At 33.3% G+C, this 1,153,433-nt stretch overlaps 3 protein-coding genes and 1 non-coding gene across 7 annotated transcripts in view; 2 read left to right on the top strand and 2 right to left on the bottom strand.

Moving 5' to 3' along the window:
* The window catches only part of Pde8 (phosphodiesterase 8), a 1,030,175-nt gene extending 568,200 nt beyond the window's left edge, over positions 1–461,975 (bottom strand). The window contains exons 1-3 of one of the 3 annotated variants that reach the window (XM_072540201.1): positions 461,752–461,975; positions 346,617–346,800; positions 212,074–212,121 (exon numbers count right to left, since the gene is read on the bottom strand). In XM_072540201.1, coding sequence (XP_072396302.1) covers positions 212,074–212,121; positions 346,617–346,749 — 181 coding nt within the window. In that variant the 5' untranslated portion in view covers positions 346,750–346,800; positions 461,752–461,975. Of the gene's footprint in view, positions 1–142,172; positions 142,389–176,839; positions 177,140–212,073; positions 212,122–344,078; positions 344,237–346,616; positions 346,801–461,751 lie in introns of those variants that run through there. The other 2 variants (XM_072540203.1, XM_072540202.1) reach the window with 2 other exon arrangements.
* Positions 389,563–409,449, top strand: LOC140448803 (uncharacterized). Its single transcript, XM_072541922.1, has 4 exons — positions 389,563–389,886; positions 391,208–392,353; positions 392,915–394,743; positions 409,191–409,449. The coding sequence occupies exons 1-4, from the start codon at positions 389,563–389,565 to the stop codon at positions 409,447–409,449; spliced, it is 3,558 nt and encodes a 1,185-aa protein (XP_072398023.1).
* Positions 461,976–495,037: 33,062 nt separating the features above from the next.
* On the bottom strand, positions 495,038–1,151,270 carry retn (retained). Of its 2 annotated transcripts, none has more exons than XM_072540199.1 (8): positions 1,053,553–1,053,635; positions 912,177–912,341; positions 905,176–905,439; positions 637,070–637,142; positions 539,560–539,743; positions 513,469–513,776; positions 512,931–513,299; positions 495,038–499,729 (listed from the first exon to the last, which is right to left on the bottom strand). In XM_072540199.1, the coding sequence occupies exons 1-8, from the start codon at positions 1,053,622–1,053,624 to the stop codon at positions 499,605–499,607; spliced, it is 1,560 nt and encodes a 519-aa protein (XP_072396300.1). In that variant the 5' UTR covers positions 1,053,625–1,053,635; the 3' UTR covers positions 495,038–499,604. The 2 variants fall into 2 exon arrangements, with proteins under 2 accessions (XP_072396300.1, XP_072396301.1); XM_072540200.1 differs by lacking the exon at positions 1,053,553–1,053,635 and adding an exon at positions 1,150,959–1,151,270 and having other exon boundaries at positions 495,039–499,729.
* On the top strand, positions 687,986–688,078 carry TRNAY-GUA (transfer RNA tyrosine (anticodon GUA)). The gene is made up of 2 exons: positions 687,986–688,022; positions 688,043–688,078. It is a non-coding gene; the product is annotated as a tRNA-Tyr (tRNA).
* Positions 1,151,271–1,153,433: the final 2,163 nt, after the last annotated feature.

Below are 1,153,433 nucleotides of genomic sequence, written 5' to 3'. Positions count from 1 at the left end.
TGTCAGGTAGGATCTTAAAAGTGAACTTATGGGATGAGGAAATATAGATTTAATTTTGGAGATAAGACCTACATGCCAAACTTTGTCGAATGCTTGAGAGACATCTAGAAATGCAGCAGTACAGTAATTTTTTTGTTCAAGCGAATTTCTGATAGTCTTTACCACCCTATGAATTTGTTCGATAGTACCATGTTGTTTCCTAAACCCAAACTGATAATTCGGTAAAACATTACTGTCATATAAAATAAGCTCCAGTCTTCTCAGAAAAAGCCGTTCAAATACTTTAGATATAGTAGGCAACAAGCTAATAGGACGGTATGAAGATACTTCCGTGTAATCCTTATTAGGTTTTGGAATCAGAACAATTTGAGCAACTTTCCATTGGAGTGGAAAATAACCTGTTTTTAATATTGAATTAAATATATAAGTAATTAAACTTACGCCTTCGTTGGGTAGATTTTTTAGTACTAAACTAGATATTAAGTCATATCCAGGTGACTTTTTAATTTCCAGATTATCAATTATTTCTTTGATTTCAGATTTCTTAACAGGTTTAATAGGTGGAGCCATTTGATATGGTGCATTTACGACTTCATGGATAGCTTGTTCTTCTTCAACTGAGACTTCCCTCTGATGCGGTTGAAATACCTCGCATAGATGATTTGCAAAAGTATATGCTTTATCTATGTCAGTTTTAGCCCAAGTGCCATTTTGTTTCCTGATTGGCATATTCATTTGTTCGTTGTGTTTAAGTTTTTTTGTTAGTTTCCACAGCGAATAGTTTGTATCATCTGCAGGTGAGAGGTTCTTTAAATATTTGTTGATTCCACTGTCTTTATGTTGGATCAGTTTTCTTTTGAGTAGTCTGCAAGCTCTATTCAGATTTGTTTTATCTTCTGGATGCCTAGTGAGCTGCCATATCTTTCGCAGTTTTCTTTTTTCCAATATGAGTGTATTTATGTGTGCAGGATAGGACTCGGAATTGTGTTTGTAATAAATTTCTGGGGTGGACGTCCAAGCAGCTTGCTGAATAACTGTAGTTAAGTGAGCAACTGCGTTTTCTATGTCACTATCACTTTTAAGAGGCAAGTTTAGATTGATGGATGTTTTTATTTCTTCTCTATATCTGTTCCAGTTTGTTCTTTTATTAGAGAGTGTTAAATGTTTAGAACAGTTATGAATTTGGCTTTGTAGATCTATGAAGAAAGGGGAATGATCTGATGAGAGGTCAAATGAAGGAGAAATTTGGAGGTAGGTATGTGATATTCCTTTTACTATAGCAAAATCAATAAGATCAGGAATTTTTTGTCTATCAGTAGGCCAATACGTAGGCTCTCCAGTAGAGAAAGGAATTAAATGATTCTCATTAATACTTTTTAATAATTCTCGTCCACGTGAGGTTACGATTCTGGAACTCCATTTATGATGTTTGGCATTATAATCTCCAGCAGAAATGAAACGGTGTCCTAGCATCTTAAAGTATTCAGTAAAATGATCAGCTTTAATTATTTTATTCGGTGGACAGTAAACAGCAGATAGAATAATCGAGCCTTGTGAATCTTCGACCGACACTGATGTGGCTTGGATGTTAACTTTACTAATTTTATTTGTTTCATGATGCTTAATGTTATTTCTTATAATAATTGCCGTACCTCCGTGGGCTTTACCTAATGGATGTTGAGTTACATAGGTTGAATATTTGGGAATATGGAAATGGCTCTTATCAGTCATGTGTGCTTCGGAAATAAACATAACATCTAGATTATGATAGTAAATAAATGCTTTAACTTCGTGGAAATGAGAGGTTAAACCATTGGCATTCCAACAGCACATCTTTAGTTTAGTGTTGAAGGTTAAGCTTAGATATCAGAGAAATTATGAGATCAAACATCTTATCCATTCTTTCCATTAACTTATGTACAAGTAGTTCTAGATTATTTTGTATATGTTGAGGAGTTGTTGTTTCTATTATATGAGAAGTCTCGTCTATGGTAGATGTATTTCTATTATCTCTTCCTGCAACAATTTTCGCATAGCTTGTAGTTGGTTGAGTGTTTGAAGGAAATTCTGCACGAGGTGGTTGACTTGCGTTTTTATCTCTAAGTGTTGGAAATTTTTTTTCTGTAGCTCTTTGTATATTGAGCATCCCTTATAGCTGGCAGGATGATTTTCTAGACAATTTACACATTGAACATCTTTTATATTTTTTGGTTTTGGGCATTGAGATGATAGGTGATCGCCCACACATTTTACACAGCGCGGACTCCTGTGGCAATAATTGTGGGTGTGGCCAACATTTTGACATCTTTGACATTGGGGTAGTTCCCTTTTCGGATGCGGTGGCTCAACTGTGACAATAGAGTTTAGTAATTTTGTAATATTATATATATCTTTATTGTTACTTTGAATAGCCAGTTCTATATTAAATAGTGGCAGATCTTTCTTTGTGCCTCTTTGCTTAATGTTGGAGATGTTCAGTGCTGTATGTCCGTGCGCTAGCAACGCTTTTTTAATGTCATCTGGATCTGTTGAAGGATGTAAATTACGTATAACAACTCGGAATCCACGGTTTTGTTTCAGTTGGTATGTATGGTACTGAGTATTTTTTTCTGCTAAAGATTTTACAATTAATGAATAGTTTTTGAATGAGTCAGCTTGAACTTTAATTTGGTTGTTAGCAAGACATTTTAAAGTATACTTACCTGGAGTTATCTGCTGTAGTAATTCCTGTAGTGGTTTGATACACTCAACATTTTGGATAAATATAGGTGGTGGCTGTTCATCTTTTTTTTCTTCCAGCATTTCATCCTCTTCATTAGATTTATCATTTTCATGTGCCTCGTATCTGTTAGATGTAAGAACAGTTTTACTTAGCCAATAATCTTTGAGTGTAGCTTGTTTGGTGTTTTTCAATTCAGGACTATCATCGTTGCGTTGACGTTTCTTGTGGTGGACTGATACTCACAAATATGCGAGAGAATGAATGGCCCACTTTTTCACAGATATTATGAAGACCGGTACCATACCACAGGAACTCAAACGCTCAAAGATTATTGCCATATTAAAACCAGGGAAGCCAAATGATAACAACCCTAAGAACTACAGACCAATAGCCCTACTATCGGCAACGTTCAAGCTACTAGACCGACTTATCTACAACAGAATTAGTCCAAAGCTACTTAAATCAATACCGGTTGATCAGGCAGGTTTCCGACCGAAAAGAAGCTGCGCAGATCAGGTTCTGTCACTTAACACATTTATCGAGGTAGGGTTCCAGAGAACCTGCAGACTTAAAACTGCAGTCGCATTCATAGATCTAACAGCGATACAGTCTGGAGAGAAGGCATGATATACAAGCTCCTCCGTACACTCTCCTGTATATCCACCGCTCGAATAATCAACAGCATGCTAGCCGACCGAACGATTCAAGTAGTCATGGGAACGGCAGACTTACACACAGTGGGAAAGTATTTCAGTAAATGGAGGCTCCAACCGAACGCTACCAAAACAGAGATTTCCAGTTTTCATCTAAATAATAAGCTTGTAGGAAGAACACTGAACATCCAATTCGAAAACACCACACTCGCTTACAATAAAACACCAAAGTACCTTGGGGTGACTCTTAACAGAACCCTATCTTTCAAGGAACATCTGTCAAAAATAGCGGAAAAACTGAAATCCAGAAACAACATCATCCAGAAGCTGTGCGGTACAACATGGGGAGCATTGGCTTCCACCTTGCGATCATCTGTCCTGGGCCTTGTTTTCTCAACCGCAGAATACTGCTCTTCAGCCTGGCTTAACAGACCACATATACACAAAGTAGATGCCCAATTGAACAGTACAATGAGAATGATTGCTGGTGTTATCAAATCCACCCCTACGCAATGGCTCCCAGTACTGAGCCACATTCCACCACCCAAACTACGGCGCATACACTCTCTCACTAGTGAGTAGAAAAAGATACTTAGTAACGAGATCCTGCCAATTCAAGATATAGATGCTGCCAACGGTAACCGTTTACGCTCCAGACGACCGTCAATAAAAACAACACAGATTGCTGTGGAAAATGAATTCAACTTAACGACAACTTGGACTAGAGAATGGATGGAACAACAAAATAGCAGCTTACCCTGCATCACACAAAAACCACCAGGTTTTGACTTACCACGCAACACATGGACTATGCTGAATCGAATCAGAACCCAACACGGAAGATGCGGTTACATGGTGCACAAATGGGGTAAACGACCATCCCCACTCTGTGACTGCGAACAACCCCAAACCATCTGTCACATTACAGAACAGTGTCCCACAAGATCCTATCAAGGCAGGTCAGAGGATTTCCTAATAGCGACTCCAGAGTCTATAGAATATATAAATAAGTTAGATGTTCGTTTGTAAACATTATATGTAATGTTTTATACAAAATATATGTAAATTTAAATGTAAATGTGTCAAGTGCCATACGATAAATAAATAAAAATAAGGGACGTAATTGCACTTAAGCAATACATCATCATCCAGCTTTCTGCGTCCAAAGTTGAACATGGGAATCCCCTAATTTCTTTCAGTTCTGTCGGTCTCGAGCTTTCTGCAGTCAATTCCTAGCGATTCATTTGACGTCGCGCGTCGTCTGTCCATCGTATAGGTAGTCTGCCTATGCTTCTTTTGTCTGCTCGTGGTCTCCGTACTATATTTTTTTGTCCACTGCCCGTCACACATATGTTGATTTTAAATAATTATCCGTCCAAAGGTCAAATTTCAAATGTGACGTTCAAAGTTCTAGAAACATCCTAGAGACAAATGATGGTTTGTCTTAACAAAAACTTACTATCTCCACTCCAGAACTGTTCACCACGCACGTGTGCAAGTGCGAACGCGCCTGCAGGTAGCTGTTAGTGGCGTTTTATTCTCTAAGCTCAGAAGTTAGCTTTTTAAAAATTGTGATATTTTGTGATATTCACCTTATTTAGTAATTGTGATGGAATCAAATAATTCAGGTAAGAATCAATATTTCTTGAAAGATTTAAAGAATGTTTACCATTATTTTATAACCCACTTTTTACAACAAACCCCGAACGAATCTATGCAGAAATCAAAAAGGAGAAATAACCAGTGATTCAAAAGGAATAAAATCAGTTTGGAAAACCTGTTTTCAAACTCTCCTAGGGACGCAAGAAAATAAAGAACATATTAACATGCATCACATTGAGGGAGACTCAAAAAATATAGAAACCCTGACGATGAAAGAGGTTAAACAAGTAATACAAGCACAGAAAAAAGGCTCCAGGTATTGACAACGTCCTTTCTAAGCTATATAAACTAGGTGGCGAACACCTAGTAAGACAAATGCATATGCTTATAAACAAGATTTGGAATAAGGAAAAGATCCCTAGCGACTGGAAAACCGGGATTATATGCCCAATCTATAAAAAATGGGATAAACTAAAATGCGAAAATTATCGCAGCATAACCCTCTTGTACACAGCGTACAAAGTTTTTACTCATATTCTAAATAAACACTCTGCATAGCTTTAACATCCCCCATACATACATCCTACTAGTAAAAGCAACAATGGACTCGTCAACAGCAACTGTCAGAGTACAAAATGAGCTCACTGAGAACTTTTCACTAGTCAAAAGATTAAAACAAGCAGACGGGCTGGCACCGACACTATTCAACCTGACTCTTGAATATGTAATAAGAAAGTTGAATATAGGAAGAGATAATCTCCTAACAAAAATGCGGCAGAAATATATTCATAATTAAAAATCTGCCCCTGTAAAAGAGACCGGACTAGAAATAAATACTCAAAAGACAAAAAAAAACTATCACAGGCAAGAGCTGGGGGAAACAGACGCACAGTTTAATTAGGGGACGATAGTGAAAGTGTAGAAAGTTTCACATTTCTGGCAGTTACATTAAACACGGATCGAACAGAAGAACCAGAAATTTAAAGAAGAATAGTAAAGGTAAACAAAGCTTACTTCTCACTCGCCCATGTGTTCCAATCCAAAAACACACACTGGAGATCGAAAATCAGGGTCTACAAAATTATTATCAGACTAATAGTATGTTATGGATGCGAGACATGGGTAATGACAGAAGACACAAAACGAAAGCTAGGAGTCTTTGAAAGAAAAGTTCTAAAAAAGATGTTTGAAGCTATTAATGAAAACGCAGTATGGAGATCCAGGTACAACCATGAACTTTACCAACTGTTCAAAGAGGCACCGATCTCAGAATACGTAAAACTTTAGAGACTTCAATAGGCTGGTCATGTAGTAAGAATGGAGACTGGAAGATTGCTAAAAAGAGCCCTAGATAGTAAAATGCAGGGCGTAAGACCAAAGGAAAGGCCACTGAGAAGGTGGGAGGATGAAGTGGCAGCGGACGCGCAAAATTTGCGAGACGTGAGAACCTGGTTAAGATCGGGGCGGTACCGGCAAAGTTGAAGGCGTAGTTTGATGGAGGTACACGCTCAATTTGGGCTGTAGAGCCATTGGAGAGAGGGATATTTTATGATATTCACCTTATTTTTTAAAATGATTGTGATAGAATCGAATAATTTCAAGGAAGAATCAATATTTCTTAAAATATTTAAAATAATGTTTACTGTTATTTTCTATTATTTTTAGATAATCAAAAGCAAGCCGTTTTATATAGACATTTATTTAATTTTTAGGTTTGTCAGACATTTAATTATGTTTTCGCCTCCCCTCGGGGAACATTGTTGATTGTATAGTATATTGCATTTCTTCTTCTTGATGTGCCTATCCGTTGCGAATGTTGGCGATCATCATGGCAATCTTTATGTTATCTGCAGCAGCGCGGAAAAGGTGCACAGATGTTGTATTGAACCAGATTCTGAGGGTCTTTAACCAAGATGTTCTTCTTCTTCCTGGACCTCGTTTTCCAAATATTTTTGCTTGCAGGATGTCTTGAAGGAGAGCATATCTCTGGATATATTTCGCATATGTCCGAAGAATTGTAAGTTTCGACATTTGATGGTGGTCAGTACCTCTCGGTTCTTATGCATTCTTCTGAGGACCTCTTCATTTGTGACTCGGTCAGTCCACGGAATCTTAAGCATTCTCCGATATAGCCACATCTCAAATGCTTCCAGTTTTCTGCACATATGTTCGTTCAAGGTCCACAATTCAACACTATAAAAAAGAACAGAGAAGAGAGAGGTTGTGACTTTTTTGAAGAAGGCCCCCATCCGATTGAAGGTGGATCTAGCTTTTCCGATGCGTGCTCTAATCTCCTGGTTGTTGGTCCATTCTTTATTTATTATGGCGCCGAGGTATTTGTATTGCGTCACTCTTTCTACAGGGGATTTGTTGACGTAGAGTTGACCTTTTGTTATTCTTTTTATAAGCTTAGTCTTCTTAAAAAGTTTATATTGAGTCCATATTGTTGACTGTAATACGTAATTTTGTTCATAAAAACTTGTAGGTCTTCTAAGTTGTCCGCAAATACTATCGTGTCATCTTCATATCTAATGTTGTTTAGCCGGTAGCCATTTAGTAGAATACCTTTTTTAGTTTCGTGTAAAGATTCGATAAATATTCTTTCAGAGTACAGATTGAAGATTATATATATATATATATATATATATATATATATATATATATATATATATATATACACCAATATTTAGGCGCCCCGCCCTTTCGGTAGGGATCTATGGAGGAGTATCACCGAGCCGCAAGCCCTTATCTCTTACCGTACTGCTTCACCATAGGCCGATCAGACACCAGCATATTCTAGTCTAAGCGGCAGATTCATCTAGAATTTTAAACTGCTGCATTAGCCTTTGTTATTTTTCTATGCTGGGGCTCGAACCGACATCCACTGAACCATTCGACAGTGAAGCGAATGAGAATCGGCCGCCTAGCACGCTTGGCTATCTGACCGACCAACCGACAAATTGAAGATTAGAGGAGACAAAATACAGCCTTGCCTCACTGCACGCATGATTTTCACATAGTCAGTGTGTTTACCTTCAACTTTGAGATTTGCTGTCTGATTCCAGTAAAAATTTCTAATTATTTTTAAAACTTGGTTATTAATTCCTGCTTCTTTTAGTATTTGCATCATCTTGGCGTGCTGTACTCGATCAAACGCTTTCTCGTAGTTAACCAGACATGCGCATACATTACAGTTGACGTCTCTGCATCTCTGGAATAAGACTTGTACTGAGAACAAAACCTCTCTAATATAAACAATATTTGTGAATTCGAACTGGTTGGGGGAAATTTGACTTTCACACAGCTTGTAGATTCTCTTATGAATTATCTTTAGGAACAATTTCAGGAGATGACTCATGAGGATTATAGCATATAGTAAATTGTATGTATTTGAGTAATTAATGACGTAGAATTTAGCTGTGGATACTCAAAATATAGGGGTTTCTTTTTCATTTTACTAAGCTGGATGACGTCACACAAAGAGAAGTACTTAATTCTTTTAATTTGAATTAGTTACTATTTTTTAGTTTTGAGCTACATCTGGTGCCTCTGGCATGAAAATAGTGACCCGTAAATATCTTTATGACCAAATGAAATAACAATATTTGCCTAATCTAGATGTCAAACTAAAATATTTGGAAAATTGTAAACCTGATAATTTAACCAGTTTAAAGCAAGCAAGCTTGCGTTTGACATTTTAAAAAGGCGATGAAAGAGAAGTGGTTATAGGTCCACTAAAATAAACAGTATTTCTACAAACAAATAAAGATTGGGTAAAGAAAATATTTAAATCTCTACATTTGTAGAAAACAAACAAATGCGACCAGGTTGACCTTCTAAATCATTTGAAGACTCCAGAGAAAAAACTAAAAGAAAAGAAAACAGAAGAAATATGTTTTTTGCATGATAGTAAAGTTATCATTTATACAGAACAGACAACATTACAGATTAATGAAAAAAAATGCTTAAAAAATACTAAAAGAGGTCACAAACTCTCCAACTTGCGCAGGGAAATAGGGAGATGCGTACAGGCAGAATTAGATAAAGAAGACTAATGCCTTTTACATCGTTGCAAGTCCTAGCAAAATCACTCCAAAATCATTTTATCCATGCTACGACTTATTGTTAAAAGAAAAAAACAATGTTAAGCACACACGGATTGTATAAAGATTATAAGTACTTGCGTAGAAAGCAGTTTATAAAGTTGAAGAATCCGCCAAGAACTTAACACGTAGTGAAGTTGTTTTGCACGGTAACACATCCATGTTTGAACATGTCTTTATGATGACCGTAATTAATGGTAAGGTCTCCAATGCTGCAATCAATAAGGTGTTATATATGCGGAGCGACATCTAAAGACTTTAACAATCTAACTAAAAAAATAAACACGAGTTTTACAGCTATTGAATTTGGTCTGTCGGTATTACATGTCAGAATCCGAATGCTTGTAAGCGTTTCACTTTTGGAGTGTATATTACCAATAAAAAAGTATGTAGAGAAGAGAACTGATAAAGAAAAGGAGTTAGTGCTCACAAAAAACCACATTCAGGACAGATTTAGGAAAGAAACTGAATTGTTAGTATACATGCCAACACTAGCCGAAGGAGAAAGGAGACATCAGGAGAAAGATGGCAACCATAATGTAGCTTCGCTTATTTTTTTTTTAAATTTTAAACTGTTTGTCGTTGTGTAGTGTAGTGTAATGTACAATTTTATGTTTATAACAGTCTGTGATTGTTGGATAGGCCAAAATTGACGAAATGCCCCTAAAGATGCTATAGGAAGCGAAAGTACTTGGGCAAGATTTAATTAATAAACTGTGCTCGATATCTGCCTTTTATTTGATCAAAGTTCATTTATTCGAGCATTCAACCTTATATCAATTTAATCCTATTTCGTTGCAGTCGACTTTTTGATTTTCGCTTGGTACCAGATTTGTTATGTATTGTGTCTTTCCAAAATTTATGTTCAAACCAACTTCATTACAGGCGGAATCTAACTCATTAAGCATAATTCCAGTCTCTTTTAAGTTATTTGTTATCAGAACAAGATCGTCCGTAAATCGTAGGTGGGAGAGGCTTATTCCTTTGGCTTCCCACTCCAATTTTTTGAAAGCAAGTTTCAGAACTGCAAACCAAAGAGTTTGGCAGATAACGTGTCTTCTTGTCTGATTCCTCTTTTGATTCTTATACAGTTTGTATCTTTGTGCAGTCTTACGGTCATGGCTGCATTATTGTATTTACTGGCGATAAGTTTGGAGTACCGATAATCTATGCGACTTTTCTCCAACGCTCTCACTACGCTATTAATTTCTATCGTATTAAATGCTTTGCGAATGTCTACGAAAGTCACGATCAATGGTCGGTTGTATTCGATGGTTGTTTCTATAATCCCCTTTATGCAGTGGAGGTGGACATTAGTGCCAAAGTTTTTTCTAAAACCTGTCTGTTCCCTAGGTTACTAAACCAGCAATACATACATTATTATTATTTAATGTTATTGATATTTTTTATGCAATCTCTATTTTAATAATGACTCAAATCTTTTGTATTATGAGCATTCAATTTCTGCTTTTTCAGAATTCAAATATTTAAAAACATTGACGCACATTTTAATATGAAAATTTTTCTTTTTTATTGTTTTGCGTATGTCTGCGTGTTTTTCATCTCCATAAACGACCCCGTCCATCATCTACAACGACTGAGCAACAATGCCTTTGAGTCACAAAGTATATCAGTGTTCCGGGTCTACTTCCTAGTAGTTTGCTTCATTATGTATCGTACAATGTCAGTAGTAGTTAAGAGTTTCTATCAGTTATAAGAAAGTCTATTTCTATTAAAATTAAAACAAACTGTAAATAACGCACTACCACGTTATAATAATATATTACTGTTGTAAGAAATTATAAATGCTAAAATATTCTTTATCAGTTGAGTTTGTTTAATATATTTGGGAGTTGATAACATTCAGATTTGATGACCCACTTTCATTTTCCATTATCATAAAAGAAAGATAATAAAAACGGCAAATTTGGCTATAACCCCACTGCTGTAACACGGTTATTAAACATGAAATATAATAAACAGTTTCAAACTTCTGAATGTAACTGAATTGTTCTTTGTAAAAATAATATATTTTTTAATGATTTCCTATAAGTAAATAGGAACAGTATTTTTCTTTCTTCATGTCTTCTAAAATAAGTGTAGAAATTGTTTGTACTTAAGCGTTGAATAAGTATACTCTCTAAGCATATATTGGGATGCCAGGGATAGTGAAGCGCAATATATAGCCTCTCCTATCCAAATTTCAACTTCACCTGCCCGTGTGATGATCTTGATTCTAATCATCCAATGCATCCTGCTAGATCAAAAACGAGAATCTGACGTCCGAGTGTTTGCCGGTATAAGCAATTCTCCATTTACTGACCAACGGCTTCGGGCGGATGAGTTGGTAAGTGGTAGGGCACTCTTTTATCCTGGAATTGAAAAATCGATTCCGAAGGCAGTGGAATTATAAATTGAAAAGTGGAAATTTCAAAGGCGCCAAGTGCCAAAATTTTTGATTTTGAGTTATTGCCATAGAAAGGTTGCATGTAACATGCTATACGTCCTTATAAAGGCGCTAGGTGCCATTCCGAATATTAAACTTTGTATAGGGACTGTAAGATGGCGCCAGCGGTATGTGCCTTGCCCTTTGCTTTACAAAGGGGTTATGTGCCAGACTGTCAAATTTATTATTATAACTTTTATTGTAATTAAAGTGTACAGTTTTTTGCAATGAATGAAGCGAAAACCCAAAGAAGTAATGGCACTGGCAGCTTTGGCAAGGAACAAACACAACTTAGGGAGGCTCCCAAAGCATATAAAACTGGAAAATGTAACGATATAGCAGCAAAACCATTGCCAACACAGGAGGTTTGTAACTCTGTCTTACTTTACATATTTTTTATTTTTAGGTAATTTGTAAGTGCAAATTAAATAATTGTACAACTATCATTTATCGCTGGAGAAAATTCTTGTTTGAAAAGTTTCATCGAGAGAACACCAAAACTGAAGTTACTTATCTGATGGGTCTTATACAGCTCCTATGGGTTAGGAGGCACTGACATTAAAGCTGCACTCTACCCAATGAAGATGGAGCCTTTGCTCGAGTGTGTAATCAAACGTTCATGAATACTTTTGCTGTAACAAGGAAAAAGCTGGAAGCTCCTGTAAATAAAAAGAAACTTGGCGAAACTCCTTTCTCATATAATAGGACGTCTCATAAAAAATCGATTTATTCTAAAGATGATCGCTGTGCAATAAAAGAGCACATTAATTTAATACCCCACGATGTTGGTCAATATACAAGTGTCCAGTGTAAGTTCAGTTAAGAATACTTAACCCCGGACTTAAATATTAATATAATGTTCAGAGCTTATCAAGAGCGGTATCCAGATATTAAAGTAACTTATAAATTCTATAGATCTGTTTTCAACCGCGAATTTTCAAATTTGTCTGTTCGACGACCTCGAATGGATACATGACACACCTGTGCATGATACTATAACTAACAAGATAAGTCAACGCGCATGTTCTTGCATCTCTCTCGCACAACTGTGACGTAAGCCCGAGACAACTTTAATGATGCCAAGTTAAATGCTCTATCTGTTGCTATTCTATGTGCTTCAAAACGTAGTGAATGAGATTTTTATTTATTCATTGACGTAGTAAAGACTTTGTATATTATATTGTTATATAAATTTTGTGGTAAAAACATTCAGTTTACTGTATTAATATCACCTAATTTATTTATCGTACGCAACTTCCTCTCGACTACCTGTAGCTACTTTATAAAGAAGACTAATTATTTGGTTGTCAGAATGTATTGTGCGGTGGTGGGTTGTTTAAACAATTATAATAAAAAAAAAGTAAAACTTTTTCGAAGTGTTGTTTTTTTGTGTTTCCTAGAGACAAATAAATGCGTAAAGTATGGGTCTTCAAGGGTTTTCAGCGAGACAAATTTAATGTAGAAACCGCGAGAATATGATCAAAACATTTTACAGAATCTGACTATTGTTTAAAAAAAACTATTGAGATTGCCTGACAAACAGTGGAATATTACTACTAATAGTATAATTAATTATGAAATTGTCACTGAAGAGATCTTTTCCTCGCTAAACCTTTCTAGTGGTGATACAGAAATCAACCCGAACATTTAATTGACAGTCATCAAGATTTTATTAATTCGAATATAAAAGACCTGGAATGGGATGGATTGGAAAATTTAGCCGGTTTTATTGCATTTAAGTTACAAAAAAAAAACTTGGATAATTATATTACGGACGGTAACGATAAATCGTTTACTTGGGTAAACCACGTTTCTGAGGGTGATTTACTCAAACCAACACTGGAATTTATAACTAAATGTAGTGAACTGGAACATATTTTTCGTAGTTATAATGGCAACACATTAAAAATAACTAAAAATTATTTAAAAAACCTAATAGAAGCTGCAAAATATGTAAATGTTAGCGAAGATGTAAAATTACTTTTTTTTATATGTAAAACGTATTTTAAAATACTAATTCTAAATAAAAATATTTAAACTCCATTCGCTTAGCTCGGACACATTTTGACAGATTCATTGTCGGAAACCTACAACACAACAATTCCTACTTCTCAGTATTAATAGCTCAAGTATGCTACTATTGCAGACTTCTTTCTTTAAAAAAAAAGAAGAATTATTCTAAATAGTGGAAGTGTATACTAAACCCATCAAATTTTGGGTAGTATATATTTAAATAATATATTTTAGTTGTTATAATTTAACATAACTATTTATTATATGGTGCAGATAAATAAATATTGATTGTCGGTAATTCGCAAAGTTCTATTTTATTAACTATTTAGTTTGTTTACTATTAATATTGGCTATGAGTACCTTTGCTTGGTTGTATAGTAATTTCCAGCCACTTTTAGTCTGTCAAAAAGTAACTAACTTCGCAAAAAAATAATTACTAAATTCACTAGACAGTTCGGATTGGGAATAGCGAACCGAGTTTATAATATATAGATCATTACCATATCCGCAAGAGAAAAATTACGAAGATTGTAAAATAAATAAAAAGGTAAAAGAAATAATAAATTAGACTTACTCACAATCAATTTAATTTAACTAATCAGACGACCGGTTTCGCTTTCTACAATATGCAAAGCATCTTCAGGTCACGATACAAAGTTTAATTAAATGCTGAAAATAACAAACCCATATTAGGGTGTTGGCTAATAAAGATAAAATAAAGATAGATGATATAAATTATTATAAATTATATAAATTACAGTAATTATGCCAATATTACATGTCTGTGGTTTTTCAAAATGAATAAGATGTTTAAGCAGACAAGGTAAGACCCACAAATTGGTAAAATAGTCTATTAAACTGTAACGAATTAATAAATAAACAAATAAATAAAACATTACTTGTAAACTAATGTAATTGTTTGTTTGATTTACATTTCACCTATCTCTACTTCATTGGATAAAATCTGTCTCCTCAAGAACTTCCCTGTTTACTGTTAAACAATTACAATAGTTGACTTGAGTTCTCCAATCAACAATACAAGATAGTTTGAACCATGTTCTTTCAACCATCAATTAATAGAGTACCGGCATGTAAGTAATGTTTTATTTATTTGTTTATTTATTAATTCATTACAGTTTAATAGACTATTTTACCAATTTGTGGGTCTTACCTTGTCTGCTTAAACATCTAATTCATTTTGAAAAACCACAGACATGTAATATTGGCATAATTACTGTAATTTATATAATTTATAATAATTTATATCATCTATCTTTATTTTATCTTTATTAGACAACACCCTAATATGGGTTTATTATTTTCAGCGTTTAATTAAACTTTGTATCGTGACCCGAAGATGCTTTGCATATTGTAGAAAGCGAAACCAGTCGTCTGATTAGTTAAATTAAGTTGATTGTGAGTAAGTCTAATTTATTATTTCTTTTACCTTTTGAAATGGACTCACACAAGCAACACATTCATGATTTGTAAAATAAATGTCTAAATCATATTCATAAAGTCTGAAGTATGACCTGCTTTTCCTTATGTTTCAAATTCTTTACATTTTACCGGCGTTTTATATTTAATTTATGTTTTGTAGCAATATCTATTTTGTTTGTAATACACACAATCAAATCGAAGATTCATATATTTCTTTAATTAATTTAAAAAATTGTTTATTAATTTTCAAACCACGTTTTAACATAAAGTAACTAGTTATGGTTTCTTAATGCAAGATATGGCATCGAGGTATACGTACCATTAACAGTTTCAGTTTCGAAGTTGTTCATTACATTACAGTAATGGAACAACGTTGCCATGTGATGCATCGTTAAAATAAGATCCACGCAAGTCCCCTGGCTTTGTCTCGCTATGACGTCATGCGTAAAGTCGATTAAAGTTAGAACGGCAAGTGAGCATACCTTGTTTGTTATAGTATGACGACACCTGTGACATGTGTCACAAAATGTAAGCTAGAACTTTATCAACGGAAAGTTGAAACGGCAGGAGAACTACTCAAGCAAGATACAACAGATTCACAACAACCTAGAAGCAGGGTTTGCTGCGTATCCACGGATCTGAAACAGGTAATGTTTGTGCCAACGTTAGTTCACTCAGATGTTCTACTTGTCACAGCTTTCCTGTTTCAACTTTGGAATACATGTAGGAAACACAGATAAGGCCTCCATTTTCCTGTGGCACAAAGGATTCTGTGCAGGATGTGGATGAAGGATGTGGTGCAAACGAATTTGCGTAATGCTTGCTACGTTTCTCACATCTCTTAAATAGTGGCATTACTAAGAAGGACATCATTATTTGAAGTGATAAGCATGGTGGGCAAAATAAAAATAAATTTATTTTCTTTGTGTTGATATTTTTTTTTTCTAATGGCGTATACGATTCTATAAGCAAAAAATTTCGGTAAGCGGCCACAGTTTCATGCTTTGTGACAGGGATTTTGTCCTAATAGAAAAACAGACAAAAACTATGAAAGTACTCGTGCCGGAGGAAGTAATCAACTTGATCAAAATACACTCCACTGTTCGATGTCATCGACATGAATAGCTGTGGTTTTTGAAACATCAAAGAAGCTGTTGAGAAAATGTTAAATACTACTAAGCTACATGTTAGTTAAGCAGTTAGGATACGTGTTGAAAAAGATAATCCTATAAACATCAAAACCACTCATTCGTTTTTAGAATTTGAATTATGAAGTGAAACTAATATTTTAAAAAAGTATAAGACGCTTAATGATTTAAAAAAATTAAATTAGTAATGATGGAATAATATATAATTATGATAAAATGGGATAATGGAACTCGAAAACAAAGTATCAGCGAACAAAAAGAAGAGACTACAACCAATGATACCATACCTAAACAATCCTCGGCACTAACAGTTCTACAAAAATTTACTAGGAATAGTTGAAACTGCACTAGAAGACTCTGCTTAAAACACTAGCATACAAAATAATGATATATTCCGTCCCGTTATTGAAGAAAAGTAGGTGAGCATTTAGCACCTTCCTAATTAAAAAAAAAAGAATTTTTTTTGTTTCGTTTCTTTATAACATTATCATATTTTTATATTAAGTTTTCCATTTTGTTATATACAGATTTTTTGTATAAATAAACAAACAAAATTAATCTTTGCGTTTTCTTAGCGTTTTTACTAAATATCTTAAAATTTTAGTTTTGGCACTTAGCTCATTTGAAACTTCCACTCTTTAATTAATTAACGGCATAAGAATGCAAAAAGCAAAGGAGAACTACTGCATTAAAGGTCTGTTGGTACTGCTAGTTTTAACTATCATGGCTATAAATAATTTGTGTCAAAACATTAATAATCATGGATTTTGGAACCCAACATCCGACAGGAGAGGACAATCTCGAGACTGCAGTGTCTCTCAGGTCATTAATATGCGAAATCCTTGCAAAATAGCCACATGGAACGTCAGAAGCATGTTTGAGCTAGGTAAAATACATAATACTATAAATAAAATGAGAAGAATGCAAATCATCATCCTTGGAATAAGTGAAGTGCGGTGACCGGTGTCAGGAGTATGTGATGTTGACGGATTTCAAGCATACTATGCCGAAAATAACGATTCTAATCACTATAATGGAGTTGCAATCGTAGTTGCAAAATATTTAGATTAATCAGTACTAAACTATATGCCCATATCTGACCGAGTAATCCTAGTGAAATTTAATTCAAAGCCGTTCATTACCAACGTAATTCAGGTCTATGTCCCAACGTCATCCAGTAATGAAGATAATTTAAAAGCATTTTACAAAGATCTTATTGATGCTGTAGCTCTTGTTGAAGTAGCTTATAATACCATAGTTCTTGGAGATTTTAACGCCAAAGTCGGCAAAGGACAATGTTTATATATTGTGGGTAATTATGACTTGGAAACAAAAATAAACGTAGAGATCGTCTTGTACAGTTCTGCCAAGAACACAATTACCTTATATCAAATAATCACTTTAAATTTCCACCGATAAGAGTCTACACCTAGAAATCAAATGCAGAAACAGAGAATAAGATTATTAGGAAGCAAATCGACTGCATTCTGATAAAAAATCGATTTAAAAACTGCATTAAATCAGCTAAAACTTATCCAGGTGATGACATTGGGTCTGATCACAATCCCATAGTAGCTGTAACTCAATTAAAGTTAAAAAAGGTGATCAAAAAGAAGTTTCGCAAAAATATTAATATAACCCAACTGCAAGTCGAGAAAATGATTTTAAAGACAACTGACCAAAAATTTAGATTTGGAAAATATTGGTGAGAATTTCAAAGAGGGCTTAAAGAAAATTATAACAGCAGTTAAAGAAATCTCTAAAAGGCATTTAAAAGGCAGCTCAAAACTAAAAAAAAGGCTTGGATGACAGAAAACATATTGGATTTAATGTAGCAACGCCGACTAGTAAAAAACAACGAAAACCGTTATAAAAGTAGACAAAAAGAAATTCGACGTAAAATACAAGAAGCAAAGGGTTAACATCAAGCCAAACAAAGTCATGTTTAACGTTGTGATACGACACGTTTAACATGATGAACATGGTCAAAAATATTTAAAGTAGAGGACACACTTAAAGAATGGGAAAATTACATTACGAACCTATTCCAAGACAATAGCCTCCGGATATTATTAACTGCGAAGGACCCCTAATAACACGCTCTGATGTAACACAAGCCATACTATCATCAAAAAATGGCAAATCGACAGGTTCTGATGAAATTCCAATATATAAGCTTATAAATGATAGCAATGTTTTAGAGGCTATAACTTCGTTTTTCAATACCATTTATACCAGCGGCTACCTACCTGATGGTTGGTTCAATTCATTGTTCATAACTCTACCTAAGAAGATAGCAGCCAAAAAATGTGGTGATTATAGAACTCTTTATTGATCGAAGTTCTAGGAGACATTGGCTTGGATGGCAGAAACGTTCGCATAATTGCAAATTTGTGTTAGAATCCAACATCAGTTTTAACAAACAATTTGGAATCGGAATCACAGGCTCTTAATATTAAAAGACGAGTAAGACAGGGATGCATCTTGTCGCCTCTGCTTTTTAACATTTTCTCCGAAAGAATTTTGAGAAATGAAAATTTTCATAGATTTTAAACAGTGAAGTCAACAACAATTTGCGATATGCGGACGACACAGTACTCTTAGCATCTATTGTAGAAGATCTGTAAATAGTACTTGACAGTGTCGCTGAGAGCTGTAAACAAGCAGGTCCGTCTAAAAAATATATGCAAAAGAAAGAAGGGGAAATACAGAAATGACTAACCACTAAAAATAGTGGAAGATCTTCCGTACAATCTACCGAGAGTACTGTTAACTGAGATGCAGCGGTAGTTTTTGCAGTCTGCCTTATTTTCTTTTTTGAATTGGTGTAATCCATCATTCTTTCCAGCTTTCAGGTATATTATCCATTTTAAGGTATCTATTAAAAAGTTCTGTCAGCATATAAAACAAGCTTCGTTGTCGCATTTTTCAAAAATTCAGCGGGGATTCCTTGTGGTCCATAGGCTCTATTATTTTTCATGGTTTTTATAAGTTTAGCAATTGGGTCGTCTTCGATGTTTATTTTTGCTCCACGGATTTGGTATATAAAAAACGATCGAAAATATCTACCAAAACAACACAATAAAATAAAAGTAGAAGAAGAACTAACTGACCCTATTGAAGCCATGTGATAATACAGGGAGATTTCCAGAGTCCTCTATTGTTCAACCTGATTATGGATGTAATAATAAAAAAAGTAAGAAATAAAAAGGGATACCAAATGGGAGAAAAACAATTTAAAATAATCTGCTATGCAGACGACGAAATACTACTCTCTCAAAATGAAGATCATTTACAACGTATGCTGCACCAATTTAATATAACCGCTAGAAAATTTAACATGTTAATTTCCTCAAAAAAGACAAAATGCATGGTTATAACAGCAAATTTACTGAGATGTAAATTGGAGCTGAAAGGTCAGATAATAGAACAAGTAAGGCATCACATTATCTAGGCATCACATTATCCAGCTAAAAAAATCTCGAAACTGATGTGAATAGAGAAAACAGAGCCGCAGGTTGCCTGCATGAAACAATATCGGGAAAGAAATGAAAGGCAGAATTTACAAAACAGACCAAAAATGATATACACGGCAGAAACACGACCTGGCACAGAGAGGGCAAAAAGGATGTTAGAAACAGTAGAGATGAAAATACTGAGAAAAATTGACGGTACGAAACTATGGAACAGAGCTAGAAGTACAGATATACGACGTAGATACAAGGTGGAGAACATAAAAAACTCATTAAGAAATAGAAGAGTAGAATGGAACGATCATATAAGCTAAATGAAAACAAATCGAGTAGTAAAGACAGCAAGAGACGGTTCTCCAGTGAAACAAGATCAGTAGGAAGACCACGAAAACGATGGAACAGACAGAGTCATAAATACATAAAAAGAAGAAGAGAAGGAAGAAGAAGAAAAAGAAGGATTTGGTATCTTCTGGGTGTTTGTTGGAGATATTCAGATATGGACTTTTGCAGTTCTTTTACGTAGTGACTTTAAATACATTGATGCTATTGGTTTGTATGTTTGTTGTGGTTATGTCCTCCCTCCTTAGATTTCGTATAACTCTCCAAGCCTCCAAAGATTTACTTCCACCTAGACATGATTCCATGTTAAAGCATTTTTGTTCCCATGTTTGGTTTTTATATCTTATAACCACTCTTTTAAAAATTTTTTGTTGATTGCGGTATTGGTTTTTATCGTCTACTTCTTAAGAGGTAAGCCATTTGTGATACACCCGCTGATTGTTTTTCCTGTTGTTTTAGTTCATCACTCCATAATATACTTTTATTTGTTCACCGGTAGGTTTACTCTGATAGTTCCAAGGCTTTATATCTAGCTCTTAATCATAATCTACTGATAACGGAAAGCATAAAACAGCTGGATCTGAATAAATATCTTTATAAGAGCATGCAGGTGGCAATCTGCAATACTCTCGACGTCCAGATAAATACGAAAATTTTTGAGAAATACTATAGCATACCATGTCACCTATGGCTCGATAAAACGGAAAATGTCCCACCAGAGCTCAATTTTATTTATAAACAAACCAGTAAAACAACTTCTATATCTCAGAAGCACAGTTTACATAAGTATATTCGTAGTAGCAATCTGTGTTTTGTTGTTTTAGTTAGACTTTATCTGCAAATATACTTCGTTGCATGAAGCTTTAAGAACAAAAGTAATTTATTTTACAAAATTTGTTGGCAGTAAAATATGAAAACGACAAAGTCTCTTATTGCTTCATATATACTGAATAAAATAATTTCAGTTCTAGGGGACTCTCATTTTCAGTCTCCATATTTCCGCCTTTTTTACGTCGTATCTAAATTGCGGACAATATATCAAACCAAATACTTTGAGAGTTGTCTCCAAGCAAAGAGACGTAATATATTTCGCTTTCGGCAAATATATTTTAAGAGTACGATGGTATAGCTCTGATTGAATTATGATATAAAAATGTTTTCTTTTGACATTCTCTTCGACGTTTGTTTGAATTCTTTGAGAGAGTTCTTTCCTAATAAATAAAGTTTTAAATATATTTAAGAAAGGTTAAAAATATAATTATTCACGTTTTGCTGTTGAAATAATATACAGTACAGTATCGGTAACCGAAATGAAAAGGGGACAGTTTTTTCGGATAACGAATTTTTCCTTAACCTATGATTGTTTAAAAATGGCCGACGTAATGGGGGATTGGAAACTAAATATATGGAAATATACTTGGAAAGTATATTTTAAAATGGTATTTTACACTCACACGTATGTACAGCTTGTCAAATTTAAGGTGATACTTGACAAATTTGTCCACTTGCGTAGAAAATTAAGTGAGAGCGCATTCGGAGGAAAAGAGATACATAATACGCTCGGTCTCTTCGCCTCATTGGTACACTCCATACTACAAGTTTACAGAGAGTGACCTTATTTATTAATGGAACTTCTATGATATGTCTATATTGAATGTTATTTTGACGTTTCAATTTTTCCTTCGGAAATTTTTCTCAAAATACAAAATATTTTGTTTTTGTTACTTAATAAAAAAATTCTTCTAATAAATATATTTTATTTGACTCATTAATATTGACCATTCAGTCATGTTTTTTCGAACACTTTTATAAATGTCTCGTTCTGTAATTTTATAAACGGAATATTGGCAGAGATGAAAGCTTTACATTTGCGTTACAGTAAACTGTATAAGAATAAAAGAACAGTAGTTCTAAATTTTAGTAAGTCATAAATATTTTAATCTGTTTATTTCTTTACAATAGAATAATACCAGCCCCGTTGGGATGGCTGTCAATATCCGGTATTTAGGTACTAAACTGTATAACTTTATTAACTTTCCCGAATATTTTATTTTTGTAAGGAGATTTTGTAGAAATATATCGTATAAAATATATCTCAAATAGTGACTGAGTTGTCAATATGAATAAGTCAGATAAAATAAAATTATTAGAAGAATTTTTTTACCAAGTAACAAAAACAAAATTTGTTTAATTTATTGGTATTTCGTATTTTGAGTTAACGATTTCCAAAGTGGAACTCGAAACTTCAAAATAAACTTATTTTAAACTAAAATTGTGGCTTATTCCCAATAAAAATAGTAAATTACAATATTATGCCATAAGAAAATAGATTAAGAATAATTTTTATTTTAAATAAAAACACACACACACACACCTATACACGTTTCGCAATATTTGTGGCATCACATACTATATCCTCAATTGTGGCAAATCGGTGTAAACATACCATGATACTGGCACCCGTCGTGCAGAGTGTTTATGGATAGGAATTGCTTTGATACACTCCATGGTTCTAATATTATCGACGAATATAATTGTGGCACCGGATTCCACAATTATTTTGTCATCAGAAACTGTGTGCAAAAGATGCCACAAATATATCCGTAACACATTTTCTGTGTTTGGGGATTCCATAAGTATTGCTGTATATACAGTGTGTTTGAAAGCCATGTTGCCATATTTGTTATAGGAATAAGTTGGTGCTTTACCTTTTCTGTGATACGGATACTCTGTTGGCTACTATTATATTTTTTTATTTAGTGTACGATAGTGTTATAATATTTTAGAATTAAATATAAGAAAACTAAAAACGTCTTCGACTATAGTTACTATAAAGATCTTCGAAATGCAGTTACTAACGCAGTCCGTCTGGAGAAGAATGGTTACTTAAATTATCGGTCTGCTTCTTTGATTAAAAAAGATCTTTGGAAAGCTATGAGGTTATTCAAAATTGTAAATAAACCAGTTATAGAGATCCCTCATGAGCTTAAAGATCCTGTATCTATAAATAATTATTTTACATCTGCCTTTAGCCCTGTAAATTGTTGTCCTGAGACAACCCAATGGTATCAGTCAAATATTTTCAACCCAGATATTGTTTTCTCGTTTAAAATGGCCACTATTGATGAAGTTAAATTCGGAAGCTGTTGGATATGGATGTGATAATATTTCTGCAAAGATGCTACAACTCTCCCTTTCTATTACTGCTCCTTATATTACGCACATTATAAATTGTTCTTTGGAGGTAGGTTATTTTCCGGACACTTGGAAATACGCTTTGGTAAAACCACTGCCCAAATCAAATAAACCTGAATCACTTAATGATCTTCGCCCAAAATAAGCATTTTACCGGGACTGTCAAAAATTTTAGAAAAGGTTATCTATAAACAGATATACGATTATATTTTTAGCAATAATGTAGTTACGTATATACAATCAGGATTTAGAAAAGAGTTTAGTACAACGACTCTGCTTCTTGACTTAACAGATAATATACTTCGATCATTTGATGCAGGAAAAGCAACCTCAGTCATCGTGCTTGATTTTTCTAAAGCCTTCGACACTATTGATCACGCTCTTCTGTGTGCTAAATTGAAATATTTTGGATTTAATGATACCTCCTTATAGTTTTTCAAATTTTGTTTGGTAAATCGTTATCAAAAGTCATAATCGATAATAATTCATCAGAATTTGCATCTGTCAATTCAGAGGTGCCTCAAGGTTCGGTTCTTGGCCCTCTTCTTTTTTAAATATATATTTCCGATCTGTATAAATCTTTAAATAATCTGAAATTGCACTCTTTTGTAGATGACACACAACTGTATTTCTCTTTTGAAGCTAACACCTATGTCACCCTTTTAGTAAAAAAATGCTATTTAGTTATGCGTCAACTGTATAGAAGTACAGGCGTTTTAAACTTTAAATTGCGTAAGTTACTTTGTGCAACTATCGTAATGTCAATTCTTAATTATGGGCTCTTGGTATTTTACCCTTGCTTAGATCAGGTTACGAAATTAAAGTTGCAAAAAATTCAAAATAATTGTTGCAGATTTGTCTTTGGCATAAGAAAATATGATCGTATAATATGCAAAATAAAAGAACTTCAATGGTTAACCATAGATAATTTATACAAATATCACCTCGCCTCATTGATATATCGAATTATTTCGTCGTCAAATCCTATCTATTTAAAGAACAAATTAGTATTTCGTGGAGACGCTCATAATCTGGATCTGAGATATCCTCATAGTCTTATGCTGCCAAGATATAGATTAGCTATTTTCCAGCGATCGTTTACTTACAACGCTGTTTTAGTGTTTAATAGTTTAACAAAAAATTTAAGAGGTAAATCTCTTGATTTCATGAAGCGGCATTATAAGAAATTTTTACCTACAATCGCAGTAACGTTATTATTATTATATAGTATATTGTTGTCGTTATTGTTACCATTAGAATTTTTTTTGTTTTTATTTATCATTCATATCATTTATCACATAACATTACAAATTATTTTCTTTATCTTATTTTTCTAGTAGCCACATGACTATTTCTATCATTTCAATATTATATTATCATTTATGTCAATTTATAAATCATTTTTTTTTTATGTTCTACTTATTTCAAACTGACTTTGTAAACTTGAGGTTAAGTGGAGTAGCTCTAGCTAGACTTTGCCTCATGTATCTCGTGTTTGTAAATTTTTACAGACTAAATAAAGGCAATTTATTATTATTATTACTATTATATATAATAAAATACAATATATGTGGACCCCCTGTATAATAGAATAGAGTTATTTCTGTCCTTTAAAAAAAAATTAAAAACGATGACACCCGTCGACTTTTAATACATATAAATGTGTGCCTTTTAAGGAAAAATTTAAATGTACAGGGTAATTCACGCATGCCTAGCATACTGCATAAGTTTTATTTTTAATAGACTTCCCTGTATATTTTTTATTTTTAAAAGCTGCTTAATAACCTGATCTCGACAAACTATATCTTGTATTATGTAGGGTCTATTATGAATAATACAGGCTGAAATTTTAAAATTATACAGTGTGTAAACCACTCATGGAATACAATTGTTTGCGTCCTTATTTTAGAAAATTATAAAAAACCGCCTCACCTGTTACTTTTAAATTCAAATGTGCTCTTTAAACATGAATTTAAATGTACAAGATGATTCATGAGGGCAGAAGATTCAAGGACACAAACAATTTTATTCCATAAGTGGTTTCCACACTGTTTAATTTCAACATATTAACTACCCTTTAATACTCATAATAGACTCTACATGACATAGTTGGTTGAGATCGGGTTATTAAGGAGCTTTTAAGAATAGTAAAATATACAGGAAGTTCCATTAAAAGTAAAGCTTTTAGACTATGGTAGGCTTGCCTGAGTCACCTTGTCCAGTATATTTAAAAAGCGCATATTTATATTCGACGTGCTTCAGCATTTTTTATAGGACCATTAAGCTTGCGGGGGCACATAAGCTAAATCCGATTTAACCTTTGCAATATTTTTTCACCGATTTTTCACTAATTTTTGACCACCAAACCACCCTTAAGTGGAGTAATTCTGCTGCCTTAAAGTTCAAGCTAGCAGAATTCAAACAAAAAACTTTTTGTTTATGACATTTTTTTTTCACTAATTAATTACTACCATCATAATTTTTCACCACCGAACCACCCTTAAGGGGAGCGATTCTCCTGGCATACGGTTCAAACTGGCAGAATTTAAAAAAATATATTTTTGCCTATGCCATATTTTTTCACCCATTTATAAATTATAACTTTTAAATAAAATAAAAAGTGTTCTGTTCTGCTCCCCTAAACTAATCTTGGAACGTCTGAGGTGAATAGGGCATGTAATGCGGATGGAACAAAATGACCCAGCTAGAAAACGCTCCTTGATAGACCCATTGGTCAGAGAAGAAGAGGAAGACCTAGAACAAGGTTCCTTGATAACATCGATAAAGACATGAAAAATATGGGAATACGTGCTTGGCGGAGAGAGAAAGGCGAGGGTTGGGGACGACTGGAGAGAAATTCTTGAGGAGGCTAGGACCCACGTAAGGTTGTAAAGACGGAATGATGATAAACCAATCTTATTTGAAAACGTTACTGCTAGCTTAATATCCGAGCCAGTGGAATTGGAAAAAAAAATTTTTGAAATGCCACAGTGTTCTGCTAGGATTTTACAAATTCATTACCACCCTAGTAATTATTCACCCCTCAATTTACTCCTATCGGAAGTCAATAATTCTGTTACGTTAAAATTTAAGGAGAAAAAATATTCTTTAAAATTTCACCGCCCTGTACTTATAACTGAAATAAAACAGTAGTGTTCTGCTGTTAAGTTTTTACTAAACTTTGACCATCCTAATCATTTTCCCCCCTAAATCAATCTTATTTAGTAAAGTTCTTACTAGCTTAATATTCGAGACAGCGAAATTTAAAAAAATAGTTTTAAAATACCATCATGTTCTGATAGGTTTTTGTGAATTTATTACCACCCTAGTAATTTTTCACCCCTTAACTAACCCATTAATACCCCAATACTCTGTTAATTTTTACCTATATCCAACTGACAATAAATATAATATCGACATAAAATTAAACAATATAAATATATTTAAATTTTTGAAATGCAGCTAATATAAATCTATTTTACTACTCAAATAATCTAAACTAGCTGTTCTGTCCAACTTGTAATTTCCGTCTTATTTGAATATTCTTAAAATATTTATCTGCTAAAATGTTTTCCAAGTAATATAAACTCTTTATGTTATACAACTAACCTAAACAGTATATTTTTAATACCCTTATTATTTAAATAATAATAAAATTTAATACCTAAGCTTTTTTCCAAATTTTCAGGTACCTATCCGGTATCTTTTAACAATAGGTGTCTCGATCCGCCTTTACAATTAGCTAATTAAAGTAATGGATGTAATAAAATTATTGGAATTTGAATATTTCTTACCTGCTAAGTATTATGTTAAATATAACAATTCCATTGTATTTACTAAAACTCAACTTGATTTCAGTTATTTTATATTCATAAAAGGGTACTCACGACGCGAATCCGAGTAACTTTTTTAAAACAGTTAAAATTTATAATTTTTGTAACAAAGTATTTTCATATTTTCAATATTTAGACTATTCTATATTTAAAATATTCAATATATTTAAACATTTAAAAAGTATATATTATTTAGCACCGAGTAACATTTGAGAATGCTTTTTAATTTAAGTAGTCGAGAAAAAAATGACTAGTCTGTTAAAAATATAGTAAAACACAAAAAATATAGTAAATGTGTGGCTGATAGAATTGGTGTGGTTGGTTAACATTTAGTAAAAACGTGTAGTTGGTTAACATTTACTAAAAACAGATCAGTTTCTTATTTTGAATAAAGTGCAGTATAATTACAAAAAAATTCTACCCCTTTAATTTTAACCTACCAGAATTATTGACTCCTCACTAGGGTTAGTCTTGGGATAAAAAATTACTAAAGTACTAATAAATTCGTAAAAACCTAGCAGAATACTGTGATATTTCAAAATTTTCTTTTTTAATTCACTGCCTCGAATATTAAGCTAGCGGAAACGTTTCCAAATAAGATTGATTTAGGGGTGGAAAATTATCAGGCTGGTCAAGGTTTAGTAAAAACTTAAAACACTTTTTCATTTCAGTTATAAGTGGAAGACGGTGAAATTGCAAAAGAAGATTTTTTCACTTTAATTTTATCCCAACAGAATTATTGACTTCCCATAAGGGGTAGTTGAGAAGTGATAAATTACTAGGGTGGCAATAAATTCATAAAAATCTAGCAGGACACTGTGGTATTTCAAAAATATATTTTTTTAATTTCGCTGGCTCGAATATTAAGTTTGCGGGAACTTTTCCGAATAAGATTGGTTTAGAGGTGGAAAATTCTCAAAGTGGTCAGAGTTTAGTAAAAACATAACATAACACTTTTTTATTTCAGTAGAAGTAGAAGATGGTGACATTGTAAAAAAGATTTTTTCACTTTAAATTTTAACCAGAGTTATTGACATTTTATAAGGTCTACTGAACATAAAATCGCTACTTTGAAAAAGACGATCTAGAAGCAGTCGAAGTTAATAATTTTTGTTTAAATTGCTTTATAACACGATAACGATTTATTTTTTTATTTATTTATTGTATGTTATTATCATTTTTTCTTTAAACGTCGATTTCGAACGTCGAAAAATTGTTTGTTGACGAACATTGACAGATCCTGAGCATTGTTTTTAAATGGAATGTTCCATACTTTATTACATAATTGGATAGGTTCTTCTGAGAGAAGAAGATTGATACAATTACTATAGCGTTACCAAATCATATTAGAAAATTGGGGAAGAAAAATCCGGCCTACAATGGGACTCGAACCCACACCTTTTTGTCTGGCATACACAGCCTGATTTTTGTCTTTGAATTTCAAAATATCATTTGATACTAATCTCCATCAGATCAGAAAGTAAACAATAAATGCTATAGTGTTTTGATAATTGGTTGTTGAGTTAAAAAACGGCATATTGTATAAAAACGCTCAAATTTGACAGCCGTCATTTTTGTGGCAACGCTTTGATTTGTGTTTTAAGTTATTATATAAACCTCTAAAAAGAGGGTATCATATAATCTCCCATTATATTTAAAAAAAGATTCAAGATTAGCATTTTAAAATACTTATTTGCAATAACTGAGGGAGATGTTTGAAAAGCATTTTATATCATTTGACTCTAAAATTATAGTTTTCTAAGATTTAAAAAAAATTCTTCAATTAAAAATAAAATAGTTTCCATATGTCCGAAAATGTATAGTGAGGACTCTACCAACAATAATTCCAAAAGTTTTTCTCCAGGCTGGTCGGAAGCAATTCTTGTGATAAGTCTTTTATTCATTGATAATGGAAAGCTCATGCAGCTGCTATTTCAACTCCAATTTTAAATTGTCTTAGACTTAATAAAAATTTTAACTTGAATAACTCACAACAGACCCTTTAATTTGATCTAAAATTTAAGGCATAGTATTTCAGTTTTCTTTATACTTAAAAGTTTATTTTTCACATAACTATTCGCAACTGGGTCATATGCACCAAATTTCAATTTAATCGGTTTCGTAGATTCGAAATACATTTTGTGTAACAGAGTCAGACGGACGAATGAATAGACGACCAATTTTATATTTTTTTATACGGGTCTACAGAACTCTTAAAGTGTAATTTTCATAAGTCAAACTTACATAATTTGCATGAAAAGTAGGTGTGAAAAGTTATACGAATGGCCACATCACATCACTGAATATCGAAAACTTTATTTTAATTAGTATCTGATACCCAATCTAACTATAATTTTTGGAGAAATAATACGCTTTTTTTTTTAAAGTTAGTATTCCTTTAATCTTTCCATAAATTAATATTCTATTATTTCTGGTCAACATCGCCATCGCGTATAAGAAAATTGTTGCACTTTTGTGGCACCTTTCACACACTTACACGTTTTATTCCCAAAATCGAAATAAAAATCATTTTATTTCAACTGAAATGGGCAACACCGCAAGGCCATCTCAGAGGGCGCCACTTTACGACCACGCCCACGATGCCACAATTACGTGTGTAAATTCAATCTGCCTCAACCTGATTTCTGGCAACATACGCAGAATCGGCGTAATACAATTTTTATTTAAGCTCTATTCGATCCTATGTATTAAAAACAATATCTATTAAAAGCACATAAGAAAAAAGAGTATTTAAAGTTATTTAGACAGTAAATACTACTAAAACAAAGAAAATGTTGGGGAATGAAATTGTGGTAACGTGTGTAAGTTACCACAATTTACGAAGTTACCATAATACAGGAATATGTTCACACACGTTACCACAAATATCGGTGCACACACACAAGCGTACTATCCAGCTCCTACAGAGATATTATGTGTGTTAACCATTCCTTCATTTCGTTTTTTCTACACCCCTTAGTGGGACATTTTTGCACTTGGACATTGTGGTATGATGCATTGTCTATAACCAATACACTACGGGCTGGTATATTAGGAATAAGTTTTTCATGAATCCATTTTTTATAATTATTATAGATCATTTCGCTATGATAATCTCCAGACCTCGTACCAGATTTAAATGTCAAACATGCGTTTTTTATGAACCGTTGTGAACAATAATCAGCCTTTGCCCTTTGGACACTGGCTTGTGCAAACCTTCGGTGGTATTGTCTCCCCAGTATCTGTCATGGGTATGAGAGGAATGAATATAAGTTTCATCCATGTAAATTATGGGCCAATTTTTTTCCTATATTGTTTAATATTTCTGAGAAACTTCCTCCAGAACACTTGTATATCGGGTTTTCCATTAGGATTTTCCTGTTATTCTTCGCTTTCTTCCATCGAAATCCCATATCTCCCATCACTTTTCTCAAAGTTTCATGCGACCCTGTATAAATATTGTCTTCATTATTTTTTTGTTATATGTCGCAATGTAGGAACTCGTTTTTCCGTGACATAATAATTTATTATTATACGCCGAAGTAAACCTTTGTCAAAATCGCCCAAGTTGGATTTTGGGGCAGATCTCATTCTTTTGTTAGGCGTCGAAAATGATGTAGAAGCACCTTCTTCTATATTTTTTATTTCACGAGAGATCCGTTTTATAGTGGCTATACTTATTCCCGTTGCTAAGGAAGCACGCTCTTGAACTTTTTTAAAATCTTTAACATGCGGATTTTGCATCGCTTCTCTCTGCATAAAAATAATTACATTTGCTATTATCTCCCTCGTTGGTCCAGACAAGACTTTGCCTTCTAATTTTGAATGAAAATCCATGTTTTTAATTTAAAATACTTAACAATAATTATTTAAAAAGTCAAATCTATTGTAATACGATATTTCTTCAACAGTTCTTCCAGTTTAAAAAAACTCCGTGATTTTTGATTATTTTTTCATTTGTGTTTTAAATCGTTTTCGAGCGCCTTTATTTTTGTTAAAAAAACATCAGCAGGTGTTGATTTTAAGGGTTAAGGGGAACCTAAAATTATAGAATCTAATGTTTCTGACTGTTATTAATAAATATAATTCAGTTTAAAATTAGTGTGGCACAAAAAAACGACTAAGTAGAGTAAGTTCTTAATTTCATCCACGTCGTTTGCACTGAAGTTTCTATTGGAAAAACCGCCTCTACAATGTCCTAGTCTGAGCGTTCTTCAGAGTCATACACAACGATCCATTTATTCACGCCATTTTTATTCAGGTCTGCACATCCAGAAATTGTATGAACCATTTCATACTTCCGTCAAGCTTTTAAAACTTTCTGTTCCTTCTTCTTCCAGTCCATCGTAAAGTTTTCTCGAGCACCTTTACAGTGTATGTTCACTGATTTTAGCGCTTCATTCGTATTACGTGTTTTACAATCAGAATAGTTCTAAAGAATAGTTCGCAACAACCTTTGATAGTGTCATTTAATGATATCTATAACGCCTTAATCGAGGGGCTAGTGACATTTGAAGGAAAGAAGCGAACAACGATATCACCACCCTTTAATTCACTGGGATGTGAGGGCCTGCTATCAAATAATAAGATAGCTTCTTTGGAAAAAGCCTTTTGAGCTAAAAAATTCTCAACTTTCGGCATAGACTGATCAAACTTCTAACCCTTCTTTAAATAGTTCACAAGACATCCACGCACTTTTTTGGACTCTGCAAAAAACTGGTAAAACATTGGACGCAATATCCTTTAATGCACGTATTTTTTATACTTGTCGACACACAATGATGACAGTCTATCGTTGCTTGAGGCATTTGCAGCAAAAAAAAACTTTTTTTTTTCATTATGTGTGATATTGTGTGACCTGGGACAGCCGTTTAAGTTGCCGTAAAAAGTGTTTTTTTAGAAAACATCGAAAAAAGTGTTTTTTTAGACAACATCTTAAAATTAACTCCTGTTTAGTCTGCATTATAAATCTGATCCTTACTGTAGCTTTTGGTAAAATCTTCAAACTCTGTTTTGAAAACATCTACCGCGTTTGAATCAGCAGATAACTTTTCTCCGCACAAGTTCCGTTATCGAATGCTGTAATGCTTTTTAAATCTGTTTAACCACCCAGAGCTAAGACAAAAATCTTTTTCGTCGTCACCTAACAACCCTAACCTAATGCTAACCTGTCTTTTTTTTTCTCTATGGTGTGAACCACAGATAAAAAGCTTCGATTGATTTTTCAAAATCTGATATCTTCAATTTTTTTTGTCATAATTTCTTAAAGCTTGCTCTGGAAATCTAGTCTTGGATTTTACCAAGTCTGAAATAGCAGAAACTCTATAATTTGTCACAGCGGTTTTAGTAAACTCCAGTTTACTTCAGTCAAAGAAGTTAAAACTTTTTAACTTCTTTGACAGCAGCTACTTGTCGGCAACAGAAATCACAACACGTTTCCGCTTGACCGCCAGACCACTTCAGAGCACTACACTAAAAAGAACACTTTGTTTCACAATAGTACTTTTACTTGAACAGCTTTGTCAAGAGTCATAAGTGAGGGGTTAGTGAAGCGCGTGCGGGGATATGTAAATAAAAGTCCACTGTAACTAAAATTCTAATCTAATAGAGGTTAATCTTTCCAGTGAGATTTTTTATTAGAAATCGGCAGGTTCTCCCCATACGATTTATGCTTTTTGTAGAAAAAGGTCAGAAATAATTAGGTTGAGGCCTTTTTGGAACATATTATCTGCCATTTGGACTGGGATAAATAGTCTATGCATTCTTGATCAATATATAAAAAATCCACTTGACCAAATGTTGGACACCTTCTGAAAAAAAAAACTATATAATTCTGATATGAAGTAATATTTCAGATAAAAATAGTCTACTAGGTTTGTCTTGCATGGCTAAGTAGTGGTTTAAATTTTTGTTTCCGTACATATGATTGTATTCCATACAATTCTTTTTTTAAACATGCACGTCTTCTGCTAAACAAAAGTAAGTCTATAGATTAGAGATATATAGATTAAGCAAAACAAAAACAAAGCTGGAAAATATTCGTGTCATCCATCAACAATTTTACTCGTCTGTCTTGGTAAAATATCGTCAACTAACTGGAAAACAGCAAAACGCCCAAATTAATTTTTTAAAACATGATGACAAATTAATTTCCTCAACAAAAAAAATCACAGAAACTTTTTCTACGGGCATAATTCTAGCACTAACAACTCCTCTCTAAGTTTTCTTCAATATAAAAGAAATAGAAAAAAGAATATAGAGATCACATAGAATACAGATAACTACATTAACTCTCCAATTTGACTAGAGTAACTGGACGATAAATTAGACTAAACCAAATGTGGATACAGTACTCAATCCTAAAGTCTCAAAAACCGAAAACAGATCCCTCATCCCATATATCGATATCTCTAACCTCGCCAACTTGTAAGTCATTCGAAAATATTATAAACCGGCGCCTTATATGGTACCTAGAAAATAGAAAAATTTTAATCACTGACAAACAATACTAGATAGTTTTTGCGATATAACAAAAGCCTACATTTGATATGATACAACAAAAAATCTTCTCCTCGGATATTAATAAAGACATTCTAAAATGTATTTAAAATTTCCTTTAACTCAGAGCATTTAAAGTACCAGCAAATGGAACACTAACATCAACTCGAATCCAGGAAAATGAAGGTCTTGAATCATCGGTGTTAAGTGTAATTTTATTTGTTGTTGCAATTAACGATATTTTGAAAGAATGTCCAGAACCAGTTAAAGGAAAACTATACGCGGACGACTTGGTTCTCCTACTAAGAGGAACAAATCTAGAATCGTCCCAAAAGAATTCTTTAAAGCACATTAAATAATCTCCAAAAATGGTCTGATAAAACAGGACTCAGCTTCTCTAACGAGAAAACAAAATGCCTCCTGTTCTCAAAAAAACGAGAAGGAAATTCCAATTTTAACGTTGAATCGTAAGAAGCTGATCTCTGTAAGAGAAATAAAATTCCTCTAACTTACATTTGACAAACATTGGTTTGGAAAAGTCACATTAAAAATAGAAATGGTACTTGCCAGTAACGCATTAATATTTTGAATACACTATTGGATACCTTCTAGGGCAGCGATACGGCAACTCTTCTTCGATCTACTCATCTTTATTTCGAACAAAAATTGACTATGGCTTAGTAGTACATAACTCAGGTAATAAATATGTTGTTAAAGAATTAGATGTTATTCAAAAGACTGGACTATTAGTCGCTTTGTGTGCCTTTCGAACAAACCCCATATTAAGTATATACTTATAGTGAGTCATTGCGAATCCCCTTAAAATTAAGAAAATATTTTTTAATATTGTCGTCCGCTTGTAAAGTTGTATCCTCTCCAGATAACTCAGTTTACCATAATAATCATTTTAGTCACTAACTCTTATCTCAGTCTCAAAGCTATCTGTCTAACTATGGACGAATTAACCGATTACTTTATAAATACAGTACAACATACTGACATTATACCACTCTACCGAAAACCCACACCTGCCAGTAATTGTAAATAAACCATGAATGATCATTAATCTATCAGAATTTAATAATATGAATGTCCACTAGCCATAATACCAAATCACTTTAAAGACATTATGGATAGATTTAACCTCTACCAACAGATCTACATAGACGCATCAAACACAACGGATGGAGTGAGAGGGGCATCAATTTTTTCTAATAACTATAATGCTAAATTTACGCTACATGACTGACAACTGACTGTACTATCTCCAATTCAAAATTGTATGCAATCCTCGAATCTCTAAAATTCATTAACAAAATGGACCAGAGAAATTAAGCAATTATACCTTTGTGATATTCAAAACATATGCTTCAGCAACCCTTCATTAAGATATTTATAAAGAACTTGAAAGCGTTTCAAAGGAAAATAACCAAGTGGTATTAATCTATGTTCCATCTCATATTGGAGTATAATATGGTAATGAGGTTGTGGACTGCCTAGGTCAAGAAGCAGCAGCAGGTGATGGTAAGCAATTCGCAAGCAACATAATATCATCTAGATATCTCAGATCTCTGACCTTACTTTCGTTGACCATGATACCGACATTAACTGTGGTAAGTGCTAGAGTTTGTATTCTTAAAATTTAGTTAAGTATTTGTCGTCTATTTCTACTCATCCAAGAATTTTCATTTGTTTTCCATGGTCAAACTTTAAAGCTCGAAAGCTATCTCATTGTGTGTGTGTGTGTGTGTTTGTTTTATTGGCACTGGTTTTGACAACCAACTGGCCAGTCAATTTGTTTTGAGTTCTCTCTTTACACAAGATATTGTTAGTATTTAAATTTAAAACTATTGTATTGACAGTTAAGACATGGAATGTTGGAAACTTACTTACTAGTTTACTCTGATTTTGCTGTTTTATTTTTTGTATCTTTTTTTTTATTTTTTTTTTATTTTTTTTTTATTTTTTTTTTTTTTTGTTTTTTTTACTTTTTTTTTACTTCTTTTTATTTTGTTTTATTTATTTTTTTTTTATTACTACGCTAAGACATAAACCCGATTCGACACCTCGGAGGTTTAGATCTTCTTAGTAATCTTTTTTTATTTTGTTCTCCATTTTTTTTATTCTTTATTATTTTTTTTATTGTCAGAGCTTTAATTTTAAGCAATTAATATGACCATATAAAATTTTATATACATCTTGATTTTTTGACTCTAAAAGATGTGTTAGATTAGAAGGTAATTGAACATTAACTTGAACTAGCTTGGTAAAAAAATTTGATATTTCAATAAAATGTAAAGGACATTCTAACAGCATATGTTGTAGATCAGCTAGCTCCCCACATATACATTCATTATTATTTGCCAGTACTATTTTTCTTTTGTATACTGGAGTCATACAATGATTGCTTCTTATTCTACAAATAGTTTTGATGAAGCCTCTGTTGGAAACTTGTTTAAACCATGTCTTGGCGGAAATTGTGGGTTGAATTCTTTTATAAAATTTGCCTTTGTCTGAATTGTTGTAGTGTTCCTGTCATTTTGTGCGTTTAAGAGACCTGATTACAGATATTAAATCACCCATAGGAAGTTGATAGGTTTGCAGAGTGGATTCTTTCATTGTTGCTTTTTTAGCCAGATCATCTACTATTTCGTTGTTTTTTATACCAATGTGTGCTTTTATCCAGCACAATATGATATTTTTGCCCGATTTAAAAGCTTCACTATTCAGAGCTATGATGTCACTGATGATATAATTTTCTTCAAAATTATGTAAATTATATTTCAGTTTATGTACAATGCTTTGGCAGTCTGTAAATATAACATAGTTTAGTTCTTTTTGATTCATACATATTTTGAAGGCTTCTTTGACTGCTACGAGTTCAGCTGTAAAAGTTGTCATTTTGTCAGGTAATCTGTTGTTTATCTTTATACTTTTTTGGGGGTAGAATATAGCATATCCAACTTTGCCGTCCATTTTTGAACCATCTGTATATAATTTTTGATAACTCCCCCAATGATGTTGTACATACTGAAGGTGATCTATTTTAGTAAGAAAATCTGTGGCAAGAATATTACTTAAATGGCAGTTAAATGGAGATAAATAATCTTCATAGTTTAATTTTCGAGATGAGGTTTGTTCCATTTGGTGTATGTCGTCAATGTAACTAGAAACGTTGAGAAAACTTTCCACAACTAAAAGCTGCTTCTTTTTTTCCCAGTAATGATGAGTTAGGTATGTAGTGGTTAGTTGTACAATTTTACTCAACAACAGTTTATTGTTAACTGCCATTTTAACTATAAATTTCTCACTTAAGAATTCTCTGCGTAATGAAAGTGGAGGTTCATTAAGCTCACATTCCATGACCAATATGGGAGTACTACGAAGATAACCAGTGCTTTATTTTTTATACTTTCGATTTTTTGGAGTACAGCGTTTGATGCTGAGCCATAAAATATAGATCCGTAATCTAGGATCGATCTCATTAAATTTCTGTATAGTAATATTGAGATGTCAGATCGTCAGGAATCTTTATGCGGCGTGACCAAATTTCATTGTATATATTCAGAAGCACAGTCTTACCAATTTTTGAAAGATTTGATAGCATCGAGTAATGGATTTCATCAGCACCTGGTGCTGAATTTGAATTTTTCTTTAACGAAAAGTAAAGTTCAGTGCTAGAAAATGGTTTGATTAAGAAGCGGATTTGTTGTGGATAGTCGTATTGCGCATTCACTTATAGGTCGGGAATTACTAATTCTGCAGACAGTGGAGTGATATTTTGGTGGAACTCTTCTATCCATGAAGCTTCCGATAGTATTATAGGGACTTTGTTCTTAGTTTTTCTATTTTTTAGTCTATTAACTTTTGACCATACATCTTTAATAGGGACCGACCTATTTAAGGACCTGACATAATCTCTCCAACTATTTCTTTTAGCTTGTTTAGTGATCTTCTTCACATGGGCATCATCTTTTTTATACTTAAGTAGGTTTTCTTGGTTTGGATGATCTTTGAATATACAAAAACTTTCCCGTCTTCTTCTGACTGCTTCCTCACATTCTAAATCCCACCAGTGTTTTCCTCTGGAAGTTGGTTTTTTTATTTTAAATTTGGGGATGCAGTAGGATGCAGTTGTATTTATATTGTGCAAAAATTTTTCATATGAATTTATATCTTCAGATTGAGAGAAGATATCTTCCGAAAATTGTTCATATACTTTCCAGTCGGCTTTCTTTAAATTCCACTTTTTTGAATACGGGTTATATATATGAGTTGGTTGATCCTCTAATTCGACCCTTATAGGTACATGGTCTGAACCGAATAGGTCTTGAAGTGTTTTCCAAGTGATCAGATGACTTAAGTCAGGAGTACAAAAGGTCAGATCCATTGCCGATTTCGAAAAGTTCTTAAAGAAAGTAGGAGAGCCATCATTTTTGTATATCAAATTGTTATCATCTATACAGTCCATTAAGATTTTGCCTTTTATATCTGTATGATTGTCCAAGCCCCAGGCAATGTGATGAGCATTGAAGTCGCCTCCTATTATGAACGGTCTCTCTATAGATGTTATGAAATTGTTCCACTGTTGTAACGATAACTTTTCTCCTGGGGGAACATACATCGATATAAATGTGACAGTGAATGATTTAAACTTAATTTTAATGGCTACTGTATTGATGTTTAATAATTTGACTTTCATGGTGACTTCCTCATAATACAGATTTGAGTTTATTAAAATTGCCGAGCCACCACCGACTGTTGCTGAAAAGCGGTCGTCTCTGACAATATTATATCCGTGAAAGTTAATATACTTTTCTGGTTTAAATCTAGTTTCTGATAATAATGCGATATCAACTTTCTGGTCTTCTAGTAGGTGGAGAAGATTTTCTCTTTTAGAGTTAGCCGATCTACAATTCCATTGACAAATTACCAAACTATTCATTATTATATGAGAGAGAACTTAAAACTGTTTGAATTAAATTTATTAAAACTGATTTTTCTGGGATTTCAAAATTTTTGTGATTCATATTAGAAATAATACTTATAACTATATTTGATATTAGTTCTGTTAATTCTTTAGGAGATTCATGTATTTTGGATCCTTGTTCTGTATTAAATGTAGATTGATAAGAAGATGAATTGAAAATGCCGCCAGGTCTGGTGGACATGGGGTTTAACTTTATTATTTTTTGATGTTCTATTGCTATTGGGTCTTGCGAGGAAGGGAGGGGTCGTTTGGATTTTGGAGGTTTTATTATTGTATATCTGTTTGAAACTGTAGGGTGGGCGAGCTGATTGGGGGGTGAAGGGGATGTGGACAATTGAGAAGAGGAATATGAAAAAGATGGAGCGTTCATAATTGGAATTTGATGTGAATTTATTGAGGAATTATTAGCTGTTATCGATGCATAGGTTACTTTAGGAAATAATTTAAGCGTTTCTTTGAAAGACAAGCTGTTCTGAGACATGTAATGTTTTATTTTTTTTGGCGGTCGAATTCTGGACATATCTCCCATTCATTAGTGAAGTGTTCACCTTCACAGGAGAGACATTTTTTATTAAATGGTGATAAAGAACAAGAATCGGAAGGGTGAGACTCATGACATTTAAGACATCTAGGGTTGCTTTTACATTGCTTACTCATGTGTCCATACCTATAACAGTTGTAGCAAATAATTACTTTTTGTTGGTATTTTTCTACATTATGTAAAACATGGTTAATTACGATATATTTTGGTATACTTTGACATTTGAATGATACAATTACCGATTTTGTAGGTTTAAAAACTACTTTATCATCTGTTACTATTTTTCTCTTTATTCTTTTCACATAATCTACCGAGAATTTACAATGGTGATCAAATTCTTTTATTTTATCTTTAAGATATTCTTCCGATATATCTGATTCTATATCTCTAACTACACCTAATTTAAATAATTGAAATTTCGGAATATATGCAATTAGATTTTTTTGAATAAGCAATTTAGAAGTAATTAAGGTATTTGCACTAGCATAGTTTTTAAATGTTATTCTAATCCGGTTGCGTCCAATTGAATCAATTTTTTTAATATAATTATCAATTTCTGGGTGTACGGTAAATAATATTTCACCTATCTTAACTGCATTTAATTTGCCTGTAAAATTTTTATCATTGTTTTCAATAAAAATGTGAAATGGCCCTAAATCAGTTTTATCATATAAATATACAGGTCTGCTTTTTTCTGGTTCACTAGAAGTTAATAAGTTAATTTGTTTACCGGTTTTTAAATGATTAATATTATTAAGACTACTTATCGAGTTTTCTAGCTGATGGGATGAAAATCCATGGGAACCATAACTGCAATCATCCATCGCATCCTGATCCCTTGGCATTTTATCGGGGGGCTCGCCCCCGTTAGAAGACTCCATAAATGGAGCCTTCGACGATCGCTTCGACGACTAAACTAGTACTAATGTATATACCTATATTAAACTATGGTAATAGAATTAACTGTGTTTAGGACTTTCTAAATCATAAAAATTCGCAGAGAACTTTAAAATGTGTAATTTAACTTGAGTTTATATGTAAAAATATCTGAAATTAAACTTTAAAATGCAGAGAACTTTTAAGTTCGTATTTACACTTTGATGTTTATTTGACAGATGAGCTATCTCATTGAAGTCTGTAAGTACATGTACACAAGAAGAAGTAAAATAGTGCCTCCCTTAGTGCCTCTTAGTGCCATAGTGCCTCTCTTATTCCAAGATTATTGCGGAAACCAAATGGCGTATCACTTATTTCTCCTGCAATTTAGGCATAAATTCTGAAAGAAAGATTTTTAAAACGTGACTTACAACTTATAAAACTTCTTGTTCTATATTCGGAGCACTTTTTGCATTTCTTTTTTTTTTTTGGAAGTATCAAAAATAGGGAGTGAAATAAATCTGTTGGTATTTTCCCGATTTAGTATAGTTTATTTGAATTTAATTTGAAATTATTTTTTTTTTATTTAAGTACTACTGTCGGTATTTCATCTTGTCCTGTAACTGTTTTGTTTTTGGCTATTTTTATTTAATATTATAACTCTTCCATTATTATTGTGGTGTGTATTTCTTTTATTTGTAATTAATTGCAAAAGAAGCAAAGAAGAAATTGTAAAAATACTCATATAGAAATTGAAGGAGGAGCATTTATGAAAGATCTATTCTGAGCAATTCTCAGCTGAACTTACAGCTGAGAATTAAGATCCTAAAATGTTATGTATATCCTGTATTACTGTATGGATGTGAAACCTGGATTATAAAGGTTAACATGATAAACAAATTATAAGCCTTTGAGATGTAGTTATATCGTAGAATGCTTAGAATATCATGGTTTCAACACATTTCAACCAGAGAAGTCTTGAACAGAGTAGGTCAAGGTGAAGGAGACTTAATAAAGATGATAAAATAGAGAAAACTCAAATATCTGGGACATAATAATGAGAGGAAGCAGATACAGAATAATGCAGTTGATACTCAACTGAAAGATCGACGGAAAAAGAAGAATTGGTAGGAAGAAATACTCATGGCTCCGAAACCTTCGTCCATGGACTGGCTTATCAGCAGATGTATTATTACATGCCGCGTAAGATCGAGAACGATATCGGCAAATCGTCATGGAAGCTATCCACGCCTAAAACTTGGGCACGGTACTCAAAGAAGAAGAAGTTATTAATTGCTGAACAGTTCTTTAATGTACTCTTTGGAACTGTTTAGTTTATTGATTGATCGATGTCATGAGTAACTTTTAATGCTATAGTTAACTTTGTTATTTGCAATTCCAAGTAAGCAGTGATCGACATATCGTTTGTAGAATTATAAGTTCTATTTAAATTAAAATTTGACAGATTTTTGCAATACTTTCATTACTAAGCCTGAAATTATTGTTCCCAAAATCAATAAATATCATTTTTTGGTTAAATAACTAACCAGTAGAATAAACAAGGTGCAGTACAGGTATATATCTTAAATGCTATTATTAAATTACTTTAATAAAATACAAGCTAAGCTATTGATTTATACTTAAACAAAGTTTAATATCCCAAACGAATGGAACAATGGAACCTGATGATTTGGTTATATATCAAGGAGGAAAAAAATGTTCTTCAAACCAAAACCAAATATATTTTATTTTCAAAAAAACGGTATTCTACAAATCCAGATCTTCAGTTATATGGAAAAAACTTAACTTATGTGGAACACTTAAAATTTTTAGGAATGATCTTTGATAAGAGACTATCTTGGCAATACCATATTATGCAAATCAAGCAATCTTGTCAATTTGGTTTCAATTTAATGCGATCACTGTGCAATCATAATTGGGGCTCAGATTTTAAAAGTCTGATTCATATTTACAAATCACTAGTAGGTCAACTAGAAGTCATACAAATTAAGAATAGCTATAGTAGCATTTTGTACTAGTCCCATTAAAAGTTTACAATGTCTAACCGGGGAACGACCTTTAAATTTTAGAAGAATGTACTTATCATTAACATACGCATTATCCATATGTGCGATAAAATCGCACTCCACTTTCCATAGTACTATTTCAAAGAAACTTATATAAATAAAAAAAGGACGAACCCTCCCTTTTACGAGAGAATCAGAAGATATATCTCTCTCCATAATATTTAATTCCCAAAATTTTTTGATCAGACAATTTAATACAGTCACACCTCCCTCTGGACCTTTTCTCCTGCAATATATTCAACTTTTTCTAAATACAATAAGCTTGAAACCCACTTGCAATAATTATTTAATCATTTTACAACATACTGGCTTTTTTCCCAGATAATTATCATATCTATACAGATTCATTCAAAACTATTGATGGTATGGAATCAGCAGTTATAACTCCGATCATGGTATTACAGTTTAAATTATCTTCCAGTTGCAGTATTTACTCTGGAGAACTACAGTCAATTCTGCAAGCCCTCATTTATATGCGTACCCAAAAAATTCTAAATTCTGTCATAATTACCGACTATCTCAGTGCATTACATACGATATAACAGTTATACAGGGTGTTTCAAAAAGGTAAATTAAATTAAGCATTCCGGGAACAAAAATAAATTGATTGAATCCAACTTACCTTATTACAAAAGTGTACACAAAAAAAGTTGAAGCCCTTTGAAGTTACAAAATAAAAATTGTTTTTTTGCAATATCTCCTAAACTACTTGATATTTTGTAATAAAAATGGACACGTTATTTTCTTGTTCTGAAAGCATTTTTCATATAAAAGAAACAAATCTAAGCGCACAGAAAAATGTTAAGGGGGTCTGCAGCCCTAAATCCCCCCAAACTTTTGAGTACGTTCAAATCAAATGAATTTTGTGGCATCATTAGTTTAACACATTATTTTTAAAAATTTTTTGCCTCATCAATTTTTTCAAAAAACAGTTTTTTTGAGTTACCTTTTCAGTTTTCCTAGTTTTCATTAACTTTTAAAAAATTACGTGAAACTAAATAAATGGCTTAAATGAATAAACAAGTACAAAAAATATCTCTAACTTCTATAAATATGATACTACAATAAATGTTCAAAATTTTCTTCAATACACATTCAGTATCGTTTTAATAAGGAAACCCGAATGCGCTGAAAAATCAAATTTTTCTGACGAAATTGATTTGCAGCTTCAATTATTCTAACTCCCAATTCTTGTTCGTCCTCTATTGTTACAGAATACACTTTCTCTTTCATAAACTCCCAAAAAAAAGTCCATGGGGTTAAGACCTGGACTTCTTTCTGGGTGGCCAAGAAATAGGTGCGTCACGACCCCTTCCAATCCACCGACCAGGATGCTGCCTGCAAAGGTATTCCCGGAGTTCATTACTGTAATACGGTGAAGCGCCATCTTGTAGAAACCACAGACTTTGCCTTCTTGCAATATTCACTTCTTCGAAATACTCTTGTAAATCGTTTGCCAAGAACTGCAAATAATTATCACCATTTAAATTGTTGGGAAGAAATACTGGGCCTATTAGATTGTTATCTACAATTTCTGCCCAAACAATAACTTTGAAAGTCGTTTGGTGATAAGTCGTTTATTTGGCGTGAGGATTTTCGTCGGCCCAAATGTGCTCGTTATGATGGTTTGTTATTCCATTTCTACTGAAGGTAGCCTCGTCGGTAAACAAAATATTTCTAATAAAACATTTCAAGTGTTTTCCATTAACAACCAATCGCAAAATTCAAACCTTTTAGGATAATCTTCAATCAATCACTCTTAAACCGTTGTTAAGTAATAGGGTTAAAGCAGCTGATCCTTCAAACGCCTCCAAACCCTTACGCGAGGAACATTTAGTTGAGCAGCTATTACCCTTGTACTTGTTCCAGTGACTTCTTCAATGATTTCTAAAATGTCTTCATCAGTTGCATCCATTATTGGACGACCACTATTGCCAGCAACTTGCGGTTGGAATGTATCCGTTCGTAAACGACGATCAATGGTCAAAAATAATCGTCTATCGGGTGTATTTCGATTGGGGTATTTTATCGCATAACGCCTTGCGGCTGCTGCACTATTTTCTTGAGATTTACCTACGATATTCCCGATAGTTTATTGAAATCATAATTTAATCTGATCCAACTTACCCAATGTTAAATGCATATCTGCCATTTCCTGAAATGTGTAGGCCATTGTAATATCAAAATTTTTAATATTAATCTTATTCACACAATAAAAGATAACTTCAAATTATTGACCATTATTGATGAAACTGTTTGTAATTATTGTATCCGTAGAAACTAATTGTAATTTTATGGCCAACTAGGAAAAAACTAGTTTTTCGAAAAAGTGATAAGAGGTAAAAAAGTTTTAAAAATAATGTGTTAAACTAATGATGCCACAAAATTCATTTGATTTGAACGTACTCAAAAATTTGGGAGGATTTAGGGCTGCGCACTTTTGTTGATTCTTTTGTATGAAAAATGCTTTCAGAACAAGAAAATAACGTGTCCATTTTGATTACAAAATGTCAAGTAGTTTAGGAGATAATGCAAAAAAATAATTTTTATGTTGTAACTTCAAAGGGCTGTAACTATTTCTGTGTACACTTTTGTACTAAGGTAAGTTAGATTCAATCAATTTATTTTTGTCCCCGGAATGCGTGATTTAATGTATGACATACCTTTTTGAAATACCCTGTATACAACTAATCTCATAGGTATTTTAATAAAAGAGCAATTACATTTGCTAAACAACGCGAGGCAGCAAGTACGCTTTATATGGGTTGCATCACACATTGGTCCTCAAAGAAACGAACGAACAAGCACAGTGTTTCTTCAGTGTTAGTAAACTTAGTGTCTGTTTCCGACTACAAATGGTTCCTTTAATTTTGAGAAAAAAAGACAGATGAATGGAAAAACGAATGAAATCTTTCACAATCAACTCTACACATCATCATAAAGCCCTCAACCGAATCTTGGTGCAAGATAAATTTAAATCAGCTGTTTATTAACCTAACCCATTTACGTATAGGTCATAGCAGACTAACTTACAGCTACCTAATCTCTACATCAAATCAATAATATAACTCATATCTTAATAGAGTATCCTAATATATTAGTAAAAGACAAAAACACTCACATTGTAAATTTACAAATATATTTAATTACTTGAAAGATATTAATGTTTTAAACAAACTGTAACTATTAATGTTTTGTAAACCGTTTTTACAAATTGTAAAATATGACATTCTTACCTAATTGTGAACCTAATGATTAATCAAAAATACTGTTTAGATTTAAGTATCTTTGTATTAAATATAGTACAGCTAATAACCCAAAGTGGTTGATGCTGTTATCAATCAAATAAAAAAAGAGTTTAATATCTCAAAATTATTGTCTTAAAATTGTATTCTATATAAAAGTTATTATTGGTTTGTTTGAAAAAGTCTTTCGAAGTTTAACTGTGTACTAAACTAACATTGTTGCACCTATGCGCTGTCGCCTTTCAAGAAAATTGGAAAGTTACCATGCCAAAAGTAAATAACCTTAGACAAAACATTTCAGTTTTTTGGAAGTGATAACTTCTTTTTGGTAAATATGCTTTAAAAATTATATTTACTCAAGGCTGTGATTTAATTTGGATATAGTGTATAAACATTTGCTTTTGTAAAAAGGTCAATGTCTACAGACTTGGGAAAACGGCAAAAATATTCAAAGTGTATAAAATGTTGGCATGACAAAATTTTTTGTATGCCCTAGTTAGTATACTAAAATAGTTTAAAGGCAATTTTTGTTCATCGAAAATAGAAACATAATTTTTATTATACAGTGTGTCCGTAAAGTATGGAATAAATTCGATATTTCCTAAGTGAAAACCCTTTTTAAAAAAATATAAAACACGTCGATTTTTAAATTTAATGTTCTACATTTTACAATAAAATTTAATTATACAAGGTGATGCACATTACAGTGATGACGTCATTGACTCTTTTTTTTAATGTAACACCCTGTATTTTAGGACATTTTTAGATCGTTAAAAATGAGCTGATTCCAAAAAAGTATAATACTGGGTATCTAACGGATATAATTTGAAAGATATGCGCTTAGAAAATTAATTTTTATTGATTTTGAATATTAATAAATAATAAATAAATTATAATAAATAACTTGAACGTAATCCAGTAATTTAAACATGACTTAATCTTAAATGTTCGAATTGTAGCCCTTGTTGTATTTGACAGTAACCCAAACGTTGTATAAATTCTTGTAGAACCTTGTTTATGTTTTCTTGAGAAATATTGTTTATTTCTTTACGAATTCTTGTTTTTAAGTCTCCAATATTTGCAGGTTTCGTCTTATGAACAACATTCTTTAAATGACGCCACATAAAATAATTAAAAGGATTGAGGTCTGGCGACCTCGCTGGCTATTCAACATGTCCACGCCTTCCAATCCACCTGTTCGGAAAAGTACGTACGAGATACCCACTTAAAAACTGAAGGTATGCTGACCCGTTTAAAATAACCTTCGAAATAGTAGGGTCCAATGATTTTATTTCTTACAATGCCAGCCCATACCTTTACCTTTTGCGGGTATTGTGTATGATGTTCCCGCATCCAGTTGGAGTTTTCTTTTGCAAAGTATCTACAATTCTGATGGTTGACCTCACCATTTAATTTGAATGTAGCCTCATCAGAAAAAATAATATTTTGAACCAAGAGAGGGTTTCGGTGTCTGTTATCTATCATTATTTCGCAAAATTGTATTCTTTTATCTGGATCATCCTCGTTTAATTCCTGTACAACTGTGCATTTTACTTACTTTACTAACTTTTACGTACTTTATGTACCGTTGTTTTGCAAACATCGAGATCACTACTAATCGTACGAATAGAAATGTGCGCATCTTCTTCAAAAGCAAGTAGAACATCTAATGTTGTAACATAATTTACAGCGGGACGACCTGATTTGCGTGCATTTTTAACCGTACCAGTTTCTCGAAATTTGTTTTCCATCTTACTTACTGTCCACTGCGTTATGGGTCTTTTTGGATATTTATTATTAAATAAATTACACACTTCCATCTGAGTCCGCGATTTGTCTCCATACCCAATCATCATGAGTATTTCAATTCTTTGCTTTACACTCAAATTAATTTCTACTTAAAATTAATTCTAAGCAATAATACAGAACATTCACGAATTAATACAATTAATGTACTATTTAATTGTTATTGAACGTTACTAAAATCAATTACAGTTTACCAAAAACTAGAAGTAGGCTACTTACTATAACTTATTTTCTAAGCGCATATCTTTCAAATTATATCCGTTAAACCCGAGTATTAAACTTTTTTGAAATCAGCTCATTTTTATCGATCTAAAAATGTCCTAACATACAGGGTGTTACATTTAAAAAAAAGAGCCGATGACGTCATCACTGTAATGTCCTTGTATAATGAAATTTTATTGTAAAATGTAGAACATTAAATTTAAAAATCGACGTGTTTTAGATTTTTTTAAAAAGGTTTTTCATTTAGGAAATATCGAATTTATTCCATACTTTACGGACACACTGTATATAAACTGTATAAATTAGATTTTACATTATTTATGAATCGTTATAAATAAATATATTACTTAATTATCGTAAGAAATCACGGAATAGCAAAAATTATTATATTTTTTAATTAATAAATAAATTATATTTTGTATATACAGTGTGTAAAAGCCAAATAGAATAAATTCATTATTTAGGTTACTGTACATATTTATAAAAAATCCCGAAACACGTCAAATTTAAATTATACCTTGACATTCTTTAACGTGAAAATGCAACCCCTACCTTCAACCCCCTTAGAATGACAGGTACAACCCCCAATTTTTAAAATAGGAAGTATAGGCTTGTGATATATAGTTTGAAAGGTCTTTTCATTCTCCATTCAAAAATGTTGTCGCTTTCAAGTTTATTAAGATTAATTAAGATAAAATAATTTAAAATCATGTGGTTACCGAAATTCGCTAAAATATACTCAAAACTTATTTTCCGTTTAGGTCTTGATAATGAGAAAGTGAAAAAAAACCATAGCAATGTGGTTTTTAGATGGTAACCATTAAAAAACTTTAAAGAATTTCCGTGGCAAAGTTATTTTAACACGCATTAGTAAATTGTTTTATTTAAGTTGTCAGTATTTTAATTTAAGTCAAAAGTTCGTTTAATTCAATTCTGAAAAATGGTTAGATTAACGGAAATGCATAAAATAACAGTTTTACAAATAATTGGTTACGGAGATAACACCCGAACACAACAGGAAGTAACTCGCCTATTTCATGAGAAATTTCCTAATTTACCGCTTATATCCCAAGGAACAGTAAGTAAAATAGAGAAGCAGTTTCGCGAGTTTGGTCATGTAAGGCAGATAAAAAAAGCAGCTGCCAGTGCACTGAGTGATGAACTCAAATTAGATGTGTTGCTTGAGTTTCAGGAAAATCCACATACATCGAGTAGACAGGCATCCACTACATTCAATGCTAGCCATACATCGATAGTAAACATATTAAAAGAAAATAAATTGCATCCCTATAAGATGATACCTACTCAGGAGCTCATGGAAGACGATTTTGATAGGAGAACTTTTTTTTGTGAGCAAATGATGGACATGTTGGATAACAATATTATCCAATTAGAAGACGTTATGTTTTCTGATGAGTGTACTTTTTCACTTAACGGTCATGCTAATCGGCAAAATTGCCGCTACTGGGCCACGGAAAATCCTCAGTGGATGAGAGAAGAACACACTCAATACCCTCAAAAGGTTAATGTTTGGGAAGTGATTGTAGGAAACAATATCATTGGTCCCTTTTTCATTGAGGGCAACTTGAATGGCAACAATTATTTGGCACTACTTCAAAATGATGTCATTCCAACGTTGGCAAATTTATATCCTGATCCAGGAAACCCTTAAGTTCCAGCGAATACGATATGGTTTCAGCAGGATGGAGCACCACCACATTACCAACTTAATGTCCGGCAGTACCTCGATACAATATTTCCCAATCGGTGGATAGGGAGGCAAGGATCGATTGAATGGCCAGCGCGATAACCTGATCTTACATTATTAGATTTCTTTTTATGGAAATATGTGAAGAGCCATGTGTACAAAACTAAACCTTCTGATTTAAATGACTTAAAAGAACGAATAGCGCTTGCGATTAGGTCGATCACGCCTGTTATGTTAAATAATGTTAGAAGACAGTTTTATTTGAGATTAGGATGTTGCCAAGACGTTCGCGGTGAACATTTTGAACATCTACTTCATTAACATTCATAGTTCTTTTTCGTGTTCTACATTTTATTACGTTTTGCATTACATTTTAGTTTTTGATTGTATTGTAGCGAATTTCGGTAACCACATGATTTTAATTTATTTTATCTTAATTAATCTGAATAAACTTGAAAGCAACAACATTTTTGAATGGGGAATGAAAAGACCTTTCAAACGATATATCACAAGCCTATACCTCCTTTTTAAAAATTGGGGGTTGTACCTGTCATTCTAAGGGAGTTAAATGTAGGGGTTGCATTTTCACGTTAAAGAATGTCAAGTTATAATTTAAATTTGACGTGTTTCGGGATTTTTTATAAATATGTACAGTAACCTAAATAATGAATTTATTCCATTTGGCTTTTACACACTGTATCTTATAATATATATTTTGTATTTTTTAAATGAAAACTTACACTAAATTAGAAACTATTATTATATCATCGGATGCGTTATATTTATGTCGTTGTACTTGTATATAAAATTTCAAGAATGTCGTGTTTTCGTTTTAAAGATATGTACTTGGTCCATACCCTGTATGTGATATTGTCATACCGGAAAATGTATTATGTTATGTTATCTATAATAAATATATTTTTAAACGAACGATGGTAAAAATGTTAACTCTAGGTATGTATAAATAATATTCTACGGAAAATACTTCCTTTCTAATGCCATCATTTTCGCATTCAAATACACTATAAAAATACTCTGATACATGATAAGAGCCACGTAACAACATAAAATTATTAATGAACCATTCCCTAAAAAGATCAAATTCGAGAACTTCTCTAGCTTTTATTGGATTAAAAAATACGGGCCACGAAGGGGAAATAAAAATTAATGGAGAAATAAAAGGGTCTGCAAAAAGGAGCTCTAACTTAAAACGTTGGTTAATAATACATATTTAATTTGTAGAATAGCTATGAGCGAGATGCTTTTATATCACGAGATCGGTGAAACAATATCAAGTGTTTAGACAATGGGCGATTATACAGGGTTGGAGCTTTTGTAATTGAACAAGCAGGCGATTCTGTTGTGTGCTTTATAGTCCAACAGCAGGCTACCTTTCTGTATGCACGAAGGCGTGGATAGTTAAAAACTATTTTATCTCATATAAAATTTTTCGCTGAATACGAATATGTAGGTCCCCATATCATAAATTTTTATAAACAATGTTTATATGAATAAATTTGAATATTTTAATTCACAACTAGTCCCATCGTAAAGTACAGCCAAAAATACATTAAAACTGCTATATATGTTAAATATATAGTATATTACTTTATGAGGTGGAGAAGCATGACTTTTCTTGACGCGCCCGATATTACGCGCCGAACGAAGTGAGGCGCGTAATAGAGGGCAAGTCAAGAAAAGTGGCTTCTTTGTCGAATAAAGTATACTATTTTTTCTTCAAACGTAGCAATTTTCAACCATAAATAGTACAATTCATATGCTATTTTTACTCGAAATTAACTGTGACAACTCTCAAAGTCGTCTAGATGTTAGAAATTTAAATAATTAAGACGTCGGTGGGATTTGCGTCTCCCTGGTTACAGTTGTTTGACAGTTATTGTCAAACAGTTATTGCAATTATTAAAGACAGCTTATTGTTGCAGGTAGCACGTTTGGGGTCGTCCAAGTCCGGAATAAAGTATCGGTTAGCGTACAAGCACTTCCAAGAGTGGTGCGATACAAGAGGAGTACGGCAAGTTACCGAAGACGTTTTAATGGCATATTTTAATATAATGGAAAATGAAAATAAATGGAAATCTTCTACAATGTGGTCACGATACTCTATGATAAAATCCGAGTTAGTTATTAGAAAAAATGTGGATATAAGCAAATTTTTAAAGTTACGTGCCTTTCTGAAAAAAAAAAACAAGCGAACGATATACTGCAAAGAAGTCTAAAGTTTTCACTAAAGACGAGTTTGATAAATTTTTGTTTGAAGCGCCAGATAAGTTGTATTTAGGATTAAAGGTAAAAAAAATTATACTGCAAAGCATGTAATAGTATACTCTACTAAATTATAAAAATATTTCAGATTGTTTTGTTAATTGGCGTTACCGGCGCCTGTCGATGCGACGAAATGGTAAAAATGAAGACTGTGGACATTGAGGATAAAGAAAATGTAATAATTATCAAAATCCCAGACAGTAAAACACGACAAATTAGATCTTTTACGATAATTGGTCAAAACTACATTAAACTGTATAAAAAGTATGCATCACTGAGGCCTGAAAATTTCACAGAAACCGATTTTTTATCAAGTACCAAAATGGAAAGTGTTACCGAAGCGTCATGGGAATACACTCGATAAGCGCAGTAGCCCAAAAAGTAGCTAGTTATTTAAATTTAAACGATGCAAGCGCATACACGGGTCACTCTTTACGACGAACTATAGCAACACTTTTAATTGATGGAGTCGGAAATCTAGACTGCCTCAAACGACATGGGGGCTGGAAATCAAGCACGGTTGCCGAAGGATATATAGAGGATTCAATAAGAAATAAGAACGATAATGCTCAAAAAATTTTAAACCCTCATGATTCGCCAACATCGGCAATGATTGCTGAAAGTTGTTCTCGACCATCAGTATCATCAACAATTACCAATGCGTATCAAGAGTCGGGAACATTTTTGCACGGTTTCAATTTTGAAAATGCCTCATTAACTAATTGTACTTTTAATATTACTATAAATAAAAATGATGTTTAATTGTTGTTAATGACATTTGTATTGTTGCTTTGTGACATGTTTTATATTGTTGCCATGACAACATTTTTCCCTCTGCCGTAAAGAAATGGGAAAAAAACTGCTGCCGGCGGAGACATCAAACTTTGACAGGATCAAGTTAGATAAGTAATGTCATCATTATTCGACGTTTGAAGAAAAAAATGTTTAAAGTTTATTAAAATATAAAATTTATTAAAATTTTTAGGTCGAGAAATCAAACAAAAACAAAAACAGCAAAAAAATTGTGCATCATACGTATCAAATGAAAGAGGATAGAGCATACAGAGTTGTAATTCGTAATCTACATCATACAGTGCCCATTAATATAATAAAAAGTAAAATTAAAAAACATGGGCATTTGGTACGCAATATTTTAAAAATAAAACACAGAGTAAATAAGGATCCTCTAATGATGTTCTACGTTGATATAGAACCTAATGAAAATAATAAAAAACTATATGAAATTCAATTTATAAACAGCGCGAAAATAGTTATTGAGCCATCATATAAAAAGAATATTATTGTACTCTAAGATATACTGTAATAGACCTTATCACTGTGTCAAATGTAGAGGCAACCATATGTCAGCCGATTGTAAAAAACTTAGGGACACACATGCCATATGCGCTTTCTGCAATGGAGCACACACCGCAAATCACAAAGGATGCATGGTTTATAAAGAGTTAATTAGCAGTAGAAATAGAGCAAAAGGAGTATCATCGCACACTCAAGCGAACAAGCAACTGCAATATAACAGAAATACAGTACAGAATAATCCGAACTTAAGCAATCAAAATCACGCGACTTACACACAAGCAACAGGTGGAACAAGCAACAGGTGGCTGTTGTCTACATTCGTTACACTGCCAAAGAAATTCAATGCAAAAGAATGTTCAGAACATCGAACAATATCTTTAATGAGCCATCTACTAAAGATATTTCTAAACGTTATCATCCATGTTTTATCGATTTCGAAAAAGTCTTTGACAGAGTACGCTATGATAAGCTAAGAGACATTCTTGAAAGAAAGAACATAGATAATAAAGATCTACGAATAATCCTCAATCTATATTGGAATTAGAAAGCTAACATCAAAATAGAAAATGAGATATCACAAGCAAGAGAAATAGGTAGAGGAGTACGACAGGAATGCATTTTGTCATCGCTGCTATTTAATGTTTATAGTGAAAGCATCTGCCAGGAAACCCTTTTGCAAGCAAACGAAGGAATCGTAATCAATAAAGAGGTTGTAAATAATATTCGATACGCAGACCACAATATACTACTTACAAGAACAGTAGAAGAATTACAACGATTAATTACAAATATAAATATTTCCTGCAACAATTATGGCATAAGTATCAATATCAAAAAAACAAGTATATGGTCTTCAGTAAGAACATGACACAACCAATATATATTAGTATAAATGGCATTCAAATTGAAAAAGTATCAAGTTACAAATACTTAGGGACTTCAATAAACGAAACTGGAGACCAAAGCAATGAAATAAAAAGACGTATCGAAATTTCCAGAGCCACCTTCATAAAGATGAGGAAATTCTTCTGCAACAGAGATATAAGCATCCCTCTACGATAAAGAATGCTAAGGGGCTACGTATTTAACACGCTATTATACGATGTAGAGGCCTGGACTCTCAAACAGAACAACATAAAAAATATTGAAAGTTTCGAGATGTGGTGCTACCGTCGAATGCTGAAAATAGGATAGGATAGGAAAAGACCCAGAAATTTTTTCAATGACCAAACGAAGAAAACTCGAATATTTGGGTCACCTGACTTACTTCAAAATATAATGCAAGGAAAAATGGAAGGAAAACGGAATCCAGGCCGTAGAAGAATATCATGGTTGCGTAATTTGAGAGAGTGGTTTGACTGTACCATTAATGAACTCTTTAGGTCAGCTGTAAACAAGGTCAGGATAGCCTTGATGATTTTCAATCTGCCATAGGAGTGGCACGAGAAAAAGAAGAACAGATGGAACAAATGTAAATAATGTCCATAATAATACAAACTCATAACGAATTCAAAGCTATGTTTTTACAACTAATAAATCAAAATAGAGTGATTTTAAACATGCTTTCCACAGTTATAAATAAAATCAGTAATGGAACTTAAGTCACTATGAATTGCACAATGGAATGACAACTACATCTCCAACCAGAAGTCAGACGAAGATTGAAGAAACAGTGGCCAACAGAGTTTATTTACTAATTTCAATTTTAATTTTAATTTTCATTTCAATTTTAGTTTCAAATTATAATCCTACAGTAATTTAATTTGTTAGTGTTAGTATTGGGAGTGTTATCAGTGGATAATTTCTCCTCTCATATTTGCAATACTCACATTTACTAATAGCTCGTAATAGCAGATTGTAAATTTGCAAATTTAATAAAAAAAAGAAGAAGGGAAATCGAAGATTGTCTGTTTTTCTCTAATTTCTGTACAAAAATAGAAAGTTTAAACCTATTTCGACAATTTACTATTATAAAAATGGAACAAACTTTCATTTTCATTAGGTTAACAGGCAATAAACAAATAGGTATTCGCCTTTCCAGAATCACAAGCACACAGCATGCGAGTGCGTACAAAAAGGTGACAAAATTATGCGCTTATATCTGTAATGTGAAAAAATGGAAAAGGTTGATTATAAAAAGCTTCTCCTACACAATACTCAACGAAGACCACGTTGCTTATGTCAGGGAGGTTCATTAGAGGTGGGTAAGGATATGGATGATAAAAAAATGCAGATCAAAAACAGATATATAAACCATGGATAATAAATAGATAACAAAGTACGATAGTTTGACAAAAAAAAAACAAGAACCGCGGAATGCAGATAAACTGTAAACAAAATGGGCGCCAAAAGTTTTAACTTGAAACTTATGAAGTATATATTCAATAAAATACGTTTGAAGAAATATTATATTATCTTCTACAACAAAATTTAAATAATTGATATCGTCTCTACTCAAAAATAAAATATAATACGTCACAATAAAAAAATATGTTTATTAAACTTTCAAACAAACCTTTCAAATAAATTATAAAAAAATAAACCATAAACATTGTTTATTAATGCTCAAAAATTTTATTAAAAAATATATAAATTAATAAAAACACATAATGACACATATTGTCATCAATAAACTTATAAACTTTGAAAAATTAAAGGCAAATATCGAGCACAATTTTAATAATAATCAAATCTTGCCCAAGTACTTTCGCTTTCTACAGCATCATCAGGGGCATCTGAAATAAGCCAAGAAACGTTTTTTTTTATTTAAATGAAGAAAATTGATTAACTTCGATAAAAAACTCGAAGTTAATGGATGATAAAAGTATTTTGTGATTAACGTTTTAGACTTACTTCGTCAAATTTGGGCTATCCAGCAAGCGCAGAATGTAATAAACATGAAAATTAAACAAAAATTGTACATAACACTACACTGAAACAAGGACAAATAGTTTAAAATTATTTAAAATTGTTCTACGCTACATTCTTGTCGGCAACAGGAGAAAGAATGGTATTTAACGGAAATGTTAAGATGACATGTGACATATGAAAGCTTTGATAGGCAGTCACAATCACGGATATGTGATCTGCACGTATTAAAATTCTGTGTAAGTAAGCTGGCATTGACGAAAGGTCCAACTAACACTACTATAGAAAACCAGCTTATGAAATATGACATAAAATATTTTAATTTAACTAGATTGCATAATCCAGATCTCACACTTACACCTGTCTGTAATAATAAGGTTGTTAGTTTGAGAGCAAATGAAGTGGACATAAAGTGTGAATGAAAGAAATAGACTAAACAATCTATTAGACAGTGGGTGGTTGACTACAATAAAATGGTCTACCAGGTACTATCAATACTGTAAAAAAGAGAAGAAATCTGACTATGAAATTGAAATACTAAAAATTACAACAAAATTGAAAGCAGTGTATAAATGGGGTATAATTCAAGTAGTTCAGTTAAAACCTCAGACCAATAAGGAATACCGCGATCGTGTCATTGTCCAAGTAACTAGAAGAGACTCAACAATTTCTCACTCGTAGCTCCAAAGGCAGATTTTGGAAGCTAGATGTGTAAGTGTTTTAATTAAGACAATAAGAAAAAACTTCGTGCCCAAGAATTATACAGTAGAAGATAGTTATGGCTTCCAAGTTGCAAAAGATTAATGATCTAAATTAGTGTCTTTAAAATCAAAACTGTAAAATTTGAAATTGATAAATTGTGATATTTTCAGACCAATCCAGGATTTGTGTAAAATGAGATAACTGAAGATAAATTCGTATACTTAGTGGGCGAGGAAGACCAGTAAGAACCGATTCCGCCATAATTGACCGCAGATATAAAGTAGGAAGTTATCATCCAACCAACTTTAACTCGCAGGTCTGTTGATTTGGTTCTAGAACCTGTCGTTAGGCTCTGGAAAGGTGCAATGGAAGAAAATTTAATTTTCATGCATATTAATACACCTTTACATACCAGCAAAGTGGCTACAGACTTCCTTAAAACGGAATATATTACTCTTCGGGAGTGGCCTGCTTGCTGACCCGATCTTAACCCTGAAGAGCATTTAGAGATATGCTTTAAAGAAGAACTACAGCTCACCGAGATAATCCACAAAATACCCACAGCTAGTACAAGCTGCTATTAAGGAATGGAATAACCTACCACCACAAAATGTTGACAATTGCTTAAGAGCATGACCACGGGAATTTAAGCTTGCTTGAATTCCCTGAATTCCCTGAGTTTTTATGTATTTGTGATTAAATTGATTTAAAATAAATATTGTTTGACTTCGTATGTTGTTTTTTTTTAAACTCGCTTGAAATAATAAGAAACAATAGATGATTCCATATAAATTTGGTTGTGTGTAACTCTTACTTTAGGGTTTAATGTTTTCTAGTAATATGATGGTTGTAGTAAACTCTGAGATTGAAAATTCAAGAATTAAAATTATTTTTATCCGGTTTTCCATTATATAAAAGTAATTCTTGTCAATCGAAAATAAAAAACATCTGGCATATACTTGGAAAGCTGATACATGGTATTCTATATAGCTAAAGATATTTTATATGGTCATTCTTAAAGAAAATTATCTAAAAATATTTATTTTATGGTGGCTAATTACTTGTAACAAATACTTGAGCGTAAAGTAACACACCTCGTATAACTATCTATTTTAATTTATGTTCTAGTCATGAAAACACTACAGTTATACTTACTTTTTCTGCCATTATCTGTCATAATATCTCTTTAGAACTCGTTATTGATAAATGCACATACCATTTATACTTCACTGCTTGTCTCATAGAATATTATAAAAGAAGGTGAACATGTACATCTGGAATGAATGTTTGATATTTAATTTATTAATATTATATTTAATATCTCCTTTTATTATTTTTAGTTGCTGAATTTTTTCTAGCATCTTATACAATGTCTATAAATATATTACTATAATACTAGGTGGTCTGATAAGTAACCTTATAAGTAATTTTACACCTTTTATATGCCGTCTGAATAATACGAGTCTAAAAGCTCTGCAAAATAGGCGTTTGTTTTGTCAATCCTTCAATTCTCTTCAAATTTGGGGACACATAATAATAGCCAACTCGGAAGAATAAGCTGGATGAAAAAGCAATTCGAAGCCCACTAACCATTTTTCTTCTGTATAGAGGCCGTTTTTCATTGAGTTTCTACTTTATAATGCACAATTATATTGGTTATTGATAGTTTTACGTTTTTCAAGATAGCCAATTAAAATTATGCCTTTACAATCCCAAAATATATTGGCTATAAGCTTTCCAAACCATTGAGCCACTATAAAAAATTGCTGAGAAGTGGTGCAATCATTATTTTTTTTGGTCAATGGTCAGCAAATACGAGACCCATCTGCAAGATAATTTTTTCATATTGTTACTTTCTATTTAACGTCACAGCTTCTTTATTTTACATTTTCCTAATTTTCGATTGATTATTTTTTTTCTTTTCGTTTTTGAATCATTTATATTAATATCTTCTTCTTAAAGTGCCTGTCCGTTCCGAGCGTTGGCGATCATTCTGACTACGATGACTTTGTTGGTTGGTATACGGAATAGCTGTGTTGAGGTCTTTCTATACCATGCTCTCAGGTTAGCAAGCCAGGATATTCTTCTTCGTCCTGGGGCCCTTTTTTCTTTAATTTTACCTTGCAAAATGCATTGCAGTAGCTCGTATCTGCCTTGATTTCTCATTATATGTCCCAAGTACTACAGCTTACGGCTCGTCACGATATTGACCAAATCCGCAGTTGTGTTCATACTCCGCAGTACTTCTTCATTGGTTACCTTTGTCTATCCATGGTATCTTCAGGATCCTTCTGTATGACCCCTGTCTCACTCCCCTTAAGATTTTGACATGATCTGTATATTCTCCATCTATTCGGAGTACCGCCGATTGATTCCAATACAGGTTAGCTATTATTTTTAAGTCTTTTTAGTCAATCCCTGTCCTCTTCAGCACTTCCATCATTTGTTCATGCCTGACTCTATCGAAAGCCTTCTTGTAGTCAATCAAGCATGCAAAAACATTACAGTTGACATCTCTACATTTCTGAAACAATACCTGCACGCTAAATGAAGCTTTTCTCGTACCAACGGCGTTCACAAATCCAAACTGATTGGGCGCAATTTGTTCCTCGCATTTCCAGTAAATTCTTTTGTCGATGACTTTTTAAAACAGCTTCAGCAGATGGCTCATTAAGCTTATGGTCCTATAATCTTCACAAACTTTTGATCCTGGTTTTTTGGTCCCGGTGCCTTTCCATCTTTCATTTGTCTCACGGCTGATGTTATTTCTTCTGGTAGGATTTCGGGACCTGAATTTTCTTCAATGGTGGGCTCTTGTGTTGTTCTAAGGTCATGGAAAACTTCTCCAAGTATTCTTCCCATACTTTCTTTTTATGTTTTTATTATTATAACGAGACTTTATTTTCTTTATTGTTTAATTTTTATTTCAAAAATCAAAATATTTGGTGCTAAAAATATACTTTTCAATCTCTGTCTTGTCTACTAACTTTTTAATGCTTGTGTTATCAAAATTTCGATCTCAAAATTTTAATATTAATACATCATTTATTTTGTTATTAATATCCCTACTTCTTAGAACTTTAAATGTTTAAATATCTCTTTCCGAAGAGAACAGACCCTTTTCGTCGTCAACTATTCAGCTATATTATATCCAGCTAATAACCAGCGAGATCTTTCCTATTTAAATGTTTGTCGTTTTACCGGTAAGTTTTTCAATATTGAATAAAAAGCTTACCTCATATCATTGAATTAATTATTGTAACTAAAAAATATACATGTAAAATGTTGTTTTATTTCTTTTTATTGATTGTTTAAATTATAATTGGCATTCCTTTATTTCATTTGAAAATCGTTTCTTATACATTTTGTATACATTTACTTTAAATTTAATAAATATGTCTCTATGAAGTCTTATTCGCTGGAATTTAGATCTTTTCATAGAGCTTGGGCATTTTTCTGTGCCGAGAACTTAACGTTGCTCTGTTTTCAGTAGTTTAATGGGGCAAAAAATACTGGGATTAGCTTTGCCATTCCACCGCTCGATTCCAAAGCATGGTACAACACTCGTCCATGTGTTAAACTATCATACCTACCATCAGCAATTTTTCATCTAGCAACCATTCAATGAAGACAGCAAGGCAAGTTAAGTACTAGAGTTATTAGCGGTAGGTTCATAATACAAATAGAGAAAATAAGGTACATTTTAAAATTCATGACAAAAAGTAAATCATAATTGATTATAGAGTTTACAGTAATTTAAAAAAGAGAGAACTTCATTGCATTTTGTAACCAGTGCTTCTTTCAGGTTATTGTGGTATCTTGAATATCGCCTTGACTGAGGTGTACTCTGGACACTCTATTATTATATGGTTGACTGTGAAAGGTATTTGGCATCTTTGGCATATTGGTAGTGCTTCTTTGGAGATTATGTAGCGGTGCGTAAGTCGTGTATGCCCAAGCTGGAGTGTGCTGATAATTACCTGGTTTTTTCGTTTTGGTGGTATAGGAAGATTTTTTGAAGATACGTCTGGTTTAATGCTTTTAAGACTTGTGTTTGTTTGATCCCATATTTCTTGCCAGCTTTTATTTAAATGATTCCTGAATAAAGTTTTAATATCTGATATACCTGTTGTAGTCGGAATGTTCATATTGTTTATTGCTTCAAACGCTGTTTTGTCTGCTAGCTCATTACCAGTTATTCCGATATGGGATGGGACCCACATAAATAATATGGTATTCCCAGAAAATTGGAGCTGTTGCAACGCGTCTGAAATTAAGAATAGATTGATGTGTGTAGGATAAACATGTTTAATAGCCTGTAAAGAACTTATTGATTCTAATAGTATTAGTATTTGTTTTTCATTTGTGGTTTTACAATGATTTAGTGAGTCAAGTATTGCCTGGAGCTCTGCAGTATAAATACTACAGCAGTCAGTTAATCTAGTGGGAGAAATTACGTTTTCTGATACAGTAGCAGCTGCTACTCCGTTGCAATTTTCGGAGGCATCAGTGAAGACCAATTAGTAAGTGGAATATTTGAGTAAATTTGCATGATACTGAAGCCTGACCTCGGCAGAAATGTGTGAATGCTTATCATGATTAAGTAAGGAGAGGTCTACTACTAGCTTTGAAGCGTAGCATAGTGTCTTCTGAGATATAGTGGCATTTCTCCTGCTAGCACTTAAAAGCTTCTTATTTGAGTAGTTCTAAATGCTGCAAAGATTAGTGGTAAAGATTTGGTTTGAATAATATCCAGTTTTTTTAGTTGATTTTTATTTGCTGTTTGATAACAGATGCATTCGTAATCGAGTTTGCTTCTTATTAATGTCTGATATAAATTTAGAAGAATTTTAGTATCTGAACCCCATCTATGATTGGATAAAACTCTTAGTAAGAAAATTCGTTGTTGACAGAATTTGATCAAATTGTTGATATGTGAAGTCCATGTGAGTTGTGAGTCAAATATTACACCCAAAAATTTGATATTGCGGACTTGTTTCAGAGAATGACCATTTAGACAAAGGCTAACGCAGCAGTTTAAAATTCTAAACCGAATCTGCGGAGAATAATATGCTGGTGTCTGATCGGCCTATGGTGGAGCAGTACGGCAAGAGATAAGGGCTTGCGTCTCAGTGATACATATATATATATATATATATATATATATATATATACACACTCTTCTTTTGTCAAACATTATTACTCTAGTCTTCTCAGTTGAAAAAGTTAAACCAGTCTCTAAAGACCACATTTCTAAGCTGTTTAATGTTCTCTGTAAAATTTTCGAAGCTAATTCTATATTTTTACTTTTAACATATATTACTAGATCATCTGCAAAAAGATTAGCTTTTACGGGAAGCTTCAGGGAATTTCATTATGGAGTGATTTACCTGGATGGACTTGTTTTAAATAAGGTTTTTGGTGAAAGCGAGAAAGTTATCTATTTTTCAGTTTTCCATAATTTTTGAGGATATAATGTTGTGTCGAAAGCTTTTTTAATGTCGAAAAATATTGCGATTTTAGTCTTTTACTTAATATTCTCTCCATTGCTTTGCAAATGTTACTGGTGAGCGTAAGTTTTTTGGCGTACTCATTTTTAAAAAAGGAATTATAATTGCTTGATGCAATATTGAAGGAAACGTTTTATTTGTGTAAATATTGTTAAAGATGTCAACTAAAATTTTCTTTACTGTTTCAGGTAGTTTCTTAATAAATATTGTTGGGATATCATCAGGTTCTGAAGAAGTTTTTTTAGCATAGCCTAGGCTTTCGTTTAACTCGTCTAGTGTAATCGGTATATTGAGAGGGCATAAAATATCTACTATTTTGATTTGTGACAAATCGGTTTTTTCTTTCTGTTTTAATATTAATCATTGCTCGAATATAATTGATAGTGATTAGTTAAGATTTCTACGATTTCTAGTTTATCTGAAGTAATTAAGTTATCTGTAGCAATGGTGTCGATATGATTCATTTTGGTTGAGCCTTTTATTTTCCTTATTTTCTGCCAAATATCACTTATTGGTGTAGATGGATTTATTGATGAGACGTAATTGGCCCAGCTTCCTTTTTTAGATTTTTTGATTAGGATCTAGCTCTTAACGCTCCAAATCTAGCTCATACAATGATGTTTATTAAACGTCATTTTATGAAATTTTATAACTACGTGGATTAAATGAACTAAACCTGTGAAGGTAAACAAATACCCTTTCACAAAATTTTATTGCAATCGGTTTAGTGGTTTTTTAATTTTAGCTTGGACAAACACCGTGACACGAGATTTTTATATATAAGGATTTATAATTTCATATAACTGAAGCCTTTCATCATCGTCAGTGGCATTACAGCTCGTTATGAGCCAAAGCCTTCTTCAGAACAATCTTCCATTCGCCCCTGTCTTTGGCAACTCTTCTCCATGCTTTAACTCCGATAGATTTTAGATCATGCTCTATGTTATCTTGATACCTAAGTTTTGGTCTTCCTCTGGCTCATCTACCCACTGGTCGAAACTTTTTTTGATCGTTGCCCAACTGATAACTGAAGCCTTTAGGACATTCAAAAGTTGAGAGAAATTACTTTAAACCCCAAAAAACAATGTTTTTCAACCTTTTTAAGCGTTTTGCGGGTTTAATCAAAATATTTGAGATCAATACAACCTGATTCAATACGTCTCCAATTCATACTTAAAAAATATATAAAAAATAATATTTTCATGCCTCAGAGTACAAATATATCCATCGTTTACACGAAAAACCGGGTTTTCAAGCGTTATTTGTTTGCTCAATTTTTTTACCTTTGTTTATTAAGTAGCATGTTTTCAAAAATTTTATAAAATAACACAAAACTATGTATTTTACATATTCAGAAAAGCTATAAATTTCTTAAAATGTGAGAAAAAACTAAGTTTTTAGGTGTTTTAGGGATTTTACTGGATGGTAAAATCCCGTCTTATGTTACTATATTAAATAGTGGGAAATCCCCCAAAACCCCTCAAAACAGTTTTTCGGGAGTGGCGGTTGAAGGTGGCTTACGGAAAATATGGAACAATTATCCATTATACAATTATACAAAACAAAATTATATTTTTTAATAAAATACACAACATAAAAAATAGACCTGCAGTTATCACCAAAAAAAAATTTATACTCTTTTTTCGAAAGAAAATGCATCTCTAGGTTACAAAAACTTAAACTAAGGGTCTAAAAATTTGACAAATTTTTTATTGCAAGTCTGCATGTGAAGATTTTGCAATGTTTAAATTGATTGTAACCCAGGAACAAAATGACGTTTTTGAGGGTTGATGGGTGGGGGTAACAAGCTAAAATTGAGTGTTATTTTTTGATTACATAAAAGGCACAAAAAAAGTTTAGATTGTATTGATCTTAAAAAAATATGAGTGATCGCAACAACTCTTGAAAACCCTAAAAATCATGCTTTCTTAAGATTAAAAGGTGTTTTGCGTTTTGCATTACATATAATTTAAAAAAAAAACTTGTTTTCAGGAGCTTGAAAGCGTAAAGGCGAACTGCAAAAATACGTTTTTAGAAAACTGAGAAAAAACATGATAGAATAGTAAGGGCGAACAAGTTTTATTTTATTAACAAAACTTAAAAGAGGATAAGTTCTGAAGCTATTTATTTGTGACATGTTTGATAAAGGATAGTTTTATGGGATTTAGCCACAATTGGCTGTAATAATAATTACATTTTTTTTTAAAGCAAAAGTTTTTTTTAAATATAATTATCATTACAACCAATTGTGGCTTAATCCCATAAAACTATACCGTTATTAAAAGAGGATTTTGCAAGATTTGCAAGATTTTAATACAATGAAAAGAAAAGGGGTTTAATATTTTTTATTCCACAAAAATAAACATAGTTTTGTTAACAAAGAATGTAGAAGCTAATAGCAGTAAAATAATTTGCAAAATTCACAAATAATGCTTCAATTAAACTCAATTTGATTTTCATCGTCTACAGTTTCTTCGATTTCAGTTGTACTAATTCCTCCACTAATAGCTTCTTGTAAAGCACGGTTGTGAGGCATGGGTACATAATGAAGAAGATCTTGTAAGTCCTTTTTCTTTTCTTCTGTAAGCTTGAGAGCACCCTGGTGTTTGAGAGGAAGTTCTTTACTATCTAAGATAAAATTTATTACATTGTGAAGTTTCTATCGTCCCTTTTGGAATATGACATTTGTAGGAATATCAGTGTTATATGCGATTTGAATTTTAAAGTTCATCTTATAATCTCTTGAAAATTAGAATATTCTGCCATCCTTGAAGTTGACTCCCAATATTTGAGATTTAGTTGCTGCTTTTTGAAGAATACTGAAATCCTTAATCATTTCTCTCGTGACATTAACAACTTGGAATTTTTTTTTAGTGTGTGTAATAAAATTAATATAGTGTTCTTTAGAAAATACCTCACAGTCCTTGATCTTTAACTTAATTGAACCAAAATCTCGATCACATCCCGTCATCGAATGACCTGACATTAAAAAAACGTGCTTAATAAAATCAAAGCAATTTGCATGAATGTGGCGAAGGTTAGACAAAACAACGTTTATGTTCTTATTTTATCCGGCACAGTTATTACTAAAAATTATAACTTTTCTCACATGCTTATTAACAAAGTTCTCCAAGTAGTGACTAAGAAAACTGGCTGTAAGTTTAGGCGTGGGTAATGCTTGTTGTAAATTAATACATACAACTTCAGTTTTTTATCCTGGTTGCTTTCGTAGCTTTTCATCATATTCTGAGCAACTTTCTGTTTTGCTAAATGAACCTTCAGTTCAGTATCCAATTCAGTAGTTCTGGGAGAATTCGGGTTGCTATTCTAAAACCCATCAAGTTCAACTTTAATCTTAAGAGCAGATATTACAATCATCAACAGAAGAAGGCTGAACACCTATATTGAAATCTTTGACACATATTTTGATAGTAGGACTCTATCACAGCCTGTTATTCAGGATGTGTGTTTCTTAGGCATTCCATACAAGCTCCATATACTCCAGTATTTGACGAACCCGGTGGCATATATTTTTGAAAAGGACTTTTCATGGCTTTTCAGGCTTTTCAGGCTCTGCTATAGTGACTGGAAACGGCAACAAGTAAATCAATGTGATCTCTGACCAACTGCTTTCTATATCCAACCATTTTATTTCCTGGACTTAGCTTCCCTCTGTTATCACCCAGCACAGTTCATGTATTGGGATGCTAATAAAAGCCTGACGACAAACACATTTTCTTTCTCTCTTTATTGAAACACTTATTCTATGGTTCGAAGCTTCCTACTAGCTCTGTCAGTAATTAAAGACTTTTTACAATCATTCCAACTTACCACTTTTGAAAGGTATTGGTTTTGATTATCGTAGTTGCCTATTTGCCAAAAGTTATTGAACATCATATTGATATTGTTCATGCCCAACTTTTCAAAACACATTTTACGACACTTACATGGCAGTCCGATTGTGCGCGCAGATACCGTTTTCTTTATATTTCTTGAAACGTACGCTTCACCACAGTTTCCTTTGATTTTACACAAGCTAATGTTCCGTTTTCTTTTGCTACCGCCTTGTCGTTTTCTCGGCATTCATTTTGAAAATAAATCAGAAAAAAAAACAAAACAACTTTAAGGGTAATGTAATGTCGGTTTTTTTCTCGAAATACGAGTAATTAAAACTACACTTGAGTGCAAAATAATCGACGTCTCCTGTTTCAATCTAAAAAAGTGTAAATTTAAAAATATTAGTGTACAATCATTAACCTCAGTATTTAGTTTTAAAAAAATGTTGTTTTTTGGTTAATTGGATGACGCATTACAAATAAATAATGCAAAACGTAGAGAGGGGGTCAGAATTTGACTCATTGAATTCGACACGCACCGACTTAACGCGTTCGGTTAACATCGTAGGCATCGATTTCCATAGCAACCCACTAATACGGTCACTAATCAGTCACTTAAATTCGCAACTGCATTACAAATGGATACCACATCCGTCAACGTAACTCAAGCAGTAGCATTATTGAGAGAAGGCCTGAGCCAGAGGACCGTGGCAAATCGACTAAATTTAAGCCAATCTGCTGTGTCTCGAGTGTATCGTCGATACCAAGATACTGCTGATTATATCCGTCGAACAGAAGAAGGCCGTAAACGAATAACAACGGAGAGAGGTGATCGATTTCTTGCATCGAAATCCCTGAGAGACATTTGAGAGGTGCTAAACTCAATGAAGAGCTTAGAGTTTCCCAAGGTGTGGTTACCAGCGTTTGGTCAGTCAGGAGACTAAAGGCAGCCAACCTGACAGTAAAAAGGGCAGCTACGGGTCCAAAGCTAAATGCAGCCCAGAAGCAAAGGCGATTAGAATTTGCTCGCGAACATCTGGATTGGGACGACTATCAATGGAGTCAGGCATTATTCTCCGATAAAAATAGGATCTGCCCACATGGCAACGACAAGAGGCGTCGAGTCTATGGAAGACCAGGAGAGCGATTTGGTCAATTTTGTATACGAGAAATTGTGTCATGGAGGCGGTTTTTGTATGTTTTGGGCAGGCAGTTCTATGGATGGGAAAACCATGTTGATTTTCGTGCCTGGTGGAGGACGTGGAGGAGGTTTAACGGCGGATCGTAACATCAGAGACATTTTGAAGGAACATGTGATTTCATACACGGAATTTATTGGTGATGCCTTTATTTTAAAGCACGATAATGCACGATGCCATATCGCACGAGTCACCACCACCTATCTATCTGAGATCGGTCTACCTACAATAAATTGGCCTGCGTTAAGTCAGGACATAAATCCAATAGAGCATGTTTGGGATGGCTAAAACGAAGTGTCCCAGACAGAAATCATGCACCAAGGAGCATAATAAAATTGAGAGCTGCGCTTAATGATGAATGGAAAGCAATGCCTCAAGAATTTATTAGAAAAGTCATCCGATCCATGCGAATCGATTGGAAAGTGTAATTAGGAGTAGGGGTGGAAATATCAAATACTAAATAATTAAGAAATTCTTTTTGTAATTGATGATTTCTGTGTTCATAACGTTGTTCTTGCGTTAGTTCCAATTATGAATATTTAGGAAACTATGTTTGTATTGCATATTTTTTTTATAATGCGTTTTCCAAATAATGCAATAGCAGTTTTTGTAAGTTTAATAATAAAGTTATTGTTTGCACATTACATTTTTTTATTATCATACTTCTTACATTGAAATAGATGGTGTAATCTCAAATATCGCTTTTGAGTCGATTATTTTACACTCAAGTGTACAACAAGCATACTATGGTACCCAAAATCTCAAGAACAACGCATATATCTGAGACTATTTTTTTTTATCTCTCACCAACTACAGAAACACTGGCGCGTTGAAACGGTTACAGAGGAGAAGGGGCGACCCTTGAACGAAAACGCAACGAAAACATGTGTTGGTTCGCCCTCGCTCTTCTAGACGATTATGTTATTATGTAGTTCAGTTTCTGCATAGATAAGAGGGTTAAGTTAGGTTAGTTTCTGACTTGAATGGATTGGTATATCATTTCTTACAGAATTTTAGGAATATGAAGGGCGAAACATGCTTTTATAATATACACAAGCATTCTTTAAAGGTTTGTGAGAAAGATGAGACTGTTTTTGAAACCTCTACTTTGCGAGTTCGCCCTTATTCTTCCAAGCTCCTGATTTGATCTATTTTAAAGTCTGTAAAATGAGGAAAATTAAAAAAAAACATAAAAATCAGTTTTTTGGTTTTGAAGGTGGCGCACCAGACGGAAAAATCTGGAAAAAATCTGAAATATAGTTTTTTATTAAATGCAAAAAATAAAGTTGTACGCTTTTTCCGAAAAAAAATGCATTTTTAGGTTATGTACACTCAACATAATGGATCTATAAAGATAGATAAGTTTTAAAAAAAAATTGTTTGAAATTTGAAAATTAATTGCAGCTTACAATAAAAAAAAAAAAAACTAAAAAATGACGTTTTTTGGGGAAGAAGGTAGGGAAGGGGTAGCGGATTCAAATCGCTTAAGAAATCGTAAAAAAAAATGAAAAAAATTGAACTCTGGGAGTGAAATCATTTTGCAGATTTAAACAGAGGTTACCATTTATGTCATATACATTATTGGTTTACATAGGTTAACTACTGTATTTTACATAATTAATAAAGCATATTATCTGCAGAGTATATATTTTTGCGTTGTCATAATACATACTTTTTAGCAAAAATAGTTTAATTTTTTATAGTACATTTTTATACATTAAATTGTCTTTGGTTGTGGTAATATTCAATACCTATATGCAATACAATTTAATCACTAACTGGCCTACAGATAACGGTGTTCATCAAGTAGATACTGACGAGAAAGAAAGTGACAGAATTTATTATACCATTATATCGAAACAATTGAAGGCAGGATAGAAACGCTGAAAAAGGCAACATCGGTTACTCAACAAAGGCTAGGTTGCCATTACCGACTTCCATAAAGGTTTTTATGTAGTTATTTTTAAATGTAAACAATAATTGGTGTAATTTTTTTGATAGGTATGTCGTAGATTTTCTGAACAGTTCAGATCAGTCGAAGAATGTTTGGAAAATGTAGTTTCTTGTAAAGACATTTATTCTATTTTAAAAATCTACTAAAGATTAAATTATTTTATAAAAACCAGTTTTATTGCCTATTCATCGTTGTTTTTTGCAGTTGTTTATCTAATGTATTTAAAGGCACATTCTTATACCAGGGATATTCTAGATATTTGTTGTGGTAGGTAGATTGGTACCGTATAAATTTCTTCTTGACATATTCCTGTATCTAATACACAGGAGACGAGCATTTTCGTTGTCTTAAATCTGTTCAAGAAATAACCGCAAATTTTTTCAATCACGTCAACTTTTTTTAAGATACAGTATACCCTCAAAAGTCATACAAATTGTTCATATTATAAAGGAAAATAATGCAAAAACTATCACTTATACTGTATACAAAAGCACTTCCTGGAAGTTAAATTGTATTAATACAAATAATTGTTTAAGTAACGAATGGTAATTAAATATTAAAAAAAATCTCTTACAGCTTTTTTTGAAGTATCGAATCTGAAGACATTCTTGCTTGATGTTCTAACAATAGTCAGCCATTGTATGTACCTACACTCCATCTACCTTAATATCGTGCCTCCATGACCTTCAAATTTTGGTGGAATCGTTCATCCTGCTCTTCACTGACTACAACAAGATTTTCCGGGAAATCAACAGTGGCTGTGTAAAAAAGGCCATCCTGATGCTCGTGTTGCAATCTAGCAGTTTGAAACTCTACAAGAAATCTTCTTCTTTTTGACTGGCTTTACAGCCAGTGAAGGGGGTGAGTCCATCCTCCACGATTTTGCGCTTCTATTTCACATTGTTGTACCCCAATTCTAAAAAAAATCAGCTTCAACATCATTACTCCATCTTTTTCTCGGTCGGCCTACTGATCTTCTACCATCTGGTTTTTCAAAAAACACTGTCTTTAATACTATGTCATCCTCTGATCGTACCACGTAACCTGCCCATCTTATTAGGTTTGCCTTGATATGTCTAACTATGTTTTCAGTTCCATACAGAGTCACCAATTCAGCATTGCAGCGTCTTCTCCAATCCCCTGTGAATTCATCTCTTTGAGGGCCAAATATTATTCTGAGAACCTTTATTTTAAATACTAGAAGCTTATTGATTTCCCGCTGGTTGAGAGTCCATGTTTCACTGCCATATGTAATAATTGGGCGAAAAATCTACTTGTACAGTGTTAATTTAAATTTTTTTTAGCAGCTTTAATCTTAATAATGTTGAAAAGAAGTATAATGCTCTATTTCCTGCAGCGTTCAAGAAAGTCTTTAAAAAGAAAGTTTTAAATTGCTAACATTGTTGCAGTAAAATAATAATCTTTAAGAAGCTGCCAAATATGTGGACTGTCAAAAACATGGGCCTTTATTTTTTTAAATGACAGGCTAGGAAATGCCAAAATGATATATTTGAAACAGTCTCCAATAATTGGCCCAAATTTTAACCAATTGTTGCAAGAGACTCAATTTTATATGCTCAGCTGGAAAAATAGTGTTGTTTCTGTCAACAAGTGGTTGATATACAATGTTTGGATCACCAGGTTTCAGGTCAGATTTTAAAAGTCAGTTTGACTATACTTAATGTTTCTTATTGAAACAAGGAGAATAAGAAGGAAACAAATAATCCATTGGTGCACGTGATATTACAAAAGATCAATTCTTCAATCAACTCTTTTTATGTCTTCATATTTTTCACTCAAACAAACTGGATGCCTATCGGATTTAAAGTTAATTTAAATCCGATTTAAAGAACATAATTCAAACCCCGCTTTGAGCTATCAATAAAGAGTTGCCAATATGTTCTTGTTCTGCAAATTGTAAAAATAAAAATTTAGTATCCGTTCAATGAACACTTGGTCCAATGAGAAAAATTGGCGTTTTTTGTAATATTAATAAGACGTTTAAAACCACTATTCAAGAATTTATTACATTGCTACAAACACATTTTGTGTTCTAGTGTGCCAGAAATTTTAGCATTCCTTAAAAATTCTTTTCTTTTTAGAATATAAAAATATCGAAAAGATGCCTGTTCAGAAACATCGCGCTCGAATGAGCGAAAAGAATGAGCAGTGTTAAAAAAATTCCAATTCACCTATCATGTTTCAAAAAAAAACAAGACCGAAAAGGTCTGTAAAAAAGTTGTTACTTCAATTTATGGGATATTAAAAGGTCGTGTAAGAAGAATTTTCAGTTTGTTTCTTAAGTCTTTGACCCCAGTCATAGGCGAAGGTAACAACCAAAATGGAATACCAAATCCATTAAAGTTCACAAACTCATTTATTATCATATTTTGTGGTTTCCAAGAAAACAGACACACGCGAATACGTGTGTCTGTACACTCCAATACTACGCGAAATATTTTTAAAGAACAGTTTTCTGTACGTTCTGGTAGACCCCAGATTGATACATTGTTATGTGCAAAGAATTATTTACAAAAATCAACAATCAGTCCCTGGGGCACATGCCAAACATACCGCAGAAGCCGAACTAGCCGTTCATAAAAGAAGATCGAAAAAAAAACTTTTGCGAGAGATATTTGTGAAAATCGAGAGAGCGCAGTCAAGCTTGGACGTAGTGAAAGCCAATAAAGGAGCTAATGAGGTTTTTTCTATGCTATCCTATTATTTGGAACTTTTTTACACGACTAAGTACAAGAAGTTTTTTTTTTTCAGTGACTACTGTCCTAGACAAAATAAGAACCATACGATGATCAGGTTTTTGGTCTTATTGACGGATACAGGCAGATTTTCCAAAATAATCCATTACTTTCCTTTGTTGTCTATATCTCCCAATTAAAGGACATGCACTTTTGCATAACGATCGAGATTTTAAGGTGCTGATATAAAAAATTAAGAAGCAGGACAGAATTTATATGCCAGAATAATATTATTCCCTTATGACTGGAACTAGGACGCATTTTTCCGTTTTTGAGATGAAGACACGTCAGATATTAGATTATCGTAATTGATGGCAAACATATTAGAAGCGAAACTGCGTCTCTAATGAAAGGCTAGTTTCAAAGGTACCAAATCAACAAAAAAGAACCTTCTCTCCATCGTCGTTTATGTCGTTTTAATAAGATAAGCATGCAAAAGGTACAGTTGTGACTCACGATTTTATTGACGGTTTTACTGATCATAGGTTTCGTCTTTTTAAAACCAAACGTCCCGTGTTGCTACCATTATCACTAGTGAACCCAAATAATGCTGTAGTCATTAATCTCAAAAAAAATCGGTTGCCTGTAAAGTCGGTTTTACGGGCGAAGATTTTACGTGACAACGTCTTTTTCTCGGTAGAATATTTATTGATATGAATATTATTAAATTGCACAATAGGAACAAGGAATTGAATGAAAATAAGAATTGCACAAATTTTAACTATAGAAATATATTTTGTTTACTAAAACATTGTACATGTAAACTTAAACTTAACTAATTTCCAACGCGCCTAATTCTCTAGTGCTGCGCGCGCAGCGGACCGATCATGTTTGAGTGGGAGAGAGACGCAAGGCATTCGACGGTCCGGCGGGCCTCTCTCGTTCGGTGACTCATCGTAACAGACGTGAGCGGGCGTTACACTTTTTCATAAGTGACTCCGAGCCACAACCTAATTTAAGACGTTGTCACGTCAAAAAATTACAAATATCAAGCAAGTTCAAAACATCATTTTGGAAGGATATAAACCATTTTACGTGGAAATTTATCAGTGGTCTACCAATGAGCAAGCTGACGATGTAGCCCCCGAGTCAGATAATGAATTTAATTTTGTTCCATAAGATTATATTTTAAGAATTACCAGTTTTTGTAGCTAATAAAACAATAGCTTAACATATAAAAGCATTAGTCCAATATTTTTAAAGTCATTTTTCACAAAACCTTTATTTTTTCCGAGACGATTTGTAGATCATTATGATTAGGAACAAAATTATAATATCACTTGGGATTTTGAGGTCATACATTTCATTAATCTTTCAACTGTTTAGTTTTCTTGCTCTCCTGTAAAATTAGGAATATGTGACTTGTGTTGTTTTTGAAATGACCGATTCAATTTCAAAGTTAATTTTAAAATATAGTAAAGCTACGGAATATCTTTAAAACTAATAAACTTATTTTAATAAAAAAAAATGTAAATATATTTATAATGACAATTTGCAGAACAGTCCTCGTAACTATTGATAATTGGTTATTCATCGTGAATGGAGTTGCTTGAAATATTTTTACTTGAAAGTTAAGTTAGAAGTTGAAACCTTATTATAAAATGTCAGTTTTTGTAAAATAGAAAATCTACCACGTACTTATAGGAATTTTGTAAATTTCTGCTGCACATAAGTCTTGTAAAGGTATGCACTTTTACATTGTTTGCATAACGAAAGTTTTTACTTACCTTCTAATTGAATTACAAGGTACGTACTTTGCATACCTAATACCAGTTAAGAGGCGATTTGCTTAAAATGCGATTAAAACCTATTTAAACATGTACGAAAGAATGTAAGTTGAGAACAGTTTTCAATTTATTTAAGAAAGTATGTATTAACTTTAAAACATGCAAAGAACATACCAGAAATTCAAATTAAATCATAAATACAATTAAATAAAATATATAACGGGAATTATAAAAGATTGTGGAGATATTCATTATTTAGTTATTGTCTGTAAGTATTTTTTCAGTTGTAGCTGTCATACATCCCTCCACGTTATTTCTTTTACCATATTGTTTTTAAACTCGTGAAGGGATTTTCACGGGTCAGTTCTTCCAGGCGCGACCGCAGGTGAATGCCCTCACTCGATTAGCTGGCAGGTAGGGAGGCAATAAAATTTTCCCCTCGACCAAAAATTGGCTAACAGAACAAATCCTGAGAGAAAATGCTGACCCTTCAGGTTGGAGGTTGTGCTATGAGCTAGCACGTTTATATGAAAAAAAGTGCTACGATTCGTATACATTGCCTCGGAATAGGACGAAAATACAAAGCAGAGCCAAGCGCTGAAATAAGGATATTCTACTAGGCACTTGGAATGTACTAAGTTGATAAGAGATCACGAAATAGGTCATCAAATAACACAGAAATATAGGATGGATGTAACAGCTATTCAGGAAATAAAGTGGATAGGGTCGGCTTGCAAATGGAAAACTCTCTGTTTTTCTGATCAGAAGAAGAAAAAAAGACATGAATATGGGTGTCGTTTTGTAATACATAGGAAACTTAATATTAATAATAGTAATAATAATATTAGGTTTCCATAATAAAATTCAAGCCAATAAACAAACATGCAGGAAGATGCTCTTTAAAACTATGTAAAAGGAAAGTGGGCAAATCTAACTTTTGTATCCGTACATGCACCAAATAAAGAATCAGATGCAGAGAATAAAGATATATTCTATAAAATTAGAGGACAGCAGTACGCAGCAGCCAAACACGACGTAAAAATCGTATTGGGCGATTTAGACACCAAACTGGGCAAGGAAGAGTAGCTAAATAAATGAACGACACCCACAGTTTACACGATACCTCACGAAAATTGTTCACGATAAGCAGAATTTGCTGTAGCTAACAATATGGTAAAATACAGTTTTAAAGGAAAGACATTCAAAAAGTAAGGTGGGTTTCAAATGACGGAATTACCCGAAACCACATACATCATAAAAAATTTTATAAAAAAAAGCTTTGATTGGGATATAGGGTTAACAGGCGATATAGAAAATTCAAAGAAATTGATAATACAACAGAAAGCAGAGAAGATAATATAGAATCCCATATTAAAACGATAGACGACATTAAAGACAATTTTATGAAGAACGAAGAAGGTAATAATAAGACATGGATGACGACAGAGATTCTGCAGCTGATGGAAAAAAGAAGAAAAAACAAGAACAATAACTCTATGTATAAAACATTAAAATGAGGTATACAGAGAAAGATCAGAGAAGCCAAACAGAAATAAACAAAAAAAATGCCAAGAAATCGAAATTCTATAAAGTAAATACGACGAGTTCAACGTGCATTAAAAGGTTAGAGAAATTACAAGCAAATGTAAAAAACAGAAGAGTAAGTAAACTTGTTATTGACAACGGAGAGGTAATCGCGGACAAAGAGAGTATTGGTAATACCTGAAAAAATTACTTACGAAATTTATTTTTTGTCCACCTATACTAGTGGCAGAAATAAGATCAGCCATAATATCACTAAATAAAGGGAGAGCTCCATGACCAGACGGAGTACAGTCTGAATTTCGTAGACTTCTTGATGATGAATCTTTAAGAATACTATGTAATATCTTCAATAATATCTATGACACATTCAATATTCCAAAAGATTGGCTAGTTTCAGAATTTATTACGTTACCAAAGAAACAGGGAGCGAAAAAATGCGAAAAATGTAGGCTAATATGTCTAATGAGCCATACACTAAAACTTTTTCTTAAAATAATACATTGCAGAATATACAAACTATGCGAAGAGAGAATACAAGACACAGAGTTTGTAACTATGTGCTGAACGTTCAACAGTTCGAACCGTGGGAGTGTCGATAATCGCGCACCCATTTCCACGACGAGACGACGAGGTGGAATTCGGAGCGGCTATTTAAGGCGAGCGATTGGCGGAATTAAATGAGTCTTGTGGCTAACGCTCTAGGCTCACTGGCTCGCTAGTGCATTAAATCTGCGAGCCGACCTGGACAGAGAGACTTCCGTATTGAGGATTATACTCTGTCCTCAATCAAGTAGAACCCGTGGGTATCGTGTCTTGAACATTACCGTCAACTCTAACTCAGAATAGAGCGTGGATCTGCACAACCGAATATTTCGATTGCGAGTGCGTTTGGCGCTTCCGCTGGATTGAGGTGGAAGCGAGTATAAGTCTGCGTGCGATTAAATTCGCGTATTTCATTTTTTTTGTTAGTAATTATAATTTTTCTTTTACAGGCGTCCGCCGGGAAATTCAAAAAATTTCAACCCGTGTTTTACTGAGTCTGTCGCTTCGAAAGAGCTACCCGTTACAAGTTTGTATTCATGAAAGGTGTAGGCACTGTTTAGTCTACAGGTATTATTAATTCCAAAAATGCATCGATATGATACACCTGCTTTGTGGACTACCAAAAAGCATTTGACACAGTTCAACAGCGAAAAATGATGAATGTTCTAACAAAAGCCCCAATAGATGATACAGACCGGCGTATAATACAAAATTTATACTGGAACCAATCAGCCACAATAAGAACAAATCTTGAAGATAAATCGGCGGAAGCGATCCAGATTCTGCGAGGCGTTAGACAAAAATATATACTTTCACCTATAATATTCAACCTATATTCAGAGGAAATATTTAGTAAAGCCTTGGAAAATTGTGAACGTGGCATCCTTTTAAATGGAGAACTCCTAAACAACATCCGCTATGCAGATGACACTGTTATTTTTGCAGACAGTTTAAATAGTTTATAGCAACTAATAAACAAAATGAATAAACTGAGTATCAAGAATACAACAGTGGACCGACTAAAACAGTTTACCTATCTTGGTACAATAGTACACGAACAATGGCATCATTCACAAGAAGTAAAACGTAGAATAGAGAAAGCTAGGAGTGCATTAAACAACATGGCCAAACTATTTAAAAGCTACAACCTTAATCTGGAGATCAAAGTAAGGCTCCTAGGATGTTATATCTTCTCGATATTATACTACGGAGTTGAATCCTGGACACTCACTGAAGCGATGTAGAAAAAAAATGGAACCTTTGAGATGTGGCTATACAGAAAAATCCTAAGAATATGATGAACGGACAATATCACCAACGAGACTGTACTACGAAGAAAGAAAGGGGAAAAAAAGATACCGTTTTCATCTCTCTCTGTTGTCCCATTCTCCATCGTTTAGGCCTCTCTTACTCATGGCGTCGTCTCCTTCGTTCCTCCGGGGCTCTATTCGGTTATTCTCTTTATTCATCTGCTGTCGCTAGTTCTTCTTACATGTTCATACCACTTTGGTCTTTTTTCTTCTATATATGTTAGTATGTCTATTTCTATTGATGTTCTTTGCTTTATTTTGTCATTACTTCTCGTATCCATTCTTGTTAATCTGCAGTATCTTGGTAGGCAATATATCTCGGTTGCTAATATCTTACTTCTGTTTTTCTTGTTTATGATCCAATTTTCAGCCCTATATGTCATAATACTTCGCACTAATGTTTTATAAATCTGTGTTTTTGTCTTCATATTTATGTGTCTATCCCACCATACTGAGATCAGTTGTCGGATTGCTGTTCTTGTTTGTCCTAATCTTTGTGTAATTTCTTTCTCCGTAGTTGCCTGTTTCGTGATTATAAACCCTAAGTATTTGAATTTATCATTTTCTTTGATTGTTACGTTGTCATCAATCTGTAGATCTTCTATGTCTTCTTCACTTGTAGATAGGTACTCTGTTTTCGCGAGGTTAATATCTAGGCCAGCCTTGGTATATTCTTCTTATAGTTTCTTCATCATGTAGCTGACGTCGTTTTGGTCTTGTGCAATCACTACTTGATCGTCTACAAAGCTTAACGTACCTATATAAGTATTCGTTCCGTACTGGCATTCCCATGCCTTCACATTTTCTTTTCCATGTAGTCAAATAGGGTTGAAGATGTGAAACAACCCTGCAGGAGCTCTTTTGTTGTGGTGAAGTCTCCTATGATTCTTGTTTCGATTTTAATGGACACTTTATTTTCTTTATACAGAGCTTTTGTAGCTTCTATGAGTTCCTTCCGTATTTCTAATTTGTACATTGCCTCCCATAGTTCTGACCTTGGTACAGAGTCATACGCCTTTCTCAGGTCCACAAATGCCAAATGTATATCTTTATTTTTTGCTTTTTTCTTTTCCAACAGTTGTTCCAGTGTGTATATGTGGTCTATGCATGATCTTCCTGCCGTGAAACCTGCCTGATTCTCCCCGATTTTGCCTTTTATCGCTTGCTCTATCTTTTCTCGCAGTATCTGCCCATATAATCTTCCTATTGATGATATTACGCTTATTCCTGTGTAGTTTTCGCATAGTTTTCTATCTCCTTTCTTAAATATAGATGCCATATATGCCTCCGTCCATTCCTTTGGAGGCTGTTCTCCATTTATGGCTTTCTGAAATATCCATTGTATCATCCGGTGTAATTTTTTTGATTCGTATTTTATAAGCTCAGGTGAGATGTCTCCAGGTCCCGGTGCTTTCTTATTTTTGATTGTTTTTATGGCCGTTCTCATTTCCCTATCTGTTATTTATATTTCTTGTTGTGGGGATCTGCTTCGTCTTCGCCTGTTTTCTTTTCCAATGAATTGTGGTCTTTGTTCTGTTAATAGTTCCTTGTAATAGTCCTTTCATTCTTTGTCCTGTACATTTCCCACAGCACTAAATACAGATTACTGAAAATAATCATTCAAGGCAAAGTATTTAGAAAGCGAGGAATTGGGAGAAGAAGAATATCACGGTTAAAAAAACTGAGGAAAGGGTTCTTCACAACAACAACTAATCTATTTAAAGCATCAGTTAATAAAATAATTATAGCCAGAATGATCACCAGTATTCGAAACGAATAGACACCAAAAGAAGAAGATCACATTTCAAATGCTTCAAGTTTCTTTAGTAATTTTTCAGTTTAGGTCCATGACTTCACCTTATAAAGAAGAACGAAGAATGTTTAATACACCTCTCATCATATTCCAGCGGTGAATGTAGTTTTCGCTTCGCTAAATGAGCCCGTATTAATTTCAAATGTAAAATTTGAATTGAGAGTTTTTATTTGAATCAACAATAATAAACAACACAACCTATAATTGCATTAAAACAGAGCATAAACACATGACAAACACACGACAGAAGTAATTATAGTAATTACATCAAGCAACTATTGACAACACTGTTCTATTTTCCCTTTTAATCTATACTGAATATAGAACGTGAGACGTACTAAAAGAAATTTTCTTCCAAAATATTCGTTAAGCTTTACCAACACTATAATATAAATATAATGTTCGACCTTTTATTATTAACAAAATTTCCATTTGCCGGGAAAGATTTTATTACTTACTTATGTCTATAAAGGCAAGTAATAAATTAGAGTTGCTGTTCGAATAAACAACAAATTTGATCTACTTATGGCGCGAGGGCAGTAAACATACGATTATGTAATTATGCCCACTACTGTTATGTTATGTTTATTCATACCAGTGAAATATCAATGTGATTATATTACAGTCTCGCCAAGGAAATTTAAACTAGAATAAAAGTCATTATAGCCAATGTTTCGTTCTATAATTTATTATATAATTTTAAGTAGGTACAGTTGACAAGGTTATCATTATCGGTAACCATTGCAAGAGAATGGTAGGTACCCATAAAACATACAGTTGTATAGATAAGTATACAAAAAACTGCATTAAACAAAATTTTCATCCATTCGTCCATTTATGTTGTGACTTTATGTTATTTGTAGATGGTAATATAACCCTTTTTAATGCTTTTTACTTCTACAAGAACTTTCATTTCACTAACTTGGAAGTGTTTATATTCTAACCCACTAAAGTGTGTTTCTGGATTCTATGTAGAAAAGAACTAAAACGCAACATACAAAAATGGAACAAGAACTTAATAGAGCGAGTCATTGAAAACAACAGAGGCTTAAAATGTCTAAGACCCGCACTGGGAGTTTAAAAAATCATCAAAATTAAAGACGCCAACAATAAGGAAGAGAAGGACAAATCTAAAATAACAAATATTGTCGAAGACTTCTACACATCCTTGTACAGATCGCAAGGCCAGCCTAATGAAACAACAAAGGAGAACGTCAAAAGAAAAATAAAAAACGTGGGATCAGAAGTACTACCAAATATAAAGGGATTCGAAATAGAAAGAGCTTTAAAAGAGCTAAAAAGTAATAAATCTACAGGACACGACGGTATAATTGCCGAGCTCTTGAAAACAAGCAAGACATTAACAATACCTGTTCTAATAGAGCTATTTAATAGATGTCTCCATAATAGCAAGATCCCTAAAGACTGGAACGAGAGAATAATACCCTTACAGAAAAAAGGGGACAAATGTGATCTACAGAATTATAGACCTATATCGTATACTTGACTGACCTTGCTCAGTCAAGTATACAAACTATTTATGAGAATTATTAACAACCGGTTAACCTACAAAATGGACAATTACCAACCGGTTGAACAGGCTGGCTTCCGCAAAGGATATAGTACATCAGACCATCTGCTGACAATGAGAACATTGATAGAGAAGGCAAATAAAAATGAATACCAACTACCCGTATTTCTTGCCTTCGTCGACTTTGAAAAGGCGTTTGATAGTATCGAGATGTGGGCCATAGAACAAGCTATTAATAATGGTAGAATAGATTCGGGATATAGGCAACTAATACATTATGAAAATGCAACTATGATAGTACAACTAGACGAAAATATAAATCCCATCCCCATTAAGAGAGAAGTGAGACAAGGAGACGTAATATCGACAAAGCTTTTCAACCTAGCCCTAGAAGACGTCTTCAAAACTACAAATTGGTCAACCTATGGCATTAACATTAATGGCAACAAGTTAAACCACCTCAGATTCGCTGACTATACAGTGATGAGTGCCTTAAGAACCGGCAAAATAACGCAAAAGATAGAAAACATAACACGTTGTGAAATAAAAAAAAAGATGAAAGTAGTAGAGGTGGGAAATTATCGATAGAAACCTCTAATTTACATTAAATTACATTAGGACTATCGATAGTTTCCCACCTTTAGACGTTACCTTATGAGCTATTTAGTTGACTCAGTCATAATATTACAAGTATGACGTCGAATATTTACATTTTTTAAATTTCGCATAAAGTAAAAACTGATTGAAGGCAATAAAGCAAATGTAAGTAAACAGTTTAATTAGTAGTAATTTGATAATTAATTCTGTGTTGACGAATACAGAATAACAAGCTATGATAATTCTGTATTAAGAAGAGTGTATGCGACGTCTCAAATCATAGTTTATTATTGATCAATACTTTAATGTTGGATAAAAAATACTCCTACTTAAACTGTTTTTACTTACATTACGTGGTACGTATTACTATGACTGAAGTCAACCAGCTCATAAGCTAACGTCTAAAGGTGGGAAATTTTCGATAATTCTAATGTAATGTAAAGTAAATTATAGGTTAATATCGATAATCTCTCACCTCTACTACTTTCATCTCTTTTTATTTCACAACGTATTATGTTTTCTATCTTTTGCGTTATTTTGCCGGTTCTTAAGGCACTCATCCCTGTATAGTGATTATAACGAGCACATTCGAGGGACTGCAAATTATGATGGGGGAACTAGCAGCCAGCTCCCAATACGTCGGCCTAAAAATGAATATGAAAAAAACAAAAATTATGACAAACACAGATGACCCCAGACGTATAACTATAAATGGCAGTGAGATAGAACAAATCCAGGAACAGATCTACCTAGGCCAAATCCTGAAACTTGACAAAGAGAACCAAAGTGCGGAAATTATCTCTCTTTTTTAAAACAATGGTTATTGTTTCTCATATTAAAAGGTTACCACCAAAATAACATAAACAGGAGCTATCTAAAATCTGTTTAAAGAAGCATTATTAAAATCAAAATGTAAATTTTGAGGAATGGGAATACATTTAAAAAAAAGAACAGTATTTAGCCTACAGTTTGCAGATGACCAAGTAGTACTAGCATGTGATAAAGAAGACCTAAAATACATGATACTGAAGCTAACAGAAATCTACGGATACTATTATATTGAAAACACTAAACATCTATGCATAGAAAGGAAAAGTTGTAATATGCATTTGGAAAACCTGAAAAAAATAAAAGCATGTGAAGGGTATAAATACCTTCTGGTGACTAAGTACTGACCAATGGTGGTGAAAAATCGTTACTTGCATGCCAACTCTCATCTAACCCTTCACCAATTAATTCAGTCATTAATAAACTTGACTCTAGATCAACACGCCTTTGCGATAATGCAAGTAGAGCCGATAAGCTCTTTAGTTTAAAACAAGCCCTCATCAAACGGTTCCCGCGTCAATAGGAGCATCCACAGACATCAAATCTTTCACTCAATCTCAACCCTGAAGGTAATACATGGTCGTATCTACAATAAATGCGAGGAATACCTGGATGACACACAGTTTGGTTTCCGTAACGGGTTTGGAACGAGAGAGGCACTGTTTGGAATGAATGTACTTGCTCAAAGATGTCGACTCTATATTGATCGAAGCTTGGCTTGGACGGCAGAGGTGTTCGAATAATTGCAAATTTATATTGGAATTAAACAACATTAGTTTTAGTAGATGGTGTGGAATCACAGGCTCTTAATATTAAAAGAGGAGTACGGCGGGGATGCCTCTTGTCACCCCTGCTTTTCAACGTTTACTCCGAAAGAATTTTCAGAAAAGCACTTTCTGAAAAACAAGAAGGAATACTTGTGAACGGTGAAGTCATCAATAATTTGCGATATGCGGACGATAAAGTACTCCTAGCTGTTAGTCATGCAAACACTACTTAATAGTCCACAAGGAAACTAAGTTCCTGTATTTGGCTGTATACCATATATTAAAAAAATTTTGAATAAAATCCTTTATAAAAAGGTATATAAAAACCCAGTTGGGCTATGTTAAATTGACAAAACGTTTTCGGAATAAGTATTCCATCATCAGTATCTAGTTAATACATGGATGTAGGCACTAAATATGTGGGTAAAAACCCTTTAAAAATTATTAAATGAAATTTGGTTTACATTATGTCTAATTTACAATTAGACCACTTTACCATCTTAATTGTAAATTAGACATAATGTAAACTAAATTTCATTTAATAATTTTTAAAGGGTTTTTACCCACATATTTAGTGGCTACATCCATGTATTAACTAGACACTGATGATGGAATACTTATTCCGAAAACGTTTTGTCAATTTAACATAGCCCAACTGGGTTTTTTATAAAGGATTTTATTCAAAAATTTTTTATTCAAAAAATACTTAATAGTGTTGTTGAGAGTTGTAGGGAGGCAGGTCTGGATCTGAACATACGAAAAACCAAAATACTTGTAATAAGTAAACAACATTATATAAAACCGTTTATATATGTAAATAATACCAACCTTGAGCAACTTGATAAAATCGTTTACCTTGGACAGCAATTAAATTGTAACGCAGAAAGTCACGGCAAAATTAGATCTAGGATAGAGCAGGCTAGAGCGGCTTTTAGAAGGATGTCCAAGGTGTTATGTAACCGAGACCTAAAATTGGCATTGAGGATCCGCCTACTTCGCTGCTACGTGTTTTTGGTCTTACTTTATGGTGTCGAGTCCTAGACTGTGAACAAAATCGATCTAAATCGCCTTGAGGCTTTCGGAATGTGGTGCTATAGAAGAATTTTAAAAGTTTCCTGAAGAAGAAGAAGAACCTCATGCTTGAAGAACTTGCAAGAATGGTATGGTGTTGATACAAGCATGCTATTTAGGGTGACAGTGAATAAAATTAAGATAGCTATGATGGTAACCAACGTTCTGAAATGACGTGGTACATGAAGAAGAAGAATCTCAACCCAAAGACTCGACCCTCATCATAGAAAAGCTTTTCTTCCTTAAATCAAAAGTGTGACTGACAAAATAGACAAACTTCTTAAATCAAGAGGAATAAAGGCAATATTTATCATCCAACAAAAATTTTCATTTCTTGTCCCATTAATCACAGACAACATTCCAAATAAACAACACGGAGTTTATGAAGTTTCTTGTGCAGACTGCCCTCGATCCTATATAGGCCAATCAGATCGTATAATCCAAAATAGGATTTATGAACATTCCATTTTTGTTTATAATTTCGACTCAATTTCAGCTTTAGGTCAACACCATCTTCATACAGATCACAAAATTGATTTTGAAAACTCCAGAACCATAGCCCCCATCCGCTTTTGTACACCAAGAATTATCCGAGAAGCCATAGAAATTAAAAATAAGCCAAATTGTCTCAATAAAAGAGATGCCAACATACGGTTACCTTCGAGTTGGAGACCTATCTTATAGAAAATATTGTCTGCTCCACTTGTCCTCCACCCAAACCACGTCACCATCGACGGTATAAATGAACCGTCCTCTATTTCTAGTACGAGTAATGCATTCGTTAGTAATCAGGGTAGTAGTGTTGTGGGGCTCAAGAGACTGAGATCTCGGAACCCTTAAGAAGACATCGAAGAGGATGTCGAAAGCTCGGCGCAATGATAATCGACGCGGTTCAACCCGGAAAACTGTCGAGTTTATAGCGACCGTAATAGATGCATTTAGAAGATTGGTTAGAATATCAAGAACAGATAGAGATAGAAATGAAAATATCAGAGGACAAGTGGATTTTCATGATACAATTATTACTAATATCGAAAGGAACCAACAAATCTACTGCGTTTAAATGTACAGACAATGAACGAAAACAGATTACCTAAAGAAGACTCAATAAAAGACATCGCGATAAAAAGAGTACGCACAAAAATAACTTGGAACGATGGAATTAGTAAAGTGTGAGGAATATAGATGATGCACAAAGGGAAGATCGAAGAAAATGGAGTCTGGATATCGGAGAACGTCGCCGCACGTTTTATACCGACTGGATATACATAAAGTATGTTTCAACAAAAATTTGACCTCCCCAGAAACTCAGAAACCAAGAGTTTCTTTAAAATTTAAGAAAGCACGTCAATTTGTATTCGGAAGGGGCGAATTTTTATGCAAAATTCATGCCCTCAAATGTAACCCCCTACTGCCCTGCATCAACCTCCAGATTTTGTTAAATAGCAAGTGTGGTCGAGTGGCACATCATTTGAAAGGTAATTTTTTCTCTACACGACACTCTATTTTTTTTTATTTACGTATGAAAAAGAACATAAAATTTCACCAAATTAACTAATTAAATGTTCTTGTGACCTCCAATGATATAATTCAACCATCCTACAAATCGATATCAACACGCCACTATGTTGAAAATTTTTTTTTTCTCTTTGTAAGAGTATCACTTTTTCATATGAGTTTTTTTAAGATAATGAATCCCACATTATCTTCTTCAGTGTTTACCAGGTTACCTTTGATTTGAGATTTTTCAACGACTAATTAATCGGAGATATTGTAAATGCTTAAATTAGATATTTTAGTGAAGAAAAAATATAATTAGTTAAACTATACTATGAAAATAATCAGTGTGCTAAAGCTATGGTTTGTTAGAACAGTGAGCGACGCATAACTCACAGTCAGTCAAATCATAATCAAAGCGCACGTTCGTCAAAATCAAAGAAATGGTTCTCTACAATAACTGTTTGTTAGGTTCTGCTTAGTTACCCGCACTGTAGAACGATAGCAGTGTACTTCGACGGTGTGCGCTGGAAACAATTGCGATTTGATTTGGACGCAAAGATTCAGCTGAGCTCACAGCGTACACATCTATACCGAAATTATAATTGTATTTTTACATAGTCATTATTATTGTAATAATTAAGTAATATCTTCTGTTGTAGGGTTTTTTTAGTAATATCGTCCCTTATAAATTGTAAGAGTTCCAAATAAATTCCCGGAAAGTCTAAAATATTCTCGAAATTTTTCCTCGTTTTGAAACAATCTTCTTTCGACTGTAAATTTAAAAGCACCTTCTGTATTAAGACATAAAACAAATTCTTTTAAATTTTTATTGCTTTTATTTATATTTGACATTATCAACTGTTCTTCTTCCTCCTCCTCTTGGAGTAAGAAAATTATTGCGTTAAGTTTGCGATAATTCATTTTTCTAATCGACAACTTTTTAGAGAACAAACGTGAAACTAATTTCTTAACTTGTTTTGACAGAATATATGTATGCGAACTAATCTAACAAACCGACTCACCCAAAACTGCCGTAAGTCGAGTACAATAGATTCTGCTGTACGTGTGCCGCGCGCTGCACACTCTTCTAACAAACCGTAGCTTTATATCGAAATTATAATTGTGTTTTTATACAGGGTGTCCCATAATTAATTGGAAATTAGCTAATGGGTGATAGCTGACATCAAAATAAAGCGTTTGAGCTCAAATTGCTTAGGCAAAATGTTGCTAGTTTTCGTTCTACAGGGTGATTCATTAATATTTTTTTATAATATTTTTAGCGATATATTGAAAACTATTCAACCGATTTAAATAAAATTTTGGTATCTTGCTATTATTTAGTATGCTTAATATGAAAATGATATTAGTTCTACCGATGATACTAGGTGGCGCCACCTACTATAACATTGGTTCATTAATGGGGCCATAATTTTTTTTCCCGCCCTGTATAAACATTCTACGAAAAAAACATGAAAAAACATTCAATTCTACACAAAAAAGGTATTCCTGTTTCAAATCAAAAAAGTACACCATTTTCGAAATAAACGTATTTTTTAGAGACGTGCATAAAATAAAAAAATTTTACAAAAACTTATGTAAATTCAAACATTATTCAAAATGTCTTAAATAAAAGTGAATATTAAATGTATTAGTAGTAGGTAATTTTTGCAAATAAAATGCATATGATTGAAACAATTATTTTTATTAAACATTTGACTCAGTAACAAATTTTAAAAAAATCAGAAATTAAATTAAACAATGAAGTGAATATAAAACAATTAACCAAGTGAATAATTCAAAATCAAACGAAAAAAAATTACAATAAGTGTTCAAAATGTGCACCATTAGATAAACTACATAATCTAAATCTTTTGTGTAAGTTTTGTCTTATTTTAAATAATGAGTTTCTTTGAGCCCTAATTACGTTAACTCCCTCTACAATTTTTTTGCCGTTACTCTTGACGGTTATTTATTTTTTTTTTATAAACAAGTAACTTTAGGTAGCCCCACAAGTGAAAGTCTAGGGGATTGAGTTCGGGACTGCGTGCTGGCCATGGGTATACACTACCTTTACCAATCCACATTTGAAGATAAATTTCATCTAGATAATTTCTAACTTCTAGACTATAATGTGGTGGTGCACCATCATGCATGTACCAAGAGTTCCGTCTCAAATTTAGAGGTATGTCTTCTAAAAGAGTTGGTAAATCTTTTCTCAAAAAATTTAGATACGTTACTCCGTCAAGCCTAGTTGGTAATTCGAATGGTCCTACAATACAATCCCCAAATATGCCACACCAGATATTTATGGAAAACTCGTGGTGAAAATGATGTTCTTGAAATGCATGAGGATTTTCTGTCGCGTAGGTATGGCTATTGCGCCAGTTAAATACACCCCTTTTAGTAAATGTGGCTTCATCGGTAAATAAAATTTTATTATAAAACATTGGATCGTCTAAATGCCGCCCCATCATAAACTGACTAAATCGGAGCCTTGCTGGAAAATCCTGTGGTAAAAGATTCTGTACTGGAGTAAAACGATACGAATACAGATTTTCTGTCCGTATTATTCTTGACACCGTAGATTTGCTTATACCAGTGGCCGCAGAAACAAGCCTTGTACTGGTTTCTGGATCTTCTGCAACACGCACAACAATTTCATCCTCCATATCCGCATCAATTACTCTCGGTCTTCCAGCATTCCTGTTTTTGGGATGAAATGACCCTGTTTCGCGTAATCTGTCCAACAATAATCTAATAGTTTTATAGTTTGGTTGCCTTCTATTGGGATAAAGTTCGAAATAGAGTTCAGCTGCTTTACGAGAACAAAAATTTTGCTGGGCATACAAACAGATCATATCGCGCATTTCTACATTAGAAAATTCACTATGACGTGGAATTTTTCCTTTATCTTAAGTGGTTTATAAAAAACTTAATAGCACTTTGACAAATAATGACTCGCACTGCATTTTGACAACTAATAATAAATAAATTCGTAGTTACCTTTGACAACTAATAATAAATAAATTCGTAGTTACGTCTTGACGTTGTCATTAAGTTCAAAGCATACTTGTTTTGCAAAAAATTAAATAGAGACATGCATCATTAACAAAATACGTTTATTTCGAAAACGGTGTACTTTTTTTATGTGAAAGAAGACTAGGTACCTTTTTTGTGTAGAATTGAATGTTAGTTCATTTTCATTTTCTCCCTAGGAAGATGAAAGACTAGTGGATCTAGTAAGGGAGCCTCCTTCTATATATATGTTCCAAGTAAATCCCTGGAAAGTCTAAAATATTTTTGAAATTTTTCCGCGTTTGGAAACAATCGTCTTTCGACTGTTAATTTAAAAGCACCTTCTGTATTATGATATGAAAAAATTTCATTGACATTTTTATTTCCTATTTAGATTTGACATTATTAACTCTTCTTCTTTCTCCTTTTTTTGAAGTAATAAAATTATTGCTTTAAGTTTGCGAGAATTCATTTTTCTAGACGTACAACCTATTTCTTAACTTGTTTTGAACGCGACAGAATATGTGTATGCGAACTAATCTCAGCAGAATCTGCTGTACGTGTATGCCGTGCGCTGCGCACTGTTCTAACAAACCGTAGCTTAAGGCTACAGCAAGTATCTTTATTACGAACCACTCAGAAAAATAAAACGTAAGTCACCAATACGTTAAACATTTAACCGAGAAGTTTGAAGCTACAGGTGACGTTAACAACACACAGTATGAAGTAGAACGTCGAGTACGAAATGAAGCAGTTGATGTGGCGTTATTGGGTCATTTACAAATGGATAATCGACAACCTGTCAGACAACTGTCTCATGCATCTGATGTATCACCATCTAGTGTTTGTCGAATTATAAAATCCCATAAATTTCACTCTAATAAAATACAATTACTTCATTAATTAAACGAAGATGATCCTGATCCTCGGCTTCAATTTTGTGAAGAATTTAGTGAAATCATAAATAATAATCAAAATCAATTGTACAATACGTGCTTTTCCGTCAAGTGTACTTTTATGTTAAATGGTGAAGTTAATAGACATAATTGTCATTATTGGAGTAACAGTCATCCATATTTATTCATAGGGAAACATACACAAACGCCTAAGAAATTAAATGTATGGGTTCGCATTTTAGATAATCACGTTTTTGGACTTATTTCTTGACGGAAATCTCAACGGAACAACTTATTTAAATTTGTTAGAAGACGTTATTATTCCGCTGATCACTGACATATTGTAATCTGATACTAATATTTAAGAGGATGAGCTGGCTTTCCAACAGGACGGGGCACCCCACATTATGATATAAGCGTGAGACAATTTTTAAATCAACGGTTTCCTGGGCACTGGATTGGCAAAAGGAGTCCAATAGAGTGGCCAGCCAGATTACCAAATCTTTCGCCTTTGGATTTTTTTTTGGAAGGATACCGAAACTCAAAAATATATACCACTCGGTCTGCAGATCTTGCAGAGTTACGACAAAGAATTGTGACAAAATGACAATTATTGACACCAGAGGTATTTGTAAATATACGAAGAGGCTTTGAAAATAGACTGTACTATTGTATAGAGGTCGCAAGAGCTCATTTCGAACATTTAATTGGTTAATTGGATGCAATTTTATTATGTTTTCTTTTATTTCTATGTTCAACCAATAAACTAGTTAAATCCAAAATTATCTTTAAAGTTATTCCGTAAATTAAAAAAAATTAGAGTGTCCTATAGAGAAAAAAAAAACCTTTCAAATGATGTGCCACTCGATCACACTTGCTATTAAAAAAACTGGGGGTTGACGCGGAGCAGTAGGGATTTACATTTGAGGGCATGAATTTTACATGAAAATTCGTTCCCCTCCCAATACAAATTGACGTGTTTTTTTTTTAATTTGAAGAAACTCTTGGTTTCTGAGTTTCTGGAGCGGTCAAATTTTAGTTGAAACATGCTGTATATGAATTTTAATAACCAGTTTTTAATTTGTTTTTTGTTTACTAATATGTTTAGAACTATTGTGGTAGTCTTGTAATTTACTTTGTTTCTTTTGTGTTCAAATTAAGACTTTGTATTTTTCACCTTCTCCCGAACTGCTTTATTTAATATTTAACAAAGTTCTTGGTTACTTTCACTTCATTATTTATTGCAATTATTATTGTCATTTATTATAGAACATTTAAACTCTTCAACTGTTTATTATATTAATTTCATTTTTCACGATCAAATTAGTTTTATAAGATAATTAAATAGTGTATATTATAAAGAAGTTTGTATCTCAAAAATATTTACAAATTCAAATAAAATCGATGTTAAAAATATTCCGTAAATTCGAGCAAAGGTTAGTTTGCGTCAATACAACATAATCATACCGTCTACTGTCTGAGAGAAAAGTGAAGTTCAATTAAAATTTTGACAAGGCTTTTTAATATAAAGTTTCAAAAACAAAAACAAGGAAAATAAGGGTAATGAATATTTTATACTATAAAGAAGTGTGTTGTTAATCTGTTGTGAGTATCAGAGAACATCATAGCTGTTTTAAATATACAGACTTGTGTATTTTTTATTTTGAAGACTACTTGAGACTAGTTGCAATTTAGACAGAAAAATATTAATGAATAAAAGAACGCTCTTTTAATAGCATATTTTTAATAATATTAGAAAACATTGCTATCAATTTTTATTAATAAGTTCTAAACGAACAATAACTTTGTGTGATTTAAAATAAAAGAAATGGCAAAAAATTAAGCTTTATTGAAAAAAAAAACACCTTAATAAGCCACCTTAAGAGAGTGATAGTTACGATCGCACAAAGGGGATATTTAAGAGCTTACCCCAGTTCACAACGTTCGAATGTCCTATTTTACGAGACGGAGCGGTCAACTCTAGCACTTACAACTTAATAGCAAAACCGCCGTTCCGCCATCTTACAAGTTACACTAATGCGCAGACTTTAAGCCCTACTTAAATTGCATTTTCCAGAGCACTATGATCTTAAGGCGGCTTGACACGATTCAATTGGTTAAAGTTTGCTTGGACGTTGCGCGCGCAACACTTGGAAGCTACTTTAATCGTGTCACCTGTTCATCCAAGTACACTTGTATTAACAGGTTCTTTTCAAGTTAAATAGGGCGCTGGTCAACTTTCTTGGATCCAAGTAGTGTGGTATTGTAAAATTAAAATGGCGTCGGTGTCAAAAACTCGAATCAAGCTTTTTGAATTTTTGGATAGATCATTTCCAATAGTTGTTCAAATTATTCAGCAGTTAAATGGTTTTTAAATGTACATTTATCTTCATTTGCTACTTCACTTAAAAAGTTGGATGAAGCTTCCAGCGCTTCACGTTTACGTATCCAATTACGAGTCCAAATTTTTTTTTTTTTCTTTTTTAATCTATTTTTTGGATTTCAAGCTCTTCTATCAACATATTAGCAACCACTAGAACGCCTTGCAGAATTACTTCCGCCATCTTTACAATGGTTTTTTGACATCCAAGTTATTGCAGATTGCAGAACACATATGTGCAGCGAGTAAGATTCGAAGCCCAGGGAACCCAATAGGGAACACAATAAGTAGAGTAGGTGCATAGAGAGTATTGCCAACTTCAGAAAGAAAGTTTGGCCGAACCAATACCCTTGCGAGTCCGCCTTCAGTAAGGGTGGCACGATAACCATATCGTTGGGTTCCACCCTCCCTGCAGTACCTGTGTTGCAGTAAGTACTGCTGCCCGTAATCCTTGGGAGGGTGAACAGTCGCACGCTGGTGGGATAACGCACCACTAAGCATGTTTGGCAGGTTGCCACCGAGAATCTCACTCTTCTCCACTTATCTCGTGCTACAGACAAGTCTTACAGGCGCACGTTTAGATTGGGAATAATCGTATAGAGGCTGCAAAATTTCCTGAAGAGGTTATGTGGAACAAAATAACCACGTGGAGGAACTTTTATTTTATTCCATAGTCCACGTGAGCTCGTCTCGGAGACTAGAAACATAACCCGTTGACCAGTGCGACTTATGGACTCATCTGCCTTCTAGTAGCCTCCATACCGACTACCGATACCTCAAACGACGGCCACGTTACTATTCCTACGTACAAGATAGAATCGATTTCAAATTACGTAGAATACCCATCGAGCAAAAAGACAAAAGAGGAAATCAAATCGTTATGAGAAGGAGACCAAAATTCATAAAAGTGGCCCCTTAATATGGCGAACATATCCGAAAATGCAAAGGCGCCAAATTTAAGACTATGTTCCAAACACTTAAAATACTTTTTTTAACACTAGAGCATAATAAAGTTTTAATAATAATAAATAACGATAATAGTCTAAAATGTGACACAATTGATAAAAAACTTAATAACAATATAAATAAGATTTCATGTGACAGTTGGGAAATACAATAACATAATCCAACTAAATTTGATTTCTTAAACAAGGAACGAGAACTCAAAATGGCACTTCCCGTCTAACTACTAACATTTTTGCCCTCACTACTTTTACATTCCCTCTTCTGCCTTTTTGCTTGATGAGAATACCTCTAGTGTAAGTGTATGGGAAAGAACAGTTGTTGTTTAAATTATTGTTCTCCGGGATAAACAAATTTAATAACTTATAAACTATTCGGTAGATCTCTTTTAAATTTAGCACACTTTAATAACTCATTAACTGTCACAATTTGAAGTAGTTATATTACATGCCATTATGCAAAAAAACAAAGTCATTAAGATTCATAAATTACTGCAAAATTAAGGTTTTTTGCCGATATCTTTGTGAATTCTTTATGTATTTTAATATGGAGACTTGCAAATTGAAGAACATTTTAACATCTACAATTTTTATTTAAACAATTTTTTCTTTAATCTACATAATAAACGTTTTATATGCAACAAACGAGTTTTTCACTCAAGATTTTTTTAAATAAAAACAGCTGTACGTCTTTACGGATTTTTCAGTAGCTACCGCTCATATACGTTTTTGAACTTTCAAATATGTATATAAGATTTTTACGTGAAATCAATGATTTTTTCCCAGATAGATTGGTGTATTTACGTACAATCGTTTTTGAACAAAATACACTAAAAAACAGAATCTTCTCTTCCTCTTCTTCTTTTTATATAGACATGACTCTGTCTGTTTTTCAATTTGCCTCCAGTAAGTTGTCGTTCCATCGTTTTCGTGGTCTTCCAACTGATCGTCTTCCTATTGGGGAACCGTCTCTTGCCGTCTTTACTACTATATTTGTTGTCATTCAGTTTATATAATCGTTCTATTCTACTCTTCATTTCTTACCTAGTTCTTAATGGTCTCTACCTTGCATCTACGTCGTATATTTGTACTTCTAGCTCTGTCCCATAGTGTTTTACCATCAATTTTTCTAAGTGTTTTCATCTGTGCTGTTTCTAACATCCTTTTTGTCCTCTCTGTGTCAGGTCTTGTGTCTGCCGTATATGTCATTGTTGGTCTAATGACTGTTTTGTAAATTCTGCCTTTCGTTTCTTTCCCGATATTTTTATTTCTCCATATTGTTTCATTTAGGTAGCCTGCGGTTCTGTTTGCTCTATTCACTTGATCTTCCACTTCAGTTTCAAGCTTTCCGTATCTAGATAATGTGATGCCTAGATATTTAAACTACATCACTTGTTCTATTATCTGACCTTCGAGCTCCAATTTATATCGTAGTAAATTTGCTGTTGTAACCATTTTGTCTTTTTGTGGGGAAATTAACATGTTAAATTTTCTGGTGGTTATATTAAATTGGTGCAGCATACGTTGTCAATCATCTTCACTTTGAGAGAGTAGTTTTGCGTTGTCTGCATAGCAGATTATTTTAAGTTGTTTTTCTCCCATTTGCTATCCTTTTTTTAGTTCTTACTTTTTTTATTATTTCGTCCATAATCAGGTTAAACAATAGAGGACTCAGGGAATCTCCCTGTCTTAACCCATTGCCAGCTTCAATAGGGTCGGTTAGTTCTTCTTCTACTTTTACTTTTATTGTATTGTTTTGGTAGATATTGTCGATCGTTTTGATTATTCCTAGAGGTATCTCTCTTGCATACAGTAAGTGGATAACGTATTTTAATTTGACCCGGTCAAATGCCTTTGTCCACGAAAAGGTCCACGAAACTTAGATATGCCGGTTTGTTGTATTCTAACGATTTCTCTTGCACTTGCCTTATTATAAATATAGCGTCAGTGCATGATCTTCCCGACCTAAAACCTAGTTGTTCTTCTGCTAGTGTTATAATTTTATTCAATTTATTTGTTATCATTTTGGTTGTTAATTTAAGTGTTGTGTTTAATAAATTAATTCCTCTGTAATTTTCCGGGTCCGATTTGTCTCCATTTTAAAGAGAGGTATTAGGATGCTTGATCTCCATTGTTGAGGAATTTTGTTTTGTTCTATTATTTTTTTTTCGATTAGTTTTAGTAGTTGTTTGGTCAGATCTGGTCCTCCGTACTTTAGGAGTTCGTTCGGTATTCTGTTCTCTCCTGGTGATTTTCTATTTTTTAATTTCCTTAATGCTTCCTTTACCTCTTCCTCCTCAATATTTATTTCTTCGTTTGTCGTCACCTCTGGTGTTGGTGGTTTATTATCGTCAGCTTTAGCAAATAGGGATCGAAAGCAGTCTACCCATGTTTCCTTCTGAATATGTTTCGTTTTTATTAGTTCGTTCATCTCTTTTCTTTGTCCTCTGATCATTCTCCACATTTCTTTTTGTGTTCCGTAGAAATCGTGTTACATCTATTTTGAGAAACTCTGCCAGTGTTCCTTTTCTATTTGTCTAACTAAAGTATTCGTTTCATTTCTGATTCGTTTTCAGGTTATATGCCTGTTGTGTTTGTTGTGTTCTGTATTGTAAAAAGGCTTTCTTCTTTTCTTCACATTTTGTCTTCACTTCCTCTCCAAACCATGGTGTTTTCTTTTTTGATATGGTAGTGTTTGTTACTTTCCTCTCTCCTAGTGATTCTGTTGCTGAGTTAATTATGTTATTTTTGAGTTTTTTCCAGCTTTCATCGATGTTATCGTTTTCTAATATTTCATTCCCAGCGATCTTCTCTGATATTCTTTTACTGTATAAGTATTCCGTGGATTCCGTAGTTAGTCCTTCGACTTTGATTTTTGTTTGTGTTGGCGCCGCTCTCTTGAGTGGGAAGTATTTCAGGATGATTCTTATTTTACATAATACTAGGCTATAGTCGCTACCTACATCTGCTGAGTTGAGGCATCTTACGTCGATTATTTTCGATGGATGTATATCTCTGTTGGTTATAACATAATCTATCAAAAACAGAATGAAAAAACAAAATAATGCAGGAAGTAAATCGGGGAAAAGTTGTAAAAAAGTAATAGAAACTGTAAATACAAGTGTTCATTAAATAATTCCTAGCAGTACGTAATAAGGTAAAAAAGTAGATTTCTTTACGTAATATTATAATAAATAATTTTTTTAATATCCTGTTATTAATAGTGTGTAATTATTTCAATGAATAAATAGCTTAATTATGTAGAGGTATCTTGCATGAAAGTAACTCATGGAAATTTTGTGTTGTTAATGTAAATAAAATTATTTGTAAATTTAAAATCAAAATAAATAAAATAAAATACATACATAAATAAAGTTCCAAATAGTATCGGAAGGTAAATAAGTATAGCCGTAGGATTGTTTGAAAAAGCCGTTTGATAGGGTTACATTAAAGGACGCTATCAAGCAAGAAAAATATCCCTAGGAATAACAAAACGTTCGAAAATATATAAACTAGGTACCAGAACATAATAAAAGTAAAAGTATAAGAAGAACTAACCGACACAATTGAGACTGACAATGGGATAAAGGTCGTGGCATATTATCGTGCACGTTGCGTTTCCAGCACATAGCGTTTAGTTTCCGAAAAATATAATTTAAATGGTTTTAAATATGAACAACGCACACTGTCCGGAACATAGCGTTTCAGACACTTAACGTTTCCGTTCAGTATATTTGAAAACAATATTTTACTGATACCTACGGCTACGTAACGAGTCGTAACCGGTTGGTAAGAAAATGTGAATTAGATGTTCGTCGTTTTCTCCTTGCTTATTTAGGTATTTGTTTGATTTTGATACAGAGTATTTAAAAAAATAATTTTCGAGGCTATTTTGTCATTTATGCCTGTGTTTTTATTGCATTGTGACAATTAATCACGGAAGTGATAAACAATTAGGACTTCTGTACAGAAGTGATACCTCTTCTTTTTAAAAATACTTTTTAGTTTGATATGTATGGCTTCGTTAAATGTAGTATTTTCTTTTTTAAATGAAGGTGAAATTAAATTTAAAACATCTTTAAACTGAATCCTATTCATTCTAAAATAATTGTTAAACCTATTAATTATTATTAAATTCCTAATTGTTTATCACTGCCGTGGGTAATTGTCACAAAGCAATAAAAACACATGCATAAATGACAAAATAGCCTCGAAAATTATTTTTTTAAATACTCTGTATCAAAATCAAACAAAGACCTAAATAAACAACAAGGGGAAAACGACGGACATCTAATTAACATTATCCTTACAAACCGGTTACGACTCGTTACGTAGCCGTCGGCATCAGTAAAATATTGTTTTCGAATATACTGAACGGAAACGTTAAGTGTCTGAAACGCTATGTTCCGGACAGTGTGCGTTGTTCATATTTAAAACCATTTAAATTATATTTTTCGGAAACGCTATGTGCTGGAAACGCAACGTGCACGATAATGTGCCACGACCTTAAGAAAGGCTTCTCTGAGTATAGTCCTACCAGAGATCTAAGAGAGTCATTAATATTTATTATCGATAAGTGTCTACCGCAAGGCATCGCCTCTGCACAGGATCGTACTTTTATTTTCGATTTGTATTACTTATTCGATTGTTAGGTGTGTTTAAAAGCCGGTCTTTATTATTGTCTGCTAAGGTTATAATAGTTGCAAAAATATTTACATATACTACATTCACAGATTTACAAAACTTTTTCATTTTTAAGTAGAGTACAAAAAAGAACAGAGGCAAAAATATTTTAGAAAATTATTTTCAAAATTGAGGTGTGTCTTAAAGCTGGTTTTATACCGTTATCGATTGAATTTAAAAATATTTACATTAATTTCGTATACATAGGAAGTTTACAATTTATAAATACAATTCAATAAGTACTTACATTTGAAAAAAATTACATGGACAAGTGAGTTTCATTATCATTGTCGTGATCTAGGTCTATAATAATTGTTTCTTTAAGCAACCTATCTGCATTTTTTAGCTGTCATTCTCCATTTCTAATTAAATTAGATGAACCACATATGAATTTAGGGTAAGCGAAACATTACTTCTCCTTACCGATGCTTTTAGCTCATGTCATATGTGTTCAATAGGATTGAACATGCAATAGTAAGGAAACTGTCGCAATAATATAGTTTCCTGGTGGAAAATGATTTTAAAGTTTCAGGTAATAGTTTTTTAGAATAATTATCTTCATAATATATATCATTTCCTAGCATATATTCCTGGATTCTAAGTTTGGTGTCATTAGAATATGGAACTTTATTCGGCCTATTCCGACTGGGATAGCTGGCATTGTCCATCACAATTACACTGTTTGGTGCTATATTTGGCAGTAATTTCGTTGAAAACCAGTTCTTAAATAATTCTGACGTAGTATCATCATGATAGTTGTCACGGAAGTCCTTAATGTTTTTGTATGACAAGGCTAAAGCATTAGATATAAAACCATTTTCTTTCCTGCATGGATTATTGTAATACGTTTTCCTTTATTTGATGCTGCCCAACCACATTTTGGGACGTCGTGGGTGTCATATCACGTCCCATCCAGATATACAATTTCTCTTTCACTTTCTGTGTATTTATGAATTTTAATTAAACATTTCGTCCTTCATATTTGTAGACAAGCAGATTCCATAACTACTTGGCGTTTATCGATTGTTTTTATTTTAAAGCCGGTTTTTAAAAGTGATTGCCTTACTGTCTCACTGCAGCACTTGATTTCTGTGTCATGTTTCTGCAACTTTTGCATGATGGTTTTTAACGTGGGGATCATCTATTATTCATACATGTTATTATTATTGATACCACATCACTTCGGTCTAGTTTCCTAAATATACCAGCGACTTTTCTTTTTCTTCTACTTACTATCGGTTGTTTTGTTATTGACCACACTGTCTTCATTGGTCTTTGTGTTAAGACTGCCGCTTCCTTCACCGCATTAAATTATTTACATGATCAGAGATTTGTATTTTTGATTAAATAGTAAGATAAAAAAATATATTGTAATACAAAATAAAAATAAATTGACTCTAGTACGAGATTCCGAGTTTGAAGTAAAATTAGACTTGAAATTAGTAGTACAATTTTTTGTATCTAAACGGGTATGTATAGTTATAGGTATAGGTATATTGTTATAAAAAAACTGACCTGTTTTTAAATTTATTTTTATGTCATACTAGTTTATTATTGTGTTTTTATTGCTTAGTTACCAACTACGTAATAGTGTACATTATGCGCGCGCGGGCATAAGTGTACTTTATGGCCCGCACTTCATTACATGACCGGTTTACATTATTTAGAATTCACATAAAACTGGCAATTCTGAAAGGATCCGGTGATGTTTGGATTACATTGAGATCTCAAAACTATCTTGCATTTTCACGGTTTTAGTTTGACACGTTTGACAGCATTTCCGTAGCGTAGCAACATAACACGGACGATAGAATGTCTACTAGTAAATATATTGTCAAAATGAAATTGAATTCTCGGATTTTTTAAAACATATTTTTTTGTTTGCAACAAAACATGCAATAACCAACTAGTATGAGATAAAAGTTTGTATGCACCACGGGTATTAATAGATGTATATGCCCCTCGGGCGACTTACAAACCCTCGGGCCAGAGACCCTCGCGCTTACATCGTCGCCCTCTGGGCATAAACATCTATTGAACACCCTTGGTACATATTAAATAACTATTATTAAACTACAATTAAGTTATTTACTTACCAAAATAAATTCTGTAATAAGTTATGCCAACTTACCTGTAAAATAAAGATATGTAAAGATAATTATTTAATTTAATTAAGATATTATTAGTGTAAAAAATGCCATTTTTTCGATTTTTTGATTACCATTAAAGAGCTTAATATTTAAGGTAATTGTAAAATTACAAAACTTTATCTTTTAAAACATAAAAAAGCTGTAAAATGGCGATTTCTAAAAGTTGTAAAATTAATTTGTTGCTTCAAAAACTGCAAAATAAGGCAAAACGTTATTTGTTTATAACTATTGTAAAAATTAACTTAGGCATTTGTTATTCTGCCCAAAGTTGGATATGGTGGTCCTTAATGAACCCTTAAAATTTCAGATCGATCCATGAATTAGTTTAAAACTTATTCTATTTGTTTATCCCAGGGACCTTTGTTTTTGCAGTAACATTGTCAGAAAATAATGAAGATTCAGTATTTCTACGAATAGCAAATGAAGTTTAAGAGTAAAAGTATCAATATACATAAAAAAACAAATCCGTTTATAAAATTACGGTTATTTTTTATTGACTCTATTCAATTAACTTTCTTATTACTAAGCGGGATAAGTCTCTTAAACACTGTTATAAAATTGATGACAAAATTATAAGGCTCGACGTGAAAAAAAAACCGGAATATATAAGGAAAAACAGGGCTTCTGACGAAATAGGTCAACGGTCGATGTGATATTCATTATCCGCTACATACTGAGAAAGGCAATTGATTACGCGTTTAACAAGGTAAGACTTGAAGACGTCCTTAAAATATAAAGATTCAGAAATATAAACCCCGGGATTTTAGAAATTATGATGGACACTAACATTTGTAAGGGCAGAAAACCTGCTAAGAAAATACCTATGCAGACAGGGGGAAGAAATGGAGACAGCCTCATTTTAATTCTCTTTAATTTGGTGATGGTTGAGAATATAAAAGAAGTTAAAATAGCATGAAGAGGTTATAAAATGAGAAAAAAGAAATTATACTGAGGATGATGTAGTACTTATATCGAAGGATTAAGATAAGTAAGCTATAAACTTTAAATATCTAGGAGTCAACTTTACCAGTAGCAGAAACCTCAAGGTAGAAGTAAAAGCACAGACTAACAGAGCAGCAATGACATCTGAATACCTACGTGACATCATCTTGAGGCAGAAGTATGAGCATAGGGAAGTAAAGTAAGAATATATTAAACCTACATAAGACCTGTGCGATTAAGATCATAGCAAAAATAGCTGCAACCAAGAAGCTCTTAAGTACTACTAAAATGAGAACGCTGATCCGTTTCTGGTTACATATTCAGGAAACCAAAAAGAATGGATTTATAAAAGAACAATGCATCGTAAGGCATATCATAAGATGGCTAAAAAGAGAGGAAGGCAGTGGAGAGACCACATTAGTAGAATATAAGATGAGAGGCTCGTAAAAATTGCAAAGTCCGAAAAACTCAATACATCGAGACCACCTAGGTGACTTCCAATATCTGTTACGAGATGTGGACATCGAAGTCTCAAAAATTAAGAGGAAAAAGAAGAATACTTTTCATAGTTAATAAACACTAAAATGTGAGTTTCCCTTTATAGATAAAAGACAGTTTCATAAGTAATATAACTAAAAAACCATTGACAAAAAAATAAAAATTACATTCATTACACAATTAAAAAAACAGTTTAAATATTAATACTCCAAACACTTTCTAATGCAGGCATTCCTAAAGTAAATATTACGTTACCATTCTAACACTGTACTCCTCTAAAATTAAATACATTAAGATATTTAAGAAAACTTTCCCGGTTTCCAGACTTGGTTTCTATGTCTAAGCATTAATCCAAGCTTGCGAAAAAATTATTATTCTTAGTTCTACTCTTACTTAAAATTTACGCTGATTACTCTACCCTTAATATTGACTTCTTTTGAATTTTAATTATCTTTATTTGGAAAACTCGCATTTGTCGGGTCGAACAAAGGCGTCATAAATCTAAATGAGAATTTGATCTTAATACTTTGAATTAACATTCAAATAACGTATTTACTTTATTTACAGTTAATGTAAATTAATTTTACATTTAATGTAAAAATAAAAAACAAAAACATTAAGGATGGACAAATCTATGAGAGATGGTAAAAACGGGATTAAGAACAATTCTCACAGGTTCAGTAAAGTTGTATTTTTCTGACATTGTCACTATATTATATTTTCTTTCTATAATAGAAACCACAGCTAGAATGTGGAGTTGGTTTTACGATGTGCAGCGATGCTGCTCATGTCGGCACAGTGGTAGGTGTGTGGTAGTTTGGCGATAGACTGCGAAATCAAGACCGTACGCGCTTCGTTTCAAAAATCTTTACTTAATTTAACTGAGTCAAATAATAGAATAAAAAAAAAACAAATTAATTCTATAAAAAATGCCTGTATACATAAAATATCTAATACCTCGTAAATACTTACGTATATACATATATACAAAAAAAATGCAGGTAGTTTACCCTATACGACACGATAAATTTATATACATAAAATACACAAGAAGACCATAACTGAAATGTACTGTACGCACAGTACTAAAAAAACAAATAAGCATTAAATCTGAGATATTTCTCGTTAGTTACTGCTAATCGCAATCCGTATCTAAATCGTCTTTATTATCTGAATCATCACCGATTCAATATTTTCCTACAAATTGTCCACCGCAAACATTTTTTTTTCTAATTTCTGGACGTGGTTTAGATAAATATGCGACTGCTCTTTAAATACGCGTCGGTAAGCTTCTTTTATCTACCGTCCTACCGTTTTTTCTTTAAAATTGACGTTATTTGACGCAATGGTAAGGCGACAGTCTCAAAATCTTAACGCCATATTTTTCCGCAATTTTTCTAATTTTGTACTTGTCGTACTCATCTCTAAATGCGACCACAGTATCCAGTAATTCACTTTTTAGGTAATCTGGTAATCTTCCTCGAAGAAAATGTTTTATTAGCCAAACCTTGATTTGCTTTTGTTCCACAATTTTTTCGGAGAAATCAAATTTGCGGGAGTGGTAAAACGCGTTATCCAAAACGACAACGTTTTCTTTGTCTTTCAACAAGTTTGGAATTAACGTGTTCTCAAACCATTCTTCATATAAATACCCGTCCATTTCGTCATGGTAATCAGCGGTTCCCTTCTTAGCCAAGACAGTTAATTCGGTCCATGCCACAAAATCAGTTTCGCTTCCAGCATGAATAAGAACAAATCGATGACCTCTTTTAGTTGGAGCTTTCAGTTCAGTAGGGAGCCCTTTTATGAAGGCATCTCGTGGATTCTTGATCGTTATGTACCTCCGTTCCTATTTGACTAAAGCATCGACGTTAGTCCAAGACTCATCGGTATAAACAAGGTTTACATTATCCTTCTTCCGCAATGTTTTTATTTGTCTGACGTACTTGTTTCTCTACGATATGATATCTTTTCTTTCCATCATTATCGAATCTCGACCTCTTTTACCATATTCAACACCCATGTTCTTTATTAGCCTACGAAATGTGGTTTTTGAAAAAGCTGGGTTCCTCATCATCCTTTACTCTGTTCATTATGCTGTCGACGGTTGGTACAATGTTTTCCAAAAAAAAAATCATGGAAAATTTTTCTTATTCGAGATTTCACGGTCTCATCGTAAATATTCTCACGTAAATTGGACTGGAAACTGTTTTTCTTCCTTTTTTGTACCGGTTTCAGTTCGTCTGCTGGGCCTCTTTGCGGATGTCATAAATTTTGCGAACACTTATACCGCACATTTTCAAAACTTTTTCCACATTATTCCACAGTACTCGAAGTGCAAGGTAGTTGATAGTCTGCGACAAAGTTTTTTTTTATTTTACTTATGTTTAAAGTTACTGTGTTGAAGAAATATCATATTACAATAGATTTGACTTTTTAAATAATTATTGTTAAGTATTTTAAATTATAAACATGAATTTTCATTCAAAATTAGAATGCAAAGTCTTGTCTGGACAAACGAGGGAGGTAATAGCAAATGTAATTATTTTTATGCAGAGAGAAGCGATGCAAAATCCGCATGTTAAAGATTTTAAAAAAGTTCAAGAGCGTGCCCTCTTAGCAACGGAAGTAAGTATAGCCACTATAAAACGGATCTCTCCTGAAATGAAAAAAATAGAAGAAGGTGCTTCTACATCATTTTCGATGCCTAACAAAAGAATGAGATCTGCCCCAAAATCCAACTTGGGCGATTTTGACGAAGGTTTACTTCGGCGTATAATAATAAATTATCATGTCACGGAAAAACGAGTTCCTACATTGCGACATATAACAAAAAAAATTAATGAAGATAATATTTATACAGGGTCGCATAAAACTTTGAGTAAAGTGATGAGAGATATGGGATTTCGATGAAAGAAAGCGAAGAATAACAGGAAAATCCTAATGGAAAAACCCGATATACAAGTGCTCCGGAGAAAGTTTCTCAGAAATATTAAACAATATAGGGAAGAAAATCGGCCCATAATTTACATGGATGAAACTTATATTCATTCCTCTCATACCCATGACAGATACTGGGGAGACAATACTACCGAAGGTTTGCACAAGCCAGTGTCCACAGGGCAAAGGCTGATTATTGTTCACGCCGGCGGCCAAATGGGTTCATAAAAAACGCATGTTTGACATTTAAATCTGATACGAAGTCTAAAGATTATCATAGCGAAATGAACTATAATAATTATAGAAAATGGATTCATGAAAAACTTATTGCTAATATACCAGCCCGTAATGTATTGGTTATAGACAATGCATCATACCACAATGTCCAAGCGCAAAAATGTCCCACTATGAGGTGTAGAAAAGACGAAATGAAGGAAAGGTTAAGACAAAAGAACATTTCCTTTTCAGACGAAATGATAAAAGCAGAATTCTTCTTCTTCTTCAGTGCCTTATCCGGTCCGGATGTTGGCGATCATCAAGGCTATCATGGTTTTGTTGACTGCTCTGCGAAACAGCTCCGCTGAGGTCATCCCAAACCATTGTCGGAGATTTTTCAACCACGAGATACGACGGCGTCCCGGTCCTCTTCTGCCAAATACTTTACCCTGCATAACAAGTTGAAGAATTCGATATTTTTCTTCGTTCCGCATCACGTGGCCGAGGTACTCAAGCTTACGTTGTTTAATTAAATTAAGCACTTCTTTTTCTTTTGTCATGCGCTGTAGGACCTCAACGTTGGTGACATGGTCCACATAAGATATTTTTAGTATCCTTCTGTATATCCACATCTCGAAGGCTTCGATTCGTTTTTCAGTGGCTTGCGTCAGTGTCCAGGCTTCAACTCCATATAGTAATACTGGAAGAACGTAGCACCTCACTATCCGCATCTTGGTTCCCAAACTGAGATCACTGCAGCACAGCAAGGATCTCAACTTAATAAATGTAGACCGTGCCATAAAAGCAGAATTATATAATCTAATAAAAATTCACAAACCCAGAAATAAAACTTATGAAATAGATCAAATTATGAACAATGCAGGTCACTCTGTCTTAAGACTACCTCCCTACCACCCGGACTTAAATCCAATTGAGTTAGTGTGGGCTGCTCTAAAACAACATGTGGCAAATAAAAATGTAGATTTTAAATTTAAAAATGTTGAAACATATTGTGATGAGTTTTTCTGCAAATTTTCCCAAGATGAGTGGAAAAAATATTGCGAGCATGCTATTTCTTATGAGCGTTATTATATCGAAAAGGAACCAGCTCTAGACTTAATTGTAGACGATTTAATAATACATTTGCAGGAAGATAGTGACACTGATAGTGTGGATTCTCTAGAAAATATTAGTTCGGAGACAGAAGACGAACTTTAATTTTAATCGTGTCTTTTGTGGTGAGTTATAAATTAAATTATCTCAAATGTCTTATGTAGTCAAGTAATTTGTATCTAAAAGTAGTATTGGACATGAGACTAATCAGTGAGTTTAAGCGCCAGCGGCACCGAAACACCTTTCTGAAGGACGCGTAAACAATTTACTGTAACGCAAATGTAAAGCTTTCATCTCTGCCAATATTCCTCTTATAAAATTAAAGAACGAGACATTTATAGAAGTGTTCGAAAAATCTGCCACTTCAACATGACTGAATGGCCAATATTAATGAGTCAAATAAAATATAATTATTAGATGAAATTTTTTACCAAGTAACAAAAACAAAATATTTTGTTTTTTGAGAAAAATTTCCGAAGGAAAAATTGAAACGTCAAAATAACATACAATATAGACATATCATAGAAGCTCAATTAATAAATAAGGTCACTCTCTGTAAACTTGTAGTATGGAGTGTACCAACGAGGCAAAGAGACCGAGCGCATTATGTATCTCTTTTCCTCCGAATGCGTTCTCACTTAATTTTCTACGCAAGTGGACAAATTTGTCAAGTATCACCTTAAATTTGACAAGCTGTCATCATTTTTTAAGTTCAGATGATAGTTTAGTATATTTAACACCATACGTTTTACTTGCACACTTCATGATGTAGGTACTTTCATCCGCTTGTGAAAATAAAATAGAACTGAGCTTTCATAGTTTTTGCCAACAAGTTTTTGGTCTAATGGCCAGTACACAAATCGACTAAGAGACATGATTTCTTTGCGTGGACAATGGGGATTAAAACTGACCTGCTTTCCTAATGACATTATAATGATCTTTATTTCCTAAAGAAATTGTTTATAATGGAAGCTATTGAAAATTGATAAATATAGATAAGCTATCGATAATGAGTTTTTGATATATTTTACTTTTTTATAGTATTTTTCTTCATATTATTATTTAGTTTGACGATGTAATCCTCTTATTTATACATCGATTCTGTATCCATCACGATTAAATCGTGCTTTAGTTAAAATAATAATGATAGTATTTTATACAACGGTAGGCAATTGTTGTGTGTGCGTATATTCTTAAATCCGGTCCTGATGCGCCGCTCGGGGCAAACCGGCAACATGGTCGGCCGTTCTCCCGTAAGAAATACATTGCCTTTCTTACCTACACTGCATTCTTACTGTGGCTTTTACTATAGATGAAGGTGCTCTTCTTAAAACTGCATAGGTCATCACGACCTCTATGATCGTTTAAAATTGTCGCACAGGTAGAGCAAAGTGAGGAGGAGCTTCATCATGTTGAATTAAAACCAAATCTTCGGAGACGTTATGATCATTGTTTACTATTGTTCTAATACCATCAACCACTTGCCTAAGTAATTCAAGATACGATGCACCATTTAAATTTCCAGTGGTAAAGAAGGGTCCGATAATGTCGTGATCACCTAGGATACCACACCATACGTTTAACCTTTGAGGATGCTGTGTGTGAAATTTACGGACAAAATGTGAATCACTCTCAGTCCAGTATCGGCAATTATATCTGTTCACCAAACCATTTAATGAAAATGAGCATTCATTCGAAAAGAAAATATTGTTTAATAATTATTGTGCATTGTTTATTGTTTAACAATTATTGTGCATTGTTAACGATGCATTGTGTCATTAATTCGCAAAATTCGAGACGATGATAAAAATTTTCTTCATTTGACTTTTGTACTAGTTTAATGATGTATGGATGAAACTTAAATTTATGGAGGAGTCAAAAGGCTGTAGAAGATAAACACCGATTGCTCTGCTTATTGTTGATAGTGACTGTGATTGCTTAGCCTCTAAGTCAGGGATCCTCACTAGGATTTCTTTGAGAGCCTAATAGTTTGAATGCAATTTTCCTCAGGGCCGCAAGTACAAGTGGTGGTATGAAATAGCTTTAAAACTAAATGACTATAACATAAGTTTATTACAATTTACGTAAAAACCATATAATTATAAATTGTATGGACTGTTTTGCGTGTAAAAAGTAGGAAAATGTCTTTTACTTGACTCCAGGGATGTCAAGTCCTGAATTTGTTAATTCTTTGAAGCCGATGGGCGAAATCTTTCACAGCTCTCTAGAATGGCATCTATGTTAGCAGGTTGGGAAGAAACTGAAATTCTCAAAATGTTTTCAACGTTCTCACTAGTTAGCCTAGATCTGTACTTGTTTTTTATGAACTTCAGCTTACTGAATGTAGATTCACAGACATATGTAGTTGCAAAAATACACAAAATTTTCTGAGCACAGTCAATTAAGTTAGGAAATTTGTCATTTTCAATTCCTTCCCAAAAATTATAGTGAGCTTTTGCCTTCTTTTTTTCTTTAAAAATACTTTTGAGCTTCTGTATCATTGTGAAGATCAATTAACTCATTTTTCAAATCCCTAGCTTCGTATCCAAAAATAGAAAGATGAGCTACATTTGCTGTTGTTATTGCCCATGGATTTTCCACCAAGCGAAATGGTTCTTGGAACTTCCTGAAGTCATTAAACCTCACAGACATTTCATCCTTTAGGTCTGCTAACAACTTCAGTAGGTCAGAAATCTCGACTTTTATCTGCATTTTCCTCAAACAGTGCTTTAACGGAAGGAAAGCTGGAATAATCTTCATTTGACAATTCTTCAATATACATATTCAGCTTTCGCTCCAGTGAAAACATAATACTCATCATTTTCGTTACAATGTTATTGTAGTCTCCTTGCAATTTGGTCAATGTTTCATTCCTAATGCTCATTGTATCAGTGAGAAACGCTACTTTAAGCCTCCAACTAAAATTATGAATATCAGGAAACTCTTTATTCTTTGTAGCCAAAAACAGAGTAATCTTATGTCGAATGCTGAAGAAACGTTCCAAAACTTTACCCTTACTCAGCCATCTCACGTCTGTGTTGTAAAGAATGTCCCCATATTGCGACATAAGTTCTTTCAAGAATTCTTGAAACTCTCTGTGGTTTATTTTCATTTGATCTTATGACATTCATAATCTTTACAAGTGTTTTCATAACACTGCTGAAATTTTGACCAAATTTAGCAGCTAAGCTTTCTTGATGAATGATACAATGGAAACTCAATAAATTATCATTTTCCAAGTGTTTTTTCAACAGCTGAACAAACCCTATATTTCGCCCCAACATTGATGGGCAACCATCAGTACACACAGAAAAATCCTTTTTCAAATCAATGCTATGCTCGTTAAAAAAATTTTCAGGCATGCTTATTTACGAGGTCCACAAAGTTTTGAAACATATTTACTGGCCGGTCAGTGCCACTGTGGTGGGAGTAAAGATGACTAATGCGAAATGCGGTACAATGCATGGCACCGCTCTACACTACTGTAATATGATTAAATACATAAATAGAAACATAATTATATTATAACTCGCAAATTTGTTTTACTGCCTAGCAGTCTGCCGCGAAAAATCGCTCAGAGGGTCGCATGCATTTCGATTCTTTCTTGCAAAATGTAAACCATTTCAGTGATTGAACTGCGCACGTACCAAAATAGTCTGTTACAAGTTTTTACAAATTGTCATTGGCCATTAACCGATTAGAATAAATGTCCAAATAATATCGAAAATCATTGATAAAACTTTAATAAAAAGTGAAGTTTTTTGTTTCTTAGTTTTTTAAGGTGCTACTAATAGTACGGTTAAATATTTAAAAAGTATAAATTATGCCACAACCTATTTTGTTTCAGTCAATTAAGATGAGAGAGATACTATCTATAAATATAATAAATAAATTTTTACACCCCAATTTTTCATCTTATTTTGCAACACCCTGTGGAATTTACTTAAAGCAAATGCTACATCTTAATCTTAATACTTTAAAAAAGTTGCATTTTTTTTTTTCAACATTTTCGTAAAAAAATCATCGATATCTTTATTATCAAAAAAGAAAAGTACGTTCAAAGCGTAACGTGACTTTATTGAATTGTAAAAATTTAACATTAAATTTCAAGAAATCTGAGCCAAGATGAATGTGTTCAGGCAATTACTTTAGCTAATGTAGTCTTAAGTTATCGTGAAATAGGCTTGGGTATTTCATACTACAATATCACGAGTCATTCAACGTTTTCGAGAAACAAACGACCATACGAAACGGCGTGGATAAGAGAAAAACTTACAACACCACGACAAGATCAGTTTATCAGGCTTCGTGCTATAAGAGAACGTTTTCTCACAATGAGACATTCACAAATACAAGTGACAAATGTTCATAATATTCAAATTAGTAGAAACACTATATAAAGGCGTCTCGCTGAACAAGATCTGCAAATAAGGATACCAGAAAGAGCTTTAAACGTAAATCATTGTAGAAGTAGATTACAATTTGCCAGAGAGCACCTTGACTGAAATGTTGATGACTGGAAGTACGTGTTCTTCACTGATGAATCGTGGTATTGCTTATATAGCTCAGTGTGAGAGTTAATCGACGGCCAAGAGAACGCTACGCACAGTGTAATATACGACCTATTACTTTATTCAATGGTGGATCTGTAATGGTTTGGGGAGGAATATCTCTTACAGCGCAAACGGACCTTGTTGCTTTACGAAGAGATTTCTTAACAGGTGAAAGGTATATTAGAGTTTTATTTTGTCTAACCATGTAGTTCCATTTGCTCCTTACATAGGAAATAATTTTCTTTTAATAAGAATTTGTGTCTCCTATCTCTCTTGACGACATAGAAATTATGGTGAGAGAAGTTTGGGATGGAATTGATCAAGACCAAATACGCTGCCTGATTTTAAGTATGCCTCGCCGCTGTGAAGAAGTAATTAGATGTAGAGGTGGAAATACTCGTTATTAAGTGTTTTTGGGAAAGGGCAATTGTTAAAAAATATTTAGGTTATATTTTCTTAGGCTTTGTTTGTATTAAATGTCAATAAAGTTTATGTAAGTAATGTTTTCTTTGCTTAAAATATTGATAAAAACTTAAGTTACATTTAAAGTTCTGTATAATCTTTGATAATAGAGATATCGAGATAATTTTTTTACGAGAATCTTAAGAAAGAACAAATTTATCTCAAAATAATAATAAGATGTAGCGTTTATTTCTAATAAAATCCACAGGGTGTTGCAAAAAATGATGAAAAAACACAACTTTATTTTTACACCCCGTATACGGGTAAAACGTTGATATTTTTTAGAAAACATTAACACCTTGATTAACTAGGAATAGACCTATAATATGAAAAAAAAACGTCAATAAAATCTAATTATTCGTTCAGAAGAAAAATAGCTTCAAACTTTTGGTACATTTAAAGGGGTGCGTTAATTTTGGGCATTACTGTATATATATATATATATATATATATATATATATATACAGTATGTATGTACTGTATATATATATATATATATATATATATATATATATATATATCTATACTAATATGCTAATAATACTAATTAATATATGCTAATTTTTCCCAAACTAAATTTTGATATATTATTTAGACTTTCCCTGTATAAGTTAATTACAGCAAGTATATACAAGAATAAAAGTTCGTGCATAAAGATCAAGACAGATGTTTCGCAAACCCGAAGGTTATGATTGAAATCGAAATTAAGACAATTCGAACAAGAGAGTTATTTACTTTTACTTTTAACGAGTTGAACGACCAAATGTTCGGCTGAATGGAAATTTCACTGTGGCCTGGAAGTTCTCAAACAAGCGCCGAATCTTAAGAAGTTCAACAATTTATGACTTCGATTCGATTTTGTTTTCGTTAAATAAACTTTAATTGCTACTTCTTCCTCGTCACTGTTCCGGAAAGATGGTTTTGGGTCGATGTGTTCTTGCAATAGTAATTAGTTGATACTGAAGTGACATGTGATGAGATATGAAAAATTAATTGGAATGAATGCCAATTACTTGGCTTCTTTATAAATACCATAATATACTTTTAATTTTACTAAACAAATTTAATTAAAAATATTATTTACTGTAGGCCCTATAATATATCCCTAAAAATAATATAAAAAAATATTAATTAATCACCCTGTAGAACGAAAAGTAGCAACATTTTGCCTAAGCAATTCGAGCTCAAACGCTTTATTTTGATGTCAGCTATTAACCATTAGCTAATGTCCAATTAATTATGGGACACCCTGTATGTGATAACAAAACACCCGAATACGCCACAAAGATAAAAGAAAGCTTACAGTATAACTTCACAAGATACCTATTCCAAAAATAAATATCCGAAAAAAGCAGAAACACATATATCACAGACAGTGATGGAGTCGAGGTCTAATATCCTAGCCTCGGCAAAGGAAGTTCTTGGTGAAAGAAATATAAATAAAAATAAATCGTTCCCAAGGCGAAGAACTCCATGGTTTTGTACAGAAGTGAAGGACAAATGTAAAGAAAAGAAAAAAGCTTACCTGAAATACATGTCAACCAAAACACAAGAGGCATACCATAATTGCAAGACAATTAGAAACGAAACACATGCACTTGTAAGAAAAACAAAAAATGATCACTGGAACACCATTCGGAAGAAATGGAATATGATTTTTACGGTCTGCAAAAGGAAATATGGTGCTTCATAAGAGGTCAAAGAATGGAGGTAAAGGAACTAATAGAATTAAAACATATAGAAAAGGATACGTGGATTGACTACCTAAAAAAGCTCTATGCAGAGAAAGAACAAACGACGCTAGAACCGGAAACACCAGAAATTACTACAAATGAAGAACTTAATATAAATATTCAGGAAGTTAGGAAAATACTTAAAAACCTGAAGAACAGAAATGCTGCAGGTAAAGACGGGATACCAAACGTATTACTGAAATATTGTGGAGCAGCAATGACAGAACAATTAACAACATTAATTAACATAATTATTAAACACAATAAAATACTGGAAGAATGGAGAACGAGCGAACTAATTCTACTATTCAAAAAAGGAGATTTGTTAAATATTACGCTAAAACTTACAACTAAAATTTTACAAGTGCTAATAAATCAGAGGATAAGTTTAGCAGATGAACAACAGGGTTTTCGTAGTGGAAGATCGTGTACAGATGCAATATTCGTTATAAAGCAAATTACTGAGAAACCACTATGATATAATAGACCAGAAAGTATAAAACATCTACCAAAACAACAAAATGGAAGTCAGAATAATGGACAACTTACAGAACCTATAGAAATAGGCAGCGGAATAAGACAAGGGGATTCATTGAGATTCATGCTCTTCAATTTCATCATGGATGAAATTATCAAAAGCGTTAACAAAGGAAGAGCATACAGAATGGGAAACAAAGAAAGACTATGTTACACAGACGACGCAATATTGATAGCCCATGATAAAGATAGTCTTCAAAGACAGATCCACAGATTTAATACAAGGGCAAAAGAATTTAATATGACAATCTCATCTCAAAAAAATAAAACAATAGTAGTCAGCAAAGAACCAACGAGATGTAAAATAGAAATTGATGCCATCAGTATTAAACAAGTAATGGAAATAAAATACCTGGGAATTACACTGTCTAGCTATGGAGACCTGAACAAATAAGTGAGAGATCGAGTACAAAAAGCAAATATATTGGCAGGATGCCTTAATAACACCATATGGCGAAACAGACACATTAACACTGTTTAGAGAATTGTCTGTCAAGAATTTATAAAGCCAGTGTAAAACAAATAATGACATATGCATGACATGATAATGAAATATGACATATCAGAAACAAGACCCGGCACAGCCACAACGCAAAGGATACTGGAAACTGCAGAGATGAGAGTACTGAGAAGAATTATAGGAAATACGCTGAGAGATCGAAAAAGAAGTGAAGACATTAGAGGAAAAATATGTAACGTACAGTGTATAAATAAATGGACGCAAAATAAAAAAAAATGGAATAACCACATAAGCAGAACGGAGAAGATCTGTGTCATCAAAATAGCAAAATATAAGTCACCAATCGGCAGAAGAAGTATCGGATGACCGCGCAAGAGATGGAATGATAACCTTCCATAGAGGTATTAATCCGCCAATGAACAAGCAGAATTGCTTATAAAGAGGAACAAGAAAAAGAAGAAAAAAATTTGGTATAACAAGGAAATTGGTAAAATAAGTCCAAGCCGCCATGACTCACACAAAAGCGCAAGTAGGAGTCCAAAAACAACAACTGACAGATCCACTGCAAATAGCTAAAGAACTAAAACAGAAATGGTCTGGTTCCGACTCTGTTATTATATTGATTATTTTATAAGAAAAACGTAAACCCAAAATATATATTGATTAATAAGTCTAAACATATTGTGATGTACAAAGACGGTATAAACTTAATAGGCCGGACCATAAGAGACATCACAGAACTTTAAGTGGAACTTGAAGAAAATGCGAATTAGCCGTCAACGTATATAAAACTAAAGCTCTAATACAAACAAGGAAACAACAAACCTTGCAAAATTGAACACTATAAGACGACACTTATAGACGACGCAACTATTGAATCTATTGAAGTTGTCAAACAGCTCACATACCTGGGAGTACAGATAACTAAGAACAACAGTGAGAAAAAGAAAATGCGGAGAAGAATGATGCTTGCTAACAGAGCATAACTATCTGCCGCAGGTGTTTCGATTCAAAGGGATTCATAGAGAAGCAAAGTTCAAAGTATATAAAACCGTCATATGATCAATATGCACTAATGGTGTACAATATGGGTCATCACAGAAAAAGAAGGATATTGTGACCTATTTGCGACAGTCGTATATGGAAAAAAAGGCTCAACCACGAGATATATCAATATTACAAAGAACTAGCAAATTATGCAAAAATACAAAGATACACTTCATAAGAATGTATAATAACAGAACACCTAATAGAACACTAAGTGGCACTATGGTGGGACGTATGCCAGTAGGAAGACCAAGAAAGAGGGGGCAGATAAAGTGAGAACCGATGCTAAAGAGATATTGAGGGTGAATAACTGGAAGAGAGCAGCCGAATAAAGGGATGCTTGTAGACGGATGCTGAAAGAGGCTAGTGCCCGACTTAGCACTATTGTAGAGAGAGGAGAATTACGTTAACAAAGCAATCCAAACAGCTTGCGACACTTTACAGATATAGCATCTTCTTCTTCTTCTCGTAGCACTACAACCCGGGGTGGGTTGTGGCTGACTGCACAACTTGCTTCCATCTTGAACGGTCGTCCATAATAGTTGGGTCAGTGGGTAGCCCCATCGTTATTAGATCTGACCATATATTGTCTCTCCATTGCATTCGTGGACGTCCTAAGGGCCTTCTTCCTGTGGGGCTTCCTCCCATATTAGCTTGGCAAGTCAGTTATTAGGGAGTCTATGGACATGGCCAGCCCATCTTAGACGTTGGGATTTAATCTCTTGGACTATATCGCTCGCTCTGTACATCTGCATGACCTCAGCATTTGTTCTCATTCGGTAATGGTTGCTATTAATGTCGTGATAAGGCCCAAAGATTCTTCTGAGGATTTTCCTCTCAAAACATCTAAGTTTTCTTTCAGTTTCTTTGGTCAGGGTCCACGTCTCACACCCATACATGAGCACCGGTCTAATCACCGTTTTATATATTCTAATTTTTGATGTTCGTGGTAGGCTTTTAGATTTAATAGTATTGTGAAGGCTGTACATACATCTATTTGCTGTCTTAATTATTCCTTTAATCTCTTCCGCGATATCGTTATCTGCAGTGATTGTTGCTCCGAGATATTTAAACTATCCACTCTTTCAAAGTTATATGGGTCTATTGTAACATTTTTCCCTATTATATCTCGTCCCTTTTGTCTGTTGATGCACATGTATTTGGTTTTCTCTTCGTTTACCCTTAGACCAGTTTTCTTTGCCTCTACCTCCAATTTATTAAAAGTCTCCTTCACATTGGTGACTGTGTTCCCCACAATGTCAATGTCATCTGCGTATGCTAGTAGTAATTTTGGTCCATTTACTGTCAGTAATTCTGTTTTAAGTTGTGCTGCTCTTACTACTTTCTCCAGGATGATATTAAAGAGGAGAGGTGACAGCGCATCTCCTTGTTTCAGGCCACTGCTTATTTCTAAAGATTTTGAGAGTTTGTTACCTATCAGTATTCTGGATCTACAGCTATTCACACATAAGTTAACAAGCTGGATAAGTTTTTTTGGAACTGAAAATTCTGCCATTACATTCCACATCTTATCCCTTTTAATGCTGTCGTACGCTTGCCGGAAATCCATGAAGAGATTATGGATAGTTCTATTGAATTCCCATCCTTTTTCAAGCAGCTGTCTTAGAGTAAAGATCTGATCTATGGTCGATCTATGTTTTCTGAAGCCGGCTTGGTATTCCTCCATGAAATTTTCTACAAACGGTGTCAGACTACTTAATAGGATATTCGCTAAGATTTTATATGTCGTATTAAGTATGGAGATGCCTCTATAATTAGAGCACTTGGTTTTGTCTTCCTTTTTATGTATGGGGATTATTACACTTTCGTGCCATTTTGTTGGTATTTTCCTTTCTTTCCATATAAGTGTTATTAGTTTGTGTATTAGTCTGTGTAGAGTTTCTCCTCCGTATTTAAGGAATTCAGCCAGTATATTGTCAGAGCCTGAAGCTGTTGCGTTCTTCAATTTGTTAATTGCTTGCTTTGTTTCATCTATTTTGGGGTCCTCTACCGGTAGGTCCCCCCCAAAATATATATTTTCCCCATGTTCTTCCTCTTGATGTATGTTTAGTAAAGTTTTGAAATATTCTTGCAATATTTGGAGCAGTTCTTTTTCATTTGTTATTAATTCACCATTTTTTCTGAGTACAGACACGCATCTAGGTCTGAAGCCTTTCTTTTCGTTTGACACTGATTTGTAAAATGCTCAACTATTTGACTGTATCCTATTCCTTTCCATTTCTTCATATTTCTGTTGTTCGTACTTCATTTTTTTCTCTCTAATAGAGAGAAAGAAAGAGAGAATTGCAGAAATAGCATGGTATGGTTTAAACACAAAATTATTATTGATTTATGTATTTGACTGCAGACACCATCGCTGTCATCGCGTTATTATTTGAATTGTTTGTGTTCTTATTTTTGACTTCAATCTGTTGGTATATAAATTATTATGTCATAATTAATTATTAAATAACTTTATCGATAAAATCAAGAAATATATGTCCTATATAAAGGTTAATTAGATTTTTATTTTTTACACGATTTAAATTTTTATAACCTATCAATTTAGATCATGATTAATATCGTTAGGCAATTGCGTGGGTTGTTAAACACCGTGAGGAGAGGCCACAGCATGGCATTTTAAAATTTTATATTCACGCTCGCATATTATGTAATATAAAAAATTGTGCATTACTATTCAATTCGCTTATCGTCGACTCCTTGAAGAGTTTATATCCATTATTTAGTAACAGTGATGGAGCCAAACTAAATATTTGAAATGATAATGGTTTCTCTTATTATTTAAGGTTCATAAATTTAGGTTCAAATGGTGTCGTTTGATAAAGAAAAGAGAACATAAATAAAAAATAATCTAAAGGTATCTTGATAAAAATTAATACAGTGAAATTTCTGCATAACCGACACCAATACGTAAGAAAATAATTGTCCGTTATGTAGAGTTGTGCATTGTGTAGAGTTATCGCTAGCAATTTAAAAAAAAACGGGTGTGGCAGTCCAGTGGAACTGCTGGTAGAAGTTACACTTCTATACACGCATTCGCCGTTACAAATTTATTTGGGAGTCAATCTGCACAATCATTACCTATGTAATGCTATAGGTAAGACATAGCAGAAAGAGAAACATAATTAATACCAACTTACTAACAATAAATAAACAACATTTGACCTGTAATAGGAGTATATTATATATAAATGAAGGGTTGAATCAATATTTTGATGAAAATGTATATTTTTATTTTCATATATGTATGAAAGGAGTTGAATGCAAAATTTTTTTTACACATACTCTGTAGTAAAATTCATTGTTTATTTTGTTATTAATATAAAAATACAATACATTACACTGCAACATAATTCAATATAATAATATAATACAAATTAAAATGCAATATTCCTAAGTATTTAAAAATGACAATAATATGCATAAAAAAATACACTACAATACAGTGCAACATAATTCAATATAATAATACAATACAAATTAAAATGCAATATGTAATAATATTAATAAAAAAGTCCTCCTTGAGTGGGAATCGAACATTTAATAAATAATACAAAACATATCACATAAATAATAATATTATTAAATATTTTATTATATATAATATTATATGTATATATATAATATATATATATATATATATATATATATATATATATATATATATATATATATATATATATATTGTGACAATTAGGGTTTATAGAAAATAATTTATAAGTTATATACTACATAATATTAGATATTTGGTTGTTTTAAATAAGTTATATACTAGAGAATTTAATAAAAATATATTTATGTGAGGGCATTTTTAATAAATTAGCATATAATAAGTGTAAAAAGTTGTATTTTAATGTTGTAAATAGATTTAAGTGAGCCATGTGACTAGGCAACCAACTATACATACTCCAAGTGTCAAATTAAGAATTATAGGGAATATAAAGTGGGGTTATAATAATATATTGTTTGAAATGTGTATTTTATTAAATTAGAGTGTTAGTTACTAATTTGAATGTTTATTCTGATCTGAAAAGCCTAAATGTCAACAAAATTATCAATGGAACATTAACGAATTCTCCAGAGTGCAGAGTGTGACCATTGTTTACGGTCGAACATTCTGGAATAATGATTATGTCGGTGGATAGAACAGATATTTTTTCGAGAACATCGATATCGAAGAAATAGAACAAATTGGAACATGATCTCTTACCAGATGGTTCTGGAATATCCAAAAGGATATAAATACCCGTGATTTGGATTCAAGATGGAAGTTTTTAGTCAGAAGTCAAGCAGTTTATTATGAAAGTTAGTAGATTAGTTAGTGAAGTCAATTGTTCACAGTTTTAGTAAGTCAGTCAAGCAGTTTAATAAGAAATATGAAAGTTAGTTGGAGATAGTCCAATTGTTTAATATAGTGAATTAAATGAAGATTAAAAATTATGCATATATTTAATGCACATTTATAATTATACACAAATAATTATTGAAGATTATAAAAGTATATTAGAAGAATATTGGATGGACATTGGAAGGAATTAAAATTATATTATGATTGGAGATTAGTATAAATCAACTTATAATAATTGGATATTGGTATATTGAAAAGAAGAATAAATATAAATGGTGTTTGCTGGTGGTGTATAAATGCTGTTGAAGAAAACTATATCTTAAATTGGTAGAAGCTGATAATTGGAAAAAGTAATTTCACAAAAACAAGGATAACCCAAGTACGAAGACATTCAGTGGTGATTAGTATCTATATAGTGGAAAACAGTTCATTTAGGCATTCAGTGAAAGAAAGGTACAAAATTTTGTTAATATAATTTAGTTAATGTCATAACAATTTCAATTTTGAAGATAGTTTGTTTAAATTTTACATTGTCTATAGAATTTAATTAGTTTTATAAGAACATCAATTTAAAGATAGTTTATTTTAAATTTACATTTTAAAACACATCATAACAATATATATATATATATATATATATATATATATATATATATATATATATATATTTATTATTAAATATATATACAAAAGGAACATTTTTATATTCGAGAGAGGAAGAGAGAGAAAATATATCTTCTGTCTATCTCTTACTCATTATCTTACATATGTAATGATTTCACAGATTCACTCCCATACAAATTTCCAACGTGGAGCGCGCGTATAGAAGTATAACTTCAAAAAGAGGTTTCGATTTGCTTGAACTTTAATTATTCATTTTCGTTTATATTTGCAAAAGCGTATACACAAATAAAACAAATAACATACTAATGTAAAAAAATGTAGGTATTACTTTTAAAAAAAATCATCAATTTTGGTTTGTTTTTTGATTTGAACATTATTTTTCACAATTTCTGACTCGACATTTAGAATTACCAGATACCATCAGATATTTTTTGACTTACTCTTGTATCACCTTTATATAACTATAAAAAATAATTTTAAGTCTCTTAATTTTAGGTAAGCATCATTTAAATTACTTACAGTTGTAGTAGGTTCTAGTTTATCGTCACTCTCATTGTCAGAAACATTGGACACCTGTTCGTTTTCTCTAAAATCACTAACACAACTAGCTAAGTTTTCTTCAGGATTTTCCGTCAATAGGGCTTCATCAATTTCTAGGTAGTTCTGAAGGTACTTCAAAAAATTTTCAACTCATGGCTTTCGCAAAAGGTTGATAATGGAAAATCATCTTTCAGGTCTTGTAGCTCCAGATTTTCCACAATTTGTTCTCGATTACTATCGTTTTTTAAAAAACCACACTTAGTGAAACACTTTTCAATTGTTTGGTTGAGATGTCTCTCCATGCTACCACAATCCAAATTAAGACGTTAGCAATCGTTCGTTTCTATACAGGGATGTTAAGTTTTTAATTATTCATTGGTTTAACGGTTGACAAAGTGCTGCAGTATAAAATAGCAAAAATATTATCGATGTGTTAGATAACTGAATATCTAGATGGGATGTTGCGTTGTCTAACAATAAGAAAATTTTTTTTACCTTGCATTTTTCTCTCAAATTTGTGCATTTGTGTATCTGTCAAGATATCTTTGGTCATTCAGGCCTTCTTGGTGTAGTACCAGTCGACTTGGAGTTTATCAACATGAAAATTTTTAAATTTTTAAATCATCGAGAATTTTTACTTTTACCGATCACCAAAGGTTTTTCTTTTTCCTAATTTAAATTTGAACACAATAATACGGTCAGCCTCTACAGGAAGAAGAACTAGAGGAAGCAATAGAAGAGATAGGCCGCAAAAACTCCTGCGAACGATGAAGTTAGTTGTAATATATAGAAGAAGGAGCAAAGAAAAGATTATTATACATTCTAAATCTAATATGGAAGAAATAAATATTGCCTAGAGAATTGTCAAATGCAATAATTGTACCAGTATACAAGAAGGAAAATGCAAGAGGCTGGTAGAATAGTAGAAGCATAACGTATGTTATGTGTAGCAGCAAAACTACACGAAATAATAATAGAAAGAAAAATAAGTATAGAATATAAACTAGAGGACAAACAAAGCAAATTCAAAAAGGACATAACACATAAGACCATATATTCACTATGTAACAGGTAATCGAGAAAGACTTGAAAAAAATTAAGAAGTATACATAAGTTTTATAGACATAAACAAAGCATTTGATTCAATCAAACACTCAACAGTCTTTGAGCCATTGAGCCGAGCTTTCGACATCCTCTTCGATACTACTACACTGATCACTTACTATTGCATTACTGGTACTGGGAATAGAGGACGGTTTATTTATACCGTCGATGGTGACGTGGTTTGGGTGGAGGTTTGCGTGGGAGTTAGCGCCGGGGATTGGCGCAAACATTTATGATGATAGGATTTTGATTGACGGGTGGAGCGAACGATATTTTCTTTATAAGAGGTCTCCATGTCGAATGTAACCGTATATCTTCATCTCTTTTATTGGAACAATTTGGCCTTATTTCAATTTCTATGGCTTCTCGGATAATTCTTGGTTTATAAAAGCGGATAGGGATCAGTAACGCATTGGTTAGTGATCAGTGTAGTAGTGTCTAAGGGCTCGGGAGGCTAAGATCTCGGAAGCCCTGAAGAGGACATCGAAGAGGATGTCGAAAGCTATTTCGACAGTTTATCTTAGCTCTAGGTTTAATATAAATATATATATATATATATATATATATATATATATATATATATATATATATATATATATATATATATATATATAGTGAGTAGTATAATATAGTAGTAATAGATGAGATACAATTTAGTGAAAGAATGTAAGGAAACCAATAAAAAATACTGTATATGATGTTGTAAAAAACTTAAGTATAATTTAGAAAAATGGAAGCAAAAAACTAAAACCTGTATACAAAGAAAGAAAAGACACAGGTAACGAAGATAATACGAAAAAAAGGCACGAAACACCTAATCGAAGTAATGATAGATCTACAAAAAAAAAGCTAACAAACATACATAAATACCTGGGAACAGTAATAAATAACAGAGAAAGCTAAGAAGAGGAAGTTAAATATTAAGAATAAATTACTATCGATTATTTCAATTAAATCAAAGGTAAAATAGAAAATCAATGAGGTGTAGGCCGAAAATAAAGGAAAAGTATTTAATATTGAAAGAAAAGATATAATACAGATTTTTCTTCCGTATTGCAAAAAAAATAGTTAACCGTTAGGTACGGTGATTGACAACGTCTGATAATTTTGCTATGGTACATAAAAAAGAAGCCTTTCTATAAAATAAACAGCTATCGTTAAAGTAAAGAAAAATAAATGTTGTCCGTTATATTTATAGCTTTTGTTTCGAAAGACCTGATCTATCCTATAAAGTGAATAAACATAAATTTTTATTTTTATAGCATTATCTGGGAAAACATCTCCCTGTGTAATAACCGATTCATACAGCGACTGCTATCTGTTCACGATAAAGTAGATCTTTTAATTCCTTTGGTGTTTAGGAAGCATTAAATGGGGATTGGTTGCGTAGTTTTTGACGGGAGTAAAATATTTACATGCGTAAGAAGAGTCTATAACGATGTTATTATCATTATGTCGTTATGTATTTACATTTAATATTAGTTGATGGATGATACAGGATGGGCTTGCTTTTACAGGGCGGCTGTATATTAACGAGTACTTACAAGAAAGTTTGATCATTTTTATTCATTGTAATATAAATATATATAAATAAAACTATTAAAGCAAAAATTTTGATTATTGTAAACGTTTACAACCTAAATTATCATATTATGATTTATTGTTAGACAGTTTGGATTCACTCTCACTGGTATCTTTTTTATCACTTAGTATTAACTCTTTTACCTCATCTTATAAATAAAAATAAAAATAAAAACCTCATCTATAATGTGCTCTATTTTTATACGAGGTCTGGTTATTAAATAACGAGACTGCGCGCGCAGAAGGCTCCTAGAGAGGAAGAGTGGGAAATGAATGCAGCATTGGATCATGGTATAATGAATACACAAGGTATGATACATAATGTTCCAAAATCGGTTCGATTTCGCGCATGACGTAGTCAAGAACGCTTATTCCCACAACATTTGAATGTAGTATAGGAAAGACTTTTAATTTTAAGTTTTTTATATAATTTGGCTAATTTAATTACAGTAATTATAAAGAGATGATAAAATTATGTTATTAAAATATTTTAATCATAAATAAAATTTTGAAGTTAATTTAAATTTATTGATTTTTGGTACAGTTATTTTGTTAACATAGATATCCTTTATAAAACAAGTTTTAATTATCTTTTATTACACGTAGGTGCAGGTTAATTAACTTATACTCCAGAGTTCGATATTTCAGGTGTTTAAAAAGATACAAAAAACTAGTAATGAAGGTACACAAAATTTGTACGTATATACCTACTGAACAAAACACAAAATCAAAATAAATAATGATAAAGTCAACTTTATTTAGATTGGATGAGCTAGCTGGCCATCGAATATTGTAGTGTAGTGAGGTCACACAATATTGCACATTTTAAATGACATCTTTTGTAATATTCAAACATAAAATTATCTTGGTACTGTTTGTAATAATGATGAACATTATATATTTTAATAATGATAACATAATTTAACAAAGAAAAATATCTTATTCTGGAAGATGCTAAATTGATTTCTTCCGAAACAGTCCTTATTGCAAATTGCATAGCAGGGTGAGGCTAGTTTCTTACTTAACAAATCGATATGAAAGAACCATTTAAGGTTGCTGTCTAAAAAAATAACAACAATTTTGCAGTTAAAAAGCTTTAAACTGATATATTCATATGAATTCTGGGTCTTCGTTAATCTATAACATGAAAGATATTATAATGGAGTTTTTTCTAGTTGCATAACTATGCACATCACTCAGTTTATCCAAATGTTTTTAAAAGCACCTATTTTTATCAGCGATGGTTCATAACGATGTTTAATATTCACTTGCGATGTGTATATATTTGTATAAAGAGACATATATAAGCATATATCTAAATTATTTTTCTATTATAAAATAGATGACTCCGTCAGTATTGAGTTACTTTAAAATATATTTATTATCTCATAACTTGCAATTTGCAGATATCCGATATTATCGTCCAACTTTTGTTTTTACACAAGCCTTCTGTCTTGCCGGTGTAAAGTCGTCTGAAGTCGATATTTATTGTGTTTTGCGATTGAACTTATTTGTGCCTTATCTTTATATTATTATATTGTTTGATAAGTAAATTTTGCATATAATAATCGGTAGGTTATAGTAATGTGTATATTTTTTATTTTACTAAATTTCATTATATCTCATCTAAAATACCATATTGAATTGTAAAATAGATTTTTCTTTATTGTAATCTATTTTGTTTTTATTTCAGTAAAACTGCTGAGAAATGAGTGACAGTGAAACAGAATACGCAAATCTACTACTATTTACCTATTCACAGTATTTCCTCTGCAGAAAATTTTTAAATTTCAAAGGATTTGCATACAGAAAAAAAGCTTATATTATTAGTATATGTATAAAAACAAAAATAAATATTTCGCCTGAATCCCTAGGAACAATAAAGGTTTTATGCTACTGAAAATATATTTTTTATTCAATTATAACCAAAACAAAACATTAAAAAAAAATTGATCATTTTTTGACCATAATTTCAAAATAGCTAGTACAAAATAGATAGTACGTTAAGCTGTAATAATGTGTTCGAGGTGGTTCGAGCGGTCTTGACTACGTCACACTCCTGGGCCAGCTATCAAATGTCATGCGCAATATCATACCTTCTGTATTCATTGTACCGTGGCATTGGATAGCTGGAAGTGTCAGTTTTTTCAGTACGAAAACACGTTTTTGTCGCTGTAGTAGTATTTTTTCTGTAGAAGTTAGAAAAGAACGTGTTTTTTTCTCGTGCCGATAACAATGTGTGACGAAAAACATGAGCAACGGATTAATGTGAAATTTTTCGTTAAATTAAAAAAAAAAACTCCGAATGAGTGCTTTAATTTGTTAAAAGAGGCCTATGGTGAGAATTCATCTATCATCAATCTATCTCGTGTGCATGCTTTCGAATGGTATAAACGGTTTTCTGAAGGCCGAGAGAGCGCCGAAGATGACCAACTTCCAGATCGACCTGTCTCTGTTTCAACTCCGCAAACAGTGACCAAAATAAATGAAATTGTGCGCGGAGATCATCGCTGAGACTGTAAACGCCAATAAATAAACTGTCAGAAAAATTTTACATGACGAATTCAACATGAAGAAAGTCTGTAAGTTGGTCCCAAAAAAATTTGACCCCTGACCAAAATCTCGTCCGTCAACAGATCTGCTCAGATCTTCTTCAGACGTTACATGAAGAACCTGAATTAATGAATATCATTATCACTTGCGATGAAACCTGGATATTCAAATACAATGTTGAAACTAAGCATCAATCCATGCACTGGAAAACTCCTGCATCGCCAAGAATAAAAAAAGCAAGGATGTCGAAATCAAAATTTAAAGCCATGCTAATCGTTTTTTTTTGACATTAACGGCATCGTGATGACTGAATGTGTTCCAAAGGGTTAAACTGTAGACCAAACTTACTATTTGAAACTTTTGGCAACGCTGCGAGAGCGAGTTCGTAAGAAACGGCCGGAGTTGTGGAAAAACAAGCCGTGGATCTTGCACCAGGACAACGCACCTGCCCATAACGCGCTGTCTGTGAAGCATTATTTAGCCGCTAGAGACATTCCAGTGCTCGAACACCTGCCGTACTCGCCTGATTTAGCACCCTGTGACTTTTTCCTGTTTCCGAAGATCAAGTCTGCCTTAAAAGGAATCAGGTTAGAAACGATGGAAGAGGTGAAGCGAAAAACGGCGGAGCTCCTAAAAGCTCTAACAAAAGAAGACTTCCAGCATTGCTTTGACCAATGGAAAAAACGAATGAAACAGTGTGTGGCGAGGGAAGGGAAATATTTAAAGGAGAGCATTCGATTGTAAAATAATTTTTGAAATAAAACTCTTTTTCATAAGCAGTCTCGTTATTTAATAGCCAGACCTCGTATATTCTTCTTTACGTGGGAGAAAATTATTTGAGAGTTTTGAGTTGTTATTTCTTGAAATTTTTCTTCTGTTAACCAATTTATATCAACTCATTTGAATGAGACATTACAGGCTGCTGGCTGCTGCTTCATTATTTAGTGGTGTTCATATTTTTCAACGGGATTCAGCTACGGTTGGTAAGGTGGAGGATGCAATATCAAAATGTTATATTCTGCTAGAAGCGTGTCAACACTATATCTTTTGTAATGTGGTTTATGCTTTTTAATTAATGTATGTAATTTGACCTTTAAAGCATTGGTTTCATATGAAATACCTCGTTGCGTTAGCCATAGCTGCATGATTGCTTTTTTTTCCTGAAACATTTGGGCTAGAATGCAGCTGTACATAGTGTACATTGTGGTAGGGGGCATTACCTACTAAGTAAAACGCATTTTTTTTAAAGCATTAAGGATAAAATTGTCTTTTAACCATTGCGTAAGAGTTGTTGAATTCATTTCATCGTGGTAGATGCCTGTTTTATTTTCCGATTTAAATAGGATTAAGTCATTAGGTCAAATCCTAATGTACTTCCAGCATGTAAAATGATGATACGTCTTCCCTTGGACACTGAAGATTTTAAATATTTATTTTTAATATCGTCATACGTCTTTGGTGCCGTATGGGAACTGTGGATGTAGGCTTTCTCGCAATATATTATGGTTCGTTCTTTCTTCTTATATTTTTTTTGTTCGTATGTACTCACACAACACTTTCTATTGTCTTTTTCTGCTTTTCTCCACTGAAATTCCATTTTTTTACTAATTTGTTAAAAGGATCAGTCTTTACTGTAAAACTAAATCCCTTTTCATTAACATCTTCAAATGTCCTTTTCATGGTAGGTTTGCTTTTATAAATAACTGTAAATGTAGAAGTAAATTTTTTTTTAATATTTCTTAATCAAATTTACCAATTGATTGCTTGGAAGTTGAGGGTTTGTTTATATTACGTTACAAGGTTGGTTTAAAAAATCACTGATCCCAAACTTGGAGCCAAATAATGTAATAGCGATTGACAACGCTATCATTTCCGACAGCTCACAAAGATACTAAATACATCTTTAATGAAAGCTGAACTACAAAGCTCTTTAATGAGAATTAATTTGTATTTCAAAGATTTTTATACAAAAAAAAACAACTTGTTAAAGTTCTACATGCAAACGAACTGTATAAATTATACGCTCTAAGTATTGCGAAAAGCATAGACACTCTCTATTGAGACTTCCTCTTTATTTTTGTGTTTTCAATCCTATAGAGTTAATTTGGGAACTAATAAAACCAAATATAAGCCGTGCAAATACATTAACTAAATTTGATAAAAAGGTTATTATTAAGGTAATTCAAAAAGGAGTATCTAATATTATCTAAAAAGAAATTCGTTAATGTGAGTAAAAATATAACATCAACTATTTTGGCAAAAGATCCCATTTTTCATCTCCCCAATACAAAAAAGGTCTCGAATTCGGTATTTATAAGACCAGTTGATAAATCTGAACTAATCCAAATATTGAACAGTATCTACTATTTTAATGGAAATAGTGAAGATGAAAACGTCAAAAACTTATTTTAACCTTCAATTGTGGCTTATTCCCATTAAAATAGTAATTACTTTAAAATGCCACAAGAAAGTAGCTTCAGTTTTATTTTTAGTCAACGGTATCAGAAGCAAATCTTCGCAGAGTTATTCAAAGCTCCAAAAAAATGTGTTGGAAGTCCTGGTCTCATTATTTATTGATTCATTTGAAAAATGTATATTTCCAGAGTGCCCAAAGACAGCCATTATTATTCCTCTTCTTAAGGTTAGTGCAAAATCTTTTTATCTAATTAATGTACCAATGATGCTATGTTTTCTGTACTATGTACATGAGGTTTACCAAGCACTAAACAATAAACTTTACAGTGCCACAGTTTTTTGTGACTATGCCAAAACTTTTAATTCTGTAAATCACGAGATTTTGATAAAAAAAAACTAAATTTCTACGGAAATCGAGGTATTTCTTTGAATTGGTTCCAATCTTACTTGGGAAATAAAAAATAACTTCTTCTTCCTCTGCCGTCTCCATTAACGGAGGTTGGCGACCACATTTCTAAAAGTTTCTCTGTTTTTTGCAACGTGGAATAATTTTATTCGTCTACAGTCATGTTTGTCCAGTCTCGAATATTTTGCAGCCAGGACTTCCTCTTTCTACCTATTCCCTTTTTTCCATCGACTCTACCCTGCATGATGACCTGCAGAAGACTATATTTATAATTCCTCAGTATGTGTCCAAGGTATGCAGTTTTGGGTACTTTTATTGAATAAGTAACTAGAAATTACAGTACTTATATGAACAAGTAACCAAAGTATTTTTATATATATTTGAATATTACATGCAGCAACTACAACTTATTATTTTGTAAGGTTTTATTATGCACTTTGCAATTTATTTAAATTTTGCAAGTGATGTTTTATTTTGTTACCTTTAATTTAGTGATATTGACAATTTATGTAATTTCAGTCAAATATTAATTATTGTTATTGATATTTTCTGCTATATATACTACGCTATATATACTACGGGAATCATCCCTAGAGAAATTTTGACATCAGCATTTGTGTGTTTACCAAAGAAAGTGAATGCCAAAGAGTGCAGTGACTACCGAACCATAAGCTTAATGTCACATACCTTTAAAATTCTGTTGAAAATTATCCACGCCAGAATTCACACTAAACTGGAGCTGGATATTAGTGACACACAATATGGGTTCCGAAATGGTATGGGTACCAGAGAGGCACTATTCTCCTTCAACGTGCTGACGCAGAGATGTTTGGATGTTAACCGTCGTCTTTACGTCTGTTTTATAGACTACAATAAAGCGTTTGATAAAGTAAAACATGACCGACTCATGGAAATTCTAAAAAATAAAAACCTAGATGAAAGAGATTTAAGGCTAATAACAAACCTTTATTACAATCAGCGAGCAATAGTACGAATTGAAAAAGAGACATCTGAAGAAATGGAAATAAAGAGAGGAGTCAAGCAAGGCTTCATACTATCACCTCTATTATTTAACGCTTATTCTGAAAAGGTAATTCGAGAAACTCTGGAAGATGAAACAGTCGGCATAAAAGTAAATGGAGTCTTGGTGAACAACATCAGATATGCCGATGATACAGTAATAATAGCCGATAGTTTACAAGACCTGGAAAGACTCATAAGTAAAATAGTAATGTGTAGTAGGGAGTACGGACTCTCGCTCAATATCAAAAAGACGAAATTTATGAAAATTTGTAAAAACAACCATAATACTAACGAAATCTTGACAGTAGAAGGCCAGCAGATCGAAAGAATAAAAAGTACACTTACCTAGGAACACTTATAACAGAAAATAATGACTACACTGCAGAAATCAAAATCAGAATCGAAAAAGCACGTTCTAATTTTATGAAAATGAAAAAGGTCCTATGTGGCAAATATTTAACATTAGCTCTTTAAGTACGTCTAACAAAATGTTACGTATACAGTGTACTATACTATGGAATGGAATCATGGACGTTAAATCTAGACACAATGAGACGACTTAACGCCTTTGAAATGTGGACCTATAGAAGAATTATGAGAGTTTCCTGGGTAGATAGAGTTACGAACAATGAAGTACTGAGAAGAATAGGTAAAGAGAAGAAAGTTGAACTTACAATTAAAGAAAGAAAGCTACAGTATCTCGGACATGTAATGCGGGGCGAGAAGTATGGCATCCTGCGACTCATAATACAAGGAAAGATAGATGGCAGAAGAAGCATCGGAAGAAGACGAATTTCATGGCTCAAGAACCTAAAGAACCTAAGAGAATGGTTTGGATGCAGCTGAAAACAACTATTTAGAGCTACTGCATCAAAAATTAAAATAGCTATGATGATTGCCAACCTCCGTAGCGGAGATGGCACCTGAAGAAGAAGAAGAAGATATTTTCTGAGTTTTTGTAAGCTTTTTATAAAATTGTATAATTTGTGAATAAAATTGTATAATTTTCAGAGACAATAAGGCATATTTCTATGCTAATCTATTCTATAAGACTGGCAGAAAAGAAGCGCCAAAGTGATTAAAGTTAAAGAATACTGTAAGAAGATTGGGCACTTTCACGTTAATGGGGCAAATAAATTTATTATTTAATTGAATGATGACAGTGATGCGAAAAAAATGAAAGAAGGAGATTGAATTAAATAGAATAATTACAGATAAATTAAAGATTAAGAACTGTTAGAAACAACATAAAAGCCACTAGAGGTATATTATAATATACCTCCTAAATCCTTGTGGCATTTACAAATTTTAATAAAAAGTAATTACATTACAAAGTAATAACATGAGAGATTAAAGCCACATCTAAAAATAAAAAATATATTAAAAAATATTAATTGTACGTTACAGTTCCTCTATCTGGAACCTTGGTCTAATTTAGTTAAAAAAATCTTTCTATTCTACTTTCGTTTTTAGATAGAGGAACCGTAACGTAAAGTTTTATTTTTATTTTTTTTTTATTTGTGAATATAATTTTAATTTCTCATTTTTATGTTTTCCTATAAACTAATTTTAGCCGTATATGTAATCCACTACCTTTATATCATTAATTAGATTTCTAGATAAAAAAGTAGATAATTTGAAATTTAAAAAATTGACTAGTTTTATAGATGTGACACACTGAAGCGACAATTACCTCGTTAATAGAGTTAAGCAAATATATTCACTACTTCAAAGTTAAACGAACCAATAATTACCTTAACAATTTTTTACTATAGAGTTGAGATAAATTTTGCTCTTAATTATCGTATTAAACTTTTATTTTTTGTCATCCACTATTAACTGAATTTACTGCCAGAGATTCTAGGATTGGTGCCACCTCAAACAGATTTATTGCAAATTTAATGCCAGATGTTCTAAAACTCTGCGAAACTTCCGGTTTTAATATTAAGTGATTTTGCCGCTTAAACCTCAATGATTTAATTCCCTGTGAAGGATTTGGCGAGAAAGCCATTGCTAAATTCAAATGGACGTACATAAATTATTTAATAACATCCATTTACTGTTATAAATCACCTTATTTACGGAATATTATGTTTATATCGGATTAAGCCACAATTGGTTGTAACAAAAATCACATGTAAAATTTATTTTTGATATTTGAACTTTCGCTCCGGAAATCGTTTTCAAAAATTTAAAAAAAAAAGCCAAAAATTCTAATAAGGAGCTTAGCACTAGCACCTGTTTGTTGTTAATTATTGGTAGGTGACCAAATTGGCAGGCAACTCATTTCACTTCGATCTTGAAAACAGATAGCCGTGGTTTGGATGGTTTTATTTATTAAGTATACAGGGTGAGTCATAACTATTAGGACATAGACTAAGGACAGGTTATTTGGACCAAAATATGGCTATTGGGCCAAATATGCCTTAATAAAATGTTGCTGAGAAAAAAGATACAAGGTGTTAAAGTTAATTTTTGTTTTTCGTTTTTTGCTAATAGTTTCCCTGTATATTTATAAATTGCTATCAAAATTGGCACAGAGGCATAATCTTAGACCAGAAATAGTATTTTATTTACAATTCCACTATCAAATACCAAACTAATAAACAAAGTTGCAACTAACGTTTCCGTTTCCGATTTAAGATTTCCGTTTTGACGATAAATCAAAACTAAACACACTTTAACTTAAAAAAACTCACAAAAACTCAAACTAAATGTTCTACATGGTCTCCTCCGATTTCTATGCCTTTTCTAATTCTTTTTATAAAGGATTTTCGGACGTTAAAAAAATATTATTCTGTCCCCTTATAAGATTAGCTGCATTTTGAATGTATCTCCAAAGTTCGTCTCGTGTATTAATCTCATTGGCATAAACTAAGGACTTCATATGTCCCCAAAAATAAAAATCTAGCGGGTTGTACTCAGGACTTCTTGGTGGCCATTGAAAATCACTGCATCTGCCAATCCATCGTTGAGGAAATACGTCATTAAGATGATTTCTAACAGCTAATGAAAAATGAGGTGGCGCTCCATCCTGCATAAACCACATTTTTCTTCTTACATCCAGTGACAGATCATCTAAAATATCACTAAGAGTATTTTCCAAAAAGAATAAATAAGAATCTCCATTTAAATTCGGAGGAAGAACATAAGGCCCTAGTAGTTGGTCGCCTGTAATGCCACACCAAATATTCAATTTAAACTCATGCTGAAAATGTCTAGCTTTAATAGCATGCGGGTTTTCTTCTTCCCAATAATGACTATTTCGCCAATTAAAAACCCCTCGTCTGGTAAAAGTTACTTCGTCGGTGAACATAATATTCTTAATAAAGTGTCTGTCATTGCGATGTTTATTCAGAATACGTTGGCAAAACTGTAACCGTCGTGGAAGATCTGTTGGAAGTAAATTTTGAACAGGAGTGAAGTGATAGGGATGGAGGTTCTCTTTTTTTTTAGAATTCTAACAATAGACGACTGACTTACTCCTGTTGCTGCTGATAGATGTCGTGAACTTATTTCAGGATTTTTATCTACTCGAACCAAAAGTTCATCTTCTTGATTAGGTGTGATTTGTTTCGGTAGACCACCCCGATTTTTAGTGTAAAATGACCCAGTTTTACCTAAACTACGATATAATCTTGCAAAAGTTTTCTGATTTGGCTGCCTTCTGTTTGCGTATAACATTCCATACCTTCTGGCTGCCGAGCGACCGCAAAAATTTTCTTGTGCGTATACGCAATTCATATCTCGCATTTCTTCATTAGTAAAATGATTGTGACGAGGCATTTCAATCAAAAAAAGTAATGATTACTTTTAAAAAATGCAACGTTACACTACACTGTCACATCAAAAATAATTTACTCTGAACAAATGACATTTACCAACAACAATTATCTGACAATCCAAAGCATGCTTTTCATAAATAAAATAATATTTGAAATCCTTTTTTAAGACTCTAAGCAGTTCGACTGCGTTTTTATCGAAAACGGTTGAAATAATCATGTTTAAACAAGAGTACCAATTTTACGTAAAAATGATGTTTACGTCATATTTTCTAATAAAAATTACTAAAAAGTTTCATCAGAAAAAGTTTAGACTCAATTTTATCATTAGGAATGATCCACGTGGCGCCCTCTATGACAAAACGTAAAATTGTAAATAAAATACTATTTCTTGTCTAAGATTATGCCTCTGTGCCAATTTTGATAGCAATTTATAAATATACAGGGAAACTATTAGCAAAAAACGAAAAACAAAAATTAACTTTAACACCCTGTATCTTTTTTCTCAGCAACATTTTATTAAGGCATATTTGGCCCAATAGCCATATTTTGGTCCAAATAACCTGTCCTTAGTCTATGTACCAATAGATATGACTCACCCTGTATATAAGGTATATTTATTAAGTAAATAAGGATCAGATTTTGTTTTTTTTTGTAGGGGCAATTATAGTAGTTTTTTTATTATATTATATTATACAACAAGAAGCAAAAGGTTTGTCGATACCGTTGATGTTCGTAGTACAGTGGAGGAAGAATGATAGTTGCACTACTTTGTACACTAAGAAAGGTAATAAGAATGTCGTTCAAAACAGTAGTAAAGTTATAGTTATACCGAGAAACAAAGTAATTATTAAAACAATTGTTTTAAGTAGATCTGTTTTGTATGAATTGTATTTTTTTCTGTAAAATTTAATATAACCCATATATCACTTCTGTACTGAAAAGTAAAAAGGTCGTAAGTCAAAAATATTGATTTTTTTAACAAACAAATTAACGTATTAAAAGTATTTTGGTACGTTAAAAAACCGATTGAATATGAAAGTTAATTTAAAAATACGAGATGAAAATCAGTCGATTTCTATTATTTTTATCAATTTTTTAACGTATTAAAATACATTATGTATACAAAATATGTATAATACAAGTAGTAGTATTCTTTTTTTACTATTATATTATACTTTTTTTAATTACTACACTTTGTTTAAGGTATTGAAATATGTATATATATATATATATATATATATATATATATATATATATATATATATATGTATATATATATATATATATATATATATATATATATATATATATATATATATACAAAAATATGTATAACAGTATAATTCTTTTTTACTATTAAATAACACGCACGAAACAACACTTCTCAAGGCGCCAACAAACTTCAGTTTTTATAGGTTGACAGATAAACTATTTAGAACATGGCGGATTCTCACAGAAATTTGGATTGCGCAAACGCCCTTCGTTTTGCATCTTGTTGAGTGGTGTATTCTGTGATTCAACTTTAAAAAACGTGCGTGTTTTAAAGTTACCATGGCAACATCAACAGTTTTAGATATTTATCTGGCCTGACAGGAGTACATAACTTGTAACGTCAAGTAAATAAAATATGAATAAAATATTACTAACAAATATTTCAAAAGCTATATTCAAATATTTGGAAATCTTAATCTTTTAAATGAATGTGAAAAGTACAGTTGGTATTGTTTGAAACATTTATACTTCCTTTTTTTAAATCAGAGGAAATACTGTTCAAATTAATACTACTAACATTCTAGGAAGCCAATGGGGTTGTACTTCCATTAATGACACTCCCAATAATGTTTTAAACATTCTTCTTATTCTTCCGTTAAGCACAACAACAATTATCTGACAATCCAAAGCATGCTTTTCATAAATAAAATAATATTTGAAATCCTTTTTTAAGACTCTAAGCAGTTCGACTGCGTTTTTATCGAAAACGGTTGAAATAATCATGTTTAAACAAGAGTACCAATTTTACGTAAAAATGATGTTTACGTCATATTTTCTAATAAAAATTACTAAAAAGTTTCATCAGAAAAAGTTTAGACTCAATTTTATCATTAGGAATGATCCACGTGGCGCCCTCTATGACAAAACGTAAAATTGTAAATAAAATACTATTTCTTGTCTAAGATTATGCCTCTGTGCCAATTTTGATAGCAATTTATAAATATACAGGGAAACTATTAGCAAAAAACGAAAAACAAAAATTAACTTTAACACCCTGTATCTTTTTTCTCAGCAACATTTTATTAAGGCATATTTGGCCCAATAGCCATATTTTGGTCCAAATAACCTGTCCTTAGTCTATGTACCAATAGATATGACTCACCCTGTATATAAGGTATATTTATTAAGTAAATAAGGATCAGATTTTGTTTTTTTTTGTAGGGGCAATTATAGTAGTTTTTTTATTATATTATATTATACAACAAGAAGCAAAAGGTTTGTCGATACCGTTGATGTTCGTAGTACAGTGGAGGAAGAATGATAGTTGCACTACTTTGTACACTAAGAAAGGTAATAAGAATGTCGTTCAAAACAGTAGTAAAGTTATAGTTATACCGAGAAACAAAGTAATTATTAAAACAATTGTTTTAAGTAGATCTGTTTTGTATGAATTGTATTTTTTTCTGTAAAATTTAATATAACCCATATATCACTTCTGTACTGAAAAGTAAAAAGGTCGTAAGTCAAAAATATTGATTTTTTTAACAAACAAATTAACGTATTAAAAGTATTTTGGTACGTTAAAAAACCGATTGAATATGAAAGTTAATTTAAAAATACGAGATGAAAATCAGTCGATTTCTATTATTTTTATCAATTTTTTAACGTATTAAAATACATTATGTATACAAAATATGTATAATACAAGTAGTAGTATTCTTTTTTTACTATTATATTATACTTTTTTTAATTACTACACTTTGTTTAAGGTATTGAAATATGTATATATATATATATATATATATATATATATATATATATATATATATATATATATATACAAAAATATGTATAACAGTATAATTCTTTTTTACTATTAAATAACACGCACGAAACAACACTTCTCAAGGCGCCAACAAACTTCAGTTTTTATAGGTTGACAGATAAACTATTTAGAACATGGCGGATTCTCACAGAAATTTGGATTGCGCAAACGCCCTTCGTTTTGCATCTTGTTGAGTGGTGTATTCTGTGATTCAACTTTAAAAAACGTGCGTGTTTTAAAGTTACCATGGCAACATCAACAGTTTTAGATATTTATCTGGCCTGACAGGAGTACATAACTTGTAACGTCAAGTAAATAAAATATGAATAAAATATTACTAACAAATATTTCAAAAGCTATATTCAAATATTTGGAAATCTTAATCTTTTAAATGAATGTGAAAAGTACAGTTGGTATTGTTTGAAACATTTATACTTCCTTTTTTTAAATCAGAGGAAATACTGTTCAAATTAATACTACCAACATTCTAGGAAGCCAATGGGGTTGTACTTCCATTAATGACACTCCCAATAATGTTTTAAACATTCTTCTTATTCTTCCGTTAAGCAATATACAACCGGTAATAAAAATTAATTTAATGTGACCGATTGCAAAATAATTTTTGTTTTTCTCATTTCTATACTCATATCTCATTTTTCTCGTTTACATTTACCGCATCATGTGCCATTAATAGCACAAACCAAAAAAAAAAAAATTTTAAATGTTTTAACTCAATTTTTGTCGTACCTGCATGGCAGCCCATATCTGATACGTACTAATAGTGTACGCGAGATATGCGGCATAGTTCTGACGGCGAGATAGGCAGCCGTGCGCAGTTTCAAATTAATTCTTGTTGAAATTGTGAACCACGTGAAACAGTGCTCGAAGTTAGAGGATATTTTTCATAGTAAAAACGTTTTTTACGGCGAGAAAAAATTGAAATTTATTGTATTGTGATGTTAGATTTCTGCTTAGGTAAGTATTAAAAATTAAGAATGTTGAAAGTCTCTCGAAAACCCCAAAAAGCGTTTGTGCTATATATGGCACACTATGAAGTTATGGACTCATTGATTGTTTTTGTAGATATGGATCCGAAACTCTTTTATGGTACAATGAATGCAGTTAGAATTCCAAATAGTACTAATAGTGAAGAAGTAGATCTCTCCGATGAAGACGGCAGGAATGAGACGATATTGTGTCAAGATAGTGACAATGAGGAGCGTCATTTCTGCCTATCCTCAAATGATGATACCCCTTTGTCTATAAGACTACGATATTAAAGAAAGAAATCTCATAATTGGGTGAAAGGAAATCTGAGAAGATCAGAAAATGATACAAAATTTACTGGTTTTGAAAATTTACCTTCTTCGATTTTATAATTAGAAACTCCGCTCCAATTTTTTAAGTTTCTCTTTCCCGATAGTCTTATAGAGCATATCACAGACCAATTAAATTTATACTCAGTGCAATAACGTCCAGATAAACCAGGTAATATAAAAAAATATGAAACAGAACAATTTATAGGAATTACTATTTACATGTCGATAATTTAACTTCAATTGGCCACCGAACAGTTAGCGATGTGATGAGCTGTAACAGATTTGAAGAAATATAACGTTTCTTGCATTTACATAACAATGATGACATGATTGAAAATGATCAGCCTGGACATGACAGATTATTCAAAATTAGACCTGTTCTGAGCCTAAGCAAAGAACGACTGCTCATGGTTCCGAAAGAAGAATTTCTAGCCGTAGACGAACAGATTATACCAACAAAAGCGCGAAGCCAGCTAAAGCAGTATAACCTAAAAAAACCACATAAGTGGGACATTCAAAAACTTTGTGATGAGTGGTATTTCTGGATTCAGCTATGACTTTAATTTGTTTGCTGGTTCCCAGAGTAATATTGTACCTCTAGGAGCACCAAATCTTAGTATGAGCAGCAACGTGGTTGTCAAATTAGCAGATTCGATACCAAAACATCAACATTACAAGTTGTTTTTTGACAATTGGTTCACCAGTATACCTCTTATGATATATATGATGAAAGAGGGCATTTTGCCTTTGGGAACACTAAGACTTAATCGTGTTCCTGGAGTTGTGATGCCAGCTGAGAAAGAAATGAAGAAGCGCGGCAGAGGTCATATGGTAGAGAAAATAGCCAATATTGACAATGTGGATGTCAGTGTAGTGTCCTGGTTTGATAATAAAATCGTTACTACAATGTCAACATATGCTGGAAGTAAACCAAAGGGAGAAAAAAAGAGATTTTTCAAACAAGAAAGTATACATAGAATGATACCTTGTCCAAACAGTGTCCTAATCTACAACAACTACATGGCAGGTATAGATCTCCTTGATTCCATGTTAGGATTTTATTGTATAAAAATCAGGTCGAAGAAATATTATTTACGAATATTTTTTCATTTCACTGTCATGACAACCGTGAACTGTTGGTTATTAGCCAAAAGAGTGAAGAAATTTGATTTACCCCTTTTGAATACCAAACTAGAAATATCCGATGCTCTATGCAAAGCCGGAAAACCAAATAAACAGAACAGAGTAGGAAGACCGTCAAGTAGTAGCATTCAGCAGATGTACGAGGACAAACGAAAAAAGGGACCCACTAAAAAAATACCCCAAGAAGACATCCGTAAAGATGGGTTTAAGCATTCTCCCTATTGGGATAAGAGCACTAGGTCAAGATGCAAATTTCCAGGCTGTACAGGGAAAACATATATAGTGTGCACAAAATGCACAATACCGTTGTGTATTAATAAAGAAAGAAACTGTTATTTGCAGTTTCATACTGTATAGTGTATACTGTAGCTTCAGAATAGGTTGACTTTAACATTACATTGTTGCATGATGTTCCATATTTGGCACCAAAAATTTCTTTTTGTCAATAAGTTTTCCTCGTAGCTAAAGTTTTTTCAGTATTTTTACGTAAAAATAGAATTAACATCCTTATCTGAGAATTTATTTTTGACAAAAAACAAAAATTCATGCGGTAAAGGGATAGCGAAAGATATACCTGTTGATTTACATCACAAATTCAACCATTTTACAGTACTAGCTCTTATTGCAATTATTTTTTGTAGTAATAATACATGATTTCAAAGTATACCAATAAAAAAAAGGGTAAAGTATTCGTGGATAACTGGTCTTTAAAGGAGTGCTCGAAAAATTGCGCGTGTTTTAAAGACCTCAATATCCACTTATACGTTATTATACTATTTTCATAGTATAGTATGTGTTTTTATCTGTTAATGTATTGTGTAATAGGTGTAGCTGTAAAATTAATTTCACAACGAGTATAAATAAAAAAATTTTTAACAAAATATGACAAGTTACTAAAACACTTTTATATAGATGTATTGAAAAAAAAATCAATTCGAAAGCTCGACAGCAACGTCAAAGAATATTTCAGCCACCTCTTAGGCTAAATATGACTTTACTCCACTCCATATACACTAACCAAAATTAAAAAGGGGCCAGTTTTAAAGATGTTTACAGTTTTTAACTAATTCTTTTTTTGATTACAGTATTTTTATTTAATTACATTTAAGGTTTTTCGCTATAAATATAGCAAAGTTTTTGTTACCGAACTGTAAATTTTCTAGTGAAAATGTGAAAAAAGTGAAATATGTGAAAAATTCGATTTATTTTTTTAATAACGGCGTTGCTAAAAATTATTTTAAAACAAACATAATAGCGTATATCTGCTCATCTAACTGGCCGAAATTCTGCACAACGACCAAGCATGCTTTCAATGACATTTCGAATAGTTTCTTGACCTAGTTTTTGTTCCTATTCTTCCACAAGACCTTCCTCGACATGTAGGTTACTGGCTGACTGATTTTGAAACGGTAAAGTAGTACTTCTTCATCAGTACAAATTACTGCATATGCAGACGATGTAGCCATCATTAGTAGGAATAAGCCACGACTAATGGAAGTGTTCAAACAAATTGATCCTGAAGCAAGAAAAAGAGGTCTCAAAATAAACGAAGCAAAAACGAAGTATATGACAGTCAAAAGAATAACTGACAATGAAAATAATATCACAATAGACAACTATACTATCGAACGAGTGGATGCCTTTACATATCTCGGCACAGAAATCAATCAGAATAACTCCGTAAGTAGCGAAATTAATGCACGTATTTCCAGCGGGAATCGTACATACTATGCTAATAAAAGATTGATGACATCGAAATTATTAGACAAAAGAACCAAAATGACTATCTACAGAACACTGATTAGACCCGTAGTAACCTATGGATGTGAAACTTGGGTAATGACGAAAAAAGATGAAGCCCAACTCAGGACATTCGAGAGAAAAATACTGAGGAAAGTATATGGCCCGTTACAAGAGGAAGATGGCTTATGGAGAATCAGGAGAAACGACGAGGTTAATGAGTTAAATGAAGGTTATGACATTGTAAAATTTGTGAAAAGTCAAAGACTGTCATGGCTGGGACATGTGCAGAGACAAAACGATGCAAAAACAACAAAGAAAATGTTACAATGGAAGCCCATAGGAAGGCGAAAAAAAGGAAGGCCCAGAACGAGATGGTTAGATGACGTGGAAGACGACCTGAAAACAATGAACATAAGACAATGGAGAAGAAGGGCACAAGAGAGATCTGAATGGAAGGACATAGCCAGACAGGCAAAGACCCATCCAGGGTTATGATGCCAAAAGAAGAAGAAGAAAAAAGTAGTACTTCTACCATCTCTGATGGCCCATAGTTATAAAAGTCGATCTTCTTTAGCTATAGCGGGCCTTGTGCGATGCGTATAAGGTTGTTTTCTAACAACTCCATATATTTCATGTCCAGGCTCTAGTTATCGCAGCACTACTAACATTTAACATTTCTGCTATACGGCGTCTTGAGTAACCTTCTTGAATTAAAGTTATTGCCCTTGCAATTTGAATCTCTGTGAGATACATTCTGCGCTTTCGGGGTCTTCCAAGCACATCAAAATCCATTACTAATTCTTAACAACTTTAACAGACAAGCAATTCTGCCAAGAGACGGATATAGTTGTAACGAATACACTTTTTAAATTACATCCAAGAAGGCTTTATACATGGAAAGTACCCGGTGATACTCCAGGGAAAATCATAAGAAACCAAATTGATTTTATCAACATAAACAAAAGTTTTAGAAATTCTATCACTTCAACAAAAACATATCCAGGCGCAGATGTCTTCTCAGATCATAGTCTATTGGTTGTAAATATCAACAAAAGACTCAAAATAATTCATAGAAAATGAGGGCCAAGATAGATATAAAACTGCTAAAAGAAAATGACATTCAGAAAAAAGTAAAAACAGAGATTAATAAGAATTTTGCAAAAATAGATGAAGACATCTATTACCACAATTTCGCATGAATATCTAAAATCAAAAAGAGAAAAGAAGGAAGAATGGATGACAGATAAAATATTGCAGATGATGGAAAAGCGAAGAAAATTTTAAGGTAGAAATGACAACGAAAACAAAAAGTTGCATAAGACTACACTACAGGATATATGAGGAGCAAAAGAAGCATGGCTGGCGAAGAAATGTACAGAAATTGACACAATACAACGCAAACATGACGATTTCCATATGCACAAAAATATTGAAGAGGTACAGAACACCAGAAAACAAAGAAATACAGGCCTAGTTGTGGATATTGAAGGTCAGATTCTGACTACTATTGAAGATAAATTACAAAGATGGAAAGAATATATGCAAAAATTATTGAAGATTGAGCACGAAGTCCGACTGAAATAAACAATCCTTACGGTCCAGGAATAACAAAGGAAGAAGGAACTAGGGCCATTAAGCGGATTAAAGATAGGAAATCACCAGGACCTGATAAGGTGCATGGTGAAATTTTAAGGCTATTAGAGGCACACCAAATCACAGCTCTTACGAAGCTATTCATTAACATCTACGAGACTGGTTACTTACCAAAAGACTGGCTACTATCAATATTCATTCCACTTCTTAAAAAAGCCAACGCTAGAAAATGTAAAGAACATAGATTAATTAGTTTGATGAGCCATGTACTTAGAGTACTCCTTACTATTATTCACTCGCGCATATACACCAAATTAGAAGAACACCTGAGTGAAGTTCAATTTGGATTCAGAGCATAACTCGAAACTGGTGGAAGCACTTTTTAGTTTGCAAGTTCTAGTACAGAGAGCCAGGGATGTCAACTGCGATGTGTATGCATGTTTCATTAATTTCGAGAAAGCATTTGATAAAGTCCCACAATGGAAACTAATCGATATCCTAAAAACATCAGGACTCGATGGTAAGGATACAAGACTGATCTCAAACTTATATCCTTCAACAAAAAGCAACAGTGCGATTAGAAAATGATCTTCACAGTCGAAAAAGAAGTTAGACAGGGTTGCATATTGTCACCGACCGTATTTAACATATACTCTGAAAACATCTTTAGAGATGCCTTTTAATGAATCAGAAGATGGGATTGGATGGGATGAATATGCAGACGCTACAGTGTTGCCGGCAGATAGAGCGCAGGAGCTCCAAAGGATGATGGATAACGTTGTAGAAACATGTAACAAATACAGCCTTAAACTAAAATGCAAGAAGACAAAAATAATAATCATTAGTAAGAACACCAATATAAACGCCCAAATTACAATAGGCGATACACCGTTAGAAAGAGTGGAGAAAATATGCTATTTGGGTTGCAATATTAAGGATACTTGGGATCACAGCTACGAAATAAAAAATAGTATTGAAAAAGCCAGAAGCTCTTTTAACAGCCTTAGGAAGATTCTCTGCAACTTATCTTATTGAAGTATCAATCTACGCATAAGAATTCTTAGATGTTACGTCTTTAGTGTCCTGCTCTATGGAGTAGAAAGCTGGAGCCTTACAAAAGATGCCATAAAACAATTAGAGGAATTTCAAATGTGGTGCTACCGACATAGGTTGATGGTCTCATATATACACCACATAACTAACGTAAATATTAAGAATTAACAAGGTATTAAAAGAAAGGTAGAAGAAATATATAGAATATTAAGAAATTATTAAGAAGGTAAAGAACAGAAAATTGGCTTACTTCGGCCACATCATAAGGGTAAGAGAGGCCCTGGACGTAGACGTATATCCTTGCTGGCCAATCTTAGAGAGTGGACTGGTCTAACGTTAACTGATATATTTCGAGCTGCTGTGAATAGAATAAGATGGTCAATGTGTTCGCTAACATCTCTAGAAGATAGGCATATTTAAAAGAAGAACAACTTTAACTTAAATATCGACAGAAATTCAATAATGAAATAAATGAAATTCCAAATTTTATTGAATACAAGAAAAACAAAGATAATAAACCTGTTTTCTTCTTTCATTTATATAAACTATATGTGTCTACTGAGTGGACGTACATATTTAAATTCCTACCTAATGCAATAAACCATTTATATTAAATTAAGTTAGTGGCTCCTTTTTCGTATTGATCAGAGTATATACATAATATTTTTTTAATCCTGTAATATAACTACCAGTTACTCACCATCTTCTGGCTCCTCTTCAATAACAGTATCGTCGATGAGAGATTCCATATCCTCGGTCGTTTTACTTTGTATAATCATCTTTCATTTTTTGACGCAATCCACAACAAAGATTAATCACTGATCACATCAGTTTTCAGCACTAACTTTCATTAAACATGTTTATTTATAGTCAGTTAGAATTTTTAATATCACAGTATTTTAAAAATGTTTTTCCACTGAAAATAAAATAGCATTTCAAAGATACATGAATATTGACGGATTACTGTGAGAAGCTTACTCATACAAGCAATTCTTGGTGCTCTTTTAAATATTTGTGAGGATCAGAACTTCAGTGTATTTTTAATATTGCAGACTTTATACAGGGTGGTGAATCGTCAAACGGGCCATAAGAAAGTCAATGGCTCTCCAAAATAGTTTAAATTAATTGAAAACAAGTTTTCAAAATTTAACTACGCTTTGTGAAGTTATTAGTGATCAACTGAACTCACTTTTGCTAGTCTGTAAGTACAGTTTTACTGTAAATTTCACCGAAAATATATAATTAGTACGTATTTAACATCAATGAAAATTTTCATATCCATATTTGCTTGACGATAAAAAAAAACATTTAATTACCATTGATTTGTATCTCCGGCCGGTTTTTTTTCTGGTGGCGGACAGGTCCGTCTTTAGGAATGTTTAAACATCAACGAATATGTCGCAAATCAATGAAATAAATTTACCAGGCAATTCTCAAATGGATAATTCTACACAAAGAAGTTACTCTACCGCACTAACACAACAAAAGTTTCCGTCAAAACGGCAAGCTATCATTTTTAATTCCATTGAAGATGCGAAAATACAATATTACCTCCTCCCCCTGGGAGAAATCATCCATCCAAAAAATATACTATTCTGCTCTAGATTATCAAACAGTAGAATATGTTTATATTTATCATCTGAAAATATCGTAGAAAAATTCATGAATGAAAATAACGGCAACATTGAAGTTAATAACCAGATTATACAATCACGACGGTATATAACTCCCTCCGAAAGAATCATTCTCTCTAATGTTTGCCCATCCATTCCTCATGATGTATTAATTAAAGAACTTGAATGCATGGGGCTTGTTATTCTATCTACAATGTCCTTTTTAAAAATTGGTGCACCGTTACCCGAATTTAATCATATAATGAGCTTTAGGAGACAAATCTTTATCAGCCCAACAGATCTCACAATTCCAGAATCGTTTTTAATTAATTACGATAATACTTCATATAGAATCTTTTTATCAAGCGGCAATCTAACGTGTTACAACTGTAAACAAAATGGGCATACGGCAACTAACTGCAAAAACCCTATCAATCCAAACCCAAATCCTACTTCTCCAACAGCAGAAGAAATCTCAACATGTAGCCCTCCAGAAATATCAACCATCACACCGACATCTACTTCAAGTCAAACAGACACCCCAACTACAGAAAATCAACTAAATATAAAACAAACTGCGAACGAAACAACTACCTTACATATGAAAATTGAATCTCCAAAGAACAGATTAAAAAGAACTATTGACGATACCTTAAGTCCTTCTCCGCCTTCCAATAATACCACTAATAAACCGAAGTTTACCATTCCAGCAGAAATACCATTTAACCCTAAGAAAAAACAAAATAAAGGTAAATCTCTAGAAGCATTCATAAACCAGCAGTCACCACCATTTATTTTAAGATATGTTCAGATAAAAGACCTATTTGACAACATAAATAATTCACCCGATCCACTTACTACCGTTGAAAATTATACAAACAACTTTACAGCTCTCATCGATATGTTAAGCAAAATATATTCCTATATTCAAGACAGATCTACAAAGACACGAAATACCAAATTAAGAAAAATTCTTCTAAAACACTTACAGATGCAAATCCCACACGACCTAGTATCCGATACAGACAGTGACTGCTCACAAACCAATCATTAAATAAATTTATTTAATAAAATAGAGTTTCAATAAATTCTTCTTCTTTCAGTGCCTATTCGTTCCGAATATTGGCAATCATTCTGGCTATAATTATTTTATTGACTGATGCTTTAAATAGATTCGTTGTTGTTGTGGAGAACCATTTCCTCAGGTTCTTCAACCATGATATTCCCCCGATTCCCAATTCCTCGCTTTCCGAATACTTTACCCTGTAGGATTACCTTCAGTAATCTGTATTTAGTGCTGTTTCTCATTATATGTCCGAGATATTCCAACTTTCTCCTTTTAATGGTATACATCACCTCTCTTTCTTTGCCCACTCTTCGTAATACGGTCTCGTTGGTTATCTTGTCTGTCCATGATATCCTTAGAATTCGCCTGTATAGCCACATCTCGAAGGCTTCAAGTTTTTTCTCCATTGCTTCAGTTAGTGTCCAGGATTCAACTCCGTAATACAATATAGAGAAGATATAACATCGTAGGAGCCTTACTTTTATCTCCAGATTAAGATTGTGGCTTTTAAAGAGTTTGGCCATGTTATTGAATGCACTCCTATCCTTCTCTATTCTACATTTTATTTCCTGTGAGTGATCCCATTGTTCATTTACTGTTGTTCCAAGATAGTTATACTGTTTTACTCGGTCCACTGGTGTATTATTGATAAGTAGTTGAGCGTCTCTAACTTTATTTTTGCTGATGATCATAAATTTAGTTTTTGTTATATTTACTTGAAGTCCAAATCTTTCACTTACTTCATTTACTTTGTTTATTAGTTGCTGTAAACTGTTCAAACTGTCTGCAAAAATAACGGTGTCGTCTGCATAACGGATGTTGTTTAGGCGTTCTCCATTTAGAAGTATTCCATGTTCGCATTTTTCCAAGGCTTCAATAAATTAATACAGTGGAATATCAACGCAGCAGTTATATCCTCTAATATGTGTCAAAAATATAAGTTGCCAATACACTATAGTACTCTTTATGCAGAATTATATGTCACTCACATATATTATATCCTCACCAAATCAGAAATATATAATTTTGACTGATTCACTAAACTCACTACAATCTATAGGAAGAATATACCCAGAGAATCATATTCTTGAAAAAATAAAACAAAATCTGATAGAAATAGAAAATTTTAATAAGGAGGTAATCTTTATTTGGATCCCATCACATAATGGTATTAGAGGTAATGAAGAAGCAGATAAGTGTGCGCGTGAAGCCGTCAATTCAGCTGACTCTATTACTGTGAAATACGTGATAGCCAGTGATGTTTCAAGTTTTATCAAATCGCGGATCCTAAGTGAGTGGCAAAACCGGTGGGAATTTTCAGTGTCCAATCTTCGGAATATTAAACCGGACATTAAACCATGGAGATGTTTCCCCACTAAAAGAAGGGATCAAGTGACAATAACTCATCTTAGATTAGGTCATACCAGTGCCACGCACAAGTTCTTAATTACTAAAGAATCCGAACCAAAATGTGAGCAGTGTAACGCTAAACTCTCGGTGAAACATGTTGTTGTAGACTGTCCAGTTTTCTCCACAGCAAAAATCAATTATGGTGTATCTCAATAAACTTAGAGAAAGCACTTGGTACAAATTGTTCATTCACAAATATGTTAAACTACTTAGAAGCTATTAAATTTGTTAATATATAAATATATTTAATATTGTAAATCCGATTCTCGCTAATAACCTTCGGGTTGATGCGAATTTGTAAAAAAAAAAAAGTCAATGGAAAATACTAAATTGTTGAATTCCTGCTTCCCCAATTATTTTACACTAAACTTCATGCAAAATTATTTGTAGAGGACTAATATCTGTATCGAAAATAAATGTTAAAATTGTTCTACAAATTAAACGTATTCCAAAATTTTGCAAAAATTTTTCAGGCCACCCCTAAAAGTCAGGCCACACTCAGTGCTAGACTGTGTATGACGTGTTGCGTTTGGTCATATTGATGATTCTGATATTTGGTAATATTTGAATTGCCAACATTTTTATTTTGTGATTTATTGTTTAAAAAACAATGAAGTTGATTAAAAAATTTACTCATTTGAGAAGAAAGTAGCAATAATAAAAATGTTTTATTCAGGCAATAGTGCGCGAAGTGTCAGTTCTTTATTTAGCGTAAGCTGTCCCAATAGATAAATTCCAACTTATTAAAAAATTTAAAGGATTTTACAAAATTTTGAAAATACTGGAACCGTGATTTCTAATTGTACCTGTACAAACAATATTGCTGAGGTACCAAGAAATTTAGAAAATCAAAATGAAATAAATGTTTTAACAGCAGTAGTAGAAAATCTTCTAGAATAATTTCTCGGACCATTGCAGACCAGTTTAATATTCATAATTCCAGGGAAGGAGATGCTGAGAGACGAGTGGAACTTTGTTATGAAATTTTAGAGAGGCTAATGCAGACAGACAAATTTTAAAAAACATTTTGATTAATGATGAATGTACATTTACATTAAATAATGAACCAAATTTTCAAAACTATAGAATTTGGTCGACAGGAAATCCTGTGGATATTATTGAAAACCATACCCAATATCATCGAAAAATAAATGTCTGGATAGTAATATTTAGACAGAATATTATTGGCCCATTTTTCTATGAGGAAAATTTAAATTCAAAAAAGGTTTTACACTTGCTACAAGAACAGATTTTACCGAGACTTGCAGAAAGAAGAAATTTGGTTTCAAATGGATGGATGTCCTGCGCACAATAACTGGGAGGTTAAGGAATTCTTTAAAAACGGCTTTAATAATTGTTTGATTGGACCTAACTGTAACATTCAGTGGCTTCCGAGATCGGGAGATCTAGGTCCAAACGATTATTTTATCTGGGGGCATCTTAAATCAAAAATTTAAAGAATTAAAAATGCGAATTATTGAAGTGTGTGCAAAAATAACGCCACGAGTTCTGGCTAATCTTAGACGAGAATTTTACTATCGATTGGGATACTGTTTAGAACAAAATGGCAGATTGTTTGAACATTTGTTTATACATAGTTTTATGTTTAGAAATTATCATAAATTATTTTTATGAATAAGGATCACAGTAAAACTATAACGAAATTCTCTAAATTTTGGATTAACCTGGAATTGAATTAAAGTGTATTAGAATATCTTACTTTAAATAAAAATCTGGCAGTGTTCGCACTGTTGTCTGAATACAACATTATTGCGTTTTTTCGTCAACTGAGTACATTTCATTAACTTCATTGCTTGGTATTATATTTTTGCAAAATTTTGAAGTCCTTTAACATTTGTTTTTAATACAAATTTCAGTCCTCTACAAATAGTTTCTTATGTCTTTTGATGAAAATAATTAGGGAAGCAACAATAGGAATTCAACAATTTAGATTTTTCCATTGAGTTTCTTATGGCCCGTTTGACGATTTACCACCCAATATGAATTTCTATACTTCAAAGTTTTTCAGAAATATTGACAATACCGCTTTAAAGTTCCCGTCCTTAAAATTTAACAAAGTAGAAGTAACACTAAAATGTAAAAAAATATCTGAATTGTCATAATAAGTAAAACAAAGATAATTTTAAGCTAATAAAAGATTTTTTTCTATTTAAGTAACAAAACCAGATAATTTTTTAACTTTTGGGAACGATTTTTGAGGTGAAAATCGAAACGTCGAATCGCACTTTAGACAATCCTTTTTTAACAGAATAAACATTCAAAACAAAAGCACATTTAGTTATTAAATATATCTTTATTTAATTAAAGTTTCTGTACAAACAATAGTCAGTGGCGGATCCAAGGGGAAGGGGGTCGCGGGGGTCATGACCTACCTCAAATAAAATTAAATATCAATCAAAAAATCTTAAAAAAAATAATTTAAAATCCATCAACCCTATATGCAGAAAGTCAAGGGTTGAAATGATTCAAACTCATTTATTCTAGGGGTACGTGTAGAATTAAGCGAAGCTTTTTTACATTGCTCTTTAAAATAATCAACAATTTTGAATACAGTAGTACCTCGACTAACGCTACCCCGACTTCCGCTAATTCAGAGTTACACGATTTTCAAATTTTATTAATTCGTCATTTGAGTGCCAGAGAATCGTTAGATTATTGATAAGATAGAATTACCGCCCACACATTATTGCTCATTCAATGCACATGACATAACTTTTCGGACGAAATCAGCACATTTTTTATTTTGTATTAGGTATTTCTTATCTTCAGTTTTGTCTACGAATTGGTTGTTTGTAATTTGAATATGTCTTATAATTGTTGAGACTGTGTGCTACATTTTATAATTTATCTATAATAAATATCAAAGTGAAAATTGTTGTTGCATTAGCTCTGTCTGATACGTTAGGGAATACAATTAAAGGAACTGGGGGCTGCTGTCCAAGGTATTTGTGAAACTCGTTGGGTTGAAAGGAATGCAGGTCATCTTCAGTTCCAGGGCGAATTAATCATCAAAATAAAAAATGCTCTTGAAATAATTTCTACGCGGAAGGACAGTAAAATGTCAGCCGATGCATTTTTATTAATGCAAACTATTAGGAGGTGCCCAGAATTTCTTATTTCAGTAGTATGTCTTAGTGATGTTTTAGGTACAACTGTATCACTTAGTCGTCTTCTTCAGTCAGCAAAATTAGATTTGAAGAAGGCTACTGAGGCCATAGAGGACACTAAATGCATTCTTAAAAATAAAAGATCAAATGCTGAATCCGTTTTTAGCAAACTTTACTATGAAGTAAAGAAAATAGCTGAAGAACTAGACATTGAATTAAAGATGCCTCATAAGTTTCTCATCAAACATATCGTCAAAACCAACCTGCTACCTTTTGCGACTAATATTTTAGCCCCTTTAGACAATATCTTAACTGATTTAGAAGAACGACTTTCACCGAAAGTTATGAATCTATTTAATCTTCGAGTTGTTTTACCTAAAACTGGTACAACTTATGGTTTCTATATGACGGCTGTCCGACCCACTTTAGCGGGAATGTAAGAGACTTTCTTGACAATAACTACGAAGACCACTGAATTGGAATAGGCTGTCCAGTTGGTTGGCCAGCACAGTCACCGGATTTTATTCCTTGCGATTACTGCGTTTATTCCGTTCTGATACAAAATCGTGCACAACTCTGGCTAAGGATACAAGATGCTTGCAACGAATTTGGAAAAACCTTTGGAATTTTTGCAAAAATTCGGCGTTCTCTAAGCAAAAGTGCAAAATTTATGCATAGAGACCAATTGTCATCAACATCGAGCATCTGTTGTAACTATCTACTTTTGATTACTTGTTCTTTTGTGTTAGTTTCGTTCCATCGTAATAAATATTGTTTTTAAAACCCTTTAAATAAAATTTTGTTTCAATTTGATTTTTTGCTTCTTTTCCCGAATTTTTTTTACGAATTGTATGTTGCATTTATTAAAACAAAATATAATTTATAAAATTAATTAAGGTAACTATTAATTTAACTTTTATGACAAAAAAACCAAAAATTTTCAAATCAATTTTTGTATAAAACTGTGCATCCTACCGACTTAAAGTAAGAGTACCTTTTTGTACTTGAATACCTGAAAATTAATTTAATAATTTAGTATAAAGATAAATACAATAAAGTTATGCGTTAATATAACCGTTGACCTACCCAAAACGGACGCCTATGACCGGTACTAGAAATTTGCAATTGATTAAATCGATTCGACTCTAGATGATACATATTCGTATCAGTATTCGTTTTCTAACTAGAAGCGTTCTTGAGGTATTAAAAAACTAATTACAAGGCGCCATCTTCAAAGAGCATCTAGATCATTTAGGAAGCATTTTCCGACTAGGTGAATTGGATTAAATTGTATTAAAATTATCAGAGGAATCTTCTGTCTTCGTTTGTCAAGAAACCCTGTATTTGCATTTTTGAATTTTTTCCCATTCTGTACATAGATCACTGGGTGTTAATGTTATTATAATTGCAAGTATGAATGAATGAGTCAAAAAGAGTTACAGGAATTAACATTATTATTTGCGTCTAATAAAAATAAGTTTGTTTTATGCTACTTATTAGTATAAAACTATTTTTACTCAATGTTACAGTACATTTTCCACAATATGTTAATGGTGTGGCTGTACAACTTTCTCCTCTCTGCTCTTCACGTTTCTCCATTAAGTGTTCTTCCCCATCGAATTTTATGTCCGTAAATCTATTAGATGTTGATGTTCCCGATCTTCCTACTGTACTTATAATAAGACTAACTACTTAAACTAAGAGTCAAGTTTAGGTCGATAAGTACTACAAATTGAAGAATATTTAATAAAGTCATGTTTGACTTATTGGCTCGTTTTTAGAGAAGCGATAAATTTATTAATGCCATATCAATCCGTCGTATCCATACGGACCAATATCACTTACCACTCTAATGTAAGTAGCATATTTTATACCAAATCAGTAGTGTTAATCCATGTTTTCTATGAACATACATTCATAGGAAATACATTCATAGGAAACATGGATCAACACTACAGAGCTAAGAAGTGATATTGGCCAATATGCATACGACTGATTGATGATTGATATAACTGATTTCTATAGACTAAAAATTAAACGAGAGTGTTTAAAGGTTGTATTCGCATACGTGTATCGCCATATTTAAGCCCTTTCAGCGCAACCCTTCGTAGTTTAAAAACTACGAAATGGTTTATATTATTTTTTTTTTTAATCCCTGTTATAAAAAAAGTTGCTCTGAAAGGCTTGAAAGGCTTGAAGACGGTGCTAAAGGCATGCGAATACAACTTTTTAACAATCATATCTTATTTAATTTTTAGTCTATAAAAATAAAAATTAAAAAACAATGTTTTTTTTGTATTCCAACATATTTTCTGTATATTTTTTAGTTATTGAGTTGCGATTGGTTTTTATCGGAATACACTGGAAATGTCAATTTGATTAATCATGTTTTGTTTACCGACGAAGTTAACTTCAACAGAAATGGCATTACAAACCATAATAATACGCACACTTCGGTCAAAGAAAAAACCCTCGCAAAAAAAGTCTTTCATCACCAAAGAACTTTTAAAGTTAATGATTGTGCAGAAATTGTGAGTAATAACCTAATAGGGCCAGTATTCTTCCAACCAATTTAAATCAGCTCATTACTATAATGAAATCAGAGAATATCTTTTCGGTCAGTATCCTGGACGTTGGCTTGGAAGGGGCCTATTTCTTGACCCCCTAGAGGTGCAGATCTTAACCCAATTGACTTTTGCTTTTGGGTTTTTATGAAAAGAGACGAATATTCCGTAGCAATTATAAACGAACGACAACTAAGGAGTAGAACCATGGAAGTTGCACGTCGATTCCGTCAAAAACTCATGATTTTCCAAAATATATTATTGTTACGAAAGATTTATCCCACATAGGAAAAGTCCATTGACAAAAAAAGAAGAAGCAGTTTGAGGTCAAAATTCTTAAAATGTCTAGTGAAGTTTGGAACGTCAGAAAATATATAATCATATAGTTGTCAGTTAGTTCAAAAGTTTTGTAATATTGTTGGTGTTGAATAAAGTTAATTTTCAAGAAGTGTAACATTGGTGATAGCGGTGGGATAAAGAAATATTTAGCAGTTGTCAATGGACTTTTCCTATGTGGGATAAATCTTTCGTAACACTTTGACAAAGAAATGGATACGTCCGAACCCCCTGCATGCTTTTTAAAAATGAAAGAAGATGAAGAGAAGCGTAGACAAGAAGAGAAAGCGGAAAATGAGAAGCGTAGCCAAGAAGAGGAAGAGGAAAAGGAAAGGCGTAAAAAAATAGAGGTAGAAATCATAGAAGGTTTATCCCAAATTCACAAAAGTTTTCAGTTAGAGATAAGTCAAATCATTTGTAAAATAGATAAATTAGAAGAAAAACAAAACAATTTTGAAAATAAAATAGAACAACAACAAAATGATTTGAAATCTAATTTATAAATACAAATAGTTGAGTTAGAAAAAAAAATTAATACCCAAGCTTCTTTATCTAATGTTTCAGTAACTAACGTCGAATCTAAACAAACAGCTTCATCACCTTCCATAATTGAACCAGGTACAATTATTAGAACTAGTAAATTTTTAAAACCACCCTCATTCGATGGTCAGACAGCATGGGAAACTTATCGTTTTCAATTTGAAGCTGCAGCTAGAGTAAATGGCTGGAATGAAAAAGAAATGGCAGCTTCTTTGGTGGTGTCGCTTCGAGGACAGGTAGTAACCGTTTTGCAATTGGTTCCCCAAGATGCACCCAGTTATACCTCTCTCGTTGAAGCTTTAAGAGACAAGATATGGCCAACAGCATCTAAAGCAGGTTTTCCAAAGTCAGCTAAAAATTCTATATCAAAAACATAACGAAAGCCTGCAAGAATTTGAAGCCGACATTAAAAGACTATTGCACTTCGCATTCCCTCAGGCACCGAAAGATTTTCTGGAACAAATTGGAATACAGGCATTCATAGATGGACTACAGGATGTTAAAATGCAACAAGCTCTCTGATTACAACATCACAAATAGCTAAATGGAGCACTGGTCTCAGCCCAGGAGTATGAAGCGGCAAAAAGCATTTCCAGATCTCGCCCAAAATTAAGAGAAATAAGATTTCAAGAAAATGAAAAAATCACAACCGCAGATAACCAACAACCTATTTTATCCCAAATTTTAAACATACTGCAAAATCTTCAACAAAAACCTCGAAATGAAAACAGAAGATGTTTTAATTGCGGGAGAATAGGTCATTTTCAAAACAATTGCAGAAGCCGATCCCAAACAAGGAGAGAACATCCAAAGAATGAGGCTAGAAGGTCGCCTAGATCGACATCCAGAAGACCATCACATAGTCCTATTAGAAATACTAGTAGAGATAGGTCTCTAAGAAATCGATCTCCCACAACTGACCACAGATACGCAAACAATAGCCAGGGAAACGAATAAACGTCGACACTAAGGGGCGGGCGTCGACTGTATCTAATAAAAGCCCCCAAATTCTCACTTATACTTTACATAAAAATGAACAGAATTTATTACTTAAGGGCTACGTTGAGAATAAAAAATGCACCTTTATTATTGATACCGGTGCAACCAGATTCTATTCGAACCGGATGTCTGAATGAGAAACTACAACCCACTAAAACAAACTTAGTTCTTGAAACAGCTTCAGGCCACACTATTCCAATTCATGGAGAGATAACGGCAACCATACAGATTGGTAACACCTTGATAAAACACATTTTCCTTGTAGCCGATATTAAAGACGAATGCGTTCTTGGGATGGATATTATGCAGAACAAATTTATCATAGATCTTCAAAATAAAATTTTGTTAATTGAAAATGAAGAAATTGTCCTAAATTTGGAAGAATCGGTACCTCAAGTAAGAGTTATAGTGAGCGAGGATACCGAAATTCCTCAAAATTCTGAAAGTATCATCCTGGCGAGACTGAGTCAAAAACCTGAAGGTCTACATTTCGGCGTTGTGGAAAGCGATGAACTAGTTAGTGATGGAATTTTGATAGCCAGATGCCTTATTAATGTAGACGAGATGATTCCAGTCAGGGTTGCTAATTTGTCTAAAAAGCCTTTTAAATTGAAGAAAGAACAACAAATAGCATTCTGTACACCAATAGAAAAAATAAGCAAGTGCGAAAAATATTTAAAAAAGAATACAGCTTCCAGTAACCCATTTGACGCTAGCCTAGTGAAACAACTAATCAAAAATGTTGACCACTTAACAACTAAAGAATTTTGACCTCGAACTACTTCGTCTTTTTTGTCAATGGACTTCGAGGTCAAAATTCTTAAAATGTCTAGTGAAGTTTGGAACGTCAGAAAATATATAATCATATAGTTGTCAGTTAGTTCAAAAGTATTGTAATATTGTTGGTGTTGAATAAAGTTAATTTTCAAAAAGTGTAACATTATAAAAATGGAGAACATTTTATACATTCGTAAAATCCACCACATATTTGTAAATAGTTAAGTAAGATTAAAGAAACCTGGTAATAATATGAAAATTTATTTATAATTTACATTTTGTTAGGTACTCAGTTTTGAAAAATTAAAAAAAAACCGCATCTCGATCAAAACTGGCTTATCGAAAACGTACTAAGAGGCAAAAAAGTTTTAAAAACATTGTGTTTAAGTAAGGGTATCACAATAATAATTTACTTGGAACATACACACACTTTGGGGGTTTAAGGGACAAAATCCACATAAAATTTTAATAGGGTGCACGTTCCTGCCATAAGAAACCCAAATGTCCATTTTGAATATTTTAAATTTTGAATTTTTTATATTTTGAATATAAACGTTTCAACAGTTTTCAATATCTTAAAAAAAAAACGATTTTCATTTTGTAACTTCTAAGGCATGTAACTTTTTTTACATTTGTACACATTTGTACAAAATTAAGTTAGGTTCAATCAAACTATTTTTGGTCCCAGAATATGTGATTTAATTTATGATCTACCTTTTTGTTACATCCTGTATATATTGCTTATTGTTTATGATTAGTCACATTAGATGTTAAAAAATGCCTAAAAACTACTAATTGAAAACAAGTTTAATTTGAACGGAAAAAATATCCTTGACTAAAATTTAATTTACAGTCAGCACCACGCAGTTTTATTTGTATAACTTATTTAGATATATTTAGAATAAGATTATCCATAATAAAAAGATGTATCTTAGCATTTTATATCTAATTTCAAGTCTAAATTCTACATCCTTTATACGTTGAATATTTTGCTTTTGTGCCCTTCTTCTTGTTACCCAATACGCCCGCGGAATTTCGGTCGCTTGTACTCAAATTACAACAAAAATATTTGCCTGATTGAACATTAAAGAGCCCTCTTAGTTTTCATCATTATCTTGGCATTATACTCTTACCTTTCAAAGGGTATTAGCTGATTCTCTCAATTATAATAAAAAATATTTTGATATAATTTTCCGGAAAATTGTATGCTGTGAATTAATATTTAATTAGGGCTATTCATAAGTAATAAGAAAATTTCAAATTAAAAGAATAAAATGTCACCGTTCTACTCTTGACATAATTTTTCTTCGTCAAACACACATTTATCCAGTAACAAACAATTACCAAAATGTCCTAGCAACTATATTTGACATTAAAGGGGTTCTTGATCTCCAGAAATGCAAATCATCATTGAAAAACTCTCCTAGTATAATTTAGATGGTAATATTATTTCATTTGTAAAAGACTTTTACAAAGTAAACTTTCTTAATCTCTACCTCAAAATCAGGGTGACCCCCAAGGATGTATATTAACTTCAACTATATTCATTTTTGCAATTAATGAACTATGAAGGTTCTTTTCTGCTTCCATAAAAGAGGTCAGAGCACTACACAAACAGCACACGGTCCTGTACTGAAGCGAAACATGGGTGATGAACAAAAATCTTGAAAATATGCTAAACATCTGGGAGCGGAGTGTTTTAAAAAAGATATTCGAGGGAGTAAAAGACTATGAAGATGTTTGGAGAAGACGAACAAATGAAGAGATCGTAGAAGACCTGTAGGGGAAACCAGAAATTAGTCAGATCGTCAGAACAAAGAGACTTAGGTGATTAGGCCATCTTATGAGAATGGCATATGGAAGGTGGGCAAAAGACTCGCTGCTGAGAGGGGAAGGAAAGCAGAGAAAAAGTAGAGAAAGCAGAGGACGATCACGACAAAAGTAGCTAGAAGCGTGAACACAGTGGAAAAATTCCCAGCCATAGGCCTCTAGAGCATGTTGAGCTGTATATATATATATATATATATATACATATTTTTTTAATATAATTTTTTAAAACAGTAAACAAACAAAGAGGCAATCAAATAAACAATTTATTTTAGAATTTCCAGTTTATTTACAAAAAGATATTTGATAAAAGACGAAAATCCACAAAAATAGTTTCTGTACGTATCTTAAAAATATTAAATTATAATGCCATGATATAATTTATGACAGTACAGATAATTCGACACAATCTAATTATAAGAGATTTAAATGTTTTTACTAAACGACCACATTGTATGTAAGTCATAAGATTTCATTACCCTAATACTATTGACGAAACGCGAACTAGTGTCAAGGTTTTTTTAACATAAAACTCTCTAATCCCTAACCTACATAAACCAGATAACAATTTTTGCTTTCAGATGATTATGATTTGGATGTTGCAATCCCCAATTTACGATAAATTTAATATTTTAAATGTAAACCAACCTATCACGTTGAAGTAATATACTATAAATAATACTTGGAGTGAGACCAATTACCTTTTGCCAATTTACTATCTAAGCTGAAGTCTTTTTTTTATAAGCTATCATAACTATCGGTAATGACATACGTGCCTACGCCTCACAGATAGGGTGTGAAAAACAGGAAAAGGCAGAATGCGTCGTCTCCACAGCTGTATGGAGAGCTGGAAACATCCGAGAGGATGAAAAGTTTATACAGCATTGCTAAAGCAAGGTATAAGTCATCAAAGGACTTGATTTACGTGTGGCAGATAAGAAGTGTGGATGGAAGAGTGTTAAGAATCGATGTTGAAATAAAGCAAAGATGGTAGGAGTACTTTAGAAAGTTGGTAAATGAAGAATACCAGAGGAAAGACAGAAGATGTGGTATCCCAAATAGGAATGTAATACCGGATATAGGAAGAGACGAAGTTGTCGAGATATTAAATAGCATGAAGAATGGTTAGGCAGTAGGACCTAATGAAATACCTGTGGAAGTTTGGAAAGCTCTAGGAGAGGAAGGGGTTGATATTTTATGGCAAATGATAAGTACGATATATGAGTTTAGAGTTTATTTAATTAAGTACTTAACAAATACAAATATTGTTTGTAGAAAGTCAAAGCCATGAGGAAGAAAGGATGCCTAATGCATTAAGAAAGAGTGTGATGGTATTACTGTTTAAACATAAAGGGATTCAGGACTGTAGGTGAGAGACGAAAAATAGTTTGGGTTTATGCCAGGAAGGAGGACAACGGATATCTTATTTGATTTGAGACAGTTGATAGATGGAGAAATACAGTGAGAAGAAAAGAGCGCTACATTTGATATTTATAGATCGTGAGAAAGCGTACGACACAGTTCCTAGACAAGAGCTATGGAGATGTATGAGAGAGAAATGGGCTCCTGAGAAGTACGTAAGGCTCGTGAACGATATGTATAAGGACTGCTGTCGGATTGACCAAAAGTTTTCCAGTGACGGTTGGTTTGCATCAAGGCTCTTTACTAAGTCTTTATCTGTTTGTGGTAATTTTATCTAAGTAAGGGTGGGCGCTCTTAGGCCAATGCTCTTTGTTGATGATATCGTGTTAGTAGGGGAAAACAAAGAAATGTTGGAGGAAAAGTTGAAGTATTGGAGGAGGGCTATTAAAGAGGGAGGACTTAAGATTAGCAGGTCGAAAACTAAGTAAATGTCGTTGAAAGGAAGAGAAAAACTAGGACGAGTAGAAAAATTTAAATACCTTGGCTCCTACGTGATGGAAAATGGAACACTTGATCAAGAACTTGCCCACAGAATACAGACTGCTTCAACTGAAAGCTAATAAACGGGATACTTTGTGATCAAAAAATCGAGAAAGGGCTAAAAGAAAAGATAGACAAGAATGTGGTGAGATCTGCGGAGGTGAAGTGTGGCTTGTAAAGAAGATTAGGAAAAAAAATGGAGGTAGCTAAAATAAAATCGTTACGGTGGAGGTTGGGAAAGACTAGAAGGAACAGGATCAGAAAACACTTAATTAGGAAAAGGGCGGGGGTGACTAGAGTCTCAACAAAGACTGCAATGGTTTGGTTATATCAGACGTAGAGAGAAAAACTAGGTGGGACGAAGAACAAAGCTATTAGAAATTAATGGAAGAAGAGGTATAGAAAAACCGAGGAGAAGATAGAAGAAATGTGTGGCAAAGGACTTGAGAGAGAAAGGTTTATGTAAAGAAGTCCCGATGGACAGAAATGACTGACGAAGAAGAGTAAGGAAGAGTGACCCCTAAAAAGGGAAAAGCTAAGGAAGAAGAAAATATGAAGTAAAGGGGCGAAAAGTTGCTACTATTACTATCCAGTAAAAATTCTTTTGAGCTATTTTTCGCTTGTAAGCCTGAATTGGAATGATGGCGGTAATTATTTTGTTACATATCTGAAATTGACGGGATACAATTATCTGCTTCATTACCAACGTTAGTTTCTTGAAATGGCATACTCTCTTTATCTGGAACCCTGATTTTTTATTGGATGGTGTCATTGTTTTGTTCCAAATGGTATTAAAAATTACCCCAAATCTCTGTTTCGTAAAAACACGATCTCTATGAATAGAATAATATCTCTAACTATAGCTTTGTCCATTTGTTGGAGCTTATGAGTAGTATTAATAGACAATTTGGGCACTAAATTCTATCAAGATCTGTCTCGTTTAGACATAAAAATAGTAGAAAATTAAATGGCCATATTAACTTACATGGCCATATTACCTGCACATACCTTATATTACATTCAATTAGTATTACAGTACCATTTTCAGTTAGTTTTTAATGAGTTTATTGTTAGGTTTAGCTTATCGGTAGTTGTTTTTAAATTTTACCTACAAGCTACTTAAAATGTATCTACTAACATCAAAACAATCATATATGGAGACAATCTATTTCTATTTTTAAATAGTTTGACTATGAAGACATGCTAATGTCGGTTATTAGGCTTATCAGAATACCTGATTATGATAAATCATTATAAATAAATCATTTCTACATAACGATTTCATCGATGAGTTTGTGTGTTCATATAATAAATATGTAAACGTGGTCATTATTAGATATAATATAATAATTTAAAATCTAGTAACTACTACATACTGTTTATAATCTTTAAATCATAACGACTTAGTAAAATTCCGTAAGACAAAAAGGTAGAAATGATTTTATGTTTTTAATTGTGTTCCATAATTTTTATTTTTTCAAATGTTCCATAAATGGACGATGTTCACTAGACTAAGCGCGATTTCTTGAAATTCAAGATAGTGGCACATTTGGATGGTGAAGAATGTAATCTGTAGTACAAAATAATGACATGTTTACAGTATACCTGAACGTGTGGAGATTTTTTTCATATTTGCCTCCCAGAACCAGCTTAAATACTTCATGAAAGGCATCCTGAGAAAAATTTCAAAAAAAAAGTCATGTGTACGTCCGCGATTTAGTTGAAAAGTTTAGAGAAACGGGATCAGTGCAAAATAAAAAAAGGGATGGCTGAAGATTACTGAATGAAGTATCTCAAATTGAGGTCCTTGGAAATTTTGCAATATAGCCTATCGCATCAACACGTCAAGTATCTGCAATGACAGAACTTTCACATGAGTCGGTTAGAAAGGTGTTGGCCATTACAAATTGGCCAAGATATTGCATCAACGTTAATGGCAACAAGTTAAACTACCTTAGATTCTCTGACAACATCCTGTTTATAGCGAGCATATTCGAGGAATTACAAATTATGATAAAGCAATTCGCAGACAGCTTCCAATACATCGGCTTTAAAACAAATATGACAAAAACAAAAACAATGACCAACACAGACGATCCCAGACTTATAAATATAAATGGCATTGAGATAGAATAAGTCCAGGAATATATCTATCTACCTAGGCCAAATTCTGAAATTTCACAAAGAGAACCAAAGTGTGGAAATCACTAGAAGAGACTAGCATAGACAGAATTTGAAAAGCTGAGTTGCATACTGAAGAACCGCAAAATACCTCAATACTTGAGAAGCAAAGTGCTCAATCAATGGATCCTTTCTATCACGACATAGGGATGTCAAACCTGGAATCTAACCAAGGCAAATATGAATAAACTAGCCACAACAGAAAGGGCAATCAAAAGAGCTATGTTAGATATATGACAGTCAGATAAAAAGAGAAACGACTGGGTAAGATTAAAAACAAAAGTTAAGGATATCACAACAAAAATTTCCAAAATCAAATTGAGCTTCGCAGGTCACACTGCTAGACAAAAAGAACAAAAAGACCAACGTTCGAACGCCACAATACAACATTGAAGATTTTACAGAGGTAGACGATCAAGAGAAAGACCACAGATGAGATAAGCAGACCACATAAAAAGAATAGCAAGAACACATTGGACCTATGTTGTTTAGGATAGAGATCGATGGAAGGAGTTGGGAGAGGCCAAGTTGGTCCAACTTAAGCGATAGGATATTTTTTATCTCCATAAATAACTTTTATTATTTTTAATTCTAAATTATTATCTGTAATTACTTTTGAAATGCACAAGTTTTCACGTCCATGTTATACAGTTTTGCTGCAATCGAGATTGTGTAATTATTTAATAGGTGGCGCTGTGTTTTAGCCTTCAATGCTTCCTTAATACCATAACTCATTCCATTTGTTCCACAAATTTAGGACATAAAAAACCTGTGTGTTCAGTTTGTTACATATTATTATTTTGGTTTTATTGTTATTGTGCCGTGTCTTATTTTATTTATTATGAGTGAGTAACTTTAATGTTACAAGTATTGATATAAAAGTTCCAATTCCAATTGTGTTTGAACTTAAGATAAATAAAGTAGGAAATCTTTTTTGTCTTAGACCGTCGTGAGACAGGTTAGTTTTACCCTACTGATGACTCGTCGTTGCGATAGTAATCCTGCTCAGTACGAGAGGAACCGCAGGTTCGGACATTTGGTTGACGCACTTACTCGAGCGGGCAATGGTGCGAAGCTACCATCCGTGGGAGTATGCCTGAACGCCTCTAAGGCCGTATCCTTTTTAGTCAAAGGTGGCAACGATATCTCTTGGAGTTCCGAGAGTCGAAAGGCTCTAAACAATGTGACTTTACTAGGCAATCGTAGTTCGCTACAATTGTCGCACGAGCCCTTATTTCCGTTGAGATTATCGGTTTACGGTGGGATCGATCCTTGCCAGTATACCAGATCTTTAGACGGACGAACATGGGTATTATAATCTTTTCGATGTTGGAACTCGGAATTGTCTGTAGACGGAAATATTTTTTGTTGATTGTGCTTTATTGCAAATATCACAATTTTTTTTATGCATGGATTTCATGATATTTACTTAACTATGTTAAATATCTAAATAAAAGTTAAATAAAAGACAAGGCATAAGCCATCTCAGACTACACAGACAATCTTTTAGTCGAAACGAATTTCTCAGAGCTATCTATGTGCATTGTTGTTGTCATAGATTTAATCTTCGATTTCTCAAGGATGTTTTGTATCAGAAATTCGCATTTATATGGGAACCGCAAAAGACACTTATAATTTTTTTAACTATCCCAAGCGGCAAAATATTTTAGAAAATCAAATTGATCAGTTAGATCATAAGTCGAAAGTTGAAAAATTAAAAAGATTGTATGCAACAAGATGAATTCAAAGACATGACTCAGATCATGCATTTATTTCTTTACTTCCTGTCATCATTAAATCATTAAATGCTATTACAAACTGAAGTGATAACAAAACTGCCGCTGATGCTCAGTTGCTGTCGGCTGCAGTTTGCAAATCTGACTTACTTTTGAGTCTCTTTCTGATCAACTCGGTGTTTGAACTCACTTTACCTCTTAGTAAGTACCTTCAAAAAGAAAATCTTGACCTTCTTTTAGCTGTTTAATCTGCAGACAAAACAAAATAATTATTAGAACAGTTAAGACAAAGCACAGATGAAACTTTCGCCAATATTTTTAGGCAAGTATCAGCTCTTTGCAATAAATTTGGTATTAATATGTCTCTTCCAAGAACAGTAACTTATCAAATAAAGAGAAATAATGTACCTGCCTCTAAGCCAGAAGAATATTACAGAAGATCCGTTGTTATTAGTTATACAATCAATATACACATTGTTTAATCCACAAAAGATTGGTTTGTGACACACAAAGAGATTTTTTAAAGTCTTAAGCTAGTAGATTTTTATGGACTTGATGAAACAAACATAAAAGGAGAAATCATACTTTGGAAACAATTTTTACAAAATATTTGAAACTTAAACTAACACTAAAAAATGTCCTTGAAGCTCTATATATATGTAACAAGAATTTTCTTCTAATAATGGCCACCTTTCCCATAACGAACTGTAGATGTGAAAGGTTATGTTCATCGCTGAAAGTAGTAAAGACTGATTTAAGAAATTCTCTTAGTGAAGAGAGACTAAATGAGTTAATGGATGAAGAAAAGGTAATAAACCACATGGCTCTAAAGTAACGCCATTTGTACATTTAATTACAAATTTAATTTAATTACAAACTATTATTTAAAATGCAGTTTAGGATATAAATTACTGTTTTTCATTATATTTAAATATAGATACCTAATATTAGGCTCATGATAAGAGTAGAGAGAACGAGTCTGTTGCGAGTAGCATGCGCCTACAAAACTCTATCTGCGGCGGGTTGTGTTGCTCTGCATGTATTAGCAGGGGAAACGAGACATCTTTATGAGAGAAGAGAGCATTTGACAACAGCCATAAAGAAATGAGAAAGGGAAAGATCAATGGAAAGATGACAAGAAAAGTGGAACAACACGGAAGATATTGCCCAGAGGACCAAGATGTTGATCCTGTTAAGGCCATTATTACATTTATTTTTATATTTTTTGATATCATATTTGTTTTTTTTTATTCGCACGCCTATAGTAGGCTAGGGCGCGGATTGAATCTTTGGCACTGCTATCTTTAGTACTTTAAATTAAACAAAAACCCAAATTTTAAGGACTTAAAATGAAGGTAGCATAAAAAAAATCGGTGCCCAACCAAACCCCCTTCAGGAAAACTCAAGTCAGTGTTATTTAGAATGTTATGCGAGATGGTAGTGAAAAAATACGATACATCAGCCGACTAACAAAGTTTTAAAACTTATTTTGTTATAATATGATAATTTTTCGGACAACCTTAACACCAAAACTGTTTTTGCTCCTCTAAAAACACTCGAATAAAACGCTAATTCAACAGGCTTAACATAAACTTCCTGTAGAATGAGGATTTTATTTTGGCATGTAATAATATTTAGGAGTTTATGTTAAACACCAATAACACATCTAATGAAAACATTTTTTAAGTTAATACGTTATTGAACCGTATATAATGAAGAAACTATTTAGTGTTTATTTACATAAGATGTAGATATTTGCATGCGAGTTAGATAAAACGGTGTTTGCTTTGATTCAAAATTTATTTTATACCAGGTGCGTTTTATATGTACACGTACGTAAAAGAAAAGACGGTTTTACGAATTTCAAAAATAACAGACTCAAATTGTTATTAGAGTAACGATTTGTATTTTAAAAATTTTCAACTAAGTTTGGATACCCTTCGTGATCTATGATTTAATCGTTTCAATAGCGAAAAGTCGTAGGTTCGAGTATATGAGTAAATAAAAAATAAAGGTTAACAAATCTAATAACAAAAAAAATGGAAACCCAAGAAGCAAGATATACCACTACTATACACGTCTACATTAAGAAAACACGATATCGTTCCATTTAAACCTCTCTGGATAGCTTTGCCGTTATTCTTCCAGTAGTCGCGTACGGTCTCACAGTCCGTGTCAAAGTTCAATTTCTAATTTTAGCGAAAGTGATAAAGCTAAAAAACTCGGGCGTATGGCGGACAGTACCTACTAAGTTAAAAACTTTTATGAAAGAGGTTATAACGGTTAGTGAGAAAGCTGCCTATGGCGCGTCGAATGCTATAGAATCAGACCATGAGGAAGTAGGTCTGGAAGGAAATGAATCTAGACAAGAAATTTCTTATAAGGATATAGACGATAATCCAATCCGGATAAACAATAGATTATCGTACATTAAAAAGAATGGGGTAACACACTGGAGAAAATGTTTATCAGTTCCTAAGACTTTAACAACCAAAACGCACATTATGAACATTTTTCCTTCTCCAAAACGACTTATCAGGCCTTTGAAAGGGATTAGAGAAGTATAGGAATACTTTATTGATGATAATTAGATTAATTTGATTGTTCAATTCACAAATTAATATATCGAGTATATTCGCCACGTTTTTTTCGACCTCGAGGCTGCACTTGAAACTGCGATTAAGATTCGCAAACCGTCGGAACCTTGAAGATGTGTGGAAAATCTATGAGTCAGGTATAGAGTTAGTTCGTCTTAGCATGTCTTTACAGCGATTTGAATTCCTGGACGACATGAATTCTCGTGAAAAAAGAAGATTACTGGATAAGCTAGCATCTACACGAAGTCTTTTTGACAATTTTGTAAATAATTATCAAGATGGTTACAGTCATTCTGAATATGTAACTATTGACGAAATGTAACCAGGATTTGGAGGTAGATGTAACTTACGTCAATATATACTAGTGACCGATTTAATGTCGTCAATCAAACTCAAATACGGGATAAAAATGTTGTTTACAGGGTGTTTCAAAAAGGTATGTCATAAATTAAATTACGCATTCTGGGGACAAAAATAAATTGATTGAATCCAACTACCTTAGTACAAAAGTGTACACAAAAAAGTTACAGCCCTTTGAATTTACAAAATAAAAATTGTTTCTTTGCATTATGTCCTAAACTAGTTGACATTTTGTAATAAAAATGGACATGTTACTTACTTGTTCTGAAAGCATTTTTTATAAAAAAGAAACAACAAAATCTAAGAGTACAGAAAAATTTTAAGGGGGGTGCAGCTCTAATTCCCCCCAAACTTTTAAGTACGTTCAAATCAAATGAATTTTGTGGTATCATTAGTTTAACACATTATTTTTAAAAGTTTTTTGCCTTCTATCACTTTTTAAAAAAATCAGTTTTTAATGAGTTACTGCCCTTTTCATTAACCTTTAAAAAATTACGTACAACTAAATAAATGGCTTAAATGAATTAACAAGTACAAAAAATGTCTATAACCTCTATAAATATGATATTACAATAGATGTTCAAAATGACCCCCATTTTCTTTAATAAACATTCGGTATCGTTTTAATAAGGAAAACCAGATGCGCTGAAAAACCATATTTTTCTGAACAAATTGATTTGCAGCTTCAATAATTCGAACCATCAATTGTTGTTCGTCCTCTATTGTTACAGAATACACTGTCTCTTTCATAAACCCCAAAAGCAAAAGTCCATGGGGTTAGGACCTGGACTTCTGAGTGGCCAAGAAATAGGTGCGTCACGACCCCTTTCAATCCACCGACCAGGATACTGCCTGCAAAGATATTCCTGGACTTCATTACTATAATGCGAAGGAGCACCATCTTGTAGAAACCACATATTTTGCGTTATTGCAATATTCACTTCTTCCAAATACTCTTGTAAATCGTTTGCCAAGAACAGCAAATAATTATCACCATTGAAATTGTTGGGAAGAAGTGCCTTTTAGATTGTTATCCACAATTCCTGCCCAAACACTAACTTTGAAAGTCCTTTGGTGATGATTCGTTTTTTTGGCGTGAGGATTTTCGTCGGCCCAAATGTGCTCATTATGATGGTTTGTTATTCCATTTCTACTGAAGGTAGTCTAGTCGGTAAACAAAATATTTCTAATAAAATTAAAATTTCGAGTACTTTCCATTAACAAACATTCGCAAAATCCAATCATTTTAGGTTAATATTCAACCAATAACTCTTGAACCGTTGTTAAGTGATAGGGTTTAAGCAGCTGATCCTTCAAACGCCTCCAAACCTTTACGTGAGGAACATTTAGTTGAGCAGCTATTACCCTTGTACTTGTTACAGGGACTTCTTCCATGATTTCTAAAATATCTTTATCAGTTGCATACATTATTGGACGACCACTATTGCCAGCAACTTGCGAGTGGAATATACCCGTTTTCCGTAAACGACGATCAATGGTCGTCTATCGGGTATATTTCGATTGGGTTATTTTACTGCATAACGCCTTGTGGCTACTGCACTATTTCCTTGACATTCACCTACGATATTCTCGATAGTTTATTGAAATCATAATTTAATCTGATCCAACTTACCCAAAGTTAAATGCATATCTGTCATTTCCTGAAATGTGTAGGCCGTTGTACATCAAAATTTTTAATGTTAATCTTATTCACACAATAAGTGATAGCTTTAAATTATTGGCTATTATTGACGGAACTGTTTGTAATTATTGTATCCGTAGAAACTAATTGTAATTTTATGGCCAACTAGAAAAAAACTAGTTTTTCTAGCAAGTGATAAGAGGCAAAAAAGTTTTAAAAATAATGTGTTAAACTAATGATACCACAAAATTCATTTAATTTGAACTTACTCAAAAGTTTGGTGGGATTTAGAGCTGCACACCCCCCTTAAAATTTTTCTGTGCGCTTAGATTTTGTTCTTTCTTTTGTATGAAAAATGCTTTCAGAACAAGAAAGTAACGTGTCTATTTTTGTTGCAAAATATAAAGTACCTAGTTTAGGAGATAATGCAAAAAAAACAATTTTTATTTTGTAACTTCAAAGGGCTGTAACTTTTTTTGTGTACACTTTTGTACTAAGGTATGGAAGTGTATGTTAGACAGCAGGCAGAAGGACCATTCAAGATTTCAACTAGTGCCAAAAATGTCTTACGGCTTACTGATAATATTTGAGCATCTAATCGTAATTTGACGATTGACAATTAAATTACGTCATTCCCTCTTTGGTTAAAGGATTGATGCAGATACCTAATAGCTGTACCTAGTGTAGTAGAAAAGATCAGAAAGAACAAATCTAAGTTTACCAAACCTACAGGACGACCAGCTAATAGTATGTTTGTCTTCACACCTAAATGCATCTTGGTACCATGTATGCCATAAAGGAAGAAAAATGTACTCTTGATTTCTAGTATGCAAGACCAAAACGATATAAATGAAAGTACTGGAAAATGGAAACCAGTAATTGTCTAAGTAATAGTCTCCGTACCAAATGTGATGTTGATGATGTAGATAAACTTTGGCTTGTTAGAATTCCTCAAGAAATGGCCGAATAGGAAAATCGAAGATTGTCAATAATTATTTTTTATGCTATATTAAGTGGAGCAGGGATTAACTGACAAGTAATATATTGATAAAATGCGTTAGGCTTTCACGACCATCGTCTAACTTGTTAAACTGTTTGTTCAGGCTGTTAGGCCGTTGTGCAACGTACAACAATCATCGCGAACAAATGAAGCCGAACAAGTTAATTTAGAACGAGAATTATATCCATCAGATTTTGATCCTTTTGATAGTGACGATTCTGTATTAGATTGTACTTTTGATCCATCGCTTTACGACAATGCGTTTTCTGACAAACAAGAACAAGCTACTGGTATACAATCAGAGACTGATGAGAGCTCGGAGTCTGATAATGAGGATGAAATTACACATGTTTCGGAGAATATTTCTAGTGTTTGAAAAAATACAACAATTACCCCTTATCCGTTTGAGATGTATATTGAGAATTGTAAAATTAATGATAACATAGATCTAACCGAAATTACAGGCCCTGCTGATATTTTTTAATATTTCATAAACAATGAAGTTCTCAACATTATTGTCACAGAAACTAATCGTTATGCCACTCAACAAATAAAGAAAGGACATGCCGAGAAGTCAAGAGTTAAAAGTTGGAGTGATACAGATATCAATGAAATTCGTAAGTTTTTCGTTATTCTTATTGTTATGGGGATTACAAAGGTGCCATTCATAAACTCTTATTAGTCAAAAGATAAAATGTTCCATAACGAGTTTATAGCCTCAACAATGAGTCGTGACAGATTCTTGCTACTTTTAAAATTCATACATTTTGCCAATAATGAGGTTGCCCCATCTGGTGATAGACTAAGAAAACATTTTAGTAAAAGAATATAATAATATTCTAAACGCTGGAAGGGTACTAACTATTGATGAAACAATGGTGCCTTTCAGGGGTAGACTACATTTTAGGTAATACATCCCTAACAAATGTCATAAATATGGAGTCAAACTATACAAACTATGTTCTCCAAATGGATATACTTTTAATGAAAATGTGTATGCTGGAAAGCGAGATGCAACTGCACCAAAAGGTCATTCGCATGCAAAAAGAACTTTTGAAACACTTTTAAACTTTTAAAAGAACTTTTGAAAATAGTTGAGCCAAAAGAGGGGAGGACCATTTATAGAGATAATTTTTACTCAAGCATACCGCTAGTCGAAGATTTTTATAGGGAAAAAATGATTTATTGTAGAACGTTGAGGAGCAATAGAAGAGGAATGCCAAAAAAATATGTCAAAAGCTAAAAAAGGGGCAGGTTATTGAACAAGAGTGTAAGGGTGTAAAAATAATAAAATGGTTTGATAAACGACTCGTCTTAATGATATCCAGTGATCCTAGTCATGATGCGACATTAACTGCTACTGATAATGTAGCATATTTTATTGATAATAGTACCTTACAATTTTTACTAGTTTAGGAAAACGTGATGAAATTTCGAAACCACAGTGCGTCATCGACTATAACAAAGCTAAAAAGGGGTAGATTTTAGTGATAAAATGTCTTCTTACCATACATCAGTTAGAAAATCTCTGAAGTGGTATAGGTAAGTTACATAGTTTGTTAAATTGTTCAGCGTTTTACATTGCTAATTGTAGAAAAGCCATGTTTGAATTAATTTTGGGTACATCATTAGTTAATGCATGGGTGGTTTACAATATGGTTGCCCAAACTAAGATTGGAATTTTGGAATTCAGGAAATAGTTAGCTGAAAATCTTGCAGTATCTGATGAAATAGTACAACGCCCTGTAGATGGTATGAGAAAAAGGGTTCATACGTTTGTAAAACCTGATGGTCCAGGTCGAAAAAAGAGGAAACCATGTAAAGGATGTTACCAAACACTACGAACAACTTTAAACAGCAGAGAAGCTGACAAAAAAGTTCGCCGTGTAGTAATAATTGTTCAAATATGCCTGGATTTTACTTATCTTGTTTTAATAAACACCATGGGTAACTTTTTCTTAGAATAGTTAGGTATATCTTAAAAAAAATCATATTTCGTTTGTTATTAATTTTCTTTTGGTACACGTTTATTTTCATATGTATTGAGCTACGAAGCAAGCAGAATAAAGTTAATTTATTTTGGTTCCATAATTTATTATGTTTGATAAAATTAGATACTTTTGCTCAGAGATGTCAAAATTTGTCACTTTACTTACATATCTCCGGGGACTTGTAACGCATAAACCTTAAATGTACTTACATATCGCCGGCGATATGTAAGGCAGAGAAGGACAAAGTACAGATTTTCCGTTACGCAGTCAAGGTGTTAATTGTTGATTCTTATTTCTATTTTTTTTTATTTATTTATATTGAAGATTAATTAGTTTTGTTGTATAATTCAGTTCTGTAATAAGTATGTATTATGTGATATATATTTGATTTAAAATGAATTCAGAAATGTTTTGTAATTTGGCAACAATGTTAACTGTTGCTGATTTATACTGCACCAACTTATAATATATAATTGTTATAAACTTTGTATAATATAAAAAAAAATATATGGAATTAAACTGTATATATAATTAACATATTACAATTTACATACCTTATTTTACTATTTTTATTTATAGCTGTACAAAGTTCATAACAATTAATTTAATTAAAACATATTTGTATTTTTAGTCAAGAAAAGTAATTGTAAAAATAAAACGCATGATTCAAGAAAATCCAATATGTATAGATTTCTAGACAAAATTTGTATAAGACACCATAGGTCACAACTTTATATTTTTTGAGTTATTCATCTTTTGTTCAAAAATTTTGACAGATAGAGACAAACTTTTCAAAATTAAAAACTCATCCATTTAAAAACATAATGTCTGTATTTTATAATTCTAATGAAAATAGAAGTCAATTGTAGTTCACATCGTATTATGGGTTCCTTCCTATAGCTGAAGTTAATACTTTTGAAGATAATTGATGTTTAATCTGAAAGGTAAGATCTTTATTGTTTTATTTAAGAAGGCTGTGTATGAAGATGTCATACTTGTCATAATTGTTATTATTTCTGGTTGTTGGCACTTTTAGGCCACATAGGCCAGTGGGAATAACCGTTTACAGCGATATAAAAGCTCCCAAAATCCCTTTCAAACGAAGGTTTAATTTCAAAAAAGCGAACTGGGCAAAATTTCCTGATAAAAAATATAGTCCCGATCCCCAAAAACTATGACGCGTTCGTCAAACTTGTAAAACGAATCTCATGTAAACACATACCCAGAGGATGTCAACAACATTACATATCTAGTCTGAACGATGAAGCAAAAGACATTATGACAAAGTACACCGAAGAATATAGTAAAGACCCATTTAGCGAAGTTACGGCAGAGATAGGGGAGAGACTGCAGCAAACACTAAGTGCCTCCAGACAACAACGGTGGAGCGAGACTTTAAGTAAAATGGATATGACGCACTGTAGTAAGCAGGCTTGGAATATGATCAAAAAACTTAATGGTGATCCCACAGCGATGTAAGAGCTATGTGCAATTACGCCAAATCAGATAACCCACCAACTGCTTCTGAATGGCAAAACAAACAATCGTTGCAAAACGCCAAAGATTATAAGAACTCAAGACCAGGAAACAACTCTCTTGCGAAACCCAGACTGTATGAAAAATGGAAAATCACCTGGAGTGGACGAAATCCTAACAGAGCAGATAAAACACCTCGGGCAAAAAGCGAGACAATGGGTGCTCGATCTATTTAACATCTGTCGCTCTACCTACCAGATTCCAAAACTGTGGCGTAAATCAAAAGTAGTAGAAGCAGGCTTCAGACCAGGTAAATCATGCACAGGCCAAGTGCTGAACCTAACAGAATAAATAGAGGAGGGATATGAGCAGAAAGAGATAGTGGGAGTAGCCTTGATAGACCTCACAGCGGCCTATGATACGATAAACCACAGAACCCTGCTAACTAAGATCTATAACACTGTGCTTGACTACGACCTGGTAAATATCATTAGATCACTGTTGTGTAGTAGACGTTTCTACGTTTTGCTAAATGGAAAGAAGAGCAGATGGAGAACCCAAAAAAATGGCCTACCTCAAGGAAGCGTTCTGGCGCCGTCCTTATTTAACATCTACACCAACGACCAACCAATGCACCCTCAGACTGAGAGTTTTGTCTACGCTGATGACTTTGGTATAGCCGTAAAGGGGAAAACACTCACACAAGTAGAGTCGACAATGGAAGAGGCTTTAAACATGATGTTAACTTACTACAAACAAAACTCATTAAAGCCAAACCCTACTAAAACCCAAGTATGTGTATTCCATCTCAACAACCAACTGGCGCATGTAAAGCTGAATGTTTCTTGGGAGGGACAACGCTTGAAACATACTGATAGGTCCAAATATCTTGGAGTAGTACTAGACCGGTCACTAACGTATAAATTCCACTGTCAGAGCACAAGACAAAAGATTTCTACGAGAAACAACCTTCTCCGGTAACTTGTAGGGAGCAAGTGGGGTGCAAACCCCCAGGTCTTGAAGACAACAGCTGAGGCCTTATGTTTCTCAACAGGGGAATATGCTTGTCCCGTCTGGGGTAGATCTAGACACGCTCAACAAGTCACTACGGCGTTAAATGAAACATGCAGAATAATTACCGGTTGTATGAAGCCTACCCCCCTTCCCCTACTGTACCGGATAGCTGGATTCTCATCACCAGATGACCGTAGATACGCATCACAATATGTGGAGAAGTTCAGGCAAATTTTCGATGAAAGGCACCAATTATACGGGTTTGACGAACCGCCAGGAATCAGCCGACTTAAATCAAGGAAAACGTTTATGAGAAATGTCAGCGTCGAACCATCCGAACTGTTCCCCCTACATCCAGAACGATCTAATGGAATGAACCTGGACTGGAGAACCTGGCGGACACTAAATCGCATACGCACAGGTGTTGCCCTGTAAAGCAAAGCCTCATTAAATGGGGCATCAAGACAGATAGCGACGCACTTTGTGAATGTGGGGAAATACAGAACGTGGAGCACCTGAGAGTATGCAGACTTTGCCCATCACAGTGCACCGTCGATGATTTATGGCTCGTAAATACAAAGGGTGTAGACGTAGCCCGATATTGGGAAGAAAACTGTAGTCGGATCCAGACACGAAAAAGTAAAAAAGTAAGTTGGCACTTTTACAAAGTAATAGAAACGATTCACGTAGAAATAAACAATGAAGATTACGTAATTTTTTTTATATACTATAACCTGTGCGTTATTTGCTACAAGATATCCACATCGACCACGACCTTTTCATAACATTGCGAAAAGATGAAGAGAATACTTTAAAAAATTTCACACATTTTGGTTGTTTTTACCAATAAGTAAAAAAAGTGAAGCAGGCAATATTTTTGTTTAATGCCACATACACACATTCAAACAACTTATAACAAGTTTTCAAATTTGGTCCTTGAACTTCCAAGCATTTGGACAACCTTTATATCACCCTTTCGTTTGTTGCACATCTAATAAGAAAAATAAATGCACTGAGAACTATAAGTCCACAATCGTCTTTTGTTGTAAGAGAATGGAAATATACTTCAATTTTTATATAGTTTCATATAAAGAAAATTTAGAGGTATTATCTAGCGGTAAAGGACCATTGTTGGCTATTCACCTATCTTAAAATGTCTAATCTAAAAATTGGTTTACCATTCGACACAATGAGGGGGAGGTCGGTCGTAATTTTTTTTTTTTTAATTCTTGCGGTTGTAAACGATCTAAATAAAAGTAAAAGTAGTTATTAGAAAACAAAAAATTATAAAATTATTTAACCGCAATTTCTAGCCATTTAATTTACCATCATAAAAGTGGAAAGCTACAACCTGGTTGTCTCTGATTGCACAAAAGACATTAAATTTCTATCGCTCCTGAAAACCACGTACTCTTGTTAAATGTTAATTTACTTCACTCCAGTAATGAAAACCGTGCCCATTATACAGTTCTGTTTTTTTTGTAAATTTTGTGTAACAAATTCTGCAAATTATATTATTTAATTATAGTCGGTTTCCTTTAAGCTTTGAACTGGGCGTAAGAATAGGGACGAAATTTACGTTTTTTAAAATTCGCTGAATAGATTAGTATACCTAAATCTCTCTTAATACGCCTCAACGTTATAACGTTTCGGGATTAGCAGCATGGTAACCAAGAACATTAATTGTATGATCATTATTATCAACAATAGTCTTCATTTTGTTAACTTTTTGTTAAAGACAACCAAAATATGTTAAATTTTTTAGAAGAGTTTAGAAGAGTTTCAAATGCGAAGAGGAGTAAGACAAGGCTACATTTTATTCTCACTAATATTTACCGTAGGTATATTCGGAATTCGTCTTCAATAATGGACTGGATAGTGTTCAATGTGGTATTAAATTTAATGGTATCAATATTCATAACTTGAAGTACACAAATGACAAGGTAGCCCAGCCTGGTTAAAAAAAAAGTCGAAAAATTTTTCGCAGATATCTCAAGCTTTTAAGACAAATGTGGGGGTTACCAGATGATGAATAGATGAAAATTTTTTTATTTTAATATTTAAACAATAATTTATTGTCACAATTTGATTTTTTGTCTATAAGTTTTTTTCCTTATATTTTACATAAACAATATTTATATCATTTTTGTATATGAAGAATATCTTTATTTTCCCGTTTTTTAAATTAAAATTAATAAATAATTTACGGAGATATTTGCCAAAGAGCAGGTTTTTTGCACTAATTTATAAATTTTATAAATTTTTTTATTAACAAAATAAAATGTTAATAATACATTTGAACATCGAGGAATTACCGTCTTTTAAATTTGTGCGAGATTTCCCCTCGATCGGTCGAATAGTTTAGTTACAAAATAGACGGTTGAAAAAGAGGTATGTTCTTTACTTATAAACAATTATAATAACTTCATATTTTTAAAGCTACAGACTTGTACGTACAACCATTGGATAGTTGGTAAAAAAACTCTAATTTAAAAAACAAAAAAACCTTCTTCTATGACCAATAGGAACAAAGTTAGGGACTATTTTTTTTTAAATCATATCTCCATTGTTTATAAATATTAAGAAGAAAAATTTGCACAAATTTTGAATGACAATCCAAACTTTATATTTAAACTTATTATAAAATTCATCTAATTTTTCGAAACTTATAGGCCTTCGAAACGAAGGTACTTTCGAAAGATCGACATAGGAAAGTGGAGGGGATAATTGTTTCAGCAGTTAAAATATTTTACTTAAAGAAGTATAAGTATATTGCTTTCTAAAGACATTACACTAAGACTGACGAAATTTTGGAGTGTGGCAGCTGCTACTCATCCCGCCGTTTTTACGCATACTAGGATATATTACGGGTTTTCTATTATATAGATGACCTTTCTCCTATTCACACTAATTCATATAAAATGTAGGGACACGAGGACGGTATACTTTATGATCTTTGAAGATATTTAGATCTAAAAACATAAATAAATGTGTTTATCATCCTCGTACTGATCATATAATATACCTATACACATAATATAAACATATAGATACATATTTCCCGGCCAGTGAAAACTATGTAGTTATTCATATTTCTACGAGTTACCCCAGATTAAAAAAAAGAGGCTTCTAGCTGCAATGGAAGCCGAGATAATGTAAATTTTTCTTACGTGTTTCAATTTAAAGTCCCGATCTCGAAAAAAAAATCGGAGCTGAAACAGTCTTGCGAAAGTACTTTCGTTTCGAAGGGCTGTAAGTTTCGAAAAATTGGATAAATTTTATAGCTATAAGTTTCAATATAAAGTTTAGATTGTCATTCAAAATGTGTGCAAATTTTACTTCTTAAGGTTTATAAACAATGGAGATATGATTGTTTAAAAAATAGTCCCTAACTTCGTTCCTATTGGTCATAGAAGGTTTTTTTTTTAAATGTGAGTTTTTTACCAGCTATCCAATGGTTGTACTTACAAGTCTATAGCTTGAAAAATATAGAAGTTATTACAATTGTTTATAAGTAAAAAACATACCCCTTTTTCAAACGTTTATTTTGTAAATAATTTCGATGAAAACGCAATATGCATTTAACTTCTGAGATAGTTTAAGTCTTAAAGTATCTTATGAAATTTGCTAAATGTGTCTAGCATCATTAATAGAGCAAGTTCAATAGTTTAAATATTTAGCCTCAGGGATAAATAAATTAAATAACTTTTAAACTTTGACCGATCGGGGGAAATTTCGCACAAATTTAAAAGACGGTAATTCCTCGATGTTCAAATGTAATATTAACATTTTATTTTGTTAATAAAAAAATTAATAAAATCTATATTAAAAAATCTATATTATCAAAAAAACTGTTATTTTGCACTTTATGCAAGATATAAGGAAAAAAACTTTTAGACAAAAAATCAAATTGTGACCATAAATTATTGTTTAAAAAAAACGTAAGGTATAAAAATACGAGTACTTTTTCATCTATTCATCATCTAGTGACTCCCACCTATGTCTTAAAAGCTTGCGATATCTGCGAAAAATTTTGCCGTGAAATCGATGGTTTTTGCATAACCAGACTGGGCTACGGTGTTAACTGCAAATAGCTACAAAGAACTTGGGAACAGGATTACCACAACGTGTGATGAATATGGACTGAAGCTCAACACCAGAAAAACAAAGGTGGCGGTTGTCAGTAAAACGCCAATACAACCAAAAGTGGTACCAGCTTATGAAAAACAACTTCAGAGAAAAAACAGTACCACTTTTCTTGGTTGTGATCCTGAGAACTCGAATATGAGCAAGGAAATTAGGAAATTAAAGAAGGCCAGATCTGCATTTTTAAAAATGAAGAAAATCTTATGTGAAAACAATATTACTTTGAGACTGAAAATTAGATTGGTTAGATTTTATGTGTTCTCTATTCTTTGATATGACATCGAAGGTTGGTCTTTAACGGATACATTTCTAAGAAAACTTGCAAGCCTTTGAAATCTGGGTGTATCGGAGAATTCTATGAATAAGTTTGGTAGATAGAATTCGTAACGAGATTCTTTTGCAGCGGATGTAAAAAGTTGCGAAAGTGGTCAAAACAGTTAAAAATTGCAAATTGAAATATTTTGGCCATGTCATGCATCACCCAGAGATATACAATACACTTCATTTAATAATACAAGGCAACATAGACGGAAGAAGAGTCATGGCTTAGCCTTGGTTTAACAGATTCTCTGCATCCCTTTTAATATCTGCGGTCAACAAAATTGGTATAGCCAATACATACAATGATAATCGAGCACGGCATATGAAAAAGAAGATAAATAAAATTAGTAGAATAAACACATAAAAAATGTATGACAGTAAAAGAATATAGTAGAAAAAATATCTATATTCCACTAACTTAATATTTGGAAAAAGATCAATGGGATAAACAGACAAATCAATCTAAATAGAATAAAGGACGAAGAAAAATATAAATAGTCTTTCTAAATTTTTTAATTAGAAGATACAGAAAAACAAATTCTTACAAAATAAGATTTGTAAATGGTAGGTGATTAACAATGGAGAAAAACCAATAATAATATAAAAAATCTTTATGGAAATATTTCCATTTAGTTAATTTGTGTACCTAATATGTAGTTTATTCTTCGTGTGTATATATTATCATCGTCAAATTAAAAAATTTTAAGTGATAAAATCATTGACATATAAACATTGGATTACTTGAAACTGAGTATTCAAACTATATCCAACACTGTTTTTCCTCGAGCGGTCACTACTTATACACAAAAACTAAGCAAACCGATAACACAAATTTTTACAACACTTAACACACTATAAAATTCAAATACACCAATACGAATCACAAGAATCCTCCTTGTTGAAAACTACGGTGAAAAAGCCGTGAAACTAATCGAAGTGCGCGTTACAAATGACGTAAACACGGCTCTAAAACAAACGAATAGGCATAGTTAACTAGATAAGATACCGTTGTTAACTGACAGCAGGTTGTTGTGAACGCCGTGGAGCTGATTCCTGATTTCGGATCGCACTCTCACTTTGACGTGGTGGAACATCGACCGACGAATACGACGTCCACGAACCGCTGTGTGAATGTTATTTCTTCGGATACTTGCAAGGGAGCAAAACGTAATGTGTGTTTTGTTTCTCCTCCACGATGCACACGCTTTTCTGTAGTTTGTATAAGCTTTTCGATTATTTATTTATACAAATGTATAATAATGAGTATTTTTGTAATAAAAATAATATTTATATATTGATTTATAAACGACAACCGTACCTTGACAGGTACACCCCTGTCCCAGTCAAAATTTACAGCGTTGCAAAAAAATTATTCTATATACCGACTCGAAACTTTGTGTATGAATGCCGTACTGAGCCAAATTACCAAAAATAGGAATCAAGTTTTTGAAAAAATAAAAATTTTCCCTGCTCCTGGTACCAATATTCTGGTAAGGCATTAGGTCGCAGATCATTATTTTTGTATTACCATTATTATAAATGCCGTACAAAAGGCTTGGCCAAAAAACTGACTTCCTTGAGTGGTAGGTTTATCTTAACTATGACTCACATATACAGATAATAAGTGACATTGTTATTACATATTGTAGTATTGGTTTATATGTGATTTATGCTAGGTCAAATGATCCGTTAAAAATATCCCATGAGCTTGTAGACTAGAAGTGAACACCAGTACCCGATTCGTGAGCTGGAGATCACAACATCAAATTTTGTTATCTAAATTTTAAGCATCCTTGCACCAACTAAATATGCAACTAAGTTTTTTTATTCGTATCATGTATAACAGTGGACAATGAACAAAAACCAAGACGCAATATGGCTACTGACTACAGGGCTCGAAATTTCTTTATGGATTATTATTATTGTTCTGAAGCTATTTTCTTGTGGCATTTTAAAGTAATTACTGTTTTCATGGGAATAAGCCACACTTAAAGGGGAAAGTAAGTTTATTGATGTTACAATTTCCACTTCGGAAATCGTTCTCAAAATACAAACAGTAAATTAAACAAATTTTGTTTTTTGTTACTTGGTGAAAAATTCTTCTAATAATTTAATTTTGTGTGACTCATTTATTTTGACAATTCAGATACACAATTCAATTTGTCTAAAACCAAACCTAACAATGAACAAGAAAGGGCAAAGAATTGTATTTATAGAATACCTTGTGAATACGATCAGTTTTATTTAGGTAAAACATCAAGGACATTAAATGTTAGAATAAGTGAACATCAATCTTATATTAAAAATAGAGAATTTAATAGATTTCAAATATGTAAACTAGCATGGGATAATGAACATATGGTTCAATGGAATGATTTAAGTATGGTCATAAAAGAAACGGATGGTAAAAAGAGAAAAATCAAAGAAGCGGCTCTAATTATGCTAAATGAGACCAATTTTGTAGCAAATTCCTCGGCAGAATGTAGTAGGATCTGGTTACCCATATTAAAAGAGGAAGTTAATAAAAGGATAATACCAGTATTAGTAAGTCAGTAACATATCGAGGATACATCATTTACGTTTTTTAAATAACAAACATATAAAATCAGAATTTGGTGTTATTGAGAGTAAACTAAATGTACGACCAATTACTTACCATGTCGGGATAGTAATATGAGTTTTTTTTCCTGGTTTTTCCCTTATAATTTACTATGGAATCACTAACCGGAGAATTTTTTTGTCATCATGGCATGTGGTTGTCTTTTTAAAGACGAATTACATGCTATGATTTTTTCTGACGGATTTCTGACGGACAGTGACGGATGACTGAATAAATCTAAGTTAAAGTTGATTTCATGTAATCGAATCAACTATCTTACAAGTAAAGTCGTCCCAGGAACGTAACTCAATAATATTGGCAATATCATTTTAAAGTCGTCTACTTTAAAATACATAATGTATGTCTGAATTGTCAATATAAATGAGTCAGATAAAATTAAATTATTAGAAGATTTTTTCTCTCTCTCTCTTGTCGTTTCCTCATTGCTGAGGATCGTGATTTCCTACAATGCGGGCTGTCAATTCTCTCCATCTCTTGCGATTTTGGGCTGCTCTCATGGACTCGGAAAACGTTTTCCGAGTCCAAGATTTTTTCACCAAGTAACAAAAAACAAAATTTGTTTATTTTACTAATGTATCTTGAGAGCGATTTCTGAAGTGGAAATTGAAACTTGAATAAACTTTCTTTAACCTTTAATTGTGGCTTATTCCATTTAAATAGTATTTACTTTAAAGTGCCACAAGAAAATAGCTTTAGAACAATATTAAGAAACCGTTATGGGCCCGGCGTTATTCAAAATTTTCGGAGATTGGAAATTCTTTACAAGAAACTGGCGCATTGTCAAAATTCAATCAAATTTTTACGAAGATGTAGAGAGAATAACCTAATAACAAAATGCGTCCAGCATATTCAAGCAGAAGGTTGGAAAACATTCTACATAGAGCCAGTTTGTCCATGATCCGCGAAAGGTTGTAATTTCATAGATCTAAGTTATTTTTTGTTGAACAAGATATTGTAAGTATTAAAGATTTGATCTTTGAGTATTTGAAATTTTGATCAAATTATTTGTATTTGCTTTTCAATGTGATTCTGATTAAATTCTGATTTTGATCAAATTATTTTTAGTTTACATATAGTATATAAAAATTCATATAAGAAACAAAGAAATATACATTTAAATAAATTTAATATTCTTTTAGAACAAAACAGTATACACACTTTAGATAACCTTAATAGATATAATGACATATTATCAAATAGACATTTAAATGCAACGGAGAGTTTAATACTGTCAAAGGGTCTAAACTTTGCTGTTACTCATCCATCTATTCCAAAATTAGACATAATAAGCTCTGTGGAAAAAACATCTCAATGTTTACCAATCCACGAAAAGGAAGAATACAGAGTATTATGTAAACTTGAATTGGAAAAGTCTATTAAAATTCAATAAAACATAAGCAAAGATAAACTAAAGGCTATAAGATTGAATATGAACAAGAAAGGACAGAAGGACAAGAAAGAATTGTATTTATAAAATACCTTGTGAATGCGATCACTTTTATTGAGGTGAAACATCAAGGCCATTAAATGTTAAAATAAGTGAATCAACCTTATATTAAAAATAGAGAATTTGATAGATGTCAAATATGTAAACACGCATGGGATAATGAACATAAGGTTCAATGGAATAATTCAAGTATAGTCATTAAAGATACGGACGGTAAAAAGAGAAAAATCAAAGACGCGGCTCTAATTATGCTAAATGAGACCAATTGTGTCGCAAATTCCTTGACAGAGTGTAGTAGGATCTGATTACCCATATTAAAAGGGGAAGTTATTAAAAGGAAAATACCAGTATAAAGTCAGTAACATATTGAGGATACATCATTATATTGGGCCCAAGTACTTGCCCAGTGGTTGTGTAGGGCAGTTGTATGCACTGACAATGGGACGTAGAGGAATATCGGGTTTGTCAATTTTGAGTAGGCCATGTAGATTGTTTTATTGCAACAGGAAGAGAGGTTTTATTGATAATGGCGTTCGTTATTTTCTCCAGATAGGTTGTTAGATTATTAGGAATTGGTCTGTACTCTGGAGTATTATTGAGATTTGAGAGTTTATTAATGTAAAAAGAAGTGTTTAGGATGACGTTGACATTGCCTTTATGGGCGGGAAGAATAACTCGATTTGAATTTGACTGAAGTTCTTTCAGGGCATTTTATAAGCACTGTTAAATATAAGCAAAAATACGCTTTTAACTGATAATGTATTTTAAGTTTATTTAGAGAAATATGCAAAAGTAGAAAAAAAATATAAATTCTATTGTTACTAAAATGAAAACATATTACCTTACAGTGTAATTAAGAATTCGATCTATACTTGTAACCACTGTCATCGGTATCTTTAATTGGATTGTAAATCATGACTGAGTTAATTGCTTTGATGCGATTTTTACGCATCCAGCGTTCTTCTATTTACTTATAACATTTCTGCACACTTGTTTCCAAATTGCAAGAGTAGCAATATTTAGTGCTTTTTGTCATGATTTCAAAACTGCTGTATCACTGTTACCGTTACGTTCAATATTGTTATCGAAGTAAGTTTTGCATATTTTCCAAATATGTTCAATGGAATTAAATTCACAATGGTAAGGGGGTACTCTGAACATATTCATTATGTCCAAAACTATGAATAATCTCGCCTACCTAATAACCTGAAGCCTGAACCTGAAAAACCTACCTGATATTTTCCTAGGAACACTTCGTTACAAGGATGCAATGTTTCATGCAGGATGTTTGACAATATTTTAAATGCAGTATTTACCAGTTATTCCGTGTTAAATATTGCATTCTAATTAAATCTCATTCTTTGTGCGGGAATATTAACCCTAGGTTTCATCATCATCATTTTGGCTCTACAACCCTGTGTGGGTCCTAGCCTCCCCAAGAATTTTTCTCCAGTCGTCATTATCCATCGCCTTCCTCCGCCAAGCACGTATTTCCATATTTCTCATATCTTGGTCTATGTTATCTAGGAATCTTGTTCTGGGTCTTCCTCTTCTTCTTTGACCAATAGGTCTATCAAGGAGAGTTTTTCTAGCTGGGTCGGTTTGCTCCATCCGCATTACATGGCCTACCCACCTCAGACGTCCTATCTTTATGTGTTTTACGATATCTGGTTCCTGGTATATCCTATAGAGTTCGAAGTTGTATCGTCTTCTCCAGACACCATTTTCATTTACCGCTCCATAGATGCGCCTTAGTATTTTTCTTTCGAAACATCCTAACATGTTTTTTGTTAAAGTCCAGGTTTCTGAACCATATGTTAGGACTGGGCGTATTATTGTTTTGTAGAGTTTTACTTTTGTATTTCTTGATATAACTGTCTAACCCTAGGTTTAGTAAGGTTTAATTAGGCCTATCCATTTTTAAGTTATTTGTTCCTCTGTGTAGAAAGTTTAATGTTGAGATGTACCTAAATGGAGTGGTTAATGTTGAGATGTATCTAAATGTAACTACAAGATCAAAGACAGGGATCACAGATGCTGTAAGAAAGTTAGCAGACACGAAATGGAACTGAGTCGTATATATGGTAAAAATGAATGTCTTTACAAAATAAAAAAAAAATCAATTGTGTTGTTTTATACGATTTGTATATCCCTTCGGGGGAAGGGAAAACTTCAACACATATAGAAAAAGTAATTGCGAATTCAGCAGTAAAATTTATGTTAGGAAAACTTTGAAATCGAAGTTGCTATTAGTGTTTTATATTGTTTTGAGTGTTTCTTTGATAACTGAATACTATACCGCGATTACTACACGTAAGAATCAATACAACTACATGGTCAGACGCATCGAAGTCGAAATTGGGAAGTATTCTTCGATATATTTATTTCCATTTTTGCGGCAGCTGCCGATGTTTATTTTTATGTATTTATCTGAATATTTTTAGGTTTGAATATACTTTGTGGCTATTTCACACATTTACTAACCGTATTATATGCACACATTCAAATTTTACAGAAACTGTTGGTTTAGGACGAGATGAATAAAAATAAATGTTTATCTTACGCGTAAACGATTAATCTTACAGTAAGAGCCTTGCGCTTCATGATGGTGTGCTTAATTTTGATACTTGAACACCACTTATTCAGCAAATACGTCAAGAAATCATTTTGGTACAACTAAGTAGGGAGTTCATGAACGATAAAACGATATACATCCGTCTAAGCATACAGATATAGGCGATTTATTCCTATGGTTGAGGTCAGTAGTGACTTAAAAATATGCATATATGAGAACTAGAGATGGGCCATCATTCCAAGTGTACTTCAATATAACAGATCTTTAATTCGATTTTTTAAATAAATTAAATAATTTTATTTTGAATAGCAGTACTTAACACTTTCACCCATGTGTGTACCAGAAGTGATACACAGTGCGCACGAGCTGTGGCTCACGTTTTTCGTTATTTTATGTTTTTGCTGTAAGTATACCAATCGAGAGCCGCTCTTTGCAATACAAGTCTTCATTCAAAAATATCTGGATCAACAGAAAGATGTTTACGAATGTTTTATCGACTATGAGAAAGCATTCGATACTATCAAACATGACAAACTCATAGAACTATTACATCTTACAGGACTTGACACTAAGGACATCCAGATTATAAAAAATCTATATTGGAATCAAACAGCCCACATGAAGAATGGACATATGGTAAGTGAAAACGTAACCACTTCGAGAGGGTTTAGACAGGGCTGTATTCTTTCGCCACTGCTTTTCAACCTGCACACGGAACAAATATTTCTAGAGGCACTGGAAGAGTACAATGAGGGCATCAAAATTAATGGCGTACCAATAAGTAATTTTCGAGATGCAGATGATACTGTTATACTGGCCGATAACATCGAAGATTTACAGATGATGCTAAATAGAGTAAATACAACTGGCAACCAATTTGGACTGAAGATCATTAGAAAGAAAACTAAATTTATGGTGATCAGTAAAAAGAACATTCAAGATATCGACCTGAATATTGAAGCCGAACGTATTGAAAGAGTACACCGATTTAAATATCTGGGATATACAGTAAATGATAAGTGGGACCCAGAGGTTGAGATTAAGATCAGAATTGAAATAGCAAGATCCAAATTTATCAAAATGAGAAAGCTCTTAAGCAACCGCCACCTAAGCGTTAACCTCCGATGGCGCGCCACGAAATGCTACGTACTCTCTACGCTACTTTCTGGAGTTAAAGGGTGGACGTTAACAGCAGCAACTATAAAGAAGTTAGCGGCTCTAGAAATGTGGCTGTATCGACGCATACTGAGAATACCTTGGACAGACAGAATGGCCAACACAGAGGTATTAAGACGAATGGGTAAATAAGTGGAATTGTTAACAACTGTTAAAAGGAGGAAAGCGTTATACCTGGGCCATATGTTCCGTAATGATAAGTACAGTCTGCTACAGCTTATCGTGGAAGGCAAGATTGAAGGTAGAAGAGGTTTGGGCAAAAAGAAGAAATCCTGGCTGAGAAACTTGAGAGAATGGTTTCAAATACCAGAAGCTGGGAACATAATACATGCGGCACAAAACAGATAAACCTATCGTTTGATGATCGCCAACCTTCGGTAGAAGACGGCACATAAAGAAGAATAAAATAAGTTCACGCTATTCAATAAAAAGTCTTTCATGCTTATTAAGTCTTCTTATGACAGCTTGAAAGCTTTTCGAAATAATTCTCGCAAATTGGAAGTAAGATCAATATGTGTTATGCAGACGGTACCTCTTAAAGGAACTTTTAGCTTGTTTTTCCGTCGCATAATATATCAGTTCCTGTGAATGCAGGAACATAATCTACTTAATAGTACATAGAACATAATGTAAAAGCAATATTAAGAGAACAACCTCCCAGTAGAGCCTCTAGCTGATTTTGTTATTTTCATTTGAATAATATATACAAATAAGTCAGTGTTCAAAGTTATTTAACCACTGGAAACACGAAAAAAAGAAGCAGCACAATATACAGTCATTTTTATCGCAAGATTTCATTTTCTGTAACGGCACTGATCACTGGCCCTTGTGAGAGTGACAAACTTAAAAAATAATTTTTAAATATATTTTTTATCCAATCTAATTTAGTTTTTTTTTGTCTCATCTATTTTTAGGATTTTTGGATTAAAATTAAAAGGTTTTATGTCGGAAAGATCATGCACCGATGCTATATTTATAATGAGACAAGGGAGGCAAGATCAATATGCAAAAAATCTGCATATCTATGTTTTGTGGACCTTAAAAAGGCATTTTACAGGGTCACGTTAGAGCACGTTTTCCACTTATTGCCATGAAGATTGCCATGATGATTACTAACACTTGAAACGACTAGGCATTACAAGAAAAAGATCCACTTATTATACTAAAGAGTCTAGGAATAGTCAAAACGATCGAAAATATCTACCAAAACAACACAATAAAAGCAAATTCTTGTCTTTCAGTTTAATTTTTTTCTTTTTACCACTAAAAAACTTTCTTCTAAGTATCTTCATATTTTCATTTTTCTTAATCCAGCAAGCAACAACTGCTGTAAATTCCATGAAAGACAATAATCAGTAAAACCCGATCTAGGAGTTGGGAAAAAGGACCCAATGTGGGTACACGTTAACTCTTCACCAATTAGCACAAATTCCCTCGTAAATAGTAAACTCATCAACGCAATAAAAGTAAGAATTTTAAAACAGACTCGAAGAAATTTGCAAATCAATCACTAGCCTAGCTACACCCGTAGCAAAATGGTTGAAAACCGCTAAGGTTCGATAATTATTTAAAAGAACAATCCAAGTCCGAATGTAAATTAAATAAGGCTTGGGGACTATTTCAGATATAACCGAAAATAGCTCATGCTTACAAATATTTTCATTAAAAAGTTCACTATTAAAAAACTATGCAGCTGAATTTTCAGAGTTTAAATCCGTTTAGATTGGCAGATACGTCTAATAAGCCACTCATCGGGAGACATCCGATATAAATATATCAGTTAAATTTTAAAGCAATTCGCTTAAAATAATTTCTGAATTTAAGAGATCAACAAAAAATGTAACAGACAACAGACCTTAAGGCAAAAATGCTGGTGATGAGTTTACACATCTGCGGTGATGAGTTTAGCGATCTCCAAAGAATGTCGATGATCAGTTTGATATATCTCTAAGGGTCTAGTAATTTTATTGGGGGCAATAAAGGGAATAGTTTGTGCACGTCCCCCGATGTTACCTTTACTTTTTAATACGGTCTTGGAACTTGTCTTTAGAATGGAAAACAAAAGTTATAGAAATTGACGGTGAATACCTAAACAACTGTCGTCAATGATATAGTCATTTAAGCTGGATTTTTATAAACAGCAAAGAAAATAATAAAGAAAAGAAGAAAAGTTGGATGAATGACAATATACTGCAACTCATGAAAGAGAGAAGAATCTCAAAGGATAAGAAAAGGATGTATAAAAATATTCTGAGACAAATAAGAACCGAAATACGAAAGGCCAAAGAAAATTGTTTAAAAAAACAGTGTGAAAAGATAGAATTGTTGAAAGAAAAACACAATACATTTATTATGCATCAAAAGATAAAACAAGCAACTGCAAGATCAACAGGGGAAGTTCATCACAGATAAATATCAAGAAATATGCGTATGGACCAAATACGTACAAGAACTCCTTGAGGTCTGAACTACCTCTGTCCTACATATGTAATGACCACTCACCAATCACATCAGATGAAGGAGAAAAAGCAGTATCACAACTAAAAGATGGCAAAGCTCCTGGACCTGACAAAGCATATGCTGAACTCATAAAGCTATTTAACATCGACAGTACTCAACGACTAACAAAAATATTCAATGAAATATATTTAAACGGAGGAATACCAAGATCATGGTTGAAGTCAACGTTTATTGCTCTACCAAAGACAACAAAATCCGTATCCTGCAATGATTTCCAGACCATCAGCTTAATAAGGCATATTTTAAAGTTATTTCTAAAAATCATACATCAAAGGATATATATAGACTATGCGAAGAAAAAATCAGCATTACAAAATTTGGTTTTCGGAACCCAGTGGGTACGAGAGAGGCTCACTTTAGCATACAAGTGCTATTTCAACGATGTAGAGATATGAATTGTGATATTTATGCATGCTTCATTGATTACCATAAAGTGTTTGATACAGTAAAACACAAGCTGTTGGAGATATTAACAAATATTGGAATAAACGCCTGTGATCTAAGAATTATTAGCAATATTTACTGGAATCAAACATCGTCTATCCGTACAGAGGCAGGAGAATCCGATGATATCAAAATCAAACATGGAATCTGACAAGGATGTATACTATCACTCTTACTGTTTAACATATACTCTGAGGAAATTTTTCAAGAAGCAGTAGAGGATTCGAGGGTTTTGAGGGGTTTTTGAGGGCCCTCGAATCCTCGATCAAAACTACGAAACAATATAGTCCTGATTGCAGACGATTTGGGATAAATAAAGAAAATGTTAGAAGAACTTAGTAGAGCCTTTCATAAAATAGGTACAAAAATGAATATAACAAAAACAAAATATATGACGAACTTAGTACCAAGTAAACACCTTGAAATAAAAATGAAGAAATAGAACTGGTAGACAAATATATATCTGGGTCACGAAATTAGGATAAGTAAGGACAATCAAACAACCGAAGTATCCAGAAGAATAATACAAGGATGGGCAGCATATGGAGCTCTTAGGAACGTTTTTAAAAGTGACATCCCAACTAATATGAAGAAAAAAGTTTTCAACCAATGATGCTACCTGTTATGACCTATGGTGCAAAAACATTATCGCTCACAAAGAAAAACGCACAAAAACTAAGAGTAGCGCAGAGAAGAATGGAGCGATCAATGATAGGGGCCACTCTGCGAGACAGGATTAGAAACGAAGATCTACGAGCTAAGACCAAAGTCATAGACGTAATAAAAGAAGATGTAACTTAAAATGAAAATGGGCTGGACACGTTGCCAGAATGAAGGACGGAAGATGGCAAGACGACTTACGAAAGACAACAAAAAACTGGATACAGCAAGCACAGGATAGAACACTTTGGAGACAAACAGGGGAGGCAGCAGTGGATTAAGAGAGGCTGATGATAATGATGAGTAGAGAATGATATAACCGGAATTCGAATTAACGGAGAATGTATCAATAACATCACATATGACCCGGTGGTTTTTGCTGACAGCTATGAAGCTTACCAGGAGTTAATAAATAGAATCATAGAAGAGAGTCAGAGATATGAACTTTCACTAAACATTCTTCTTCTTCGCGTGCCATATTATAATTATCCGACGTTGGCGATCACCATTGCGAAGGCTTCTCGATCTTCTGCAATATGGAATAATTGTCCTGCATTTGATATCTGTGTCCATTCACGAATGTTTTTTAACCAAGAAACTTGATTTCTTCCTACACCTCTACGGCCCTCTATTTTGCCTTTAAGGATCAGTTGTATTATTTTATATCGACTTCCCCTCACTATATCTACCCGATAAGACATTTTTCGATGTTTAACAGTCTTTAGCAGTTCTCTATCTTTGTTGACGCTCCTTAGTATTTCTTCATTAGTTTTCTTTGCAGTCCAAGGTATGTTTAGCATTCGTCTATGGACCCACATTTCCCATATTTTAATTTTGTTCATGATCGCTACTTTTAGCGTCCACACTTCTGCACTATACAAAAGTATGGACCAAGCACTTAACCATTATTTGCCTTAGTTTTAAACTGAGATGATTATTGCAAAGAAATGACTTCATTTTTATAAAAGTAGTTTTAGTCATTGCTATTCTACGTTTTATTTCTATGTCTGGTACTAGTTGGTCCATTATCACAGTTCCCAAATATGTCATTTTGTGAACTTTCTCAACTTTGACTCCGTTTAATTGAAGCTTTGCATCGGCATGTGGGTCACGACTAAACACTAAAAATTTGGTTTTGTTTGAGTTTATTTTAATGCCCATTTCCTCTACTACCTCATGAATACGATCAAGCAGAATTTGGAGACTTTCAATATTATCCGACAGAATTACTGTATCGTCTGCATATCTAATCACATTAAGTGAACATTAAGAAAACCAAATGTACGACGATCTCTAAGAAGGAACAGCAAATTAAAAGAATTAGTGTTAATGGTCAACCAATAGAAGGAGTAAAAACACACCTACCTTAGTACAAACATCGATGAAAATTGGGACCATTCACTAGAAATACAATGTAGGATAGAGACAGCAAGATCCACATTTTAAAAAATGCCTAAGCTACTCAACGGTAACGATTTATCAGTACCCATAAAAATCATGTTACTACGATGTTATATCTTTTCTATACTATTGTACGCGGTTGAGTCGTGGACTCTTACCGACGCTACCTGCAAGAAAAATGAGGCTTTCGAAATGTGGCTTTATCGTCGAATCCTGAAGATATCCTATACCGACCACGTTACTAATCAGGACGTTTAATTAAGAACGCAAAAAGGTAGCTAGCTATTAACCACAATAAAAATAGCCAAGATCGAATACCTCGGTCACATTATGAGGAATAGCGAAAGATATGGATTGCTGCAATTAATTCTACAAAAAAAGTAGAGGAAAAACAATGACCAGGAAGGCGAAGAATTTCCTAGCTGAAAAATCTACGTACGTGGTTCAACACAGTAACCACAAATCTTTTCAGAGCAGCAGTTTGCAAAATACATATTGCCATGATGGTCGCCAACATCCAAAACTGATAGGCACTACAAGAAGAAGAAGAAAGAAAATAATACATGAACTCATCGAGATAACCAAAAAAATTGGTTTAAATGTAAAAGTGTCTAAGATTAAAATAATGACAAATTTAGTATCCAACCAATACATTTACATCAACCGAAAAAAACAGAACTGGTAGATACATATAAATATCTGAACATGAGATTAGGATTTGCAGAGATAACCAAACACAATAATTAAAATAACGAACATGTTTTGGATGAAAAACTACAATAATCATTTGAACTACAAAAAAAACTCAAAAAATATCTGAAAAGAAAAGTATATGATCCATTTTCAACATACGAAGTAGAAACACCCGAATAAAAGCTTCAGCTGAGAATGATACATTGGAAAATTAAACGATCTATGCTGGAAATAAAAAGACAAAACTAAAACGAGGAGATAGGAATAAAGATTAAGGTGACTGACATCATTAAACGAATAGACACACTAAAATTGAGATGAGCGGGAGACAAAGCGAGAATGGCAAATGGACTAAAGGCTCTTAGAACGGAGAACACATGACGACAAACGCAGTGGGCGACCACCAGCACGATAAGCTGACGACTTAAAGACAATAAATGGGAGCGACCCAGGATATATGGGGATTGAAACAAGGGGACGAGGCTTATTTATTTTCAGCAGTGTACCTTCAAAGCTAGATGATGATGAACGTCATGTTATAATATTATAAGTAAAGTATCTTTTTCTACAAAAGTCTACAAAAGTTCTTTATTAAGCAAGTCATTAAAAAACGAGAATTGTATTTTAATATGCATAATATACAAATAAGAGTTAAATAATCAATATGCCTAATGATTAAAAAAAAGATAAGATATAATAAGTAGGTTACCATCGCATATACATATAAACTAAGTGTAATTACCTACAAAATGGATATCTAGATTTTTTATAGTTAATCTAGCATTACAGGAATTATTTTTTCTGTAAAGCTTTCCAGGCATTTGACGTTTCGATTTCCACTTCGGAAATAGTTCGGAAATCGCTCGCAAAATACAAAATATTAATAAATTAAACAAATTTTGGTGATGTTGCTTTTTAAAAAAGTTTTTTATTTAATCTAAAAACGACAAACGTAAACAAACATATACAATCTGTCAAAAGTGTCAAAACAATATGGCCGAAGTGAGGTCGTTTTTAGTCACGTGATGCCCTCTCCATAGATTCTAACTCGATGATATAGATGAGTCTACTGGAGATAAAAATAAACCTGCAGTCGTGACTTTTTATAATATGACCAAAGTTAACCAGCTTTATCATCACAATAATGTTGCACTCAACACTAGACGTTGGCCGATGGTACTGTTCTACAATATGGTAAACATTTCAGCAATAAATGCTCTTTGGATTTACAAATATCACAATCATATTAATGAGAAGATATCACATGTTCGGTTCTTGGAAAACCTGAGTTGGGAGTTGATCAAACCTCAAATCGAACGAAGATATCAAAATTCAAACATTTTAAGGCAGGTACGATAACGTGCAAAGCTGCTGCTTGGTATTAAGGAAGATGAAGAGCCAGCCGAAGCTAGAACCTGATCCCGAGGAAGATGTTATGTATGAAAAAGGGTTCGGGATAAAACCATCAGAAAATTTTGTTAAAAAAAAACGAAGGGTTAAATGTGTATTGTTATTGTATTCATATTCATCATTCGTATTTATATTCATAAATTTGACTCCTCTTCTTTTCATGTGTCTCCCATTATTATATACTTGGTTTTCTCTTGGCTTTTTCTTAGTTTCATTGTTTTACTTTATTTGTTATATTTATATATTTTTTTGTAAGTGATCCGCCTGACAACCTAGTTTTACTACAAACATTTTTTTTCTATCGTACTTCATCCTGGGTTTGTTCTAAACTCAGTGTCACGCGCCGTTTTTTTTTCTTTAAGCTCTTGCTTATCCCTTAAAAAATTCATTGACGATTCTAGGAGATAGTTAGATAATCTTTTATGAATTCCTTTCATTTTTTCTGAAATCCTGAATTGTTCTGAGTATCAGAGGTGAAAACTGATACAAAAAAATCAAGTCTCAAGCTATATTTGGCAGGTAGTAAATGAAATAATCAATTTCGTTATCCATTTATCAATATTAGTAATCGCTAAGGAGCTGTCTTGTGGCTTTGTTGGAATTGAAGTAACACTTGAAAATATTACTTTTTTAAGATGTGAGTTTACATTATCCCTTCAATATTTTCGTTTCGCATATCAGCAACAAGGTCTTTACGAATAAAACTTTTAAAATAATTGTTTCTTATATTTGATTCTATCGATTCGGAGTTCCGATCTATATTTATTGTGATTACTTATAATCTTTTTATTTGTTTGGCGTCTAGATTAAATAATATTCTGAATAAATTCCTTAAAGTAAACGTTCTTAAAACTTGTATTCAACTGAACCTACTTACTCTACAGATATTAGATTCACATCTCTACTAACAGCTATTGAAAGTAATGCCTAAACCACTCAGTTAGAAGTAATCATCGATAATTGAATTAGATGTGCTACCTCTCATTATATTTAAGAATTATAAGTATAAATAGTTCATTAGAATCTATTGATTGCAGTTGAATGCAATTATTTAAAAAACAGCTACAGCTGTATTACACACACACATTATATATATATATATATATATATATATATATATATATATATATATATATATATATATATATAAGTAAAAAGTAATGGCATGTCTCGCAAAACAGAAAACCAAATATGGTATATCGATGGAAGGCAACCGTATATACGTATTTCTGACTATTGGTCGTCTTCAGTACGGTGCAGCCAAGGAGCATATTAACTTGGGAAAGGATCACTACAGGAGCAATGAACTGTATGAATGAATGAAGCTGCACCGTACTGAAGACGACCAATAGTCAGAAATACGTATATACGGTTGCCTTCCATCGATATACCATATTTGGTTTTCTGTTATATATATATATATATATATATATATATATCTTTACTTATGTACTTAATGCAGTTAAATAGATACAAATAATCAAAGTTATGTGTATGAAGACATGATACTTAAGAATAAAACACTAAAAACTTTTATTTTCAACACTTCGACCAAATTTATTATAATTGATTATCACTACATTTGTTTCATCAGAGTGCCTTTCTTAAGTGATGTAATAATTTTAAATATGCGTCTTCACTTTATAGTGAATATAAAGCCACGTCTTTAGACGCTTAAGCGTAGAAAAACTACGCTCTGCTGTTGCTGCACTGGCAGTGTAATTAATATTTGCAGAAATATTCTGATATTTGGATACATATGAATATCGCAGTTTTCTAATACTTCTAAAATAGAATAAGGAAGTTTTCCATTATTGTACACGACTTTTTTCTACTTTTGAATCCACAGTGAAAACTCTAATTCTACTGTGGAATATGCAGTAGACGGTCCGATTTTTTTAATGCAACTTTATCTTCTGCAACTCAAATAATCGAATAAGCCGTAATTAAAGGTTAAAGTACGTTTATTGACGTTTCAATTTCCACTTCGGAAATCGTTCTCAAAATACAAACATTAGTAAATTAAAATCCACAAGGAAAATAATTCCTGCAGCTGGCTGTATACCACGTATCACAAAAAAGAGGTTAAATCTTTGTAAATGGGTATATTTAAAAGTTACCAGTTTCCAGCTGAAGTCCGTTTGAAGAGGTTTACTCTCCGGACGCTGGAACTCACTTAAAGCATGGGTGTATGTTACCTAAAGTAAAATTTAATTAAAATATTAAACATCAAATAATAATAATAACATTATGTACAATCTTTGGTACCTTTATATATTTAAAAGGGTTTTTACCCTAATATTTTGGTGGCTCAAGCATGTTAACCTGTATTTTTAACCTGATGATGGAACTGTTGTTCCGAAAACGTTCGTGTTTTTGATGTAGCCCTTTTAAGGGTTTTTTAAATATACCCATTTACACAGATTTAACCTCTTTTTTTTATTAGTAAATTAGAATTTATTTTAGCAGCATGGATGAGCGCTGATCTATTCAAAGAATGGTTTGAGCGTGAATTTGTTCCGAGAGTAGCACGCCATCTTCCCACTAAAGCAGTCCTACTCCAGCTCCTGGATACCTAACATGTGTGTAACCTACCTGTGAGAAAGATGACATAAAAATTATCTTTCTTCCTCCTAATGTGACAAGCTTGGTGCAACCGATGGATCAAGGGGTGATTAAATGTTTGAAAAGACGATACAGACGTAAATTACTGTCCGAAATGTTACAATGCGCAGAAAGTGAAAATCTCAATCTTATTGATATCATCAAAAAAATTAACTTAAAGGACGTAATTTACATGTTAGCTTCCGCCTTCCAAAAAATTCCTGCTTCTACTTTCGTTAAGTCTTGACGAAAACTTTGGGCCAACACTGAGGAACTTGCTGAGTGTCAACAGTCACACGAAGAAGATAATTCTACCACCATTCTTCAATATCTCCAAACGTTATCCGAAAATGTCCAATTACAGACCGAAGATATTGAAGAATGGATGAACTGTGACGAGGAACTTGAAAACGAATTTTTGACAGACGACGAAATAATTACGGCCACAGCGAAGCGAGGGCTGCAATGGAGGTGGCATTGAAGTATATTGAACAACAACCTGGGCTATCATCAATAGACGTCTTGGTTTTTAAAAAATGAAGATATATAGCTTTTAAAAATTCACTTAAGAAATAGAAGAAAGTTACCGATTTTTTTAAAACAAGTTTGTACCGGCCAGGCTCTGGTCCCGAGGTGGCCGGTTAAGAGGGAGTCTACTGCATATATATATATATATATATATATATATATATATATATATATATATATATATAACAAATGGCAAGCTCATTGGAACACAACTGCGAGCTACTTACATGAGTTATAGCTAGTTATACATTTCTTAGAGCTACTACCTATGCTCAGAAGATACAAAGATATTCTAATAAGATTAAGAATCGGACACACTTGACTTACACATGACTTTCTTATGGCATCTACCGATCCACCTGCATGCGGTCATTGCAGCAGCCCCTTAACCGTCAAGCATTTCCTTTAACTTTAAAAATATTAACATCTTTCTACAAAAAGAAAACAACACCAGTTAGGAGATAATATACAAGAAATGTTGAATGGAACTGATAAATACGCAAGTCTGTTTAAACATTTAAGTGACATTCAAAAGCTTTATAATCCCTGAAGTGTAATAATGTATAATGTAATAAGTCAAATCTGTAAATAATAAATATATATATATATATATATATATATATATATATATATATATATATATATATATATATATATATATATATATATATATATATATATAACGAGTTTATTACAGCTGCCGCCGTTTCTCGCAACCTAGCTTCCAACGCTTGCGATCGTTCCAGTCATCTACTTGTAGACCCCTATCTTCCATTGCACCTTTTACTTCTTGTCTCCACGATCTTCTTGGTCTTCCCTTTTTCCTGCGGTTGGTGGGGATCCACTGTAACATTTGCTTTGGCCATCGTTGATCATTCATCGTTTCTACATGGCCATACCATTTCAGCCTTTTGCATTCTATAGTTTCCAGGACGTCAATGTCTATGCCCATACGCTCTCTGATTTCAGTATTCCTTACTCTATCTCTTCTGGTGAGTTGGCAACATCTTCTCCAATAATTCATTTCCATTGCTTTTATTTTGGATGCGTCATTTTTATTTATTACCCAAAGCTCTGAACCATATGTAGCAATGCTTTCTATGATACTTTTGTATATCCTAATTTTTGTGTTTCGGGTGATGTGGATATACTATTCAGTTGAGGTATTGCTGAATTTCCTTGACCAATTCTAGTAGCTATTTCTTTTGTATTCCGACCATTGTTTGTAATGTTTACACCGAGATATTTATAGCTATCAGTATTTTGAATTTGTTTGCTTCCTAGTTCTAAGTGCTTTCCTTCACCTCCCACTACTACGTACTCTGTTTTTGATGGATTAATTGATAAGCCCCACTAAGTATAATAATATATATTATATTATATAAATAATAAATATTATGTATTATTTAAAATGTATTTGTAAGGCTCTTATATTGTACTATACCATCATCGTGTCAATAACCTCGTCGTTGAAATACGTTAATTCGAATAAAAAATACAGATACTTCTAGGCTATAAAATATGTATAGCAATTATTTGAGTTTAGACAACGCTGCTAATGTAATTCGACGCTTTAGAGATTATTCTCCACAACCATAAAGCAATCGTAATACCTCCCTTATCTTATTAAATATTTTACGGCTTAATAACGTCTTATACAACCTTTTTATGACGAATTTCTGACGCTGCTTTTCTTTTTTTATTAAAAAAGTCTAAAAACTTTGAACACATTCCACAACCTAACAAAAAATTTGGACCTATAAAATTCACTCTACAATAAAACTTTTTTGCAAAGGAATGGACAACTTTCTGTTGTTTATTACTTTTTCTTTCGGTTTTCAATACGTAAATAAATAATTAAAGTAAAGTTTGTAAAGAAGTTTTCTGCAGAGTCGAATTTTGAGTGTAGCGGTTAAATGTTTTATTTTTCAAATGATGTGGCCATAAGGAACGACACAGATGAAAATATGTTTACTCACTATCGGTTAACAACTTAATAGTCCCGGCGGGAGCTGTTTTGAATTGGACATTTTCCATAGGAGTCTATTTTTTGCTTGAATTACTTCAGGATGTACCTTGTGTCAATAATCACGATATACGCCAATCACAAACCGTGTCCTTAATTTTTTTTTATTTAGAAATTACAGCCGCATCCACCATAATGGTTATCAACGGCGGCTACAGAATTACAAAATTAGAGTTTATAAAATATTATTATAGATTTTAAAAAATATTACAATATTATTAGCTGAAAAATTAGTGTCCAATGCATTAATTATACTGTTGGGTATGTTAAATGTGACACGAAAATATGAATGAGTAAGTCTTATGTGTCCAACTCGTAATCTAGTTATCAACAACTGTTCTCTTGTGTTCCTGGTTGAGGGTTCTCAAGCTGTAACGTTATTTTTATTTTGCTTCAGTGATGTTTGAGAAGATTGCCAATCGTTTTTCCACTTGCATAAAACTCAATTCTTTATAAAAGCTTTAGCAATTTCACTCGCGCACTGGTCCACTCTTTCGTTGCCTGCAATGCCAATGTGGGATGGAATCTATATAAATCTAATACTCCTAGAATTTTCTTAATCCTGCATGAGTTTTAGCTTTCTCAAGGGGACCTTTGGGATAGATGTGTCTAATGGTTTGCAGGGCGCTTAGTGAGTCACTTAAGACAACAGAGTTAGGAATGTTATTAGAATTTATATGCATGATAGCTTTGAGCACTGCATAGAGTTCAGCGGAGAAAATCGTAAAGAAGGTTAAAAGACGAAATTGATGTGTATCGCTTGGAGTAAGATGCATCTGTAAAGATTTTATAACAATATTCGTAATGCTGTCTTAGAATTAAATATAGATTATTCTTGATCTCTGTATTTATATTTATATATATGGAGTATTTATATTTGAAGTATTGAAATTTAAAGGATTGAAATCTGGTGACCTCGCTGGCCATTCAATATGTCCACGTCTACCAATCCACCTGTTCGGAAAAATTTCATCTAGGTACCTTCTAACATGTACAGCATAATGTAGAGGTGGACCATCCTGTTGAAACCATAAACTTTCATCAAAACCTCCAGGATTACGTATTTTTGTCCACCCTGTACCAATTTGAATCAACATGTGATAAATTTTTGGAATCAGCTCAGCTAGAGTAATCTGAAAATTCTATTCGTTATATTTAAAAAAAATGACGGTGACGTCATTACTCGAACACAACACCAAAACCGTATTTATTCTTACTGCTTCAAGATCTATTAAACTTAAAGTAACAAATTTACATCGCGTCCCTCATTTCCTTCGGAGTTTTCCATTATTTCCATAAGTTAACACGCTTCAGACTTTTAGTAGAATATTTCGGAGATTTTATTTCCAAGCAAATTTACTGCTTTCTAAAGCGCACAAAAGTTTTCCTTGGGATCTCAAGATGCTATTATCAAAATATAAAATATAGATACGATATTGCCATATTTTAGATCATGAATTTAAACTTTTTCGCTTTATCGGTTCTGTGATTATTCTGTGTTTTAGAACTTATACTGAATAGTAGCTAAATTAAACGTTTAGTTAATATTTTCATACTATTTAGTAAATAAGTTTAAATTTTTTGATATTGTGTTTAATTTACATGCAACGTCAGAACATTTTTTACGCAATAGTGATACAAATGCGTGAGATATTAGGATTCTCTCGATAATAATTAACGTTTTTTTGTTCCAATCATTCCTGAGTACTGCTGGCAATAACGTGAAATGTTGTTAATATCATTAACCGAGCATTTTCGGCATTCACAGCTTCTCCCCGAACGCGACCAGAATTGGATTTTCCAACTTCCCAAGTGATGCACAAAAAAAACTTCAATAACAAATTTCCCTTTTTTCTTATGTTTTATCTAATTTGCTTTTATTTTAATGTCCAATAATAATATCCATCTTTACACTGAGTATGGATGCGACAAATAATTTTAATTATCTGGTATATTTCCGAGGTTTTTCACAAAATATTATTCTGCAACATCCGAAAATCATTTCTATTAATTGAATATATATTTGATACTATTTTTGACTCCAAAACTGCCATGTAGCTATAGACTATGATACTACCTTGGGCACTATATATATATATATATATATATATATAATATATATATATATATATATATATATATATATATATATATATATATATATATATGTCACCTCGGAGGAACAATTAAGGGTCTAACCACCTTCTGATATCCCCGGGTACTCTATAGAGGGCTTCGAATATACTGTCGAGAGCTCCTCTACTTAAGTCCATTTTCGGGTTATGGACTTGGAAAATATTTATCTTCGGTGTCTTGCCTTGAAAAAGGCAAGATATTTCTTACATGACAATTTCTTCGTCGAAATAAAACACCAAGTTAAGTTGAAACAATTCTCAGCCACAGAGTATGGAAAATAAATGCAGGAAGCAGAGCCCCGAGAGCACTAAGCTCTCGGAGAGCCCGTGAGGGACTGCCTTGGCTGACCTGAAAATCGCCAATATTTATATGCGCTGTTCGAGCGATAAATAGGGATTTACAGGTCAAGAGCCAATGGGAAAATTCGAGGCGGGGCGATGCGCATCGAAATGCGTACTAGTCCACAGACTATCGCATTCGATGACATATATATATATATATATATATATATATATATATATATATATATATATATATATATATATATATATATATATATATATATATATATATATTGTGACGATTGGGGTTTATAGAAAATAATTTATAAGTTATATACTACATAATATTAGATATAAAAAAGTATTTGATTATTTTAAATAAGTTATATACTAGAGAATTTAATAAAAATATATTTATGTGAGGGCATTTTTAATAAATTAGCATATAATAATTGTAAAAAAGTTGTATTTTAGTAATTTTAATGTTGTAAATAGATTTAAGTGAGCCATGTGCTTAGGCAACCAACTATACAGTGGATTGACAGATAGAAATTAATCATAATACGAATATAAGTGGGGTTATAATAATAATGTTGGTTTGAGGTGTTTAATTTATATATATTTGATGATTTAAATGTTTATTCTGATCTGAAAAGCCTAAATGTCAACAAAATTATCAATGGAACATTAACGAATTCTTCAGACTGCAGAGTGTGACCATTGTTTACAGTCGAACATTCTCGAAATAATGATTATGGCGGTGGATCGAACAGATATTTTTTTCGAGAACATCTATATAGAAGTGATAGAACAAATTGGAACATGATTTCTTACCAGATGGTTCTGGAAGATTGAAAAGATATAAATACCTGTGATTTGGATTCAAGATGGCAGTTTTTAGTCTGAAGTCAAGCAGTTTTTGGAAGTTTTTAGTCAGAAGTCAGGCCAGTTTATTATGAAAGTTAGTAGAGTGAAGTAAATTGTTCAGAATTTTCAAGACAGTCAGTGAATCAGTTACAAATAGTCAAATTGTTTAATATAATAAAAAAGGTATATTGGAAGAAATTAAATTATATTATGGTTGGAGATTAGTATAAATCAACTTATAATAATTGGATATTGGTATATTGAAAAGAAGAATAAATATAAATGCTGTTTGCTGGTTTGGTTGGTGGTGTATAAATGCTGGTGAAGAAAAATATATCTTAAATTGGTAGAAGCTGATAATTGGAAAAAGTAATTTCACAAAAAACAAGGATAACTGAAGTACGAAGACATTCAGTGGTGATTAGAATCTATATACTTAGTGGAAAACAGTTCATTTAGGCATTCAGTGAAAGAAAGGTACAAAATTTTGTTAATATAATTTAGTTAGTATCATAACAATTTCAATTTTGAAGATAGTTTGTTTAAATTTTAGATTGTCTATAGAATTTATTTAGTTTTATAAGAGTATCAATTTAAAGATAGTTTATTTTAAATTTACATTGGCTAGGTTAGATATATATGTGTGTTTCATAATAGTTATAATAAAGATAATTTAAAAAAGTACTTACAAGCTAATTCTTTGAGAACCGCGATAAAAACCCTATATATTATATTATTAAAAATACTCATTGCTCATAATTCAAACAAAACAACACATCATAACAATATATATATATATATATATATATATATATATATATATATATATATATATATATATATATATATATATATATATATATTGTTATGATGTGTTGTTTGTTTGAATTATGAGCAATGAGTATTTTTAATAATATAATATATAGGGTTTTTATCGCGGTTCTCAAAGAATTAGCTTGTAAGTACTTTTTTAAATTATCTTTATTATAACTATTATGAAACACACATATATATCTAACCTAGCCAATGTAAATTTAAAATAAACTATCTTTAAATTGATACTCTTATAAAACTAAATAAATTCTATAGACAATCTAAAATTTAAACAAACTATCTTCAAAATTGAAATTGTTATGATACTAACTAAATTATATTAACAAAATTTTGTACCTTTCTTTCACTGAATGCCTAAATGAACTGTTTTCCACTAAGTATATAGATTCTAATCACCACTGAATGTCTTCGTACTTCAGTTATCCTTGTTTTTTGTGAAATTACTTTTTCCAATTATCAGCTTCTACCAATTTAAGATATATTTTTCTTCACCAGCATTTATACACCACCAACCAAACCAGCAAACAGCATTTATATTTATTCTTCTTTTCAATATACCAATATCCAATTATTATAAGTTGATTTATACTAATCTCCAACCATAATATAATTTAATTTCTTCCAATATACCTTTTTTATTATATTAAACAATTTGACTATTTGTAACTGATTCACTGACTGTCTTGAAAATTCTGAACAATTTACTTCACTCTACTAACTTTCATAATAAACTGGCCTGACTTCTGACTAAAAACTTCCAAAAACTGCTTGACTTCAGACTAAAAACTGCCATCTTGAATCCAAATCACAGGTATTTATATCTTTTCAATCTTCCAGAACCATCTGGTAAGAAATCATGTTCCAATTTGTTCTATCACTTCTATATAGATGTTCTCGAAAAAAATATCTGTTCGATCCACCGCCATAATCATTATTTCGAGAATGTTCGACTGTAAACAATGGTCACACTCTGCAGTCTGAAGAATTCGTTAATGTTCCATTGATAATTTTGTTGACATTTAGGCTTTTCAGATCAGAATAAACATTTAAATCATCAAATATATATAAATTAAACACCTCAAACCAACATTATTATTATAACCCCACTTATATTCGTATTATGATTAATTTCTATCTGTCAATCCACTGTATAGTTGGTTGCCTAAGCACATGGCTCACTTAAATCTATTTACAACATTAAAATTACTAAAATACAACTTTTTTACAATTATTATATGCTAATTTATTAAAAATGCCCTCACATAAATATATTTTTATTAAATTCTCTAGTATATAACTTATTTAAAATAATCAAATACTTTTTTATATCTAATATTATGTAGTATATAACTTATAAATTATTTTCTATAAACCCCAAATCGTCACATATATATATATATATATATATATATATATATATATATATATATATATATATATATATATATATATATATATATATATATATATATATGTCATCGAATGCGATAGTCTGTGGACTAGTACGCATTTCGATGCGCATCGCCCCGCCTCGAATTTTCCCATTGGCTCTTGACCTGTAAATCCCTATTTATCGCTCGAACAGCGCATATAAATATTGGCGATTTTCAGGTCAGCCAAGGCAGTCCCTCACGGGCTCTCCGAGAGCTTAGTGCTCTCGGGGCTCTGCTTCCTGCATTTATTTTCCATACTCTGTGGCTGAGAATTGTTTCAACTTAACTTGGTGTTTTATTTCGACGAAGAAATTGTCATGTAAGAAATATCTTGCCTTTTTCAAGGCAAGACACCGAAGATAAATATTTTCCAAGTCCATAACCCGAAAATGGACTTAAGTAGAGGAGCTCTCGACAGTATATTCGAAGCCCTCTATAGAGTACCCGGGGATATCAGAAGGTGGTTAGACCCTTAATTGTTCCTCCGAGGTGACATATATATATATATATATATATATATATATATATATATATATATATATATATATATATATATATAGTGCCCAAGGTAGTATCATAGTCTATAGCTACATGGCAGTTTTGGAGTCAAAAATAGTATCAAATATATATTCAATTAATAGAAATGATTTTCGGATGTTGCAGAATAATATTTTGTGAAAAACCTCGGAAATATACCAGATAATTAAAATTATTTGTCGCATCCATACTCAGTGTAAAGATGGATATTATTATTGGACATTAAAATAAAAGCAAATTAGATAAAACATAAGAAAAAAGGGAAATTTGTTATTGAAGTTTTTTTTGTGCATCACTTGGGAAGTTGGAAAATCCAATTCTGGTCGCGTTCGGGGAGAAGCTGTGAATGCCGAAAATGCTCGGTTAATGATATTAACAACATTTCACGTTATTGCCAGCAGTACTCAGGAATGATTGGAACAAAAAAACGTTAATTATTATCGAGAGAATCCTAATATCTCACGCATTTGTATCACTATTGCGTAAAAAATGTTCTGACGTTGCATGTAAATTAAACACAATATCAAAAAATTTAAACTTATTTACTAAATAGTATGAAAATATTAACTAAACGTTTAATTTAGCTACTATTCAGTATAAGTTCTAAAACACAGAATAATCACAGAACCGATAAAGCGAAAAAGTTTAAATTCATGTAGTTATACATGGTATATATATATATATATCATATATACTTCATAGTTATAATAAAGATAATTTAAAAAAGTACTTACAAGCTAATTCTTTGAGAACCGCGATAAAAACCCTATATATTATATTATTAAAAATACTCATTGCTCATAATTCAAACAAAACAACACATCATAACAATATATATATATATATATATATATATATATATATATATATATATATATATATATATATATATATTGTTATGATGTGTTGTTTGTTTGAATGATGAGCAATGAGTATTTTTTAATAATATAGGGTTTTTATCGCGGTTCTCAAAGAATCAGTTTGTAAGTACTTTTTTAAATTATCTTTATTATAACTATTATGAAACACACATATATATCTAACCTAGCCAATGTAAATTTAAAATAAACTATCTTTAAATTGATATTCTTATAAAACTAATTAAATTCTATAGACAATGTAAAATTTAAACAAACTATCTTCAAAATTGAAATTGTTATGACACTAACTAAATTATATTAACAAAATTTTGTACCTTTCTTTCACTGAATGCCTAAATGTACTGTTTTCCACTATATAGATTCTAATCATCACTGAATGTCTTCGTACTTCGGTTATCCTTGTTTTTGTGAAATTACTTTTTCCAATTATCAGCTTCTACCAATTTAAGATATAGTTTTCTTCACCAGCATTTATAAACCACCAAGCAAACCAGCAAACACCATTTATATTTATTCTTCTTTTCAATATACCAATATCCAATTATTATAAGTTGATTTATACTAGTCTCCAATCATAATATAATTTTAATTCCTTCCAATGTCCATCCAATATTCTTCTAATATACTTTTATAATCTTCAATAATTATTTGTGTATAATTATAAATGTGCATTAAATATATGCATAATTTTTAATCTTCATTTAACTCACTATCTTAAACAATTGGACTATTTGTAACTGATTCACTGACTCCAACTAACTTTCATATTTCTTACTAAATTTTTCTGACTGACTTCTTGAAAATTCTGAACAATTTACTTTACTAACCAAATGTGTCTACTAACTTTCATAATAAACTGGCTTGACTTCTGACTAAAAACTGCCATCTTGAATCCAAATCAGGGGTATTTATATCTTTTTGGATATTCTAGAATCATCTGGTAAGAGATCATGTTCCAATTTGTTCTATTACTTCTATATAGATGTTCTCGAAAAAAATATCTGTTCGATCCACCGCCATAATCATTATTTCGAGAATGTTCGACCGTAAACAATGGTCAAATTCTGCATTCTGGAGAATTCGTTCATTTTTTATTGATAATTTTGTTTACATTTAGGCTTTTCAGATCAGAATATATAATTAAATTAGTAACTTAACATTCTAATTTAATAAACTACACATTTTAAACAACTATAACCCCACTTATATTCGTAAAATTCTTAAAATGACACTTGGAATGGAGGGTATAGTGTGTTGCCTAGTCACATGGCTCACTTAAATATATCTACAAAATCATAACTACTAAAATGCAACTTTTTACAATTATTATATGCTAATTTCTTAAAATGCCCTCACATAAATATATTTTTATTAAATTCTCTAGTATATAACTTATTTAAAATAATCAAATACTTTTTTATATCTAATATTATGTAGTATATAACTTATAAATTATTTTCTATAAACCCCAATCGTATCAATATATATATATATATATATATATATATATATATATATATATATATATATATATATATATATATATATATATATATATATATATATATATAATATTTATAAGAAAACGAATATATACAGGGTGGTCCTTAAGTAATTGTACAAACAGAAACCGTAGATTCTGCACTTTAAAATAGTACGATTTAAGCTAACTGGCTTTAATAAAATGTTAATATTAAGAAAGATACAGGGTGTTAAAGTGGAAATTTAAAATTTTATTTTTTGCTATAACCTTTACGTTTGTAAATATTTTTGGACAAAAATTTACAGTTGGATGCTTTTGAATAGGATAAATTATAATTTTATACATACTTTAATGTAACTAATAGAGGGCGCCACGTATGCTCCATGTGTGGCATAAAGTGGCGCTTAACTTTTTTGCTCTTTAAGTTAGCTTTATTTTTGTTAGAAAATATAAAAGATACATTATTTTTACAAAGAAAAGGTATACTTGTTAGTAACCTGAAAATTCAAGCGTCGAGATAATCGCATTTTATAAGTCAGTTGCATAATAATTCTTAGTTTGATATTTGTGCGGTAAAGCACTGAATACCTTTAGATAAGCATAATTTATAGTTTATTCTTATTAAAATAACTCAAAGATGATAATGTAACATCACAAAATGTCTTACTGGAGAAAAGATTATTCATCTTCTTCTTTAGGTGCCGTGTTCAGACGTTGGCCGTCATCATGTTTATAATTTCTCTCTTCTATCGCTTCTTTTGTTATGTGTTGTATTAAGTTTTCTCTATTGTAAAATGCTGAAAACCCAAAATATGTGGTTTATGCAAGACGGTATAGAGAGAGTAAGTTCTAGAGAGAAGGTAGTTAGAATACACTTAAATACAACTTTTCTGAACGTTGGATTGGTTGTGGTAGTCATATTCCTTGGCAATGTGGTGAGATATTGATATAATTATTTAATTCATAAAAAATCTGAAAAGAATACTTATTATTCATTACGTTGATTGTTTACTTATTTTTATTACGACAAATACAAACTAGAGCACAGGTATTGAATAACACATATGTGTCTTGTTTTATAATACTTTTGCTACAAATCTAACCTTTAAGACTCAGCATTTTTACAAAAACATCATTGTTGGCCTAATAATTGATAGTGTTATAAATATAGTAAACACACAGACAATTTACTTCAGCAAAATATTAGTTTGTTAGTAAATCATAATAGTCCATTTGTTCGAGATGTAATTATAGTTACTCGTAAGCTGTAACGTAATCATATAAATAAGTAATGTCATCGATAGGTTATTCCGTGTGTATAGAAGTAACCAATGAACGAGATACATTACCGTTTAATACATTATTTAACCTCTACGATAAATAAGATGTAGTTCCATAATATACCATAAGATTTGGATATGTATCCAAAAGAATATATTCATCCATTATACATTATAGCCACCACGTAGCCCAGAATTTAATCCGCTTGATTTTGGTGTATGGAGCGCATTAAAACAACGTGTCTATAAGAATCTCATAAACATTCGCAACCAACTATGGGAAGAAATAAATACTGCAGCAGTTTCTTTAGGACCAATGATGCTATTTAATATGAGACGATCTTTTATGGAGTATATTGACAAATGAATTAAAGAAAATGGTGGACATATCGAACACTTACTTTGACAAAAAGTTATGTTATTTAGTTTAACTATTTCTTTATTTGGTTTGTAAACAAAATGTTTTGATTGTGACTTTAATTTAACATAAAACGTAAAATGTTTGATATAAAATCCTATTATTAACTATCCTGCTGATATATTTATTTTATTTAATATTTCGTTAATTTAGAAGTATTAATGTTTTTGTCTATTTTTTCTTCGTTGTTTGGAGTAATTGCCTTAATAAGAATTATGCAGCTGGTTTGTAAAATGCGATTATCTCGAAAACTGTTGAGTTTTGAAGTTATTATCGGGTATACCTTTTTTTTTGTTAAAATAATGTATCTTTAATATTTTTTGTCCCAAATACAGGTATCTTAAAGAGCAAAAAAGTTAAGTGCAAATTTATACCACATATGTGGTATATGTGGCGCCCTCCATCAGTTACATCAAAGTGTGCATCAAATTATAATTTCTCATATTTAAAAGTACCTAGTTGTAAAGTTTTATAGATAAATGTTTATAAACATGAAAGTTAGAGCGAAAAATAAAATTTTAAATTGGCAATTTAACACCCTGTATCTTTCTTAATTTTAACATTTTATTAAAGCAATTTGGCTTTAAGCGTAATATTTTAAAGTGTAGAATCTACTGTTTCTTTTTGTACAATTACTTAACGGCCACCTTGTATATATATATATATATATATATATATATATATATATATATATATATATATATATATATATATATATATATATACAGATTTGGAAAAATTTTTACGGAGCATAGGATTTTTAATACAATAACCCAGATCCTCTGATTTGCAATTAACCAGTGTATATTTTAATACAACGTCGCGATGTTTTATAATTAATTCATTTGTTCGACTGGAGTCTCAATTCATGCCGCGATGCTGTCAGTGTAAGTGTAAAAACGGAACACAGCTAGAGTGCATGTCAATTTGCCGAAAACGTACGTATTTATAAATGTAGATATGGAATTAAAAATACTATTTAAATAAAAAAAATTATTATGTTTTATTGCCAAAATAGCTTGAAAAAAAAGTAGATTTCTAAAAATAAAAATAAAAAGAAATTTCAAAAATAAAATATTAATAATACACTCTTTTTAATTTGAAATTATAAACAATATTTGGAATAATAAATGTATTTAAGTATAAATTTAATAATTCAAATAATACCCAATTAACACAAATAAAATTGATGTTAATAAAACATTATTTATTATCTGCACAGAGAAGAGGCAATCCAGTGGAACAAATAAATTAGTTATAAAACATAGCGACGTTATATAGAAATATATATATGTAAAAGATTTAATCAGCTAGCAAAAGCCGTTATCGTTTTATTGAATTAAGTGGCCAAATATATGGCCTAGGAAGACAAATTCATTAAACTTTCCATGCTCAAATCGGTACCAATAGAGTGTTATGTTTCATTTCAGTACCCTTGCTTTATCAGATACTCGGGCTGATATAAATTCAAACTCGGAAAGTCCAACGAATGTCTCCTAAGTCGTTTTCGTTCATGGCCACCAAAGTAGATGGCACCTCTGTACGCTAACTACTGTAGTGGTAATTCGATGAGGATCAATTTTCTCATTGATTTTTAAATAAACCTCGCTGAGTATAAGGTTTTCCAAAAATATTTTATAGCAATTGGTATGCCAACTGATAAGTTCGTAGTTTTGTTTTCACTCATTTTACAACATTAAAATGTAAAAACCTTAAATTATCCATATCTGTCTCTCCGTCCCTAGACACAACTCTGCCGTTATTGGTTCAGATAGAATGAGGTATCGACTGAAATCTTATTAACCAAAGACGGTATTAAAAATAAGAAATTTGACGTTGGACTTTCGGTTCCAGAATTGCAACCATAACTAATGTTTGAAAGCCTCCGAAATAGTAAGACCAATATATTATTCGACGCGGCTTAGCAAGACTAAAACAAATATTTCAGTTTCTTGTCTGTTTGGAAGGTGGGAAATTTTACCTTGGACTTCCCGTTTCAGAGTACTATTTTAAAGTCGTCAAAATAATATAAGCGATATATTATTAGACGCATCTTAGCAAGCCAAGAACAAATATACTTTTGGTTTTTATATCACGTCTGGTTAAAATGTTATAACTGGAGGTGCCACTTTATAGTCGCAGAAATAGTACATTTGATATATCAATCGATGCGTTTTGAAGTCGAGCTCGAATATTTCAAAGTTTGAAGTTTTGGTTTTGATTTTGACATTTGTTAAAATTACTCAGAATTAGTGAAATCGTACATCTATCGACACAAAGATACACGAAGAGTTCATATCGACTTACGGTTACACTTTTGGTTACGTTGGGGCAAAACCTAAGATTTAAGAAGTCCAAGTTCTTTTATTTCTAAAATTAATGAATAGTTCACGTTTTTTAATTCTTTTTGCGTTATAAACGAAATTTTCATCGCCGAGCGGGTTGGGAAATTTAAGTTTGGTTGCTCATTAAATAAAGCTATAAAAATTCTCTAGACAAGTAAACTTTTTATCCTGGATTCTTGATAATCACATTGATGTGTGAGATAAACCTTTTTTAAAACGAAAATATGGAGTATATTTCTCGGAAGTATGTAGTGGTCATCTGGTGACTGCAACTTATGGTATTAGAATCGTAATTTCAATAAAAAAGTATAAGAGAAAAAAGTAAATTGCCAACTGGCTAATTTAATTATCAGTGAAATAATATTAAAGCATAAAAGAAAGTTGTGAAACAAATTATTGAGGATTTACAAATCCATAGAAATTTGTAAATCTAAAAGAAATCTACAGTCTAAAAGAAATCTTTATATGAAACGTGTGTTTGCTTCGAAGAAAGCATATAAAGCAAGGCATATTCGCTTCGGTACATTCGATCTTGTGTTGACAGCACTTACCTTTAGTACAAAAAAAGTAATGACTGCATATCTCCCAAAATAACCATGATAATTTCGAAGTCCATTATATTCTTTAGATAACGCCAGTATTTTCTCAAAAATTTTCTTTCTCAAACGATCCCTTATCTATATTGTTCATGAATTTTTTTTCTCGGAAAATTAACTTTACTGTATCTTTGGAAATTGAACTTCTTCTTCTTAAAGTTCCATCTCCTATCGGAGGTTGGATATCATAACGGCTATGGTCACTTTGTTGGCTGCTGCTCTGAAAAGTTGTAGTGAACTAGAGTTAAACCATTCTCTAAGGTTCCTTCCTTGCATAATAATTCTCAGCAGCTCATATTTTTCTCCTCTGATTATGTGACCCAAATATTCTAGTTTTCTTCTTTTTATTTAGACGTCGTAGTACCTCAGCATTGGTAATCCTTTGAACCCACTGAATTTTTAATATTCTTCTGTAATACCACATTTCGAACGCTTCTATTTTTCTTATGTGTTGTTTCTTCAATGTCCAAGCTTCCATTCCGTATAGTAAGATAGAAAATATGTAACATCTTAGAGCCCTCAATCTGAGATGCAACTGAAGGTCTCTGTTGGTAAGCATTGTCTTCATTTTCACAAATGCTTGCCTTGCAGTTTTAATTCGGACTTTGATTTCTCTGCTTTGGTCATTTTTCTCATCAACCCAGGTTCCCAGATATTTATATGTCTCTACTTTTTCTATTTGGGTTTGCTCTATCATTAATCTTTCATTTCCATGTTGCGTTTTTGAGACAATCATAAATTTAGTTTTTCTCTTATTTATTTTTAGTCCGTATCTAATGCAATAATCGTTAATTCTATTTACCAATTCTTGTAGCGATTCCAGGGTGTCTGCCATTATAACGGTGTCATCAGCGAATCTTTGTTATTTACTATTCTTCCGTTTACAGAGATTCCATCACCCAGATCTGCTATCACTTCCTGGAATATGGCTTCACTGTACACGTTAAACAGTAATGGTGATAGAACACAGCCCTGTCTTACTCCTCTCTTTATATCTATATTTTCGGACTTTTGTTCTTCTATCTTTATATTGGCCTTTTGATTCCAATATAGATTGATAATGATTCGTAAGTCTCGTCTGTCTATATCTTTGTTTCTCAATACTTCTATTATTTTTTCATGTCGGACCCTGTCGAATGCCTTCTCGAAGTCGATGAAACAGGAATAAATATCTAGGTTCATATCTACGCATCTTTGAGAGAGGACATTAAAAGCAAACAATGCCTCTCTCGTTCCCAGTCCCTTGCGGAATCCAAACTGAGTATCATCCATATCATCTTTTAGTTTTCTATATAATCTTCCATGAATCACCTTTAGAAATATTTTGGGGTTATGGCTTATTAGTGATATTGTCCTATAGTCTGAACAATCTTTGGCATATACTGTTTTTGGTATTGCTACAAAGGTGGACACCAACCATTCCTGTGGGATTTTTCCAGTTTTATATACTTCATTAAATAGGTCCAGAAGTACAAGTAGCGTTTCATCGTCTAGACATTTCAGTAGTTCCGCAGGTATTTCGTCTGGACCTACAGTTTTTGAAAATTGAACAAAAAACAGTTAAACATCATCTTCAAAACCTAAAAATAATCTCTCTCTTGGTCTGCTTACTTTACTTTTTTGAGTCTAAATCCGACTACAATACGCATACTGCCTTTGTTCTTGTTAGCCGTAAATCATGGAGACTGCACTGTGATGAACAAAATCTGCATACTCTCAGATGTTCCTCCTTCTATACTTCCCCACAATCTCCACTGGGTGACGCATAACACGGCCAAAATATTCCATCGTCTAGGTAGACCGACAGCTGTTAAATAGGTCAACCACCCATTGTCTCGCTTTTGGCCTTAGGTGCTTTGTCTTTTCTGTTAGGATTTAATCCACCCCGTGTGATTTTTCGTTTTCCGTTCAGCAGCAGTTGGCTTGCTATGTGATTTGGCGTTACTTCGCATAGCTGTTTTACCTCTGTGAAATCACCATTAAGTTTTTTGATCATATTTTTTTATTTTGATTATATTAAATCAAGTCTGTTTACGGCTGTGTGTTATGTATATTTTACTTAGTGTCTCACTTTATCGTTTTTGTCTTATGCGCTCAGTATTTCTTGTAATTGCTCAACTCTCGCTTTCCTGACCTAGACTTAATTTCTACTTTATTTTTAAAGAAATATACACAATATACACATTTTGCCTTCTATATAGAAAACTGCGTAATATAGATTTTTCATCAAGATGATTGCTATAAATTTAATAAAACCAGTATGGTTTTATCAAAGGATATTCTGCAATAGCCAATCTTCATTGGTATGACATGTTAACATTAACAGTCAAAAATAATAACATACATAATATTTACCTAGATTTTGCTAAAGAAATTGATTAAGTTCTAAATCAAAGACTATTATAACTTGGAACAGTTTGGTATTCGTGGTGAACTAATGGAATGTAATACTTACACCGAAAGTATTTTGTGGAAGTTCGGGACCCTTTCTTACTCAAGAGCACAGTTTTATTTATAGCAAATATCAGTAGTGATCTTAAAGGTGAACAAAATATTTTTATTAAACTATTTACATTATTAGTAACGATTACATACTACACTTAACTTTTTTTTTCTGTGACTAAGTGATCTTCATGATGACTTTCCTGGAAAAAGTTAAATTATGTTTCTTATAGATAATTACGTGTGACTTTTAATACTAATGGTATTAAACAAGAAGTTAATAACACATTGTGAACGTTCAATGTTGAAATGAAATATTAAAGCGACCATCTGCTTACCCTTAAATGGGAAAAATGGCATACTCGACTTCTTTCCACGCTTTGGTTCTGAAATAGAAAAATATAATTTTATTTATTCTGTTTTATAAAGCCTTCAAAAATTATTGTATATATATTGGATGTCGATTGGAATTTGATTATTAACGATTCTCCAACGGTCAAAATTTAAATGTCATCATATATCATCCAATTAATAACAATATTAAATTCTCTGTTTAATTTTTTATTCTAGACACCCCCCGTTTTAAAATAATTTAAATACAATGCATATAAATGTATATATATCGAGAATATCCAAATTGCTTTATCCATCAACCCCAATAAGTTTTGTTCGTACGTAAATTTGAAAAATAATAGTTCAAGAATTCCTGGTGTGATGAAATATAATGGCATTACTACCACCGACCCACAAAATATTGTGGATGTGTTTGCAGAATTTTTTAAGAGTGTTTTTCTGTCATCAGATATTAATTTCAAGGCTAACTCTTCCTCAGTTGACGCAGATTACTTAAATTTTTATCCTATTTTAGAGTCTGAGATAATTTTGGCTAGTAAGAAATTGAAAGACAAAATGACGTGTGGACCTGATAATATTCCATCCTTTTTGGTTAAGGATTGTATAGGTGCCTTAACTGTGCCACTATTAAAAATTTTTAATTTATGTCTTCTTAACAAGGAATATCCGAGTCTCTGGAAGGAGTCAAAAGTGTGCCCAATATTCAAAACTGGTGAAAAGGGTCAGGTAGAAAACTACAGACCAATTTCCATTATTTGCAATCTATCGAAAGTCTTTGAAATAGTTTTGTATAATCGTATTTACTCACGCACTCGTAATCAGCTGTCTCAATATCAACATACTTTTGTCTCCAATCGGTCCACTGTAACAAACTTATTAATGGTCACACAATATATCTCAGCGGCCCAAGATAATACAGGTCAAGTTGACGTCATATACACTGACTTTACGAAGGCGTTCGACAGAATTCACCACGGCGTATTACTTTCTAAATTGTGTCTCTTTGGTCTTTCTGAGGATGCCGTGACTTTTATGAGGTCTTACTTTTCAAATAGAACGCAGTTTGTTGCTTATAATGGTTACAAATCGGAAAAGTACCTAGCTTCTTCAGGGGTTCCGCAAGGTTTTAATCTAGGTCCATTATTGTTTTTGTTATTTAATAATGATCTGTGTGAATCCATTTTTGTATTATGTTTATGTTATGCCGATGATTTAAAGATTTATTCATTGATAAGCGATCTTAATGATTGTCATTTTCTGCAGAGTGAACTGAATCGAGTACACGAATGGTGTAATGCAAATCATTTGAATCTTAATGCCAATAAGTGCAAAGTAGTTAGTTATTCTAGGAAACAGTCTAATATATACCATCCTTATATTATCGAAGTCAATGAACTTGAACGTTTGAATAAAATTAAAGACCTTGGAGTTACATTTGATTATAAACTCACCTTTGTTGGACATGTTAATTTAAAAGTTAAAGAAGCACTTAAATCTTATGGATTCATAACTAGAAATAGTCGAAATCTCACTAAAACTAAGGCAATTAAATTACTTTATTACACTTTTGTACGCTGTAAACTGGAACATGCCTCTGTCATTTGGTCACATTTTTAAGATGTACATATCCAAATTATAGAGCAGGTGCAGCGTAAATTTTTTAAATTTTTGTCTTTCAAAATTAACGGCATATATCCCAAGAGGGGCATCAGCAATAGTGAGTTGTGTAGCGGTTTGGACGTAGTATCATTAGAATCTAGACGAATTAATGCCTCCCTAATATTCCTGTACAAGCTACTACATAATCTCATTGACTGCCCTGATATTCTTCGACAAATAAATTTTAACGTTCCATCTTATCCAGTGAGAAGTTCGATTACGTTCAGAAATACACAAGCTAGAACTAATCTTATGTTAAATTCTCCTCTATTTCTCATGTGCAACTATTATAATTCCTTAAGTGCTTACTGCGATATATTTCACTGCAGTTTAAAGCAGCTTACTAGGATGGCTCAGATCTACCTAGGTGATTGAGTAGTTTCCTTATGTTAAGGTAAAATACTCGAAAAATGTGTTACTTAGTTAGTACCTATGAATTATTAATATTTCATTTAACTTTATTATTGTATTTTGTCCTATAAATGGATTCTGTTGGACAATAAACGCTAGTATTATTATTATTATTATTATTATTATATAAATACAATGCCAAATTTTACTAGTTACTAGTAAAACATTTTAAGTTAAATTTTCACATCTACACTTTGAAAGAGATTTCTAAATCAGCACATATTAAATATGGCTTGTTTACGAAATAGCAGTCACAATAAACAGTGGAAAGAGTCCATTCAGGCGATATAACATATAAACATATAAATTTTATTAAAATCTATAAAAAATCTATAAAAATAGTAAATTAACAATAAAATTGGATACTTTATTTAATTTTAAAATATTTAAATGTTAAAAATACAATAGTATGAATCTTTGGGTTAGTCTACGGTAGCGCCTACTGTACCACTTTTTTTTAATTCACTCAGTTGTGATTTATTGATTAAGTTTTTTTCTCGTAATGTAATTCTAAATTCGATTAATTAGAAAATTTTGCAATGCAATAAATTTAAACACTTTGAACGTCATGAATAATATTTGATTAATTATATTATGTATTAATTATAAATTAATATATTATTTTTATCCGTCACGCATCTTAATCCAATAGATTTGTCAGTTCGTTCAATAATAAACAAGTGGGGAACCTTGATTATTTTATAATTGCCTTGATAAGCAAATATGTAAATACAACCTTAAGACAGTATATTTGGCTTATTGGTTAATTTTTAGAGTATAGGTAGGTACCCTAGAACCTAATACTTGGAAAACAAATTTGTACAATTTCTTATTTTTTCTTATTATATGCCCACAATATAGTTAACAGATAAAGTCGATTATTATTCCGATTTTATGCAAGTCGTAATTAAGGGGCCGTTACCAATCGTTAGCCTTACGTTTGTTTTCTTTAAAGAAAATTGATTTTTCCTGCTCCAGGTTTATATCCTAAAAAATCTCATGGATTTTCCTATCTTAGCGAACTTTGCCTATCTAGAGCCCTGGTTTCTTTTTCTGATGTCTCTAATGAAACTTTGTGGTATTTCACTAAATAGTTTGCTCCTGTTTTAAAGGCTCGATGGTACAAGCTTGGTCAGATCCTTTGTGTCCCATTTTGTTTGAACATCTACGAACTTATGACTTTATAGCCTCCATCAAATTATTAGACCCTCCGAGATAATATAGCAAACTGATCACTGGCATCTTTTGAAGACCCATAAACTGATCACCTCATGTAAACTCATCATCAATATTTTTGCCCCAATTCGCTAGTTTCTAATGCAGAAAATTGCCTCTTACCTGTTACACTTGTTGTTTGCGTATCTATTAAATTCAGAAGTTATTTTAAGCAAATTGCTTTAAAACTTAACTGATAAATTTATATAAGCTGTATCACGGTAAGTGGCCTATTAGACATATCTGCCAATCTAAATGGACCTTAGCTCTGAAAATTCAGCTGCATTCTTTTCGATAGTGAACTTTTTAATAAAAATGTTTTCGAGCATGAAACATGGAGCATGGAACATTTAATCGGAAATATTCCCGAACTTCGTCATTCGATATGCGTTGCATTTTTCAATTTCTCGTTGAATTCTAGGTGTACTTTGTTAAACACACATTCAATTTAAGTTGTACCGTTTTGACTGATTTAGGAATAATAGGCACTTTTAGACAGTTGGTAAATTTAAATTATCTGAAAAACAAGTAAAGCTAAAAATTTGGGTGGGCATAGAAGACGAAAAAAAATTAATTTTTTACATCATTGGCGAGATTTTTTTAATTTGAGCTAATTAGCAATTAATTTCTTATGACAAAATGCATCAAAATGCTCAAATGCGGGTTTCTGGCTTTCAGAACCGGTCAAAGCTTAGTTCTAGGTCAAACACCTTGCTGGGGAAACAGCAAAAAAATTAAAAACTTTAAATATCTTAAAAACTTTAAACTTAGTAAATTAAATTGTTTGAAATAAAGAAAACTACGAAAATTTGGAAAATCGGAAAATCTATGTGGGTAGGCAAAAGAAAATACACAGTGTATGTATATACAGGGTCCTTAAGTAAATGTTCAAAAAGAAACAGTAGATTTTACACTTTAAAATATTACGATTTAAGACAACTTGCTTTAATAAAATGTTGATATTAAGAAAGATACAGCGTGTTAAAGTTAAAATTTAAAATTCTATTTTTCGCTATAACTTTCATGTTTGTAAACATTTATGCATACAAATTTACAACTGGGTACTTTTAAATATGAGAAATTATAATTTGATGCATACTTTGATGTAAATGTGGCATATAGTTGCGATTAACTTTCTTGCTCTTCAAGTTAGCGCTATTTGTGTCAAAAAATATTAAAGATACACTATTTTAACACAAAAAAAGATATACTTATTATTAACTTCAAAACTCAATAGATTTCGAGATAATCGCATTTTAAAAATTAGCTGCATAATTCTGATTTAACGCAATTACTCCAGGCAAAGAATGAAAAATTAACAAAAGCATCAATACTTTTGAATTGTGGTATGAAATACCGTTAACTAGGATGAATAATTTCAGAAATATTAAAGAAAATAAATATATCATAAAAGAAAATAAATAATTAATAATAGGATTTAACAAAATAATTGGATAATAGGATTTGATATCAAATATTTTACGTTTTATGTTAAATTGAAGTCATATTCAAAACATTTTATTTACAAATCAAATTAAAAAATAGTAAACTAAATAATATTAAACTTTTTGTCAATACGTTTCAAAAAGATCGTCTCATATTAAATAGCTACATTGGTCCAAAAGAAACTGCTGCAGTATTTATTTCTTTTAAAAATAAATACTCGATAAAATAAAATAAACTCTATATTACAAAAATTGCTGATTAATCGAAATAAGACTTATTTTTAGTTGTCAAAAGCATTCCAGACATCAGTCTACTATGTTAAAATGTCCCGTAATGTATTGGAGTTGTCTAATGATAATTAAATAAATTACTATGTTTGCTAGTAGGGCCACCTGCTAACGTATCAACAAAGCATACGTTGTTTACTCTTTGACAGACCCGTCTGTCATAATTAGATCCGTAAATATTAAATTATTATTAAACTACAAATTTGATATTTCATCAGTTTTTGATAGTCAATTTCATTATTAAATAAAATAAATAAAATGTTTAAAAATTAAATTTGATTACAGCTTGAAAGGAATTTATTAACAACTAACAATAAAAAATATATGATGACTAAAAACGAATTAATGGAGACTAGTAAATCGATGTGAAGAGTTATTTCGTGACGCTCGCCTTATAATTTTACTATGAAGAAAAAGTAATACAACGCTAGATTAGAAGCGATAGAGAAAGGTTTAAAAAAAATTGTAAACATGATGACGGCCAACATCTGAATACGGAAACGGTACCTAAAGGAGAAGACATTTAGCAACCATAATGAGGAATTTTGTAATATTAAATAACCATCTTTGAGCTGTTTTTATAAGAATAAACTATTAATTATGTATATTTACAAGTATTCAGTGCTTTACCGCACAAATATTATAACTAAGAATTATTATGCAGCTGATTTGTAAAATGCGATTATCTCGAAAACTGTTTAGTTTTGAAGTTATTAACGGGTATACCTTTTTTTTTGTTAAACTAATGTATCTTTAATATTGTTTAACACAAATAGCGCTAACTTCAAAAGCAAAAAAGTTGGGCGCAAATTAATTAAATTTTAAATTTCCACTTTGGAGTCTTATAAGAACAGCCAACGAGTAAAGACGTTAAATTCTAATTATTCGTTTACCTGTTTTTGCAAAGTTAAAAACGCGTTTTGTGAAAGTGTTTTATTTTAATGATAAACATTGGTAAGATACCTTTATTTCAAATAATATCGACAACTATATAAATAGGCCAGTATTTTATGGCTCCAAATAATTAATATTTTGGCAAACAAAATACTAATTTTTACATCATGGCATCATCATCTACGTCAACTCAACCTAGTTCTGTACCAGACCAACAACCTGTGCAACCTAAAAGTTACTCTTCCGTTACCAGACGACCAACTACTAGTGTTTTTCCGTCAAGAAATCAAGCAATCGTATTTGATGCAATAGACAACACTCACATTGAAGATTACCTTCACAGTTTAAGCCTAATAATTCGACCAATCAATATTGTTTTCTGTTCAAGGCTGTCCAACAACAGAATATGCATTTACTTAGCAAACGAAAAATTCGTCGATGATTTTATTACCAACCACGGAAAAATCAACATTAATCAACAATTCTTGCAAGCACTTCGACTAATCACCCCCAGCCAACGACTAGTACTTTCTAACGTATGTCCGTCCATTCCACACTTTATTGGAATCTGAATTGCAAGCACTTGGTGTCAAACTTTTGTCACCCCTATCATTTCTACGGATAGGGACTTCAAGTCATGAATTCCAGCATATATTAAGCTTCAGGCGGCAAACCTACATATCCCCTTTAACCAACCATACCTTACCCGATTCTTTTGTTATTACTCATTAGGAAACATCATATAGAATATACTTATATTTAGATAACCAGACATGCCAAATATGCAAAAATACCAAGCACTTAGCAAAAGACTGTCCAGCAAAGGTATCTGTATCAGGCGACACAACTTCTGTACCTCACAATATAGAAGTCGGTCAGACTAAAGACTAGTCAGGTGACTAAAGAAGTAACTAGTACCATCCAACAAAATCAAACCCAACTTAAGGAACAAACTGTGCAACATAAAACACCAAGTACAAAACTCCTAACTAATCACATAGAAACAGATCCAGTACCACAAAAACGCACAGTTTCTGAGCGTTCTACACCGTCCCCAACTCCTTCATCAGAACACCTCTTTGAATTACCAAAAACTAATAGAAAAAGACTAAATTAAACCAAGAAAAGAAACCAACAAAGACGCTAGAGGAAATGCTGAAACCAACAGAAGAATTATTTAACGACCAAAATTCCAATTATCCCTTAAACTATGAACAACTAATAGATTTCTTCGAAAACTGTACAGGATCTTCGGACCCACTAAGTATCGCAAAAATATATACCAATGAAATTTCTGAAGTCACAGATCTACTGACAAAAATTTACTCTAAACTAAATGACAGCAAAATTAAAAGTAGATGCACCCGAATTAGAAATAAAATTCTTCGACAAATTGATCCAAACTTCCATATCGAGGCAGACAGCGATACCTCTGTAGACACATACTAACATAATAATAGTATTCAGCAGTTTAATTCAATGGAATATAAATGGGTATTACACCCATTTAGAAATGTTGCAAATATTTATCTCAAAATACAGACCAATGATTCTATGTTTACAAGAAACTAATTTTAAAAGCAACACTGTACATAAACTAAAAAACTTTGTTTCTTTAAAAAACGACAACATGCTAAAATAGCCAGCGGAGGAGTAGCGATATACATAAAGAACGACATTGATAGTATAGAAATACCATTAAAAACAAACCTCGAGGCAATTGCAGTCAGAATTACATTACTACATATCTACAAGGCTGTTTGCTCCTGTCACCCTTTTTTGTTAGAGGACTGTAAAAAGCCAAAAGGTGTTTAAGCACTTTCTGTGATGTCCTATCTTTTTTGACGATTGGATCGGCTGTAGGAAATTCACATTAAAAATGACGATTTGAAAGTTATTTATTTAGTTGCGAAAAACAACTTGTATCAGCACCCAATAGCACTAAGCGAACTTAAAATTCGTAAAATGTGTTTTTTATCGGCTGGAGTGGCTGGCTCGAACTCTTTTGGCTAACTCGTTGCGTCAATGTGATATTTTCGTTTCAAAACTACTCTTTACCGCGTGAAAGAAAAACTGACATAATAATGACATAATTTATGACATAATAAATAGTATCTTCTAACGAGGGAAGAGAATATTGAGTGCAGGGAAATTAATATTGATAACGAAGAATGTTTTCTACAAATTAGGATCGAACTAAGGCTTTAGTACGATCCAAACTGGAGTACGGTTTAATTGTTTACAACTCCTCCAAAAAATCGTACTTAAAAACAATAGATGTTATTCAAAATACAGGCCTCCGAATTTACTTAGGAGCACACTACACAAGTCCAATACAAACTCTATACTGGGAAACTGGAGAGATTCCACTCGCATTTAGAAGACAATACCTAAGTCTTCTTATGCCGCAGCAGTATCGTCTAATCAAAATAATCCTGTTATACACAACGTATTCGCTGACCGCTCCAAAAGTTGTTTCCAAACTTCAAATCGAACTGATCACCCTTTCTATTATCGCCTACATACCTACTTGTTAACAATGGGTATCCATTTTTCAGACACCTACGATATCTCCTCAATTCAAACCCCTCCTCCTTGGACAATTCGACTTCCCTCTACTGACACCAGCTTATTGCGCCTAAACAAATCAGAAACGCCAGCAAGTCAAATTAATCAAGAATTTCTAAAAATATTAAGCAAATATGGTAGCTGTTTCAAAGTTTACACCGATGCCTCCAAAAACGAAGAAGAAACTGGGGCAGCAATCTACTCATCAGATTATACAGAAGCTTACAAATTACCTTTATATATAATAACGTTCTTAGCTGAACTGCATGCGATACTAAAAGCACTAGTTCTGATAGTTAACAAAAATAAAAAGAGAAATATCATTATTACAGATTCTCTCAGCTCAATAATGGCATTAAACCAAGTCTACTGTAATCATCCACTACCCCTTCTCATTAAAAAGGAACTAAAACATGCAGAAAATATGAACATGAAAGTTAATTTTATGTGGGTACCGTCACATACTGGAATCGAAGGAAACGAGGTTGTAGATAAAATAGCAAAAAATGCACCTACTAACCCAAACGCAAAAGAGAATACGAAAGTTTTTCACTCCGATCTGAAAGCATTCTTTAAAGAAAGGATTAATTCAATATGGCAGGATACATGGAAGAACTCCTCAACCAAGCTGTACGAAGTTGATAAGAATCATAGGAAATTCCCAAAATTTAACAATAGAAGACAACAAGTAACCTTCACTCGCCTCCGGATTGGCCATACTCGGTTAACACACGACTACCTACTAAAACGTACTGATAAACCTGTGTGTGACATAATTGTATAAAAGTGTCTTAACGGTAAAACATTGTTTATTGCAGTGCTCCAAGTACGATGTGCAACGCAAAATGTATAACATACCATCAATATTAAACAGTGCTCTTGGAAAAGACAGTAATACTAAAAATATTTTCGCCTTTCTCAAAGACTGCAAGCTGATATCAAAAATCTAATATTTTACTGTGGATCTAGGTTTATTTCTATTTATGTACTGCTATAGTTAATATTCTATTGTTAAGTTCTAACTCTGTAGCACAATCCATACACGCTAATAACCCTGCGTGGTTGATGCGTCATATAAGGAAAAAAAATTCCACTTTAACACCCTGTATCTTTCTTAATATTAACATTTTATTAAAGGAAGTTGGCTTAAATCGTAATATTTTGTATTGTATTGACAGTGTAGAATCTACTGTTTTTTTTGTACAATTACTGAAGGACCACCCTGTATATACTAAGAATCGCCAAAAAGCATTTAACATAGTTATTTAGTTTTAGTGGACTTACTTTAAATCATTTACCTTTTTATTTTTTAAGGTGTGAAATTAAAAAAAGAGAGGGGATATAAAACGGAAAGTATTTTGAATATTTACTTTTATGAATGGAACAGAGGTTTTATTTCGTTAAAGCTTATCATGAGTTCGCTCTGAGGACGAAAAGATGCAGAAATATACATATCAGTGATTGGTGGTACACTGTAACGAAATCAAACTTTAACTGTTTAATTTATTTTATTTTATATTTTACTCGAGTATGGAGTATTATGGAGGATTATTATTGTATTAATGGAGGAAGAGGTACGATTTCGGTCAATTTGTCTTCTTAGTTCGATACCTAAATTGTACGAACAGCTTGTAAAAGTCCGCCTTGAGCAAGAGCTAGAAGAAAAGCATGCGCTGAGCGACCGCCAATATGGTTTTAGGGCCAAAAGGTCTACCATAGATGCGGTCACAGAAGTAACCTTTTTAGTTACGCAGGATACAAACAGATGGGTGGCTCTTATCCAGCTTGACGTCAAGAATGCCTTTAATACGGCATCATGGGAAAAAATCATGTCCAGGCTGAGAGAATTGGGCGTTAAAAATTTTTTATTTACACACATTAGCGTTTTAGTGAGTACCTGGTCAATTTAATTGACAGATACTTTACTGGTAGGTCCAGAAGAGAAAAATATACCAGCATCAGTTTGTTGCAGGGTGTTCCGCAGGCTTCAGTACTAGGTCCCATTCTCTAGAATGTCCTGTACGACGGGGTGTTGAGGCTATAAATGGCAAAGGTATGCACTCTTGTAGCTTATGGCGATGATCTCGCACTGGTTGCGGAAGTAAGTCAGAAAACGGACATGGCTAATGCGGCTAACACAGCCCTGCGTTGCACTAGTAGGTGGATCAGAAAAAACGATCTACAGCTAGCACCTCAGAAAACTGAAGTGTTAGTTCTCAAAGGGAGCCGGGAAAAATTCTCTCTTCGCTTTATAGTGGAAGGTGTGGAGGTTGCACCGGTTAAATCGATTAAGTATCTGGGAGTCTGGTTGTCGGAAGGACTAAGGTTGGGAGTACACATCCAAAAGACAGTAGAGAAGGCGAACCGAAATCTGGAGGCGTTGATACGGCTGATGCCAAACATTGGAGGCCCAGGAAGCACTAAAAGAAAGATGTTAAATGGAGTTTTCCAGTCGGTGGTAATCTATGCTGCCCCCGTGTGGTGTAGCGTACTGAACACTGCGAAATACGATAAGCTGATGGAGACTTCGCAAAGGCGAATGCTCCTCAGGGTATCTAGCGCATATAGGACAGTTTCAAATGAGGCTCTATATGTCATTAGAGCGGTGATACCGATCGTTTTCTTGTGCAAAGAGCGAGTGAGGGTGTATACGAGGAGGATGGATGTAAATATAGATAAAAATAAGAGAGAAAGAACGACAGTAGAGTGGCAGAGAGAATGGGCGAATGATAGCGGAAAGCCAAGGTGGACGAAGGAGCTTATTCCTGATCTGAGGCCATGGTGGGAATGTAAGTTCAGGAAACTAGACTACTTCCTGACGCAGTTTCTGACCGGACATGGTAGTTTTGGCACCTTCACAAATAGAATAGGTAAATCTGCCTCGGCAGACTGTACTACGAGTATATACCGGACGCTCCGCCCGCATTTTTAACTGCCAGAGATGGGCAAATGAGAGGGGAGATTTCGAGAGGCAAATGGGTTTCGGGCTGGATGAGGCTGTAAACATAATGTTTAGAGAATAGAAGGAATGGAGAGAAGTACACTGTCTGATTTCTGGGGCAATGAAGAAAAAGGAGCAGGAGGACAGAGGAGGAAATTCAGCCAGGGATCTGAAATTTAAGGTTAATATTATTTATTAGTTTATGGCCTAACGTCTAAAACATTTTCTGATTTACGGTAGGTAATAGGTATGGCTATTTATAAATTTCTGGCCTAGTATCCTACTTGGCCGAAAGATGCTAGGGTGTCTTGTTCCGTGACGTAGATGTCCCCCACCGTTGGCTGTCAGAATTCAATGGATACCTTCTTAGGCTCTTACTGGAATCTGACAATATGGCAATTAAAAAAAAGTATGGAGTATTAGTAAATCGTTTTCAGGAAGGGTATTTCGACTAGACGAATTGATATGACGTGGATACAAATTATATATGCTCATGCCAGTGCATTTCGAAGCATTCAAAGTCGTTTGTTTGTTTTGCAACTTTTAGAAAACACGCGTCTGTCGGTAAATATTTTAATATTTCCTTTTGTGGATGGAAAATGTTTTACTTCGTTCGAGCTTACCATGAGTTTGCTCTGGAGACGCCAAGAGGCATAAACGTGCATATCAGGTATGTTGTAGCGATATCGAACCTTCACTGTCTATTTTTATTTTTATTTTAAATTTTACTCTAGTAGGGAGTATTACGAAACTGTTTTCACGAAGGGATTTCTGCCTAAACGAATTGGTATGACGTGGATACAAATTATAAATCCCCATGCCAGTGTATTTCGGTGCATTCGTCGTCTGTTTGTTTTGCGACGTTTGGAAAACAAAGATATGAGCCGAATCCTAAATTCGATATCCGATTTATGTTCTCGTTAGTAGATGTGGCTGGTAGCGTCTGTCGGTAAATATTTTAAATATTTACTTTTATGAATCAAAAAGTTTTTATTTCGTTAGAGCTTATCATGTGTTTGATCCGAAGATGCCAAGCGGCAGAAATATACATGTCAGCGAATAGTAGTACGCTGTAATGAAATCAAACCTTAACTGTCTATTTCATTTTTATTTTTATAAAAAACTGGTTTTTGTTCATAATGTAAATCAATTCAATGAGTGTAGGAGTTTAAAAAGGAACGTTCTTTGCAGACAAGCCACAAGTCGAAATTCCTAATAAAATTACATTACTAGTGTTGGGGCCATAAGGTATGCTTTATTACTAGCTAGTTCTGTTCTGTAGAAATATATATAAAATTTTGCAATTATGTGATATGGTTTTCTTAATCGAAAACTTATTTGGGTAAGAACGTCGATATCTCTTATCTTATTCCGTGCCTGAAATAAACAGTTTCTTTTTATTTTTACCGTTATTGTGCACTTCCTTTACTCACATAAGATTTCCCTTTTTATATCCACTCACCCGGAAGCACATGTGTTTTCCTACCTCATCAAAAACAATATCTACAGTCTCTTTTGTATATAGCGTTTTATCTATCAACAGGTGCCCTATTTATCTTTAGTTTCCATCGACCTCCTTTATATCTCCACATCGAAATGCGCAGTGCCGGTTTTAGGACGGGCATTCAACTCGTGTGATAAAGGCAGAAAAGCGAAGTTGTGAAAGTAATCGATATAATTTGTGCCCCGATTACATAATTGGTTAATGTTTTATGGCTTTAACTTTCCCTAAATGTTAAAACCTGAGAGTCAGTTATTATAAAAATATATAGTTTACTAAAGTCATAGAACATGCCTATAATTTTTAGTTATGTACTGTAATAATTTTAATTTTCATTCACTTTAAATTCTAAGTAAAAATTATCAAATAATTTGATAATTGAAATATAATATTGCTCTAAATTCCATGTATCTTATTTTGCGTAAAAAATATAACATAGATCGCTTATAACACTGCATAAAGCACCGTTTTCTAGCCTGAAAGTAGTTCGGACTCATCCGAGTACATATGAACAATATGTATAATGAAATTTAAGACCCACTGTGCTAATGCCGATCATTACATTTTATTGCTATAATTAAAAAATATGTACAAAGTTCCATTAAACTTTTTCAGGGAAATCTTTATTAAAATTCTGAAATAAAGCGTAAAGTAGCTAATTTCTTTGAGATAAGATTGATCTATTTATACAAGCTAGCCAGATGTAAATGAAACAGAGGCATTATCGGGAACTACAACAACAATTATTTTACTTTGACCCCTAAGTCAAGGTAACGAATCATCACAACATTTTTTAATGCTTACGGAAACCAAATAAGATATCAAATTAAAGCCCTTGCAAGTTCCTATACATTACTTTTTAAATTTTTAAATTTGGTCCAATACTTTATTTGATTTATTTAAAAAATATTAATTTTAAAATTAATGAAACAAAAAGTAGAAAATCCGAAGATTTCTAGGTGATGTAACCAAAATTTAGATTTTTGCCTAAATTTGTGCCTTCTACCATTTTCAAAGCAAGCAGACGATGAATGGTCGACATACAGAATCTAAAATTTCATTCCACGACATTCTAGGTCTCTAAAATTAATGTTTTTATCAGGTTTTATATTGTTTCGTTGAAACTGTTCACTGTATCACAATTCGTAGACTGGGGCGGGGAGAGTTAAATGCTTGATTTACATCACCAGAGTACACAAGAATACAAGCCCATTTATTATCACAGTTTGTTTGTGGTAATGATCTTTGAGTTTATTATTTGCTTTAATATTTATCGTTTCTTAAACATCTTAGTTTACTTTATATTTTTGTATTTGAAATTTTGGTGTTGTTTCCTGTAAAAACTTATTTTGAATTATCGAAGAAAATTTATTGAAGTTAAAATTCTATACGCGCGTTCGACGTTGGAAATTTGTACGGGAGTGAATCAGCAAAATCATTACATATGTAAGATATAGGTAAGAGAGAGACAGAAGATAATATATAGTTTCTCTCTCGAGAATAAAAATGTACCTTTTGTAAATATATTTAATATTTACTAATATTATTATTATTTTATATTAATTCGGTAGATATACACATTTGGCCAAAGTCTTTGACAAATAAATATTGTTCCTGGAACTTCTATGATTCGTAATAACCTTTCCATTTTTGGAATACAATAAATAAATAAACACAAACACAAAATAAAACCAGAAAACTGACATCTTAATAATGTTCTTTTCAAATAATGACATTGATTAGCCACCGTATTATTTAAGGTTACTGGTCGAATGAGTTGAAGCGCGGTATTTAGAACTAGAAGTCGCGAGTTTGATCCCAATGAGGGAATATATTTTTTTAATTATTATGTTCTGATTTTTGTCACTTTGGTTTTAAAAATCAAAGAATGGAAAAATCATAATATTTTTTTTAATATTGTTTCGATAATTTTATACATTATTTAATTTTCCATCATTATTCCAATAAATCTCAAAAAAGCTCGACTTTATTTTTAAATTAGGATTTTTTTGGCATATATATGATACTAGTGACGTTAAACATCTGGGAAAAATGAGTTATTCTTTCACCGAGAATTAATTTAATAAGATTTTCACAATTTAGTGGGGATTTTGAAACAGTGCCACAAAGAATAAAAAAAAATCCAAAAACCTAATGATTTATACAAGTGCTTTCAAATAATATATTAATTTCTCCATGGTCCCATTTAAAAGTATCTTACAAAATGGCGCCAAAACGCTATTAATAAAACTGAGGCTTAGTTCAGTTACCTAAAAATTTACTAATTCAAGTTTTAAGGTTCAGAAAAGAGTTGTTTGGGTAGGACTTAGTTCGTTTTTTTTCCACGTTAGCATATTGAATAAATTCATTTATTTTCGCTAGAATATAATAAGTTTAATATGTTTTAATTATCTCCACAATTTGTGAGAACAAACTATATACTAAAATTTTTGACCCTTTTAATATTTATTATTAAGGACTCAATAGTTATTGTCTGTCTGTTTTTCTACCTTTATGTGCTATAACTATAAAGGAAAAATCCTAAAAAATTAATACTTGAAACATAGCTAGGTCCAAGGTCGAACCCTATTGAATTTCTTCTTCTTATTCTTATTCTTTATAAGCAATTCTGCTTGTTCATTGGCGAACTAATACATCTATGGAAGGTTGTCAATCCGTCTTTTGCCCGGCCGTCCGATACTTCTGGTGACCTACCTCTTGCTATTTTGACGACACGGGTCTCCCCCATTCTGCTTTATGGGGTTATTTCATTTTAATTTTTTCTATTTATTGTCTATTAGCTTATACACTGTACGGTACATTTTCTTCGCTTCTCTTTCGATCTCTCAGCGTATTTCTTGTAACTCTTCTCAGTACTATCACTCTCGTCTCTGCCGTTTCCAGTAGCCTTTGTATTGTGGCTGTGTCGGGTCTTGTTTCTGAGGCATATGTCATTATTGGTCTTACACTAACTTTATAAATTCTTGATTTCATCTTAGTGTTAATGTGTCTGTTTCGCCATATAGTGTTATTAATTCATCCTGTCGGTCTATTTACTTTTTGTACTTGATTTCTCACTTATTTGTCCAAGACTTCATAGCTGGTCAATGTAGCTGCAAATTAGTAATAACGGTATTTTATTTCCATTACTTTTCATCAAAATATTGATTCAATCCTTCATTTACTATACTCCTATTACAGGTCAAATGTTGTTTATATACAGCAAACGATGTACCATATACCTATATACCTAATTCTGTTTCTCTTTCTGCTCTCTCTTACCTATAGCATTACATATGTAATGATTGTGCAGATTGACTCCCATATAAATTTGTAACGGCTAACGCATCTATAGAAGTATAACTTCTACCGGCAGTCCCACTGGACTGCCACACCCGTTTTTATTGTAGTTGTACATCGAGTACCTTACATAAGAATATCTTTCAGTAAGGTAGGTTAAAACTTTAAAATTCATATGTATTAACGTAATAATTATGTTAATGAAATTTTAGAATGCCAGGCACAGGTTGAGGTGTCGTCGTTTGTAAAAATATATTTTATAAAAACAAGAAGTTTGCCGATTGTGATCAACAAATAATATTTTTCACGTTTCCCAAAAATACAAAATTAGAAAAATATGGGTTATGCGCTGTTGCAGAAAAGATAAAATAAATATAAAAACTGCTAGAGTATGTACTAATTAATCATTTCAAGAAGGATGATTTTGTGGATGACATGTATGCTCGAATAATGGAAACTATTCCTAAGAGAGATAAGTGTTGTTGACTTACGTTAAGTATACGTTAAATGTAATTCTGTTTATTACCATCACGTTTTTGTAGCAATTCCAAGTAAAAACTTAAAATCTCAAGATGTTTCAAAACATACAGAATGTGAACCTACAGCAAGAAGAGAAAAAAGAGTAACAATGAAAACACGAACAGCTATCATTGAAGACTTATTAGAGGTGCACTCACATAAAAGGGAAAAACTAATCTTATAACCATTGATTTGGCTGATGTATCCAGTACAAGTAAAGAATCGGAGGAAGATATTTTAAAACGAAAATACGAGGAGTTGCTTAAAGAAAACAAAAAATTAAAAGAGACATTAGAAGAAAATGAACAAGATTTGTGTACTACCAGAACGTGGATCGTAGAATTAAATGAAATCTTTCTTCTTTCAGTACCTTGTACGATTATGGAACGTTGGCGATCATATTGGCAATAATGACTTTGTTTACGGCGGCTCTAAATAAATTAGCGGTGGTCTCTTAATATAATTCTCGGAGATTTCGGAGCCAGGATGTTCTTCGTCGGCCTGGGCCTCTCCTTCCGACGATCTTACCCTGTATTATGAGGTGTAGAAGGTTTTACCTCTCTGGATGTCTCATTACATGAACGAAATATTGTAACTTTCGAATTTTTATCGTTTTTGTTATTTCTGTGCTCTTTTTCATTCGATGTAAAACTATTTCATTTCTCACTAAATGAAATAATCAAAGAAAAAGACATTAATAGTAAGCAAAAGATTTTGAAACACTTTGGTCATATGTTTAGTAAAAACGAAATTGAAATTATTGTGAAAAAAAAGAGAGCATGTTGGACGACAAAAGAAATTTGAAAAGCTTCCACAATACGATATTTTAGTAAAAGATGTTACCTATATCTAAGAAATACCCTTAAACACCCATTACCTGGAATATCAACTTTACAAAAATGGGCTGAATACATTAATCTGATCTGGTCTCCTACAAGATGTACTTCAGGTGATGTATATTGCTAGAAAATTAAAAACTGAACTACAAAGAGTAGTTTTGTCTTGTCATATGATAACATGAAAGTCTGTGCCCAGTATGATTGACCAAAAAGAGGATGAAGTGGTTGGCCCTCATAGGTACCTGCAAGTAATGATGGCAAGAGGATTTTTTTCGAGAAATGGGAGCAAACAGTCTACATTGGCTTTGATTTAAATATAGCTGACAATATTTTGTCTACCATAATTACTGAGTTGCGCAATGTAAAATATAATGTAGTTGCATGCGTGTCTGATTGCGAGGGAGGCAATTAAGGACTTTGAAAAAAATTTAATATTTCAGTTGACAAATTTTACACATCCACTCACAAAAGCTAATATTTACATGTTTGCTAATGCTACGCATTTCTTTATGTTTTCATTTCTTACACAATTTAATCATAATATATTCATCATCATCATTTAACCCGGATCTATCCACTGCTAGATATAGGTCTCCCTCAATCTTTTCCATGTATTTTTGTTTTGTGCTGTTTGCATCCAATTTTTGTCGATCCGTTTTATGTCATCAGACCATCTTGTTGGTGGACGGCCTCTACTTCGATGTGCTTCTTGTCTCGGTCTCCACTGTATTATTCGCTGTGTCCATCTGTTATCCGACATTCTAGCTATGTGCCCCGCCCAGTTCCACTTAAGGGTCATAATTCTTTCTATGGCATCGGTCACTCCTGTTCTCCGTCTTATATCCTTGTTCGTGATCCGATCCCTACGAGAAATGCCTAACATCGATCGTTCCATGGCTCTTTGGGTAACACAAATTTTATTTCTTACTTTCTTGGTTAGTGTTAATGTCTCTGCACCATATGTAAGTACTGGCAACACGCACTGAATAAAGACTTTTCTTTTAAGACACATAGGCAGTTCTGATTTAAGAACATAGCTTAGCTTGCCGAATGCCACCCAAGTGAGTCCTATGCGGCGGCTTAGTTCGTACGTTTGATTATCTCTTCCTATGCGTATCTCATGTCCTAAGTACTTATATGAGGTGGTTTCTTCAATATACATGCCATTTACTGAAATCTTTTCGCTTAACACAAGATTTGTCATGATTTGTGTTTTTGTGTGGTTGATTTTTAATCCTACTTGTAGGGAGGCTAGGTATAGTTTCTCCACTTGCGATACTGCATCATCGATTCTGTCAGCAAAAAGGACAATATCGTCAGCAAACCTCAAATGACTAAGCATTTCTCCATTGACATTAATTCCTTTTTCACTCAGATTTGCGTTCTTAAACATATGCTCTAATAATGTTGTAAACAATTTTGGCGAAATTGTGTCTCCCTGTCGCACTCCCCGTTTTATTTTAAATACGTTGGTCTTTTTATCTGCCAGTTTCACACTTGCTGTCCCATTTTGATAGATGTATTTTATCATGTTTAAATAGCGATGATCTATACGGCACTCTGTTAAGGCTTTTAACATCTTTTGATGACTTATTGTGTCGAAAGCTTTTTCGTAGTCAACAAATATCATGACTAATGGCTTGTTATATTCAACACTCTTTTCTATTAAGTTCTTAATTACTTGTAAATGATCATTCGTGCCATAACCTGCTCTAAAACCTGCTTGCTCTCTTGGCTGACAGAAATCCAACTTACTTCCTAGCCTGTTGGTAATAACTCTTGTAAATAGCTTATATACTTGTGACAACAAGCTAATGGGGAGGTAGTTTTTAAGGTCGCTGATATCTCCCTTCTTATGAAGTAAGATGATTTCCGCGTTGTTCCACTGCGTCGGTGTTATCGCTTCGCACAGACATTTATTGAACAGTTTAGCAAGTGTCAGTAAGAGCTTATTTCCTCCTAGTTTTAGGCTTTCGGTCATTACCCTGTCTTCACCTGGGGATTTATTGTTCTTCATCACCCGAAGTGCATTTTTAATTTCGTCAACAGTTATGTTCGGCATTAATTCTGAGCCTTGATTCTCTATCTTTGGTAAGGGGCGTCTTTCATCGGATTCACTTGTTTCATAGAGTTGTCTGTAGAAGTATTATATATTAATAAATTTTATTTATAAATATATATTAAATTTAGATTAATAGCTTTAAAAACTAATTATTGTAATTGTGCTATGCCAAAACAACTAAATCGTCTGTAGAAAGCTAATAAGTTTTCATATAAGATATATTATTTTGAGCAAGAAATAATGGCGGGACATTTTTATTATTAATGCTCTAAAAGAGGTTAGTTTAAAATTTATAATATATAATTTTGTCATAAAATGTTTTCTTATGTATTTTAGTGTGTTGCAGTAGTCTTAAAACTAGAGTGTATTTACTGTTAATATAGCAGTTTGACAAATAGTTGACATTTTAAAAATTCCTCACTTACTAACTATTTTGATGTTTTGGCAACGCTGTGGGGTTCTGAAGGCGTAGATCTTGAATGACGTGCAATAATTTTTATATGAAAAATTCTATAGACTTAGTTTTAGATATTAGTAATAAACTTACTAGGAGTTAATAGATATTGGACTAAAACTCTTGCTTACATATTATGTTCGTTTAACAAAAATGCTTAGTTTTACTTGTTTGCATGTAACAATGATTTTTACCTAACTTGAAACCGCGACCCCCCGAGTAAGGCGTCGTGATCCCTTGGGAGTCGCTACTCAAACGTTGAGAAACAAATATCTAGAGGAATTACTTCTGCTTTGGGTGTAATGTCTCACGTTTAAACCATGGTTGACCCACTTTTCTATTTTAATATTTAAATATTTTATTAGTAGTATTTAAAATAAATTGATGACTTTAAAAATAGTCTTGAAATTAATTATAAATAATAATTGATAAAAACCATTCAGCATCCAATTAAATAATTAAGTTTTAAATACTATAGATGGTATTATGTCATAGCTAGTTTATAAAAGGTTTCATTATTTATTGTGACTCAATTTGTATCTTAATTAAGTCGTTTACATGCAAAATCAAAATGTGGATTCCGATTTTTATAAGATTTATTACCCTGTTTCTCATTTGGTCGAAATATTAAGTGATTTTTATTATACAAGTTTGGAATCAGCTGTATTACACTTATAGAAATAGTATAATAAAATTAATTGATTTCTATGGTGACCTACTATTCCAATAAACACTTGTTCAGCTTCCTTTTTTCGTGATCTATTAATCTCCTTTTTTTAGGAAAATAATAGATTACGAATCACGAAATGTTTAGTAAATTGTTGGAAAAATAATATTTGGTAGAATGTTTAAAGATAACTCTCAAAACATTGGATAAAGTTGTAGTTGTTATTTTGCTTTAAACTTATATTTCATTTCAATTTCTTTTAATTTTATTTATTTTTTAACTTTCTCTTTTGTTTTGTAGCAAGTGATAAAATATGATTATATGTATTTGTACGTGTTAGTCCTGAAATTTTAAAGCAAGCAGTGATTTAAGGTCGTTTACGATACGATGTTAAAGCATGTTTGAAAAGATTCCGGTTCGCTAGTCCCTTCTTACTGATGGGGGGTAAGGGAAAAAGGGAAACGGTAGAAACCGAGTGTAGATATCGAGGTCAGAGTGAATTCAAGTTTCAGGTTTGAAAGATTGGCCTTTGAAAGCAGACGTGGTTAGTTTAGTGATGAGAAGGTCACGAAAGATCCGTTCACAAAGATCTGACCTTTTTGAAAGACCCGTGATTGATACAATCATATTCTGTGACCCTATCCTTCGAATGACCCTATGAATGACACTGTCTAGTGTTTACGAAATGAACTGTGTGATCGCGACACGTTGCTCGATCAAATTAATGCATGAACCGCGAACCACAAAGGATCGTTCAAACGCTGATTTCATTTTCCCAGAACGGCGAAACCCTTACGCTGCAAAACTGTAAAATTATATACATTCGAATTGTCAAGTCAATAGTCCCGTAGTGTGTTCTATTTATTACCTTAACGGAAATAAAATCCATTTTAAATGTTGCATTACGCATTTATGAACATAACAATATGGAATTTGTAATTTTACTTAACTTTTTGAAGTATGTTTTTTATATTTTAATGATTTCTGAAGATGATTTGAGAAATAAAAATCTTAAATGTCAGCCTTAAACTATACTTCATTCTTAAATTTATAGTAACAATATAGAATTCTACACGTAAACAACAAAATAATTAAAGTCGTTCTAATGAACGGGTCCTGCATTATCATTAATTTATAATACTCTCAGAAAGATTCGTAAACATATCAATATTAAACTCTTCACACTTGACCTTTACACAACAAATTTAATTAGTCATTCATATGAACGGATCATTTTAATGAATGACCTGGAAGACCCGGATCACCGAAACGAACCAGGTCTTCCCATCACTAGTTTAGTTTGGTCGGAAAAAACCGGCAAATTTGTTGAAAAAAAGTGATTTATACTCAAAGTAATGTGTCACTTCAGATAAAAATAATTACTGTTTTTTTATTTGTATGCCGTCTCTCATCTGAGATATTTGTAAAATGGAGTTTAGATCAATTTTGAAAGATATCCACATATTGCTATTGTGCTCAGTTATACCTGTTCCAGTTTTTTAAGAAGCCGAGTCCAAAGTTATCGTTCCAGTGCCCCAACTTTCAACCTCAATTTGTTTTGTCCTATCGCAGTTTGGAGATGAATTTGTTCCTGTGACAGAGAGTTTAATTTCAGTTCCTAATCCCAGAAAATTTAAAGTAACAGCTAGTGAAACCCAGTTAATTTTTTTTGTTTAAACTTTTAAGTAAAAATAGACATTTTTTTTTAATAATTATTGCTTTCATACAGGTTAAGAAATTGTAATAATTCAAATTATAAATGTAGGGTGTGGCCATAGCTGTCATATTATTTGTTCTGTTTTAAAATTTAATATTGACATAATGGAATTGGAACCCACACTAAAAAAAACCTTTCCACGCCTATGTCTATCAAAATAGATAAATTATGGATTAATTCCACGCAAAAAATAGTCAGCTCTAAAGAAGTCCCCTTTTTGCACCGACTCCAATAATAAGGCAACTGACTGTTCATTAAGCTTCTTTTACGAGTAACAGAGCAGTGAAACGATATTTATATTGATTAAAAATAAATGTAGGTATATATATTATTATAATTTTGATATATATTTGAAAGTTAAATAAAATTTATACTTTAATGAATTTTTATAGAATTAAAACAAACAAAAACTATTGAATTTGATAATTAAGATATCTGGTTTATTTTAATTGCATATGCCAAATTACTAATTAGATTTTTATTATATTTGAGGATTCTTATTTCCCTTTGTATTTGTCTAGCGTTTAATAGCAACAGGAGTATAAGGAAATAAATAAAATTGATATTTGTTTATTAAGGTTAAATGTAATACTAAAATTTCTTGGAAAATTATTACACGTAAAAGCAAATCAACAATACATATCAATGTTTCTAAGCTAAGAAATTAGCTTTTAAAGGCAGATACTACTACACAGAACATTAAAAAACCAAAACAACACAAAATAATTTTATTTTATTGTTTCGTTTCAAAACTTTATTTGACTATGAGTTTGTATGAGTATGAGTACCAATATGAGACAAAAAAGAGACCGTTTATCGCATAAGGTACATTTTGTTTATTAACAGGTAAATGGTTTTTCCCGTGATATTTGCTAACAAACTAATTTTTTATTATACATTTCTTAAATTTAAGACGATCCTAAATTTTGCATTTCATTCATATCATTAATGTCAAAAATGTTTGCAAAGTATAATATCAATGTTGGACACAAATCATCAAAAACATCTGGAAAATTTTTTTCAAAATTTAAACCTAAAGTTAATAAAGACCATCAATAAAACGTTATTTATAAAATAAATTGTTAAGACTGTAATTCAACATATATTGGACAAACACACCAAGACTTACATAGAAGAATTGTTGCACACAAACATAATGTACAAACCAATGTATTAAACACAACAGTCCTAGCCAAACATTCTCTAGAAAATAGCCATTCTTTTAATTTTGAAAATGTACAGATTTTGGAAAAAGAACAAAATTAGAACAAAAGATGCATATTGGAGATGATTTACATAAAAAAAGATCCAAATTCCATCAATAATAAGACTGACATCAAATATCTTTCCAATATGTATCATAATTTAATAAATTGAGTTGTTTTTGAAATGCACTATGGCAGATATTTAAGATACGACCCTGAACCACTCTCCTATTTTAAAATACCTGCCAGATGTCATCTGTCAATGTCAGATACCAATTTTTTAATCCATGTTAAACTTTTTAAAAAACTGTAAACATGAAATTTATTTGTAAAATGTAATGTTTATAAAATAAAATAAAGTGCTTATTGAAAATAGCAAATTTGCCGAAACGTTTAAGCAAAAGTTAAATAGTTTTATTTACATCAGACCGACAAACCCAGGAAATAAAAGAGTTTCTACTTCATTATTACATTCATTATTTAGGTTACTGTACATATTTATAAAAAATCCCGAAACACGTCAAATTTAAATTTTAACTTGACATTATTTAACGTGAAAATGCAACCCCTACCTTCAACCCCCTTAGAATGACAGGTACAACCCCCAATTTTTAAAATAGGAAGTATAGGCTTGTGATATATCGTATGAAAGGTCTTTTCATTCTCCATTCAAAAATGTTGTCGCTTTCAAGTTTATTAAGAATAATTAAGATAAAATAAATTAAAATCATGTTGTTACCGAAATTCGCTACAATACAATCAAAAACTAAAATGTAATGCAAAACGTAATAAAATGTAGAACACGAAAAAGAACTATGAATGTTAATGAAGTAGATGTTCAAAATGTTCACCGCGAACGTCTTGGCAACATCCTAATCTCAAATAAAACTGTCTTCTAACATTATTTAACATAACAGGCGTAATCGACCTAATCGCAAGCGTTATTCGTTCTTTTAAGTCATTTAAATCAGAAGGTTTAGTTTTGTACACATGGCTCTTCACATATCCCCATAAAAAGAAATCTAATAATGTAAGATCAGGTGATCGCGCTGGCCATTCAATCGATCCTCGCCTCCCTATCCACCGATTGGGAAATATTGTATCGAGGTACTGCCGGACATTAAGTTGGTAATGTGGTGGTGCTCCATCCTGCTGAAACCATATCGTATTCGCTGGAACTTGAGGGTTTCCTGGATCAGGATATAAATTTGCCAACGTTGGAAAGACATCATTTTGAAGTAGTGCCAAATAATTGTTGCCATTCAAGTTGCCCTCAATGAAAAAGGGACCAATGATATTGTTTTCTACAATCCCTGCCCAAACATTAACCTTTTGAGGGTATTGAGTGTGTTCTTCTCTCATCCAGTGAGGATTTTCCGTGGCCCAGTAGCGGCAATTTTGCCGATTAGCATGACCGTTAAGTGAAAAACTACACTCATCAGAAAACATAACGTCTTCTAATTGGATAATATTGTTATCCAACATGTCCATCATTTGCTCACAAAAAAAAGTTCTCCTATCAAAATCGTCTTCCATGAGCTCCTGAGTAGGTATCATCTTATAGGAATGTAATTTATTTTCTTTTAATATGTTTACTATCGATGTATGGCTAGCATTGAATGTAGTGGATGCCTGTCTACTCGATGTATGTGGATTTTCCTGAAACTCAAGCAACACATCTAATTTGAGTTCATCACTCAGTGCATTGGCAGCTGCTTTTTTTTATCTGCCTTACATGACCAAACTCGCGAAACTGCTTCTCTATTTTACTTATTGTTCCTTGGGATATAGGCGGTAAATTAGGAAATTTCTTATGAAATAGGCGAGTTACTTCCTGTTGTGTTCGGGTGTTATCTCCGTAACCAATCATTTGTAAAACTGTTATTTTATGCATTTCCGTTAATCTAACCATTTTTCAGAATTAAATTGAACGAACTTTTTACTTAAATTAAAATACTGACAACTTAAATAAAACAATTTACTAATGCGTGTTCAAATAACGTTGCCACGGAAATTCTTTACAGTTTTTTAATGGTCACCATTTAAAAACCACATTGCTATGGTTTTTGTTCACTTTCTCATTATCAAGACCTAAACGGGAAATAAGTTTTAATTTTAATTTTAAGTTTTAATAAGCGAATTTCGGTAATCACATGATTTTAATTTATTTTATCTTAATTACTCTTAATAAACTTGAAAGCGACAACATTTTTGAATGGAGAATGAAAAGACCTTTCAAACGATATGTCACAATTTTAATAGACTTTTCCAATTCAAGTTTACATATTACTCTGTATTCTTCCTTTTCATGGGTTGGTAAACATTGAGATATTTTTTCCACTGAGCATATTATGTATAATTTTGGAATTGGTGGCTGAGTAACAGCAAAGTTTAGACCCTTTGACAGCATTATTCTCCGTTGCATTTAAATGTCTATTTGATAGATTGACAACTGTCGCTAAAATGTAATTTACTAATGATATATCACAAGCCTATACTTCCTATTTTAAAAATTGGGGGTTGTACCTCTCATTCTAAGAGGGTTGAATGTAGGGATTTTCGTTTAGGTGTTTCGGGATTTTTTATAAATATGTACAGTAACCTAAATAATGAATTTATTTCATTTGGCTTTTACACACTGTATATATATATATATATAATATATTCTGTTATATATACTTATTTTTATGTATGCTTGCAATTTTTTAAATACGATTCTGCTTCTATGTCATCAACAAGCACCCACTATGTTGTTCGCGGTTAGCCGCCAAAAGCCCAGTATCGATTTTCCTTTTAACTACCTGTTAGAATTATTTTTGCTTTCGCTACCGCGACATCACAGGCGGCATTGAAATTAGATGACATCGTTTTGTCCCGTTTGATGTAGGTGGGCAACCCTTCTTGACCTCATCCTTATTGCTGATGTAGGCGACTGATAAAAACCGATTTTTCTTTAATAAAATAAGTTTTCTATATTGAAAGTTACTCTTTCTTAATTTAATACTATTTTGCTTATTTACAATACATTTATATAGTTTTATATAATATATAATAAAATAACAAAGTTTGATCTGACTTAAGACCTTTGGATCAAAGAATAAAACACAAATAAGCCACAAAAGTCGTTTTAACCAGATATTTAATTTATATTAAATACACAAGTTTGCATTTTATTAACAGTAATATTTAATTTTTATATTATAATACATCAAGATATTAATCATCAGAAACGAACTTCACTAAATCTGGGTCTATATCGTTTACACTTTTAGTTGGCAGTTCTTGATAAAAAATTTTGTATACCTCTGGTATGAGCGGTAAGGTATCTAGAAGAAGTTGCTTTTTTTTAAGAGCTATAAGTATTAACGCATCATATTTTTTCTCAAGTTCTATTTATTGAACTTTGTAGACGTCGTCTAGTGAAATTAATTTCCTTAAACTTTTCTGACTTTTCCAGAACTTATATAAAATATTGTAAAATATTTTTTGTGAATTGCAGCCAACGACATTTCTGCAATTTCAACAACTATCCATCAACATTTTCTTCTGCTTTTTCACAAATACTATCTTTATAAAGCAGCAAAATTGTAGAAGTCATCTGAAGTTAATTCAATGACAATAAATTGACATTTTTTGTTTGTGCATCTAATGAAAGTTGCTCATTCATGAGGATGAGTAATTTTTATTCCCGATTTTCTTTTCTATTTTTCGATATGGGAATAGTCAACATCGTCTTTTATGTGAGAATGGCGAGACACTATAGTTTATTCTTTGTAAATTATCAGAGTTTATTTAGTGTTCGAAACACAAAAAATGTCATACTTATTATCTTTAAAAAATGCATTTAATTCATCTACCTTATTAGTAATACTTTGTACATATAAGTGAAACACAGAGCACGTTTCTTTAGTAATACTATAGTTATTGTAGTTATTGTTAATGCATGAAGGAACGAAACAATTCATTAATATATAATACCTCACAATTTGAAAGTCTTTGAACTATGCCTCAGGAACTGCAATTTTAAATGAAGCATACCTTTGTCGCCCAGCCTGCTGAATTGTGATTGGTCAAATGGCAAGAGTAATTGCAGCCAATCATAATTCAGGAGTCTGTTGCTCATTTTCTGTATTATCGTTGGTCGAAAGGCACCTGAGCTGCAGCCAATGATAATACTGAAAATTTGGCATTGGTCGTCGTGCAGGTCCAATCGTAAAAAGGCCAAAACGACCGTTACAGATTGACCTACTTTTTTTGGCATAAAAGAAGTGCATGACGGCCAGGACATCAGACCGGGTCAGGATATGTTCGCTGGTCCAGAATTTTTGGCAAGTTAGATCCTCTGATTGATTCAGTTCTCAGAGCTTCTGTTTTATTTCCACATCTTTCACCTTTAAACCCAGAACCTAACGTTTTCATCTTTAACGTCGGTTTGTTTTCAAACCAAACAGCGGCCATTTTTGAGGAATTTATCTCTGCTTTTCGACTTAGTCGAATTTGCCAATATTTTCCTCAAAAGCGTCGCAAAGTGTCATCGATTTAATCTGTGCTTTTGGACTTAGTCCAAAATCTGATTATATCGGTAGTCTTACAGGTCATGTAAGAAAATTTCTCTTTCAGGATTCTGCTAAGTCTCTACTTCACGGGACTTAGCCACCGGACGGTGCTTATATCCTTAAAGAATTGAGATTTAATAAAGACTCCTATATTGCGTTTTATTTTTCTCACTGCAAAATAACTTGTAAGTTCATTCACATTTGATTTTGGTATTTACATTATTTTTTTCAGGTACACTGTTAAAACATATATTTCAAATTTTTTTTGTTCCTCTCTCTTTCAGGTACACTGTAAAAACTTGACATTTAATTTTGACTTTAACATTTGCTATTTATTTCATTTATAGGTATTAAAATAAACTTGCAATATTTATGCGTATTTTACAATATATAAATAACTTGTAATTTTTCCCACAGGTCTCAGCGACTTATTGAAAATATTTCGAATTTTGGTTATAACTATTTTATTTGTGTACTTCTTTTACTTTTTATTGTTGATTCGACCGAATGGCACTATAACAAACATCCCTGTCTTTATCCCAAGTCCCTAGCTCAACTCCTTCACACTTCTGGTATTTTTGACAAGTGACATTTTCCCTATTTACTACTACTACTATTTACTACTTACTTACTTGTATTTTGCTTATATTTTGATTATTAGTTATAAATAATATATTTTCCCTTTCAGATTCTTAACTTAAGAATAATTAATATAATTATATTCCCGATTCCCGGATCAGGAGATAATTATTAATTTCTTTCAGATTCTTAGCATAAGTTCTAACATATCTGTTTAATTACTATAATTATTATCTCAATAAACATTATTTATTGTGTTATCTTATTAAAAAGGCATTTAATCCTAGCTAAGTGTCCATAGCCCGTGTCTATGGTAACTGACCAAGAACCCTACCCTCTTAGGTCCCAGAAAGCGATGGATAGAGCGTGTAACGAGCCTTCTCTCTCTCCTGAGGAAGCTGAGAGTTCCATAAGTTACCGACACCTTCTTGGATATCTTGAGTTTAAGGTTAACTTCAATATTTTTATCAATGTGTCGGGAGACCCATTTATCTCACCAGGGCTATTGCAGGAAATATAGTTGATATTAAATGGTTTGTTTAATTCGCCACACTTAGTCATACCATTATCTACGGTTAAATAAATGTTATTTGAAATCCGCAATAAAAAATAACTTGACGTTTATGCATTTTATGCAATTTTTTGTATTAATATGCAAATTCCCCAGATATTTCCATAAAATATGCAATAAATGCATTTTGCATATTTTCACAAGTTTAGTAATAAGAATTTTCATCAATACTTGCCAAGATTCAAATGGCCAAAATTAGTTGGGCTTTGATGTATATTTTTAATTCTTCCACCTATTCTATTTTTATATATTTTCGAATGGTCGCATCACAAGTTAACTTTATGCTTATAAAATAAATACACAGCTGCATACATTTTACGACCAATATAGTGTAACAATTTAAACGCTATACAATTAACTAAAAACATTATAAAGCCTTATTGAAGTTCTCTTTTATGTGTACATAAAATCACTCGGTATTTTATTGCTCTTAAAATGCAACTAATTGAGGCTCGTTAGTACTTACCTACATCAAATTGTATTAGAGATGCTTGCAGCTTAATTGAATTTTCTTATCAAGAGTCTGGAAGTTCACGGTAATTATATTATGATTCGGGATGCTGTGTTGAAACTTTTATAAAAGCTCGTGTATATTTTCTTAATAGATTGTTTTAATTTTTCCTCAACTAGTAGGTAAATTAGAAAAAAAGACGCCAGTTATATTAAGTATATGTTGAAGTTGATTAAAAATTATCATGAGAACGTTTTAACCAAAAAAATCTCTTTATTTGTTACACGAAAAATATAGAGGAAAAATTAATGGATAAACATCGTTTTTTATTGGCATTCGCTTGTACAAATTAGTTAGATGCTCATCGAAGCAGAATGTGTGAATAGTTAATGGTGACCGATTCAATAGAGTTGCTTTTAAGTATGTAGTAGTTGGCCTATATATGTCTCCTGTTTTCATAATATCTTACAGTTTTAGATAAAATAAATATTAAAATATTTATAAGTAGTTTCAGTTGCTATTATAATCATCATACGGGCTTTAAAATACTGTGTGGGTCCTAGCCTGCTTAAGAATTTCTCTTCAGTCGTCCCTACCCATCACCTTCCTCCACCAAGCACGTATTCCCATATTTCTCATGTCTTCATCGAACTTATCAGCGAACCTTGTTCTGGGGCTTTCTCTTCTTCTTTGTTCCTATTTTGTTCCATTCACATTACATGCCATACCCACTTCAAACGTCCTTATGTTAATACATTTTACGATTTCTGGTTCCTGAAATATTCTAAAAAGTTCAAAGTTGTATCGTCTTCTCCACTCTGCATTGTTATTCACCACTCCATAAATTCGACTTAGTACTTTTCTTTCGAAACATTCTACCATGTTTTCATTATTTTCTATTAGAATATTATTGTTTTTTGTTTTATTGTATTTGTATTCTCGATATAATTAAGGATTTAAGAATTAGAGTCTACAAAACAGCACCTATTGACTGTAAAAATTCTTCGCAGCCTAAATGAATGGACTGAATATTGGACAGACAAGCCAATGGTTAGAACAACGTATTACCTAGCACAAAAGTGACTGCAATAAAGGTAAAATCACATGCGCTGTTGTCGAACACTTTATCAACACAGGTCACAAGTTTGACTATACCAATACTGGGATCCTAAAAACAGTAACTTATTATAAAAACAGGCTGTTTCTCGAAATGTGTTATATTACCAACACAAAAAATGTAAGAAATTACAAAATAAACACGAATCAGTTAAGCGGCATCTACAGCAAAATTCTGCAATCCATTTAATCCAAAATTAATTTACCATGTACCTGTTACTTTATTTTATATATTCAAATAAAAAGAAACTCGTCTAGCCAACAATACACTTTTTGTTGTTTTATGTGTAATTTAACTATTTCAAAATTGTCAGTCTAATTGTAAAAGTGTACTACAAATGTTTTGTTTTGTCTTGATTTTTTTGTGAACAGTTCTACCTCTGTGAGTAAATATTCATGTAATTTTATGTTAATGTTGCTTACCCCTTTGTTTTAATAGATTTGTAGTGCACTGCTTGTGAAGCAAACAATCAATTATTGAGGAAATATTAATTGACGAAAAAATAAAATTGTTTTAATTCCAGACCGACAGACCCTGAATTATACCAAAGAAAATTTTTTAAAGAACATTCGGTGAATACCAAAAAGAAATTATATATATATAGCAAAAAATACGACCGTTGATTAAATTTAAAATATATTCAATGGTTGAATAGCAGAGGTTTTATCGGTCAATAATTGGCAAAAGAAAATCGTCAACTACTTTATTGATTTATTCGAATACGTTTCGCTTTTATTTTTAAAAGCGTCATCAGTTCACTACAAATAAAAAAGATTTTAGAATATAAGTAAACAACCAACAGGGTTCATACTTACAAAAACAATTTGTAGGTTTTTTTAGATGTTATGAAAACTCTACGATAACTTAACATAAAAGATTAACAACTAAACGAGGGAAACGAAACAAAAAAATACAAGAAAAACTGTAAGAACACTATTGTTCATTTAATTTTAAACGATGACTTCATTTAAATATTGGTTTAAGCTCTTTCGAGGGTCAAACCACACTAATCTTTTCGATTGTTTTCTATCAGCTCTAGGATGTCATAATTTTCACATGTGGCTTATTGTAGTACATGTGTTTCTTTAAAATGCAGGGAAGAGGTAAGATTATTGAGGGAATTAGCGAGCGGAACGGGGACAGACCTTTTTTTTTAAAAAGGATTCTTTTTTTCTTTTTCTTTAAAAAACAAACAAACCAAAAAAATGGAAAGAAGAATGGGAATAAAGTTACTGTCTTGTAAGGGTTTTTTTTTATTTGTTTTGTATGATGAGAGAGATTCCCATTCTTTACTTACTGTGTTTACTTATATTCTAAAATCTTTTTTAGTTGTAGTGAACTGATAATGATTTTAAAAATAAAAGAGAAACGTATTCGAATAAATCAATAAAGTAGTTGACGACTTTCATTTGCCAATTAATGACCGATAATACCTCTGCTATTCAACCATTGAATATATTTTAAATATATATATATATATATATATATATATATATATATATATATATATATATATATATATATATATATATAGGGGAAGGGGAGGCACATGTGGACAGAGGCACAAGTGGACAGTTTGATTTTTTCCGTCTAGATTTCTTTTCAAGTGGTTCTAACTCACTCTTCTAGGTGGCACTGATGATAGTTCTAGGCTAAGAAATAAATTTAATGTCAGTTGCCATTTGTTTGTGTCACGAGCTTGTGTTACTTTTGCCGCATAAAAGTAAATAAACAGTTTTTAGAGATTGTAATATTATTTAGTGACATTCTGTGTTTCCTTGTAAAGTGCATTGTATTTTTAATATTGTCATATTTGATATCAGGTAAATTTCTACCGTTTTGTTCTATTCATAACCTAAAAACAGATATCCAGTACTTTTGAAAAACTATGCATACGGGACTGTGGACACCATACAGGGAAGCAAGTGGACAGTGTCCACTTATACCCTATCGGTTCTTTCAAAACAAAACAACCTAAAATATCTTTGTTTTTTACCTTACAGTTCGAAATAATAGTGAGAACCTACATCAGAAAAACTGATAGAAGTAATATTTCTAAAAACGTAGCAGTTCAGGCCATTTGCGATATAAAAAATGGTAACGGATCAATCAGAAACATAGCTGAGAGATATGGATTAATGTTACATAAAAGATTAAAAAATCTGAATCAATTAAATATAAATGACACAGAAATATCCGAAATAAAGTTTTCATCACAATATACAACACAGCAGATTTTTTTAAATGAAAAAGAGGACAGTCTAGAAAATTATATTCTTCAATCTTCGAAGTTACAGTGTGGATAAACCAAATTTTAAATTCGAAAATTTGCATATGAGTATGCTCTGAAGCTGGAAAAAAATATGCCAAAGTCATGGTCGGAAAATTATTTTGCTGGAATTGGGTGGATGAAAGGTTTTATGAAGCGTCACAATAATTTATCTTTTGAAAACCGGAGTTTACGAGTCTAGCCAGAAACATCAGTTTTAATAAAGTTAACGTAGATGTTTTTTGATAACCTAGAGACTGTTTACAAAACCTACAAATTTACTAGTGATAGAATCGTGAACGTAGATAAAAGCAGAGTGAACACTGTTCTGCAAATGATAAAAGTGGTCGCAAATAAGGGCTGTAAGCAAGTGAGACAAGTAGTTGGAGCAAAGAGAGGTGAGCAAGTGACGTTTGTTGGAATAATCATTGCCAATGGAAATGCTATTCCACCTGTTTATATCTTCACACAAGTGCGATTTAAAGAGTCATTCCTAACTGGAGCTCCAGAAAGCAGTATTGGTATTGCTTCTCCAAGTGGCTGCATGACCAACGAGGGATTTCTCGAAGTTGTAAAGCATATTAAAAAAAACATGCATGCTTTTAAGGAAAACCCTGCGTTAATACTTTTGGATAACCATAATACATATGCAACGTTAGATGTTATATTATATTCCAGAGAAAATGGTTTAGTACTCTTAACGTTTAATCCATACACAACACATCGTTTGCAGCCTCTAGATGTGTGCGTATTTGGCACTTTTAAGGGTCATTGTCTGACTGCTACACCAAAAAAAAATAAATTGGAAAATAAAATAAGAGCAAAGGAGAAAAAAGAAAAACGGGCTCAGGAAAGACAGGCAAGCAATATACAAAAGAAAAAATCCAAATTCCATATTCGCAGTTTTTATGAGGAGACATCAGAAAGCGAAATTGAGGATTATTGCGAAGAATCAATTGATAGTCTTATGGAAGTTGAGACAAAAGATGATAAAGATTTTGGATTTGATCTTACGAATATCCAAATAGGGGATTTTTTTCTCATTAAATTTGCTACAAAAAAAAAACACTCAAATTCTGTGTTGGTCAGATCGAAAAGGAACAGAAGTAAATTTTTTAAAAATGACGCCGCGACAAGATTTTGTATATCCAGATCAGAAGAATAAGAGTCATATTTCTGCAAACGATATTATGAGAAAATTGGCAGAACCTGAAAAAAATGGGACAGCAAGATCCAGCTCCTTTTTTAGGTTTTCCGTTAATTTTCATGGGTATAATATGGGACAGTTCAATGTATTATGTTAAATAAATATTAAAAATTGCGCTTATAAAAAAATGTTATTATTTTATTTCCATCAAAATCTGTGTCTATATGTGCCCCGTAGAAAGAAAACATTGTCTTGTCCACATGTGCCTCCCTTAGGGGCACATGTGGACTAATTACATCTACTTGGAATTTAATACACGTGCTCTAAATAATTTAATTACTGCCAAATTTAAATGTACACAAAAACTCACAAATATGTGAATCATACATTGAAGAAGCCGATACTTTATAATGAATCCCATTTAGCGGTAAAAATTTTTTTTTTGAAATTTGTCCACACACATATATATATATATATATATATATATATATATATATATATATATATATATATATATATATATATATATATATATATATGTGTGTGTGTGTGTGGACAATGCGGCAGATTTACATATGTAATAATAGGGACATAATAATAAAAGGACATAATAAGAACAAAAACTGTTCTAAAAAATCAACTGAACGTGTTTCGGTATATTCTCTAAATATAAAATTGATGTTGTACAAGTTATTTGGATCTGTTTTACCCTAGCAATGACTTTCTGTCTTGTTTTTGATTATAAGCAGATTGAGAAGCGTGAAAATACGAGTTCTAAAAACCCACAGTACTATAAGGATGACTTTATATTCCACCCTCGTATAGTGAAAGGTTATCTTTTTGACCTGTTGGCCCCAAGATTAAGGTCAAGTAATAAATGAAGTTGTATCTATCTGAAAGTCTAAATGAAAACAACAAAGAGTGATTAAAATGGAGGAAAAATTATAAATTTTATTTAACCCACATTCCAGTGATGCATCCGAAAATATTGTATTCAACTGTTAAATATAAGGAAGGCAGCTGTATAACATCAAACTATATTAAAAATTAAAAAAAAAACTATTAAAAAGCGTATTTCGCGCAATATATTGAAGTTCATAAAATGTTTAAATGTAATTTTTAATACGTGTTCAACAAATTATACTATATCTATAATCTGCTACAAGGTATTTTAACGGATAAGCATTTTCCTAAGATTTATTCTTCTTTTTCTTTTGGTGTCTATCCTCTGTGGATGTTGGCAATCACGTTGGTCCATACAACTTTGTTGACAGCAGCTCTAAATAGATGTATGGTAGTCATTCCTGCCCACTCTATAATGTTCTTTAACCACGATGTCCTTCTGCACCCTTGAGATCTTTTGCTTTCAATCTTGCCTTTTAAAATTAGTTTTATAGTTGATATTTCTCATTGCGCATCACATGCTCTAAATATATCATCTTTCTGATTTTCACGATATGTTTAATTTATAGATCTTTAGTCATACGTTGGATCACGGTGCTGTTTGTAACGTGATGGATATAGGAAATTCTCAGCATGCGGCGGTAGCACCACATTTCGAAGGCTTATAATCGTTTCGATGTTGCCTCCGTCAAAGTCCAGGCTTCGACTCCATATAAAAGGGTAGAAAATACATAGCATCGCAAGACTTGTGTTCTTATATCAATGTTCAGGTGCATATTACATAAAATCTTCCTGAGGCGATTGAAGACAGCTCTCGCCTTTTCTATACGACATCTTATTTCCTGTGAGTGGTCCCATTCCTTATTTAGGCTGTATCCAAGGTATGTAATTTTGTCGATTATTTTCAAGGTTTCATTATTAGCTGTGAATTGGTGTTGTACTACGTCGTTTTTACGTACTACAAGAATTTTGAAATGCAGCCCTGACGTACTCCCCGTTTTATCATAAATTCTTGTGAGGTTTCGTTGTCTACTCGTACAGTTGCCCTTTGCTGTAAGTATAATTTTTTAATTAGGCGTAAATCTTTGTCATCAATACTAGATTCTTTCAGTATCTGAAATCATTTTTGATGTTGCACCTTGTCAAATGCTTTTTCAAAGTCTGTAAAGCATACGTAGACTTCACAATTTACGTCTCGAGCTCTTTGTATCAATACTTGTATGAAAAATAGCACCTCTCGCGTTCCTAGTCCGCTTCTAAACCCAAACTGAACACTGCTAATATTTTTTTCGAGTTTTATATATATGCTAGAATGAATAAAGAAAGAAGGATTTTGAGTGCATGGCTCATTAAGCTTATGATTCTGTAATCAGAGCATCTGGTGGCATTTTCCTTTTTGGGAAGATGGATGAACGTGGAAACTAGCCAATCTGTAGGAAATTCTGCAGTTTCATAGATTTTGTCCGGTAGACTCGTTCAGGAGTTTGAGTTGGTTGTTTTCAAATAGTTTCAATATTTCAGCTTGTATGTTATCAGGTCCAAGTGCTTTGTTAGTTTTTAGTCTTTTTATTGCATATGTTACTTCACTGAGCGTTATTTCTGGTCCTGAACATCCAGAAACACTGACTTCTGTCTCTTGCTCTTCCTTGAATAATTCTTCCATGTAGTGCCTCCATCTCTCAAGTATTCTCTCATTTTTGTAGAGCAAATTGTTGTGCTCGTCTAGTATTAAGTTATGACTTCGTGATCCGTTTCCTCCCGTTAAGTTTTTGATCTTTTTATGTAGGTTAAAAGTGTCATGCTTCTGTTCTAGATATTCTATTTCATTGCATTGATCTTGTAGCCTTGATTTTTTTGCTTCTTTAATCTTTTTCTTAATGGTTTTATTTATTTCTTTGTACCTTTCCTCATTCTTATTTCTGTGTTTTCTTTGTTCTTCCATTAGCTCTAATATTTCTTGTGCCATCCATGGCTGTTTCTTTATATTGTTTTCTGGTTTCAGTTTATTATCTAAACACTGAATTACAGATATTTTTGATCTTATTCCACATATCATCCACACTTATGTTTTCTTAATTAATATCTGAGATTACCATGCTGTTTATTTTGTTGTTGATCTCCTCTTTGACTTCTTCTCGTGTGGTTTTATCTTTCAACTTTTGGATGTCCAGATCTGGATGTATGGAAGGTTTATTATCTACTAATATTTTTATGTGGATTTGTCTGTCCCAACAACAACCGGGACCATTATTCCAAGCCGGTCCTTAACTATGTTTGGTAATCTTTCTATTCCTTCTTTTCTACTTATTTGTTTTAGTTCTATGTTTTATTCGCCTTCATTTGATAATCCTTTTATTACTTCTTATCCACTTATTTGCTCTAGTTTTATGTTTTATTCGCCTTCATTTATTACATTGTCTTCCTTTATTACTTCGGTATCATATTTTTTTATAATATTCTTTCCAAACCCTAGCTATTTGTTCTGGGTTTATTTGGATTTGCTTGATGTATGTCAAAGTTTCTATATAAAAGTTTCTATTATTTGTTACATGTCCTTTTTGTAGTTCTTTTTCAAATTTTTTCCTTGATTTTGCTTTTGCTTGGTTGGCTGTCGTTTTTACCAATCGTCTCTGCCTATAATATTTTTTTATCTACTACTAATCTCGTTTCGATGTATTTTTCCATGCCATTTTCTTCTTTTTTATTTTAGCCTTTACTTCTTTATTCCACCATCTTGTCCTTTTCAACTGTTTATTACATTTTTTAAATCCACGCACTGCAGTTGCTGTTGCAGATGCACTTTAAGTATTCCATCTTTCTTCCATTGCCCATGTTTCTTTTTAGCCCTCTATTTGTAAAGTTCTCGCACACTTTTTATCTTGAGTTTTTTTTTACCTTTACTTTCTTGTATTCTTTTCTTTCCACCTCCTCCATTTTTACATCCTTCAGTTTTACAGTGACCATACTGTGTTGTGTGGACAGTTCCGGTTCCTTTTCCGTTAAGATGTTTTGTTTGTTTTGTTCCAGTTTTCTCGTATATACACCATATAGTCGATTATGCTTTTCGCATTTCTCTCTTCAGGCACAAATGTATATTTATCTTCTATGGTTTGTTCTCTGAATGTGTTTCCTATTATCAGCTCATTCTTTTGGTAAAAATTTAGCATTTTAGTTCCATTCCTATTTAATGTTTCTTCCCCTTATTTGCCAATACATCCTAAAACCCCATTAACTTCCTTAACTACTCTTGAACTCCAATATCCCAAGATTATTATTTTTTCTCTTATCTCTTTTTTCTTTCTCTTTTATTTTCCCCCAAATCCTTGATGTCATATCTTGTTATTTATTTCTGGCATCGTATTAGGTTTTTCTTAAAACTAAAGTCTGCTAGTAGAGGATTGTAGTTTCAGACGATGTCCGCTCCAGGATATGTGGGGAACCGTGTATACTCATTATAAAATAACCAATTTGATTTCTCTCTATCTAATGATGAGTATCTTTAAGAGATCTTCATGTATAGAGAAGACTTGCATGCAAATTGTAATAGGTGTTCTTTCATACAAAACTATTCTATACATCTTAGATAATGAGCTCTAAGATTTTATGTACTTTTCATCTTAATTGTAAACAATATTGTGATTGCAAGAATGTCCCTTTACACTGCTTCCTTTGTGGGTTCTGCATATAATAAAGCTGATTTATGAAGACTTAAACTGCAAACTCTATAGTAGAGAATCTGAAAAAGCTAACCCAACACTTTTTGAATACCACCAACTGACTCCAAAAACATATAGTGTTAATACACTTTACCTGTATAAGCTGCTGTAGGTTACCATTATTCTGGAATTTATATTACAAATAAGTGGAGGACCTACAATAAGCAAGATGGATTCCAAAAATAGTTTAATCAGATTAAGAACTATGATAATAGATGGATGTCGAGCAACAATTATAAGAGAACTCATCAAAAAATAATCAACATGAAAAATTTCAATATAAAAATGTGTCACGTCCAGTAAATGAGTAAAAATAAAATTTATTTGTCAATAAAATAAACAAGTCATAAAGTAATTAATTGTTTTCACACTTTATAAACGGATTACATGATAATTCCGTATATGTGTGTAATCTATTAAATGTTTCCAATTCTAAATAAACCTGTCACAGCATTGGATTTCATTTACTGTGCTTGAACCAAAAAAGTAAGTTTACCTATTACGTGGAAAGAGTGGAAATCAATGTACCACTTATACTATGATTGGATTCTTGACATCGCCACTTGAGGGGGAACAATCTTTAGGTTCGGTATTTTCAAAGGCAAATTGAATTCTAATATATAAAAGATGAATTTTTTACACAAAGGCAAAGTTAGTATTTTGAGTAGGTAGAAAATTGAGGAAAAAAATTATCACTATTGTTAAAAGTATTTGTTATTGTTAAAAGTTATTGTATAAGTTATTGTTAAAAAGTATAGCTTTGTGTATTTAGAATTAAATTTATTGTCGGATGTAGTGAAAAGAAAACAGTATACAGTGATGAGTGCCTTAAGAACCGGCAAAATAACGCAAAAGATAGAATACATAATACGTTGTAAAATAAAAAGAGATGAAAGTAGTAGAGGTGGGAAATTATCGACAGAAACCTCTATTACATTACATTAGGACTATCGATAGTTTCCCACCTTTAGACGTTAGCTTATGAGCTAGTTGACTTCAGTCATAATATTACAAGTATGACGTCGAACATTAACATTTTTTAAATTTCGCATACAGTAAAAACTGATTGAAGACAATAAAGCAAATGTAAGTAAACAGTTTAATTAGTAGCAATTTGATAATTAATTCTGTGTTGACGAATACAGAATAACAAGCTATGATAATTCTGTATTGAGAAGAGTGTATTCGACGTCTCAAATAACAGTTTATTATTGATCAATACTTTAATTTTGGATAAAAACATACTCGTACTTAAACTGTTTTTACTTACATTACGTGATACGTATTACTATGACTGAAGTCAACCAGCTCATAAGCTAACGTCTAAAGGTGGGAAACTTTCGATAGATCTAATGTAATGTAAAGTAAATTATAGGTTTATATCGATAATTTCTCACCTCTACTACTTTCATCTCTTTTTATTTCATAACGTATTATGTTTTCTATCTTTTGCGTTATTTTGCCGGTTCTTAAGGCACTCATCCCTGTATACCTTCGCTAGAGAGGTCATACTTTTAAGCACATTATGTGACATGCTGGCTTACTGATATAATCTCTTTTTTCGTAGGGAAGAGTGGCACAGATTGGCACATAGTACACAATATAACACTGTTATTAACTAATTCAAATTTGCCGCCACATTGTCACTAGCGCTGCAACGGATACTCCATAATACATTACGTCCGCCGCATCGAGCAAAAAGACAAAAGAGGGAATCTAATCGTTATGAAAAGAAGACCAAAAAAGTGGCCTCTGATGGCGGACATATCCGGAAATGCGAATGCGCCAAATTTAAATTTCATGATACTTCACAATAATCATACAGTGGTGGGGTTCTAATTTATCTATTTATTTGTTATATTAGATAATACTAATATTACATAATATTAATACATAATACACTTAAAATACTTTTTTTTTAAACTAGGACACAATAAAGTTTTAACTAAATAATAACAATAATAGTCTAAAATGTGAAGCAATTGTTAAAAAACTTCAATAGAAAATACAAATAATCTTTCATGCGACAGTTGGGACAAACAATAACATCAGAAATAACATAACCTAACTAAATTTGATTTCTTAAACAAGGAAAGAGTATCTCTTTTCTTGTTTAATGTGGCCTCTGAAGATGGCACTTCCTGTCTAACAATATTTTTGGCCCCACTACCTTTACCTTCCCTCTTTTGTCTTTTTGCTCGATGGTCCGCCGACAGTAGTTTGTTTTGATATACGGAGTAGTAGACATTATAAGAGTGTTTTATTGTTCTTTGTGCCTGAGATTTAAAAACTGGAGCCTTTATAAAAGGGTATGTTGCCTATAAATACATGGTTTTAGTTTTCGTATATAATTATATCGTTATAATACATGTGATGGATGCCTTTCAACCAATAAATATCGTTTCCAATAATTACCGGCTTTTACGTATACATCCAACTGAAACTTTAAACCTGTGGTAGTACACATTGAAACATATAGTGGTGGTACACAATGACGCATGTTTCATTGTGTACCATACTGAATCATTCTATACCAATGGCATACTATTGCAGGTGTACCATGGTAAGGAGGAAGAAAAAAAGACCACGAGCCAAATTTACAAGTGAACAAATGGCCGCAGCAATCACAGAGGTTAAAAAAATGGAATTGCACTTCGGGTTGCGGCAGATATGATTGGCATAATTTTTAGCACATTAAGGTGATATGTTCTAAAAGAAAAAAATGATTCAAATGCAACAATGAAGCCAAGTTATGCTGTTAGATTAGCATTTAACACAGAGCATGAGACGCCGAAGTGTGATTATGTTAAAAACTGTAGCAAAATGGCTTTGGGTTGAATACTCTAAAAATCAGAGAATTGCATATGAAATGGCTGCTAAAACAATATCACTATGCCAGAATCTTGGAAATAGCACAACAAATGAAAGTCAAATTAAAAAAGGAGTTAGACAAGGATGTGTACTGTCACCAATGCTATTTAATCTGTATTCGGAAGAAATTATGAAGAAAGCATTGGAGGAAGAAGAGATTGGGATAAAAGATAAAGTCAATTAATAATATTAGATACGCAGATGATACGGTTTTGATGGCGGAGACAGTAGAAGACCTGGAAGCCATTTTAAACAGGGTAGTCACAGCTAGTGAAGAGAAAGAGTTAACAATGAACGTCAAAAAGACAAAATTCATGATTATTTCAAAAAAACAAAGATTGAATGCAAACCTGTACATTCACAATAACGAAATCTAACGGGTGCACAAATATAAATATTTGGAAACAAGCGTTAATAACAACAATGACATCACAGAAGAAATAAAAACTAGAATTGGAAAGGCTCGAGCTGCTTTTTGTAATATGAAGGAAATTTTGGGAAGTCATGACATTAACTTAAACCTGAAAATGAGATTGGTTAGATGCTACATCTTCTCGATACTGCTGTACGGAGTAGAGACTTGAACTTTAAACAAGAGCAATATTGATAAACTAGAAGCCTTCGAAATGTGGATATACAGAAGAATTTTGAAAATACCTTGGATAGACAAAATAACAAATAGTGTAGTTCTTCGAAGAATGAACAAAGAACGGGAGCTGTTGACCACCATCAAGAGAAGAAAGTTGGAATATTTTGGTCATGTGATGAGAGGGGAAAAATACCGATTGCTCCAGTTTTTTATTCAAGGAAAGGTTCAGGGCTAACGAAGCGTGGGGAGACGACGTATATCTTGGCTGCGCAATTTAAGAGACTGGTTCCAGTGCATATCTAACCAATTATTTAGAGCAACAGCTTTAAACATACGAATAGCAATGATGATTGCCAAAGTCCGTAGCGGAGAGGGCACTTGAAGAAGAAAAAGAATCTTGGAAGGCTAACAAATGTGCAAGCAAAGATTGGTTAAGGGCGTTTATAAAAACAAATTCATCATTAAGCATCAGAAGACCAGAAGGATATTTACGATCAAAGCTTACTTCATTTATAAAACCAAAAGTGGACCGATTTTTCTTAAATCTGGAGTAAATGTACGTAAAATTTGCATAAATTGTTAAAGATATTCGAAATCTACAATTTAGACGAAACTGTTACTATAACTGTCCAACGACCACATAAAGTTGTGGCACGAAAAGGTGTTAAACAGCTGAACAGTGCACAAGTGCCGAAAGAGGATTACTCGCTACTACTTGTGCAATAATTCGAGTAAATAGAACATTTTTACTTTCTGTGATTGTTTTTCCTAGTAAAAAGTTTAATACGATTATATTAAATGGTGCTCCGCCAGAAAAGTTAAGACTAACTAATCTAAATAGATGGATGACCACCGAACTGTTCACGCAAGTATTAGATCATTTTATTAAGCAAACTGGTGCTAAAAAAAAAAGAAAACCCGTGTTTTATAACCAGAGTTCCTATGACACTGTACCAAATAACAAAATGTGCTGGTATTGCCAATCAAATTCAATTACATCTTTAAGTATTATGAACGGCTTAAAATCTTCAGGTATCTATTCTTTAAATAAACATAGTTTTAGTAAAACTGATTTTCTATTATTGTCGGTTACTGATAGACAGGTTGATAATTTTAAACACTATGGTTGTACTAAGAGATTCTACCAATCACGAAGAAAATGCATCTGTATCTTCATCTTCAGTTAATATAGCTTCTACTTTATCTAATACAACCCAACAACATAAATTGAATTCAACTCTTGAAATACCTTCGCAATCAAAAAGTCCTTTTATTACCCCATTCGACATACCGGGTTTTTCTAAGACCGCACCCAGAAAAAATTCAAATCGTAGACGGAAATCAACGAAAAGTGTCATTTTAACTAGCACACCAGAAATGAAAGAAATTTCTTATAAAACGGAAGGTAAGAAAAACACAACAGCAGAAGTCAAGAAAGTGAAACGAAATATTTGTGAAGCTTTAAGCACAAAAGGCTGTAAAAAGAACCCTCCCAGAGGGTAAAAACGTAAACGTAAAAAAAACCCAAGTTTAGAGTTAGCATAACAAAACTCTAAATGGAGATGGAGATTGTGTACCAGTCTCCCGAAAATTAATGAAGAAGGGTTGTTAATGACAAGAGAATATTGTTATATTTGTCGAATATAATAAACTCACATGTTGAGAGTTAAAACGCAAAATAATTCTAACTAATTACGAGCCCCTTCCCTTATCAGTAAGCCCAACATTAGATTGATAAGGAAATTAAATTTTAGAGAACCAAAATAAAAGCGCGAAGCGTAAATTTTAGAAGTTTTAATGCATTAAACATTTTTGAATTTTCTAATTGTAGAAAATATTTTATAACCTATTGAAAACTATTGATTAAAGAGAATAAAACTAAATTAAAAAAAAACGCATAGAATAAGTAATGTTAATAAAAAAAATGTCAAAGTTTACCACTGAGTTACATCCGCTTTATTTTTAATGACATCCACAACTCTTCGAGGCCTAGTTTTACCAAGTTCTGACAAAAATTTAATGTAAACGAATCTCATATTTCTTGCAATTTTCCTTAAATTCGTTGACGGACCTGGCAGGATGTTTCCTCAAAGCTTTTTTCATTTCGTGCCACAAAGTCTCTATCGGAGACAAGTCAAGACTGTTAGAATCCTATTCCAGAAGTAGTAAACCATGCTCTTCAATCCATTTTAAACTCTTTTTTGAAGTTTGACAACCTGCGCCGTCCTGTTTAAAGACAAAATCTTTCGCTGGTGTTAAATGGTGTTCCATAATCGGTACAAGAAATTCTTCTAAAATATTCAAATATTTGTCCGTGTTTACAATCCCATCGATAAAATGTAACTTTCCAACACTTTTAGATGACATGCTGCCCCAGATAATGACAGATGCAGGAAATTTTACTTTTCGCATCAGACACTCGGGATGGAAAGCTTCATTTTTCCTGCGAATGACGCGAGTCCTACTGTCTCCAACACACACTTTAATAAATCTGGACTTATCACTCCATTGTATTGAATCCCATTGCGACTTAGTCCAATCTTTATGCTCTTTTGATCTTAGTCTATTGTTTCTTGTTGTAATGTTAAAAGTGGCTTTTCCTTAGCCTAAAATAAAACGAAATTTGTTAAAATCAATCCGTACTAATTTTTTCAACTATTAAACTTACTTTGTTAGATTTAAATCTTAATTTGTGGGCCTCTCGGTGACATGTTGATCTAGAAATGTGTCTTCCAATAACGTCACTCCATAAAACGCTTAACTTCATATAATTTGCTCGTCGATTTTTCACTATAATGTGTCTCAATGCCCTTCGACATGCTCAGTTATTTTACTCTGTCGTACATTTCTAGGTTTTGTGACGACTGAACCTGTAGTTTTGTATATTCTGACTATATTTTTTACACTATAGCGTGACCATTGCAAAATATTCGCGATTTCCGAATTGGATTTTCGGGAATTAAAAAATCTAATAATGACTGAACAAATTTTCTCATCGATAACTTTACCTCGACCCATTGTACAATCCACAAAAGGTAAAAAGCTTTACAATACTACAAAATACAACTACAGAATACTCCATCCCGTTGGGATGGAGTATTCTGTGATACAACTGACAATATTATTGTTTTGATGTCATTTTTCCATAGCTCCCTCTGGATTTAACGTAATTATGAAAAAATCAACGTATGTTGACATAAGTGAATGCATAGCCAGGATTTAGTGAATTTTTTTTTATTGTTGAAAATAAATAAAAAAAAACCATAAGGTTAATGTTTTTAATAAAAATAGTATATTAATTAATATGGGAACTTATAAAAACATGCAGTGTATAATTTGTTTATGGTAATCGTCTTAAACTGCAAATTCCATAGGTGGGCCAACTGATATGGGAAGGAGCTCGTATACCTAGATCGTAAGTAAAGTTCAAAAATCGAATAAAATTAATAGCGAAATACGCAATAAAAGCAGTGCAAAAACTTGGCTAAGGTAAGGTTATACTGATAACATAAGATTTTTACCGGTTTTAGTAGTTATCAATAAAAATGCACTTTGAATAAAGAGAATCACTCTAAGATACGTCAAAAGCTACACGCGCGCGGTTTTGCTTTTCTAGTAAATTATTAAAACTTGTTTTAAGATTGGTTTTCAGTTTGTGCAAGTGCAGTTATTAGTGAACGTTGCTTGTTAATCATTGTATTTTGTTACATTTATTTCCAAATTTGGTTCTTAGTTTTTAAATAACTAAGAAATTATTTTAAATAAGTGTGAAATATAAGAAAATCCTACTCTAACAATAGATTGGGTCGGTCATAAGAGTTATACTAAGTCAGGTGTGTGCAGCCGACGTATTTATAATATATGTACTCAGAAAATATAAAAATACACATTTTCAGACCCAAATCGATCAATAATCAATATGGTAGACAGATCTGATTGTAAGGCCATAAGAAAAAAGGTGTATGAATTATACGATTAACCCAACTTATCCGCAATATTCTTATTATATTTCTTGTATTCTTGATTTATTGTTTCTGGAACTGTTATTTAAAGGGGAATAAATCTTTTAGTTTTATTATTTTATGTTATGCGGTTTCTTCGTACATAATATATTATGGCAAAAAACGGTTTATTGTTGAAAGAAATAATTCACTGTATTAAAGAGTGTTCAAGTTCGTTCATCATCATCCAGCCCCATTTTCACATCCATTGTTGGATATAGGCCTCCTCCAAACGTCTCCAGTTCTCTCTATCTGTAGCTGCTGCAATCCAGTTTGTTTCTATTCTCCTTAGGTCGTCGGTCCATCGGGTAGGTGGTCTGCCTCGATTTCGCTTGTCGGCTCTTGGTCTCCACTCCAATAATCTCTTCGTCCATCTTTCGTCTTCCATTCTAGCAACATGTCCAGCCCACCTCCACTTTTGTTTATTGATTCGCAGTGTAATATCGTCTACGCCAGTTCGTCGACGTATCTCCTCATTTCTCACGCGATCTTTCAAGGTCAGGCCCAGCATTGATCTCTCCATTCGCCTTTGTGTTATCCTCAGTTTTTCGGCAGTAGCTTTCGTTAAAGTTAGGGTCTCTGCTCCGTAGGTCAATACTGGTAAGATGCATTGGTTAAATGTCTTCCTTTTCAGGTAAATTGGGGTATTTGTTTTAAAAATATCTTTCATCCTTCCATATGCCGCCCATCCCAACGTGATTCGTCTATTTAGCTCGCAGGTTTGGTTGTCCAAGTATGTGTATTTATCGATTAATTCTACCTTGTTTTTATTGATCTGTATCTCTTCGCTGGAAACCATATTGGTCATCATCAGATTCGTCAGTCATCAGTTCGTTACAGCCGTAAAAAACCTTGAATTTGACTGCTCTGCTTTTTTTCTATAAATTATTGGATTGGAGCGTCATTTCAGTATTCCTTTATCGTGTCCCATGTGGAACAGTCATCCTAGAATTTTAGCATTCTATAATCGCATCTCGCAGTACTGTAGAACAGGAATTTCGTGACAAGGCACAGTTTCGAGTGCGCAGAGAGAGACAGTATTTGGCCAGAAAAGTATGGAAATACCGTTTGACAGACACTCGCTGGATCTTAAAAATTTTACAATGTTGTCAATATGTGGATGATCACAGTAATATTGGATATTTTTAGAATAACAATTTAATGACTAAAAAGATAAGGGAATTATTTTTAGTGAGGTATGATATACAGTGTGTCCCACAACATTTTATACAAATCAAGAAAAAGTTTATCTTACATTTTACAAAAATAGCTATTCTTGAAAAAAAGCTCAGCATAAAAGGAAAACAAAAATAATGATTTGATTAAAATATAATATTTACCAAACAATAGATAATTATGATGTCATTACAATACGATTCAGAGACTTTTATTTTCAAAGATCATACTTGAAAAACATACAAACACACAAACAAGTCATTGTTTGACTGGTAAGTGTTTAAAGTTTCAAAATAAATATTTAAATAAGGCATTAATTATATGATTCTTATTATCATTTTAATATTTTAAATTCTTTTTAATTTAACAGTACCACATTCGAAGAAACACAGAAAAAAGGAATTGAATACAAACAGTCGATACTAAATATTTCGTATAACAACGATAAGTTATGCACTGAGATTGCAAAAACTGTTCGCATGTTTTAAATAATTTTTGCCAATTGACCATTAACCTAAAAAATTTAATTCCCACTAAGATATTAAATCACCAGATGATTTAATTTTTAAATATCAACAAAAATGTAATATTTGATGACAAGTATGAATTTGATGGTAAGACAATCTAAGGCTAACACATTAGTAATTATTTCTCGACTTTGACTATTAACAGCTCTCCATATAATTTGGACATTTAAACTTCATGCTATAATACTAAATAACACTAATTTAAGTATATCTATTTTTTTATATCACAATTATTTCCTTTCCTTTACAGTTTTTAATTTTAAATGACTAAAACTAAAATAATTTAAACATAATATACAAATACAAAACGTAAAATCACAACAAAATCAAATTTAAATAATACAAGAGTGTAAAAATATCCAGCACCTCACTGTATAACGTTTACTGCATGAATGGCTTTGTTGGACTCCCAAATTCAAATTTGTTTCTGAGCGGTGACTTTTTAATTTCACGAGATACCTGTTTGACTGTACGCCCCAAAAATTATTGTATAATCGCATTGCAACCAGGGCACTCTCTCGCCTACACCACACTGTAATTTCAATCTTTTCAGCACTTATACCTAAAATTCTCTTCGTACATAGCAGAAAAATAAGAACAAAGTTAATTTTAGTTATATACGTTTTGTACTAAAGTATTTTTGTATTAGTGAAACATAAAATAAAGTGCTTTTAAACTCATCAAACATTTCTTATTACCAATTCGACTTAAAAAATTGTTTCGACGAAGGATTATGTAATAGAAGTCTTCATACTTAGCCAGTTCCAACGTTTGGTTCTCTACTTATGTTGTACAAAGAAGACAAATTACAACATGCATGTTTCACATTCATAACTTACTATGGATCTGATTATTATTCTATAGACTCGGAGTTTTGTTTTCCGGTGTATATCTCGAGGTTTGAATACATGGCCTATATGGCCCAGTTTGGTTATGCAAAAATCATCGATATCACGGCAAAATTTTTCGCAGATATCTGAAGCTTTTAAGACATAGGTGGTGGTTACTAGATGACGAATAGATGAAAAAGTACTCGTATTTTTAACTTGCTTTTTTTTAACAATAATTTATGGTCATAATTTGATTTTTTGTCCATAAGTTTTTTCCCTCATATTTTACACAAACAATATTTATATCATTTTTTATATCAAGAATATCTTTATTTTCCCGTTTTTTAAATTAAAATTGATAAATAATTTACGGAGATATTTGCAAAAAAGCAGTTTTTTTGCACTAAGTTATAAATTTTATTAATTTTTTTATTAACAAAATGAAATGTTATTAAGAGACTTGAACATCGAGGAATTGCCGTCCTTTAAATATGTACGAAATTTCCCCCCGATCAGTCAAATAGTTTAATTTATTTATACCTGAAGCTAAATATTTAAACTATTGAACTTGCTCTATTAATGATGCTAGATCCATTTAGCAAATTTCCTAGGATTCTTTAAGACTTAAACTATCTCAGAAGTTAAATGCATATTGCGTGTTCATCGAAATTATTTACAAAATAAACGTTTGAAAAAGAGATATGTTTTTTATTTATAAACAATTGTAATAACTTCTATATTTTTCAAGCTACAGACTTGTACGTACAACCATTGAATAGCTGGTAAAAAAACTGACATTAAAAAAAACTTCTATGACCGATAGGAACGAAGTTAGGGACTATTTAAAAAAACATATCTCCATTGTCTATAAACATTAAGAAGTAAAATTTGCACAAATCTAAACTTTATATTGAAACTTATAGCTATAAAATTAATTTAATTTTTCGAAACTTACAGCCCTCCGAAATGAAGGTACTTTCGAAAGATCGACATAGGAAAGTGGAGGGGATAACTGTTTCAGCTCCGTTTTTTTTTTCGAGATCGGAACTTTAAATTGAAACACGTAGGAAAAATTTACCTTATCTCGGCTTCCATTGCAGCTAGAAGCCTCTTTTTTTTTAATCTGGGTAGCTCGTTGAAATATGAATAACTACATAGTTTTCACAGACCGAAAAATATGGAAAACCTCGGAAAAATGGAGTCTATTTAAATTTACTTTTTTTTTTAAATTTGGCTGGAATCGTCTGTCGCAGTATTAATATTGATGACTTAATTTCCCCTCGGAAATCTTCTCGGAAAATCAACATATATTTTTTTCATTTTATATCAATGATGTAATAATACTTATATATTTTATAAATTAAATTTTAGGTAATTTTTTACACATTGTAATATTATATTCCTTATATTAATTATAATTATGTTTTCCGGGATTTCCGGAGATTTCCGGATGAGGGGGTGAAAATGATGTCATCATTATTAATACTGCGATAGACTATTCCAGCCAAATTAAAAAAATGTAAGTGTTTACGGTGAATTTATAATAGACTCGATTTTTCCGAGGTGTCCGATATTTCCCGGCTAGTGAAAACTATGTAGGTATTCATATTTCCACGAGCTACCCCAGATTAAAAAAAGAGGCTTCTAGCTGCAATGGAAGTCGAGATAAGGTAAATTTTTCCTACGTGTTTCAATTTAAAGTTCAGGTCTCGAAAAAAAAACCGAGCTGAAACAGTTATCCGCTCCACTTTCCTATGTCGATCTTTCGAAAGTACCTTCGTTTCGAAGATCTGTAAGTTTCGACAAATTGGATGAATTTTATAGCTTTAAGTTTCAATATAAAATTTAGATTTTCATTCAAAATTTGTGCAAATTTTACTTCTTAATGTTTATAAACAATGGAGATATGATTTTTTTAAAAATAGTCCCTAACTTCGTTCCTATTGGTCGTAGAAGGTTTTTTTTTTAGTTTTTTTACCAGCTATCCAATGGTTGTACGTACAAGTCTGTAATTTAAAAAATATAGAAGTGATTACAATTGTTTATAAGTAAAAAACACACTCCTTTTTTAAACGTGTATTTTGTAAATAATTTCGATGAAAACGCAATATGCATTTAACTTCTAAGATAGTTTAAGTTTTAAAGAATCCTATAAAATTTGCTAAATGTGTCTAGCATCATTAATAGAGCAAGTTCAATAGTTTAAATATTTAGCCTCAGGGATAATAAATTAAATAACTTTTAAACTATTTGACAGATCGAGGGGAAATTTCGCACTAATTTAAATGACGGTAGTTCCTCGGTGTTCAAATGTAATAATAACATTGTATTTTGTTAATAAAAAAATTAATAAAATTTATAAATTAGTGCAAAACAAATGCTTTTTTGCAAATATCTCCGTAAATTGTTTTTATCAATTTTAATTTAAAAAACAGAAAAATAAAGATATTTTTGATATAAAAAAAATGATATAAATGTTGTTTATTTAAAATATAAGGGAAAAAAACTTATAGACAAAAAATCAAATTGTGACCATAAATTATTGTTTAAAAAAAACTCAAGGTAAAAATAAGAGTACTTTTTTATCTATTCGTCATCCAGTAACCCCCACCTATGTCTTAAAAGCTTCAGATATGTGCGAAAAATTTTTCGACCTTTTTTTTAACCAGACTGGCTAATAGCGAAATATGCTTTATTGGACAGCACAAGCTTTCTATTTATTTCAGGTTCTTCTTAATTACTTGCAACCAGGTCTATTTCTAATTACGGGAATCTGTTCACGTATTCTATATCATCTATAAAGCGTTTCTGTTGCGCTTGTCTTTTTGATCAGGTTTGTATGAGTAATTTCCTTTTGTTTATGTTTATTGCGATCCTTTTAACTTCTGCACTTTTTTTCTATTCAACGTGTGTCTACCCGCATGCATTTATCCATTCCAGAAACAGATATTGGGCTATATATTCTAATTATATATTAAATATTTAAAGTTGGCCATTTCAGTAATACTGCGAAGATTTCCAAAATAATAAAAAGATACATACAGAAAAAATTACTCTATAAATCTTAATAGTCCACGCCATTATACCAAACAGAATGTAATAGAACGACACTCGAGTGTGCCATAAATGTAGTTGAAATAATACGGTAAAGGGCCATAAGAGCACTTTTAAAATGGAAAAATAAAACATCAGAGCTTCTCTGAAATACAAAGCAAAAGAAAAAATAATTTACAGCTAACTGACATGTACCAGTTATTTTCAAAACGTTATTTTTATAACTGTAAAATGTATAAACACCAAATTACATACTGGATTTAATCTTAAAAAAGCAAAAAAGAAAGCAAGTTTAACTATTTCATTTATAAGTGGAGAGTCACACATTTGAACTTATATAGGAAACACACGCAAAATTAGATTTGCCATTTCTTGATATTTCTGATTTTTTTTTTATTTAAAATATACAAAGGCATCTACCATAACGGCTATAAGCGGCAGCTGCAAAACACAAAATTTTATTTTATACAATATGTCTAGAGACTTTATCCGTATATGTTTTACATATTATAGGTTAATCACTTTTAGAGAATTAATATGAGTGTCTCAATGAAGTCTCATGTATCCAATTAGTAATCTAGTTCTCACAAACTCACCAACTATTCTCTTCTGTTGCGTAAGCTGTAACTCAATTTTTAATTTTTTCCAATAAGGCTTGAGATGATTGCCATTCGTTTTTCCTTCTGCACAAAAGATGATTCTTCGTAATAAACTATTAGATCTAAACTACAGTCTAAACTTTTCTGACTGGGTAAAATACCTTGGTATTGCCCTTGACAATAAGGTAACATTTAAGTCCCACTAAGATGGTAGAGCTAAAAGATCATATATTGCCTGTGAGCAGTGTCGAGGAACGATCGGACGCACCTGGGGCCTTTCACCCAGGGTGATCGCCTGGATCTACACTGCTGTCATGAGGCCAATGCTATTTTACGGAGCTGTTGCTTGGGTATCAAAAGTGCTACAGGCAATAGCGATTAACAAACTAAACCATATTCAGCAGATGGTTTGCCTAAATATAACAGGTGCCATGAAAACAACACTAACAGCTGCCATAAACTTGCTTAGCCACTGTGTTAAGCGGATGCAAACCTTGATCTGGAAATAAGACAATTGAGAATTTGATTTAGGTGGGGAAAGCTGGATGCGCTACCCCTGCTACAGGCAGGCTGTAACTCAATTAAACCAAAGTTTGTTTTTGACAAACTCTACAAAATCGAAATAAGACAGTATAATGAGCCAAATGTGGCAAATTCCTATTGTATATACACCGATGGCTTCAAAACGAAAAGAGACTCAGGCTCAACGAAGTGGGGTATGGACAAAAATGCCAGCGTAGTTCAGACAGAACTGGCTGGTATCTCCATAGCCGCAAAAGAGATAAGTCAAAAAAGGTATAGCCCGGAAAACAAGCACTACTAACTTTGAATAGACCACGTCTCACATCAGACTTAGTATTAGAGTGTCACGGGTCACTAACTTAAGGTTCGGATCATAATAATAGCATCCTAAGGTGGGTTAAAGGACACAATAAAAATAAAGGCAACTGCATTGCTGACCAATTAGCTAGGAAGGCGACAGGTCTAAGATTCTTAGGACCTGTGGATCTATTTGGTTGGGCCACTACAACAATCGCGTAATTTATCAAATGTTACTCCCACATGAAAACCGTGAAAAGATAAGAAGAAGGGCAAGGATGTAGACTTGCCAAGGTAACACTAAGTAAGCTTTAAACGTTAGCATCAAAAAAGTACTTGGGAATCAATATAAAAAACCTACGCTTGACAGTTAGTTTTTTAACTGGTCATTATCAACCAAGCAAACACCTCCACATACTGAGGCTAGTAGACACACATCTATGCAGGAAGTGTAATCAAGAAGACGAAACCGTAGAGTATGTCCCATGCGATGTCCTCTGGTGACTTATCCACCTTCCTAGAAATGGCAGGATGGGTAATAGGCTAAGAAGGACAACTCCCTGGGGTGATGAAGAATGGCGTAATTGTGGCCTCTCTACTCTACAGATACAGAGAAGCTTGTAGATCGCTGGCGTTAATTCGATACTCGGCTTTTTCTATTGTGCAGACTACATTATATAAGTACGTAGGAAATAAAATTCGGTTGGGCAGAGATAACCAGACATGTGAGCTCCCACGTCATATAGGATTAGCCTGGGCAGCGTTTGGCAAATTAAACTTTGTATTTAAATCGGATCTCAAAAGTGTATTACCTGTACTCACTTATGGAGCGGAAACATTAACACTCACAAAAAAGGTAGTTAATAAGATTCTCGTGACTCAGAAAAAAGAAATACGTCATAGAACAAAACCAACAGACGCTATAAAAAAAACTAGTCGTTAAAATGAAATTGGGCAGGACACCGTCGCCAGATTATCAGACAATCGATGGACAAAACATATTTTAGAGTGGAGACCAAGGCAACACAGGACGCCCACCAACTAGATGGACTGATGACCTGAGGTGTGTGAGCAATATCTGGATGCAAGCCGCACAAGACAGAGACAGATGAAAAGAGCTGAGAGAGACCTATGTCCAGCAGTGGACGCATACAGGTTGATGATAATGATGATGACATATAGCAATTTCACCTGCGCATTGTTCAGCTCTCTCGTTGCCTTCAATGCCAATGTGGGATGATATTTGATAAATCTGATTCGTCCAGAGATTTTTGAGCATGCATGAGTTTGAATTTTATAAGTTTCTAGAAAGGGCCTTTGCGATAGATTTGTTTAAGGGTTTGAAGGACATTTAGTGAGTCACTTAGGATAAACTAATTAGGAACGTCATTAGAAATGATGTGCTAAAAAGCTTAAAGCATTCAAAACAGCCGAGAAAATCGTGAAATATTTCGGACAACAAAATTAATATGTATCGCTTGGTGTAGAGAATGCAGTACCAACTCCTATGCTATACTTTTATGTATCTGTAAAGTCCGAATATATCACAAACTGGACATAGACAAAATTTGGTTTTCGCAAAGGCCTAGGAACGCGTGAAGCTCTTTTTTCACTTAATATACTGATACAAAGATGCCTGGACGTCAATCAAGATATATACGCATGTTTTATTAACTATAATAAAACATTTGATAAAGTTCGACATAAACAAAATGAATGACCTGCAATCAAAGAAGAATGACTACAACGACCTCAGGATCATATCAAATTTATACTATAAACAGCGAGCAAAAGTACATGTTAACGAACAGCTGTTAGAAGAAATTGAAATTAGACGTGGAGTGAGACAGGGATGCGTATTGTCGCCAATTCTTTTTAATGCCTACTCCGAAGAGATCCTGAAACTTTTGAGGGTGAAATAGCTGGAATAAAGGTAACTGGAGTTCCCAATAACAACATTAGATATGCGGACGACACTATGATCTTAGTCGAAAATATTGAAGATCTTTAGAGATTGGTAAGTAACCAGAATAGCGGAGTATGGAAAAGAATACGGTCTAACAATGAACGTCTACGAAATTTATGAGAATATCGAAAACTCAAAGAAATAACGAGAATCTTCTAATAAACCGAATCAACGTCAAACAAGTGGACAAATATGCATATCTGGGAACAATGATCAACACAAATGATTATATTAAGAAGATCAAAATCAGAATAGAAAAGGCTATAGCAAATTTAAAAAGGGATTTAAAATTGGAACTAAAAGTTAGCTTGGCGAGGTGCTATGTTTTTTCGACTTTGTTTTATGGAACGGAATCTTGGACGTTGCGATCAATGAGAAAACTAGAATCATTTGAGCTGTCAGTGCATAGAAGAATTCTGAAAATATCTTGGACAGAACACGTCACAAACAAAGACATTCTGAGAAGGATGAATAAAGAAATAGAAATTTTAAATACAATTCAAACAAAACCGTGGAAAGTAATACACCATACTCCAACTGATTATCCAGGGAAAGATCTAAGGAAAGAGAAGCATAGGGAGGCGTAGAATGTCATGGCTACGCAACCTGAGAGAGTGGTACAAATGTACATCAAATGAACTTTTCAGAGCAGCTGTCTGAAAAGTTCGAATAGCTATGATGATTGCCGACCTCCGGCGCGGTGATCGCACCTGAAGAAGAAAAAAGTAGTTGTAACAATTCTCGTAATGCTGACTAAAAATTAAATATAGATTATACTGAATCTCTATATGACTATTGTAATGTATGCCTCTTTAGGACTGTGGGATATAATATAACATAAAGCTACTTACGATAGGTTTTATTAACCTTTATAAGGATATATAAATTAACATTATTATTCTTGTTCACATGGAGTCCATAACCTAAGTGTGTTGTCAATGTCTGGTTGTCATATCACAGCTGTCACTTGTGGTTCCGTTTACCAAGTGCAACGTTGCCAAGTATATGCGTACATGAGAACCATACATAACACGTCCCCTTTAATAAAAACAAAATAAACTAAAAATAATTCACATAATATATCATAGGTACATAAATAACAATAATTCATAAATATATCAATAGGTAAATCGATCAGAAGGGCGAATGACTCTACCATTTCTGGAGGTTTTCAAACCAGGTGAAGTACTGTATGATGTAGAAGGTACATTAATGCCATTGATGGGTGATGTTCTATTAGATGTTGAAGGTACATCAATATCTTTGATAGTCTTATTTGTTTTACAGTCTCTTGTATCATCGGGTATATCTGGAGAAAGAACTGTTCTCGTATTTCCCATACTTGTCCTTCCAGTAGTCACAATATCATTTTCATGACTAGCTTTCACATATGCTTGCTCACAATTTGCATAAGGATGTTGCTGTGCTTCTGATTGTACAGGTCTAAGATAGTGTCTATCACGTCTATAATCAGTATCATTTACTTTAACCACATAATCCCTTGATCCTTTCTTTGCCACAACCACTCCAGGGTTCCATTCCCTTTTCTTTTCTTGAAGTAAAATTTGTTGTCCAGATTTTAATTCTGGTAACCTATTTGTTTCTTTGTCATAATAGTGTTTTTGTTTTCTTTGATTTTCTCTTAATTTGTTTAAAATATCTTTTATTAGAATGTCTGGGCTTTAGAAATTCCATACTGACTGGTAAGTTGGTTCTGAAATTTCTTCCAGTTAGAAACACACAAGGAGCAGGTAAATTTTGTTTTGCAGTTGTATTATAATCGAATACAGCTAAAAATGAATCTTTCTTAGTTTGTACAGTTTTAAGAACAAGTTTTTTATTGTTTGTATTGTTCTTTTCACCATGCCATTGCTACGAGGATATTGTGGACTTGATGTTGTTACCTTAATATTATACATACGGACAAATTTTAAAAATTCATGAGAACTGAATGGAAAACTATTATCAGAAAATATTTCACAAGGCAGTTCGTTAATAGCAAACATATTTTTTAATTGTGTTACAACACTGCTACTAGTTTTGTTTATTAGTTTGTTAACAATTGCAAACTTTGAAAAATAATCAACCACAACTAAAAAGTCTTGTAAGGCTACTGTCATAAAATCACTACCAATTTTTTGCCAAGGTATTTTAGGTATATCATGGGATTTTAATGGCTCCCTGCTGTTGCTCTTATAGCTCATTTAACAAGTCAGACAGTTCAGAAGAATGTTTTCTATATCCTTCATCAATCCCGGATAATAAATTGCTTCTTAAGCCTTCTCCTTACATAATACTACACCCTGATGAGACTGATGTATGACATCAAGAAATTCACCCTTCAATTCTTCAGATATTGTTTTGCATAAAACTTAAGAGGTCGCTGGTTAAATGATATTAGATAAATAATAAAGAAAAAATGGAATATTTTGTTTGTAAATAAATTAGCGAAAAATAGCAAATACAACTGTAAATAAATTAAGAAATTAACTGGTCTTACTTATTATTGTTGTCTGTATAAAGAATATAGACTTACCTTTTGAAATATTCGTAACAGGCTGAAGATTTGGTAGCAGTGCATCACGACGCCCGGGACGCCGAGGCTAATAACACGAGACCGATCAAACTAGATGTGTTTGGTTCGCTGTCTTGGGATGAAGTGTAAGTGTCGTCTTGAAATCGTCAGAAACCACCCTCTGATCACGCTTCTAGGTGGTCGGTAGCAAGAGGGTAACCCATAAATCACTCTATTGTATTGCGATTTTGAGTGGCGATAATTTAAGTTAATTGTGACCGTAATACGAAACCGTACACTTGTGTGTATTGGCGACACAAAAATAACAAAAGAAGTCAAATTCCCCGTACTTAAAACATAATAAATGAGATAGCCACTTTAACAATTTTACGAAATAACCGGAAGCAATATATTTTAACAGAGTCGTTAGAATACAGGATTGAATTAGATCACATTATAGTACACTAAAAGAAAAATATTAATAGTAAAAATATGAAAAGAAATAGTACATACTTTCCCAAACAGATATAATTAACCTTTTTTTATAAAACAATACATTCTTTAATAAATATATATCATGTCTATTAGACCAGAATGTTTTCACCTCAGAAGGTACAGAGCTTTTATGCTCAGGCCACCCAACTAAAACATAATATTGATTTTGAATATAATATGGCACTTAACAAAAGTGCCATCGACTCTGATGACCACAAACGAAAACGATTTAAAAATGTCGTTTTCTGTCTTTTGAGCCATACGCACTTTGCAAAAGTTTACGATTTCAGCAAAAGCTTTGCTACCGCTTTGATGAATTGAAAGACCAAAATATATAACGCAAGAGCACAATTCGTCGAACCTTCCGTATATAAATCGGTAATAATAGAGTCTTATAACGTTATTTCTGAATAACCCTTGCGCCGTCAGAGACTCGAACCGATACAGATTTACACATATAACTGTTGGTGTTGGCGACTGTCTCTATGTAATATTTATTACATAGTTCCAGTGGATAGCTACTTGTTTCTACAAAACAAAGTTCCTAAAAAATTTTTTTGGCCTTGTTAAGAGGACTACGTAATCTGCGTATGCGATACATTGCTGTTTACAGTGAAAAATAATGTCAGTGCTTTGGGTTTTACGTTTTGTTATTATTGCCTCCAAGATAAAGTTAAACGAATCAGTAGAGAGCAGATCCATTTGTATTAGTCTTCCTTTAACCGAAAACAGATTTGATATACTTCTTTCTATGACCAATTTATTATTTGAATTTTAAAGTAACATCTTTATTCGCCTGTTTAAAGTCACTAGAGAGCACATGAAGTCCTAGGTTTCGTTCATATCTGTTATCCTGTATCAATTTTAAAGGAGATACTTGATTCACCGTTGATTTTCCTACTCCAAACCCTCCTTAAGATTCACCTACTATGTCATTCTCCTACTTTTTCAATATATTATGTATGATTTTTGCTAATATTTTCTATAAAACATTCAGTAGTGCTATCCCTCTGTAATTTTCGCAAAATTTAAGCCCTTAATTGTGTTTTAAACAAATTACAGCATAACTAGCATTTCTTTTTTCTCTCCACATACTTAGTATTAAATTACACAGATTTTTTATACTGTATTTCCTTTCAATTTTAAAATGTCTGGTGGGATTCCATTTTCCCTGCGTTTTCACGATTTTTAACCATTATATTGCTTATTTTAATTGATGTTCTGTTGGTTCTTCTTCATGTTCCTCTTTATTATCTTCTCATTGAACTATTATCCTATTTGGTTAAATGATTTTTTCATTTTTTAACAGTTTTTCAAAATATCGTGCTCTTCCATTTGCTCACTCTTGTCAAAAAGTTCTCCTCGCGTTATTCTTTATCTGGGTTTTCTCATTCTTAATAGACGTTTTTTATTTATTTGTCAATGAAGTGCTCTTTTTCTATTGTTTTCAATTGTCTTTTTAGATATTTTTTTCTTTTTTAGCATGCAAATTATTTTAATTTCTCTTTTGTTCGTCTCGTGATTTTTAATTGTTGTCTTGTGTTTTATCATTGTCTCCTATATTGTCTCTATAAATATAAATAACTAAAACATGAAATTATGATTGGCAGGGATAATCAGACCCATGAACCTAAGAGAAGAATCGCTCTTGGGTGGGCAGCATATGAAAAACTGAGGGAAACTTTTAAAAGTGAGCTGGCCATATGCCTAAAAAGAAAAGTATTTGATCAATGCGTCCTCCCAGTGTTGACATACGAAGCACAAACACTTACTCTAACAAATGCCTCGGCTACCAAACTGAGAGAATCACAGAGAAGAATGGAGCGATCCATGTTAGGAGTAACTCGGCGAGACAAAATAAAAAAACGAAGAGGTCTGGAGAAGAACCAAAGTAACTGACATTATCGAAAGGATAGCCAGACTAAAATAGAGATAGGCAGGACACAAAGCTAGAGTGACAGATGGGCGATGGATAAAGAGGTTATTGGAATAGAGACCAAGGGAAGACAGGAGAAGCGTCGGTCGATCACCTACACTATGGGCTGACAATTTAAGATGAAAAAATAAAACTGGATGAGAGTGGCGCAAGATAAACGGTGTTGGAAATACGAGAAAAACGCCTATCTTCAGCAGTTGACTGAGACCGGATGATGATGATGATGATTATTGCCTTCTTCCAGATTTGCTTTATTTCTTAACTATTGCTCTAGAGCTTGTACTTTAAGTAACTTAAATTATAATTAAAAAATTGAATAGATGTTAGATATGCAAACATGTGTGGCATAATAAACAGATATCGAATCAAAAAAGTTCTGAAAACTTCGTTAAATAAAAATAATAAAAAACGAAAAATCAAAGAAGCTGCTCGCTTTTATTAATTGAAGAAAATCGCATATAAAACTCCCCAGTATATTGTATCGATCGTATCAATCCTAAAATGAAGGTATATGAAGAAGAATAATGACAATAAAGTGGAGGTCTTAAGGTCTTGGGTGTGCCTTTTATCGAGATAGATGGTGAGCAGAAATGGGCAGATGACTAATGACATATTTATATGCTTAGTTAATAAACAAAAAAAGAATTGGGAATATGTTACTTATAATTTCTTTATTTAGATTAATTAGGATAATTGTTACTTATATTTTTTATTGATTGTGTCTTAACCGCAGAGGTTATTGACACTGCAACAATTCTGTTAAAATAAATATTACCACTTAAAATAAATTAGAATAAATGTTATAATAAATGTTTTGTATAAATTAATTTACTTCGCGTTTTAGATATATTCTTATATCTATCCAATTATTTACAATGTAAAAAAAATGCGTTTTTTTCCAAAGATTTCGTATATAAATCAATTATATTCGTGCCTTCCGAATTTAACGGCGTATTAGGGGAATTAAAACCATTCATTCGTTTCAAAAAAGAAAACTCATTAAAAGATAAAAGACGAAACAATAGCGATTAACACGAGAGACAAATACGGTATCATTTCACTGATTTTCAGTAAGAGATATAGTCAGTTAATGGAAAAAAGAACCAAAAAGATTAGTTTTTATAAGCATCCGAATATATTGGGTGCTGGTCTGAACACCTCACAGTTCTAATGATTCTTTTGAGACTAAAAAAGCAATTTTAAATTGGGATTAAGAAGGGGAATTAAAAATGAAAAGAGCGAATATAATTTAAAAACGGGCGTTTGGAAAATCTTTGTAATTTTTTTGTAATACTTTATTTCTTTAGCATATTCCAACAATAACGGAGCAAATAAATCTGTTGTACAGAAAATATAAAAACAATTCATTTGCAGTTATATTTAAGAAAAGAAAAATAACGTGTCGAAGATGTACATTACGTAGAAGATGTTACAGGAACTAACAGGCAACTTGACCAATTCTTATCTAATATTAATTCACTCCATAGTCATATTCAATTTACAATAGAAACAGAACAAAATAAATACATGAATTTTCTAAAACGTGATGAATAAATACATGAATTTTCTAGATTTAAAAATTATTCGACGTATTTCATAAACCTACCCTTACTGACACGACTATACACAATTCATCATCCCATCGTACACAACATAAATTGGCCGCCTACTATAGCATGTTACATAGATCAATAGAAATTACCATGTCAAAAAACCAATTCGAGATATAATTGAATATCATTAAGCAAATATCAGTAAACAATGCGTACAAACGAACAAACGATAAACAAAATTTTAAAACAAAAACTACAAAAGAAAGCACTGAAATTATTATTTCCGTCAGCAGGGAAAAACTCAGTACCCAGACTACACTAAAAAAGAAAGGAATAACACCATCTTTCAAAACAAACAACAACTGAAGCAAATATATTAAGAACAAAAAGAGTAAAAAGAAAAAGCACTTATACAGTGGTGTATACAAACTTAAATGTGGCCACTATCTACAAAACTTACAAAAATAACATATTTAACGCAGCAACAAAATAACTTGGGGAGAGGAAAGTAACGAACACTAAAATATTGTAACCTTATGAACGTCACATCTTTATTAATTTATATTTAAGTAGCTATTTTATTTTAATTTTTTTATTAATTGATTAATTCCTTAACCTTCAGTTTCTTTTTTTACTATTTTTTCTTCAAAAAATAGTTGGCGCCCTGTCTGTCTTTCTTTTTTTTTTCAAAAAATAGCTGTCTTCCTTTACTCTCTCTTTTTCTCCCGTAGAATAAATATTCGCTCTCTCTCTTTCTGTCCGGTAGACTAAATATTCTGTTCTATGTTGACAGAAGTGCTAATTCCATCATAGGAATACGTCCTATGTCATCTGTACTAACTTCATTTTAGTCTCCCTACTTTCTGTTAATCTAATGTAGTGGGAATATAATTTGTTGCCTGTTTCTGAAATTTATAAAAGGAGGCAAAGATTATCATAAGCTTCATTTTTATGGTCTGCAAAATTCTCTTGAGTTTATTGAAGATTTTATTGGCTGTATTGGAGAATTTATGGAATAACTGCAGCTAAGGAGGACCTAACCATCTAATTGGGAGGCCACGAAATTATCCATCGATGTCATAAGCATCGCCAAATTTATTTATTGTAAAGCATTGGCAGGGTTGATTTTTTTTATTTTTTTGTAATAAATATGATTAGTTAAATAACTGTTTAATTCACACCTATGATACTGAGCTAGGCGAAGCATAGACGATAAGCTCCCATGGTTGATTCAGGTATTATTTTTATAATATTATTTCAATTCTCTTTGGTAGTCTAATCGTTATAATATCAAAAAAGAAAACTCCACAGTTTAGAGAGAACGTGAAGACAAAATGTGAAGAAAAGAAGAAAGTCTTTTTACAATGACAAACACAACAAAGACAACAAGTATATAACTACTAGAAACGAATTAAAAATAAAACAAATATTTTAGTTAGACAAATAAACACGGAACACTGGCAGAACTTCTCAAAGCAGATGGAACACTACTTTCACGGAATATGAAAAAACATATGGAGAATGATCAGAGGACAAAGAAAAGAGACAAACGAACTAATAAAAATAAAACACATTCAGAAGGAAACATTAGTAGACTACTTTTGATCATTATTTGCTGCTTTAGATCCGTATTTGCTAAAAGTGACGAACCACCAAGACCAGAGATGACGACAAACGAAGAATTAAATATTGAGGAGAAAGAGGTAAAGGAAACATTAAGGAAATTAAAAAATAGAATACCGAACGAATTCCTAACGTACGGAGGACCAGATCTAACCAAACAACTATTAAAATGAATTCAAAAAGCATCAAGCATCCTAATGGCTCTCTTCAAAAAGAAAGACAATTTGGAACCTTAAAATTACAGAGGAATTTATTTGTTAAACACAACACTAAAATTAGCAACCAAAGTGATAACAAATAAACTGAATGAAATTATAATGAATGAAATTATAACGCTAGCGAAAGAATAACAAGGTTTTGAGTCGGAAAGATCATGCACCGATGCTCTATTTATAATGAGGCAAGTGCAAGAGAAATCACTAAAATACAACAAACTGGCATATCTATATTTCGTGGACCATAAAAAGGCATTTGACCGGCTCAAATTAAAGGATAATATACACTTATTATACACAAGAGAGATACCTCTAGGAATAATCAAAACGATCGAATATATATACCAAAACAGCAAAATATTGTGATCAGAGAAAGGTTATGTACATTGTTTACTATTAGTGTTCTAAAATTTTAATATTTGTCGTAACTGTCAAATAAACGTTAAATCAAAAGGCGGATATTTCGAAGCTCTTACAGAAAAATATCTATTTTAAAAGTTTTTTCTTCACTTTTACGGTATCACTTGTAGTGTTAAAGACACATTAAACTAGTGGTCTGTAAGAAAGTGTATATTTCGCGTGTAGGAAGTGAAATTTCTAAAAAATGATAAGGAAACAAACGAAAACAGCCAAACAACTAGAACTAACAAGGTAGGTAACCAATTTGATTTTAATAACGATGCAACTTTGACCCAATTTGATAAAATAGATAGATCAGGTAATTTAACTTTAAATAAAATTATAAATTTACGATTAAATAATAGATATAAATTAGGAGATAATGCACCATATATAGTACATACAGAAAATAAAAATTGTAATATCGGCAAATTACACAGTATAGGCACGTCCCGATTAATTTTACGTTCAGTAGGTACCTGAAATTGAAAATAATATCACACAAATTACGGTAGTTGGTAGGAATAAAATTAAAGTAGAACTCAATAATTTTGTTAGTGCTTATAAATTAATTAAATCTGAAAATTTAAAAAGCAAACAGTACGAGGCATATATTCCAACGTTTTTTACTCAAAGAAAAGGAGTTATAAAATCTGTAGATAAAGAGATAGAAGAGGATTATTTGTTATTATTCCTAATTCACATTTACATTCAAACTAGGTTTGGAATGAGGTTTGAAGTCTTTCATGTAAAAAGAACAATGCGGAAAGTGCTACAAGAAAATGGATCTACTATCTACATAAAAACAAGAACTGTAATAGTAACTTTTAAAGGTCAGTATATACCTACAAACGTAGTAATAGAAAAAATTATATACGAGGTTGAAAATTACACACCCAGAATGTTACAATGTTTAATGTGCTTGAGATTTGGGCATATACGTGCTCAACGTAGGGGAAAAGATAGGTGTGAAAGATGCGGTGAAGAACACAATAAATCAAATTGTTCCAATTGAACGATAATCAAAGTAATATAGGAGAAATTACAGTAAACTTTATTTCAACAACTTTAAATCAGATTAATCACAATTTAGATAAAAAAACGTTGGAATTACTGAAAATATATAGAGTAAGTATTTCTTTGTAATTTGTTAGAATGTAAATATATATATATATATATATATATATATATATATATATATATATATATATATATATATATATATATATATTATATATATATATATATATATATATATATATATATATATATATATATATAATAAAAATAGCAAAAAAGAAAATAAAAAAAAAATAAATAAAAAAAATATAAGAAATAAATAATAAATTAAAACAAAATAAAAGAAAATAAAAATAAAAAAAAGAGAGAAAATGAGGAACTTGGACAGTCCATAGTAAAGTAGCTATTGAAATAAGTAGATAGCTGCAGAAGAGTTTGCTGTGGAACTCTGAGGACCTCATCACCTATTATATATATAAATAACTAAAAAAGCACCTAATAGAAAAAAAATAGATAAGTTTAATGGATAGAAACAAATGACCAAAAAAGGACTATATATTAAAGATTAATAATAGTAATAGATTTAGGATAAGATTGTGTACGACACAATGACTAATGAAAAAATTAGTAAAAATTGTAAGATTGGTGACTGAATTTAGTGTCCGCAGTCGTATAAACACAAACAAACAACAACAATATTTTTCGTAAATTTTTGTTTAAATATTGTTTGTTCTATATTATTATATCCTTATTATTGCAAATTTGCTAATAATTAAAAAAATTTGTGTATATTTTCACATTTTCTGGTAAATTGGAAAACATCTAAAACTAACCTCAAACTGCAATCCAAATGTTTTAAGTGTTCTGTAAACTGCATTTCTAAGTAATATGCAGAAGCTGTACTGGAATTAATTCAACGGAGTTATTATGTTTATTGTTAGCTACCAGAATGATGCCTTACTTGTATAAGGATTGTGTATCTGGAATTATAAATACCTTAAACCCAAACAATCATGTCAATGCACTTTCAATGCACAAACACTTTAAGTGAAATCCACAAGGAAACTAAGTTCCTGTATTTGGCTGTATACCATATATTAAAAAAAAAATTTTGAATAAAATTCTTTAAAAGAGGTATATAAAAAACCCAGTTGGGCTATGTTAAATTGACAAAACGTTTTCGGAATAAGTATTCCATCATCAGTGTCTAGTTAATACATGGATGTAGCCACTAAATATGTGGGCAAAAACCCTTTAAAAATTATTAAATGAAATTTAGTTTACATTATGTCTAATTTACAATTAAGATGGTAAAGTTACCGTTGGATTGGTAACATGGCGACATATGACTCTACATTGAAGAATAGAGTTGAATGTAGAGTCATATGTCGCCATGTTACCAATCCAACGGTAACTTTACCATCTTAATTGTAAATTAGTCATAATTTAAACTAAATTTCATTTAATAATTTTTAAAAGGTTTTTACCCACATATTTAGTGGCTACATCCATGTATTAACTAGACACTGATGATGGAATACTTATTCCGAAAACGTTATGTCAATTTAACATAGCCCAACTGGGTTTTTTATATACCTTTTATAAAGGATTTTATTCAAAATTTTTTTTTACTTTAAGTGAAGTGAAAATTGTCATCATTAAATCATTTGTTTTGGTGAAGTTCTGGCAATGTGATTGATGTTATGTTATATTTTTAACTGTAAGTTTAGGTATACGAAAATGGTTGCGTTTCGATTTAATTTGAGTCTCTTACCACTTCCTAACACGTGTTTCTCGGTCTACCCGTCATCAGAGAGAGTTTGTAAGAAGACTCAAACCACATCAAAATGCACCGACTACTCTGGCAATTATAGAAAAAATAATTACCAGAGTACGCTACTAGAGACATCTAGTGAGGAAAGATGAAGTTAAATGTGTTGATAGCAATTAAAGTAAATTGTATACTCACGCTTAATCAAGCCATTAAGAGCGATGCTGGGAATATTTATATTCCACTATGCATCAACAATTTACCCATATAAATTACCATCATTCTTGTACTCATTGCGTTTAGGTATGTTTAAGCGTAAGTTTAGGTGTATTCTTAAGAAGTTTCGTGAGAGTTTTTTTGTATAAACATTCGAATTGCGTCTGGGAGATTAGAATGCCTTGGTCTGCTGTCGCTATTTCATGTTCGAGATACTAAATTATTTTTAGATCTGTGGAGTCCAAACCTTTCCTTTCCAATATATTCAACATGGCATAGTCAAATGCTTTGGCATATTGCATGATACATAAATAACCTATTTCTTTTCGCTAGTGTCTACACTTCTGCAATAAAACTGATCGTGTAAACAAAGCATCTCTAGTTCTCAATTCTTCTCGAAAACTCATCTATACTTCACTCAGATCTTGTTCAATTTTTTTATGGATTCGATTACGTAGAATCTTTAAAAATAACTTTATTTTCTGACTCATTAAAGTGGTCAATTGAAACTCATCACATCTTTTAATACTTGGTTTTCTAGGAATAGGTATAACTGTCCAGCCAATCTTGATGAATAGATCCACTATAATAAATGGCGTTAAATAGTTTGACTAGACTTTTTAAGTTTTATTCGTTTACAAGATTCAAGAAATCGGGACAAATGTTATCTACTGAACTATTTGCTGCAACATCGTTAGCGTGTCCTAGACAGTAAAAGTCTTTTGTGGACAGATTTTTGATAAGATCTTTTACCAAGGTTGCCCAAAGTAAAGGTGATAGCACTTCTCCTTGTGGGCAGACTTTACTTGCTCTTGCTTTGATGGTTACTTTATGCAAAGTGAATATTACTATCCTATATTCAAGAAATGCCCTTATCCATCTGCATCTTAACGCATGTGTGCCTTGTCTACTCATTACTTTAACCAAGGAATTTAAATGTGGTAACATTATTAAATGCCCCTTTAGTATCTAAAAAATCTGCCATTGCTATCTATTTGTCTTCTATTGACTTTAAGATAAGCCTATTTAGGTCATCCAACACTTAGTCCGTAGATTTACCAGTAGATTTGGTCTGCATTTTGACGATTGCTTAGATTATCTTTTAGCACTTTTTTATTTTATGTTCCTATCCCTATGTTCTTAATCGAAAAAACGATAGGCTTATTGGTCTATATGACTTTGGTCATATAGACCAATTGGTAGGTTTTACCTACCTAGGGCAAGTATATGACTTTAACCTTTTGCTATATTTTCGGTATGACACCCCATACTAAACTGGCTTTAAGGATCTTGCATATGTGTAGTATCAATACCTCTAATCCCACATGCAATAGTATTGGATATATGCCATCTGTCCCTGGAGACTTATACAGGGTGGTCCTTAAATAATTGTACAAACAGAAACCGTAGATTCTGCACTTTAAAATATTACGATTCAAGCCAACTTGCTTTAATAAAATGTTGATATTAAGAAAGATACAGGGTGTTAAAGTGGAAATTTAAAATTTTATTTTTCGCTATAACTTGTACGTTTGTAAATATTTTTGGACAAAAATTTACAGTTCGATGCTTTTAAGTAGGATAAATTATAATTTTATACTTACTTTAATGTAACTAATAGAGGGCGCCACATATGCTGCATGTTTGGCATAAATTAGCGCTTCACTTTTTTGCTCTTTAAGTTAGCTCTATTTGTGTTAAAAAATACTAAAGACACATTATTTTTACAAAGAAAAGGTATACCTGTTAGTACAGCTAACAGGTATACCTTTTCACACAAAAAGTCAGCTGCACAATAATTATTAGTTTGATATTTGTGCGATAAAGCACTGAATACCTGTAGATAAACATAATTCATAGTTTATTCTTATTAAAACAACTCAAAGATGATAATGTAACATCACAAAATGCTTTGTTATGGGTGCTAAATGTCTTATTGGAGAAAAGATATTTCATCTTCTTCTTTAGGTACCGTGCCCGTATTCAGACGTTGGCCGTCATCATGTTTACAATTTCCCTTTGCTGTCGCTTCTTAAGTTTAAAAACCCAAAGTCTAAAAACCCAAAATATGTGGTTTATGCAAGATGGTACACCACCACATTCTAGAGAGAAGGCAGTTAGAACATACTTAAATACAACTTTTCTGAACGTTGGATTGGTCGTGGTAGTCATATTCTTTGGCAATGTGGTGAGATATTGATATAATTATTTAATTCATGAAAAATCCGAAAAGAATACTTATTGTTCATTACGTAAATTATTTACCCATTTTTATTAGGACAAATAGAAACTAGAGCACAGGTATTATATAACACATATGTGTCCTGTTTCATAATACTTTTGCTACAAATCTAACTCAAAAGATTCAGCATTTTTACAAAAACATCATCGTTGTCCTAATAACCGATATTGTCATAAATATAGTAAACACACAGGCAATTTAGTTCAGCATAATATTAGTTCGTTAGTAAATCATAATAGTCCATTTGTTCGAGATGTAATTATAGTTACTCATAAGCTGTAACGTAATCATATAAATAATAATGTCATCGATAGGTTATTCCGTGTGTATATAAGTAACCAATGAACTAGATACATCACAGTTTAACACATTATTTAACTTCTGCGACAAATAAGATGTAGTTCCATAATATGGCATAAGATTTGGATATGTATCCATAATAATATATTCATCCATTATACTTTATAGCCACCACGTAGCCCCGAATTTAATCCGCTTGATTTTGGTGTATGAGGCGCATTAAAACAAAGTGTCTAAAAGAATCCCATAAACATTCGCAACCAACTATGGGAAGAAATAAATACTGCAGCAGTTTCTTTAGAACCAATGATGCTATTTAATATGAGACGATCTTTTATGGAATATATTGACAAATGAGTTAAAGAAAATGGTGGACATACCGAACACTTACTTTGACAAAAAGTTGTGTTATTTAGTTTAGCTATTTCTTAATTTGGTTTGTAAACAAAATGTTTTAATTAAATGTTTTAATTTAATTTAACATAAAACGTAAAATGTTTGACGTAAAATCCTATTATTCTGTTATTTTGTCAAATCCTATTATTAATTATCCTGCTGATATATTTACTTTATTTAATATTTTCTTAACTATTAACTTTAGTTAAAGGTATTTTATACCAAAATTCAGAAGTATTAATGTTTTTTTCTATCTTTTCTTCGTTGCCTGGAGTAGTTGCCTTAGATCAGAATTATGCAGCTGATTTTAAAATGCGATTATCTCGAAAACTGTTGAGTTTTGGAGTTATTAAGAAGTATACCTTCTTTTTGTTAAAATAATGTATCTTTAATATTTTTTATCCCAAATACAGGTAACTTAAAGAGAAAAAAAGTTAAGTGCAAATTTATAACACATATGTGGCATAAGTGGCGCCCCTATCAGTATCAAAGTGTGCATCAAATTATTATTTCTCATATTTAAAAGTACCTAGTTGTAAATTTTTATATATAAATGTTTACAAACATGAAAGTTATAGCGAAAAATAAAATTTTAAATTTCCACTTTAACACCCTGTATCTTTCTTAATATCAACATTTTATTAAAGCAAGCAAAGCAAGTGTAGAATCTACTGTTTCTTTTTGTACAATTACTCAAGGACCACCCTGTATAACTGTTTATTTATCGCCCATTATATCTGCTTAGTCTTTGTGTGCTGTAGCTATTTCCCAGTCTACAGAACTTGGCCTAGTTGGCCCTTGGTTTATGTTGGTTCGCCTATCTGCATCATTCAGAAATGCTGAGGCCAGAAGTGCATGTTTATGAGTTGTGTAAGACTCTACTCTTTCTATAGGAAACCTACTTGTTTATTGGTAGTACCATCTTTTGCCAGGACTTCCGGCATTTAGTAATACATACTTCACTATACATTGTAGTACTATACTATATATAAGTAAACTTCTGTTTATTATTAACGCTTTGCGATTCCGTTTAAAATTATCTTAAGAAACGGTTGTCAATCTACCTGTGTAAGATATATTTCACGGAAAGGTTTCCGATATAATTATTAATTTTTTAGTTCAGTTAGTCGTGTTGAATATGTAGCCCTTGTATAAATTATATACATTATTTTAGTAGCACAGAAAAATAAAACTTTATGTTATGATAAAAATTTTCTGTGGACATTTCCTAAACGTTAATCGATATCCAGCATACTCCTTACGAATAAATTATCTGCAATATACTTCGGAAGGTCACTGTTATATCACGTCTGAAATTTATCTAGTTTTGCGATGTTCCAACTTTTACGATTTAGGCTTCCAGAAGAGTTTGTCACATCTAAAATAATGCCCGGAACGCTCAAAAGCTCAGACAGAGAGATTTGGGTCTCGCCAGATCAGTTAAGATACAGTATCACAATGCGAACATAAAAAGGAGGCATAAGATAAAAATGGGGATGGTGTTTTAAAAAGATTAAGAGATTTTGGGGATTGAATACAACAGAAAGGATTGCTGATCTTAAAACTCAAAAACAAAGGGTTGTTAGTAAAAGAATCTTATTTATATTCGTCCAAATCACTATTTGCTTATACTGACAAAAGAGTATTATTCTAAAATGTATTGCATATACAGTGTGTCTCTATAATATAAATTCATATAGCAAATAGTTTTATTTTTATTTAATCACTTAATATATTAACAGAACTTATATGAGTTTTCATGTACGATGTTTTATTATTATACCCATACATAAAAAGGGAGATAAAGAACAATTTCGAAACTATAGAGGCATATCGCTTATTAACACAGCGTATAAAGTTCTATCAATTATCTTGCAAAAGAGGCTCACTCCGTATTCGGAAGATATTCTAGGCGACTACCAATGCGGCTTTCGTGCTGGAAGGTCAACAATAGATAAAATATGTATTTACGATCCGACAAATCGACAGAAAAAAACTGGGAATGCAACCGAGATGTACAGAAAATTTTCGTAGATTTTCAAAATAGTAATATTTGAATAAATAATTTCAATGTTTTTCAACCACTTAAGTAAATTAATTTAGTACCTTTTAATTCGTCTAGAGAGTCTTTATAACATAATAAAACAGTTCACTAAATTTTATTAAAATCGATTGAACAGATTTAGCATAATAATTTTGCAATAATTTTTTTTTGCTTCCCATCACTTTTTCGAAAAACTAGTTTTTTTCTAGTTGGTCTTAAAATTACAAGCAGTTTCTACGGATACAATAATTACAAACAGTTTCATCAATAACTATTAGTCAATAATTTGAAGCTATCATTTATTGTGTAAATAAGATTAATATTAAAAATTTTGATATTACAGTGGCCTACACATTTCAGGAAATTGCAAATATGCGCATTTAACTTTGGGTAAGTTGGATCAGATTAAATTATGATTCCAATAAACTATTGGCAATATGGTAGGTGAATGTCAAGGAAATAGTGCAGCAGCCGCAAGGCATTATGCAGTAAAATACCCCAATCGAAATACACCCAATAGACGATTATTTCTGACCACTGATCGTCGTTTACAGGAAACGGGTACATTCCAACCGTAAGTTGCTGGCAATAGTGGTCGTCCAATAATGGATGCAACTGATGAAGACATTTTAGAAATCATTGAAGAAGTCCCTGGAATAAGTACAAGGGTAATAGCTGCTCAACTAAATGTTCCTCACGTAAAGGTTTGGAGGCATTTGAAGGATCAGCTGCTTAAACCGTATCACTTAACAACGGTTCCATAGTTATTCGTTGAAGATTATCCTAAAAGGATTGGATTTTGCGATTCGTTGTTAATGGAAAACACTCGAAATGTTAATTTTATTAGAAATATTTTTGTTTACCGACGAGGCTACCTTCAGTAGAAATGGAATAACAAACCATCATAACGAGCACATTTGGGCCGAAGAAAATCCTCACGTCAAAAAAACGACTCATCACCAAAGGACTTTCAAAGTTTGGGCAGGAATTGTGGATAACAATCTAATAGGCCCAGTATCTCTTCCCAACAATTTAAATGGTGATAATTATTTGCAGTTCTTGGCAAACGATTTACAAGAGTATTTGGAAGAAGTAAATATTGCAATAAGGCAAAATATGTGGTTTCTACAAGATGGCGCTCCACCGCATTACAGTAATGAAGTCCGGGAATATCTTTGCAGGAAGTATCCTGGTCGGTGGATTGGAATGGGTCGTGACGCACCTATTTCTTCAGAAAGCATATTCTGTAACAATAGAGGACGAACAACAATTGAGGGTTAGAATAATTGAAGCTGCCAATCAATTTCGTCAGAAAAATATGATTTTTCAGCGCATTCGGTTTTCCTTATTAAAACGATACCGAATATGTATTGAAGTAAATGGGGGTCATTTTGAACATTTATTGTAATATTATATTTATAGAAGTTATAGACATTTTTTGTACATGTTAATTCATTTAACCCATTTATTTAGTTGCACATAATTTTTTTAAAGGATAATGAAAAGGGCCGTAACTCAATAAAAACTGTTTTTTGAAAAAAATGATAGGGGGCAAAAAATTAAAAAAAAATTTGTTAAACTGATGATGCCACAAAATTCATTTGATTTGGGATGTAGGGCTGCACACCCTCCTTAAAATTTTTCTGTGCGCTTAGATTTTGTTGTTTCTTTTTTATAAAAAATTCTTTCAGAACAAGAAAGTAACGTGTCCATTTTTATTACAAAATGTCAAGTAGTTTAGGAGATAATGCAAAAAAACAATTTTTATTTTGTAACTTCAAAGGGCAACTTTTTTTGTGTACAATTTGTACTAAAGTAAGTTGGATTCAATCAATTTTTTTTGGTCCCTGGAATGCGTGATTTAACTTATGACATACCTTTTTGAAACACCCTGTATATTAGGAACCGGTGTTCGTAATTAAACCTTTTCTTCTTTTCAAAGGAGTATAATATGGTCCAGTTGTTGTTTTTTTATAAGATTTTAAAGAATTTAAGTTTTGTTTTTAAAAAATTTAAATTGCAAAATTATCGTCAGAAATCTATTAAATCGATTTTAATGAAATTTGGTGAACTGCTGTATTATAGTGGATGGTGAACGTCAAATTATGAAAAACCCAAGTGGTTGAAAAACATTGAATAAGAAAAAGCTTTTTTCTTTAAACGTCAAATAATGATGACATTACTTATCTAACTTGATCATGTCAAAGTTTGATGTCTCCGCCGGCAGCAGTTTTTTTCCCATTTCTTTACGGCGGAGGGAAAAATGTTGTCATGGCAACAATATGAAACATGTCACAAAGCAACAATACAAATGTCATTAACAACAATTAAACATCATTTTTATTTATAGTAATATTAAAAGTAATGAGGCATTTTTAAAATTGAAACCGTGCAAAAATGTTCCCGACTCTTGATACATTGGTAATTGTTGATGATACTGATGGTCGAGAACAACTTTCAGCAATCATTCCCGATGTTGGCGAATCATGAGGGTTTAAAATTTTTTTAGCATTATCGTTCTTATCGGACTTGGAGGGCCCCAAACGTGCTACTGCATCATTAGCCGCGGACTCAATTTCGTTTAGGTTTTCCATTTTCGCACTAAATTTGCGCTTGCGGTTGCAACAACAATAAGCTGTCTTTAATAATTGCAAACAACTGTCAAACAACTGTAACCAGGGAGACGCAAATCACACCGACGACTTAATTATTTTAATTTCTAACATCTAGACGACTTTGATAGTTGTCACAGTTAATTTCGAGTAAAAATATCGTATGAATTGTACTATTTATGGTTGAAAATTGCTACGTTTGAAGAAAAAATAGTATACTTTATTCGGCAAAGAAGCGACTTTTCTTGACTTGCCCTCTATTATCGGGCGCGTCAAGGAAAGTCATGCTTCTCCGCCTCATAAAGTAATATACTATTTCTACACTTTTTTGTATTATTGCTATTTTGCAGCAAGGGTAAATAAATTAAAAGATTTTTAACCAGTCTTATCTTATTTAAAATTTAATCATCGATATTTTATTACGACTGCTCCAAAATGTATCGTTTTAAAGTTATAAGCAAAGTTTTTAGTAATTTTTAAATATTTTAATTTTTTATTAATATTTCCGACCCATTTGAGAGTTTGAGACGGAAGGTAAGTCAGTTATTATTACTGAAGTTACCACATAACTTTTTATTCAAAAATCAGAATGCCATCTCTCACATCCACCTCAAAACTAATCCGCCCTGGTCTAAAAACCTTTGAAATACTTTTAAATGTAGTGAAAGTTAAAAATGTAGCGACATAATGTCGATGAATTTTGACACCTTTTAAAACTAAAATTTGTAAATGTATATTTTGCTTTTTAATAATTTTATTATTTGAGTAATTCTATAAATTTACCAATTACACCAGAAGGGTTTACCCTCATTGTAAATAATTTTTATTAATTATTTAAGATAAAATATGAATTAATAGAAACATATTTTGGCACACCGTGTACCACAATAAAACCATCGATGAGATTACCTAACGAGTTGCTGACCAAATACGGCCTCGAGGACCGGATCTCTTTGATTAAATGTGTAAAATAGGTTAATTAACCAGTTGTAGAATGCTCATTTACACCGTTTATCTGTATTTGGTAGAAACTTTCTGTAATTGCTCCGTAATTACTTGCCTCTGTGAGAGTATTTTTGACGATTTGTTTGGATTTTTTTTGCGTCAGATTTCACCCGATCAAAGAAATTAAGTACTACATACCAGCTACATTTTTTCAGTATCGTTAGTGTGTTTTACAACGAGAACATTTACTATGAAGGTATAAAAAGATTTTTACTGGTTAGCTAACTAGAAGTGAACTGGTTAGAATGGAACTAGATTAAGTCTACCATTAGATGAAACGGGATCAGTTCTTATTCTTTTTTTGATGTTTTTAATAAGCAAGTACCGGAATTTAAAACATACAATTTACCCTACGATGATATTATTATGACTGAAGACCTTCTTTAGTGTAAAAGCATCACAAAAACTTAAGGCCACACAGAATATTTTATGTATGGGAATAAACCAAGATTAACTGTAGTAAATTTATTTTTTTTTTGTTTATGATGCTTCAGTTTCCAAGTAAAAAATCGTTTTCGACAAATACCCCCTAAAAAAGCACAACTCATGTTAACACTTTAAGTTACGTTAGTTAAGCATAACGTTATAAGATCCTATTGATACCGATTTATACACGACATATTCGACGAATTGTTCCCTTGCGCCATTGAGAAAACGCTTAATTAATTATTAATGAAAATAATCCTAGATAGTATGACTGAAGAAGTAGAATCGATAATTATAAAAACGAAAAGCGGTAAAGCAGCTGAAATAGATGGCATAACAGTGGAATTGCTTATATACGCTGACTAAAATAAAAAAAAAAACCTGAAGAATCTTAGCAAGCATTTTTGCGAACTGTCTAAGATCAAGACGCATACCAAAGCACTGGAATACAGCAAACAGAACTCTCATTCATAAGACTGATAACCAGGATTATATAAAAAACTACAGACCTATAAGTCTACTACCAATCATATACAAGATATTCACAAATATCATCGATAACAAATACCCCTGAAAATGCTCTAGGAAGCGAAAGTACTTGGACAAGATTTAATCAATAAACTATGCTCGATATCTGCCTTTTATTTGATCAAAGTTCATTTATTCGAGCATTCAACATTATATCAATAAGCTTTTGAGGCTGCATAGCTAACAGAGCAAGCTGGCTTTAGAAGTGGATTCAGTGTCTTGTATCATATTCATACGCTTCGAGAACTATTGAGTGGAGTTAAAAAGTATAAAATACCGCTAGCATTAACCTTCATAGATTTTGAGAATATTTTAACCAACCAAGACATCGAAAAACCTTACTAGATACTTTAACAAATATACACAGACAAGCAAAAGCTACGGTAAGAATTTATGAAAAAACTCCAAAATTTTCCCTACCAGAGGCGTCCGACAAGGCAACACAATATCACCAAAGCTCTTTACTGCAACTCTAGAAAATATATTTAGCAAAATGAACCATCAGAACAAAAGTCTATCCATTGATGAAGTATACCCCAGCCATCTAAGATTTGCAGAAGACATCGTTTTAGTTGCTAATAATCCTGCAGCACCTAAATTCAGCTAGCAATGAAGTTGGCCTAAAAATGAACTTGATCAAAAACAAAAACCATGTACGAGCTAAGATGTAATAATAAACAACACTGCAGCTGAAACAGTAGAGTATGTATATATGTAGTCAGTGTATATCAGTGAATACTACAAATTCTGACATACGGCTGCGAAACTTGGACACTAGAGAAAGAGATAATAGCGAACCGCAAAGTCACTCAAAGGTCAATGGAGCGATGCATGCTAGGTATACCAAAGAGAGATCGAAAAAAAGTAAAATGGGTCAGACAGAAAACCAAGGTCACTGATGTAATCCACAGAATAAAATCTTTAAAATGGCAGTAGGTGAGACATTTAGCGAAAAAAACTGATGATAGATAGTCCACTAGAATTATACTGTGGTACCCAAGAGGCATCAAGACACCAAAAAGATGTACAAATTTAAGATGGGACTATGATATAACGAAACAAGCCGCAACAACATGGCACTGAAAAGCGAATATTAGACAATCGAGGGCAGAAATGAAGAATGACTATGTAAGGGGGCTACACCATAATCTATAGAATGCGCTGAGAATGATGATGATCATAAGAAAATCAGGCCCAAGATAGATATAGACTACTAAAAGAAAATGACATCCAGAGAAAAGTAAAAACAGAATAATAAAAATTTTGCGAAAATAGTTGAAGACACTACTAGAGGCATAGACGAACAGTGGAACGAAAAGACATCTATTACCACAGTTTTGCATGAATATCCAAAATCAAAAAGAGAAAAAAAGCAAGAATGGGTGACAGATAAAATATTGCAGATGATGGGAGAGCAAAGAAAATTAAAAGGTAGAAATGACAATGAATAAAAAAGTTGCATAAGACTATACTAAAGAAGATAAAAGGAGCAAAAGAAGAATGGTTGAAGACAATGCAAACATGATGAGTAGAGATTGAAGGCCAGATTTTGACTACGATTGAGGATAAATTACAAAGATGGAAAGAATATATGCAAGAATTATTTGAAGATGCAGCACGAAGTCCGACTTAAATAAACAATCTCTACGACCCAGAAATAACAAACGAAGAAGTAACTATGACCATTAAGCGGATTAAAGATGGAAAAACACCAGGACCTGATGAGGTGCATGGTGAAATTTTAATATACCGTGCGGTCCATATGTATGGAATAAATTCATTTTTAGCGTTATTATGTACTATCTGAAAAAAACCTGAAACAGGTCGATTTTTATTCTTAAATTGACAATTTACAGTATGAAAATATTATCTCCTTCCAGCACCCCCTTTAAATTATAAGCACTCCCTTTAAATTATAAGCATTCTCTCGAAAATTTTAAATAACAAAGGAGGTCGTGTGGCACCTTGTTAGAAATGGATTTTAGTCCTCTGTTCAGCAATATATAAAGTTTTTTGAGTTTGTGCAATCATAAACAATTAAATTAAATATTCAACTTGACCACCATTATTCACTTCTTGACAATAAATGAGGCGATTTTGGAATTCTCGTACAACTTTTTGTATGACCTCGGGGGTTATTTTGTTAGTTTTTATCGTTATCCTAACTGTTAAATCAGCAATACTGGTTGGTCTATTAAAATATAATTTTCATACTCATACTAATCAGGTATTTTCAAATCTGTTCTGCTAAACATTAGGGAAAAAACTTTGAAGATAATAAAATATTAGTAAAAAAGCCAAATAAACAATTGATATGAATCTAGTAGGCTGCTGTCATTTAGGTATTTAAAGTTACTAAAAGACGTCAGTATAATATTTGTGCGCGTATTAAATTTAATTATGGCTCCTTTGTCCGAGACTCAAAGAATAGACATTTTAATTATGATTGGTTTTGATAAGAAAACAAGAACTCAAAAGGAGGATTGTGAAATGTTTAATAATAAATACCCTGGTCAACAAGTTTCGCAGTCTACAGTTAGAAAAATTGAACAGAAGTTTCGTTATACTGGACATATAAAAAATATTGAAAAACCAGGTAGAAATGTTAAATTTACTGATGAAAAAAAGTTAGATATACTTTTAGAGATCGAGGAAAATCCGCATAAGACAACTCGAGAACTTGCCGCCGTCAATGATGTAAGTAAATTATCTATTTTGAGAGTTTTGCATAAAGAAAAATACCACCCTTACAAAGTTCAGTTGGTTCAGGAGTTAAATGAAGATGATCGCGATAGAAGGCAAGAATTCTGTGAAATGATGATGGACAGAATGAACGCAGATTTGCAGTTCATAAACAAAATAGTTTTTTCTGATGAAGCGACGTTTCATTTGAACGGAACGGTTAACAAACTCAGAGAAAATCCTCACTCGGTTTGTGAGCCTCACGCAATATCCTAAAAACAATTAACATTTGCTCTGGTATCATTAACAATAAAATTATTGGTCCTTATTTTTTTGAGGGCACAGTTGTTGGTGAGGTTTATCTAGATTTTTTGATTAACTTTTTAGTGCCTACATTACAAAGATTTTTTCCTGATGTCAATCATACAAATGAGATATATCGATCTATTTACTACCAAAAAGACAGAGCTCTTACGCATTTTGCACGTATAGTTAGAAATTATTTAAACGAGGTTTTTCCCAATAGGTGGATTGGAAGACGTATTACGATCGAATGGCCGGAATCAGATCTCAGATTTGACTCCTCTCGATTACTTCTTATGGGGTATTATTTAAAATCTAAAGTATATTTTAATAGATCAAACAGTATTGCTGATTTAATAGTTAGGATAACGGAAGAAATTAACAAAGTAATCCCCGAGGTCGTACAAAATGTTGTGCAAGAATTCCAAAATCGTCTCGGCTATTGTCAAGAGGTGAATGGTGGCCATTTTGAACATTTAATTTAATTGAAAATTACATTAAAAAATACATTCTAAATATTATGTGACATTATTATCTTCATTCGACCTAAAGTTTTGTGATAAATAAATAAATAAATAAATAAATAATAAATAAATAATAGCTTTATTACCCAACAGTTTCCCATTTCTAGGGTAAAAATTTAAGATACATTTTTAATTAGTATACAATCATTAGTAGGTGATACAAAAATATCAAGTAAAAAAATAAGTGCAAAACGTAAGTAGGTAAAAAACAAAATAAAGAGTGAGAACAATATAATTAAACAAATCCCTACGTATATAAGAAATAAAAAAAAAATATACAAAAAAAATTAACAATCTAATGTACTCCATAAACCAGTGCGGTATCAACCAGATGATTAATTGAGCATGAGAAAATATCACAATGGTTGCATATTTTGTTATAATTATTGCACATAATATAAATGGGTGACTTCAGTAACATATTTGTTCTCGCACGTGGACAAGTAAACACTATAGTCGACCTGGAAGTAATTCTTGGCACATTAAATCTAATTTGACCTAATATATCACTGCAGTCAATACAGTTGTGTAACAACTTATATAAAAATGAAACCGAAAATATAATTCTTCTTAACTCTAAACTTACAATAGAGACATGTGATAGAGACATTATCAAAATTTTACATCTTAAAAATCAATTTTCTTAGTTATAATTGCACCAAACTTAAAAAACTTTATATTTCTGAACAGAGGACTAAAATCCCTTTCTAACAAGGTACCACACGACCCCCTTTGTTATTTAAATGTTTCGAGGGGGTGCTTATAATTCAAAGGAGGTGCTGGAAGGGGATCATATTTTCATACTGTAAATTGTCAATTTAAGAATAAAAATTGACCTGTTTCAAGTTTTTTTCAGACAGTACATCGTCGGTATACTGCGAAAACCAGGTAAATGTCGGAATACCGAAATCGAGAAAAAACGTTTTTAAAGTTTAGTTTTTTATTGTGAATTAAGCAGTCAGCCTGTTTTTGATATTAGGTATTCTAGTGAAAGATGCATATATCTGAAATGATATTCTATCATTAGTTTGAAAAAGTTAAGGCACCTATCTGACTAATCCTAAATTTAAGTTGGAAATGCTATCATTTACCTGGTTTTACCTGTAAATCTAAATAAATCAATTACTCTTCAAATAACATATTTAACACAAATATAATAAACCAAGTATAATATTTTCCAGTTATGTGATCGAGATATGAGGCTTTTACTAGGTAATAGCAATGTTTTAAGGTATTAGTCGATATTTATGACATTTAACTGGTTTTCCCTGAAAATTTTGTTAACATCTGTGTGTAGTTATAGTTATTATTTATATGAATGATAGGCAGTTTTATAGAAAAAATCAAATTTATTTCGAATATAATAATAACAATATTATTATTATGAGGCTTGCTCGTCCGATTCGTCACTGAAAGCAGGCTATGGCAAGATGTCTGTTACATCATTTCCCGTTTTCAAATTACGATATCACCCGTGATATTCCTCTGGTATCACTCCCTTATCCCATAGCTGTACCAAATCTCTCTTTTTAATATGCTAATTGGCAAATGTGCATCATAAAGTCGTTTAAGTTCTTCAAGATTGCTTGTATTAGTTGATAACTTGGCGTGCTTTTTTCTTTTTGACTGCCGTGCAGTATCAGTAAGAAAATAATTGAAGCTTGTTGACATGTCATAATTAAAATAGATTCTGTTTGTCTCTCCTTTCACGGATCTCATTATTTTTATCTTCAACCACATTATTTTTTCTCTGTTTTGGTCTTTTGTCCGGTTTTTAATCAAAGTGTGTGACAAATTTTTTAAATCATAAAAGTCGTAGTATTTAACTTCTTTACATTTGTATGGTTCTATACATACTTTTTTATCATCAACCTTGATATTTTTAGTTCCTCTTGCATTTTGAAAAACAGACAAGTAATCTGGCATCGCATAGATAGATCTGTGTTTTTTAGCGGTTTCGATATTACTCTACATAGAGTCAACTTCCATATAGGAATGTCCAGACTCTAAAAATTTGTGTTCAATAATATTTAAATGGTCTATGTTTTGAACATCCCATAATAGTAAGGCTGCAATATGCTGATTACGATTCTGTCTTCTGCAGGTATCAGAAAATAAACTTATTTCACTTACATATTCTGGAACACATTTTGATAAGTAGTGGAGTATAATGCTTCTTATTTCAGAACTTCCTTGTCTACCGTTAATTTCTGACCAGTCAAAACAGTAAGCTGCATTTGGTAATGCGGCTTCATATACACACAAATTGTAGACACATAATTTTCGAGAATAATATAGTTTTCCAGTCAATCCACTTGGAATCTGTAGTACGGCCTGTAGATCGAAAGTAATTGAAACAAAATCCCGTTATTCATTAGATCTTTTCTTATCATTTTGTTTTTTAAGATTACATACTTCTTTTCTTCTCTGATGTTCTCTGTAACTGTCTTCTAAATCCGATTTGTCAGTTGGATTAGCCCTATCATATTTATTACAAACTAAACATTGATTTTTTTTAGCAACAAAAAAGCTTAAATTATAGTCGTTAGAAAATATTCTTTGATATGTAATTTCGCTAACACCTTCCAGTTTCTTCTGCTCACAGTCATTTATAAAAAGTTGGTACATTTTTCTTATACTTAAATTTTTGTCCAAATATCTACGCTTTGAACTTTGGCGAATATAATGTGGGCCCATGGTTGGAAAAGACTCAATATGAGCCTTCACGATTTTTCGGGTTTTACTGCTTGTTTTATTTGGCGGTGTATGCTTGCCTCTTTTATCCGTATCTGCATAACAGCCTAGAATATCAGTTTTTCTTACAACATCCTGTATTAACGACGCTGATATATAAAGTGTCTTACACAAAAATTTCTCACATACCTGTATGTCTTAACCATTCAAAGAAAAGTAACACTTTTTGGAAAATGCACGTGGTTTTTTAAACTTCAACGAACTGCAACGACTCTCTTTGGTGGCTCCGTTTTAATACGTGCAATAAGAAAATGTTTCAGGCCTACATATTCTAACTTTCAATAATCACGACATAGTCTTTGTCTGTAATCTTCGCTGAAATAACTGGCACATTTGTAAAAGCACTCTGAACAATTAACTGGTTTTGGCAATTTTGCTGGTCTATGGTCTTTTTTTTATCTCATAACGCAAACCCTCAGCACGCCTCCTTTTTGCGACATTTATTACCCAATCTTTGGGGTTAACTTTTCTCTAACGTTTTAGTGGACGTACATCTTTCCATACTTTGTCAAGAAGTAGATTTAATATCCAACTAGCTATTTCAGTTGACACTAAATTGTTCGTGGGTACACCTATTTCAGTATCTTTTTTCTCATCATTTAGGCTATCAAAGACAGCTGTGTGTAAATCATATAGACTTCCTAGAGAGAGCGATCCCTCTTCACTTGGCTGATATGTGGGGTCTACATCTGAAAAGTCACTATCAAAAATGGATTCCATCATTGAAACTATATTGTTCTCAGAATCATCAAGAATTGAACTGCTGTCTTCAGTTATTCTATCTGTGTATGTGTTATAAAGATCATTTATGGGTTTAGCTTAGTAACCATTTCTAAATTTTAACTCAACCCGTTTTCAGGTAGAATGAAGTAAGTGTACTTAAAGGTTTTTACTAGTCGATATGAAAGAGAAATTTTAATAAATCATACACGTAAAATGTATTAAAGACACTTATCACCTTTTTACTGAATATGGTTTGCAGTAGTAGAAATATATTGTTGTCCGGCATAATAATATATGTGGGCTTACTTTGTTTTACATGCAACAGAACTTTAATTTTATGGAAGTAAGTAGCGATATATTGTTTTATTTAAAAATGAAAAGTTGATTAGGTGTACTTATTTGTTTATTACACAAATTATCTGCTGAATGGTAAGTCGTATCATTTATTGGGTTTTACCTGTATGTAGAGCGGAAAAAGCTGAGAATTTTGGTATACTTAACTCAATATTTTAAAATTTGTCATTTATCTGGTTTTCGCAGTATACCGACGACATAATAACGCCAAAAATGAATTTATTCCATTTATATGGACCGCATGGTATATATATATATATATATATATATATATATATATATATATATATATATATATATATATATATATATATATATATATATATATATATATATTATAATATATATATATATATATATATATATAAATGTATATATATACATGTGTATAATATATATATATATATATATATATATATATATATATATATATATAATATAATAAACATATTATAACTTTTTTGTATTTATTCTAATCTATTCAATTGAAATGGTACCTATGCGTGCCCTAAAACATAACCATCTAATATAAACAAATGTTTCGTGTAAATAATTTACTCTTGGGAGAGTTAAAGATAATAGTCCAGTACAACAGAAGATTAATTAGAGAACAACTCAGAGGTTTTATGTCTTGTGAATTTAAGAAAATATATTTATTTACTTATTCGTAGGAACTTTTGTTGTTCCTTTGAGTATCGTTTCGGGCGGACCGAATTAGGCAATATATATATATATATATATATATATATATATATATATATATATATATATATATATATATATATATATACTCGTATATAAATATGGAAAAGAAAAGAAATTTAATCTTTGCAGATAAGTTAAATAGTAAACTCTTAAATATTGGGGAAATCTGCAAGAAAGACTCTAATGAGTATCAATTGTTTCGTCGAACGTTTTCGCCAAAGAGAATTAATTTGGCTTCTTCAGGGCTGAGACAGAATAAATTATAATTAGCTACCATATATTATCTATTAAAAACATTATTGATCTTACCGTAACTTAGAATTGTAGAGTTAGAATGTTAAAAAACTTTGCTAGTAACATAGTGGTGTTTTTTGTTACTATGTGCAAAAAAAGTTTTTTTTAACGTTGGAAATGTATGGCAGCTTTGAACTTTAAACGCAAAGGTTTACCCAAGGTTAATCGAAAAACCCAATGTAACTACATTTAAAAGGAGGTAATTCTTTGAATTGTCGGCAATAACTAAATTTTTGATTGTTGAAAAGTTTAAATGTGAGGTTCTGTTTTAACCAGAACGCATGTGCTGACAATTCAAGTAGTTCTTTTGAATCTTTATGTCGTTAAGGTTCATTGGTAAAACCGAATGAAATTAAATCCCAGTATAGGGAAATATTATTTTAGATTTTCTTTTTTAATTATATTATATTATTCATGTATTATTATAATATCTTATTGAGATGTATCTAAGAAAAGCAAGGGAATGTTATCTTTTTTAGTTAATGAAAATTAATTATTAAAGTAGGTTAGTTGTTAATGGATATATCAGTCAAGTTAGTTATCTGTGATGTTGTATTGTTCTTGGTATCTGATTTAAGTAAGAAGTGGTATATATCGCTTAGATTCTTAATGTCACTCTTAACATTGATGGAGAAATCGTTAAGGAAAATATAAGACATTTCAATGAACTCTCTTTTAGATTTATTGTTCTCACGGTGGAGAATTGTAGTGTGAGTATAGTGCATGAGATGACCAGTGGAATGGACATGTTTGGCTAATGCACAGCGGTCAGGGTGAAGTCGAGAATCACTTTTGTGTAGTGTAATACGTGATTTCAATAATTGAGATGTTTGGCCGATGTAGGAATTGCTGCAAGAGAGGCATGGAATGTTGTAGACAATGTTACTAAGCCTATCTATGGGAGTCTTATCTTTTATCTTAGAATAAAGATTATTAATTGTTAGGGCTGATCTACTAGCCACATTAAGTTTGATGTTGTTATTATTATTACCAAAGCTATTTTCAACACTTTTCAGACTCCCTGTTAACCCCGGAGTGATATCTCTGAAATATGGTAATGAAAAATATTTGTTGATAGGAGTATCCGAGACTGGGTTCCCACTTAAGACATCAGGATCAGCATTGTTAGTCTCGAAGGAAGGTGAAGTATCTTCGTTATGGATAGTATTAAACAAAATCTTATTCACTAATGGTGTTGGATAAGCGTTTGAAATAAAAAGTTTCTGTAGGATTTGTAGGTTTTTTGTATGAAATGAAGAATCTGATAGTTTTATTACTCTATTTTTCATCTGTTTGATTAAGTTGACTTTGGTAGAATTATTATGGTAAGAGTGGTAGTTAAGGTATCTACCAGAATGGGTCGGTTTTTGATACCAATCTATTTTAATGTTGTTGTTTTCCCTGATCATCCTTATGTCGACAAAGGGGACGGACCAATTACCATCTTCCCTCTCTATAGTGAACTGGATGTAAGGGTCATAACCATTGAAAGTATCTAATAGTTCATCTACCTTGTCATTGGGTATAGCCAAAATGATATCATCAACATATTTTTTAATAAATGGAATTTGAAAGGATAGTAAAGGAATGACTGAGTCTAATACATAATCCATAACCTAAGTTGCAATGATAGGAGAAATCTTTGCTCCCATAGGGGTACCGAAAGTTTGTTGATAGAATTTACCATTAAATGAGAAGTAAGTGTTGTTAAAGAGAAATTCGACGATGCTGATGAATCTGTCATAAGACATGGAACAACAACCTCTAATACGGTCCCAGTTGATATCTATTGATGTCAAACATATTTCTAGATGAACGTATGTATATATATATATATATAAATACGTTCAAATAATAATCACTTCTAATATATATATATATGTATATCTATAATGTATTTTATTTAGGCTTTAATATCTAAGCAGAAGTTAGAGTGTTTTAAAAATAGTATTAGTGATTATTTTTGTTTAATTGTTAAAGTCCTGTGATGTGCTGGCTTGCATTTTAATGATTCCACTCTGTGAGTTTTTTATTTGTTTGTAAGTATGTTGTATGTATTAATTATTTTTAACCCTGAACTACTATCGTGTAGTTCACTTAACACTCACATAACTACTATCGTGGGTCATAGATGACCCGAATTTTAAAAACCCAATAAATTTATTATTTTTATTGTATTTTTAATAAATGCATGTGTATATAAAAAAGAGATTTCTTGTAAACTTAAATTTTATTTCAAGATAATTATGATCCTATAATAAAAATGATAGGACTTTTAAAAGAAATTTTGATCAAAAACATTAATTATTATAACAAAAAAAAATATCTTAAATTGAAATTATCGGTTCATTTTCTGAAAAGTAGTTTATAATAGTAATGTCTTAACCTAATACAAAAGAAGATTATAATAAAGTAACCATATAAAAAAATAACAGTTACGTTTTTTCGCAATGTTAGAATAAACAACTTGTAGGTGTTTACCTATTGTTTGCACAGAATACAGGTAACTCTCTGAAGTGAATGTTTGTTATCCTTACCTCTTGGACACAAGTAGCATCTACGTCTTGTAACTGGTCTTTCTGGTCTAGTCTGATCTTGATGAGTAATTTTATTTTCGAGCTTAATTCTGTAGTAAAATTTGGCATTGCAAATCTTACTTCTAAATATTCATTCATAAGACCAATATATCCAGCTCTTGAATAACATCGGATCGATTTTTTTCAAACCCCAAGATTAGCTGCGTGAAAAATAACCTAACCGTTTACTATAGCAATATCCATTATGGAATACCAAATTACTAAAGGCCATTGCTGGCATCTTCGATCTGAACGATAAAGTGCACATTTTTGATCAAGTGCATTAACGCCCCTTTTCGACGAATTGTAGAAAACTATTATATCGGATGTTTTACTTTCCTGGTCAACAGACTTGTCGTGATACATGGACGACAACATAATTAGACTTTTATTTATTTTTTAGAGATATATGATGCAATTGTATTGTCTCCTGTAAAACCAAATAAACACTTATCAACTTCGTAATTTTTATTTGGTTGAAATTGTGGGGAAATTTCTCTCTTATTTTTACGCATTGTGCCTATTAAGGTAAGTCGAAGTTTTTTTTTGTTCATCAACTACCTCTATTGAGGTGAACCAATTATCCCCAGTGACATTTTGGCTACTATTGATAATTGGTTATACTAAAGCAAGTATAATCTTGTAGGTAGGAATAAGTGATCTTGTAAGTATAGATAGCTTTTGGGGTTTACGGGATTAGGATCATTTGTTCTAACTATGTTCTAATGTGTTTTTGCGTCACATAAACACATGATCTTGATGCCGTACTGAGCTGGTTTGGCTTTCATGTTTATTCTGAAAGGACATCTACCTCTAAGTCCAACCAGCATCTCGTCCACTGTAACATATTCGGAACAGGTGTAATTTGCTATATTGTTAGATACGAAACAGTTAAATAAATAGGACACTGCTGCAAGTTAACCTCCATTGGCCTTCTTTTGCTCTCTTATTTCATGATAGTCAAATCCTATAGCTGTGAGAAGAAATAAGAAGCATTATTTTGACATTGTAGCACGAAAACATTTGCCTTTTTTACCTACCTACAACATTTGTCGAAAATCATAATTCAACAATCTCATAATTAGGCTTTAGTACACCTGAGAGGTATAAAAGATCCAAAGAAACCTTAAGTTTACCTTCGTTTAGATGATCGACAAATGTACAGGTATCCCCATAATTTACACTGAATTTTTGTACTCTTAAATAGAGACCAACATGTCAGGAGTTATAAGAAGTGACCAGGATTCCAGTGGACTGGATGGTTTTGTTTCTAAAGTAGGTCCACGAAGACCAGAAAGGTGTGTAAAGCACACATGCGCATGACAGAACATGCATTAAAGTTAAAACATGAATTTAATTTCGAGGATTCCTGTATTTTGGCAAAGAAAAAAAACCATTCAAAAGGTGTTTTCTTGGAAATGTGTTTCATAAAATCCAATACGTCTTGTATGAAATAAAAGTCTGACATAGATAAACTAAGTAACATTTATTGTTATTTACTGACAAAACATCAAAAATCAAATAAAGATTTACTTTTACATATTCACACCATAATACACCTGCATGCAAAATATGTTGCATACCATCAAGACAGGTTTAATATACTAATTCCAATAATAAAACATGAAGAACACTTAATTACATTTTAATCATACTATTTTTGTTTTTTTTTTCTGTTCTCGATGGATCAGGTAAAATACACCATTAAAAGATGTCACAAACGAAGTTTTACTATCAATAACTAAATTTTAAAATGTATTTTGTTCATTATTTTATATGTTATGTTTTATATGTGTGTTATTAATGTTGAGTGTCATAGCTTTATATAAATAATCTCGACGACTAGTAAGTTGCACTGACAATTTGTGATATATTGTAAATATTTACACATTCTTCTAATTGCAGTGTCTTGAAGAAGGAATAAAAACAATTCCGAAAGCTAGGCCAAAAGTCAAAAGAGTGTTTTTGTAACATCCCGGCCAAACTTTCTGACTGCAGCCCTAATAAACTGTTTTGTTTGTTTATATTGACAGTCAATAATATCCATTATTTCTTATATATTTATATATATATATATATATATATATATATATATATATATATATATATATATATAATATATTTTGTTTGTTTATATTGACAGTCAATAATATCCATTATTTCTTATATATATTTATATATATATATATATATATATATATATATATATATATATATATATATATATATATATATATTAAAACGTACACGACTTGGAATATATAATTAGATTTATTCAAACGATATTTTAATCTTTTATCTTCCCTTGCATATTTTTAATATGGTTTGTCCATTCATGAGGAAGTAACTCAAGTTAAAGTTAATTTAAGATTGACAAATTAAAAGCTCATTATATTCTGTGTAATCTTCCGAAGAAAATAATTTTACGTCAAACAAATTCATTTCAGTTTTCTCCCAGAAACGCAGTTCAGTTGTAAACAACTCAGGACCGGTTTTCTTATTTAGCTCTTGAGAGTTTTGTTTAAAAATATGAATATGAATAAATTATGACAATTGGACTACTGATATTGAAAAATCGATATCGTCAGAATAACTAATATCGACATCTAGTTTGTTGAAAAATTACTCAAGCAAATTTCAAATTTGGTGTACTTTTCATTATAATCTGAAATTTACTCGTGTAGTACAGTTAAAATTTTTACCAATATTGGTCTTTTAACTAACTAAATCAAAGACGTTTAATAACGTTACCCATCAAAAGATAATCGAAACGCTAAGATTAATCAAGATTTACTAACCAGACTAATGCATTATCATAGAACTTTACTAGCACCAGATCACAGCAGTCGAAATAGAACAAAAATCATCGGAAGATATAAGGATTAGACGAGAAGTAAGACATGGCTGTGTTATTTACTCACTTCTTTACTCTGTACTCCAAATTTATATTTAGCCAAGTATTGGACGAGACCCAAAGTGAAATCAAGATACATTAGCGGTACTGTGAAAAACAACATCAGGTTCGCGAATAACACAGACCATATAGCCAATAACATACACACCTACATGCCAATGCATAAAAATAGAATAAATTACCTCTGTGATACTCCACAGATGCGAAAGAAGACTCGCAAACATAAAATATAATAGAGGCCTTCGAAAAATATATATAAAAAGGAGAAAATTTTATGGATACAAAAGATCACAAAGCCCGAGGTTCTCCGGCGAGTAAGCAAACGAAAAACTATTAACCACCATCAACGAAAGAAAAAAGTAGTACGTAAATTATATGGTGAAAGAGGTGAAAGACATGTGTTAATTCGATTTATATAAAAGGACAAAATAGTTTGTAAAAGAGCAGTAGGAATTCATGGTTAGTCTCTTCGGGAACCCTAAAAACCACATAGACCTATTATTCTGTATGTTATAGACCAAACCTAGGTTTGTTTATTATTTGGAACATGCCGATATACGATTTAGATTGCCAGCTACCTCCACGTTTTGAGTAGTCGTACTCCCGAATAATGGTCGATGGTTAGTGAGTTTATCTTCAAGTATTTCTCTCTTATGCCCAGACAAGATATTAAAATTATTATAGGTGACGCCAATGCAAAGGTAGGAAGAGAAGATATATATAAAAACATAACAGGGGATGAAAGTAAACATTTGAATACAAATGATAATGGCCAAAGATTGATTACATTCGTAATTGAAAACAGGATGAAAATAATAAGTACGCATTTTAAAGAAAAAATATATATAAAGAAACGTGGAAAATTCCGGGATCAAATGAAACTAATCAAATAGACCTCATCTTAATACAAGAGAAGTTCGCCAATTTAATTACAAAATGTGAAAACTTGCAGATGGGCTGATGTAGACTCAGATCATTTATTGGTTAGAATTAATATGAAAGAAGCGATAATAAAAAAATATAAACGGAAAAAGAAAGTGCAACGTAAATTTAATTTTGAAAAACCGTGAAAATTTGAGGTAGCGCAGGATTATCAAAAGGATATACAAGAAACCTACGCCAAACAAGATAGTACTACTGTAAGTAAGATACAACAAAAGTTCTTGAAAATGACAAACACTATAAAGGAACCAACGTCGAAGAACATACCAAGAACAAAAAGATTTAGAAGAAACCACTAGTTCGATGACGAATGTAGAACAGAGTTAAAAAAAGATCAGATTTGAGATTAAAAAGAGAAAATTACAAAAAAATAAAATTTTTTTTAAAAAGAGATAAGATAATTAAAACTGGGTATCAGGGAAGAACGATGAATATAAAAGATAAGCAAGGAAACCTGATAGTGGACAAAGACCAAATATGTGAAAGGTAGAAAGAATATTTCAAAGAGATGCTAAATGACGGAGTGACTACTGAAGAAAATTATACTGTTCCTAAACCTCAAATAGTAATAGAAGAAATACCAAAGCCCACAAGAGAAGAAATTGAGGAAATAATAAAAGATATGAAAAATCAAAAAAGCCCCGGGGAGAGCGGCGTTGTGACAGAGAACATAAAATATGGAGGAGAGGCCTTAATAAACCAACTCGTTGAGCTAATACTAGAAGTATGGGATGCCGAAGAAATTCCTCAAGAATGGAATAAGTCGATTATAATTCCTATACAGAAAAAGGGAGATAGAACTGAATGCGCAAACTACAGAGGAATATCCTTATTAGAGGTAATATATAAAGTGCTTGCCATACTAATTAAAAAACGATTAGAAATATATATAGAGAAGAATCTAGGAGAATACCAGGGAGGATTTCGGAAAGGAAGATCAACAACCGATCAAATTTTTATGCTAAAACAAATCCTGATCAATTGCTATGAATACAACATTTCAGCACACGTACTTTTCATTAATTACAAAGCCGCCTACGTTACAATAAACAGAAACAAAAAGTGCCAGAAAAAATAGTAAGATTGGTAAAAATGACAATTAGACAAACCATTTGTGCTGCGAAATGCAATGGTAAAGTCTCAAGAGAGTTCGAAGTAAAAAAAAGTGTTCGCCAAGGAGACTCGTTGTCTACATTGCTATTCAGTATAGTTCTAGAAAAAATTGTAAGGGTTAGTGGGATAAATAGGTCCGGCACTATTTTATACAAGGAGCACCGATGCTCAGCATACGCTGATGATGTGGTTCTCATTGCAAGAAATTGAAAAAAACTATCAAATATAGCAAAAAGACCAATTCGTGAAAGCTCTAAAATGGGACTGAAAGTTAATATTAATAAATCGAAGTACATCGAGCAAAAAAGGAATAAACACCAGGGGATCCTTTAAATTGGTGGTGGAGGATCAGTTGTAGAATTAGAGAAGGTGGATGATTATATTGTACTTAGGTACTCTTGTTGATCAGGCATGTAAGAAAGAAACTGAAATCAATCTGAAACTGACCAAGAGCAACAGGTGTGCTGGAGCCATGAGCAAAATAATTAACGCCAAAGATATATCTCGTAATACAAAAATAAGAGTATACAAAACTATAATTAGCCCCACAATGCTATACGCTACCGAGACATGGACTATGAACAAAACCACATAGAATACATTGGAAGCATAGGAAAGAAAGATACTTCGCAGAATGTTTGGTGGAAAAGCAGTAGAGGGAGAATTGAGAAGACGAACTAATGCAGAAGTGTACCATTTGTATGCTAACCCTACAACAACAAAAGTGGAGAAAAACCGTAGACTAGAATGGCACGGACATCTAGAAAGAATGCAAGGTAATAGACAAGTCAAGAATATTGCTTGGAGAGTACCTAAGGGCAAAAAAAAATAGGAAGGCCAAGAAAGAAATGGAGAGATATAGTGATGGAAGATGTCAGAGAGATGGGAATCAGAGATGGAAAGCTGATAGCTAAGAACAGAAAACGATGGAAATTATCCATCCAGCAATAGGCCTAAAAGGCCTATTAACGCTGTACATACATACATACATTACTCTCTTTAACCGCGTATTTAACCGAGTAGTGCACCAAAATCTTGTATGAACTGAACATAAATTAAATATCAGTGGATCTTTAAACATCCAAAAACACACATCCAAGAAAAGTTTACTGTAGACACATGTAACGTTTTACATTACTTTAACAAGAAATTACTAAAATACAAAATGGTGTTTTGAGGTCCTGATCATAGCAAAGAAAAAATATCTAAAATATAAGTGATCTAATAAACATTTGATTTGTTCTTTCTCACCATAAGATGAATGCTTATTTTAATAAGAAGAAAATCAGTTACTGTCGGTCAAAAGCGAGAGGAAAATAATGTTCCTCTACCTTCTCAGAAACGTTTCATTATTTTCTGCAGGGCCAGAAATTGCAAATATGCAAGCAATTATTTAAAGAGAATGGCGCGAACAGCCAGACAGTCGAACGGTCTATACTCTATAGAATAGCTCTGTGATGTTTTGTTTTTTATTTGAAATATTGGAGAACTACGACAGTGAATAATAATTGCTTAGTTTTCGCGTCTGCAGTAATTACTGTTTATAAATAATGTGTAATAATTTATAGAATCGATATGAAGCTTATTTATGTTGTCCTAATATGATGTCTAAATAGCCCTGGAATTAGTTCAATGAAATTTTGTTTTAAAGTTCTTTTTTATCCTTTCAAAATATTCTACTCATGATAGGTATAATATATTGATACTATTTGATTGATTTGATGTATGATACCATTTACCCGCGTTAACCATTCGGGTACTTCCGTGGTTAATATTAGTCGTTATGGTCTTCTAGGATTCATACCACAAAATGGATGCGTTGTTCTTGAAGTGATCCTTTCCCATGTAATTTTTACTTATTCCATCTTGGCTGTACTAGGGGGCTGTATAATGCAAGCGAATAATAAAAGTAAAATGTAATGGCATGTCTCGCAAAAAAGGAAAACAAAAAACAAAATAGATATATCGATAGACGAACAAATAGGTATATACGCATTTCTGACTATTTTAGTACGGTGCATCCAAGTTAGGAAAGGAGCATGTTAACTTGGGAAAGGATCACTACAGTAGCAATGCGACCAATTTGTGGCATTAGAGTTAGAAGACCCTGATGGTTACCAAGGAAATAACTAACAATAACCATATAGGAGGCTACAGCTACGTGATAGAAATATTTGTTTTAAACGTTTTAACGATTGGCATTTCTTTTCTCAGGTAGCTGTAGCTTCCTCCGTGATTATTGTTAGTTATCTCCCTGGAAACCATCAGGGTCTTCTAACTCTAATGCCACAAATTGGTCGCATTGCTCCTGTTAACATGCTCCTTTTCTAACTTGGCTGAACCGTACTGAAGACGACCGATAGTCAGAAATATGTATATACGGTTGTCTTCCATCAACCTTCCAACTACCATCCAACTTTTTTTTTTGTTTTGTTCTACTTTTATTATTCACATGCCAAGAAGGTATGTGAATGTGAATACATATTGGCAAGATCTTTGGTAACAGTCTTATTATTGATTAAATTTTGATCTTTTTTATGTGAATCATCTTCAACATGCATCTTTTCTTGTAGTTTTGTTCTTTTTTCAAAATCTGTAAATTGTCAAAATCAAAATAATGGCTTCTTCTTCTTCTTCGCGTGAAATATCAGAATTATCCGATTTTGGCGATCACCATTGCGAAGGCTTCTCGATTTTCTGCAATATGGAATAATTGTCCTGCATTTGATATCTGAGTCCATTCACGAATGTTTTTTAACCAAGAAACTTGTTTTCTTCCTACAACTCTACAACCCTCTATTCTTCCTTTAAGGATCAGTTGTAATATTTTATATCGACTTCTCCTTACTATATGTCCCAGGTAAGAAATTTTTCGATGTTTAACAGTCTTTAGCAGTTCTCTATCTTTGTTGACGATCCATAGTACTTCTTCATTAGTTTTCCTTGCTGTCCAAGGTATCTTCAGCATTCGTCTATGAACCCACATTTCCAATGCTTCAATCTTGCTCATGATCGATACTTTTAGCGTCCACACTTGTCCACTATACAAAAGTACGGACCAAACATAGCACTTAACCATTCTTTGTCTTAGTTCTAACCTGAGATGATTATTGCAAAGAAATGACTTCATTTTCATAAAAGTAGTTTTAGTCATTGGTATTCTACGTTTTATTTCTATGTCAGGATCTAGTTGGTCCGTTATCACAGTTCCCAAATATGTCATTTTGTTAATTTTCTCAACTTTAACTCCGTTTAATTCAAGCTTTGCATCGGGATGTGGGTCACGACTAAACACTAAAAATTTGGTTTTGTTTGAGTTTATTTTAATGCCCATTTCCTCTCCTAACTCGTGAATACGATCAAGCAGAATTTGGAGACCTTCAATATTATCTGACAGAATTACTGTATCGTCTGCATATCTAATCACGTTAAGTAGTTCCCCGTTGATTTTTATTCCATATGGTTGTCTCTCAAGTGCCTTTTTAAATCAAACTGGTCCGAGTAAACATTGAACAATGTTGGCGACAAAATGCAACCTTGTCTGACTGCTCGTTGTATGGAGATTTCATCGGTGTAGTTATCTCCAATTTTTACGATAGCAGTTTGATTCCAGTACAAATTTTTAATGACACGAATATCCTTGTCATCTATTTCGATGTTCTTTAGTATTTGCATTAATTTTACATGCTGTACTTTATCGAATGCCTTTTCGAAGTCCACGAAACATGCAAATACATATTTTCTTTGGTCACGGCATTTTTGTAATAGGATGTTAAGCGCAAAAAGTGCCTCCGTGGTTCGCATAGCATTTTTAAAACCAAATTGGGTATCTTCGAAATCTTCTTCGCATTTTCGTCTAATTCTGTTGTGAAGTAATCTTATGAAAATTTTAAGAGTGTGGCTCATTAGGCTAATCGATATTCTGAGCATTTTCTCGCATTGTGTTTTTTAGGTATTGCGACAAGACGGATTTGACCAATCTGTGGGAATTACTCCTGTGTTATATATTGAATTAAAAAGTTAAGTTTTAAAAAAAAACTTACTACTACTTTTATGTTATCATTAGTTTCAGCAACTCAGTTGGTGTATCGTTTGGATCACAAGCATTCTACCTAGCGTTCTACCTCGCATTTCATAATTTCTGGGCTGTCAGTACAGTTTTGGTAGAATTCGGCAATATTATTCCTGGCATCTTCAAACAACTCTGATATATACAGCTGCCATTTTTTTATTATTATGTGGTCATTTACAATAATTTTGTTATTACTATCAACAAGTACAGATGGAACTCGTTTTTTAAATATGTTACTCATTTCTTTTTTTGTTTTTTTTTTGTGCACATTAAATAAGTCGGTTTAGATATTACATCCTCCATTTCGTCGCACCTTTCTCTCATCTATTTTTCTTTGGCTAATTTGATCTCCTGTTTTATTCTTCTCTGCAGGTTTCTATATTTTGTTACATTAGATTTTATCAGTCGAAGTTTTTCCATTAATTTCAAGATGTCATCTGTCATCCATTTATTTTTCTTGATTAAGTTTTGTCTATAATCATTGTTTGTGGAGATTTCGTTAACTTGGTTTTTAAATTCACTCCATAGTTCTTCTGGATCTTCTAGTATTTCTCCGATGTTTTTATTATATTGTTAAATTCTTTTTTAATGTTATGTTTTATGTTTATATCGTCCAAGTTAAGTACATTGGTTTTTGGTTTTTGTCGCTGAATTCGTTCTAACCTCAGTTTAATATATACTACAAGTGGTTGATGATCAGATTCAATATCTGCCCCAGGAAATGTAGTGACTTTTTTGACGGCATTTCGGAAACGCTCATTTACAAGTATATAGTCTATTTGGTTTCTTGAGGACTCAGGGTTATTGCCATCATCCAATAGGGCTTTCCAAGTGTATAGTCGTCGCTTGGATAGTTTATACCAGTTGTTTACAATGATCATATCGTTTTCTTTACAAAATTCATACAATCTCTGTCCTCGATCGTTGGGTTGTCCTAGACCACAAGGATCTACAGTCTGACCTCGTCGATCTTTCCCAATTTTTGCATTGAAGTCGCCTATAATATATAAAATTTTGTGTTTATTTATTTATAAAAGTTTCTGTAAGATGTCTTGGATCTGATCATACACCTTCTCGACTTCATCGTCATATTTTCTAGCTGCAGTGGGGACATAGATTTAAAGTATGTTAGTTTTAAATGGTTAAGTAATAGTAAGGAGTAATATTATTCTATCCGAGACTGGTACGGAATTGGTCACATATTTACTCAGTTTTAATGTTACTAATATACCTACAAAATTTTTGTGATGCAGGTCTTCTGTGCTGTTACCGGAATAATATAATACACTTCCGTCCTTTTTACATGATCCTGACTCTGGCTATCTCATTTCGCTGATTCCCAGTAGGTCTATTTTCATTTTTTTCATTTCTTGAATTGCGTTGTCAAGTTTCTCAGCCGCAAATAGACTTCTAACATTCCATGTGCACATTCTAAAATTAGATTTCTTTATTTTTAGGATTTGTTCACGAGGTTTTCGCATGTTTATGACCTGAAAGGCCTTGTGGTATAAATATGTTTCTCCTCTCCTGCCGAATCTTGGCCTCCGCTTTCCATGATTAGTAACGGTTTGCAATTGCGTCAATGTTGATTTTCCTGGGGGTGCTCTATAAGCCGTTAATGCAGTGGTTCCCCTTTTCCTTCTGCATTCTTATGCCGTTGACCATTATTTGTTAATTCATCCGCCTTCGGAGCCGATTTCTCAACCCCAGGACAAAAGAAAGCCTTACCACTCACCAACTCATCCGCCCTAAGCCGTTGGTCAATAAGTGGGGGATTGCTTATACCGGCAATCACTCGGACGTCAGAGCCTCATTTGTTATCTAGCAGGATACACCGGATGACCATACTCAAGATCATCACGCAGTCAGGTGAGGTTGACATTTAGACAGGAGAGGCTATACGTTGCGCATCGCTGCATGATGATGAAAAGAATGGCTATTTTCTAGAAAATGCTTGGCTAAGGCTGTAGTGTTGAATTTGTTGGGAAGTACACTGTGTTTGTGTGCAACAACCCTTCTATGTAGATATTGGTGTGTTTGCCAAATATATGTTAAATTGCATTCCTTGCAATTTATTTTATAAATAACATCCTGATGATCTTTATTAACACATTGTTGACGATTTATGTCAAACGTTGATATTATATTTTGCCAACATTTTAGACATTTGTTCAGAGAATTGATTAATGTAGGGTCATGATATAGTGTTTGTTTGATTTAGTGACATTACGATTATTATTGCTAGGTATGCTATGAATTGGATTGGTATGGGACTTAGATTGATTTCTGATAACGCAACTTCTTTTTTTTTTAATTAGATGTTTGTAAACAAATCTGGTGAATAATTATTTTTTTCTAAGATATCCTTAACTTTTTTCAGATTTTTGGAATGGTATTGTGTTCTAGATAGCTTAATTGCTCTATCAGTAAGATTGAATATTACACTTTTTTATGCGTAATAGGTGCGTTGGAAAACGCATTTTAAAAAAATAAATATATACCAGAATTTTACAACCATCAAATAAAAAGAATATTCCAATTCCATAATTATTTTGGCTTTTAGATTTCGTAGCTCCATTATTAAAGTTATATTTTTACTCATTGAATAAATATTGGTAAAGGTTTAAGTTATTTCCCTGGTTTCTCTGATTCCTCGGTGTCTTTGCTTAGAACCTCAAATTTATTAAAAGTAGATGTTAACGAGTTCAGCCAGTAATCGTTGATTTTTAACTGTTCCGTGACTCTTTTGTCTGGACTGGTTCGATGTCTTTTATTCGGATTTTCAACGATTTTTCGAGTGTGTTGGGTTTTGTGGGCTTGAATATGAATTATAATATTGCGGTTGTTGCAATGGTTGAGAATATGCTGTGGTTAATGGTTGAGAAATATGAATATTATCTTGCAATTTTTGATCATTGTACACTTGATAATGATTTATTTCAGTAGGTGTAAGATCAATTTTCGTTTGCTGGCTTTCATTCAGAACTCATTGTTTGGATGGCATAACATAATGATTTATCACCGTAGAAGCTGCGGAGTCCATTTTTATCTTTTGGGTCCCATTAACAAAATTTTATATTACACTGACTGGCCTAAGGTACGTTTACTAATTATCACCAAATTATCGTTGTTAATTAATATCAACACATGATATTGTTTTGCTAACTTTTATTTCACTTATAAAAAACTAGTTTCCGTATCACCACTACCTTTTGAATGATTTTTAGATTTTTGTAATTTTCTGCTGTAATTGAAATGTCACGTATTCGTTTTATACATTGCGAGACTGTTTTAGACAAGGCAAAGAGCTCGGGTTCGTTCGGAAAAACATTCCCCTCAGATTTTTTTGCATAATTACTTTTATGCGTAGGAGCTCAGGCGAAAAGTTTTTTCGCCATTGTTTTAAACAATTTTTTTTAACAAATTGTAACAATCAATTTTTTCGGCCAGGGCAAATGTTTTTTAATTTTTTTAGATCAGTTGGAACAAAATAGCTTGCAATTATTCTGTAAACTTGATTTTTTTTGAGTTATAAATAATATAAAACTGAGAAAAACGCAAAATTACGATTTTCAAGGCTCAAAATCACAAGTCATCCAAATTTAAGTTCAAACCTTGTTCTATCATTTCCCTATAAGTATTTTGGGCGTATTTTATTTTAAAATATTGTTTTTAATTGTTAATGAAGCGCGTATAACAGGATGGGCGCTCGGGCTGCGAAAGAAACAGGATCTAAGACACACATTTTTGCTGTTTTAAATTTTCATTGTACAAATGAGCACCCGCTCTGCCATTCGCGCTTCTATATCAATTAAAAAACAATGGTTTAATAGGTTTTTATGCACCAAGAGTGTTATTGGGATGACTATGCTCGGAGAACAACATAATCCAGCCAGAGGTCCTCTTGCCCAAGGGATCGATCGTGCTCGATGGGCATAATCATCCGATAACACCAGTGGTACATACAAGATCTTATTTTTCGCTTTACATATTATAAAATCTAAACTTGAGATATTTTTTTACTTTTGATTTTACTGCACCTATACAATATTTATGCATATTTTATATGTACCACTAGTGTCACCGGATGATATTGCCTTTCAAGCAACATTCAGTTCTCAGGCCAGATGCTCTCTGGCTAGATGCTCTTTGGCTAGATTAGGTGGCTCTTCGGGCGTAATCATATTAATAACATCCTTGGTGAATAAATAACTAATAAAACATTATTTTTTAATTGACAATGAAGCGCGTATAGCAAGCTGGGTGCTCATTTGTACAATGAGAAACTAAATAGTACAAATTTATCTTGATCTTGTTTCCCGCTCGAATATATGCCACAGCCCGAGCGCCCGTTCTGTCATAAGGGCGTCATTACCATTAAACCATTAAAAAACAATGTTTGAAAATTAAACATTTCTAAAATAGTTATGTTTTGAGTTTAATCTAATTTAGCGTTTTCATTTCAATTTTAAATAATTCATACGTAGAAAACGATCAACAGAAAAACTACAAGAGACCTATTTTGTTTAAAATGATCCAAAAAATTCAAAAAGAGAGGTAAAAGAAATAAATTAGACTTACTCACAATCAATTTAATTTTACTGCCCAAGTCGACCGGTTTCGCTTTCTAAAATTTGCAAAGCATCATCAGGTCAGTGGTACAAAGTAAATTAAATGCTGAAATTATAAAAAGCCGATATTAGGATGCTGTCTTATAAAGATATAGATCAGAAAAGTTTTAGTAATTATGCCAATATTACATGTCTGTGTTTATTAATATGCATAAAATTGCTTTAGCAGGCAAAGTAACAACCCACAAATTGGTAAGAGAAAAAATCTGTTGAATTGTAATAAATTAGAAATAAACAAAATACTACTTACATTCCGGTACAAGAGTTTTTATATGATTGATGATACATAGTTCAAACTATCCCGTATTGTTGATAATGGGTGATCTTCGGTCAATATTGTAACTGTCTGACAATTAAGGAGAAAGTTTCTTGAGGGGAGGGATGTTAACAGATGATATAGGAGTAAGGTATATGTTATTGTTTGTTGAATGAAAGAGTGATGTTTTATATTATTTAAATTATTAAAGTTATTTATATTTATTAAAGAGATATATTTTTGAAATGTGTGTTAAATTATTGAAAAAATTTTTAATACAGAAAGAGGACAGTTATATGACAATGAATGAAAGTACTTGTACTATTTTGTGGGTGTGCAATTTCTTTTGACTTGTTATTATCAACTTTTGGATAAAAGCATTTAATTTCTGTTAGGCGAAGAATTGTGTTGTCAAATGTTAAAATTATAAAACTAAAACACAATTAGGGACAAACAGAACATAATTAAAAGAACAAAACAGACATAAAACTTTAAAAAAAAAAAGGGGGCTTATAGGCACTACATTACTTGGTAGAAGAGGAATTGAGTTATTTTGTTGTCTAGTAGTATTTTAAGAGGTAAATTTGACAAGCTAATGTAGGTTAAAGTGTGACAGTTCTTCTTCTATTTCTAAAGATAACTAGTTTTTGAAGCCAACAGACCTTAGTAGTTAAACAATTTAATAAAAATGAAAATGATAATGATAATGGTGATAATGATGATGATGATGAAAATGTAAGCTAATATGTATAATATTGGCATACTTTTGAAAATCACTAGATGAATTAAATTTAACTTTAAAATTTAAGTGTGACAGTCAAAATAATTGAAATAATTTTTATATGACAAATTTAAAATTTTTTTTAAAAAACCAGAATTACAAAACCACTTTAAGATGAGCATTTGGTAACAAATAATAATCCAAATGTGTAATAAATATACAAATTTTTGAAAAGGATTTTTTTTTTGAAAAAACTTGTCGGTGTGGACGAGCGTTCTGCAATGGTATGTTTAAACTTCTTCATTTTAGTTTTATTATATTAATGTGTAAACAAAAGAAATGGATAAAATTGTTTATAGCAACACATTCCAGAAATTAATTAGAGTTATTAATTAATTAATAATGAGGTTGGTAACTCTGGTATATGAGAATTGAGCACCGGATATAGGCATGATGTATAAATGCCGGTAACTGATGTGCTATTTAAACGGTGTAACAGTAAATTTTAGTCTTATTTTGAGTTTATAATGTACCAAAGCAAGATGTAACGTCCACGTCGGCATTGGTAAGTCTGTACAATAAATTTCTGCAACCCTTTAACAAAATCAAATTTACAGTCATTTATAGTTATAAGTTTAGTATCTCTATTTTACAATGTGAATTATATGTGATTTAAGATTAAAATAAGTTGATTTAATTAGTAATACTATTTTCATTTAATTGTTTAACTACTAAGGTCTATTGGCTTCAAAAACTAGTTAATTTTAGAAATAGAAGAAGAACTGTCACACTTTACCCTACATTAGCTTGTCAAATTTACCTCTTAAAATACTAGTAGACAACAAAAAAACTCAATTCCTCTCCTACCAAGTAATATAGTGCCTATAAGCCAATTTTTTTTTAAGTTTTATGTCTGTTTTGTCCTCTTAATTGTGTTCTGTTTGTCCCTAATTGTGTTTTAGTTTTATAATTTTAACATTTGAAATCACAATTCTTTGCCTAACAGAAATGACAGTTACAACATTGACCGAAGATCACCCATTATCAACAATACGGGATAGTTTGAACTATGTATCACCAATCATTATATAAAAACTCTTGTACCGGAATGTAAGTAGTATTTTGTTTATTTCTAATTTATTACAATTCAACAGATTTTTTCTCTTACCAATTTGTGGGTTGTTACTTTGTCTGTTAAAGCAATTTTATGCATATTAATAAACACAGACATGTATTGGCATAATTACTATAACTTTTCTGATCTATATCTTTATAAGACAGCACCCTAATATGGGCTTTTTATAATTTCAGCATTTAATTTACTTTTTACCACTGACCTGATGATGCTTTGCAAATTTTAGAATGCGAAACCGGTCGTCTTGGGCAGTAAAATTAAATTGATTGTGAGTAAGTCTAATATATTTCTTTTACCTCTTTTTTAAAATGGACTCACACAAGCAACACATTCATAATTCAAAAAGAATTTGTCCGGGCCAAAAAAACTTATAACAACTTGTTTAAAAAAAATAAAAAAAAATTTGAACAACTTGTCGCCTAGGCGACCTCTTGAACTTTATTTTGGGGTATCTCATAAAAGTGATTATGCAAAAAAAATCTCATGGGAATATTTTTCCGAACGAACCCGTTTTTTCGCTTTGTCGATTTTTAAAACACTTTGGTATTAAATTTTTTACTTTTACTTTAACGGCCAAACACGAAGAAAAAAATAAATAAATAAAATTTTATTTATCTACTTAAACTCTATTAAAAGTCGACTTACCTAAAAGTTAATAGAGCGAAAATGACACATTTCACTCAAGCTTCACCTTTACATTCTTTGTTTCATTTATCAAAAAAAAAAAATTATTTGTCATTTTTATTAGAGGATTAATAGGTTTTTACTCATAAACAGTAGATCATATTGCGTTGGCCAAGGTCAAAAGTATCTATCTATATAAAGGGCTATGATGACAAGTCACACCGTTTGTCCAGTCAACTAACGACGCCATCTAGGAAAGAAATCTGAACTACCACCATTTTGCATTTCGATCAAATTTTGTTCTTGAATCGATACGTTTAATTAATAATACTGTATTAATTATATATTAATATAATTGATAATTAATTTTAATAATATTTTTAAGGTAGAATTTAATACAAAATAATTTAAATCTTTATGTTAATTTAGATTTAAAATCCTAACGCCATCGGAACAAAGAAATCTAAACTACTAACATTTCAACCTATGAGTCAATCATATTTTATTTTTAATATTTAATATTATTAATTTATTATAATTTTAATATTTATATTATTAATATTTTAAAGGTATGATTTAATACAAAATAATTTAAAATTTTATGTTAGTTTAGATTTAAAATTCTAGCGTCACCTAGGAAACAAATCTGAACAGATTGACTGACAGATAAAATAGTTTTAAATTATCTGCCATAAAAATATAAAATATTTATTTGCCAAATAAAGTACTGAATAAAAAGTTCAAAAGGTACAAAAAAAAGGAAATAAATTGTTTTTATTGTACTTCGATATTATCTTGTAGGTTATCGCGAAATCAAAAATATAACCTAAATATTGTTATTTAGTATAGGTTAGAGACATGGATATTAAAAGATTTAATGAAATCGGAGAGTATGATCAGTATGATGTTTAATGTTAATAAGCTTATTGTGCGAGAATATCATATTTTGATGCAAAATTTAACATTTTAATGTTTGTAATAATAAAGGCTTTCTTAAAGTAAACCGACAGTGATCTTTATTCTGAGAAAATATTGTAAATAGTTGTGAATAAATGATTATAAAAGTAGGTGTATACATATTTTCATTTACTTAGTTTAGGGATTCAATATTTTCATAATCTTGATACTTAAAATAATATAATACTAACATGGATTAATTAACCTTTTTCAAGATATTTTGGTGCTATTGTATTCTTCTTCTATTTAATATAATGGAATATTGATTTTAAATTTTGACAATTTCGTGATACTTCTTGGATATGTTTTTCTAGGTACCTACCAGGTAGGAATAAATAATTCCGTATTCTTAATAAGAAGTTTAAATGGAGATAATAGAAACGGTTTCTTATAAGGAGATTCTGATTATAAAGTAAAGCCATTTTTAAGAGGTGCACTAAACAATCCAATTCCTATAATAAATTTCATATTAGAACCAGATATGCAACATAACTTTTTATGTATGGAAGAGAAGGTTTAGGTACTATTTCATCTAGTGGAAGGGACTGTAAGGTTGAAAAGATTGAACCGTTCTAATCTACAGCAACATTCTACGAGTATAACCTAGCGAGAGATCAAAATTAAGATATGTTTGAAGATGAATTGCTAAATTAAGACTTTACTGAACATTTTGAAGTTAAAGATGTTTGAGCTAACTTTATATAATATTTTGGTATTATGGAAAAACCTGAGAAGAATATTAAACATGTATTTTTTTAGTGGTTATTAAATGTTTCTCTACATAATTTAATTTATTCCTGCCACCACAAATTGTATAATCAAAATAGATATTAAAACATTATTGGGATTTCTTTGAGAATTAATTAAATATTGGTGTGTTCCCAAATTAAATTTTACATTTATCTTACATATAAGTAACCACAACATAATTTGACGTAAAAAGACGGGTACATTTTATTTTTTAAATAAATGTCTATCATTCAGATAACTATCTGTCAGATAGGACAATATTTATCTGGACAATATTTAGGTGAAAAGACTGGCATTTTCATGAAAGAAGTTTATTATTTTAAAAATTTTATTTTTAATTCTTTTGACAATTTTGTTAATTCTAAAAAATGGCTGCGAATTTGGTGATCGGTAAACAATATAATACAAAACTCGATCTTTCCCAACAAATAAATTGCTAAACTAGAATTACGCTGGTTTTATACGTAGGTGGATTTCATAAGACGACTTTACGCAAAAAGTTCAGCGACTCTAGAAAAGTGACTTATTTGTTATGAAAATTATTACTTATTAATACAAGTAAAATATTATTTTGTTATCTTCCTAGCCTTAAATAGGAGGAAGACAAAAATAATTAAGCGGAGTGAATATAGATAGAATTGATTGAATCCTCCGTTACATGGGGACGGGCAAAATCACTAGTTTAACATAACTGTATAATAATTTACAGATATGTGTTTTTGTTATTCGGGCAACAAATGCGAGATATTCAACAAACACGTTTTACACTCAATGTTGATATAAAATTTTATTGTTGCCATTGATATAATTCTAATTTTAATAATTGCCAGATAACTTATCATATTATAGTTTAAACTGCACTATACACATTTAATTGCCATGCAATAGTCATTATTTATTGAAGGACAGTTATTACCAAAAGCGACGCCGAAATTTGCGCGATAATGATCGTGTATTAGGGCTCATTTGAAATCATAAAAAGGCATTGCTGAAAGTGCCAAAGGGCACTTTGCGGCAATCGCATGATATCGACCAATTCGTCCACAACACGCAAAATACAAAAATTCACCCCAGAGTCTGTCATAAATTTTTAAAATTAATATTTCACATTTTAGGATGATTGACAATTCAATAAGCCGGGGCAATAAGGGACCTAAGAATTTGAGTATTTGCTATCGAACAGAAAGCAGCCTATGTCTATAAAGTTTAGTGGTTGTTTCTTGGTAGTAAATGTATTTTTTGTTATAGTTATGTCATCGAAACTATAAAAATCTTAGGTAAAAAGAAATAAAAATAAGACTTACTCATAATCAATTTAATTTTACCACCAAAACGATCGGTTTCGCTTACTACAGTTGACTAAGCATCTTCAGGTCTAACGTTACCAGGTAAATTAAATGCTGAAATTACAAAGCCCACATTAGGGTGCTATCTTATAGACATAACAATTACAGTAATTATGCCAATATTACATGTCTGTGATTATTAATATGAATAAAATTGATGAAGCAGATAAAGTAAAAACCCACAAATTGGTATATAAGATAATCTATTGAATTGAAATAAATTAGTAAATAACCAAAATACTACTTATATGGCGGTACAAGAATTATTAATTAATGATTCGTGAAACATAGTTCAAACTATCCTGGATTGCTGGTGATGGGTGATCATCTGTTATATTGTAACTGTTTGATAATTAGCGGGGAAGTTCTTGAGGGAGGAGATATTAACAAATGAAATAGGAATAAGGTATTACGTAATTGTTTGTTAAATGAAAGTGATGTTTTATATTATTAAATTATTAAAAGTTATTTACATTTATTCAATAGATATATTTTAGAAATGTGTGTTAATTTATTGGATTTTTTAATTAAAAGGATAGTTATATGACAATGAATGAAGTTAGATGTACAATTTTGTGGGTGTGCAACTGCTTTAACTTGTAATTATCAAATTTTGATAAATTGAATGTGGTTTCTGTTTTGGCAGAAAATTGTGATGTCAGATATATTAAAATTTCTAAAATTAAAACACTTAAGCATAATCAAAGACAATCAGGGAAAAACAAAACACCATTAAAAGACAAAACAGACATTAAATTAAAAAGGGGGCACTTATTAGGATAGGAACTGGTAAAAACTTAGTTTTTTGTTATCTACTAGAATTTAGAGGTATTAAGAGGTAAATTTGACAAGCTATTGTAGGTTAAAGTGTGACAGTTCTTCTTCTATTTCTTAGTATTGTAACTAAAGTTAACTAGTTTTGAAGGAAATAGATATTACTAAAATAGTAATTAAATATTTAAATGGAAAGTTGTAAGCTAATATGTATAATATTAGCATACGTTTAACAATGACTAAATGATTTAAATTTAACAATCGAAATAATTGAAATAATTTCTTATATATAAGAAACTTGGAAAGTCAGAATTACAAAACAAGTCAGTATTTGGTAATAAAATATTAATCCAAATATATAACAAATATGAGGAGCAGACTTTATATATGCATTTTGTCCATTTTTTCAAATTTTCAACCAAAGATCGCGTCGCAAACTATATGTATAGAGCCACCATTTTGTGTCACGAAAGACGTTCTAAATGCATTCTGTTGTCTGCAAATTAAATGAAAAAAATACCTTGGACTTTCTATGTGCTGTTTGTCCATTGACGGTAGACGAACTAAACATAGCGCACGAACAAACACGAAGTTTGTTCGTGCGCTATGGACTAATTGTGATTTGTTTGTCGTTGGCGGTCGTTGTCATTGTATAGTTGATGTCTATACTGTTAAGTTTGTTTTATGTGCGTTTGTTTTTCAGATTTTCAACAAAACAATATAAAATAATGGATGTAGTTGCGACAGGAGATCATGTAGTTGGTGATACGGACCGCGGTAGTAGAAAAAGAAAAAGGCATCTAACTTCTAAAGAGCGTAAAAGCAATGTTAGGTAAGCCTTAATGACTTATATTATTGATAGTATTTTGGTTACTTTTGTATTTTGGTATTGTTTACACAATATCATCTTAAGTTCTTATGTGTTGTCGTTAATATTTTAATATCATTCTCTTTTCAAGGCATTCAAATCATTATGCTAATTTGGAACATTTTGTTGATTTTTCCTGTAATCACCCTAATCGAAAAGATTATGAAGTATCCGAAGACGATATTAGGACAATTTGAAGTATGTTTTATGAAACAATAAACAAAAATGTACAGGATAATAATTTGGGGCATTTTACGGATTTTGAAAAGCCAGATAGAAGTCGGAACCGAAAAATAGAAAGAAAATCCCACAATTTCTTTATAACATATCATGTAAGTTTTACTTACAATAAAATCTTATTTACCATTAAAAGGTTTTGTTTAAATATTTTAAAAACACGGTGAAAAACACAATATGAAGGTAATATTCTTTATTTTAGGTTTGGAAGAATGGAAAAAAAATTACATTTGCCAGAAATAATCTTATCCATATTTAGTGTCAGTCAGAGACGCGTAAATACTATTGCTCGAAAAATGCAATCTGGCAGTGGTATTGTTGAGAACCGTGGAGGGGACAGACGGTCTTTCAAGAATGTTGAAAAATTTGAAGCTGCTAAAAAATTTATAGCCAGTTTGAAAGGACATGAAAGTCATTACGGGCGTGCTAAATCTAGGCGCATTTATCTATCATCTAAAAATAATATTACTATTTTATGGAATCTGTACAATCAAAGTACTGCTGAGAATTTGAAAGTAAATTACAAGTATTTTAGTAGGATCTTTATTAGTCATTTTAATATTGAATTTGGAAGCCCTGCTACTGACGTATGTGGCTTTTGTGTCAGGACCCAAACTTCTATTAGCCTTTGTAAAGACAAAACTGAAATAGAGAAACTAAGAACTTCTCTACGTGCACATAAAATAGGGGCAAAACAATTTTTTAATCTAATGAAACAAAAACCGGAACACACTGTTTCCTACTGTTTTGACCTTCAGCAGGTTCAAGTCTTACCGAAAGTGCCCATTCAAGATGCATTTTACGCCCAGCAGTTGTCTTTTTATTGTTTTTGTGTAACCGACGTGAATATTAAAAAGCAAGTTTTCTACACCTGGATGGAACATCAAGCAAAAAGGGGATCTGCAGAAACAAGTTCTGCTCTACGTGATTTTCTTAATAAATCTGAATTTGGATCAGGTATAAAACAGTTAAGACTATTCGCAGATGGTTGTGCGGGGCAGAATAAAAAGGCACACATGATGCATATGCTCATGCTATGGTTATACAAAGATGTCCCACAAAATATTAAATCTGTGGTACTTATTTTTCCGGTACGCGGACATTCATATTTGCCAGCGGACCGTGTTTTCGGGCAAATAGAAAAAGTTACACGATCCTACAGTACAATAAAAACCCCTACACAATATTATGACATTTACTCCAAGAAGGGAGAAGTTAAACAACTTGGTAGAGACTGGACTGTTTATGATATAAAAACTGCGTTAACCTGTTTAAAAAAAATTGAAAGAATCAGTGCAGCCAAACGAATTAATATTCCGAGATCACAAAACAACAACAATATTTTGCTTAAGACCGAACTGTTCTACAGAAATGATGATCCATCCAAACATTATTGAAACGTGGAAAGAAGCTTTCGACTTTACACTTACCTGCTGTAGAACTCCAAAACGAAATTAAACCAAAAAAACTCCAGAGCCTCTCGAAACTATTAGTGGAACTGTCAGGGGTGAATTGGGTCAACGATCCTGAGCTAACATGGTTACAATCAATTCTTTCTGACACTGGTGAGCAAAATGACAATCAAGTTAACCTTGGTGAAACTGAGGATGATGACTTTATTGAAGGAGCTGAGTGCTGTGATTGCAATGGTGATGACCATGGGGCCTTTATGATATGTAAAATGCCATTATTGTTCCATTCATTTTTAAACTTTATTTTGTATTTAAAAATAAAATACTATTTTTATGAAGCTACTTGAGTTTTTTTACATCGTTACTACCAAAAGTCTGTCATACCGCTTGGTGTAGACAATCAAAATGCGTTTTGTCCAAGGATGACAATCTAAATGCAGTTTGTCCAACAGTTTTTTCAAGTTTTTTAGGATATTATCAATACTAGATTTTTAGCATATACATAGGTATAATATTTGAATGATTTTTCATCCATATTTTAGGTATATCAGTTTTTCGTTCAATTTCTTGCCAAACGCATAGCAGTTTTTCTCTATTTGCCAAAATTACAAAAAAATGGACAAAATGCATATAGAAAGTCTGCTCCTCATATACAAATTGAAAACTGTTGTCGGCGTGAATGAGCCATCTGTAATGGTATGTGTAAAAATTTTTTAGTTTTTATATATTAATGTGGAAAAATAGAGAAAAGTAGATAATTGCTGATAGCAAATTAATTAACAAATTCTAGAAATTAACTGAATTATTATAAAATAATGAGGTTGGTAATTCTGGTACATGACAGTTGAATACCGGATATGGATTTGACTTCAGGAAACAGATGACTATTTAAACGGTGCAACAGTAAATTTTTAATCTTATTTTGAGTTTGTAATGTACCATGACAAGATATAACGTCCACGATGACAAGAACATTGGTAAGTCTTTTTAATAAATTTCTGTAACACTTTAACAAGTTCAAATTTATAGTTAATTATGGTTATAAGTTTAATATCTCTATTTGACAACGTGAAATTTGTATTTGAGTTAAGATTAAAATAAATTGATTTAAGTAATGATACTAGTCTGAACGATTCTTCAAATTCTATATAATGAGTATATATATATATATATATATATATATATATATATATATATATATATATATATATATATTATTAAAAAACCAGGTGGACTATATTAGAAAATTTGTGGTAAATAAATTGAGGTACCATACCAGTCAAATACTAATATTTAATTTAGTTTTAGGAAAAAAGAAAGTTAATAGAAAATTACCACAAATTTTCTAATATATTCCACCTGGTTTTTTAATAATATATATACTTATTATATACCTATACTCAAGTTTTTACCAGTTCCTTTCCTAATAAGTGATGTAGTACCAATGTGCCCCCTTTTTAATTTAATGTCTGTTTTGTCTTTTAATGGTGTTTTGTCTGTCCCTGATTGTCTTTGATTGTCTTTAAGTGTTTTAATTTTAGTAAGTTTAATATATCTGACATCACAATTTTCTGCCAAACCAGAAACCAAATTCAATTTATCAAAATTTAATAATTACAAGTTAAAGCAGTTGCACGCCCACAAAATTGTACATCTAACTTCATTCATTGTCATATAACTATCCTTTTAATTAAAAAATCTAATAAATTAACACACATTTCCAAAATATATCTATGGAATAAATGTAAATAAGTTTTAATAATTTAATAATATAAAACATCACTTTCTATTAACAAACAATTACATAATACCTTATTCCTATTTCATTTGTTAATATCTCCCCCCTCAAGAACTTTCCCGCTAATTATCAAACAGTTACAATAAAACAGATGATCACCCATCACCAGCAATCCAGGATAGTTTGAACTATGTTTCACGAATCATTAATTAATAATTCTTGTACCAGCATGTTAGTAATATTTTGGTTATTTACTAATTTATTTTAATTCAATAGATTATCTTATACCAATTTGTGGGTTTTTACTTTGTCTGCTTCATCAATTTTATTCATATTAATAATCACAGACATGTAATATTGGCATAATTACTGTAATTGTTATCTTCATAGGACAGCACCCTAATGTGGGCTTTGTAATTTTAGCATTTAATTTACCTGGTACCGTTAGACCTGAAGATTCTTAGCAAAGTGTAGTAAGCGAAACCGGTCGTTTTGGTGGTAAAATTAAATTGATTGTGAGTAAGTCTTATTTTATTTCTTTTTACCTGTTTGAAATGGACTCACACACGCAACACATTCATGATTTTATTATAAAAATCTTCTTGAGATATTTCAACTACTGCAAATGGATTTTTTCTGTTTTATTTTCTCACAATTTTAAAATATTCTTCTGGAGAAAATTCTTAATATATTTTTTACGTTATTCTATTAAAGCAAAATATCGATCTGAATTCAAATGCGTGTGTCAAGATTCGAGAAAACGATGTTCTATAGTTTTGTAAAGTTTTTTCCTAACTAATTGCAACCATAACGCCATTATTTGCCAATTATTGTTTTGGCCCTCGCAGTTATCATTAAAGAGCACAAGGTTACCAGAACTTGTTGGTTTACTAGGTATATTCTTTAGATGTACACTATCAACTTTGGAACTGCCGCATTTTGCAATTTACTCTTTCATGTAATCATGTATTCCAAGATTATAGGTGCATGCTTTTCTAAGGTAAAATGCTGCGCCAACAGTCAATGAAGGCTTAAGTGGGGTATATTACAAGTCAAATGAAATTATGTCGGTGTTGTAAATTTTTTTACACCGACACCGTTTTTTAAATTTCGTTTTTAAGATTTTGCTGCATTATCTGTGCGCGAGTTTTATGTAAAGCGTAATTTTCCTTGGAGATTCTTAGCCTCAGATTCATTATCCTTATTTGAACTTATCGTAGATTTAGTAAATCACAGATTGAACAAGAATCGATTTTGTGCATCTTAAACCCTGTGTTGGACTCTAAGTTAAAGATTCTTCGATGCCGATTCTCTTTAACTAGAATAATATTGCACACTTTAAGCCATGTAATGTAGTGATCCTTATAAAAGTTTGAAACAATGAGAACATGATTTATATATACTCTGTTAGGATTAAAGATTCTACTATAATGTCTATCACATTTAGGGACACTTTTAATGTAGTAGTGAACTGATTGTACCATTTCTGAGATAACTTTGTCCGGTCTATCGTGATATCTACCTCTTTGATCGTTTTTTTATTTGAGATTAGCTTTTCCTTTAGAAATTGATAAATTTTCTTGTTGTCTTTTGGTTTTGTTCTTGCAGCTTCTCCTTTTCTTTATAACTTTTATTATAGTTAGAGATATATAATTCGGTACACCGGAGCAGTTCCCTGCACTTTTTTTGTATGTACACGAATCTTCGCGTACATACAGTACATACAGAACTACAGTTCTTTTGCTGCCCCTCTAAAATTGATATATTAGTGTCCTATGTTTCGACGGTTTTTTGCTTTTATTTTCTTCTAATGTTAACTTTTGTCCAGTTTCTTAGCGGAAGTATTTCTAGTATGAAAATATTTGCACTTCTATTACCTTCTACGTAACCTTGATTAATATCTGCAGTTATTATATATTGTTGACTCCTCTAAAAGAAATTAAGTATTTTAGTCAAAAAGTAGCTGGTGACTTAAGACCATTCTTACAAAACACGTTTTACTGATATCTTTAAATTTCAAAAATTGTGGCTTAGCTTCCTTATTGCCTCGAGCTCTTCAATTAACATAAATATTTTGTTTTTAATCCCGTTATAACACATAGTAATACAAAAATTCCCAAAAAAAAAAACGTATTTACCTTCAGTAGTAAATGTTTTTAGGATAAACCAACACTACTTCGTTAAAGTAAGTTTCCATTTCCTTTTCTTTTATTTTTGCTTTTCATTAAAGAGAAAACGACCGAAAAAATTACACAATTCAGAAGTTTAATTCAAGTAGATTGAGATTTTCATTGGCTCGATAAAATTTCATGAACAAATTGTCTAAGAAAAAGAAGTATTAAAGGAAATCAATCGGATAGCGAGAATTAAGTAATTGTTTCCGATTTTATTTTTCTTTATTGGAATAAATATCGAGCAACAAGTTAAAATTTAAAGAGGCAAAATTTATTGGGTGAAAATGTAATTGATTAAGAAATAAGTAGAAATATCCAGTAATATCGTTTAGTAATAATTAAATTACATAAAAGATTTGCGTTTGATTACGTTAAATGGCTACCAAACATATGTAATATGTTATGAAAAATGTATACCAAAAATAAGCTAAAATAGGAAAATAAAACTTTTGCTCTAAATTACAAGGATTACATTAAATCGCTTTTAACTTTTGCTATTAAATACTTCTGTTCTACCAACAATAATCTAAACGATCATACCTGGAATCTGTATTTTCCATCAATAAAGTACTTTCCTCTTCCTATTTTCAGCTTTTTTAAGAACATTGCTACAGTACATTAACTATTCTTTACCTGAAGTGAAATAATAATAATAATAAGTATGCCCTGTGGGAGTTTTTATTAGTTCTTCAATCAGGCGCGGCGCCCTGAGAATGGTGGATACTCTCTGGGTATTTTTAGCATTGATACCCAAAGGGTACCAGGGATACTTGCCGTAGAACAAAAACTAATACCTGGCAATAAGTCATGCCCACCCATGAAAATGGAGATTAATAATTTATGTTTAGGGTCGTTGTCGTAGGGTTCTATCAGACAGACTTTTTCCTACCGTTCATTCCAACTGGAAAGGTGGATCTTGATTCAAAAACTGTCCACTTGGAATCAACGTCGTATCTAAGTGGACAAAATGTCAGCTGGAAAAATTGGAATAGACACAAAAAAACATAAAATAACAAACCATTCTCGTCGATCTTCAGCTGTGTCAGCCTTGTTCAAGCAAGGTGTTTCTAAGCAGGAGTTAATTAAATTAAAGGCAAGCTCTTTAAAACCATAGCTGCAGCTAGATTCCAGTCACCACCAGAAGTTGATCGAAAATCTCAGAACAACAAATGAACCTTCGAGTTCCCAAATTCTACAGGTCAATATTACACAAAATCATGCTTTGGTAGAAAAGAATGGGCAAACTACTACAGCTTATAATAATTGTACATTTAATATTGTTAACAAATAAATAAAGATTATGTTTCGTTGATATGGTGCATTAACTGTCTCGTGAAATAGTCTTGTCTAATATCATTCGAGAGAAAATTATTTACCTACAAAATTTTCTTCTGGATTTATTTAAGTTTGTTGCCTTTTGGCAATTTTCGCTTATGAAATTTTGACAAAATTACTCGACTAACGTCTCGTAATTTAACTATCAAAATTTAATTCGCGAAAATTGCCAGGCAACAAACTTTCATACCAGTCGAAAATATTGCTTTATAGCAAAATTTTCTCTCTTATGATATTATATACGATAATTTAATCAGCAAGTTGGATTTTGTCACAATTATTACGTTTTACTGTCTTACCTATTTTTTATTAACCGTGCGCCATATAAACTTCTGCTTTTGCTGTATAGTATTCTTATATTCTAAACTATTTTGAAAGAAACTCTTTTTTGCTTCGTCGATTAGTGTGACATATTGCTTATTTTTTTTCCTTATATTTTAAATGTATGTTTATATTTTTAAAATTATAATAATAATATTTTAAAATGATCCAGCTCGTCTCCTTGGTGACGACGTTACTTTCCATTTTATTCTCTAAGGTCCAAAAAAAATTTTTGTTCGTTAACGACCATAACATTATAAATAAATATCCATTTGATTATAACAATGAAATGAAATTACGGATTATTTAAAAGTAAGGAGTCATATAGATACTGAGATTGTCAATTATTTTCTGTGACTAATGATTTGATGTTATCTAAATCAATTTGTTGATTAAGAGAAATAGAATGCTAACTAGCATTCTATCGCGAGAGATCTTATATCATCTAATATGAAGGGTACAAGGAAAAAATCATATATATCATTTCTTTTCACAACTGAGTAAATTAAATTTTAATGTTCAAAACCAATTATTTTTATTTCAAAAAGGGATTATAAACAGTAGTTTACATAAAACATGAGTTAACATTATTATAAAGTATTATAACTACAGTTTTTTGATTTACAAAAACTAAAGTCGGCTTTATTGCAAAAAAATCTGCATCACTAACGGTTTTGCAGGAACAAGAGCAGCAATGTCACCTAATAGCGGCTTCCCACGATAGGCGATTCTACAGATCATCGCGCACAGCAGATGAGCACGGACGGCAACGCACCGCAGACAGAGCTCTTCCTACGGTCCGTGACAGTCTGTGTAGGTCTCTATTTTTGTTTTTTGCCTTCTGTATATCGACATTAAATTGTCTCTCTTCATTTTTAAGTCTTTAATCGAAATAGTACTATTCTTCAATTGATTTTTTATTCGGTTCCATGCATCGTATATATCGTTTCGGTTCTTACGCTCTAGCGCTATAGAATTCCATAAACTTGTTTCATTTTGATACAAATTTAAAAAATCAAAAATTAATTTGTTTGTCCATTCCATTTTTTAGCAAAAAAGTGCAAAAAAACTGACAACACTACAGACAACTACTCGTGTCAGCGAATATACAACTTCTGACTTGCACTTGTCTGTTAAAACAAGGACGCGCTCGGATTGCGTCGCACGGACATATACCGCACCTTTGATGTTACCGACTCTTGATGGATAGGACGCACCCATGATACAAACCAGCACAGACGTGCCTATGCTACCACGGACGAGACATTTCCCACGGTGCGTCGGTCCGAGCTAGTCCGCGTCCGTCCGTAATATCGCCGATCGTGGGAAGCCGCTTTAAAACGGACAAAAAGCAGCCGTTTTTATTTTTGAACTAAAAAAGAAAATTAATGTATTTTTTAATGTTTATTTATTTATCAACATATAAATAATTTAAATTACAGTTACAGACGAGCCAGGTTCTGGAAAATTGTAACTGCTTTTGGACTGCAAAACCGCATAAAACTCATAGGTCGGTAAACTTAGCCTTTGGAATTGGTAAGGTACCTGTAGCAAAAATTTAAAAAAATGAATAAATCTCATTTTAATTTAAAAGTTTCTTATAACTTATCATAGTATACCGGAACAGGCAGCAAAAATTCTCCACATCTTAAAGCTGAGTTTTGGTCAACCTGTTTTCGTATTAGTCCAGAGAGTACTGGTCCATTGTATGTTTAACGGTAATAGATAAGGCGGCCATGATCAGATGATATCACTATTTCCTTCAAACTCTGAGTTAATCCAGTAACATGATACTGGATTACCTCTGAGTTAATCCAGTATCATGTTTTGTGATACACTTACTACAACAAACAGCGATGGTTTGGTACGTGAATCCCTAATGACTTCTTCAAACTCTTTCGGGACCTCAAAGTGGCTCTTCAAATCCCACAATCCTACAATTTTATCACACTCAAAATGAAAATTTCCTCTTACAGGGAATGTGATATATATTTCTTTTATATTATGAATTTTTTTGTTTACTACAAAATTAATAATTTGAAAAAATAGTATAGTTTGTATTTTGTCTTCCGGCAGAAGAAGATTTGCAGTTCTTCTACATGGTCTGGTAAGTTTTTATTGATAAAATGGAGAAGAAAATATGCAACTTCGTTTGATCCTTTTTTAGCCTTTCCTGAATTATCGGTATAAAAAATAGACTGACCAGAAGAGAGGACATATACACTAAAGGCATACATAGACAATTGGCGTTTATAGTACACATCGTTAGTGGAAATTTTCGGAATTGAAACATTTTTTTGAAAAATCAATGCAGATGGCTTCCTTTTTGTTGTTTTTTTTTCCAGATTTTTTGGCTTGCCTTTTCCATGAATAGAACGCTTCAGCTTTTCTTTTATGCAAATTGTTCATAGCAGTTAATTAATTTCACCAGTATCAGTCAAACTTTTAAGCGTAATTTAAAATTAATCACGCGTTACGCATGTGTTACTTCTGGGGCATCCAAAAGCAAAATATTAAATTTCTTATTAAAAATTGTTATGTATTGTTAAACTTTATGTTTTATATTAACATGAGCCTTTATCATTAAGATGCTTTTCCTTAAAGAGGTTAAACATTTTTTTGACTGTAAGCTCTTCTGGTAAATAAGTCTTTTTTGTATCTTTCAGACTATAGTGGCTCTGACGACCCTTAAAACTTTTGCTGTGATCACATACCAAACCTTTTGTTAAGTCGTCCAGCTTTCTATGTATTGCACTATGCTTTTCACGTCTGCCCTTAGGAGCTCCAACACTTCATTTGATGCTTTCCCTTATATAATTTATTTTATTTTTTTTTAATCCCATGAATGAAACAAAAAGCTTTGGCACACACAGGAATATAACAATCGCAAACTTTAACTCAATACGCATAACTTGCATCATGAAAACTAGCAGTATTCTCGTTTCGACGAGGTCTTCTATGTATGCTGGACAAGTAAGACCGTAATTAAACCAGCCAAATAATAATTTTGCTCATCGTGAGAGTGCTGAGCATTAAAATTTCTCAATATGTCTTTTCTTTGCGCCTCATTAATTACCTTAAGCAGTTATAAGGCTGTCCAGCTTCACTAGTCGATAACTTCAACATTTTAGAGAGCTCAGACATCCGGCTAGTAGTCTTCCTTTTTTTGGTTTGAAGGCATAATTTTGTTCTCGATGGACCCCTCCGAATCACCATTGGCCATAATGGTTTATTAATAATTACACAAACAAACAAGAACTTACACAATCTTCTTAAACATCACTGAAGCAAATTAAAAATGACGTTACAGCTTGGCAACCCTCAACCAGGAACAGGAGAGAACAGTTGGTGATAACTAGATTACGAATTGGACACAAGAGACTTACTCACTCATATTTACTGTCCAAAAGTGATCCACCTATTTGTGAAACATGTAATGTACAAATAACCGTTAACCATTTATTAATTGAATGTCATAGATTTGCCCATTTTCGTCTTACATTTAACATATCTAACAGTTTAAGTAATTTATTAGGCGCTAATTTTTCTGTTAATAATATCGTAAATTTCTTAACATCTATAGGAATATTTTATAAACTCTAATTTTGTAATTCTGTAGCCGCCGCTAATAACCATTATGGTTGATGCGGCTGTAATTTCTAAATAATAAAAAAAAGGACTTACACTTTTGCGGTTACAATAATACTGGCACGTTTCTTAAAAATGAATATTGCATCAGCAGGTTTGATTACATGGCATTGCTGGTTTTTCCCCTGGACGTTTGGACTAAGCTGGTTTTTATTCGGTACGCTATATTTGAGACATTGTTACACGCCATACTACGGTAGTTTTTCCCAGTTTTAGTACTCTAAATTCGAAGCATTTAATGGCGCCTCTACCGAGATCTTCAATAAAAAGTGACATATCTGATATTTTCCCTGTACCCTTCATATCTGTTTGATGTAATGTCGAATAACCTTTCAGGTTTCTTTTTGTTTGACAACGTTTACTTCAAACGTTGAAATGTATATTTAAATTTAAACAGTCGTACTTCTCAAATATCAATTAAGTATATTGCAGATTATAATGTTATGCCGCCCTATTAATTATTAAACAACATAAGGTAATTAAGTCAACATTTATATTTTTTAATAAATATAAATTATTTTTAGGATGACCTTTAGCTCAGTAGTATGCAGTATGATAAAATATAATTTTTAGTATTGATGTTTATAACAGCAACTTTGCAAATTTGTAGTTGTATTATTAAACTTACGACCCAAAATATTGCATATAATAATCAAAAACCATTCAGATAACAAAAGCTTGTGTTTATGTACATTTTGCGTCTTGGTAATGTATAACTATAAATAAATGATAATGGAAAACAAACACAATCGCCACTAAATAAGGCATCGATTAATCACTATAGTTTGAAACACAATTAGTTTTGAATTTGGTATATGGTAGACCGTTCAAACACAGACCAATTATTGAAGCAAATTACGTCTGATGAACGCAATTAATTTTGAACGGTTCCGTTGCACCATACGTCATATTGATAATAAATTGAGCAGAATAAACGTTAGATCACTGCTTCTTTCACTTTTTAAGAGATATATACTGAAACAAACGCTGCAGTGTATTGTAAAATTTTCACGATATGATGATTATGACGTTCTAGGATGTAAGGTAGATGACGCGACGTCTCTTACAATCTAGTGTAGGTTATTAGCATAGACGTGGCCAGGATTTTTTAGTGTTGGGTCCAATACTGAAAATCACGTCCTCCCCCCACATATATATTTTTTTAAAAAACCAACAATATATACAGTTTACAATTTTTTGAAATATTTTTTTAAAGTCGAAATATATTTGTTCGAACAGTAAATTTTTAAAACGTGGTACGTTTGTTTTTATTTCAGAAATAATTCTCAGAAAAAAAACTTAATTGTTAAGCATATTGTAGTACGTGTGCTTTTCGTACAACGTTAATATTTTAGCTTATTTTACGTTGGGTTTGACTATTTAAATAGAAAGTTTTCCACGTAAAAGGGACTATCGTAAAATTTAGTTACCTGCTATTGTTAGAATAGTAGGCTAGGGATTATTCAGCTGGTCATAGACGTACTTTAAGGGAATTTCATTATTTGTTTCGGTTTATTAGATATTTAAACCATTTTCAAAGCATATTATATTTGTATAAATCTGTTTATTTTAGTAACTTTATTTATGGTTATTTTTTTCGTTTTGATAATGACCCATTAAATAACAAGAAATAAAGAAACTCTTAAAATAGATAGGTATTTAGTTAATGGTCTTTCAATAGTTTAGATAGAAAAAGTTGATTAGCGAAAGAGGGTTTCCGATAAATGTGAACGCTATTTTACATAGTAAAAATTTTGATTTTGAAGAGAAGAGATCTGACACAGTTGTTATTTGCAAGAGTGAATAGTGAGTTTATAGAATATGGAATTAACGTGTGATTATACACCAGTTTAAAAATTAAAGTTGAATCATTTATCACTTAACGAAAAGAGTGTTATCCTCAATGTCTACAATTATTTTAAGCAACACAATCCTTCCAATACTGTTGGTAGTATAGTTGAAATTTCGTCTAAAGTAATGGGATATTCAAAATCAACTATATATAATATTTTAAAAAGGAAAAATCAGCTGGTATAACCCCACCCAAACCGAAAACAGGAAGACCAAAATTGTCGAAAGTGAATGTGGATGAATTTGTCAAAAATGCAATTCGTAGAATGGTTCACTCATTTTTTTAACAAACAAATACCAACTTTAGATAAAGTTTTACAAGCTATAACCGATGATCCCGATTTACCCACAATAAGTAGAGACAAACTTTGGAAAGTTTTGCATGAGTTAAACTTTAAGTATGAAAAAGTTGGCAGACAGTCAATGCTTATCGATTCCAAAGAAATTGTGTGATGGAGACGAGACTACCTCAGAAAAATAAAAAAATGAGGTCAGAAAATAAGAACATTTATTATTTAGACGAAACGTGGGTTAATGAACGGCATACTGAAGGAAGAGTTTGGAAAGACAAAACTATAAAAACATGTCGACAAGCATTTCTGGAAGGATATTCAACTGGTTTCAAGGAACCAACAGGTAAAGGCCCACTATTAATTGTTACCCATATAGGTAGTATAAATGGATTTCTTAAGGAGGGTTTACTTTTGCTTGAATCAAAAAAGACCTGTGATTATCACGAATAGATAAACGGAGACGTGTTTGAAGAATATTTCGAACAGATGATTGAATTCATACCTAGAAATTCAGTTATTGTGACGGACAATGCAAGTTACCACTCTAGATTAGTTGAACGTTTGCCAACTACTCAATGGAGGAAAGATGAAATTGCAATGTGGTTAACTTCTAAGAATTTAATCTTTGACGATACAATGACAAAAGCAGAATTATTAGAGCTTGCTAAAATTAATAAACAAAATTATAAAAAATATGTAATTGAGGAGATAGCCAAAAAACGAGGAATTAAAATACTTCGCCTACCACCGTATCATTGCGAGCTAAATCTGATTGAATTAGTATGGGCCGAAGTTAAAGGTAAGGTTGCTCGAAATAATATAACTTTTAAATTGTCAGATGTTACTAATCTTTTTCATATATCAATATCCGAAGTAAGGACTGAAAAATGGCAAAAATTTATTATTCACGCTATAGGTATTGAGAAAAATATGATTTAATAATAATAGATAGCAGTATAGAAACTATAATAATTCATCACCGATCGGATAACACTTCGTCTGAAACAGCATATGAGGAAGTTTAACTTTAAACTGGAGCTCAGAAGTTTATTTTACATTTGAACTAATTACCGTCAACTTCATTGTTTATTTTTATTTATTTATTTTTTTATTTATTTTTATTTATTTATTTTTTTATTGCTAATATAATTTTCATTCTTATTTCCAATATTATTCGTAATAAGAATATTATAAATTATTAATAGGAATGTATAAAAACTTACAGTTTTACATTTCAGTATAATTTATTGTATTTTATTATTTTATATTAACTGTCTGTTTCACAGTTAATAGAATTTTTATTCTTTTTATGTCTATCTTTTTATTTTAAACTAGTATTGGATTTGATTAATTTCTTTGTTCTAAATATCCAAATAAATTTAATGCAAACTTTTCTTTTAAGATTACGTTTTAGTTAGAAGATGTGCATGCCTATGTATTTCGAGGTTCGAAGATTAGTATTCTGAGAATTTACTCCAGCTTATTCTTCAAATATACCATAGAAGTTTTACACCCCGAAGGAATAATTTCTTGAACTTAATTTTTTTAGGTACAGAATGACTATATTTAAAACATACTATGATAACAATACCAATGTTTTATCCTTTCTAATTTTTGTAAAAATAAAGTTTTATCTTTAAATTTTTTTGAGAAGAGACCGATTTGTGTACCTGTTCATATAGAATTTTTTACTTATTATTCCTTAGTCTAATTGTATTCACTGTAAGAAAATGCCTCGAGTTCAAAGACACAAAAATTACCACCATGTTAGTGATTTTGATAGGGGTGGAATTATTGCGTATAGAGATATGGGTTTCTCGTATCGCGCAATTGGCCGTTCTGTAATTGTACGGCAATGAAGGTTATGCGTATCTGTCATGTGGATACAAACGAAGGTAGAGGAACACGAAGAAAACTAACTGCTCAACCGAGGCGTACCACAGAGCGGCAGATAGGCGCTTTAGATTACTGGCTCTGCCAGACCGCTTTGCTACTACTTGTTAAATTGCTTACCAATAGTTTGGGGTAGTAGGTAGACCTGTCAGTATGCGTACACTATACCGTTGCAATCGAGCCTAGGACTGGTTTTATTCCGCCCACGACTAGTGCTTCCTTTGACTGCGGACCACTGTCATCAACGTTTGAATTGCTGCAGAGAACGGCAGCATTGGGTGGAAGAATAACGTAATGTAGCATTCAGCGATTAATCACGATTCTGTTTAGGAATGCATGATAGTCGTAGGATCTAGGACAGTTGGAGTAATGGTTTGGGGGGCTATTGCCTATGGTAGCTGATCACCACTTATAGCTAAGGTAATATGACAGCTGCGCGTTATGTTGATGACATCTTTCAAACCACTTTACTACCTTATCTCGACGGCCATCGAGACGTTCTTTTTCAGCAAGACAATGCGCGTCCCGATATTGCTCTTTAAACTATGGACCTTCTCCAAGAAGCTGGCGTTAATGTTTTGCCGTTGCCGTCTTGTGGTCCAGATTTAAATCCTATCGAACATGTATGGGATATGATGGAAAGGAGACTGTCCAATTTGCACCATCCTCCACAGACTCTGGCACAGCTTATACATGAAGTTCAAGTTGCTTGCAACGAAGTGCCATAAGCAGACATCGATCATCTCATTCTGTCAATGCCTAGACGTATACAGGATGACAGGATATACAAGACAGTGTATTCAGCTACGGGTCGCCAAACACATTATTACTTGTTAATAAAAATTCTTGACAACGTTATTGTTTCATTTCTTATGTAAATCTACCATATTGTCAAATAATTAAGTTCAAGAATTTATTCCTTCTAGGTGTAACACTTCTAATATCACTGAGTATATAAAAAATACAAACCCAGAATAACAACATGTAAAGACAGAGATGGTTCCATAATTAGTGACAAAGAACAGATACTAAACAGGTGGGCGAATCATTTAAAGAACTGCTTAGCGATAGTCGTGAAGAAGACCAAATAGAAATTACTTTGCCTGAAATGGATGAAAACGCTCAAGAGCCGCCCCCCACCGAAGAATAAATTAGAGAAGCTATTTCAAAACTGAAAAATAACAAAGCCCTCGGTTTGTACAATCTTCCTGCCGATAAAAATATTGGTGACACCCTTTTTAAACACATGCATAAATTAGTAACCAAAATCTGGCAACGGAAGGAAACGCCCGCGGACTGGAAATTAGGTGTAATGCACCTTCTTCACAAAAAGGAAGATATGATAGTGTGTGATAATTATAGAGGCATCACTCTACTTAATGTGGCTTATAAAGTATTGTCCAACGTATTGTACAGAATATTGATCCCCTATGCTAAACAAATAGTTAGGAACTACCAGTGCGGTTTCCGACCCAATAAATCGACAATGGATCAAATCTTCACGGTCAGGAAGATTCTTGAGAAAACGCTTGAGTTCGGAGTCGACACCGACCACATATTCGTGGATTTCAAAGCCGCATACGACTCAGTCAACAGACAAAAGCTTCTACAGGCTATGGTGGAATTTCAAATGCCGCTTCATATTGTTCAACTAATGGAACTTATACTCACAGGCGTAAAGAGTGTAGTCAGAATCCAAAACGACTTTTCAAGACCCTTTCATTGTAAAAATGGATTGAGACAGGGAGATAGACCGTCGCGTCTCTTATTTAACCTTGCACTAGAAAAAGTAATTCGAGAGTGCCATATTAATACGAATGGCACCATCTTTAATAAATCTGTACAAGTGGTCGGATATGCAGATGACATATATATTATTGCTAGTATAACTTCGTGTACCTGGGCTCGCTGCTGACCAAAGACAATAATCTCAGCGAAGAAATTAAAAGAACAATAGTGCTTGCCAATAAGTGCTATTATGGCTCGAGGAAACAGATGGCCCCAAAACTACCCAGAAAAATTAAAGCTACCAAATATAAAACACTAATAAGGCATACGAGACATATAAGTCAGAACCGTGGTCACTTATACAGAACGACCAAGAATTTCTTAAACGTTTCGAGAGAAAAATTCTAAGGAAAATATATGGAGGAGTCCAATAACAGGGTTTGTGGCGTAGGTGCTACAACTTTGAGTTATACAGAAGCTTTGGGGAACCTGACGTTATAAGATGTATTAAATTAGCACGACTTCGATGGATAGGACACGTAATTAAGCGAGATGAAGATGCAACGATCAGAAAAATTTTCGACCGAAGAGGACCAGTGAGAAGACGAGCCAGACGAAGACCAAAACTTAGGTATCAAGATAACATAGAGAATGATCCAAAATCCATCGATATTAAAACATGTAGAAGAGTTGCCAGAGACAGGGGCGAATGAAAAATTGTTCTGAAGAAGACTTTGGCTCATAAAGAGCTGTAATGCTACCGATGATGACACGATAAATACAGCTAACGGACACTTTTGTTAAACTGCTACAAAATGTCGACCGCTTGGATAACATTTGATGCCATTTTTCTGCTGACAATTCCTTCATATCGTATTCCTCTTCTGATGTCAACATTTTCCGTCTCTTTTGCGGCTTTTTATTTTTTAAATTAAAATCAGAATTTTTCCATCGTCTCTTGAAACAACCCAGTTGTTCGTCCATTTTATTTCAATAATCACAGAATATAACTAAAAATTTACTATAAAAGGACAAACTCCAAGAACACTCGGTTCATCACCACAAACTTCAGACGTACAAAATATAATCACAAAATGCAACATAAGCACTCCCGGTAGCACCGCCTATGGAAATGAACGTTTTTTACTTCGGCACGTGTGATGGTGTTACCACCACACTATGCTTTGTTACGATGCTTTACAAATTCCCAAGTTGCCAAGTCTTTGAAACGGAATGGTAATGAAATGTATATATAATATCGATTTTTATTTTATAAACTTATATATGTAACGAACCTAAACATAAATGTAATAATGTAAATAAAATTTATTTCATTACAATTTTTTTCTCAATTTTTACTATTGAAAAAACTATTTTTTTTTTGGTATTTTTATGACAGTAGTAATCGCTGCTCGTGATCGATGCTGCTCGATGATCAAGAGCCTCGGAATAAGGACGGAAACAAAAGACGACGACTGCTACGAAAAAGGACTATGAGATTGGCCACATGGAGTGTACAAGGTATAAGAACCAAGGAAACTGAAGTTTTAAGAATTAGAACGACAACAAATAGACATATGCGTTCTTACAGAAACAAAAAAGAAAGGAAAGGGAAATGAAATCGAGAACAACTATATTCATTTATACAGTGGAGTTGAAAAATCATTAAGAGCAAAAAGAGGTGTGTCTATAACAATATCAAGAGTTGGGAAGAGATAGACGAGCAGATCATTATGATGGATCTTGAGAAATATGGGGAGACGATAGTTATAATAGGAGTATATGCTCCTAATGACGATTCTGATACAAAAGTTAAGGATGAATTCTATGACAAATTGCTTGACGTGTTGACCCATGTAAACCGATCCAAAGAAATATGCCTATTAGGAGATTTCAATGCTCGGGTAGGCAAAAAATTACAAGACAATGTGGTAGGAAGATATGGTGAAGACAAAATAAACACAACCGAGAGCGACTCATTGATCTTTGTGAAACATTATATACATAAATTTACCTGGGAACAACCAAAGAAAAAGATAAAATCTATAATCGAGTATCTCATCCAACCAGAAAACAAAAGGCTCCAAACAAATGATGTAAGGGTGTATCGTGGTGCCGAATGCGGATCTGACCACTATATGGTGGTCGCAAAAATAACCATACACTACAGGAAAGTAAACAAGAACAAAATTGAACAGGAGAAGATAGCAGCTTCCACAAAGATAAGATATAATATTGATAGCCTCAAACAAGAATCAGTACAATTCCTCTACAAACTTAGACTAGCCTCAAAACTAACTCACTTAACTCGAAGAGAAACAGCCGAAAAAGAATACCAAGATCTAAAAAGTTGCATTCATCAGGCGGCCAAAGAGGCATTGGGGTACGAAAAAGCTGACAAAAGAAAAAATCCAGAGTGGTGGAACGAAGAAGTAGGACTTGATAATGAATTAAAGACAAAAAAAAAGCTTATCAAACATGGCTATCCACGAAAGACTCAGAAGACCGCAGAATTTACAGCAGACTCAACAGGGAAGCAAAGAAGGAAGTCACTAAAAGAAAAAACGAAATGTGGGAAGAGAAATGCGAAGAGATGGACCGATGCTTAGGAGGAACCAAAGTAACACAAGCTTGGAAATTCATAAAAAGTATTAGAAAAGAAAGAAAAGATGAGGGAAATATAAACCTGATTCAAAATAAAAAGTGGGAAAAATATTACGAAACGCTATTAACAGAAAGTAGGCACGAATTTATGGAAAGACCTGACCATATCTCAATGACAGAAAACTCAGAGGTGCATAAGATAAACAAAGAAGAACTGAAAATAGAATTGAAACAAATGAAAAATGGAAAAACACCCGGGCCTGGAGACATTCCCATCGAGTTGGTGAAACATGAACCGGATGCTCTTTTGGAAAGCTTAGTGAATATTTTTAATAAATACTTAATTGAAGGCCAAACGATTCCAGACGATTGGAATTTGGCTCACATTAGGCCCATTTTTAAAAAGGGAGACAGAAAAGAATGCGGAAATTATAGAAGCATTAGCGTAACTAGCTCGCTGGGAAGGTTATATGATCGTATATTGAAAAGAAGAATAGAAGAGGAGTATAAAGAAATTGAAGAACAAAGCGGCTTCAGAGCAGGAGGATCGTGCGTGGACAACACATTTACCCTTCAACAAGTAATTGAAAAACGAACAGCTCGAAACCTCCCTACGCATCTGGTATTTATAGATCTGGAGAAGGCTTATGATACAGTTCCTTTAAAACTCTTATTTAGTGTCTTGACAAAAACAGACCTTAGTAAAACATATCTAAAAGCAATACTGAACATCTATAAATGTCCTCAAAGCACTGTAAAAACAGGAAATACTTTCTCAAGGGTATTTACAGTAACGAAAGGCTTGAGACAAGGATGTTGTCTTTCTTCCACCCTATTCAAAATATATATCCAAGAAGCACTACACCAGTAGAGAAAAAAATGTGCGGGAATGGGGTTGAAGCTTAACAACCATTATCTGACAACGCTGTTCTTTGCAGATGATCAAGTACTAATTGCAAGCTGTGAAGAAGATGCAGATTATATGCTTAGAAAGCTCAAAGATGAATACGAAAAATGGGGGATGAGTATGAATATGTCTAAAACAGAATATATGCGAATAGGCAGTGAAGACGAAGACCCGGATTTGGAAATTAGACAAATGAAAAGGTGCTACAAATACAAATATTTGGGGAGTATTATCTGCAGTAAAGGAACAACAGATCGAGATATAGACTATAGAGTGAAACAAGGCAGGAAAAGTGTTCAAATTCTGAATTCGATACTTTGGTCCAACAAAGCTACTATGAGAACTAAAATGACTATCTACAAAGTAATTGTAGAGCCCATTCTTACATATGGAGCAGAATGTTGGCAAATGACAGTAAAAGGAAAGAAAAAAGTTGACACAGTTGAAATGGACTACCTGAGAAGAGCTTGCCGTATATCAAGAGTAGAACGTATACCTTATTCTAAAATTAGAAGAAAAACAGATAGAGTACATACAACTTCTGAAAGAATAGAAACTAGACAGTTAATATGGTATGGACACGTACAGAGGATGAACGGCAACAGATGGCCAAAAAGAGCTATGGAATACAATCCAAGTAATAGAAGGAAACGAGGAAGACCAGCCAAGTCTTGGATACAAGGTGTTATGAAAACCATGAAAGACAGAGCCATTGATGAAGACACCTGGAGAGATAGAAAAAGATGGCGATCGAAATACGGGAAGCGGCAGAAGCTGTAGGATCTCCGCTTATATATATATATATATATATATATATATATATATATATATATATATATAGTAATCGCTGCGTCAAAGAATTCAGGTTTGCATAACCATAACTGCTACTTGTGAACAATAATCGGCTACACTGTACAACAGTTCCTGATCAAGTCTGCTATAGAGAAGCACAACTAAATGTACTAATTATACATTCTGTGAGCAAATTAAACAGGTAGTTTTCAAGGGCCGCTGTGTACATTACATTTAAATTTGAGGATATTCGCCGTTTAAACGATAAAATGACTCTTCCAAATAGCGGAATTCTACTTTAGTTCTAAACTTAAGTTATCGAAAGTTTCACGCGTTTTTTTTTAAGTAAGGTCAAATCCACAATCTTCTTTCTTTAAATTTTCTTCTAACGCAACATAGGCCGTTGCGACAAGTATGATTTTGTTATATCCGATTGTATTGCCTATTTACAAACAAATTTAGTGTTTGAATGAAACATTGAATGTTGTTAGAAATCACTGGGTGATCCGTTTTGGAGCTGTATATTGTAGTAAAAGTATTGCTCGTTTAAAAGCAACTTAAGATATTTCAATTTACCCACATTGGGAAACATATTTAACTTTTATCTAAGTTTAATATTCTGTTCTTCTGACATAGCTTTCAAAGAGGTCCAAATCCATACGGATCTTAAAATATTAATAAAACAAAAAATCCTCAGCTCATGGGCGGACCTGTGGAGTAAAACAAAAACTAAGCTGCATGACGTTCAACCCAACTTATCTCGCGTCAATATCTCCTCTATGAACAGGAAAGAAAAATCAGTTATTCACCGACTACGAATAGGGCATACACGTCTCACCCATGGATACCTTATGGCATCAGAAAACCCTCCAGTATGCCACTACTGTAACAGCCTCCTTTCCATCAAACACGTGATAGTAGACTGCTGCCAGTATGATTCTTCCAGAAACAAGCACAGCCTCAAAGGAAATCTAAAAGACATTCTCAGTGTTCCAAATCGTTTTGACAGTGTTCTTAGATTTTTAAAAGAAACAAGTTTAATTCAGCTAATATAAACAGTGCACAGTGATAAGCTTTATCGTTTTAACCTTTAAAAAAAATGTTCATATCAAATTCTTGTACCTATATAAAATATGTATTATGTTGTAAACTGTACCCGTGTTAATGACCATAAGCTGTCGAGACACGTAAATTTTAAATAAAAAAACATATTCGGTGGTTTTATATCCCTATATGAATATAATATCATCATTTTGGCTTTACAACTCTGTGTGGGTCCTACCCTCCCCAAGAATTTTTTTCCAGTCGTCCCTATCCATCGCCTTCCTCCGCCAAGCACGTATTTCCATATTTCTCATATCTTGATCTATGTTATCTAGGAATCTTGTTCTGAGTCTTCCTCTTGTTCTTTGACCAATAGGTCTATCAAGGAGCGATTTTCTAGCTGGGTCGGTTTGCTCCATCCGCGTTACATGGCCTACCCATCTCAGACGTCGTATCTTAATGTATTACGATATCTGGTTCCTGGTATATTCTATAGAGTTCGAAGTTGTATCGTCTTCTCCAGACACTATTTTCATTTACTGCTCCATAGATTCGCCTTAGTATTTTTCTTTCGAAACATCCTAACATGTTTTCATTGCTTTTTGATAAACTCCAAGTTTCTGAACCATGAATATCAATATTTATTTAGCGTATGGACTTTCACAGTACGATAAATATACAAATACAATAATATATACATATATATTAAATATATTATTTAAACACTAAAGATAGAGTGAATGACACTCAATATTAATGTCCAATTTACATAGCCATTCAATTGCTTCCGGGGAACATTCCGCAAAGACCTGGAGGTTTCTACGGTAGGCACGATTCAAGCAGTCTGAAACACAATGGCTTATGGTCTGTCTAGGTTGTCCGCAATCGCACTGTGTACTTTCTGCACGACCCCACCTGAACAGCGAATCAGCACATTTACCATATCCGATACGTATACGATTAAGCCTTGCCCAAGTGGACCGGGGCAGATTTGATCCGATGAAACCCTGAGTTGGGGTGGATATCTTAATATAGTCCGATTCTACTGTTGGCATCCATCTTGTTGTCCATTGCCTATGTATATCATAGGAATTACCAATTTTTCGGGCAGCATAATATGAATATAATATACGGATATGAAAAATTATGTTTAATAGATTTGGTTTTTGTCAGCAAACATTGCTGAATTATTCATACTCGAATTAATTTTATTACTGATATTCTATATTTGAACTTATAAGCCTTTTTTTTAAATAAACAATGCACAGTTACCTTTTTCTCTGCGTTCTGCCATATTTGAAATACAAACACAAATTTACATAATGTTCAACACAACACTAATGTAGTTATTTCACTGACAAGCACTCACTAATGGTTATCCACTCGAATGTCTTCTAGTTGACTAACGACTAAATCGTCTTGCAACAATCGCTTCGGAATTAATACTAATTGTTTAAGAAAATATAGCTATAAAAAATTATAACGCAGGTAGGTATCTTATCGATACGCTTACAAAACAGAGATCATAAATAAATGACAAGAAAGTGCCTAACTTATCGTACGAGATAATACATAATAGAATATTTGTAGGAGATTAAAGCTGTCCTGACACTTAAATGTGGCTTTTTTATGATACCTGCATTTTACCTTTAGTATCTGCTACTATTTAGTTACGTAATATATGTAAATACACGTTAAATAGTATATATAAGTAATAAAAATAGAATATAAACAATACAAAAAATATTGACTGCATTAACAAATCTTATAATGTTTGTCAAGGTTTCTAAAACATCTTCTCCATAATAATGAAACATACGCTTTTAGACATTTTTAATCTGTTTCCTAAATTTTTAACTTTTTATCTATTTTTAATCCATTTTAAATCTATTTCCTTTTTAGTCTATTTCTCAAATATAACAAAATATGGCAGTGGCGTTATAAAAACTATTCGTCCACTTTATAAAGCTTTTACAAACATTCATCACATTCGCTAATGCAGTACGCAGTGTATATAGAAAGATTTTAATTATTATCATCAAAAACTATTTTCAGAAGTGAAAGATCAATATAGATTCTTCTTCTTTAAGTGCCGTCTCCCGATCGGAAGTTGGATATCATCATCACTATCTTTATTCTATCTACTGCTGCTCTGAATGGTTATATAGAACTGCATTTAAACCAGTCCTTTAAATTCTTCAACCATGGCATTCTTCTTCTTCCTATACTCCTTACTCCTCTTATATTTGCCTGTATTATCAGCTTTAGCAGTTCATATCGCTGTACCCTCATTACGTGTCCCAGATATTGTAACTTTCTTATTTTATTGTGTCTATTATTTCGCATTCTTTGCCCATTTCTTGCAATACTTTCGTGTTAGTTTTTATCTGTGTCCATGCTATTCTAAGCATCCTCCTGTAACATCCCATTTCAAAGGACTTTAACTTATTTATGTGTTCTTGCTTTAATGTACAGCTTTCAAGTCCATATTGCAGTATAGAAAACACGTAGCAGCTCAGTGCTCTTCTCTTAGTTTTAATCTAAGGTCTTAGTTGCAGCGAATTGTTTTCATTTTACCAAACGCATTTCTTGTTATTTCCATTCTGGCTCTTATTTCGGTTGTTTGATCATTATTATGTGTTTTATACCTTATAGAACGAATATTAATCGGAACCATGCTAAAATTGTCATCACTATAATAATTTGAGGTTTCTAGTCTAACAGAACACGTCATAATATTTAAAAATTTCATTTTGGAGAGGCAACGAAATAGTAGCTTCGGTGATTTTCACTTGATTTTTTTAGGTGAATAATTCTTTCCGAAATGAGAAAGGACCTAAAAGCAGCAAGATCAGCTTCCACCTCAATTTTACCAATTCCATAACCATAGATCTTCTTAGTTCGTTCTTTGTTCCAGTCGCCCATTTCGCCAGATGTCCCCTGGTCGCTGCGATACCAGTATATCGTCCATGTATCTCCACCAATATAAAAACTGTGTGAATACGGGATGTTTTTAAATCTTTATTTGTAGATAATCCATAAAACTATCTGATAGCAATGGACCTAGAGGATTACCCATGATAAGTCCTGCAGTATTATTTGTATATATGTATTTGAATTGCAATTAGAATAAATGATTGGATTTTTCATTATTATGGTCTAAGTTGTTAGATAATCGAAAATGTTGTATTTTATAAACTAGTTCTATTGTTGTATTACGATAAATTCAGTAAAAATTTAGTGTTAAAATAATATCTAACAAATTTTATTTTAAAATTTTATATGACGGAACTTATACAAAGAAACTACAAGTCTTATTCGGTGGTCAGATGTAATTCAATAAAAAAGTATAATTTATGGTGCTGTGGGTTTCTAACATTGAGTTATTTCTGTTCTATTAAATTTAATATTTATTTTGAATTTTCTAATGCCAGTTTAATTTATTTTTAATACTTTTCTGTCGGATCTTCTGATTATGGTTATAATATTTTGATTATTTAAAAATTCTATTATTTTGTTACTATAATCTATTTTATATACAGCAATAGTAGTGTAACCTTTGTCTGCTTTTCTAAATACTAAACACTAAATACTTTTTAATTAAAATGGCTGTTTGGTTCACTTTACAGAAATATGATATTACCTTTGTCTGCTGCTTTACATAATTATTTTTAAAATCAGTCAATAATGTTAAAATATGCAAAGATCAAAAACATATACGTACGTACAATTTTTCATTTGAAAATTTTTTTTATCGATAAAAATATGAATATACGAAGATATTCAAATATGAAATAAATGAGAACTGACCTTTGACGGCCGCTTGGGTGGATGTCGGCGTCGGTCCAGTGGCGTTCTTGGAGACGTGAACCTTTTCGTGATGATGATTCTGGGAAGGGTCCCTGTGGATATGCTCCAACAAGGCACTCGGGGAGCAGCCCATTCCACCCGACACGCGCGGCTCCCTCACCCCCCTTTACAGCGCCGCGAATCCCTGAAAAAAAAAAGATATATTATAATATTTACAATTTGTATGTGATGATTAAAGGGACTTAAATGTATTTGAAAAAATAATAAGAGCACTATATTTTACTTTGTGTAGAAATTATAATTATAGATAATAAATTATATCTAACATCTTTTATATTCAGTTTTTATAATTATATACAAAGAAAAAGAAAAATTACAACTCACTTCCATTTCTGTATACATTAATCTTAAATCATGATACGAGATAATATGTAACCCAAGCACGCAAAAAAACAGACACCAATAAATATTTAAATTACCATCTAAATCATAACATTAAAACTAAAAAATTTATCATCAATTCATTATACATGACAGCCAAAAATAGTTGCACAAACGAAAATGCTTCGTCGGAAAAAAAATTTATTAAAATACATCCTAGTAAAAAATAGATATCCACTGCCACTTATAAATAAGAAATTTCATAAAATTAAAGAAATTAAACAACACAACATTAAAAAAGATACAGAAACACTGAACAAAAGCGTGAAAACATATCCTGAAACGCTTATCGAAACCATCCTGAAACGAGGATGAATTTTACATTAACAGGTTGACTGCCATATAAAAATCATAAAAAATAGCTCTATTGCCAGTAGAAAATACTTACTGCTATTAAGTGATAAATGGGTTTCACTTTATATGTTTTTCAAATTATTGAAAACAGTTAAGATTTTTGCAAAAAACAGCTGGGGGTCGTATACCACCGCCCGGACAATAGCGATATATTTATAAGACTGTCAGCGGTCGTCTAGATAAAATCCTAAATCAAACACATAATATCCTAGCTGAAGATGATCAGGTACCAAAAATGGGTTGGAAGTTATCTACCAAACTGTTGTAGATTATACTATAACAAGAAGCAGGATTTTATTATCAGATGTCGCTACATTGCGTCTATACGAAGCCATGTTAGAGTTGCTTCCTAAGACAGAAAAGATTTATTTCACGTTCAGAGCGTTTGCGAAAGCCGTTCTGATGAGGCCTATTGGGTCGAAATACGTATAAGCGGATGCTCAAGCGCCCTGTACGTGAAATCAAATCTTAACTGTCTTTTCCTTTTTATTTCGATATACTCTGTACGAGTACTAGAAACCAATTCGCTAAGAATTTTGCTTAGTTGAGGAGTATTTTGCTTAGAGAGGATATGTTGTGGAATGCAATTTTTAGATTCCCCATGTCCCTCTTAACATCTTTATCAACGTCTGTTTTGCCTTGCAATTCTTAGAAGGCACAGATTAAAACGGAATTCTTGAATTTGGTTTCGAAAATTAGTCTACGATTTTATACTATAACAATTTTTTAATTGAAGGTTTACAAATTGAACTGAGAGCTAACGGCAACAATGTTAAATATCAGAAGTAAATTCTTACCGGTACTTACTAGGGTAATTTTTATTGTGTATGCTTTGTCAATGTGGATGAGTGAAAAGTAAGATGGTTTCATTAAATTTGCCCCCATAACAACGTAAATTTGTTTTGTATTTATTAAATAGACTTCATTATATTTATTAAATTTAAAATAGTTTTGAAGTAAATAAACAACAAGCAAATAGCAGAATAATATGATTTATGTTTATTCTTCTTATGGCATTAAGATAGATATTAGTTACAAGTAATGTACAAAAAGGTGGAAGTTTATGTCGATAGACAAAAGCAAATACAGCGGAAGCTGTAGCTCAGTGTTTATTTTTAACGGTATTATCCGTGTGGTAAAAATTGAATTGGACGAATGCCAGAAAAATTGTGTACGAACTACTATCCATTCTTTCTTTTTTGAGAATAAAGCGCCAACCCTCGAATCCATTAGGACAAAGGTAATGGAGAAAGATCTCATTCCAAAAATGAGTAAAGAGACGATAAGAATTACAATAAAAGAAGATTTAAAATTTATAAATACCAAACGTTGGCTTCACTAAATAGTCTAAAGTTGAGATTCACAACTTCTGCGATGCTTCAGAGTTAGGATACGCCAGTGTTGTTGTAACGAGTATGTGCTAATTACAAATAGACCACAAAATGTACTTCTTCTTCTTAACATGCCATACACCAAAGTGCGTAGGCGACTATCTCATTACTAGAATTCTGTTCTTGGCGGCGTGACACAGCTCGCCTGTATTGTGTATTCCTGTCCATTCTTTAATATTCCTTAACCAGGATAATTGTTTGCGGCCGGCTCCTCTCCTACCTTCGATCTTCCCTTGTAGGATTAACTGTGGTATTTCATATTTTGCTGCTCTCAATATGTGCCCAAGGTAACCAATCTTGCGTCATGTGATGTACAAAATGTACATCACATGAAAAATATCAGTACTTGGGAACTTTTATCTATGAAACCAATCATCATACTGCAGAAATTAATAGGCAAATAGAGATTGCCAGATCAGCATTTATACGAATGAAGCCATTCCAAACGTGCAGAAATCTTAATTTGGAAATCAGACTACGTACCATTAGATGCTATATATTTTTATTATTATTATAAGAAGCTGAGACTTGGATATTTAAAAAATTTAATTTAAAAAGAATCGATGCTTTCGAACTCTAGTTATACAGCCGATTATTAAAAATATTATGGACTAATAGAATTACCGACCACGTTACTAACCAGTACGTTGTATTAAGAATGCAAAAAGTAAAAGAATTGTTAACCACAGTAAAAACAGCCAAAATGGAATACCTCGGTCACATCATGAGGAATAGCGAAAGATATGGGTTGCTGCAATTAATTCTACAAAAAAAGTAGAGGAAAATCGATGACCAGGAAAGCGAAGGATTTCCTGGCTGAAAACTTTACGTACGTAGTTCAACACAACAACCACAAATCTATTTAGAGCCGCAGTTTGCAAAATACAGATTGCCATGATGATTGCCAACATCCGAAACGGATCGCCACTACAAGAAGGAGCAAAATAAAATTACAAATAAGGACAGGAGAGGGTTGGTAAAGAAACAGAAGAAGACCATTATAAACCAGAAAACTGGAATACCTATGCCACGTAATGAGAGGACCAAAATGGATAAGATACCGCTGAGGACTTGTAAATGGAAACCAAACAGAAAGAAGAAAAGAGGATATCCTAGATAACAGTGAGAGGAACAAATGAAAACAATAATGGAAAAAAGAGACCTTACTAAAGAAGATATATATGGCAAGAAATGTAATGTGTTAAACAGAATATGTTGTGTAAAGCCACGGATATGTGAGTAAGTAATTGATATATATCCATATCGTCATTAATTATGCAAGACATGTGCAGAGCCCATGATGGGCCTTGACTAAGATGGAGGGAATACAATATCCAAATCTGATCAAACATTACAACAGATATATGAGCTAACTGAACACAAGATCCTCAGTCAAAGATACAAAATCTCCGTACAAAGAAGTGGTACTTACCAATTTTAGAATTAAAATAGTTGACAAAGAAGACCAACTCCAAGTTCTACTGAACAAGAAATACAGTCAACGAAAAAGAATATTTGATCTATCCGTGATCCGAGAAGCCATAGAGATCGGAAAACGACCAAATTTGTTTAATAAAAGAGATGACGGCACTCGCCTGCCCACGACATGTATACCTCTACTAAAGAAAAGATCGTCCGCTCCATCTACCAATCCAATTCCCGTCGTTAAAAATCTTCGCGCCAACTACCATCCAAATGGGACGTCAGTGAACCTCGCCAGCATCGATATTAATGGACCCACGAAGCAGTAGTACAGTAACTATTAGTGATCTGGGACTCAAGAGACTAAAACCCCGGAAGTCGTGATGAAGCCTTCAGAGAGGAAGTCGAGGGACTGGTGGTTTCCTTCATATATATGTGTATGGTGGTATATATATATATATATATATATATATATATATATATATATATATATATATATATATACATATATATATATATACTTTCTCGATAACGAATTGGTTAAAGCAAAAATCCTCTCAAGGAAAGGATCGAGAATAACGTTAATTTGTACTTCTACTAAGTAGTAATAAGTAAGTTTAAGAGCTATAATAACGAAATAAAAAGTGAATAAACATAATGATAATGAAAAGAATAATGTTTCTAATGGTTTTATAGTAAAGTAGATAATAAAAAGAAAACTTTATTCCAATTATAATAAAAGATATTAGTTTTTTATTATTAAGTCACTAAAATCATTTCCTGCTCAAAAACCATTAAATCGGAATAAATTTTGCTCGATGAAATTGTTTGAGAGATCATTAAATTTTTATTTAATCTCGAGGGTAGACATCTAAATGAAAATTTATTTTTAATCTAAGGAAGATTGATGTCTGACTTCCGAGTCACAGAAAAACGAACTCTAGAAAGAAGGTCGAGGCTTAAAATGCTATAAAATAAATGTACCTCTGGCAATTTCACACTTAACTGATTAAAAGTTTATTTAACATTTATTCCGAGTAAAATATAAGGCAATTTTTTGGTGTTTAAAGTCTACGTCGCGGGAAAAATACTTTTTTAGGGGTATTAAACATAAATATTGGTTTAAAAACATTGAAAGCTAAAAGTGTAGTAAAGTGTAAATTATTGACAATAATTATTTATTGTCGATACTTTTGGACATTAACTGTAAGTAATTTAATTTATTTAATTACATCGAGTTATTATCAATGATTTCGTATTGGTGCGAGGACCGTCCTCAGGTTCCGTAGATCAACATGAACCAAGCTTCATCATCAAATGTTTTTTCACAACAAGAAATCCCCAAAAATGATACTACTGCACCAAAGTTATATTCAACAGTTTTAAATGAACCTACCAACATATTTCCTTCCAAAAAACAAGCAATTGTAGTAAATACAGTTCCAAATTCAAAAATCGAGGATTACCTGAATGCTGTAGCCAACTTAGTTGACCCCAAAAATATACTTGCAATATCCAGAATTGTTAATGATCGTATATGCATCTACTTCACTTCGGAAAATATTGTTCAAAAATTTTTGGAAACAGACAATGGGATAATAATAGTAAACCAACATCGTATACAAGCTAGAAAACTAATTACTCCAAACGAAAAACTAATTATTTCTAATGTATCTCCTTCTATGCCACATAACGTAATAGAAAATGAACTCAAAAAGATAGGAATCTATCAAATAACACCAATAGATTTTTTACGGATCGGAACATCAAATCCTAGTTTTAGACATATCATTAGTTTTCGACGTTTTACTTATATAGCCCCTACAAATCTTGAAAATATCCCCGATTCAATACTAATTTACCATGATCAATCGAACTATCGAATATTTCTCTCACTAGAAAAACAAACGTGCTTTATTTGTAAACAAACTGATCATTTAGCATCTCGATGCCCAAATCATAATAATCAATCCACCGATGACAATACAACACACATTTCTCAATCACAATGTGACCAGACTGTTAGTTCACAACAAAATACAACTCAAACAACAGTACATCCTCCCGTACTTACCAAACAAATCAGTAATCCACAACCTACTGAAAGCACCACTTCACCCACACCAAAAACTCTACCTCTTTCGATAACTCCCAAACAATGGAGACGGTACCGGGTAAAATAAATGAAACTAAAATAGAAACTCAAACAAAAGTACAAACACCTAAAAGTAATGCTTCTGAACCTGGTAAAATAAATAAAACTATAAATGAATCTCAAACAGAAGCTCAAACACCTAAAAGAAATGCTTCTGATATAACAAATTCTCCTGAACCGGAGGGTGGAAATCCTTTTAAAGAACCCAATAAAAAACACAAAAGAACAAAAACAGACGTCCAAACCCACCATAACTTAGCTGAAGATCTTACTAACTGTACAGTTGATTTTTTCCAAAACAAGTCAAACAGTAGCTGCTTAAGTCAAGAAGAGATAATAGATTTACTTGAAAACACCCATGGAGCTGCAGATCCGCTTAGTATTGCTAAAACATACACGGAAGATATCGAAGGGTTAATAGATCTCCTAAAAAAACTTCACCCAGTGCTATCACAAGGATACTTGAAAACACGATGTACAAGACTAAGGAAGAAACTTTGTAAACTACAGGATAACTATTCCTCTACAGATTGCAGTGATACACCTATTAATTAAAAATTCCACTCCATAATTCAGTGGAATCTGAACGGGTTTTACACCCGTCTAGAAGAATTTAAATTACTAATGTCCAAATTCATACCGTCCATAATATGTCTACAAGAGACACACTTTAAACAGCAGAAATTTTACAAACTAAAAAACTACAAACCATATATTAAAAATCGACTTAATGCAAACCAGGCTAGTGGAGGGACAGCTATTTATGTACATAACCAATATGATTCAGAAATAATTGATTTAAATACACAATTAGAGGCTACAGCAATAACTTTGAAAGGACCTCAAAAAATAAACATCTGCAATATATACATTCCTCCTGGTACTGATCCTTCAGCTCGCGAACTATTAGACCTTTTTAATCAAATTCCTCAACCACGAATTATTTTAGGTGACTTCAATGCACATCATGTTCTATGGGGATCAAATAAATCCGATAGTTTAGGGCGTGAAATCGAACAAATTATAACTAACCTTAATCTCAACTTACTTAATGATGGTAGTTTTACAAGATTTAATGACTCTACAGGTGGTGGTTCAGCAATTGATTTAACTTTATGTGACCCAGTTTTACAACCTGGACTGTCTTGGCGCATCTCATCTACATCTCATCATCACAAGTCACATCTCATCTACATGGAAGTGACCACTTCCCAATATTAATAACGAATAACAATACAGCTCCCTCTTTCGCTCCGTCTAATAAATGGCATCTAAAGAATGCCGACTGGTCTTTATATTCTTCTTTAATATCTCGATCCATATCAGAGCTAACTCCTCCTAGTGATGACCGTGCAAACATTAATTCTATAGTTTCCAGTTTTGTTCAGCTTATAACAACAGCTGCAGAATTGTCCGTAGGTTTTATAAATTTCCCAAAAAAACATCCTCCAGTCCCTTGGTGGAACCAGGAATGTAAGATGGCAATCAGAGAGTCAAAAAGAACTTTTTACAAAAATTTAAAAAATTCCCCACACTCCAAAACCAACTCGAATTTAAGCAAAAGCGAGCCTACTGTAGATATATATTGAAGAAAAGCAGAAAAGAAGCATGGAAAGCGTATGTCTCGTCCTTAAATTCATCTACTCCTATTTCCGAAGTTTGGCAAATGATTGAATGGAAAAAAATCCTTCAATACAATCCATTATCTAGAACATAACAATCTTACTTGCTCGACGAAAGAACAAATAACTGCTATACTTGCTGATACGTATCTAAGACACTCCAGCAATGACATTATCTCTACAAATTCCATAATACACAAACAAAATTTAGAGAACACTTATATAGATTTAGAAGATCATACAAATTCTCCTCTTAACGTCGAACTCTCAATGGACGAGTTACTATATTCATTAAACTGTACAAAAGATACCAGTCCTGGACCTGATAACATTCCAGTTGTTTCCTGATAGTTGGCACCAGTCAATTATTATTCCAGTCCTTAAGCAGGGAAGAAGAAAATCAGACCCGGAGTCTTATCGACCGATCTCCTACATGTGGTAATGGTATGCTATATAAAGGAAATGACACACAAATGCACCAATCAGAATTGCCAATCAAAGAGTATGAATGCTCTGTCTAAAAGTTGGTGCTTCGGCCATGCTGTGACATATATTTTACCTATATTGAAGCTCATAATAGTTAAAAAAAATTGTTAACCAAATTTTCCATTATGGAGTCAATAACAAACAATTTAACTTATTTTAAATTAGATGAAAGACATATAAATAAAACTTACAATCAATTTATTTTAGCACCAACGATCGGTTTCGTTTATTATAATTCCCTATACATCTTTAGGTCAACAATACATGATAAACTAAATGATGCCGATACAGGGATTATTATTAACCCAAGAAGGCCAAGGGTGGGTAAAAAGTATCCACAACATTACATTACATACGATTTTAGAATAAAGATTTCGGTCTGACTTTAGTTGGCACTCTCCAACAAAATCTCAGGCATATACCGGAAGTATTTAAAAAAACGGAAGGAAGACAATTGTATTCAAATATGTTTGCATTTTCAGATCCAAAGTCCGGAAACTCACCAGTTACTCTTCGTTATTCTGTAACAATCCTACAAAGATGCTTCTCTTTTTATCAACCCAGCATTCTGATGATGTAAGAGACGAATACAAAAATAAATCAGATATCAATATTTTTTTATAATGAGACTAAGGGAGGTGTTGATACTTTAGACCAGATGGCGAGAAAATATACGTCGAAGCGATCGACTAGAAGATGGCCACTCTCAGTTTTTTTGCAGCCATCAATACGTATTCCCTATTTATTCTCAATTTTCCAAATTGGAACGAAAATAAGAGCAGTTGTCGTCGTTTGTTTCTGCAAGAATTAACTTTGTCTTGCCTTAAGGCTACCGCTTAGTGAAAGAAAAGCTGCAAATTTAACTGGACTTCGTCATTTTGTAGTGCATGCCATCGAAAATATAGTCGAATGCAAACTTTTTCTAGTTGTACCTTCAACATCATTCCAACGTGGAAAGGGACGATGCCATTCATGTCGCAATTTAGCAAAATCTAGAAGAGAAAAGAAATATAAATTGGCAACAACAACCATAGTTTGTTCAAAATGCCAGAAGTATGTATGCGGTAAGCACAGCCAGAAGTCAGAGAATACTCCGGGTAAATTATAAATTCTTATCTTTTTAACTGTTCCATTAACATCTAGGAATACTTTTTTATTTGTAAAACTGTTATTTTTAAATTAATTTTAATAAATAAGTACGTTTTTGATTAATATATATGTGGACATTGATTAACCCAACGTTGGTCCTCGCAGTTGCTAATAAAAGGTTGATCCTGCAAGAGTTAATCGACATTTCTGTATTGGCATCATTTAGTTTACCATGTATCGTTGACCTAAAGATTCATAGCAACTTATAGTACGCGAAACCGGTCTTTGGTAGTAAAATAAATTGTATGTGAGTAAGTCTTATTCTTATTTCTTTTACCTAATTTGAAATTGACTCACTCAGGCAACATTTTCAAGATTTTAACTTATTTTATTTTAATTAGGTCAAGATGGAAATTAGCCATCAATTGCAAAACGTACCCTGGGGCAGAATATGGAAGTAATCTTTAACTTATGATTCCGAACATCAATTTTCGACTTGAAGTCCTACACGAGACACACTTACAGATAACCATCATCCTAGATACTTTAAATATGACAAATTTTTACTAGATCAATTAGGTAGGAAAATGCAGGAACCTAAATATAGCTGTCAGAAATTTACAGACGGCACTGGATACAATATAAGAATGAAGTATCCAATGGGAAATCGTAAGACGCAACCGGTTATCTTTAAAAAAAGGGTAATCCAGAAAAACACTGCAAAACAGATTCATCAAACGGCAAAACGAAGCTAAATACCTAGGGGTCATCTAGACCAAGATCCAATATTTACACTACATGTTAACGGGACAGTCCAGAAAACAGCAACGGCCAGAGCAGCAATAACAGGACTCACAGGAGAAAGATGCAAATTAGCTATGAAAAAATAAGACTGATAAACAGCATCATACTACACAAAATTACATATTTTATGTATATCTTGCATGAGGAAACGTTAGTCATAGTAATAAAAAGAATATACAAGCAGCACACAAAAACTGTCTTGGAGAAGCTGTAAATGTCACCAGGTTCGTGGATTACCGTTTCCTGTTCAGAGACCTAAAACAAATAAGAGTACTGGATATGATGAAACAAAAAACTAGAACAAAATAAGCTAAGCTAAAAGAATACCCCAACCGGATCCTGCGAGAAATATTAAGGTATGATGTATACCTTAATTGGAAGACCAGAACACCCAAACAGCAAATATTAGCAAACATATAAGTCTAGATAATCATAGCGCTACCAAAAGAAGACAACACGCTCACGTTTGGCATCTTAGTGTATTTACTAATTTTGATTTTGTACGTTTCAGGCAGCCTTAAAAAAATGCACAAAAATACAAAAAAAACGGCTTTGGCTACCAAAAAATAATAATTAAGACACTAACAAAAGGCGCAAGCCACAAACAATACTAACAAAAAAAATGGGTAAGAAGAGATCACACCCTCGAGCGCCGAGTTGCCAAACTGGGCCTAGCTTGGAGCGAAAAATTTCACCCGAGTAAGTAATACAGTTCGATGATACGTCATTAGAGATAGCAGGACTAAAGTTCCTCACGTGTATAGTTCGGGGTAGGTTATTATGTGGGAGCTCTTGTACCCAGGGCTTCCACAGGACAAATATTCTGCTGATGTTTGTAGCCTCTATAGCGCATCAGCATTCTATCGGGGTGAAAGATGGTCTGGAGCATTGGGGCTAAGTGGAGTGATTCTTGATTACACGAACCAATCCCTCTCGCCTCAATGAATCGTAGTACCCGAATATCATTCTTAGTGGTGTTCAAGTCTCATAGGCTTAATTCAATACTATTGCTTGCTTGCTGGGTTCTAGAAGTATTTGAGTTGTAGGATTATTTGCAAGATATGGTTATGTGTTGTTTGACTCCCAGATATTATATAGATTTGTATCGTCGTGAGTTTGGGATGGGACTGAGATCACTAGCCTCAAAGCGCAAAACATTTAATTTGGCTCATAGTTTTATATCATCTGACGCGCATCAAACGTTAGTTCAGTGTCCGCGCTCAATACTTATTCATTACCTTCAAAGTCAGTTTTTTATGGATAAAATCTTTTAAATTTTATTAAAATCTATTGCATACATTTTTGTATTGAAAATAAAGTTCTGTGAGGAAAATCGAGCGTATGTAATTCAAACAGTATTTGTTTTCTTTTTTAGTGTAACTAGTGTTTTATCATAGAAAACAATTGGAGAACACAGTAAATCAAAGGAAAACAAATGTTAAGCTAAAACAGTCAGTCAAAGATCCCCAATGGGAAGCCCATATACAGAAGATAAACTGGTGAAAATAACAAAGGCAACCAATACTTAAAAAAACTAATTAAGAATACAGCAACTGGCAAAAAGAAGGTAGTAAAGAGTGCAAGAAAAAACAAAAAAATCGAAATAAAAGAAAAACTAACAGGATACGAATAGGAACATGGAATATTAAGACTCTATTAAGTGCCGGTAAAATGGAAAAGCTGGTGAGGAGATGGAACAGTACAAGATCAAAATTTTAGCATTACAAGAGATTCGATGGAAATATCAGGGGTAATAGTAAAAAAGAAATACACAATGTTTTATTCCAGAGATACCAAACAAGGTCATAATGGTACAGCTTTCCGAATTAGCAGTAAACGAAGAGACAATGTGATATATTTTAAAGCAATATGTGGAAAAATATGCATTATTATAAATAATTAATTAAAATACATTAATAAAATATTCCCAAGAATAACATTTTTTACTATAGAGCGTTTCACGTTAAGAAAATAACATTGCGAAGATAGGGCCATGTATTTCTTATGGACGATAGAAGCGCAGCGATGCCACGATGAACACAAGCGCGATTCAGGGTTGTATAATTTGTATTTTCGTTTTCACAGACATGAATTAAATTAATGTTTTTTAACGTAATTGACCAAAAGTGCCCATTCGAAACAAGAGATGAAAAGTAGGGAAAATGATTTTAATTAAATAAATAGTATTTACAAAAGATAATTTTACTTTATCTTATTTTAATTATAGTAACGATAGTTTATTTGTTTTTCGGTAAGAATATCATATACCATGAATCATAGAAATCAGTAGAAAATATTGCTTAGTTAAATCATGCACTTTGCCGGCTATTAAAGATTTAAAAGCAAATAAACGGACCGCTTGGAATGCATATATCTAATTACTAATTGCAACTTAAAATAATACGGTGTACGTATGTCAGCGATTTTATGTCGTTCTCTGAGACTACATAATGATAATAAGGTTTTGTGGTTCTTCAGTTGTTATTCTGACTTTACAGTTAAATGTTAATTGAAAATGGAAATTCGAAAAATATATCGACAATCTAGTAAACCGCATGCCTGAGAGTTTTGGCAACACTGATCTCCATAAGCCTAATGTTATTTTCCTAACGTGGAACGTTGTGTAGGCGATTTCAACACAATGATAGGAAAGAGGCAGCTGGAAAGAAATTTCTCCACACAATTACGAACATTAACGGGAGAATGCTTTGTAACCTAGCCGCAGCAACAGATACATTTATGATGAGCACACACTTCAAACACAAAAAAGAGCATAAGGTAGCATGGCTTATACCAGGGTCAACTGGGGATAATCAAATAGATCATATTTTGATTTCAAAAAAGTGGAGAAGAACAATTCAACATTCCAGGTCATGTCGGGGTGCAAATGCAGATTCTGACCACTTCCTGGTAATAGGAGACATGGTATTGAAAATAATTAAAGACACAAAGCAATACACAAAGCAATACACAAAGAGAAAAAAGTGGAATGTAGAGAATGTAGAGTCAGATAATATTCAAAAAGATTATTCTAAAGAGTTGGAAGCAAATTTAAAAGTCTCAAACCCTAACAATGTAACAATAGAAGAAACGTGGAAAGAAATAAAAGGCCACATTTCAATACCAGCAGAAAAAGTAATAGGATATAACGAAATAAAAAGGAAAAAAGAATAATACGACGAAGACTATGAAACAGCCACTAGGGAAAAATCCTAGCACGAAAGAATGGCTGAAAACAGGTAGAACAGAAAATTTGAAGAGTATATGAGAAGAAAGAAAGACTTAAACAAATGCTGTACAAATAGAAAAAAGAGATGAATTCATGAACTTACAGAAGAGTTGGAAGTTAATAGCAAGAATAATGTAAAGCTATATAAATATATAAAATCCCAAACCAGGAAAAAACCAACAGTTAAGATTAATGTCAAAATATGGGAGAAATATTACGAAGAGTTATTTAAAGTTACAGAAAGCACTCACGAATGTATGGAAGAAATATACCTTATTGATAAAAACGATATCAAAAATCCGTCATATTTTTTCCGAGGATTATCACATGTAAAAAATCCGAGGATGTTTTACGTGTGATAAGAAATCTAAAGCAAAATAAAGTAGCAGGCACAGACGAAGTCTCCAATGAGCTAAAAAAACAAGGAAGAGAAGAATTGCAACGAAAAATGTACGACCCAATAATAAGGATTTCGGAAGAAGAAAGAGTGTCCAAAGAATGGAGAACAGGGTGGATATTTTATATTTTAAAGCAAGGAGACACCACAACATGTAACAACCATAGAGGAATAACATTTTTAAATAGCTGCTATAAAATATTCACATTATTCTTCAGAGAAAGACTCAAAATACATTAAAACTAAAATAGGAGAATACCAGCAGGGAGTTAAAGAGGGAAGGCCAACTATAGACGCAATACACATAAGCACATAGTCAATTGAGGAGTGTTACGAATATGAAATTGACTTACACATCCTTTTGATAAATTTCAAGCAAGCATTTGACAGCCTAATAAGACCCGACCTACAAGAAGTGTTGAAAAACCTAAATATCCCAATAAAACTCATAAAGCTTATGAAAATGACAATGCAGAGATCGACGGCAAAAGTGGTCTAACCAACATGTTGTTGATAATTGAGTTATAGATCGCAATCAGTTTTAACGACCTAAAGTTTTAAAGCAAGACTGGCCTAACCAACATTTCTGTATATTACAGCATATATCGCTCTAGCAGGTTAATTGCACAACATCGAAAATGACAAAAATTTGAAAACACGAATGGGCTAACCCACGAAGTTGTGGATTACACCAAAATTGTTCAGTATATAAATACGTAAAAGAATGTCATCCTTTTTGTAGGATAGACCCGTAGAAATTCAAATATGTAAACCTTTTGTGTAGAAAACCTTTCAGATTTCTAATAGATAGAGTAGATATACTTCTACAAAAAAAATCACAAACTGACTTGCACCTCAGGATAAAAGAGGACAAAGTAGGTGACGACAAAACTACTAAAGTAAAAAAAAAGGTAAAATTTTAATTTTTTTTTTTTTAATATACTGCACGATCTTAGAGTTTTTTTACTAGTAGTTAATGATTTAAAAACATTTTAAAACCTTTTGACAACATATTTTTATTTTATAAAATTTAAAAAAACGCATATAGTCTTGGTTTATGCAAATCCATTATATAATATTTGGGGTTAGACCACTTTTGCTCTCATAGCCTCAATTATAACATCGAAGACGCAACTTGTGGCGTACGTTGACGACATAGCACTGATTAGTAGAAACCTAAACAGTTAAAATGAAGAATTTGCGAAGTTGTGCAAGGAAGTATCCAAGAGGAGTTTGGCAATAAATCAAAATAAAACAAGACACCTAATGTGCTTAATAAAAAGTACAGTTAATGTGACAAGGTAGGTAAATATTGTGTAAAATAGGTTTGAAAAGGTAGACGACTTTAAAATCTGGCAGGAAACAGAACTTACTGGAAATACAACAACTTCCTCAAAGATAAGAATCTTACTCAGAATAATAAACTGATAATCTACAGAGTAGCAATTAGACCAGTAATCACATATGGTGCTGAAGTATTCTGCCTAAGACATAAAGAGGAAGAAAGATTGGAGATACTAGAGAGAAAAATAATTCGGACAATAGCAGACCCACTTAAGTTAGGTGATAATGAATTTAGAAAACTAATGAACTACAAAGTAAGAGAACTTTTGAAAGGAGAAGACATCGTCCTATTTATCAAGGTACAGAGACTTATATGGATGGGACATCTAGAAAGAAGAAACTCAAAAGCAGTTATTAAGAAAATCGCCTAATGGATTATGCATTATGCATTATGATTGCCATCCTCCGTAGGGAGACAGCACTCTAAGAAGAAGATCAGGCAGACCACTAGGAAGACCAGAGACGAGATGTAAGGATCAGATAATTGCGGACCTTAAGAAGTTAGAGATTGGAACACTATAAGCAAAAACAGCAAAGAACGAAGAAATGTTGTAGAAGACGCTAAGTCATACAACCAATTGTAAAACCAAAATGTTAATGCGGACTGATTACCTACTACAAACGAATCGGAAGAGCCCAAAAAGGGTGACATTCTCTCCGCTAGGAGTGTAAATGTCATGATGATGGAGTGATTTATCATCAGCATGTCTTAGTTATTATACAAGTATATAAATTATTTTTAATTTACTTTACAAACTTCTTTGGCATGTAGTTCGATAATTAATAAAAAACTACAAAGTTAAAAATATATTGGGTGGTTTTCCCGTTTAAACACTCTTTGTTCCGCCTAAGTTGAACGAAAGGGGATGAAAAATGTATATTTGAGATGAAATAGAGTTTAATATAGCTTAGAGTGGCAGGACAGCAGTAAATTGCCATTTGATTAAAAAGAAATTGCTTTCTAAAGTGTTACCTTGTGCAAGTAAATATTTTTTTTACAATAAAAATATATTTCTGCTAGCTATGACTTTTATTAATTTTTATTATTTGGCTTTGTATGTCAGTTTTAAATTTTTGTTATCTACATAAATTTCTTTTGATAAGAACAGTATTAATATATAATTATTTATCAGCAATAATGGCAATCTTCTTCTTAAGGGTCCGTCTTCTTTCGAAGGTTGTCGACCATCATAATTATGATTAGACACAATAAAGAATATTCACGTGCCATATACAGTGTGGTTAATAACCAAATAAGAAAATTACAAAATAGATAAAACATCCAGTATCTTCGTAACTGATGAAGTAAGAACCATTAGGTATGGGGTTTTTGAGATTACCTAAATGTCCCCTTTTATATATATAAATATATTGTAATAAACGTTACAGGTTTGTAAGTTTTCTTTAAATTATTATTTTATTTTAATTTTCTTTGATTTTATTTATTTGTTAAGTTTCTCTCTTGTTTTATTATTTTTCTCCTAAAACTAGTTGGGGATCAACTAAATATCCTATTTAATCTTTCATTTAATATATTCTATCCCCTTGTTTATCCCCAATTCTATTCTATGCCATAGACATATATAAAATGGCTCTGGTCTCCAGGCGATAAAATATATTTGTCAGTTGGCAACCCCGTTCTGTCCTGTCAGTCTTCACTTCTAAAACTTTTAATAATAAAGTGGCAATGTTTTTCTGCATCCTTTATCTTCTGTTGTTCCCCCTTGTTGGATGGAAGTTCCTGAAACATTATGGTGCACCACACATAGGACAAAAATTGCAGCAGAATAGACGATACCATACAAAACTCAATAGCTAATTGAAACTTCAACGGGTTTGATCCCCGACATCTCTACCAACTTGAATCTGCTCATTTAGCTACAATCCATTCAACCAGCATGTAAAGCTATCAACAAGTTATCCTGTCAACGATATGAAGCCATAACTATCCTATCAATTTCAAATCTTTTGTTCTAGGCAGAATTTGCTTTGTTGATATTAAAATTTCATTTTATTTATTTACAATATATGTACAATAAATACGATTAGTTAATGTCCTGTTTTATTTGTTAAGATCGGATGTTCTCACACGTGAGAGACTAAGCTCAAACAATTGGCTCTCAAGGAAAGTTGGAGTTGAGTTTTATTGTTACACATAGGCTCTCAAATTTCTGAAGGTAGTATTATTGTTACAATATGTTGCACTGAATATTCAAATTTGGCCATTGACCGAAATTTATAGCCACAACGCGTTGTGAATTTCGTTTTTTTTCTCACATTACGTTTCGGTTATTTTTGACGTGCACAGAACGCGTTGTGGATAAATTACAATTACCCACAATACAAAACTACGAAGGCTGTCGGAAACGTACGACGAATTTTGCTTTATGGCCAATATAAATACCCACAAAGGGAAAATACAGAAATCGCATATCGAATCTTATCGGTAACACGAGTTTTATTCAGTGTAATTTCTGATAATTTCTAATACAGTGGGTGAATCAATCAAAAACCTTACAAAAGAATTCGAGGATGGTTTGAATAAACTTATACAACCCAATATACAACCAATATGCAATCCAAAGATAAATTTAGAAATTAAATTTTTTTAAATAAAATTAGAAGTTTCGTTATGTGGGTATTTGTATTTTTATTTACATCATTTAGCATCATTTACAATTTTTATAGCCATCTTTTTTTTTAAATCTATTTTTATTTACATGTTTTAAATAAAATTAGAAGTTTCGCTTTGTGGGTATTTATATTGTCCACAACGCGAAAAATCGTCGTGTGTGTCCGACGGTCTTCGTAGTTTCGCATTGTGGATCTTCGCATTATATCCACAACGTGTTCTGTCCTCGTTAAAAATACCAGAAACGCGATGTGAGAAATACACAAAATTCACAACGCGTTGTGGGTATTAATTTCGGGCAATGGTCGAATTCGTTTATTGAGTAATAATTTATTCGGTTGGGTTGGTGTCAATAAAAAGAGCTGTTAGAACATTATTTTTTAATCACAAATCACAATCAAAAATAAGTAACTTAGCAGATAAAATTAGATTGGTTAACGAAACTGTCGCCAAACAGATTTAAATTAATATCATAATTAAAAATATTTTTAGCTAACAAATGTTTTTTTTTTAATTAAATGAAAAAATTTTATTAAAAAAATTGTAATAAGTAATAAACAAGTTAAAATAGCAACCAATAGAAAGTACAAATAACCGTTAACGTTGTCATGCCGAATGCCAACCTTGAGAGAGAATTAGTTTATAATTTATATAGTTTATATATAGTAGAATTTGTTTTTGTGGAAATATATATATATATATATATATATATATATATATATATATATATATATATATATATATATATATATTTAACGTGATTATTTCGACCAAAAAACAATTTATAAATATGTTGGAAATATCGGGTATGTGGTCTATATTAAATAAAAATCTTTGTTTTTTCTAAAGCTCAATATTTCGCCATTTATTTAATAGCTTCATCGGGAGTAACTGTAAAAAACAAACATTTCAAAACACTGACGTACACTTAGATTTACAATACTTACAGAAATTAAAAGATTATAAACATAAATAAAATTGAATTTTAAAATAACATTATTGTTGATGAAACTGTACATTTAATAAAATGCATGTTAAAATTTAATTAAATTATTAATTATTATTTAATTAATTAAATAAATGGCGAAATATTGAGCTTTAGAAAAAACAAAGATTTTTATTTAATATAGACCACATACCCGATATTTCCAACATATTTTTATATATATATATATATATATATATATATATATATATATATACCGCTCTACAGGTATGGAAAAACTAACTATAGGACATTAATACAACGCAATGAACTGAGAAAAAATATTATATAGTATGATATGTTCGAGAGAATAACAAGTAACCTTGATTAATGAAACTAGGATTAATGAGTTTCATTAATCTAAGCATGTAACCACATATCTGTGATAGACCCTTAAGCACTATGGGTAGTCTTGTCAGTACATTGTTCTGTACAATGTCTGTACACTGCCGAAAGAAAGTTTATTTTTTAGATGGTCTGGGGAAATATTTCAAAGATGTGATTACAAGATATAAAAGCAAGATTATATCTTAGATTAAATCAACAGCTTCGTTAATCTCAACTCATAAAAAACAACTAAATAAATTCCATAAATTAAAAGAATTTATTCTAAAAAATAACAATTTTATAATTTTAATTAAAAATATTTTAAATTAAATATTTAAAAAAAACACCACGTTCAGCCAAGCAGTGCCCCAATCTTTTGTATATTTGGCTTCAGGTACTCGACAACATTTCGGGTGTTATGCTTTGAAAGACCTGAATGATTTTTTGACGTAATTTGTCTAAATTTCCGGCACGTTTATGCTCATGTCGGTAAATTTGTTGCTTCACATAACCCCACAAGAAAAAGTCCAAAGGTGCAAGATCAGGAGAGCGAGGTGACAGTTTTATGGTACCTTTTGTTCACCTACCGTGCATTGTGAGCTGCACAGCCGTCTTCTGCAACCAAATTTCATCCATATTAATAGAAAATGCTCGAACTGCTGGAACTATGTGATTTCTCTGGATATCTAGCTATTTACGACGACACAAAGTGTTCACAATGAAAAACAGGGCCAAAAACGTTATCACCTAAAATACCAGATCAGAGGTTGACTTTTTGACGGTACTGTTTTTTGTAAGGAACACGTATGTGCCTATTTTCTGCTCAGTACCCTACCGTAATAGAAGGGATTGTCATGGCCAGTTAAAGAAAAAGAAGATTCATCTGTAAACGATATTTTTCATGAAATCTTCGTGACGATTAGTCTGTTTCATCATGTCCTCACAAAACACCATCCGTTATTTATATACAGCAAGGAAAATTTCCCGAGTTTTTTGCAATATGTAGAAATGGTACTTATTTCATTTTAAAATATGTCGTACAGTTCTAGCACTAGATTAGATTAAGAGAGGTGGCTTTTCGGCCTATTCCACTGCGACCTTTACAGATCTATTGTAGTCCTCTAGTCCTAGATATCATTCTCTAGCCTGACCCTTTTTATAAAGTCTACTAGCTTCGAGACTGTACCTTCCATGTAGATATTTGCCTGTGGATTTTCTTCTCCTAATGCAAAGAACCGCACATTTGCCAGACTGTGACACTGACATAAAATGTGCTCTGCTGTTTCTTCTTCGAGGTGACAGAATCTGCACAGGTCATCATCTGATAATCCCATCAGCTTCAAGTGCCTATTCAGCTTACAGTGCCCTGTTAGAAGACCCACTATGGCTTTGACTGTTTTCATGTCTTTGCTTATTAGGCCTGCCGTAAATTTTGGCAAATGTTCTGTAATGAACTGATTCGACTGTCTTTGTCCTGGTGAATTCCTCCACCATTCCAGAGATTTGGGAGCTACCTACTTCCTTGTAGCCGTTTTTGTTACTGACTATGCAACGCCACAGAAGGGTCCCGGTCCAATGAATAATATTTATGAGCCTTGTTTGGCCATTTCATCTGCTTTTTCATTGCCCTTATGACCCTCGTGTCCCGGTACCCAGGCTACCGTAATCTTGCTACGGTCTCCTAGTTTATTGACGACACACGCAATTCCATACTAGCTTAGAATTGATCTCTACAGAATTAGGTGTCTTAAGCGCTGCCTGACTATCTGTGAAGATGGCAACTGAAGAGAACGTTCTTTCCTGCCTTTCTATTTCTTCAACGCAGTGATGGATTGCAGTTATTTCCGCCTGGAAAACCATCACATCCTTAGATAGACTTACCGGGAAATGTATCCCTTGATTGGTCCCTACTATGTCGGCTCCCACACCCTTCGATGTTTTTGAGCCATCCGTGTACCAGGTAGCAGTAGCTTGTATGGGTACACCTTTATTCCAGTCTTCCCTGCCTGGTATTTTCTTCTAGCACTAATACCAGTTTGTCTTGAAATTAGAGTGTTGTTACAAGGAAAATTGAGTTCAGCTAGACTACATACGGCAGTTTTACGCTGTTCCGTTCTTTATCAACTGCACGAGCTAGTTGATTTTCATCTTCATCACTATCCGTGCATTTTTTTACAATTCTTGACACAAACAACAAAACCTACGGATTAGATCTTCAGCACTACTTCCAGAATATTGCTATTTAATAATTTGAATTTTATGTTTAGTTGTAAAGGTTACCATTTTCCCAACTTGAACTATCAATCCTTTTTTTCCTGTTGTTTTTTGCAAATAAACCAGAATTATTACTAATGAAAAAATAAACGTACATTTGACGTTTCCGTTATCAAAACTGAATGTCACTTTGACAAAACTAGAATTCAATCTAATGGGTAATTACTATTTAAATGGGAATAAGCCACAATTAAAGATTAAAATACGTTTATTGACGTTTCAATTTCCACTTCAGAAATCGTTCTCAAAAAACAAACATTAGTAAATTAAACAAATTTTGTTTTTTTTGTTACTTGGTGAAAAATTCTTCTAATAATTTAATTTTATCTGACTCATTTATATTGACAATTCAGATATACATTATACATTTTAAAGTAGACGACTTTAAAATGATATTGCCAATATTGTTGAGTTGCGTTCCTGGGACGACTTTATTTGTAAGATAGTTCATTCGATTACATGAAATCAACTTTAACTTGAGAATATCCGTCAGAAAAAATCGTAGCATATAAATCGTCTTTAAAAAGACAAATACATGCCATGATGACAGTAAAAATCTCCTGTTAGTGATTCCATAGTAAATTATATTAATTCCCATTTAAATAGTAATTACTTTAATATGCCACAAGAAAATAGCTTCAGAACAAAATCTAATGGTTGTTAAAAACAAGCTCGTATGTCGGTACTAAGTTCATACTATATTAGGTCTCTCTCTGTTAGCAGAACAGCCTCATACTGTTCTTTTCGCACTAATTGTGCATGCTATATGCAGTTTTCAGATTACTTCAACTGTATCTAAGGAAGGTGAAAATAAAGCTTACTGCAGAGTGTGATCGGTTAAGAAGAAAGAATACCCAATGTATTATTTGGTCTCCTCGATCGAGATACTAATTGCAATGAGTTTATAAAAATGTTAATCCAAACTAACAATATCAACTTCGTAATTATTTCTATATAGTAATATATGAAACATGTGTATTAGTATAAACAACTTTTTTTATATAACTCTAATTAAAATTGTTTTTCATTGTTTTTAAGTTTAATTTTAAATCATTCCGCTACAGAATTACTTGACAGACCAACCTCAATTCTGGCCAAAGTTTGACATATTAAATTAAAAAACTAATTTGTTTCCCATGTATTTTTAAATATGTAATTCGAGTGAATCCGCGTTTCGAGTTATTTTCGTAATCAGAATGAGTTTATTTTTGTGCTATGCAACACCGTCGAATTAAATATTTCTGCAAACTTTTGTTCCGACTATAAAATATTTTGCTATAAAATATTAAAAATAAAAAGTATTTATAATTCACGGAATAGTGACCGGAGGAAAATTTTATGAATATTGAGTTTAAAAGTTGGGAAAGAGTAGATATTTCTAAATTCTACGTTATTTGTAAACTTTTAAAATAATGTATTTGCAAGTTTGAACTGATACACCAGGGCGGATCTGGTTTGAGGTGGATTAAAATATTTTAAAATTGTTAAAAACATCGTTTTTTTTTCAATTTCCTTGCTTATAACTTTAAAACAATTAATTTTGGAAGAAAGTCGCGTGGAAATAAAATAGCGATACTTAATTAAATTTTCTATAAGATATAAAATAAGAATAGAAAAGGCTAGAGCAAATTTCAACAAAATGAGAAGAGTGCTATGTACCAGGGATTTAAAATTGGAACTAAGAGTTAGGTTGGCGAGGTGATATATTTTTTCGACTTTATTTTATGGAATGGAATCCTGGTCCTTGAATGCGACATCAATGAAAAAACAGGAATAATTCGAGCTGTGGGTGTACAGAAGAATTCTGAAAATATCATGGACAGAACACGTCACAAACAAAAAGGTTCTGGGAAGGATAAACAAAGAAATGGAAATTTTAAATACAATAGAAACAAGAAAATTATCTTGGACATATTACACGTGGAGAAAAATACACCTTGCTCCAACTGATTATGCAGGGAAAGATCCAAGGAAAGAGAAGCATAGGGAGGCGTAGAATGTCATGGTTGCGCAACCTGAGAGAGTGGTACGGATGTACATCAAATGAACTTTTCAGAGCAGCCGTCTCTTCAGCTTCAGAGCATGATGATTGCCGACCTCCGCCGCGGAGATGGCACTTGAAGAAGAAGAAGAAGATAAGATATATTTGGCTAAAAATGTTTTAATTTATTATCCTTGCTGCAAAATAGCAATAAATATAAAAAAAGGGGGGAAAACAAGCCTTTTCTTATTCAATGCTTTTCAACCATTTATATTGTACTTAGGACATTCATAATTGACCAGGAAAATCTTTATAACCTTTAAGATAATCTTTTATATTCTTTTAATCTTTATATTAAAATAGATTTCGCATACTAATTTTGCAATCTAATTTTTTTAAAGTTAAATTCTTTGCACAATGCACAATAAAAACTAGAACTTATAGAAGTTTGCCAATTTCAAAAAATGTATTTTCTTAGCTTCCAATGGAGCAATTTTCTTCTTTTTTAATCCGATGTAACTCGACTAGAGACGCCTAAAAACGGATTACCAAATCCTAAAGATGCTTTAGTTTTGTTGTAAATAAATTAATTTATTTATACTACAGTCGTCCGAGACGAAAATGCCACAGAACCTCTCAAAATCATACGAACAAGCTGAATTTCGCTGAAAATGTTAATGTTGGGAACCCAAAAAATGTACAAAAACGTTTACTACTACTACTACTACTACTACTACTACTTCGTGGTGGGTGGGGCGGAAAAACTCGATTTACCAAAAATCTGTACGCCGTAAAAAAAATGTTTCAAAAATAGTATATTACTTTATGAGGCGGAGAATCATGACTTTTCTTGACGCGCCCGATATTACGCGCCGAACGAAGTGAGTTTGGGGCCCTCCAAGTCCGGAATAAAGTATCGGTTAGCGTACAAGCACTTCCAAGAGTGGTGCGATACAAGAGGAGTACGGCAAGTTATCGAAGACGTTTTACTGGCATATTTTAATATAATGGAAAATGAAAATAAATGGAAATCTTCTACAATGTGGTCACGATACTCTATGATAAAATCCGAGTTAGTTATTAGAAAAAATGTGGATATAAGCAAATTTCTAAAGTTACGTGCCTTTCTGAAAAAAACAAGCGAAGGATATACTGCAAAGAAGTCTAAAGTTTTCACTAAAGACGAGTTTGATAAATTTTTGTTTGAAGCGCCAGATAAGTTGTATTTAGGATTAAAGGTAAAAAAAATTATATTGCAAAGCATGTAGTATACTCTACTAAATTATAAAAATATTTCAGATTGTTTTGTTAATTATGGTTACCGGCGCCTGTCGATGCGACGAAATGGTAAAAATGAAGACTGTGAACATTGAGGATAAAGAAAATGTAATAATTATCAAAATCCCAGACAGTAAAACACGACAAATTAGATCTTTTACGATAATTGGTCAAAACTACATTAAACTGTATAAAAAGTATGCATCACTGCGGCCTGAAAATTTCACAGAAAACCGATTTTTTATCAAGTACCAAAATGGAAAGTGTTACCGAAGCGTTATGGGAATACATTTGATCAGCGCAGTAGCCCAAAAAGTAGCTAGTTATTTAAATTTAAACGATGCAAGCGCATACACGGGTCACTCTTTACGACGAACTTCAGCAACACTTTTAATTGATGGGGGTGGAAATCTAGAATGCCTCAAACGACATGGTAGCTGGAAATCAAGCACGGTTGCCGAAGGATATATAGAGGATTCAATAAGAAATAAGAACGATAATGCTCAAAAAATTTTAAACCCTCATGATTCGCCAACATCGGGAATGATTGCTGAAAGTTGTTCTCGACCATCAGTATCATCAACAATTACCAATGCGTATCAAGAGTCGGGAAGATTTTTGCACGGTTTCAATTTTGAAAATGCCTCATTAACTAATTGTACTTTTAATATTACTATAAATAAAAATGATGTTTAATTGTTGTTAATGACATTTGTATTGTTGCTTTGTGACATGTTTCATATTGTTGCCATGACAACATTTTTCCCTCCGCCGTAAAGAAATGGGAAAAAAAACTGCTGCCGGCGGAGACATCAAACTTTGACAGGATCAAGTTAGATAAGTAATGTCATCATTATTTGACGTTTGAAGAAAAAAATATTTAAAAAAAATGTAGCTGGAATAATTTGACCGAAAATATTTATTAGCACTCAAATGAACCGTTCCCTCAGAAACAACCGGCGTTTTTAAATGTCAGCTACACCCTCGATAGCTTTAAATAAAACTTGTTCAACTCTTCTTCTTCTTCTTCTTCTTCTTCTTCTTCTTCTTCTTCTTCTTCTTCTTTTTATTATTTTTATACAGACATGACTGTCTGTTTTTTAATGTGTCTCCAGTAAGTTGTCGTTCCATCGTTTTCGTGGTCTCCCTACTGATCGTCTTCCTATTGGCACTGTCTCTTGTCGTCTTTATTACTCTATTTGTTGTTATTCGGCTTATATGATCGTTTCATTCTACTCTTCTATTTCTTACCCAATCCTTGATGTTCTCCACCTTGCATCTACGTCGTATATCGGTAGTTCTAACTCTGTCCCATAGTGTCTTACCATCAATTTTTCTTGTGTTTTCATCTGGTCTATTTCTAACATCCTTTTTGCCCTCTCTGTGTCAGGTCTTGTTTCTACCGCGTATGTCATTATTGGTCTAATGACTGTTTTATAAATTCCGCCTTTCACTTCTTTTCCGATATTTTTATTTCCCCATATTGTTTCATTTAGGCAACCTGCGGCTCCGTTTGCTCTATTCACTTGATCTTCCCCTTCAGTTTCGAGCTTTCCGTAGCTAGATAATATAATGCCTAGATATTTAAACTCCAACAGTACTTCTATTATCTGACCTTCCACCTCCAATTTACATCTTAGTAAATTTGCTGTTGTAACCATGCATTTTGTCTTTCTTTGTACAACTCGAAAGTAAAAATTAGATATTTTTTGGTCAGTGTCCTATCTACAAAAATCAAAAAGCTTTTGAAAGGTGAAGAGTGTAGTTTTCTTATGCAATTTTGCATTTTGCTGCAATTGAAGTCAGTTTCTATAAAAGTGGTAAATAAATAAACCGGTCACTACGGAATTTCCATTGTTAAATCTGATCTTCAAAATCTATGGCATAAATTTTGGTTTTGATTTTTGGCAAGAAATGCGAGGCATTTAAAATATGACTAAAAAACGCTGAATTTAAACTTTCACATTACAAAATATCTAAAACGTTTAAAGCTTCTTTTCGATTACACAGTGGTCAGGATTTGCCTAGAGAATATCCAATTCGTATGCTTGCCTCCAAACTTCTCGCACCTAACACAACCACTTGATGTGGCCTATTTTAGACTTCTAAAAAGTAAGTGACAGATTATTACCATTCTATTAACAGTCTAATAGTGGTAAAACTGCTGCTACATTACGAAAACATATTTTTTCAAGATTGTTGAAAAAATCTTTGGATGATTTCGAGCTTCATCAAAAGAAAAACTTAAAGTCTGGTTTTAAAAAGGCCAGCATACATCCCTTAGACAACGAAGAAGTTTTGAAGCGCTTGCCTTTCAATGATGTGACTATTAATTTGAAATTCCTAGGATAAACATTTATCCCCCATTTGGAACAGAAAAGGCAAACAGTTGTTAAACTCCGATTATTGAAACGAAAAAAAAAATGGACGTTGTTGCTGATAAAGGCATAACAGCTAACGATATTATGCAGTACCAAGAAAGTCAAAAAAAAGGTCAAAAGAAGAATAGAAGATGGAAAAGGAAAAGAAAAAACTGAAAAAGGAAGGGAAAACTTGAAAAAAAGAGACTTAAGAAACGAATTTAGACGAATTTAGAAAATAACGAAGAAGTTAAGATACAAAAAAGATACATAAAAAAAAACATGAAACTTTCGTCATGAAAACATGAAAAAAATCCAAACTCCAAAGCTGTTAAAAAAAGGACTATTTTCCGTCACCAATTTGTAAAAAACATGAAATGTTTGCTAAAGCTTTATTTTTGTTTTCTTTTTCTTAATCGTTGTACCTTCTCTAAAAAAACTTAATTTGAAATATATTGTTCTGACATATAAATATACTGTTAATAATAATCCAATGTCATTCTTTGACTCTTGCTATTTATACAATGCTTTAAAGTAGGTAAAATCCTATTGGGTTAAAGTAACCCTAACATAAGAATGACATTAGCCCAGCTACAAAATTTAAAAAAATAATATATTTTTTTAAATACTAAAACGCTTTATGCATATTATTTAAGATAGTTTACTTACGTAAAATAGATGACCACAGCTTAATAGTAGAAAAATGCTAAGATTTATTGAGATTTGATTTAAAATGTTTTAAGAAATGGGCCAAAGTAGCCTGGGTTTACGCTATAAATTTGAAAAAATTTAATTATTTCATTTTTATATCTAATAAAATATTTATTATAAAAAATAATTGTGTTAAAATTACATAATCATAGATTACCATAGATTACCATATATTACGTGAAATTATATTGTGGTAAGTCACGCATTTAATTTTAAATCTTATAACTTAATAACCAGGTTTATCTAATGGATCTTTTTAACATAAAATTATGAATACATATATACCAGTAGAGGCCCATTAAACAATCTTGTACTTACTCATTAGAAAAAACGATATAAAGTTTTACATGTCACACATAAACGAACATAAGAGTCCAAATACCACGACAAAACCATGAACATATAACTAGTAAAGTATACCAACCTATCGTTGATACAAATGACCAATTATTTGAATAAATAATTAGCGGGCACCTAAAAACATTTACTTAAAACAGCGTGTGTGCATCTACAGCAAACAAATTGTATGAGTATGACGTATAAATATCAACAACAAACTTTTAATAGCACTTTAGTACAACACAATACTTTTTGTTAGTCGCTGAACTTTTATACGTACATTATACAATTGAAATATATACAAGTTCCATTGCAAACTATTAAGATTTTTTTTTCTATTAAAAAATATTTAAATATGTTTTACCGATGGTTTACTTATTAACAAATTGACTGTTGTAGTGTATTATACATGGCAGCTTGCAACTCAGAACTGAATAATCTCAACGTTAGCGGAAAGGTTCCTTTTCGAAGACACCCAACAGATCAGAGACCAGATGGACGATAAAGCAAAAACAAAATTCGCCGAACGAGTAGACCATCCCAACCACATTCTACGAGAGATCAAAAGGTATGATGTCTTCCACCGTTGGAAACACAGAAAACCCAAACAGCAACTGCTTGGCAATGATTAAGAAGACATAGCATGTAAGTAGCTATGGAACGCTCGACTAACTCCCACCCTTAGTCAATCCTCATTTCAAACTCCCTCAAAAAAAACAATAAAAAAGCACAAATATGGCACATGCCAACCAAAACAATAATGGGCTAAAGTATAATTTCACTATTTGAGAGAGTGAGTCATCGTTTAAAGACCCAGAAATGCGGACAGCCGTTTGGAAATCCAGTGACGTACACTTACTTTTATTTTAACGTTAATTATATTTTATTTTTCAAATATTAATGTTCGAAATAGGCCACAATATATTTATTTACAAGTTTTTACTGACGTTTCGATCTCTATATCCAAAGACCGCTTTCAAAGATATAAATGATAGTAATATTTTTTTTATTTGTTTATTATTATATATTTTTATAATCCTATATTGTTTATTTTCTTTTTTTTTTCTATCTTTAAAAACGGAATAGAGATCGAAACGTCAATGTATTAAACATGTAAATAGATATATTGTGGCTTATGTCTAACCTTCTCCCTAAAAATACAGAATGCCACAAACAAGCAGCTATAGAAAAATAAATATATCTGTCATTTGTATGTTTGAAAACGGTCTCTTTATAGAGATCGAAACGTCCGTAAATTAAACATTTGAATAAATATATTGTGGCTTATTCCCAACATTATTTCTAAAAATACAGAACGACAAGCGAAAAGCCATAGAAAATAAATAGTACTATCATTTGTATAATTGAAAACGGTCTCTGGATATAGAGATCGAAACGTCAATAAATAAACATATGAATAAATATTTTGTGGCTCATTCCCTACATTCCCCTAAAAATACAGAATGCCACAAACAAAAAGCTATAAAAAAGAATTATTTTGCAGAAAGTTTACTGATACCAACCGGCTGTCGCGGAAGTTACGCTAAAACGTCTTTTGACGTGACCCGTCCTTAAAGAGTTACACAATGAAATTTTTTTAAAACAAATTTTAAGACAGTTTCCACGCCACCCCAGAGGTATGTCTTGTGGCGCGATACTTTTTTTAAATGGGTAATCGCCAAGAGCCATATTGTCTTATTAAATAAAATGAACAAAACACTTAAACAGTATAAAACAAAACAAAATAAAATCCTATAAAACAAAATAAAATTCTATAAAAACAAAATAAAAATAATGTTTGATGTGTTTAAATACAAACACTATACACACTTACTATGTTCTTCTCGTTTTTTTTTTGTTTTTGGTTTTTTTTATGCTGATGTTCTTATTAAACTATTAGAAAATATTATTCGCTGTATAAACCTGAAGATGCAGTGCTGCTATCGCTGTCATTATCTTCACCACCTGGTGTAATTATAATTGGCTCTAGTAAAACTTTGATATGAGTGTCAAGTTCCCACATACGATGTTCTTCTTTAATTATGTGGCCTATACATTTAGCCCACTTCTCTGGAGTTACATGGAAGATTGCTTGAATCAAAAGTTTCTTAATTTTGTTTAATTTGAACGTTTTGTTATTGCGTGCTACTTCTCCTTTCACTTGCTCCCAGATAAGTTCAATGGGATTAAGTTCGCAATGATAAGGCGGTAGACGCAGAACTTTGACACCATAATCTTTTGCAGTTTCATCTACAGCATATTTAAGATATTCAATTTTCCTTAACCGTGCAATGTCAAGTAGTTGAATTTTGAGCATTGATTCTTCGTATGCAATCCCCTTTTCTGTAAGCCATTCTTGAATTCTCCCTTTCCGCCATGCCGTCGTCGGTAATTGTTCTAGTCTGCGGCTATGATATGGCGCATTGTACATAACAACCACAGACCCAGATTCCAATTTTGGTAAGATTCTCTTAAACCAGCGCTCAAATACTTCAGAAGTCATTTCTTCATGATAATCACCTGTTTTTTTCGACTCAAATTGAAGCAAACCATCATCAAGGAACCCTGTATCACTTCCTATATGGGTGATGATTAAACGCCGTCCCTTTCCTGATGGAGCCTTTAATCCTGTAGACCAGCCTTCTATAAATGCTTCGCGTTTACTTTTTACATTTAAATCTTGCCAAACTTTTCCAACTGTATGACCTTCGTTAATCCAGGTTTCATCCAAATAATATATTTTGCATCCAGTGCTGCGAATTTTTCGTATTTCTTCTAAATATTTTCTTCTCCACAGAATAATTTAATTTTTTTCTAATAGCATACTTTTTATGTTGCGTTTTACGTATCGAAAGTTCATTTCGTGCATGGTCCTGATTAAGACTCTACGAGATATCTTGGGTAAAGAGTCATCATTTTCGAGCTCTTGAGAAATTTTTTTCAGTGTTGGAATTTCACTCCGAAAATAAAATGAATGAATTTTTCGACGTATAATATTCCTTGTCTCGTCATCCAAAACAATGCTTTTCCTACCTCTAGTTTTACCTTTTTCTTGCTTTTTATTTTCCGATGTATTTTTAAGTACACGATAAATACAGCTAACGGATACTTTTGTTAAACTGCTACAAATGTCGACCGCTTGGCTAACGTTTAATGCCATTTTTCTGCCGACAATTCCTTCATAAACGTTTCGTATCATTACCTTCTCTTCGGACGTTAACATTTTCCGTCTCTTTTGAGGCTTTTCATTCTTGGAATCAACATCAGAATTTCTCTTGGAACAACTCGGTTTTTCGTCCATTGTATTTCAATAATCTGGATATATACTATATATACATAAATTTCAAAGAATATAACTAAATATTTACTATAAAACGACAAAATGTAACACTCTTATTATCTATAACACGTTTTATCAATACTACAATACAGTATTGATAAAACAGTATTGACAACAATAAGTTTACAAACTTATCACATAAAATATACTCACAAAAACACATGCACTATTTACCCATAGAAACACCAATGTTTTCTTCGTTCATTTCTTGGGCAAAAAATAATAAAAACTAGTTTTACTGCATGTCTGGATCCGAATTGTAAAACCGAGTTCCCTCGCTAATTCCAACATTGCCAAACGATTGAAAAATAATGTTTTAAAATATCGATTTTTATTTTATAAATTTAAATACGTAACGAAACGGAACATATAAATAAAATTTATTTTATTACAATTTTGTGCTTAATTTTTACTATTGAAAATATCATGTTTTTTGGTATTTTTATGACGGTAATAATCGCTGCGTGGAAGAATACAGGTTTTGTATGACCATAATTACTACTTGTGAACAAGATTTGGCTACACTGTTCGACAACTTCTGGTCAAGTCTACTATAGAGAAGCACAAATAAATATACTACTTTATATATTCTGTAATTTCTTATGAGGAAACGCAAATTGCAATCGAGAAAACAGGCAGTTTTCGAGGGCCGCTGTGTACATTTAAATTTGAGGATATTCCGCGTTTAAACTATGATATCACTCTTCTGAATTGAGGGTTTCTACTATAGGAGGGCTAATTTTCCCATCTGAGTTTTGAGACTCTGGAGTCAGCTTAGCCGAAAGACTGTGGTAGACTTATGAAAGCTCGATGCTCGGACACAAAAAACACATAAAGCACAACAATAAAAAGAAGACTGCGGAACTAGAGCGCCCACGTCGTCCTGTACTTTACGCGAAGAAGACGTCAAGTGATCGTCTCGTTTCTCAAGACTCTCACGGGACAAGCGCAGTATATATACGTCTATATATACGTAAAATAAGCGCACTATATATACGTCTACTATGGCATAAGAGTTTTCTCTTATGTTACAGTCACTTTTGTGTTGTGTGACACGTTGTTTAAGCCACTGTTGACCTTGACCAATATAAAAACTTTGAAATTGACTGCAATTTATTCGGTAAATTATGTTACTCATTAGTGAATTTCGAGTTATAACTTTTATTTTTGAGGATAATATTGAATTTAGAAGTGGATTGTATGTAATTAACTTAATATTCGAAAATGTTTTGAAAAGTGGAAGTGTATCTTCTTCTTATGGTGCCCTATCCAATTAGTAGATGTTTAGAGCCACAAAAGACTTCTCTGTCTTGTGTGGCTCTAAAGAGTGCATGGGCATCGAGGTTCGTCCGTTTTTAAGCCATTAGTATTTCTTTCTTTCGATGCCCCGTTTTCCTTCCAACTTCCCTTCCATAATAAGCTTTAAGAACTGGTACTTGGAAATATATGACCCAGATAAGCAGTTTTTCTTCCTTTTATTATTGGCAGCAATTCTCGTTCTCTACATATTCGATTTAATACTTCGACATTTGTTGTGTGATCTGTCCAGGGAATTTTAAGTAGTCTTCTAAATACCCACATTTCAAAGGCCTCCAATCGGTTCATCACATTGGCCTTTATGGTCCAGGTTTCTACACCATATAGCAGTATAGAGTAAATATAACATTTACCAAAGCGATATCTAAGCTTGCTTAGCAAGGTTCTCATATTAGTAAGGAGTAGCAGGGAGTGTATTAAGAAAATGTATTAAGCAGAGTTTTTTTATGAATAATACAATGTGAAATTTTGATATTACCTATGTATAATTTTTGTCAAGAAATTTTATACAAAATCTAACTATTGATACTTAGTTTAGAAAACTGATTTCTGTGTTTAGCAAATTTAATTAAATTAAAAATTAAACGATTTAATGTGAGGACGAAATTTATAGTTAGTTTTATTATTTAATTCCACCTTGTATTATTTATAAGAAAGCATAGCTAATATAGTTCGTTAAGATAAGGTTATTTAAGAGATTCTAAAAACATAAAAATATACAGGGTGTTCCATTAAAAATAAAAATTATGGACAATGCCAGACTTGCGTGAATTACCCTGTACATTTAATTTGATGTTTAAAAAGCGCACATTTATATCTAAAATTTGACAGGTCTCACCGTTTTTTATAATTTTTTAAAATAAGGACACAAACAATTTTATTCCATAAGTGGCTTCCACAAATTCAAAATTTCACCCTGCATTATTTGTAATGAACACCACATGATATATTTCGTTGAGACCAGGCTGTTAAGGAGCTTTTAAAGACATAAAAAGATAGTTTTATTAAAAATAAAGATGATGGACTTTGCTAGACTTGCGTGAATCACCCTGTACATTTAAATTTATGTTTTAAAAAGTGTACATTTAAATTTAAAAGTTGACGGGTCCCAGCGTTGTTTTATAATTTTCTAAATTTTTTTTAACAATTTTATTACTGGTTTCCACACTGTATATTCTATTTTATTTACGTTCATTGTGTTTTTGAAGATTTTAATTTAGAGATTTTATAATTGAACCGATCTATGAAACTATCTCACCTTTGTTCCAATATTTTTAACATGTTTTTGGCATTGTGACGTAACATAATTGGTGGATCAAAGCCAGTTTCTGACGACACATTGACGTCATAAAGCAATCGTCAATGTCGAACTTGCCTAGGTTCGGAACCGCTTGTCGAACAGCCGCTACAAACACACTCCCGCTAGTTAAGATAATATGATGCGTGCGTTGGTTATACTTGCACATAAACACGCGTTAAAGAACTAAAATCCTAAATCAAAAATAGCTGGAGTTGCCAGATATAAATCTAGTTTTTCCGGGATGCTTTTAATTCGCATACACGTTTACACTTAGTAGAAACATGTTTTTTATTTTTAATATAAACCTTTGATCAATTTAGTTGAAATTCGCGGAAATTATAATTGATGATTTAAGATTAAAGGAAGTATTTATACACAAGTTCAACTTTGGTGCATAAAAATTAATTTATAAATCACCAATAATTCATCAGTGTTTGTTTATCTTTAACTTCATTTAACTAGGGGGATTAGAAATTATTATGGCTAGTGTCATTTTATTTACATATGTCTTGAATAGACTGGTGTTCACAATAAACCACCTTGAATTTATACGGTAAGAAAATCTTCTTCCATGAAGAAGAAATCTCTATATATTATTTAAAATAAAATAAAGTAATTTTATTATTTATTTACTTTTTATATTTTAAACAAATTTAATAAATTATTATGTTTGCTTCTAATGCCATCCGTTAACGCATTAACAAAGCATACATTGGTTACTTATGACAAACCTATCAAAGGCTATAGCGGGATAAGATGGTCAAAAGTGCTCCAGCGCCGATCAGCATCGCGACTTGTGTTTTTAGTAAAGCATATAAAAGCATGACTTCATACAAATTTTTAGCTTCCCAGCGCCCATAGAATTCTTAAATCTAAAAAAGAAGCTTTTTTCGACTTTATTTTTTTCTGGACGCAATTTTGCTTTAAAAAATCTGAAAAAATTCATGAAGATGTATCTTTCAAATACAAAATAGCCTGATTTTTTTCAAATTTTTATATTGAAAATTGAGCTCAGGAAAAAATATTGAAATGTTCAATAATTTTCTAGGTTATGTTAATAATTTTTGGCTAACTTTTAAATAGTATTTTTCTATGTATTTGTTTTTTTCATTCTTTTAAATGGCCAAGGCAGAATTTTCAGTTTCTGAGCGGAAAGCATCGAAAAATAAAAAAAAAACGTTTTTTATTCATTTAGTTGCACATAACCTCAAAATTCAGTTGGTAATTCAATATTTTTTCTCCCACATTATCAAAATTCATTGTAAAAGTCCCCATTTAACTCTTTCATAAAGATAAAATTCGAAAATACCACGTTTTTTTATCCGTTTCGCACTTTTTTTTACCTTACCTCAAAATCAGATAGTCAGATGTATGCTTTTCCATCTATTTTCTTGCTATGAATCATCATTGTAAAACGAATTTTAATATTTAAAAATAATAGAGCATGCCTATGAGGTATATCATCCCTTTGTCCTAAAATTCGTTGCGAGTTAATATCGAAAATCTCGAGTCGTATTGAAATTCTCGAAGTAGTTGGAAAAATCGAAGTTTAGAGTTGAATATTATAATTGCCATATATCCTATAGGTGCGCGTATCATACTCTATGGGCTAAAGGTCGTGGCATATTATCTTGCACGTTGCGTTTCCAGCACATAGCGTTTAGTTTCCGAAAAATATAATTTAAATGGTTTTAAATATGAACAACGCACACTGTCCGGAATATAGGTTGGTAAGGATAATGTGAATTAGATGTCCATCGTTTTCCCCCGTTGTTTATTTAGGTATTTGTTTGATTTTGATACAGAGTATTTAAAAAAATAATTTTCGAGGCTATTTTGTCATTTATGCATGTGTTTTTATTGCTTTGTGACAATTAATCACGGAAGTGATAAACAATTAGGACTTTTGTACGGAAGTGATACCTCTAATTTTTAAAAATTCTTTTTGGTTTGATATGTATGGCTTCGTTAAATGTAGTATTTTGTTTTTTAACTGAAGGTGAAATTAAATTTAAAACATATTTAAACTGAATCCTATTCATTCTAAAATATCCATAATATTTTTCATCGTCATTAACTAATTCTCTGTATAAAGTCCAGTATTCACATTCCTTCTTCCTTTCTTTTAGCATTGGATGTACTTCAAACCTTCTTTTTAACACAGTTTTTCATTCTTCACCGTTAAAAAGAAGAGCAATTGCACATAATTTTTGTCGAGAAAAGCGAGATCATATCTTCACCGAACCAAACTGAAACGTTCTATGTATGAAAATGTGAACGCGCAGCCCAATTGTTGGAGTGGAAACGCTACGTGCCGGAAACTATACGTGCACGATAAAGGTCGATTCTCACTATACGTTCTGTTTACTTTCCATATCCGTGGCTTTCCATTTACATAAAATATTATTAAACACAAATCATATAGTATATGCCCACTTTCCGTTCCGTTTACCTACCATTCCCGAAGCCTCGCGTTCAAGATTACCGGCCACGTATTTTTTCTGCGACAAGCTGCGACGTGTCGGGTACGGTATGGATAGTGAGAATATTATTACATCGCGGTTCAGTCTAAGTTGTTAAGATAAATATGAATGACGAAAAATTGATAGAACTTGTGCTGTACTGTCCGGCAAAATATTGCCTTATATGATTTTGAAAATAAAAAATATAGCGATAATTCATTTAAAGACAATATTTGGTCAGCTATTACTATTGGTAAGTAAATTTTAAATTATTTGTTTGTTTATGTGTATAATGCAAAATCTTAGCAACTGTGATACTGGATGACCCAGAAAAAGTAATTTTTGACTACACAACTGAATGTGGAAGTTGTTTCCACTCTAATTTAAAGTTCATTGAGAAAACCCAGACTTATTGTAAGTAAACGCGACGTCTACTGAGAATTGTGGTTAAAATAATGGGAGGTATATGGAACGGGTATGGAAAGTAAACGGAACGTATAGTGAGAATCGACCTTAACACAGTCAAAGCGATACGAAGGCGATGGCGACACGAAGACGATACGACACTAAAACGAAAGCAGTGGCGACAACAGCAATGTCTGCTACTTGCATGATCCGTAACCATTCCAAAAAAATGTGTTTTTTTAATATTTACCCACTTTATTAGCTCATAACCTTAAAATCTAGTAGCTAAATGATCTAATTTCCGCGTATTTTTGATCGCACCCATCAATTTTGTTATACCACTTGTTCTTTTTTTTTTTTTCTTAAATAGTCAAAACTTAAAAAAACTGTTTCTAAGCATTATATCTATTTTTGACTCATTGATTGCATAATGTGATATATATCTAGGATCACCTCGGTAGGACAAGAATATTATTATTTTTTTTTAATATTTTTTTAACATAGTTAAAATTGTTTTATAAATTCATTTGGATATAAGCGAGGACATATATTATATAAAATATTTGGTTACAAAAATATTTATTATTATGAAATTGTTATAAAATAGGTTATTTAAATTAACAGTTTAAACATTCAATTACCTTTTAGTCCTTATCATTATTCTCATCTATGACTGATTCAACAACAGATGTAAAAATTTCTAATAGAACTTTTGCTGGTCTTATGATTCTCGATTTATATCTTGAATTACTGAGATAATATATGACTGCGGCTATATGAGAACACGAACCCACAGTGCGTAACCCATTTGCACAGTCACATGCGTGGCACAAAATACCACCATATCCAATTGAATCAGGTTTATACTAAATGTAGCATTTATGGTCTTACTGGTTTCATTGTAATATACTTCAAATTGATGTTATTACTATCATCCATAAACTCAGCCAAATAGATATGCAGATGACACTATAGTTTTTGCCGATAATCTGAATGACTTACAGATATTAACAAATCGCATAACAGAAGTCAGCAACAGATACGGACTAGCTCTAAACATAAAGAAAACCAAAATTATGACAATTAGTAAAAAACCAATACTAAACGCTCAACTTACAATCAACCAACAGAATATCGAAAGAGTCGAGCAATATACATATCTATGCACCAATTTAAATAGCCAATGGGACCACTCAACAGAAATTAAACAGCGAATAATCAAAGCAAAAGCAACATTCGTTAGAATGAGAACCATTTTCAACAGTCGAGACATATCATTACAAACAAAATGCCGTCCATTGAACTGCTACATATTCACAGTTCTGCTCTACGGAATGGAAGCGTGGACACTGACTGTTGCATCTATGAATCGGCTCGAAGCTTTCGAAATGTGGTGTTATAGGCGCATCTTACGTATATCCTGGGTTGACAGAGTTACTAATGTGGAGGTCCTGCGTAGAATGGGGAAAGAATGTGAAATTCTCATGACCGTCAAAACTAAAAAGTTGGAATATCTAGGACATGTAATGAGAAATCAAGAACGTTACGGCCTTCTCCAGCTGATTCTCTAAGGGTAGGTAAATGGTAAGAGAGGACCGGGAAGGAGACGCATTTCCTGGCTTCAAAATTTACGAAAGTGGTATAACACGACTACCACTGAACTGTTCCGCGCTGCAATAAACAAAGTAAAGATAGCCGTGATGATCGCCAACATCCGGAACGGATAGGCACTTTAAGAAGATTTTTAGTTTAATTTATTAAGTTTAATTAAATATTGTTTTGATTTAACTAAGTTTAAAACAAGTCTCCCACCAATTCGGCACATATTATAATTTTGTACGAGGAAGAATATACACAAAAAGGTATCGCACGACGTCTCAGCAGAACTGAATCTATGGTTTCAAATACTCTTAAAAGGTACCACGAAACAGGAAATTAGGTACGAAGTCCTGGTCAAGGACGTCCAAGGTGCATAACCGCAATTGATGACCGTTTTTTGGTTCTTAATTCTACACGAAATCGTTCATTGACATCGATGCACCTTAGAAATGAGCTATTAAATGTTAGACAAGTTAATGTGAGTTCACAAACAGTTAGACGAAGATCAAAAGAAGCAAACTTTAAGACCAGACGCTCCGCCAAAGTTCCACGTCTTCTTCAAAATCATAAAGCTCGTCGTTTGGAATTTTCAAGAACACATATTTAGTGGAATATCGACAACTGGAAAAACGTTCTTTTCACTGATGAGACCAGAATCCTATTATGGAAGCCAGATGGTCAAAACTACGTCTACAGAAGAGCTGGAGAACGATTCGCCAGCTGCAGTCTCGCCCAGACCGTTAATTTTGGAGTTGATGGCATAATTCTTTGGGAAGGTATTAGTTGGGAGGTACGTACCGCACTTGTGGAAGTGATTGGACGGATGACTGGGGATTCTTACGTTTAAAACATCCTGCAAGATCATGTTTTGTCATATGTTGGTTACATTGGTTATAAAAGATTCACGTTAATGCACGATAATGCTCGACCACATGCCGCTGCCATAGTGAGTAATTATCTTGACGAGGTCCAAATTCGAAGATTGGATTGGCCACCGTCTAGTTCAGATTTAAATCCAATAGAGCACATGTGGGATCACCTAAAACGCAGCATACGACAAAGAAATCCCGTTCCAAATACGATAGAGCAGCTTCGGCTTGCTGCACAGGATGGAATGCAATTTACCAAGGACATATCCAAAATTTACTTGCAAGCATGCTGAGAAAGATGCAAGCAGTAATAAGAGCTAGAGGGGGGAATACTCGTTACTGACCATGTACTTCTTTCAGTTTAAACCAGTTATTTAAGCAATTTAAATTATCATTTAAGTTTATAGTCAAATAACCTTATTTACTTAATATTAAACATTTATTTTTTTCACAATTGTCTCCGCATAAAAACTTAAAATTGTTCATTAACTACTACTACTACTACTTGTCGGTTTATAACGTTCTCCGCCGTTTTCCGACTTCCAATCGCCACTTAGACCGGTTGTTCCATAGATCTTCTTCTATGGCCCTCTCTCTCAGTTCTTTATTTATTCCTTCGCTCCAACTTTTTCTCGGTCTACCCCGTTTTCTCTTTCCTTCTGGTTGCCACTTTAGTATTTCTTTTGGCATTCGTTGTTCGTCCATTCTTTGTATGTGTCCGAACCAGATAAGTTGTTTTGTTGTTAGGTCATCTGTGATTGTTCGTTTGATTCCCATTATTTCTCTAATGCGTTCGTTGGTAATCCTTTCTCTTCTAGATCTTCCTGCGGCTCTTCTCCAAAAATCCATTTCCGTTGCTTTCAGCGTTGACAGTGTTCTTTCTTTCAGTGGCCATACCTCACAGCTGTATAAAGTGATACTTTTTACTATAGTCTCATATATTTTCTTTGCTGATGGATTGATCCCATAAAATGGTGTTTAACATTGTGATGGCTTTTCTCCCTGACGTATTTCTCTCTCTTATGGCTTTGTCTAATGTTCCATCTTGTGAAATAGTGATACCTAGATATTTGTAGTCACAGCAATGCTTTATCGTAGTGTTATCGTCTAATATGAGATCTTTTTGTTCTGCTCCAATGCACAGGTATTCGGTTTTCTTTTTATTTACTTCTAGACCCCATATATCATACTCTTCAATTAATTTTCGTGCCATATAGTTTAAATCGTCATATTCTTGAGCCATTATTACTTGATCGTCTGCAAATTTAAGAGTATATACCATAGTATTGGTGAGCGGTATCCCCATTGTCCTGCATTTTTGTTTCCATCTTTTTAAAGCACTTTCGAGGTATATTTTAAATAAAGTGGGAGACAAGCAACATCCTTGCTTTAATCCTTTTAATGTTATAAATTCTGTTGTTATTTGTGTCCCTGCTTTTATCTTTGTTATTGGTTGGTTGTATAGCACTTTGACGGCTTTTATTAATTCTATATTAATATTCGTGCTTTCCATTAATTGCCACAGCTTCTTCAGTGGAATGCTGTCGTAGGCTTTCCGTAGGTCGACGAACAACATATGAATCTCTTGATTCCTTGCCATCTTTTTTTCTATTATCTGGGTTAAGGAGAAAATGTGGTCAACAGTGGATCGACCCGTACGAAATCCTGCTTGTTCTTCTGCTTCATAATCTAAGTATTCTCTCTCGATTCGGTTCTTTAACACCTTTCCATATATTCGACTCATAGATCCGGTTACAGCTATTCCTCGGTAATTTTTACAATTATTTTTATCACCCTTTTTATGTATAGTGCTGAGGTATGATATCTTCCATTCCGTAGGGATTTCGCTTGTGTTTATGCATTCTTGAAAAATTTGTCGAATACATTCGTACAATTTGTTCGTTCCGTACTTAAACAATTCTCCGGGTATATCTCCTGGTCTGGATATTAAACATTGTTAAAATAAACTCTATTTTACAATAAACGACTTGCTTGACCAGAATTTATTTTGAAAAAATAAAAATTTGAAAATTCCAAAATATTCGATATTTTTATCCATGAGTGTATATACGAGTATATATATATATATATATATATATATATATATATATATATATATATATATATATATATATATATACATATATATATATATATATATATACATATATATATATATATATATATATATATATATATATATATATATATATTACATATATTCATTATGTATAGATATATCTATACATAATCTAATAGATAATAATGTAAGTTTATTATTTTTTTAAGATTTTTTTAAGACTCATGTTAATTTTGATATTTTGGTTTATGTAAGAATTTGGTACAGTTTATAATGTAATTTGAGTCCTTTATAAATCGCTGGTTAAGATTTATTGGCGCTCATTTATCTTTGCAGTTTTATGACATTCAGTATTTCTTTGTTTTTTTGGTGAAACTGATATCTTTCCATTATTTATATTTATACCACCTCAGATGATCGCGAAATTGAGCACCGACCTTCGTGTTGTCCTTGTGTTACGGCTGGTAATTATCACGTCAAAAAAACATTTTTTGGCTGTTTCACTTCATGTAGTTAATACTGGCATGTATTGACTATCGTAACTCTTCCCTTTAAGGGAGTTGTACTCATATTTTAATCATTCATGTACCTAATGAATAAAATTTGATAGATTTAACTAAAAGCTACCTCGATTTGAGTGGTTTTTTTATTGACAATTAAAAAATTTAGAATCAGCTTCAATAATGAGTTTTAAGTAAACATATTAAAGGTTAAAAACATACAACAGAAACAACGTGGCAAGTTTGGTGTAGCCTAAGAATTTTACTTAAAATAGGGCTATGTTTGCTCACAAGCCCATATATAAACATTTACACATTAAATTTAATAATATTGTTGTAAAAACAACCTGTATAATGTTGTGATCGTATAGTTATTTTATCAAATTGTGCGCTCAGGTCGTCAGCTATCGTGTTAACGTGTGTGCAACTGATGCCCTACATAAGGGACCCGTCCTCCCCTCGTTATATAACTTAAGACAGACAGTGCCAATTTGCCTCTCGGCAAGTGAAGGCCGGGTGTGTGTGATCCCGAAAAGTACGTAAGCCGCGTATGCGCTATCGTGAGCCGGTGTTTTCAGTGTTTTGTGTTAAAACGTATATAGTTGGTCTCTCTCAATTTTATCATTTCATGTATATCTGTTACTGCCTCCCCGCACTCACTGTAAAGCTAATATTTGTATAACTCTTTATGTAACTATCAGAATTGCGATAATTGTCAATGTTTGAACCAGCCCTTAAGTCTATTGTGTAAATAAATCGAAGGAAAAATACATTTTAATTGTTTTATTGCTTCAGTGGTCCTTAATAAATATTTTGAAGCAATTAGGTGTTCAAATACGCCTCTCTTAAATGTGGATAGTTTGGCAACAAAGTTTACCCTTTCCACCATTTGTCCATTTGTGGTCCTTCGAGCCGGATATATTGTTTATCGCAATTCCCGCTCTGATTTATCTTCATAAATCAAATTAATTTTCTCTTATTTTAATTCTTTTCCCACAAAAATTAAAATAAAACTCATTACTAAGTGCTCTTCACAAAATAGAACTTTGCATAAGATAAACAATCTCACGGCACATGGAACATTACGTCAGCACGCAAGTGTTTGAAGTGTTCATCTCAACGATTTATCGCTCTTCGCCGCATCTCAAGTGAAATTGCTGACAAGAAACATGTGATGTGCTATGGATTTTTTACGATTCATTTCTATTTGGTGAGTTCGTTCCAAGATATATTTTTATAATCACGTACAGGGACATTCAAAAGTTCGAACGCATATTATTAGTATACAGGACTAGTTTATATTTCGCAGGATTAGTAAAGACATGATTTTCTGAGACTCTTGTTTATTATACGGGGTGGACTAAGCAGTGTTTTAGACTCTAAAATTTTTTATTTCTCGTGTATCTCTCATAGATAAATATCTCGCAAAGCTTTCGATACATCTCTAACCGCAATGGATCAATTAAAGAAACAATGCAAACAGTTGAAATCAAAAATCTCTCGTATCTCTAATTGGTTAAGGGATAACTCTGCTCAAGAAACGGATCCCTTGCAGTTCCAACTCCGTCGTACTGAATTAACGAATTGTTACGCCAAATATGATGACCTCATGGATCAGATTGAGGAACTGGACGAAGCAAACACTGAAGAACGCGATAGGGAAGAAATTGAAGAAAAGTACTTCTCAACTCTGGCAGGTCTTCAACATAGAATGGAGATGCTCCAACCTCTTTCACACCAGTCCAGGTCCACTTCTCCACGTTTAGCTAGTGCTAAAGTGACTCTTCCCGAAATTAAAATTCAAACTTTCTCAGGATGCTTCTCAGAATGGAGTGCATTCTATCAGCTCTTCGAGACGTTAATTATTAATAACCCGGAACTCAACAACGTCCAGCGTTTTGTTTATCTCAAATCTTTTCTACGCAACGAACCTCTCCAGTTGGTAGAAAACATCCAAGTTTTAGAAGAAAACTTCCAAATCGCGTTAGAGACTCTTCGAAATCGTTACGAAAACAAATCGCGCGTAATTAGTTTGCACATACAGCGTCTTTTGAAAGTTCCATCCTTAGTCAAAACTAATGCAAAGGCCTTACGTGAATTTTTGGTCACCGCAAAACAGACCTTACTCGCGCTAAAAAATATGAATGTACCCATCGAGCATTGGGATCTCTTATTAATAGAAATATTTTTGCAAAAAGTGGACTTTACCACTCACCGGTCTTTCGAATACGAGTTAGGGTCAAAAGATATTCCCACGCTAAATCAATTCTTTGATTTTTTAGAAAAAAGTGTGACATTATGGAAAAGTTAAACTACTCAGATAATAACGATAAAAAAGTTATTAAAACTCACGCTAAAACGGTTCTCTTCTCTTCGGCAAGTAATAAAAATAACTCTTACTCCAAAACATGCGTATTTTGTAATAATGCTACACACACTATTTATGCATGCACAAAATTTGCTAATCTTTTCTTACAGGATAAGTATAAATTTGTTAATGAAAACAAACTATGTCGCAACTGTTTAGGAACTAACCACTTTTCTCAAAATTGTTCGTCTCAACGTTCATGTAGTATATGCAAGAAAAGGCATCACACACTCTTGCACAATGACCATGAAAATAGCTCTTCTTCTAGTAGATCTTTTCAACGACACAATCACGACACAATCACGCAACCTCTCGCAATGTACAAAACACTTGGTCTGATGGTGAAGCCAGCCCAAGTAATTCTGTCTCTCTCTCTGAATCTCAAACCTCTCAGGTCTCAAATGTGATGACTTCTCTCTCTGCTCTGTCAATAAAGCAGGATGTTCTGCTGGCAACCGCTCTAGTCACTATTTATTCAAAACATGGCGTACCCATACACGCTAGATGTATTTTAGATAGTGGATCTCAGTCGTCATTTGTCTCTTAAGATTTGGTTCAAAAATTAAATCTCTCTCCTTATAGCAAAAGGTTACAAATCTCTACCATCTCTGAACATAGTTCATTCTCGAACAAAATGGTCGATCTAGAAATTTTTCCATACAAAAGAAATGGTAATGGTTTCAAAATCTCCTGTGCTATTTTAGACAACATAACTTGTAGACTCCCCCAGGTATCCATAAACAGAAGTAAATTTAATATTCCCTCTACAGTCACTCTCGCAGATCCCACCTACTCTGTTCCTGGAAATATAGATCTTCTTCTTGCCAGTGACATATATAGCGAGTTGTTATCGGATGGTTTAATACGTTTAGGTAAAGGACTCCCTGTTCTCCAGAACACACGCTTGAGGTACATTATGTTTGGTGCTTTACCTCCTTACGCATTTCACAAAGGAATTTATCGGTCACAGTTGTCCCCTACACAGTCAAATGTCTCTTTATTTGTCCAGTCCACATCTGAGGAAGATAAGCTCGATAATATAATTCGACAATTCTTCGAATTCGAAGAAGTGACCCCCTCTGTTAAAATCTCCTCCTCTGAGGATCTGGCTGAACAAATATTCACTGAAACAACTCAAATTCTACCTTCTGGTCGGTTTCAGGTAAAGCTTCCTCTCATTTCTGAAACAGCACATAAAATGCTGGGCAATTCTTACAACATGGCTAGAAAAAGGTTTATTAGTTTAGAAAATAAACTCTTAAAACACGAAAATGTATACTCTCAATATAAAGCATTCATCAAAGAATATGTTTCTCTTGGACATGCCAAAAAGGTTCCTCTTTCTCTCACAAATGTGCACTTAGAAAATAAATACTTTTTACCTCATCACTCTGTCATAAAAGAAGAATCATTAACTACCAAATTACGGGTGGTTTTTGATGGCTCCATGAAAAGTTCCAGTGGCTATTCTCTTAATGACATCCTGTTGAAAGGAAAAACTCTTCAGCCTGAACTTTTCGACATTCTCCTTCGGTTTAGATTGTATACCTATGTCTTCACTTCCGACATACAAAAAATGTACAGGCAGGTACAAATTCATCCTGATCACACATTCCTGCAGAATATCCTCTGGCGGGATTCTCCAGAACAGGACATCGAATGTCTTGAGCTTCAAACCGTTACTTATGGAACAAAAAGCGCGAGCTTTCAAAGTACTCGTTGTTTGATGGAATTAGCTAAAACTCATCAAAACAACTCCCCATTGGCCTCCGATGCTCTCTTAACAGGCTGCTATGTAGATGACATTCTATATGGGGCCAATGACACGCAAACTCTTCTTAAGGCTCATAATGAGATAACTGACCTACTCAACAAGGCATGCATTTCTCTTCATAAATGGTCCTCTAATTCAAAAATGTTTTTGGAAAATGTTTCTACTCTCTCTACAAACTCTGCCTATGTTATTTCACCAGAGAATGCTTCTAATAAGGTTTTAGGTCTCTGTTGGAACCCCAGTACTGGTACATTTTCAATTTCTGTACCTCAATTATCAATAAAGGATAATTACACAAAAAGGGAAGTACTCTCTATTATCGCTCAAATTTTTGATCCACAAGGGCTCATTAATCCCGTAACTGTTCTTGCTAAAATTATTTTGCAAAAAATTTGGATTTCTAAAATTAATTGGAATGACTACGTGCATTCAAATATTTTAAATGAATGGTTGAAGTTTATAACTAATCTCGCTGCTGTCAAAGACATAAGCATACCTAGATGTCTTTTCTCATGTCATGAAATTTCTTCTATTGAAATTCACTCTTTTCCTGACGCAAGTTTGAAAGCATATGCTGCTTGTTGTTATATACGGGTTATCTACAAATCAAAAAATGTCTCATGTTCTCTCATTGCTTCGAAAAGTCGTATTACTCCTTTAAAGACCATAACGCTTCCAAGGCTGGAACTTATGGGTGCTTTATTGGCTAGCAAGCTCACCACAAAGGTGGTTGATATCATAAAGGATAAATTGCCCTCTATTACCTCTATAAACATGTGGAGTGATTCTGAGATAGTTTTGGCGTGGCTCAGATCACATCACTCCAGATGGAATCAATTTGTCGCCAACAGGGTAGCTCAAATTCAAGAAAATTCTTCTCACTCTCATTGGAGACACGTAAAGTCTAAAGACAACCCTGCTGACATCCTCTCCAGAGGAATGATGTCCTCTAACATACTCAACTCCACTCTTTGGTTTCACGGTCCTCAGTTTTTGCAAACATTTGACCTAAATTTGTCTGAATATAGTCCGAAGTTTAATTCTAATAAATTACCTGAAGAAAGAAAAGTTGTTCTTCACACTCGAAGTGCTCAATTTGATTTCTTTGTCATGCTTTCTGAAAGGTTCTCCAGTTTCACGAAATATGTAAGGACTATTGCTTATGTACTCAGATTTGGTAATAACGCAAAGTCTGGCACTCAAAAATTATCCGGTGCACTTGAAGTATCTGAACTTCAAAATGCCGAAATGAAAATTATAAAATTATTGCAAAACTCAAGTTTCTCCTCAGAAATTGCTGATCTCAAATGCAATAAGATTATTTCTAATAAGTCTCTCCTACAATTTGCTCCTTTTCTTGACAAAAATGAAATGCTCCGTGTAGGTGGACGTCTTAGGTATTCCGAAGTTACCTTTGATCAAAAATATCCTCTCCTTCTCCCCTCGAAAAATCATGTTGTTCGTCTAATTCTCAAAAAAGAACATCTTAGGCTCCATCATGCAGGTCCTCAGAATACTCTCTCTCAAGTTCGCCTTAGATATTGGCCCTTGAATGGTCTACGGGAGATTAAGAGGATAGTCCACGAATGTCATGTTTGTTTCAAGTTTAATGCCAAACCCTTAGCTCAAATCATGTCTCATTTACCTAAAGAACGCTTATGCTCTGCTCAAGTTTTTGCTCATGTAGGTTTGGATTTTGGCGGTCCCTTTCTAATAAAGGCCTCTAAACTTCGTAAAAGTCCCTTGATAAAGTCATACATAGCTCTATTTGTCTGTATGTCCACACGTGCGGTTCATATAGAATTAGTCAGTGGGCTCACAACAGAAGCGTTTCTTCTTACTCTTAAGCGCTTTATCAGTCGAAGAGGTCTCCCTCAGACTATGTTCTCTGATAATGCGAGAAACTTTCTTGGGGCTAAAAATCAGTTATTCGAACCCTATAATTTCTTGAAAAATAAGGAAACTAACTCTTCTATTCATGCATTTTTAGCCTCCTCTCAAATTCGGTGGAAAACAATACCACCTCGATCTCCTCATCATGGAGGACTCTGGGAGAGCGCTATAAAGAGCACTAAACATCATATCTATAGATTGTTGGGCAATCTCAAAATTACATTCGAGGAATTCAGTACCGTGCTTACCCAAATTGAAGCCGTACTTAATTCTCGGCCCATTTGTGCCCTCTCTAATGATCCCTCCGATTTCACATATCTTACCCCTGGTCACTTCCTAATTGGAAGGTCTCTCACCTCGCTACCCGACCAGGAGTATACATCTATCCCGGAAAATAGACTTAGCATCTGGCAAAATCTCTCTAAGCTCCAGCAACTTTTTTGGAAAAAGTGGTCGACTGATTATCTGAATCGACTTCAAAATCGTCCGAAATGGTTTCTCCCATTCAAAAATTTAGAACCCAATGACCTTGTGTTAGTTAAAGAAGATTCTACCTCCTCTCTACTGGTCATTGGCACGAGTGATGGATGTCTTTCCGGGTAAAGATGGCCGAGTGAGAATTGCATCTGTTAAAACTAAGGATGGGATTTTCAAACGCACGATAACAAAATTGTGTCCCCTTCCTAGTGAAGGATTATGTTAATGTTATTCGGTTTAGTACTTTTACTCATATGTTGTTTGTATACTATTACTCATATTGTTTTTTTTTATGTACTCTTTTCTTTTTAATGCTTTTTATAATGTTAAAGCTAGTGCTTCAACTGGGGGCAGTATGTTGTAAAAACAACCTGTATAATGTTGTGATCGTATAGTTATTTTATCAAATTGTGCGCTCAGGTCGTCAGCTATCGTGTTAACGTGTGTGCGACTGATGCCCTACATAAGGGACCCGTCCTCCCCTCGTTATATAACTTAAGACAGACAGTGCCAATTTGCCTCTCGGCAAGTGAAGGCCGGGTGTGTGTGATCCCGAAAAGTACGTAAGCCGCGTATGCGCTATCGTGAGCCGGTGTTTTCAGTGTTTTGTGTTAAAACGTATATAGTTGGTCTCTCTCAATTTTATCATTTCATGTATATCTGTTACTGCCTCCCCGCACTCACTGTAAAGCTAATATTTGTATAACTCTTTATGTAACTATCAGAATTGCGATAATTGTCAATGTTTGAACCAGCCCTTAAGTCTATTGTGTAAATAAATCGAAGGAAAAATACATTTTAATTGTTTTATTGCTTCAGTGGTCCTTAATAAATATTTTGAAGCGATTAGGTATTCACATACGCCTCTCTTAAATGTGGATAGTTTGGCAACAAAGTTTACCCATTTCCACCAAATATCTTAATTTAAAGTTTTTCTTAAAAACGATTTTCGAATTGGATATCGAAACGTCAAAACAAATGTAAAATGTAATTCTAATTACAATCAATTGTGATCTAATTAATGGTATTAAATAATATTTAACTGTTGCAAAGGATAAACAAAAATTTTCAGTTTCAAAATTTAATTTACAGTACCATCTATTCAAGTTTTTTCTTATATCGTCATTAACTTTTAGTTTCGTTCGTCAGATTAAACCGAAGATTTTCACACGTTCTTCAAAACTGTGTCATAAAACACCTTTTTAATTAATTTGACTGGTTAGTTTTATTTTTGTTTTGAGCAAAGGCTATCTTAAATTATTTTTAAACGGTCTAATCGCTTCTGATAAAAATTTTTAGAAGCGTCATTTGTTTACATATACACAGCTTATCAACTTCTCGTCACATCTGTGCTAGATGTATTTCTAGTATTTTGAACTTTGAACATTGTGTATTTTTTTGGAAATAAGACACAATAATTATTGTAATTAAAATTGCATATTTTACATTGAATATTCTCTTAGAGAAGAACAACAATATTATGTATACAGAAAGAACATATAGGAAAAAGTTTAAAATGGTAAAGTTCCCAGTGTTTGGCTGTATACCATAGTAGGTAAAAGACATTACAGTGAAGTAAAAACTTCTCATGCTGTTGGTGTAATTTGTTTAATAAATCACTAAAATTTAAAATCCAAACGGATTACAATTGTTCAAAATAATTTCAGTCCTATCAGAAAATCATCAGAGAACCTAAATGCAGTCACTAATACCCCATTCTACATATTCTATTGTCCACTATTATACTTTGATATATACCTTTATAGATCTACATATCTACGCATAACACAATCCCAATGTTTTCCTATAACCTCAATTTTTACCCTTCTTCTTCTTCTAATGGCGCTACAACTCTTTGTGAGTCTTGGCCTGCTTAACATTGTTCTTCCATTCTGCCCTGTCGGATACTTTCCTTCGCCACTGCCTGATGTTCATGGTTTTAAGATCCCTCTCTACGTCGTCTATCCATCCTTCCTCTTGTTCTATTTCCTTGGGGCTATCATCTCTGGACTACTTTTACAGCTCGATTATCTGGCATTATTTCTAGGTGACCAAGCGAGTTTAGTCTTTGTGACTTTACAAATTTAACACTATCTGCGCTCTGCATTAGTTCATCCAGCTCGTGGTTCATTTTAATTCTCCACGAACCATCGCTGCATTGGATTGGTCCAAATATCTTCCTTAAGATTTTGCGCTCAAATATTCTCAGTTAATTTTCATCAGTGGTTGAGAGGGTCTACGTTTCACATCCATATGTGACCACTGGTCCAATTACGGTTTTGCAGATTCTAAGCTTAGACTCGAGATTCAGTAACTTACTTTTCATTAAGTCTTTGTATGGATAAAAGCACTTATTACCGCTAAGAATTCATACTTCTAGATAGGGAAAAGTGGAGGCATATTTGTAGGTATGATTGTTTACCTTCAGATTCTCATGTTGATTCGATTTTGTGCACTTCATATATTTTGTTTTGCTTTTAATTATATATAGACCAAACGTAGTAACTTCTCGTTTTAGTTCTATAACTTTTTCGCTTAATACCCTTTTGTTGCGGCTCATTATGGCAACATTATCCGCATATGCGCATATTTGCATTGATCTTGTATTAATACAGCTGTTTATATCCAGTTTTCTAACAACAGCTTCTAAAGTTAAATTAGAAGGTGTTGTTGATAAGGCATCACCTTGTCTAACTCCAGTTTCAATATCAAAGGCCTGCGTCATATCTCTACCTATTCTCACTATAGCTTTGGAACCGTCCAGAGTCATTCGTATAAGTTTAACCAACTTATTGGGTATTCCTAACATAGATAGTTGCTTTAACATCTTTTGTCGATCTACTCCATCAAACTCCTGTTTGAAATCTATATACAAGTTCTAAATAGGTATGTTATATTCAACATATTTTTCATGTATACCTCTTAACATATGTAGGTCTATAGTTGACCTCTTTGGTCTGAAGCCACATTGGTATTTACCAATCATCTCCTCCGAAAACGATTCCAGGCGGCTGTATATAATTCCTGATAATATCTTGTAGACGACATTTAAAACTGTTATGCCCCTATAATTTTGCAGAGTCGTTTATCTCCCCCTTTGTACATAGGAAGTATGATTCCTACTTTCCAATCTTCTGGGATGACTTCTAGTGTTCATATGAGGTCGATTAGTTTATGGATACGTCTCCATAGCGCATGGCCACCATTCTTTATCAGTTCTGCAATTATTCCATCTGTGTCAGGTGCTTTGTTATTTTTTAGATGTTTTATGACGTTTATCGTTTCTTTCAATGTTGGTTGCTCAACTAGTTGTTCTGCTGTGTGGTGAATTATTTCTTCATCTTCGTTTTGTTCTTTTTCTGGGTTTACAGCTTTTGAAAATGCTCCTTCCACCTTTTCATTATTTCCTCTTTTTCGCTGATAATTGCCCCATTTTTGTCCTTGCAAACTGTTGATCTTGTCATGTATCCTTAGGTGTATTGCTTGGTTTCCTTGTAAAATTTTCTAGTCTCTCTTCGGTTATTATAATCTGTAATTTGTTGTATTTTTCTATTTAACATTTCTCTCTTTTTCCTTCTACATATTTTCTTTGCATCTTTTCTGAGTTCTTCATATGCCCTTCCTTTCAATCGGGAATCCCTTTTTAGACATTTCTGTCTAGCTATATTTTTGCTATTTATTACTTGTTGGCAATCTTGGTCAAACCATTCCTCGTTTCTTTTGCTTGAGGTTTCACCTAATGTTTCCTTTGCCATATTTGTAATTGTCGTTTGGATGACATTCCATTCTTCTTCAATGTTGTTTTGTTCTCCTCTTTCATTTAATATTACTTTTATTTTCTGCTGGTACTCGTTCTTCTTTTTGGGATTTTTAAATATATAATGTGTTCCATTTTCTTTGTTTGGCGCCTTTCTCTTTTCTTACCATTGATATTCTTTGTTTTATCTTCAATTTTTACCCTACGTTTCCAAAAATTTGAGCTAGGAGTCGATCTAGAGCTCATACAGAGGCATCGCCTCATAGTCAACAACCCCATTGGAAGTCTTACGTTGCCATGCGGAGTATCTGTTAAAAACTTTTACATCACACACACTTTTTAACAAAGATGTAATAAATAACAAATTTTGTACTATCAATTCTTCTTCTCTTCGGGCAGCTGTCATATCAATTTATCTTCTTTTTTGCGTCGGTCGACTGTCAAACTATCCAATTATCAAACGAGATAGGGCACTATGGGTGATAATAATAATAAATGTACAATATTTGAAGAAGAAGGCCTTACAACATAAAACATCAAATGAAACGACGCGGGCACATGATACAAGCACACAAGCATGACAGACATATTTTGCTGTTTAACGATTTGAGACTGTGACACTTGCGGAAACTGTAACGAGCTGCATACTATATTTTATCTACGACGAACACGACTAAAAAAGCTAACATTGTATATAGCTCACTGGTAAGAATATATGTTGATCATAGACGGTTTTTCGATAGCCATCAGGCAACAATTTCCCTTGATCATGATTATAAAAATGTAAGGAGTGCACTGTATATACGATTTCATTGACATAGTTCTTTTCGACGTAAACTAAACCTGTAAAGTTTCATATAAAACGTAAAGTACATATAATTTAAATAAAGAAACGTCAAAGGCTATAAACAAGAACCAGAGATACAGTTAATAATTTTTCGAATGTGGCATATTAAAACTTTAAAGTATGTATGTTCCTTCAAATTATGCTAATTAGACCTCTTAATTGTTATAAACAAGGCTGCCTTCAATTTTATAAAAAAAAGGGACTAACTTCGTCCCAAATATTATTATCTTAGGACATCTTTTTCTTTTTTTAAATTCGTAGAAAAATGCAAGCTTTACAAATATAAAAAAACTTTCCTGCGGGTAATAGATAAAAAGTTATTTATTCTAATTTTTCTTCAACTTTCTTTATCAGTGTTGATAGAATAATCCCTATTTTATAAGCTATCCGTAGAATTATTGTAACTTAATCATTTCCTGACTTATATTGTTGCAAAAATAATTAATTTGGGATAAACAAAAAAAATTACTTTTAAACAATTTGGCCGATTGCTTTAAAATTTTCCATTTCCAAAAGATCCAACGTGTCGTGTAAAAAAAAGGGTTTTAGTTCATTTGTAAAAAAAGAGGATTAAAATGTATAAAAAAAACGAAATTTCTGACTTATTTTGCAACTTCCCAAGCAACAAATATGGATAAAAACATTTAAAAAACGACATTTTGAAGGTTTTTATATGATTTATAAGTTTATTACTCTTAGATTTGTTTCAAATGCTTTACTTTTTGCTGATAAACGAAAACAGTGAAAATTTTCCCGTTTTTACCTTAATTTGTTAATACCTAATTAAGTTCAAAAATTGGACTGCAGGAAACATACATAGGGTCTTGATTTAGAGGCCCATAATACTCGAAACAACTGTCGTTTGCCTGGCAAGGTCAGTGTCACGAAAAAAATCATACAATAAGACAATTTTCATTCATGTTACATAACATGACGCCGCAACCGCTGTACACACTTACAGCGGTAGACTGATCGAAAGGCATATTAGAAATATTTGGTTCAATGTTTTGAGCAAGATAGAATCCATTTATCCTTGTCAAACTATTCTTACTTGTACTCAAAGGCTTAAATATTATAAATCTTTTTGTAAAATTACAATTCATTTAGTAGATTTTTAGAAAATACAAAAATCACTAATTAATTTATTAAAAAAAATTGCAAATAACTCGAAAAAAAGCATTTTTCGAAAAATTAATAATGAAGTGTTTATTTCAATAAGATACGTCTTAAAAAAAATCCGAAAGATTCCATAGTAATTCGGTGAAATTATTTTTGTATACAGTGAATGGGTAAATTATGGAATATTATCATTATTTCGAGAACCGTCGAGTTTTGAAAGAAATCCCGAAACAGGTCGATTTTTGTAAATACCCATCTTATAACGTACATGGAGTAGGGATAACGTCACCGGTGTGGGTGGAGTGACATAACCGTTAATTTTTTTAAATAGAAATTGGTATAATGCGACACCTCATTTGAAGGAGAATTTAATTCCCTATTTAACTACATTACATTTTTAACAAAAATATTTTTTTAGAGGTACAAAAACAATTTTTTTTAATTTAAATTTAACTAAATTACAACTAATGATTTAATTCATAATGTACTTTAAAGTAACCAAATTATGCATAACAATTATTTTAAATAAAATGTTCGAAATGTCATCCATCGGTTCCTGCCATGACTTTCTAAAGTAAATACTTAGAAAAGCAAAAATAAGTAAAAATAATAATGGACACAAAAAGTTATCTAATAAACACTGACATTTTTTGTCAAATGTTAATTCAAGCAAGGGATAGTGGCATAGTTACTGTAATATTTATTGACATAAATGTTTCGAGTTTGTGAATTGTCATCAGTTGTCAATTGTAATTTTTACTTTTGTATACTAAACTATGGCTCACGTAAATAAAACACAACGCATAGAAATATTAATTCTTAGCGGATGCGGAAATAAAAAAGAACACAGAACGAGATATGCCATTTATTCAACGCAAAATATCCAGACAGACCCATCAGCCAATCAACAGTAAGTAAAATAGTCCGAAAATTTGGAGAAACTGGGCACGTTAAGCATATTCCAAACGCTGGGCGTCCTAAAATTGAAGACAATAGTTCACAGTAGTTCAACACAAATGCTGGAGTTTCCCAACGATCGGTATTACGTATTTAAAAAAAAATACCATCCCTACAAAATTCAACTACATCAGGAATTAAACGACGACGATCCCTATCGCCGGCTTTAATTTTCTGAAATTATGCAGGATTTAAAACCATTTTTTTTCGATGAAGCCACATTTTTTATACATGGTACCGTGAATCGTCAAAATTGCAGATATTGGAGTCAAGAAAACCCACATTGGATGACTGAGTCACACACGCAATATCCTCAGAAAGTAAATGTATGGGCAGGGATCATTAATGACAGAATCATTGGCCCTTTTTTCTTTAAAGAAAATCTAACAGAAGAACGTTATTTTACTTTTTTGAGAAATCAACTTATACCTGTCCTTGCTAACTTGTATCCAAATGCCAATAATCCAAATTTACTTAGTGAAAATATCTGGTTTCAACAAGATAAAGCCCCTTCGCATTATGCACGTGAAGTACGTCAATTTTTAAATCATTGCTTTCCCAGGAGGTGAATCGGAAGACGAGGTTTTATAGAGTGGCCAGCAAGGTCACCAGATCTAACACCTCTAGACTTTTTTCTGTGGGGTTACATAAAATCAAAAGTTTATGTTAATAGACCCCAAAACTTACAGGGTTTGAAAGATAGAAGTAGGCATGAAATGAGTCTAATTACTCCAGAAGTCATCCGCAAGGTACTTGATGAATGTGTCAACCATAATTTGGTTACTTTAAAGTACATTATTAATTAAATCATTAGTTGTAATTTAGTTGAATTGGAAGGTGAATCGGAAGACGAGGTTTTATAGAGTGGCCAGCAAGGTCACCAGATCTAACACCTCTAGACTTTTTTCTGTGGGGTTACATAAAATCAAAAGTTTATGTTAATAGACCCCAAAACTTACAGGGTTTGAAAGATAGAAGTAGGCATGAAATGAGTCTAATTACTCCAGAAGTCATCCGCAAGGTACTTGATGAATGTGTCAACCATAATTTGGTTACTTTAAAGTACATTATTAATTAAATCATTAGTTGTCATTTAGTTGAATTTAAATTAAAAAAAATTGTTTTTGTACCCTAAAAAAATATTTTAGTTAAGAATGTAATGTCGTTAAATAGAGAATTAAATTCTCGTTTAAATGAGGTATCGCATTATACCGATTTCTATTTAAAAAAATTAACGATTACGTCACTACACCTACACCGGTGACATCATTCCTACTCCATATACGTTATAACATGGATATTTTATAACAAAAGTCGACCTGTTTCGGGATTTCCCTCAAAACTCGACGGTTCTAGAAATAATGATAATATTCCATAATTTAGCCGTTCACTGTATAAATTATTTGTTAACAACAATTCCCGGTCCACTTGGAAAATTAAAAAATATACATATAAACTTAGAAAAAAGAATCGTGTAAAAAAGTACCAAACGTTTTAATGGGTCGGTATATTTAGTTTCTAAGCGTATTTTTAGGGGTAAATTGCTCGCCGAGAATTAAAACTATAACAGATATCAGATCTCCCACATGCTTTTTCATCAGATCATATTAAAATAAAAATAGTCATATTCGGTACTAGTCTTCAAGTTGCTATTTAGCTTTCATGAATTGGTTTTATCTATTTCTTTTATCTATGATTTCTTTTATTTTTTCCAATTAATTTACCTGTTAGAATAAAATTAAAATAGGATTAATTGTAAAATAAAACAGGAATTTTAATTTCATTTTCTGTTATATAATTTCTAATCACAAGAAACAGTAATAATCAAGATTCGGAAATCGCGGAAATTACATAAACCTGGCAACACTAACAACAACACAACATCGGTTATCGCAACATGTTGATTATTTATCAGGTGTTGGATTCTTTTTCTAAATTTGTTTTGATCAGAGAGCCGCAGGCAAGTCATCATACACACCTACGACAGCTGCTGTTACAAAAATAAACCTATCCATCATTTCTTTTTCTTGGCATCTAAGCGGACACTTGATTCGATAAACTGAATAATAAATATCCACGTAAACTAAAATAGACCAGTCGGTGGTACACGGTTTTAGAGTTTGCTAATGTTATACACAATGTTTCTTGTTTTACGTGCTTCTTCCAAGCGATAAACTCCAGCAACACCTTTTAGTCTAGGAGCAAAGGAGGGTCTAGGTGACAACTGATTTTGATGTATTTTGACCCGCTGAATCCGAATCTTCAACTTTGAAATTCTCCAAACTTTGAAAAATTAAAATCGGTTGAGTACAAGCTGAGATATTACAAATTTATTATTAAAAATTATCAAATTATCCACTATTTTAGACATTTTTGCTTATAACTTTTTGGGGGCTTTTGGTCGCCGTATAAATATTTAAAGCACTTCAAATTAAAGGTATATTTATTATAAGCTTTAAAATGAATTTGAAAAAATTCAATTTTATCGATTTTTGACGATGTTATATAAGTTTAAATTATACAGTATAGGTGTAAAAAAATAATGAATTTTTTATAACGATTTTTCGGTGGTATGAGTTCAAAAATTTAGTATCATATTAACCCACGAAAGCCTGAATTAATTTTTTGTTAAACTGGTGGTTTTTACCAAGTTTTGTTTAGAAAAAATACAAATAAGCAGAAAAACCTATAAAATTTTATTTGTTTATCGAATATATAACATTAAAAACTGTGACCATATGGTAACACTACGTCAAATTACTATAAAAATATTATAAGATTTACACATTATGAAATATGGCAAAGCATTCAATGCAGAGTCCAGTATCGCATTTCTCACACTGCGTACGTCCTACTGAGCAGCACCCTTCTCCTATTCACCGCCTTCGTTTTTTGTTAGGAACAGGTATAAGATGGTTAATACCATCGTACCTAATGTTGTCAGAGGTTCTGTTAAAAGATAGACTATTTCTACTTGTTGTTGGTCTACCAGGTCTAATGGAAAAGTTTCTAAATTTGGTAAGGTAAGTAGTCGCGATCTAACGTCGAAAATTCAGTTGTCGGTTTTTCAGGAACACTCAAAAAGTATCCACAAATTTTGCACTGCAGCATCAATTAACCATGTAAGTATAGACCAATACCATTTCTTACTACAAATACTTATACAGTATTTTGTTAAATCCTTATCCATTCTATTAGTGCCTTCCATAAATTTGTTATACATTCCAACAACATGTGGGCGAGAAACTTGGACAACTTTTTTTTTTAAATGTGAATAACGTTTTACTTGTTGAATAGGATGCACACCATATGAAGTTGATGTCATTGTTACGGCGGCGTTATCCATCCAGCTTGTCAACATAATATCATCTTCCTTGCACAATTTTTGAAACCAAATAACCTCGAGTTTGTTTTGACATTGTTTTTTATCGACAAGTGGAACATCTTGTGGTATTCTGTTCTCTTATTGTTCCTGTGACACTATATCCCTTTTCTTTTAAAAACACCATTAAATTCAATCCAGTAAAAAGGTTATCTAGATAGATTTGGTAAGGTAGCTTTTGTTGTGGCAAAGTGTCCAACATCGAGACAAGGGGAGGGCTTGTGCTCCAAATGCAAGTTTGTAAAAATTGTTCAAATTTGTACTTTTCCCTCGATAGATCTCAAAATTTACAAGGTAACTAGTTTCGGAGATAAGGGCACCATACTTCATAACCGAATCTTATCGGTTTTCCCCTAATGAATTGTTTACAATTATGGCGACCATAATATTTTACCATCGACTCATCATAATTCATATTTTCAGTTGGTTGATAATATTTGAGAAAAGAACCCTGTAATTTTTTAAATACAGGTCTCAACTTTCACATTTTATCATTTAAATCCATTTGCGTATTATCAGCACAGTGCATGTGAAACGCATTATTTGGATAAATCTGTCGCGACGCATTGCATCCTTCACCATTTTATTGAAAATGTCTGCTCTATTGTCTCAATAAAACCTTTTTCCAGGAAGACAGTTGTATCCAGACACAATCAAAATACCCAAAAAATATTTGAGCTCGTCCAAGATAATTTTCGGATCAGGAAAATTCACAAAAAAACGTATTTTCTGGTTTCGCCTAAAATATTCCCTAGCATTTCGTTATCGAAAAACAACTCAAATAAATTGTATTATATATTTTTAAATATTATATTTTTAAATTGTGAGTAGTCTGCTTTGGGAAAGTCGAATGTTTTTACAAAATCTCCATCGATCCAAGTTCTGTTAGTAGGTACACTTTTTTCCCTTTAGTGATTTCAAAAAACTAGTATTAGGTTCTGTATCAAGTGATGACATATGACATGTTTGCTCGTCTTCCATCTCATTAAAAACGCTATTGTCTTCTGGTGTACCATCAAAATAACCCTGCTCGGCTTCTGCTAATTACTGTCTTCGGGACAGGTTATCTACAAATCCCGCATTATCCTCGTCAGCCGAATCTTCATCAGTCAAAACATTTGGGTCAGGTGGACTTAGCCTAGTGAGCCCATTTGGTAACAGTGTGATTCAGTCTCATGTAAATTTTATGTTAATGGGTGAGGTTGCCTGTAATCTTTTTTATGTTATAACCTACTTCCTTAACTATATCAATAATTATTTAAATTGCCGGAAAGTCTTAATAGTAAACCAATAAAACTACTTACTCAAATCTAGGTTCCATAATTTGCACATTCGTTAATACGGATGAATTCACAAAGCTATACTATTCTTTCCTTCCAAACTGTTGAATGTAATACAGTAACAAATTGAATACACTGACATCTAGTAACGAAAAATTTAACTGCGGATAGATTTCTAGCGTTAAGTTGAGCTACAATCAACATTAATTGATGGCGTTTTTTCGTAACCAAGTGGTCACACAAGGCGTTGATGGGTTATTGAAAACTATAGTAATATTTGTAATATTAAAAGTAAGACTTTGTAATATTAATATTTAATGATACAATATTAGACAGCCTTATCCACGAGATAAGATCTCTTCGGCACTTCAGAATTTAATGCTGGCACCAATCCTCAAGAAACGTCGTCTTCTACCAGAATTGCTTCATTTGCAAAGGAGCAACATTTAACTCATAAAGAAATGCATACACATGCATTTCTTGTACATGCAGTAACTGTAAAGTTTGGTACCAATTCATACAATGCGGTAAAAGCATCTCACCTTCCCTTTCTTGGGTATTAAATTCACCTACAACACCCACCCAAAATCTTCAGTATTCAAAATACTGAGAAATGTATCTAAGCAATTTATGTGAGTATGTATAATATAAATTACTCGTAAAATGAGTTAGCTTTTTGAAATTCAAAGTCTATTGCTGCTCTTGACACATTTAAAAGAGGTCATATATATGGGATATATGCACTAGAAGACTGCAAACCTGACAGCGATAAAGAAGAATTTTATGATGAGCTACAAACATTAGTGGAAAGAGAAGTGAAGCAAAATGAATTACTTATATTATTGGGAGATTTCAATGCCAGAATAGGAGACGAAATAATACCAGGAATAAAACAAAGGTTTAATGAAAGAGTTATTAATGAAAACGGAAAAAGAATGGTGGAATTCTGCACATCAAACGAACTAAGGATAACCAACACATTTTTTGATCATAAATTCAACACAAATACACGTTTGAAAATACAAGAGGACATAGATCAATGATAGATTATGTTGATTGACATCACCCAATGTGAGAAGCGATCACTATTTGGTACTTGGTAAAATTAGATTCAATGAAAGATGGAAAGAGAAGCTTAAACACACCAATGCAGAGGAAATAATAAAAATGGAAAATTTAAGAGATGACTCCATAAAATCATAATATCAAAAAAGGCTAGAACAAAAAATACAAATGGAGAATATCGAAAATGAAAGCAATGTAGAGACTAGCTGGAGATTAAGAAAAATATTCTTGATGCTGCCCGAGAAGCCCTTGGAACGAAAATAATAAACAAAAAGTGGTCAACGAAAACACCATGGTTTACACTAGAGGTTAAACAAAAATGTCACCAAAAAGAGAAAGCTTTTCTAAAATATAAGTCAGAAAAGACGAATGAATCATATGAAGAATATAAAAGAATAAGAACTGAAACTCATCAATTGGTAAGAAAAACAAAAACAGATTACTGGGAAAGATTCACAAAAGGACTAGAGACGGATTTCTATGGACAACAGAAACAAGTATGGCGTTTCATAAGACAACAAAGAAGCGAAATGAAAGAACTAGTTGAAATAGAATACATACAAGAGGATACATGGGTGGCCTTCCTGACAGAAATGTTTAAAAAAAAAACGAAGAACCTTTACCAGAAACGCCAAATATAATAACTGAGGAAAAGACCGAAATCTCCCAAAACGATGTGAAAGAAGGAATAAAAAAATTAAAAAACAGAAAGTCACCAGGAGAAGATCAAATACCAAATGAACTCTTAAAAGATGGAGGTGATCACCTTGTACAACAACTGCAACTTCTTATTAATAAAATAATCCTCACGAACAGAATACCAGATGAATGGAGGAGAGCGATCATGGTGATGTTCTTCAAAAAAGGAGATAAGAAAGACCCCAATAATTATCGAGCAATAAATCTATTAAATACAACACTCAAATTGACAACAAGAATAATAGCGACAAAAATAAACGAACGAATATCTCTGCAAGAGGAACAGCAAGGATTTCGGACAGGAAGATCATGTACGGATGCAGTTTTTGTAATAAGACAAATAAAAGAAAAGTCGCTGGAATACAACAAACCAGCATATTTGTGTCTGATAGATTTTAAGAAAGAGTTTGATAGAGTGAGAATTCGGGACGCGATACATTTATTATATGAAAAGGGAATATCACTGGATTTAGTAAAAACCATTGAGAATATATATAAAGAGAACATAGCTATGGTAAGATGTAAAGGAAAACTATCGCAACCTATCAAATATGAAACTGGCATTAGACAAGGAGATTCGCTGAGCCCATTAATATTTAATCTGATAATGTATGAAATCATAAAGAAAGTTAAAAAAGAAGAGGATATAGAATGAGAGAAAAGGAAAGAAGGATAATATGCTACGCCGACGACGCCATAATAAGACCGATAATGACGTACACAGCGGAAACAAGAGCAGATACAGCGAAAACACAAAGACTACTGGAAACAACAGAAATGAAAGTCTTACGAAAAATAACAAACCAAACTCTAAGAGACAGAGTAAGAAGTGAGGAAATATGAGCGAGATGTGGTATAGAGGAAATAAACGCGTGGACCAAAAGAAGAAAAGTGGAATGGAATCAACACATCGAAAGAATGACAGAAAATAGAATAGTACGAATAGCAAGAGACAAATCGCCAAATGGAAGAAGATCATTGGGACGACCGAGGAAAAGATGGTCAGACAACGTCAATTGAGGCTAAAAACCGAAGTAAAACAGGCATTAAGCCTATTTATAAAGTAGGAAGAAGAAGAAGAAGACATTGCAATGAAGAATATTTTGTTCCCATCTTACTATTATAATCTCCTCTCCGAATCAGACACATACTTAACGAATGTTCTTTTTATGTCAAAATACCCCAATAGCTTGGTATCAGTCATGTCTTCATAGAGGTCCTTTCACTAAGGTAGATTGAGTCATTTACTTGTAAGTCAAAGTTGGTTTGAGACCGTTAGCAATACCTGAAGAAGCCGACGGAACTGCGGAACATTAATAAATTGTTAATTATTTTAATGTAAGGTTTAGGAAAGGAAACAGCAAAAGTGAAAGTTAAAAATGAACTGACGGAGGTAATTTAGATTTGCCGTGGGGTGCGCCAACGTAATACACCTTATCCCAATTGGTGTTTAATTTATACAGTGAAGCCATCTCAGAATTAGCATTGGTCGAAGTCAATAAGATCCTAAAGATAAACGGTGAGCCACTTATTAACATAAGATATGCTGACAATACTGTCCTTCTAGCGGGAACACCAGAAGAACTGCAACACCTTGCTCAACAACTAAATATACACGTCAACGATTATGGACTGAAAAACAAGTTCGTGGTATTTACAAAAGCGCAAAACATCAAAGTTAAGCTAAGACTAAATAATACAGAAATAAAGCAAATATCTTAGTACAAATACCTTGGAGCATGGGAGCATCATTTAACAGAATGAGATAACTTTTCTGTAATCGCAATATCAATATAATGCTCCCAATAAGAACGCTTCGATATACACTAGTAACCAACATAACTTTCTAGTTATAGAAGACGCATTTAATATAGCACTACCAAATTATTTTTATGATGGAGCAGCATCAAAAAGGATATCCGCAACCGTATGCTAAAACAGTTAAGAGGTGTCCACAGGGAAAGAACTTTCTCTCCTCCTCTGGTCACTCCCGGTGGACGTCTTGATTTCGCTTCTTATCGCACAGGAGGTAAAAGTGTAAGCCTATGCGGATAATCTAATAGTTATGGTAAGAATAAAATATGGTAGCGTGCTATCCAGCACATTCCAAAGAACATTAAATATCCTTACTAGGTGGTGCGATAGGGAAAAACTCACTGTCAATCCTAGTAAAATTGTACTATTAATAAGTTTCACAAGGATATAGAACCTAAATAACATCTACATGCCCGGTCCGTATGAAGAAACTGTCAAACAGGCGAGTGAGGTCAAACATCTAGGAGTAATACTAGATAAGTGGCTTACACGGAACATCCATTTGGAAAGAATAATCAACAAATCAAAGGTTTCTCTTAGAACAAAGTATTAAAAGAGTTAACCGATCGAGAGAGAGGGAGAGAAACAAATAGGAAAAGGTTAAAAACAGTATACGAATATTATAATATTTTATTTTTGGACTATTCCCTATAAAATGTTGACAGTTAAAACATCTTAAACAGTTTCAGATATTCACAAGGTCCGTTTTTTATCATGAAGCTATTTTAATAAATATAAAATTTGATGTATTTCATTATTGAACTGTGTTTTGATTTCACAATATTTACCTGAATCGTCAGGAAAATATTAGTTTAAAATTTACATATATTAATCCGATACAAAACCAAGATTAAAATTATATACCAAGTCCCTCCCATTTAAAATATCAATTTCCACCTCGAATTTTGGAGTTCTGGATAAACAATACATCCAACCTTTTATGAATTGATAACATGTTATTTCCACTTCAGGATGTGTCTTTCCTGCCTAAGATGACATAACGAAATATTCAATTTGTTTAGATGCGAATGCGAATGTGAAAGAAAAGATTTTAAAATCTTTGATTGCTTATTTCCTGGTATAAATCCTACTGGGTTCAAAATCGAGAGATTTTGAAAGAACTAACAGAAAGCCAGAGTTGACTTTAATTTAAATATTTGATGTACTCCTTGTTGTTTTTGACAATAATTTTATGTCATTTTATGACAATTTAATGAATTCATCAATATATTCTGGTTTTGTTTTGTAATGGACAGCCGGAGTGTGACGTCACGGCGGCCATATTGTTATTATTACTTTCCAAACAAAAGTTGAAATGCCAGGGCTTGCCCAATCTCAAGACTTTTTAATTTCTATAAAGTTAAAATGTTGCTTCCTCTGCTGCTTTTTCTTCTTAAGTATAGTGAATTGAGATCAAGCATCCTAATGCCTCTCTTCACAACTCGGACCCGGAAAATTAGAGAGGAATTAATTTATTAAACACAACACTAAAGTTAACAACCGAAATGATAACAAATAAACTGAATGAAATTATAACACTAACAGAAGAACAACAAGATTTTACAAGGTCGGGAAGATCCTGCACCGACGCTATCTTTATAATGAGGCAAGTGCCAGAGAAATCATTAGAATACAGAAAACCGGCATATCTTTTTTTTGTGGACCTTAAGAAGACATTTGATTGGGTCAAATTAAAGGACGAGATACCTCTAGGAATAATTAAAACGATCCAACCAAAATCTACCAAAACAATATAATAAAAGTAAAAGTAGAAGAAGAACCAACCGACCCTATTGAAGCTGGCGGGGAGGTGAGATAGGGAGATTCCCCGAGTCCTCTATTGTTCAACCTGATTATGGATGAAATAATAAAAAAAGTAAGAACTAGAAAAGGATACCAAATGGGAGAAAAACAACTTAAAATAATTTGCTATGCAGACTACGCAATACTACTCTCTCAAATTGAAGATGATTTACAATGTATGCTGCACCAATTTAATATAACCGCCAGAAAATTTAACATGTTAATTTCCCCAAAAAAGACAAAATGCAAATTTACTAAGATGAAAATTGGAGTTAAAAGGTCAGATAATAGAACAGGTGATGGAGTTTAAATATCTAGGCATCACATTATCTAGCTACGGAAAGCTCGAAACTGAAGTGGAAGATCAAGTGAATAGAGCAAACACAGCCGCAGGCTGCCTAAATGAAACAATATGGAGAAATAAAAATATCGAGAAAGAAACGAAAGACAGTTAGAAAACAGTCATCAGACCAATAATGACATACGCGGCAGAAGTAAGACCTGACATAGAGAGGACAAAAAGGATGTTAGAAACAGCAGAGATGAAAACACTTAGAAAAATTGATGGTAAGACACTATGGGACAGAGCTAGAAGTACAGATATACGACGTAGATGTAAGGTGGAGACGATCAAGAACTGAGTAAGAAATAGAAGAGTAGAATGGAACGATCATATAAGCCGAATGACAACAAATAGAGTAGTAAAGACTGCAAGAGACGGTTCCCCAATAGAAAGATGATCAGTAGGAAGACCAAGAAACGATGGAACGACCGGAGGCACATTGAAAATCAGACAGTCGTGTCTATATAAAAAAAGAAGAAGAAGAAGAAGATTTTCTAACTTTAATAAGAAGTTATCCATTTTTGTTTCTCTTTCGGCCTGTGCGAGGCATAAAATGATTGGTAACTAAGCAATAACAACACAATAAATCCTGCACATACAGGCACCTGCCCATAATGCCGAATTCGTTGCAAATTATTTAAATAAAAAATTTCATAATTGGTGAAACGGAATGTGTGGTCCTCGTTCACCAATATTCAGACAATATTTTTATAAAACTAACGTTACCTCTAAGGAAAAGTATTACAAAGTATTCATCAAACAGTTAGAAAAATAAAGCCAATGCATATACTCAAGTGTGCAAGATCTATAAGAAAAAGGTGTCAATATTATAACAAAACGGGGGCATTTTGAACATTTATTATAATTTTTATATGTTTCTAAAATTAATTCTAGTTGATACGTTGTGTATTATTGTTGTTTGTAGGTATGTTTATTATAATTTTATTATTTTTTAAAATTAATTCTAGTTGTTAATTAATTGTTTGTTGTTGGTAATTTTGTTATTACTATTTTTTAAGTTGATTAATCTTATTTCTGGTTAATAAAACTGTGAAGGATTGTTATTCTCAAAATACAATGTTAGAATGTGTTATTAAGTGTTTGTTTTTCTTAAAGTCTTTAACGTTATCTCAAATAAGCAATTTATTTACAGAGTAGCTTCAACAACTTAAAATAATTATATAGTCATATCTGTCAAATTTGGTCAAAGGTAATTAAGAATTTCAACAAAAAATGTCAAAAAGGTGTTCCGAATAAAAAACAAAGTTGGTATTATATTTCCTTAGTGAGACACTCTTAAAAAATTTATCATGCCGTCTCACTGAACTACCATAATATATCTATCAAAAGTTCCAATTAAGTACAGTAAAACCTCGATATAACGGACCTCTATTTAACGGACTTCGGATATAACGGACAAAAAATTCGGTCAAATATTGCATAAAAAAGCAAACTTTCGCTTTTAAAAGCGAAATAAATAAATTTGCATTCATGTGTGATGTAGGAGAGCATATAAATCTTGGAAAACGAATAAAATTGGCTCGTGAAACTTCACTGAAAGAAGCAATCTTAAAATGGTATGGGTAACAACGTTCTAGTGGGATGCTGGTCCGAGCAGTCGAATTGAAGTTTGCTGCAATTAAATTAGCAAATCATATGGACATACCATTCCGAGCAAGTGATGGATGACTCTGGCGCTTTCGTAAAAGGCACGGAATTATGAATAAAAGAATTTACGGCGAAGCTTCAACTGCACCAAAAGAAGAAACAGAACCTTTAAGGTAAAAATTAGTAGCAAATATAGCAAGTAAGTAACGAAATGCTATAAGAATTTCAGATTTACAATGTTGACGAAACTGGTTTGTTATGGCGTACTTTGCCTGAACGCGCACAAGCTCCAAATATGAAAAATCGGATTCTGGAAGAAAAATCAGCAAGGACAGGATCTTGGCACTGTTTTTGGCTAACGCTGATGGATCGCATAGATTGACACCTGTAGTGGTTGGCAAATCTCGCAAACCAAAATTTTTAAAATATGCATCATATGCCCCTTTCATACTATAGCTCTAAAAAGGCATGATTCACCTCAGATATTTTTAAAAATTAGTTTTTCAAAGAAATTGTACCTTCAGTGAGAAAATTTCAAGAGAAGAAATTGGGAATACCGTCAGAAGAGGTGAAATGTTTATGCTTTTAGACAACGTTCCTCACCCCTCTGAAAATATTCTACGTTCAGAAGATGGAAACTTCAGGTGTATGTTTTTGCTAAAAAATACAACATCGCTTATTTAACTCATTGTTATGGAATAACGATGGTTATGGAATGTATTGCAGAAAGTTTTTAGACGAAGTAGTTGTTGTATTGTACGATGGAGATAATGCATAAGATACAAGAGCGCAACGTACCTTGCAAAACTTAAGGTCTTACAATTTCAAATCAACAATTTTTAATTTTGCTGCAGCATGGGAGGAGGTGGAAGAGCAAACATTAAAAAATGGTTGGAAGAATTTGTTTGATGGCCAAGATGCAGACATAGATTTAGAAGGGTTGAAAGTTACTAATTTCTGTAGGACAATACATAATAATGCCGGAAAACATGTAGCTGAGGAAGATGTTTTACAATCGCTAGAAGTAGATGAAGTTGACCCTGGGTATAACATCATGACTGGAAATGAAATAGCAGATGAAGTTATGAACCTTAAAAATGAGGACGGAAGTAAATATAGCAAACAAGACGACAAAACAAGACTGTTAAAAATGAAGTTATCAGAGGTAAGATCGCATCTCGACGATCTAACAACATTTATTGATTATTCATCCAATAGTTAAACTGTTTTTAGGGAGTTGATCATAGAAAAACAGCAAACATGGAAAGTGCAAACCAAACTTGTTCAAACCAGGATTACCAACAGCAAGCGCGTCAATATCCACAGCAACGTCACTTCACGACGAATGTCCGAAGACAATTACTTAAATAGAATTTTGTTTGTATGTTGTATTTTGTATATATATATATATATATATATATATATATATATATTTACAGTGTACATATATATTTTCAAAAAAAAAGTATTTTGATTTATTTTAACCATATATTTATATAACGGACTTTCGGCTTTAACGGACACCCCCTCCCCCCAAGTAGTCCGTTATATCGAGGTTTTACTGTATTTTAAAATTTTTCTTAATAAAGAAGACACAGTGTGGAAACCACTTATGGAATAAAATTGTTTGTGTCCTTATTGTAGAAAATAATAAAAAACATTGAGATACCTTAACTTCTAAACTTAAATGTGAGCTTTTTAAACATAAATTTGAATATACAGGGTGATCCACGCAAGTCTAGCATAGTCCATAATCTGTATTTTAAATGGAACACCCTGTATATTTTTATGTTTTTAAAAGCTTCTTAACAACCTGATCTCAACGAACTATAGAATGTAGGGTTTATTATGAATAATACATTAAAATAAATGCTCAAAATGTTCTCCATCTTGTTGTTGGCAATAACAAGTCTCTTATAAAACTCGTCCCGAACTTTGTTTAAAGTTTGAGGTGAAATATTCCGTATTTCTGTAGTTATCCTTTCTTTGAGGTCTTCAATGCTAGTTGGTTGTGTTGCATATACTTTGTTCTTTAGATAACCCCACAGAAAAAATCCAATGGAGTGTTGCACCGTCCTGCTGGAACCAGACAGTTTCATGCGGTAGGGTCGGATCTATTGGATTGGGAAATAAGTTAGCCAACTGAGAAAGAACATCGTATCTTAGCATGCTTAAATATTTTTCCGCTGTCAAATTACCATCTACAAATATGGGACCAATAATATGATCTCCTATAATACCTACCCAAATATTCAACTTTTGAGGATACTGAGTGTGTTTCACGCATCTAATGAGGATTCTCCGCTGACCAATATCTACAGTTTTGTCGGTTGACCTCTCCGTTCAATGTAAATGTTGATTCATCAGAAAAAATAATTGTGACAAGAGCTATTTCATTTATGTTAATTTTATCCATCATTTTTTCGCAGAAATCCATTCTACGATCTGGATCGTCTTCTGTTATCTCCTGCACAAAAGTCAATTTATATAGATTTTTCTTCATGGAGACACCTTAGGACAGTTGTGTGACTCACATTATTTTGACGTGCAATTTGATGTGAACTTGACGTTGGATTCTCTGCGAGACTTAACAAAATATCCACTTTCACCTCATCTTCAATGAAGTTCGGTTTTCTTTTTAATAGTATGACATGTTCAAGTTCTCTGAATTGTGCATAAATTTTTGACACAGTACCTTGTGCCATATTAGGCAACTGAGTATTCCTCTGATTAAATAAGTTTGCTACTTTAACTTGACTTTTACAATTCTCCCCATAGTCGATCATCATTAAAATATCAATTCGGTCGGTCTCAGTTAAATATTTCATTCTTATTTCTGCAAGAAATTAGCTTTTAATTAGGAATTTATTATTTTAATGTAAAATGTCAACACACCAACAACTGATTGATAACAATCCGCATTATTTGCCGATTTAGTTTAATTAGCACACTATCTAGACAGTTTTTACCTATTCATGACAAAAAATGTTAACACGGTCACTACACAGAAATTTTCCCCAATATATTGACACTTAGAATAGAAGTGTATTGCCTGTATTTAACTAATTTAAAATAATACCATAACACGTGATAAATTATTAATTTCAAAATTTTATCTTGCATTTTTCATTATAGACCCTACATGATATAGTTCGTTGAAATCAGGTTGTTAGGAATCTTTTGAAAACATAACAATATACAGGGTGTTTCATTAAAGCTATGGATTATGGACTATGCCAGACTTCCGTGGATCACTCTGTACATTTAAATTTATGTTTAAAAGTGTACATTTAAATTTAAAAGTTAAAAGTGTCCCAGAGTTTTTTATTATTTTCTATAATAAGGACACAAACAATTGTATTCCATAAGTGGTTTCCACACTGTATATAACCCTGCCGCTTTCGACATTTTTCAATAATCGTCCTGTATCTCGCTAATGTGATGAGATATTGATGATTTTATTGAGCAATCGTACTTTAACGAAAAAAAGAAGTCATGACATCTTAACTACTTTTTTTCTATCTCTACTAGTTAACGGTACAGCAAAACATACCAATTTGGGACACCTTGTACATAAGATATGTTTAGAATATTCTGGAGAATTCAAAAATTTAATAATATACAGGGTGTTGTATTTGAATTAAGAAAGTTGGCATTGGACACTGTTACATGACATACTCTGCATGCAAATTTTTATTGCAAAAAATTCAATACTGCAATTAGTGCAACTAACAATACCAATCGACATGTCCAAGCGTTTTTTTGAACAAGTCCCCATTTATGTATTATCGAATTTATTCCATTTAGCTGTTCCACTCTGTATGAGTATAGATGACTAATGATATGAGTCTATCTAATATAAATGTCTATAATTACATTAAGACAGAGACAACTCAAATAAATTGTTATCGATGATTACTACAAAGATATTTACGCGATAGAATTTTTATATTAAGTCATCTATAAAAAATTGTCATTTTCATTAAAATGTTCTAGATACACTTCACGTAATTTTTACCAAAAAAGTCAAAACTGCACTTTAAAATATCAAATATAATTTTAGCTACTGCGCTGTAAATACATTTTAATTTTATGACCCATAATTTAATTATTACCGCTAGTTTTACGTTATTAGATTTTAATAAAAATGTGTGGAGTGAAATACATGAAAACTGTTTTTATAAAGCAAATTAGTTTTTTATTTGACAGCAGCGAATTTTATATAAACAAAATAATGAAACATCCTATTATTTAAATTGTTAAATTGATAAATTGTCAAAAAAATATTTTATTGTAACATATTGTTAAAATATCGAAATTGGCACTAATGTAATATATATGTAATATTCTATAAATTTTACCGCTTTATGTCAGTATATTTGTGTCAGCAAGATTATCAAAAGCGCTGTGCAAACGGCCAGAGTTGTCATTTGCAAGAAGACTAATCTCTAACGGAATTAGGACAAATTCTGCTCAACAAAATTTAGAAGTCTTCAACGTTGTCCTACATATCGATACCTTTTTGCCATAACATCGTAAGTCTCGTTTAGTAAATTTTACAGTACGGCAGTTTTTTCAATAAACGTATTTAGAAATGTCCGATTAAAGTGAAAATTGGCATCCGGACGTATTATGATGAGTGTTTGAAGTAAAGTAATGATTTTTCTTCAAAATAGTTTCAGTTTTTTTGTAGTTGGACTTACGTTACTTTGGAAGCATTAAAAATAATTTTGCTACTGTAGTTTTATATAAGTCCAACACTTACGATAATTTTGGTAAATTCAGAAATAATTTCACATTATGATTGTTATCGTAAGCTCAGCACTTACGATAAAAAGTATGTTTAGACACAGCCTCATAAAGTAACATAAATATATATAAAAACATACCAAAAATCATTTATTTAAGGTAATTTATTTGTGAAAAGTAAAAAGTACAATAGGCATTTAACTGAACAACAAATCGCTTTAGTCATAAACTTACAAATAGTCATAATATCTAATGTTATTGCATGTGGTATAATAAATGTGAATCATAGCTAATCAGCAGAAATCTAATCTTGGGGCCCTTCATCGCTTTCGTCTTCCTCATCGGATTCTGTTAGCTTATCTGGCGTAGCTGACGTTTTCATTAGCCTATATTCTTTATTCTTTTGAAACCTGAGAGGAATTATATTGTAGTCGCAGAGATCAATTAAGTCTTTTTTCTTTGCAACGGAAATAGACAATTTTTGAGACTAAAGCCGTTTTGGTTTTTTTTTCCTTTTAATTCCATCGTGAAATTGATGCAGTTCTGGCCATTATTAAAATATTCAACCTCTATAATAATATCTGGGTTACCTTTCTCAAATTTTACATTTTTAATTTTACTGATTTTTATAGGTTTTCCGTTCTTACATTTGAATTTACTCGGTTTTAGTACATCATCAGATATTTTTTTCCATTCTAAGAAGTCGCTGAAATCAATTTTTATTGTTTCAAATGGTTTAGGTTTGGTACGAGAGTTGGATATCAATGTACACCATTCTGATGGAGCCCATACTACGCGTTTTTTGATAAACCGCTCAATTGTTGCGAAACTGAGTCGACAGTCATATAAGTATGGCCTGGTAGTAAGTATCGCACACTGATTGATGTTATATTAACAGAATCCCTAAGAAAAGTCGGGATCATTAGATGCAACTTCTTGCAAATATTTGTAGATTATTGTAGACATTTCGTTACTGCCATGTCCTCCGTCACATTCTCCCCACAAATAACAAAACCCATTTTGGGTTCCACTTTCGTAAACTATAAGATTGTAATAAGCATACTTTCTGGTGTAGTACAAAAGCAAATTGTCTCCATGTGGTGTGTTAACACCTTCTGTACGTCGAAACTAGCACATAAAAATTTTGAATCTAAGATAGTTTTTTTTTGATGAGCTAGAAATGAGTCTTTGCATTTTTCTTTGTTTTCCAAATGTTTTTCATACAATTGCTTTGTTTCTTCTGTTTCCTCAAAATCTTTGTCTTTTGTCACTTCACATACTTTGCACTTATCTTTTTTCGGCAAGTGAAATCCGATATTAAATTCTGCCTTAAAAATCTTTCAGAACACTTACAGGGAAACGATATCGTTCTTAGTTATGCCATTTTCTAACTGTTTCTTCTTAAAAAGTTCGTATAAGAAGGATACATTACGAAATTCAGTGGGTAAGTGTCTTCTCGATGTTTTATTTCTGCAATAATGAGGTGGAACAGCGGGTAGCAACGTGATAAAATCTAAAACATTCTGCTTCTGCTCTTTCCCAGTCTTGTTATGTGGAACATGCTTACCTCTCGGATCTATTTTGGAAAATGAGGCTGACGTAGAGTTTTCTTTCGTATATCTCAAAGTCATCTGTGAAATATCCGAGGTTTTCAATAAAAATTGTTGGCACACCTCGTGTTCATCATTCCACCTAATTATATACTTGTACGAACATTGTCTTCTGCTTCTTCCAGCCTCTTGTTTTCGACGTTTTATTATCTTTTATGCCTAAAGCAAAAGTAAAAACCATAAATAATTACCGAAAAAATTATTTTGTGGTACTTACGTTCTGATTCTGCGGCTATACACAGTGCACTAATAGATCGTAACGCACTTCGCTGCATCGTAAGTAGCAATTTTTGTACCACGTGACTTGCACCTTACGATGTTTTGGTGACCATGCGATGTTTTCGCAACTACAAAATAGATTTGTTCACATTTTTATGTGACTTACGTTACAGCAAATTCGGTTTTTTCTCCAAGACTATGCTATTATACCTTACGATAATTTTGTTGGGAGGTGCCTGGCGGCTTGATAGATACGATTCTTCAATAAAACTGTTTTCCCTAATTTTGTCACTTACGATGTTATGGCAAAAAGGTATCGATATTTAGTATATTGATACTAACTCTGCAGTATTCGACAGTGGAGAGCACTACTCAGTACGTTGAGAAAATCGCGATAACTTTAATTTGACAACACTATATACATATCTGTTTAGCTGGACTTCTTCTCAAGCCGTGTTTAACGAGTAAGTTTTCAGAGGTAGCTATACATTCTAACTGTTTGAACTGCCACATGTCAAATATTAAATGTGCAGCTGATCCGCGGGCAATCCAGTATTTGAAATATTTGAAATATGGTAATAACAAAAATAGTAATTTTAAGAGATAACATAGCTTTCTGATTCCTTTTACTTGTATGTCGAGTTATAGCGCGCAATGGTCGAGAGCTTATTTATAGCCAATGTCGAAGACATGTGAAGACATGTGAAATAGTCAATACGGGATGATAGAACAGATTGCAGCAATTCCAAGGCTCCATAAAGTTCTCTTAGGACACTCAGATAAGATAAGTACTCCTTCACTCTAAAAGAAGTCTGGTGAATCTACTCAGAATGAAGAGACCCTGAAAAAACTTTTTATGGGCCTCTTTCCTGAGTATAAAACAAAACTAATACCACTAGACACATGTCAGCAGACTGGACAGGATACCCTGACTTTTAGTTTTAGGGAAAACTAGTGTATGGCACAAGAAGTGGTAAACCAGAGCAAACTCAAATGGGTAATAAATTTATTTGATCCACATAAATCATTAGATCTGGATGAGATTTATCCAATACTTCTACAGGAGGGAAATGACCTTCTGTACAAGAAATTATGTACCTATAATACTCCAAGCTAACTTAGGACTGGGGTACATACCAAAAACATCGAGATGATAAGCGTGGAGTCTTTTATTATACCATACTAACCTATCAAAACTGGATAAAAAAGGCCCTAAAGTTGATAAGTCTGATGCCATTCGTACTTACTGAAGACTCTAGAAAAACTGGTGAATATGTATATTAGAGATGGTGTATTGGTTGAAAGTCCCATTCATTAAGGATAGTATGCGTATCGAGCAGGTTTCTCTACGAACACAGTATTACACTATCTTGAACAGAGGGTGACATATGTTCTGGAACACCAAGAGATAAATTGGGCGTATTTCTCGATCTATAGGCAGCATTAGTCAACATCTCATACGAAGCAATCATAAGAGAAATTAGTGTAAAATTAATAGACAAACCAAGTTGCTAGATGGATATATTACGTACTGAGGAGCCGTGTGATATACCCAACGTTACTGTCAGATACAATGTCAGAACAAGTAGCCAAAAGCTGTAATACAGAGGAGAGTCTTACCTCCTTATGTGGGTTCTGGTCATGGATGGGCTAATAGCTAGACTTAACAATGATAAGCATTTTGTCCTGGGCTACGAGGATGACCAGATGACCTGATGACCCTAGAATGTAACAGGCTCTGACTGCAGTTACTCCCCAGAAGTAAAAAATCTGTGTCAAGTTTCAGTCAAAAAAAGGTCAAAAAAGATGGATTAAGTCCACTAAGTGAATAATATACCAAACGCACTCATGGCAAAATGTGGGGTTTAAAACCAGACATGTTATATTGTATTTGATACCATAATAAGCAAGGTGCAAAGACTCACTTGCCTTGGAATCATAGATGCCTAGCGGGGCACACCAACCGCAACTACTGAGGCCCTACTGGACCTCCATCCTTTGCACGTTATAATAGATATTATAGACCACTAGAAAACCTGAGCAACGTAACGGGCAAAAATGAAATCAGGGATACCGAATGAATATATTTCTGATATATGGTACCTAGATACATGCCCGATGTACCTTTTCAAGTGAGAGCAATGGGCCAGAGGAAACACTGGACCCAGACTAAAGGGTTATACTTGGTACATAGACGGGTTTAAGACTGCAAAAGGGTAGGTGAATTCTAGGCTAGTGTGGGAATGCCAATAGGAACTCGACAAACTGGCAAAACATAACAGTGTCCACTGGTATTGGTCCTAGGTCACTGGAACTACACGGCGATAAAAGACCCGATGAACTTTGTAGAAAAGCATCAAATATTTCGGTCCAGAGCAGAACTTTGAGAGTGCCAAAAAGCATCGTCAGCAATAAAAAAAAACTTGATCCGAATGCAACATAACCCTCACTGGGAAAGAGTTTCATGGACACCTAAGCTGCAGACTCTGTAGCAGAAGATCTGAAACAGTCAATCATATCTTGCATGACTGCTAGTCATTAGATCAAAGGCGGCTAACACTATTCGCAAACTACCGAGTGACTCCAAAAACATACAGGTTTCCAGAATCCTGGAATGAGTATCACGGGTGAATGGAAGATGTACAATAAACAGTTCGACCGGTTTACAACTGACAACTTCAATGGAAAAAAATATTTTCTTCTTATATTTGTGTTATATGTATATTAAAAACTTTATTGGCTAAACTAATTGGATATTATTTTTTAAAAGAATTTTTATTTGCAATAAAACATGCTATAACTATATATACTAGATGGAGCTATTAATGTAAAAGATTTATAGTTGCGCTAGTATTTTTACAAGGATGATTAGACAAAAAGTTCCATAATCTTCCTGAAATAGCGGGTTTACTATACCCATTTGTAAACAATTTTCAATTTGATTGTCTTTTAATTATAATTAACACATCTTAAAACAAAATTTGTTTGTCATTTAGTTTATTAATAGTTTTAAAAATGAAGTAGAATATATAGAACATTAATATTTGTAGTTTTATTAAATGTAGTTTAAATAGTTTTTTAAATGTTTGTGAATGTAATGAAAAAGACAGTCAAGATTTGATTTCACGTACAAAGCATCTATGTATCTGTTTATACGTATTTCGCTTTAATTAAGCTCATCAGAACAGATATTATAAACGGACGCAATAGCGACATCTGATATTAAATCCGTGAAATAGTTTCGAAACACAATTCAGATTTCTGCCTTAATCTGAGCCTTCTAAAAATTGCAAGGCATAGCAGACGTTGATAAAGATGTTAATGGAATGTTTGTGAATGTGTATCAGTAGTACTATATTCCATGCTTATTCTGCCCCCTGTCATGATTTTTTCAAGGAAATATTATAAGAAGAATATGACACACGGAGCTCCACTTGGCACACTGGGTTTAGCAAGTCCAAGTGGATGGATGAATAGCGAGCTGCTTGTCGACGTTATGAAACATTATCAAGTTTAACAACAGTTTAAGTGAAAACCCTTTAATACTGATCTACGAAAATCACAAGAAACGTAACATATCACGTTGTTCAACTGGCAAAATGGTGTTATCATACTGACTGTGCCTTTCTTATTGTAGTAACAAACTGAAACCTCTTGATGTTAGACTTATGAATGGTTGCTGAGTCATCCTGGTAAACCTATTTTAATATACCAAATAACACAATGTGTAGAAGAGACACATATGAAAGGATTAACATTTACTAATTATTTGTTTTAATAAAACGGGAATATACCCCTTAATAGAGTTATTTTTTCTGATGCTGACTTCATTGGAAGTTATGTGACTGATAGACCAAATTAATCTTAAAAATCAAATCCACAACCAGAGTCGACAGAAATGTCTATTGTGGTTATCAATCAAGTTATATCATCTTCATCGAAGACACCTGAAAATCAAGTAGTATCCCCACCAAGGGCACCTGAACAAAAATCTAACCGTCTAAGAAAAAAGGTGTGAAGAAGGAAGGAATGAAGGAGTGAAGGAAAACTAAAAAGGGTGCAATTTTAACTAACACATCTGACTTAATTCAGTTAGAACTACAAGCAGCAACCAAAAAATGACTCCTCAGAATAATAAACGAATTAAGGTCAATGTTTTTTTATTTATTTATGTTTTTTTTTAATTACGAGTAAAATTACACATTGAAGGCCAAGAGCAGACAAACGTAGTAGAGGAAGACCACCTACATGTTGGGCTGGCGACATCAGGCGTATCACGAAAAATTGGCAACAAAGAGCACAAAATCGCAAAGAATAGAGGAGTTTAAGGGAGGCCTATGTCCAGCAGTGAACGTGATAAATGATCAAAGATACGTGATCAAAGGCTGGATGATGATGATGATGATAAGGTCAATGTAAATAAGGTGAGCAGCTCAGCACGAAAACTTAAAAAAAAAAATAATGATTCTTCTGGCGATAAATCTGAAAATTTACAGTTGGAAGACGATTATGGCAATGATACTAGTACAGAAATTTCCACTGATAGTTTTATATTGGTGAAATTTGAAAACAATATATTTTATGTTGCCAAAGTTCTCAAGACTTTAGACGATAATGAATTACTAGTGCCATTTTTAAGAAATAGTGGTAAGCTTCAAGACTACTTAATTTTTTCTTTAGTTAAATACACTGCTACAGTAGCAAGGTCATACGTTGTATCAATTTTACCAAAACTAAAAAACGTAGATCAACAAAATAAGCGCTTTCCATATGATTTCAAATTTGATGTAAAGTTTGAGAGTATTGAGATCCGTTAAAAGTTTCTTTCATTTTAGTTTTGTTATTTTACCTGTAAAATTGCTATTTTTAGTAATAAAATTTACACTCTATGTATTATCTTGATATAAACACTTTAATACAAACAATATATATATATATATATATATATATATATTCAGGGATTCTACAGTATTCACTGCCTTCCCTCGCTCAACCGTTTCCATCTCTCTCTGTTGTCCCATTCTCCATCGTTTAGACCTCTCTTACTCATGGCGTCGTCTACTTTGTTCCTCCAGGATTTTCGGGGTCGTCCTCTTTTCCTCCTTCCTATGGTGCTCCGTTCGGTTATTCTTTTTATCCATCTGCTGTCACTAGTTCTTCTCACATGTCCATACCACTTTAGTCTTTTTTTTGTTCTATGTATGTTAGTATATCTGTTTCTATTGATGTTCTTTGCTTTATTTCGTCATTACTTCTCCTATCCATTCTTGTTACTCTGCAGCATCTTCGCCATCATTCCATCTCTGTTGCTACTATTTTACTGCTGTTTTTCTTGTTTATGATCCAATTTTCAGCCCCATATGTCATAATACTTCGCACTAATGTTTTATAAATCTGTGGTTTTGTCTTCATATTTAGGTGTCTATCCCACCATACTGAGTTAAGTTGTCGGATTGTTGTTATTGTTTGTCCTAATCTTTGTGTAATTTCTTCCTCTGTTGTTGCCTTTTTCGTGATTATAAACCCCAAGTATTTGAATTTATCCTTTCCTTTGATTGTTACGTTGTCATCAATCTGTAGATCTTCTATGTCTTCTTCACTTGTAGATAGGTACTTTGTTTTCGAGAGGTTAATATCTAGATCAGGCTTGGTATATTCTTCTTGTAATTTCTTCATCATGTAGCTGAGGTCGTCTTGGTCTTGTGCAATCACTACTTGATCGTCTGCAAAGCTTAACGTATATAGGTATTCGTTCCGTACCGGTACTCCCATGCCTTCCCATTTTCTTTTCCATGTAGTCAAGGCTTTCTCTAAGTATATTTTGAATAGGGTTGGAGATGTGGAACAACTCTGCAGGAGCCGTTTTGTTGTGGTGAAGTCTCCTATGATTCTTGTTCCCATTTTAATGGACACTTTATTTTCTTTATACAGAGCTTTTGTAGCTTCTATGAGTTCCGTCTGTATTTCTAATTTGTACATTACCTCCCATAGTTCTGACCTTGGTACAGAGTCATACGCCTTTCTCAAGTCCACAAATGCCAAATGTATATCTCTAGTTTTTGCTTTTTTCTCTTCCAACAGTTGTTCCAGTGTGTATATATGGTCTATGCATGATCTTCCTGCCGTGAAGCCTGCCTGATCCTCCCCGATTTTGCCTTTTATCGCTTGCTCTATCTTTTCTCGCAGTATCTTTCCATATAATCTTCCTATTGATGATATTACGCTTATTCCTCTGTAGTTTTCGCATCATTTTCTATCTCCTGTCTTATAAATAGATGTCATATATGCCTCCGTCCATTCCTTTGGGAGCTGTTCTCCATTTATGGCTTTCTGAAATATCCATTGTATCATCCGGTGTAATTTTTTTATTGGTATTTTATAAGCTCAGGTGAGATGCCTCCAGGTCCCGGTGCTTTCTTATTTTTGATTGCTTTTATGGCCGTTCTCATTTCCCTATCTGGTATCTCTATTTCTTGTTGTGGGGATCTGCTTCGTCTTCGCCTGTTTTCTTTTCCAAAGAATTGTGGTCTTTGCTCTGTAATAGTCCTTCCATTTTTTGTCCCGTATATTTCCCAATTTAATTTTTTCTTTTGAGTATTGTTTCAATCCTCTCAGTACTTTCCATGACTCCGAAGTTCTTGAACCTCCTATGTATGTTTCAATATTTAAGCAGGTTCTTTCCCATTCTTCATTCTTTTGTTGTGTTATTTGTTTTTTCACTTCTCTATCTTTTTCTCTATATTCTTTATAAATTTCTTCGTTGTTTGTAGTCAGCCATTTTCTGTATAGTTGCTTTTTTCTTCAATTATTCTTTTTGTTGGTTCATTTATTTCATAATAGTGCTGTTTATTTGTTATATGTTCTTTTTCTCCAAGGGCTTCGAATGCTGCTTGTTTTATACTCGCCTTTATATGCTCTTATATTTCTTCGATGTTGCCGTATCTAAATTCTATTAATTTTTGGTCTAGACGTTGTTGGTATAGTTCTCTTATTGATTGTTCTTGGAGTAGTTCTATATTGTATTGTTTTTCTCTTATAGTGTTCAACGGTTCTTCTGTATAGGGGGTCTTGTTATGTTTCCAATTAATGCCCATTTTTGCTGTCAGTAGTTTATGGTCCGTTCCACATTCTGTTCGACTTCTGACTCGCACATCTTTCAGCTTTATTGTGGTATCTTGTTTGATTATTATGTAGTCTATTATGATTTCAGCTTTCGTGTTTCTTGCGTCCATGTATATTTATGAATATTTTTATATCTGAAGAATCCGTTGGTGATTTTTAGGTTGTTTAGTTCGCATAATTCAATCAGACTTTCTCCGTTATCGTTTTGTTCATCCTCTCCAAATCTCTTCATTACTTTATCGTTTTCTTTCCTTCCGGTTCTGACGTTAAGGTCGCCTGTTATAATTATCTCCACGTTCTTCTTAATTAGCTCTATTTGATGTTGAAGTTGTTCCGTGAAATGTTCTTTTTCTAGTCTCGGGGAATCGTCTGTTGGTGCATATACTCCGAGTATCACTGTCTCTTTACCGTATATGTCTATATGTATTTTAATTATTCTCTCGTTGATTGGTTCTTATGTTCTAACCCTGTTCTTCCACTTATTTTTGATTAGTATTCCCACTCCTGACTTTGCTCTACATTCTTTATTAACTCCGCTCCAGCAGTGGATATGGTCTTCTATTGTTTCCGTTCCATTTCCTTTCTTTTTGGTTTCTGTTGTTACTAGTATGTCGATGTTCCTTTTTTTTTTTGTTCCATCCTTGTATATTCCATGTTGCACATATGAATGTTCTATCTTTTCTTCGTTTTGATTTTTGGTTGAGCTTTGATAAGACTGGGTCTTCCGAACTCTTCGCAACATTGCCCCCCACCCCCATATCCGATGGGGCTCCCTCTATCATAGTTGTGGATTTCCACCTGGGGATGTGTTTCCGTATTTGGCTTTTTCATCTTGCGATTTTCGTTCTTCTTACCCTTATGTTTTTCTATGTGTTAGGTTGCTAATTCCTAACGCCACAACCCCCGTTTGGAGGACCTATTCTTTAGCCGCCCATTCTGGATCAGACGCTCTTGGTTCTTCCGCCCTCTCGACCATTGTGACTTTTCCAGCCATCCTCTGCTCTCGAGACCGTTGACCGGTTTTCATCTGTACCCCAGGCAGGGACCCTCACAAGGTGCTATCAACCGGGTCAGCTGAACCCTGGTTTTTTTTTAGAGGTGTTACTCCTCTATCCCTCCTTTTTTATCCGAGCTTGGGACCGGCTGCATCGGTTATAGAGCTACTCAATTCACCCCATACCAATCCAGGCAGAGTTTGATACAAACAAAATATTGAAATAACACCACTTTACGCATTGTTTACCACCAATGGTACTTAATGAGATAGATGTAGATGGTTACAAAAATAATCATAGATTTTGTTTCTTCATACTTTCTTCACATGAGGGAATATTATTTCAGATTATATTAGGTAAAAATCATATTGATGATTGGTTAACTCAGTTTATAGACAAATTCAAAAATGCTAATTTTAGAAATAAAAATGCATTTTTTATTTTTTGTCTCATTGTGTACTACCCTCCCCTATGTATAATTTTGAGTTATTTTTTATTTCCCATTTTATGTATTCTGTGTTACAGCAATAGCATAAAATAAAATTAAATTTATCGAAATTTTCGTGAGCTTTTGAACTGTGGATTAATTAATGCACAACATTAATTAAATGGGTTTATTAGTGAACAATCGTAGTGTAAATTGTTTGATATCAAAATAATTAGTAGACCTAGTAACAGTGCCAAAGTCCATTACTCATTAAATGGGATCTTATTTTTAAAACTTTTAAACAAAGCTTTGTATTAGAATCTTAAGCGAAAGTACAGAGTAAACTTTAAATAATACATCAAAGACTGCTAGGACTCGGACTCCAAATTGCCTTTTTGTCGTTTAAAAATCATTCCCTTATTTCCCTACGTAAACAACCATTATACAAAAATCGCAAATTCGCATCACAGCAGTCAACTCTTTATCTTCGTCGTTCTGCTGTTTTATGAACGTAGTTTATGGTGTTTTGCTTAAAATACGGTAGATATGAACGCTGTTATTTCTACCACGGTGAATAATTTTGTGACATAGCTAAAAATAATGTATACTGTGTCCTGGTATTTAATGTATTTTGGAAATTATCAAAGCTAATATTGTATCCCACGTTTCAAAGAATTAATGCATCAATAAAATATACAGTGCGGTCGTGTTTTATAGAGTAGAATTATTATTAGATTTATTATTACTGTCCAGATTAAATTCATACTTTTCACACTCCTTCTAAGGATACCTACGATAGATACCTACGATATCAAAAGGATTGAGATCTGTTGGGATTTTTTCGTGTTATTGAGCCCTAGGTGACATAATATGCTGGAAATTCTTCCAAAAATTTTCGTACACATCTCTACGTCGAGAGTAGTACAGCTTTCTACATAGTCTTGTATAGATGTTCATCCAGGTATCTTTTGTTTTCTAGGTGGTGATTTGAAATGATTCTAGGAATAGACAGAAAAACGGATATCGTCTGCGTACGTTCTATTCCCTATTGTCTTCTTATTTAATATTCCAGCTCTCTATACTTGGCGATCTTTTCATCGTATTTAACAGGCAGATTATTGTTAGTTATCTCCACATCAATTAGTGTTGTTTGTATCTTAATTTATTAACTACGCTGAGATCTGGTCTATTATGTGTCACTGTTTGGTCTGTGAGCACAGTACGGTCCCAGTATAGCTTGCAGTTCTTTCCTACTGAGTCATGTAGTTTCTTTTATTCAGTTGCAGTAAATCTCTGATAGTCCATGGTAAGATGTTAGATCTTTTCTTGGGCTTGAGATCCATATCAGAATTTGTCGTTTCAGGGAACATCTTTTCTAATGTCAACCAATAGTTAGACGCTATATTGTCCATGTAGTCATATAGTCTTCACTGACTTCTTTAGGATGTCGCCTATGCAGAGGTTTACCTCTGCAGGTGTACATATTCATGCGCATGTCGGGTTGCCCTAGTTTAATTGGTTTTGTGTTATTTACTGCGCAAATTGCGCAACGTTCAGTAGTTGTTTCAGCCTATATCCGAAAAGTTCTTAAGTTAGCAATCTGTTTTTCTAATTGCTCACTAATAGTGTGTGATTTTAGCTTGTTGCTAACAAACACTAGTACACCACCACCACTCAACTTTGCACTGGTTCTCTGGTATCTATCATATCAGTAGATACTAAAACCATCACATTTAATTTTACAATCAGTTATGTTATCATTCAAGTTACTCTCTACTAAAATAATTAGATTGTACAAGCAGCAGGAACTACTTTTCAGGATCTGGGAAATCTTTGTACGAATGCCTCCAACATTTTGATAAAAAACTGTTAATGGGAAGGATACTAATTTTTTTTGTAGTTTAACTTCACAAACTGTAGGAACACCACTGCGATATCTAATGCATGAATTTTCATCGCCAGCAGATTTTCTTTCCTCTAGTTTCTTTTTAGCTACCTTGTAAGAGTCTTATTCCATCTTAGTTTGATCCTTTGAGATTCTATAAACCAAGAATTATCTGAAAATCTATAGAGATGGAAAACTTCCGAATTGCCGTATAGTGTCTGAGGGCTCCGATTACGTTATAATTATTTGTTGAAGATAAAAAAAATGTGAAGATAAAAATAATATATATATAATATATATATATATATATATATATATATATATATATATATATATATATATTCAGGGATTCTACGGTATTCACTGCCTTCCCTCGCTCAACCGTTTCCATCTCTCTCTGTTGTCCCATTCTTCATCGTTTAGGCCTCTCTTACTCATGGCGTCGTCTACTTCGTTCCTCCAGGATTTTCGGGGTCGTCCTCTTTTCTCTGTTTCTATTGATGTTCTTTGCTTTATTTCGTCATTACTTCTCCTATCCATTCTTGTTACTCTGCAGCATCTTCACAGGCATTCCATCTCTGTTGCTACTATCTTACTGCGGTTTTTCTTGTTTATGATCCAATTTTCAGCCCCATATGTCATAATACTTCGCACTAATGTTTTATAAATCTGTGTTTTTGTCTTCATATTTAGGTGTCTATCCCACCATACAAATCAAAATATTAATTACTTTGATAAAACTATCACACACATGAATTTGTTAAGAAAGGTAAGAGATACAACATTCTGAAAATAACTAGAGAGTTTCATAAAGACGTCTACACCAGTCAAAGACTACAAGACAATTTCCCGAAGCGAGTTAGTACTCTCATAAATATGGAATCTGAAGTACTTTTAACAAACTCAGTGTCAAAAAAAGAGCAGATTTAAAGGAAATAAAAAACCATCAGTTACTGGAGGCGTGCATCTCCGATATAAATTGACAATCAAAAAGTTAATAGAATATGAGGAGGAATTCAATGCTGTATCACAAATACCCAATAGCAGAAGTAAAATAGAACGACAGTAAACGAGAAACAATAAAAAAGTAATCATACACGTACCAAAAAGTCATTAATGCAATCATATAAACTGAAAATAGAAGAAATTTTTAATTATCCTTAAAAGTAACCAATAATTACAAAATCGTATCAAAAACAAAGATTACTTCTTGGCAGAAAAGTGTCCGACATGTTCTTCGGTATTATTGATTTGAGAAAAGTTTATGACATCAGGATTAGAATAGCATGAGTGTGAAGAATATGAAGGATACAGAAAAACAAAAGCGTCATTAGGTAGAGTGCGTTAGAGTTGTTATTCGGAAATAATCATGAGAGAAAACGTAATATATAACATATAAAGTGAAAGAGCAGTGAAGGATGAATGTAACGACGTGGCAAAAATAAAAATGATATCCTGCCAAGAAGAAGCTACAGAGGAGGTTTGGTATTACAACGATAACGGAGGGACCAGGAAACCAGGAAACATAAAATATCTATATCGAAAAATGAAAGATGTATGGACCTATATTTGGAAAAGCTATATTAGAAAGGGAGACGGGATGACTAAATAACACAAAAAAGCATTCCTCACGAGTGGACCGTAAGATTAAAAAAATAGCCCTCTTCTAATTAAAAACTCCGTCTAGATGAAATATGCTTCACAATTAGAGGTACCGCCATTTCCATGGCACCCAACCATAAACCCTTACACCAATCACCATCCTCCAGGTCACAGCCTGGACAATTTCAGTGCGGACACCCCGCAAATCACAGAGTATTACCACAACTGCAAATTTTACACACACACATACACGTTACACCGGAAGCCATTCAAAATACGACATCGAACACATGACACAATACATAAACAACTTTATGTTACAAAACCCACATCTCAGTTTAGAGCCCATACAAATATTTACAGTCGTTGAACAGGAAGTTGATAATCAGTCGGTATGCATACGCTCATCCCGTTTGTCCCGAGTGTCCAGTACTATATATAGATGCCCGATTCAAACAAGTGAGATTCAAACACAAAAAATACATGATAAACCACATTTCAACCAAATTCTGCAGCCAAACACCACTCATCCTAATCATTCCGGTGACGAAAACTATTTCTTTGCAGTCTACGTGAACAAATCGGAAGAAATAGCCTTCCTTTATACAACAAACCTGATCAATGCCATGCATACATATTGTAGTATTGATTTGTATGTGATTAATGCTGGGTCAAATGACCCATTAAAAATATCCCATGGTATCTATTAGTATGACAAATATGACAAAAAAAAAGCTAAACGAAGAAAGAAATTAAATTTTAAACCATTGGCTAAGTTAATTAACTAAGTAAGCAGATAAATACAATTTAAAGTTTAAAAGTCTTTTTGAATCATCATCATCATTAATGCTACAGCCCTATAAAAGAGCCTCGACCTTCCCAAGTCTATGACGCCAGTCAGTTCTATCCATTGCCAACTGTTGCCAGTTTTCTGCGCCTATTTGTCTACCATCCTCATCTACACCATCCCTCTATCTGAGTTTTGGCATACCCCTACTTCTACTTTGCCACAGGTTGCGACATAAGGATTCTTCTAGGAGGGTTGTTCTGCTGTGATCTTGCCAGATGTCCTGCCCATCTTAGTCTTCTTATTTTTATAAAGGATACTACGTCTTTACCACCAAATATATGTTTATATCTGTGATATATCTCGTAGTTGTACCTCCTTCTCCAAACACCATTTTCACAGATGCCACCGAATATTCTTCTCAGGATCCTTCGTTCAAATATAAGCAGGAGATTTTCATCTGCCTTGGAAATGGTCCATGTCTCCGACCCATATGTCAACACTGGTTGTATAAGGGTTTTGTATATGGTTATTTTTGTTTTCTGGCTTAAGTTTCTGCTTCTCATATCTCTACTTAGTCCAAAATAGCATTTGTTTGCTAGGATTATTCTTCGCTTGATTTCTTCCGTCATGACGTTCTCCTTGGTGATCAGGGAGCCTAAGTATGTGAATTTGTCCACCACTTCAAAGGTAGAATTATCAACCGGGTCAATGAATTGGTGGCCGATGTTTCTGGCTCTATTGTTGGGTGTTGATGCCATTATCTTAGTTTTATCTTCATTTACTTGCAGGCCCATATTTTTTCAGGCGTTTGACAAGGTGGTATACATTTCTTCTAGCTTGCGTGTTGTGCGGGCAACTAGATCGACATCATCTGCATATGCGTGAATTTGTAATGATTTATTAAAAATGTTTCCTCTGTTGTCTATTTGGGCACCCCTGACCGCCTTTTCCAGAGCTATGTTGAAAAAGAGACACGCCAGCGCGTCTCCCTGTCGCAGCCCAACATGCGTTTCAAATGCCTGTGATTGTTCGCCCTGTATATCGACTTTGCAAACAACTTTACGTATTGTAACCTTAACCAATATTATCAGTTTATCGGGGATGTGAAATTCATCCATGGCTTTATACAATTTATTTCTTAGGACACTATCCTAGCCGATTTGAAGTCTACGAAAAGATGGTATGTGTCGATATTGAATTCATTGGTTATTTCCAGTATTTGCCTTAGCACAAAGATCTGGTCTGTTGTTGATCGACCAGGCCTAAAACCACTTTGATATTCGCCAAGAAGCTCCTCTGAATATGCACTCAGGCGACCATATAAAATACTCGAAAATATTTTGTATGCTGTATTAAGAAGGGTTATTTCCCTACAGTTTCTGCATTCTAATTCATCGCCCTTTTTGTGTAGCGGGCAAACGATCCCAATACACCACTCTTCTGGGATTTTTTCCTCATTCCAGACTCTCAGTATGATTTTATATATATGATTAGTCAGAGTAGCACCTCCACATTTAATAAGTTCCGCGGGTATACCATCACTTCCTGGAGATTTATTATTTTTTAGGTGTTTTATTGCATCCCGTACTTCCTGAGTTGATGGAGGCTCCAATGGTGTATTGTTGTTTGCTCCTGGGGGTGGTTGATTTGGATCTTCTACTTCGATAGTAAGTAGTTCTTTATAGTGTCCAAACCACCTTTTCAATACTTCTTCTTTTGTATTGAGTATATGCCCCTCCTTATCCTTACATAGTCCGATTCTTGGTTTAAATTCTTTTCTTGCTTTATTTAGATTTGTATAGAATTTTCTTGTTTAATTTTCCTTTTTTTAATGCCTCAAGTTCTTCTAATATTCTATTTTCATAAGTTTGCTTTTTTCTTCGATGGATGTACTTCTCTTCTCTTCTGAGATCTTTATATTTTTGTTCTTTTTCTCGGGTTCTTCTTTGCTGCATCAGTTTATATGCATTGTTCTTTCTTCTTGTAATGTCCTCGCACTCAGCATCGAACCACTCATTGCGTGGTGGTTGTCTTTGCGGCCCTAGAATGTTATTTGCTGAGTCTTTAATGTAATTTTTACGCACTTCCCATTGTTCACTAATTGTTAGTTTCTCTTTAGTTATGTATTTAGTTTCGATATAGTTTTAAAACCTTTCTACCGTTTGCGGGTTTTTGAGGAGTTCAATATTAAGGCGCATTGTTTTGGTACTTCTCTCCTTCTTCGCATTTGTCATTCTAGCCCGAATTCTTGTGCCAATTAGAAAATGATCTGAATCAATATTGGCGCCTTGATAGGTGCGGACATCCATAAGGTTGGAGAAGTGTCTAGCATCTATGATCACATGATCAATTTGGTTGTTTGTTAATCCATCAGGCGAGGTCCAAGTCCCCATATGTATTTTTTTGTGTAGAAAACATGTGCTTCCTACGATCATGTTCTTTGAGGCTGCGAAGTGACTGCTCGGTGTCCATTTGAATTAGTATTATTATGGAGACTATATTTACCAATGTGCGGTAGATATATTTCTTCTCTTCCGATTTTTGCGTTCAGATCACCGATTACTATTTTAGGGTCATTTCTTGGACAATTGTCATATGTTCTTTCTAATTCATCATAGAAATTGTCTCTTTCTTCGTCTTCCTTGTCCTCTGTTGGGGCATGTACATTAATAAGGCTAATATTTAAAAACTTGCCCCTGATCCTTAAGCAGCTCATTCGCGGATTTATCGGCTTAAAATCTATAATCAAGTGCTTGACTTTATTATTGACTATAAAGGCTGTTCCAAATTCATGTCTGGTTCTATGGCAACTATAGTATATATTGTAGTTTTCTTTTTGGATTATGCCATGGCCTGTCTATCGTACTTCTTGTATTGCAGTAATATCAGCATTATATTGTGCTAATATGTCACATAGTTTGCGGATGTTTCCAGGTCTTTTTGAATTAATAAAATTAAATATTAAACCGACTTTAAAAATTTAAAAACTATGTATAGAGAATTTCAAAAGCTTTCAAACGATATCTTATTTGACCCCGTTTCCATCAAAAACTGTTGGGGTATTTCTTACCCTGACTTAGGGTTCAAAGTAAAATAATCCAAAATACCGGAAAATTTGTCCTCCTTTAACCATCAACTGGTGACGTGATATAATTTTGACATAAACGGTGACTTGGAGTTTAATCGTACCCCAACTTTTAAAATCATAAAAAATTAATGAAAACATTAATTTTGTCATACGAACATAAAAACAGTTTTAATAGGTTGTTATGAAAAAAATTAAAACATATGTTTTGGAATAATTTTAATTATACGTAAGAATAAGAGTGTTTTTAGTTATAGGTGAAAATGCTCAATAAATTTAAATTCAATAGAATATTTATGAAAAATTAGGCAAACAAACAAAAATGTGAACAACATTCGTTTAGAAATTAACTTAGATATGTACGCCTTAGTCATATTATCATTAAAATATAAAATATAACGGTAAACAAATAGGTACCATACAAAACTTGTAAGTCATAGAAGTTTTATCCTTGGTCCTAGGACACTTTCCACATCATCTTCTTTTATTATCTGCAACAAAAATTGTCACTGCTGGGATTGGTTCTTTTAAAATTGCACTAATTATTGATCTCAACTCTCTCTACAAATGATAGTTGGTCAATCGTCGTCTTATATGCGGTGTTATTAGAACAGTACCTAATTCTTTAATGAATTGAAATATTGTACGGTTATTCTGGTTTGTACGCGTGTATAAAATATGAATTTACGAGAGATATATTTAGCAACTGATAAAAAATAGCCATAGGCCATCTTCTTGTTCTTCGAGAAGTAAAAAAGGTCTCACATTTTTTATCCAAATCACTCACTCCCCCTTGTGTGTTGTAAAATTGGATCATCTCAGGTTTTCTAGTTTTACTATCAATTGTTTAAGATTTATGAATATATGAAATCATTATCATAGCTTTATTTGGTTTAGGTACATATAAAAGAAGTGTATGTTTCTTTTAAATCCATAGGTCGATGATTGTTTTACACGAGTTTCATTTGGCAAAAAATGGTTAGGAATTTATCGTTTATTCTTTTGGTGTTTCCATATAATATGTAATTGTTCTTGCAAATAATTCTTCAACAATCTAGATAGAGCTGAACCAATTACTCGCAGTAATATTTCTACCGCTTCCAAAAATTGGCTTTGAGAAGCGAAGTACTGATTGGGTAAGAATTAAAAAAAAAATTCTTGATCTGATAATCCTTCTTCATCACTATACATCTGCCAGTGTTTATATACGTATTTTATAAATAAGGCTTGAGCATCACAAAGGACCATTACTTTTACACCATATTTATTGGGTTTGTTGGTATATATATTTTAAATTTGTACTTTCTTCTAAATCCGATTAACATTTCGTCAATACATGCAAGATCTTTAATGCAGTAATTTGTTTGCGAGTTCTCGATTATTCTATTAAGAACGCAAGACATGGCTGCCGATCTTATAGTTTCCCTTTCCCTTCTGGATTGTCGGTCTTCAAATCTTAGACAAGTTAATGGGGTGAGTATACGTTTTAGAGACATTTATGCACTTAAAAGTTGGTGTGCCCATTCCATCTGTTAGATAGTCTTCATTATTTGATTTAAAACTTGTTAGAAAAAGCAGACAAAATAATGTATAACGTTCTGTTTTGTTGATTTCTTTTAATTATATTTTATCTTAATTTTTATATTTCTGCCTTGTTAAAGCCAGTTTTTATTTGTCCTCTTTATTATTTCTTCTATCACATTATCAGTGAAAATACATCGTTAAACACTTGTTGGATTTTGATCTGTAAACAAATTTACAAGGCCTCTAAAACCCGGTAAATTCGTTACCAAATCAATTGCTTAGGTTTTTTTGCGCAGGCTGCATTGACCATTTGTAGCGATGTCTCCCATAAAACGCCCTTCCTACATTACCTGCAGAATCCAATTCTTGATTACTATGTTCACCATCAGTACTATTTTGTTCTTTCTCAATAACAGAGTCTTATGTATTTTGTTCAGACTTTGAAAAATTTCGTTCACTATCTGTCGTATCATCATCAACTTACTATCATCGTGATCATTGTCGACTATGACGTCTTTCGAATCAGCATTCAGTTCAACATACCATTTCATTACAGTCTGCTCCTATTTTTCATGACAAAATTTAATTTTTTTTACTTGTACTGGATATTTCTCTGGAAAAACGAATTTATGAAAATATTGCATTCCCAATATGCGTCCCCAGCGTATGTTAGGTTTTTATCATCATTGGCTCCACAACCCATGGTGGGTCTTGGCCTGCTCAAGGATAAGTCTCCATTCTCTCCTATTCTTCGCCTTGGCTTTCCAGTTTCGTACTCTCAACATTCTTAGTCTTCCTCCACCTGATCCTTAAATCGTGCTCTAGGTCTGCCTCTCCTTCTCACTTCATCTATTTTTTGGTTATAAATATGTTTGGAGCGGCTCCATCTCATTCATTCAATCTATGTGACCTAACCTCCGCAGCCGGTTTATTTTGATGGACCTAATAATATCCGGTTTGTCATACAGGCGGTAAAGTTCGAAATTATAGCGTCTACGCCATAATCCGCCCTCCCATACTCCTCCATAGATATGCCGGAGGATTTTACCTTCAAAGCATCTTAAACGTTCTTCATCGCTCTTTGTCATCGTCCATGTTTCCGACGCGTAGGTGAGGATGGGCTTGATAAGAGTTCTGTATATCACTAGTTTCGTTCTTTTTGTAACTAGGCTTGTTGTTAAAAAAATTTTTAATCCATAATAGGCTCTATTTGCCAGATATATCCGTCTGTTAATTTTTGCACTTACTGCATTATTCTGATTAATTTGTGAGCCTAGGTATATAGATTCTCTTACTCCTTCGAAAGTATATGTTCCGATCGTTAGACCTTTTTCTCTATTTTTTTTCCAGAGCTTACCTTAGAAGGAATATTTGATCGGTCGTTGATCTTTCTTTACGAAACCCACACTGATATTTACCTATTATGTCTTAACAATATCCCGATAGTTGGTCATAAAGAATATATGCCAATATTTTGTATGTTTAGGAGGGTTATTCCTCTGTAGTTGACACATTTTGTTTGATCTCCTTTCTTGTGGCTATGTTACGTTTTTAGTAGCGAGAATATAAGAGCATACCTGTACTTGACGTTTGTACTGTTCACAGAAGACTGACAAAGTAATACATATCTCGAAGTCCGTTCGTTTTGTTAAATGCGCAAACTTAACTTGTACCTCTCTGGGATACTGAGTGGTACCACGTCACCAGTTGAGGGTTAATACTCTTTAAAGATGTAAAAAAAAGTTGAGGGTTAATAAAAAATTGACCTGTTGCTGGGTTTTTTAAAAATATTGTAGTAATTCCCGATAATGCCTCTGTTATATAGTTTTCTGTTTGGGGTCTATTAGTTCCTTTATGTCATACTAGTTTATTATTCTGTTTTTATTGCTTAGTTACCAACTACGTAATAGTGTACTTTATGCCCGCGCGGGCATAAGGTCTACTTTATGGCCCACATGGGCATAAAGATACAATCAAAAAGATAAGATTTCCGTAGTGTAGCAACATAACACGGACGATAGAATGTCTACTAGTAAATATATTGTCAAAATGAAATCGAATTTTCGGATTTTTTAGAACATATTTATTTGTAGATGCAATAACGAACTATTAAATATGACATAAAAGTTTGTATGCACCGCGGGTATTAATAGATGTATATGCCCTCGGGCGACTTACAAACCCTCGGGCCAGAGGCCCTCGGATTTGTAACATCGTCGCCCTCTAGGCATAAACATCTATTTAATACCCTTGCTACATAAATAACTATTACAACCATTCCTTGCCATCATACAAAGCTACCTACTTCCCAGAAATTGTATAGCGATAAATCAGTATCAACAAATCAAAAGACCTTAAACAAGAAAAATATGATTTGTGTAGATGGTCACGTTTATAACCAAATTCAATGTTAAAATATTACCCATATCTGTCTAATTCATATTCAAAAATCTCAATTAAAACAGATTTCCGAAATCACATTATGATAAGGTTTTATAGGTCTAAAACATAAACTGGACCAATAAATTCCGTCACAGCAATTAGTGAGTGATTGTTTGTAAACAAAACTAGATTAACTATGTAGAGTAACGGAAATTTTACTAAACATTAATTATTTATAAGGTCGTTAAATTATATAAAAGGTAGAAGACGTGTAATAAAAAACCAAAATAGCCTGTAATAACCAACACTTAAGTCTTATTAACGAGATATAAAAAAGAGTGAGTTCTAATGGAAGCAGCCAGCACCAAATGGAGGAAATGTAAAAACAGCAATATTAGTTAAAGTTAATGCATGTACACAAAACATAATAATAATAATAATAGATATTAATTTTTATTTACTTTTTTTAATGGGTATATTCTAATTACGATGTACTTGGTTATCTTGAAATGACCTTATATTTTGCATGTTTTATAAAGAGTTAAAGTAAGTTTATACTGTGCGTTAATTATATTATTATAGCATACTATTAACTTATATAGCATAGGTCACTGTATGAAAATAGTCAATGCGGGCAACGGTGTCATGAATGAGGAGGTCAAAAAAATTCTATTTCTATATTTGTTGTTAATATTTCTATAATGCACAAGAAAAATCTACAAAATGTAGAAAAAGTCAGGACAGGGCTTTGTAACCTTGGGCTTAAGGCGGTTTTTCACCAAACGTAAGAAAGTCAAAGTACAGTTTGGTCTTCAAAAACCAGCCATTCTTAGTTGTGTCTGGTCGATACTGAATTTCTTGAAAAACGTGTTTATTTCTGTCATGCATGTGCTGCGCCAGATTTCTTCATTTTGTTTTAGTTCTTTCTTAAACGTCGATATTGCAAAATGATGTTTTTAATTTTCCTTTCAATTTCTATCCAGTTGGTGTCAAACAATTGGGCAATTTCTTTGTAGGAATCAATTTTTTTATTCTATTTATATACACTGCGCGTCACGAAAAAGAAGCCTTCTTGTAAGAATTTTTCAATAACTTTAAGTTTATACAATTTATTCTATTGTAACTAAATTCCCACAATGCAGAAACACTTTTAGCGTCTTTTAGGCATCGACAAACGGTGCCGACAGGTCAATTAAGAGTAATAAGTTTGCAAAATTGATACCAGTTTTTTTTTTTATTTCAAATTAACGTGTCTCGACAGCTTATGGTCATTGACACGGGTACAGTAGTTTACAACATTATACATATTTTATATAGGTATAGGTACAAGAATTTAATATGAACATTTTTTTTATAGAAAGGTTAGAACAATAAAGCTTATCACTATGCACTGTTTATATTAGCTGAAATAAACTTGTTTCTTTTAAAAATCTAAGAACACTGTCAAAACGGTTTGGAACACTGAGAATGTCTTTTAGATTTCCTTTTAGGCTGTGCTTGTTTCTGGAAGAGTCATACTGGCAGCAGTCCACTATCACGTGTTTGATGGTAAGGACGTTATTACAGTAGTGGCATACTGGAGGGTTTTCTGATGCCATAAGGTATCCATGTGTGAGACGTGTATGCCCTATTCGTAGTCGGTGAATAACTGATTTTTCTTTCCTGTTCATAGAGGAGATATTGACGCGAGATAAGTTGGGCTGAACTTCATGCAGCTTAGTTTTTGTTTTACTCCACAGGTCCGCCCATGAGCTGAGGATTTTTTGTTTTACCAATATTTTAAGATCCGTATGGATTTGGACCTCTTGGAAGGCTATGTCAGAAGAACATGCTGCTTTAGCGGCTTGGTCTGCTTTTTCGTTTCCCAATATACCAACATGAGATGGAGTCCAGATCATTATGACTTTTATGTTAGCAGAATATAGTTGGTTACAGATAGTGTGGATTTCCTGGACTAGTGGGTTTTTCGAGAAAATGCATCTTATTGAATAAATCGAGGAAAGAGAATCAGTGCAAATGGCGATTTTTATGCTTTCATTTGAAGTAGGACGGATTGAAGTCTTTAATGCTTGGAGTATTCCATATAATTCTGCGGTAAAGATACTACAACTTTTAGGCAATCGCACAGAGCTTATTGTCGTCGTCAGTGTGGACACAGCGGAGCCACAACAGTCTTTATTCTTGGACGCATCGGTGTATAAAATTTCATCAAATTGTGTTAAGTTGAGGATGTTTTGGAAGGATTTTCTAAGGATTAAGTTTGGGGTTTCTGTTTTGTCGAATCTGCATAAATCAGTATTGAAAATTGGAAGATTGTGCATCCATGGAGCTGTCTTGGGGGTATAAATAGAAGTAGTATTGGAGAGGTTGATGGAATCTAATAAAGGAGATAATATTTGTGGTAATGTGAGAGACTGATTGGAAGCGTTTACTGGGGGAGGTTCTATGGGATTGATTAGATTTATAACCGGGTTACTTGGGTTTGCTGATATTCTTACAAAGTATGAAAGTAGAAGCTGCTGCCTTCTTAGATGGAGTGGTGGCTCTGAAGATTCAACGCACAGACTTTCAGCGGGGCTTGATTTGAAAACACCGAGGCATAGTCGTAGGGATGTATTTTGAATCGTGTTTAGAGATTTTAGTAGGGAGCTACTAGATGTCATATAAAGAATACTGCCATAATCTAGCTTAGAGCGAATTAACGCTCTATATATTTTAAGAAGAGATTCTTCGTCAGCTCCCCAAGAGAAGCTAGCAAGAGATTTAAGTAAATTGATTCTTTGGGTACAGTTTCCTTTAAGTTTCTGAATATGCTGTCTCCAGATAAGCTTTTTATCAAAGGTGATACCAAGAAGTGTCAAATAATTAACTGTTTGTAAACGAAGTCCGTTTAGAGTTATAGAAGGTGGATTAGGTCTATGCTTTTTGGTAAAGTGAATTACTTTGGATTTAGGAGCTGAAAACACAAATCCAGCACGCGTAGACCAGGTGTCTATACTGCCTCGGCAGTATAATATAATATCATCAGCATATATCGAGTACATGACTGGTGGTTCTATATATGAGGAAAAGTCATTCATGCTAAGTAAAAATAAGGTAGTGCTTAAGACTGAGCCCTGAGGCAAACCGTTGTCCAAAGCGTGTGGTTTTGATATTTTTCCATTTGTTAATACTCTAAAATATCGACTTGTTAAAAAAAATTTTAAAAATAAATAAATGTTACCAGTTAAATTATATTCCGTTAGTTTTCTTAGAATTAGAGGTCTTTGTACAGTGTCGAAGGCACTTTGGATATCTAAAGTTACTGCTATGACTTCGCTTCTATTCGAAAATGCATTAACAATGTCAGTATGAAGTGTGACCAGGTTATCCATTGTACTTCGATTTGATCTGAAACCTGTTTGGAATGGGTCAAGAATATTATTTCTTTCTAGATACCATAGTAAGCGTTTATTGACCATCTTTTCTAACAGTTTACATAGTGAACAAGTGAGAGAAATTGGTCTATATATTTTAGAAGATTTGGAGGTGAGTCATTCTTTTTAATAGGAATTGTAGTTGCTTGTCGCCATAACGTTGGGAACTGGTTTTGAGACCAGATCTTATTATACAACTCTAGCAGTTTGAGATGTGTGTCTGGATGGAGATTTTTTAAGAATATTGATGGGATATCGTCAGGACCGGCTGCTGAGTTTTTCAATGAAGATATGGCTTCGTTTAATTCTAGGAGATTAAAAGGAAGATTCATAGAGCTGGTGTTAGAAAATATTTTGGGGCTGGAAATGTTGGTATCTGAGTTATTGGGAAGATTCGGAATATTTGACTTATCTGAAAAGTGAGAGGCAAAGATATCTGCAATATGTTGATCATCGGTAACTGTATGATCCTGCAGGGAGATGGCGGCTATTTTGCTGGATGTATTATGACCTTTCATACGTCTTATCTTTGACCACATTTGCGCGGGAGAAGTATCTTTTGTAATTGAACTAACGTATTGATTCCATGAGGCTTTCTTACTTTCTTTTAAAATACGCCTAGAATTCGCCCTAAGTTTTTTAAAATTTATTAAATCCGTGGTGGTACGGGTCTTCCGGAATTTATTTAATGCTTTTTTGCATTGTTTGACAGCTATTTTGCACGACTCATTCCACCACGGAACAGGTTTCTTGGAAGGATCAATCGCGCATTTACCAATACATTCCTCAGCAGATTCAGTTAAACAGTTATTTAATAGTTTTACATCTATATCTATATCATTGTTAAAAAGTAATTCATCGGTTTTTCCCTTAACAGTGGTTCTGAAAAGATCCCAGTTTGCTTGAGTAATTTTCCATTTTGTTATAATTCTTGAGGGCATTTTTGACTGGTCAGAGATAAGAATAGGAAAATGATTACTATCATAGAGACTGTTTAATGTGTACCATGAAAGTAAAGGAAATATTCCGGGATTACAGAAAGATAAATCTATGGAAGAGAAACTACCTGATTGGATGTGAAAGTATGTACTACTTCCTGAATTTAGTAAGTTTATATTTACGTTATTTAGGAAATTTTCGATTGTTTTACCTCTTCCAAATGTGTTTTCGGATCCCCACATAGTATTATGTGCATTAAAGTCACCTACTAAGATAAAAGGTGTAGGAAGCTGAGAAGTTAAATCTTCAAGATCGGAACTTATTAAACAGTAGTTTGGAGGGATGTATATGCAACAAATTGTAATTTTGTAGGGACACCAAGCTGTAACGGCTATAGCTTCGAGGTTTGTGTTTAGCGGAAATTCTTTATGGAAAATATCAGTGGAAACAAAAATTGATGCTCCACCACTGGCACGAAGTTGGGTAGTTCGAATATAGTGGTAACCTGTAAAATTTTTAAGTTGTCCGGAATATTTATCAGTAAAGTTTGTTTCTTGTAGGCATAGAAAGTCAGGAGAAGACTCAGATATGAGCTGTTCAAGGCGTGGACGACGGGGATAAAATTCACACTTCCATTGTATCAGTGTGAAGGTTGAAATTAATATGTAGAGTGTTTGGATGTTTGCGAGGTTTGTGAACTATCAGACAGGTATTCTTTATCACAAGCATCCTGGGAATTATCAAGACTGTTTATATTTTCAGAATCATCTGTTGCAGAATGTATTTTAGTTTTAATTTTTTTAATTAAGCGTGTAATTCTGATTTTTGTAGACCTATCTTTAAAATTAGGGTTTATTGATTGCAAAGTTAGAATGAGTGATTTATTATCTGTTGTGAATTTAAATGCTTCTGAGACAGGGTCACAGCTGCCGTAAGCGTTCTCGATAAAGGCAATTATATTATCAGGAGGAACTGCAAAAGCTTCTGGGTTTTGTTTATAGGCTTCGTGTATTGCTTGCTTGGAGTCAGTGGATAGACTGGGGTCGAGAGAAGAACTACGTTTTCGTTTCTTTTTTGTGTTGGAGGTGCTAGAGGAGCTAGGAACTGTTTGTTTGGGAGGAAACATAGTTTGTTCTGTTGCAGGGTTTTCCCCAGATTGAAGGTTCTTATCGCTTATAGATGATACAGATGAGCGTGGCCTTTTCTGTGAAAGATGAGAACTTAAACATAGTTTATCTGACTTTTCAGATATTGTATCATTTTCGCAATTCTCTGGGGAAGAAGACAAATAAAATAGATTTGTTTGGGAGGGAGATGATTCAGAATGAGATGGAAATTGTGTATTCTGTTGCTGTGACGTTGATTCGGTGGGGGGATTTGGGAGGACATGGGAAACAGTAGGATTTTCAGATGATAAGTTTTCAGATGAAGTATTGGGACAATTAGAAGCAACATGTCCTGATTGTTTGCATAAGAAACATTCCATTTTGTCCGTAGACAGAAAAATTCTAATATCATTACCTTCAAAAGGAATTAACAAGGAGGTGTGAAGCTCAAAATTATCAGAGGGAGGAAAAATATATACTTGACGGCGGAAGCTAAGGATGTGGGAGTATTCATTCATTCATTCAGAGATGTTCGAAATTAATATTCTTTTTGTTGGGGAGACAAGTTTACGAATACTTAAAATAAGGCGTCCGATTTGAACAGTTGGATGGGATTTCAAAAGTTGATCAACGAGATTTGAGTTCACTAGATATATGCAGATCCTATTGTTAAATATTCTGGATGCAAAGGAAATATTTTTTTGTCCGATGATGTCACCAATGGCTTTAACGTAGTCTAGAAGTTTAAGGTTTTCTTCTGCGTGAAGAACTATCGCCTGTTCTTTTTTTTGGGAAAGATGGTTTCGGTGTAGATTTTGCAGCGGTTACGTATGAAAGAGATGTAGTTGCTGGAATGTTGTTTGTAGCAGTTTGAAGGGCCATTGTTAAGGTAGAAACTGTAGGAGTATTGTTTATATTTGTACTGTTCATGTAAATACAGACAGTAACCTCGTTTTATTTCTCTTCTTTAACTAATTTTGCTATCCAAATTTGTATTAAAATCCATTGAATTGGATGGCCAGCAAGAACCAGCGTCTCTGGTATGCACTTTGTATAAATTAAATATAATTTATATGATTTATTAATATAACAAAAGCAATACGTACAAAACTTGTCCAGAAATCACTTTTCGAAATTACACTATTAAATCTAAATTAAACACTAATTACTACCGATAAGGCAAACCGGATTTTAATTGTACTTGGCACACGTCTTACTCGTTCGAGTGCTAGAACAGGAATGATACCAGTTTTACTTCTTCGGATAATGCACGTGTTGTTTGTACCTTATTTTTCTTGGAATATGGCTATTCTGTTTCTTAAAAACCTTTCACTAGTGAACAGTTATCCAAAGAGTAAACTTGTGCAATTTTTAAATTTAAAGCTATGGCTGAGAGATTTGTTAGATCTGTTTAAATTGTTACTGTGATTAATAATGGAATGAGTCAAAGAGAAGTGACCAGACAGCTTGGAGCCAGTCGTTAAATGGTCCAAAAAATTTACCAACGATTAGTAGAGACTGGATCTCATGAACTCCGAGATCAGGCCCGAGAAGAATCACGACGACCAGAGAAGACCGTTCTTTACAACGCACTTCTTTGCAAAATCGGTTCTTTACGGCTAGATCAATCCAAAACCGTTTTAAAAATGCTCAAGGGTGGACTTTAAGTACTTCTACCGTGAGAAGAAGGTAGAGGGAATCTGGTCTAAGGGCTTGCTGTCCAGCAACAGGACCTTTGTTAACAGCAGCACATCGACAACGCCGACTACAGTTTGCTAGAGACCACGAGCATTGGACGATAGAAGATTGGAAAAATGTTTTGTTTAGTGATGAGTCCAGGATGGTTCTTTATGGCTCAGATAATCGCATCAAAACATACAGAAGACGTGGGAAACGATATGCTACTTGTGTTCGACGAGTACGTGTTGCTTTTGAAGGAGGTTTGGTAATGTTTTGGGCAGGCATTTCATTCGAGGGCCATACTGATCTCATATTTATTGATAGAGGAGCGTTGAATGCACACCGATATATTACCGAAATTCTAGATGAACATGTAATGCCTTTTGCTGGGTTTAGTTGTTGTCCTTTGGGTACCACCACGGACGGACTAAGGCCTAGGCAACCTAAGTACGTGCCTAGGGCCCGTAATGTTAAGACCCGAAAATTAGGATTTTAATTTTGCAATTTTTATAATTAATTTTTAATTTTATTTAACAGAAAAACGTAATATTCATAATTATTGCTAAAACGTATTAAAATTATGCCAAATCGTTGAAGGATAAAGTCGACATGTGCGGCCGAGCGTTTGCGTGCTTATGCATCCACACCTGCGAGTGTCGATCCGATCGAGCCTCGCGTCTATTGAGCCTTACTATGCACGGGTTTAAAAAGTCAAACGTAGCTATTTAATTGATTTGTATTGAAAATTGTGCCTAGATTTGATTGCAAACATATATTGTTTTAAATTTATAGTTATTCTTCTTCTTCATGTACCATGTCAACTATGAGGTTCTTCTTCGTCCTGGACTGCGTTTGCCTGCTATTTTTCCTTGCATGATATTTTGTAGCAACCTATATTTGGGACCTCTCATTACATGTCCGAAATACTCCAGTTTTCTCTGCTTGTTGCTTTTTATGATCTTAGTAGTCTTGCTGAGACGTTCTAGTATTGTGGAGTTTCGAATCTTCTCGACCCAGAAAACTTTTAAAATTCTTCTATAGCACCACATTTCGAAAGCCTCAAGGCGATTTAGATCGATTTTATTTACAGTCTAGGACTCGACACCATAAAGGAAGACGAGAACACGTAGCAGCGAAGTAGGCGGATCCTCAGTGCCAATTTTAGGTCTCTGTTACATAACACCTTGGACATCCTTCTAAAAGCCGTTCTAGCCTGCTCTATCCTAGATCTAATTTCGCCGTGACTTTCTGCATTACAATTTAATTGCTGTCCAAGGTAAACGATTTTATCAACTGTAGTTATTAATTTCTGAAATGGCCTGGGTATCATTATGGATATTGAGGGTGCCTTTAGTTGTGTGCTCTACTTTTGATCCCATGTGTGATACTGCGGAAAGGCATGGGGTTGGCTGCAGCCTGGTCAGGTGGATCCGGGCGCTGCTTTCTCAGAGACAGATAGCTGAGTACCGAAACGGTTGTTGCGTTCAGGTGTCGGCATCTCGTGGTTGCCCTCAGGAAAGAGTTTTGTCCCCCTTTAGCGACTGCCCGAACAAGGTACGCCAAGATACGCAAGCCTAGATGACGTAGTTATACTGATTGAGGGCCTCTTCCCGGAAATGGTGCACGAGGTCGTCCAGGTGAGCCTCAGGCTCGTTGAGGAATGGTGCCGGGAGCAGGCACTCGGGGTTAATCCTGAGACGACTGCTGTGGTTCTGTTTACTCCGTGAAGGGCCATCCGGTTACCAAGTCAGTGAAATACCTAGAAGTGATCCTGGATTCTAAACTTTCATGACACGAACATCTCGACGTCAAGGTGAAGAAGTCCGCGGCAGCTTTCTGTGCGTGCAGAAGAGCTTTTTTATGCACTCGACTCTTATGCATTAATCTGTCAGGACGAGATCTTTGCGATACTGGTATGTGCTCAGGAGATAATAGGTAGGGCTTGCTTAGGTAAGACCGTCTCTATCTGCTCTGACAGTCAAGCAGCGCGAAGGGCTTTGGAAGCGCCTAAAGTCAGCTCTAAGCTGGTGCAAGAGAGCACTTGCTGATGTTGCGTTAATCAATAGTGTTAACTTGGTATGCGTACCGGGACACATAAGCGTGGAAAGAAACGAACGGGCTGACATCCTGGCACGACAGGGCTTATTTATTCTGCCGGTGGGACCCGAAACTGTGATTGGAGTGCCCTTCAGTACTGGTCGGGATAGTCTCAAAGAGCTTCTGTGGAGGTTCCAGGTCTCCTGGTCGAGTTCTGGAGGTCTAAGACAGCACATAGTGGGGCCATCCAAAAGTTTTACAGCCCAACTTCTCCTTCTAGACTTTAGAAGGTGCTCTTTGGTGATCAATATGTTTACCGGCCACTGTAGACTCAGGCGGTACATTCATCTGCTTGGATTGGCGGATAGCCCACGGTGCCGTCTTTATAATGAGGAGAAGGAAACCTTCTCACATGTCTTCTGGAAATGCCCGGCACTGGACTACCAGAGGTGGCAGATCCTGGGTTCGATCTTTATGCAACCGAGCTAAGTGAGGGATTTAGACTTAAAGAGACTTGTGGCTTTCTGTGAGGCCACAAGATTAGTAAAGGATTCGACGTTCAGACCGACAGGAAGGGCTTGAGAATAATTACAAAAAACGCCATTATTTTCACAAATTTCATCTGTTTAAACTCCAGATACAGCAAACGTGTCCGAAACTATTCTGCAAAAAACCAGCAAATAACCAATCAATTCTGATTGTGAAGATAAAACAAAAGGAGAAAATATAAATTTAAAATCTTGTCACAGTAATGATGAAACTAAAATAAGAGTTTTGTAAACTATATTGCATTATGGCCAGAATACTTGTCATAGGCCATACGAGAGTATTATATAAAAAATCCACCAAAATCAATAAATGGATCTTTCCAATCATCTTCTATTCATTTCCTGTAAGGTCAAATAAATCACAATAAAATTAACTATTGACTTCTTCTTCACAACAATTAATCGCGGGAAAAAATTAAAACAATTGGTTGGCTTAATACTTATTGTACTGTTCCGTCTGTAAATTATTTTCCAAGCAAACAACGCTAATGACAAAAGGGATGATTGACATCCATTGAACTAGAAAAACAAAAAATAAATCAAAAAATATTAAAGGGACGTACTTAAACGTCTGGTAGCCACTGGCGGATCCAAGGGGGTCATGACCCCTCCCAAACAAAAATAAATATCACTCAAATAATCCTAAAACCCATCAACTCTATAAGCAGGAAGTCAAGAGTTGAAATGATTTAAATTTAATATTTATTAATAGTATTATTATTTTTTTTATTAATATTTTTATCATGGTAAATTAAACATATGCGTAAGTAAGTTATGAATATTGCATTTTAATTTGTACTTTTCGCAAGAAAATCAGGACATTTTTATTTTGTATTAGGTATTTCTTATCTTCAGTTTTGTCTACGAATTGGTTGTTTGTAATTTGAATATGTATTATATTTGTTGAGACTATTGTGGTACATTTTATACTTTATCTATAATAAATATCAAAGTGAATATTGTTGTTGCATTAGCTCTGTCTGATATGTTAGTGAATACAAATAAAATAGTGATCTAGTGATAGCAATTTAACAATACATATTGAGAACTCTGTAAAATTACTTAATTCATTATTTAAAAATAAAAAGACGTAGAATTCAGGACTATTTTACGCCAAGATCAGGTAAAACAATAAACAATACTAATATTGATGATATGAGACCTAATACTTCTTCTTCAAATATTAATGATCCTACACATGACCCTCTGGAGAATACAATTAAGGTAATTATATATATCCTTTCTATGTTTTACGTATTATAGTCATTTTAAAATTGGATTGAATATGTATAAAAACATTCAATAATAATTCATATCTATATTAAATAAATCATAGCTTTTTGTGAGTATATATGTATAAAATGAATAAATAATTTGGACTTTTTAAGAGTCGTCAATATCACGATAGAGATGCCATTAACATGAAGTAAAGGAAATAGCTGAACACCTAGACATTGAATTGAAGATGCCTCGTATAGTTTCTCGTCAAACCTGTCGTCAAAACCAACCTGCTAACTCTTGCGAAGAATATTTCTGAAGATCTATTTATTTGCCCCTTTTAGACAATATCTTAACCTTGATTTAGAAGAACGACTTTCACCGGAAGTTTTGAATCTATTTAATCTTAGAGTTGTTTTACATAAACATGATAACACACCAGAAGATAAAGATGCATTAAAAAAAATTGTTGACACCTTCCAGTATATTATTGGACCATATTCCACTAGAACAAGAGTTTTCACTATGGATTCAAGAGTGGAATAGAGTCGTGCAAAATAATGGAAAACTTCCTAATTCTATTTTCAAAGTATTAAAAAACTGCGATATTCATAAGTATCCAAATATCAGAATATTTCTGCAAATATTAATTACACTGCCAGTCAGTGCAGCAACAGCAGAGTGCAGTTTTTCTACGTCTGAAGCGTCTACAGACTTGGCTTAGAAATAGAACTTCGGAAAAAAGGTTAACTGGTTTAGTGTTCATCAATGTGCATCCTGAAATGTCTCTATATGTTGATGCAATCATAGAGCGATTTGCTAAATCGGATAGACGAAAACAATACATTTTATAAAATTATATACTTAATCACGAATGTGTTGCTTGTGTGAGTCCATTTCCAAAGGTAAAAGAAATAATAAATTAGACTTACAATCAATTTAATTTAACTATCCAGACGACCGGTTTCGCTTTCTACAATATACACAGCATCTTCAGGTCTCGATACAAAGTTAAATAAATGCTGAAATAATAAACCCATATTAGGGTGTTGTCTAATAAAGATAAACAAAGATAGATGATATAAATTATATAAATTACAGTAATTATGCCAATATTACATGTCTGTAGTTTTTCAAAATGAATAAAATGTTTAAGCAGACAAGGTAAGACCCACAAATTGGTAAAATAGTCTATTAAACTGTAATAAATTAATAAATGAACAAATAAACAAAACATTACTTACATGCCGGTACTCTATTAATTGATGGTTGAAAGAACATGGTTCAAACTATCCTGTATTGTTGATTGGAGAACTCAAGTCTGCTATTGTAATTGTTTGACAGTAAACGGGGAAGTTCTTGAGGAGACAGATTTTATCCAATGAAGTAGAGATAGGTGTAATGTAATTGTTTGTTTGATGAAAGTAATGTTCTATACCATTGAGTTATTTAAAAGTTATTTATATTTATTCTAGAGATATATTTATGAAATGTGTGTTATTTATTGAGATTTTTATTTTTTTTTTTCATTCATTGTCTCATTCATTGTCTCACAACTGTCACCTTCAAAAATAAAAATCTCAATAAATAACACACATTTCATAAATATATCTCTAGAATAAATATAAATAACTCAATGGTATAGAACATTACTTTCATCAAACAAACAATTACATTACACCTATCTCTACTTCATTGGATAAAATCTGTCTCCTCAAGACCTTCCCCGTTTACTGTCAAACAATTACAATAGCAGACTTGAGTTCTCCAATCAACAATACAGGATAGTTTGAACCATGTTCTTTCAACCATCAATTAATAGAGTACCGGCATGTAAGTAATGTTTTGTTTATTTGTTCATTTATTAATTTATTACAGTTTAATAGACTATTTTACCAATTTGTTGGTCTTACCTTGTCTGCTTATAGATTTTATTCATTTTGAAAAACCACAGACGTGTAATATTGGCATAATTACTGTAATTTATATAATTTATATCATCTATCTTTGTTTATCTTTATTAGACAACACCCTAATATGGGTTTATTATTTCAGCATTTATTTAACTTTGTATCGAGACCTGAAGATGCTTTGCATATTGTAGAAAGCGAAACCGATCGTCTGGATAGTTAAATTAAATTGATTGTGAGTAAGTCTAATTTATTAATTCTTTTACCTTTATATACTTAATATTTGCTTATCTTATTCTTATAGTATTTTTAATCATTGAACTTTTATTTACTACTCGTTGCCGGCTGTTGCTGACAATTCGTGAGAAAAATTTCAATACCGAGCAAAAAAATATTTCACTCACTTGTAGCCTAATATGCCTTATTATAGAAATAACTATTCTTATATTTTATTATGTTTTTTGTTCAATAAATTAATTTAAATAAAATGCTGTTTACACTTCTTCTTAAGGTTCCTTCTTCATTACGGAAGGGTGGCTATAACTACAGCAAATTGCTCTCTATTTTGAGCTGTTCTTAGTATCGAATGTTTGTCCATGCCTGTCCAGTCTCTTACATTCTTCAGCCAGGAGCATTTTCTTCTTCTCAGACCTCTTTTTCCTTCTACTTTCCCTTCCATTATGAGTCGTAGAAAGTTATATTTTTCTCCTCTGTAAATATGTCCTAGATAACTCGTTTTCTGTTGTTTACAATATATAGGAGTTCTCTCTCAGTCCTTATTTTTCTCAGCATCTCGTTGTTGGTCACGTGCTCTGTCCACGAAATCTTTAGCATCATTCGAAAAACACACATTTTAAAGGCATCTATACGCCTCATACAGAGTCCATGTTTTTACTCCATATAGCAATAAGGAATAAATGAATGTTTTCACCAATTAATATCGGATATCCAACGATAAGATAGAGTTTATTAGGAATGTTTAATACATTCATTAATGTTTACACTTACATTGAGTTAGGTATTACATTTAAATTACTTAACTTTGATTTATACTTATTTATCCTTGGTTTTTTCTTGATTTTGTAGCCATAGGATAGGTGAGTTTAAATTAATTATCTTTAAAATACCTAGTTTAAATTGACAGTCCTTGGTTTTTCAGTATTTATATTTTAATCACTTTCCTTTGATTTAATAGTCTTGTACACTTGATTTTACTCTCATAGAGTATGTGGGTTTAAAGTATTTTTTTTTGTTTAAGTTTAAGACCCCTTAATGTTGTACCCTTCTTTGCACCCGTGGGGTATTTGGGTTTTAATAACTTCTCATGGGTTTAGTATATCGCTTAAAATAATTATTTTACAACAAATCATATCAATCGTAAAGGTGCAAAAATCTAAAATCAAAATCACTCTCAAGGCCCATGACCCCCCTCCGCCCGCGACAAAAATTTCTGGGGATCAGCCGCAGAAAGGTGCAAAAATCTAAATACTATATCAAAATCACCCTCAAGACCCATGAAGTGGATCCGCCACTAGTGGTAGAGACAACCAAAGTTATTTCTTCATGCTGTTTATCGTTTCTGGTGAAAAATAAGAGTTTTTAGTAAAAATAATGGAAAATATATAGGTGCTTTGGAATATTTATAGGAGTTCGGTCCATTTTTGCTGGAACACTTGAAAAAATATGCACTGCAGCAAAAACTGCGGAAGCGGTACTATAAAATATTTTTATCGTCTACAATATATCGATACACCAAAGCAACAGTTGGATATCGTAATTTTCGATGTACTAAGAAAACGCGCAAAATGTATTTTGCTAAAGGAATAACTATTCATAACTTTCTTATCATACAGCATTTATTTTTTTAAATATAACTTATAAAGTGAGTACTATACTCTGTCAAATAATAAGTGAAATGACTCATAATCGTGATCAGTTGGGTTTTTCGAATCTTTTAGCTATCGGCAATAAATGTTAAAAGGACGTTTTAGATTAGTTACCAGTACTTTTGTGAAAAATTGTAGGTACTAAAATTTTTAACAAAATCACTCACTGTTGCACAGAAATGCTGCTGAAAATATATTGCAATAAAAGTAGATATCTCACTGTTAAACAATATATTTAGAAACAATTTTAACAATATCTGATGAATAATCGGTAGAACTCAATCTAATGGGTGTTAAAAACAAGCTTGTATGTCGGTACTAATCTCATACTATATTCGGTCTCTTTCTGTTAGCAGAACAACCTCATACTGTTCTTTTCGCACTAATTATGCGTGCTATATGGAGTTTTCAGATTACCACAACTGTATATATATATATAAATATATATATATATATATATATATATATATATATATATATATATATATCCCTAAACCACTTTCCATCCAAAAACCCAACATCTTTCTACCTTCTATCAAAAGTGTCACTGACAAGATCAATAGAACTCTTAACCCCCTAAACATCAAAACCATCTTCACTACTCTTTCCAAATTGTCCCATCTTGTCGGATCCGTAAAAGACCGAATCCACAATGAGTACCATGGTATCTACGAGATACCTGGACAAACTGACAAATCCATAACCGTATTTACAAACATTCTATATCTGCCAAACATTTCGATACTACTTCAGCCATAGCCCAACATCATATTCAGACAGACCACAAAACAGATTTCGAAAAAGCAAAAACCATCGCTCCCATCCGCTCCTTAAAATCGAGAATCATTTGTGAAGCCATCGAAAGTGAAAAACGGCCTAACAGCTTAAACACACGCGATGACTCTAAACGACTGCCGGCAACATGGCGACCGCTGAACGGTGTCCAAATAACAAAGCATTAGAAAATACCCATACTGATTAAAAACAAAACGTTGTCAACGCGGTACTGGTAAACATAGCTTCGGCGGTTAACCGGGCGTGACAATCCTCCATATTTGGTTCTTTTCGCGGCAGTTTATGTCGAAATGAGTTCAAGTCAAGAGTATTTGTGTGAGGATCTATTAAAAAAAACCAAAAAACAAAAGAAAATTGGCCAAACTGCAGATGTAATAAAAAAGTTGAGGTTGCAGCCTTACTAGTTAGGAGATGATTGTAAGTGTAGAAGATTTAAGTTTTTTGAAAACACTACTGCTTAAGAAAGGCAAAATATACTTAACGCATTCAATCAACTAAGATCAATAGATGCTCAAAACATTTATTTAGCTGGCTTGATTGCTGTATTGTCTGTTGTAAGACGAAGAAAACGACAAATTTACGCTATAGAGTACGAGTAAAGAGGAAAACATAATAGAAGACATATATGTGTGCAGTAGTGCCTTTACTGCAATGCATGGTGTCACTAGATCCAAGTTGTTCCACATTCGAACCTCACTAAAAACTTTCGGAATTGCTCCTGTCGACAAAAGAGGAAAGCATTATTCGAAACATCATCAATTAACTTCTGATTTGAGTACCCAGATTCAGCAACATATTGCTTTATTTCGGGGCAGGTTGAATCATTATAGCATTTACTTCAAAAAAGTATATTTAACTGAAGAGTTGAATATTATGAAAATATCAAATGTTTAAAGAGAAATGTTCTGCTGCATCTGTTTCATATGACACCCACCGAAATATTTTTAATAGCAAGTTTATTATTTCATTTGGATACCTTAGGGCAGATACCTGTAGCAAGTGTGATGAGTGTCATGCAAAAATCAAAAAAACTCGTGCCCAAGTTTTCTATGATAAAAAATGAGCTACCCGAATAAAAGCTAGGAGAACTTTTGAATATAAATCAATTGTCATGGACTAGCAGAAAAACATGTCGCTACCCAACATCAGCATTAACGATGTTTATTGTAGGAGACAACTTTCTATGTTTTCGTTCAACATTCACGTACCGTCTTCAGGAAAATCCTGTTTTTTTTAGATCAGGAATATGTGTCAAGGAAAGGATCCGAAGAGGTATCATCGTTTCTGTTCTTCTTTATTTTCAATGAACTACCAACAGAAGTCCGTCATCTTCACATTTTCTGCGACTCAGCTGGAGAACAAAATAAAAATTTCACAGTTGTTCGGCCACTTCATTATATTGTCCACGATATAAAGCGTCTAGATAATATTCAAGTCACATTCCCCATCAGAGGACATTCTTGTCTAAAATGTGATGAAAACATGGGATAAAAAAAATTGAAGACTAGGATGGAACTACCCGTAGATTGGATAAATGTGTTACAAGATGCAAGAAAAAAGCCTAAACCGTTTAAAGTTAAAGACGTGGTCCAGAAATTAACGAAACATTTGAGTACTTTCGTGAAAGAAAAATTCATTCGTAAGTGTCCAATAGCTCCGCAGCAAGTAAGAGAACTTCGAGTGATGAAAGAAAAAAGCGGATTGGTTTTTTATCAAACCACTTATAATGGCATTTGGGAAAGTAAGCAAATAACTAGATCTTGAAAGCCATTAAACTACATCTTGCTTTTCTACATGACCAACCTGCTTCAGTATGTTATGATGGATTCACCAACACAAGCGTTAAACTCTTTTTGGCTTCCGAAGGACTTCCAACTAAGACTAAAGATCTACAAACAATCCTATAATTTAACGATGCCTATGGAATTGGTCCAATGTGGAAGCTGATCTTGCTTCTTTTAGGTTGGAAAAGAATTATTCACCTACAAAAATCAAGGGAAAGTCACCGAAACTACTATTCCGTTAACTCTCCAAAACGAAATTTTTAAATAATAGGACGTGTTCTGTGGGACTAGAAACCTCAAATTATTATAGTGATGACAACTTTAGCATGGTTCTGATTAATATTCGCTCTATAAGATATAAAGCAGATGAATTATTGTTTCTAAAGGAATTAGGATTTCCCCCGATAGTTGCGATCGTCCCAGTTTAGCTCATGGTGGCAACCTAATTCTTTCTACAAATAATGATTTCTCTCCTATAATAAAAGATGACTTTCTGTTGAATGAATTCTTTTTAAGTTCTTATTGGTTTATAACAAGAATCTTAATCTATACAATCTTTGCATTTATAGATCACCTGATTCTTCCATGGAACCATTTTTTCAGAACCTGTTAAAATTGTTAGACGACTTGCCCAATAAAAGCAGAAAGATTCTATACGGTGACTTGAATATTAAATACGTTGTTGCTTGTGCTACCCAATTATTCTTGGTCAATATATTCGAATCGTATGGTTTCACAATGCACGTTAATTCTCCTACAAGAATTACTAAAACAACATCTACCATAATTAATTATATTGTATCAGATTTCTCACCCCTTGATGTACGTTCTACAATTATTATTGCAGGACTCTCTGACCATGAAGCGGTATATACCAAGTTTAACACTCTTAACAAACAATCCTCAAAAACCCAACATTTAGGTAAGATGTTTTCCACTCAGAACTTTCGTAAATTTCAAAATTTGTGCTTGACTTCTGCGTGGCACTTTCCCTGTGTGGACGTGGACTATAATTTCGTCTGGGACGTCTGGAAAGCTCTAAAAATGTTGGAAGGAAAACTTGGTCCATAATAAAGGATCTTCGAAATAAAACTAACACAGCTCAAAAATGTCTCTTCCAAACCCTGAAAATCTAAATGAATACTTCGTTAATGTAAGTAAAAATATAACATTAGCCATTTTGCCACAACAAGATCCTATTTCCTATCTCCCCAATTCAAAACAGGTCTCGAATTCATTCTTAAGTCCAGTTGATAAAACTGAACCGATCCAAATAATCAGTAGTATCAAAAGCAACTATTTCTGTAGTACTGATCTGATATCCATAAAAAATTTCTTAAATCTCCCAAATAATGTGTTGGAAATCCTGGTCTCACTAATTAACGATTCCTTTGAAAAAGGTATATTTCCAGAGGGCCTAAATACAGCGATTATTATTCCTCTTCATAAGGGTGGTGAAAAATCTAATGTCTGAAACTATAGACCTATTACCTTACTACCGGTAATATCCAAAATTATTGAAAGACTTATAAAAGCCCGACTTATATCCTTTCTCGTTGAAAACAACAAACAATTTTATAACAAAGTCAGTTCGGCTTTTTATCTAATAAATGTACCAGCGATGCTATGTTTTCTGAATTGGTTCCAATCTTACTTGAGGAATAGGAAACAACTAGTCACAAAAGCATTGTATGTGTAGTACCACAAGGTTCAGTACTGGGTCCTCTATTTTTTCTTATCTTTATAAATGACATCACTAACTTAAAAATCGATGGAAAAAATTTTCTTTTTGCTGATGAAACCAGTATTACCTGGAGGAACTCTAATATTGTAACTCTTCATGCAATTATAACTTCTGATCTACTTAAAATAAAAACCTGATCCGACTCTAATTTACTCTCTTTTAACGTGGATAATACAGTAGCGTTATCCTATAAAGGAGCTCTTCAACCCGTGCTTCTTAATAACAGCCAGATTAGTATCGTTGATTAAACTATAGTCGTGAAGAAACTAGCCTCAGCCTGCTATGCAATAAGATCTGTTTCGAAAAAAATCAATTTAGCATCTTCCAAAATAACATACTTTTCTCTGTACGAGTCTCATCTTCGATATGGTCTTCCTTTTTGGGGTTCTAGTGCAGCTGCCCATTCTGATGTTATTTTCAAATTACAAAAAAGAGTAATACGGTATCTTTTTGGCCTCAGTAGAGTAACACATTGCAGAAGCTACTTCAAAAATTACGGGATTTTAACTCTTCCCTTTTTATATATTCTAGAAACTGTTTGCTTAATTCGTAAACATCTACATGTTTTTTCAGCAAGACCTAATCATGACTACTCCACCAGAAATTCAAGATTTGATGTGTGTTTGCCGATCCCGTCCACTGAGTCAGTAAAGAAATCTATATTATATTCGGCAAAAAAATTAGACAACCATCTCCCTTTGCAACTTAAAGTTACAACTTCTTTCCTTAAGTTCCGTAAATTGAAAAAAGCCTATCTATCTGAAAGACCATATTATTCAGTGGCAGAGTTTCTTAACGAATAACTAAGAAATTACAGTACGTTTAAGTAAAAGCAACTAAAGTATTTTTATATATATTTGGGTATCACATGCAGCAGCTTAAACTTATTCGTAAACTAGTTCGTAAGGTTGTATTATGCAATTTTCAATTTAATGAAATTTTGTGGATTGTATATTTTATTATGTTTTATTTTGTGATATTGACGATTTATGTAGTTTTAGTAAATTTTAATTGTTATTGTTATTTTTTTGACTTTTATAAGCTTTGTCCATAAAATTGTACAATTTTCAGTGACAAGAAAACACATTTCTATTCTAGATCAATAAAATCTGTTGTTCCTACCAAAATGAAAGACGGCGAATTTAAGCTACCAAGTCAAGCATGCCATGCACCATTAACAGTTTCCCAAGCTAAGTATAACGATTAACGATAAGTGTTAAAACGATTTTGTCTTCCAAATGCTAATGAATTTTATGAAACTGCTATACAAATGAAGCGTCTCTATGCAAGCTTGTGTCGAAAATGGACATCGTTGGTTTTTAACAAGTTATTTGCAACGTTAACGTGTTTTTATTTTTTATCAACTAGAATCTAATAATCCTAAGTTCAAATTCTTTTGTTTGGATATTAACAAAATAGTAATAAAATACTTAAAAATATTATCATGTAGTTTTATGTATGTCTAAGATTGTAACAAGTGGTTTGGTAACGTTAATTAGCTTTTTTCTGTAAGTTACTTTTGTGACATCGTTTGTTTTTCCCCTTACCTTTCATATGTATGTAAATATTAAGTGTCCCTTACATCCCAGTCAATACAGGTGATAGGGTGTTGCCATTTTAATGGGAGATAATAAAAATCAATAAAGACAAACAGATAGTGAAAATAAAAAGACGAACAAAATTGGCACGTGCTTCCTTTAGTAGACTCAGCTGTATATTGAAAAATAAAAAGTATTTGAAACCGAATCTGTTCAACCAATATATTCTTCTCATCCTTGCATACGGATGTCAAACATAGATATTCATGAGAGTTAATATTTGGACAAAATTGAGAAGACCAAGCAGTGATGGGAGAATAAAGGATCATTATTATACTGCCAGATAACAGGAAGAATACTGTTTAAGAAATTTCATAAAAGTTAAAAATAACACTATTAGACTAAAATTAGAGAGATGAAATAATGTTGCAGAGTGGAGGCTTATGTACAACATTAGATTCTCAAGGCCAAAAATTGTTTTGAACTTTTAATTTTCTTCTGAAAAGGTTGAATTTGTTATATCGTTTAATTGTAATAAGGTATTTAATTAATAACATACATTTTTTTGTTTCTGTCCTGAATACTTTTATGGAATACTAAATTAATAATTCTATTTCATACAGTTTTAAGTAAAGTGACGTATTTTCTTTGGTAATGTAGCTAAATATGTAAAGAATTTCCGCATTCTACAGGTGTTAGAAAATTTAAAAACCGATACAGAAAAGCTATTTAATCGTATTTACTTTTAGATCTTTATTTAGAGTAAAAAAACATTTGATAGAAAAGAATACTACAATAAAACTAGTAAATAGTTAAGCAATATATGAACGAGAAATTTTTTTAACGAGTTATACTTAAATTTACAACTAAAGTCGTGAAAAACATTATTATACCTAAATAATCCATAAACAAAATAAATGGCACCAAAATTTTTAATTTAACCTTGTCACTCCAAAAAACTATTTACTTTTGTATTTTTAAGTTATCGTCCTTGTTAGTTTTCTTATTATTTTCTAAATAATTAAACACATTTTTATTGTGATGTATTTGTTTATAAAAATATCGCAATCAACATCATCAATTACTACTTCCTCTCAAAACAGTAACAACGTTCAATATTTGTTATTTATAATAATAATTAAGATAGATGTTACAAAACACACAAGTATAAATCAAGTCTAATTAACAAAATGCTCGAGGTATGTATCTTGTCTTCCAAAAATTTAAATTATTTTTGACCGGGCTAAAATTTAAAGTAAACTAAAAATATTTTGAACTTAGTAAAAATCAAGTCCAGCGCAATCTCCCGAATTATCTTTATTATAGAATTGAAATACGTAAAAAGAGCAATAAATCATAATTTAGAAAGATTATACTTGCTTGATACTACTCGTAGAATGTAAATAATCGTGTTTTAAAAACAACTTATGAGATGAGATTCACATAAAAGTTATCATAACCTACCTCTTTTTCGGAGTTTAGGTATATTTGCAACACTGATGCATTTTTATAACACGCACAAATCACTTCTATAATTTTATTAGAGTTCAAATAGATCAATTAATTGCCATTTTATTAGTACCTACTCTTAATTCAAATACGAGCGCATGTGACAAACACAGCACATAAAAACATCACAGATCGTGTGTCTCGGTTTTAAAGATTCAAACACACTGGCTTTAGTTGCGCCTGATCGTCTACAACCAGAAGAACACGTGCGATTGCGTCAGCAACTTCGTTAAAGGTCGGAAGGTGGCGGTATGTGTAGCGAGAACTCTGAATGTTTGAAAGATAAATAGTATGGCAATGCTTGTAGTGGAGTAGAGGCTATGTTGAATAGATGGCGTTGATAAGATACATAAAAAACAATAATATTTAAATAATTTATCAAAATACAGGAGCGCTATGATAATTTCAAATTTTTAATAACTACCTATTTTATTAAAGACAAATTATTTATACTTATGTAGGCATAAATTATTCAAATGATTACAATCAAGTTAATATAAAAATATGTGTACCTACCTAAGAAATTAGGAAAAATGAATATTGATATAAAATAAATTTCATAATGAAACTTATAATTTTAGTACAATGTGTATGTACTTGTTTTATGTAAACGCCCTTCAACCCATTGCCTTATAAATAAATTTGAAAATTTTTAAGAGCTAGACCAAGGACCTATCTGCTAAAAGTGTATTTTGAGAAACAAGCATTCAAAGAATTAACATCCATACCTAAGGCGAACCAACATTTGCATTGTTTAACTGTTTTAGTTTTAAGAACAGTTTGAACACCTTTGGTGGAAATGGAATCAAAAAACAAGCCGGATAGAAAAAATAACATACAATACAGAACCAACTGGTTCAAAAAACTAGCTGAAGAAAACACAATGACGGACCGAGAAATAAAACAGGCACAAAACAGGGACATGAGCAGATCTAAAGATAATAACACAAACGGAAGTAAAAACAAATTGAAGTACAACTTAAACACAGAAAAGAACAAAACAATTTGGAAAATGGCATCATGGAATGTGAGAGGTATAAATGGGAAGGAAATAGAACTGGCTGAAGAAATTAGAGATAAGAACATTGAAATAGTAGCTATAACAGAGACAAAAGAAAAAGGAAAAGGATCAATAATATTAGAAAACGGAATGTTACTAATATACAGTGGAGTGGAAGAAACGAAGAGAGCTCAGGCAGGAGTAGCGTGCATGATAAAGAAGGAGAGTATCGACAAAATAAAAAATTGGATATATTACAACGAAGGTATACTAAGAGTAGACATAGATATGGATACAGAGGAAACCAATACAAACCTAATCATATGCTATGGACCAGATGAAGACGCAACAAAAAGCGAAAAGAATGAATTCTGGGACAAATTACAAGAAGTGATAAATGATTGTACAGAGAAAATTGTGATCACAGGAGACATGAACAGTAGAGTGGGGAAAGAAACAGAAAAATGGAACAATGTCATCGGACCTTATGGGGAGGAAAACTAAACAAAAATGGAAAATTACTACTCGAATTCTGTCTAGACAATAACCTGGTGATTATGAACACACACTTCCAACATAAAAGGATACACAAGATCACAAGAGAAGTCAAATCAAGAGACGAACAATCAATTATAGACTATACTATAGTGCAAAAAACAGAGAAGAACTGGATAAGAGACGTAAGGGTAAAAAGGAGTTACGAAATTTTTAGTGACCACTATCTACTAGAAACCACATTCAAAAGCAAAAGAAAAGAAATAAAAAGAAATGAGAACAAAAACAGAAAACACAAAGAAATAATATAAATTTATAAACTAAGGGAAGAAACAACGAGAATGAGATACTCAGAAGGAGTAGATAAAGAGATGGACAATGAACATGAAATAACAGAAACAATAGAAGAAGAATGGGGAAAATTTAAAAATGCGATGATAAAAACAGCTAAATCAATATGTGGAACCACAAGAAATAACAACAGAGGGAAACGAACATCTTGGTGGAACGATGAAGTGAAAAGAAAAATAAAAGAAAAGAAGAAATTATGGAAAGACTACATACAAGACAAAACACAACAAAAATATGAAAATTATAAGAGACAAAGAACAAAAGTTAAAGAAATAGTTAAGAAAGAGAAAAAGACAAGTTGGGAAAAATTCGTGGAAAAAATGGAAGAAAACGTAAAATTATTTTACAGAACACTGAAAAACCTAAGAAGCAACAAAGAACCGAAACTGAAACAAATAATGAATAAGGAAGGAACAATAATAAACGACGATAAGACAATAATGAAAAGATGGAGGAAACATTTTAAGCTGATACTGAATGGAAATCAAGCGAATACAATGGAGAAGGAAAGCCATAACAAGAGAGTATCCATGAGAAACACGGAAAATCCAGAAACTATAGAAAAAGAAGAACTGGAAGAAGCAATAAGAAAGATAAAGATTGGAAAAGCACCAGGAAGCGATGAAGTAGCACCAGAAATGATGAAATACATAGGAGTAAAAGCAAAAGAAAAATTGTTATACATATATAACCTAATATGGAAGAGAAAAGTAATACCCAGAGAATGGACAAATGCAGTAATTATACCTATATATAAGAAAGGAAACAGAAGGGACTGTAGGAACTATAGAGGTATATCACTACTATGTGTAGCAGCAAAAGTATACGAAACCATAATAGAAAGGAAAATTAGAAAAGAAATAGAACATAAATTAGAGGATGTACAAAGTGGATTCAGGAAAGGACACAACACACAAGACCATATATTCACCATGCAACAAGTAATAGAAAAAGCCTTAAAGAAAAATAAAGAAATATAATCTTAGCTTTATAAACATGGAAAAAGCATTCGACTCAGTCAAAAGAAAAGATATATGGGAAAGCCTAAAGAATAAACAAGTAAGTGAAGAACTGATAGAAGCAACAAAGAGTATATACATGAAAACAACAAATACAGTAAGAATGTTAAATATACAGTCAGAGCCATTTGAAACAACTCAAGGAGTTAGACAAGGGGGAAGTCTCATCCCAGTGCTATTCATAAATGTAATAGATGAGATAGTGAAAGAATGTAAGAAAACATTCAAGAAATACTGCATCGGTTGGAACAGAATGCAAATGAGAAATGCTGAGATGTGTATATTTGCAGACGACATAGTATTTATTGCGGAAACTGCAGAAAAACTGAAATACAACTTAGAGAAATGGGACCTAGAAGCAAGCAAATACAACTTAAACGTAAACAAAGAGAAGACTCGGATAATGAAAATATCAAGGAAACAAGGGACGGAAGATCAAATAGAAGTAATGATAGACCAACAAAAAATAATACAGACAAATTCATACAAATACTTAGGAACAGTAATCAACAACAAAGGAGACATCGAGGACGATCTTAACAATAATTCCTTAATTCCTTCCTTAATAACAAAGAAATATCAACAAGACCAAGATGACAATATACAAAACAATATATAGACCTACAGTGACATATGGAGCAGAAAATTGGATATTAAACAAAAGATATCTGAGCAGAATTCAGGCAACAGAGATGAAATACCTCAGAAGAACGACAGTAGTAAAAAGAACTGATAGAATCAGAAATGAAGAAATAAGTGAAAGACTCAAAATCAAACCGATACTCGAGTCAATCAAGGAGAAAAAATTGGAATGGTTCGGACATCTAACCCGGATAGACAATAATAGACAAGTAAAAAGAGTGTGGGACGCCAAACCAATAGGGAAGAACAGAAGAGGAAGACCCATTAAAGAATGGAACAGTGACATCTCGCAGATACTGCAGAGTAAGGGTAAGACTTGACAGGAAGCAACACAGATGGCATCCAATAGGAAGGAATGGAGAAAGTTCGTTAAGAGCTAGGACACCTCAGAAGACTGTCAAATATTGTTATTTAATGAATTGTATTTTAAACGGCCCAACACCGAAAGGTACAAATGGGTCTACTGATTAAGTAAAGTAAAGTAAAGTTGAACACCTTTATAAAATATGTCTTTTTTGTCTTTTCAAATAAAGAGTATTAAAACAAGTTTACATAAGCCTTTTTCTGGAAAACACATTTGGCAGATTAAAACGTCTTCTGCAGAAGAAACTGTTGTATAGTATACTACTGTTATATATTACAGTATACAAAGGTTTAAAATAATAATCAAGGTGTTTGTAAAACTAGAAAACTTTTATTTTTTTTTACACAACATTATATTTAATATAATTTTATGCTAAATTTCCTCACCATCTGAGTCATCAGCACCACTCTCATTGTCCTTTTCAGCCGGTGCGCTCTCTTAAAATAAAAGTTTGGAGAAGTTTCTACTTTCTTCTCTTAAGTAGTCTCTCACGTCTTTTATTTTAGACTGATTAAAAAAACCCGAGGCAAAGGTGTAAGAGTAAGGTCAAATGGCAACGTTTTTGCGGATTTAAAAGGAGTATACATTTCAAAGTAGGTTTTAGAAGCAGCCAGTCTCCCACAAGGTTTATACTTCAGCACGCGATAATGTTGTATTTTAAACTCACAATCTTTATTCACGGGCTTCTTCAAAAATAAGGAAGAAGTGCTGCATCCCGATTCATACATTATAGAGGAGTCATGTTTAAGGTAGAAAGGAGGAGTTTGACTCAACTGTACAATTTTTTCTAGGTAAACTTTGGGTTCATCGACATCTTTTTAAGGCCGGTCTTATAACCCCAAAATTTCTGTCGCACTGACTAAAAGAGAGTCCACGAACAGGATAAATATGTGTCACTTCGACCCTGTATAGTTCTTATATTCAAGAATAAAACCGTAACAAAGTCTGATTTTTATTTTGGCCTTCAGCTGCATCTGATAGAAGGACAATATGCTTGGTATTAGGATAATCTGCTAATTTATTGTGAATGCAGTCAAAGATGAATGGAGGAACACTACTTGCTTCTTTTTTACATTGACATTCTATGAAGGAATATACATATGATGATCCATCATTATGCGCGTGTATATTGAATACGTACATCCATAAAAGTCTTTTATAGAACTGTTTTGCTATGCTGAGCTTTGGCAATGGTAGATATTGTGCGCAATCAAATTCTAGGACAAAAATGCCACTATCATATGTTGCCTTTCTCAAGTAATCATTTTTAGCTTGGAATTTGCCTCGACTCTCTTTTTATGGAGATTGTAATCAACACGGCATTCATCATTACGGTTCTTTTCTAGTTTGATTTCACACTCACGACAATAATCACATATGTCAGTCTTCGGTTTTTTGAACGTAAAATTAGTTTCTCTAAAAAACTTGAAATAGGTCTTATGTTTCATGGTAAGATTATTCCCAGTAGTGTCTTTAAACAACTATTGAAATTGCTCAAAAATATTCTTAATCGTTAGGTCTGGGTTGTCTCAGTAGAATATGTTTGTTTTTCCAGGTGTGTAATGACTTGGTGTATGTAGAATATTATAGATCTTAAATGTTCTAAAGCCATAGAATAAACATCATCTGAAATTTTTCTTAGTCTTCCGTCTTTTCCACGTTTCTCATCAAGTGGAGTTTTCTCAACAATTCTTACACGGTTCACTTCTACTTGATATAATTCAACAAACAAAGAACAGCACACGGGCACATCACAACTAGAAGTTTTAAGCTTGTATTTCCAGTGATACTGTCTGCTAATTTTGGGATTTTTCTATCTTTCTATACCAATGGCGTGCCGTGACATTTGAAGAAAGGGATGCAAATTAAAGGAAATTATAAAAGGACTTACTAACCTTTTTACTTCTAGTGCAGCTCGATTCTTCTGTCATACTTGGCAAACTCGTTTATGACAGACTCATAAAAACTGGGATTTTCAGACATTTCTTTAATAAGTTCTTTTTCAATTGATAATATCGCTAAGTTAGTTAGCCTCTCCTCACTTGTGGAATTTCTGACAAAGTTTTTAATCCACTTTAGTACAGAAAAACTTCGTTCTACAGACGCACTTGTAGCAGATATTGTCATCACTAAGTCACATAATTTTAAAACCTCCGCAGAAATGTCCGCATTTTAGAACTAGTATCAGTTTTTACAGAGTGTTGAGAAGCATACAAAACGCACAGTTGGGAATGCAGGAAAAGAATGTCAAAAAAGACTGCGTAATGTTTTTTTAGACATTTAAAAGCCTCTTCCTGGAAACTACAGTTGGCATATTTATTTAAGTTAAATAACTCCACAAATCTTAACTCACAAAGGTTTTTAAATCTTTCTTTAAGCTGCTGAGAAATATCTATTATTTCACAAAAAAGTCGATTATAAAATATTTTTGTGTCGCCTACATTTTCAATTCTAATGCGTTTTCTCTTGGGTTCCATCTCTTCGTGGTCGCAAGTTTTTTGCCACATGATATCAAATTGATCCCTCTGTCTGTTGATTTTAACTTCGAATTCGTTAATTTTTTTAATACAAAATTCAATATCATTCGATTTAGTCTGCTTAGTATTTCTTATAAAATATTAAGATGTAATATATAAGAAATAATGTAAACCAAATGTAACTAATTATTTTTTAACGGGTTTTTACCCATATATTTAGTGGCTACATTCATGTACTCCTAGACACTGATGATGAAATATGGATTCCGAAAACGTTTTGTCTAACATAGCCCGTTTGGGTTTTTAAATATATACCTTTTACAAAGGATTTTAATAATTTTTTTAATATATGGTATACAGCCAACTACAGGAACGTAGATTCCTTATGGAAATTAGTATATAGTCTTATACACAAAGTAAAGCCCGGTTTTCAAGTAGTATAATTGTTGTACAATACCTAGTACGCTAGTACTAATTGACTGTAGCAAAATCTTTGACTTATAATGCTATAGAGGATAAAACGTTTTTACTACCAGAAATTGCAAAAGAACAAGGACGTTTTGTACCAGGACGGAGCACTAGACAACAAATATTAGGTGTTTGAAAGATTATGCCAAAAGCAAGCGAATTTTTGATTATAATAAAGCCTTTAACCTAGTAAACTAGAGAAAATGTGGTAGATTATATCTGACATAGGATTGTCATAGCACCTGATACTACTCATACAAAATATATGCAATGGTAACTATGCCAGTGTTAGGATGTAAGACAAGGCTGTATACTGAATTCCATTTTATTTATTTTATTATAATAGTGGAAAGGGGGCATAGAGGATATAGCGGGCAAAGCGGAAAATCGCTATCTCATGGATATTTAATAGATTGGAAATTGGAAATGCATTTAGCTTTCTGTAGATGGTTATGGTTAGGGTAGATTGAGGCAGGACCCATTTATGAGCCCTTTAGATATTTATACCTCCGAAGACGGGTCCGTAGATTCCTTTAGATAGTCTAATGGATGTTATATATCATCTACAACAGAGAATTGTCCCACATGGTCATTACCCACGTGCAAAACTATTTTTCACTATTTTTCCAAAATATAAACACGAAATTCTCTTCAAAAACTTGCGTTCCAGCTCGCCGTGAAAAATAATGTAATACATCTATTTAAGAACAACCATGCATGAAGAGCGTGGATTGACGGGTTTATGAATCGACCAGTATGAACCTGAATGGTTATACTGGTTCAAGTACAGCAAGATGTGCAGACTTCAATAGACGAAAAGATAGAGAGTTTTTTGGAAATCTGTTGGTTTGTATGAAAAACACAATTTTTTACAAAACCCAACCATCATATATTACTAAGCCACCAAGGTCCATTTCAGTAAAAGGAAAAAACAAGTAATGAGTAATGAGTTCTGGTGAGAGAATTGCATCAATGGCGCTGAAAGTTTTATTCCGCCAGCCTTTATTTTCGGAAAGAGGAAGAAAATAGGAGAGAGAATGTTGGACTCTGGACCAGTTGATGATCTGGAAAAGTGATGATCATCGATAGAATCAGAAACAACCAGGCAGAGATAAGAATCATGGCAGGTTACGAAGTGGTCAGACAATTTAATTACCTACTTAGGCTCCGTTATTACTAACAGTGGAGGATGCCAAGACGAGATCCGTCGACGCATCACAATAGCCAGATCGGCAACAGACAAACTCACAAAAATTTGGAAGCACACTGACATCACAAAACACACAAAATTACGCATTGTTCGAGCATTTATACTTCCTATCACCACCTATGCTTCAGAAACTTGGACAATAAAAAAAGCCGATTCAAAGCGTACAATGGCATTTGAAGTGTGGAACTACCGTATAATGTTGCGCATACCATGGACCGCCCATCGCACAAATAAATCAATTGTAGCAGAACTTAATATAAAAATTAGACTCATCATAAATATCAACCAAAATATACTGAGATATTTTGGACATATAACTAGAAAAAGAGAAGGCATAGAGCGAATGATAGTTAAAGGTAACGTAGCCGGTAAAAGATCCAGAGAAAGATCTCCAGTACGATGGTCGGACCAAATAAAGGAGATGACTGGTTACTCATTCTCCGAAGCAAAACAACACGCATAGGAGAGAACTAATTGGACAGAAATAGTCAAACATATTACATGACGCCACTACATTCTTACGAAGCAGAAAATATTGAGGAGATGGCTAAAATCGACATATTAACACTGCGATGAAGTCAAGAATTTTTATAAAACCAGTGTAAGTTCAATAATAATATATGCGGCCGAAACAAGACCAGATACAGTCACAACACCAAGACTACTGGAAACGGCGGAGATAAACAGAAACAAAGAAAGGAATTACCATATTGCAAGGTCAAAATATCAAGAGATAAATCACCAAAAGTTAAAAGAATTATCGAACGACAGTGCAAAAAATGGAGTGACAACGTTCCATAGATGTATCAATCCACCAATCAGCAGACACAACTATTTATAAATAGTTAGAAGAGAAAGGAGACATTTCAATATAAACAAAAGTTTGTGTTTGAACTATTTATTCATTTAACAACTCTCTGATTGGTAATTAGTTCGATCCACGGACCTGAGAATTTGTGTTTATACCCTATTCATTTACAAATTCGAAATTGTCAATATAAGCACGTGACAGTCAAACAGGGTCGTACTGATGTGTATCATATGATTTTTAAAAATATTTACTTTTGAAACTGTTAGTGTAAGAATTTCTTGAAATTTAATCATTATATCACAATTAAACTAAACTCTAAAAAATAACACGACCAGTAAATAACTTAACAATAACTAATAACACAAATATAACACAATATATTAACTTAAAAATCAACACGATACAATTTGAATTTAAAATGCTGCCAAGTTTGGATCTGTAACATGAGAATCTGTCTGGCTTAAGGTAATAAATTATATTTAATAGCCTCTTGACGAATGAGACGGCGAATATCAAAACGTGCTCATATTTACTGATGGGAATTTGCTAAATGAATGTACTTTATATCCAGAGTTCAAAGGCTTATATAAGCTTCTCCATAGCATCTGATAAGATCTACTTCTCATTACCGCATATCAAATCAAAATAAAGAGTACATGATACTAGTTATTTTTAAGTTGTAAGTTTACACATTTAATACAATATATTAGTACTTCATCTTTTAGAAAACTTTTCTTGCTGTTTCGATTCTACATATTATTTCCTGTAAAAGATTTTCCTTGTTATATTCAACATCAATTGAAGACAACCTACTGGACTCAACTAGACCAAATAAATGGAAATCTACCGTACAACATATTGATTTCTCCCGTTCGAGTCGGCATGGGTACTAATTCGCAAACTAGGCTAAGCAAGCAGAGCACAAGACTCGAACGTATTAACAATTGAGCCAAATAAGTTAGCCAACAGAATAATTGAGAAATCCCGAGCTTCACCTAAGAAAACTCATACATCCACTATAAAAAGAGCTCTTAAACAACCTAAAGCAAATCCAGCAACATTAAAATACTCACGTACCTTCTCATTGGATGAAATAAATGAAACACTTAACCAAACCAAAAGGGGAAAAGCTAATTCGATGGGATGTATTCTGAATTTATAGTCCAAATTGGTACAAAAACAAGTTAGTGGCTTAAGAAATTCTTTAGCGACATTGTGACTACGGCTGTTCTATCTTCATAATTCAAAAGAACAAAAATTATCGCAATCCAGAAGCCTAACAAAGACAACAAGCTGCCTGAGAGTTATCGGCCTATTGCCTCACTCAGTTGTTATTAATGGAGAAAGAGATTACTAAAACGACTCTTTAATAACAGAATATTGTAACACTATTGAGGTCGCTGTACCAATTGAGCAAACCGGTTTTAGGAGAGGACGAAGCTGCTGTGACTAAGTGCTGTCCCAACTACATTTATCGCAGCTGGCTTTAAGAGACGCGCATAATCTGCCACATCATTCATAGGCCATAAGTTGATGAAAATCATACCCTGTCTCAAAACTTGTCAGCTAATAAACAATCTAATAACTAACAGACTGTTTCAGATGTATGTGAATGATACACGGAGTAAAACTAAACACCGGCTTACCTCAAGGCTCGGTGCTAGCTCCATTATTATGTAACCTTTATACGACAGACATGCGTAAAACAAAATCGAGAAAATTCGCTTATGCTGACGACCTGGCCATTGATAAAAGTAAAGAAGCAGGAGAACGAGCTCCAAAAGAAGATATCCGAGCACCGTCTATAAGCTATCGGTTCGTCCCATAGTAGCTTCCATTGGAACACCCACTGAAAATATTTCAGCTTTTGTTACAGACATACTTACTAATGCATATAATTATGAAAGTCCATATTACATTAAAGATTCCTTTGAGATGGTAAATAAATATAATGGCTACATACTACCATCAAATTATGTCCTCGTTAGCCTTGATGTTGTATCCTTATTCAGCAACGTTCATCTAGGAATATGTTTGACATCAATAGAGATCAACTGGGACCGTATTAGAGGTTGTTGTTCCATGTCTTACGACAGATTCATCAGCATCGTCGAATTTCTCTTTAACAACACTTATTTCTCATTTAATGGTAAATTCTATCAACAAACTTTTGGTACCCCTATGGGAGCAAAGATTTCTCCTATCATTGCAACTTACGTTATGGATTATGTATTAGACTCAGTCATTCCTTTACTATCCTTTAAAATTCCATTTATTAAAAAATATGTTGATGATATCATTTTGGCTATACCCAATGACAAGGTAGATGAACTATTAGATACTTTTAATGGTTATAACCCCTACATCCAGTTCACTATAGAGAGGGAAGATGGTAAATGGTCCGTCCCCTTTCTCGACATAAGGATGATTAGGGAAAACAACAACATCAAAATAGATTGGTATCAAAAACCGACCCATTCTGGTAGATAGCTTAACTACCACTCATACCATAATAATTCTACCAAAGTCAACTTAATCAAACAGATGAAAAATAGAGTAATAAAACTATCATATCCTTCATTTCATACAAAAAACCTACAAATCCTACAGAAACTTTTTATTTCAAACGCTTATCCAACACCATTAGTGAATAAGATTTTGTTTAATACTATCCATAACGAAGATATTTCACCTTCCTTCGCGACTAACAATGCTGATCCTGATGTCTTAAGTGGGAACCCAGTCTCGGATACTCCTATCAACAAATATTTTTCATTACCATATTTCAGAGATATCACTCCGGGGTTAACAAAGATTCTGAAAAGTGTTGAAAATAGCTTTGGTAATAATAATAACAACATTAAACTTAATGTGGCTTGTAGATCAGCCCTAACAATTAATAATCTTTATTCTAAGATAAAAGATAAGACTCCCATAGATAGGCTTAGTACCATTGTCTACAACATTCCATGTCTCTCTTGCAACAATTCCTACAGCGGTCAAACATCTCAATTATTGAAATCACGTATTACACTACACAAAAGTGATTCTCGACTTCACCCTGACCGCTGTGCATTAGCCAAACATGTCCATTCCACTGGTCATCTCATGGACTATACGAACACTACAATTCTCCACCGTGAGAACAATAAATCTAAAAGAGAGTTCATCGAAATGCCATATTTTCCTTAACGATTTCTCCATTAATGTTAAGAGTGACATTAAGAATCTAAGCGATATATACCACTTCTTACTTAAATCAGATACCAAGAACAATACAACATCACAGATAACTAACTTGACTGATATATCCATTAACAACTAACCTACCTTTATAATTAATTTTCATTAACTAAAAAAGATAACTTTCCCTTGCTTTTCTTAGATACATCTCAATAAGATATAATAATGCATGAACAATAGAATATAATTAAATAAAGAAAATCAAAATAATATTTCCCTATAATGGGATTTAATTTCATTCGTTTTTTACCAATGAACCTTAACGACATAAAGATTCATAAGAACTACTGAATTTGTCAGCGCTTGCGTTCTGGCTAAAACAGAACCTCACTTTTAAACTTTCTAAAAATCAAAAATTTAGTTATTGCCGACAATTCAAAGAATTACCCCCTTTTAAATGTAGTTACATTGGGTTTTTCGATTAACCTTGGGTATACCTTTGCGTGTTAAGTTCAAAATGATTTCAATATGTTAAAAAGGATACAACTTAAATGGATTTTTATATGAGTTTGTTGTTCATGAATTTCATAAAGCCATCACAATGTGGGTTCGACTCTGAAATAAAAGAGAGAAAAAGATTAGTAAATTGTTAAATAAATTAATTTTGACTTACCTGGTATAGTGTTAATAATTTCTGAATAGTATAGTTGTCTAGTGTATAGGTGAATCGTCTAAACCTTAAAAAGAACAAAAAAAGAAGAATTATTAAAAAAATATTTAAACATAGAAATTTAAAAAAAAAACGTCAGAAAATAAACTGTCAAGCAAGTCTGTGGGAGCTAAATTAATAGTGGTTTTGTTAAATAAGAAATTACAATGATGTGGAGATGAAAAGAATAAATTGTATTAGCATTGTAATAGAATAAGTTTTATATCTGAACATTTTTTTTTTATAAATTCCCAAATTAGATGTGATTAAAGTGATTATGAGAAATTAATGTGGATTGACAAATGTGTCAGAACAGGACAGTTTGATGGTTTAAAAAAAATAGAAGACGAAAAGAAAAAGAACGTTGGTTGCTGTTAGCAACGAAGGGGAGCCCTGAAACTGTGGAATAGGTCGGGAGTGTTTTTTTTAACTCGTCTAATTAGAATTTTAGTTTTTCCACAGTTTCCACAGCAGAGATATCCAGAATTTGTTCCAGAGATTAAGAGAAACAATTTGACTTATAAATTATTATTGGAGTACAGAAATGTCATTTATATTGAGAAAATTAAAATTCATGAATTAACATAATTGCGATAGGCCTTAAAAAAATTGAAAATATTAATGATCATTAAATTAAAAATAGAATAGTACGTACCTTAACTTCCGAAGAGGATTGATATTCCAGTTTCACCGATTATTTGCGAGTAGTTAGTTTTCTTTAAATAAATCAGAACTGTTTTAAAGTTAGGTTGGATAATAATTTTGGGGATCATTTTAAATTTTGATTATATTTGAATGCAAGTTAAAAGTCAGCGGAATAAAGTGTTCATTTTCTTTTTTTTTATAGTTCATTTAAACACTTTATAAAGTTGCAATATTTATTTAGTTTTTAGGTACTTGTAGAGAGTCTCCACATTTTGTAATAAATTTTTTATTGTCACAACACTAAACCACATTAAGATTTATACGATTCCTATTTTTGTTAATTTTTTTAAAGCAACCCAAGTTGCAGACGAATTTTATTGTTTATATTAAATTTGTTCAATATTAATAAATAACGTGCTTCATTTGGGTTAATTTATCAAAAGTCTAAAGTAAATTTTGGTTTAATTTCTTTTTGAACTCTACCAGGAGACTACAGAGTCGACGTCACACAGTGACAGATTGCTTAGAACACATAATTGAGCTAGACGAGGTATATATTAAATTAAACAACGAACCACATATTTTAAAAATTACAACATTTATTATAAAAAAAAAAATTAAATTAATAAAATACAACTTTTTCAATATATATATATATATACAGGGTGTCCCAGAATAAATTACCCACGCTATATCTCTTAAACGAATAGAGATTTTCGAATGGGACAAATAGTGATCTATTCTACTTTTAATACACTTTAATACGACGTAGAAAAAATCATCCCCTAAATATTCATCCCTTAGTTACAACCCCTAACTTTAATTTTTTTAATAGTACCCTGTATATTTTTTTATAGTTTTGGATGTGGTCTTCTATCGTCTATTCAACAGATTTATTAAAAATAAAATCGGTTTGTAAATAATCAAGAAATCAATTTTTTTTTAATTTTGGTAATTAAGTGTCCCAGACTAATTTATCCAGGCTATATTTATTAACAAAATAGAGATTTTTAAAGGGACAAAAACTGGTCTATTCCATTTGTAATACACTTTAATATGGCGAAGAAAACATCATCCCCTAAATATTCATCTCTTAGTTACAACCCCTAACTTAAATTTTTTAATGGCACCCTGTACATTTTTTATAGTTTTGGATGTGGTCTTCTATCGTATATTCAATCGATTTTTTAAAAATAAAATGGTTTTGTAAAGTATCAAGAAAATATCAGTTTATTTTTTATTTTTGTTAAATTAATCAAGATAGCCCTAAAAAAAGAATAGAAAAGAAATATTATGCTTTAGTATCATTGAAAATTTTACTATTTTAACTACGTAGTATAACTTCTTACGTGCGTACGAAGTACACAGTCTTTTTATTTAAACATTATTTTTAATTTTTCAAAATTTGGTCTTTGTAGGAGCATACGTTATCTTCCAGTGTGCAAAATTAAGTGTGCAAAAATTAACAAAATACAATATTTGAAAAACTTTTGCGGTTATTTTACGTCTTGGATATTACCCTTAATTCAGGTTGCCATGATTTGATCTGTCAAATCAACAATTATTATTTTTGACGTTTGGTATTAGACAAGTAATAATTATATTTGTTGTAATTATGTATCTATAACATTTCAATATGCCTTATTTATTTTCGCCTATCGAGTACGTTGATATCATTTTGATTTATGGAGAATGCCTAAAAAATAGGAGAATTTTCCGACAATTATATCAAGTAAGGTTTCCAAATCGAAACATTCCAAGTGAAAAAACATTTAAGAATTTGGAACGCTCACTTAGACAGGGACATTTTCCTAATAATAAAAGAGGTACAATTGAACGCACAGTAAGATGTAACCAAAACCTTATTAATGTACTAACATATGTTAATTTTAATCCCAAGGTGTCTGTTAGAACCCTCGCGAGTGAATGTGGCATTCCAAAAAGTTCTGTGCATAGAATTCTCAAATATTTTAAGTACCATCCTTTTAAAGTGCACCTAGTTCAAGGATTACAGCCTGGTGATGACCAAAGACGTCCTGAGTTTATTGAAAAAATTATGTTAAAAATCAGTGATGATCCACTTTTTTTATCAAAAATATTGTGAAGTGATGAGGCTAGATTTTACAATAATGGTGTTGTCAACCATCACAATTCCAATTATTGGTCTCCCGTGAACCCACATTGGATGATAGAAACAAGATTTCAGAATATTTGGGGTATAAATATGTGGTGCGGTTTATTTAATGGCCGTGTTATAGGTCCTTACTTTTTTAACGGCACTCTAACAGGTGTTCGATATTTAGACTTTTTAGAAAACATTCTACCCGATTTGCTAGAAGATATTCCTCTTCATGAGCGTCAAGAAATGTGGTGGCAACAAGACGGAGCTCTTCCACATAATGCGAGAATCGTTAGCGACCACCTACAAAACCGTTTTGATAACCACTGGATAGCAAACAACTCTCCAGAAATTATGTAGGCCGCACGTTCATGTGATTTGTCACCTCTTGACTCTTTCTTTTGGGGAGCGATAAAAGATATTGTTTGTCAATCAAAACCGCAAAATTTAGAGGAATTAAAAGAAAAAATAAGACAAGCATGTCGCCAAATTACTCCAGAAATGATTCGAGCCACATGTACCAGAAATCTTCTGGAACGATTCGAAATGTGTGTTGCAGCAGGTGGGTTACAATTCGAACATTTAATGTAAATAATATTAGTTAGTTAAATTTTGAAAAATTAAAAATAACGTTTAAATAAAAAGACTGTGTACTTCGTACGCACGTAAGAAGTTATACGACGTAGTTAAAATCGTAAAATTTTCAATGATAATAAAGCATAACATTTCTTTTCTATTCTATTTTTTAAGGCTATCTTGATTAATTTAACAAAAATAAAAAATAAACTGATATTTTCTCGATACTTAACAAACCCATTTTATTTTTAAAAAATCGATTGAATAGACGATAGAAGACCACATCCAAAACTATAAAAAATATACAGGGTACCATTAAAAAATTTAAGTTAGGGGTTGTAACTAAGAGATGAATATTTAGGGGATGATGTTTTCTTCCCATATTAAAGTGTATTACAAATGGAATAGACCAGTTTTTGTCCCTTTAAAAAAATCTCTATTTTGTTAATAAATATAGCCTGGATAAATTAATCTGGGACACTTCATTAACAAAAATAAAAAATAAATTGATTTCTTGATTATTTACAAACCGATTTTATTTTTAATAAATCTGTTGAATAGACGATAGAAGACCACATATTAATCTGGGACACTTCATTAACAAAAATAAAAAATAAATTGATTTCTTGATTATTTACAAACCGATTTTATTTTTAATAAATCTGTTGAATAGACGATAGAAGACCACATCCAAAACTATAAAAAAATATACAGGGTGCCATTAAAAAAATTAAAGTTAGGGGTTGTAACTAAGGGATTAATATTTAGGGGATGATTTTTTCTACGCCATATTAAAGTGTATTAAAAGTAGAATAGATCACTATTTGTCCCATTCGAAAATCTCTATTCGTTTAAGAGATATAGCGTGGGTAATTTAGTCTGGGACACCCTGTATATATATATATATATATATATATATATATATATATATATATATATATATATATATATATATGTGTGTTTATTGGATTTGAAATTTCCGCGGGAGCTATATGTTGTTTCAGTTGTTTTCCGGGTTTGACTCCGCGTTAAATAGTTTTGTTGTTAGAAAAACCATTGTTTTGGCGACGTTTCGGCAAGGTCACACTTGCCATTGTCAAGTCAGATTAGTTCTGCTTCTTCTTGAAGTTCGCCTGGAAGTTTGAAGAGTGGCTTCTGGAGCAAATAAAATAAACACCAACAACTACCACAGGAAGAAAAAGAATCTGCGCTGGTGCGGAAGTAATCACTTTAGAAAATGCTGTTGCTAAACTGGAACAAATCAAAACCATCAAAGGGCGGCTTGAAAAACCCATTAAAATAAAAAAAGATTTAAAAAAATATCTGAGGATAAATAGTAGCGAAGATAACGAGTTAGAAAAAAATAATATTCGAATCAAAAATAAAAATAAGCAGGAAAAAGTCGACAAAAAACAGATCCTTATTTGAAGAAGACAGTAGTGATGGCGACCGTATTGAAGATAAACAAAGCATTTCAAGCAATTCTACCATAGAAGAAATTAATGATGAAATTAAGTTCCTTAATAAAATGCAGCTACACTTGACAAAAATAAACGTTGGTGATTGTGGTTAAATTCAATCAGAATATATAGGTTAAAATGTATATAGATCAATTAACAGAAAAAGAACAGAGAAGAAGAAAGAAAAGAAGAAACATTTTGTAGTAGAAGCGTTCTGTTGTAGAAGGTAAAAGCGTAATCAATAAAGATGAGATTTTTATGCATTTACCCTCTTCCACAGTAGATAACTACGTCTTCTCTGTCCTTTTTTATGGAGATGAATCGTGGACCTTGAACGAAGATATGTACAGAAAACTGGAAGCATTTGAGATGTGGCTATATCGGAGAACGCTTAAGATCCCGTGGACTGACCGAGTCACAAATGAGGAGGTCCTCAGAAGAATAAATAAGAACCGAGAGGTACTGACCACCATCAAATCTCGAAAGTTACAGTTTTTCGAACATATTATGCGAAATGAATTCAGATATGCTCTCTTTCAAGCCATCCTGCAAAGAAAAATATTTGGAAAACGAGGATCAGGAAGAAGAACATCTTGGTAAAAGAACCTCAGAATCTGGTTCAATACAACATCTGTGTAGCTTTTCCGCGCTGTTGCAGATAAGATAAAGATTGCCATGATGATCGCCAACATTCGTAACGGATATTCACATCAAGAAGAAGAAGAAGGACAGTAGATAAAAGAGAAAAATAGTATTTAACGTTAGGTACATTGACCGCAAAAATAAAAAAAGTAACAAAATAAAATTGGAAGGCGTAATTCGCTCATATTTTTGTGTAGCAGTTAATCAATGTCTCTTCAGTAAACTTGCCAAAAATAAGTCAGATCTAGAGACATATATTTTTTGATCAATGCATTTCAAACTACTGAGACTCACGGTTTCACTTATCCCGGTGTACCTTATTAGAGTAATGATGATTTAGCAACACAAAACTAGAGAAATTATTCAATATCTTAGAATTTTTGTAAGCAAAAACGCTTAAATTCTATTTTTAACATGGTTTAAACGTATCATTGTGTGACATAATATACAAAGTTTATTTATTCAACACCAATTAAAATAAGAGTGTGAATATGACAACAAATTCCTAGAAATGTTGCACAAAGGTCTATTTTTTTTTGTTAAGAAGAGAATAGATATGTTTATCCCTAAGTAGACAATATTTATAACAAATTTTGAAATTTTATGTAGTTTTTAAATTTTGAACAATATTGTTTCTTTGTATTATTTTTGTATTATTTTTGGATTATATAGCCTTTATAACCAAAATATGATTCAGCCTTACAAGCTATTACAAAAGTTGTAGCTGTCAACATTCTTCAACAATTACGTGTCAGGATAGTAAAAGCATGTAAAAGTAAAATACACAGATATTAATTTACGTACCTAATGCACCAATGTACTTAATTTAAAAATGGGGAAAACGTTTGATTTAGTGTTGTGTTACTTACCTATTGTTCGTTCGATAACAGTCTTACAGGTTTGATGTAAATTAAAATCTGAAAAAAAAATATTAAGTGTGATGAATCTTTAAACACGATACTTTATATATCCCTATAATTTTATTCATAAAAACTACCTTACAAAAATAGATGTAAATGGATAGGTATGTTTGTTATTACCAAAGAATATAGAGTTATTACTTACCTTTTTTATATATTTCTTTTCGTTTGATTTCTTTGAGATACATAATAAATATAAAATTTTCTGTTTGTTGTTGGTTCTCAAAATGCATTTTCTAGTACTGTCTTCTTCAAAATCACAGTTTTGTTATTTTTATTAAAAAATTAAACAAAAAATAAAACTAACGGTTACTATCTCTTCCCTCTACCAACAGTATTACGAAACCTTATGGCGGCTAGGAAGTTTTCGGTGCGGTGGCAGAAAACGTATAAAAATATCTGGTCAAGAGATGGCAGTAGGTTGTTTAATAAAAAAAACTTTACAACTACTATAGGAAAAATAAGGAATTATAGAAAAGTATAGAACTTTTATAGAAAGATATTGTTGGATACTTTTGTTATTATAATTTTAGATTTTTATTATGGATTTAGTAAAAAGTTTAGTAGTACCTACCACTACAAGACAAAATTTTAGTTGTAATAAAAAATAAAAACAAATTAAATCTGTAACATAAAGTAAGGAATGTTAATTGAAAGAATTTTAGAATTTTATTTTTGTTTTATTAATAATTTGTTGTAATAATTATTTGTTTTTAAATTGTACCAATGTTATTTTATAATACTTCACACAAATGAAATAATTTAAGAATAACCTATTCACTAAACGTAATCTTGATCTGTCCCTTGCTTTGTTTTCCAGTAATCTTTACCTACCACTACACTACCAGCATCTGCCTCCAAGCATCCCTTTCCTTGGCTCATCAGCATTATCACCCAGCCCTTTTCGTCCACTGCTGGACATGGGCCTCCCTAATTTTTGTCCATTATGCTCTATCTTGTGCAGTTTTCATCCAATTTTCTTGAGATCGTTAGTCCAACGAGTAGGGGTCTTCCTCTAGTTCTTTTGTCTAACCTCGGCCTCCACTCAAGCAATTACTTCGTCCACCTTTCATCACTGATTCGGGCGACATGTCCGATTAAGTTCCAGTTCATTGTGGCAATTCGGGAAATTACATCAGTAACTCCTATTCTTCGGCTTAAGTCATCATTTCCAACTCGGTCACGAAGCGATATACTCAGCATTGACTTTTCCATTTTCCTCTGAGCAATTTGCAGCGTTTTAGAAGTTTTAGCTGTCAATGTCAAAGTTTCGGCACCATAGGTCATTACAGGCAACACACATTGGTCAAATGTTTTACGTTTTAAAGAAATTGGTATATCGCTTTTAAAGATGTCTTTGAGTTTTCCATATCCACCCTTATTATCTCTTTAGCATCGATTTTACTTCGTTTATCCACCTCTTTCTTGGTCTTTCTACTGGCCGACGTCCCAACATAGTTCCAATAAGCAATTTTTGAAGTTTTGCATAATATGCTCTTTGTAATATTAATATAACTCGTTGTTGAACCTTATTCTTTACATACCATTCTCGCGGATGGATCCCAATATCCTTCTCAATACCTTTGTTTCAAAAGTATTAGTAAGGTTCATTGTTTTTTCTATCATGACCCGTATATCATATTCTACATGTTCTTATTAAAAAAAAAACAAAATCGCATCAACCAAATTGGCTATTAGCGAAACAATAGTAGCGAACAATAATTTGTATTATATTTAGAAGAGCGTTTAGAATGTTGTGAAGTTACGAAACTTTTTATGTTTGACATATTGCACTGTAGAGCTACAATATCACTTTTAGTTTGTTGGGTATATTGTACAACATGCGCTTTGGCGTTAATGCTGAACATTTCTCTAATATATATTTGATTGTTAACTTTTCTTCACAGTAATATCCATCTTGGTTCTTGTTTGTTGGAAAACACATGGCTGTTAGTTAATCGCGTATGACCCAGCTGAAGTCGCGTTAATATTACCTGGTCTCTCCGACTTGTTGATAATATGGGCCAGGGTTTTATCGATTTTTTACTATCGCGTAGATTGGACGATGATACTTTCCACTTTTCTTCCCACATATTCCTCACTTTACATCTGACCGCAGCTTTCACGTCCGCACTCGTACACTCCGCACTATTTTATAGTTTCAGCTTCTTTTGCAGCGTTGTCTGCCTCTTCATTTCCTTGAATTCCAACATGGGATGGTATCCAGAAGAATATAATATTTTTTCCATTCAGTTGAGCGGTATGAACTTCTTGTTTTATCTTGATGACCAAAGGATTAGTTGGGTAGACATATTGGATTGACTGTACGGAACTCAGAGAGTCCGTGAATACAATATAATTGGTATTATGGAATGCGTTGACAGCAACTGTGGTATGGTATAGAGCGCACAGTTTAGCAGACTAAAGGACGTACTCTGAAGGGAGTTTGTATCTATTTGTCGATGTTGGGATTATGACTGCAGCACCAGTACCTTCATTTGATTTAGATGCATCCGTGTATATACATATATATACATATATAATTTATATATATATATATATGTGTGTGTGTGTGTGTGTGTGTGTGTGTGTGTGTGTGTGTGTGTGTGTGTGTGTGTGTGTGTGTGTGTGTGTGTGTGTGTGTGTGTGTGTGTGTGTGTGTGTGTGTGTGTGTGTGTGTGTGTGTGTGTGTGTGTGTGTGTGTGTGTGTGTGTGTGTGTGTGTGTGTGTGTGTGTGTGTGTGTGTGTGTGTGTGTGTGTGTGTGTGTGTGTGTGTGTGTGTGTGTGTGTGTGTGTGTGTGTGTGTGTGTGTGTGTGTGTGTGTGTGTGTGTGTGTGTGTGTGTGTGTGTGTGTGTGTGTGTGTGTGTGTGTGTGTGTGTGTGTGTGTGTGTGTGTGTGTGTGTGTGTGTGTGTGTGTGTGTGTGTGTGTGTGTGTGTGTGTGTGTGTGTGTGTGTGTGTGTGTGTGTGTGTGTGTGTGTGTGTGTGTGTGTGTGTGTGTGTGTGTGTGTGTGTGTGTGTGTGTGTGTGTGTGTGTGTGTGTGTGTGTGTGTGTGTGTGTGTGTGTGTGTGTGTGTGTGTGTGTGTGTGTGTGTGTGTGTGTGTGTGTGTGTGTGTGTGTGTGTGTGTGTGTGTGTGTGTGTGTGTGTGTGTGTGTGTGTGTGTGTGTGTGTGTGTGTGTGTGTGTGTGTGTGTGTGTGTGTGTGTGTGTGTGTGTGTGTGTGTGTGTGTGTGTGTGTGTGTGTGTGTGTGTGTGTGTGTGTGTGTGTGTGTGTGTGTGTGTGTGTGTGTGTGTGTGTGTGTGTGTGTGTGTGTGTGTGTGTGTGTGTGTGTGTGTGTGTGTGTGTGTGTGTGTGTGTGTGTGTGTGTGTGTGTGTGTGTGTGTGTGTGTGTGTGTGTGTGTGTGTGTGTGTGTGTGTGTGTGTGTGTGTGTGTGTGTGTGTGTGTGTGTGTGTGTGTGTGTGTGTGTGTGTGTGTGTGTGTGTGTGTGTGTGTGTGTGTGTGTGTGTGTGTGTGTGTGTGTGTGTGTGTGTGTGTGTGTGTGTGTGTGTGTGTGTGTGTGTGTGTGTGTGTGTGTGTGTGTGTGTGTGTGTGTGTGTGTGTGTGTGTGTGTGTGTGTGTGTGTGTGTGTGTGTGTGTGTGTGTGTGTGTGTGTGTGTGTGTGTGTGTGTGTGTGTGTGTGTGTGTGTGTGTGTGTGTGTGTGTGTGTGTGTGTGTGTGTGTGTGTGTGTGTGTGTGTGTGTGTGTGTGTGTGTGTGTGTGTGTGACAAAATATATTTTGCATATTTTTGCCTTTGTAAAAAACTACAAGATCATCGGCGGAAACTCGTGCCTTCATAGGCGATTTAAGATTTTTGAGAATATCATTGATTGCCACTGTGAAGAGGGTGGGGCTTATAACCAAGCCTTGAGGAATGCCATTTTCTGGATACATTATAAATACCTATCTGATGTTATGTTGTTTGTCCTAACTCTGAAAGCTCTATTTTGAAGGAAGTTTTTAATAATGAAGAGACAGTGACCTTGAATGTTCCAACTATATAATTTTTTATTATATAATCGTGCCAGTCTGTATCGAAAGCTCTGGTATGTCAAAGAAAACCACTAGATATTATCTCCTTAGTGTGATTGCTTTAGAAATGTCACTTTCCAAATCTATGATATTATCTATGGTTGACCTTTGCTCTCTAAAACCACTTTTCAACTTGGTCTCCATTTAATTGTCTATGAATGTGGTTTACTACTAAAGACTAATAATTTGGTTTTGTTTGAGATTATTTTAATGCTCATTTCTTCTCCTACTTTGTGAATACAATCAAACAGAATTTAGAAACCTTCAACATTTTATGACAGAATCGTTTTCCTATCTAAATGCATCAAGTAGTTCCCGTTGATTTTTATTCCAAATGGCTATCTCTGAAGTGCCTTTTTAAATAACTGGTCCGAGTAAGCATTCAACAATGTTGGGGACAAAACGCAACCTTATCTGACTCCTTGTTGTATAGAGATTCTGTTGTTGTTATTGAATGCCTTTTCGATGTCCACGAAGCTTATAAAGCTGTCTTACTATGCTGTAGGTTCTGCAGGACTCTGTTTAGAACTTTGAACCATCTGATCTAATAAAAGTTACCTTTTTAAGATCAGCTTTATGATTTATTTTATGTATAATTATAATTATAGATTTATTTCATGTGAGACAAATTGAAATTTCCTTAATTATTTGATTAATAGACAAAGGGGTTACTGATGACCTTCCTTGCATTTTGACCAGGCGTTTGACAATTTTGAATATTTTTCAACCCTTTGTTATTTATCATCAAGTTTGTATACAGTTAATAAAAGTCTATTTCAGTATAAAGATTCGATAATAGCTAAATAAAACCAAATATTCACTTAGTATGTTTACTGATAAAAATCATATATACACAAATAAAAGAACATTTTCAGAAAAAAACACCGAATATATAACACAAAATCTACTTCTGGAATTTACATAAATCAAACATTTTGAATCAAATAATTAAATGGGGTCAAATTTTCTGAGTCCATCATTTAATTCTAAAATTCATGAATTTTTCAAAAAGTGACAGTACCAGATTTTTTTGGTTTGACTAAACTTCTAATCATCGGAACAATAATAATTATTTTACATACTGAGTTATAGTCCAATAGAGATTTTCTTGTTCTAAAACAAAATCTTATACTAGCGATATGATACCATATAGCAAACAGACATTTACGCTGACACAAAGATCTGCAAATAAGATTCATCGTCTTCTAATAAAGGTACAGCTAAAATCGAGCCTTGGCTTTCCGTTATTTCTGCCTTCAATATAGCTGGTTCCGCCCATTGACTTTCATTGACAATTCTCAGTATGTGATCAGCCTAATGAAGTCTAGTCTAGCGAATTCTGAGACAAATGTTTTTTTAACAGTTGGTTAGGTTTCTCATTTTATTCAGATCTAATACCAGTATCGGAGATGGGTCAAAAAATGATCTTGAGAAAGCATATGATACGAATCCTTGAGAGATTATGTGGTAGGCGCTAAATAAGAAAGGACTCCCCGAAGAATATATGTGAAGATTGTGAGAGACGTGTGTGAGGGATTAACAACTAGTGTAAGGACAGGTATTGGAAAAATACGAGATTGCATGAAAGAATGATTGCATCAGGGCTTGGAGCATAGTCCTTATTTATTTTCATTAGTCGTGGATCAGATAACATGGAAACTAGAACGCAACATTCCCTGGTGCTTAGAGTATGGTGATAATGTGGTGTTAGTAGGAACTGCTGAAAGAGATTTAGAACAAAAACTAGAACAGTGGAAACAAGCTCTTGATGAAAAACGTAAAAAATGTTACAGAAAAAGGGGAAAATATTAGGGCGGATACTGAAAGAAAAATTCAACTACCCTAAATGTTGGATAGTTAAAAAGAAAGAGGAATAACGAATTCATGTCGCGGAAATGAGAATGTTTATATGGCTAGTGGAGTGACAAAAAAGGGTAAAATTAAAAAATGGGTAATTAGGGGAAATCTATGAGCAATTGATGTCAAAATGGGAGGCATGGCAATGGAAGTAAGAGCAAGACCAAAAAAGACCTGAGAGGAGAAGCTTAGGCAGAACATGTAAATAAAGGCGATTAATTTCGGTATGACCCAATACAGACACTTATGGAGAAATGTAATATTAGGGAAACCAACTTCGCATAGGGATAAGGGCAAAGGGAATCATTATGAAAGTGTTTTCCTGTAATTGCTTATATTTCAACTAACTCTATAAAAAGCCATAGAATCAAAATAAAAACAAATGAATGAGGTGAACATACCTTATGACGTAACCTTAATAAGCCAATTAGAACAGATATGCAAATAATGGGAGCACGTTTCGTGAATTACTGAACACGCAGAGCTACAACACAAAACATAAAACTATAGAGAATTATGTAAGGAATAAGCCATAAAACCATAAAGATAAACAATAAATAATTAAGAAATGAGTAAAGAAAAAGACACGAGGACAAAACCAGAGAAAAAGGAGGAAGCTTAAAGCAAAAACGGTATCATAAACTCCTATTAAAATCTGGAAAGAAGAAGTAATGTCAGCTGAGTAGTTAAAGGTCATGCTATGTTCCATACGTACAAAACGTGTGTGAAAATTACATAAGCTTTATTGAATATATACTGGAAAATATGCACTGAAATATTTGTGGATAACTTGTGAAGATAAATCTTCACCCATTTTCATCTATTTGCAAAACGAATAATATTGGTCGCAATAACCCTAACCTACACTACTACTAAAGTTCGTTGAAACCAGTTAGCTCAAAGACATGTCAACATTCTCTCTCTCTCTCTCTCTCTCTCTCTCTCTCTCTCTCTCTCTCTCTCTCTCTCTCTCTCTCTCTGTCTGTCTCTCTCTCTCTCTATCAGTCTCTCTTCCTCCCCCTCTCTCTTCCTCTATAGTCACACTTCCAGTCACTACTAATAGCGTATTAAAGGCGTTCCTAAAAATAATAAATAAACGAGTTTATAACAAATCAGAAGAAAAACCAGGAAACACTCAATTTGGTTTCAAAAATCGCTTGGGAACAAGAGAGGCACTTTTTACATGAAGTTGCTGGTGCAGAAATGCTATGACCAAAGAAAAAATGTTTTCATTTGCTACATTAATAACCAAAAGACCTTTGACAACGTCAGACCTGAACTACTGATGTTTAACGAAATTGGGCGTGATGACAAAGACATGAGAATGATTCAGCAACTATATTGGAATCCAAAAACTGAACTACGGATGGCCAACGGCTTATATACAGAAGCAATAAAGATAAGGAAAAGCGTAAGACATGGTTGTATTCTCTCCCCATTACTGTTCTTGATTTATGATTTATTTAGTGGTATTCCTATTAATAACCTAAGATAAGCTGACTATACGGCCATAATCGAACAATATAGAGGAGCTGCAAGATTGAGTGAATATCATAAATGGAGTGTAGAAAGAGTATGGGCTTTACATCAACTTAGCAAAAATCAAATATATGATAATCAGCAGGCAACCCATATGGAAGCTCTATTGAATATAAATAATACAGCTATTGAACGAGTTAAAATATTTACAACACCTTGGGGCTACATTCTTATATAACAACAAGTGGGGCTGTGAACTGGAAGTAAAGATATGAGTAGCAATGGCAAGAAATGCTTTAGTTAAATTTGACAAATACATCTTTGCCGCGAATTTCCTTTAATCCCTAGAATCCAGGCCTTGGAGTGCTATCTATGGCCCATCCCAATGTACATAAGTGAGACCTGGTCACTTTAAGTGAGATCTCTGAATCGTGTAGAGGCTTTCGAAATGTATTGTCTCAGAGGGCTGCTTAAAATTGCATGGGTGGACCATGTAACAAATGAGGAGGTTATAAGAAGAACCAGTAAGAGAATTGTTAGATCTCGTCAAATAGCGAAATATTTCATAGTTGGTCCATACTATATGAAAAAACAAATATAATCGCCTAAATGTCATCTTGATGGGTAGAGTTATAGGTCGAAAAGGCCTAGGTAAAAGCAACAGTCATGGTTCAGAGACATAAGAAACCGGTGCGGCATACCTGATGTTAGTACGATAATAAGATTAGCGGAAGAAGGATCTCTATACATTCGACAACCAGCATGAACGCCTACACGCTACATAGCGTACGGCACCCAAAAAACAAGTAAAGTTATGAGTTTTAATGGTTAATTATCATCTTGGTATAAATTTCCTGTCATCCAAAGTAGATGATACTACGTACCGTGTTCACTCTTGTATTGTAGTACATTTGGTCAGGAATACTGACTTTGTCACGAGTCTGTCTTCGATTTCGAAGCATAATCTGGTATCTGGTATGATCAAGTCAAAAAGGACAAGCAACAATTATAATATATATATATATATATATATATATATATATATATATATATATATATATATATATATATATATATATATATATATATATATATATATATATATATATATATAACAATACATATCCATTTCTCCATTGTACTATACAGTTATATATCCTTATAAACTAATATTGCTACACAATTACTTCTCAAATTTTAAATTTTTAAATAACATATACAATCAACAAGGTATTTTACAGAGTTGATTGTATTTGCTGTCATTTTATTAATATACTAATCTGCGATAAATACATTACTTCCTGAAGTGTTCCAATAAACACACTTTTTTGGGTATTTTTAAATAGTTTAGGTAAGACGGGTCAATTATATCTTAGGTAACTTATAACTTACTTGTATAAGATAAATTCACTGAATGAGATCAAAATGCCAAATGAATTAAATAAAACACCAATATTGTGTCACATTTCCCACTACAAATTTGAAAATAATAACTAATCGATAATTAAAACACTTTTAAAAGTAACTGGAAATTTGTTCTACACTACTTGTCAATTTCACATCATTATAAGATTAGCATCAGAAGGTTATCATCAGAAATTTAATTGCGAACAAATAAACCATTACTTTTTAAATAAAGTCTAACCAAACATACCAAAATGTATTAATATAATTGATAATCTCTCGTGTCATACAGGGATGTCGATATATGTTGCCCAAACTTAAAGCTGAAAAAAAGTACTTATTCGGTAAATTCTTTGAAGCAGTTTGGAATATTGATATGTGTTCATGTGCAGATATAATTTTGACTTCGATTACACAAATCTCAGATAACAATGAAACCAATTGACGTTATAGCTCATGAGGGATAGAGCTCAAACTTAAAAATCAGGTTTGGAAGGACCAATGCGCCTAACTGGACGAAGAAGTTACACATTTTGATAACAATTTTCAAAAGTTTGGGAGCCTTCAGGAAACCGATTATAAAATAAATTTACAGTATTAGAAAAAAGGGTAAGGAATTATAAGACTGCGTATAGCAGTAGTAGTACATTATCATTTAATTTAAGAAATAAAGCCTTGCAGACAAATAAGACGGAAAAGGTAATTGTGAAAGAAACAAGCAACTGTTGTATAAAACTGTCGACTTATATCTTCAAAAAGCTTCAGACAAATTTATCGAGAAGATGGAACAGAAACAACTGTATTGATAGATGAAAAAAAAGAAGAACGATCCTGTGACAAGTTCACAGCGACTATGACGTCATCGGTTTTGATCCTGGCTCACTGGTTCTGAACCCTGCTATTTCGGCAGGTAATGCAGATCCAATGCTTATCAACATTGGCGACAGCGATGTCGAATTGGACTTTGACCGCCTAACCCAACCATCCCACCTTGTCAAAATACATAACAATAAAGAATTCTTTAAAGTGATAGACTTCTTTTTAGAGTTCTTAAATAGAGAAATTCCAATTATTAAAGATATTTACATCTACTATAAATACTAGAGGTATTTGGATCAATTGATGGATCAATTGTTAAACTTAAGTTAAATTGGGCAAAAAAAAATAATTAATTGAACAATTAATGTAAATCGTGCAAAGAGGAATTGAACAGCGAAAGTCTGTCTGAATAACAGCTAATTCTAAAACACTTTGCACCAGATATACAATGAGTCAATTAGCTTACAATAGACGGCTTCCGAAAAAAAAAAACACTTAGCAACAAAAAACTCTTCGCAAACACATAACTAAATGCAAAATGATTCATTCTTATCGGGTCGTTAGTTACAAAAGTTGGGTAACTGGAACTCGAGGCGAAAATGCGTTGTTTCGCTCATCTCACAGAACGTCATTGTAATTGGCGTTGGCTGTAAAAGCAAACGTGGTGTATGAAAATACTCTCCGCCTATAAGGAAAAATAAAAAAAAATCTTTTAATTCGTGCTGATTTCCCTATTTTACATCGTTAAATGGTAGTTTTACATGTATGTCCCTTATTTTCCGGATAACTTACGATTTTTCTCCCATTATGCTTCGGCATCGACTTGAAATTTTAATTTTGCTTGAAATACGTTATTTTCCGTATTTTAATTATGTCTTGCTTCTCTCTCTCTCTCTCTTCAGTCTGACCCCCCGGAGGGAGTGTAGTAGTCATCGTGATGTCGTGTATGGTCTGTCACTAAAGATCTCTATATATATATATATATATATATATATATATATATATATATATATATATATATATATATATATATATATATATATATATATATAATAACGGATTTATTACGGCTGTCGCCGCTTCTCCGCCCCCAATTTCCATCTTTTTCTGTCATATGCAGTTGCCTCTTCTAAGTCTCTTGCCGCCATTGCTTCGTCAATATCGTTGCGCCAACTTCTCCGTGGTCGTCCTCTCTTTTTTCTTTCAGGAGGGATCCATTCCAGTACTCTCCTAGGCCATACTAAAGATCTCTACCCTGGTCATTTCTTTTAACTCAAGTAGGGAAGGGTGCAAGTATATCTGATTAGCAGATTATACAAACACTTTTAGATAATACACCGAATAAATATGGAGCGTCGGATAGGTTCACCAGAAAGAGGAGTTCGGTAATTGGTGGCGAAAATACATCATTTCGCGTACCTCACGAAAAGTATTGTTTAACGGTAGTTAGGCAGCGCAAAGGCATTTTACGAGAACGTACATTCCTTTAAATTCAGTAGAAGAGATTCTTGTTATGAAAATCAACAAGTCATCTTCAGGCATCTAGAGACGTATTCCAAAAGTAGATTGAACAAATTGGGCCACAAAAAATGTATGTTGGTTATTAATTAATTGTTATAACACACATTGTATTAACATGACGTTGCAAACATATAGTAGGGATAAGTCGGGTAAAATGGTCCCCTAATATATTTCTTATAATTTTCATAAAACCGACGTGAAGTTTCTTTATTATATTAGTAGATACTACTAGCGTTAGCTATGTGCAAAGCTGTGAAGACATTCGAAGCATACTAAGCTAATTTTATTATAACCTATAAAAACACATGTAATATTGCTAATTTTGTGCTCACAAAAGTTGTGTTTTTAGGCGTTTTAGTATTTTTCTGTTTAATATCTGTTGTACTTTATCAGAAGTCACTAATTATTAGAAGTCACTTATGTAAATTCGTTTTTATATTTGATTAGATTTTGAGGTAAAATGTTGTGGCAAAATTACTCCGTGAACCATTTTACCCTTAGTAGCGTTCCAAAATTTTAAGTTGTACCAGAATATTTTTTATAAAAATCAAATGTAGTAAGTATATCATGTTTACAGAAATACTGGTAATTGGAAATCAAAATGTATTGGTAAGTGAACTAAAAGTACACTGTTTATTCAAAAGGGAGATGTTAGAAAATTATCGGTAATTTCTTTTAGACAATAGGTTATTATTAAAAGCCTTGGTCGATTTACTACAACATAGCCCAAAGAATTGGAGACGTACTTAAAGGAGTATGTTTTCAAACTGTAAGACCGATTATTTGGCGGAGATTTCTTTCAGAACTCCTGAGGCGACCTCAACTGCCAGAGCAAGAGGCTGTAATAAAGAGACAGTTGCAAAGAGACAAAAAAGCTTTTTCCCTTTTAGATACCATACAAAATATAAATAACATCAATCCTATGAGAATATATAATATGGATGAGTCTGGTATCCAAACGGTTGCCCAAAATTTTAGCACAAAAGTGTGGAAACGGGTTAGTTCCTTAACCCTTTCAGTGACTGTGTCGTCAATTGACGACACAAGAATTTTAACTTCGTTTAAGTTAATATTACAGTTAGTCACAATTTTGTCAATTAACAACATCAAAAACGGGCCCTATTTTATTAAAAAAAATGCTAATATTCCTACCAAAAGACATTACCTTACAAAAGAGTACCATAACTGGGAATAATTTGGAATTATTAACAAAATATATTTCATTACACTAAAAAAAAGCGTGACCGAAAGGGTTTTAACGCTAAAATGTTACCGTTGTTCTCTGTGTAAATGCTGCGGGTCAACTCATTCCTTCAGCAATAAAATTCCTTCGCAAAAAAAGTAATAAATGATTATTTCAGGGCACCCCATACGGAACACTTTCTGTTTGCAACGAATCTGCATACATAAAATATATGACACATTCAGTCTGTTCTTAAAACATTTTAACCAACCATACATATTCTCAGTTTAAAATAAGGTCCTTTTATTGGTTGATGGTCATTTAAGTCATTATAATGCTGTCTCCTCCATATATTTTCTATGGGGCTATAGCTTAAGTTGGGCCTTAGCCTCCTCCTGGATCTGACTTCAAGCATCCCTTTCCTTGGCTGCTCTCCTCCTGCTGCTTATAATGCTGTCGTTTCCTCCATATTCCACGCACAGGATGCAGCCGTATTTTCCTCCGTATTCCACGTACGAGATACAGTCATTGGATGTGTCAGTATTGGATGAGAAAGTTATTTTATGGCTTATACTAAACCCTGGAAAAGGATTTAAAGGTCATAACTCTGTATAACATAGCTAGTTGTTTGGAAAAGCATATAGAAGAGCTGCCACACTTAAGAACGGACCCGGTGGATTCGAGACAACAGGCATATGTCATTTTGACCCCATCCATGAACAAAGAACTCCTCCACAAAGAGATACTTCTTCGCTTCCAAGTATTTTACCAATAAGTAAAAGAAAACTTTGTAATATATCTTCATCAGTTGAGTCAAAGGAATGAGAACCAAGTGAGCTATCTTCACATGATATCAGCCTTTTTGGAAACAGTCCGAGGAGGTTATCGCAAATTTAAACTTTATTTATTGCAACTTCAAATCGGGAAGGTGTTGTTTCAAACCATAAAGTTGACACTCAATGTTTAAAGTGTTAAAAGTTGAAACTCTTCAGTTGGTTATTCAATCCCAATTTCCGAAGTTAGCACAGAACAGAAAGGAGGCGGTAAAAGGAATGAAATTTCATCATCACTGGTGGATACTTTTTTAACTCCAACCGATATATCTCCACTACCTCAGGCACCTCCTCAGACAAAAGTTTCCGACCTTTGCAAGGATCAACTGTTTTCCCTTCCAGGCCAAATTACCTTTTGATGAAAGCTATGAGCAGAAAATTGTTTAGAAAAAAGAAAGAAAATGATAAGATAATGAAGATAATGCCACAGGCAAAGGAGGTTTGAATTAAGTACAATTTGTGCAATAAATAGTCTTATTTATTGTGTGCAAGTGTAACTTGAAAACAGAAATTGTATATTTGCGATTTTTGTAACTAGAAGTGTTTTATTACTTTTTCTGTACACATAAACTGTATGGGTCATTATAACCCATTGGCGGGGTCATTTTACCCTAACTATAGTGTAAAACGGTCCGTTTAGAGCTTTTTAAAAATAATGTTATTTTTCTTTTAACTGCATTCTTAGATATAATTTTTTTAAAGAAATATTCCCCTCTTATCGTTTGAATAAACTGTACTTTTGGTCTTATTTTTTATTTGTAGCCTAAAAAAATGTTACAGGGACCATTTTGTCCCACTTTCCCCTAATTTGTTTTTATTTTTTAACAATGATATACTTAAAAATCTGTTGCTTTTTAATAATTTCACTAGGAATAAATTTGACATATTTATTATTAATTAAATAAAAATTATGCATTAAAAAGTTAATATGAGGAGACATACTAGGAGAAATTTCAAAAGATTGAATAGATCTATTTAAAAAATAATGTGTTCTGTTCATTTCCGCTTTTTTGGCGAATCAATCATAGATCGCAATTATCTTTGTTTTTATTGGGACAAAATAAAAATGTGTAAATTCCATTATTAAAAATGATTTTTATTGTTACACTCCATAAGTGAGAATTACATAATAAAGTAACAGTCTTTTGGCGAATATACAAAAAATCATAAAAATCATACACACTCTATTCTAAAATACTGTTTTACTAAGTATTTATATATACTATTTACAACAAATTCGTTGAGAATAAATTTAATGTTAATATAATGGTAGAATAACAAAAATTGTGTCAAAACATTTTTGATATTCCTGGATTTAAAGACATTTTTGACAGTCAGTAAAAATACTGGATACGAATATCAAAAATTTCATTTTTAAATTTGATATTTCATGATTACTGAAAAAATCAGGAATTATATTACCCATTGTATTCTTATTGGGTTGCAGAAAGGAGTTGGTTCTTTGTTCCTTGCATTGCACATTACTCGTATTTAAAAAATAAGTATATAAATCTAGGTATATAAGCACATACCCAAAGGATGTCGACAACATTAGATATCTGGTCTTAACGACGAAGCAAAAGACATAATGGCAAAATATACCGAAAACTATAGGAAAGATCCATTTAGTGAAATTATGGCGAAGATAGGTGGGAGATTAGAGCAGATACTTAGCGTCTTAAGACAAAAACTATGGAGTGAGACACTAGGTAACATGTATATGATGCACAGCAGTAAGCAGGCTTGGAATATGATCAAAAAGCTTAACACCAAATCAGATAGCACATGAACTGCTGCTGAATAGTAAAGCAAACCACCCATGAAAAGCACCGAATATTAAAAGAATGTAAGAACAGGAAACAAAAAATGTTTTGTTTCATTTCATTTCTTCGTTTCAAATTTTTGTTGCAAAACGCATTTATCACCGAGAACCTCAAAAAGGGCATGGACGTCATAGAAAATGGAAAATCGCATGGGGTGGATAATATCGTGAATAAGCACTTCGGGCCAAAAGTGAGACAATTGGTGTTTGACCTATCAAAAACTGAAATCCAGGAATGCCCCCGAACTACCAAGGAGTAGTAACCGGCCGATATCCCTGCAAGTTATCTGTATAAACTATGTGAAGCCCTTATTTTTAATCGCATCTAGGAACAGTGGTGCGAAAATAATTCCGCAGCAAGCAGGTTTCAGGTCAGGCAATTCCTGCACAGGCCAAGTACTGAACCTACTAGAGTACATAGAGAACTGCCAGAAACTAGTCGGTATAAATCAAGAAAAATGTTCATAAGAAGTGTGAGCGTCGAACGGATAGACGTGGACTTATCGACGTACTCTGTGAATATGGGTAAATATAGAATGTCCATCAGCAGTGCACCCTCGATGATTTATGACTCGCAAATACAAAGGCAGTATACTGGTTAAAAAAAACTGTAGTTAGTTGGATCCAAAGTAAGTACTTAAAAAAATGTAGAAAATAAAATATAAATAAAATTAAGAGGGCATGCATTATACAGGGGTATCTGCAAAAACCGACAGATCCCGGGCAGCACACTACGGTTACAAATAACGCAGACACTAGTGGAAGATCATCAGTGGTTGACGAGGACGAAACAAGGTCAGTCTATATCTGCTTCCTCATCGACATTGATAACGCTTGCCGCAATTGAAGACGAAACGTCAAGAACAAACAATTTCAGACTGTGATTTAAAAACACGAATAACAATGTTTATTTACAAATATGTAAAATCATACCAAAAGTCCTGGAAGTAAAAAAGTGCCAAAATATATAATAAAGATGTACAGCACCAGGAAAAAAGTCCCTAATAGGAAACGAAAGGAATAGAAACAGGTCAAGAAAAAAAATAAACAAAGAAAGAAAAACTGTTACATTAGATAAGGCTGAAAATTAACTGTATAATAATATTATTGTAGTAAAAATATTTTATTCGATGCAAAATATAAGTGACAAATAAAGTACAATGAAAGGTTTTGTGGAAAAGTGTTTTATTATCAGTTGAATCAGATAAAAGCTTGGCATCTAATACCAGTGGCCATACGAATTACGGAAAAAAAAATTGGAGAAAAAAGAATGGAGATGGGAGATGCATCAAAGTTTGGTAATACCTACAAACAATAGAAAAAATGGACACAGTATAGATTTTTGTAGAGAAAAATGATATTGAGCTAACAAGCCATGAAGCAATGTAATTGGTTAAGTAGAAAGGGCAAACAAATGATTACTAATGACGTTATTAATTGCCAAATTGTTTATTCACTAATATCGCACCTACTAATGACGTTAATAATTGCCCATTTGTTTATTCACTAATATCGCACCGAATATTTATTCGAATGCAGATTCGAAAGACAGATAAAAGAAAATGGAGAAAAAGGAATGGAGATGGGAGATGCAACAAAGGTTGGTAATACCTACAACACGTAAAAATGAAATACGAAAATGGACACGGAAGAGATTTTTGTAGAGGAAAATGATATTGAGCTCACAAGACATGAAGCAATGTAATTGGTACTGTGGAAAGGGTGAACAAATTATTACTGATGATCGAATATTTATTCGAATGCAAATTCGAAAAATATATAAATGTCTTAGTGTTCAAATGGGTTCTTTGATCGTCACATATTTGATTTAATATTTCTCCTAAAGTGTTTCGTATCTACTCAGATAACGAAGATCGCGCATGTTCGGTCATTTCACTATAACTTTTTGAGATTTTATTGTTACTTGAGATTTACATTGTTTGTTATAAAAATATAAATCAGGGATTGATATAATCCTCCAAAATAAATTATATTTTATTAGGTAATACAAAGAATAAAGAACAACATATCGGTAAATATTTAAAGATCAAAATTTATTGCAGTTATGTATTTTAACCATTTACTATAAGAAACAATATTTGCTAACAACACGAATGATTCCTAGCATCAATTGAAATAAATATGTACCCATTACTGCCAATCTACTTGTTTTTTGTCCAATAACTAAGTATCTAACGTATGACACAATGGCATAATATATTAAAAATGCTTCAAATGCATTTTAAACTGGCCATTTTTAGTTATCATAAGGAATCAAAATGTACACTATAGCAATCATACACTTACTTAAAAAAATTAAAAATCACATCATCATCCTTTAAACAGACTTATAGGTTATTGTTTTAATGAAAACTTTTGGATTGATTCATATTTTTTTATAACTTTCATTCCACATCCTAGTCAACCCGTCGGTCATATAACTAGAAGAACCCATTAGTTTTGTTAAAACTATTATATTGCCGTACTTTTCTATCTAACATAGCAAAAAAATATAGCATCAAAATCTTAAACTTTTTATTTAACTTATTATTACTCTGTAAATTTTTTAGCAACCTAATGTATGAGTAGATTATAGACTCGAGGAGGCAAATGCATAATGACTAAACGTTAAGATTAAAATACACTTATAACATTTGAATTGCAGCAATATACTCCGAGAACACATAAGGAGACTTTTGTTCAGTGGATGAAAACGGGCTGAAGAAGAATAATATACTTTGACGAATTTACCAAATATTCTGGACTTACAATGATGTCGAAATTTTGATCTACTAACTGGGAAAACAGTATAAATTTAAAACTTGGATATATTAGTCATATCAGAAATATCTAAAGATACAACGTACTTGCAAGCTATCGTTTAACTTCGAGATATCAAGAATTTTGTCAGAAAATCCTCAAAAATAAAACGCAACGCAAAAAAACCTTGCCAGAAAAAATTGTTGAACGTAAATTCACATCAATAAAGTCGCCATTACCTTCGCAAACAAAAATAGTATTTCGTATTATTTCTAAGGCGATAAGATTCTTGTCAAAACATCGTTCTGAATAAGGTGATGTAGCCTGATCCAACCTGAACATGATTTTTAGTTATTGCCATTTTCAATTACCATTCTAATCTAAATTTAAGTAGACTTCTTATCATTAAAAAACAATATTCTATTTTAATTTTTCGCTTTGTAACTTCAAGAAAATATAATTTCCATTATTTTAAATTTCTATATCCCCCTTAATAATTGGCAAATATGTAAGATATTATCAGCATACAACCGAAGAGTTGATAAATGTGTAACGAAAGTTATAGAAAATATCGTAACATCAATTTTAAACGGGGTGAGTGACTTCCAGGTTTAACATAATTTATATCATCTTTCTGAACAGTATCGTAATACTTTCAAAAGGAAATAATGCATTATAAATATAGGTATTATTATTAATATTACAAAGGTCGCTGCAAAGAAAAAATAGTGAATGTTACGTTAAAAAATTATTTACATCTGTAATTCTGCCTTTTAATAAAACGTTTTTCCCCTCACCCCGTGTAAAAGTCCTATTTACTCCACACGTTAATCGCTACATTTGTGCACGTATTGTCTGTGAAGCTCACGAAAATAAAAATCTATAAAAATAAATACAAAAAAATTAAGTTCCGACGCGCACTAACGTTTGAACACTTGGTAAACGACGAACCGTGGTAGTGATAGCATTTAAGACGCCAACGCTGTTCTTCCTCGAGATGACGTTGGGTTTTGGGCGAAGAGAACGCCCTGGTAGGTGATTCCGTTTAACTCCATGCTCACTACTAAAGAATTGTCCCCGTTTCGAGCGTCTCCTGAAAAAAAAAAGATTACTTGTTAAGGATATAATTAATATACTATTTATTTATATTATTATTTATATATTTTATACAACATAACATATCAAAAAACTGCAAAAATACGGTCAATGGCTTATACTTTAGCTTAACAGGTAAAAATCAAACATAATTTCAATAACAACACAACTGGAAGGCATCGATTGGTTACATTTATTTTTAAATCGCAATTCTAAGCTTTCAATAAAAAATCCGAGAGTACTAAAAATATGAACAAGGAAAATGTCACAAAGTACTTTGATTTGCTTCAAGATATTTTAGTAAAAAATAATTTGCTTAATAAACCTGGTCATATTTATAATATTGACTAGGCTGGATGGATTCCTGAACATGGCTCCAAAGGACTCTAAACGTGTTTCTAATGTTACATCAGGAAAAAAAGGAGAGAAAATATCCGTTATTGCTTGTTGCCATGGAGATGTTGCAATGTTTCTTCCATCTGCATGTATTTTCAAAGGTAAGAATAAAAAACCTGAGTACAAAGGCGGTATGTCCCCTATGTCTATAGTCTATATGTAGTATATGTCAGCTTATGTGACGGGTAAAATCTTCTTTTTTTGGTTAAGAAATAATTTTTTTCCCAGAAAACCACCAGAGACAGTACTACTCATTACATCACATACCGCGGCAACGATATTATACCATTTAACCCTCATATCATTCCAGATTATGCGTTATTCATAGATGTTCAGTCGCAAGCGGATAATCCTCAACCAGGCTCGTCTCATCAGGTACCTACCAGAACGGTTGCAAATATCTCCCAACCAGTCCCTTCTCATCAGACATCTACCAGAAAGGTTGCAAATAATTCACAATAAGCCTCTTATCATTAGGAACTTACTAAAAATGTTTTTCCTGAACCTGGGCCATCAAATATCCCTTCATCTTACTCACTACAATCGCATAGATAGAGAAACTAGACTTGCAGTGCTAGTTTCAAATAACCCAAATGATGACATTACACCGGGAAAAATATTGGATAACATTTCTCCAGTACCCAACATCCCTCGGGTTAAAGCGGTTCGCAAAAGGTCAAGAAATTTAGCTTCGGTTCTGAATAGTAAGAGCAATATAAAAAATCTAAAGGAAAAGGTTCAACAGAAACGCAAGAAGATAGAAAAAGCAAACAGTAAGCAATCAAGAAAGTAGACAAAACAACATAACTAGTTATGATATGATGTCTGACACATTAGATGGGGAAAGTGAACCACAAATGGATGATGACGATGTTGATGAAGTTAGAGAGATTGAAGTTGAAGAGAAGACGATAGTGACTACTGTATAGGATGTGGTGGGTAATATAATAATACTAAAAAAGTTGTTGACTGTATAAAGTGTGCTCAGAGTCAGCGTTGGTGTGGTTACACGAAGACTGTACGAGATACGGAAAGAATTGTGATATGTGTGGAAAATTCTTACTTTAACACAAAAAAAAAGATAACGCCGTCCATATTTTCTCTATAATTAACCCACAGTAGTATGGGTAAGATGGTGAATCATAAAATAATTTTGTTGTGAGATATAATTTTTTAGGAATCAAATATTTAGAATTTTGTTCACCATCTCTCCCCAAGTTACCTTACAGATCGCGGCTGGATTCTGATTAATTATTTTGCACACAATTTATTTTTGACAAAATCCTGAATTAGGTCGATTTTTAATTTTAATTGCCGGTTTTTTAATAATGTGCGAAAATGATGACGTCAGCAGTTTTGAAACGGTGAAGTAATCGTTGATTTTTTTAAATTGAAATGTGGTTCTTGTAATACCTCTTTTAATAATGCATTCAGCGGTATCATACTTAAGTGACTAATGCTTATAAAGAGAAAATAAAAAGTAATTAAATTTAATGCGAGAATAATTTTACAATAAACGAACTGCAATATTAAATTAATTATTACATAATACTTTCCAGCTAAACTATATATATATATATATATAAGCGGGGATCCTACAGCTTCTGCCGCTTCCCGCATTTCGATCGCCATCTTTTTCTATCTCTCCAGGTGTCTTCATCAATGGCTCTATCTTTCATGGTTTCCATAACACCTTGTATCCAAGACTTGGCTGGTCTTCCTCGTTTCCTTCTATTACTTGGATTGTATTCCATAGCTCTTTTTGGCCATCTGTTGTCGTCCATCCTCTGTACGTGTCCATACCATATTAACTGTCTAGTTTCTATTCTTTCAGAAGTTGTATGTACTCTATCTGTTTTTCTTCTAATTTCAGAATTAGGTATACGTTCTACTCTTGATATACGGCAAGCTCTTCTTAGGTAGTCCATTTCAACCGTGTCAACTTTTTTCTTTCCTTTTACTGTCATTTGCCAACATTCTGCTCCATATGTAAGAATGGGCTCTACAATTACTTTGTAGATAGTCATTTTAGTTCTCATAGTAGCTTTGTTGGACCAAAGTATCGAATTCAGAATTTGAACACTCTTCCTGCCTTGTTGCACTCTATAGTCTATATCTCGTTCCGTTGTTCCTTTACTGCATATAATACTTCCCAAATATTTGTATTCGTAGCACCTTTTCATTTGTCTAATTTCCAAATCCGGGTCTTCGTCTTCATTGCCTATTCGCATATATTCTGTTTTAGACATATTCATACTCATCCCCCATTTTTCGTATTCATCTTTGAGCTTTCTAAGCATATAATCTGCATCTTCTTCACAGCTTGCAATTAGTACTTGATCATCTGCAAAGAACAGCGTTGTCAGATAATGGTTGTTAAGCTTCAACCCCATTCCCGCACATTTTTGTCTCCACTGGTGCAGTGCTTCTTGGATATATATTTTGAATAGGGTGGGGGAAAGACAACATCCTTGTCTCAAGCCTTTCGTTACTGTAAATACCCTTGAGAAAGTATTTCCTGTTTTTACAGTGCTTTGAGGACATTTATAGATGTTCAGTATTGCTTTTAGATATGTTTTACTAAGGTCCGTTTTCGTCAAGACACTAAATAAGAGTTTTAAAGGAACTGTATCATAAGCCTTCTCCAGATCTATAAATACCAGATGCGTAGGGAGGTTTCGAGCTGTTCGTTTTTCAATTACTTGTTGAAGGGTAAATGTGTTGTCCACGCACGATCTTCCTGCTCTGAAGCCGCTTTGTTCTTCAATTTCTTTATACTCCTCTTCTATTCTTCTTTTCAATATACGACCATATAACCTTCCCAGCGAGCTAGTTACGCTAATGCCTCTATAATTTCCGCATTCTTTTCTGTCTCCCTTTTTATAAATGGGGCTAATGTGGGCCAAATTCCAATCGTCTGGAATCGTTTGGCCTTCAATTAAGCATTTATTAAAAATATTCACTATGCTTTCCAAAAGAGCATCCGGTCCATGTTTCACCAACTCGATGGGAATGTCTCCAGGCCCGGGTGCTTTTCCATTTTTCATTTGTTTCAATTCTTTTTTCAGTTCTTCTTTGTTTATCTTATGCACCTCTGAGTTTTCTGTCATTGAGATATGGTCAGGTCTTTCCATAAATTCGTGCCTACTTTCTGTTAATAGCGTTTCGTAATATTTTTCCCACTTTTTATTTTGAATCAGGTTTATATTTCCCTCATCTTTTCTTTCTTTTCTAATACTTTTTATGAATTTCCAAGCTTGTGTCACTTTGGTTCCTCCTAAGCATCGGTCCATCTCTTCGCATTTCTCTTCCCACATTTCGTTTTTTCTTTTAGTGACTTCCTTCTTTGCTTCCCTGTTGAGTCTGCTGTAAATTCTGCGGTCTTCTGAGTCTTTCGTGGATAGCCATGTCTGATAAGCTTTTTTTTTGTCTTTAATTAATTTTCCTACTTCTTCGTTCCACCACTCAGGATTTTTTCTTTTGTCAGCTTCTTCGTACCCCAATGCCTCTTTGGCCGCCTGATGAATGCAATTTTTTATATCTTGATATTCTTTTTCGGCTGTTTCTCTTCGAGTTAAGTGAGTTAGTTTTGAGGCTAGTCTAAGTTTGTAGAGGAATTGTACTGATTCTTGTTTGAGGCTATCAATATTATATCTTATCTTTGTCGAAGCTGCTACCTTCTCCTTTTCAATTTTGTTCATGTTTACTTTCCTGTAGTGTATGGTTATTTTTGCGACCACCATATAGTGGTCAGATCCGCATTCGGCACCACGATACACCCTTACGTCATTTGTTTGGAGCCTTTTGTTTTCTGGTTGGATGAGATAGTCGATTATAGATTTTATCTTTTTCTTTGGTTGTTCCCAGGTAAATTTATGTATATCTTTGTGCTGATAAAATCCATTCATTATTTTAAGCTGTAATGTTTCACAAAGATCAATGAGTCGCTCTCCGTTGTTGTTTATTTTGTCTTCACCATATCTTCCTACCACATTGTCTTGTAATTTTTTGCCTACCCGAGCATTGAAATCTCCTAATAGGCATATTTCTTTGGATCGGTTTACATGGGTCAACACGTCAAGCAATTTGTCATAGAATTCATCCTTAACTTTTGTATCAGAATCGTCACTAGGAGCATATACTCCTATTATAACTATCGTCTCCCCATGTTTCTCAAGATCCATCATAATGATCTGCTCGTCTATCTCTTCCCAACTCTTGATATTGTTTTTGAGTTTTGTATGCACGGCTATAGACACACCTCTTTTTGCTCTTAATGATTTTTCAACTCCACTGTATAAATGAATATAGTCGTTTTTGATTTCATTTCCCTTTCCTTTCTTTTTTGTTTCTGTGAGAACGCATATGTCTATTTGTTGTCGTTCTAATTCTTGGAAAACTTCAGTTTCCTTGGTTCTTAGACCTTGTACATTCCATGTGGCCAATCTCATAGTCCTTTTTCGTAGCAGTCGTCGTCTTTTGTTTCCGTCCTTATTCCGAGGCTCTTGATCGAAATTTTTAGCAAATAACTTTTTTCTAGAAGAAGGGGTGCTGGCCCATCGTTCAAACCCCCAGACTTGGAGGACCAGGATTTGTGAAGAGTATGTAGTAGGAGTAAATGTAGTGACCCGTCTGCCCTCGGAAACCTAATAGCCATTCGGGGTCGGAAAAAAACGAGAGTTAGCCAAGAGAGGCTGATAGGAAAGATTAAAGTCATTTTACTCAAGACAAGTTGAAACAGAGTAAAATGTGAAGGCCCTTATGATCCGCCAGGTGCGTTTCATAAGCGTATGAGTATTGATACAATTTGTGTTCCCGCTCAGACCTCGGGGTGTTGACTACAGACTGTATGGCTCGTCCAGCATGCCATAGCATGGAGGATAGGGTACACGTCATTTATACAATGTAGATACCCCAGCTCCATGGCCTGACCCTTAGCTAAACTAACTACTCAAAATGCCATCCACCGGTGCCTTGGCAATAAGCAAATCGACAAGATAAACTCACTCTTCTTGCACAATATGAGTAAGTAATTCGTATTAATTCTATTAAGGGACTATTACCGTCCAGAATGTTAAAAAATGTCACATTTTCAATAATTTTTTTTTGTATCTTAGCTATTATATATGACAATCAAACATTTTTTATATTATTATACTATTAACTATTAAACATTACAAATTTTTTTTCTTTTTTTTTATTTTTCCTGTATTTTAAAGATGGCGCCAAAAAGTTTTCGTTAAAAAAATACAAAAAAGGCTTTAAAAAATTAGTACCCTTACAAGATAGTTTTGTAAGGACATTTGAAAAAACTATTGGACGTTTTTTTCGACTTTTTTGAGTCACAAAAATTTTATTATTTTTTTTATCCGGACTAGATCCGGAGATAACTGTCCTTCTTCTTCTCATTGCGCCGTCTCCTTTCGAAGGTTGGCGATCCAAATGGCAATTGTAGTTTTGGAAACTGCTGCGCGAAAGATCTCTGCGGATGAGCGGTCGAACCATCTCCTCAGGTCTTTCAGCCACAAGTTCTGGCGTCTTCCTACTGATCTTTTGCCCTGTACTTTTCCTTCCAGTGTAACTTGAAGTAATTCATATCTTTCGCCTCTCAACACATGACCCAAGTGTTGCATTTTCCTCTCTTTTATTATTCTTAGTAATTCTTTTTGTTTACACATGCGACGAAGTACCTCAACATTAGTAACTCTTTGTACCCATGGAATCCTCAACATTCGTCTGTATATATACATCTCAAAGGCATCTATTCTTTTTTCTATTTCAGAGTCCATTGTCCAACTTTCACAGCCATACAGTAAGACAGAAAAAACGTAACATCTGATCATTCGGATTCTAAGCTGTAGACTAAGGTCTGATCTTGTAAAAAAAATGATAACTATCCGCCAGTTTTAAAAACGTAGTTTTCCTTAAAATCTATAATCTCCGGATGTAGTCGGTTAATTTTAATAAACCTTGATGAATTTTGTTTGTTTTGTTTTTCTCTATGATACTTTACCACAATTTGACCAAAAAAGAAATAATAAAATTTTGTGACTGAAAAAAGTTGAACAAAAGGTCAATTTTTGAACATTTTTTCAAATATCAGCCATTTTGTTTTATTTTTTTTTTAACAATTTTAGTTTTTCTGGTAAACTGTCATGTAAGGGCACTTCTGTTTTAAAATCCTTTTCTAATTTTATGTTTCTGATTTACCGTTTCAGAGATTAACTGTCCGCCATGGAGTAGTAATTTTGATGTAACATGGAGATCTTGGGGGCCACTCTATTGGTCTCTCCCAATCCACCTCCCAGGATAACACTGTTTTAAAAACTCGCTAACATTATGTGCGTAATGCGGGGGTGCACCAACATTTTGTAACCAGAGACTATCATCTGGTGAGTTAGGATTGTTGGCGTTGGAAACATATTAATAAGCACTGGTATAACGCCAGTCTGCAGAAATTGCAGATAACATTCCACTGTAAGATTTTCTTCAAGAAAATAAAGACCTATAGTTGTGTCATTAATTATTCCCGGCCAGACATTGATTTTCTGATAGTGTTGAGCCTGGTATGAATTTCAGGTATCCATTGCAGATTATGCTAAGCCAGACTCTACAATTCTAACGATTGACTGAATCATTTAGACAAAATGTAGCCTCATCAGAAAACATAATGTGTTTAATAAAACGTGGATTGCTGTTACATAAATCCTGCAAAATGTTACAAAATTGAATACGGCGATCGAGATCATCTTCGCTGAATTCTTGTGATAACTGAATTTTGTACGGATGGCACTTTTCGTCATTTAGAGTACTTAGTACCAACCGTTGAGATATGCCTGTGTCCGCTGCAATTTGGCGTGAAGTATTATGCGGATTATCTACAACACTTAATACAACATCAAGTTTCATGTTTTTTATATCATAGGACGTGTCCAAGATTTTAAATATTTTTACCATGATCAATTTCTCTAAATTTTTTCTCAATTTTACTGAATTTTTCTTTTAATAGGTCTGTCTGGATAATTTGCATTAAACAAATCACATACATGTTGCTGAATTCTCGTTTTATCTCTACATCCTATAAAAATTAAAAATTATATGCGTTGGGTTTCACTTAAAGTAGTCATAATTTACTTCTAAAACTTTTTTACTTGAAAGTTAGTATCTGACAAAACTTCAACTGATGTTTTAATTGACATTAACAGGCAACTTGATTTTTATCGATTAATATCAATTTGATTTGTGACAATTAATTACTGTTGTGTTTTTGTGCATTTCTTTAGCTTTGTCCTTTTTTTACAAATAAAGTTTATTAAATACTGTGTCACTTAAAACATTGTACTACAAAGTCTGTTATTAAACATTTTTGACAGTAAAAGCAAATTCTCAAACTGAAAAATATAATAAATTTTAGTTCACTCCGTAGATAATATCAATAATATTCCGATTTAATAATAATTGACCATCTATGCCATTACTGAATACAGCGTTAAAAGACCTTTCAAATGAGATATTACAAAACCAAAATTTCAATTAAAAAAATTAGCAATTATGTCACTACGTCAAAACTGATGACGTCACTATGCTTACATCATCATTCAATCTTCGCTTATCCACTGCTGGACATAGATCTCCCTCATAATTTTCCATCTATTTCGATCTTGTGCCTCTTGCATCCAATTCCTATGACAACGTTTTAGATCGTCAGTCCAACGTGTTGGTGGACGACCTCTGCTTCGGTAGGCATCATCTCTTGGTCTCCATTCCAGTATCCGCTTTGTCCATCTATTATCTGTCATTCGAGCCACGTGACCTGCCCAGTTCCATTTCAGTGTTGCTACTCTCTCTACTGCATCAGCCACTCCTGTTCTTTGTCGTAGCTGGCGATTTGGGATCTTGTCTCGTAGTGAAACGCCCAACATAGCACGCTCCATCGCCCTTTGACACACACGGATCTTTTGAACTGTTCTCCTTGTCATGGTCAACGTTTCGGCACCGTAAGTTAACACTGGCAAAACACACTGATTAAACGTTTTTCTTTTAAGGCATATTGGTATATCAGACGATTTGAAAATATGGTTCAGCTTGCCGAAGGCTGCCCAAGTCAGTCTTATACGACGGAGAAGCTCAACGGTTTGGTTATCTTTTCCTATGCGAATCTCATGACCTAGGTATTTATAGGCCATTACCTGGTCTATGGATCTTGTTCCTACGCATATATCTTCGCTGACTACAAGATTTGTCATCATCTGGGTTTTAGATATATTTATTTTCAATCCCCCTTCTAGCGAGGAAAGGTAGAGCTGATTTAAAAGTTCTTTGGTCTCATCTATCCTATCAGCTATTAGTACAATATCATCTGCAAACCTTAGATGGCTAAGCTTTTCTCCGTTTATGTTTATGCAGTTGTCGGTCAGTTTTGCCCTTTTACATATATATTCCAAAAGCGTAGTGAACAGTTTCGGCGATATGGTGTCCCCCTGGCGTACTCCACGTTGTATCGGGAATTTCTGGGTTTGACGATCACCCACTCTAACACTGGCTGTTGCGTTTTGGTATATATGTTTAATTATATTTATATACCGATAGTCAATTCGGCATTCTGTCAAGGCTTCCAACATTTTTTGTTGATTTACGGTGTCGAATGCCTTTTCATAGTCGACAAATATTAAAGCTAGTGGTTTATTATATTTAGTGCATTTTTCTATAAGATTTTTTATTACCAGTAGGTGATCGTTTGTTCCATAGCCTTTTCTAAAACCCGCCTGTTCTATGGGCTGATAAAATTCCAATTTATTTTCTAGTCGTTTCGTAATTATTTTTGTAAATAGTTTATAAATATGTGAAAGTAGACTTATGGGCCTGTAATTCCTGAGGTCGGTAGCATCCCCTTTTTTATGAAGTATGATAATTTCTGCGTTATACCACTGGGTTGGTGTTATTGCTTCCTGCAAACATCTAGTGAATAGTTTGGCAAGGACCTGCCATAATCTTTTTCCAGCCACCTTCAAGGCATCTGCCACTATTTCATCGCCTCCGGGGGACTTATTGTTTTTCATTTCTTGCACTGACCTTCGAACTTCATTGGGTGTTACGTCCGGTAAAATTTCAGATCCCTGATTGATTATCTTTGGTAATGATCCACTCCGGTTACATTGCTGTTCTTTGTATAGTTGTCTATAAAAACTACATATTATTTACAAAATCGTTATTTAAAATTAACAATCAACCTATTTCAGGATTTTTGTAAAATGTAAAAACTTTCTAGATCCTACTTCTTATATTATTTAGTCCATTTTGCTTATTTTGTGGCCTGGTAATCTCCCTCCATTTCTACATCTTTCTCATCTTTAGTTATGTCCTTCCATTCTCTGACTCCTGCCTTGTGTAAGTCTTCTAGAACTTCTTGATACCATTGTGATTTCGATCTTTTCATTTTCTTGCTTTCGATAAGTACGATAAGAAAGGATAAAAAAATATATACTGCGTGTGTATTATTAACTGACTTTTATACAAAATGCTTTTGTGCGGGCAGATCCTGTATAGACAGCAGCTATCTAAAGCAGGATATTGAGAAAAGATTAACCCACAACCTTTCAAATCATATAGTCTTTACGATAGTGCAACACACTCAATGCTCTGGATAGCTATGGAATAACAAGGAATAAACAAAAAATATATAAAAGTCCTAAATTATAGTAAAGGTCTAAAGCAAGGCTGCTGCATACCACCTACTCTCTTCAAAATACTTTTGAATGAGACGCTCTCCATGTGAAGAAGAAAGTGCTGCAATATTGGCATCCCAATCGAAGACGAGAGATTGTACACGATACACTTTCCTGGCGACCAGCTATTCTAGCTGAAGACGGAAGTGATATAGACTATATGCCTAAAAAACTGGAAGATGAGAGTGAAGTCTTACAATCAACATACAAAAACAGAGTACTTAGTTGCAGAAAAAAACCAGAAAGCCTACAAATTTAAAGGGAAACTATAAAATCAACTGAAACCTTCAAATACTTGGAAGTCCAAATAACATCAAAAGCAGGAAGTAACAAAGAAACTCATTCCAGGATTGGCAAAGGAAGATCAGCCACTAGACAGTGACACGGATTGTTGTGGCAAAATAAAATAACAAAAGAAAATAAAAAAAGAATTTATACAATAATAATAGGGTGGTTACAGCGTAAATAAATAATAAAAAAAAATGATTGACTTGTAAGGCGAAGAATTCTGAGAAGATAAATCAAAGAAACCAATCAAAAATTAAGACCATGGAAATGAACTATTGAAGGAGATTTGGAATGGAAGGTGATCTAGACATAATAGATACAATGGAAGCCAAAAGACTAAATTCATAAGGATACCTGCAGAGAATGCCTGAAAATAAATGGCCAAAAAGTATAGAAAAATGAGCTCCGCCCACTAAAAAAAAATGAGGTAGAGCAAGACGGTCCTGGAGAAAAGATGTCGAAGATGCAATGACTGCCAGAGATTTAAGAACTGAAGATTGCTTCGACAGAAAATGCTGGAAATTATTATTTTGTTTTTTTTTGTGATTATTTTAAATGTATAACCAACAAGTTGATTGATCAACTTGTTGGTTAGATTTCGTAGAATTAAAAAAAAAAATTTTGAAAACGATTTCCGGACTGAAAATCGAAACGTCAAAAATAAGTTAGTTAAAAATGTAATTTTCGTTAAAATCAATCATTAAAAGCACCGATTCTAAATTAAAAAATTAACTAAATACAATAGCCAATAGTGCAATAGAACAATAAAAGTAGCCGCCACAACAAAATAAAATTCTAGAAATTGATACAGATTGTATAAATTGATCAATAGTTCTGTCAGTAGCTACATCGTCTCTTCAATGTCTGACAAAATTTGTCTAATATAAATTGAAAATTGCGCGCCGGAGGTCAAAATGTCATCGTTCCGTTGAAAATTCGAAATGTGAAATGAGTTTCCACGTGAAATTAATGATCGCCTCTGCTTCCCGAACTCGAATTTCAATAAACTCTGTTCGGGTTGTGTCACTTCACAGCGAAATTAACCACTTTAATGATGAGGAAGATTAATGGATTTCTTTCTCTTTGGCACGTCGAACGTTCAAACGTTTCTGCTTTTGTTTGCCTTCGGACTCACTTTGGAATGAGAGGAAGTTTAAAGAGGGGAATTTAGAATAGTAAAAAAACAGTTGAAGGGACATGTATGGCTATAAGAATTTTAATGATCTCTAGTTGACAATAATAGAGAGACAATTAATTTGGTCCAGTTGTCTATTTAGTTAAAATAAGAAACGTTTATATTTAGTATAGACTGATAACAAAAATCAACGTTATATATATATATATATATATATATATATATATATATATATATATATATACCAATACAAAACGTTGTTTTGCCATATAAATTACAACCAGTGAATATTTGCCGGATTATTGTGAACACTTTGTTTCTCCAAACGTTGTCATTTAAGCGAATTTAAGCGAATGACAATACGAACATTCCTTACCCATAGAACCAATCGACACTTTCGAATGAGCGTAATATTCACTATCCAACTGTTCAATATTTGTTTGACATGAAGCCTAACCCTCTTCCAATGGCAAAATGCAATAATAACCACCAATTTCAGACCTAAATAATTACGGACGTCTTAGTTTGCTCTCCCATACATACGAACTGTTCATGAAGATAATAACAAAACGGCTTATGAACAAGATGGATGATCACCAACCTTGCGAACAAGCTGGGTTCCAGAGCTAAAGGATAAAAGAAGCTAAAGATATAAGGAAGTGGAAAATTTTACAGGAAGCCTACGTTCAACTGTGGACAAATATAGGCTAGTTGATGAACTTATACTCGAATGCTAGACGAAGAAATGAATCGGTTGTAAATACTCGATGCACTTGTTGGTGTTTGTCGGTCATTTGCTCTGCGTGTGTTACCTACAAACCAGCGCGCTTGTCTTTGTTCCAATCGTCGTTGTTGACTTCATTTAACTCGTACCTCTTGTGATTGTGATTCACGCAATTGCGTGAATAAAAAATAGGTTACGATCTATTCTCATACCTACCAAATATACTGTAAAAGTTTCATAAAAATCGGTCAAGCCGTTTGGGAGGAGTTCGATAATAAACATTGTGACACGAGATCGCTGTGACACTTTTTGTAATTATTACTTGGATCTTAACGTATTCTTTGTTTTGTGTGGTTTTCAACAGTACACGGACATAATCAGCATCAATCTCGAGAGTTTCATATATATACTCGGTTCGCTATTCCCAGTCCAAACTGTCTAGTGAATTTAGTTATTATTTTTTTGCGAAGTTAGTTACTTTTCGACAGACTAAAAGTGGCTGGAAATTACTATACAACCAAGCTTACGTACTCATAGTCAATATTAATAGTCAACAAACTAAATAGTAAATAAAATAGAACTTTGCGAATTACCGACAATCAATATTTATTTATCTGCACAATATAATAAATAGTTATGTTAAATTATAACAACTAAAATATATTTTTTAAATATATACTACCCAAAATTTGATGGGTTTAGTATACACTTCCACTATTTAAAATAATTCTTCTTTTTTTAAAGAACGAAGTCTGCAATAGTAGGATACTTGAGCTATTAATACTGAGAAGTAGGAATTGTTGTGTTGTAGGTTTCCGACAATGAATCTGTCAAAATATGCCCGAGCTAAGCGAATGGAGTATACTTAAATACATGAAAACATAAACTAATAAAATAACTATTAACAAATATATTTTGATTAAGTACTCACCTCTACTGTTAATTTTAATATGTGTAGAAGGCGAATGCATGGCTTTTGAAGGTTCTGGTTCTTCTTCCTCCTTAACTGGCCTCTTGGGCGGTGGAGGCGATTCTCTGCATTCGGGTTCCCTTTTCAACACACCAGAAGAGGGTTCTGATAGATTAATTGGTTCCTTTTGAGGTTCGATGTTGGGCTGGTTATTATTGTAAAGGTTCCAAAGAGTCATACGGGACATTTCGAGGTGGTTGAGTGGAGAAGTAGCGTTAGGTGGCGATATTTCACCTTGTCGAGGAGGTGTAACGGTGGAGCCACGAATTTCCTTGTTAAGAAGTTTTACATACTCCATCATTCGCGCTTCGAATTCGTTAGGGGCTAATCCTGAAAAAAAAAAAAGAAAAAATTTGCAATACACAATGATAATAGGCGGAAGTGGTTTGTCTAATACGGATTTTATTGATTATGTAATCTTCTGGAAATAAAGGTTAGGCATATGTATCTACTAACATTTAAAATACATGTACTCGATAGAGAGTAAGTATTGCCTTACCTGGTAGAGGTCCTCCATTGATAGGTTGTCCCAAAGGTTGCGGATGACTAGGATGATGCGCTCCATTATGCAGAGTCATACCACCTCCCATCATACGTGCGGCAGCCAACTGCTGTTGTTGTTGAGAAACTAGTGACAAAGGTGATACATGCATACTTGGGTTCGGAGATCTTTGTTGCATTGAATCGTATTGACCGTAACTGCTTCTTCGCCCTTCTCTTCTATTACCATCTATAGCTGCTTGTAACTCTGCAGGAGTGCTCAGTCGTCGTTTTTCACATTCATATGGGTAGAGGTACTTCATGTATCTGTAATAATAGGTAGTGTTATATTTACCATTTTATAAAGATATAGACCAAAAGCTTCAAAAATGATAACCGGAAAAGATCAATCACTGTAGAATCAAAAAATAAATTGAATATTCCCGACGAATTCTTCCAGCTTGATACATGGGTAAACGTGGTTACAGCAATCTTTAAATCCAAAGTCAGTTATTACGGATTACAACATATTACTCTTTATTTTTAAGCGTCCCTTCATCACTAACATCCATTTCCAAATTATCATTCAGAATTCTCAAAACACAAGTTTTCCGAATTTCAAGATCGCTTTCTAGTTCATGCGTAGTCAAACGACGATCTTCTTCAATTGTAGGTTACAAGTTCGATATTTTCCGATGTTGTTGTGCTGGAAGGTCGGCCAGAGCGCGGGCCACTGAAGTCGTTTGAGCCAATTTTATCAGCAAAAACATGGTGTAATGAACTAGACACTTCCTGTTAGATAAACTTCCTGTACTAGTTAGCCACAATAGCACATTTATGTTTGCCATTAAATTAAATTTCGTTGTTTGACGAAATAAATACATTCAAACTAACTAAACTATACTGTTGCTTCTGCATATGTTCAGTCTATTTATCTATCCGCCTTATACCATTCATCTTCGGACACAGGTATCTCTTTGTTCCATACATTAGTCTCTATCCAATGCTGTTTTCTTGATTCAGCCATCTTGCTCCAGCATATTTCTAAAGATCTTCGCATGTCATTTGGGGACTTCATCTTCTTTTGTAACATTCCATACTTTGGTTACTTCTCTTATGGAGCTATTTGTTTTCGATCTTTAAGTTTTGTATGTAACATTTGCCTTTAATAGAAGAGTATGCTTATCTAAGGTACGACTAACATAAAATTAGGTTTTCCTCACAATTTGATGATTGTGTTGATGAACCGAGAAAAGTAAACTTTATTTAAAAATTTGACGTTTCGATTTCCACATCATCGTTCTTGAGTTTTACGCGTGACAGCAGGAAGCGGAACAGGCTTTTGTCCCTCCCTGTGTCTCGCACTTTTCCATCTGTTCTGGGTCCCCTTCCGCAGCTATTGTCGCTGCCCCGGGCCGCTTCCCGTCCCGTGTCCAGCAAGACGTCCCGCTGTCCCGCTGTCCCGCAAAGCTAACTTAAATTATATTTTTTAAATAAGTAAATATATTTTTATAATAATGGTATATAAAGACAAATTTTATGTTTATATTTTTTCTAAGAATATTTAGTGGCACTTTTTCATGTACAATGTATTGTGTAAAAAGTTCTACTTGTTTTGAGTTTTGGTTTATCTTCATAAAATTCATATTTTTTGACAAAGTGCGTATACGACTAAAAAAAATAATATCTGATATAGAAACCTTTAACAATTTTATTTATTAAAAGTAATTCCTTATCACGTTCACGGTTAGATTCAAAGGTATCATCATCTGGTGGTGTCGCCACAATGTCAGGTGGCGGTTTATTAGAAGAGGCTAAACCAATATATCGCATAATATACACACAGCGCAAAAGTCTAAAGATATTTTAATAATTTGACAATACAAATGACAGAAATTTCATGACCATATAAATTTGTTGTACTATAATTGTTGATACGGACAAACACTTCTTTTCAAAAAAAAATTGTAAAACTAATAGCAATGCGTGTTTTAGGATGTTTTTTTACAAGGCACAAAAAAATCGACATTTTTATGTTTTGTGTATTTTTAATTTTAGTCACTTTATACCATTCTTGCCTTAATAGGTGAGTTAAAGATATTGTCTTTTTACCATACAACGACAACATTTAACGTTGGCCGAGATGAATAGAGCCGTGGGTCTCCTTCAAGCTGGTATGCGACAAACTCAAGTTGCTGATCAGCTGGGTGTCTCCCAAAGCGTCGTAAGTCATTTGTTACGTCGGTTTAGAGACACTGGGAGTCCAGCCGAGCAACATCCAGGACGTGGTCGCTCTACAACCGTCACTCAAGAGCGATATTTAATTTTAAATGCCAGAAGGCAGCCAACAATCACAGCACCCGAGCTGGTTAATGAATTACAGCTTGCACATAATGTAACAATTAGCAGCAGTACTTTGAGAAATCGTCTCCATGAAGCCAATCTTCGTAGTCGGCGACCACTGAGATGTCCACCTCTATCTAGAGGCAATCGCGCTGCAAGATTAACCTGGTGTCAAGAGTTTCAGAATTGAACTGACAATTACTAGGCCACAGTTTTGTTTAGTGACGAGTTTAGATATGGATTTCATCCAGATTCTTGTCGGACAAGAGTTTGGAGACGACCCGGAAATGGAGAACGATTACGACATCTTCAAGAAGTGTATGCATACAGAAGTGGTTCATTAATGGTATGGGGCGGAATCATGATTGACGGAAGAACTGACCTCATTTTCCCACGTGGCTTTATCACAAGTCAGCAATATTTGGACACTATTCTTGAACCTGTTGTGCGCCCGTTTGCTGCTGCTCTTGGAGAAAATTGAGCATGTATGGGACATGCTCCAACGTAGAATTACTCCACATATGGGCAATATCTACAATGAGTTTCAATTAAAAGAGCTTCTGAGAGAACAATGGACACAACTACCTCAAGCAGACATTAACAATGTGATTCGGAGCGTGAACAGTAGATGTAGAGCTGTGATAATCCAACGTGGTGGCCATACTTTATTTTAGGTTTATATTTCGTATTTTTGACATTTTATGGTGGTATGTGAAACATGGGTGATTTGCAATATATTTTTTTTTGCTCCAATTTTCTGTTTTTACATATTAAACAACAATTTAAAATACAAATTTTGTGTTACTTTTTTAAGTTGATTACAGATAAGCAAAATACGTCTATTTATAAAAATATCCCTAGACTTTTGCGTTGTGTATATATATATATATATATATATATATATATATATATATATATATATATATATATATATATATATATATATATACAGGGTGTCCCAGACTAATTTACCCACGCTATATCTCTTAAACAAATAGAGATTTTCGAATGGGACAAAAAGTGATCTATTCTACTTGTAATACACTTTAATATGGCATAGAAAAAATCATCCCCTAAATATTCGTCCCTTAGTTACAACCCCTAACTTTAATTTTTTTAATAGCACCCTGTATATTTTTTTATAGTTTTGTATGTGGTCTTCTATCGTCTATTCCACGGATTTATTAAAAGTAAAATCGGTTTGTAAATAATCAAGAAATCAATTTATTTTTTATTTTTGTTAATTAAGTGTCCCAGACTAATTTATCCAGGCTATATTTATTAACAAAATAGAGATTTTTTAAAGAGACAAAACTGGTCTATTCCATTTGTAATACACTTTAATATAGCGAAGAAAACATCATCCCCTAAATATTCATCTCTTAGTTACAACCCCTAACTTAAATTTTTTAATGGCACCCTGTACATTTTTTATAGTTTTAGATGTGGTCTTCTATCGTCTATTCAATCGATTTTTTAAAAATAAAATGGGTTTGTAAGGTATCAAAAAAATATCAGTTTATTTTTTAGTTTTGTTAAATTAATCAAGATAGCCTTAAAAAATAGAATAGAAAAGAAATATTATGCTTTATTATCACTGAAAATTTTACTATTTTAACTACGTAGTATAACTTCTTACGTGCGTACGAAGTACACACTCTTTTTATTTAAACATTATTTTTAATTTTTCAAAATTTGGTCTTTGTAGGAGCATACGTTATCTTCCAGTGTGCAAAAATTAACAAAAAATTCTCTTATAATAAAGTCACAATATTTGAAAAACTTTTGCGGTTATTTTACGTCTTGGATATTACCCTTAATTCTGGTTGCCATGATTTGATCTGTCAAATCAACAATTATTATTTTTGACCTTTCGTATTAGACCAGTAATAATTATATTTGTTGTAATTGTGTATTTATAACATTTCGATATGCCTTATTTATTTTCGCCTGACGAGTACGTTGATATCCTTTTGATTTAAGGAGAATTTCCCGACAATTATATCAAGAAAAGTTTCCAAATCGAAACATTCCTAGCGAAAAAACCTTTAAGAATTTGGAACGCTTACTTAGACAGGGACATTTTCCTAATAATAAAAGAGGTACAATTGAACGCACAGTAAGATGTAACCAAAACCTTATTAATGTACTAGCATATGTTAATTTTAATCCCAAGGTGTCTGTTAGAACCCTCGCCAGTGAATGTGGCATGCCAAAAAGTTGTGTGCATAGAATTCTCAAAGATTTTAAGTACCATCCTTTTAAAGTGCACCTAGTTTAAGGATTACAGCCTGGTGATGACCAAAGACGTCTTGAGTTTATTGCAAAAATGATGTTAAAAATCAGTGATGATCCACTTTTTTTATCAAAAATATTGTGAAGTGATGAGGCTAGATTTCACAATATGATGGTGTTGTCAACCGTCACAATTCCAATTATTGGTCTCCCGTGAACCCACATTGGATGATGGAAACAAGATTTCAGAATATTTGGGGTATAAATGTGTGGTGCGGTTTATTTAATGGCCGTGTTATAGGTCCTTACTTTTTTAACGGTACTCTAACAGGTGTTCGATATTTAGACATTTTAGAAAACATTCTACCCGATTTGCTAGAAGATATTCCTCATGAGCGTCAAGAAATGTGGTGGCAACAAGACGGAGCTACTCCACATAATGCGCGAATCGTTAGCGACCACCTACAAAACCGTTTTGATAACCACTGGATAGCAAACAACTCTCCAGAAATTATGTGGGCCGCACGTTCATGGGATTTGTCACCTCTTGATACTTTCTTTTGGGGAGCGATAAAAGATATTGTTTATCAATCAAAACCGCAAAATTTAGAGGAATTAAAAGAAAAGATAAGACAAACATATCGCCAAATTACTCCCGAAATGATTCGAGCCACATGTACTGGAATGGACACGAATCTTCTGGAACGATTCGAAATTTGTGTTGCAGCAGGTGGATTACAATTCGAACGTTTAGTGTAAATAATACTAGTTGGTGTTTTGATTTATTTTTTCATGTAATTTTTATTGCATTTATTTTTATTGTTCCTTTAAGTTTTATTGTTCCTAAGGTTGTATTTTACTTATATATAAAGTATGTATAATAGTATGTTCAATTTGCAATTTATTTAAAGTTTGCAAAAAATTGTTTTTGTTTTACTTTCATTCTTTTCTTTTGTAATATTGACGATTTATCTAATTTCAGTGACAATAAAGCATATTTCTTTTGTATTCTATGTTTTAAGGCTATCTTGATTAATTTAACAAAAATAAAAAATAAACTGATATTTTCTCGATACCTTACAAACCCATTTTATTTAAAAAAAATCGGTTAAATAGACAATAAAAGACCACATCAAAAACTATAAAAAAATGTACAGGGTGCTATTAAAAAATTTAAGTTAGGGGTTGTAACTAAGGGATGAATATTTAGGGGATGATTTTTTCTTCGGTATATTAAAGTGCATTACAAATGGAATAGACCAGTTTTTGTCCATTTAAAAAATCTTCATTTTGTTAATAAATATAGCCTGGATAAATTAGTCTGGAATTAACAAAAATAAAAAATAAATTGATTTCTTGATTATTTACAAACCGATTTTATTTTTAATAAATCTGTTGAATAGACGATAGGAGCCAACATCCAAAACTATAAAAAAATATACAGGGTGCTATTAAAAAAATTTAAGTTAGGGGTTGTAACTAAGGGATGAATATTTAGGGGATGATTTTTTTTACGCCATATTAAAGTGTATTACAAGTAGAATAGATCACTTTTTGTCCCATTCGAAAATCTCTATTCGTTTAAGAGATATAGCGTGGGTAAATTAGTCTGGGACACCCTGTATATACCAGTGCATCGCAATAAATCAAAAATAATTGTCAAAAACATTTTGTTAAGAACCTTGTTCAAGGTCTTCCTTTTCTTCTCTGGCCAATGGGTCTATCTTAAAATTTTCTGTTATTCTAATTGTATTTTATGTTTCATCAATAGGAATTATTAAAACAGAAAACTTTTGAATTTCTATAAATATTTTTACGTTGCAAACATAATACATATTTGTATAACTTTAATTACCAAATCATTTCGATAATAATAAAAGTGCAGTTTATGCGGGGATGCGGGACGTACTCCGGGACAAAGCGCCAATTCCGTCCGGCAGAAAAATCGCTGTCCCTTCTCGCAGTAAAAACTTCCTTCCCGTTCCGTCCCGCGGGACACAGTGCGGGACCGGATATCCCGAGAGCATCCCTATTATTAAGTAATTAATTACAAGAACGCCACAAGAAAATTTGTTCGACCATTATTAATTTACCTGTGTTTTTATATTTATTGATCATTAAACCTCTCAAATATTTTTAGCAACCACAGGAGTTACTGAAGACAGAATCATTTACCTCGCCCCTTTACTCATTGGTCACTACTATCAGAGCTATGGTAGTCTATTTTTACTCATTTAGACAATATATAAAGCCTTTTTTTAAGAATAAATCTTAATAAAAAAAGTTAATGGCGTTCATGTTGTAATATCAAATAATAGATTAGTAGTATCGACGTGCCCGTGTTTTATTGCCGTTTTTTCTGCAGTTTCAGTGTTAAGTAGGCCACACTAAATGGAAAGAAGACAATTTCTCGAATCGTTATTGGCTTTATGGCTTTGTGCTCCATTCACTTGTTTTAGCGGTTGCTTTTTCAGAGACGGAAGTTAGTACTCAACAGGCGATAAACTCGAAACGTTGTACTTATTACGGTTCGTTTTTAAGTACTGCTTTTATTTCAGTTTATAATGATAATTTAAGGGGCACAGTTGTTTATTTTGCTCTGGCCGTAGGGTATGTGCAAAAATGTGTGAATCTTTGTGAGAAAGCACATCTAGTAAACATTCCATAGACTAATCAATTTGTACAGATAAATTAAGAATGGTGTAAAAATAAAATTGAACTAAAAACTTAAAAGCTAATGAATTGACGAAGTATTGCACTTATCAAGAATCTGAATATGTTCAACATTGGTCAGAGTCTAACAGATGATATGCTGATACAGCGGTGAGTCATATTGTATGTTTGCTCTAATTCTGTACAATATATATTCAGAGCAAATTTTCCAAAGAGTTGTAGAGGATGAAAAATTGAAGTCAACAGAACATTTGTAGAATACTTAAAAGTACGCAGACGACGAGGTTAGTATGCCTAAAAGTGTTGCAAGCCTTACAAGTTCTTCATCAAGACAACAGATTTGCTTTAAAGAAGACAAGAACTTAAATAAATCACAGAAAACAAAAGCAATGGCCGCCAAACATAATTTTAATGACAAGAATAGCATTTTTTGTATATAAACTGTAATGGTGTTCTTTTGTCTTCGTCTTAATATATTTCTTTAAATACAGTGGTACCTCGATATAAGAGCGCCCAAATATATGAGTGGTTTGAGATACGAGGCGATATGATACGATACGGAGGGAGCGATATTTTGCTTTAAGATAAGAGCAAGATTTAAGATACGAGCAATCGGTTTTATTCAAATTCATACCACTTATTTGACTACTTCTAATTTGCTTTGTAAATAAAAGGTAGTTTTACTGGTAATAGATCTTTATGGCCTCGCGATAAAGATCATTTTACGGGTCTGTGACTACTACTTGGACCGACAAATTAAATGGTCATTGGAAGTTAAATCCGACAAAAATTCGGATTCTAATACTAATTGATGGATTCGACCGTTACTTGATGTAAATTCATTTTATGTGACAATAAAACACCGAAAACTTTGTTTTCAAAACTTCCACAAAATTTATTTTAAACTCTTATTACTATAGCTGTTTCGGCTGATTGCCTTTCTCAAGTGATCTATTTTTGGCATGCGTTTACACTTTATAGTCTCTATACTCTAATGAAATAGGTTGAGGAGGGGAGAACTGTTTGTCTCAAGTTAGTCATTCAGAATTATATCTGTGTTTTGATAGCTTAAGGCATGTTGATAGCTTAAGGCCTTTATTTTGAATGTGAAGAATTTTAAATTGGTCATTAAAAGAATGATTATGATCTAAAAGGTGTTCGAAGGATCTGTTCGTTGTATCCATTGTTTACTGCTATTTGCTTAATGATATTTAATTCTGTCTCAAAATTGTATTTTGACATCGGAATTTCTGTTAATCTATGTAACATACTATGATACAGGCTGCCAGTTTATGTTGTGTGGGATGGAATGAATGGTTTCTAATACTAACCATATTATACTCTCGATATCGGTGTAATTTACAGTGTGTAAATTTTTACTTTAGACCTCAGTCTGTCTGCTTTGCTTGTTTCCCTCATTTCGAAGTATTGTTAATAACTTGGATTTGCGTTGTACATTAAAATATTACATTTATTTTTACAACCATGGGTTCGAAGAAGAAAATGATGCATATTGAACTAAAACGTGAAATCATTGAAAAACATGAGCAAGGTGTACGAGTAACTGACTTGGCGAGGATGTACGGGCGTACCACATCAATGATATGTACTGTACTTAAACGGAAGGAGGTGATATGAGGTATAATGCCAGCTAAGGGCGTTACAATAATTTCTAAGCTCCGGACTTCTCTCCATGAAAAGATGGAGAAACTACTAATGGTGTGGGTGACAGAGAAGCAGCTTCAAGGAGGAACTTTAACACAAAGCATCATATGTGAGAAGGCACAAGTGATTTACGAAGATTTGCTGAAGCAGATCCCACACACTTCCACAAATGATGAATCAGATGACTCGGTTAAAGTCAGTCGGGGCTGGTTTGACAACTTTAGAAAAAGGACCGGTATTCACTCCGTCGTCAGGCATCGTGAGGCAGCAAGTTCGGATGTAAAAGCAGCTGAGGTTTACTGAGGTTTACATCAAAACGTTTTCCGAACTGATAGAAGCCAAAGGATACATCCCCCAGCAAGTCTTCATTGAAAGATAGATTAACTCTACTACTTTGCGCCAATGCGAGTGAAGACTGAAAAATCAAACCTCTTCTAGTGTACCATTCAGAAAATCCCAGTGCCTTTAAGTAACATAAGATTTTAAAAGAAAAACGACCAGTTATAGGGAAGGGCAAATTAAAAGGCGTGGATCACCAGGAAATTCTTTGTGGAGTAGATAAACCTGGTGTTTGTCAATCCTGTTAAAAAATATCTACAGCAAAACAACCTACCCATGTAATCCTTCTTGTCCTCGGAAATGCCCCTTCTCACCCACCAAATCTCGAAGATGATTTACTCCAAGAGTTCAAGTTTATAAAGATTCTCTACCTACCAGCCAACACCACTCCTATCTCCCATGGATCAGCAAGTGATTTCTAATTTTAAGAAGTTGTATACCAAGTACATTTTTCGGCTCTGCTTTGAGGTGACGGAGAACACAAACCTTTCCCTTCGAGAGTTCTGGAAGGACCACTTTAACATGTTAATGTGCCTAAGAATTATTGAGCAGGCCTGGCTGGGTGTTACAACAAGGACCTTAACCTCTGCATGGAAGAAGCTGTGGCCTGAGGCTGTAGATGAAAGGGCCTGCGAAGGACTGGAACCCGAAGTGTTAGTGGAAGATGAGATTGTTTCTCTTGAAAAATCCATGGGTCTGGAGGTTGATGAAAGAGATATGAACGAATTTGTCGAGGAACAGTCTCAGGAGCTGACAACTGAGGAGTTAGACGAACTACATTCGCAGCAGCATACGGTGGTTCAACGAAAAATTAGTTTTGAAGAGGAGCCAAAATTGGAAGATGTTGTCTCTACAAGAGATATAAAGGAGATCCTGGGGATGTGGGGGAAAGTTGCAGAGTTCGTGGATAAAAATCACCCCGAAAAGTTACAACTCGTCGTGCATCGGTGTTGTTCAACGAAACTTACCTAACACATTTCCGCAATATTCTGGAAGGGAGGAAGAAACAAACCTCCTTGGACAGTTTTTTTAAACGATCTGCAGATGAAAATGAGCAAAGTGTGACGAAAAAAGCGAAGACCACTGACGAAAATTAAGTGCTTCCGTAAGCACGTCACTTTTTCTTATGTTTTTAAAGAATATTTATGTATTTTTTGCTACTTATAAATAAATGTTTCTTGTTTTAAGTACATTTTTATTATGTAAAATCACAACAAAAACAACTAAAGTGTTTTTTGGGACTGGAATGGATTAATGACATTTCAGTTAATTTCAATGGGAAAAATTGCTTTGACATACGACCAATTTGACATACGAGCAAGATTACGGAATGAATTACACTCGTATGTCGAGGTACCACTGTATATAAATTTGTTCTTTTCGCCTATTTGGTAGGAAATCGAACACACAGCAGTGTGCATATGTGATTATCTATATTAGGTTCTAATATATTAGTGAAATTCGTCTATAAGGAAATCGATAATTCCACACGTCGATAATTTGATATCTAATGGATTTTAATTCTTAACCTTAAAATTGTTCCATGTCCTGTGAAGTATTCCAGCCTGAAAGAAACTTGCTCTCTTTTTGTCGATTCTTTTTATTTCCTTACCATACAAAAATCTTTTTTAAGTGACGAAAGAACAATAGAGTCAATAAATTTGTTTTTTTTATGTAGGTATGGCAGGTAGGGGGCTCATTTGTACAATGATAATATAAACTAGTAAAAGTTTGTGCCATAGATCTTGTTTCTCTCTCTTATACACGCCGCAGCCCGAGCTCTCGCCTTGTCATAAGCGCTGCATTAACGATTAAAAAACAATGTTTTAAATTTAAATAAGCCCAAAATTCTTTATCAGAAAATGATAAAACAAAGTTTGAACTTGAATTTAAATCCTTGGTGAATTCAAAAATAATGTTTTAGTTGTGTTTTTGAGCCTTGAAAATGGTAATTTTGCGTTTTTTTTTCAGTTTTAAATTGTATATAACTCGAAAACGATCAAGTTTACAGAAAAATTAGAAGAGGTTTATTTTGTTTGGAATGATCCAAAAAATAAAAAAAAATCCGGGCCGAAAAAATTGATTGTTACATTTTGATTAAAACAATGGTTTAAAAAAACTTTTTGCCTGGGCGGCCCGTTGAACCTATTTTGCGGTATCTCATGAAAGTCATTATATATAAAAATCTCATGGGAATATTTTTCCAAAGAACCCCAAGCCTTTCGCCTTGTCTAATTTGATAGGCTTGAAATATTATGACAACAGAAGTCGTGTACAAAAAAATAAATTTTTTTTTGAGCAGTGTTATTGAAAACGTATTTATTAGGCTATCGGTGTCGTAAATATTTTTTTCTTCAAACGTCAAATAATGATGACATTACTTATCTAACTTGATCCTGTCAAAGTTTGATGTCTCCGCCGGCAGCAGTTTTTTTTTTCCCATTTCTTTACGGCGGAGGGAAAAATGTTGTCATAGCAACAATATGAAACATGTCACAAAGCAACAATACAAATGTCATTAACAACAATTAAACATCATTTTTATTTATAGTAATATTAAAAGTACAATTAGTTAATGAGGCATTTTCAAAATTGAAACCGTGCAAAAATGTTCCCGACTCTTGATACGCATTGGTAATTGTTGATGATACTGATGGTCGAGAACAACTTTCAGCAATCATTCCCGATGTTGGCGAATCATGAGGGTTTAAAATTTTTTGAGCATTATCGTTCTTATCGGACTTGGAGGGCCCCAAACGTGCTACTGCATCATTAGCCGCGGACTCAATTTCGTTTAGGTTTTCCATTTTCGCACTAAATTTGCGCTTGCGGTTGCAACAACAATAAGCTGTCTTTAATAATTGCAAACGACTGTCAAACAACTGTAACCAGGGAGACGCAAATCCCACCGACCACTTAATTATTTTAATTTCTAACATCTAGACGACTTTGATAGTTGTCACAGTTAATTTCGAGTAAAAATAGCGTATGAATTGTACTATTTATGGTTGAAAAAATTGCTACGTTTGAGAAAAAATAGTATACTTTATTCGGCAAAGAAGCGACTTTTCTTGACTTGCCCTCTATTACGCGCCTCACTTCGTTCGGCGCGTAATATCGGGAGCGTCAAGAAAAGTCATGCTTCTCCGCCTCATAAAGTAATATACTATTTATCAGTTTCAAATAAGCGTATTGTTTCTATCTTCGATAAATTTAGACGTTCGTATGCCTGTGGATACCTTGTGTTCTCCTCATTAAATTAGTATAATTTGTCACTCAACGAGATTTTGTTTTTTCTTGACAGAAATACAGGAGAATTTTGATTCTAAATATATTTACTTATCCGCTCCAGCAGTGTCTCTGGCGTAGGTTGGATGTAATAATACGTTACAAATGATGAATCACAAAAATAAGTGATAATGGACAGGTATGTGGTCGGGATTTTTATTTAATTCGAACATCTCGCCCACTGTCCGAATTGCGCTAATCAGTTGAGCGGAGAAAAAACAGATGATCGGTGATTTTTGTAGATGAAAATATTTTTAACAGGTCAATTTTTAATATTTAAATTTATATAGAAGGCAAATTGTTTTGGTAGTTTGTGTAGTCTGTGATGTTACATGTTTGACTTGTCTCTGTATACCTACTGATGACACTGTTATTGTATATTTATTTACATCTGTATAAATTGTAATTAGTTTTACTTCCCTTATTTTTATATTCCAACTAAGGTGTTACTTCTTTACTATATTATTATGTATTACCACAAATATTTCAGAAACATTTTATGAAATTAGATTTATGAATGGCGGCCAAGCACGCACCCAGAAGATCTGAATGACTTATATCTGCCTAAAAAAATTATTCTTCGGTTAACGAAAGGGTAATACCGTTAAGATAGGTAAAATGCCCTCACCATCAGAATTCAATTCTTTTTATTTTTGTACGTTTTATGTGATTAAAAAATAAGACTCAACGCAATTTCATCCCGCATCCTCCCTCCCACTCCTACTATCCCAAAAAACGTCATTTTTTCGATTTAATTTTTTGTTCGGTGGATTGTAATTAATTTATAATAAACTTATACAACAACTAATATTGCACTGCAAGATACCAGACGCATGGAGAAACAGCTAATGATACCAATGTTCAAGAAAGGAGATAAAGAAGACCCAAATCTACTGAACGCCGGACTTAAGCTTACCACAAAAGTCTAACCAACAAAATCAATAAACTAACAACTTTATCAGATTAACAACAAGGATTCAGATCCGGAAGATCCTGCGTAGACGCCATATTTGTTCCAAGACAAATCACAGAAAAGGCCATCGAGTACAATAAACCAGCATATCTATGTTTTATAGACCTGACAAAGGCTTTCGATCGCATCCAAGTCGAAGACGTCTTACACCTACTGTATAAAAGAAACATGCCAATCAATATTATACAAACCATCGAAAACATCTACTTCCATAATCGAATACAGGCAAAGATAAATGGAAAACTAACAGTGTATATTAGTACAAAGAGTCAGACAGGGTGAGTCGTTAAGCCCACTTCTCTTTAATATAATAATGGACGAAATAATACAAGCAGTAGGTAAAGGTCATGTTTACAGAATGGAGAACAAAGAAATCCAAATATTATGTTATGCAGACGACGCCGCATTAATCGCCGAGACAGAAGACGAGCTCCAAAGATTAACACACATCTTCAACACAACAGCCAAGAAATACAATATGATAATATCAGCAGAAAAAACCAAATGTATGACAACATCTAAATACCCACTACGATGTAAAATCGGAATTGATGGGAAAATAATAAAGCAGGAAGCAAGGTTTAGATATCTGGGAATAGATCTAGTTGCCGAGATGTTGAAGAAGTACGACAACAAAGCTTAAAAGCAAGTAAAGCGGCGGGATGTCTTAATGACACGATCTGGAAGAACAAACACCTAAGACAAGACACAAAAACAAGAATCTATAAAGCAGCAATTAGACCTATATTAACATACATGGCGGAGACAAGACCTGGCACATCTAAAACGAGACGACTACTAGAAACAACAGAGATAAAACACTCCGACGAATATCAGGGGAAAGTCTGTTGGATAGGGAGAGAAGCGAAAACAATATAGAAGACATAAATGGATGTGTGACAACATGGAAACAGGAGTGGAACGAACACATTAGTAGAATGGCAGAGGATAGGATAGTACGAGTAGCACGAGATAAGTCACCAAATGGACGAAGAAATATTGGCAGACCAAGAAAAAGATGATGCGAGAATTTAAACAATTTAGGAGGCTAATATTAAAGAAGAAACAGGTTTTAAGGCCTACATACAAGAAGGAAGATGAAGAAGTAATCAATTTAAAAATTTCAAAAAATATACACGCATAGTTGAAGCTTTTAAAAAACTTTTCTATTTTTTATAGACCCATATGTTGAGTGTACATAACCTTATATAGCATGTTTTTTTTGAAAAATGCGTACCTACAACTTTTTTTTGATATGGGTGCAGATATTTATTTTGTGTATTTTATCAAAAAATATATTTTTGATTTTTTATAGATTTTTCCGTAAGGTGCGCCACCTTCAAAAACTCGAAAAACTGGTTTTTAGGGGTTCTTGGGAATTTTCCATTTTATAGATTTAAAAATTTATCAAATTAAGGTTTTTTTATTGGTTTTATATGATATGAAATAACTTATATGAAATAACTCCTTTAGGATATTGAAAAATTGGGCGAAACACCTTTAAGCCCTCAAAAAATTATGTTTTTTCAAGGTTTTTAAGTTTTTTTGCGGGATTAAACATATTTTTTATGTCGATTTTTTCACTTTTTATTTGTTTTATGAGATTAAAGAATAAGACTCAGCGCAATGTTAACTTACCACCCCCTTTCCCTAACCCCAAAAATATCATTTTTTCTTTGGGTTGCAATCAATCAAAAAATTTCAAAAAATTCACACAATAAAGTGAAGAGTGTGCATGACTTAAAACTACATTTTTTAAATCCAGTATAATACCCAAAAACACTTATTTACACTTACGTCTTATTTTATTTTATATAATGTTTTGAAAACATGCTGTTTGGTAATGTAGAAAGGTAAAAAAGTTGGGTAAATCCAGAAAAATCCCTGGAATATCCCTTGAAAACATGGTATTTCGCATAAGCGATGGTTGCATTTGTTTCTTGGAGGCCTGAAGTGATTAACCTTCTCTAATTTCAAGTGTAATTACGATTGCATCATGGCTGCTTTACCTTTACTAGTTGTTGTTAGTGGTGTTAACCTAATAGCCCGAATGGCGGTAAGTTTCCGAGGGGAGACGGGCCACTATATTTTCTTCTTCTATATACTCTTCACATAAAAACCACAACAGTAATAAAGGCGATAAGAAAATTCGAAACGAAGAATTTGGCAACCCGGCTTTTAGGCGTAGTATAGAAGCATAGAGACCGAGTGACTGTCGGTATAAGTAACTTCCTTCTACTGAGCAAGGACGAGCTGGTAGGAGTAATGGCAACCCCTTGTCATAGAGGCATGAAATTACCTGTAAAGGCGGATGAATCAAGAATGATTTATGGCGTGAAAATGCGGAAAGTAACGTGAAACTACGGCATTAAAGATCAGTGAGATATACCTAGAACAGTCATTATGGCAATGAAAACAAGAAACGTGAACAGTACTGATCACGGTAAACAGGATAAACGACGAGGATCACAGGGCCTCTCAGGCAGTCAGAAAGTGAAAACCCTGTGATATGCTGAAGAAAACACCTATACAATCTGCAATTCAACTTATAAAAGAATACATGGAATATACGAAGTATATACCAACAAGGAAAAGCTTATAACCTGATACAAGAAATGAAACGTTTAAAGATAGAAATCTTTGGATGTAGTGAAATTCGATGGCCTAACAGCGGCAGTAGTGTAATAGACAACTACGTGTTTTATTACTATGGAGATAGCACCCCACAAAATCGCAATGGAGTAGATTTTGTCATCAACAAAGAAACCGAAAATGTCTGTACAATCAAAGCATACCAAAATAATGACCTTATAAGGTAAAAAGCATAAGGTAGGGGCCGTTTCTTCTGCAGAAAGAGGATTACTAGTGACTGTGGTTACCTGTATGAATGCGACTGGTGGTTTTGTGCCTCCTATGGTCATATTTCCCCGAAAAAATATGAAGGCAGAATTGCTCAATGGCGCTCCACCAGGGACAATAGCTGCTTGCCATGTGTCTGGCTGGATTCAGTCACATTTTCACCAATTGGTTACAATTTATTAGCCACGCTAAACCAAGTGAAGCTGATCCAGTTGTATTAATATTGGATGATCACTACTCGCACACGCGGAACATTGACCCGACAAATTTGGCGCGCCAAAAGCATGTGGTTATTCTTAGTCTGCCGCCGCATTCTACTCACAAAATAGTAGTCAGTAGTCACCTACTATCAAGTTTGCGAATTGCTTGGAAGAGCTTATGTAAGATGTGCTACAGCTGAAATCGCTATAAATGGTTTTCGAAAGAGCGGAATCTGCCCATTTAATAAACACATTTTTCGAGAACACCACTTTGCCATTCACCATCAAGCGGAAGGTGACCAAGTTCCAGTTCCAAATCTACCATAGGCTGAACAAGAAAACCAAGTAACTCCTCCGAAGCATATAACTCCTCCAAGATGTATTGATGCGACCAAATGTGTGGAAGATTTATCATGTAAGAACATTTCTAATAATAGAGATTCAACAGTGCGGCCACAAGATATTAGCCCTTTACCCACCACTTCATTTTAAAGTCTAGTATTAAAGAAAGGAAGTCCAGAAAAGGATCTACTGCCTTGATTACGGGTACACCATACAAAGATGCCTTAGAAAGTAGTTTGTCAGAACAGAAGAGAAATAAAAGTATTTCAAAGGGAATTTCAAAATTAAAAATAGACAAATGTGAGCTCTTTTAATAAAACAAATAAAAATAAAGGAAAATCTATTGCTAAGAAGACAATGACAACCAAGCTTAAAAAGAAAAGTGCTAAGAAAGAGGAACCTTTTAGTTCATCTGAAAAGGATGAAGAATTCATTAGATGTTGATTCTGACATGGAGTGTGACATTGGGGAAGAGGAAGCAGAATGTATGTTTTGTATTGGACTCTTCTGCGACGATACCTTGGGAGAATAATGGATTCAGTGCTATAAAGGGTTTTAAGTGGGCTCACACCGACTGCACTAATGTAGACAAAAAAGACAGATATATTTGTGATTTTTGCTTCGATGGCTAATTTTATCGCGTTATCCGAATATCCGGTATTAGGAACATTTTTTTGTCGGTCTAAATTTACCGTTTTTTATAAAAATTTAAATTTTATTTTTCACTTCGTAGAAATGATTTATTTTCGTTCAATAAATGATTCTCTATTGTCTACTACTTGTTTTGCTCTAAAATATTCATAAATTAATTGACGTATTAAAACTAATATTCTTCTTCTTCTTCTTCGGCTTTTCCCATTATGAGTTCGCGTTTTTGTCCTCCACAGCACTCTATTCTCCCAGTCACCTTCTCTGAGGTCTCTATCTATCATAGCATTTCCGACGTATGTTTTCCATCTTGTAGCAAGTCTTCCTCTCCGTCTTCTTCCCGGCGGGTCCCAGTTTAATATTCTTTTCGGCCACCTATGCTCTGGCATTCTTTGTACATGCCCGTACCACTGCAGGGCTCTGTTTTCCAACTTTTTTGTAATTGGGCATTTTACTTCCATTCTGTTCCATATTTCCTCCGTTCTTATTCTATCCGCTCTTGTGATTTGTAGACATCTTCTCATAAAGTCCAGTTCAACTGTTCTTATTTTATTTCGTATTGTTGTTGTCATTGGCCATACTTCCGCTCCATATAGGGTAATATTCATCACTATGCTTTGAAAGATCCTCTTTTTGTTTTCTTTGGTTAGAGTGTTGTTCCATATCGCTCCATGAAGTGCTCTTGTGGCTTGTTTTCTCCGTGCTATTTTCATTTCTATATCTTTCATACAAGTACCATCTCGGCTAATCATTGACCCTAAATACTTAAAAGCCTTACAACTCTTAATAGTCTCTTCTTCTAAACTTAAGTTCAAATCTAACCTCGGGTCCAATACATAAGTATTCGGTCTTGCACATATTTATCTTGAGTCCCCAAAGTTCATGTTCTTCCTTTAATTTCCTTATCATATATTCCATATCCTCCCTGTCTTGTGCAAAAATGACTTGATCATCTGCGAAAAGTAGTGAATGTAATATATTCTCTTGTACTGGTATGCCCATTGTTCCGCATTTTCTATACCATCTTTTCAAAGCCTGATCTATATATATGTTAAAAAGTGTAGGTGAGAGACTACATCCCTGTTTGAGGCCTTTTGTTGCGGTGATTGTTTTTGTTATTTCATTACCTAACTTTATTTGCACTTGTGTTTCTTTAGTCTTTGTGTTATATTCACCCATTTCTCTCTAACGCGCATTCTTCTCATTGCTTCCCAGTTGTTTCCTGGGCACGCTATCGTATGCTTTCTCTAAGTCGATATAGGTCATATGTGTTTCAATATTTTTTTCTTTGTTCTTTTCAATCACCTGTCTCATAATGAATATATTATCTAAACATGATCTGGCTTTTCGGAATCCGGCTTGTTCTTCGCTATAATGGTCCATGTGTTGTTCTAGTTTTTCTTTTATAACTGATGAAAAGATTCTTGCTATTGAAGGCATTACACTGATCCCTCTGTAGTTATTTGGTGACCTTTTGTCACCTTTTTTGAAAATGGAGGACATGTATGATAAATTCCACTCATCGGGAATCTTCTCTCCTGCTTCGATTTTATCAAACAACATTCGTATAAAGGATACTATCCTTGCGCCTCCATATTTCAGCAGTTCCATTTTTATGTTCCCTGGTCCTGGTGCTTTATTGTTTTTGGATTTCTTTAGTGCTTTATTTATATCTTCCTCTGTGATTTCTGCTTCCTCAGTTATTATCGTCACAGGGTCGTATGAGATATACTCCGGCCTATTCTCCTGCAATAATTTTGTGTAATGCTTTGTCCACTCTTTTGGACACTCTAAAACTAATATTAGGGTTCAAAAATAGTATCCGATATTAGGGCACTTTACTCTACCTTTAATATATTAAATATTAAATTAATTCATAATCTAGACTCTTATATTGCGTTACAAATTTTAAACATCTATGTCATATAGTTTTTAATTGAGTAACATTTTATTACCAAACATGTATTATTTACTATCTTATGTATTGTTAAATATACCTATAAAAATTTCTTTGTCTACAAACAATTCCCAAATTTACATTTTTACAACTTACAAGGAAGATTTTGAACCCGATTCGATTCATATGAAAATAGCTAGAGGTTATTTTCTTAGCTTTAATGTACTACTCTCCATTGCTTAACTGATATCGATTTAGTTTTATTTGTCAAAAGCTATTAGTTTCTATTCTCTAGGACCATTAAAAATTGATTAGTTTAATTATTTAAATATAACTATACGGCAATAAAAATGAGATTTCATAGAAAATGGTGTGTAAAAATATATTATAGGTAGATATTTTATTCCTACTGAACAGGACAGGACTGACTAAATTGTGGTAAATTATTCAGAAATTCTAGATTTGAAAATATACACAATAAAGCATTATATTTATTTAAAATATAATATAAAACATTAAATTTGTTAATAATTTACATTAATAAGTATAATAACAAGTCAAAATAAGCGAAATAATATCCAAAGTCATAAGTCATCTAACAAGTGGTTCTATAAAGCACTTCATATTGGAACCTATCTATGTAGGAACTAACAACAGGGTTAGTTGCAGGACTATATTTCCTAATTTAACTACATTTCATTATTCGTGACGTGGAAGTCATCACAATGATGAACTCCACATCATAAATAAATAAATAGAATGACAAATATATGAAGACCAGCGAGAATGTCTGTGTTATCCAGAGGATATCGCGATCATCGACTTCAGTGGGCACAAGAACATGCAAATTGGGTGAGTGGGCCTCTACTTTGTTCACAGATGAGTCCCGTTTAGATATGCACCAGATACAAGACGGACAAGAATTTGAAGATGATCTGGCAATGCTGAACGATTGGCCACCATGCAGGAGGTTCATATACAGAAAGGCGGCTGTATAGTAGTATGGGGTGGCATCACTCTTGATGACAGAACCAATCTCGTTTGTCTGGAACGGTTTTTAAATGCAACACACAGCCGCGATATTATTCTTGAACCTTCTTCTTCTTCTTCATGTGCCTTGTCCGTTCCGAACGTTGGCAATCAACATGGCTATTCTGACTTTGTTTACGGCAGATCTGAATAGTTCAGCAGATGATAATCCGAACCATTGCCGCAAGTTTTGGAGCCACGAGTGTCTTCTCCTCCCTGGACCCCTTCTGCTGTCTATTTTCCCTTGAACGATCAGTTGTAGTACTCTATATTTATTATGTCTCATAACGTGACCCAAGTATTCCAACTTTCTTTTCTTTATACTTATTCCTACCTCTCTCTCTTTACCTATCCGGCGTAGTACCTCTTCGTTGGTCACGTGCTCAGTCCAGGATATACGTAATATACGTCGGTAAGCCCACATTTCGAAGGCCTCTACTTTTTTCATCAATGTTGCGGTCATTGTCCACGCCTCCATTCCATATAACAAAACCGGGAATACATAACATTTCAGAAGTCGAATTTTGAGAGGTAGGGTGAGGCTTTTAGAGGTGAAAATTTGCTTCATGCTAGTGAACGATGCTCTTGCCTTTTCTACTCTTATACGTATTTCCTTCGCTTGATCCCAATTTGAGTTAACTGTTGTTCCCAAGTAGATGTACGAATCCACGTGTTCAATTCTTTCATTGTCTAATATCAGTTGCTGTGGTGGTTGTTGGGTTTTGCTTACTAACATCCATTTGGTTTTTGTGATATTTAGTCTGAGTCCGTATTGTGCACTTGTTTTTTGTATCTTACTCATTAGGCAACTCAGTTCCTCCATGCTACTTGCTAGAATCACAGTGTCATCAGCATACCTTATGTTATTAATTATTTCTCCATTTATCTTTATGCCTTCTGTGCTTTCCTCCAGCGCTGTCTTAAATACTTCTTCTGAGTATATATTAAAGACAATAGGAGACAAGATACAGCCCTGTCGTACCCCTTTCTTGATCTCAATTTTATTGGTCAATGTAGATCCTACTTTTACTTTAGCTGTTTGGCCCCAATAGAGACTCGCTATTGTTCGAATGTCTCTGTAGTCGACTCCGATCTTATGGAGAACTATTCTTGAACCTACTGCTACTTAAACCCAATTGAGCAGACGCATTTTGCAACGAAATATTGCGTTCAATACAAGACAGCAACTGTTTGAGGGACTTTCAATGGAGTGGAACAGAATATCGTAGCAAGACATTAACCATCTGATCATGAGTTTGCGTTACAGATGTAGGACAGTAATCAACAACTGTGGCGGTCTTTACTATATAACTCTATACTCTACTATACTAACTTAACCTAAACACTACTTTGTTGGAAGTTGAGGGGCAACAAATTAGTTTTTATTTTTTTTTGTTACCATTTTTTGACTTATGGAATTTTCTTTTAATTTTCTCAAGATCTTAAGATCTGTTGCGATAATTCTAAGAAAAATGTTTATTTTATATTCAAGACACTTTTTATTAAAAATATTTGAAATAAATTATTTGAAATCCTTCTTTAATCTCGCATTTTGTTTTTGTCCCCTAGATTATTTTGATGTGTGTAATTCTATTCTTGCTCTATAGATCAGTACGCGTAAAAAACATTTCTGATTTAATCCCTCTTTGGTACTTCGAAGTGAATGTGATTTGACATTTCTTCAAATTTTTTAGAAATTTACCATTGATCCCAGAACTTATCTAGGTAAACTGATGTATAATTATGTAATAAATTGTTCCATACTATTAAAAAACAAGAATCCGGATGCAGATGTTAATAATATTGTGATGAGTATAATATATATATATATATATATATATATATATATATATTTATTGTTTATAAAATATAATCAATAATACAAATTTTATATTATGTGTATCGTTGTGAGCGAGTTCATTTCTGTTTACAAAAATGTCCATCGGTGATTTATTACCTACCGAGCGTTAATAAAAATTCAAATAATACGCTATAAACTGATACGTCAGAAAAGCAATCATAAAACGGACCAACAAAAAATGAGGTATGAGGTACACCTCAAAGCTCGGAATGAACCATTTTAATGCAAATTTAATTACTGACGGCTCGATGCGTGACGGGTTTTATTTTTTAATATCCCATTAATGTTTCGATTACCAGTGTATTAAAAAAACCGTTTTCTACAAATCAATAGTAGGAGATCCCCCCCAAGAGGCCATTAAAATCATCAACTCGGGGCTCTCAAAATACACCTAGAGTAGTAAATGAACCAGAATTGCTTCTAGTGCTGTTTGCGATACAGATATCAACAATATAACATACATGAAATGTACATTTTCGCTTTAATGGTTTAAAAAAAGGAATAATTTATTAAGCTATCCAATTTGCAAAACCCATGGCTCAAAAGCTACCTACAAAGTTAAATCATATAATACCAATGCCACGACACAATTTCTAAATTCAAAATACCATTTATTTTTAATGCCGAACAATAGCTCTAGGTTTAAAACATAAATAAATCATTACATAAAAATCAAAGTGTCCATTTAAGTAAACTCAAGCAAAAAAGTAAATCGTAAACTCATATTTTTCTGAGATCTTGTAAGCTATCACAGCATATTTGTATTGGTCCTCAGAACCTTCTGTTTTTATGACTTAAAAATCACCAACCAGACACAAGAAATACAAAGAAGAATTGGTTTAGGTTAAGTTGCATAAGGCAAATTGAAGGACGCATTTAATAGTGAAATCCCTATAACCCTAGGAGAAAAGTATACGATCAATGTGCGTGCTTCCAGTTATAACATATGTACCTATCCGAAATGCTGATGCTCACTAAAAATAATGCTAATAAACTGAGAATCGCACACAGGAAAATGTAGAAACCAATATTAGGAATTAAATTTACGGACCGCGTTAAAAACGAAGAGATTCGTAGAAGAACAGGAATAGAAGATATTATATAGAAGAAAGAAAAAATATCAAGGCTAAAATGGAGATTTGAAGGACATGTATGGTGCATAACTGGAGGCCACTTGCGCAAATACGTCTGCAGGCGTATAGAGGAGGCTTATGTCCAGCAGAGGATGCAAGAAGCAGGATAATGATAATATTGATACCTTCTTAATCATATTATACACTCTTTTTTGGAAGCTCTTTACTCACATTTTTTATCAGTTCTGCTGCTATTTCTCTCGACCTCTTATTATTGTTAAAACTCTTTATTATATTCCTGATCCATCCTTTACTAGGTACATACTTTATTATTACGCCATCTTGTATAAGAAGATTTTTATTATCCTGTGTAATTTTTCCATGCAATAGTTCCCTAAAATATCTATCCCCTACGATTTTCCATTTTCTGCTATTGTTTTTTGGTTGTTCCCATAAACTTCCCACCCTAATTATTCGAATGCGAATATTTCGTAGATGGTGGTATCTTTTATAGGTAACTTTATGCATTTAGTCTTAATTTTTGAGATTCTTTGAGATATAGCATTTGTGCATATCTGTATTAAAAAGAAATGGCTTGCTCTGACCTTGGCGGATGTCCGGCGTTGTCGGAAAATGATGCGTTGCGGTAATGTTGGTTCATGTTATCATTGTTCTTTGTGTTCAAATCTTTTCTGAATTTTATATATTCTTTGGGCATATATAAGTCTTCTAAGATCTTTATTTCCCCTATTAGTTTCCATTTCTTAGGTCCACGAAGTAAAGATCTTCTTATTCGTGTAGTGCCTATCCGTTTCGGATTTTGGCGACCATCATGGCAATCTGTATTTGCACACTGCTACTCTGAAGAGATTTGTGGTTGTTTTGTTGAACTACGTACGTAGATTTAGCTAGGAAATCCTTCGCCTTCCTGGTCCCCGTTTTCCTTCTACTTTTCCCTGTAGAATTAATTTCATCAACCCATATCTTTCGCTGTTCCTAATGATGTGATCGAGTTATTCGGTTTTGGCTGTTTTTATTGTGGTTAACAGCACTTCTTCTTTTTGTATTCTTGTCGTGAAGTAAACGTAAGTAGGTATTTTAAAATAAAAAAATTTTTAAATTATTTACCTTATCATAAATAAGATTTTGTTAGTTATTTGAATATTTACTTACCAATATTTACCAAATATACCAATATTTTTAATAGTAGAAATCTATTCACTCTGTTTACTGAAAATTTCAGAGACGGATTGGCATAAATGAACTATAAAAATAAATTTCGCGAGTCTCTGGTAAATATACATCTAGATGAAAGGACGATAGCTCTAAAAATTCACGTGAGGCTAGCACGGGATGAGTACCTAAGACCCGACGACCGAATTGGAGATTTTAAGGGTTGGAATCATGCAATCCATGAAGACGCCTACAAACATTATGCCAGTAACACAAATATTACGCCTATGAACTACCGCAATGTATTTACATTATGTATTATAATGTATTATATAAAGGAGTGTGACTTAATAGAACACACAATCGCTTGAATCGCAAAAGGTGCTCTCACGTATTATTTTGATGATCAAAAACAGATTAAGCAGTAGGAATAAGGTTTACTCCTTCTAATACCAGATTATCAATAACCATCGGAAATATTTCTACAGTATTTCAAACAGAATATCTAATGATAGATTTGTCACAAAAGAGCCTAACAAAGCTCTTCAATTCGTCCAAACCATTTACTACCCCAGACTGCTAAACTGTATGGAATATTCTAAAATCTACAGTTTATAATTCAGTAAGAGCAACGAACAGTCCCTTTAGCAATTGACGCGACAACTGCTATACTTTCGTCATGGCTGCCAGAGCATAAAAGAATTGCTTAAAAAAATCTATATTCTGCAAAAATGTAAATAGAACCGCCAAACATATTGACTAGAACTACAAGGAGATTGATCTCCAGCGCCATAAGTACGAGGAAGAGGTCTTTCTAAAACTTAAATAAAACCTATTTCCGAAACGGATAGTAGGCTTTGTTAGAAGCCTAGATTTGTTGGACTTAACATAGGTCTTAACAAAAGATCTCTCAAGTAGAAGGATCTCTCAATATGTAAGATAGTTAAGTTAAAAAATTAAACATAATCATGAAAAAACTAATATAGAATCTATTTTCACCAGCAAACTGCAAATGCAGAAAGTATTAAGGGAATAATAGGATAGCCAAGCGGGCTGGGCGGCTGGCTTCTCCTTCGCTTCAATGCGAGAGATGTCAGTTCAATCCCCAGCTCGGTGTACAGAAAACAAAAAGGCTAACGCAGCAGTTTAAAATTCTAAATGAATCTGCGGCTTAGTCTAGAATATGCTGGTATCTGATCGGCCTATGGTGGAGCAGTACGGCAAGAGATAAGGGCTTGCGGCTCGGTGATACTCCTCCATAGATCCCTACCGGAAGGGCGTGTGCCGCCTAAATACCGGGTATATATATATATATATATATATATATATATATATATATATATATATATATATATATATATATATATATTAAGGGAATAAACCTAATCAACGAGACTCCCAATTAAAATATTTAAAATAAAATTAAACATAACAGTAATTTACAATATTTATGTAGTGAAACTACATAAAGTCTTTACAGTTTATCACCACTTCTTAAACAAGGGTACTTACTGTGTCCTAAGTGTAAATGCTGCCGATGTGATTGACGATGGTAAATGCAATCCCTTAATTATTTCCTGCCATAACTTCTTATTAATAACATCTACTAAACCACCACGGGCTATCACCAAATTGTACAATTCATAGAGATCAAGAACAGACTTTGCCATTATTGGCAATCGGTTTATCGGAGTCCCTGTAACAAAGAAAATGATTATTAATCTAATATATTTAACAAAGTCAATATTTAACATTTGACTGGGTGACAACCAAAAATTCTTTCATTGGACCAGTTTTTCGCAATATCTGAGGAGTATAGTAATCTGAAGAGAGCTAATATCAAAGTAATGTATGGTATATCTTTTTATTAAAATTAACCATTTTTTATTTAGCCTATGAAGCTTGAAGATTATAACTTTTCGAGAAAAACAAACTAGAACATTTTAAATACCTACGTAAGAATCGCAAAACAAATAAAAACTTTATTCAACAATCTCTTTTTTTCAATATGCACATTTATGTAAATGTACTTATTCTTTGCAGTTTTATACCTTTCGTGAATTGGTTTCTTATACTCAAAATAAACGAGTAAATCACTGTCTTTTCTAGATTACTTTTTTACTCAATTATATAAATTAGCCTCGTATGTTTCTCCAATGCGTTTATATTTTGAAAACTGCATTTAACATGAGAAAATAATTTATTTATTAATATAAATACATGAAATGAAACACAGTTTGTTCTCAATACAATGCGGAAATATATCTAGGTACAAAAATATACTCAATAATAAAAGAAAATGGTGATGTCTAAAATCGAAGATTGGAACCATTTGTGTTGCCCGAAACGCATTCAGTATATAATTACGGACCACAGAAATAGATTTGGAAATCACACTATCTACCAAGAGTCGACTAGATTTAAATAAATCATCAAACGCCAGACAGAAAAACAAAAATTATGAACAAGAGGTGTCGGTGATTAGCTATTAAGAGATTTTTTTTTGACAGTAATGGGGAATAAGAGCCGAATCTCAATGCGTGAAATGATCAATCATTAATGAAATTTGGCACTAAAAATTTTCTTTGCATTTTAAGTTTAATTTTGAGAAAACAAACGTGTGTTTGATTAACATTTGACAAACAAAAAATTAAATAACAAAATTATTCAAACATTTGGTATGCCAAAATTAATAAGTAATGTTCAATATTAAACATTTACTGTATGAAAGAAACATTATGGAACAGTGGCACAAAAGTAGAAAGTAGAAAAAAAGAAATCCGGCTCAAAGAATAGCATAAACGATATACAGTCCCTGCTCAATTTATTACTCACCATAAAAATTTCCGTTTTTTATAGTTCAATCGCACTGAAAGTCTGTTCATTTGGATACTAAGGAGTTGAATGGATTACACAACTATTGGGTACATAGTTACGTTGAAAATGTATAAATTTTTCTTAGAATTGTCAAAAATTTACAGATGACAGTAGAATGTGCTCAAAGTATGGAGTAACTAATTGTTTTACATTTTGAGATTTTTACTTAAGACATAGATTTGTGGTCAGTTTATTTAAAATTTGCACTAGTATAAGTATAAGTATAATATAAGTATTGACATTATTACATAATACTAGTGCTACTTTTGATTTTAGTTTGGAATTTTTAGATGGGTAAATCTAAAGATTTTGGTGTTGAGAAAATCTTGTCCATTACTGCTCTATTAGAGAATACAGCACTTAGTCAGAGAGAGATACCACGAAAATGTGCTGTATCCCAGTCGTCAGTGTGAAGATTGAGGCAAAAACCCAAAGAGAAGCGACCTGTGACATCAGTTCGAAAGGGCCGGTGTGACAAAAATCCTTCAGTGACCCCCAGGACGTAACGAAGTTTAAAAAATTTGACCGTAACACACAGAAGGGCCACCCATAGAGATTTAAGAAATAAATTGGAAAAAGCAGGATGCTCAGTATCGGTGGCCCCCGTACCCCGAAATTTGTATGGCATGGGCATCAAATGTCACAGGCCTGTTAAGAAGCCAAAACTAACACCACAAATGCTCAAAAAACGCTTAGCTTGGGCCAAGATTCATAAGGACTGGCCTATTGATGATTGGCGTAAGTTAAATTATTACAAATCATTTTATTTTCGCACTTTCTAATTGTTATTCACATTCACTGGTTTGCTTCAGCGATGAAGCTACATTTCAAATTATGGATGACAAGGTTCAGTTTGTCCGAAGACGTCCAGGGTAAAAATGTGAACAGGGGTATGTAACTAATACAATTAAACCTCCCACCTATAATATGGTCGGTGACTAGTGGCAAAGATATAAGACGTTTGTATATCGTAGAAAAAACCATGCGACAAGACCAATATAAAAGGGTTTTGCAGACAAGATTGGTTCCACAAGTGAACGAATGGTTTGGTAACAGTCATAAGATATTTATGCAGGATGGAGCACCTTGCCATACGGCTAAAAGTATTAAAAATTCTTTTGTTACAACAAGAAATTCCACTCTTACCATGGCTCGGCAACTCACCAGACATGAACCCCATTGAAAATGTCTGGGAGTGCCTAAAACAAGAGTTAGCCAAGGAAATAATTACCAACAACGTTCAGTTGGTAGAAAGAATCATTTTCCATTGGAATCACACCAAAAATTAAAAAAAAAATCGCAGGAAAATGCATAAGCAGCATGCCTAGGAGAGTAGCTGCACTGCGTAAAGCCAAGGGTGGCTTAACAAAATATTAATATTATAGTAAAATATTTTAATAATTTACGTGGTTTTTTTTCAATAAATATGCAAAAAGGGTACTATTATCATTTGTGTTTCTTACTTATAGCTAACAAAGTTATAATTATAATTGATTATAAAACACAGAAAACTAGAATTTGCTAAGTGAATCTAATAAATTGAGTAGGGACTGTATACGGTTTAAACCCTAAGAAATGAATATACTTATATACATTGTAACAGTACAAGTTTAGACCTACTCATTGTTTTAACAAGGTTTTAACTGAGGGTCCCAAAACATTGGTAATTGTCATGAGCATATGAACATAATTATCAAATTGAGCATAAATTTGTTTATCAATTTATTCCCACAGAAAAAAATTATTTGGGATTTGGAACAATGATGTGAATACTCATTCATCTTGTGCGGCGATATTCCGCTGAAGAATAGTTTCATTATTAATAGTAGTAGTCCCTACACGTAAAATTAAAACAAGAAACTAACTACTTAAAATCAAGAATTTCACTGATACTATGTGTGGGAAAGCACGATCTTATGGAACGAATTTACTGGAATTACCTCTAATACACCGATTTTTAACCCTAACAAAACTCAAATGTCTGTGTAATCGTCAAGCAAACGTATATTTTTCTACGCTTTGAATTTGAATGTAGACACAAAGTGTGAAATTCAGTATTAAATTGAAATTAGAGTGACATATTATTGTACAAAACTTAGCTCAAAGTAGCAAAACTAATCATTGATACAGCAATATATCTGTGATGGTAAATGATCACACCATTAATTGTAATTGTGGTGTTATAATCCAATCGTCAGAGACGAAAATGTCACTCAACCTCTAAAAACCATACGAACAAGCTGAATTTTGCCGAGAATATTAATTTTGGGACCCCAAAAAGATGCAAAAATTTTACCATTTTTATCCCCGGGCTTCTCCCTAAAACTACACAATAAATATTATTTTTAATATTGTTCGGAAGTTGTTTTCTTATACATATTATTTATTATCTATAATGGCAATTAATCACAATTGCTGTTGGAAATACGTTTATTCTGACGTTTCGATTTCAACCTTCAAAATCATTGTCAAAATTCTCAAAAATAAAGAACGATTTTTGAAGTGGAAATTGTGGTTTTTTTAGCGTTTATAATAATTCCCACCTCAGCACTATATATACTTAAGCTTTCGATTATATGTTGTGGGTCTGTAGTGCTGTAGGTCTTCTATGCTCGTTACAATGATCACAGTGTCATCTGCATATCGTAATTTGTTAAATAGTTTTTCGTTAATGGTACCTCCCTCTTTGATATTATTGAGCGAGTTTTTAAAAATTTCATCAGAATATACGTTAAAAAAGTGGCGATAAAACTCATCGCTGTCTAACTCCTTTACAGATCTTCTTTCTTCTGACTATTGCCCATGAATTTGAGCTATGATATTTTGGTTTCAATATAATGTTTGTATTATTTTAATGAATTTATTGTCAATGCGCTTATTCATAAGTATTGATATTAGTTTTCTTTGCCTTACTCTATCAAAGCTTTTTCGTAGTCAACAAAGCACAAGTGTAGGTCAACGTTTACACCACGACATCGCTGAATCAGTATGCTGATTGCAAATAGTCCTTCTCGAGTACCCATTTCATTTCTTTCAGACTTCCGAACTGAGTCTCACTAATCTCCTCCTTTAACTTTTCATAGACCCTCGTATGTACTACTTTAAGCAGTACTTTTAAAGTATGACTCATGAGGCTCATTGTCAAAGCAGTTTTTTACTGCTTGTTTCTAGGGATCGTACACCGTGTTGAACTAATCTGTCAATACTTCCAAGTTATCCTTTTCCACTAGTTTTAACAGTTCTACAAGTATTTCGTCTAATTCAGCTGCCTTCTTATCTTTTAGTTTTTTATGGCATATTTGATTTCATCTATTGTGATCTTCTGTCCCTCTAAAGGCTATAATTCTTTTAAATCCTGCATATCATCTCTTGTATCTTAAAAAAGATCTTTACAGTACTCCTCCCATCTTCTTAATTTCTTGGGCTACTGCTAGTAGTAATTTCTACTGCTGTATTAGCAGTGTGTACTCCTTTTTGTCTTTTATGTGTCCTTGTTGACTTTTTGGACCCATTCCGGTTATTTTTTTGTGCATTTTTTACATTAACAATATCAAACCATAAATGGCACGTCGTTCAGCATGGTGAGTACAGGGATATCGATTCCATGGTCTTTTTAAATGACGATTGTTTTATGGCTCTATTTAATAACTAATTTATTATTACATTATTATATTATGTAGGTACACAGTGTCATTTCATGCGAATATGTGAACAGAAATATAATGTTAGAAATATATAGATTTTTTTTAAATAAATCATTATTACTTAATAAACTCCCGTACGCTACGACACTGTCGAGCTTAGGATAATATGATTCATATTTATTTTATAAAAGAGTAGACAAGAAAGTGCCAAAATTAATAGATTGTTTGTATTATATTTTATTTGACGCGTAGATATCAAAGGCCTGAAAAATTAGTTATTGGAGCATACTTCTTAATCGAATGTCTGGCAGATGTCACCAGCATCATAAATATTACGAACTATTAAAAAATACTAAAGTTGTCACTGAGCTTTCTTTGATTTGTTTTGCTGAACGAAAAATAAAAATAAATTTATGTGTTCAATGGAATAAACGCTTGTTAGAGGCTAATGCACTCATATAACGGCACCATTATATCTATAACATCGAAAAATTTGTGATTTGAAAAAAATGAAGTGATTAAAATGTATTTGAAGAAGCCATTTTATACTGGACCAAATCATTACAACAAACTGGACCAGCCATTACAGAGTCAAAAATTTAAAATACGATACATTTAATTAAAGATGGGAAAGCACCAGAATCTAGTAATTTCCAGGTTATCTGAAGTATGGAAGTTCATCACAGAAAATATCAGAAAGGAAAAGGGAGATTAAACTCCATAAATATGTTATAGTGGGAAGAATATTACAAATCAATATTGCGGAAGAAAGGCTACATTGCGAAATAAATTGCAGAGACTTCAGAAGAAATCTGTAATACTGATCGTACAGAGATCCAATATATAAAGAATAATCAATGAGTGTAAACGAGATATGACGAACCTTAAAGGAAATAAAAAATAGGAAAGCCAGAGGACCTGGAAACACGAACATTGAATTTATAAAACTCAGATCTTTAATAAATGTTAATACATGTGTCAAACGATAAAATATTCCAGAAGATTGGAGCTTGGCGTGTATAAGCTCTATCCAGAAAAAGGATGACTAAAATGTAAAAATTACAGAGGAAAAAGAAAGTGTAAAATGAATCTAAAAATTACAGTAAAAGCCGTAAATAGGGGAGGTTGTAGGTCGATAGATAAAAGAACGAATCGGAATCAATATGAGGAAACAAAAGATCCGAGTGGATTCCGTGCTGGCAGATCTTGTGTATACTATTTCTACTTAAACAAATTATGCAGAAATGAGCGGAGCATTCGTTACATCGCAAAGCTTTAGGAATTTCTTGAAGTACAGTGTTTGATGCAATACAAAGATTTCGGGAAACAGGACAATACACCAGGAGGCTAGGTCAAGGTAGACGAAGAACCACAAGTCAAGTTGAAGATCGCTTTCTTAGGTTACAAGCGTTACGTGATCGTACATTATCAGCACCAGTACTTGTTCAACGATTAAATGATGTCCAAACAAACAGAGTTTCCGTTTATACCGTTTCAGACGCTTAAATGAATATAGATTGAGAGCCAGAATACCTGTCACGTGACCGCTACTAACAGCAAATCATCAGAGGCAACGTTTCCACTTCGCTCGCGAACATCTTAATTGGGGTGTTGACGATTGGAGTGCTATGCTTTTCACGGATAAATCAAGATTTAACAGATATTAACCAGATGGGCGGCCTAGGATATGGAGAAGAGCTGGTGAACGTTATCAGCAATGTTGTTTTACTCCGAGAGTTCAATTTGGTAGAGGTGGTGTAATGGTGTAGGCAGGCATTTCCCTAGAGGCTCATACAGAACTTGTTATAAGTCAAGGGGGCAATTTGAACGCTCAACGGTATATTCAGCAATGTTTGAAAGATCATGTAGTGCCATTTGCCCCATTTGTTTAAGAAAACTTTCGTCTGATGTAAGATAATGCTCATCCGCACATCGCAAGAATAACACGGAATTACTTGGATGAAGTTGAGATTCATTTGTTACCATGGCCCCCAAGGAGTGCAGACTTGAATCCAATAGTTCATGCATGGGATATTCTGGGATGAAGTATTCGACGTTATAACGTAACCATGGTGAGTTTGAAACCATGAATGATTTGGAGCAAGCAGTTCATGACGAATAGGAGCAAATCAGTCAAGCAGACTTTGCTACCTTAATCCGAAGTATGCCTTATCGAATGAGAGCCGTAATTAGGGCTCGTGGAGTACACTCTACTAAATATCATTTTCTATATAAAAAAGGTTTATATTTAAAAAAAAAATTGTTTCTTTGCAGATTTTCAAATTTTTTGAATTGTTTATTGTTTTTTCTGTGTAACATTCTTGAGTTGTAATAAATTTGACTTTTAAACTTTGTTTATAACTAAATATTTAATTGGGAACATCTTAAACTTCTTTAAACGCCAGTTTTTAGGAAAAATCTGAGTGTCCGGTTAATTTTGCACCCCAGTGTAGAATTGTTAGCAGAGATCTTTAATAAATGTCTAATCAAACAAGAAAATATTCCAGAAGATTGGAGCTTGGCGTGTATAAGCTGTATCTAGAAAAAAGGGGACAAGAACACGTCTTCAAGGATTTGTCATCCCTCATATAACTTTTAAAAACCTGGATAAGATTAATTTTTCAGTTTTTCTGCCTTTACTGACCTAAATGAACATTTCGTGTATATATCCTCTCTTGGGTTGTATGTTATTTTGCGTATTATAAATTTTTTTTAATTAAGGTAACGTTCTGTTGCTTTTCTCAAGTTCAAACGATTTCTACTGAGGTCTGACAACGTTAGTGTGAAATTACTCTAATAATGTAAAACGTTCTTGACCCAATCTTATTATTAAATAAAACAAAATATTCATTGTTTTAAGGCAAGCTGCGAACAATACATTGAAGATTTTCCCATTTAGAACAACTCAAACATGTCAAATAAATCAAAAAACAAATCAACTTTATATAGCTAACACTTATTCGCACAACAAAGTATCAAATTAATAAAAGATTGCGAGGTTGATTCGCCAAAGCCGTTATCATGTCACATAACTCAGAATATCGCACTCTCTCAGGATGCTGCGGATGATGATGGTAAAAGTGGTAGGAGGAGAACGAGGACCAAAACAAAACAATGTTTTAAAATGTTTTTTATTGAAAATTAATACCGCACTCAGCAGTCCCGGCCTTAAATTTTAATTTGCACCGAATATTTGAATCTAGGTTAATTTGAAGAAAATATAAAAAGAAAATTTCAATGTTGAAATATGAAACAATATAAATAAAAAACATTTTGTATAAAACATAAAATAAACATTTTTTTTTTAATTTCCATAGAGTGTCGTTCAAACAAAGTATAATTAAATATATGCAAATTAAATGGAAACAAAATGTTGAAAGTTTTGGTGAAGTAACATTTTGCATGTAGTCGCCCATTGGTTCTTTGCCCACATATGGCATTATTCAGAAATTATTTTATATTACATTTTTTTTACTCATGAAATCAAAGCTCTGAAATTAAGCCGCATGTTTCTATACAACACAATAGATCAAACAAAGATAACACAATGACAAAAGACGGTAATTAATTCACCTATTGCAAACTTCGAATTTTGTTTCCGATAAGAGACAGCGTATTTGTAGATGATTGTATTATGTAAATTCTTATCAATTTTCGTGCCTCATATTCATTTTTTAAGACCTGTTATAACGGCAAACTATTTCCTGGGTGCTCGTTTGTATGTGGTAAGTAAATATTTTAAAATATTTTAAGAATTTGTGCTAGTATGAATGATTGCGCCTGTGCAGAGATTCAGCGTGCTAACTCTATACATTCACACTCCTAGACATTTGTAAAAGTTCACCGTTTAAGGCAGACGAAAGTTTGTCTAGAACTGCAAGTAGTTATATGACGTATCATGGTCATCTTAGCAATTACAATTGTACCTTACGTTACTTTTAATTTTAAATTAACTCAGGCTTAAAGCACAAATTTGTAAAGATAGTAACAAATGTAAGGGTAAATTATGGTTAATTATAGTAAGTTTAACTTGGTATGGGTACCGGGACAAACAGGCGTGGAAGGGAACGAGGTATGGGTACCGGGACACACAGGCGTGGAAGGGAATGAACGGGCTCTGGTACGACAGGGCTCATTCACTCTGCCGGTGGGCCTCGAACCTGTGAATGAACTACCCTGCAGTACTGGTCGGGGTAGTCTCAGAGAGCTTCTTCTGCGGAAGTTTCAGGGTGCCAGTTGTGGAGGTATCCAAAAGTCTTACAGCCCAACTCCTAAACTGTAGAAGGTGCTGTCTGGTGGTCAGTATGCTTACCGGCCACTGTAGACTCAGGCGGCACCTTGGATTGGCGGATAGCTCACGGTGTCGTTTGCAATGAGGAGGAGTAAAGCTCCTCACATGTCCTTTGGAAGTGCCTGGCACTGGCCTACCAGGGGTGGCACATCCTGGGTTCGATCTTTATGCAACCCAGTCAAATAAGGGAGTTATCCTTAAATAGACTTGTGGTTTTCTGTGAGGCCACAGGGTTACTGAAGGATTAGATGTTCAGAACGGCTGAGACTTGGAGTCCCTGCTGATTACTGTAGATATGGGAGCCCGGAATAGCCTTGGCCCCAGAAACGCCGAAGAATAGGTCCTTATACGACTATTCCGTATGATAGGGGTGATATAATGGACCCGTCTTAGGAGGTCTAGGTGTATGAAGGGCTCAAATGGGTCCTGCTCGATCTACCATAACCATAACCAAACGGTAAATTATTAATTTACTGATTTATTAATTGCCATCATTTAACTTTTTTAGATTATTGTTCTCCAAGTCCTATATTTGGCTTCTTGTGGTGCCTTATTCGCTTTGTTGCACCACCAGAGGATGTATGTCGCTCTTCCTCATTAGGTGCACACATATATGTGGGACAACGTCTATTTCGAACTGAATGCAGAAGAGCTGTGCTACGCAAATTACGTCTCGGTGATTTGCAATTACATTCCAAGAGATGGCATTAGCAACACATTTTGGTTTTATCTGATTTAGGATCGCGAGGAGGTCAACCTTAGCTAAAATATCTCATCTTCAGGACCACAAAGACAATCATGGACTTCCCTACCCTGACTAGCTCTTCTTAGAGAGAGTTTGGCTAATCCCTAAGACAAACAATGGTAGCAAGAATTATCATAATTATCATAAAAGAGATCACAACAAAACACAAGTCCTTTACAAGATAACTGAAAACTGAAAGTCTAAAAAATTACTGAAGGTCCAAACAAAAATTAAATTACTGAAGGCTGAACGGTAAAAAGGTGGCTGAAGATCTTAATATTAAAGAAAAATCATTTCATTTAACACTTAACTCAAATGATGTTTTCGATGTAGATCTGCAGGATGAAAAGTTGACGATATTGTCGGTGTCACTTTATATCAGGTCTCCTAATTATTCATTGCATGGAGCAGAAGCCTGGTGACTATATAAAACCATTGTTTTTATAGTCCATTGGATGTGAAATGGAGCCTGGTGGTAGATTAATTACCAGCACGTGGATTCATTACCAGTCCTTGGATTTCTAGTACGAATGGAATCGTAGTGGAATTGAGCCTGATGGTGAATTAATTATTATCAGTCTATGTATTTCTTGTAAAGCACGTAGATTAAAAGACCTTGTTGCTGGGGTGATGTTTAGTGATAATATTTAAAAATTAGTAGTTCGAAGATTTCAGTTCGAAATAACAGAAGTCGAAAAGTTCAGACAAAACTGAAATTAAAAAGTAGATGTTGAACACCAATTATTTTATTTTTTACTATATTTTATCGCAATATGAAAAAACATGGCAAAAAGACTGGTTGACCAAATGATTGATTGATCCCCGCTATACAGAATAATGTTGTACGGGGCGGAGGCATGGACGCTTACAGACACCACTATTAAAAAACTTGAAGCATTTGAGATGTGGCTTTATAGAAGAATGCTGAGAATATCATGGACAGCAAGGATCACGAACAACGAAGTTCTAGAAAAAATGAAGAAGGAACCAGAGATTGTGTTTACGATCAAACGCATAAAATTGCAATATCTGGGACACGTTATGAGAAATCAGCACCGTTACTCCCTGCTGCAGTCTATATTGCAAGGTAAAGTCAAAGGTAAGCGAGGACCCGGTAGAAGGAGAATATCATGGCTGCGGAATTTAAGAACATGGTTTAAGAAAACCTCAACGGAGCTGTTTCGAGCCGCAGCGAGCAAGGTCATGATTGCCAATATGATTTCCAACATCCGAAACGGATAGGAACCAGAAGAAGAAGATACAGAATAATAATTACAGCTTAGATATATCTTCTTATTTTTTAAATGTCATAAAACAGTATCAGTACATTGGCAATATTAATTTTAAGTTGATTTTTCTAGCACAATGCATAGCATGCCACAGGTATTGTTTCTTTAAACGTGTGTAATTGTGAAATAAATTAAAACGCAGATACATTGTATTAGTCTTCATAAAATTGGCTTTATCTGGAAGACAACTGTTTGACATTTTTATTCATTTTTTTATTATAGTTTCTGACAAAGATCCGTCGTATACAATAAATCGATTATGTCATGCGCTGTGTAATATAATAGTGTCATCTTGCTGAAAGCTTAACTCCCACTTCATTGACTGTAACGATCTGGCATCGTTTTTGAAAAAGAAAGCAGCAATGTCTCCTCCAATCTTAAAAGCACACCAAATTTCTTTAGATCTTTACTCCAAATGCCGTTGTTTTACTTACTGACATTCGACTAAAAATCACTGTCAATTAACTATTATGCGAGTCCTCAGGACTTCGGCAAATTTTCTATATAAAAAGATTTCCGCCCTGAATCAATGGACCTTCTATGCCTTCTCTGCTAAAGGTTCGCCTGTATAACCGTAATTGGAATCATCGAGACCAATTTAGGAGAGAGGGAGAGTCCGGCACGGGGATCGACTCACCGCTAGTTCCTTTTACATTTTTATTTGTGGGCTCCAAGAGTCACTCGTTTATGAGTCCTCATCTGGATCATTTATTTTTGTCTGGTATCCGAAAAGTCGGCACGAAATTCTGTTAGGCATGGTATACCGTTCCATGGCCATAATCCCTCAGAGTTCGCAAGCTCTCTGAGGTATCTCTTAGACATCATTCTTCCTCCTGTACCATACATCCCATAGGCACTTATGGATTGGAGCTCGCGGTGATCGCAGTATTATGAGTCAACACAATTTAGAGGTAGCCTATGGTGTAGATGTGGTGGGATTTGGTTCATAGTCTTAGATGGACATGGGTGCTCGGTAGTCATGAGGTTTCAATTCTTCCACGAGATAAATTTTGTAAGCAAATAAACCCAACTCCTTCAAAAAGGCGACATAGATCCAATTTTTGTGCGCAAGGATGGATGGACTAATTCAAGGCTTCCTGAAGACTACGTTCTATAGCAGGAACATCTTCTTTCATAGATACTGTATGAGGTTCCCGAGGATGTGTTGTATCACATAGAGTAAACGTTGCGCAAAAATGTTTCATTGTTAATCGAGTAAATACTCTGATGGACGATTCTGTCGATCAGCAAATAGCCGTAATGTGAACTGTTTTTCAAAGAAAATCTGCAATTTTGTAAGGTTGTTCAGGCGTTACTCAGGCCATGATAAAGTGGCTAATATAACTGACCACATCGGCTATGATTTATTCGTCACTAGAAGTAGTGCCTTTTATATTTCGCTATTATAACAATTGTTAATAACCAGGAAAAAAATTTTTATATCTTTTATCCTTAATTTTCTCATTTATTCTGGTCACAACGATACCGTTGCTATAATTTTACTATTTTTTTGTTTCTTTAAGTATACTTTGAATCTATTGGTGAGTGATTTGGAGATAATATTGTCTAGTACTTAATCTTAGCCGAGTACGATTCATATTTGAAATGCGTTGTTGAGATTTGGTTGGTTCAAACACTGATTTTCAAACCATGGACTAGAAAATTACATATTAGTGGAGTTTACATTACTTTGAGAAAGTATTTTGCGGTCAAATCTTTTGATCTTAAAGCTTAAACCGATTTATTACCAATTAAATTTAAAGCTTTTGGTGTTACCTACTTAAAAATCGGTCCTGTTTTCAGCCCGGGCTCTGACTTAGTCCGATTTATTTGATTTTTTAACGATGGCATCGATCAAAGGGACCGACATTTTATTAATTTCATTTGTTTTCTCGGAATGGCATATACATATGAGTTGAAGGAGTGTTCGAACGATGCGTTTCGAGCTTTTACGCGTTTTCTAGGAACCGGAGACGTTTTTGGGGGCCTCGCTTAGACGGTCTGTCTCGTTTTTATGAACGATTGACATGTGTATGAATGGAACTTTAAAACAATGTTGCCGTATTGTATAAAAAGATAAATTGCTACGGGCTTTTAAAAAATTATTATTCGTATGACTAATTATTCATATTATACAATACATAATATTACTGAGAAACCAGGTGTAGCGAACTAAACGTAGCGACGAAGGTAACCCAGAGGTACACAAATTAATTGTTTTTCAAATGCATTTCTAAAGTTAGCGTAGAGAGATAACTTATCACAAAATAATTAACTTTTTTCCCATTAGAATATTCTGTTTTCTACAGTAAACAAGAAAAGAAGATATTGTTGTAAGGTAAAAGGAATGTTTTGTGACTTTTGTGAGTGTCAAATTTTAGTTTCAGTTCATAATATTTACTGATTTTTACTCTTTCAATATGACCTTGAGTAGGAAAAAATAAAATTAAAGGATAGAGATGGAAATATTATCACCAACAGAGAAAAATTTCTAAGGGCAGTAAAGATTTCTATATACATAATTATACAGAAGTCAACAAACCCATGATGAGCAACTAACAGAAGAGTTAGAAAACTAGGAAAAAGATTAGTCAATCAAGGATTGGAATTGATGATTAATATATCATCAGACGAAATAAGGAACGCGCTGAAGAAAATGAAAAGAAATATAGCGCCGGGAGAAGATAATATCGTTATAAAAGCCGTAAAGATTGGAATAGACAGATATAGACAGAATATAAAGAAATTCTTCAACTTGTCTGTACCAAAGTGAAATACCTACAAGATGACACAGTGCACTTACCATTTTATTACATAAAAAGATCTACAGACACTTTTAGATAATGTCGTAAATGCTAGTGAGGAAAGCGAACTAACGCTTAATGCGAATAAAACAAAATTTATGACAATTTCCAAAACACAACAACAAGACATTATAAACATAAGAGGGGTTCCAATAGAAAAAGTAAAAAAATATAGATATCTTGGTACAATTATTAATGAAAATAACGAGTATACAGAAGAAATAAAAATGAGAATTGGACAAGCTAGAGCAACATTTAATAAGATGAGAAAAGTATTATGCAGTAGAGACCTTAGTTTGCAACTCAAAATAAGAATATTACGTTCATATGTGTTTTCGGTGCTGCTGTATGGGGTGGAGGCCTGGACCTAAAAGAAAGAGGTGAGCCATCGACTTGAAGCATTCGAGATGTGGACCTACCGAAGAATATTAAAAATAAATTGGGTAGACCGAATAACAAATGTTGAGGTCCTCAGAAAGATGAGAAAGGAAATGGAAATCATGAATACGATTAAGATAAGAAAGTTACAATATCTCGGCCACGTTATGAGAGGGGATAAATATGTGTTGCTGCAAACCATAATGCAGGGAAAAATACAGGGAAAACGAAGTATTGGAAGAAGACGCATCTCCTAGCTCAACAATCTGAGAAAGTGGTATAAATGCAGTTCCGTCGAAAATAGCTGTGATTTTTACCAACCTCCTTAGAGGAGACGGTACCTAAAGAAGAAGAAGAAGACACAAAAAAAGTGATCCAACAGACCTCGGGAATTACTTACCTATAAGCTTGTTAAACCACTTCTACAAGTTATTCACAAGAATAATAAGAAATAGACAGTAAACAAAATTAGATTTTTACCAACCTAGGTAACAGGCGGGTTTTAGGAAAAACTTTGGCACCAACGGTCACCTAGACTGCATAAAAGGGATTATAGAAAAATCCATCTAATACAAGCGACCATTGGTCCTAACTTTCGTAGACCAAAGCATTTGATACGATAAAAATTACTTCGGTACTCCAAACTGAATGCGAATTTCTACAATAATACAACCATGGCTGTAAGAATACACAAAGATACAAAATGTATAAAAGTCAAAACAGGAATCCGGCAAGGAGACACGTTATCTTCGATACTTTTTACAGCAGTTTTGGAACATTTTTTTAAAAAATTGGAGTAAGAAGACAAAGAAATCAATGTCGATGGCGAAATGCTCTTCCACTTAAGATTTACGAACGACATTGTTCTGATAAGAGATGACCTAAGAGATTGGAACTATGCGTACTGAGTCAGATGCCGCCTGTAACGAAGTTGGTTTGAACATAAATTTTGGAAAGATACAATAAAGGACAATACAAAAGGGTCTTTTTTTCTTTGTGTATAACTTCGATACCGTTTTCACATTCTTAGTTGTAATTTTTAAGCCATTAACATTTTTGAAAATGTTCATTAGCTTAGGTGTCAGAACTGGAATGTAGGGTAAGGAACCATAAGTTATTTTAGATGATATTACTGATGTGTTGTTTGTCAATGTCAATTGTCGGACCTCATTGTTATGAAAATTTTGGTTGTTAGAAAATTGCGAAGGAAAAAGAGAAACGAAAATGAGTTTATTTAAAAGCCCTATGGGGTAGGAGTTCTCTAGTAGTATAGATCTCAACTTTTTTAGTCCCTTGTCTCTAAAAATCGATGTGTGACATGGACAATCGATGGTTAGTAACAATAGTTTTTAAGGACAAAACCAAATTTGTTTTCATCTTGGATGGATATTGAGAATGAAAATTTATGAAACGGTTACTAAAACAAGGTTTACGATACCACTCCGTTCTTAGCATGCCATCACTGCCACGATGGATAAGCATGTCTAAAAAAGGAATCATACCATCTGCCTCTCTCTCAACCGTAAACTTTAGGTGTTCACATTGGGAGTTAAATGTGTTTAAAACATCAGATACTTTTTTAATATAACGAAACGTGAAACCAGGAGAAAAAGTAACTTGTTTTAATTAGAGCTTAAGTACACAATTTAAAAATAAGTCATGTAAGTTAACTTTATTATTAGAGACACCAAAGAAATTAAAAAAGCAACTTTTGACAGATAGGGACAACAAAAATTAATATGGCTTTCTATATATCGAAATCAGATTTTGTATGAAAAATCAACTGGATAAAAAAGAATGTTGAAAATATATATAGGTACAGATGACCATTGACCACGAATTTGTGCTGGGGAACTATGAGGTTCCTTTTGGAACAAATTTTACATCGGATGTCATGTGTGGAGATGACTGAAGTTCTTGTTTAAAAAAATGATTCGTTTAAGAAAATGATCTCCATTTCCAACCAAATGATCATCATTTCGTTTCCAACAAAACCAAAGTTCGTGGAAAAGTACTAAACACAACTGCTTCTGAGATTCGAAGTTTTGTAGGAATTACTTTAATTATGAGTACATTAAGGTATCCATGAATAAATATGTATTGGGCTACCCATTACCGTGTTCCTTTAATAGCGGATTGTATGACAAGATGCATTTTTTTATTGCGCACAATTCACTTTGTCGACAATAATTCATTTTCTGAAAATGACGAGAAAGAAAATAGATTATGGAAAGGAATGCCCGTAATCCAACGATTTCAGCAAACAGTTTTAAATCTACAAGACAAAAACATGTTTGTATAGATGAGCAAATTAGTGATTTCGCTGCTCATGTTGGAATTGGATTTAGAATTAGGAATTAGGCCTAGAAAACCCAATCCAACTGGACTTAAACAACTCTATGTGTTATAATCTCCAAAGGGACTCATTTTAGATTCGTACAAGAGGTCGAGCTGTCTTAAAATTAATAGAAACATGCCCAGCAGGTACAAATGTTAACTTTGACAGGTATTTTACTGGAGTTGCACTCTTAGAAATTCTTCACGAAAAAGGGATTTTTGCAACAGGAACAATAATCATAAATCGATTTCCAAAAATCGGATAAAAATCAGATGCCGAAATGAAAAAGATGAGAAGAGGGTGTATAGATTAAAGAGCTAGAGAGGACGGCAAAATATGCATTGTCAAATGGATGGATAACCGATCTGTACTACTGGCGTCAACAATACATAGTGATCGACCTTTGGATGAGGCGAAAAAATATTCTAAAGACGACAAAGATATTACATTTATGTTCAAAGACTCAATATTGTTAAAAATTACAATACCAATATGGGTGGTGTGGAGTTGGTAAATCGGATGATATCAACCTATCATTCCTATCATAGGACAAAGAAATAGACAGTCCGGCTCTTGGAACACTTCATGGATATGAGTGTAGTAAACTCCTGGATAAAATACAGAAATGAGTGCAGTAATCATCAGGTTCCTCCTCGAAATGTGGACTTATTGAAAATTAAAGAAATGCCGTGGTAGACCTGGATTTATTGCTATTCCTCTTCAACAAATGCGACGTAATGAAGCTAAGCATTTACCTGTACCAAAAGATCTGATAAATGCCCAAAGATACCGAAAAGAAGGTTGTAAGAGTCGATCTCGAATAAAGTGCACCAAATATAATGTATATTTGTGTATTCTTAAAGATAGAAATTGTTTTAAAGACTGATTGTTCAAAATAAAAAAAATATTTTAATTTATTTTTATAACTTTCATTTACTGTTTGGTCCCTGTATACACATATGTGTACAAATTAGTTGAGAGAATATTCTATGTACAATACTAGAGTGCACATTTGTGTACAAATTGATAACGGCGACTGTTATCAATTAGAGCTTTGTTAACACAATCATAGTCTTATTTAGGCCTAAAACGTTCAATTGCAACTAAGAATGTGAAAACGGTATCGAAGTTGTACACAAAGACAAAGGATCCTTTCACAATATGGGAGTCATCGAATGTTGTTTATTCTATACCGTGTGCCAATTGTAAAAACGTGTATATCGGAGAATCATCTCGTAATTTTCACAATAGAGTAATATCACATCGCAGCGACATAAAAACCAAAAATATAAACGCATGTGCGCTCACAGAACATGCATTAACTTTAAAACATGAATTTAATTTCGAAGATTCCTGTATTTTGGCAAAGGAAAAAAACCATTCAAAACGTGTTTTCTTGTAAATGTGTTTCATTATATCTAATACGTCTTGTATAAATAAAAAGTCAGACATAGATAAATTGAGCAAGATTTATTGTTACTTACTGACAAAACATCAAAAATAAAATAAAGATTTACTTTTACATATACACACCATAATACACCTGCATACAAAACATGTTGCATACTATCAAGACAGGTTTAATATACTACTTCCATTAATATAATAGCAAGAACTCCTAATTACCTTTTAATCACACTATCTTTGTTTTTTTTCTGTTCTCTATGGATCAGTCAAAACACACCATTAAAAGATGTCACTAACAAAATTTTAACTTTCCAACTAAAATTTAAAATGTATTTTGTCCATTATTTTACATGTTATATTTTATATGTGTGTTTTTAATGTTGAGTGCTTTACACAAATAATCTCAACGACTAGTAAGTTGTAATGACAATTTGAGATATGTTGTAAATATTTACACTTTCTTCTAATTACAGTGTCTTGAAGAAGGAATAAAAGAATTTCGAAAGCTCGACCAAAAGTCAAAAGAGTGTTTCTATAACATCCCGGCCAAACCTACTGACTGCAACCCTAATAAACTGTGTTGTTTGTGTATATATATATATATATATATATATATATATATATATATATATATATATAATACTATTCATACTATTCTACTGTTTTTGTAGATGTGATCAAAGTACTTTAAATTGTATGACATTTTAATTTTGGTGTATTGAAAAATATGATTGACTTTCATTGGCTACCAACTGGTAATCTACTGTATGGTAATCCACGAATTGATATTAAATATCAGTGGTCAGAAAAAATAAATTCCTGTGTAACTTATAATTTTTCACGCAAACCAAAATGTTTAAAATGGTGAAACTAATTTCCTGTGACATGATGACAGATATTTCAATGGGATAAAAACACAACTAATTGTATTAAATATTTTATTTTGATCTGACGTTTAATTAAATTTTGCATTTTTTACAAAAGTTACTTCTATAGGTATAGACTCACTTTGTCGTCATTTTGTTTTTTTATAACTTTTTTATAACAACTCGAGAACGTCCGTATCGATTTGGATTGATTTTGAAATATTTGTAATACAATAAAATAAAATAAAATAAAATAAAATAACATAAAATAAAAGAAGATAAATTAAATTAAATGAAAAACCATCGCTTCGTACGTAAACGATAAGAAGGCTATGCTCCTCTCTTCGGTCACTCACATCTCGTTTTTGTTTGTTTTTTCAATCCGTTACGATAAAATATAATGATAATCAAAATGAAGTAATTAAACATAAATACAAGATAATTATGAAAAAGTAAATAAGGAATTAATTCTACATTATATTAAATCATATTTTTAAAATTACTAAAATTATTAAACAAAATTTTTAAAGAAAAAATTAAGATTTTTACATTTTAAAGAACTTAAGTGCGGTTTTACTATATAAAAATTATTAACAATTCAATAATAAGCAGACATAAAATTTCATTAACCCACAAATATTATTAACGGGCTATAAGGAGTATTCATTAGTCGGCTCTCTCCAAGTGTCACACGCCATTTTTTTGATAAAAAGAAAGAAGTCGCGTCTGAAAGGAATAGGCATATTATGTTTAAATTCCTGAAAAGAACAACGTCCATAGATACCTTTATATACATCCATGGCTGTTACTTTTATTTTTATTTGATTCGTACGCAAATTAAATGGGATATAACTCATGATTCTATTTATACGATCTGTTAAAATACATTTTTGATTTTAAATTTAAAACTCTGATTTTTACAAGTAGGCTTAGCATACCATTAAGACAGCTGTATATATTTTTATGTCATCCGCACACTGCCACACATTAATTTGTTTTGTTACTAATTAATTTAGATATATAGGAATTCTTTGCAGCTATAAACTAGATCTTCGAATCTTCTAACAGTCGTTTTGTTCTTAATGTGAAATTTATAGTCGTAAAAATTCTGAAGTGCTGTTTTGTTATAGCCAGAAAAACATCAACTGCACAAACAATTTGCTACGAAATTTTTTGGTGTTTAAAAGAACTACTTACTTCACGAGTTTTATCTGCTCTGATGTCTTCTTTCACGTATTTTCTTCGAATGGTTTGAGAACGCGAAGACGTCAATATCAGTGGATATAAAAAAATGCCGAAGGCAACTAATTTTATGCAAGGGAAAAGTGCAATGAAGTTAATGCATCTTATACTTAATACACACACTGTTTACAACGTGGTTACGGAAACTAATATTTAGTCTCACCTTTTTAAAGCCTTTTTTAAATTTAGATCTCTCAAATCGACAGTCCTTGGAAGATGAATGAATATTAAAATAAAGCTAAATAAAATACAATTTAATGTTGAAAGAGGAACTAATAATAACGTACCTTTCTTGGACACTAAAGTAATCCGCACGGAAGACAATCATATAATTCTAGATTGGTACCAAAAACCTACCGCATCAGGCAGATTTCTAAACTTTGCTTCCAACTACCCAAAAAACCATAAATACAGTACAGTCCTTGCTATGAAAAACAGAATACTCAATATATGCGACGAACAGTTTCTAACAGTCAGAGCAAATTACCTGAGATATTTATTAACAACGGTTATCCGAAGACACTACTTAAACAATTAATTTACAACTCCCGCTATTATGATGGACCATTGTATAGAGATGCTTCACGAAACTTTAAATATAAAAGATTGCGCTTCGTTGATAATCTAACAAATAAGATTACAGCCCTCTTCAAACCATACACTAACATCAGAATTGGTAGGTACAGAGGTTGTAATAACAAAAGTTTTCCGGTGTTAAAGATAAGACACCAGTATTGTACACTACCAATACAAACTACAAATTACCGTGTTTAGGCTGCGAAAGTTGCTATATTGGACAGACAAGCCAATGGTTAAAACAACGTATTACCCAGCACAAAAGTGACTGCCATAAAGGTAACTGCCACTTCGTTAACACAGGTCACAAGTTTAACTATACTAATGTTGAAATCCTACAAACAGTAACTAATTATAAAAACAGGCTGTTTCTGTAAATGTGTTATATCCAATACAAAAAATATAATAAATTACAAAGCAGATACGAATCAGTTAAGCAGCATCTACAGCAATATTCTGTAATCCATTTAATTCAAAAATAATTTACCATGGACCTGCTACCTTATTTTAAAATTGTCAGTCTAATTGTAAAAAGTGGAAAACAAATGTTTTGTGAACAGTTCTACCTCTGTGTGTAAATATTTATGTAATTTTATCTTAATGTTGCTTATTTCTTTGTTCTAATAAATTTGTAGTGCACTTCTAATGAAGCCAACAATCAGGTGGCGAAATATTAAGTGACAAAAAAATAGAATTGTTTTAATTCCAGATAATTAAGCATTATTTTGTATCGTGGTAGACTGTCTCAAAAATCATTTATCAATGCATGTGACACCGTGTTGTTAAACATGTGGAAATCGAAACACTCCTCTATAAACTATATTTATAGATATGTGCGATTCGGAGTATTAGGGATATTTTTATTTGTCAACCGCAACAGCCACCATTTTACCGCTGTTTTTTCATCAGAGATATTCTCGAAAGGTTAATACTATGGAGCCATCGAAAAAAATCATTATTGAGATCATGGAATCACGTAAATATAAGGTCGTTAGTAACCTAGGTACCATGCTGTAATATAGTTTGACATTGTCAATATACAATTTTCTAACTAGATGATGTGTAAATTAGAAATACGTTAATTTTAACGACTGTCTTATTCTTCAGTAGTGAATTTGTTTAGCTTGTTTTTATTAAAGCTCCTTTCACGGAGTTAACAATATGCAATCCAAGTAAATTAATTCTCTTTCCAGTTCTTCAGACTGTCAAATAAGATTTGACCTCGAATGACCTTGTTTATTAATTTTATTACATTACTGACAAATAACTGTCCTATATATGTTACAAAAGTAACAAAAAACGTATTTTAAGCGTGTTTTAACTATTTTATTTTATTTAAAATTGTCTTAAGAAATCAGATCATCAGTTATATACAAGTTAGGTTATGTAATAGATATCTTGAATTTCTTGTTTGGGAGTGAGTAGTCGCCCAAAAAAGGGGAAGGCTTATTCCAAGATCTGCTTTAATTACATTTTTTTAGATGGCTCTATATAAATGTCGAGTAAGTTTAATTTTAATATGGCTATAATTAAAGAATATACTTCAGTACTATAACAAATATTTATTTTCGTTTTAAATATTTATACCAAGGTTTTTTAAAGGTTTTTAAAAACCTTTAAAAACACCTTTTTTTAAGGTTTTTTAAAACCTTTTCAAATACGTTGACACAAACGTTTGTTATGCACAAACGACGTAACCATTACACTGAAAAACCAGATGATAAGATGACACTAGAAAGATGAAAATAATGGTTAAAAAAAGAAAAATGAAAGGTCATCAAAAAATCATGAAAAAATTAGGAAGATAGGTATCTGTAAAATATATATGCACGAAAGCAAAACTGAATGCGCTGTAGGAGCACTTAATATCGTGGCTGAAATCAACAGTTCCGCATTCATATGTAGAGTCACCTGACGTAGAGAATGCCCTTCAGCAGCTTGGTGTCGAACCCAATTACATCAGGATTGTAAGGAGATAATGTAGGAGCCAAGAGACCTATAAATGACTGTAGTGCTAAAGGTAAACTAAGGTCAGGATATCTGGAAAAGATACTACGACCATTGAGAAAGGCAAAGATCGTCTATGAAGGAGTACCTAAAGGTGGCAGCGATTGTGTAACATTTATTAAAACATCTTGACTTTTTCAAACCACCACGTGGAGCTTTCGCTTGATTATCAAAGTTCCTACAATTTGAGGACACTTCGTAAATGTTTTAAAAATCCAGATGTCTATGGTGACTGGTGCAATTCAGGATATAGTATATTTTATGATTGACAGTAACTAAATAATAAAAAGTCCCTTGCAAATAAATTGTAGTCACACCTCTGGTGACGCTATGTTCGGCTGTTAATACGATCATGTGACCGTAATCATTCATAGTCTGTCATTCGTGTCAGTCTGCTATTTTAATATCGCCAGACGCTTTATTATGCGGAGTTTGTTTCAGGTATACTACCACACAACATTGTGTCTAATTCAGAATCTAAATTTACGCCTTTTGAATCGGAATCAGGACTTTTATAGTGCGCTTCTGTAAATTGCTTTCCCGATGGGTATTTTTATAACTTTTTAAATAGGCCGCCTCTTTCTTGATTGTCATCTAAAGCGAATTCGGTAGTTCTGTAAAAACATATGGGGGAGATAGACGTTAATGATAATTCATAAAGAGATCTCCAGTAAAATCCTTTTTCTAAATTTACTAAGAGTTGATCAATTCAGTAACCACATAATATGAGTAGCTTTTCTACTTGCTTGTATAAAAATTTAACGAATAACAAATTCAGTTCGGTTTAGAACCAGAAATAATGAATATTAAATTTAAATAATTCAGGCTCCTTTTTGTTACATTTCTTATATTGTCTATAGTTCCTATATAACGAGCATTTTCAACAATGTTTTCCTAGTTTTATCACATTTGTTGGTTGCATTTCATGCTACGATAGTTTTCATTGCAACTCAGCTTGTCTAAATGATACGAAAATTGCTTAAAACATAGCCGAAAAGGAAGAGAATGTTCTTTATCAAAATATGGAAGTAAATAGGTGTTTAGCGAGACAACTAGTGTAGATTTCTAGTACTATATTCATGGCAGAAAACGAACAATGAAAAAAAGAGAAAAATTACCGAAAATATAATCGTCACTATAGAAGAGAAACGAAGCACTAGAGAAACAAATCGAAAGTATCCAGGTCCGGACAAAATTATCTGAAAAGATAATAATTCAATAGCACAATTAGACCATATATAAGAAAAATCTTCCTCTCGATGGTCTCCTCTGGGGTGGTTCTCGCAAGGGGAAACATCCTATTAAGTCACTGACTTGTGAGTTATATCCATTATATCAAATATTACATAGCTTTAACATCCCCCAAAAATACATCCGACTAGTAAAAGCAACAATGGAATCGTCAACAGCAACTGTCAGAGTACAAAATGAGCTCACTGAGAACTTTGCAATAGTCAAAGGATTAAAACAAGGAGACGGACTGGCACCAACACTATTTAACCTGACTTTTGAATATGTGATAAGACAGCTGAATATAGGAAGAGGTAATATCCCAACAAATAAATCAATACAGATTGCCGCCAAGGCCGATGACATTAGCATTATCTGTCTCGCAGAACGAGGCGGCAGAAATATATTCACAATTCGAGCAGAAGGAAAAACGACCGGACTAAAAATATCCAAAACACAAAAAAGCTAACACATGCAAGAGTTAGGGGAAACGGACGCACAGTTGAATTAAAGTACCATATTGAAACAGTAGAAAGTGTCACATATCTGGGAGTTGCATTAAACAGAACCAGAAATTCAAAGAATAATAGTAAAGGGAAACAAAGCTTACTTTTCACTCACCCATGTGTTCTACTCCAAAAACACACACTGGAGATCAAAAATCAGGGTCTACAAAACTATTATAAGACCAATAGTATATTAGGTATACGAGACATGGGTGATGACAGAAGACACAAAACGAAACTGGAAGTGTTCGAAAGAAAAGTCCTAAGGAAGATATTTGAACCTATTAACGAAAACGGAGTATGGAGATCCAGGTACAACCATGAACTCTATCAAGTGTTCAAAGTTATCAGAATTCGATAAACTTCAGAGACTTCGATAAGATGTAGTGAGAATTAAGACCAAAAGATTGCCAAAAAGAGCCCTAGATAGTAAAATGCGGGGCGCAAGACCAAAAGGAATGCCACTGAGAAGATGGGAGGATGAAGTGGCAGCGGGCGCGCAAAATTTGCCAAATGTGAGAACCTGGAGAATATCGGCGCGGGACCGGCAAGGTTGGAGGCATAGTTTGGAAGAGGCCAAGGTTTGATTGAGCTGTAGCGCCATTCGAGAGGGAGAGCAATTAGCTAACTCTATTAAGTCCGAGAATATTTGACTAGTACATTCATTTGGGCAGGATTAGCTATTGTTTGCGGCAGATGAGTATGTTTCTCTTTATGGAAGGTAAGTTGGATCGATTTAAAAAAAAACTGTATGATTAGGATATGACCAGCATCTGTTGTTGATGCATACAGCTTTGTTTGATATGTCGGTGTATAAAGCCTAAAACAAGCAGATTTTAAAAACAGCAGCTTATATCTTTTTAAATTTTATTTCGTCTGATAACAGAATCTACCAATAGTGGATAATATACTTGATAACCACATTTTTTGTTCAGTGTTTACTCAAATTAAGTTTACTTACTTTTTTTATTCTTACAAATGGGTATTCTTATATGGGTAAATTGTTGAAGCACAGAGACGAAAGAAAAATGAGGGATATCTTCGTAAACAATATAAAGAAGCCAAGAAGAATACTCACTGGACTTATTCGTGAAGCTGGGATGCCAGTTTCTGACATGACAGTCCGCAGAAGGCTTGTTGAGCAAGGTTTCAGATCATGTTGCCCTGCCAAAAAACCAAAGTTGACCATCGAAATGATGAAAAAGAGACTGGAATGGGCCAAAAAACACCAAAATTGGACAATTGAGGATTGGAATAAGGTAAATTACGTCACTACTAAAGTTCAAATCCTTATAACCACTGTTTTTATCCTAAAAAAATATCTTATAGTTTTTTTTATTCACAGGTTTGTTTCTCCGATGAGTCTACAGTAGAGATACTCATGAATAAGTCGGCCTTCGTCCGAAGGCAAGTGGGAGAAAAAACTCACAAGGATTGCATAGTGGAGCGAGTAAAGCATCCACTCAAGATCATGGTATGGTCTGTGATAAGCAGTAAGGTCACAGGGAGGCTGTACATTGTGAATGGAATTATAAATCAACATCAGTATATTGAAATTCTGGTTTGGCAAATCGAAGGATTTTACCTTTATGCACAATTCAGCACCGTGCCATAAGGCAAAGACAGTAACATCATACCTGGAAAAAAAGAAAATTAAAGTACTGAAGTGTCCAGGTAATTCTCCAGACCTCAATCTGATCGAAAATCTATGGGAGCTTATGAAGAGGGGGATTACCAGAAAACTGTCACAAATAAGCAGTAGTTAATTGAGAGACTCATTGCCACGTGGCACAGAAACGATAAAATAAAAGACTGCCTAAGAAACATTCAAAGCACGCCAAGGAGGATCAAACCTGTCATCGAAGTTAAAAGAGGTCACACAAAATATTAAAAAAAATTGTTATTTAAGGTCAAAGAAAAAAAAGTTTTAAAGTTTTGTAAAAAAACGTGTTTATGATCTATTTTTATATTATATTCACATCATTAGACGCTTATATGGAGTTTTATTCTGTATTAAATAGCAAAATACAAAGTTTTTTGAAGTGATCATAATAATTTGATCATCCACTGTAAGTATTTACGAGGTATTAGATATTTTATTTATACAGACATTTTTTATATAATTAGTTTGTTATTTTTTTATTTATTCTCTTATTTAACTCAGTTAAATGAATGAGTAAAGATTTTTGAAACGACTCGCTTGCGGTCCTAATTTTTCAGTCCATCGCCAAACTACCACACACCTACCATTGTGCCAATATGAGCGACATAGCTGCACGCCGTAAGACCAACACTGCATTCTAACTGTGGCTTCTAGTATAGGACTGAGCAACGGTGCGTTTGAGAATAGTGTATCGGTATTCTAAGTTCAATTCTTCATAAGCTAGTTCACTTCACTAACAGTATGGTATACTGTTACATAAGAAAGTAATCAGAATAAAACAAAAAGTTTAATGAATCATAAGAAATTTAGGTGCACTTGATAGTTGACAAAGAGAATTTCATCACCGTTCTCTTTTCGTTTCTTATTCAGTGCCCACCATAGAACCTCCTGAGGTATTACGTCTACCATACTGCATTGTATCCAAAAAGCGGGAATATGTAAATTTAATTTTGATAATGATGCTGTTAATTATAAAAATCAGCAGAATCTACGTTTGTCATAATGATATCTGCGGTGTACGCACGCTACAATCCTACAATCCTAAGAAATTTAAATATATTCTTACACAATTGATATTTGGTTGTCACCTACAATTGATGGATATTAAAAATAATTACGATGTCAATTAACATTTGACGAAAGACTTTTAGCACTACTTTATAAAATATCATACTTTTATCAACTATCTACTTCTCGTGTTTCATTTGTTCATTTAAATATCAGCATCAATTCGAATGATCCTTAAGCTACAAAACAATTTACAATTACTATTTGTAGATCACGAAATAATTTTAATATTATGGTAGTTTCTTCCAAAGACGTTTATTACAGGTTACACATATCAGCAGCAATTTGTAAAGATACTTGGTTTCCATGCGGCTGTCTACATGCCGGGATAAACAATAAAAAATTACTAACACAATGGGATATTACTTGTTTTCTTGATTTAGTGGAATTGCTACTCAAGCAATTAATATAATTATGGTTCGCATCGTCGAGACAGTCGATGGCGTATTCATCAATATTTTCCAATTTTGTCTATTTTATGCTTGTAATCACCTTCTCGTTCTTTTACGTAGTCTGTCAGTTTGGTCAGTGTTCGTCCCTAATTTGCTTTTAGAATACATTCGATTGTATATCAATTCTCTAGTCCGCGGTCAACCTTGTTGACCTGGTTAGTTCGATACAGTATTTAGTAGGTCTAATGGTATTTATAAGGTCTAATATTTAATGTTCATTTGTTCCAGTGCTATTGTCCATTGTATGATGTTTGTTTTAGTCTTAGTCTTCTAGTCCTTTTAGTGTGTATAGATAAAATACATTATTATTAAACGTTTTATTAAAATAACGCAAAACAAACACCGTGTAACGTTATAAACGTCACATGTTGGTTATTTTTCTTTACATCTTCTTCTTCTTAAAGTGCCTATCCGTTCAGGATGTTGGCGATCATCACGGCTATCTTTACTTTGTTTATTGCAGCGCGGAACAGTTCAGTGGTAGTCGTGTTATACTACTTTCGTAAATTTTGAAGCCAGGAAATGCGTCTTCTTCCCGGTCCTCGCTTACCATTTACCTTCCCTTGGAGAATCAGCTGGAGAAGGCCATAACGTTCTTGATTTCTCATTACATGTCCTAAATATTTCAACTTTTTAGTTTTGACGGTCATGAGAATTTCACATCTTTCCCCATTCTACGCAGGACCTCCACATTAGTAACTCTGTCAACCCAGGATATACGTAAGATGCGCCTATAACACCACATTTCGAAAGCTTCGAGCCGATTCTTTTATTTCTTTACATAATTATTGTAGTTCAATTTCTTTTGATTATATTCATTTGTTAACTTTCTATTTTTCTTCTAAAAATAGTTGGCCCTCAACTCTTCTACCAACTAAAATATTCTGTTTAATCTTTCACTTATTTCGATTCTATTCCTCTTATTCAGACGTTCTGTCATGTCAGTCTTCTCTTCAATATAGAAGGGGAATCCTTTTTTTTATATTTTTCATCTACTCAAAGCGAATTTCTACTAATAAATTTAGTTATATCGTCAAATCTTCTCTGAGGTATTTTTAGTTGACACGCTTTATTTACAACTTTTAAATACGTATATGCATGAAGGATATTGATATAAATCATTTTAAATCATTTATTTTAATAATAATTATATTCATTTAATCATCCTTGCCATCAGCTACCCCCTTTCAAAAAAATGTTTTTTTCTATAGAAAAGGAAATCTTTAAAACGTATACAGTCGCTAACACAAGGCTCTCATTTCAATTTTTCGACATAAATAAATTTTTCTTGTTCTTCCTTGTTGGGTGGAACTTCCTGAAGCCTCGTGGTGCACCGCACATGTGATGACAACAGCAGTATAGCACATACCATGTAGAACTCAATAGCTGCTTGAAAGTACAACAAGTACTATCACCTCGTATCTCCATTAACTTGAAATCTACTCATTCAGCTACAATCCATCCAACCAGCACCTAAAGCCATCAACAAGTTATCTTTAATCTTTTAACTACATGAAGCCATAGGTATCAATTTAAAATTTGTGTGAAGGTATAGGTAGGTTTTGCTTTATTTTTATTTAATATTAAAACTTCATTTAATTTTTTTTAATGTACAATAAATATAATTAGTTGATATGACCTTTTATTTGTCCCAGCCAAACTCATTTTGCAGAGCTACAGTTAAGATAAGACGTTCTCACACCTAAGAGACTGAGCTACATGAAGCCTTAACAATTGGCTCCCAAAGAAAGTTGTGAGTTTTATTATTACACATTGGCTTCCAACTTTCAGAGGGTAGTTATATTATTACAACCGTTTTTAATTTTCACAAAATACAGTCAACTCGACATATTTTGCTGAACCATTAGCTTCCTCGAAAGAAAATTTTTATTTTTCTGTAGCAGATTCATAGTAGTACTATGAATCAGTAGTACTATGAATCTGCTACAGATACAAAAGTAATGGCGAGCTTACAATATCTATTTAATCTTAAGTTTAATGTAACTTTCAGAAGTAGATATGGTCTGAGCATCAATCCGAATAAGACCAAAGTTATTATAATAGGTGTGGCTAACGCCTATCATTGATTTCAAAGGGGTTGATTGGCCTCATAGATCTTTCACCACTGTGACCTGAAAAATCTGTCGTGTACACTGTACATCTATATTTATTCCAACAGATTTAGGCTTCTAAGAAAACATATTATCCACTTAGGAGAGATAATTGTTACCTGGATAAGTACTAAAAAGACCTGTTACAGATACTTATGGTCTTGGCGAACAATTTCCCTGCAGTTGCAGACAATATTTATATTCGGCTATTCCACTTGTGCTTTCGCAGAATTTGCAGTTGCTCTGTCCACTTTACCCATTTTATAGAGATATGTTAATGAACAGTGTCAAGGGACAACACCCATAATGACTCTGAATTCCGTCATCTGAAGCTCCGAGGGTGTTTTTTCAAAGTCAGCAGAAGGTTGTAACAACTTTTGTTTGCCTTTATAACTTCAAAAAAATATTAAGTAAATTGAAGCAGAATACCATGGATCAGCAACACACCAAGACAGCCATAAGACTGCAAGAAATAGAAAATTGGCACAAAATATTGAATCTCGATAAAAAAAGTATCGCTTCTTTATAGCAGAAAAATCTTGTATGTATAAATTAAACAGTCTGACTTTATAGCAACAAATACGAGCAACTTGTCCATAAACACCCTGTATCTCCATAAATATCGACCTTTTTCTCGAATTTGTCCATACATCGAAATTAACAGCCGAACGTGACGACTGACAACCGATATTAAAAACATATGGAAGTCATTCTGTCATCATTAAATTAGAGTTGCGTGTTTTAGTATCGAGCCGATTTTAAATGAAACTTATATTTTTACAAGACAAATATAGTTTTATATACGGATTTAATTGAAAATCTGATTTATGTGCAACAGCGGAATTCTTCAGTTTATATAAGTTCCAATTCAAGATCATTGACATTCACTCAGAATAAACAGCTGACAATATGTTCTTCTTTTAACATGTAAATTCTTACAGGATTGGAATTCCTTTTTTCACTTAATAAAAATAGATAACCTAAGAGACCACGTGATATATAGTCAATATTCAATAATTTAATAAAAAAAATATCCTCAATATAAACAATACAAAGAATTATAGGCAAAATATTTATGAAGTGTTTAAATATTTAATTCCTACATGCGATCTTTTTACCATAACTCATTATCGGTGCCCGATTAATATTTTTAAAACATAGAATTTGGCTATAGTCCTTTGGGTTTTTGATTTATTGAATGGTCTTCTTCAAGGACAAAGTTACTTTAGGTAGTCACAGTAGAAACCTTAAGAAAAAAGTAAAAAACTAAAATATATTGAATTAGCACAAACTGGAAAAGCTAGATACATGAATCACAAACTTAGAAAAACGCGCACAAGGAGCGTGTCCTAAAATCTAAGAATCTCAGATTGGAATTCTGAAACACCAACAAAAGTTGCAAACTGTTTTTGATATAGAGAACAGAGCATACAACAACAGAAGAAATGCAAGCCAAGGCTGTGAAAATGAAAAGTAAGACCTATAACCTAGTAGTCTCAGCTGCATATTGCCAGCTAAAACATAAAATAAAATCAGATTTGTACACAATATTTTTGAACTCCCAAATAATTCATCATCGGAGGTGATAAAAATGCGAGACATAATAAATGGGGATCAAGATTAACCGCTACTAAAGTAGAGAGCTCGCCAAAGACTGCCTACAATTGAACTGTGAAGTAGTATCGACTGGAAAGCCAACCTATTGGCCAACGGATCAGAATGAAATCCCTAACCTGATTGACTTGTTCATAATTAAAAGTATTGCATCTAATTTCTTGAGTGTTAAGAAGACCTGGGATATAAATTCGGATCATACTCCGTTCTTCTCACACTTAGTGACGAAATAATACTGAAAAAGATCTCCCTAGACTGGTAAATGCAAGGACAGATTGGCAGAACTTCAGAAATGAACTAAAAGACTCAGTTAATCTTTCGGTAACTTTAAAAACTAAAAATCAGTTAGACGCAGAAGTTGAATTACTAAGAAACATATTCAGCAAGCAGCATGGAACAGTACTCCAATCATCCCTAATAGGACAGAAGGAAAAACTTATCCGAAAGACATCAGAACTCTCATTTCTGAAAAAAGAACATTACGTCGTAAATGGCAACAAATGGCAAAAAATGCTCAAAAGGCCAGCCGGATTGCACAGCATCTCAAAAATACTTTCCAACCAGATCTCCTGGAAATTAAACGTAGTAATACCAAAGTAATTGCGAAAGAGATAAAAGAAAATATCGATCCCAAAAAAGCTCCAGAGTTCGATCAAATAACATGCGAAATATTAAAACAATTAGTAAAGAAAGCCATCACTAAGCTTAAATGAATATTTAATGCATCATTTAGACTAAAGTATGTTCCCAAAGTCTGGAAAGTGGAAGAAGTCATAATGATTGAAAAAACAGGAAAGAGATGAGAACCAAATGAGAGTTCTACAAAAGACTAAATAAAGATCATCATCGAAGAAAATAGATTAATTCCATGACAGCAGTTATCTTTAGAGAGAGTCATTCAACGATAGATCACGTACCTACAATCACCAACATCATTGAAAAGCCGCTCGAGGGAAAACAAATCTGTTCAGCTATCTTCCTGGATATGGACGAAGCTTTCGATAAGGTATGACATGAAGGCTTTAGCCATAAATTGAATAAACTACTACCAAGTCAGTATTCACAATTATTAGATTCGAACTTAATTGAAAGGCACTTCAGAATAAAGCAGGATGATACCTACACCGAGTTGAAGGAAATCAAGGAGGGCGTGCCGCAGGGAAGTGTGCTCGGCGCAGTTCTGTACTTGTTTTACACTATCGTTATCCCCGATGTGAACTATCTACAATCTCCAGTGAACAAGATCGATGATTGGATCAAAAAATGGAGGATAAAATTGAATAAGACCAAATTAGTGCATGTGAATTTCAATAATAAGAAAAAGCAATATATGCCAATTAAATAAATGACACTCATATCCCTGTTGCAGATACTGCGAAGTACCTAGGTATGTCTTGATGCAAGACTTTATTGCATATAAAGAAAAAACGAGAGGAACTTGAACTGAAATGGAAAAAATTGTACTGGTTGCTTGGAAGAAACTGAAAGCTCTTCAAAGAACAAATACTCAGACCAGTATGGTCATACGGTGCTCACCTCTGACGTTTTATCAACAAGAACCAATATTTTAAAGATACAATGATTTCAGAACAAAGTAAGTAAGAAAGACCCTGTAGAAACATCCTTGAATGTAACTAGTTTTAATGTTTATTAGTATTAATTTAGGAAAAACATAACTGTTCATTGACCTTTCTGCTCCGAGATTGCAGTGTAAAAGGCAACTATAATTAATAAATAAAAAAATTAATAAAAACACAAAAATAAATACAAAATTATATTATTTGTTATGATATATAGGAAAGCAGTTCCTTTCCTTGAAGATACAAAGATTAACACTTTTGGAACATAGTAAAAGATTTTTTGGGGCATTTTTCCATCTTCCATCTACTAGCATATTTCTTACTATCAAAAATAGGCAAATACATATTCACCATACCTAGTTTCCGTGGAAGGATCTGATTCACGTCGAGTTTTGACAAATTGAACGCTTCATTCATTTTCGATTGGGGGACGTCCTTTTTTTGGTGGTTCTCTTTGCTGTATCTGATATTCTGCAGCAGTGCAGATATTCTTCCGAGACATTTGGTTAGTGTTTTTTGGATTTTCATTTGACAGTGTATTTCCCATTTAAGATTTCAAAGTTATCCCCCACCTCGCTTTAGGGGGTGTGGCTGGGAGGTCGTATTTGGTGTCATTTGATAGATTTTTAAAAAATATTGAACGTGTTTTTCAGTTTTTCTATCCGATATTCATTCCGCGAAATATTCGACAGTCCCGCTTCTTTTGACACACCCTGTATATACTTGGTATAGTAATAAGGATAAGTAGTATAATAAGGACTTAGTATAAATTATTTAAAATGAAATAAAATAACAGTTAAAAATCACGAAACATATAAATAGCGGTCTTGTTTACATTTACTCGTACTGGATAAGTGGTCTGTTTGTATAAAGGCTCAAACATTTTAAAATATTTAAAGCCCTTCCAGGTACAAACAAGCTTGCAAACAGGAGGGAAATGAAGTCAATATGAATATGTACATTATCTTGTCGACGGTTCGGATCAAGCCAACTAAAAAAAAAGTACGAACTTACAAAAATCTGGTCCTAGAGTTCTAAAATTTTATTGATCGGTAGGTAAAATAACAAATATATGGAAAAACAATGCGGTATCATACCATACGAAGTAAATAAACATATACTTCATTCACAATTATAAGAACTGACTTATGCAGAATTTAAAAGTATCCCGCTGATGTCAAAAGTCGAAGCCATAAAGGGATTTGCCTATTCAGGTAAATAGTAAAAATGGCCGGCTTAACGAATTTTATATTTTATTTGTCATTTACAATACATATTTAATTTAAATAAATATCTAGACAATTAAGGGAAAAAATACATAAACTGATGGAGTATTAGAATTAATTAATTATTATATTTTCTGTCTCGATTCTTTATTAAATATATCCAAATTTTGAAAGTCATAAACAATTTTTGTTTTGTTAAAAAAATTGCAAGTGAAATAATAAAATGGTGAAGTGAAAATTAAAATGAATTAATGTAGATATATACATATAGCTAAATATGATTATATTTTATACTTCATGTAAGGAAAGAAGTGTTTTAATTGTTAGTAAGGTATAAAGTATGTCTGAAAAAGTTGGCAACAAATGGGAAATTTCTTTATTATTAATTTCATGAAAAAAACTATTCTTTATAAACATTTCTGCATTTCATAGAAATCAATAATCAATAATCAAATTTATAAAAGTTTAAGTGGTATACACCGAAAATCAAAAATATTGATTTATGCTTAAAAGTGAAGTGCTTTTAAATTTAGGTGCAGCATAAAATGTTATTTTAATTTGGTCGTAGAATTTAAAAATTATTTTTAAATTTAGATTCATGGCCTTTTAATGATGTATCGGTAGGTGCATTAATTTTTAATTTTATTTCTAATTTACCTTATTCAATATACAAAATCAACAAATGTAAAAGTATTTTTTTATTTACTTTTTACTTTAAATGTATTATTTAATTATTAGAAGGCCATGAATCTAAACTTGGACATAATTTTTAATAGCTACAAACATTTTAAAATTACATTTTCTTGCATATCTAAATTTCAAATCACTTTCCTCTTCAGTATTAATTAATAATTTTGATTTTTCCTATCTACCACTTAATATTTTCGTGACTCTCAGTTTGGTAGCTGCTGCTACCAAACTGAGAGTCACGCAGAGAAGAATGGAGTGGTCCATGTTAGGAATAATTCTGCGAGACAGAATAACCAACGAAAACATCAGGAGAAGAACCGGAGTGACTGACATCATCGAGAATATAGCCAGACTAAAATGGAGATGGGCAGGACACATAGCCAGAATGACAGATGGGCGATGGACAAAGAGGTTATTGGAATGGAGGCCAAGGGAAGACAAGAGAAGCGTCGGTCGACCACCTACAAGATGGACTGACGATTTAAGAAGACTCAATAAAAACTGGATGAGAGCGGCGCAAGATAGACGGGGTTGGAAACATGAGGAAGAGGCCTATGTTCAGCAGTGGACTCTTGAGGCTGGATGATGATGACTTAATATTTTATAAGATTATCTGTTAATGATTTCTATGTGATGCATAACCTTTAATGAAGAATAATTTTTTTTCGTAAAATTATTAATAAAGAATATTTCCCATTTTTTGCCAACTTTTTCAGACATGAAACGGAAAACTTAAACATAACAAGTCAACATGAATAAATATGAACCTTTTAAAACGAGTAAATCGGTACTCACCGAAGGGACCTCAGACGTTAAGATACAATTAGCGTCTCTTTGTAAAGACAATGAAGTCGACTTTATTAAAGTAACAAGACATTTACTTAACACAGACACTACACAGTACTCCCCTGAGTTAGTGATAAGTTATAGTCTAAAAAAATCATTATGAAATTGACTGGCCAGTGTGGAAACTAGTGCCAATAAAACACAAAACACACACAAAACATTTTCTTCGTTGAGACTTAAAATAATGATTAATAACAATAATTATGGGAAATATGTATGTTTATAAAAAGAGTTTTTTGACATTATGCTTCAATGATAATATTTGATCTGATTATATATACCTATATACAGTTGTGCTATGCTTGGCTATTATGCCGGTCCTGGCAGCTTTGGTAGCTGTGATAATTATACAACAATAGAGTATTTACAAGGGCTTATTCAGTTTTACAGCTGTTATTAAAATAACTTTTATAATGAGACACTAAATTTCTGGATACAGTATACTTTTTTATCAGTAGGGATGCTGAATAAATCATAAGTTCGAAATTAACTAAAAAATCACTCCTGGTATATGAGATGTCACCCTTTAAAAGCTATCTATAACAAATACGTTAAAATATTCAATAAAAGCTCCGTAAAATATATTAAAATCTTTTTTTTTTACTTTTAAGTGAAGTTCTTCAGATCCAAACAACAATTTCTACAAAATACAATTATATTTTTAAGATTTTAAATAAAAATTCTCTTCACTCTAAATACTTCACTGTATACTGACTTTCTTGAGCTATTAGAAATAAAACATCTCATTTATTTTCACCACATCTTATTTTCATCGTTAATGTGATTTGAAAATTAATGAAATGGCTCTCAGAAATGATTTATTAACTCAGCCGTTCTATTTTTGATAAAATGCAAAAGCCGTAATATGAAATAAAAAACAAGATCATCTCGAGATATTGTTAATTCGAATTGTCACTGGATTATTTAGGTTATGTGTAAGATTAAGAATCAGGCGGGAGTATCTGACAGTATAAAAGATTCTCGACATGAAGTGGGCAATTTTCCACTCGCTTTTTCATAGACAAAACAAATTCTCAAAAACCTGGAAGAATGATTATTTTACAGTTGTTTTATCTCGAGACATAAACTTGCATTTCTTATTGGGTGTTGAATTTTTATGAGGACTAATGAAGTATAATGTTTAAAAGAATGACTATAATACAAAACTCAATGGAATAATTGACAAATTTCACTATTAAAACTGGCTACATCAAACCTTAATGAGGTTTTTTTGGGTAGATTTTAAGAGTATAATATATATCTTTCGCACCTAGTGGCAAAACATTGTCATTCTTTGTAATAAGCCCACACGCCCGCTTTAGAAAAAATAGTTCATGTTGCACATATTTAACTGGTAACAAAAGTGTTTATCGCTTTACTAAATAGTTTTTTAACCATAAAAATAAATCATCTAAAAATAGTACACTTGTCGTGTCTAGTGGTCACTCGCCAGTTTCCGATTGCCAGTTTCCGATTTTGGTTCCGTCAAATTTTTGGTGCCCACAGTATACAAGGCGCTCCTTTAAATATATTGATATCGATGAAAGAGAGGTCGATTAAATGAGATCCACAATTCTTGCTTTCATTTTTAGTTCATAATAAAAGTCATCAGTTCAAATTCACCATCAGCATTGACTCCATAACTCAGGTTGGGCCTTGGCATGTATAATTTAATTAATTCTCACCATTCATTTATATTTCTAGCCTTTGTTCTTTATTTTATTTTGCCTTTTATTTTGAGTATAATAGACCAGCATTTCTGTGTCTGATTGACCTACAGAAAACGTTTGATAGAGTAAGACTCAAAGATATAATCCATCTTCTGTATAATAGAGAAGTTCCCCTAAATATTATAAAAATTATCGAAAACATCTACCAAAAGTCAGAATAGACAAGTTACAGAACCTATAGAAATAGGCAGCGGAATAAGACAAGGGAATTCATTGAGCCCCACGCTTCTCAATTTGATCATGGATGAAATCATCAAAACCGTTAACAAAGGAAGAGGATGCAGAATCGGAAACAGAGAAATCAAAATACTCTGTTACGCAGACGACGCAATATTGATAGCCCAAGATGAAAATAGTCTGCAAAGACTGGTCCACAAATTTAACATAAGAGCAAAAGAATTTAATATGACAATCTTATCTCAGAAAACTAAAACAATAGTAGTCAGCAAAGAACCAACCAAATGTAAAATAGAAACTGATGGCATCAGTATTGAACAAGTAATGAAATAAAATACCTGGGAATTACACTGTCTAGCTATGGAAACCTGGACAAGGAAGTGAGAGATCAAGTATAAAAAGCAAATAGACTGTCAGGATGCCTTAATAACACTATATGGCGAAACAGACACATTAACACTGAGATGAAATCAAAAATTTATAAAGCCAGTGTAAGACCAATAATGACATATGCCTCAGAAACAAGACCCGACACAGCCACAACGCAAAGGCTACTGGAAACGGCAGAGATTAGAGTACTGAGAAGAGTTACAGGAAATACGCTGAGAGATCGAAAGAGAAGTGAAGACATTAGAAGAAAATGTAACGTACAGTGTATAAATGAATGGACACAAAATAGAAAAAAAGAATGGAACAACCACATAAGCAGAATGGAGGAGACCCGTGTCGTCAATATAGCAAGAGATAAGTCACCAATCGGCAGAAGAAGTATCGGACGACCGCGCAAAAGATGGAGTGACAACCTTCCATAGAAGTATTAATCCGCCAATGAACAAGCAGAATTGCTTATAAAGAGGAAAAACAAGAAGAAGTTCTTTATTTTCTAGTTTCTTGTTGTCTCATGTCCTGTACTTAGTCTACATCATATTTTGGGTCACCCCTTGGATCGCTTTCGCACCACGTGTTGTTGGGTTGATTCTTTCTGACCAAGACCATCACCCATCCATCTTAGTCTTCCAAGCTTAAGCAGCTTTGCCACATTTTAATCTCAGTAAGCCTGTTACAACTCAAAATTGTATCGTTTTCTTTAAATGTCATTTCCGCAAACACCGCCGTATACCTACTTAGGTATATAGGTCTCTTTAAAATATTACAAATTGCATTTCGTTAGACTTTTTAGGAAAAGTCATATACAGTATCTTGAGAAACTGAACGTTTGAGCTGGTATTCTTGGGAATACTATTATTTGACGTTTATTTATTGAGGAAAATCTAACTGGTGAGCTCTACTTAAATCTGCTTGAAGAAATAATAGACCCGTTAATAAAAACAACTTTGGAAAATCAAATTTATGAGGCGGGTAACACGATTTTGAAAGAAGATCTCATTCGCTTTCAATAAGATTTAGCTCCACTACATTACTTTATTCCAGTAAAAAGAGGCTAAATGATAGATTTCCTGGCACATGTGCTGGGATTCAGCTAGCACCTCTAGACTTCTTTCTATGGAGATATATAAAGATTTTTTTTGAAACTATTCTCTATCCTTCCATTGTTGGATGTAGGTCTCCCCCAGTTCTCTCCATCTTTCCCTATCTTGAGCTGTTCTCTGCCATGTGGGACCTCCTTGTTTCCTGATGTCATCTTTCCACCTCATCTGTGGTCCGCCTCTTGATCTCTTTGCATTGTATGGACGCCACTTTCCGACGGCATTGTTCCATCGTCCGTCTTGGAGACGTTCATTGTGTCCAGCCCATTTCCATTTCAGTTTTGCTGCTTGTTCTATCGCGTCTACTGTGGTCTGCCTCTTGATCTCTTTACATTGTATGGACGCCACTTTCCGATGGCATTGTTCCATCGTCCGTCTTGGAGACGTTCATTGTGTCCAGCCCATTTCCATTTCAGTTTTGCTGCTTGTTCTATCGCGTCTACTGTCTTTATTCTGGTTCTGATCCACTGGTTACGTTTTCTATCTTTAAGTGATATACCCAACATTTGTCTCTCCATCGCTCTTTGTGCCTTCCTTATCCTATCCAAATTGGCCTGTGTAAATGTCCATGTCTGTGCTCCGTAGGTGAGCACCGGTATTATACAGGAGTTATATACCTTGCTTCGTAAGTATAGAGGGATTGTTTGATTTTTTAGAACGTAAGAAAGTTTGCCGAACGCTGCCCATCCCATTCTTACTCGTCTCGATATTTCGGCTGTTTGATTTTCTCTGTTAGCTCTGATTGCTTGTCCTAGATAGATATACTCATTTACCTGTTCTATTTTTTCTGTTTGTATTTTTATTGCCTCTTGGTCCTCCGTGTTTGTCATTACTTTTGTTTTGTTGAAGTTAATTTTTAGGCCTTTTTGCAGTGATTTTTCATGAAGTTCATTCAGCATTAATTCTAGTTCTTGTCGTTCCGAGGAGATCAGGAGTATATCATCCGCATATCTAAGGTGATTTAGGTACTTTCCGTTAATACATATTCCTCTGTTTTCCCAATCTGTTGATTTTATTATATCTTCGAGGGTCAAGGTAAACAGTTTAGGTGAAATTATATCGCCTTGTCGGACTCCTCGTTTAACTTTTATATTATCCGTTATTAATTTGTCGTCCAGAATTACGGTCATGGTTGCGTTTTGGTAAATATCATGTATCAATTGTCGGTATCTTGAATCTATGCTACTATTGACCAGAGCTTCTTCCACCGCCCAGTGTTCAATGCTGTCGATAAAGCTAATTATCTATAAAACATAACCTCGTGATTTGGAATATTTAAACGGAAGAATAAAAGCTGCGTGTAGGGAACTATAGCTATTCAGGCTTTTTCACGCTAGAAAGTTGAAATCATTTAGTTGAAAACTGGTATATAAAATGTCCTCCTCACAAATGAATTTGACGTTTTTAACACGACTGTAATAAACAGCCAATTTTGTATCATTTCAAGGGTTTTATCGAAATATTTAGTGGCTTGGCTCATGTACACCCGGTAAATGCACTGATGATGGGCTTTCTAGTCCGAAAACATTCTGTTGTGATGTAGCTCGAAAGGTTCTTTCTAATCCCATACTTGTGTAATACGGATACTAGATAAAGGATCCTGGAGAACCTGGCACACACATTACAAAAACACATACACGTCTTGTACTGACAAATATCAGACAACCGGTATAAAAGAAATTCGATATGGCAACAATGTTTTATTAATCAGGTTGGAAAAATAATAGAGATATTCTGTATGTGAATCAAAAGTGACGTGTTGTTGTGGGCGTGTTTTTCATTTTGATCGATTTCAATTTGTGTGCGAAGATATTTATGATTTGTGTTGTCGGTAGACAGTTTTAAATTAGTCACACCGTAAGCATTCTATCTTGTGACTGCTTTTTTTACGGTTGAATTCATGTGCGTGTTACGTACTATTAATATTAGTGGGAAATATATACAAGAAACAGTTTTTAATTGTAACTTAATTTAATAATGTCTTCATTTGTATACGTAGATACATACATAAAAGTATAATTCTTACCGTGTAGAAGAATAGTGAGAAAATCGAACAGAATCGAAACTCAGTCGTCTATATTTATTTTATATTCTTATCCTCATATTCATGGACTTTCAGCATATCTGCCTATCAAGACAAACTATTCTAAATTTCGATCTAGGTTTTTCTTTCTTATTTTACTAGTAGTTTTATGTTTTGATTTTACTTCTATTATTGTTGTTATCATGGTGTCCTACAATTGACTGTTGTTACTTAGACTTCATCGAATGTAGTACGATCTTAACTCATTCTACTCTATCAGTTACTGTTGCTTCTATTGGAACTGCTTTCGTACTATTCTTAATACTCTACTAATTTCTATATTCATATACTTCAGGCGCAACCGATCTGCTAGGCACACACTGCTCTTTGTCTCACCACGTTTCACCAAAGACTCTACCTACTCTACTCTACTAGTAGCATTGTAACGCGGCAAGAAGATACGAAATTGTTCTTTTCAAGAGAAGGTTCAACTTTACTAAAGCAAAATTCTCTGAAGCATTGGATCAAGAAGTTTCTCAGTTAGAACCGTGTTCTAATTCATACGATAAATTTGTACAAATCGTAAAACAAATATCACAAAAACATATCCCTAGATATTGTCGAATCAAATACATAGTATGGCCCAATAAAGAATCTTAACCCCTACTTAAAATATATTTTCCGGAAGCAACAATACTGGCTGGAAGTAAGTGGTACATACGATATCCGCCAACAGAACGGACAAGTGGTGCAAGCTGTCACGACTCTGGACATGAAACAAAATAGCAGACGAGCCTGTAAGCTCATTCGGAATCTTGGCAAAGATACCCCTGCACTGGCGCCCAACCTGACAGCAGTCACACCTGATCAGATAGCCCATCGTCTCCTGTAGACCTGTAAGACGACATCAAGGTTGAACAAGGTGAGAGTACAACGAAATATCGATTAAGAAAATGATGTTATAGGTACTTCCTTTTGTCTGGAGGAGACGGGAGACGCTATCGACCAAATGAAAGATAATAAAGCGGTTGGCCTGGACTATATACGAACAGAACAAGTAACGAACTTTGGAGCAAAAACCGTAGGACTGTAGATAAAAGAAATAAGTGTAGTATTGGCAAAAGATGATGGTGACATTGATGACAGAAAAATTATCACAATAAAAACTGGAATCGTATTATTTAACGACAAATGGAACTCAGTACAGAGCCACAAGACAATATTTCTGGAAGAAAAACAAAAAGTTGTTTCTGTAGATTAAGTACCTCACTTAATAAATAAAATAAAATAGTTTGTTTGCAAAATTCTAAATTTTTGTGAATGGTAGAACAAAAAAGAAAAATATCTTAACGTCGACGTTAAAATCGTTAACGTCTTTTTCTTTTATTTTGAATATGTTTTTATGTTTCATTTAATTTTGAGTACTTTTTTTTATTTTAGAACTAAAACGGTGATTAATATTAGAGACCCCTGTACGAGTTCTAAATTTGAACGGCAGACGAAGACTGATTTCCAGATACACGTCACATCAACGGAAAATAAAATCTAATTAATATTTCGTCCTCATCATCATCTGGCTGACAATCGTCCGCGATATATACCGAAAATTCGACTCTTCGAATGTCAGATGCGCCGTGATTGATGAGAACACATTTATAATTAGCGGACACTTCCGGTGTGTTTGTGTTGGCACCACTGCAATGAATGCTGCCCGCGCATACTCGTCACTCAATTCAAATGTCTTATTGCCAACTGGTTGCTCCGTTATTTAATTATCACTGTTTTGAATCAAGGTATTATTTTGAAATACGATGATAGATAATTAATTTAACATGATTTGTTCTATAACAGTTCAATCGATGGCAACACAAAGAGAGAATACATTCTTCATACCGATCATTTGAAAGGCAAAAGTCGTTGTTGTTATTGTGTAGAGAGACTGAGAGAGAGAGAGGGGAAGAGAGAGCACTGGAAAAATCAGAATATAAAATTAAAAATTGAAAACAGAAAATATTGGAATTGAAGGACTGAATGGACGGAAGGAAGGAGCAAATTAGCCATCACAATACCTTTATCAATTGATGCACAATGTATTTTGCATACACGAAGAAACTAGATTCATATAAATGAAAATATATTACATAAAGAAAATGTATATCTAAAAATACCAATGAAAATAAAGAAAAATGTACCGTGAAACCTTAAGTTAAAGACATTAATACTGTTCGAAAATACCCCATTCAATACAAGCTCCCCCTTAAGATTTCTATAAATCAAGCAGAGTCGATTAGGTTGTCCGAGCGTACTCAATACAGTACGAGCGAATGAATTAAGAGAGTACCGCAAAAAGTAAAAAATAATTCGAGTCCGTATTCGCGTTGCTTGGAGCCACGATTGCCTCATAAATTAATATATTTAAAGTTGTTGCATAAATCTCGGTTACATTAAGTCACATTTTCATAATTGCATTTGGTGGTACCGAGGCAGGGACCTTCTTTTTCTGCGACTGTTCTTTACAGATGTTTTGTCAGTTTTACAAGGTTTGTTTATAGCAGTGTCGGGATCATTTTTTAAGCGTCTTGATTTATTTAAAGTAATATTTACGTGAATTTCCTTAAATATTACGGCTAATACACATTACATAACAAAAGAGCAATAAAGAATGAAGGCAAACAACTGATAAATAAAGTAGAGAAACCTATTTTACCTATGTCTACATAATTAAGAAATCCATGAAAAATGGAATAACGCCAAGATGAAAATCATTCGTCAATAAGGAGATCCAACTGACCTTGATAATTATCGATCCCTTAGCCTGTTAAATCATTACACAAATTATATACATGCAACTGACACCTCACACACTCACCAACAGAATTCAAAGAAAACTCGATTTCTATTAACCCAGAGAACAGGCTGGATTTCGCTCATGGTATAGTACAAATTTATTGATCACCAGCAATGTCTCAAAACCTTAATTGAAAAAAGGATCGAATGTATAAGAGAACCTTGGTTCTGATTTTTTAGACTTTCTGACACAGTGGATATTGGCGCTATTTTCAAGTCACTAAAGCAATGCAGAATATACTATCGCACTTTTTGCACCATACCGGATGAAAAATTTTCTTTTTTGAATTACAATATGTAATTTTATGTGAATGTCGTCGAAACCGGTCGCCCTATGGTAAATTAAATACATTCTGAGTAAGTCTGTAATTGATTTCTACAATTTGTTTATTAGAATATACTTTTAAAACAGTGAACTGAGAGGGCAAAGGAATCAACATTGATGGGGAATACATTATCTTAGCTTTGCGTATGACATAGTGTTAATAGTGGCTTACTTGAAAAAAGCCAAAGAGATGCTGGAAGAACTTATTGCAGCAACAGGTAAAGTGGAATTGAAAACTAATGAACGCAAATCCAAAATGATGACCAACCTAGTACCCATCGACAACATCAAGACTGGGCAAAAAGAAATTGAACTCAGTGAGTTACAAAGAAGAATATTCATGAGCTGGGTCGCCTATGGCAAATTAAGATTTATTTTTAAATCATAAGTTCCCACAGCAGCAAAAGAAGGGCTTTCAACCAGTGTGCCTTGCACTGAAAAAAAAGGGTACGTAGAAAGTCAAAGATGGATTATGTTCTCGAATGCACTACAAGGCTTAAATGGAGATGGGTAGAACATTTAGCGCGACTGCGGGATGGGAGATAGACAAGGAAGATTTTGGAATGGAGAAGGAGTGATATATGCAGCCAAGGCAGACCTCCTATCCCCTGGTCAGAGGATATCAAGAGAATTTCGACGAATTGGGTTGCAACAGCACAAGATGCAAATAAATGGGAAAACCTTAAGGAGGCCTATGATGATGACATATTATATTGGAAGGAGTTAATCCGGCTACATAAATCCTATTTTCTTTTTATTTTCTATTGGCTTGTATAGTAATTTCCTTGGAGCTATATTATTAACTTGTAAACTCAACGATAAGCTATGTGGGGATTTAACAAATAATGCACTATTACGAATTAATAGTAATTAAATTAACAGGAACTATTCCTTCGATAGCTCTGGTAAGATAAATGAACTTTTACTTATAGGTGCAAATAATTATCAAAATTTAAATGGTTGCAATAAACAATCAAAAACAATTTATAGGTTTAGGTAAAACTAGGTAAAACTTACCGCTGGGTCTAATTACCATGGTTTGCACTACTTTAAGAAACAACGAACAAAACGAATTCAATATGAGTTCACTGTCGGGTTGCGTCTTTCCCTCTTCACGACTTAAGCTCTTGTGTTTTAGCGGGACGCATTCCACGAGCCCGATGGCAGTACTTATAGGGATCGTAGGAATACAGGGAGGACAAATGTATCGATTAATTCACACAACCATATTTGAATTTGAACAAGCTATATTTTTAGAAAACATTTCCAGAAAGGTTATCGTTTTCAGAACAATGACTTGGTCTATAATAATTCTATATGATATTAATTTTAATAATCCGTTTGGCTGACTTATGAAGCGGAGTAAAAATGACTCACAACAAAGGTAGTGAATAAGATTCGCGGGATTCGAGCTATGGAGCGCCAGATGTTGGGTGTCTGTCTAACAGACCAAATCTAAAAAGAAGAAATACGTCGTAACAAAAACAACAGACGCTATAGAAAAGAATGCGGCGCTAAAATGGAATTGGGCAGAACACGATGATTAAAACGTATTGTCGAGTGGTGACCAAGAAAAGAAGCAGTACGAAACAGAGGACGCCCACCAACCAGATGAATTGATGACCTGAAGCGTGTTAGCGTGCTTTTGCTTCCTGTAATGTTAATATTTACATTCCAAAAAAGTTTTGACTAATCAAGTATTTTCTCTAGAATCACTTAAAACACAAAGCGTTTTTTGCTTGCCAATGAAAATGAAAAGTTGACGTTAATTAGAGACTCACTTTACTACTCGCTGGTAACTATTATTAAAACATTTCAATGGACAGATTTAAAACTTGCGGAAGAATTAATACTCCAGACGTGAAAATGATGACGTCAGAGATGAAAATACCATTGAACCTCTAAAAACCATAAGAATAGGCGGAATTTTGCAAAGAATGTTAATTTTTAGACCCCAAAAAACATTACCAGTTTTACCCCCTTGGCTTACCCCTAAAACGCTCTCTCGTAGGGGAGAACATGGAAAAACTCAACGGTAAAAATTCGATGTCTTTTAATACGAGTGTCCCATTGAAAAAACTTAAAATGCGATTTAAAGGTAAGAGTTTAGCTTTCTTATGCAATTTTTTTTATTTTGTGGTCAATAAATAAACGTTTCTTTTTTTGCTTTTTTAATAATTCTCACAGGATCAATAAAATGTATCACTTTTATTTACCGGTCCCTAGGGAATTAGGAATTCGGATTTGTGTTTTGGCAACAAATATGAGGCATTTGAAATATGCCTAAAAAACCTGAATTGAAACGTTTACATTACCAACGGTATAAAACGGTTAAAACTGCTTATTTTTGATGGCACAAGTACATTTTTTCATCGGCTATAATTTCCACCTAATACTGCCTTCGAGGAGGCCTTTCCCGTGACATGTGATCGTTTGTAATGTGAAAGTTTTTAGGCATATTTCAAATGTCTCTAGATTAGGCTCTAGCAAATGGAAACTCCACTACGACCGCTCAATGAAAGTGATAAAAATTTATCGATCTCATGGCAATCGTAAAAAATGACAAAAATCGCGCGTTTATATATTTAACTGCTTCATAAAAACTTACTTTATTTGCGGCAAAATACAAAAATTGCATAAAAAGGTTGTACTCTTTTTTGTCATTTAAAACGCATTTTGACTTTTTTTCGTAGGACACTCTGACCAAAGATATCGATTTTTTACCGTCGAGATGACAAATTTTATTTAAAATTTCGCGCGCGTACCTGACATTCAAAATCACCGAGTGTTGTTTCTGACAGAATAGTTCCTTTTACACAAAAATTGCTACTAAACGTTTTTGCTCAAAATTATGTCAGCTACATTTTTCCCCCTTCTACGAGTAGGCGTTTTCATGGGGAAGGCAGAGGATAAAAGTGGTAAACATTTTTGCTTTTTTGGGTTCTAAAATTGACAGTCTCGATAAAAATTCCGCTTGTTCGTATGATTTTTAGAGGCCAAATCTCTGACGACTGGACTATAAATATTCAAGATTGAAAGTAGAGACAGTGACATATCTAATACACCTTCTGATAAAAGTATCACCACGACTGCATCTATCTAAAGAGGAACAGGATCTAAATTTCATCGATACACGAAACTAACTCCAGTCACATCCAGTAACCTCTCCAGTACATCTAATATTCGAACACCGATTCGAATTAACCTAAAAAATCTGAACATGAATGTTGTAAATTGTGCAGATTTTCGGGAGTTAGCGGAAGATAGTTATGACAGTTGGGCAACGTCTTTGATAACCCGCAGTTGCAGAAGAAAGATATAAGAAACAGTTCCAGCACACAGCGTATAAACTCTGAACACACTGCATCATTACAAAAATTAATGTTTTTGTATTTTCTTTTTTAATATTTATGGGATTGTAGCACTGGCTTTGTAACAAAAAAATACAAATTCAGTCTGAAGTAGTAACTTATTGTCTAATGCAGTCGAACGTAACGTCTGTGAAGTGAAAACGACAAAATTCTTTTTTTTTTTTGATCAACGAATGGTAAAAACTTGAGTTTTCGCCAAAACTTTGCTATAATATACATAAAAACCAAGATCATAGGATTCATCGTCATTCCTTGACAAATTGGTTGACGGCAATCTTCTAAAGATGCAGGTAGTGTTCTATAGATTTTACTTTTTAGATGTCCATACAAAAAAAAATCCAGCAGAGACAAATCTAGTGACCTAGAAGGCCAGTCGATGCTGCCTCTTCTCCCATTCCAATGCCGTGAAAAATGTTGGACTAAATATTGACGAACAAGTAGAGCATAATACGGAGGAGTACCGTCATGTTAAACAGTCAAATGATCTTTATCATATTGTTGATTATTTTCAATAATATCGGTCAAGGCAGGATTAATCACATCTTTCAGTAATAGTAAATACATTTTGCCAGTCAAATTGCTAGGTAAAAAAATGGTCCCAGTTTCTGATAATGCCTGTTTGGTTTGTCGCAGTTCCTGATAATTTTATCAAGAAATGGAGAAAACATTGTTCAAAGTTCAAAAAATGATAGAATTAAAACACAAATTAAACGACCAACAAAATATAGTAATAACAGCTGGGACAAGTTGTTAACTGATATAGGATCGAAAGAACAACGACACAAAAAGTTGAGCGACAAATTGTACAGCAAAAAAAAATTTTGTATAAATAATTAAAAATCTTAAGTAGATGAGTCTTGTGTAAGTGTATTTGATAGAAAATAACACGGTATGAAGATTTCCAGGATTTTAGAATAAATATTTTAATTTATCGACTATCCGACGCTTAGTAAAACTTCTCACGCATGTTTACGTCTCTTGTCGCTAAACACCATTTTGTATCAGTTGTACATAAAACAAAAAGCTGCAGTGCCGATTTCCTGCAATTTTCCTCGCCACTCCTAATTAATCGTATAGGCAAATTCTTTTTGTTACACGATGTTTTTATAAGTCATTCCATTGGCTGTTAATTAGCTGTCAGAGAACTAGAATTTTAAACGATAAACAGTAAGAAAGTGTATAACGGAACTGATATCATAAAATGAAGCTTACGAACCAACTAAAAGAGTTGTACAAGAATGGGAATTTTACAAAGAAAAGATGCATGTTCTTTTTACAAAGTTAACAAGACTTGTTAGTAAATAGCAAAGGGATGGAAAATTTTAAGTACATGATAGGTACTGGTTATATTTTTTTTGTTGTAATGATATTGATGAAAATTATAAAATATTTATCATCATTCAACCTGCAGTTTTACCAACCAAACTAAAGTCCCTTCCAGTTTTTTTTTACCTTTGTAGCGATATAATTTGCATCAACATTTGGTATCACTTGTAGGGGGTTGAAAGTGGGGACTGAGCAATTACTGGGCTGGAGATAATGGGCTGGAGGGTAAGCAAACAAACCGAAACGTTTGCCAAAGGCCGCTCATGTTTTGGTTGGAGAGCTGGGTCGTAAGTAAGTGAATAAGGGAGAGACTGGATGGGGTAACTACAAAGAAAGAAATCAAAAAATACTTGGATAGATTTCCTGGGTAACACACACAAGAAGGTTTCTAAACTATTTGAATTTGGACAACCTTTAAAAGAATCCCCTTGCTGGATAAAAAGAAAGGCTTTTGTTTACTAAAAAATAATAAAGAGTAAAAATCTTTTTAAAGGAAACGTCAAATAAATTTAATTTCTAACTAATATTCAGGCTTATTTCCAATTAAATTAGTAAATTTGCATAAGATGCCACAAGGAAAAAGAACAATATAAAGAAACAGTTACTTCTAATTTCAGTACAAAAGTGATTTAATTTTCCTTAAAAAAAACACAGAAGTTAAAACACTTCACACTTGTATTGTGGTATAAAAACATATAGTTAAAACTTTATAAAAGTGTCGTCAAAAATTTTAAATACTGGCATAACGTTTTCGATCTGAACAGATCATCCTCAGTGCCTTATGTAATTGTAGCTAACAATAAAGTTAAATGTGTGACCTCCTATATGGGTTTACATCATTCCGAATGTTACATTTGGTTTATGTTGTGACTCTAGGTCGATGACAATGGATAAACTTTTAAATTACTTTAGGGACTACATGTCTCCCTGCTCGATTTTGAAGTGTTTTAACTTCTGTGTTTTTTTTAAACGATGGTATACAGCCAACTACGGGGTTTTTCCCATTAATTTTAATTTTCCTTGTTTGTGGATAATTCTTCTGTAGCCAATCCGGAGTGTTGGAGATTGTACCTGTGTGGGAGTGTCCAAAATAGATCTACAGAAAGGAAAATGATTTGCTATAACAAAAAGTAGATGATGCTGAAGAATCGTGTATTTTAATAGGAGTAATTTTCGTGCAATTGAAAGTTTATTTTCTATTAAATATTTGCGAACTAGGGATATTTGTTGATACGTAACCGGTGCCGAAGGTCAACTGACCAAGGAAATTTTCGATTCGACCTTTGATCCGACTTCCAACTTCACCATTCGCGCTCCCACTTCGTCGCCAGAAGTCGTCCATCTAGATGTTTCGACTCGAACCACTAGTTGTCCAACTAATCCAACCAGCCCGCTCACGATCCGATTTCAGATCCAACTACGGAAGTTGGACCACTAGTCGGACTAAAAATCGGAACGTGAATGGCTTGTTTAAGTATTTGGCTGTAGTATCACAGTTCAGACATTCGGCCACATTTCATAAATTGTGGAACTGACTATTTAAACAAAGTGCAAATACGGATTTAACATTATATTAAACATTTCTTGGCATCCTAAACAGAAGCTAAGGTTTAGAATTACTTTAAATAATGATCGATAAAGTTATCAGAAGTTTGACAAGAAGGATTGTTGAAACAGCTTATCAACACACTGGAATATTAGAAGTCCCAATTTACGTACTTCTTTAACGTTATTAAATGTAATCGATTATTTTGGTTGTAACATTGCCGCTTGTGCTATGTGTTACACTCTGTATAATATATTAAATATACGTATAACTGCTAAATCCTACGAATTAGAAGAGAAAAACGAGACCGGAATAGCCTAAAGAATTGTGGATCGGAAAATTCGTGTCTATTTAAACACCGCCATATTTACATATTGAATCTTTAAATTCCTATGAGACATTTCTATTTGCTTTCTCTACAAATGTTAATATTTTAGCAATCACCGCAAAAGACGTGGTTTCATCATTTTTTTCAACGTTTCCACCTTTTATACTCGTTGGAATATTTACACAATTGAACATAAATTGGAAAATAATGTTATAATGTTTGCATTGAAACGGAACAAATACAAGATAATTATTAATTTTAAGTATTATTTATTTTATTGTCAATTAAGGATTGTTTAAGACTTTATTTGTCTTATTTTTATGATGCGGCATTGAAAGAGCAGCTTGTAATAAAATATAAAAATAAAATTGAACTTGTGGGAGAGAATATCCGTCGATATATTGACTTGGTAAATATAAAGGAGGATTTTAAAGTTTTTTAGCCAAATTAATTGCAGTTGATTTAATATTTGCATATTAATTAATACATAATGTAAATAGATTGAACAAAGGCAATGACGTCCCATCCATAAAACAGGTAGTATTATTTGTCTGTTTTTGTGAGTTGACAAATCAATTGGATCAAGAACATCTAGGGAAAAGAAGAACAAGCCTATCAGTTTTATCTCAGCGATTGTATGTCATAGATTAATCCACTATTATCCTTCTTTAATGCTAACGGCCAAGGGATTTTTTCGAGGAATTATAATTGCAAAATGATTAAAAGTTAAAGCCATAAAACTCTACTTGACTCGCACTGTAGCAGTATTTGCTTTGATATAAGTTACTAGTGTAGATACTGGTTATAAGAAACTATTTTTGAATTAAATTTCACAATATAACTTAACATTTTACTATTAAGGCAAAACTGTATACGATATTTGATTTGTAATGTCAATTTAATGTAGAGAACTAACCAAACTTCTCCAATATAAACTATTTACCACCAATTATGAAATATTTGCTACTTTAAAATATTAATTCACGAAAAGCATGTTAAAAAGAGATGGAAAAAGTACTTTGACAGTTTATTAAATGAATAATTTGACAGAAAACCAGTTGAGTTAACATAGACAGTGACAGCAATAGTTATCAAAATAACAAACAAGGAACTGGTTCAAGCACTACAAAAAATAAAGAAAGGAAAAGCAGTTAACTAGATGATATTCCTGGAAAAGTGTGTAGAGCATTAGGAGAAACAGGAACAAGTTGGCTAACAGGTTTATTTATTAGAATTATGGAAGTTCAACAAACGTCAGACGAATGAAGAAGTAGTATATTTACAAAATTTATATTTACAAAAATAAGGAAGGAATGTAAAAACTACAGGGCTATAAAAATACCTAGTCAAATCATAAAAATATGGGAGAGTTATTGATGGACAAATACGTGAAGGAACCTAAATATTCGATATTAAGTTTGGTTTATGTAAGGCAGATCAACAAAAGATGCAATTTTCATAATAAGGCAGTTGATGAAAAAATACAGGAATAAAAAAAAGCTTATATGGTATTCATTGAGCTCGATTCGATTTAGCCTTAGAGTCCTGGATATAGACGGAACGCGACTCTCACGGGGCATCCCGCATGTCACGCAAAAACTGAACTTTTATTATTACCGGAATGATTTGGTAATTAAAGTTATAAAAATCATTCCGATGTCAGATGTCAGAAGAACAGTTACAGCAGATTTTGATAAAAACACGCAGACAGATCAGAAGAAACAGTGTTAAACCAATTGTTTCACTTTCTACGATTAGGAGGCTCATTCATCAATTTTATTTGAGTATTTCATAGAAGACCGGCCCAACATTCGAGGTTAACAATGCAACATAAAGTTTAAAAACGAAAGTGGCAAGAGAACAGTTACAATGGTTTCTAGGATTTGCGAAATTGCTTAATTACTGATGAGTAGAGTGCCTTACCTTTTCCACGCAAATGGACGAATTCGTGTATGGTGAGAGTCAGGCCAACGACATTTAGAATAAAACATGGATCCTACTGAATATTTTAATATAAAGGTAATATTTGATAACATTTTGAAGGTCGTTTAAACGATTTTAATATATACGCAGACGCATCGAAAATCACCTTCAAAGAATAAAAAAACGGATAGCACTGTGCTTCACACCTGCCGCAAGTGATACAAAAATTTGGAGACTGTAGACAAACGTGTAAAATTAAAAAAAAAGCTAATAGTCATTAATACTCATTTTAACAGTTTTACAAAGCTAATAATAAGGATAAACATTTATCATGAGTAAAAAAATATGGCCTGATAATAAGAATAGTATATCGTCTTTTTCCTCAAGTATTAGATTTTCTGTTTGTTTTAACATTGATCTTTTTTCACAGAGTATTGTCGAACCGATTACTGCAGAGCAAGAAAGATGTTACGAGTATGAGGTGCGTCCTAATAAAAATTGATGTACGGTACAAGAGCCCAAGTGCCCGTGTATGTTTCTTCGATAACCTGATGTTCTGCTTCGCGTCTCGGTCTCTCCTCGGAGATTATTGCAATCTCGGTTCTTTCTTCACCCAATTAACATTTATAATGATCACCAGGGACGGTACTCATGAAGATTGAAATATAAATGAGATATCCTGAGATATAAATCAAAACACAAATTAGTGTATTAGAATGTACCAGCTGATAATTGAGGTAGAAAAGAAATATCTTACGAGAAGTTACCAGAACAGTTCTTGCTATTAATACGATAATATTTATAAGAACAGTTGTGAATATTAAATTTATTTCTTAACAAATACAAAATCATAATGTACAAAAATATACCACATAAAAAACATAATTGTAATCATCATTACAATCAATTGTGGTTTAATCAGCACCCAAAGTCGATACATTTCTTGAAAATGTTAGATAATAAAATTTTAGATACATAGCAACTAAGTTGCTATTAACAAGTCCTCACAGACTTCGTCCTAGGGCTAGTGGAGTCCTACGCTTGTAATGTAACTAATTCCCTTTATAACTTAAACATCCCAGTTTTTTAACATCAAAAATGTAGAGTATTTCCCCGTCTAGTTCATATTACTCCTTGCATTCTTCTCGGCATACTTGCAAGTATATTTTGAACATATTCTTGAGGAATTGCATTCCATTCATCCTGTGCAGCAAACCGAAGCTGCTCTTTCGTATTTGGAACGGAATTTCTTTGTTATATGCAGCATTTTAGCTGATCCCACATTTGCTCTATTGGATTTAAATCCGGTCTAAATGGTGGCCAATCTAATCTTCGAATTTGGACCTCATTAAGATAATTACTCACAAAAAACTACTAGACTAGAATTAAAGACTACAAAAAAAATTGGAAAATTCCAAAATACTCGATATTTTTGTCCATGAGTGTATATTCCACCTAATTCTTCGAAACGCTTCCAGAACGCAATGGAATTCTCTCGGAGATGTTAGAACAGCTGCGGATCAAATCGTCGATCGAACGCGTAGTATGTTTGATCAGGGACATAGCAAAGGCTTGGAGTAACACTTTGTAAACTATCCCTTTGGATTCCGGAGTCAATCTGATGTGTTTACTCGTAATACACTTAATCATCTAAATGCTATAAAACAGTTTCTAATGCGCGTATTCGCACCTTTTTTTCTTTCTAATGAGACTGAATACTGAATTACAAACTCGTTTAAAATGCAGTGGTTAGAAATTTTCGAAAATAATTCATATCAGTTCTATGTAGAAGTGGGTAATACAATATTTTGCGGTTTTAGATACAAAATACTCTTCTCAAACTTAAATTGTTTAATATTGCAACGCTACTGCATAGCAGTTTCAATTTACAAGTTGAATCAACGAAAACAAACAAACAAAATAACAAAGTAAAATCAGAAGGCGACATACAGTTGGTTCTTGGTTCACAGTACGAGATGTTTCGGTCTATCTTGAGCCTAATCAGATAGATAGTGGACAAAAATTAGCGTAGTGGGATTGAAAAAGAGACGTTTAGAGAGAAAAGAAAGGCATTCGTGTTTTCTGGTACATAATGCGCCACCCGCTATAAAACGAATTAAAAACGGTATTTCTCGAATATAGAGACATATATTTTAGCGGTTTCCGCGTAGTCCAAATTAAACGCAGTGGTATCTATTTTCTATCATCCAAACTACGTATCTCCGTCCAAAAAAGCCAATACAATGGACCAATATAATGTAAGTATGAAATCGCGCAACTGTAGTATTTGGAAGGTAATTTACTTGGCCTCGATCTTGTAAGCAAATAGCCCTGTTTTGATTTGAAATTTTGAGGATGATTTCGTACCCTCGGATTAATAATCAATTGTAGATGATGTGTCCCTGACCTTCTATTAATCCATTAATGTTTATTTATCCTTGTTGGAGACCTCTTCTTTTAGTAATTGGTAACCACATAATGTTACATTCTGTTGATGGGTTTGCTACACATTTGATTTTCATTAAGTAAGATGAGGACTTCTTCTTTGATTTTTCTCTGTTTGTTGTCTGTTTCTTTCGTGTTTGCATATCTAGTATCCATTTTGATGATTTATGATGATTCATGCTTGTTTATATTATCCTATTATAAGACTTAGTGGTCTTGAAGTTTCACCCACATAAAAATTGTTTTATAATATTATAGTTGCAGTTCGTTCGTTCGTTCATTTACTGCTGTGTATTGTTTGACTTGGTTTTAGACAGAATAGATCTGGTTGTTGGTTGTTTTGAATGTTGTCGTGACGTAGAATTTATTTCCCATCGATCGTTTTTAATTTTTCTGATTAGATCTTTACATTTATGGTATTGTTGTCAACTTCAAATCCCTTCTTTTAGACATTTCTTGATTGCTTTTGGTATTATGTTGTTTCCTTTCTTTAATCATGTGAAATTTGTTTATAAACAACAATGGGTAATCATTTTTTGGTGGGTTGGTTTTCTCTAAACTTTGGGAGCATATCCTGTGTCTTGTTTTGTAGTTAACATATCCAGAAAAGGTAGTAAGTTGTTGTTTTCTTTTTCCATGATAAACTTGATGGATTCTTCTATACTGTTGATTCCCATTATAAATGTATTCAGTGCTTCTGGTTAATCTACATGTATCTGAATCAAGTTTTATTTGGTCCTCATATCTATTAATTTGTTGTTTATTTCGTTTTTCTTCTACTTATAAAGCGTAATATTATAAAATGCATATGAGCATCCTGAAACTTTGCTATCTTAAATATCTAGTTTTAATTTTTAATAGGCTTATTTAAACGTTCCATATCTAAATTTATGTTCTCAAGTGTATTAAAAGATAATCACTTTATAAAACATTTTACTATCTTTCGAAAATCGTTTATAAATAAAACTCAATAATCTCAGTAATCAAATGGTATTTACAAAACACGCCTTGATATAAAAAGGCATTTTATTGCCATGTTTATTCAACATGAATCAGAACGCTTAGCTCTCATTACTGGGATGTGAGATGTGAGTAATCAGAAATCCTCAATTTGTGTTTCTCACCAATTTTTATTTGTGGTGTCAACATAGAGATAGACGGAAATAACTTTTTTATGTGAAATAGAATCGTACGGATTATTCAAAATGATTTATCAAAATCTAAATATATTTTTTTAGTTGAAAACTAAATTAGCGTTGCGAGACGTTCATCACAGGTAATCCTTAAATCATTAGAGTTTTACGCAACACTAATGGAAAAATACTGTGCTTATAAAAATACTGTGCCTTCGCGGGCATGCCGTTTTTGGTTTTCAGAACAATATAAAATTTTCGACTTTTTCTGATTATTCAGTAGTACGTTGAAATCATTAATTTTTTAACTTTCTGGTGCAAAGCTTTTTTTAATTCTTTGTCCTCTATCGATTACTATTTTATATATCTTCTATCCACGTCGTTTAGGTGGCAACGTAGCAGTGAAAGCAAAAGCAATCGTTTTATGTTCCTCTATAAGAAACCCTATTATCGAGTTACAAAGACAAATAATTCAATTGGACTACGTTCACAAGTTAAATAATGGATAAGAGTGAATATTAAAAACTCATTTTCAGAAAAAAAAAAACAGTTAAAAGAACAAATTATAACAAAAACATAAGGTAAGGAAGGCTATCTGATAAAGCTAAAATTGTTCTTCTTCAAGTGCCATCTCCGCGGCGGAGGTCGCGGGGGAGATCATCATAGCTATTCGGACTTTTGAGACGTCTGCTCGGAAAAGTTCATTTGATGTACATCCGTACCACTCTCTCAGGTTGCGCAGCCATGATATTCTACGCCTCCTTATGCTTCTCCTTCCTTGGATCTTTCCTTGCATAATCAGTTGGAGCAAGATGTATTTCTTTCCACTTGTAATATGTCCGAGATATTTCAATTTTCTTGTTTTAATTATATTTAAAATTTCTATTTCTTTATTCATCCTTCTCAGAACCTCTTTGTTTGTGACGTGTTCTGTCCACGATATTTTCAGAATTCTTCTATAAACCCACAGCTCTAATGATTCCAGTTTTTTCATTGATGTCGCATTTAAGGTCCAAGATTCTATTCCATAAAATAAAGTCGAAAAAACATAGCACCTCGCCAACCTAACTCTTAGTTCCAATTTTAAATCCCTTGTACATAGCACTCTTCTCGTTTTGTTGAAATTTGCTCTAGCCTTTTCTATTCTGATTTTGATCTGAATGTAATCATTTGTGGAGTTAATCATTGTTCCCAGATGTGCATATTTGTCCACTTGTTCGACGTTGGTTCCGTTTATTAGAACATTCTCGTTATTTCTTTAAGTTTTCGATATTCTCATAAATTTCGTCTTCTTGACATTCATTGTTAGACCATACTCTTTTCCATACTCCGCTATTCTGATCACTAATCTCTGAAGATCTTCAATATTTTCGGCTAAGATCATAGTGTCGTCCGCATATCTGATGTTGTTAATGGGAACTCCATTTAGCTTTATTCCAGCAGTTTCACCCTCAAGGGCGTTTTTCAGGATCTCTTCGGAGTAGGCATTAAAAAGAATGTTTATAGTATAAATTTGATATGATCCTGAGGTTGTTGTAGTCAATCTTTGATTTCAGGACATTAATTAATTGTTTATGTCGTACTTTATCGAATGCTTTATTATAGTCAATAAAAGATACGTATATATCTTGATTGACGTCCAGGCATCAAATAGGCGGCCCTATTTCTATAGTTTCTAATGTCAATAAGACAAGGAGATTCATTGAGCCCCACGCTCTTCAATTTGATCATGGATGAAATCATCAAAAGCGTTAACAAAGGAAGAGGATACAGAATGGGAAACAAAGAAATAAAAATAGTCTGTTACGACGCAATATTGATAGCCCAACATGAAGATAGTCTACAAAGACAGGTCCACAGATTTAACATAAGAGTATAAGAATTTAATATGACAATCTCATCTCAGAAAACTAAAACAATAGTAGTCAGAAAAGAACCAACCAGATGTAAATTAGAAATTGATGGCATCAGTATTGAACAAGTAATGGAAATAAAATACCTGGGAATTACACTGTCTAGCTATGAAGACCTGGACCAAGACGTGAGAGATCAAGTACAAAAGGCAAATAGACTGGCAGGATGCCTTAATAACACTATATGGTGAAACAGACACATTAACACTGAGATGAAGTCAAGAATTTATAGAGCCAGTGTAAGACCAATAATGACATCTGCCTCAGAAACAAGACCCGACACAGCGACAACGAAAAGGCTACTTGATGAGAGATCGAACGAGAAGTGAAGACATTAGAAGAAAATGTAACGTACAGTGTATAAATGAATGGACACAAAAAAGAAACAAAAAAGAATGGAATAACCACATAAGCAGAATGGAGACGACCCGTGTCGTCAAAATAACAAGAGATAAGTCATCAATCGTCAAAAGAAGTATCGGACGACCTCGCAAAAGATGAAGTGACAACCTTCCATAGAGGTATTAATCCGCCAATGAACAAGCAAAATTGCTTATAAAGAGGAAGAAGAAGAAGATATTTGGGTTACTTAAAAGTTATCTTTTGAAATTATATTTCAAAGCGTCGTTGGACATTAGTTATATCAACTAATTTTATAATAACTTTTTGGTATTCTAATCTCAATATATTTAATTTTATTTTTATATTCTCGCCTCTGAATCAAATATAACTTGATAGCTAATTGCCTATCATCTTATTTTAATACGTGTTACTGTGTTTTTTTTTTCATCCTGTTCTTTTACCTTTATATGTTTATACATAAAAGTTAAAATATTCATATTTCTGTGATTTGTTTCTTTTAGGTAGTGCCGATTTTATTACCAGCTCTTCGTGCTTACATTCTGCTTGGGTTATAGGCAACTTATAAGTACCAACATCATAGGTGGCTTCGGACAGCACAGGTGGCCGTGGTCAGGTGAGAACCGGTGCTCACGTTCAACTTTTATTTCGATATTAACAGTTTTTATTGTCGTTTCAACCATTATATTAACATTATTACTTATTATAGGCAAACATTTTATTTTCATATCGCCACGTTTAACAACCCGCATTTATTGGTTCATTAGACTATATACAGGTTTATGAAGATATAGGTAACTATCAATTTGTAAATCTGCGATGGCTTTGTTATTTCTCTTAAAAGAAGTTGAAGATTTGCATATTGCACAAAATTATCGTATTTTTTCTTCGATTAAAAATATTTGTAATTCATATCATGGATTGTAGGTCGATGTTTATAGGAGCAAACAGTTTCGAAACACCTGTCTCTAAGCCTCGGTAAAAATATAAATTGTAAATCTATAAAACGAGATAGGTATTTTGATTTATGTTCAGATATTAACAACCTATCAAATCAGGCAACCAAAATGAGTGACGACACGAAACTAATCGAACGTGTCTATGAACACATCTAGGATAAAAGACCAAAAGGGGAGACAAAAAGATATTGGAAGCATATTGAACCGCAAATGCTATAAAGACAACAAACAAAACGAACATTATAGTAAAAATTAAATCATAGAGAATGTGCATTAAGCACTTCTATAGTGTATTTTTATGTATGAGAGAGTAATAAAACAATAAATTATGTATGCAAATCCCTAAACTGTTGATACGGGTGACTCAATGAAAAACAGATATTTGTCAACAAGTTTACAGAAGTATATAGGAAAACAATTTTAAATTGAGTATGACCACCAGGTATAAAGGTTGGAGCAGAATAGAATAAAATAGTTGTGAGGCTTACTAATCCCTAAATAAGGTTGCCAGTGTCGGAGTGATGGAGGTTAACAGGTACTAATGAATTTGCAAGAAATGTAAGATGTTTATTTTATTGGTTATATATAACCAATAAAAGTTTAATAAGTACCTACCTATTTGCAAAATAAAGTTTAATTCTTTAGATAAAATAAAACGTTTTATTTTATCTATTTGCAAAATAAAGTTTAATTCTTTGCCTATTTGCAAAATAAAGTTTAATTCTTTAGATAAAATAAAACGTTTTATTTTATCTGAAATGAGTGCATTCCACGAAGTAAGGGTTTCAACAATCAAACATTTAATTCTTTAATTTCAGGAATCTACGACAGTAATTGACTAGATAATTACCTTCTAAACTTATTCCACAGAAAATGTGATAGTGGGTTTTTCCATTTTGTATATAGGAAGGTCCAAGTGGCGTATTCAAAATTCTTAACAGTTCACTAAAAGTAGGTACTTCAGTTGCAAGGTGCAGTTTATTGTGTATACTAGTGTTATGGAAAATTTGGAAGTGCCGTGTAAACGCCGAAAAATTGGTCCTCTAACAGTTAATGAAAAAACATTAATATTTAATTGTTTTAAATCATTTACAGACAAACGTTTATGTGAAAGTGTTGATGAGACCGTTGAGTTAGTTAGCAGTACACTTGGTGTTGGGAAATCTACGATTTACAGAGTTATTAAAGAAGAGAAATGTGGTAGTTTTCAAATGCCACGTAATGCTCCAGGGAAACCAAAATTTCAAATAGAATATCATTTTAAAGAAGGACTTCGACGGAAAGTGCATGAATTCTTCTTTAGACAAGAATTTCCAACATTGGATAAAGTTCTTGTCTCAGTTCGAGATGATAAGGATTACCCAGAAATGAGTCGAAGTACGTTATGGAAACTTTTAAAAGAAATAGGCTTCCGCTGGAAAAGGAATCCCAGAAAGTCTATTTTATTAGAAAGAAGCGATATTGTCATATGGAGAAGACATTTTCTAAGAACCATAAAGGAAATGAGAAACCAAAAAAGAAAAATATTTTATCTTGATGAAACATGGATCAACGAGGGTCATACACCAAATAAATTTTGGCAGGATGAAACTGTTACAAGTCAAAGGCACGCTTTTGTAAATAACTTATCTACTGGTTTAAACCCACCATCAGGAAAGGGACGCAGGCTGATAATAGTACACATTGGCAGTTCAGACGGTTTTGTTGAAGGTGGTTTATTAACTTTTGAATCACTCGTACCGGTGACTACCATGAAGACATGAACGCTGATGTCTTTCAAGAATGGTTCGAACAAATGATAGATCTTCTTCCTAAGAACTGTGTAATAGTAATGGATAATGCAAGTTATCACTCCGGACTTATAGAAGGACTGCCCACAACCCAGTGGTTAAAAAAAGACTTGCAGAATTGGCTGAGTTCAAAAAATATTACGTACCATCCCGGATCTATAAGAAAGGAACTTTATTCGTTGTGTGCCCTTCATAAAGAAAAATTAAAAAAATACGAAATTGATGAAATTGCCAAAAATCGTGGAATGACAGTATTTAGATCCCCACCATATCATTGTGAATTAAACCCGATTGAACTGGTATGGGCACAGATAAAGAGTGAAGTTTCAAGAAAAAATACCACTTTTAAAATTCATGATGGTAAACAGTTGTTTTTGGAGGCCGTAAATAATGTAAAACCTGAAAACTGGGAAAAGGCAGTAAATCACACTATTAAAGAAGAGGAAAAAATGTGGAAGCTGGACAATATTACTGATAAAATGATCGAGCCAGTTATTATAAATCTTGGTTCTGAAAGTTCATCTTCTGAATCTGATTTGGATTTGTAACAAGTAGCTGTAAGTTTTATATTAATATTTTTATTCATCTATTTAACATACCTTAGACGGTTTTAAAAACTCTTTTTCTATTTTGTAATTTTTAAAAATTAAAAAAAATGTGAATTTTTTAAAACCCTTTTTAATGTAGGCCAGTCAGTTCTAATATAGTGTGTGATAAAAGAGGTCACTTTTGTTTACATACACATAACACTTTATAACACTGAAATAATTCATTTATTTTTTACAATTATTCAAAGTAATGTTTCAATTAATCTTGAGCACGCCCATGGAGTGGTCGGAGCTACCAGTTAAAATTATGCTAATTACTCTCTCGTTCATAAAAATAAACTATAGAGATTATTGGTAGAGAATACAGATACATTTCTGCTAACAAACGAAGAGATGGGGTCACAGAAAGAATAGCCCAATTAGAATTAGAAGAAGCAGTTAGAAAAATTCTCCAGACGGAGAATATAGCTGATTAGATATGGATTGCTGAAACTACTTAAAATGATTGGAAGATTATTAATTAAAAAGTGTTTGAATAGAGAAATTACTCCACAAGAATGGAAACGATTACATCTCTCCAATATACAGGGTGAGTCATAAGGAACTGTACATACTCGTACCTCGTATGAAGGCCCCTGCGAGAAATAACAAATGACCATTAAAAAGAGTCTTCTTCTCTTCTTTAATATACAAGGTGAGTGGTAAGTTGTAAATTTTGACTAAAATTTCTATTCGTGATCTTATATACTAAAAGGCTAAGCCCTTTTCTTGTGCGCAATACTCCTCCTAAACGGTGATAGATAAGAGAATAATTTTTTCGAATAATTAAACAGATTGTTGAGTAGATTCCCCCTAAGGTTTAAAATTTAAAAAATTCGAACCGGTTTAAAAATGGCGGCCATAAAATGAATTTTTCCTATAGTAAAGTATAGAATTCAATAATATACACAATGCAACAGCGCGTCAATTCTCGAATGCTGGGATGCACCAACAAGTGTTTCCACTTAAGGAATAACGATAATGACCACTCAAAATTCGGGATCCTCCTGTCTCCGATTTTGATTTATGGGGTCTGTTTTACACTATCTGATGAGTTGGTATTTTTTTATTTTTATGTTTAGTTAGAAAGTATTCTGTTTCCAACAAGTGCAGCGTGTGTGAGGTGTTGAGATTAATATTTAGAGATTTAGACTACGTTTTGAGTTTAATACTTGAAGAATTAAATAATGAGGTAAGCATTACTTTGTTTTTAATTTATTAGTTAGAAATATATTATTAATTTTGTTGGGAATAAGCCACAATTTTACTTTAAATTAGGTTTATTTTAAATAAATAAATAAAAAATAAACTTATTATAAAGTAAAATTGTGGCGTATTCTCAAAAAAGTGGAACAGTAGGCGGTAGTGTAGACTAGCGCGGAGCATCATACTGTTTTCTGTATTTTTTAAATTTAAATAATATTTAAATATAAATTTAGTTAGTTAGTTAGTTAGAGTTCTCAAACCGACTTCTTTTTCTTAAACGTGGCATTTTACAATCTAAAATATACAAAAAAAAGTTACTTCCGGTTTTACTTCCGTTTTTTATTTAAGAGGGGCGGAGTCTAACAATCATATTGTTTCCGTTTCCTAATGTAAATCTTCCTGAAAATCCTAAAAAACTACTGTATCGATTTTGAATTTAAAAAAATTGGCGTCGATACAGTTTATTTTTAGGATTTTTGGAACATTTACACCAGGCGACGAAAACGATGGATCGTTAGACACCGCTTCTCTTAAATATCAGCAAAACTTACATCAAAACTCGATGTCGAGTTGGTCCGCTAGTAACTTTTAAACGGTAAGTTCGATGTGTCTCATATTTTGGTCCAACGTTACACTATTACCACATAAGCAACTGATTTATTCAAACTAAAAAAAAAGTAGAACAGTAGGCGATTCTGTAGACTAGCGCGAAGATACTTACTATGTTTTTTGTATTTTTAAAATTTAAATATGTTCAAAATTTAATAAAGTAATTTTATTATTTTATTATTATTTATATTTTGAACAAATTCAGTATGTTATTATGTTTGCTCTTAACGCCACTTGTATTAACGTATTAACAAAGCATACCTATGTTGTTTACTTATGACAAACCTGGCAGATTCAGACCAAATATTATTAATAAATAAAATATATTATTTCTGTATTATACATAATTTTTAAATTATAATTGCCTATTTGTTTAAATTTCTTATTGTAGTTTTAAAAAACTGTATATAGACTGAATTTCTTATGACAAAACGAACTAATTTTTTAAAACCGGACCTGATTTTTTTCCAGTTTGAATCAGGTCCGCTATCTTTGATAAATCTTACATGAAATGTTTGTTCCAAAAAAACAATTTTTGCAAGAAAATTACATCTTTTACATCGATGTTTACTTTGTTAAACTTTCAGTCCTGAAAGAAAAAAAAGCAAACTAATAAAATGTTAAATGTTAAGTAATTCTGCTAATTTAATAGTACAATCCTCACAAGGTATGTTTTGAGAAAGAGTTAAATAAACTCGAAAGCTTAACAAACCTTAAAGAGTTTTATTTAAAGGCCAGTATTTGAATACAAAACCCAAAATATCCAGATATATATATATATATATATATATATATATATATATATATATATATATATTAATACTCACCTAGTCACTAAAGCCCTTTCCAAGAAAAAGAATATATATATATATATATATATATATATATATATATATATATTATAGATTAGTAGATTTTCTTGGGCTTAGGTTCATAAAAAAGATCACAGATTCACATTAGAAGTTGAAAAAAATTGTCAATTAATTTTCTAGACCTGACTTTACATATAGAAAACAGAAAAAAGATAACTACTTCATGGTACACTAAAAAACCTGGTCGTCGAGATATCTGAATTTCAACTCTCATCATCCCTTATCTCAAAAGAAATCTGTAATTAACGGACTCGCCGATAGAGGTATCAGCTATCAAACAAGTTATCAGATTATCCGATCCTATCAATAGACCTCAGGCCATTAAAAAAGCAAAAACAGCACCAACACTTAGTTCATACATACACCACCTTATCGACAACACTTTCAAATCGCGACTGCATATATTTTACAATAACAATAATAACAATAAAACCAACACGGTAAAGAAAAACTATGTCTCTCCCCTATACACTCCCATTTTTATGAACAAAACGAACTAATTTTTTAAAACCGGACCTGATTTTTCCAGTTTGAATATATATATATATATATATATATATATATATATATATATATATATATATATATATATATATGTATATATATATGCTTACCAAGCATGTAAAAGTTCTTAACTACAATTCTCATCATCCATTTTCCCATAAGAAGTCTGTAATTATAAGTCTTGCAGATAAATCTATACAACTAACAGATCCAAAATACAGACCAACTGCAATAAAAATAGCACAAAATATCCTTCTAAAGAATGCATATCCCGAACATTTAATCGAAACTATTTTCAAATCAAGACTTAATAAATTTTATAACAACACAAATAACAACAAACCCAACAGTATAAAAACTTATTACACAACTCTTCCATATATAACAGGTTTATCCGAACAATTAACAAATCTTTTAGCCAAACATAATATAACAGTGGCTTACAAAGGCAACAACCTTTTAAATAAATATTTCACAAAACTAAAAACACAAACTCCAAAACTTACAAAATCACATGTTGTTTACGAGATACCATGTATTAAGTGTGAAGGTGTCTATATCGGTCAAACTAGTCAACTGCTTCAATCCAGAATTCGTTCTAACAAATATGACAAGAACAACGTCACTGCGCTCACAAAACATGAAAGTGAGAAGAGGCATAAATTTGATTTTGAAAACATTAAAATTTTAAAAACAGAACAAAACCAAAGGAAGAGGGAGATATACGAATCAATAGAAATAAAAAGAAATACCAACGCAATAAATGACAAAAAAGATACAGAAAACCTAAATAAAATATTATATTTCAATCTGATTTAAATAATAATAAATATAACGCCATAAAAAGCTCTTAAAGTCATAACATATCTCCACTTTACCTTTTTCGAAAACATCAATGATACGTTCATATAAAAATAATTATATACTAATGACAGTAAACCATGAGATATCAGATATCAACTTTTATTTGTCATTAATGTCTGTGTCCTGTTTTACGTTTTGGCAAGTCATATATATACATATTTTACAATAACTGTTTGTTCCTATACATGTACATTTTAGAATCTTGACAAAGGCAAGGGTTTCCTGCCGAAACGTTGATTGCTATAGAAAATAAAATCTAGTTCCACATGTAATATATATTTTATTGAACCTAAACCCAAGAAATACTAATTTTATATTAAATATAGTACGGTTCAAGAAACTCAAATCTAATATATATATATATATATATATATATATATATATATATATATATATATATATATATATATATATATATATATATATATATATATATATAATAATTAGTAAATTGATTAACAGCAATAAATTTTGACAGTGCTTTGATTTTTTTTTAATAATAGATGTCTTTTAACTGGCAATATCTTGCCCATAAATTTAATCAGAAAGAAAAAAAGGCATGTTAAAAGAAAACACGTGTTTCCTCTAATTACATTAGAATCGCTTTTTATATCAAAAGGAAAAGACGACGTTTTGTAGTGAACAGATGAAGGCAACCACTCTGAATAAATATTTATAGAAGACGATTACCAACTCTTAATTAACCAGAACTTTATCTTTTCGGTGATTAAATTTTTCATGACAATAAAATTATAATTACTATATATATATCAAAACTACATACAGCTATAAATACACATTTGTTAGTCGATGGAAACGACATTGATACATGAAAAGTAAAAACTGATTTTTCTCGAAATTAGTGCGTCATACGGACTTCAGATACGAGCATTTTTGTAAAAATGTGTCCAAATGATAAAATTTTGAAAGACAAAAAAGTTATGCATAAAAATATCCAATACATCTCTTTAACGAGTCGCTTATGACTGTAATTAATACAACGTATTCACGCCGAACCATTGGGTACATTCCACTAAATAAATATATTACTATTAATTAAAAGACAACCGTTTTGAAGAAATTTCACTTAAACCAATGAAAGCATTTTTGAATAACGTGATTTAGAGTTTTTTTTTGTGAAGAGCGTTTGTGCGTTTGTTTGTATACACCCTGTATAGTTTAAAATATATTTTATATATTAATTTTGTTTATACATATTTCTCCCTCTTTGCATGCAATTTATTCTGTTTTTAGGTTAGTGTAGAAAATACCGAGTGGTATCTTCGATCAGTTTGTAAAGAGTGGCGGTTATATTTATTTTATCTATAAGTATAGCATCATTTTTACAAAGTTTTTTTAGTTTACGTAACACCTATTTCGCAGGTATATAACACTTATGTTTTGATACAATAAAAACAAAGCCACGTCAAGTAAACTTCAACAATACTGTTGCACATAGCAATTAATAGTGATCTGTACATTAAAGTAATAGCCATGATCTTAGAGAGGATACACATGGCAAGAACAACTTGGTGGGTTCCGTTTTTTTAATTTTTATGTTACCCCTAAAGGCATGAAAAAGAAAGAAGCTGGCGTACTGTTGATCAGGAAACATAACCTGAAAGCTATTGCAAATTACACGAGTGTATAAAACTAGCGTCCGTACGTTTGATAATGTATTCGTGGTAAGATAGATGTCATTATTTTCTTTATTATACTAAGAAAATGGAAACGTATAAAGGTAATATTAAAAGACATCTTTCATTACACTTAATGTTAAGAAATAATTATGAGAATGGTATTGTGTATGTATGCAGTATCTGCATTACTAATTTTTGTATTTGAGACAGCCTGTGTTTTAGTGTCAGCAAAAAGTTTATTATTCATTAGGTAAATTATGAAATTTAAGTATTTTTGTGTGTTTAAAATTAACATTTACCGTTGTTTAATATAAAATACTAGAAAGTTTAAATAAAAAGCATATCGTATAATAAACTATTATCGATTATGATAATATAATTTGAATATATGTACAATAATTATACAAGATAGCTAAATAATAAGATTGAAACAAATTACAAAAAAAAAACATCATCATCATATAACGGGGGTCCTACGGCGATTGCCGCTTCCCGCATTTCAGCCTCCAACTTTTCCTATTCTCCAATCTCCCTCTTCTAAGCCTCTAGATTGCATTGTTTTTGTAATTTCTCTTCTCCAGGAATTTGGTGGTCTTCCCCTTTTCCTTCTTTCTGGCGGAACATACATTAAGGCTTTCTTTGGCCACCGCTCCTCCTCCATTCTCATCACGTGACCATACCATTGTAATTGCCTTCCTTGTATTCTATCTGAAAGAGTATCTCTAATTCCTGTACGGTTTCGTATTTCCTCATTCCTGATTCTTTCCATTCTCGATACTCGACATGACCTTCTAAGATAATCCATTTCCACAGCGTCTACTTTATCTCGTTCATTCTTTGTCATCGTCCAACATTCGGCACCATATGTGGTAATTGGTTCTACAATTGCTCTGTATACGCGAAGTTTGGTATGCATCTTTATTTTATTAGACCACAGTAATGAATTCAGTATTCGTATGCATTTTTTCCCTTGGGTTATTCGGTTTTGTACATCTATCTTAACTCTGCCATCTGCTGATATTATGCTTCCTAGATATTTATACTGGTTGCAGCCTTTTATGACTGCGTTTTCAAGCCTCAGATCTGTGGTATTTCCTCCAATTTTTAAATATTCTGTTTTGCTTATGTTTACAGTAAGCCCCCATTTGGCATATTCCTCAAATAATTTTCGATTCATATAATTTATATCTTCCTCATCGGTTGCAACCACCACGTGATCATCTGCAAACAACAATGTATACAGAGTTTCTTGTCCCACTTCGATGCCCATAAATCTACATTTATTTCTCCAATTCCTCAATGCTTCTTGGACGTATATTTTAAAGAGTGTCGGTGACAAACAGCATCCTTGCTTTAGGCCTTTAGTGACTTTAAATTCATTTGAGGTTCTGGTTCCAATTTTTACGCAACTAACTGCATTTTCGTACAATTTATATATCGCTCGGATATACGTCGAATCCAATCCGGACCTTTCGAGGACCTCAAACATTTTCTTTAACGGGACACTATCATATGCTTTCTCAAGGTCTATAAATACCAAATGGGTCTCTCTACTTCTTTCGACACGCTTTTCAATTATTTGTCGTAGGATAAATATATTATCAAGGCAGGACCTCCCGGTACGAAAGCCGCTTTGTTCTTCAATATCTTGTATCTGTCTTTCAACTCTCTTCTTTAATATTCTGCCGTACAACCGGCCCACAGAGCTCGTCACACTAATACCTCTATAATTGGAACAGTCTCTTTTATTCCCTCTCTTATATATGGAGCTTATATAAGATTTATTCCAATCTTTAGGAATTTCCTGGTCTCCACACATACATTTATTGAAAAGGTCTACTATTAATTCTAAAAGTGCAGTCGGCCCATATTTAACCAGCTCTATGGGAATGTCTCCAGGCCCTGCGGCTTTTCCGTTTTTAAACTCTTTTAAGGTTTCCGTCAATTCAGATAATGTTATTATAGGGATTTCCTGTCTTTCGTCTCTGTTGTCTATTAATTCTCTTATCTTTTCCCATCTGTACTCTACTCTATCCTCTTTCAGCAGTTTCGTATAATATTCTTCCCATTCATTTAACTTTATGAGAGAAATGTTGTCTTCATTTTTCTCATTTTTCCTAAACTGCTTTAATGTTTTCCAAGCTTGTGCCACTTTTGTTCCACCCATAAATCTGTCCAGTTCATCACACTTAGCCTACCAGTTTATATTTTTCGCCTTATTCACGTCTTTTTTAACTTCTCTATTCCATTTAGCGTATATTTCTCTGTCTTGAGGATCAAAGACAAAAAAAAACACATTTATTAATATGTCGATGCACCTCGGTGGCTAATACACTCTTGGATGCGCCTGTGGTCACTACTGATTACGTGCTCAATATCCTCCTGGGGTATCTCGTTCGATGTCCTAATTAACTCCTCCAAAATTTGATGAAGGTGCTCTAAATTAAAAAGTTTCCCACCCATCATGTCCCACACGTGTTCAATTGGGGATAAATCTGTAGATCTCGGGAACTAGGGCAAAAGATTGACTCCATCCGGTTGCAAGAAGTTCATAGTGATCCTAGCAATATGTAGCTTTGCGTTATCCGGCTGAAAAATTGGATGTTAGAGCATCTGACCGTAGGATATGAAGTGAGATACTAAAATTTCCTCTACATATCGTTGAGCTGTCATGTTCCCTCTGACCAAGATAAGAGGTGACCTTGAACCATAAGCGACGACACCCCACACCATAACTCCAACAGTTCGGTGTACGTGACGTCCGACAAAAACCTGTGGATTTCGCCTTTCACCATGTCGTCTTCTGACCTTGGCTCGGCCATCATGAATCCCTAAACAGAATCCAGATTCATCGCTAAAGATAACCTCATTCCATTCCTGGTCCCAAACCAATCATTCTTTGCATTAGTTAAGACGATTACGTTAATGTTCATAGGTACGTGGTAGCACCCAATGTGGCCGAAATGAAATGACCAAAACTGCTAATTCGACGATAAATTATTCGCATAACAATTGGTCTTCTATGTTCTAGAAACCATTGATTTACAATAGACCTGGTAATAGAGAAGCGGTCTCTTAGAGTCACCAACTTGTTACTTGCTCTTCGACGCCACTCAAAGAGCTTCTTCTGAACCCCTCGATTTTTGGGATAGTCCTTCTTCACGCCATGACCTATAACATCTTAAAACAATACCACTGGAATTCTGGAATTTCCCAACTGTTGACAGCTTTAAAATCAGTTCTTACCAATGAATCACCGTCAACAATAAATTGTTGGACTTTGGAATTTCCCTCCACCACAACAAGTATCTAAACTTCTGTGGACCCTATTCGCAATTTCCCAAAATTGCGAATATAAAGTCCGGCTTCTCTTAGGACAACTATTCTTTTGGGTCTCTTCTTCCAGTTTCAAAACCTAGTTTTCATCGTAGATACTTGAATCTTTGCTATGGATATCACTACACTAAATAGTTAATTAGAACTACGATTAAATCGATCTCTTAAATTTTACAACGATGACGTTTTTCTTCTTCCTATATTTTTTTTTCTAATAAATGGTATTATTCCCCTGGTAGTTGATATTTATTTTCTCATAATATTGCTGCCTTTTGTGAGTTTTGACGATTAATGCCATTATCATACTCATATTATTTAAAAACCGAGAAACTTAATGGAAATATCGAAACAAATACAAAAAAAATCAATATTATGTATTTAGGAATAAAAAAAATAATCTCTTTAAAAATAAGTTGGTATCCAAATTTTTACTCTTTGATAATGGTTTTAAAACTATGCGAATACTCTTCTTTTTTCTTTTTTAAAACGTATATCTTTTGGATTAATCCTTGATTTCAAGGGTTGTCCGACCATCGTTTTCTTCCCTTCCTGTTGATCTCGATCCAGTAGGGATTGGCTTTTCGCCGTTTATACTGTTTTCTGCAGTGCAGGTTAAGTGCCGATGTCACCATTTTTTTCTATCCCTGCTCCATTTGTTAATTCTTTCAGTTTTATAAATGTGTCTTATACCTTCATTTTATAAGTAGGTATTACGTTTTTTTTGTGATTCGGTCGGGCTTTTATTTGACTTCAGATGGCGAATTAGATACCATTGTTGGTCCCAAGCTGAATAAGGCAGAAGGAATGATTGGTGATATTTGCAACCAAATGGCCAAAACTTTTAATACTCATAGAATAGGTAAAAACTCTTTAACAGGCTCAAAATTATTTCCCTCCAATGACTAAGAATCGAAAAAGAAGCATCTTCCCAACTTTCATCTCATTTCTTCTTGGAAAATTTAAACATTTTTGTATTTTACGCAATTTTATTTGTAAGTATGGTTAAGAAATTTAGAAAAATATATTAAAAGCTTTCCTCTGTTGGTATTTTATAAAAGCCAATTTTTAATCTTAATGTACGTTCAAGTATTTAAATATTTCAATGTGATTGGTTTATAGGAAATTATAGAAAACCGTAAAAGTAAAATAGCAACAAGAACGTTAAGGAAATATTAATAAGTAAAATATAATTCCAACTAGAAGAATTATTTACGATAATACAGAGCCGTGCAAAGGAGCCTTTCACATATGCTTAACAATAACCGGATACACACATAGCCATATGCACTGATTCACTTTGATCTATAGGTACGCTCCGTTAATATTACATCCACTAATGAGACTCTCGTACAAGATATTCATGAGGTATATCAGCTGCTTATACCCAAAATATACAACAATTCTCTCTAATATGGGTACCATCCCATGTCAGAATTAGTGGTAACGAAACAGCCGATTACCTTATCCATGGACACCATTATCAATATACAAATCTGCAACGATCTTGCAGAATATACAATCTTGGTCAACAGATATTCTTCCTTAAATGTTTCACTGCATTATAAGTCTCAAAATTTCATATTTTAGTTCATGTGGCCTAGGTAAAAGTCCAGTTTTCTTGTTTGTATAGGTGATAGTTCTGTTTCTTTACCAACCCTTTCCAATACTTCCAAAGTTTTCCAGGCGCTGATACACACTTCTTACATTCCAGGTAGCTATCTTTATCTGAGTAGGTTGAGTATTTTGTGCTTTTGTGTGTCAGAGTTTTGCCTGTTGACGACCGAGGAGAGGATGCCTTGCATTCTGATGGTTGTCCTGTCCTGCCGAATTTTGGTCTGCGATTCCCATAATCAATAGTGTCTCCTGCGTAACTAGTGCTAGCCATTATAATTTGTACTAGAGATGTCATCATGGACCTTTAATGTAGGTCAAAATGACCAAAATAACAAACAAGAAAGTTGTTTAAGTATTACAAAAAATAAACAGAGTTGAAGCAGCTAAAACAGGTGATACTACTGGGGATTTTAGAAGTATGAACAACCTTAGGAGGATTGGGAAAACTTTTGTTCAATGAAATGTGTGTTTAATGACATTATGGAAGTGGGACAAATTCCAGCTTACTAAAAGATCTTATAAAAAAAGTTTAAATCTGAGTAGGACAACGAAGAGTATAATATTTATTTCAAGATGGAGCTGTACTACAAATAAGATGGTAATTTTGAACGGCGAAGTGATTATAAAGAGTAATCGTTAAAGTATCTCTGATCGGTATTACGGAGCAATGGAAGAAAAGACGAATATGTCTTTAGTAGAGCAATGGATGCATGAAACAGAGGGAGGTGAGTGGTGTGTTTTTAATAAAAAAATTCCATCGAAACCAAAAGAAAAATTTTATAAAACTGCCGCAAGAGAAGCTATGGTGTATGAAACTGAATATTGGACAGTTAAAAAAAGAACACGATGATTATATATTACAAACATGAGAATGCTTAGATGGATTAGTGGAGCTAAAAAATAGTGAATGAGTTGTGAAAGTCTAGGTGGTGGGGACTAGGGGTACGTTAACGAAATGATAATGATCCAGTATAAAGAAATGCTGAGTTTCAAGTTCCTGGAATCCGTAGGGAAGGAAAACTAAAGGACGGGAGAACTAAACTAGGTGAGAGAACTTTGGCCATAGTTAGTCCAAGAGGTCAAATCCCCATATAGTAATAAAGTCAAATAAAAACCGGATAATTAAAGTCGCAAAATATGTAAATTCCCACAGCTGAGAATTTAAACAGGGGGTTGGCAATAGCATCGATACTTGAAATCACTAGTAAATATAATTGTGTAAATTGAAGTACTACTTCGTTAAAAACAGCAAAAAAAATTTCAGTGACTAATCATTCAAGGCTTATCCCGGTCCTGTAAACCCAAAGCATTCCACAATATTGTGTACAATCATGAATAAAATACACTGAATTTCTTTGTAGCAGATTTCACACTAAACGCTATTACGAGTTGGCCATTACGGTGCTTTCAATTGTTCAATTGAGCGAGGCAGCCATAGTCGAGAAGAAACGGCGAAAGAAATGGACGGTCATACGGGAGAGAGTGAAAGAGAGTCGAATTGCGCCGTAACCAAAGCGGTTGGTGTATTAAAATCACGTATTCCAACATGTAATGAGAATCAAAGGGGGCGGCGGATTAGATTTTTGATATGGCGATTGCGATTGCGTAAAAGAAGTAGTTTGGAGTATTTTTGCTTCCAAAGATAATCAAAAATAACTTTTTGAGTAAATCTAAAAAGTTTGTCGTTCAAGCGCCAGGGACAAATATTTAACATAAATAAAAACTTCAGAAGACTATATAACAGTAATGAGATGCATAATCACCAAATTATTAAATAAAATCCTAGATTTGTGTTAGTGTAGAGGGATTACTTAATATATGAACTTTGTGTGTCTAATATATCCTTTTAATTTCCCTGATTTAATTCTAAGAGATTATTTGATCCGTAGTCAATATAAAGGTCTGAAACAAGGATGCCGTGTACCCCCAACATTGTACAAAATTAATAACAGTCTCTAAATGTATTGAAAGGACGAATTCAGAAAGTTACGTGAACTTTTTCAGATAGAGAACATAATACTGATTACTTAAAAAAAATTCAAGTTTAGAGATAAACATTGGAATACAAAAGTAGGTACATAAAGAGCCAAGAAGAACCACTTTAACAAGACGTATCAAAATAAACAGCTAGCCATATAACATAGAGCTACAGAAGTAACTCTGGAACTCTACCTATGGCACTCGTGGATGGTCACTGCCGATCACAAGTACAGGTAAAGGGCGAGGGTTAGGCAATGCGCCATTCACCTATTCAGGTAAAAACACACATAAGACAATTAGACCTATATACAACAATATATACAAGCCTGTGACAGGGCAGTCTTATCGTCGACGACTCAGGCAAAGAAATATCATAAAAACAATTTTTTAACATCTCAAGTATTAATAACCAAAGCACGAAGGGAAGAACATGATATAGCAATAAAGGAGGAATTATGCAGTTAGAAATGACAACATTATGACAATTCTCCAAGAAATGACATCAAGATTATACGAAGAGACATGAATGCACAAATAGGCAAACAAAAATAATTCTCGGGAACAATCGGCAAACACTCACACCATCAAAGACTATAATACACTAAGCAACAAGGATCATGCCGAGGAAGCAGCCGGCAATCAAACCGATCACGTATTACCTACTCGTAACATCGTACACATACGACAAAAAGGATCTCCACAAACATCCTAAATGTAAAAAGCTAAAGAGAAACCATCTGGATGACTTATTCACACATGAGATGCAGGATCTCGAAAAAAAAAACAGTTAAGTACGAACAAACAACATAAAAGTGCAAGAGAAAACTGAAGCAAGAGAAATAACAGAACTACGAGATAGAAATGTCTATCTCGTAGTAAACACTGATAAACTTACTACTCTTCACAGTAATGATATAAGAGAAGCATATATCTTCGAAATCTAAAAGAAGAATATAAACCCCGAGCCAGTTTGTGTAGAAACCAAAAAAGATAATTAACGAGCCAATAGAAGTAAAATATATTTGGAAAACTTATTTCCAAGCTCTGCCAGGAACACAAGAAAATTACTATTCTTTAAATTTACAAACGACAATACATGATATATGTGTTGCTTCTCTGGCACTCATTTTATTTTTATGAAAATATTGCAATAAACAAATTATTTTATATCTAGAACAACCGACATGAAAGAATTGGTTCAATAGCCAATCCTTTTTGTGGTATAATTTAAAAATTAAATTATTTCTAATAATTTTTTAAAATCTTTCGGGTAAATCGCATAAAACTACATGCCATAGAATACTGTTTTAAAAGAGAAAACATTAATAAAAGATACATTTTCATACTTCTTTTCTAAACTGTTAGGTAGAACGGATGCACATATTTCTAGATATCACAGTTTTTTATAAAACCGTCACAAATACCCAAATCTCAAGGGTTATTATGACTTATTTACCCTCAAACACCCACCTGGCATCCAAAATGCTAACTCCTATCCCTTTTTCCAAACATTTCACCACAAAATTGAAATAGTGCCGCTTCAGTCACGTGCTATCTTGTAAAGTATGTAAAGACATCGCCCTTTTGCTACTTCGCCCTTCTCGAATCGAGTTTTCTAAAGCCCTATCTTAATGCACCAAAGGCGCGTGCTCGTTCACCTGTCAACTGCAATCATCCAGTTACCTATGGTCGACATGACATGCGGCTTGTTGAGATTTTTTAAAGATATATTTATGTCTTGACGGGGATAGATTTTTTACACGGAATGTTGGTGTGGCGGCATTATATACGTTTAACAGGAGCTTATCTTAATGAGACAGATGATTATTATGGAAAAATAAGATAATCTGGAGGATTTGCTAAAAAACATTAAAAGTATATGTAATAAAAATACGGTGGAAATCAGTTTAATTTACACACAAATGTTTCATCTGCAAACAACATCAATATTTTTTTAATAGATCATTGGGAAATTGTCTGCTTACTGAAATAAGTCTGAATAAACAGTTAAAAGAATATTACTTTCTAGCTTAAGAAATATATACAAAAATATATATGTTGGTTAGAAAAGTTTTGAAATTGTTTTTTTTTGTGGCATATTCAAGTTTAATACTATTTGATATGAGATTAAACATCAATTGATTGTAATGAGAATTACATTTTACATTCGTTTTGACATTTTCAGAAATTCTAAAATAAAATTATGATTGCCTCTTATCCAACCTGCTTATCCCAAGTTGTCGTTCCTACTGATTTCATAATTAAATTTGCTATTACCGTATTGTTTTAGGTTTTATATGTTTTAGGTTAATGACACAGACATGGATCTCTTTTCCTTTCCTCAATAACTTTTCTCTGGTCTGTCTCAGTATAAAAATAAATTCTTGGGTACTCCTTTATTTTCTAAATCCAGGCTATCGTACAACTCGTTGTCCTATTGCATAATAATAGATTGAGTTTCTCGTATGTTTTCAGTTCAGGTATTTGAATCTCAGAGTTCTTCCTGCAAAATTTGACATTTGATCTTTTCGATATATTTAAAACACACACATTATTGTTGTTGTTAGATATCGTCACAGTGTTGTTTGTCTAGTAAGTTTATTAAGTAGTACGAGTATAACGTTAAGTAGTGAGGTCTATTGTCCCAGTATAGCTTGAAGTTGTCATGCTCGAGCATACTGTCAGAGACGTACTGACAATAAGTAAGGTGGTTGGTTTGGAGAAGTCCCAGTTTCTTAGCTTTCTCTGGATAAAAATATTTCCTACTAAATCATGCCGCTCTTTATATTCAGTTGCTTGGCAGCTCCCGGGAAATTTTGGATGGTTGCCTGAGCTTGACTTTTAAATCAGCATTTGTAGTTTGCACCTGAGGATCTTTATTTGTCCAGATTTCTGGAAACTTACAAACGAAGAAAACTTAAAAGTCCTAGCCAAACTATTTAACATCATCTATAATAGTGAATATATTCTTTGGCTAAAATATGCATGTGTCCCTATTCCAAAGAAACCAGGCACAAAAATATTGACTGTGTCAATACATAGTGCGATGTTGAATATTTTTGAAAGAAAATGTTTGGACGCCAAAGATCTGAAAATTATGCAGCATCTCTTTGATCATTAAATAGCGATAGAACAGCTCGAAAATAGCCAAACAAAAGCTGAACCAATTAAACGTGGAGTCGGACAAGGCTGTGTACCGAGCCCCATGCTTTTTAACATATACTTTGAGAAAGTATTCCAAGGCTTGCAATTTTAACAAAATATGAGCTGAGTGAGATCCATTGGGCTTAAAAATTAACACTGAAAAAACAGAGATATTGGTTCGAAGTCCAAACCAACCAGTACACGTACATGGAACAGAAATATCCAAATTTTCCCAAGTTCAAGTACATGAGTAACTGGATCAATGAGAATCTTATTTCTATTACATTATATCTACAAAAATGAGCACAAAAAGGTAAAGATTTCGTTTACATAGAAAACTAGATTACCAGCCCTCAACTCAATTTATGTCACTAAGCTTGATAAATAATTTGGTGATCTTGTTTTCATCTATTTGACTGACTTGACATAGGCCTCTCCGTGCCTTTTCTATTGGTCTCTAATAATTGCTGTTGATATTCGTGTAGTTTCCGATTTTTCTTGGACTGCCACCTCATAAGTTCCATATGCAAAATTTGCTTTTGTTAAAATAGGCTTAATATTTTTTATCTTGTTCGTAAATTCTTCAAAAATAAACATGTATACCAACAATCTATAAAAAAATATTTCTTCTCGCCCAGGAAGCTAGATATTTTTAAAAGGTATGAAGCTACATACATAAGTAAACTCGCCGGAAATGTTTTAAACATATTTGACCAAAAACAACAGAATTCTCGGTTAATATTACAATTGCACATTACACTGTTTGCCAAGTAGATAAAAATAAATTTCTGGTTGTATTTCCTTCGTTCGTTTCTTCATTTCGCCGGTTGTATATAACAGAGAGATAAGTTCAGTGCGCCCAAGGGTTTTACTGTTAAAAGCTACGAATCCTTGTAAACACGCAAGCTTGAAAATCGAATTGTAAAAGTCACTCACGAAAGCACTGCCACTTTTAACAATTTAATTACATTTTAAAATATTATACTATTAGACCAGTTACTAAACCTATTTGGAAACACGTGAAATAACGGAAAACTACATATTGTAATACTACATACCATCCATAAATGGATGGTAAAGGACCATCATTTATCCTATGGTCCAATGGATGATAAAGGAATGTAACATGAGATAACTTTGTGTGTAGAGGACCGGGTTTATATCTTTCATTCAAATATAAACTATATTATAAAACTACAAAATAAAAATTGGTGTAGATTATTTAAATCAGCTGCATTGTTCGTATGCGTTAATATTGTTATTCTTCGAGAATAGTAGTTATATTAACAAAATTTATCTTCACTAAAAATATAGCTACAATAATAATAAATGATGGAGTATTCATTCTCAGATGATTGTAAAATTTCTTTTACATTTTAACTAGGACTGTTTACGTCAAATTAGAAATATGGTATAAATATGTATTAACAAGTCTTCGCAAACGTAAGATACGCAGATGATTTGAATATGCTGCCCATATATCACGTAATTAAAAGAAGTGTTTGCTACTTTTTACTGCCTGGCAAAATTTAAGCCTGTGCAAATAAATTAGGAAGAAACAAAAGCGATGTTATCTAACCCAAGAAGAGCCAGAGATATTAGTTGTAATTGCATTGTCCACCTTTAGGGTAATATATAAATTTAAGTATGTAGGTTCCCTTCTAGCTAATAAGTATTCGATCACAGAAGAAATCAAAGGAGGATAACTATACCAAATAAGTACCACTTTGGGCTAAGTAGTGGAAGATAGCAAAACAGTATCACCTTGGACTGAGTAAAACAACCAAAAAGCGGAAACTTCACCCAGAAAATAAAAATAACAAAGTACAAAACCCATATATAAAATGTGACCCAAAGCAGATGAAAATATTTTACTCTTTGAATGAAGCATCCTGAAGTGAATATTAGTCAGTTGGCATTTGAAAGAGCAAGTACTATGAAATATATAACAAATACCATAACACATCAGATGGAAAAGAAGTGAAGTCTCTTATAAAAATCTAATGACTGAGAAGGGCACGAAATCTAACACGATTACAACTGAACAACCCTCCTATAACAATCATTCCGGGAGAAATATAAGTAGAGATAGACCAAAACTTAGATGGGAACATGGTGTGGATGAAGGAGCTAGAAAAAATGGTTCGAACCATTGGCAATGGATAGCATTAAAACTGAACACTAAAAATTGTAATAAGCTCTTTATCATTCAGTTTTAAGTTAGTTATAGATTAAGAAGACACAGTGTCATGAACATGTTATGTATCCACGAAGACAGTAAAATTTTTTCAAAAATATAATTTGAATTACCAAATATTAAACTTATCGGACGAAAGAATAACACATAAAAACAAAGACAAACAAAAGATATACAGTAACAAATCCGCTTAAAAATAGTACAGGGTAAACATGATAGCTTTAATGCACATAGAAAAATTAAAGAATTGACGAAGAGACAAAGTAATAGACACAACCTATTAATGGACGAAACTGGAAACATTATTATGGACACAGAAAAATTAGCGAATCGGGTAATACTACATAGAACAGCTGTTTAACGATCAACGCGATAATGTAGATAAGGAATATATAAACAGTAAGACCTGATCAGAAATAACAAAAAGAGGATGTAGAGCATACAATTAAAGAAATGGGTACTGGGAAAGTTAGAGACCTAGATAAATCAACCTTAGAAATAAACTGATAAAAAATGAGAACTTAACAAAGATTGTGGAGACATTAAACAACGTTTTAATTAGCATTTACAAATCTAGTATAATATCGAAAGAATGGATATTAACAACAATAAAAACCATACCAAAAAACCAAACGGGAAAGTCTCGTTGCTAAAAAGATTAGAAACCGACTTCGGACACAAATAATTTTGCTTTAGAAACGGATTGGGAACCAGAAACGCGTCCATTGAGAAACCTCAGAAAATTCGCCCGGTTGATAATCAGTGGAGATGCGTGGTGGTGAGTTGTCTACGAACTATATTAAATCTAAAAGACGCATCAACAGTTTTCAAATTTTCCGACGTGCGATGAGTTGTTTATAAAATTGGATATAATAAATATAAAAGTTGATCATAAAATGAAGGAAAACGATGAAATATGATGTTTGACATTTTACAGATTTTTAAATGTTGCATTCTTTTAGCTTTATTGTAGTTCATAGAAAACTCACCAAGCACCGACACTGATCGTTAACAGGACGAATTATTCGCTTGCAGTTTTATTCAACTATTCCGAGTAGCAGCCTGTAGAGTCAGAGTTGTCATGATGATAGCCAACGATCGTAGCGGAGGTCGCACTTGAAGATGAAGAATTAAACATTATTAAATTTTGTAAATAGTTTTTAATACAGCCCATCTGATTTTTCCCAGAAGGTATTTTCAAAAATTAAGATAGCTTCCGAACAATATTTATTTGCTGACAAGTTTTGGTTTGGATGTAACTCCAGTGACTGGCCTATTAAAGCAAAAATCTGATGTGATTCATAATGGTAATAATGATGATAATGGTAGAAATAATAGGCTCGCAATTATTTTGCTTGAAGGAAATATGTAACTGAAACCGATTTGTGTATTTTCATTATTTATGAATTCGATCCTGTGTGGGAAATTACTTTAAATTGTTGATTTCATTTACATTGTATTTGGAAAAAGGTAGTTGCACATCGTGTTAGTAGCCTAGAGCGGAGGCTGTGAACTTCCCGCGGTGAATAAAATAAAAAGTTAAACAAAGCTATTCTATGCATTAAAAATATTTTGTTGTAATTTTCAAAAAAAAAAACTGGAGAACTGTAGAGAAAGCCTATAACTAATCATAGCTTTAGAAAAAACTAAAATCAATTATACCTCTAGAAAAAATAGTCAATATTGGCCCAGAGGACTAAAGAATAAATGTATTAAGATCCATTTTACAGCTATCAACAAAAATTATTCAGTATTACAAACATAGTCGTAACATAAGGTCAAGGTAACTGTCAAATGATAGCTGCTAATTGGATGATGTATTTCACCGTATTCTCCTATTAAGCCATATTCAAGGTACCCATCAAATGAAAGTCATGGACCCATCAAAGGGTACCCATCAAAGGAAATCAATTTTGACCGTATCCACTAATTTTCAAAGTAATCAATGTTTCCAAAAAAGCACAAGTACTTCAATAATCTCTGTCTTTCTATTGCTCTTCATGGGTCTTTGCTGCCTGTACAACTTGCCTGTGCCCACTTTGGATTTTTTAGAATGTTATTCCTTCATCCAGATACGAGCTACTCAAATGCATTTTGCAAGATAAAATTGAAGGAAAAAAGGCCCCAAGACGAAGAAGAATATCCTGGCTTGCTAACCTGAGAGCATGGTATAGAAAGACCTCAACGTAGCTATTTCGTATAGCAACCAATAAAGTCATCATAGCCAGAATGATCGCCAACGTTCGGAACGGACAGGCACCCTAAGAAGAAGACATTCCTTCATCGGAGTCTAGGTCTGCCGATGGGATTTTTATATTCCCATATTTAATTGAATGACAAACAGAAACCACAGTTCAGCAAAATATGAAATAACAGAATATAATCAGGTGGAAAAAAAGAAGACGAATGGATAGGAAAGATCAAGTTGATATCATATCTACGGATCGATTCGCAAAAATCATAAAACTGAAGAACGAAATATATCTTTACTACCTAAGAGGTCACTAAATCAGTGCCAAAGTAGAACACTATGATCCCTAGAATCGTATTAGCAGTTGATATCTCCAGGAATAAACAGTATGTTATTTTAAATAATAGGGACGTAGAAAGTAGACGGAATTAAAAAACATACAGAAAAAAAAAAAAAAAAAATATATATATATATATATATATATATATATATATATATATATATATATATATATATATATATATAGAATAGCCAACATGATAAGTAACTATTGGTCTTCCGGATCCGGTCTTTTTTGAACGACCCCGACATTGGTTGTTTTAACATTTCACTATTTTTGTATGAAGCTTCTCTAGGAACAGAGTAAGGCTGTTGGTTAAAAAAACACGATTCAAACTCTTAAGATCATTAATTAATTTTAGCTCTTAATTTCTAGCTCTGAAAATCTCCGATGTCATCAAATAGATCAAAAAAGTAATGACGCAACCAAAAATATGCTCACAAACTCAAGAAATATTTAACCCTTTGGTCACGTTGATGGGGAATACCAGACAGAAAGCAATGAATCAAACGTAATACCTGATTTCCAAACTGATTTCAAATCATAAGTAAATGACTCTGCTAAAGAAATAAGAACACACACTTGAACCAAATCTGCATGGAAATAGAAGGACATAAATCCAAAACTGAGATAAGAGGCAGGTTTAAAAAATAAAGCCGATAACACGTTCCTTTTCTTACTTACTTAACCACTTTGGTTTTTTGACAAAAAAGTCATAAAGCTGCTGGTCCAGATAGCATACCTATTGAAATGATTTAAGGCCTAGATGACGTTGTAGTTTATATAATAAATCAAATTTTCCAAAGAGTATGGAAGACAGGAAAATGGCCTGAAGATTAGACAAAATCATTATATACCCCCATACATAAAAATGGAGCGAAAGTTGTATGTAGCAACTATCACTGCAATATCTCGCACTGCAGTAAGATACTTTTACACATAATTCTAGAGAAGATAAAGCCCTTGATACTTCCTTAAATTGCAGAGGAACAAGCAGGTTCCAGTAAGCAGTAAATGGTGAGTCTGGAGTCCCGAATCATCTGATACTGCTAATTAAAAGCCTATACAATAACTATGCCAGAGTTAGAATAAATGGTTAACCGAAAGTTTCAGGGTCACTAAGGGTGTGAGGCAAGACTGCATACTAAGCTCAATTTTATTCAACATATGTATATGGTGAATGAATAATGCGGAAAGGTACTGAGTGCTGGAACGGTGGTATTACTATCGAGAAGAAGATTTGCAACTTGACTTATGCAGATGATACAACCATCCTTACTAGTTCCGAAGTTGAACTGATTCACCTGCTACAACGGATTAAAGAATGTAAGCATAACGATGGGTATTAACTTATGATAATTGACAAAGTCAACAACAATCAGAACCATCTAGCCATGATAAACAATATCGCTATTATTGATAAATAAAAGATATATGTGTATATCGGGGTTCTTTAATAACTAACAAGGAGGGCTGTACTGAAGAAATAAAGCGCTGGTGAGCAATCCCAAAAAGCGTTATGGCAAAATTAATAAAAATTTGGAAAAGCCATGAAATAACTTCCGATACAACAATAAAACTAGTAAGAAGTCAATTTTTTTCCAGTTTTCACTTTTAGGAGAAAGATAAAAAGAATATAGATGTATTTCAAATGTATTGCTGAAGACGAATGCTGAGAATACCATAGGTGGCCCTAAGAACAAAGGTTATTTTGGACACGTGCTTCGAAGAAATGGATTTGAAAGACTTACCATCTAGGGAAAGGTAGAAGGCAATAGAAGTCGAGGTAGATACACGGGCCATATTGCTGCTACTATTGGCGCTCCATTATCAGAAAGTGCTAATATGGCAGAAGATAGAAAGACGTGGAAGAACATTGGAAAAATCAGCTTATAGCTTCAAGCATCATGTTAACCACTAAGAAAAAGTACTAAAGTTTATAAACATTTTGGAGCAATATTAAAAATGGCTTTGCATTCATGTTTTGTGTTTTGATCCATTAAGTAGACTGTGTTTTCAGTCTTAATTAGACTTACTGGTCTTCCAGATTGATCTGGTATTTCATGATTTTGTTTTAAATTCATCATCATTATCAATGGTGTTACAACTTCATGAGTCTTTCCCGCGTTTACTATTGCATTCCATGTTTGTCGGTCCTGTGCCACTATTTCCCTTTGTATCACTCCCATTTTCTCTAAATTCTCCCTGACAGCATGTTTCTAACTCTTCCTAGGCCGTCCTATAGATCTTCTCCCATTTGTTTTTTCTCAAAATACATTGTTTAGATGACGATTGTCATTACCGCTTATCACATATCCTGCCTGCGTTGTTGTGTTTGCGCCTCCATTCGTTTGTCACGCTATCTCTGCAAGGGCCATATATTACTCGAAGGTTTTTCGTTTTTTTTTTTTTTCGTTCCCACGTCAGCAATTTATTTTTGTGTTAGCGTCCATGTTTCGCTTTCATACGTATTATGGTTTTGTATATCTGGATTTTTGCACCTCTTGAGAGAAGTTTTGACTTCATTAGAGTTGCATTGCAAAGAAAGATTTGTTTCCGGCCGGTATTCTTGTTTTAACTTCTTGTTCTACTTTGTTTTCATTGATGATTGTCGCTCCTAGATATTTAAATTCTTTAACCACCTCGAACTTTCTTTAACCATCTTTATAATTTTATCTTGGATCCTAATTCCTAGGTTTGGGTTTTGTGTTTTCTGTTATTGTTCTAATGAGTCGCACTGCATTTGTTTCTTACTATCTTCTGGTTATACTAGTTTTGGGTTTTGCTTCTGCGATGTACGTCATGATGGAAGGGTTTCTTGATTTACATATGTACGTTTTTGTTTCTATTTTTTCCATTTGCCAATTCAATATTTTAATGTAAAATTTCTGGATGATTTAATCATATTCAGTGATCTACATTACGATTTTGTTATCGATATATTATTACAAATTCCTATTACTATTTATAATTTGAATAGACCTTTTCTTTCTATTAAATTGATATAATTTCATAGTGTGGGATCGAGATTTTTTTACATCCATTATAAAAATCCATATTCTTTTTGGTCGAAATCCCTTTATTATATCCCCCTGTTTCTAAGAAAATAAACTAAACCCATTGTCGTTTTGGCTAATAACAGTGACATTATTTTTGAAAATGCAGTCGATCCTCTTTAAAATGCAATAAATCAAGGCGCCAAACTAAGATCGACGATAAAATAACACACCGCATCAACAGGTAACCTCAAAATTACCAGCCAAATTACTGCAATTTTTTAGTAAATGGTTCGTATCAAATACACACGGGGTCTATCATTAAATCATTATGGAATTAGGAGGGTCTACTGCTACCGTTTAATTCGCTCGAAATTCGACGAATCATCCTCAGTGTGTGACCGGTAGTAAACATAGTGATTCAGCGGTATTTTTATTGGATCCTAATTTGATTTAAAGATTGATGCCGCGATACAGTCAATGGGCTTCGAAGGAAGGACTTTTGGTAGCTACCGAAACAATGACTTTATGAAGGAGCCACCGTATTTTTTTGTGTTATCCTAGATTCCATTATGTGATTAGGCTTTCATAGAACGACATTTTTTGTCTAATATATCTATTTCCAAGTGTGTATTTAATTTAAAAAAATATTATCTCTTTCTCGTTTGGTTAGTATTAGTTTCAAATGTTTGTCTAATACCACATGAAAATTATAATTTGCACTTCATCTGGCTTTCCGTAAGGACCCCAGCGCCACGCTGTGTCGCATATGTCATTAGTTTATTATAAAGAAATGTTTATTAAATAAATACTTTTTATTTAATAAAGATATAACGTTGTTTATAAAGAAACAACGGCTTTTGAAATTTTGTCTTTAAATGATTTAGAGCTTGTATCACTTTTACATACTACATAACGACATCGCTTCGTTGTTTCTCTTCGTACAGCTATCATAATAATAATCGAATAAAAAAATTGATTTGCTAATGAGGCACTTTTTCTCTCTTTTCTTATTTCTTTTTTTTTAATAATTAGACTCTTATTTATAATTTAATTATAATTTTCTTATTCTGTCTGTTCGTAACGAAAACCCCAACGCTGGCATTATATTATATATCCGTTGTTCTTGGTTCAACGGAGCGTGTGATGCGTTAAAGGAAAGGGGAGGGGATAAGGATTATATTAAGATAGAAAAAAAAAACGAACAAGGCGACTATCAAAACCCAAAAGGGCACTACACCTTATCTTCGTTAGTAATGAACGTCTAGTGACATACAAGATATCACATGACAGTATGGGTGATAATAGACACATTATAAGATCAATTTACTTTATTGATCTAAAAAAGGCCTTTACTAAGATCTAAAAAGAGTAAAAATTAAACAATTTAGGATTTATTGATTGATTGATGCACGTTAGGATCGAATCCTAACATGCAATATAGCACATGAAAGTGTAGAATATAATAAATATATTAAAGATAAAAAAAAGGCAACTACCAAAAGGACAGCACACAGCATATTCATTGTTAATCAACGTAAAGCGACATAGCCATGATATAACTAATGAAAATGAAAGCCTACTAATAGACTTTACTGCTGGTAAGGAAATGATTACAAGCTCAACCTTTTTCCTTAAACAAGACATCCTTAAGGCCACATCACCAAACATACCATAATATTATGTTAATAGACAGAAGAGCAGCAACAAACGTAATGTATGTGAGAGCTAGGAGGGGGGCAGTATGCGGTTTGGATCACTTTCTATTACAAATAGAATTTAGACAGAAGAACAAACGTCCAAAGACCGAAAAATTATACCTGGATAACCTGGATAATCCAGAAATGAAAAGGAACTGAGGAACGAATTGGATAAAGAACTCCTAGAACTGTAGAAGAAGAATGGATTGATTAATAGGTTAACATGGGAAACGAGTAAAAGGGTGATTAAAAAAGCGAGAAATTAAAAAAACATTAAAGAAAACAGCTTTAGTTTGTTGAAGAATGTAAAGAAGCAACGGACAAAACAAATACGTGCGATATACACAAAAGGTATACACGAGAAAGACAGACAAAATATACAGAAGGAGGAATGGAAGGTACGAAAACGACCAACCACTAAAAATGGAGAATATAAATTCCTGAAACAACTCGGAGAGATATATATCACGCACCAATCTTTATAGGAACAGCGAAGGACAAATTATCAGTGACGATGCAACAATAAAAACAGTCTGGAAAAACTATTTGAAGGGTCTGCTAGCAGCGTAAATACAAACATCACAGCCAATGCCAAGCTATCAACTTACATAAAACTAAAAAATACCCTAATACCAACAAGGAAACGATAAAATTTTGACAATAGACGATGCAAATATTGAAGTTGTAAAACAGATCACATACCTGGGAGCACAAATAATTAAGGATGACATTGAGGAGGAGGAAATACGGAGAAGGATAATGCTATGAAGTTAATGCTAATCATCAAGCTAACAAAGCATATTTCTTTTTGCCGCAGGTGTCTGGATCCAAAGACATAAAGACAATAAACCATAGTAGTAATTTTGAAAGAAAGATATTGAGAAGAATATTGGGTCTCATTTGTGACAATGATATGTGGAGAATAGGGTTCAACCACGAATTATATCAATATTAAAAAGAACCCCCTACAGCAAGTTATGCAAAATAAATAAAGGTTGCGCTGGACAGGTCACCTTATAAGAATAGTTAATAACAGAACACCTAAGAAAAAAATGTATAAATGAGGTAAAATTCTAATAGAAGTTTACCACCATACTATAGAAAAAATAATGCACGATGGAATAAGAAAATAATATATTTATGACATAGAAAGACAAGAGAGGAAAGAAAAGAGTTCAGATAAGATGGATGAAAACATAACTAACTAGAACCAGTGGAAGATAAGGTTATGAAATTAATATAGTCCAAAATAGATCAAATAAGCCACCTAATTTTTTATTATCTAAAGTTATTATCATAAAAATATTATATAAGACCACTTGATTAAACTTAACTTGACTGTTTCTGCTATCATTGAGTTGTTCTGCCAAAAAGTGTTCAGGTACCATTACAAAACTTAATGAACTATCAAAGTCAACATGGTTTTATATAGCCACTGCCAGGTTGTTGTACCACCTTATTTATAGGTTATATCGAAATTTAAAATGTTTTGTGATCCTTCATTAAAAAAATATTATCACGTGATGGAGCAAGAAGTATTTTATACGATTTCGTTCTCAAAATTCCGTAATTACCTACTCATACGAAATTTGCAAAGCTTGAAAATTGTCCTAATTATATCGTGACCAGAGAGAAATCGTGCTGTTATTAAATTTATTAAATTGCTAGCAGTTGTTTTCAATTCTTGGAGAGATTACCACGAGTCGCAATAACGCAATGCAGATCCCGCGTCTAAAAGACCACAGGTCTGTAATCATAGGATTTTGATATTCATTTTAATAAAATCGGTGTAATATCATTGTATAGATGTAAGAAAATTCAAGGTACAAAGAAAATTTATAATCAAACAAATTGTATACCGTACAAAAATATTGCCAGCAATTTGTACACTACATTTGTGGGTGTTAATTTTATTGGGTTAATTATCTTTAATGAATTAAAATAAAACTATCACCAAAAAGAGAGTATCTATATATAAAATAATAAGCGAGTGAAGTTGCAAAGGCATCTCAACAGTTCTTGGTTAATTGAATGTACTGCTGAATTAAACTTCTTAAAGAATACCTGAAGAAGAAAATGAGGGTGCTCTTTTGCAATTAATAACATTCAAACTAAATATAAATTCTAGAGCTGAGTGTAGATCTACACGTGCTGTCAACCAAGCTTGAAAATAAATAAACACAAAAAAGTTTCACAGATCTTTCTTCAGAATGGTATATAAATTACGTTATATTGTATGCTATTTTAATATCATTATTATATTTTTATGTTTTTCTTCGTACAACAAATAAAACGAGGGTTTTCTTTAATCTTTTTCTGTAGCCACAGTCCTTAACTCGACTGCATTTAAGGATAACAATAAAGCATTCGACAGAGTCTGGCACGAAGGGCTCATTCCCAAAATGAGACTTTTTTGATGCAGCGAGGCCATGGCATGGCTCGTACAACAGAAAGTTCAGGATGATGATAGAACTAGTCCTATCTGAGCTCGGAACAATGGAGGCCAGAGTACCACAGAGGAAGGTATGGTTACCTTTCATGTACACAATCTATACTGCGAACACTCCAACTTCACCGCAAACCATGTTCAGTTTTTATAAAGACAATATAGCAATAGCAGCGAGAATTCAGAAGGTAGAAAAACCTAAATAACATTATCGAAAGCATTAAAAAGCGAACTAAGATCTCTCATACGAAGAAAGACCAACGTAGGTTGAAAAACTAAGAATGGCCAACAGTTAACATTCCTAACAAGGTGTCAAGAAGATTTATTCTCAGGGACACAAAACAAAAAATCAAATTGAAACAAATGGATGAAAAGGCGTACGAAATGTTCAGGAAGCTACAAACTGCAGAATACGGCCAGAAAAAGATCAACAGATAGCTGACATATTCACATAGTAGTAAAGTAGTTCCAAATAAAACTAGTAAATTAATTAAGATCACAATAAAAATATTCAAAGAACAAAAAAAAACAAAAAAATAAACACTAGACACATAACAGCTCTATACACTTGGAAATGCACGGCTCACCCCATTAGTTTCCTTTTCCAGACCAGCACTACAGGGATCTCGATTCCTAAAAGCAAAATTTATTTTGCTAAATCGGCAATCGATCGGCCGCCACAAACAACCCTGGACAAAAAACCAACGATCACGATCATTAGATTGCTGACTGGGCACATATACGGAGAAGAGGCAGATCAACAGGTTTTAAAATCTTCTTCTTGGTGTACCGTGCTTGTTTTCAAACTTTCAAAGCTTTTTGTTTTTGTTGGGGTAGCTATCAAGGGACGATTATTTAATACTATCTCAAAAACTGGTTCAGTGTAGGTATTAAAAAACATCGGTGACATAACACATTCCTGTTTCACACATTGTAGTAAAGATTTTTTATCAATCTAATGTTATAGGTATCCAGACCGATTGAGTCTAAGCAATGAAATAGTAGTGTATATGGGATTCTATCAAAGGCTTTTTCGAAATCTATAAAACATACGTAAATATTTTTCCTAAACTCAACTCAATGATCGTTTGTAAGAGCATTCGCATGCCAAAAAGAGCCTCCTGAGTACCCATACCGTTTCGGAAACCAAACCGCTCACCATCACCAGTTATCCCCTCACAAAGTTTATATATGCGACAATGCAATACATTTATAAATTTTTTGACCGTGTGACTCATGAAACTGATAAGTCGGTAATCGCTACACTGTCTGGCATTCCTTTTATTAAGAATAGTTATAAATATTAATTCTAACCAGTTATCTGGTAATTTACCACTGCCGTATATCTTGTTAAAGAAGGAGGTGATAATCGCAACGCTCTCATCATCTAATAGTTGTAACAATTCGGCAGGTATTTCGTTGGGGTTTTAAAGAAAATTTTTTACGAACAAAAGGGACAAATGCTTAACTCTCCCCCTAAAATTAAACGGCTTCATCACCCATTTACCAGAGCATCCAAGACCAAACTAATCAGTCTCCCCAACAATATGTCGGGTTAGCATTGGGCGCAGTCCTTGTTTAACTTAAAGGTCGGGTGATATCGTCTCCAATAGGATGTGTGCAGTTCTTAGCTGCCAATACTTCTACAGCCCAATATTTTGGACTATATGAATAAAACTTCTTATAGAATGTTTCACTTATATAATATCTTTATTATATATTTATTATTATCATTATATTTTCATGAAAAAATTTTAGTTTAGATATAGAAAATTTATAGTTTATTTATCCACATGGGCTTGGAGAACTGCACAAAATTACTGTTGGAAATGGAAAGGTGTTTCGTTATAATTATGTTTTATCTTCCACACAAGTAACAACATCGACAATGTATTCAAAACCGGCCTATTGTAAAGCGCAACTCTCAGGCTATACGAAAATTGCTTAAACATGTTTCTACTATATGTTCTAAAGAATTATTTGAAAATGTATAACCACTCTGTAAGACGCTCCCTGGCCGATTAAGGGTTAATCAAATAAGTACAATAATGTTTAGAAATATTATTTTAAATACACAATCCCAGTTATCATTTATAATCCTCAACTATTGTCACATCTTGGTATTACTTTTCAATGTTAAAATTTATGACGGTATTTACTCAATGACAAAAAAGTGCATCAGACGTCTGCCTGATCCGTCTTTATTTCAAATAAATGCTTTTTTGGAAATCACAACCATAAAATAATTTGTATTGAAACCGGTATCTATCAGCCGCCCTTCCCAGAAATCCGATTTCACTATTCGAATAATAGAAAATCGGATGGGTACTTAACAAGTACCTGCTGCACAGTATGACATCACTTGTAGGGAAACATTAATCAATTTAAAATAAAGTTTTGGGTGTTCATAGTGTTGTAAAGTCCATATTTTTAGAAAGAATTTGAATATTAGAAATTATAATGTGGTATAGTTAGTATACTGGAATTTTCCCTTTTATTATTTTATTAGAAATGTGTTTTACACCGGATGCAAATAAAAAAAAATCTTGAAAGGAATTAAAATACAAATGATCTTTGAGGTATTTCTATTTGAAACTATGAGAACAATAGTAACAAATTCAACAGTAAACATATCATTCAACATATAAAAAACTAGAACAGAAATAACTGTAATAGTAATTAATAAAATATAATTTGCGCATGATAAAAAAGTAGATAGCCACCATCAATAAAAACTAAAAATTTAGTCTTAATACCTTTGATATATTTGAGAACAGAGGAAAGAATTCTGAAAGATAAAAAAACATGGAATGAATAGAAATATGCTGACATGCAAGTAAAAGAACATATATTAAACCTTAATGAGACCTGTTGTTACATATGGAATGGAAACAACAACAATTAACAAGACATAGGAAGATAGCCAACTGAAATTTGAAAGAAAAATAATGATAACGATACTGGGCCCCAATGTAACACGAGGAGGAGAAAGAAGAATGAAAACAAATGCCGGAATCGAAGAAGAATAATTAAAGGGAGAAAACACAGTCAGATACACAAAATCTCTTCGCTTAGAATGGATAGGATATATACAGAGATGCTCACACTTAGATATGCTAAAATGGATAACTAACTGGACACCACAATGGCCCAGGTGTAGAAGAAGATGTCTGGATGATGTAGAAGATGATACAACAACAATGAATGTTAAAGACTGGAAAGTTCAATGCAAGGACAGGAAGAAATGGAAAATAGTCACGACAGCAGCAAAGACACACATCAAGCTATAAATGACATAGACGAATAATCCACCTCGTCCAAGGATAGGATATTGAACGTCATGACGTTAGCTATAATCCCTAGAGATTGTAACGCGTAATGAATAATTTTTTTTAAACATCCCATTTAATCTGCAATCTGTAAAATTTTACAATAGGCAAATGTTAATGGCAGTGACAAAACATTTAGGAAAACTGTCCAGTGACAGTTTCCCTTTAACTTATATAAGGTTGGGTTTGGGAAAATAAACTACGACACAACACTACACTATAGAACAGTACTAAAAGGTTCGAAAAATCTGACAGGCAGATAACATGGAAGAGCCTTCTTAAGTTAATCGTGCGTTCAGATGGATTTCCAAATATTTTGTATTTTCTTTTTGTTGTAAGAACTGAATATTTAATGACACATTTGGACACCTCTTCATACGATGTAGGTGACATCCAAGTGGATATCATTAAGAGAAAATAACATTCAAGTGAGTCTGCAAGATTTGAGAAGTAATGACAGGATCTTTGTGAGATGCCATAACAAGGGCATCATCTGCATATGTTGCAATGGATATATTTTTAATAGTGGGAAGATCAGTTGTGTAGATGATATAGAGGATCGGACTAAGTACACTCCACTGAGGCACGCCAGACCTTATTGGGTGTAGATTTGTGATTTTGTCTTGATACCTTACTGGAAAATGTCTATTTTGAAGGTAGTATTTGAGGATAAGGAAAATGTTTGATTAGCTTTTTTTGATTTTGTATAATAGCCTATCGTGTCAAACTTTGTCGAAAGCTTGGGCGATGTCTACAAAAGCAGCAGAGTAGTATTAGATTCAAATGATTTATATAATTTTTTTTATAATTCGGTGGACTTCGATTGGGGGCATGTTTGGCTCTAAATCCAAATTAATGATTAGGAATTCATTGATTTGCTTTCAGAATTGGTTATATCTTCTCTACAATTTTTCTAGTACGTGAATAAATGAAAGAATGAATATCTTTGATAGTGATGCTGGTTTCTTAAGAATTTGTCATAGTCGAACATAATATGCGAAAATATACTATTAGATAAATTAAACCTTTAGCTGAACCAATTGACTGCTAAGTATTCATCGAAAAAAATGCATGGCCCTATCGCTACTGTCCTTGCAATTTCTTTGAGGAATATGCTTCATATAATTGGGCTTGAATTTTTAAGAGTTTGTGCAATCACCCTATTATACTGGGCGCTGTTCTGTGGTTACTTTCCGTGAGGGAATGCTATATAACAGTATCGAAAAATGAAATAACAGATAGCATATTTATATGAGACCTGCTATGTTACTTGTGACACTTTAAAAAAAATTGGACAAATAATAATAAAAATGTTTACCTCCTGTATATTTTAATAAACTACAGTAGAATATTATTATTTTACATTGCGGCTTAGAAAATGGATTGATTAACAATGGATTATTTACATCTGCTAAAACAATTAAAGGCGCACCTTCAGATTACCATGAGCATATGGAATTTCTGAGTCATGGTTCGAAAAAACTCTTCTCCCAAAATAGCTTAATTGTCATGGACAACAATTCAGATTATTCTGGATTACTTAGATTTGTATTTTAAAGATTAATCTAGTAAAAACCAGAGGTTGACTGTCAACAATACCAAAACGTATGGTAAACAGTATCAAAATGGATTTTAAAAATAAATCACATAAAAATGAGATGTGACATACAAATGATCAGGAAATAGACAGATACATTGGAGAAAGAAGTTGCACAGGAGCATGGTGATTCAGTAAAAGAGTTAGATCAACGGGTAGTAAAAAACTATCATTTCAAAACATATCAAAGGAACAGTGGTTACAACACTACAAAAACCCATTAAGTGAAACAAGACCACAACATATTCGGGAAGAAACATCGCCTACTATTGAAAGAAAACATGTGCATGAAGACCAGAGTGAGTGTATCCCGAATTATTACCACAAATCTTTAACAAATAACTGTAAGTTTAGGAAGTTTCTAACTAATGGAAAGTAGCATGTATATCGTCCATCTAAAGAAAGGCAACAAGGAATACTGACAGAATTATAAGGGTATATCAGTCACAAGCACAATTAGCAGATTGTATGGACGGATATGGCAATAAGTTAAACCACCTCAGAGTCGCTGACGACATTGTGATTATAGCGAGCACATTCAAGGAATTACAAGGAAGAACTCACAGACGGCCCCAATACGTCGGTCTAAAAAATGATCATGACAAAAACAAAAACAATGACAAATACAGATGACTCCATACGTATAAATATAAATGTCAGTCAAATAGAACAAGTCCAGGAATAGATCTACCTATAGATACGAAGCCAATTCGGCCTGCACTGACATGAGACATTCAGTATTCGTGCAACCAACGTAAGAGTGACTTTTCAGTTTTTTGTAATTATCCAACCCCAGTGTGATTTGAAGCAGTCAAATCACGAGATTCCAGAGCCCAGCGCAGTGGAAAAGAAAAGAGAAGAAGCGTTCATCATTAAAGGTAGCATAAAATCATAATTTACATACACATACAATATTCAAATAATTGATAAATTTGCATATAACTTATTTCGTCATAAAACAACACCAGCACCTTTAAGTAAATATTTGACATATGTAAACTTTCATAGTTGCTTTAATCTTTAATACATTTGTACATATTCATTGATTTCTCAAAAGCCTATGACAATATACCAACTATCAATCTATGGGAGGTATTACAAAACACATCCATTAGACTCATAAATGATCTCAAAGACTTTTTTATAAAAAAAAAATAAAAATGGAAAATAAACTGCCCAGGGATAAATAAACTACCCAAATCTATATTAAAAAAGCAATACTAAAATGAAAACGTGAATGTTCAGGAATAAGAATAGTACAGGCAGTACTGACAGGCGATAAAGGACCTGGAATATAAAACACGGAATCTAAAAGAAACATTCGAAGATTTGGGACTGACTATAATTATAAAAAAGTCCAAATATCTATGCATAGGAAGGAAAGTTGAGACTTATATTTGGAAAACATAGAAAAAATAGAAGAATCAAGAGTATAAATATCTAAGGGTTACAATGGTTACAATACAATATACATAACACTCTAATTAAAAGTAGTCTCTTAGACTATTCGGAAACGGAGAGAGTTAGAAATGAAAATATCAGAAAACCAATAAGATTTCATGACACAATCGTTTCTGGCATCGAAGGGAAACAACTTATCTGGTACGGACATGAACAGGGAATAAACCAGAGCAGATTACCTAAACTAACTTTTTTCGTCTTCACTATTGTTTCGTACTATTGCCTGGTGTTCCCAATATAGTTTTGAAACTATTTTCTTATAGCATGTGTTTCATTTGCTACACAAATCTACATAAAAGTAAAGGAGTCGAAGTTTGCAGGTACCTTAGTATTTTTTAATGTTGTCCCAAATTCACAAACAAAAAAATCCACAGCTGAGACTTTTTTTACATGTTAACATGTTAAAAGCAATGCCTAATAATTAAACTTCCTATTTCGTCCGTGTTTAGTTTATAATTTGAAACTTTCGGATTTCAAGTCACTTTGCTTAGCATCACTGCCAGTTTATTAGACTATTTTGTATACCATATATTGTCTTTATATATAATCTTTATGGTCTTTTCCTAATTAACTCTATATTAGGTTTTATATTCGGTATGATCTTTGGAAGAAAGATAAGATCAAATGTTTGACAGTCAGCCAGGTAAACTACAAGCATCTTAACAAACTTCCTTCATGTAAAGCAAATTTGATGAAAAATCTTTATAATCATATAAAAATCCGACAAAATTTTCGGTGTAATCGACTTATTATGACGGCCTGACTTTTATTTCGTAATAAAAATGAATATTTGTACGCATTTTATAGCAGCAATCTTATTAAATTTGTTAATACGTAAATTGTGCATGAGATAAATTATGTTTTACGATATAAATATTTACTGAGGACGTTAATTGAACATCATAAGTACTTTTCCTTGATATATCAATGACGTGGATAAAAATAGGTCAATTTGAATATAAAGAATTTTAGATCGAACTTCTAGTGCCTTATAAACAAAAATTTTATTCCTAAGAAATTTAATAGCAGTTCATTACAAAGCTGCAAGGATTCTTAACATAAAATATTTTTTATCCAGTAACACAACATAGATTAGAAATAGAAAAACATTTGAATACATTTGAACAGTGTCTGGTTTATGCAAAAAAATGTGCACTTCTTTTGAGTAGAACCGAAATATCTGTTTTTTCGTTTTTTGCAATTAAGTGAAAAATCTGGACCAACAAAATATTTTTGGCGGTATTTTGAGCGATCAATAAATAAATTAAAAACTTACCCCTTTTCTGCATAAACGAGAAAAGCTCGTCTAGGAATTCCTTTCTTTTTGGGTCGTCGTTAATTTCGTATAACTGCAAATAAAAATGAATAATATAAAAATTCGTATAGAAGTCAGAAATGGATGTTATAAATATTAAAAATTCCATTTTTAAGTATTGAAAGGTTGGCTACAATCAGTGAAAGTCGGAACATCTACTGCTGTGAAAAATGCTATTTTTTAGCTAATGCTATATGAATGCAAAAAGTAAGTTTTAACACCTAGGAATCGTAGGATCAGGATTACAGAGATTAATACATATAGTATTAATGCACCCAGCAGAATTAGGGCAGAATAGATGAAATAAATATTATTGGATAATAAAACAACAAGAAACATAATGAGGAAGTAATAAAAATGGTCAACAAAGATATGTAATATACAATATGCACAGATATGTAATATACATATGAAATGTCTTATTTGCGACATATAGTGGGGGGAAATCGATATAGAATACTACAACTGATCCTTAAAGGCAAAATAGGCCGTAGAAGTGTAGGCAGAAAACAGGTTTTTTGGTTAAAAACATTCGTGAATCGACTTAGATATCAAATGCAGGACAATTATTCCATATGGCAAGAAGCCTTTGCAATGGTGATCGCCAAAGTTAGATAATTCTGATATGGTACGTGAAAAGAAGAATCCAGAATCCAGAGCTAGGAGATCAAGTCTCGATCAATCATATTTTTACTATATAGTGCGTTGGTGAATTATCTTAAGGCCAGACGTCTATCTTTAGCTCGCCAGTGTTATTTATGGCTTTCCAGTCCTTTATATTCCGTAGCCACATTTGCTTGCGACCTACTCTCATCTTGCCCCCAATAGTTCCTTGGATAATTAGTTGAGGGATTGCATATCTTTTCTCTCTCAAAATATGGCCTGGTATCCAATTTTTCGTACGTTAAATATGTTGAAGTTGAACAATTCCCTGTCAGTGTTTGCCCTTTGTATGAGAAACATTTTTCGTAGGGTCCACATTTCGAATTCCTCTAACTATTAACAGTATCTATTTGCAAAAGTGCTCTTATAAGTGCATTTTTTCTTATTGCCATGCATTTAGTTTTTCCTGTATCTATCTTTAAGCTTTTTGTTTTTCCTACAGTATTTATTTTATTTGGTAGCAACGGCTTATTTATAATGCTCGTTATTTCTGATTATTCCGGTGTCGTCAGCGTAAGGAATGTATTTATCAGGCACTCGTTGACCTTTATATCCCACTGGGAGTGTTCAAGTGCCTCTGCAAAAACATTCTCCATAGCACAAGATAACGGTTGAACAGCACAGGAGACAAAATACACCCCTGCCGTACCCCTATTAAGAATTCCAGTTTCTATGTTAGTCGACCTATTCAGCCTCTCTCATGCTTTTTGGTGCCAATAGAGATTTTATATATCTCATATCTATTTTGGACACAGTGCGAGTAAAAAAACTATGGCAAATCCTAGAAAATTCTCCAATAAATACTACGATTATTGCAGTAGTAAAACAACTGTACAAACAAGTCACATAAAAAATTAAAGTACGAAATACCCAATCAGAAAAATTCCTCGTAACTAAAGGATTGCGACAGGGATGCCGTCTTTCTCCGGTTCTGATTAAAATATATCTAAACGAAGACCTGAGAAGGTATGTAAGATCCTCCTCTGGAATGGACGTATAATTCAATGAGGACTATACTTTATATTTATAACCTTCAGTTCGCTGATAATCAAGTGGTTATATCCCAGGACAAAGATGACCTAGAATTTATAAAAGATTATTTAAAGGGATATATACGTGAAATGGTCAAAAACACATTACCCGTGCATTGGGAACCCAACAGGAAACTTGATCATAGATGAGAATACTCATAAATGCTTATGATTTCATCCATATTATAAATGCAGTTATTATACCATATCTCCGGCGCCTAAAAAATCCAATTTTCCAACAAGATAATGCCAGGCATCAAACAGCAGTAGTAACTACCAGGTTCCTTCGTAACTTTCAGATTACGTTTTCGCAATAACCATCTAGGTCTAATAATCTTTCACACACTGCAAATGTATCGAGACATGATACGACAGAAGAAAGAAGTCAACTTGTTTTCAACAATTACTCTTATTTTATATGAAGAATGGCTCGGCGAGTTTGGGAATGTATTAAATTAAGAAGAGGGCTCGTCTTATTGAATTTTCAGGAAAATAGTAAATATATTGTTTTGAAACTTCGACTATCAATCTTCAAAATTAAGGCAGTACCTTAAATGTATCATATGTTTTAACATAGTTTTCTCCTGAACGGGTGATTGAATTTCGATAATTTTTATTTCATATTATAGGTCTATTTTCAAGGAATTACTATACTAATGTACCTGTTTTCTAAGGAATGTCAACGTTTTACCCATACCAAGATTATTTAGGTTATTTTCTTATGCGTTACATGTTTTAAATGTCATTAAAGTTTAAGTAAGGTAGTTGGGAGAACGGAAGATGCTGTATGAGCAGCGTATGTAGCATTAAAAGAATTAGCTACAAATCCTACGACCACTTGTTACAGAAAACGACGTCATCGAAGCAGTGAACGAATTTGTGTACCTGGGAGCGCTCCTAGACACTGAAAATAATACTACCGCAGAATTTGTACGGCCAACAGATGCTGTTTTGGGTTCAATCTCCTCCGTAAATCCACAATTATATCGAGAAATACAAAACAATAATACGCCCAGTCCTATCATATGGTTCAGAGACCTGGATTCTAACAAAAAGTAATGAAAACATGTTAGGATGTTTCGAAAGAAAAGTACTAAGACGAATATATGGAGCAGTAATGACAATGGAGTGTGGAGAAGACGATACAACTTCAAACTTTATAGAATACACCAGGATATCAGATATCATAAAACATATTAAGATAGGACATCTGAGGTGGATAGGGCATGTAATGGTGATGAAACAAAATAGAAAAACGCTCCTTGATAGACCCATTGGTCAGAGAAGAAGAGGAAGACCCAGAACAAGGTTCCTTAATAACAACGATGAAGACATGAGAAATATGGAAATACGTGCTTGGCGGAGACAGGCGATGGATAGCGGCGATTGGAGTTGAGGAGGGTAGGACCCACGCAGGGTTGTGAAGCCAGAATGATGATGAAAGTTTATATAAGTAGTATTTTATATATTAAGTTGTGTATAGTCTTCGATAATAGAGATATCAAGATGATTTTTTATAATAAAATGTAGCATTTGTTTCGAATAAATTCCACAGGAAGTTGCAAAATAAGATAAGAAAAAACAACTTTCCTTTGAAAAAATAGACCTATAATGTGAAAGAATCATCGAAATCCAAACGAAGGTATAGAAAAAAAAATTTTTCAACATAATATGGTACATTTAAGATGGTGCGATTTTGGAGAGGATCGTATATAAAAATATTTTAAAGTTTAATTGGTGTTGTAAAGTTTCAATGTCACACGGTATATAAAAAAGTATTTTTTAGTTGGCTACTTCATTAAAGATACATTAATTTACAGTTATATAAAAATTCATTGAAACAACATTTAAAATCTAAACATCATCTTAAATCTATTAATTCATTTAAGTATGAGTATTTACATGAGAAGTAACACTTCAGTTAATTAAAAACTAGAAAATTGCCGCCCAAATTAATTTCTAAATCTAATAGCGCCATGAAAAAATCAGCTTTTCTCTTCTAGAATTAATTGATTTTTTTGGTACATAATAAAGCATCAATTTATAGAAACAGTGTGACCCAATGAAACCAAAAATATATGATTCGGTATTATTGATATAATATATAAAGAGCTCTCAATATATATATATATATATATATATATATATATATATATATATATATATATATATATATATATATATATATATATATATATATATATGTGTATATATATATATATATATATATATATATATATATATAAAGAAGTAAACGTTAAATAAACGTATATATATATATATATATATATATATATATATATATATATATATATATATATTAAAAATATTATTAATTTAGAAATTAAAATCGCTTTTGCTGATATAAACTTTTTTGAAAGAAAATTACATGAGTTACGTACCAAGGCTTACAATATCTTAAATTTCCACACATTTAATGAATTTAATCGTAGACAAAGAATTAAATACAACACAGAATTTCATAAAATCAAAAAAATACAAATTAATAAGTTCAATAAATTAAAAATAGAAGCTTTTGATAAAATAAAATTTCAGGAAAAATGGTTTAAAAATCTAACATCTATTCAATTTCCTTTTGAAATTAAAAAATTTTTAGCATTAGGACCTAAATTTTCTTTATGTCCTTCCAAATCTGATATTAGAGTTCCTAATTTACTTTCTGATATTGAATCAATAATCAGACCACTTAATGATAGTCAAAAGGATGTTGTTAGATCTAAATGTACAAACGTTATTACAAACTTTTTGCATAAAGAAGTCAAAGATCATTTTTTAAATAAATACTATATGCAAACTAAACTTTTTCTTAAAAACCATCCTGAAATTTATATTGTTAAAAGCGATAAAGGTAACGTAACTGTTGTAATGTACAAAGAGGATTATCTACAAAAAACTGGAGAACTCTTAAATGATACTAAGTATTACACTACACTTAGAAGGAGTCCTGTTTGTACTTTGCAACAAAAAGCAAATTGTCTAGTATCTAAATTAAACATAAAGAAATTTATTGATAATAAAAAAGCAAAAGAGCTCAAAATTTATAATTCTATTGCTCCACGGTTTTATGCTCTGCCAAAAATACATAAACCAACTTTATCTATGAGACCAATTGTTTCATCTTTATGCCCTCCTAATGGACCAATAGCACAGCTCCTCACTGACATCTTAACTAATGCTTATAATTTAAACAACAATTTTTACATTAAAGATTCATTTGATTTTAGTTCTTTCATTAATAATTTCCAATTACCACAAAATTAGGTTTTAGTTAGTTTTGATGTAACATCTCTTTTTACTAATTTGCCTTTAGATTTAATCATAAGTAGTGTTAAAAAACATTGGAATGAGATTTCACAACACACTAATATTGACTTATTACATTTCAAAACACTTATCAACTTTGTTTTTGATTCTAATATTTTTATATTTAATGGTGTATTTTATAAACAAATTTTTGGTAGTCCTATGGGATCTAGTCTTTCACCCATTCTAAGTAGCTATGTCATGGATGATGTTATCAGTGATTGTATCAGTAATTGCACTTTTTTCATTCCTTTTATTAAGAGATATGTAGATGATTTAGTTTTGGCACTTCCTAAACACAAAATTCATGAAACAGTCAACATTTTCAACAGTCATAATCAACATATACAATTTACAGTTGAGGAAGAGGTAGAGGTAGATAATTCTCTACCATTCCTTGACATGAGAATTGTAAGAAATACAGACAATATGTTGAAAACCAGATGGTTCAGAAAACCCATATGTAGTAATAGATTTATAAGCTATTACTCTCACCATCCAAATAAGATGAAAATGAACCTTATAACAGGATTAAAAGAACGTGTTTTAAAACTTTCTCATCCAGATTATCAACAGGAAGATCTTCAATTATTAAAAAATATTCTAATTGAAAACTCTTATCCTCCAGATATGCTACATAGGATGTTTTTTTCTAATATTGGTAATATAAATAATTTAACACCATTTTTTGCCCAATCTCAATCATATTATTGACTCCAACCCATCCAAAACAGTTATGCAATTAAAACAGCATGGATGATATTTAATCTCCAACAGGAGAGGAACATAAAGAAGAAGACGAACAGAAAACCTAAATGAACTAAACAGCAGTTGCGCGGTTATAACAGTATGACAATTTTGATATAGAATTTAATGCAATATGTTTGAAAGCATTGAAATATGTTAAGGACTAATGTAAAATTATGGTAAATTCTGGTTTTTTTGACGTGATAAAATGGAGCACCGGGCTCGCTCCTTAGCATCCACAAAAATATTAAAAATTGCTTAAGACCCAATAGCAAAGCCTCGGAATGTGACATGAACTAGAAGACGACGACTATAGAAAAGGCAAATGGATATTGGTTGGAATATTAAGTTTTAAACACGAAAGAAACATATCTTTGTTTTGTCTGTTAATCTTTACAGGTAATTACAAAAATAGATATCACAGTACGAAACCAAACCAAAAAAAGGGGTCATGGTAATCAAATAAAAGACGACTATATTCTATTTTATAGCCAAACCGAGCCAAACAAATACTTAAAACTCCTTGCCATTGCCGAGGGCAAATACTAACCAGGATTCCTAAAAGAAAAGTTCCGTTTTCTCCAGCAAAACTTCTTCACAACACTGGAAACGAACTTTCTGATGAGTATTTTGATATATTAGAATCAATCCCCATAAAATATCGCAGCTAACACATGCATATCAACCTTACGTTTACCACATCCCCTGGCTCCACAAAAAAGAAGAATCCTTTACTTGAAGAGGCAAAAGCCTAAACAAGGTAAAAACAAGGTAGTAAGTAAGTAAGTATTTTATAGCGAAGTAGATATAACTAGATGAGCAAAAGCAGGAGTAGCATTGCAATATATAAAAAATATATTGACAGCAGTCAATGAAAGAAATAATTACTCTAGAAGTTACATGTTTAAATCAAGTCACAGTTGTGGTAGATGTATACGCACTGAATAATGATAAACGTGTAGGAGATGAAAATGAGTTCTTGGAAACTTTACCATCTGTGCTGGATAGTGAACCGTAAGAAATAAATTAAGACTTTAATGGACGTGTGGTTAGAAACCCTAAAAGCACTATTGTAGGACCGTTTGGAGATGAAACAACAATGATAGTGGAAATCGACTTATAGAATTCTGCCAAGAACATTCTCCAAAAATTTTAAAAGGCCTATTCCAGCTCAGAGACATACACAAACATGGACGCAACCTACGCCGAGCCTTAAATCAATCATTGACTATGTTGCGATTAAACAACAGAGTATAATAAGACCTTTTGTTGTTAAAATGAACCGGGAAGCAGTGTACATAACAGACCCTTTTTTAGATATACAAATCAAATATAGCCATGCACCAAAAATAAAGTACGAAACGCAAACCAAAACCCAAATAAATCTACAAGATTCTTATTCAAAATGATAATACCAAACGAACTAGTGAAAACACCAGAGGGACCACCGAGGAAAAATACACAAAACTTAAAGAGTATCTACACGCTGCTGCTATGGAAGCATTAGGGGAAGAGGAGAAAACAAATAGTAAGGGAAGGGAATTCAAAACCGTCTTGGTGGATATGTGAGGTAGAAAACATAATTAGAAAGAAAAGACAAAATTATGAAAATTGGCTTAGTACAGGAATACCAAACAATAGAAAAATATATGCCAGAAACAATTATGAAATAAATTGATAGTAAAGGAGACTAAAAACGAATTCTGGGATAAAAAGAGTAGTGAGATTGGAAATAACTGCCTGGAAAACTATTAATACATTAAAATCAGACAAAAAAGATATTTTGATAATTGACCTGATTGAGCTATTAAACTGAAAGAAATATTACTAAGATTTTCTTATTGAGAATAGGGCGAATTTTCTCGATGTGAGACATGAAAGAGACATAACGGATGCAGTAGTGGGTATGGAAATTAATGCTAAGAAAACTGAATATCTCACAATAGATATCTCACACATGATGAAAATTACATAAAAATCGATGCAGGTACATTAAAAGAACACAGTGTTGGGGATACTTGGGACGTCAGTTAAATAAATGAAAAGGATAAAGCAGATATACAAAAAAAATAGAAATCGGTAAAGGTATAACAAAAAAGTCATATTCCCTACTATGGAATAAAAGTTTGTCAAATCAAACGATAAAAAAGTTGTTCCGATTGTTGATAGAAAGGTTTGTAATCTACGGAGCAGAAGTGAGGATATTATTAATTATTAGAACAGAATAAAAGAAAAATTAATAAGATTCAAACAGGGTTTTATAGATGTTGTCAAGTTACATTATTAGATCTTGTAAAAAATGATAAAATTCGGAATATAACGGATATATTCTAGCTATTAAACTGAAAGAAATATTACGAAGATTTTCTTATTGAGAATAGGGCGAATTTTCTCGATGTGAGACATGAAAGAGACATAACGGATGCAGTAGTGGGTATGGAAATTAATGCTAAGAAAACTGAATATCTCACAATAGATATCTCACACATGATGAAAATTATATAAAAATCGATGCAGGTACATTAAAAGAACACAGTGTTGGGGATACTTGGGACGTCAGTTAAATAAATGAAAAGGATAAAGCAGATATACAAAAAAAATAGAAATCGGTAAAGGTATAACAAAAAAGTCATATTCCCTACTATGGAATAAAAGTTTGTCAAATCAAACGATAAAAAAGTTGTTCTGATTGTTGATAGAAAGGTTTGTAATCTACGGAGCAGAAGTGAGGATATTATTAATTATTAGAACAGAATAAAAGAAAAATTAATAAGATTCAAACAGGGTTTTATAGATGTTGTCAAGTTACATTATTAGATCTTGTAAAAAATGATAAAATTCGGAATATAACGGATATATTCTAGTTATGATGTGGCTAGAAAAGAGATAACTGACGCTAGCCATTCAGAAGACGAAGGGCATAATCTTCAAAGGTCCAAGAACGAGAGAGCATATCTCCTTCACTCTGGCAGGAGAAAATATCCTACCTGTCAAGAAAGTCAAAGATCTGGGCGTAATACTGGACACCAAACAAAGTTTCGGTTAATACATAATATATGCTGCGAAAAAAGCCGATCATAGAACAGCGGCACAAACAAAAATACAGAATTCTCGAGAAAGCTCAGAGGAAGGACCTGCTGAGGGTCGTCTGCGCATATAAGACGACTTCGACAGTTACCTTACAAGTGACAGCAGTTGTGCCACCAATTCACCTACTAGTGAGAGCAAAAGGGCAATCACGTACGGCATGAGTGAAAACGACAAAGCAGACGAGAGAGGGGCGACGAACACAGGGCTGAATGGACAGGAACACTCATACCGGACGTGAGAGACTGGGTAGGACAAGGCCATAGAGAGACTAACTACTTCACACAGTTCCTTATGGGACACGACTCTTTCAGAGCCTACCTGGTAATAATAAGGAAGCAAGAAGACGGCAACTGCGTTGACTGCAGGGTTAGAGACACGGCGGAACACTGTTCGATTGCAAAAGGTTCACGAACGAGAGGACGGAGCTATACGAAATGGGAGGAGAAGTTAGGGCGAATAACATAATTAAAGTGGCGAGAACAGAAGAAAATGAATACAAAGAAAACCTGGGAGCAATAACTGGAATAATAAAAAGGAAAGATGTTGACTAGAAAGGAAACGACAGCAAGCATAAACGGTAAAGGGAAAAAACAGAAGAGAAGGAAGCCGCGCAAGCATGTTAAGACGGTCTAAACAAGACTAGCCGCGCGTGTGTAGCTGAGGGTGGTTTTAGTTGGTAGGCAGGGCATCATGGACGCAACCAAGGGCACAACTTCCAAGAGGGGAAATGCACTCGGGCGTATCCTTTTAATCTGAATCCAACACATGTTTTAAGATTTTTATACCCTCAACAAGAAAAAATGGATATAGAAACGACGTTAGTAGACATGGTTGAAGCAAAACAATTGTCCTGGTACGACCACATGAGGAAAATGCCACACGAAAAATTTATAATTGGGTCTTACAAAGAAGAAGAGGCAGGGGAGGCCGTCCAGTAAAAAACGGAAAGAGGATATCAAAGAGGCGATGAGAAAAAGGAATTGGGTAATGATAAAAAAGAATTACGTAAAGTGTATGAGAAACGGCCAAGTTAGCTGTATCGCAACAGCGAATCGCTAGAATATATTTGATAAAATTTTACATATTTTTTAAGAACGTGGGTAATATCAGTTCATTTTAGATGATAAATATTTTTATTAAAATCCGAAATACATATTTCAATGAAATCAAACTAAATTTAGCACTACAGTTCGTTTTTACACAGAAAATGATTTTTTTTTATAATATTACCGGCATGAACCTGTCGTATGTCAGCCAATTGTCGTATTGTACATTGTGTATGTTGTAGTGTGTGTATTGAGTAATTGCCTTGTTAACAAGTAAAGTATTCTCTTTACAAAAAATCGCTTATTATAATCGAACGACTGCGGTACCTTGGGTGAACAGAAAACGATTAGCATGTAAAAGAAACAGAAAAAGTGCCTTTAAGTGATCCGAACTAAGTTCGTAAATTAAAAAGATACAAAAGAATATAAAAAAAGATAATATATTCAAAATACATAGTCGGTTTTATACGTGACCATATTTTGCCCTTATAAAGGGATATTAAAAATAGAATAGATCAACAATACTAAAATCTTGTTTAATTTGATCGATCCACACTGTACTAACAGCAATAAAACAGATGAAATATGTGTATTTTAATATTTTTTATAGCAGCACAATCTTTCGTCTTTGCTTATAACGATTTTAATCTGGTGATGGTAATCAAGACGGTCGTGATTTATATCGAGTTGATGCAAATTACCTTAAATTGGATTCGAACAATCGAATAACTCTAATCGACACCTTCCAAAAGCTACCACATGGGCGTACCTCCAGCGATGCTTTACAGAGATACATGTATATCTTGATCTGGGATCTTTAATTTTGGTGTTGATAGAATTATTTATATTATATATACGATGGTTTAATAATAGCTTCGAGAATGACCTGACTAAGCTGATATCAACTTGAATGTGGTGTAATATATTAAAATAAGGTAGTTTTCGTCTACTAAAAGCAGCAGGCTCAGGCATTATACCGACATTCAGGCTCTCCAATGTAGGTATAATGCCTGAAAGTACGGACTGGTACTACTCCTATATTTGTAGGACTACAATGGACTAAATCAATAATAAAAATAAATAAACGAAGTACTTCAAGAAAAATAAAAAAACTAACAAAACTACTTTCAAAAAGTCTCCACAAACATTACGCATATTTACTAACACCAAAGGATCATTTCCGTACTCTAAAAAGAAACACCCAGAAACTTAAGGAATCTCTACAATGGTTATTTAGCTCAGAAGGAGGTCAGTAACATGAGGGACACTGCTAAAGTCAGATGTTGTGGTGACCGTAGCTCAGTGGTTATGGTACTAACTTACCAAGTCGGACAGCCTGAGTTCGATTCGTGACACCAGAAATTGTTCAATTTCTAATTTAACTTATCTGCCACCGTGCTTTGGAAAGCAAGTAAAGTCATTGGTCCCGACTACGTAATTAGTCTGTAACACTACAACCTGAGCCACAAATAGAAGATGTAAGCTAATTGGCTGGAAAAGAACCGTTTCTGAGAAAAAAAATCAGATGTTGACACTAATAAGGTCATCATTCTACAGGAACTTCGAATTCCTTTTAGAAGAAGGACTGGTTATCAATTCTTGTGTAAGTGTGCATCCACCAGAAGTACTACCAAGGAGAAAATTAAAAAACCAGAATGATATCTCCAAAGCATAAAAAAAAGTGTGACTTACTCCCCAAAACATTGTGGTGGATGGAAGTTACAAAACTACTCGAATGAGAATTAAGACAGCAGTGATCCTCAAGAACTGCCTGGACAAAATGGAGTCCGACAATCAAATTAGCTTTGTAGATTCCAAGATATCCTAATAAAATTTATCGATTAATGGGTTCATATGTGATAAAGAAGATTCCTTTCTTCTTTAAAGTAGAAACGACTTTCTTTGTGATTAAGTTCCGTCATTAAATGCATAAAACTGCTAGTAGGACCATAATTTGTCGCCATGTTATTTGGATGTATGCTCAGTAATGGTTGCTCAATAAATATAAATACTTAGGTCATAAAATTGATATTGCTAAGGACAACCAAACTGCTGGACTGCAAAGAAGAATCACTTTAGCATGGGCCGCATACAAAGCTGTAATCAGACATCTTCAAGAGTAGCATGCCAAATTATTTGAAAAAGAAGACGTTTGACCAATGTGTGTTTCCAGTCATGACTTACGGCCCCGAAACGCTTTCCTTAACTACAGCACAAACTCAGAGTAGCCCAAACAAGAATGGAACGCTAACTTGGAGTGACTCTCAGAGACAGGGTTAGAAACGAAAAAATAAGAAGAATGGCTGAAGTAGAACTATTCTCCACACTGTAACAAAAGTTACAGTATGGAGACCACGAGCTGACAGAAGAAGCAGAGGTGGAAAACCTACACGATGGACAGACAACGTTAAAATAATCGCTGGTAAATGGCTGCAGGAAGCTCAAGACCAACAGAATTGAGGAAGATTAGGGGAGGCCCAGTTCAACTTTGGACGTAGAAGTGTGCATGATAAATGGATATAGTGTAGTGTTGAACGTCTCGTTCTCGTCTAGAGGAAAAGTTATCGACAGGGCTAGCCAAAAAATATAAATTTATGTAGCGCGTAACAGTGACAAGTTTCAGTCATATCATTAATTTCTTGATGTTATACCCGGTTGTCAAATGTTGCAATTTTTTCTTAAAAATTCCGATATTTTTTGGATGTACAAAAATGTAGATATATCAGATCTATACCTATGTAATTAAACAATTTATTGGCATGTTCTTTTTTGTTCTGTGGACAGAGGTATTAAGTTACACATTTTGTTCAGTTTTTATTAATCTTGTGGGAATGAATTTTACTGCAAGTTACAACGAAATATTGAATTTTCGTTTAAAGCTACAAAGATAAGAATTATTTAAGTTTTAAGTAAGAACAATATGTATTGTTTTTGTTTTGAGTTTTCTTTAACTTTCCAATAAAACTGTGTAAACTTTTTTGATGATGGATAGAATAAATTCAGTGAAAATGGGATTAAAACTATCCGGTCATCTAGAAAATGGATGGTACCCAAAAAAAACATCTGACTTTGTATTTCAAGTGGATGGATCGTTGAATAAATGTATGAGTGGAAGGTCCGTTGGACATATGGATGGTTGAATGGATATGAGTGGGTGAATTGTTGAAGGGATGGATGGTATGTTTCAAAAGATGGATAGTACCTCAAAAACTATCTAACTTGCCAGTCCAAATGGATGGATTGTTGAGCAGATCGATGGGTGGCTGATCGGTTGGACAAATGGATGATTGAATGGATATAACGCGGTGGATAGTTGAACGAATGAATAATATGTTCCAAAAATAAATGGTACCTCAAAAAACTATCAAACGTACCACTCCACGTGGATGGATCGTTGAACAGATGGATGGGTGGGGGGCTGGAAGGACAGATGGATAGTTGAATCTAGATAACTGGGTGAATGATTGAACGAAACGATTTTATGTATCAAAAAATGGATGGTACCTCAAAAAACTATCCAACTTGCCACTACAAGTAGATTGATCGTTAAAGAGATGGACAGGTGAGTGGACGGTTAGACAAATTGATCGTTAAAGAGATGGACAGGTGAGTGGACGGTTAGACAGATGGATCGTTGAACGGATATAACTGGGTGGATGGTTGAAGGATGGATGGGATGTATCTAAAAATGATATCCTAAAAAATCATCCATCTTGCCACTCTACTATGTTTGCGTGATAAGCCTCGTCGCTATCCTCAAAGCTCATCACTGCAATATGTTTTACATATTGTAAACTTGGGCCAAGATCTTAAGACGATTTGCTGGAATAACAAAATAGAATACCGATAAATTAAGTTATTAATTCGTTCCACCTTTAAGACAACTATAGAGTTAAGCCATTCGGAAAAATAAAAAAAAAATATTACCGTTTAGTGAAGGTTATAAAATCGATCAGGCAACCAGATACCTAGACTATTAATTGATGATCTTTAACTGGAATGTGTGGACACCTTCGTCTACCTGGGCTCGCTGCTGACCAAAGACAACAATGTCAGCGAAGAAATTAAAAGAAGAATAGTGCTTGCCAATAAGTGCTATTATCGCTTGAGGAAACATATGGCCCCAAAACTACCCAGACAAAATAAAAGTTACCATATATAAAACACTAATAAGGCCAGTGTTAACATACGGGTCTGAAACGTGGTCACTTACACAGAACGACCAAGAATTGCTTAAACGTTTCGAGAGAAAAATTCTAAGAAAAATATATGGAGGAATCCAAGAACAGGGTTTGTGGCGTAGGCGCTACAACTTTGAGTTATATAGAAGTTTTGGGGAACCTGACGTTGTAAAATATATTAAATTAGCACGCCTTCGATGGGTAGGACATGTAATTAGGCGAGATGAAGATGCAACGATCAGAAACATTTTCGACCGAAGAGGACCAGCGGGAAGACGAGCCAGAGGAAGACCAAAACTTAGGTATCAAGATAACATAGAGGATGATCTAAAATCCATCGGAGTTAAAGCGTGGAGAAGAGTTGCCACAGACAGGAGCGAATGGAAGATTGTTCTGAAGAAGGCTTTGGCTCATAACGAGCTGTAATGCTGATGATGATGATGATGATGATGATGATGGTTATAAAGATTGATGTCAAAGAAGTTGCGAAAAAGCTAGAGCAAAAAGGTAAAAAATATTTGATTTATACTGCATTTAACCCAAGAATATATCTGATAATTGTTTATAAAAGTTGGGAAGAAACCACAGCACAAACGTGTCTCGACTAATATCTAATATTAACTATGTTAATTAAAAGCTAAAGCAATTTAGGAAGAAAAATGATAATATGCACACGATATGAATATTATTGCACAGATAGTTAAATTTTTTAGTTTTAGAAAAACAACAGTAATTATAAACTGCGGACACCACTGTTCGCTAAAAGGCAAATCGAATCATATATCGCCCTTTGAATCTTGCAACAATGCCTCAAGGAAGTTGTTATAAACTTCTCTTTTGTACGAGCACACACGTTGCCACACCACCAACACCTTTAATTTTTCTATAGTGATAGTCCTCATATCCAATAACTCATAATTCTGATACGAGCTTGCAACGCTCGCATCCAATAAGTCATACCATTAATATCGAACACCTACGTTTATAACAAATCGATTAAAACAAGATAGAAATTAATCAGAAACGAGTATCGAAGATGACGTGGAAGTGTAACACTCCTCGAAAAACAATTAATTCCTCCCCCTCCTTTCCTTCGTTAATGTGTATATTCGAGATTTTACACGACCTACACCGATCATCTATCACATGCATCGATGACATTTTCCAAATTAAAAATGCTCCGTGAGGTTGGAGAGTTTCATTACGTGTAATGAAAGCAGCACAAATTAAAACGTAACTCTAACTTTCAACAAACGAAAACTTGCAATAATGCTAACGATATACCCAGAATCTTTCCTTCTGCTTCTCTGTTTAAGTAGATATAATAAGGAAAAGATATATTTATACAAAAGGTCCTAAATATTGAAACTAATGGAATTAAATTGGTAAAAATGGATACTGTGAAATGGAGAGAATAAAAGGAAATGAAAATGCAGGATCATATACCGGGGTCAAACTAAAGAACAAAGAATGGAACGAAAAAGCATGTGATTCAATTAAAGTAAAAAAACTGTACTGGAATGAAATGGACAAACTAAAAGAATGAAGAACAGAAAGTATTACGAAAAACAAGAAATAAAGTAATGATGTAAGTATAGAACACAAACTACGATACGAAGGAGACGTACTATATTAATAAGCACATAAGGTAATAGAAAAATTATTGACACAAAGCCAGATCCCAGAAGAGTGAAATGTAGGAATTATGGCCCCAATACATAGGTACGAACGTCCTTACGAAAACTGTAAATATAACTATAACTAATAACATAATTTTGAATTATTAAACAACGCTCTTTAGTTTGATAAACTTATACCACGGAAAAGCTGGTATAAACAATATAAGAATTGGATAAATATGCGAAAAAGATACAGCAGGTAAAGAAAGAGAAAACGACACAATTATTTAATAGTACATAATTAAGAATAATAAACATTACAAACAACTTTGTTGAACAATCACTTTGTTACAGCTCACGGCAAAGAATCCAAGCGTCCAAGTCTGGCCATCCTTCATCTGCTTATAGATACCTATCTATCTTCCAACGCGCCGTTTACTTCTTCTCACCACGATCTTCTTGGTCTACTCTTTTACTTGTGGTTAGTGGGGAGTCTATTTTTGAATGATATAAATTATCATAAGAATTTTTCACAAAGTTGTACACCTTATCCATAGAGATCAAGGTGGATATCCTTATGATTCAGTTCGGGGCTAGCAAATAGATACAGGTGAAATTTAGTCCTTCCTGTTAAAGACCGGCCACTCACTATCAGTGTTCAGGCGTACCTGACGGGTACGCCTGAACAGTTACGCCTATCAGGTGTGAGGAGCACACACTCTTCATATATACCTGTCAAGTTTGTCAGTTCACCATGGATTCTCCAAAAGATGATCTGCTCTTCCTCTCCTTATTTATTGTAATTTTTCCGAATCATAAAAACAAACAGAAATAACGCAAACAATGTATAAGAAATGATTGCATAAAAGAAATAAATTTACTCTTAATGAATTAAGACATGAACCATCTGAATATCACAATTTTATGCGCATAAACAAATCAGTGTACAATTTTATCACCTTTTCTATAGATTGGGCATATAATTTCGATTTTCCATTCGCTAGGGACCTTTTCATCATTCCAAATCTTCTCCAAATACAAATCCCATTTATATAGCTCAGAGGGGACGTTGTCAATACCTGAAGCCTTGTAATTGTTTTGTGCTCGTATTGCTTGTTTTTCAAGGAAGGTAATATAGAATAGCAAGAGATACTAAGTAGATGGACAGAACATTTTACGGAAAAGTTTAAAGGTCGGAGAGAGACGAACCCTGACATACCATTAGACCAAGCAGACAACAGCGAAAAGACTCCACCAACAATAGCCGAGATTAGAGCAGCAGTAGACAAATTAAAGAACCATAAAGCACCAGGATCGGATCAAATAGCATCGGAGTTACTGAAGGAAGGAGGAGACGCACTACAAAAAACAATACATGAATTGATAACAAAGATATGGTCGAATAAACAGCTACCAACGGAGTGGAATAGCGGTATAATTGTACCATTTCATAAAAAAGAAAATCAGTTAGAATGTAGAAACTACTCTGGAATCACGCTGCTGAATGCAGCATACAAAATAATGTCCAACGTCATTTATGAAAGACTTAGACCACACGCTGAAAAAATAGTTGGTAAATACCAAAGTGGCTTCTGTAGACAGAAGTCAACAATAGACCAGATATTTGTTCTGCGACAGATCCTCGAAAAAACAAGTGAATATAAAATCGACACACATCATCTCTTCATAGCTTCATGCGCTTTCATCTTTGAAAGCGCATATGACAATATAAACCGAGAATTCTTAATAAAAGCAATGAAAGAATTTAATATACAACACAACTAATAGAACTGATAAAAGAATCTCTAAAACTAGAAAGTAGAATCCGGATACAAAATGAATTAACGGAAACAATGAATGTGAAAAAGGGACTACGCCAGGGAGACGTATCATGCATCTTGTTCAACATCGTACTCGAGAAAATACTGAGGGACACAACAGTCAATACACGAGGAACAATCATTAATAAAAGCGTGCAAATACTAGCATTTGCAGATGATGTTGACATAATCGCAAGATCAAGAAAAGAAATGATAGAGGCATACAACCAAATAGAACGAGCTGCACAAAATAGTGGTCTTAAAATCAATCAGACCAAAACAAAATATATGTAGGTAAGTAAAAACGCAGAAATAAGGTAGCCACAAAATATAACAATAGGAGAATACAACATAGAGGGGGTAAAAACTTTATATACTTGGGATCCCTAGTCACGTCTGATAATAACATTACGGAGGAAGTGAAGAGGTGAATATTTATTGCAAATAAATGTTACCATGGCTTAATTAGGCAACTAAGATCAGATAACGTCGCAAGAAAAACAAAATGCCAAATATATAAAACCCGGTATACAAAATAAGACGGCTTAGAAACCTGGACACTCACTAAAAGAGAGGAAACGTTGTTAGTCACATTTGAAAGAAAAATCTTGCGACACATATATAAGGGCACAAAAGAAAACGGAATATGGCGAAGAAGATACAACTCTGAACTATACAAAATATACCAGGATCCGGATATTATAACATTCATTAAAATAGGACGGCTGCGTTGGATAGGACATGTAGAAAGAATGGAAGAAGGCTAAATACCAAACAAAATATTCAAACAGATGCCAGTAGGAAAAAGAACAAGAGGAAGACCGAAACTGAGATACTTAGAACAAATAGAAAATGATACAACAACTTTAAAAATAAAAAACTGGAGAAAAAAAGCACGAAACAGATCAGAAGGGAGAAGAATCCTGGAACAGGCTAAGATCCAAAAAGGGTTGTCGAGCCAGTGATGATAATGATGATTGCTTGTTTTACCTCTTTCATCGTCGAGGGTTCTATATTTTCGATGGCTCCTACAACAATGTAATGCATGTCCATATGCTCTTCATTTTCTTGCCTCCCTAGGAGAGTTTGGAAATAAGTTTTCCACACATATTTTATTTCTTTTGGATCACTGGTTATTTGCCCGTCTAAATTTGTTCGGGGTGTGTATCCTTCTCTTAAATTGTAGATATCTACACTCTACACGTTTTCCTTATACCGTTGATTTGGAGATTTTCTTACATTTTCTGTTTATTACCGTTTTCGTATTTTCATTTCTCTGTTCGGCATATTTTATCGGATCTCCGTGTTGCATCTTCGCAGATTGCTCTTCTTTTTCTGAATCTTCTTTCTATATATTTTTGTACTCTTCATATCTTTTCTGTATGTCCTTTTTACACTCGTCATTAAACCATTCTCTTTTTGTTTGTTTTTTTTTTGCCTACGATTTTTCTTGCTGCGAGGTTCAGTGAGGTTAGGTTTATATATATATATATATATATATATATATATATATATATATATATATACAAGCTATACGCTCCCGAAGAAGCTGAAGCTGTTTTAACTTGAAGATCCTCTTTGGTCCTAGTATTTTTCTGACAATCATCCTCTCAAAAACTTTCAATTGCTCTTCATATCTTGCTGTTAATGTAAATTTTTCTGCAGCATATACTACTATTGGTCTTATGGTCGTTTTGTAAATTTTCCTTTTTGGGTTTCGGCTTATCTTCTTATCTCTAAACATTTTTTTATTTCTATAAAACGCTGTATTTCCCGCTTCAATTCTTCTTTTCATACCTGCACTTTCATTTTGACTGGTACTGGTCATTTTCTATTGACTGGTACTCCCAAATATTTGAATGTTTCAACCTCTCCGAAACTGAGTGTAGGTTTAATTACATTAGATTACATTTGGTTAGGTTAAGTAAGGTTCGGCTATAAAAAGAAATCCATCCGATCGCACTTATTTTAACCCAGCTTGTTTTTGAATTTTATGTTCCCCAACACAATCATATCTGATTTGTGATTCTCGATATCTCGGTATTTGGAAGTCGAATCACAAAAATTCTTGCAGATGTGTAATCAGCGTCATCAAATTGACAAAACTTATCAACAATAATTAATAGTTTTTCTAAAAATTAGCCATTTTTTACACTTTTACAAAAAAATTTGATTTTGATTTCTAAAATGAATGTTTTAATAAAGTTTTGGCCAACAACAGTCGAATGAACTCAAAACATCCTGCAAAATTGAAGACATATCCGTACACCGATCTAAAAAACCTGGTTAAAATTCACTGTATTAATACTTGGTAAAATTATTGGGAAAAATTAGGTACTAAATTAAATGTAATTTGCCCAAAAATAACTGATGTCCTGGAGACTCCTTTAAACAGAAGAAACCAAGTCATTATTAATCGTTTAAAAATTGGCCATACTGCCTTAACACACAAATACCTAATAACAAAAAAACCACTATCTATCTGCTCCAGCCGCTCTAACCCACTGACTGTGAAACACATCCTGCTTGATTGTCCTGAATTCAAGGAAAAAAGGAGATCCCACGGATTCATAGGTGATAATCTCAAGACAGTTCTCACCAAAACAATTTCGACAGTGTTAAGCTATTTAAAAGACATCAAGTTATTCAATTTTATTTAATGTAATATTTCATGTATTTGTTATATCCACTAATAACCCTGCGCGGTTGATGTGGTTTTGTGTTTAAATAAAAAAAAAGCTTTGGCTTTTTTTAATTTTTATAACGAAATTTTTTATGTGGTAAAATTTGACATAAAACAGATATAATTGTGTTAATTTATTTCAAAATAAAAAATTGTTTCCTATACATATTTGAAAATTGATTTTATTAAAGGTTTTTCACATTATCCCCAACTTTTGACAAGCAATTTATAAAGTTGTATTTTTGTAGCACTTTTTATAATTTCGTTTGAAGTAAATACCACATTATTGCTCCAGATTTTATATACATATTCTTAATTCATAATTTTTGTAAATAGGCCTTCTGGCCTAGAGACTATAGTATCCGAACGATGAAGAAGTGTTGATCACAGATCGGTTAAGGGGTATTGAAAAATGAGCACTCCCTTAATATTGTGATATCTCTGAGCCCGGGAGGAGGATAATAAAGTACATTTGTAGTTAATAAACAGTGCCGAGAAGAAATTAGTTGTTAGTTTGATAAATGTTTAATCTCGATTCTTCTTTGTTTTGTTTCGGTAGTAATAGCTGCTATCAGATGCCTTCTTTCTTTTGTATCACGTGAGTTTCTTTTAATAGCTTCGAGGAATTTGATCAGATAAAACGGTTGATTGATCAAAACGTGTGGATTTGTAGAATCGAAGTTCAGGTGGGTTCCGATACGAGTATTATTATTAATTGATTTTTTTACCTGCAGCCTAAAAAACAGATTTAGAAGGAACTAATTGAATGACCGCGAAGATTTAAATGTTTCGTAATTTTGGTAAATCATTTATTTAGACAAATGAAAATACGTATAAGCAGTATGAGAATAACATTAAAAAAAGGTGTCATAAGCAATAAGTATAAGATTATTGCTGAATCCTACCAATAAATATCCTATTTAATTTAAATAAAAATATACATTACTTAATAGTTTTATTATAAAAATTTTATTTGAAACTTTATTTTAAAGAGTAACCCTCAAAAAAAGTATACTACAATAGATTACATTTAGATTAAGTGATTTTCAGTATGCTACAGTGCAGTTTCCAACTGTAATGCAGAACGAGCCTACAAACCTAATACATCCGTATGATCAAGTAAGTCAAATAAATACTCAAGGTCCACTATCGTGCTTAAATCAACCAACAGTAAACCAAATGATACCGTTTGATAATTATCAACGACAATATCAGGTAAAACCAACAGTTGCAGAACAAACCAACTTTTCTCAGTCGACATCAAACTCTCAAGCTAACTTTAACTTAAAAAACAATCCAGAAACACAAAATGAAGATGATTCGATGTCAGATGAAGAACATGGAGGCTGACCAAGAAAAAGGATTAAACGTCAAGATTCAAAAGAAAAAGAACCTCCGTAAAGTCCACCGATCTGAACACCCCCTCAAATTTTTTTTATATCTAGCGTAAATGATAGATAAGATATATTCTACAAAAAACTAATACATCACGTACGAGAGGAAAACATCGTCCACTATACCAACGCAAGGAAGAGAGAGCATACAGAGCAGTTATTCGAGACTTTTGTGAGAGATTTTTTGTGAAACTCGAGCCTCAAACGAACAACAAAGACATATTTGAGCTACAGTATATACAACATTGTAAAATAAGGGTAAAATCACTGAAAATTTAAAGAAATATACCACGTACATAACGTACCATAATATACCACGTACATATAACCGTACACAATGTCAAGAATATGGTCACATTAAAACGTACTGTGTAAAACCATATAATTGCGTCAGTGTGCAAGAAAACCATAATATCCCCTCCATTTAAGAGAACTTGTAGCATAAAAAAGAAGAGCTCGACGCATATGGCAACAAACGAGAAATCTACTAAATAAAACGTACCCTAACAAGATAAGTCATAGACTAAATAGAGCACAACATGTAGAAAAAAACTACTCTTTCCAGTTTTATGTTTCAAACCTCTCACATGAAGACCACTCTATATAGAAAGCGACAAAAAAATTTTAAACGAATGACAATAACAAATTCACCTTTAAGAGAAACATATATGACCTAAGCCAGCACAAACGCAGAAAAAACCACAGTATTCGCAGACCATTCAACTATATTCTTAGCGCCAGATACTAATAACGATGAAGATGATGATATAAGAATGTACCTTTAAACTCCATGTCAACTATCTCTTCCTCTGATAACATTTACTCCGACAGAGGTTCGACAACAAATAAAAATGCTAAATCCTAAGAAAGCTCCTGGCTATGATTTGATAATGTGAGAATTACTTCAGAAGCTACCGAAAAAAGCAGTGGTTTTATTAACAATATTATACAAAAACACCATACTACGTCTTCGATACTTTCCAATACAATGGAAATTTGCTCAAGTTACTATGATTCCGAAACCTGGTAAGCCTGCAATGCAAGAAAATTCATATCGCCGTATAAGCCTACTCCCAATAATGTCGAAAGTATTAGAAAGGCTACTTACTATTACCTAAATCGAGGAAGTTGTTCCCATAAACGAAATTATACTACAACACCAATTCGGATTTAGAAATGAACACTTAACCATCCAACAATTCCACAGAATGGTAAATATAATTAAAATAACTCTCGAAGAGAAAAAGTTGTGCTTTGTATTTTTTCTCGATATAAAGTAGGCATTTGATAGAGTATGGCATAAAGGTCTCCTCTACAAACTAAAATTACACTCAACAGACCAACTATACTTTATTCTAAACTCATATCTTACTGACCTACTTCCAAGTAAAAATTGAAGACAGCTACTCAAATTACCACATCATACAATCTGGCGTACTTCAAGGTAGGATTTACAGCAGATGTTCCAATCAGTAATGATACCTTCTTAGCTACTTTTGCCGATGACACGACTGATAGTTTCTGCCCTTCAGGGACGATTTTTAAAAAATAATTATTTAATTTACAAATGCGAGAGAACTTTATTACGTTCTTAAAAGTTACAATATTAAAATCAGACTTCACTGTACAAGGTTTCAAATCAGACTGAATAATAATTAATTAAAATGAAATACATTACACATTGGAAAATAAAACAATAATTCGCAAGTTGCACTTTTATATTCAGGTCGATCATAGTTCAGGTGCTGACGCATCGGATTTAGGGTCACCCTTAGTTTCTGGAATTTTTCATGGAATTGAAAAATGACCTAGGTTGGGCTTGTGGTAGGTTTTCTTCAGGATCATCTTGGATGTGAACACTCTCCATGGGACTATCATCTTTTCTTTGCGAATTCGTTCTTCTTATACATTTAATACCAAAATATGCAAAAATTATTATAATCAAAAATATTATTGATAGGTTCCAAAGGTTAAAAGGACTAGTAGCTTTTGAATTTTTAAGTATCAATGTTTTAATTTCTTCTTGTTTCTTCTTAACTAAATGAATCTGGTCCAGTTGGACATCTTCGATATGAACTTTAGGAATCTCTTCTTGATGAGGATGAGGAATAACTATATTCGGAAGTAATAGTGGCTGACTTTCAGAAATGAGGCGATTATTACTAAATGTTTGGTCTTCTGTGCTAAACTGGCATTGAAAGGGAACTGTGATGAGATAATTTCCAGAAATTAATTGAAGGTCTGTGTTGGTACAGTTCATTTGGATTTTGGTTTTGGTTACCAAAATAGCGATGTAGTGGGACTCATCTACTTGTTGGATTATATTTTTTGAAATGTGAACTTCTATTCTTTGGCATCTCGTAGGATTAGATTTCAGTTTAAGGAGTTGGAATAGACAGTCTTCTTCATTTTTATTTTTCAGATGATTCTCGGGACAAAAGAATTTTGGCTTCAGATTGGAGCATGGTACAGATGTGTATTGGTAAAAATTTTCATTCATTATCAGATAGGTGTTAGGAGGTACTATCGTAGTTCGATTTACAGTAGAAATCGAGTATAAATGATAGTAGGAGTATTCGTCGGGATAAGCTATTGGAACATGGACAATGAAAACAATTGTCAAGTTAGAGTAGTACGCTTCTGTTTCTAAGATATTATAATATTTATTTATGTCTGATGTAATATTCGGATAAATTAATTCGTTTCTTGAATGATATTTCATAATTTGAGTTAATATTGACTTTAGTTCATTAATCTTCACTATACTACTATTCAAAATACCTAGTCTCGCAAATGTTATAGAGTTTTCTATTTCTGTTAGCAACTGTAATATAATATTTATACTTATACTTAATTGATCTAAAATATTTCTAGTTATAAGGAAATCTTCAAAATTAAAAATAAATTTATTAAGGTTTGAACGAATAGATTCTAAACCACAGAAAATTACTTTTTGGTTACTCTTTATGAGAGAAATGATATTATTAAAATTCTCTACAATATCTGTCGATAATAAAATTTGTTTATTAAGTCTTTAGTCTCGGCTTGTTGAAGGCCCAGGACCATCATCGTTGTCATTAGGAACCTGCAAGAGTTTTTTCCGGTTAGTTTTTGGTCGTCTTAAGTTTTGTTTGTGTAAAAGTCTTTTTTGAGTAGCAACTTTAATTTTTGCATCTTTAACAACTTTATCTTTCATAAATTTAGGGTTAAGTTTATTTCGTACAAGTGTAGTGTTTTTCCTGTAAACATCACTGTCTTCTTCGTATGTGAGTGGTTCGTGTCGATCCTTATTGTGATATTCAATACTTTTTTCTTTTTGTTCGATCAATTTTTTATTAAGTTCTTTATAGATCTCTTTGGTCATATCTCTATGTATTTGAATATAATTATTAATCAGTTTTTGGTCTATGTTCATATCAAATATTTCTTTAGTGTTAATGTGTCCATTAATAATATCTATAGGCTTTTGTTGAGTTACGGAATGTATTGAGTTATTATATCCTAAAATAGCATAAGGCATTTGATTTAAGATATCAATTTTTCCATCTGATTTGCTTCTTATTATTCGTAGGTGTTCTATTAGAGTAGAATGAAATCTCTCTATAGATCCTTTAGATTGGGTACTATTTGTAGTAACATAATGAGTTTTTACTTTATGTATGTCGAAGAATTCTTGTACAACAGAGTTTTTTAATTCTGTGCCTCGGTCCATAGTTACGAGATCAGGAATTCCATGATGTGTCATGAAAGTTAGAAAAGCTCTTACAATTTCAAAGCTGAAAGTGGGTATGCTTGACCGTATTTAGAAAATGTGTCTATTATAGTAAGAAATTTTTGGCCTTGACTTTGAAAAGTGTCTGCAAATATTATTTCAAACGGTTTTGTAGCTGTGGGTGTAATCAATAATTTTTGATTTGGCGGATTACGATCATATTTATTTACTTGGCAAATATTACAATTATTTATAAAATCTGTTACATCTTGTTTTATTCCTGGCCAATAGTAGGTACGTTTAATTCTAGTTTCTGTTTCTAGAATACCTCGGTGATTGGTTTTTCCTTCATGAAATAACCTTATTTTTTCATGCTGTTCATCTTTGTCTACTAAATCTTTTAAGATGCTGTTACATTTTATTAACTTGTAGGCAGAATTTTTAAATGTGTTTTTTAACGTTTCTAATATTTCTGGTATAAAGGTGTCTTCTTTGAAGTACACAGCATATTTGTATTTTGGGTCAATGTAATTTTTAAATATATTAATAGTTTCTTGTACAATATTATTTTTTGAAATTTGGATATAAAGTCTTTTTCTGTTGGGAAATATTTTTTCAATTTTTGGTTTGGCAGCTGAGTGTAAAACAAAATCAATTACAATTTGGTGATCAAAAACATTGAGATGTTTATCAGAAATGAGCATTCCTAGTATTGGATCTTCTATACTAGTATGTACAGTTTCTCCATCATCTTCGTTATCTTCAATGTCGTTATCTTGGTTATTTCCTTGTTCTAGGTTTTCTTCGTTAATGTCGTCGTCGATATTTACAGCCATCGAAACGCTATCATCATCGTTTCTTGGAGTCTTATTTTGTTCTTCCATGTATTTTAAAAATTCATTACAATTAATCTCTATTCTAGATAGGGAGTCTGCATTTGAATTGCAACTTCCTTTCTTGTATTCGATTATGTAATCAAATTCCTCTAATTTTAAACGCCATCTCACTAATCGTGAATTTGGTTCTTTTAGAGACATAAGCCACTGTAAAGGTTTATGGTCTGTCATAATTTTAAATTGTCTTCCAAATAGATAAGGTCTAAAATATTTAGTTGCCCATACTATCGCAAGAAGTTCTTTTTCTATAACACTGTAATTTTGTTCGGACTCGTTTAATGTTCTCGAGGCATAAGCTACTGGTTTGTCTTGACCATTTACCAGTTGAGATAATACGGCTCCTACTGCTACATTACTTGCATCAGTAGTTAATATAAAATCTTTATTAAAATCTGAATACTGAAGTATAGGTTCATTAATTAATAAATTTTTGCAATCTTCGAAACATTTTACAAATTCTGGAGTGTGTTCTATCTTAGCATCCTTTTTTAAACATTTCGTTAATGGTTTAGTTAGTCTGGCAAAATCTTTTATAAATCTCCTGTAATATCCTAACAATCCTAAAAATCCTTTTATTTCGCGTGCTGTTTTAGGAATTGGATATTTGACAATTGCATTAATTTTATCTGGGTTTGGTTTTACACCTTCTGTAGTTACAATATGACCAAGATAGGCTACTTCTTTTCTTAGAAATTCACACTTATCTAATTGTATTTTAAAATTATTGGCTTGTAAACGTTTAAAAACTTTTTCTAAATTTACAATATGCTCTTGTAGTGAAGTAGAAAAAATAATTATATCGTCTAAGTAAACAAGACAGATGTCATCTTGAAGACCTCGCAGAATATCGTCCATAACTCTCTGAAAAGTTGCAGGAGCATTCTTGAGTCCAAATGGCATACGAACATATTCATAATGTCCATTCTCAACATTGAAAGCTGTCTTGGGAATATCGTCTGGGTGCATCTCAATCTGATGAAAACCACTAGCCAGATCAAGTGTACTAAAATAGTTGCATCTGCCTAATTTATCAAGTGTATCGATAATATTTGGTAATGGGTATTTGTCTGGAATTGTTTTCTCGTTCAGTTTCCTATAATCTACGACAATTCTCCATTTCTTTTTTCCTGATGCATCTGGTTTTTTGGGTACTACCCAGATAGGCGAGGACCAAGGTGAGTTGCTTGGTCTAATAATTCCTTGTTCTAACATTTTGTTTATTTGACTATTTACTTCTGGTTTATGAACAAAGGGGTATCTATACGATTTACTATAAATAGGTAGTTCATCCTTAGTTTTTATAAAATGCTTAACTCTATTTGTAAATGTAAGAGGTTTATCCTCGCTATGAAAAAGATTAGAATATTTATTACAAATTTTTAGAATATTTTGTTTTTCTTCAGAGTTCATATGAGATGTACGGATTAAATTTTCAATATTAAATTTTTCGATTTCATCTGCAGGTACTATGTCTGCATGGAATAATTCATGACAATTTTCGTCAAAGGGAACAGTATCAATTGGAGCATCTAAGGTGACAAAAATTTCATCTTGGGTTCGGTTATAGATTTCGACTAGAGCAAAACCGTCTATTGCGTTCGAGAGACATGCAGGGATTTCACATTTTTGAATAGTTTGGTCAGGGATAAATATACATCCTGATTTTTGAGAAACTGGAATTTTGGCTACACTACAAGATAAGGGGTCCAATTTTTGTTTGAACATTATTTTTAGGTCAGATTTATAGTATGTTATAGGTATACTAGAATATGGAGTAGTTAAATGAGAATTTACGAAATCTAACTGGGCATTAAGATATTTTATGTTATCTAGTCCTAAAAGACCATCGAAACTTCTATGAAAATCAAAAAGATGGAACTTAATCTTACCTTCTTGATTAAATTCTGAAAAAATGGGGATTTCTGCACAAAAGTCCTTCTTTGTACTTTGAAATACTGCGGAAACAACAAAGGGTTCATAAAAGATATAATTTTTGTAGAAAAGGTTAGCTTTTTCGGGGTTTAAAAAAGATTTAGAGGAACCTGTATCTACCAGTAACTTTAATGGAGGATCATGAATCTGAATATATGCCAGTTCTCTTTTATTTGTGGAAAAATTTAATTCTATTAAGTCGGTTGGTTTTGAAAGATGCTGTCTTGAAAATTTTGATGATGCTCTTCGTTAAAAATATCATAAGTTTGTTGATGAGAAGTCTGAGGAGTATTTTGGTAATCACTATTATTAATCGATTCGTATTCAGTATTATATAGTTCTTCGAATGTAAAATTTTGATAAGGATTTCTAGGGTTGTGGAAATTATTCCTAAATTGGGGAGTACTATTTCTAGTAGTTGTACTCATAGGAGTAGATGTGTTTGGAGCAAAATTGGGATTTGATCGCCAAACATTTTGAGTTGGCCTATTAGAATATTGGACATTATACTGATAGTTTTGGGGAGTGTTTCTTTGATACTGATGTGATTGTGAAGGTTGAAAATGTCTATCATTGCGAGAATTTATTTGGGAATTTAAATGAAAGTTATAGTTTGGTTTTCTAGAATATTTGTTACTATTATTATTATCCAGATTTAGCCATACGGCTCACACTCCCTCTAAGGGGAAAATTCACTCATCCCAGATACCTACGGTATCAAAAGGATTGAGCTCTGGTGGGACTCTTTCCGTGTTATCGAGCCCTAGGTGACTTGGTATGCTGGAGTATCTCCCAGAAATTTTCGTACACATCTGGACGTTGAGAGTAGTACAGCTTTCTGGATGGTCTTGTAGAGATGTTCATTCAGACCTAGCTTTTTTATGTTTTCTAGGAGGTTTTTTGGAATGACTCCAGTAGTAGAGAGAATAATAGGTATTGTCTGGGTACTTTCCATTCTCCACTGTCTTCGTATTTGAATTTCCAGATCCCTGTATTTGGCGATTTTTTCGTTCTGTTTAACACGAAGATTATTGTTGTTGGGTATCGCCACATCAATTAATGTTGTTTGTCTCTTTAGTTTATTAACAAGTATGAGATCCGGTCTATTATGTGCCACTGTTTGATCTGTGAGCACAGTGCGGTCCCAGTATAGCTTGTAGTTGTCATTCTCAAGTATACTCTCAGGAACGTATTGATAATATGGAAGATGGTTTGTTTGAAGAAGTCCCAGTTTGATAGCTATCTCTTGATGAATGATCTTTCCTACTGAGTCGTGCCGTTCCTTATATTCAGTTGCAGCAAATGCCTGACAGCCCCCAGTAAGATGTTGGATGGTTTCCTGAGCTTGACACCCATATCGGCATTTGTCATTTTTGACCTGAGGGTCTTTGACGATATATTTTAGGTAATTTTTGGTTGGTATAACCTGATCCTGAATGGCCAGTAGTGAACCTTCTGTTTCAGGGAACATCTTTCCTGATGTCAGCCAATAGTTCGACGCTATATTGTCGACATGGTCTTGACTGACCTCATTGGGATGTCGCCCGTGCAGAGGTTTACCCATCCAGATGCGCATTTTTTCGTCCTTATTAAGATGGTTTATGCGCATTTCTGGTTCCCTCAGTTTGATCGGTGTTGTATCATCTACTGCGCAAATCGCGCGATGTAGAGTAGATGTCTCAGCCTGCACCTGAAAATAAGTTCTTAAATTAGTAATTTGTTTTTCTAGTTGCTCACTTATATCCATAAGCCCTCGTCCTCCTAAATGCCGCGGTAATGTCGTTCTTTCTACTGCACTTCGAGGATGGTGTTTTTGTGCCTTTGTGAGGTGTGTTCGTACTTTTCGCTGAAGATTTTCTATATCGGTTTTTGTCCACTTAACAATACCAAATGAGTAGCTAAGCGCGGAACATGCGTAGGTGTTTAGTGCCTTAAACAAATTTTTACTGTTAAGGTGTGAACGAAGCAGCTGTTTTACCCTTCGTATAAACTCAGTAGTTATCTCAGTTTTCATTTGCTTATGGTCAATCTTCCGCGCTTGCTTTATTCCGAGGTATTTATACATATCATTTTCACCCATGGCCTCGATGTTCTGGCCGTTTTGCATATCGAATCCGCCGGGCTGAACCTTTCCTTTGATTATATTTAAGACACGGCACTTGTCAAGACCGAAGTGCATACTAATATCATTAGAGAAATTTTCTACTGTTTTTAGCATCTGATCCAGGTGACTTCGAGTGGAAGCTAGTAGTTTTAAATCATCCATATACAATAGATGATTAAGCTTTGCAACAACAGTGGTGTTATTTTTGATGCTAAAACCTGTGTCAGTTGAGTTCAGTATCTGGGATAGGGGGTTCATCGCTAGACAAAACCACAGTGGGCTCAACGAATCTCCTTGAAATAGGCCCCGGTTGATTGCAATATTTTCAGTTTCGATATTGTTTTCACCAGGTATTTTGAGGTGAATTTTTGTTTTCCAATCTGACATTATATGTTTTAAAAAGGTCACTATGTTATCATCGACTTTATATATTTTTAATATATCTATAAGCCATTCATGTGGCACTGAATCAAACGCTTTCTTGTAGTCGATGAAAGCAGTAAAGAGATTCCGTTTTTTGCTATATGCTTGGTTAGAAATGACAGAGTCGATGATAAGTTGTTCTTTGCAGCCCATGGAACCCTTAGCACATCCTTTCTGTTGTGGCTCTATGATATTGTTTAAAGCACAGTGTTGGTTGATACGCCGGGCTACACAGGATGTGACCAATTTATACAGAGTTGGAAGACAAGTAATTGGGCGGTACTTGGTTGGATCTTGGGTGTTATTTTGATCTTTGGGAATTAAATAAGTTGTTCCCTGGGTTAGGAAAGATGGTATTTCCTGCGGATTAGAAATAGTGTTATTAATTACTGCTGATAGGCACTCATGAATACTCCAGAACTTTTTAAGCCAGAAGTTCTGAACGCCATCTGGTCCAGGAGATTTCCAGTTATGAAGCTCTTTGATAATATTTGAAACTTCTTCAGTGGTGAAGGGTTCGTAGGGAGCAGTAACGTAGTGTTGGCAGTTGTGCGCCGTATCTTCGATCCATCCAGCATTGGTGTTAAGAGCGGCTGGTGTGGAAAGTTGATTTCCCCAAAACTCATGGATTTCTTCTCGGCTTGGGTAAGATTTATTGGCACTTTCTGCAGTAGAATTGAGTTTCCGATAGAACGCCTTCTCGGCATTTTCAAAAAGCGTATTGTCAGATTTTCGTTTGTTACTAATTTTGTATCTCCTTAGTCGGCCTGAGTAAACGGAAAGCTTTTGTTTTAATGTATCCAGGCACTGTTGTGCTGTGTTGTTTTCTGGGTTATATTGTGAGTGTCTTGCGGTGGTTAGCATTATTTCTTCAGCTCTTCTGATTACTTTTCTACTTGTTGTTCCTCGAACATATTCCGTGATTTGACCAATGTCCCTACGTAATGATTCAATTTTCGTTAGCAGCCGTTTTTCCCAAGGTGCAACTCTGTTATCTGTCCCTCCGATATTAGTACCCCGTCGTGTTCTGGTCTTAATGCCCATAACATTAGCAATTGCTGTTGCTGCACAGTAAATCAGCGTGTGCATATATTCCAATGTATGGGCTTCTACGACATAATTGGGCAGAACTTCAGTGTTCACAATTTGTAACAGCACTCCTAGTTTCTTACAAGAGTTTACTCTTGGTAGCGGTGGTCTGCTAAGTGGGTTTGTTTCATTAAACTCTTGTACGGCGCGTGCCATTTCGTTAACTAGGCTATCGCGCAACTCGTTCTCCTGCTGTGTATTGTCAGGTTGTGTTTCTTGTTCTTGTATGACAACCTCAGGAATTGGCTCTTGTATTTCGTTAAGGGCTTGATTTCCAACTACCTCTTGATTATGAATCTCCCGTTCGACTTTGCTTCTGATGGTATTGCGTCTAGTCTCTGGGATGAGATTATTTCTGATAATTACCCGGTATTGATCTGCTACTCGTTGTTCAGATACTTGGATTTCTGGGTACTCTCTGCAAAATTCGGCATACAGATTTTCTCGATAGCCGATCGTTTCTTGACCGAGGTTTGTCACCTTATAATAAAAGCGCAAAATATTTTCATTCATGGACACAGTCCATTTCATGCGCTGCCTCGGTCGTCCCGCTTGAGTGAGCGCCGGCTGATGTTCCAGCGCAGCACCTTCAGCGAGCAGAGCTCTTGTTGTTGTTTGGCTCGCTTGTGGTTGTTGTTCTTGTTGGGCTGTAGCTGATTGTATGACAGGGGCCCGCCTCCTCAACACCCTGCCACCGACGTCCCGCATGCTGTCACGTCCAGCGCCGGCTCCAGACGTGCCCTGGCGATCCCCAGGCAGCGACCCTAAACATAAATTATTATACTCCATTATCATGGGTGTGCATTTTATACCTACTGCCAGGTGTCAGTTTTTGTTCCACGGCAGGTATCCCTGCTACCCTCTGGGTATCTGCGCTACGAATACCCAGAGAGTATCCCCCATTCGCAGGGGGCCGCGCCTGATAGAAGAACTGACAAAAAACTCCCACAGGGAGTTATTATTATTATTATTATTATTATTATTTTTACTTATTATTATTACCAGATTTAGCCATACGGCTCACACTCCCTCTAAGGGGAAAATTCACTCATCCCAGATACCTACGGTATCAAAAGGATTGAGCTCTGGTGGGACTCTTTCCGTGTTATCGAGCCATAGGTGACTTGGTATGCTGGAGTATCTCCCAGAAATTTTCGTACACACCTGGACGTTGAGAGTAGTACAGCTTTCTGGATGGTCTTGTAGAGATGTTCATTCAGACCTATCTTTTTTATGTTTTCTAGGAGGTTCTTCGGAATAACTCCAGTAGTAGAGAGAATAATAGGTATTGTCTGGGTACTTTCCATTCTCCACTGTCTTCGTATTTGAATTTCCAGATCCCTGTATTTGGCGATTTTTTCGTTCTGTTTAACACGAAGATTATTGTTGTTGGGTATCGCCACATCAATTAATGTTGTTTGTCTCTTTAGTTTATTAACAAGTATGAGATCCGGTCTATTATGTGCCACTGTTTGATCTGTGAGCACAGTGCGGTCCCAGTATAGCTTGTAGTTGTCATTCTCAAGTATACTCTCAGGAACGTATTGATAATATGGAAGATGGTTTGTTTGAAGAAGTCCCAGTTTGATAGCTATCTCTTGATGAATGATCTTTCCTACTGAGTCGTGCCGTTCCTTATATTCAGTTGCAGCAAATGCCTGACAGCCCCCGGTAAGATGTTGGATGGTTTCCTGAGCTTGACACCCATATCGGCATTTGTCATTTTTGACCTGAGGGTCTTTGACGATATATTTTAGGTAATTTTTGGTTGGTATAACCTGATCCTGAATGGCCAGTAGTGAACCTTCTGTTTCAGGGAACATCTTTCCTGATGTCAGCCAATAGTTCGACGCTATATTGTCGACATGGTCTTGACTGACCTCATTGGGATGTCGCCCGTGCAGAGGTTTACCCATCCAGGTGCGCATTTTTTCGTCCTTAGTAAGATGGCTTATGCGCATTTCTGGTTCCCTCAGTTTGATCGGTGTTGTATCATCTACTGCGCAAATCGCGCGATGTAGAGTAGATGTCTCAGCCTGCACCTGAAAATAAGTTCTTAAATTAGTAATTTGTTTTTCTAGTTGCTCACTTATATCCATAAGTCCTCGTCCTCCTAAATACCGCGGTAATGTCATTCTTTCTACTGCACTTCGAGGATGGTGTTTTTGTGCCTTTGTGAGGTGTGTTCGTACTTTTCGCTGAAGATTTTCTATATCGGTTTTTGTCCACTTAACAATACCAAATGAGTAGCTAAGCGCGGAATATGCGTAGGTGTTTAGTGCCTTAAACAAATTTTTACTGTTAAGGTGTGAACGAAGCAGCTGTTTTACCCTTCGTTTAAACTCAGTAGTTATCTCAGTTTTCATTTGCTTATGGTCAATCTTCCGCGCTTGCTTTATTCCGAGGTATTTATACATATCATTTTCACCCATGGCCTCGATGTTCTGGCCGTTTTGCATATCGAATCCGCCGGGCTGAACCTTTCCTTTGATTATATTTAAGACACGGCACTTGTCAAGACCGAAGTGCATACTAATATCATTAGAGAAATTTTCTACTGTTTTTAGCATCTGATCCAGGTGGCTTCGAGTGGAAGCTAGTAGTTTTAAATCATCCATATACAATAGATGATTAAGCTTTGCAACAACAGTGGTGTTATTTTTGATGCTAAAGCCTGTGTCAGTTGAGTTCAGTATCTGGGATAGGGGGTTCATCGCTAGACAAAACCACAGTGGGCTCAACGAATCTCCTTGAAATAGGCCTCGGTTGATTGCAATATTTTCAGTTTCGATATTGTTTTCACCAGGTATTTTGAGGTGAATTTTTGTCTTCCAATCTGACATTATATGTTTTAAAAAGGTCACTATGTTATCATCGACTTTATATATTTTTAATATATCTATAAGCCATTCATGTGGCACTGAATCAAACGCTTTCTTGTAGTCGATGAAAGCAGTAAAGAGATTCCGTTTTTTGCTATATGCTTGGTTAGAAATGACAGAGTCGATGATAAGTTGTTCTTTGCAGCCCATGGAACCCTTAGCGCATCCTTTCTGTTGTGGCTCTATGATATTGTTTAGAGCACAGTGTTGGTTGATACGCCGGGCTACACAGGATGTGACCAATTTATACAGGGTTGGAAGACAAGTAATTGGGCGGTACTTGGTTGGATCTTGGGTGTTATTTTGATCTTTGGGAATTAAATAAGTTGTTCCCTGGGTTAGGAAAGATGGTATTTCCTGCGGATTAGAAATAGTGTTATTAATTACTGCTGATAGGCACTCATGAATACTCCAGAACTTTTTAAGCCAGAAGTTCTGAACGCCATCTGGTCCAGGAGATTTCCAGTTATGAAGCTCTTTAATAATATTTGAAACTTCTTGAGTGGTGAAGGGTTCGTAGGGAGCAGTAACGTAGTGTTGGCAGTTGTGCGCCGTATCTTCGATCCATCCAGCATTGGTGTTAAGAGCGGCTGGTGTGGAAAGTTGATTTCCCCAAAACTCATGGATTTCTTCTCGGCTTGGGTAAGATTTATTGGCACTTTCTGCAGTAGAATTGAGTTTCCGATAGAACGCCTTCTCGGCATTTTCAAAAAGCGTATTGTCAGATTTTCGTTTGTTACTAATTTTGTATCTCCTTAGTCGGCCTGAGTAAACGGAAAGCTTTTGTTTTAATGTATCCAGGCACTGTTGTGCTGTGTTGTTTTCTGGATTATATTGTGAGTGTCTTGCGGTGGTTAGCATTATTTCTTCAGCTCTTCTGATTACTTTTCTACTTGTTGTTCCTCGAACATATTCCGTGATTTGACCAATGTCCCTACGTAATGATTCAATTTTCGTTAGCAGCCGTTTTTCCCAAGGTGCAACTCTGTTATCTGTCCCTCCGATATTAGTACCCCGTCGTGTTCTGGTCTTAATGCCCATAACATTAGCAATTGCTGTTGCTGCACAGTAAATCAGCGTGTGCATATATTCCAATGTATGGGCTTCTACGACATAATTGGGCAGAACTTCAGTGTTCACAATTTGTAACAGCACTCCTAGTTTCTTACAAGAGTTTACTCTTGGTAGCGGTGGTCTGCTAAGTGGGTTTGTTCCATTAAACTCTTGTACGGCTAGTGCCATTTCGTTAACTAGGCTATCGCGCAACTCCTTCTCCTGCTGTGTATTATCAGGTTGAGTTTCTTGTTCTTGTATGACAACCTCAGGAATTGGCTCTTGTATTTCGTTAAGGGCTTGATTTCCAACTACCTCTTGATTATGAATCTCCCGTTCGACTTCGCTTCTGATGGTATTGCGTCTAGTCTCTGGGATGAGATTATTTCTGATAATTACCCGGTATTGATCTGCTACTCGTTGTTCAGATACTTGGATTTCTGGGTACTCTCTGCAAAATTCGGCATACAGATTTTGTCGATAGCCGATCGTTTCTTGACCGAGGTTTGTCACCTTATAATAAAAGCGCAAAATATTTTCATTCATGGACACAGTCCATTTCATGCGCTGCCTCGGTCGTCCCGCTTGAGTGAGCGCCGGCTGATGTTCCAGCGCAGCACCTTCAGCGAGCGGAGCTCTTGTTGTTGTTTGGCTCGCTTGTGGTTGTTGTTCTTGTTGTTGTTGGGCTGTAGCTGATTGTATGACAGGGGCCCGCCTCCTCAACACCCTGCCACCGACGTCCCGCATGCTGTCACGTCCAGCGCCGGCTCCAGACGTGCCCTGGCGATCCCCAGGCAGCGGCCCTAAACATAAATTATTATACTCCATTATCATGGGTGTGCATTTTATACCTACTGCCAGGTGTCAGTTTTTGTTCCACGGCAGGTATCCCTGCTACCCTCTGGGTATCTGCGCTACGAATACCCAGAGAGCATCCCCCATTCGCAGGGGGCCGCGCCTGATAGAAGCGCCTTATTATTACTATTATTATTATTATTATTATTATTATTATTATTATTAGTATTAAAATTTTGACTTTTTTGATAGTATTTAATATTATCTTCTTCTTTAATGAATTGTATAGCTTGCTCGATAGATTGTGGTCTCATTGCCCGAATTATGGGTCCTAAAGGTTCTCTTAAACCTGCTAAAAATGTTTTTAATGCTTGTTTGTTAAAGAAATCTCGTTTATATGTACGTTCCTGACCAAGATGGTGTAAATCTATATAGTTACAAATAGAATTTAATAAATCTAGCACCTTTTCATGAAATTGATAAGGTGTTTAGTTTGGCTTTTACACATTGGAAAATAAAACAATAATTCGCAAGTTGCACTTTTATATTCAGGTCGATCATAGTTCAGGTGCTGACGCATCGGATTTAGGGTATTGGCTTATGGGGTCAACGACTATAACTCACGTGAATCTTGGCAGTGAATATCGACTCTAATTTATTATCAAAAAATGTACAAAATCAGTAAGACGAATTACAAACCTGGCTTAAGACACGGAAGATCAATGTTAATGTCAGCAAATCAGTGCAAATTACTTTTACAACAAGAAAATCTGCATGTCCACAAGTTTCTATTAATAATACTTGGGATTGCATCTGAATGAAAAACGCGCAATAAAACTAAACGGAAACAACGAGATCTTAACCTAAAAAATATGAACTGGCTACTTTAACAAAAGATCTTTTATCTCTTAAAAATAAACTACTTCTGCACAAAGCTATACTCATGCCAATTTGGGCATACGGAATAGAACTATGGGGCTGCAGTAAACCTTCAAATCAGAAGATACTTCAAAGATTCCAATCCAAAATACTCAGTATGATAAGTAAAGATCCATGGTATGTATCTAACCAAACAATTCACAATTATCTGGACATCCCACTAATCAAGGACATAATAAAGAATCATTTAATAAAATATAAAAATCGCACCATTCACCACAACAACAAATTGATAAATAATTTATTACCACTTGCCGAAAGAAGACTGAAGAGAGTATGTCCAGAAGGTCTACTGCAATATTACTTAGAGAACCGTCAGTGGACGGTACCTAACTCAACTTAATTTACTTACAGACTATTTACTTATTTTTCTGTGTATAGCAAAATATGCTCATATTCTAATACACCAGAGGATTGCGAGAAAATGAACATACACATGGACAGATACATAAAATAAGTATTTTATCAGCAACAGCGCTATGCTACGTCACGTATGAGAACAGAGATTATTCCGTCGAAAGATCAAGAGCTTGGAAATTGCAGGTACAATTGGCTCTCACAAGAGATGATTAGCATTCTTTTTCATCCAAATTTGATGGTATTATCATATCTTTACTTTTGGCGGATCTATAAGATATCAGATATCTTCTAGAAGGTTTTTTCAACAGAACTTTTTTTTTGTTATCACTTTTATCTCAAATCGTACAGCCTGAATGTTCTTCCATCATTTATCAATAAAGATGTATATTATTTACATTATATTTTGGCTTCATTTTTTTGTTGGCGTTCTTTGCACTCTATGAATCTGCTATTCCTGAATCCCTGTCGCTCTTCCTTGAATTCTATTAGTTGTTTTAGTATTCTAGTTTATCTTTGCATATTCCCAGGAATAACTTCATGATTGTATTTGCAATATGCATCTGTAGTTTTAAGCCTCTTTTTTAGAATTATGAAGTCCGGATCAAAAATAAAATTGCGAAGAATGTTACATACATCACATAAAAAAGATTTTAATACTTATTTTTTGGACTTGGCAATAGACGAATAAAAGTTAAATAATATAAGCTATTATTGAATGTTAACATTATAAAATATAGAAACAAGTGACATTTAATATAAGAGGACAATTATTATCATGAGGCAATTGTATTTGCAAAGATACTCGAATTCAAGAAACTACAGCTTTTAGTAAAGCATAGTTTTTCATAACCTTTTCTAAAGAGTCTCTAGGAATATAAATACATTCCAAATGTCGCCAAAAGGGTGGACATGGCGATCCTGTAAACCATGTAGCACATCACATTACAAATTGAAAATCAAAACTGTACAAAGATGTAACAAAAAAGTCCACAAGGTTAAAATACGGAACGAATCGAGATTTTTAACTAAATATTAGGATAAAACATGGCAATCGTGTAATATAATGTAAAATTATTGAACGTTAATAATGAAGATATTATCGATATTCATAGTATTTAATATTCATAGTAATTGCCTACGTAATTAGTAGAAATGTTGTTTCTTAATGTCATTTTAATTTATTTTATTTACGTGAAAGATAATTTACATAAACCATCATTTCTCCTAGTATACAGAGCAATAAACAAAAACTTATTGTAGTCGTGATATTTCTAAATGTACCTTTGCAATATTTCTCTTATTCTGTTTGACATTATTATATTTTAGAAATGCCTATGCATGTGAAATTCATATTTTTCAGATTCTTCTTAGATCAGTATTTATATTAGTATAGTAAATTTATAACAAGAAAAAGGTAAGTATAAGATGAGATGAAACAGTACAGCCCATACAGACAATTTAAAATGATAAATGGATAAAATATTTTGTGAAACGAGAAAAAATTTGATGCTTTTTATTGTAAACCATATATGGCAAGAAGGATCGGATGGGAATGAATACTTTCCAATCTCTATACTAGATGGCAGTGCAACAACACTTTTGTTTTTTGGTATTTTAAATCTGCTCCAAAAGCAAAGTGGACTAACCTCACTTAGTCCACTTTGCCGCCAAATGGTACATGGCAAATGGTGCGCATTTTTAAGACATGCCTTTTTTCTGTAAGATTTAGTTACCATAATAATGATTGTTTCTTTCAACAGACAGTTAATAATTATATGCAATTGAAATATGTGTCTCGATTGCTAGTGGCTAGTGCTAGTGTCGACAGTCAAGAAGTACGTGTTTTACGAAAGTCGTGGTGTTGTAGTACTGGCACAAAGCCTTATTGCTGGAATTCATTAGGTTTTCATGTGTAAGGCGTGTGTGTCCTATATTAATCTCCGAATAATAGATTTGTCCTTTCTTTTCATTTGTGGGAGCTGGTGGTAGAAAATATTTGGGTTAGAGAACCCTTAACTTGGTATTGCTTCTTTTCCAATGATCATTCCAAAGGCCCATTATTTTTTGTTCTTTTTAGATCTGATAATGTTTGAATCTTTGTTGTTAAGTTTAGAGAACAGGCTTGTTTTGTTACTTGATTGGCTTTTTCATTACCTGGAATACCAATGTGTGATGGTTGCCACAAAATTGTTACTGTAATTCCATTAGTTTAAAGACGATTACATATACCCTGAATTTCTTGGCATAGATTTTAGTTTGTTGACTATGAATAGCTTCTTCAGTTATGCTAGTTCTGTCGCTAGGAGAAGAAAGTTCTGAGTATGTTCGTTTATAGTGTGTTTGTGTATCTGTCACATATTGACTTGTTTGTTCTAACGAGGAGTTGTTATTTGAGGATCTAAGTGGTACATTATTGACTTGAGGTGATATCTCTCTTGGTGTAAAAGGTACAGTGTTTTTTCTTGTATTTTTTCAATAGACGTGGATTCAGCTCTTAAAGGAGGAAAAAGAGTTGCGTGGGTGGAATAAGTACTTTCTGGTGGATTTGTGCAATTTGAAGCGACGTACCCTGATTTGAAAACATTTCATTTCATCTGTGGAAAGGAAGATACAGTTTTCATTTTTTTCGAAAGAGATCACAAGAGAGGTTTGAAGCTCAAAAGTTTCGGAGGGGATTTATTTATTTATCGTATGGCAATTACAACACATTTAGAACAAATACACAAACACTAGTAATATAGGTTATAGGTAATTCGGAGGGGAGAAACACATAAACTTGTCTTCTAAAACTAAGAATATGTGAGAATTCCTCCCCAGGAATGCCTGCTTTAAGAAATGGTACTGGCGAAGTATCTATTTTTAGACCTAGGCTTTTAACTGCATTTTCGATAATTTCGTGCGGGATAAACGGGGATACATTGGATATTAAGATTATTTTTGTAGGAGAAACGAGAAAAGGATAACAGTCAATATGTTTACCCTAGGAGAATCAGTCAATTATAATTATTAGTACAGAAAACATTTACCCTTATTGCGTCGAACATTGTTTATGTGCTAACCAAACCTACAAATATCTAGCAGTACTATTCAGCCTGATCAATATTAGTAACAGTGTTCTTGGCTGTATGGACTCGTCATGCCAAAAAATAAAAAAAATCATAAAACGAATTTTTAATTGAAGACTTACGAGTTCATTTGCAAAACAGTCGTGTCAACTTTGTAAATGTGGCTTTCTTTACTTTTGACTATTGTAGCTTTCATCAATGATAGTTCCTACATGGTTATGTTTTGGGAAGCACAAAATAAACCAAAGCTACGTCAACATATATTTAATAAAATTTCAGTAAAATAACCAACAGCATATGATACTAAGTCGACTAAAATGCACACAATTAAAAAATATAGAATAGTATCAATTTCGTAGCATAGTTTTTAGGTGGCGCCAAGACGTGAAATTAACTGTGTGTAAAGATTTCAATAAACTTTCCTTATTTTGCTGATTAATCATGTAAAATTGTTTTCCTATTTATCCGAGTATTCAGCACTAGCAGCCCTGATCGTAATCGTTTGTAATGTGGTGTTAAAACACTACGGCCATTGTTGGCGAGGTGGGGTTGTGGAGGTTAAACACGGTCATTAATAACCTTGCTTAACTAATCTGTCCGTCGAAGTCATCTATCTTTACAAGTTACTCGGCACCAGCCCTCTAGCCATCGAGAGTATATATCGATATTAACCGTCAAGCGGGGATGGCGGGGTAAATTGTTTCGCGTTTAGTAGTTTAGTACGGAATATAATAGGTCATATACTATTACAAATAATAATGAGCTTTGGGCTGTTATTATTTCCGAGGATAATACACGCTGATTCCATTATGTAAAACCAAGTCACACCCCAACATTTTATAAAACAGACTAAAACGAACAAATCAGATATACTCGTATTATGGTTTGCTGAGAACAGATAAAAAATAATAAAATAGAATTATATACTAAATAGAAAAGCGGTAACAATAATTGGAATTGTTTTAATCCGAAATCATTAAAGCGGGTACACAAAACAAACAAAACAAGACTAAAAATTATAAAAATTAATATCATAATTAGAAAGTTCTCAAAAAACAAAATCTGACAAAGAATTTTTTTATACGTAAAAATTAAAAAATCTCTATATTAATTTAGATATTAGCCAAGCGAAATAAGCTTTTTTTCGTAGCCGGACACTCGTCCGGCCAAGCTAACGACAGTTGTTTTGAGTAGTATGAACCACTATAACAAGAACCTATATGTTTCTTGTAGTCGATTTTGTGGACTTAATTAATTATTAACAAATTAAGATCAAAAATCAGTAAATTTTCGTTTTTATCGTCTTCAGCAAAAAGTACTTAAAACATGTGAAACAGATTTAACTAGGAAACTTATAAGTCATATAAAACCCTTCAAAATGTCGTTTTTTAAATGTTAATGTTCATATCCGTATTTGTTGCTTAGAAAGTTGCAAAAGAAGTCAAAAATTTTGGTTTTTTTATAAATGTAAAAAACTGTTTTAAAAATAAACATATTACTTTTATATTACACATGTTGGGTCTTCTAGTGCTTAAAGTATGAATAAAATTTCCAATCGATCGGTTAAATAGTTTAAGAAGTTATTTAATTTGTTTATTCCAAATTAAATTTTTTTTGCAACAATATAAGTCAGAAAATTATGTAGTTTCTGAAAAAAGATCTATTCTATTATTATTATTATTAAAAAAAAAAAATTGTAAATATTGTAAAATAATTTTGCAAAATTATAGATTTTCAATTATAGTTGTCAATTTTTGCTTATAAACACTTAGAATAGCTTTTTAAGCATTGCCTGCAATAAAATTATTTTTTGGTATTTAGAAAGACTGCATTTTTTTTACAAATTTAGAAGAAAAAAAAAAGTTGACCTAGGACATTTTAGGACGAAGTGAGCCCCTTTTTTTAATTGATAGCAGCTTTGTTTATAACAACTAAGAGATCGTATTATGGTCATCTGAAAGAACATGCTTTAAAGTTTTAATGTGCAAAATTCGACAAAAATTGAATTTTAATGGAACTGCTCATAAAACTTCATAAATGTGGTCCTCAAAATCGACCGGCTTTGAAAATCGCGTGAGCGGCGGAGAGGGAAGGAGCTGTTAACTGTATCTCTGGTTTTTGTTTATGGATTTCGACGTTTCTTTCTGTAATTTGTATATAATTTTTGTGTGCATTAGGAAGATCTATTATTTAAATAATTAAATTGTTAAATAAACCATCTATTTGTTTAAAAAAAAATTTTTCAGTTTTTTTAGTAATATTTGAGGTAATTTTTATTGTAAAACATAAATATTTATGATTAATATATACTTGTTTATAAGCGAAAAATCAACAGGTTTTTGGAAAATTATTTTGCAATAATTAAAATCCTTTTTCGTTATTTTTTTAATACTGAGGAAGAAGTTGATACTGATAGAATAATTCTTCTTCTTTTATTAACTATCCTTATAATTACTGTGACTTTACCATTTTCTGGCTTATATTGTTGCAAAAAAATTTAATTTGGGATAAACAAACAAAATAACTTTTAAACAATTTTACTGATTGTTTCGAAATTTCGGTCACACTTTAAATACTACAAGATCCAACATTTCGTGAAATATGACGATTGTAAGTTTATTTTTAAAAAAGTCATAAAACATTTATAAAAAACCGAAATTTCTAACTTATTTTGTAACTTTTTAAGCAACAAATAAGGATAAAAACATTTGATGAACGCCATTTTTAAGGTGTTTATATGACTTATAAGCTTATTACTCTTAAATTTGTTTCAAATGCTTTACTTTTTGCTGATACATGAAAAAATTAAAAATTTACTGTTTTTGAGCACACAAACGGCATAAGTCTAAAAGTGAAGTGGAGGGTAAGTAGAACCTAAATCCAAATTTTCATGCAATTCGGTGGTGACACGGAAAATTACACGGTATCCCGTATTTCACGTTCATTTACTGGCTTACTACTGTTTACTAGATCATACATCATTTTATACAGGGTTGGCTACTTAAAAGAGTCCACCCGGATATTCAGCAATATTTATTGGCTTTTGTGAAAATGTTGAAACAGGTAGATTTTTGTTCCAAAGAAATCATTCTTTAACGATATAGATATCTGTGATTTGTCAAATCCCTCCCTTTCAGTACCACGAACCCTTAATTTTATATACGGAATAAACCATGTGTGGTAAGGTGTGGTAACGTAAGGCGTATCGTCTTAATGAACGGTTTCCTAGGCAATGATTGGACGAAGAGGTTTTATTAAATGGCTAGCAAGATCCCCTGATTTAACTTCCTGGACTTCTTCTGGGGTTATTTGACAAGCAAGATTTATAATACTATTCCTGCTTTATTTGAAGACACGAATAGTGCATGAATGATTCTAGTAACCCCTGAAAATTTTTAAAATGTTCGTCGTAATTTCGAAAAGCGACTTATATTTGTTTGGACGTTGGTGAATATCATTTTAAACATTTAATTAAATAATTATAGCTGATATGTAATCTGTTTTGAATTATGAATTTATTAATGTAAGAGTTGTAACACTTTCGATAAACTGATACTTTTTCACAAGAATAGAGTTAATATGGAAAAAATTGATGCCTGAATTCTCCAGCCAGATACCCGTCTAATGATGTACATGATAAACACATGGTTTATTTTCTATTTCAAATTAAAGGTTTGTGGTTCTTGAAGGGAAAGTTGACAGATGACAGATGTCTATATCATTAAAATATGTCCCATTTGGAATAAAAATCGACCTGTTTTAGTTCACAAAATTCAATGCCAATTGCCAAATAAACATCAGGGTGGACAATTTTTTGGACCTGTATACTAATAAAAAAATAATGAAGGCGAATAGACTCAACTCCTTAGACTTTTAGACCGATTCTGCTGATTATTAAACCCAGTTAATCTAATATATTTAAATTAACACTAAGATGTTTTCTTATTGGGTAGAATTTTGCAATCAATTTTAAACCAACTTCCCAACGAGCTAGAGACTTGAAATTTTAAGTCTTTTTTATTTAAATTAACTACAATCAATTTTACAACCATCTGTATAGGATAATGAATCTATCTATTGCCCAATAACAACAGAACCGATTGTTAACGTTTTTTGTCTTTTGCTTGTGTTATACTTTCGATATTAACCTCGCGAAATACTTATTTAATTATGATTATGATGGATAATTGAAGCTTCTCTATTTGTAATTTTTTTGACGTTAGACTGCACCAAACTGACAGTTGTGTATTTTTTAAATACTACCATTTAAGACAAAGAAACTTTATATTTAGCTGTGATTGCATTGCAAATAGCAATTATCTGATTAATAGGTACCTCGTGTTTATATAAAATTTTTTTCCGATAATTAGCCAAGTGTTATTTAATCATTAATTGACGCCGATTTAACAATAAAAATAAAACCCGCAGTGTTTTATGACAAATCTTATAATTAATTACACTTTTATTAAAACATTTGTTACGAATATAACTTTTTATTGTTAACATGTGGGTGTTGCTAGAAATAACCCATAAAAGCTTTAAATCAATACTGTAAAGTGTAAAGGACACTTCTGTCTTTGTTTTCCACTTTATGTTGTTTTTAGATTGAATGGATTCTTTGTCACGCAGAAGTTTCGCGAACAATGCAAGTACCAAATGATCACAGATGATCATCAGAAAGGAGTCATGTGTACTGTAGATCCGAGAATTTTTTCTTATAATTTGTTATTGAAAAAAAAAAGACGAAAGTAAATCTTGACAAAGCTATAAAGATTAGGAATTAAACTGGTCAATCAGATGAAAAATCTTCCTTTTGTCCTGAAAATCATATTATCCTTTGCATTGCCCTTTTATCCATGTTTTTCTGGTTTTAAACAGTTCCTGACTCCTCTTACGATTTTTTTTACTTGTGTAAGTCCTCTAAATTAAGCTGTGAAGGTCAAATAGGCGTCATCAAGAGGGTCACGATAGAGGTGGATGGTCAGTCTATCGATGATTCTCGTACTGTTCCTTTCATAACAGATTTATTTGGTCTATCACAACAAAAGAAGTGGTAATAGAAGATGCAATGACAGATTGAGCTACAGCAAGAAATATGACATTCCAAAATATCATCCTGATCCTGGTATGAACCGTATTGAATTGATATGTGCAGTCTTTAACATCAAGTGGGATGATGTCAATTTGAACGATATCGGTATTAAATTGAAAGCTGTTAAGTAACTTTGCGATGAATTTCCGAAACTTATTCTGTCGAAGAATAGAAAATACTATCAAATAAAATAATAGCAGTTGAGGATCATTTTACATCCAAGGTATAATATAGTTGGTCAAATAATTATAAATTTAAAAACGATGAACTTTTACAAGGTGAAATATCGAATTCCAGAATGGAATATTTTGATTTGAAAAATTAGACATAAGTGAGCAAAAATTAACAACTGGCAACACTGTCTAGTAGAGTGAAAGTAACATGACCATCTCTACTTCATAGTGATTCAAAGTCACGGTGCAATTCGTTTAGTACTTGTTCACATGTCATTTTTACATATCTTTATCAGTTTTTAATATTTATTTTATCAATATCTTATTCATTAGAATAATCTTTTATATTTCTTATTTGGTGCCACTTTGTCTTGCTCTTGTAAACTATCTTTTGTTTGGTAGTACAGTTTTCCAGCTGTTACATTAAACGCTTTTATATTTAAACTTACGTATAGATAATACCATATTTAAACCTAAGATTTTTATTTAAATTTGATATAAAAAATTGACTACCACACAATACTGAAATTCAACAAAAAATTGTTTTACCAGACGTATTAGATACATATTTTAGCATTAAATAAATCAGTTTAAAAAAGTGAATGTCATGGAAATTGAAGGGCGACCTTCCGTGTCTTAGAGTAATTTTTCACCCCGTTCTAACCCATTCCATTTAATCGACAAAAACCGAAGGTCCGAAACAATTTCCTTCGCCAAAACGACTATAAAAAAGAACCAACGAACATCAATTCATCGTACAGGTGATTACTCTTATCTTTAGATTATTTATGGTAGTTTTCAGTACAATTTAGGCCCAATATCGTTCGTTTATATTGGAGATTGATTACTGTCGATTTACAAGCTCGAATGCGAGTGGTGGAAATAGGAATACTGCCTGGCTAGCGATGATCCTTCGCTCCGTTCTCTTCAAACTGCTTGATGAGCGCTAACAGCCGTTTGATTGATGCAAGTTAACGCCCCCGTGAATTCATCGAGCCAGTGGTGGAGACTTCTTTAAAAAACTATAACATAGGTATTAAATTTTGTCAAATTGATTAGGAGTGTGTATCAGTGGTACTAAAAATTCTCTGAAGAAATCGAAAGGGAAGCAAAAATTATATGACTGAAAATAAATGAAGAAAATACATATAAAGAAAAATTAAGAATTCTAGAATGAAATATTTTCAGAAAACCAAGAAATTCAAAACTTTCAGGAAAATTAAAATACGGATGGGAAGATAGGGTCAAGGATAATTTTAAAATGGTGAATATACAATTAAAAATCGAGCATTACAAAATAATGTGTTTTGTCTTTGATAATATATGATCCTAAAGCATATTATCTACAATATTCCGTTTAATTTCCTTCTTCCCCTTTTCTTATATTAAGTACGTTCTTGTCGATCTAAGGTTCATATTTGTCACGTTTACTGATCTCGCCATTTTTGAAAAGATCTTTATTTTGATTTTAAATTCCTTGCTGTTCTGGTCAGCTCTCACTATCCATGCGTGTAACATACTGATATGTAATTGTTATTCCTCAATATGACATCTCTTAGATATTCGTATACATAAGATGTTTTATTTCGTTTTCTTGCACTCTTTTAGTAGCTGGATAGTTGTATGATACAGCAGTCTCGAAACATGTTTTATTATATCATAGTTAATCATTATTTTGCATCGTTTGAGATCCCTTGCCATCACTACAAATTTGGTCTTAGATGTTCATATTACATATTATCTCCTGAACGTTGTTCTGTTGTTGGAGTTGTTGTTGTTCTGGTTTGTAGCATTCACTAGAGTCCAGAATTGAGTCATATGCGCAACAGAGCATTTTTATCCAGCTCATATTTTTTGCCTTGTCTTTATAGTTTCTTCTATTATTTGGTCCAATACTAAATTGAAAAAGTATTGGATTTAAGCTATCTCCTTGTCGGAGCCTCAAGTTGATATGTACCTAGGATGTTAGTTAACTATTCACTATCGACACTTTTAGTTTTGTTTTTATGTTAATATCTTTAAATGCCTTTACCATTCTGCTGGGCTATCTTTTGTTTTAAAAATTTTAAGACATGTTCCAGTCTAACGCAATCAATACTACTTTACTTCGTATAGTTACAACCCTTCGAGGGTTATACCTCTGTAGCTTTGTCTTGAGCAATTTCCATACAATTCTCCACGCCCACAGCTTTAAGGTATCCTGTTATTTTATCTCGCCACCGAGATCGAGATCGCGCATATGGTCTTCTTTCAGTTGGAGCTTCTTTCCATAGCAGCCATACCTTTCGTCAGAATGCCTTCGGAGGTGTCCTGCTCATTCTGACGAAGGAGTCTTCTGGACTATTTGTTTTATTATGTTAGCGTCTGGATATAGTTCTTTGAGCTCTTTGTTAGGTCTTATCCTATATTGCTGCTCCAGCAAGCACAGGCTTAACGATTTTCCTTAAAATCCCAAACACGTAGTCACTCCTCGTTCTGTCTATTGCTTATTTGTTGTGATCCGTTATTGTTTTAGTTAAAGTTGTTCCAAGGGACTTAAATTCTCTGACGCTTTTATTTCTCAGACATGTTTAAAGTTGAAGTCATCGATGGTAATGTTCTGTCCGATGCTATCTCTGTTTCGGTTATTGCGGCTCATATGTATATATTTAGTTTTGTTTTCATTGATTAGGAGCCCCATCTTCTCAACTTCCTTATCGAACCGGACGAAAGTCTCCTTCTTCCTTAATCTGGTGTTTCCTATTAGGAAAACGAACGCAATAGGAACGCAATCGATGGTTGCAGTTAAATTTACAAGGCACATATTTATAGTTTTTGTTATTTGCAGTTTAATTTCCTATTTTCTGAAATATACCTCTGGAATTGTTTCTTAAATTGCTCATTTGCAACGTGTTTGCGTTACTCTTTACTTGAGCTCCGTCGGACTTTATAGCTGGATGGATCTACTGTAGATAAAATTTAGAAAGCTATTTCATCATTTTGTTAGTTTTCCTGACCTGTTCATCAAAGTAACCTTTGACTCCACAGTGTTTTTATAAATTTTAAATAATTTTACAGATTTTAAGATTTCCTATTACTAGTTTGTATAGTACATGTATTAAGCTTTCCGAAAAGTTAAAAAATTGTTACTTGTAATCTTTTCTTTTTTTTTGCAAATTTTATCGATAATCGACAGTACAGGTCTATACAGGTTATAAACAGACTAAACATCGAATTAGTGCTTTTGATATTTATCGTGAGTTCTGAGATATTTTAGCGGAAGCTTTGTTACCAAAATATTTATTGTTTCCATTTCTTACAAAAAATAGGGTTATGCAACAATTATCTTATTAGTAATATTAAACAAGTCTAGCACGCCTTGCTGGAAAAGGCATTTCAAGACATAATATGGCTTGTTTCCACGTTCTTCTGCTAAAGTGGAAATATGGTACTATCGTCTAAGGAATTTTCAGTAAATAACCATATACCATGATCTATCCTTGTTTAATATTTTAATGATGTAATTTGTACTCGTCCTCACATTTTCTCACAAGATCAATATCGAAACAAATAGAAAATCAAGCAGCTTTCGAAAAATCTTCAGCATCATGTGAAATGAAAAATATTAATAATCATAAAATAAATTGTCTATAAGGACGCCACTGCAGACGCATTAAAAGACTTAATAACTTATATATCGCCATTAATTATTCTTTGTTATATGTATTTAATGCAAATTTATGTTCGTCAGTTCGGATTTTTATTTTTCCTTCTACTCACTTTAATATAATATTAATAACTCTTCAAACAAAGGTGGCTCGATAATGAGCGCTTGTTTTGGCTGCCTTGTTGGGATATACTGATATTTGCCATCATCGTCAGTTTGTATTGACAATCTCCATCCGAGAAATGATAATTACAAATCGATATGTGTTAATTTTTGTTTAAATTAAATTAATCACATATTTACCGTTAATATTTATAGTTTTTCCTGTTATGGTCAACAAGAAGTATACAATGTCAACTAATATACACATATAGGTAGAACAATGGAAAGCAGAACTGAGAAATATTCCTAAAGCATTGGTGAATTATTCTCTAAAAGGCAGTAAGACGACAATATATCAGAAAAGCGACAAATTATCCGAAAAACTTACTGTACACAGCTACTATTCACCTTGTATTCGTTGATTTTGTAAAGGTATAGAATAGTGCTTGATTAAAGAAATTATTTGAGGTATTCAGCCAATTAAATTAGATTTTTCATGTATTAGAGCAATATATATAACCTATATGAAGATTTGTGTAAAAAATATTTCACATTTATTTAACGTTAACAAAAGTTTAAACCATTGTTTAAAATTTGTTTACAAGAAACATCCAAAAATTGTGAGGAAAAAATGTAAAAACATGTAAAAACTCGACTAAATCTACTACTACTAAACTAGTCGCCCTTTTTGTGATATTATTTTTTCATAAAATGTGTTCTGATTGTCTTAACACATACTCCTAATAGACCCCACTTTTCCCTAATACATTAGTCGTAATTTTTAATTTGATCATTTTCCATCAGTGGATTTGTTTATCGATATATTCTCACTTTTGTGATATGTTTTTTATTTACCGAATCATCTCAAACGTGTGTGTTTATCTGAAAACATTTTCACATAAAAATTTAATTTATAAAACGCGTCGTACATATTTACTAAGCCGGTTCTGTGTTTGATATGAATAGGTGAATGTATATACCTAATTCCGATTTTTAATTAACTAAAAAATTTATAACCTTCGATAGCTCAGTTGGTAGAGCGGTGGACTGTAGTGGAATTGTCGAAATTAGTAATCCATAGGTCGCTGGTTCAAATCCGGCTCGAAGGAAATTTTTATCATATTTTAGAAAGATTTATATTATGACAGTATATTTTCTAATAAATTATATCAAAAACTATGTCCGAAAATCACTTGAATAATCCTTTTTTGTCGTTTTGTTTTTATTTTTAATTAGTTTTATATGGATGTTACACGACTTCTAAGGACAAAATATATAAGACAAAAGTAATGCATAAAATATATTATGGTATGTTATATTGTACTAAAATCGATGTTTTAAGTACCTATTGCTGACATAAACAGACTTAAGATTTGTGGAATAAAAAAAGAGGTGAAGCAGATCAGTTTTGGAAAAATCTACGAAGACAACTGAAACTCTTCAGAACGTACGAAATACTCGTCTAGGGTTTCGAAAATTAGTTAACAAATTTGTTCAACGAAGAATAATAAAATTGTGCCCACAAACTGTTCGCATGTCACTGAAAAGACAAGGAAATAATCAAAAATCCTGCAATGAGACATCCTCAAAGGCATCAAAGAATTGATTTTTGAAAACGTTTTTTAGAAGTTAAGATATTTTTAGTTTTGACGAAAGTTGTTTTCGGCTTGTTCCAAATCAGCTCAAAATTCTATCCGGAGAAATCGTTACTGTTCAAATTTCCCAATTTATCACTGTAATAATGGTTTGGTAAGCAATATTTTAACTTGAGGATAAACTTTTTTGTAAAGTTAGTGGCACCATTAATAGCGCAAAGTATTCTGACATTCTAAGTGTTTTTTCTTGAAACGGCACTTGCCCAGAGGGTTGCCAGATTTTCTTCTTCTTCTTAAGGTGCCATGCATTTCTGCGTAGGCGTCCACCGTACATCGTCTTGTCAGGTGAGATGTTAAATAATTCTGTTTTTAGCAGCATTGCGAAGCATTTCATAGCTGTGGATTCCTGTCCATTGTCGAATATTGCGCAGCCATGACATTTTTTTACGTCCGAGACCTCTCCTACCCTCTATTTTCCCTTCGAGTATCAGTTGCTGAAAAGTGTATCGTTCTCCTCGTATAATGTGCCCCAAGTATGCAGTCTTCTTACTTTTTACATAATTAAAAAGTTCCCTATCCTGTAAGCCCGCTCTTCTGAGTACTTCCTCATTTCTGACCCTGTCCGTCCATGATATTCTGAGCATTCGACGCAGGCACCACATTTCGAACACTTCAAGTTTGTTAATGGAACTGGCCTTTAACGTCCATGCTTCCATTCCGTACAGGAGAACAGGCCACACGTAACACTTAAGCACACAGATTTTAGTCCATATAAATATAAACCATATCGGCACTATTAAAAATTTCCTTTTCATTTTGATCATCCTCAGATTTTTTATCAAAAATAGATGTCACCAATCCACTAGACCTGTACAAGCTCGTCCAAAGTTCCACCATTCTGGAATAATTTTGTGAATGATATTCTACATTTCATTTGTATCATTCCGATTGTTTCTCTTTTCTCTGTACGAGATTTTTGTAAATAGCATTACATAGAGATGTTTGCGAATGCCGATGATACAAAAAAAAGCAATTACAGTTTTTTAAACCGATATCCAAGAAATAACTTTGAGGACTATAAGAAATATAAGATATAGATATAGTAGGAATGGAATATAGCAATCATAAAAATAGGTATATATATATGAACAGGGCACCTGTTAAGAGCGAATTAAAGTTATTCTCCCAAATTGAGTATAGTGGATAATATGGTCGTTTAGACCAATACATCTTTCCACAGACCTGATAAATTTTTTGTGTATACCCTTCATCTGTGTTTTACTCCACAGGATCTAGACTTGCTAACTGATCAGATTTTGAAAAGACCTGTTCCAGGCATTTATGGCGAGAGCTAATAATTACTCTGCAGTTGAGGAGCATACATGCAAAAACCGATAAATCCACTTTTTCCAATTTCGAGATGAATGCCAAAAACTTATACAGCAAAATCCCATAATAATTTAAAGAAACATCATATTGGAATTAAATAGTAGTAGTAAGTCATGTAATAAAATCCTAGAATTTTAATATATTATCTTTTTTTACTGTTTTTATTTGTCATTTTTTTTTTAATTTATCGGGTTTTGTTTCAAAACCGAAATTTATCGGTTTTTGCCTGAAAGATATTTGCAAGAGCACCATATTTTTGTTGTTAATAAAAGAAAATAAACGAACTAGAATGTAGAAAATTATTTTTATTATTTAACAAGTTGAAAAAAGTAAAAAAGTCAAGTTAAATCTGAAGTGTTGGTTCCTCTTCCAGGCAGTCACATGTCTCCTCTTCCTCTTTCTCCTCATCCTTTTCATTTGAACTTTTGCCATTAAGCAATTTCCGGTACCAGTCAAGTTCTTGTAATTTCTCACAATCTTTATCGAACTGTTGATTTAGTAAGTGTTTAAGGGATTTTTTTTTCTTTTCGGGGATACCCCGAGTCAATTCTTTTTCTGAGATGGTTAACTCAATATCGGAAAATTTTGGTTTCAAAAGTTTTTCAAAATTTTCCAACCTACTAGTAAAATAATAGTTTTGGAATGAACGTATTTTTATGAATTTGCCATTATTAAATTTTTTTATTACAATTTTCTTTGTATCGGCTAGCGCTTTTACTTTTTTCAAGCCAACTTGAAGCTCTTTCATATTAAATAATCTTCAATCAGTGCCTATCTTTTTAACAACTCCAATTTGTTTGTAAATTTCTTCATATTTCTATCTAGAGAGAATTGTGGCTTTTTTTTTTCTTAGAAGCTTTTATACTCTCCTAAATAGCCTGTCTGCTGGCAAATACGAATAGCCCCTGACTGGAAATACAAGTAATATTTCTGTTACTTGAACTGGAGCTTTAAATCTAAGCCAGAAGTACAGCGAATGAATAATATGGGAGTTTTTGTTTTTTCCACCGCACCCGTTGCAAAAGAGGCGAAGTGTCGTAATATTATCGTACTCTAAAGAATCCAAGTAATTTACAAGTGCAGAACCTATTTCAATTGATCCTCTACCTGCCTGATCTTCAGTCCACGTAAAAAAGTTGGATGTTTGGACTGGCTATCAACGAAGCAAAAAACATACATGCTAATCTGCTGTGCATAAAACGGATCATTAATAGGTGTTTTGGGCAAAGGCTGCACCTGCTGCATATCAAAGCAGAATATAATTTTCAGGAGTTTCTTTTAGCAGACTATAAAACGCATTAGCACTCTTTTGGTGGATACTTAACTCAGTTCGAAACTCTCTTTTCTTTACCTCGTTAATTTCCATTCTAATTTTGAATTTAAGTCTGGTACATTGTGAGCACACATCTGATGCTGGAGTAGAAAACCCAATGTTAAAATCATTAACAAATATCCTTCTAAACATCGAAAAGTTTACATTATGTTCAGGGTCGCATTGAGTGAGGTACATGCCATGTAATTTCTTTATGCTTAGATCAGCGGTCAAATAAATTCGTCTTATTTTCTTTCTATTATAATGACTTTCTCTTCCTTGTAGTTTACCAATAAACTCTCTTATTTTATTCTTTTTGACAACAGATTTTGTGGACACGTGATCTCCACCCCGATTTTCTTTTGGAATATTTCCGTCTGACAATGTTTTAGCAACGTAGTTTATGCGATCTTTTTTAATATTCACACATTTCAAGAAAAATGCCTGACATACCTGAACTTTTTTCTTGCTGACTCTTTTCGACAAGAAGTAGTGTACGGAAAAGTTACGCCCCTTGATTGCTCGTTCTGTTGTCGATCTTTTCCTTTTAATTGGAACTACTGACATGTAATGACACAATTTGATATCCTGTTCTGACTTCACATTATTTTCAAAAATTTTATTTCGAATGGCTCGAATGTCACTTTCAGCAATGCTATTGCAGTGATAAGTAGGGCCATTATGTTTGCAAACTATTGTAAAGTTTTCCAAATGAGGATCGCTATCACGATATCTAAAACAAAAAATGGATTAGGTAACGAACGTCTTAATTTATTCTTTACCTGTTACCGTTGCTTTTGCAATTTCTGCCTCTTGGTCTCACTTTTCTGTTTTTTCCTATTTCCTATACTAATTTCCAACACACTTGCTTCCATTGTTAAAATTTAATAAAATTATGTTAAACAACTGCTTAATACGTAATTCATAAACAACATAACATAACCTTTTAATCCTTGTCCCCTTAATTCCGACAACGTGATTATGGTAACATAGTCCTCTCGTTTTTAATTTACAAACTACTACCATAGGAAAAGAAGTATACTTCTTTGTTTATGCTACTACTATAAAACGAAGCCCAAAACAACATAAACAAACCTGCTATAAGTATGCACCATATTATGGATTTACATCATAGATGGCGAATTAATTATTTAAAGATATATCGGGTTTTGCTTGAAATTTGGATTTATCGGCATTTGCTCGAACTGGTGAACTTTGTTCATCATTTTAAAAAAAAACATATTGGTTTTTGTTGGAATTTTATATTCTAGAAACATAGAGGGCTACTTAATTGATATTAATCCATATTCAGGTTAAAAAATTCAAAAAATGGATTTATCGGTTTTTGCATGTATGCTCCTCAGTTGTAGAGTTATATTCGGATATTTCCTGGACATTTCCACAGAATCTACATGTTTGCTGTGTATGCTCTGCCATTTTACAAAGCTCATATTTAAGTATAGCCAAGAAGAGCCTCAGACAATAAAATACAGGGTAGATGACCAAAAGTGAGGGCAGGGAAAAGATGGGAGGGTGAAGTGGCAGCAGACGCATACGATTTGATGAACATTAGAACTTGTAGGCGAGACCACTTGTGTGGCAGGCAGAAATTATAAGGATCAATTTGGGATGTTGTGCCACTGCAAGAAGATATCTGTGGCCATTGTCCAGTGGTGAAAATACTTATGATTAGTCTGAGTTCACGGTTCTGGAGCCCTAAGAGTATTTTTGTGTAGCAAGCAGTAAGCTGCATTAAGTTTCTTTTCCCATTTTCGGATATATTCCATGATGCAGCTTTTTCAGACACCGCATAACAGTTCTGGTTCGATACAAGAGTACTAGCTCCTTCCTTAGCAAGTCTATTAGCAATTTCGACATCAATATTACCCTTATGCTCTGTCATTCATAAAAAAATTGCTTTGTAGTGTTATAGCTATTTAATGTTGACTCAAAAGATGCTATTGTCTGATGATACTTTCATTGACAATGATCAGTTACGCACCGGAAAGTGATTTTAACAGTGGTTTTGTTATGATATTGGGTTATTTTGAGAATGTCGTCAACGGAATCTTGCTTTCAATCCAGTATTCGCAGAAGGTGGATACTTAACTGCAGAAAGTGTTATTTATAGCACTTATGTTGATTCAAAAATCATCATCAGCTGCTATTATCTGACACTTCCGTTGATAATAATCAGTTACGCATCGGAAAGTGTTTACAACACTGGTTTGGTTATGATATTGGGTTATTTCTCGCCAAAAGCATATAATACAATATAGAGCTTGATCGTTGCAATACCAGCCTGTTCTCCCAGTGCGATGGAGAAAACTGACGCAAAGCAGTCAGTGCAACTCTTTCTAATGGGCCGGGTTTATCGACCACGTGACCTTCTCATTGGTCACTTAGGTCACGTGGTCGATAAACTTGGCAAATTAGAAAGAGATGCAGGTACTACTTTGCGTCAATTTTCTCTGTCGTACTTAGGAAACGCCACTGTATTGCAACAATCAGTCTTTCAGTATTATATGTCTAAGTTTCTGGGTTATTTTGAGAATTTCATCAACGCAATCTTGCTTTCAATCCAGTTTTCGCAGAAGGTGGACACTTGACTGCTGTAAGTGTTATGTAGTTCTTTAATGTTAATTTCAAAGATGATATTATCTAATAATAGATATTTTCGTACGTTTTTTATAAATATTTTTTTTTATTCTCCAAGTTATTTTCCGCCTTAATTTTTAGCTTTTCATTGCAATAGACATTTGATATAATATATCTAGATATACCACCGTATAATTATATTCTAGGTTAGACGGATATATTCCAGTTCTTTTTGTTATGATAGCTATTTAATCTTGTATACTATTAATCTCTAATCTTTAATGTACTTCTCTAAAATAAATGATGCTTAGAAACTGTCCAAACTTCGAGGCGTAAGCGTACACGTATAAGGATAATTAAAGAACCCTAAATGATGAGTAATTAATATCTGTTGTAAATAAAAAAGTTAATTTGAAAAATGTTAATTAAACATGGCACAGAGTCGAGAAAATAAAGTTTGAAGAACTTTTCAGTGGCGGGTTGTCAATGAATTGGTTGAATAATTTATAGTGTACGAGAAAAATTTCAAAATCAAGTATTCTTGTTGATTTGAATCAACAACTTAAGTATAATGTATTATTATCTAAGAATCATTTTTATAATTTGCTACTTTTATTGTAAATGTTTTAATGTCCACACACTCTTTTAACGGAATCAGACAGGGTGACTCGTTAAGCCCACTTCTGTTTTATACAATAATGGACGAAATAATATAAGCAATATGTAAAGGCCATGGTTACAGAATGAGGAAGAAAAAATCCAAATATTGTGTTATACAGACGACACCGCATTAATCGCTGAGCCAGAAGACGAGCTCCAAAGATTAACACACATCTTCAATACAACATCCAAGAAATACAATATCATAATCAGCAGCAGAAAAAACCAAATGAATAACAACATCTAAATACCCACTACGATGTGAAACCGAAATTGATGGAAAAATAATAAAGCAGGAAGCAAGGTTTAGATATCTGGGAATAGACACAACTAGTTACAGAGATGATGAAGAAGAAGTATGACAACAAAGCTTAAAAGCAAGTAAAGCGGCGGGATGTCTTAATGACACAATCTGGAAGAACAAACCCCTAGGACAAGACACAAAAACAAGAATCTATAAAGCAGCAATTAGACCTATATTATAATACACGACGGAGACACGACCTGACACATATCTAAAACGAGACGACTACTAGAAACAACAGAGATAAAAATACTTCGACGAATATCAGGGAAAAGTCTTTTGGATAGGGAGAGAAGCGAAAACATAAGAAGAGCATGCAATATAGAAGACATAAATGGATGGATGACCAAACGCAAACAGGAGTGGAACGAACACATTAGTAGAATGGCAAAGGATAGGATAAGATGGTAAGAAAAAGATGGTGCGATAATTTAAACAGTTTAGGAGGCTAATATTGAAGAAGAAACAGGCTTTAAAGCCTACATACAAGAAGGAAGAAGGAAGATGAAGACACTCTTTTAACTAGTGATGAAAATCATAATGTAAAAAATTATTAAATCTTCTACATAATTTAGATTGTTGTGAAGGATATGCTCTTTTTGATCAATATATGATCAATGTAATAGTTGCACTCTGTAATTTAATTATTGAGATAATCCCCCAAAAAGTGTATGAGAACAGGAGACGCTTTTTAATTTTATGACCCAACTTAAAGGCAATAGAGTATGCCTTTAAGATGGTCAATTGGGACCACAGAGGAGTAACAACAGACGGCGAAAAGCTTAACCATATTTTTTGTTTCGCAGATGACATTTTCCTTATCACAGATAATTTAGGAGAAGCCACAGATATGTTAAATGAATTGGACTTTGTATGTTCGAAGGTGGGCCTCAGAATGAACTTGACTAAGACTAAGTTTCTGACAAATACGGTCCCCAATAACCATTTAACTATTCAAGACAAAGTGGTACAACTGGTGGAGAAATATACATATTTGGTTCATGAAATAAGAATCAGCAGGGATAACCAAATATGCGAAATCCAAAGACGAATTACTTTAGCGTGGACAGCCTTGGGAAAACTGCGAGACACACTTAGGACCAACATACCAATTAGCCTCAAAAGAAAAGTATTTGAAGTATTTGACCAATGCGTATTACCGGTCATGACCTATGGGGCGGAAACTGTGACTCTAACTAAGACTACGGCTTCGAAATTGAGAATGGCACAGAGACGAATGGAACGGTCTATGCTGTGAGTGACATTGCGGGACCGAATAAGAAATTTGCGAAGAAAGACGAGTATTGCTGATGTTGTGGAACGCGTAGCGGAACTGAAATGGAACTGGGCAGGCCATGTAGCGAGAATACACGACTCACGATGGACAAGCAAAATTACAAATTGCAGGCCAAGAGCAGACAAATATAGTAGAGTAAGACCACCTACACGTTGGACTGACTACACCAGACGTATCACCAAAAATTGGGAACAAAGAGCACAAAATCGTAAAGAATGAAGGAGTTTAAATGAGGCATATGTCCAGCAGTGGACGTGATAAATGAAGGCTGGATGATAATGATGATGACCCAGAGACGTCAAGATATGGACCAAGCCATTGTTTTATAAATTTTTGTCGATTTTGTAGATAAACCAAAATTATTATTATAGAAATTATTTCTTATCAATATTGGAATCAAACTGCCAATTAAGAGTTATAACAGCAATAATCGACACATTAAAATTCAGACGAAAGTAATTTAGTTTTAGTTGATAAAACCTTTGTGCATTCTTCTTCTGCAAGTTCCGCTCCTATCGGAAATAGGAAATCATTTTGGCAATTATAATATTGTTGGTTACGCGCCTAAATAGTTCAATAGAACTGCACTCAAACCACTCAATTTTTTATGGAATTTAAAACCTCTCAATGTTTTTCTAGTTGTTCGAGAACTTATGCGTTCGTTTTGCGTCTATCCATGATATTTTCGGAATACGACGGTAACACCATATTTAGTAAAACATTATTGTTAGGTTAGGAAGCCATTTTTAATTGGTATCTTTTAATAAAATGGATCCGCGTCAAGAAACATGGAACCATTTGAGATGAAATTTGAGAAATAGATCTAAAATCTAATAAATGTGCCTCTTATGCTAAAAGGAAGAACCGAAAAACTCATGACAAAGTACTGAGAGCTAAATTATGGAAACCCTATTTGTAAGGAACTCACGGTTTCACTTACACTCACAAAGAAATTTTTTTGTAATTCCTGTTGGGAAATAGAGGAGGAAGAATCTGTGTTTTCATCTTTAGTTAAGTTTATTAGCTTCAAAACGATTTATTTGTACATTCATTATCTTCTTTGTTTATTATCTGAATTATATTGGATTTATAATGGTTTATCACTTTGTTTTCTTAAATTAATAAATATATTTTGGTTTATAAGACTTTCTATTATTTATGTGAGTATAAACCATTGTAATTTTATACATGCAGACATTCATTCTTCCTCGAAATAAGTGGAATTGACGTAGGTGTGGATGTCGCTCATACGCGTGCAATTACGTTACAATAGAAGATGCGTGTAACGCCAGGATAAAAGGGCAAAAGTTTCAAATTAAAAAAAAAATGATCACCGTTAGCGGTTTTTTCGACTTTTCGTTGTGAAAAATATTTGCCTTGCTTTTTTGGTTCCACATAAAAGTGTCCATTGACAGTATTGCAATTAAATTACTATATATATATATATATATATATATATATATATATATATATATATATATATATATACATCAAAATTTTTTACTCTAAATGGAAAAAATCACGATTTTTTACATAGAATTCGGGGAAAAGCTAGTTTGTATACTGATTTTTGTTTTCCATGTTCTACGAACTACCTTCCAAATGATAATATGAGTTGGTTTGCTGTTAACTTGGAAAGGCCAATACAGGTTAAATTTCGCTTTATAAACTGGGCTATTGACCAGATGCCTGTTTCCTCATTATACAATTTACGATTTCTATTATATTATATACCTATCTCTTTTTCATTTTCCCTAGTCTCTTAGTCGATCAATTTAACTGCGTGGAAGGTAACCCCATAATAGTGTAAAGAAGTTAATTAAACTAAAATAATTTCAAACTATTCGCTGATCGTATTTATACGTTAGCAAGATAAACGTATATAAGGACTATTTGTCAAAGTATCTTAAAAATTTTACTACTAATGAATTTACTTTATCACATCACGTACGATAAGTACAAGTACATATTTAAAAAGTACTTTAGCACTTATTAGATACTCCCTATTTATGTTTTGTAAAAATTGTGATAAACTTGCATCGTCTAAGCGACGTCTGATAATTTAAGTGATTAGAAAAACTTAAATACTTAAATATTTAAGACTATTTTTTTAAATGTAAATTACTCATTAACATCATTGATAGGTCAAAAAACTTTAAAACGTTATATGAAAAATATAGCAATACGTATAATGGTACTTGATTTGGCTTTTAGGTGGTACCAAAAATCATTAGTTAAATCATTAGTTAAATATACATCCAATTGGACGTGTACTCTATTTCTAGACAAGCCTGTTCTGTCAAACTAAAAAGTACTTCTTATTTGTAGTACATTTAACAATAATAGTTTGCATGTTTTAATCAGTTCATACTTTAATTCACCCTGTATCCACGCCTTCAGAATCGTATATAAGCAGTATAAATATCCATTCTTGTGTGTAAAATCCCATCAGCATGTAAGAGAATGAAAAATTAATAAAAATGACCACGCCCACAATTCCTCTTTAATAACTCAAGAAGATTTTTTGGTCTCAGGTTATAATTTCCAACCATTAGATCCTTACCTCGTTGCGTACCATCAGTGGGTAGAAGATCCATATTGTGTAATTGAGGGGTAATAAAAGTGAGTTTAAAACGTTAATATGAATGTGTCATGATTTTTCTGCATATATAATTGCTTGCTTGTTGTTATTGATGGATTTATTAGAAAAGTATGTACGCTGGGATATGCACACAGATAATTAGAATAAAGCTTTTTGTAGGATTCTTATTACAGTGGTTGAATATTATTATCATCGCTTTGTAATGCGAAAGAAACATTGCCAAATGCTTAGGAAATAAACGCATTCCTTTCTTTAACTCTCGTTGTATACAAATATACTGATGGCCTAAAAAATGCAACACCTAGGACAAATATTTATTAATGGAAGTATCCATTATAATACTATACTATTTGATAACATTATAGACAAATTTGCAACATCATTTTCGTCAAAAAATTAATGAGTGGCTCGTTCTTGATTTTCTATATACTCGAAGGGAAATTGATCGAATTAAGTGATCTATATTATATTGCGGAATACTCATCCAGATTCTTCTTATGGCATGCCACAGGTCTTTTTACTTTACTGGAGGACGTGACAATCGATTTAATTTTCGACCTACCATATCCCATACATGTTCCTCCTCCTCTTAAGTGCCTTCTCTGTTGAGGTTGGCGATCAATATGACAAATTTCTCGCTGTTCTGGGCTTGATGAATTAATTCATTTCCTCTTGTGTGGGCCAATCTCTGATGTTTCGTAGCGAAGATTGTTTCTTTCGTCCTATGCCCCTTTTACCTTCGATCTTGCCTTCTAATATTACCTGGAGCTGCTCAAATTCCCTATGGCGCATTATGTGTCCTAAATTTGACATCTTTCTAATTTTGATAGTATTGACCAGATGAGGGCGTGTGTTCGTTGCTCTCAGTACTTCATCATTCGTAGTTTTGCTGGTCCAGCTTATTCTTAGCATTCGGCGGTAAACACATCCACATTTTAAATGAATTTAATTTGTTGACGTCATACTATTTCAATGTCCAGGTCTCACGTCCATACAGTAATAGAGACCACATGTAACATTTTAGTGTTCTCAATCTCAATCACACATGTTCAATGAGCGATAAATCAGCTTATCTTTATAAGGTAACTGAATACAATATGCCCATGTTAAGGGAATTTTGAATTTATTGCTACAAAAATATATTTTTCATATATTTTTTAACACTATACCAATGTTTAGGTGTTTAAACATCGCTAGTTTTTTTATTGTTTGGCAATTATTTTTTTTTCATATCGAATTTTTTTTTTTTAAACCCCTCAATCTGTGCATATTGCCAACCCCTGAAGGTAATATGCCCAGTCGAGTGAAGGTAATATGCGCTTACCTAAAACACTAAATGATGTGGAAATAAATATTAAAAAACATCATATACTTACAAAATCTTATATTTATTGACACTATAAAAAACATTTAACCAAACAAAGATATTAAACAATCCTTTTTGTAAAAACTAAAATGTCAAAATAAAGAATTTTTAACTAAAATAACTTAAAATTAAGGAACATTATTGTGGGGTACAATCAGGACAGGTAAAGGATTCCTTATCGAATTTTGTCAGCCCTACACATTCTTCATGAACGTACTGTACACATATAAAGCATAGTCGCATGTCTTTTATTTCAGCTTTGTCGCAAATTTTGCAAAACCATTTTGCTACGTCTTCTGATTTTTTGTTTTTCTTTACCAAATAACCTGGTAGAGTTTGTTTCGTGCCTTTATTTATATCTGTTCGTGAACCTGTGCTAGTGGTAGAAAATACATTTTTTTTTACCACTATAGCTCTGCTATTTATTGCCTTCTTTCTATTTTGTGTATTTTTTTCTCAATTTTTGCCGGAGTCTCAAGCATTTCCGTAAACGATGTGTCCAAAGTTTTGCCCTGGCAAGTTTTTATTTCTTCAGTATTACTTTTTTCTTCTCGAAGATTGTTATTTTCTTTGTTATAAACCTCCAAATCATTTTTTTCAGAATTCATAAGGAAAGTTTCCTTTTTTTTATGAAACTGATTTATTGCCAATTCAACTTCTTCGCCGCTGTCTTCTGATTCCGAAGTATAACTGCCAGAACTCTCACTTGATGAAGTTTGTGTTTTAGACTTCTTTTTCATGTGAATTGGCGTCTTTTGGTATTGTGGCAAACAGTTTTGTTGGGAAGAGCTTTTTGAATAGCCTGCAGTTGGTGGTGGAGTTTTCTGGCGCAGATTAATGGGTCCGCTATCACTATCACTTGATGATGATTCAGTTCTAGGTTTCTTTTTTTTGTAATCTTGGGTCTTTTGATATTTTGGTACACTTTTTTGTTGAGAGGAATTATATGAACAGCCTGGAGTAGGAGATGGTGTTTTCTGGCGTACATTAATGGGTCCGCTATCACTATCACTTGATGATGTTTCAGTTCTAGATTTCTTTTTTTTGTAATCTTGGGTCTTTTGATAGTTTGGTACCCTTTTTTGTTGAGAGGAGTTATATGAACAGCCTGGAGTAGGAGATGGTGTTTTCTGGCGTACATTAATGGGAGTGGGATCAATGTTCTCAATTTCTGATAAAATACTTGGGGCAAAAGCAACTTCAGGTATAGCATCGGGGTTATAAGGAAATATTCCTGTTGCAGCAAGGCCTGATTTAATGTTAGAAGGTGTCAATGCCTTGTCCCACACTATCGAAAATATTTCCCCAAATCGCTGCTTTGTTAAAGCACGTTCTTTGTATTTGGTCCAATACAACAACACTTGTTCGTCCCAGTGGTGTTCAAAGGAACGAAACACAGCTTTGTCCATCGGCTGGAGTTCATGAGTTGTTTTGCTAGGCAAACACAGAAGGGTTATTTGATATTTCTCGGCAGCTTCGACAATTGAAATGTCTAAGTGACATGAGGCTCCATCAAATATTAAAAGACACTTTCCCTCCAATTTATATTTTGCTAAATGCTCCAACCAAATAATGAAGGTTTCCACATTCATACTGCCTTTAGGGGTCATCAACGCCAACGTGCCATGAGGCAAATTATCTTTCCATTTGGGCTTCATGCGCCGTCCTTTAAACAAAACGGCAGGAGGAATAGCGGTACCATTGGCGTTAGCACAGCTAACAATAGTTACATTTTCCCCATGTTCCGGAGCAACCAAATGTACGCGTTTCGCGCCTTTCTTTGCTAGAACGGTCTGTTGATGATGCAGACTGAGTCTGCAGCCTTTCTCGTCCACATTGTAAATTCTTTTAGGTTTGTCGATTAAATCTAATTCTTGAAGTACACCCCTTAATTTGTCAAAATAGTCTTTTACTATGAACTTGTTCAATTTTTGAGCCCGAGCAGGATTCATGTTTTGTGCTTTCCTTATCGATATTTCAGGGTGTCTTTGCAAAAATCCTTTTAACCAATAACGTCCAGCCATTTTGGTTCCTTGTGAAAAAAAGTGTGGCAAATTGTTTTGTTCACAATAAGTAAACACACATTTTTTTAAAGTTTTATTGCTGAGGGGATACCCAACTTCTGCCAATCTAACAATTCGTCGAGACAATTCGTTTTCTTGATCTATATTCAAAATAGTCTTTCTCCCCATTTTTGCCTTTTTGGTACAATTTTTTTCTACATAGCGTTTCAAAGTGCGTCTAGAAATATTATACCTTTGACTTGCCGCATTGTATGACATTCCATTCATTACTGCTGCAACTGCGGATTCTAGCTGTTGATTGCTCCATTGCGACCGTATTTCCTTATTTCTGACACGAGGCATGTTATCTAAAACAAAAAAAAATCAATAAATTATCTGTTATAATTAGCTGGCAATATGCCCAATTGAGCAAATTGTCAGCATACACTATGGGCATATTGTTGACACATGATGATTAATACATTTTCTTAAATTATAAAAACATTTTGAATAATAATATATTTTATTTTTACTTACATTTTAAGTACTCTATGGCAGACTAAAATCACTTAATGTCGTAGACAAATTAAAACGTTTAAGTGCAAAACAGAGGTGAAAACTGACGTCAATTTTTATAAACACGCTCTTAAAAACCACGTACAACTTGACTGCACCACGGCAAGCTCACAACTAACCTTGAAGTCGGTCACGGGCTTAGTTATATTAGGCGTTCAGTGTGTCCAGCGCCTCCTTCCCCGAATATCAAATATTAAAGCAAAACATGGAAATGGGCATATTACCAACATGGGCATATTGTATTCAGGTACCTTAGCCACTCCAAAGTCCCTATACCAGATGCTGATGTATGAACTCAATGGTTTTACGGGCAATATGAGGTCTTGCATTATCCTGTTGAAAGATTGCATTTGGAATGGTTCGTAGGTAGGGACGGTTGCAGTACTTACTAATAGACCGTCGAGCTGTAAAAGTGCCGTTAATAAAAACTGGAGCTGATCTGCTTCCCAAGCATATAGCAGCCCATACAATAATGCTTGTTATCTTGCTGTATGACGTTCAATAGCCAAGTTTATAGTTCCTCTCTCAGCTCGAAAACGTAATACCTTGGGAGACCCCCAAAAAACCTAGATTAATCAATGAAGTAGACTATATCAGAATATTTTCAGAAGAAATGATGAAATACCTATATAGTATAATAAAAATTCACAAACACAGATATAAAAAATATTAGATAGATCAGATTATGAATGATAAAGGTCACGCAAAGTAGTGAAAAGCATAGTTTGTTATGTGAAAAGGTAAATCGAACAATCTTTTAGATCTGGTATTCAAACTGAGAAGATGTAATCCGATTTCTGAAGTGAACCAGGACAATCAACTTTAATATTAAGAATTTTGTAAGTACACATCAAATCCCTATGGTGATGTCGAGTTTCCAGGAAAACTACATTAAGAAAGATCTCAATCTTCAGAATATAATGAATAAATTTATAGCAGTTCTGAAACTGTTTTCGTGAGGCATTCAGCTAAATATTATTTTATTTAGGCTCCCATAATAAATGATGACATGATCAGTAGTATTCCAGAATTGGTCTGATCAATGTACAATACAGGAATTTAATAGAATGGATATTTTGGCAAGCATTTGTGATTTTCCCAACAAAACTTAACAATTTTAAATCTGACTCCCAAATCTTATTTAGATTTTAAAATTTCCTCACCAAGTTGATAATCGAAGAGGATATTACCTGGTTTAACCAGGTTTGGGGATAAGCTATCCCCAAGGATATTCCCTGGATTAGCTACTTCACCTTTCTTTATTTTTGAAGTGTTTCAGAAACTTTCCAGTGTGTTATTTTGGTGACCATTGCTGTTACTGTCTTCAGTAGCTCTGTTCTTCTGTCAACTGTCAAAGTACTTTTTCCATCGCTTTTTGACATCCTTTCGTGAACTAGTATTTTATTTTTGTCCCGGATACACGTAATCTGATAAAAGTCTTTATTCTTTCTTTACTCTATGTTTGGCTATTTTATATATGTATATTTGCTTCAGCGTGCCTGGTATTAATTAATTAGATAGATTTGGATAATGCTTTGCTTTAGCTTGTACTATTTTATTTTTCGATTTTCGAATTTTGGGCAATCTCACAGTTTTAAGACCTACGCTGGACCTATTTTCTTGCCACTCTATATAGTTTTTTCTTCTCCTTCATTTATTCTTGAGCTTGGTTTGACCACCACGTGGTCTCAAACTTCTTTCCAGAGGTTTTTGCAAGTAGCAGTGTCTCTAATAGTATTAGGCTATATTTCCCCAAATTGTATTAGGACTTTTTTCATATTACAGCCCATTTTTTCTATTTTTTCTTCGACTAAACCTTCTTTCTTATCTTTTAACATCCACTATTTGTTTGTTGTGGCCCTTTTCGATATGTTGGTTTCGTTTCTCTTCTTATTTTAAAGTTCAGCACAAGCAACAACAATATCTGTATGTTCTACCTAACTATTCACTGGTTACTTTTGTTGTAAGCTTCTTGAAGTTTTGCTGAAATCTTTCTGATGTTTCGGCTACCAGACTACCAGAATTGCTGTATCGTCTAAGAAAGTGACACATTTTCACATATTTTTCTTAAGGTGTTTCAAAAATGAATGTCGCAAATAAAGTCTTCGTCCCAGAACACTACCTTGTGCTATGTATGCATTAATCTTTTTCATTTCTAAAAATTCTTCTTGTTGGACTTTAAATGTCTTGTCAGTTAGATATGACTTACTAATATCAAGAAATAGTTTCGAAATCACTTTAGATAGTTAATGTATTAATATAATATACCAGTCTTTGTTAAATTCATCTGAAATATCAATGAAAATGGCTGAACATATTAATTTGTCTGAAAGTTTTTCGATAAAATCAATGATCCTATTGACTTAGACTGATCGTGTAGTGATTGGTCCTGAAACTGTACTGATCTGGCCGAATTAGATTTGTCTTTTGAACAACAGGTTTTATTTTCTTTAACAGTAGTTTTTTTTAACAATTTTGATATTATTGGTATTAGTGGGTGAAAAATTAGTCCATTTACTCGCGGTCGACTATATAAACAAAGAAATAAATATATTACGGTGCTTAACAAAAAGTGTATCATTTAAACTTGTCACCCATATAAACCATAAAGGTGAATGGAAGATAATGCTTGTACCATATTCCATCCGAAGCTATCTTTTTCTGATATTAGAATATTCGAAAGCATTAATGCTATGACGGTGATAATTTTACATAATTATAATAAAACAGTTGGCAATTGATTATCAGAATTTGCAACCAACCAACCCAGAACAACAGGACCGGCGCAACAAGATAGCCAAATAGAAAAAAAGGAATAATTTTACTGGACAGTAACAATAATTTAAAAGACAAAAGTCAAAAGAAGATTCTGAAGGGCATATTTCATAAATATAAAGAAAAGAGAAAACTACGAATTCCATTTAAAAGACAGATACAACGTATTAAAACAAATCTTTTGTTATAACTCTCTTAAAAATGGATGAAAAATGAGTGTCATGTTTCCGTACATGTACAGAACATGTATTTTCAATCATACGGGCAGACGACTTTTACCAAAAAAGAAAATCTTTATGCAAACAATTACAAAAATTTTACCGAGGACAAGACACAAGTATACATCGATGATGAAAACAAATCAGAATCATTATTTGTTAGGTCCGGTATGATGTTCAGTTTGATATCATAAAATAGTTGTTGGGAGCTAGCCGTTTAAATAAAACCATTTATTTTACACATTTTATTCATCATCACCATGGCATCTACACTCCTGACGGAGCGATGGGAGCCATGGGAGCACTCCTTGGTTTTTTAACAATATTTCTCCATTTTTTTCTCTTTTTGCATTTGGATTTCCATTCTCTAACACCTATCTTCCTAAGGTCCTCCATTTAATCTAATTCTACCATCTCGTCTTGGGTCTTTCTCGTGGTCTACTTGTTACTAGTCTTCAGTTAGTGATTTTATTGATAACTGCTTCTGGATCTCTCCTTTCTAGATGGCCCATCCATCTGAGTCTTTGTGTCCTGATGAATCTGACGATGTCTTCTCCTTTCAAAAGTTCTCTGATTTCGTAGTTCATAAATTTTCTAAACTCACCATTATCTAAATTTAGTGGGCCTGCTATGCGAATTATTTTTCTCTCTAGAATAGTAATGAATTGTAGAATGTAGTTCTCCTCAGTAATAAAATACGCCGGACTCGAGAAATGCTTCTTTTAAATCACTTTCTATCTATATCAGCTTTATTCACTCAATATTGGATATAAGTCTTCTCTAATTTTTTCCGATAAAACCGATAAAAAAGAAGAATTATTTGAAATGATGAAAGAGCTGGACGTAGAAGCTGGAAAGATAGACCTTAATACGAAGTACAGCAAGACCAAAATCATAACAAATACAGATGCAGACATCACAATGAGGATCGGACAAGATGAAATAGAACAAGTTCAGGATTATATTATATATCTGGGTCAAACTATAAAACTTAACAAAGAAAACCAAACAGCAGAGATAAAAAGACGAGTTAGACTGGCATGGGCGGCATTTGGCAAACTAAGCTACATCCTTAAAAACAAAAGATATCCACAGCATCTTAAGACCAAAGTATACAATCAATGCGTACTCCCTGGTTCCCAAACGTGGACATTTACAAAAACAAACATGGACAAAATCATAAAAACCCAAAGAGCAATGGAACGACAAATGTTGCACATAAGACTAATGGATAAAGAGAAACGAGTGGATAAGAGAGAAAACAAAAGTGAGGGATGTTAGACAAGAAGTTGCAAAATTGAAATGGAGATTTGCCGGACACAATATAAGACAAAAAGAAGACCGATGGAACAAAATTCTTATAAGTTGGAGACCGTGGGAGTATAAACGAAGCAGAGGAAGGCCCCAAATGAGATGGGCAGATGATATCATGAAGCACGTGGGCTCTAAGTGGATGACTGTAGCGACAGACAGAGAAGAATGGAAAAGGATTGGGGAGGCCTAAAGATGGACCGAAGAAGGCTAATTAGATAGATATAATTTTTTCCATTCTTCTCTGTTTCTTGGTATAATCGTAAACATCAAGCCTGCGAATTTTTGGAATTTGACTGCTCATCGCATTATTTGTGGTCATCCTTGTCGTCTTCTAATTTCCAAAGGTCTTGACTTTACGATGACATTCTACCACCTTTCATTTTAAGATCTGATATATTATGTGCTGTAAATTATCATTTTCGTTTAACTATTTCTCTTTCAACATCATTCCCGACATAAAACCATGCAACTTCTTCGTGTTTAAAAAAATGCCGCATAAAGGGCAACACGTTTCGACGACGTAGAGACGTCGATATTCAAACGAGAGCGATGATGACACTGAAGACCATTACAAAAACTGAATTTAAGAACTACTTAAGTGACTTAAGCAGCCGACGGGAACATGTTTTATGACTATGTCTGAAGTTCAATGAAGAATAAATACTTCGAACAATCCATTGTCTTCGATAAAGCATTGGCAAGTTGGGAAAAAAGTACAGATACTTTTGGAATAGACCTCGTATCATTATTATACCAAACAACAAACAAAGCTCTACGCTGGAAGCTTCTATATAATAACCCAATGCAATACAAGTCATATAAAAACATAGAATGGAAACAAAAATTGAAAATAAAAAAAACAAATATTTCAACCGACTCTGTACGTAAAAAGTACTACAATTGTTGCAACAGTTATTAGCATTGTCATTAAAAGGTAATAATTTTATTGGGAACACGGCTTTTCCGCCCGCATTGAAAACACAATTAAATTGATAACAATACTTATCAATTTAAATAAAAACGAAAAAAATTAAAACCTACTGGAAGGTAATAACTAAAAGCTGCTAAACGTGCTTCCTTTCAATAGTAACGCTTCCAGTGGCGTCAAATGGGAGGGTTAGTCATCCGACTTATGTAGCTAATGCAGAGAGCTAAATTTGTACTTACGATAAAAATTATTATAATAACTGCAATGAAAATAAATATTGAGGAAACGATCATTTAAAAGTATAGAAACTTGTTACTCAATTTACTTTTCGGTTTTATATTCCATTTTAGAATATTATGAAGACAGCAAACAATGGCAAAAATAGGCTTCAATTACTCGGCACAAAGGGTACACAAAAAAATATCGATTATCCTTAAAATAAATAAAGTGGATTAGTTAATATTTAAAGAAAGAAGCATAATGAAGCTTATTGTGTCATTTTAAAGACTAATCGACGGGTCGACATGGGAAGACAGAATTTCGAATGCAACCATCAGAGAAAAGCTCCAGTACACACCACTGATGGAGGAGGACAACTTACTTTTACGAAGCCACAAGAAAACTCCTTATGACCAGAGACATCGTAGCTAGAAATCGCATACAAGAAATGTACACAAATAAACACAGACTGATCGACCATTTGATCAGGGTCTAGCCAGGTGGTTTCTAAAGATGACCAATCAGGAAAGTAAGTACGATGTCAAAAATAAGTACCTGAAAAAATGCCAAGGAGTCAAGGATAGGAACAATCAGACACCCGAAGATGGGGTGCGGTTCCGATAGTAGATGGTGCAGAAGCGGCATCAAGAAAGAAGACTAAAATATCCTAGGTTTGAAATATCTTAAGTGTGAAATGTAAATTTTATTAAGGCAACAAATGTTTTTAAATGTTTTTTTATTTATACCGTGAAAGGTATAAATGAGTCTTAAGAACAGAAGTACAGATGATTCCACTAAATAGCAAAGGGAATGTCCCCGAATTCACCAAATCTATGCTGTCACGTAGTTCCGTACTATTCGGTAATCGGAATAACTAAAATGTTTGCACTGGTGCAATAGTGCTAGTTTGATGTAGTTGGATGAAAATAAATCTATGCAGGCTGGATGCACTAATGAAACACAGGGCACTCACTTCTACGTAGAAGACCAAAGAAGAATGGGCAATGAGCCGAGTGTCCAAAAGATCAGGGGACATAATTTTTGAGATTTTTGAGAGTTATGTGTTATACCAGGCACTGATGTTGAAACCTGCTTTTTTGCAGATTTGACATATGTAGCTAAGAGAAATCCTTATGAAAGTTATGTGTTATTAGAGCACGGGAATTCTTGGTTGTGTGACAAGGAGAGACCTCCTTACTTATAGGTACAATCTAATACTGTATTGGTGTGGGTACTCATTTACCTATAACAAGACAAACATCTTAACTATTATAAATGATACACGGTTTATAAGAAAAACTTGTATCGATAATATAAAACTTAAATTATGATATTTATAACACTGAATTTACTGTTATCATTTAATTATATGTAGTATATATTGCACGCCACTGAAGAAGATAAAAAATTACACCATACCCTTGAAAATGGTAACATTTATGCTAATTTGACTTATCAAAAAATAAAGGAAGCGGTATTCAAGAAAAATATTGTTTGTATTGTGTTATATCACAATAATTACCTTTACTATCGTTTATCACGTCTGTCTTTTCATTCTATTATGTCTACTAAAATGTGAAAGAGCGCTTTTGGGAATGTTTATCGCCTACAGTCGTCTTTAAAATTTTCAATTTTGCAAGGTAGGGAATCAACTGATCAATACTTTCTATCAAACGGATAAAGGGACATTATTTACTTTTATGAATTAAAGTTGGACCGAAAAAAAAACAGCTAGATTTTTGAACAAAAATTTTCCTCATCGGAAGTAAACAAGTTTAAAAAATCACTTCGGAATATTATTTTTTTAATTTTTAAACATTCCTTTGGAACTTATTTAATAGAACCAGCTTAAAGTTTCTAAATTTGTTTCCACTGAACAACAGTAGTATTTAAAAATTATATTGGAAAATAATTCAATTCTGGATTACGACAGAAACCTTAAAAACGAGAGAAATATAAATGTTTTATTTAAAATCCTTTATAAAAGGTATATAATTAAAAAGACCCTTTCGGGCTACATCATAACTGAAAGTTTTCAGAATTACTAGTCCATCATTAGTGCATTTACCTGAAAGAAGTATTACCACTTAGTGAATACAAACGTAAAGAATAAATTTAGACTAAAGTTTAAAAAAAATATGGTTAAATACTCACCAGGTGTACATGGGACAAGCCGATAAATATGTAGGTAAAAACCCTTAAAATGGTACAAAATTTGTTATTTATTATATCTTTTTTTTAAGTTAGTGTGATGTTACAATCCACAAGGAAACTGAAATTCCTGTAGTTGGCTATATACAATGAATCATAAAAACTTTTATTAAAAAATCCTTTATAAAAGGTTATATTCTAAAAATGCTCTTTCGGGTTACAGCACAGAAAGTTTTTGGACTAATAAGTCCATCATCAGTGCAGTTACCAGGTAAATAGGTGTGAAGCCACTAACTATGTGGGTAAAAACCCTTTAAATGTTGTTGTCCTTCTTCTTTTTATGTAGACATAACTCTGTCTGTTTTTCAATGTGCCTCCAGTAAGTTGTCGTTCCATCGTTAACGTCGTCTTTCTCCTGATCGTCTTCCTATTGGGGAACCGTCTCTTGTCGTCTTTACTTACTCTATTTGATGTCACTCAGCTTAAATGATCGTTCCATTCTACTCTTCTATTTCTTATTCAGTCCTTGATGTTCTCCACCTTGTATCGACGTCGTATATCTATACTTCTAGCCCTGTCCCATGGTGTTTTACTATCAATTTTTCTAATTGTTTTCATGTCTGCTGTTTCTAACATCCTTTTTGTCCTCTCTGTGCCAGATCGTGTTTCTATCGCGTGTGTCATTATTGGTCTGATGACTGTTTTACAAATTCTGCCTTTTATTTCTATTTCAATATTTTAATTTCTCTATATTGTCTCATTCAGGTAATCTGCAATTTGCTCTATTATTATCTGACCTTCCAGCTTCAATTTACATCTTAGTAAATTTGCTGTTATAACCATGCATTTCACGCTATCAAATGCTTTCTTAAGGTACACAAAACATAGATATGCCGTTTTATTGTATTCTTATGATATCTCTTCCACTTGCCTCATTATAAATATAGCGTTGGCGTATGATCTTCTCACTGTTACGATAAATGATGACGTGTCATATGACTCAAAACTGTAAACATATTTATTACTAATATCTTTTCTGTTCTAGTTATTTCGGCGCTCAGTTGAAAGACCTGTTTACCCGAATTATGATGAGTCACCCACGATTCGAAATTTCCAGGCCGAATAAAACCAGTCTGAGAGACTTTCTGGGGTCTTCGATGGGAAATCGCGGCAATTCTCGAACAACGGGATTTTATATTTAAAGAGGAATTTTGTTGTAAACAGTTAGTTTTTGAAGATCGCGCCGCGTTTTAAAATGTAAAGCACGTATCATAATAAATTATATAATTATTGGTGTAAAATAAATTAGTAATAAAGACTTTAATAAATTTGTAAGTGTTATAAGTAGAACCTTTAATAATAAATAAAACAACAATAAATTAGAATAATAATAACATAACAATTGGTGTCAAAAGTGGAACAGTAAATAAATTGTGAAAATGACGATTTATGAGCTCACAGTTACGAATTTAAGAAGACATCTCGAGGACAGAGAATTAGCTTCTACCGGAAAAAAGGCTGAGTTAGTCCAACGACTAAAGAACGCTTTTCAGGAAGAAGGGTTGGACCCAGAAACTTATATATTTGAAGATGCTGTCCTCTCGTCGATTTCGAAAGTTTCTGTTGATGTAGCCAAAGTTTCCGGCGACATCGCATCATTAGAGAACAAAGTTTCCGGTGACATAGCATCATTAGAGAACAAAGTTTCTGGCGATATTTCGAAAGTTTCTTCTGATGTGGCCAAAGTTTCTGGTGACATCGCATCATTAGACAACAAAGTCTCCGGCGACATCGCTTCTTTAGAAGACAAAGTTTCTAACTAGATTTCTTCTCTGGAAAGCAAAGTTTCTGCTAACATCTCTTCAGAAATCTCTAAAGTCACTTCTGAGATGTCTGCCCTGGACGATAGAATATCATCGTTAAAAAACCAAGTTGCTGCCGATAAGTTTATATTTAAAGAGGAATTTTGTTGTAAACAGTTAGTTAGTTTTTGAAGATCGCGCCGCGTTTTAAAATGTAACGCACGTATTATAATAAATTATATAATTATTGGTGTAAAATAAATTAGTAATAAAGATTTTAATAAATTTGTAAGTGTTATAATAATACAACATCACCTGAAACCTTGTTGTTCTTCTGCTAGTTTTATAAATTCATTCAATTTATTTGTTATTACTTTGGTTGTTAATGCTAGTGCTGTTTTTAGTAAATTAATTCCTCTGTAATTTTCCGGGTTCGATTTGTTTCCCTTTTTGAAGAGAGGTACTAGGATGCTTGATTTACATTATTGAGGAATTCTGTTTTATTCTATTATTTTTTGGATTAGTTTTCATAGTTGTTGTTGTTAACTTTGTTAATACATATATCTGTTGATACATTTAAATGAAACAGATTTAAATCATAGCAACGCAAGACTCCCAGAGGTTGCCAACCCAAGACAAGGTGTCACTATGGTTCCTCGATATCAACTAATGTTAATGTTAAATTAAGTTATTAACAGATACCCTGCATGGCAACGTAAGACTCCCAATGGGATTGCTGAGCCTGAGACGATGTATCTGTATGGGCTCAAGATGGCAACTATTTTATATAACATTTTTATTATTGACTAAGACATACTAGACTAAGATTAAAGACTAAGACTAAGAAAAACTAAACAACTAAGAAATATACATGGTTAAATTATTTTATTAGACGATGTATTTTTTTTAATTTCCCGGAACCGGGAGTAAAACTACCGGAATAAACACAAAGATGCATTTTTCACCATAAAAACTAAAATTATTTGCGGTTCACCGTCAGATCCCCGATTAAGGAAAAACTTAGTAGTTAAGGAATCCTTAATCGAGACCTGACGATGGGCTGTAAATTGTGGAGCCCGAAATCAGTCGTAGAAGTTACAATAAAACCAATTAATTGTGAGTCTTTCTTTTCTTACCTATTTAGTTTTACTTAATGTTTTTCCACGTAAAAATATAATTAGATGTTTGCATTCCTCCACATTAACTTCAGTCGTACCGATTAATAAAAATGAATTTAGTATTCGGTGATACAGTCAAGTTAAAAACTGCGTAGAAAAAAAAAGGTTTATAATTAATAACTAAATGTTGGCCTTTACACCTTTGCGAGCTCCCGAGAAAACAACAAAAGGAAGGCAGAAATTGCGTAAGCTTATAAATGCAACTCACTTATATGTTTGCTTAGATTGAAATAGCTATAGGAGGCAGAAAAATAGCAACCTGCGATACGCAGTTGACTCACTTATACTAGGAGGAAATGAAGTCGAAATGATTACCATCACTGAACGACTAAGACGGATAAGCGAAGAATTGGGACTTTAGATCAACACCGGAAAAACAAAAATAATGATCGTAGACATAGCAAATAATAATCTACCGCCCATACACCAAGTGGGGAATTTCGAAGTGGTAGACAGATTTGTATACTTGGGCTTCCTGGTAACCAACAATGGCGACTGCTCCTCGGAAATCAAGTGAAGGCTAGAAATGGCCCGAACCGCCACAGCTAAATTGATTAAAATATGGAAAGGCCGAACATGAACAAGGACTATTAAGCTCAGCTTGGTCAATGCCCTTATTTTTCCCATTGCTACATAAGCAGCTGCAACATTGAGTCTCAAAAAAATCGATAGGACTAAGATCGAAGCCTTCAAAATGTGGGTCTATAAAAACGCTATTAAAAAAAGTAAACCGAGCATACCTATTTTACTTCGGCCGCATAGCTAGAAGAACGGAGACCATGGAACTATTGGTGGTAGAAGAAAAGGTAGAAGGCCGAAGATCAAGAGGAAGATCTCCAACACGATGGGCAGACCAAATGAAAACTTTGGTGGGAAAATCCCTACATAAAGCCGTCCATATAGGACAGGATCGCTGCCAATGAAGACAGCAAGCTAATAATATTTATTGTCGCCACGGCCTGACAAGGGCACAAGGAATGAGGAGGAGGAAAACAGACAAATAGAAAGCAAGCGTGGTTTCTCCAGAAGTAAAGAAATGAAGAGAGTAATGACAAAAAAAGATGCAACTCAAGACATTCAAGAGAAAGAGAGAAAAGTAACAAGACTATATCTATACAACTCGGTGCAAGAAGAGGACGGCAGATTTGTCAAAAGTCAAAGATTGTCTGTGACTGTGCTTCGATCAAATACTTTTAGCGGCAGACTTCTAGTGATATCGAATGAAATGCAAGATTATTGATGAATATATAAGATATAAGATATGGAATTATGAAGTAAACATGCAAAACACGAATTCTGTGTTTACAGGAAAAAGGAATAGCAGTTATAAACCGGACAATATACATTCATTCAGACGGAAGAACAGTATACGTTGAGACTGTCTCAGACTGTGTTTCGCAGATCAAATACTTTTAGCGGCAGACTTCTGGCGATATCCAATGAAATGCAAGATTATTGATGAATATATAATAAGATATGAAGGTATAAAATAAACATGCAAAACCTGATATCAGTTTTTACAGACAACACAACATGTCAGTTTAGAACCAGACAATATTATATGAACAATATAAGTTGAGGCTAAAATATTTTAAACGGGAAAAACACAATAAATATCAAAATTATTAGTATTCTTCTAAAGGTGCCTATCTTCCAGTGATGTTGCCGACCACATTGACCCATCTTATTCTATTCTCAGCAGCTCGAAATAAGTCAGTTGACGTTACACCAGTCATTTCCTAAATTTGGCCAGCCACGATATTCGTCTTTATCAACGGCCTCTCTTGCCCCCAGTCTTGCCTTGCAGAATCAATTGTAGAAGTCGGTATTTATTATTACACATAATGTGGCCGAAGTATGTCAGTTTTCTGTTCTTCAGGGTGTTAATAATTTCTTTGTCTTTTCTTATCCTCTAGAGAATTGTTCTGTTAGTTGTGTTGTGTCTCAACACATGACCCAAGTATTGAAAATGCAATACTTGGGTCATGTGTTGAGGCGAAAGATATGAATTACTTCAAGTTATACTGGAAGGAAAAGTACAGGGCAAAAGATCAGTAGGAAGACGCCAGAACTCGTGGCTGAAAGACCTGAGGAGATGGTTCGACCGCTCATCCGCAGAAATCTTTCGCAAGCAGCAGCAGTTTCCAGAACTACAATTGCCATTTGGATCGCCAACCTTCGAAAGGAGACGGCGTCATGAGAAGAAGTTGTGTTGTGTATATATAAGACTCTTAACAGATATCGGTAGCACAACATTACAAATGCATCTAACCGTTTTATGGCATCTTCTCTAAGACTCCAGCATTATCCATCATTATTTGAAGTCACTGTGCACTGTCTGTCAATAATACGGTATCGTCTGCATATCTAATATTGTTTATAAGTTGGCCATTTAAAGTAAACCACCTTCTGATTCGTTCAGGGCTTCTCTAAAAATTTTTAGAGTATTTGATAAATAATGCTGGTGACAGTATGCAACCCTGTTGAACTCCTTCTCCGACTGTGAAAATCTCGGAATGTTCATTTTAGAATCGCACTGTTGCTTTTTGTTGGAGATATAGAAGATAAGAATAGGTCAGAAATAAATAAACAAATAGCACCAACACGTAAGAGGACAAAAACTGTCATCCGGAAATTATGGAATTGGATTACATTGATACGTATTTCATCAAGCGCTAAAACCTTTTCGAAAGCCACTAATATGACATAGGTTACAATAGGGCAGCCCTAGGACGAAACATCTTTCAGGTAGCAGTGAGGAAAGATCTAGAATACCAGACGGACCTCTTTTCTATAATCTACAATCGTTCTGTTAAATGATATTGAGACGATAAATGATATTGAGTGTTCTCTTGCAAATGAAATGAAATAACCAAAAGTCGAAAAAAACTTACAATAAAATCGAAAATATCCAAGAACTAACCACAAAAGAAACGAAACCTGAATAGTTTTAATATTAAATGACAAATACAACAGAAAGAAAGGTTAAAAAATAATTTTAAGCTGCCAAATATCTTGTAAACCAATTTTGCTGCAACTGAAAGGTCAGTTGCAGCAAGATACAACATCAGTTGTACGTAAGCTTTGAATATTTTTGATGAAAGGAGCGGCGTATTTAAAAAAAGAAAATGTTAAACATGGCTGTTGACTTAATACGGCCTAGTCATAAAAACGAATTATCATTTAAATTTAGCGTCAGTTATAAAATAAGCTTTCTAAATTAATTAGTAGCCGCCCACCTCTATAAATATGAACTAATATACTAATGAATATTAAAAGTCACACCTCAACTTTGTACACACAATATCTTCGAATGGTTCTAAGTATTGCAGTAAATCATATTTTATGCTCGAAATAATACTTTCCATTATTCTAGACTTTTAATGTTTATTGAACAGTCACATTCGTACTATAGTGTTATTAATCAGTATACACTACACGCAACATTCTAAATATTAACTTGGTGGATTCGATGCATATAAAAAGCGATAAAAGCTCAAATAACGATTCCGGGCGTGACAATGCACATATGCAGTTATTAAATTTTAAGTAAGATATGTATTGAGGGCAACTTAATTAGACTTCCTTGACAAACACTGAGCAAACGGCTATTAAGAGAAGGTAATTCGTTTTCTCTCAGTTCCTTTTCATCACTAGTATACCTTCAAATAACTCAAAAATACCTCAAGAAATAAGTTAATACCTCAGAATAACATCAGAAACGACAATAAATACCAGATACAACAAACAATCGAACAAAAAAAAGCATGCTGAGAACGAATACGCCAGTAAATGACTTTTTTGGAGTATAATTTTCCTGCTCACGACGGATTTGCTGGAAAATTTCGAATTAGGTTCCTCTTACATTCTACTTCCTTTTGGACTTGAGCTCAGGGTTGCTTTTAATTGGGGGGTGAAAGAAACCTCTTCTCAGAGTGAAAAAACACACGTTTAAAATAAGTCCGGAAATGGATAAATTGACCAATTTTAAGCAACTTTTGTTCTATAGAGATTAAGAAGTCAATACTTTTATTTGCTAGTGAAAATGTTTATTTTTCAAAAAAAGTACCTTTTTCACAAAATAACTCAAAAAGTAAGTATTTTATCGAAAAAAATATTACTAGCAAATATGTAGTTTATAAAAAAAACAAAAAAACATGGTGTATTTATGAAGTCTGTAGACCCAGAAGAAGCAGAGTTGTAGAAAATGAAAAGTAGGTTCTTATTTGTCAAATTCAAATTCGAATATTTCAACGTGAAATAACGAAAAAATGGAGCCATTTTCGGGGAAAACTCATCAAAAATTGTTTAAAAGTGTTTAAAAAAAAACTTTATTTTTGTTTTTTAAGAACCTAGCATCAAAATTAAGCAACTCAAAATAAAGTTGGTCCTTTTTTTGGTAAAAAAAACGTGAAAATCATCCCTTAATTATCACCCCAAATGAAATTAATCCACACGGAAAATGAATTTCCTGTGTTTGGCTGTATACCATATATCACAAATAAAAGTTTATTTAAAAAATATTTTATAAAAAGTATAATATAATAATATAAAAAACCCTTTCGGGCATCACAGACCGTTTTCGGAATGCCTATTCCATCATCAGTGGTTTTTCTAGGTTAACATGGTTAAAGCTACTAAATATACCGGTAAAAACCCTTTAAATTTAAATAAATTAATTTAAAGTTACGTTGTAGCTGATAATATTTTAAAATGTTTAAGTTTTAGACGGAATTTACTTCATGGCAACGTAAGGCTCCAGCACTGGGTTGCTGGCCCTGAAACAAAGTATCTACAATTGAGACACAAGAAAGAAAAGAAGAATTGGTTTAGGTTGGGCTGCATACGGCATGTTGAACGACGAATTCAATAGTGTAATTCCTACGACCCTTAAGAAAATGGTATATAAACAATGCGTGCTCCCAATTATAACATATGGATCCAAAACACTAACGCTTACTAAAAATATTGCCACGTCCCAAAGCTCACCGTTGAGTCCTTCAAAATATCCGAGCGCCGATTTTGGCGAAACATACTTGCACATGAATTTCCTATTTCTCATTTAATCCCCCACTTTCCATTAAGACAAGTAACGCTACAAGATTATTGGAATGGAGACCTTGTCTGAAGGGAAGCCGGGGAAGACCACCGATGCGATGGAGAGATGATATACGAATAACAGAGCATAACTGGATGCAACTTTCCCAAAATAGAATTTTCTGGAGGCGATTGGAGGAGTCTTATACCCAGCAGAGGACCCGAGAAGCTGGATTAAAAAAAAGTAAATACTGAAGATCAGATTTGTGTAATATCTATATCATCATTAATTGTTTCAACAATGGTCGTTCCTTTAGAAGATCTGGAGTATCTCAATCAAATATACTTGTAGAAAGAACAAGTAAAAATTACAAAATTAACTTAATACTGAGAATCAGAATCATTACAGCTTTCGCTGAAGATAAGTCAAGGACATATGCTGTCACCCAAGCTGTGGTATTTGGTTGCCGATGACCTGACTAAGCTACACGAGTGGCTTTATGATTTCAGTTTTATGTAGATAATTTGGTTGCTACTATTAGGGACAAGCATTATAATGATACGGCTTATCCAGCGAGCATTATCCAACTAAAGTATTTTTTTTTATTATCTAATAAGATAATATGACAAAATAAGATATGTCAAATTTAAATCAGCTCAGTGACAAACCTTGATTAAATGATAACAAAAAATGATGAATTTACAAATTTAATTGTGAACTTGTTCCAAATTTTATATAGGGAAAAGGTTAAGATATTTTCAAATTAGAATTGACGAACATAAAAGAATCGTATTTAGAACAGATTGTACGTAACGCAAAAGTCTAATACGTAAATTACATTTTTCTTTCAAATTATTTTTCCTGATCTTTTGTCGTTTCCCCATTTGATTTCCTCCAATACTCCTAACAAATTTTCTCCATTGGTACTAGTTACTTTAAGAGTTTTGCAGAATAAGTGGCTCGCTGACAGCCTTTTTCTAATCTAGTAAAGTTAATTAAAAATGGACACGTTTGTCCGATTAGCAGTCCAAGGTATGCGCTGCATTCTTCTCAACACCATATCTCAAAGGCATAAATTCTTTGACGTTCTTCTTGTTGCTACCTAGGGCCCATAGAGAGACGCTGACTCAGGATCAGCAACCCCTTTTAGTCCTGTGTTGCCATGCAGTAAATCTACTTAAAACTTCACATAAGTTGAATTTATCTACAAATATGTCATAATTAACACATTTAATATCATTTAAAGGGTTTTTGCCCACATATTTAATGGCTTCATTAATGTATACCTGGCATCTGCACTGATGATGGAATTATTAATCCGAAAACGTTCTGTGATGTAACCCGAAAGAGCTCTTTTAGAATAAATATATATATATTTATATATATATATATATATATATATATATATATATATATATAGCTTTTATAAAGGATTTTTTAAATGATGTAGCCCGAAAGGTAGTAAACAAAGCGTATTATTATAGATGTATCTATGATAATACGGTGGGTAAAGAAGAAGGAATAGAAATTTTAAATACAATTAGTACAAGAAAATTGGAATATCTCGGACATATTACACGTGGAGAGAAATACACCTTGCTCCAACTGATTAGAAAAAGAAGCATAGGGAGGTGTAGAATGTCATGGCTGTGCAACCTGAGAGAGTGGTACGGATGTACATCAAATGAACTTTTCAGAGCAGCCGTCGCAAGTCCGAATAGCTATGATTGCCGACCTCCGCCACGGAGATGGCACTTGAAGAAGAAGATTATCATAGATATTTGAACTTCTCTTGACGTTTTAATGAGTTGTCACAGGTTCAAGGTTTGTTTACGTGTAGTCGGAGGGCCATAGATTTTCTGCTGGATGTCGCGACATTTTCTAATATTTCGTAGACTACATTCCTTATTTATCACAGACCGTTTAGCTCAAACCACGTTTGAGGTTTACATTCTCTGGATCTCTGGTAAGGAATTTGACTTTTTGCAATAAATCGCTCGGTTCATTTCGACAACCCTGTTTTTCTATTTCTCTGTATATCTATTTATTTTTTTTTTCTGCGTTGAATCATCAGATATTCATCATTGCTTACGGTTTGTGGAAACTGATGTATAGTCTTTGGTCTCGATTATTTTGTCTTCGAGATAAATTCTTTTAAAATTTTTAAAAACTAAAGTTTTTTCAGAATCACAATCTACTTGATCTAACAAAAGGTTTTCTTCTAGGCCTTGTTAGAATTCATTGATTTTTGAGCAGTTTAGAGACATGGTTCTTGATAGGTGTCTCCTTTTACAGGGTAAAAGGAGACAAAAGGAGGATAGGTTTGAACACAGTCGGACGTTTAATACTAGGAGTTTATGGCCTCTCCCACAATTTACACCTGGGTATGTTTTACAATTGATTTTCCCATATTTATATATAAAAGGAAATATAAAAATGTGTATAAAAGTGTGTCCGTATTTACATCTTCATTGACAACTGTTCTAAGAATAAAATTACAATAAATGCTTACTTCTTAGTTTTGCAGTCCTTCTATGGTATTGAAAAATACTATTATATCATCTGCATACCACAGGTTATTGAGCTTAACTCCATTTATTGAGATGCCTTCATCAATATCTTTTAGAGCCTCTTCAAAAATGTGCTCCGAGTACAGATTGAATATCAGTGGTGAAATTATGTACCCCTGTCTCACTCCCCTTAAGATTTTGACCTAATCTGTATATTCTCCATCTATTCTGAGCACCGCTGATTGATTCCAATACAGGTTAGCTATTATTTTCAGGTCTCTTCCGTCAATCCTTGTCCTCTTCAGCACTTCCATCATTTGTTCATGCCTGACTCTATCAAACGCCTTCTTGTAGTCAATCAGGCATGCAAAAATATCACAGCTGACATCTCTACATTTCTGAAACAATACCTGCACGCTAAATAAAGCTTCCCTCGTACCAACGGCGTTCACAAATCCAAACTAATTGGGCGCAATTTGTTCCTCACATTTACGGTAAATTTTTTTATGGATGACTTTTAAAAACAGCATCAGCAGATGGCTGATTAGGCTTATGGTCCTATAGTCTTCACAAACTTTTGCCCCTGGTTTCTTGGACAATGGTACGAACTCCGATTTGAGCCACTCTACTGGTATTTTTCCTGCCTTGTATATTTCATTAAATATTTCAGTTATTATTTTTGTTCCCGGTTCCTTTACATCCTTCATTTGTCTGATGGCTGCCGTTATTTCGTCATTGACATCTGTTCTAAGAATAACATTACAATAAATGCTTATTTCGTTTTAAGTGCATTGCACTGAACATCTAAAGAAACTACAAAGAAATTCAGTGAAAAATGCCAATATAAGTAACAACTGCATAGATTTTTTAACAATATAATTTGAAGTGAATAGAACAAAATGGGTCAACATGACCGCCAACATCATAAAAAGTCCCTTTAGAAGATGAATAGTTGAAATAACACTAAATGTTTATCAAGTAATCAAGTATATGTCTTTACAGCTTTATTTTTTTATTAATATATATGTTATATTAAATTCACGTATACAAGCTGAATAATTTAGAGAGTTACTAAAATATATTTAATAAATGTCCGCGCGCATCTCTATACACAAGATCCATCTGACTGATTATTACCCACTTAAATGGAAACCTATCATCTAAAATAACTTCCGGCGATTTACCAACTAAATAAAAACTAATCTATTCGATGAAACATCAAGAGACAACATAATAAGAATAGAATGAAAGAAAGCTGATCGGACCTATCCCAAAAATGCGATAAACATCTCACCAACGAAAACACAAACACAAGACATACATACCAGATCCGAATCTTGTTTGAAAAGACAGTGATTTGTTTGAATAATAAATGGAGGTTGATATATGGTTGATATGGATATTTTATTGATATATTATTAATATACAATCGAATAAGGTATCTGCTTATATATTTGGACATCAACCTTTTAGATCTTCAATATGAACAAGCCGATGTATATAAAAAAACAATGGAATCTTCAGTCGTTATATTCTCCTGTTATGACAGGATCACTAAATTATTGGTTCTTCTATTCAGAATTTTATAGACAAAATATTCAATTGGAATATTGATCTGACGCTATATTCTTGTAGCATCTTAATGCAATTTACTATTTTAATTGGGAATAAGCTACAATGTTACTTTAAAATATGTTTATTTTGACGTTTCGATTTCCACTTCGGAAATCGTTCTCCAAATGCAAAATATTCATTATTAGTTGTGCATCTAACACGACTCCTTTCATTAATTTTATTAGCATGTGGGGGTCGCTTTTTCTTCAGTTCCTACAAGGATCTTGTTGGTGGAGAATTGTTTTTTTTTCAATATTCTTTTTGTAATTTCTGACTGTTATTTCCTTGCCTTCGTGTTTTTGCTGTAGTGGTTGGCATCTCTTTGCCACCAGCCATTGCTCTTTTACTTCTCTATCCTTTCTACGAATAGTTTTATTGAGTTCCCTGTACACATCATCATTTTTTGTTACCTCCGTTCTTTTATTAAATGTTAAATTTCGTCGGTTATCCAAGGTTTTTTTTATCTGTATTTGGATACCAATGTCCTGCTCTTGCGTTTCAATGAGTGCTACTCGCATGACCTTCTATTTAACGTCATAAACGGAATTTATGGTATTCTTCAAAACAAGATGAAATTGTCTATAGTTAACCTTATTAAATATTCTGTTAATTGATCGAAAATTTCTTACTTTCAGAAATTTTCCTTTAATTAAAACGTTATTAATTTGATAGTTTATGATTCTTAGACTTTCCAAGATTTGCTAAAACTATCATTATAAATATCTTTCTCCTTTCCGATTTCATTAACAATTCTGCAAAGTTTAAAAAAATTCAAATCATAGTCTATTTAGAATTTGTATACAGAATAATTAGTAATAAGGCTTACTTGTACAGGTGAAATAGTACTCCAAACACCCAATTAAATGAAACTAAATTGGATTCAGGCTTACCTGCAAAAGAAAAAACATGTAAGTAAAGTTATCATCAGTTATTCTATATTTATATATGAAAAAATAAAATGTAAATATATAAAAATTTCAATAGTATATGAAATCAAGAAAATAGACAAATAAATAGACTGGTTGTAGTAAGAGCATGGTATGGAAGTTGGACCCTCAAGGAACAATGCTGGCTCTAATTCACTTCAATTTGTACATATCTGACGTTCCTCATCGATGTCAAGAAATATACTAATGAGCTAGGACTACCCTCCCGCCATAACATAGTAGAAGGAGCAAGCAACATACTCACAGAAGATTTGGCAGTTCTAGGTAAATACTACAGTGACTGGAAGCTTATCCCAACTACGATTAAAAGGCAGGTTGCCTACTGTCATTTGGATAACATGCAAGCAAATACTAAGGCTGATGTACTCGTATATGTTAATATCAACCTACTACGTTTTAAACCATACCTGAATATTCTAGACGCTGTCCTTTAACACACACCTAGAAAACACTGACACAAAAATAAACGTTTGAAATAACATCTCCCACAAATTATGCAGAACATCCTGGTGAATAAAAATTAGACCTCAGGCTGGTCTATTAGTCTATTCGGCGGCTTTCTACACTGCTCTCCAGTATAGTTGAACAGCAGCCATGTAACGAAGATCGACACCAGACACAATCAAACCACGAGAATCCAGTGGATGTACAATATGTAGTCCTATTCGCTGACTCTCTCTCCGATATCATAATTATACCTCTTCAAATACGTAGATAAGGTAGCATCCTAAAAGAATTCAGAAATATAACTGTGAACCATCAACTACCGACACATACAGATATCTAGACATCACACTAAAAAGGCTTAAATCTAGATCGTCCCTACTTCTCATGGTAAGCCAACTAGACGTGAAAGATTTCAGTGCCCTTGTAAAATGGGAGAAATGCTGGGAAGTCGCAGCCCATCTACCTCGCTTAGCAATGAACCCTAATTATCCTGAATGTATATTTTGTATTCGGGCGTGTGTTTCTGAGTGAGTGATCATATTCAATCAACAAATCTACAATAAATGATCTAGCTGCAGACCTTATGTTATGTTCTCAATTCATCTGCGGATGATTATTTGGTTATACATTATTCGCACCTGTCCTATGGTCCTGTATAGCCACAGGACGTTCCGTATTAGCCACCATAGGATGATAATTTTCCCCCCAGTCTATACTGCCTAGAGTATTTAAGAGGTCATATTCACAGTCTCAAACCGTCACGGTAAATGTAGCTCTACAGAAGAATGCAGTCCAATGCAAGTCAATAAATCCTATACTTCTTTCTTCTTTCTTTTTCTTTCTTTCTTTCTTCTTTCTTTCTTTTCTTTCTTTCGCAACTAAGTGAGTCTTGACCGTATTTACTATTTTCTTCCACTCTTCCCGGTCTTATGCAGCACTATCCCATTGTTGCACCCCTATCTTACGTAGATCACTCGTTACTGCATCCTTCTATCTTTTTCTTGGCCGACCAACTGACCTTCTGCCATCGGGCCTTTCTCAGAACGTTGTATTTAGTATGTTTATATCATTCGATCTCAGTACATGTCCTGCCCATCTGATACGATGTTCATTGATTGATCGTACTATGTTCTGGTCTCTATAGAGAGCTTGAAGTTCCTGGTAATGTCTTCGTCTCCATTCTTCTGTTATTTCGTCTCTACGTCCCTAAAGATCGTTTAGAGAATCTTCCGTTCTAAGACTAATAATTGTGCTTTCACGTTGGTTCAAGCCGGTTCAGTGTCACGTCTCACTTCTATACATTATTATGGGACGAATTATAGTTTTATATTCCTTTGTTTTAGCTGTCTGGAAGTAATTTTAATTTAAGTAGCGCCGCTAGGGAATAATATGCCCTATTTCCTGACATGATTCTAACTGTCTTGAGCTAGTCTTGAACTTTTGGTAACTACCATGTACTTGGTCTTATCTTCGTTGACCTTAACACCAATTTCCCTGGTCCCGCTTTCAAAAAAGGTAAAAACTTCTTCCGCATTTCTGGTGGATTGTGCAATTGTATCGACATCATTGTGTCAGCAAAAACTAACAGTATTTTCTCTTCCTGTGCAGCGAAGCCATTTGTTAATTTTGAATGTGCTTTCCTAACTGCGTGTTCTAAAACGAAGTTACACAACAAAGGTGAAAGTGGATCGCCTTGTCTTAGACTCGTTTTGATTTGAAACTCATTTGATGTACTGTTGTCAATTTTGATACGGGCACATAAATCCTGCATACACATCTGGGCTAATCCTACCAGCTTTCTGATAACTACCATTTCCATCATTTATGGTATCCACAAATGATGGAAATGTCCACCTTCTACTGTGTATTCCTATTTTCAGAGTCATATGCTTGTAACAAATCTACAAACATTTTATGTAAATCTTGTACTCTTAACTCTTTTCTAAAATTTGGCACAAGATAAAGATCTGGTCTATTGTTGACTTTACCGGTCGGAAGCCACACAGGTAGTCCCCTATTCATTTCTTCTGCATACGAAATTAATCTTTTTTAGTAGAATAATAGACATTAATTTTGTAGGTTGTATGAATTAATGATATTCCTCTACAGTTCTTACATACATGTTGATGTCCATTTTTGTAGACAGTACTATGTTTATTTTACGTCATTCTATTGGCATTTCCTCTCTTTGCCATATTTTATTTATAAAATGATGTATTTTAACACAAAGTTGTTCTCCCCCTTTCTTAATATAAATACTATAGGTATATTTATAATACTGAAATGAACACCTAGCAGAATAAAAATATTTTACTCAAAAATTATCTATGAAAATCAGTTCAAATTGTCCACACATCCTCGTATATTTATATTTGGAAAAGTTAATGTGTCTAAAATCTTGCCAAGAAGATTAATTCTTTTTATTTGGAGATTGATACGTACGAGCCCCTTCCCAGATCAGTTGGCCCACCTATGAAATTTGCAGTTTAAGTCGATTATCAGCAACAAAAAATATACTCTGAATGTTTTTATAAGTTCCCATATTAATTAATATGGCATTATTATTAATATTTATTAAAAACATAACCCTTATGGTTTTTTATTTATTTTCAACAATAAAAAAAATTTCACTAAACCCTGGCTATGCATTCACTTATGTCAACATACTACTTGATTTTTTCATAATTACGTTAAATCCAGAGGTAGCTATGGAAAAATGACATCAAAACAATAATATTGTCAATTAATGTCAAATGTATCTTGTAGTATTGTAAAGCTTTTTGCCGTTTGTGGATTGTACAATGGGTCAGGTAAAGTTATCGATGAGAAAATTTGTTCAGTCATTAATAAATTTTTTAATTCTGGAAAATCCAATTCGGAAATCGCGAATATGTTGCAATTGTCAAGCTATACTGTAAGAAATATAGTCAGAAGATACAAAACTACATGTTCGGTAGTCACGAAACCTAGAATTGTACGAAAAAGTAAAATAACCCAGGAAGATCGAAGGGCATTAAGACGCATTATAGTGAAAAGTCGACGAGCAAATTATATGGAGTTAGCATTTTATGGACTGACATTATTGAAAGACACGTTTCTAGATCAATATGTCACCGAGAGGCCCACAAATTAGGATTTGGTACTTACAAAGAAAGTTTTATAGTTGAAAAAATTAGTACGAATTGTTTTTAATAAATTTCATTTTAATTTTAAACTAAGGAAAAGCCACTTTTAACATTAGAACAAAAGAAAAATAGACTAAGATGGTCAAAAGAGCAAAAAGATTGGACTCAAGTCGCAATGAGATTCATTACAATGGAGTGATGAGTCCACATTTGAAGTGTGTTGGAGACAGTAGAAGTCGCGTCATTTGCAGGTAAAAGAAAGCTTTCCATCTCGACTGTCTGAAGAGAAAAGTCAAATTTCCTGTATCTGTCATGATCTGGGGCAGCATGCCGTCTAAAGATGTGGGAAAGTTACATTTTATCAATGAGATTGTAAACACGGACAAATATTTGAATATTTTAGAAGAATCTCTTTTACCGATTATGGAGCACTGTTTAACATCAGCGGAAGATTTTGTCTTCCAACAGGACGGCGCAGGTTGTTATACCTCAAAAAGGAGTTTAAAATGGATTGAAGACCATGGCATACCACTTCTGGAATGTGTTTCTAACAGTCCCGACTTATCGCCGATACAGACTTTGTGGCGCGAAATGAAAAAACCTTTGAAAAAACGTCCTGCCAGGTACGTCAACAATATTAAAGAAAAAATTGCAAGAAATATGGGATTCGTTTACATTAGAATTTTGTCAGAACTTGGTAAAAACTATGCCTCGGAGAATTGTGGATGTCATTAAACATAAAGGGGATGTAACTCAGTGGTGAACTTTCACATTTTTTTTAGTTAATATTTCATATTCTATGCGTTTTTTTTTTAATTTATTATTATTCTGTTTAATCAATAGTTTTCATCACATTATAAAATATTTTCTATAATTAGGGAATTCAAAAATGTTGTTCGATGCATTAAAACTTCTAAAATTTACGCTGCGCTTTTATTTGTGTTCTCTAAAATTTAATTTTCTTATCAATCTAACGTTGGGCCAACTGATATAAGAAGGGTCTCGTATATATTTTGGAATCGTGTCTGCCTGCTACCACAATCCAGCAAGAAATAAATTAATCTAGAAAAAGTCATCGTTTCTAAGAATATCAAAGAAAGTACTTCGTAGTAAAGTCTGCATCCAGCTTTTGGAGTGAAATAACCCGTACCTAAAAGCGTTAATATATTCAAGCCACCATGTTCGAAACGCGACCAAACAATGATTCAACCGTTTCCTCATAAAATGCATAATTCATAAAATAACGTCCATGTACTTATATAAACCGATAACAACGAGTACGAGCAAATGCAACACCCCATAATGACCATTGAGGCATAAAATCAGGACCGCATTTTATTTTCATCCTTGCAAAATACCAAAAATGTGCATATTTTAGTCAATGGTTAACATCCTAAATATCCGACTACGCTATGTATTAAATATTAAAATGCATGTGTTAATTAAATACCTAAGTAAAAGTTTTTCATATGTGATCCTTTTCTATAATTTCCTATAATTCAATTTGTCTCACGCTATATTCTCAAGCCCATGGCCCATCCAGCGCAGACGTCCGATCTTTATGGATGTTATGACCTCGGGTTCATTGTATGCTGTGTATAGTTGAAAATTATATCTTGTGCGCCATATGTCATTTTATTTCACCCCCTTATATATGTGTCTAAGAATTTTTCGTTCAAACGTACCTAATAGGTTCTCATCATTCTTAGATGTTTAATTAGTCCATTATATGTTTTATCAGCGATATGTATTCTTCTCTTAACTTCTTCACTGACATTGTTATCTGCGGTAACTAGTGAACTTAGATATGTAAAATTGTTCACGCTGTCGATGTTATAGTCTCCTATTGTCAGATTCTGTAGGTTTCTTTGGCCTGTTGATTTGCTGGCCTTTATGTATTTGGTTTTTATTTCGTTAATGTTTAGGCCACTGTTTTGTGCCGCTCTTTCTATCGCACTAAATGCTTCTATCATCTCTCTTTCGCTTCTAGCTATGATATCAACATCATCTGCAAATGCCAATATTTGTACACTTTTTGTTATTATTGTTCCTCTGGAGTTGACTTTTGACTCTCTAATTATTTTCTCTAATGTGATGTTGAATAGACTACAGGATAAAGCATCTCCCTTTCGTAGACCCGTTCTCACATGGATTGTATCTGTTAGTGCGTTTTGAATTCGAATTTTGCTTTGTACTTTAAGTGTTTCTTTTACTATATCAATGAGTTGAGTTGGAATATTAAACTCTTTCAGTGCATGATCAGAAATTCTGGATAGAAGCTATCATACTCTCACTCTCAAAATTAATAAAAAGATGATGTGTGTTTATATTAAATTCACTAGTCTTTTCAAAGATTTGCCTCAAGACGAAGATCTGATCTATTGTGGACTTCTGCCTGCAGAAACCACATAAATATCTCCCAACTATTTGTTGAGAATAATAACATGATCGATCATATTTACTGTAACCCCATCTGGAGATCTCCACATTCCCTTATGAATATTTTTTCGCTGGAAGAATGTGCTGGCAATGACCATGTTAAGGGAAGTTGCTAGATTTATTAGTCTGATGCCATTGTCATTGAATACCTCATGAAGGCTGTGCTTACCTATGGTTGGTAGGTATTGTTGCACTTTTCCTATTTTTGCGTTGAGATCACCATAAATAATTTTGATGTCATACTTTGGTAAATATAAAAGTAGGTAATCCTCAAAACCATCGGAGATCATTTCTTCGTGGTAATCTTTAGTGGATTTTGAAACGAACTCAAATAAACCATTCTCCACAAAACCATGTCCGCTACCAATGTACGTAATTATTAATCTTCGACCCTTTTCTGCGGGAGCATTTAAACCAGTAGAATATACTTCCTGAAAGTCTTGTCGACAATTTGTAATATTTTTATCTATTTGAAACGGTATGATTTTCGTTTATCCAGGTTTATCATCTAAATGGAAAATGCATCTTCCCTCTAATCTAAATCTTGTTATCGTTCTCAAATATTGCCTTTGTCAACAATCAATCGCTTCCGCATTGTTCAATATAGGTTCTTTTCTTTGATTTTCCTAGCAAAAACAGAGTTCTTTAAGTAATATAACTAATCTCGGAAAAGTTAGGAAAATTATTATCTCTTATTGCCTTTAATATTGTATCCAATGTACGAATCTCCTTGTTTAAATAGAATGAATAAAATTTTCTCCAAAGGACGTTTCTATAAAAGTCATTAATTTCCATTGGTTATTTTCCTTTATGACTTTTTAGCTCAGTAATGTTTCCTGGTTTTTTTTTTCATAAAAATCTGTAAATGGTTGTTTCACTAACACTTTTCATACCGGAGCATATACACACTACATTATTAACTGTTGTTAATAAACATTTATTATAACACAATAGTTTTTTCTCTCAGAGAATACGCGTCGTTTTTAAGTTTAGCCAGTTTTTAGTTTTTAAGATGATGATGCTATTTTAACGCATGAACTGAACTGCTAACTGATAACACGGACGGTATCAAATTCGTCACAACTTTCCGTTATTCGGTTGGCAGGTAGGCCGGTACTCCACGAATTTATCAAATTTGTCAGTCATTAATAAAGGATTATCGTCTAATGAGACAAAGTATTCTATGGATGTAACTTCTTCCTCTTCAAGTGCCATCTCCGCGGCGGAGGTCGGCAATCATCATAGCTATTCGGACTTTTGAGACGGCAGCTCTGAAAAGTTCATTCTCATTGCGCAGCCATAACATTCTACGCCTCCCTATGCTTCTCTTTCCTTGGATCTTTCCCTGCATAATCAGTTGGAGTAAGGTGTATTTCTCTCCACGTGTAATATGTCCGAGATATTCCAATTTTCTTGTTTTAATTATATTGAAAATTTCTATTTCTTTATTCATCTTTCTCAAAACCTCTTTGTTTGTGGCGTGTTCTGCCCACGATATTTGTCTACGATGTGTATGGATGTATAGATATGCCTTATAAATAAAAAAAAAGTACTACTATAATATTAAAAGAGAAAACTTACTTCGTGAAAACATTAAACAGCGGAAAGAAAATACAGGCCTAGGATAGAACTTTTACAAAATTCGTGCTTTGTATTTTCTTATTATTATTAGTGTCTTTCAAAAATTAGTGTTAGTTTAAAAAAAAAAAAAAACCTTATTGGTTTCAACTAAATCCGTACAGTAATTGTTTATGGCCTCGACGGCAAGCTTTAAACTCTATTTGAAGATTGGTATTTGTAATAAGCTGCCAGTTGCAAACAAATAGAGTTTAGCAAGGACCTCTAATGTTTTATAATTGCCAATCTTTGTTGAAGAATGTCCGAATATAGTAAGAAACATATTTCCATGTTCTATTAACTAATGCAAGTAAATTAAGTACTAATACCATATAACCGTTGTTTCTGACTATAAGAAAAGAAATGATTTATTTGCGTTTTCTTCTTCCGTTTATAATTAACAATAATTAAGTTATTTACATTTCTTATTAATTCTAACAGCAATCTTTTTAGGATACACAATTACGCAATGAGATGGAAATTATATTGATCATCTTCCTAGAACTTATTATAAACAAATTCAAAATAATGAATATTTTACTGTTATCGATTAAGAATCTCATCAAAGTAACTATAAAATAACAGAGATTTGTTATTTTAATGTTCTACGAATATACTATTTAAAAATAAAATCTTCGTAACATCATGCACAATGAAATAAAATATTAATAGGTAGTTATTTCTTAATATTAAAATGGAAAATATTACATTTGGCCTAGAAACCAAAATTTATTATCGTTGTCCATCAATAAAGAAGAATTATTATACAAATAATACCTGTAAATGTGGGTTGAGTACGAACATTAGTCATAATTTAGATGTACAACATACAAATAGAATAAAATTCGACGAAATAGTTAAGTTTGGAGTTAGATATTACGGTATTCTAAGAACTCAACATCTACACAAAAGATATAGAAATAAATCACAGACAATAATTCATAAAAATTTATACTTTATTCCATGCTTTGGTTTTTTGGATCATGTATATTGTGACATAACTGTGCCGACATTTATATAATTCAGTTGGGCAGGGGACGATTGCGCCGATGGTCCCTGCTATAATCCGGTCTTGATAAAGAGTCCTGAAGCTATGGGCACGATTGGTCCGGCAGACGGTTTAATTCTCAAAACATGTTATTGGAATAAAATATATTGAATGGAAGGCATGGAGAGGTTGCTGGTTGAAGGCAAGGTAGATGGTAAAAGAACCTGTGGAAGATCGCCACTCCGATGGTCAGACCAAATAAAGTGCGCTACCGGTTACTCTCTGTCTGAGGCAGCACACCGCGTCCAGGAGAGAAGAATGAATGCAATCATTCGACAAATACCATAACGTCACCACATCCTTACGAAGGATAAAGGATAGAGGAGGAGGACACTACTAAAACTGCAATTACTATTTAAATGGGAATAAGCCACTATTTTGAGAACGATTTCCGAAGTGGAAATTGAAACGTCAATAAACATACTTTAACTTTTAATTGCGGCTTATTCCCATGTAAATAGTAAATACTTTAAAATGCCACGAGAAAATAGCTTCAGAACAATACTAAAATTGCGTTAAGAATATATGAAGATGATAGGAATCCAAATTCTAATATAGGGCATTTCTGAAAATGGTTTTTGGTCTAACATTTTTAGTGTCCCACAATGTAGGAAATTGCTTTGTGTTTGACTTTTTATCAGAGGAATTAGAAGATAACCGACTCACAGCATTCGTGGACGATCTTAAAGAAAAGTATATAAAAGTTGTTGCTCGTTATCTACCACATACGTGCGCTTGTGCTTCAGCGTCTTCTGAAAGAACAACGAATTGCATTGAGTCGTTTCCAATACAACAAGAGTTTTTGTTACTCCCACCTTATTATTTTGCACTTTTTACATGTTTTAATACAAAATCAAAACAATGTAGACACTGCCAAAAGCTCGAGTTCGTTCGGAAAAATATTCCCATAAGATTTTTTTGCATAATTACTTTCATAAGATACCGCAAAATTAGGTTCAAGAGGTCGCTTAGGCATTTTTTTTAAACAAGATTTAAGGCACAAATTAAATTCTCCTGTACAAATGAGCGCCCGCCCTACTATACTCGCTTCAATCAATTAAAAACCAATGGTTTAATAGTTATTCATGCACCAAGGATGTTATTAAGATGATTACACCCGGAGAGTAACATAATCTAGCCAGAGGACCTGTGGCCCGAGGGATGGATGTTGCTCGATTGGCATAATCATCTAGTAACACCAGTGGACGAGGAAAAACGAACACGATTAATTAGCAAAAAAAACAAAACTTAATTTGAGTTTTGCATCGTTTTAAAAAATAGGCCAGTAAATGAACGTGAAATACGGCGATACCGTGTAATTTTCAGTGTCACAAACCTACTTACCCACTTCAAAAGTTGTGCCCTTGGTATCTTATTATTTTTTAGGCGTGAAAACGAACCCTATTAGAAAAAAATCGGATTGTAAATTCAAACAATTTGGAAATATTTAATTATACAGTGACATTAAATTTAGATTTCTGTACTGTTTTAATTGTTTAGCACATAATTTCTGCCCTTATAAAAACCACCCCTTGCAAAGAAATTCGAATAGTTGTAGTACTTTTTTGTCATTGAAACTATAAATAAAATAATTTTTTAATCAAAATTTTATGAATTTATTTTTATTCAACTTATGTCACCATATTATATGAACAAGTCACTAATCGCGAGTGTATGCAAACTTTGAACAGCAATATCTTAACCAATTTTTGTCTTACAGAAAAACAAAAAAAAACTAAAACATTTAGAAAAGCAAAACCAATATTATGTTACTCTTCAAGATTTTTCGTATCACTAAAACTTTTTAAGATATTTTGAAAAAAGGTAATTTTCCAAAATTTCAAAGAACAATAATTTTTTAATTTAAAACCAAATTTTTTCAAAAATAAGCTCTTTGAACCAGTTAAATTTACACATCATATAAACAATACATAAATAAAGTAAATTGTAAAGCGGTAACGATTAATTTCATTTGGGATGCTAATTAGGGGGTGATTTTCTCGATTTGTTTACCAAAAAAAAAAGGACAAACTTTATTTTAACCGCAACTCGCTTAATTTTAATGCTATAAGCTTTAAAAAAAAACAAAAATAACGCTTTTTCTAAACACTTTCAAAAAGTGTTGATGAGTTTCCTCAAAAATCGCTTTATCTTTTTGGTATTTCATGTTGAAATATTCGATATCGAATTTGATAAATAAGAACCTACTTTTAATGAGCTACAACTCTGCTTTTCACTGGGTCTGCAGATTTCATAAGTACACCATTTATTTTGCTTTTTATAAGCAAATTGTTGCTAAGAATTTTTTTTTTTTTTCGATAAAATACTTATTTTTTGAGTTATTTTTAAGATACCGTCTAAAAACGTGCTTTTTATTTTGAAAAATGAACATTTACTGGACTTACTTTAAACGCATGTGTTTCGCCCCCGAGAAATGTGGCTTTCGGCCCCCCCAAGTAAGAGCAGCCCTGCGCTTCAGTCCAAAAGTGAAGAAGAGAGAAACCTAAATCCAAATTTTTAAGCAAATCCGTCGTGACGAGGAAAATTACACTCCAGAACCGTCATTTACTGGCGCAAAAAGAAAACTAATCTACAATACTATAGAAGAGGGACATACATTTTTCTAAGCACATTTCAATAGCCACGTATTTGAGTTTTTTCGATAATATATACCTACAGTTATAACAATGGCCTGGATTGAAGCGGCAATAAATTTTCTGTTGCCGTTATTGCACTTTCTCGAATATTTTCTGGAAAATTCATAGCTGACTACAAATCCAACTGACAACTACATAATATAGTCAACAAACGTCAAAATATTCTGTCATAGGCTGCTTCAAACACTTTAGTTGTCGTAGACTACTAAAAATATGCATACATATTTTGTAGGTGCAGTACAATTTTAGTTTTTTTATTATATGAGTATTATTTTGTACGTACCACTGTTGTTACCGGCCGTAATCACCTTAATAACACGCTTGGTGCATAAATAAATAATATTGTTACGATAAATATACTGGCCTAACTTTTATGACTAATTATTCTGTTTTATTGTAGAAATTTCGGTGGAAGTCTAGATTCAAATTATGGTGAATTCTCCAACTTGATGTTCTCGACTATTCCAGTATATCAGGATTTCGTATATAAATACAACATTTTTATATGGAGAGTTAGTTAATTCTGAACACCCGCGCTCGCGAATTTGTTACGTACGGATATTAATAAATTATTGTTAGATAAGTTAATATAAATAAAGAAATAAATTAAATCCGTAAGTGTTATAAATATTGAACCTTTTAATAAATTCACAACAAATGGTGCCAGAAGTGAGATCGAACATAAATTAGACTTATAATAATAAAACAAGTGAATATAAAATAAATTGTGAAAATGACGACGATTTATGAGCTGACAGTGACTAATTTAAGAAGACATCTAGAAGACAGAGAATTAGCTTCTACCGGAAAAAAGGAGTTAGTCCAACGACTAAAGAACGCTTTGCTAGAAGAAGGACTAGATCCAGAAACTTATATATTTGAAGACAAGCATGATGCTGTCCTCTCGTCGATTTCGAAAGTTTCTTCTGATGTAGCCAAAGTTTCCGGCGACATCGCATCATTGGAGAACAAAGTATCCGGCGACATCGCTTCTTTAGAAAGCAAAGTTTCTAACGAGATTTCTTCTCTGGAAAGCAAAGTTTCTGCTAACATCTCTAAAGTCACTTCAGAGATATCTGCTCTTGACGATAGAGTGTCTTCGTTAAAAAACCAAGTTGCTGCCGATATGTTGGCCTTCGAAGAAAAGATATGGAAAGAGATGGAAAGGAAGATGGAGGAAACAGGGACAGCAGAGAGAGGTAACAATCCGATTACAGTGGAGATAAAAGAAGACGAGACGAAATGTAAGTTGGAGACACGGCCGAAATTTGAAGGAAGTGGAGGTTCTATTCATGTTAAAGTCCCAACTTTCGATGGAAAATCGTCATGGAACAACTACATGAAACAGTTCGAATCAGCCGCAAGAGCAAATGGATGGTCTGAAAAAGAAAAGGCGGTAAACCTGACTATCGCTCTTCGAGGAGATGCCTTAGATGTGCTTCAGACCATAGCCGTAGAGGAGACCGATGATTTCGAACAACTGAAGAAGAGGTTAAATATGCGATATGGCCACGAACATTTGGAGCATGTATATCAGTCGCAGCTTAAAAATCGTAGACAGAAGAAAGATGAGGCTCTTCAAGAATATGAGGTAGATATTGCCAGATTAGTACGATATGCTTATCCAACAGCTCCCGAAGACATGATGGAAAAGTTGGCCGTTCAAACGTTTATTGATGGTCTTCGTGATCATGAAATGCAGAGAACACTACGATTAGCTCGTGACAAGACGCTGGTTGATGTCTTATCCGCCGCCCTCGAATACGAGTCAGCTACGCAGGCCTCTGGAGGGTACAGTAAAGTTAGGACTGTAAAAGAGGAAGAAGATGAAGATAAACTTGACCAGCTCGTTAATATGATTAAGAGTATGACATACAAGAAAACGAAGACCATCAGATGCTGGAATTGTGGCGAAATAGGACACGTGCGAAGCTCCTGTAAGCACCCTAGGTACGACGCAAATCAAGAAACTCACCATCAGGAAAACTAGAACGGGTCAGCCTTAGGGGGGCAGCTTCGACCCAAAACTTTTCCAAAGACCCTCTCATACTAATAGCTTCTTTGAAATGTCGTGAAGATAGTGTATATGTAGATGGAGACATAAATGGTAAAAGACATACGTTGTTGGTGGATACCGGAGCGACCAGAACCATTATACGCCCGACAGTTATAAACAGCCGAAAGAAACTGTTACCAACGAGGTTGCGACTTCGGACCGCTACAGGTGAAAATGCTAACATTCATGGAGAAATCCAGGTACAATTGGGAATTGGAGCAGAAAAGTTCGTCCATACTGTTATAGTTGCTGACATCGAAGAGGATGTTATATTAGGAATGGACGTAATGAATATGCATGGATTCCAATTGGATTTTAAGAATAAGGTAATCAAAGTTGGCAACGAGGAGGTATTTCTCCATCCACATAATGACAACACTGTGCAAGCAGCCATTACAGAAGATACAGTCGTGCCTGCGAGAAGCGAAACGATCATAGTAGCGCGGCTACAGGGATTTGTGGACGAAGGGAGACCTGTTATGATGGAGCCTTGGAACCACGACGATGAGGTTGGCCGTGGAATCATAATTGGAAAGGAATTGGTGACTTCGGCTAAGGAAATTCCTGTGAGACTTATCAATGTCAACGACTACCCAGTGACCATAAAGAAAGAGACAAAAGTAGGAACTTGTGTACCTGTGACATCCATAATCCGTCAGGCGACAACATCTGATAATTCCAACGACAAATTCGACCAAATGGTTGCAGTTGCAGGACAGTCTCTAAATCAGATAGAAAAAAGGAAATTAAGGGAATTTCTTCGGCAGTATCGTGATATTTTCGTACCGAAAGGAGGAAAGACGGGAAGAACTACCGTTGTTAAGCATAAAATTGATACTGGTAATGCTAAGCCAATTCGTCAAACAGCTCGACGATTACCACAGGCGAAAAGAGAGGAAGCTGAAACGATTGTTCAGGAAATGAAGAAAGACGGGGTGATAGAACCTTCTACGAGCCCATGGGTCTCTCCGGTGGTCCTGGTTAAGAAGAAAGACGGAACGACGAGGTTCTGTGTGGATTACCGTTTGCTGAACAACGTTACCAAGAAAGATAGTTATCCTCTGCCTCGGATCGATGACACATTGGACACATTGGCTGGAAGTAAATTGTTTTCTACTTTAGATTTGAAGTCTGGATACTGGCAGGTAGAAATGGACCCAGTCGATAAAGAAAAGACAGCCTTCACCACAGGATCTGGATTGTGGCAATTCAACGTTATGCCATTTGGACTTTGTAATGCTCCTGCGACATTTGAGAGGCTTATGGAAAATGTGTTGAGAGGGTTATCTTGGAAAACATGCCTGGTTTATTTAGATGACATAATCGTCTTGGGGGAGACATTCGAAGATCATTTGAGGAATTTAGAAAACGTTTTTAATCGACTTAAAGCTGCCCAATTGATGCTAAACCCCAAGAAGTGCCAGCTATTTCAAGGTAAAGTCAATTATCTGGGTCATATAGTCAGTAAAGAAGGAGTGGCCGTGGATAAGGGAAAAATCGATTCCATTAAGGAATGGCCAAAACCAACTGACAAACATCAAGTGAGAAGTTTTCTTGGACTATGTACTTACTACCGGAGGTTTATTAAGAAGTTTGCAGATATCGCTAAGCCATTAACGCGACTTACAGAGGAAGCAAGAGAATACCGCTGGGATATAGACTGCCAAAATGCCTTTGAAACGTTGAAAAAGCATTTAATAACAGCACCAATTTTGGGGTATCCACTGCCAGAAGGAGAGTTCATCTTAGATACGGATGCAAGTAATGTGGGAATGGGAGGAGTGCTGTCTCAGATTCAAGGAGGACAGGAACGAGTCCTCGGATATTTTAGTAAAGTTCTTTCAAAACCTGAGCGGAATTATTGCGTCACGAGAAGAGAATTCTGGCAGTAGTGAAATCAGTAGAGCACTTCTATCAATACCTCTATGGAAGGAAGTTTTTAATCCGAACCGACCATGCCGCCCTTAAGTGGTTGATGCAGTTTAAGAATCCAGAGGGTCAGATAGCCAGGTGGATCGAACGACTCCAAGAATACGATTTTAAGATTGAGCACCGAGCCGGAGTTAGCCACAGAAACGCTATTCTCTTTCCAGACGGCCATGCCCAGCAGAGTGTCCCCACTGCAACAAAACGGAATCCAAGGAAGCAGCAGTGCTAAGAACGACGATTGTCAACGACGACTGGACGCCTACTAAGATAAGGGAAGAACAAGAGAGAGATCCAGTTATAGAGAAAATCCGAAAATGGAAAGAGGAAAACCGTCGACCACCTTGGCAGGAAATATCAAACCTATGCTCAGTAGTTAAGACGTATTGGGCCCAGTGGGACTCATTTATCATCGAAGATGGCTTGCTCAAACGAGTCCTGGAAAATGATGACGGTTCAGAGAAAAGAAGACAGTTGGTGATTCCAAAGAGCAGAATAGCCGAAGTACTTCGTCAGTTACACGACAGTCCATCGGGAGGGCATTTTGGTGTAAGGAAAACCCTTCAGCGAATTCGGGAACGGTTTTATTGGATGAACAGTTCCGACGACGTAAAAGACTGGTGTAAGAAATGTACTATTTGTGCTACGAGTAACGGGCCTCACCGGAAAAGGAGAGCTCCTATGAGACAATATAATGTTGGAAGCCCGTTTGAAAGAATAGCTTTGGACATTGCAGGGCCATTTCCAGAAAGTGAAAATGGAGGCAAGTACATGCTGGTAGTAATGGATTACTTCACTAAGTGGGTCGAGATTTACGCACTTCCAGACCAGAAGGCCGCCACCGTTGCAGATAAGTTGATCCAAGAATATATCAGCCGATTTGGAGTGCCTTTGGAGATCCATAGTGACCAAGGCAGGAACTTCGAAAGTGATCTATTCCAAGGAATATGTGATAGACTAGGCATGAAGAAAACAAGAACTACCGCGTATCATCCGCAATCGGATGGTATGGTAGAACGAATGAATAGGACAGTTGGCAAGTATTTGACAAAGATGGTGTCCGATCATCAGCGAGACTGGGACCAATACCTTCCGTTCTTCACAATGGCCTACAGATCTGCTGTTAACGAATCAACGGGCCAGACACCAGCCAGAGTCCTATTCGGACGCGAAATGCGACTACCTTGTGATCTAGAATTTGGGTGTCGACCTGGAGAAGATGTAGCAGGTGAAGATTATGTGATCGAATTACGAAGAAGAATGGACGATGTACATGAGTTGGTCCGTTCCCACCTTCAGATCGCTAGCGACCGAATGAAGAAACGGTACGATACACAAGCCGAAAAGGGTTGCTTTAAGAAGAACGACAAAGTATGGCTGTATAATCCCAAGAAGCGAAAAGGTTGTTCTCCCAAATTGCAGCAGTTTTGGGAAGGTCCATACCTCATCATGGAGAAGATCAACGATGTCATCTACCGAATAAGCAAGATTCCGAGGGGAAAGCCGATGATAGTACACCATAACCGGTTGGCATCTTTCGAAGGTGACCACGACGTAGATGAAGAAGTGGAAGTAAACCAAGTCCAAGATGTGTCTGACCTCACGTTTGAGGAATTCATGGGTGCCTATGGAGGTACCGGTAAAGCGAGACATGGTGTTACCACTGAAGAAAAGCAAGATCTACTCGCGCTCCCCGATGACTACTCGCTGGCCCTTACCATCCCGGCCAGTATCAAAGACGCACCAGGGTTGGCATCCGTCTTTCGAAGGAAGTTTGGTCGAGTTGCAGAACTTCAATGCCAAGTGCCAGCTCCCGGTAAAACCTTGAAACTCCAAGATGCATCACGTTACCTTTTCTACCTGGTAACAAAAGACACTGCCCGTGACCAACCTACCTACCGAGATGTATGGGAAGCCTTACTTCAATTGAGAGGGCACGTACTAGAGTCCGACGTGCAAAAGTTAGCCATGCCAAAGTTGGAGTGCCGCCAATTAGATTGGAGGGTTATCCGAAATATGGTGGAGGAGATCTTTAAAGACACCGAAGTCCAGGTGTTAGTCTGTTGCAATCCGCATAGTTACTGGTGCGGAGAGAAAACCGTCCCTTGTCATTTTTATACAACTGGAAGTTGTAAAAGAGGGTCCAGTTGCCGATACCAGCATACAGTTCCGGTTCCAGTCCCGACAAGGTTCCAGGAGGAACCATCTTTTAAGAGGGGGGCAATGTTACGATAAATATACTGGCCTAACTTTTATGACTAATTATTCTGTTTTATTGTAGAAATTTCGGTGGAAGTCTAGATTCAAATTATGGTGAATTCTCCAACTTGATGTTCTCGACTATTCCAGTATATCAGGATTTCGTATATAAATACAACATTTTTATATGGAGAGTTAGTTAATTCTGAACACCCGCGCTCGCGAATTTGTTACGTACGGATATTAATAAATTATTGTTAGATAAGTTAATATAAATAAAGAAATAAATTAAATCCGTAAGTGTTATAAATATTGAACCTTTTAATAAATTCACAACAATATATCTGTCGACGCATGCTTTAAAAACTCACATATACATTATAATCCCTTGTCAAACCAGTGTCGTTGCGCGCTAACTTTATTTTACTTCATCTTTGATACGTCGCATTTTTAACAGCTAAACTAAGTTGATGATGATGATATAAAATATAGGGCATATATGATTCATTTAAAACTACTGAGTAAATAACCAATTTGTGTTTTGACATACCCTGTATTAGTAATTTATATTAATAATTTAGCATTATTTAGATAGTATTCTTCTTCTTCTTAACGTGCCCCATCCCTAAGGACATTGGCGATCATCATGGCCTATTTAACTCTATCTGCAGCCGTTCTGAAAAGTTCTATTGACGTTTTCTCACTCCATTCTTCTCACTCCCACAGATTCTTCTCCCCGGTCCTCTTTTGCCTTCCACCTTCCCTTTTTCTTTATAGTGTTGAGTATTTCTTTATCTTTTTTCATTCTTCATAGCGTTTCCGCATTTGTTATGTATTGTGTCCAAGATATTTTCCACATTCTTCGATAACACCACATTTTAAAGTTAATGAGTTTTTTCTCTGTCGTCTCTGTAATTGTCCATCTTAACTCCATTCAACAGGACAGAGAACACGTAGCATCTCAATACTCTAGTTCTAATTTCGATGTTGAGTTTTCCATTGCATAATATTGCTTCCATCTTATTAAAAGCACTTCTAGCTATCTCAATACGCCGTTTTATTTCCGTACTTCTATCCCATTCTTCATTTAGTTCGCAACCTAAGTACTGATATCTGTGCACCCTGCCTAAAAGTTTTCCTTTAGCATAAACACTGTCTTCCTCAATCTTGTTCTTGCTTACCACCATGATTTTTGTTTTATTTGTATTCAGTGCCATTCCATACCTTTCGCAGTATTGGGTAATGCGATCAACCAAGATCTGTAGTCCTCCTCTGCTGTCCGCAAGGAGTATTGTGTCATCTGCGTATCTAAGATTATTCAGAAGTTCTCCGTTAATAAATATGCCTTCATTTACGTCTTCTAATCCCTCTTTAAACAATTCTTCTGAATACATATTAAAAAGTAAAGGGGAAAGCACACACCATTGTCTTATTCGATTTTTGTTGGTCTATTCGTTTCGGGCTTTCTGATATCGGTATAGATTGGCAATGATTCTCACGTCTTCGTCATCTAATTCTGTGTTCTGCAGTATTTTTGTCGTTCTTCGGAGTTGTACTTTGTCGAAAGCTTTTTCGAAGTCGACTAGACATATGAATACGTGTCGCATTAGTGTTTGTACAGTAAATAATGCTTCTCTGGTGCCAAAGCCTTTTCTGAATCCCAATTGGTTTTCAGCTATTCTATCATCTAGCTTTTTATAGATACGTTCGTGTATCACTGGTAAGAACACTTTTAGAATATGGTTCATCAAGCTAATTGTCCTGTGCTCTTCACACGTTATTGCGTTTGATTTTTTGGGTATTGAAATAAATATTGATATTAACCATTCTTTCGGAATCTCTCCCGTATAATAACTGTCAATAAATAATTATATTAGTGCGCCCATATGATTTTTTGTTAATATTCTTAAGATTTCTGTAGGTATTTGATCTGGTCCCATGGCCTTCTAATTTTTTATACGTTTTAGCGCTTTCTCAATTTCGTCTTTGGTGATTGGTGGCCCTTTTCTTCCTCTTGATTCAATGACCTCAATTTTCTCTTCGTCTTCGAAAAACTCTTTTATGTATTCTTCCCATCTGTTTATTTTAACTGTACATTCCGTTCTTATCTTATTATTTTTATCCATGATATTTCCGATACCCTTCTTCTTGTATATGCCAACTGTTTCTTTGATTTTCCGGTGTATGTTAAAACTGTCTATATTCCCTGTATAGTGTATAACATAAAACAACTGTATTTTTATAACGAGGAAATGAAACAAATTTTAAATTTAAAAAAAATACGGGGTGTTTCATCAAAAAAAACATCTTTGATGCGGTACAGCGTTACGGAAGACCCTGTATTTAAAATGTGAACCTTACAGCTACCTCCTATTTGTATAGATAACTTTTATTGGTATCTCCAATAATATCATATATCACGGCAAAAGTCACATTGTCACAAAAGTTGATCAACCAGTATTAAGTCGTTCTGACGATGAAAATTAATAAAAATTAAGCTTATTTAGTAAATACATTTCTGAAAGCTCAGCTTCCAAAGCTTTCCTGTGAATTATACCAACATGTGGCTTTTAAATCCCAGTTCTATAAATTTAGCACCAATCTTGATGTATTTCTACAGAGATCAAGATATTTAAGCGACTAAATATATTTTAAATCCATCCCTGTGAAATATCGATGTGAAAATTATTCGAATTGAATCACAAGAGGCGTCCAAGCATTATAATCTGCCTAATTATCAACGTTTCGAGGCATTGTACCGCCATTTTGTGCTATTGTGATATCTACAATGCATGAAAACATCCTATTCACACACATAGATACACAAACAAAAAGGGGGTTACACAATGGTGCTCCGTACGAGGGCTTTTTTCTTGGTGTGTTCAGGCACGGGGTCATTCTCAGGTTAGGTGTGTAGCTATTGTTCGAAGTCAAGTGATCCGATATAGAGGATGTTTTTATTTGTTGAGATTTGTATCGGTAGCTGTGTTTGGGTTCGGTTTGCGTAGTCTACCGTGTTATCTCGGGTGTCATCGCTGAATAATTTTTGGTTTAATGGTTTCCTATTGATTGTTGGTCATATTTATTAAAATAGATTTTATTTTAAGAAACGATAAACCCATCTTTTATTCAGTGTATTATATAACAAAGCTGAATAAATAAATAAAATAAGCAAAACACGATTAAATCGACTTCTATGATCTTTATCATCTCAATAGGAAATCGAAGTGAATAAAAATATATTTTGATAGCAATTTGATTTATTTCCAGTAGAATGAACAGATGTGGTAATTATATTTATTTCGTCAAGTGCGATCAACATTAGAATATACAGAAACAAAAGTATTTGGTATAATTACATATTATCCACTATCTACCTGAAAATAATTATTCTTGCCAATTCATTATCAAATTGGCACGTGTTTATGTAGCTGTGTATAATTCACGTAAAAAGAGTGGTTTTCTTTCAGTTAAAATTAATTTTAAAATATTCAAAAGTGATAAATGATAAAAAAGCATATTATAGTTAAAGGATAAGTTCATCCAACGTATGTTTCTTGTGATTTTTCAATTATTTACGACGATTTAAGTAGGTAACAAGTGATATAAAATTAGTCTGCTATTAGTCGTACTTGTAGCTATAGCTTATAGAACCGGAATTTGAGAAGTCATTAGCAGCAATAAAATATTAGGCCAGTCAAGTTTCAGCAACCCAATAAAATATGAACAAATATCCAAATTGTAAATTGCCGATTACTGATAATACTTAATTGTACGTAGTAAAATTTACCGATTCATATTCAATGTCTAGATACTGTACAAGAAGAGGTTATAAGATTAACTAAGGCGGAAAGTTTTTATTATACATATATTGTAGTATTGATTTATATGCGATTTATATTGAGTCAAATGACCCATTAAAAATGCCCCATGGGCTTTTAGTCTAAAGTTATCAGATATCGCATCGAATGAGTATCGTCTCGAGGCATTGGAACAATCTTCTCAATCCAACTCAATGGAGTTCGAGGACTGTGTACAGAAGCAAATATTTGTTATCAGAAATCAGTTACAACCTTATTTTGTATAATTTACCGAAATCAGAAAGTGAAATAAAGAGTCAGAGGATGTATCCAGGGTTTCCACTATTGTAGATACAATAAAACATCGCAATCACTCATTTACGTCCGTTTTTCGTATTGAAAAGGTTAAAAATGGTAATAAAATATGATATTATTTTTAGTTTAGTACCTATAGATGGCTCAAACCACCAAAAATAAAGAAGAAATCGTGGATGACAAATGAGATTCTAGATATGATGGAAGAGAGGCGAAAGTGCAAAGATCAAGACATGTCATTATACAAAAGAATCGATAAAAAGACCAAAAAAGCTATTAGAATAGCTAAGGATACACATCTAAGAAAACAGTGTGAGGAAATACAGCAATTGCATCATAAACACGATTCATTTAATATGCACAAAAAAGTTAAAGAAGCCGCAGGCTTATACAAACCTAGAAGAGTTGGGCGTTTGGCAGATAACCAAGGCAAACCACTGTTAACTGCGGAAGAAAAACTAGACACTTGGAAGAATTATGTGGAAGTAACTTTTGCAGATGAAAGGCAGAATACCATTGAAGACACTGAGTGCCAAACAGGACCCCCGATTACCATTGAAGAAGTCACGTCAAATATTAAAAGAACTAAAGATGGTAAAGCGGTAGGGCCTGATGAGTTTTGTGCAGAATTCCTAAAACTTATGGATGAACAGGGAATAAAATGGATAACAACTGTATTCAACAACATATACGTAACTGGAAAAATACCCCAAAGCTGGTTAAAGTCGACCTTCGTAACCATACCAAAAAAAGTAAATGCCAAGACATGCGAAGACTATAGAACAATAATTAGCCTAATGAGCCACTTACTTAAAACGTTCTTGAAAGTGATACATAGCAGAATATATAAAAAATGCGAAGAACAAGTATCATGGACGCAGTTTGGATTCCGCGATTCCTTAGGCACCCGAAAGGCTCTATTCGCTGTCCAAGTGCTTATGCAAACACTGTCCCCGGTGTTATTTAATATATACTCTGAATATATTTTCGAGCAAGCGCTAGGCGAACTACAAGAAGGCGTATTAGTCAACGGAATACGTCTATACAACATTAGATATGCCGACGACGCAGTAGTTTTTGCAGATAGTCTGGACGGTTTGCAAAGAATAATGCCGCGTATATCAGATATAAGTAGAGAACTCGGACTTGATCTTAATACGAAGAAAACAAAGTACATGGTAGTCAGTAAGCGCGAAATATTAAATACACAGCTTTTGGTTAACCAACATCCAATTGACAGAGTGGACAGCTACACATACCTTGGTACCAACATTCACAGCCAATGGGATCACTCCAGTGAAATAACACAACGCATAGGAAAAGCGAAATCGGCGTTCATAATGATGAAGTCTCTTTTCAGAAGTCACGATTTACCACTTGCTACCAAAATCTCTCTCGTTAGATGCTATGTATTTTCTACGTTATTATACGGAGTAGAGGCCTGGACACTTTCCGAAGCTTCTTTAAGAAAACTCGAGGCATTCGAGATGTGGTGTTACAGACGTATTTTAAGAATTTCATGAGTGGATCGTGTGACTAATGTTGATGTCCTACGTAGAATAGGCAAGGAATGCGAGATTATTAACACCATCAAAGAGCGCAAACTAGAATATCTTGGCCATGTTATGAGGAATGAACAGAGATACGGCTTGTTGCAACTCATTCTTCAGGGCAAGGTATTTGGAAAGAGAGGATCAGGGAGAAGAAGAATATCTTGGCTTCAAAAGCTGAGAAAGTGGTTTAATACATCGACAACCGGACTATTTAGAATAGCAGCAAGCAAGGTTAGGATAGCCATGTTGATCGCCAACATCCGGAACGGATAGGCATCGTAAGAAGAAGAAGACCTATAGATATTTTGTACTTTGGGTCACTAAGCTCTGCTTTGGCTCAAAAAAAAACAACTTTTGCAGCTATTAATGGAAAAATGTTATTTAGATGATCAAAACTGCTCTTTTCACCATGGGTGACTGTAATATGAAAAACGAAAAATAATACTTTCAGATTAATTAAAAAAAAGAAAACGACGTTTAATTAATAGAAATTAATTAATGTGGCTTTTCTATTAGTACTTTTTTCTAGAAGGTTAATATTGCGATCAAGGTTAACAAAAGTAAGTATTTTTAGTATCTATCTGTAATTGTTTTTGGTAAAATATCACAAAATTCAAAATAATATGAATTACGCGCAGGAAAGACAAGTTCTTTTAGTGCAGTGTGGTTGCTATTTACTCTCTTTAATAGTAGGAGAGCTGGTGCACCCTCCGAGTGACGATCTCTGTAACACCCCGTATCTTGGAACTGAAGTATTTGGGGACATACGTTTGATTGTTGTACTGATTTACTAATACCCTGTATTATGACACAGCTTGCTGTTCAGTTGTTAGATACTTGTGCTCATCGAAAACGTCTGCCAATTTTTTAAACTTCACGATGAATAAACAAAATCGTATAAATATTTCAAGCTTAGAACAACAAGTTTTTTTTTCAAATTTTATCTACACTTTCAAAAATATAAGAGTTGGTCAAGTGCAGGGCTGATGCGTGCCAAGTGATGGTTTGCTCCTATAAAGGTTTCTAGCCTAAGGTACCGTTACTCGGAGGGTGCACTGGCCCTTCGTCTATAATATAAATTAACCACAATTTCAGTTGAAAATATGTTTATTTTGATGTTTCAATTTCCACTTCGAAAATCGTTTTTTTAAGAAAGTTAATATGTATTTTGGAAACGGCGCCCGAAGTGAAAAACGAAACGTCAAAATAAACGTTATTTAAGCTGAAGTTGTGGTTAAGTCACATTAATGATAGTAAATAACATAAAAATGCCACAAGCAAACTTCTTTAGGATCACATTGCAGTATGGTTGTATAGATAAATAATTTCCAATTAAATTTTAAACGGATAAAAATTAATTCCTTGCGAAATTAAAAAATGATTTATAAAAATATCAATATTTTGTGTCATGCTCAGTTCTGCATTGCAGATCTATTCAACAGGGAGGTCGACATCCTGAGAAATCGGATGCTCGATTATATCGAGGAAGTGGAGGAAAATAAGGAAGGAGGGGCACCAAGGACGTCTGTGTGCATGACATCCAGAGGAGTTCAGATCAACATGGTACCCTCGAAAGTTAAGAAGATATCGACAATGGGTTTTCAAGTGGACCTAGAGAACCCAGAAGCCATTAAAAGAAGAGTCGACGCTATCGCGGACAAGATGGCAACATGCAAGGACGAGAAGGAAACAATAGAGTTTCTAAATGAACACTGGCCGGACGAGGTCCAGGTTCACAAGGACCATAGTAAAAGAAGGAGACATCTCGTAAATAACAGGAGAAATGGCAGTCTTTGTCACCAAGAACGACGAGGACAACAAAGCCATGGAAAGGGCCAAAGCTATGTTTCCGCATCTACCAAGTGCTCCAGCGGAGATGGACGAAAAGGGCGGCCTGGGAACTATGAGAGTCACGATGTCTGCTCATAAAGATGTGACGAGGATCTACAAGGAGAAGTATGGATTCAAACTTCTTCCAAACAAAAAGGAAGAACCTGTGCCGGTGAAGTTCCTGAAAACGTGCAGGAAACTGGTACAGAAGATGGAGGAGCTGGGAAAAGAAAACGTGGGAATCCACACTCACTGGGAATGCACAAACGGCAGCACTGGGAGTTGAGACATCGAAGAGAATTATGGACTGGGCTGCAAGATTAGGGGATGTAACGATCCCGCTCCTAGGTAAAAAAACGACAAAAAGGTGGGCCAACATTAACACCAAGCCCAAATAACAAAATGGAGTCATAATCATTAGCAAAATCAAAGAAAAATCCTTTGTGGATCTAATGACAAGTAAAAAACAAACTGACAGGAAGAAAGGACATTGACTAAAAAGGATCAGACAGACTAGAGACCAAGGAATATCACTGAAGTTGGGCGGAGGACGGGAAATGGCGGAGGACGGGAAATGGCGGAGGTAGTGAAGAAACTCCTCTTTGATAATACATGCGTGTCGAGAGCGGTAGCAAAAGGGGGCATCGTGAAGAGAAGAATCTTGGTACAGGAAATCCCACCCAATACAACGGAGGAGTAGATCCAAAAGGCCACAGAGGAAGCAGCTGGAAAAGAGCGGGCCTGTGACATCATAAAAATATGGACCGAGACACGAGGCGAAGTAAGAGGGATGATGAGTGCTGATGACTACACATCCTGCCGAGTAATAGAATCAAGGGTAGAAATACCAAGATGCCTAAGATGTCCCGCCTTTGGACACAAACAATGGCACTGCAAGGGGCAGAACAGAAGAGGATGTTGCTTCCGATGTGGCAAAGAGGGTTACATAGCTCTGGAATGCAAGAAAGAAACAACCAGATGCCTCAACTGCGACGTGACCGGGCATGTGGTGAATTCAACAATATGCATAAAGTTCAACCAACTGGTTGAAAATATGTATCACCGAGGACTAGTCCCAAGAACAGTAAGCGAGAGGAAACAGTACGGAAGAGAGCTCGAAAGATGTCCAAGGCTTAGAAATGGCAAACACAGGAAACAAGACTCGAGAGCTGAGGTTGCTCCAAACTACCGTGAGAACAGCAAGATTAGCACATGATCTTGTCGAGGCTGCCGCAAGTAGAAAAGAACATCGATGTGCTGTGCATCGAAATCCAACAGCGGTGAGGAGAAGAGGATGGTTTGTAGATACGACCGGGAGGGCTGCTGTACGAATCTACAATAGGAAGCTGCGACTGTACGAAATTAAGCCGAAAGAAGGATATGTGATTGTTCTGATGGAGGGGGTGTGGCTGGTCTGGCTGGGAGATTTGAACGCAAGAGCAGCGGAGTGGGGATCTCCCATCACCGATACTCGCGGCAGCATACTGGCAAGATCTATTTAACAAATGACGGTGTTTCAACAGCTTCTTAAAATTTGAATCGCAATTATTTGGGAAAATATTAAAAAGACTATTTTTGATGTAAAAACATCTAATGCGACAAGTTGGATTGGCGGGTGATAACGCTTCGCAAGACATGCACATACTTCGGCCACCCTTTCCATTTTCATCTCAATACTCGCCAATAATCTTCCATATCCTAATAAGTCTAGATTTATTGAAATTATATACATACAAATTATTTTCAGAAAACCAATGCACTTTGTAGTCATTACTAATTGGTATCTTGTGGATTAATTACATATGCCCGATTCTTTTGTTTGTCTCAGGTTAAATAATTTAAATACGAAATTAGCCCGATTTCCTATTTTTTTATAATTTCCTGCCACTGTTTATTGATATTTCAGTAGTGAATGAATGGCTATTTGAAAAATCCTAAATGTATTTTAAATAATCCTTTGTCCTTATGTATTTGTTTTTCTATATCGTACAAGAATGTTCAACCGGCTCAACTCCAAGCTCGGTGTTGGTTGGTTGGACTGTTTATCGCCCTTCTGAACGCGACATCTAATTGCTGTGAGTTCTTTAGCCAAGAAGTTCGGCGGCAGGCTGTCATTTACCATTAGTTTCACCCTGTCTAATAAGATGAAATACATATTTGATAGGTCTACATTTCGAAAACTTTCTTTTCTTATAACTTTTCTTATATACGTTTTATACTATATATTACGTTTATATTTTTATATGTGTTTATGTTTTGGCTCTGTATATCATTACACTAAGGAGAATCCATCTGAGAATTGATAGCGCGGCTGCATAGTAGTCCTCATTTTTATAAAAATGGCTTTGTACTGCTGAATGCGTTCTATGGTTTTTCCGTTTTCCGTCACATTCCACTAGCAACTTGGTCTTTTTGAGGTTCTAGTTAGGCCCTACCTCTTCTTCTGACAAGTTTTACAGTATGGTCTGTAGAAGTACATCAACCTAACCTAACCAAACTTAACCTAATATGATTTAGAACTGCCTCATTAAAAGTAATACGTTATTTTCTTTACCTCTCATCTAACACTTTGTTTTAATTCGCGGATAAAGACTTTAAAAGCATTTAAACATTATTGTCTTCAGTATTATTTCCCATATAAATCCAGTTTGTATGTGTATTGTTTATAGACGTTGACATAAATATGATTAAACTATTGTAGATTTTCAAATAACTTTTATTCTTAACTATAGTGTATTTTTATGTATGAGAGAGTAATAAAACAATAAATTATGTATGCAAATCCCTAAACTGTTGATACGGGTGACTCAATGAAAAACAGATATTTGTCAACAAGTTTACAGAAGTATATAGGAAAACAATTTTAAATTGAGTATGACCACCAGGTATAAAGGTTGGAGCAGAATAGAATACAATAGTTGTGAGGGTTAGTAATCCCTAAATAAGGTTGCCAGTGTCGGAGTGATGGAGGTTAACAGGTACTAATGAATTTGCAAGAAATGTAAGATGTTTATTTTATTGGTAATATATAACCAATAAAAGTTTAATAAGTACCTACCTATTTGCAAAATAAAGTTTAATTCTTTAGATAAAATAAAACGTTTTATTTTATCTATTTGCAAAATAAAGTTTAATTCTTTGCCTATTTGCAAAATAAAGTTTAATTCTTTAGATAAAATAAAACGTTTTATTTTATCTGAAATGAGTGCATTCCACGAAGTAAGGGTTTCAACAATCAAACATTTAATTCTTTAATTCCAGGAATCTACGACAGTAATTGACTAGATAATTACCTTCTAAACTTATTCCACAGAAAATGTGATAGTGGGTTTTTCCATTTTGTATATAGGAAGGTCCAAGTGGCGTATTCAAAATTCTTAACAGTTCACTAAAAGTAGGTACTTCAGTTGCAAGGTGCAGTGTATTGTGTATACTAGTGTTATGGAAAATTTGGAAGTGCCGTGTAAACGCCGAAAAATTGGTCCTCTAACAGTTAATGAAAAAACATTAATATTTAATTGTTTTAAATCATTTACAGACAAACGTTTATGTGAAAGTGTTGATGAGACCGTTGAGTTAGTTAGCAGTACACTTGGTGTTGGGAAATCTACGATTTACAGAGTTATTAAAGAAGAGAAATGTGGTAGTTTTCAAATGCCACGTAATGCTCCAGGGAAACCAAAATTTCAAATAGAATATCATTTTAAAGAAGGACTTCGACGGAAAGTGCATGAATTCTTCTTTAGACAAGAATTTCCAACATTAGATAAAGTTCTTGTCTCAGTTCGAGATGATAAGGATTACCCAGAAATGAGTCGAAGTACGTTATGGAAAATTTTAAAAGAAATAGGCTTCCGCTGGAAAAAGAATCCCAGAAAGTCTATTTTATTAGAAAGAAGCGATATTGTCATATGGAGAAGACATTTTCTAAGAACCATAAAGGAAATGAGAAACCAAAAAAGAAAAATATTTTATCTTGATGAAACATGGATCAACGAGGGTCATACACCAAATAAATTTTGGCAGGATGAAACTGTTACAAGTCAAAGGCACGCTTTTGTAAATAACTTATCTACTGGTTTAAACCCACCATCAGGAAAGGGACGCAGGCTGATAATAGTACACATTGGCAGTTCAGACGGTTTTGTTGAAGGTGGTTTATTAACTTTTGAATCAACTCGTACCGGTGACTACCATGAAGACATGAACGCTGATGACTTTCAAGAATGGTTCGAACAAATGATAGATCTTCTTCCTAAGAACTGTGTAATAGTAATGGATAATGCAAGTTATCACTCCAGACTTATAGAAGGACTGCCCACAACCAAGTGGTTAAAAAAAGACTTGCAGAATTGGCTGAGTTCAAAAAATATTACGTACCATCCCGGATCTATAAGAAAGGAACTTTATTCGTTGTGTGCCCTTCATAAAGAAAAATTTTAAAAATACGAAATTGATGAAATTGCCAAAAATCGTGGAATGACAGTACTTAGATCCCCACCATATCACTGTGAATTAAACCCGATTGAACTGGTATGGGCACAGATAAAGAGTGAAGTTTCAAGAAAAAATACCACTTTTAAAATTCATGATGTTAAACAGTTGTTTTTGGAGGCCGTAAATAATGTAAAACCTGAAAACTGGGAAAAGGCAGTAAATCACACTATTAAAGAAGAGGAAAAAATGTGGAAGCTGGACAATATTACTGATAAAATGATCGAGCCAGTTATTATAAATCTTGGTTCTGAAAGTTCATCTTCTGAATCTGATTTGGATTTGTAACAAGTAGCTGTAAGTTTTATATTAATAGTTTTATTCATCTATTTAACATACCTTAGACGGTTTTAAAAACTCTTTTTCTCTTTTGTAATTTTTAAAAATTAAAAAAAATGTGAATTTTTTAAAACCGTTTTTAATGTAGGCCAGTCAGTTCTAATATAGTGTGTGATAAAAGAGGTCACTTTTGTTTACATACACATAACACTTTATAACACTGAAATAATTCATTTATTTTTTACAATTATTCAAAGTAATTTTTCAATTAATCTTGAGCACGCCCATGGAGTGGTCGGAGCTACCAGTTAAAATTATGGTAATTACTCTCTCGTTCATAAAAATGAACTATAGAAAGGCTACACAATCTGCAAAAGAAAGAATAGTTATGTCCCTGCCGCTTACAATGATATCCCTACAACTTTTAAAGTTTTTGTTGTTTTAGCATTAATAAAAAATGAATAAAAATAAGTGGACCTGAAGAAGTCTGCCTGTGACATGAGATTCACTTCTTGGTACCGGTCAATTTATATTTGTCACGTACTGTAAAAGTTGTGTTAAAAGCATCGATAAATTTTATAATCAGCTATTTTGCCTTCGAATAAAAAAAAATGATAAATATCTTGGGTTTATAGCTCTCTATCCTAGAAAATTATTTGTATTGCTTCCACAAACCACGTGCTACAAAATAGATGCCATCGTCCCTTTCAAATAAACAGTTACATTACACAATGACTTTAATATTACCCTCTTCCGATTTCTTTTACATTGTTGGGTGTCTATCTCAATGTCGATACAAATAAATGACATTTGCCAGCACCATTTTATTGCCATCTCGATATAAATTGATTTATGGGAAACCTGTAGATCCACCAAAGAGCATTCTATTACAATGTATAAAGCAGGTATAAGGCCTTATTGTTGGGATCCCAAGGGATCAAAAGCTAATATATCACAGGGCGTGTATAAATGGAAAAATATTTTATGGCCTGATATAAATATAGGTTTTATAATTCGTTTATATCTTTGAAATGGTTTAATCTTTAACTGAATCAAAGCAAACAACTTTCTTATTCCCAGACTTGGATTAATTTGTTGTAAAAAGTGCTTTTGATCTTGACGTACCGACAAACGATTTATGGGTTTGATTACATTTTATATTTAGGTTATGACTCTAAATGATGAAATTAATAACCAGGTGATTTACGTTTTGTCACAGTTTTTAAAAGTAACGGTATGTTGACATAATAAATTCTGTTTCAAAAATATAAGTGGGCTCAAAACCAAAATTATTATTCAGAATGTGAACAAATTACGTATTATCAATAATTTACCACAATGTGTATTATTTAATCAGCAATTTATCATTCCGTGATCAATTAATTATCATTTTTTAAGCGAATATAGTTTAAAATCACCCCTATACTTGTGAGTTCTTATAGCCGCTGTCACAACATGATTTTTAGGATTGAAAATAAAAGTCACAACAAACTTTTTTCTATTAAATTTAATTGCTATAAAAATAGAACAGTATCAACACTTACAAAGGGAACAGACCATTCTAGGAAATAAAAATATGCACAAAGGAAAAGAGCAGAACGGAACTAGGATTAACCACGTAACCAAAAAATCCATGAAATTTTAAATGCCAATAAGTATGGCACGAAAAAGAAAGTTCGGTTAGGTGGACGATTTTACTCTCACTACAAGATAAAGTACATTTAAGATGTGTGAGGACGCTCTAATAGCAGATCAAGGGATGTTTTTTTTTCGGAAGCCGCATCATAATAATAATCTAATACCATGCCTTGTATATTCAGTTAAAAGCAGTGGCATTTTCTATAGCTAATGCCTCTCTATGGATGCTACAACGCACCCAAACACATTCGGGTGCTACGGCTTTGATCCTCGGAAAAAGCCCAGTACGAGCGCCTGCCATTGCCGTGCTCTATCGCTACTTAGTCCCACACATTTATTCCATTCAATTCCATTGTCATTAATGTAGCTATCAATCAGATTAAATATTTATATACACATAACATATAATTATATGTATGTACTTTTATCAATTTGCAAGCAAAAATAGTTACAGTCTTTTAAGTGACCTATAATAGTTTCTTCAATATTATCTGTCATCTCCACAATCCTACACTTCACTGTGTTATTTGATAGAGCCAGCGATTCACTTGGTTTTCCTGCTTTTTATCACATATCCAAGATGCTACTATTTTCATTGCTGGAACCTTTTATTTCTCGGCAATTGTGTGAGGATAACCGGTTTCAGCAATTAATTTTGATATTTCATAAGAAGCCAGTACAAGGTTTTCAAATTGAACGTCCTGAGAAAAATTCAAAAATATAGACTTTTTGGTAGCTATTATTTCTCTTTTTATTTACAAAAAAATGTATTGGCTTACCACTGTCTTCTTGGTGCTTCAATTCCAAGTGCCGCTTCAATTTTGAAGGTTTCATGGAATCATTTAAAAGTGCAGCGTAACAAGTAACACATAATGGTTTGTCATCAGTACCCTTTACAAAACCGAACTGTAAGTAACGTTAAGAATACTGTCTGGTCCAGGACTTCTTCTTCTTTTTTGTGACAGTTGTAGACTGTGCATCGAGCGGCCTTTTGTAATTACCACTCGTACCTGCCTCTGGATGGACGTTACTCGACTGTCTATTATTATTGTCTCTCTTATCTGCACGAAAAATACGCGTTCTCTGGCTTGACACTAAGATTGAGCTGAATGGAATAAAAGCAGATTAAATAAAAGCGGTGGCGTTAGTCAGAGCACTGCCTTAAACAGCAAGATGTAAATCGGAGAGGTGAGGCGACACGGCATTTTGCTTTTGTGGCCCGGTACCGGGTCGCGACCCACCATTTGGGAAACGCTGGTCTAGACGCTTAATAGGGTCTGAACTTGACATGGTAGATATAACTGTGTAGAGAAAGAAAAATTTGTTGAAGAGTGTTCCATAAAATCTTATAATGGCAGTCCTGAAGATTTTCTACTGATACCGTTAAAGCCAATAGAACTTCGTAGTAATAGACGGAGTAATTGAAAAATGTCAAAATTTTGATAAAAAAGAAATAAATAGAACGACGGGACGGCATGTACACAATGGATGATAATAGAGGCTCATCAACAAATATGCTTTTTTAGTTGTAATCGTCTGGTCTGTCTGGTATGGCGAGACATAATGGTCGACGTGGGAATTAGGCTATATTAAATTAATACGGTTAGAACATGAATTAAAAGTTCTAATATTATTTTCAGCTTACAGCTGTTATTAGCTTACAAATATGTAAGCAGTTATTGAATAGTTTACACCGTTAAAGATCTAGTAGCCGATTTTTTAAATGAGTTTTTACTTCGTGTGAACGTACATTTTACGTCAAAGTGACAATTACCAGTGGCGGAACCAGAATAGGTTGAATAAAATTGAAAAATTTAAATAATGGAAAAAATGGAAATTACAGAAAGAAGTTTTTTTAATAAAATTGATTATGATCTTAATAACGAAAGTAAGGAAGTCTGGGTTAAAAATATCTCCACATGCTATATTCAACAAACTCCTCCTATGCCTTCTCAATTGCTTCCCATAGTTCAATTCTAGTTCGTGGCGTAAGGTTTCTTTCATTTAATTTCTTTGTCAACTCTGCTCACACATTTTCAATGAGGTTAAGGTCTGGACTTCGGAAAGGCCACGGAAGAACATTAACATGAGTTTCTTCCAACTATTCTCGAACAGTTCTACTCGTATGCACCGGGCAATTGTCATGTTGGAAGATGAAGTTGTTATTGGGGAATTTTTGGATCCTATTCATTTTTCTTCACGGTTGATAAATTTATTACAAAATGCAACTCGTCTCCTCTTGTGATCCTCAATCAAAAAAGGTTTCCTTGCAGCTGCTACTTGCTTTAATCGTTCTACGTGCAGTGCGAATGCTGCCCGGTAACGATGTTTCATCGCTAGCTTGTCGAGCGCGGCAAAAGGAGCTTCTTTCAGATAATCTACTAAAACAAGATGAGGTATTGTTATTCTGTCAAGACCTTCTTAAACCACCCAACCATACTATAGAGTCAAAAGGATCCCATCTTTGTTTGATTTTCCATAATTATGTACATATGGCTCACGTTCAAATCTGTAGCAATTTCGCTTAGTGACCAGTCTTCTACGAGGTTTGCTCTTGTTTTTTGCGCATCATTCACATGCATTCTAGGACGCGTTTATGGTTTATGGAAGCGTTTAATAGATTTTTGTTTTATTTTTTAATACGCGCGAAATTTTTGACAAGCACTTTTGACATTTAGCAAATTCGTATGACACTGCGCTTTAAAAGTATTAGAATGTAAAAAATGAAGGTGTAAACTATTTAGTGACCAGGACATCGAACGCTATAGAACAGAATATAGTCGTTATAATTCTTTTGAAAAAAAATATAACTTCAAGGCATTAAAATGAATTTAAAATTTAAGTAATACACAATTTAAGAAATTCACAGCGTCATTCATCGTTCTTCATCATATTGTTATCATTATTTAATATATTGCATTATGGACCGACATGAGAGAGAGAGTCATATAAAGAGAAAAGAAAATAATCGTTTAATAGTGTAAACTTCCATTTTTTAAAGTACAACATCTTTATTATACATGTACCAGATGAATAAAACTTTCTATGAAAACCTCAATACCAAGAATCACATACTAAGAAAGAAATAACACTACTTATAACACACATCTCCATACACAATACATCTTCTGTGGTAAAGAACAAAGCAATAACTCAGTGTATAAACTTTTATTGTTAATCGGCAACAAAAGAAAATGAGTGCTTCGTCTTACCGCAAGGTGGCGACATTCCGAAGTGAATTATTTGTCAGGTAGAAGTGTGGCTGATAAAATATTAACTTCTTTTTAATTACTTTCTCAGATTAATGGGTCGATTTAAGAATTGAAAATAAGGAACGGTTACAACCGTCGCGTAGATAGTGTAAGGGTGGTCCAAGTTGGATATCAACAGTCGACGTAAGTAAATTATCAATTATTTATATACCTATTGAGATATAAGTTTGCAGAGACAAAACAATGAATAGTCGAGAGCTCCGGCTAACAAAAAAATGACGGCGACTTTATTGTTACATAATAAGAAGTTAGCTTGCTATCGGAGGCATCTGTAAAGAAGCTGGAGGCTGTGCTGCTACAGACGTATAGTGTGGATGTCATGGATTGATTGAGTAATTAAAGAAGAACTCTAGTTAAGGAATCTAATTGGACATATCATTTAAGGAAAAGTGTTTCCTGGCTCAATAACCTAAAACTTGGTTTAATATGACAAGTAATTTTACTCACGTATTTCTCATTATCTTTTCCGATATTATAAGTTATGTATTTAAGGAATATCATGCAATATCATTACTCAATATGTCTTAGAAATTCCTAATAAACGTTCTCACTAACAGGTTGACAACAAAATTAGACGGAATAATAAACACGAGAACAATCAGAATTCAGAAAGTGATTTAGCACCATTGACCACTTGTTAACTGTGAAAATCTTAATCGAAAAAGAAAATGAATACAACATCCCGAAAGCAATAAAAAGACGAATGTTGGGAATAGGCTTGAACAGAAAACGTAAAGACTGGAGACGGAAGGTTACGAAGGTGAAAGATGTGATAGAAAAAGCAACAGACGACAAAGTGGAAATCTGCAAGCCATAATAAAAGGCAGATGGATGATAGATGGAAAGAACAAGTATTGCCTTAGAGCCCTGGCAATCAAAACGACCCAAAAAAACAAGACAGATGAGGTGGGCAGATGATTTAAAGACACATGCTGATCTAAGCTAGATGAAAATCGCAATGAACAAAGAAAAATGGAAGTCCGAGGGGGAGGCCTATATCCGAACTTGGATATATAAAGCTATAGCTAAACCGTGTTCATCCCAACTTGCGTTGAGGAAGAGTTCTGCATTAAGTACGGGCTCTTCTGTACTTCACGTTAAACACACGGACAGCGAGGTCTTCAAAACCGAGACGGCGCGATAGGGAAATGTCATACAGGTATTTAGGATAGGTGTGAATAAGGTATTACCAAATAAGCACCCGTGGACCAACTAAGGGCATGGCATAGGGCAGAAGCTATGTCATTACTGAATCAAGGCTGCAGTGGAATGATTTCTGCTGTTGGCTTCATAACAGATACTCACGGGCAAATATCATATAATGATTCAACCGACCGTAACACTGCGATCAGGCAGGTAAGGGAAACAACCTGATTATTTTTCCTAGAGTACGAGCTAAGCCACACACAGAAGCTTCAATATAGAAAATCGATGAATATGGGCACATAAAACGTCCGAGGGTCTTCTCAAAACTGGAAAACTTCACATAGTAAATAAAGAGCTAATAAGGCAAAATATAAACATAAGTGGTCTAGCAGAAACACACTGGAGAGAACTGAATACCGACATAGAGAGCCCGAACCACAACAGCTAAATTAATTAAAATATGGAAAGACCGAACAATAACAAGGAATACCTACTAAGCTCAGGTTGGCCAATGCTCTTACTTCTTTCAGTGCTACATACGCAGCTGAAACATTGACTTTCAAAAAAATCGATAGGAGTAAGATCCAAGCCTTCAAAATATGGGTCTATAGAAGAATTCTACACGTGTCCTAGACAAAACATACAACCAACCTGCCAATTCTGGAAGAGCTCCATATAGAAGACAGGCTATTAAAAAAAGTAAACCCAGAATACCTAAATTACTTCGGCCACATAGCTAGAAGAACGGGGACCATGGAACTATTGGTAGTAAAAGGAAAGGAAGGTAAAAGGTCGAAGACCAAGAGGAAGATCTCGAACACAATGGACAGACCAGACGAAGACTCTGGTGGAAAATCCCTACATGAAGCCGTCCACATGGCACAGGATCGCAGCCAATGAGCACAGCAAACTAATAATATTTAGAGTGTCACCACACTCTGACAAGGGATCAAAGAATGAGGAGGAGGAGACATATTTAAGTAAGGTAGATTATGATTAAATACAAATAGTACCAGATGATCAGAAGTCGATCATAAAATCTGGGTATTTCGACTAAGACGAAATTTTGTGAATGAAACATGAATAAAAAGGAATTTTAATGATTGACAGTGACAGAAAAAACGAAAAGACTATAGAAAAACACAAAATAGCTGTCTAAGCTATATTACGAATTATTTACATATTTTAACAAAAGGTTAGATTTACCGAAAAGAGTGTCTACTACCGAAAAAAATATATTCGCTTTAAACAATAGGAAGTAAAGATATTCATAAATAAGGTAATAAAAGGAATGGACAGAGAACAATATGTGCTTTACAAATAATATCGTTCTAGTTTTTATCAATACAAATATGATCATAAATCAGGAAAAAGAATAGATTTTTTTAAAAAGATTGTGTTTGAATGGTCCACAATGGATAGACGAATACTAAAACAACCGTAAAAGACGTTCTGTTAATGTCGTCGGCTTTAAAAAAGAACCGATATTTTGTTTAAATGTAAAATAACTTCCTTAGAAACACCATCCAAGGAGCAAATAAACTCCTAGTTAAACACATATGGAAATTAGACGACTTATTTTATATTCAAATAAAAAATTAATTGCTGTGGAAACGTACCTACGGGACCTTTGAACAGAACGAGCCGACGAAATATCATTAACACAATAGAATTGATATAAAATTCCAAATAAAAAACCCACTATAAAATTTTTATGTTTGTAAAGCTCATAACTCATATTAATATTTATATTTTAATGTGATTTTTAACATCAACCCTGCTGTCCGATTTCGGTGACTAATCTTCAGAAGTATACTTTTTATGATTCTCGATTAATATATAACTGTATAATAAAATATCTTGAAAGAGGAGATTATGTGTTGTATAAAGTAAGCTTTCAACTTATAAGGGTGCTTAGGAGTCAAGGTCGTGATTTTATGATATAGTTTGAATATTATAATCCGTGGAAAGAAAGATGTTTTGTAAGAAGTGACTATTTTGTTGAACTGGAGCTTCGTTTTTGTTTACGAAAGAGCCACTTAAATTGATGAAAAATGGGTAATAAAAATTAATAAATGCTTCGAGAAAAAAAACTTTCTTACATTTCTTGTAATAGTTGAGCTGGGTGTTATAAAACACAAAGAAAAATCTTATAAGTAAAACAAAAACAGAGTTTTTGGAATGTTTAATTAAAGATGCGAGTTACTTTACTACTAAGTTCTAGTATCTACGATCGGTGTTACAGAGTAATGGGGAAATAAATGGAAGAAGGTGAATGGTGTGCTGTGTGAAAAAAGATTCAAATGAAACTGAAAAAAAAATTCTATAAAACTACCATAACACCAGCTACGACGTACGAACCTGATCGTTGACACTTTAAAAGAAAGAGGAACAACAATGCATACAGACCGAAAAAAGGATAAAATTAAGATTGCATGTATATATTAGGGGAAGTCTAGATAAGGCATCAATAAATGCGTATAAAAGAGCATATATTAAGATGGGTAGGACATCTTCAACCATGTTTCATTTGTGAGGAACAACAACTGTATCCAATATAAATATGTTAGCTAAGTTTTCATCAAATCATAATCATAGGGCTTAATTTTACCTCTGACCATCAAACCCTCCATCTTGGAACTCTATTTTATTATCCTTCTTGTCGATCTACTGCCGCTCACTCTCTCCGAATTTCCTTTTTCGTCCCGTTTGAGTACGTTGGAGTAAACTATTCATCATATGAATCGTTGGATTAACAATATGAAGGTGTTATTTTCTGACTGTCAAACTTACTTCACCTTTTCGTATCCGGAAAACTATAATTTCTGAGCCCAGTATTGGGCTGTGTCCAATATTAGTTGGTTGCCTGTCCAAAAGTCATCAAGCAGTTTGGTCAGGCTAGTAGATGTTCCATGTTCTGTATTGCTCCACAGTCACACTTGTCGTCATTCCGTTCAGCAGACTTAGCAGCAAGTTGCTTGAAATCCCGCTTTGTGGAGTTTGTTTTAGTGGATAATAGGATAGTGGTTCATCTAGCAGGGCGCTAAGGAAACGCTTTTTTGATTTTGTCTGCCAGGATACGGTTCGTGACCAAAAATGAGGTGGCGGCTGTCGAAGGTTTATTTGGATCTTTCAGTGAATTCGTGGCCCCTATGGGAGTTTCATTCGGACTAACATTTACATTCTTGGCGTGCGAGATCTCTTCCATACCGAGCATGCGTATTCCGCCGTTGAAAAGCATAGTGTCTGCGCTATTGATCTTAGTACTATAGGCTTGGCGCCCCATTTAACATTGTTAAGTTTCCTTAAGAGGCTTCTAGTAAAAGCTGGCGTTGGTTAATGATTGTTGTATAGGTTGAAAAGTATAGGTGCTAGTACGCTACCATGAGCCAAGCCGCTTATTTTGATTCCCCAGCGAGTTTTTTCCCTCAAGACTCACGTAGAATCGTGTATTTTGCAGTAGTGATTCCACTAATTTGACGAGTTGGTAGTCCATAAGAATGGCGTAGAGTTCCTGCAGCAGATTCATGTAGTTGACGGTGTGGTACGCAGAGCTAAGCCTGTCTTCTTTTTTTCTTCAAATCCGTTCTCGGTGCGTTCCGTCAGAGCTAGAACTTGGTTGGTGCAGGTCCTCCTAGGTTTGAAACCAGCTTGCTGTGGTATGGTTTTTGAGTCAACCGCTTTCTCTATGCAGTGCAGGATAAGTCTTTCATACAGCTTATATAAGTGGCAGTCTGACTGTTAAAATAATATATTATCTGCGTTGGAGTTTCTACACGAATATTGCGCAGCTACGAATGTTGTATTCTTTCATGTTCGTAATTATCTTTTATTTTATCTTGCCATGTGCTGGTGGTCTCTCACCCAACTAATCCAACCGATTATCCATATTGCACTTCAAAAAATAAAGATTGTACTTTTTCTTTCTTTATTCATAACTCAACATTACATCGTAACCGGGGTAAGTTCGGCAGTGTAAACAAGAGAAAGTGTCTAAACTCTCCTACTAATAATCAATGAACGTGAACATCTTCAACGTAGTTCGATTATGACGCATTTCTTTGTTTTTTCAGATTTGAAAGTTGTCCCTTTACCTTTGTGTATGGTCTTTTCAATATTTTTTTGTTGAAAACATGCTCAGCCCACGAAATTTTAACTAATATATGGATGATTCACAATCCGGATACTATGGATGCTGAGTCCGATATTCAGACAGCCTTTCGCCCACTACTCTTCATCGTCGCAATGTACTTAATCTTCTTCTTCTTCTTCAGCCGTAAGTAATCCAACTTTGGCCATAGGCCTCCCCCAAATCAATCCAGTGTCTTCTATTTTGCGCCATTTGCTTCCAGTTGTTTCCTCCGATCTTCTTAATGTCATCAGCCCATCTCATTTGTGGTCTTCCTCTGCTTCTCTTTCCTAACCATGGCCTCCACTGTTGTATTTCGTGGTCCCATCTCTTATCCTTCAGTCGGGCATTGTGTCCTACGAAGCTCCATTTTAATTTGGCAGCATGTACTTAATCAATGCCACCAAAAAGATTCTTTTAAAACTACTTCAATGAAATTTCACCCTAATTAAAATTTGTTTTAGAGGAAGACAAAGAAGAAAAGAGCAGATTTAAATATTTTTCTATATTTTTCGTCCATCCTATGTAAGTGCCACAGTCAAAAAAAGCAAGGTGCAAATGGGCTATAAGATGGGCTATAAGGTGCACACGAACCGCAGCTATGGACTTCCCTCTAAAAGGTCTAAAGTACCTTTCCAAGTGGGTATTTGCCCACTAGAGGGCAGAAAAAACACAGACATAGGCTGCAGGGTTATACCTTTTACACAGACAGGTCTAAAACTGCAGAAGGATCTAAAACAGTAGAAAGGTACGGTGCAGGAATATTCAGTAATGATGTAAATTTAAACATGTCAATTCAACTACTAGAACATATCTCTGTATTTCAGGTAGAGGTTTTTGGGATCTGGCACCGTCCAAGAGAAATTAACATGAGGGCTTGCAAACTGAAGCGGATCAATATATGGACATATAGATCGTCAAGTAGACATAGGGCTCTTTTAAGTCTGAAGGTAGACTCTAGGCTAATGTGGAATGCTGAGAGGAACTCCACAGACTGGCGGAACATAGCCATGTAAACTAGTGTGGGTTCCAAAATACTTCGGTCCAGACTTCGTAGTCCAGGTGCCAAAAGGCATTGTCCGCGACCGAAAAAATGTCAGAATCCGATGGCAATATTACTCTCACTAGTAAAATACTTGGCAAATTCTATATTGGACAGACAGGTGCTAATTGGGCTGAAGTACTGGACTTCTGGTCTTCTTTACTGGACGTTGGTGTGTATAACTTTTTGCTAGATGAAGTAAAAAGTCTTCACTTATTATAGTTTAAACTTAAAATCAAACCACAATTTTTAAAACATTGTTTCTATTCAAAAACAGAGTACCTAATTGCAGTTTTTTCACAATAGTACTAGTTTGGTCAGGGTATTTGCCTATTATGACAATATTTAATGTTTTTATATTTTTGTTTAGTGTGTTTGTTGTTTCGTAAGTTTTTAGTGATAAATATTGACTTTGAACTCCGAATGACTCCAAAAATATTTGGTACTCATACTCTGGACCTGTAAAAGCTGGTACAGGGTTCCAGAATCCTAGGTAAATGGAAGGTGTCCAACTTGCTACAGTACGTCCGGTTTACAACAGACGGCTTCCATGGAAATAACCACCTCTTGTATTACCAGAGAAATTCTATTTAAAGACTCAGGTAATAGGACGACTTAGAGAAAAAATTACAACTTACAAAGCACAATAATATTCCACAAATAACTTTCATCATTATTTAAATAATCATCTCCAATATCAATTAGCGTTTTTTCTCAAGCACCGTTAATTATTCTCCCTTGTTATGTATTGCTGTACAGTTAAATGTTAATACAGATTGCGCTAGAATATCATCAGATTCTGGACCACTACCACCTACCTTAACGAGTCGACAGTGTACCCTGAGACCAAAATATTAAAACCACTTATGGCTCACATACTGTTAATAAAGTGTGCATAAGCAAAAATTGAATCCTTTGTTAGTATGTTTGTATTAATTATTAGAAGTACCTCACTAACAAGTATCTAGTTTTAAATGGTAAACCGTTCACACAGTGCTAATAACTGTGTGGAAGACAAGAGTGCGTAGACGTCGACCAGATTTATATGGACGGCAAGAACTATTGAAAGAAACAGGTTAGGGACGGCAGACAATGATTTTCAGGGACGGTGCAACAAGGTAGCAAGTGTTTGATTCTTTTACAATATATTTCACCCTGCAAAGTATAATACAAAACAAACATTTCGTCTAATATGTCTTATTTAGGTAAATCAGCTTTTCTCAGTAAGTTTTAGCTTTAATAACTACAATTTTTTAGATAATTGAAATGAGGGCAATTTTAAAACCAAAGTTCTATAAAGAAAATACAATATTTTATATAACAGTGCATAAATGATGTCTGTCTGAGGATTGATAAAATAAGAAAGGCGGGGACACATTCTAGTCCAAAATGTTGTCCATAGGTGAATATTGTTCACCCACTCGCTATTTTCCTATTCAAAGTCGTAGATCCAATATTTATACTATTGCATTTGAAAAGTCTCCGAACCAAAACCCACTAGACAATAGCTACATATACATGCAACCAAAATAAATTTGGATATTTAAGTAGCAAACCATATTAGATTTTGCAACTGATACTATAGGGAGGACTATAATAGTTTGTCAGAGTGATATTTTTACTATTTATTATATTCTAAAAATAGTTGGGACACAACTTTTCTATCAACTAAATATTCTGTTTGTTCGTATTAAAGTTTCACTTACTTCGATTCTTTACTCTTTGTATACGCCCGTATCAACTCCCAAGTCTGTTGGCAACTTTGATTTCCAATGTCATGTCAAGTTTTGCTTTATGGGAATGGAAGTAGGGAGGTTTTTTTCTGTCTTTCATCTATTTAAAGTGGTGTTTTAGTTCATAAACCTATTTCTGTTCTATAATCTCTCTTGGGATGAGCATAACAAAAATATTAAGTTGTTATCTGGAGTTGATAATTCTTTATAATCATTTATTTAATTCATTTAACTTTCATAATTTTTTTAAATAAGTTAATTCATCGCAGGGCCTGCGTAGCGCAAGCGGTAGGATGCTTGCCTCGCATGCCGGTGGTCCGGAGTTCGAATCCTACCGCCGGCAAGAACAACTAGATATTTTTAAAAATGTCTATAGGCCCCAGGTCGACTCAGCCTGAATAAAATGAGTACCTTGGGTAAAACCAGGGGTAATAATAGGCGGTTGAAGCGTAGCACTGGCCATGTTACCTTCCTTGTATACCGTAGGCCCTAGATATAGCAGACTACCCTGCTATACTCCCAAAGCCGCGAGCGGTATAAAACGGGAGACTATTATATTATTAAGTTAATTCATACATATTTGTATAAATTATATCCATTTAATTATCCTTGCCAAGTGCTATTTTCTTTTTAAAAAATTGTTTGTCTAAAACATCGTGGCAAGGCAATATTTAAATTTATACTGTCACTAACAGAATAGGTGGTGCACCACACATCTAGCAAGCTACATCTCCAACACCATAGCTGCGTAGCTGCTACCACAATGAAGCCAATATCGCCATGTGAAACCTCCGTGTGAAGGTACCATCTCCATGTGAATATAAAAACTACAGCTACTAGTACAGCTTCAGCTACATCCAGTAATATTTTAACGTTTTTATTTATTTTTGTACAGCTTTAGACAAGATTTGCTTTTTATAAATATTAAATTTAAAAATGAATTTAGAAAATTAATGAACTACTAAGTAAGAGAACTTTTGAAAGGAGAAGACATCGTCAGATTTATCCAGGCACAAAGACTTGTATGGATGGGACATCTAGAAAGGAGAAATCCAGAAGCAGTTATCAAGAAAATCACCAAATGGAGACCAGTATCAGAGACAGACCATGAGAAAGACCGAAGACGAGATGCGAGAATCAGATAATTACGGACCTTAAGAAACTGGGCGTTAGAGATTGGAAAACCATAAACAAAAACAGGAAAGAATGGAGAAATATTGTAGAAGACGCCAACTCACACAATCAATTATAAAAAAAATGTTGATGCGGACTGATTCTCCGCGACAAATGAATCGAAAGAGTCCAGAGAGGGAGGCAATCACTCCGTCATGAGTGTAAATGGCATGATGATAATATTAAATTTAATTTTCTGTATGTATGTATAATAAATATAATTAGTTAATATATTATTTTATTTGTCTCAGCCATTTCTCTTTGTTCAGATTTGCATTTAAAATAAGACGTACGTACACCTGAGACAGCGCTAGTCGAAGCCCCAACAAAAAAATTAAAAAACAAAATAAAAAATAAACGAACTCAAAATAAAGTATGGAAGTGAATACTTCAAAGATCGTAACAAAAATTCAAATAGATCAAACAAACATAATTATGTGAATTTTGGTGTAATGTTTATTAGTAAAAATATTTCATAAAAGAGTAAAAATTTAAAATGCTCATCGCAATTCAGCAAATTATCCAATTTAAAAATAAATCGGCCAGTTAATAAAAAATTTAGGAAACTAAGAACAATTAGGATCTAACCTTAAAAATTTTACAATCAAGGAAGTCAAATTATAGAAATTTAGAAAACGTGTATATAGTTAAATAGTATAAAAAATTATAAGAGAAATAAGTACAAGAAATTAATAGATCAATTCACCCGAAACAAAGTACATATTAAAAAATAAAAATCTTCTTCTTAAGGTGCCCTCTCTATTACTGAAAGTTGGCTATAACTACAGCAAATTGCTCTCTATCCTGAGCTGTTCTTAGTATCGAATGTGTGTCCATGCCTCCCCAGTCTCTTACATTTTTCAGCCAGGAGCATTTTCTTCTTCCTTCCACTTTCCCTTCCATTATCAGTCGTAGGAAGTTGTATTTTTCTCCTCTGTAAATATGTCCTAGATAACTCATTTTTCTGGTTTTAACAATATTTAGGAGTTCTCTCTCAGTCCCCTTTCTTCTTAGCACCTCGTTGTTGGTCACGTGCCCTGTCCAAGAGATCTTCAGCATCCTTCGAAAAACCCACATCTCAAAGGCTTCTAGACGTCTCATTATTGTGATTTCGAGAGATGTTTCCACTACGTATAGCAATATGGAATACATGAATGTTTTTACAAATTGGTATCGGATATCCAATGATAAGGTAGAGTTTATTAGGAATTTTTTATCTCTATCATCTTTATCATCAACTAGCCTCTAACGTCCACTGCTGAACATAGGCCTCTCGCATTATTTTCCACTTAGTCCGATTTTGCGCCATCTGAATCCAATTTGTAGTCACTCTTTTTATGTCATTTGTCCATCTCGTTGGGGGTCGACCTCTATTTCTGTTAGCTTGTATTCGGGGTCTCCATTCCAAAATTCTTTTTGTCCACCGGTCCTCAACTGATCTTGCTACATACAAGCATACTCTATAGCAGCATACTCTATACGAGCACGTATTTCAAATTGGTAGTCAAGATCGTTTGTTATCCAGCAACCAAGATATTGGAATTTTGAAAATAACAATAATATAATAAAATGGCACACATTTTTTTGAAAACATAAAAACGTTATTAAAGTTTTTTTGGTGCTATTTTCCTACAAGATTGGGGCCAAGTAAGTCAACTATCAAATTGGTTGCCACAAAGCGACAATTGGTAAATATTTACAAGTTAACATAAAATTCTTTATTTATAAATTTTTTGAAAACGATTTCCATTTCCTTTTGTCCAAACAAATGTCAAATGTAATTCTCATTACAATAAGTTGTGGTTTAATTCCATATAACTACAATATTTAAATATTTTATTCATTTACCACAAGTTTATCTCTGAATCACCTACGAAAATTTTTTTTGAGTCAATAGTAAGGTGGTGTCTATGAGACGAAATACAAAAAAAAATTTACAGCTTAAGGCCTTGCCGATAATTAGCACGCAATCATAACATAAATAGTGACGTACCATCTAGGAGACTACGTCAAATTTAAAAAATTAGCCACCTCTTTATTTCAAAGGTCCGATAAGTAAAACCATTTCAAAATCCATGGCCAGGTAAAACGCAATAGTGGGTAGATTCATGGATCTATGATTAGATGCAAAGCATTTAAAAATTCACTCACCCAAGTTACTAAAGATCTTATAAACAAAAATAAAAGAATTCAAAGACAAATACAAAGATAATTTTGTAATACTTAGACAGTTAAACAAAGATATCTCAAAATCAATTCGGGAAGATGTCAGAAATTTCAACACTAAACACATAACTGTGTACTTGTAAATAAAAAGGGGGGAACTAAAAGAATACGGAAGATATTTTAAAAATTACTCAAGATTTTTACTCAGAATTGTATCAACAGGAGGAACTTCCAGATTCTAATCAAAGTAAGTACCAAAAGTCCAAAAATATAGGGTCAGAAGATATCCCAGATATCACAACAGAGGAAATAAAAAGAGCTCTCTCAGAGATAAAAAACAATAAATCACCTGGAGAAGATGGGATAGTCATTAAACAAATCAAAGAAGGAGGAGAAACGTTAATAAATGTGTTTGACAAGAGGTGTAAAGGTGATATTTCAGACCTAAAGAACTACAGACCTATTCGTTTGCTCTCCCATACATACAAACTATTCATGAAGATCATGCTTGTAACCCAACTGGATAGTTACCAACCTTGCAAATAGGCTGGGTTCCGCTCTAGATACGGAACAAATAATCATCTACAAGTTATTAAAACGCTAATAGAAAAGTGAGCAGAATATAACAAGAATATTTTTCTTATATTCGTAGACTATGAAAAGGCGTTTGATACTCTAGATCATCATAAAATACTTCGAGCATTGGCTAACTGCCGCATCGACTACCGACATGTTGCCTTGATTAAGAGTATCTAAAAAACTGGTACAGTTTGTGTCTGACTTCATGAAGATACCAAAAAGTTCTGAATAGAACGTGGAATTAGACAGGGTGATACTATCTTCCCAAAGTTGTTTACGGCTGTACTCGAATATATGTTCGAGCAAATGCTAAAACAGGATAATATGGGAATTAATATAAATGGAAAGGATCTAAACCATCCAAGACATTGTTATAAAATGTTGGAAACGCTCTATGAAGCATCAAAAACAATTGGTCTTAAAATTAACACCTCAAAGACAAAATTTATGACCAATCTTGTAGTCAGCGAGAAAATTCAGATTGAAAGCCATAGCATCGACCCAGTAATAGCTTACAAATATCTAAGGCATGAGATTCGCTTAGATAATCGCCGAGATAATCAGACAACTGAGCTACAAAGAAGGATAGGTCTCACATGGGCTGCCTTTGGTGGATTGAACAACATTTTCAAGTCTAATATTCCAGGTTATTTAAAAAAAAAAAGGTTTCTAACCAAAGTGTTTTACCGGTCCTTACATATGGTACAAAAACGCTAACTCTGACAAAACGAACAATAAATAAAAAGAATATAGCTTCAGAACAATATTAAATAAAATAAGGGTTACTCCACACGATATGGAAAGATCAGTGTTGGGTATTACCATTAGAGATAAAGTACCAAACCTAGAAATAAGAAGAACAGGAGTCACGGATGCAGTTGAAAAAAGAGCCATGGCTAAATGGTCTTGGGCCAGACATGTTGCTAGATTGATGGATGATAGATAGGCCAGAAAGAGTCTTTAATGGCGATCAAGACAAGTGGCATATCGAAACAAAAGACGACCACCAACTAGATGGGAGGATAATATAAAGCGAATCACCACAAATTGGAATCAAGAAGCTCCAGATAGAAATCGCTGGAAAATTTCATGGTGGACAAATATAGGCTAGTTGATGATTGATTTAAAACTTTGCCCGTCTCACAAACGACAGAATCTAGATGTGGAAACCTAAGTAATAAGCATCACATAAAACGAGAACAATGATGACTATTAGGTATTTTAATTATTGTTAATAAAAGAAAAAAAATGGGTACGCCACTGTCGAATCATTTAACCGCACTTTTATTTGGTGGCGTTTCTAGCAATTTATTCATTCCAATCCTTTGTTTATTTGAATGTTTTCTACGTGTGTGGGATTTGTTTTAGTGTTCGCTTTTATTAAGTGATGAATCTTACACACTTTTAATATCTTCTTTTTATTTTCCGAATTAATAAACACTCAACACCTCTTGACGTGTAATTGGGTTTATCAGGATCTATTAGGATGAGTCAAGACATTAGTCAGCTCGAAGAATTATTTTTGTATTTTATGAGTTTATATAGAACTGTTTAATTAAACGTAAGTTTTATTATCGGGATTTTGCATTGCATTTAGCAGAAAATGTGAGTACCTGGAAAACTATGCGTAAATTAAATTGTTATATCACAATTATTTAGAGCTCATAACGTTCATGATACTTGGGGCAAACACAGATGTACGCAGTGTTGTTCTTTCTTTTTAATTGTTATATGGGATCCTAACCTCACCTAACCTAAATCCTCATATTTTAAATTCTTGCTGTTTCTTCTTATTTTTTAACGTCAGCACTTAACATGTGGGCAGTTTAAATATTTTTTCGCATCTGTTTTAATTTCTCTGGACAACAATATGGACTTAGTAGTATTATCTATGATTATCTATCTCAGATCTACATCATTGATTGACGCATATACATTGACGCATATACAGTATATACATTGATACTGTCGTAATATTTCTTCCGTTCATACAGAGAACCTTCTTTGTAGTACACTAGAACAGAAGATTCTATAATATCATCCAAAACTTAGTCAGGATCGGATATATCCTCCGATCACAATCCGGTTGTTTTGTCGATGAGAGTGAAAATAAAGTAAAGCTTCAAGAAGATCATGAATAAAAGGCGGCTCAAACAAGACAACACATATGCGGAAACGAAGTTTAAAATAAACGAGAACTTAAGAAAGTCAAAGAAAATGAAGAAGATAAAACTATTGGCCAAAAATATTCAATATGTCTTGTGTTAGTTGGAAAAGAAGCCCTCAAACCAATTGGAGAAAAGAGAAAGACTCGAGAGGCAAAAAGGAGGTGGCTCTCTGACAGATGCAGGGGATAGAAGATCTGGATAAAATGTATGATAGCTTTATACAAAAAATCCAAGAAATGACGGGTTCTAGAAACACCACACGAACGAATATACTTTAAAATGATAAAGGGAATATTATTACTGATGTGAAGGAGCGATTGTGTCACTGGACCAATTAGATCTAAAAGCTATTTAATGATGAAACAAACAGAAGAACTACCATTAGAAACCACAGAGAATACCGGACCACCAATATTTGCGGGAAGAAGTCATCTATGGCATCAAAAATACAAAAGAGAGTAAAGCTACTGACCAGATGATGTGCCCATATAGTTATTAAAACTCATTGATAAAGATGCTATTGATGTAATGGTTGAACTCTTTAATCTAATATATCAGACTGCCATAATCCCCAGACAATGGCTGCAATCTGTAACAATACAGAAAAAGTCAAATGCAACAACCTGCTCAAATCACAGAACAATATCTCACATACTTATAACATTTTTGAAAATAATACAGAAAATAACAGAATTATTATAATTCTTAAATATGAAATAAGTGAAACACGATTTAGCTTCAGAAATGGTATGGGTACAAGAGATCCTTTTTTAAGAGGGTGTGTTAAAATAAAATAATATTTTATCATGTACAATGTTTTAGTTCTGAAAAGATAAGACCAGTGGCAGTTATGTACTATTTCGGTATAAATGCACATATTTCATGTGATGATTTAGATCTCAGCGTAGTAACTCCAATGATGACACTTTAATGAAGCCAAAACCAGATATGTGCAGTTGTCTGTAAAATAAAATATTATTTTATCATTTAGAATGTTCTTGTTCTGCAAACTCTTGAACTTATGGAAGAACGAAGAAAACATAAAGCAAAAGACCTGAATCAATACAAAGAATTTCAGAAAAACTAAAATAGAAAAATCTAAATTAGATTCTATCTAGAATAATCTAGAAAATCTAAAATAGAAAATTAGCAGAATCCGTTAATCCGTTCACGAGAAAATCAACTATGAAAATCAGCACATTTTTGGTGGTGCAAATTTTTTGCGGCTAAGATTAAAACATATATGAGAATAAACAATCTGTAAATAAAAAGTCAAAGAACCTCCAAGGTATGATAGTGTGAAAGACAATTGCGTTGTCAAAGACAATAGGCAATTTTCATAAATTTAATTACGATTTCTTGTGCGGAATGTTAGATAATATAATATTTTAAAACCTGTATAACTGTAAGATAATGATAATAAAATTACTGAATAAAGATAAAATGTATAAATGTATTAAATGATGTATTGACTATGTATAAATATAAATAATTGATGGATTCTACCGTTACTTGATGGAAATTCATTTTATGTAACAATAAAACACTGAAAACTTTGATTTCAAAACATCCCATATTCAAACAGTTTTTATATTGGTGGAGATACGTAGACGACGTACTGGTATGTTTCACAGGAACTAACAGGCAACTCGACCAATTTTTATCGTATATTAATTCTCTTCATAGTCATATTGAATTTACAATAGAAACAGAACAAAATCAATCCATAAACTTTTTAGATTTAAAAATTACCAGACTTAAAAACAAACATGACTTCTCCATATTTCATAAACCTACCCATACCGACACGACTATTCACAATTCATCATCCATAGATTCAGTTACATAGATTAACAGCAATTCCTATGTCAAAATACAATTTTGAGACAGAATTAAATATCATTAAGCAAATAGCAGTAAACAATGGATACAACGAACAAACAATTAATAACATGTTAAATCAAAAACTACACAAGAAAGCCCTGAACTTAGTATTTCCACCACCAGAGAAAAAACCCAGTACCTTCTGCTCGATTACATATACAGGCAAAATATCAACAAAAATAGCCAAACACATAAAAAAGAAAGGAATAACACCAGCTTTCAGAACAAATAACAACCTAGGCAAATATATTAAAAACAACAAGAGCCAACATAAAAAACACTTACACAGTGGTGTGTACAAACTTAAATGTGGCGACTGCCCAAAAACTTACATTGGTCAAACAGGTAGAAATTTTAATAAACGAATAGCAGAACATAAAAGGGCTTTCAATAATAGAAAAACAGATTCTACATACGCACTTCACCTTCTAGATCATAATCATTCTTTTAATGACGAATTTAAAATTTTACACATTCAAAATAAAGGCCTTAAGCTATCTTTGTTAGAATCTATGGAAATCAACAAATTAAAAAACACAGATATAATTCTGAATGACCAGCTTGAGACAAACAGTTCTCCCCTCCTCAACCTATTTCATTAGAGACTATAAAGTGCAAACCCATGCCAAAAACAGATCACTTGAGAAAGGCAATTAGCCGAAACAGCTGTAGTGATAAGAATTTAAAATAAATTTTGTGGAAGTTTTGAAAACAAAGTTTTCAGTGTTTTATTGTTATATAAATATAAAGTAAGATTATTAAGCTCGATCTCTCTTTCTCTCTCTATCACTCCCTCTTTTGTTGACTTTTGTAGATAAATAAAAATATGGACAGATCAAAATATGAAAATGAACCACGACGAAAAAAATACATTATTTAGCTTTCATTCGTGTACCTTCTGGCTCAGGTTTTACTGATAATAACTATTTACGTAGCCGGGATCGATGACTTTATATGTAACCTCCGAAGCACGGTTGCAGTTTGGGCTAAACAACAGAAATTTAAGCAAAAAAACCAAAATTACAATATATAGAAGCTTCCTTCTACCAGCATTAACACATAGGTCAGAAACATATACCATTTCCAAACCAGTCGCAAATTGTCTGCTCGTCTTCGAAGGTAGAGAGTATAAGTATCTGCTTATTTAATGCTACTACAATCGTACACAATCACTAATTGTTTCTTCATTGATGTAACTTATAATACAACTTCACCACAAATAACCTTGAGTAGTCAATCTGGATACCTTTTTAACTAATCTCTTCTTTGATCTGCTACTGTTACCGTACCTACAAACCATTGTGATTTGTTTTTTAACTAAATTACTCGTTTTATCGTAGCCCTCGTAGATAGTCCAAACTCATCACCGCAATAAAAGCAGTGATTTTAAAATAGACCCCGAGAGATTTGCAAACTGATCACTGGTCTACCTGCACCCCGTGGCACGTAAATGGTTGCAAACCGCTAAGTTTTGATAATTTGAAAGAATAATCTAAGTCCGAATGCAAATAAAATAACGAATTTGAAGGTGAAATAGCACAAGCTCACAAATATTTTCATTAAAAAATTCACTATTAAAAACCTATTCAGTTAAATTTTCAAATTACAAACCCCTTAGATTGACAGATACGTCTAATAGGCCACTCACCGAGAGACACCCAGTATAAATAGATCATTTAAATTTTAAAACAATTCACTTAAAACAATTATCTCTAAATTTAATAAATTACCAAGTAAACAAAAAATGTAACAGGCAATCTTCCGCATCAGAAACCAGCGCCTTGGGGACAAATGCTGGTGATGATTTTACCAATATGCGGTGATGAGTTTACCGATCTCCAAAGGATGCCGGTAATCAGTTTACTATATCTCGGAGGGTCTAATAATTCTATGGGGGGCTATAAAGTGATAAAGGGGAGTTCGTACACGTCCGTTTTATCACAAAAGAATAATGAAAATCCACAAGGAAACTAAGTTCCTGTAGCTGGCTGTATACCATGTATCACAAACAATTTAAGTAAAAATCCTTTATAAAAGGTATATAAATTAAAAAACCCAAACAGGCTATGTCATGAAGACAAAACGTTTTCGGAAACCATGTTCCATCATCAGTGTCTAGGTGTACATGTTTTTAGCCACTAAGTATCAGGGTAAAAACCCGTTAAAATTTATCTGTTACAATTTGGTTTACATTATTTGGTAAATTGTAACAGATAAATTTTAACGGGTTTTTACCCTGATATTTAGTGGCTCAAAACATGTACACCTAGACACTGATGATGGAACATGGTTCCCGAAAACGTTTTGTCTTCATGACATAGCCCGTTTGGGTTTTTTTTAATTTATATACCTTTTATAAAGCATTTTTACTTAATTTTTTAGTTTTTTTTTTTTTAATTTTTTAGCAAGTCCTAAAAAGTATTTAGAGGAGAAGGGCAGTGACCAACACAGAGGCTGGCAACATTGTTTTCTTTGTATTTTGGAGTTTTAGGTATTTGGGTCTTATATTTTGGATACTAAATTTCTTTAGGCGCCTACTTTAATATTTTGATGCCCATTACTGGACGTAATATCAACTTACTGAAGTTAAATTTAGTGTGAGTAGATGACAGAAAGCTCTGCAATATACTTAATAAACTCAACATCTTGATTTTGTTAAAAAATTAAATATCCGTTTATTGAATTAAAGTCTAAAACGATGTATAACCAATATGTCTTCGTATTGAGTTACTTTTCAAACTGCTGTTAAAAATCAAAGCATTTATATTCAAAGCATGTGTGTTAAATTTTTATTTGACACCAGTTCAAATCTTTATACAATTTAACGAATTTTATTTTAATTTTATCAATAATTTCATGTGACAACCTGTATAAGTCCTTTTATTATTATGTTACGTTCCAAATTTAAAGTAGAAAGTCCCACCTCTATTTTATCAAAATTTAAATAATTCAGGACGTGTAAGAGCGGTTGCCTATAATATATTATAAGCAAGGTGGCGAAAATAAAATTAGTAATTTTTAAATAGGGGTAATGTCTGGCAAATTGTGCTGAAGTTAAGGGAACACGTCCTCTTTTTTGTGAAGAAACTAATTTAGATCGTTCTTTCTAGAGTTATCTTGGAAGAATTGGGATCATAAAATTGAAATTTTTGAATCTCGGTACTATTCGGTGACCTCCGTGTGTCAAGTTGTCAAGTGTTCGGAAAGACGACGGAAAGAAAGTGATTCCAGGTTTGAGAGTGTTACTGAAAGGTTGGGCTAGATTAAAAACGGCATTTTTGTTTTTTTGCTTTTGCTGCTGTTCCATGTGGGATCTGGACTAGTCCGAACCGTGTGGATATTCAAGGGGATTTGCTGCCTTCGTGGAAGGGTTTTTTTTGGAATATCCACAATTTCGCTAAAAAAAAGCGGATCTACAGTACACGTGAATACCGGGAGTCGTATTTAGATCAAGAAATTAGCCTTAATCACGAGTCCAAATAGCCGGCTACGCTTCGGTCCAATTTGGGATATTTCAAACCCCTAATCTGGCTAAGAAGGGTGAGTGTTAGAACATTTCGTTTTTAATTAATTAAAAAGTTGTAGTTATTTTTTTATCCCATCTCTAAAAAGCTATTCACATTTTTATCAGTTTTCATACATTCAAGTTCGGAGACAAGTTTTTTTTTGTATTGCTCCATTATCGCCAAAAGGCAGATAAACAAAGTGTTAAAATCAATATATTTATTTCCAAATAATTATTTTAGACACAGATGGTAATTAATGTTTTCTTGCTTCAGGGTTGGTTGGTTGGTTTGTTTGTTTTTTTTCTGCTTCTTCTTCTTCGTATTTTTCCATCTGGCTGTAATTTTCAACTTTTCAACATTGTCACACAAGTCTATGTACATCGGCAATCGTATGGGATTTTGGATTGAAGACACGCTGAACTATAACTGGAATTCCACGCGGTGAAGTATATGAATATTCGAGGTATGGATCGATAATTAATTTTCAACGGAAGATTTAAGCACCGTCTAATTTGGTTTGCGGAATACAATAGTTTTTTTTTAAAGATTATTTGCTGTTAGTTTTTATTTTCATATTTACAAATACTTTACAGATTTTTTTTAAAGATAATTTGCGGTTTATTTTATTAATTCAATATTTACACATACCTATTTTAATTTTGTAAACTGCGTCTAAGGGGGGGTTATATATTTGAGATTTATTTTTTTTATATTATTTTCTGCGCACGCACTTGAGCTCACGTGGTGTCCTATTTGCGTTAATTATTTTTTTTTGGTTGGTATTGAACCGCACACCCCTTAGCGTCCGGTACTTTTGACACGTCTTACCTTTCATTTTGTTCTGTTAAGTAGAAATAACTTATGAATTTTTGTTAGGCAAGCAGAAGCCGCATTTTTATATTATTTTTTTATTAAGCCTATGGTAAAGTTAAATAATATTGTAATATGTAATATGTATGTATTTATTTTCAACTATCTTGGGAATCTATTTATTAAAATTGACTAAATTCTAATCTGACAATTTCATTTATTTTTTTATTTATTCAGGTTGTATACTGTTACTTAGTATTTTAGTAGTAAACCTATTGGTAAGTTGGTGGTTTATTGAATAGCAACGTAGGGAAGGCTGTGGGCCAATTTACCTGGCGCCCCTGATATAACTTCGGATTTTTTTGTTTTGTGGACCGCACGACCATCTCCACTGTTTTGTCTAGCCGCGAGCCATTCCCAGACTGTCACCGTATAGTACTTTTCTTTCCGGGTGTACGTCTGATTTATATTTGGTACAATTTGTAATTTTTTTATATAGATTCGGTTTTGTACGCCACATATTTTGGCGCCCAACGTGGGGCCCTTAATTAATTAACCTTTTTTTTGTCAACCCCTTGTGTAGATTCCTTTTAATTAGTTAACCTAACGTGTTTGGGCTTTAATTGACTAACTTTGATTTATTTACTTTACCACTGGTTTTGCACTTAGTAGTAGTCTTAGAACTTCGTGTTTAGTGGAAGTGTATGCCAAGAAGTGCTTACTAGTTTTTTTTTTGTGTGACGTGAAGTTGGAAGAAGCCAAAAATGGAACTTAAAAGAAGATACTTTGAAGTGGTGTTGTGGAACTTAGAAGAATTATGGATATATTAGGACTTTGAAATATTTCTATTTCAGTTGGAGTTCAAATTTATTTTTTTGAGAAGTTGGACTTCGAAATTCTACATTGTGGTTTAACTTACTTATGTTAGGGAATGTAAAATCTTTTTTTTTGAGATTATGTTGTGACTTGTAATTTGTTCTGAAACAATGAAATTTTGAAAATCTTTTGTGAAATTTTATAGATTGAATAAAGCGACTATTACTTTTATTTTGCTTTTGGTTTGCTCCCATTAATAAAGTAAACTGTACCTGTGTGTTAATATTTTTACTTATATCTTGATTTTGTTTGAATATTTGCTCCTTTCGGTTGATACATTTTTTTTTAAATTTTGAACTTTGGCAAGATGGTGCGAAAACTTGTACCCAACTACTTAAGGAAAGAGGAACTGGAATATGAACTCAAAATTCGTGGAGTGTCTACTGGCACTGTTGAGTCTATGAGGTCTAGTCTGTCTGATGCACTTAGTCGTGAGGCAGCAAATGAAAGCTTTAGATATCCTGAGCACCCATTCACCTTTTCACAGGATAAAACTGCAATCGAGACTAAACTTGCGGAGCTGAATACGGCTGTTGGAAAGTTTGCCGGAACTCCTACTTGTGCTGAGTCCTTGAGATTGCGGACACAGATTAACCATGTCTTGGGGAGAATTGATCTTATGGCATTGCCAACAGGTGATGATGCAGACGCAGCCCAGGTTGTTAAGTCAGACTTTCTTGCTGAGATTTTGAAGTTGTCACAGGATTTACATGATAAGCAGCATCCAATCGGATCTGGTTCGGTACCAGTAGCGCTCGATGTGATTTCGGTTTTAAATCAGTCTTTTCAGGCAGGGGTAGGACAAGTTCATGCTTCTTCTCCTGGAGCGATGTCACAAGCTGGTAATAATGTTTTTTCAGGGTCTGTCTCTAGTTTTTCTTCTGGGATGATACTTCCTCATAAATGGGGAATAGAAAAGTTTTCAGGTTCTGCTAGGGGTATGTCTATTTCTGCATTTTTTGAGATGGTGAATGAATTGAGTCTCGCTCGTCATGTACCAGATAGTATACTTTTGGAATCAGGTATAGATTTATTTTCGGATAAAGCCTATCAGTTTTATAAAGATGTTCGTCTACGTGTAGGGAGTTGGGCTGAATTAGTTGAAGAGTTTCGTAGGGAGTACCTGTCAGCTCACCATGGGGAAGCGCTTTTTGAAGAGCTTCGGAGGAGAACTCAGCATTCGTCTGAGACTATTGGAGTTTACTTGGCAATAATGAATAGTTACTTTAATCGCTTGCGTTGTCATGTTCCAGAGGAAGTTAAATTGTCTATAGTTATTAGGAATTTGCATCCGTTCTATCAAGATAGATTACGTGATCCTTTGCCAGCTACCTTGGAGGAACTTCGTGTTCTATGTCGCAGTATGGAGGAAAGACGTGATTGTATTAGGAACTATGTTGAACCGAATAGTAGGAAAATGAATACTTTGGAAAAGGACCTAGCTTATATCAGTGTGGATGCTGAAAGTTGTAGTAGTGTTAGTGAGGGTCCTGTTGCTTCATCCGAATCGGAGTCAGCTAGAGGAAAGTTTAGGACTTTAGTCTGTTATCGTTGTAATCAGTCAGGCCATAAGGCAGTAGGGTGTTTAATGAAGAAGGAGGCTGTTCACTGTTTTAAGTGTAAGAAAGAAGGGTTTACAGTCAGAACTTGTCCTTCGTGTAATTCGGGAAACGGAAGGAAGCGCACCTAACTGGTCGAAGAGGTGTTGCCGACGTTGACTCGACCAACCTACGTCCTATTTTAGACTTTATTTTACATCATTCCGAAGGAGATGAACGTCCATATTTGAAAGTTAAAGTCTTAGGAAAGGAAATTTTGGGATTATTGGATTCTGGTGCTTCAAAGACCATTGTAGGAAGAACTGGTTGGAAATTTTTACAAAACTTGGGTTTAGAGTTGGATACTTCGAAGAAGACCGTTTGTAGAGTGGCGAATGGTCAGATGTGTGAATCGTTGGGGGAATGTTTAGTACCTTTCATGGTTAGGGATCGCTTGCGTGTCTTGCCAGTATTAGTTATTTTGGACGTACCGCACATTCTGATTTTAGGATCTGATTTTTGGCGTGTTATGGGTATCGTTCCAGATTTGAGGCATAACGAATGGTATTTTTCGGACGCTCCAGCAATGGTAGGTTCAGTGGATCATCTCCGAGGTCAAACTATTTTGACCGATGCAGAGAAGTCGCAATTGGAGGAAGTTATTAATAGAAGTCGTGAACTAATGGGCACTTCTCTTGGTTGTACTGATGTCACTGAGCATGTGATTGTTTGTAAATCTGCACCCATAAAACAACGTTACTATCCTGTATCCCCAGTAATCCAAAGCCATATTGATAAAGAGCTAGAAGATATGTTGGCGAAAGGAGTAGTGGAGCGATCGAATAGTGCTTGGTCGTCCCCGATTCTCTTGGTGAAGAAAAAGGTTCCAGAAGGTGAAGAACCAAAATGGAGGTTCTGCGTAGACTATCGAAAGCTTAATGCCGCAACAGAGAGGGATGGCTACCCATTACCGTACATCTCTAATATTTTAAATAAATTGAAGAACGCGCATTATCTTTCCACCATAGACATTAAGTCGGCGTATTGGCAGGTACCTGTTGCTAAGGCTTCCAGGCCTTATACTGCTTTTACGGTTCCTGGTCGAGGTCTTTTTCAGTTTTGCAGAATGCCTTTTGGATTACATAATGCCCCGGCTACATGGCAGAGGTTGATAGATCGTGTCCTCGGTCCGGAGTTGGAACCCTATGTTTTTACTTACTTGGATGACGTGGTCATCGTGACAAAGTCTATTGAAGAACATGTAAGGATCTTAGAGGAAGTCTTTAGACGCTTGAGAGAAGCTAAGTTAACCGTTAGCTGGGATAAATGTCAATTTTGTAGACCGGAACTAAAGTATTTGGGTCATGTGGTTGATAGGAATGGACTACATGTTGATGGTGATAAGGTCAAGGCTATGCTACGTATCCCAACACCCACATCCGTCAAGGAAGTTCGTAGCATCATAGGCACATTTTCCTGGTATCGAAGATTTATTCCTTCCTTTGCGACACTACTAGCTCCAATTACAGCGATATTGAAGAAAGGAAGAAAATTCAATTGGACCCCGAGTTGTGAAGAATCTTTTCAGAAAATAAAAGAATGTCTAGTTTCTGCTCCGATACTTAATTGTCCTGACTACAATTTGCCTTTTGTTGTCCAATGTGATGCCTCAGGATATGGAGTGGGCGCCGTGTTATTGCAGCCAGGCCCGGATGGTGACGAAGTAATTAGTTTCCTGAGCAGATCACTAACGCGTCAAGAAAGGAATTTTTCCACGACGGAACGGGAATGTTTAGCTGTGTTATGGGCAGTCGAAAAACTGCGTCCTTATTTGGAGGGTGTTCCGTTTACGGTCGTGACTGATCACGCATCCCTCGTATGGCTTCAAAATTTGAAGGATCCTACTGGAAGATTAGCTCGATGGGCGGTAAGATTGCAACAATATGACTTTAAGATTGTGCATCGGAAAGGAAAAGAACATGTTGTCCCCGATTTGTTATCTCGGTCAGTTCCCGTGCTTGATATGGTTGAAGAGGTTGTACCGCTTCCTAGTGGTGATAGTTGGTATGATAAACTTTGTAGAAAAATCGAGTCTAATCCCTTGAAGTATCCTCAGTGGAGAATGTCTGGTGGCAAACTTTATAAATACATCCGTCCCAGTCATGGATTTTTGGTCGAGGAAGCGGACAATTGGAAGGAAGTCGTTCCTAAGGGTCAACGATTGGAAGTGCTGAAGTTGTGTCATGATAGTCCTTTAGCAGGTCATATGGGGATCCTGAAAACTTATAAGCGTATTAACGAGAAGTATTTTTGGCCGAAACTGCGGAGTGATGTGTCTCGTTACGTTGGACGTTGCTCACTGTGTGCCATGCATAAGGTGGAACAAGGTAAGCCCAAAGGCTTTATGACTCCTCAACCTAAAGCTACTCAACCATGGGAGATAGTAGCAACCGATCTTATGGGACCTTTCCCAAGATCAACTCAAGGCTATAAGTTTATCTTAGTGGTAATGGATGTGTTTAGTAAATTTTCTTTGGTATTTCCGTTGCGATCCTCAAAAGCCGTGCATGTCGTTAAGAAAATAGAAGAAGAAGTTTTCCTCGTATTTGGAGTTCCACGTCTGTTACTATGTGATAATGGTGTCCAGTATACTTCGGGTATTTTCAAGAAAATGATGGAAACCTATGGTGTCTCAGTTCGTTATAATGCGTTGTATCATCCACAGTGCAATCCATCTGAACGCTATAACCGAACCCTTAAAACAATGATGGCAACTTATATAGCTGACAACCATAAGAAGTGGGATGAAAATTTGGCCAAACTAGCATGTGCTACGCGCACTGCATACCACGAGTCGACTGGTCAAGATCCCTACTTCATAAATTTCGGTCGGAAGATGGTAGTGGATGGACGAGATTTTTCCCGAAAGGACAAACTCGGAGACCCGGAGGACGAAGTAGCTAAAATGGGATATAATCGATCGCGTGGACTCCAGGAATTATTTGTTGATGTTAGAAAACGTTTAGATAAAGCTTCGGCTAAGTGTGAGAAGACCTATAATCTACGGAGACGTCCAGAGGAATTTCAGCCCCATCAGTCAGTATGGCGGAGAAATTTTGTGTTGTCAGATGCCGCTAAATATTTCACGAAAAAGTTAGCTCCTAGATGGATAGGACCCTACTTCGTGAAGAAGAAAGTTTCCCCCTGGACATATAGTTTAGAGGATGAAAATGGCAAGGATCAAGGTATTTGGAATATTAAGGATTTAAGGATTAGTAACCCGACTGGTGATCCCGATAGGATTTAGGTCGGAGTAGAACGGACTAGCAAAGTTTTGTCTAGTCTAAGTAAATTCTTCTGAAATTGGTTGTATTTATTTTTTTTTGTTGTGTCCGTGAAGGATGACTGAGTGTTGGCTATGATCGGTTCTTAGGATGTATTTGGTGGTCAACCGATTCGTTTTTTTTTGTGTTAGGTAGCCAATACGAAGTCGTAGGGTTGCGGTAGCCTTAATTTCTTTTGATTTATGGAATTGAATGTCACTTAGGTTTGGTCAGAAATATGTTGTCTTCGATGATATGGCGTTGGGATTTGTTTTGATGTTAGTAAGCCATTCTATTTAATTGGGATTTTTTCGAAGCCACATAATTATGTTTTGGTGAATCTTGTTGGATAATAGCTTAGTTTTGGATGATTCACTAAATTTCGTTGTATACGGATTTAAATTCTGGAAGACCTATCTCATTTTTATTTTAATGAACAATTGGAATTACACTACTGTTTCGGTAGATGTTTCTCGCAGTATCAGTAAGAGTGGAATGGTGGAGAGTTTCTTATGGACTCATGTTATGCGAGGTATAGTGAAGTACTAGCGATGCCCCAGAGCTGGGAGGTCGCGAATAAGGGCAACATCCAGTAACCGACCTAATCAGTGTTGTCAGATTGACGTTGGAATTTGAAACTATTCTACTTGATCTCATACGATGAGAGATGACTGTTGTGTGGAAGTGGAGTAAGTGTTGTAAGTAAGTTGTTGCTTTGTGCGTGTGGTTTGAGATTGGTATGTCTTTCGTTGTCCAAGTACTTGCGCACGGTGAAGACGGTGTGGATGATGATTGTGTTGTGGACTTCGCTCAGAGTTTAGGTAGTGTGTCGCTAGCGCGAGGGAAAATTTTCTTCGTCTAGTTTTTCCTCGTAAATTTTCCTCTGGGAAAGGGAGGTGTTGTTACGTTCCAAATTTAAAGTAGAAAGTCCCACCTCTATTTTATCAAAATTTAAATAATTCAGGACGTGTAAGAGCGGTTGCCTATAATATATTATAAGCAAGGTGGCGAAAATAAAATTAGTAATTTTTAAATAGGGGTAATGTCTGGCAAATTGTGCTGAAGTTAAGGGAACACGTCCTCTTTTTTGTGAAGAAACTAATTTAGATCGTTCTTTCTAGAGTTATCTTGGAAGAATTGGGATCATAAAATTGAAATTTTTGAATCTCGGTACTATTCGGTGACCTCCGTGTGTCAAGTTGTCAAGTGTTCGGAAAGACGACGGAAAGAAAGTGATTCCAGGTTTGAGAGTGTTACTGAAAGGTTGGGCTAGATTAAAAACGGCATTTTTGTTTTTTTGCTTTTGCTGCTGTTCCATGTGGGATCTGGACTAGTCCGAACCGTGTGGATATTCAAGGGGATTTGCTGCCTTCGTGGAAGGGTTTTTTTTGGAATATCCACAATTTCGCTAAAAAAAAGCGGATCTACAGTACACGTGAATACCGGGAGTCGTATTTAGATCAAGAAATTAGCCTTAATCACGAGTCCAAATAGCCGGCTACGCTTCGGTCCAATTTGGGATATTTCAAACCCCTAATCTGGCTAAGAAGGGTGAGTGTTAGAACATTTCGTTTTTAATTAATTAAAAAGTTGTAGTTATTTTTTTATCCCATCTCTAAAAAGCTATTCACATTTTTATCAGTTTTCATACATTCAAGTTCGGAGACAAGTTTTTTTTTGTATTGCTCCATTATCGCCAAAAGGCAGATAAACAAAGTGTTAAAATCAATATATTTATTTCCAAATAATTATTTTAGACACAGATGGTAATTAATGTTTTCTTGCTTCAGGGTTGGTTGGTTGGTTTGTTTGTTTTTTTTCTGCTTCTTCTTCTTCGTATTTTTCCATCTGGCTGTAATTTTCAACTTTTCAACATTGTCACACAAGTCTATGTACATCGGCAATCGTATGGGATTTTGGATTGAAGACACGCTGAACTATAACTGGAATTCCACGCGGTGAAGTATATGAATATTCGAGGTATGGATCGATAATTAATTTTCAACGGAAGATTTAAGCACCGTCTAATTTGGTTTGCGGAATACAATAGTTTTTTTTTAAAGATTATTTGCTGTTAGTTTTTATTTTCATATTTACAAATACTTTACAGATTTTTTTTAAAGATAATTTGCGGTTTATTTTATTAATTCAATATTTACACATACCTATTTTAATTTTGTAAACTGCGTCTAAGGGGGGGTTATATATTTGAGATTTATTTTTTTTATATTATTTTCTGCGCACGCACTTGAGCTCACGTGGTGTCCTATTTGCGTTAATTATTTTTTTTTGGTTGGTATTGAACCGCACACCCCTTAGCGTCCGGTACTTTTGACACGTCTTACCTTTCATTTTGTTCTGTTAAGTAGAAATAACTTATGAATTTTTGTTAGGCAAGCAGAAGCCGCATTTTTATATTATTTTTTTATTAAGCCTATGGTAAAGTTAAATAATATTGTAATATGTAATATGTATGTATTTATTTTCAACTATCTTGGGAATCTATTTATTAAAATTGACTAAATTCTAATCTGACAATTTCATTTATTTTTTTATTTATTCAGGTTGTATACTGTTACTTAGTATTTTAGTAGTAAACCTATTGGTAAGTTGGTGGTTTATTGAATAGCAACGTAGGGAAGGCTGTGGGCCAATTTACCTGGCGCCCCTGATATAACTTCGGATTTTTTTGTTTTGTGGACCGCACGACCATCTCCACTGTTTTGTCTAGCCGCGAGCCATTCCCAGACTGTCACCGTATAGTACTTTTCTTTCCGGGTGTACGTCTGATTTATATTTGGTACAATTTGTAATTTTTTTATATAGATTCGGTTTTGTACGCCACAATTAGATATTTTAATAAATATACGATATAGTAAACAGATTAAAATTAGAATTTGATAAGTTTTTACCATTATTATGGTTGTTTTTGTAACGCGTCGGACCGAATTTAAATAAATTTTTTGCTGGTGCCATTATTCAGTGAACGGAAATTTTATAGGGATCGATTCTATGAAAATGATGGTTAAAGCTAATTTTTGAACATTTATACGGAACAATTACCGACTTTTTAGTTATTTTACTTGAAAATACCTAAATGTTTTTAATTGAAACACGTATAATGAAAAATTTAAGCAATAGTAATTTGCGTGCAATGCAAAATATTTTATAGTCTAGGAGCCAGGGGGGGAGTATGCACTTTTATGTCCCCTCGGTACCTCGACGTTTTTATGTTTTTTGTATCGTAGATTCGATTTTTCAAGTGTACCAGGCTGAAAACCCGTCAGATAATTTGTTATTAACAATTTAATTGTTTAAATGATTGTATCTCCTAAACTATTAGAGATACCTATTTAATTTTACCAAAATGAAAATTCTTTCTTTTGAAGAAACTAACGAAACGACGTTTGGTAAACTTAGATCTAATTGTAAGAATCAAAGTTATAACAAATTTCGTGAAAAATAATTGCAAAATAGGTCTTCGATGGTGCATTTCCAGGTAAAACTCAGCTTTAATACAAGCGGTTAACTTGAAAAACTCCCTTATTTTGAAGGTAATTGTTTAAGCTTTAAAATAAGCTTAAAAATGGAAAAGTAATAACTATTAAACATTAACAATTTCAGTAAAAAGTTGCAGACTAATTAGTTTATAAAAGATTAAATAAAATTAGGCTATAATCTCTAAAGGAAAAGGCTAATGGAAGTTATAGAACAACTCAAAACGAACATTTTAAGCGTGGGTAAATGGTTCTTTATTAATTTTTGACAAAGATATGAAACTTTTAATAACACGCTCTGAGGCGCACGGCCAGCTCGCAGCGAATAAAAACCAATACATACGTAAAATCCATGTAGATTCAGAGATGTCACTTCATCATTTTAAATAAAAAAGTTATAACAGTTTATAGTTATATAAATTTTCGTTAAAATGTGGTGAATTAATCTATTTATAAGAGTTTGAAACAAAATTGAGCCATAAACTTTGGCATTTTGGTTAATGGACATTATAGAACAATCCAAAACGAACATTTTAAGCCTTGGTAAATGTTTCCATGTTAATTTTTGGCCAAGATATTGAAAATTGATTTACGCGCGCCCGCATTCAGCTGACCGTGGCCTAAGAGCGCGTTATTAAAAGTTCCATATCTTGATCAAAAATTAACATAGAAACATTTACCAAATTTTAAACGATTCATTTTGAGCTGTTCTATAACTTCCATTAGCCAGATTTTCAAAGTTTATATAAACAAATTAGTTCGGTATTTTTAGGGGAATTTTTATTTTTCAATAGTTATAACTTTTTTATTGATAAAGTATTTTGCAAAGTTTTGGAAGTTATTCGCACGTATTGAAGCTGAGTTATACTTGTAAAGCCTCATCGAATGCTTATTTAGCAATTGATTTTTTGGTATAATTGCGGTTCTAACAACCGAATCTAAGTTTACCAAACGCCACTTTGTTCATTTTTTCAAAAGGAACAATTTTCATTTTGGTAAAATTATATATCCCTAATTCTTTAGGAGATACAATCATTAAAACAATTAAATTATTAATAACAAATTATCTGTCGGGCTTTCAACCTAATACCCTCGAACAATCGAATCTGCCCACCAAAAAACATAAATAAACGTCAAGGTACCGACGAGGACATAAAAGTGCATACTCAACCCCCCACCCTGGCTCCTAGACTATTACTGAGGAACTATGAAGAACAAAATTAATTGACTACTAAAAAAACAATCCTGATACTTAATATATCTATCCCTTTGGACTTGCTAGGAATTTTATCAATCAAGATCAAGAAATCAATCAAGTAGATCAAGAACTACTAGTCGCGTGGTCAAAAAGAGAATACTTCATTTTTTGCTTTATTAGTATTTAAAATTTACAATTTATACTGGGAATTAACCACAGTTTTAGTTTAAAATATGTTTATTTCGAAGTTTCGATCTCCACTTTGGGAATCTAAATGTCAAAATAAACATATTATAAACTGAAGCTGCGATAAAGTCCCAGTAAAAACGTAAGTTGTATTAAGGTAACAAACAATAATGGTTAACTATTTGTTTTCACTTTTAAAGTTAAATATAACAATAAGGAATGGTATTATTCCAAAAGAACCTTAAATTCGATGAGCTTGGTTAATTAAGTCTTGATTAGGAGATTAGAATTACTCTTCGGAAACTCATCAACATCATCATCATTCTCTTTGCCTTTATCTCTATGTGGGGTCAGGTTCCCTAATTCCCTTTCTCCATAAGTTTTTATCTTGGGTAATATCAATATTAATCCCCTTTACCAACATGTTCTTCCTAAGTGTCTTCTCAAAGATCTTCTTTGGTCTTTCTCCCCTATTCCTCCCAGAAACATGCAATTCTTCGTATTGATTGGATGATAAAAGTCTCGACGTTGAACATTCCCGAACCATCTTAACCATTTTGGCATCAATCCATGCCACCTCTTGACTTCCCTAATATACTTACTCATAATGTTATCTCTTTTTGTCGCTCCACTCATCCATCTAAGCATTCCAACTCACGCCACATGCATTCGTGGTTGCTCATTCTTTTAACTGCCCGACTTTGAGTTCCGTACATCATAACTGGTTTTATGGCGGTTTTCTAATAGTTTCTTTGAAATTGTTCACAATACACCACTCGCATCTTTTCACTGCATTCATCCCAACCAATTCTATTGCACGCATCTTCCTCTATTTCCCCATTACTCTGGGCAATCCCTAGGGCATTTGTCCCATTTCCATCATTTTATTAGACAAAAGTATAGAGAAAGTGCCGATGAAGTTAGCTACAAATGATCCGTCAAATTTGTGTTTGCGGTATTCCCATGTCCTTATTATGTATAATGTTTTATGACTCAAATATGCTTTGAAACAGTACATTTTTATTATGTTATTTTATGAAATCGGGTATTTTTTAAAATTTTTTAAATTTATATAAAACACGAACGAATGAATATTTGTTTCTTTTGTTATTAGTTGCAGTTAGTTATTAGAAAAAAAAATTTATAATTGCCTTTGGTAGATTAGCAAATAAACTTGGCAATATTGTCAAAATTTTGAAAACACTAGTTGCCAGATTGCAACAGATGTTCAGCAGATTTCAATTTTATGCCTATTTTCTTATAATTTTGAGATGAAATGGTACCTGAATACCTTAAAAACTTAAGAATTTAAAAGCTTAAAAAGTTATAGTTAATTTAAATTATAATACATTAAATTTAAATTAATTAAACTTCTTTTAAAAACTTAAATATAATGTTGAGTAACATTAATTAATATTATATCGCATGCTCTTTCGTGATTTATTTGGGATATGGCAACACTGCCAAATACAAATATGTCCCTCATATGTAGCTAACTTCATCGGCACTTTCTCTATACTTTTGCCTTTTATTAAATAAACACATGTTAGCCAACTTATTCCTGTCTCTCCTAAAGATGTCCACACTTCCTCAGGACAAGCATCTGGTCCAACTGCTTTACCTTTCTTTATTTTTTGAATTGCTTGAAAAACTTCCACGTTTGTTATTTTGGTGACAATTGCTGTTACTGTCTCCGTTAGCTGAACTGGTTTTCTGCCAAATTCTTCATTTAATAAACTCTCGAATAACTCTTTCCATCGGTTTTTTAAACTCTTTTCGTGAACTAGTACTTCATTATTTTGCATTCTTTGCTCTCTTCACATTCGAAGAAAGGGATCCTGATCCTGAATTGGATGTGAATTTCGAGAAACGATTTATACAGGCAGGTTGCACAGTGGAAAAGGTCCCAAAAGTGGTGTTTCTACTAGGACAGTATGGTGATTAATTCAAGCCATAACATAATTCAGAACATATTATAATTATTGTGGTTTCTTTAACAACGAGTAGATACCTTGTACTTTCCAAATAGTCCACACATGTTGTCTACATAGAAACCTGTAGTAATTGTGGAAGAATACTTGTCTTCCATTACGATTCACAAAATAAAGTTTCTTTTAGATTATTGTGAGCTATTTGTTTGCGACGATGTAGTGTTTCCAGTCGTTAGCCATCATACATATAGAATGGAATATGTTTAACAATTATTGACAAAAAAAACAAGGACATTGTAGTTATCCTAAACATAGTTTGGAGTCCATCATCGTTGCACCTCGTCATTGCTGACTGCAGTTCTAAAAAGCTGTAAGCGAACCATGATCGAGCATTTTTTACGAAAGTTAAAATAGTTTTATTCTGTTATTATACTGTTGTTTCTGTTTGTCATAAAAAGGTTAAGTATACAAGATAAAAAGTTTTATTATTTCGCTATAAATAATTGATTTTTATGAAGCGGTTAAGAAATAAAAGAGTCTATGAAACACTACTGAGGGAAGAATACTCAAATATTTTAAACAAAAAACCGAATATTAGTATGGTATTAAAATGGGTGATGCCATATTGCGAAGGAGACAAATCAATAATTATGTAGAATATATATAAACACAAACAGACGAAATAAAAAGTGAAACATTGCAAAGACAACACTAAGAGAGGCAGAACACAAAATAACCGCCCAAGAGAACCAGAAGTAAAAATTTACGAATACAAAAACAATTTTTATCGAAGACGAATAAATAAAACTGATAATTATGCAAATATGCGAGTGCTGTATGTATATGGGAATTACCAAATAGAAATAGGAAAACTAATATTACTTCCTCTTCTCATATTCTGTTTAGTCTGCTATCTACTATCTATACGACCTTTCATCAGGTCGATAAAAGTAAACAAAATTTGCGGGAATCTCTCTAGTTTGTTGATATTAAATGTTAAGTATTTGTAAGGGTTAAAATATTGTTTGAACGTTTTTCCCAAAAGTTTTATTTTAAAAAAGTATTTAACAATTCAATAGAATTTATAAATAAAAAACACCAATTGTAATTTAATTATATAAAAACAATTTATTTAAAAAATAACTGACCTGTTTTAATTCCGTCTTATCTGCCTCAGCATCGAACGCCATCATTCTTATAAACAAAATTCTAAAAAACGCACTTAACTAAACCTCACTTTTTCACGAGGAATGTTCTGATTTTATTGAAACCCCAACACCTACCTAAACAATATACGTAACCATCAATAAGCCAGAAAAAGAAAGACGCAGAGATGCCACCCGATAGTTGGCGACATCGAGCACCCGAAGCCTCTTTGCTATGAGATATCAACGGAAACTAAATTAGAAGTGATTTCGATATATTGTATTGGCCCATCTATAGTTGGGTATAAAAAGGCGGTAGGTGCGTAGTTGGCAATTTTTGAATTAGTAATCTTGACAGTTCTTAGTACTGGGGTGGTGCAGGTACTAACAGAGTCGGGTTAGCTACTGTAATGGCAATTTTTAGGCTTCAGAAAAACAAAAATAATGTGTAACAGTTTTTTATTTCAATCGTTTATTTCATTATTACTTACGAAAAATTTTTTTATCTAAATGAGTATTTAGACAATGCGCATATCTCGTATAAATCTGAAATTTATATAAATGAATTGTGCTTTGCTTATTTATCAACTTACAATTTGCAACTTTTAGGGATTAAATTAATTTTTTCTGTTCATCTCGTTTAAAAAATACAATTTCGCAGAAATTTAAAAATATACTTGTCCATGAATGACAGCTTCGTCAAGGATGTGCGTATATTATGTATTACACATTTATTTCAGCAATGCTGCCACATTTAAAAAATATTGAATTTCTTATGGAAATATAGAATTTGTTAAAGTAGTTAGATTTGTGTTCTTTTTGCAAGGTAATTGTTTATTTTTTTTTATTGTTATGCATAGTATGTTAATTATGTATGTGAAGTACTTATAAGGTAGTAATTAATATACATGATTGTTAATTTTTATGATGTATTTATGCTCTTTTAGTTAATAAAAAACAATGTCATTTTGTTTTACGGGAATAATAGAAAATAGGATCAAATGTATTTTTGAGTCTGCTGATTTTTGGGAGAATTTAGAAGGCTCAAACAGAAATGATCCTTGCACAAGTATATCCGAGGATGAACCAGATAAAAAAGCTGTGTTGGAGGAACTTGAAATATTATCAGAAGAGATTGGATGAGTATGCTGAGGACATTGAAATATTTAGTGACCACTAAATAAGAACAGTAATCTGAATTTTGGTTTCGATGACAAAGAAGAAAAAAAACCTTAAATGAACAGGACATCTAGCGAGATCCTAGACGAATTATTATGTCACAGCTGGTGGGAAGTAGACGGAGAGGTAGGCCAAATCTCAGACGGAAAGATGGTGTAGACTGTAAACAAACATGCTAAAAAATGTAGCAAACTGTCAACGGTTGGCAACATATAGTGCTGGCTCGCTAAATAGACTAGGAAAGAAGGGGGTTCTATTTTTATTAAAGAATATTACTTTATGGAGTCGAGAGGTAAGTGCTTGATACTGTGAGCTTAAATAAACTAGAAGGCTCCTATATGTTTTTTTATCGTCGAATCTTGAAAACACCTTTGACAGCAAGAAAACCAAACAAACAGGCTCTACAACGAATAGATAAAAAGAGAGAACTCTTAATAGTGAAAAAACAACAAGAAAAACGATTTATCTGGGTCATCTGTTGAGACATGAAACACACTAGTTTCCCAACCAATAATTATAAAGGGTAAAATAGAAGAAAATCTTCCAACATTGGAAGAAAAAGCTGTCCTGGGTGAGAAACATCGAACAACCGCGCTAGGCTTCAAAACTAACGACCATTAATTGAGACAGCTCTCAAAGATATGTATGGATAACTAATATTTTATACCAGTTGCAGGGACTTTTCCTTTCCTGCTTTATTTAATTCATTAGAGCATAAAGTGTTTCCTTTATATTACGTATTTCAACTTAGCGAATTTCTCGCTGAATCTCAGAATTTATGTAATGTTTTAATATCTTCCTTTGGTATTTGTGTACCAGCTTCACATTTGATTTTTGTCGGTACCTTCATGGTATAAAAAAGCTTTATAAATACTTATGTGTTTGATGATTTGGATAATGATTAACAGTGTTGTTGGTATGGACATTAAAAAGGAATCAAAGCAGAGACTAAATTAGTGAAGATAACTGAATGTAAACTGTAGTAGCAACTCAAAATTAGTAGAAAAAATGGTTGAGTTTACCGAAAGTACAAGCTGATTATAGCCGCAAATGTCAAACATGGAACAAAAAATTTTGGTATAGCAGTGTTGGCATGTTTTTATAATGTAGATGCTTTATGCTTCAAATATAAAAAGATAAAGCTTTAGAAAAGTACATTTTGTTTATATTATGTTATGAATTCTGCAATTTTTGAATTATATAAAACAACAATGAGTAAATATTTGTTTCGTTGTAGATCAATTGCAGTTCATTATTAGAAATTTTTTTAGGAATTACCCTTTGATAGATTAGGGGATAGATTTGGCAATCGTCAAATCAGCAGTTGCCAGATTACAACAGATGTTTACAATTAATCTCGAAAGTGACAAATATTTACTCGTTATTGCTTCATATAAATTGAAAATTGCAGAATTCATAAAATAGTATAATCAAAATGTACCTTTTAAAAGCTTTATCTTTTTATATTTGAAGCATACAACATATGCATTATAAAACATGCCAACACTGCCAAACCGAAATATTTTTGACATTTGCAGCTATATTCAGCTTGTACTTTCGGTAAAATCAACCGAAAAAATTTATAATATTTGCTGCATAATGTTGCTATCTTTAAGAAGATAATAATTTCAACGGATTTTCCTAGTGTATATCAAACATGTAGTTAAAGTATTCTGGAAGATAAAAAATATGTACGAATATGACACTATGCAAATAAAGCTGGACAAAAGCACAAAAACGAATCCCATAAAACTATAACGGAGAGTGAGGCAAGGATACACCATTTCTCCCAAACTATTCACCCTTACGCTAGAAGACATTTTTAAGAAATTAGAATGGAACAACAAGAGTATATACATCGACGGATCATACTTGAATCATTTTTGATATTTAGATGACATAGTTTTAATAGAGATAGTATGGAAGAACTAAATGAATTGTTACAACAATTAAATGAAGTTTCCGGAGAATCCTAAAGTGGAGAGCAAGGAGAACGACAAGAAACAGTGGATTAGAGTAGCGAAAGATAGAGAAATGGGCGACAAGAAACAGTGGATCAGATTGGCGAAAGATAGAGAAAGATGGAAGCAATTGGGAGAGACCTACATTCCGGAGTGGATGGAAAATCGTTGACGAAGAAGAAGATTCTGGAAGTTATTTGATCTGATAAAATATTATTAACCACAATGAATATAGGTTTAGCAATAAATTAAGGAACCTGTATGTCCATCAACTTTCACAATTTTAATAAAACTACAAACAGGCTAAGTAACACCAGAATTAACTCATTATATTTTCTTGTATCGCTGCACACTTAAGACTTGGTTAAGAATTAGACATTTATTTTTCGTTTTTAGATGTTTTTAGCAGTGTGCAAACAAAATACCAAGTGCCATGATGGTCACCAACATCCGAAACGGATAGGCACTACAAGAAGAAGTTTTTAAATGCCAATTTTCTATGTGGGTGGACATTTTTTTATTTTATTTAAAATGTAATCCTTTTTGCTAAAATTACTTGATTTTTTATTTTTTATTGGTTTACAGAGGGGTATAAATTGATTATTACACTTAATTTCGCCCATTAAAATTATTGTAAACATCTACAGTTAATGATTACTCAATCTTAATATTTTTATGCTGTTTGTTAAATTAATAGGAAGTGTAGATAACTTTATTTGTAATCTAGAAATAATGTGTTTATTACAAAGATATTCCAGCTGTTGTAGGAGAGCCGTCCCTGTCCAATAACGATAATAGGGGGATAAAGTTAGACCCTCAAGGTTGATACTGAGGTTTGTATTTTTGCTGTTATCTGCATGGGCAGTAATACTTATTGTTTACATACCCAATAATTTATAAGGGAGATTTGAATTGGTAAAAGAATTTGAAAGTTTTTATTCTGAAAGGATTGGCGCAGCAGGGCACTTTTAAAAAGGGTGGAAATAGGGTTGGGCCAAATTAAAACTGAAACGGCTGTAAATCTGTAGGGTAATCTCTAAAATGGTTTCCCCTTTTTCGTGTTGCTGAAAATCCAGTTATTATTTATTTATAATAAAAACAAAGATTAAGTATTAGCACATTAAATCGTGGCGGCTTTAGCTCAGTATCTATCCAAACCGGGCAGCCTTGTTTCGATCCCCACAGCCACGGGCACCAGAAATTTTTTAATTTCTAATTTAATTGAGCCGCCACCGCTCTTCGGAGGATCCGTAAAGCCGTCGGTCACGGCTATTCAGGTTACACGAGTGGAAGATGTACAATCAGCTAATTGGCTGCAGTACAATCGGTTATAATAACAAACGTATCAAGCTTTTTTGAGAAAAAAAAGAAGACTAAATCAATGACTATTATTCTGTTTTTGGCATATTTAACATATATAACAAAAATATTAAATAGACATGGATTACTAATATGAAATATTAAAACCCATCAATATGTCATCAATTTCGATAATATAATAACCAATAGGTATACTATTACGATTTTGAAATCTATTAAAAAATCAAATAAAATTTCTATTTTAATGAATTTCAGTAAAATTAACAAACCAACAAACAAATATTTATTGAGTTTTATAATTCATATATCTGGATAATTTTAATTACAGACGCCAAATTATTAAATAGAATTTTATTAACTCCTGGGTTCCTGAGTTCTAAAATAGCTTTGTCTTTGTCTAGTGTTCAATATAAACACAAGTAGAAGGAAATACGCAAAATTCAAATTTGTTAAATAGAATTAAATATAATGTTAAAATACCTTGGAAAATTATTACACGTATAAACAACTCAATGTTATCCTATCCTGACAAATTGAAATGTAATGGCATATATCAATTACAGTGTTTAGGTTGCCAGGGATGTTATATTGGACAAACCGGTCAGTGGTTGAAACAGCGGATCACACAACACAAAAGTGACTGCAACAGTAGAAATAACACATGCGCTGTTGTCGAACACTTTATAAGAACATGCGACCAGTTTAATTATGATAACGTGAAAAGATTGCAATCATTAACCAATTACAAAAAAGATTGTTTTTCGAGATGTATCATATCAACCGAACTAAGAATGCCATTAAAAATAAAACTGACATTAATAATCTTAGTAATATTTATTGTAATAATAATTATTTTAATACTTTATAGTAACATCAACCATAACATACGGTTAACCCTCTATATAATTTTATTTAAGCTATTATATAGAAGCAAAAAAAACGTTAATGTATTTTAAAAATCGTATTAGTAATTATTTTAGTGTAATTTTTAAAGTTCTGTGATGCGCTGGTTTGCATTTTAACGATTCTACTCTTTGAGTTTTTATTTGTTTGTAAGTACAGTCAACTCCTGTTTATCCGCGAGCGGATTATCCGTGGAGCGTATTATCCGCGACTCTGTAGAAGCTTTTTTTAAAAGTAATGAAAACCTATTAGTTTATAAACTAGATCTAGTATTATCAAATCATATAAAAAATCTACAATTTTAAAGAAAATTGTAGATTGTTTCCAAACATAGTAATTTATTATTACAAGCTGAAATATAATATTCTAATGTTGTATGTCTGTTTTAGTGGTAATGTTGTATGAAACTTTTAGAAATGTAGTTGCCAACCTCCGTTAATGGAGACGGCATAGGAAGAAGAAGAATGTTGTATGTAATTTCTTTTTAAAAAAAAAATAACAAATCGTGTTTGTTATACTAGACGATAGAGTTGTTTGTCTGCTGTGTGGTGAAACAAAGACCTTACTATAACTGTAGGACACTGGTAGAATGGGGCTGTTAACTTACTTGTGTTAGTTCGCAGTTCGTTAAGTTGATCATTGTTGTGAGGTAGTGTTTTATTTTGAGCGACAGTGCATTTTTTATTGTTTTGTGACCATGTCCGAGACAATTATAAAAGTTCTGCTGACGTTTAATGAAAAGTTAGAACTCATAAGAGGAAACAAGGGACGGAAGATCAAATAGAAGTAATGATAGACCAACAAAAAATAATACAGACAAATTCATACAAATACTTAGGAACAGTAATCAACAACAAAGGAGACATCGAGGATGACCTTAACAACAGAATGGAAAACACAGGAAAACTATTCCAAGCACTAAATAGAGGATTCCTTAATAACAAAGAAATATCAACAAAGACCAAGATGACAATATACAAAACAATATATAGACCTACAGTGACATATGGAGCAGAAAATTGGATATTAAACAAAAGACATCAGAGCAGAATTCAGGCAGCAGAGATGAAATACCTCAGAAGAACGATAGGAGTAAAAAGAACTGATAGAATCAGAAATGAAGAAATAAGAGAAGGACTGAAAATCAAACCGATACTCGAGTCAATCAAAGAGAAAAAATTGGCATGGTTCGGACATCTAACCCGGATGGACAATAATAGACAAGTTAAAAGAGTGTGGGACGCCAAACCAATAGGGAAGAACAGAAGAGGAAGACCCATTAAAGAATGGAACAGTGACATCTCGCAGATACTACAGAGTAAGGGTAAGACTTGGCAGGAAGCAACAAAGATGGCATCCAATAGGAAGGAATGGAGAAAGTTCGTTAAGAGCTAGGACAAACGGCCAAACACCGAAAGGTACAAATGGGTCTACTGATTAAGTAAAGTAAAGTAGAACTCATAAGTAAAATTGAAAACGGTGATTCCCGTAAACTTATGTACCTTCAGTACGGTATCGGCGAGACATTTTAAAACAAAAAGACAAACTTCTTTCATTTGCATCAATGTCAGACAGCTTTTCTGCTATGAAGAAAAGAAAAACGATGAGAACCTCGTTTTACTTAGAATTAGAGACGGCGTTGTTAGAATGGATAGCCCAATTTCGTAACATGGGTACATCCGGTCCAATAATTTCTGAAAAGCAAAACAGTTTTTTGACATGTTATGCTTAGAAGAGGATTTTAAAGCATATTCTGGTTGGTTAACACGCTTTAAGCAACGCCATGGGATAAAGAGGATAGGTCTTCATGGAGAGAAGCTCAGCTGTAACCAACAGGGAGCTGAGGAATTTAAAAGTGAGTTCGAAGAGTTCCTTTCTTCAAATGATCTGAGCTACAAAATTTATAACACAGACGAATCGGGCCTTTGTGGAAATGCTTTGCAACTCGGACGCTAGTTTTTGCAAGTGAAGGTAAAGCAGAGGACCATAAATCCAGCAAAGAACGGATCACGATTATGTCTTGTAGCATCGCTAAGTCACAAACTGAAGTTGACGGTGATGGGCAAGGCAAACAAACCTAGATCTTTTAAGCGGATAAACGGGAGTTACTGTATGTTCTATGTATTAATTGTTTTTTTTTTTTTAATAATAATTTTACTCTTGATGAAGCTAATAAACATTAGCGAAATATTGAGTTTAACGAAATAATAAATTCGTTTTATTTTTTGACCGAAAAACCTGATATCCCTCTCTAGTTTATATATATTATACATAACTTTATGCTTTATAAGAATATCGTTATTCTTCCTTGTTTCCCACTTCTTATTTTAATTCTTCGTCAATTAAAGACCTTCGCTGTTTCATTTTGGTTGTTTCTTAGTTTACAAAACTTTTTTGAATCCCATCTTATATTTCCTGTCATAACTACTTGGATCTTTAAGTATTCTTTGTTTTGAATGGTTCTAAGTTCTAAAGTTCTCGGAAAGAACTGCGTTGAACAACGAATTTTTTTCTTTTTTTCTTTTCTTATCGAGAACTTTTAGTAATTTTCATTTACCCGACGGAAATTTATCCGAACATATTGGTATATATATATATATATATATATATATATATATATATATATATATATATATATATATATATATATCGTTTTTTTTTAAATTTTAAATAAAAACTAATAAATTATGTTTAAAACTAGGCATAGAAAATTTTTTGAATTATACAATATAAAATTATCAAGTTATCACTACAACCAATCCCTAAATTACATCAAACTTTATATCTCGCCTTCCAGCTAACTTTCTTTTTTTTTTGTTTAATTGTTCGAACGAAATATTTGTTTAATGACGAATTATATTTACGGAATTTATTTAATAGTGATTTTATCTACATTTCAATTGTTTTCATTATCGGTTTTCAAGAAATCAACAATTTGTTAAGTGAAATTCGACAAGGTTCATTAATAGCTTATAAATAACCATTAAATCGATTCTACTGTAATCTGTAAAATAACTATAAAATTAAACAGAAAAACCGGAGATTTGGTGGAGAAATTTGAATAGTACCTGAAGGTGTGGCATTGGTATTATTTAAAAACTATTTTTAAAATCATTTATATGGATTTTTAAAACAAGGAAAACGTTTTCACATAAATGTTTGATACTTGATACCTCAAAAACCATTACTAAGTACACTTAGTACATTAATTATGATTAGTAGATTAAAAGTAGAGAATTTTTATGTTAAATTGTCAGTTTAAAGTTTAAGTTTAAGCTTATTTAAGTTTGAGTTTAAGAATATTTCTTAGAATTTCGTTTATTTTTATAAAAATCAGTATTTACTTTCGATCTATATATATATATATATATATATATATATATATATATATATATATATATTGATCAATTATTATTTATTAACTGCTGTTCTATAACGACGACAACAGTTTAGAGGTATATTTGTATACATACATGTATGTATTCATAATGTGAATTAATCAAGCTTTCGAAAGAACTGTATTGTACTGGTTTTCTTCAAAGCTGCTGCTCAGACTGCTCAATAATTTTTTTTTTTTTTTTTAGAGAAAACGTGCCTGAAATGCTTTTTCATTACTTTCGTTTTGTAGACAGATGGTTTGCAACGTATCGAATGAGCATCTTGCTTCCTTAACTGACACCTCTGATAAAGGTTCTGATGTATCTTACTCATCTTCATCGTTACTTTTTTCATTCGTATCTGTCGCAGATAAAATTTCGCCATCGGTTAGTGAACCTGAGACAGCAACATCTTCATCCACTTATACAAAGTCAGAAAAACTCACAGCGCTGATGTCAACTAATGGTTCTATTGCTGGTTCTTCATCATCCAAAAATATTATACGATTTTCCTGATCTTATTTTAAGAAACCGGATTTTTTGAAGCAGTTATGAATTGTAAGGGGTGTTACACCTCTCCGTGCCTTGTCAATCAGTAAAATAGCTGTCAGAACCGTGATATTAGCAGTTAGCTGCTTGTCGAGAGGTTCTAAAAAATAATCTACATAATCTTAAAATTATGGATGATCCCTTGGTCCAATGGTTGCAATTTAGAAGTTGTATTTGGCGGAAAGAAGTAGAGTTGGACAATGTAGAAGGACTGTTGTGGACACTGCAATTGTCTAAAAATAGTAAAATTTTCCATTTTTGTCGTTTTATGTCCATCCATTGAAGCTGTTTTGTTAGCACGATAAACCGTAGAAAACGATATTACACCTTTGAAACATCGCGGTTTCATCTTTTCCTATCACTAAGAGTTTAAGTTTTTCCGATCCGTCCATATTAACTGCAAGTAAAACTGTCAACCTGTCTTTACTATGTTTCCCCTCATGACATTTTTCATCTTTAAAAGTAAGTGTCTTGTCCAGTAAACATATGAAAAATAGGCCAGTTTCATCAGTAATAAAAATGTCTCGAACATCATAGTTTTTAATCAAGGTCTTCAATTTACCGGGCCAATCCAAGCAAACTGCATCATTAACACTTCCACTTTCCCCACAAACTTTTTTAAACACAACTCCATTTCTCTTTTTGATATTTGTAAGCCACCCTTAACTTGGTGCAAAGTTTTTGATGCTTAGAGTAGACGAGAACTTTTTTTGCTTTTTCCTTCAACAAGTTTCCGCTAATAGACACTTTTTGTCCTCTATGCTGGCGGAGCCAAATGACCAGACTTTCTTCCAGACGAGGAAATTCACCTTTAGTTCTTTTCCGTACTCCAGCAGTTTGACCAGCATTAATTTTCTTCTTGTGTTATGGTTCAGAGAAATCTTAAATTATTTTGTAACATCACTTTTCTTCTCACCTTCCTCTACTAACAAAATTTTAATCTTTATACCAACGAAAGAGTAACAATAACTAATAACTAAACAAACCAATCCGTGAGAAGTGTGTAGTGAAATTAATCATAACCAAAACAAAGGACGTCTACGTCTGCGCCCCAAATATTGAGCCAAAAGGTGTCCCAAGAGGAAAAGGCTGAGTAAATTATTAATAATAAACGTTTACAGGGAGTTCTGATGTAGAAGACTAAGAAACAGGCCAAATAACTGCTGGAAAGTGGACCAAAATAAACCACACAAAGCCATAGTAGCGAAACTGGTAAAATGCGACGGTAAAAAGAAAATATCTGGAGAAAATATCATAACCCTCCATCCCCGCAACAAAGATTCGCTACGATACCTAAGAAGTCTAAAGGGCAGACTAAGTTGTCACTTAGCAATGTGAAAAGAGCAATCAAGATGGTGATAGTACACCATTCTGATACTCAATTAGATCAGGCTCAAGCAGACCTGATCGTTAACAAGATGGAACAACTAGTGGATGAGGCTCCTATCAGAAGTTCACACTTCCTTATAAGAACAATTAGAGCAGGGATCCTGTGGCCTAACTGTGTTCACGAATATATCAAGAAATATACTGTTTATGTAGTGAGGGCTATGAAGGTCCTACGGGAGAAAGCAGAAACACAATCAAGACGTTAAAACGGAAGACTCATTATTGAAAAATCGAAAGATCGAGTAGGTCATTGAGAGCATTTCAAGACATATTACAGACTTAGAAAGATATTCTTTAAGCCGATCAGAGTCTTCGATGGCTTCAATCAGAGTTCTGCTGACGAAACTCCAGCATAGTAAGACAGCTTCGACCGAACCTATTGATGCTAGGGAAAGTTCGATGTACCTTTAATAAAAGAGCTCTAGGTTTACCAGGACTAAATAAGAGGTCTATCGGGGATTGGTGTAGAGCTTATTTTTAATCGATCTATCAAAGATACGAGGATTTGCATAATAGTCAAACGACATATTAAAATACTTCTTCTTCTTCTTCTTTGTGTGCCCTGATTGTTTTCAAGCATTGGCTATCGTCGAATTGATGTTTCTCGATAGACAGCTAGATGAAACAATTCCTCGACCGTTCGACCTGTCCATTGTCTAATGTTACGCAGCCAGGACAGTTGCTTTCTTCTGACCCTGCGTTTTCCTTCGATTTTCCCTGAATGAGCAACCGGAGTAAGCGATATTTAGGTCCTCTCATTATATGGCAGAAGTATTGGACCTTCCTTATTTTGATGATGCTAATCAGTTCTCGCTCTGTGTGCATGGTCTCTAGCACACGTTCGTTAGATACGTGTGCTGTCACGGGTTCTGAGCATGCGACGGTAACACCAAAACATGAACGCTTCTAATTTATTAAGATTTTTTATTTTTTTGGTCCAGGTTTCAGATCCGTAGAACAAAGCGGACCAGACGTAGCACTTCAATACTCTTAGACGTATTATTAATGATAGACTTCCACTGCACAATACAGAACGCTAGTTAATAAAGCTTTTTCGTGCAAGTTCTATTCGGGTCGAAATTTCCTCGTCACTTTCATCCCTGCAGTCAATCCAATTACCCAGATATCTAAAGGGTTCCACCCTTTCTAGAATTTTGTTATCTAATTTTAGTATTGAGTCTGAATATTGATTATGATATTAATTTTTACGACCACCATCCATTTTGTTTTCTTTGCGTTGATTGTTAAGCTCTTTTCAGTGCATTCGTTGTTTACAGCATTGAAAAGGGGTTTGAAGGTCTTCTAGGCTCTCTGCCATTATGGCGATGTAATATGCGTATCTGATGTTATTATTAATTGCACCACCGAACACCTTCGCAACGATTATTTAACGCTATCTCAAAAACTGGTTCAGTGTAGGCATTAAACAACATCGGTAACATAACACATCCCTGTCTGACACCACGCTTAATAGAAACTTTAGCTGAAACCTCTTGGTCCACCTTAATACAAGCGGTCTGAGTGTAGTAAAGATTTTTAAGCAATCTGTCATACGTGTCCAGACCAACTAACCAAGCATTGAAATAGTAGTGTATGTGGTACTCTATCACAGGCTTTTTCAAAATCTATAAATCATATTAAAATAATGTCGTTAATAAATTTCTCTTCCAGGGGTTTAACTACGGTAAAGGTGAACATCACAAAGACAGGGAGTATTAAGGAGATAATAATTGTCGAACCAGAATATTATCCAAAGGTTCTAAAGCGTAGTCCTCTAAGTATTGCAGCATAGCCCGTTTAAGATTGACCTAAACATTTAACATTCAATAATGTTTCTATCAAGTACAAATTTCATTGACAATATCCTATCACTTATTCTTGCTGCTTTTATGATATTATCTTTCATTTCTCTACCAACAATAATATCAACTCAATTCTTAGTATTATTTTCCCTGCAAATTTATAATGTCCTTATATTATAGTCCTTAAACGAGTATTCGAATGTTTGCTCTATTGGCTTCTGGATCATTTAAAACTTAGCGGCTACTGCGGCCTAGGTAGCTCAGAGGCGAGTGTATCCGCCTTTGTTGCTGAACGAAGTGATTAGTGGTTAGAACCCTGTTACAAAAATTAAAAAGTATTGCTATTGTCGCTTCGAAGGTCCTGAAAAAACCACGAAATCGTAATTTGTCTAGATATATACTCGGTACTTAGTTGTTCAGATTCGACTTTAACCTGGAAGTTACTTATGTGTAGGTACACTATAATAATAATATCTTATGGCATTTTTTCGGATTGTTCCAGCGCCAACAAGTATCGATGCATGCTAACCCAGGAAGACAGAAGGCTTTACGTGTCCTCAGTGACATCTCGTTATCGTTTATAGAAATGATAATGCCGTTGTTGGGGCTGAGAATCGAACTCGGGCACTCTGGCTTAGTAGACCAGTGTATTGGCCGCTAAGCTACGGCCGCCACACCGTATACGTACACTGAATGATAAACAGATATAACGTATGGTCCTAAAGTTTTGGGAAAAATTTCACCTGGTCTGATTGAGAATATTTTGGTTTGTGCTCTCCAAAATGTCTTATAAAATTGATATTCGTCGAGGTGTTAATAATATGGTTGGGCGAATGTCGAAACGAGATATTGTTAATATTTATCGAGATCAAAACATAAGCAAATCAACAATTTATCGCACAATCAGAGAATGTGAAGAAGGGATACCATGTGTTAACTTGCGTAAAAGTGGCCGACCGCGGATTTTGAACCATATAAGAGAGGAAAGACTGATTGAAGCAGCTAAGAACAAAATTGGGGTCTCACAGCGCAAACAAAAGATTTCATGTTGGAAATACTACAGTATACAGGACCCTATCGAGTAACAATATTATCTACCGGAAAAGAAGGAAAGCTCCAAAATACACAGAGGATTAATTAGAGAGAATTCTGAGATGTTGCCGTGCGTTAAGGCGAGTGCATTTCGTCAACAAGTTAATCGTGATGGACGATGAAAAATATTTTACTTTGTCCAACTCTGAGATGAAGGGTAACGATGGGTTTTACACGAACGATTACGAAAATGTACCTGATGAAATAAAATTCAAAAGTAAGTAAAAATTAGGGGACTAAATTTTGGTATGGTGTGCAATTTCTGAGGATGGCTTTATCTCACAGCCCTACATTGGTGTTGTTCGAGGCGAAGCCTTAAACGCAAATATTTATATTCAAAGATGTCTCTCTAAATTGCTTCAGTTTGTGAACACACATCATGCAAATGATCAAATAGTCTTTTGGCCAGATCTTGCTTCATGTCATTACGCGAGGATCACAAAGGACTGGTACGAAACTAACAACATTACCTTTGTACCGAAAGCAGACAATCCCCCCAACCTACCTCAGGCTCGTCCAATTGAAGAGTTCTGGGCAATATTAAGTCGGAAAGTCTATAATAACGGATGGGAAGCACAAAATCAGGAACAGTTAAGACGCCGCATATATACAAAAATTAGAGAAATTGACGCCGAGGTCGTCCAAAGGATGATGCAACGTGTCAGGGGAATTATTAGGCAAATCGAAAATAATGGTCCCTTGTCTGTCATTTGAATTTTGATTTATAATAAGGATAGTTAAGTTAAATTGTTGAATAATTTAATAAAAATATAAGATTATTGTAGTCAGAGTTATATGCTTTTGAAGTTTTTCCCAAAAACTTTAGGACCATACGTTATGCAGAGGAGTTGTCCACGATCAAATTTGTATATGTCACATTAAGAAGATGTCTAAATGGCTTTTTTGTGAACACGATATTGCCCATGCTCTATAGATGCAAACAAAGTGAAGTATTTCCAGCAAACGCTTAGATTTATCTGTGCTGGCTAGGATCCCTATTTTATGAATGGCCTTGTTGGCTAGTATAATATAGTCCCTATTCTGCCTCTAGGACTCAATTGCCGTGAAACGTAATATTCTAGCATGACGGAGCTTAGCTTCACTTTGTGAAGCCACAAAATAATTATCTCCATCTCCCATCTTTAATTATTTCATTTATATCTAAGTATTAAATATATAGAATAACGATCCCTAAGCAGTATCAAAATAAAACAAAAAGAAGAAAAAAGTGTTTACTAAATAGTTTCGTTCGAATCTATTATTTTATTGGTTTTCATTAAAGTTTTTATTTAAATAAAAGTACATTAAGTAGTTAATAAGTTTTAATAATTTACAGACCAAAATCCACAAATAATCTAAATAAAATGCAGTTTAACGCGCTCTGTATATTATGTACTAAATCGAAGGAAAATTCCTTATATCGCCCTATAGCTCGTAAAACAGAACTATTTCTCTCAATAGGTTTATTTTATCGTCGATGTTTCCTTTTTATCTTATTTCTCGACTTACAACAAGAACATAGTGTAAACATACTAGTTCTTCGAGCTTTAAGATGAACGCTAATGGACCTCTTTTATTATCGCCATTTGGAATTACTCTTTACTCTTTGATTTTATTTTATTAGCTGTTACTATTTTATTTACACACCGTCTTGCACTTGAAGTGGCGACTGATTGAAAGAGAAAACTTATCAAAATGATTTAATTCTACAAATGCGCTAGCTAAGATTTTAAAATAGAGAATAATTATCATTTTTTTTTGTGAGAGCAGACAGTGTGGCAACAAAAAGTGTTACAATACAAAAAATTCTGCGCTACAGAGGCGGGCCTTTTCGATTCTTAGAAAAAGTTATTGACTATATTTTTAAAATTGCAAAAAAGCATAAAGTGGTCATAGACGAACAAGCTGAATTTTGCCGAGAATTTCAATTTTAGGACGCCAAAAAAGACGCAAAAAGTTTACCGCTTTTACCTACAAGCTTTCTCCTAAAACGGAAAACGGAAAAAAAATCGATTTTAGGCCATAGAAAAAAATGTATATAGCTAAGATAATTTTGAACAAAAATGTTTATTAGCATTTTTTGTGTAGAATAAACCGTTTTCTCAGAAACAACGCTTGAAGCCATCGCCAATTTTTATTGTCAGTTACGCGCGCGAAATCAATGTTCAATAAAACCGATTGTCCCATCGACAAAAATCAAGATGCGTTTTAAAGATAAAGAGTGTAGCTTTTGTAAGCAATTTTTGTATTTTGCCGCAAATAAACTGTGTTTTTATAAAGGCGTTAAATAAATAAACGTGGCGCGATGTTTGTCAATTTTTTGAAATATGCTTAAAAAAACGCTGAATTTAAACTTTTACATTACAAACGATCTAAATAATTTAAAACTACCCTTTTTCAATTACAGTAGTACGTTTTTCAAAACTACTTATCTTCTGCTACAAATTGCACTCAAAACCATCTTCTTTGAAGAATTTTCCGTGAAAATTGATCGTTTGTAGTGTAAAAGTTTAAATTCTGCGATTTTTAGTCATACTTCAAATGCCTCATATTTGTTGCCACAACTCAAAATTCAAATTTCATGATATAAGTTTTGAAGATTGGTCTCTAAGAATCGAAATCTCACTATAATCGGTCAATTAGAGTAATTCATTTTATTGATCTCACGAGAATTGTAAAAAATGGCAAAATTGCACAACGTTTATTTATTGAACAGATTTATAGAAACGGACCTCACTTGCGGCAAAATAAAAAAATTGCACTGGAAAGCTACACTCTTCAAATTTAAAACGAATTTTGATTTTTGTTGATAGCGCACTCTAATCAAAAGATATCCAATTTTTACCGCCGACTTGATAAACATTTTATTTAGCATACAGAAAAAGTGCTAATTAACATTTTTGTTCAAAATTATCTTAGCTACATTTTTTGTTTAAAACATTTTTTTCTACGGCGTTTTTGGGGTCCCAAAATTGATATTCTCGACAAAATTCGGCTTGTTTGTATGACTTTGAGGGGTCAAATCTCTGACGACTGGACTAAATCTGTGAATGTTAGATTTCCTGGCGCATCCTCATAATCGAACGCCATAACTTCAGACGGGGTAATTCTGCGTCAACCATCCAAAGTTGGTCAGACAATCACACCTGATTTGGCTTACATGTTACAGGCATATTATCTTCTATAAAATATGATGATTTACCAAATTTCAGCCTTCTAGGTCCAAATTAGGTCGGTCTATATGGTTAATTTAATTTTTAACCAGCTAAAATTTTTTTTATACTTTCTCACTTTTTCTTGCTTTGGATGCTCAAAAAAATATCCAAAAATAAATTTTCAATGTAAAAGTTTTCGCTGAACATGATCTCGGTGATGAAATTACTATGAATGAGTATGAGTATGATTACTCTGACTAAAATTATAATGAACTATCAAGAAAAATTTGGAAATTTAGAAAAAACCTCTATTTCTTAAAAAAAAATCATCTCAAAAACATATTTTTTATAAGGAAAATGAATTTGCTGTATTTGTCTGTATACCATAAATTACAAAAAAATTTTTTTATTTATAATCCTTTATAAAAGGGTATATTTATTTAAAAATAACCTAAAATAAATAAATTTTTGCTGGTCATCTCAAGATTGACGTAGACTGATACTGTACAAGCATTTTATTTGTGAAGTCAATATGAGTCTATTTCAATCAATTAATTAACCATTTCCTTTTCCAGATGGCAATTTAGTTTTTTGATTAAGATTTCTACAGAGTCGATCATGCCATGATAGTTGGATCGTCAGCTAAAGTGGCTATAGTGCTGTACAATATTTTTTTTTTAATTTCATGTTGGTTGGACTATAATATCAAATTTAAAACTGGTCCCAAAATACTTTCTTGTGGTAGCCCAGCTCAATTTGCTTCAGGTCCGAGTACGAATTTTTATGTTTTATGCGAAAATGTCTGTTAACCAAATGAGATTTTAGTTCATAGAAATAAGCAGGAAGTAATATTATAGTGGAACAGTGGGTCTACTAAATCTGGAAAAGGCATTCTGCTCTAATAGCCATTTTTCTGCTATCTAAGGATCTTATCTCTGGGGTGCGCAGTGTCAGAATATACGTATAACTTGTTTCTTACATATTTATTAATAACACACTAATAAAAAACTTTATAATTAATGTTTTGTATAGTACTTACTTGAAGCTGTAATGTGATTTACTTGGATCTGATTCCTGCCTATTTACCTTTTTTAACATCAAGGTTCTATTACACATCATCTCGTTACTAGGCCAAGTATGTTGATAAAAAACTACTGAATCCACAAGGTTAACTTAAAGTGTAGCGAAAATGTTATGAAACAATATACACGTGCTATCCAATAGGCGTGCTCTAGTTTTCTATTGAAAACAAATATTTATTTCAATATAATATTTTTGATACTTTTAATATTTTTGAATTACTGTATTTATCTCAGTATTTGTATGATATGTCTTTTACTTTTACAATCTTACTACAATATGATCTTAATTTATGGAATTTATATCTTCATGCCACTCGATCACATGCATCTTTGTCTTATAATGTTTTTCAGTGACATATGTCGATGCACTTGGTCAATGGTCGAGTGCATAGGTAAAAGTGAAATAGCTTGATGACCCACTCTACTTGCTTAAGTTTTTACCAGGTTCTCGCAACATTATAACATCGTATGTTTCCATACATCTGGTACATAGTGAAGCCGAATAGAAGCACTGACCAAAGTTGTTAATTTGTTTAAACCTTCCTTTAAAACCACCTCAAAATCTCATTCGTTATTACGTCAAATTTTGGTGCTTTTTTTTGGATTAGATTTGTTTTTTTGACAAGTTTCTTAGGGATGGACAGTGAGATTCTTTTAGAGTACTTATTTGAAAAAAAACCTCCAAAACTAGAAAAAAATGTTTTGTTCCTTCACTGCAAGCCCCAAACCTCCATTACTCGAAATCTCAACCCTCTATTAGTCGAAATAATTAGTGAGTCTGCTGTGGAGTTTTGACTACTGGGACATTATCTGATGACGAAATTATCGATCCAATAGCTCAGAAAACAGATACTAATGATTTAGATAACATAGAAGAATTGAATAATACTATATGTGGTGCATAGACCGCATCAAAGAGACAAGAACAGCATTGAATACTTTACGGAATTTTATAGATCAAACCAGAAACTCTGAAAAATAAGAATGTTATGCCCTTTATACCTTAGACACTGTTATAGACAGAAAACAACTGAATTATTTAAAGCAATAATACTGACCTTTAACTTTTATTTTTATTTTCAGGATGGTTTGAAATAATCTTGATTTATAATAAATAAAAATATGTCTGTTACCTTTATAACTTGAATTTCTATTTAGTTCATCCCACTAACTCAAAATTAGTAAGAAAGAATCTCAACCTCTTTATGTCGAATCAAAATCCGCCTCCAAAGCCGAAAACTCTATAACTAGAATTTTTTGGCGTATCTATGTAAAGCATAATTTGGCGTAATATATGTATATATATATATATATATATATATATATATATATATATATATATATATATATATATATATATATATATCTTAACTATATTTTAGTTATGTATAATCTGAGATAAACTGAATATTACCAAAAAAATTGCAAAACTCACCAGTAAGTGCACGCTTCAGTCTGATTGAAGGGGACGGTGCACCAGTCGATTTTTATTCAAGAGTAAACTAAACGTGTGAAATATTACGAATGGTAAAGTTTATTTAGCATAATTGTTGCATTTCTCAAAGGTTATAGCACATGTAAACGGCTATTATGAAGTTCATTAGAGAAGGAAGTCAAAGTGAGCCGGTGTATAATTATAAAGTATTTACAGAGGAAGACGGTGCGGAGGAGTAGTTCCCTGTAATTCATCACATACGACAGGTCCTGTGAATTATCATATCTGAATTCATCACAAATGAATGCCAAGACACTCTCACGTGCACAGGTCGATCTAGTCTTGTTTTTATACATCTGATTTAGTCATCTGCAAGTTTTATCATTGTTCCATTTAAAAACAAGTATTCTTAGTTCCAGATGAATTTTAGTATATGTAGTGTATATATATATATATATATATATATATATATATATATATATATATATATATTGTTATGATTTATTGTTTGTGAATGATGAGCAATGAGTGTTTTTTAATAATATAGGGTTTTTATCGCGGTTCTCAAAGAATTAGTTTGTAAGTACTTTTTTAAATTATCTTTATTATATCTATTATGAAACACATATATATCTAACCTAGCCAATGTAAAAATTAAAATAAACTATCTTTAAATTGAAATTCTTATGAAACTAATTAAATTCTATAGACAATGTAAAATTTAAACAAACTATCTTCAAAATTGAAATTGTTATGACACTAACTAAATTATATTAACTAAATTTTGTACCTTTCTGTCACTGAATGCCTAAATGAACTGTTTTCCACTATATAGATTCTAATCACTACTCAATGTCTTCCTGCTTCGGTTATCCTTGTTTTTGTGAAATTACTTTTTCCAATTATCAGCTTCCACCAATTTAAAATATATTTCTTCTTAAGTATTTATAAACCACCAAGCAAACCAGCAAACAGCATTTATATTTATTCTTGTTTTCAGTATACCAGTATCCAATCACCAAATATATTATATAATTTTAATTTTCAATTAATACTTCTTGCATTATACAATCACCATTTATACATAATATAATTTTTAATCTTCAATAATATTTTCTTTATACTGCTTTTTAATCTTTATTTAACTCACTATATTGAACAATTGTAACTGATTGACTGACTCTAACTAACTTTCATACTAAAACTGGCCATATAGTAACTGTAACTCATAACTGATTGACTAACTGAATGGACTTTCTTACTAAACTGCCTTCTTGAATCCAAATCACGGGTATTTATATCTTTTTAATCTTCCAGAACCATCTGGTAAGAAATCATGTTCGATTTAGTTCTATTTCTTCTATATGGATGTTCTCGAAAAAAGTATATGTTCGATCCACAGACATAACCATTATTTCGAGAATGTTCCACCGTAAACAAAGGTCAAATTCTCTATTCTGGAGAATTCTTTAATTTTCTATTGATAATTTTGTTGACATTTAGGCTTTTCAGATCAGAATATACACTTAAATTAATAACTTAACATTCTAATTTAATAAACTACACATTTTAAACAACTATAACCCCACTTATATTCGTAAAAATTATTAATTTCTGTCTGTCACTTACTGTATAGTTGGTTGCCTATGCACATGGCTCACTTAAATATATTTACAACATTAAAATACAACTTTTTACAATTATTATATGCTAATTTCTTGAAAATGCCCTCACATAAATATATTTTTATAAAATTCTCTAGTATATAACTTATAAATTATTTTCTTTAAACACCAATCATCTCAATATATATATATATATATATATATATATATATATATATATATATATATATATATATATACATATATAGTACTATATGGTAGGATTTACATAGCTGTCAGATTTTTTGCTTTTTTGGAAATATAAAGAACATTCTCCTACGTCTTCCGATATGTGGTCGCCATCTATATCGGCCCGTCCAAATATATTCTTCGAGATTTTGTTTTCTTATTTAGAAAATAATTGAGAGAGATGGAATTTGGATGCGCATTCTATAAGCATGCTAGATATTTTAATCTAATACAATATCTATATTAATAAAAATGAATCGCCGAAATGCTTGTACTTCAGATCACTTCAGATCGACTGCACCAATATAGATAACTCTTCTTTTGTTGCGTTTGTTATTATCAGAAGAAGGTAGTGTAAGAGGTAGTTTTCAAAAAAATATATGGAAAGACTTTATAAACAGTTTTTCCCTCATTTTAAATCGCAATATAACTAATAGATGACTCCATCTATGACACAAAGGAAGCTAGGATTAGCAAAATAAATGTCAGTATTGATAGATTGCTTGGGAACACCGCATGTTGTTGCCATGTAAAACCTTCCTTCTCCGAAACGGCTGGACCGATTTTTATGGAATTTTACATGTGTATTTTGTAGGTCTGAAAATAGTTTTATATTTATTTTTTATACCCCTAAGGGGTAAGGGTGATAACCCAATTAGTTTTTTTCCTTTTTAAAACAAACTTTTTTATTTTTATGTCTTTATGATGTGGCTTTAAGAAATATAGAGTCCTTAATTTTCACCCCTCTATTACTTACCCTTTTTTATTAGCCATATTCGGGTCACAGAGTTAGTTGCCATACTTCTCCGAAATGGCTAAACTGACTTTTATAAAAATTTTACACGTGTATTAAGTAGGTCTGAAAATAGTTTGTTATTTATTTTTCATAAACCTAAGGGGTAAGGATGGTTCACCCCAAGCGATTTTTTTTATTTTATAAATAAAATTTTGTATTTTTATGTTTTTATGACGTGGCATTAAACAATACATATAACCCTTAATTTTAACCCTTCTATCACGAACTCCTGTTTTTAATAGAGAAATTAGTGCGACAGAGTTATTGGTGTCACAGAGTTAGTTGCCACACTCCTTCGAAACGGCTTGACCGATTTTTATGAAATTTTATGTGTATATTCTTCCAGGAAAGTTGTTTGCATTCAAATCAGTTGACACAGTTATAAATCAGAATAACGTAGTCAATTCTACAGAATTTTTGAATTCATTGGATTTGTCTAGACTCCCATCTAATAATTGACAATTAAAAGTAGGATCAGTCATTATGCTGCGTAACATTAATCAATCTCGACTGTGCAATGGAATGAGGTTGACTGTAAAAAGCCCTAATGAATAATGTGATTGCGACAACGATCATAAGAAAAATTCAAAGGGGAGGAAGCCTAGATCCCGCGTCTTGATGATTTTAAAGAACGTACCATTTAATTTTAAACGTTTACAATTTCCCGTGCTTTTGGCTTTAATAATAACAATAAACAAATCCCAACGCCAACCGTTGGAAGTTTGCGGAATTAATTTAAAGCTTCCGTGGTTCGCGCATGCGCAATTATTCGCGTTTCGGAAAACCGTTATTGTTGTATATTTATTTAACGCAAAAAAAAAACATATTTTTATCAACAAGCATTAAATTGATTTAAATTGTTTCATGCATAAAATGTTTGAGTGCTTTTTTTTGGTTTTATTTTCTGTTAATTTTTTAGACACATTACTTAATTCTAAGGCGGTACGAAGTTCGCCTTGTCAACTATTTTAATATATTGCTAATTATAATTGTAATTGAAAATTAAGTAATTGCTTCCTTACTTTTAGAATAAAACAAAAATTAACGAGTACATTACATTTCTTTTGTTTAAGACAACCTTTATAAACCCTAAGAATCACAAAGAAATCCTCTACATTTAAAGAACTGCCAGTAATGATCTTTGTTTGCTCAAAATAGAAAAAAAATCTACAAAATAGGAAAAGGAAATCCAAAATGAGCTTGGCTAATTGTTATGACCTAAAAAAACACATTGGTTGTTTTTTGTCAGGTTAATAGTTGTAGCTACTTAATGAAGACAATAATTTATGTTGAGCGGGGGAAGTGTTTATAGCAACCAAATGATGTTTTTTTTATAAACGTTTGAATTTTCTTAACACAGTCATTTAAATATTTTTTATATAATTTGGTTATTTAGAAACGTAAAAAAGTTTATTAAAAAACTATATTTTTGACTTATGTCATATTCCAAAAACAGTTTTAGGGTGAGCCGTAGAATAAATGTATTTCATGCCAATGATTTGGACTCTTTGCTTTACGCACCATATAACAACGGTATTCTATAGAGTTTTGATAGGCAAACCATAGACTTCTAGATTTATAACTTTTGTACAGAAAAATCAAAAAGAGGGAAAATACAGAATACTTTTAAAGAAATTTATCAAAAACATTTTTCCATTAGAAATCGCAAATTTTTTTTCACCGGTGAAGTATTATGTAGGAGGCATGTTTTGAATATTGTGATAATTTCGTTTTTAAAGTTGCTCTAGCTTTTATAGTTTACGAGTAAATGCCTTATTAGAACCGTTTGTAAGCTTCCAGTTGGGTAATTTTCTATGAAAAGCGCTATGAATGGATTAAATCATTCAAAATTTAAGGCGAATACTGCGATTCAGCGCAGCAGAATCATTCCAAATTCAACACCATTTAACACCAAAATTCAAAGGAAAAAAATTATTTATATGCACTTGTTTTAGTGTCCATGCTTCCAAGCTATAAAGAAGAGTAGAGAACACGTAACACCGAAATCCTTATTGCCCTATCCTTATATCCCGTTAGTATAGAAACTTTAAAGTTTAGTTAAAGTTCATTAAAGTTTAATGAATGATTCACGTGCTATTTCTTGATTTTTTTGGCTTGGTCTACATTTGATGTTATCCATGTTCCCAAGTATCTGTGGATATCCACACTCTCAATTACAGTATCTTCAATAATCAATTGAATGTTTACATCTGTTAATTTAGTCATGATCGTGCATTTAGTTTTCTTAAAATTCATCTTCAATCCGTATTCAAGACAACATTCGTTAATGCTTTGTATGATGTTCTGTAAATTATTGTTGTTATCCGTCATTATTTATGAATCGTCTGAAAAAGTAGATTATTCAAAATTTCTTCATTGATAAATATACCCTCTATTGAATCTGAGGGCGTTTCTTGATACCGCTTCATTGTAGAAATTGAAGAGCAGTGTGGACAGCACGCAACTGTGGCAGACTCCTCTCTATATTTCAATACTTTGGGTGTTTTGGTTGTCAAGTCTTACCTTGACAGTTTGATTCCAATCTAGATTAGATATAATTTTCATATCGCAATTTTCAATACTTTTGCTTTTTTATATTTAAACAGTTCAAACTGAAGATTTCAACCATTACATCAATAACGTCTTCATGATGAGTTTTATTAATTCGATGGGTATATCATCTGGTCTAGTACATTTACAATGTTTTGCGTTTTTAATGGCATAGATGACTTCTCGTAATATTGGTGGTCCGGTATCTCCGTGGTTTTTAATGACAATTTTTCTCTTTTATTATTAAATAGCTGTTGGATGTAATTAGTTCAGTGATATAATCTCTCCTTCACAATGGTATATATCATCCTTATTATTTTTAACACGTTGGCTGCCACAAGGATCACCGGCTATCCTAACTAACGACAATTGAGAATAAGGCGTTTTAGAAACAATTAGTGGCATTCTACGGAAATAGCAGTTTTTTTGGTGAATTTGAAATTATGTGAACGTTGGCCCATACTTAAAATTAATTGCCGTATTTCATTTTGGTCTATTTCTCTCCAAATCTGGATTAGCCTCTCTCCCACTTCCTGTAAGTTGTTTGGTTGGATCGTATCGCTCTTAATCGCCTACCAAGGATATCCCAGAGATTTTTAATCGGATTTAAATCCGGACTATGTGCTGGCCATTCCATAGTGTTAATTTCTACCTCTTCTAGATAATTTCTGACGAGCTGTGCAGCGTGAGGTCTGGCATTATCTTGCATTAGTAAGAAATTTTCACCGATATTAGGAGCGAATGGTACTACATGTTGCTCCAGGATCTCCAATATGTACCTTTCAGCTATAACAGTTCCATTTTGTATGACTATTAGGTTCGTACATGCGGTCAAAGAAATACCACCCCACACCATAACGGATCCTCCACCAAAACATTTGGTGCGTGAGAAGTTACACCGAGTATATCGTTCGTTGGGTCGTCGCAACACACGAACACGTCTGTCGTTATTGTACGGACAAAATCGGGATTCATCAGTAAATAGGACTCGTTCCCAGTCAGCCTCTAACCAATTAACTTGTTCTCTGGCAAAATGTAGTCTCCCCCTTCGATACTCTGCAGTTAATAGAGGACCTCGGGCGGCAATCCTAGGTGTTAAGTCGCTGGCGAACAGTTTCAGTACTAGTTTGTATAGCATGCACGTCTCGAAGCTGAATTTGTAGACTTCGATGTGTTACAAAACGTTGTCGAAGAGCAGAAATTCTTAAAAATCGATCTTGAATAGGGGTAGTTACCTGGTTTCATCCCTACCCTGGTCTGCGAGTATGATCCTCTGTTTCGAGGAATATTTCTAACACCCGTGAGACGGATGTGTGGGACACATTAAAGCGACGACCAATTATTCGGTAACTCCAACCTTCTTCCGACAGTATCACTGCTTGGACACATTAATCTCGGGTTAAATTACGTGATTGACGCTCTATAATAAACACAATTAACAATAATCAACAATTAAACAGTAGTCGAATAAAATTCGTAAACACTTGGACATTAACGTGAACATTAGTATATTTATAGAATTAGTACATTTCTTGCTCCTTTTTGTTTTGTTGCAAAAAGACTATAGCGATAAAACACAGTCAATAAATATAGAGTGTACGAATAGCATATACAAGGGGCTTGCAAAATATAACATTACAATGGAAATTTTTATTAACGCTAATAAAATATTTTAATATTTCAAAGTGGTGCGTTAATTTCTTGGAGAAGTGTATATAGGTAGTGTACAGTATCCAATACTATAAACTATCAAAGATCAAAATGTAAATCGATATTACCACTTGCCTTGTTAACGGCGATTCAATTCGTACAATATCCATTAAATCAAACTGCCGAAATCGGTGTATGTCATGTAATGTTGCCATAATTGCAGTCTATAATCAAAAGAAAGCCATAGTAGAAAAAAAAAAATACAAAAAATCTAGCCCAAAAATACAAAAAAATGATTTAACGCAGAAAGATTTAATAACTCACAAATAAAAATATATTTTCTTTGAGAGATACAACAGTTCTGATTGACGTAAAATAAGTACTATACGCTACGACTTGGTAATCAGTAGACATACATTTTCATACATTCTAAAATCGCTTGTATTAAATCTGAAATGTGAAATGACACAACTGGCTTCTAAAGTAAGATCTATTTATAAGTTCGTAAACAAAAATTTATTCCATTTTAAAAGGTTAATTATCGAACCCACATGTCCCCTAACTATTTCCAATACGAACTTCGTCTTCCTGTTATCCACACCATCTCGGTTTAGACGTCAATAAGGGCTAAAAGGGCACATCGATTTCGCGCATTTTGTTCCTACAATATCAGGGCCCTACTAGGTCACTGAGCCAGTTAGAGCTATCTTCAAATTTTAATATTTTTCGAAATAGTTTACCGAGTTGCACGTTTTATCATTGACTTAGTGTATATTGCCTAAGCACCTTATTATTCTACAATATTTGGACAATTTACCATTTGCTAATCGATCCTGCTTTTCTCACTAGGTCTATACGCGTTCACTTTTTTCTTCTAGCGTTTTTTATAATCCCTTCAATAGATTCATGTCTACGCTTTGTTCCACTCTTTCATAGCTACATAATTTCATTGTTCAATGGTCTACGGTTGTTATCAGTTATTGTTTTGTTATTATCCTCTTGTTTAATCGTCTTTCTCTTAAATAATCACATTCGTACTCATATTGTATTAGTTTTTTTTACAGCCAATCGCGTCCGTCCACTGCTGGACATAGACATCTCTCAGTCTCTTTAATATAGGGAGCCTCTACTTCCTTCCCAACGATTGAATTAACATGAATCAACATGAAGAACATCGGTTTTTACTTTCCTTGCCCACCTACATATTATTTAGTTCTGTTAGTGCTTTCGTATCATGATGGATCCACGTAAACACATGACTTTGACTATCGAGCAAAATACCAAAATTCTTAAGGTGATACAGCAAGGAACTAGCTACAGTTTCATTTCAAAACAGTTCGGTATTGGCAAATCTACCATTACGGACATTAAGAACAACAAAGAAAAGATCGAAAAGTTCGTCACGAAACGGAAAGCGGTCCAGGGAAGAGGAAAACCATCAATACCCCCGAATATTCATAGGTAGAAAGTGCTTTGTTCATGTGGTTCCTACAACAGCGGAGAAAGCATGTTCCGGTGAGTGGTGCATGTAAGAGTTGGTTGGTTGGACAACTACAAACGACGTCATGGAAGATATCTCAAAATTACTAGTGAGAAACTTTCGGGTAATGTCGACGGTATCGAACCCTTCTGAACTGCATTCAGCAAAATGCTTCAAGGACTCACAAACTTCGTTTGTTTGTTGTGGAGACGGCTAACAAGCCTCGTGCATTCAAATCTGTTGATATTCCGTATGGTATCGAGGGCAAAAACGTGTATGGGTGACAAGAGATTTGTTCTTGAATTGGTTCAAAACTGAATTCGTCCCTGATGTTCGTCGTCATCTCGCACGTGTGAATATCCCTCAGAAGGCAGTGTTGCTGTTGGACAACTACCCTGATCATCCATCCCCTGAGGAACTTCGTAATGAAGATAGTAAAATTTTTGTCATCTTCTCACTGCCCAACACGACAGCTATGATTCAACCAATGGACCAAAATGTCCTCCAAAACACAAAAGTGCGCTATCGAATAGCTCTACTCTCCAACATTCTTGCTAACAAGCAAAGTGGAACGGATCTAGTAGTAGCTTTGAAGAAAGTTAACCTCAAGGATGTCGTTTACAATTTGGCAAATTGTTGGTCGTCCAATTCACAACGTTTAATTTAACTTTCTTGGAAAAACTTGAGCCCAAAATTAGTTGGTGTTGACGACTCTTCATCCAACAAAAAAGACATCGTTTTAAACCCCTTGTCGCTCAGCTGGCTCAAGACAACATTACAATAATTACTAAATCTGAAGTTCGAGAATAAGCATCAGGTGGTTGTGACAAAGAAATTGACACTCAAGAAATGCTCACGGATGAAGAAATTGTAAGGGCCATTCAAAATGAAGAAACGGAAGAGGGGGATGTGGATGATGAACCACCTGCTTCAAAAACTTCTGCTACTAAAGCTGTTAAAGCCATCGCTGAACACGGCCATCAGTTGGGCAGAAGAAAACCTGAACAGCAGCGAGGATATTATGATGCTGAGGCGTATAATACACAGATACAGTCTATATACCACACACACATATATATATATATATATATATATATATATATATATATATATATATATATATATATATATGTATATATATATATATACTTTGAAATATATATATATATATATATATATAAACAATCAGGTACAAAATATAAAAACGGACAAAAAGTAACATTCCCTAAATATAACCCAGAAAGCTTAAAAGAAGATTCAACGAAATTTCTTTACAAATTACAAAATTACTACGACTGGCCACAAAATTACAAAATATGGATTGAGAAAATACATTAGGGGAAGAATTATACTAGCAACTTAAAAAATGAGGCTGCAAGTGAAGCTTTGGGATATAAAGACAAACATGAAACAAAAAATCAAGAATGGTGTTCGGAGAATATGCAAACATTAGTAAACAAGAAGAAAACTGCTTATCAGAAATGGATGTTAACGAGAAAGAAGGAAGATTACAATATAAATAAAAAATTAAATCGAGAAATCGATGTAAAAAGAGAAGTAGTGAAAAGTGAGAAAAATGAGATGTGGGATCAAAGTTGTGCAGAGGTGGATAAGTATATCGGTGGAACAAGAGTTGGGCAAGCGTGGAAGGTGATAAAGTCTCTCCGGAAGGAAGGAAAGGAAAGATCTAACTTACAGTTAATAGATCTGAAACAGTGGAAACACTATTATGAGATCTTACTGACAGAGGAGAAATGTAAATTCCAAGAGATCGAAGTGGAAGAAATATCCGAACATACACAAATAATTGAGATAACAGAGAGTTAAGTGATACCCTCAAAAGATCGAAAAACGGTAAAGCAGCAGGACCTGGAGGCATTCCAATTGAGTTGGTAAAATATGGACCAAAAATATTACATGAGATGTTGGTTTAACTATTTAACAAATGCATAAAAGGACAAAATATCCTGATGATTGGAATGTTGTATACATCAGCTCAATATTCAAGAAAGGGGATAAACGCAAATGCTCTAATTATAGGGGAATAACTATTATCAGCTCAGTGATTGTACGGTCGAATAATAAAAGAAAAAATAGAATCAGAATACGAAGACATAGAAGAACAAAATGGATTTCATGCAGAAAGATCGTGCACTGATGGTACATTCGTTCTGCAGCAGGTAATCGAAAAACGGAGGACAAGGAATCTATCTACATTGTTTGTAGATTTAGAGACGGCATACGATACGGTACCTTTGAAAAAACTGTTTCAAACATTAACGAAAGTAGGTCTCAGTAGAGAATATGTGGATGCTATGGCAAATATATCCAAAAATGCTAGAAGTGTCGTTAAAGAAGGAAACTTTATATCTGAATCATTTCCAATAACAAAGCGGCTTAAACAAGGATATTGTCTATCTCCGACCTTATTTAAAATATATATTGAATCATCGCTAGAGCAGTGGAGGAAACAAGTATCTGGAATGGGAATAGACATAGGTGGTGGTAAATGTCTAACAACTTTATTTTTCGCAGATGATCAGGTAGTCGTAGCAAATGATGAGGAAGACATGGACTACATGTTTAGAAAACTAAAGAGAGAATATGAAAAATGGGGCCTCAATATGAATATGTCAAAGACAGAAACTTAAAATAGGAGATGATGAAGAAGATCTAGAGTTAGAAATTAGAAACACAAAAACATGCAATGAATATAAATATCTCGGATCTATAATATCTAAAGAAGGCACTACCAAAAGAGACATCGAAAACAGAATGCAGCAGGGAAAAAAAGCGGTAAACATTTTAATCTCTCTACTATGGTCTAAAGATATAAGACAAGAAACGAAATTAACAATCTACCGAACCTTGAGAGAGCCTATTATGACTTATGGGGCAGAAGTTTGGCAGATCACGTAAAAAGATAGAAAAAGAATAGAAGTAGTAGAAATCGATTTTCTAAGGAGAGCGTGTGGTGTATCCAAAAAAGATCATATTATCAGGAATGAAGATATTAGAAGGAAGACAAATACTGTATATTCCAGTTTAGACAGAATTAAAACGAGACAACTAGTGTGGTATGATCTCGTGAAGCGAATGAATGAAAATAGATGGCCAAAGAAAGCTTTAAATTACATACCACAACAAAGAAGGGAAACGCCTTATATATATCCTTATATATCGCCTTGAAATGGTAACAATCTTTAGAATATATATATATATATATATATATATTCTAAAGATTGTTACCATTTCAATATTTATTAAGTTACCACCAACTTAGGATTTCATTTAATGTGATTTTTGTTCTCTCTATTCTAGAAATCATTAAGTTCGTCTCTGCTTAATTCGGATATTTCCAAAAATAAGCGGATTCAAAATGTGTATCTTCAGGCTTTTGACATTTGTGATCAATTTACAAGGGGTATTTCCGAAGGGAGACGTCTTTTAATATGTTTTCATATATCGGGGTGCGTGCTATTTTAGGAAAAACGAATTTATGGAATTTTTCGGCGTCTGCCTATGTTAAAAGGGTTGATTTGTCTCCATCTGGTAAATAATTTCTAATTTATGCATCCCTATAATTGATATACAAGACTGCTTATGTAACGAATTTTGGAGCGAAAAGATGTGTTTGACTTTGTTTATTAGTTATATGTATTCATAAATATACGTGAAAATATTTGTAACTTAGTAATGGTTAGAAGAACTTAAGAAAACAAATTATGTAAGTATAGTTTCGACTATATTTTTTAAAACGCTCTTTCGATGATGAAAAGACACCTTTATAAGTCTTTCCAAGGAAACTATGGTCAACGATATTTTTGTATTTCTTGTTTCTTGTTATATGTAAAACTGGAAGCAAATGAAATAAAAATTCGCTATTAAGTCTTTCTTTAGTGTCCAAGTTTCGCAGCCCTAGTCATGATTGGTAGTATACACTGATCGCAAGCTTTTTTTCTTCAGGTAGAGTGGCATCCTGTACTTGAATATAAATGCATTGTTACCAAAAGATGCCCAAGCCTGTTCATTCTTTTGTTGATTTCTCGGAGTAGGGAGCCAGATTTATGTATTAGTTGTTCCAGGTATACATACTCGTGTATTGCCTCAAGTACAGTGTGTTTATTATTACATCTTGGACATCCACTAGCTCATTGTACACGGTTTTTGTTTTTGTTAAGTTCATTTTTAGGCCAACTTCATTGCTAGCTGCATTTAGGTCACTTATAAGGTCTTGTAGTTCTTCAGGGTTATTAGCTATCCGAATAATGTCATTTTGAGGACGACGTTTTAGATGGCTGAGGTATTCTCCAGCAATGGCAGGCGTTTTATTCTGCCAGTTCATTTTAATGAATATATTTTCTAGTGTTTCGCTGAAGAGGTTTGGGGATATTGCTCTCCTTGTCAGGCGTCTCTGGTAGTCCAAAAGTCAACACGACAGATCAAACAGAGGTGTACTCAACAAACAACCAACGAACGGTGTACCACTCTATACCATTTATTCCAGGCTTAAGAAACATATTTTTAAATACGTTTAGAGAAGTACCGCATATTAAAATTGGAACCAGAAACATAAAAACGGTACCTAAGTTAAACACTAAACTAAAAACACCCTTAAACAAAAAAAGTTTCAATGTTATGTACTCTCTACCCTGTAATATTTGAAACATAGTATAATATATTGGAGAAACATCCAGAAACATGTCGGAAAGATTAATACCACACAAAAGTGACATTAATCTGAACAAAGTACAAGCCTATACATTAAGTGAACATTCATTCGCGATAAGGCACACGCCAAACTATGACCAAGTAAAAATATTGGCAAGGATAAAAAAATCACAACAAAAAATTGTTTTTAGAAATGTGTTTAATTAAAACCACACAAAACACATTTAATTTGAATAAAAGACCGGACATTGAGAATCTAAGTGTTATATATAGTAATCTACTACGAATGAAAGAAACATCACATATTATATAAGAGCCATAATATAAAAAGTACACACAAGATGGAGGGGTTATTCCAAGTTCAAATGAAATCAAGTGTTGTTTTTTGTGTTTTGTTTTTGCCTTCTTCATTAATAGAAAAAACTATGTTGCTTTTTTAATAAATACTAAGAGAGGGTAAACAGAAAAGCTCTCTAGATTCTATGCCTAAGCTTGCGATGAAGGTTGCATAAATATAGGAGCCTGTCCACGCTCCTATATCTGCTCCACAGGTCAAAGTAGAGAGCTGTTTTGTTTCCTTTTAGTTTTAATATGAGTTCTCTTCTTTTGTCTTATGTTAAACTAACCCATAATTACATCTAATAAAAACAGAAGAGACATGGACAGTGTAGATATTGTTTTATAAATAAAAAAAAAGTTGATAAAGTTATAAGTAGAAAAAAGAAAATTATGTACTTAAATTAAATTCGTTATGTTAGCTTACGTTGGTAGTTTTAGAATAGCATCCTCACAAAGGTAAGACTACCCAGTCCAAAAAGGAATGTTTTCAACCAGTCCTCACATACGGAGCAGAAACCTTAATTCTCACAAAAACATCTGCGGAAAAGTTGAAAAAAAACGCAACGTAAATTGGAGAGATCAATACTTGGAATAGGCTTAAGAAATAGACTGGTAAGAAGTTCGCAGACGAACAGAAGTGAAAGACATTATTGAACGTATTACAAAGCAAAAATGGAGATGGGCAGAACATGTTGCAAGAACGAAAGACAACAGGTAGACAAAAATATTGCTTGAGTGGAGAAAATGCACACATAAGCCAAGACGAGGAAGACCCCCAACGCGATGAACCGATGACCTCAAAAGAATTGTGACCAATTGGATAGCAGAGATGCAGAAGAGAAATACATGGAAATATCTAGAGGAAGATTATGTTCAACAATGGACAGATCAGGGCTAATTAATGATGACGATGTCTTTCTGTCTCAGCAAATTTACATTTAATTTTTTTGAGTTATTTGCTTCATATTTTTATATGTTATCATTAGTAAACGTCCATGTTAGAGGGTTGTTTGTGATAATCGGTAGTAGAGAATGACTGGAGAGCCTTGTTTCTAGATATTTGCAACAAATAAGTGAATCACATATTAAGCAATACCGAAAGCTTTTTCAGATGAAAACACACCTGAAATTGTGTCTGCTTTTAAGAAAACACTTACGAAAAGTCTTCCAGGTTTAAAGGATTATTGGGATTAATGTTTTTTTTTTAAGTTATGTTTAACATCTTGTAAAGATGGTCAGTGGCACCAGAAAATACAACTCAGCATCTGACGGTATTCATTATCTTACACTTGTTTTGTTCAATTCGGTTGACGTTATTTTAATGACCCATTCAAGTTATTTTTGGTTTAGCGAGCGTTCTATTATTTTGAAATGTATGTACACTTCCGATTTCATGAATGGGTAAGTGCTAACTTGTAAAATCTAAAAATACTTCCATATAATTATCCCAATACTTTCTAAGTTCAAATATTTCTCCGTCGTACGGCGTTGTCTTTGCGCTGTTTCTCGCTCACTCTTTCATAAACACATCAAAATATTATTGAAGTGAATGAAATCGTGTGGACATGTCCCAACTGTATCCTGTGTAGTTAAGTCTTAATTCTTCGATGATAGTTCCTTTGATATTTGAATTAACGATGTTGGCACTTTGATCTCTACCGTATTTGATAAACAAACTTGCCGCCTTGCTAAACATAACGCGGCTAAACTTGAAAAAACAAAAGATTTCGTTTCACATATTTATCATCCTCCGTCTTATGCGACATTTTTCGGTAGTATTTTTAATCCAGACTACGAGGTGTATCTTTATAATTATTGCCCCAAATTTTTAAATGCATCATTTTTACATCGATTGCCGGTTATTTATGGGAAATAATAAACAAATCTAATATTAATCAATGGATATAATTTAATTGAATCTAATAGTCACCAATTAATATAGATTATTTTTTTTTAATTTCATACTGAAAGAGTTCATACCCAGACTAAGGTATATGAAGAAATAAAGACCGAATAATAATAAATGACCAACAAATCCTGAAGAGATAAGAAGAAAATTTTAAAGAACGAATAAACTGAACTCCGTTCACAAATTGTTGAGAGCACGAAATGTGCCTCAAAGTCATAAAACGGTCGTAAAATTTGTATCATCATAGGCGTTCCTGAGGTGTTTATTCATTAAAATTAATATTAATAATGTTTTAATACTAATATATTTATTTAGCAAAAAACAATTAAAACTTTCACGGCTAATGTTGGTTATTATATTATATTAATAAAAATAAGAATTTAACCATTAACAATTTTGTAAATAAGAATACCTTATCTCTTTGGATATTTCAATACTAATCTTCGCGTTTAATCACTTTACTAGAAAACCTGGAATTCATATCCGAAGGTACTATTCGTTGCAAGATAATTAGGATGGAATTCCCCAGATTTTTAATAATATAATGGGTATAAAGATGCCGGCTTTGGCCACGTGCCTCGTCTGTTCAGTTTATATTCGAAACTTAACTTGAAAGGGTGAAGTTATTACGAACGAAAACAATTTTTTTGTTTAGTACGTTTTTGATCGCGTGTAATTTACGGCTCGTCGGTGTTTCCGCGTCTACGGCAGTAATTAGCGTCTCGAATATTTCTTTTGCGAATTATATGCAGTGCGTGAGTGATTTTTTATTCCATATACCTACGAACATATACGTACCTTTCGCTCATGTTCGTTTTGTTGGATTGTTTGTGATGGCTTCATCATCAACATCAAGTTTTACACCGGTACTGTTGCGTACAGTCAGTAAGTCTGTCTATTCACCAAGAGAGAAGACTATTGTCCTGAATGTTCACGATGCTCTGGTTTCTCAGAATCCCACAAACACTGTTCGCAACATAGTCGAAAGTTGTGCCAACATGACTGGCGTAGTGGTGTCAACTATATATAGGTTCCTATCAGAAAGAAAAAAACACGGTATAGCTAACCCAAGCACAAACGAACACTTAAAGAGAGGAAAAAGCCTATTGAAATTGATGAATTTGCCAAAAATAGTATTCGAAGGAAAATTCATGGATTTTTTTTCAAAAAAGAAATACCAAACCTAAACAAAATTTTACAAGAGGTTAGAGACGATCCGGATTTGCCCCATATCGGACGAACTAAATTGTGGCAAGTTTTAAAAGAATTAAATTTCCGGTGGGAGAAATCAGACCGAAAATCACTTTTGATTGACCGGGAGGAGATAATATGTTGGAGAAGAAATGATCCAAGATCCATACGAAAATTCCGGGCTGAAGGAATGCCAATCTTCTACCAGGATGAAACGTGGGTAAACTCAGGTCATACTCTAAAAAAAAATTGGTCAGATAAAAATATATTAAGCTCCAGGCAAGCCTTTATGGAAGGTTGGTCTACTGGTATCTCCCCACCTTCTGGTAAAGGCAGTAGATTAACAATTTCTCACATTGGCAGTGAAAAAGGATTTGTTAGGCATGGTTTGTTGGAATTTCAGTCCAAAAGCACAAAAGACTATCACTCGGCGAAGTTGTAACAGCACGAAGACTTGTCTCTCCAGCAGAAAGACTAGTCTTGTCTGGAGTCTGCCCGTCAATTCCTCATCAAGTATTAGTTGAAGAATTACAGAATATCGGTTTAAAGCTTATTTCCCCAATAACATTTCTAAAAATTAGCTCGACTCTTCCCGAATATAGTCACATATTGAGCTTTCGGAGGCAAGTTTATATAAGCCCTATAACATCACCAATTCCAGATTCTATTCTAATAAATTTCGACCAAACACCTTACCGCATATTTTTGTCACAAGGTACACTCACCTGCTTTATTTGCAAAAATACAGGACACATATCATCCCAATGCAAAAACAGTTCAGTAACGGAATCAACTCATATCGAGTCAAACAATGAAGTACCAAATCAAACAGCTTCAACAAGTATACTACACAAGGTACCAAACACCCAGCAGTCATCAAGTTATCCATTATCAAATCCGAGCATATCACCTACACCTACAAATCTCCACGACAAAGAAACTACTAATACTCCTACTCATAGCAACACTTTTATTCAACCTCATTCAGCGGCAATACCGTTTTCACAAACTTCGGAAGCAATATTTTCCAATCTATCAGCTCTTTTTCCATTAGATACAACTGCAGAAAGTTCTAATAAAACTGATACATCACCACAATTTTTTGAAACAACCATTTCAACCAATCTTACAAATAAAACTACAAGCTTGACTTCTGTCACTACCAATGAGTTTGCTCCAGTACTTCCAAATGTAATAAAGCCACATCATCTAAGTGAAAACTCTAATAACAATTGCGAAAACGCTAGTTCTTCCATAAAACGCAGTATTGGTGAGATCGACACGCCTCCTTCAGATTCAGCAATTTCATCAGAAAATCTGTTTGCAAAACCCAAACTCTCTAAACCAAAAAAACCGCGCTCATTTAAAGTCCAATCTACACGGGAAACTCTTGAAAATTTCATTGATAATCATACCCCACCATTCGTTTTAAATTTCCACCAATTGTCCTTACTGATTGATAATGTCCAAGGCTCCCCCGACACTATTAGCGTCGTTAAAGAATTTACAACTGATATGGCTGGTTTACTCCATCTTTTACAAAGCAGCTATCAATATGCAAATGATAGATCTACAAAAAGCAAGTTTACAAAACTTCAAAAGAAACTACACAACCACTTAGAGAAAGAGATTTATGACTTAGATAGTGACTCTTCTGTAGACAATCGTTCAATATCATCTAACTCTGAATCTGTTAACAACATTCAACTCGATACTTCAATGGAACATTGATGGATTCTTCCATCGTCTCCCTATGCTACAGCTTCTTTTATCTGTCAAAATTCATTAAAACACATTTCTCCGAACCATCTTTTTGAAAAGTTGCTAAAATACTAGCTTTGCCAAGCTCATGAACATGGAAGAAGCGTCCAATTTTTATGGGTTCCCTCACACGTCGGAATAACAGGAAATGAAGAAGCTGACATGATTGCACGAGAGGCAATTTTAAGTGATTTGTCGGAGCCGATGGACAAGTGTGTCTCCAGTGACTTAAAAGCTTATTTTAAAAATAAAGTGTTGTGTTTATGGCGAAATGAAGGGTCTCAAACTAATTCCAATTTAAATAAAATCAAAAATAATGTGTCTCAGTGGTTTCCATCGTCGCGCAATAGACGAGAACAAATTGCGGTTGCGCGTTTACGTCTAGGACATACCAGATTAACGCACTCCTACCTTTTCACAAAGAAAAATCCACCTATATGAGATCAGTGTAACGTCCGATTAACAGTCGAACACTTTTTAACAATTTGTAGTAAATATGACCAAGAAAGACAGCGCTACAAGATCCCAAACGCTCTACCACAGGTTCTAGGTCAAAACTGTTCCTGTGACAATATAGTGAATTATCTCAGATCCATAAACATTTTGTATAATCTGTAGCTGTTTAACTTTGTTATTTATATTTTGTTCCGTCGCTAATAACCTTTTGGTGGATGCGACATCTTTTTCTAATAAAAAAAAAAAAAAAACTATCACGAGGAGATTACAGCTGATGTTTTCAAAGAGTATTTTGAGCAGATGATTGAACACATACCACCAAATTCAATTATATTATTAGATAATGCACCTTATCATTCACGACTAGTAGAAAGACTTCCAACGACTGCGTGGATGAAACAGGATATTCTTGACTGGTTGCGGAATAAGTATAGAATAAGGTCTATAAAACTCTGATCAGACCAGTGCTCACTTATTGACCAGAAACCTGACGAATCTAACAAAAGTGAACGAATCGCAACTGGCAATATAGAAAAGAACTTCGACATATATACGATGGTGTATGCGACAATGGTATTTGGAGGAGATGATACAACTTAGAATTGTATCAAGACTAATAAAGCTTTGCAAACTGAGATGGGTGGGTCATGTGGAGTGCATAAAACTAAGAGAACTCGAAACTAGGAGTAGGAGTCGATAGGAGTGAATGTGAATAGAGGATTAATTGAACAGGACAAGGCCCAATATGGGCTGCGGAGCCGATGATGATGATAATCTTTTATGCTCTTTCGCTTCACTTTTAAAGGGCCGCATATCTTACATTACCAGTGTTGGGCTCATAAAGTTAATCTTGTTGGTGATGTTTTTGTAGGAGAGTTCAAGGATTTAAACATGTTTACAGCAAAAGTCAAGTCAGCCTTTTGTTTTTTAAGAAAAATGAAGAGCTCTTACTTGAATTATTTGAAAGAAAACGTGCCAAATCTCCCAGCAAAACTTTATCCAGCACCAATTGTAACTAGATGGAACTCTTGGTTATCAGCAGTGTCGTATCTAAGTGAATATCTTAATCACATACTCAATTTTTTTGATGTGTGGAAGAATGAAAATTCCGGTATTCAATTTCTCAAAGACAATTACGCCGATGAAACTTTCAGACGTAAACTAGAAATTCAAGTGACCTTCACCACTGAGTTCTGTCCAAAATTAATGAAATTAATAGACGATTTGGAAGGAGCCAGTTATCCATTCGCCCATCTTTTATGGAACAAAGTATAGGACTTAAAATCGTCACTTGAAGACCATCGCCAAGGTTCTTTTGATGTAAAAACATTTCGATTGCTCACTGAAAACGAAGAAATTGACGCTACACTGAAGGAAATGCTTATGAAATCAAACGACAAAGCCTTTAATAAAATAACTCTCCATATGACTTTAAAAGACACAAACGAGGCTTTCTTACACATTGGACAGTTATTTAACCCATGTATAGCTGCAAGTTTTACTGTGAACCCGAGTGTACTCTCAGAAAGCTTTTCTAAAATTCCTTTTTTTAGAACAATGACACAATTGGAGTATATAGATGGATATACTCACTTTCATAGATTAATCCATCAATCGATACGAAGGAACGAAGATCCCAATGTGAAGGATATTTTGCTTGCTACACAGTGCAGTTTTCTGTCATTTGCTAAAGCAAAGCAGCATTACAGAGCATCTGGAGTCCAACGAACAGCGTAGACGCAGAACGATTCTTCAGCTAATATAATATTGTACTAACAGATCGAAGAACAGCTCTGAAAGAGTTGAATGTCGAAATTACAACGATGTTAGCTTTTAATGAATGTTTTTTGTTGTTTACTCGTAGTTTAAAATAAATGCGAAATAATGCGAAATTTTGTAATTATAAAAAAAGTAAATGCGAAATTCATGTTTTTTATTTGCGAAAATTCCGTACTCCTGAAGTATGTTAGTTCAATCTTCTTCGCAATCATTTAACAACTTTTTGCAGTTTTCTCCCCACTCTTATCGTTCTGGCGAAGCTATATTACAGCCATTGGCAAATCTAAACATTTGCCTTGGAGGGGGGGGGGGACTTCCAATAAAATACCATCCAAAAGACATAAAAAAGATAAACCTAAACTACATACACTACACAAAAGACTTATATAATAACTAATATGCATTAAGTTCCCTTAATTTTTCTAACTAGCGAGTTTATTGGGCTGAATTTGTCTGTCTCTGGTTTAAATTTCATATCAGCTAATATATTTTTATGTTTTAACAATTTTTTTCTTTAATTTTGGATCTTGTTAGGAGAAGTGAAATTTTCCTATTGCCCCCCATGCATCCACCACTGCTTACGGCGCTAAAGAATTGTATGTAGTACTCTGATTGAGTACAATCTATAAGAATTCTCTTCTGAACGATCGCTTTCTCCCTTTGTCTCCATGTCCAGTTCATTTTCATGAGTTGAGACGAAATGCTGTCAGAAAACTGTTTCTTGATCCAAAAACTTACGAAAAGTTTCCACGCGTTGACCTGCATACGATCGAATCTGGTTTAGATTTCAGTTTTTATTTTAAATAAAATTTAAGAGCGCAATTTAACAAAATCCGCATAACCATGATGATTTCCAACCTTCGATAGAGAATGGAGCTTGAAGAACAAGATGAAAAAGGGAAGAAAGTAGGAAATAGTTGTCTCCAATCTTGGGCGAATGAAACTGATTTAGATGTAGCCAATCTACAAATGTTTAAAAATACTGTTGGTACAACCAGAATTCATATTTTCTTAAGCTTACAAAATGCCTGAGATGAAATACTTTTGAAAGCCAACTCTGGAAAGCAGAAAAGCAAACAAGAACAGTGATAATGGCTGGCTCTTATATTTCTACTAAGTTTGTATTCAAAACAAGATGAAAATTTCTTAACGCACAGTGATTAATTAAATACTATATTTCTAATTTTCTATTTAATAGTAGTTCTTGTTGTATAATAAATTTTATTACATACGAAATAAAACAAAACAGCAGTTTGGAACGGCGCCAAAGATATCGTTACCTTTTCCTGAACAATGATCAACAACGAAATTCACCACTATGTCTTCTATTAATAAAGTTGTTCCACATTTGTTTCCACAAAGATAATTAATGACAGACAATCGGGTTAATTAGTTTGTAATTACCTCATTCTGTAGAAAAAAAGTATTTGGAGCGGTTGGTTCAGACAAAGTATCCAGATGAAAATAAATTTGGTTTTGTTGGTTTTATCGTATTATTTTTTAAAAGAATTTGAAAAACGACTGCTAAGGGATCGTTATTTAATGTCAATAATATAATGGTTGTAACATGAAGTAGGATATAAATTTGAAGATTGATTGAAGTAACTAAATATAACTACGAGGCATAAGTAATATTAAATAAACAATAATACAAAAATTATGCGCTGTATAAATCAATTAAGTCACTTATCTAAGTAATGCAAAGAAGAAAAACAAGCAGAGAAATACAAAAAACAACTAACAGACTTGAGAAAAAAAACAAATACAATGAAGAAATTACAATAAGCTAAAGAAGAACAGCTACAAAAAGTAACAAACAAAACTTTGCTGCTGCAATAAGAACAACGAAAAGGAACAGAACTCAAAATGCAACACAGGCATGACAAGGAAATACATTTAGAATGCCTTTGTCTATTATGAAGCCGCACAACAACGAAAAAAGCTAAAAATAAGGCAGGGCAGGAGAAGACACATATTGGCAGAATACTTACCAAAAACAAGATTATCTCCACAAAACCAAATCATATTGCAAGAATTAAAACATATAATTATGCAAAACCATCACGTGAAAACATAAGATGAACAAACTGATATTATCAACAATCCAACAATACAATAATAAAACAAACAGTACAGCTAAAGCGATTACAAAAATTCCAACAGGTAAAGAATATGGAGAAAATTTGGCAATCTATAAGATCTGGCAACGTGGCAAAACATCCATACAATCTTATGTGTCCAACTCGTAAAATTAAATTCACAACCTAATCTTAATTATTATTATTCTTAGAAACAAGTTTACTTACCATAATTCTCGTTATTTGCCATATTAAACACAATCATTTGTACCGCCTTTTCCCTCTGGAATTCATGATATGATTCACTAACAATCAATACAAAAAAAACCATAAAACCCACTAAAACAACTCCTCTAAGCCACGTTGAGACTACACTATGTCCAGATAGTATAAAGGAAATGCGACAACCTTAATAATAAAACAACACCAAGTACTGTTGGTGATATATACCTTTATAGAAGTTAATAAATAGTGTAATATACCCTTCAGAATAATGCTTTTATTAGAGCTAGGACATAGTGGATTATACCGTTAGAAACAGAATGTTAAATGCGTAACACTATTCTCTTCTTCTTAAAGTGCCTATCCGTTCCGGATGTTGGCGATCATCACGGCTATCTTTACTTTATTTATTGCAGCGCGGAACAGTTCAGTGGTAGTCGTGTTATACTACTTTCGTAAATTTTGAAGCCAGGAAATGTGTCTTCTTCCCGGTCCTCTCTTACCATTTACTTTCCTTTGCAGAATCAGCTGGAGAAGGCCGTAACGTTCTTGATTTCTCATTACATGTCCTAGATATTCCAACTTTTTAGTTTTGTCGGTCATGCGAATTTCACATTCTTTCCCCATTCTACGCAGGACCTCCACATTAGTAACTCTGTCAACCCAGGATATACGTAAGATGCGCCTATAACACCACATTTCGAAAGCTTCGAGCCGATTCATAGATGCAACAGTCAGTGTCCATGCTTCCATTCCGTAGAGCAGAACTGTAAATATGTAGCAGTTCAATAGACGGCATTTTATTAGTATTCCTTTCGCACAACCGTCTAAAGCTTCCTTAAATACCCATTCAGAATAAATGTTGAACAACAATGGAGACAAAATACAGCCCTGTCGTACTCCACGTTCTATTGCAATTTTATGAGTTAACTGGTCTTCTATTTTGTCTTCAACGTCTTTAACACTATTCAAGCTCTCAATATTACACTAAAACGACATAATGTAGTTTACCTCCGACACACAGATTAATCACAAGACAATTTTTAAATACTAACTTTGTTTTGTTCGTCAATTGTGTTTTTAGTTTTGCTAAAAAGGGACTTAATGTTGTGTTTGGTTTTAAATTAGATGTTTAAGTTACTGATTTTACGACAAAGTACTGTTGATATATATTTTCGAAATTTGTCCTGAATAAGATAAAGATCTATAAATGGATGTAGTGTTGGGTTTATTTTCCACATTAAAAGCTTGGTTAAGTCTCTTTTTGAGTATTGACCTTATCTACAGTAGAAGAAGGAAAACCATTTTTTGCTATTTATTTAATAATTGTGATTTCTTTATTATAGTTTTTTTGTGACAGACCAAACCTTTGTTTGGAACAAAAATTGCAATTGGTAGTTAAAATGCCGTCGAAGAGCAGAAGAAGGAGGAGAAAACTAGGCGTGCGTATGCTACAAAGAGTGTGACCGATATCGAAGATAGGATTCCGACTTTAGCAGTTGATAAAATTTCTTTTGTACACACAAAAGCAAATAAGAGACAGACATGTTTTTATCAGATATAATCACGAATATTTATCACCTATAAATAAAAATTATAAAAATAGTTGGCTTTTCAGCTAACTTATTATTTTCACAATACGCTATTTCATAATTAAACTAGCTGACCCGGCGAACTTCGTACCTCCTTAGAATTAAACATTGTGTCTAAAAAATTAATGGAAAATAAAATAAAAAAAAACATTCAAACATATTATGCATGAAAAAAGTTGAATAAATTTAATACTTTCTGATATACATACTACGCGAATAATTGTCCATGCGCGAAACATAAAAACTCTTTAATTCCGCAAACTTTCAACGGTTGACTTTGTGATTTGTTTATTGTCATTGCAAAAGCCAAAAGCACGGGAAATTTTAAACGTTTAAAATCAAATGGTAAGTACGTTCGTTTTAATCATCGGTATGAGCGGGATCAAGACATCCTCTCCTTTGTAGTTTTCCTTGATGATCGTTGCGCCAATATTATTTACTAGCCTTTTCATAGTCAGTCTCGTTGTATTGCATAATCGTCAATTCAAAAACTCTGTACGATAGTTGACTACGTCATCCTGATTTATAACTGTATCAACGGATTTGAACGAAAACAACTTTCCTTCAGAGTAGTATATTAAACCGATTATACATATAAAATTTCATAAAAATCGGTCAAGCCGTTTCGAAAGCGACTAACTCTGTGTCCCTAATACGGTTATTAAAAATAGGGGTTGGTATTAGAAGGGTAAAAATTAAGGGGTGTATTTATTGTTTAATGCCACATAAAAAAATAAAAACAAACATTTTTATCCAAATAATAAAAAAAAAATTTTGTGATCGATCACCCTTACCCCTTAGATGTACGAAAAATAGATTGCGACTGACTCTCAGACCTACCGAATATACATATAAAATTTCTTAAAAATCGGTAAAGCGGTTTCGGAGAAGTACGGCAACTAACCCTGTGGCACTAATACGGCAAAAAAAAGTCGGGGTTAGTAATACAGGGGTAAAAATTAAGGTCTGTATGTATTTTTTAATGTCACATCATAAAAAATTTTGTTCACAAAATAACAGAGTACTTACAGGAGTATAAAAAATAGATTATGACCTATTCTCAGATCTACCGAATACACGAATAAGGTTTTAAAAAACTCGGTCAAGCCATTTCGAAACACCATAAAAAAAACTTTTTGTCCAAAAAATAAAAAAAATATGTTTGGGGTTAACCACTCTTACCCGTTAAGGATATGAAAAATAGATGATAATTTATTTTTAGATCTAAAAAATATGTGTAAAATTTCATAAAAATCAGTTCAGCCATTTCTGAGGAGTAAGACAACTAACTCGGTGACACTAATATGACTATTAAGAAAAAGCGGTTAGTAATTTAGGGGTAAAAATTAAGGGCTGTCTGTATTTTTCAAAGTCACATCATAAAAACATAAAAATAAATGATTTTGTATAAAAAAATAAAAAAAAAATGTTTGGGCTGAACCACCCTTAGAGATATAAAAATAGATAAAAACGTATTCTCAGACCTACTGCACATCATCATCATTGGTGCTACAGTCCTATAAAAGAGCCTCGACCTTCCCAAGTCTATTACGCCAGTCAGTTCTATCCATTGCCAACTGTTGCCAGTTTGCTGCGCCTATTTGTCTACCATCCTCATCTACACCATCCCTCCATCTGAGTTTTGGTCTACCCCTACTTCTACTTCCCACAGGTTGTGACATAAGGATTCTTCTAGGAGGATTGTTCTGCTGTGATCTTGCCAGATGTCCTGCCCATCTTAGTCTTCCTATTTTTATAAACGATACTACGTCTTTACCACCAAATATATGTTTATATCTGTGATATATCTCGTAGTTGTACCTCCTTCTCCAAACACCATTTTCACAGATGCCACCAAATATTCTTCTCAGGATCCTTCGTTCAAATATAAGCAGGAGATTTTCATCTGCCTTGGAAATGGTCCATGTCTCCGACCCATATTTCAACACTGGTTGTATAAGGGTTTTGTATATGGTTATTTTTGTTTTTTGGCTTAAGTTTCTGCTTCTCATATGTCTACTCAGTCCAAAATAGCATTTGTTTGCTAGGATTATTCTTCGCTTGATTTCTTCCGTCATGACGTTCTCCTTGGTGATCAGGGAGCCTAAGTATGTGAATTTGTCCACCACTTCAAAGGTAGAATTATCCACCGTGAATTGGTGGTCGATGTTTCTGGCTCTATTGTTGGGTGTTGATGCCATTATCTTAGTTTTATTTTCATTTACTTGCAGGCCCATATTTTTTGAGGCGTTTGACAAGGTGGTATACATTTCTTCTAGCTTGCGTGTTGTGCGGGCAAGTAGATCAACATCATCTCATATGCCAAAATTTGGGATGATTTATTAAAAATGTTTCCTCTGCTGTCTATTTGGGCATCCCTGACCGCCTTTTCCAAAGCTATGTTGAAAAGGAGACACGCCAGCGCATCTCCCTGTCGCAGCCCAACATGCGTTTCAAATGCCTGTTGTTTACCCTGTATTTCGACTTTGCAAACAACTTTACGCATTGTAGCCATAACCAATCTTATGAGTTTATCGGGGATGTGGAATTCATCCATGGCTTCATACAATTTATTTCTTAGGACACTATCATAGGCCGATTTAAAATCTACGAAAAGATGGTATGTGTCGATATTGAATTCATTGGTTTTTTCCAGTATTACCTACATTATTCTCCAGACCTACTGCACACACATGTAAAATTTCATAAAAATTGGTCCAGCCCTTTCGGAAGAGTATGGCGACTAACACTGTAACACGAGAATATTATACATAATAGATGAATTCGTCAAAAAATGACAATTAATTATTATTTTTTCTATACACAGGACATATTCTATTGAATTTAAGTATACGATTAGTTACTGTGTTAAATATGCTTAATTTATTTAGCATATAATGCGTGCCATAACGTATATACAGTAATTAACTGTAATGGCCCATTTAATTTAAACTCAATTATAATCTGACTTCAGGAATTAATTCGTAATTACCAATTATACAGTCAGGACGTGATTCAAACCTGATGATTAAAACAGATGATCATACAAAAATATACGACTATATTTTGGCAACACTAGCAGACAAATACTCCCAATCCAAATATATATTTCTATTGTTGGTAGCAAGGAAGGCTACCGATTTCGGCATTTACAATATTTATCCCATTATCAGGCTCAGGAGTAAAAACTACTGGTTAAAATGATACTCTAGCATGTCGTTAGTGTCAATGGTGTAGCATATTCTGACGTAAACTGTGTTAGAATAATTACAAAAATAAATCATTAAAATAAAAAATTAATTTTTAACTTACATATTACTACAAGAACCCATAGGATTGCCCAAGGCTCCAGATAAAGCAACTCTACTTTTAATTTTATTTTATCAACAAATATTGACATACGAAGAACAACACATTTACAACACATACGTCAATTTCAAATACGTCAAATATAAAGTTTTTTATTTTAAACTCAGAAAGAAAAGAGAGCAGATAAAAAATCTAGCAGGAGAGTGCAGAATAAGAAAATATGGAAGAATATTCGCGCTTCACGTGAAGAAAATAGTATTCAATTTTGCAAATTTATAACTTAAAACCTTCTTGAATACCAACAAAAATTACATATTTGAAAATTGTCTTTAACATGTGTCTACTTCAATAGAATACCTAATACTCTATGGACTAAGAACCTAATCCACCAAATCGTAACAAACTAGCCAAAGTTTTTCACTCTCCAGTCTTTGATTGCAGCATAGAATTAGAAGTTAAACAGATCCTAAAGTTACAGTATTAATTGGACCAGCATATTAAAATCAGCAATTCGACAAAGAGTAATTAACATAGATGTTTAATTAATGCTTTAAATTCAAAAATCTATTGAAGATTTTCACTTTTATAAACCCATCAGCCTCTTCCTGATTATATCCAAAAAATTCAAAAAGTTAGCATCGTTAAAGCTTGAGCTAATTCTTAAGATTAAGCTAAATTTTAAGAATAGGACAGAATTTAATATATCAACTTACAATTAGAAAATACTCTACCAACATAGCATCCAAAGTAAATGGCGAAATACCATACGCATGTTTAAAAAAGGAGATAAGTAGAGCAGCTTCCCTGGAATTATGAGGAATAAACTTACTAAGCAAAATATTAAAACTTACGACAAAGGTTAAAACAGACAAGATTAAGGGCCTTATATCCCTAGAGGACAAACAAAAAGGATTCTGATCAGGCAGATCTTTCACAGATGCCGTTTTTGTCCTATACAGATAAAAGAAAAATCAATAGAATATAACAGCTTGCATATATATGTTGCATTGATCTAGTGAAGGCATTATTTAACTTTCCAACCCAAAACCAGCATGACGCAGCATTGGTTGCCGAAAACGAGGACGACCTAAAACAATTAATACATAAATTTAACCTCACAGACAAATCATTTAATATGGTGATATCAGCCGCTAATACAAAATATATTATGGCAATATAAAAGACACCTGTAAGATGTAAACTCGAGGTGACTGGATTAATTTTCCAGCAAGAGATGAAGTTTAAATACTTAGTAGGCATAGTAAGTAGAAGTAAGAGAACAAACAGTCAAAGCAACAAAAATAGCTGCGTTGAGGCTAAATCGGGATTATACAAAGCCGCTATAAGGCCTATCATGATATACACCGCAGAAACTAAACCAGCAACAAAAAAAACTAAACGATTGCTTGAAACAATAGACATGAAAATACTTCGTGGCATAACTTCAAAGACTTTTCTAGAGAGAGAAACAAGTGAAACCATAAGAAATACATGTAAGGTAGACGATATTAATGGTTGCATAAACAGGGAGAAATAATGGTGAAGGAGAAGTATAGGCCGATCCTGAAAAAAGTGGTGTGAAAAAAATTTAACGTTGCTGCAGGTGGATGAAGTCAAAACTGTCGACTCGTCTAGAAAAAAGAAGGAAGAAGAAGAAGATGGCAAACCAATATAGAGCAAATACATGACGCCATCAAAGAAAAAAGTCACAAGTGCTGCTCAGCAGTTTTTAGAACAAAAAATTGCTCCCATTTCAATATCTCAGCTTTACCTTCACACACACTACTAAGACTGCTTCTTAACAAGTAAATAAACATAGATGTAATTTTCGTTTGATTTAAACTCCAGTGAATCAAGATGAATAAAAACAAAGTCGTGCATATTACATTTATTTCGTCTAGAACATACTGTACAAGCCTTTTACTCATCATCCACTACAAAAGCAGCAGCATTCTAAATATTGAGAATATGTTTCGATTAAAGACTAATTTTCCGTATGGTGTTGTCTGTTTCCCATCGGACGCGTCCCCATGTGGTGGATAGGAGAACGCGCTAACCGGTCATAGGACCGGTGGGTAGGTTTCCACCTACTAATAAATATACCAACCACGAACCAAAACAGACTAAGGTATGACAACCCTAACAGAATAGCCCTGGCCCTCCAGGTTGGGGGTTGGGCTAGAGACCGGCAACCTCTTTCTTTCAAAAAGCATATGTTACGGAACCTCAGCACCTATTACCTGGACGGACTCACTACAACGACTCTGCAAACGAAAAATGGAATTGAGATTAGGAACATGGAATACCCGAACACTAGATCGAACTGGAGCACTCATATCTTTACTAGACATCGTGAACACGTACAAAGTAAATATTTAAGCACTGCAGGAAATGCAGTGGACGGGCACTGGCACTCTTGACAAGAGAACCCATTCCATATATTGTATCTGCAGTGAAAGCATATATGGGGTGGGATTTATTGTAAACCAAAGAACAAGAGGCCTTATTATTGACTTTAAAACCTACAGTCAAATAATGTGCTATTTGCTATTTGCGCTTAAAAGGGAAATTCTTTAATTACAGTTAGATTAATGCACATGCCCCAACTGATGACAAGCTAAAGGAAACAACAGAACAGTTCTTCGAAGACCTGGAGCAAGCTTACAGAATATGTCCCAGAAATTAAACTTTCTGTACAGAAACGTCCAAGCCCCATATGAAGAGTGGCCAGTACCATTTCTTAGACATTATGCTTGTTCTCTAATATGAGACATTTTGATCCATCCTTTCAGTGCCTCCCATGTTCTCGTTATATTTTTTTAATCAAATAAGGCTGCGGAATTTTCATTTTCTTACTTTCTGCAAAAAAATACCTTGTATCTTGACCAATCGGACTGATACCTTGACAATTTAAAGGAACAGTGACCACACTGTTGTCATTCCATATATACAAAAATGATTCATAATTTATATATATATATATATATATATATATATATATATATATATATATATATATATATATATATATATATATATATATATATATATATATATCATCATCATCATCATCATGTGCAGCTTTATCAACCGTTTCCAATTACGGTGCAGCCTCCCTTATTTCAATGTTATTTTATGTTCTTATTATTATTCGACGATGTCTTAGTTATACGTTGTTCTAATAATTTGCGCTCATTTGCGCCCATATTTTTCTATCTTGTGCTATTCGAGACCACGTTGTTCCTGTTAATTTTCTAATATCATAATCCCATCTGAGATTTGGGCGCCCCTTTGGTCTCTTAGCGTTCCTGGGGTACCACATAGTTGTTCTAGTGGTCCATCTGTTATCTGTTCTTCTTGCCATATGTCCTGCCCATTGCCATTTCAGGGATTTTATTCTTTGGATTACATCAGTCACCTGGGTTTGCCTCCGTATCCATTCAATTCTTTTACGATCCCTCTTTGTTATCCCTAGCATACATCTTTCCATTGCTCTTTGAGTTACTTGGAGTTTCGACGTTATTTCTCTCTTTAATATCCAAGTTTCACATCCATATGTCAAGACGGGTAATATGCATTGATCAAATACTCTCTTCTTGAGGTATAGTGGCATTTTGGACTTGAAGACTATGGAATTTCGTCCGAATGCTGACCGCGCTTGTTTTATTCGTCTGTTGATTTCCGGAAGTAGTGATCCCGATTTATGTATGAGCTGTCCCAGGTATATGTATTCATCTACTACTTCTAGCGAGGTTTCATTAATTTTTATTTCCACGTTGGCGATCAGATCATTGCACATTATTTTAGTCTTTGCTAGGTTCATTTTTAGGCCTACCTCATTGCTGGCTGTATTAAGGTCATTAATTTGCAGTTGTAATTCTTCAGGACTTCTAGCAATTAGAATGATGTCATCAGCGAATCTAAGATGGTTTAGGTATTCTCCATCTATACATAGACCTTGGTTGTTCCAGTCTAATTTCCGGAAGATATTTTCTAAGGTTGCAGTGAAGAGCTTAGGGGATATGGTGTCTCCTTGTCGGACTCCTTTCTGAGTGGGAAATTATATATATATATATAAATAATAAGGTTTCGTCATAATATGCTTCGTGATGACCGCGTAGAGATCTTTTCATTTCGCTGAATGGGTATTTTTCAACTCTATTTGATCTAATGGTACCAACGTAACGTATTTCACCTTTCTTCATGTAATCCATCAACTTATGGGAAGTGAAATAATTATCTGCAAAATTAACACGGGTCATTACTTTGCCACATTCAAATGATGACAAATTCTCTGAAAATTGGAGGATTCTACCACTTTCTAAACCAAATTCTTTTTTATAATCATTTTGTTTTCCTTTTGCTCCTTGATACGCCTGAAAGTAAATGAAAGTAAATCAAATAACCAGATCCAAGATTACAATAAGACTTGTATCCAAAGCGAATTGGTTCTCCTTGTATGTTCTGCTTTATTCCGTGTCGCCCATAATATGGAATGATTTCTTCGACTATGCTTGATTTTGTTTCCCCAATGGTGAATTCGACAAAAGATTTTTTCAACATTTGAATATATGGAGATATTTTGTAGGTTCGATCTGTTGGATCAATAGCTAAATTATCATTGAAGTGAAGAAATTTATAATAGTTTCAAATAATGTATGTGTAGTGTTTCAAACATTGTATGAATGTGATAAGAGTGTTGCGAAAACGCAACGCTGTGCATGAACGGGTTAATATGGTAACCATGTCCTACTGCATTCTGCCGAGGAATTTGTTTTTTTAATTGTTATTAAATTCTCTATTTTTGATAGAAAAATAATGTTCACTTATTGTAACATTTAATGGTCTTGATTTTTCACCTAAATAAAAATGTTCGCATTCACAAGGTATTTTATAAATTGAATTCTTTGTTCTTTCTTGTTAGGTTTAGTTTTAGATAAAATAGATCTCTATGTGTTTTTTGTTTTGAATGTTGTTGAAATCTTGAATTTATTTCCTATCGTATGAAAAACTATACTAAGGAAAGAAAAAAGTTGAAATGGACTACCTGAGAAGAGCTTGCCGTATATCAAGAGTAGAACGTATACCTAATTCTGAAATTAGAAGAAAAACAGATAGAGTACATACAACTTCTGAAAGAATAGAAACTAGACAGTTCATATGGTATGGACACGTACAGAGGATGGACGACAACAGATGGCCAAAAAGAGCAATGGAATACAATCCAAGTAATAGAAGGAAACGAGGAAGACCAGCCAAGTCTTGGATACAAGGTGTTATGGAAACCATGAAAGACAGAGCCATTGATGAAGACACCTGGAGAGATAGAAAAAGATGGCGATCGAAATGCGGGAAGCGGCAGAAGCTGTAGGATCCCCGCTTTATATATATATATATATATATATATATATATATATATATATATATTGCAGCGGTGAAATAAGTGTACTCTTTTAACTAAGTTTCAAGCTTTCGAAAATGTTTATTTTCATCATCAGGAAAAACTGAAATAAAGTGCTACTGTTAGTAAAGCATCCTCGAAACCTATTAAGAATATAAAAGGTTATAAAAACTTACGTTAATGAGATTTGTCTTTCGTGGATGTTCTACTCACATGTGACAATATCACGCACCACTCATTGATTGAGACAATAATTAAATAATCTATAAATTGCATGGTGTAAAAGACAAAAAAGTAACTTGACAATTATATTTACTTTTAACACATAAGATAAAGACGATTACAACGATTTAAAACGGCCACGTGTGCCGGCCAACAGTGGAGTGTTAGGTTAAGAGTAGCTGTCATTCCTGGACATGGCAAATGACAGAACTTCTTCTTGTTTTCTTTGTCTTATGTAGTACTACTATATTACACATCAAAATTTAACAAAGATTGTATTTAGGTTGAAAGAACAATTTTTATTTATATTAAGAGGAGAAAATACTAAATGAAGAAACCTGGAAACTTTACAATGATTCAGATGTTGAAACATCATTGACATGTGAATGTGTATCCAAATATAATAGGTAGGAGTAAATGGAGCTTAACTAATTAATGTCACTCCTTTTGTTCATTGCGTTTGAATTCTGAGCAATGAATGCCATTTCTAAGAAGATTCTTTTTTTGTAATTGGTTTCAGTAGCTAAAACTTTGACTGATTCATAATTCATTATGTGATGTTCTTTATTTACATGTTCTGCAAGGGCAGATCTTTCCGGATATAGTCTGCTGTCGCTTCGATGACTGATTAAGCGACTACCTAGGCTACGCGTGGTTTGTCCCACATATACCAAATTACAATTGTTACAAGGAATCTGGTACACTTTGGAACAATCTTTGATGTCACTTTTATCTTTGACTTTGGAATATATTGATCTCGCAGTCAATGAAGTTTTAAAGGCTATTTTTAAATTAGTGAAATCTTTAAAAAGTCTTGTCAGTCTGGGTGTTATGCCTTTTATGTATTTTAATGAAGTATATGAGCAATTGGCATTTTGTTCTCCACTTGTGACAATAATTTGCACCTCATCATTATGGCGTGCTATGTTCGGGGTCAAACTAAATAGGATCTTGGTGACTAGGTGTTGAATTGTCGATGAAAAGGTTAGAAAGGATTTTCAGGTTCTTCTGATGAAAAGAAGGATCACTCATTGCTATGATTCTAGATTTCATTTGCTTAAGCAAATTGATTGTAATTGAATGTCTATGATATGACCAATAGTTGAGGAAGCGTCCAGAACTATGAGGTTTTCTATGCCAGTCGATAATCAGGATGCTTTACTAACAGTAGCACTTTATTTCAGTTTTTCCTGATGATGAAAATAAACATTTTCGAAAGCTTGAAACTTAGTTAAAAGAGTACACTTATTTCACCGCTGCAAAATCCCAATAAACCTCAAAGCTCCGTTTTCTAACGTTGTCAGCAAAGACTTCAGACTTCTTTTCCTTTATATATATATATATATATATATATATATATATATATATATATTGTTATGATATGTAAAATCGAGAAAAATATTGGGTTGATTAAAATATTTCAAAGTTCAAAAAACAGTAAAATATTTCAGATAAGTAGGATAATAAACAACAAACATTTCGAAGAAGGAAAGTTATTAAATTCTTGGATTTCCTGTACTAAACAAAATGTAAGCTTTGCATAAATTATTTCTTTGTTATACTTGAGTGACCCGCATAATTATAAGTGAAAACAAAAAGACAATTGAACGGGGTTTTCCAAAATACATTAATGCAGTGATTAGAGACAAATAGAAGAGATTTTAGAAAGAGGTTTTTTGTTAGTTTTTAAGAATTATAGAAAATATTATTTGTAAATAAGTTTTAGGAAATTTTATAATTATAGGTAAAAATTTGTTTGTTATTGAAATGAAAAAATGGGGGAATTGTGACGAGTTTTGATTGGCGGAGATTGAAAAAGGTGGGATAAGTATGTAGGAAAAAGTTTAGCGAGATTTGAGGAGAGAGAAAAGATAGGGAGTTGGTTTTCCAAATCTGTAAGAGGAACAGTGATTGTTCTCTGGCGGTTCCTGAAATGTAGCAAGCAGTAGTGTTGAATGTTGGTGAGTTTTTGTGGAGTTAGTGTATCTGACAGAAGCTGAAGCAGCAAAATATTGTAAGTCATATTTCTCTACTTATATTCCAAGAGTCACTGTTCAGGCCAACGAGAGATTCAGTTTATCGTAAAGAGAAGATATTCCAAGAGTCATTTTTCACTCGGGCCAACGAGAGATTCAGTTTATCGAGAGGAGAAAGGCTATCATAATTTGAATGATTTGTGATTTTGAAGGAGATCATTAAGGACGATATACTTGCAACAATCTGTGTAAGATTGCTGATTACATAGGGAGCGGTTGAGAGGAGATAATATAGTCTACAAGGAACAAGGATTTGGACCACTCATCATCAGAGAGAGATATTTTGTTTTCTGCAGTTTTTTTCTTTTATTGATAACACAATTTTTACACTTAATTTAGAAAGGATATAAATATTTTGATTAGGAGAGTTAGAATAGTTCGGAACTTTGAGATTTCAATTAATATTGTTTGTACCATTAATTTTGATTGTTCACGTACGTAGAACAAAATTTTTGAGAATCATTATATGAGATTTGTTTATTGAAAACTTTTGAGTGTGAATTATTTCATTATTTTTATTTCAATATATAGTGTTAGATCATATGTGTTTTTTATTATTCCGGTATTCTCTGGACCTTACCTTTCACATGTAATAGCATAGATATTGAAGCACGAATTTAACCCTGAGATAAAAGAATTAAAAATTGTGATAGAGTCATAATCATATCATCTAGATAATTTTAATTAATCAAAAAAAAAAAAAATTTAATTAGCTAATTATTGCTTGGCGCACCAAGACTTTGAATATCACAATAATATATATATATATATATATATATATATATATATATATATATATATATATATATATATATATATATATATATATATATATATATATATATATATATATATATATGAAAAACTAAAACACACATTATAATATAATATGATTTCTAGTAAACTTTTACATTAATTTTAAAATTCTATAAGAGGCACTTATTTAAAATGTAGGTATCAAAATGAAAGAACAAAGAAGCTTTCAAATATTTTAAAGATTAGGATGTGCAATTGTGTGCAAGATTTGTATCTTGGTCTGTACAACTCAAAACGATACGCTTAGCTTTTAACTTCTTGATTTACTATCATATAAAATCCGTTTAAACAATATTCAGAGTAAAATTATTTCAGTTTTGAAGATGATTTATACATTTTGTAAACGTTACTTACATTGAAGCGTTAATTTGCGTTCCTTGCGCCTAAAAATAGACGACTGTCAATTATTGTAAACGATTTTAGAGATAGATGTTGGTTTGTTTTTAGTGGGAATTAAATATATGATGCGTTTGACGTTTCGATGGTTATTCTTTTTTATAACATATATATGGGGTATTAAAACCCAGTCATTACTTTATTTTTTTTAGCGCACATGGCAAATATTTTTGTTAGTTGCATAAAGTTGACGTCTTTGGAAAAATTATGTGCAAGGAGAAAAACGATTTTCGATCTGTCAGTAAACATTATGATATAAGAAATAAAACGACAAAGGGAACAAAATAAAAGCTGGATAAATATTATTGTAGTAATGCTATTTCAGATCACACTGTCAAATTTTGGTATAAATCATGAATTTCGTGGGTTGTATACCCACATTAGATGAACCACATACTGGACAGCTTTTTGATCTATTTACACCAGAAAATGTGACGAAAGTCCAGTATGGTTTATGTTAAACCACCAATGGTTTTAGTAAATCGTAAAAGTGAAGGTGCGTGAATTGGCCATTGTGCTGGGCCACAAAAAATTAGTAAAGTGCGCACTAGTCATGTTTTAATAATAAAAAATGATCCTGCCGATGGATGTTGCGTTTACTAACCATTGATCAAAAATGTGATCGTATGACCACTTCTCAGCACTGTTTGGACTTTTGCGCAATCAGTCGGACTTTTGGTGTCGATTGGTAACCGTTGGTGACATATGAATGAACTGCCACACACCAAAGAACAGAATGAACATTTGACAGTCGACTAAAGCCGGCAGAGTGGCTCAATGGGTTGGAAAGGTTATGCCGACTATATTTTAAGATTACAAAGGCATAATTTTAATTGTCTGTCTTAAAAATTGGGCAATATTATTTTGCATTATTGGACAAACTGAAGTAGGAACTCAGTGAGAATATGAAGATATGCAGAAGAACATAGTGTTGTTTCTTCAAGACCACCGGCTCACAAGAGCCTTATCACTTTATCACAATAACAAAAATTCATGACTTCGAATTGCTTTTCATTCGGCTTAGTCTCCTGACGTGGACCCCTCAAATTATTATGTGTTCCCAAATCTGAAGAGATGCCTCGCAAATAAAAAAATCAACTCCAACGGAGAGATAATTGCTACCAGTCTAAACTAACCAACTCTGCTTGGCTGGTAAAACTCTTGTTTTAAAGTTTTTTTAAACGATGGTATACAGCCAATCACTGGTATTTTCTCCTTTATGAACTAATAATTAACTTATACTAGAATAGATGCTCATTCTCGGTATGCTGTTTTGATTTTATTAAGATGCTTGAAAATGGATCATTACTTACTATAATATGTTACGAGAAGTTTACGAACCAAATTACTGCTTACCTGCAAAGAAGAAAATACATCTTTAATTATATTTGTTTTAAATTATACACACAAAGCAAAATATATAGGTATATAAAAAAAATCATATATATTTTTGTTGTAAATATACTTTGTTTTGCAATTAATTCATTTCTTTCAGTTTAGACAAATATTAGATATTGGAAAAAGAGTTTAAATTTTTTAAGCTTAAAATGAAGTTTTTGTTACAGTTAAAAAGCCTCTACAAAAATGTATTAGTTCTCAATCCTCCACAAATTATATCTTTATAAGTCGTTTGTGAGCAGTCACATCGTGTGGGGAAGATCATTTGTACAAGGTAATTATGATTTTTCCATACCAGTAAAATTGTCCGTTTTAGTTTTCTAAACCAACAAAGATATACATCCATCAAAATAATCGACGTAAGATGCTTCAAATCAGCAGATGTACACTACAGCAGATGTATAGTAAGACATAGGGCGATATGGAGTAAATGGAAGAAAGCAAGTAGTGTGCTGTGTCACTAAAAAATCGAATAAAACTAAAAGGAAAATCCTATAAAACCGTCATAAGATCGGCTATGATGTACGCAACTGAATGTTTGGCAATTAAAGAGAAAAAGGAACAGCAAATGCATACGATGGAAATGAGAATGCTTACATAGATAAGTGGTGTGATAAAAATGAATAAAATTAAGAATGAGTATATAAGGGAAATTCTATGAGTGACACAAATTGATACCAAGCTAAGCGAGCTTAAGCTAAGATTGTTCGGGCCTGTTCAACGTTCAGACGCGATCAGCCAATAAGAATTGCTGATTGACAAGTTCCGAGAAGGAGTAGGTAAGGAAAGCTAAAGAAGACCTGATGGAGACGCTTAGACAGGACATGTCGGTAAAGGGGATTATTTTCTTGTACATTGTGGATGTTTCCATTGTATATGTGATGGTGAATCTTGTAAATTTTAATTTTTATACTCATCTTCGGATTTTTGTTTTTGATAGGGTCTTCTTGGTTCTTTCCGGATGCTTGGTTTAGCCTGATCATTATTTATTTCACTCGATCTTTAACTGTTCATTGCTTAATCGTCAATTGTAAATGTCAAAAAGTTATTGCTCGAATTTGCCATTTTGTACTGTTAGATAATTTTCTCCTTTATCCCTTCTTTTCTCATCCTAGGAGTCATATCCTTTTAAATTGATTTCTGTTTTAGACGTGATGAATTAAAGTAATTCCGTCTTTCTTGATTCATTATTAACTATTTCTGCCAAGCCACGATTTCGTTTTTCTATTTCCGCCTCTTCTCCCATCCACCTGTCCTTCACTTTTATGATAGTGCTGCTCATATTTTCCATACCTCATTATATTATTATTACAAATGTTACAAATGTTCAAGTGACAAATATCACTTGAAATGAGCAGTTCACGAGTTTCCAGGACATTGCATCCCCAGGGCCTCCCCGCTTATCATTTCTTCTCTTTTCCACAAGGCTAATCATCTTTTCAACAATACTTTTTAGAATTAAACGACACTCTACACGGACTCCAAATTTTATTTCGTCGATTGACATATTACTATTTTGTAAACGACCACAAGTCGGAATTTAAAAGAAAATTCCACTGTGCAAACTTAAAAATAAAACTGGCGTGCCAAAATATTCTGTTCTATTAAATCTAGTATAGACCTTCAGTGGCGTGCAAACAGAACTGGCGTATCTACATCTAGTGGTTACTTTAAAGGCTATACACGAAACGAAAACATTCGATCTACAACCTATTATGAGCTGAAATTAAATCTTGCACTGCACTAAATACATTGTACATAATGTTTATCCAGGAATTGATGGTTGTTGCACAACGCCATTTACGTCTTGTTAACCATCGATTTATGAAAGTATTGAAAATAAAACAGTCAAAATATGAAACTATATCCCAGTGTGAAATGCCTTGCCCTTGAAATACAACGACTGTGTCATGAAGGTGAGAAACGATCAGTATAAAACATCAACACGTCAATTTACAATCGGCCATAACGTGCACATTCCTTTCCTAACGCCCAATAATTTGTATCACATTGTATCTTGGTAAGAAAATTAGCTTGTCTAACGATGTATTATAGTTCGTCGAATAAGTAGAATCATCAGCATGAAATTCAGAGTAATAATAATATACGATCGTTTTACATTAAGCTTTTTTTGTAGATTATAAAATCGACCGATTCAAGCTGAAAATTCATTTTTTAAATAAACATTTTAGTCTATTGGGTTTTTAAAATTATCAGCGTCAAATGGTTTCGAAATTGTAAGAAAATGTGTTACTATAGTAGTATAATATCCGCTATATATCATACTTTACGTGATAAATAATATCTTTACCACATCAGAGTCTAATACATATACAGAATAGGAAACTTAAAACTACAAAACTGTAACATGATAATAAAAAAAGAGGCCTATAAAGCACTTAACATTAAGTTAAACCGACATTGTAAAAAAATCTTAACTAAATCAAGCACGCAAAGAATTAGAAGAATATAAGGAGAAAACTGAAAATATGAACAATCTTGTAACCTTATAAACGCCACATGTTAGTTATTGTTCTTTTAAAATTATTTGATTTCAATTTTCTTTTAAATCCAAAACAAGAAGAAAAAAAAACAAGAACTTATAGCATGGTAGCAGCTGGTAAAAGTAACGAAGAAAACTATAGTAGTCAAAAAGATCTGAAAATAGAACAAACACTACAGAAAATATTAGAGAGATTAACTAACCTGGACGAGCGTATAACCAGAATAGAATATAGCACCAAAGAAGCTATACCTATACACCAAGAACATGCAGGAAATGGGGCATACGACCAGATAGAAATAAGCCTGGCAGAAGTTAAGAGAGCAATCAAGACATTGAAGAACAAAAAAGCCAAAGGACCCGGAGGAATACCAAACGAACTAATTAAAAACGGAACGGAAAAGTTATTCCGCATGCTACATAGAATGTTCGAAAGAGGACTAAATGGAGAAGAAATACCTGCGGAATGGACACAAGCATACATCACATCCATACATAAGAAAGGAAACAGGAAAAAATGTGAAAACTATAGAGGAATTAGTATAATATCGTCGGTAGGTAGACTTTACGGGAAAATTATTAAAGAAAAACTAGAAACTGAAATAATAGGAAAAATTGGAGAAGACCAAGCAGGGTTCACAGTAGGAAAATCATGCCTAGATCATACGTACACATTAGAACAACTGATAGAGAAGAAAATGGCAAAAGGTAGACCGGTCCATCTGGCCTTTGTTGATCTAAAGAAAGCATATGACTCAATACCTAGAGTCAAATTATGGGAAGCAATGAATGATCTCGGAATCCGACAAACACTAATAAAAGCAGTTAAAGCACTATACAAAGAAAACAAAGTAGCTATTAAATGTGGAAATAAAACCTACAATCCATTTAAGACGACAAAAGGACTTCTACAAGGCTGTGCTACGTCCCCTACTCTGTTTAAAATATTCTTGGGAAAAGACACTCAAGCCATGGAGGAGAAAGTGCCAAGGAATGGGCATACCAGTAAGAGACGAATACCTATACACCTTAAGTTTTGCCGACGATCAAGTAGTCATCGCACAAGATGAAGAAGATCTCAGCTTTATGCTCAGAAAACTAGAAGGGGAATATAAAAAATACGGAATGGAAATAAACTTAGAGAAAACCGAATACCTAACAACAGAAAACAAGGATATGAGAAACCTAGAGATAGACGAGGGAAGACAAATAAATGGAACAGATAAATTCAAGTATTTAGGAACCATAATATCGAACCAGGGAACAACAGAAGAAGATATAAACAACAGACTGAGACAAACAAGAAACTGTATAAGACAACTAAACTCAGTGTTGTGGGATAAGAACATTACGATAAAGACAAAAAAGAGAATATATAACACCCTGACAAGAAGTATCCTGACATATGGGTCCGAAAACTGGACAATAAACAAGAGAAATAGAGGTAGAATAAGAGCAGTAGAAATGGAGTTCCTGAGGAGAAGCTGTAGACTTACAAAAAGAGACAGAATTGAAAACGCAGAGATTAAGCGGAGAATGGGAGTGCAATCAGACATAATCGGCTATATAGAGGAGAAGAGACTATCCTGGTACGGCCACGTCAGAAGAGCGGACAGAGGACGCTGGATAAACAAAATCACAGAATGGAGCCCGATTGGAAGAAGAAAGAGAGGAAGACCCCGAAGGTCATTCAGAGATGAAATCGACGAGGCTATGGAGAAAAGAACCCTGCGAGATGGAGACTGGAACGACAGGGAAAATTGGAGAAAACGGTTGAGTGAAGGAAGACAGTGAAAACTGTGGAAATCCTTAGTAGTAGTAGTAGAAGCTATACCTAAAAGACTTGGTAATGGAAGGTAGTTTACGAATAGTAGAATGGAATGCAAATGGCATCTTAAAACATCAGCAAGAACTACAAGGTATACTAGATATAGAAAAAATAGACATATGCCTCACTTTTGAAACTTATTTTACGAATGTGTCATATATTAGATTTAGGGGTTATAAAACTTATCATACTACTCACCCTGATAATGCAGCCAAAGGGGGTAGTGCAGTAATAATCAAAGAAAATATTATGCACTATCAGGAAATGGGATACAGAACTAAAGAATTTCAGGCCTCATCAGTAAAAATTAAATGTAAAAACTATGAGGTAATCGTCACAGCGGTTTACAGTCCGCCAAGACATGCCATCAAGAAAAATCAATATGTAGATTTTTTGACCAGTCAAGGACATAGATTTATCCTTGGAGGAGACTTCAATGCAAAACATACGCATTGGGGGTCACGACCGACTACCACCAAAGGGAAAGAATTTTTAGAAGCAATGAAATATATAAAATGCGACCCAATATCAACGGGAAAGCCAACATACTGGCCTAGTGACACAAATAAAATCCCAGACCTTATCGACTTCTTTGTAGTCAGAAATATTTCAACAAATTACATAGAGATAGAAGAGACATTCTCCAATAATTATTCTCACACTCAGTGACACTGTTATCAAAAAATAAAGCCCCCTAGACTTGTTAACAAAAATACTGACTGGAAAAGTTTTCAAATAGACCTTAAAGGGAAGATTAACCTCTCAGTTCCATTAAAAACCGTTGATCAACTAGAGGCAGAAGTAGAATTACTCAATAAAAATGTACAACAAGCTGCTTGGAACAACAGCACGAAAAGTGTCGAAAGAACAAAACGAAATAACTACCCGAAAGAAATCAGAGAAATGATAACCGAAAAAAGAAAACTGAGACGCAAGTGGCATCAGTCTAGAGCACCAGTTGATAAAACTAGATAATATAATGCCACACAAAAATTAAAAAGAGACATTCAAAAAATTAAAAACGAATCGGTTAGCCTCTACCTAAGTGAACTATCAAATGATAGCGCTACTGATTACTCATTGTGGAAGGCTACCAAACGATTAAAAAGGCCAATCTTACAGAATCCACCAATTAGAAATACTAATGGTAGCTGGGCAAGAAGCAATATACAAAAGGCCAACAGGTTTGCTGACCACCTAGAAAATACTTTTCAACCAAATGAAGAACAAAAAATAATTAACTGGGAGCTCCCTGATCAAGATGAAATGGAGATTAGCCCTGTAACTCCAAAAGAAGTATATTTGGAAATAAAAGAAAATATAAATCCAAAGAAAGCTTCTGGATTTGATCTAATTACTGGGGAAGTGTTAAAGCAACTTCCAAGGAAAGCTATAATAAAATTAACACATCTTATAAACGCTTCCTTTAGGCTGAGGTACGTACCAAAGTTATGGAAGGTGGCAGAAATTATAATGACACTAAAACCAGGAAAACCTCCACAAGAAGCTTCTTCATATAGGCCTATTTCACTGTTACCTGTCATGTCTAAATTATACGAAAAATTACTCTTGAAGAGACTAAAACTGATTATAGAGGAAAAAAATCTAATTCGTAATCACCAGTTTGGGTTTAGAGCAAGCCACTCAACGAAAGATCAGGTGCATAGAATAACAGATATAGTGGAAAAAGCTCTAGAAGAAGGAAACGTCTGTTCCGCAATTTTCCTCGATGTAGCGCAAGCTTTTGACAAAGTGTGGCATGACGGATATCATAAAATGAGATGCTACTTACCAAAACAATATTCTGAACTACTAGAATCATACATCTCTGATAGATACTTTCGAGTTAAATATGAGGAAGCATATTCAGAATTAAGAGAAGTTAAAGCTGGAGTTCCACAAGGAAGTGTCCTGGGGCCAGTGCTATACCTGCTCTATACCAGCGTTATTTCATCATTAGAACCTAACACAATTGCGACATTTGCAGACGACACATGCATTTTAGCAGTCAGAAAAAACCGATTGCTAAGGATGCAGCAACCATGCTACAGAACTCTGTTGAGCATATCAGCATCTGGACCAGGCGATGGCGTATAAAATTGAATGAAACAAAATCTGTTCGTGACAATTTTACTAACAAAAGAGAACAACATATCCCAGTTAGTATAAAGAGAAACCAAATACCTTATGCAAATACTGCAAAATATTTGGGTATGACATTAGATTCCAACTACGTTGGAAAGTACATATTAAGAAAAAAAAAAGAAGAATTAGAAATTAAGTTCAGAAAGATGTACTGGTTGATGTGAAAAAAATCCACTCTGTCGACTTATAAGAAATTGTTATTGTATAAGCAAGTCCTTAAACCGATATGGACATATGGAATACAGCTATGGGCCTGTACAAAAGAAAGTAACATCCAAATTATACAACCATATCAGAATTAATTATTAAGGAACATCGTTAACGCTCCATGGTACTTCAGAAACTGTGATCTTCATCGAGACCTCCAGATGGATACGGTTATCCAGACAATAAGTAAGTTTGCCGAGAGTCATGAACAAAGGCTCTCCAACCACGTGAATTTCGAGGCCATCAAACTCCTAGACAACGCCAACCAGATCAGAAGACTTAAGAGAACGAAGCCGTTTGAGTTAGTGCTATAAGTGAGTGAAAGTGAAAAAGCAGAGCAAAGTGCGGCTAAAGTGTACACGTTAGCTAGTAGTATATTATACTAACTATAGTAACTATAGTAGTACTATAATGTATTAGAGCCTAAGGAATATTGCTGGATGTAACCTTAGATAAGTTGTTTGTAATATTTGTATATAGAACTAGCTTGCTTATTGATCAGAGTGAATGATCAGATAGCAATAATCATAAGATTCCTGTTAGAGTTTTATTAAATAAACAAAAAATTTTGAATTTTTTTTTTTGATTGTATTCATTTATTAATTTTATCTGTCATTCTACTATTTTTATTCTAAGCTAAATTTTCATTTAAATCCTCAATCAACTAAATATATCTAGTCCAGTCGTCAGAGAGTTGACAAAAAAGAGACGCAAAAAGAAATGACTCAAAAAAGATGCAAAAAAGTTTACCACTTTTACCCCCCGGCTTCCCCCTAAAACCCCTTCGAAGGGGGGTAAAAACGTAAAAAAATCGATTTACACAGAATCTGTACACCGTAAAAAAAATGTTTTAAATAAAAACAAATGTAGCTGAAATAATTTTAAACAAAAATGTTATAAGCATTTTTTGTGTAGAATTAACCGTTCTCTCAGAAACAATGCTTAAAGCAACCGTCGATTTTGCATGTCAATTACGCGCGCGAAATCAATGTTCAATAAAATTTGTATTAGTTGGACGGTAAAAATTCGATATCGTCTGATCCAAATGTCCTACCGACAAAATAAACATGCGTTTTGAAGGCAAAGAGTGCAGCTTTCGTATGCAGTTTTTGTATTTTGCCGAAAATAAACCATTTTTGCCATTTTTTCATCAATAAAATTGATCACTTTCATTGACCAGCTGTAGTAAACTTTTCATTTTTAGAGATCAACCTTTAAAACCTATGACATGAAATTTGAATTTTGAGTTGTGGTAACAAATATGAGGCATATGAAATATGAATACAAAACGCAAAAGTTAATGTTTTACATTACAACCGATCACATGTCACGAACAATGCATATAAGAAGACTGTTTTGGGTGTAGATTATTGCAGTAGTTTTGTTCTTTTGATAAACGTACTAGAATGGTACTAGTGTAATTGAAAAAAAAAGTTTTAAATGTTTTAGAACGTTTGTTGTGTGAAAGTTTAAATCCAACGTTTTTAAACATATTTCAAATGCCTCACATTTGTTGTTAAAACGCAAAACTAAAATTTCATGCTATAGCTTTTAAATGTTAGGCTCTAGTTATCAAAACTTCGTAGTGGCCAGTCAACGAAAGGGATAGATTGTATTGATCTCGTGAGAATTATAAAAAATAGGCCAGTTAAATCAAAAGATATCGAATTTTTACCGTCGAACTGATACAAATTGTATTGAACATTGATTTTGCAAACCAATTGGTAAAACACTATGGTTTTATGATATAACTCTTAAAGAGTTAAAACACACCATTAAAAGATGTCACAAACGAAGTTTTACTATCATTAACTAAATTTTAAAATGTACAGTATTGCCCAAAATAAACAGTACTGAAACTGAAACATAGATGTTTCTTTGTGCGCGCTGTTATATTGAAATTAACTAGTATAGACCTGTCAAATAATCCTTAAACAATTAATTATTAAGGCCTAATTGTTAAAAATCGTGTTAAGTACAGAGGAGAAAGTGTTTCTTGTGGAGCATTATTTTCGCTCATATGGAATCGGCCGACCGGTAATAGTGCAAGTCTGCAATACGTGTGTGATCAATTCACACAACGGTTTAATAAACGTTCTCCAAGTAATGCTGTAATTTTGAAGGTTCTTGAAAGTTTAGAAATACGGGTAATGTATTGTGCCGATGAAAAGGAAACTCAGGGCGTCCCAGTACAGTTAACAACAACGATAACCATGAACGTGTTTTTGAGCGAATCTTGGAAAATCCGAAAGCCAGCCAGACAAGAACAGTGTTGCATGCTGGCTTAAAACGAACTTCTTTGCAAAGAATTCTGAAGGAGCTGGGTGCATTTTCGTATATGATTCAGGTACATTAACAATTACATCCCAGGAATTATCACAATAGAGTGGAATATTGTGCCAGAATTCTTGCATTACAGTATGAAAATCCTTAATTTTTCAAAAATGTATGGTTTTCAAACGAAGCACATTTTCATTTATCAGGCCATGTAAATCGTCGCACAAATCGATTTCTGGGCTTTGCCAGACCAGATGAAGTTCCTTTACATAGCGCAAAGATGAGTGTCATACTTAATTAACAGAGGTACATACAAATTTTAACACGCTTTATCCCTGTTCTACGTAAATTTTGTCGTGCATGTAATTTGGCATTTCGAGACCAATTTTCCAACAGGATGGAGCAACTTGCCATACTGCTGTCGCAATTCGTCAATTTCTTCAAGAAAAATTTTCAAACTAATTCATTTCACGAATAACTGACTTTCCCTATTCTGCACATTCTCCAGACTTAACATCTCCAGACGCATACATTTGGGACAACCTTTATTCCATAATATTCCGAGAAATCTGGAATATCGGTATGTAGTCTCTCTTGAGAGAGGAGGAGCTCATTTAGAACATGTTATAAAGTGTCAATAATACGTATTTTTTAAAACAATAAAATAATTACAAGTTCAGTACTGTTTATTTCGGGCTATACTGTATTTTGTTCATTATTTTATATGTCATATTTTATATGTGTGTTATTAATGTTGAGTGTCATAGCTTTCTATAAATAATCTCAACGACTATGTCTTGAAGAAGGAATAAAACAATTCCGAAAGCTGGACCAAAAGTCAAAAGAGTGTTTCTGTAACATCCCGGCCAAACTTTCTGACTGCAGCCCTAATAAACTGTGTTGTTTGTATATATATATAGGTACGTTTACTTCTTACTAAAATAAATAAACTATTATGTTGTAATTTACTTTTAATTAATATTTGACAAATCGTTAAAGACCATTTGAATGATATAGCAACTTTAATTTAAAAATGTTGAACAAAATATATAGTGTTCCACTTCAATTGGCGCGTACAGTGACAATGTTTGAATAAAAGAAAAACAATACGACTGAAAATTTAAACCAATCTTTATTTAGACATAACACGATATCAGCTCACATAAATTCTGTAGTCGATTTTGTTTTGAAATATCGCGAGACAGGTTACCGTGACTTTATCACGAATTGTCAAAGTGTATAAATATTTTCAGACAGCCAATCCGCCCGATTGAAATTGTGATATTTTCATAACTTAATATGTTACACCAGACCAATAAAATATATTTTATAGGATTCCAAACTTTACAGAGACTTCAGAAGTTATTTAACTAACGTAAAGGCAGATGGTAGATCTTAAAGATCAATGGAACAATTATGATATCTACATTATCTAGCAATGATCCACAAAATTAGCGAAACGCTATTTTGCGAGCTATAACTTTGTTGAAAAATACGCTACATAAACAACTTAAAACAATTTTAATAGACATATACTTCGACTAAAGAAATTAACAATTATATTTATTGGCTTTTAATATCTTAAATTATCAACTAAAAACTAAAAAATGGAATAAGTATTAACTATGTGGATCTTAAAAAAAAAACAAAAGACTCTAATCCTTAACATGACCATTATGCCGATTTTCTAGTGTGTTAACACCTTACGGATAGAATCAGTGAATGAGCATAATCAAGCCAGCGTTTGGATCGAACCATGAACCCGATAAACATAGAATTGAGTGTGCTAGCCCGCTAAACCATCGAGGTGATCTCAAAAGGTTTAAAAAGAATGAACATACATACATAGCATTTTTCATATATAAATGCTTGCACGTCACAATTTATATAAAGTGATTTCACTTATAGCATTTTTCATATAAAAATGCTTGCAAGTCATTCAAGATTTACGACGTCAGAACCCCACAGAGTTACCAAAACATCAGAATAGTTAGTAAGTGAGGAATTTTTAAAATGTCAACTATTTTTCAAACTATTATATTAACAGTAAATACACTTAGTTTTAAGACTTCTTCAACACACTAAAATACATAAAAAAACATTTGAATACAAAATTATATATTCTAAATTTTAAACTTATCTCTTTTAGGTCTTTAATAGTAAAAACGTCCCGCCATTGTTTCTTGTTCAAAATAATCTATCTTATATGAAAGCTTATCAGCTTTCTACAGACTATTTATTTGTTTTGGCATAGCACAATCACAATACACAACAATAATTAGTATTTAAAGCTATTAATCTGAATTTAATATGTATTTATAAATACAATTTATTAATATATATTATATTATGATCACATTGTGTAAGAAATCAAAACATAAACAAAATTCATACTCCAAAAAGCGGCAACATTTTATACACTTTTGCCACACGCTGAACTGCTAATAAAATTTGAAGTATTCCTGTATCAGTTGCGTACAATTGTCTAATTTATTAATTAAAATTATTATTTTGTGGAATATTAGACTTACAGAGTTATTTCATAAAATTTATTTTATTAATAATAACAAATGTTTTTGGTTATTTAATCAATATAATTCTAAAATTTTCAATATAATGATGATTACATTTTTCTGATTATTATACCATGTTGACGCCTATGAAAGATCGAGCAGTTCCGTATGGGTTTCGTATTATTAGCTGTGTTAGGAAAATTTGAACTCTAAGGTTGACGTTCTGGAAATTTTAAATATATAGTATTTTTCATATAAAAATGCGTGCATGTCACAACTTATATAAAGTGACGTCACTTATATTTAAAATTTCCAGAACGTCAACCTTAGAGTTCAAATTTTCCTAACACAGCTAATAATACGAAACCCATACGGAACTGCTCGATCTTTCATAGGCGTCAACATGGTATAATAATCAGAAAAATGTAATCATCATTATATTGGGAATTTTAGAATTATATTGATTAAATAACCAAAAACATTTGTTATTATTAATAATATAAATTTTATGAAATAACTCTTTAAGTCTAATATTCCACAAAATAATAATTTTAATTAAATATATTAGACAAGTGTACGCAACTGATACAGGAATACTTTATTATATACTATAATTACTATAATTTTATTAGCAGTTCAGCGTGTGGCAAAAGTGTATAAAGTGTTGCCGCTTTTTTAGAGTAAGAATTTTGTTTATGTTTTGATTTCTTACACAATTTGATTATAATATATTATATATTAATAAATTGTATTTATAAATTCATATTAAATTTAGATTAATAGCTTTAAAAACCAATTATTGTTGTGTATTGTGATTGTACTATGCCAAAACAAATAAACAGTCTGTAGAAAGCTGATAAGCTTTCACATAAGATAGATTATTTTGAACAAGAAATAATGTCGGGACGTTTTTACTATTAAAGCCCTAAGAGGTAAGTTTAAAATTTAGAATATATAATTTTGTATTAAAATGTTTTCTTATGTATTTTAGTGTGTTGCAGTAGTCTTAAAACTGAGTGTATTTACTGTTATATAATAGTTTGACAAATAGTTGATATTTTAAAAATTCCTCACTTACTAACTATTCTGATGTTTTGGCAACACTGTGGGGTTCTGACGTCGTAAATCTTGAATGACGTGCACGCATTTTTATATGAAAAATACTATATCCATATATCTGGGAGTTGAATAAAGTATAAAGACTATTGCATGGACGTTTGCTAGTTTTCTGTGTTTTCACCTTAGTTTGATCGTCGTTTGCGCTATCTTTCATTCGTGAGTGTGAAGGGATTCAAATCAGATTTAAGTTTTCTGTATCATACTACGTAAAAGGAAATTGTTTACTTAATAAGTATATAAGAATAAGGAATAATAACTAAAATTATCGTTTAAACTAGATAATGAAAAAAAATCAATATAAAAATATTAAAAATTGGTACTAAATATCCGTCTTTCGTTTTGGTAGTTTATTGGGGCTTTAATTAATCAATTCGTAAATGATATCCAATCCAAAATTTCCGATACTCGATTTATCAAATCTATGAGGGTTCTGGCACACGCTACGCATTACTTCCGGTGCACTCGGGATGTTATTTGGCATGTGTTAGCCAGTTGTGCGTTTCTCTGAGGAGGTGATTGAGATATTCAACTTGGATTTTGTGGTCAATGGAACTTTTAATAGCCGAATTTACCGGACGCCCTCATTTTGTGCTTCAAACGGCTCACTAAAATGCCGTTGATTATATAAAAGTGTAGTGCAAAGAGGATTACAATTAATCTTTTAACTTTCAAGAACAACAAATGTTAAGTCAACGTTATAAAATTGTAAAATGTTGTAAGTACAATCATCAATATGGTTTAAGTACGTTTAAGAAAAATTAGTTTTGGACTTCCTATTTAATGTATCAAAATGCGATTTGACCTAAAACAGTTCTCAAGCTTTTGAAAAAAAGTTAACTATCTATAAGGCTAACATTTAACAAAACATATGAACAAAAAATAACACGCTTTTTGTAAATTCTACTGTATTTGTCAGCTTAAGGCCCCTAATATGTTCTAGATAAACATTTATAAACGTAGGAAATATTTTTTCACATTTATGCAAAAAAAAACTATTGAACTTTTTGAAAATAGTAGTTATGATACAAATAACTTGCAATAACATTTTTTTTACAGTCATCTTCATTGTACTACAGCGTTTTGTGATCGTTACTTAAAATTAGCAATTACCAGTTATTGGTAGTGGATGAGAATTGCAAAAGATAGGGAAGCGTGGAAACAATTGGAGGAGGCCTATGTCCAACAATGGATGAATGAAGGCTGAAGAAGAAGAAGAAGAAGTTATTTATCTACTTTACAAATTATGATTGAACTAGCTATATTTAAGTAACTTGCTGTTTATTTCACCAATATGCTTCCTTGGTGATAAATGTTTGATAAAATGGACAAATTTATAAACTTCATAATTGAACTACTTAACACAAAACAAAAAACATTAAAATTCTGAATTAGTACTAAGCTTTCTGTACATTTTTTATATTAATTGTAAAATATACATTTTCATGACTACTCGCAATATGAATATAGGTTAAAATACTATGATTTCTGACAATATTTAATAAATACATTATTCACAAGTCTGAGATTATCTAATACTTCATTAGTAGGCATCTATGAATTGGGTGACTCAAGTGTTTTTATTAAAATAAAATTGTTTAGGATTAAAAATTACCGTGTGATCATATACCATCAGCGAGAGATTTCTGTGTCAAGAACACTACTATAGGACACTGAGATTTTGCTAGTTTAAAGTCAGTTTTGTACTTCAAACTTTGTATCCACATCCAAATTCAAAAGATAGAAAGATATGTGCTCGTTTTGCTAAGAATTACCAGACAAAGAAAAGAGAAGAAAAGAGGATACACAAAAGAAAAAACGAAACCACTTAAATAAGGAACTTAAATATATAGAAAACCTCAACAAAGTGAAAGAATTCAAACCATTCTATAAGAAAGTTAGCATCAACAGAAAATCATTTTAGGTAACCACAAGACAGTGCAGAAGTCAAAATGGCCACCTATTAACAACAAGGAATATATGGGTGGAATACTACAACCATGCATGTATTGAATAAATGGGTTGAATACTATAACCAGGCACTTAATATAGAGGAAGAAGAAGAAAACCCGGAAGACGAAAGAGTTGTGGTAAGGGGAACAGACGAGAGGGAAGAGGAACCACCAAAGATTCTTGAAGTTAAAGATGCAGTTAAAAAACTAGCCAGAAACAAATCACCCAGAATAGATAATCTCCCAGATGAACTATATAAAGAAGGTGGTCACGATACCATAATGGCATTACAGCAGCTTATAAAAAAAAATCGGTTGCCTGTAAAGTCGGTTTTACGGGCGAAGATTTTACGTGACAACGTCTTTTTCTCGGTAGAATATTTATTGATATGAATATTATTAAATTGCACAATAGGAACAAGGAATTGAATGAAAATAAGAATTGCACAAATTTTAACTATAGAAATATATTTTGTTTACTAAAACATTGTACATGTAAACTTAAACTTTCTACTTTCTGCTTTCTGGAAGTGTTTCTGCTGTAATGTGTCTTGCGAAAGTCAAGTCGATGGTTGTTCCTTTTAACGTAGTTGACTTAGAAACGTTTGATACGCAATCAAGATTATACGTACATTTCATGAAATTTAGAAACGAGTTGTCTGACTTTACGTTTTTGTTAAAATCACCACACAGAAGAATAGGTATACTAGAATCTACTTGCACGAACGATGGCACGTACTGGCTGTTGTGAACGTACGGACCGAGTCCTTGCCATAGTAACATTCCAATGTCTTGCATACTAGCTCCTGGATGATTTATTTTATATTATATTATTAATCAATTAGTTGCGGAGATATCGATCATTGAAGTTATTGTTTGCTACCAGTATTTTATATATTTATTTTTTTCAGTTATAAAAAATTACTATTTCCAATTGTGTCTACCAAGTATGGTCACATGTATTTGCCTACATATTAAATAATAATAAGTACAGATAATGTTATGTGACGTTCACTTCTGATTATATATATTTTAATATTTTTAATTTTAAAGAATCAATTTGAAAATCAAAACACTTATTCAGATCGAAGGTTCAAATTTTTGCTAAATAAATTTGAAATTAATTAAAATTTGTAAATGTAAATGGTAAAGTTGAAAATTAAAACATTTACTAAAATTGGAATTTGAAATTCTTGCTAAACACAGTTAAATTCTAACTCCGCGCGTGGTGATTGGTCGGTTTAGTTCGTTTGTTTGGTCGCCCTGTTTTGACAGGTTAGAAGTTATAATTTGTTATTTTAAACGTTTGACTAGAAATACGCGCTTTTTCTTCTCAATTGACTGAATTACGATTGATTGCAGAGTGATTTAAACTAATAATTTACTTAACACTATCAACATTTGTCAATAGTATGACATAACCTATAAACTCAGTTTCTCAACTTTTGTGTCAATCTAACAATTAATCAATCAATCATAGTTTACGATAATGAAATATTAGTGTACAATTATTTACCTTTATTGTTGTAGTTGTTGTAAATGACGAATCTAAGCACTCCACATTTTCACTACAGACACAGCTGACGATACTTTCAACGATTTTCAACTTTAGCGATTCAACGCGCCTAATTCTCTAGTGCCGCGCGCAGCGGACCGATCATGTTTGAGTGGGAGAGAGACGCAAGGCATTCGCCGGTCCGGCGGGCCTCTCTCTCGTTCGGCGACTCACTGTAACAGACGTGAGCGGGCGTTACACTTTTTCTTAAATGACTCCGAGCCACAACTTAATTTAAGACGTTGTCACGTCAATAAATATGGACACAGAAATCCCTACCAATGATTGGAATATTGGAATACTTTGCACCATATACAAAAAAGGAGATGTCTTTGCATGCTCTAACCACAGAGAAATTAACGGTTGTAAATGCAGCGTATAAAATATTTTCCACATTACTATGTCACCGTATGGCACCATATGAAAAACAAATAGTAGAAAAATACCAGGCTGGTTTCAGAGGTGGTAAATTGACAATTTATCAGATTGCAACCCTGAAAAAAATTTTAGAAAAAACACTGGAATATGGCATTGATACTTATCATATATTTATAGACTACAAAGTAGCCTACGACTCTGTGAATAGAAGAGAAATGTTCAAAGTAATGAAAGAGCTAGGAATAAATTTAACAAAACTAACTCTTGAAAAAGTTGAATGTAGAGTATGAATTCAGGGGGAACTGTCTGAAAATTTTAAAACAAATAACGGGCTGCACCAGGGAGACCCCTCTCCCGTACACTGTTTAATCTGGCTCTGGAAAAAGTAATACGTATGTCACAACCATTGGTTCAATATACAATAAATCAGTGCAGATTCTTGCCTATGCTGATGATATCAACATTGTTGGGAGAACGCAAAACGCTGTACAAGAGGTGTATGTATCATTAAAAGAATCAGCTACAAAAATGGGTTCAATAATAAACACCAACAAAACGCAGTATATGAAAATAAGCACGCAACCACAAATCCTACCACTTGTTATAGAAAACGACGTCATCGAAGCGGTGAACAAATTTGTATACCTGGGAGCGCAATCGCCTCCTTAAATCCACAACTATATCGAGAAATACAAAAATAAAACTCTACAAAACAATAATATGCCCAGTCCTAACATATGGTTCAGAGACCTGGACTCTATCAAAAAGTAATGAAAATATGGTAGGATATTTCGAAAGAAAAGTACTAAGGCGAATCTATGGAGCAGTGAATTACAATGGAGTGTGGAGAAGACGATACAACTTCGAACTTTATAGAATATACCAGGAACCTGATATCGTAAAACATATTAAGATAGGACGTCTGAGACACTCCTTGATAGACCCATTGGTCAACAAGGTTCCTTGATAACATCGATGAATACATGAGAAATATGGGAATACGTGCTTGGTGGAGAAAGGCGATGGATAGGGATGACTGGAGAGAAATTCTTGAGTAGACTAGGACCCCCGCAATGTTGTAAAGTCAGAATGATATGATGATATGTGCCTGTTTGACGATTACTGATCTAATATGGTTATTTCCAATTGTGTGTTGTCAGTTAACTTCAGAAAATTTATTTGGTATATGAAATAAATACTTATTTACATACAGATTTGTCATTTTTATTACTTCTGCCATCAATAAAGTTTTGGTAGGAAAATCATAAAACATTTGTGTGCCCCTTCTACATTCATTTTACTATCTTATACCTTTTGCGATTAGTAAATGTGTTCAGTTTCTTCCTATATATGCTGCTATATGTAAATTTCCCAATTTTGTTGGGTTTAAAATTTGATCCAACTGTATTGAAATAAATTTTAAAAATTCATGATCTAACTAGTGCTTCACTGCTTCACCACAAACACCAATGGCATCACTGAAATTATCGATTCTAAAGTAGTGAGTTTCTTGATAGCATTTTAGTTATTTTTTAGCATTCGAGTTTACCATTAAATGACCTTGTTTATAAATTTTATTACAGTACTGACCAATAACTCTCCGATCCTATAAGATATTTAATTTTTACTGTCGATTTGATATAAATTTTATTAAAAATTGATTTTGTCAGCGTAACTGACATTCAAAATCGAGGGTCCATTCAAGCGTTGTTTCTGAGCGAACGAATCATTCGACACAAAAAGTGCATTTGTTGTTCAAAATAAACTTGTTTCAGTTACAGTTTTTATTTGAAATATTACAGATTCTTGGTAAATTGAGGGATTAAGGTCAATTAAGGGAAAGAAAGCGGGGGGTAAAAGTAGTAAATCTTTTTTGGGATCCCCAAATGAGAACTTTTTTTGTTCGTATGATTTTTAGAGGTTCAGTGGCATTTTCGTCGCTGACTACTGGAGTATTACAAGAAAGTAGGATTTTGGTAAAAAAAGTCAAAAATCTTAAACAGAGACTTTTATAATATTTCTAAAAGAATCTCCGGAATCTCAGTATTTAATTAAAAAGTCGATAATTTTTCAGTCTTTTTTTATGACGTCGTCATATCATCTTTTTTATATTTTGCAGCAATTCATAGTAACAAAGACTTGCTTTCTCCCATCAGAGGCACACAACAGGAAAGAGTTATATAAATATTTCTATATTCTACGCTATTTACGACATTGTCATTTTAGTGCAGTTTTTCAATTAATCAACCTTTGCTACGTTAATAATATTCTCTTAGTTCATAATGAAAGAACCATTCTCTTTTCAGATATTTAAAGTTAAACAAAAAGCACAATTGTTTTGTCCAATATGTATTTTTCCTGTCGCTGGTTGAGGGTTATTTTGTTGATTTAGAAGCTATTTTCATAAATATACAGATGATATAATATTTAATTATAAAAACAGTAATTACCAAAACATTTTTAAGGTTAGACACGTATCTAATCAAGATATAACAAAAAACAAATAAATACCTATGCAATCAAATTTCAATTACAAATAAAAAAAAAAGTGTAGACAACTCAATTGACGCATATTCATCATCCCAGAATATCCAAACAAAAAACATTTCGTGTTTGAAAAGATAATAAACAAATGTAAAATCAAGAAAGTACGCTAAACACCGGCACTGCAATGGGGCTACTCCAAATTTGAGGTATGGCTCTAATTTTAACCTCTCACCCTTGTGTCGAATATATTTCAATGTTGAGTTGGAAGCAGCTGAAAAGGAACTGAAATAATTACGAAGTTGATACGAATTGAATCTATTCTTAATACAATGTTAAAATATTAATAGCTAATGCTTTATATATTTTTATTTTATAATAATAAAAAATATAGATTATGTAAGTACATATAAATATAAATATATAAGGAAATTTAAAAATCTGAGAATGACGTTAAAAGTAAAGTTGGTAAATTATTAATACATTCGGAAAACTGTGGTGTTAAAAAATCTGCAGATACACGAAATAATAAAAAACATTAATCTTTTTTGCTCTATTTTCGTTGGTGTCTTCCATCTTGATTGCGATCTGGTTTAAGAATTTGTTAGTCTTCTTTTATATTTTCTGTTTTATCTAAAGATTTCCATTTTTTTCTCCAACCTACATACCCCCCATACATAATCTTCCTCAAATGCCATACGTCCGTTACGGAGTCTGAAAATCATCATGGTCACTCTAAGAATTGAAGAAATAGAATTAAATTTAAGAGAGTTGTTTTTGGCTACAACCATACCATTCTTCAGCTAAAATAACCGATTGTCTTTTTCTGACATTTCCTCTACCCATTATTTCGCTTTGTATTATGAGCCGCAAGAACCTGTATTTTCCAACACGCATATATTTCTGAGATATTGCAGTTTTTTGTGTATTATTGACCTTTTAACTTTTTTATTTTCTCATTTTTCTTAATATTTCAACGTTCTCATGATAAAGACTGCCCTGGTGTCTCTTTGATTTTATTAATTTTTGTTCTTGTTCGACTACTTTTAATAGAACCAGGCTCTGTTTAATACTTTATGTTAAGCCTGCTTCTTAGCTCTTCGTTCGACATTGAAGTCCAACTCTCGTAACATCTTTTTGGTGGTATGATACTGGTAAATGAAATGACAGTATCCTCCTGTTTTAATATTTTCTCTATAAAGACGGATACCTTTTCGATCTAAATTCATTTTTTGCTAAGCAGTATGTAGTAAAGTTCGACTGGGTGTTTTTTGAGACCCCTGTCAAAGGGTAAGATTTCATATTTCTTTATATTTTTATCTTTTGTTTTCTTCGCCCATTTTACTTTGTTATTTTCTAATTAGGGTCCACAATTAATTCAACGATTGCCCAGAGTAAATTCATAAGTTAGAGCTAAGTAATTTCAGAGTTTAATTCCAAACGTGGTCCAACGGTAATCTCAAGTTAGTTCCAAACGTAGTCCCAGTCTCCCACCTGAAGTTTCATCACCTGAGGTTCCACCTGAAAATAATTTTTACTAACGATTCAAAAGTCTAATAAAGCAGAAAGTTTTCTGGGATCACCAAGTTTATGACTTTTGTTTTTACTTCTTTTACTCATAAAATAAATTTTTTGTTATTTCATACCTTATTCCCCTCTAGTTGATTATTACTGCTTCTGTATGTTCCAAATGTGTTTCACTTACTTCTAAATATTCCTCTTTTCGTGTTGCCAATGTTGCGATTCCAGTCATTCAAAGTTCCTTCAAAAACCGTGGTTTTTTTTAATAAATTTTCTTTATAGTACAAAAGATTTTTGAAAATCAAACTTTTTACAGGTGAAAATACATACATTAACCTACTTAAGTTTTTTTCAAAATAGCGGCTCTGAAAATAGCTGCCCAAAATCGTCAAATTTGTTTGTGGATGTCATCAATTCTTGGAAACGAATTATCCGAAAACAAAAACAAAATGTATCAAATTGACTATGGTCGGTATTACAATGAAACATTTTCACAAAAAAAAATAGCGGACTTTTGAATTTTTCGACTTTTTTGCACTTGTAATTGTTTATAACTTTTTTAAATAACAATGAATTTTTTTGGTTGTAGTACCCACCATAGATAGACATCTGAAGGGTAAAATGTCGTTTAGTTCACTAAAGTGACACCCAGTTGAAAAACGTGGTTTCGAGAAAGGTCCATTAAAGTAAAGTAAAGAATGCGCAGGCCTTCGGGACTAAATATATACTATTCCTAAGAGTATTTTTTATTAGTTGTTGAAAAAATTTTTTTTAATTTTTTTAAACTTGTTTGGAGAAACCTGGCCTTAATACAAACTGAATGGCTGTTACATTTCGCAATCTTATGATCAGGTTTTTGCTTTTTTTTGCTGTAAATAACAATATTCTTAGAAACTTTTTTCATATTTTGCAAATTCTAATTCGTTTCAATGTGATTCTTCTTATTTAGATATCTCCTGAACCTTTTATATGCTTTTATTTACTTAAATAATTCTCTAGTTCTTCTCTAAAAACTGCATGGTGTAAACTATGATAAAAAACAATTGTTCCATCCTTTCTTCTGTTATTCTTCTTAATAAAATATAATTTCTGTTTTTTTACTTAATTTTATATGCTGCAACGACTCAAGTGATTTCTTAATACCGACGGTTTATTGATACGAAATTTTCGCTCACAAGATATACTATTAGAGGTAAAACCATAAAAATAATTTACCTTCCGATAAATTATTTCCATATGTAGCTGCTCGATCTCCATGTCTCCATCTCTATACAGAATTATGAGATCTAGACAGCTGTGGTACACATTTGCTCGGCCGTCATGATTAAGAGCTGTGCGGTTCGAATTAGTCGAGGCCTGCTTGATTATTTTGTTAATTCATTAATTTACCCCACTACTATTTGGCAATTTCCGTCTTCAGTCACGTGCGGAATATCTACAACTATAAAGGCATGATTTTGATTCTATTTGCGTAAGTAAGAGTAAAATAAACAAAATTTAATGAAAGTTAATAAAAGTTGTTGTTTTGAGTTACTGTGTAGAAGAATTTGTACACATATTACAGTTGGGAACTGTGACTTGTTGACATGATTGACATGATTCTCATGAATATTTATTAAAATCCAAATATAAGAAGATCGCCGAAGACAAAGAGTAGATTTCAGTAAGGTACAGCAGGCTTACAAATGAATACAATAATAATTGTAGAAATATATTAATAAACCACGGAAGAAACTATGTATTTGAAAAGCTAAGGGACGATATATTCTTCTTATTTAGGTGACATATCAAAATTATCCGACGTTGGTAATCACCACTGCAAAGGCTTCTTAATCTTCTGGCACATAGAATGATTGTCCTGCATTTGATATCTGAGTCCATTCACGATTTTTTTTAACCAAGAATATATATTATCAGGCCAAAATTACGGTTAATTAAACCATGAACATTTCTGCGCATTTTTTTTTATAAATTTCCAGGGCCATTACAAAATTAATAATGCAATTAACCATCACATCAGTCACGAATTTCTCGTTGATATGGAGAATTCAAACGTGAACGGATTAGACTTAACGACGATTCAAGAACAGATGTACGAAAAGTGCGCAAACTCATCTACTCAGATCGACATGCGACACATCAAGAAATATAGGCTGTGGATTTCAAAGACCAATTCAAAAAGTATTGTGCCAATGAAAAACTCAAAGAAACTAGAGCGAATTGGCGTCAAAAATACTCTAAGACCACTTCAACGTATAAAACTCCAAGACAGTTTGCAACGTCATAAGTGGTGAAAAATGAAGTTACTCATTTGAACTAGAAAGTAAATGCCCCTCGTCTGTTTGGGTGTTTTAAAGTAAAGAAAGCTGATAAAAGTCATCCGTTCGCGAGGTGTCTCCAAAAAGAAGTTCGTAACAATTTTTTCAAAAACAGGTTATCTAAAATAATTCTTTAAGAAAATCAAAGTACTGTTACTGTAGTTTGTATACAAACATTCGTTGGTCGCAAGTCAACTAAGCTCTAGAAAACAAGTAAGTTAACAAACTATCCTCCACCACGATATTGTTAGTTCATACATAGCATATATAGCTCGCGAGATAATCGAGTATTTTACGCAGCAAAACATCGAACTATTGTATCAACCGATCCACAGTCTGTCAGTGACAAACTAATTTCAATACTTGATAATATCAATAAATAAGCACATTGACAGAAAAATCATATTCCTAAGATTATAAAGGACCCGTACTTCAAAATGATGGGCAACAGTTAGAAGAAATGAAGATCTGTAGAGGAGTTAAACTGGGATGCGTTTTATCGACATTCATCAACTTACATTCTGAAGAAATTTTCAAAAACACGCTCAACAATGGGGGCTATGATGTATCATTTACGTAAACAATTACATACTAGTGTAAAATTCAGAAAACGTACATCAGATTACAGTTCTCAAAACATAATATGTAAAAACGGTATGATGTATCATGCCCTGCGTTGCTATGCGTAAAATGACCAAGCCACAGCAGAAAATTACATAAAACGTTATTTTCGGTTCTGTCATATCCTGAAGATCTGTCAGATAATTCAAATTAACCTAACTTTTGGCTTCTTGTTTGTTTTTGAAAAAATGGATTTTGTAAATTTATTACTCAATGAATTGAATGATGTGGCAGAAAGAAATTATGTAAATGTAGAGCAACGTCAGTTACGGGACACCAGTAACCCATTTGAAATAGATAACCAGCCTAACTAAATTGCAATAGAATTAAAGGTTCTCTCCCTACTTAATTTTGTAGGAAATGGAAGTTACCAAAAATGTACTGGTAACAACCTGTTATTTTCAATGGAACAAAGTACATTTAGTAAAGTATTAACAGAAATAGCTGCAGGGATAGTGGAACACTTGGTGCCAAAATGGTGAAAAAGATGAAGTACAGACTGTAGTTCTCATGGAAATGATTCCAAAGAAGGCAAATCAAAACAATGGTTGGGTGTTGGAAGCACAGAGAATAAGAAGTGTTATTGCTGCAAACTTTGTGTAGTGAAACAAAAACTTATTAATATTTTCATAATTTATTTATTTCACAATGATAAATAGTGATATAGTTTTGTAATCAAATATAGTTTAGTAATATAATTTTACAATTTAGTGATATTTCATCATTTTATAATATATATGATAGAGTTTTATAATCTAGTATAGTTTAGTGATATAAATGTTAATATTTCAACTAATTACAAAAAGCTCAAAACAAACAATCTAAAACATATTACTAAGTGGCTCAATTTTTTTTTAAATGTTTAGATAACACAAAGATATTATATTGCTGCAAACTGTATTATAACATATTAAATTAAAAATGTTTATATATTGTTAAAAACAAAAACATAAATCATGTATGTTACATTTAATTACAAAAATGACACAACACTAACAAAATAAAAATATATTACAACCTGGCTCAAAGGTTTTGAAAACCCTTAGAGAATATAAAGAAGTGTTATCGCTGCAAATGTTATGTTATAAAATATTTAAATAAAAATGTTTATCCTTAGTTTATTTTATAATTATATGATTTATATTTATACAAACTTTGTGTTATAAAATTGTTAAATAAAAATCTTTAAAAACATAAAACCTGTATGTTACAATTAATTGCAAAAAAGTTTAAAACAAACAAATTTAAAATATATTACAAAGTAGTCCAAAATTTGTTAAAACCCTTGGAAAATTAAAACATACAAGTAAAGAATACAATTTCAAAAATTAACACAAACCTAAAATATACCACAAAGTAAACCTACAAATACACCTAAAATATACTACTACAAAGAACAAGGTTTGTAGCACAGGCATTACAACTTTGGGTTGTATAGAACCTTTGTGGAACCTGACATAAAATTCATTAAGGTAGCATACATTACATGGATAGAGCATTTCATCAGGCAAGAGGTAGGTGCAACAGTCGGAAAGGTTTTTAACAGAAGAGGGCTGATGGGACAATAAAGCTGAAGAAGACCAAGACTTAGGTATCAAGACAATTTAGAGGATGATTTAAAATCTATTGGAGTTAGAATGTAGAGAAGAGTTGGTAGACACAGGGGTGAATGGAGGATTGTCCTAAAGAATTATTTGTACAAGCACAGGGTTTTACATTACAGCTCTGTTAAAGCTGGAAACATATACTCCTGTGTTGCATTGATGTTGACTAATGATAATGGTAAAACAAACTAAAATATATTATAAAATGGTCCAAATGTGCTCATAACCCTTAGAGAATATGAAAGTATTATTCCGTGTTGTAAAATAAAAAAAAATAAAAACAAATTGTTAAATAAAAGTGTTTATAATTAGTATATTTCATAATATGTAGGTACATATTTATGTTACAATTAGTTACAAAATCAAAAACAATAACACAAAGATCAAGACAAAACAAAAGATCTGAAACATATTACAAAGTGGCTAAACAATTTTGAGTTATAAAATTGTTAAATAAAAATGTTTATATTCAGTTTATTCCATAATTGAAATATAATTTTATAAAGGATATGTTTATAGAATTTTAAATAAAACTATTGCATTTTTAATTTTTACAGGTCGACTTCCTTTTCCTTCTGAAAAATATTATACACCATAATAAACATAATACATCAATAATTAATCTTTACTTTTAAACTTCAATGTATTTATAATCTGGGGCTCCCCAAGATGAATCTTTGAAATGAGTTGCAAAATCTTCCACTCATTGAACACCTAAAAAATTTAGCATTTATTAAATTTGATAGTAACAGAAATTAATCTTCTTACATGTCTTCATTGTTCTCCTGTTTTTTAGGGCCACCATCTACTGTATTTACCATGATAGCAAATTCCTCTCACAATTGGGCTACTTTTTTTAGCCTTCCTTGACTATTTTGCCAGTAAGCACTATTTATTTTTATGAAGTCTAACATCACTTACAATTGTTTCCTGGTTGTTTTCTTTTTAATTGAAGCCATTAGTTTATTTTATTATAATTATAAAAAAATAGTAACTTGTTTCCACAAATTACATACAATAACATAACCTAACTAAGAGCAAACGGCACCTAATTTTAGACAGCTTAAAAATTACATTTACATATAGATAAATTACATATCAAGGTAGGCAACCCGTTATACATAGTTCTTACATCATACCGATTTGAAAATTTTTACATAAATGTGTTAAAATCGGAGTTTACAGCATGTAATTATTTCACATAAACGATACATCATAGCCCTCATTATCTAAGCGGGAGTTACCGTTAACGTAAAATTAATTAAGAACTTACGATATGCAGATGACACTGTGATCATTGCAACGAGCATAGAAGACTTACAATATCTAATCGAAATTAAGTATGAATAGTGCTGAGACTTGGACATTAAAAAAATGCAATTTAAAAAGAATCAAGACTTTCAAGCTCTGGTTATACCGCAGAGTATTAAAAATGTCATGGACTGATAGAATTACAAATCAAGAAGTACTGGAGAGGGTTGGTAAAAAAACATAACTAATCACCACTATACAAACAAGAAGACTAAAATACCTAGGCCATGTGATGAGAGGACCTAAATATGAAATTTTAAGACTCATAATACAGGAAAAGATTCAAGGAAAATCTGTTAGCCGAAGGAAGAATTCTTGGTTAAAAAATCTACGTGATTGGTATCAGTGCATATCGATTGATTTGTTTAGAGCAGCAAATATATATATAACATTTGATATAAGTAAGAAGAAGTAGTAGTCCAAGTAGATCCACAGTTAAATCCCAAAGATCTTTTTATTTTCCGAATATCAAAAATTTATTACGTAGTCGTAGGTTCTAGGAGAGGATGTCGTGATCCCGATGATTCCAACGAACGTACCATTTGATTTTAAACCTTTACAGTTATTCGCACCGACAGTTATTCGCACGTCAGAAAACCGTCATCGTTGTATATATATGCAACGCAAAAATAAACAAAAATATTTTTTTATTAGAAAGCATTAATTTGATTTAACTTTTACCTACTACTTTAACATACATAATATGTTTAGAGTATTTTTTTTTGTTTTTTTTTTCTGTTAATTTTTTAGACACATTACTTAATTCTGACGAGGTTCGCCGACGAAGTATTTATATATAACTAAAACAAGAAAAACAAACTAAAACACATAGTATTATGGAAAGACAAATATGCCTAAAAGTGCATATGTAAAAAGAACAATGAGTGTTCATAAGGAAGAAATAAGGAAAACTTTTTGTTGTGAAAGTTTTAATGTTTTTTTGTTAAATATTCTGTCTTGAAATAAATTACCTTTTGAAATTTGTTTTTATAAGTAACATTGGATATTTTCCAAGAATTTTTACTGTTTTTGTTTAAAACAGATTTTAAAAAGCTATTTTCCTTGTGTTCTTCAACAGTGTATGTGCAACTTTTTTATGTATTGCACTGCAATTATTTTATCCAATAAAACAGACATTACCTAAACGGCAATAAAAGAAACAAGCAGAAACCTTAAAATAAATGAACAGCGAATTTTCTCGAAGACCATAGCTGGCAACTGAGCCATCCGCAATAAATCAACATTTTCGGTAATTCAAGCTAGTCCCGCCACCGCTTTCAGCCAAAAGTAATTTCGGCGTTAGATTTTCTATTTGTGAGGCAGTTTATGGCCGTGAGAACGAAACATCCTTTTCGATTGTAAAATCCTGACGAAATGGAACCAAATAGAATGATCCTTTCGAAAGTTTCCGCTTTGGGAATACCAATGGCCGAGTGCAAGTCTGGAATACGTTTTGACGATAAGATTACACTCTAGAGCGAAAACATGTACGTACAACATAATCTAACATCAGTCTATACATTCACATTGACAATATTTATAATTTAAAATGAAATAGGACGACACGAAAAGGTTTACACATAGACAAAATGTTTATTGCTGTTGTCCAGGTATTGTTCTTATTGCCTTCTAGTTAATTATACAAAAAGAATGGGCGAGAAAGGAATTCTACAGACACATATTTTTGTATTGATAGAAAGGCAACCAAATTGGACAGTTAATACTAAAAAAATAATAAAAACGTTAAGAGTCTCATTTTGATCCTGTACTGGAGGATAGATTTATGGACCACTGACACATTTTACACCTCGTGAATTGCACAAACACATGACGATTATTTAATATGCAGATAGTTGCGACCAACGCGAAGTTACTTCTTTTCTAAATAAATTCTACTAACACCTTTATCATTATAGACTCGTCATAAACATGAAACATTCCTCAAATCAACAATTTAATATTAAAATAGTAATGCCTTAGTTGATATATCAATGGGTTTGCTTAGCATGTTATTACATAGTTATTGTTGGTTTTTTTCTTATTTTACCTAATATCTATTAGAAGCTCCGAACAGTTTCAATTATGTTATGCAGTACATTTTATTATCCAATTTTTGAAAGCATAGCTTTGTTATCGAGGGGTACGGACGGAGAGGTGCACCGCCGTGGATCGCACAGCGGTGTGAAAATAATATAACCTACAGTAAGGACTGTAGCGACTGTAACGACTGTGGAGCAGTCCCATGTGTGAGTATTAATAAAATAAAATAAAATGCAATAAAATGAAGTAAAATAAATTAAAATAAATTAAAATAAATATAAAATAAAATAAAACAAAATAAAATAAAATAAAATAAAATAAAATAAAATAAAATAAAATAAAATAAAATAAAATAAAATAAAATAAAATCGAATAAATTGGAATCAAATCGAATCGATTTGAATTGAATTGAATCGATCGGAATATGATTAAATCGAATGAATTAAAATCGAATCGATTAAAATCGAATTGAATCGAATAAAATCGATTGGAATGAAATCAAATCGATTGGGATTGAATCGAAGCGATTGGATTTGACTCGCAACTAATCAATTGGAATCGAATAGAATCGATCGGAGTCGAATCGGATTGAATCGATTGGAATCGAATTCAATTGAATCGAATCGAATTGAATCGATTGGAATCGAATTCAATTGAATCGAATCAAATGGAATCGATTGAAATCTTATTCGAATCGAATAAGATCGAAACGAATCGATTGAGATAGAATCAAATCGATTGGGATCGAATCGAATCGATTAGAATCGATCCGAATCGAATTGGAATCGAATCGAACTAGATCAAATCAAATCAAATTAAGTAAAATCAAATCAAATCAAATACCATCGCTTCGTGCGTAGACGATAAGAAAGCTATGGTCTCTCCCTCTTATTGGTCACTCCCGGAGTGCCACATCCCGTTTTTATTATCAACTAATGGCCATCCATAGGTTTGTGGTAAACGGGTTTATAATGGGACTCTTACTTTCTGTTTAACTTAGTTTATGAATTCTTATTTTCCGAAATGTGAAGAATGTCGTCTTTTTATATTCAAGTAATCGTTTAAAAGTAATTTTTTTATTTATAAATCAAAAAATGCATATGGATAAACTATTTATCGCTAAAGGAAGAATTCTTTTACAAGAATTCGGCTTCAGTTAAAGTCGTACTCAAAAAGCTTGCAATATAAGAAAAAAAGAGTACTGTCGATCATTTGGATATTAGCCAAGATTTGGATAAGCTTAATTCCAAAACGACTTCAATTGTCCTTTTACCGAATAACTACATTATACATTCTCTAGTTTAAAGCAAAACTAGATTTTGGAATCTTGACAATGGGAATTTTACAATTAAATCCTACAAAAAAGGAATGTATATCTTATATGTACTTTTTGTTATAGCCTGGAGCTCTTCTACCGTATCAAACCTCCGCCATTTCATTTTTTTTTTTAGTTTTGGGATCAGAAAAAAGTCACAGGTAGAAAAATCCGGTGAATACGGTGGCTGAGGCACAACGACCAAAAAACAAACACAATTATTGAAGTGTGAGCTTGTGCATTATTGTAGTGTATTATCTGTGTTCTACAATTCGAACAAAACAATCTTTGAATTGCTTTCGTAAACATCACATAGCTTCAAGGTACACTATACGACCTTTTTTTATTCACTTCTTCAAAGATTTCATCGGTTGTTAACCTGTTGGCGGTCAAAGGTGGTCATTGTTATTCTGCATAGCCTTCTGTGAACAGCTTGTAACATTTATATACATTTTTGTTTAAAGCAGACCCGTCAAATGCTACAGTCAACATCTGAAGTCGGAGCATTTTTCTTTATAACACAAAATTATACATTATTACATACAAATACAGTTTTATTAATCCGTTTTTTGGATAGCATACTAAAGTCACTAAACACACCAAAAACGTCTAACCTTTATTTCTGTCAAAAACAAACTAATAACGCAAAATTCCTTTATTTCTTTTTTGCTCGAGATTTCCATGTAGTTGGATTTATTAATATTAACTTTCAGTCCTATTTTAGAGCTTTCCCGAAACAGTCTTTTTGCTATACTTCCCAGTTCTTTTCCACTTCTTACAATAAGAACCACATCATCAGCGTATGCTAAGCATTGATGCTCTTTGTATAAAATAGTGTCGGACCTATTTATCCCACTCACCCTTACAATTTTTTCTAGAATTATATTGAATAGCAATGTAGACAACGGGTCTCCTGGTGTTCGCCAACCTTTTTTCACTTCGAATTCTTCTGAGACTACCGTTGCATTTCACAGCATAAATAGTTTGTCTAATTGTCATTTTTACCAATCTTACTATTTTTTCTGGCACTTTCTCTAATCTCTTTTCTCTAATCAATGAAAAGTACTTGTGCCAAAATGTTGTATTCATAACAATTGATCAGGATTTGTTTTAGGATAAAAATTTGATCGGTTGTTAATCTTCCCTTGCGAATTCCTCCCTGGTATTCTCCTACATTCTTCTCTACATATATTTCTAATCGTTTTTTAAAATTAGTATAGTGAGCACTTTATATATTACCTCTAACAAAGATATTCCTCTATAGTTTGAGCATTCAGTTCTATCTCCCTTTTTGTGTCTAGGAATTATAATAGACTTGTTCCATTCTTAAGGCATTTCTTCGGCATCCCACACTTCTAGTATTAGCTCACTAAGTTGGTTTATTAAAGCCTCTCCTCCATATTTTAAGTTCTCTGCCACAATGCAGCTCTCCACGAGGTTTTTTGATTTTTCATCTTTTATTATTTGTTCTATTACTATTTGAGGTTTAGGAACATTATAATTTTATTCAATAGTCACTTCGTCATTTAGCATGTCTTCGAAATATTCTTTCTACCTTTCACATATTTGGTATTCGTCCATCCACTATCACTTTTCCTTGCTTATCTTAGATTTATCGTTCTTCCCTAATACCCAGTTTTAATTTATTTTATTTCTTTGTAAACATTTTTTATTTAATTTTTCTTGTAATTTTCTTCAATACGCTTTACTTTATCATCCATATACTTTGTTTTAAGCGCCCTTAGGATTTTCTCTACTTTTTTTCGTTGTTCGGCATACCTTTCTAGGTCGTCTTGTTTTTGCGATAGCAAACTTTTTAATCTCAAATCTGATCTTTTTTAACTCTGTTCTACATTCGTCATCGAAACAGCGGTTTTTTCTAAATCTTTTTGTTCTTGGTATGGGTTCGACGTTGCTTCCTTACTAGTGTATGTCATTTTCAAGAACTTTTGTTGTATGTTACTCACAGTAGCACTATCTTGTTTGGCGTAGGGTTCTTCCTTTTGATAATCCTGTACTACCTCAAATTTTAATAAAACATCACAAAAAAAAATTAAAATCGAATATGTGTTGCCCACGAAATTTGAAATTGATTTTTTTAATAAATCTCTATATTATCTGTATCCCTATATTAACAATACAGTATTTCCTACCAAAAATTCCTCTAACTGCTTTATGCAATTCAATCCAAACTTATTTAAAGAGTATACATAACCAAGAATAAGATAAAAAAAAAACAAATCGACTTAAAAATGCATTAACTGTACTAATTATTAATTACCAATTATGGAATAGAACTTTGAGCATGTGCAAAACAATTTAACTAAGCTAACTCTACTGCTACTGTACCTGTAGCTACTGTAGCATATTTTTCTTGTAGCATCTCAAATATAGTTCCTGTTTTTCCTGTGTTGTGAACTTTTATTAATAATTGTTATTTGGTTAAACTTCATTTCGTAAAAAAAATTGTGTTATTTATTATGTTACTATGAAAACCATCTTTATTACGACTATTTATTATTTCTTATGTTTTATACTTAATAACAAAAGAACGACGAAGCTTTTGTTGTCACTGTTTTTTCAAAACATTGCTAATAAAATTCTCTCGTAAAAAATATTAAATTAACTGAATGGTTTCAAAAAGAACATATAATTATCCCATTTTCGTTCTTCCACGCCTATGAAGACGCGGAATATATGAAACATTGTCTGCACCACCTAAATATAAGTCATTTAGTGCGAGTTTACGATGCATAATTTCATCAAGACACAGGAATTACACCACATTTTCGTTAAGTTATATCCCAATAAAAGTCGAATCTACCTTTGTCCCTTTCTTTCTGCATCGCTTACCAATTTTCTAGAGGTGGAAGATATAATTATAGAGTTATTATTTTCATAACAAGGCTATCGACAAGTTCACTGTTCGAAGAAAAAATATAAATATTTTTATAGAGGATTTTACTTTGAAATTATTAGCAATTTTCGTTTTTTTTCAGATAATCTGTCGGCATCCTGATATTCGGAAGCTTTAATTGTTTATTGTATAGTGCTTAACCTATGGAAAGTTGAGTAAACTATTTAAAGATACGTAATGCACCATTGATGATTCAAGGAGAATAGAAATGAACCATAAGTTATAGAACCAATCACAATAAGCTATTGATTATGTACTTTAGACAGGAACTACAACGTTAAAAGGGTTTTATGGTTTCATATGGTCAATGGACCCCCAAATATGAACAAACCGCGGAGTGCTACCATTTAAAGGAGTGCCTTTTTGAAAAAGGGGTCAATTAGTTTTTGTACATATACATCTGCAAAAAAGTTGTTCAAAATTAAATCCTCTCGAAGTGTCACCTTTTAAAGTCTGTTTATTAGTTTTTTTGACAAAAATATATTCAAAAATCGAAGCAAAAAAACACGAAAAACCGCGATTTTTCTTTTTTGGCCAATAACTTGTTTCAAGGGGGGTATAGGTACAGATATTGCTTCGCAGAAAAAAAACCTCTATCCTTCCTCTACAAAACAGCGTTTGGTAGAAGTGTTTAGGATTCACAGTATCCAAGATAAGATTTTTCAAAGTTGGCCATTCACACCATTTTCGCTTAATTTTCCCTATTTTTTCTCAAACATTGTTCTATAACTTTTTTCTACAGCGTTTTAACAGGTTGACTGCCATGTGCACCGATATGGTGCACACTATCATATCCATAAGCTTGTTTGGGGAAATCAATATATCGGCCCTGGGCGCCACACCGTATTGTTTGTTAAATCTGCTTTTTATTTAAATATTTGATTATCCATATATATTATTTTGGGTCTTCTTTCTAATATAATAATATGACAATATACATCAAATATAGTATGTGCACCAATGTGGTACTCATGATCTCAGACCTGATTAATTTAATTTGACCTTGTCCTTCCCGATCCCGAAGAGTTGGTGAAAAGTATTAGATAGCAGAAAGTTCTAAAATTTACAGACGATAAACAAAAGAGGAAGATGCCAACATTGTTATAAGGAAGTGGCGAAGAAAGAGGGTCGAAAAGAAGCACAACAAACTCTAAAAAAGTGTGGAAACGTCCGATTTGTTGTAAATACTTTTGAACTGATTATTTCTTTAAATTGCATTAATCTGTGTTTTTATGAGTTTTATTTGATAAACAAACTTTTTTTCTTTTAAATTTAAATAATGTTTTATTTTGAAATATCCTTGCCAAAAATAATAGGCTATATGTCCAAAATTGGTTTAGGAGGCCAACTGAGGAGGCCAACTGAAATTTTCATATAAAATAATAAGCTCATGCATCTGTAGAGATACACAACAATAATTGACTACATCAGCATGCTGTGTACCACATAGGTACACAGTTTACCGTTGGCAAATAGTGTTGTGTACCAATATGGTTCACAAATACATAATGGCAAATAATACTAAATCAGCTTGGCAGCCAACCTGTTAAGTACATGCAGTGTACTTAAAATGCTGTTTACTATTATTTATACATTTAATTATTTTAAATACATTTAATAGAAAGAAAAATCAATTACTTTTAAAATGGTGTATTGTAGAAGTATCTAAAACTATTTTTAAGTAAGATATGGTTCTTTAAAGTTTTCTACTTTTAACGATTTTTGCTATTACAGCTATTTTTCAAATTTCTCATTAAAAATATTTTTAAAAATTTAAGATAACACTCAAAAATTTCCCACTAGTAGAGGCGTCCGATAAGGAGACGCAATATCAACAAAGCTCTTCACTGCACCTCTAGAAAATATATTCAGCAAAATTAACTGTCAGAGCACAGGCCCATCCATTGATGGAGAATAATATCTCAGCCACCTAATATTTGCAGACGACATCGATCATTCTGATCGCTAATAATTCTGCAGAACTACAAGAACTTATAAGCGACCAAGATGTAATAATAAATACTGCACTTGAGACAGCAGATGAGTATGTACACCTGTGACAATTTATACATAAATTTGGCTCCTTATTCCCAGAAATCAACAAAAGAATGAAACTGGCTTGGATATATTTTGGTAAAAATGCAATTATATTCAAATCCAGGATACCACTTCACTTGCAGAAAAAATCATTCGATCAGTGTATCCGCTTATACGTATTTAGCCATAATAGGGCTCTTCAGAGACAAATATTCACAGTCGCTCTAAACCTGAAAATAAATATTTTCTGTCTTAGGAAGCAACTCTAACATGGCTTCGTATAAACGCAAATAGCGACATCTAATATTAAAATCCGTAAACTAACGAATTTGGTTTCGAAAATTAGTTTACGGATTTTAATAATATATATATATATATATATATATATATATATATATATATATATATACAATAAGTTGACCAAAACAAAAAAATCTACATATGTATATACTGTTAAAGATATTTTTAGTAAGCTCATTGTAACAGATACACCAATCTCTACATTTTTACATTTCGCGCACAGAAAAAAGAAAAAAACAATATTGTTAATTTGTATTATAATGTTCGAAATGTTCCGTGGTTTTCTTTTTCAAAAATTCGTGGTAGTCTGAAATTATGACAAATTATAGTTATTGGTCTTTAGTTAGACTTGAGAATTACTGGAAACAATTATACATTTGAAACTTTTGTATTTTATTTAACTGTTTCTTTTGATTGCTGTAAGTGCTGCAGTCATCCATATAAAATTATATGGTTCTTGAAAATGTTAATAAAGTTATAAAAATGTATGTGAATTATGATATAAATATATAACATATTTTGATAATATTCATCGTTGGTTGGTTGTATATTGTTTTAATGTTTCTTCGTATTATTTATGGAAGAATAAGAATATATCATTGAGAAAGAGACCTATATGAAATCCAGTTTGGATTTAGGAATGCACTGGGAACTTGTAAGACACTTTTTGGCTTAAATATACTTTTCCAAAAAATTCCGCGACCAACGTAAAGATAATGATCCGGCTTTCATTGATTACGAAAAGTCTTTTGATTGGGTACAGCATGGAGTTTTGAACATATTAAGAACCAAAAGCTTGATGGTAGAGACCTACATATCCTAGAAAACTTGAATTGACAGATATTAACCGACGAATGTTATACATACACTCGCGATCATAAAATCCGGGTCACCTTGAAAATCGCCGTTATTTCATTTTTAACGAACTTTATCGTAAATAATAATAACACAAATACAAACTAATGCATGTTTCTAAAAATTGTTGTCGGCTTAGCGGTTTCCTTTGTAATAAAGAATTCCAATAATGCCGATTTCGCGGAAAACTATACACTTCCCAAAATGAACGGTACCTGTAACTGCTGCTTGTTTTAAATGTCTTATTTGTGCTTCGACTTTCTTTTCAAATGCAACAAACAAACGTTTATTATTGCCACCGTTAGTGTTTATTAGTGTCATTATTAAGGTTTATTATTGTTTATTTTTTGCCAAAAATGCCTTGACTGTTGTTAAAACAGCACGCACTGTTGCGTTTGTGGAAGACGGTCACACTCAACGGCAAGTCCCAAGAACTGTTGGCGTAAGCCTTTCTGCGGTTCAACGAGTGCTTCAACGCTTTCAGAAGACGAGTTTGCTAACCAGACGACCTGGCTCTGGACGAAGAAGAACGACCACTGCACGAGATGACCGTTTCCTTGTGTTTCAGGCTTTACGAAACCGGACCTCAACTGCGGTTATGCATCGAAATTGCATACAGGAAGTACGAAATTGCAATGTTTGCGTTGCAACAGTCAGGAGAAGACTTAGTTCTTCTGGACTATCTTCTCGGGTAATGGTTACAGGACCGCCACTTGGCCGTGCGCATCAACTTGCACAACTAGCTTTTGCTCGACAATACGCGCATTGAGGAATTATTGATTGGAGCAAAGTGTTATTCTCAGATGAATCCCGTTTAAGCCTAACTGGATCCAATGGACGTGTAAGAGTTTGGAGGAGAAACGGTGAACGATTTTCACAAGCTTGCATTGCTCCAAGAATGCCATTTGGTGGAGGCTGTCATGGCTTGGGGAGGTGTATCTTCCGACTTCCGCACAGAATTACCCTTAATCGAAAATGGGTCCTTAACTGCACGAAGGTACATAACAGAGATTCTGGAAGAACATGTTATGCCCACCATGACAGGGCTTGGAGAAGACGCAGTTTTTATGCAGGGCAACGTGCGACCGCAGGTTGCCAGGATCAGTATGCAATACTTGGACAATGTTGGAATTACTAGGTTACCCTGGCTAGCTAGATCTCCGGATCTGAATCCCATCAAACATCTCTGGGACGATTTGAAAAAACGTATTTAAACCCATACACCTCCTCCTAACAACGCACAGGAGCTTAAGGATCTGTTAGTGAGAGAGTGGAATAACATACCAGAACATGTAATCCGGAGAACAATTGAGAATATGCCCCGTCGTCTGCAAGAGGTTATTAGAGCAAGAGGAGGCAATACACGATATTAGTCATTGAAATTTCACCGATGTTTTACCAGCTTCTGTATTTTTCATTTTTTCTTTCGTATGTCTGTTTCAACAATTTGGTTTGTTTTCTGCTTTTTCAATAAAAACAATAAAAAAAACCGTTTTTTCTTTCTTTCAAAACAAACATTGATGACAAATAAAAAATACATTAGCCTAAAAAAGGTTATTACTGCACCAGATGCAAAAATATTCAAGAAACTTGAAATTTTCAAGGTGACCCGGATTTTATGATCGCGAGTGTATTTAAAGAATGTTATTTATTGAGGAACCGTCTCTTGCTGTCTTTACTACTCTATTTGTTGGAATTCGGCTTGTATGATTGTTGTTTTCAACTTTTCTATTTCTTACTCAGTGCTTACCATCTTACATAGTGTCTTACCGTCAATTTGTCCAAGTATTTTCATCTCTGATGTTTCTAATATCCTTTTTGTCCTCTCTGTATCAGGTCGTATTTCTGCCACGTATGTCATTATTGGTCTGATGACTGTTTTGTAAATCCTACCTTTCATTTCTTTTCCGATATTTTTATTTCCCCATATTGTTTCATTTAGGCAACCTGCGGCTCTGGTTGCTCTATTCACTTCATCTTCCACTTCTGTTTAGCTACATAATGTGATGCCTAGATATTTAAAATCTAGCTGACCTTCCATTTCCAATTTGCATCTCAGTAAATTTGCTGTTGCAACCATGCATTTTGTCTTTTTTGTGGAAATTAACACGTTAAATTTTCTGGCAATTATATTAAATTGGTGCAGCATACGTTGTAAATTATCTTTACTTTGAGAGAGTAGTATTGCGTCGTCTGCATACCAGATTATTTTAAGTTGTTTTTCTCGCACTTGGTATCCTCTTTTAGTTCTTACTAATAGGGTCAGCTAGTTCTTCTTCTACTTTTACTTTTATTGTGTTGTTTTGGTAGATATTTTCGATCGTTTTGATTATTCATAGAGGTATTTCTCTTGCGTTCCTTTAATTTGATGCGGTCAAATGCCTTCTTAAGGACTACGAAACATAGATACGCCAAGATAAGATAAGATATGTACTTTGGAGTGAAAATCAATGGTGAATTGGGTAATAATCTTAGATACACTGAAGACACTGTTATGGTATGTAAAAGTCTCCAGCGCCTTCAAGAGTTGATCTAATAAAGATCTAAAAATGAGGCGAAATGAAAAATAAAATCCTTCAAATTAGTCGAATCTTCTGATCTGAAGAGAAAAATAGAAATGATCAACACAAGCTGGAAATGGAGGCAAAAATGGACATGTAGCCGAATTTTGGAGAATGCAATCGTCACCGGATGGACTGAAAAGTGAAAAGACACAAGTGCTCGTGTGTAAGTAAGAATCTTATTTATTTTTATTAAAAACTTTCTTTTCAAATTTTTATTATTTAATGTTTTATTATTTTTTGAATATTTCTATTATTATCAATGTGATATTATGGATTTTGGTATGGAATTAAAGGTACAAAAAGAATTTATAAAAGCTTCGAAGCTTACAGATTTCCCATTCTGTCTTTTGAAGTTAACTGAATCTGGTTTAGATATAAACACCGTAATATTAACGAAATAAAGTAACTTAGGAATTGAATTATATTGCATTATGAGTTTTTATTTTCATTTTCATAATGACCAAGAAGGGTACGTTGTCTAAATTAATATCACACCGTGTTAACAACACAGGATAGCAGTGCAGACGAAGCTTCTTCTTATAGTACCGTGCACCTATAGTACGTTGGCGAATCTTAAGGTCAGACGTCTGTGCCGCAAAAGATCGGCAGTGATATTTATGCCAGTCCAGTTCTTTATGTTCCGTAGCCACGACATTTGTGTGCGACATACTCCTCTCTTGCCTTCAATCTTTCCCTGGATGATTAGTTGAGTGATTGCGTATTTTTTCCTCTCAGAATATGGCCGAGGTATCCAATTTTTCGTACCTTGATCAAATTGAGTAGTTCTCTCTTAGTATTTGCCTTTCTTAAGACTTGCTCGTTTCTCACGATGTGTCACTAATTTTCAAAAAAAAAAACATAAAAAATTGTTTGGTTATATTAGGCAAGTCAAAAAACCAACCTAACAGCCTCAAAAAAATTAAGAATATTCAGTAACATTGTCAGTTTTTCATAATTATACTATAGTTGATTTATCTTTAGGCTGAAATCTAAAGTTTAGCCTCGAACAAACATTTTGAACTTGTATTATTACAGTTGTAGCACACTGGTATTATTCGGATAATATTGTCAACAAATATAATGTCATTTCAACTTATTGTACGCAACAGAAGGTGTAGGATCCGAGACGAGCAGACAGGTCGTGTAATTTCCATCACCGCCACACTTATGATTATTATTGTGTGTTATTCACGGGCGCTGAATTAAATCGCAATAATTTATATATTCAAATGCATCCGGTACGACTGCGGCCCAACGATTATGAGACGGTTGATATTAAAATATAATAACACCTACGAGAAGGTAATTTATAGCTCTCATTCTTAAATGAACAACTTAAGCTTTCTTTTACTAAAGCTGACCATATACGTAATTATTTAGTAGTTGTCTATATGCAGAACATTTATTATTTTCATCTTTGAAGTACGGAATGATCTATCCTCCTACTTGTCTACATTAATTTATCGTATTAAATAAAAATTTTTAGATCAATAATGAAACGCAACTTTTGAAAATATTCAGGGGGAAGTGGGGACGAAGTATTAGTTAAAATACATAAAACCAGAAAATAACTGTCTATTTTCTTGTGAGCTTCCACAAATCTACTTTTACCGTCTCCAATAACGGCTTCAGAAGATATCTGAAAAAACTTTTACATACAGAGCATTTTCATTCACCCTAGAAGCGGGAGTTCCGCAATATTCCATATTTATCAATCACCGGAAATCATCACATAAATGAACTTTTAAATTCGTTTATAACACTAATCCATTTTGCTGGTGAAAGACATATAGGTAAAACACAAACTCTACATAAAAGAAATTCATTACCATGGTGGAACGCAGAGTGTACCGATATACTTAATAAAAAAATATAAAAAATCCATTATAATTGGTTTCAAATGAGTGTAGAGTAATAAATCATGAAGTGTCATAAAATTTGCCTGAATTTCGGTGTCGTCATGGGAGTAGGCAAATGGACGGATGTCAACTTCGTCGTCAAAAATTGATGTACCTCAAAATATCATATTTTGGATATTTTGTGATAACCAATTTTATTTAATTTTTCGATTAACTTATTCTTCAAACTCGTATTCCATTATATGGCCATTAAAGCTAATTACATTTTTATTTATAAAAACAAATTCACTTCCTTACTGAACGAATAAAAGCATTAGAAGAAACTGATAAGGGTATGACGCACCTCCTAATATTACTAAGAACTAAAATAAATCAACATGAAGACTAATAACGCGTAATGAGGTTTTACTTACACTTTCATTATAATCCCTCTTTTATTTTATTATTATCATTCGACATTCGACATTCGAGTTAGTAATTGTTACTACACCAATTAAACGTACAGTAATATTGTGATATAGAAATAGTGAAAAAGTTATAAAATGGCGACATTTACTCCAAAGAAAAGAGGTGTAAAAAATTTTCCGCTATCTGTTAGTGAAAAAGTTATAATTTTAAATGTATATGATTGCATAAAACACGATCACCCTAGTTTGTCTGTGCAAGAAAGTGTTGAGCGATGTGCCCGAATGACTGGAATTGGACAGTCCACGATTTTTAAATTATTGCGAGAAAGAAAGATATCAGGCCAGTTAAGTCCATGCAAGAGGAAATCAGGAAGACCAATAAAAATCTTAGGTGAAGACACCAAACGTGACATTCGAAGAAAAGTTCATTCGTTTTATTTTAAAAAGGAAATACCCACCCTTGACAAAATACTAATGGAGATAAGCCAAGATGACGATATTCCTTTGATATCCAGAAAACTTTTATGGAAAACTTTAAAAAGTATGAATTTTTCCTGGGAAAAGCACAATCGAAAGGCACTATTACTGGAAAGTGATGAAATCATTTGCTGGAGACGAAAATATTTGAGAACTATAAAACAGTACCGCAGAGAGCACAAGAAAATTTTTTATCTTGATGAGACGTGGATAAACGAAGGTTATATAGTCCAAAAAATGTGGCAAGATAAAAATGTAACAAGTGCTCGCCAAGCTTTCATAGAAGGCCTTTCGACGGGTATTAAAGTGCCTTCGGGAAAAGGGAAGAGGCTTATAATTGCTCACATTCGAAGCGAAGAAGGATTTTTAAAAGAAGGTTTGTTAAGCTTTGAGTCGTGTCGGACGGGAGATTATCATGAGGACATGAATTCGGATGTCTTCGAAGACTACTTCGGGAAAATGTTAAAATTTCTTCCAGCTGATTCGGTCGTGGTTATGGATAATGCAAGCTACCATTCAAGGCGCATAGAGAAGGTACCAACTTCAGCTTGGAGAAAGCAAGAAATTATTAACTGGCTGTCAAATAAAGGTATTCAGTTTGAGACGAATTCAATAAAGAAGGAACTACTAGCCGTAGTAAAACAACATAAATCTCGCTTCATAAAATATGCCGTAGAAGATGTAGCAGAAAAGTATAAAGTAACTGTGCTACGCCTACCGCCATATCATTGCGAATTAAATCCCATAGAACTTATATGGGCACAAGTTAAAGGATATGTTGCAAGGCACAATACCACATTTAAAATGAAAGATGTCAATGTATTGTTTGATCAAGCCATTATGGAAATCACATCAGAAAATTGGCAAAAAGCAATCCAGCATGTTTTAAAAGAGGAAGATAAAATGTGGGAACTGGACAACTTGGTCGATCAGGTGGTTGACCCTATAATTATAACACCAGGGGATGATGACAGTTCTTCGGATGAAGACTATAGTGATGTAGAATTGTAATAACGTATCCAGTAAAGTTTTTGTAGTTTTTGTGAATAAATTGATTTAAACTCCCCACAAGTGTTTCAATATGTAAAGTTCATTCGTGTGTGTTTGTGAGTATTTCCCGATTTCGGTTCGTATATATTTTATTGTTACATTTTATATTTTTTTAATAACACTGTTCTGCTGTATTACATTTTTATTTCCTTTAATATGATTTTTAAGAATGCATATTCTTTTGTCAATTAACCCACTAGCGCGCCTCTGGCTCAGTGTTTATCTGTCGATAACAATGGACTAATCCCTTAAAACAGGGTGATACCTACCTGCTCTTTATGAAACGACAGAATTTTGCAATGCGGACGGAATTTATTGACGGATTATTGACGGATTACCCTGTAGCGCTGTTGAATACTTCATGAGATTTTATTACTCTACACTCATTAGAAATAGATTATAACAAATAAAAACGTTACAAAACACCTGAAAATATCATAGAATATAAGAGAATACGGGCTCAAGTTAGATATATAACTAAAAACAACAGAAAACAATGTTGGCAAGAATTTATGTCTTCTATTAATACCAATATGCCTATAAACACCATATGGGAAAATGTTAGAAAAATATCTGAAAGCAATACCCATACAAACAGATAGTAACATCTAATAACGACATAGCAGAACTACTAGCAAAACAATTTGAAATGAACTCCAGCAATGACAACTTTTCTAAAGAGTTTATCAATACTAAGATGATGGATTTTGATTGCATTGAAGATAATCCTCTTAATATAACATTTACCATGGAAGAGCTTAATCATTTTTTAAGTACCAGCAAAAAATAGGCGCCAGGACCAAACGATATTCCTGTTAGTTTCTTACAAAATCTACCAGATAATGGAAAAAAATATCTTCTTAACCTATACAACAAAATCGACGCAAGCGATAATAATTCCATTACTAAAACCAAATAAATCACGAACTGATTCATGAATACAATGTGAAAAATCTGGAAACAATGGTGAATTATAGACTAAGATGGTTTTTGGAAAATAATAAATTAACAATCAATATACAAAGCGGCTTTCGCTGGAACAGATCCACCATAGATAATTTAATAGACCTGGAGTCCGAAATACATTAATCATTTGCAATTGGACAGGAATGTCTTGCTGTCTTTTTCGATATAACAAAAGTGTTTGACATGGCTTGGAAATACGACATTCTTAACACACTTAGCCATTGGGATGTCAAAGGTAACATGTTATATTTTATTCATAATTTTCTTAACAAGAGACAATTTAAAGTTAAGATAAATACAATATCCAGCACTAAGGACCAAACAAATGGAACACGTCAAGGATCCGTTGTTAGTTCAACACTATTCTTAGTAGCGATAAACAAAATCTTAGAAAACTTTCCAAAACTTGTTAAGGCGATATTATACGCTGATGATTTGGTTATATATTCAAGAGGAAAAAATATTCTTTCTATACAGAAGTAATTACAATGTGCAATAAATCACCTTGAAAACTGGTTAAAAGCTGTGGGATTGCAATTGTCTACAACCGAAACCAATTTTATTTTCAAAAAAATGGCACTCTATAAATCCAAATCTTCAGTTATATGAAAACAACTTCATTTATGTGGAACACTTAAAATTTTTAGGAATGATCTTTGATAAGAAACTATCTTGGAAAAACCATATTATGTAAATCAAGCAATCTTGTCAATTTAGTCTCAATTTAATGCGAACACTGTGCAATCGTAACTGGGGCTCATATTTTAAAAGTCTGATTCATATTTACAAATCACTACCATCAAAACTCGATTATGGATCAGTTGTATTCTTGTCTGCAAAGAAGACTTTTCTTGCTCAACTAGCATAGTCATACAAAATAAAGCACCAAGAATAGCTACAGGAGCATTTTGTACTAGTCCCATTAAAAGTTTACAATGTTTAACCAAAGAACCACCTTTAAATTTTAGAAATCGCATCCCACTTTCCACATACTATCGCTGAACGCTTCAAAGAAACTTATATAAATAAAAAAAGGACGAACCCTCTCTTTTACGGGAGAATCAGAAGATATCTCTCTCTCTCTCTCTCTCTCTCTCTCTCTCCATAATACTCAATTCCGAAAATTTTTTGATCAAACAAATACAGTTACACTTCCCCACTGGACCTTCCCTCCTGCAATATGTGATCTAACTCTGTCTAAATACAACAAGCTTAATAACCCCATTCAACAATAATTCAATCATTTTACAACCTACTTGCTTCTTTCCCAGATCATTGTTATATCTATACAGATGAATCCAAAACTATTAATGGTGAGGGATCAGCAGTTATAACTCCGAACATTGTATTACATTTTAAATTATCTTCCAGTTGCAGTATCTACTCTGAAGAACTATACTCAATTCTGCAAGCTCTCATTTACGTTCTTAAAAAAAACCCTCATACGTAACCGGAAAATTCCAAATTCTGTCATAATTACCGACTCTATTAGCGCATTACATACGATAGAACAGTTATATACAAGTAATCCCATAGATATTTTAATAAAAGAATAATTACATTTGCTAAACAACGCAAGGCAGCACGCACGCTTTATACGGGTTCCATCACACATTGGACTTCAAGGCAACGAACAAGCAGATTTTCATGCCAGGGAAGCAATACAGTATTTCTTCAGTGTTGGTGAACTTAGTGTCTGTTTCCAACTACAAATCGTTCCCCAAGAAAAAGTGACAAATGAATGGAAAAGCGAAGGGAATCTTTCACAATCAACTCTACACATCATAAAATCCTCAACCGAATCTTGGTGCGAGATAAATTTAAGTCGCCAGCTGTTTATTAACCTAATCCGTTTACGTATAGGTCATAGCAGACTAACTCACAGCTACCTAATCTCCAAATCAAATCGCCCTATTTGTGACTTATGTAACTGCGACATTAATGTAACACATATCTTCATAGAGGGTCCTAAATATATTAGTGAAAGACAAAAACACTCACTACCTAACAATATAAAAGCAGTAATAGCAGTATTACTTGAAAGATATTAATGTTTTAAACAAACTGTAACTGTTAATGTTTTGTAAACCCTATTTACAAATTGTAAAACATGATATTCTTACCTAATTGTGAACCTAATAATTAATAAAAAATACTGTTTAGATTTAAGTATCTAATTATAGCTAATAACCCAAAATGGCTGATGCTGTTATCTGTAGTAATATCCCTAGGACATTAATAACAGACGAGATAATTTCATGACAATCGAAAGCTCGTTCCTTGGTAACAGCACGAAGCCGAAGGCTGAGTGCTGTTACCAAGCAACGAGCTTGAGAAATTTGTCATGAAATTATGAGGCATTCATCAATGTCCGAGGGATATTCGGCGGATAATTTTTCGGAAAAAAAAAAATCATAACTCAACATATAGAAACATTTATTTATTAAAAGTACAGTTAGTGAAAGTACAATTATTAAAATTTAAGTTAACATTAGATTCGTTGCTGTTCTCTACTATAGAAGATCTATTACCACGTATAATACACAACCGAGCATAAAATTAGGGTCACCCCGTAATTTGAATTTATGTTAGAAATTATTATTCTGTTTTAACTATTTTCGGTTGTAACATAGTTTACTAACGGATTGCTTAAAGAAAACAACGTTTTTGTCGTTTAAAGTTTATTAAAAATAATGGAAATGAAGAATTTTTCTTTGATATACTAAATATTGAAAAGGGACAATTTTAATTTGATGTGCTTTTGTTGAAAAAAAAGAAATTTTAAGAACTTCAGTAGCGAGTATTCCCCCTCTGGCAGTGATAACAGCATGCAAATGACGAGGCATGCTTTGGATTAGATTTTGAATCACATTCTGCGGAAGATTATTCCATTCTTGCACCAATATGTCGCGAAGCTCTCTCGAATTTCTGGGGGCCGGCACATGACTCTGTAAACGTCTCTTCATCTCATCCCAAACATGTTCTATGGGATTGATATCTGGACTGAGAGCAGGCCAAACAAATCGTGTGATTTAAACCTCGTCAAGATACTCAGTAACTATCCCAGCAGTTTGGGGCCGTGCATTATCATGCATAAATGTTGCGTCATCTCCAAGAATAACCATAAACGGTAAAACATGGTCTTCCAGAATCTGTGTCAGGTACCAATGCGCTGTCAATGTCCCATTCTCAATAAAGACTAACTCCGTGCAAGCATCAAACGATATGCCTCCCCATGCCATAACTGACCCTCCACCAAATGGAAGACGCTCGGCAACACATGCTTGATCGTATCTCTCGCCTAGACGTCGCCACACGCTTACACGTATGTCTGAGCCCGTAAGACAGAATCTCGATTCATCGGAAAACAATACACGACTCCAATTCTGCATTGTCCAAGCCAAGTGTTCTCGTGCAAAATTCAATCTGGCAATTTGGTGTTCACGGGAAAGCAGCGGTCCAGTTACTCTAGTTCGAGAAGATAAACCAGCAGCATGAAGTCGTCTCCTAACTGTCCATTCACTTATGTTTACATTTCTCACTTCTTGCAGATGATTTCGAAGAGAAACTGCTGTAACTGTTCGGTTTCTCAAAGCACTAGAAAAGACAAAGCGGTCATCTCTAGCTGTTGTAATCCTGCCTCGACCTGAACCAGATCTTCGAGTAAGCAGACCGGTCTTATCGTACCGTTGCCATACTCGTTGCACACTCGAGAGACTTACATCAACGTTTCTCTCAGTTTCGCGCTGACCGTGGCCATCATCTAACGCCGCCACAATGCTTGCCGCCACAACAGAATTTTTGCTCATTGCAATACACTGACAGTGATAACAATGCACAAACAATTTAGAATTGACGTTAAAACCATAGAAACAAAAACTGTGCTGATAACGGTTTTTAGGAATTAGGCTAAGGGGCCCTTTTTATCTCAAACGCTTGTCGAAACAACAACGACAACATTTTTTTTTTTTAACAAATCCATTAGTAAACTATGTTACAACCGAAAATAGTTAAAACAGAACAATAATTTCTAAAATAAATTCAAATTACGGGGTGACCCTAATTTTATGCTCGGTAGTGTATTTATAATCTTGTTGTGGTGTTCTTGATCGAGATTCAAGTATGGTTTTATAGAATTAATTATTTTGAAATATTAAATTATTTTAGAAACGTGACATTTTGAAATTTATTTGGATGAAGTTGTCAAACTCGATCGGGTTGTCATAGGGATTGAAAATTGCACTGAATGCAATTATCAGTCTAATGTTGACATGATTGGGTGAAATTGTTCCACATGACACAAAATGACGAAATTTGAATGGTTGTTAGAACAGTCGAAAAATTATCAATAAAATAAAAAAAAATATTTATCAATGAGCAAAAATGTTGCCAAATATATACTAATAATTTTTAATACGTTGTATCTATTTTGTATCTTCAACAATTTTACCTATTGTAAATCGTTTTAGAACGCCACTGTTAGGTTGAGCATGACTATTTTGAGAAACGCCCGCCACTGCATTTGAAGCTAGTTATTATACTTTTAATTCCTATAATTAAAAATGTATTTAAGTCTTCCTGAATGCACAATAATAACTAAAGTCGCATTATAGAACTTGTAATTTTAAAATTTGGTAAAGATGTGGAAATGCAAAAAATCTCTTTAAATAAACTACTCTTTTTTTTAAGATATAGAAATGCAAATACTATCTTAAAATAAACTACTCTTTTTTTTATTTGAAGGTAATTTTATTTAGTTTTAAAATTTCTTTCAACGCAACATATATCTGATATCTTTTCGGAATCACAAAATGGATTTATCAAAATATATTTAACACGGTTGGATTGGGGTCTCGTGCCGTCAACATCCTAAACAATAAATCCAAATATCTCATTATAATCCCCTTTTAATTGCGTGAAGGACATCACAGAGAATTTCGCAGGATGAAATATCCGACAAACTGAACACATGGAATTAATCTCATGAAGGGGAAGCAAATGACTCAATCAACGATATAATGAAGTGGTTTTCTGGGTCCGAGCGGCTTATAGGCCAGTTGTTGATTTTTAAAACCGATTTAAGAAGTATCTTTTATCCCAAAAATTCTATTAGGCTATTAGCGAAAAAAGAAAATTATTAACAATAATTGAATAGCGTGACAATTAAATTGTGTATAAATAATTTATTGCTTTTAGATATGGGATAATCACTTTGGCACCGCACTTTAAGAATCTTCTTCTTCTTTGGTTGCCGTGTCCGTATTCAGACGTTGGCCGTCATCATGTTTGCAATTTTCTGAAACCTTTCTAGAGGCGTAGAAGCATAGGGAGGCGTAGAATGTCATGGCTACGCAACCCGAGAGAGCGGTGCAGATGTACATCAAATGAACTTTTCAGAGCAGCCGTCTCAAAAGTCCGAATAGCTATGATGATTGCCGACCTCCGCCGCGGAGATGGCACTTGAAGAAGAAGAAGAAACCTTTCTCTGTCGGCTGCTGCGCGAAATAATTCTTCTACTGTGAAACCACACCATTGTCTGATATTGCGCAGCCATGAAAGTTTCTTTCGACCAATCCATCTCTTTAATCCCACTTTTCCTTGTATTATAAGGCGAAGTAGATGGTATTTAGGTCCTCTAATTATATGGCCGAAGTATTCTGTTTTGCTCCTCTTTATGGTGTTTATGAGCAGACGTTCTGAATTGATCATTTGAAGAACATCTTCATTGGAAGTGTGCGAAACCCACGATATCTTTAGGATTCGTCTATAGTACCACAATTCGAATGCTTCTAACTTGTTTAGCATTGTGGTTTTTTAACGTCCATGTCTCACAACCATACAATAGGATGGACCACACATAACATTTCAGGACCTTCTTACGAATATTAATCGACAGGTTTCTGTTGCATAAAACTGATTTCCAGGTCATAAAAGCCTTAAGTGATATTTCGATCCTGGTTATTATCTCTTCATCAGAGTCACAATTTACATTTAACCAGCTGCCAAGATATTTGAAACGATTTACCCTTTCGATCTCCTCTCCATTAAGAGAAATCAGACCTTGATCTATATTGATCTTTCCAACTGCCATCCACTTTGTCTTTGAAATGTTGATTTTAAGGCCTCTCCGATAATTTGCTTCACTGAAATGTTTAGAGATCTTGTAAATTTTCTGCAAGAATGGCTGTATCGTCAGCGTATCGAATATTGTTGATTACTTCTCCACCTAGTCTTACTCCCTCTTGTCTGTCATCCAAAGCCTCCCTAAAGATTTCTTCAGAGTACAGATTAAAAAGAGTGGGTAACAAAACACAACCCTGCCGTACTCCATGTTTGATGGATATTTTTTCAGTCGGACTGTCTTCAATTTGGATAGAGGCTACTTGATTATAATATAAGTGTTTCAGCAGTCTTATATCATGGTGGTCAAGTCCTGCTGCCCGTAGGCAATCGAAAAGTGTATCGTGTTGTACTCTGTCGAACGCCTTCTCGAAGTCGATGAAACAAACATAAACATTCTTTCGGAGTTCACAACTTTTTTGTAATAGAACGCGCATACAGAATAGTGCCTCTCTAGTTCCTAGACCGTTTCTAAATCCAAATTGCTTATTACCCATCCTACTTTCGCATAGAAGGAATACTCGGTTTTGTATAATTCGTAAGAGTATCTTCAGTGTGTGACTCATCAAACTGATTAGTCTACAATCGCTGCATTTGGTGGGCTGCTTTTCTTTGGCAATGTTATAAACAGTCACTCTAACCAATCATCTGGTATTTTTCCTTCGTTGTAAATTTTGTTGAAGGAAGTGGTTAAGTAGGCAATGCTTTCCTCATCCAAAAGTTTTAGTAGCTCATCAGGGATTTGATCTGGTCCAGGTGCTTTATTGTTTTTGGCTTGCTGTATTGCCTTTTGGACTTCCGAATTCAGTATACTGGGACCTCTGTCTATCTGTCTAACTGGTTGTCACAGGCAGTATTTGGAGAATTGTCTCTAGAAGCATCGTCAAAAAGGTCAGTGATGTATCTCTCCCATTCTTTGCACTGTTGTTCGTGATCACAAATTTTTCCGTCCGCTCTTTTAAGTATGTGAGCATTTTTCTGTTTTCTAATTCCGGCAGTATATTTAAGTTTCTTGTGGAGGTTGAAACTGTCATGCTTTTTTTGGAGGTCTTCTATTTCTTTACATAAATTCTCAAGCCAGGATTCTTTGACTTGCTTAATTTTTCTTTTTATGCGTTTATTGATTTCACGGTATTCGATAATATTTCTATTTTTGTGTTGCCGTCGAACTTCTATCAGGTCTAGAATTTCTTGTGTCATCCACTCATTTTTTGCCAACATGGTAGGTGTTTTCAAAGACTCTTGCACGTTCTCTAAAATCGAGTTTTGAATATCAAACCAGCATACTTTAAGAATAGTTCTCTCAAATTCTCCGGGGTTCCGAATTTACATCTTTCCGCACTGTGTAACGGGCACTCCAGAAGATGTTTTACTGTTAGCGGGGTCTCGCATGTATAACACTCCGGTTGGGGATCCCTTGTCATCAGATGTCCATGCGTAAGGCGACTATACTATAACCAAGCCGCAGTCGTGTGATGATAACCTGAGAAAAACGATTGGTGGAATGTCTCTGTCGCTGGAGGATTTGGATAGAACTCAATAGTTGTATCCTCTAAGGCTTCTCGTGCATATTTATCCGCCAGATCGTTTCCCGTAATTCCAATATGAGATGGCACCCATAGAAAAGCAATGTATCTGTGATTTAGGTTGTGCAATTTCTGTCTAATGAGTTTGGCCACAGGATGGGAAGAACAGATTTTTGAGATAATTTCTAGATAACTTAGTGAGTCAGTAATTATTAAGAAGTTAGTTTCAGGACATTTTGTAACGTGACATATGGCTTTATATATTGCAAAGAATTCTCCTGTTAAAATAGTATTAGTCTCCGCTAGTTTATATTTCTTTATTTCATCCTTTGTTACAAAGGCAGATGCTACACAACGTTCTGTTCTGGATCCATCTATGAATTTGTAATTAATTAATTAAATAAATATTTTTGTTTTTGTTTTGTAGTAAAAACCGATCATATAGTATCTGAAATACGATCAATTTTTAAATTAGGTCAATTTCACAATCCCACAACAACGTTAGTTTTATTAAGAGTCCAATGGATATTTTATAAGAACTATTAACATAATATAGAGATTTAACGGAAAGAAAATTTAAGAAAGTTAAGCAGAAAATTAAAAAATTTTAGAAAACTTTATTTAAAATTTCGCGCGTTTAACAATTAACTTCACGTTTGAGAGTTGCCAAGATGAAAATGTCGTCTAACAGCTGTATTGGTCGGTCAAATTTATTGAGTTCTTAGTGCACAGTTCATTTAATCGAAACGTTTATCCCGTTTTAAGTTTATGCAGTGAGTGTTTTGAAAATGGTTTGTTAAAAAATAAATTATAAACAAGAGTTAATAAGGATCGCAGTTGGTTCATCGCAAACAGGCCCTATATTCAAAATTTTATTTACTATCGATTTTTCAGTTTGCAGAACCAGTGATCGAAAAACGCCTACTAAGAACAAATGCTCCTAGGGACCGTATTAGCACGACTTGATTAACTGGCAATCAATGACTGTCTGCTATAACAACTCGTTATAAAATCAATTTATCGGAGAATAAGGTCTTTTCGTCTTTAATTCTACACATAACGCCTTATATTGAAATTAACCGAAAGACATAAGGAAGAAAGACTTCAGTGGTTTCAAAAACGGACCAGTAGGATTAGAAATGGAACCGGGCGTATTTAGCAACGAATCTCAACTCTGTTTGTGATTTAACGACGAACAAAGACAGATTTGCAAAAACTCCAAGAAAGGTAAGGACTTCACTTTTTCGTGGATCGAGAGACGGTACTTACCAGAATACTTATGGTTTGGGGTGCCATAACATTTAGAAGTAGGTTCCTTCGAGTACTTCCGGAAAGAAACACGAATGCCCAGGGTTACATTCATAATGTCTTGAAACACTCTATCTGCAAAAACTAGAAAACCTCATTTTTAAGCACGATATCGCCAGAACCACAGTGCTGCTGTCAATTTCATGTTTCATCGTCAAGATAACATTACCGTTTTTCCATGACCAGCAAGATCAATAGACCTTTCGCCAATTGAACATGTATGATGACCAGCAAGATCACCAGACCTTTCGCCAATTGAACATGTATGGCTTAAGATGATCAGAAGGTTGAGTAGATTGTCTGCTTGGACTTCTATACCGCCGGAAGATTTGTAGCACGAACAACATGAGGTATTTGAGATATGCCTAAAAAACGCTGAATTTGCTTTCGAAATACTTCGTCGAAATGCTTCGACGAAGACAGTTTTAGATCGTTTTTAATGTAAAAGTTTAAATTCGGCGTTTTTTAGACATATTTCAAATGCCTTATATCTATTTATTGTCAAAACTCAAAATCGAAATTTCAAATCGTAAAAAGAGGCAAAAATTGCGCAAACTTTGTTTAATTAAAAACTTTGTATAAACTGACTTTATTTGCGGCAAAATGGAAAAATTGCATACGAAGGCTGCATGGTTTACCTTTAAAACGCAGTTTGATTTGTGTCGATAGGTTATCCTGATCAAAAGATATCGAATTTTTACCGTCGAGTTGATATAACTTTTATTTAAAAAAATACTTTCGCGCGCGCAACTAACATTTAAAATCGCCTAACGCTTCAAGCGTTGTTTCTGAGAGAACAGTTCATTCTACAGTTCTACAGAAAAAGTGCTAATAAACATTTTTATTCAAAATTATTCCAGCTACATGTCTTGTTTGAAACATTATTTTCTACGGCGTACAGTTGGTAAATCGATGTTTTCCGTCACCGAAGGGAGTTTTAGGGGGAAGCCCGGGAGTAAGAGTGGCAAACTTTTTTGCACCGTTCTTGGGGTCCCAAAATTGACATTTTCAGCAAAATTCAGTATGTTCGTAGTATGATTTTTAGAGGTTTAGAGTGGCATTTTCGTCTCTGAAGACTGAGGTATGCCTCGTTTTCAATATATTGCATTATTCTACTCAAAACCATCCGCATTTATATCTTTGAGGTAATCACTGTTGAGAATTGACAGAAATGTTAGTAAACCACCATTCAAAAAGCCGATATGGTTAATAAAATTAGTATTTTTCCTTCACCAGAGGAAGCTTGCATTCGCGTAGATGGTCCATTCAAAAACGCTTGGTCAGAAATATAACCTTCGTTCAATCACGTTCTATTCAAATAGTTTAACTTTTTATTTTGATTACGAAAATCTTTTTTTTCGTAAATAATTTTGCCTAACACATATAACTGCATTTTTTCGATTAATTGAGATTTTTGTTTATGTTTTCCCACCAATTTTAATTCATGTAAAGTTTTCCAAAGTCTTTCTATTCTTTTCTTTTTGTTTTATTTTTTTTGCATTTTTGATAGATTTTCTAAACCTTTCTGAGAATTGTTTTGGTTGTTTTACAATCCCACCATTTCCTTTAGTATGATACTAAATGGTCAAATTTCCAATTTCGATCATTTTCGAACATACTTCTACTGTATAAGCCATCGTGTGTCGTCTCTTCGACTCGTATGAAAGAGAATTTATCGCCGATAAAAATATTCGATACCAAGCGGAAATTGAGAAATAATCGGATGTTGTTAGGAATAGAGAAATTCTGTTACAGGAAGAGGAAGACGAGTGATGCCGGAACAGACAAAAATGCTTAAATTTTTGAATCCAGAAGATTTATAACTTCTTCTCTTTCTTTTTCTTTTTATGTAGACATGACTCTCTCTGTTTTTCAATGTACCTCCAGGATCAACGTTGTCGTTCCATCGTTTTCGTGGTCTTCCTACTGATTGTCTTCCTATTGGCGAACCGTCCCTTGCCGTCTTTACTACTCTATTTGTTGTCATCCTTTTTGTCCCCTGTGTCAGGTCGTGTTGTTTCTGCTGCGTATGTCATTATTAGTCTGATGACTGTTTTGTAAATTCTGCCTTTCATTTCTTTCCCGATATTTTTGTTTCTCCATATTGTTCTATTCAGAGTGTTAGATAATAGAACAAGTGATTCCATCAATTGTTTTATTATGTAACCTTCCAACTCCAATTTACATATTAGTAAATTTGCTGTCATAACCATGGATTTTGTTTTTTTTTTCTTTTTTTCGGGGAAATTAACATGTTAAATTTGCTGGCGGTTATATTAAATCGGTGCAGATTTATAACTTATAATGACCAATTATAATGAATAAGAAGAATAAGAGTGAATGAGTTTTATAATTAAAAGTCTCTTCTCTGTCAACGTTAGATGATATGAACTGGCCTATAGCGTCCGTTGACCAAACTGATTTCCCATATACGGAAACCGATTGAAAATAATGGCTCAATCGGTTGGATCGTTCAAATCGCCCATATACGGAACTCCAATACTTCTTATCTGTCTCGGATTTGTAGGACAAAATAGTACGCGAGATTTAAGAAAAGATGAAGGTGATTCAGTTTTTTTATTACACTTTCTTTAAAGCCATAATGAATTGGAGTTAGCGAAATACACTTAGCTAAAAAGAAAAATAAGCTGATATTTTACTAAATATGTAGTACAGAAAGGATTTGAGTGAATAATTGTTTTTTTCGTAGCTCTCTGACAAATGATTGCGTTGGATGATCTACCGTATTAATGGGCCTAATATAATTTTTGCCTGGGAACTGTAAAAATCAGTTGTTTTGCATTTTGTCTCGGTTGCAATGTTTGTATTTATTATTTTTGTAAAACGTGTACTTATTTTATAATTATTTATTATTTTTTATTAATTTTCAAGTAAAACTTCAGTATGTAACTCCATTTTTGTCCAATCTCACGATTTTTTTAATCCGGGGACAATTTCTTTGCTCTGGACCTCTCTTTCCTTTAATTTTTCCTCTATTCTAAGACCTAGAAAGTTGTAGTTTGCTCTTCAAAAATTTAACATTTTTAGCATTATCAGGAATAAGTTAAATATTGTGTTTATATGGTATTGTATTTCCAATACTGAAATAAGTCAGCAACAAGATTATACCAACAATAGCGGATTAAGAAATTGAGAGACTCGTTTTTAATCATACACGATGCATATGCAACACTCTCTGATTTGGCACGTGAAGAAGAAGATCCACTCTCCCATGCCTATAGAAAAGTAGCCAGCTACCGGACTATAACTATACAACTTATAGATATTGTCTATAATGAATTCAAGTTTAAATCGACTAACTTTAAAAGTCCTACCAACTGTTTTTTTGTGTAATTTTCTTCAAAAAATATATTATTCTCTATGGATCAAGAATTAAGTAGAACTACTATTTGATTTTTTTTTTTCATTATAAAACTATTACGCTATTACTATCGGTTTTGGTATTAATGTACTTTCAAAACACTTTTCAAAAAGAATACTTTATGTATCCTAATAGTACTCTAAACTACTGTCCCATACAAAACCTAACTTACAACTTAAAAGCAACTGATAAGCTGGAAATGAAAAAGATAAGGGAAAGACAAAATTAGGTATAGTAAAAAACCGTATAATAATAATAACTAATGTCAAATTAAAATGAAAATGGGATAAAAATATTAAAATGGAAGAGTATTGAAAGAAATTATATACCCAAAAGCAGTACAGTACAATAATCAGAGAAAGAGAACCATTGAATAAATGGAGAGATCTGAGAAATTCCTCATAGGGCATGCTTAAATAATACAATCATAAAACTTCAATGCATACCGATTTATGTAATAAAATCTAAAGCGAAACATACCTGACGCACCTGTTTGAATTGCTCCTCGAAGGACCAGGTGTGTTGGGACGAAGCACTTCCTTCTGAAGAATGTGAACTACCAGAAGACGGAGCTGTAGCCTGAGGTGCCATTGGCGGTAAAAAAGCTGCAGCTGGATGAGGAAAAGGAAACGGAACTGGCAATTGGAAGCCATCTGGTCCGCTTCCGTTTGAGGACATCACACGATTGCTCAAAGGGAAGTTTAGGTTAAGGCTTCGGCCGCCACCTCCGCTGTCGTAATCGTCCTGAAACAAAAAATAAGGTTTTTTCTTTAGATATTGTATATGTATAGTGTAAAGTGAACAACTGAAAAAATATACACATTTTACGAGTCAATTCATAAAATTAAGAAATTGGTTTAATTATAATAATTGAGAATTACGTAATGATGCGGTTGTTTAATATCAAAATATTAACCAGATATTTGTAAAGGGCCTCGTGTCTTTAGTAGTATATTTGTTTATAATAATTTAATGTTTGGCCTACTATAAGACACGAAATTATTTATTAGATATTAGCGTTGCAATACATATCAACGCGTGGAGGATGATCTCAAAAGGAAAGACATAAATTTAGCAGCGGAAAGTTGAGAAAGAGGGGTGTAAATAAATTATGTACTTTTGAACGTAATCTAGTCCAGGTAGTGTCAATATCTGGTCTTCGGGATGTGGTGAGTTTTATTCTTTTTCTCTTTCTTTTGGTGCCTATTCGTTTCGAATATTGGCGATCATTCTGGCTATAATTATTTTATTAACAGATGCTTTAAATAGATTAGTTGTTGTTGTGGAAAACCATTTCCTCTGGTTTTTAACCATGATATTCTTCTCCCAATTCCTCGCTTTCCGAATACTTTGCCTTGAAGGATTATTTTCAGTAATCTGTATTTAGTGCCGTTTGTCATTATGTGTCCGAGATATTCTAACTTTCTCCTTTTAATCATATACATCACTTTTTTTTCTTTCCCCATTCTTCGTAGTACAGTCTCGTTGGTTATCTTATTCGTCCATGATATCCTTAGGATTCTTCTATATAGCCACACCTCGAAAGCTTCAAGTTTTTTCTCCATCGCTTCAATGAGTGTCCAGGATGCAATTCCGTAGTATAATATCAAGATAACATCGTTGGAGCCTTACTTTTATCTCCAGATTAAGGTTTTGGCTTTTAAAGAGTATGGCCATGTTGTTGAATACACTCCTAGCCTTCTTTATTCTACATTTTACTTCTTGTGAGTGATCCATTGTTCGTTTACTATTGTTCCAAGATAGGTTAACTGTTTTACTCGGTCCACTGGTGTATTCTTGATAAGCAGTTAGACGTCTCTAATTTTATTTTTGCTGATGACCATAAATGACGTCAACGAAAGAACCACGACGCTTAAATGGAACTGGGCAGGGCACTTATCCAGAACACAAGATGGACGGTGGACAAGACGTATTATGGAATGGAGGCCCAGAAACTATAAAAGAAGCCGAGGACGACCACCGACTAGATGGACCGATAATATAAAACGTGTAGCGGGAAATTGGCTACAAGCGGCCCAGTGTAGAGAACACTGGAAAGAACTGAGTGGACGCGATTGGCTGATTGATGATGAAGCGGGATATATGTTTGAAACTATATAAACTTTATATATTTTTTTAAATTATGGGGGGGTTTTAATGCAAAGCCCCCTCTTTGGATCTGTCCTTGGGTGCGGCTTTAGTGCGAGGAAATCCAATTACTCATTTCGTAATAAGATAAAGATAATTTTTAAACCTTAGATAAAGATGTTTTTCTATTAATTTCGTAGTAAAATTAACACGCCGTAGATTTGTAAAGATTTGATATCAAAAAATATATTTATTTTTAAAAGATTGGTTAGGATATAAGGTTGGTCCAAACTTGGAATGAGTATATTCTTATATTATAATATAAAAAAACGTAATTATTTTTTAAATTATCTTATATAAACTGCCAAATCTTATATGAAAAAAAGAAGAACATTGAGTAGAGCAAAAAAATGTAAAAATATGCAGGGTGTTACATTAAAAAAAGATTTGTTTCACCCCGTCAATATGGATGACCCTGTATATTTGAAAATATTTTAAAATATTTTAGAGTATGGTCCTTCTATGCTCCAAATCTCTTACAACAAATGAGTAATTGGACTTCCTTGCACTAATGCCTTCTTCTTATGGTGCCTATCCGTTACGGATGTTGAACACTAACATGGCTATTCTGACTTTGTTGACTGCTGCCCTGAAAAGTCCGGTAGTGGTTAAAGTTAAACCATTTTCGCAGGTTATGCAGCCGAAGTAGGTCATATCGTTGTTCATTGCGCATTATATGGCCCAGGTATTCTAGTTTGCGACGTTCGCGCTCTTTACCCATTCTATGTAGTACTTCTTCGTTGGTAACTCTATCTATCCAGGAAATCCTTAACATGCGTCTATAGCACCACATCTCAAATGCTTCGAGTCTCTTCACTGATGGTTCAGTTAAGGTCCATGACTCCACGCCAAATAAAAGGATGGAGAATACGTAGCATTTTAGTAAACGAACTTTTATTTAGAATTTTATCTCGTGACTGTTTCGTGATTTTTTTTTATTTTGACGAAAGCTGAGCTTGCTTTCTCGATCCTTATCTTAATTTCCGTCGATTGGTCCCACTGTTCATTTAAGGTTGCACCTAGATAACAAAAGTTGGTGATTTGTGTTATAGGTTCTTGGTTAACTAGTAATTGACCAGGTGGTATCCTATTTTTGCTTATAACCATGTATTTGGTTTTTTTGTTGTTAAAATCAAGCCCAAACCTGCTACTTACTTCTGACACCCTGGAGACAAGTGTCTGCAGACCTTCAAGACTGTTTGCAAAAATGACAGTATCAACAGCGTATCGTATGTTCTTCAATCATTCTTCTTTATAAGTACTAGATTTATTTAACTAGATAACTAGATAGACTTATTCAACTAGATAATATACAGGGTGCGGCAGTAATGCCGCACCCTGTATATTATCTAGTTAAAATTAAGGTATTGGAATAAGGAACTGAAATGATAAAGAGGTTGACAACTGACAGATGTCGTTATCGTTATAATATACCACATCTGGAATAAAAAGTGTTTCAGCATTTCTACAAAATTTAATGAATATTGAGGAAATATGGAGGGTTGCCGTTTTTAGTGGCCCACTCTGTATAATATTTAATATGTCATGATTATTGGACCATGAACCCAGTATTGAATTTTATGCAATGAAATATCGCTAACGATTAATATTTTTACCGAACAGACGAGTTAATTCTTCTAATACTATCACTATTGATAATGAACATACACTGTCAATACGCTAATGATTATGACAAATAGTAAACAGACATAACAATAAAGCAAGTAAGAGTAAAGCCTTTTTGAATAAACAGCAGATACTACAGACATTACCATAAACAAATTCACCAGAGACTTTATACATTATGATTATGAGCGTGGGCGAACAGTACGAGTACATGCTTACATTGGGGGATAAAATTAAACCCAACATATAAATCTTTAAAATTGCGGTAAAGTATCTACAAAAAATAAGAGAAAACAAATTTAATACCACATAAAAAGTAGTAGCCAGCGATAACAATCGAATTTTGCCAAAAGAATAATTTTGTTACAGCAAATACGGTGTTGCCAAAGAGAAGACTACACACGTGGAAGTCACCAGCAGGTCAAGAAGAGAGAACTGTAAGAAACCGCAACATTATTGTGTTGACGAAGCTGGTCAACCAGGTCGACGCCAACTTTGATCATATTATAAAAAGTCACGACCTCAGGTTTATTTTTATCTCCAGTAGACTCATCTATATCAACGGTGGAATGGAATATGAATAAAACTAGTACAGCCTTGTTCTTTTTCGAACAATTGGACACCAAATGGCAGCATTCGTGAAAGCCGAATACGGAGGAGTTCTCCACTCTATTTCGTATAGGAAGGAATTCCTTTGGTGTTTCCCGTTTATTTTTTCTCATCGTTCCTACATAGGTTAGTTTTTTTTCTGTTAAAAGCCTTTTCGCCAAATTAATACTGGCGAATCAGTTATCGCCTGTGATATTTCGATTAGATCCAGATACTGGTTCAACTAAACGCAACACAACTTCTTCTCGCGAATTGCTTACTTGGTAAAGACCTGCTGGCTGCCTATATACGTAGCTTTCCAAATTTAACGTGTAAGCTGTCTTGGTGTCAGTTAAAGCAAATACTTTCAGGCCGTACTTAGCCGGCTTACTCGGTATGTACTGCTTAAAGCTGCATTTACCTCTAAACGCTAGAAGTTGTTCGTCGACTGTGAGGTACTCACTCGGTGAAAAGTAAGCTTGAAAATTGTTCAAAAGTAATTCTAGCACATCTTATTGGTGTCAATTTGTCAATGGCTTTTCGCTTATCTCTATCAATAACACTGTCAAACCGTAAGCATCGTATCAAGAAGCAAAATCTGGATTCACTCATAGATAAGTAGCAAGATTTCAGACAATTTCCCTTTCAATTATCCCAGAAACTGTTTTTCCTGAATGATCGCCAAGAACCTGTGAGGAACAATAAACCAATCAATGCTCGAATTTCCGTTGAATCTGTATGTAGTGCATTTCGATCTCGTTGGAAATAGTTACGGATTCTATCTATATAAATATTCGAAAAAGAGTCTCCAGATGTCAACTTCAGTATTTTTTCTCAAGTAATACCTTTTGGCATTTATAAAGCATTTTATTATGTAATGTGCACGAGTTCGTACGTTTTTATAGGGCCTATTTTCCTCCATTTTGTCCCTCCATCTTTTCCCATGTAATACTCTTCCGCTCGATTGTCAATTTTGTCGGAAGCCGTATTATATTCACTTTTAGTCACGTAGTCTTCTTCTCCAAAATTACTTTTGTTGCCAGTATTAGGTCCATCGTCGTTATTCGTTATCACTCAACTCCTCGAACCATTTCAACCTAACGTCAGGATCGTTACTTCTTTCAACTTTACGCTTCTTCGAATTCTCCATTTTGTTCTAAAAAAGACGTATGTCACCCACGCCACTAGAGGAAGGGTTAAAGAAGTCTACTACCTACAGAATCCCGACAGTTTGGAGGTAGAAATAATTTTTTCTTTTTTCATTACATTTAATCGGCATACTGCCGTCTAACTTATTACCTTCAAGTACGGTTTCATCAACGTAAATACATGGGTTTTGCGGTTATTTACGCAAGTACTAAAAGTTAGAATAGATGGACAACTTACAGAACCTATAGAAATAGGCAGCGGAATAAGCCAAGGGGATTCATTGAGTCCCATGCTCTTCAATTTAATCATGGATGAAATCATCAAAACCGTTAACAAAGGAAGAGGATACAGCATAGGAAACAAACAAATCAAAATACTCTGTTACGCAGACGACGCAATATTGATAGCACAAGATGAAGGTAGTCTGCAAAGACTGGTCCACAGATTTAACATAAGAGCAAAAGAATTTAATATGACAATCTCATCTCAGAAAACTAAAACAATAGTAGTTAGCAAAGCACCAACCAGATGTAAAACAGAAATTGATGGCATTAGTATTGAACAAGTAATGGAAATAAAATACCTGGGAATTACACTGTCTAGCTATGGAGATCTGGACAAAGAAGTGAGAGATCAAGTACAAAAAGCAAATAGACTGGCAGGATGCCTTAATAACACTATGGCGAAACAGACACATTGACACTGAGATAAAGTCAAGAATTTATAAAGCCAGTGTAAGACCAATAATGACATACGCCTCAGAAACAAGACCTGACACAGCCACAACTGAGAAGAATTACAGTAAATACGCTGAGAGATCGAAAGAGAAGTGAATACATTAGACGAAAATGTAACGTACAGTGTAAAAATAAATGGACACAAAATAGAAATAAAGAATGGAATAACCACATAAGCAGAATGGAGGAGACCCGTGTCGTCAAAATAACAAGAGATAAGTCACCAATCGGCAGAAGAAGTATCAGATGACCGCGCAAAAGATGTGAGTGACAACTTTCCATAGAGGTATTAATCCGCCAATGAACAAGCAGAATTGCTTATAAAGAGGAAAAAGTAGAAGAAGACTAAAAGTTCATTGAAGTTGGACTGATTGGTGCAAAAACGTTCCGAACTTTTAATCCCTTAGATAGATTTTTTTCGAAAGCCGTTTGTTGTTATAACCAGGTTTTTAGTGTTAATGACTACTTACGTAGCAGGGAACGACGGCTTTACGTGCCCTCCGAATCACGGTGGCGGCTCCGTTAAATTAGAAATAAAACATAATGATTATCGTTAGTTACACTAGCCGAAGATAGCGAAAAGCCGCGAGGTGCGTAGATGATAGGAAAAAAATTAAAATTCGAAGAGGTTCGTCTTTAGCAAATCCAGAATATTGTTGTTAAGTCTTTTCCTACAGTTTGTTATAACTATCTTATTCACAAATATTCTTTGCTATCGACTTTTAGCTTGCAATTAACAAAGTACGTTGAAGAAAAGGATAGAGTCAAAGACAATCGGAAAATGAAAAAACTTTCTCGGACCGAATTGTCTTTTATTATAATATTTTTTTAACTTACTGCTTTTCTGATATAAATATCTTTTAAATTTACATTAAACAAAGTACCTGACCCACCAAATTCCACAACGAATACAAATATTAAATTTTATTAAGTAATATAATGTGTTTAATTTTTTAACCGGTTTTGTCCTTTTGTCTAGATAAATTGTAGGTACTCCTTAATCGCACAATTAAGATACAATAATAGTTTTATAGAAGCTTGTTTTCGCATATTTTCTATCACAACGTTACAACACTGCACAAAAATATGAGGCAAATTATGTGCTTGTAAATGTAAATTCAGAGAAAATGAAGCTTTTCATATTTTCTTTTCGAATTATGCCACTGCGCATCCAGAACTCGCATCTCTCCACTAACTTGGGCTAATGTACATAATTACAAATAAACTGCTTACCCCTACCTTGATGTCCCGCACCTGCATTTTAAGCTTTGCGAGGACATCGCCGTGTTCTGCTAGAAGTCCTCCGTGTCGCCGCATTTCATCACAACTATCTAAATCATCGTGTTCGCCTCCCGAATGGCCACCCTCTCCGTCGCTCACGTCTTCGTCATTGTGTGACTGAAAAAGAGGAAAATTGTTATTACCTTGGTATAGTCAATTAGTTAAAGTGATATTATGAATATTATAATAAAAAATTTACATAGATTTTAGTCGTAAACTTTATATTTAAAAAAGGACAATCAAGATCTGGAAATATACATCGATTACGTAAGTCTAACAACAATTTCAAAATAGCTGTCAATTTCACACTAAAATTGACATCAATATATTTAATATATTAATTAAAATGTCAGTTCGGTACTATAAATTAGGAACACGACAAAAACAAAACAAAATTAAGTGGACATTAATTTTATCGTTCAATTAACTGTCTTTAAACATTGCAATCGTAAAGAAAAATGAGTTTTCAATAAAAAAAAAAAAAATATTAATAAATAAAAAATTATCTGGCTAATAATTGGTCTTTAGCAAAACCATCTAATAAAGTAAAAGAAATTAACTGTCAAATTAAGCAATAGAAAAATTACCCGTTAGTGTGTAAAAGTCAAAATATAATACAGGCAAACAAAAAGTTTCCCGGCTGGAGAAGATTCGAAACTCCACAATACTAGAACGTCTCAGCAGGACTACTGAGATCATAAAAAGCATCAAGCAGAGAAAGCTGGAATATTTCGGACATGTAATGAGAGGTCCCAAATATAGGTTCGTACAAAATATCATGCAAGGAAAAATAGCACGCAAACGCATCCAGAAAGAACCTCATGGTTGAAGAACTTGCGAGATTAGTATAGTATTGATACAAGCATGCTATTTAGGATGGCAGTGAATAAAATTAAGATAGCTATGATGGTAACCAACGTTCTGAAAGGACATGGTACATGAAGAAGAAGAAACAAAAAGTTATTTGTCAGATGCGCATGGCTCGCTTGTGAGCCATAAGCTCGTTCAAAATAAACACGTCAGTATTTCAACAGCATTAGAGGTACGTGTTTGTGAATCTGTGAGAGTGTTGTTTAGAACATAACCTACCTGTAATTTTAAGTTTTCTTTTTTTTGGTACTAAATATGGATAATGATGTGGCAGATCCATCAAAACCAAAAAAACGTAAACTACCTTTAACAGAAGAAGAACTTTTAACTATATTGCAAAATTCCGGTGATGATGATGATTATGGGGAATGCGGTTGGGGTGAATCGAATTCGGAAGAGCATACAGATGATGAGGAAGGTAATATAGGTAATTGATTTTTATGGTACTTTGTTACAAAAAACCTGTTATAGATGCAATTGATGATATATCCATTCAAGAGTCGGAGGTTATAAATGATGTTATTGATGGTATTTTGCAGTGGTCCCATATACCGGGGGAAATGAAAAAGTTCTAGTTGACTAAAAAAAAGCAACTTCTACAAACAATTCCAGGCAATAAGGAACCTATCTATTTGTTTAGATTTATTGTTGATGATAAACTAGTAAGTTTATTTGTTGAGGAAACTAATCTTTATGCTGAAGAGCTTTTTTGTTCGGAAATAATTACTGAGAAGTCCAGAGCTAAACGATGGACACCTGTTATATTCGAAGTAATGTTGACTTTCTTAGCACTAGTGTTGCACACAGGAACAATAAAGTTGGATAGATTACAAGATTACTGGAAAGTTCACTATCTGTTTAATATAAAATGCTTCGCTGAGCACATGCGTCGTAACAGATTTCTATTAATCATTTGATGTCTACATTTTACCAATAATGACCAACAAAATTCTACAGATCGATGATAAAAATTAAACTAATCATCAATTTTTCCAACAGAAAGTTGAAATACAAAGTACACACTGAAATCATAGAGAAGTAATAACACAAAAATTAAAGAAAGGTGAAACAGTTGCGGCCTACTGTAATAACATATTGTTATGAAAATGGAAAGTCAAAAGGGACGTTTTGTATATATACAACGAATTTAGAAACGACAGGATAGAGTATACAAGCAAAAGACAACAAACGAAGAGCAAACCTGCTCCCATATATCGTTACAATAAGCATATGGGAGGAGTTGACCAACAAGATCCACTGAGTTCCTACTACCCCTCTGACCGAAAGACGTGGTATAAAAAATTATTAATACACTTCCTTTAACTAATGCTATTAAATTCACATTTATTATACAATAAATACTCTATAATTTTAGATTATCGATTCTTCGAAACAACAAAGCACCACATAGAAACACAATACAAAGAAAACGTTGTAGACAATGTTCAAAAAATAACTTACGAAAACAAACAATATCTCATGTGAAAACTGTCCGGAAAAACCTGGACTTTGTGTTGGCCAGTGCTTCACTGATTTTCATACTTAGAGTCAAGTTTTTTTATTTTTTTGTTATGCAATTGTTATAATTTAGTTAGTTTGACGTTATGAATTTTTAGTTTTTTGAATTATAAAATAGTATATTACTTTATGAGGCGGAGAAGCATGACTTTTTTGACGCGCCCGATATTAGAGGGCGTAATAGAGGGCAAGTCAAGAAAAGTCGCTTCTTTGCCGAATAAAGTATACTATTTTTTCTTCAAACGTAGCAATTTTCAACCATAAATAGTACAATTCATACGCTATTTTTACTCGAAATTAACTGTGACAACTATCAAAGTCGTCTAGATGTTAGAAATTAAAATAATTAAGTCGTCGGTGGGATTTGCGTCTCCCTGGTTACAGTTGTTTGACAGTTGTTTGCAATTATTAAAGACAGCTTATTGTTGTTGCAACCGCAAGCGCAAATTTAGTGCGAAAATGGAAAACCTAAACGAAATTGAGTCCGCGGCTAATGATGCAGTAGCACGTTGGAATGATTGCTGAAAGTTGTTCTCGACCATCAGTATCATCAACAATTACCAATGCGTATCAAGAGTCGGGAACATTTTTGCACGGTTTCAATTTTGAAAATGCCTCATTAACTAATTGTACTTTTAATATTACTATAAATAAAAATGATGTTTAATTGTTGTTAATGACATTTGTATTGTTGCTTTGTGACATGTTTCATATTGTTGCCATGACAACATTTTTCCCTCCGCCGTAAAGAAATGGGAAAAAAAACTGCTGCCGGCGGAGACATCAAACTTTGACAGGATCAAGTTAGATAAGTAATGTCATCATTATTTGACGTTTGAAGAAAAAATATTTTAAAACTATTTTGACTGGAAAACCGTAGTGTTTTTTGTGCAATATCCTTATTTTAGTTGACTTTTATTTATTTGTTGACAAAAATAGAAACCAAATTAGTAAGACTCACATGAGCGACAGTCAGCACATAGCAAGAAAATTTTACCAGGGTGCGCATGGCGCACATGTAAGTCGCAAGTCAAAAATTAGTTAACACCCTGTATATATTATTTTAAATATTAACATTGTCCTCCTAACAACAAATACATAAGCATTTTTATAAAGATACTCTTTCGCACCAGGCATACATTATCCCTAAAAAGTGTGCAGTCAAAGTGTTAACTGTCTTTTCTATATTTTATTTACTCGTATTTTGAGTATTAGAAGCCAGTTGACGAAAGGCACATATACTTCATCTAGTTTACTTACCGTTGCACGTCATCCGCGGCATAGCCCGTGAAGTCACATGATACCAACACGAAATATTTAGGCGGTAGGTGTGTTCTTTTTAGAATCACTTTGCTGAGTACACTGGCATTACAGCCACTAGACATATTTTATTATATACGCGTAGAAATAATATTTAAAGATTTCTATTAATGTTAACTTAAAGAAATACACAACAATATGTTTCATTTAATTTGTATAAATGCATTATAAAGCGTTTTTATGAAGAACATTTGTTCGGAACACATTGTAACTGTAATCGAACGAAAGTGATATTTTGGCATAAATTGGTAACACTTATTTGACAGTTGCGGTGTTGACACTTTTTATTGTACATTTTACATAAAATAAAATAAATATCTATTTATTCCATTTTACATCTTTATACGACGCATACAAGCGGCTTAAATTGTTTTTAACAAGATTATTTTTTAGCTCTTGTTTTGTTTCTATTTATTTACATTAAATATTAATTTGTTTTATTGTATAATCCACTTTTGCAATAATTATGTGACCTATTTGATTTAAAATGGATTTAGGATTTGTTTTTATACTTTGGCAACTATGTCAACTTCGATCTCTGTCAATGATAATGACGTGCAACGGTAAGTAAATTAGATGGACTGTATTTAGGTGAAAATCTGAATTTTGGTTTTAAACAAGTAGAAATCTTCGGATTTTTACTTTTTACTCTAACGAGAATTTTCATAGAGAAATAAATTAACAGTTAAACTATAAAGATAGAAGTAACCTTATAAATAGATAAATATTTTAGTGAATATTTTTGTGACAATAACGCAAATATCACATACCGTCAACAATATTTGTTTTACTTTTACTTATTACTTACCTTCTTCCATTCTTTAAAAAAAATTGTATATAAACTAAAGTATTCATTAAAAAATTATTCCATTTAGATCTTAAAGCTCTGATTTCCCTTTACCAAAATTGTACATTATTGATTAATCACACATTGAAAAGAAAGTTATGTTGAAAGTGTGTAATATACACCCTACTCCCTAATCTTTATCGAAGATTACGGAGGGTGTATTTTTCTTCTATTAAACCAAAACCGATAGGACTTCTCTTGATCGTATTACGTAGTAATCGAATCCTTGAAGAGATAATTAATCCAAAGAATCTAGTTATTTGATATCAGAACACTTCCTCACGTCTTTAGAAATTCGATTTAAATTTGTAGATGTTAAGGTAAAAGTTGGTAAAAAAATAATTTTAATGTTAGATATTAATAGATATAAAATAAATTAGTATAAAAAAGTATTGTTCGAGGTGAACTTAATACGTGTACGGCATATGAAAGGAAAAATGCTTGCAGAACCGCATGCTTGTTATTACAGAAGATACATTATTATCAATGTATTAAAAAACAATATTAGATTATTTTTTGCAACTTTTTTTGAAACAACACGTATTACAATAAATCATTGAAAAATATTGTTTTATCTTGAAAGTCGTTATTACCTATAACACGGTATTGCGCACGCAGTACGTATTTATAATTAAGCTTTTCTGTCATTACCTGTCATATTAACAATGTTCTATTATTAAAACCGTCGTGCAAATGGTTCCAACAATTCAGGAGAAAGTGTTTATAGTAGAGCATTATTTCCGCTCATACGGAAATGGACGGAATAATATACTACAAGTTTGAAACAAGTGTTTAACAAGACGAAACAGCACTCTCATCCAGCCCGAAACTATGAAACTGGATCTCGTTACAGGCCATATTTCTAAAGAGAAAGAAAACGTACTGAAAAATAATTAGCAAAACCATGACAAATTAGAGGCGCAGTGAGTAAAAGGCTTAAGTACCTGAAAAACCAAGTTCTCAACCCAAAAGAGCCTGGAAAGCAGATGTTAAACCTATCCGAAAGCCACAAACGTAGATGTAGGGTACACAAAAGAGTAAAGTATACAAAACAGAGAAGGTTAAAGCATGTTAAGGTCGACGAGGCCGAATGAACTCGTTGACTTTGAGAGTTAATGTCAAAATTATTAAAGATCTAGATGATGCGGAGACAATAAAAAAGGATATTAAACTAACTCACAAAAAAAATTAAGTGATACTACAAATCTCTTTTTAATACTCAATATGTTTGACTGCAAAATATTGTAAAGCAATATAAATTTCGGTTATAATTTTAGATATTTAGACATTTATTGCCAAATTATATAAATCATATTATTATTATAATATTACAAATTTTGTCAATTATAGTTTGATTTAGCTGATAGTTTGTATGATTTAGTAGCAATTATTTAAAAATAGATATCACCAAGGTCAAAATATTGAAAAACGACCTTACAGAATTGCTGCAATTAAGCATTGTATCCAAAGTTAAAAATAGTGTCATAATCTAGAATGAAAGAAAATTAGGTTGATAAACTTTCAATAAAGGCTAAAAAATAAGGGAATAGAAGTAAACTAGTTCTCTTTAGAGGTTTATGTTTAAATATAGCGAGGTTGTTTTTCTAAGGACTTCGGTAAACAGATTATAGACTAATTAGCCAAATAAACCAACTAAAAATAATATATTGACTGGACCTGAAAATTTCCATAAAAACTTGCTGTTAAAATTCTAATGTTTGAAACATTCTTTTTCTTCTTCCTATGCCGTCCCCATTAACGGAGGTTGGCGACCACATTTTTAAAAGTTTCGCAGCCATGACTTGACATGCAGAAGACTATATTTATCATTTCTTAGTATGCGTCCAAGGTATGCAGTCTTGCGTACTTTTATTGGTCTCAATTTTTTTTCTCGACCAATCCTTCTCAGCACTTCCTCATTGGTGACCCTGGCAGTCCATGGAATTCTCAACATTCTCCTGTATATCCAAAGTTCAAAGGCTTCAAGCTTCTTAATTATTTGCGCTTTTAATGTCCATGTTTCTACCCCGTACAATAGTTGCGACCAGACGTAACATTCAACAAACCTCAGTCTCAGCGCAGTATTCAGATTTTTGTCACAAAACAATTGCTTGAATTTTAAGAACGCTGCCCTTGCCATTTCTATTCGTACCCTGATCTCTTGGTCTGGATCTAATTCTGTGTTGATGTAAGCTCCCAGATATTTAAATTTTGTCACTCTCTCTATTTGCTGTCAACCAAGAGTTCATTGTTCATTATTTATTTATTTGAAACATTAAAAAAAACATGTTAATTTAAATCTCCCACTGAGGTGTTATTACACTGACAAGGGGGATTCTATATATATATCGGTACATATTTTGATAGTGAAAAGATGAGAAGTAGACCAGGGCAGATCTGTGAAAAAACGACTAAATTTGGTTGTGAGAGGGTGGCATTATTATGGACAAAGGTTTAACGTTTAGTAAACACGTAGACGCTACAATACAAAAAGCCAACATGGCAAAAGCACCAATAAGAGGCCTAGCAGAAAGAAAAAGCAAACTTAGAATGAAAACTAAAATCTCTCGCATGGGACACATAACAGCAGCCTAACAGAAGCAGTCAACATATTGAGATATGTTGCAGAAAGATTCCTCTTCAGAGAATTACAACAAATTAGAGTGACTGATATAATGAAGGAAAAGGCAAGGACAAAGTTTGCGGAGATAGAGAACCATCCAAGTCACATATTGCGAAAGATCATGAGGTACGACGCTTTCCACAGATGTAAGCACAAAAGATCCAAACAACAAATAGTAGAATAAAATCAAACGTACTAGAGAGAAAATCAATAAACACACCAGAAAGAAAACACTACAAAAAACAACAATAACAACGCACGAAGAAGATAATTCGTAGCTCAAAAAAACTCGACAATCGCAAAGTACAGCGTAGGCCCAGATGCCTTAAGTGGGCAAACTCTATATTTTCATATTGTCAAATATTTGCATATATTTTTTAGTATTCCCACAAAAAATATCAAAAAAAATACACAAAAAACGGCCTTGATCACCAAAAAAATTAAAAAACACTAACAAAAACCGGCGCAAGCCAACAAAAAAAAACTAACAAAAACCCCAAAATACGGGAACGTAGAGCTCAACCCCTTGAGCACCAAGTCTCCAAACAGTGCCTAGCTCAGAGCGGACACTTAAGGCCCAAGTAAGCAATTTTTAGTTCGCGGATAAGCCACAATAAGATAACAGGATTATAGCGACAATGCGCTGTCCTGAGTTTGATTTCGTTTAGGAAACCATGTTGGAGTTCTATTACCCAGGACTCCCACATGAAGAGCATTTGGCTGACAGTTGTGCCCCTATCGCGCATCAGAGTGCTATAGGGGGGAAAGGGATGGTCTGGAGCATTGGAGCGCGGTGGAGTGACTCCTGTTTTTACTCGAGTTAATACACCTCGTTCCAATGAATTGTTACACCCGAACGTAATTCTTAGTGGTGAACATGTCTCACAGGCTGGGTTTAATTAAATTGCTTGCTTGGGTGGCATTCTGATTTTTGCAGAAATAGTTAGGTGAAAACTTCAGTACCTAATAATAACTGACTTATCCTCCCTCTCTAATAGGTCGGGAACCTTAATAAAAGAAAATTAAAATATTTAAAAATTAAAAAAGCGTCTATTTTTTCTACTTTACTTGCTTATAACTTTAAAACAATTCATTTTGGAGCAAAGTCATCCTGAAATAAAATAGCGACCATTACATTTTCTATAAGATACGGCTGGTTAATAATGTTTTAATTTATTGCCCTTGCTGAAAAATAGTAATAAATATAAAAAGAGGGGGAAACAAGTCTTTTCTTATTCAGTGTTTTTTACCGCTTAGATTGCACATAGAACCTGCTTAATTCATCTGGGAAATATTTAATTTTTTTTTAATGAATAATTTAAAATCTTGCACAATAGCTAGATATTGTATTTTTGTATTTTTTCTCAGCTTTCAATAAAGCAATTTTCTTCATTTTTTAATCCGACGTAAATCGAATAGAGCCATCTAAAAAACGAATTACCAAATGCCAGAGATGCTTTAGTTTTGTTAAAAATAAATTAATTTCCTTATACTCCAGTTGTCAGAGACTAAAAATGGCACCGAACCTCTAAAAACTAACATTCTCAGAAATATTCAGCTTGTTTGTATCATTTTTAGAGTCTCGATGGCATTTTCGTCTTAGACGACTGGAGTAGGTATAAATAAATAAATTTATTAAAATTAATAAAGAAAATTGCTTTATTGGAAGCCGAGAAATACATTTTTTTACGTGTACCGATTTTGATATTTGAAACTCAATTATCTTTAACCTAATTTTTTTAGTATTTTTCACTGATGAAATAACTAATAATAATTTCCTAAAAATCATCTAAAATTATTTTTTGCCAGGAATATTAGATTTTATAGAAATAAATTATTATCTATTATGTAGGATTATAAAACAGCTGAATTTTGATAATAAATCGATGTTGTAAGTATTGCCTCTTCGAAGCAATTGAATTCGTCTAGAAATTCATTCAAATCAAAGGAAACACAAAACGAGGTATCGGCTTATGGCGCCTGGATTCGCCAAGGATGAAGAGGAAACGACTTCTTTTATTCTAAACAAAATCAGAGGCGTACCCAGAGTACACCGAATGAATAAATTAATTATGGTTTATATATATATATATATATATATATATATATATATATATATATATATATATATATATAAACACATAAACAAATTTCCCAGAGACGTGGGACATTACAACCGTTTAAAAAGCGAGAAACAGTACCTGAGCTCCGATCTCAATATAAATAGACTTTACTTGGCGGTTAAGTAAGCTCATCCTGATTCAGCAGTAAGCCTAGAACGGATACCTGCGCTACCTGTGATTTACTGCACATGCAAACAAAAGATCACAGACAGAAAGATGCTCAATTTAAGTTAGAACTTCACCACCGAAAAGCTGAAGCAGCTGTAGCAATGAGAAAACACCATCAGAATTGTCAGCAACCCAAGAGTGACACCATGACAGTTTCTATGGATCTACAGCAGGTCTTATCATTGCCAACTCTAACTCATAGTCAAATATACTATATGCGACAGCTTTCCAACTACAACCTTTTTGTTCACCTAGGGAACAATAACACTGGCTTTATGTTTTTGTGGAATGAGGGTATAACAGGACGTGGAGGAAATGAAACTAATATACGGACACAGAAACGAAAAGTAACAATTTGGAGCGACAACTGTGCCGGACAAAATAAAAATAAAATGTTATTGTTTTTATGGATTTATTTAGTTTCCAAGGGGTATTTCGATAAGATAAAACACAAGTATCTAGTATCGGGTCATTCATTTATGAGTTGCAACAGGGATTTCGCCCAAATTGAAAAGCGAAAAAAGCAAGAGAAATGTGAGGTACCTATGGATTTGGTAAGAATGATGACAACAGCTGTAAAGAAAACACTATTTCTTCTTAAATTCAATCAGTACATTAAGCGACAAAATCCGGGATTAGTTTAAATTCGAGAAGCTCTGAACGTATTGGAAACTTGGAAAACAACAAAGGTTTTAAAGAGAAATTTTACAATTAAAACTATTGCAGAAATAACTCTTCCTAACTTGACCTGGCAGAGTAGAATTTCTGAAGAAAAAAAAAACAAAACTTGTTGGCAATGCTTCACCATTTGAAGAAAGAAAATGGAAAATTTTATGAAGACCTATTTAATCCCAATACTCCTTAGAACCTACATGTTTTGTGTTTTTTATTATTACCCCAATATTTGATACTTTTGTGATGGCATTTAGCACATTCTAAGATTTTATAGCTGTTTTATTTTTTTTAAATTATTTTACAAAAAGTTCGCAAAATGATTTAATGCACAAAAACATAATTCACTTGAATAAACCTATGTTTAATTTTGAGAAAATTATTTCTAATACATTCATTGTGGAAGAAAAAAAATCGATACTTTCGAAATAATGATTTTGGCACTTACCACATTATTTATTTCAAGTCTTCATATTTCATATTATGATTTTGAAGATTTTTAATTATATCTAAAAATGAAATGTTTCAAGAATAATTCATTCTCTCTCCTGCTGTAACCCAATATGTCCTTCTTCAATTTTATAATAATTTTAAACTGTTGGTCCTTTGTCTCGTGTTGTGTAAATGTATTAGTTAATGTTTATGACATTCACCAATTTGTTGGATAGCCTAATTTTGACGAAATGCCACTTAAGATGCTCTAGGTGCGAAAGTACTTGGGCAAGATTTAATAAAAACTTTTCTCGATATCTGCCTTTCATTTGATTAAAAAAGATATATGTATGACCCTAGAAAGAGCCTATGGTGAATCGACATAAAGGAAGCTTACCCCATGTAGTGGGAAAGAGAAGTAGGATGATAATGATAAGCATATTTTATTCTTATTGTGCATCCATTCTTATTGTCCCAATCTCAGTTTTATTATTTTGTCCAGAGAAAGTGATTATCAGTGGCAGTTGGTATTCCATTATTGTAGATATTCTTAGCGAAGACTTATTCTTAGCGAATGACAGGGCCATCTATGTGGCCAACCATTAGAAACACAAAATTTAAAGCTGTTGGTGTTCCGGACACGGAAAGTAAGTAAGTAAGGGAAAAATTCATTCATCCCAGATACCTACGGTATCAAAAGGATTGAGCTCTGGTGGGACTTTTTCCGTGTTATCGAGCCCTAGGTAACTTGAATCGTCGGAGGATCTCCCAATGTTGAGAGTAGTACTGCTTTCTGTATGGTTTTATAAAGATGTTCATTAAGACGCAGTTGTTCTATGTTCTCTAAGAGGCTCTTTGGAATAACTCCACTAGTAGAGAGAATAACGGTATATGGTAGCCTGGGTACCGTGGTACGAGGGTCATAAAGGCAATGAAAAAGCAGATGAAATGAAGAAGAAACAGCAGAGCACTTTTTATGTCAGTGTGATAGTCTGGCAAATGTGCGGTTCTTTGCATTAGGAGAAGAAAATCCACCGGCAAATAGCTACATGAAAGGTACAGTCTCGAAGCTACTAGACTTTATAAAAAGGGTCAGGCTAGAGAATCTTATCTAGGATTAGAGGACCACAATAGATCTGAAAAGGTCGCAGTGGAATAGGCCGAAAGGCCATCTCTCTTAATCTAATCTAAAGAGAGAATAACAGATATCGTCTGGGTACTTTCTTTCCATTCTTAATAACAATAACGTACTTTCAATTATATTATTATTTAACTATATCCATTACCTTTTTTTAAAGAAATTCTTTAAAATCAAAAATCACAAGCCTACGCCTATGTAGTATAATTCTTTTTATCATGACATGGTTTACTAGTGTATAAAAGTTAAAGTGAGATAGATAGTGAACCACCGGTATCAATGAAAATAAATGCCTAACATTCTGTAAAATGCCGATATCCTTCATTTCTTAGAAATAGGGTTAAAGATAAAATACTAATCGTTCCAGAAATAGGAGTTAACTTTAAATTCTGAACAATTATTTTTTTGTGGAAACAAAATAATTTTTAGTATTGTATCATATTTTAAGATTTCGTACATCTTTTTTTTTTTTAATTTTTAATTTTCATACTTTGTAGAAGGTTCTTAAGGAAAGAAAAATTCAGGCGTTTCACAATTTAAGAAATGACAGTAATGACAATCGTTTCATACCCAACCGAGATAATTCTTGACAGCGTTGCCATAGTTATACAAAATACGGTGTATTATGAAAAATTAAAATTAAAATATTTTTAAAGACACCGCCTATTTTAACATTTCATTGGTGCCTACTTTTAACAAAAAATTACTGCTTTGTTACTAGAATAATGTTAATAGAATATTTCAGCAAAATTACAGAGAATGAGATTATACTTTAAGTCACACAAGCAAATATCCTAGGAAGAGTTTTATATAAGGTTATTTTGTGTATAGACAAAATATATTTCTGAATTAAGTTAATATACCACTATTGCTGGCTAATAAAAGTAGCCATTATGATTCTCTTGCTTCATAGAGAGACGACAGTCTAAGACGAAAGCTACTACTACCTTCGCTGATGACACCGCAGTCCTTGCAGTTGGCAATAATCACGAAGAATCAGTATAGAAAGTAACGATGAAAAATCAAATTAAATGAATCAAGTCCATTTATATTGACTTGACTAATAAAAGAAATTATTACATCTCAGTTAGAGAAAATAAATTTTAGCGCCCCAAATGAAAGCACCGCAAAACATTTAAGGAATGTGTGAAAAAGACAAGACAATAAATTAAAATTATGCACAAAAAAATATATTGGTTGTTCCAACACAAGTCGTAACTATCCACTTCCAACATGTTACTCCTATACCAGGGGTCACCAAATGGCGGACCGCGGCTTGACCATGAGCTTGTTTTTTGCGGACCGCCGTTAAATTCAAAATATAGTAATAAAATTATAGTGTAAAATTATAATCAAATCTAAATATATAAATATCTTTACATTTTTAAAATGCACAGTACTAATACTATATAGAAATACTCTATAGAAACATATAGTAATCTAAACCAGCGGTTCTCAACCACCGTGTCGCGACACACTGGTGTGTCGAAAGAACCTATCAGGTGTGTCGCGAGATTTACGAATACGATATTTTTATTTATATTTTTTTACTTGTTATAATATACCAATCATGCATTCAACCATTTTGTTTAACTATTAGGTATATACCACGTTATACCAATCAATAAAGTGCCAATCCGTAATTGTTTGACGAAAAGACATTTGAAACAAAATCATCAAACCATTTCCCAAAAACCGCGCGAGTATTTTCAACGTCTACGTTGTTCCATTCAATCATCCTCAGTTATAATGGAAAAACGAATAAACCTCCCAGATAAGGCACTTTTAGCATCATATAAAGTTTCTGAAGTGATTGCCAAAAAACAGAAAGCCCATACTATTGGTGAAGAGCTTATTTTACCGGCATGTAAAGAATTAGTTGCTACAATGTTAGGCCCGGAAGCTGTTGAACAAATATCAAAGGTACCTTTATCAAATGACACAGTCTATCGACGTATATTAGATATGTCATTCGATATTCAAAGTAATGTTAGGGAGGTATTGACAAATACACAATTTGCTTTACAACTGGACGAAAGCACGGACATTTCGGGAAAGGCCCAATTGATATCTTTTGTAAGATTTGTGTACGGACCGCGGAAATTATTGAACAGTTCCTATTCTGTCGTGAATTGGAAATAACAACCACTGGAACTGATATATTTTCTACTGTTGACACCTTCTTTCAGAATCACGGACTTAAGTGGACGGATTGTATTGCGATATGTACAGATGGTGCTGCTGCAGTGACGGGAAATGTCAAAAGATTTTTAAATTTCGTACTAAAGAAAAACCAGTTAATAATAATTACTCATTGCTTTTTACATCGAGAAGCTCTGGTAGTAAAAACTACGGATGGAAGCCAACTGGGTGAAGTTATTCATACTGTTGTTTCTATGATCAACTATATCAAAACTCGTCCGGTGAAATCAAGGGTGTTTGAGAAACTTTGTAAGACATGGGCGCAGATCATAAAGTCTTGTTATTTCATAATAAAATTCGTTGGCTTTCGAAAGGAAAAATACTAAACAGAGTTTTAGAACTTAAAGACGAACTACTCGAATTTTTTAAAACAGAAGATGGCCAAAGTGGTTTTTCTAAAAACCTTCTTTGGTGTGCTAAGTTGGCTTACCTTTCTGACATTTTTAATAAGCTAAATTCTTTGAATGCAACTATGCAAGGACGAAAGGAAACCAAAATATCATCAAGTGATAAAATAATTGCGTTCTCCAAAAAACTTACATTCTGGAACTCGGTTATATAAAAAAAACGATTTGACTGCTTTTCCCGAAACCTCTATCACTTTAATTAATTTGAAATCTGACGAACAAACTCTACTAAAGGAGAGGATGAAAGAGCACTTATGTAAGTTGCAAGAAGGGATAACTAAATACCTTCCCTCTGTCTTGAGTGCTAACTGTGAATGGTTAATTGCATTTGACGAGAACAACGTAAGAAAGGCAGAATTAATCAGTTCTGAAAAGGAACAACTTATTGAAGTGTATTCTGACACAGTTTTAAAAACAAAATTTAGAGAAGTAGCTCCGGATGTTATTTGGATTTCAGTTAAGAATGAATACCCAGAATTAGCAAAGAAAGAGTATCCCTTTTACTGCCGTTTTCGACCTCGTACTTATGTGAATCTGCTTTTTCTGCGATGAAAAATATAAAATCTAGCTAACCGGTCTGGACTACTTGATGTGGACAGCGAGATGAGAGTGTGTCTGTCTACAATTCGTCCTCGGATAGATAAACTTTGCAAAAGTCATCAGGGTCAAATTTCACACTAATTTTATGTATTCTTTCTGTTTTGTTTTTTGCTTGTTATGTTCTTACGAAATAAAAAATAATATTTTTAATATATTCATCTGTACTTACCTACCACTAGCAAAAATTTGTACATATAAGGGTGTCGCGAATCTGTAAGGAGTACCTTAGTGCGTCGCTGAGTAAAAAAGGTTGAGAACCGCTGATCTAAACAATATGTTTCGACTAAAGGGTTTTTCGAAATTTCAGGAAATACCTACCTAAAAATAATCTTTTAGCAAACTATAAAGGGAAGCTGCCTGAACACTAAAATTATTTTAATTTGCATATTTATGACGTACCTAGTAACCAGTCTATAATAAAACTAAAATGTTTTTTCCAAATTTTCAGGTAATAGAACCATAATAAAATGAATTTCTTTTGTATTTTATAATAACATTATTTCAATTTGCATATTTCTGACATAGTAACCATTCTGTGGAAGTTTATAATAATTCTATTGTATTTAATAAAACTAAAGATTACTGGGGTTGATATTGGATATTTTCATTTAACATCGATGTTACCGAATACCTAAATATCGATGGCAAATCATCGACCATTGAGCCAAGGAGTACGATGTTTATCAATCATCGATGAATATCCCGCATCCCTAGGCTCAGTCTCAGGTTTGCTTGTCGCATCGCAGTCTTCGATCAGTCGTCATTCTGAGTGTTGTTTACGTTTTTATTCTTTTTATCGTGTTTCTAGTTAATACTTTCAAGTGTTGTTTTCTATAAAATTCTAGCATTGTTTATATTTTACACTGATATTAATATTGATAAGAAAAGAAAAATTGAATCAGAAAACATGCAGTTTCAACCTGAATGGACAGCTTTATATTATTTCACTTTGCCAAACCGAGTTGGAGCAGTACCTGTTTGTTTGGTTTGCCATCAGACTGTGGCAATAATTAAAAGTTCGAATGTTAAACGGCATTACGAAACAAAACATCAAATATTTGACGAAAAATACAGAATAGGAACTCTAATTTGTAGAAGTAAACTTGAGAATTTACTTTAAATTATGCTACATCTACGGAAATTATTAAGCGATCAATGACCGATCAAGAAAAATGTTCCAAGGCTTCTTTACGCATATCCTGGGCGCTTGCCAAACATCGCGGCTATCGTTAAAGAGTATTTTCTGGAATCAGGAAATTCATTATTTGAAAATAAAAAGGATGTTGTCGATACTATTCAGCGTATTCCAATATGTGCTACTTCAAGCACAAGGAATACACAGGTATTGGCAGATGAAACATACAAAACGTTAAAACAAATCTTGGCTGTCACTAAATATTTTTGCTTTGGCATTGGATGAGTCATGCGACATTACAGATATAGCACAGCTTGTAATTTTGTGGGGGGTACCTGGACAGAACCAGTGAAGAATTTATTGAAGAACTTTTGGCTATTTTGCCAATATCAGGAACTACTACAGGAGAGGATTTACACAAAGCTGTGGTGCATTATTTTGGCAAGGATGGTTTTGATTTAATTTGGATTTAAAAAAAGTTATTTCGATCACTACGGACTGCGCTGCAGCGATGGTTGGGTGTAGAAAAGTCTTGGTTCAGCAACTAAGTAGCGATTCTATGTGCAATAAAAATTTAATATCGTATCATTGTATTATTCATCAAAGTATGTTGTGTTGCAGTTTAAATCCAATTCTTCACAGTAAAATGCAAACCGTCATGAAGATAGTGAACTTTGTACGTGCAAAATCATCTTTGAGGCATCGTCAATTCAAGGTTTAGTGCTTGAAAGATGCTTTGCAATACTTGATAACATAAAAGAATTTCTGTCCACTATTAACAATGAAGGTGCAAATGACCATTTAGGCTTTCTCTTGGACACAGAAAACTTTGCAACTATTGCATTTTTGGCGGATATCTTCAGACATCTGAACTTCTTTAATTTAAAACTACAATGCAAGGGAAAACTTGTTTGTTAACTTTTGTCAGATATTATAAGATTTTCTAAAAGGATTGAACTTTTTTCTGAGGATATTAAGGCAGAACTTTTGAACTTTCCTCTTAATCCGTTTGTGATAGTAATAAAGATATGTATAATGTTACTTAGTTCCCACGTTTTATTAATGAACTTGATTTGGAATGTAAAAAACGATATGCTGATTTTCACAAAATTGAAAATGTTGTGCAACTGTTAAGCAACAGTTTTTCACTCAAGCCTAATGGTGTACGGACCAGCGAAGCTGGTAAAGTAAAGTAAACAAACGCTATTTAAGGTAAGCTGGTAAGCTGTAAATGTTTAAATAGGTTTACATGTTCCATAAAATTGTTGAACACTATAGATGTAGAAAGAAAGCAACCAGAAAAAGTATCATTAAACGATTAAATTAAGTTCAGTTCAATTAAGATACAAATATTTCAAATTACGCCGCAAAAATTTATTAAGCAAAGACGGGAGAAAAAACAATATAATAGCTTCTTTATAATCATCTTTTTCCCTGAGTTTATTTTATACCCCTCCCTAAACGAGGTAGCCTAGTTGCCTGGTTTTAACTACGTTTATACGGACCCTCAGGGAATATAAATGGTGACCCCTGTCCTATACAATCAAAGCGAACCTGTTTGGGTCATCGTACAAAACTATGTGATTATTCCGCTGAAATAATATTTAGTTAATATAACGAATTTCCAATTAAAATGCACAGGAACAAGTTTTAATTTATCGTTAGACACTCAACAACCAACGCCAACGCTCCACTCTACTTTACGAACCATTTAAGTCAAACCTTTCATCCCTAAGCTAAAAAATGCACAAATTCGTTAAAAATACTGTATACATACATGGGTTTTTATAATTGTGGTTTATTCCCAATGATATATTGTCATTTATGGCTACGTTCTTGATTTATCGATCTTATGTGGTAAGTTGACTATTCTTTTATGTTGGTTTAAAACCTATTTTAATTGACAATTAGTAAAAAAGAAGAAGATTAACAAGTAAAAATATAATTAAGCACTAATTCTACAATACTAGACAATTATTACAAACCAGAAAAGGTGTTAGATAGAAAGTTCTACTGATGCTTTTTTGAATTAAATATTGTATAACTGTAAAAGTTTAAGTAACTTCACCTTGTATTACTTAGTATTATATACCCGAAATAATTCGTGATCCTTCCAGTAATCGGAAAGTTTGAATAAGGTATGTATATAGGTAGGTATCCTTTTGAGGGTTTCGGTAATTACTTTTTACCTGCTTATAAATGCACAGAGACATTAATCTCCTGGCATAACGGTACTTGTGAACTAATCTTTCAAGAATAAAGAAGGTTGGCATTTGAAACACTAAAGAAAATAACAACAAGGAGGTTATTTATGATTTTTAACACTATTTTAACAGTTTGTTTGAGAAATTTTAAAATATTTAAGGTTTCTAGAAAATAAAAATACAGGTATTTAAAACACGTTTGTTGTGAAATCGATTCATATAAAAATAAATACAAAAAGGCGTAAAGTAAACTCAAATTGAAATTTAATTTGTATTAAATCATGCTACTATGAAAATATACCATATTGTATATGACTAGTATATATAGTTCGTAGATGATTTTCGATACACTTTAAATTTAACTGCTCTCAAGAAATCGAACACAACTATAAAATAAATTTGAAAGGTCCATAAAAACAGCTGCACACATTAAAATGGGAATGAAAATCTGGCAATGTATCGCAATAAATTAAAAAAAAAATGAAATTCTACCATCTGAAATAAAAGACGCATTAAAACATGAAAATGAAATGAAATCTGGATATACACCTGGACTGAAAAACATCCGTAACCAGATTATTAAAAAGGAAAGAAGAGGATTTACTCGTAGATTTAGTATTGTAAAATCTTCAACGATGTATAAGAAAACACAGAACTTTTAAAAAAATGTGAAGAAGATATGAGCCCGAAAAAGTTTGCACAAACGATATTCGAACACGAGCTTTGTTTACTTCCCTCTCTCTCTCTCTCCGATCCTGACCCATCGGAGGAAAGGAAGTATAGTCGTCATCGTGATGTGGTGTATTGTCCCTCTCCAAAGCATAGACGTATATATTAACCCTTTCATTACTGTGGGGACATGTATGTCCCAGCGGATTTCAAAAAATCTGCTAGCATTGGTTTGTCCCCAAAGCCCATGTTATTTGAACGAATCCGTATTTTTAGACATTACTTACTCATTACTTAGTAGTATGCAACCTACATATCACCTCTGTAACCTATCAGCTGATGTTAACTAAACACGTGCATCAACAACTCGTAAATAATACAATTTTAGTAAAGAAAAAGTGGCTGCTCTGTTTTTTTAACCGATTATATTATAATTAAGTTACTGAATAACACAGGTTGATATATATTGTTTATTTTTGATATTGTTTTCACCGATTTTACCATAATTTCTAAACGGGACTCTAGTGTCCTAGTAGTAGTTTATACCGGGCCGTATTTATCCCGTTCGTATTGTTTGATTGCAGACTTAGTACAGCAGTAGATATTTTCTAACACAAAAACAGCTCCAAGAGGGAATTGAAAACCTGTCATATTTCTGAAAATTAATCCGAGGAAGAACCTTACGCTGCCTTAGAGTCTGATTAAGTACCTGGTGACGATTCTGCCTCAGATTCTGATGAAGTACCTTGGAATACTCCTGACCATCGAATGAAGATTGTTGTGATAACGCAGAAATATCTGAAGATGAGTTTGAAAGAAATGAATTGACTGCTCAATGGAATATAATATACCAAATACATATACAAACTTTTGTCCGAAAAAAGAAATTCCTACTCAGACAAATGGGATAACAATACTAAATATTGATAAAGGTTCTCGTCCTATTGATATTTTTCTAAAATTATTTCCGCTTATTTACTTATGCATATTGCTTTTTGTACAAATCAAAGAATAGCAGCACTTCCAAAAAAACAGAAATATAAAATTAAACACGAAAAAAACAGATACGTACGAAATGATGCCAGTAATTGGTTGTACTATGGTATGTGTTATAATAAAGTACCACATATCTCACTCTACTGGTCACAAAACGAATCACTTTCGAATTCCCCTATAAAAAAAAGCTATTTCAAGAGATCGTTGTTTATTTCTGCTATCTATGTCCTATAATAATCCTAAAAGAAATGATAATACATCAAAAACATACTACATCGATGAAGTGGTTTCTTGTTTGAAACAAACTTTTGTAAAGGCGAGGACTGAGAGTTTCCATCAGTCCATCGATGAATCGATGACTAAGTTCAAAGGAAGATCTGCCCTGAAGCAGTAAAGGAAAAAGAATCCACACCAACTACTGGAACTCTAGAAGAACGAGTTGTTGAAATTCTAGCCAACACCATACGGTCACCAGATATGTGTATGCTTTGATAAATTTTTCACTTCGTTCAACCTACTAAACACCCTAAATTTTCCATGTTTAGTAACATATATGGCCAATCATGTAAACGTAGCCAAATTTGAAAATAACAAAATGTTAATGGGTGATAAGTGTTTTTGTTGAGTTTTTAGTTTCATCCGAAGGAATTTTAGCGACTAAATGGAAAGATACGATAGAAGGGATGCTGATCCAATTGTCACACTACAAATGTTGGAATTATCAACAGAAAGATGAAAACTGGAGAAAAAGCTGAGTTCACTTGTCCCGAAGCAATTACTTTTTACATACAGTAATTTTATGGGAGGAGTACGATCCAAACGTTAGCACATATGATATGGACCGAAAATCTGCGAAGTGGTAGAGAAAAGTTTTTATAGATTAGTTATGTACATTATTGTAAATTCTTGGATTATTTACAAGGATTTGCATAAAAGAAGTGTACAACAAGATAATACAAAATTTTCACTTTTGAATTTTCTGGTGCCACTACCAGAACAGCTAATTGAATTAGGAAGATCGAAATCAAATGTAAAAAGAAGAATAAGTGGCCGTTCTGGAAGAATATCTAAACTACAGAAACAGATGATCAACGTTGGAGACCATTTGCCACAACAAATACCTACTATAAGAAGGTGCTTCAGATGTTAACAAAATAAATCAGAAACTCCTACTATCAGGAACTACTACTATTTGTACAGCGTGCAATGTGCCTTTATGCAAAATTTTTTTTTACCAGATCATTCATAAGTAATGTATTTTTTTGTGTAATGTACTTTTTTTATTTTGTATATAAGTTTGTTTCTTTACTGAAGGGATTTATTTATTCCACCATTCAACACTAATGGGACACATATGTCCCATATCCTTTCTAAGGATACAAGGACAGGCAACAATGTAAAAAAAATCAGCTTTGTTAGGTCTGTAGGTATCAACGAATATCATTAAAGCCATTTTAAACAGTTTTATTTAGCTACAGTGAAATCAGTAATGAAAGGGTTGACATATATGTTAGTACATATGTCTATATATGTTAATATATACGTCTATGCTCTAAAGATCTCTGATTCTATTCATTTCTCTTAACTCGTCCTTCTAGTTTTCCTTGGATAATAAGTCTGTCCATATTTTCTGTGTCTTTTCTCATAACATATCCAAAGTATTTTAATTGTTGGTGATGGACTTTGCTGAAGAGCCGTTTGTTGCCCTTCAGCTCATTTAAAATTTAATTATTTGTCCTGTGGTCGGTCCACGAAATACATTCTTCTCCAACAGAATATTTCAGTGGCGTCTATCTTTCTTCTTTTCACTTATCTTAGGGTCCAAAATTCATATCCGTATGTCAGTATTGGGAATATTAGTTCCTAACGCACATGCAAAAAGGGCCAGGAGGCTTGATATTCAGGATTATTATTCAATCTGTTTTCAGAAGAAATTTTTGCACAGATGAATGAGACATGGACAATCCTTAATTTAAATAACATGTCGTTTCCAGTTTCTAGTTTTTTTCTTTCTTTTTTTTACAACCTTTAATTTCTTCCTCTAACAAAGTCCTCCTAATAAAACTCACAGTCACCACGAAGTCTTCCTGATGTTATTAAACATTGAAACACGTGTAGGAGAATAATAGGAGACTGGAATTAAACCGGAATGCAACCATTTATATTTATTTTACCTTTAACCTCCTTTGCAACCTTTAACTACCGAGGGTTAGATCTCCAAACGATAATAGGAAAATACAAAATATGTCAGAATTTAAAGGATTCATCGTCAGTCAACCTCCCATAAAGAGAAGCCCCTCATGAAGAAGAAAATATTTAAGCAGAGTTAGTGTCCCCGTCTAACTTTGCTTGCACGTTGCGCTACGCAGAAGTTCAGATACTTTTAGCTAGTGACTACTGGAATGTTGAATCCAAGATTATTCTAGAATATAGTACAAATATTTGGGACCAAAATATTTTAAAGAAGATCAATTTTCGGAAACATTTATAGAAGGATCTCTTGAGAAGAAGGTAAGAAATGGGGGGATATATGAACTAATAAAGGTGAAAAGGGGGGTATTCTATTGTGTGTAGTAAAATTAGTTTTAATGAAAGCACAGACTTATTGAATTTACACAGAAACATACGGAAGTTATCAATATTTTATCCCCATTGCATGCCGCTGTTGGTAAAGACTTTCATTTCTTGACGATAAGGAATTTGCATATTGGTTTAACTAGTTAAAGCTCGACAAAATCAAGTTGTTCCCCAATTGAGTTTATCCTATAAGGTCTCCAATCTCAACTATATTGAGCATGATATCATACCCTGAAACTCTTCAGCTGTTAAGGAACTAGCTAAGTTTGGATGTGAATTATCCAAAGTATTCTTAAAAATTTTGGAAAAACCAGTTTATTTTAGAAACTCAACAATATGTAATTTGAATAGTTCTTGTGTTTCTTCTTATTAGAGTTCAATTTCTAGTATATTTTTACATGAATGTATAAGTCGACTCGACATTGTGCAAATGGTGAGTCATTAACTGTTACGAGGTGACATTTGGATGTTTATAACGCCTTCCTTTTCATTTCAAGAGCCTAAGATTACCACCTAGCAGTTACTAAGCAGTTACTGAAAATAACACTACCGCAGAGATAAACCGCAGCATTTACAAGGCCAACAGATGCTATTTTGCACTCAACCTCCCTCTTAAATCCTAAATTATATCGAGAAGTATAAAGGTCAAGTACAAAATACAAAATATTCTACATACCAATAATACGCCCTGTCCTAACATTTGGTTCAGACACCTGGATTCTGAATCTGAGGTGGGTAGGGCATGTAATGCGGATAAAACAAATTGACCCAGCTAGAAAAACGCTCCTTGATAAACCCATTGATCAGAGAAGAAGAGGAAGACTCAGAACAAAGTTACTTGATAATATCGATGAAGACATGACAAATATGGGAATACGTGCTTGGCGGAGGAAGGTGAGGGATATGGATGATGGAGAGAAATTCTTGAGTACATTGAGTACTTATGTAAAGTCTAAGACCTTTTAATAAACCTGCAACTCCATGGTACCAGATGTGAGAATATCACTCATTTTAGATAAATTTAGCAAATAGATAACTTGTTTCCTTAATCTAACATACTAGTAATAACAAGTATTTGTTAATTATGTCGTCTCAATGTTCTTATTAATTTTTAAAGCAGAATTAGAATGGTTTCTCCATATTGACTAGTTTATATTGAATAATAATATTATTAAAGAAAAAACCATAATGCAATTTGATCAAATTGGATTACGCGGACGGAAATCACGCAGTATAAGATTTCTTACAATTATCGATTAAAATGAATCCCTACGATATCGTTACTTAACGGCATAAGCAGAGATTCTTTATACATCGTGATTTCCTCATTATTTTCTACATGTTACAACGGTAATAAAATACTCCAGTTCTCCAAGCCGAAAAAGCTCAAAATTGTTTAATGAGAATCTATTAAAAAATATTTCAAGCTGTATGCAATTATTATATGTAGTAAAAAAAATTATGAACAAAATAATTAAATTCGCAGTGGAAACTCGCAGAAAATTATGTCCTATTATTTCGCTTACTATCCCTGTTTCCATTCTATTAGAAAGATTACATATTACCTTCATCGTTTTTGCGTTTACCTCGTATCGTTTACACTTATACAGGGTCGCGTTCGCGTTACAGTTAGCCACATACGTTTATCTAGGTCAGACCAATATTAATCCCCTTGTAAAGCCGTGTCTTATCCTACACTCTGTCCAAACTTACTTATTTATTTACTCACACTTTTAATTGTGGAATATTTAGTGCCGTATATTATACTTTGCGTTACAGTGGTATTATAAAATTTATCTTTCAGGTTCAGTGAAATGTTTCTGTCACCCAACACATCTGTCATTTACTTTCATTTCATCTATCCTATTTTAACTCTACCAGGTGCATTTTCATCTATATTCCCCTTACTATGTAATACCAAAGAATTTCCCTTTTTCTTCTTCTTCTCTTGCTCACCATGCACTTTTAGGTGTCGAAGTGTGATTCCGGTTTGTCATTCATACATTTTTCACTTTCCCTTCCATATTCATCTATTTGGTCCAGCCACTTCTTTCTTTGTTACCTCTTCGTTTTTTCGTTGACTTTCCCATTTCCATTACTCTCTTTTATCAGTAAAATTTGATCCATTTTTAACACGTAAACCAATTATTGGTTTGTTTTTGGTTTTTGCAACCAATGGTTCTTGACCAATGCTATTTCTTATATCTTTACTTCTCACTCTGTCCCACTTATCTTGCCTGCTATTTTCCTAATACGCTTCATTTCTGTTGCGTTTATCATTCTTTTCCGTTTGTTGTTAAATATCAATTTTTCTTATAGTTTGTATCATAATTGGTGTTGTAGTATTGTGAATTTTCTTTTTTACGTCTACTTGAATTTCTTTACATCCTAGTATTGCTTCGTTTAGTGCTTAATATATTTTAGTTGTTCTGTATCCCCTGTTTGCTATTTTGTCATTAATTTTGCCGCCATTTGTTAACACTGTACCTAAGTATTCGGATGTGGTTACCTTTTTTAAAGCTATTCATTTGCATTCAATTTTGTTTATGTCTCGGTCACTTGGCAACTATCATTAGTTTTGTTTTTTTTTGTATGTATTTCCATTTTTATCTTTTTATCTTTCCATATGGTTTCTAACCATATGTTAAGTAATTTTTGCACTTATTTTTTTGAATTTGCCACAAGAACCACATCGTCTGCATAAAGAAGATCGCAACCTTTTACCATATGTAGGTCCCTATATTTTATGATTGTGCCAAGCTTGGCTTCCTTTTCTCATATTCCCTTTAATATTTTGTTTTGTCTATATCTCTGTTTTATCTCTTTTCTCATCTCAAATTCCTCTGATATCTTTCCTGATATCTTTTCCCGTCTTATAGGTGGATTTAATTATTGCCATTAGTTTTCCTGGTACTTGTATCTCCTTTAAATAACTGCATATTTCCTACCTATTAACCGTGTCAAAAGCTGCTCTTAGGTTCATAAGTTCTTAATCATTCTATTCCTTTGTCGCCTAGCCATTTTATCATTTGTAATACGTCGTCTCTGCAAGCTTTTCCTACTTTAATGGTTCGTACTGCTTATTTTGGTCCTATCTCTAGATTGTCATCTATATATTCCTCTTGAATGTTTTACACTTCATTTTGTGTTTCATAAATTTTTTCTAATACCTATCCGAGATACTTAAACTGTACCGTCTAAAGTTACTTTTATCATTTGAAGCAGTAATTCCATCTTAAAATGACCACTTTGGATACTGTTGTTGTACTAAGCTTTAAGTCTAGTTTAGTTTCTCTACTGTTATAGTGTTTGTCCTAATTTCTTGTCATGTCACAGGTCCGAATAACCTTTTACTCCGACATGCATCTACAGTTCACCCTTGAAGCATATTCCTAGCATCGTTCAATAGCCTCCAGTAAGAAAATTTGAATTTGCGGTTCGCCTAATTCGCTATCGAAGAGAGGTCTCCCGACTTCTTGTCGCTTCGTATTAATGTTGCTGCTAGCATACTCAGGCCGTTATTGTTACTATAAAGGCCAAATACTATATACTAGACTGCATTTCATTTCAGTTTAAACTTCCACCAATGTACCTGATGAGTTTTGAATAAATCGAAACACGCGTAAAACAATAGTGGAATTTGAATTGAAATTAAATGCAATTTTTTAGTTTTATTGTAACGTCTTTTCTCTACGGAAATAGTGAAGAAAATAGTGTTTTTGGAGGGTGAATAGCCTCCACTAAGAAGCTCTGAATTTATGGTTCACCTAATTCGCTATCGAAAAGAGGTCTCCCGACTTCTTGTTAATTAAAACATATTATATTATTGCGCGGGATTTGTTCAAAAACATTGAGATTCAAAATCAAAACGTTTATTCCGCTACGTCTTCCGCTAAATATAACAACGTTTTCCAAGAACGTCAATGAGATACATATGTATATGTGATACCGCCACCTTCAAATAATTTACCTCTAATGCCGTAATGTTCTTTTATTTAGCACTCATTTAGTCTGGAATATTCCTCTAACTTCCAAAGGCTTCAAGAGTCTTGTTACTATTCCTAAATTCTGTGGTATGGTTCTTCCAACGTTCCAGTTGTCGCTGTCACATCGATATCAAATGTTCAACACCTGTCAGGAAATGTCACGGTTTAGGTTAGTTCGATTACACTCGTTACAATATTATTTGTATATTACTAAAAGCATTATAAAATTTACAAAATATATGGAATTTATATCGAAAAGTCAGTTATTTATTTATGTTTTCTAATCGTAGCTTTTAGTTGTTTACATTCGGGGTGAGATATTAGCCATTAAGATTAGAGAATACCCACCGATATGTCTGACTACGCATCTACAACTGCTACTTACTAGTGTCAGAATCGCCGTATAATGACTTTGAGGAATTTTTATTGGAAATTGATATTTTGAAAGAAATGCTTTTATGACATTAATTACATACCTATCTTCCATTAAAGACATAAATTAGGTGATAGTTTAATGTGAGGTATAAAAACAGGTAAAACGAAGACCTTTTATCTATCGTATACCGAATTCTATCTCTAAGAGGTAAATGAGTGTAGTGTAAACAGTGGCAATTCTGCCTACGGTTTAACGTTTATAGTTTCTGAACAAATTTTGAGATACCGGTTAACAAGCTAATTTTATAGTAGTCATTTGGTATTCTCGTTTTATATGTTTCGTGAGTCTTTAGTACATTTTAAAAAAGAGAAAATACAGGGTTGGTACTACAAGAAATGAATATACAATCAATAAATTTTGTAAAACTGCAAACTCAATCTAACTCATAAGTTTGAGAAGAATACCATTGCTTTGTTTAGTGAAATGTTCCTTCCGAAATGTTAAACAAACCGACAATTTCATATAACCCTGTGCCTTATTTTATAATAAGAAATTTTCATTATAATAGCATAATATTCAAAGTGGCAAAATATTCTTCTTCTTCTCTTCTTCTACGGCACTACAGCCCAAAATGAGCCTTGGCCTCCTTTATTTTTTGCCTCCACCCTTGTCTGTCTGTGGCTGCTCTTCTCCATACACGGACTCCTAAAAGTGCTTGTACGGCAAAATATTACATCGCTTTAATTTTCCAAATATTTTTTGGTGTTAACTTTTAATTTTCATGCTGGTTTTAAGGCAAAGGTCCAAATACTTACAGGACAGTAAATTACGCACAATACATAACAGGAGAAGAATGGGAAAACTACTAAAAAAAACTATTCACAGAGAACCGCCCTAATTTATAAAAACGGACATAGAAAAGCATCAACAACAAAACCAGGATGAAGAGAGATTGAACTAACTTTGAGCCAAGTAAAGAAAAACATTTAATTTGGTATGGACACGTAATAAGAGCAGATCAATCGAGATGGATATTAAAAATCTCGAAATGGAGTCCAATAGAAAGAAAAGAAAAAGGTAGATCACGAAGATCATCAACAAAGTAAACGAGGTGATGGAAGCACGGGATCTCAAGGAAGAAGAGTGACAAAATAGTGACGAGTGGAGGCATATAGGAGAAAATAACTTTCAAAGTGTGAATGAATTTCATATATCTGGTTTCCCTAGTCACATCAGAAAACAACATTAAGGAAGAAGTTAACATTAGAATATACATTTTACAAATGGAGCATATAATGATCTAATTGAAAATCCGAGATCTATTAAAAAAACAAAGTATCAAATATATAAACCTATTTTAAAGACAGTCAGATTTAGTGTTATGAATCCTCGTTTATGCATCTTCAAGGTATGACTTCCCCTTGAGAATAGGGTTGGGTTCCGTAAGTCCTATTGTGCATATCTTTGTTGTGCGTTGTTGTTCGGTGAGGAGCCGAATCTGCATACAAACCACAAGCTCCTTGTGTAACAAACGATTTCTTCTAGAATTGTTGAGCTTTTTTTAGTAAACGCGTGAAAGTTAGCTGTGGCTAGTTCCTCACCTAGAACAGGTATCTTTGTGCAAAGACATTACGAATCCACAGAAAAGTAATTGCCCCTTGTCCTTTGTCCATTGAATCAGCCACTCTTAAAGTGTATATCGAGGGCATTCACTTTTCAGCGTACAGATTGGTATTGTGTGTTTGGATTGTGGATAGTGGCTGACGAGTGAGTGCCCTGAGTGTGTTGGAAGTGTGTAATGGGAATTAGTTTCGGATTTGGGTAAATGTTTAGATACAGATACATGGAACATTTGGAATATAGGAACGCAGATTTGTCAGCTAGGGTTTGTACCTTTTTTGTTTAATTTCTGTTTCAACCTTTTTACGATTTTAATTCTTTAAAACTACCGTCAATGTACTTGATTGTCTATCACACTTATTACATAATCGGAAATAGAACTCGACTAACTGCATTTAGTTTGCTACAAAGAGAAATGCAAGAGAAACTATTAGAATATAACAAACCGGCAGATCTATGTTTCATGTACCTTAAGAAGGCATTTGACCGGGTCAAATTAAAGGACGTTTTCCACTTATTGGTAATAATATATCTACCAAAATATCTACCAAAACGACACAATAAAAGTAAAAGTAGAAGAAGAACTAACTGACCCTATTGAAGCTGGCATTGGGATAAGACAGGGAGATTCCCTGATTCCTCTATTGCTTAACCTGATTATGGATGATATAATAAACGAAGTAAAAATTAAAAAAAAAGGATATCAAATGGGAGAAAAACAACTTAAAATAATCTTCTATGGAGACATCGCAATACTACTCTCTTAAAGTGAAGATGATTTATTACGTATGCTGCACCAATTTAATATAACCGCCAGAAAATTTAACATGTTAATTTCACCAAAAAAGACAAAATGCATGGTTATAACAGCAAATAATTTACAAAGAAGTAAATTGGAGCTGGAAGGTCAGATAATAGAACAAGTGATGGAGAGTTTAAATATCTAGGCATCACATTATGTAGCTACGGAAAGGTCAAAACAGAAGTGGAAGATCAAGTACGACAAGCGGAAAGAAGAAAGATAGACGCTACTGAAATGTTCTGTTGGAGAAGAATGTTACTAATTTCGTGGACCGACCACAGGACAAATATTTTAATTTTAAATGCGCTAAAAGTCAGCAAAATCTTATGTTCAACAACTAAATTACTTTCGACATGTTAAGAAAGTAGACACAAAAACATGGAAAGACTCATTATCCAAGGAAAGGTAGAACACCGAAGATCACGAGGAAGATCCTTAACAAGATGGATCGACCAAATTATAGACATATGCAAAGGACCTATGCATGAATTAAAAGTAATGACCAGAGACAGAGATCTTTGGAGGCGGAAAATATACGACATCACGATGGAGGTTAGGACTAAAGAGAGAGAGAGAGAGAGAGAGAGAGAGAGAGAGAGAGAGAGAGAGAGAGAGAGAGAGAGAGAGAGAGAGAGAGAGAGTGCAGCATTGAATGTACTTATACCATCCTACAAATTGACATTATTGCTTTAGATCGTATTGCTCCTATTTACTTAGATCATATTTCATAGAGCTGATATTTGCTTGCAAAAGATTAAAATTATCAGGTGTTTTTTATTTGTAGTTTAATGTTGATAGATATAAATACTGGTAATCAAATTCTAAATTGAAGAAAAAATTGATTCATTGAGTTTTCCTAGTTGATCAAATATATATTCTAAACACAAGAAGCGATATCGATATCGTTAACTCTTTAATTAAAATTGAAACCAAACCATCGCTACCTAAAAGACGTGTTGTTATATAAAAGAAAGAGAGAAAAAAGAATAAAACACAAGACCAAGAAATAAAAATAATTGACGGACCATTGTGGATGCCGGAAATAATTTACTTTTAGTGGTTATTAAAATGGAGAATAAAATCGAAAATTAGCATTTTTAAATTACGAACCTCAATTGTTTCGGCGTTTCGCCGACCTGAACTCAAGATATAAAAAACTTATTTCATGCCTTTAAAAACAAAATGGCGTGGATTTAAATGTGAGAAAGAGGTGCTCGCAGTGATATCTTAAGTAGATTTTCTTTTTTAATTGCTCAGGAATCGGCCTGAACATTTTTGCATTCATATTGTTTTTAACTTCATTCACAACCATTAAAATACTTTCTGTAACGGTAAAAAATTAACTACTACTTCTTTTTAAAATTCAAAGTAATCGCAATCTAGAGTGCTTTCTTTTCTTTTAAGCAACAAAGCAAAAACTATTGAATCTCATACAAATGACCACTAAAATATTGTGGTCTTGACCTAGTAATTTTTCTAAAATCTCTTGGTAAATGCATTTTACAAAAATCATTTTATTTTCGCCTTATTTTCTACGAGGAATATCGTAGATAATAAGCAAAAACTTGCGTGACGGCTCTGTGATCTGAAGCATATGGTGCAATATAGTGTTGAAGAGGCTTCCCTTACATCGATCAAATATTTTATTTAAATTAACACCTCATATAATATAATTCATTATTTTAATTTAAAAAGGTACACAATATAATGTTTTTATCCTTGAGTTCATGTAAACTGGCAAGAATAAATGGATTTATAATATATGCTTTAAATGCATATTTGCAATCTATTCACATAAACAGTACATTGAGTAATTAGTAAATGTGATGACAATATTGACTTGATTTGGGTACCGTCCAGCGACAGTTCTCAATTTTCATCTATGTAACCAAATCTTCTGGCAAAGTCCTCTTCAGTCTTCGTTCCTCCATTGGCGGCTGATATAATTTACTGATAATTAGGCTTTGGTGCGTTGAATTAAGAATTTTAGCCTTGTTGGCATGACGTGATATGACATCTTTTACGGTTGGTGCTCCTAGGTCATTGCTAGGTCATTGATAGGTATCATACGCAGTGTTTTTGATTGGAAGGTCTGCAAAATTTTTGTGTTTGAAGGCTTGCTAAAGCCCCAGAGTTCTACGCCGTAAGTCCATATTGGTTTAAGTATGACTTTGTAAAGCAGTATTTGTTCTCCGATGACAGTTCTGACTTTCTGCCAAGTAATAAATTCATTTGTTTTAATTTTATAGTTGCTTTTAGAGAGCTGAGTTTTTTTGGCGTTAATGTGTTGCTTTCAGGTGAGCTTTCGATCCAAATGCAACCCTAGATATTTCACAACGTCTCTAACAGGACTAGGAGCATTGTTTAGACTAACTTGTGGATAAGTGCGCCTTCTTGTTGTAAATGTGATTTGGGCTCATTTTTCGTTATTGACTTTAATTTTCCATTTTGTCAACCAATTCTCTAATGTATGCAAGTAATTTTGCAGCTTTTCAGATGCTATGTATGGGTCTTTGAAACTAAAACGGCTGTATTATCCGCAAAAAGTGCCATTGTAACGTCATCTGTAATAGGTATGTCAGCAGTAAAGATTAGGTCCAGGAAAGGACCGAGGAGACTTGGGCCTCACAGGTTGAGAAATTATTACTGATTTTTACTTGGAATTTTTACTTACTACGAACGTTCTTTAATATAGGACTTCAGGATAAGGTACATATCGCTAAGTAGTAAAGATTTTAATTTATATAGCAAACTGTTGTGCCAGACTTTATCAAAAGAATGCTGAATATCGAGAAATACTGAGGCACACATAGTCTGCCCTTCCAACCTTTTCTTGATTTTATTTACTGTTCTATGACTTGGAAGATTGTTGATTATTTTTGACAGAAACCAAACTAATGTACGGGTATTATGTTCTCAAGTGGTACAGTTCTTCTATTTAGCAGGAGTCTTTCCAATATCTTGGACATCAAGGGTAACAAGCTTATCGGACGATAGGAAGAAGGTTCTGTAGGCAATTTGTCTGGCTTACGAATCATTATAATATGAGCATATTTCCACTGGATTGGAAAATGGCTTAACTGCAGCATTCTATTTTAGATAATAGTAAGCATGAGAACTGCTTTCCTAGGTAGATGTTTTAGCATTCTCCCATCGATTAAATCGTATCCTGGGGCTTTGTGAGAGTTGGTACTATTTTCGTTTCTATTCTGATTGAGGTGCTCTGAATTTTAGGTGTGGAATAACTTTGTAAAATTTTATGTAAAACAGATGATCCGACTATGACTGACGATCCTGCATGGGCTATTCCGTCGGGATGGTAGGTAAAATATGTTGTGTAAAATGGAATTTTGACAACTGTTCTATCAGTTGAATGACTCTCTGAAACTAATAATATATTTCTTTGAATAAATTCATTTTGACGCTGCATTTCTATGAAGGAATGTTACCAAGCCGCAAGCCCTTATCTCTTGTCATACTTGCTCCACCATAGGGCGATCAGATACAAGCGTATTCTAGTCTAAGTAGCAGATTCATTTTTAATTTTAAACTACTACGTTCTCCTTTTTTTTTTCTCTATACCGAGCCAGGATCCGAACCCACTTCAACTTAGACACCACCATCAACAGAGCATTTCACTTTAGCGAATTACGAGTCGACCGCCGGTCCCTGTACTATTAAAATAGTATAAAAGACGTATAAAGTAATATAAAAATATTGAGATAAATACAGTGATTCAAAAATATTAGAAGCATCAAAAATATTCTATTAAAATAAATAATTGTTTTTCAGTAGAAAACTAGGGTACAGGTATTGGATAATATGTGTGTCTTGTTTCAAAACATTTTCGCTACACTTTAAGTTAACCTTGTAGATTCAGCAGTTTTATAAACATATTTGGCCTAGTAACGAGAAGTAAAGAGTAACTTAATAATTGTAATGTAGTTTACTCGGTGGTAGTACTTTGTAATTAAATAGATGTAATCTTACTTACGCGTAGTCAGTGATATGACCATGCGGATCCAAGTAAATCGCGTTACATCATCAATTGGATGTAGATATAGAACAGGGAACCAAGCACCATCAAGTAACAGCTGAGAAAATCAACAAAATTGTTTGTCATCAGTTAGAATCGATTATTTTGAACAACGGTTATTTTAAGATATTGTAGGTCACGTCCAATATTAGTATAGGTAATTTATACTTCTGTTGTCTGAAAGTTGTTTAAAAAATATCATTCATAAAATAAATATGCTACTTGGTTCCTTTTTAAAAAATTAAATTTCAATATTTTTATACAATTTTAAAAAGAACCAGTCACTTGGTTCCATGTATAAATAGGAATATTTTTTTTATAAAGAAACACAAAATATTTTTATTGATAAAGTAACAACGAGTGGGTTTCAGGAAACACAAGAAAATGTCAAGTCACCAAATAAAACACGTTTATTTTCCAACAAAGTAATGTGGTTCCTTGTACAAAAACGTAAAAACAATATTTAATGCTACAAACAGGTATCAATAAAGGTAAAAGAAAAGAAAAAAATGGTAATTAGTATTTTTGATAGAACTTTTTAACAAAATCTGCTTCATTATTCACTTTCAGTTTCAAACTCAAAATCAACGTCACCATCATAACCATCTACATCATCTATAATAGCGTCATTAGCAAGCAATGATGTAAAAAAGTTTTGCTCGTTTTCAGGAATCAAATGCATAATAGATTTAATATCATTTAACTTGGGCGTAGAAATAGGTTTTCCAGTCGGCCATGATAGCTCCAAGTCAGTTGTTAATGACAGCTGTGGTTTACCTTTAACTTTTGGTTTTAAATCAACTTCCGTAAACTGTTCATCATCATTATGTGAGAATTTAAAAAATAAACTAAATGGACGTTCCTTCTCGATTTTAATTTTTCGAACCAACAACCAGTTTACTTTTTGTCCTATAATATCGGTTTTTCTGTTGACAATCATTTTTTCTAGAGTACTTGAACTTAAGAAGTCATTGGTAGTCATGGTGTTCACTGTTATTGCATTTTTTTTCCTGCAGCTTCTCATGACATTTGCATAATCTTCTGGCCCATACAATCTTTGCTGAAATTTTATGGCTTTTTCTATATCGCTAAAATCAGCGTCATTGGGCAAAAAACTGTGGCCCGATTCCAAAAAATTTATTGTTATCTTGTTTAATGTACGGTGATTATGTAAGGCATGCTTCAGTAACAAACATATTTTAATGTTGCGGTTTTGGCCGCCGCATGAATCGCACCAAAAACGAATTTCTTTGATCTCGGGGCCTAGATAGAGATCTATAAACTTTTTTAAACAAGATCCAACCTCCTGCGATCCTCGTCCAGCGACACCTTCTGGCCAAATAAAACAGTGGACTTTGTTGGTGGTGGCTGTATGTATCCCGAGGTTGTACAACCAAATCTGTCGCTTGTAGAAAATAATGTTGGTTGGAATTTTTGGCATTGGTAACGTTTTCTCAAGATCAAATGTTATAGTTTCCACAAGTTGATTAGATTTTGCTTCATTAAAATCTTCTTTCATTTGCTTTCTAGCTTTTTCGGCTGCTTCCAAGTGTTCATAATGTTGTTGGTTAAAATTTTCTACATCACTAACGATATTTGAAGCCGCTGATTTTGCAGAAAAAGTATCACATTTATTACATGTATCCTTTTTTAAAGGTTTACGTGTAATGTTAAACTCTGTGTAGAAAATACGCCTATAATATGAGAAGCTTACAGGACTATTGTTTTCTGATTTATATAAGTTATACATTTTTTCAAGTGTCATATCAGTAGGTAAATATTCTCTATCTGTTTGAGTTCGTCGGTAATGAGATTTATACCTTGGAATTTTGTTAATATGTGCCTTAACCTCTTCCTTTTTCATTTCAGACAACCTTTTATGATGTTGATGCTTACCGCGGTTATCTTTTAAGTCTAATACTCTTGATTTTTTAAGTGCTGTATTTACGCGTTTCGTGGATATTCCTAGGGTTTTTACAAACATATCGCGGCACACCGTAAACCTATTCATCGTGTATGTTCTTGAATGCAATCTTAAATGACTACCTTGAATATGATTTCTTCGTCTTTTAACTGAATTTTCTTGAACCAAGGCGGTAATAAATGATGTTTGAAGATCATAACTACCAACATTCCAGTATTTCTCAAAAATTTCTCTGCGGATGTCACTATTAATTTTTGTGTAACATTTTTCTTTACAGTTACATTTATAGTCAATAAACTGTTTAGAATCTATGTGTAATCCTCTTTTAGAAATATATGGTTTATTGGTGTTTTTTAAAGTTTTCCGAATTGCTTCTGTTTGTCCAATGTACTTCCGTTTTCTTCCTTTTCTTGGTCTTCCTTTCCTATGCTCTTCTTGGTTTACTTGTTGAGGATCATTTTCGTTGTTAGAATAGTGTCCCGTATTGGCACTGCTGTCTGAAGAATCATCGGTACTTTCTGGATATGGGGCTTCATCATTTTGAAAATCAGGATCTGCAATATTGTCGTCAAAGTCACTCTCCTCAGATAAATCGGTGTTCCGGCCTTCCACAGTTGTATTATGTGCTGTACTAGCTGCACTATTGTCCTCACTTGCACCATGTTGCTTACCATTTGGATAACTATCTTTGTCGTTATCTAAGCTATTATTATCCTGAAACAAAGTTATAATAGATAAGTGAGGTATTTACACAGTAACCAGTATTTTTTTCAAACTGACTGTAAAAAAATGGTATATATCTAAATATATTTTGATTTATTACAAAACACCAAAGTAATTATGTCTGACTACCAAATTTGTGTGCATCGAAAAGATGATTAGGAATATTATCGAGCAAATCCTACTTCAAAAAACATCTTAGCAAAATACGAAAACATCTAGGTACCTATGTGCACATCACGTCAGATTCCTTAAATATCACATTTCTGAACAAAGAACCAATAAGAAGAGAATCCATATTATTCCTACTAGACATTTTAGAACATGGAACCAAACAACAATAAAAAGTACCAAACCCCCATATTTCACTTAACTTCATTATTGAAAAAGGAACCACGTAACATATTTGAGGTTATAAAATCCATATAAATAGTAATCTTACCTGCTGTTTATTATGTGCATTGGATGGTTCTGGCAATACTTCAGAGGCTTTTAAAAGATTTAATATTTGTTTTCCACGCGACATTCTTATAACCTTTCAGACTATTTCGAAATCACTAAAACGTGGTCCAAAAACTGTGGATCTTTGTTCTAAAATTATTATTTCGCGAAACTGTACAAGAACATGGACCTTTTGTCAATAGATGGCGCTAGGGGTATTATTTAAGATTTATATTCTGGAGCTGGGTGCAGGAGTATTTTGTAAATCTATTTAACGACAGAACTGAATATTTCAAAATTTGGCGGTTGGTTCCCTGTTCTATATCTACATCCAATTAAGTACTGTATAAATTATTAGCTATGAATTGAAAATATTGTGTCATCAATAAAGATGTAAGAAACGAGTTGCAGGTATATTCTGACTCTCCGTACCCCAAAGATGAGATTCTGAGATAGCGAGAACGGCTAATAGGGCAAAATGCCTACCCCAAATTTAGTCGATCCACTGTTCCAACATACCCCGCTTGGCTATCTGATCGACGATAACCACATATTTAATGTATTAATAAATACTTAAATGTTGTACATACATTATTATTGTATACTCCCCATTTGGCTTCGATAGCCTCCTTCCGATGGATGGTCTACACTGATTTTTTTAAGCCAATGCGAATACGTGGCCACCTTCGGCTAGATCAGCTATGGAAAAATTTATTAAAATACGAAAAGATACTAACATCATAAAAAACACAACACTACGCCTTTTCCGAGCATTAGTTTTCTCGCATTGTTACTTACACTATGAAAGAGTATATATATATATATATATATATATATATATATATATATATATATATATATATATATATATATATATATACAGATTGAACGAATTTAAAACGGAACATACGAAATCAATGTATTTCGGCTCAACTCCGCTCTAGGTGGTTGGCCAACAAAAGGTTGTCAAATAATTATATTATAAAAATCCAATACTTCAGCGGGCTACTGGATTCGGAACTCATTCAAGAACAAGTCAAAACTCCACCCAAATAGGTTGCCTAGAATCACTGAAAAACTAGACTTAAAAAGCAGTTATTATGCTGTCAATCCACTTATCGCTTCCTTATAGTCCAAGAGATAGGGCCGAATTTATAATGTTAACTATTAAATATTTTTGGTATAACAAATAGTAATTTTACTTATTTTTTATTACAATAAAAAGGTTTTTAAATTTACATTGCATAAATAATGATTGTTCAGATATAAGAAAAATTTGATTTATTATTACATTAATAATCAAATACAAAATATATTATTTCTATTTATCAATAGGTAAAATTCAAATTGTAGAATTCCTTTAACATTTTATAAATAATTATTAATAAAAATCAATTTAATAGTGGAATTATCAATTTTTTAAGTTTTGAAATTTACTTTGTAGATATTTTCAATATTTTTTTGACGTGACAACGTCTTAAATTAGGTTGTGGCTCGGAGTCATTCATGAAAAAGTGTAACGCCCGCTCACGTCTGTTACAGTGAGTCACCGAACGAGAGAGAGGCCCGCCGGACCGGCGAATGCCTTGCGTCTCTCTCCCACTCAAACATGATTGGTCCGCTGCGCGCGCAGCACTAGAGAATTAGGCGCGTTGAATCGGTGCGTGCTTCCGTGCTTGTGTCTCTGTCTTTCTCGAGCGTTCTTGGCGTTCAAGACACATTACAGCAGAAACACTTCCTTTCATTTCATATTTCTCCTATCATCGTCCTATCCTCAACAAAATCACTCAAATAGAAATTAGTTAAGTTTAAGTTTACATGTACAATGTTTTAGTAAACAAAATATATTTCTATAGTTAAAATTTGTGCAATTCTTATTTTCATTCAATTCCTTGTTCCTATTGTGCAATTTAATAATATTCATATCAATAAATATTCTACCGAGAAAAAGACGTTGTCACGTAAAATCTTCGCCCGTAAAACCGACTTTACAGGCAACCGATTTTTTTTTAACTTTCAAGTTGATTGAATTTTTTTTCATTAGTTAATTATAATTTTACAAATTCTGTTTGGACATTAATTTTGCATCATTATTATTTTAAAATATTAAAATAATAATGATGCGCGTTCATTTAGATCAGTAATTCTAGACGCATGCGCTAAATGTAATAAGTATCAAGATGCTTTTATTCAACTTCGATTTGACTGACTTCGATTGTAATGAAGTTTTTGAAACCTTAGTCACTTATATGGAACAGGACTGACGAGAACAATTCCAAAAAGAAAAGTAAACGATGTCAGATTTTTACTATTTAACCGGCAGTATAAGTTGCATGATGTGAACGAGCCTTAAAAAAAACTAAAAAATTTCGATGCTTCAAGCTTACCACCATGTCAAGATGAATTACACCAACATCTACTGCGAGCTCATTATATTTCAAATATTTGGACAAATGCTCATAAAAAAGTACCAACAGAATTGATTGTTGAAGAACATGGTTGGGAGTTTGAAGATGAAACATATAAATTCAAATGGTTTAGTGGACCTCAGATGCCAGAATCAGTTCGAGAAGTAGTGATTGAAAATGAAGCAGATAATGAATGTGATATTATTGAAAGTAAAAGTGACGAAGATTATGAATGTGATAACATCAATGAGAGTGAGAAAAATGACGAAGTTTTTCTAAATTTTTTTTTTCTTATCGGAAAAATCGTTTGAAAATTTTTGGAAAAAAATCATGGTATAACTTACAGAAAATTGAAAGGATTCTACAAATTAGATTTTACCTCAAAAAGTTACGAAAATTTTCATTTACGGAAATTTTTTTGGAAAATTTTGAGGAAAACTCTACTTGACGCTTCTCAGAATAGTAACAGCAGTGAGCATACAAATTTTCAAATCAATCGGTATAAAAATATCATAATAAAATCAGTTTGAAAATTGTTACCGAGACCTAAAATGCGCAGGCAAGTGGTACATTTGACCCCGTTTTGTGGCTCTCTGTACCAACCCAGCTGTCCGCCCTTTTGGATTTAGAGTTTTTAGGGGCTAAATAATAAGCCATGAAAATGGCGGACATATTACTTATCGTTAATTTTTCCCCAAAAAATTGCAACTTCACCCCTGTCCGCCACCCCTTATGTATCCACTCTCGCGTCCGCCCTTTGGGATTTCGTCTAGTTATACCAAGATCTTACTCTGGGCAAATTTTCAGCCATATTATCGATCGTTAATTTTTCCGAAAAAAATTTCAACTTCATCCCTGTATAGCCACCCCCTGTACCACGAGGGACGTCCGCCTGTAAGGCAAAGTCTTAACCCAGATACAATGAATATATTCCAATAGAGAAATGTCATATTACTGATCAGTTCAAAATTTCGGCTCTATCTCTCCGACTATTAGGCAAACTCCTCTTTCCTTTAAAGGAGACAGATAGTTGAACGATATTTTATACAATGTCTATCACCGGGTATGTATTTATTTTTGTCCAAGTTTTATATTGGTCCACTATTTCAAATGCAGTTCAAACAGACATATATTAAATTGTATGTTCCGTTTTAAATTGGTTCAATCTGTATATATATATATATATATATATATATATATATATATATATATATATATATATATATATACATATATATTCAGGGATTCTACAGTATTCACTGCCTTCTCTGGCTCAACCGTTTCCATCCCTCTCTGTTGTCCCATTCTCCATCGTCTAGGCCTCTCTTACTCATGGCGTCGTCTACTTCGTTTCTCCAAGATTTTCGGGGTCGTCCTATTTTCCTCCTTCCTATGGGGCTCTATTCGGTTATTCTCTTTATCCATCTGCTGTAGCTAGTTCTTCTTACATGTCCATACCACTTTAGTCTTTTTTTGTTCTATATGTATATGTTAGTATGTCTGTTTCTATTGATGTTCTTTGCTTTATTTCGTCATTACTTCTCCTATCCATTCTTGTTACTCTGCAGCATCTTCACAGGCATTTCATCTTTGTTGCTACTATCTTACTGCTGTTTTTCTTGTTTATGATCCAATTTTCAGCCCCATATGTTTTAATACTTCTCACTAATGTTTTATAAATATGTGTTTTTGTCTTCATATTTAGGTGTCTATCCCATCATACTAAGTTAAGTTGTCGGATTGCTGTTCTTGTTTGTCCTAATCTTTGTATAATTTCTTCCTCTGATGTTGCCTTTTTCGTTATTTTTTTTTTTTAAATAAAGACACTATGGAAAAGTAAAACACTAAAAAATCTATTCGAATATCTATCGAATCTATATATTCGACAACACACTATATCAACAACTCAATATTATTGGAACTGAACATTACTAATAGACTCTACAAATATCAATTAAAGTATACCGATATACCTACTTTGGATACATTAGTAGAAAAGCAGGTATGAAAAGAACGATAGTTGAAGGCAATGTAGCTGGTAAAAGATGTAAAGGAATATCTCCGACAAAATAAAGGTACATGACTGGTTACTCATCATTCTGGAAAACAAAACAACATGAACAAAGTAGAGATGAATAGACAGCAGTGGTCGACCGAATACCATAACTTCGGTGCATCCTTATGAAGAATCAACGATTGAGAAAAATGATAAAACTTCGAAATTACTGAACTAATATGACTACATTAAAACAATGAAAATGGAGAGATTCTTATGGCAATTTTGGCTACAGAATCATATCAGCTACATATCAAGACGAAGGAGAGGTAGACGTAGTAGAAATGTATAGCTAAAATAAATACTATATGAAAAGAAAGGAAAATCACTAGAGGAAATTAAAGACAAACGACGAAAAAATGAAAGAACTGGGTAAAAGAAGACCCAGTACTTCAAACCGATGATTGCAAAGGCATAAGAGTATGACATGGAAATCCATCTCAAATGCTTTTAAGGTGGAATGCATTTTATAACAGATAAGTTTCATTACGTATTTTCTTATACTCTTGATCGAATTCGTTTTTTGTTATATTATCTTTACCGTCGATATTACAATGTAACAAAAAGTATTCTTTTAAGATACAGGAAGAAACTCATATCAAAGGTACCTGCAAGAAAGTTGGAAAGTTCTTTGTTAACGTTTCGGAATCCATTTGTCTTATAGACGCATTACATTTAATGTAGGTATGTATCAATAAGTCTCGCAGCTCCCCGTAAATCATCGTTCCTTGACGGCTGCATGGCCGTTTCTTCCATAACCTCACCCATAAGAGCTATAAACAAGATGGGCAATAAAAGACGGGTATTGTTTTTTACCAATTTCGTTCTCTGATTTAATTTTAATCTTTCATTCTACTGGTATTGCAAATTACTGAGTGCAGGGGTGGATCTGGTTTAACAATTAAGGATATAAACTATAAAAAATATGGAGTAAGTATATTCTTTTTGGATTTTGAAAGATGCTCTGGGGCTAAAATAATTTTTATTTATTGGCAATAGATTATTTCTTAATTACTTCATATCGAATGTAAAATTTACAGCAGCAAAATATCAAAATATTTAGAAAGTCATTCTTACTATAATAAATCTGTTTACCTAACCTATCTAATGTTTTCTTTCAAATTAATTTGCTAGTTTACAACTTAGATTAGGCACAGTATTGCAGAGAATACTATGCTACGGTCTTGACTGGATGGGCATTTTCAGAAGAGTAATAGTCAACCTTTTTAATAATCTAAAATGATGTCCACTAATTGAGTATAAGGTAAATATTAACTCTTTACTCAGTTCATCACAACTACTAATTCTAATTAGGTTGAAATCCAAAATCCTTGACGAAGAGCCATGAGTTCCACTATACGAACAATTCGTTGCTAAAACATTAGAGCTCAAAAATCGTAAAAACTACCTGCTCATCCTTCGAAAGTATATTTTATCATCAGCATACTGGCTTTACAATCCTGTGTGCCTTACCCTCCTCAAGAATTTAGTCGTCGCCAAACACGTATTCCCATATTTCTCATGTCTTCATCGATATTATCAAAGAAATGTATTTAGACTGCAAATTAAGAAACAATCTTCTTACGATATCTAACTTCTAACCTCGGTCAACAAAGAATTTTGTTTTTATTGGAAGCCGTTTTGTTGGTATAACCGGTAGGTACACGTAAACCCATCACCAATTAGCATAAATTCAATGGTAGTTAGTACAAATTCATCACCGCAATAAAACCAGGGATTTAAAAATAGACCCAGAGAGATTTGCAAACTGATCACTGGCCTACCTACACCCCGTGGCAGAAAATCAAACAAAGATGGGGTTATTTTTACTGTATAGAACGGTTGGGTGTAAAGAAAAGACAGGTAGAAAGCGTGTAAGAAATAGAAATAAGTGACTCGATGTTAAGGCTAAGAAAGACCTCAACTTATGAAATCGAAAACAAAATCCGTAAGGGTAAACTTATTCCTGAATTCTAGATAAAGTATCCCTCCAAAGAAGACTGCAGGAATAGATGTCGTGAGAAGATAGAGAAAAATAGATATATATTATTTGATGAACTTGAAAAATAGGTGATCATACTAGATAATGGGATTACATGGCAAGGTACGCTAAGAAAGTGGATAAAAAACAAATGAAACAAACAGGCGGCAAATCAACAATACTCTGAACAATAACGACATACAGGTTTGCAAAGCTATGTTTGTTTCTAAATATTCATGGGATATGAAAATAGTGTATAATGACCTCTTTAAGCAAAATTGAAAAAAAAAGCACAATACAAGACCAAGTTAAATTGAAGAATTGAAGAGATTGAGAAAGCATCTAAAACAGCATAATATATCACATTCAACGTTTTCCTCTGGTGTCTACGTACTACGTCGGACAAAAGTCAACTAAAATGTACTTAGTGGAGGGGCTTAATGCTGGAATAATGTATCGATTGTACTTAAAATACATGCAAGAGTGAAGTGTAGAAATAGGTACCAGGGAAATTATCAATTCCAAGTTCAATCTTGCATTGTAAAAATCAAAAAATGACCAATGCCGTTTCTATATAACCTGTCTACTAGCCAGTCTAGCAGATAAAATTAAAATAAAAGAAACACATTTATTTTGAAATTCACCGAATCCTAGAAACAGGTCACACACAAAACGAAGGAGACTGCATGCATGTTGTTATTGAAAATGCCAAAAATTCAATCGGCAATTTATACTCTTGACCAATCGATGAAGTATCTGTAAAACCATAAATTGTGAAAGAGATGGTACAAAACGATTTTTCAGTTTTAAACTAATGGTAAAATTTGAAAATCAGGATCAGGATGATTGTGGAGAGACGCTAAAAATAAGTAAGACAAAAAGGAACACTTTTCGTCAAATATACCTCATGAAATTACTTTAAGGAATGAGTATGCTGATGAGCTGAAAACAATAACATTAAAAAAATCCCAAAGAAATAAAATAAATCTTACTTCTACTGTATAAATCAAAGCTTTCTTCTAATCTATGCCAAAAAATGAATGATTTACTTGACTTGTGTATTGCGTAATCCTTGAGCAAACAGTAGACTAGTGCGAAGCGTTATGCTATGTTTCCTGTATTTTAAAAATTTAAATAATATTTTTAAGATTAAATAAAGTAACTTTAATATTTATTTTATTATTTATATTTTAAACAAATTATATTATATTAAAATATTTATTCGCCAACTTGTATATCTGCGATTTTCATCGAAGAATGGAAAAATAAAAAAAACCTGCTGAAGTATACCTGTTACAGTCGCCACCGAATTATTGTTGAATTCATCATCTTTTAAGTCATTATAACGTCGTTTCTATCTGATGAGATTACTAACAAAACCAAGTAGCAGATATAACCATAAATAAATAGTCATTTGTTTTTGTCGATTTGTTTATGGCAGATACCTCTCGAAACTTAACAACACCACTCAAATTCAAATGACTTTGTAATAAGCTTAACATAAAGTTTTCTGCAAACTTTACATGCTGTTGATACTGCCATCCAAAACTCTCTTTTTTGAACGGACAAGATTTGATTTGACAATGTTAAGAATGAGGATCCTTTAATGTTATGTCTTCCCTGTCCGCCCGAAAACCCTTGAAACCTTGTCGTGGTGGAGTTGCTCTTCATATTAGGTCATTGTCGCTAATTCGGCTTAGTTAGCTCTACTGAGTAGAAGCAAAGTAAGGATCAACTCCGGGTATCATCTATCTGTTTCCTAGCTTCTCATGAAACAAACATGGGATCAGGAATAAACAAAGCGGAACAACGCAGACTCAGTCATCCAGGCATCTCTGGATTAATACATTGAATGTAAAGAGATCTTCGCGTGTACTATTCCTTTACAGGATTCAAAGTGCGTTTTCTTTATATCTATGCTGAGTTTCTATCTAGATGCGTGTCGAAAAGATATTCTAAAATTAGTCCAGAACTCATTTTTTCTTTTCAAGAAGAATATTTTTAAAAAATAGGAAACCAAATAGAAGTTAAAAAGTAACACGAAAGAAAAAAACCGAAATTATCTTCAAATTTTTCTTTTATTGGGTGGTAAATATTGCTACCAATGGGCGTTTGATCATTTATTATAGCCTACAAATCATTGGTAAAGATTTTTACTGCTATATATAAAAATCTAAAACAAAAGTTGTAAAGTTGTAAAAGAAAAAAACATTTATTTCAAACTTCATTACTGATAATATATAGAAAAACATTCTTTGCATATTGCTATATCATATTTTTGGCAAATGAGATTGATTCTCTTATGTTTTTTATTTGAACTGCAGTTAGCACATTTACGTTAAGTGCCTTAGATTTTGGATCAGTTTTTGTGGACCACTTGAATTCCGATTTTTTGGAAGATGAAACATGGTCCTTGATATTATTTACTTCTTCCATCGTCAGAATCTTCACCACCGCTACCTGGGAAATGGCAAGTTAAATGAGTTTGTTGATGATATTTAGGTTCTTTGGATGTTAAAGCATTATTTGAGCTTGAAATAGAAGTAATATTTGTACTTAAGGTAGATGCACCTAGTCAAAGAGCGTACAAGTGAAATATTGTCTTCTGCATCAGAATTACCTTCAGAGATCGACATACAACAATTATCATCAAAGGTATCATCCATGCCTTTATTTGTAAACTTTCAGTCATCGTCTTTTCGAATTTTCGCTCCCTGGAAAAAAACCCATTAGCCCAGAACATCTTTTCACAATCAATATCTTACATAATATATCTCATTTTTATATGAAACATTAGAAGGCACTCTAACATTCCTACAACATACAATTCTTCAATTTGTTTTTGTATATATGGAAAATAATTGTCAATTTTTTTTTCAATTAGGTTATATATGTTGACAATGTTAAATAGATTAAAATAACTTAATCAATAATATTTATTCTTTATTATGGCAAAATGATTTTCACGCTACACTACACTTTTTATTATCCCATGTTTCCATGAATAAACCAATCAAAAACTAGAATAAATTACTACAACAATACCGGTCCAGTACCTGACACGAATGCTCACTGACAAAAATTACCACTCAACGACAATCGGATTGGTCCATACGCGAGTAGTGTGGTGAGAAATTTCACCAAAGATGCTTTGCAACACTATGTGCTTATGGTCTAGTAGTCATTTGGTTCGAAAAATAACATTTAACAACATTGGTAAATATAGCTACCACTGATAATTAAAGGGCTGAATAGCTCTTCTATAATAAAAAACTTTTATCATTTTGTCACATTTCAACTTCTATTGATACCAAAAATACAAAGGGTTTCAGTTTTAGTTGACACAATACCAAATACAAAGGGATCTCCCCACCACTAGAGAATTATCGTGCAATGTCTGTAGGCTTTTTTGTTTATTTGAAATAAATACCACTGTAATTACATTAAACACAGCGGTCAGTTAGTCTGTGTATATATAAAAATATTTTTTATCGAGATCAAAATTTCTAAAGTTAATAGTTATGATTATAGGGTACCTCCGACCGATCATGCAAAAAATTTCTGACACGCAATTTGCAATGCAGTAGCAATGTGCATCACGAATTTCTTAAATTCAAGGTGATGTGAAGAACCAGCGCCAGCGTGTGTGTTGTCAAGAGAGACAGACCAGTTTCTGAGAGAGTATTTTTTGCAGATGGATAATCTCGTTGATATCTATAGCATGGACATTAAATGAGATGCAAATTGTCTAATTTTTATTAATTATAAAATATTTACTTCCATACATAAAATATCTTTGCGTATGTATATTTGAATCACGTAGATATTCCATTATATTTCAAAAAATAATTTTTATAAAATGTTTGAGAATCGTAAATTATAATCAGATATAACGTTTCATAGATTCCAGTGCAGACATATCTGTCTACCTAAAAAATTAATAATTTTTTAATAAAGTTATTCTGAATGCTAAATGGCCTACTTTCGATTGTGTTAATTGAGGCATTGACAATGACAAGGAGGTCGGTGCCAAAAACAAAATTTTACATTTAAAGCAAAAATCTATTCTGCAGAGAAATAACATATTTTAATCATCAAATTTACAAATATTGCAATGGGTTAACTTAATTTTTTTATCCACAAATATTGTTACAAAATTTATGATATTTAGTATCCACGAAGTTCAGCATGTTGAGGAGGTCCTTTTTTCTTTTTTTCATTAATGATTGGTGTTTTTGTTTTACTCTCAAACCTGTCTCGGAATTTGAAATCAATGTACTTAATTTATTTAAGTATATTTTTTTCCAATTCTTTAAACTCACTGCAACTGGTTTTTATCTTTATTTGTAGATTTTTGCAGAAGATATCAAGCATACTTGATGTATTCTTCAGCTTCTGTTCAGCTTTCGTTTGACCGTCCTTTCAAGTTTGTTTCTTTGGGAATTTGGTGTTTGAATTTATCGATAGCACGTTTATAAATTTGCTCTTTAGGTTATAATTGAGTTATAATATAAGGTCTTATTATAATAAGATTTGTTTTAGTATTAGTGACTACCGATGGTGTTCTGGTTTTCTTATTTTTGGTAAGTTTATGAAGAGAATAGAGTGTATTTATTGTTGCATGAAGTATAATAAGAGAACAAGAGAATGAGATTGTTTTCAGTATTATTTTTGTTGAAGCGAAGCTTCTATACTGGCGTTGTATTGCTTTCTTCTCTATAGTAAAATGCTGAGACGAGCGTCACACAACTGGGGCCACGAAGAGAAGGCGTCACGGGGAGCGTCACAAAATAGCGGCTCTTCACATCGATTCACTAGTCTTAATCAATTATTCGTTTCTAGTCATTGTATAGTTGTTCTAAATTTTGAAAAAAAAACTATTAGTTGAAAAAACTATTAGGTGGATAGCGTCCACCTTGCGCTTGTTAAAACAACATATTCTAAATAAACATTATCCAATGCATTAGCTTTTTAACTTTAAACGATCCCAAGTTATGATTTTTTTTAAATGGTCGATTTTAGTGGTTTTTTCGACTTTTCTCTGAGAAAAATGTACCGATAATTGAGAGTATTGCCATTAAATTACTGTTGCAAAGATTTTTCACTTTAAACGACAAATTACGATTTTTTTAGATGTGTTCTGTCAGAGTGTCGTTAGTAAGAACTAGTAGTGATCTGCTTCCCAAACCCCATACCATAATACTTGGTTGTCTTGCTGTATGCCGTTCAACATTCAAGTCTATATTTCGTATCTTACCTCGAAAACATCTTATCCTTATTCGCCCATCTGAGCCACCCAAACAAAACCTGGATTCATCACCGAAGCAGACAAAATTCCATTGGCCATTTCAGTTTTACCGAGCTCTGCACCATTCTAAGCGTCGAGCGTTATGCTCTGCTTACTATTTAAATGGGAATAAGTCACAATTAAAGGTTAAAGTTCGTTTATTGACGTTTCAATTTCCACTTCGGAAATCGTTTTTAAAATACAAACATTAGTAAAAATTGTTTAATTTACTAATGTTTGTATTTTGAGAACGATTTCCGAAGTGGAAATTGAAACGTCAATAAACGTACTTTAACCTTTAATTGTGGCTTATTCCCATTTAAATAGTAATTACTTTAAAATGCCACAAGAAAATAGCTTCAGAACAATATTATGCTCTGCTGTCAAAGGTAACACCAAAAGCGGACGGTAAGCTCTCATTCCCATTCCAAGTAATCTTTGATTAACTGCTATTGAGTCTAGCCTTCCTATAGCTGCACCTAAATCATCTCTTACTTCATGTACACTGTCCCGTCTATTTCTGAGAGCAAGAAGTCTAAGATGGCGCAATATTCAGGTTATGGAGTGGCCAGCGAGGAGTCCAGATTTAAATCCCATTGAAAACATTAAGGATATACTATGTCGAGGAAGTTCTCGTGGAAGAATGGGAACAACATCTAGATCAAGAAACTATTCGAAATGTGATTGAAAGTATGAATGGACTTTGTGCAGAAGTTCGGTAAGTTAGAGGAGCCCACACACGCTATTAGTTTTGTTTTAAAATAATTTTTAGCAACGCTGTTATTAAAAGAAATTTTTCACATTTATCACTTTTAATTTTTTTTAATGAACAGGAAAATTTACAGTTCAGTAACAAAAACTTTGCTACATTTATAGCGAAAAGCCTTAAATGTAATTAAATAAAAATAATAGAATCATAAAAAGAATTAGTTCAAAATTACAAACATCTTTAAAGTGGCTTCTTTTTCGTTTTGATCAATGTATAAAGTTGAGAATAACCCCAATATCAAAATAAATTCTACATTTGAATTTAATTAAATATATTTAATTATTTTTCAACACAAAAATACATATACAATTTTATTACAAACACTGATTGTATAAAAGCCTACACACTCTTAGAATTCTCCTGTATGCTAAATATAAACAATAAAATTACTTTATTGATAAAACATTGTGCCCTCTCCAATATCAATTGTCATCTTGATGAAAAAATAACTATTACTAACACCAACCCAATTTTTTTCAACCTTATCCTCATCTAGTATGTATAGGTCGGGTTATGATGGATTGGCTTTTGTTTGGATGCGTGGGTCTCAACTTCTGATGACGTCACTTCCGACCTGCCTCAATAGCACGTGACAAACTAAAAATAAAAACATCGTCTTCACGGCGGTGTTGTCATGTTGAAGAAAAATGAAATGATTTTGGATACCTCTGGTTTTCATTATTTTGCCATCTTTGAACTCTTTTATGGTTTGTAAATTGGTATTGATGTTTATTCTACAAATTCTCTTGTATTTGTTGGACAATGTCAGGAAAACAAAAAGAAAACATTTCAAATAAAACATATACCAGATAAAATATTATAGGTAAATATCAAATATACAACAAAACATAAAGGCCAAATAATATTATAACAAAATTCAACTTACATTAACACAAAAATTACTGAAAGAAATTACGAAAAAACATGCGGGTAACACGTTCAAATTGCAGAGTACCAAAAATTTCTGCTCTAATCTTGGCAGCGTACACAGATAATACAGAAACATTAGCACAGTTTTAGACATTTAAAGTTGAATAAAAATGAAAAGCTTGAGGATAATAGATAATTAGAGGGAATATAGAGAAAAGAACAAAAATCGGTACCAAATTTATTCTTTACTGGGTGGTAGAAAAACTGTACTTACTATTTCTCTAGACGATTCTACTAAATAATTGAAATCGGAGTTGTGTGCGATCCAAGTAAAATCAGTAAAATATGAAAAGAGAATAGAACTAGAAATATCAATTAACAAATATATTTTATTGCAAGGCGATTTTCTTATTATAAAGATCTGAAATTAGGTGACTCCTAAATTAATGAATTGGTGCTTGTAGATAAAAAAATTTCAGCTATAAGTAAAGTAAAAATATTAAACCAAAACGAAAAACTACTAAAATAACTAAAGCATTCAGTTCTCTTACTTACATTCCGTGTTCCTTTCAGTTGTACAGTTCTAGTCTAATTGCGCGCTTAGAGGGCTCTTTCGTTGGCTTGATTTAGGTCTTCTTGGGTACAGGTTTGTTGTAGCTGTTCGCACAGCAACAGATGGACATGGGTCTGTACAGCGCCATAGTCATTATCTTTACAGTAGTCTTCGTCACAGATCTTCACAGACATGTTCAGCGTAGGCTTACTTTTTTAGATTTTACTTCCAGCTGGTCACTGAACTCAGAAGCCGGTTTAGAAATTTCCACATGGAGAACGGTAAGTTTGATCTTCTTCTTTAGGTGCCGTCTTCTTAGCGAAGGTTGGCGATGACCTCTGCCAAGTCTTCCCTATTTTGGGCTTTCCTTATTAAACTTTGAAAGTCTAATCCTGTCCAATCTTGGATGTTGCACAGGTCATTTGTCGTCTACCCGGGCCGCGTCTGTCTTCTATTTTCCCTTCTTTAATAAGCTGAAGGAAGTTATACCTGTCGTGTCTCAATATGTGTCCAAGATAAGACGTTTTACGCTTCTTGACAATTTCTGTGAGTTCACGTTCTCTAACGCGGTCGGTCCATGGAATTTTCAGCATACGACGAAATACCCACATCTCAAAGCTCTCTAAACGTCGTAACGAGCTGACTGTTAACGTCCAAGCTTCCACACCGTGTAATAGTACACTATCATAACACTTTATCATGCGGTATCGTAGGGACAAATCAAGATTACGGGTAGTGAGTAACTGTCGCATCTTTAAGAAGGTGTTTCTTGCCTGTTCTATTCTACATTTAACCTCTTGTTATTGGTCTAAGGTTTCATGTATCCAACAGCCTAGATAACTTTTTCACTTGTTCAACTAGATTGTTGTTGACTAGTATGTTTATAACTGGTGTGTCTTTTTTTGAAATTACCATTGTTTTGGTTTTTTTTACATTCACCTTAAGACCGTATAGTTCTCCTTCTCGCACTACTTTGGTTAACAGAATTTGTAGTTCTTCTTCACTGCCAGCAATCAGTACTGTATCATCGGCATACCTGATATTGTTCACGATTTTTCCATTGACTTTTATTCCTTCTTGCGCTTCATCTAGAGCATGTGCAAAGATGTCCTCTGAGTACAAGTTGAATAATAATGGTGATAGTATACAACCTTGTCTAACTCATCTTTGGATGTTTATGGTTTCAGTATCACTCAATTCACTTCTGACAGAGGCGTTTTGGTTCCAGTAGAGTTCACATATTGTATTAATGTCGTTTGGATACAGATTCCTTTTTTGCAAGCATTCTATTAGCTGATCGTGTTTGACTTTGTCAAAAGCCTTTTCATAATCTATAAAGCACAAGTAGACATCTTTTTGTTGATCCCGACACTTTTGCATGAGAACAATGAAACTGAACAAAGCTTCTCGAGTTCCCATAGTGTTTCCCATACTGTTCCCATACTTACCCATACCGGTAAGTTTGATGAGGCAGGTTATTCCTCTTTATGGTCGAATACAAATTTTTGGGTCGTGAGGGCTCAAAAGGCTCCCTCACATTCGCTTAGTGAAGTCTCCCAATGTTTTTGAGTGCCAAAAAACAAGGCATTACTTGAGTCGAATGAGTTGTTTGGCGTGATAATGCAGTGGGTGACGGTGGTCTTTGACTTATTTGTCTTTCTAGGCTTTTGCGGCTACAGCTCTTCTGTTCTTAGGTGGAGCTATTGAGGTGTGGGTTGAGAGTCTCCAAACTGGAGCCTCGTACTCGGCTGCTGAGAAATTTGGTAAAAATCTCAGCAAGCGCTGAGATACGGAGGACATGTGGAAGAGCACTTTAAGTTGTACCTGTTAGGGCTGCAAAACTTAATGAACAAAATAACGGAAACAAGTAGAACATATGGACTGGATATAAACACCAACAAAACCAAGCTAACGATCATCAGCAAGGAAAACATAACTGGAGCAAATATGTATGTAAACCAAATGAGAATTGAACGTGTCTCACAGTACAACTACTTTGGAACTATAATCAATGAGTCATGGGACAATACCCAACAGATTAAATGTCGCATCGGAAAGGCAAAAAGTGCATTTTTGACTATAAGCTCTGTGTTCAAGAGCCATGACCTCAGCCTAGAAACAAAAATAAGGCTCCTTAAATGTTACGTGTACTCAGTGCTTTGTACGGAGTAGAAACGTAAACATTGAAGGCGGAAACTCTATCAAAATTTCAGGCTTTTGAGCTATCGTTATACAGAAGGATCCTGAAGACTACGTGGGCAGACAAAGTCACCAATGAAGAAGTACTACGGAGGATGAACACAACTGCGGATTTGGTCAACATCGTGACGGGCCGTAAGCTGCAGTAATTGTGACATATAATGAGAAATCAAGGCAGATATGAGCTACTCCAATGCACTTTGCAAGGTAAAATTGAAGGAAAAAGGGCCCCAGGAGGAATGGATGGAGAATATCCTGGCTTGCTAACCTAAGAGAAAGGTATAGAAAGACCTCAACACAGCTATTCCGTATAGCAACCAACAAAGTCATCATAGCCAGAATGATCGTCAACGTTCGGAACGGACAGGCACCCTAAGAAGAAGGCGCTGCAGAAAAGTCCACGAATGCCATGTCCGTTATCTACTTTCTTTAAAAGCCATCTTCAATATGTTGGGTAAGCTTGAGGATCTGGCCACAGCAGTATCGGCCTGGACGGAAACCTGTTTGTTCCCTGATCAAAGTTTCACTTATTCCGATCTCTTATATAAACCTAACAAAGAGAAATAACAAAAACTGCATCAATAGGATTTTATACAAAAGTAATTTATTTTATTTACTTCTTTCTTTCTCCTTTTTAAGTAGATATGACTCTGCTTGTTTTTAATGTGCCTCCAGTAAGTTGTCGTTCCATGAATACTTCTACAAAGAAGTATCCTAATTTTTATGGCTAATATGCCAATGACGGAAGATAATACAACTAGATCCTTACCGTATGATGTAACTGCATTAGTTATTAATAAAAGTCTAGCAACTGCTTCCGAAAATCGACAGACAGAGCCATAAGTAACACGACCTTTACTTTTTAACCTAACAAAAAGGTAGAGTTACGTTTAAGACTCATACGGATATTTGTTCAGAGCATGCCCATGCAGTACCAGACCGGTAGGGCAACATACCTTTTATTAGGGAAGGAATCCAGCGGACATTTACGAAATATAAAAATCGAACAACTGAATTATAAAAATGCATTACTAAGTAGACAGGTCAATATGCAGACTATCAGCTACAAGGTCTAGCTAATCTTAGCTGGAGGATCTCTTACATTATTGAATAAACTTTTTATAAGGAGAAACATCGAGAATTTATTCCCTTGCTTGAAGATGCTTAACCTTTAATATAAAAAAGGTACTGAAATTTCAAACCAATTACTGTTTCCCAGATGGGCAGAAGACATATATATATATATATATATATATATATATATATATATATATATATATATATATATATATATATATATATATATATATATTAAAAGTTTGATAGATTTCATAGGACAATAAGAATCACATCAACAGTTTACAAATAATACTTGGTAAAAAACTTAGTTGTTAATGAAACACGTGTAATTTAAAACGATATCGTCTGCATTTAAATCTCATATTTATTAAATTACTAGATTAGTGCTTGTAATATTTAATATTTTTTTCATTAAATGTTGGTAATGTTTTATTAATTATTGATTAAGATCAAATCCGTCAAATCAAAGATGTCAAAATCAAATAAAAATATTATCTCAAGGGAGGGCACGTTTAAAACAACTGGTACACCTGGCAACATCGCACATAAATTCTGTGGCTCTGTTTATATCAAGTTGACAGAAATATGGACCCTTATCTCCAGCTAAACGATTTTTTTATATTTGTGAAAGAGGTGTTTCTGTAAAGTATACTAATGTGACATTATTAGTGTGTCGAGCTGTTTAAAAGTTTTATTTGTTTATTGAGGCATACTTAGTTCATTCGATTACATACCACTGTTATTTATTTATGAGTAGATAGTTTATTATACATTTTTATTCATGTTTTAAGGTATATACATATTAGTCTATACATATAAAAATAGCAAATATATATACAGAGAATATTCGAGAAATAAAAAAATATCTGTACAAGAAGCTTGAAAAATTATCGAAATAACTAGTTGAATTTTTTGTCGTATTAATTGGAATTGGCAACAACGTAAAACTTACTCTATTCTTCTTCTTCTTCTTTAAGTGTCATCTAAGAGACGAAGGTTGGCAATCATCATGGCTATTCTGACCTTCGAGGCAGCTGCTCTGAACAATTGCTTTGAGCTGCAACCAAATCACTCTCTCAGCTTCTTCAACCAGAAAACGCGTCTTCTTCCTACGCTTCTCCTACCCTCTACTTTTCCTTGAATTATGAGTCTCAAGATGTTGTATCTTTCGCCTCTCATTACATGTTCGAGATATTGCAATTTCCTTTCTTTTATTGTATTTTCCATTTCCCTCTCTCTGCCTATTCTCCTTAACACTTCTGTATTCGTGACTCTACCTAATGTTGTTAATTAAACTTCCGTTCTTTTATGCCGACTGTCTCGTTTACCAAAGCTTCTTGTATGATTTCTTCAGAATAAGCGTTAAACAATATCTCGCCTTATCTCCACTTCTTCTGACACTTCTCTTCCAATTTTCACATTTGATCGTTGGCTGTAGTATAAATTTGGTATCAATGTTACATCCCTCACATCCAGATTATTATTTTTGAGTACTTCTATAAGTCGGTCTTACTCTTACTCTTACTCTATTAATAAATAATAATAAATACGCTCTAAGATATTTAAGTAATTGAAAAAAATAAATAAATAAAAACAAAAAAGTACCAACAACTGGACAACGTATAATATGATGTTCGGGAAATGAGATAGAATCAGACAGACAAGACTTTTAATTTATTGCTTGATTTTAAAAAGTATGTTTTGGGTTAATCCGTAACTGACGAGGTCCAATTTTTGTAGTATATGGTGAGGTGGGATCGTAGTGGCCCCAATTTTTTTGCGAAATTAAACAATGATATTTGTTTCATTTAAAAAAAATTGCACCAATAACTTAAAAACCTTTATTTTGTTATAAGTTAAACACAAAAACCCTTTGTTTATGTACTTGAATCAAACATAAAAATGAAACTAACAAATAACCTCAAAAATTTAAGTACTTTGTAATTAGCCTATTAATTCCCTTGTAAATTCCCTTGTAATAAAGCTACATAAACATTTTCCCCAAATAGTAAACACATACGGTTATGGTTATGGAGCCTATTATGAGACCCGTTCCTAATATGAGACCCTGTCTCTAGAGTCTTGTACCTAAGTGTTGCAGCCTGATCTGCGTTTAAGAATGCATAAAAAATTATATTTGAACTTGAAATAATATATAAAATCGAATAAAAAGTGTTTGTTGTGGTAGACATGCAAAAAAACAAATTAGTCGGTATATTCCGTTTCTAAGCGTCCTTTTAGGGGTAAACCTCTCGCCTATAAACAGTTGCCTTTTATTTCATCGATTTGACGACGCCAAGTGAGTTTGTTATCGACAATTAGTCCTAAAAAACGAATTGTATTGTAAAACGACACAAAACAAAAATAAACAGAAATAAAACAAATTTACTTTTACAAATATATGCTGTGGCCATAATTTTTCCATATTGCACGTCTCATCAATTTTAATTCAGCTATGAAATCATCTATTTATACTATAAATATAATAGCAGTCGTTATCCCCCTCCGGATCATTCCAAAAATCAAATAAAGGGTGTAAACCAGACGCCACTGGTATTACAATAGCAGACAACATCGCACACACACGCACACTCAAATTTAGGGTGTGTTTATTGAAAAAAAACTTGAATGGGACCACCCCTGGTCTATTGGCCTCCTCTGATGTCCCTTGAAACAAGTCCGGCCGATGAAAAAAGAATAATAAGTGCCGGTGAAAGAATAACAGGAACCTAAATGTATTTACACAAGGAGGCTAGTTTCGATTTGGTTATGACAAGTGATTTGACTATTGACTCCTGAGAAAGAAGTTGTGTGGCGGGTTTTTTCGTTTGTTTTTAACAAGACTTTATAGTAGACGATGGAAATTTGGATTTATTTTATCAGCATTATGAAAGTAAAATCTACATCCTCAAAAATATATTTTGGCATTAATTGTTTAATATTATTCACCATTCATTTCATAAGTTATAGTCATTTGTATTATCTAAAATTATATACAAAAATATTAAATAAAACACCGGGTGAAATGCAGTCAATCGTTCCATTATCATTCATTTCTGAGTTTTCTTCTTTGCCATCTATTTTTTCTTATGCCTCTGTGTCCATTTTATTCTCAAGAGTTGGGATGAAATTCTGCCAGTCTCAGGCAGTGCGCTCATATCGTCCCAAGGCTATAATCCTCCAGGGTGCGCCAACTTGCCTAGGTTCGCATAGAGCCCTTTTACATCACGGGATTAGGGAGCGCACTAGTCGCAGCATAAATCATATCGTATGATGAGCCAATTGAGGTGTGACTGTCTGATGATATCTGTCGTTTGAATCCGTCATGTCGGAATGGAAACTTGCCTGCCCATATTGTTCTGCGCGTTGTATTCAAAAAATCATACTCGTAATCTCAGACCAGAGCTAGAAGTGAAAAGATGCAGAGATGAAAACACTACGAAAAATTGATGCTAAGACACTATGGGACAGAGCTAGAAGTACAGATATACGACGTAGATGCAAGGTGGAGAACAACAAGAACTGGGTAAGAAATAGAAAAATAGAATGCAACGATCATATAAGCCGAATGACAACAAATAGAGTAGTAAAGACGATCAGTAGGATGATCACGAAAACGATGGAACGACAACTTACTAGAGGCACATTGAAAAACAGACAGAGTCATGTCTATATAAAAAGAAGAAGAAGAAGAAGAAGAAATTCTTTTGCTCGTATGTTAGATCTGTGTAATTGCGTCGTCTGCGTAACAGAGTATTTTTACTTCTTCGTGTCCCATTCGGTATCCTCTTCCTTTGTTAACGCTTTTGACGATTTAATTCATGATTAAATTAAAGAGCATAGGGCTCAATGAGCCCCCTTGTCTTATTCTGCTGCCTATTTCTATAGGTTCTGTAAGTTGTCCATCTATTCTGACTTCCATTTTGTTGTTTTGGTAGATGTTTTCAACAGTTTTTATATTATTTAGGGGAACTTCTCTATTATACAGAAGATGGATTAGATCTTTCAGTCTTACTCTGTCAAATGCTTTCTTTAAGTCAATCAGACTCAGTAATACTCAATAAGTGATTTTTCAGTAATTTGCTTTATTACGAATATTGCATCTATACACGATTTTCCAGTACGAAAACCCTGTTGTTCATCTGCTAAACTTCTTCTGATTTATTAGTTCTTGTGAAACTTTAGTTGTAAGTTTTAGGAAAGTATTTAACAAGTCTTCTGTAGTTTTCTGGCTGTTTTTTCTGTCTCTGTTTTTGAATAGTAGAATTAGTTTCCTAGTTCTCCATGATTCCGGTATTTTATTTTGTTTTATAATTTTATTAATTAATGTTGTTAATTGTTCTGTCATTGCTGCTCAACAATATTTCAGTAATTCGTTTGGTATCCCGTTTTTATCTTACTGCTTTTTAGTCTCAGACCGGCACAGGTTATTAGTATATGTGCTGAGTTCATACAAGTAAAACAATGAGTTGTTTTAAATAGTGAGAACGTATTTATTAAGCATAAAAGAATACAGAAGATCAAGAAAAAGACAGAACATAATATGCCCTTGCGGATACATTATCTTGAATCGAGGTAAGATATATGAAGTGAGTAGTTATGGGTGGACGTAAGCAGCTATATAATCTGTTACCGAAACATTTTAACCTTAGCATAACAATAAATTTGTTAAAATTGTGCGAATATTATCATCATCAGTGGGTTCTACAACTGAGTCTCGATTTTCCTCAGTATATTTCGCCAGTCGTTGCCAGTTTGATGAGCCGTTACCCCGCATATGTTTCAAAGGCTTGTGGCAGATGGCCTTGTATTTGCACTCTGCAGATCACTTTACTCATAGTTGTTTTTACAAGTCTTATTAATTTATGAATAATGATAAGTTTATTCATGGCTTCATATAATTTACATCTTACGATGCTATCGTACGCTGACTTTGAGCCCACAAAGAGATGAAACGTATCAATGTTAATGTATTCATAGGTTTTCCAACATTTGACGTAGCACAAAAATGTGGTCAATTGTTGACATATCTGGCCTAAAGCCGCTTTGATATTCACCAAGGAGTTCTTCCACGTACTTAACCAGCTGTACAGGGTGTTGGAGAATATTTTGTATATTGTGTTCAGAAGAGTTATACCCCTATAATTTTTATATTCCAACAAATCTCACTTTTTGTGCAGTGGACATATGATTCCAGTGCACCATTCCTCTGGTATTTGTTCTTCTTCCCAGACTTTTACTATTATGCTGTGAATTTGGTGCATGATGCTACCTCCATGTTTGATGAGCTTTGCATGGATAAAGTCCACTTCTGGGGACTTGTTATTTGTGAGGCATGTGACTGCGTCTCTCACTTCCAATATTGAAGGAGGTTCTACATGGGTGTTATTTTTTGGCCTTTGGCGTAACGCATCATTTTCCACTTCGGTACCAAGTAGTTCTTTGAAGTGCTCAACTCTCTGCTTTGTACTGCGTCAGTGGTACTAAAGTACTAACTATATGTCCATTTTGGTCTCAGTCTGATCTTCAGCCGTGGTTTGAATTCTTTTCTTGTCTTATTTAGGATGTTATAGAACTTTCTAGTTTCATTTTTTCCCAGTAGTAATTTTTTGTCGATGCACGCATTTTTCCTCCTTCCTGAGTTCCTTGTACATTTGCTTCTCGTCATGTGTTCTTCGTTGTTGCATATGTTTATACAAAATTTTTTTTTTCTTAGTGATATCTTTACATTCATCATCGAACCAACCGTTGCGCGGAGTGGGGTTTTCTGGTCCTAGGACGTTCTGCCGATTCCTTAATTATTGTTCTTCTATATATATATATATATATATATATATATATATATATATACATATATATATATATATATATATATATATATATACATATATATATACATATATATATATACATATATATATATATATATATATATATATATATATATATATATACATATCACATTGCTAGCTAGCTATTAAGTTCTCATCTATTGTGTTTTCATTTTCAAGGTAATTTTGATACCTTTCTAGTGTAAGGGACTCATTCAAGAGTTTTAAATTATAGCGAGTAATTTTCTTGCCCTATTCTTCTTTGTGTCTGAAATTCTTGCTCTCATTTTTCGCATAGCAAGAAGTAGCCTGAATCTATTATCTATTATCCCCACGATAAATACGTACATCTATTAAATAAGAGAAGTGCTAGGTTTCTATTAGGATGTGATCTATTTGATTTTTTGTTGTTCAATTAGGCGAAGTGAATGTTAATTTATTATATTACATTTATTATGTGCGAATATTACATTACATTTAATATTATTTCAAAAATTGCTATAAAAATTGTACTCAGCCTGAATAATCTTTATCATTTTAGGCAGACCAACTACTCAAAGAAGACTAATATTGATACAGAATGTTCCCCACAGGGGGCATTCTGTCCCGCTGGTTTCCCATGGATGTCGTTTCCTACTCGTGACTCCATTTTAAGCTGACAAATGAGTTCTCGTTGGATATCGACACCGAGTTTTTTGTTTTTCGGATCTAACATGCCAATTTTGAGTGTTGTAATTCAGAGAAATCAACTTTATTAATAAGTTAGCTAAGAGATGATTGTTATGTCAAGAAAATTATTAAAAGTAAAACAACATTATTATATAAAAAAGTTGGTGGTTTGAATACTACACTTAATATAAAAATAAGGCAATGTAACATTGATTGCATAGATATATTTGTAAAAAAAAGACAATTATGGAATCATAAAAACTTTATGAAGGACAAAAATTGATACAAAACTTAAAAAGAGGGCAAAAAATGACAAAATAAATAAATAAAATGGTTTATAGTATTCGATCATAGTACATCTTTACACTAAAAATTGCTATGGGAGGTGGCACGGAAAGAGATTTTAAAAAACAAGAAAATGTCCGGAAATCCTAAATTCTCTCCATATTGTATGTAGGCAAATAACTCAATATTAAGCTAGATATAGGAGAGTATCTTAAAAAGACATAGTCTAAAGGGAAAGAGACTTTTGAAGTGTTCGCTTGGTATTTTGCTGGTAATATAAACTAAATTCTCCTTTACTTAGACTTAGACTATAAACAACGTGGTCAAATTTTGACCACATTAAATTTGATCCTAGAGTTAAATTTAAAACTTGGTTTACCAATAAACAGAAACAGAACAGACAAATTCAAAAACAGAATAAGTCATCTACGGACACAGGACGAACAGCATCTTTCCCAGTCCTTCTCACCTAACTCCGATACACTTAACCTTCCGTTTACTGTAGACGAACTCTACGATATTGGTAACTTTCTTAACACTCATTTTGGACGGATCAACAGTTTTCCGGGCTATGGAGGAAATCCATTATGATAATAATTATCACGAAGGATTGGCGATCTTCCTTGGTTTCTTTTGTCTGCGCAGTATCCGGTTTAATATTCGTAAACCTGCCGTCTTTGAATCTTGCAACATGTTTCTTTAAGCGACCTGTAATTTATGGTACATATACGAATTCATCACTGTATAGCCACCCATAAAATTATTAGACGCTCCGAGATATAGCAATCTATACTATAACAATTTTCAATTGAAGGTGACTCATTTACAAATTGAACTGATAGCTAACGGCAACAACGTTAAATGTCAGAAGCAAATTCTTACCGACACTTACCGGGATCATCTTTATTGTGTATGCTTCGCCAATATGGATAAGTGAAAAGTAAGATGGTTTCATAAAACCCTTCCAAGTAACAAAAAACAAATATTATTTGAGTTAAGTAAACAACAGACAAATAGCAGAATAATATGATTGACGTTTATTCTTTTTATAGCATTAAGATAGATGCCGTAGCGAAACGAAGTAATGTATGAAAAAAGCGGAAGCTTATATCGGTAGAAAAAAAAAACAGATTGTCTGTATAATGTATGAAAATTTAAAAACTACACTTCGTACAGTGGAAGCTGTAGCGCAGTGTTCATTTTTAACGGGAGTATCCGTGTCGACAATTGAACGGATTTTACGTGAAAAAAGGTGACTGGGATTGTGCAAGCTCCAAAAGTACATTGTCGTGGTATAAAAGAATCCCTTCTTTCGCGAGTCGAGTCAAATTTGGTAATAGTGATGGGTTTTTATCACAGCCGATTAGTGGAACATCTGCCAGCTATGGCCACCAGAAAAGTAGACATACAGAGTTGGTTAGGACAAAAAAATATTCCATTTTCCGAGGACATGGTTAAGACTGAGCTTATAAGTGTCATTAGATAGCATTGTGACAGATATCGCCAGCATGTGCTAGATACAAAGACTCGTGCTAAAGGCATCACCATCTTGAGACTTCCCGCTTACCATTGCCAGTTAAACCCGATAGAATTAATCTTGTCTCAAGTAAAGGGTAACGCAGCTTGTGAAAACGTGACATAATTTTTGATGTCCAACGTTTATTAGAACTCACCACAGAACGTATACTGAAAGAAGATTGGTCTAATGCCGTAGCCCATGTGATCAAGAAAGAACAGAAAATGTGGAGATTGGGCGGGGCGGTAGACACTGTTTTTTGACAAAATAATAATAGACTTAAGTGTGACTGGGGATTCCCCTTCGGACGAGTCGCTGGATTCTGAAACTTCATAAACATAACTGAAATGGAATATAATAAGTATTTTACAAAGTTTTCTGTTTTTTGAAGCAATGTATTAGGCACTCTATAATAACAATAAAATTTTATTTTATTTTGCTAGCTATCACTAGAATTTAATGTAATTCCAAAATAATAGCCAATGCATTGTATTTGTATTTAATCGAACCGAATTTGATCTTTTAAATTATCAAACCTTAGCGGTTTGCATTTGCAAGCATTTTATGGTCCTTAACTTAGGCCAGTGATTAAACTTCAAGTCTATTTTAAAATCTCTGGTATTATTGTGTTGATGCGTTTGTACGATCTACCAGTGCATTTATGCTAATTGGTGATGAGCTTACGTGTACCCAATTTTTGTACAGTGTTCTTTATCAGTGTAAGCATTTCGCTACTATAAGTCATTACTGGCCATATGAGTTGCTCCTGTACTTTTGGTTTCTAGGTTAATTGGCAATATTTATTAAGTTCCTTTTTCTTTCAAATTAAGACGATGCTGGTGTTATGATTCTCACTTTAGGTTTGGGAGATCCTGGATTCAAATTCTAGTTGAACAAAAATATGACTAAGATGATAATTATGGGAATACTCAGGTCTTTACAATTTTAAATCCGCGAGTTCCAAATGTTACTCGAATGAGTCTTAAATTTAAATAATAAAAAGTATTTATGTACTTTTTGTTTGTAAACAACATCAAGTAAGCAAATTAATGTCGGGAACTTCAGTTGTAATTTATTAATAATGCCATAAATTATGGCGTTAAATGATTTTGAATAATCGGCATCTAAAGTTAAATTAGAAAATTGATAACTTAAAATTTGCAAAAATCAGGAGACCTTTAAAATAAATTGGCAATATAATAAATTGATGAAATATTCATAAATAAAAGTTTATTACTACTCCTAGAGACTGCAATATATCAAAAGTTAAGGCATGAGCCAGAATATCATCGGGCCAACATGTGGTGCAGAAAGAAATTCCCTTAGGGTAGATGAAATTAAATCCTAAATATTCTCGAGACCTTGAGAAAAAACAACTAAGATGTATTTATACATTCATTCAGATTGTAGCATTTCATTAATGCAGTTGACATTTCCGGCGTGCACGATCCAATAGCGGGGGTCGAAGGGGGTTGCAACCAATCTGGAGTTTATAATTGATAATCGAGGCAGATGTGGCTTTCTTGGCCCTTTCCCGATGATACAAAGGTTGTCTAGTTTTAATTGCAACGCGAAGTAAATGAAAGGGAATTTATTGTATAAAAAAAATGTTAAAACTTTTAAAACATACAGCTCATGAGACTTGAAATTATTTGTCAGGTTTTTATACGGAAACACTTAAATTTATACACTGTAAAGTTAATACAAAAAAGTTTATTATATGTTTGTACTAAATCTACAAAACAAAGCTTAACTTCTAAAAGTTCTTTTTATTCGAAATTTAAAATTAAAGAAGCCAGTTCAACGTTGTGTCCCTCTTCTTTACGTGTCATTATTATATCCGACGTTGGCCATCACTATTGCGAAGGCTTCACGATAAATATATATATATATATATATATATATATATATATATATATATATATATATATATATATATATATATATATATAAGATTAATACTGTTAAAAGAATTAATATTAAACTCAACAGGCTTCCGGGACAAATTTTTATAAATAGAGTCGTGAGACAGGGTGACACAATATCACCGAAACTTTTCAATCAGGCTCTGGAAGATATTTTTAAAAGATTAGAATGGGAAGAAAAAGGTATAAAAATTTGTGGACAACGCTTGAACCATCTAAGGTACGCTGATGACATCGCATTGATAACCGATAAAAAAGAAGAATTATTTGAAATGATGAAGGAACTGGACGTAGAAGCTGGAAAGATAGGCCTTAATATGAATTACGGCAAAACCAAAATCATAACAAATACAGATGAAGACATCACAATGAGGATCGGACAAGATGAAATAGAACAAGTTCAGGATTATATATATCTGGGTCAAACTATAAAACTAAAAAAAAACCAAACAGCACAGATAAAAAGACGAGTTAGACTGGGCGGCATTTGGCAAACTAAGCTACATTCTTAAAAACAAAAGATATCCACAGCATCTTAAGACCAAAGTATACAATCAATGCGTACTCCCTGTTCTCACTTATGGTTCGCAAACGTGGACATTTACAAAAGCAAACATGGACAAAATCATAAAAACCCAAAGAGCAATGAAAAGACAAATGTTGCACATAAGACTAATGGATAAAAAGAGAAACTAGTGGATAAGAGAGAAAACAAAAGTGAGAGATGTTAGACAAGAAGTTGCAAAATTGAAATGGAGATTTGCCGAACACAATATAAGACAAAAAGAAGACTGATGGAACAAAATTCTTATAAGTTGGAGACCGTGGGAATATAAACGAAGAAGAGGAAGGCCCCAAATGAGATGGGCAGATGATATCAAGAAGCACGTGGGCTCTAGGTGGATGACTATAGCGACAGACAGAAAAGAATGGAAAAGGATTGGGGAGGCTTATGTCCAAAGATGGACCGAAGAAGGTTAATTAGATAGATAGATAAAATTTTTATAGGCGGATCTAATGTCTCCACTTGAATTGCTTTAACTGGAGTAGATTTCATCGATCCATTACAAATTATTAGAACTCTGTTTTTAATGAGATCTATTATTTGTAGTAAGTATGTGAGCTTTATAGAATAACAGGGCTATCTCTGCACTAACTTCCCACCATGTTTTAGTTACCTTTTTCTAGAAGATGTATTGCTTTCGAGCACTTTGTCAGTATTTTTATCTACTATTACACCTTGTAATACTTCTTGTTTGGTACTGTAATGTTACCTAATTTGATATGTTGAGGTTTGGATGTGTTGTCTCTGGTAAAAATATTAATGTTGAATTTATCTGGAGCAAGATTAAAACCTATGTTCTGCATAGCAGTAACCAACAGAACAAATGAAATACATACTTAGCTTTTGTAAACATCGTTCATATTTCTTCTCCTGGGAGAAGAACACTGACAAGTTTATATTTCTTCTCCTGAGAGTATATGATGAATATATTCGTCTGCGTATTGGATTACTTCTGTTTCTCTTTTAACTGAATGTAAAGAACCAGTAACTAAATTGAACAATAGCAACGATAACGTCTATCCTTCAGGTAGTCCTAAGGATGTGTATCTTGGTCCAATTAATTTATTTTTGTGTCTAATTGAAACCTTCGTGTTGCATATTAAGTTACATATTCGCTCTGGTATTTTAATTTGCTCCATTTTTTGGATATTTACGGTGTCTTAGGCCGTTTTGACATCTAGAAATGCTGCCGCTAAATAATTATTATTCGACAGGGTGTTGAATATCCATCCATATTTAAATCCATATTGAAATATTGGTAGGATGTGGTTTTGCTTAATCCACCACTCTAATCGAATTTTTTCAAAAGTCTTGTGAACGCTGATAATAGCGATATTCCCCTATTATGTATAAATAAAAAAATATATATCGGTAATTAACATTATAAAGCTCTGGACAATAACACTAAAAAGCTTGGATTGACTTTTGTGGGATGCTCCAAATGCTTTTATCTTTCAGCAAAATAATGTTATTTCTAATTTCTTGAATTATTACTCGAATCTAATTATTTATGTCGCAACTACAGTAAAATATGATTATTTTAATTCCATAACCCAGAACTGGCGAATCAGATTTATATATCCTTTATTTAATTTAAGAGGTAATTTCCGTTGCCAAAACATGTCATTTGTTTTATTGATATCATAAATTATGCGTGCGTTATAGTTTCAGATTCATTTCCACGTAATATTATTTTAAGTGCAATAAAATTTATGATATATAAGTTAAATATGCGTTTTGATCACGATTCTAGAGTAAAGAGCACGTAGGTGTTGTTTTGTTTTATTGTCCTGAATAAAATTAGATTATGTTCGATCTATGACTTTGACTGAAGTTTTGAAATGGAACTCCCTATATGGGCTTAATAAAACGACCACAAAAGGCCTCTTGGACCAAAAATTTTCCCAACTAAGATTCTTTTGTACATTGTGTGATTCGACAAGCTTAAAATATTTAAATAAAAAAATTACCAATTTATCAAAAAATCAAATACTTTTAGAGAACTTTGAAGCCATAATTCAAACTGGACTATCTTTCAAAAAAAATTGACGAGATTCATAAAATAAATAACCTGCTAAATCCTGACAATGTTTTAAAATCTATAAGGCAGATGGAACAAGATATTTTTAATATATCGTCAGTTTTTTTCGGCTGTTCTGATAACACTATCAAGGTTCAATCCAAGACTCAAATTCAATTGAGATTAAGATGGGGATAAAAAAAGGCTCTCTTTAAACATCAATGAAATATCTAATTGAATGGGTATTTTTACCAACAAATTGTCTACTAGACAAACGAAAAAATAAGTATTGAAGAAAAATACATTTTATGCCACCTCAGGTACCCAAACTGAAGTCCCTAAATATTTCGAATCAACAGAGAAAAATCCAAAAAGTACAGAAGATACTTAAATGCCATTATGTAGTTATTACCAACTTAACCCCTATTTACACCCCTATACAAGCTGTTCACTTTATTAAAGACAAGCTGGGTATCAAGGAATATATATGATGTTATCCCCTCCTTAAAGATGCCGACACAGCGAGTGGTTCCTCATTCAAAATAGGCGTAAAATCTAAAACCTTCATTGACCTATTATTTAATAAGGAAATTTGGCCACCTGGTGTAAATATTAAATGGTCTATAGAATCTTCATATTTCGAACCAACTTCATCTGAGGCAAATACGAGTCCGAAGAACATCAGCAGCCCCGTTAGTTTGCAAAATCAAACTATCATTTTAAGCAACAACAAAAGTGAAGCGGAAGCAGGCCATCGAAATTTGTAAATCTAAGAGTGCTTTCCATTCTCATATTAACTTCGTTAAGAAGGATACTTTGGAACTATCGATAAATCTGGATCCTTTGACCCCACCAAGAATTAGATTAAAAAATAACTCGAACAGTCGATATCTTCTAGCTAGATTAAGGGAACCGGATATCTTGAAAGCCATTAAACTACGTCTTGCTTTTCAACACGACCAACCTGCTTCAGTATGTACGAAGGATTCACCAGCACAAACGTTAACTCTTTTTAGCTTCCGAAGGACTTCGCACTAAGACTGAAGATCTACGAAAAATCCTTCTACAATTTAACGATGCCTATGGAATTGGTCCAACTGAGGTGGAAGCTGATCTTGCTGCTTTTAGGTCCTTTCTCACTTCGGAAAGAATTATTCACCTGCAAAATTCAATGGAAGGTCACCAAAACTACTATTCCGTTGCCTCTCCAAAACGACGTTTTCTGTGGGACTAGAAACCTCAAATTATTTTTGTGATGAGAAATTTAGCATGGTTCTGATTAATATTCGTTCTATAAGATATAAAAGAGATGAATTATTTTTGTTTCTAGAAAAATTCGGATTTCCCCCGATAGTTGCAGTTACCGAGCACTGGCTGGAAGCCTTCTTTTGTAGAAAAATATACCACAATTGCTAGGTATGATCGTCCAAGTTCAGCTCATGGTGGCACCCTAATTCTTTCTACAAATAATGATTTCTCTCCTATAACAAAATATGACTTCTGTTGAATGAATCGTTTTTTGAGTTTTCATTGGTTTATAACGAGAATCTTAATCTATACATTCTTTACATTTACAGATCAAGTGATTCTTCCACGGAACTATTTTTTCAAAACCTGTTAAATTTATTAGACGACCTGCCCAATAAACGCAGAAAGATTGTATGCGGTGATTTGAATATTAATTACGCTGTTGCTTGTGCTACCCAATTATCCTTGGTCAATATATTCGAAGCGTATGATTTCACAATGCACGTTAATTCTCCTACAAGAATTGCTAAAACAACATCTACCATAATTGATTATATTGTCTCAGATTTCTCACCCCTTGATGTACGCTCTAAAATCATTAATGCAGGACTATCTGATCATGAAGCCGTATATACCAAGTTTAACATTCTTAACAAACTGTCCTCAAAAACCCATCGTTTAGGTAGGATTTTTTCTGCTCAGAACTTTCCTAAATTCCAAAATGTGTGCTTGACTTCTGGGTAGCACTTTCACTCTGTGGACGTGGACTATAATTTCAGTGATTTTTTAAATAGGCTTGTCTGTATTTTCAATAAGGCATTTCCTTTAATTACAATTAAGTTATATCAGCCAAGAATATGCGTTCACTACTGTACATCAAGAACTTTACTACCGATGTCTTTGTCACTAAATATATCTCCAAGTACAGAGGAACCTATCTAAAACTGATAAAAACAGCTAAAAAAATGTACTATCAGAATCGTCTAGGAAGCTCTAAAAATGTTGCAAGAGAAACTTGGTCCGTAATAAACGATCTTCGAAATAAAACTAACACAGCTCAATCACTTTCTCTTCCAAACCCTGAAAATCTAAATGAATACTTCGTTAATGTGAGTAAAAATATAACATCAACTATTTTGCCACAACAAGATCCTATTTCCTATCTCCCCAATTCAAAAAAGGTCTCAACTTCATTCTTTATGAGACCACTAAACAATCAGCAGTATAAAAAGCAAATCTTCCTGTAGTATTGATGGACTATCCATAAAAATTTTCTTTAATCTCCCAAAAAATGTGTTGGAAGTCTTGGTCTCACTAATTAACGATTCCTTTGAAAAATGTATATTTCCAGAGTGCCTAAAGACAGTCATTAATATTCCTCTTCAAAAGGGTGGTGAAAAATCGAATGTCTGCAACTATAGACCTATTGCCTTACTACTGGTCCTTTCCAAAATTATTGAGAGACTTATAAAAGCCCGACTTAAGTCCTTCCTCGTTGAAAACAACATTTTATCACAAAGTCAGTTCAGCTTTTTATCTAATAAATGTACCAGTGATGCTACGTTTTCTGTACTACATGAGGTCTATCAAGCACTGAACAATAATCTTTACACTGCCACTGTTTTTTGTGACTATGCCAAAGTTTTTGATTGTGTAAATCACGACATTTTGATAAAAAAACTAAATTTCTATGGAATTCGAGGTATTTCTTTGATCCAATCTTGCTTGAGGAATAGGAATCAACTAGTTAGAGCAAATGATACTGACTATAGTCACAAAAGCATTGTATGTAAAGTACCACAGGGTTCAGTATTAGATCCTCTACTTTTCCTTATCTTTATAAATGACATTACTAACTCAAGAATCGATGGAAAAATTTTTCATTTTGCTGATGATACCAGCATTACCTGAAGGAACTCTTCATGCAACTATAACTTCTGATCTACTTAAAATAAAAACCTAATCCGACTCTAATTTACTCTCTTTTAACGTGGATAAGACAGTAGCATTATCCTATAAAGGAGCTCTTCTACCCTTGCTTCTTAATAACAGCCAGATCAGTATAAGCGAGAAGTGAGTAGTGACTTGTTCCAAAGTCCCCTACGCCCATAAACAAACTCAGTCATCAAGTGTTCTTCTCATGCGTAAATACGCAGCAAAACCCTACATTTTGTTAAATCTTATTCCGAATTCGGCATGAATATTTTTTAAAATCTCTGTAAGCGGAACAAGGAAAGACCCGATTAAAAACAGAGTGAATAGTTCTCCCCTTTAAAAACAATTTTCGGCTAAAGTAAACAAAACCTCGTAGTGGTTTAAACTACTATTTTAAAACGCAACATTGTATTAACCATATTGATTTTTGTGATCTACTTTCTGAAAAAGTAAATGCTACACATTAAATAAAATTATATGAATATTTATTTTTTGCATTTAAATAGTTTCAAAAACAAAAAAGAAAATGCTACAGTATTTCGACAAATGTCTACAACAGAAGACCAAGGCAGAATTTTTTGCAATTCTCTTCCGAGTTCTGAGATAAAACTTAGGCAATAAGATTTAATTATTATCTGTTTGTAGTGAAAATCGAATTCACATTTTCGCACCAGAAACGAATACACTCACGTGTGATTTATCGAGGTCGTGAATCATATTACGCCTCCTAAATCAAAACTATTAAGAGAAAACAATGTTGATAATAGCTGACCCAATTCTCAAACCCGATATTAGATATTTGCATAAAACAAGGAAGTCGAACTTTACTTCTAAATCTCGATAAATTTACCACATACTCATAATTTTCGATAACCAGTTCATTTATTTCATAGAGCGTTTTGCAATGGTGATTCATTCGCCGAACACATGCGTCTTCCATAGAGACGGGCTAATCTGCGAATATTCTGTAGCTGTGATAATATTCAATAATTTAATTGTCAGTGAAATTTAAGTACAATTTAGATGGACCTTAACTGCTTATTTGTAAATAAAATAAAAAATTCTGTCCCCGTTTTCTATTCAAATAATCACACTCGTATGGTCACAAAACCTCTTAAATTATGCTTTTCTATTTCTAATCACATTTCTATTCTATTCTTAGTTTGATTTTTAATTCATATTATTTCATCAATTAAGGTATTTTTCCATCATAAATGAATGGATAGTAGTGAGATCTGTGACATTCACGATCGCATTAACACTAAAATATCCCTAAAACGCTAAAATACAAAAAATCAGGCAGTTTGGACCTTCCGCGGTGTGCCAATATGAGAGATGAAGCAGTGACAATGTAACGATCTGCTAAATTGCAACGCACCTCTACTTAATGCAATAGACAAGAACGAACATTTGCTGTCGTAGAAAATATATTAATAAAACCCAAAATAACTTACGTATACCGTTTGCCCCAGCTTTGTCGAGAAGACAGACACTTTTTATATTTGTCATTAATCAAAAATACACCTACGTGCCTTCAACTGTTCATATTACTCGTCTTTCGCGAAGATTGCGATAGTTATAGTGCTGGAAAATTCATTGGGAAAGATCACAAAATCAAATATCTGCGTTTGTTTTTTATCTATATATAAATATTATATTTCTGGTTATTCTTGTTTTTACAGCAGTTGTTTACATTATTAAGGTATCTTGGTCTTCGTTGTCTGTCTGCTTCTTGAAAGAAAAATCCTAGCTAGAGTCTTCAAACTTGGTATAGTACTTACGATGTCAGTTGGACAAGTATAAAAACAAAATTCGACACTCAAGTGTCGGCGCCTTTTGTAAAACATAGGCGGCGCAATAGAAATTAAATAATAAACTTTTATTTTTAGATTAAGGTCTAATATTTTGTTAAACAGTAATAATATTGTTAATTATTCACATTTCTTTATGAACTTGACACCAAAGATGATTAAAAGTTAATACACATAGTCCATTCACCAACGGTAAAATATTGTAAAAACCTCTAAATTTTAAAGAACCACTGGGATTGACATGAAATTTAGCATACACACATAGCTAACGTGTCAAAGAAAAAAAGTGATATTGTGCCGATGTGTATTTTTGCCCTGGGGGTGGGTACCGCTCCTTCTCGGGGGTGAAAAGATATACATCCAAAATAAGTCCGGAAGTGGATAAACTGACTAATTCTAGGCAACTTTTGTTCTATAGAGGTCTTTACTAAATCAATACTTTTCGAGTTATTTGCGAGTGAATATATTCATTTTTCAACAAAAACACCACGTTTTTGGACGGTTTCTCGCAAATAACTCAAAAGGTAAGTATTTTATGGAAAAAATGTTCGTAGCAAAAATACAGTTTATAAAAAAGTGAAAACAATGGTATATGTATGAAGTCTGTATACCCAGCAGAAGCAGAGTTATAGCTAATGAAAAATAGATTCTTACCTATTCGTCAAATTCCATATCGAATAATTCAACGTGAAATAATCAAAAAAATGTTTTTTTAACTTTTTTTTAAATTGTTTAAAGGAATCTTTATTTTTGATTTTTAAAAAGTTTCTAGCATCAAATGTAAGCAAGTTACGCTCAAAACAAAGTTGATCCCTTTTTTTGGTAAAAAATAATCATGAATATGATCTGTAAGTTTCGTCGGTTTAAAGAGCTTATTTTTGAAAGATACTTACATCAAATCGGCCAATTCGTCTTCCAGTCGAATTGTCTCTTAGGTTATAGATTAATGGAGAGATCACATTTACTACGGTACACAAAACATATTTTTGACAAGTTGTGGAAGTCTTTGTGGAAATATTCACACAATTAAACACTATCACTATCCGTGTGTCCAGAACTTGAGTCGTCGTTTGTGTTTATAACTACCGGTTCAATTGGTGGTAAAGTAGGATATTCTTTTTCTTTTACTTGAACATGAGCTACACAATTTTTCCAAATGTCAGTTTTGTTAAGTTCTTCGATCACTGTTCTTATATTTTGGACAACAACGTCACTTAATTGGGGAGATTGACTTATTTTCCGCAATTCCTTTTTTACTTCGGCCCATATCATTTCAATTGGGTTGAAAACACAATGATATGGAGGGAGCCGTAAAACCGTATGCCCGTGGCGTTCAAAGAGTTTATCTATTACATATTCTTTTTGAAAATTTTGTTGCTTAATTAATTGCAACAATTCCTTTTTGGTACATTTACTAGGTGTTGCTATGCCTTTGTTTTCCATAAATTCTATGATATCTCCCTTCTTGGAGCTAGTATTTGGAATTTTGGTGTAGAGTCTAAAATGGTATGACGCATTGTCCATTACTATCACGGAATTTGTCTTAATATTCGGTAAAAGCTGTTCCGTTGCCCATTTTTCGAAAAGTTCAGCCGTCATATCCTCATGATAATCAGCTGATGACTGTTTAATGTTTTTGGCCGATAATAACAAGGCATTAGGTACAAACTCTTAGTTCCAGCATGTAGAATTATAATTCTTTTTCCTCTCGAACAAGGAGTACTCAAGCAGCACTTTTTGCTATCATCCATCCAGCCATATTGAACTACATCATGGGTATCAAACCACGTTTCATCAAGATACACAATGTCTCTGTTGTCATCTCGATATTCCTTTATTTTACGTAAATAATGTTGCCTCTGTATCACAATCCTTGTAGATTCCATAATTACCATTCTCTTGTCTAATTTTTTATAACTAAATCCGCATTCTATTAAAACACGCCTCAATGTATCAAGGGATTTATATGCATAATCGGGATATATTTTCAACTTGTCCTGAAGCATTTCCAACGTTGGAACTTTGTTGTCCTGATAAAATTCGTAGACATAGCGACAAATAACGTCTTTAGTGGCCTTATCAATTTTTTTAAGGTTTTGTCCAACTCTTTGACGTTTAACAGAATGATCACTTACCTCCCCAGCTGCAATAACACGTAAAACTGTCGTACGCGCAAGTTTGGTAAGTTCACATATCCTTAACACAATATTATTTTCCGAAAGTGTACTATTTTCGCCTCTTAAACAGGAATATATATTTAGAATAATCCTTTGCGCTTGAATATGTAAGTCCTTATTTACAAATTCCCAATTCATTGGTGTTGGATCTAAAAGAAACATTTTTACTTTTAATTGTTAATAAAAAGTAGATTAAGGGTGAATATTATGACCGAGCATCCCTATACAACTAATTATTAAACTTGTTTTAAATAAGAATTTACATACCTAAATCGTCCGTTGGATTGTCGCTAGTATTCTCGTTGGTATCACATTCAAATGGTCGCCAAAAAGCCATCTTTAATGTATTTACAACTTATTTCTACTGTCTTAACTCAAACTTAACTAAAACACAACACTACTGTTTGCACAAAAATATTAAAAATATACGTGAACTTGCTGTCGTACACGACGATATATTGACGACTGAATATATCCTTTAGTATGAGAAACCTGACATGACAAGGCATTTTTGACCAGATAACGATAAAGTTTGAGCGTAATAACTTCCGAAGAATTTGACTAATTACACTTCAGTAGTGCCCGATAAGATACGTAGAAAATAATAAGCCACAGCTGCATTGTGGACAATACCGTTAGTGATCAATTACAAATAATGTTTATATTTCTGAATTATTCGGGACTGGACCCGAAAAATTCCTTAACTTTTATTGAAATTTAAAATTGATGATTAAACGTAATACATACATAATGCAAATGAAATGTAATGTGCTTATTAATTTTATTATACAAATAAAATAATTATAAGTTTATCACGACGACACTGTTATTGTGTTTATTATATGCTTGCCGCCTTTGAAACATGAGAAGCAATTTTTGCCAGATAACGGCAAAGCCAGATTTGGTTTCAGTGTATGCACTTCCGAAAAATTTGACCAATTACATTGCAGTATTACCCAATAAGATACGTTAAAAAGTAATAAGCCACGCCAATATCCATGTGGACTAATACCAGGAGTAATCAATAATTACAGAATTACAAAGGTTTATCTTTATTTCTATGTTCGCCGTAGAATTACTGACCGAACCCCAAAAATTGTTCTTTCCCAATTCATATCGTTTCTACTATACATGGGTTCCTGTTGTTCCAAGGAAGAACAATATTGAATTTAAGATAAATAGTTCAGATTGAACTATTGTATTGACGCTTGCCGGTCCCTTTCGAAAGCTAAATTTTTCCATACTTTCTTCCATCTTCCATTCTTAATTATTTTTTGTAAAGTATTATCTCTACTATAGATTTAAGACATGTCAACATGTCCTTCTTAAAATCGTGTCTTCTGCCAGTCGATAGCTATTGGTCCAAGAAGGAATCTTAGTGCATTTGATGATTAAGGATACCTAAAGTAACGAATAACTGCAGATAAAGATGATGCGGTATGTCCAAACTTGGTATTTGGCTGTAATATGACATAAATATAATGTTCGTCAAATATCCATAAGCATATTCATATTCAAGTGAAATATTCACATTAAAGCTATATAAGAGAATCGGAATAAGGGGCAAACTCTCTATTATAATAACATAAAAAAATGATATGGGGGTATGAGACAAAAGTAATAAGTAATCAAAATGTTAATAAAAGCCAGGAAAAAGATGATTTTACGTGATTCAATTAAGAAATAGTAAGAGAACGCTGCTTTGTCGGTCAAATATTGTGTGTGGGGGAAGGAGCTCTAAATTGAGTAGGACTTCGCACAGGACAGACTTAGTGGGAAAGTCTCATCCCGACACGGAGTGCATGGCAACGTCCTATAGATACATAGGTATAAAACATGTGTGAATCAGATATTACGAAGTAAACATCCGCGAATCAATTGAACGTGATATAGAAGCTGCAGCTGTCATTAACTTTGGATTTGTTGACAAAACATGACACACATACTCACACACACAAAATTCACACACTTGCACATCTACACCATTGACACCAACAAGTTGCATCACAGCTGGCGTATTATTTGACAAGATTTGTGCTGTGACTACTCCATCGTGTAACATCATCGTGCTCATGGGATACATAAGTGTTGCCTAAACGATGTATTAGAGAACTGATTTTATTATAGTTTTAACTTAAGATTATAGTCACGGTATGGGCGCACTCTTGTGCCTGACAGGATTTCGTCCAAACTCGTGGGAATACGAAACAAAGAGATAGTCCACAGAGAAATTAAAACAATAAACACTGCAATTTTGTAATTTTTATCACATTCGTCAACTCACAACAGATGTTTCAGTCAAAAGACTTTGAAGTTTTCTTAACTAACTAATTCAATTTCTTATTAAAAATTGTTCATTTAAAATATATTGGATCACATGGAATTAGGTAACGTTAGCGTAAGGAAAAATATCATCAACTCACAATAAATGTTTCAGTCAAAAGATTTCTGACTTTTCTGAATTGTACTAACCACCTCAATTTGTTATTAAAAATTGTTTATTTAAAATATATTGGATCACATGAAATTTGGTAACGTTAGCGTAAGGAAAAATATTAGCAGAAAGTTTAGCCCCGGTGCGTTATAAATAAAATATGTAACTATAAGACCCCTTCACAACTGTATGAACTAAAAATTGGGATTGTCCAGTAAAATTGTTAAAACTTTAAAAGATTACTAAGGAAATAGGTACATGAAGTTGCTTGGAAAGATCACAAATCAAAACATTTTGAAACAAAAGTAGGACTGCTCAGGGTACCAAATTATTAACTATGTTGTTCAATCTGGAACTGAAAGTAATAACCCCAGGAAACAATTTTGGGCAAATAGGCAAAATGAGCCTTTGCAGATGATGTAACACTAGTAGCGACAAGTAAAAAAGAATGAAGCATAAAATCAATGACGCATAAAATAAAAGAGGCAAAAACATTCGGGCTCATAATAAATGAAGATAAGACAAATTATCTATCTATATAAAAGACTAGGACGACAGGTTACACTATTTGTCCGGTAGGATAACTACGCCATCTAGGGAAGAAATCTGAACTACCAACTGAGTCCACTTAGACAATTTTTATAATGAATTCCATATTAAAACCAGATAAGTAAAAGAACTTATTATATATGAAAGAGAAGGCTTAGGTACTATTTTATTCAATAGCAGTGCCTGTAAAATTGAAAAGACTCAACCGTTCTAATCTACAACAACATTCTATAACTTAGCGAGAGATCAAAATGAACACAATTTTAAAGATGAATTGCTAAATGTAGACATTTTTGAACTTTCCGAAGTTCAAGATATTTAAGCTAACTTTATAATATTTTAGTGTTATGGAAAAACCTCAAAAAAAAAATCATTAATATACATGTACAATTTTTTTATTCGCTATTACTTTTCTTTGCCTAATTTAATTTATTCCTGCTAAAACAAATTGTATAATTAGCAAAGATGTTAAAATATTAGTGTGATTTCTTTGACAACTATGTAATTAAATATTGCTTTGTTTCGAAATAAATTTTACGTTTACCTAATGCTCGCCACTCACGTTCCAACAAATGCCCTTTATGCACGAAGTTTATTATTTTGAAAATTTAATTTTGAATTCTTTTGAAAGTGTGTCAATCCTAAAATATTGGCTTAGAATTTGGTAATCGGTAAAAAAATAATACAAAACTCGAGCTTTTCCAAAAAATGAATAACAAACTAGAATTACGCTGCTTTTTGTACGTAGATCGATTTCCTAAGACGACTTTACGCGAAAGTTCCGCGATTCTCCAAATTGACTTATTTAATATGAAAGTTGTACAACAGACTAAAATATCGTTTTATTTACGTCCTAGCCTTAAATAGGAGGAAGTCAGAAAACATTGAGTGGAGTGACTGTAGATGGTAATTAATTTGATCCCCCGTCGCATTATGACGGAAAAAATCACTAGTAAAATGATAACGGGGAAACAGAAAACGAAAGTGAAGGAAACTTTACCGTTCAAATGGAAGAGAAGTGACTTACAGTTTCCAAAGGATAAAAGAGTTCATATATTAAAGGGTGAGAATAAATGAAAAATGCGAAAACAGCAAATTAAATCGAGAGTACCAAAAGGAAACAAAAAGTATAAAAAGAAAGGTAAAAATAAGAATATACAAGACAGTTAGAAGACTAACAGTTACATATGGAAGCCAAACATGTGTGATAAAAACATTGGAAACTGATCTTTTAGAGAGATGAGAAAAAATCCATAGAGCAGTATATGGAGATGTAAAAACAGAAGGACTGTGGAGAAGAAAAACTAATAACGAACTGGAAAACCTGAAAAACAAGCCGAACATAACAACAATAGTTAAAACTCAAAGAATGTTTTTTGGGACATATTGAAAGACTATTAAAAGATAACGAAAGTGGTGCAGACAACGAAAAAGATGAAAAGTTAGTGTTTTTAAAGATCTGCAAAAATTACGTCCATAATTGGAAAGAAAATACGGTGGATGAAAAGAAATGGAAGAAAGTTGTAAAAGAATGCATACAAACACTATAGAAATGTAAGAATTTATAAAATAAAATTATGGTAGTGTAATTTTTGGTTAAGCCTTAAGACTGATGAGTGGTGAGCTTAACAAATAAAAATAAAACCCCTTCTCGAAAAGCAAATCCGTTCCGAATAGCTCTTGACTACTGTAAAACCTTTATAAGCATAACAGTAAAGTAAAAAACATCAAAAGTTTATCGCGACATAATAATTGGGTATACAGGAAATAACTGTTTGCATTTTAATTTAATTTATACGCTTTCACACTGCTCTCTCTCTCTCTCTCTCTCTCTCTCTCTCGCTTATACATATATATATATATATATATATATATATATATATATATATATATATATATATATATACATATATTATATATACTGTTCCATCCAAAACTATTGCCCAAATATTTTAAATTGATACGATATACGAAGTATGGAAAATTACTCTACACTTTTAAAAGGCTTGTACGAAATATCGAAAATTACTGCATTTTTTTAGAAATCCTGTTTTAAGAAATTTACTCTTAATTGGGCAAATTAGATGTAGAATCTCCGTAATATAAATAAAAAAACGAATACTGGATAACAATTTAGCCCAAAGCCGTCGGCTCACACATGTCATGGCGTGCTGAAAATTACAAGAGCAATATTTCGATATTTGATAACAGCCGGCAGCGCACGTCATGTTTAATGTCATGAGTATTGCAATAACAAATTCAATATGGCGCTTTCTTCCAGATGCAAATTTGGCAAAAAATTGCAGTGCCGATATAGTCCGTTCGATGGTAGTTTTAATAATATTGTTGGTACACATTATTCTATGGATTGGACCGTTGCGTTGGTCATACAATCAATAACATATATAATATATTTGATATACAAGGTAAATTAAATTATGAGCGGAATTTCTTTTTTTTTTTTAATAGAAAAATTATTTTAGTACAAAACACACATAAAAATATGGCTCTATGTATAAAATAGTACATAAATATATATTCTTCTATGTTACTCTTTTCTACCTCTTTTAATCAACTCTTACCGCCTAATTCTTGCATTTTTGTAAAATATTTTTTGTTAATTTTAATCGCCTACTTAATTATTTTGTGGCCATCCAATAGTCTTCATATTTAATCTTCTCCTTCTTACTGCGACCTCTCCCCTTGAAGGTTGCACACCTCGGTCGATGTTTTGTCGAGCCAACGTGCAGGTCCTTGAGCCAAGAATTTTGTCTTCTTCCTATTGACCATTTTTCCTGAAATTTCCCTTCAATGATCAACTCACCTCATTACATGCCCAATGTACGTAAGTTTACGGTCTTTAATCGTGACCATCAGCTTCTAGTTCTTCTATAAAGAACTTCGGTGTTTGTTATTCTTTTGGTCCAGGCAATAAGTAGTATTCTTCTATAACCTCCTGAGATCTGATGTTCAATTAAATGGACATTTACGTATTATATATTTTTTTTTACTATTCTATTTAAATGGGAATAAGCCACAATTAAAGGTTAAAGTACGTTTATTGACGTTTCAATTTCAACTTCGAAAATCATTCTCAAAATACAAAATACAACAAAATTAAACAAATTTTGTTTTTTTGTTACTTGGTGAAAAATTCTTCTAATAATTTAATTTTATCTGACTCATTTATATTGACAATTCAGACATACATTATACATTTTAAAGTATAGGACTTTAAAATGATATTGCCAATATTGTTGAGTTGCGTTCCTGTTGAGGATTCCGAATAGGCCGATTGTGATTCCAATTCTTGCAACTTATAGTTCCTAGGTCATAAGCAACTTGGTGATGATAATAAAACCGTTTTGAAGTTTCTGGAGTTTAAAATAGCTGTTTTTGAGTTGCTTCTTAAAGATAACATTTCTGAAAATTCTGATTTTGGGAACATTTCAACACTGGTAACTAGAAACAGTTACAAACCTAGAACATCACTTTAAACGCGTACATACTAAAAGAAAGATACAACATATTTCTGCAATGGCATCCAAGTTAAAAAAATCTGTTAGATGTAAGCTTCCAGGTTGTAAGGGTAAAACAAAAGTTTATTGTAAATCATGTGACATATTTTATGTTTAACGGGAAATAACAATAATTGCTTTAAACAATTTCATTTAGAATAATTTTGTATTTGTACGATCCTGATGTCCTTTGGAATGGACATGTTTTTTTTCACATTTGGCAAAAAAATAAAAATTTAGAAAAATTTACATGTGTTTTTATGCTAAAAATCATACGAATTCTATTATTTAATGAAAAAAAAAACAAGTCAGGTCTGAGGATGATAAAGGTATATCTCAAAAGCTTCGCGTTTGTCTAGTGAGGAGTTAAGAGTCTAGCTCCCACAGTAGTAGAGAAGAATTGGGAATACATAACAGAGCAACATTCGGATTCGAAGTTTTTCATTCCGATAAACGTCTTCCTAGCCTGTTCAATTCTTGATACGATCCTGTAGTGTATTCGGAAGACAGCTGTGTTTGTAATTTGGAGAAAACCATTTTCGTTTTGGTGATGTTGACATATAGACCATAACCTACTACATTCTACAATGTCGTCTAAAAGTTTCTGTATTTCGGGCAGGCTGCTGGCAAGAACTACTGTATCATCGGCACATCTTATCAATTGTTTTATCATTGATTATGATTATTGCGCTATTACATTTTATTAAAGATAAGTAGGGACAATACACATCCCTGTCGTATACGTTTTCTTTTGGCTATCGCATCCGGAAATAAACCAATGAATTAAAAATCAAAAAGAAACTAAAGAGAGGGTGTTGACCACGACAAAAAAAAATCAGGATAAAATCGCGTGAGTTTAAAGAGTTAAATCAAATGTAATTATACAAACAACAAAGTAGTAGTTACAACATAACATAAACAAAATATATGATAAATATTTAAAAAGCAATACTAAATATGGTTTAGATTGTTGATTATTGGTTAATTAACAGAAATATATACAGAAATAATTAGAGTTATCTATACCAGATGGATTATTTTTTATCGTCTAGTACTTATCTCGAATAGTATTAATGCTCTTTTCGATTTTATTTTAAGTTTTCCAACGTTTTCCAATTAAGGTCAATTATTCAGAATTACTACTCATCCATCGGCCGCATCGATCCAATCTTGAATTCTAATTCAAAGCTGCAGATTCATTTCTTTTTTTTTGGAAATTGTGTAACTTATAGATGGATCCAATAATCTAACAGCGAAGTGAGTGTGCTAGCCAGCTAAGTCTAGATGGAAACTAATTAGAGTTTTATAGGTCCTTACTTTTATTTATCTTATTTCATCTACTCCTAACATTCTGACATCTGCCGGTTTGTCATCAAACGTTATATTCTGTTATTGCTATTAAATGTGTTATACTCGGTCAAATGTTGGAGAATAAAAAAAAGGATGCTACTTCATCCTTTTATTGAAGACGTTTCGTGTATCATTTCATAAACATTATCAGTTCATCTACAAATTAGTCAAATAAGCAAACATCCATAAAGACAAAAAAATGCACATGGTTTACTTTACAAACGATAAGCAGCTTATTAAGTTAGAAGTGAAGAAGTAGCTTAATTTATGAACCATACAGATTAAAATACAAAACGTTAAGTTTTAATTTAGAAAATACGGAACTAAGTCAGTTTTGTAAAATATATAAAATGTTACAACAGCAGTATTATAAAAAAAAAACTTTGGTGTAAGTAACAGAAAAAACTAATATTTTTGATAGACTCCTTTCTGGAGTGGCCATGGGTTCGCCTATTCAGCACCAATAGCAATCTTAGTAATGAAAATATTAGAGACAACAGTAATTTCTAAATTGAAGTATAACATACATTTATACAAACGATATGTTAATGACTGTTTACTCTGCAGTCCGGATCACAAAATCGATTATACTCAAATGTTTAACTACAAATGTTCAATAATATCCATAATAACATTCAATTTAGTTATGAACTAGAAGAAAACAACAAAATTTCTTTTCTTAATTTAAGTTTAGAGTATTACAACCATAAACGACTAATATCAACTAACTGATTTACAAAAGATGTTTGGTCAGGAATATATTTAAACTTTAATACCAACGCACCTATAACCCATAAAAAAGTGTTGTATTCAGTCTTATTGACAGAGCACGTAAGCTATCTAGCCTACAATGCTATTCCCAAAATCTGAAAAAAGGTAAAGATATCTTAGAAAAGAATAATTATTATCCACCATAACTTTACAACCATATAATTAAAAAAAAAGAGTTGCATTATCAGAAATCAATCTAATTCCGATACTAATTCAAAACAAACCCAAACCATACCTAGCAATAATAGTAGTCTTTTTCTTCTTCTTCCTTTTTGTATGTAGGTTTTAAAGAATATTAGCCTAATAAATTGTTTAAATTATAGCACCATCTTTTTCTTGGTCTGCCAATACTTATTCGTCCATTTGGTGACTTATCTCGTGCTATTTGTACTATCCTATCCTCTGCCATCCTACTAATGTGCTTGTTCCACTCCTGTTTCCGTTTTGTCACCCATCCATTTATGTCTTCTATATTGCATGCTCTTCTTATGTTTTCCCTTCTCTCTCTATCCGACAGACTTTTCCCTGATATTCGTCAAAGTATTTTCATCTCTGTTGTTTCTAGTAGTCGTCCCGTTTTAGATGTGTCAAGCTAATTGCTGCTTTATAGATAGATTCTTATTTTTGTGTCTTGTCTTAGGTGTTTCTTCTTCCAGATTGTGTCATTAAGAGATCCAGCCGCTCTACTTGCCTTTAAACTTTGCTATCCTACTTCTTCTGCAGCATCTCCCGAACTAGTTATATCTATTCCGAGATATCTAAACCTTGCTTGCTGCTTTATTATTTTCCCATCAATTTTGATTTTACATCGTAGTGGGTATTTAGATGCTGTCATACATTAATTTTTTTTGCTGATATTATCATATTGTATTTTTTGGCTGTTGTATTGAAGAAGTTTGTTAACCTTTGGAGATCGTCTTCTATCTCGGCGATTCATACGGCCTCGTCTGCATAACATAATATTTGGATATCTTTGTTCCCCATTCTATAACCATGACCTTTACAATAACAAACTCTGTCTGGGGGTTATGAGTGCGAGGACTGGGAGGATTGAGTAGCTCAGAAGCCGCGTTCATGCCCACAGCCGGTCTCAAGCCCGGATAAAAGAGGAGGTTTGATAGGCCAGGTTAGCATCCTCCCATTGTAAAAAAAACAATGCTCAAAGAACCGATATAAAGCCTTGAAACCAATAATAATGGTAATGTCACTAAATCAAACCATCGCTATATATCCTTATCATACATTAATTGATTCTCCAAAAAAATGTCAAAAATTTTTAAGTTAATAAAGATCATCAGTAGGATGTTATTTATAAAACAATTTGTAAGGACTGCAATTCAACATATATTGGGCAAACCACCAATATCTACATACAAGGGTTGTTGCACAAAAACATAGTGTACAAACCAACAAACTAAACACTACAGCCTTAGCCAAGCATTCTCTACAAAATAGCCAATCTGTTGATTTTGAATATGTAGAGGTTTTGAAAAAAGAACAAAACTACAACAAATGATGCATGTTGGAGGTGATTCACATAAAAAAGATAAACATTCTATCCATAATAAGACTGGTATCAAAGATCTTTCAAGTACGAATCATAATTGAATTAATTGATTTGTTTATAAAATGGACAATTGGCATGGACAGTACATAAAATGAAAGAATGGTTAACGAATGAAAATATTTCATTTCCTCAGGATTCTTTCAAGCCGGAATTACTACATTTCGCCAAAAGAAATAAAAAACCAAAAATATTTATAGTAGACATACATATAGTTGTTTTACATATAATGTGTTAAGACTGCCACTTTACTATTTTGAATTCAATCCCAATGAACATATTTGGAGAATATGCAAAACTTACTACAATAACTAGAGTGGACCTAACGGTTACAATGAAGCAGCAGCAGGAAATAATGACAAGAAGCATTGAATACTGCTAGTCCTGCAATTATAGAAAAAAGTGTGCGTAAATGTGAAAAGTTAATAGAAGAATGTTGGATGCGTGAAAATTGCATCAATGGAATTAACCCAGTTGTTTAAATTCAAATATGGTTGTGTAAATTAATCAATACATTTGTCTTCCCCGTATCCCTACGATTTCTACAGCACCGATCGGTGAATGGATCTCGCGATCCAGAGCGTGATCATCTCATTAAGAAACATTTTGAGTGTCATTTTTATTATTTGATCAGTAAATACTTACTACTACCATTTAAAAACAATAGAATTTGTGACTTTCTTCTCTTTTATAGTTGTATTTGTGTTCTTGTGTTGTTAATTAATAGTTGTATATTTCTCTAAATGAATGTGAAATACATTGTCTGTTAAAATTGTATTTTTGCTTGTCTTTGACAGTGCTTCAAATATTGGGAGAATTTGATGTTAACTTTCTCAGCACGTTTAAATCAAAGCTTTTATTCCTAATCCAAAATAATTGCAAATTCGTGAAACGCTCTATATTTTATCTGTAGATCCTGAATAGCCGATTCGTGTTTCATACTTTTAATTACGATATATTTATTTGATAACATCGTATTGACTGACTTTTAAGAAAACCAGGAAGACAGAATAAGAAAAAGTGGTACTTCGTGACAAACTGATTGCCACGACATGGTGTTTACGTCTTAATACGAACATAAAACCGTCCAGACAAATTAAGAAATTTTAGCAATCAATACAGACATGCTTCAAAAGTAATCTTGTTATACAAAACTGCGTCACAGTGCATTTTACTGTGAAAGATCTGACATAAAAATGTCAATGGATTTCGTTTCAAAACATATCTCAAATTTCATAATGTACAAATATTGGAACAAAAACGACCTCCAATTCAATAATCGCCTTACAAGCCATAAAAACCAATACATCAAAACATCTACTTTTAGGTTTGCTCCTGAGAAGGAATTAAATCAACGGCACGTACGAACAGAGTTGGGTTTAACTGACCATTTGTTACTTTTGTATATGTACAAAAAATCAATAATCATCAATTTTCTTAACTCCAATTATAACTTATTCCAGTAAAGAATCTGCTTTCGTTATTTGGCAACTACTTTGCTTAGTTATAGCGTGTCATTAAACTACTAGTAAAATCTGAAAATGCAAAGGATTTTATTCAAACATTTATAAATCTGCCCATAAGGTCTCTAGAGACGACATACTCCTCCGACGTTACACGTCAAAGCTTCTTCTTTTAACGCTTCTTCTTTTCGATTTGCCATTCTATGTGCCTTATTCTTTTCTGTCATTTGTTTTATGAAAATTTTGTTTTTCGTCTGTCAAATTTTATTTGGCAACCATTCATAGATTTTATTTTTCTCTCTCTTTCCAATGGCGCTACTGCCCAAATCGAGATTGGCCCCCTCCAAACTATGCCTCCAACCTTGCCGGTTCCGCACCAATCTTCTCCGGGTTCTCACTATCAAATTTAGCGCATCCGCTGCTAATTCATCCTATTACCTTTTTCGTGGTCTTCCTTTCGTGGAGTTTTTGGAATGTCAAGATTAATCATCAGAGGAAAAGTTAAGACATATCAAATAAAAGAACAGACAATAGAAGGGCATAGCAAAAAATAGTCTATGAGGACAGAAGGATATTAAGTCGGATCTGTGATGACGGATCGTAACGTTATAGTAAGCGGTGCTTCGTAACTCCAAAGAAAAAATTGGTTTAAGCATTGTCTTGCAGAGAAGCAGTTTAGTATCCAATATTACTTTGCGATCATCTAGTGCTTTGTCTAGATTGAATACCACGATGTTTATCTGGAACCTTTCTACAGCCACAACACTGTTTTCAAACTTCACTCTGTTAAAGAACTATTAAAAGCAATGTCTTTTATAAGGAACCGATAAGTATTTTGTGTCGTTTGTCTTCTTTAATTTATTGCCATCGAGAGTGACTGGTGCGCATCCATCTCATTTCATTTTGAAGGTTCCATATGTTGACTTAAGTTCTCAAATAATTGAGAATATTTTCAAGAGATTATCTTCTGATTCGAAACTTTAATATTACTTTAATATGTTTTATTCAAAGTCTAATCTCATATAATAATCTAAAGCTGCGATCTCACGGAACGTGGAAAGGTTCTCTTCGCTGGTTCACGTCGGCAAAGAGAAACAGAAAATAGATATTAGTGAAATGAAAAAAAAAACACGGTTGGCACCCTATGTCAGTGTGAAATTAATAAATATTTACTTTTTGGTAACTATACCAATGGAGCTTGTCCCTTCGAGATCGAGGGTTAAGTTTAGTTTTGTCCACCAGTGTTGCCGGTAAAAATTTAAAGAAGTTGGGTAAATTATACAATGATAAAAATTCCAACACACCTTCGTTAAAACACGTCATAGTAAAATTATCACTGATCTTACTGTACCTAGTTACGTCGGAAGAGTTTGAGAGGTAAGTACGTGCTATACATTAGCTTCCAACTTCTTTTAAATCGTGTTAATTTACCGACAAACGCCGTGACTGGACGCGCTGGCCATAAATAGACAGTTTGTCCCTATCCCAAGTTGTTTCTCAGTTTGTCCCTATTATTCTACGTATTTTCTAGTTCGATGAAGAATGCCGCTCCACGTTCTGTCAGATCGCAGCTTAAGACTTCCAAGTTAAAAATTTTACCCCTTATATTTACATTGCCTGCTCCTGGTAACACTAAAGTAGTCTGCGATCGTGAACATCACTGGTAGTTTTCCAGTGATTTCAATTCAAGGGGAGAATTACAGATTTTCGCCTTACATTGGTACACATGTTATTAGACGAAGGATGAAGTAGTTGGGGTGCTTTCTATGGTTGCAGTATTTGAGATATTAGTGGTATTGAAAACAGAAAAAACGAGTATCATGGAGTACTAAAATTGTTCACAAAAAAACTTTTAACGCCGACCGAAATTGATTTACAGATTTATAAATACATATATGTAATGATGACTCTTCACCTCTATTTTCCACGAGTTTAAATGTGGCCGAGAAAGTCTCCAAGATGATTGAGATGAAGAATCTTCAAAAACTGTAATAACATCGGAATAATCAGCAAACTGCAGTATATGGGAAGATAGACGTACAAAGATTAGTGAAATTGCTAATTTTCCAAGGATACCAAAGAAACATGTTCGTCACGACTTATACTAGGAACTGGCAAGGAGAAACTGCGCAATTTGTGATCGCCGAAAATATGTTCAAATTTTTAACAGCATCCAGCTTCTCTATATAGTATCCATATAATTAAATAGAGAACATATAATCTTAAGGCACTAGATTAAAGTGTCGTAGACATCGGTGTAAATTTTTGCTACTGGCAGTCCCCATACTGTACAATATTTCAAAAATATCAAAAGCTTAAAATATTTTTGTTGTACACGACTATATATTTATGTATCAATATATTATACATTTACAAAACTATACAAATCGATCATATATTATATAATTGTTATTTTTATCAAACGATTTAATTATTTTGTACATTTCCTATTACACAGTACATTAAGTTCTTGAGTAATATACTTACATACAATGGTTCTCAATTCGGTCCTGTTAAAAAACGGATGGAATAATTACCTGAACAATATTTATTGTTATTATTTCCCAGAAGAGTATAACAACCTGCACACCAAAGAGGTACGAAATAAAGAGCAAGTATTATAACAAACCAGTCAAAATAATGTATGAAAATTATTGTTTGCTTTATTGTTTAGAAATATAACGTCCATGGTGACATTGTACATATAATGTATTATAATGGCCAACTATAAGGACGTGTCAATAAGTTATGTATAGTGGAGATAATATTGAAGATATGAATTTAAAAAAGAGATGGTTAAACGGGGTTGAAATTGTAATTGAGTTGAATTTTCAGCGAGATTTCTTTTGTGAGGTAAAGGGCTCTAAGGAATAAGATCTGTGTTGAAATGTTTCATTCAACTGTTTTCGTCTTACGACTACAAGAAATTTATATCTTCTAATTTGAGTATCGTAACTTCTTCTTTGTTTGCCTTTTCTTTAACAATAATTGATATAACTAATAATTAATAAACACCGGGAGGAATTGGACAAGTTTAAGCCCCTTCTTGTTTAACCTACTCATGGGCAAAATTATAAACAAAGTAACATCTCTCAATCTCGGATACAGAATGGGCAACAAAAGAATTGGTATGGTGTGTTACGCAGATGATGCAGCAATTATTGCCGAATCAGAAGATGATCTTCAGAGACAGCTCTTTTAGTTCTTTCAAATAAGCCGCCAACTAAATATGACCATTTCTACCAACAAAACTAAATGTATGACAATATCAAAAGATCCGCTCAGATGTAAGTTAGTGGTTGAGAACAACTTCATAGAACAGGTGATGCAATTCAGATATCTGGGCATAGATATATCAAGCAGACACGACCCAGTAAAGAACCTACGGAGTCAGATCAACAAAGCATCCGCATTGTCGGGATGTCTGCGGGAGATAGTCTGGTCAAATCCGTATATGCGCGCAGGTAGTAAAATTAGAATCTACAAGACTTGCATACGACCGATCATGACATATGACATAGAAGTGCGCGAAGATACCAACAAAACGAAACAGGGTTGCCGAGATGAAAACCCTAAGAACAATAGTGGGCAAAACAAGAAGAGACAGGGTGAGAAATACAAACGTTAGAGAGTAGTGCAAAATTCAAGATATTGTAAGATGGGGAAGGCAGCGTAAAAGGATGTGGTACAGTCATGTAAGACGAATGGATGAGAACAGACTCCCAAAAATTGCCCTAGAAAATAACCCGCCCGGTTCAAGACCTCCAGGAAGACCACCTAAAAGATGGAGGGATGGTTGGCAATCTACCTCCCAGGAAATTAACCATAGGCAGCTTCAGAATTAAACAGATCGAAAGATCTCCAAGAAGTAGAAGAAGAAAAAGAAGAAGAAGAAGAAGAAGAATTAATAATATTAATTTTAATAAAATTGTATATTTTCTAAAATATTAATAATGACAATGAGTGTAAGTATTTAAAGGTCTTATTAACTGCTGACTGAAGAGACGAGACGAAGCCGATATTCAAAATAAAGTATAAAAAAGCAATGATCTGATGGCGACATACAATTATATTGTATGGGATAATATATTTAAAAAAAGACAAAGCACAAGGGAACGAATTCAGGCAACGATATAATGTATTGGAAAAGGTAATTATGTTATTACGGAAAAAATCAAAATGTAAGGAAAAAAAGAATGTCTGGTAAACCATTACATTCAAGTATTAAAACCCAACAATTACTTTTGCAATTTTTTCTAAAAGTATATTAACATTTAGAGGTAACATATTTAAATCTGTTTATTCAAATTAAGCCGAGGCAAAGTAAACTTCGTACTAATAGCAAGACAACTGGAGTAATCTAAACTAGTAGTACGAATAAATTGCACAATATATGTATCAACAAAGGTGCTACCAAATCCGTCAATTTGAATTTGATAGTAAACAAATTTTAATTGAGTACTTTAAAAGTATAGGTATGGCTAAATATATTGACTGTAGAGGATGTCAATTTATGTCGTGAAGGAAAAAGTTTTAAAATGAAAAAGACAGCAAAGATTTGATTTCACCTACAAAGCGTCTATGTATCTGTTGATACGTATTTCGACTTAATAAGTCTCATCAGAACAGTTATAATAGATACATAGACGCTTTGTACGTGAAATCAAATCTTTGCTGTCTTTTTCATTTTATTCGGATCTACTCTGTATGAGTACAAGAAACAAATTCGTTAAGGATTTCTGCTTAGTTGATAGACATGTCGTGGAATGCAAATTTTAGATTTCCCATGACTCTATTAACATCTTTATCAACGTCTGTTATACCTTGCATTTTTAGAAGGTTCAGATTAAAACAGAAATCTGAATTTGTTTCGAAACTATCTTACCGAAAAAGTTTTAATTTTATAGTAAATATATGAACTGGTATTGGATGAATTTTCTGTTTGACCTAATTCATTTGACAAATAAAATAAAACATAAATACTTCGCAAAATAAAATATTTTTTGTTTGTCTTTATTAGTCAACTCACTGGATTTATTCTGCATGTTTAATGTATCTATTCGCAAAACATCTTTAAGTATTTTGTAGTAAGAAATAGGATTTGCATATAAAAATGATTAAGATACATTTCTTTTAAATTTGTTTGCGATAAAAAATCGATTCTCTCAAAAGAAAATAAAACATATTCTAGGCAACGCAACAGTGCTAAAATTGTAGGTTAACCAAAACTGGTGATTCTAAAAGCTTTATAATTATCCACGCTGGCTTTCCCAAGCAACGCAAGTTTCTAATTTTGTAAAAATTAACAGTTCACTTCCATGTAGAAATAAATAACGAAATTTGTACTACTGATAAATACCCAATTAATTAGAAATTAGAAGAGCTATCACTGATTGAGATAGCTAATGCTTCAAACCAAGAAATTTTTACCTAATGGAGAGTAAACAGCATCAAGTATGACAAAAAATTAAATTACTTTGCTATATATGTCGTTTTTAAAAACCTTCAGAAAATTGCAATGTTGCCAGATTTATCGTTTTTATGATATCATTAGTCACTTTGGTTTGTTAAATATAATAATCTGTATACTGTATTATTATTACAACTGTCACTACAATACTAGTTCAACCATATGTAACACTTGATATTTTATCTAGTCGCGAAAGTTTTAAATAAAACTTCTTAGTGCCAAACAGTTTTAAAGCAATTCAGTAAATATAGAATGAGGTAATTTTGTTATTAATTTATAAAACCAACAAAAGCTTGACGTTTATTGAAAAGTTTTGTAAAATAAACTGTAATAATAAGTAAAGTTGGCAGTTATTTTATGAGTTTTTAAAAATTCTACAATAAATATGGTTTGTAATAAAAAATAGCGAATTACTCTTCTAAATAAAGGTCTAAGGCGATAAAAAAAGATCTTATCGAGAAGCAGCCAACTTGTTCAATGATCTATCCATAGGCGACGATGACGCAAAAAATTGTACAGCGGTTTGAGAAAACTGGACGAGTAAATGATGGCATTCTAACAGGTAGACCAAAAACTGTTGTAAATTACAATAAAACTTTAGAGTTATTGCAAAGTTTTGTTGAAGATCCACATATATCCTCACGCAGAACTTCACAAGTACGTGATGTAGGTCATTCTTTAGTGTTGTGTGTATTGTGTGTGTGTGTGTGTGTGATAAGAAGTGATTTAAACCTTACAAAATCTAGTTATTTTAAAAACTAAAGAAGATGACTACGACTGTAGATTACAGTTTAGTGAGATAATGATGAATAAAATTGTAACTAACTAAAACTTTGTTAACAAAATATTTTTTTCCGACGAATATTTACACTTTGTGGGAATGTCCATCGCCAAAGTTTAAGGTATTGAAGTGAGGCAAATCCACACTGGATACGAGAAAACAATACTCAAAGACCACTAAAACTGAATGTATAGTCGGGAATAGCGGGTACTCAATTAATTGGGTCGTTTTATATAGAAATAAATTTAACAAGCGATAACTATGAAATGCTAGTCAGAAATAAAATTGTACCTGCCCTGAAACACAAGTTAGGAGCCAATTATAATGAGATATGGTTTCACCAAGACGAAACGCTAGCTCAGTTTGGTGTCAATGTACAGCGTTATGTAGATCAGACATTTCCCGGATAATGGATTGGTAGATTACGTAGTATTGAATCGCCTCCTCATTCACCACATTTTAATCCTAAAAATTATTTTTATTGAGGATACTTGAAAAGTAGAAGTTATAAAACTAAACCAGCAAGTGTTGCAGAGCTAAGACAATGATGTATCGATGAGTCTATATTAATTTCTAGAGAAACATGGAGAAATGTAATAGACGCATTCTACCATCGTTTAGGATACTGTCAAATTAACAACGAAGGACATTTTAAATACTTGATTAGGTAGAATTTAGCAATGTAGTAAACTTTTAATCATTATGTTCAAATTTAGTTATAAATAGTTTGAATAAACAAAATTATTGATACGATTAGGCATTTGTAGGCTTGTGTTTTATCTTTTTAAGATGGTCCTAAAATAGAAAGTATTGTATACGGTTGAACTGGAATTAAAGAGGAGATTTCAATAAAGGTACAATACATAGGGTATTTAAAAAACCAAAATTACGAATGATATAAGAAAAATGGTAAATCTGGTTTCCTGTTTTAGTATTAATCTGCATCTACAAAACTTTTCCTTTAATCTCACCAGCCGATCGTCAGTTCTGACATTCGAGCTTTCAAATACTTCATTTTGCATGATATGGTCATAACAGTCAAGAACCCTAGCCGTGCCGTTGTTAATATAACATTTCAAAATTGTCAAGTACATTTTTTGATATATTTTATAATCAATCAATGTTGTCAAAAGTTAAATTAAAAAATTAATATAAAATTACGTAAATTGGGAATCTTCCGGCGTTCTGTGCTTCTGTGTTTTTTTTTTGCTGATGTATTTATTAGATTAATTTTTGATGTTTGCCTTTTTGATGTTTCTTCACATTAATACCATTTTAACGCTACATATCTTTTAAAGGTAAGATCATTTACTTAATTGTTTCTCATATTAATGTATCGCTAATAACACTATTTTAGATGAACTGATGATGCTCATTAAACAGTGGGCGAAACCACTTCATTAAATAGATTAAGTAGCACAACTTTTGTCTTTTTTATCTCCAAATTGACCGAAAACATCCCATTCACTTACGAGTGCACTTTTATATATATATATATATATATATATATATATATACATGTGTGTGTTTGTGTTACTGTGAATTTAGAAATTATCTTCGGCTATTAAAAATATCGACGCTTCCTCGTACAGTATATCACGGATAGAGTCAGAAGTTAAGAAGGAACGAAGTGTAGCTAAAGAGCAATAAACGGTCTTTGTAACGTGAGATTTGCAGTAAAAACAACTTTAATAAAGTCACACAGTGGTGTTGGTGATTGGTAATTTCTCGACTATGTGTGAGTAATAATCTGTACGCTTTATTTACTTCCTTTCTTAGTTCGTGTATTGAGAACTGCAAGAATGTTGCATGGCAGTAACTACGTTAGTTTGTTATACGTAAGTTAGGGTTAAAAATATAGAATAATTTTTACAACTAATAGTTAAATTTTATATATAGGTAAAATAACAGAAATCAAAGTTATTTAGTAAATATACAAAGCACTTCATTATCATCTTTATCAGCAAATTTTTAGTTCACTGCAGGACATAGGCCTCCCCTTTTTGTATACAGATTACACGGTCTTGTGCAGTATGGATCCAATTTTCCGTCATTTTTCATAGATCATCTTGCCATTGTATGGGTGCTCTTCCTCTGTTTCGTTGATCTGTTCTTGATCTCCATTCTCCATTCGATGCATTTATCATGCATCCGTGCCACGTAGCCATCCTATTTCCATAACATCTGTAATTCTGGTTCTGTTTCGTTGGTCTTCGTTTGTGATCTTGTCTTTTATTGTTACGCCTATCGTTGAACGCTCCATCCTTCTTGGGGCTATTCTTAGTTTTGAAGCATTGTTTTTTGTTAGGGACAGTGTTTCCTCACTGTAAGTTATTACTGGTAGAACACACTGATCGAAGACTTTCCGCTTCATGTTAATCGCTATGGGGCCGTCTTTTAATACGTTTTCAAGAGCTGCATATGTTGCCTATCCATATACTATTCTTCTTGATACATTACCTGTTTGGTTGTACTTGCTAAAAAAACTGAAAAAAAACACGAGCAGAGACCAAAGCCATGTGAATGCTGAAAAAATCCAATTTCTTGACAGCACTGGAATGGAAAGGAAATTAGAAGGGACAAAAACTTTGAGTTGGTTTAGGTATGTAGAATAAAACCAAACTGTAGTGAGATCTAGAGTCGAACGTTAGGTAAATGTTTTGTTAGTGCATTATGTATTAAACATAATAAGAGGATAACATAGGATGGGCATTTTGACACACGCAAAAATTTTAATTTGAGTTATTACAATTGGCTCCTCATCTCTCTACCAATTTCAATACTGAAATAAGTCGTAATTCCTCTTTTAGTTCGTAGATGGCACAATCAATTTATGTAATGACTTCAAATTTATAAATGTTTTAGTTCAATAATGCAACAACTTCACTTGTTACACGATAAAACAATTAACAAATTAATCAAGAAATCAACGAAAATGCAGTGATAAGAAAATTTTCATGCATCATAATTAAACTGCCTTGTTTTGTTATAAACTATTATTCAAACACTAATATATAATAAATCTGCACTGAAAAATATTTAAAATTGAAGAAAGAATCATCAAGACTACTTCTGAATACTGATGGTAATGTAATAATCGAAAAAATGACTAAAAATACTAGAAAAAACTAAAAATAATGAAAAGCAAGACTGTTTTATTAACAGACCAACGGAGAAGAGATGGGAAACAAAAGGGATCAAAGAAGAAGTACTTCAAAGAATAAAAGATTACATCAATTCATTTTCGAGGAAGAAATCACATTACTGCCGACATCGAACAAACAAAGAATATCTAGATGAAAGACTGAATATTTCTACTAAGTACCTATCACCTTTACGTGGGAAGCTGCACGGTAAATAATAAACAGGTTGCCAAAATTTTCACGTATTCAAAAACAATATTGAATACAAAGATTAATGCAGCTTATGTACTAGTTACACAAATAGAAATGATGAACAGAAAAATGAACTGAGAAGCGGATATAAAGCGCATTAAAAGAGAAAGATTTAAGCCGACAAGAAAAGATTAAAGATCTACAATCAGATGAAAACATTTAAGTGTTGATCTTCAAGCTGTTCTCACTACTCCTTGTGGTAAAACTAGCAGTTTCTATTATAAACTGAGACTGTCTAATTACAACTTTATCATGTTTGACATAAAACCAAAAATGGGATACTACTTTTTCTGGCATGAAGGAATTGCAAGGAGAGGGACCAATAAAAAAGGGTAGCTGTATCTATAATTTTTTGAAAATTGCAGCATGCAAAGCAAAATAAAATTAAATTTTTGATTTGTTTGTACCTGCTCTATGTAATGCATGTCAACAAAATCAAGACAATTACACATAAATTTTTAGAGAAAGGTCGCACACAAAATGACGGTGATAGCCTGCATGCCACCGTAAAAAAGAGAAAACGCGTGCTATTAAAAGTGGTTCAATATACGTCCCTGCACAATGGGTACGTATACTCAAATCAGCAAAAAAAAACTGGGAGTCCATACAGTCTGATTAAAATTTGAACTCAAGATATTTAAATAGATTTAAAGTCACTAAGTTACAAAATGGGTAAAAATTTCAGTAAAACCACAGAAAAATAAACAGTTATTTGGAATGACTTAAAAATTATTAGAATAGAAAAACCAGTGGCTAATCTAGACATTTGCCTGGAGGCAAAGTTCCAATGAAACCAAAAGACATAAAAAGATAAACCCAAACTACACAGAAGACATAAATAATTTTGGACCTTCTTCGAACAAACTTTAGGAATCAAGGTCAAAATAAGGAAATCCAGCTAAAACCAGCCTTTAATCGATATAAACAAAGAGAAAGATCTACTGGAACTTTGTAAGGACAACACCATTAGACAGGTTTATTGGGCATCAAGACATCATAGGCATCAGACTATGATAGTTAAAATATTAATTGGGCGTGTTTGAAAATAAAATGATACTTTATCAATGAGACAGGTACTGAGGCAGAGCGATCTACTAACCACAAAATGTTAACTATCCTAGAAGTGCTTATGTAATTTATGTTTATCTTTGATTATTTCCTTTCTTTTCTATTTTAGGTACTTTTTACCCATATCATAGGATTAATTCTTAATAATGTCTTTATTGATTACAAAAATATAACCCTAAGTCAAATTATTAATAAAATGGGAAACACATATCAAAAAATAATTATTTGAGATATTTATTATCACCAATTAGAAAATATAAGTTACGTTGTAAAAATCTATGAATAGGTAGGCTTGAAAAATCATGTATCGACTACACACAGACACACCAACATTCATCAGCCACTCACTCACGCTACCACCATCTGAAATAATAGAATAAAAAAATGTTGACTTAATTTGTTATTTGAAAGGAAAAGAAGAAATTTGTTTTAATAAAAGTACCTGTCGCGCCGACCCGAACAACTTTTATTAACTTAGGACAAGTAGTTTTTCGAAATCGATCACGTGATCAAATATTTGCACCGTTCCTATTTATTTTATTACGCCCAAAAATGCGTCCTTAAGCCTGTAACGGAGAATGCGGCTTTGATGAAGAATTGGGCGGTGTTGTTAAACCTAGAAAAATTCTTAAGCATAAACATGAACTACTAGAAAAAAGACATTAATAGATATACATATAGAATAAAGCCTAATTTATAAAATAAAAATATCGAACAAAAATTACAAGAAAAGACAAAAATCTCAAACTTTTAGTATGTATGAAGAAAATAAAATTTTTTATTAAAATAATCTTGAAGAACTCTCCTTAAATTAAAGATATTTTTTCAATAAATCATCAAATAATCTAAAAAACGATTTTTAATAAAAAAACCAAATATTTTGGCGGGTTTATCTTGAGTAAGCTATATCTGATAAGGCCAAAAGTCTAAAATACGTATGTAAAATACATGTGCACAAAATATATCCTGTTGTTATATTCTTGGCATATATATACGAGCACTTTCTTGTAATTTGTGCGATTTCATTAGTGTACATTCATGTTTGTTTATGATATGATAATACTTGGTTTGAGTTCGAAATCTTGTTCTGCAGATATAATGTCTGTAGATATCTTCATAGATTGCATTGTTCCAACCCTTAAAATCTCTAGATGTCAGGTCAGACAGCTTGAAATCATAATGACAACTGATTACTGACATGACTTTCTTGTTAACAGGGAATTGTTCAATAAATATGTCACTTACCACATTCGATGAATTCATTAGATATAACCGTTTAAGAACACTTACCTAAAATAAAATAAGTATTATTAATATATTAATAGTAACAGTATACCAACAAATAAAAAATTAATACTACTAATAGCTAATGAAATTAATAGCTCCCACACAAAACCATCTAGATCAGATGCTAAAAACTGTAGAAACTTTCTCAAATGATATCAGTATGCATTTTGGACTAGACAAGTGCCGGATATTAAATATAGTCGAGGCATTGGGAAAATGATATGTACAAATATCTCAGAATAAAGCAAGCGCGGAAAATCGACCATAAACAAATAAAAATCGAACTAACTTCCGAGTTCGTATGAAAAGTAAGACAACTAAATCTACTACTTTACATAGAGATAAAGATCTCTACTTTACATCGAGCAATTTGCTCAGTAGACGGTACAATGCGGCTTAAACTGAGGGAACCAGAAATGCCCACCTAAAGAAGCAAGAAAAATACGCACCTGGATGAGGAAACCTCTGCATGGGAGGCATCTCAATGGAATCAGCCAAGAATATGTCGACAATACACCGTCGAACTATTGGTTGACATCAGGAAAGACGTTTCACGAGACTGAGGGTTTCCTACTTTCTATTCACGATCAGGTTATTCCAACTAAAAATTACCTGAAATATATCGCTAAAGATCCTCAAGTCCGAAATGACAAATGCCGATATGGATGCCAAGCCCAAGAAACCATCCAAGATCTTACCGTGAGCTGCCAGGCGTTTGTTGGTACTGATTATAAAGAACGCAATAACTCAGTAGGAAAGATTATCCACCAAGAACTAGCTGACAAACTGGGACTTCTCCAAACCGACCATCTTCCTTATTATCAATACGTCCCTGAAAGAATGCTTGAAAGTGACAACTACAAGCTATACTGCGACCGCACTATGCTCACAGACCAACCAGTGGTAAATAATAGACCGGATCTCATACTAGTTAATAAACTTACTAGGCAAACTACACTTATTGATAAGGGGATACCTAACACCAATAATTTGCGTGTTAAATACAACGAAAAGATCGCCCAGTACAGAGATCTAAAAATACTAATCAGGAGACAATGGAGAATGGAAAGTACCCAGACAGTACCTATTATTCTATCTACTAGTGGCGTTATTCCTAACAACCTCTTAGAAAACATAAAATAGCTAGGTCTAAATGAACATCTCTATAAGGCCATGCAGAAAGCTGTACTCCACGCGACATCCAGATGTGTACGAAAATTTTTGGGAGATACTCCAGCATACGAAGTCACCTAGCAGGGCTCGATAACATGGAAAGAGTCCCACCAGAGCTCAATCCTTTTGATACCGTAGGTATCTGCGATGAGTGAATGTTCCCCTTAGAGGGAGTGTGAGCCATAATATGGCTAAATCTGGATAATACATGTATTTTAAAGTATGTATGATGTGGAAAGGTGACATAGTCGCATCAACATCTAGATTATTAGTGACATATGGTGACATATATGCATACACATGGGATAATTTACCTATAAATATTAAATGTTGTTTAATAGATTAATGTCTTTAAGGACTTGTAGATCCAACGATGTGGTTGGACTGTCTTTCCAATCGGTATCTTATATATTCTACAAGGATATGCAATCTCAGAGAGTGGTTTAATTGCTTGTCTAATCAGCTTGGTGTAATTAGTGAACCTTCAGTCACGAATAACTCTAAAAATACTGACTTTTCGAAAAAACTCTAAGGAACATTTTTGTCTTAAAATTCACTATTCTAGCAACCACCATGGTTTTTTGATAAACTTTTCTACCTTCGAGTTGGGGTAGTAACCATCCCCAGAGGAAAAGCACATACTGGCATAGGGTAGATTTTGATCTTTGTGCTATTTTTTAACTACTGTCAAGATTTTAAGAAAATCGTTGAATATAAAAAAAATTCAGAGGTTTTCGACTATTTTTCCGATATATCCTGGGCATGAGTGAATTAGCAGATTGTGAAGGGAAACTATTTATAGTGAATATGTTATTCTATGAGTCTAATATATGGAAAGATGGAAGAACTGAATCGAGAGAGAATACTTAGATTATGAAGCAGAAGAACAAGCAGGATTTCGTACGGGTCGATCCACTATTGACCACATTTTCTCCTTAACCCAGATAATAGAAAAAAAGATGGCAAGGAATCAAGAGATTTATATGTTGTTCGTCGACCTGCGGAAAGCCTACGACAGCGTTCCACTGTAGAAGCTGTGGCAATCAATGGAAAGCACGAATATTAATATAGAATTAATAAAAGCCGTCAAAGTGCTATACAACCAACCAATAACAAAGATAAAAGCAGGGACACAAATCACAACAGGATTTATAACATCAAAAGGATTAAAGCAAGGATGTTGCTTGTCTCCCACTTTATTTAAAATATACCTCGAAAGTGCTTTAAAAAGATGGAAACAAAAATGCAGGGCAATGGGGATACCGCTCACCAATACTATGGTATATACGCTTAACTTTGCAGACGATCAAGTAATAATGGCTCAAGATTATGACGATTTAAACTATATGGCACGAAAATTAATTGAAGAGTATGATATATGGGGTCTAGAAGTAAATAAAAAGAAAACCGAATACCTGTGCATTGGAGCAGAACAAAAAGATCTCATATTAGACGATAACACTACGATAAAGCACTGCTGTGACTACAAGTACCTAGGTATCACTATTTCACAAGATGGAACATTAGACAAAACCATAAGAGAGAGAAATACGTCAGGGAGAAAAGCCGTCACAATGTTAAACACCATTTTATGGGACCAATCCATCAGCAAAGAAAATAAAAAGAGGATATATATATGAGACTATAGTAAAAAGTATCACTTTATACAGCTGTGAGGTATGGCCACTGAAAGAAAGAACACTGTCAACGCTGAAAGCGACGGAAATGGATTTTTGGAGAAGAGCCGCAGGAAGATCTAGAAGAGAAAGGATTACCAACGAACGCATTAGAGAAATAATGGGAATCAAACGAACAATCACAGATGACCTAACAACAAAACAACTTATCTGGTTCGGACACATATAAAGAATGGACGAACAACGAATGCCAAAAGAAATACTAAAGTGGCAACCAGAAGGAAAGAGAAAACGAGGTAGACCGAGAAAAAGTTGGAGCGAAGGAATAAATAAAGAACTGAGAGAGAGGGCCGTAGAAGAAGATCTATGGAACAACCGGTCTAAGTGGCGATTGGAAGTCGGAAAACGGCGGAGAACGTTATAAACCGACAAGTAGTAGTAGTATCTTATTCTATATTGTATATTAGTTCTAGGTCTACTTGTATTGTAGATAATTTTAAATAATAATTCAGAAAATATTATGTTGCTCGTGCTCATCCTCATGTTACAACTTCCGATATGTAATATGTCTTGACATATTACGTTTATTTCATTATTACATTTATTTCTATAAATTACTTATAAGAAGACAACACAAATATGTTTACGGAAAAAAGGTGTTTTTACTTTGATAAATGCAGTTATAAATATACACACCATTATTATTTATATTAAATTACATCATTAAACTATATATAGACACTTTTAATAACATAATTAGTACTGGGTCGGTAACTTTACCCACCGAAACAATTTTCCTCCTGCGAATTTTCTTAATAAAATTATAATTTCAGTGCAGTGAACTGTATGACCGATAAATTATTAAATTAACCAAATAATAGTTCAGCAGGTGTGCTGCGGGTTAAAGGCATCGTTCCTTTTGACGAATGCGACAGTTTAATCGCCCAAATCGTTATATTAAACATAATATTTGGATCATCTGCATTACATGCTTTGCATATATTGATGGATTTGGACGCGGTTAACACGAAACAGGTCGATGGTCTGTTAAAATTATTTAATAAAGGGAATTTTTTATATGAGTTTAAGCTGCACAAACATAATAGAGTGGCTAGTAATTACCTATGTATGCAGTTAGACTATTAGGGCTAAATAAGCTAAAAATTATTTTTTTATTTATAATATGTAGACAGAGCCATCCAAAAAAATCGTCATGGAGTCATATATTTACACGGATCTGTACTAGACTAGTGACTACTAGTAGTGACCCATAGTGCCAATTAGAAATACAATACATATTATGTAGACAAATTATGTGTAATTTTTTAGATTTTCAGAGGTGAGAACACTGCTTAAAAAATAAATCAACTTAATAATTATAAATTGCAAAATGGGTATTACTAGTTATGGTTTAACAGCACACAACAACAGAAACGATTCAATATCTTTGGAATTTTTTATGTCATAATAATAAACATAAACAGTTAAATACAATCTCCAACTAGATATTAATTTAACACTTACGCTACGCGGTCAAAAAGACCGCTCGTATTACAAATTAATAATATTTCGGCAAAAACTTACGTTCTCAAAATACAAACTAATGTTTGTATTTTGAGAACGATTTCCGAAGTGGAAATTGAAACGTCAATAAACGTACTTTAACCTATAATTGTGGCTTATTCCCATTTAAATAGTAATTACTTTAAAATGCCACAAGAAAATAGCTTCAGAACAATATAAAATATGGGATGTGGGAGAAATCCGTTTTGGATCCAACATTGTTCTATACGTCAACTTCTTCTTCTTTTGGTGCCTATCCTCTATGGATGTTGGTAATCACGTTAGTCCATACAACTTTGTTGACAGCTGCTCTATGTTTTCTTGATTAATATCTGAGATTACCATGCTGTTTATTTTGCTGTTGATCTCCTCTTTGACTTCTTCTCTTGTGGTTTTATCTTTCAATTTCTGGATGTCCGGAGGTTTCTGCGCTTTTCTTTTATGGACCTTTTTTCATGTGGAGTTTGAAACGTCCTAGTAAAAGATTATGGTCTGATGGAACATCTGCTCCCGGATATGTTTTTGCGGATTTTACGGAATTCTGAAATCGTTTGTTGATGATGATGTAGTCAATCTGGTTTTTAATCATTTTTTTTTTTTGGACAGTCAGCTGGAGATTTCCAGGTATAGAGTCTTCGAGGTGGTAGCTCCTAGCAGGATATTCACTTCTTGTTTTTTGGTATGTTTTAGGGATTCTTTATCTATCGTGTAAACCATAATAAAATGTTAAATTCCTTGCAGAGCATCAACTTGGATAGCAAAGATCTCCGATTAATTAAGAACTTATATTGGAGGCAGAGTGCCAAGATTAGGATCGACGATCATACATCTAGAAATATTAGTATAAATAAAGGAGTAAGGCAAGGATGCATACTATCCCCTATGCTGTTCAATCTTTACTCGGAACTACTATTCAAGCAAGCCTTGGAAAACCTTTCCACAGGAATAAAAATTAATGGAGAACCAATATCTAGCATAAGATATGCAGATGACACTGTCCTACTGGCTGATACAGACACAAACTTACAGAGGGTTATAGACCACCTTAAGGATGCTTGTCGAGAGTTTGGAATGAAGATCAACGAAAAAAAAAACAAAAGTAATGGTGATCCAAAGAAAACAGAATATCCCCTTACCTATAAAAATAAATGGGAATATTTTAGAACAGGTAAACCAATACAAATACCTTGGCTGTTGGATTAATTGCAAGCTGGACCCAGAACAAGAAATTAAAGCGAGAATTGCTCAAGCTAGGGATAGTTTCTTTAAGATGCGCGTTCTATTCTGCGATACACATATAAATATTAAATTGAGATTAATAATAATAGTATCCCGTTTTATACCGCTGTCGCGGCTTTGGGAGTATAGCAGGGTAGTCTGCTATATCTAGGGCCTACGGTATACAAGGAAGGTAACATGGCCAGTGCTACGCTTCAACCGTCTATTATTACCCCTGGTTTTACCCAAGGTACTCATTTTTATTCAGGCTGAGTCGACCTGGGGCCTATAGACATTTTTAAAATGTCTAGATGTTCTTGCCGGCGGTGGGATTCGAACCCCGGACCACCTGCTTGCGAGGCAAACATCCTACCGCTTGCGCTACGCCGGCCCAATTGAGATTAAAACTTGTAAAATGTTTTATCTGGTCTGTTCTTCTCTACGGAGTCGAAACATGGACTTTAAAAATAAAGAGCCTGAATAGAATCGAGGCATTTGAAATGTGGGTGTACCGTAGAATTTTAAAAATTCCTTGGACAGCACGAAAAACAAATGAAGAAGTACTAGCGAGACTCAATTTAGAAAAAGAACTATTGAGAACAGTCAAAAGAAGAAAAACCAGTTATTTAGGGCATTTGTTGCGCAACGAGAAATACTACATCCCTCAGTTGATAATAAAAGGCAAAATAAAAGGAAAGCGAGGAATTGGAAGAAAAAAATTGTCCTGGTTACGTAATATCAGAAACTGGACAGGACTTGGATTTGAGGAACTCTTAAGAACAGCTGAAGATAGACAAACGTTTGCCACCATAACCGCTAACCTCCATTGATGGAGACGGCACTTGAAGAAGAAGGGATTCTTTCAATTGTTCATAGAATATTTCTATTTCCTGCTCTGAGCTTTCCGAAGTTGGTGCATATGCTTGAATAATGTTCACGTTAACTGATTTAGCATTAATTTTGAGTACTGCAACTCTATCTGATATTCCTATAAAACTAAGTACACATTTGTTAACTTCTCTATTTACTATTATAGTCACTCCGTTTTTGTTTCTTGTTGTAGTATCTTCACAGTAGTATATTGTGTGGTTTTCTATTTCGCACTGGCCTAAACTTCACTGCATCCAAGTATGTCCATGTTGAGTCTTCGCATTTCTTTAATTACGTTATTCAGTTTTCCGGACTGGAATAAACTTCGTACATTCCATGTACCAATCTTCTTATCATGCTTAAATCTAAATATTTGTGGCAACCGGGGGATTCTTAGCACCCTCTCCCCACTTAAGGGATGCCCGGGATGAGGGGCCGTTTCTATATTGACGTCAACTTCCCCATTGCATATATTTTCATTTTTGCATATTTTTTAATGTTTAAGTTGTACGTTGTAAACAGTACTGAGTAATTTTACTAAAATGTCAATTTCTGTTGAAATGGACAACTCCTATCGTGCTCCCGCCATACACTTCTGATTATAATGAGAAACTCAACATATTTGACATAAAAATGATTCAAGTTGTTTGAAATTATTATTACGGATATTAAATGTGCAAAAAAGCTGGAAGAGCAGCTCTATTAGATTAGATGGATAAATGTTAACTTTTTATACCTGGAAATGTTTTAGAACAATGATCTTGTAAATTTACACCATTTTTCTTTTGACTTCATAAAACCGATTGAAAATCACGAGTCGCCACTGCGATCAGCATACGAATTAATAACCAGTAACAAATTGTTTTTAAATCTTCAAAGAAATAATTACAACCTGAATAAACTTTCTAATTTTCATTAAACAAGACAAAATTCATTTACGATCCAAGGATTTCTACTGATTATAGACTACGGAATTTCTCTTCAACGAGTAGAAAAGCTTATGTTTTTCCATTAATCAATAATAATTATTTCAACGGCAGTGATTAAGATTTTTAGCTGCGTTGTCAAATGTCAAGGATTTACAGGAAAAATACTAAACATGAACCACAATTCGCATATTTGAAATTTTCATCTAGAAGATTTAGATCTGGAAGATAATGCAACCGATGATATTTTTAAAACCAGATAATCCAAATAATAAGTCCTAAGATATAATAAACCAGCTTATTTTAAGAGCTTGTTTAAGAGCGATACAAACGTTTTAAGAAAGGGAGGGAGGAGGTTAATGAAGACGGACGTCCCGTCCCGAGCAGCCGGTGATTTAAAAACGTTCAAAAAAAAAATGACAGAAATAGTTCGAAAAGACTGTCCATTAAGTATTAGGGATATGTGGACATTAATAAACTGCGAGGCAAATTTTGCATGAGAAAAGTGTGTTCTAAGTTTATGCCCAGACTCGTTAAGGCGCGGTGGAACAGAAGATGCATCGTACAGACAACTTGGAATACGTTACTCGGACTTCTTGCCAAAGATTATAGCTTGTGACTCAATATGATTCTGAAACCAAGCAGCAATCCATGCAGTGGAAAACTCTTCGCAAGTCAAAAAACAAAGAGGAGCAAGTCCAATTTTAAACTATTTAATGATACAAAGTATTTTTGAGTGATTATGTTTATTTCATACTGATAAACTGTTTACATATAACTGTTTGAACGGAAGATGTATAAACTGTTTACGGACTGGTAAGAACTTAGAAAACTGAGGAGGTAATTCTCAAAGGGAGTCGGGACAAATCCTCTCTTCGCACTATAGTTGAAGTGGTGGAGGTTGCACCGGTTAAATCGGTTAAGTAGCTCGGAGGCTGACTGTTGGAATGACTGAGGTTCGGAGTACACGTCCAAAAGACGGTGAAGAAGGCGAACTGAAGTCTGGATGGGCTGGTAAGGCTAATGCCGAACATTGGAGGTGGTATCAAAAGAAGGTGCTAAATGGAATTTTCCAGTCGGTGGTGACCTGTGCTTTCCCCGTGTGGTGTGGCGTGCTCAACACTGCGAAATACGCTAAGCTGATGGACACTTCGCAAGGGCGAATGCTCCTCAGGGTATCTAGCGCCTACAGGATAGTCAGGAGGCTCTGTATGCCGTGATTCCGATCGTTTTGTGCAAAGAACGAGCGGGGTGTATGCGAGGAGGATGGATGGAAATATAGATGAGGAAGAGAAAATGATAGTGAAAAGGCAAGGTGGACGAAGGAGCTTATTCCCGATCTGAGCCCGTGGTGGGAATTGTAAATTCAGGAAACTGAACTACTTTCTGAGGCAGTTTCTGACCGGACATGATAGTTTTGACACCTTCATAAATAGGATAAGCAAATTTGCCTCGGCGTACCGTACTGTTGGCGGGGTACCGGACGCTCCCTCCCACCTTTGTAACTGCCAGAGGTTGGCAAATGCGAGGGAAGACTTCGAGAGGTGAATGGTTTTAGGCTGGATGAAAGTGACATGGTAAACATAATTAGAGGAGAGAGAAAATGGGGAAAAGTATACCTGATCACGACCGGAACACGATTAATCCGGCACTAGTCAGGAGTCTTCTACATCTTGACTTTTTTGAGGATATTAAATATATTAAACTGTGATGTATCTCTTTTATTGCTTACTTATATACATACCGAAAATCGTATCGATGACATTACTGATTTATTTATCGATTACGTTACATTTTACGAGTAATTATAATTACATCTCGGATAAATGAACTATTATGATTGACTAATGAACTAACATTATTTTGAACTCAATTGCCTGTTTTAGTGTGTTTACTATATTTCTATCAATATAGGCTAACGATTATGTTATTGTAAAAATTCTGAATTTTTAAGGCTAGATTTGTAGCAAAAGTATTATGAAACAAGAAACACATGTGTTATTCAATCCCTGTGCTCTAGTTTCTAATTTTCCTACTAAAAATGGGTAAACAATTTAAATAATTTATAATAAGTATTCTTTCGGGATTTTGTATGAATCTTTAATATTTTATTAATCCCAAGATCGCATCACACACTTCTGTTACCTATATTTTTATTTCTGCCACAGAGATTTTGACTGTTTTTGACGTCGAGAAAATTTTAAGAAAAAATTCGCACAAATAGACCCAAAATCTGGAAGGAGCCCAGCCTGGATGCCCAGCCACTACAATGAACGAACTTACAATGTGCACTCTATTAAGGAATATTTAGACATCAATACTATGCTTACCACAATCAACAACCAAAATATATTGAGGTATTTTGGACACATTACCAGACGAATGGAAGGCATGGAGAGGTTGGTGGTTGAAGGCAAGATAGATGGTAAAAGAACTAGGAAGATCGCCACTCCGATGGTCAGACCAAATAAAGTGCGCTACCGGTTACTTTCTGTCTGAGGCAGCATACCGCGCCCAGGAGGGAGAAGAACGTCACTACATCCTTACGAAAGATAAAGGATAGAGGAGGAGGAGACAAAAACCAGTTCAGTCAGGGATCAGAGTTAAAAAGCTTCAATGTGGTGTACTCTCTACCCTGTAAAAATTGCAACAAAGTATATATTGGAGAAACGTCCATGAACATGTCGGGAAGATTAAGATCGCACAAGAGTGACATTAATCTGAATAAAGTTCAAGCCTCTGCATTAAGTAAACATTTAGTCACGATGGGTCACACTCCAAACTATGACCAAGTAAAAATATCAGCAAGGAAAAGAAATCACAACAAAAGACTGTTTTAGAAATATGTTTAATTAAAACTACACAGAAAACCTTGGTGACAGACCGGTCAAATTAGGGTGCTATTCTGTTTTCTTTTTTTTTGGTATTAGTTCTCTTCTTCTGTCCCATGTTTAACTAACCTAAACTGCATCTAATAAAAATAGAAGAGACATAGAAAATATTCATATTGTTTATAAACAAAAGTTTATAAAGTTACGAAAAAAAAAAAAAGAAAATTACATAAAATAAATTCGTTATGTTATTGTAGTTGTGTTAGTGTATTTCATAATGTAGTTTTTATTTTCATTTATTCAAGAAATCTTGTAGTATAAATCTTGTAGTAGTGTATAAGTATTATAGCATTAAATCTTTAATTTTAAATGTTAATATAATATGACAACGTTGCTTCTAGTAATTAGTAGCTATCTCAGGTACACAATGAAAGAAAGTTGATCGTAAACCATCAACGAATGTCATAACTGTATTTAATTACGATTCTGTCCAATGATTTAGCAAGCAGATGTTTGAAGTCCAATGATAATTTTTTCTTCATTTTATAGTCATAATATTGTAGATGTCATAATTGTCAATAAAATTACAACAAACTCGCCTTGAAATTCAAATTTTACCTTATATGCCAAATTAAGAAATATGTTGTCAGTAATTTTCAATTGTAATTTAGTTCTAGAACGCCTCTTCAGAATATTCAGTTTGTTTCAGAATATTCACAGTTATTAATTCCCGATTTCGTTTCGTAGCTACCAATATTATTATCTATACATCCCATAAATATGAATTCTTCCTTAGACATCTTGGTTTTTTTCTCTACCTTCTATCTTACTTCTCTTCTTAGATTTTATGACCTATTTGTATAATTATCTTGTTGCATATACGAGTATCGCAATTGGTAAATTGTGCATTTATGAAAAAAAAAAAAAACTTCAAACATAGTAATAAAACTCTAAGTACAATTTATTGAATTTTTCATATAAACTAGATTTAAAAAAAAAAGCACAGAGTATGTGCACCATTTCAAATCTTCGAAATTGATTACAGCTCAAACCACTTTCTTGGAGATTACAGTAAATGAATAAATAGACGTTGTTCAAAACATTCGCACGACTCTATGTACAAGGAGTGCAGCAGAAATAAAAAAAAAGATGGTAAAGAGCAATTGCCTTTAAATTTATTTAAAAAAATACTTTTAATGAACACAAAAAAAAATGATAAAAATGACTTCTTTGTAGTCCAGTTGCTCCATACAACAATATGACTAATATATAGCAGCATACTACTTTGATTTTTAGTTTCTTCATTATGGAGAATTCTCTTTATTTTGAATATTAGCCAGTACATCAGAATTATATAATAGTGAAACTAAGAAATCTTTGATCGATTTGAAACATCTCAACGATATCAAGAGCAAAAGAGCGAAATTTGCCATTGTCATAGTCGAACTCAAAATCGATTTATTTGTATGAATGATGATGGACTCTTCATTGAATGTCGAGATAAGTATCAGATTCATGGCGTGCCGCGATCATCCGATTCTCTTTTCAGATTAACTGTAAACCATAATCGACAGTATATAACAAAGGCGTGCATGTGGGGTGTTGCTTTTAGACTAGAAATTGATGATTAATAGAAATGACTAGACACAGAAAAATTAAATATTTAGCTCTAAACTAAATTATATCAATTACTAAGGATAATTTAACAATAAAACACTGAAAACTTTTGTTTTCAAAACTTCCACAAAATTTATTATAGTTTATTATCACTACAACTGTTTAGGAAGAGTACTTTTCTCAAGTGATCTATTTTTTCATGCCTTAACAATTTATAGTATTCAACTGAATATGTGAATAAATTGAGGAGAAGAGAACTGTTTGTCTCAAGTTGGTCATTTAGAATTGTGTCTAGTTTTTAATTTGTCAATTTTCATAGATTCTAATAAAGGTAGCTTAAGGTAGCTTTATTTTGAATGTGAAGAATTTGAAATTTGTCATTAAAAGAATGATTATGATCTAGAACGTGAAGTGCGTACGTGGGATCTGCTTTTCTATTATTGAAAGCCCTTTTGTACTCTGTTATCCATTTGTTAAAGATTCTACCAGTTTGACCGATGTAAGTTTATTGGGCAGTCGCCACATTTAAGTTTGTATACATGTGCTAGTGCTTTTTCTTTTGGCTCTTCTTGTTAGTAATATATTTCTCTACGTTGTTGTTTGTTTTTCTTTCTTTTTTATATGTTTGGCTATTTTTGTTGATATCTTGTCTGTATAATATGTTAACGAGTAGAAGATACTGAGTTTTTCTCTGGTGGTGAAAATTGACTAAGTATAATATAAATAAAAATTCAAGCAAGAAAGATGAATAAAGCAGTCTTAGACATCCGAAAATTACATAACTACATCCCATTTGACTTAACATTATAAAAAACGATTCACTGAAGAAAACCGACGTAAAGTTCAGCAAAGACTGAAAAAGTCCAGCGCGCCAAGCTGCGCTACGGAGAAAATGTTTACAGGAGTACAAATGACTTAACAAAAGGCACTAAAGACTATCTTTTAAGTTGCAATGCCTAGGGTAGAAAATTATTTATTTATATTTATAATATAAAATCTGAAGGTGATAGCAATCTTTGCACCACAGAACAACTGAGATACCACCACAAGGGAAAACTTCTACGAACACCTTCAGACTGTAATAAACGAGACCCGAAATGATGAATATATAATCATTATGGGTGATTTCAACGTCCGTGTGGGCAATGAGATAGTTCCAGGAAAAAAACAGCGATATAATGAAAATATCAAAAATGAAAACGGAGACCTTCTGACGGACCTCTGCAGCATAAACGAAAAACGTATTAATAAAACATTTTCCCTCCCAAAGAACAATACAAATATACACTTTTGAAAACAGTAGAGGACAAAGATCTATGATAGACTATGTTCTGTCGAATAGAGAGTTAGACCCCTCTCAAATCTTGGATGTAAGAGCACTAACATCAGCAGAAATAGGAAGCGATCATAAATTGGTATTGTGCAAAATCCGAATAAAAACACATATATGTGATAACAAAATACCAGAATACACCACAAAGATAAAAGTCGAAAGCTTACAGGATGACTCCACAATATACTTATTCCAAAAAAGAATAACCGAAAAAAGTAGAAACAGATAGGTATATCACAAAAAGTGATGGAATCGAAGAAAGCTGGACAAAAATTAAGTCTAATATCTTAACCGCGGCCAAGGAAGTTCTTGGTGAAAGAAATATAAATAAAAATAAATCGTTCCCAAGGGGAAGAACTCTATGGTTTGTACAGAAGTGCCAAAAAAAAATGTAAAGAAAAGAAAAAAGCTTACCTCAAATACATGTCAACCCAACACAAGAGGCATACCATAATTACAACACAATTAGAAACAAACCACATGCATTTGTAAGAAAAATAAAAAATGATCACTGGGAACGCTTTTCGAAAGAAATGGAACATGATTTTTACGGTCTGCAAAAGGAAATATGTCGCTTCATAAGAGGTCAAAGAACGGAGGTAAAGGAACTAATAGAATCAAAACATATAGAAAATGATACGTTCATTGACCACCTAAAAAAACTCTATTTAGAGGAAGAACAAACGACGCTAGAACCGGAAACACCAGAAATTACCACAAATGAAGAACTTAATATAAATGTACAGGAAGTTTGTAAAATACTTAAAAATCTGAAGAACGAAAAAAAAGTAGCAGATAAAGATATTATACCAAACGATTTACTGAAATATTGTAGAGCAGCAATGACAGAACAATTAACAACATCAATTAATAAATTTTTTAAAATACAATAAAATACCGGAAGAATGGAGAACGAGCGAACTAATTCTACTATTCAAAAACGGAGATAAAAAAACAGCCAGAAAACTACAGAGGTATAAACTTGTTAAATACTACGCTAAAACTTACAACTAAAATTTTACAAGTGCTAATAAATCAGAGGATAAGTTTAGCAGATGAACAACAGGGTTTTCGTAGTAAAAGATCGCGTACATTTGCAATATCAATCCGTTATAAAGCAAATCTGAGCAAAATACTGAGAAATCACGAGAGTATAATAGACCAGCATTTCTGTCTGATTGACCTACCTAAAGAAAGCGTTTGACAGTACGAGTAAGTACGATAAGATCTTAGTAAGACTCACAGATGGAATCCATCTTCGGTATAATAGAGAAGTTCTCCTAAATATTATAAAAACTATCGAAAACATCTACCAAAACAACAAAATGGAAGTCAAAATAGATGGACAACCTACAGAACCTATAGAAATAGGCAGCGTAATAAGACAAGAAATAAGACAAGGGAATTCAATTTGATCATGGATGAAATCATCAACAGCGTTAACAAAGGAAGAGGATGCAGAATGGGAAACAAAGAAATAAAAATACTCTGTTACGCAGACGACGCAATATTGATAGCCCAAAATGAAGATAGTCTGCAAAGACTGGTCCACAGATTTAACATAAGAGCAAAAGAATTTAATATGACAATCTCATCTCAGAAAACTAAACCAATAGTAGTCAGCAAAGAACCAGCCAGATGTAAAATAGAAATTGATGGCATCAGTATTGAACAAGTGGTGGAAACAAAATACCTGGGAATTAGACTGTCCAGCTATTTAGACCTAGACAAAGAAGTGAGAGATCAAGTACAAAAAGCAAATAGATTGTCAGGATGCCTTTCTAATAACACTATATGGCGAAACACACACATTAACACTGAGACGAAGTCAAGAATTTATAAAGCCAGTGTAAGACCAATAATGACATATGCCTCAGAAGCAAGACCCGACACAGCCACAACGCAAAGGCTACTGGAAACGGCGGAGATGAGAGTACTGAGAAGAATTACAGAAAATACGCTGAGATCGAAAGAGTAAAGACATTAGAAGAAAATGTAACGTACAGTGTATAAATAAATGGACAAAAAATAGAATAACCACATAACCAGAATGGAGGAGACCCGTATCCTCAAGATAGCAAGAGATAAGTCGCCAATCGGCAGAAGAAGTATCGGAGGACCGCGCAAAAGATGGAGGGACAATCTTCCTAGAGGTGTTAATCCGCCAATAAACAAGCAGAATATAAAATCTCAAGTCTGAGATTGAAATTAGAACAATAAATTATCAAATACTTCAAAAATTATTCAAAGCAATAGTCGGGACCACGAGTAAATAATCATATTTTTTAAAGTATTCCAAAATGGTTACAGCTGTAATTGAAAGAGGAAGGAATATTTTCTTCAATGGTGGCACCGTTTAACAACGAAAGATTTCATAAAATTTCACGTATTAAAACTTTTTATATTAGATAGTGTTGATGTCAAGTTATTTCCTTCTTTCCTTAAATTGTCGACCTACGCCATTGTTCGTAGATAAATTTTACGTGACAGGTGATTGATTTCTCTCTTTGGTATTATTAAAAGATAAAGACATAATAAAAGATGTTGAGCATCGATCATGTGACATATTCGAATTGATCAATCTATGTGAGTTATTATGTTCGATATAAGGTAGATACAGTGTTCAATGTTAATAAAAGACTGTACGATTTGAATATGATGTTTAAGTACTTCAGGTAAGATACGAAGAAAGTACTTAATATTAATCGCTTTAAATTTGAAAAGAAGGCCATGAAATTTTTTGGTACCTGCCGATTAGAAGAATTGTGCGACGTTGCCAAATTATAGATAACACAAAAATACACGAATGTAAAGTGATTGAAATATAATGATTTGAAGAGTAAATTTGTAGTACAAATAAATCTTTTTACATGTATAAGTAAAAGAGTCCAAAAGGATGTATTTTCCGATGTAAACAGTCAATTTTTTGCCATACTATTTTACTTTACTTGCTCCAACCAGTGGAGGGAAATTTGCTAATTTGGGATCACGCATACAAAACACATGTAAGCGTCATTTAAGTTCTCTCTTTAGTTACTAATTAATTGTCCTTAAATGGTTCATTAACAAGTTAATTCGTTCATTATTCTTCTTACTTCTTCCGTATAATTATATTTGCCTATTTGTCCTCCGGATTAATCATCGATTTTATAGATTATCTGACTGTCATTTTCTTGGTCTTTTCATTGATTTTAAATGTTCTGTTTAGATGGGATTAAGCCACAATTGATTGTACTGGCAATTACATTTTTAACTAAAAAAATGTGAAGTTACGATTTTGCACTCCTGAATAAAAAGATTATTTAAGAAATTTGTTAAAAAAGAGTATAACCGTCAAAGTTGTTGACGAGGTTATGCCATTTCACAAAATTAAAAATTGACCTACTTGAGCGCGATATTATAGCCAACAACCATGCTTTGTCTGAAAAGATATGAGGTTGAAGTGGTTTTCACTGGTGAAAAGGTGGTAGTGATGTTTGGCAACATTATGAACGAGTTCCGTTACTTAAAGAAGAAAAATAAAAACCTCTTTGGACGAAGAAGAATTGTAGACCGTCCCCTGAAAAGATCGTTTGAAGTTTCATGCTAATAATCACTAGAGTTAACAAGGAGAAGTATATATTAAAAACTAATAACTGTTGCCCCTACTAACATTAAATTAACTAACCTATGTATCCACTAATTAAATTGTAAACTGCAATGTATGGTAATGAAACTTTTAACATTAAAATAAACATTCTCTTTTACTAAATTCGTACTGAATTCTATTTTCAAAATTGTCCCTTTTGATTAAATCATTATGTTTCTGATATAAAGATGATTAAAGGTAATGGCAAGAAGCGAAGTAAGTTAAGAGTTAAACATACTTGACATCAACAGACAAAACACAACACGACAAAAAGGTGTGTAGCTATACTAAATCACTTTTTCGAATTACAATCTGTCTACCTGCCTTATTGGCACGCTCGCTTGCCTTTTACAAAACCACGAGCGGGCGTTTATACACCGCAGAGCGTCCGTCAAATATTGTCGACAGGATCTAACAAGAGTTCCGAAATAATTATAAATTTCATCTCTAATCAATAAATATTAAGTAACTTTACACCATAGTAAAATATTTATTTTTTCTTAAATCACTTTTTATGAAACAGGAAATTTGGTTAGAAATATAATTACATACTAATAGAATTTCCTGACTGAGATTTAACAGAAAATTCCCAATCCATTTGACAATACAACCTCTAATTGCACAGTATCTCATTTCATCTGATGACAGATTAGAATTATGAAACCGGTAGTATTTACTCAGAAAACTGGAAAAAATACACTAGTAAACTATAATAGCTAAATATTGTGTCTTATAAACCATCTTACATTAAGATGAAGTGTCCGGGTGATTAGAGGGAAGGACGTGAAATCCATTAGGCCCTGGCCGCACAGGTTTGAAAAAATAAACTACGACAGCGAAAGTAATTTTGATAACAGATTGATCTACATGAAAAGATGCGTCTGAATGTTTTACTTCTAATAGAGCTATATTAGGCGAGCTATACTAGCGGTAACGTATATAGTAGGACGACTGGATGCCGTATTAGTAGGATGAGCGTTTTACTTGGAAAGCAGTTCGTTAGTAGAGTGTAGAGTGTTGTTTGCTGTAATATGCTGAAAACAACTTTTGGTACAAGCAACTACTGATTTAACAAAAATTCTACTCACAAAATAGTTAAAAATTACCAGTGTCATCGTAAGAACCGATGTGCCTACAAATTGTCAAGACCTATAGGTGCTTCACTTATAAAACTATTGAAAACCACAATATAATATTGCTATAGATGCAATGAAATGCCTACAACAGAAATATTAAGAAAGAAATGGGAAACAACCAGTCGGAACATGCACTGCTGTGAGAAAACTCTTCAAAATTGGATAAAGGAAATGGACTTTAAATCTAAAACAATAAATTATCGTCAATCAGTTATGAAAAGCTAAAGAACAGTCAACAGACGTAATATATATCTAGAACAAATAACTAAATATGCATAGGCAAGAAAATAGGCGAATTTACTATTTAGACGAAACTTGGTATAAAGGTAATTAAGATAATTAAAAAATAAGTATCTAATATTACCAAAGAAGACTAGGAGAAAAGAATAAAAAGAGATAAGAGTTGAATGATACTATAAGAAGATTGGGCACTTCCACATTAATGGTGGAAATAAATTTATTATTCAATGAAATGATGATATTAACGCAAAAAATATGGAAGAATTAGAAAATGAATTAAGTGTATAAGTATTTTAAGTGAATCCCTGTTAATTGTTGTTGTGTAAGTAATATTACGACAAGTTACAAGTGTAATAATGAAAAGACTCGCTTTAAAAAAGATTTTATCAGTTATCAATGCAAGAATGCGGTAAGAGAGAGGGTCACCAAGGAGAAAGGTAAATAAAAAATTGTCAAAATTAATTTTAGCACATACGTTATGTATGTGCTATGTGATATGCTTTAACGGTATATACCTAAGTAAAAAAATATTACATATTTAATTACCAGAGCAACCAGCCGCCGCTATATATCTCAAAGCAGAACTATCAAAACCTCCAAATCTGAGCATTCTAACTCATCAAAGTTAACAATTCTCCCTATTAGGAAAACGCCCTGTATAAAAATGGAGCTTGGAAAATCGTCATAGAATAACTCCCATTCTTACAGAATCCAAGAAGTAGAACTAGAATTCTACTATAAGTAAAAAAAGATGTTAGACGAGAAGGTGGAGGAAGATTGATGCGATATTTACCATTTAAGATATCAATTCTTATGCAGAATATAAAGTAAAAATATGAAACCTTAATAGATCTTAATATTTTTTTTAATTCGATTCTTAAATTTTTAAACATCTGTCTGCTCGTCTGTCCGAGAGGGTATAACTCTGGACAGTCTCTGAAAAAATATCGCTTCAATATACATAATTGTTATATCTGTAGCCGATAATGAATACATGATAATATTATTATTATTAGTAGAACAAAACACATTCACAAGTTAGTAAAAACATTATTATCCAACATGACGACCTAAAAATAACAATTTTTTATATTTGAAATATTGAAAACTAATGACTGACTTGTAATATAAACAAAATAAAGAAATTATTTTACTAGTAGTAATAATACAACTTACATAAAAAGGATCTTCATCATCACCATCATCAATGTCGTTACAACATTTTCTGAGCCTTTTCCACTATTGCCTATAATATAACTATTGCCATATGTAACTATTGCCTTTCATTCTTGTCAGTCCTGTGCCACTATTTCCCATCGTCTCACTCACATTTTATCTAGATCCTTTCTTACTGCATCTTTCCACCTTTTTCTAGGCTGTCCTACAGATCTTCCATCTTATAAAGCGCTTGTCATTAATGTGTATCCTTTGTCCTACCCATCTTAGTCTATTGACTCTGGTTGCCAGTCAGTATTCGTATTTCAAGAAGTACTTCTCGTTCTACTTTGTTGTCATTGGTGACCGTTGCGCCTAGATATTTAAATTCTTTAACCACCTCGAAGTTATGATCATTTATAGTAATATTTTGCCATTTTTGCCGCCGTTCTTGTTTTGAAACGACCATGCATTTCGTTTAATTTTCATTTACTTTTAGCGCAAGGTCTTCATCACAAAGATATCCTTCACTACATCACCGGCAAAGGCGAGAACGAACTTTAGTCTGAGAGCAGCTATGTCTGGTTTGATTTTAGGATAAATTTTTCGCATGCCATATTCTAATGCCAGGTTAAACAACAATGGAGATAGCGGATCTTTCTGTCACAGTTCAGAATTTACGCAGAAAGCATTTGAAGTTTTCCCTCATATTCTAACTTGTGCAATTGAATTACTGAGTTATGATCTTCACAAAAGTATATTTTAAATTGTGTGAAATTAACATGAGCAAAGATTACTTGCCAATGCTGTTACCTTCCTACTTAAATTTAACTAAATTTAATTAAAATTAAAAAAATTTTTTCTTATATTCTATACAATTTACTTATGAAATATATCTGGTAAAAGTCTAAGGTTTATAAGTTTATAAGGTCTTATACCTAAGTCTAAGGGTTTGTCTCTCTTAAGTCTTCTCACTTCCCTGCTGTTGTCCAGTAGGTTTACCGCACTATGACCTTCGGTTGGTACCTCTGCAGGATTTCAATATTCGCTTGCACATCCCCACAGTTGAGTGCCATAGGTCCAGATTGGTTTTAGAATTAATTTATACACTAATAATTTATTTTCTAGTGATAGTTTAAATCTTCTTTCAAGTAGACAGTTAAGTTGTCTTAATTTTAATTAAAGTTGTTTTCGTTTATTAAAGATGTGGTTTCTCCAAGTAAGCCGTCTATCAAAATGAATCTCGAGGTATTTTGCAATATCTCATTGCGATATATCTTGATTGTTTATTTGTACAGGTGGACATGTCAGACGTTTAGTTGTAAAAGTTACATGGTGTTGTAAAAGTTACAACGACATGAGAATGGTGTTTAAGCGAACTTGTAACCTTCTAGATGCTTCGATCGTAATTTGTATGCGACGTAAGGATGAAGGTACCGTACCGTATTTTATCTGGAAATATCTGTCTGCTATGGTAGTTGTTTAATTTTATACAGCAAGCCTGTATGCCACACTTTATCAAAAGCTTGTGTGATGTCCAAGAAGGCTGCAGAACAATAGCTTTTCCTCCAAATCCTGGTTTATGATATTTACAACTCTATGCACTTGGTCAATAGACAAAAAAACAAACAAATGGATTAGAAGCAAAACCAAAGTAAAAGACGCAGGAGAACATGCTGCCAAATTAAAATGGAGCTTCGCAGGACACAATGCCCGACTAAAGGATAAGAGATGGAACCACAAAATACAACAATGAAGACCATGGTTAGAAAAGGGAAGCAGAGGAAGATCACAAATGAGATGGGCTGAGACATTAAGAAGATCGGAGGACACAATTGGAAGCAAGTGGCGCAAAATAGAAGACACTGGATTGATTTGGGGGAGGCCTATGTCCAAAGTTGGATTACTTAAGGCTGAAGAAGAATGCGCTTGGTCAACTACAGAGTGTTTTTGCCGAAAATAAATTGGTAGTCAGGAACTAAGCAGTTTTCTTCTAGGAAAGAACTCAATTTCTTTATTAACTCAAGAATTTTATCAAGAATTGATAATAAATTAATGGGTTTATGTGAAGTTACGGATTCTAAAGGTTTTCCTATTTTATAGATTAAAATAACTTGAGCCACTTTACATTGTAAAGGAAAATATCCTTTGTAGAACGAATACATATATTTTCAATTGTTTTACTTGTACCGGCACACTGAGGCCAAATCCAATACTTACAACAGTACTTATAATTTGTTTCTCATTACAAAATTTACGAAAAAACTTTAGATCGCCTTAACTGTTTACCAATGTTGGGAATATATGTCACAACAGTCACGTGAAACTATCTAGTTTAAAAAAAATATTAAAACATTTTGGCTATATTAGGTACTTTATAATGGTTTGATACACTCCAAAAAGTAGTCTATATCCCTATTATATATATATATACAAGGATTTCCACAGTTTTCACTGTATTCCTTCACTCAACCGTTTTCTCCAATTTTTCCTGTTTATGATGCTTTAAAGAGTATTAAGAATAGGAGGAAGATGAGAAAATATTGCAACATAATCAAATACAGAAATTAACTTTATATACAGAACCTCGACACCTACTCGAAATTACATGAAGTTCACTGCATCATTGCCCTGCATGGATAATTTAAAATCGAATTAGTTGATAATTTGGTACGGAATGCAACTTGGATATACAACACAAAAAATAATATAAAATGAGAAATGCACACGGTACATTACCATCACGATAATAATAAAGACTATACGAAGAAAACATTAATTTCAGCTATAACCCATTTTATTACGTTTCTTGCTACATTTAACATATCTTTCTTCCTAGTTAAATCCACATAGAATTTATCATCGGCCGCAGACCGCAGTAGTGCGTGGGTCGTGTGAGATTTATAAATTTCTTCATAAATAAAAAGGGGGTCTCCACAGGGTTTCGAGGACACTATTAGTACGGCGTTGTAGGAAATTGATTTATCATTTCGAGCTGCAGGAGTCCACACAACATTACAAATATATTAATATACGGTTCCATTCTAATATTGTCACCAAGTATTTATAGGGCCTTCTCGTTGTTTGTTTTGTGGCTATACAGAGTGTTCAATTTGATTACTCTTTACAGTATGTAGCATTATCATCATCATTATCTGCTTTAACACGGTACAACTTCTTAGAATTATGGCGCACTATTAATGTGTTTTTATATAAATCTTAAGTGTTACAACTCTCCTAGTTTACCTTAATCTTTTCCTGCATTAATTTATTAACTTGACACTAATTCAATATTACGATAATTAACGATTTTTTTAACACCGAGTGACCCAATCGTGCATTAGACCTATGAGTGACAAACACATCGAGAAGCAAAAATGATCGATTATTTTTTATCTCCATTGTAAACTTTCTATTTCATCATCCAGCCTTCATTTATCACATCCACTACTGAACATATAACTCCCTTAAACTCCTCCATTCTTTACGATTTTGTGCTCTTTGTTGCCAATTTTTGGAGATAAGACTGATGTCGTCTGCCCAACGTGTACGTGGTCTTCCTCTGCTACGTTTGTCTGCTCTTGGCCTCCAATTTGTAATTTTGCTCGTCCATCGTACGCGTGAGTCGTGCATTCTCGCTACATGGCCTGCCCAGTTCCATTTGAGTTCCGCTATGTGTGCGTTCCACAATATCACCAATACTCGTCCTTCTTCGCATATCTTCGTTTCTTATTCGGTCCCGCAATGTCACCCCCAGCATAGACCGTTCCATTCGTCTCTTCGCCACTCTCAATTTCGGAGCCGTAGTCTTGGTTATAGTCAGTTTCCGTCCCATAGGTCATGGTCGGTAATACGCATTGGCCAAATACTTTTCTTTTGAGGCTAATTGGTATGTTGGCCCTAAGTTTGTCTCGCAGTTTTCCAAAGGCTGCCCACGCTAAAGAAATTTGTCTTTGCATTTCGCATGTTTTTTTATCTCTGCTGATTCTTATTTCATGACCCAAATACGTATATTTCTACACCAGTTCTACCACTTTGTCTTGAATAGTTAAACGGTTATTGGGAACCATATTTGTCATAAACTTAGTTTTAAGTGGTTTAGCTGGTTAGGCTTTTCCGTTAAGCCTTATATCTATAATTTGCGTATTAAGATAATCTAGAAAAGAAGGAAGTGTGGCCAGAACCATGTGGTCAAATGATAAAAGTATCAACATATGAGTGTTTTAGATGATATTATTCCAGAACTGAGGAATCTATACTCTAACGCGTCCATAATGTTTTTCTGAAGAAATTGCCTCTAAAAGAAATATATGTAGAAAAACAATGGGATGATCCGAAATCAAAGAATTGTCATTTATCAGATGATTTCTCATAATAGAGAGAGACTCTTAGAAAATGGAAATATTAGTAAATACAAAGGACAAATACATTAAAATACAAAAGAATTTCCTGGTGTTCAATAGAAATATATTTTCCTATATAGGAAATCAGTCGACCACTTTAGGAGCAATAAAAGATTGTCCTCAAGGAGGAGTCTTATCACATCTACTGTAATCTATAGTATCTTGCTCCTCCTCCAGATTACCTGCTTTTCGCTAGAAAGATGTCCTATTTATAGTGATTATTGGTGCATGACAGTATTATTGCTGATCACAAAATGACACTTGTTTAATTCACAAATAGGAGGAAGCTAAGTTAATAGGAGAAAGTTCCATCCATAGTCCTTCGACCCTTATTCTAGGATCAGGTTAAGGTGCAGCCTTAAAGTTATTGCTGGACCTTTCCCCTCTGCATATGCATGTAAGGAGAATCGCTCTAGAAAGTGCCTTTAGACTAAAGTCCTCACGTTTTATACCGATGAGTCTAAAACACAAAAACGAGTAGGAGTAAAAGTTAGTGATCCTAACATTAGACTGTCACTAGCCCTCGCAAACGCTGTTACCATATTTCAATCAAATCTATTGCTAGCAATCGATTTTTGTGCCCAAAAGTAAATGAAAACGTCCCAATTTAGCCAAAATATATATTGCCTCAGGCAATTAAGCTAGACTGAACACTCTAAAGTCTGCTTCTTCTTTAAGTGCCGTCTCGCAATAGGAGGTTGGATATTATCATCACTATATTTACTCTATCGATCACTGATCTGAAGAGTTTTATTAAACTGCATCTAAACCAGCCCCTTGAATTTTTCAACCGTGACACTAAAGTCTACAACTTATGAATCGATAATAGCTTGAAACTGCGAACATTGCTATGGGTGCCAGGCCATAAAGGAATTATTGGTAATGAGATCGTTGATAGTGGCGCTACAGGAGGAGTAAACACTCCTTTCATCTAACCAGGAGCATTCTATAGTGTACCAAAAACATGCATAGTGGAGGCTGTCTGAAAATAGTAAAAGGAACTTAGTGTAGCCCACTGAGAAAATATTTCACGTCACGGGTAAGCAAAAAAGTTATAAAAACTCTCTGCTTGCTGTGCAAGAATACTTTGGGAGCTTCAGTACATCAAGGCCAGAGTAAGCAGACGTATTTTCTCATTGGATATTGCCCACTTAGATACATCTGTGTAAAATGGGCAAAGCGAATAAAGCAACAAGTAGATTCTGCGATAATAAAGAGGAAATGACCGAATACACTGTTTGCATTTGCGGGGCAATTGTTAGTCAACGCCTTAAGTTCCTGGACCAGGCCTTCTGAAAGCCTGACCCAGATCTATCTGATAGACAAAAATCTGTTGGATTGATTGTAGGATATACACAAAGGGTCGTACAATTCGCATTATAAAAAGGTGTACGAGGCCAATTAGTTGACCATTAGGAAAGGAGTCAATCATATGAAATGTAAAATTTCGGATTTAGGAAAATGTACCAGAAGCATAAGTGTTCAATCACAAATTAGTCCATTAATTTGTAATCTCACATTAATCTTAATTTCCTGAATTTGTATAGTTTCACCGTGTATAATTGTGAAACATATCGATTAGTAACTCAATTACATTTTGTTCAACTTCCTGCAAACTATTGCCTAATATTCAATTCAGATATTAGGTTCAAATTATATTTTCTTTTCTATATTTGATTTAAACCCAAGACTCGGCGAGGACTCAAGGGATACATACAGAATAAGTGCGTACACCTAAATGTATTTTTACTTTTTCCATTAAACATATTGTAGAATTTGTGTATTTAGTTACAAAAATACAAGAATAAAAGGATTATGTAATATATATATATATATATATATATATATATATATATATATATATATATATATATATATATATGAGTGAACAAGGAATAGGAAAAATTCAAAGATGGTGGAGTAAAGTTACTAAAGAATTACTTTTAGTACATACTCATACTACATTCAAACAGAAACACCCTGTATGTTGTACTAAATGATACACTGCTCATGCTCCTTTTTTGAATAATTGAATGTATAAAATGAGGTGCGGTATTTTATCGCCAGGGGGAGTCTCACGCGCCTGCAGCGTTTCTGTGTCCGATAAAAATGCTTGCGTCGGATTCGGTTATTTATTTTTTATTGTTTTGACTCTTTAAGTGGGACTTTGTTGATAAACCTAATGTGTTTTGATACACTGTAAGGTGACATAATTTATGGGATTTCCGGTGCAGTTCGCAGTAAGAAAAAGGAGCATAATATAAACATTGTAAAAAAAGACGATATTTAGCAGCCTCCAGAAGGCGAAAAAATCGATTTTTGCTATTATAGATAAACACATGCTTTTTTCCTAGGACACGTTTGCTGTTTCAATTTAAATTCTCTAGATTTTCTTATTCGTACAAGTCAACACCAATCTGAAAATCGCACAAACTGTGTTTTTCATCTTATTGAAGTCAAACAGTTCATTATGTTCTAGAACATCTGAATATGTTTGCAAGAAAATTACAACTTCGCTTCGAAGTAAATTTTAATATTTTTTAGTCATCAACTTTGCTTAAAAAAAACTGACCTTTAACTGAAAAATTACAATATTGCTAATGGTATCTACCCAAACATTTACCTTCTGACGATAGGGGGTACAAGTTTCACACCTCTAGTCAGGATTATATTCTAAACAATATCAAACCTTACAAAAATGCAGTCTACAGTCTAAATGGTGCTCTGTTAGTTCCTGGACGACTAAAAAGGAATTCGCTCCACTGGAATTTTGTACTGGGTGTTAAATTTAGTTATCTGATCCAACACTAATTGGAATAAATAAAGACTAAATGAGTACAGCTGGTTTCAAATACAGTGGCGAGCAGTTTCACAATAGAAGACAATAGAAACAACTATCCAGTGGCGTTGCAATATTAAAAAATTTCACAAGAAAATTTTATATTTGAAACCACAAAATATTGTATTACTCACTTAAACAATAAATGAAATTTGCTTTTACAAATTTTGTTTTATCTTTAAAACCGTAATTATACAGTCATTAGGAACATACATAGAATCGATAAGAATTATTTTCGGGAATTTCTAACCACTGGATGTAAAGCGAGTTTGTAATTCAGTCTCATTTTATTTTCCAATCTCACAAAGAAAGGTGTGAAATCGCGACTTAGAAATTGTTTGATAGAATAGAGGGTTAAGTAAAATATTAGTAAACAGATCAGATTAATACCGGAATCCAAAAGGGGTAGACTAAATAGTTTTTAAATATATCCAAACACTGATTCTTGAAGAAAGAAATATGAAGAATGATCAGAGGACAAAAAAAGAGATGATCAAACTAATAAAAACGAAACACGTTCAGAAGGAAAGATGGATAGTCTACTTTCGATCCCTATTTGCTAAAGATGACGATAATGAACCACCAACACCAGAGTAACGACAAACGAAGAAATAAATATTGAAGAGGAAGAGGTAAAGAAAGCATTAAGTACATTAAAAAATTGAAAGTCACCAGGAGAGAACACAATACCAAACGAACTCCTAAAGTACAGAGGACCAGATCTGACCAAACAACTATTATAAAACCAATCTAAAAAATAATAGATCACAACCATTCCTCAAGAATGGAGATCAAGCATCCTAATACCACTCTTTAAAAACGGAGACAAATCGGATCGCGAGGAATTAATTTATTAAACACAGCACTAAAATTAAGAAAAAAGTAATAACAAATAAATTGAATGAAATTATAACACTAGCAGACAAACAACAAGGTTTTAGGTCGGGAAGATCATGCACAGACGCTATATTTATAATAAGGCAAGTGCAAGAGAAATCATTAGTATACAACAAACCGGCATATCTATGTTCCGTGGACCTTAAGAAGGCATTTGACTGGGTCAAATTAAAGGACTTTATCCACTTATTGTACGCAAGAGAGATACCTCTAGGAATAATCACAACGATTGAAAATATCTACCAAAACAACACAATAAAAGTAACAGTAGAAGAAGAACTAATCGACCCTATTGAAGCTGGCAATGGGATAAGACAGGAAGATTCCCTGAGTCCTCTATTGCTCAACCTTATTATGGATGAAATAATAGAAAAAGTAAGAACTAAAAAAGGATACCAAATGGAAGAAAAACAACTTAAAATAAACTTCTATGCAGACGACGCAATACTGCTGTCTCAAAGTGAAGATGATTTACAGCGCATGCTGCACCAATTTAATATAATCGCCAGAAAATTTAACATGTTAATTTCTCCAAAAAAGACAAAATGCATGGTTTTACAGCAAATTTACCAGGAGGTAAATTGGATCTGGAAGGTCAGATAATAGAACAATTGACGGCTATTAAATATGAGCAAACAGAGCCGCTGGTTGCCTGAATGAAACAATATGGAGAAATCAAAATATCGCGAAAGAAATGAAAGGCAGAATTTATAAAACAGTTATCACCAATAATGACATATGCGGCAGAAACACGACCTGAAACAGAGAGGACAAGGATGTTAGAAACAGCAGAGATGAAAACACTTGGAAAAATTGATGGTAAGACACTATGGGGCAGAGCTAGAAGTACAGATATATGACATAAATGCAAGGTGGAGAACATCAGGAACTGGATAAGATATAGAAGAATAGAATGGAACGATCATATAAGCAGAATGAAAACAAATAGAGTAGTAAAGAAGGCAAGAGACGGTTCCCAAATAGAAAGACGATCAGTAGGAAGACCACGAAAACGATGGAACAGCAACTTACTGGAGGTACATTTAAAAAACAGACAGAGTTCATGTCTACATAAAAAGAAGAAGATTATTGAAGATAATCGAATCAATATTAAACAACGTGTCAGCGAAGCTATAGAGCATCTTTACACACAGTAGAAAGGACAATTCCATAAACGAATATGTTAACACACGCAGATTTAAATCATTCACAAGAATTTCCTGCCACAACACCTGCTAACCGGAAAGCAACTGTGACAGACAACAAACAGGATCGCAGCCAATGGAGGCAGCAAGCCAATAATATATAGAGTGTCACCACGCCCTGACAAGGACTTAAGGAATGAGGAAGGGGTAAAAATTTTAGTTGTCAACACTTTAAATATTGGTCAAATATCTATGTGTGATCATTAAGTCAGACAAAATGGTAAAGCTAGAAAACCGTTAAACATTTAAAACATACATTGCCTAACAACTAACAAATACTTTGTAATTATGATAGTAGAAAACTGAGTTCTTTTCCAAACATTCAACATTAACACTGCTTTAAATGTTCTTCGTATGTCTCATCGTTTAAGGCCATTGGCGATCATCACGATCCATTTTACTCTGTCTGCAGCAGGTCTGAAGCGTTCTATTGTTGCTTTTCCACTCTACTGCTTTGAATTGTTAAACCAGGATGTGCGTCGTCTTCCCGGTCCTCTTTTTTCTTCCACTTTCCTTGTATAACCAATCGCACAACTCATATTTTTCATTTCTTAGTATGAGTGACTTTTTTTCATTTCTTAGTTACCAAAGTAGCTCATTTTTCTTGAATTTATAGTATTGAATATTTCTTTTTCTTTTTTCATCTTTCTTAATGTTTCCATTTTTTTACGTGTTGTGTACATAATATTTTCCACATTCTTCGATAATACCACATCTCAAAGCAGGCAAGTCTTTCTTCAGTTGCGTCCGTAATTGTCCAGGCTTCAACTCTATATAAAAGAGCAGAGAATACGTACTATCTCAATACTCTAATTCTAATTTCTATTTCCAGTTTTCCATTGCATAATACTTCTTTCATCTTATTGAAAGCACTTTTGGCCATCTCAATTCATCTAAAGCTTTTTCTTTAACGTAGATTGTTTCGTCTTCCAGCATATTTTTACTGACAATCATGATTTTTGATTTTTTTTGTGTTCAGATCCATTCCATACCTCTCACAATACTGCGTAGTGCGATCAACCGTGCAGCTCTTCTCTGCTGTCCACAAGAAGTATTGTATCATCAGCATATCTGAGATTATTCACTTGTGTTCCGTTAATTGATATGCCTTCATTGGTGTCTCTTTAAACATCTCTTCTGAACACATATTAAATCCCTTAACTCCCTATAGGTATCTCTTTAGATTTTTGTTGGTCTACTCGTATTTGGCTTTCTGATATCGGTATAAATTTATACTGCTTTAATTCCAGCCCAAAATGTATTTAAGTTATCTGAATAAGAAAAAAAATTAATGTCACAAAATCCAAATGTGCGCCCGATAATGTTTACGCCGGAAAAAAGAGAACGAATAAAATATGTGTTTCTATTCTTAGCCATCGAATGATGGATTATCTACGCTTTATTCAAACCGTAGAAACCTATTATTAAATCCGTCTTGTCCATTAGTTCATTATTAGATATAAGCAGATACATATTCTTAGAACGCGAATAAATATAATTGCAACTTTATATCTTTGTCGTCGTTTCAAGTCGTCAGTTCAAGTCTTTGCGATTTATTTTCTATGTGAATGACATTTATTGAGATTTCCACATTGGTGTGCTGGATATTCCTTTATAAGGGAGCGCTATTTATGTGTGTTTAATAATAAACAGAGTTTAATAGTAAATAACATTCATTTTTTATTCTCATCTTCATAATTTAATTCACTACCCCTAAAATCATTAAATATAATTTGTTTGTACTGAATTTTCAATTTGACTTAAAATAGTGTGTATATAATTTCCTTGCTACAAGTTCTTGTGAAGAAGTCTCATAGGAGTAACTCACGATAAAACAATTACTTAATTTTTAGAGTGCACAAAAAATAAGAAAAGTTGGAAAATTAATGAAAACGAAAGAAACTGGTAAAGTTAACGAGTTGAAAGGAGAGGCGATACAAATACTCCTGTCGTTAGAGACGAAAAAGCCACTGAACCTCTAAAAATCGAACAAATAAGCTAAATTTTGTTGAGAATGTCAATTTTGGGACCCAAAAAAAGTTTGCTACCCCTACTCCCGGGCTTTCTCCTAAAACTACCATCGTAGAGTGAGGGGGGAACCAAAAACATCGATTTACCAAGAATCTGTACACCGTAAAAAAATGGTTCAAACAAAAAATGTATAGCGATAATTTTAAACAAAAATGTATATTAGCATCTTTTCTGTAGAATGTACAGTTCTCTCAGAAACAACGCCTGAAGCCACCGGCGATTTTAAATTTCACGCTGTCAGTTACACGCGCGAAATCAATTTTTTAAATAGAATGTTTATCAACTCGACGGTAAAAATTCAGCTTGTTCGTATGATCTGTAGAGGTCAAATAACTAACGACTAGGTAAAAGACAATATTAAATAGAAATAGAGAAATTGAGATAGTCTTACAGAGAAGACCGTAAAGGAAAGATAGCAACACTGCCTCACTTATTTATTAACAAAGCATGCAGGTTTTTGCTTCCCATTTCAATGTCAGCAAAGCTCCTCTTTTATATCTTCTGAATAACTTATAAAGACTTGCGTTCGTTGTTACTATGATATTTTCAGTATTTAGATCTTTGCTAAAAAAAATGTTAAGAGTATAGTAAGAGTACAAAAGTTTTATAAAAGAGCGTTTCGTTTGTTGTATTGGATATAATCTTGTTTCCCTAATATCTAGTAGTTTGTGCCTATTGGAGTACTAGAAGGCCTTTTAAAACATATAAAGATAAAATATGCGTTTCATTTTAGGTTAAATTCTCTTCGTTTTTCGGTAATTTGTTTTACAATAAAAATATCGTCTTTAGTAAACCTGCCTTTTCGAAAACCGTATTGTTCTTCTCGTTTAATAGCTTCTTTTATATGATTTAATCTATTATTAATAAGTTTGGAGTATATTATATAGATTTCATTCATTAGTTTATGTATCGCTTTTTTACAAAGTGCTAGGGTTATATCTCAAATTATCATAGTGTTCCATTTTTCTTCTTAAGTGCCTTATTCATTCACTGAATGTTGGCGATCATTCGATCTTGTGTGGCTCTGAAAAGTGCGTGTAAGTCGAGGTTTGTCCATTCCCTTATATCCTTCCTATATATTCTTTAGTCACGAGTAATTATTTCTTTCGATACCTCTTTTTCCTTCAATGTTCCCCTCCATAATCATGACTCGTTATTTATATGATTTGTCCAGAGAATTTGAAGGATTCTCCTGAACACCCACATTTTGAAGGAGCCAAGGCAAATTATGACGTTAACTTTTATTGTCCAAATTTCCACTCCATACAGTAGCATTCTTTAAGAAGAAGATACAGTAGCATGGAGTAAATCTAGCATTTTACAAAACGGTACAATACGATTAAATTAAGACTTCTGTTGCTAAACTGAGTTCTCATATTTATAAATGTTGTTCTTTCCTGTTCAATTCTGTTACGGATCTCTGTGTCTGGGCCAAGCTCCTCGGTTATCCAGCCCCCGAGATATCTGAACTTGTACAGTTGACATCGGTATAGCGAAGGTTATTAACAACTTGCCCATTGATCTTTATACTATCTTCAGTATCTTAATGTTGAATTAACTGGACTTTATTAATGACATAATTGACGGTATGCTTGAAACCCTTTTTGCTTCGTTTCCAGCTTCCCAATATATTTCTTTGTTTTACTTCTCTCTTCTTTTGCCAGGACTATTTTAATTACTGCATTCTTCGTGTCATATCGCTTATCAATTGGTAATTCTCATCCTTCTTAAGTAGACACAAGAAGAGGTGAGTCGAAACAAGTTATGACGACCTCTTTTAGGCAGGAGTCTGCATAGAGGGGGTATAGAGAGTAAGTAGATGTGTGAGCTGTCGTGTACTTGTTGGTAAAAGCAAGGATGGTAAGGTAGTTGATCTGCATTTCATTCATTACTACTAAGCGCTATAAGCTTGTTTGCCTTATAAAGGCTATTGCTTGCGATATTCGAGGGTCAAGAGGGTTGATTCAAGTGTGTCAAAGCAGTCATCAGAAAGTTCGTTGCCTACTAAGTTTAGAAGCTTAGCTGATAGGAATAGAAAAAAGGATTTCCTTTGCTCTGATATTCGACCTTTCAATAGTTCTCAAAACGCACATTTTACTGAGGGTTTCGATATGATTTTGGATTTTAAAGATTTTGACTACTTGGTAGATTATTGCTCACGGATAATCCCGATCTTTACCCATAATGATCCTTAGGATTTTGCTCTCCGTTACCATGACTTGCTTTAATTGTTTTTTATTTATTGAGGAGTAGATTATTGCTCTTTACTCGACAATACAGAGCTGGAGACAGCAGAGCTGGTAAATGATTTATATTAGTAGTCTCTTAAGTAGTAACAAGGATTGTGAAGTCGGTGATATATTCTCTGGTCGATATCCTATCGGAATCGTTCATCAACATTTGAGTTTTCTGGAGTTTAGAATGTGGCTTAGAGTATATTTTGAAACTTTCAACCTTGTCTTGGGAATTGTTTATGTTACTGATTTTTGGGTGAAAGTGATCTTGTTCTTTTTGCCTTGTATTGAAACTTTTCAGATAGATTTTTGCTAGAATTTTTCATCACCACGTTAGTCCGGGCATTTTTCACTTGTTAATTTCATTGTAATCCTTTCTTGCTCATTATTTTCTTCTTTTTGTAATGATGAGTTTACCTGTAAATATTCCGTCTTTCTTAAGTGAACATAAGGAATAGGCGGGAAAACGTAAAATATATAGATATACTACAACCAATAATGTATAAATTACTCTAAAATGGAATTGAACTTGAATAAATACATACAAATATGAAATTAAATGTTTATTTGCAAAAACCTTAAAAACCGTTAGTTAACTGTTAGTATTTTAAAATTTAAAAGCCGAGTAACTACTAAATATTTTACTCACCCAAAACAATTAAGTTGTAAATTTAATCAACTTACCTGAAAAAAAAATAAAAAATATATTATAAAAATTTTTAAAAAATATTTTTTGACTAATATTACCGACTTTAATGTTATAAGTCGTTGTCGTCGTCTATTGGTATTGCTAGTTTCAAATCCAGTGACGGTAATTTCTCACCTAACGAAACAAATAGGATTTTGTGGCTAGTTCCAATTACTTTATAGACTTAAGTATTAAGAACATTTTCAATTTAACAGTTAAAATGTTGCCCCTTTGTTCTCATTTTTAACTGGTAATACTTATTTCTAGGTTTTTCACTAATGATGATTCTATGGAATTGAAAGCTCCTTATTAAGTTGTTTATTATAACATTTATATCATTACATAATTTAATAAAAATTATAATGTACCATCATTAATGAATTTTTTAAGATTCTTGCTGAGACGCTTTTGGTTGTTTAGATATTTTTGCGTATAAATAGAACCGATCAACATCAACTGAAATTCGGAATAAATGAAAATATAATTTTATTTAGACTTTAACACAAGGATGGACTTAATTTCGTAAATTTTGATTAGTATAATATAATTAGCTAATAGATGATTTAGCATAATAAAAAGTCTTTGATTAAAATTTTGTTTCGCTGTCGTAAGTGTGAGCAGTGTTAGCAACTATACTATAGTTTAGTTATAGTAGACATCTTCTTCTTTAGGTGCCGTCTTCTTAGCGAAGGTTGGCGATGACCTCTGCGAAGTCTTCCCTATTTTGGGCTTTCCTTATTAAACTTTGAAAGTCTAATCCTGTCCAATCTTTGATGTTGCGCAGCCAGGTTATTTGTCGTCTACCCGGGCCGCGTCTGCCTTCTATTATTATAGTAGACATACTATAATTAAACTCCTTTTTATTAGGTACTATCATCATGCCTATATAATATCCCTTAAGTCTACTATAATTCTCATAAACCTTATTTTTACGATGGAATTAGTTTCTAATAAAAATTAAATCATAAAAAAATAAAATAATGATGTCGCTGAAATTGTGGAATTCAACAGTTCACGGTATCAGATTTACTTTGTACGAGTGACTCATCCTCTTTAAGATATTGATGGATTAGACTCAGCACACCGATAAAACTAAAGTATATGAACCTCGATTGTGATGATGTGATGTAAACTACTAAACTATATACTTTATATTCTGGGTTTATATTACTTCTGAACCGGTAAAAACTCAAGACACACTTGTTTCCAGTTGTGTTCTCCGATCTTCTTAATGTCATCAGTCCATCTCATTTGTGGTCTTCTTCTGCTTCTCTTTCCTAACCATGGTCTCCATTGTTGTATTTCGTGATTCCATCTTTTATCCTTCAGTCGGACATTGTGTCCTGCGAAGCTCCTTTTTAATTTGGCACCAATTAAAGTGAATCAATAATCTATTGATTTCAAATTAAACTTTCAATTCAACAGTTTCATAAAACCAATTATTAACCATTATCAATTGAAGTAACATGGACTGCTCTAAAAACAAAGATACAAGAAGAAGACATCGGGTTCATAAAACAGAACAAAAAATAAGAATGGATAACGCAAGAGATCATGGACCTCATGGACGTAAGACGAAAACATAAAACAAGCCCAATAGAATACAAGCGAATCAACAAAATCATTAGAAAAAAGTGCAGGGAGGCGAAAGAAAACTGGATGTCAACAAAATGCCTAGAAATCGAACAACTTCTGGAAAAATACGACACCTTTAATATTCATAAAAAAGTAAAAGAAATGACAGGTAGACACAAAAAGAGACAAGCAACAATATTAAAAAATGAGAATAACGAACTAATTATGGGTACAGAAGACAAACTAGAGGGATGGAAAGAATACATACAAACTCGTTTTGACGACGATAGACCTTGTTCTCCACCATCCACAGATAATCGAATAAATGAAAAAGGCCCAGAAATAACCAAAGAAGAAGTGATTCACGCAGTAAAATCTCAGAAAGATGGAAAAGCCACCGGACCAGACAATATCAATGTCGAAATACTTAAACTAATTGCAGATAACGAAAGTAAACGCATATATTTAATAACAGCTCTATTCAATAAGATATATGACACAGGTAAAATACCAACAGACTGGCTAAAATCAACATTCGTAGCATTACCAAAAAAATCGAATTCCTCACAATGCGATGATTATCGAATATTAATCTTGATATATCATGTCCTTAAAACTTTTTTCAGAATTATCCATACACGAATTTACAAGAAGTGCTAGTTCCAGATGAGTGACACTCAATTCGGATTTCGAAACGGATTGGGAACACGAGAGGCTCTTTTTGCTTTAAATGTGTTAACGCAACGATGCAGAGACATGAATGTAGATGTATATGCATGTTTCATTGACTATCGAAAAGCATTTGACTGCGTTAACCATCAAAAGATGATCGAAATTTTGAGAACAACTGGAGTTGACGAACAAGACTTGCGAATTATCTCAGAACTATACTGGCACCAAACTGCAACAATTGAAATAGAGTACACAACATCCGAAGACATACAAATCCGACGAGGAGTGAGACAGGGTTGCGTCTTATCACCGCTACTCTTTAATTTGTATTCGGAGTCTATATTCAGAAAAGCATTGGACGAGGTCCAAGGCGAAATTAAGATTAACGGAATCAGCATAGACAACATCAGATATGCTGATGATACCGTCTTAATAGCAAGCAACGCACAAGAACTACAAAATATAATAAATGCGGTAGTTCACCACAGCGAAATGTTTGGTCTACATCTAAACGTTTCCAAAACTAAAACTTTAGTATTTTCAAAGACACCAATAAACGTACAGGTGTATGCCAAGGGTCAAATAATATAACAGGTAAATTCCATAAAATATTTGGGAACAAATATCAATAGTCAGTGTAATCCAAAAAAAGAAATCCTATCAAAAATCGAACAAGCAAGGAAAACATTCATGAGCATGAAAACATTTTTTACAAGATCAGACCTTAGTCTACAGCTTATAATCCGAATGATCATATGTTACGTTTTTCTGTCATACTGTATGGCTGTGAAAGTTGGACAATGGACTCTGAAATAGAAAAAAGAATAGATGCCTTTGAGATGTATATATACAAACGAATGTTGAGGATTCCATGGTTACAAAGAGTTACTAATGTTGAGGTGCTTCGTCGCATGTGTAAACAAAAAGAATTACTAAGAATAATCAAAGAGAGGAAAATGCAATACTTGGGTCATGTGTTGAGAGGCGAAAGATATTAATTACTTCAAGTTATACTGGAAGGAAAAGTACAGGGCAAAAGATCAGTAGGAAGACGCCAGAACTCGTGGCTGAAAGACCTGAGGAGATGGTTCGACCGCTCATTCGTAGAGATCTTTCGCGCAGCAGTTTCCAAAACTACAATTGCCATTTGGATCACCAACCTTCGAAAGGAGACGGCGCAATGAGAACAAGATCCATTATTTAATGGCGACAAAATTGAATTTGATGATTATTTTTTCTCATCTACTACAATTTTTCTCCAATTTACTATAATTTTATGGCCCAGGCACAATAATCCTAACTACAAATTTTTAACAAAGTATTCGTCCATATCGGTAACCCCTTTACGCGCGCTTATGAATTTTCGGTTTGCCAGCGGATGCTGAATGCTGAATTTAATAAGAGTAATTCCAAGAAATTAATCCAACAAAGTCTAGTTTTAATTTTAGATGGATCTTTTGATGTACGTGTCTCCGTCCTCTCTCCCCCTCGTTACCAACTCTTTGAGTGCGACTTTTCTTAGAGCCGTGATGGCATTTTGATTCGGTTTTCATTTTCAGGTTGACGAGCGCCGCCACGTGTTATGACTCATTAAAACAAATTATTTTACTTAAATGGACCGCAGCCTCAATTGAACTTTTTTTCATGGTCGAACAATTTGTAGATCAGTGAACGCCTGCGTAGGTATAGTCGAAAATAAACCTGAGGTCCGACTATTTTCGTGTTCCAACAATTTGATATATTATCTTAATAAAGAAATGTGACGAAACCTCGATATTGTGAATAAATACATCGTTCAACATAAATCATGTTGGTATAATATCGATAACTTAAATATTGAGAGGCCTTCTATATACGCTTGTCGAGCACTGGTGATTGACACATCAGTCCAGACTTTGTCAACAGTATGACGAGCGTTTACCCAAGTTCATCCAAATAGTAAATAGTGCGGTCTTGCTGCATAAATTGTGTTATGGCAAGTATCGCAAGTATCATCACTTCCACGATATAATTTTCTTTTTTTTTCTTTTAAATTATTTGTGTGAGATTAAAAATTGATTTATTTCAATACTACCTAGCTTCAAAGTAAATAGTTTTCTTTAGATTTCATATTTCAGCGTTTTCTGAAAATTTCTGTAAAATTTTTTGAACTCTCGGAAGCACATTACTAAAAAAAACTGTAAAAAATTCGTCGAATCATGTTCTTATGTTCATCAGTGATTTCATGGTACACTTTTTCACCTTTGATAAGATTTTGGTAGTCTAAATTCACTATTCTTTTGGCGATGTTCTTTTAAAATATTATAGACAGATGATTTGTTAAAACCTAAAATTATTTTTATCCAGATTTAGCTATACGACTCTCAATTTCTCTAAGAGGAAAATTCACTACTTTTGTGTTATAGAGGCCTATAAGTGGAGCCAATATAGGTGACTTGGTATGCTGGAGTATCTCCCAAAAATTTTCGTACACATCTGGCCGTTGAGTTAGTATTAATAATATAATACTATTACTAGTGTACCTGTAGCTACAGCAGTAAATTTAAGGACACTCTCACAACTCTTCTCTCCCTTATAACTCCTCGGAAGCTTTTTTATATATATTAAATCTTACACATTTTTTCTCAACAGGAGATTTTGTTTTTTTTTTCTTGTAGGCTAAAGAGCATTTGCATCCATACTTAAAACAATTTAACAGACAGCAAATGGCATGCAAACTGACGAGTAGTGACGAGGCGAAATTCTAACATAAACTGATTTTATTTAAATACACGGTGGTTTACACGGCTTCTCCGGTTCAGTTTTGAAAGCAGCGAACCTTGTGGACAGCCAATGATGACATTGCCATATGGACATAGGCAAAAAACCAATAAAATACACCAATAGCTGTAAATATTTTATTATAAGAACGAATCGTATAAATATTCCATATATTTGCTTAATAATTTTGAAAATGCATACTATTAGATTCTTTAAAATAAATTGTTAAATAAATAAATGAATATATATTAAATAAATAATTAAATAATTAATAATAAATATATACATTATAAACTTTAAATACGTAGCCCCCACAGGAAGAAGACCCTTAGGACGTCCACGAATGCGATGGAGAGATAATATATGGTCAGATCTAAGAACAATGGGGCTGCCCACTGACCCAACTATTATGGAAGACCGTTCAAGATGGAAGCAAGTTGTGCAGTCAGCCAAAACCCACCTCGGATTGTAGTGCTACGAGAAGAAGAAGAATACGTAGTCCTTGATTTGATTGGTGTAGTGAACCTCAGATTAATTAATATGGTTTATTTTCTTCGAATCGCTTGTGTTTCATGTCAGCACAAATAGTGGTCTTACCTGTTATTGTTATGTTGATATCTACATTGATGATAGATGTGTTTAAAGCCTTGCATACTTCATTCATGATGTCAACTGTCACTACTATGTAGAAGTAGTAACCCAGTATAAAAAGTAAAAGGGGAAAATCACAGTGGTTGATAGTATACTATAGTTTATAAAAACCTACAGACAAGTAAAGACTTTTGGTGTATAATGGTATATTTTATTAAAAAAATATTTAAAATAACCACCTCATCCGATAGTGGCACCTGTGCCAGAAGAGACCGTCAGGCAGATGTGTAACTTAGGTAAAAACAATTCTGGCCCTGATGGCATTCACAGAAGATGCCTACAAAAAACTCTCAGAGATGCTGCTTACAAACATAATCAATGCATGCCACTTGTTGAACTACTTTCGTACTTCTTGGAAAGTAGCCAACACGGTCATGATTCCCAAACCAGGGAAATTTCGCAACCGGCACTGAATCCTACAGACCTATCTCACTACCACCAGCACCATAGGTGTTTACGAGAAGATCCTAAAGGAGAGACTCATAAAATTCTTAGACGCACATCTTCTCATCTCCAAAATGCATTCATTGAAGCAGCAACCTTCATATCACAAGCCCTCAACGAAACAAATAGATACGCCTTAGGCATCTTCCTTGATGTCCAGAAGGCCTTCGATCAGGTTTGGTACACTCCGCCGTACTGGGCTGCCTATCCCCTTCGTAAAAATAATCCACTTCTATCTTTCCAATCGGGCAATCTGTCTCAAAGTCGCTAAAACGCTATTAACACCATTCACTCCCCAAGCTGGAGTCCTCCAGGGCTCAATTCTTGCATCAATATTATACACAGTCTACAACAGTGACATCGCCCACCCGTTGACTAAATCAGAGTTCATATTATTATTTGCTGACAATAATGCACTCCTCTCTGCAGGAACACACAGTGGGACGCTGAGGCAGGCGTCTGTGTTCGACAGAGCACAGGACCAGTTAAACGGAATTGTCAGGTGGTGCAACAAATGGAGTGACACACTCAATCCCTCCAAAAATCAATTAATTTTAACAAAACCAGATAACCCTCCAAGAAGAAACTTTTGATTACAGAAACTCGGTGTCGTACTTGGGAGTTCATTTTAGCAGGACACTCAACTGGGACATTGACATCAAAGACACCTTAGAGAAGGTAAGAAAAACAGAAAAAAAGCTAGACTCCGCGGCGTACTGTCTGGAAAACTCAGAAATACCTCTAATAAAACTCTCTTGCACAATTACAAGACTTTCATTAGACTTATCATCGAATACAAGGCGTGTGTCTACGCGTCACTAAATTCTCGCCAAACCAACGCCATTATGCGTATATGCGCCAAATTGCGAATATAACATCAATAAAGGATAGAGTCCGATCTCTCAGCAAAACATACGGCCTCCGTACAATAGCTGGCTCCAACAACAGAGCTAAGGCTAAACTCTAACGTCTTCCGGCCCCCGCCGAGGGCACATATTCACCACGCACATATATATACTCAGCATATATATATATATATATATATATATATATATATAAATCAAATATTATAGGCTATATCCATATATTCGCTTCCTGTTTTAAATTATAAACCGTTTTGTATTCATATATTAGTTTGGTTTCGTATTTAAATGTTTATTAATAGCAAGATGTTAATTTTTTATTTTCGAGTTTATTGCCTTAGGAATGACATAACGCGGTCTCCATGATATTTATATTTAGAAATTTTTTGTTCAATTAATTTACCGATTTAACATATCAAGCTCAATTAGTGCTTATTAATTTTTAATTCATACACCTCAGGCTCTGCATGACCTTTCTGGTCGTTTCTAGAAGACATGGTGGCTATTTTGAGCGACGTAATACGATTTCATCGAGTAGGTCTATAATTTAATTTTAATTACCATTTATATATTTCTTTTTAATTTCATCTATTATGACACTCATATTTTTATAGCATCAATTAAGACGATGCCTACGTGATACATCTGGAAATTCCGTTTCTGCTATTAAAATTGGTTTGATAAAAGGATATATTTCCTTTCGTATTCTTAAGTTGTTAACTTTATTACAATGTAGTATTTATCAAGATCAATCTAAATACAAAATATTATCATTCATGATTGATAGATTCCAAACGCTTACATAGGAGAACATGGGATCAGGTTTATACGAAATTATAGGAGAAGATAGAAAAAGAAGCTGAATTAACTACTATATTTAATGAGAATAAACAACATGTACATATTTTCAGAACCATATTAAGAAGTTGAATTGTCAGACACTTAGGAAGAGTAAGGCTATACGTAATTTAAAATTAAATATGAGAAAAAGCAGTTGATTTTAAATGTGAAGGAGCATCTATTAGGTTAGTCAATATTTTAGGGCAAGTGAAAAAAATATATAAAGGGGTCTTAAATTTGTGGCATTTGACGAAAATCCATATAAAAAACACGTGCATAAAAAAGTTTTAAGACGTACCTATATTATAACGCTAGTATAATACAATATCGTAAATAAATACGATTTGTTGATATATTTGCCCATAACTTTTAAATAAAAAATACAGGGTGTTCAATTTAAAATCTCTGACCTCGGTTCGGCACTGTGTTTTGGAGGACAGTGTATAAATGTGACTAATTTTAAAAAATAAGTAATATATATATATATATATATATATATATATATATATATATATATATATATATATATATATTTGTGCTTTTTTAGATAAGACCATAATCTGTTTAAATACTGATAACCGGCGAATTTGTGTTGAGCTGCACTACTAGCACATTTCCGTCCCATACATCCATTCGCGAATTCGCTGGTGGCAGTGTTATGTTTTGGGTAGGTATTATGGCAGCTGGACGCTGTGTCTGGAGCACACAAGATATTCGCCGTTTGTATATTGCCGATATTCGTATTCGCAGAGCTCCGAAGGAATCATCCTACAACCCATCATGAACTTACAATTGACTGTAGAGAAGAATGGGAAAATCTGCTACAGGAAATGATTGATCGACTTGTTAGCAATATTAGAGCTAGAATCCAGGTTTGCATCGATGCCCGTGGTGAAAATACAGGATATTAAAATTGTTAAATGCATTTTAATTACTAATATTTTTTTTAGTATTTATGTTTATGTAATAGTTTCACCCATCACCCAACGTTATGGGTGATGCATAACTTCGCTTTAATTACTCTTTATGATATATTTTGAAATCAATCTGCAATAGGTAGATTACCTTCAGCATCACATGTTTCTGTTTCTTGTGATACAGCATTCATTATAGGCCATAGCGTTTTCCATGATGATTGGATTAAGCCAGGTGAAACAGAGCTCCATACGTGAACGAGAACGAATATAACAACCGTCAAAATAAATTTTCTAAAGTTCTGGGTTATGTCACCATCCTGAGAAATAACATGGATGAGCAATTTGTTTTTATACAAAGACTTTTTTTTGGATAAAATTTTGATCTATCAGCTGCGATAAAGCTGAGGTGAGCAGTTTGGTGGTAACAAGATGGTTTAGACATTACCCTCACTTGATCTAACTTCTTGTTCATTTGGGTGACATTGTCAAGTAAGAGTTAAGCTTTTGTGGGCAAGATGGATCTTTTCATAAACTTCTTCACTTCTGTTACAAAGTCTTTATGCAACTATTTACTAAATTTATCTCTCGTGACTCAACTTTTAAATTGGTTCTTGAAGCATATTGACAGAAAAATGTTTTTGAATGCGTTGTGATTTTTAGCTTTACCAATCACTTGCGAATCCAATTTTTATATTCCAGTGACATTTGAATAGCAAATATCTGTGATTTCATCTTTACTCACTTTACAACCTGATGCGCACGCCTCTTTAGAGAATATGAATATTTTGTTTGGCAATAGTCTCCAAAACAGACAATTTTCGTCTGCGTTATAGATTTGGCCAGAAAGATCCAGTTCTTCTACTTTATCTTTAAATTACTGGATCTGTATTTATAAAACATATACTTTTTCACCCGTTATAGTTAACAGACAAATAGCAAATCGCTTCTTAAATTTATCCAGCCACCCAATACTGGCAGGAAAATTATCTATATTTTTGGGAAAATTATCTATATTATTTAACATGGAAAAATTACAATGACGAAATCTTATAGCTATCCGGCTCAATTAGGATTGATTGAATACTGATTTGAGTACTCAATATTGAATGCTTAAAATTATATTTTGTAGGGAGGGAATAAATCATCATCTTTGACGGTTACAAATTATAAACAGTCCATAAAAGATAAACAAAAACCAATCTCCTAGAAAGTTGTATCCAAGAAAGATAATTGCTGAAATACTACTGACAAAAAGTCTTATATGATAAAATTACGGAATTTCGAGGCCAGAAATAGTAAATACGAATGTTTAATTTATTTTCTTAAAATATTGGTGTATATACAGTGTGTGACACTAAATTAGACTATTTAATTTTATATTTCATTTCATTTAGAATTTGGAATACCAAAAGGATTGATAGAATTGGTAATTTCGAACTCGAAATTTTTGGTGATGCAGGTATCGTCAAAAAAACAATCAAAACCATCAAAATAAACCGTCTAAGATGGGTGGCCCACGTTATGCACATGGATGAAAATGGTCCTTCTAAAATAGCCATGCTAAATAAGCCGCTAGAAGACAGGAGTTCCCAGGAAAGTATGGAATAATGTTTTGAGGCAGACCTGGCTCACAAACGGCTGCAAGGCCAACTGATGATAGATAATTTTATATTTACTTAATACGAAATGATATAATGAGCACTATACACAACAAGATCAAATTAAAAAACTTAATATATACCTGCAATAGTTCTAATAATCGTGCCTTCTTTAAACCAGGGCTGTAGTATTTTAAAATTTGGTTATGAAACATCCTAACTCTAACAAAATTATTGTTACTGTAGTACTAGAATACTTTTGTGTGTTTGTGCTTTATCTTGAAAAGATTATTATTCCTGGTTTTAGTCACGAATTATTACACTTAATTAATATTTAAAACAGCGGCAGCGAAGAGGATTGCAATAAAGAAACTACAATTAATTCTTCAATTCAATTAACACTTCTCAGTTATGATCCAATACTAACAAGAGAGAACAGATGTGAGGCTAGATAATCACAAAAACAATGAAGACTCAGTATTTAAAATAGAAGACTGAGAAGTATATGGTCCGGTACAAGTACAAGAGGAGCACATTGTACCATTAATAAAAAGTAAGAAGCTGGTAAGGCTGGTTCGTGTAAAGAGAGTAGAAGACTCTTCTTCTTGTTCGGTGTTTTCCCATTATAAGTTTGCAGTTTTAACTCTCCACAGCTTTTGATCTTCCCAATCACCTCTGAGATCGCCCTCCTTAATTACATTCTCTATACAGTGGAAATCGCTTATAAAATCATCAGTTACAAAGAAACATCGCCTAAAGCGTCCTTGTATTAGGACCCCCTAGAAGAAAAATTATCGGTTACAACGGCAGCTACGTGCCAAACGTCAGCATTCGTCCTCTTCTCGCCTATAACTTGAGCAGATTCTCTTTTTTCGAAATCCATTGTCAGGCTTAAAAAGTGTCTGCTTATGAACGTTAGTAACTCTTTTTGGTGTACAACAGTGAAACTGATTTGAGACTTTCGTATTTGAGTCTTAGCTGAAAAGCTAAGCTGATTGTAATCAGTTTTCTATCAAAGAAAATGCTCACATCTTCCTCTGCGGAGGTTTCAAGACTCCTGGGCCAGTTGTGGAGGTATGAGACAGGCTGGGCTCCACATGGTGGGGTAGTGAGTGCCCTAACGTTAAAAAATACATTGCAAATAATTCTCGAAAGGTTTAATTATTCGAACTGTTGTTAGTATTATTGAACAGCGATATTAAATAGGAGAGTTTTTTTAATTTGTTAAAAATGGTCTATTCTATTGTAGAAGGTTGAAATTATTTTCATATTTTTTATAAATGGAAAGTATTTACCAACTTCATCACTCAAACGTATTAAAACTAGTGAAACGGGATCGTTTTACAAATATGCATAATACTGTTTCTTTTTAGTCTCGTAAGGTAAACTTCCTCAACTGATGCAATGGGCGAGGGAGCGTCCAATCGCGAATTAACTAGAGCCACGCTCACACTCCATTGCTCATATTCACTCGGTCACGTTCACGTCCGAAAAGGTTACTCACGCTCACGAAGGGTCACATCGTTAATCCCCCTATTTCACGTAATGCTCATCACACTAATCTAAATCAGAGAGATAGATAGCATCAAAATATCATCACTGTAAGGCAACATTAGAAGAACTAGCTCCTGGTCACGATGAATCATGGATTCTCTGGAAATCCCTTAACAGACTATGAAACGGGACTACAGATATAAATATATATACCAAAAAATGCAGCTTCGAAGACCTAATGGATACAACGTACTGGAATTGACGTCATTATCTACTGGTCCAAGCGTACCTAACTTTATAGCTGTTATAGAGGTACATATTTAATGTCCATATATTTTATTTATGTTTGTAATTTGAAGTAATTTCAAGCTTTGAAATGGAATGGAAAAATACTAGAGACCATAATTACTAATATCAATACCATAATAAAGTAGAGAGTAGACTCGGACCTGAACCTGGATAGTTCTATTATGAACCGGGTTTAGTTGAAATATTTAATGAACCAAATGAATTGAAGTTCCAAAATAAAGAATTTATCAAAATTGCTGCTTATCTTTGATAAAAGGGAGAATTCTATTGAAAAATAAGTAATAATAATAATAATCAATAATCAATTTGAAAATAATCATTGCTGTTGATAATTTGGAAGGAAAACAGATCCACGGGATAACAAGACAAACACTGCAATGTTGGTCATGTAATACGAGGTCCAATATAAAGTTTTTTTAAGTTGTAATCCGGAAAACTATTTTAAATAGTGAGATGTACTGCTCGTGTAAAGCGAAAACCAAGTTTAGGCAACAATAAATGAGATAAAAGTATGACAGGATGACAGCAAACGTCAGATAGAAGTAATAGAACATGAGAACTAACAGGAAAAAGGTTTAAAACAAAATTTATTGTGCTGTTTTTGTATTTTATTTTTTTATTTTACCCTTTAAAATATTGGGTAGTACGTTTATAGATTAAATATTATCCTAGAAGTAAAACTAATGGTCCCCTCCTAGAATAAAAACCCCCTTTTTAAATATCACGTTCTCGTATGTATAGCGATACAGAGTGTAATTTGAATATTTATATTAATTGGTTATTTACATTAATTTATGGAAGTTTCTACTTGATAAAAATTTATTAATATGCGCAATATTCTTAATGAACAATAATAAATGGCGTCACTTGATGATAAAACTTCAGCATTAGCATTAATTTTCTTACTTTGCACAAATTATATGAATATTTAGAATTTACGACTTGACTATGCCGAATGGGCTGAATATTAAAATTATTATTTTTGTTATAGAACGAAGTCGAGTATTATAAAACGGTCATGAATTTATGCAAAAGTGTTGCGATTACGTTTTACGATTATTTGTCGGGTTTTCGAATTTATAAGTAAATATTTTTTCTGAGAATTTACTTGTCTATTTATTACAACGATAATAATAATACATGGCTAGTCAACATTCAAATAGTAAGTATGCCATAATGCTTATAATAAATAAATGCACGTTCAGAATTCCTAAAACAAAGTGATAAATATACTCAAGATGCGTTCAAAATCCTTACAATAAAGATCTGCAGATATTATGTAGGAAGGTGTAACTTGTAGAACCGATCGTTATAACGTCCACTGTTAATCACAGCATTAGAAGTAAAGGCCAACGTAAAGTACCATAGTTCGGCAACTACCTGTTGCAAAAAGAATAAAAGATATAATTGTTGCGTTAGGCATTTTTAGTATTTTAATCACTGCTGTAGTATTAAAGTACTATAAAAAACTGAGACAAAAATACAGTGATCCAAAAATATTAGAAGTATCAAAAATATTACATTGCAATAAATAATTGCTTTCAATAGAAAACTAGGGCACACGTATTGGATAACATGCGTGTCTTGTTTCAAAACAATTTTGCCACACTTTAAGTTAACTTTGTAGATTCAGCTGTTTTATCAACATACTTGGCTTAGTAACGATTTGATGTGTAATAGAATTCTGATGTTATAAAAAGGTAACCAGAAAGGACTCGGGTCACTTAATAATCGTAATTCATTCATAGTCGTTATTCGTAATTTAAGACGTAAGTACGTAATTAATTAAGTAATGTCATGCAGTATGAGTTATCCCGCTGTAAATAGTAGTGAGTAAATATGATACATCACAAGTTAATATATATTTACCAATCCTCTCGCAAGTAGTCATGATGTAGTTGCGTACAAAAGTATCGGCTATCGATTTATACATTGGTATATTGTAATAGCAAGCAACGAACAAGAACTACAAAATATAATAAATGCGGTAGTTCGTCATAGCGAAATGTTCGGTTTACATCTAAATGTTTCCAAAACTAAAATTCTAGTATTTTCAAAGATACCAACAAACGTACATATGTACGGGAAGGGACAAATAATGGAACAGGTAACTTCCATAAAATATTTGGGAGCAAATATCATCAGCCAATATGTAAAATTATTGCAAATACTGAAAAATATCGGAATAGATGACAAGGATATTCGTGTCATTAAAAATTTGTACTGGAATCAAACTGCTATCGTAAAAATTGGAGATAACTACACCGATGAAATCTCCATACAACGAGGAGTCAGACAAGGTTGCATTTTGTCGCCAACATTGTTCAATGTTTACTCGGACCAGTTATATAAAAAGGCACTTGAGGGACAACCATATGGAACAAAAATCAACAGGGAACTACTTAATGTGATTAGATATGCAGACGATACAGTAATTCTTTCAGATAATATTGAAGGTCTCCAAATTCTCCTTGATCGTATTCACGAGGTAGGAGAGGAAATGGGCATAAAAATAAAGTCAAACAAAACCAAATTTTTAGTGTTTAGTCGTGACCCACATCCCGATGCAAAGCTTCAATTAAACGAAGTCCAAGTTGAGAAAGTCCACAAAATGACATATTTGGGAACTGTGATAACGGACCAACTAGATCCAGACATAGAAATAAAACGTAGAATAGCAATGACTAAAACTACTTTTATGAAAATGAAGTCATTTCTTTGCAATAATCATGTCAGTTTAGAACTAAGACAAAGAATGGTTCATTGTTATGTTTGGTCCGTACTTTTGTATAGTAAAGAAGTGTGGACGCTAAAAGTATCGATCATGAGCAAAATTGAAGCATTGGAAATGTGGGTTCATAGACGAATGCTGCAGATACCTTGGACAGCAAGGAAAACTAATGAAGAAGTACTAAGGAGCGTCAACAAAGATAGAGAACTGCTAAAAACCGTTAAACATCGAAAAATGTCTTATCTGTGACATATAGTAGGAAGTCGATATAAAATATTACAACTGATCCTTAAAGGCAAAATAGAGGGCCGTAGAGGTGTAGGAAGAAAACAAGTTTCTTGGTTAAAAAACATTCGTGAAGGGACACAGATAACAAATGCAGGACAATTATTCCATATTGCAGAAGATTGAGAAGCCTTCGCAATGGTGATCGCCAACGTCGGATAATTCTGATATGGCACGCGAAGAAGAGAAGAAGAATCAACAGCCAGTGTAACCCAAAAAAACTCCTATCAAGAATCAAACAAGCGAGGCAAACACTCATGAACAAGAAAACATTTTTTACAAGATCAGACTTTAGTTTAGAGCTCAGAATTCGAATGATCAGATGTAACGTTTTCTCTGTTTTGCTGTATGGCTGTGAAAGTTGGACAATGGACTCTGAAACGGAAAAAAATAGATGCTTTTGAAATGTATATACATATACAGACGGATGTTGAGAATTCCATGGATAAAAAAAGTTACTAATGGTAAGATACTACGGCGCATGAGAAAAAAAGCATTACTCAGCATAATCAAAGAGAGAAAAATACAATACTTGGGTCATGTGTTGAGAGGTGAAAGATATGAATTACTTCAAATCATATTGGAAGGTAAAGTGCAGGGCAAAAGATCAGTTGGAAGACGCTAGAACTCGTGGATGAAAGACCTGAGGAGATGTTTTGACCGCTCATCCACAGAAATGTTTCGTGCAGCAGTTTCCAAAGCTACAATTATTGTCATTTGGCCAAGTATGGTCCAATGATTCCACCAGATCATAAAGCACACCAAACAGTCAGTTTTTCTGAATGTAATGGTTTCTCAACATACATTTGAGGATTATCCTAACTCCAAATAAGGCAGTTTTGTTTGTTCATGTAGCCATTCAACCAAAAGTGAGCTTCATCGCTAAACAAAATTCGCTTATGAAAATCGGAATCAACGGCAATCTCGTTTTGGACCTACTCACCGAATCTACGAATCTATGCCTTGATAGGTGATGATGTACCTTTAATTCTTGCATGAGTTGGATTTTGTAAGCACGCAAAGCAAGATCTTTCCGAAAAATCTGCAATAAAGTCGATGGACACGTATCCAACCGCTGTGCATGATGGCAGATAGACTGATTCGGGTCTTCCTGTATGCTACGCTCTACAGCAGCAACAACTTCTTCTGTACACACTGTACGACGTATCTGTGGATGCATATTATCATTTAGAGTAAACGTGGTGCAAAAACGTTCCATGGTTACTCGAATTACATGCTCTGATGGACTATGATGTTGACCACCATTTGGAAGTGTTGTTCAGGCGTCCAGTCTATTCATACTGAAATGCCAAACCAAACTTAACATAAATCACTTGACAGCTGTCAAAATGGTCAACAGTTTAAAAAGTGTTTCCCACTTACATTTCTATATCTCTAAAAAAACACCCTTTACTAGGACCAAAGAGGGAAAACGAAGAGGATGCAAGACAATGGATGAATCACGAAATACAAGAATGGACGGATCAGGAGAAGATAATTAGAGCAACAAAAGCACAAAGAATTAGATGGTATAGACACATAATGAGAAGAGAGAAGAGCAACCCATTAAGAGTTATAAAGGAATGGGTACCACCAGGTAAAAGAACCAAAGGCAGACCTAAACTGAGATGGAGACAACAAGTGAAAGAAGACTTAAGAGGTATGGAAATTAGAAATATAAAAAGGACGATCAAAGAGAGAGAAGAATGGAGAAAAGTAGTGGAAACAGCGAAGTCACTCCAGAAACTGTAAAACCAAACCCAGAATGAGATGATCCCCCACACAAAAAGGATCTTTAAGTATAAACAGCTTTAGCTTCTTCGGAAGCATATAGCTTGTATATATATATATATATATATATATATATATATATATATATATATATATATATATATATATATATATACGTGAGCCTACCTTTTAGTAAGCAACAGCAGCTAAAGACTGTTCCATCTGGATGTGATAGAGATAATTTAATAAAAATTGTTTAATAGTTTTATTAACTTTGTAAAGAGCTCTTAGGGACTTAACTTAAACCTTTCAAGGTTAATTTTTTTATATATTTTTTCTCTTGTATAAAACTACTTTTCATTTATCAGTAATTAAAATTCGTATTAATTTTGTTACCGTATGGATTTTGCTAATTTTGTTTAACAATTATGTTTTGTTTTTAATTGAATGAATTATTTATAACTCAGCATATTTTGCACAGCGCCAATATTCACATTCCTTAATCTACTGAGAATAACTCATCCTAGGTCAGACTAGTTTGAGTATTCCTTATGCGTTCTTACCTATCCTCAGAGAAGTCTCTAGTCTCTATATAGTCTGATTTTGTTCAATATTTGTTTGGTATGCTTATAACCACAATATTTATTATAAGGCACATAGAACTGCTCACTCTACTTAACTAAAGAGCCAATATCCAGTGACCATTGGATTTTGGCCTTTTTATTCTTAAGTCATTGAAGATTGGCCTTTACAAAAACATAACCTTAAAAAAATTGTTGTTGTTGTAATGACCGGTGAAGCTCTTCTGTGTTTTATTTTAAGTGAGTTTACTGAAAGTAAAGAAAAAAATGTATTCAAGCCGAACTAAAAGGCTCTTTTCTTTAATTAAAGACTCCGGACAAGTTGGTGATAGAAATAGAAACGAAATTGGTAAGTACTAAAATAAAATATGTATGCAAATTGCTTTATTTTATAAGTATTAAAAATGGGTTTAGGTCATTCTACTACAGAATCCATATCAAGTTCTTTTACCCTGCCTGGTTGTAGTAATGCTGCTATTATTGTAGAAATGATCCCACAAGATGTAGACATGCAATTTCAGGCATCTGACAATATGGCGATGGACTCGGAGATGGATCAGTCAAAAAACTGATGGTAGTACTGGTTTAATAATAAAGTAATAAGTTTTATTACCTTGCTGTTGTATATTTGGTACCTATGTATAACGCTTAAAGTTATAAGCTAAGTTTTAAAGTGTCGATTCATTTCTTTTAGAATATTCCGCCGTTAAATTCAATGAGTTTGCTTGAAGAACAACTTAAGGAAACGCATGAAAGCAATCAACAGAATGAAAAAGAAAAAATCATGAACTTACTTTAAACGTAAGTGCTCCCAACATACTTTACATGTGTCTTTAACATTCTTAAAAGCTTAAAAAACTTTTTTTCCACTTATGTACATAGTTCGTCACAGACTTTACCTCAACTTCTATAGTTTCCATTTAATTTAGGCTGAGTAATTGTAATCTTTAGAAGCTTTGAAAAAAATTGGATATTTTCGCAAGAATCGAATTCGGTTTTTTCAATCGGTACTATTTTCCAATCCGACGTACTACCATTTGAGATACCAGCCTAAAACTTTTCGAAGTTGAATATTTATATGAATTTATCCTAGAATAAACGTATATAAACAACAGAATACTTCAACGATGACTAATCGAAACCGTCAATTGTAAGACCTTCAAAAATGGAAATCGACCGAATCTAATTAAGATACATTATTCCAGAAAGAATATCCATTGTAAGATTGTATGTATAAGACAGGAATCCAACCAATTTGGCTCTTCGCCAGATAATTAAATGTTCTTAAATAAATTGCCGCAAATGATATAAAAACGCAGACATGGCACTCCGCCAAAATATTCAGCTTTTTGTCATGATTCTACCATAATTCTCAAAGGCACTTGCTACATAAATTATGAATTATTTGATCTGAACATATGGTGTACGACGGCCGTATGCTTTGCCACTAAAATCGTTACATTATATCACTATTGAGCTTTTATACCTGTAATAAAATTAAATGGATGTACTTGCTTCGGCGGGTGTTGACCATTTGTGAGTCGCTGTGAAAATCTCCCAAAATTTATGTCTCTTATACGCAACCAACATGTTAGGATAATGGCTTGGTTTAATGGGAAAATAAACTATTTTTTACAGCATCAAAGTAATTGATTTGGGCAAGTTTGCAACAAAATAAACCTAGAATGTAGTCACACACATTTTTCACCCGAAGAAACACTCCTACTCTCTATAAAAACAAGAGCTAATACAAGTTTCTCTTACTTTGCTTATACCCAAATTTATTTTACGCAAAGGTCAATAAAATCAAGTATGTAATCAAATTTTTAAATTATAAAACATTTATTAAGCACACTTTAATAAAAAACTGATTTTAATTATAAGTTATTGTGTATCGAATAAATCGATGATTGAATCGTTTGACGCTTTTCAGTCCGTTTTTCAATTAAAAAATAATTAAATATAAAAAATTAAGAAATAACAGCAATCTTATAAACCAGCGGTACTACTAATTTCCCACGGATAATTTTTTGTTATATTACGTTACTCCTTATAAAATCTGGTCCTTGATCTTACAGAACCTGTGCCATATGCTTCCACTCGTCTTGATTCATGATATACCTTCTGTCACCAAGTCTCTGGCACCAAGTTAAATCAGATCTTTCTTCAAGTCATCGAGCAGATTTACCACTATTTTCTTTAGCATCATTATATCAGATGTACTTTCAAGGTGTCCGATGTAGCAGAGTTTTGCTCATTTTTATCTCCCTGGGCCCTTCTGATCTAAAAGATATCCTGGAGCTGAAGCTTATTGTGTTTGCTGTCTATTGTTCTGTACACCCAGTCTAGAATTTTTGTATCCTTTTGGTACCTTTGCTACCTTTTGTAGCAGTTGGTATAGGTCATTTGCTTGGTGTGTCGTAAATATACCCATGGTTGCCCATAGAGCTTTTGTCTTTTGCGGTCCAGCGCCTCGCAATCGCATAATACATGTTTCACAGTTCTGCTTCCTTATCACAGAGTCTGCAGTTACGATCTAAATTGTAAAAGGCCATTTTATTCACGAATTCTTTTACTGGTGCATACCCCGTCAACATTCCTGTTACTGTTTTTAGTTTGTTCCTGCCTATATGGAGCAGTTCCTCAGATCTTTTTGTACATGGTCCATCCATGAAGATTTTTCCATCTGTTTTTTTAGGATTCTCTCCCAATATCTCATGACTCTCTATGATCCAGTCCTCTACATTCCTACGTATCGCAGCTTTTGGTAGTCTCAGAGTCACAGCCAGTCCGTTTTATTCGTTTGATCCTCTTTTTATAAGTTGATCTACTTTTTCGTTGTTTTTGTTGCCCTGATGATCTAGTACCCAGACAAGCCTAACCTTGTTCCGGTCTCCCAGTTCATTCAGTTCTTTGATGCAGTCCCGCACCAGCCTGGATGTCACTTCCTGACACGCCAGTGCCTTCAGTGCCGCTTGCATGTCAGACAATATATGGATCTGCTCTTTTTCAAGATTCGAGAAAGAAATGAAAGGTAGAATTTATAAAACAGTCGACAGACCAATACTGACATACGCGGCAGAAACAAGATCTGACACAGAGAGGACAAAAAGGATGGTAGAAACAGCAGAGATGAAAACACTTAGAAACATTGATGGTAAGGCACTATCGGACAGAGTTAGAAGTACAGATATACGATGTAGATGAAGGTAGAGAACATCAAGAACTGGGTAAGAAATAAAAGAGTAGAATGGAACGATCATATAAGCCGAATGACAACAAATAGAGTAGTAAAGACGGGAAGAGACGGTTCCCCAATAGGAAGACGATCAGTATGAAGACCACGAAAACGATGAAATGACAACTTACTGGAGGCACATTGAAAAACAGACAGTCATTTGTAAATAAAAAAAAGAAAAAAAAGAAGAGCTCTTTTTTAAGGCGCCTCTCATTATTTCTCTTTGCTCATTGCTATAAGAATTATGTAAAATTCTTGCCAACTTGTTAAGACCTATACGACAAAACACAAAATTTTTAAGACTATATGGAATCAAGAGAAATTAGCAGACTTATGCTATATTATGTCCAATTTTTAAAAAGGTGGTAAAAGTGTATGCCACAATGCGCGAACAAACACTGTGAACAAACTCATAAAAAAAAATTAAGCAATCCGAAGAACGTTGGTCCGACAATTCCTTTAAAAAAATGGAAAATCTTTAACAAACATACAACAAAAATTAATGGGAAAATCCCAGTAGTTTCATACAACATACAACAGTTTCAATCTCCACAGGAAACTTAACTATATCGCCGAAGTTAGAAAACCAAAAAGTGCTCACTTACTTAATAATACTTATTTACTCTGTAGCTCTACAAACCATCGTGGGTCTTGGTTGACTGTATTATCTGCCTCCATTTCCTCCGGTCCATCATAAGGTCTTTGTCCATCTCATAGTATTGAGGTCTTTAGCAATGTTGTCTATCTGGTGGTTTCTGATCGTGGTCATACTGGGAGTCTTCTTCTTTCTGGGTTAGACTGTTATGTTAGTTTCGGCCATCGGTAATCTAGTACTCTTTGGATGTGACCTGCCTATCTTAATCTCTGTGTATTAGGGTCTCTTACAATGTTTGGGTGCATGCATAGTTCCATAAGTACTATATTTGTTCTTATACGGTGTATTTGTGTGACTTCACCAATTATCTTCTTCTTCTTCGGCTTTTTCCCATTACAAGTTCGCTATTTTCGTCCTCCACGGCACTCTATTCTAATCACCTTCTCTGAGATTCCTATTTATCATAGCATTTCCTGTGTATGTTTTTCATCTTGTAGGAGGTTTTCCTCCCTGTCTTCTTCCGGCGAATCCCAGTCCAATATTCTTTTCGGCCACCTGTGTTGTGGCATTCTCTGTATATGGCCGAACCACTGTAGGGCTCTGCTTTCTAACTTTTTTGTAACTGAAGATTCTACTTCCATTCTGTTCCATATTTCCTCTATTCCAGTCCAGTTCAGCTGTTATTATTTTATTTCGTGTTGATGTTGTCATTGGCCATACTTCCGTGCACTATGCTCTGAAAGATCCTTTTTTTGTTTTCTTTGGTTAGAATGTTGTACCATGTCACTCCATGGAGTGCTTTCGTGGTTTGTTTTTCCCGTGCTATTTTTATTTCTTTCATACAAGTACCATACCGGCTTATCATTGACCCTAAATACTTAAAAGTCTTACAATTCTTAATAGATTCTTCTTCTAAAATTAAGTTCAAACATGCAACCGCGGATCCAATACATGTGTCTTACACATATACATTATTATATACATTACACATATTTATCTTAAGTCCCCAAAGCTCATATCCTTTCTTTAATATCCTTAATCATATATCCCAAATTCTCCCTGTCATATGTAAAAATAACTTGGTCATCTGCGAAAAGTAGTGAATGTAATATTTTCCCTTGTACTGGTATGCCCATTGGTGCGCATTTTCAATACCATCTCTTCAAAGCCTGATCTATATAAGATGTTAAAAAATGTAGGTGATAGACCACATTCCTGTTTGAGGCCTTTTGCTGCGGTGTATTTTTCTTATTATTCTTCCCATAGTTGTTTCCTGGGCACGCTATTATATGTTTTCTCCAAGTCGATAAAGGTCATATCTTCATCAATTATTGGGCCATATATTTTTTCTTAACACTTTCCATTCGAAACACCGTAAGTTTTTCTAGAAATGTGTTTCGATCTAAGGATGTTTATTACAGAATACATGCACTTATTGCCTGCGGTTATTGTAGGTTTTATTTCTTCTTGCATGTCGTTACCGTCATTTTTTGGTCTCTTGTTGTAATTTTAGGAGTTGTTCTTTAACTGATATTATGGTTTTAGCGACTATACCAATATCATCTGCGAAGGCTACCAATAATCGTGGACCATCGGCCGAGAACATTTTGTATCGCAGTTTTCGCTAGTCTCACTATTTTGTCTAGTGTTATTTTAAACCGCTTGTTATCTGGAACGGTTTTGATGTTGCTGAGCCTACTCGAACATAACTCTTGGGGTTTTCAACACAGATCTCACTTAAAGACGCTGACGGAAATATCTGTAATCACGAACAACAATGATGGGGAAAAACAGATACATCAGTGACTTTTTGATGATTCTACTCGAGAAAACGCTACTGATTCACATACTATTTGTGAAAATGAGATTAACAAGGGTCCCAGTATATTGAAGTCAGAAGGCAATACAGCAAGCTAAAGATAACAAGGCAACTGGACCAGATTAAATGCCTGCTAAGCTGCTTCAGCAGAACAGCTACACATATTATTAGACTTGATCAACGAATTAAGTTGCCGAAAGGATCTCAAGGTTAATATTTCAAAAGCAATGTGGATGACGCGAATGAGGCGAATAAAGATCAGTCTGTGAGATTCTGTGTGCTCTTTTCTATTATAAGGTTGAGAGACATTAAATACCACAGTACTAAACAAATAGAGAGAATTTAAATTGTGGTGCTATCTCAGGATCCTAAATCTCCAATGAAGATTAAAACATCTAAAAAGTTTTAAAGTATAAGTTGTTTTATCCATTTCGTAACTTTATGGAACTATGCTTTGTTTTAATGTTATACAAATGATAATAAATATTCAACAAACTGGTAATAAATTTAAATCGACACACTATTTTAAAATATTATTAAGTACGGTACCCTCAATTTAGCTTCTGTGCTCTGTAATTTCTATAATAACAGCAGCATTAAGTGATAATCGCAGATATCACCTTGCTGGTATCATTAACAATTATAGGGGACCCGTACGTTCGTGGATACTAAATTTCCGTTCTTTGCATTTTGGCAAATATCTCGATATGTCTATATTTATATTAGTTTAATAAATGACTGGTATAATTAATTTGAACGTTTGTTAATTGAATACCCATTTATCATTACGTTTAATATACATGTGAATTACTTAGAATAAATATTACAAAAACAGGAACGATTGGGAAAATCTGATTAACCATACTATCTGGAAAATAGGGTAAAATTTTATCATGTATATAATTCAAAGCATGTGGTGTTCGTGTGTATCAAGGTATATACCTTGATACACACGAACACCACATGCTTTGTATTCAACAGGTATACTAGCCAATCCTGGATATCTCCACTTCATGTGGTTTTATTCCAGTTTCACTTTTAATGTATATAATTATTATATTCATCCGAAAACAAAACTGTCTTGAATAAGTAAAAAATTGAGCACAACCTACTGGCCCAGCAACCAAAAAAAAACCCAAAGGTCACGTAATGTAAATGACCAACGCCAGTACAACAAATGCGATTATTACGTTGCTATGTCTTTAGTATTCTGCTATATAAACTGGGCGCATGGGCTCTCACTGAAACAACGCGTAAAAGAATTAAGGCTTTCGAGATGTGCGCTTACCGCAGAATGTTGAGGATATCCTGGATAAACAGAGTGACGAATGAAGCAGTTTTACAGCGCCTAAATAAAGAAAAAGAGGTTCTGAATACCATAAAAAGTAGAACATTTGTGTAGTTTGCCTACGTGATGAAAAATCCTGAATATGAATTTCTACATTTAATTCATTACCATTATATTTGGCCCGACAATCCTCTGTGGATCCTAGCCTACTCTTCCCAAAAGCCATTCATCCTTCGTTGTAGCCCATGTTTCCGCCCCATATGTGAGGACCACTTTTAGCGGTGTTTTGTATATAATAACTTTAGTTTCTCTTTCGATATTTCTTGAGTGGAATTGGTTTTTGCAGTCCATAGTATGCCCTATTTGTAAGGTTTATTTGTCTTTTAATGTTTTCGCTTGTTTTGTGTCCATCCCCTCGTCGCTTCCCCTTGTCTAAGTCCATCCTTTATCTAAAAGGATCGACAATAATTGTCTTCCTGTATCCTAACACTATAATTGAAGTTTAAGAAGACATTCTCGTTATTCGGATAAGTTTCTCTGGTATAACAAACTCACGCATTTACTGTTCTCTTGAAACTGTCGTATGCGGCCTTGAAGTCGACGAATAAGTGATGGGTTTAATGTTAAATTCTAATGTTTTCTCGAGGATCTGTCTTATTAAATGAATCTGGTCAATTGTTAATTTTTCTGGAGTGAATACGGCATAGCATTTTCCAACTATGCCCACTGCATAAACTTGTAGCCTTCCGTAGAGAATATTTGCTAGTATTTTGTAAGCAGTTGTTAACAGGGTTATACCGCTGGTTATACACTGGAGCTTATCGCCCCTTTTTTGTAACGGGCATATCACGCCTTGAGACCATTTACTGGGATAGTCTCATTTTGCCAGACTAGATAAGTAGAAGTTTATGCAGTGTCTGTAACGTCGCCATCATTCTTGTAGAGCTTATTGCAATTTTTATCAGTTCCTGGTGATTTATTATTTTTAAGCTTTTTAATGACTTGGACAACCTTCAATGGTAGGTGATCTTTAGTTTGGGTTGAATAGATTCCAATCATTTCGATTTCGTAGGGTGTTATCTGCTTCTTCGATATGATTAGCATTCGCCAAATTTTGCGTCGAAAAATTCAATCTATTTGTTCAAGATTGAGACTGTATCACTTAGGATATTTCCTCCTCCATCCTTACAGCTCCCTATTCTTGGTTTAAACTCTGCTCATTTTGTTTAGATTTCTGTAGAACTTTCGATTTTCGTCTTGATTTCTTAGCCATTGTATGCTTTCTAACTGCTTTTCCTCAAGTTGCCTTTTTTTCTTCTATGTAATCTTTTTTCTTCTTTTCTTAGGTTCCTCCTTTGCCATTCTTTTGCATCCAGCCTGATTTGTCTTTAGGTATGCTCTATTTTTGTTATCTGTTGCTTCTTGGCACTACTTGTCAAACCATTCGTTTTGTTGGTTTAGTTTTCCCCAATATTTTTGTTGCCTTCTCAGTTATTATGTTTCTACAGTTTGTCCACAATTCCTTCACATTTTCCTGCGCCTCCGGACTCTCCATTTGCTTATCCATTTGTCTCGTATACTCTCTCGCAACAGTTTCAATGCGCAGATTATCAACATTAATTCTGTCTTGTTTCATATGCTTATCCTTCTTTAGGTTTGATATTCTACTTCTGATTTTTGCCATTACAAGAGTGTGGTCTATCTGGTTAACGGTTTCGTTGCCAGAGAACTTCCATGTTGCTTTGGGTATCATTGTATGGGGTAATGTTGTTCCTCCTACTGTAATGTTTTTGATGCTTGCAAAAATTATAAGTCTCAACCCGTTATCATTTGACTGTTCATGTAAGCTCTCAGATCCTATAGTTGGCTGGAAAAAATGCTCTTTGTCAATTACATATTACCCAGCAGTTATTTTCACGCCATGACGTAGACATCGATCATATTCTGTGTCTAAGGTGTAGTAGAATTTATCTTTTTCGTCGTCTTCCTTTTCTTCCGTAGGTGCGTGTACACTAAATAAGTTGTAGTTAAAGAATTTTCCTTTAAGACGTAAATAACATGTTCTGTTATTTATGGATTTAGGACTAATTGCTTTGCTTTTTTACTGACTAGAAAACCATTGCCACACCCGTGTCGGGTGTTATGTCCATCTACATGTAATTATTCGGGGAAAATAAAAAGGAAACGTGGTCTCCTGCATGACAAAGAACATTCTGACTCAAGTACCTCCACCAGTAGTATGTTGTCAGCACCACGACACTATTTAGGTCCGCTGAGGACAAAGTAAAGGTCATGCGCCAATGTTATTTACGGATTAGACATTTAAAGAAAAAGGAAAAAGTAAAAATTTAAAGCTGCTCCAAGTCTCTAGGACCATTAAATTATAAATCATCATCAATTATAATATCACAAGAATACCATGGAAAGCGGTTACCTACATGACAGTACATGCATCGTCCAACTCATGTACAGACCAAATATGAATAGATAGAATCGTATAAAAGCAAAGCTAACAATTTAACCGATTATTTGGCAGGAGTTTTTAAAAACGAACATGGACACATTAACAACGAAGTTAAGATATTAACTATCCCACTATTAAGTGAGGTTCTTCTTCTTAGGGTGCCTGTCCGTTCCGAACTTTGGCGATTATTCTGTCTATGATGACTTTGTTGGTTGCTATACGAAATAACTGTGTTGAGGTCTTTCTATACCATGCTCTCAGGTTAGCAAGTCAGGATATTCTTCTTCGTCCTGGGGCCCTTTTTCCTTCAATTTTACCTTGCAAAATGCATTGAAGTAGCTCGTATCTGCCTTGATTTCTCATTATATGTCCCGATTACTGCAGCTTACGGCTCTTCACGATGTTGACCAAATCCGCAGTTGTGTTCATCCTCCACAGTACTTTTTCAAGTGAAGTACTAAAATGATATCTTTGGAAAAACGCTGTCTATGATCACAGACATGATAATTATCCAATGCGAAGAATAGCTGAGTATATAGTCCCTGGGGAGTAGGAGAGGAAGGCTAAAGAAAAAGACATAGTGGGACATAGAGAAGACATGTCTGTGAAATAATTTAATATTAGTATATAATTACAGAAGCGAGCCGGCATAATGACAAAGGCAAAAAATGATTATGATGATCAATATATAGTATAAGTACTTTACTTCTAATCGTCTTAAGACAATATTTACAACGATATTAATTTATTGTGTATATAGATGTACCAAAAGTATTAATGATAAGAAATGTTTAAAAATAGATGTATTAATTATTTATGATTTCATTAAACAAAACCATCTCATTAATCGCATTATTTACGATAAAATTTTAATCATTGTTTGGTTTTTACAAGGGTTTCTGTATAGGTGTTTTGGTATTTTCCTTCAATAAATTCTTAATGGTTTAGGATTATTTGGGAATCTGAAAATAGTTAATTTGTCGTATTTAAATATTCATTGAATTTTTGAGTATCACATACTTGTTCATTATATGATAATATTGATTTGACGGTAAATTGAAATCTACACTTATTAACAAACTGGATTTAGTGTAAAAAATCGTAGAGCTATCATTTTCAGCGTTGAGTTTTCCAATTGCTTTTCCTCGTATGCCTCAACCGTCCCTTGGCTGATCCCTGATCTGCTGTTTTCTTGTTGATTATTTTATCCACAGTTTCAGCGTGTATGTCCCGGGTCGCGATGACATATGAAACAACTTAAAACATTACATTTAAACTAATTCTGACTCCCTTTAAGAACCATTGTTATTTTGTTACAGACATTGTTATTGTTAAGACTGTAGCACATCAACCGTTGGAGTGTGTTTGAGACATACAAAATGAACGAGACTACGTTGCTCAGAGTCGGAATAGATGTGAGAGTGGTTCTTAGGGCAGTTCCATTAGTATACAAACTAAAGTCGAACTCGGAGAAAATAAAGAACAGAATACAAGATAATAGCTACTATAGCTAAACCAGAAATATTAAGAGAAGAGAACCAGGAAAAAAATGATAATCAAATTGCCCAAAAAGGGCAATTTTTTTCGATTTTTTCTTTATATCTTATACCAGGGAATATATTTATATAATTATATACCAGGCAATGGTTTAACAGATCCTCTGCATGACTTTTCCGAGATGCTGTCAACAAAATTAGTGTAGTCAATTTGATAGCCAACCCACGATGATCGAGCAGGGCACAAGTAAAAGAAGACCTAAATATACCTACCTAAATAATAAAATAATGATAAACTGTAAGAAAGTAGATGAAGTATATAACTTCAAATATTTGGAATCAATTACAGTAAGGTAGGGGGAGGGGAGTGTAACAAGGATATACGGTTAAATAGACGAGAATAAAAATGGCTTAATATGCATTCAACGTTTAAACAAAGTTTGGTAGACGAATGAAATATCGGAAACAAACAAAATTCAAATCTTTAATAACTGGATCAAAAGTGTACTAATAGAGAAAAAAATTATTGAAACATAAAAAGTTAATAAAACTGTGACTAAAAGAAAAGACGAAAAGAGGGACAAAAAATATCTTCTTCTTCCTTCTTTTATGTAGGCTTTAAAGCCTGTTTCTTCTTCAATATTAGTTTAAAATTATCCTAAAATGTTTAAATTATCGTACCATATTTTTCTTGGTATGCAAATACTTCTTCATCTATTTGGTGACTTATCTCGTGCTATTCGTACTATCTCATCGTCTGCCATTCTACTAATGTGTTCGTTCCACTCTTGTTTTCGTTTTGTCACCCATCCATTTATGTCTTCTATATTGCATGCTATGCTATTATGTTTTCGCTTCTCTCCCTATCCAACAGACTTTTCCCTGAAATTCGTCGGAGTATTTTCATCCCTGCTGTTTCTAGTAGTCGTCTCGTTTTAGATGTGGCAGGTCTTGTCTCCGCCGTGTATGTTAATACAGATCTAATTGCTGCTTTATAGATTCTTGTTTTTGTGTCTTAGGTATTTGTTCTTCCAGATTGTGTCATTAAGAGATCCCGCAGCTTTACTTTCTTTTAAGCTTTGTTGTCGTACTTCTTCTTCAACATCTCCGTAACTAGTTATATCTATTCCCAGATATCTAAACCTTGCTTCCTGCTTTATTATCTTCCCATCAATTTTGATTTTACATCGTAGTGGGTATTTAGATGTTGTCATACATTTGATTTTTTCAACTGATATAAGCAAATCCTATCTTTTGGCTGTTTTATTGAAGATGTGTGTTAATCTTTGGAGCTCGTCTTCTGTCTCGGCGATTCATGCGGCGTCTTCTGCATAACATAATATTTGAATTTCTTTGTTCCCCATTCTGTAACCATGACCTTTACGTACTGCTTGTATTATTTCGTCCATTATTATATTAAAGAGAAATGGGCTTAACGAGTCATCCTGTCTAACTCTGTTTGGTACTGGTATACACTGTATTAGTTTTCCATTTATTTTTGCCTGTATTCGATTATGGAAGTAGTTAGATGTTTTCGATGGTTTGTATAATATTGATTGGTATGTTTCTTTTATACAGTAGGTGTAAGATGTGTTCGACTTGGATGCGATCGAAAGCCTTTGTCAGGTCTATAAAATATACCTGACAAAGGCTTATTTTATAAGCCTTTGTCAGGTATATTTTATAGACCTGACAAATACCTGACCTGACCATAATGTGCTGGTTTATTGTACTCGATAGGCTTTTCTGTGATTTGTCTGAGAGCTGATTCTGAGCTGTTAAGTCTTGAACCAAAAGTAAAGAACTATGAAAAATTTGTAGAGGTACTCAAAAATGTGTCTAGAAAAGCTATCCCCAGAGGATGTAGACAACAATATGTTCCCGGGATGTCCAGCGAGTCCAAAGAACTAATGAGAACATACGAAACCCTCTATTCCACTGACCCTTTTAGCCAAGAAACGGTTGACTGCGGAGCAGTACTACTACAACAGCTAAGTCAAGCCAGACAGGAAAAGTGGATTGAGACCCTGGAAAAAATGGACATGACACATAGTAGCAAATTAGCATGGAACCATGTAAAAAAACTTAGCGGTGATCCAAAAGAACATAAACCACCTTGCAAGGTTACAGCAAACCAAGTTGCTGCTCAACTCCTTATGAATGGAAGAACTACGAACTGATGAACTATGAACTGATATATGCAGTGAACAAATAAAACATTTAGGCCAAGGAGCAAAAAACTGGATCTTGCAATTTTATAACACGTGCTGCAAAACCTGCGAAATTCCAAAATCATGGAGGAAATCTAAAGTAATAGCCTTGTTAAAACCAGGAAAGGACCCAGAAAACCCCAGTAGCTACAGACCTATCTCGCTGTTGTGTCACTTTTTTAAACTATACGAGAGACTCATACTCGCCAGAATAGAAAAAAATGTCGACAAGCACCTCATACCACAACAAGGAGGATTCAGACCCGGCAAATCTTGCACCGGCCAAGTCCTCGCACTAACAGAACACATTGAAGAGGGCTTTGAAGAAAAACTTATAACAGGGGCTGCTTTCGTAGATTTGACAGCAGCCTATGACACAGTAAGGCACAAAACATTGCTCCACAAATTATACGACACTCTAAATGACCACCATCTGGGTAAGTTCGTATATTCCTTACTGCAAAACAGACGTTTTTTCGTTATGCTGGAGTGTAAAGTAAGTAGGTGGAGAGTTCAAAAAAATGGCCTTCCACAGGGAAGTGTTTTAGCACCGATGCTCTTCAATATATATACAAACGACCAACCTACGCCGACCGAAACCAAGCACTTCCTCTATGCTGACGATCTTGCAATATGTGCTCAAGGAAATAGTTTTGAAGAAGTGGAGAAGAAACTCGAAACTGCATTAAAAACAATGACAGCAGCGTACTACCTGCAGAATTCCCTGAGACCCAATCCCTCTAAAACCCAAGTCTGCGCTTTCCACCTTCGCGCAAAGGAAGCCAAGCGAAAACTCCAAATTATGTGGAATGGTAATACATTTGAACAGACAAGCCAACCTATATATCTTGGAGTAACTCTGGACCGGTCCCTCACCTACAGACAACATTGCATAAAAACGAAAGGGAAAGTAACAACTAGGAACAGCAAACACAGCAGGCACTGTGTTTCTCAACTACTGAATATGCGTGCCCCGTTTGGGGAAGATCTGCCCACACCAAACAAGTTGATACTGCGCTAAATGAGACATGCAGGATAGTAACGGGGTGCATGAAACCGACGCCACTCTCAAATCTATATAAAGCAGCGGGTTTTGCATAACCCTCAACACGCAGAGGCGTTGCAGAGCACATAGAGAAAATTAAACAGATCGCGGACGAGCGGCATGCCCTATACAAAGCTGGAACACCACGAAAGCGACTAAAATCTAGGAAAAGCTTCCTTGTAAAAGTGCAGGATGAACCGCCTGAGTATTTTCCTCTTCCCCAGGTTCAATGGACCGGCCAGTCCCTAGACTTTAAAACGTGGAAAACTATGAATCGGATAAGAACGGGGGTCGCTCCAGTAAAATCAAACATGGCAAAATGGGGAAAAATCGACCAAGATGATGTGAACTGTGACTGTGGAGAAACACAGAATATGGAACATCTTCTTACATGCAGAAACTGTCCTCATCGATGTACCCTCGAAGATTTGTGGCTCGCCAACAAAGATGGAACCGACGTAGCCCGATACTGGGCCGAAATTTTATGAATGACATGTCCGGACACGATAAAGTAAAGTAAGTCTATTTTTGAGTGAATTTATGGCTATTTCTACTTCCTGAAAACTGATTTCTATTTCGTGTTTTAATTCAGGTACGTTATTGTGTTGTTTTATTATTTTCCTTTCCTTTAAACAGTTCCGCCAGGTATATTTCCCATTCGTTTGCTGGTATGTTATTGTATTTCTTCAATTCTGCCAATTCTTTCAGTTGGTTTCTTATGAATCTCCATATTTGTTTTTGTGTACCGTAGAAGTCGTTTTCCATCCTTTTTGTAAACTGTTCCCAGTGTTCATTTTTTGTTCGTAACAACTGCATTGTTTCATTTCGTATTCTTATATAGGTGTCTCGGGATTCTGGAGTATTTTATGTTTTGTACCTCGTGTAGGCATCCCGTTTCTCTTTATATTTTTCTTTTATTTCTTTTCTGAACCATGGTGTATTGTTGTTGTTTCTTTTGTTCAGCATGACTTTGCTTTTTCCTAGAGCTTCTGTTGCTGCTTCTTCAATGTTATTTATAATTTTCTCTCAGCTCGCGTTTATATCTTCGATATCGTATATTTGTTTCAGCTGTATCTTCTGTGCTAACCTCCTTTGATACATTTCTCTTGTTCCACAGTGATCCTATATTGAATTTTTCCTCGGTGATCTCCTGTAGAAAATGTTTTGGTGTTATTTTCATTCTTATTTTTGCTAGTACTAGTTTGTGTTCACTCAATGCGTCTGCTGAGTTAAAAATTCTAAGATGATATTTAGAATCTGCTTTGGGTGATTTTTTCAATTATTGACTATAAAATCAATCATAGATTGCTGCCACCTGGAGTTTTTAAATGTATATTTATACTAGAGCGTATGGTCGAAAAATGTATTATTGCAGACAAAAATATGAAGAAATAAACAGATATATGGGTGGGTGGAACTGGAGTATCTGAAGCTTGTAGGTTTATAGAAAACCTTAGAGAAGATCACAAAGGAACCAGTGGCGGATAGACCGGGAGGGAAAATTCCTCTCTCACCAACAAGGTCCAAAATTAAAGAAAAAAATTGTTGAAGCATAAATTTATTAGCTGACATGAAACTTAAACCACAGACAGAGAAATTCAACCCAATAAACCCGCTAGTTAGAAAAATAAAGGGAACTTAATGCATATAAGTTATTATTTATGTCTTTATAGTAGTTTGGGTTTATATTTTTTATGCCTTTTGGTTGCGGTTTCATTAGAAGTCTACCCCCAAGAGAAATGTTTAGATCCGCCACTGACTTTATAATAAAAAAAATGTTATTACCATACCCACACTAAAAAGTAATATTATCCTGCTTCATGTTAGTTGTCATTTTTTGACTTATGCTGTAAGTAATCCAGAAGTTTATTTATTACTTAAAAAACTTTTCGATAAAACCGTCAGACGCAATAAAAAAAAATGGAGTCAAACTAATTTAAGTGTAAAATCATAAAAAAAATATTGCTTTAAATTTTCAATTAACATTTTATCGACGTTTTCAAACTACTAGTGCTACTGGTATATCATATTCGAAAATAAAAATACATTGTCCCTAAATTTCTTACTAATATCTTGAATTTCAATAATGTAAAAGCTTCCAAGAAATTCCTAATATCAGACCAGAAGGCGAAATACTGGAGGGTATTGTTAAATAAGTAATAAAAGTCCGAGTGCGTTACTAATTCCAATCGTAAAATTTAACCTTGTGCGAGAAATCGGATGCCTTCTTCTCTACATTTTTGAGTTCACTATTCTAATTTGAACGTGGCATTGATGCAAGTTGTTACTGAATGTAGGTAAAACTTACAAAAAATACAAACTATTGAAGACAATGATAATAAAATTTCTAGACTCTAGGGCAATCAATGAAAAAGAAACCTATTTAAACGTGACTTTATTATTGTTCTCGCAATGTTTTCCGCGGTATTTTTTATTAGATATCTCATTAGGGTTAGACTACAACAAGAAAATAAGCTCAAGTTTTGATTTCCAGGTCGAAAGAAGTTTTCAAAATAAAATTTTTTAATTGATACTTGTAACTTGTAAATATACTTTTTGAAATCATCTTCTGAAATTGTATCTAATATCTGATAAGATACTAAACATTATATTATCATCATCATCATCATCATTAGACCCATAGTGGGTCTTGGGCGCTGGTCTAAAAAAGAGAAAACTGGAATACTTTGGCCACCTGATGAGAGGACAAAAGTACACATTCCTACAAAATATAATGCAAGAAAAAATCCAAGAACGCAGAAATCCAGGCCGTAGAAGAATCTCCCGGATGAGAAATTTAAGAGAGTGGTTTGGCTGTACCACTAACGAATTATTCAAAACAGCAGTAAAAAAAATTAGAATCGCCCTAATGATATCCAATCTCCGATAGGAGAGGCACTCAAAGAAGAAGAAGGGTCTTGGCCTGTTCTGGGATCAGCTGCCATTCCTGTCTCTCCTGCGCCTTGGTTTTCCAATTTTGTACTCTTAACACTCGTAAGTCGCCTTTCACCTGGTCCTTAAATCGTGTTCTGGGCCTGCCTCTTTTTCTCACTCTATCAGGTCATTGGTTATAAATCTGTTTCGACAGCTTCATCTCGTTCATTCTCTCTAAGTGACCTAGCCACGAAGGCCTGTATATTTTAATGTACCTCAGGGCTGCTTTATCGATTAGGCAATATAGGTAGTTGCCTACGGCGGCAAATTATGAGAGGGCGGCAAAAATACTCCACAAAAAATATTTGTATATAAAAATTAAAATCGAATAACATTTAAGTACATCCATCAATGGAATAGAAGTGAGCATTCATTTCTAGAAAACGAATCCTCTACAACAGGACCTGAATATTGACTTTTCATGTTCCGCCATTAGAAAGCATTCGACTGGAATAAACAGATCCCTAACAAGGAATAATTTTTTCAGAAAAATGTTAAACGGTGAAATGAAGTTCAGGAATTGGCTACTTTATTCTACATCGAATAATAGTGTATTTTCTATTTCTTGTCGTCTATTTCAAGCGCAACCGACTTCTTTCACTACAGGTTTTAATGACTGGAAGAATGCTGGTGTCAGATTCCAACAACTTGAAGAATCAAAGGACCACATAGCAAATGTCTTGAGTATATTCAATCGAGGTAAATTAAAAAACAGAATAGACTGTTTCATAATAAATACCTTCAGAAGCGAAGAACAATACTGGTGCAATGTTTTGCAACGTGTTGTTCCAACAATAATTACCCTGACCACAAGGGTACTTGCCATTAGAGGAGATAATTCAGTTATAGGCTCTGTTAAAAACGGCAACTTTTTTGGTTGTTTAGAACTCATAGCAGAATTTGATACTTTTTTACGCGAGCACCTTACTAAATTTAGAAATATTGGTCAAGGGAACTGTAATTATCTGTCAAACACTATATGCGAGGAACTAATAATTTTGATGGGAAGAAAAGTAAGAAGAACGATTGTTGGTGAATTAAAGCAAGAAAAATACTATTCTATAGTTTATTCGACACCAGACGTGTCTCATGTTGATCTGCTAGCATTTTAATTTCTATATGTTTCTGGTGATGGTATGCCGACTGAAATATTTATTCAATATATTCCATCTGAAGGTCACAAATCTGCTGCTTTGGTATCAACAGTGATTTCGCCTTTGGAGGAATGTACCATTGATTTAATTGATTGTCGCGGCCAGTCGTACGATAATGCATCCAATATGTCTGGCAAATATTCAGAGCTGCAGGCCAGAATAAAAAATCACAACAAACTTGCTGAGTACGTACGTTGATCTGGACATTCTCTTAATTTGGTAGGATCTTTAGCAGCAGAAGCCTGTCTGAACTCTACTTCCTTTTCCTTTTTTTTTGACAAGAATTATATACATTTTTCTCGGCTTCCACATATAGATGGAAAATTTTGACTGACAACTTAAAATCACCAGTTGTGAAATCTCTTAGTGAAACTTGGTGGTCCGCAAGGGCGAATATTTCTAACGACGAATGTCAAACTGCAGCTATGATCAAACACTTGCAGCTATGTATCAAACACTTTCTATATTTGAAAAAATGAACACTTTTAAAATGGCTTTCTTAGCTGGCAACATATTTTAGAAAGAGTGAAAATATCCAATAAGTATGTCCAGACTCCTGCAATGGATCTGGGTTCTGTCTAAAGAGTATAAAGATCTTTCAAATTACTTTACCTTAATTAAAAATAATTTTGCCATTTATAAAGAGGAAGGCAAAAAATTGTGCCCAAATAAAACATATAAAGAAATAAGAAAGAGAAAAAGAAAAATTCAATTTGACGAGGGGGCCGATGATGAAAGAAACTTTTCAGCTAGTGATGAGATGAAAATCCAGACATTCTATATTATAATTGACACTCTGATAAGAGACCTGAATAGACGTCTGGAATCTTATCGACTTATTTATCAACGTTTTCGTGTTATATAACAGATTTTCCAAAATTAAACAATGAAGAAATTATTAAAGAAGCTGAAAATCTGATACAAATTTATAAAGACGAACTAAATACATCATTCATACATGAATGCATTCACTTAAAGGGTCATTTGGACACCACAATGACCAACTTAAGCAACCGCCACCTAAGCGTTAACCTCCGATGGCGCGCCACGAAATGCTACGTACTCTCTACGCTACTTTACGGAGTTGAAGGGTGAACGTTAGCAGCAACAACTATAAAGAAGTTAGCGGCTCTAGAAATGTGGCTGTATCGACACATACTGAGAATACCTTGGACAGACAGAGTGACCAACACAGAGGTATTAAGACGAATGGGTAAAGAGGTGGAATTGTTAACTGTTAAAAGGAGGAAAGCGTCATACTGGGGCCATGTGTTCCGTAATGATAAGTACAGTCTGCTACAGCTTATCGTGGAAGGCAAGATTGAAGGTAGAAGAGGTTTGGACAGAAAGAAGAAATCCTGGCTGAGAAACTTGAGAGAATGGTTTCAAATACCAGAAGCTGCGAACATAATACATGCGGCACAAAACAGAGAAACCTATCGTTTGATGGTCGCCAACCTTCGGTAGAAGACGGCACATAAAGAAGAATGACCAATTGACATATCTAAATATTTAAAGAGGGGTGGATTGAAAGATATTTTCCCCAATTTATGCATCCCAGTTGCCAACATGTACGGTGAAAGGTCATTTTCGAAAATGTCAAGAATTAAAAATAATTTCCGATTAAGTATGACGCAAGAACGTGCTAACAATTTGTCGATTTTGTCCATAGAAAGTGACGTAACAAAAGCGATAAATTATGATGACATTATAGATGATTTTACCAAAGAAAAATCAAGGAAGAAATCTCTGATGTGATCGAACTGGAATGACAATTTTTTTTGTTATATGTATATAAACATCGTAGTTTAAATCCATTTTTAATGTATTCTAAAAATGGTAGATGTTTGAAGGGCGGCTACTAGAGAATTGCCTAGGGCGTCAATTGACCTAAATGCGGCCCTGATGTACCTACCAATACTAGGTTCACTATAAAGGCGTTAAAGCTCAAAATTATAGCGCATATACCATAATCCGTTTTCCTGCACGCCTTTATAATAAAAATGTCTAAGGATTTTATGTTCAAAACAGTCTAAAAGTTCTTCATAACTTTTTGTCATCGTCCACGTTTCTGACGCGTAAGAGAGGACTGATTTCTTATTCGCTCACGGACCGCTGTTCAGGATACACACAAAATCACGCTTGTTTTATAAAGTCCAAATAAAGATTTATTATTGTGCATTTTTACCTCTCGTGTTTATTAATTTGCTAGCTGTTTTCCCAATAGGAGAAAAAACATTTCAAACCATCTTATGTGTGTGTGAGATTAGAACAAGGATAGGATCATCTCATATACGACTGTTAATTTCTGCAGTTACTGTACTACTTTGGTAGATATATTAACTCTCTTACTCCTTCAAAAGTATTCCAACAATTAGATCTTCGAGTTTTGCTACACGCTTATTATTTGTCACCTTCATATACCTAGATGTCACCTTCATATACCTAGATTTACTAAAATTAATGCGTAGCCCCATTCTTTTTGCTGCTGCTTTCAATGCCCTGAACGAATTGACCTGTTCAACCTGTCTTCTTGCTATGATATCGATGTCATTCTCATACGCTAGTATTTCTACAATCCTATTAATAATGGTTCCTCTAGTTGTTATTCCAGATTCTTTAATAGCTTTATCTAGGGCAATGTTAAATATGAGGCACGATAGGCTATATACCCTGTCGAAGTCCTATCTGTGTCTGGAAAATTCTTGATACTCCGTACTGCACTCTTAACTTACACTCGAGACTAAACATCTACAACATTAAATTTTCTGAAACAGAGAATGCGACGATCTCCGCATAAAAATTACTAAAGACTAAAATTAAGATCACGCTCACAAGTCGAAACTCCAACTTGCATAACTATCTTCTTCTTTCTCCTCTAGCGCCACAAACCTATGTGAGTTTTGACCTGTTCAACAATTGCATTTCATTTCCTTCTGTCAATGGCGACTCTTCTCCAATTCCGACCTCCCATAATCCTTAGATCGTTCTCGACACTCTCTTGCCAACATTTTCTGGAGCGGCCTCCCGGTCTATTTTCGAAAGGTCTCCAGTCGGTGATATTTTTTGTACTTCTTTCTTTGCTCTTTCGAAGCAAGTGGCCAAGACCCTATGAGATTTAAAAAACTGTACTATATCGGCGTGTTTAATTAACTCATCGAGCTCAAAGTTATGCGGATTCTGTAGCCCTATACTGCTCCAGGACATGTCCTTAAATTTTCCTTTTTTCAAAACTTTCATTCAGACCATCTTCGTCAGGGTTCATGTTTTACAACCAGTTTTTTATTTGTGTAACACGCCCTGCTTTCTTTGGTTATTATGTTCTTTATTTCTGCAACTTCTTTTAGAAGTCTTCTATATTTTCAAACCTTGGGAGACCTGTTTGGAAGAAGTTTCTATTGTTTCGTCTTGTTCCTGACCTAAACATATATTTGATTTTATCCTAATTTATCTTCTCTTTCATTCTACCTCTCGGGTCTAGCGTCGCTTTCTCAAGATCTTCGGAAACCTCCTTTAATGCTGTGTCATTACGACTAAGTATTCTGACGTCATCAGCATATGCAGCTATTTGGTTAGAAGGTCCCGCAGATGTCAATCTTAGATATTGCTGCACGCAGTAAGAGGTTAAATAGCGCTGAGAGGGTGTTTCCTTGTCTTTCACCGTTATTGATCTCAAAGTTTTCAGTCTTCATATTTTGTATTACTACAGCTGCTTTAGTGTCAGTGGGAGTAAGCTGTACTAATCTGACTAGTTTTTTTTGGTATACCCATAGGCACTAGGCTTTCACAAAGTTTTTTCCTGTTTATAGTGTCAAAGGCTTGTTTGAAATCAATAAATAGATTGTTTATGTTGATGTTGTATTGTATGATGTAGACCCACACCTAGAAATACGTATAAGGATAGAAATGGCAAAAGTAACTCAAGATGCAGACCTTAGTAATCGACTCAGAATAACCACCAGGCTCAGATCTGTCAAATGTTACGTATACTATGTCTTGTATGTAGTAGAGGCTTGGACCATGAAAGTGAACCTCCTTGAGGCCTTCGAAATGTGGATATACCGACGCTTAGAATATCTTGAATATTATAATATTAATAAAATGTTAATATTTTGCTTAAACGTGCCACAAGACAACAGTTTCAACAGTTTTATATATCTTGGGTGGATTACGTCACAAATGACGGTGTTTTAAACATATGTGATTGGACAGGACTCAATTCACGTACACACCTGAAAATGGCAGAAAGACGCCACAGTTTGCCGAAATATTTGTCAAACTCTACTGAAGGGGACGGCACTTAATGAAATAGAAGAAGACTGTACTTCGGTTTAATGAATAAAAATGGAAAAACCATATGAATATATCGCAGGAAATTGTAAGTGTAAGTAAAGTGAAGTAAACATCAGCAAAACCAAGCTAATGATCATCAGCAAGGAAAACATAACTGGAGCAAATCTGTATGAACTAAATGAGAATTGAACGTGTCCCACAATACAACTACTTGGAAACTATAATCTGTTCTGTGTTCAAGAGCCATGACCTCACCCTAGAAATAAAAATAAGGCTCCTTAAATGTTATATGTACTCAGTGCTTCTGTACGGAGTAGAAACGTGGACATTGAATTCGGAAACTCTATCAAAACTTCAGGCTTTTGAGTTAGGTCATACAAAAGGATCTTAAAGATACCATGGACAGACAAAGTTACCAATGAAGAAGTACTGCGGAGGATAAACACAACTGCGGATTTGGTCAACATTGTGAAGAGCCGTAAGCTGCAGTACTTGGAAAATATAATGAGAAATTAAGGCATATACGAGCTACTTCAATGCATTTTGCAAGGTAAAATTGAAGGAAAAAGGGCCCCAGGACGAAGAAGAATATCCTGGCTTGATATAGAAAGACCTCAACACAGCTATTTCCTATAGCAACCAACAAAGTCATCATAGCCAGAATGATCGCCAACGTTCGGAACGGACAGGCACCCTAAGAAGAAGAAGAAGAAGTAAAGTGAAAAAAAATCATTTGAAATGTAAGGAAAGATCTAGAAATACTCAAGACGTGTGGTATGAAAAGACAAAGCCAACAGAAAGATATCATCATTCATCATACCTCTGTCAAATCCTTTATGAACTGCAAATCCTACTTTCTGCAATTGATATCTTATCAAAGTAAAAATACTGGGAAAGTTATTGGTAGAAATACCTTTCCTGCTTACGGAATATTTCGATATTAAAGAGGCCAGAATTTTTAAACGATAATAAGAATGGTTGAAAAATTAGACAATATGGTCAACAACTAATAAATGGAAAAGACACTGAAAGAAACACCATATGTTTGCTTCATAGGGCATCCAAATGGCTTTGATCAAATATTTTTGACTACATCAGTAAAAGATCTGAAAATATCGAATTATATGCCAAACATGTGGAATTGCATAAATAAAATATTCGAACTTTGGAAGCAGCCTAAAGATAATATTGGAAGAAGACCGTCATACTTCAAAAAAGGTGAAAAATGGACTAAATTAGTGAATAGATTTTAAATATTCTATATTTTTTGTGTGTTAACGTTATAAAGTTAGTTTATGCCTATTGGCATCAGATGGTAGAAGAGACGTTATTGTTAATCGAAAAGTTGGTTCGACAGTTTGCACAATATTGCCATAAAATATTTTGGGATATGCCATTCTTTCTCAAAAACAAAATATGATAATACAATACTTTCTGTGAAGAATAATGCATTATTTTGTGTTGTGTCAGTCTTGTAAAGAAGTTGAGGTGATGTTTAAAATGAGTTGTAGTCATAGACAGTATTATATTATATGCCTATGCTTGTAGTAGTCTTTTTAGTTATGTCAGTATTTTAGAAAATTATTAGAACTTTTTGAATTTTTGAACCTAACTATCTACAAATTATTTCGACTTGCGACTTTCTTAAAAAAAAAAATGAATCCAGTTGGAATTATTTTAGATTATAAAAATGTATCAAAGATTTTGGGGTAGACTCATCTAAAGTTGACTTGTGTCAAAGACAACGATGAGAGTGTATTATGGAAAGGTAAAGAATGAATTTTCAAATGAAGACAAGTATTTATCAACTATAATTTATTGCAGAATTCCATTATTTTTTAGTTTTTACACTACAGCGTCTTTGTTATTATTTTTATTTGACAAATATACAATTGTAAAAAAACACATAAAACAATTTTAATACAGAAGGGAATTATCTTCAAATATCGAACGCGTTTTTATTTTAAAAACGCCACAACTCAAAAATGTTATGACCTAAGATGAGATTAAGGAAATATGGGATTGACTATAGCTTTTTAAATACTAGCAGGTACACACCAAAGACAAAATATTAACATGATCGCAGTTATGGGGAACGCTTTACAATACATTTAAATTCATCGATTTTTTAAATGGATATTTCCGAAAATTGTTACATTTTGACATGACGGTCTTCTTTCAAGGTAGCGATATAATAAGTGTGGACTAAAAGAAAATTATTACCAATTACTAATTTGTTTACAAAAAAAATACAGTCTTGCAGTGCAGAGTAAATGGCAATAAGAAAACAAACAGACAGGAAAAACCATTATTGAAAAATTCTGAGACTGGATAAAATACAGACGTGAGAAATTATTTCACGCTATTAAAACTGAACTAGAAATAAAATTGGTCATTAAACTCCAGTAAAGAAAAATATATAAAAAGGAAACCGGACCAGATTTAATATTTCGGCGTCAGTTTTATTGGTTAACCACTCTGTACAATTCTTCGATCATAAACTGGTCGATTGTTCATGTATTGGCCCAGCGTTATATCCACCCATCATCCATCGGTGGCGCGCGGTCATAAAACTCGGTAATGAGCGGTCACAGTCTGATTGTCAGTCCGTGTTTTATAATTAAATTTGGCGGTTTAATTCCGGTCTTCGATCGTAAAAACTATGGGCGGGAACAGTGGCGTCGACCAAGAACGAAACCAATAATTATCGACGCAAAATAAGAAGGCACTTTAAAATTATGCATGGCTTTATTTCTTCTTCTTTTCGGAAAACGATCAACACAATCATTAAACATTCAAGAACAGAGAGCTATTCTCATGCATTCTTAAAGCGTGAAGATTGTATGACAGGCAAATTTATTTATTTACTAAATAGGTAAATAATATAAAAAATTTTACATGTGAAAATAATTAATACGGTCAAAAAATTCTATATTTGCAAAACCACAAAAAAGAAAATTGTTTTGAAATAACTGTGATTTATTTGTAATTATAAAACCCATGAAAATCTTAGTATTGTGTTCGCAGAACAATATTGCAGTCAACATTTTCCTTTTTACTAGATACGTAACGTTTTAGAATCAAAAATTCGAAAAATGTGACTAAAGAGAAAATAATTTGAAAGGATTTCTTTTTCTAAGGAAATATGTTGTGACAATTCCAAGCTTATCTGTCACAGTTAAAAGACTGGAGCCATTTTGATATCTAAGAGTACTTAGAAGCTTAGTACCGATGAAGATTCAATTTGTTTTTGTAAATATTATGGTATGATTAATATTCCTCGCTGATGTACGGCACTGGTAGAGGGGTTCGGTTGGTTACCGGAGGCGGGTACTCGCCTGGTCCCCCCCGTCGCTCCGCCTCACGGCTTCGTTTTTATTGCCTTTTCGGTATGAAAATAATGGAGAGCCGGCCCCACGATATGTATTGCCGTAAACATTTTATTGATTACCGCCGAAGAAAACGTGAAAAGGAATACGAAATGAAAAAAAAGCAAAAAGTGGAATAATCACAGTAGTAGGTATTTTGCGGAATGCAATTACAGGGTGGTTTAGGCTAGTGGTGCACGAGATATTTAAATAAAGTGTTTAATATAATAGTTTATTAAGCACAATAGAAGGTTTATTCATGGCAAATGTATTTCTATTCAAGTTTTTATTAAATTTTCTTAATAAATCTCAAAAATATTGTTTGTGATAATGTAGATGTCTTTATTTTTGGAGATTTTAATATAGGTACCCAATTGTATTAGGCAGATGTGATAAAAGCTTGAGAATGAACCAGTTTTTAAGTATTTGTGATCTATACAAAATGAATTCAGTAGTAAATTATATGGGTAGAAAGTTGAATTTAGTCCTATCTAATGAAGTGATGCTAGAATTCTAGCATTACAATACACACAAAACTAAGGCTGGTAAACTAAGGGCGCTCATTTTTCCCATAGCGACATATGCATCCGAAACGTGGACCTTAAAGAAAGCAGATAAAAATAAACTGGACGCTTTTGAAATGTGGGTATACCGCCGCATGTTGAGAATATCCTGAATGGATCATCGCACTAACGTATCGATATTAGAACAAATTAAAGTAAAGGATAGATTGCTTAAACAAATACAACAGAGATATTTGCAGTATTTTGGACACATTGCTAGAAGAACAGGTACGATGGAAAAAGTGATAGTCGAGGGTAGAGTTGAAGGAAAGAGACCTAGGGGAAGATCTCCAAGCCGTTGGGTAGATCAAACAAAAATACTGATTAACCAAGGGTTACATGAAGCCGAACAACTAGCCCAGGACAGAGAAGGATGGAGAGAAATCGTGCAAAAACTGTAAAGGCCTGATGGTGTCACAACATCCCAAAAGGGATTAGGACTGAGGAGGAGGAGAATGAAGTGATGATCTGTTTGTTCAAAAAGATAGCTATCTTCCTTCTCCTAACTTGGCAGTACAGCTCAAAGGCTTTACTAGAAATACACATAATATTTATTCTTCCTTTAAATATTATTATTCTAGGGGCAATTTTCTCTTACTGTATAATCTAATTAGATCAATAAATTGAGGTGAATTAAAACATATCAATGATTTAAATTATGCTGTACACACTTTCTAACCTAACATAACACTAACATAACCTAAAAGACAAAAGTCTAACAATAGTCATGTTAAATGCAGTTTTCCTAAATATTTCTCTCAAGATTTAGTTAGTAAAATCAAAAAGGAAAACAAGCTACATAGGCAAGTACAGAAGGGAAATGTTAATATCCAAATTAAGAATAAGTACGAATCTCTTAGAAAGTCCATTAAAATACAAACAAAACCTGAATAACAAAATATCACAACACTGTAGAGAGAAATATCAACATGGACACACCTAGTTTTTGGTCATTTCTGAAATCTAAATGTAGTTCCAGGGGTTTATTATCTGAAATTAAGTTTGACAACAATATTTACACTGTCTCTGATGGAGTCGCTAATGCTTTTAATGCACTATACTTCAAGCCAGTTTATAACATATCATCTAATATGAAGATACATCAGTTTCACGGTATTTTAGAGTTTGATAAGATAACTGAAGAAGCTATTAGAGCAAGTGTAATGAGGTTAAAACCCAAAAAATGCACAGGAAAAGATAATCTGCCTGCTTATATCTCTATAAAGGGTGTATCGACTATCTTGTGGAACTCTGAAATGTTATATTTAATATAGATTTAAAAACAAATACCTTTCCTACAAAATTAAAAGATACCATTACAGTTCCTATTTTTAAATCTGGTAATATAAATGATGTAAAAAATTACAGACCTATTAGTATTTTAAATTTTCTTGCAAAAGGATTTGAATCTATCTTATATAACAACAACTTATTACAACATTTTATCAATTCTTTCAATCAATATCAACATGGATTTCTACCAGATAGATCAACAATTACAAACTTATGTATATTCACACAATCTGCTGCAGATGCCATAAACACTAAAAGGGAAATGGATGTAATCTTCCTTGATTGAGCAATAGCATTTGATAGATTTGATCATGGTTTGTTATTAGAAAAACTTGGCACCTTTGGTCTTTCAATTAATGCAGTAATATTTCTGAATACATACCTTACAGATAGAAGCCAGCAAGCTAGAGTTGGTAATTCTTTCTCAGAGGAATATTTGGTAACTTCAGGAGTTCTTTATGGCAGCAAGCTATTTGCTCTCTTTATAAATGATCTTTCTAGATGTCTCAAATTTTCGTCAACAAATAAGGAAAAATAAAGCAGTTGGATGATATGATATCAGTGGTAAATAGGCAGAGTTATGAGGAACAGAAACAAGTTGGATACCGGGTGTGTTTACTATAATTATGGAAATTGGACACATGCCAGATGAATGGACTAGCAGTATCTTAATACCTGTATACAAAAACATCATAAAAACGTCGGAGAGAGTAACTGATAGACATACATGTCCGAAAATGCTCAATATAAGAAAGTGGTTCCTGTTAATTACGTGAAGATTGTGAGAAGTATGTGACAGGTCTATCGCCTCACCTCCATCCAGATGGTAGGGTACCATAAACAAAATTTTTAAAGTGTTTTTGGTCGAGTCTTTAATATGCTGTCTTTTAGATGTTTGTTTGAGAACCTTTTGAAACATTTTAAATTTTGGAGAAAAACTATTGTATTTTTTCACCAATGGGATCCCTCTTTTGTACTCTTGTGGTACTTTTTAAATTTTGACCATAGATCTGAAGATGACTTTGAAAGCCGAACGCGCTCAGCTAGGAATTAAGTATTTTACACACTTATAAAATAAAAGGATAAAGACAGTTAAGATTTGATTTCACGCATAGTGCGTCTGTATATCCACTTATACGTATTTCACCCTAAAAGGGTTCTTCAGAACGGCTATTCACAGACGCTCTGAACGTGAAAATAAATCTTTCCTGTCTTGGTAGAAGCAACTCTAACATGGCTTCGTATGGACGCAAATAGCGACATCTGATAATAAATCCGTTAACTAATTTTTCGAAACCAATTCAGATTTATGCTTTAATCTGTGCCTTCTAAGAATTGCAAGGCAAAACAGACGTTGATAAAGATGTTATTAGAGACATGGGGAATCTAAAATTGCATTCCACAATATATCTCCTCAACTAAGCAAAAATCCTTAGCGATATACAGACGCACTATGCGTGAAATCAAATCTTAACTGTCTTTTTCCTTTTATTCCGGTATACTTTTTATGAGTACTAGAAACCAATTCGTTAATGATTTTTGCTTAGTTGAGGAGATATGTTGTGGAATGCAATCTTAGATTCCCTATGTCTCTAATAACATCTTTATCAACGTTTGTTTTGCCTTGCAATTCTTAGAAGGCACATATTAAAGCAGAAATCTGAATTGGATTCGAAAAATTAGTTTACGGATTTATTTATAAAATACTTTTCTTTTCCATTCATTCATTTGTCATAAGTGTGTACAAAACATATCAGTCTTTTTCAAATAATAATACAGAAAAACAAGATTCCAGAAAGAACATGAATTGACAGAATGAAGTCCTTTTGGCATAAACTAGCTAAATTCATAAAATAATAGAATATTTCATGAGTGATATGTCCAAAATGAATAGGATTAACTCAAAATGAAGAAGAGTAATTTTCAGCGTATTAATAAACCATTTAATAAATCACAAACAACAAATGCGGGACAATGCACTGATTAAATTGTCATTGTTTGTGAAATCTCTGCGTTTGTCGAAATTAAGTGAAATCAATAAACTTATTAAACCAAAGGGACGGAATTCTGATAGGGGTACTTTTATTACAGTGTATAATGAATCTAGACAAAACTCAAGATGACAACATGGCTAAATTGAAATAAATTGCTCCCAAGGATCTTCCTTGATAGTTATTTATAATATTGAAAAGGGTAATAAAACTGAGTCAGGAAATTTTAAGTTTATTAAATCTGCAGAAAATAAGATAAAAAATTATGAATTAAAAAAAATAGACGCCAAAAAATCGGAGAATGTTAAAACGTAACCAAAACTATCTATAGATAATCGAAAATAGGCTTCGACGGATCATTCACACGGTCGAGACGGTGCTGCCTCACTATTTTGATAAAAAGTACCACATGTAGCATATTAGTTCAAAGTTAATTGTGAAAAGTTAATCAACCACAAAGTTCCTTTTAACTTTAAAAAGTGTTAATGAAGGCGCTTGCTCATGTTGACTTATATGGCCAGCCATTGTATATGATACAAAAACCCTAAGTGAGTTTTTAATGAGTACCTATTTATTATTTAAAATATAATATTTAATTAACATCTCAGTTTCATGGGCCGGAAAGTATCAATTTTGGTACCACTGCTTAAAACAATGTTGTCACTGTTTTTGTAATTTTACACCCAATAAAGGCTTTACTTAGGGACATAAAAATTATTTATTTTACTCCCCTTAAGGTTATTCAGTTATCAGTCAAAAGTTTCTCTACTAGAGTAGCTTCCTTCATCATCCAGCCTTGATTTATCACGTCCACTGCTGGATATAGGCCACTTAAAATCCTCCATTCTTTGCAATTTTGTGCTCTTTGTTGCCAATAGTAACTTCCTTAACCTTAAAACTTAGTGAAAGCTATACTTTAAAACTGACACAAGTATAGGTATGCCCCAACAAATGTAAATGCGGACTATGAAATAGAAGAATTCTACGATGACATTACTTCAGCCCTAAACGATATCATGACACACTATACAATAATATGTGGTGACTGCAAGGCTAAAACAGGAAGAAAGGCAGATGAGACAGAAACATAACTGGGAAAATTTTGAACGGGCGTGGTGAACCACTTCTTAGTTTCTTACTGGAAACAATCTATTCCAAATAAACAGCTTGTTCTACAAAAAATACCATCGGAGATGGACGTGGCAGAGCCCGAATGGAAAAACTAGGAACAAAATCGATTTTATGATCACTCACAAGGGGCAAATCTTTAGAAATGTTACAGTCATAAACAGGTTTTCAACAGGTAGCGACTACAGTCTAATGGTAAAACTCTACATAGAAGAAGACTTTGGAAAAGAGAGATATACTATGATCAAAAAGAAGTCCAGACCTACCTGGACAGAGTGTAATAATATAAAAGTATTTGAAGTTGTTGAATCAACATTCTCGAAAGCAATAAGAACACAGACCTAAATGACATCACTCTGAATGACATTGTAATAGAACCTATAGAGGGGAGCCAGAGGATATACTGTCAGAAAAAGCCATACAACGATAGAATAAGTCCCCAAACTCAAGTAATAATGAAAGAAAGGACAAAATCATGCAAAATATTAGAAGTAAACACCACGAACTTAGAGCTCTTAGTTCTTTTAAAATGGTACCTATAAAAGAACTATTGGACTTTTGGTCCTTGTAACAACCATTATTAAAATGGTTTAAAATAGTAATTGTGTAGAACAGAAAGACGGTATTCGATTTAATTTCGATGCAGGGCATCCGCCAGCCACTTCTACGTATTTCAACCTCATTAGGTCTCATCAGAGCGACATATGTGGCTGCTCTTTAGCGGCTGGCGGATGCTCTACATCGAAATTAAATCTAATACCGTTTTTCTGTTTTAATTTTAACAGAAACTAAATTCACTAAGAATTTTTACCGTTATGAACGGCATATGGAATGCAAATTATTGATTCCCTTGTCGATAAACTTATCAATCTGTCTACTTTGCAAGTTTTAGAAAGCACAGTAATAAAAATTTGAATTTAGTTTTACCAAGTAGGAAATTTTAGGATTCCCAGTGTTAGTAATTGTGTAGTTTGAGATGTTCCCTATGGCGTTGGCAACCCAGTTACTTTTCCACTCGTCTTTAAATTAGACTACTTGTGTATTTTTACGCATTTCAGGTTTAGTTTCTCGTGTTTTATAAAGCTGATGATGACAGTGATGTCGAAACGAGTCCTCGATTTTTATTAAATAAACCTTGTTTTTACAATTTGTGGTTTAAGTTAGATTAGTAATCCTTATTCACTCACAAACCACATTAGAGAGATACTTTTCATTACAAATAAATATTAAAATTGTTTTATTGTTTTCTTCTTAAACTTACAAAACATTAACTTTTTATCCGGGATGAATCTTCGTGATGATGGCCGTAGCAAATCGCACTGTGTCTGATACGCTAACACACCAAGTAAAGGCAATCTTACAGTAGACAAGGACGTAGCACGTATAACAGTAAGATGGATTATACTCCTTTCCATTTTTATAGGTTGGTATACCATATCCAACATTGTGACACAAAGATTAAGAAATGTGTACGGTATTAATGTTAATTAATTTAAAAATTAAATAGAAAAGCAAAACGAATAGTTACAAAAAGATCAAGACTGTAAATAGAAGATTACAACATTAATTTTAACAATATTAATATTATTAAAAAGTTACAAGCATACACTGTTTATATCAAAACGTTCGGTATATTTTGCTACTATGAAGTAAGTTTTGTACTAATTAAAAGGGAAAATGCCCACCGGGGCTTGTTACACCCGGTGGGCAAAGAAGTCCCATTTTTCGATTAGAGAAAAAGTATAATTATCTTTAGGTAAAATAATATCATCAACAAGGTGGATAACATCAACCTTGTGTCATCACCTTAACCCCTTCCCCTCCATCGTATCCACGTATGGATATTTTTAGGTATTGCGAACTTTACCACGATATCCACATACGGATGTTCATATAGGGGATATTAATGTACTCTGTAAAAGTGGTGTAGGGCTCTGTAGATTAATTTGGATCGTAGTAGGACATGGATATCCATACGGCGATATCATAGTTAGCCATTTAAAAAAAAATCCCAGAATAATGTAAACAGCTCAAGGTCGACGTTCAGTCTGGTGGCAACCCAAAGCAGCGGCAAAATATTAATTTATTTAGTGCACTATTAGCGTTTAGAGTTTGCTGAAAGAGCACGTGTTCTTTTTCTTGCCTATTAGGTACGTAATAAATTGTGTTTAATATTAGTAAAAATGGATTCGAATCTCAAGAGTGAAAGTGATTTGAGTTATGAAATGTCTAATAGTGACTTCGAGAGCGATTCAGACAGCAATTATTCATCAACGGATGAGGAAGAAGTCATTGATGGGGTACAAATGAGCGGCTGGATAGCCGTTACGGATCCGTTTGATAATAAGCTTCCACGAGATATACCCGAATATTGCTTTGACTATAACTTTCACCCAGCTATTGACTTTCAAGATTGTATGGAAATTGTAAACTATTTTGAGTTATTTGTAAGTAGCATATTGTTAAAAAAACTATGCGAATGGACCGATCAAAGAGCTGATAAATATTTTAATGATAATCCACATACCGCAATGAAAGTTTTTGGTCTTACTTATAAACCAGTAACAATAGAAGAAATAATGTATGTATTTATAGCGCTATACTTCCTCAGATACTATATGCACTGGTCCTCCAGTTTTTCATATATCTTTTATGAGCCGAAATCGCTTTTTGGCAATTCTTAAATTCCTTAGATTTTCACCACCAGAACTTGTCAAAAGTAATGCACCGCTTAGCACACTAGGCATTTTTATGGCTCTTATTAGAGATATTTGTCAAAACTTGGTGGACCCAGGACCAGCTTTCGCAATAGATGAGCAACTTATGTTGTATAAAGGTCGACTCCGTTTTTGACAGTACATAAAAAGCAAAAGAAGTTGATTTGGTATTAAAATATTTTCCTTATGTCCCAGCGCGTCTGAACTTTGATTATACACCTGGAATTTTTGTATATATATTGGCAAGGATATATATGATATACAGTACAGTCCTTTACGGAAATCCTACACGTGGTTCACCAAAATAGGTTTGCACTTTTTACATCTTATGCTATTGAACTCCAGAGTATTTTACAGCCAAGCCCATCAAAAACAAGTTTCAATGTATAAATATACAAAACTCTGCTGCAGGGAGATACTTCTGAAAGATAGTAAAGGATATCAAGAAATGAATGATAAAAAAATCAACCTACTACATCTGGTAAACCGTTGCATGCAATCGTCGATTTTCCAAGAGAAATTAGAAAAAAGAGGGCTCTACGAAAAGTCTGTGTAATTTGTAAAAGACGTTGGAGTGCGTAAACTAACGAGAAAATGTTACATTGCTTGCCCGGACAAACCTGGACTTTGCTCAGCGGAACATTTTGAAAGTTTTCATAAGTAATAAAAATAATTTTCTTTTATTTTTTGCTTTGTTCTGAATATAATTAAATTATTCACTGTCTTTTTATATATCGACAGCCTAATGCTGACAGATCGTAACCCACAAAAAATTGAAAATTCATATTTTTGTGTCAAAGGCAACCAACCGTGCATCCCTATATGCTGTTAAATTTTCGTAACCTAAATAAAATAGTAAGGTGGCCACTCCCGCGATTTCTAACAAGTCCTAACCCGCTCGCGTTGTTTGTTTACTTCCAACTCATCTTATCCCACAGTGTAAAATAGCTTGAATGGCAAAGCGTGTTGGTAGTAATTCCTTTGACGTTTTGGGATAAAAACAAGACAAAACAGTCAAGAATGTTAGGAAGGGAATATACTGGTTATAGAAGGCTACAAAACATTGTGAAACATGATATTCTACGCCCTGAACGTAAAATGAAGCCAGCCTGTGTCTCGAAGTTTTGCGCTACCGCGCCGACTCGCTTTTGCCAAACAATATCAGAAAACTTAAGAAAAGAAATATTTTTAAAATTTTGGGAAATGTCCTGGGAACAAAAAAGGATTTTCTTCGCTCATATGGTTACATACAAGGAGAAAAAAATATGTTATGTAAATGGACCTTCCAGGCGAAGTGGTACCTACGAATACTTTCTGACAGTAAAAGGCGATAAATTACAAGTCTGCAAATTGATGTTTCTTAACACACTAGGAGTAGGAGAAAAGATTGTACAGAACTGGGTAAGTTCGGCACAAAAAGATGGATTTCTATAAAGTTGTGACATGATGCAAACAAGGATCAAAGAAAAAAGAGAGTCTACACCAAAAGCAAAACAGGACATTTTGCGAGTACAGAATTTACGAGAGTTTCTGAACAGCCTGCCTAAAATAGAGAGCCACTATTGCCGCAAGTCTACTGGAAAGTTATACCTGGAACATAATTTTAAATCGAAAACTGAAGTATATAATCTTTATAAAGACCAATGTAAAGACAGGGAGGTACCATTATCAAATTGGAAATTCTCTACAGAATTTGACGAAATGAATTTAGCCTTGTTTAAACCACGCAAGGACCAATGTGATATATGTTCATCTTACAAGATGAAACAGGTTACAGATGAACAATACGCATCCCACATTAGAGCAAAAGACCTAGTACGCGTCGAAAAAGAAACCGATAAAACCAGAGCCATCCATAAAGAAATTTACTGGTTTGTCGTTGATGTGCAGGCAGTCAAATTGTGTCCAGTGTTACAGGCTAGTTCTTTGTACTATAAAACAAAGCTACAAGTACATAACTTTACAGTATATAACTTGTAAAACCATCGCAGCATGAATTTCGTTTGGAATGAGACTGAGGCAGACCTTGATTCATCTGTATTCACTACGTGTTTAGTAAAACATCTAGAACAATATTTGACCTTTGAAAAGAAAAATGTTATAATATTCTCGACGGCTGTGGTTATCAGAATAGGAATGTCGTCCTTGCGAATGGTTTATCTAGAATTTCTAGAAAGAGGCCACACTCAGATGGAGTGTGACTCTACCCACAGTCTAATTGAACGAAGACTAAAAAATCGGCAAATATTCCTACCCTCAGACTATATTTCGGTAATATCAGAAGCCAGGAAGAATCCTGCACCTTTGGAAGTATCCTATCTCACCCACACTTTTTTTCTAAACTAGAATGACTCTAAAAACTTTCGCTACAGCTCAATTCGTCCAGGTAAATCAAAAGGAGATTTGAAGGTAACAGATCTTAGAGGCTTAAAATACCTACCAAATGGGGATATATTATACAAAGTAGCCCATGATAAAAAATATGAACTCCTTCCTCAGAGAAAGAACACCGTCAATCACGATTTGGTTTACGATCAACTTTATTCGAATAGATTAAAAATAACCACAAAAAAATGGAAGGACCTTCAAGATCTAAAGTCTGTATTACCTGCAGATGTGCACTACTTCTATGATACGCTGCCTCACGAAGACTTAATCACCAAAGACAATAACAAAAATCGAAAAAAGAAAGTCAAGATTTAAACTTATTATTTAGTTATTTTATTTTAATTATTCCTAAAATTGTTAACTGTAACGTTGTTTAAATGGTATTCGCTTAGTTTGCTACATTTTATTTAAAGTAAACACACATTTGTATCTGTTTTTATTTGAAATTAATAAAAATAAAAAAATAAGGATTATGATTTAAAATGACGTAAACCACACTTTTATGAGAACACCTTGAGTTATAATAACTTACTACATTTTCTAAGAGTTCGATATACTCGTAAGCCGCCATGACGTTGGTTACAATATGTCGTATCCCTTAGTACCCTGATCAAAATTAAACAAATTTATATTTTTACAATAAACTCACTTAGTAGCCATTACATAATTATTTATTTAAGAAAACATTACACAAGCAATATTTTATAATTATGCTATACAGTTTTTTGTGCCTCTTGTAAAATTTTCTAAAATTGGGTTACGACCTATCAGCATTAGGGTATCGATATGTTTTATTTTTTAATATTTGGCGTGACTTTATAAATTAAATACATAAGTAGATACATTTTAATGATATCCAGATGTCGATATTTTGGTAGTACAATTGATATCCAACGGTGAATATACACAAATATCCTTATGTGGATATTCTGAATTGAAATTCGGAATTGTCATATAAATTCAAATTGCAAAAAAAACAATTTTTTGGCCCCCATAGATGAATATCTCTTCTATTATACATCATAACTATCGTAAAATGTATTTTCATCAAAAAAATTTTGCTGGTATACAGCTCCCTAGGTCAAAAAACGGTTTCAACTTAAAATGACTATGACCAAATAGTGAAATCATAGTTTCAACTACTTTTTAAAATGTTTCACTGATGATAGTCCGACTAGACCGAAAACGTTTTGGAATAATTGTAATATTTATGGATAAATTTTAATTATTTTTTAATAAAATAATATACCATTATACATCAAGATTATTTTACTTCTTTCTGAGTTTTTTTGTACTAATATGTCACTCTAATTTGAATTTAACACTGAAATTGTGTCTTCATACTTTTTATCCATATCCAAATCTACTCCAATATTACTCTAGTATTATTATTTAAAATTGTTTGTTGTTAGTATGTGAACTTTCATGCACCTTAAAGCACAAACGTTAATACATAAACACTTTTGGGTGGAAATGAAAATTATATAAAAATGCGTACAAGGTTTAGTCATATATGTAATTCGAATGTTGACCTTTACTGTTTTTCGGAGTTTTTTCTACCAAAACTTGACCGTTATACAACAATGTAGCTAAGCTAGTCTGTAAGTTGTAAGAATATTAACGGAACAATAATTAAGAATGTATATGCTGATATAAATAAAAAGCAATATATCTAAATACGTAATTAGCGTTCAAAAAAGTCTACCATTCCGTCATTAGGAATGTTGAGAAAAACTTATAGGTATGAGTATCAGTGTTGGGAAGACATTGAGGTAATGGAAATGAGATTTTTAAGATAATTAGCTTGAAATAATGTATGAAGATCGGGTAATAATCCCATGATAAAAAAAATATTAACTTCACGCTCAGAAAATTAATTTAAAAGAAAAAAATATATAAAATATGGCGAAATTAAGAAAATACTAGCAAAATAAACCTAAAGTAATTTCGTGGGAATTAAATGCTGCGAATAATACTACCAATAAGAAAGAACCAACAAAATTACAATTAGTAAAAACCAACAATTGCCATAAAAAAAAGCTGCAATAAAATTATCCACCGAAGAAAATTTCACTTTTCCTTTGAGACAGCGTGTGATCGACCTGATATCACATTTTAAATGTTCACCATATAAAACAATAAAACCAAAATTTTATAAAATTTGTTTAAATAAAAAAACATGAATATAAAAATCTGTGCTAGAAAAGCAGATAAAAATACACAAAATAACATATGCAAAAGAGTATCTAGGTAAGAAACGCATGTAGACATGAAAAAACCATCAAGTATAAATACATTTTACGGAAGATGTATAGCAGTAATAGTCTAAGATCCCACTGCAAGATCACTATGTTCATCAAACTCACATTTTTACATACCATTAAAATTAGGAGAATACATTGATACTAGCTGTCAGTCAAAAAGTGGCCGCAAATATTTTTAATTCAATTAATAGTAATTAATTTTTTAACAAAAATTTTATTTCGTTCATTTATTTTTTAAATAAAATACACTGCCTGAGGCCTCCTGAGAAAAAATGAGTCACAAAGTAGGCTTGCCAGTCGTTAAAAACGAAAGGTATCAAATCAAAGATAAAGTAAAATAGATCTAGCGCGCAATGTCACTGGTTTGAAGTGTCAGTTGTGTGAGTCGCATGTCGTGTGAAAGCACGTCGATAGATAGTGTTATAATATACCTATTATCCCTTGTCAATATTGCTGTTCGATTTTCTGCCATTTAGTCTATCCATTCTCATTTTTTTTCATTGTTTTCTATTGATTATTACACTCTTAAAGCCCAAACTACCGATTCTGTTACTAATTCTGTTTAATGTGAATTTTATTTGTCTTCCAAACTTTCGCTTCGTATAGTAGAAATTCCATTTGTCATTTGATATTGAAGTGAGTCAGAAATTACAAGAAACGATTTTTATACTCCTACAGAAAGTCCTAAATATTGTATTGTATTATAATTTAGTTTAAGAGGGGTTGTCTATTGACCATCGATAAATGCACATCTATTTGTCCATCGTTATAATTTTCTTGTAAAACTCGAAAATTCCTGAGAATTGACTAAGTAAATGCTAAATTTACTAATTAACTATGCTAAGATACTTTAATTTAAATCTGAGATAGTTAAGATTGTCTTTGATTTTCTATTATTGACGTGATTAATACATGTCGGTAAGATGTTTATTAATTGTTTTTGTGTTATATTCCCAGTCCTATATCAATCAAATGATTTAATTTACGTGTGGCCCACTGACTAGCTCCAGTGACAGTCAGCAAGTGCCAACTAAATCAATATTATTAACATGGCTTGACGAGGGTCCAGAAATAGTTTAACTTATTACTGAAGGAGTGAAATTGAAGCGATAGCCTTAATTTGACGGGATGATAGGGGTTAAACCAACGTCATTAGTCGTGTCATAATGTTTGCTTTAGTACATTGGAGTGTTCGGTCGAAATATATTAAACGTTATTGACATATTAATATCCGTTAGTAAAACTAAAAATTTTGAATAAATAATTTAGTTTTTTGTACCAATCAGAAACGAGCAACGTATAACCAACTTGCAAATTGTTTAATACATTGTCTAAAAAAAAAATTACAAATAATGAAGGGTCGTTGTATTATGTGATTTTGCGAAGAACTTTCGATAGCTTATTATTAATCATACGTAAATATCAAAAAGGGAATTACCAAATCATTATAAGGATAGAGCCCAAAACACCAGCTCCAACAAAAATGCATTACAGGAAGAAGAAAACTTGCTAAGGTTTGATTACCCATCGTCATTCATAAACAAGGAATTACAAGAGATAGAAGAAAGGAAATAACATAACACTAAAAGCAATTCAGAAACGCCCACAAGAAGGGATTTAAACATGACTACAATACCATATGCAAAAGGCTTGTCAGAAAAATTAAAAAGGATAGAAAATAAACATAATATCAACAACTTTTAAAACAACCAATACACTGAGATCTATTTTGTTCGAAATCAGCACAAAAACAACACAGGAGAGATAAAAGAATTGCATCTATAAAATACTTTGTATTGTAAATGTACTAATTTTTATGTTGGAGAAACCTCAAGACCACTAAGTGTTAGTAAAAATTAGCATAAATCATACATAAAAAACACAACAGACTTTAGGGATTCCAGATATGCAAACATGCCTGTTGTCGCAGAGTACAAAAGAAAGATGCATCAGTAGTTATGAGAGAAACAGACATACATATATGTAACGGGCAAAACTATCATAGGTATGTCATTTTATTCACTTTTGTGTTATACGTAGGTATGTATTTTTTCGGATACCAAAATGCCAAGCGATTATAAACGTATGACTGATTGGCAATTTTGGAGTATTGAGTCAATGAAGGAAGCAACCAAGGCAATTCGAGATAAGAAAATACGCTGGTTATTGGCCTCAAAAACATTTGGTGTTCCTCAAGCAACTCTTCGCAATTATGTTTTAGGCACGAATAAAATTTTGGAGAAAAATTCGAAAGGCCTTGTTTATTGGAAAGCTTCCTTTCCATCTGATGTGGAAAGGCGATAAGTTGAGCATATAAAATTCCTTAAAAAACGTTTGTTCGGATTGACACGCTCGGTACAAAAATTAGCTTTTCAGATGGCTGATACAAATGGTCTCGCTCATAAATTTAACATCCAAAAGCAAAAGGCAGGACAAGGCTGATTTGGTGGATTTCTAATAAAGATATATCTTTGCGCAAACTAGAAGCCACTTCCGCATCTCGCGCACAAGCTTTTAATCCGTCGCAAGTCCAAACGTTTTATCAGTTGTACGGAAGATTGCTAGAATCTGTTGGCTATAAACGGCACCGTATTTATACTGCTGATGAATCTGAGCTATATTCAGTACAAAAACCTAAAAAGTTTTTGATTACTACTGAAAGGAAACAAGTCGGAGGTATAACTAGTGAGTAGCGTGGAGCAAACTCCACTGTTTTTTGTTCTGTTAATGCTCTTGGAACTCCCTCCCACCTGATGATGATATTTCCCAAAAAATAATGACAAATGAACTAATAGATGAAGCTCCTCCTGACACTTTAGGTATAGCTCAACAATCAGGCTGGATGACTAAGTAAATATTTATAAAATGGATAAAGCAAGTCCAAAGTTTTGTAAAAGCAAGCATTGACGATACAGAAATTCTAATTGTCGAAGGACATACAAGTCATAAAAGCATTGCAACTTTGGAATATGCAAAAAACGGTATTCATTCTGCCTCAACATGGTAGTCATCGTATCCAACCTCTTGACGTCTCCTTTTTAGGGCTTTTGAAGACGTACTATAACCAAGAAATGTTATAGTAGCTGCGGTCCAAAATGCATGTCACGGATTTAAAAGCAATGCCATCTGACCGCTGATTTCTGACATATTTCCGTATTATATGTACGAGCAAAGTCCATCTCCAACAATTAAAATACTTTCTGACACGTCATAAGAGCAGACATAGAAAACATGAAAAGATTTATTATTCAAGGAAAGGTAGAAGTCCGAAGATCACAAGGAAGATCCCCAACAAAAAGGAGTGACAAATTTACAGGAATATGCACAAGACCTATGCATGAGTTACAAGAAATGACCAGAGACAGAGATCTTTGGAGACAGACAACACACGACATCACGATGACCACTACACTTTCTTTGGGGGGTCAGGACGGAAGAGAGAAAGAGATGTACGAGCCCGCTGAAACCACAAACATACCTTTGGAAGAGAACTCCAATAAAAAGCTTCCTCAGCATGCAATAGTAGTGAGCTATGTCGAATCTCAACAAGTTTTGACACAACCTTTACAACAAGCAGATGATTCAGTTTCTGTGACAAATGCATCTCAGGTCGCTGTGGCTGCTGTGTTACCTTTTGTTCAGCCATGGTTCAATGATACGATATCTGAAGAAAATTAGGCCGCCGAAATAGCGACCACAATATTCTGCAAAAGTAAACAAGCTGAAAATCCATCTTAGGTTCCAATAACAAACTCCATTTGTTACGGTCAGTCTAAAACGGTCTAGAAGTGGTTTTAACTGCTGCTGCAACCAATGGACGTCGATTGTCTTCTGCTCTTGCTGTTCATATTAAGCTAATTTTTCTTCGGTGCCAAAAAGATGTTTTAGTAGTGGCCAAAGGAAACGTAAACCAAAAATTCGACAGATGTGGGAAATGAAATCTAAAAATGAGCCCAAAGCTTTCCCAACAAACAAAAAACGCAAAGCCATCAAAAAATTATTTGAAGAACATGATGGGGAGGAAAATTTTGCTAATATTTATCATGATGATGAGGAGGACTGTGCTTGTAACGATCATTTCCTGTGACGATCTTTATTGAAGATCTAAACCCGAAGGAGACTGGTTGCGGTGCTTACAATGTTTGCCTTAGACTCACGCTTCCAGCGCTGATGTTTCCAGTAGAACTAAGAGTTTCTTTTGCGAATTATATCAATAAGTTTGTAACTATTATATGTATATAATTTTGTCTATTAGCAATATGTCTTCAAAAGATAAATGTGTTTAAAAAAATGGTACCCATCAATATCATTGATATTGACAATTTTCAACTGTACATATTAAAATACTTAGCTTGAACCACTGTCCACTAAAGTTTTTTAACCAGTGTTGTTTGCGTGTTTTAAAAATTGTACAGAATTTGCCAGTATCTCTAAACTAATGCAAACATATAATTTGTCTATTTATAATTTGGATTCTGAGTTGAATAGTGGTACATAATCGATAATTTTTGCTTTTTGATCATAATTTCATCATTATCATGATTAAGAACGTAAATTTGCTTTTGTTTTTAATTTTGTATAAATTGTTTCTATTTTAAAATAAAAAAACGGACTTGTTTCGTAATACCATTCATACTGTTTTGTCTCCGTTTCTCGTCCAAATATTTTATTATTTGGTGTAATGATTGGTTGAAGTTATTTTATTTATCGACGTTAACCTCACCAAACCGACAGACCAAGTTTAGCATTTCCAAAGCCGTAAAACTCTGCACCCATGCTAATTGCGGGTTAGTTTTTATGCCGGTCGGTAAAATTTGCGAGGTCCAGACGTTTCGATCGCCATTTATTATTTTTTCTGTTTTGTTTTCTTAATCGCTTTGCAGCGCCTAATCGATGTAATTACTTTTAAAACTCGTACGAAGTTACGATGTATGTTTCTATCCCAGACATCAAGAATGCGATATAAACAGATTGGAAAATAAAACTACAAATAATGGTATGAAATATAATTAAACATTTATTAACAAAACATTAGAAAAAAGCTTTAATTTTTTATTAGTTTATACAGATAGAACAAAGTTCTTTTTCTACTTCTTTAAGTGTCGTCTCCGTTACGGAGGTTGGCAATCATCATAGCAATTACATTCGAAACAACTCCTATAAAAAGTTGTTTTGAGCTGCAACATTTGAGGTTCCTCTCTAACATAATGCCAGCATCAAAAGCTTTACTTAATTTCAAATCTTCACAAAACAATGACGATAATAGACAACAACTTACTAATTTTGCTCGACATCATCGACGAAAGAAAATATATTGGAACGGAGGGGATTGCTGTAGGTACGGCGCGGCGGCTAATTCCGTATAAGCAAGTTTTAAAGGAATAAACCGACATAGCTTAAGAATTCCATCTGTAAATATTTTATTGTGAATATATCTGTAGTTTTTATTATTTAAATAGTATCACAAGATAGTTATTTAATGACATTATGTGTTATCAAAATAATTTTACCATCTGTTTTCACATGATTTTGTTTCGACATGACGGACCGAATGTCGGCTAAGTCCGTACGCATGTACGGTATTGGCCGCATCCAAATTATCGGTTCACAAATAATGTCAAAATTGCTTCTAAAAAGTCTGACTTAATACTTTTAATTTTTATTAAGCACAAAATTAAGTCTGAGACGCATTAAATCATTTCATATTCTCTGGTTTGACCTTGGTTCTCGGTAAATGAAAATTTTGTTTACAGATGGAGTCTAAAAGAAGTGTTCTTGGTTGCCTAGACAAATGAAACGTGCCATAAGGGCCATTCGTGGTGAAGCAAAGTTAAGAACGACAGCTCCTTTGTATGGTATTCCTGTCATGATCTGATTACTCAAAAAGGGACAGATATGATCTATCACTTCACATGGGGTGAAAGCCTATTTTCTCAAATTAACAGGAGACAAAAATTAGAGATCAAATATTGCCTCTGGCAGGGCTGTTTTATGGATTGACGCCACAATCATTAAAAGCTGCAATATTTGCTTACTCTGAGTCTAATAAAATTGCAAATACTTTCAATAAAGATAGAAAGGAAGCTGGTAAAGAGTAGTTCTATGGTTTTTTTAAAGCCTGGAAGAAGTGTCAGGCGCCCGGAACCTACCAGCGTTAATCGAATTATTGCATTTAATGCCATCGAATTAAAGACGTTCTTTCATAATCTGACCTCAACATACGACAAATACAAATTTCGTCCTCATCAAATATTTAGTATGGACGAAACAGGCATCAATGTAGTTCACTAACCTAGCAAAATACAGTAGACTCCCTCTATAACGAGAACTGAAATGGCAGACTAATTACCTCGTTATAAGCCGATATCGTTATATCAGACAACAATAATACTGTGCATGCATATGAATATGTAGTTTTCTAAAACATTAACTTCCTATAGTGAAACCATTCGGAGCAATATAAGATGCTAATAAATATTGTTTGAAAGGCGTTTTTGAAAAAAGTTGTTTACTTTTATTGTCAATGAAATACATTAAAACAAAAAAGAGTTTTTTTTTATTGTCAATGATATAGATTAAAACAAAAAATCTGTACTTGCATTTTTCTCAACTACATAATGTATAAAGCCCATTTTCAAGGATAACATAAACTATTGATTCTGCAATTGGAAGAATTCTCTCATTTTTAACTGCTTTAAATTGCTCAGTATTATTCTATTTATCATATTTTCTAAATATGTGAAACAGTTGTATTTATTGTAAAGAAGTTTATTGCGGGCGGCAGTTATATTTATTGCGGGGCCGTTTAAAAAGGTATTTATTAATAGCCACGTCCGGGCCAAAAACGTAAAAAAACACGTTTTTCAATTTTATTTTCTCTCGTTATAACCAAATTTGCCTCGCTATAGAGGGTTATAGTTCAATAGAAATTTTACGGGACATCTAATGTACCTCGTTATAAGCGAAACCTCGTAATAACCGTGTTCGTTATAGAGGGAGTATACTGTACTTACTCTTAAGGGCATTAAACAAGTAGAAGCTGCTTCTTCTCATAGCGCCGTCTCCTTTCAAAGGTTGGCGATCCAAATGGCAATTGTAGTTTTAGAAACTGCTGCTCGAAAGATTTCTGCAGATGAGCGGTCGAACCATCTCCCCAGGTCTTTCAGCCACGAGTTCTGGCGTCTTCCTACTGATCTTTTGCCCTGTACTTTTCCTTCCAGTATAACTTGAAGTAATTCGTATCTTTCGCCTCTCAACACATGACCCAACTATTGCATTTTCCTCTCTTTGATTATTCTTAGTAATTCTTTTTGTTTACACATGCGACGAAGTACCTCAACATTAGTAACTCTTTGGAATGGAAATGGAATTCTCAACATTCGTCTGTATATATACATCTCAAAGAATCTGCTACCAGTTGGGAAAATGGGAAAAACATAACTATATGTTGCTGTATAAGTCCAACAGGACAGAATGTTCCACCACTAATTATATATCCACGTTTGAGAATGCATCCATCGATAGAGCAAGCAGGGCCGAACGGTTCTATTTATAAATGTACTAAGTCTTGGTGGATGATTGAGGAATTATTCTATATATAGGTAGTCCATTTTACAGAACATACAAAACCATCAATGGAGGACCCAGTCCTATTGATCTTAGATAATCACAGTAGTCATATTTCTTTGAGAAGCAATGATTTTTGTCGCAAAATGGCATCCTCATGAGAACAATACCACCTTATACGTCGCACAGATCTTACAGTGTACATCCTATTGAAAGCAGTTTTGTATAAAGAATGTGGTACATACATGAAACTCCATCAATATGAAAGACTAACACCTCTACAATTGATTCCACGGTTTCGAGAACATCTTCTGTACATAAGACAAATAATAGAATAATCTAAGGAATTCATTATCCCACTATACATTTGTTTTATATATTATCGCAAAGCGTTCTACAGGGTCAAATGGCAAGACTTATGGCAGATATTAAAAATATATAAAAAATAGATAAAAACTTTCCTGACAAGATTTCTGCCGAACAGGCTGTTGAAAATGTAGGGATGGAGCCTGAAAATTTAGGAGCACCCAGTTTATTAGATATTCCTATGAATTTTAATGAGTCTTTGGTACCTATAAATACAAAATTAACTAAATCCATTGACGATGCACGTCCATCAATATTAGGAATCCAAACTTCACCACTTCCTGAAAATCCAGAACTAGATAAAGTTAATAATCCACTTCCATCGACGTCAAGAGCCACTTATCCAACTCGGACAGAAATCCAGCACGTCAAACGACAAATTTTTGTGACTTCCGGCAAAAATAAAAAAATCGGTTGCCTGTAAAGTCGGTTTTACGGGCGAAGATTTTACGTGACAACGTCTTTTTCTCGGTAGAATATTTATTGATATGAATATTATTAAATTGCACAATAGGAACAAGGAATTGAATGAAAATAAGAATTGCACAAATTTTAACTATAGAAATATATTTTGTTTACTAAAACATTGTACATGTAAACTTAAACTTAACTAATTTCTATTTGAGTGATTTTGTTGAGGATAGGACGATGATAGGAGAAATATGAAATGAAAGGAAGTGTTTCTGCTGTAATGTGTCTTGCGAAAGTCAAGTCGATGTTTGAGTGGGAGAGAGACGCAAGGCATTCGCCGGTCCGGCGGGCCTCTCTCTCGTTTGGTGACTCATCGTAACAGACGTGAGCGGGCGTTACACTTTTTCATGAGTGACTCCGAGCCACAACCTAATTTAAGACGTTGTCACGTCAAAACCTGATCGATCGAACAATAAGGGAAGTGGAAAATCGTTACCTCAATACCTATAAAATGTGTTAGAAGAAGTGAAAAAAAAACGAGCCGCCAAAAAGATTAAACTAAAAAACGGGCTGGGACTAGTACAAAAGTATTAAAACAGAAAAAATAAAAGTATAATAAGAGTATAAGGGAGGACAAAACGTTTTATGTGATGATGAAGAAAAGTTAGATGACAAAATTTTGTTGAAGGAAGTGGAGGTGACTAGTGTTGAAGAACTATGCATCATTTGTGGTGATTTCGGTTAAAGATAAAGAACTATGCTACAGGTGTGTAAACTGTGGAAGCTAGTCGCATGTTTTGTGTTCGGGATATGATTCTATCAATAATTATTATAAACGGCTTATGATAGATAATAATTACAATTTTACCTTTTTTTCAAATAAAATATAATTGTGTTAAAAACCATTTTCAGTGTTTTTATTTTGGTTAATACAATAATGAAAGGGTATTATGTATATACGAAATTAGCAGATTACGTGTACGGAGTTACCCGTATGATACTCCTAACGTAATTTTTATTTTTTGATGTTAACCTAAAAAAACATTTAATTTGAAGTAGATTTCAATTTTAATTTTTATCTTTTAATTTATACCTATGTAATAAGGACATTTTAAAGTTATGCCTACAGCAATACTCTCCGTAAATGAGTTTTATTTAAGCTATTGATTTTTTTGTAATTCGAGTATGTATATGAATTAAATAATTAATGTTTATTGGATTACCCTGTATTTGTAAAACAAATACTCTGTCAGGAAAAGGCTCCCATTTCCTTAAAAATGTGACGTTAATAGCCGTTGAACACCAACAAAGGAATTACATAATTTAACGGCGGTCTTGGGAAGGGCGGTCGTGACGGTTTCGATAAAATCATTCAATTAGGGAGCAAGTTTTGATCGGATCGCAGACGGTTCTGAAGAGAGTTGCGTAAGCGGATCCAATGGAGAGATATAAAAGGGGCGGGGCCAATCGCGCCTCCCAATGGACAGGCAGACACAAGAGGCGCATCTCGAATGGGTCAGATCAGGCGATTTTATATAAACGTGATATCAAAGCGCATATCAAACGAGGTATGCGCACGCTTTGGTGTTCGATTCGCTGATTATCGAGGTATAGGCGTCTGCTTTGTTGTGGGTTTTTGGTAGATGTGAGAGGAAACAGTAATACAGGCTTCTAAAAAATATGTTTTATCTAAAAAAATATATAAATAAAGTTCATTTTTGTACTTAATGTATACGGACATAAAAATCATTTTAGAATTAAAAAAAATATTGTTTTCTAATTTTCAATAAAATTTATTAGATCACGCTTGTTTCAGTTTAAGTACATTTCTTATATAAACTATTTAAACAATTGAATTTCTATTTAGTTATTAATGAAAATATTTGAGAGAAATCGCAAGATGACAAAAATCAGTAACTGTATAGGTAGGGTAGACCGGGGCTAGTTGTGACAAGGGCATGTTGTGACAAATAGTTTCACAGACAAAGTATAGGTAGCAGCATCGCCTGATTTCCCAGAATTCTTCTTCCGCATGGCCTCAGTCTGTTTGTGTAGTTTGGTTGTGATGCTATGCGTTTCTGCCACTATACCATTTTATGTCATTTCGTTGTAACAAAGTACAATTTTGCTATTGTCTTTAAATTGTTATTCCACTTTCAAACCACCAGGTAAGAAACTTATTTTAGTTATAACAGATAACTTGTTTATTCTTATCTAGTAAGACACAGTTTGGTTTCTATATGATGTGTCGAGGTCTGTGCGAGTGGCATTATGTAAAATGGCGTACGGTGGGGCTAGTTGTGACGGCAGACTTGCGGCACATTGTGACAGTGTCAAAACATGCCCCTACATTTTAATGCGTGTTTATGGGTTTGTTACAGATAATGGTGAGAAATTATAAAAGGAAAACAGAACATGGTCGGAGTAATATATACAGTTATGAGTCAGCCTCGTTAGATGTTAAATCTGGATCATGTAGTTTAAGGCAAGCAACTGAAAAATATAGCGTTAACCGGACTTCCTTAATTAGATTTATAAAAAAAAAAACAACAAACCAACCAAGATGGACGGGTAAAAATTTGTTACAAAATGCCTCGAATGATATTTTCACAACAAGAAGAAAAGCAAAAATATTGTATGGTATTAGCCCAAAAGAAATGAAAAGTTTAACTTTTGAATTTGCTATAGCGAACAAAGTTCTAGTGGCTGAGAGTTGGCTAGCAATAAAACTCTTTTTTCAAAATCTAGAATTAATAATAAGTCAAAAACATTTTACAGCTAATGCTATTTGGAATAAAGAGGAGTCAGGAGCGTGATTATCCAAAAACCAGTAAAAATCATAGCGAAGAAAGGCGAGAAAAGAGTTGGTGGTGTTATTTCAGCTGCGAGGGGGACCAATGTTACTATGGTTCTTGCTATTAATGTAGAGGGTAACTCAGTTTCTTTCATGTGCGTTTTTGCACGTAAGTTTTACAATAAATACTTTGTACGTAATGGGCCAGTAGGTTGTTGCGGTACTACTAGCCCAAGTGGCTGGATAATAGGCCCAGACTTTTTGTTTTCTATAAAGCATTGTATAAAAAAGTAAGGTGGCTATTGTACAGAGAACGGCATTACTCTATTTTAAAGCCCTCCTAACACAACAAATAGACTTCAAGCACTGGACGTTTCCGTTTTTGGTCCATTTAAGAAGTTTTTCAACGATGCCATGTGTGTATGGATGAAATCTCATCCTGGCAACACAGTCTCAAGTTATGACATCCCAAGTATAGCGAAAACAGCATTACCTAAAGCAGTAACAGCAACAAATGTACAGGCAGGATTTCATTCTACAGAAGTATGAGAATTCAATAGAAACATTTTTAATGAAGAAGACTTTCTGTACTCTTCGGTGAATAACCGACCTTTAAATAGCCCTATTGACATCGGAGATGGTAATGAGGAAGCCAGTGCTGGGCAACTTAAAAAGTCTCAGCATCTCGATGAACCTGTACTGTCTTAGTATGCTAACCAAATGGAACCTACCCATACCAACCAACCATGACATCAACCGTGATCATCGCATGCCAACCTACCAGGATCATCCCATGCCAAAGTTCTGCCTATCAGCCAAGACAGTCAGTCTTGGCTGACAGACAGAGAGTCAGTCAAAAATGCTGGTGATGAGTTTACCGATCACCAGAATTTTTGCTTAAAGGCGCTGGTTTCTGATGTAGAAGATTGCCTGTTACCTGTTATATTTCTTGTTTACTTGGTAATCTATTAAATTTAGAAATTATTTTAAGCGAATTACGTTCAAATTTCACTGATACATTTATATGGAGTGTCTTCCGGTCAGTAGCCTATTAGACGTATCTGCCAATCTAAACGGATTTGAAATCTGAAAATTCAGCTGCATAGGTTTTTAATAGTGAACTTTTTAATGAAAATATTTGTGGGCATGTACTAAAATTATTATTCTTAATAATTATTCTTTCAAATTATCAAACTTTGACGGTTTGCAACCATTTACCTGCCACGTGGTGATGGTAGGCCAGTAATCAGTTTGCATTTTCCCCGGGTCTATTTTAAATTCCCTGCTTTTATTGCGATGATGAGTTTTTACTATCTACGAGGGTATTTGTACAAATTGGTGATGAGTTTACGTGTACCCTGCTTCACAGTACACAATAAGGAAGTAATAGGATACGAAGAGGCTGAAATGAAATATATAAACACAGTTTATAGAAAGGAGATAGACAACTTAACTGGGTAAGGAACTTAATACCTGTTAAAAAATAGAAAAAAAAGGGACGATCTAAAATACTTGGGATAATGCTGATGGCTTGGGATAAAGCAGTAGAGCAAAACATGGCATAACTCGAAAGAAGTGGTGAAAAACAAGAAAGACTGTTTAACATTTTGTAATGCTATCACATTCTCAGCATGAGTTTGCTATATCTAGACTGGACTGTATGCTAAAATAAGTTTAAAATTATATGAAATTACGATGAAAAAACATTGTATAAAACGAGTAATAAAAACTTAACAGAATGAGGTTAGTTCATAAAATTTTAACACTAACACAAAACAGTAATTAAATTTCTTAGTCTAAAAACAATTATGTTTTAATTTCATTTAGGTTGAATAAGTAAATACATGATTTATTAATTTATTTTGAAATTCAATTTATGTCAGAAAGACACTCATCTGTGTTTATTCTATGTAGTTACATAACACTAGTTTTCAATTTCTATTGTAAATGCCTGCGCACTGTAAATTATAGAATTATGTAGTATGTAATTTGTCAACCGTTCAGTTTAGCAACAGAATAAAGTGGCGCCAAATTTGAAAATTTAAATTTTTGAAATTAGTCAGGAAATTTACTATTATTGAAATAAAATATTAGTTTTCGTAAGACAGCATATAATTATACATACTGCTTAGTTTATCGACGTCAGTTTTTTTATTAAGACTGATTTTTATTTATGCATTCCATTTAAGTCTCATTGAAATTAAATTAATGATATTTAATAATTGCCTGATTTATAATAATTTTATACAATGTTCTTTTACCTTAATTTCATTGTATTTACTGAAAAAATAATTTTAAACTTATTTTAATATATTCTGTAGCAGATAAATTTTCTGAAAGCTCGATATTAACAGACCGACAAACCCATGAATTAAAAAAATTTCTATTTAAAATTCATGGTCAGGAAATAACAAACAATATATATATATATTATTGTGATATTTAAAGTCTTGGTGCGCCAAGCAATAATTAGCTAATTGATTTTTTTTGATTAATTAAAATTATTTAAATGATATGATTATGACTCTATCACAATTTTTAATTCTTTTATCTCAGGGTTAAATTCGTGCTTCAATATCTATGCTATTACATGTGAAAGGTAAGGTCCAGAGAATACCGGAATAATAAAAAACACATATGATCTAACAATATATATTGAAATAAAAATAATGAAATAATTCACACTCAAAAGTTTTCAATAAACAAATCTCATATAAGGATTCTCAAAATTTTGTTCTCCGTACGTGAACAATCAAAATTTATGGTACAAACAATATTAATTTAAAACTCAAAATCCCAAACTATTCTAACTCTCCTAATCAAAATATTTTTATCCTTTCTAAATTACGTGTAAAAATTGTGTTATCAATAAAAGAAAAAAAAACCGCAGAAAACAAAAATATCTCTCTCTGATGATGAGTGGTCCAAATCCTTGTTCCTTGTAGACTGTATTATCTCCTCTCAACCGCTCCCTATGTAATCAGCAATCTTACAACAGATTGTTGCAAGTATATCGTCCTTAATGATCTCCTTCAAAAACACAAATCATTCAAATTATGATAGCCTTTCTCCTCTCGATAAACTGAATCTCTCGTTGGCCCGAGTGAAAAATGACTCTTGGAATATCTTCTCTTTACGATAAACTGAATCTCTCGTTGGCCTGAACAGTGACTCTTGGAATATAAGTAGAGAAATATGACTTACAATATTTTGCTGCTTCAGCTTCTGTCAGATACACTAACTCCACAAAAACTCACTAACATTCAACACTACTGCTTGCTACATTTCAGGAACCGCCAGAGAACAATCACTGTTCCTCTTACAGATTTGGAAAACCAACTGATTATATCTTTTCTCTCTCCTCAATCTCGCTAAACTTTTTTCTACATACTTATCCCACCTTTTTCAATCTCCGCCAATCAAAACTCGTCACAATTCCCCCATTTTTTCATTTCGATAACAAACAAATTTTTACCTATAATTATAAAATTTCCTAAAACTTATTTACAAATAATATTTTCTATAATTCTTAAAAACTAACAAAAACCTCTTTCTAAAATCTCTTCTATTTGTCTCTAATCACTGCATTAATGTATTTTGGAAAACCCCGTTCAATTGTCTTTTTGTTTTCACTTAAAATTATGCGGGTCACTCAAGTATAACAAAAAAATAATTTATGCAAAGCTTACATTTTGTTTATTACAGGTAATTCAAGAAATTAATAACTCTCCTTCTTCGAAATGTTTGTTGGATATTATCCTACTTATCTGAATTATTTTAATGTTATTGAATTTTGAAATATTTTTAAACAAACCAATATTTTTCTCGATTTTACATATCATAACAAATCCCCGCCATTTGATCTGCCGAAAACTCTTTGTTAAATTTTAAAAATGACAAAAGTTTTCTAGGATCAAATTATTTCACTATGTTATTAAAATCTACTTATGATACTGACAAATGTCGTGAATGTTAAAATACCCCGTATATTGCCTGTCTTTATACGGGATTGGATATATTTTCGTTTTAAATTTTTCCAAGTATTTTCCCTTAAAAGAAAGTTCATAATTTTTAACCACTTGATTTACTTTATTAACAAAATCTCCATGGTTTCCTAAAATCTTCTCTATTTCCTTCTCCATGTTTTTTCCACCATTTATTTTTCTTTCATCCACCTTTTGTTCACATGTGTTCACTGTCCATAATAATTCTTCACAAAATTCTGGATTCTCGTCCATCAGTGCCATTTTTTCTTCTGTTTTCTTTTTATCCTCTAATTCCCTTTGGTATTCCGAGCACCATGTTTCTATTCCTTTCATTTCTCTGATGATACCTTCTTTTTCTTCCTGCTTCCATTCTGTTTTATCGTCGGTTGCCAACAATTCTTCTGTACCTTCTATTTCCTGTTTTTCTCTGGTCTCCATCTTATTTTCCTGCTTTCTTTTCGAACTCTTCTTCTTTTTCTTCCTTCTCTTTTTCTTTTCTGTTAGATCTTGTTCTTGTACTTTCGGTTTATCCTCTACAGTCATATCGATTTCTTTGCGTTTTTCCTGTGCATTGATCCTTCCAGAATTTGTTTTCCGATCTGTTTGCTTTTCTTCTCCTGTGTTGTCTGGTTCTGCTCTGATTTCCAGTTTATTTTCCGAAAAATTTATGGTGATATCTTTTTCCTCAATTCATCACTTCCCGCTATCATATCATGATTTAAATCTTCAATCACCACACATTTCATAATATGGAATTTGTTTCCCACTCTTATCTGTACTCCCAAGCCTTCGTTTACTGTCGTCAAATTTTTATTGTTTGCACCCACTAAATCAACCCTAGGAATCTCATACACAAATCTGTCCAAATTTAATTCTTTTACTAGTTTTTTATTGATTAGCGATATCTCCGATCCAGAATCAATCACAATTTTAATCGCTTTATGTTTTATAAATGCATCTAAAAATATTAGATTAGAATTAGAAATTTGTCTGTCGTTTCCTATTGCTACATGATTCATCTCCCTTCTATTTTGTTGTTGGAAGCTCTGGTTATTTCTATCGTCCCTTTGTTCGTTCGTATTCCTATTCGGAGGATTTTGTGCATCTCTATTCCTGTTGTGATTTTCATTTGTTCTATTTTGTGTATCATTCCGGTTATCGTAATTTTGTTGTCTATTGTAATTATTGTAATTTCTCGGCCTATATTCGTTTGTTGATCTGGGATGTCGGTTTCTCTGGTCATAATTTGATGAATACCTTCTTTCCGCTCCATTATATTGGTCATGTTGTCTTCTATTTCTCATTTCTTTTCTTTTCGCTTCTTTTAATTGAAGGAATTGGCACAAACTATCAATATCTTGATAGTTTCTCAAAATCACGTGATCTTCCAACGTTTCCTCAAAATGTCTGCTGATCATTTCTACCAGCTGTTCGGTAGAATATTTGTATTCTAGATATTTTGAATTGTTATATATCTGCAAAGCATATCTTTCTTCAGATATTCCCATTTTTTCGTAATATTTTCCATTCTGTAGCTCTTGGTTGATTTCTCTCTGTTTATTTTTTCCCCAGAAATAGTTGAGAAATTTATTTTCAAAATCTGTCCAATTTTCAAACTCATCTTCCTTGCTTTCATACCATAACGCTGCTCCTTCTTTCAAATGGTTTCTAATTGTTTCTTTGCAATCGTCAAAATATCTAATATGTTGTAATTTGGTTTTCAATTTTTTAACAAACGGTACTGGGTGTGTTTTCCGAATATCCCGCCAAATTGTATTTTCGCCTCGCTTGTTCCATGGATGACCATTTCCCTTCTTTCCCCTGAATTTTGTTCCTTTTTGATTTCCTCCATTTTTCTTTCTATTTCTCGCATGTCTTCTTGTAAAACGTTTTCAAATTTTGTTTCTAATTTTTCTAATTCCTTTTTCTGGACAGTCTTAATATCCTTCATTTTAGTTTCTATTTCTTCTCTCTGCATCTCTAGTTCCTTTCTCTGGCAATTTTGTATCTCCTTCATTGTATTTTGGATATCTTTAATCTCTGTCTCTTGTTTTGCATTCTTTAGGGTTATTTCTTCTATCTGTTGTATCAGTTCTTTCTTTATCCCCTCAACACATCCTTTAATTTCCTGTTCATAGTTTTCCAGACGCTGCTCTATATTTCTGTTATTTAGTTCTATTGCTTGCCTTGTTTCCCGTTGGTTTTCTTCCATTGTTTGTTTTGTTTTGTTTGTTGATTTCTATCCATTTTTAGTGATGTTTCATTCATTGTTTGTTTTGTTTCCCTTTGATTCTCTTGTATTTGTTGTGTCTGTAATTGCATTAGTTGTAATATTTTCTCTATTCCTGATAATTCTTTTTTCTCCTCAACTATTGTAACATTTCCTTCATTATCCGATCCTTCTTCAACAATTGTTTCCTCTTCTCTGTTATCCTCCTTCCTTTCTTGCATTTTGCTTTGACTCCTTGTGGTCGACATGTTGTTTCTTTTCGTTATTGTTTTTTTGTCCCCGCCAAATGTGAAATTTTACAACACTCTATATGTTTCAGAACACGACAATATTTCTCCCCAAATGTATTAAATTTTCACGACAAATATCAAATATGCAATCAGTAAAATTCAAATAATTCAAAATAAATATCAAATGTATGATTGGTAAAGAAAATAAAATCAAATAATTCAATAGCAGTAAATATCCACTAACTACGATCAATCAATAAATCAAATTTATATTCCCTGGAAAAATTGTCAAAATACTTTCAAATTCAAATTCCCTCAATGTTATATGTTTTTATCTCTGGATCACCTGTACTTATTCCAGATCTCTTTCCCTTCCTTCAAATGTAAAGCTGCGATATTTTCAAGCCCCACGTTTTGGAAGCCAGTTATTGTGATATTTAAAGTCTTGGTGCGCCAAGCAATAATTAGCTAATTAATTTTTTTTGATTAATTAAAATTATTTAAATGATATGATTATGACTCTATCACAATTTTTAATTCTTTTATCTCAGGGTTAAATTCGTGCTTCAATATCTATGCTATTACATGTGAAAGGTAAGGTCCAGAGAATACCGGAATAATAAACAACACATATGATCTAACAATATATATTGAAATAAAAATAATGAAATAATTCACACTCAAAAGTTTTCAATAAACAAATCTCATATAAGGATTCTCAAAATTTTGTTCTCCGTACGTGAACAATCAAAATTTATGGTACAAACAATATTAATTTAAAACTCAAAATCCCAAACTATTCTAACTCTCCTAATCAAAATATTTTTATCCTTTCTAAATTACGTGTAAAAATTGTGTTATCAATAAAAGAAAAAAAAACTGCAGAAAACAAAAATATCTCTCTCTGATGATGAGTGGTCCAAATCCTTGTTCCTTGTAGACTGTATTATCTCCTCTCAACCGCTCCCTATGTAATCAGCAATCTTACAACAGATTGTTGCAAGTATATCGTCCTTAATGATCTCCTTCAGAAACACAAATCATTCAAATTATGATAGCCTTTCTCCTCTCGATAAACTGAATCTCTCGTTGGCCCGAGTGAAAAATGACTCTTGGAATATCTTCTCTTTACGATAAACTGAATCTCTCGTTGGCCTGAACAGTGACTCTTGGAATATAAGTAGAGAAATATGACTTACAATATTTTGCTGCTTCAGCTTCTGTCAGATACACTAACTCCACAAAAACTCACTAACATTCAACACTACTGCTTGCTACATTTCAGGAACCGCCAGAGAACAATCACTGTTCCTCTTACAGATTTGGAAAACCAACTGATTATATCTTTTCTCTCTCCTCAATCTCGCTAAACTTTTTTCTACATACTTATCCCACCTTTTTCAATTTCCGCCAATCAAAACTCGTCACAATTCCCCCATTTTTTCATTTCGATAACAAACAAATTTTTACCTATAATTATAAAATTTCCTAAAACTTATTTACAAATAATATTTTCTATAATTCTTAAAAACTAACAAAAACCTCTTTCTAAAATCTCTTCTATTTGTCTCTAATCACTGCATTAATGTATTTTGGAAAACCCCGTTCAATTGTCTTTTTGTTTTCACTTAAAATTATGCGGGTCACTCAAGTATAACAAAGAAATAATTTATGCAAAGCTTACATTTTGTTTATTACAGGTAATTCAAGAAATTAATAACTCTCCTTCTTCGAAATGTTTGTTGGATATTATCCTACTTATCTGAATTATTTTAATGTTATTGAATTTTGAAATATTTTTAAACAAACCAATATTTTTCTCGATTTTACATATCATAACAATATATATATATATATATATATATATATATATATATATATATATATATATATATATATATATATATATATATATATATAATAGGTACCAATAATAAGGAGAGACTAGTAGTCCAAAGAAAACACAAGAAGTTAAAAGTAATATTAATGAAAAAAAAAAAAAATATCTTAAGCATTGAAGCTCCAAACATCAAACAATTCCATCAAAGTTAAACTTATAAAGACTTGCGAATTATTGTTATTTTCCTTTTTATCGCTTTTTTGTTTGCTATGAGGCTTAATTTTCACATATGGAGCTGTCTGTATAGTAGTAGAAACCCAGACGTAGCATTTATATTAATTAAATTTGAAAAATATAAAGTTGTTCAACGGGTCATTGACTTATTGTTGAAATTTTTACACGATTAATCATTTCCGAACCGAATGTATTGAAATATCACCTACGTTGATCTTTACAATATTGTGCGTCAATGTAACTAATGTGCTAATCGTTGTATAGTAGGTACATAAAAAACTTTTATAAGGAACCAGAATTCCCAGTGTCAGTTATGAATAATGGATTTCTATTTTTTTCTATTAATAGTCTATTTTAAAATCAAAGAGTGTTTGATTTTGTTGAAATTGATATTCTAAAAAGTGTATGTACATACGATATACTTAGTTTTTTTAGTTACTTCTCTGCTGAAATAGTTCATTACGAACAACGGTATATTACCTAATACTTTTGGGTAAACGCTATCCTAACTATATTACTGATTTATTACTTACAAAACATTATATATTCCACTTTAATTTAAATTTAAATATATCTATTTTTCTTACTAGGTACTGCTTAACGGAAATTTATCAACCCATCAGCCTACTGTTGTATCGAAATCATGACACAAAAACAAAATTTCGATCCTATAGATTATGTTTGTCTATCCGTCCGTCCGTGTGTCTGTTCTACCTTAGATTAAAAAAACTGTAATAAATAGAGAAAAACTGATGGCGGATTCCGATTCCAAATTAATGTTATTACGGCAAAAATTGTCAAAACACTAATACACACTTCCGGCTTTGAGAAAATTAATAAAAACTGTATAACTCGCAAAAAACGATATATACACTTATTTTGACAACGGATTCAACATCAGCGTGCAAAAATATGCCTAAAAGCATGTCTTTGTTAACTTCCGGTCATAAAAATTTTTCACTTCTGATGAAAATTTTTGTGTATTTCAGGTTTATTTTTAAACTGTTCCTTAAAAACTCGAGACTGACAGCCCTCTGTAAGGTGAATTCCTCACCTTGCAACAAACGATCGTCTTTAATTTCGATCCACAACTTTGCTTTCAAAATAAAAATCCCCTCAGAAAAATTATTTTCGCCCCTTTCATCTACGTAAAATGTTTACGATGCTGTCAACAATTTTTAATCTTATATTAATAATTTTGTTGATAATGTGATTCGCAATAGTTTGAGTAAACTATTTATTGTTGTGTATTGTGCTTGAAAAATGCCAAAACAACTCAACAGTCGTTGTAAAGAGCTCGTTTCTTCGTTACTAGATTACTTTGAACAATAACGAAATAATGGAGGCTCTATTACCATGAACTCCAATAACAAAAATGTTAAAGAATTTAGAATATATAATGTGTATTACAATGTATATATTACAATGTTTTCTTATGTATTTCAGCGTGTTGCAGCAGCCTTAAACCGAAGTGTATCTACTGTTTATAATATTTCTCAAGCTGTCAAAAATAATGAACTTTTAAAATCAACACCTACAAGTATTACAGTCTTAAAAAAACACTAAAACTAATACAGAATTGTTGAATGTAAGATACAAAAAATGTTTAATGATGATTTCTAGTGTAAACATGTAACTTTGAAATTATTAAGAGACAACTTGGTTAAGAAGTAAATGTTTAATTGTTGTATTACATCATTATGGACGTTATTAAAGAAATTGCCTTTCATATGGGAAAAAGATTCACCAAGGCGTGGACTTATGGAATTCCCTAATATTGCAATAAAGATATCTTTATTTTTAAGAAAATATATTACCAGGGAAGGAAGCATCATTGTATAAGTTTATTTTCATTTACTCTCTCTTTTCGTTTTCCCATTACTGAGGATCGTGATTTCTTCCAATATTCCTAACAATTTTTCTCCATTGGTCTCTATCTTCACCTGCTCTGAGATCTTCGAAGAATGAGTTTGCAGCTGAATTGTTAATTTAGTCGGACCATCTACTTAGTTAGTGATCGTCCTCTTGATCTTCTCCCCGGGACGTTTCCAGAAACAATCTCTCCAAACTATCGTCACCTCTACGAACCAAGTGACCGAAAAATACGTTGCAGACATATTATGGACAGTCTTTTTTTTAATCTCGAGTTGGTTTAGAATGGAAACGTTTGTCCTATAAACTGTCCAAGGTATGCGCAGCATTCTTCTCCAGGACCACATCTCAAAGGCATTAATTTTTTAGCGCTCGCGTCCGCGAAGAGTCCAAGTCTCTGCCCCGTAATATTGGGAATACAAGGGTATGCACCAGTCTTATCTTGATATTTTGAGAGATAAATATGGCTTTCCAAACTTTAGTTAGGCGACTCATCGCATTTTTTCCCATACCAATACGTTTCCGAACTTCTGCTTCACAGTTACCATCGTTAGTTATACTAGACCCGAGATAGACAAAACTGTCGACTATCTGGTATTCCTGTAACATGTTAGTCAGTTGATAGTGTGGAATCTGTCGACCACCATTATTTTTGTCTCAGCTTTATTGATTTTCAAACCAACTTTATTGCTTTCGTACTCTTCGCAGGAGATTAAACATTTCTTGTTCATTTGCTGCTATAAGTGTAGTGTCATCAGCAAATCTTAAATTGGAGATTTTCGTAGCAGCGACTGTTACTCCACCGGCCCATTCATCTAAAGCCATCCTCATGACATGTTCACTATAAATGTTGAATAAGTCAGGTGACAACACGCATCCTTGTCTAACACCTCTCTCGGTCTTGAATTGGTTTGAGAAGTTCTGATCCAGTCGTACTGTTATATTGGACTGGTAGTCAACGAAGCATATAATCACAGGTATTTGAAATCCTCTAGACTTTTCAATGAGTTGAGTCAGGATCAGGATTTGTTCCCGTGTACCTGCAAATCCCGCTTGTTCCTGAAGTACTTGGTAATTTTAGGTAGTAGTAGTTCCTTTTTTATGTAGCGGGATATAAATTAAGGTACACCAATCAGATGGCCATTTTTCTGAATTCCAAACAGGGACACAGATAGAATGGATTGTATGTAATCCTTTGTTACCTAGTAACTGTAGTAATTCACCTGGTATTGCATCAATGCCTGGGGATTTATTTCTCTTTAGCGACTTAATTGCATCTTTGACTTCAGCGAGTAAGACAGTAGGTAAGCTCTCCAGGGTAGTCAGAGGGCCATTGATTTTCTGCGGGTACCTCGTTATTTTTATATAACTCACCACAGTAGTTTCGCCACGTTTCCAATATTTCGTCAGTATCAGTCTTTAGATTACCTTCTGTATCTATTACAGACCACGTTTGAGTTTTAAATTCTCTGGTAAGGAGTTTGATCTTCTGAAATAAATTTCTCGGTTCATTTCGGCAGCCATATTCCATTCATGAAACGTGAATCTTCCAAAGTGGAACTATTGGTCGTTCATGGTAAAATGAAAACAAAAAAAGTGTCAGAATTACAAACACATTTTGGTAAAAGGTTAGTCACTTTAGTCAATTCGTTAATTATCTTGGGTGCACCAGAGATATATTCTTCAAAAACCAAACTATCTGATTACCATGGAGAAACGAATAAAGATAACTTTCCGCGCGGATTTGAAGAGTAGTTATTAAAGGACCTTGTGCAACCTTCGATAATTATTATAGAGACAATGCTTCATATCATAGCATGTTGCTAAATAAAACGCCCAATTCAAACTCAACTAAAGCTAAAATACACGAATGGTTAACTAAAAAGAACATACATTTTTCAGTTAATATGTTTAAACGTAAACTCCTGTAAATAGTTAAACAGTATGCATACTAATAAAACATAAAATGAAATAACCATATTTTGTACATATTAATGAAAATAATCCGTTTTTACAAATAAGACACCTCATGTATATATTATAGACCGTTTAGCTGAGCAATACAGGTACAGAGAATAGGACCGGCATGGGCGGCTTACGGAAAACTGAGAGAAGTCTTTAGATCAGATATTCCCATGTGCGTGAAAAGGAACGTCTTTGATCAATGTGTACTACCAGTTCTAACGTATGAAGCAGAAACATGACCCTTACCAGAAAAGTAATCAATAAAATACAAGTGGCACAGAGAGCGCTGGAGAGGTCAGATGAATATATCCCTCAGATACAGAGTATCAAATACAATAAATAGGAGAAAAACTGGTGTTACTGTCGCAGTTCAAAGGATTACAACATTGAAATGAAACCGGGCGGGGCATGTTGCCAGATTAAAAGATGGAAGGTGGACGAAGAAAATTCTGAAATGGAGACCTAGACACGATGCTTATCGTAATCGAGGACGTCCTCCAACAAGGTGGTCAGATGACATCAAGCGCATTCAGCACAACTGGATTCAGGGTGCTCAAGATAGAATGCATTGGAATTATTTACGGGGGGCCTATGTCCAGCAGTGGACACAAAACGGCTGATGATGACAGGCACAAGGTGCTACGTCTTCCTCCCTAGAGTAATGTCTAGTTTTAACTCTATTGAACTGATTTGGGGTATTTACAAACAATATTACGATAGGCATATTGGCAGAGATGGTAATACAGAACAAGATTGTTTGATAATGTGGTCTGAAGCACTTCGAACGATTTCTCCTCAAGTATGGAAGGATTCAACACAACATTGTGAAAAGAAAATAATAAAATGGTACGAAAGAGAAAGAATATTTGATAGACTGGAAGTAGACCCTATTATAATTAATACAGTAACCAAGACAGTGATGACAGTCAGTGATTGAAGTTATGATGAAGATAAATAAATGTCTTTAATTGTTTTTTTTTTTTATTTGCTATTCTTTCTTATTCTAGATCCGTCTTGCTCAGTCTTAACTATATTTTAGTTTTCATCATATAGGTATAATATTTACTTTCTGTTAAAATATGATCTCAACTTTTGTATTATTATTTAGCTTTTTTTATTTTGAGACAACCCACGAAGTCTTCAATTAATCAACTCTTTGTGGACCGTGAGTGTCGTATTTTCGGCCAATTTGAAACTAGTGTATTCATTCATTATTCATTCTTTAATTTCCGCTGTCATTTACATACTGTTGTAGCACATACCCTGATTGCGGCCCTGTGTTTTAGCGAAGTCCGGAATTTTCGAAGATTACCATTTCATCGCGACGGAGGGATCTAGAATTTCTCGTCACAGATACGCAGTTTTAGAAATTAGACTCTTTATATAAGTACGTCAAGGCGGCATTAGATTATTAGTATTTGCGAATTGTTTAATAAATGATATCCGTCCGTGCGAATTTTAAGCGATAATTATTAATGTGTTTAGTCATTGTAATATTTGGAATTAAGTGAGTTTTGAGTTAAATAAAGTTAGTTAAACTACATTGTGCTTTACTTAATCTCTGAACTCACACAAAAACGTAACAATATATATTTTTTATATTATTATAATTATAATTGTAATTTTTTTATATTAAATGTATATTTGTATATTATTTGTGGATTTTCTTTATCTTGAGAATGTACCTGGATAACTCAATAGTTGAAGAATTAGTTTTCACATTTCTATTGATTTTTTAAGCTAAGATAACTTACAAAATGGTAATTTCTTCCTTGAAACCAACTTTCAGCTTTTGGTGCACTTCCTTTTATACTTTTCTTTAGTTTCTTTTGAAAGGCCTTTTCGGAATGCAATTCTATTAGGTTATTCCAAATGTTATTTAACCCATTTCCTGAGGTCTTAAATCTGTTCAGCTTTCTGTCCATTTTATATTCTCGTGTAGCCCACAATATTTCTTCTTTCTTTTATGTACCGTTTTCTATTTTCTTTTTGTCACACTGTTATACATTACTGTTACATATTACATTTTTCGTGTTATCTTTCATAATATTGTGGATTAAACGTATCTCATTTTCCACATTATTGAAAAGGTCACAAAAGAAATTTTGAAAATATGATTATATCCTTCAATTTAAAAAGTGTATTGACTAAGTTGATATTTTGAAAATTCCTCACATGTATATAAACTTTTCTGATGTTTTGGCAACGCTGTGGGTTCTGACGTCATAAATCTTGAATGACATAACCTTAAAGTTATACTGAAAAAACCATAGTACTATCGAGGTATTAGGAACTCCCAAAAACAAATAGTGCGGCTAACCAACATCTTTAAAACTGCTAATCAAATACTACACTGTGAGTTCTTAGCCTTAATACGATAACGCTAATTTTCCCATTGTTGTGTTTACTAAATTTAATGTTAATGACATTTATAATATTCTTGCAATTATGTTTTGTTTATAAAGGAGCCCTGAAATAATAACAAAAGCTCCTGTATTTTATTTTAAATTGCAGCAATTTTTACGTCAAACAGATAAAAATAAATATTTCAACAATAGCTTATGTAATTACATGTTAAATGTAAAGTTGATATATAAATACCAGTTTATTAGTACACTTTAATATTCCTAAATATGTTTTATTTATTTCGCAAGATCAGCCAAGCTTTTGAAAAACTTTATAAACAAGGGAAACTTTATAAAATGTGAAAGAACTTTTCAGGTCAATTTATATTAAAAATTGGGGGATATATATATATATATATATATATATATATATATATATATATATATATATATCCATAACGTCATCATAATGGGGAACAAGGAAAACAAAATACGTATACTCCCTCTATAACGAACCCGGTTATTACGAGGTTTCGCTTATAACGAGATACATTAGATGTCCCGTGAAATTTCTATTGAACTATAACCGTCTATAGCGAGGCAAATTTGGTTATAACGAGAGAAAATAAGATCCAAAAACGTGTTTTTTACGTTTTTGGTCGGGTCGTGGCTATAAATAAATACCTTTTCAAACAGCCCCTCAATAAACTTAACTGCAGCCCGCAATAAACTTCTTTAAAATGAATAAATACAACTGTTTCACATCTTTAGAAAATATGATAGAATAATACTGGACCATTTAAAGCAGTTAAAAATGACAGAGTTTTTAAAATTGCAGAAGCAATAGTTTATGTTATCCTTGAAAATACGCTTTATACATTCTGTAGTTGGAAAAAAATATAAGTACCTACAGATTTTTTGTTTTAACGTATATCATTGATAATAAAAGTAAACAACTCTTTTATGTTTTAATATACATATTTCATTGACAATAAAAGTAAATAACTTTTTTTCAAAAACGCCATTCAAACAATATTTATTAGCATCTTATATTGCTCCGAATGGCTTCACTATAGGAAGTTAATGGTTTAGAAAACTACAGATTCATATGTATGCACAGTATTATTATTGTCTGATATAACGAGATCGGCTTATAACGAGGTAATTAGTCTGTCATTTCAGTTCTCATTATAGAGGGAGTCTACTGTAGTATGTTATGTGGACGACGCAGTCATTGTCTCAAAAGATGAGGATACCTTTCAAAGACTCCTGTATTAATTCGTGCAAACAGTTCTATTAGGAGTAAATATTTTTCCTTGCATCTTAACAAGAGAAATTATTAAAACTTTAAACAATCAGCTTTCAGCTCTTGAATCAAGTTCCGGTTATGTTTTGATGTGAAATATTCCACCTACAAATATCACAAATATTCATTTCTTTCTTATTTATTTTTTACTGATGACACTGAGCAATTAGATGCAACATTAAACAATTCTGGCCGCTGAGAAAGTACCCTTGTTCTCCCGGAAGGTTTGTTCTGTGAAATGTTATATTCTAGTACTACTTACAGAAATGCAGAGGGCAGATTTGTAGTAAGTGTATCTTTGAAAAACGAAATACCTTCTTTTGGCGACACAAAACGTTTAGCCTTATCAATGTTTAGTTGTTTACAACGCAGATTTGCCAAAAATGAATCAATTAAGATTCAATATTCAAATTTCATTAAAAGTCTCTAAGTCCCATTCAGCCAAGTTCGGCAATAATTAATGCGTATTATTTACCACATAATTGTATCTACAAGGAGTTCAGTACTACTCCATTACGCGTTGTGTTTGATGGTTCCACACAGCCCCTAAGTTTCCGTCTTTAAACGATACCTTATTTCCAGGTCCAAAACTACAATGATCATGTATAATTATTACTTAAATTCAGGTTTCATAAATGTTCCTTCAATGAAGATATTAAATCCATGTTTAAGCAGATTCTTATTGCTCGTGATCAACAAAGGTTTCAAAGAATACTTTGGAGTTTTTTGGAATCTATTGCTGACTACGAACAAAGTTTTCTATACCTCGTCATAAGTATTCCTTTAAATGGATTTGTTTTCTGTGAGTTCATAGGTCTTGCGACGTCTCCTCACGTGAATCTTCTGCTGTTACATACCTTCGTGTTTGTTATGATACAGGAGGCATTAACACATTTGATCTTACCTCGAACAAAGGTGTCTTCTACCAACTATGCCTCGTCTTGAGCTCAATGCAGCAGTAATTCCTAGTAAATTAATATCATATTTACTAAAAACTCTTACTATCACATTAAGTACAATTTTCGTATGGTCAGATTCAACTGTTATGCTTCATTGGATTAATTCAAAACCATATAAATGGAAAACCTTCGTAAGTAACAGAATTTCTTACATTAAAGACAGGGTTGCTTCAAAACAGGAGCAATATGTTAGTTCTGCATTAATTAGTGACGATCACGTGTCCCGTGGACTTTTCTCTGAGGTTTTCTTAAATGCTCCTGTTTATTGGGTGGGTCCGGAGTTCCTTCGCACTACTGAAGATTACTGGTCATTCCCCTTGCCCGATTCTATCGAACATAATGTGGAGTTCAAAAGGAAGAGTTGTCTTTTATCATTTCCATCAGATGAATTCGTCGATAATCTCTGTAATCGATTTTCTTCCTTTTCCAAATTTTTTTGGTCTTTTCATATGATCTTAGATCCATTGGTAACCTAAAATCAGCCAATCAACAAACAGTTGGAATGCTTTCTATTCAGAAGCAAAGTAATGCCAATAATCAACTACTAATTAGATTGGTGCAACAAAGATATCTGAAGGAGGAAATAGAACAGGTCAAAGGTAATATTGTCAAATTCAAACATTTAAAAAAATTAAATCCATTCTCTGATTTAAATGACCTCCTAAGAATTACCGTATGACCAACGATTTCCTTTTCTTTTACATTCGAAAGGTAATTTTATTATACTGCTTATTTGGATACTCACATTCTACATCTACATGCAGGTATTCAAGGTACGCACTTCGCCTTGTCACAAAACTTTTGGATAGTTTCGTCTAAACATATTATTCGTAGCGTTCTTTCAAAATGTCGTTTCTGTTGGAGACTAAAACCTCAAAATTATTAGCCACCGACGGGGGCTCTTCCCGACCTACGAATATTCAAGGTTAAACCATTTTCTTGCATTAACGTCGACTTTAGCGGTCCTTCTCTGATACCAGCTAATAAGCTTAAAAATGCTAAACAAACCGAAGCCTATATTTTGCCAGATTGTATGCTTTGCCACTAAGGCTTTGCACTTAGAATTGGTATCTGAACTTAGTAGGTACATAGGCATTCTTAGACTGATTCAAAGACATTAACTCAAGTTTTGATACCTATCTAGACGATATTAAGTCACAATTTGATACAAACGACGTGATTACATGGCATTTAAATCCTCCTGCAGCTTCCCATTATGGTGGATTATTTGAAGCTAAAGTAAAAAGCGTAAAACCACATTTGTCTAGAGTCATAGGCGAACAAGTTTTAACCTATGAGGAATTTAATACCTTACATATACAAATAGAGGCTGTCTTAAATCGTCGTCTTTTATGTCCAGTCAGTTATGATCCAAATGATTTTTCAGTGTTAACACCTTGACATTTTCTGACACTAAAACCTTTAAAGATAATTCCCGATCTGGATTACAGTAATGCTCGTTTAAATAGACTAAAGTCGTTGGCGATTAGGCACGATTACGTGCGGACTTTTGGCGAAGATGGAGCAAAGAATATTTACATACTCTTCATCAAAGCACTAAGTGGCATAAAAATGAGGGTAATCCCAATATAGGTACACTTGTATCAATTCGTAATGAGACTAAGCCTCCTTTAAAATAGCAAATGGGCTGAATTAAAATTTTAATTTTCGGCTAAGATGGTATTGCTCGCATAGCTATCGTACAAACCGCAAAAGGTGAACTTAGGCAACCTTTAGTAAAGCTATGCCCTCTGTCATATATATTGAGTAAAAATGCAAAGATGCATTTTGGTGGGTGGGAATGTTCCGTTCCCCCACACATACGTTTTTTTATTCCTTATTAAGTATGTTATTAATTATTTCAGCTCATATTTAGTTTAACTGACGTGTGTGTGTGTGTGTGTGTGTGTGTGTGTGTGTGTGTGTGTGTGTGTGTTTGATATGATACACAATTTGGTTTTCGCAAAGGCCTAGGAACGCGTGAAGCTCTTTTTTCACTTAATATACTGATACAAAGATGCCTAGACGTCAATCAAGATATATACGTATGTTTTATTGATTATAATAAAGCATTCGATAAAGTACGACATAAACAATTAATGAATGTCCTGAAATCAAAGAAGATTGACTACAACGACCTCAGTACCTCAGGATCATATCAAATTTATACTATAAACAGCGAGCAAAAGTAAGCAGCAAAAGAGCAAAAGAAATAACGAGAATCTTCTAATAAACGGAACCAACGTCGAAAAAGTGGACAAATATGCATATCTGGGAACAATGATTAACTCCACAAATGATTACATTCAGGAGATCAAAATCATAATAGAAAAGGCTAGAGTAAATTTCAACAAAATGAGAAGAGTGCTATGTATAAGGGATTTAAAATTGGAACTAAGAGTTAGGTTGGCGAGGTGCTATGTTTTTTCGACTTTATGGAATGGAATCTTGGACCTTGAATGCGACATCAATGAAAAAACTGGAATCATTCGAGCTGTGGGTGTATAGAAGAATTCTGAAAATATCGTGGACAGAACACGTCACAAACAAAGAGGTTCTGAGAAGGATGAATAAAGAAATAGAAATTTTAAATATAATAAAAACAAGAAAATCGGAATATCTCGGACATATTACACGTGGAGAGAAATACACCTTGCTCCAACTGATTATGCAGGGAAAGATCCAAGGAAATAGAAGCATAGGTAGGCGTAGAATGTCATGGCTGCGCAACCTGAGAGAGTGGTACGGATATACATCAAAAGAACTGTAATAGCTATGATGATTGCCGACCTCCGCCGCGGAGATGGCACTTGAAGAAGAAGAAGTGTGTGTTTAGTTACGCCACCAATACAGTCCTGTAGACACCACCCTAGCGTACTTAAGTGATGTGAAGTTATGGAAGTAACCACTGTGCAAGAATCACTTCAGTTTTGTGTAATCATCCATCCCCAGTGTAAATAGACGCTGTCCAACCAGTCCAGAGATTCTATATAGTCCAGTACACTGGAAAGAAACATCCATTCATCATTAGATCAGGGCGGATATGTGAAAAATGACTAAATTTTACTGTGAGAGGTTGCACTCGGATTTTTTGCAGAAAAAGTTATGTGATAACTTCAGTAATGATAATTGACCTATCCTCGTTCTCAAATAGATCAAGAATTATTAAAAAAATTTAAATATTTAAAAATTTCTACAAACATACATTTTTTGGGACAAAAAATGAAATACAATAGCAACAATTAAATTTTCTATAAGATCATCATCATCATCAACTAGCCTCTAACGTCCACTGCTGAACATAGGCATCTCGCATGCTTTTCCACTTAGTCCGATTTTGCGCCATCTGAATCCAATTTGTAGTCACTCTTTTTATGTCATCTGTCCATCTCGTTGGGGGCCTATTCATTTCCATAAGATACGTCTGGTTAAATATGTTATTTTATAAACCTTGCTACAAAATAGCAATAAATACAAAAAAAAAGGGGGGAGAGGGATAGATTGCACTTAAGTAGTATTTTTGTCGTGCAATACTGATGCAATACTGATGACTTTATTATTGTAATATATACTATAAATTAAATATCTTGAAGATATAAAATAACATACATAGAACTCTAGGTTGATGTACCGCAAATAAAAACCAGTGACCAATATCCCTTAGAACGTGATCTTATACATATCTGGGATGTTCTCAGTACCGAACAAGTTCCTTCATAACCAGAATTAGGAATCTGTGCTGCCGACTTACTCTGTCATTACTACTACTCCTCGTCTTAACATTACCCATTTTCTTTACGGTCATTAAGCAGTTTCTTTGAGCCCCTTTAGAACTGAATACAGTATTTAAAATAGCGGTGACTGCTCTTAAGCTTCTAAGTTAATTAAATAAGTGCCTTTCTTCTTATTCATTATCTAAGAACATTACAATAATTCATTGTTCAACCGAGAATTCTTTGAATTGAAGTAATCACCAGAAAATTTACAACTTTTTGTTTGCATTAAGATTTAGCACTAAATAAAACTTGGAACGGTTAACGTTTGGTATGCGTTGTAGACAATACTATTAGTTGAAATCTTTAATCGAAAAAAACAAAGAACAATACCTGAATGCCATTAGCTGTAAAATTAAGGAAGTCACTAATTAACACTAAACGAGCTAGATTTCTTGATGACTAATAAGAATGAACAATAGATAAAAAATATAATACAGGTATTAATGTACGCTTCAAACAAGAATAGTAATGTAATCAGAAAAGAACTAGAACGACATAATATATACATACTTACTATCATTGTTTAGGGAATAGATAATAAAACCATTATAATATTTGACAACGATTATATTAAAGCAGGTACACTGCTCCAAAAATTCAGTCGTCAGTTAACCCCTCCACTCCGGATTTACTTATACATTTATAGAATTGTACAGAGTGGAACAAAAGTCTGGAAATACTTTCCGTCTACTATAATAATGATGTCGAGTATTGTTCGTCTCCAAAGATCTCTGGTTCTGGTCATTTATTTTAACTTATACATTTTTGCATATTCCTGTAATTTGATTGATCCATCTTGTTAGGTATCTTCCTTTTGATCTTCTGCCTTTCCTTAGAGAATAAGTCTTTCCATGTTTTCTGTGTTTGCTCTCATATTATTGGAATTCTCGAATATACGATACCAATATCGGATACGAAATCAATCGTATGTAACACTTGGTATATTATCCAGTCACGAAGGTCTTAAATAAATAAAGCTTCTCAGTGCCAAATGGTTCAATAAATATAGAATGCTGTGATTTTGACATTAATTCATAAAACTAACAATAGCTTAACGTTTTTTAAAAAGTTTTGTACAATAAATTGTGTAAATAACTAAAGCTGACAGTTGTTTACAACTGTTACTGACAGTAAATTACCGTTTTCAGCAAAAGATCTTATAGTAAAGTAGCCAACTTGTTTAACGATAATTTACTAACCATAAGTCGATGGTACAAAAAATTGTAAAGCGCTCTGAGGAAACTGGACGATTAAAGATGGCATTCGAATAGGTAGACCAAAAACTGTTATGAATTACAATATAACTTTAAATTTAATGTAGCGTTTTGTTGAAGATCCACATATATCCTCACGCAGAGTTGAACGAATACATGATGTAGGTCGTTCTTCAGTCTTGCATGTATTACATAAGAATTCATTTAAACCCTACAAAATCCAGTATAACTACAACCGTAGTTAACCGTAGTATAACCGGGATAACAGTTAGTGGGGTAATGATGAATGAAATTGTAACTGGCGAAAACTTCATTAACTAGATATGTTTTTCCGACTAAGCAATATTTACACTATGTAGGAATGTAAATCACCAAAATTTAATGTATTGAAGTGAGGTAAGTCCACACTGAAAATACCTGAAAACCAAACTAAAAGACCACAAAAACTAAATGTATGGTTGGGTATAGTGGGTACTCAGTTAATTGGGGCGTTTTTTTTATAGAAGGAAATTTAACAGGCGATAATAATTATAAAATGCTATTTAGAAATGAAATTGTACCTGCCGTGAGAAAAAAGTTTGGAGCCAATCTTAATGAGATATCGTTTCAGAAAGACAGAGTTCCAGCTCATTTTGGTGTAACTGGTCGGTGTTATTTAGATCAACATTTTCCGGATGATGGATTGGTAGATTAAGTAGTATTGAATGGCCTCCTCGTTCTCCCGATTTAAATCCTAAAGATTATTTTTATTGGGGATATGTACTTGAAAATTAGAATTTACAAAACTAAACCAGCAAGTGTTGCAGAGCCAAGGCAAAGAAGTATCGATGAACTATTTTATAGCATACAGAAATACTAAGAATGCACTTTTTTATTTTTATTAGAAAAAAAATACATGAGATACGTTTATCCCAAAGGTATTATTTTGTGGGATACATAATCGCAACAGTGCTCAAAATTGATAAATTTTTGTTCGCGATATGGCGTAAAACCACCACTACGTTGCATACGAATCTTTCTTCTAGCTTATAGGATATCAAAAACGGGATATTTAACATCAGTCATCATTATCAACATCGTCACAGTCCTTAAAGGGCATCGACCTTCTCAAGCTTTCTTCACCATTTTGCTCTGTCTCTTGCTTGGGTTTTCCAGTTGGCAGCACCCATCTTTTCTATTCTCTGATTTAACCGAAATATATATATAAAGGGGGATAAAACCATAGCATAACTACAGAAGCATTACCGTAATACCAACGTTCAACAGGCTGTACGGAAAATTAATAACATACTTAATTGAAGATGAACAGACAGATAATAAGCAGAAGAACAATGTGGGTTCAGAGCAGTACGTTCGAGTGTTGATAATTTGTTTACGTTGAAACCAATAATGGAGAAAAATTAAATACGAGAAGAAGTCTCCATTTATACACACCCAAACTTATATGGAATCACCATGTATTTCAAACCAATATTTCTTTTGAAAAAGCTTGTTATTGTTGCAAAGAATACAGGTTTTTATTGAAAATAAACAAACAAACAAAACAATCGAAAAACAACTAGGTACATTATAGATTATTTGCTTTAGTTGTAAATTGAACGAAAATAAATAAACTAACTTTTGCGTTCAAAAACGAAAATATGCCTTTTGTCGGGTTATCGGATGTGCAAGGGGGAAAGATTATTAGTCTTGTGGAGCAAGGAATGTCTCCGAGGGACATAGCTGCAGTGGTAGGCATAACACAGGACGTGGTTCAGAAACCTATGCTAGGTATCAGCAATTAGGAACTTCTTCTTCATGTACCATGTCCTTTTAGAACGTTGGTTACAATCATAGCTATCTTGATTTTATTCACTGCCACCCTAAATATCATGTTTGTTTCAACAACATACCAATCTCGCAAGTTCTTCAACCATGAGGTTCTTCTTCGTCCTTTTTCGTCCTGGGCGAAGGAACGCTTAAGAATATATTAAGACAAAGTCGCCAAAAAGTAACAACGGCTCGTCACGATCGTTTCATTGTCCAAGTAGCTAGACTACGTTGACCCAACAATCTCTCACCCGCAGCTCTAAATGCAAATTGGCAAAATGTGCTATTTTCAGACGAAACCAGGATTTGTGTAAAATCAGATGACTGACGAATTCGTGTACTTAAAAGGTGATGAAGACAAGCCAGAACTTAAACTACCAGATCTGTTGACAGATATAAAGGAGGAAGTGTCATGTTCCGGGGTAAGATTATGGTCGGTGAAAAAACTCCTTTCATTTTAATACAACCAACTTTAGCAGTTTGTGGGTATGTTGATTTGGTTCTAGATGGGCTCTGGAAAGATGCAAAAGGAGAAAATTTTATTTTCATGTATGATACATACCAGCAGAGTGACTGCAGACTTCCTTGAAGCAGAAGATATCACTATTATGGAATGGCCTGCTTGCTGACGCGACCTTAATCCTATACTATAGAGCAATAATGAGATATATTGGAATTTTGTACTCTATTGACTTTAAAGCAGCCACTATAGTACTCGCGAAGTTTATCGAAGTACAGCGAGTACGAGAGTGTAGACAGGTACTTCATGCGACTTCGCTTTGCCTCGTTCTACTTCCGTTCTGTCGGTTATTCGCGTCGAAGTCAAAGGATCCGAAGTTCGAATACGAAGTGTCACACTACATTACTCAACTACACTTACTCGATATCATTGACAGTGCAATAAAGCCTGCCTACCGACACCGACTGAGTTTTTTCGGCAATTCAACGAGTATGTAGAGAGTCACCTCGGCCGAAGAACTTCGATAGAGAGTGTAGATGGCGTTTAAAATAAATACTTTCAATTTGATATTTCAAGAATTTATAGTGTTCTTTAATTTTTTGTATGAATTATTAAATTGTTTTAAAATAAATACTGTTTGACTTCGTATGTTGGCTTTTTTAAGTTCGCTTGAAATAATAAGAAATATCAGATGATTCCATATAAGTTTGGTTGTGTGTACTTTCATAGATTTAACTATGATAGAAAGCCTATGATAATGTACCGATAATCAAACTATGGCAAGCAATGGAGAAGACACATACAAACAAGCAATTAATTTAAGCCATCAAGGGGATATATAAGAACACAATAATGAAAATAAATATTTTATTTATATGGTATTAAACCACAATTGATTGTAATGAAAATTACATCTTATAATTGTTATTAGATAATTTTAAAATAGTAAGTTATTATAGCCAATAGTTGTTTGACCGTTGTTTTCTAAATTGACGGATGGACTTGATCTTTCAGGCAAATAGCCATGCTTTTAGTTGAAAAATCTGAGGTTGGTGTTTATGCCCTCAGGATGATATCAAATTCTAAATGTTTTCTGTGTTTATGTATAATGTGTTTATGTAGTATATGTTTATGTATTATTTACAATTGTAGACGATGTGTCTCTGACTTTCTATATTCTTATTCCTGACTTCTTCTTTTAGTATTGGCAACCAAAGCCTGCTGATGGGTTTGCTGCACATGTTTCTTCGTTAAGTAAGATGAGAGATGCTTATTTGATGTTTTCTCTTTTCCCTGTCTGTTTTATTTACTACCATTGATGCATCTTTCCACTGTGCTCTATGGAAAATACCTTACTGCACATCGATGTAGCTCAGTATCTTGGGAAAGATACAGAGACAGTATTCTCAACATACTGCCATTACTTCGATGTGCTATAAGGTATTTTCCTCACTAAGATTTCCCTATCTGGTAATATACGTGGATCGTCCAGAAAGTAAAGAACGATCCCCCACCGCCATGATTTCGTACGCACTAGTCAGTCGCATAGGTGTGAGCCAGGTCGCGAATAAATTCAGAAGCTTATTGCGAAACCCTTCAAATAATAAAACACGCAATGCAATACATAACAAACGACGTAGCATGTTATTGACGAAGATGTTTCCGATTCACGACAAGGCTCGCCCCATCCATCGGCAAAAACTTCATCGTCTACAATGGGAAATTCTTGAGCACCCTCTCTTCACCTCGGGCCTACCGATTATCATCTGTTCCCGAAACAGAAGAAATTCTTGGGTGGAAAGTAGTTTGGAAACGACAAAGAGCTCAAAGATAAAATGATACACCCTGCTTCAGTCGTTTGGCGGTAGAGTACTAGAACACCGGCATCCAAAAACTGATTTCACGTTGCAATAAATGACTTGAAAATGAAGGCAACTACATTGAAAAATAGTCTAAGGTACTGCGACTTTGTAACGGCATTTTCGTCTCTGACAACTGGAGTATAAAATGTTCTCACACCTGAGCGATTGAGTTCAACATTGGGGCCTAACAACTGGCTCCCAAAGAAAGTTGTTATGTAGTTTTATTGTTCTGCACTGGCTCCCAATTTTCGGAAGTAGTTATATTGTTACCCATTGTTACCCATTAGCACCCACCGTTTCTGATGGGTCGTGCGATGGTTACACATTGGCGCCCAACGGTCACAACTTAGATCTTGATGGTTACACTGCAATAAAACCAAATCTAAGTAAGTCTTTAATTTTGTATTTTTACCTATTCTTAAATATATTATCTCTTTACCCATGTACCCGTTTTCTATAATAATATTCTTGCTGTTCCTCTATAAACTTTTTGTGTATTTGCAAGATGTGATCAATGACTTAGAGTCAAAATCATCAACCTAATAAGATTCTACTACTACTACTATCGGTTTACAGCGTTCTCCGACGCGTTCCGACTCCTAACCGCCATTCTTCTCTATTTAACCATAGGCCTGAAGGGATTTCTGTTTCCTCTAGTTCTTTTTCAATTCCCTCTCTCCAGCTTCTTCTCTGCCTTCCACTTTTTCTTCTTCCTTGTGGTGTCCACGTCAAAATCTGTTTCTGAATCCTGTCATCTGGCATTCTCTGTACATGGCCGTACCATATTAACTGTTTTGTTTTTATGTCATCAACTATTGTATGCTTGACTCCCATCATTTCTCGTATTCTCTCATTTGGTATCCGATCTCTTCTTGATTTGCCTTCTGCTCTTCTCCAGAAGTCCATTTCTGTTGCTAGTAACAGTTTCTCTGTTCTTTGTTTCATTGGCCAAACTTCACTGCCATATGTGATTACACTTTTAAGTATGGTGTTGTATATGAGTTGTTTGTTCGCTTTAGATATTGTTTGGTCCCACAGAATACCGTTCATCATGGATATGGCTTTTCTACCCTGTATATTTCTGTCTTTTATAGCAGCATCGAGTGTTCCATCTTGAGTTATGTTCATACCCAGGTACTTGTATTCATCACAGTGTCTAATTTCTACCCCATCGTCTAATATAATGGACTGCTTTGTCCCTCCAATACACATGGTTTCAGTTTTGTTAATGTTGACTTCGAGACCCCATTTGTTATATTCTTCTATTAGCTTCTGAGTCATGTAACTCAAGTCGTCATGATCCTGAGCCATCAGTATTTGATCATCAGCCAAACATAAGGTGTACAGTGTAGTCTCGTCATTGATAGGGATTCCCATGCCATTACATTTTCTTTTCCACAGCTTGAGTGCTTGTTCCAGATAAATTTTGAAAAGGGTAGAAAAGGTAGGAAATACAGCAACCCTGCTTTAGTCCTTTCGTGACCTTAAATCCCTCAGATATCCTTAATCCAGTTTTAGTTTTTGCAGTCGTTCCATTATACAGACTTTGTACTGCTTTGATAAGACCATGCTTAATGTTGGTTTGCTGTAAGGTTGACCATAGTTTACTGAGGGGTACACTGTCATATGCTTTTTGTAAGTCTACGTACACCAGGTCAACTTCTTTATTGACGGCTGTTTTTTTCTCAATAACTTGCGTAATAGAGTACAAGTGGTCTACTGTGGATCGCCCAGCTCTAAAACCAGCTTGGTCCTCTGCTTCGTAATCTCTATAATCATTTTCTATTTTGTTCTTAATAAGTTTCCCATACATCCTACTTATTGTGCTGTTTACCGCAATTCCTCTGTAATTTTCACACTGATCCTTGCTGCTCTTTTTGTGGATAGTTGACATGATATATAATTTCCATTCTTTTGGTAATTCGGCCCCATTCAAGCAGTCTTGAAATAGTTTTCTTAACTGTTCCTGGAGTTTGTCTGTGCCGGCTTTCACTAATTCTGCAGGGATGTCACCTAATAAGATTCTTATATTGTTTAATTCTAATTAAAATTCAACTCAAGGTTGTCATATGACTTACAAGAAACGTTTACAATACCAAGAATTGCAATTTCTATACGACTTAGTGAAAGGTGTATAATCAATTTGTTCTGCCCGTGCAAACTAAAAGGGACAAATCAATAGAGAGAGAGAAAATAAGCGTAAAGAGACATATTCAGCCACGCAACTTGTCATGCTGTGTGTGTGAGTATAAGAGAACAAACAATTAAATGGTCGAACAACAAAGATTTATTGAAAACGTTAATTTATAGAAATAAAATTATTGAATTAAATAAATACATTAAGAATATATATTATTAAAGTTCCATCATTTATAATTAATATTGAAATGGTTTCGTTTTTATATACATTGAAATATAGTGTTGAGAATATGCCAACAAAAATTTTACCCAATATCGTGACAACTAAATATTCCGATTTATCGGTTTATCGTGTATGTATAAACAAATATAAAAATACATGAATTGGTAATCAAAAAATACTGCCAGCGCAAAAATAATATACGTAAAATGGCGGATGAATATGATTTAGTCAAGTTGACAATAAATTGAGAATATAATTATTATTTTTTTTACTTTATTGCTTTTAATAACATAGTTACATAGCAAGAGTAGTACAATTACTTAAACACCAAACGTACAAATATCGTAAATGCAAAAAAATAAAGAACAAAACTATAAAATAACAAGATTTACAATACAGAATAGAGTACCCATTGATTATAAATGCACTGAGGTTGAAGCACATTCGAGACAAAATTAAAAACTGCTTTAGCGGAATCAGGTGTTGGATCGTCAAGACAAAGAACAAAATTATTTAAACTCGATAAACAGTCCTTACTTTCAGGTGAGGACTTTCATTGATCCATAAATTGGACAATTAAATAAAAGATGTTATATTGTCTTAAATCGTTTACTATTACAAATAGTGCAAATTTCATTTGGACTGATGCGGTGAGTGCATGATACTATAGCCGTTCCTGGCGGGTATGCAATGAATGCCCCGCACGCAGGCGCTAAATTTTAGGGGTGCCAAATATTTGGTTACCATAACCAAAATATTCTCACTTCTAAAACATAAAAAGTCAGTGTTCAGTATTTCCCCGGTAATCGCTAAAGCAATCACTTCATCCGATTGCTATTCCCTATTACAATACCAAAATTACTAATTAAATTACCACCCTACAATTTTATTAGTGTCAACACACGACGCGCCGTCTAATGCTGCTCGCCGCGTTTGAGTAAAGAATGTACTATTGATAAAGAGCAACAAAAATATTATGAAATTGAAAAACAGCGATGGCGTGAAATCATTAAAAGAAAAATTTGTATTGTGCAGTATTTACCTGGCTAAAATTTAGCTTTTAGGGGTGACAGTACGAATCTTTATGAGACTAATAATGGCAATTTTTTGAAATTAGTTGAAATGATTGCTAAATTCGAACCAATTATGATGGAACACCTGAGCAATATTCGAAGGTCTAAAGGGTTGTGCCGAAATATGCCTCATTACCTGAGCAATCACTTCCAAAATGAATTAATTCATTTATTGTCAAGAAATATTCAGAAAGAAATTCAGCAAAATATTAGTCAATTATTTTGGATGAATCTCCAGATGCTAGCTATGTTGAGCAGCTGACGGTCATAATTCGCTTCGTTTATTGTTCTCCATATGAAGTCGAAATTAGAGAACACTTTCTGGGTTTTTCAAAGTTTTAAATACTACAGGAGAAGGGCTCTTCAATTTTTTTAAAGAAGAAATATTATCAAAATTTGAAATAAACCTTGATGACATGAGGCAAATAATGACAATGGTACAAATATGTCTGGCTAGCATGTGGGCCTTCAAGCTCAAATTCTAAAAATTAATCCCAGAGCAATGGTTTTGCCTTGTTCAACTCACACTTTTAATTTAAGTCTCAATAATGCAGCTAAAATTCCGTATGAGACTGTAGGTTTTTTTTCAATTATTCAGGAGTTTTTCATTTTTTTTTTCTGCTTCACCATACAGAGGGACATTTTAGAAAGGAATTACCAAACTTAACTTTAAAATCAGTAAGTGAGACACGATGGGAAAGCAGAGTCAAAGCGATTCGCCCTCTTAGGTTTCAATTCCTCGAAATTTGTAAAAGTTTACATGATTTGGTGGAAGATAATTTAAGAGATATGAACACGAAACATTCAGCAAGGTCACTATTAGACAAAATTAAAACGTTCAAATTAATTTTTTCTATTATAATTTGGCATGATATATAAACAAAAGTTAATATAGTAAGTAAAATGGCCCAGAATTCAAATACAAATTAAATGAATGCCATACAGAAATAAAAAATATTATTTTTTTCACTGAAAAAAGGTCAGACAAACATTTCGAGATTTTCATTAATTAGGCTGTAGCAGAAGCAGAAAAAAGTGATGTAGAGCAAACATTTCCATTATTAAGACAAAGAAAGACGAAGCTTCAATTTTCGTATGAAGGTACAGATGAAACAGTATTCGATTAAAAACAAAAATTTAAGATCAGTTTTTATTTTCAAATTTTGGACACAACGATTCAATCCCTACAAAGACGCTTTGGGGGAATACATAAGTGTCACGATTTATTTGGATTTTTGGGTAATTTTCAAAATCTAGATTCTGATGTGATTAAAAGATCATGTATGGGTTTGGATTTAGCTTTACAATTCAACATGAAGGAAACGTATGCAAAGATATTGATGGTCTTGATTTGCATAATGAAATTCTGTCATACAAAGTTCTTAACCCACTCACAGACTCTAGCAAAATTTCGGATTCGCCCATAGATATTTTAAATGCTATAACAAAGAAAAATTTACAATCCTTGTTTCCAAATCTATTTATAGCCTGCAGAATATTCCTGACCCTTCCAATTTCGGTGGCATCTGGCGAAAGGAGTTTTTCAAAGCTAAAGCTCATAAAAAATTATTTAAGAACGTCAATGTGCCAAGAAAGGCTATCAGATTTGGCAGTCATTTCAATTGAAAATAAAATTTGTGAAGCCATTGATCACAATGAAATGAATAATGAGCTTGCATCTGTGAAAGCACGACGTGTCATGTTGTAATTCCAATATTTGTTATTTAATTATTTTTCACTTGGTATATATGTATTATTTAATAAAGTTTTTTTGCATTGAGAGAATATCTTTTCCGTTATTCCCTTGTTTCATGTTATATTGCAGAATGCCTTCGTATTTCGTATTGCATCGTATCGTATTTTCAATCATATCGCAAGAACATGTTATGATATAGGTATCTTAAAAACATAATATGGGGGCGCACAAAAAATCCTGCACGCAGGCGCTCACTACCCTAGAAACGGGAATGATACTATAACAAACAGTTTGTTATAACAAACAGTTGTTTGTTATAGTATCATGCGGTGAGTGGCTCCACTACGAGTAAGTTTCAGTTTGTGGTTATTGCAAACTCTTAACTGAGCTATTATTCGGGTTATATGGATTGGCAAATTTAACAGAAGATAGCTTTTGGCATAAGGAACGGTAAAATTATTGTTAAAAAAAAAGGATCTGTGCTTTAAAGTGAAATCGATTTCGTAAAGTTTTTGTTTCATTTTTAATAGGAGTGACGCGTTTGTTTTATTTAGAGAAGAATAGCTTAGTGTATAAAAGGTTTCTTCAGCATTTATTAAGACAAATAAGCTTTTAATTTGTAGAGCCCATTTATATTTTTCTGGGAAATTAGTAAGCGCACATTGCCGTAGAAAGCAAATCTTATGAAGTCGATTATTATTCATTTTTAGAATTTTCAGTAACCAGTTCAAGCACGATTGAAATACACTTTACAATTTTAACACGGCCAGTTTCTAATCTATCAACGTAGTCTGGTGTGTTCAAAGGTAGAAGTAAAATTCTTTTAAAACACTAGATTTGAATTTTCTCCACAATGTCATAATACCGGAGTCCCCAAACTGGTATACAATATTAGCAGCAATAATTAAAACTAGAGATTCAAAAAGATGAACTATGGAGGTCGAAGAACGAATTTTACTTCTTATAAGAAGTGGTTAGACAGAAGCGGTGGAAAGTTTTACTTCTGACTATAGACTACAAGAGATGAAAACAACACTGAGATAGGTTGATTGATTGATAATACAATTAATCGATATCGTGAGAATGGAATTGCCCAATTGTTTAATGGCAAAAGTTCGAGTAGACCGGGAATATGACTGACAAGGAACAAGGATTAGTAGTAAAAATTTGTAAACTGGGTGCTCGTAACAACTTAAGAGCGAAACACATCAATGGCAAAACAAAACGACGGGAAATACTTTATAAAACGACTGCTGTGTAAAATACTGTACCTATGTATTTGATAGACAAATCATGAGAGTTTTGAAGTTATACTTCTACACGCGCTCCACGTTGGAAATTTGTATGGGAGTGAATCTGTGAAATCATTACATATGTAAGAGAGACAGAAGATATATTTTCTCTCTCTTCCTCTCTCGAATATAAAAATGTTCCTTTTGTATATATAATTTAATATTATATATATTATATAAAGATATATATACATATAATATATATATATATATATATATATATATATATAATAAAATATTTATTAATATTATTATTTATGTGATATGTTTTGTATTATTTATTAAATGTTCATAATTATATTAGTCTTTTGTATTTCAAAATAATAATCTCAATAAATCACTGTATGATCCAAAACTGTCAATTTTGAAATACGTTTGTGTCATGTCCTCGGTAGTATAGTAGTCAGTATCCCCGCTTGTCACGCGGGAGACCGGGGTTCGATTCCCAGTCGGGGAGGACTTTTTTATTAATATTATTACATGGTAAATTAAATATATATGCGTAAGTAGAAAAGTATTCATTACTTATAATGTTTTAATAGGCAAAATCTAAATACCATCAACCGTTGATGACTATTAATCCAAGATCATGTTTAGTGATGCGTTAAGATTTATCGTTTACGGTGGAAACTTTGTCAAGCACAGCAGTAGGAAAATCTGGTGATGGCTACTCACTTTTGTGTCAGTGACTTTTATATGCTTCAATACAACGTTAAAGGAGCAGCAATCATAGATCAAGTTATACATGGTGTTTTTTCTCATTTATTAATCTGCAGAGGTATATACCACATCAGAGGTATATACTAGTTCGCTTCGGCCATATATTTTTTAGAAAGGATACTTTAAAACTGTCTTTAGTATGTACAGAATGAATAATAATAAATAGCCGGGTCAGCGTAAATAGAGAATGTTGTCTTCATAAAGCAGGTACTTTGATACATTTTATTAAAAAAATTTTTAATAAATATTTTTCAAACTTTGTAGTTACCTAAATACAAAGGTACTTCTTACTTAAAATTTAAAGCTCATAGGCCATTGTTCAATAATCAATTTGTACGTATCCCAATATTATTACTTTAGGTACGGTTTGAATGTCTTTAGACCATCATGGAGAAATTTGAAATAAGTGAAATGTTGTAAAAAGTCGTAAAGAGCGTAAGTTCCCTGGGAATTTGTAAGTTTCCTTAAAAAATGTAATCCCTTATCATCGAACTAGTGTCTTAATAATTATAATGTTTGTTATGTGGCTCGTTCTAATTACTTTATAGATGTTTTTTACTGATGATGATCTGATATGATCGAAAACTTTCTGAAAATTTATTAATTCATTTTTTTTATACCATTTTAGAAAGGAAGTTTTTTACTTCATTGTAAGTTTGTTTTTACCTAATTGTTAACATTGCGCGCTCGACGGGTACCGCTACCACTACTATATGTCTCTTGTGTAAATTTCTAGCTGGCGACTGAACCTATCTATTAAACTGTTTCATTGTTTATATCTTTTTATTATTTTTAAATTATTTACTGATTAAAAATGTTTCAAAAATCTATATTTAATATTACTTCTAGTTTATGAGTGAAAAATTTTAAATTTTAAACTGAATTTAATGAATAGTAATAACTTTTAATATATGAAGTTTATTTATTCTTAATTATATATAGGTATTGATAGAAAATAATCATCAATCAATCATCTTCACCTACAACTATAAAATATTGTTTATATTCGCATTCGAGTCTAAATTGCATCCACATAAAGGTAAACAATCAACTGATTTTTCAAGTTCAAGTATTCCCGTTCTCCTCTGCCAATCCTCCCGGTCCAAGGCATGCTCCTCCTCCAAACCTCTCGATTCCATCGCTCTTCTAATTCCTTCATTCCATGAGCGTCGAGGTCTACCTCTTTTTCTTCTTCCAGGGAGCTTCCATCTGTGAAGTTTTTGGGGCCAAAATTCGTCAGGCATTCTCAATAGGTGTCCAAACCATTTTAAACCTCTTCTTTCTATTCTGTCAATGACCGTTTCTGTAGCATTCATGATATTTCTTATAGATTCATTGGTCTTCCTTTCCAGCCTTGATGTTCTAGCACTTCTTCTCAAATAATCCATTTCAACTGCCAACAATATTCTCTTTAGGTCTGTATTAATTGTCCATAATTCAGAGAATAACAAAGAACTGATTAAACCATGGTTTGCCCTATTCTTTTTTTGTTCCTTTTGGAAATGTTGCTATCCCACCATAAGGAGTAGATATCCTACAAATTTAAATTTTTCCACTCGTTCGACTTCCACGTCCTCGTCTATCGACACTTCAAACCTTGCATCTGAATTGATAACTAAATATTTTGTTTTCTTCATGCTGACTTTTAACCCCTATTTTACATATTCTCTGCATAGACGCTTTATCATAAATTCTAGATCATAAGAATCTTGAGCTAGGACGACTTGGTCATCCACAAAGTTCATTGAGAACAGTACGTCATTTCCTGAATGGGAACTCACATTCCCTGGCAGTGGTTTCTCCAATTCTGGAGGGCTGCCTCAATATATAAATTAAACAGTAAGGATGACATACTGCATCCTTGTCTCAGTCCTTTAGTTACTTTTATTGGCTCTGATAGTCTATTTCCGATTTTTAGGTAAGTAGTGTTATCCCTGTATACTTCTGTGATTATTCCTAAAAGGTATTGACTAATGCCGAGTTGTTGTAAAGCTTGCCACAATTTTAAGCCTGGGAACTGCATCATACGCCTTTTCTAGGTCGATGAAGGCTAGATGTACTTCGGTACCAACCGCTATTCTTTTTTCTATTAATTGTTGGAGTATAAACAAGTTATCAGTGCAAGATCTACCAGGCGTAAATCCACTTTGGTCTTCGCTAATTAGATGTCCTACATCATCTTGTATTTTTCCATTTATTATCTTTCCAAACAATCTCCCGAAAGTGGGTAGGACACTTAATCCTCTGTAGCAGTTAGGATTTTTTTGATTATACTTTTTACATATGGATACTTGGTGAGCGGTTTTCTATTCAGATGGTACTTTATTTTTTATTTCTGGTGGTTTTTCAAACATAGAATAATATTATCAATTAGTATAGTTAACACTGTGTTCCAAATACCTTAGCTTGAAGAGGATCATTTAGAAGCAATATCTGATTTTGCGTGTGGATCTCAAATAATTATTCTCAGTGTAAATACCGACGTTTTTAAGCTTGCTGTGCATTTTTGAATATGTTGTCATGGAATATTTTTTGAAATTCGTAACCAGAATCCAAGAACCTTAGTTTCTCATGTTGCAGCTAAAAGTCTTTCACCAAAAATTTATGAAATAAATCAGTAAATTAGCAATTAATTACTAGCTGTTCACTTTTCTGGTTTCAATGTTTTTGTCCGATATCTCGATTTCTTCGGAGTGAGTTTTTCGCTAGGGAATAGTGGGGTAGTTGTTGAGGATTGGACAATGTACCAACCAACAGCAATTAATTATCAATAAAATATGCGGCTAAGATGGGCCGTGTACTCCTTTTCATTGACGAGATATAGCTATGGCTACGTAGTTTTACCATCAAGTTAGTATAAACATTGCTTCTCGGAAACGGTTACAGCAATAAATTGTTTCTTGGCGTAAAGCTCATTGGCTGCAAAAGCAATACATTAACCATTAATTCCTAGCGATTCACTTTTCTGGTTTCAATGTTTTTCTCTAATATCTCGATTTTCCCGTGCGTGACTTTTGGCCTAGATTTGGTGGTTGGTCAATGTAACAATCAACAACCATTAATTAGCAATAAAATATGCTCCCAAACTGGGCCATGTACCTACCCTTGTTCCTTGACGAGATATAGCTATTTCTATGCTAGCTTTACCGTAAAGTTAGCATATCCATTGTTTCTCGGAAACGGCTACACCAATATTTTTTTTTCCGTAATAAATTACCAATAAATTATAGTGTTGGTCTGAATTCGGCCTTATAAAATGGATATGCTAACTTCAGCGATATTCACGTAAGGTCGGTTGTAACTTATAAAATATTTTTCTGAAGCTATTTTCTTGTGGCATTTTAAATTAATTTATATCTAAATGGGAATAAGCCACATTAAAGGTTAAAATACGTTTATTGACGTTTCAATTTCCACTTCGGAAATCGTTCTCAAAATACAAACATTAGTAAATTAAACAAATTTTGTTTTTTGTTACTTAGTGAAAAATTCTTTTAATAATTTAATTTTATCTGACTCATCTATATTGACAATTCAGACATACCTTATACATTTTAAAGTAGACGACTTTAAAATGATATTGCCAATATTTTCTGACGGATATTCTCAAGTTAAAGTTGATTTCATGTAATCGAATGAACTATCTTATAAGTAAAGTCGTCCCAGGAACGCAACTCAACAATATTGACAATATCATTTTAAAGTCGTCTACTTTAAAATGTATAAGGTATGTCTGAATTGTCAATATAGATGAGTCAGATAAAATTAAATTATTAGAAGAATTTTTCACTAAGTAACAAAAAACAAAATTTGTTTAATTTACTAATGTTTGTATTTTGAGAACGATTTCCGAAGTGGAAATTGAAACGTCAATAAACGTATTTTAACCTTTAATGTGGCTTATTCCCATTTAGATATAAATTAAAATACTTTATAAACTGTAAATTCTTGACGGGAGTATCCGGAAAATAAATTAAAAATTTAATCAAGTAAAGGATGGGTCATTCGGAATTAATATGTTATACCTACTCTAGTTCATTGTAGAATCATATATATTTTATAAATATAAATTATAAAATTACATCGAAACCAATTATGGGCAATTATACTGATTGAAAATTAATGACAAGACCTTCGATTTGATGTGTTAAACTAGTTTAATTAAGCGTTTGATGGGTTGGTAAAGTTAAACGACTTTTCAGTTTGCGTCCTTCACTCTCTCGGATTGTTGACTTTGTATACAGGCTTTGTTTACACTAAATATTTCCATAATGACAATACCCAATGCTTGAAATTGAACACAGGGTAGAGAGGCAATATAACAGCCTATAAGTATGTAATAAACTCAAGAATATACCCACAACTCCGTAAGTTAGCTCCAAGATTTTTTAGGGACTTAGATTTGAAATATCATCAATGTACAAAAATTGTGCAATTCGTGCAATCGATTTTGAAAAGGCTTTTGACAAAGTCCGACATAACAAAATGCTAGAAATATTGGAAACAGCTGGATTGGACGATAAAGATCTACGAATAATTACAAATCTATACTGGCATCAAGTGTCAAGAATAAAGGTTGAACAAGAACTGTCGGATGAAATAAATATAAAAAGAGGAGTGAGACAAGGCTGTATATTGTCGCCTTTACTTTTTAACTTATATTCCTAGGAAATATTTAAGGAAGCCTTAATGGAGACAACCGAAGGTATTATTGTGAATGGAGTAACCGTCAACAATATTAGATATGCCGACGATACCTTAGTGCTTGCTAATTGCGGAGAAGACCTTCAAAATCTAATGAACAAAATAAAACAGACTTGTGATCAGTATGGATTAAAATTCAACGTTAAGAAAACTAAATATATGATAGTTAGCAAACAAAATTATATACAGGATGACGGTATAAAAGTCGGAGTTGCCACACTGGACAGAGTAGAGAAACTCGTGTATCTCGACAGTAATATCAATGAGAGCTGGGATCCAACCGCAGAAATTAAAAGCCGAATAGAACAAGCCCGAGCTGCCTTTGTAAAAATGAGATACGTACTTTGCAGTCACGATCTTAGCATTGACCTTCGAGTTCAAATGACATCTTGCTACATCTTTCCTGTCCTGCTGTATGGAGTGGAAGCGTGGACTTTAACTAAGGCTATCCTTAGACCCTTGACAGCCTTTGAGATGTGGGTATACAGACGACTACTGAAAATAAGCTGGGTCGACAGAGTTAGAAATGAGGAGGTCCTTAGATGGCTGAACCAAACAACACAACTGGGAACACATTCAGGGAAAGATCCAAGGTAATCGTGGTCCTGGTAGAAGAAGAACATCATGGCTGAAAAATCTAAGGCAATGGTATGGAAAATCAACTACATCGTTATTTAGAGCTGCTGTCAAAAAAGTCACGATAGCGAATATGGTAGCCAACATGATATCCAACGATCGATAACGGTCATGGAACTAGAAGAAGACAAAAATTGTCAACACTATATTATATGTCTTCACCTGAGTCATTAATGATATAAGGCCATAATAGCTTTCTTTTTGAGAGGATATTATTTTGAGGTATTTCAGTTTGACCAGTTTACCTGCTGTTTGCAGTAGTGAAGATTTGCATTTGTAATAAGCTCCCAGTTGCAAACAAATAAAGTGTAGTAAACGCAACAAATTCGACAAGCGACGAAGTAAAAGACGCATAGTAATAGCAAACAGGACTGTCCATGATCTTCAGAAACATCTGAGAGATAAAACATGGACTTTATTCCAAAACGACGAGAGACAACTAGGTATCTTTGAAAGAAAAATACTTTGAAATATTTTTTAGGCTGTAAAGAAAATGTAATTATGATGATGATACGGATTATAAAGTGGTTCCATCAGATAGCGTAGAGCACATCCAAAAACTACTGAATCGTATTCACGATGTAGGAGAGCAAATGAGGATAAAAGTAAACCAAAATAAAACCAAATGTTTAGTCTCAATTCACAACACAAATCGCTATTGAGAACTCCAATTAAATGGATTATAAGTTGAATGGGTTACAAAATATATTTGGTAATTATTGAAACTTGATCCAAATATAGAACTCGAATGCAGAATTGTAATCGTAATCACAATCACTATAGCCACTTTTTTAATTTCTTTGTAATAACCATTTCAACGACAAAATTACCAACAATCAACCGAATTAAAGGATTGGAAATGTGAGCATATAAAAATGTTAAAGATTCCTTGGACGACAGACATAACTAACAATGAAGCATTGATAATAGTAGTGAACAACAATAAAGAATTACTAAAACTGTTAACTATAGGACTAATTTAGGTCATTATATCGGGAAGAAATAGATAACTTTTTTATAAGGCAGATGACCGGGAAACAAGTTTAACGTAAGGCTCTATCTTTCAGGCACATAATGATCGCATGTTAAAGTATGATGATGAAGCATAGTAACTTTAACTGAAAATTTAAAATTGTATCTTTCAAAATTTGAAATATTGATAAGTCTTTTCACGGTTCTCTGTGCTCGTTAAGCCACGCAGGTTTACATAGATATCTCTAATCTTTTAACAAATAAAAATTTCTATATTTACAAAGTGGTATTTTGTAAACACAACTTTTGTTTTCTTCATTGCTTTCTTTAGACATGAAAGGATCTTGTATGATTTTTGCAAGCTTATGTATTTGATTAGGTACTACTCTTACATGTTTTTGAAGAAATATTTTATACGTTTGGTATTATTCTATTTCTGCATTATTTTATAAATGTTTCAGGGTCTCCTTCATTTCTGTGTTGTTATTTGTTTTCCATTTTCAATTATATGAAAAAAGATACCTATTTTTTACCAATAAAGATTCTAATACAGATTGTAATAAAATAAATATTTTTGGCTCCATTACATAAGGAGATATGTCCCTTTTTAACATTAACTTTGTGATTTAATATGTATGTATAAATGTTATGATACTGAAGAAGAATGCCTGAACTAGATTATTTTACCATATAAATAATTAATACAAATCTCACACCAATTCGCAGAGAAGAATGGCAAATAATAATTTAATACTTGAAGAGATCGTCCATGAGGTAATAGTGGCTTGGATCAACACAAAAATACTTGACCATATACCTAAATATGCAAATTGTGTTATCATTCAAGTAATTATCCAAAATTTAGGCCAATACTGACATACTTAATTAGCGTCACTTTCTAAAAATATGATTTTATAATACTTATATACATTTTCAAAACAAAAATTGTGAATAGGTACCTACCTACCACTTTAATTATCTCACAAATAATAATTGCAAGTCTGTAATAGGTAGTAGGTCCCTTCTGATATGTACTTAATTCAAATAAAGTCGGAGTAGGTATATTTGAAAAAATACAAAAGCGGACCAAATTTTAAAATAATTTATTTTTCTTTTCTACTCCGAGAAATATTACAAACTTCCTATGACAGTTATAAGAATGTTAACTTGTTTATGTTTTAACTTATTGTAATTTAAAAAAGGTTTCTTTGTTATAACAATAAATATATTTGTATGTGTTGTAAAACTTCGTTTACTTTTATTTATTTATCAATGCTGTAAACTATTTAAAAAACATTGTGCCAATAAGTTAGAATGCATTTTAACTCGAATTTGAAATTATGTTATAGGTAGTTGTTGTTGAAATAATTGTTTATTTGCAGCAGTTGTCTTTATATAAGTCCAATGTATTGTATAGTATCCGTAGAAACAAATAAATATTTTGTTTACAAACAACACAATCTGTGAATTGTTATTTAGGAGGTACTTACCACTGGACTCTCTTCACCGATTTCACTCTCCCGCTCCTGAGGTTCCATTTCCATGGCGTATACAGGCACGGGTTCTCTGTTTTTGACGCGAATTTTGATAGTCTAATGTTTGTAGAATGCTGGTAGGCACTCCACTCACAAAATCACACAAATCAAGATAGTACTAACGGCAAAACAATCACCCCGGAGTCACGCGCGGCGAAAAATTCACTTAAAATCACCGATTTATAGGTTAAGTCATGTGCAACGATATAACGGTCCGTACGTAACTCTATTGCCGTCGATCTAATCCCGAATGCCCAAGTTTTGAACGGCAAGATACGTGCGCTAAAAGCGTAGCGTGCTCTTCCCCTCTCCAGCCAATGATCGAGCTTCTCAGGAGGAGCCTGAGTTTGTGGAGGGATGGATCTAGCTGGCCGCGCTTAGCGTAATCATATATTTTTATTGCGTTTATTATCCAATCGCTCCCGGTTGCATACATTGTTGAATTGGGCGGCGTTGCCAGTTCTTTGGTGATTGATATGCGTGGGATAGGGGTTCGAAGGCGGGGAACAAGAATTCCCGACAGAAAAAATTTAAATGCTAGTTTATTTTTGCAATATAATCTGTGGTCAAGGATTATATCTTGAAGGTGTTCTCAAGTATGCTGTGGATTTACTCAGATATTATTTGTTAAATTTGTATTAAACATACTGAAACATTTTTCATGATAGGTATATAATATTAATGCAAACGTAAGTAGGTCAATATTTACCAATGGAATCATTGTTTTCTTCTTATTTATTACATAAAAGTAATATTTATGATAATTATTTATAAATAGATAATAAACTTCATTTCGATAGTATTTATTTCCTTATTTACTTTAAAACCTACTTGATGAGATCCTAGGGTCATTCACTTTCTATTTTGTTCTGAGAGCTTTTATCAAATATGTTGTGAATCAATCCAAATTACATATAAAAAAATATTTTTGACGTTTCTTTTTTAAATAGGACGCTGCGCACTGCCTTAAAAATACAATTTTTAATTTTATTGTTACATTGCATGTTTACAATCTACTCTATACACAGAGTAATAAGTAAATAGTCTGTAAGTAAATTAACGTGAGTTAGGTACCGTCCAGTGACGATTATCTAAGTATTATTGCGGTGGATCTTATGGCCATACTCTCTTCAATCTCCTTTCGGCAAGTGCTTGAGTGAATAAATTATTTATCAGTTCGTTGTTGTGATCAGTGGTGAGATTTTTATATTTTATTGAGTGATTCTTTTTTATGTCCTTAAGTTATGGGATGTCCAGATCATTGTGAAGTGTTTGGTTAGATACATACCATGAAGCTTTACTTATCATACGGGGTATTTTGGATTGAAATGTTTGAAGTATTTTCGTATTTGACGGTTTACTACAGCCCCATAGTTTAATTCCATATGCCCAAACTCTTATGAGTTTAGCTTTGTACAGAACCAGTTTATTTTCAAAAGATAACTGAGACCTTTTGTTAAGTAGCCAGTTCATATTTTTTAGTTTAAGATCTAGTGGTTTCCGTTTAGTTTTAATGTGGGTTGTCCCTGTAAATTTTTCATCCAGATGCAATCCCAAGTATTTGACAACTGGTTTTATAGGAATGGAATTATTATTAATATAACCTTGTGAACAAGTAGATTTTCTTGTTGTAAAAGTAATTTGTACTGATTTGCTAGCATTAACACTGACCTTCCATCGCTTAAGATAGTTTTGTAATTGGACTAAATGATTTTGTACTTTTTGTGATGCTACATTAGGGTCGATATCCACTGCCAAGATTCCTGTGTCATCGACAAAAGTAGCTAAGAAGATATCATTGCTGGTTGGAACGTCTGCTGTAAATATCAGATATAGAAATGTGCCCAAAACGCTACCTTGAGGTATGCCAGATTGTATGATGTGGTAATTTGAGTAGCTGTCTTCAATTTTGACCTGGAAATACCGGTCAGTAAAATAAGATTTTAGTATAAAGTATAGTTGGTCTGTTAGGTGTAATTTCAGTTTGTAGAGGAGACCTTCATGCCATATTCTATCAAATGATTGTTGTATATGTAGAAACACTCCAGCGCAAAACTTTTTCTCTTCGAGAGTTGTTTTAATTATATTTACTATTCTGTGGCATTGTTGGATGATTGAGTGTTCACGTCTAAATCCGAATGGGTTTTGTGGTATAATTTCGTTTATGGAAACAACTTGCTCGACTTTATGTAATAGTAGCATTTCTAATACTTTCGATATTATTAGGAGTAGGCTTATAGGGCGATATGAATTTGCTTGCGTTGCGGGCTTACCAGCTTTCGGAATCATAGTAACTTGAGCAAATTTCCATTGTATTGGAAAGTTTCGAAGACGTAGTATGCTGTTGTATATTATTGTTAATAACACCACAGCTTTTCTCGGTAGCTTCTGAAGTATTTCTATTGTTATCAAATCATAGCCAGGACCTTT

The sequence above is a fragment of the Diabrotica undecimpunctata genome, chromosome 8 (genome assembly GCF_040954645.1).
Source record: "Diabrotica undecimpunctata isolate CICGRU chromosome 8, icDiaUnde3, whole genome shotgun sequence".
Lineage (NCBI taxonomy): Eukaryota > Metazoa > Arthropoda > Insecta > Coleoptera > Chrysomelidae > Diabrotica > Diabrotica undecimpunctata.
This window is presented reverse-complemented; position numbering and strand designations above follow the sequence as displayed.

Bases quoted from the DNA above. Each gene is read 5' to 3' on its own strand.
- retn (XM_072540199.1), bottom strand. From the start codon at position 1,053,624: ATGTTTCATAACCAAATTTTAAAATACTACAGCCCTGGTTTAAAGAAG. The intron at 513,777-539,559 runs GTAAGTACCCTT...CTATTATTACAG, and splicing joins GCATTTACACTTAGGACACA to ATACATGAAGTACCTCTACC. The intron at 513,300-513,468 runs GTAAGGCAATAC...TTTTTTTTTCAG, and splicing joins CAATGGAGGACCTCTACCAG to GATTAGCCCCTAACGAATTC.
- LOC140448803 (XM_072541922.1), top strand. From the start codon at position 389,563: ATGGATCAATTAAAGAAACAATGCAAACAGTTGAAATCAAAAATCTCT. The intron at 389,887-391,207 runs GTGACTCTTCCC...AGACTCCCCCAG, and splicing joins CACGTTTAGCTAGTGCTAAA to GTATCCATAAACAGAAGTAA. The intron at 392,354-392,914 runs GCATGCATTTCT...ACTCCTTTAAAG, and splicing joins TAACTGACCTACTCAACAAG to ACCATAACGCTTCCAAGGCT.